This window comes from Lissotriton helveticus, chromosome 11 (genome assembly GCF_964261635.1).
Source record: "Lissotriton helveticus chromosome 11, aLisHel1.1, whole genome shotgun sequence".
In the NCBI taxonomy this organism is placed as follows: Eukaryota; Metazoa; Chordata; class Amphibia; order Caudata; family Salamandridae; genus Lissotriton; species Lissotriton helveticus.
The window spans coordinates 213,286,387-214,431,135 of record NC_136072.1 but is presented as its reverse complement, the minus strand read 5'-3'; the positions used below and the strand labels follow the sequence as shown (position 1 = coordinate 214,431,135).

The 1,144,749-nt window shown below is 43.7% G+C and overlaps 1 protein-coding gene across 2 annotated transcripts; it reads left to right on the top strand.

The window, feature by feature from the left end:
- Nucleotides 1-193,106: 193,106 nt before the first annotated feature.
- LOC144792477 (arylacetamide deacetylase-like) lies at nucleotides 193,107-696,819 on the top strand. Of its 2 annotated transcripts, none has more exons than XM_078667512.1 (5): nucleotides 193,107-193,297; nucleotides 453,096-453,318; nucleotides 603,300-603,369; nucleotides 667,144-667,315; nucleotides 695,175-696,819. In XM_078667512.1, the coding sequence occupies exons 1-5, from the start codon at nucleotides 193,160-193,162 to the stop codon at nucleotides 695,781-695,783; spliced, it is 1,212 nt and encodes a 403-aa protein (XP_078523638.1). In that variant the 5' UTR covers nucleotides 193,107-193,159; the 3' UTR covers nucleotides 695,784-696,819. The 2 variants fall into 2 exon arrangements, with proteins under 2 accessions (XP_078523638.1, XP_078523639.1); XM_078667513.1 differs by lacking the exon at nucleotides 193,107-193,297 and adding an exon at nucleotides 292,084-292,185.
- Nucleotides 696,820-1,144,749: the final 447,930 nt, after the last annotated feature.

The window sequence follows — 1,144,749 nt, the reverse complement described above, 5'->3', positions numbered from 1 at the left end:
AACTGGTTGCATGCCTTTTTCACTTTGGCTTGGGGGTTTGTCGAAAAATTCCTGTACTCCGCTGTTGCATTGTTGTTGTATGAATAGAAGGTACTTGCAGAGCAGCGGAAGGACCAGGGGGAGGCATCGTTGAAGTACGAGGAGGGCTTTATGGCAAAAATGCAGACATGGCCAAACTTAGTCCGGAAACAACAGAAGATAGCATGTTTCACAGAACACATGGTTGCTGCACAATAAGGGATGGGGACACAGAAGCAGTCACTTCATTCATACAGGGGAAAGTGGAGGACAAAGTGTGACCAGCAGGGCAGCAGAGGGAAACATTACACAAGGGGAAAGCAGGAACAATCACAGCCTGCAGCATGATGGAAGTTTGAGAAGTTTGAGAAGGGTGAGTGCAAGTGGGGTACGGCTTAAAAATTGAAGCAAACTTGCAGTAACTGCGGGGGGGAGCCACCTAGTCTGCGAGTGCAGGAAGAGGAAAGGGAGTCATTATAAAAAGGTCCCCTTAAAAAAGTAATAGCAAGGCACAAAAAGGGAACACGAGGGCACTGGGACTAGCACCCACCCAAATTAAGTTCCAATCTCTTATGAAGTTACTCAACCATTATCATAAAAAGATGATGCACACTTGCTAGCCAAAAGTTTTAGGAACCACTATGGTATACTTTACATAGAAGGGAGGCTCTGAAATGTCCGTAAATCTGTCACAGGCAATGCCGAAGTGGTTAGACAGAAATTGGGAAGGGATCTATAGCTAGGCCACAGGGCTAGCCCGTTAAAGAAGCCACAGCTAAAGGGCTTTATAGTATCTCCACTAGGAATAGTCCCCAAAGAAGGAGCTAGGCCAATTTCAACTCATCTACCACCTTTCATACCCGGAGGGAGGGTCAGTGAATGATGGGTTAGATCAGGAGCAGTGACCGTTATCATATGCTGCGCTGAATAAGGCAATTGACCTGTTAAGGGCGACTGGAGAGGGAGCACTGATGCTGAAGGCAGATATAGAGTCTGCCTTCTGTCTCCTACTCGTGCATCCAGATAGTCATCACTTCATAGGCTTTCAATTGGACAAAGCCTTTTACAATGATAAATGACTGTCCATGGGTTGTTCAATTTCATGTGCAGACTTTGAGACATTTAGCACATTCTTGGAATAGGTACTAGATGAAAGATGCTGTGGGTTGCATTATCTGGATGACTTCCTGTTTCTGGTTACACTAGAAACTTAACAATACTGCAAAATGGTGGAACAATTCAAGGCATTGACATAACAGCTTGGGGTCCCTTTTGCTCAGGATAAAACAGAAGGCCCAACTACATGTCTGACATTTCTGGGGATAGAGCTGGTTTCAAGACAGGGGGCAAACAGGCTCCAAGACCAAAATCTGACAGGCCTAAGGCAGGATATTGAGGGGCAAATTGCAAAAAAAAGACAACGCACGAAGAACTGCAACAGTTGCTGGGGAAGCTCAAATTTGCTGCCAGGATTATCCCAGTGGGGCACACATTTGTTAGGCGTTTGGCCTGGCTGAAAAAGGGCATAACATGGAAGCACCACAGGGTCAGGCTTACAAGGAGGTCAAGAGGACTTGCAGCAGTGGCAGAACTGAGCAAGTTCAATGGGACAATGGTATGGCAGGAACCCTGGGCAACAATAGAGCAGCTGAGTCTGTACACAGATGCAGCAGGTGGCGATGGCATCAGTGCCATCGTTATCATAGTGTGGTGTACCACCATGTGGCCTAAGAACTGTCATGAGGCAGACTTAATGAAATAAATGTGACTCCACTCTAATTACTCCCCATTGTACTGGTATTTACACTGTGGTGTGAGCGTCTTTCAAACAGGCAGGTTATGTTGTGGTGAGACAACCACACAGTGGTACAATCAATAAACCTAGGGGCGGTATTCTCCCTTAGAGTGTTTGGGCTGCTTCCGGGCCTAGTGGGTTGCCATCTGGAAAGCATCATAGCAATTAAAAATAGGCACCTGTTGGGATGTGACAACTTAAATACTGACTCCCTCTTTCATTTTCAGTGTTAAAGGTTCTGCCAATTGGCGCCATGGAAGGACAAGTGGATAATGACACTACCAGCGAGCATGTGGGATTCTGTGGAGCTGATTTAGCAGTACGTGTTGACAGGGCCCTGGGACCAAAAACCACCTGGCTCTGCGCTCCAAAGCCTGTAACATCTTTCTGGTGTCATATGAAGATGACACACAGCTGATACTTTCCTCTACCAAGGACCCGAGCTAGGATGCTTCTAAATTTCAGGAGGACCTGACCACCATCTGCATGTGGATGAAGGCCATCTGCCTCCAACTGTACTCCACTAAAAAATGAGATCTTCTTACTAGATAGAGACTCCTATCTTTGGGGCAGTGATAGGTGGCCTTCGAAGCTTGGTGCTCCGCCTCCGCCGAAAACTGTTAAAAAAAATCTAGGCATTTGGGTTAATAGTGCTCTCAAATATGAAGAACAAGCCAAGTCTGCTGCAGATACCTGTTGCGCCCTCAAACCCATATTGGTTTTTTTTTTACCCCCACACTTGCCAGCTGATTGTTCAAGCCAATGTTCTAGCCGGCTGGACTTTTGCAATGGTCCGCTCCTTGGCTCCACTAAATCCATGACTAAAAGGCTGCAGCACACTCTGAATGTCGCAGCTGACATTCCATTTGCCCTGCCTAGGCACTGTTCAGCCTCCGGCCTTCTGCGACACCTTTATTGGCTGCCTATAGAGTAGAGAATTCGTTTTAAAGTGCTTTGCTTAGCTCACAAAATTCTTGCAGGCTCTGGCGCTGCGATTTTGAGTGATCTTTGCCATCCCTACATTCCGGCACCTGCTTTACACTCGGCGACCTCCGCCTGGCACAAGTGCCTCAACTTCATAGAACCAGAGCGGGAGGGTGTTTATTTAAGGTGAAGACCTGGCTCCTTCTCTGATCGGTAGCTTCCTTTCCTTTTACCATACTCTCTTCCTGGTAGTCAGCTCTGGGACATCCCTTTGCCAGGACAGCCATGCACTTTACAAACCATATAACATAACATAACATCGCAAGTGTCTGGAATGTTCAAAGGGGCAAGGGGGGATGCAAGAATCCGTGTCAGCTGCAGAGTGGAGAAATTTATACAATGGGCCTCTGGGCACTGCAAGTCCACAGCTTGTGTGCAATCACACCCAAGCACCATAGCGTACCACTCAAAACTGTACAGGGGATGGACCCTGCAAAGACATATTACTGCCATTCGCCAATGGAGGGCTGGGGTTGCATGCAATCAAAGAATGGTGACACCAGACTACAGGTTGTCTTTGAGGGGTGGAAGGTGATACTACACACCCTACTGGTAATATGTAACTCCACGAAGGAGACACTTCTTCAAGGTGGCATTTGCCCTACATTTGTTTGGAGCATTCATGATGAATGAACTGGTGGCGCCTTCAAGGACAAAACTAGGCTTGGCTTGCCCCAAGGTGGGGGACCTACAGATGTGGTACACGCATTTTGTGTTGTACCCAAGGAGATCAAAAACTGACCAGGGAGGGAAAGGGAAGCACACAGGGTTGAAGTGTCTCGCGGCTAATGAGGACTGCCCAAAATGCATAACATGCAGGTCAGGAGAGGAGGCCCCACCACCTAATAATACAGGGGGACTGCAGCTACCTCAGCAGATTTCAAATCACTGCAGCAATGCACAAAGGCCTAGGGAGGGCAGACATGCACATTTTTGGTCACGCTCATTCTGCATCTGGACAGCAGCGACTACATTGGCGTACGGCATGGCAGAGGAAGGGATGTAGCTCATAGGGAGATGGAAATCCTCTGCTTTTCGCTATTAAATGAGAGGCTGCTCTCTCACTGCAGGGACCAGAGTAGAAAAACAGTATGGATAGTAGAAAACTCAAGCATCGCGTGGCACAGCGGTTGGCTGGTGCCAGGAAGCTGTGTGGCAGAATAGAGCTGAATACCAAGGTTATATGGCTGGGCAAAACAAGCATGAAGTGGAGCTAGATCCTCCCCACAGTGATAATTCATCTAGGGGGGGAATGATCTCGTGGCAATGGAGTGAAAGCCCCTTTTGAATCCCATCCAGGTGGAGCTGACAACCTTATCATGACTGGTGCGCCCAGCCACATAATATGGTGAGAAATCATACTGGAGCATGATTGATGGGGGCACTGAACCAAGGAGAGGTAGAGAGATCGGTGAACAGCCTTTTCAACGCAACTTTTACAACACACTACCTTTACAACGCAACTTTTACAGCGCAAACTATCACAACGCATTGCTCTGGGGGGCGCTCTAGGATAGGGAATAGGTTAATTTACTATCCAATAACCTTCCCGTGTGTCCACGGGGACTGGAGTTGGAATAGTAAATTAAACTATTCACTATCCAGCACCCCAAAGCGCTATGCGTTGTAATGGACTGCGTTGTAATACTTACGTTGTAAAGGCATGCGATGTAAATGCATGCGTTGTAATGTCATACATCCAGAGAGATCATGGGGAAAGTTGAACATACCAATAAGCAAGTTCTTCAAAGGCATGGGTTTGGAGTTCTTGACACTTGGCCTCATCAACCTGAGGATGCCAGGCTATTGCTCAGACAAAAAGGATTGCCTGTTTAGCATAGGGGTAGGCAGCTCCACCTCAATATTATAGGGGCACTCGAGCTGATGGGTTTCTCTCAGTCATGATGGGAGCCAACGTGGAGGGGAGTCACAAGGTTTTAACAATAACGAGCTGCACATTAAGACGTAAAAAGAAAATTGCCAGAATATGGTTCTTCGGATGCTTCACAGCAGGGGCATTTAAGGGCAAGCAAAAGGGGCAAGAAATGGCCATCACTGGGCAGACACAGCACATGCAGGCAATGTATGGACACAGGGCCACAAGCACCAGAAATTCTGTAGCAAGGTAAGCCTCAAAGCTCAGATCAGTAGCACCAAGTAATCGACAGAAGAAGAGCTGTCACAGCAGTTGGTAAAAAGTGATTTATGACAACCATTAAAGAGACATTTTGACTTTAAAAAGGATGCATGGCAGGATTACTCAAGTTATGGTTTTTAATATGCAGTAAAAAATGAAAAGGACACTGTATAACCAGTTATGAGCAACCTCCTTTAGATTGGGGTGCAAGATAAGCAAGAGCAGAGCATGTTAATGGCCGGTGCTACTGTGATGTTTTATGTATCAGCTTATGATGTGAAGAAACTGTGGCCGGTCTACACCCGAAAGGTCTTGGTGTTCATGTTTGATGGGAAAGAATGAAACAGTGGGATCGCTGGGCGGATGGGTTTTGCATAATTATGCCGTACTTGCCCCTTAATCCTTCGTGTGCTGCATAATCTTCGGATTTTAACAAAAAAAGAACGTTGTTTCTGGCTCGAATGGTTCAACAGTTACACGAAATGCAGCAAAACATGCTGCTGTACAATGGAAGGACCTTTACAGAGGATTACTGTTCACCATTCTATTGCTCATTGCTATATTTGGGTGTCAAACTGGTAGTACTGAGGTGCAACCAATTTCCAGAGTGTATCACCAAGTGTAACAATCACAAAATTAGGACGTAATACTATCACAAAATGTGCCACATTTTGCAAAACAATTTGCCTTTTCTTGCCACATAATTTACTACCAACCATGGTGCATTATTTGACATTCCCTTATGCTTGGTTATAGGGGCCCTGGGTATGGCTTATCCATCAAGCTCGGGTATGATTTCGACTCAAACAAGCTGTAATTGAACAGCAGAGTCACTTGATATCCCCTTGCATTAAAGAGAAAAATAATCTTATTTTGTGTAAATAATCAGGTGTCTATGTGAAGAGCTCAAACACCCTTGGGCCAAATTCACAATATGCAAAACAGTAAAAATTAAAATAAATATCTCCAGTTCTGCTGCATTCCCCCACATGAGTGTTTCACTGAACTCTTTGTGCACAATGATCACACACTCTGTGGTTTGTGGCTCCCAAATCAGGTGCCAGAGGAGCATAGTTTCAGCACTGGGAGTTTGCTATCTACCCTTAGTATAACAGCGCCCCAGGCAGCGACATGTCTGGAGTTAGCCTCTTTACAGACAAGCACACATGTCTAGACTGAAACTTCTGCTGTGAGACGGGGGCAGACATCAAGAACCAGCCATTCTGTAGTCTAATGCAGAAAGCTAGACTGACACTTTGTGAGAGGGGCTGTAACCAGCCTCTCGGCAGACCAGCACACTTGGTGAGACTGACATTTCGTCATAGAACATAAAGAGCTCTTGAGTCAGCTGCTCTCCAGATCAACACAGAGGCGTTCAAGGAACCTGTGTGGAAGACAGAAAACGATCTGGAACCTGTACCATTGTTGATTATTGCAGACTAGGCTGTGTAGACAGTGGAAACTGGTGGATTCAGTCCCTTTGCGAAGAATATCATTGCTAAACTTACCCCTAATGAGAAAAGTCAGGGTGCATTTATTGCAGTACTGAATACTGCAACATCCATGCACTGCAGTGTAATCACTCCTTATATGGAGTAGGACTCTTTCAGGCCAAGCTTCCATAAATTGGTTCATCAAGAAAACACTCACCCTGTGCCCGTTTTTGGATACTCTTTTTCAAGTCAGACATAACCATGGTCTGTAAACTTGATTTGGAAATATTCTGTTTATTTGATGTATCATTTCATTAGGTAGGCTACTTTTAACCTATATGAGAAATATTAAACATGGAGCACTCCCCAGTGCATGGTCCTAAAAGGGATCTAATAACACACCACAGTGAGTTGAGGCAAGTTTGTATGTATTTAAAATCCATTTGTACTGGAAACATGTTATGTAGCAGCTCACAGTATGACATGTGGACCAGATGGACAAACATGTGCAGCCACATCACAAAAAAGCACATTTCTGTGAACAAGAAACAGTGCATATCATAAGTCTTTGTATATGCTTATACCCTATGTGGGTTGACAGTTGCAAAAATGTGCTTTATCTAGGAGTAAAAATAGTGAATCTCAGACAGTCAAAAATAGTGAAATATTGCATCAGCAAGCACTAAGAACGTTATATAGTCCCAATCACATTGGCATTGTAGAGACCAACACAGTCTGGCAGAGAGACAAAAAGGCCAAAACAAAAGTGCAACATTATATTTCAGGTTAATCCAGACGATGCATCAAGGCAGATGATGAGGACCATTCCCTCCTATGAGTAGGACATGTAGGTGCCGCAGCGTTCGTGTGTGTCTCCTCTCCACGTTTGGGGCAGAACTGCTGCTTTTTGGACTTACTTAGTAGCACAAGGAGTGTGTGACCCGCTACTGCTACTGACAGAGGGCTGTTGCTCCATCCTGAAGACGCCCGACCAGGACGCCAGGACTCCAAGTCCCAGAAGGCTCTGGGCTTTCTACACCTGGCCCGGGGCTTGTTGCCGCCCACACCACCGGAGGTATATATCCATCTTGCTATTTCCGCTGCGCGGGAGCATCCCGGGAGAAGCCCGGGACAAGGGCGGGACCGTCTGTGGCCGTCGGAGGCTGTCGGAGGCCGGGCAGGGCCACCTCTCTAACATGTCTCCTATCGCACTGTAATTAACATCATTTTGTAAAGTGCACTGCCATTTTCTGATTACTGTGGGATAGGGCTTACTGGATTATCACGTCACAGAATCACTTCGCATGCCAATGTCCACACGGTCAGGAAAGAGCAAAAGGGTGGGGGGGAGGGATGTGTTGTTAGTGGCACGTTAGTTCAATTCATTACCCGTGCCTACTCAGTTTTAGAACACGAAATCGCCTTCACGGAGCGACGCTTATCAACTGATCTATTGAATTGTAAGCGTTCCTCTTTGGGACCTTTATCACTGGCTGCTTCCCCCCCCAACACTGATGAGGGTAATGATGGCGTTCTGTTGGGCAACGTATCTATTAGTTCATGTAGCACAGGGTCAGATCTTGAGAGGTCCCCTGAGCTGCGTTAAACTACTCAAACGGACCCCCAACTCCTGTCACAGCCTGACCCCACGAATAGGGATCTTGAACCCACAAGCAATGCTATATCTTCCCAAGGCACCTTAGCACACTCTGTCCCAACCATTACCACAGGGCCAAGCATCGCCCCAATTAAACGAAAAAGAGTTGGTAGTGTCCAGAAGGGGGGACGTCCCAAGACTTCTAAGAAATTTAAATTAAAAACACAAATTACAAGCGAGACACTGGCGGGATCAGGGAGGCCAGTGAAACCTACATCGCTAACACCAAGAGTAGAGCAACCTGTAGGCAGCTCGGCTACCCACAATACACCTGAGCCAGTAATCGCCTCACGAAATCCCAACCCTTCATTAGGCACTGTCTCCCAGACTCCCCTCATTGGCCAAATAGAGCAAATTGCAAAATCTCTTATACTGCCGATACTTGAGAGAGTAAAAGTATTAACTGAAAGGCTGGATAGATTTGAGCAAGCAACACTCGACAACTTTTTCTCTCTTAAGACGTTAATTAAGTTACATTCTAGAAATAGGCAGGATGATTGCGATCTTAGACATAATCCCCAGGCAGACTACCTACCTCCACCTAAATCAGTGTTGGATTCTGTAAACATATCTTTAACCCCAGGGCTCCAGGCTGGTAATAATCCTGTAGATACAGGCATTTAATCGCATAGTGCTCAGCCTGTTAGAAAATCTACGACTTTCCATAAACCTAAAGAGATAAGAGACCCTCCACGCGATGTACCCGGCAAGGTCCGGGAACCAGACAATAGTCCGAGCAAAGCATCTAGACCGTGTAATGAGCACCTGTTACCAAACCAGAAATCTAGCACAGAAATGCCAGCAAAACAAACCCCTATTCACATCAACTTGCCGCCTGCGTGCTTACCCTATGTAGTGGTCCTAACTGGAGTTCCCCAGCTCGAAGGTGGCAAATTGGAATCCTACCAAGAACTTAAAAAAAAAAACACCATCTGGCTGAATAAAAATAGACTACTCCTGCCTCATATCGATGGTCAGGTTCTTCATGTGAGAAGGGTTACTTGGGTCGGTAGTAGGGCTAAGGATAACGCTGGAGATTGTATCCTTGTAAATTTCAGGGATGCCAGAGTAGTGCGTTCTGTATGCAACTGGCAGCGCTGCCAGGATAGTAGTAGTATTGGCACCTACGATCTGAGCCACTTCTACACACATTCTGCATACTTGCAGTTTGCACAGAACCCCGATTATCCATTTGGGGTGGGATGCCAGGCGGGCCCACCTTTAGCAACTCCCTTACCCAGCAATTACCGGTTCTGAATAGAACCATTGACTTCTATGGGATGAACCGTGGTTACTGCAACAGTGATTACTGTCCTTTGTATTTGCCACCAGATATCTACGGAAGGATTTGGCATAATGGCAGTAAGCCGTTTGTCGAACAACAAGGGCGCTCCCGTAACTTGGATCTTGCTCCTTTAATCAATTTTGCAAGTAGCACAAACAGGCCAGTGCTTGAAGCATCAAGCAGTTTGTATAGCTGTGGGAATCCAGAGAGAGAGAGAGAAAAACTCAGGAGACCGAGAATGGGATTGGAATAAATGGCGCTAATGGAAATTGTAGGGATCCACTTGTGGCTAGTTCGACCCTGTTAAGCCATCATACTAGGGTGGGAATTATTCCTAGCCTTAGGGCTAGTAGCCAGGATCACCTGGCCTTAGACCCTACTGGGCCAAGAGCAAGTTCAAACTCAGCCCCACCTCATAAATCTATTGGTCCAGTTATAGTCAATCCCCCTCTTAAGATCATGAGTTGGAATATAGCGGGGATATATATGAAACTTGATTTGCCTGATTGGAATGTGCTGGTTGAGTCACATAAAATTTGTATATTTCAGGAGACCTGAAGCCTGGTGCCCCACCACAAAGTTGGTTATACTACCTTCTTTGTACCTGCAGTATCCTCTCCCTCAGGGAGAGGTCACCCCTCGGGTGGGCTCTTAATATGGGCTAGCATTACGTTGGGATGTAGTATAAGACAGCTTCAATGTAATTCCCCTGACATCCTAGGGATTGCAATAAGTGGTGATCAGACAGGGAGAAAAATGGTAATATTTAACATTTATGCCCGAGGCACCAAAGGTGGTACCCCATCTCCTGTACTCAGTCTCCTAGAAAACGAGCTCAGGCAATGCCACCATAGTGTGCATGTTCTCGTGGCAGGGGACATGAATTGTACATTCGAGCCCCTTGCGGCAGAGGACATTTTGAATACTGCCGAGGACGATGCCAGAAGGGGTATTCCCTTACTTGCGCTCCAGCCAATAAAGAAATGGTTGCAAAGGGCCATACAACTTAACACACTAGCCGTAGAGTTTGGCCTAGGAGCAGCTAACGGTCGAACCATTTCCGATGCACTGGGGGCCCACAAGTATAATAGGGTCAATCATTCCAGTAGGATTGATTACATTTTCCTCGACTTTAAGCTTTGGCGTTTCATGCAGGACATGGAAGTCCACTGCTCTACCGATAGCGATCATAACTTACTCTCATTGAGTTTGAATACCTTATGGTCGAGTGAGCACAGGTTAGTAATACCACCCAAACTAATGTCAACCTCAGAAGTATGCCCTTCCAATTGTGGGAGGCGTTTAAAATGGTACAAAGTCACTTTGGATGAGGAGAAAGTTGAGAACATTGGGGCTCTTTTATTAACAGCACATACTAGTTTAAACCCACTCCCCGTAGACCGTTGTGATCCCTCCAGGGCAAAGGAAATATTCCAAGACACGATAAAGGCACTGGGCAATCTTTTCCTTGTACCTAATTGAGACGGGCCACATAGAGAGCTCCGAAAGCCTAATGGTAAAGATGGCTGGTATACAACCAAATGTCGCCATAAGAAATCTGCACTAATAAAGGCAGTTAAGTCTAAGTCCCAAGCGCTGATAAAGCTACTAAGGAAAGATTATATGCGGACTGTTTCGGTAGCAAAAAAAGAGTGGGAAGGCCAATACTGGCAGGCACTTAAGGAGGCAAGCACAGGGAGGGATGCTGGTCGTTTCTGGAGCATTATAAGAGTCAAGAATACCCCATATGATGATCTAATAACGTGCAATATTGCAGGTCAAGTATGGTTTGACCACTTTTCAAAACTATACTCGTACCCACAGGGTGACCCAATTGAGCTCACCTCCCAAAACCTCCCAGCAACCCTGGGGGAACCTAACAGCTATCCCTTTACAGAGAAAGAGGTGTAAAATGCGATTAAGTGCATTGTGCCACATAAAGCAGCAGGTTCTGATGGTATTTCTGGTGATCTTATTAGTTTTGACATGCCGAAATGGGGGAAGCTTATTACCATCCTAATTAACGCCATTGATAACGGCGCTTTTATCCCTGAGTTGTGGGATGGGGCAGAGGTCGTCCCTATCTTCAAAAAGGGCTCCAGGGGAGACCCTGCCAACTACCGACCAATAAGCCTGATTGATTCCACCCAGAATGTTGCTGGGAAGATGGTACTCGAGAGAATCCTGCAATGGGCTGATGAAAATAAAATTCTCTCGGACTACCAAGCAGGATTTAGGGCTTTCACAGGGACCATAGAGCAGGCTTTCTGATTGCTACTCATCTATTGGAAAGTGGTTCTTTTGGGAAAAGGCAGTCTTTATTTCGCGTTCATCGATCTAAAGACTGCCTTCGACCTTGTGCCTAGGGAACGTCTTTGGCGAGTGCTGTCCGAAATGGGGATCCCCTCGTATCTCTTGTCAATGTTAGTGAGGCTTCATGCTGGTAACTTTGCCCAAGTGAGATGGGGCCAACAGGGGCAGAAGACTAATAGAATTCCAGTGAATAGGGGTGTCGGGAGGGATGTGTTCTAGCCCCCACTCTTTTTTCACTTTATGTGAACGGCGTGGTGGAACACCTTCTGAAAAGTCCATCCGACGCACCATCCCTGGCGGGCGAGCGAATTCCAACTCTCCTATTCGCTGATGATACTCTTCTTATTTCCAAGTCCCCTGTTGGCCTCCAGAGCCTCCTGGATAACTTCCAGTCCTTCTGCATCCTGAGAGGGCTTGTTATAAACACAGACAAAACAAAATATCTGGTATTAAATCCACCCAAAAAGCTCAGCAGACCCCCAGTCGTGAACTCTATACCACTAGAAAGGGTGTCTGTATTTGACTATCTCGGAATACGCATTTCGGATACCATGCAGTGGACTTCCCACTTGCAGAAAATGCTTCTTTGTCACAAAAGGGTGGCAGGGGCCATTCTTAGGGAACAGCGCTCCTCATCTACCAGGCCCATCGCCCCGGCCGTTGCGATATATAAGGCTAGAGGTGTAAGCTCGGCCCTTTATGGCGCCGAACTGTGGGGCACAAACAATATAGAGCAGTTAACTAGATCTGAAAATAAATTCCTTAAAGAGGTAATGGCACTCCCCAAGAGTACCCCTACGGTCCCGCTATTATTAGATTTGGGATGCCACTCGATCTCCGATTTGGCCAAAGTTCGACCGCTTCTACTATGGGCATGGCTGTGGCGAGTGCCCAAGCTAGCAAAGTACGCAGAGGGCCTATCAGAAGTTATGTCCATGTCGAGCTGGTACAAAATCAAGTGGCTTAAAGATGTTAAAACCCTGTTATGTGATTTGGGCCTAAAAGATGCATGGGAAACAAAATCTACTCCACCAAAAGCAACACTGAAGAAAATTTAAAGGAGTTGGGTGTCTAGCAAATGCTATTCAGATCCAAACATGGGTAGAATAACCGACAATTTCTTGGAAATGATGGATGTTGCTTTTTGCGAACCTTACCTTGACATTATCTAGAACCCAATTGATCGGGCTTTTTACTTTAAATTTAGGGTCGGCATACTTCCAATCGGCGAATTGACTGCGCGATGTGAACATTCTTTCCAGACTTCCCCTTTTTGCCCAATCTGTGCGACCAAAGTAGAATCAATGGCACACATTTTGTTTGCATGCCCAGCATACCAATCACCAAGGAATTGTTGGCTTAAGCCCCTATGTAGAGAACTAGGTACGAGACAACACCTTGTAGCGCTGCGTATTTTTAGAACGGACACTCGACCATTATATGTGTGTGGACTATCAAAGTTTTTGAGATGGGCTTGGTCCATCAGATCAAAAAGGCTAAGAGAAAATGTTTAATCTGTGATTTTATTCTTTCTGTGTCGCTCTTTGGATGCAATATTTGTATTGTTTTAATGATAATTTTAAGAATTTTTGTATTTAAGTCTTAATATGGTTGTAAAATCTGTTCTTTTATACTGTCAATGTATTATTCTTTCTATGGTCATGCTTTTAAGATTTGATTTTATCGAAATAAGGCCTTTTTCATACTCATGTAGGTAGAGGAATGTGTTAGAGATCACAACAATTGTTTTTCAAAACTTTACTAAATGTCCCAGATCGATAAATATCAAAAATATACAGATATCTGAAAAGATGCAAAGCAGTGGAGAACCACACTGTACAATTCATCTGCTCAGAAAAGACCTCTGTGAAGTAAGGGTCTTTGCAGTGAAGGGGAGGCATCTGGAACAAGCTGCAGACCCAATACCAAACTCCTTCTGAACCTTTGAAGTAGTACATGATATCACTCTGATACTAGAAGTTCAATGATTTTAACCGACAGACAGATCCATGGATAATACCGTACTAGTTATACTTCCAAATTGAAGTCCTCTTGACAAAGTCAAGCTCTTTTGGGAACAAATTAACCAACTAACTAACGGACGGAATCGACATCACAATTCAGATATATTGGAGTCCACATGGAGAGCTCACATTGAACTTCTATATAATGAAAATAGATCCTAATCAGCCCCAAATTGTGGATTACAGACAGGGCAAGAGGCCGGAGGTTGAGGTAAAGCCAACGATCCCACGAACCACAAATTCTCTGAGGATCCAGAGCTGTTTTCAGAAAGTCAAGTTTTAAAAATCCTAAAAAATTGAAAATCTGAGGGAGCCCCAGGCCCGAAAGGTCTACCAAATGCCCTGTTTCGGCACGATCCCCCATTCTGGTCCCAAGTCCTGACTCCTCTCTTTTCTAAAGTTACAGCTGACAGCTTGATCCCTGAGTCCTGGAGAGGAAGCATCCTCAGTCCAATCTACAAGTCGGGTTCCCGTTCGGATCCCTCCAAGTACAGGTTGATTGCGCTGATAGATGTGGAGGCGAAAATATACGCATCTAATCTCTTGGTAGAGCTAGAGGCTTGGATCAGTCATACAAACCTTATTCCTCCAACGCAAACTGGATTCCGGGCTGGGATGGGCACCCTTACGAACATCTCTGCGGTCACTCCTTTAGCTAACAAAGCCTGCGCAAAATCAAGACCCTTGTACCCCTGTTTCGTAGACCTTAAAGCGGCCTTTGATAAAGTTCCAAGAGCCTCTTTATGTGTAAAAATGCAAGCTTGGGGGGTCCCGCCCTGACTTCAGGATGCCATTATCAATCTGTACTCCCACACGTGGGTCCAAATCAAGAAAGGAGATGGGTCCAGCGTAAGCTGTAAGATTCCAACTTTGAATGGACTCAAACAAGGCTGGGTTTTAGCACCTTGTCTGTTTAACATTTACATGTCAAATCTCGACAAGTGCCTTCAGACAATCCCAGGTGACCCCCAAAATTGAGTAAAATACCAACACCGTGTCTCCAATATGCAGATGATATTGTGCTGCTAGCACAAACACCAGTTGGCCCGCAGAAATTGATTACGGGATTAGGAACCTACATCACTTCAAACCAACTTACGATCATTCAACAAAAGACAAAAGTCATGCGTTTCTCCAAACACAATAAAACATTAAATAGGCGTACCTTTTCCTGGAAATTGGGCGAACAACCACTGGCCTGTGTAGATTCCTATAAATATCTAGGCTTTCTGCTAGATTTCAAACGTAACTTTCAGCAACAGATGGAGCAAGGACCCATAATAGCAAAGCAACTGTTATTTGTCTTCAAAACTCTGAAGAAAAAGCTTATAGGCTGCTCTACCGGTCATCTCTTAAAAGTGATCGCCACAAAATGTCTACCCTCCATCTCATATGGCTCTGAAATCCTGAATACCAAAGATGCCACAATACTAAATACCGCACAATCCATATTCTTCAAAAGACTGTTTCTATTACCGTTACACACCTCACAAGAACAAATCCGTTTAGAATTTGGACTAAAAAAACAGATTATGTCAGACAAGGCGCCCTAGTAAAGTTCTATTGGAGGACTAGGGAGGCAGAAGATCATACTTTAGCTCACCGCTGTTGGGTTGAGATTGAAAATCAAGGAAGACAAGCTAACTCGACCACGACAATCCTGAAGGAATCTTTGTCGGCATTACAGCTAGAGGTGGCCTAGTCTACACCAGCAACGTATTCTGGATTCAAAAGCGTGGAGAACGCCACAACCAAGCGGATCTCTTTAATAACCGATAAAACGATTTTTGCAAAAAAACATCACGCCTGGGCTGTGATACAGGCCTACCAGAGGCTAAAACCGAAAAGGTATTTGACTGATCACTTTTCCTACCACAAAAGGCATTACCTTATGTTCCTATGAATGGGATCATTCCCCTTGAAAGATTTGACCCCAAAATGGAAATTTATATGGCCTTCTAAGGAATGCCGCCTCTGTTGTCAAGGTGAGGAGTCACTACTACATTTACTATGTATATGTCCCTTTTTCCTGAAAACCCTTAAATCCATTCTTCGGGAGATTTTAAGGAACGAACAGATAAGAACATGTAGAACTGCAGTCATCAGGTGTCTCGGAGGGCTATCTATTCCCCTCTCCTGTAATGCCATAAAATTCTGGAAAATAGCAGCAAAGGATCTAGAAAAATTGAACTAAGCTCAGCAGCCAATAAACAACCTGCCTGCTGATTTTTCATAAATATACTGCACTACTTGTTAGCCTTTTAACTGTGGTAATGACTCCAAGGTTTTTTCTCCTCTACTATGTTTAAAAATATATATATATATGTTAATTTAATTTTCTGTGTTTTATAATGGTTTGCCATCCTTTTACGATTTTTAAAGAATCAATAAAAGTATTTTTGACTTGACTTGACTTGATATGTGGGCCAGATGTACAAACATGTGCAGCCACATCACAAAAAAGCACATTTCTGTGAACTAGAAACAGTGTTTATCATATGTCTTTGTATATGCGTATATCCTATGTGGTTTGACAGTTGAAAAAATGTGCTTTATCTAGGAGTAAAAATAGTGAATCTCAGAAAGTCAAAAATAGTGAAATATTGCATCAGCAAGCACAAAGAACGTAACACAGTCCCAATCACATTAGCATGGTAGAGACCAACACAGTCTGGCAGAGAGACAAAAAGGCCAAAACAACAGAGAAAAGTGCAAAATTATATTTCAGTTTAATCCAGACGATGCAGCAAAGCAGATGATGAGGACCATTCCCTCCTATGAGTATGACATGTAGGTAGAAGAATGTGTTAGAGATCACAACAAATGTTTTTCAAAACTTTAGTATATGTCCCAGATCGATAAATATCGAAAAATTACAGAAGTTGGGGGCATATTAGCAAGAAAATGTAAAAAAAAAAATGTAAAGTAGACATCAATACAATGTAGGCTTAGGCTGCTCTGAAAATATAGATGGGTACAAAATCACAATGGCAAGCATGAAAGATGTGTTCTGTTTCACTATCAATGGGTGACACTGTAAAATGTTTACTTCTACCATTGGAAGACAAGAGCTAAGGTAATACATCAGATATTTTAGATATATATTCCTTAGTAACAATTGCTTCCTTTGATCATGGGCCTTATTTACATGTTAACAGTTATAGACCAGTGGACAAGGTGGACAAGGCTTTCTGACTGTCCCATTTGGTATTTGTTATGTTATATAAATTTAATACAGCACACGACTCACCCAGGGGCATCTTGGCGCCGTTGCGGGTAATGAGTATCAGAGACAGGGGCAGAATTTAAAATAGATGGGGTTCGAGTAATTTCCTGAATTTGCACTAGTTTGCACAAGTGTGAACGTGCAGTGGCAGCTTGTTTCAGTAATGGGGGAAGTAAGTGAGGTTTATTGTACAGTTAATAAAACCTCACAATGTAAAAAATACAAATGTATAAAAATATGACCACAGTTACAGTTGAAATATAAAAAGAGCAAGTAGGCTTGCTCATTAAGATCATAAAAGTCACGATATGCTTTGGTAAAGACCATAGAGATTAAAGGAACAAAGAACTCCAAGGGGCTTAGCACAGCTTTGGGTTGGCTAGTGCTTTAGGTGAGAAATGGGGGGAAGGTAAGAGAAGGCTTTTCCCCAGCAATGAGTCAGACAAATGCGGGGGATATATGGTAAGGCTTTATCACGCGATCTTAGACTTCGGCTTGGTGTGTACAGTTTAATTTTTTGTTGCAGACAAGACGTCCCTTTGCCTTTTAATTCATCATAGGTAAGGCAGCAGATCTTCAAACATCACCTTTTTTTAACTGTCAACCAGGGCAACTCCTTTAGCAACAGAGCCGAAGAAGTGCCAGGCGACAATTGAGAACTAGCCTGACTGCAGTGTTTTGGACAACCTGTAATTTATCTACCAACGTCTCAATGGCTGCCGCTGAGAGAGCATTGCCATAGTCTAGCCTACTTATAACTAGGGCTTGTACTAGGGTTCTTCTGGTCGATGTGGAATGGTAGGGAAATATTCTATGCAACAGACGCATGTTATGATAGCATGTTCCAGAAGTGATCAAGATGTGCTCTTTCATAGTTAGAGTTTGGTCGATTTTCATACCAAGATTCTTAATGGATTTACTGGGCACAGGTGCTGAACCCTGTTGGTGGGGCTGATCCAGCTGCGCACCAACAACAGATACTCCAATACCATATATTCACCTGGGCCCATCAAAACGTACTCCTCCACTCAAATTCACCTGGTTAGCTGCTGGGGGAAAGTTTGTTTGTCATTGATCAATATTGCAGTAATTCATATTTCTTTTCAAATTATTATCACTGATCAATAAGTTCTTTCCATTTGGTCAATGAACCAAATTAGTTGGAACTAATTGATGGTGACGATGTACATAACCTCTAATTGCAAATAATTCATCTAATAATACACACAGACTCAGAAAGTTTTTCAAACCTTTATCTAAAGTTTAAATGTGAGTGAACCATTCAAATTCAAATTCAAGTATAGCTTTATTCAGTTGGGACAGACAGCCATAAAAGCACACATATTAATACAGAACAATAAAAAACAGTTTGTTATATGGCCGGTTCCCTAGTAATAATATAATACGTATCATTGAGAAAATACAATAACATTTTTGTAACTACAAGATTACGTCATAATAAATAGGATGCGATATGCTTAGTGTAAACAAATATATCTTAGCAGCTAAACAGCTATATGACATCTTAGTAAACATGACATATAAAGTGCGATGTGCTAAATGTAAACAATTGGCACTTAGCAGCTATATATATATATATATATATACATATAATAAAGCTTTATAAAAGCACAATATATTTGCAAATACATATAAATACTGTTCAAAAAAATATGACCGTTATAATAAAATGTCATAATAATGCCAAGTTCATTAAGGTACCATACAATTCTCCCAACCTTCTAGTAGTAAAAAACAGTCAATCAATATTCTTTAAGATGAGACTCCAAGAAACAGAACTTTAAGATGACACATACAAAGTGCAAAGTGCATACATGGAGAGGTAATAATGATAATAAAAACGGAAATTTAAAACAATTAAAAATACAGCAAACTTTCGCTGCAGTAAAATAAGTACTAATACATGTGAACCATTCAAATGCACATCACGGACACCATCAATCATTTGGGAGGAAGAGTCAAATAAATTCAAAACACTTTCGCAGATTCAATAGATTGACGTTGCTCAGAAAAGAGAGGATAGAGACAGCAGTACATTAGGAAATATACGAAATTTACAGTTATCAAAAATGGTGTGAAGATCAACCCCTGGCCAAAGAGCTGGTAAGGGTCCCCGGGAAAGATCAGGGACAAAGACTTCAGGACAGGACAGTGGACCTCTCTAGAACCGTCGCCTCGCTGCACCCCTCTCTGACACTCTCTTCCTCCTCAAGATTCTTCTGCGATCTTCTTCTAATTATTTGTTTAGGATAAGTAATTCTCTATTCAAATCTTCTTCAGCATCATCATCATAAATAACTCTCTCAGCATCTCCCCTCTCAGCATTCTCTCAGGATCACCACCTTCTGTAGCATCTCTCAACAGCGTATTCTAACTAACTACCTTAGTTATACCTTTGGGACTCAAGTACCACCCCGTAAAGTTGCAATATCGTAAAAATACGAATTTCTGATTTAACAGGCAAGGGGCGTTTGGTCATCCCACCATGATGACATAGCACTTTTCTTTGTTCCCAAACCCATCCCCTTATTAATATTCATTTTATTTTATTACGCCAGAGTTTATTCACAGTTGAAACAGTTTATCAGTAATGTTCATATGACTTCACCCATTGCACTTCTGACATCTGAGTTTCCAGGGTTTAGCAGTCGGTGGCCTTGGATGCAGTTCAATCATGGGATCATTCTCCAAGGGAAGTAGCGGTCACACATGCGCAGAAGGCTTTCACTCAATGACTCGGTTTATGGCAAGAAGGCCCAAATATGAACTAATGAAAAGGTCAAAGGAGAAAAGAAATACATGATTTCACTGTGTACCACCTTCTTCTACTCTATCTCCCTTTATTTATTAATACTTTCCCTGCATTAGCTCTTATTAAATAACGCGTTTTCTAAAAAGCAAAGCAGATGCAGGGCATATGGGCCTAGAAGAAGCCATGTTAGTGCATTCTGCTCATGCACGAGAAATTCCCTCCAAAGCTGTTAAACATCACATTACATAGATGCAATTGACGTATGCGCAGTTAAGGTTACCCTGTTTGAGCTGCGCTTTTAGTCTGCTATCCATATCAAAGGTTGGAAAACACATAGGCAAGCTTCACTGCCTCTAATATTAATGTAATGTGCAAGGATTAATCACAAGACACAATTAATATTTTCATGATAATAAGTGAAGCACATGCTGGCTCTTCCACATGGAACACCCCTCAGAGTACCCAAAACTGACAATAAGGGAATAAGGACATTGTTAGAGCCATCCTATTCAGGGCAGTTTCTCTGATGTATTTCACTAGCATATTTCTGGTCCCAATTACAAGGGAAACCATGGAAGTAAGTTAGAATTGGGGTTTCTGGTTGCCAGAGTATGCACCTTGTCCAAGCAGGAATCTCCCCTCTAGTCAGGGTAAACTAGATTCACACTAAAAGATAAACTGTGCTCATCTTCTGGGAGCTTGACACAGAGCAGTCAGGCTTCTCCAAAGCAGCAATGTGTAAAGTTTGTGTGCAACACACAAACACACACACACACTGTAACACAATGAAAGCACCACAAAAATACTCCGCAGAGGGTTAGAATAATAAATAATACGTTTATGAGTAATCAAGACCAAAACAACCAAATTCCAAAAATTAGAACTGAAGATTAGATGAAAATCTAGTGTTTAGAGTCATAAAGTGCCACCCAGGGACATCTGGTGACCAGGGTGACCCCAAAGTTCAGGCGGACCATGATGGAGCAGGCTGGCTCCAGGACATAGGTAGGTCCTACCACAAAAGTACCTTGGATGGAGGATGTGTCATTGTTGAGGAGTCAATGTGTGCAGCAAAGGAGGCAATGCATCATCGTCAATCCCTTAAAAGTAGGTGATACGTCAGTTCCTATCCACGCAGTTAGCAAAGCCTCATCATGTGATGCACTGTTGCGGTGCAGTCCATCGAAGCGATTTTATTGAGCAGCAGCTGCATCAACATTGAAGAAGATGTGCTGGTTCCAATCAGCCCAAAATTGTCGCTATGTGGGCTATGCTGGGTCAGCACAGAAGATGTGACTTCCAAGAACCAGGATTGGGTTGGCACTACTTGGCTAGACAGGACTCCCAGATGGCAGAGTCCATATTGGGGTTGGTGGAATCTCTAAAATATGAGGCATTCATTACTTTCCAGAAGGATACACTGCCTTTTCTCCAGGGCCACTTTATAGAGTGCATGTGCGGATTTAATATGTTCTGCTATTTTGGGTTTTGTGTGCAGAGCCCTGTGGAGCACCCTCCATGCTCTGTCATAGTTTGCAACAAACCAGCCCCTGGTATCAGGTTAGAATGACAATGGGCCCACCTCAATGAATTTTTTATGTTGGCCAAAATGCCCCGAAAAGCATTTTTTATTACAACTGGGTCAGCCTGTGAGTCCAAATAGATGGCCACCTCATCTCTGGTATGCGTCAGTGTGGAGGTAAAAAACATATTGGGGTCAACCTTTGCCCATTTAATGGTATACCCATTCCTTCTTGCCAACTGTGGCGGGTTTCTCAAAGAAGAGGAGACCTTAATGAACCTCTTAATCGAGAACTACATATCAAGGCTGCATGGTCACTAGACTCAGTGAATTTACAATAAAACTAGGCCACCATAATAGTTAGGACCTCAATAATTAAAATATAATCATTAGTAGAGAAACATTCTTTCCTCATAAACTTTAATGCTAGTTCCCTCCTGTCCCCTGATTCATTAACCATCCTGAGATCTAACTTAACCAACAAAGGCGGATCCATAATCATCGGGTCCTATATAAGACTATTATACTCAATTGGGTTACATATGTCATGTTAAGTGTGGTTGTGTTATTGTTATTTTTATGTATATAATTGTATGATATATGTATATAATTGTGTGACATATGTTAAATGTGGTATATAATGTCTGTTTATTATCGTTTTTACATGTAGTTTATTATACGTGTTTTAACTTTGCAGCCCTGAAGAAGTTCTGTTCCAGAACGAAACACATTAGTGTTGGATCATTTAAAAAGAGAAAAAAAGCAATAAAGAATGAAGTTCAATCATCTTTTCAATATGTACGTGTCATGAACTAATTTGATTGTATATAAATGGAAAGTGGTGCAACTTCAATATAACTGATGTACATGATTGACCCTGAGGGAAAGGGTGGTGCCCTTGGACAGAGGGCACAGTTGAAGGTTACACACAGAATTACCTTGTGTTTTTATAAAATATTGGTATTTCTTCTGAGGTTGGTGCCTACCGTAGGCACGTTGGTCCATTGTCCATTTCATGCCATCATCACAAATGTTGCATAAAAGTAGTTAAAAAACAGGGGAGTTGTTAGTGAACTTAATCACCTTCCCATCAAAGGTATTCTCAATACAAATGGCCAAACCTCGCTTAGCAATAATAACAACATGAACGGGAAGTTCCCATTACTCTAAAGGACCAATAAGTTCCGATATAAACAATTGCCCACAGAACAAGCTGCTGATATCAAATCATTTTATTATCATATACATATATATTTATAAAAGAGACTTCATTATTTCAGAGATCCTATAGACATGCATAATTAATGTAGCGTCAGCCCAGAACAGCAAGGAACAATAAAAACCTTTTTTATACAATAGTCACTCATACCATCAAGCATACACACATCCAAAGGTCACCACATACATCAAGATACTGTAAACTACAACCACATTCTCAACCAACAGGCAGAAAGAAGCGCCGACGCGCGTTTCGGAACAAGTGCCACCATAGGAGATTCCTTCATCAGGGCGCAAGTAATTCCTTCGTATTTGGCCATCAAAGTCCTCCAATTTGTCAAAGGGATGACATTTTATCTCAATTCCAGAGTTTCTGGGCAACCAACAGTATATCGCAGCGTATCTGTGGGCAAAGAACAAATTGTATAAACCAAAATTCAAATTTTCTCAAAAAAAGGGGGGGGACGGGACAGGTCAGTCTTGGAGTGCAACAAACGCATAATTCAAGTCATACATTAAATACACATATCTGCAAACAAACCACTTTCAAGCAAGAGTACTACTATATATGGGTTGCACCCATTACATGGAATAAGAAATAAAAAGAAGGGGAGGTTTTTTTTTTGGTGAGTCTAGGTGAGAGAAAGGTGAAAAGAAAGAAAGCCTTATTGCTCCAAAAATTACCACCGAGCGACTAAACAGAGGGTGGCCTGAACACATTTTCGTCATTCACATACCAGAGGAAAGAGCAGCATCTGAGCCTTCTAGACTGGAAACGGCAGATCGCTCAGAAGTAGGCCGCTAGCAGGTAAGAGGGAGATTGATGAACGGACTCTGGGGACTGTATACAAAAATGCGTCTCAGAATACATCAATTCCTAGTAACTAAGATGGTTAGTGAGGTCTGGGTAAAAATAAAAGCTGCTCACCTATATTTTCACATTAGCAATAATACAACGGGAAGGCAGAGGTGCAGCAGTCCCGATACACGCAAGTTGTAAACACCTACATTAGTGGGGTACTGTGGAGAAGAGATAAAGGATATGGCATTTCCCATTTTATCTCACAGTAAACATGATTAGTTAAGCGACAGCCAAATCACAATTGCAGTTAAATCGGATTCCGATAAGGCACGTATTCAAAAAGGGGGCTAAGAGATACAGAGTGAACCTATACAGTAGTGAAATGCGCAATAAGTAGAAAACCCCAGGAGTAGGTCTCTAAATAGCCAATTACGAATAGTTACCTCCACAAGTTTTCACGTGAATATGGGCGAGTGAGGCAGACCGATAAAAGTTACACCCACAGGGCCATGCCAGGTCGAGACAGGAGTTGCGCTTCAAGGGTATTTTCTAAAAAAATATATGTAGAGCGCACAATTTAAGTACCACATTCTAAAAGAGATAGACGATGAACAAACTCGCTACAGAAATACGGACTCGCTGCATGGCAGGAACTTACTCGTAAAAGAATGGCGGAGCTCTCGTAAACGTCTATGACCAGGAAGCCGTTTGCACCAAAATGGAAAGAGTGTCCCCGGATGACGGACCGGATATATACCACGCTAGGATTGAAAAATATATTACACCTGTGTAGAAACGGTCTGGCTGCACTAGACCGATAACCTCAATCCCGTCGGGTGAGGAAACCGGGGAGAGGGGATGACGCCATATTTAAATTTTGTTTTTACAGGCGAGAGGCTTCTCATAGAAACAGGGAAGTAGACAGAGGACGGAAGGATGTATATAAATCTGAGACACAGAAATCCATCCCGATACAACAGATAATCAATCTATAACTTTTAGATAAAAAAAGGCAGAATAATCCCGTTTACGAAATGTTTCATAGTTCCTGAAAACACACTATATTTCTATGGAGGAAAGCCAATAGACAAGGGACTGGTAGGTGCAACTCAGCAAACCCTAAAGAAATATTCTAACGATGTAAATAAGGAAAAAAGCTAAATGAAAAATATAGCACGAAAATAATAAATAAGAAACCTAGATGAACACATAAGGCATTATAACTTGAAATAAATATGGAAAGGTCCAAAAAGGGGTTATTACTGGGGGTATCATAAAGAAAAAGTTGTATATAAGGACTCTGAAAATAAATAGATTTATTGAATCGCGTTTTCCCATGGAACGGATTCATTTAATCCGGAGACAGCCGTCTCCAGAATAAAAATCCAATACACTTCCCTTTTACTCCACAGGGCATCAGTGTTTCCATCTTTCGGACAATGGATACGCTCAAGAATGAGCCTCCTGAGGTCTTCAATCTTATGTCCCAAATCTTTCCAATGGGCCACAAGAGGAGCTCCCGGCCGGGAGTTTCTGATACATGATTTATGTTCAGAGAATCGCAGACGAAATTCTCTGCTTGTTTCACCCACATAGCCCTTCGAACATGGGCAAGTAAGTAAATACACCACGTTGTTGGTCTTACAGTTGGTCATCTCTTTAAAATTGATGTTCCTTTTACCCCATTTGAGCTCAGGGGTACAGATAACTTGGTCACATGCGTGGCATCCGCCACATTTGTGACTACCAGTAATGGGGTTAGTTCCAGTGATGCTTCTTTGAACAGAACCTGTGTGCTCAGGTGCCGATGCCCTTACTAAAATGTTTCTTAGGATCTTATTGAGTCGGAACGCAAAGATTGGTTTATCTAATTTGTCTGAGGTTTTGTCTAGATTGAGAAGATGCCAATGCGAGTTAATAACAAATCTTAGTTTGTCATTAAAGTTTGAATGAGTTGAGATCATCATAAGTTTATTGTCATCTTTTTTGTCTTTAGGTTTCAGTAAGCTCTCCCTGTTGTAGTATTTAGCTCTTTTATATGAGTCTCTAATAAGCCTCTTGGGGTAATCTCTGTCTATGAATTTCTTTTTCATAATTCCGGCATTGTATTCAAAGTTGCTCAATTCAGAACAGTTACGGCGGAGCCTGAGAAACTGGCTGAATGGAATGCTATTTCTCTGGCTCCGCGGGTGGTAGCTGTTGTACAGGAGCAAAGTGTTGCAGGCAGAGGGCTTAGTATAGAGAGATACTTCAATGTGGTTGTTATTCTCTAGGATCCAGACATCCAGGAATTCTATTTTATTCGAGCTGATATTAGTACTGAATTTGAGGTGTGGATCGCAAAGGTTTATCCACAAAATGAACTCATTTAGTTGTTCTGAGGAGCCTTGCCAGATAAAGAAAATATCTTCGATATATCTATTATACTGGGTAACGTTCTCAAAAAAGGGGGCAAGTTCGTTATAGATATGTTTTTCTTCGAACATCCCCATATATGCATTGGCTACATTCGGTGCACACGCCGCTCCCATGCTAATTCCCAGTGTTTGCTGGTAAATGGTTTTATCAAATTCGAAGAAATTCTCTTTCTGAACTACAGAGAGGCATTCAAGGACAAATAATTTTTCAAAGGAACACTCAGCACTGTCTAGCATCTTTTTGACTGCTTCCAGCGCCCCTTCTTGTGGAATATTTGAGTATAGCGCCTCAATGTCCATTGAGACGAGGAGGTCAGTCTGTGGATTAAATTCTAACCCTTCAATTTTAGAAATCAAGTGCCCAGTGTCACGTACATAAGCAGGGAGGCGGCATATAATAGGAGCAAGGCAGGCATCCACAAACTTGGAAAGCGGTTCTGTCAGAGACCCAATGGTAGACACAATAGGTCCCAAACGGTGGTTCTATAAGATTTTTGTGTAGTTTAGGGAGTCCGTATAAAACCGGTATTTTAAAAAAGGTTTTATTAAAGTAATCGAACTCCTGACTGCAAATGGAGCCTCTTGATAGAGCATCGTTTGTGATATCAAAGATTTTTGTCATAATTCTTCTCGCCGGGTAATTAGTGACCTTAGCAAAGTTTTCTGGACAGTTGAGCATAGATAGAATACGCTCTTTATATGTGGAACTGTCTAGCAAGGCAATGCCCCCTCCCTTGTCGCAAGGTTTAATGATGACAGAATTGTCGGCCGACAGCTTCTTGAGGGCCTGGTACTCATCATAACCGAGATTGTATGATGGTTTGTGGACATATTTAGCAAGACTCTGGATTTTGGAACCCACCGCTTTCTCAAACACATCAACCTCAGGACCAGTATCTTGATGTATGTGGTGACCTTTGGATGTGTGTATGCTTGATGGTATGAGTGACTATTGTATATAAAATGTTTTTATTGTTCCTTGCTGTTCTGGGCTGACGCTACATTAATTATGTATGTCTATAGAATCTCTGAAATAATGAAGTCTCTTTTATAAATATATATGTATATGATAATAAAATGATTTGATATCAGCAGCTTGTTCTGTGGGCAATTGTTTATATCGGAACTTATTGGTCCTTTAGAGGAATGGGAACTTCCCGTTCATGTTGTTATTATTATTGACTTCCCTGGTGGGTTGTTCCCCGGTATCCTTTTATTAGGTTCAGGGTTCCCTTTGTGTTCAATATACAAACCTCGCTTAGCTCCATCCATGGGCAAGGGTGAGGTTTGGGTGTGATAGACAGAAAACCCATAAATAAAGTTTATATGCACTTCCCATGTTTCCTAGAGGCAAAGGATGTCACACACAACTATCATATCTCCCCGATCGATGACACCATTGTTTTTACGTAATCCTGAAATATTCCACAGAATAAACTGAAATTAGTGGCTAAAGGCCAGATGTAGGAAGGCAAATACCGGTCGGTAACGGCCGATTTCGGCCGTTAGCGACCGGTGTTTGGAGTTTGGGATTTAGGGGCATGTTAAAATACAGATTCGGTAATTTTACCGAATCGGTATAATAACCGAATCTGTACTTTGACATGTAGGTAGCACTGTAATCAGTGCTACAGGAGTTTAAGAATTCTTAATTTACCACCAACTAGTAGTTGGTGGTAAATTATGAAACCCTTTAAAAAGCATTTCTTTTTCTTTTTAAACAGTGCCATGTTGCAGACATACATGCCCTAAGGACATGTATGTCTGCAACATGTGCACCCATGCACATTTGAGGGGTGCAACAGGGTGTCAAAGTGACACCCTGCCACCCTTCAATGTTTCCGCCAATTACCGAATCGGTATTTACCGATTCGGTAATTGACGTTCATTCCTATGGGCCTCAAGGCCCATAGGAATCAATGGCAATTACAGAATCGGTAAATACAAATTCATTAATTACCGAATCATACCGATTTGGTAATTAATTCTGTAAAAATAGCTACATCCTGATTGCCAGTTCTTAAATACCGAATCGGTATGATTCGGTATTTAAGAATCGGTAATCTGGTATTACCTACATCGGGCCCTTAGTATTTAATACCAAATGTTTTTTCTTTCATTTTCTGATGTGCACGGGGCTATCAGTGTCCCATATCCCGGATTATGCTTCTCTTCATGGGGGAGATATTAATAACGATGGGAGGGGCTATGTAAAATTATCTTAGCACTGTTTACCTAAAAGTGTCAGTTGTATATACACCAATGTTACCATATTTAGGGGTGAAGCAAATGCACATTAGCACTGGTCAACAGTGGTAATGTGTTCAGAGTCCTAAGGCCAACAAAAAGAATCAGCAAAAAGAGGAGGTAAGCTGGCAAAAAGTTTGAGGGAAACCACCTAAGGGTGACAGGTCTCACAAGGTCACATAAGTAAAAGTCCACAACCGTTTTCCACACACTGGAAGAAAACTCCCAAAACATTCAAGGTGCCCATTATTATTATTGTTTAAGAGAAATGTTCACTCCTGGGGGCTGTCAGTTGAAAGAAAATAAGGGTAAACAGTCATGCTATGCCATAAGGCTTGATGTACCAGACTTCACTATTTCTCGCTAAGAAGCACCAGCCATGAATGTGGGAGTGGCTTTGGGTGAAAAGGTCCACCAAATCAATAGCCAACAATTTGGTTCACACACTGCTGAGATGATCAAGGCAGTGTCTCCATCAGAGCAACCTTGTGCCTTCTGGCCTAATAAGGACTAAATAAGGCATTGTGCTCTCTAGTAGAAGACATATCCCATTAGCCTGACCAAGACGAAGTCCATAACATTACGAGTAAGGTAAGGACACTGCTACTTCTTCTTCAGAACTCTGTGTAACCTGAACCAACTCTTCAAACACAGCCACAGCCATAGCATCAAACACATATTATCAAAAGACAAGGGCTCCTGTGGACACTTAATGAAGTAATCTCAATATGTATGAGCACAATGACAATATATTGGGTTATAGTGATATCGGAAAGCGAAGGAAGCAAATACAGCTCTGATTTGTTTTTGAATCAAAAATATTTATATAATCCTTGAAATGAAATACTGTTACAAAGTAATACATTTGAACACATAGGGCCCCATTAGGATGTCGGGCGGATCGCAACCTCCATGTGGGCGTTGGCGATCCGTCCGATATCCTTCCCCGCCCACCACCCATTTCCCCCTGCCATATTAGTATGGCAGGGGGGACCGCGGCGGACATATGGTGGTGCTGTCTGTTAGAAACTGCCATCCATATTAGGATGAAGACGGTGACATGCTTTTCCGCGGCGGCATGCGAGAATGTCTTGTGGGGGCCCGTTGTGGGCCCCCTGGGACTCCGGGAGGGGTGGGGGGTGCACATGAGGGTACCTATGGTACCCCCCTGCACTTCACTGTACAATGTGACAGGCACCGCACGGTGCCTGTCACGTTGTGCATTGTAGTGCATAATGTGCATTTTTAACATTGCGACAGGCGGTGCTGAAAGTACCGCCTGCCGCAATGTTAAAAATGCAGGATGCACCCTCCAGTGTGGTGGCACATCCTAATGGCCCCCACGGGACCGCCGCCAATTGGCGGGCGGTCCCGTTTTATGTCGGGAAGCCCGCCATCCTAATGGGCCCCTTAGTTCTGAGTGAAAGGTGTCCCAGTGAATAACGGAACCTAGAAAATTAGTGACATATATGTGAAATATATACAAGGTCTCCAATGCTTCATATAAATGACCATTTACATATTTATGTACAGTTTACCGCGCTAAATACAGTGCTGGTGAACAATGGTTCATTTATGCAACTTGTCGACGGCGTTTCTACCCTGTGTGCAGTGTAGGGTCTCTTCTGGACCTATGATCGTAGGGACACATGAAAGGTAATGGACCGGCTCGTGTGGAGGGTTTGGCAACGTGCAAAGGATAAGAAAGGGATACTCCCATGGGTCCCAGAGGTGTATTTGCTTCCTTCTCTCTCCAATATCACCATAACCCAATATATTGCCATTATGCTCATATACATTGAGATTACTTCATTAAGTGTCCACAGGAGCCCTTGTCTTTTGATAATAAGTTTATTACCCTGGTTCCATGTGAGTAGGGTTCCCTTGTTCCTGTCCTAATACCATCAAACACCGCCAATCAGACACAACCACAGAAAGAAGACATAAACTTCATTGTCCTTTTAGAGTGAGGGTATCACTTATATTGAAGAGGGATCCAGAGGCTTTCAAAAGGCCAATTTTTCAGGGGATAAAAACAACAAGGGAAAGTCATGAAGGTGTTTGGTCAGGAAATGAAACCAATGGACAAGAATGTGCTTGTTGGCTAGTTAATATTTATAAACAAATGGCAAACTATTTGTGTTATAGCACAACAAATTACTCTCATTCAATCACAACCCCCCTTAGGTTCATGGTCTGTGAGGGAATGCAGCAATACACATTTTCATACTGTGAAACTAATGCAGGGTTTGGAGCATGAACTGTCATAAGCACAACTCATATTTCTTACAGTTCTTATACTTTACGTTACCTTGCACAATCACTGAAAAAGGTGAATATGAAGTCCTTCAGTTCTGAAAAACCAATGGGTGGTCCAGATGATCTCTGCAATGGAGAACATGCAGGCTTCAAACGCCCCCATAGGCAGGTTCCATTCTTGTGTGAATTGTGGGAAATGTTATGGTCAATGTATTTTGTCTGCTACAAAGCAAGGACTATCAGACAAACCCTAAAAAGTTTAGGGATACTTAAGGTTAGAATTTGCATCCACAAGATTAGTATCTGGAATGGCGAGAAGGAAATAGTATTCTACAAAGTTTAAACGTACCAAAGCATTTTAGAATTCTTACATATTATTATTTATTAAGGACATTGTGATTTAACATGTATGAGAAAAGTGTGCTTTCAGGGTAATATACCACTGTACCAGTGATGAGATGTTCAATATTGATAAAAAACAAAGTAGACGGTCAATAAGGGCTGCCTCTGGATAAATATAATAATTTGAAGCCAGAGGACAGCTGAAAATGCAGATGCAATCTACCAAGATTGTTTGCTTTGCCTACTCATATACATCTGTGTGTTTGTTTACATTCACATTTGCTTTTTCAACACATTCATATTTGCAAATGCTTTTTATATTGGGACTATGATCAGTTTGTATGGGCACAATCTGCATTGGGTGGAGGATGCTGTTACTGAATATATCCGGGATATATCACGTATGTTATACAATGAACATGTTTCTGAAGGACTTTAAGTGGTGCATGGAGTTAACATTCTAGCAATGTAGCTTAATGTGGCTGTTGTTGCAATTGCCTCCATGTATAATGCCATGTGAATGCTGCAATTAAATGGTACTCTAAGTAGTCTGGTGTGGAACTTAGTGATCTAAGATAGCATGCTGGAGGCAACAAAAGTGCAACAAAGTGATGGAAGGAATGCTTGAATTAATATCAGCTACTGTGATTGCCAGTAAATAATTTGTCTACTAGATATACCACCCCAGAGAGCGATCAACCATATACAAATTAGTCTTAGTCCTGCTCCAGTCTGAACTGCTATGCCATGACCCCTTGAGAAGGTAACAAAAGGGACCTCAGACATGTTTCAGCTTGAGTCCAGCATCACAGGGTAATTATTAAAATCATTTCAACCCCATTCACCTTTGCTTTACATGGAACAGAGAAATTGGCACAATAAACAATTTCAGTCTTGTAGAAGTATAACATGATAGAACAGAAAGTGATCAATGCAAGATAGTCATTAATATGATCAGAGATGCAAGATTGAAGGCAAAAAGTAAAGATTTGAATATCATCCACATATACATTGGAGGATACGCTGAAATAAAAGATAATGTCACAAAAAGAAGGAATATAATGGTAGTATTTTAAATGAATTGTGTGCTGGAAATCTTTTCTTTCCTTAATTTAAACAATGTTTAAATATTGCTGTATTTGTACATTAATTTTCTGTATATAGATAAACGAATTAGTTCAACCCTGAGGAAGTGACAAAAATAACATAAAAGTCACCAAACCAAGTAAGAAAAGACTTTTTGGAACTTAATTCAATATGACCATTTCAAGACACTCAAATATTAAATTAGAAAAGAACAAAACGAAAAACTGAATTATTTTGATTTTCAATTTAGGTATTATCTTTGGAAATTATATTTGTTGTGCTACGATAAAGCTCAACCTGTTTAGGGTATTTCTTCTGCCAGTTACCTTTTGGGCCAATTCACCCACTCATCATAAATAATGAAGATTTAATTGTCAATTAAAATACCAATTGTTTGACTTTTGTGACTGATCTGGGGCAGGACCAAACTTTCGGGCCCAGCAAACTTGAGGCCAGTGTAGAACAATTCTTTACAGACAAGACTAACTCCATTAAGTCACTGTTAAGCTTCAGGCAATTTTCTTGTATTCAGTCAACACATTTGAGCATGCAGTGGTCAAAGTTGGATTGGGTGATGTAGATGTTGTTAGATATGGAGATCATGAGCAGCATATTGGCTGCGTACAAATTGACCTTAAACATGTAATTTAATGATTGAAGCTAAGGGAGCTAAGTAAATGTTAGAAAGGGTGGGACTCAATGGTGAGCCAAGTGGAGTACCAAAGTTTACTTCTGTAAAGCAGGACAAAAAGGTGGCACAGCATACTGAGTGAGCACCCTTGTTCAGGAAAGATTGAAGCCACTTAAAGGTGTGTAATAATGTAAGCAGTATAGCATGAGAAACTGTATCAAATGATGTTGAGAGATCCAATAGGATCAGAAACACAGAGCTCACTGAACTGGGATGCAGCATATAAGGTTTGTGGCGGCGATTGTGCTGGCAGTAGCGGGAAATGGAAGGCAACAGGGAGGGAGATGTTGGGAGGCACCATCTGCAACGAGGAGTGTGAAGGACAACTATTTGGGGGCAAGCTGATAATAATAGAATGTGGGGGGGGGCTGAGGCAACCAAACAGACAACAAAGTGAAGGGCTGAGGGCAAGCAGATTAACAAAATAGGGTCACAGGATGGAGGAACACCAAGGTGGGCTAGTACAGAAGGCAGACAGCTCAAAAAACCATACTCACCTAGAGTGAATTAATACAAATAAAAAAGTAGCACCCAAAAGAATGAGCAGTGGAAGTACACAAATAATGCATCGAAAGTCCAAGAATGGAACAAACACATATAGAAGAAGGAAGCCAGTGACAACTGACTAATAAGAATCAAGGAAAGGATGAATCACTGACATAATATCGACAGCCACAATATCGACCTACATTTTAATTGACACAAAAATATCAACGTGTAGAAACAATGTGGACTAGCCCACTATGTGTTTGTGATTCTCTTAGTCACTCGTATTGGTGGCCTAGAAACTGGACCCATTGGGTGTTGTTAAAAGACCATTCACACACCAACCTGGTTGGTGTCATGCTTCATCATCGGGGTCCCAACCAGGTGGCCGAATGCCACCTGGTTGTGCTTCAACACCTGACTACAGCGGAGCGGGTGTGGTGCAACAATGTGGTGGGAGTGAAGGTGAAATGATAAAAAATACCTCTGGGAATCCTTGCCTAACGTTTTATTATTGGTAGCCCAGGGTATTGGTTAAACCTATGTGTGATACAACTACTAAAGGAACACTATTTCTGTGAGTTGGCTTAAGTGTTACCGCCACACCCCATGTACGCTGGGTGTACGGTGCGTACCCCTGCGATCATGGGCGGTACGCATCGTACCCCATGTACGCTGGGTATACGGGGCGTACCCCTGCGATCATGTGGGGTACGCACCGTATGGTGTGTATGTGATTGTGTGCTCTTCCGTATGAATCGTCCTTATCTGACGTGGACCGTACGGATCGCGTCCTGATGCCCCGGTCTGGATCGTACTCGTCGGGTCGTACGGCGTGTGTAGGAGTCATACGGCGAGGGCTCCGGATACGATTCGTATGGACGTTTTTTTTACCGGATTGGAATCGACCCCTTAGGAGCTCATTAGGATGGCAGTCGTAGGCACATTCGCGGGGCTGGCGATGGCGTAAAATTTTCTTTTCCGCACTTCATCGGCGGTCCTCACGTCCGCCATATTACAATGGGCAAACATAGCCTATTTCTCGTCCGCTGCAGAGTTATGTGAAGCACCAGAAATTTCCTTCTACAACAGTGGCGGCGGGAGCCAATAGAGAAACATCGCCGTGCGGAACGACTTCCTGACCACCAGACAAATCACAATGTCCCAAACAGCCCATCGCACCGCAGGGGAGAATCCAGCCACCCGGAGACGACAGAAGCACTACTGCGGAAAGCGAAACATGAATCCCGGGCACCTCCATACGGTCCTAACCGCTATTGATCCAGCTCTTCAAGCCGTTCAGCTGCTGTTCCTCATCCATTACCAGCAAATAAGGCATCACCGTGGACAACACCGCAGGTATGCAAAAACACAACTTTGCATACAACCACAACACACAACTCCGGTGCTGACACATGGTTCCTGTCCACATCAGACTCTCTGGTGGGGACAGGAACATATCCCCAGTGTACTCACACAAGCCCACCTGATAGAAATCCACACCTCCGAATCTGGGTCACCCATCAACCACCAAATCACTGCTATGTGCTGGGAAAGACGAGGAAACCCGTGCACAATGTAGGAGGCAGGGCTGGCGCCAGGTATGAGCAGTCCGGCCACATTTACATGGCTCCCCCTTCACCGTTCCCACAGTATGCTTCCCACCCCCATTCAGGCACATGCTGTGTGCCCCTCCTGTGCCCCCCTGCTCAGACGTGAGTCCCTTGCTCACTTTGCCACTGGATTCAAGCAAGCCGGGCTGAAGACGGCTGGAATGCCAGAAACCGGTCCTCGGAAGCTTGTTTCCGGTCCAGGGAAGACATGGCTTGGCAGTTCGGGCTGGACTGTTCCCATGAGGCACAGGGTCAGACTGATTTGCATATAGCCATGTCTGAACTGGGGTGGCAGAGTGGGCTAAAGAACGGTGATGGATTAAACCCAGATCTTTTGACTGGGTGTGAGTGTTTGATTGATTCAGATGTTACGTCCATCACCACCCCCTTTTGTACTGCTTTTGGCCGCCATAAGTGTGGCAGAGTATGCTCAGACGTGAGTCCCTTTCTCACTTTGCCACTAGATTCAAGCAAGCCGGGCTGAAGACGGCTGGAATGCCAGAAACCGGTCCTCGGAAGCTTGTTTCCAGTCCAGGGAAGACATGGCTTGGCAGTTCGGGCTGGACTGTTCCCATGAGGCACAGGGTCAGACTGATTTGCATATAGCCATGTCTGAACTGGGGTGGCAGAGTGGGCTAAAGAACGGTGATGGATTAAACCCAGATCTTTTGACTGGGTGTGAGTGTTTGATTGATTCAGATGTTCCGTCCATCACCACCCCCTTTTGTACTGCTTTTGGCCGCCATGAGTGTGGCAGGGTTTTCTCAGACGTGAGTCCCTTGCTCACTTTGCCACTGGATTCAAGCAAGCCGGGCTGAAGATGGCTGGAATGCCAGAAACCGGTCCTCGGAAGCTTGTTTCCGGTCCAGGGAAGACATGGCTTGGCAGTTCGTGCTGGACTGTTCCCATGAGGCACAGGGTCAGACTGATTTGCATATAGCCATGTCTGAACTGGGGTGGCAGAGTGGGCTAAAGAACGGTGATGGATTAAACCCAGATCTTTTGACTGGGTGTGAGTGTTTGATTGATTCAGATGCTCCGTCCATCACCACCCCCTTTTGTACTGCTTTTGGCCGCCATAAGTGTGGCAGGGTATGCTCAGACGTGAGTCCCTTGCTCACTTTGCCACTGGATTCAAGCAAGCCAGGCTGAAGACGGCTGGAATGCCAGAAACCGGTCCTCGGAAGCTTGTTTCCGGTCTAGGGAAGACATGGCTTGGCAGTTCGGGCTGGACTGTTCCCATGAGGCACAGGGTCAGACTGATTTGCATATAGCCATGTCTGAACTGGGGTGGCAGAGTGGGCTAAAGAACGGTGATGGATTAAACCCAGATCTTTTGACTGGGTGTGAGTGTTTGATTGATTCAGATGCTCCGTCCATCACCACCCCCTTTTGTACTGCTTTTGGCCGCCATAAGTGTGGCAGGGTATGCTCAGACGTGAGTCCCTCGTCACTTTGCCACTGGATTCAAGCAAGCCGGGCTGAAGACAGCTGGAATGCCAGAAACCGGTCCTCGGAAGCTTGTTTCCGGTCCAGGGAAGACATGGCTTGGCAGTTCGGGCTGGACTGTTCCCATGAGGCACAGGGTCAGACTGATTTGCATATAGCCATGTCTGAACTGGGGTGGCAGAGTGGGCTAAAGAACGGTGATGGATTAAACCCAGATCTTTTGACTGGGTGTGAGTGTTTGATTGATTCAGATGTTCGTCCATCACCACCCCCTTTTGTACTGCTTTTGGCCGCCATAAGTGTGGCAGGGTATGCTCAGACGTGAGTCCCTTGCTCACTTTGCCACTGGATTCAAGCAAGCCGGGCTGAAGATGGCTGGAATGCCAGAAACCGGTCCTCGGAAGCTTGTTTCCGGTCCAGGGAAGACATGGCTTGGCAGTTCTGGCTGGACTGTTCCCATGAGGCACAGGGTCAGACTGATTTGCATATAGCCATGTCTCAACTGGGGTGGCAGAGTGGGCTAAAGAACGGTGATGGATTAAACTCAGATCTTTTGACTGGGTGTGAGTGTTTGATTGATTCAGATGTTCCGTCCATCACCACCCCCTTTTGTACTGCTTTTGGCCGCCATAAGTGTGGCAGGGTATGCTCAGACGTGAGTCCCTTGCTCACTTTGCCACTGGATTCAAGCAAGCCGGGCTGAAGACGGCTGGAATGCCAGAAACCGGTCTTCGGAAGCTTGTTTCCGGTCCAGGGAAGACATGGCTTGGCAGTTCGGGCTGGACTGTTCCCATGAGGCACAGGGTCAGACTGATTTGCAATTAGCCATGTCTGAACTGGGGTGGCAGAGTGGGCTAAAGAACGGTGATGGATTAAACCCAGATCTTTTGACTGGGTGTGAGTGTTTGATTGATTCAGATGTTCCGTACATCACCACCCCCTTTTGTACTGCTCTCAGCCGTGTGTAGCCAGACCTCACACATTAAAGGACAAGGAAGATTGACTGGGAAGGTGGGGGTAAAGATGAACAGCCTCCACAGAAGGTCAGGGGCTGGAGAATCCTCCGCCTTGCACCTACCTTCCACTCATGTGAATCAAACTGAGTATAATTAAGAAATGAAGACTCACACTGCATATGAATATCCACTGAACTGTTCACATTGCTTGTCAAGTCCCTCAGAAAGACCCCACACTCATACCATAGGTCAGCAGCAATGTAGGACAATAAATGGGCTAGCTCAAAGTGAAGTGCACAGTGCTGGAAAACCATGGAGCAAGCCACGTAGCATGGGTTCCTCACATGCAAGAGGAGGAACATATCACACCACCCTTAGGCCCTCAAATCATGCATGGGTAGCACAGTGAGTAAAACTAAACCACAGTGACCTCTGTACAACAACTCAGGGATACATCAATGAAAGCCATGCATAGGCACAGGAATGATAGGAAGTGTCAGAAACCATACAGTGACTAGCCACACATCTGTGTCAACTTACTAGACATGTGTATGCCATCAGCACAACACATATGGCTCATTGTCACACTCCCTGACAGTCAAACACAAGTAGGAACTTCACACATGCCCCTCACCTACCCACCTCACACCTGCAACACTCAATACCTGTGAGAAACACATCTAATGGTCCAAATGATTCCTGTGAGTTCACTGACAACCAATCACACACCCTTTGGTGCATCCACAAATATCAGACACACTCAGGGATGCCTGAACCAATGCTGCCACAAAACCAAATAGCCAAATACAAATCTCACAAACAACATCCACAGAGGTCCAACAAGCCCAGACATGTGCAGCCAAACATTGGAAAGGCAATGTAACCCTATACAGAACAGGAATACACAACATTGTCACTCTGGATAAATGCACAGACACCATACCCCAACACAAACAGGAATTGCATCATCAAATGCCAATCATGAACACTAAGTGGGACCAATGGGACAAATGAACTAACACACACATACACACCACAACAGTTATTAAGTGAGCATGGTGTCATAGTGTACCACAAGCATGCACTTGCACAAACCTGACAAGTGACATGCAAAAATAGGAAGACAAACTACTATTGTGCACTCAAAACAGGTTCATGAACATGAATCCACATTGCTGCATGTGACATGCACAGAAGAAATGAACACTACACATGCAATACACATCTGAATGTTTCACAATGCACAAACTACTCACACACAATGTCATGAAAATAGAATATCACACACACATTGCACCTGTCAGCAGAAATAGCCAACACAGGCCAAACACTGCATATATCCACAAGAACAACCAACAGAGGCACATACCAATCCATCACATAGCAAACTCAGCTGGACATCAGGGGGGATGCACACCAAGCAAGTACAAGCCAACATACACTGACAGCACTGCATGCACACCAAGCAGTGTGTGCACAGCTACAAAACCAACAGCACACATATCTGAGTGTCACACCATGAACTCCCACAACACAAATCATCACAGCACACAGATAATATCTCACTCAGAAAGGGTAGCAGTACCTCAGCAAACACACATACAGCTTAGCCTTCACCCACAGATGCACAACTCAGGGAAACCCAGATTCAACCAACATCACTAGAGGACTGAGCTGCTCAAACATTTGCACTGTACATGAGCAACCATGACTGCAACCTAGTAGAAGGAAATGACATTGGTCCTGTACACAGATCATCCTCACACAGTATAGTGTCATACTATAAAGTGGTGGGAAGGCGCACACACTGGCAAGGCATGGGGTGGAAGACATGAGACTAGAGTCATGTGTACATCAGTATTGAACAGGTGAGGAGTGTACAGTCTACAAACACATAGAAGAGTAACTCACAATGTGTAGGCATCAGAAGCACCTATAGTGTATGGTATGACTCCTCATACCACATACCATACTGGAACCGCAAATGGGTCAATTAAAAACAATGCATGAGAAAACTCACTAATAGTGTCAGTGTGGCTGAGCAGGTCTTTGCAGTCACACACTCTGCATACTCACAAATGGCAGCAACAAGTAGGTGTCCCCCAGGAGTGCTAGGACACACCGACACACTGCACAGTGCTCAACCTACAGCTCCTACGTGTTCCCACAATCAGAAGCACATGGCTGACAATTGAAACAAACAGGCACTCATTACATGATTCATACATGTGTGTAGTTGGCATTGCAGGGGCACACACACATCCACATTACTGACAATGACAGGCCATCTGCACTGTATGACTACTCAAGTTCACACACTTAAATGTACCCATGTGACTATGAAGACAGGCCTACACAAGATGACCACACATCAACACTGCTGTTCACACATCAAGAAAGATCCCACAGAGATGACAGAACCTTACGACCCCGCAAGTAATCATGTGGATAAAATTCACCAATCACATGCGTAGAATTCAGCAAACCTGAGCATAGAATGATCAGCATAAGAGTAGATAATCACAAACAACCATCATTGCACCCTCAAGCCTCAAAGTCAAGAAGGACAAAAGTGGCTGTCACCTCTGGCAATCTCTGAAAAAGTAAAACAAGCAATTGGCAATGTCAAAGTGGCATACAGATCATGTGTCACATGAACCGATACCCATACATAAAACCTTTTATTTAGCAAGGACATTGACAAAGCAGACAACAGGAGTAACTGTCTTTATTACATAATACCCAGATAGGCATCAAAAGTACAAAACAGCAAGGCCATTGGCCAGTACAAATTCAAAAGTATTTATATGTGTGCATGAAAAACTGCACAGGGAATGGGCATCCAAAGTGACAAACAGCAAGGCCATTGGCCAGTCCATAATTCCGGTGTGCACATGTGTGCATGAGAAACTGCACAGGTAATGGGCATCCAAAGTGACAAACAGCAAGGTCATTGGCCAGTCCATAATTCCGGTGTGCACATGTGTGCATGAGAAACTGCACAGGGAATGGGCATCCAAAGTGGCAAACAGCAAGGCCATTGGCCAGTATAAATTCAAAGTATGTACAGGTGTGCATGAGAAACTGCACAGGGAATGGGCAGCCAAAGTGGCAAACAGCAAGCCCATTGGCCAGTCCCTAGTTCCGGTGTGCACATGTGTGCATGAGAAACTGGACAGGGAATGGGTAACATTTTCCACTGCCATAAGAATCACCACAGCTCCAGGGATACAAAGGGGCAGTCCAGGCACTGCTGTGAGAGATATGGTGTTGGGAGGGGGACTTTGCCTCATATTTGGCTGTCAGTTGAACTGGGAGGTGTCTGATTGTTGGGGCCAGTTGTAAGACTGGACCTGGGAGAGCGAGGACTAGCTGAGTTAGAGGCATCGGTGGCTGTGGGAGCCTGAGGGTTTCTTGGACCGGGTGGTGTGGTGGCACGGGAAGGCGGACACATGCTGCCGTGAGACACAGTGTGTGTAGGTGAATGTTGAGGGCTGGGTCTCAACTCTTTAGGGATTTAATAGCTCACAATCGTCCTTGCCAGAGTGGAAAGTGAGGTGGGCACAACAGCCTCACTCTCCACCAAAGGTGTATCAGGTGCAGATGGCTCGCCCCGTGTGGATTTGCTAGATCTGGTGGTATGCTTGGGGTGGCCTTGCCTTTTCCCTTCTATTCCCTGTTGTCCAGGTGAACCACTCACTTTGCTCTCCGGTCCAAGCTTCACAGGTGTGTGGGTGTAAGTTGAGGGAGTGGGTGAATGTGCCTTAGAGAAGTGTTTGCGCCGAGTGCTGAGTCAGTCACTAGGTTCACAACAGGCAGGGTAACTGTTTGCCTGTCTGTTAGAGAAGGTGTGGGGATGGGAGTGCCTTTGGATGGGTGTGATTTGGAGGAATGTGAGGTTAAGGCCTGCTTCTTGGCCTGATGCCCCTGTGTGTCACGTGATGGGCTTTTGCCTTTGCGCTCCTGTGCGCCTATTTTGTGTTTTAGGGATGGTGTCTATGCTCAGGGCCGCTTGGAGTGCTGCTGTTGTGTGCTTAATGTGGAGGACTTGGTGCCTAGGGCTCTGGTGTCCGGGCACTCTTGTCAGGTGGTACCACTGGCAGGCTGGTTGCTGAAGGGACTGGAGCTGAACTGGGAGCCTGTGACAGCTGAATGGCTGCTGTCACGGTGGATTAAAAAAACTGGACAGTTCTATGCAGCCTACCCACATCAGAATGAATGCCCTCCATTAAGGCAACTACCTGTGCCAACTTCTTGTCATGATCCTGGGAGGCATTCAAGAGAGCAGCCTGACCCACACTCAGCTAGTGCAAAAGGTCCACCGCCTCCACACTGAGAGCAGCAGGGAAGACAGGGGCTGGGGTAGTGGTGCCTGTGGGGAAGGACACTCTACCCTTCCTAGGGCTGCGGCCATGAACACTACTTGTGGTAGCATCCGGGAGGGTGGGCACTGGACGATGTGTGGCAGAAGAGGCAGATTTTAAACTCCCTGTACCCACCAATATCGAGGAGTCACTACAGGAGTCAGATGAGGTTGAGGTTGGTATTTGCAGGCGTGATTCATCCAGGGCACTCCGGTCCCCCTCCGAGGAGCTGGTCACATCAGTGTCGTGAACTCATGTGTAGCAGTCATGCCAGAAGCTTCACCACTGGTGTCCATCCCTGTCCTTCCGTGCCCTCGGTAGATGCTGCAATAGGCATGTTCAGTATAGTGCTATACTCACAAATATCATATGCAAGCAAAGCACACACCTAGAAAATGATCCCCCATGTTGCCCACCACCATGTGCAGTCTGCATGTGCAACCGTAACACAATAATTTCTGCAATCATCAGAAGATGCATGGAAACATGCATAGTGGACATTAATGACCCATGTGCGTTGACACAGCCAAATAGCTGGCCTGTGCCTCCTTGTAACCTAACATACTATTAAAAAAAATCCTTGCTGAGCAACACTTAATACATTCAAAGGGTTCATATATATTCAACAATATTATGTCAGTCCCAAGTATCCCAGGAGGGGAATTTCACTTCATTCGTAACACCAGGATACGTTGTAATTGCATGTAGTCAATCTCAAAATTTCTGAAGTCTCATATATTCCTTATGAAGAAAGTCAGTTCAATTATCACACCAGTTTAAATTTGTAGTTTCGCAGCATCAATCCAGTATTTATTGTTAGTTAATCTTCCATCAGTCAATAAATGTACAGCCAACACGTGTTTCGTCTGGCATTAATATCATGCCATTCGACTTCTTCAGGGCTGCAAGCCAAGCAGATAACAATCAGATACTGACTATAACCCATAACACTGAGATTTCCAATTTATAGAGTTATTTAAGATTTAATGAACTTCATCACCACCTAGGTGCAAGGGAAAGTCCCAATATGTCAATCTAATTAAGGGTTACAAAATAAGTTTAGAAAGTTGAAAATAAGAATACCATATAAAATGGTGCAAACCCTGGTGTTAAAGAGAACAAGAGGAATTCCAAAGTCCCAAGTAAGTCAGAAGTAGATAAAGTATAACAAATTTACCAATTCCAGATGAATTTTCTCTTTTATTTATATAATTTCCATACATATAATCAACCGCTGAACTCTGAAACGAAAGGAACCAATCCTTAGTCTAGCGGCTGCCACTTTATTGTCAAATATCCAACTAAAATATAAGGTTACTCACTAAATTAGGGGGGGTGTTGGAGTCCCACTGAATGGAGTTCTTCACTTATTTGAGTCCAAAATTCTATTCAATTCAAAGTCCAATATATTCACTCTCCTACATTAGTTGTATCCTGAAATATATTAAATGTAACCCAGTAAGTATCCCTGAGTTATAGTAGAGAGAACACAAAATTAAGCACATTTATCGTTTCACTCACCAAATATAAGTCCTTTCAATGTCAGCAAAACCTGAGTCCAAAGTATCGGTGACCAGTATTCAAGAACCGTTAACAATCCAAGTCTCTATATGCCTTTACTTCTCACTACGGACAAAACGAAATACAAAAATATCAAAATCTAACCTTTGAGTAAAAGCCCGTAAAAACATTATATATTCAGGCCAAAAACATAACACGATAATTCTGGATACTGCTTACCTCTAACTTCGAGCGTGTACGCTCTCTATAGTAATCGAATCGGCAACCGGCGTTTAGCTCAAGCGCCATATTCAATAAGTAACCTATTCCTCTTAATGCGTTATACGGTCGCCATCTTGTAGTGGTAAATAGACGTGGAGATCAATGATAAATCCTTCTATGTACGTTCTAAAAGTGAAATTAGTTGCCACTATAAGTCCACGATAATTCCTTATCACATACATTAAGACAGGAGAAATTGCCTTCCACTAGCTACATTAATTTATGTGTCCGTAGTGATAACGTATCTTCATTCGTGTATAATCTTCAGTATTGGTTACTTTTTACCCCTCATAATATTAACATCACAAAAAATTATATCATAGATAAAAATAGTTTCCTATGTAAGGAAAAGCTTAATAGTAAATTCTTTACGTGTATTCGAACCCCGGGTGAGACACCTCTATTATCCAAGTGTGGTCTCACCTCCAACATGACCCAATAGGTCACTTGTAGCAGCGCAAGAACAAAGGACCGTTCTCTACCATTCCATCGCCAAGCGCGTCGATCATACGAGGAAATCATACAAATTGTATTTTACACATATATAAAAGGGAGATAGAGCAGTGTAAGAGACAGAAGATGACATCATAATATATTATTAAACCTGCAAATTACCATAACGAAATATATCTCAATATACATAATCAGAAAACTAAACAGCAAATTATTACGAAGAACAGAGATTAGGTAGACAGAGGCACATTCATTAGTTGATTTAACCTAATACAGTAAAAAACTGTACACAGTATATTACAATCAGAAAGTAACAATATGTCATGTGTATTTTCACTAATCACCCAAGAAGAATTGAAGCTCAGGGTCTAAGTTTAACCCCTCTTCAACTGCCCACAAAATCATAATCCATCTTGCTTCTTTTCGTCTGAGTTTCAAGGTTCTGTTACCTCCTCGTCTATCTAAAGTAACATGTTCTATTCCATGGTAGGTGAATTTATGATTTACCTAATCATTTCCATTCTGAATCATGTGGGATGCCATAGGGTACCTGGTGTCTCCATTTTTGAGAGTACGAAAATGTTCCATCATTCGGTCTTTCAACTTCCTCACTGTACTTCCTACATAAATCTTCCCACAAGTACAGGCAATTACGTAGATCACAAAAGTTGTTTCGCAATTAATGAATGACTTAATGTTAAAGGTACCTGTACCATTGTATTCAAAGGAAAGAATCTTTTTCTTGGCCCATCTACAGCAACTACAGAATCCACAATAATGGAAACCAACTGGTTTAGTACGTAACCATTGATCAGTAATTGTAGATTTGACCGGTTTAGGGTAACTTGGGCTCACAATGTTAGCGATTGTTGTACCTTTACGAAATGTCAAGCTAGGTCTCTCAGTTAGGAAAGGTAACAGATCACTGTCTGTTCGTAACAAATGCCAGTATTTATTAAGAATAGCAAACAGTTTGTTACTACCTATTCCAAAATTAGTAATCATCCTTACTTTGTTTGCACCTCTAGTTTGTGCATTAATATCCTTAGGTCTTAATGTCTCACTCCTCTTAAGTTTAGAAACCCGGTCACAGGCCTTATTAATAGTTTGAGTTTCATATCCTCTGTTCTTGAATCTTTTAGTCATATCCTTAATGTTTATCTCAAAATCAGTATCATTAGAGCAGTTCCTCCTGGCTCTCAACATTTCACCAAAAGGAATTGCCCTGATCTGGCTTTTAGGGTGGCAACTGTCTGCTCTGAGTAATGCATTACAGCTGGTTTCCTTTCGGAACATCCGACTACATAGTCTGTCATTAAGTACAAATAGTTCTATGTCCAGAAAAGTAAGATGTTGTCTGTCAAATTGAGTAGTGAATGTCATATTCAGATTGTTTGAGTTAAGGTAAGAAAAGAAATTGTTGAGTTCATCTGAAGTACCTCTCCATATCAACAAACAATCGTCAATATACCTTCCCCAGTAATAAATATGGTCAATCCAGTATTGGTCTTTGGTGCCCCAGATCCACTCCGATTCTAAGCGCCCCATAAATAGGTTCGCGAAGGACGGAGCGAATCTGGAACCCATAGCCGTCCCAAGTCGTTGTCTATACCATGTATCTTCAAAAAGGAAGATATTATTTTGTAGTACCATCCTCATCATCTCCAAAAGCATCCCTGTATGCTCTAGGTACTCAATTGGTCTCGAATTTAAGAAATGTTCCAAGGCTTGAATACCCAACTCATGATCAATGTTCGAGTATAAAGATACTACATCAAGTGATGCTAAAATCATGTCAGGTTCCCATATTACATCATTCATAATATTGAGAATATGCTTCGTATCTTCTATATGAGAAGGTAGGTTCTGAACAAACGGTCTCAGGTAAACATCTACGTATTGTGAGAGCTTTTCCGTGGGCCCACCTATACCTGATATTATTGGCCTGCCGGGTGGATTTTGGCGATCTTTGTGAATTTTTGGCAGTGTATATAGGCATGGCCCCCTGGGGCTCTCAATCCTCAAATACCAGTATTCCTCATGATCAAGTAAAGTGTGTTCATACCATTCTCTTAACTTGGTGTTAATTTTAGTCACAGTCATTGACATAGGACTAGTACTCAATTTCTCATAATACCTAGAGTCATCTAGTTGGGATAAAATTTCTCTGTTATAATCTTCTTTGTCCATTACAACAATGTTGCCACCTTTATCAGCCATACAAATTATCACATTAGATAACAAAGAGAGTTCCTTAAGAGCTAACCTTTCATCCTGTGTTAAGTTCCCACCATAGTTTCTTTGTTTATTATTACGTTCTCTTTTTATCAAGTGATCAATGTCCGCAGTAACTGATTTATAAAAAGCATCAACCACATTTCCTGCTGAAAGTTGTGGTGTCCACTTTGATTTCATTTTAAGTCCACTTGCAGGGGCTTAACCTGGATTAATATCCAGGTCCCCTAGGAGTGAGCTGACCGTAACTGGATCTTCCTCGTTTTCAGTTAGTGATAACAGTAGTTGAGTATCATATACTTCTTGTATAGTAAGATTGCTCAAAGGTGGTTTGTGGAGTGATGTTTTAGTACTACTGTCATACTTGGAAAAGTGTTTCTTAAGTTTCAAAAGTCTAGAAAACTTATATAGATCAATTTTAGTCGAAAACCAATCCACACGTACACTTGGACAATATCCCAGACCTTTCTTTAATACTGACATCATATTCTCTGATAAATCAACAGATGAAAGGTTAATAATCTCAATTTCGTTAATGTCTTCATTTATTTCCTCCAGGATCGTAATCTCATCCCTGTACTTCCCTCTTCTGCCTTTGCCTCTGCTCCCTCTCCTAGTCTTTCTCCTGGGTTGTTCCCAAATCTCCCCCCAAGTGCCTGTAGGTAAGACAGATATACTTCTCAACATGTTGTCTCTATCACATATGGAGTCACTTTAGGGGAACAGCACAGAAACTGACTCCCAAATGTCCTTTTCCAATGGCCATAAGCTCCTGATATCCCCATGTTGTGCATTTAAGCATAACTACAGTGGCACATTGATGTCAGATGTGTAGTTCTCACAAATTCTGAGTTGTACACAGCACACATCTACAAAATTACTCTAAGATGATGCTCACTGCTGTTCACTGCCAGGTGATGTCAATGACACCCATAATGCAGCATTTGTCACAAGGCCATATCTCATCTTGCAATGTCAAGGGTCATTGTATAAAACACATGAGAAACTACATGTTGTGAAAATGCATGACAGCTGCACTTTATACAAAGGCCACTTAGGGTTGGGATTCATGCAGTCACTCTCACCCAAAGTCACCCTTCACAGAATACTCTCCCCCAACTTGCTGCTGATGAGCCCTCAAACGTCCATCCAGCTCTGGCTGTGTCACTGCCAAGATGCAGGCCATTAGTGGTGTTATGCTCCTGCACGCCAACCTTCCACTCTGAGGGAATACCCCCAGCGTCATCTCTGCCAAAATTTTGCTCAGCCGGCAGATGTCATCCCACCTCTTGTGACAGTTTGTGTGCTGTCAATTGGAGACACCCAGAGCCCACACCTTGCGTGCAACGGCCCGCCATAAGGCCTTACGGTGGTGGACCTTAAGCTGCAGGCATGGGAGACAAAAAGAGGAAGTTTCAGTGACACTGTTTCATTTACCACTGTGTGTCAGTTCTGGAGCATGAAAAAACAGAGCACACCAAGACATAAATGTTTAGCAGAGGCCAGACAGCATGACACGTAGTATACTTGCATCAAATACTTTCATAGAAATGTATACATGTGTGAGGATGGACATAGTACATTGCCATCTCATACACATGCAGAGTGCCAACACAGAAACCAATGTGAAGAAGACCCTGATCTGTGGTGCAGTATGTGAGTGAGCAAGACATACAATTGATTTGAAATGATGTGTTAGGGCAGACTCACTGTGTCCAACACAACACACCCCTCAATGTCCTTCAGCAGAGAATGGCTACCTGTGTAATAGAGGTCACATTTAGGGCCATGATCTTACATTCTCACAATCTTCTTACAATGGGTAGTACTGTCTTGTGCAATCCTCAGGCCTAAGATAGGTCATTGAGAAATAGGGTGGGCGAGAACACATATGTTTCACTCTGTACATTTAATAATGGGTCCTTGTCAAATTGGGCATTTTCTGTGCAGGCCAGGGGGACTCACACTGAGGTTAAACATGGGCATCAGAACATTCACATGCTTGTACAATATGAGAGGGCAAACAGTGCCTACACATGCAAGTCAGTGTGCATAATGAAAACAATGGCAGGCTGATATCTCCAAATTACATTTATCTAAAGCTTTATAGGTCAATTACCACCAAAAGTGTTACACTCAGGCATGTTACTCTTGTGCATAATGCACACATATCCATGGGGGCAATATGAAAACTGTACACCCATTTTTCAGTACTCTATGGAAAACATACCTTTGCAATGTCACAAATGAGCATCTGAAAACCTCATGGACTATGTCATCACATAGCCCTGGCAATGTTTTTTCAGACTTTGACTGTGCAAACCAGCAGGGTGATAGTATGGCTCTGAAATCACTGCATGTCCCTCCCATCCTTCAATGCATCCATGGTTCTGTGGAAATAAGGCTACACACCCCATCGACATGAAGTCAACATGCCAGGCAGTGTATCACTCATTTACATCACCCAGTCTCAGAACTACGTTTGTATTTTACTTGCTGGCGAAGGGCTTTAGAAATGTCCATGTTGCCTTCCTCCACAAATAGTCAAGTGCAATATTTACTAGGCCAGGTATGGAGCATGGTACATCAAAAATGAGGATGCATACACATTAACTTGCACACACAGACACATACTACTGCATAGCAATATCATGTGAGCACTGTGAGCACTCGCAGACTGTCACCCTGATGCACTTACCAGTACATCTGGAGCACCATATAGCCTCCCATACTGTGAAAGCACCTTGTCCACCTGGACCTCCAGCTCCTCTGTGGTGAAGGGACGGCCCTGATGTTCTCAGTTCTCACCATCACTGGGTCCAGGAGACAGGAAAAGCAGCAGTTGTTGGTGAAGAATGGCAGGCAACAGTGTCTGGATGCTTTGGAAATGTGTGGCTCTCTCACAGACATATATAGGCCTCTGGGGTTGTTTCAGTGGTACTCAGCGGCTGCAATTGGTGTTCCTGGTCAGCTTTTTTCAAATGTACCCAATGACCGGGCCCACGGTAACAGAGCATGCCTACCACGATTTTCAAATGTGTCATTCACTACCGTGATCGAAGTTCCCATTGGCTGGTAGGACATGGGCATTGGTGGTGTCACACTGCGGGGCCCTAGTGGTCTCTACCGCAATCGTGCATCTTTTAATAGTACCCAATGACCGGGCCCGCGGTAGCGGAGCACGCCTACCGTGGCTTTTAAATGTGTAATTCAGTACCTCGATCGCGGCTCCCATTGGCTAGTAGGGCATTAGCTGTGTCACAGCGCGGGGCCCAGGTGGTCGCTAACGCAAACATGCATCTTTTGATAGTACCCCCAGATATTTTATTGGGCCATTTTACCATTGTAACGGATAATCAATTGTCGGTTTGGTTGTCCCAGGAGTGAGTGGAATTATTACTGATTCATCCCAATTGATGCTGAGGCCAAAGAAGAATTCAAATATGATATATTTCTGAATGAGTTTGTTCAAATTCATGTCCGGGTGACTCGTGTAGAGGACCATGTCGTCTGCATACAGTGATATAATTATGGGCCTTAGGTGAAATTGCAGAGCAGCGTCAGCATGTTTTTGATGAATCTTACACATGAGGGGCTTTAATGCTAGTGTAAATAGAAGTGGGGATAATGGACAGCCCTGACGAGTGCCACGAAATATGTTAATGGGATCAGACGTGCTTCTATTTATACATATTCGAGTGCTGGGTTGTGTATATAATAGGGCAATCCATTTCAAGAATGGTTCTGGGAATCCCATACAGTCTCAAAACTTGAAACATAAAGGGCCATTCCACAGATTCAAATGCCTTAGCGGCATCAAGGAGAGTTGCAGTAGCTGGTAGCTCCGGGTGGAGATGATGAAACATGGCAAATATAGTCAGTACATTTTGTGTAGTCGATCGCGTTGGAATGAATCCAGCCTGATCTTGAAGGACCAGGCTTTGCATAAACGGCTGTAGTTGTAGGGCGATGATTTTGCCCAGTATTTTAGCATCTGTGTTAATTAAGGACAGTGGGCAATAGGAGTCGCATCTAACCGGATCCTTGTCGGGTTTGAGGAGCGTGATCAGGAGTGCCTCACGTAACGAAGGGGGTAATATGCCATCAGTATACGCTTCCTCATACATTGTTGCTAGGTGAGGGAATAATATATGTTTGCATTCTTTTTTAAACTCTCCAGGCAAACCATCTATACCTGGTGCCTTGTTGGTCGGCAGGGAGTTTATGGCTTCCCACAACTCGTCCTCCGTTAAGTGGTGACTAAAGTATTCCCGATGAGCATTGGGCAGCCATGCCAACGTGATATTGTCTAGGTATTTGTTTATCTCAGTACTATTTGCATTTGTCTTGGCAGTGTATAGGCAAATATAGTGATCTGCAAAACATCGAGTAATAGAGGGAGTGTCATATAGAGGTGTGCCTTGACTATCCACAATTTGGGTTATATACGATGCAGAGTGTGCGAGCTGCAGCTTACTGGAGAGTGTTCTACCCAGTCTACCTCCTTCACCGTATGCTCTGGCCAAGTATTTGCAAGAGAGGTACTTAATTTCATCCTCTGCAAACTCATGATATATATCTATCTGCTGCCGTATTTCAGCCACTATCTTGGGATCTAAAGTGGTCATGTATATAGTTTCTAGGTTTGTAATATCTCCTTCAATTTTGGATAGTTGTCTTTGGATATCCTTGAGTATACCAGCTTGCTTGCCGATGCAGAAGCCCCTAATCGGTACCTTGAAAGTCTCCCAGAGCACCTTAGCACTATCCACGGAGTCTATATTGCGCTCAAAGTACTCAGTAATAGCTTGCTGCAACTCTACTCTAAAAACGTGGTCTTGTAGAGCACTAGGATTTAAGCGCCATGTATATTGGTGCGGTGTGTGAGTGGGGACAGCTAGTTCCAATCTAACCGGCGCGTGGTCTGAAAGTGTTTTAGGCATATGCGCGATGTTGGCCGTCCAAGCATTTATAACCGCTGTGGCTAGCCAGAAGTCGATACGTGACCAAGTATTATGTGTAGAGGATATGCAAGTGCCCTCTCTATGAGTGTGATAGCACATCCTCCATATGTCGAACATGGCATAGCTGACCATACCTTCTTTGAGAATCTTGGTGGATTGTTTACCGTGTTAGTCATTACTGGTGGACCTATCCATTGATGGGTCCATGCATGTGTTAAAATCTCCCCCTCCACATTATTGCAGAGGGCAGGAGTGTGTGTATTTTGGCCCATATTCCCCTGTAGAATGAGGGGTCATCTACGTTCGGCCCTTATACATTAACAACAGTCATGACAGTTCCTCCAAAACTACCTTGCACAATAAACAAATCTTCCCTGATCATCCTGGATCGAGTAAAGGGGACATTCTTTTTTATAAGAATTAGAACACCTCTAGCATAAGTAGAATAAGATCATGCAAACCTATATGCGGCCCATCTAGCCCCCACTCTGCACTCTGTTGTGTTAGTAAGACGAGACTCTTGTAAACAGGCAACATCTACCTTTGTCTATCTAAATCAGCAAATATCTTTCGTGTTTTCTGTTTATTGTGTAGACCTCTCCCATTCCATCTCATAAACTTGAACGTTCTTGACATTTTCAACCTGCTATTCATTTGCTGCTAAGTTGATCTCATGAATAACATATTTTTGTCTGAGTCTGCATATCCGAATATAATAAGCAGCTGTTGCCTCTGTGTTGACCATTTTCTGAAATGTTCTACCCCCTCCCCCCCCCCACTTTGCCATCCCAATGCTGGCAAAGACAATCCTTTGTAACTGGTGAACATACTCCTTTCCCGTAAACATAACTGCTTCACACAAAAAACAAAGTTGTGGTGTACACAACTGTGGCGAGAGTAGCCAGTCCGTATCTCATCGAACAGGTCAAACAGGTGGTGGTCATGTTACCTATCACCAAGCATCATGGTTGCACAAAAAGCAATTTCAATAACTAGTAATAGAGTTAGTGATATCCATGGTATACTACAACATATCTAATCTAGACAGTGACATATTGGCCCAAATCCACACCGTCTAATACCTCCGAGAGCAATACATTGTATAATTAGTCAGGTGTGTCCATTACTTATCTGAGTCCCAATGATAGTAGTAGAGGAGGCTCCCCAGAGTTCCCTGCATAAGGAAAGTTCAGGGCAATAGGGGCGAGGCCATGCAACACTATTCAACATCTTATGTAGTCCCAGATTACTCTTGTGCGCCTCTGGGGGATTTTCGACGTGGCTGCTGAGACGTTTTCATTAGCAAGTATTTCAGGACGTCCGTAGGCATGTTACAAATTCTACTTTTACCATCATCAGTTATCCGCAGGCGTGCCGGGTAGATCATCGCATAGGGAATGTTCATGTCTCGGAGTTTCTTTTTTACATCTAGGAATTATATCCGAGCTTTTTGGACTTGTGCGGTGAAATCTGGGTAAACAGAGATGGTCATTCCTTCATGAGTCAAAGCGTCCAGTTCACGAGCCTTGCGAAGCGCCGCATCTCTATCCCTGTAGTTGAGGAGTTTGGCTATGATTGAGCGCGGTCGCGCCCCTGTCGGCGGCGGAGGTTCCAGCGATCTGTGCGCCCACTCCACAATGAAAACGTCGGAGGTTTCTCCATCTAGTAATGTGGTTAGGAGCAATTCAATATAGCGTTCCATGTTACCTGTGTTTGTTGACTCCGCAATGCCCATAAAATGCAAGTTATTGTGGTGCGACCTCACCTCTAAATCCTCGGTCTTTGCCAGTAGTGTTGTTAGAGTCTTGTCTGTTGTTGTTTGTTTTGTTTCTAATTGGTGCTGCGTCTTCCACGTCTGAGATGCGGCGCTCTGCCATGTCGATTCTTTCTGTACATCTATCCAGCCATTCCAACATGCGATCAACTCGGTATGTTAAGAAGCCTATTTTTCCATCAATGTTGGTTAATGTAGACTGGATCGCTGTAAACATAGTGTGCAGTCTATCACTGAGTTCACAGTATCTGATAGCGTAGGTGTTCGCCCCCGAGTGACTCATCAGTCGAGCTTTCAAGTGTTTTCTTTGACTGTTCAAAGGTCAGTTTAGGTTACTTTTTGTCCAGTCTACCCATTTTGATGTGTTCCTTACAGCTCTTGATAGGTGAGAGAGCAAGTGGTTATCCGCGCCTCCACAGTTTGTGGTGTTTCTGTTTAGGAGTGGATCCCAGTCCCCCCTGATGTGTCTCGTCACTTGCCTCTTGGAAAGCAAAGCACCAGGTCCCAGGGCCATAGAAGCCTTCTGGGGTTGGGGAGGACTGCAGATTACTGTGGCTTCAAAAGTGCAAAATCTGTGACTGCACACGTTTGTGGGTCTCCGATGTCTCACACACATGTGCCATGGGCCTCCTGCACCCAGGATCTAGGTAGTAAGCACAACTAGCTTCAGGCTGCACTGGGCGCCAATCTACGTCCCATCCTCCAGAGTGGCATCAAGTTGTTCTCCAATTGTCTTAGACAACACAGCCAATTTACATCGGCGGCAGCAGGCCGTCCATTCGCAGGTCAGGGTGTAAGGATCCACACCACCTCCCACGTCTACAGATCGTCTTATAGCACGGAGGGGATGAACAGAAGGGAGGAAGGCCAATTAATTGTCCCACGGACCGTCTGAATTGATGGGAGATCCCCACAGTGCACAGCAGGGTATGTAGAAAGAGCCGCCTTTCTCCCCATTGGTTCTCACATTGCATGCGGAACGTCAGAGGGCCTCTCCGTTGTTTCCAGCGCCACACGCAGAAGCTGACGATATTGCGTGGGTGTGAATCAGTCACTCTTGGCTCGGGGGCACATACGGGGCAGTTTAACAGCAGTACTCATGGAGTGCGCACGGTGATTTGGGAGGGGCCGTGGAGACACCAAACATCCATGAATTTCTCAGGGAGACATCTCCCCTAGGTGGGCCAGTCCAGAGCTCCAACACAGGGCGAGGCTCAGTGCGCGGGCGCCGGGCCTCCCCACCACCGGGCCTCGGGTAGCATGTACGCCGATTGCGCACAACCCTCAGCGCAGGCCGCACCACAGTCCGATCCTCCCAGCAGTTTCGAGGTCCCCAGGGACCTTTTTCATCTGTGATTTCAGGCAATATTGTTTCTGCTGCAATCCGGTGGCCAAATCCAGCATTTTTCTGGGCAATTTATTGCGTTATAATGCAAGGATATGTGAAGGATAGGCACACAACCGGAGGAGCTTACTCACATAGCGGCCATTTCCAGTTGTGGCTAGCTCCGCCCAACTTTTTTTATCAATATATAGTTGCATGCACAAAAACGAAATAGTACAATATTATTAAACTAATCGTCAATGAAAAAGGAAAAGAAATAAGACCAATATCTTTAAAATTATTTCAACTGTTACACATCGATCACAGTTGAATTGACACTATGGTGCAGTGCCATATTGCGTAACAAAACCATCTCAACCTTGTTCCTTTGTAGATTAAAAATGACATTCCGTACATGGAAGATACTCTTCCGATATCAAACAGCCAAACGTTTAAAAAAAATCTGACTAAGTTCATTTGTCACGGTTGAAAAATGTGATGCTCATATCATACTGAGCGATGGTAGATTAGGAATCACTTTCTTTTGAATTCACCCACTATCATTGAAGCATTCAATAAAAAATCCATGACAGTTATAATCATGATATTTTACAAAGAAAGATTCTTTGAAGAGAACAGATTGGCACATTTACTCATCAATCTTTTCAGTACCCAGTATCTTGATAGACCCACATCAGTTGATGACAGCTAGTTATCTAGTTTATGTATTACAAAAAACAGGGGTCCCTAGTAGTTCAGGGATCTTTCGCAAAAATGATAGACATACGCTCAATAGTATGTATGACCTTTGTCCAGCCGGACAGGAATTTTAATTAAAGTGATAAGCAAGAATAAAGAGGATTTTTTTACACAGTGGGTGCAGCCAGCAACCCACATGGGACAAGACAAAACAAGGGGATGGGGTTAGAACGAACAAGGCGGTCTGTATACTAGTAGTTCAGTGAACAGACAAAAATACATTTTAGAAGCATCATTGTATACAATTTATACTTTTCATTTTACATATGACGCTAAAATGTCGACGACGTTTCGATGCCTATTGTGAAATGAGTTCAAAAAGGGGGTGGTGATGGACAGAGTATCTGAGTTAATCAGAACACTCCTACCCAGTCAACAGATCAGGGCTTGATCCATCACCGTTTTTTAGCTCACTGCACCATCCCAGTTCAGAACCTGGCTACATGCAAATTAGTCTGTCCCTGGCCCAGTGCATCATGGGAACAGGGCAGACCAAACTACCAAGCCAATTCTTCACTGGAAAGGCTGTCGACGACGCCTGAAATGGCAGAAACCGGTCCCCGGAAGCTTGTTTCCTTCCCAGTATAAGAATTGGCTTGGTAGTTTGGTTTGCCCTGTTCCCATCATGCACTGGGATAGGAACAGACTAATTTGCATATAGCCAAGTTCTGAGCTGGGATGGTGCAGTGAGCTAAAAAACGGTGATGGATCAAGCCCTGATCTTTGGACTGGGTAAGAGTGGTCTGCTTAATTCAGGCACTCTGTTCATCACCACCCCCTTTTCTGAATCATTTTGTCCACCATAAGCGTGGCAGGGTATACTCAGATGTGAGTCCCTTGCTCATTGCACCATCAGGATTCAAGCAAGCCGGGCCGACGACGCCTGAAATGGCAGAAACCGGTCCCCGGAAGCTTGTTTCCTTCCCAGTACAAGAATTGGCTTGGTAGTTTGGTTTGCCCTGTTCCCATCATGCACTGCGACAGGAACAGACTAATTTGCATATAGCCAAGTTCTGAGCTGGGATGGTGCAGTGAGCTAAAAAACGGTGATGGATCAAGCCCTGATCTTTGGACTGGGTAAGAGTGGTCTGCTTAATTCAGGCACTCTGTTCATCACCACCCCCTTTTCTGAATCATTTTGTCCACCATAAGCGTGGAAGGGTATACTCAGATGTGAGTCCCTTGCTCATTGCACCATCAGGATTCAAGCAAGCCGGGCCGACGACGCCTGAAATGGCAGAAACCGGTCCCCGGAAGCTTGTTTCCTTCCAAGTACAAGAATTGGCTTGGTAGTTTGGTTTGCCCTGTTCCCATCATGCACTGGGACAGGAACAGACTAATTTGCATATAGCCAAGTTCTGAGCTGGGATGGTGCAGTGAGCTAAAAAACGGTGATGGATCAAGCCCTGATCTTTGGACTGGGTAAGAGTGGTCTGCTTAATTCAGGCACTCTGTTCATCACCACCCCCATTTCTGAATCATTTTGTCCACCATAAGCGTGGAAGGGTATACTCAGATGTGAGTCCCTTGCTCATTGCACCATCAGGATTCAAGCAAGCCGGGCCGACGACGCCTGAAATGGCAGAAACCGGTCCCCGGAAGCTTGTTTCCTTCCCAGTACAAGAATTGGCTTGGTAGTTTGGTTTGCCCTGTTCCCATCATGCACTGGGACAGGAACAGACTAATTTGCATATAGCCAAGTTCTGAGCTGGGATGGTGCAGTGAGCTAAAAAACGGTGATGGATCAAGCCCTGATCTTTGGACTGGGTAAGAGTGGTCTGCTTAATTCAGGCACTCTGTTCATCATCACCCCCTTTTCTGAATCATTTTGTCCACCATAAGCGTGGAAGGGTATACTCAGATGTGAGTCCCTTGCTCATTGCACCATCAGGATTCAAGCAAGCCGGGCCGACGACGCCTGAAATAGCAGAAACCGGTCCCCGGAAGCTTGTTTCCTTCCCAGTACAAGAATTGGCTTGGTAGTTTGGTTTGCCCTGTTCCCATCATGCACTGGGACAGGAACAGACTAATTTGCATATAGCCAAGTTCTGGGGCTGGGATGGTGCAGTGAGCTAAAAAACGGTGATGGATCAAGCCCTGATCTTTGGACTGGGTAAGAGTGGTCTGCTTAATTCAGGCACTCTGTTCATCACCACCCCCTTTTCTGAATCATTTTGTCCACCATAAGCGTGGAAGGGTATACTCAGATGTGAGTCCCTTGCTCATTGCACCATCAGGATTCAAGCAAGCCGGGCCGACGACGCCTGAAATGGCAGAAACCGGTCCCCGGAAGCTTGTTTCCTTCCCAGTACAAGAATTGGCTTGGTAGTTTGGTTTGCCCTGTTCCCATCATGCACTGGGACAGGAACAGACTAATTTGCATATAGCCAAGTTCTGAGCTGGGATGGTGCAGTGAGCTAAAAAACGGTGATGGATCAAGCCCTGATCTTTGGACTGGGTAAGAGTGGTCTGCTTAATTCAGGCACTCTGTTCATCACCACCCCCTTTTCTGAATTATTGTGAAATGAGTAGCATCATCTTCAGGACAGAGAATAAAAAGGTTTGTCTTGAAAATCTTTAGGCAATTTTTTACCTACACATATATATTCATACAAATTTTCGGAAAAAAGGGGGAGGAAAAATGAAAACAAGGTAAGTACTAGCATTAGCATGTAACATATCTGACCATCTAAAACAAAAGTGTGTTTTCCATGTGCAACAGATGGCAATTAAAATCAAGTGAAGTCACATGCGATTTCCGGCGCAGTGGGGAGACTGGTGGGGGCGTTGCATGAAATAAAATGAACGAATTATTTTACAGTTACTGTGCCTAAGTACATACAAGAGAAGCACGTGAAGTGAAATGACGCGGTTTAGGATCATGGCGTTTCATGCCGTCAGTGCCGGGCGGGTCTGTAATGCGCAAATACGTCTCACTGCATTGAAATGAAAGGTGACGTGCAGGTTGATTAGGGGCCATTGTTTTCTGGACACTGTGCACGGATGGGGCGGGCACCTGGGCAAGCTTAGTTAAGATTCCGCGGTGAGGTCTCGAGTGAGATAAACATGCTGCGCAGTAGTGAACAGACGGTTAAATGACATGCTTATCGTACGAATTACCAGATTTAGGTCCAAACATTGTTTATTTCCAGGGGGCGGTGCCCAATATCAAGGGAAAATATGGTCGGGTACTCAATTATCTGAGCATTTTCCTGCCAAAAAGCGGGTAGAGAGGGGTAAGTACGAGGGTTAAAGTGAAAATTGAGTCGCATAATAAGTACACGCAATATAATTACCAAGCCAGGGCAAGATAGCCTCTTCATAGGAGACCGGACCGATCGTGTCTCACTAGGGAAAATAGTTGAAATTAATTTATATTACAGTTACAGCTACTGAAGGGTTTTAAAGTTTCAGGAAGAGGCGAGAGAGCTACTCTTTGGCGAGTACTTACTTCCTGGTTGGGTTGCTCGATGGCAATTCTGGGCTCAGATGGGCGGGGATCGCTGGAGTGCTCGTGGGTGAAGTGAAGATAAAGTGGTGTTTGGAAATAGACAAGGGACTCAGCATGTGGTGTTTGGAAATAGACAAGGGACTCAGCATGGTCAGCACGGCGGCCATATTGGCGTGGGTTTCGGACAGTGTGGGGGACATTTTGGTGTGGGTAAGTGGTGAGTTTAAGTGACATTTATATTGTGCAAAATATTTACATGGTTACGTATTTACAAAGATACACAAAATAAAATCAAGAAACATTTGTGTAGGCCTGAAGGAAGTAAGGATTACGATAAAATTGTTCAAGGATTCATTTGATCACAGGAGGGATGCCCAATCTTCAAGGCGATTAAGCCCTGTGTGGATACTGTTGGTACGCAATATCCAATGAAGTTCCTCCTTATTCAATAATTGCGATCCATCTGCTCCCCGAGGTGGTGGTTTTACCATGGTGATGATTGTCCAAGTTAGGTCATTTTCGGTATGGCCTTTGTCCTTAAAATGTTCAACGAGGGGAGCATTAGGGGTGTTGCATCGGATTCTGCTTCGGTGTTGTCCGATGCGCAACTTTACCCTTTGGCTAGTTTGACCGACATATATCAACAAACATGGACAAAATATAGCATACACTACATTGGAAGTATTACAATTAGTGAAGTGCTTTCTCTCAAAGGTGATTGTGCCATAGGTAAATGTTTTTCCTTCAATGGTGAAGTCACATACTACACATCTACCGCATTTAACATGGCCTGTTAGTGCCGGTAAGCCCCATGCATCGTTGATTGTAGTTTTTAGGTTAGGTTGTGGTAGGGATGCCCTTACCAAGTGATCTTTTACGTTTTTTGCTCGCTTGAAGGCAAAAATAGGGTGCTCCAGATTTAATGTACCTGCGTTTAACACAGGCCAGTGTTTAAGGACACTTTTCCTTATGGCATTGGAAGCTGGGGTGAAGGTGGTCACGCACACAAGTCTATCCTGATTTTTCTTTTGTTTTGGGTCTAGCAAGGTTTCTCTGGGGCAATACCAAGCCCTTTTGAGAGAACGCCGTACTAGCTTTCGCGGGTATCCCCTATTTCTGAGCTTGTTGCTCAGGGTTCTGGCCTCAGAGAAATAGTCCTGTTTAAAATAGCAGTTTCTGCGAATGGTGAGGAATTGCCAGAATGGGAGCGAGTCTCTGAGGGCCCGGGGATGGTGACTGCTATAGTTCAGCAAGGTGTTTCGTTCAGTGGGTTTTCTGTGGAGGCTGGTGGTCAAGCGGCCCTCTGTGTGTTTGATTTCTAAGTCCAGGAAGGGTATCGAATCTTTGCTCGTGGCCAGTGTGTATTTCAAGCCATTACTGTTGTTGTTTAGCCAATGTAATAGGTGTGTTATCGATTCGAATGATTCGCTCCATATCATAAAGATATCATCAATGTATCGTTTCCACAGGGCAATGCCACTGTGGAAAGGATTTGATTCGGTCAATATACAGGATGTCTCTAGATTATCCATGTACAGAATTGCCAGGTTGGGGGCAAAAATAGCCCCCATAGATGTACCGCGTACCTGTCCATAGAACTGTCCCTCGAAGAGAAAGACATTTTTGGTAAGGCAGATCTCCAATAATTGGAGGATAAATAGAGACGTGATTCGTGATTGAAAAAGTTCTCAACACACGCCCGCGCCCACACAATGTTCCGTCTCCATTTATCCACCAATTATTGGAGATCTGCCTTACCAAAAATGTCTTTCTCTTTGAGGGACAGTTCTATGGACAGGTACGCGGTACATCTATGGGGGCTATTTTTGCCCCCAACCTGGCAATTCTGTACATGGATAATCTAGAGACATCCTGTATATTGACCGAATCAAATCCTTTCCACAGTGGCATTGCCCTGTGGAAACGATACATTGATGATATCTTTATGATATGGAGCGAATCATTCGAATTGATAACACACCTATTACATTGGCTAAACAACAACAGTAATGGCTTGAAATACACACTGGCCACGAGCAAAGATTCGATACCCTTCCTGGACTTAGAAATCAAACACACAGAGGGCCGCTTGACCACCAGCCTCCACAGAAAACCCACTGAACGAAACACCTTGCTGAACTATAGCAGTCACCATCCCCGGGCCCTCAGAGACTCGCTCCCATTCTCGCAATTCCTCCGCATTCGCAGAAACTGCTATTTTAAACAGGACTATTTCTCTGAGGCCAGAACCCTGAGCAACAAGCTCAGAAATAGGGGATACCCGCGAAAGCTAGTATGGCGTTCTCTCAAAAGGGCTTGGTATTGCCCCAGAGAAACCTTGCTAGAACCAAAACAAAAGAAAAATCAGGATAGACTTGTGTGCGTGACCACCTTCACCCCAGCTTCCAATGCCATAAGGAAAAGTGTCCTTAAACACTGGCCTGTGTTAAACGCAGGTACATTAAATCTGGAGCACCCTATTTTTGCCTTCAAGCGAGCAAAAAACGTAAAAGATCACTTGGTAAGGGCATCCCTACCACAACCTAACCTAAAAACTACAATCAACGATGCATGGGGCTTACCGGCACTAACAGGCCATGTTAAATGCGGTAGCTGTGTAGTATGTGACTTCACCATTGAAGGAAAAACATTTACCTATGGCACAATCACCTTTGAGAGAAAGCACTTCACTAATTGTAATACTTCCAATGTAGTGTATGCTATATTTTGTCCATGTTTGTTGATATATGTCGGTCAAACTAGCCAAAAGGTAAAGTTGCGCATCGGACAACACCGAAGCAGAATCCGATGCAACACCCCTAATGCTCCCCTCGTTGAACATTTTAAGGACAAAGGCCATACCGAAAATGACCTAACTTGGACAATCATCACCATGGTAAAACCACCACCTCGGGGAGCAGATGGATCGCAATTATTGAATAAGGAGGAACTTCATTGGATATTGCGTACCAACAGTATCCACACAGGACTTAATCGCCTTGAAGATTGGGCATCCCTCCTGTGATCAAATGAATCCTTGAACAATTTTATCGTAATCCTTACTTCCTTCAGGCCTACACAAATGTTTCTTGATTTTATTTTGTGTATCTTTGTAAATACGTAACCATGTAAATATTTTGCACAATATAAATGTCACTTAAACTCACCACTTACCCACACCAAAATGTCCCCCACACTGTCCGAAACCCACGCCAATATGGCCGCCGTGCTGACCATGCTGAGTCCCTTGTCTATTTCCAAACACCACATGCTGAGTCCCTTGTCTATTTCCAAACACCACTTTATCTTCACTTCACCCACGAGCACTCCAGCGATCCCCGCCCATCTGAGCCCAGAATTGCCATCGAGCAACCCAACCAGGAAGTAAGTACTCGCCAAAGCGTAGCTCTCTCGCCTCTTCCTGAAACTTTAAAACCCTTCAGTAGCTGTAACTGTAATATAAATTAATTTCAACTATTTTCCCTAGTGAGACACGATCGGTCCGGTCTCCTATGAAGAGGCTATCTTGCCCTGGCTTGGTAATTATATTGCGTGTACTTATTATGCGACTCAATTTTCACTTTAACCCTCGTACTTACCCCTCTCTTCCCGCTTTTTGGCAGGAAAATGCTCAGATAATTGAGTACCCGACCATATTTTCCCTTGATATTGGGCACCGCCCCCTGGAAATAAACAATGTTTGGACCTAAATCTGGTAATTCGTACGATAAGCATGTCATTTAACCGTCTGTTCACTACTGCGCAGCATGTTTATCTCACTCGAGACCTCACCGCGGAATCTTAACTAAGCTTGCCCGGGTGCCCGCCCCATCCGTGCACAGTGTCCAGAAAACAATGGCCCCTAATCAACCTGCACGTCACCTTTCATTTCAATGCAGTGAGACGTATTTGCGCATTACAGACCCGCCCGGCACTGACGGCATGAAACGCCATGATCCTAAACCGCGTCATTTCACTTCACGTGCTTCTCTTGTATGTACTTAGGCACAGTAACTGTAAAATAATTCGTTCATTTTATTTCATGCAACACCCCCACCATTCTCCCCACTGCGCCGGAAATCGCATGTGACTTCACTTGATTTTAATTGCCATCTGTTGCACATAGAAAACACACTTTTGTTTTAGATGGTCAGATATGTTACATGCTAATGCTAGTACTTACCCTTGTTTTCATTTTTCCTCCCCCTTTTTTCCGAAAATTTGTATGAATATATATGTGTAGGTAAAAAATTGCCTAAAGATTTTCAAGACAAACCTTTTTATTCTCTGTCCTGAAGATGATGCCACTCATTTCACAATAGGCATCGAAACGTCGTTGACATTTTAGCGTCATATGTAAAATGAAAAGTATAAATTGTATACAATGATGCTTCTAAAATGTATTTTTGTCTGTTCACTGAACTACTAGTATACAGACCGCCTTGTTCGTTCTAACCCCATCCCCTTGTTTTGTCTTGTCCCCTGTGGGTTGCTGGCTGCACCCACTGTGTAAAAAAATCCTCTTTATTCTTGCTTATCACTTTAATTAAAATTCCTGTCCGGCTGGACAAAGGTCATACATACTATTGAGCGTATGTCTATCATTTTTGCGAAAGATCCCTGAACTACTAGAGACCCCTGTTTTTTGTAATACGTTACTGCCCAAGGTCCCTAGTGCTATACCTTTGGGTTCCCTTGTTTTGTATAAAATAAGCTAGTTATCTAGATCACATCTATATATTCAGATCCCATCAACATTGAAGAAGCATCTGAGTGTTATACAGGTAATGATGGAGCTCATCATTAATATTGAGTCCAAATTTTCCCATCCTCAAATAACATATCCAGCTTGCTTCTCGATGTCTCAAGATTAATTCCCTATCACCACTTCTTTCTAGTGCTGGTAAATGGTCACTACCACAGAATGTGATGTTTTTCTCATGTGGATGTTCATGATGTATATGCATGGCAACTGGATATTTCGTGTCACAGTATTTTATAACCCTCACATGTTCTTGAATTCGTAGCTTTAAGCTACAAATATTGCTATTGATTGCATCTGAATTTATTTAGCTTGTTTAGGCCCAATTTGCAAATACAGCAATTATCACATGTGTAAAAGCCTATCAGTTTATCTGGAAGCCATGTGAGGTTGGGTTTGTTCGCAGTTCTTACATAGCTAGGGCATAAAATGTCCGTTAGAGTCCTGCTCTTATGACAGATGACTGTTTTCTTTTCATAATATACTGACAGGTATACTTTCAGAATTTAACAGGTGCCAGTTTTTTTCTTAGAATGTTTTATATATGATTGCTGTAGGTGTTATACTCAGTTACAAATAAGACTTCTTGCTTATGTTTATTCTTATATATTTTTTTTTAGGTTTGGGTGCTAGAGTCTCTTTTCTGTTCAGTGACAAAGCCCTTTTTTCAGCAGTGTTCAAACAGGTCTTATCATACCCTCTTTTGGAAAAGTTGTTTTTAATTTGGTTCACATTTTTTACAAAATCTGTATCTAGGCCACAATTGCTCCTAGCCCGAACCATTTCTCCATAAGGTATAGCATTGACGGTGAATTGAGGATGGGCACTGGTGGTATGTAAATAACTATTGCAAGATGTCTTCTTTCTCTATACATTGCTCTGTATACTGCTCCCACTTACAAATAAACACAGGTCCAAAAACTCAATGCTGTTATCAGAATGTTGGATGGTTATGTGGACATATTTTACAAAAAGTTTGAATCTATCTGTTTAGTGAGATATTGATTTTACTTTCCCCTTTGTATTAATTTGTCAAAAAAGTAAATCTGAAATGTATTTTCCTTGCTTGCGGCGACACCATTGGTCGCGATGACGTCGGTGGTTGATGTTTTTTTTTTTTACAAAGTGTTAAACACATATATTGACATGTTTTTCATAATGTTTGACTCTACCTGTTAAAAAAGATATTGCGTTAACTTATTTTCTCTATGCATTTGTCAAAAAGAGCATTTCCCCCAAAATAACTTTCCATTTTTGCGGTCACGCCGGAGGTCACAACGACGCCGGTACGAGTGAATTTCATGTGACTTCCAAGTAAAGACATTTCATTTGTTTACACAGTATTTTTTATGGAAGGAAGTACACACCTATTTCTCCCTTCTTGAACTGGGTGTGTGAGTGGGTGCATGACTGGGTGTATGAGTCTTTAAGTGAGTTTTTGTGCAGGTGCCTGTGTGTCAGAGTGGGTCTGTGAGTGGGTGTATCAGTTTCTGAGTGGGTCTGTGAGTGAGTGTATGAGTCTCTGAGTGAGTCTGTAAGTGAGTGCATGATCCTGAGTGGGTCTGTGAGTTGGTGAGTGAGTCTCTGACTTGGTGTGTGAGTGGGTGCGTGCATGTCTAAGTGGGACTGTGAGTGGGTGCATGAGTCTCTGAGTATATCAATGACTGAGTGCATACGTCTCTGAGTAGGTATGTGAGTAACTGTATGGGTGTGTTAGTATCTGACTTTGTACCAGCATAAGTCTCTGAGTGGCTGAGATGGGTGCATGCATGAGTGTCTGAGTGGGTCTGTGACTGGGAGGGCGAGTGTCTGGGTGGGTCTGTTAGTGGATGTGTGAGTCTTTGAGTGAATGAGTACATGAATGCATATCCGAGTATGTCTGTGAGTGGGTGTGGTAGTCTCTGAGTATATGAGTGAGTGACTGAGTGCATAAGTCTCTAAGAGGATCTGTGACTGAGTGTGTGAGGGACTATATGGATCTGAGAGTGGGTGTATGAGTGTCTCTGTAGAATATATGATGTTATGTCACAAGCCATTAGTACGCATGGCATTATTACAAAGATTTTACTGCGCAATCACCATTACTTTGCAAGTTTATACTGTGAAATCATTTACATTGTGAATCCATTGAAATATCCTTCAAATGCGTTTTCACAGCATTTAAATAATACACATACCATTTGAACTCCTTAACTGCACATAATAAGTACAAAAAATCTCTAATGCGAACCTATCCCCTGGAACGGGATGATAGAGAATTTTGTTTTTTGGGTGGGGGTTGTATAGCAAATGTAATAAAAAAAACACTTTAATTTAATATTTTCCACATGCTTTTAATAAATTAAATATGTCTTTTGGGTGGGTGATTTCTTCCACTTTTTTTTTAACTCCTTCACATTTACAAACAGGAACACTACACTAAACAAATCCTCAAACACTATACTACCATACACTACTCGAACACCTCTACACTACCCTAAGCCCTAAATCACTATCCCCTAAATGTCCTTCCCCTTCCCCAGTCCTGTCCCTACACTCTTACACTACACTCCATGACCCAACGACACTACACTTAACTCTAAAACTCTACCTATACTACTCAAACACCTCTACAGTACCCTAAACCGTAAATGACGACCCCCTAAACGTCCTTCCCCCTACCCACAGTCCTGTCCCTACACTCTTACACTACACTGCATTACCCAAACACTAGCCTAAATCCTAAAACTCTACCCGACACTACTCAAACACCTCTACACTACCCTCAATCAATACCCCCTAAATGTCCTTCCCCTTCTCCCAGTCCTGTCCCTAAACTCTTTCACTACACTGCATGACCCCCCAACACTACCCTAAACCCTAAAACTCTACCGTACACTACTCAAACACCTCTCATAGATCATAAACTAGTAATTTTTACGCTAGAAGTTAAAATGGAGACGGGAAGACCAGTGGACACTATTAGGCAGGTAACATATCAGGACTGGTCAAAAATTGACAACCAGGCGTTCAAGGAGAAACTCCAAACATCCTATCCTACATTGGACGACAACTGTAATACAGCCTGTAAACAATTTAATGAGTGGATAGACAAGGCAGTCAATTTGGCTGTCCCGCAAAAAAAGGTAACTGTGAAAAGAAAAACCCCATCACAACCCTGGTTCTCAGACGCACTAAGAACACAAAAACAAATCTGCAGAAGAGCAGAGAAAAAATGGAGAGCTAAATACGATGCCCACCTCAGACAAGAATATAACGTCACCTTAAATGATTATAAAAAATTAATAATTGAAGAAAAAGGTAGATACTTCACTAAGAAAATTAATGAGTCAAAAAACTGCAGCAAAACTCTTTTTGACACTGTCAAAAAACTTTCAAAGTTTGAAAACAATAATCAGGAAGCACTGTCTTCGGATTTCTGCAATATACTTGGAGACTTCTTTGTTAGGAAAGTCTCATCAGTATACAATTCCTTTAAAAATCAGAACAGTGAAAATCTGGAAAAAGATATATCACACTCAGTTAAATTAGGAACTCAACATGACCTAATCCCGGCTTTTAGATTCACACCCCCTACAGTTGATCAGATACAGAAAGAAATCCTCACCTGTAACTCAGGTAGCCCAACAGACCCCTGCCCACCCCGAATAATGCAGGCGTGCTCCATAGAACTAAGCCTGGTGTTGGAAAAACTATTCTTCAAAATTATTATGACCAACACCTTCCCTGACGAATGGAAAAGGATATCCATTAGGCCACTGCTAAAAAAACCTAATCTGGACGGCGAAAATCCCAACAGCTATAGACCAATAGCCAGGATCCCTTTTGCCGCTAAAATTCTGGAAAAATTACTAAACAAACAACTATCACAACATCTGATGGACGGAGACTGGCTGGACCATTCACAATTTGGTTTTAGGGCGGAGCATGGCACGGAGACGGCCTTGATCACAGCAGTGGAGGAACTCAGGACAATAATGGATAACGGATCGAAGGCCGCACTGATATTACTTGACCTATCGGCGGCCTTCGATACGGTCAGCCATGAAATCCTCATAACACGGCTAAAAACAGCAAACATTCAGGAGTCAACCTGTGCTCTTATAGCTTCATATTTAGAAAATAGAACATTCTCAGTTGAATCTGGAGAAGCAAAGTCTAATCTGTTCAGTTTGCCATGCGGAGTTCCGCAGGGATCATCGATGAGCCCCACGCTTTTTAATTTATACGTGGCCCCACTAGCGCAGATAATAAGGAACGAGGGATTCACCCCTATATCCTACGCCGACGACACCCAAATTGTGGTGTCGATAAACAAAGAGATACAAGACACAGCAGCAAAATTCCAATGCTGCATGACAAAAATCAGCCAATGGATGCAAATGAATTGTCTCAAATTAAACGGCGATAAGAGTGAAGTACTGATACTAGGTGGCGACACAAACATATGGTCACATTTATGGTGGCCCACAGATATGGGAAGATGCCCAGATTCGTCGGAAAAGGTAAAAAACCTAGGAATAATGCTAGATACTAACCTCTCTTTTGACGCACAGGCAAGCAAACTAGCTGCATCACTCTGGTATATCCTGAAAATGATAAGAAAAATACTACCTTACATACCACATGACTCTCGGAAAACGGTGGTGACGGCATTGGCCTTATCCAGATTGGATTATGGAAATGGTCTATATGTTGGAGCAAGGAAGAAAATTCTACTTAAATTACAACGCCTGCAGAATGCAGCAGCAAGGCTGATACTGGAAATCCCTAAGTATGAAAGAGTAAGCCACAAACTTAAGAGCTTACACTGGCTCCCAATTGCAAGTAGGATAGATTTCAAGTCACTATGCTTGGCATACAAGGCAATAAATGGAACGGGATCAAAATTTCTAAAAACACACCTACAACTGTATGAGCCAAATAGACTTCTGAGATCTGGACAAAGGAAACTCATAAAAGTACCCAGATACAGAAGAACAAACTGGGGAGGCAGAAGCTTCATAGTGCAGACAGCAAAGATGTGGAATCAATTACCGCTGGAATTAAAAAACAGCCCATCCCTGAAAACCTTTAGAAAGGGAGTCAAGACATGGCTTTTTGCTAAACAGCCCTAACTACATACTTAGGAGTCAGTGGGAATCTCAGCGCCAAGACGCCTTTTGGCATTCGCGCGCTATACAAATGTAAAAATCAAATCAAATCAAATCAATCAAATCATACACTACCCTAAACCATAAATCAGTACCCCCTGCACATCCCTCCCCTGACCCCCTGTCCTGTCCCTACTCCCAAACACTACCCTTCACAACCCCAAATACTACTTTGAACTCAAAAACAAAAATAAACACTACAGAAACAAAATACCACAACCTCAACACTACCCCCTGCACAACCCTAAAAATACACAACCCACTTACCTCTCTGTCCTCGTGGTCCCTCTCTTCCCCTTCATCCGTGGTTCCTCTCTTCCCCTGCCTAATGCGTCGTCATAGTTGCCTGTCGTTGTTTGGAAATGGAAGCGCCTCCTTTTCCAAACAACGATGTAGATAGTCTGCAAAGTAAAGTACTTTGCGAAGTAACGGTAAATGCTAAGTAAAGGCATGCTAAGTAAAAACATGCATACAAAAAGATCCTGTGAAGTTATATATGCATACTAATGGTAATGCGTACTAGTGCCCGCTAAGTAAAGGTAGATTGCCCTGTGAAGACATGTATGAGTGTGTGAGTGGGTCTGAAAATGGTGGCCTGAGTCTCTGCATGGGTCTGTACATGGCTATGTGACTTCCCGAGTGAGTCTGTAAGTAGGTGCAGGTGTACATGAGAGTTTGCTTGTGTGCCCTGGTGGGTCTGTGACTGGGTATAGGAGTCTCTAAGTGGGTATGATACTGTGCACATACGTCTATGAATCAGTCTCTAAGTAGGTGTGCGAGTCTCTGAGTGGGTCTCTACATGGGTATGTCACGTCCTGAGTGAGTCTGTAAGTGGGTGCATGAGTACCTGAATGGGTATGAGAGTGGGTTTAAAAGTGTGAGAGTGGGTGCATAAGTATCTGAGTGAGCGTGGGAATGGGTACATGTGTCTGGAACAGTCACCAGAAGGTGTGCACAAATATATATATTTTTTATATTTCTACCAATATTCCAGAAGACATTGAGAGAGTCATGATGACCCTGTGACAGCGGTCGCACTGGCCGTCACAGAGTTGTCACAAATATTAAACATGATTACAAAAGTAAGTTTTGAATACATAACTTGTGTCACAGTCAGAGTATCTCCACCCTGACCTCTTATGCTAGCTTTGACACAAACTTTCTGTCCCACAAACCGTTTCTGATCCATAAAATGGCAGCCACAACTTTCTGTTCATGGTGCGTCCAGTCAATCAGAGCCTTCCCGCTGGCGCATGCATAAGTGATTTACTTCTAAATTGACGCAAAATATCCACAACCATCACTAAACTGTGGCAAAATATCTGTGGCGAGAGATATCACGATATTGTCCTGCTTTAGGTTCACAAAACCTACCGAACAGATTTTCACCAAACTACAAAGACCACAATCTGCTTAACAACATCTACCTTTCTGCCAAATTTGGTGTAATTGCTTCCAGTGGTTCCGGCGGTAGGTTAGACAACGCATTCCTATGGGAATTAACAACCTAAAGGCACCCCAACATCTTAGTTACTACTTCACAGATCACCACAAATTTACCATGACACACAAAGCTTGCTTTGACTCCTTTTTTTGGAAAATATCATGCAGATTAGTCAAAAGACGCTAAAGTTATAGGCAAGTCAAAAAATGCTTTTCTTAAGGAAACTATGTCCTGACTATAAGTACTAGAATATAGTAGTAAGATACAGTGGTAGGATTGATAAGTATACATATAAATCCTGGATATATGTATATATCTATATATATATATCTATATATATATATATATATATATATATATATATATATATATATATATATATATATATATATATATATATATATATATAGATATATATATAGATATAGATATATACATGAATACATATACATCAATATATTCACTGCAAAAAAAATAAGGTTACAGGGACGTTATAGTAACCAAATAAATTAAAAGCACCTTAGAAATTCACTGAAAAACAAAGGTTACAGGGGCGTTAAAGTTAAAGTCAGATTTCACCCATTCAAAAGCAGTGAAATTCAGCAGTTATAGTTACCTGAGATAACTATAATTTACACCCCCTTATTGCACTGCTTATGACCTCACATGCTGGTTCATTCATGACATGGTCAGTGACATCATTGATGATATCACTGATGACCTCATCTACAGGGTATAAAGCAGGAATATCGACGGGATAATATCGACTAGCATAAATATCGAGGTAAGAATATCGAATTTAAAAAATATCGTTGAAGTAAATATCGTTGTTGTAAATATCGATTTTGTATAATGACAAAAATATCGTCAAAATAAAATATCGTTGTATAGAATATCGTTTAGAGAAATATCGTTGAATATAATATCGACAAAATAATTGAATGTGTTATATAAGTGTAGAAAAATTAGTTTTATGTTTAAATATTAATAATTAAATGTCTATTTTTATTATTATAGGGATCAAAATGTAAAAAAAAATTAAATGTTTGTAAATATTTTAGGAGCGGGTTATTGGTATTATAGGGGATAAAGGTGGGTAGTAATTTAAAAAAGTAGTGTAAATAATATGTATAGAATGGTAAAAAATTAGAAATTTTAATTTATTTTTTATTTTGAATGGCGAAATTTGAAATTTAATTTAAATAACAGAATTATTTATTTAATGGGTTTTTAAAAAGATTTAGTAGCGGGTTGTTGGTGATATAGGGGATAAGGGTGGGTAGTATATTAAAACATGTTCAGGGTTCAGGGTCAGTTTTGACTTTTAGGGTAAAGGGGTATTTTTAGGGTTCAGGGTCAGTTTTGTGTTTTTGGGAAAAGGGGTATTTTTAGGGTTCAGGGTCAGTTTTCAGTTTTTGGGTATAGGGGTATTTTTAGGGTTCAGGGTAAGTTTTCAGTTTTTGGGTAAAGGGGTATTTTTAGGGTTTAGGGTCAGTTTTCAGTTTTTGGGTAAAGGGGTATTTTTAGGGTTCAGGGTCAGTTTTCAGTTTTTGGGTAAAGGGGTATTTTTAGGGTTCAGGGTGAGTTTTACGTTTTTGGGTAAAGGGGTATGTTTAGGGTTCAGGATCAGTTTTCAGTTTTGGGGTAAAGGGGTATTTTTAGGGTTCAGGGTCAGTTTTCAGTTTTTGGGTAAAGGGGAATTTTTAGAGTGCAGGGTCAGTTTTCAGTTTTTGGGTAAAGGGGTATTTTTAGGGTTCAGGGTCAGTTTTCTCTTTTTGGGTAAGGGGTATTTTTAGGGTTCAGGCTCAGTTTTCAGTTTTTGGTTAAAGGGGAATTTTTAGGGTTCAGGGTCAGTTTTCAGGTTTTGGGTAAAGGGGTATTTTTAGGGTTCAGGGTCAGTTTTTACTTTTTGGGTAAAGGGGTATTTTAAGGGGTCAGGGTCAGTTTTTAGTTTTTGGGTAAAGGAGTATTTTTATTGTTCAAGCTCAGTTTTGTGTTTTTGGGGTACAGGGGTACAGGGTAAAACATTTTTTTAATATATTAATTAAATTAATTAAATGAAATTAAATTAAATTAAATTAAATTTAATTAAAATCTATTCATTTTAATTAATTTATATTAAAAAAATTATTATATATTTACTAATACTTACGTTGTAATGGTATGCGTTGTAAAGGTACCTGTGTTGTAAAAACATGCGTTGTAAATACATGCGTTGTAATGGTTTTTGCGTTGTAAAAATTTCGTTGTAAAGGTATGCGTTGTAAAAGTATGCGTTGTAACGTCATACATACTTTATATTACTAATGTATTTTTTCTTATTATATATAAATAAATAATACATATTATATATACATATATGTTAGAAAAGCTTTTTTTGAATTTAAATAACTATGAAAAAGTGAATAACAGAAAGGTAATGTGTATATAAGGTTATAAAGAAAATGACGATATTTTTTTTATATTAATGTAAGTAGAAAGGTAGTCGATATTAGTGTTGTCGATATTAGTGTAGAAGGTAATGTTATTTTAAATATTGTCGATAATGTAGTAGTCGATATTTATGTAGTCGATATAATTGTTATCGATATTTGTGTAAATCCTTGTTTAAGTATATGGTTACGATATTTTTGTAGACGATGTATTTGTGGCGATATTTTTGTAGGTCGATGTTTTAGTAATCGATATTTCATCATGGAACCATCTACAGAACCTCTCACACACCTACTCACACTCAAATTCAAAATGCTTTTAGCCATAGGCAGCTGTTCGCGCCACTTTAATCCTTTCTGTACAAACAATTTCATATCCAGATTATGAAATCCCAAATCTCTGTCTCCAGCATACTTTTGCACGCAGAAAACATAGCTGCGACCTACAATACATACTGTAAGCATTTTAAAGGAAGGTGTGCAAGGGATCAAAAGACGTCTGTAGCCGAGTAAGTCACTTGGTATAATGAAAAGTATCTAAAATAGTGGACAGAATGTGGGTTTAACAAAAAGGAGCTCATTCATTGGGTGTTCATAACCATTGTGTAGTTATGCGCGCTGCAGGTTGGGGGCTGACCACAACGGACCACTTGCCCCTCCCCCCTGAGACCGGGGGCTACCTCTATCGCTCGCGTCTCCCGCTCCGCGGGAGACACTTCGCCCAGGTGACGTGCTGCAGGTTGGGGGCTACCACAATGGACCACTCGCCTCTCCCCTCTGAGACCGGGGGCTACTTCTACCGCTCGCGTCTCCCACTCCGCGGGAGATGCTTCGCCCAGGTGATGTGCTGCAGGTTGGGGGCTGACCAAAACGGTCCACTCGCCCCTCCCCCCTGAGACCGGGGGCTACTTCTACCGCTCGCGTCTCCTGCTCCACGGGAGACACTTCACCCAGGTGACACGCTGCAGGTTGGGGGCTGACCACAACGGACCACTCACCCCTCCCCCCTGAGACTGAGGCTACTCCTACAGCTCGCGTTTCCCGGCCTGCAGGAGACGCTTCGCCCAGGTGACGGGCTGCAGGTTGGCGGCTGACCACAACGGACCACTCGCCCCTCCCCCCGTTTCCGGAAGGACTTAAAACAACCGGTTCTTCCTGCAGCGCGGGAGGGTGCCGGGCTAAGCCCGGGCAAACGGCGGGCCATCTGAGGCCGTCAGAGGCCAGAAGAGGCCGGGCCGGGCCATTCCCCCAAGCACTGCAAATGGTAAGCGCAAACAAGTGTGCAATGGGGGGCAGGGGGTCAAAAGGCAAAAGTACCAAGAAAGTCGGGTGGGTGTTATTAGCAAAGAGATCGCTAATGCAGAGAAGGAGTTGGGATTGAGCCCCTCTATAACTGTAACTGAAGGGGCTGTGATGATTGAGACGACCACACCTGGAGCTCACTTGGAAATTTTGTCAGCGTTAACGAACCCCACGGATGCTATTAAGGCTCCGAATAACATAGGGTAGAAGGTTGGTGTTGGAATTCCGGATGCTCAGCCTCCTTTGGAAGACTGCCCAGGAGCAATTGGTCAACAAAAAGTAGGAAAACGAAGCACCAAGAAATTCTTAAGAAAGACAAAACATACAACTGAGGCACCCAGTTCTAGTGACCCTGTCATATTAAAAAATCTGAGGGACATGGTAGAGGATATGTTTAGCTCCCGTTTAGAGCCTGTTCTGGTTGGAATTGCGAAAGATATTTTAGATACACTTAATACATGTGTTGCAGGACTCTTAAAGAGACGTGATCTTATTGACTCCTTTGTCAAAGAGTATAGAGGGCATCGTGGCTCATTTATACAAACCCAGCAAGTGGACTCAGTTAATGCAGGGCGCAAGGAGAGCTACCCTCTTAATGTCAGAACAATGCTAACTCAGGACCAAGTCACTCCGATGCCAAAAAATAGCGGCCCAAACGGGATCGCCAAACAATGTATCTCTGGTAACCATTCTTCTTGTGTTGTCCCTGTAGTTGGTAACAAAGTTGAGCCCGCAAAGAGTCCTTACCATGTTATGAAGTCATTAAAGCCTTGTGAGATTAAGCTGCATCTCCCTCCTGAAGCAGACCCTTTTGTGGCCATACTCACAGGCGTACCTCCACTTGAAAAAAACTGTATAGAGTCTACTCAGGAGCTTTTAAGACAATCTAGAAACTGGTGCAGGCAGTATTCTAGTGGGGACACAGATATCTCCTCAAGTATTATCATGATTAGAAGGGTAGGTTGGGTTGGACATCGTCCTAAGTGTATGGAAGGGGATTGTATCATTGTGAATTTTAACAAATGTGGTATAGCACATAGACTGTTTGGGGATGCATCTGATCTAATGAATAATGGAATTAGACCAATGCCCTTGGGCTACTTCTATCCCCCCCAAGATGTACAACCAAAAGTACGTTCTGTATCCCCACCTCTGCCAATATGGAGGAGGAAGCTGACCCCAAGTTACGCCCTAAGTTCTGTTTCCTCCCATATTGTGGGCCAGCCCTGTCAGAACTCTAACTCCCAAGAAGTCGTTGAACAAATGCACATGGGGTCTCAAAGCACTAGGGCTACGGATATACCTCTGACTAATCATTTTTCCCCATTATCCCAATTGGAGGAGAATGATTGACTAGATGGTATGACTCAGTCCCCAAATGTAAGTCCCACAGAACATAACCAAGCTACCCCCTGTAAGATTCTTACAGCCAGATTCATGAAGCCAAAATCGGCTCGCAAAGGGCGAATCTGTCCCTTTGTGAGCGCTTTTTTTGCATTTGGGATTCATCATCCCAAATGCAAAAATTGCAAATTTTGAGATCGCTAAATTGCGAAGAATTGCATTTAAGGAATCTCTATTTGAGATTCCTTAAATGCAATTCATGAACCATTTTAGAATTGCGAATTTGCAATCCTGGGCCGCTATTTACCGTGTAGTCTGACTTCGTGGTAAATAGCGAAAACTTAGAAAAATGCACTTTAATGCATTTTTCTAAGTTGGATGTCACACACACACATGTCCTTTGGACATGTGTGTGCGCAACACCAGTGTAAATCACCATTTCTGGGGTGCTACAGGGTGTCCTTTGGACACCCTGGCACCCTTGAAATCGCTTCCTTATTTGCGATTCGCTAATTGCTAATCGCAAATAAGGAATGACTCCCCATTCATTCCTATGGGCCTTGGCCCATAGGAATGAATGGGGAGTCATTCCTTATTTGCGATTAGCAATTAGCGAATCGCAAATAAGGAAGCAGTAGAAATCGCTATAAATTTTGCGATTTCTACATGCATACCATTTTGCGAGTCTTTAATAGCGATTCCTTAATAATCGCTATTAAGGACTCGCAAAAGAGGAGCATGATGAATCTGGGGGTTAGTTGGAATATTGCAGGTATAAGGTCAAAGAAAGATGACGAGACATGGGTTACATTTCTAAAACTGCATGATAGAATAGCCTTACAGGAAACTTGGGATATAACAAATAATTTTTTCCTAGATGGCTATAGCCAATTTGGCATACTTGCAGTTCCAGGGATGGCTGGTAGGACAAAGGGAGGCTTAGTCCTCCTTTTTTCACTAAAATTGAACGGTATCTTTAAGCAGTTGGAGGCAGGATCTACCAATTATTTAATAGTTGAGCTGTCTGTGTCTAAAACATTAAAAACGTTATTTATTAATTTTTATAACTCGGGAGAAAGCGGTTTTAATAACAAACACCTAGTCTCCTTGGAGGATTTTTTATCGGAATACAGACTTAAACAAAACACTATAATCGATGTAATTCTAATGGGTGATTTTAATATACACCCCTGTAGTTTGGATTGTGATATAGAAGACCAGAAAGGGCCCCCCTTTTCCGTGACTCCACACTTTGAAAACACGAAACAAGGGGAGGCCTTGGAGCATCTCTTGGCTACTATGAATTTATTTGAACCAGGGTGTGTTGAGGGTGGGCCGAGGGCCCCCACATGTCAAGGGAAAGACACGGGTACTGTTATTGATTATATTTTTTTGTCATCTTTTGTTTTATCGAGGGTTTTATCATACAAGTTAGTAGTGTCCGTTTTTAGTGACCATAACGCTGTGATTTTAGAGGTGGTTTCTGGGGCTGCTCTGGGTTTCAAGGAAAGTTTGATCCTGGGACATAGTCACCTGATCCCGAAAGAGCAGGGAAGGAGGCTTAAATGGACAAAGGTGGTGCTAGAAACCTTCTTACAGGAATTGTTAACCAAGGTTGAAACTGACGTAGCGATATGTATGGACAATTCCGCACCAAGTGAGAAGATATTTGATGCTTTTAACGCCATATTTAGCCAGATAACAAATTACTTAAAGGTCAAATCTAAAACTAGACCTTGCCAAGGGGAAAGATGGTTTGACAGTAGCTGTTCCCGGGCTCATTCCTCCCTGCTTCAATCTTTGAAAGTAAGACCTAGAAACAGGGAACAGATTGCTGTCTTAAGAAAATCATATAAACAGGCTATTTTACACCGTAAACAACAGATTAAAGAGGAAGCCTGGAATAAACTCTTATCAGATGAAGTCCTGCGGGACAGTGAAAAATTCTGGTCAACTGTTAACCATAATTTTTTCTCTGGATCAGAGAATACTCCTCTGGAATGTAATATCCCAGATGAACAGTGCCTAGCACATTTTAGGTTCATATATGGCTATCAGGGTCAGGATCAGGAGACTCCCTTGGTTGACATACCATCTACTCAGTCAGTCTCCCCCATAGTTTTTGAGGTGGCCGACGTAGAAAGAGCAATTTTAGAGACATCAAAGAATAAAGTGCCGGGCCCTGATGGGGTGCCTGCAGATCTATACATGAGTGCTTCTAAATTTTGGGCAAAGATTCTGACAAATGTTTATAACCCGTCAGGTTCAAATGGGTTTCCCGTATCATGGGCTACATCAATCATCATTCCGGTTTTTAAAAAGGGACAGAGAGGGGACCCCTCCTGCTATAGACCAATCTCCCTGATAGACTCTGCAGTTAAAATCTTGGGCAGATTCATCTTGCACAAACTTACGGAGTGTTTGGATGGCAGAGGGGTCCTCTCAAACCTCCAATATGGTTTTAGACCGAAGAGAAGTACTCTTGATCAGTGCCTGAACCTACAGCCTTTAATAAGCAAATACACAATAGCCAAGCAGGGGTCCCTTTATATAGGATTTATGGACCTCTCAACATCCTTTGACCTGGTTAACATGTCAAAGCTGTGGCAAATTTTATTGGATTTAGGCATTGATCCATCTCTGGTCAATTTTTTTGCTGATCTACATTGTGGCCTTTTAGCATCAATTAGGGTCACACAGGAGGGTAGATGCACTAGCCACTTTAGCTCAGAGAGGGGGGTCAGGCAGGGGTGTATTCTGGCCCCCTTCTCTTTACATTATATATAAATGCCCTAGAGATGCCTTTAGGTGAGGCTTCTCTGGAAGTTCCGCGTGTAGGAGATACCGCAATTCCGGTTCTCCTATACACGGATGATGCTGTCCTCCTGGCCCGTACTGGGATAGGTTTGCAAAAGCTTCTGGACTCTTTTGATCATTTCCTGGCCTCCTTGGATTTGAAAATAAATATAAAAAAATCTCATGTCATGCTTGTAGGGGAGAAAAGCAGAAAGCAGAAAACGAAATCCTTTTATTGCTGTGGTGCTGAGGTTAAGAGGGTCCCCATATTTACATATCTAGGGGCCCTCTTTGATGAAAGAGGCAGGTGGGGCCCCCAACAGAAGTATAAAAGCAATGCGGTAGCAAGATCAACCTCGGCCATAATGGGTTTTACAAAACGTTTGGGTGCTAGACCAATGGAGGTAATTATAAAAGTTTATAAATCTAAAAGCCTAGCAATTGCTGCATATGGCTCTGCAATTTCGGTCCATATACCGCAAGACAGGATTCAAGTGGCAGAAAACAAATTCTTAAGATCCCTTTTATCTGTGTCACAGTCTACCCCGACTTTCTCGATCCATAGTGAACTGGGGCTGGATTATGTCACAGATTTATTGAAAATTGCCCCTTTGATATGCTGGCTAAAGACATGGCTTAATCAGGAAATCTTGCTGAACCACTTGATCCTAGAGGATTGTTTAGCTTTGGATAAAGCCAGTAAGATTCCTTGGTTGGCCTATATTAACATCATGTTTACAAGATTAGGGTGCCTTGAGCTTTATTCTTCCCCGGACTGTATCAAGAGAGAGGTCGTGCATTTGACTAAAATTAATCTTTTAAATATGTTAGTATTGGAAAGGGAGGAGCAGGAATTGAAAAAACCTATTGTAAAAGCTAATTATGTATTAGTAACTTCTCCTACACTCGAGCCTTATTTAAAATTAGTAACCAGACCCTTCCATCGGCATCTTCTGATTAGATTTCGCTTTAATTTAATCCATTTAACATTGGGTTTTTTCCCGACATGGGGTAAACCAGAAAACTCTAACCCCTGCAAATGTGATAATTTTTCTGTACAAGACACTTTACATTTTATTATGTTTTGCGAGCACTATTCAGATATTCGGAAAAATTGTTTGTTACCTATTTTGAGGGAGGCGGGCTTCATACAAGTTAGGCCTGCCCTTATCTACCTCCAAATGCTAAGTAGTGCCCGTGATATATTCCATGTTGTAAGTTTTTTAGTGGCGGCGGTGCGGATTAAGACTAAAAGAATAAAGCTTCCTGAATACTCTTCTCTGATTTAATGGCTCTATGATTAGTTTGCTTGTACAAGATGAATGTATTGGATTTTAAAGTTTTAAAGTATAATGTCTATTGTTTATTGTATATACGATATGAATTGTTTGTACCTGTGTCTTTTTATGATTTTAAATAATTGAATAAAAGTGTTTTGACTGACAAAAAAAAGGTTGCATGTTAGTTTGCAAAACAAGTATATTTCTGATTGAATACGGAGAAAATTTTGAAAGGTACAATAGACTGGATTAGCTAATACTTTGCAGTAGTCAACCACACTTGTCATTGCTGATTTGCAAGCTAGTGTGTGTGCTGCATTTAAAAAAATGGTGACCTTTTAACTTATTGGTACAGCTGAATATTCCAGAATGCATTACTATGGAAACTAAGGTGAAGCAGTGTGAGGGAAGGGTGTAAAGTAAAGTGTGTTTTAAAAATATAAAATCAAGCATTATATGTGTACTGCATCTGTGAAAACAAAATCCCAACCAGTAGTATGTTTACAAGTCATATACTGGTAAAAATGAGTAGTACTATTATTGGGAATGGATTTTTGAACTCTCATAAGGGTTCGAGCTCCATCGCAATGTTACAAAGGGGGTCGCGATGGGCGCTGCATTGGTATAATGACTCCACTAAGTTATAGAACCAGATCGGGCTGTTTTAGAAGATAATAATGAAGGGTTAATGTGACTATCTAATAGAAAGTGGTTTTAGATTATGAAAAAATTAAATGTGTATTTTGATTTGTTACTTTCATGCATTTCTGTGGAAAATGAGAGGGAACATTTGCCATTACTATTTTTTCCTTATTGAGAGTGGTGTATCACATTTATAGTGTGGAAAAGAAAATTATTCAAGAATGTATTATATTTTCATAATAAAACAGGATTTCACAGGTAAGTTACAAATATGTAAGGAGTGTGATGTATGGTGTGGCAGTGCTTTATTGATTGTAAGTATTTTTTTAACTATGAGATTAAGTATTTATACAACTTGTGAAGTATTAGCAAAGTGGGAGGTTTAAAACTTATTGGCAAGTGATTAACGTGTACCTTAGTCTATATAATTCTACAGAAATGTAGATTGGAAATAGGTTGTACATAGCGATATGCATGTTTAATGCAAAAAAGTGTATTCTCTCAAAGTCAAATGTCTAAGTACTACCATATCTCAGGTTTGTTTGTAGTTCTCCATCACAGAAGCACAGTTCAGTTAGCTAGGCAGATGTCATGTAAGCACTGTAACACACAGCTTCATCCCAGGCTACCCTGTATAGTAAGCAAAAAGTGTTCTAGGCAGATTCTTTTACACATAGTTACAGAGGATCTGATGTGAAACAGAGGTAGTATTATACCTATAGACTATTTTATATGTGTATCCAAGTTGTAAAAGTGCCTCACATTGTGAACTCTGCCTCTCTAATGAAACTGGCAGAGAAAAGTGAGGTTTAAAACGAGTTGCAAGATGTATTAACCTCTATCCCAGTTCATAAAAGAATCTCTAAAAGTAAACTGCAAGTAGGCCATAGATAGTGAGGTGTGCTTTAAACTGGAAGTGTACTCTAAGTTTGAATGTGTGACTGGTACCATGTCTCAGGTATGTTTGCACTTTAACTTGTAGTCTGATACATGTGGTGCAGCTGACCCTACTTAAAAACTTTACAGTCTATCATAGTCCTGCACACATTTTGTCTGAGCAACTTTAGCATTCAGTCCAAGAAGCACATATCTCTTAGCTAGGCAGTCATCATGAAAGCACTTATATGCACATTCATACCCAGCTGCCCTGTATAATGATCAGAAATTGTCTCATGCAGATTATTTTACCCACATATTTAGAGAGTATGTGGTGTGAAACAGAGGTAGTTTAGTAACTAAAGGCTTATTTACATGGGTCAAATTGCCCCTAAAAAGGATGTTGACACACTCATTTAGGTCTATAGAGAGATACGTAGGCCTGACATTGCGAGCTCTATCTGAGGTGTGTTGAAAGATGCTGGCACTAAGAAGAGTGCCAAGAGAGGATATGGTCTTTCATTTTAGTTTAAGCCTGGCTCTGTGTGCTTCGTCTCTCAAATGAATCTGGTACAGGAATGTAACTTTAAAAAAATGTGTGTTAACCTCTATACTAGACCTTATACTGCTCCAGAAAGTAGGTATTTTTGTACTTCTATGCGTTGTTCTGCATGTGTGCTGCAGCTGTTAACACTAACTTAAAAAAGTATTTGGTCTATTATACCTCTAGATGAACATTGTCAGAGCTACTTTAGCATTCAGTCCAAGAAGCAGGGATAACCTACCTCTCTTGGCCTCATGGAAGCATTAAACACACAGCTTTATCTCTGCTTCCTCTGTATAGTAAGCAAAAAGTGCGCATGCAGCTCCTTTTAGACACATTTACAGAGGCTATTATGTGAAATAGAGATAGTATATATCTCTAATATGGTGTCTATAAAGATGCTGACACTAGTAATAGTGCCAAGAGAGGAGACAGGGTTTCATTTTGGGTTAGACCTGGATCTGTGTGCTCCATCTCCCTAATGAAACTGCTAGAGAAATATAAGGTTTATTACATGTTGTCAATTGTGATAACCTCCATGTTAGACTATACATTCTGTACAAAGTAAAACTATAACTAGATCATAGATAGTGTTTTTCTGCTTGTAACTGAAAGAATATTCTATTAACCCTGAACATTTGACTGCTACCATGTCTTACATATGTTTCTAGTTCTACATGTCAATTAATACCTGCGGTCCAGCTGATAACCCTAACTTAAATAGTATATGGCCTATGATACCCGTAGACAAATATTATGAGAAGTACTTCAGTATTCAGTCCCAGAAGCACAGATCATTTACCTAGGCCAGCCTCATAGTAGCATTTGAACACAGCTTTGTTCCTGGATGTCCTGTATAGTAAGCAAAAAGTGATCCATGCAGTTTCTTCTACACATATATTCAGGGAATATATTGTGGAATAGAGGTAATTTTGTATGTATAGGCAACTTTACATGTGTCATCACACCCTTAAAAGGCACTGTCACACTCATTGAGGTGTCTAGAAAGGTGCTGTCACTAATAACAGTGGCATGAGAGGAGATGGCTTTTTCATTTGGGTCAGGCCTGATACAATGAACTGTGTTTAACTAATGAAACTGGTGGAGAAATGTGAGGTTTAAAAGATTTTGTCAAGTGTGTTAACCTTTATCCTAGTCCATATATATTCCCACAAAGGTACACTGCAAGCATTCCATAGATAGTGATGTGTGTGCTTCAAAATAAAAACGTAAATTGTCAACTTTCAATGTCTGACCTCTACCATGTTTCACCTATTTCTTAACTTTAACACATACTCTGACAGCTGTGGTGCAGATCATGACTCTAAGTATATATTTTTATGCAGGTTTTATGATTATCCCAGACGCTACTTTCTTGTTGACTTGCTGAGAACATTGGATTTTAAACAAATTAGACCTGCTCTTATTTATTTGCAGCTTTTGCACCAGGATTGTGTACTCCATATTCTGTCGTTTTTAAAGCTTGCACTGAGAATAAGAACCTGCTTAGACCTATGATCTTTGTCAAGCAATATTGCACTATATCAGGACCAGAAGGGCACTTTTTTTTTTTCTTAACTAACATTTATGATGATTTTTAATGATATCTGTGAAGAACGTTTTAATAATGTATTGATGTGAAATCTGATAATGTAATCATTGTATGTACTTTTTATGGTTTGAAATATTAACCGAAATAAAGTCTCATTTGATTTGATTTGATTTGACTCTAAGTTAAAAACTTTACAGTAAATCATATCCCTGTCAAATATTGACTGAGCTAGTTCACCATTGTGTTCCAGAGACAGAGATGGGTTTTCTAAGCAGGCCTTGTGAAAGCATTTGAACATAAAACTTCACACCACATTTGAACATACAACTTCACACCTCACAGTTCTCTATCATGTCTGACCTCTACCATCTTTCACTAATGTCTTTACTTCTATATGTACTCGGACAGCTGTAGTGCAGTTGATGGCCATAACTTAAACACTATATAGTCTATCATACCCCTAGGCAATTATTCATAGACCCAGTTCATCATTCTGTCTCAGAAGCAGAAATGTGTTTGCTAGGCAGGCATCAACAAAGCACTTAAACACACAGGTTCATACCTGGCTACCCTGTATAATAAGTAGAAAGTGGTCTATGCAGCTGGTTGTACATACATTTAGAGAGCATGCAGTGTGAAACAGAGGTAGTCTAGTACCTATAGGCTACTTTAGATGTGTTTCTTGTTAAATGCTAACATTGATAAGAGTGGCGTGTGAAGAGACAGCCTTTTGTTTTGGATGAGGCCTGGCACTGTGAGCTCCATCTCTGTAATGAAACTTGTAGACAAATGTGAGTTTTAAAACATGATGTCCAAGTGTATTAATTTCTATCCTAGTGCATATAACTTTACACAAGGGTATACTGCAAGTAGGCTGTAGGTAGTGATGATTCTATTTGAAACTGAAAGAGTATTCTGTCAAGTTTGAACGTCTGACTATTGTTATGTCTAAGATATGTGTGCACTTCAACAAGTAGTCTGACATGTGTGCTGCAGCTGATGACTCTAACTTAAAAAAATACATTTTACCATTTCACAATTATTGTCAGAGCTATTTTAACATTCAGTCCCAGAAGCACAGAACTGTTTGTAAGGCAGGCCTCATGGAAGCATTTGAACACGCAGCTTCATCCCCGGAAGCCTTGTATAATAAACAGAAAGTGATCCATACAGCTTCTTCTATAGACATTTAGAGAGCATGCAGTGTGAAACATATGTAGACTACTACGTATAGTCTACTTTACATGAGTCATCTCACCCCTAAATGACACTCTGACAGTCATTGAGGAGCCTAGAAAGAGGCTGATACTAATAATTGTGGCATTAGAGGAGACAGCTTTTTATTGTGAGTCAGGCCTGGCACTATGTGCCCCATCTCTAAAATGAAAGTGGTAGAGAAATGGGAGGTTTAAAACTTGTTGCCAAGTGAATTAGCCTCAATCCTAGTCCATATATATCTTCACAAAGATACACTGCAGATAGGCCACAAATAGTGATGTGTTTGCTTGAAACTGAAAGCATATTCTATAAAGTTTGAATCTCTAACTGCTACCATGTCTGACATATGTTTGTACTTTTATTTGTAGTTTGACAGTTGTGGTACACCTGATGACCCTAACTTATAAACTATACATTCTAGCATACACCTAATCAAATATTGGGAGATATATTTCAACTTTCAGTCCAAGAAGCACAGCTCTGTTTCCTAGGTAGATCTTATGAAAGTATTTGAACTGACTGCTTGACCACCGGCTGCCCTGAATATTTAGTAGAAAGTGATCCATGCAGCTTCTTCTACCCTCATTTACAGAGCAAGTAGTGTGAAACAGAGGTTGACTACTATCCACAGCCTACTTTACATGGGTTATCCCAATCCTATAAGGCACTGGCACACTCAAGGAGGTCTCTTGAAAGATGCTGACACTATTATTAGTGGCATGAGAGGAGACAGCTTTTCATTTTGGGTAAGGCCTGGCACTGTGAGCACCTTCTGTGTAATGAAACTGGTAGACAAATGTAAAATGTAAAAAATATTGCATTTAACTTTCTGCAAAGGTACACTCAAGTAGGACATAGATTTCCTATGGGCAAAAAAATCCCCTAGACTTGCACTGAGCACTTTATATTTATCCTCCACACAAGGAGGGTTGTCCCTTCCAAATATTAAAGAGTATTATTTTGCGTCTTTTGCACATTACAGTCATAGGTTTTTTTTTTCTTTAGATTGCCATGAGACAGACAATTCTTTTATGAAAAGGATGCTGTTGGAATTGAAAATCTATGATCCGGTTAGAACTACGAAAGACCCCAAAAAAGTACGATATAAAACTTTGCAGTGGATTTTTAAGGTCAAAACTCAGTTTTTAAAATTTTATGATTTACCCAATGTAAGTAATAAGACGAATTTAATGAATTTTAGCCTGGGAGAAGCAGGTTGTATGGACAAAAATATAATAACTCTTTGGAAGCAAAATGGTTTTGAAAAAATTGAAGACTTCCTATTGGGAAATAGGTGGAAATCTTGGGATGAAATTTACAGCCAGTTAATTCACTCGCACACAATTCTGAACTGGTCATTTATTACGATATGTCCAAAACTTAGGGAACTTAATATAGGAAATTTATCCCACAAAGAAAATATTTCCACTACCCTTAATAATATAACACAAAAGAAAATGAGTATCTGGATTAAAATATTAATAGAAAGTAAGGACCAGGACTTTTACAGCAAGATAATTGAACGATGGAAAAAAGGGAAGATATTATAATTAATCAACAGGTTTGGGACAAAATAAACAAATTCAATAAAACCATCTTTCGAGGAGCAAACTTTAAACGTATGCAATTCTACAATAAATGGTACCGTCCTTTTTACATGATATCTTCCCCCTCGTAGCCGACAAATGCTTTCGATGTGAAGAAAAAGGCACTTGGAAACACATTATCTGGGAGTGTCCAAAAATCCAGGTTTTATGGAAGGAAATAGAAAAATATCTTTCAATTGTCCTTAAAACAAATATTATATTCAACGACTTAATTCCCCTCATAGGCTGCTCTCCTTTCCACACCCAATATGATGAGCCCCTTTTTATAGCTTCTCTAATAGCTAAATCCCTTATATTACAGTCCTGGAGAACAGATTCTGTCCCATCCTTCCAGGCATGGAAGGTAAAATTACAGCGAATCCAGGATAGGGAGAAAAAATATGCCCTTAGATCAGGGGCTCTCAAAAAATATGATAAATATTGGAGTGTGTTCGATGTTTAGTTTTCTCCTGTTATTACTTAACCTGATTTATGCTTTATTGAAAATATTTATTAGTCTATTACGACGGTTCTATCTCCGCACGCTGCACTTTAGAACTTAGCTTTGGAATATTAAATGTGAAAACATGAAAACATTTATTATATATGTATGCTATGTATTCTTTCAATTCTAAACAAAATCTTTTGGTTATTTGAACCAGTTTACTAATTGTCTGCTCTTACACAAACTTGCACTTTATAACTTAAATGTTAAAACGACAATTTGTATGAATGTTTTTCAGTATTTTCCTTCCTCGTACTGTGTTAATTGGATTTCTATTGTATTGTATTGCTATATTTGAACTCTCAATAAAAAAAGAAAAAAAAAAAAAAAAAAAAAAGTAGGACATAGATTGTGATGTTTTTGCTTGCAACTGAAAGCATATTCTGTCAAGTTTCAGTATCTGACTGACACTTTTTATTTGCAAAGGTTTATATAGCGCTGGCTAGACCCGGAGGTATCAGAGCGCTTTACATGAGGATCAGCAAGTTACAGGATACATAGTTATATCAGCTGAATCAGCGAGTTACAGGTTACATAGTTACAACCATTTGAATCAAAGAATCACAGAGGGAAGGGGAGTGAAGGAGACACGAACGGGGAGAGGAGGAAAACAATGCCAGATGACCGGCTGGGTAGGTGATGGCCAAGAAACCAGACTCCTCTATAGCTGCACCGGGTATTGGCCAAGGTTGCTCGGTCTCCGTGGTAGGTACAAACGGATTTGGTATCCGCCCAGGGGGCGTCGTCATTGTTCCATCAAAGGGGGAGAGAAGGAGACACATAACTGGGAGACAAGGAAAAACAATGTCAGATGACTGGCTGGGTAGGTGACGTCCAATGGGCCAGACTCCTCTATTGCTGCATAGGACAGCTCCAACGGGCATCTGCCAAGGTTGCTCAGGTTCCGTGGTAGGTACAAACAGTTTTTGTAATATACATCAGTTGAATCAGCAAGTTACGGGTTACAAAATTACATCAATTTGAATGAAAGGATCAAAAGAGGGAGGAGGAGGGGGAGGGAAAGGAGATACAGATGGGGAGACAAGGAAAAGAATGTCAGAAGACCAGCTGTGTAGGTGACGTCCAAATAGGTGTTGGAGAATAGTTACATGAGTTACAAAAGCATAGCATAAACATAGGGTGGAGGGGGTAAGAAATACGACGGGGAGACGAGGAAAAACAGTGTCCGACGTCTGGCAGGGTAGGTGATGGCCGAGGGGTGAACCCAAGCCAATCTCCTCTTTAGCTGCATAGGGCAGCTCCACCGGTCATAGGCCAAAGATTGCTCGGGCACCGGAGTACAAACAGAAGGTTCTAGATTCTGCCTAGGGGGGCATCGTTAAAAAGTTCCTTCATGGGCACCGGTCACGGCGCGGCTCTTGCCTGAACTTGATAGGTGGCGTCTTAAGTGCCATTCTCGGAGCCGGTGGAATCCCACAGACAGAGAGGACCTGCTGCTTTGGTGGCATAGTGTCAGTGCGGTGTATGGTGTCGAGGCAGGCAGCGGCTCCCGCCGTAAAATGTTACCCGGAATCTAGTCCCCAGCTCAAAATCCCTCATTCAAGAAGTTGAACCTGTTGCAAGAAAGTACCCTCTGGCTGCCATATTAAGGTCAGGCAGCTTGCGAGGTGAGTTGGCAGCAGATTGATGGCAGCTGGGTGATATCGGTCATGAGGTGGGGCAACAAAGGTGGCCAGTGCTCCTCGTCACCCCTCCCTGCCCTTGCCGCTGGCTCCAAGCTGTCTCTGGTACTCCCTCACCTCACGGGCGCCATTTTGGAATCAGGCAGGCCTCCCCTCATTGTTCTCCTCTGTCGTAGACTGCTCACTGCAGGCGAGAGAAGCACAGGGGCCCGATCCAAGAGGCGGTTGCTGCTCTCCCCCAGCGCCACTGCTTCTAAATGCGTGTCTGCCCCCTGCATGCTCCCAGGATTATAGTCGCGTGCCCCCAGAGCTGCAACACCGTAGCAGAGTATGCTGCGAGTCGGGATCCTTGAGTCGGTGCTTGTACTTGTACACAAAGTTTGAGTTGTGTGGTACAGCTGATGACCCTAACACAAAAACATTTGGTCTATCATACCCCTGGGGAAATATTATCGTAGCTATTTGACCTTTCAGTGCCAGAAGCACAGATCTGTTTGCTAGTCAACGCTCATGGAAGCATTTGAACACACAGGTTCATACCTGATTATCTTGTAAAATAAGTAGAAAATTATCCATATACCAACCTATGCAACTTTTCAGGTAGACTTTTAACCATTTACAGCTTTCCTAATGTGCATAGTTAGAAATGCTATATATCTATCAGTAATGGAGACAATGGCAGTATAATTTAAACAAATGGTTAGTGATCATCATGTATAATATTATCTGAATAATTTAACATTATTCATTTATGTAACATACTATTAAAACCGTTCTTACTTTTTAGATATTTACTTTACTTAATGGAAAAGACTTAATGATGGCAAGAACACATGAAAAGAGAAGAGTTAAAAAAATTGGAAATTGGATGACGTACACAATATTATATAGGAAAAAAATCTTCTGGTAAGAGAACTAAACTGTTTCTTGAAACAGTATTACAGAGATTGAAAACTCTGGAAAATGTTCAAAAGAAAAAGAAAACTTAAAGAACAGGTCAGAAACAAAAAGGATTGATCATATTGAAAGAACTTCAAATTTAAAAGAATATTGAGAAGTAGAGTCATTCAAAATGTATTAAAGAATTTAAAACTGTCTAAGAGAAGATCATCAGCTTTTAAGCAAAAGCAACATTTTGAAAGTGTGGTAGATAAAGCTTTTGAGTGAAAGATAAAAATGATTTATCTTAATATTGAACAGATTGAGAATACTGGATAAAACAGTGGTGTTTAAAAAGGGAAAAAGGAAGAGAAAAAGACTGGTTAATAGAACTAACTTTTTCTGATGAATGAAAGCACACTTACAGCACTGAGCCTTTCTTTAATGAAGAAAGCTATTTTTAAGAGAACACGTTGGTGCATGCAGTTGATACTAGTGGTAGATGTTATGATGTGAAAGATGGCACTCCCATTCCAAAGGACAAAATGGTTCCTACACGAAGTAATAGCTGAGGGAGTTCAAGAAAGGTGTACACAGGCTCCTGTACATAAGTGGAATTGTAATTGTAATAGGATTTGTAGTATTCAGCAGGAGTCTATTGATATATTAAAAACAATTTGATACAAATATGTTTAAAAAGTATTAAGCAGAAAATTACCATGTTGCAAACACTAGATGATTATATATATCCCAAGTTACAGGGCCATTCTCTAGTTTGTCTTTCAAGGAAAGTTTGTCAAAGAACTTTTCATCATTTAAGAATGTTAGCTGTTTACCACTCTGAAATGCGGAAGTTAGTAAGGAGACTTTACTATGTAAAAATTCCTGCATTATGTTTAAGATAAATGAACACAGCTCTTTTGCATGGTTCTGTAGCAGATGTACAGAAAGTTTGTGATGATGTTTTGGTTTTAGGTTCAGAAGAGGAGTGTAGGGAAAGTGAGGACTTGATTTCTACAGGTGTAGTAGAATAGGACAGGGAGAATAGTATTGATGATTTTGCAGAAGAAATGACACTCTTTTCTCTGAAAACCCAAACTATAGGGTCGATTAGGATCGCGGATTTTCCGTATCCTCCGGGCCGGCAGAAGCCACCGCCGGCCCGGAGGATGCGGAAATTCCGCTGCGGACCCCCCGCCAAATTAGGATGGCTGGTGGGTCTTGGTTTCAGTTCGCCGCTTTTCCTCTGCGGTCGGCTTACAACCCCGGCAGAAAAGCTCTAACATGTCTGGCGGTGTCTATCAGACACCGCCAGGCATATTAGGATGTCAGGATGCCTTTCCACGGCGGCATTTCCACCGTGGAAAGGCACACAGACTTTTGTTTGGGGGCCCAATGCGGGCCCCCAGGGGTGAAGGGGGGTTGGGGTGCACATGGGGGGGTACCCATGGTACCCCCTTGCCTTTGTGCATGCAAATGCACTGCTTACATTTTTAACATTGCAGCGGGTGCTGTTTCAAGGCGCACCCGCCGCAATGTTAAAAATAGAGGATGTGACCGCCAGGGTGGCGGTCACATCCTAATTGCACAGGAGGGAACGCTGCAGCACATGCGGACGTTTCCTCCTACTCAGGCTCGCGGATGGACGCAAATTCGTCCGCGATCGTAATGTGCCCCTATGTTTGTATTTTTTTGCAGACTCACTCACTATAAAAGTCAAACTAGGAATGTTGATTTATATTTAAAAACTGAAAAACAGTAATAACCGGCAACAATTTGCTGATTATTTATTGGTAGAAGAACGATTTGACTTGTCCACTGATCAATTTACATGTAAGTACTGTGAGAAGAAATTAAAAGTAAAGAAAATGACAGGAAGAGCAGTACCAAACAACTTAGAGTTGGTACCTATTGCTCAGGACCTGGCAGATTTAAATATATATAAGTCTATTCTTCTCTAATTTGTATACCCATTCCAGGCCTTAGTTGGTATGGAGCCTAAGACAGGTAAGCTGCCACAATAGATTTACATAAAGGTCTCAAAGGAAGAGTTTTGCACTTACCTTTAGATTTTAAGAAAAATATTAAAACTGTTGGTGTAGACAGAGAGGAAAATGAGGCAGTTGTTATTCTTGCAAATGGTATGCCAATAAAGAGTATAAGAGTACAAGTTTGTAGATATTGCTGAACTTTGAAATGCAACAGTATACCTGGTACAGAAATTTGACTTATTATAGATTTAAAAAAAATCTTTATTCTGTGTCACATAAATAAAACCATAAAAGTTACAATACATCTGATTTGCATTAAAACATCATTCCATGAAATAACAGAGTAAGTAAAACTTCATTAAAAAAAATACAGCCTCCAATGATAATCTCTAGCAATAAAGTGAAAGTTCAAAGTCAAGCATTGTCCCACTTAGATTAGCACAACCACCCATAATGGTCTCAAGCAGTCCAGTACAAATTCAACGTCACGCTGTGTCCCCCTTGGATTAGTACAACCCTTCTGAGTTAGACCTAGCTGTCCGGGACCAGGGGAGATGGGTAAAATGGAATTAAATCATCCCAGAGGACTTTTTCCACTCACTTAACCTAAAGGTGGGGAAGGAACTCAACACTTGTAGGGAACCACTGAAGTTTAAGGGGAATATTATTTCCTCATTTGAATTAATTTGTCGACAAGTGGCTGAGGATTTAAAGTGTAAACCGAAACATAATGTGCAAAAGGCGCAGGGGTGGGTTGATAACGATTGCTCTAAATCCCATAAAGAACTACTCATAGCACTAAAAAAGATACCTCGAGATAGACAGGAAGTCGCCAGGTTAAGGGAAAAGTATAATACAACCGTTCTGAGGCGAAAGAATGAAATTAAAAAACAAGCATGGGACCAACTTTTCGAGAAGACCATTTTGAGGGACAGCGCCAAATTTTGGTCAATAGTTAATACCCCCCTATTTAACGGCAAAGATAATGTGCCATTAGAGGTAAATATCCCGGAACGGGATTGGCTAGACCACTTTGAGAAAATTTATGGCAGTAACCTTGAATTAGACCCTTTTGTTCCAGTGCTGGATGAGTCCGGGGAGACCCCGCTTAGATTCTCTATTAAGGAGGTACAGAAGGCCATTGAGGACACGGCCAGCCATAAGGCCCCAGGCCCAGATGGGGTACCGGCTGACATGTTTAAATCAAATCTTAGCGTGTGGTCAGTAGTCTTCACTAATGTATTTAATATAGCCTGTATAGACAAAGCCAGCGTTCCAACATCTTGGTCGCAATCTATCATAATCCCCATATTTAAGAAGGGCCAACGGGGGGATCCAAGATGTTATAGGCCCATATCATTGCTGGATTCATCACTCAAAATTTTGGGTAAGGTTATTTTAACAAAGATTTCATCTTGGGCAACAAATAATGATATTCTTTGTAACGCTCAGTACGGTTTTAGATCAGGGAGAGGCACCGAGGATCAATACCTAAACTTACATCTCATACTGAGCAAATATACAGTTGCGACCAAGGGGTCAATTTATTTGGCTTTTATGGACTTGTCCACAGCTTTTGACCTAGTTAATAGGTCAAAGTTGTGGATAATGCTCCTGGAGCTGGGTCTGGACCGGGCATTGGTAAATTTTCTGTCGGAACTCCATAGAGATTTGAGAGCGTCTATACGTATGACTCAGGAGGGGAAATGCACTGCATCCTTTAAATCTGGTAGAGGGGTGCACCAAGGATGCATCCTGGCCCCAATGCTTTTTTCTCGATATATAAACTCACTGGGAAACACTTTGGCAGCGGCATCGGTCGATGTGCCACGTATGGGTGGTTCTTTGATGCCCGTTTTATTATACGCTGATGACTCGGTGCTGCTATCAAGAACCCCGATAGGTTTACAACATCTGCTTAATACCTTCGGGCTTTCATGCAAGATCTGGATCTAGTGATAAACATAGAGAAATCGCATCTAATGTCTGTGGGGAAATGTAAGAATAGCATAAAAACCCTCTCCTGTAATGGTACAGCAATCTCGACAGTTAAAGTTTTTACCTACCTAGGAGTGGTGTTTGATAATAAAGGTTCCTGGGTACCACAAATCACCAACAAGGTAGCGGCTGTGAGAAGATCATCGGCTGCTATTTTGGGTTTTGCAAAGCGACTGGGTGGGAAACCAGCTGAGGCTATATTGACCATCTATAGAGCCAAAACCCTAGCCATTGCAAGGTATGGGGCCTCGATATGGGGCTATAAAAATTCTGCCCCGATACAGAGAGAAGAAAATAGATTCTTACGATCCCTTATGGGTCTCCCCCAATCAACACCAGCGTTTGCAGTACATATGGAACTGGGACTGGGGTACATTGAAGATACTCTGTGTATGGCCCCAATTTTGTCATAGATCAGAACCTGGCTTAATCCCAATCTGTCTCTAAACCATGAAATCATTAGGGATTGTATGGGGAGGGATAAAGTGGCAGAGATACGGTGGTTGGCTTTTATTAAATCTACAGCAGGATATTTGGGTCAACCCGAATTGTACACTAACCCTGAAAGACTGACAAGAGAAGATATTAAATGGGTTAAAACACACTATATAAAAAAGCGAGAAGCGGAAAGGGAAGCGTGCAAAATTATGAAGCCAACTGTAAGATCACATTATATGTTGATTACGTCACTGTCTATTCAATCATACTTGACGACTGTTACGAAACCATTTCATAGGTGGCTTCTTACAAAATGTCGCTTTAATCAGGTGCACTTTCTATTGGGTACTTATGATAAGTGGTGTAAACCTCATGAGAATGTACCATGTAAATGTGATGATTTCTCTGACCAGGATCTACTGCATTTTGTGTTTTTTTGCCCCTTTTTTAAAACTGGCAGGGAAAAATGTATTAAGCCAATATTAAAGAACAAAGGGTTTAAGCAGATAAAACCTGCCTTAGTGTACCTACAACTCATGGAGTCTCCACTAGTCATGTTCGGGGTAGCCAACTTTTTGACTGCCTCTATTCGTTCCAGACAGAATAGACTTTGGATGATTTCTGCCTTACATTTTGTAGAGGTTGAGCAGTGTTAGTTGTCTTAAACGATAAGTGTATTGAAAGAACTGTTGAGATTATTACTTTACGGGTTCTTGTAAAGTTTGTACCGACCTCCACTGTATACTGTTTATATACTGAATTTTAATTCTCACTTTTATTTTGTTTTTTAAACTAATTACCGTTTTTGATATACCAATGTATTGTATAGTATACTTTTATGATTTTAATATAATCGAATAAAGTGATTTTGACTCTGACTCTGACTCTTCTGAGCTATCCTTAACCTCATACTCAAAAATCTCCACCAGGAATCATCAATCAAAATAGCTATCAATCCATAAAAGCCCTTGTCTTCACGGTGGATTTCAGATAGCCAAAAATACAAAAAATGCACTCAGGCTTTAACAGTCGGAGGAACAGGAGAGATGGACGAGCCTGATTAAAATTCATGTTTTTCAAAGTAGGGACTAAAACATATCTCCGGGGTACTTCGTAAAATTTACAAAAAAAACATAAAATGTAGCAGATCCTGTGGAGACTCCCCGTTGCAGCCACAGGGTGCTAACAGTTGACCTGTACTGCACCCTCTTCGGACAGCAAGCAGGAGGTGAAAAAGATCCAGGCGAAACCACTCATTAGTGGATAAAAACCCCAGGAGATATGGCTCTATAGATGGAGTTGTCTTCAACAATAGAAATTAGCAGACAGTAGGTTTCCGCAATTCCTGCTCACCCCTGTCCAATTTCTTTAAGGTAATGAAGGATTCCCTAATTATCTCCACATGTTTTCTTATAATTATTTTGGGATTAGAATATAGATCAGCACGCCCTAGCTCCACAAGGCTACTTTTGATATATCTAAGCCATGGTATTCGGGACGCATTATCAAGGGACATGCATTCTTTTAAAATCAAGTGGCTAAGAGTTAATTCCTTGTTCAGCCAGCACTTAAGACAAAACACCAGGGGGTGCAGTGCCAAGGTGTCACTTAAATAAGGAACGCCCAGTTCCTTGTGGACCACCTGATTAGACATACTAGGCGGAACACCCAAATGGCACTTTAAAAAAGTATTCTCAGCCACCTGAAGTATATCTATGTCGGTATGCCCCCAAATTTTGCTTCCATGACAGGCTGTAGCTACACTTTTTGCTTGGTAAACTTTCAGCACAGCTGCAATTGGTCTCTTTCCTAGTTTGGAAGCAAAGTAAAAAGTTGCTGCGTTCAACCAAACCAAATCTCCCCTTTTCTTAAGCTTTAGTGGCCCCCATCTAATTTGAGCATCAGGTAAGACTCCCGAAATATGAAAACACATCAGTGCCTTCTCTAAATTGAAAACATTTTTTAGGGCAAGTCCCTACATGCATAATGTATGATTTTGAATTGTTGCTAGATAGACCTAGTTCCAACATAAATTTAGAGAATGGTTCTAACAAAGATTGAAGGCCTCTAGCCATCCTAGAAAAAAGAACTGCATCATCCGCATATAATGGGATGGGGAGACCACGTCACCCTACATTTGGCTATTAACCCCTCCCATGCTCGTGACGGAACCGTTCCGTCACGAGCCTCGGGTGGGCTGTGCTGGAGACGGAACGGTTACTTCACGGCCCCGCCGCCGCGCCTGCGCGGTGCTGATTTTGCGCCTGCGCGGTGCGTTCTATTGAGCGGGCGGGGCCGTGACGGAACCGTTCCGTCACAAGCACAGCTCACCCGCGTGCCGTGACGGAGCGGTTCCGTCAAGAGCACGGGACCGCCGCGCCGCCGCCCCGCCCCCTTAGCGCTGCGGTGGAAAAGCCGCCACAGCGAAGGGGTCAAAGCCCTGTCTAGATCGTTGAAGTAAAGATTAAACAAAAATGGGGCCAAGATGCAGCCTTAATGTACACCCCTCTTTCTATCAAAGTCCCTGAAGACACGAAGATCCTGGGAGAATCTAACATTAGCCTTTGTTGCCCTCTGAAGGTCCTCAAGGAAGTTGACAATATTGCTATCTACCCCATACCCTTCATGGACTGCCACAGTTTAGCCCTGTTCACGCAATCAAACGCAGAAGACAAGTCCATGAAGGATAGGTAGATAGTTCCTGAACAGGCAACCGTATAATTGCTAAATAACATGGTTAAGTTAAGGCACTGAGCCACGGTTGACCGAACCGGGAGAAATCCAAATTGCTCCTCGGCCCAAGTGGACAGCCGATTTATTATTACATGGCGCACATCCTTAACCACCTAATCCAGCATGAGATCAGCCTGTAGAAAAATGTGCTATTCAGATCGCCCTTCTTAAAAACGGATACAAGAGTTGAGGTGGCCCAAGACTCCAGGCAACCGTTATTTGCTGCGCGTTAAACACAGCCGCAAGAACCAGGGCCCCAAAAAGTGGATAAGACTTAAAAAGATCCGGGGAGATGCCATCTGGACCCGGACCTTTTTTGCAGGTTAACTCGGCGATACCAACCTCAACCTCACCCTGCTGAAAAAACACTGCGGGGACGTTCATGTCACGGCCTGTGTGACGTGTTTGCCCCGTTGGACTTTCAAATATAGTTTTATAGTGGAGCACCCATTCATGCTCGGTGATTTTTTTTTTAACATAATTTTTATTGTTTTGACAGCATAAGAGCAACAAGCATAGGCAAAACATTAGGTTAACAATCCCCTCATAATCAGTCGCCCATTATAATACATACATCCGGTGGGGTTTATCATCTCTCGAAATTTTGCACAAAGTCAGTCTTCTGGTGTCCAGAGTGCAATATCTGTGAAAGCAAACAGGTGGAGGACCATATATCCTAAACAACCCCACCAATCTCGACCCCAGCTTCTACCTCTCCCCCGCTACTTCCCACCCCCCACTCAAACGATGAATCAAAACAAAACACCCCACTCCCCCCCTCCCTCCCCCAGGCGTGTCAGAGTACTACTTTCTTGGGACATGCCTGCCCCTCCGGGCCTAACCAGCAATGAGACCAACGGAGTCATGTAAAATGGGTCATCTCTTGTCACGGGAAGGGGGCAGCAGTAGAGAATCTAAATTCCCTTCAGGTTGCACACTGCTTTATGGCAACCTTGCCACAGGGCTATGGGCGGGGGTCTCCTCATCCTCATCGGCCGGGAGTGTGAGTTCCATGACTAATCTTTCCCAGGTTTTCGCCCTCTCTAGTGCCTATTCATTGCCTGTCCTAAGTGCCAATTGTAGCCAGGCTTCCCCTTCGCATCGGGCCCACTTACTGAACTCAGCTTTCCATTTCTCTACACTGGGACCCTTGTTCGCCATCCATTGGGAAGTTATAGTTCTTTTCGCTAAGATCAACCCCAGGTCAAGAAACTTACTAGTAATTTTGTTCTTGAAAGTCTGGGGAAAACAGTGCAATATACAGTGTGCCATTGAGGCGTTCAAGTCTCATTCTGTAACATCTCGTAACAGCTCCGTCACCCCCCTGCCAAAAGGAATCAAGTGCTGGACAGGACCATAACATGTGTTTGAAATCAGCAACCTCCATTGGGCATCGTGGACAGGCCGCTGAATGGGACGGGAAATATTTATGTAGGCGAGCTGGGGTCAGGTATGCCCTGTGTAGGATGTGAAAATGCACCAGCTGGAACTGTGCGTTGCGCGTACCCTTCCAAGCCCTTTCCACAATTCCATTCCCCGCTGTGTCAGGTATTTCTTTCTCTATATCCGCTTCCCATTTAGTTTTTAAGGCTATCAGAGGGGCCAGAGCCTCCAGGGTCATGCGTCTGTACAGGCACGTGACGGCCTTGATAGTCCCCGCAGCAACCACTACATATTGGCAACCCATAGCTGTCGTGGTTCCGTCCCGCCCAGTTTCTAATGTTTGCGGATCGCCGTTGTTAGCGCAGCATGTACAAGGAAGTCACCTCAAGGTAGTTCGAAACGTTCTCTCAGAAGGTCAAATGGCATCAACGAGCCATCTTCATATAAGTCGCCTATATTCTTTAGACCCTGTTGTTCCCAGGCCTCCAACCCTTGCCATGTGCCCCCGTGTGGGAGTGCCCTGCAAAATTTCAGTGGAATCTCGGGCGTGTATGGGAGAGGTAACTGATTTCCTTTGGCGAAAATTTTACCAAGCCAGAGGTGCTCCTCATATACACACGCTAAAATAGATGAAGGATGCATTAAAATTTAGAACAGATAGTGATGAGGCTGTTTTGTCTTTCATCGAGCTGTATGTTACATGTGCCATCCTAAGAGAAGGAGGAGAACACAGCTTGAGACAACAAGTTTCAATGTTTCAAAGTCATAGATGTGGAAAATACTGCAGACGGAAATACAAATGTAAAGGAATATTTTATACAAAATGTAGTTTTGGATTCCTTCGACCTATAATTTCTAAAGGAAGCCTAAACAACTTTTTGTCAGCAGTAAGAAATACAATAACTCGGAAATCTCACATGAATACAACGTGGAATGCAAACATGAATATTCCGTTTGTTGCAGACAACTCAACTACAGTTGCTCGGTAAGTCACATTGTACATTACAAAATCTGAGAAGTCAGAGATGAAAGAAATATGAAAAGACTTCTCTGCAGAAAAGAGGCCCAGCAAGACATTGCAAAGTTTTAACTTAAGTTGCTTTCCCCTAGAGAGATAGAATCTTGTGATTGTTTGGATCACTTGAGCTCAGCTGGTTTGTTTTAAAAGTGAAGAGGAATCATTTGGGTAAGCCAAGGCCTAGCCTCCACATAGAACACAGTATTGAAATCTTATCCAGAAATCCAATAGTTAGCAGAGTATAGGCCAGAAAGCACTGATATTGTCAAAACTAATATGTTCGATACTTAGGGTTCTAGTAGGATGTAGGGCGGATCGCCACTGCCTGCATGGCGGTGGCAATCCGCCCTACATCTTTTACCGCATGCCACCCATTTACCCCTGCCATATTAGTATGGTGGGGGTACTGCGGCAGACGGGAAGACCGTATGCCACTTTCACACCTGGCCGACAACTCGACCGAGCGGAAAAGGGTTTAATATGGTGGTGGTGTCTGCTAGACATCGTCATCCATATTAGCATGGGGGCGTAAATATGCCTTTTTGCTTTTTGTGGCGGGTTGCCGCCACGGAAAGGCATGCGGAATTCTCTTACGGGGGCCTGATGCGAGTACCCAGGTTATTGGGGGTGTGGAGGGTGCACATGGGAGGTACCTCTGGCACCCCCCTGCATTGTCTTGGACATGGTGTCAGGCACCTTGTGGTGCCTCCATTCCCGCCACAATGCTGGGAATGGAGGGTGCCACCGCCACAGTGGCGGTGGCATCCTAATCGCCGGTGAAGGACCGCTGCACCCCTGGCGCACGGTCCCAGCACCGCTAGGGTGGCGGGCGGACGGAAATCCACCCCATCCTAATGGGCCCCATGGTATCCAAAAAGGAGTCCACATCTTGAAAACATATGTCTGTATGAAAGACTTCAATAGTATAAATTTAAAAGGAATATTACAGAAACTCTAAGACAAGAAAAATGTGCAGATATTAGGATGTGATGGATTATTTTGATCATGTTTTATTAGCATTTTCTGTAATAAACATAATACAGTCTGTACAATGTGTACATTTGGTGGTGTAATACACATTTGGAAGCAGTTTTTATACAAAAGCGCGTCTCGGACCATAAATGTGATCCCACTGACATTCCCCTTATGGTGTGCATTTCCAGCAGTAGTGTTCACAACATTACATAACAGTCAAAAGAACTTTAACAGAAACTAAACAATACCCAATAACCTCCCCCCTCCCTACCCTCCTTCTGATACATATTATGTCAGACGTGTTTGTGTCCACCATTAGTCCAATATAAGGTATCCATTATTCAGGCATCGAGACGTGTCCGTACAATTTCCTCCCAGAGTTACCCCCCTGGGCCTCCTCCCTGTCTTGAGAGCATTGTATGGGACGACCCTGATCTCCCTGTAATTCAGTAATCATGGATGCCCAGGCTATTCGCTCTTCCTCTGCATTTTCATAATTCCTGACATCCGGAGCAACTCAGCCATTGCCCACTTATTTATATCTCGTACCCAGTCTGGATGTTTCAGGGGTCTTGGTTGCATCCATCCATGCAATTACCACCCGTCTTTTAGCCAACACTGGACCCAGGTTTACAAATCACCTGCTTAAGTTTTTATTTTTAGGAGTTGACGGTAGGCCCAGTATCACCGTCCTGATATCCCACGTAATAGTCCAGCCTGTGGCCGTTCCCAGTTTTGCGAACACTTCCTCCCAGTAAAACTGCAATGTGGGGCAAGTCCAGATCATATGGATGAATTCTGCCCCCTGTGTGCAACATCTAGGGCAGCAATCCTCCCGATCGGGGTATATTACATGTAACATACGTGGGGTTAGATATAGCTGGTGTGTAACATTGTAGTGGAGTAATTCCACCTTTTGGAGAGGTAACTGATTTCCTTTGGCGAAAATTGTACCAAGCCAGAGGTGCTCCTCATATACACCTGCTAAAATAGATGACGGATGCATTAAAATTTAGAACAGACTGTGATGAGGCTGTTTTGTCTTTCATCGAACAGTATGTTACATGTGCCATCCCAAGAGAAGGAGGAGAACACAGCTTGAGACAGCAAGTTTCAATGTTTCAAAGTCATAGATGTGGAAAATACTGCAGACGGAAATACAAATGTAAAGGAATATTTTATACAAAATGTAGTTTTGGATTCCCTCGACCTATAATTTCTGAAGGAAGCCTAAACAACTTTTTGTCAGCAGTAAGAAATACAATAACTTAGAAATCTCACAAGAATACAATGTGGAATGCATACATGAATATTCAGTTTGTTGCAGACAACTCAACTGCAGTTGCACGGTAACTCACATTGTACATTACAAAATCTGAGAAGTCAGAGATGAAAGAAATATGAGAAGACATCTCTGCAGAAAAGAGGCCCAGCAAGACATTTCACAGCTTTATGTTGGAGTTACTTTCCCACAGAGAGATAGGATCTTGTGAGTGTTCGGATCAATTGAGCTCAGCCAGTTTGTTTTAAAAGTGAAGAGGAATCATTTGGGTAAGCCAAGGCCTAGCCTCCACATAGAACACAGTATTGAAATCTTATCCAGAATTCCAATACTTAGCAGAGTATAGGCCAGAAAGCACTGATATTGTCAAAACTAATATGTTGGATACTTAGGGGCCCATTAGGATGTAGGGTGGATCGCCACCGCCCGCATGGTGGTGGCGATCTGCCCTACATCCTTCCTGCATGCCACCCATTTACCCCCCGCCATTTTAGTATGGTGGGGTACCTCGGCAGACGGGAAGACCATCCGCCACTTTCACGTCCGGTCGACAAGTTGACCGGGTGAAAAAGGGTTTATTATGGTGGTAGTGTCTGCTAGACACCGCCATCCATATTAGCATGGGGGCATAAACATGCCTGCAACGGAAACGCATGTGGAATTCTCTTATGGGGGCCTGATGCGGGCCCCGAGGGTATTGGGGGGTTGGGATGTTCATGGGGGGTACCTATGGTGCCCCCTGCATTGTCATGGACACGGTGGCAGGCACCGTGCGGTGCCTGTCACCTTGTGCATGACAATGAACGCAGTGCATTCCCAGCATTGTGGCGGGTGGTGCTGTGAGCATCGCCCGCCACATGCTGGGAATGGAGGGTACCACCACCACAGTGGCGGTGGCATTCTTATCGCTGGTGCAGGACCGCTGCACCACTGGCGGCGGGTTCCAGTATATCTAGGGTGGCCCACCATCCTAATGGACCCCAGAGTATCCAAAAAGGAGTCCACATCTTGAAAACCTATGTCTGTATGAAATACTTCAACACTATGAATTTAAAAAGAATATTACAGAAATACTAAGACAGGAAAAATATGCAGAAATTAGGATGTGATGGATTTTTTTAATCATGTTTTATTAGCATTTTCTATGATAAACATAAAACCGTCTGCACAATGCGTACATTTGCTGGTGTAATACACATTTGGAAGCAGTATTGATACAAAAGCGCGTGTCTGACCATAAATGTGATCCCACTGACATCCCCCTTATGGTGTGTATTTGCAGTAGTAGCACCCACAACATTACATAACGGTCAAAAAAACTTTAACAGAAACTAAACAATACCCAATAACCTCCCCCCTCCCTACCTTCCTTCTGATACATATTATGTCAGTCGTGTTTGTGACCACCATTAGTCCAATATAGGGTATACATTATTCAGGTGTCAAGGCGTGTCCATATGAGTACCCCCCAGAGTTACTGCCCTGAGCCTCCTCCCTGTCTTGAGAGTATTGTATGGGACGACAATGATCTCCCTGTAATTCAGTAATCATGGATGCCCAGGCGATTCGGTTTTCTTCTGCATTTTCATCATTCCTGACAGAGTGCATCCAAACCAACTCTGCCATTGCCCACTCATTTATATCTCGTACCTAGTTTGGACGTTTCAGGGGTCTTAGTTGCATCCATGCAATTACCACCCGCCTCTTAGCCAACACTGGATCCAGGTTTACAAATCACCTGCTTAAGTTTTTATTTTTAGGAGTTGATGGTAGGCCTAGTATCACCGTCCTGATATCCCACGTAAAAGTCCAGCCTGTGGCCCTTCCCAGTTTTTCAAACACTTCCTCCCAGTAAAACTGCAATGAGGGGCAAGTCCAGATCATATGGATGAATTCCGCCCCCTGTGTGCGACATCTAGAGCAACCCCACGTACATTACATGTAATATACCCATGATCAGGGTATATTACATGTAACGCACGTGGGGGTAGATATACCTGGTGTATAACATTGTATTGGAGTAATTTAAAATGAGCATTTGTGCTAACTTCACGGACCCCCCATGAATCATCCGCCAGTCTGCCTCCATCAGGGGCTCTTCCAGTGAAGCCTCCCATTTCTGCTGAAAGCGCAGTGACTCTCTGGGAAGATCATCTCTTAATGCTCTATATAAAGTCAATATCAATTTCCCCCCTGGACCATCTCTAGTATCGTCTTAAGGATAATATTAACAGGTAGGTCATCCGGAAAAGTCTGCCACAGATCTCACGAGAACCTCGAGATTTTGGCATATTGCAAAAATTGGCCCAGACCTAGGTTAAAGTTAGTTCACGCCTCGTCATGGGTCAGGAAGCAGCCATTTGTGTACAGATCGCCCATCAATTGACAGCCCCCCTCCCCCAAACGGCTAACCGACATAGAATCCGCTATAGCCGCAAATGGACGAATCACCCACAAAGGCATTTCTGGTGCATATGGAGCATGTCGGACTATCCTAGTTAATGCCTGTTCCCAAACAGTTGCCACATGACGTATTATATAGGGGTAACTATCAGGGACAGAAGATCCCATCATCAATAATGCGGGTAGTGACTCTCCTCCTTATGTTCTGGCCAACAAGTTTTTCTCCCAGTTATCTTCATCGTCGAACAAGCGAACCACATATTGTAATTGGGACGCCATATAATATATATCCAGCTGTGGAACCTCTAGGCCACATCCCTCCCATGTCCATTGCAGTGTTGAGAGACAGACCCTTCGCTTTTTCCCCCACAAGAGCGTGCCAATGAGGGTGTCCAGGGTGACAAAACACGACCTCAATATCACGTAGAAAGAGTGTTGTAAAAGATAGAGACACCGTGGTAGAATAATCATTTTAACAATTGCTATACGTCCCATAAGCGATGGGGTAAATCTGTCCAGAAACGTACGAGCCCAGTAGCCCCACAAGGACCGGTCCCATACTGGCTGCATAAAAAGTGTCCCCAGAGTAAGCCAGGCGAATTCCCAGATATCTTCCCCTTCAGCGGCCCAAGGGAGGTCTATAATTGGTCGCACTTCTGGCTGGCAAGTGGCAATCCTACCCAATGGTATCACCCTCGATTTACCGTGGTTAATACGCTGCCCTGCGATGTCTTAATATTGCCCTAGTTCATGTAAGAGCAGCGGGATGAATGTTCCTGGCAGACGCAGATACAATAGCGTATCAGCCGCGTATAGCGAAATTACATGGTTGGTGTTACCCAACTGTATTCTCCAATTGTCCATGACTGCCCAAATGCAAACTTCCAATGGTTCCAGGGCAATCACAAAGAGCAGGGGCGAGAGTGGGCATCCCTTCCTCGTTCCTCTGCATAATGTTATTTGTCTGGATACAATTATGCCCATCCACACTCTGACCCTTTGGGCCACTTAAGGCAGTTGTACCCAATGAAGGTACCGCTCTCCAACCCCCATGCCCCTCAGGACCCGCCATATGTAAGGCCACTCCACAGAGTCGAATGCCTGCTCAATATCAAGGGGTACTGCCACACTATCCGAATCTGCAACACATGCGCCAGATGTCGTAAATTATAGGTAGTATTCCGTCCAGGGATAAACCCTGCCTGGTCTGTGTGAATCAAATGTCTCATATAGGGGAGAATTATTTACAACAAGGGGTGGTGATGGACAGAGTCTCTGAATTAAGCAGAGTACTCTCACCCAGTCAAGAGATCAGGGCTAGATCCAACACCGTTTTTTAGCTCATTGCACCATCCCAGTTTCAGAACCTGGCTGTATGCAAATTAGTCTGTCCCTGGCCCAGTGCATCATGGGAACAGGGCAGACCAGACTACAAAAGCCAATTCTTTCACTGGGAAGGAAACAAGCTTCCGGGGACCGGTTTCTGGCATTACAGCCGTCTTCGGCCCGGCTTGCTTGAATCCTGATGGTGCAATGAGCAAGGGACTCACATCTGAGTATACCCTTCCACGCTTAGGGTGGACAAAATTATTTACAACAAGGGGTGGTGATGGACAGAGTCTCTGAATTAAGCAGAGTACTCTCACCCAGTCAAGAGATCAGGGCTAGATCCAACACCGTTTTTTAGCTAATTTGCATATAGCCAGGTTCTGAGCTGGGATGGGGCAGTGAGCTAAATAACGGTGATGGATGAAGCCCTGATCTTTGGACTGGGTAAGAGTGGTCTGCTTAATTCAGACACTCTGTTCATCACCATCCCCTTTTCTGAATCATATAGGGGAGAAGGCATTGAGCCATAATACCACTCAGTATTTTGGCGTCTATGTCCATTACAGAGATAGGCCTATAAGAGCTCGGCAAAAGAGGATCTTTGTCCTGTTTGCGAATCATAGCCACCAGTGCCTTGCTCATTGTAGGTGGGGAGCGGCCCATCTGCAACGCTTCATTAAAATTCTTCCAGGAGTCTGTCTGATCACGGACTTTTCGCCGGTTTGAGGAGCCCGATAGCCCAAAGAATTTCTTCTCTAGTGATTGGAGAGTCCAGCGCCTCCTGCTCATTGTAGTTTACAGAGTACAACTGCACCATGTCCTGATATTGTGTCACCTAGCTCAGCCCAAGGTCTTCCCGGTTAGTATAGTCTTTTTCTAAATGCGTTGCTAAGGTGTCTGCTATGACCCTCTGAGTGAAGTGTAGTGATCCATCTGCAGCACGTATCTGTAGGATAGGAGTAACTGGTGTCTCCTGTCATACCAGGCGAGCCAGTAAAGCTCCAGTTATATCCCACTCCCTATATAAATGCTGTATAGTCTGCGGACATCCGTCATAAGTGCTTCCTAAGCGTCAGTCCACTCAGTTTCTGGAGATCTGAAATCAGTTCCATCAGCAATTTTACCTGTCTAGATTCATGAAGAGCAACATCCCTTTCCAATTGGGTCTGCAGTTTGCACTCCACACGTAGTTTGTATACAAACCCCTCTGAAAACAACCTTCATTGCTTCCCATTCAGTAGCCCGGCTGGAGGCTATTTCCCTATTTTCTCTGAAGTAATTACCCAATCCTGCTTGTACCGTGGCCAAAAAAGGGGGATCAGTTAACACCTCACTTTTTAAGCGCCATAAAGGTATCTGCGATCAGACCTACTAGTCCCCATCTCCAGTAATAACGGGGAGTGATCCGACAGATACCTTGTCTGATACGTTATACTCCTTACCATGGGACCAAGCTCAGAGGATAAAAAACAGCAGTCTAATCTACTGTAAGTACCCATCGAAGGAGTATAGCAGGCGAACTGTCTCATGAGAGGGAAGCGGTCTTGCCATACATCTCAGAGTTGTAAGCCCTGCAGTATGCAATGGAGCGCTAATGCCATTCTGGGTTTTGTGTGCATTTTGGGGGTTCCCTATCCAGCGCACCATCCAGCACACAGTTAAAGACCCCAGTGAACAATATTGGAGACCCAATATATGGAGAAGCTGCCTCTAAAAGGTCACTAAAAAATGAGGGACTGTCATCATTTGGGGCGTACACATTCACAATGCAGATTTCAGAGCCATCAAGCCTCCCATGCAAAATGACAAAACCGGCCATCAACATCAACCATGTGATGTAGATATTGGAACGGGAGTCCTGGTGCTACCCATATGAGGGCACCCCTTGCAAACCCGAATAAGAGGTGGCAGAAATCTGCCCTCACCACCTTTTCTTCAGACATTTTATGGAATCACCCCAGTCATGTGTTTCCTGAAGACACGCCACCGACACCCTGTGCCTCTTCAGGCAAGCAAATATACGTCCACGTTTATCAAATGTAGTGATGCAGCGTACATTTCAGGTAAGGAATTTAGGGCCAGATGTAGGAGCCCTAATACCGGTCGGTAACGGCCGTATTCGGCCGTTACCGACCGGTATTTTGGATTTGGCATGTAGGGGGCATCTAATTTACAGAATCGGTATATTTACCGATTCGGTAAATATACAGAATCGGTAAATTACTGAATCAGTAAATTTACAGATTCTGTAAATCAATATGTAGGTGGCACTTCAAAGAGTGCCACAGGCCCTTTAGGAGTCGGTATTTACCACCCAATCCTATTGGGTGGTAAAATACTGATTTCCAGTGTACATGCACATCTGTGCATGTACACCTGTGCCATGTGACACACAGACATGCCCTTAGGGCATGTATGTGTGCCACATGGCACACAAGCCTGCAATTGGGGTGCTATAGGGTGTCAAAGTGACACCCCATTCCCCCTGCCAGGATTCGGTATTTACCGATTCGGTAAATACCGAATCGGTATTGTAGTGTAGTTCCTATAGTCCCAATAGGCTCTGCGCATTGGAATAATATATTCAGCAGTGTAGACGTAGGACTGAGGTTAACTAGGTCTCTACTAACTATATTAGACTTAAGTTTTTGCCAGCTAGCTCAGAGGTCACTAGAAACTTTCTCGAATAAACGAGGAGGAGTTTAACCTCCCTGGATAGACAAGAAGGGATTAGCTTCTGACAACCGTACAACATGACAACTTTGCTCTCCCTGATTAAGAGTATATCTCTAGAGTCGTGTGAAAACAAAAGACAGCTATTTCACTCAGCCGAATGTGCGTACTTAGTTTCACCAGATTGCAGAGAAAAGAGAGACGGGCATTTTCAATAAAAGGTGTTATTTATTGAGCAGTCTTCTTCCTCATACAAGAGAAATGAATTGCCACGATTGTAATGCTCATGGTAAAGTAAAGTGCGTACAGTAAAAGCAGGATTATAAAATAATACTGTAAAAGCATTGATATGGTTTCTTAGCCATATGATACTTTAAAATAGATAAAATAGATACATACATACATACATTGACTAATCGTACTCAACCGGTGCTTCTAAATACGCCTACCCCGGTGTACCTGACCTAAGCCTAATACGTGGAAGGGAGTAAGTAAGTTTAAGTTAAGTTTGTTTTGCCAAGAATCTAACTCAAGAATTCTCTGTAAGGGTTTAGTCAGCGCCGTACCTGGGTAATAGAAAGCAGGAGGTCTGGTATCTCTCTCTCAGGACTCGATATCCCAGCAACCTGCAAGGGTAGGCTGGAAACGCCGGAGCTGGATTTCTCGGCAAGAGAAAAGACAGCGTCTTTCTCAGCGCATCAAAAGGGAGGGGCAGCGTCTGTGGGCTCTCGCATCAGCTGGGCTCTCGGAAGTAGATAGCTGCTCTGCTCCAGATTCCCCACCGTGTGTTTGCTTAAGGCAGCGTTGGTATATTTATACCTGAAAGGTGCCGGGTTTGACGTAAGGTTGGACATAAGACGTCAATAAAGATGTCACTAAGAACTAGCCGTTCTTACAGTGCTTTACAGGAGTTCTAGGACGAAATCAAAACAATAGCAAGGGGGATTTCCTAGGTTGCTGGAGGCTTGGTTCTGTTTAGAGAACTCGGTGTGCTTACTAGGGGGCCGGAGAAGTAGCCTTGCTTAATGTGACAGCATGTGCTACGACTGAATTATGGATATGATTATCATGCCGTTGTATGGATATTATTGATTATAGCCGGACAAGGGCATTAAATAGGAATATCGATTCAGCTTTCCTAGATAACACACTACAGTATTTCCCATTGATTTGTAGCCCATAGGAATCAATGGGAAATACCGATTCGGTAAATACCGAATCTTACAGATTCTGTAATTGTTATTTAAAAATTACTTACATCTGCCTCCTTCTAATTTACCGATTCATAAATACCGAATCGGTAAAATTCGGTATTTATGAGTCGGTAAATTAGATTTACCTACATCTAGCCCTTAGTCATGGTGGACGCCATATCATTCCCCTTTAAACACTCCTCCCAGAAGAAACCGGCCCATTTTGCAAGAGAGTACGCGGTGTCCCTTGCCCATGCAACCTCTGTCAAGGTACACAGTATTTCACATGAAGGAAGGCCCAATTCTAGCAAAGAACTACCCCCCAAAAAAAACACCACTTGGGTACTATCACATTTCCCTCCCTGGCAAACCCATGCTCAGTGAGGGTATGTAGACATCACCTCATTTCTCTGTAGTGAACTCTGCAAAATCAAAAAACAAAATTAAAATGACTGCAGCACTGGCATGCGAGTTCCCTCCCGCCCATTCCACAGAAGTGAGTGGCATGCTGTCGAGGTGTGAGGCCGATGCTCCAACTCCATCGGCAGGTACCAGTCTCCTTGGGGCATGCCCCCATTATAGAAAACATTGTGTAGGAAAAGAAAAGTCTGTGCATCAATGAACTCCTCCTTCGGTACCCCTCAAACACTCCATATATGAGGTCATTCTTACCAATCAGATGTGTCCATCACAAAGCGCAACAAATGTACCAAGCAGGGGACCATTTCAGGCGTCCATCAGTGTTCAGTGGGGGTCCTGGCAATGAAGCACTAGAGTCCGGTACAACCTCCACGGCCAGTAGTGTCCTATCTGGGCAGACAGTTATTCTGGTAGGACCACAATGTCTGGTGGTTGCCTGAGAGGATGTATGCAATCGTTGGTTCCTAGACCGATCACAAGGACCGGGTTTGCTAGGCATAAGCGTGGAGGGAACCAAACATGGGCCTAGAGAGCCTCATGCATCCAGCCAGTCGGTCACTTTGCCTGCTGTAAAGAAAAACAGAGCCTTTCCATTGTGCTCTACCCCCAGCTTGACAGATAGAAAAGGTTATATTTAAGATTTAAGTCACACAGGCATTGCTTCACAGCCAAAAAAGAGCGTCTTTGTTCTTGAACACGTTGGGTGTAATCAGGATAAATCGCAATTTGATGTCCCTCAAAAAAAAGTTGCCTCTTCGTGCGTGCTAGTTGTAGTATGTGATCCTTATCCCGGAAATTGCAGAAACGGGCCATTATGGCTCTGGGAGGTGCCCACGGTTCGGGAGGAGGCACCAATGCCCTATGCGCCCTCTCTATCGTAAAGATCTTCGAAAGCCCCCAAGGACCGCGATCTCCAACAGCCACTTTTCAAGGAGGAGTTCCACTGAAGGCCCCTCTGCCTATTCGGGAAAACCAATAAAGGGAAGATTATTCCACTGGGAACGTCCTTCTGCATCCTCGGCACGGTCATCCATGAATAACAGTTTTTTCTGGAGGGTAATCACAGTGTCCCGGTGACTATGCAGCTCTGTTTGCATCATGTCCACCATACGTTCTGTGATGGTAGCCCTATCCGTTATGTTTCGCAAGTCGCAGCAGAGTAAATTTACGTTGATGGCAACTGCTTCAATTCTGTTTTTCAATTCACTCCTGGTATCGTGGATAGCTGTAAGTATTTCCTCAATATATGGGGTCTATCCACTGTTGACGATGGGTGAGCCATTTCTGCAGGCTGCGGCATCACTGAGGACCCCTGTTCCACATTAAGCGGCAGGGCGGAGTTAGATATTTTGTTGGATTGGGCCTGCTTGTTTCCTTTATCCCTTGCCATCATGCGAGCAGGTGTATTGGACGGAGATTAGAGTACTGTCTCTGTGCCCTTTTCCGCAGCGATGATTGGTCACATATCGCAGGGTTCGCAAGCACCACCAGCCAGACTTTTCGCACCTCAGAGCATCCCCTGGTGTCACACCGCAGTGTAGCCCATCCGGTGTAGAGCAGTCGCAGTAATATCCCCTGTTACCATATGTATAGCAGCAGCCAGGGCACCCACAGCAACGGAAGTCCTTCACAGATGCACAAGCCCAGACACCACCAGCCCTCTGTCTTAGTATAGGCAAAGATAGTCTAGTTACTGTGTCTCACCCATTCACAATACCACCAAACCTCAGCATAATAATGAGTCAGATAGGGTGAATTCAAAAGTAAAGACTGCAGGTCCAGGGTCCTTGAATGTACTCTGTTGCTCCTTAGGCAGCCCCCTCCTGGGAAGTCTCCCCGGGTCTGATTTACAGTACCGGAGCCTCCCAGGCAGTGCTGGTGTTCAGTTATCAGGTCTACGATCTCCGGGCACACAGCAAGTTCAAGTGGTGCGGCTCCAGCACTTGACACAATGAATGTTCAAGCACTGCAGAGCCCGCACCAGTGCAACACAGCCCAAAATCAGCCTTGCAGGGCAGTAGTCGCAATGAGCAGGGTTCTTTCACACTGCACAGACTGGGCCTCAGGCACAGATTGCCCCAAACTCCAAGTGCACTCACCGGCCAGCACGCGTCTCCTTTCAGTATTTGAGCAAGCGCCACTGGAAGGCAGCAGCACTATCCAGATCCTCCACCGCGGCGATCCCAGTGGGATATCTCGTTCAGCAGTCGGCAGATGCTGGATCCCATCACCCACGCTGCAGAGGGAATGCTGGCAAGATGGCCGGCAGCTCCGGCAGCCCACTGGTCTATCCTGTCTTTCGCCATCAGACGGGGTCCTCAGCCACAAAAACAGGTGTCTCGCAGTCAGGAAGGGGTACACATATACCGGTCAGAGTGAAATCTAATCAATAGGAAACGATCATGGCTGCTTTTAAACCTTAAGAGGTAGGGTGCAGTGTAGAATGTTCACGGGCACTGGGCTTCCGCATCTCCACTTCATCTCTGGCCAGCATTCACCATTTGAAAAGGTTCTCCTTTACCCAGCAAGGGTCCTTCCTGCAGATATACCGTGGGTTGACAAATAAACCTACCTTTTTTATTTTACCAAAGTTTTATATAGCACAAACTTAACTGGAAGGTATTATAGCACTTTAGATGAGCACTGGTTGTGTTACATAGGGACACATTCTTTTTTGTTAGGTTACGGGGAGGTTAAGTGATTTGCACAGAACCACAGGATGTTTAGCGTTGTTGCAGAGACTCGAACCTGGTTTCCCAGATTTGAGGTTGACTGCCTCAGATGAACTAGTGAAACATTCCCTGACATACTTGAACCTGGGAATGTGATTAGAGTGGTCAAGGAAAAGACAATCAATTAAGATTTCCTTAATTAGGGTAATTAATTCTCTCCCTGAGCGAGAGTTTCATCCACAGCGATAAAAAGATGGTAGGCCAACATATCTGGGAGAAAGGCCATCTACAGTTCTTCATAGCTACAAAGGAAGAAGTGCCCTGCAGTAAGCAGAGTATCCATCTCAGGAAAGTGTTTTAAACAATTTGAAGCACTTCATGCTTGATATAGCCCCAGATCTTGCTGCCATAAGCCATCTTAGAAACGCATTTGGCCTTGTATATCTGCAAAAGGACTCTGATGGGTTTACTATCCAGTCTAAGGGCAAAGTTAAAAATAGCAGCATTAGCCCTGACAAAATCCCATTACTTTCTGCTAAGCAGAGGAGGCTAGTTAAGGGCCTAGTCAAATACTATCCCCAAGTATGATTAACATCAGTCTTAGGGACCAACATGGACCCTACCAAAAATGTATAAGATTTAACTAGGCGTAGACCCACTTGTATTACAAATGATTTTCTGTTATTGACCAACAAATCCAGATTCTCCATGAAGTGAACAAAGGAGTTCAACAGAGATTGTAATCCCCTTGCTGTTTTAGCCATAAGAACAGCATTGTCAGCGTACAATAAGACAGAGAGACTTCGCTGACCTACCTGGGGACAGTCTGCTTTTGACTTCAAAAGGGCCTGCTCCAGGTTAATAATGTACTGGTTAAAAAGAAAAGGGGCTAGAAATATTACTTTACAGGGATTACTTATGCTATCTGTTGAACATGATAATAAACTAAAATATCAGAAGCTATCTGGAGAAGGTTTTTTTTTTGAAGTCTCAAGAGTACTGAGACAACTGTAATTTTTAATTGTTGATGAGATGACCATGGTCTCAAACCTAGTGTTTGCTTTTGTACACTTGAGAAAGGAACACATTTTGAAAATAGAGTATGATGTGCTGTTTGGAGGAAAACATTTAATTGTATTTGGCGATCTGCTAAAACCTACTCCTATAAAGGACAACATATTTTTAAAACACTTTTCCTTTATGCGATAATCAGCTGTTGAAGATTATGGAAATTTCCTTCACGTCATAACAATTGGCTTGTTTACAAAAAATGGTAAAAAAACTTTGGAACGTCAACTAATAAGGAATTTTTTTACATCTGAAAAAGGACCAGCAGAGCTAATGTTAATATGGTCAGTAAAAAAGGAATCCATAGTTTGTTTAATGCCTACACTACAAGAGTGTTAACTGTGTTAATTGGATTTCTATTGTATTGTATTGCTATATTTGAACTCTCAATAAAAAAAAGAGTGTTCTAACTTTAATGAACAACTAGTGAAATTGGAAAAACAACAAATCTTGTAAATTAAAGCTATTGATGAAATGGAACACGAGGGAGTAACAATTCTAACTGAAAAACTACAAGCTAAATTGAATTCTTTAGAAAACTCTGGGGCAGATTTATGTTAACTGGCGCATCCCCAGGGATGCGCCAGTTAATGTGCGCCACAGTGCGCCACAGCTCCGCCACCCATGGTGCGCCGCATTTATAATGCAGCGCACCATGGGGCAAAAACGGCACAGATGCGTGACGCATCTGTGCCGTAAAGGTGACACATTGCTGGAGTTGCGTCGCAAGCGCGACGCAGCTCCAGCAAGGCTCGGGGGTGCCCCATCTTAACAATGCTGCGTCAAGACCTACTCCTGCTTCAAGCAGGTGCAGGCTTTTGACGCAGCATTGGCCTGAAAGTGACTGAGTGAAATCTTATAGATTTCACTCAGCCACTTTTGCGAGGCGCACCTGCCCCGGAACGCTCACCCTGCGCCGGAACGCCCACAAGCGGCGCAGGGCTTTACAACGTGACGCCTCTGCCTAGATGCGTCACGTTGTAAATCGTTCGTAGGGATGCGCCACGTTTACGCCGCCTTGCGTGACGCAACAGCGGCGTAAACGTGGCGCAAGTGCCTCATAAATCTGCCCCTCTGTATTTAAGACAGCAGGATTAGAAAAGTGTTTACATGTGTGCAAAAACTGCAGAGTAATTTTGTGTCCTAATTGTAATGTAGATAAAGGATTAGTAAATGGTGCTATGGGAAAAGTTGTGCAATTTTTAGTTTTCAAAATTGAGATGATCTTGAATTTTTAGTGGTGACATTTGATCAGATTAATGAAGAAAAACACATTGGACGTTGTGTTGTACATTTTTGACTTGCAATAGACTTGTATGTTGGATGACAGCAGTTTTCTGTGTCCCTAGCATATGCAATCTCAAGGTTTACGCATAGACAGAGCTTATTTAAATATTGGCAGTACTGAGTATATAGAAGGAATGGCATATGTTGCATTGTCTCAAGTAAGAACATTGTCTGGTTTGTATTTGATTGAATTTTAGGACAAAAATGTAGTACTGATGGAAGTTGTGTAAGAGAGTACAATCACTTAAGAAGTTTCTATGCTCCTCATTTAGAGATAAGAAAGACAATCAATAGAAAGTTGGAGGCATAAAGAAGAAAAAAGTGGAAAGGGACAGTGACATTGTAGAATATCAGTTACAAAAACAGTCCAGGGATCAACTGCTATGCTAGTGTGATTCTCAAGGCAATCTTTCATTTACCATATCTTCCTCATGAAATCATGGAAAACTGTGAAAAAAGATTCTGTTCTGCACTGCATTATTTACTTCAACAGTTGCTTACTGACATAGTAAAATACATACTGCTTCTGGAAGTCAATATCTTTTAGATATATGTAGTGGATAAGTGACATTTACTCTCAAAATACAACAAGATGCACAAAAATGTTTAATGGTTATGCTTAGAGTATTAGAAGGCGAATACGTAAATATTAATTACCTATTTTGACTACGTTACCACTCGCAGTATGATTGTGAAGATTGTTCATTTACCTCTCCCACTAACAAAAATGCAGAACTTAACACTACCACCAGATTGTAAAACAGTGTCTTTTTGACAAATTAATTAAAACAGCATATCAAAATATGACCTGCTCATACTGTAGATCCGATATGATGTCTACATTGCACATCCAAAAGATTGGAAAAAAAATCTCATTTTAATGCTACAACCTTGTAGAGCAGATGTAATAAAATTGCAAATGAAAATTACAAACTTCAAAGCAGGTCAAATATTTATTTCAGTAGGAATTTATACAACAGTGGGTATTATTTTTCATAAAGGAGCTACTACAACATCTGGATATTATACTGTGTATTTAAGGTGTAACAGTGGATGGACACAATGCAATGAGGCCCACCTAGAATTCAAAGCTAGATTGCCTTTTCAACTAGCAAATTCTTATATGTTATTAATGCAGCCAAAATGTTAAACACATCATTAAGCCCATTGGGGGCATGGTCATTAAAAAACAGAAAGCTATAGATTCTATCAGTATTCATAATTAATGTTTTGATTATTATCTTGCCTAATGGAGAATTGTTTAAAAAAATAATGTTAGAAAGCAGGTAGGATATATATTTTGTTTTTATACTGTACCAGGTTTAATAGTAATAGTACATATTTTAGAACCTTGGGGCAAAGGTATGCTGCCCTGCACACAGTTGTCCTAGCACATCCAGTAACTAACAACCATCGTACTGTTAAATGACCCAAAGTTATGGCAAACCCAGCAGTCTATTCAGGACTCGATGAACAGTTTGTTGCCTCCTGTGATCGTTATGAGGTGATAGACCCAAATAGAATACCTATTTTATTAGCTCATAACCAGTTGTTTGGTGAACTTCAAAATATATTTTACAAAGAGGTGACAGTTACTTATATGACACATCCTAAATATAATGCTTGGTTTGACTCTGCATGTAAAACAACCATGAACTCAGTAAAATCTGCAATTACTGATGGTGATGGGGGCAAAATGTGTACTGCTAGAAGATTTTACAAATCCCAACTTAGACAGACTAAAAGAGATTGGGAAGATAAGTACTGGCAGGACCTACTTGTAGCTACTAAGACCAAGGACAGTAGATCCTTTTGGAAATTAGTAGCACAAAATAACCATGAAAGTGTGAAGTACTCTAGTTTTAATATATCACCTGAAAGCTGGGTGACCCATTTGTTATCACTCTATTCACTAAGAAAGCCAGATGACTCAGCCAGTGTAATTAATACAGCTGAAGATATAACTATACTTCCTTCAGAGCAAAAGTCACATAACACTTCCATTTTATTTATTTTCGAAGAGACAAATATTGCAATACATTCCCTTAAATTAGAAAAGGCACCTGGGCCTGATAACATTCGGGGATACCTTTTTAAGTCAGAGCCACTTATCTGGTCAATCAATTTTAATCTATTATCAAATGCCATCTCAGCCGGGGGAGTTGTCCCTGATTCATGGAGGGGGGCAGAGATAATAACTATATTTAAAAAGGGAGCTGTTAATAAACTAGCCAACTATAGGCCAATAAGCCTCTTAGATAATGTCCATAAAAGTTTCAGTCGGCAAGTTCTGAATAAACTCACAGAATGGATGGATGAAAAGCAAATACTCTATCCCTTCCAAGCCGGTTTTGGATAAAAAATGTGTACTATAGACCAGATTTTTAGATTTATACTATTGCACTGGAAAAATTTAGTTTCACGTCAGGGTACGTTGTATGTCGCTTTTATAGATCTTAGAGCAGCCTTTGACCTCATCCCCCGCTCCAATCTGTGGCAGGTCCTACTCAATTTAGGTGCCCCCAGCGACCTTGTACATATACTGAATAAGTTACACAAGAATAATTATGCCCAACTACGGTGGGGACCGAGTGGTGAATTAATAGAACGCATTCCAATTGAATGGGGAGTTAGGCAAGCTTGTATGCTCGCCCCTACTTTGTTTTCTTTCTACCTAAAGGATGTCAAAGTTCTGGAAAATTTTGTAAATGACTCCCCAATGCTGCATTATAGGAAGGTACGGGTCTTATTTTTTGGCGATGATTCACTACTCATTTCAAAGTCTCCCATGGGTCTGCAGACCCTAGTAAATACATTATTAGGCTTTTGCAATAAAGGGGTCTCAAGCTCAATGTTATTAACACTAAATATTATGATATTGGGTAAGGGGGCAGGGAAAAGTAAAACAACTATACGGGTCGGCAATGAGGTCCTCGAGAGCGTTGACAAATTGGTTATTTAGGAGTACAATTCATGGGCAGTTTTAAGTGGCTAGAGCAGATTATGTAAAGTAAACTCATTATTGAGCACAGGTCCAATGCCATTCTGAGTATGCAAAAGAGAACAGTGTCCCATGTAGTCTCCCCAATTCTGGAGATTCATTGTGCTAAGGCACAAGGGTCTGCTCTCTATGGGGCTGAAGTTGATTCTCAGCCCTTGGCACTGGTAGAAATTTTCTTTGCTAGGAAAGCATTATGTCTCCCTTTATAGTACACCCCGTATCCTATTGTATTTAGAACTGGGATTAAAAAGAGTAACTTATTTGGTTGCCCTGAAAATATTGGTGCATTGGGTCCGTCTCTGGTGTACACCAGAGATTGTTGACTATAGGGAGTTTCTGAGTGAAGTTCTTAATCTACCAGGTGCTAGATCGCTTCCATGGATCAAACATGTGTCCTCGTAGATTGGAAAGTTAGGTCTCCATAGATTCTGGGTTGATCATTCCAAATTGAAGAAAACTGATATGCACTCACTTAAAACCACTTACTGGTATTTTATCAAAGTAGGTATACTAAGAAGAAGTTCTGTAGGATCTCTGACCAACAAATTTCTTGATTTTAAACCTCTTCCATTTCTAGAGGAACTCCTAGATTGTATACCCACTGCTTTACCTAAAAGCCTTTTTACACAGTTTCGGCTGGGGATACTCCTTGGAAGATAGTTCACCCATAAATGGAATACAGCACAGTTAACATTGGCCTGTCCAATGTGTAATAAAGGTGAAAAAAATATATATATATGTATTATTTTTCTTCCCAGAGCACACCCCCCTTACAGGAGGTGGATTAATCCTATTTGTCGTGAACTGCAGGTTACACGTTATCAAATTGCTCTAAGGATCCTAAAGACTGATCTCTCCTCCAGAACTCTTTTAGCCGTTAGTACATTTCTTGAGGAAGTTTGGTATAAATGCAATGCAACTTTTAAAATCAAAGCAGTGTAATAACCATGAGCTTTATTTTATTACTTATCATGTAATAATTAATTGTTTTTCTTTTGTATTGATCTTATTGCATTTGTATCATAGCCTAGATATATATATTTATTGCTGTATTTTAAATTGATATCATTTATGGTGCTATCTGTGTTTTTATTGTTAACTAATTTGGTACTAGATGTTATTTGATTCTGAAGCACTTGGCACTTTAAACTTGGGCACTTTAAACCTTAAATTTGGGTATGTCCCTGATGTGGGTAGATACCATATATTGCTGCTGCCATTGTATATATCTATATATATATATATTTGTTTTACCCATGTTTTATCTTTTTATCTTTAGTTTTTATTATTATTGCACATTTTGTACTGGAAGTGGTACTTAAAATGAGTTATATTTCTCTTGTACTGGGGGTGTTTACAGTTTTTAGCTTGACTGATAATGGTGCATTTGGCAATAATACTATCTATGTCTGCGTATTGTTATTGATATTTTAACATTTTACTTGTCTACTTATTATTATTATTTAATTTGTAAGGTACACAGCTACCCAGAGGTTTCCCAGCACCATCGAACACATGCACAAAGAGAGAGAGAAAAAAAACCTTTGATGGTTGTTATAACCGAATAAAGTAATTACTACTATAGGCAATCTGAAAACAATAAAAAAGGAAAATTGAAACTGATATCTAATTATAATACAATATTCTTTTTTTAAACATGTGACATTATTATTTTTTAACATGATGGTCTTATATATTATTTTTTCTTTTTCTTCCTAAGAGCAGTTACACTTCAACATTGAAAGCACCTTTAGTACTGTTTAGGGGAATAGTACTCCAAATATATATTTACTAGATGATCTATGTACAATTTGTTAAAGGTGAGAATATAGAATGTAATGTTGGTGATGGACTCTATATTTATTAGAAATATGTCACTCATCTACTGGACAGTGATTTAACCTGTATGAATATTTTGGTGTGTGAGACAGAGATAATATAGTACCTATAGGATGCTTTACATGTGTCATCCCATTCCTAAAAAGCAGTAACACACTTATTGAGATTTTGTTGTGTAGTTAGGAGTCCCCAGGACCTGTGCATTTTGGATGACCTAAACAGAGGGCTTGATGTCCCAAACGTTTCTGGACAACCCCACAGGATATGTCAGCCGTTAGATCAGCTAGTTTTTCTCTACCAGTACCACCCCCCTGTATCTTATAGTGGTGTAGGTAGTCTTTGGCAACCACTGAATATGACAGCCCTGATTCCTCAGGGATCGTGGAAAGCAGTACAGTGTGTTTCTCTATGTTACTCATGCTTGCCTTCTCTCAGAAAATACACAGGATGGTGATTAGGACATTTCAAGTATTTATTGGTCCAGCGACAGTCTTGTGTGAAACATTAGTGCTGTGACGATCAGGAGATAGAAGCATATGAACAAGATGGTGATTACTAATATAGTAAACAGTAGATACATTTCTAACATAGTGCTCATAAGATGAACATAAGTAGTTCAGATAAAAACAGTAGTACTTGCATTTTTCTAAATGCATGCGCTAGGTATTTTTACCTTCATGTACCTAGCCTAGATGTGTAGGTGCAACCTGTATATGTGTATGTAGCCAAGAAACCCCTAGGGATTAACCATCCCCCTCGCCTTATGGTTGAAAATGAAGGACCCGTCTCTGCTTCCAGGATGACGCCCAGCAAAGGATGTCAGACCACTGCGTGTTGAAGATTGAGCATGCAGGACCCCATGCCAGCTTGAAAGAAACTCTCTTCTAATTGCTAGGGGGGAGTGAAGGTATTTTATACTAGAGTGGTCACTCCAGGGTTTCTTCAAGAATTTATATGTTTTGAAAACAAATATAAATGTTTTGGAAACAATCACAAATGTTTTTCCAAACAAATGCGATCATGCACAGCTGACTGTTGGCCAAGGATAAAAAAAGTGGTGACCCTAATACAGAATAATGATACCGTGCCTGAGGACATGTTTATGTATGTCAGGTACAGAGATTATGATAGAATACCAAGAGCCTAGTGTCAAAGAGACTGGTGCAAGCTACTAGGTAAAAGGTCACCTGTTTTTAATTGTTATTGTTGTGTGGATGGGACAATGTATGTAAAATGGGGTATACATGACAAGACTATCCTAAATGACATGATAATTTCTAGAAAAATGCTGATACAAATATAAGTGGCATGTCAGCAGTAGTCAGGATTTTATTTTGCTTTAGACTTCCTACTTCAAGCTCATTCTGTTTAATGAAACTGGTATAGAAATGTGAATTTAAAAACATGTTGGAAAGTGTATTTACATGTATCCTAGTCCATATAACTCTTCTCAAAGATACCCTGAAAGTAGGCCGTAAATATTGATATTTCTGCTTGAAACTGAAAGTGCATTCTGTCAAGATTGATTGTCTTACTAATACCATTTCTCAGGTATCTTTGTACTTCTATATATACTATGATACGTGTGGTGCAGCTCGTGCCCATAACTTAAAAACTATACGATCTACTATATCCCAATATAAATATTGTTGAAGATGCTTCACCTTTAGTCTCAGAAGCATGCATCTCTTTGAAAGGTAGGCCTCTTACAGACCTGACTAGCCTGTATAATAAACAGAAAGTGATCCATGGAGCATTTTCTACACACATATGCAGAGTATGCGTTGTGAAACAGAGGTAGCCTAGTATCTATAAATGACTTTATATGGGTCATTTTACAACAAAAACACACTGACACACTCAATGAGGTCTCTACAAAGACACTCATAACAGTGCTATGACAGAAGTCAAGGTTTTATTTTGGCTTAGGCCTGGTGAAACAAGCTCTGCCTCTGTAATGAAAATTGTAGAGAAATGTGAGGTTTAAAACATGTTGCCAGATGTATTAACCTCTATCCATGTGCATATTAATGTCTGGAAACAAATACTTCCAGTTGGTAATAGATAGTGATGTGTCTAAAAATATATTCTGTCAAGTTTGGATATATGACTGCTACCTTGTCTCAGTTATGTTTGTATTTCTACATATAGACTGACACGTGTAGTGCAACTGATGACCCTAACTTAAAAACAGTACAGTTTGTTTTTCCCATGGACAAACATTGTCAGAACTACTTCAACATTCAGTCCCAGAAGCACAGATCTTTGAGGTAGGCAGCTATTATGGAAGCACTTGAAACACACAACTTCATACCTGTCTGCCTTGTATAATAAGTAGAAAGTGATCCATGCAGTTTCTTCTAAAGACAGTTATTGACCATACAGACTGAAACAGAGGTAGTTTACTACCTATAGGATTATTTACATGTGTTATCTTACCTCTAAAACACACTGCACACTCATCAAGATCTCTACAAAGATACTGCTACTAATGAGAGTGCCATAACAGGAGTGGACCTTTCATTTTGGCGTAGGTCTGGCACTGGAAGCTCTGTCTCTCTAAAGAAACTGGTAGAGAAATGTGAGGTTTAAAACATGTTGCTAAGTGTATGAAAGTCTATCCCATACAATATTCTTTTTTGGAAAGTAAAACCATAAGGCCATAGATAGCGATGTGTCTGCTTAAAACTGAAAGCGTACTCTGTCAAGTTTGAATGTCTGACTGCTACAATATCTCAGGTATGTCTGTGCTTCTACATATAGTCTGACATGTGTGGTGCAGTTGATGATCCTAACTTTAAAACAATATACTCATCCAATCACCCAGGCGGTACCCATGGAGTTATACTTCACTAAGGAACTACCCATGCAGTCATGTAATCATCTATGCACTGCACTTGCACTCATTCATTCATTCAGGCATTGTAGTTTCACTCTTGCATTCAACCAGGGCCTACACTTGCAGTTATTCATTCGACCAGGAGCTGCAGTTTTACTCAGTTAATCATCCAGGCCCTGTACTTGCACTCAGCCAATCTTCCATGCACTGTACTTACAATCATACAATCACACAGGCACTACCCAGACACTCAATCAAACAACCATGCACTACTGATGGAATCATACAATTATTCATTCTCTACCCATGCACTCATGAAAACACTCTGGCACTACTGAGGCACTCATACAAACACCTAGGCACTACTCATGCACTCCTACAATCACACAGGCATTACTGACGCAGTCAGCCAATCACCCAGGCACTAGTCTTGCGCTCTTGCAATCACCCAGGTACGATGTATACCTGAATTCAGTCACCCTGGCAGTACTCATCCAGTCATGCAGTCATCCAGGCACTAGTCATGTACTCATGAAATTACCCATACACTTCTCATGTGCTCATTCCGTTACCCAGGTACTATTCATGCACTCATCCAAACACTACCTAGGTAGTACCTATACAGTCATGCAATCACCTATGCCTCATACATACACTCATATAATCACCCATGCAGTAACCATGAGCTCGTGCAATTACTCCGGCACTACTCATGCACTCATCCAATCATGCACACAGTACTCATAACCTCATGAAACCACTCATACACAACTCATATACTTATGCAATCACCCAGGCACAAGTTATACACTCTTACAATCAAATACTACTGATACTCTCATTACTAACTTAACCATACAATACATATAACACAGCATCTATCTTCAACCAGAATAGCTGGTTCTAAAAAGAACATATTTTTTTAAATTTTTATGTTTTAAAGATTTTTTTGTGTTTTTAACAGTTTTTTGGGGTATTCTCGTCAAATGTTTTTATAGAAAACAGTGCAACATACTGCATTCATACAGTGAAAACATTTTGCATGAGCAACTTGTGTGTAAATAAACGTAACATTTGTGATTTTTTGCACTTTGGACAATTGCTGCAATCGATTGTTCTCCAACACATATAACTGTCTTGCATTTTCAGACAGTGTTGACCCAAACCAGCAAACTCATGGACTGTTGTAGGAGTTTGTGATACAAGAACAAAACCCAAAGATGTGCTGGGTCTAGCATTTTCTCCCCCTCAGCTTGTTCCCATCTTTCCCGTTCTTGCTGTTCTCTTGCCAGTCGATTTGGATGGATGGTTTGTAAATGCTTTAGCATTGATGAAGTCCCACAAGAGCACTTATTTTCTGAACCGCAGGAGAGCACCTTTTCGCATAAGGTACAGGTAACCTTCTGTGCACTGACCTCCTTTTCTCCCTATGGATTTAAAAAAAAATGTCAACATGATGCTTTTCTTTTTTTTTGCAATTGGTCCAGACCAACAGACAACATTCTTTGATACGCTAAATATTGTGGTGAAAAGTGGGAATCAAAACATAAGCGATTGAAAGAGAAGTTGGTGTTGGCTCAAATGAGGGCAGCGACGAAAAGTTATATGGTGCAGATTGTGCAATTGTACAAGGAAATGGTGAAACGGATTCAGGTATGAGGGGAATAGCAGGAAGACAAAAACAGAATGTACCGACTCAAGGTAATGGTAGAGGGACACCTTTAGAAATGTTGAAAAATACTAATCTGTGTTATTTGTTCTGCAAGTTTGGGCATTGGACGTGCCAGTGTTGGTATTATACATTAAATCAGGTGAATCGACAGGTATCACAGGGAGGAAATGCATGGGCCAGAGCAAGTGATATGACACAGACACAAAGACAGAAAAATGGAAACTTAAATAGGCCACAAGCTTTAATGCCACACATGAATGGGCACATTCACAAATATAATGTAAACAAAGGATTTCATACCAATGCTCAAATTGATTTAAATCCAAATGTTACTCAGCAATACTTAATTTAGATTGATGACAGGGACTCTGATTTGTTACAACGAGGATGCCTGAGATGGCAGGAGGAAGGCTTGCTTGGTGCATCCTTAGAAGTAGACCAGAGTGTTCCCTATGTAGATGGCAAGGTAAAAGGAACACCTGTTTCATTCTTTGTTGACACTGGTACTACCCAGTCCTCTGTAAGAACAGCAGAAGGTCCCAAACTACTCCTCGCGGGAGAAAGAATACAAGTTGTAGGAGTTTCAAATTAATATATGTCGAATTCTGTATTTGAACCTGTTGCTGTACGAATTGGCTCATTTGAGGAATCACATATGTTCATAGGATTCTATTCCAGTAAATTAATTGGAATTAGATTTGTTGTGAAAATTCAATTGTTCCATTTATTGTACACCAAAAGGAATTGCATTCACTGGAATGATGAGGATGTTGTATTTAAAATGGTCAAACAAAAATCTGAAGGAGAAGGTCTATTCTCATTGCAATGATTTGCCCTTAGAGGTAAGAGACCCTGTGTTACCTGACGTTTAGGATTTTACAGGAAAAGATATTGGATTGATCAAAGGGGTTGAACCAATACACTTTACTTTGAAACCAAATATAGAATTTCTTTGATTTCCCCATATAACTTAAGCCCAGAGAACATTCGAGGTATTACTCCTTTAATTGAGTCATTAATTGAACAAGGAATCCTAAAAGAGAATATGGGAAGTCCATGTAATTCAACTATTATGGGAGTTCAGAAACCAATTGGAAATCATCAGATTGTGCCGGATTTGCACAGGATTAATCAGATTGTAATCCCATACTGCCCAATTGTGCCAAATCCCGGTGTGATACAATGCCAGATCCCATGTGAAGCTGAATGGTTTTCTGACATTGATTTGAACCATGCTTTCTTTTCCATTCCCTTGCACCCGAATAACTAATTTTTATTTCCTTTCTGGTTCAGAAATCGTGTGTTGGCATGGTGCAGAGTTCCACAGGGGGATACAGAAAGTGTTTCCATTTTCAATCAGATTTTGAAGTAGAACTTATAATCGTTGTTGATGCCAAATCACTCTCTGTTGGTTCAGTATATTGATGATATGTTGTTGGTGTCGGGTGCTCAGGAAGCCTGTATATGCAACACTATCACCTTATTAAATCACTTGGCAGTAAGAGACATAAAATGTCACCAGCAAAGTTACAAGTATGCAGGTGAGAGATCCTTTATTTAGGATATCACCTTGAAAAGGGAGCAAGAAAAGTGTCACAGCATCGAATTACTTTAATTTTGCAAATAAATCTTCCTAGCACACAAAAGGCTTACATGTTCCTGGAAATGGTTAGCTATTCTCAAAAATGGATTCAACACTTTTCATTGACAGCCAAACAACTTCAAAGGCTTACACATAAAGATGTGTCAGATCCAGTTCCATTGCAAGATTAATGCATGCATTCTTTTAATAAACTTCAAGAGAGAGTTTGTTGAGCTCCAGCATTGGGAATGCCTGCCTTTAACAAGAGCTTCACTCTGTTTTACAGTGAGCACAAAGGCTGCACATCGTCAGTACTGACGCAGATGCATGGTACTGGCATGTTGCCGATTTTTCAGGTACTTTCGATCCTGTAGCTGCAGCTTTACTTGAATGTCTTAAAACTGTTGCTGCAACCTGTGTGAGTTTGAATCAGTGTGAAAACATTCTCCTGGGTCATCCTTTGAAAGTGCCTGTTTCACATTCTGTTGAGATTTTGCTTACTCTGACCTGAACGGGACATCACTAGTGCACTGCACAAGTCTGAATCCAGAAACTCTGATGCCTTTGCCTGAAAATGAAGTTTTAGTTTATGAAGCAGATCATGACTTCTTGGAAGTGACTGAATGGTGTACAAAACCACGACCGAACATTTTGGTGGTTCCATTGCCTGAATTAGATCATGTGCTGTTTGTGGATGGATCATGTTTGCGAGCTGCTGAAGGAAAATTGAGAGCTGCATATGCCATTTGTACTGTTGCAGGAGTGGAGGAAGCTTCTGTGTAGGAAGGAGTGTGTTCAGCAGAGGTGGTGGAACTGGTTGCCTTGACACAGGCTTCAGCATTACTGAACATTTGAGACTTATAATTTTTACAGACAAGTACTATGGCTTTGGGGTCGTCCATGATTTTGGGCAGTTGTGGAGGCAGCTTGGATTCATGACCTCTTCGGCTACACCGATTCGAAATGGAGAGAGTGAGAGGAACCTAATACTGTCACTACAACTGCTTGCCCAAATTGCAGTGGTCAAGTTTCCTGCCCAAAGACAGGGAAATTATTATGTTGCAGTCGGCAACAGCTATGTGGTTTAAACTGTATGCTATTGCTCTCTAAATTGATAAATCTTCAATGGAGATCCCATGAAAGAAAGAACTGATTTCACAGAATGTAGTCTGATGTTGTCAACTGCAGAAACATGGGAAGAGATAAAAGATTTACAAGGTTAGGCCCAGATGCTGAAAAGCAGGTTTGGATCAGAGTAGGTTGTCCAGAGAGGCAGGAAGATGAGGTTTGGGTATGCAGAGATGGAAGACCAGTTTTGCCGGAAAGACTGTTATCCCCTGTGGCAAGGCATTATCATGGCCCTGCACATGTTGGAAGTGATGCCTTGTTGCATCTCTTATGTCAAATATGGTTTAATCCCCGATTTATAGCCATTGCAGAAGTGGTATGTCAAAGATGTATAGTGTGTCAAAAACAAAATGTGGGAAAGAAAACATTTGTCTCCATGAGTCATATAGGAAGATCAGGACGACCATTTAACATGATGCAACTCGATTATATCGAGATGCCTCCTTGTAATGGTTTCAGATAGTTTATGGTGATGGTGTGTTTGTTTTCACGTTGGGCGGAAGCATACCTAATTAGGAAAAATTACAGTTTAACTGTAGCAAAACTACTCCTTAGAGAGCTCATACCGCGTTTTGGATTTCCTACTTCTATGGAATCTGATAGAGGGACTCAATTTGATAATGAGGTTCCAAGGATGTTGTATGCAGCATTATAAATTGAGCAAAAGTTAAACTATGCATATTGACCAGAAGCATCTGGAGCAGTTGTACAGGTTAACCATACATTCAAATCCAGATTGTTGAAAGTCTATGCATCTAGGCTTTAAAAAGGCTTGATGCTTTGATTCTGGTGTTAATTGAGTTTGATGTAGCTAACTATAGAGTTGATTCTGTCTATCCCTACATTCAGAAGGACTATTATGACCAGCCAGGTCCAAATGAAGGTGGCAATAGACAGTACCAATATAATAGAAACAAATACTTCAAAAAAAATGTCACTTTCTCTGACACTTCCTATAACAGCTCAGATTCTGAAGGGGAGAGGAATAATGATAGTAGAAACAGGAAAGAACAGAGAGAGGGAGAAGCTAGCGGAAGTAGAGATTATTCGCCAGCTTTTTTAGGCCAGCAGCAGAGACGCCAATCCAGGGGGTTCAGGACCCGGGGGAGGGGACGTCAAGGCAACACACAAACGGGGAATACAATGAGGAGACCATACATGAGGACCCGCAGTCACAAGGACTGGGATTAAACAATCCTGATGAGAATAAAGCCCCCATACTAAACCTCTCAGAAAGAACCCTAACACCTGAGGAAGTTAGTGTCCTAGAAAAAGGGTTAGGTTTTGCTCCTAGCACATATGGATGTAGATACACAATAGAAAAAGATGTTAGAGACTTGTTTAGAAAAATTAGACTTAAAAAATTCTTCGAAGACAAAGAGGGTAGAATTAGTGACAACAAGTCAGGGCTCAAACCGGCATCTACATGGACTCCAGCTATTGGCATGGTAGGGCAGGAAGTCGATATCTTTGAAAAAGTAGTGATTAGCGGTTTAGAAAAGATATTAGACACTAAACCATGGACTCCTAATAATTTAACAAAAAAAGAAAGAGAAGCACTCTGTAACTTGTCTACCTGTGAGGATATAACCATCAAGCCAGGGGACAAAGGCGGCAGTATTGTAATAATGAGTACGCATGACTATGATCAACGCATGCTAAAATTACTAGACAATAATAGACACTATAAACAGTCCAGTATCACGGAATGGAATATCTTGAAAAAGAAAGTGAAAGATAGGGTAGCTTATGCCAAAGAAGATGGCATTATTAGTGATGAAGAATATCGCTTCTTAATAAATGACAACCCCAGAATACCTGCCCTTTACGGGCTTCCTAAGATCCACAAAAATATGGAAGACCCACCCATGCGTCCAATTGTGTCCGGAATAGAATCTATAACCGAACCATTAAGCAAATACTTGGACCATTTTATTCAGCCCCTGGTAGCTCTCTTACCATCATATATAAAAGACACTACGCACATGATCTCTAAGATAGAAGGAATGGAATTTAATAGCAACAGAGAATGGCTTGTGTGTCTTGATATAGAATCACTCTACACAAATATCCCGCAGGAAGACACTGTGAGTATGATGGAGGAAATTTTAGGAAATGCCCAACAAGAGCTGTCAGAAGAAAATAGATTTATCATTGACTGTATAGATATCATCTTGAAAAATAAAATTTTTCTATTCAAGAAAGACTTTTTTTGCCAAATCAAGGGTACCAGCATGGGGGCCACATGTGCACTGAGTCTGGCGTGCCTATATGTTGGCAATTTTGAAAAACTCCATATATACAACGAGATGAGTCCTTTTTATGAAAATGTGAAACACTGGTCGAGGTTTATAGATGATATAATTTTCATCTGGGAAGGAACGGAAGAAGACCTGGCCAGTTTTCTAGAATGGCTCAACTGTGGAGGCCCTAACTTAAAATTTACTTCCAGTAAGAGCCAACATTCGGTGGATTTTTTAGACATTAAGATCAGGGATGAAGAGGGTTACCTAAATGTAGAATTATACACTAAACCTACAGATAGGAATACCCTTTTGTACCATACGAGCTACCACCCGAATTGTCAGAAGGATGGTATTCCATTTAGCCAATTTTTACGCATTAGACGCAACTGCAGCAATAGACAGACCTTTGAAAAGCATGCAGAGACCTTAAAAGTCAAATTACTGAAAAGAGGAAATCCAAAGCGGCTAATAAGACAAGCGTATAAGCGTGCTAAATATTATAACTGCGAAAGCCTCTTTGAAACCAAGGAAAAGTCAGTAGAGAAAAGAAATGAAATAATAATGGTCTCTGACTTCAATGGCTATAGCAACAAAGTAAAAAAATGAATCAACAAAAACTGGTCTCTCCTAGAAAAACAAGGCAAAGCAGTTATGACTAAACCCATTTATGCATTTAGGAGGAATAGGACAATAAGGAACCAATTGGTACAAACACTCCGGGAACCAAAATCCCATAGCCTAAGAAATGCAACAAATAATACACCTATCAGGGGTAATTTACCGTGTGGAACATGTTCACACTGTAAAAACATCATAAAATTAGACAAGATTGAGATCAACGGCATATCCCATTGGATGAACGACCATGTAAATTGTTGCACATCCAATGTAGTATACCTACTGATATGTCCCTGCAACAAATTTTACGTGGGAGAAACTGGACGAGAGATACGACAGAGATTGACGGAACATAGATCTGCCCTTAAGAACCTCAAAAAAGGTGCACCACTTGTGGATCACTGGGTCTCTGCTAAACATGGGACTGAGGATCCCAGATGGTTCATCTTGGAGAAAATAAAAACATCAGCAAGGGGAGGGGATGTGCATAAAAAACGGAATATGAGGGAACAGTTTTTTATGTCTAAATTCAAGACATACTACTCTGGCTTAAATTGTCGCGAAGAATGGGAAAGACAGGTTAAATAAAGTAAGACCTTCCTGAGAATTATGGTCGATTTGAACACAACGTACCATAAACAACTTCGCAGAAAAAATGATAGAAGAATGCCACACAAATATGGTAGTTAAAAGGGATCAGTAAATAAAAGGAATGAATCATCAAAGTTACATAAATATTAAGGATTCAAGTGTTATAAAGATGTGACTATGTCCTTAACAGTATGTGTAATAATCTATACAAATGTACAATTAATTGTAACAGAAACACTCCTAGGAGGTTTTTTGTATATTGGTTAGAAAATGAGCGGAAACGTTGTTTTACAAAATATTTCTGTTTAACAAAATATTTGGGTTGTGTTAAATTGATCCATTTAACAGTACTTGTCGGATAAACATATGTGAATGACACGGAATAGCGAGAAATAGATGCCTTAAATGAAATCTAATATGTAAATTTGTTGTATTCAACGTTTGTTCAAAAAATGCATAGTTGTTTAGGGAATTTAGGTAAACATGCAAATTTGGGTAAAGAATGTCATAATAGAATTTGCTGATTGATACCATGACCGTAAAAAGAAATAAGAACGCCGATCAGCGGACAGTGCGTAGAAATGTAAACAAACTACAAAAATGGACGCTTTTGTAGTTTATTGGCAAAAAACTACAATCATGATGGTTGCTTTTAACCTAAAGTATTACTGAACGCTCGCCTAAAATAAAAACATTAAAATCACTGTCTAAACCGCTGACCCGGGACAAATATTTCGCCAGTGGTTAGAGAATAATACTGCAAGAAATAAGGAAAAAGAATAGATACGGGGAGCGTCGTAAAACAATGTTAAAGATGTTCTTCCGGTTTAAAGGCATAGATCTAACGGACACACCGGTCGCCAATAGAACAGCAAGTGGCAATTACAAGCAGTATAAAACATGAGCTCAAAAAACCTATCCCAATGCAAACCCACGGGAGAAAGGACGTGCTGACGGCTCTCAAAAGTAATAATCAGGTGAGCGACCTTATCGGCGCCAAGATAATAGTGACGCGGTCTTAGTAATAAAGTATATAGTCACCTTTACGGTATATATAGAAAACTCTGAACCGTTTGGAGAGGGTAACACAATTTATCTGTAAATATCTCGCTGGTTGGCTAGCCAAGGGGATGGGTTGAAGACCATAGAAAGATAAAAGTAGTTAGAGGTATAGCAAATAGAGAAGCCATCCTATTGACAAATAATCTAAAAACACCATTAGGAACAAAAACTTCCGCAACCTGGGTGATATTTAACGAGATATCAGGATAAGCTAGAGTCTGTAGTTTTTGAGATGTCGAACAACGAGATAAAGAAATAACGTGTTGCTCTAGATAAAACTTTAGCAACTAGACGCAACAAAATAATGGTACAAGCAAAAATTTCAAACCTATTGTAAATAGAATAAGGGATAACAGAAGCATAATAAATTCGTGATTTTATGTAACACATATATGTTTCACATGTATAGGTACGGGTACTGAAGATATTCCTGCAATAAGGGAAAGCAGAAAACCCGAAAAAGGTACTAAGATATAGTGAAGACTCACTTGCGTATTCGACACAGAGACGCAAAGAGATTGCTTCACGCAGGTATGTGGCCACTTGGACATTATAGGACCCACGAAAGATAACAGTAGAGGACTATTGTGTAGGGACATGGCCCTAATTAGATATTGTCTAAATAGGTTAAAACCTGAACACTCAACAAATGAGAAATCTTGCGCAGATTGAAAGACGTAAAGACAACGCCTCAGACACGAGGAAGAAAAATCTCCAGTTTTTAAGTAAGTGCTATAGAGAACGGCTAATGTCAAATTGTAACACAAGTGACAAATACTGAACAAGTGGTTCTAAATATGTATATCGTCCTTGTTTTTAGTAATAACTGAAATCTTTTGATATGGAACCAGCCTAAACAAATGAGGATACTCCATAAAGGAAACGGTTAACTGAAAAGCAACTCAAGTAAGACAGTTTGCTTAGAATTAATATGTAAACTCAAAGGGATCTGGTAATAAGGGTCTCAACACTATAGAAAATAGGATAAACTCACAACAAGATGAAATATACTAACTGTATGTATTTGAAATTTTTCTAGAAAGGAGATCGTTTGTTTTTTAATTAAAAAATACTGTCCTGAGGAAGGTGTTTAAAAGAACCAGTGCACCGAAACGCGTCGACAAAGGACTCGCACATAATTTTATGTCTCTGTAAAAACCATATTATTTTGTTGTTTTTATTTTAATTAGACTAGGATTTATCTGTGTATTAGATTAGGAAATTTTTTTAATTGAATGTCTAAAATTAAATGTTTTGTGATGAATTATGAATTATACTCAAAAGATTTTTAAAGTTATGAAAATAAATTGTTGAGAGAAAGAAGTAAACATAGTGTTGTGTAGAAGTAATTACCCAAACCATTTCATTGATACAAGTAACATTGGACTTGTGTGTAGGCCTGTTGGTCACAAAGTAAAAAAAGTAAATAAAACAGAAAGGAACGCATTTTTTGAATACTCTGATACCCAGTCCTTTCTGGTTCTCTGGGATACTCTCTTCTTTTGAAGGTTGTTTACAGCTCTTGTGGCTGGAGAGTTAACTCGTGCAAAATAATATGGATACCCTGAGAACCTATGGTTTCTCTGAGGACCAATTTAAAAAACTTAGAGAGGGGGGATCTAAAACCATCAACTCATTGAGTTTGTCAAGTAAGGATGATGACAGATGGAATAAATTGTGGAACCTAAAGAAAAAGTTGATCCGCACTGAATTACACTCAGAGTTTATCATCCAGTACTGTAAAAAGGGAGTAATTCCTGTGGGGCTCCAAATTAGGAACGAACCAGGGTTATTCGTAAAAAATGAAAAATTTATTGAAAATTGGACATTGATCGCGAACCGTTGCAGTCGCGATTGGATGTTACTAATAATAGAGACAGCCCAAGACATAATAATAATAGAAAGGGAGAAGATTGAGAATCTAGAAAGAGAATTAAATGAAAGCACTGCCCTTGAAGATGCAAGGAAAAAACTAGATGAGATCAAAGACGACATTAGTGGTTATGAAGAGTATATGATCAATAAGAAAACTAACAAATTAAGAAAGGATGTAGCTAACTATAGAGTTGATTCTGTCTATCCCTACATTCAGAAGGACTATTATGACCAGCCAGGTCCAAATGAAGGTGGCAATAGACAGTACCAATATAATAGAAACAAATACTTCAAAAAAAATGTCACTTTCTCCGACACTTCCTATAACAGCTCAGATTCTGAAGGGGAGAGGAATAATGATAGTAGAAACAGGAAAGAACAGAGAGAGGGAGAAGCTAGCGGAAGTAGAGATTATTCGCCAGCTTTTTTAGGCCAACAGCAGAGATGCCAATCCAGGGGGTTCAGGACCCGGGGGAGGGGACGTCAAGGCAACACACAAACGGGGAATACAATGAGGAGACCATACATGAGGACCCGCAGTCACAAGGACTGGGATTAAACAATCCTGATGAGAATAAAGCCCCCATAATAAACCTCTCAGAAAGAACCCTAACACCTGAGGAAGTTAGTGTCCTAGAAAAAGGGTTAGGTTTTGCTCCTAGCACATATGGATGTAGATACACAATAGAAAAAGATGTTAGAGACCTGTTTAGAAAAATTAGACTTAAAAAATTCTTCGAAGACAAAGAGGATAGAATTAGTGACAACAAGTCAGAGCTCAAATCGGCATCTACATGGACTCCAGCTATTGGCATGGTAGGGCAGGAAGTCGATATCTTTGAAAAAGTAGTGATTAGCGGTTTAGAAAAGATATTAGACACTAAACCATGGACTCCTAATAATTTAACAAAAAACAGAAAGAGAAGCACTCCGTAACTTGTCTACCTGTGAGGATATAACCATCAAGCCAGGGGACAAAGGCGGCAGTATTGTAATAATGAGTACGCATGACTATGATCAACGCATGCTAAAATTACTAGACAATAATAGACACTTTAAACAGTCCAGTATCACGGAATGGAATATCTTGAAAAAGAAAGTGAAAGATAGGGTGGCTTATGCCAAAGAAGATGGCATTATTAGTGATGAAGAATATCGCTTCTTAATAAATGACAACCCCAGAATACCTGCCCTTTACGGGCTTCCTAAGATCCACAAAAATATGGAAGACCCACCCATGCGTCCAATTGTGTCCGGAATAGAATCTATAACCGAACCATTAAGCAAATACGTGGACCATTTTATTCAGCCCCTGGTAGCTCTCTTACCATCATATATAAAAGACACTACGCACATGATCGCTAAGATAGAAGGAATGGAATTTAATAGCAACAGAGAATGGCTTGTGTGTCTTGATATAGAATCACTCTACACAAATATCCCGCAGGAAGACACTGTGAGTATGATGGAGGAAATTTTAGGAAATGCCCAACAAGAGCTGTCAGAAGAAAATAGATTTATCATTGACTGTATAGATATCATCTTGAAAAATAACATTTTTCTATTCAAGAAAGACTTTCTTTGCCAAATCAAGGGTACCAGCATAGGGGCCACATGTGCACCGAGTCTGGCGTGCCTATATGTTGGCAATTTTGAAAAACTCCATATATACAACGAGATGATTCCTTTTTATGAAAATGTGAAACACTGGTCGAGGTTTATAGATGATATCTTTTTCATCTGGGAAGGAACGGAAGAAGACCTGGCCAGTTTTCTAGAATGGCTCAACTGTGGAGACCCTAACTTAAAATTTACTTCCAGTAAGAGCCAACATTCGGTGGATTTTTTAGACATTAAGGGCCCGATTCACAGAACTAACTTAAGACAAAATCCTAAACTTACTACTTTTGGTATTCACAGAAGTTAGGATTTTGTCTTAAGTTTGTCTTAAGACAGACTTAAGACAGACTTAAGACAAAATCCTAACTTAAGTCTGTCTTAAGACAAACTTAAGACAAACTTAAGACAAAATCCTAACTTCTGTGAATACCAACAGTAGTAAGTTTAGAATTTTGTCTTAAGTTAGTTCTGTGAATCGGCCCCTAAGATCAGGGATGAAGAGGGTTACCTAAATGTAGAATTATACACTGAACCTACAGATAGGAATACCCTTTTGCACCATACGAGCTACCACCCGAATTGTCAGAAGGATGGTATTCCATTTAGCCAATTTTTACGCATTAGATGCAACTGCAGCAATAGACAGACCTTTGAAAAGCATGCAGAGACCTTAAAAGTCAAATTACTGAAAAGAAGATATCCAAAGCGGCTAATAAGACAAGCGTATAAGCGTGCTAAATAATAGAACCGCGAAAGCCTCTTTGAAACCAACGAAAAGTCAGTAGAGAAAATAAATGAAATAATAATGGTCTCTGACTTCAATGGCTATAGCAACAAAGTAAAAAACTTAATCAACAAAAACTGGTCTCTCCTAGAAAAACAAGGCAAAGCAGTTATGACTAAACCCATTTATGCATTTAGGAGGAATAGGACAATAAGGAACCAATTGGTACAAACATTCCGGGAACCAAAATCCCATAGCCTAAGAAATGCAACAAATAATACACCTATCAGGGGTAATTTACCGTGTGGAACATGTTCACACTGTAATAACATCATAAAATTAGACAAGATTGAGATCAACGGCATATCCCATTGGATGAACGACCATGTAAATTGTCGCACATCCAATGTAGTATACCTACTGATATGTCCCTGCAACAAATGTTACGTGGGAGAAACTGGACGAGAGATACGCCAGAGATTGACGGAACATAGATCTGCCCTTAAGAACCTCAAAAAAGGTGCACCACTTGTGGATCACTGGGTCTCTGCTAAACATGGGACTGAGGATCCCAGATGGTTCATCTTGGAGAAAATAAAAACATCAGCAAGGGGAGGGGATGTGCATAAAAAACGGAAACTGAGGGAACAGTTTTTTATGTCTAAATTCAAGACATACTACTCTGGCTTAAATTGTCGCGAAGAATGGGAAAGACAGGTTAAATAAAGTAAGACCTTCCTGAGAATTATGGTCGATGTGAACACAACGTACCATAAACAACTTCACAGAAAAAATGATAGAAGAATGCCACACAAATATGGTAGTTAAAAGGGATCAGTAAATAGAAGGAATGAATCATCAAAGTTACATAAATATTAAGGATTCAAGTGTTATAAAGATGTGACTATGTCCTTAACAGTATGTGTAATAATCTATACAAATGTACAATTAATTGTAACAGAAACACTTCTAGGAGGTTTTTTGTATATTGGTTAGAAAATGAGCGGAAAAGTTGTTTTACAAAATATTTCTGTTTAACAAAATATTTGGGTTGTGTTAAATTGATCCATTTAACCGTACTTGTCGGATAAACATATGTGAATGAAACGGAATAGCGAGAAATAGATGCCTTAAACAAAATCTAATATGTAAATTTGTTGTATTCAACGTTTGTTCAAAAAATGCATAGTTGTTTGGGGAATTTAGGTAAACATACAAATTTGGGCAAAGAATGTCATAATAGAATTTGCTGATTGATACCATGACCGTAAAAAGAAATAAGAACGCCGATCAGCGGACAGTGCGTAGAAATGTAAACAAACTACAAAAATGGACGCTTTTGTAGTTTATTGGCAAAAAACTACAATCATGGTGGTTGCTTTTAACCTAAAGTATTACTGAACGCTCGCCTAAAATAAAAACATTAAAATCACTGTCTAAACCGCTGACCCGGGACAAATATTTCGCCAGTGGTTAGAGAATAATACTGCAAGAAATAAGGAAAAAGAATAGATACGGGGAGCGTCGTAAAACAATGTTAAAGATGTTCTTCCGGTTTAAAGGCATAGATCTAACGGACACACCGGTCGCCAATAGAACAGCAAGTGGCAATTACAAGCAGTATAAACCATGAGCTCAAAAAACCTATCCCGATGCAAACCCACGGGATGAAGGACGTGCTGACGGCTCTCAAAAGTAATAATCAGGTGAGCGACCTTATCGGCACCAAGGTAATAGTGACGCGGTCTTAGTAATAAAGTATATAGTCACCTTTATGGTATAGATAGAAAACTCTGAACCGTTTGGAGAGGGTAACACAATTTATCTGTAAATATCTCGCTGGTTGGCTAGCCAAGGGGACGGGTTGAAGACCATAGAAAGATAAAAGTAGTTAGAGGTATAGCAAATAGAGAAGCCATCCTATTGACAAATAATCTAAAAACACCATTAGGAACAAAAACTTCGGCAACCTGGGGTGATATTTAACGAGATATCGGGATAAGCTAGAATCTGTAGTTGTTGAGATGTCGAACAACGTGATGAAGAAATAACGTGTTGCTCTAGATAAAACTTTAGCAACTAGACGCAACAAAATAATGGTACAAGCAAAAATTTCAAACCTATTGTAAATAGAATAAGGGATAACAGAAGCATAATAAATTTGTGATTTTATGTAACACATATATGTTTCACATGTATAGGTACGGGTACTGAAGATATTCCTGCAATAAGGGAAAGCAGAAAACCCGAAAAAGGTACTAAGATATAGTGAAGACTCACTCGCGTATTCGACACAGAGACGCAAAGAGATTGCTTCACGCAGGTATGTGGCCACTTGGACATTATAGGACCCACGAAAGATAACAGTAGAGGACTATTGTGTAGGGACATGGCCCTAATTAGATATTGTCTAAATAGGTTGAAACCTGAACACTCAACAAATGAGAAATCTTGCGCAGATTGAAACGCCTCAGACACGAGGAAGAAAAATCTCCAGTTTTTAAGTAAGTGCTATAGAGAACGGCTAATGTCAAATTGTAACACAAGTGACAAATACTGAACAAGTGGTTCTAAATATGTATATCGTCCTTGTTTTTAGTAATAACTGAAATCTTTTGATATGGAACCAGCCTAAACAAATGAGGATACTCCATAAAGGAAACGGTTAACTGAAAAGCAACTCAAGTAAGACAGTTTGCTTAGAATTAATATGTAAACTCAAAGGGATCTGGTAATAAGGGTCGCAACACTATAGAAAATAGGATAAACTCACAACAAGATGAAATATACTAACTGTATGTATTTGAAATTTTTCTAGAAAGAAGATCGTTTGTTTTTTAATTAAAAAATACTGTCCTGAGGAAGGTGTTTAAAAGAACCAGTGCACCGAAACGCGTCGACAAAGGACTCGCACATAATTTTATGTCTCTGTAAAAACCATATTAATTTGTTGTTTTTATTTTAATTAGACTAGGATTTATCTGTGTATTAGATTAGGAATTTTTTTTAATTGAATGTCTAAAATTAAATGTTTTGTGATGAAATATGAATTATACTCAAAAGATTTTTAAAGTTATGAAAATAAATTGTTGAGAGAAAGAAGTAAACATAGTGTGGTGTAGAAGTAATTACCCAAACCATTTCATTGATACAAGTAACATTGGACTTGTGTGTAGGCCTGTTGGTCACAAAGTAAAAAAAGTAAATAACACAGAAAGGAACACATTTTTTGAATACTCTGATACCCAGTCCTTTCTGGTTCTCTGGGATACTCTCTTCTTTTGAAGGTTAATTGAGTTTGAGCAGTACCCCACACAGAAGAACTGGACTGTTCCTACAAGAAATTATTATGGGTAGGGCTATGCGACACCCTGCAGTACTTGAAAATCAATTGGTGAACATTGCTGTTGACTTGGTACTCGATTACTGTAAATGATTAGCTTGTATGGTACTTTCTGTGTTTCAGCAGGTTGGGAAAGCTGCCACTTTGCCTGAACAGAAGCAGTGCCACAACCTTCATCCCAGTGATTATGTCCTGGTGAAGAAACTCATATGCAAGTTGTGTGTGGAACCTCGTTGGTGTGAGCCATACCAAGTGATACTTGCTACCACATCTGCTGCCAAATGTGTTGGTCTACCTTATTGGGTCCATGCTGCTCACACTCTCTGAGTCCCCTGTCTCCTTGCAGATGCAGTACCTCTAGATGCAGATAATCATATCAGATAACATAAGAAATAAAGGTGCAATGGCTTAATTAGCCATCGGAGGGGAAATTGATGAAGCAGAGACTGCACCTACCAAATTTGCTGATACAACAAATGATTATGACACTATTTTATACAAAAGATGACAAATGTGTGCTAAGTTCCACATTTTTGAAAATTACATAGAACACTGATTCAAATACTGCATCATAAAAGCATGCAGATGGGAAAATTGTTTGAGATAATCTGTGTTTAAACTCAATAGATGTGGCTATTAAACAAGTACTCATGGGTTTGATTTTCATAATAATACATGTGCTATAAATAAGACTAATGAAAATAAATGTGTAATAGATCGATTCTCATGAGAAAAGTATGCAAATATGTTTTACGTTATAACTTGTGCACCGAAAATGACAAAAGAAAAGTAGGAGTCACACAGTTTTGTTTAAGTGTCTTTGTAAATTGTTTCTAATGTATATGTAATCCCTGAATAACACTGATATGATGAGATTGATAATTAATTTTCTATATGTGAAACATTGATTCTTAAACAAAATTTTTAGAGATGCGTTGTATTCACATGTATTAATTATGATCCGAATTGAAATGTTTATGACGGTTTTCAGAAGTCATATGGAAGTTTCCTATGAATTGGTGATTCACAATTGAACATGGCCAATGTTGTATATTAGCTGAATTTCACATAGACCTAAAATTATACTTCCCCTTTACTAGTGATGACTGTTTCCTGTGACATCCTTTGGCAGAAGGGTGCGATTAAAACAATTTTGCGACATCCTAGAACAGCTTCTTGGGAAAGTGTACTGTCGAACTTTAGCATTACTCTTCTGAAATATTCCATGGTTCATCGTGTCCTTTGCCTTCATTTACCTAATTTCTATGGATTTGTATCTTCTTTCCTGCTACCTCACCTCATCATATTCTGGACTGTCCAATGAAAAACAAGTGATTTGACTTTTTTGGTGATGCCATTGGGTGACACACCACAAACTTAAGGAGTACAATTGTTCACATTTTGACACAGTGGAGGTGTTGTGATCTGTGTGATGGCGACAGCTTGGATATCTGTGGACTGAAGCAACTGGTAACATAACACTGGAATTTGCTACAGACTGGTGAACGGTTCACAACATGATGCTGTGACATTGTTGTTTCAGTGACAGACTGAGACGGATTGCTGTCTTTAAAAAAAAACTGGAACAGGCTACTTGGAACTTGGCTGAACCTTCCTGAGGGTTTGTATGAGCTTCAACCAGTTTTCCAATTGACTCATGAGCTGTATGAGTCCAAATTTGCCTCGGCTGAGAAAGATTTTTCCCTTGTCATCCCTGAACATCAGATGATTGGTATTATTTCATTAACTCCTTTACTAATTTCATATTAGGACTGTATGCATTCTTACTTTTAATCTTCATGTTCTGGATTTACAAAATAACTACATTTTTAATAACTTAAACTAAATACTGCTGATTCTGTCTCCTGTTTTCCATGTCAGTAAATTATTGGGTTTTGAATCAAGTATAATTGCTATGGAGTAATTTTGATTCTAAAACGTTATATATAAAGATAGCAATCAGTCTATTCTTGGTCCACATTGGATTATTGCTTATCCTCCAACTATCTAGTCCCTTTCAGCTCAGAACAAGATCCATCGTTGAACCAAGTAAATGTAATAGGTAGTGCGGGGTTATGATAAAATTAGATGAAACAATAAATTCAGGCTAAAAGTTGGAGTCCAGCTTACACTCCCACAGAGGGCAGGAGGAGTGGGCAGGGACATTGAGCTAAATGGAAGCGAGTGGCAGCACATCAGACCATGCAGGGCAGGAGGGAGGTACTGGTGCATGGACTCGGAGAACAGAGGTTATGAGGAGTTGGATGGGGCAGCAAGCTAAAGGCTTTGGGCAGGCAGGAAGAGCAGTGGCATAACAATGCCAGACACGGCTGTAATGAGGGAGCAGGATCATGAACATGGACAATGGATGGCAAGGAGGAGGGGACAGATGCAGCAAGCTTGGGTGGGGGCAGCACAATGCCAGACTAGGCCCTCCTTTCAACCCTGCCCCCACTGTGTATTGTGATGGTCATCTTACTACACGTTAAAGAAACTTAGAAATTCACTAAAAAAACAAATGCTACATGACGTTATAGTTAAGAAGTAGAATAAAAATAAACTTTGAAATTCACTGAAAAATCAAAGATTGCAGGATCATGATAGCTAGGCTAGAATTACATTCATACAAAACCAGTGAAATTCAGCAGTTATAGTTAGCTGAGCTAACTATAACTCTCGCCCCAGCAATGCACTGCTTATGACCTCACATATTACATCACTCATGATATGGTCAGTGGCATGATTGATGACAACTCAAATGATATCACTGATAGCATCATCTCCAAAATCACCAATACACCCACTCACACCCTCATAGATCCTTTCATACTCCCACTCTCACACCACCATTCACAAAGCCATTTACAGATGCCTACCAGTACTTACACATTCACACACTGATTTATAGATCTGTACACACATCCACTCATTCACTCATATACATATACCACTCATACACCCACTCACTCACTAATACAGCCACTTACATAGCCGCGCATACACCCATACAGCCACTCACACATTGAGTCAGTCATCCATAGAGCTATTCACATACCTACTCACTTACCAGCACGGTCAATCACACAGCCACTTACTCACCCATACAGTTATATGCATGCATATCCACTTATTTACACATGCATATACTAACTTTTACTCATTCACCTATGCAGTCATCGACACAAGCACACACTCACATCCATACAGCCATTTTGGGAAGGTGTTGGAAACTAAAGGGGTGATGTTTACTATTCCCACTCCAATATAAACCATTTTGGAGAAGATGTTGGACACTAAGGGCCAGATGTAGGTAATTCTATTTTACCGACTCATAAATACCGAATTTTACCGATTCGGTATTTATGAATCGGTAAAATAGAAGGAGGGAGATTTAGGTAAATTCGGTAATTGAATTACCGAATCTGTAAAAATCGGTATTTACCGAATCGGTAAATACCGATTCGGTAATGCCCATTGATTCCTATGGGCCTTGAAGCCCATAGGAATCAATGGGCATTACCGAATCGGTATTTACCGATTCGGTAAATACCTAATCCTGCAAGGGTGCAGGAGGTGTCACTTTGACACCCTCTAGCGCCCAAAATACAGGCATGTGTGCCATGTGGCACACAGACATGCCCTAAGGGCATGTCTGTCTGTCACATGGCATAGGTGTGCATGCACACATGTGCATGCACACCTGGATTCGGTATTTTACCACCCAAATGGATTGGGTGGTAAAATACCGAATCTGAAAGGCCTTTGGGACTCAGAAGAGTCCCACCTGCATCTGGCAGTTACCGAATCGGTAAAACTACCGATTCTGTGTTTTACAGATTCGGTAAATTTACCGATTCGGTAATTTTACTGAATCGGTAAAATTGGCCCCCGAAATCGGCCGTTACCGGTCGGTAAAAGGCCACCTACATCTGGCCCTAAAAGTGTAAAAACACAATTAATTCACACATTCTTTTTTCTGCATGAAATGAAATAAAATGTACATAAAAGACATAATAACCCAAACCAAAAACGTATCTTTTTAAAATGAAACATTAACATAAACAATAATATGCTGATCACTATTTAAAAATAATATATTTGTTATTATCTATTATTATTCCTCAACTGTTAAACCAAACATAAAAATATATATATATTTAAATTGAAAACATATAGATTAAATAACAAATAATAATAATTATATAATTAATCTAAATTATATTACACATAAAATAAAACATATTAGAATATATACTCCCAACATCAGAACATATTCCAATGATATAAATATTACAAAATGCATTATTAAAATGGTGTTATTACATTTTTAAACATATAACATATGAATATACAAAAGCATCTTTGTTAACAAATTATGAAAGTTCCAGTAATAATGGAATATTAATGCATGCATTCAATAAAAAATATGAAATAAAAACAAATGTAGAAAATGTTTACATTATTCCTTTTCAATGCTTCACGTTTTATTTTTTGCAACATTTCTATAATTAAAAGAATAATTATAAGATATACAATAAAATATAATTTTTTTAAACAAATGTTATTTCTCAAGACATCAAAAACAATTATGAAATATTTTGAATGATAATTATCAATTTAAAAAACAACTTTCTTACTGTTATAATATTATTTTGCATGTCATTGAAAAAATACGATTTCCATTTAAATCTGAATATTCACTCATTAAATATCTCTCCATCCTTTCCCCCTAAAATCCCCAACATCCCACTGCTAAAAAATATACATTCATTTTCCAAATTATTTCAACAACAAAAAAATTGAACATTTTAAAAATTACAAAAATATTTTAAGAAGCACACAATTTTTTTTAAAACTAAAGACATACAAGCAATCACACTACAATAAAATAACACTTACACATAATAATATATACAACTGAAGTTTCTAAAACAATAGTTTTTGACAAGCATATTAAAAACAACTCTTAAAACAATAGTTTTGCCTTCGCTAAAACTGTCCACAATATTTGTGGTATTCTTGGCACAATCTTTTTTATTCAATATGTTGTTCAAACACCCTCAGAGCATTGGTGTATGTCTATTGGTGGACAAGCAATCTGGAGCTCTACAGTGTGTAACACTATTTAGGCCAACTGGCTAATAAGTGTTCCAATCACATGGCCATGTCAGTTTCTTCTGAGATATTAGGTACTCAAACATATTGGCTCAGGAATCTCTCACTGTGTTCCCATTGAGAGATCATTCATTTCATATGCTATATGATATGTATTTTATGCCCTATCTATTGTTTAAAAATGGGATGCCGGCTAACCTCCAACTGTTTCAGATGTCAGGGACCAGATGCAGATTCCAAGCAGGTGTTTTATTACCTGTTCCTCCCTGATCTCCAGTTGGTCTGAGGTATTTGCTAAGTTAAATACTTTGATGGCTGTTGATGTTTAATTCAATCCCAAGGAAGGTGATTGCACTTGGCCACTGTTGCAATATACCACTATAAATTTGAGGCATTCATTTCTTTGCTATTACGGCAGCTGGACCTGGCTCCAAAGAGATTCTTCTGATTTTACGGCTTGGTTAGATGTGTTTATATAATTGTAGGGGTTGGTACCCATTATCGTAAAGACATATCCAATCGCTGCGAAGTGTACAAGTTATGTTTACCGCTCAAAGGCATGCTTTTACCCAGCAACCTCCATGAGATTCTATAGATGTTTGAGATCTCTGACGTTTCATCTCTATTAAAGAGCTTAATTTTATTTCTATACAATACATACTTTATGATAAAAGTATGGGATCTTCAGATTTTTTTATTGATAACTATTTATGTTGTTTGATGTTCATGTGCAATGACTTGATATGTTTTGATACTTCCCAAATGAAAAAAAAGAGATTCCAAAAATATCAGAGGAAAGTAAACAAGACCCTGTGATCTCAACCTTAAGGTTAAAGATACTGTAACATAAAACTTGAATGGTAAAACCTCTGGATCTGGTGGCTTACCCACTGATTTTGTGGAGAAGTGTGGCTCAATGGTTAGAGCGGCAGACCCTGATGCAGAGGTCTAGCCCGGGACCAGGCTTCAATTCCCCGCCTCGGCGGGTCTTGGGCTCAAAAATTCCTCGGACCTGATAATTCTCGCCTCGGTGCCAATTCCAATCATGGAGTCCCACTCTGCAACTCTGGGCAATAGCTTGCTTAATCTCCACAACGGCCCCCACAACGCTAAGGATGCCTGGCCTCCACCTTGGGGGTCCCCAGGAGTGGACACCTCACAGGGAAAGCCAGGATGGGTTCCACAGCGGTATTCGTACCAGCGCCTTGAGACCCTTGCGGGTGAGTAGTGCACTATACAAGTATCAATTTACATTTTCATCAGGAATGCTCTAACCACTTATCCTCAATAATGTATTTATTTATTGATTGATTTTTATATAGTATAATTTTCTTTTAATATGAACTATTGGCTCTGAGCAACAGAAGATATAGAGAATGTGACATAAAAAACGTCCAGGTCTTGAGCTTTTCTGGAATTTTAACAAGGCAGCCTCAGCCTAAATGACCTGTGAGGCAAATTCCAAAGCTTAGCCCTTCTACTCTGAGAGGCTTGCCACTACAGGTTTTAAACGTGAATTTGGTATCTGCAAAGAAAGCTTTGGCTTTGACCTTAAAGAGCTCCACAACAACTTCTAGCAGATCCTATGAGTAGTATGCAGCTTCTACGTATAGAAAAATGATGCACATACAGACTTAAAAGCAATTAGCTGTTCAGTTCCCACTCAATGCAGCTGTTTGTAGACCTAATCAAAATGACTGAATTTACTAAGCCCAATCACAGTGCAGGCTGACTGAAAACACTTAGAATTAATTCTAGAGAAATTATATTGACTTGCAAACCTTCAAGCAACAATGAATGAAAGTTTTGATTGTGGTCATTCAGCTGGAAAAACAGAAAAACAGAAATTAGCAGGACTGTCAACAGAGATTCAAGGCAGAAGAAACAGGATTTGGTCACTGAGGCTACCTGATTATCAATGTTGAGCAGGAATGCAAGCGAAGTGCTCTTGCCAGGAATAGTGAGCTGACATCTCTGTAAGGCATCTATTATATTTCCATATATATCAAAATTCCTAAGGGTTTTATACTTAGAAATGATTAGAAATTGCTGATTTCTTCTTTTCCCACAAACCATATATTAAGGATACCTGGATCAGGGACTTTTCTGGCCTGGATATTGTGATAGCCTTCCCCAATAGTTAATATGCCCCTCTGCATTCACCCCACTCAAGGTACATATCAGGTATGCTATTTTCCATCAATCTGGTCTTTCTTGCAATATTATTAATGCAGAACCTTTCCACCTAACTGAATGTTTTATTTATTGGATTACGATTAACATAAGCATGTGCTAACTTCACCATCCTTAGCGACCTGAATACTCATCCAGGTACAACTTACTAGTGTAGTGTAGTTCCTATATTCCCAATAGACTCTGCGCATTGGAAATACATAAACGATAGTTTAGACGTAGGGGTTAGGTCGACTAGGTCTCTATTGAATATGTTAGACTTAATTATGAAATGCCAGTTAGCTCAGAGGTCACTAGAAACTTTCTCGAGTACACAAGAAGGGATTCGTTTCTGACAATCGCATAAACATGACAACTTTGCTCCCTACAGAATAAGGAGTATACCTCCAGAGTCGCGGAAACAATAGATAACTATTTTACTCAGTCAATCGTGCATGCTTAGTTTCACCAGAAGCGCAGAGAAATGGAGAGACGGGTGTTTTCAATAAAAGAGGTTATTTATTGAACAGTCTTCTTTCTCATGCAAGAGAAGTGAGTTGCCACAATTGCAATACTTGTTATAAAGGAGTATTATTAAATAATAATGTAAAAGCATGGTATGGTTTCTAAGCCATACGGTGTTTAAAATAGATAAAATATATACATAGATAAAATCATGACTAAACGTACTCAACTGGCGCTTCTAAGATACGCCTACCCCGGTGTACCTAACCTAAGCCTAGTACGTGGGAAGGAGTAAGTGAGCTGCAGTTTAAGTTAAGATAGTTTCTGCCAAGAATCTGAATCAAGAATTCTCTAAGGGTCTAATCAGCTCCGTACCTTGTTTATGGAATGAAGGAGGTCTTGTATCTCTCTCTCAGGACTTGATCTCCCAGCAACCCGCAAGGGTGACAGGGAAACACTGGAGCTGGATTTCTCGGCAGGAGAAAAGACAGCGTCTCTCTCAGTGCGTCAATGGGAGGACCGGCTTCCTTCGGCACTCGCTACAGCAGGGCGTCGGGCAAGTAGATAGCCGATCTGCTCCAAACCACTGTGTGTTTTGCTAGGGCAGATGCTGGTATATTTATACCTGGAAGGTGCCGAGTTTGACGTAAGGTTGGACATAAGACGTCACTAAGAACTCGCAGTTCTTTCAGGACTCAAGGAGTTCTAGGACAAATCAATACAGAAGCAGGGGGAATTCCCGGGCTGCTGGAGGCTTGGTTTGTTTAAGAACGCGTTGTGCTTTCTGGGAGTCTATGGGAGTAGCCTTGCCGTATTTGGACTGCATTGGCTATGACTTAAAATGGGTATGATTCTTATGCCTTTATAAGGATGTGATTTGTTATAACCACATAAGGGCATAAATCGGGAATATTTAAATAGGGTCCTAGATACGTTTACAACAGTAGCTAGATACTGTGGTCATCATTGGCCCTCTGATCTCTCAGCCTTTAGTAGCTTATGTCTGGTCCCACCTATTAACCTGATCACAATATTGATGCCATCTTCTCCAGTCATTCTGCTCTTGAGACTATACCACTTTCCCGCTCACCTGGGTGCTCTGCACTAATCCATATCAGACAGTAGACCTAAGTCAATTATAGTTATAATAAAATAGCCCTTAGTTCCTGCCCACTAGTATCTACCTTAGATTCAGATGTCTTCCTCAAAAACAGAAAGTCATAGATTACCAGGGCAGTCTCTTGAGCACATTTGGCAAATTGATCACAATCCTACTAATGAAAAACCTAAGCAGTTTGCTCCAGGTAATATTCTTCCAAGTCTGAATCTGCTAACAAATTCATCTACGGAGTTCTTTATTGCAAAATAACTCTCTGGCATGTCTGCCAGTTATACCTGTATGAAACAATTTGAAGAAGTTCCACACCACTTTTATTCTTTTAAGATACAATTGATGATGATACCTCTTTCACAGCCCTCTCTCCAAAAATCCCGCTGATGTTCTTATCTTTTTGTTTTCTATCTTTCCCCTTGGATCTTTTCACTCTCAACCTTTCTTTTTTAAATTGCCAGGTGGATGCTGAGTTCCTTAAAATCTGGCTACCCTAAGACCATGCCCTCATTACATTCATAAGTCTTGTGCTTATTGAGCCTTGCAATCTCTCCTTCTCTTTGGCTTCAGATCTAAAAAATAGAAAGTAATCATTCTTTATGCCACTGCTCAAATATCCTTTCCATTCTACCTCTTCCAGAAATAATGTTAAAGTAAATAGTCAATATTGAACTTCCTGCTTTGCAAGGAGAATTACAGTGTTCCAGATATATCACAGTTGTTTTATGTCCTTGTGTCAAAAATTGCCATTGTTATCATTGTTTATAATATATGCTGCATTAGGGATCAGGGTGTTTCAGCTACCCTGGTCCTACTCAATCTTTTAGCTACATTTAACAGTGTCTAGTAATTTTTCATAACATGTTGATCTCTCATCTTTTTGCAAATTGTTTCTACAGACAAGCAGTTGCATTGCTTTATTCCTTTATTCCCATCTTACTATTCATACTCATACCATCTATCTTCCCTCATTTCAACCCTCTATTGTTTCTGTCACTTGTTGTTTTCCTCGGATGTCTTCCTTAGCACCACCCTTTTCAAGATGTACTCTCGCTTTTCAGTCATACACTGGTAACATGTAAATCATTGTACCCGTCAGTGATATCATCAGGTCTGCCCAAGAATACTTTTGTCACTGCATGGTTGCAGTTGTGGACTGGATGTCTAGCATCTTAAGATGGGATAACTGTGGTCCCCCTGAATAGTAAATACTTGTACTCACTATCGTGGCCTGATTCTCTTTGTACCAACCCTTTAATGTGAGCCATATGTCATCTATTCCTCTCTATTCATCCCTTTTGTTTTCTAAAGAAAGTGTTAAACTGTTATCTCTTGGTTCTACTATCTACATATGGTAAAGAAAATCATTTTGTCTGCTTCCAATCTTCGGTATGAAGCCTGTAGTTCAATCTCTGATTCTATTCTGTATTGACTATGAGAACTGTCTCTATAAAGGCATCCCTGACTATCACTTTTATAGGCTTTGGATCATTCACCACATAATGGGCAACTTTATTTTGCATCCTCCATCATGCTCTTTGAACTCCTCTTATGTGAAGGCACCTCATAACCCTATTGAACGGTCAATCTACAAATCTCTGTCTTTGTTATTGTACAACTCAATAATTCTGCTTGCCTCATCATCTGCACTGTCATGCTGTGATGAACTGCTTACCCTCCTTGCTATAAATGTGCTAACTTTGGTGGTCACTCCTTTACAGCCAAGAACTAGAAATCCCTTCCTTCTTACATCTGTAAAATCCAGAAACATCTCATTATTCGGAAACATTTGAAAACCTGACAGTTTAACAGCCACTCCGTCCCACCTGCCAGTTCCTTAGCCACTGGTGACCCTTTAAGGGAAGGAACATTGTATTTATTTTATTTCATTCATTCATTTGTTTATTCATTCGAACTTTTGTTATTCATCCACTCATTTATTCAGCCGTACATACATTCAGTAAAACATACCACTTGGCCCATATACCGTTCCCCTGCTCCACTAGTGTGACTTCTTTCTTGGGTCGATTAAGCTTAAAAAATGTCTCTTTCCTCCAGATGGACTTTATCTAGTGCTTTAAACATTCCAGATAAAAACCTATGATCCTCACCCTTCATCATTAAATAGATCTGTGTGCAAAAGCATACATAAAAAATAGAACATTATGTCTGATGTACAGAAATGCAGCTAAAAAACTGAAATATTAATTAAAAAGTAGAGGGAAAAAGCAGAACCTTTAAATGCTCCCTGGCTGACTGGATAGGTTTTGGAAGTGAAATCTGAAATTTTCACTATCTGTGCACAATCCATAATATACTACATACAATAGCAAATAGTTTTCCTTCCTGTGATCGAGGAGGATAAGCGGTGGATTAAAACAATGTTTCTGCTTTCTCTAACAAAGTTAGGTCTTCAATGCAGCTGACATCTGCTCTTGGTCTCAGCTCCTTCACAGCTGAGGCAATACTGTTTCCACTGCTAATCTAGGATGAAAATCAAGTTTGTAAAGATCCATCAGGCCTGGCAATTCAATGGAGGCATGAAGTTGACTAGTAGCTCTCTCTATCAGTTTTACAGAAAAGGACAACAAGAGACTGAATCAAAATCGGAAGGGTCTGATGTACCCAAGATCATTTGTTTCCATAATGGGCGAATAACCATATGTTTCAATGTAGAGGGGCCATTCCGTGAGTCAATAGAACAAGTAAAGCTCTATTGTAGCAAAGAAGCAATTGTTTCAATTATTTGTGTCATTAAATTTCCAACCAAATGTCCTTAGGAGAACCTGAAGATTTATTATGGTTGATTACTTCGGCTGTTGCAAGAATAGACAACAGCAAAAACTATTTAAATGGTGTGGGCTGGGAAGAAAGAGACATGACCCTAGTTCAAGTTTTCAAAAATATTCCCTGATCAAGCTCATGATTACTTTTTATTTATTTATTTCATAGAAATCATTCTGTAGGCTCTTTACCACATGCTAAATAGACAGTAAACATTTTCTATTTATAGTATAGCCTTGTGAGGAAGCTATGACTTGATATACAAAGCCATATTGCAGTTTTAAAGCCTACAAATTGCAAATGTATGTGTTTTCCTACCAAAAAATGGATTTTGCTAATGTACTGGGTACAGAATCACATAATTGGCTTAGAAAAGCATAAAAAATCTATATTTAGAAGTAGCATGTTTAAGGTGTCTCTTCTGAAAAAGGGATTCTTTATGGTATAACCCAATGTTTTTCAACTGAAATCCGGTTGGAAAACATTGCAAACTTACATACTTCTTTTAAGAAAAATTAGCTTAATAAAAACAAGTCTGCTTTATTTAAATGCTGACCTCGACAGGCCACCATCCCCTTGATGAGCTCAAAATTGTAGTGAGTTGCAATTCGCAACCTACCTCTGAGTATTGATTAGGTGAGTTGGATTGCGATTCACTATAATTTGAATTTTGGGAAGCAGCCTATTAATATATAGGTGGATTCCCAAAATTATTTTCCATTCATAAAAGTTGGCGCGCATTTGCAACCTTTTTTTTTTGCAAATAGAAATGTCTTTCATCCAGTGCATATTTATTTTATTTATTTATTTTTAATATTTAATAAAGCGCGAACAATTGCCCGCAGGCGTCTCGGCGCTATTACTGTTGCAGACTTCTCCTATACTGGGCTTCATATTTTTTAAAGGTTGAACAACCAAGTTTTCAATTGCTTTCTAAATGACAAGAGGTTTGGGCTTGTTCTGATGGATTGGGGGAGTGTGTTCCACAGTTTCGGGGCAGCAACCAGAAAGCGACGATCTCCCCAAGTGACCAATTTAGTACGGGGCACCACCAAGTCATTCGAGTTGGCTGAATGGAGAGATCGGGAAGGATTATATGGGGTAAGCTGATCTCTCAGGAATTGAGGTGCTTGTTGGTGCAGTGATTTATAAACTATGCATAAGGTCTTAAATTTAACTCTGTTCCTGATGGGGAGCCAATGATAGCTTCTAATGGTGTTGTCTATAGATTTATATCTGGGAATTCCCGAGAGAAGTCTGGCAGCTGCGTTCTGTACTGTCTGCATTTTCTTAATGACCCTGATTTGGGCATTGGCTAACAAGCCGTTGCAGTAATCTAATGCAGACAGGACTAACACGCTTACCAGTGTCTTACCTGCGCTCTTTGAGAGAAAAGGCAGGATCTTTTTTACCATTCCTAATTTATAGAAGGCCGTGGTGGCTGTCTGATTAGCGCGCGCCATGAAATTCAGGTTGTTATCGAAGATAACACCTATGTTCCTCACCTTCGGGGTTGGTATCGGCAAAGTTCCGAAAGATGCTGGCCACCAAACTGGGGACCAGCTGGGGCAGAGATGTCCAAAGGTTACCACCTCTGTTTTTTCGGAATTCAGTTTTAAACAGTTTGCCGACATCCATTGTCCGATTGCCAGCATACCTGTTTTAAAACTCTCCGCCACTGTTTCTCCGTCATTTTTAATTGTTAGAATCAGCTGGGTGTCATCCGCATATGAGGTAAGGTTCATCCCATGGGCTTTGATGGTTTTAGCTAGGTCCGACACATAGATGTTAAATAGTGTCGGACTTAGGGATGAACCTTGAGGTACCCCACACGGCAAGGACAATTCGGCTGATTCGAACGGTCCTAGCGTCACTGCCTGTGATCTTTCCGTCAAAAATGACGTCAGTAGATCCTTGGCTAGGCCCTGCACACCCATCTTCTCTACACGGTCGACCAGAATCTGATGGTCGACCGTGTCGAAGTGCCGAAGGGTCCAAAAGCACCAGTAGTGCTGAGCCTCCTTGGTCTCGGATGACTCTAATGTCGTCCGCAGCCTTGATTAGAGCCGTTTCTGTTCCATGGAACTTGCGAAACCCAAATTGGGTTTCGTCGAGAAGGTGGTATAGCTCGATGAAAGCTGCAAGTTGGAAGTTCATGGCCTTTTCTGCCACTTTAGCCAGAAAAGGAAGATTGGCTATTTGTCTATAATTTTTTAGCTCTGTTTTATCTAAGCCAGATTTTTTCAGAAGGGGCTTCAGAAGGTTTTTTTTTAGCGGGCTAGGGTAAGTTCCAGTACTAAACATAAGGGTACAGATTCGTGTTATAACTGGGATCAAAATATCCATGATTGGGCGCAAGGTTTTCAAAGGGCATGGATCCAATGCTGAACCCGATTTAATAGAGCTTATAATGTCTCTTACTTGGGTCTCTGAGATTTCCACAAACTGTGAGAGTGTATTACTAATAAGTGGCGTATTTATATCGTTGGTGCTATGGGTAGCAGAAGAGGTAAACACGGAATAAATATCATTCACTTTTGTGAAAAAGAAAGATGCTAGGGAATCACAGAAGATTTGTGACGTCGGGGGGTTAAGGTCAGGGGCATTTCCTGCCAACTGCTTGGTTATCTCATAAAGCCTTTTGTTGGAGTTTTTTGCGCTCTCAATTTGCTCACTAAAATACTTTTTTTTGGTCTCCATGATCAAGGATTTATACTGGGCTAAGAGCTCCTTATAGATTTTTTTGCTTTCATCATCGTAGTTTTTTCTCCAGTACCTTTCTCTGTTTCTACAGAGTTGTTTATATTTTCTTAGTTCCTCAGAATACCAAGGAGCTGAAGGGGAATTCCTATTTCTAGATATAAGTTTGATCGGTACTAGTTTGCTAATGGCTTGATCCAGCCAATCTTGGTATTGCTTTATTGCTATTTCTGGGTCTTTGGACAGAGGTGGTTTAGTCTCGTCCAGTGAAACCTTAAGGTTCGGAATATTAATGTCTTTCCAGACTTTAAAAGGTTCACGTCTAAGGGGGGATGTTCTTGAGTTCGGTGCCTCTTTAATTATTATAGAACCTAAGACCAAATGGTGGTCAGTCCAGGTCATTGGGAGGACATCGGTAATTTGCAGATCTTCCAAACTGGTGAAAATACCATCCAGTGTATGCCCTGCAGCATGGGTGGGTTTATTCACCAGTTGTGAGAGCCCACAGACCTCCATTTCTGACAGAAGGGACAGGGTGTCTTTATCCTCACTTCTGTCTAGATGGAAGTTAAAGTCTCCCAATACTGTTATGGATTTCTCCGTTGCCAGGGATTCCAAGATAGTGGCAACCTCTGTGAGGAATCCAGAACGGGCTCCTGGCCGTCTATACAATACCATGCCTCTAAAATTGTATGAGGAGGATAGGTAAATATCAAACTGTAGCGCTTCACATGTCGCTGTGGGTGTTGGTGAAATCCGGATGTTATAAGTGTCTCAGGCAATTATAGCTATCCCACCTCCTCTTTTGCCCTGCCTATCATGTCTATAGGCTCTGAATCCATTAGGGACGGCTATCACAAGATCTGGATCTGACGATTTGTCCATCCAGGTTTCAGTCAGAAACATTATATCAATGTTCCTGTCTAGGAGTATGTCAGCTATTTCTTGCCTGTGTTTGGCTAGAGAGCGGACATTAATGAGAGCTATTATGGTTTTTTGTTTGAGATGTCTCTGATTGTGGTTTTCCGCAGGTTTATTTATAAGGGGAATGGATGCCTGACAGTGCTTACATTCTAAGGAAGTAATATGTAAAGCAGATTCCACATAGTGTTTTGAATAATTATGTATTTGAATCACCTAAATAAAAGTATTTCTTGGTCCCATTAATATCATAGTTGTATTTTCTTATTTGCCAGATTTAAGTACTTTTATCCTTTGGTAACTATTTGCTTTACCTTGAAGATTTGGGACTAAGGCAAATATACTAGCGCTTTACCTAATAGTAGAAAGTAGCAAACATAACAAGAAAAAACTATCTCTCTGTTTATTGGCCTGAATGCGGCCTTTGATAGTGTGGATCAAAGCAGCTGCTGGAGAAAACTAAGAGCCTTGAACATACCAGACATAATTCTGCTATTTTATTCAAACACCTGGATAAGAGTCAAGCTAGGTGACAGCTCAAGGCTATCAAGAGAACTCATCACAATCAAAAGCCTCAAACAGGGGTGTGTACTGGTGCCATACCTCTTTAACTTTTTTATGTCCGACCTAACACCTCAGCTTAATCAGATTAACTCCCACTTGCCAGGGAAATTAAATTTCTTCACATCTGTTGTATGCAGATGACGTAGTAACAAAAGTTCATTTCCAGGGGGTCCTTAAATGAAACATAGGAGTATGTCACGGCCAACAATCTTGAAATGAATATTTCAAAGACTGAGATCATTTTTTATTTTTTATTTTAGGAGTTTTCTATAGCACTGACCAGACCCGAGGGTATCGGAGCGCTTCACAACAGTATATGTATGAGTCAACAAGTAAAAAAACACACAACGATAAGCGTTCAGATAGTCCACAGGTAAAATACACACAAGGATAAGTGTTCAGACAGACCACAGGTGATGTGGGCTGAGGTGTGATGATGAGGGATAGGGTTCAGGGCATCGGAGGTCCTCGTTGAGGTAGAACGATCAGGGAGAGTTCTTGCTGACTCGGCAAAGTATTATCCTGCGAGACTCCCCTAACGGTGTGGACCCCATGAAATGGGGAGGATATAGGGGATGAGGTTGGTTGCAGGTGCGTGCGGTCTGAAGGTTGACATGATTAGGGCTTGAGAATTAAGTAATTGGGTTCGGAAGATCTGCAATCATTCAAGCCCTCCATTGAAGTTCTAGCTAAATGGTAAAGCATTGGAAGAAGTGACCAGCTATAAATACTTGGGAGCTTACATTGACAGCAGACTCACGTACCAACAGCAAAAAAATGACATGTCTCAAAAATCAAGTGGACAACGTTCGAATTCACCATGCTGGTCACAAAAACTAGCTCATCATAAAAGCCATTGCTAGCGGCAATAGCTGCAAAATTGCTACCCACGATAGCCTACACTAGCGCCATCCAACACGAAAAAGATTGTCTTTGCTCAGCAAGCTGCAGGTTACAACCTATAAACGTGTTTTCCAATTACCCAAGTCTGCCTCATCATCGCAGGTATGCCTAAAATTTAGCCTGAGTAACAAAACCGTAGGGAGATTGCACTTGATAATAAAGTGCTGGTACAAAATAAAAGAAAACTTTGTTCACCGACTGATCAATAAGGATTGCTGAGAAGGAGTTGAGAAAGAGAAAAAGTCTACATACAATCAGTATCTGTTTAAAGCAGTATAACTCACCAACACAGTTGAGCTCTGGATTAAGAACCTCCCTTTTGAAACTCTCAAACACACACTAAACAAAGTTGTGAAACTCCATTCATTATTACTCAACATCAAATAAATCAGCCTTAGTTGGTGATCAAAAATTACAAAACTTTACAACTGGCAACCTATATTGGCCTCATATTCTCAGCAAGAATAAAAAACACCTGATGAAAATCTGCTCTGTTCAGCTAGCATCACTTGCCGACCAACCATCTTGGAAGCTTAGTGGGTCCACAATATTCAGACTTTGTGGAGGAACAAAAGAGGACATTCATCTAATATGCACCTGTCCACACTTACACAAAGCTTTCATTGCAAGAGGGACAATGGCATCCAGAGCAGCAATCATACACGCTCCGGACCTGTCAGACTCGCAACTAAATTGCAAATTGGTAAAATACCAAAAACAAAATGACCTAATTTTATGAACAACATATCAGCAGGCACCATACTTAACTACAATCACCAGACAAAAAGCATAATAGAAATGTTCAAGCAAAGAGAGAAAGGAGAATATCCTATTCAGAATGAAGACCAGCAACAAAATTACTGCAGACTACAAGAACATTTACCATCTAAACAATCACAGTCAGAGGACTTCAAAGGCACTCCACTTAAGGACCCCAATGTTTTACTCCTTTAGTTTTAGGAGGAGTGCAGGACAGTCCAGAAGGAACGGACACAGGGCACCTGTCTATAACAAAGAACTGACATTAGACACAATATAACTTGCTACAATCCCAACCCAAACTCCAAGGCACATTTTATTGATTTTAGAAAATAACTGACTGTATTATGTCCTAGAAATGATTTTAAAATGCTGAGTCTCTAGTTAGAGGTGTTACTAAGTATTACTTCTACTTATGTAATTGTGTTCATCACATCTTTTTTTTTAAAGAGAAAAAAAGTGCACACATTTTTAAGGTTTTTAATAACCAAATAACAAAATGTACATACTTACTCACTAACTCACTTACTGCTTCACCTTCCAGTTTCCCCAAAAGCAGTTTATACTGTTTGAACTCTTCTGTAAAACGTTTATAACTATTATACATATATTAAATGTTTGTGTAGTGCGGGATACTACCTTATCTAAAGCAGACTGTCAAATATCATTGCATGATGTTGAATAGTAATGCAGAATTTTATAGTGAGTACTATTCTTACATGCTGTGCTGGTGTATTTGCCTACTTGAGTAGTATGCTTACACCATATAGAGTGTGTGGTTGGAAGGAAGTTGCTTCTGTTTTGATGCTATGTGGGAAGTGTTCCATGTTGTGTGTGATGATCACCAAGGTGCAGTTATTGTGGTATGGGATGGCAATAACGCCCTCTCTCCAGTCCACTGCTGCCATTCTCCCTTGATGTAGCAGTACAGGAATATATGGTACATTAAACAAATCAGTATTGACAGTTCCTCCGGAGAATGATCATGGGAGGAGATGGTACAAGGGGAGTGATGCAAGTAATCCAATCAGCTTTGAGGTCAATTTAGTAGGGAACGATAAGATACAGGGATGATCAAAATACATTGCAACAAGAGCAAGATCACACACTCTGTTTATACTGAGGTTGTAGAAATTGACATGTAGTCAGATACACACATAGTTAGATGGCACAAATCGAATAACACGCAGTCAGATTGTGTACTCTGCTTGATTTGATTTTCAGGACACTTAGATTATGCAAACCAAATAACATGTAATCAGATAGCACGTAGAACACATAGTCAGGAGGGTGGGAGTGATTGCACCAACGAATGAAGGAGGGTGAGAGCCTAGGCTTTCGTTGTGTAATGTTGTTAAAATATGGCCATTGTCGGTCACATGATTAGTATGTATGAGTCAGAAAAAATACACTATATAAAGTGTTACCTGCTGTAGTCAAATTGAGAGTTGGGTGGCAATTCCACCTGGGTTTATCTCTCTCCCAGCCACTGTAAATTAAAACCTTTATACTTCCTCTTGCTTGTTTTTCTACTTCCATTGAGGTATAACCAAACTTCTGGTGAACCAGTCAGAAGAGGTCCTAATGGTCATCACTGACGGCAACTGGAGGACAGGAGACTGCCCATTAGGAGTAGGGCTGCATATTTCTCTAAGAAGGTAAGCAGACACCTGTTCGATCAAAAGTATATCTCTTCTCAAGAGTAGTTCTCACCCTGAGGTGGCGGCTTTCGTAAGGTGAGGCCAATGCTGACATCCTGAATTATAACAATGGAAGTAAGGTTGTGATGAAGTAAAAAAAAAATAATAATTCTTGTTATGGTAAACGTGCAAAAGGCATCTAGGATATGCATAAGTGAGCTCCACACAACATGCCTTTAAGGAAAGCAGTTCTGAGAGAAAAATGAGTCTAAAGGTATAGACTGAACTCTCGTACTGAGGTTAGAGAATAAACCCACACCAGATCTGGAAGATATGTGGAGAGCGTAAAATTAAAAAAAGTAAGTTCATTGAGTACCGGAAAACTCATGATTCCACTCTGCAGATATGATTCATATCAGATGTAGATTAGAATAAAGAAGCACACATATTGGAATACATAAATAAAGGATCTAAAGAGAACTAAAATAGTCCTAAAAGATAGAAACACAGTCAGTTACTAAATACTAGCTAAAAAGCTTAGACACATTGCAGGTACAATGTGGCACATATTACAGGTATGCAAGATGTATTGGAAAATTAATGTTTCCTTCAAATCTACTACAAAAAGATGAGCATTCAGAGGTTAAAATTGGGTCTTCCCTAGAACCTTGCTAAAGACATTTCAAGGCGACAAGAAAAGATTAACCAAATATAACCAAGAATGGCACAAGTAAAAAACAAAATGTTCATATGCATGTCCAAAAGAAGGTTAATTTGACAAAGAACTTGCAGTGCACACATTAACATTTTTCAGTGCTAAATATAAAGGTAAGACATTAAATAAAATAGAGTTCATTCTTAGCTTAGCTTATGGTCTATAGTTAAAAACAAGTCTGAAAATTAAAAGGAGCTGTCAATTAAAACCCCCTTTGAAGATAAGAATAAAGACACAGAGGAAGAGCCCAAAATACTCCCCGTGCCCCGCATATGTAGGAATATACCACCATCCTTTGCCCCGAGCAGAAGGATATGAAAACCCACCACAAGTACAAAATCCTACAACTATTAAACAAAGCCCAAAAGGGGTACCGGCACAAGGAAGAGGATTAGCTCAAAGAAATGTGCAGGCTAGGTGTAAATTTGGAAAGTGGAGAACAGGGCACCTTTTATTTAGAACACATGAAAAAGGACATGCCAAATGAAAGATGGAGCACATAAAAGGATCCAGTATGAGAAGCAAACAGATGGTTCCTCAGAAGAAGACTGGGACGCAGAGGAATAAGAAGAACTAGGAGGCCTTGTAGAAACACCTACACAAGCACGTCACACTGTTCCTCAAATCCCACATCTCCATACCCACTCATGTCATGGAATACACATAATCATAATAATATGCCACCACCCCCACCAACACAAATGGCATATGCAGATACAGTAGTATGAGAAAACAGAGACAATTTAGCACCAAGGATAAGAACTGCAAACTTCAATAGAATAGCACACAGGTTATGGGGATATTTATGAGAGCAAGTAAGAAAACCAGGAAAGACTACTAGAAATATGATCTCAGCTGCTAATGCTGCAATGAGTGTGAGAAATAAAGATTGAATAAGAAGTAGAGATTTCACACCTACACAGATAATATATAAAAAAGAAGGGGATATATATGTGAACCCCGTCTGCGATTATTTGGCCGATTGGAAAGAAGGACAGGCACCAAAGAGGGGACAACGGCCAAGGGAAGATCATTTGACCGAGACCGCATGGTAAGAGCAGAATGATGCCTCAGGGGTGAGGAGACACAGACACAGACTGCGATTATGATTACATGCAAAAATGGTCAACAGTTTGGCAAAAGTATTCAATAGGACAATCTGGAAGCCAAATTCAACAAGGAATCCATGACATGGAAGGATATAGTTATATGGACACCAATGCAATAAATAAAAGAATAATGCAGTTACCACTAATTCAGATACGAGCAGGTCAGTTAAATTATATCCCATGGGCAAAAATGGACAAAGAAGGACTGGAAACATAAAACAATGTACCACCCTGTGGCGGGGAGTCAGTAATGGGCTGGAAACGAGATTTAGGTAAAGCGGGTTTTATTTTCATATACAACTTCTTTTTACGAAATGTCAGTCTTTCTTTGGCAAACTAGGCTGAATCCGTGCTGCCTCTTTGGAATAATGCCGCTTAGGAGACAGTCTCGCCCCTGGTTTGGGCTCTTCGGGGTTGCACGTCTCTCTCGTGGTGACCGGAAAGAAAATCAACAACAAAAGGTCCGATTACAATCTGACCTCGTTTTGCTTTAATTCCCAAGGGAACCTGGGAAGTGAGGGGACACCTCGTGTGTGGCGCTTTACCGCTGCTGTGTCTTGTTGTGAAGGGGAGGGAAGCTATAGGGATGAGGAAGGTGAGGGACGCTAAGGAATAGGGTGAACTCGCTAACGCGGGAATACACCCCGACGTCCCACCCAACTTGCGAACTTGTCCCGTACCTGTCTGAGCCACACTCCTCCCTCGGGAGTGTGGCACGGCGCAGCGCGGTCCCGCTGGCCTCCTGGCTCGTCTGCTTCACCTTGCGGTGCGTCTGCTTCTCTTCCTCGTTCGGCGTGATACGACCCTCGTTCTCTACGGCTCTCCTTCTCGAACTCTTCTCCTCTCCGCTCTCCGCTTCCGGTGATGTCACACGCTATTCCGGAGATGTCCGGGTTCTTAACCAATGCCCCGAAGCAGACGTCATCATGGGAGGGGCCTTCATCTGAGACATACGACCAGTTAAGGGAGCCATGCACATTTCCTCCTGTTGTCGCATGCCAGGGAACCTGTTCGTCCTGTGTGGAGGGAGTAAGGGAATCCTCGTCATTAGGAGTCCACCAGTCCGCTGCATGTTCCATCCCTTGTGTACTGGGGCCGTGGGTGCCGTGTTACACTCTTCCCACCCTGGCTTCTCCCGATCGGGGGGGTTTGGGGGACCTAGACAAAAAGTCTGCATTACCATTGTCCCGTCCTTTTCGGTGTTTCACCACAAAGGAAAAGGGTTGTAGGAATAAAAACCATCTGAGGACCCGGGGATTTTGTGAGCTGTTCCTGTACATCCATTGTAAAGGAGCGTGGTCCGTAAACAAAACAAACGGACGTCCCTCTAAATAGTACTTCAGTTTATCAACGGCCCATCGACTAGCCAGGCATTCTCTTTCTATGGTTGGGTACTTTCGTTCACGGGGATGCAATTTGCGGCTACGGAACAAAATGGGATGTTCCTTTCCATCTTCCCCCTCCTGTGACAACACGGCCCCCAGTCCTGTATTCGAGGCATCTGTGGCTAACGAAAAGGGTTTTTCGAAATTGGGGGGTATCAGAACGGGACTCGTTGTTATAGCCCTTTTGAGGGTTTCATAGGCCTCCTCAGCTTCGAAGGAAGGTTATTTCAAGTGAGTGGATTTCATCGTTTTCTTCAATAGGTCGGTCAGTGGACTTTCAGTCACCACAAAGTTCTCTATAAATCGCCTATAGTATCCTATGAGACCAAGGAAACTTCTCAGCTCTCTTTTGGTGGTTGGAAAAGGGGTTTGCACAATGGCTTTCACTTTTTCCTCCTGGGGGGCTATTACGCCCTCACCGAGTAAGAATCCAAGATATTTTACCCTGGGAAATGCCGCCCTTGATTTTTTTGCATTTATATGCAGACCTGCTTTTTTGAGTGCTTGTAAAACGTTCTGAATGTGGGTTAGATGTTCCTCCCACGTTTTGCTAAAGATAACAATATCGTCCAGATAAACGGAACAATATCTGTTGTGATTTGTTAGGACGTTGTTCATTAATCTTTGGAACGTGGCCGGGGCCCCGTGCAGTCCAAATGGAAGAGCATTGAACTCATAAAGTCCTTCTTCTGTGGCGAACGCGGTCTTTTTCCTGTCCTCTTCTCTCAGGGGCACTTGCCAGTATCCTTTTGTTAGATCTAGCGTTGTTATATACTTTGCCTCCCCTATTCTCTCCACTAGTTCGTCCACCCGTGGTATAGGGTATGCATCGAAGGCCGATATGGCGTTCAATGCCCTAAAGTCCATGCAAAAACGTGTGGACCCATCTGGTTTTGGTATCATAACTATAGGTGACGACCAGTTACTGTGGGAGGGTCTAATTACACCGAGTTTGAGCATGTCCTGCACTTCTCTTTTAACGTCTGCTCTCCTAGCAGCAGGAATTCTGTATGGTCGTTGTTTGATTATTTTGCCTTCCTCTGTCTGAATTCTGTGTTCCGTCAAATGAGTCAGTCCTGGAGTATCAGAAAATATAGAAGAAAAAGGACCGATTGTCTTCATCAGGTCGTCTTTCTCCTTCACTGACAAATCAGGGTTAATCGGTAAATCCTCTATTGTGGTTGTATTCCTGTTTATTGGCAGACCAAAGTGTGCCGACTGAGGAGGGGGCCCTATCCATTTTTTCAGAAGATTGACGTGAAATGACTGATGTCTGGTTGGTGATAGTTGTACTCTATATGTTGTGTTGCCAATCGTTTCCACAACGGGATAGGGGCCTAACCATTCGATTTTGAATTTTTGAGAGGAAGAAGGTAGCAAGACCAATACCCAGTCACCCTTTTCTAGTCTTCGCCATTTCTTCCCTTTATTGTAATGATGCTTCTGTTTACGTTGGCTTTGTTCCAAATGGGAATAAGCCAGATCTCTCAGTTTACCCAACTTGGACCGTAGTTGTTGGGTGTAATCCAAAAGAGAGCGTTTGTCCTCGGAATCCTCCTGTTCCCATGCATCTTTGGTTATTTCTAGTAGCGACCGAGGTTGCCTACCATACAATAGCTGAAAAGGAGAACATCCTATGCTACTCTGTACTTGTGCCCGCAGAACATAAAGGGCCAGGGGTAGGACCTTATCCCAATCCTTGTTTTCTACTGTTAGCATTTTTTTCAAAGTAGTTTTCAAGTCGCGGTTGTATCTCTCAACGAGACCATCCGGTTGAGGGTGATATGCCGAGGTTCTGATTTGGCGTAAATCCAACATCTTGCATACCTCTTTCATCATTTTCGACACAAAAGGAGTACCTTGGTCTGTGAGTATCTCCTTGGGAAAACCTACCCTAGAAAACAACTCAACCATTTTATCTGCTACATTCTTTGTGGTGGGTGCTCTCAGGGCAAACGCCTCAGGGAACCTGGTGTGGTAGTCCACTATGAGGAACGGGGTAAGGGTCCTATAAGGTCCATCCCAACCCTTTCGAATGGTTTACCTATGAGGGGCATGGGTTGGAGGGGAATGGCTTGGGGTCGCGTCATGTTTTTCTTTTGACAGACCTCACATTTCTTACAGACATTTTGGCCTCCTTGTAAATGCCGGCCCAATAAAAATGTCTTGTTATATTTTGGGTAGTTTTTTCCGCCCCTGAGTGGCCTGCTGTGAGATGGGAGTGTGCATAATACAAGATCTGTTCCCTGAAATCAGAGGGCACTACCAATTGTGGGGAATCTCCCATTTTTCCTTCCCTATAGAGTAGGTCATTCTTTATCAGAAATCTGGGGTAGGTGATGGATGTGGCTGTCTGGCCGGCATGTGCAGATTCCCAAGCATTAAAGAGAGTAGTGTCGTTGGCCTGTGCAAACCTAAAACTTCTATCCAGGACCCAAGGCTCCGTGGCTAACAATGCTGGGACCTGTTTGGAGGTACTCTGGAACCTGTCTCCAAATAAAGACATGAATTCACGATTATCCACTCCTAATATGAGGTCTTCAGGCAAGGAGTCTATTACACCCGCTCTGACCATGACGGGGGTTCTGTTTTGGGGTTCTATAACCAACTGGGCTACTGGATACGGTTTTACATCCCCATGTACGCACCTAATGTGCACCTGCTCCTTGGGTATAAACTGAGACGGCAACACCAACTTCTCTTGAACCACGGACTGGCGGCATCCTGAGTCCAACAACCCCATTAAGTACCTCTCGTTTATTAGTATACGTACATAGAAAGAAGGGCCCATCTCTGCGGTATACATGACAGCCCTGGGGATGTATCCAACCTCCATTGGTTCTTCTGGAGGTTTCCGTTTTGGGCACATCCTGGCTTTGTGGCCCCAGTCCCCACAGTCGAAACACTGGGGGCCTTTGAACGGCATACTGTCCATCTTTTGTTGTCGTGGTTTCAGGGGAGGAAGCGGGTCTGGTTTCTTTTTGTCTACTTTTTGTGATATGGGTGCCTTGGTGTTCTTATCGGAATCCCATACAAATATCCTAGGTTGGGCTCGGGAGTAGTTTGTGGCCATCTCTATGGCTTGTGCCACTGTCAGACCTGAATGTTGGCACAGCCATCTTTGCGTCCCATACGGCAACGCTTCCATGAACTGTTCTAGGATGATATTGTCCATAATCTCCTCTTTGCTTCTTTGATTCGGTTTTAACCATTTCTCGGCTGCCATCTTCAGTCTTAGATACAGAGTTTTGGGGTTTTCTCCCGTTATACCTCTTTCTTTTCGAAACCGGACCCGATAGGCTTCAGGGTCCAACCCGAGGTGGTCGAGGATAACCTCTTTGATTTCTGCATAGGGGGTGTTCCCTGCATGATTGGCTACTTGGTATGCTGCTTGAGCCTCTCCAGTCAATAGCGGAGCTCAAAAGAACGGCCACTTCTCTGGCAGCCAGCCGCAGGCTTGGGCTGCTCTCTCGAAATTGGAGAGGAAAGCGTCGGGGTCTTCCCCTGATACATACTTTTGTAGGGCAACTCCCGAGGGGTGGGGAACAACTGCTTTGCGCTCTGCGCTGGGGCCAGGTAATTGTGCAACTTTCTGGATGCTGTCTATTTGGGCACTGATAGCATTTTTGAAGAGTTCTCTATCTGCATCCGCTGTGGAGATCTGGGATTTTATGGCCCACTCTAATTTGTCTTGTCCTTCTATCAAGTGTTGAATTACTTGTTCCATCAGTGGTTGCTGGTGGGGGTCAGGTAATCCCACTTCTGACACCAGTTGTGGCGGGGAGTCAGTAATGGGCTGGGAACGAGATTTAGGTAAAGCGGGTTTTATTTTCATATACAACTTCTTTTTACGAAATGTCAGTCTTTCTTTGGCGAACTCGGCTGAATCCGTGGTGCCTCTTTGGAATAATGCCGCTTAGGAGACAGTCTCGCCCCTGGTTTGGGCTCTTCGGGGTTGCAGGTCTCTCTCGTGGTGACCGGAAAGAAAATAAACAACAAAAGGTCCGATTACAATCTGACCTCGTTTTGCTTTAATTCCCAAGGGAACCGGGGAAGTGAGGGGACACCTCGTGTGTGGCGTTTTACCGCTGCTGTGTCTCGTTGTGAAGGGGAGGGAAGCTATAGGGACGAGGAAGGTGAGGGGCGCTAAGGAATAGGGTGAACTCGCTAACGCGGGAATACACCCTGACGTCCCACCCAACTTGCGAACTTGTCCCGTACCTGTCTGAGCCACACTCCTCCCTCGGGAGTGTGGCATGGTGCAGCGCGGTCCCGTTGGCCTCCTGGCTTGTCTGCTTCGCCTTGCGGCGCGTCTGCTTCTCTTCCTCGTTCGGCGTCCTCCGACCCTCATTCTCTCAGGCTCTCCTTCTCGAACTCTTCTCCTCTCCGCTCTCCGCTTCCGGTGATGTCACACGCTATTCCGGGGATGTCCGGGTTCTTAACCAATGCCCCGAAGCAGACGTCATCGTGGGAGGGGCCTTCGTCTGAGACACACGACCAGCTAAGGGAGCCATGCACATTTCCTCCTGTTGTCGCATGCCAGGGAACCTGTTCGTCCTGTGTGGAGGGAGTAAGGGAATCCTCGTCATTAGGAGTCCACCAGTCCGCTGCATGTTCCATCCCTTGTGTACTGGGTGCCGTGGGTGCGGTGTTACACACCCCTGTCAGATGGGGCAGATAAGTGGATCAGTCACTTTGAGAGACATTATGCAGGGAGGACCTTAGCTATAGGAGATATAAAATGTTTATTGGGTGGGTTAATTGGAAGTCAAACTGACAACATTTCGAAACAGCTAGAATTACGGGAGTAATACTTTCAGAGAATAAGTTGATGGATCACAATTTAACAATTACAGAACAGAAATATTGGAAGCACTAAGGAAAAACAATCTCAATAAACAAGATATAAGAGGCATGATGGCAGAGACAATGAGACAAGATGAAAATGTAACTTATTATGTGAATACAATGAAAGAAAGGTGGAGTCAAGAGACAGGGAAAGCATGGGAGAATGAAGGAAATAACAATACATCCTTCTAAAACATAAACAGGGCTACCAGGAGATGTGCAGGTCAATTTAGAGAATATAGTGGGGTTGGAAACAAAGCCCTGGATAGCAATCCTATAATAATAAACAACAAGGGTTTGACTTAAGCGCAGTAAGGCTGCGCCAATACTATGATCAACAAAACAAAGTGCCAGTACTGCTCAGTTTTTTATTTTAATTTTTGCAAAACGGGGAACAAGCAATTCATCTGCATGGACCACTCTTTCAGTCCGAGATTGCTTTCAAATAAAGTTTTTATTATTTCAAAACCATATTGTTGTGTTTTTTTTGTTTTTTCAAATATTTTACAGAAAACTACTATATTTGACAATTATTTCTAATCAAACAGAGACATTAAGTTCTCATTGGGGAGAAGGGCTTCTATCTTCTGTATAAAATGTGAATATGTACAAAAGTGTGATAGACAATAAAAATGTTAAGAAAATTCAAGCGTACTTCAAATCTCAGTTTCAACAATCATACTGTGACGCATTCATAGAGAACTTGCTCATACATACTTGCTCATACAACCAAAGGGAGAAGAAAAACGGGTGTTTTATTTTTGTTGTTTGAAGTGTGTATGGGTGACCCTGAGCTATTTAATCTCTTTTAGTTGGTGGGGCACCTATCACAAAGAAATATTTTCAAATATTTATATAATTGATTGATTGATTGATAAAAATTTATATTGCGCAAAACAATAACCCACAGGTATCAAGGCGCCTAACAATAATATCAGAAGTCTGGGTCAATCATCATTACACATAGGCTTTCAAGAAGAGGCGGGTCTTTAAGGCACCGCGGAATGACTGCAGGGAGGGTAGGGACCTAAGGTCCAAAGGAAGATCGTTCCACCATTTGGGTGCTAAAGTGGAAAAAGCCCTGCCACCCCATTTTGCTCTTCGCACACGAGGGACTGATAGAAGCAATTTCCCGGAGGAACGCAGATTCCTTCCAGGGATGTAGTGGGAGATGATAGAACCCACTCCAGAGTCACAGTTTCTTGCAATGGCTCTGTATGTCATGCACAGGACCTTAAAACGTACTCGGTCCTCTACAGGGAGCCAGTGCAACGTTTTTCTGGCCAAAGTGGCCGATGAGCGTCTGGGAACATCCAGGACAAATCTGGCCGCGGCATTCTGGACTACCTGCAAGCGCTGCAGGAGGGTCTTGTTTAGCCCCGCATACAGCGCATTGCAGTAGTCCAGGCGAGAGCCGATGAGCGCGACAGCTATTTGTTTTCTGGACTGCGCAGAAAGATATTTCCTGATCCTTCGCAGGGTATGGATAAGGCCCCAACAGGTGGAAATGGTCCTACTCACCTGTCCGCCCATATCCAGGGCAGAATCTACCATCACCCCAAGATTTTTTGCAGATACAGTGGGGGAGGGACACACTCCCAGCGAGTCAGGCCACCAGCTAGAAGACCAGATGTTTTCGTTCCCACCAAACACCATCACCTCAGTCTTCTCCCCATTCAGTTTGAGAGAGTTCTGAATCATCCAGTGACCAACCGCCTCCATACATGATCTAAATTTGGAGACGGTCTGCACATCTGAATGGGAGAGAGAGACGAGTATTTGGGTGTCATCAGCATAGGAAACTACCTCCATCCCGAAAGTTCTTATTAGTCTGGCCAGTGGGGTCACATAGATGTTAAATAGGGTCGGGCTTAGAGCCGACCCTTGTGGGACCCCACATAGCACAGGTCGGGATGGAGATAGAAACTCACCCATCTTGACTCTCTGTTCCCTCCCAATAAGGAAGGAAGTCAGGAGATCCAGAGCTGCACCCTTCACCCCCACATCCCTCAGACGAGATGAAAGAACTGAGGGAGAGAGGGTATCAAAGGCCGCAGTTAGGTCTAGCAGGACCAGGAGGGTGGTCTGGCCTCTATCCACTGTCGAGCGGATGTTATCAAGCATGACAGTGAGGGCCGACTCGGTGCTATGTTCCCTCCTGAATCCATGCTGGGAAGAGTCAAGACAGCCCGAGCTTTCCACAAAAGCGGCGAGATGCTTATTCAGGTATACCTCAAGCATCTTCGCAGGGGCAGGAAGCAGCGAGATTGGTCGGAAGTTTTTCAGGACTTCCGGATCAAGGGAGGCCTTCTTTAGCAGAGGTTTTACTACTGCTTTCTTCCATTCCAATATAATCATACAATTAGGCCATCAAACAGTCTTTTTAATCATGATGATTCACAAATGATTGGCCTAATAAAAGGAAAGAAAAAAGGGGTTGACGCGTTTCGAATCACAAACGTTGGTGGAATTCTCATCAGGACCATACCTGGAGTTAATCTGAAAAACATAAAACAATGAGCAACCTTACTATAGGCATCCTAAAAAAAGGGGGGAAGTGCAATCCTCAACTTAACATCCAAACAGAAACACTCTCAACCGGTACCTGTAATCTTTGAGGGGTCTTGTCTTTGGTGGGAAATCTGTGTAGATTCAAATAATAAGAACTGTCAGCTCTACGTACAGAAATTTGACGAATTGTTTTTGTCCCATTTGGGACTGATGGTTACTCACTTGTTTGTTTGAAGAAGATGGGCGGAAGTGGTTTGTTTATAATCCGATGTTGTGCTGTTGGGTTTAGCTTTCCTCACGACTAGTTCACGCCAGATTGTGGTTGGTCTCTACAAGCAAAATGACAGCGTGTCAGCTTGTATGGCTGTGATTTACCGTTTATTAACAAGGGCTATACGGTAACGTGCTATTATTGTAAAACACGAAGGAGAAATCTACATTAAGTGGACTATGTTGTTTGCTCATTCTAAGCTTCCGAGGGGGGGAGATTAATTATTTGGTGGCCCCGGAGTTTCTGTCATGCGCTTGTGTTATGCGCATTTTCTATACAGAATCTTGTGTACGTTATTCAAATAACCAATCGTACTACTCTGAGAGTACACCTAGGAGTCGCTCGGTCGGTGTCCCAAAAGACGCGAGCAAGTGCGCTGCGTCTTTATTTTGGCATGCTTGAAACGATGGTTAGGCTTGTCCGGTAATGTGTTAATCGACAGCCGCAGGCTCCTCTCTCTGGATAGAAATCCTGGCACATACTGTACACTTTTAACAAAACAAAAGTAGGAATGGAGAAAAAAATCAAACGGGATATGAAAGAACAGCTGCTAGACTAGTACAACATACTTTAAAAATGACAGCAACAGAAGGGCCAGTATTGGCTCCCAGGGTACCTCAGGATATAATGTCACAACCACAGCAGCAACATTACAGAGCAAACCAGACAAGTAGTGGAAGGAAAAGATTACGTTTTAGAAGAAATATGGGCAACCCAAAGGAGATAGAATGCTTCTATTGTCATAAAAGAGACCACATGGCAAGAGAGTGCGGATACAGGACAGCAGACATACAAGTACAAGCAATGCAAATACAGGAGCAGGGACAACAGATGCAGAACACACCCCTGGAAAATAACTTGATACAAGGACAATAAATTCTGAGTTCACCCCAGCAAAATACCTTTCATGGTAATCAGAATCCACAAATCCAGCAGCAGCAAAGCAACCCCTTAAGACAGCAAAGACAAGGAGGAATGGTAATGCTGGCAGTGACAAATCCATTCTATGGGTATACAGGAGACAATAGTCAGCAACAAAAATAAATACAATGAAGGGGCCCACAGAGCATTCCAATATGTCCAGTATTATCAGTGATGCACAGATGGGATGAGGAACCCACTGTGACAGTTGCCATAAACACAATTCCATATACCTTCCTAGTAGATAGAGGGGCAACAAAATCATGCATCAAAGAAGGAAAAATTAAATGATCAAATACAGCTATAGACACACAATGAATATCTGGGGCAGTAAATAAGGTTCCATTTACATAAACAGTTAAGATGGAAATAGGAGGAGCTTCAGTGGACGAAAAGCTATTATACTCACCATCATCTCCAGCTACTAATCTTTTAGGAAGGGATTTGATCTCCAAATGGCAATACATTTTGGCTCAGATGGCACAATGGTCTGTACAACTCCTGCGGTTTCAGAAAAAAGAGCTGTGATGTTACTTATGAGAGCAGAGATCAATCGACAATATCGATCCACGCCCACTGAAGAAAAAGGGTTTCTAAGGGCAGTATATGCTATAATGTCAAATGCACCCCAACTGAAGGGAAGATAAGTAGACATACCAAAATAATTCCTTTTCAGATGCCAAGGAACACCCCAATGACAGCATTTGCAGGACACACCACTCTTGATAACCATAGATTAAATTGAAATAACTTCCACACATGGTATACTATTGGCCACTGACAAGCACTAAACAACATGGGCATGTGTAATATTCATGAACCCGAGACTAAGATTACGAGACCTATTTGATGAACAACTGTTTGGAGACAGTAAGCCAATATCTTCCACAGTGGTGTTTGAAAATACAGATATAATATTGACAAACATTCCAGTTGATGCAACACATCACTCAGTGGTTGCTTTGAATAATGCTTTCCATAGTGTCCCCCTGCACACCAAAAGTCAATACCTAACAGCATTTACCTGTATAGGAACCCAGCATTTTTTATAATCGCTTGCCCCAGGTATAGTGTGAGCCCCCATAGTATAGGGTAGTCAGAAATGACCTTTCAAATCTCCAGTGCAACAGTATGCTGCTGTAATATGTGTATGACATCCTAATAAGTAGGAAGTCAGAAGAGCAGTGCTGAAAAGATACTATCAATTTGTTAACCTTCTTAGCGCAAACATGGTATAAAGTTGAAAAAGAGAAAGTTCAATACGCAGTTCCTAAAGTGCATTACTTGGGCCAAATAATATCTGCCGCAGGATGAAGAGTCACACCAGAAACAGCAGAGTGCATCAGGAAAAAGACAGAGCCTGAAACAGTTAAAGAGATGCAACGAATCGTATGCCTCTGTAATTATGTCTGACAGTGGGTGTTTTATTACAACATACTGATAGAACACTTATTGCAGGGAATGAAGAAAGCAAAACACACAAAAGAAACACACACTGGACAGAGGAAATTACAGCAATGTTCAAGAAACTGAAAGAAGAGATAAGTATCACCCTGTGCTTGGCACAACAGATTACAGTAAGGATTTCTACATGTCCTGCCATTGTAGTGCTACATCCATGACAGCAGTACTAACACAACAATATCCTTTGTACCATAATCCAATTGTCTTCATTAGTGCATTATTTGATCCAATAAAGAAAGGACACTTTCCATGTGAACAAGCACTTGCAACTGCTGCATTTGTGTTGAAAAAGTACACCTAGTGTGATGGGCTCTTCTCTTACTTTGGATGTGGAACATGCAGTGTTTGCCATAATATAGAAAGCAAAAGGCATTTTAACCACACAACGAGTTTCAGATTATGAAATTATATTATCTTTACATTCATTGAAAATTGGGAGACGTCACACTGTAAACATTCATAGCACACCCTATACAGGAAGGAGATGAAGTACCTAACTGTTCTACATTTACCCCAGATAAGGCTATAAAGGCAGAAGAAGAGCCTGTACCCGACAGTACAATATATTTTATTGATAGTTCATCCACAATTGCCCAGGAAACCAGAATATGACATACCGGTGCTGCTGTAGTGAAGGTAAAATAAACAGTGATGTGTTCTGGATAACAGAGCAAATAGCACAGCCCTCCCATTATTCGCACAGGCAGCAGAACTCATAGGTCTGCAGACTGCTCTGGGAGATAGTATTACAGTGTATTCAGATTCAGCTTATGTCACCACCATAGTGCACTCCAGTATCTCTAGGTGGAAAAGAAGGGAATTCCTCAAAAAGTGATGGTACACCAGTAGCACATAGAGATATTTTATAACTCATCAGCTCCAGTATAGCAAGCTCAGAGTCTGAAATAACAGCAAATGAATCAGGTGAGGAACAGCGAGATCGAGCCACGGAACGCAGAAGGGTGGCTGTCCCTTTTCACACCGAGTTCCAATTAATTCGACAGAACTGTTTGAGAGGGGGGAAGAACAAGCCCCCAGAACAACAAGAAGAAGAACCAGGAGATCGGGAAGTGGCGGCAAAAGGAAGAGGAAAGGGCAGAGCCAAGCCCCAGAACCGATCCTACCGCAACAAAAAGAAGTAAGGGATATAACACAGACTACGGCGAGAAACTTGACTGTAGTCAACCTCGCTAATCGACTCCTCACCAATGAACAACACGAACTCCTGGCACTAGGACTCACCTTTTGCCCAACCACTAATCTGGAATTCACGCAGACTAAGATCGATCTTTTTCGGTTCACCAGAAAACTGAAATTGCATAAACATTTCAAGCTAAGACCGCACATCAAGGGACCACCGAAACACGGACAAGATTGACAGCTACAGATGCCTTGGTGGGCAATGACATGTCTTGCATTGAAGCCTTGGATGTCCTTAGAGGCGATTTGGAACCTGAGGAAATCACAGGAATAGACATGGTGCAGCGGGCTGCATTACAGGGGATTGAACAAGAGAGGGACGAAAGCCATTTCAAACCCCTTCATCCCCCAGTCACCTTGGGATGCCATTGATGCCTTCTCAGAGGCTATAACTATGGAACTCGTGAAGCAGAGGAAAAGTACCAACACAGAGAAATGTAACATCACAGAACCTCAAAAAAAAGCCTTACAAGAGCTCATTAGTGACAAGAAAATCATCATCAAACCCTCGGACAAGGGGGGGGAATGTCGTCCTAATGACAAGAGATTATTACCATGGTGAAGCTATGAGGCAACTCTCTGATGCCAAGTATTATGCGATTACCACCAGGAACGCCTATGATTCCAGCATCAGAGAGTATGATGACTTGGTTCTGAAATGGTACAACTGTTCTATGCTGGGAAAAGATTAACATATTTTTCTGCAGAGTAATAACCCCATAATACCGGCTTTTTATCATCTGCCCAAGCTGCATAAAAACAGTGTCACTCCACCAGGCCGTCCCATTGTGGCTTCCATTGATGCTTTGACAGAAAATATATCCAAATTTGTGGATAATTACATCTTTCCCCTCGTCTTAGACTTGAAGTCATATATTCAAGATACCAAAGACTTTCTGAGCAAAGTGTCCACAATGGAGTGAAAATCAGACTATCTATTCCTGGTGATTGATATTACCAGCCTTTACACTATCATTGATCACAATCATGGACTGGCTGCCATTGAACACTATTTGGGCAAACGCCAAATTCGCTTTGCCCAACATAACATCATGCTAATTGAATTTGTGCATTTTTGCCTAACTCATAACATTTTTTTGTTTGAGGATACATTCTACAGGCAAATTTCTGGGACAGCGATGGGCACCTGCTTCGCCCCCAGTTATGCAAATTTATTCGTTGGCTGGTGGGAGGAGCGGGTGCCCAGGAGCTGGAAGGAAGGCCAGGAGAGCGGTAAGGTGGTATACTGGTACCGCTACATAGATGACTTGTTCATCGTGTGGCAGGGTACCAAGGACACGGCAGAGAGATACATCGACTCTCTGAACGATAACATCTACAACGTGCACCTATCGGGGACAATTAGCGGGGTGGCAGCCAACTATTTGGACCTCCGGGTGTACGTTGAAAATGACCATGTCCATACCGCACTGTATCGCAAGGAAACAGCGGGTAATTCTATCCTCTTTGCGAATAGTGAACACCCACCCAAACTTATCAAGAGTATACCCTATGGGGAACTCTTGAGAATAAAGAGGAACAGTACTCAAGAATGGGAATTCGAGGCGGCTGCCTCGGATTGCCTTGACCGCTTCCGAATGAGAGGGTATGAGGAGTCACTTCTAAAAGGTGCACTAAATAAAGTCAAAAAGATCTCAAGGGAGGATCTACTCAAAAAGAAACAGAAAGGGTTGAATATCACCACAAAGGATACTTTCAGGATGATAACTCCTTATTCCTCAGGCGCTAACAAACTTAAATCAATAATGCGCAAAAATTGGCATATTTTGCTAACAGATGAGGTGTTAAAAGAAGATCTACCGCCATACCCCCTAGTGACCTTTAGAAAGGCTAGGTCATTGGGAGACAAGTTGGTGCACAGCCACTTGGAAGCTCCTATTATGCAACCTAACACCTTGAGGGAGATGAGTGGTTTCTTTCCTTGTGGAAAATGCAAGGCGTGTGCCAACAGCCGTAGGGTGCTACACTATGACATCCCGGATGCTGGCAGAACTAACAAAATTCACAAGTTCATCATGTGTAGTACTGTCTATGCAGTGTACTGTCTAATATGCCCGTGCGGCCTACGCTACATCGGCTGCACTATCAACCAGTTGAAGCTGAGAGTGCTGGAGCACCTAAGGGCAATTGATAGAGTAGATCCCTCGTACCCAGTGGCCCGGCACTTTGCTGAATATCATAACAAAGATAGAAGTATACTAAGATTCTTTGGATTAGATCACGTTCCGCAAAACCCACGAGGTGGAGACAGACTCAGGAGGCTACGACGCCTCGAATCAAGATATATAATTGATCTGTCCACTAAGCATCCCAAAGGCATGAATGCTGGGGAGGAAATGACAGTACACCTTGGAAAATAGAGGGGTGATGAATATTGACTACCGTTGTGAACTTGAATATGTGCTTTTTTCCTTGCTTTTTCCTTGCATTATGATAAGTATATGAGATCTGTGACAATAGCTTTAATTTCTCAAAAGTTCTTTAAAAGTATCAATTTGGTTTTTCTGATGTCCCGATGGACTTATTATTGATTATGCGTAATTGCTTCTCAGGATTTATTTGTTATATAAGTATGAAGATATCTTTATAAATTTTAACATATATGTATATAACCATGAACTGCCCCTCAGGTGGGTTGAATCTCACCACCTATTACAGGAGACTTGGTAGTTTCTGCCACTTGCTGACTATATCGCTATCTACAACGATTTGTTTATCATGTAATAACTCTTTCTTCTTTCCTGTAGTTCCGATTAACACACCATTTGTAGATAATGATTGTTTGTTGTACATCTGTATAGGGACATTAGTCAATCCACGGCGTTATTGTTTTAAGCCCCACGCTTTTTGTCTTGTAAATATCAGGATTTACGTTGACATCATGTATTATCCTCTATTAATGGAAATATGTTTAAAGATGGCACCCATGTAGGCGTCTGTGGGGCTAGTCCCTTGTCGATGTTTACCTTATTCTACCTGATGTGTATTTAAATCGGAACCACTAGGTTTTGGTAACAACACTGACGAAGGCTATCGCCGAAACGTTTGTTTGCTATTCTAATAAATCGCTGTGATTCTGTACCTGTCGGAGTGCTGTTTCCTTCCATATTTGCAAGGGATTTTTGAGCGCTATAAATATATATATATATATATATATATATATATATATATATATATATATATATATATATATATATATATATATATATATATATATATATATATATATATTGCCACAAAGGATTCTTGAGTGCTAAGAGTCGTAGAGACACAGTGGGGAGTACAGGAAGGATCTTTATTTCAAAAGAGCAATGGCATGACGCGTTTTGGTCTGTGCCTTCATCAGATGCCTGCTCCAACCACAGTTCCTGTGCCAAAAGCCTCACAGATATACTCCCATTTGTTCCGCCTTAATTGGCTATTCAGGTGGGTGCAGTTGGAGTCACAAACAGTACTACAGCCGCGTAGGCAGACTGCAAGTACCAGCATGCACCTCTCACGACATGCAGGTAAGTGGTCCCACTTCAGTCCAAGTGTCCTTTCAGGGGCCCTGAGATTGATTATGAACGTGGTGTGTTCTCCTGGCAGAACTGAGCTGGTGAAATGCGTATCCCTCCTGGGTCCCCAAAACGCCTCAACCACACGGATCAACTGACAGTTGAGCCTGGAATAAAAAATGCAGTCATCCTCGTTCCTCCGTGCAGTCACGGACAACTAATAGCTGCGGCACATGTACTGAGAGTGGGTGCGGTGGGTCAGTTCATGTCCAATACCTTGGAGAAAAAGTATGCCGAAGCTGTCCTTGTTGCACTGACCTCTTGATGAAGCGGGTCTCTATCAGCGCGCCCAGGACTTGTGCGCGTTAAAATTACCACGAAGGATTCTTGAGTTCTAAGAATCGAAGAGACACAGCGGGGAGTACAGGAAGGATCTTTATTTCAAAAGAGCAATGGCATGACGCGTTTCGGTCTGTGCCTTCATCAGATGCTTGCTCCATCCACAGTTCCTGTGCCAAAAGACTCACAGATATACTCCCATTCGTTCCGCCTTAATTGGCTGTTCAGGTGGGCGGAGTTGGAGTCACAAACAGTACTACAGCTGCGTAAGCAGACTGCAAGTACCAGCATGCACCTCTCACGACATGCAGGTAAGTGGTCCCACTTCAGTCCAAGTGTCCTTTCAGGGGCCCTGAGATTGATTATGAACGCGGTGTGTTCTCTTGGCAGAACTGAGCTTGTGAAATGCGTATCCCTCCTGGGTCCTCAAAACGCCTCAACCACACGGATCCACTGACAGTTGAGCCTGGAATCAATATATATATAATTTTAATTCACTTAAATAATTACTGAGCAACAGTGATAGGGATAATAATAGCAATAGTGACAACAATAGAATAAAAAAGCATACACATAAGGAAGGTAGCAAAACGAATAACATACACTCAAACACTTAAATTAAGGATGGCAAAATTCACACATAATTTAAGGATAACACATGGTATGCACATATGAACAACATTGGTGAGCAGACCACAAATGCATCATGTTACTAAAGTTCATTAATACCTCACTCAACATCTGCCCCAATTTTATACTTAACAAGAGGTAGACCCAAATATCACCCTCTTCTGGATACATTTGCTTGCCTAGAGTAAGAGGTCAAATATAGCCCTATTTATTCCAAGCAACAAACATATTGCCGAATGCCTCTGTCTGTGAAACAAGTAACAATTTAACCTAAATCATAACAGACAGATCCATGATACGTGAAACACTGGAAGATATAGGAAGAAAAGGACATATTTAAGGAAGTTATAAAAGGCTTGAATTCCTGAAAGAATATATGAAATAGCAGGAACAGTTAGCAGTATCTGATCTTGATCTTAGATGTAATAATCACAAAGACATTTATGAGACTCCCCAAGATGGGTGTGAAATAAGGCCAACAATGCTAATGAATGGATCCATTTACTTCAAGGAGGGGTGGAGTCACAATCTCATCATTTCTTGCCAACGGAGGTCTCTGTGGGTGGAGGGGCTAAATGGTACACACACACAAAAGGATGTAAGCCGAATTGTGACACTTATACCTCTAGTTACATCTAGGCCTGGGCGGTAAATTCCATTCCGCTTGTGGAATTTGGGTATTTTCGAGTTCCGGGGAGAACGCGGAATTGCCAGAAATTCCGCAATCCATGGCTTCGAAGAATTTTTTGCTTGTTCGCGCTTTCAAAATGCGTGTTCGCTAGATATTTCTCCCGGAGCATGCAAACAGTGTCCGCGAACAGGCATAAAACATCGCGAATGGGCGGAACAAGCAATTCCGCGTGTTCGTGGAACTTTTGCGTGCCTGCAGAGATTTTTACCATTTCACAGAGCTTTGCGTAGCACCACTATGCAAATTCCGCCCACCCCTAGTCATATCACTGTTAGCCCTACTCTTAAAAATATAAAAGTGATTAACGTGTTTTAAGTTCAATGGTACAGTTCCAGTAGGGATCAACCATAACTGCAGCACCACTAAAAATCCAGGATGTTTACAACAAGGCACCTCCGGAATAATGGATTACTACTGGCATTGTGGAGAAAATGTATATGCCCAACTGCCACCCAAATGTTACGCATCTGTCCCCTAGTGTCTCTGTATACCCCAGTGCTAATAATCACAGGGGGGATATTTCAGCATTACATAAACACCCAATGAGGAAAAAGATTACTATTCTTCACCAGTAAAGAATAAGAAGAGAAACTGAGTATTTTGGATGAAACATATACAAAAATGACCCAAAAGACTTCTGAGTTTTCAGTGAAAGTCAATTGAATGCAGGAGGGCCCATACCCTTTTTCACCTTGACCTGTAGCTGTACAGGAATGTATGCAATTGGACTGCAGTATGTACCCAATGCTTCAAGTTAATAATTTACAGTTTATGAACTCAGAGAGGCAACAGCTGCAACCTTTTATACATACTGACTGTAGCTAGAATTTAATAAAACAAACACATCAAAAAGTCCCTGGTACATCAAACGAACCAGTATTGATAATTCCTTTGGAGAATGATTGTGCGATGATGTGGTACAAGGGGAGGGATGCAAGGAAATCAATCAGCTTTGAAGCCAATTTGTTGGGAAAGAAAAGACAGAGGGATGATCAAATACATTGCAGCAAGAGCAAAATCACTCGCTCTGCTTATGCTGTAGTTGTAAAAATTGACACATGGTCAGATAGACACATAGCCAGATTGCACAAATCATATAACATGCAGTCAGATCATGCGTTCTGCTTGAGCTGAGTTGTAGTTCACAGAGATTACACAAACCAAATAACACCTAGTCAGATAGCACTGCGATCACGGAGTCAGGAGGATGGGAGTGATTGCACCAATGAATGGAACAGGGTGAGAGACTTGGCTTTAGTTGTGAAATGTTGCTCAAATGTAGCCATGGTCAATCACATGATTAGTATGTATGATTCAGCAAAAATGCACTACATAAAGGGCTACCTGCTAGAGCCAATTGGACAGTTGGGTGGCAGTCCTACCCTGGTATATCACTCTCCTAGCTCTGCAAAATAAAACTGCTATACTTTATCACTTACTCTTGGTTGTTTTTCTACTTCAATTAAGGTCTAACCAACATGTTCCATATTCCATATAGAACATCAAACCATTTGAGAGAAAACATAGCAACTACAGAACATAACAGCAGCTCATAACAGTGTGTTGGTTGATGAAGTGTAAGAGACAGAAATACAGTTTTAAAGTTTTCAGCATGCTGGTTGCTTTGAAACAGCAGTGGATGTCCCTTTATGGTATTTCATATGATATAGTGTACTTAACTGGTTACTGCACAGCATTGTCCAATCTAAGATTGTTTTTGTGTACAGCTGTGGTCCTGAGTTGGCATGGTCGGAGGGAGAGAGAAGTGGAGAGATATGTTGGGATGGAAATTGTTTATCATCATCCCATATCTGAGTGTCTATGTAAGGAGCATAGAAGTGGTCATCTTGTGTAGATATTTGGAACCTGCAGTAAATTGACTATATTATAGTCCTCCGAAATTGTCCAGTAATATCTGACTGATCGCTTCAGTTATTCCATGCCTTTTCATTTGGTGTTGTTAAACTGTACAGTGCTGGTGAAGTTACATTATTATTGTTGGTGTACAGTCATAATATCGAGTCTTTTATTTCGACTGGACAGAATATCGAGTAAAAAATATAGAATGGACATAATATCGACTAGACATAATATAGACAACAAAAATATCGACTAGAGAAAATTAATATCGAATAGAATGGACATAATATCGAATCAAAAATATAGAATGGACATAATATCGACTAGACATAATATAGACAACAAAAATATCGAATTTAAGGTAAGTTAATAATAATTTTTATTTTTTGTGTAATATAAGTCTGTAGCGGGTTGTGGGTTTATAGGGGAATAGGGTGGGAAGTAATTTAATTCTAATTAATTAAATATGTTAATTTATTTATTAATATCTATTTAGAATTAATTGTTAATTAATTATTAATTGGTAATTAATTAAAATATAATTGGTAATTAATTATAATTGATTAATTGATAAATATTTTAATTTTAGTAATTTATTTTCTGTAGCGGGTTGTGGGTTTATAGGGGAATAGGGTGGGAAGTAATTTTATTATAATTAATTAAATATGTTAATTTATGTATTGATATTTATTTAGAATTAATTGTTAATTAATTATTAATTGGTAATTAATTAAAATATAATTGGTAATTAATTATAATTGATTAATTGATATATATTTTAATTTTAGTAATTTATTTTCTGTAGCGGGTTGTGGGTTTATAGGGGAATAGGGTGGGAAGTAATTTAATTATAATTAATTAAATATGTTAATTTATTTATTGATATTTACTTAGAATTAATTGTTAATTAATTATTAATTGGTAATTAATTAAAATATAATTGGTAATTAATTATAATTGATAAATATTTTAATTTTAGTAATTTATTTTCTGTAGCGGGTTGTGTATTTATAGGGGAATAGGGTGGGAAGTAATTTAATTATAATTTATTAAATATGTTAATTTATTTATTGATATTTATTTTGAATTTATTGTTAATTAATTATTAATTGGTAATTAATTAAAATATAATTGGTAATTGAAAATAATTTATTAATTTTTAAATTGTAAATTAATTTATTGTTAATAGGTAATTAATTAGTATGAGTAGGCAATTTTTATAATTAAATATTTTTTTTTTGTATTTATAAAAAAATATTTAATATTTTTATACACTTTTTTAATATTTTAATTATTTGTAATTGGTATTACTATTTATGTTATTTATATATATTTGTGAAGTATTTACTTTCCCTACTATTGCACTCTCTGAAGTTGGAATAGTAATTTTAACCCCTACGCTATCCAACACTTTCCCTACTGTTGCACCCACTGGAGTGGGTATGCAACGTTTACAACGCTACTTTTACTATGCACTACCATTACAACAAAAATTTTAAATTGCACAAACTTTTACAACGCATACATTTACAAAGCATGTTTTTAAAACGCAGATACCGTTACAACGCATACTATTACAATGTAAGTATTAGTAAGTATATAATTATTTTAAAAAGGTTATATGTTTGGGATTTTGGGTAAAGGGGTATTTTTAGGGTTCAGGGTCAGTTTTCAGTTTTTGGGTAAAGGGGTATTTTTAGGGTTCAGGGTCAGTTTTCAGTTTTTGGGTAAAGGGGTATTTTGAGGGTTCAGGGTCAGTTTTCAGTTTTTGGGTAAAGGGGTATTTTTAGGGTTCAGGGTCACTTTTTAGTTTTTGGGTAAAGGGGTATTTTTAGGGTTCAGGGTCAGTTTTCAGTTTATGGGTAAAGGGGTATTTTTAGGGTTCAGGGTCAGTTTTCAGTTTTTGGGTAAAGGGGTATTTTTAGGGTTCAGGGTCAGTTTTCAGTTTTTGGGTAAAGGGGTATTTTTAGAGTTCAGGGTCAGTTTTCAGTTTTTGGGTAAAGGGGTATTTTTAGGGTTCAGGGTCAGTTTTCAGTTTTTGGGTAAAGGGGTATTTTTAGAGTTCAGGGTCAGTTTTCAGTTTTTGGGTAAAGGGGTATTTTTAGAGTTCCGGGTCAGTTTTCAGTTTTTGGGGTAAAGGGGTATTTTAAGGGTTCAGGGTCAGTTTTCAGTTTTTGGGTAATGGGGTATTTTTAGGGTTCAGGGTCAGTTTTCAGTTTATGGGTAAAGGGGTATTTTTAGGGTTCAGGGTCAGTTTTCAGTTTTTGGGTAAAGGGGTATTTTTAGGGTTCAGGGTCAGTTTTCAGTTTTTGGGTAAAGGGGTATTTTTAGAGTTCAGGGTCAGTTTTCAGTTTTTGGGTAAAGGGGTATTTTTAGGGTTCAGGGTCAGTTTTCAGTTTTTGGGGTAAAGGGGTATTTTAAGGGTTCAGGGTCAGTTTTCAGTTTTTGGGTAATGGGGTATTTTTAGGGTTCAGGGTCAGTTTTCAGTTTTTGGGGTAAAGGGGTATTTTTAGGGTTCAGGGTCAGTTTTCAGTTTTTGGGGTAAAGGGGTATTTTTAGGGTTCAGGGTCAGTTTTCAGTTTTTGGGTAAAGGGGTATTTTTAGTGTTCAGGGTCAGTTTTCAGTTTTTGGGGTAAAGGGGTATTTTTAGGGTTCAGGGTCAGTTTTCGGGTAAAGGGGTATTTTTAGTGTTCAGGGTCAGTTTTCAGTTTATGGGTAAAGGGGTATTTTTAGGGTTCAGGGTCAGTTTTGGGTTTTTGGGGTACAGGGGTACTTTGTAAAAATAAAGTAAAATTACATTTAAATTAAATTTATTTAATAAAATTAAATTATATTAAATTATATTATAATATTTTTTATTAATTTATATTCAAAAAATTATTATATACTTACCAATACTTACGTTGTAATGGTATGCGTTGTAAAGGTATATGCGTTGTAAAATCTTGCGTTGTAAATGTATGCGTTGTAAAAGTTTTTGCGTTGTAAAAGTTTTGTTGTAATGGTAGGCATTGTAAAAGTATGCGTTGTAACGTCATACATCCCTGGAGTGGGAATAGTAATTTTAACCTCTACGCTATCCAGCGCTTTCCCTACTGTTGCACCCACTGGAGTGGGAGTAGTAAATTTGACCTCTACGCTATCCAACACTTTTGCTAATGTTGAACTCACTATAGTTGTAACAATAAATTTTAAACATTTTCTAAAATGTTATATATGTTTATTTAATAATATGTTTATATATATATATATATATATATATATGTGTGTGTGTGTAATTTTTGGTGATATAATTTGTTTAATTATATAAATTATTTATTAAAATTACATTTTTTTATTAATTATTTCTAAGTTTATATTAAATATATTTATTACTATATTAGTTTTAACTTAATTTTAAGACTTTTAAAAAAATCGATATTTTGACAGTCTATATTTTTGTAAGTCGATATTTTGGAGTCGATATTTTGGTACTTACCTGTTTGAAGATAGGGAGTCGATATTTTGTCAATCGATATTTTTGACTCGATATTTGTGTATCTCGATATTTGTGTCGTCGATATTATGTCAGTGATCCATTATTGTTATAGTAATCATGTGGGCCATAACTCCTATGAATGGAAGCACATAAATAGATAATGCCACGGGGAAGTGTAGGTCAGCCTTTGTTTTGCTTACCTGCATAATGAAAGAGGTTTGCAAGTTGAGGTGTTTGCAATAGATTGTAGCTAGGATTGTACTTGAGGGTGAGACTGTTATCCGGATTGTTTTGCTGGGATACTGGGATACTGATGATTTAGTTATCTGTCTTATGAAGTGTATGTGGCATTGGGTGCATCTAATGTTGGCTAGTGGTGAGTTCTAGAGCTTGGTAGCTTGTAATGAGAAGAAAGCAGTGCCTCCTCAGGCTCTGGTCTCTGACCTGGCCCTGAGCCTTAAACCCAAAGGCACCTGTACCCAACACCCTCTCAAACAGCTAACACACCCCATTGCACATAGACCTTCAGTGTCTACAGCGGAGGGTTGGATGCAGTGTCTGGCCTCCAGTCAGCCTGCATGCCAACCCTCTACCGGAGACCTGGGCCCATTACGCCCATGGGGGCTCAACCCCCTGCTGAACATGGCCTTCAGCCTATGGCCTGCACAATGGCAACCGCCCACAAGGTGTGTCCTATGAAAAGACCCTTGTAACAATTTCCTATTTTTTTGGGTACTCCAGTACTGGATTGAAACTGTGGTACCACACTAGTGCCACAGTTTCACTGACAAATTGAATTATTCTTTTTTTATTTTAACCTAAAGAAAGTCCCTTTGGAACCCCCCTCCCACACATGGGCTCCTAGGTCAGGGTGTTCTTGCCTTGCTGCCTTAAGTCCCCCTTTATTTTCAGGAGTCCGGGAGCTTATGCTGACCTTTTTATTAGCCTTTTTCATGCACCATTTTTTGCATAAGTACATATACGCAGTAAATTGCCTTTTTACATTGATTTTTGCACGTATATTTTACCCCACATTTACTTGCTGTAGGGTATTTGTGAATGGTCACTGTTTGGCAAAAAACCTTTGATTACATTGCAGTTTTAATTTATTGTTTCGTTACCTCAGTGAGTTTTGGCAGCACTTTTGTTCATAAACCCAATTAAGGAAGCAAATTATTTTATTGAACATTGTTTCAAAAATGACGTGTCTTAAACATTGTAATATGTTTCATAAATATTCTTCATAAATCCTTTAAACCTCGATACATATTCATATGATTTAATTACAGTTCTAGTTCTCTAATTTCCTAAGGAGGATACGTAAAAGCTGTGTTGAACTAAGGCTTCAATATTAACTATTAGCAGAACTAAGTGTAAAAATACAAGCATTGCTAAAGTCTGGATTAAAACAACAAAATATCTTGCTACGGTGAATAGACAAATCAAAAAACAAATAATTTTCAGTATAAAATGCACCAGTTAAAAGACAAATGCACTGTGTGGTGATTCCATGTATTTGTGAGTTATAAAATAGGTGTTGTCGTAGTGTCCCCCAGCCCAGGAGCATGCAAATGAATATGCCACACTCAAAGCTCTATTCCAAACATCTTTGTTCCTCAGCATACAATCGCACACTCAACTCTCATTATGCCATACCCATTAATGACCACACCGTTAATAACCACACCTTAACTCCTCCCAACAAGTTAAGTAATTCCTCTGTGAAGTTGGCCCAGAACCACAAGGGTCATAGTGCACATTGTCTCAAAATAAGACATCTCGCCCTTTGTTAAATAAAAAGTATAAACAACAATCACATCATATTTCTTCAGTAAGTCATCGAGGCACTAACACTAGCCAGGCAGATCAAGTGGTGTGAGGTAGTTGAGATGTACTCTGATTTTGCACTGATGAAAAAGGTTCAAATGCTGGATCTGGTGGGGTCTCCTCATTCATGATTTCAGGAGCAGGCAAACATCGAGGAAGGTGCTTAAAATGTGAGGCGTTCTGTGTGATGGATTTGCCAAGACAATGCACCATCACCATGTGCCCTCAGCATGTCAAAATCCTCAGAGAATCAACAGCAAATGGTGTGTCTGTTCTCCGCTTTCACTTCTGCTTGACCAGAACACAGTTGCCTTCATCGAAGACTGTTTCCTGAGCTTGTTAGCACTGATCGGCATAGATCTTCAAATTGTGCTATTCGAGCAGTGTCTGCAACACAAACCTCATCAACACTCTGGGATTGTTCTGCTGTCCACTGTGCTAGCTTGGTTCCAGTGGTTCTCCCAAATAGAAAGACAGCAATACTCTCACCATATGTGGAGTGAGGAGTTGACCAATAAGCAAGAGCCTGGCACAGGGCCTGATGGACCTCGATTCCCTCCATCGATGCTGGTTGAATTACACTTTTGAGGGTACCCATGAATCGTTTCAAAATACCATTGGCTTGGAGCCACAGGAGTGTACTCTTTTGATGCTTGACATTAAGTCTGACCAGAAATGTTGAATTCTTTTCTGTTGAACAACCGATCATTGCCAAATTTGAGAATGGTAGGGACACCCCATGCTGCAAAGATATCATCCAGCCGTTCAATGATCTTGTCGTGGGTTATTGATAATAGCTCTCCTACTAAAGTAAAGCTTTAATACTCATCCATGTCTTCCATAAGATGATGCCCATTTCCTAAGAGCCAAAAGAAATTAACTTTTACCAGGCATTTGCAGGAAGGTCTGACATTGTCAATGGATGCTGTGCTGCGTTGGGGGTAAGGAAGGTGAAAAGATAGCACTCTTTTAGTTCCCCCTAAACTCACTTATCTAGGCGCAGGAACCTGACTCTCTCAGAGCTCTTTTGGTGGCTACAATGACACAATGTCCTTAATGAGCTAGCTCTATAACTTACTCCCCTAGATTTTTAGGTAATACACTTATTGGGCCTCTCAATATACAACCTTGCCTGATAATGGACAGTTCATCCTGTACATTTTTGATTTTTTTTAATTCAATAACTTCAGTAAAGGGGCAAATACTCTTCTTCTGTGACTGAGTCGAAATGATGTCTTTTAAGGAAAAACATATTCTAATTGCCATTAGTAGTAGCAATAATATGTTCAATGGACCTCACAGTGATTTACTACCCAGCAGCTTTGGATCCCGAACTGTGCCAATGCAGAGGTCCTTGTGAAAAGTAGTCATCAGAGTTCTGGTCTTTACCTGGATGGTGCACAATTGCATATTCATACTTTTGCAGTTGCAACCCCACCTCTCAATTTGAGAAGGCATCTTGGCTTTCAGGTTTCCAAAAAGAGTGAGCAGTGCCTGGTGATCTGTAATGATAGTGAAATGTTTCTGTATTGAAATACATGAAAATGTTTGCAGACGCACACTGAAACCCAACTCTCTTTCTCCGGCTGAGAATAGTCATGTTCTGTTTCAGACAAGCTTTGTCTGGCATAGGCTTAAATGTGACTCTGAGCATTCGGATGAACATTATAATGAGCAACGATTGGCCCCAGCTCCATCAAGCTCAGATCTACTGTGATCTCAGTATGTAACCTGGGGTCAAAATAGGCCATTTCAGTTGTATTCTCAATCTCATGTTTTACTCTTTTGAAACTCTGGTCAAATTCATACAACCACTGAAAGGGGACAACTCTTTTTGTTAAGTCTCTCAGCTGTGCATTCACTTTGGCAAAATCAGAAATGCACCTTGAGGAATAGCTGGTCATGCCTAAAATTGAAACACGAGAAAGCAAAAGACACACAGATGATGGACGGAATTCAGAGCAAATCAAATATCCACCTCCACTCAAAAGATGGCAGTTCGGGCTGGACTATTTCCATGTGGAACAGGGTCAAGACTGATTTGCATATAACTGGGTCTGAAATGGAGTGGCGATGTGAGCTAAAGAACAATGATGGATTCAACCCAGATCTGAGGGTAAGTGTCTGAAAGGTTCAGCGTTTCATCCAGCATCTCCTTGTGTTTACTTTGTTCACCCTAATTTGGCAGGGTATGCCCAGACATGAGTTCCTTGCTCACTTTGCCACTGGATTGAAGCTAGCCTGGCTGATGAGGGGTGTTACTTCGAAACCAGTCTCAAAATGCCTGTTTCTGGTCCAGGGAAGTCCTGGCTTGGCAGTTTGGGCTGGACTATTCCCATAAGGAACAGGGTCAAGAGTGATTTGCATATGGTGGTGTGTGAACTGGGGTGATGAAGTGTGCTGAAGTATGATGATGGATTCAGCCCAGATCTGTGACTAGGGGTGAGTGTCTGAAGAGTTTCAGCGCTCCGTCCATCATTTCCTTGTGTATGCTTTAAAACTGAATCGCAGTAGGGTGACATCTCATGGGGAGCAAGTAGATGACAGTTCTTGCACTTTATCTGGGTCGAGAATGATAATGATATCCTTTATTCAGGTCCACATAGGAAAGTTTGATGGCTCGGTTCAACTGCATGATCATGTCCACATGTGTGTACCAGGATGTCTTACTTGCTCGATTACTTTGCTGGCCTGGCACAAATAAACACAGATGTGTACTGCGATTCCACTGTCCTTTTTTGGCACCACCACTATGGGTGAGATCCATGACATAGAACTGGTGAACCGCTCAATGATGTCATGCTTCAATAGCATTTCTGGTTCTTTCTCAATGTTTTTTTACACCTGAAAAGGGACTCTGTGATGCCACTGAGCAACAGGGCAAATGTCCTTATTGATATGAAGTTGCTCTTTTCATTTTCTATGCCTTCCTAGGCCATGAAACAATGACGGGAACTGTCTCACAATTTTTGATTGAGTGCAAAGATTATAATTGAAAGATATCAGTCCCATGTCAGCAGCAGTGGCAAAACGGAGTTGGCATGCACTGGATGAAGTTACTTGAAGAATGTGAATTGACGCTTGCACTGACATTGTTTTATGTTGCATGGTTGCTGTGAAGGACTGTTAACTCTGCACTGGTTTGGAAGCAGCCCTTGTGAACACCTTTCTATTTGACAGGTCAAGGCATGTCACGGGACATAGGCTGTTAAACTTTTTGACGTACATGATTTTAATCAACGCACTACTGTCAAGGATAAAGATTAAGGGGCAGCTGTTGACTATAATCTTGGGGCAAGGTCGAAACAAGTTCTGTTGTTTCATTTGCGGGTTTGCCTTGTCTTTTGTTCTTCTTTGTAAGCAGCCAAACCTACATGTTCATGTCAGTCTTTGGTTGATATCATCATCACACATTCATCTTCTTCACTGGCACTTGATAATGATGTTGAAAAGCCTTTGTAAGATGAACCTGATGTTGCTTTTCACCCTTGTAGACATGTCAAGAATGCTTCAAGAACCTTCTGGCCAGTATTTTATCTTCTCGCTGTGAAGCAGGTAGTTTCTCTTTACCCTTGCAAACTGTTATGAAGTGGTTTTAATTCCTACCACCTTTGGACGACTGTCCTATGCCTGGACATTTATTTTCCGAAACACAACATCGCCTAGCATGCATCTACCTTGAGCTTGCTTTTTATTACCAACGCTGATTCATCTTTCACTGTCCCAGCTTCCATATCAGCTGCTTGTCGATCTGCTCTTTTATTGACCCTTGCAGCCATTAGAACTTTCTCTAAACTGAGTGTCTATCTCAATATGCTTCTTCTGAAAGAGCCTGAAAGACAGGTTTTGATGACTCTGAGGCATTTGGCTTCTTTGTTATTAAACTCACTAAACTTACTTCATATGATACACATGTCAAGTCTCTCAACAAACTCATCCATCATTTCACCAACTTGCTGTCTTGCTTGATGGTTCATAGTTGATGTTCAGTATTGGATTTGTCTCGGTTCCCAATGCTACTTTGTTCTGATGTAAGGATGTTTTAATAGTTTATGTGGCCAAATTAACAGAACTAATCTGAGATAAAGTCTTAAACTTACTACTGTTGGTATTGACAGAAGGCATTTAGTAGTAGTAAAGCTAGGACTCCTAACTTTACTACAACTAAACTGAGATAAAATCCTAAAGTTACTACCTTCTGTATTCACAGAAGGTATTTAGTAGTATTAAAGATAATGTTCGAACTCCTAACTTTACTACTTCTAAATGCCTTTTGTGAATACCAAAAGTCGTAAAGTTAGGATTTTGTCTCAGTTTAGGAGTAGTAAAGTTAGGAGTACTAACTTCACTACTACTAAATGCCTTCTGTGAATACCAAAAGTAGTAAGTTTAGGATTTTATCTCAGATTAGTTCTGTGAATCGCCCCCTGGATTTTCTTCTGCACTTCTTTTACTCCATCACCAGCAAGTTTCTTTAAGTAATTCATAGTTTTCTTATCCTCTTGTTAGAAATGGGTTTTCTGGTTGTCTAGGATTTGCACCTAAGCCAGACAGAACCCTCCACTATAGTCAGGAAAAGGGAGTTCAACTTCTAAAATAGCCCCTGCTCACCTCCTTGTTAGCTTTGCACGAGCAGTCAGGCTTATTGCAGAGTATTTGTACATTACCAGCAGTAATACAATGAAAACACTACAAAATTACACCACACCAGTTTTAGAAAACTATCCTATATTTATCTATGTAAAACAAGACCAAAATTATAAAAATCCAACATACAGTGTTCAGAATACAAAAATTGCAAAACTAGACTTTATATACAGTTCCTTGAAGCCAATAGCTCTGCCCAGAGCTATCATGTTGCCATCAGTATACAAATCCAACAGTTCTGGCAGGTCACGGCGCCGTGAGCCAGCTACGGTGTTGGGAGACCAATAAAATGATACCTTTAGCGATGCAGGCTGTCGGACCTTGCAGAAAGCTCCAAAGGGGCTGTGGCGTCAGGTATCAGTTTCAGGAGTCTGTGCAGGAGTTATTGGCCCTTGAAGTCACACGCGTTACAGGTCAAACTCTGTTAGCTTGAAGTTAGGAGTGCATGTGCTGGCAGGCATAGGGGCTGCAGTGTGAAGAAGAGCGGTGCGACATGGTGTGCCCCCAGGTCACGTGCAGGCAGCAGATCAGTGATGGTCAACCAGTGGCATCGATGAGACCAGGGCTGCAGTGCGAAGTTGGGCAGTCCTCATTGCGGTGATAACCGGTCACAGTGCAAGCAGAGGCACCCTCATTGCTGAAGCGCTGTTGTCAGTAGACCTAAGGCTGCGGTGTGAGATGGGGAAATGTAGTGTGCGGGGCCCAGAGGTTGTGGTGCAGGCAGCAGTATTGGTTGTTAAGCTGGAGTCAATGGCACTGGCATCGGTGGGCCAAGGCTACAGTGTGGGACAGGGTGGTGAACTGTTCACCTTACGAGCTGTGCCCCCAAACCACAGTGCTGGCAGTGGCGTTGAGATGGGCTTGGAGCAGCAGGGTCGTAAAACCAGGGTTGTGGTCTGTAGCTGGACTGTTCTCCACGAGTGGTGTCTGCAAGTCACAGTGCAGGCAGTAGCGTCAGTGATGGCATCACATTGTCATCAGGGATAACAGGACGGCGGTGTGAAGTGAGGCAGTGCATACTGCGGTGCCCACAAGACACGGAGCAAGCAGCGGCTCAGTGGCAGCATTGAACATCATCGTCAATTAGACAATTGTTGCAGTTCAACGTACATCAGTGCCCTCTAAAGATCCTTCAGGTCATGGAGCCGGCAGCGACTCCATTGATGGCGTTGGGTTACCTTTTCTCCTCTGTGGCAGCTGAAACATCCAGTTCCAGAAGACGGTACCCAGAAGATGTTGAAGTCTTTGATTTCCCTGAGACTTCCAACAGGATCCAAGCTCTACATCAAGCCCTTGGAGATACTTAGGATGCTGAAAGCACAGTCCAGTCCTTTCCCTGCCCAAGACAGAAGCAGCAACTGCAGTCTAACCCAGCAAAGCACACAGCAAAGTGGTAGTCTCTTCCACAGTTCTTCCACCTCTTCTTCCTTCCTTGCAGACTCCTTAGTCTAGCAGTCATCTAAGGTTCTGGGGTCAGGGCCCAATATTTATAACACATCTTCTCTTGAAATTAGTACAGACCTAAGCTCCTCCAGCACACAATAACCAGTTCAGCCTGGCTCAGGCCAGGTTCACCACAGGAGGTGGAGACAACTTTGTGAGAGGCAGCCACAGTCCATTCAGGTGCAAGTGGCAATTCCTCCCTCTATTATAAATGCAGCCAGATCTATTCAGCCCTTTTGTCTGTCTAGTGTGAATGCACATCATCTGCTCCTGTTGCTCTGAACCCAGACAGGAAATACACAAAATGCAGAGGCACACAGGATGGTTAAGCAAGAAAATGCCCAATTTCTGAAAGTGGCATTTTCAAACACAGAATAGGAAAATAATCTTTAATAAAAGACGTATCTTTACATTTTGAGTTCAGGAAGCCTAAACTCCATTTCTCTATCTAGTCTCAGGGGAAAGATAGGCTTGTAAGATGTTATAAGGCAACCTCCTACCTTTCACATACACTGCACCCTGTCCATAGGGGTACCTTGAGCCTATCTGAAGGGTGTCTTACATGTAAGAAAAGGGAAGGTTAGGGCCTGGCCAGTGGGTGCACTGGCCAGGTCAACATGGCAGCTGAAAACTGCGTGCAGACACAGCAGTTGCAGGTCTGAGACACCTTTGAAAAACGACTTGTGTGAGTGACACAAACAGTGCTGCAGGCCCACTAGTAGCATTTGATTTACAGGTCCTGGGCACACCTGTGCACTGGACTAGGAACTTAGCAGTAAATCAAATACGTCAATTATGGAAACACCAATCCATAAACACAAATTAGATGGAGTGCATATGCACTTTAGCACTGAATAGCTGTGGTGAAGGGCCCATAGTCCAGAAACCAACAAAAACAAGGTCAAAAAGAAGAGATAAAAAAGTAAAAAGTCAGGGGGTGAACACGCTGAAAAAGCCAAGTCTAGCACTTCTAGGCATTTTTGAAGTCTTAAAATGCCTCACTCCATGCAGTCCATCTGAGGCAAATATTCTGCTTCTTGGCAGTGTAGAGTGGCAGTGGTGGTTTCAGGAATGCAGCTGCATCATATTTTGCACTCCCTTCTGCAATATTTAAGAATTTGCAGTATTCCAATGACTTCGGTTTTGTTCAAAGGAACCTGCAGCTTCTGCAAGCACAACCCCATGTTCGACCTTGAGTCATCGCACTTGATCTTGAGATCCCAAACCGTTTTATCTGTTTTCGCCGGTGAGTGAATTTCCGTTTCTCGTAACTGGTTATCACTGCCTTTAGCATTTGCTTTGCATTGATGATGGATCGTGTTATGGCAGAGCTCAGTGTGTCTCCTTTCAGCCTCACCAATAGGTAACTGCAGGCTATTCGACTGTGCTCCTCTGCGGGGCATTCACCTTCTTTGAGGGTCTTGTAAGGACTGGAGTTGGGCTTTGCCTCCAATATGCCAACTTCAAGCTGCTTCGCATCTATTTGGGCCCATGTGGCACGCACAAGCAGTTTGCTGTGTTGGTGCAAACTCTCAGAGAAAGCAGCAGCATTTCTTCGGGGCACGTATCCCCACTTTATGGCCAGGTGCAGCATCCTCCCCAGCCTGGAAGCATGCAAATGAATATGCCACACATGGAGCTCTGTAACAATTTTTTTTATTCCTCAGCATGCGATCACACAATGCACTCTCATTACACCATAACATTTAATAACCACACTGTAACACCTCCCAGCAAGTTACACAATTCCTCTGTGAAGTCCGCCCAGAATCGCAAAGGTCCTAATGCCCATAATCTCAAGACACTGCAATATAATCTTAGGGAGAAATGCTCACCTGGGTAATAGAAATCCCACTCGGATTATATTTTAAAAAATTGCTAACAATAGGAATTTCAAAACAACTGCTAAGCCAAGCTAAAACTAAGACAAATTAGTTAAGAATAGCTGCCCACCGATGACAACATTTTTGCATTAATCATTTGCAGCTTTTAAAACCAGAATGAGCCATTGACCCAATTGATGACCTTGAATAGGGATTCTGCTTTTCAGTTGAAGGCTTTAGATCAAACAAGTTATGATAGGTTCAAAGTCTTCCCCCAAGACATGCACACCTTTATCCTGAATAGTCACGTGAAGGCAGTCACTTTCAGGATCGCAAAACTCAAGCCTCGGAGATATAGAAAAAGTTTATAAGGTACAGTACTGGCATTTGAAAAAAGAATTATCAAAAAACGTAGACCTTCCTTCTGCCAGCTTTCGGCACATTTATTCTATGTACATGTTTGAAATGAAGTGATTATGAAAACTATATTATTACAAGGTTATAGAGCCATGAATGTATTGTTTACTTTGTGTTTTTTTTTCTGTTTTAGAAACATAATTGCTTTTGTTAATGCTGCAGATTTGCAATTGGACTTTGGCTTCTCATCATGACTCACAATTCGGAATTGCTTTCAGTTTTAACAATACACAATGGAATATCAAGCAAACTATTAAAACATACCCGAAGAACGTGTGTATGGCCTGCACATATAAAAGACTGGGTTTGCGTTGCTATTGCACCACACAACGTGGTGCAAGAGCGACACACACCTTAAGTTATGCTATGTTTTTGATGCAACCCAAAGCAATTTTGCGTGGCTCTGAGTGGCTTAAAATTATGGAGTATCACAAAGTAGTGCAAATCACTGTGTTGTGCTACTCTGCCCGGGGTAGGCCTTCCATGGGCGTTGCGTGGGTGTTACACACAACTCCAATGGTTTTTGATGCATTTCCAGATTTACAAGACCTCATAAACCTGGGAATGTGCAAAATAGATACACCTCCCAAGATGGTCTTGCACCATGGAGAAAGGGTGCCTGCATTGGCACTAGGCTGCTAAAATGATAAAAACCCAAGTAAAATGGGACAGGAATATTGTATAAATACTGTTCCTGCCCTTTCCCCATGATGCACGGGAGCGCAATGTGACTTGCAGTGCAGCCCTGCACCACCAAACTCATAAATATGACCCCCATATTTAAAAAGCTTTGACACAAAGCAGAGTAGTAAGCAAAGTTGCTGGACTGTGTCAACTCGAGAAATATCTATCAGCCTGATTCATCAAGCTAAATTGCGCTCGCAAAGGGCCAGATTCTGAGAATCTTGCCCTTTGCGAGTGATATTTTTGCATTTGTGATTCATCATCCCAAATGCAAAATTCGCTATTAAAGAATTCGCACATTTGAGAGGAATTGCATTTAAGGAATCTCTATTTGAGATTCCTTAAATGCAATTCATGAACCATTTTAAAATTGCGAAATCGCAATTTTGGGCCGCTATTTACCGCGAGGTCAAACCTCGTGGTAAATAGCGAAAACTTAGAAAAATGCATTTAAATGCATTTTTTTAAGTTGCATGTTACACACACACATGTCCTTTGGACATGTGTGTGCGCAACACCAATGCAGATTACATTTCAGGGGTGCTACAGGGTGTCCTTTGGACACCCTGGCAACCTTGAAATCACTTCCTTATTTGCGATTAGCAAATTGCTAATCGCAAATAAGGAATAACTCCCCATTCATTCCTCTGGGCCTGTAGGCCCATAGGAATGCATGGGAAGTTATTGCTTATTTGCGATTAGCAATTTGCTAATTGCAAATAAGGAACATGTAGGAATCTCAATATTTTTTGCAATTCCTACATGAATCCCGTTTTGCAAGTCCTTAATAGCGATTCCTTATGAATCGCTATTAAAGACTCGCACAACGGGTCTTTGATGAATCTGGCAGTATGTGCCATATCTACAAAGAAGTGTCACGTGTCTCCCCTCTCCCCGTACTGGCACACTTACTGCACCCATGTACCAACACTGGCACCCTTGCCATACAGCAAAGGTGTCTGTGTTGTGGTCAGCATAGTTGTGGCACAGGAAGGGGTCCTTTCAGCACAGAAATAATGCTGAAAGGTGATTTTCTATTTGTATGCAAAGATGAAAAAACAAGGAGAAATACACACATGGAATGCATCCTTGATGCAAAGTAATACTGCAAGTCAGTGCTGTGTGCGGCGGTGCGTAAAATTAGGTTACAAAAGCAAAGCACATCGCAATTTGAGTGGTTTGAGATTAACTATATGTATTTGGCATCGGGTTCACGTTAACAAATGTACCCAAACCCGACACAAAATCTCTGTAAATCTGGGTCATAGGATGATCGACAACACACGCTGGTTGCGGCAGAGTAAAAACCCTCCCAAGTGCGAAGATCTGAAGAGACTTGGCAAGTGTCCAAGTATAACAGAGGCTGAGGGCTCCCCTGTGAGTATGTGCTGACTTGATAGCTATTCAAAGGGCAAGCGGTGCTTAGAGAGCAGAGCAGCTAAACATGGCATTGAAGCTGCTGTTCTTTGTAACCGCGACGGCCCTTCTGGCCTATTACGTGTACTTACCTCTACCAGATAATGTCGAGGAGCGCTGGAAAGTACACCTGATAGATACCGCTTTTAGAACTCTGGGCCATGCGGTAAGTTACAATACCTTAAATGCTCGTTTTAAATCGATGGGTAAAATTTTTTTATTGAAATTATGTTTTTTTTACTTTATACATGGGAGAAATTAGTGACAAGCACTGTTTAATAATTTAGCGTAAATAAACTATTTAAACAGTGGAAGCATATTAAAGTGCATCATTGGGTTCGCGATAATCCAGGCTGTGAAAGGGCATAGTTATAAATAGTTGCAGATAAATCTAAAACTGCTGATGGCAGCGATAAGGTAAACTGTACGAGAGAGTATCTTACTGATGTTCCTTACAAATGCCAACGCCAGGCAGCTCTTTTTAAATGGATCGAGGATCTAAGGAGATTAAACACGTTCGGAAATCATTTTAGTTTTCGGCTTTGGGGGACTTTCTGGAGTTTTAGCTGGGGATATTTCGGTTTTAGGATAGGCAATGCTTAATGCAAAAAAAGCCTCTCTGCCTTATTATGAAAATAGGGATGTTAAGGTGTTAATGTGTGCCAAGAATATGTATGCTTCTCTATTATGTGGAGTTTTTTTTAATGCTGCGATGCTTCTTCTAGTGTTGTTTTTCTGCTTTTGTGCTTTAATGCTGAATTATTGCATTGTGTCACTGTGTGGTATTGTGATCGTGTGTCTAGTTCAGTTTTGACGGTCTGTCACCTTTTGCCTTGTTTTTTGTTTCACCATTGTAATTTGGTTGTGATGTGCCCTATAATTCAGATAGTAATGACTCCCGTGAGACCAGAATTGTGACAGAGAGCCCGTTTTTAAGTTAGAAATTCTAATAGTCACTTTATTAGACACGGCGATCGTTGTGAGAAATATTTTCCACTCAGTAATTGAATGTTTGCTGTAGATGCAACTGTAAAACGATCACCTCAATGACCAGCACGTTTGGCACAGACTTTCAGTTTCAATGGTGGATTGGAATTGCCTTTTTTACGTTCGTAAGGCTAACTAATGTAACCAGCAATTTTTCTGTGAAGCATTTTTTCCCCAAAATTCTAATTGTTGCTCGGAGAAGGACAGAGATGCCTTAAAAATGTGAACTCAACTAGAAACTCAAATGCTTGTGGGTATTCATAAATTATGTTCTCACTCTTTCTCAGCATGGAAATGTTCAGAGATGTACTTCTGCAAAAGGTTGGAGTCAATTGCCTTTAAATGTGTAAGGGGAATGGAGCGCACCCCAAAATGCATTGGTTGTAGAGAAAGTGATTTTCATAGTAAAAAAAAAATATTTTCATAAGGAGAAAAGAAGAAAAAAAGTTAACGAGTGCACTTGTTCTGTTAGGATTCTCATGCGAAAATATGAATGTGCATATTTTAGCCTTAGAACAAGAATTTCACAGAACTATTCCAAGATTACACCGCGAAATCTTGAAGTGGCTCATTACCTGGATAAATTGTGCAAATTTGAAACTATTGCAAATCTGTGCTCATGTGAGGTAGTAAACTCATTAGTGAAGACTCACAGCTGTTTTTGAGACTGAGGGTTTCTGGAGTTAAAAATATACCATAAACACAGACATCTGGGAATGCAACGAGAAAATCAATGCCTTCACTAGAGGTGGCTGTATATCATGTAATTCCATGTAGTGTAATCATTTTGAATTACCCAGCAATTCTGCAAAATTACGCGGAATACTGTGAGAAAAGTAATTCGTCATTTAGCTCTATTTTTTAGCACAAATAATTTACTCTATTTTTTAGCACAAAAATGTCCCTTCACGTACTAAATGGTCACACGATGTATTAAGAACATGAAAGTGATAAACGGTTCATGCATGCGAAATGTGCACTTGGTGTAGGGTTTTGCCCAATTTACTCCTTGTGTTAGGCTAGTCTCAGTGCAAAATGCACGTTTTGCTTAAAAAAAGCACAAAATAAAACAAAATATAAACAGCAGTTTGAGCAGCCATTCACACTCGCTAAATGTGCTCTCACTATAGGATTTTTACCCCAAATTACTCTTAATTGTTCAAGCAACCATTTGCTGGTTATTATCCGTAATTCTTGGTCAATGAGTAGTGTAGAATTACCAAAATTACTCAGACTACCACAGCATAATTAAATTTACTCCCAGACAGAGCTTTCACCCAACATTAAATGGAAACATTACTCTTCATTTATGAACTGAATCCAATTTTAAACCCTTAATGGGTGCAACAGGACATGCCTTCACTGCCAGCTGAGCTAAACAACATAATGCAGCAGCTAAAATGCCCAGGTGAAAGACCAGGCCAGAATGAGGAATTACAAGTGAAATTAGAGGAGAATTACTGATTCTGCATGCTAATTACTCATTTTTAGTACACCCTCAGGGTCCAACTCGTAATGTGCCCAGGAATGTTCTTTTTTTGTTTGTGTTCAAAATATTTTATTGAAATTTTCATCAAAAGAAACAATAAACAAGACATACAGAAAATATAAGTAATTCGCAATTCAAAATATGAAGAAATAGTTATGCAATGATAACTTAAGAGAGGGAAGGGAAGGGAAGGGAACATATAATATCATATAATGAATAGAAAATGAGCCGAGCTACTTATACCATAACAATATATGTATCAATCTGGCATCGTAAAAAGAAGCAAGTATTATAATTAATGCGATAAATAAACATCAATAGGAGTCCAAAATAAATGGTAAGAAATAGAATTTTGACAAACCCCAGATAAGGATAATTGGGTCCTCTTCTCGTAAAAATAACCCAGGACCACCATGCATGAACTGATAATTTGGAAACATCTTTCCAACAAAAGGTAATAGATTTTAACGCAGCTGAAATTAGGAAATTAAAAAGTTTACATTCAATTGCATCTAAATCTTGCGACAAGAGTACAGATTTGCTAATTAACAGATTATAAAATAAGTCTTCTTGAATATTAAGAATCTTTTTAACAATGACCCATACATCTGTCCAGAATTTAGTTATTAAAGGACAAGTAAAAAGCATATGTTGCAGTGAACCAAAGTGCAAATTACAATGGCAACAAGTATCAGATTGAAGGATGTTAGCATTAAATAATCGTAATGGTGTCCATAAGCAATTAAATAAAATATAAAAATTAGTTTGAAACAAAGAAACAGGTAACCAACCAGATATATTGGAGATCCATATAGTTTCCCACAAATCAATGGATAATGAAAGTGATAATTCATCGTTCCAAAACTCTGCAATAATATTAATATTCAAACCTAAATTGTTAAACAATTTTTTATATAAAATAGAAACACAATGAGAATTAGATGATATAGTTTGAATATACGTGGATAGATAAGTATGAGTAATATGGGGAATAGCGTGTGAGAATGAATCAAAGATAGAATTAGTTAAATATTCATATTTAATAAATTCTGAATCAGCTAAACTGAATGTAGTTTGTAACATTTGAAATTATATAAACGTATTATTAGAATAAACATCCTTGAGATAAAAAATCCCAGCTTTAATCCATGAGGACCAAAAACTAACATGTCTATTTAATTTAATTAACATTACTATACCATAGCGATAAATCAACAGTATTGGACATGGGGTTTTCAAAAATAGAATCAAGATCCTTAAAAATTAGTTTAGTGGATTTAATGATACAAGATTTATGAAGACTAGAGGATTTATTTGACATGGTAAGTAAAGTGGGAAGTGGAAAGGGATTCACAATGGATTTTTTAATAAGGAACCACATGGGAGGATTATGCACATAGGCAATGGTTAAACCAAATAGCACTTTGTTTCATAATAAACGCTTTATGATACAGAAGAAAATCTGGAATGCCAAAACCAGCATTACCTTTCAACATCTTTAGTTTTTTATAACTAATGTGTTTTCCTTTATTATTCCAAAGAAATTTTGAAAGAAGTTTATCAATATCTTTATAAAATTTTAATTGAAATTGAATGGGGATCATAGAGTGTAAAAAATGTTGGGAGCAATATTCATTTTAATGCATTCCATACGTCCCCACCATGAAAGATGCAATGAAGACCACTTAGATGTTTTATCTTTAATATAATTTCAAACAAAATCACTATTTAAAGCCATTGTAGATTTAATGGAAGACGAAAATAAAGTGCCAAAATATTTTAACTCTTTCTTCTGCCAAATAATCTAATGCATGGGAATCATATCAGGGGTACAATAAACATTTAAGGGAAAAAATTCAGTTTTATTAGAATTTAATTTACATCCAGACACCAGTGAATATTTAGAGATTATGACTAATAAGGAAGGAAACGAGGATATGGGATCATTATTAAACAAAAGTACATAGTCAGCATATGCCAATGTTTTAACCACAAAAAACACAGTTGATGTACAGAATGTAGAACAATGTCATACATTCACCCCAGTACAAGGACCTGGGCCTAAATCCATCGTTTCTTTGCACTCCACACCACCCTGAGTTAGACACTGGCTATATGCAAATCAGCTCTGACCCTGTGCCTCATGGGAACAGTCCAGTCCGAACTACCAAGCCATGTCTTTCCCAGACCGGAATCAAGCATCCAAGGACCGGTTTCTGGCTATCAGCCTTCTTCAGCCTGGATAGCTTGACTCCAGTAGTGTGGAGAGCCTGGGACTCACGTCTGAGCATACCCAGCACACTCGGGGTGAAAATTGCAAAAAACACAGTTGATGGACAGAATGTAGAACAATGTCATACATTCACCCCAGTACAAGGATCTGGGCCTAAATCCATCGTTTCTTTGCACTCCACACCACCCTGAGTTAGACACTGGCTATATGCAAATCAGCTCTGACCCTGTGCCTCATGGGAACAGTCCAGTCCGAACTACCAAGCCATGTCTTTCCGAGACTGGAATCAAGCATCCAAGGACCGTTTTTTGGCTATCAGCCTTCTTCAGCCTGGATAGCTTGACTCTAGTAGTGTGGAGAGCCTGGGACTCACGTCTGAGCATACCCAGCACACTCAATGTGAAAATTGCAAAAAACACAGTTGATGGACAGAATGTAGAACAATGTCATACATTCACCCCAGTACAAGGATCTGGGCCTAAATCCATCGTTTCTTTGCACTCCACACCACCCTGAGTTAGACACTGGCTATATGCAAATCCGCTCTGACCCTGTGCCTCATGGGAACAGTCCAGTCCGAACTACCAAGCCATGTCTTTCCCAGACCGGAATCAAGCATCCAAGGACCGGTTTCTGGCTATCAGCCTTCTTCAGCCTGGATAGCTTGACTCCAGTAGTGTGGAGAGCCTGGGACTCACGTCTGAGCATACCCAGCACACTCGGGGTGAAAATTGCAAAAAACACAGTTGATGGACAGAATGTAGAACAATGTCATACATTCACCCCAGTACAAGGATCTGGGCCTAAATCCATCGTTTCTTTGCACTCCACACCACCCTGAGTTAGACACTGGCTATATGCAAATCAGCTCTGACCCTGTGCCTCATGGGAACAGTCCAGTCCGAACTACCAAGCCATGTCTTTCCCAGACCGGAATCAAGCATCCAAGGACCGGTTTCTGGCTATCAGCCTTCTTCAGCCTGGATAGCTTGACTCCAGTAGTGTGGAGAGCCTGGGACTCACGTCTGAGCATACCCAGCACACTCGGGGTGAAAATTGCAAAAAACACAGTTGATGGACAGAATGTAGAACAATGTCATACATTCACCCCAGTACAAGGATCTGGGGTGAATGGTTTTACTTTGTTCGCCCTAAGTTGGCAGGGTATGCTCAGATGTGAGTCCCTTGCTCACTTTGCCACTGGAGTCAAGCAAGCCCGGCTGAAGACGGCTGTAATGCCAGAAACCGGTCCTGGGAAGCTTGATTCCGGTCCAGGGAAGACATGGCTTGGCAGTTCGGGCTGGACTGTTCCCAGAAGGGACAGGGTCAGACTGATTTGCATATAGCCATGTCTGAACTGGGGTGGCGGAGTGAGCTAAAGAACGGTGATGGATTAAACCCAGATCAGTTGACTGGGGGTGAGTGTTTGTATTGTCAACGCTCCGTCCATCATCACCTTTGGTTTTTCTTTGTTCGCCCTAAGTTGGCAGGGTATGCTCAGATGTGAGTCCCTTGCTCACTTTGCCACTGGAGTCAAGCAAGCCCGGCTGAAGACGGCTGTAATGCCAGAAATCGGTCCTGGGAAGCTTGATTCCGGTCCAGGGAATACATGGCTTGGCAGTTCGGGCTGGACTGTTCCCAGAAGGCACAGGGTCAGACTGATTTGCATATAGCCATGTCTGAACTGGGGTGGCGGAGTGAGCTAAAGAACGGTGATGGATTAAACCCAGATCAGTTGACTGGGGGTGAGTGTTTGTATTGTCAACGCTCCGTCCATCATCACCTTTGGTTTTTCTTTGTTCGCCCTAAGTTGGCAGGGTATGCTCAGACGTGAGTCCCTTGCTCACTTTGCCACTGGAGTCAAGCAAGCCCGGCTGAAGACAGCTGTAATGCCAGAAACCGGTCCTGGGAAGCTTGATTCCGGTCCAGGGAAGACATGGCTTGGCAGTTCGGGCTGGACTGTTCCCAGAAGGCACAGGGTCAGACTGATTTGCATATAGCCATGTCTGAACTGGGGTGGCGGAGTGAGCTAAAGAACGGTGATGGATTAAACCCAAATCAGTTGACTGGGGGTGAGTGTTTGTATTGTCAACGCTCCGTCCATCATCACCTTTGGTTTTTCTTTGTTCGCCCTAAGTTGGCAGGGTATGCTCAGACGTGAGTCCCTTGCTCACTTTGCCACTGGAGTCAAGCAAGCCCGGCTGAAGACGGCTGTAATGCCAGAAACCGGTCCTGGGAAGCTTGATTCCGATCCAGGGAAGACATGGCTTGGCAGTTCGGGCTGGACTGTTCCCAGAAGGCACAGGGTCAGACTGATTTGCATATAGCCATGTCTGAACTGGGGTGGCGGAGTGAGTTAAAGAACGGTGATGGATTAAACCCAGAACAGTTGACTGGGGGTGAGTGTTTGTATTGTCAACGCTCCATCCATCATCACCTTTGGTTTTTCTGTGTTCGCCCTAAGTTGGCAGGGTATGCTCAGACGTGAGTCCCTTGCTCACTTTGCCACTGGAGTCAAGCAAGCCCGGCTGAAGATGGCTGTAATGCCAGAAACCGGTCCTGGGAAGCTTGATTCCGGTCCAGGGAAGACATGGCTTGGCAGTTCGGGCTGGACTGTTCCCAGAAGGCACAGGGTCAGACTGATTTGCATATAGCCATGTCTGAACTGGGGTGGCGGAGTGAGCTAAAGAACGGTGATGGATTAAACCCAGATCAGTTGACTGGGGGTGAGTGTTTGTATTGTCAACGCTCCGTCCATCATCACCTTTGGTTTTTCTTTTTTCGCCCTAAGTTGGCAGGGTATGCTCAGACGTGAGTCCCTTGCTCACTTTGCCACTGGAGTCAAGCAAGCCTGGCTGAAGACGGCTGCAATGCCAGAAACCGGTCCTGGGAAGCTTGATTCCGGTCCGGGAAAGACATGGCTTGGCAGTTCGGGCTGGACTGTTCCCAGAAGGCACAGGGTCAGACTGATTCGCATATAGCCATGTCTGAACTGGGGTGGCGGAGTGAGCTAAAGAACGGTGATGGATTAAACCCAGATCAGTTGTCTGGGGGTGAGTGTTTGTATTGTCAACGCTCCGACCATCATCACCTTTGGTTTTTCTTTGTTCGCCCTAAGTTGGCAGGGTATGCTCAGACGTGAGTCCCTTGCTCACTTTGCCACTGGAGTCAAGCAAGCCCGGCTGAAGACGGCTGTAATGCCAGAAACCGGTCCTGGGAAGCTTGATTCCGGTCCAGGGAAGACATGGCTTGGCAGTTCGGGCTGGACTGTTCCCAGAAGGCACAGGGTCAGACTGATTTGCATATAGCCATGTCTGAACTGGGGTGGCGGAGTGAGCTAAAGAACGGTGATGAATTAAACCCAGATCAGTTGACTGGGAGTGAGTGTTTGTATTGTCAACGCTCCGTCCATCATCACCTTTGGTTTTTCAATGTTTTAACCACGACATTTTTAACCTTAATTCCTTTAATGGAATCGCATTGTCTGATAGAAGCAAGAAAGGGTTTAATACCTAGTAAAAATAAAAGTGAAGAAAGGGGACATCCCTGACGTGTACCTCTATAAAGGGAAAATTGAGTGGATACTTGGCCATTAATAAATAATGTAGCAGTAGGGGTAGAATATAAGGTGGAGATCATACGGATATAATTATCACCAAAATTCAAAGAAATTAAGGTACAAAATAAAAATTGCCAATGAAGCTTGTCAAAGGCTTTTTCAGCATCCGAAGCCATAACACCTGATTGACTAGTGAATTTTTGTGCTTGTTCAATGACATGTAATAATGTTCTTGCATTATTAGCTAGTATCTATTTTTCATAAACCCCGATTGATCAGAATGAATGATAGAATCTAATTTTGGGGATAAACGTGAGGCCAGGATTTTTGCATATAATGTACAATCTTGATTTATTAAAGAAATAGGACGATAATTAGAAACAAGAGTGTGGTCTTAGTCCGGTTTAGGAAGAACAATAATTAAAGCTTCCGAAAAAGAACCAGACATATTTCCTGAAGATGTAAATAAAGTAAATAGCTGAAGTAAAAAGGGTGAACTTTGGTATTGAAATTCTTTATAAAACTCTGCTGGTAAACCATCAGGACCTGGAGATTTATTTGGTTTGAGGGATTTTATAGCAGACAACATTTTGTCTAATGTAATGGGTAAATCTAATCTAAGTTTATCTGATTGAGAAAGTTTTGGTAAATCACAGGAGGATAGGAAGGAGTCCACCAGGGAATCATCATTAAAATCAGCTTTATTATCTAATGTAGAGTAGAACTCTAAAAATTCATTGACAATATCCACGTGTGAGATGACAATTTTACCAGTAGGACTACGAATGGAGGTAATTTGTGTTTTATCCTTTTTAATACGAAGGTAATTCGCTAAAAGTCTACCAGATTTATTTGCATTAAAACTGAATTTAGCTTTGGCTTTGGAGAGTTGGACCCCAGCTCTTTTACTAAGCATATTATTAAACTCATAACGCAACTTTGGCAATGTATCTTTATACTTTAAATCATTGGAGGTGATAAAAAGTCATTCATATTTCCCTATTTGCTTGTCCAAACGTGTAATATTCGCATTAAAAGTCTTATTTTCATGAGCCATAATATAAATAGTAGCCCCTCTAATATATGCATTAAAAGCATCCCAATGAGTAATCAAAGATGTAGAACCTTCAGGATTCAATTGAAAGTAATCCGAAATAGCAGATAAAAGTTTTGGTTTATTACGGTCGTTAAGAGCAATGCTGGAATTCATCCTCCATCTAGATTGTTTATGGTATGTTGTTTGGGAATTTAAAATACAAGAAATCATGGCATGGTCAGACACATCAATATTTCCAATCTCAGGGTTTGAAATAGAAGCAATAGGTTGTCGCGATACTAAAATATAATCAATTCTAGAGTGTGAATTGTGTGGATTAGAAAAGAAAGTAAAATTTTTATCTGTAGGGAAATGGAGGCGCCAAATATCTACTAACTTCGTAGTTTGAAGAAATTGTTTAAAAGCAAAATAAACTTTAGAGGTATGAAATTTCGTTTGAGACAGTCTATCCAATAACAGATCGGAGATAACATTAAAATCACCTGCTACAATCAAAGGAACGTTTCCAAGTTTAAGAACCTCAGTAGCAAGATTAGACCAAAACTTAGGTTCATCCGCAGTAGAAACATAAACATTTATTAAGAAAATAATAGTATCATGAACTTTAGCTTTAACAATTAAGTACCTCCCTTATGCATCAGTAAATTTGTTCAATATTTGGCAATGATACTTTTTTGCAATTAATATTGCTTACACCATTTTTTTTACCAAGAGCAGGAGAAGAAACTATACAGTCAACCCATTTCTTTTTCATATAATCTAATATTTTATCATCAACATGAGTTTCCTGAAGAAAACAAAAATCAGCTTTGGTACGACCTAAATAATCTAAATTCTTAGTACGCTTAACTGGATGTCGTAACCTTTTACATTTAACGAAATTACTTTAACATTAGCCATAATGAAAGAATAAAAGAAGAAAAAGAGAAGAAGAGCATGATTGAGAAAAGAACATATAAAAGAGTGCAAGTAGCTCTAAAGTGTATAAAATATGAAGGATAGGTTGGAAAAAGACAAACAAAAATCATAAATATGAACAGTGAAATGCACACGCGCCCTACAAGCATGGCCTAAAACCGTTGGAGCCCAAAATTAAAGAATGACTTATGACGAGGTTGATTCAGAAAAGGGGGTGGTGGTGGACAGAGTATCTGAATTAATCTAGACACTCATACCCAGTCAAGAGATCAGGGCTTGATCCATCACCGTTTTTTAGCTCACTGCATCACCCCAGTTCAGAACCTGGCTATATGCAAATTAGTCTGACCCTGGCCCAGTGCATCATGGGAACAGGGCAGACCAAACTACCAAGCCAATTCTTTACTGGAAAGGAAACAAGCTTCCGGGGACCGGTTTCTGGCATTTCAGCCGTCGTCGGCCCGGCTTGCTTGAATCCTGGTGATGCAGTGAGCAAGGGACTCATGTCTGAGCATACCCTGTCACACCTGTAGTGGCCAAAAACGATTCAGAAAAGGGGGTGGTGATGGACAGAGTATCTGAATTAATCTAGACACTCATACCCAGTCAAGAGATCAGGGCTTGATCCATCACCGTTTTTTAGCTCACTGCATCACCCCAGTTCAGAACCTGGCTATATGCAAATTAGTCTGACCCTGGCCCAGTGCATCATGGGAACAGGGCAGACCAAACTACCAAGCCAATTTTTTACTGGAAAGGAAACAAGCTTCCGGGGACCGGTTTCTGGCATTTCAGCCGTCGTCGGCCCGGCTTGCTTGAATCCTCGTGATGCAGTGAGCAAGGGACTCATGTCTGAGCATACCCTGCCACACCTGTAGTGGCCAAAAACGATTCAGAAAAGGGGGTGGTGATGGACAGAGTATCTGAATTAATCTAGACACTCATACCCAGTCAAGAGATAAGGGCTTCATCCATCACCGTTTTTTAGCTCACTGCATCACCCCAGTTCAGAACCTGGCTATATGCAAATTAGCCTGACCCTGGCCCAGTGCATCATGGGAACAGGGCAGACCAAACTACCAAGCCAATTCTTTACTGGAAAGGAAACAAGCTTCCGGGGACCGGTTTCTGTCATTTCAGCCGTCGTCGGCCCGGCTTGCTTGAATCCTGGTGATGCAGTGAGCAAGGGACTCATATCTGAGCATACCCTGCCACACCTGTAGTGGCCAAAAATGATTCAGAAAAGGGGGTGGTGATGGACAGAGTATCTGAATTAATCTAGACACTCATACCCAGTCAAGAGATCAGGGCTTGATCCATCACCGTTTTTTAGCTCACTGCATCACCCCAGTTCAGAACCTGGCTATATGCAAATTAGTCTGACCCTGGCCCAGTGCATCATGGGAACAGGGCAGACCAAACTACCAAGCCAATTCTTTACTGGAAAGGAAACAAGCTTCCGGGGACCGGTTTCTGGCATTTCAGCCGTCGTCGGCCCGGCTTGCTTGAATCCTGGTGATGCAGTGAGCAAGGGACTCATGTCTGAGCATACCCTGCCACACCTGTAGTGGCCAAAAACGATTCAGAAAAGGGGGTGGTGATGGACAGAGTATCTGAATTAATCTAGACACTCATACCCAGTCAAGAGATCAGGGCTTGATCCATCACCGTTTTTTAGCTCACTGCATCACCCCAGTTCAGAACCTGGCTATATGCAAATTAGTCTGACCCTGGCCCAGTGCATCATGGGAACAGGGCAGACCAAACTACCAAGCCAATTCTTTACTGGAAAGGAAACAAGCTTCCGGGGACCGGTTTCTGGCATTTCAGCCGTCGTCGGCCCGGCTTGCTTGAATCCTGGTGATGCAGTGAGCAAGGGACTCATGTCTGAGCATACCCTGCCACACCTGTAGTGGCCAAAAACGATTCGGAAAAGGGGGTGTTGACTGGGTAGGAATGTTCTGATTAACTCAGACACTCTGTCCATCACCACCCCCTTTTTGAATCGTTTTGGCCACCACAAGTGTGGAAGGGTATGCTCAGATGTGAGTCCCTTGCTCACTGCACCATCAGGATTCAAGCAAGCCGGGCCGAAGACGGCTGTAATGCCAGAAACCGGTTCCCGGAAGCTTGTTTCCTTTCCAGTAAAGAATTGGCTTGGTAGTTTGGTCTGCCCTGTTCCCATGATGCACTGGGCCAGGGACAGACTAATTTGCATGTAGCCAGGTTCTGAACTGGGATGGTGCAGTGAGCTAAAAAAACGGTGATGGATCAAGCCCTGATCTGTTGACTGGGTAAGAGTGTTCTGATTAACTCAGATACTCTGTCCATCACCAACCCCTTTTTGAATCGTTTTGGCCACCACAAGTGTGGAAGGGTATGCTCAGATGTGAGTCCCTTGCTCACTGCACCATCAGGATTCAAGCAAGCCGGGCCGAAGACGGCTGTAATGCCAGAAACTGGTCCCCGGAAGCTTGTTTCCTTTCCAGTAAAGAATTGGCTTGGTAGTTTGGTCTGCCCTGTTCCCATGATGCACTGGGCCAGGGACAGACTAATTTGCATGTAGCCAGGTTCTGAACTGGGATGGTGCAGTGAGCTAAAAAACGGTGATGGATCAAGCCCTGATCTGTTGACTGGGTAGGAGTGTTCTGATTAACTCAGATACTCTGTCCATCACCACCCCCCTTTTTGAATCGTTATGACGAGGTCAGCAAAAACATTCTCAAGTAGTAGGGTCATGAGTATCCATTGAGTGTTGCATTTGAAGATCAAGAAAATGTCTGAGGTCTTCTGGTCGATGAAAAGATTTTGAAAAGTGTCTTTCCATATGCGCATTGTAGATGGGTCAAAAAGGCCATATTTGTATCCAAGACTGCGTAACCGAGGGCGAAGGTCAGAGAATTCCTTACGCAATGCAACCGTTTCCTTAGCAAAGTCTTGATGAATGAAGATTTTATTGCCATTAACCATTAGTGAAGGAATTCCTCTTGCAGCTTTCCTGATCAGAACCAAATGATGATGGTGAAAAACTTTAAATATCACTTGCCTTGGTTTGGCATGTTGAGGATTGCGATGAGAGGGACTTCTGTGTGCTTTATCAACCTCAATTTTTTGGGGAAATTTGATATCTAAAAGACAAGGAATCAAGTTTTCCAAATATAATCAGCAATTAGATACCTCAACTTCTTCTGGTAAATTAAATATGCGAAGATTGTATTGTCTATTACGATTTTCCATGTCCAGAAGATGTGAGCCCATAGGAGAGATTTTCGCCACCAGTGGGGTAAAAGCATCAGTTTTGGATTTTTTATCTTGTATCTTAATTGAATTATCAGATACTTTCATGGACAAACAGGCCATATCTTTTCGCACATTTTTTATTTCTGTCGCAATAGTATCAGTATTAGCACGAAGAGCTTGAATTTCTTCTCAAATTAAAGACAGTGAAGGTTCAGATGATTCCACCACTTTAGATTTTAAAGGAGGAGGTGAAACCTGCTGTCTCCTTTTATTGTTAGCAGAAAGTTTATTTTCCATTGTTGAGGAGAAAAATAACTAAATTTGAAGTAAAATCAGCAAGTAAGTAAAGCAGAGAATATGAAGTAAAATAGTACTAAGTTCTTCTTCAAAAATACAGGTGCAGCAGCTAAAAAGGGCTGTGGGAGTGGCTAGGCCCAAGCCAGGCCCTTTCCTGGTGTAATCTCCGCCCCCCTGACAGACACTTCAGGCAATACCTCGTGAGAGAGCTGGGAGCAGGAAAAACAGAGCAGAAAAAAGGGCCTCCGTCGAATAAATCGGCTTCAAACTGCCTCAGCCAGCAAGTAACTCCAAAACTAGCCCAGCGACCTCATTTGCGGCAATTTGCTGACCTAAATTCATCGTTTTTAACTGAAAAAGGGCGAAAAAGCGAAGGAGCTCACTTCGCGGTGGCCATCTTGGATTCGCGAGATCGCGCGACGCTGCCCAGGAATGTTCTATTTGGCCAGAATTACTGGTACCTCCATTACTGGTAACGCTGAGGGTAGGAATCATCATCCCATTTATTAGGCCACTCTAAATGAAGTCTTTAATATCCATTTCATACATCTCTTTATACATGTGATAAAAAAGCAGCATTTATATATGAAAATTCAATTTTGTGTTAAAAAAATGTAAGTTGCATATGAAGATGTATTTGCTCACCTGAAAAATTGCACCAGTGTGCTGTAATTTTATGTGTGAGTAAATCTTACATGTGGTGCATGTTGTGCAGTGGTGTTGTTTGTTGCTTGATAGTAATATTTTTATGCATTTGGACTGCACGAGTTTGAAAGATGTGTAAATTGTTAACTTGCTTTGTCCATACTACTACAAATAGATCTTTGTTTGTGATGTTTGTGATGTGCTATCTCCTGGTCACATGCTTCTCTGTATTATCACGGTGCATAGACCATTGTCTGTTTAGGATGTGCTAAGGCCTGGCAGCTAATACTTTTAGTTTGTTGGGGCAATGAAAACAATAAAAATGTCATTACAATAAAATGTGGTGGTGTGTTTGGAAATAGCTAGAATTTGTCGACCCAAAAGCCCCCAAAATCAAAAAGGGATACGTTTTTGGACAGTCGCAAACATTTGCAGGTAGTTGTTAATCAAGTAAACTTAAATACCATAATCACAGTTTACTATAACTTCACTTTAAACTTTGTTTTTCTGGTTAGTTTTGTAGTTGTATTATCATATAACACATGCAATAGTTCATTGTGCCAAACCAACCATGGAAAGGCAGAGCTCATTCACACAAGATTGGCCATGAACTGTGGTGGTTGGCTCCAGCCGCTGACCTTAGACCGGGTCATCTGCTCAAGGCTTTCTGGGTGGCCAAAAAGTAGACCATTCACGCCCAGCCTAGTACACTTTCGAAATGGAAATTTATTGAAAGCTACTGAAAAGATTTACACCAAGCCAAGCAAATGCATTTTTAGGGAACATTCTATTTAAATGGCATTTTTTTTGTAATTCCATACAGACATGCTTTCTGTATCGAGGAGCAAAGAATCAAATTAGGCCTTAAAATGGGAAATGCCGCTTTAGTCTCCTCCCCCCATTTTTTAGGCCTCCGCTTGACGTAGCTGCATGAAGAACCTATAGTGGCTGCATTTGTTTGGAAATTTCAAGCAAATTCATTGAACGGCAATAACGTTATTAATTAAATAAAAAATGCCCATCAAATGGCGGTCTGACCTTAACAAAACTGTAGAGGTTTAGGATGCATTGTAGAATATATCAAGTTTTTTGTTTGCCTTTTTTTGGATTTGTGCCCATCACAGATTTAGCCAGGGTGGGGATGTTTATTGCAAGAAATAGACATAAAAAGTTCACGTTTTATAACATTCCTTTAACATAGCGAGGCGCGGTTTGGGTCATTGTACATAAAAAAGCAAAGTCTCTTGGTATTCATTGTCAAACTGAAGATAACTGCTCGTGTATCTTTTAAAACACGTATTGCTTTTTTTACTGGAAGAAATGCGTATTGAATTGCTGTATTTGAAATGGTTACAGAAATCTTGTATCCATTTTTATTTGTCTTTGAAGCCCATTAAAAGACGCTCTGAAAAAAAAAGAAAAAAAAGATAATATAGTCTAGGTTTAACAACACATACATAACGAAAGAAAATAATGTGTAATGTGGGACAGTGCAACTTTTTTGCAAACAGAATTCTGCGTTTGTAATGGGGTTTTTTCACAGACTGGGGGGATTCATTGTTGGTACATGCTGCCGCCAAAGAAAAACTTGCAAGGGTCTTGTCAGATGCTGATTAATGCTCTGAGAGCAGCACTGTCATGGTGGAAGCATATTTTACCACCACTGACAGAAAGACAGAATTCTGTGCTAAATATCCATTTAGCTTTTCAATTTGCTTAGGAAAGCTTAAAGTTTTGCAAATAATGTTAGCACTGTGATTTACAGAGAAATACGTCCCAGTTAGACCTAAGTTTATGAAATCTGAGCTTTGAAACCACCTGCCTATCTATACTAATATAATAAAGAGAGAGCCCAAACCTTTGAGGCGGTTAATCTCGGGAACCACAGCACCAATCACAACACCCAATACTGAGTTGGAAAGGGCAGTTGCAGCAGAAGGACATAGGCTATGCAGACGCCCACCATATACATTTAAAAGGTAAAAGAACCGTGCCAGCAAAGTAGTCCCTTGTGGGCGTGTCTGCGTTGTGCTGTGGGTGTCTGCTGGGTGCGTGACAAACGCTGGGGGCGTGTGGTACGTTCCGCCCTTCATGCCATGTCTCATATCGTGTGCTAATCCCACCCTGCTCCCTTTAAATACCCCTGCACCCCATAATCATAACCCACCCTTACTCCCTTACTCCTTAAAATACCCCAACACCCTTAAACACTAACCCATCTTAACACTATAAATATACCCTGTACCCCAAAACCCAAACCTATCCCTAAACCCTAAAAATACCCCTGTATCCCAAAACCCAAACCTAGCCCTGAACCCTATGAATACCCCTGTACCTCAAAACCCAAACCTACCCCTGAACCCTAAAAATACCCCTGTACCCCGAAACCCAAACCTAGCCCTGAACCCTCAAAATACCACTGTACCCCAAAACCACCCCTGAACCCTAAAATACCCCTGTACCCCAAAACCCAAACCTAGTCCTGAACCCTTAAAATACCCCTTTACCCCAAACCCCAAACCTACCCCTGAACCCTAAAAATACCCCGTACCCCAAAACCCAAACCTACCCCTGAACCCTAAAATACCCCTGTACCACAAAACCCAAACCTAGCCCTGAACCCTAAAAATACCCCTGTACCCCAAAACCCAAACCTAGCCCTGAACCCTTAAAATACCCCTGTACCCCAAAACCCAAACCTACCCCTGAACCCTAAAAATACCCCTATACCCCAAAACCCAAACCTAACCCCGAACCCTACAAATACCCCTGTCCCCCAAAACCCATACTTATCCCTAAACCCTAAAACTACCCCTGTACCCCATAACCCAAAACTATATCTGAACCCTTAAAATACCCAAACACCCCAAAACAGTACCCCAAAACATATACCCCTATATCCATACTTACCTAATCCAAACATAAAAAAAAACATGCTTTTACCATTAATGCATTTACAACTAATTTTGTTGTAAATGTATGCGTGGTAAAAGCATATAAAATGTAATGCCATGTGTTATAAAGGCATTGCGGAGTCATGGTACTTTCGTAATGAAAGTATGCGGAAAGAAAGTTGCGGAATAATGGGTGTTTACCCTCCCCCGGTAAGTACATTGGTGGCACGGCGGCCCACATCTCCACCAACATACTCATATTTTTTCACCACCCATTTGAAAAATGCACAGGTCTCTCTCATTGATGGCCAGCACCGACATACACTTTTAGACACACCTCCCGACACAAGTTCTAGAATTGCTAACTTTAGAGCTGGGGAGCTACGTTCGAATCTCGGCATCAGCTCAACATCCTGTGATTCCAGGCAAATCGCTTTGTCTCCCCGTGCCTACTACAAATGAATGTGTTCTTCTGTAATGTAAATTGTGCTCATACCATATTGCTGAGTTTGCGCTATATAATATTGCAAGGAAAAATAAAGTAGGGAAACTCGAGTTCACACACTACTGAACGCGCACTCTTAAGTGCATCAGCAGTGCACTGTGAATCGGAGCGTTTCACAGGCCTGTCACAGATAAGAAATGCTATCAAAATGAAATCCTACAAAACAATATACTACTGGCCGGCAGCAATTCATACCCGGACAACGTCGGGACAGGCTGCTAGTATTCAATAAAAAGGCTTACCTATGTCATATATACTTACAAAGCAGGTTAAAGTAAATATCTTAATGTACATGCAAGTGGATTTATGGTTGAAAAATAAACTCATTGTCCCTGTGCAGGCAGGTTGGCCACCCGCAACGGGCTAAACCTTAGGCCGGTCTTTTTGGTCTTGCACTGTAGTGGTGGGACGCACAAGGCAGGAAGGGCATAGGGATTAGTTGCATGTGGTACATGATCAACAATTCCTAGAATGTCACTGAAAAAAAGCAGTTATGATTATGAATTAAAACTGTCTGTGAATATACATGACTATATTATACAGAGGTGAGCACAACCGTGTAGTTATGGTGTAGTGCCCTTTCCAACAACATGCATTTTTGCCTATAACTTAAGACCGCATGGATGGATGTGCGCAAAATTTAGCAATCAAATAGAGGATTTAGTTAAAGTTTGTCATGACAAAGTCTTCTTAAAATCTGTGGAGGGTAAAAGAAGGTTAAATGGGGTAAAAAAAAAGATGTTTTTTCTGATGTTAGCACCCATATTGATAAGCATTTAAAAAAAGCTGCTGAATGGGCTTGAAAAGGTTAACGCTTTTGAATACTTCTGCATTAAAAATCGTGAGTCAGTGATTCGTGACTCCTGTCAATCACATTTAGAATTTTTTTTTGTAGTGTTATTGGCTGGAGAAGGATCCCGAAAAATGTTTTCTCACCACCTTAAAACTCATGACTCATCATTGACTCGCAAGATTAGTTCTCTGAAAAGAAAATACAATGCAATAAGACCAATCCTCAGAGGTGCTCTGCTGCAGGGGAAGCCTGAGTGGAAAGCAGAGGTGTGGAAAACTGAACTCCAAAGCCAGAAAAAAACAGAGAAAATGGGGCATGTCACAGGAATCCAAAATGGACTGCGATCCGGCCAGCCACTATTTTTGGTGCAGAATTCAATTGCCACTTAGTGATGAACTCTCGTCTGTTAGTTTTAAGTAGTGGAAAAAATAAGCAAAGACAGGAATTATACAGAGCATCGGACCGCAAAACACTTAGCAAGTCCTTGTGACCAACTCCTCCTGAGCATGTGTTAAGACTCTGCATTGAGGTGGCAGACATGCGAGTAAGGCAAAGGGCCTGGTAGCAGGCCGCCATGGCCCACACTCAACCCACACTGAGCAGGGGGTAGGGCGGAATGTCTCAATGCAGCCCAAGACATTTTCCCAAACCTTGCTGACCACAATCAATGTGGTACAAAAGGGGGTGGTGATGGACGGAGCATCTGAACCAATCAAACACTCACACCTGGAAACAAGCTTCGGAGGACCAGTTTCCGTCCATCACCACCCCCTTTTGTACCCGCTTTGTTCGCCATAAGTTTGGCAGGGTATGCTCAGACGTGAGTCCCTTGCTCACTTTGCCACTGGATTCAAGCAAGCCTGGCTGAAGACGGCTGGAATGGCAGAAACCGTTCCTAGGAACCTTGTTTCCGGTCCAAGGATGGCATCAATCAATCAATCAATCAATCAAGAAATTTGTATAGCGCGCTACTCACCCAGAGGGTCTCAAGGCGCTTGGGGGGGGTCCGCTACTGCTCGAACAGCCAGGTCTTGAGTTGCTTCCTGAAGGAGAGGTGGTCTTGGGTTAGACGGAGGTGGATGGGGAGTGAATTCCAGGACTTGGCTGCCAGGTAGGAGAAGGATCTTCCTCCCATGGTGGCTCTTCGGATGCGTGGAACGGCGGCGAGTGCGTGGCTGGTCGATCGTAGTTGGCGGGTGGGAGTGTAGAAGGTCAGGCGGTCGTTGAGGTACCTGGGGCCTAGGTTGTGGAGGGCTTTGTGTGCGTGGGTGAGGAGGCGGAAAGTTATTCTTTTGCTGATGGGGAGCCAGTGCAGGTCTTTCAGGTGTCCGGAGATGTGGCTGTGGCGTGGGATGTCCAGGATGAGTCGTGCGGAGGCGTTCTGGATGCGTTGGAGTCTTTTCTGCAGTTTGGCTGTGGTTCCGGTGTAGAGGGTGTTTCCATAATCTAGTCGGCTGGTGACAAGTGCCTGGGTGACGTCTTCCTGGTTTTGGTGGGGATCCATCGGAAGATCTTTCGGACCATGCGTAGGATGTTGAAGCATGAATCCGAGACAGCGTTGACTTGTCTGGTCATCGACAGGGAGGAGTCCAGGATGAAGCCCAGGTTGCGTGCGTGATCCGTTGGTTTGGGTGCGCTGCCTCGGGCCGGGGGCCACCAGGAGTCGTCCCAGGCCGACGATGATGGTCCAAGGATGAGGACTTCCATCTTGTCTGAGTTCAGTTTCAAGCGGCTGTTCTTCATCCATTCGGCTACCTCTTTCATCCCTTCGTGTAGGTTGGATCTGGCGGTGGCGGAGTCGTTGGTGAGGGAGAGGATCAGCTGGGTGTCGTCGGCGTAGGAGATGATGTTGAGGCTGTGTTGGCATGCGATGGCTGCGAGGGGGCTCATGTACACGTTGAAGAGGGTGGGGCTGAGTGATGATCCTTGTGCCATGCCGCAGATGACTTCGGAGGCCTCGGATCTGAACGGGGGGAGGTGGACTCTCTGGGTTCTTCCGGCGAGGAACGAGATGATCCACTCCAGGGCCTTCCCTTGGATTCCGACGTTGCTGAGGCATTGTACTAGGGTGCGGTGGCAAACAGTATCGAACGCTGCGGAGAGGTCCAGGAGGATGAGGGCCACTGTTTCCCTGTTGTCGAGCAGGGATCGGATGTCGTCAGTGGCTGCGATGAGGGCGGTCTCGGTGCTGTGATTGGCTCGGAAGCTGGACTGTGAGTGGTCGAGGGATCCGTTCGTCTCGAGGAAGGCGGCCAGCTGTCTGTTGACGGTCTTCTCGATGACTTTGGCAGGAAACGGGGGGAGTGAGATGCGGCGGTAGTTCTTGAGGTCGGTGGGGTCTGCCGATGGTTCTTTCAGGAGGGCGCTGAGTTCAGCGTGCTTCCATCTCTCCGGGAAGGTGGCGGTGTTGAAGGAGCAGTTGATGATGTCCCGGATTTGGGGTGCGATGACGGAGTCGGCCTTGTTGAAGACGTGGTGATGGCATGGGTCGGTTGGTTAGCCGGAGTGGATGGTGTTCATCGTCCGGATGGTATCTTCTGTGTTGACTGGGGTCCAGTCGCGGAGGGTGGTGGTGGGGGGTGTCGGTTCTGTGGTTGGGTGCGTGGACTGTTCGCCGAAGCAGTTGTGTATGTCTGCGATCTTGCTGTGGAAGAACGTGGCGAGTGAGCCGCAGAGGTCCTGTGAGGGAGTGATGTCGTTGTTACCGGCGCTGGGGTTGGAGAGCTCTTTGACGATGCTGAAGAGCTCCTTGCTGTTGTGTGCGTTGTTGTCTAATCTTTCCTTGAATGCTGTCTTCTTTGTGGTGTGGATCAGCTGGTGGTGTTTGCGGTGGCTTGCTTGAGGGTGGTCATGTTGTCTGTGGTCGGGTTCTTTCACCAGGCTTTCTCGAGGGTGCGGCAGTTCTTCTTGGAGTTCTTGAGGTCGTCGTTGAACCACGGGGCTTTCTTGCTTCCGGGCCTGTTGAGATGGGTTTTCAGGGGTGCGAGGTTGTCGGCGCAGTTGGTGATCCACTGTGCCAGGTTGTGGGCTGCTTGGCTGGGGTCCGTTGATCTGGCGGGAGGGTTCTGGTTCAGTGATGCGGTGAGCTGGTCGGTCGTGATCTTGTTCCAGTTCCTGCGGGGAACTTGTTGCAGGAGGTGGTGGGTTGTGGTCTTTCTGAAGCTGAAGTGGACGCAGCTGTGGTCTGTCCAGTGGAGTCCGGTGGAGTGGCTGAAGGAGATGTACTTGCTGGAGGAGAAGATTGGGTCAAGCGTGTGTCCGGCGTAGTGGGTGGGGGTGTTCACCAGTTGCTTGAGTCCGAGGTTAGCGAGGTTGTCCAGTAGGGTGGTGGTGTTGTTGTCGTTGTTGTTCTCTAAGTGGAAGTTGAGGTCTCCTAGGAGGATGTAGTCGGCGGAGGGAAGGGCGTGTGGGCTGATGAAGTCTGCGATGTCTTCGCTGAATTGAGTGCGGGGTCCTGGGGGTCTGTAGATGAGGGTGCCTATAGGCATGGCTTGGCAGTTCGGTCTGGACTGTTCCCATGAGGCACAGGTTCATACTGATTTGCATATGGCCATGTCTGAACTGGGGTGGCGGAGTGGGCTAAAGAACGGTGATGCATTAAACCCAGATCTTTTGACTGGGTGTGAGTGTTTGATTAGTTCAGATGCTCCATCCATCACCACCCCCTTTTGGACCACAATCAATGGCCATGAGCAGTAGGGTTTGGCCAATGGCAGGGTTTGGGAGCAGGACTAGAGTGCAGGCCATGACATGTGCCCCCTGGCACATGGCTGAAGGTCATGCACATCTGGCCAGGCTCTGCACCCAACCTCTGCTGCGGACGGCCAAAGGGTGTGATGTGCCTGATTTGATACTCAAGATAGGCTTGGTGCATGGCCTGGTTGCAGGGCCTAGGCACAGACCCAACTCTTTTGTCGACCCAAGCTTCCCACAGCTAAAGGCTATGTGCAATGGGAGTTGGGAGTGAAGAACATCATTACAAAAAAACTATGGAATTCACCGAAAAAGTGAGCTGTTGTACTTCCTCAAACACGGAAAATTATAGAAATGTGCCAGTTATTGTCAAGAACAAACATGGTGTAGAAGCAAAGAAGAAAGTTATTAAGAGAACATTTTAGTAGTGCATTTTGAACTCTATCAGAGAATCTTTATGATAATAATGTATATGTGATGTTTTTTTTGTTCTATTGAATAGCTGGTAATACTATTTTCTGCATTGCATTTAGTGTGCCGGTGAAGGTTGAATTCCAGCTTATTACCACAGTAAAAGGAACCTGATATGAGAGAAGCACTTTTTGATTACTTACAGTGTGCAAGTTTCAATTACTCTTCATAAGGGAAAACTATTTTATAATCAGGAGGGTTCTTCAATGTGATTTTACCTTACATTCTACAAGTAGCTCTTTCCATCCTAGTTTCGTTTCAATACCTATTTGAAACAAATAAACATATAACAAATGTTGTGATATAAATCTTGTATATGAATCGTCAGAGTGAGATATGCAATTGTTGAGGGAGAACAGGAACATTATGACCCACTTCAAGTTGTGCTTCTTCTGAGTCATGGTCACTCAGTAGACTCATCTATGACAATGAAGAAAATATTACTCTCTCCAATCAAAACTGTGTATTTTGGGTTACTTCCTATTTAAAAGGCATTTTCCTAATTGGCTATAACCGTGGCTTCCATGGACAATTTTGCACTAAATTTGGTTCTTGGTTTGCGCAGTGAGTGGAGGTCCAGCATGTGACTTTGATTTGCACTTCCATGCAAATGAATACAGTTAAGAGTGGGGTCAAAATGATATTTCCCATTTTAGCTCCCAATGGAAATTGTGCTTGCATCTTCATCTAAAGCCAGTGACTGTATCTACAGCAAATTTAGTGAGAAGGCAGGGATGTTTTCGCTGGTTGGTTGTTGAGATAACATTTAGAAAACGTCGTGGACTAACACTTTTGCAGGTCTAGACTCTTTAGTCTGTGCAAGGTCTGCTGATCAGTACATAGACCCTCCACAGCAAAAGCAAAAATAAAGGCTACTCATTAGATGCGGGAACTTTTACTCCCTTCCTACATTTCAGGTCCACGGTATCAGAAATGAACCACAAATTCAAAGACACTGATTGACTTGGCTCAAGAGAAATGTTTCTCATGTAGCTGCCTTTACAGGATGACAGGATTTAATATGTAAATGTCACATATGGGGTTTAATAGCATACCCTGTCTTCCACACCTTAGTGTATGGCCAAAGAGCTGTCTGTCGTAACACTAAAAGCTTAAAAGACTTATGTGCCATAGACTGCAGATTATGTTTTAACGCCACAGTTCCAAAAACACAAAATAGTATCTAAAGTCTGCAGCCTTAAAACAAAGACAATGCACTGTGATACTTGTGGACTGATGCTGGCTCTCCCTTCATACTTCTTGAATTATAGGCACCATTGTGGCTGTGTCAATTCTGCAAAAAAAATGTAAGGACTACCATTACTTTTGGAAGCTGTATACATTTAAATATAACTTTTGATATTTAAAAATGTTCCCCCAGGTATGTTCAGGGCCTTGTTAAAAATATTTAAACATTTTTCAAAATGAAGTTGTTTTCTTCCGACAAGGCCCTGAGTACTTATATTGCACATTGGCTACCTAGGAGTAGAACAGCTTTATCGTTATATGGATGATGAGATGGTAGGCTATCATCTTGTAAGCATCAAACACGTTCTGGTAATCAGCATAACATTCGCAATGTGTGTTTATATAAAGCCCTCTTACCTGTATTATATTACCCTAGGGTAATGTGCAAAATCAGAGAGTACATGAGGTAACAGCAATACAGAAGCAGAACTCGGTGAATTGCTTTATTAGTCTCAGCTGTTGGTAATTACTTTGGGCCATTATATAGTCCATTTGTTTTGCTCACTTTGCTGCCTCAAGCAGTTATCGAACATATACAAAATTGTCTTGGCTGTGCTCCAAAAGGATTAGTCCTGCCAAACTGCTAACTTTGCTCTGAGAAAACTCAAACAACCCCAGACAAGTTTAAGTCTACTTTGGCCTGATCACTATTGTGCAACTTGAGTACTTTGGCACGGAGAACACAAAATCAAGGTCTTCGCAGTTCACACTCAGGACTTTGCACTGAGGAAAACAGAAAGTGACAGGTGGATTCCTTGAATGACCTTTAGCCACCTGTAATACTCTCAGAAGCAATCCAGTCCAACTTTTTTGCCCACCTTGCCTCCTCAGGCAGCAACCAGCCATATGTACATCAGAATTGACCGTCTGTGTTGTAGATCACTCTTCTTCTTTAAGTTTTCTATTGGTTGAAAATAAACTAGACATTAGAAAGGCTACCTCTGAAGACCAGATGGTTTCACATCTGTCCTTACATATGAACACATATCTCTCATTCAAGCAACTGATTGTCAGAAAGACAAAGACAGCTTGATTCCAGCTCTTCCTGTTGAAGAAAATGAAGCACTTTCTCAAATCAGACAATTTTAGAACAATTGTACTAGCTATAGTCCACTCTAATCTGAAAGAAAGAAATCTGCATTTAGTGGTCTCCCCAATACCACCTTAGCACCCATAGAAGGCTTCCCAAAAGCAGAAATACTGCTCAGCAATGGGTTAAATAAGATCATCCACATCACCCTGATGTTAAAAGACCTGCACTGGCTGCCCCTTCCAGCTTGAATAATCTTCAAGACCAGCGGCCTACTTTTTAAAGCCCTCAACAACAAGACCTAACCCTAGCTTACAAACTAAACGAAGTGGCAATGTTTGAAGGACTGTGCTAGACCAGGACCTAGGATATCACCATACTGAAGGCATAACGTTGCAAGCAACAAAAAAAAACAGAATAAACCCTTCTCCATTCATGCTCCTAGGATCTTGAACAGCATCCCTAAAAGCATCAGATAAGCACCAACTTGTGGATGTTGATGATTTTTAAATCATATTTTACATTGTATGTGGACAGCACAAAACTAATTAGGATTAACCAGCATATTCGGGAGTCAAGGAAGAGTTATTGAATAACAACTCAGGCATCAAGGAGTGCCACCTTAGATGTGATGTTGGGGTGGTATGGGAAACATGAAAGGAGATTTAGTGTGATCTATGATTTATCTTAAACATTGACAAAAACTAAAAGTTACCTGCAGTTCTCTGATCAAGATGTGGAAAGTAGTTCAGTGTTTCTATTTGGTCTGGTAATCATTCACAATGAATCGTGTGTGTATAGTCATTAATTAGAAACCAAGACATGCCCTCACATGCCGAACTCTGTGTCATGCTTGATCATAGGGTTGTCTACACCCACCCTAACAATCTGTTAGGTGGGCAGATGGGTTCATCGATTTAATCAAGAGCCCATTGGTGGACATTGTGGCCTCGCCTATTGAAGTGGTCAGGGAGCTGCATGAAATTAAAATCTCTACCAGTAAAATCCAACCTCAATACTTTTTTTTACAGAAGTTTCATTGTGAGATGTTTAAAAACAAGAATATTAGGACTTTAGAGGCTATACCTGCTCCCTCATCCTTGTAGATGACATGCGTCAGGTGTCTTAGTAGCCCTGGAGGGTCTTTGGCCTTTCTCAGGACTTATATCCCTACTTTTGTGACTATCACTCACTGCATTCAAAATGACATTTACAAACATGATACTCCCGGTGGATGTAAGACAGTTGCACCCAATGTTGTACCTCTAGTTTGGGTTCTTACTAACCTAGTTAATAAGGGAACAGATGATGTGCCCTGTAGTTAAACATTCATCAAAGGAAACTACCAGCTTGTTGCCAGAGGAGGTTTACAAGGGTTAGTCAACAGGACGGCATTTTCCCTTGACAGGTACATCAGTCTCACAGCAGCTAATGACATTGTGAATCTTGTTACAGAAGTACTTAGGGGCATATTATCAACAACTAAATGCTAAGCTTCTTTAGCAACGGGCGTGGCCACGGAGGCAACCAAGATGGCTGCCTCAGCTTGAAGCTCCACCGGTCGGGCTTCCAAATGTCCATTTAATTATGATTTAACCCACTCCTGAGCCCAGCAACCTGCATCCATCCTGCAGCGGTCCCCATTTGCAGCCCTCCGGCGCCCGAACGGTGTTTGGGGAAGGTGTGAGGCGTGAGAACGGCGGAGGGGATCGAGGGCCTCGCTGCCCTCTCCCTTGGAAAACCTATCTGTGCCCGACTGGTCGGTGAGTCTCGTGCCTGTGGGGCCAGTGCTGCCTGCTGCGCTCCCTCGTGGCGCTCGGTGCGCCCCCTCTCTCCCCCCTGTCCTTCTCGGGGTTGGGCCGTACTGTTCCCGGTCTCTGGGACGCGCTCCCGGCTCTCGGGCCTTCTGCGCGATCCTGGACCGGGGCCTAGAATTGCGGTCCTCCCTGGAGGGCGGGGATGTCTGGGTCGGGTGCTGCGTGGGCCGCGGTGGGGCGCGGCGGCAGGTACTGCGGGTGTGGGTGCCTCCCCTGACCTGTGGCGGCCCCGCCGGTCCCTCATTGCCTCCACCCCAGCCGTAGCGCTACTTTACATGCCTGACCTCCTGCGTTGATCTGGCTGCCAGCGACCGACTGTCCTGCGGCCTTTGCTGCATGACTCTGCTTTCTAGTCTCCCAGTGCCCTCTACCTCGGCCAGCTGGTTGTTGATGCTGGTGATTGTCGCACGTATGGGGAGACCTCAGTGATTGTCCTAGAGCTGTCCTGGGGCGAGTCTGCTGCCCCCACTGTGGCGCCATTTTTGGGCCATGAAGATTTCGCCGCATGGGCAGACCAGGCCTTCTGCTTCCACCCCTTGGCCTCTGGCATTGCGGCTTTGCTCCCTAACCGTCTCCGGACCGGACAGAGGATAAATCACGGGCCTCGGTGCTGACCTTATCTGCCTTATCACGGGTGCTCCCTTGATACTATTTTGACCACCTGCGTCTCTAGCACTAACTTTGCCTGTTGTTCGATTGTGATATTGAGTGCTCCTTCGCCGGACCCTGATTACCACCTGCTGTACGAGATCATCGATCATCTGCCACTTTGCTAGTCCGACGCTGCCTGTCACCCCCCAACTTCCATCATGGGGAAGAGAGATCCAAATTAACGTAAACTCAGTTTTGACAAAGCCTCCTTCCTCACCACTAATGCCCCGCTCCTCCATGGGCGCTGTTGATTCTACTGACCGGGATGACGCGACTGACACTGCCATGATGAGTGAGATGAGGGCCGGTTTCAAGTCGCTTGACAGCCGATTCAACAGCCTCGAACAAAAACTGCCCGACATGGGGTCTAAGGTGCAGGCTCACGACCGACGAAAGAATTAGCCATCGAGAACGAGGACCTTGAAACGCGAAGCCGACGCAACAACATCCACATCATTGGCGTGGCAGGGACGACATCAACTGGATGCATGGTTATCTTCATGGAAAAACTACTCATTGACCTGTTTGGCAAAGAGGTGTTCACGCAGGGGTTTGTGGTGGAGCGAGCCCACAGATACCTGGGGCCTCGTCCTCGCCCTGGTCTCCCTCCACGCCCCATCATTGCAAGGCTCATGAATTTCTGTGACCGCGATGCTGCTCTTTGTGCAGCGCGTAAGAAGGGTGAGATCCAGTGGCAGGGCAGTACCTTGTCTCTTTTTCCGGATTTCACCTTTATGGTCCAGGAGGCGCGACGTAAGTACAATGGGGTCAAAGCTGCCCTGAGGAACCTGGGTCTTAAGTATGGTATGCTTTATCCAGCACGACTAAAATTGGATGTTGCCGGAAGGTTTCGCATTTTCGACACTCCCGCGGAGGCGCAGGAGTTTTGCCAGAACTATAGGAAACATGGGTCGGGTGCAGCTGTCGCTTCTGGTTCGCTTTCTCCTGTACAGGGCGATTCCCAAAACAGCGTAGAACTCGTCACAGACCCGGGGACTGGCTGACGATTCATTACTTCATATCAGAGAATACAGACACGGGCTTTTCTAACTCTTTAATACAGTACAGAGGCGACCAAAGATCTCTCATGGTATTTTTGTTCACGGTCTGTAATGGCTTTCCTTTTAACCAGGTCCAGCAATGCCACCCCCTTTTGAATACTGTTTAAAAACTCCAGTTGAGAAAGCTGTTCCTTTTCAAAGGAGAAGAGAAGGAGCATAACCTATTTTCGATTTCCTCCCTGTATCTACAATTGCTGTATCATATCCTTTTACTTTTGCTGTGTTGCACGATTACGTACATTCCTTGTGTTCATTTGTGACTTGTCATATGGGTCTGCCTGACCGACGTGGCGTTGCTGCCCCCATGGCGGATGCCTTTGCTTTCTTGATTGTTGTGGGCTGTTTTGAAATTGTTTATTGTTTTCTCAATTGGTCAGTGTCATGCACATTATTAAGTTATGCTAAAGGGTCACAGTGGGTTTGCCTCTTGGGGGTTGACAAGAGGCTGGGTGGTGGGTGGGGTGGCGGGTTTTGTTTTGTTCTTTCGCATTTATGATTGTTACATAGTTTATCATGCCTTTAGATTGAGATGGAGTAGCGTACACTTCAGATAATTTCTGATATTGATTCTCACATGGCCAAGTTAGGCCTTCAGCCCGGGTCATCTGGGCTTTCGCTGATGTCCTGGAACGTTCGGGGGCTGAACAATACTAAAAAAGGTAAACAAGTCTTCAACTATATCACTAGACACAATGTTGATATCGCCTTTTTGCAGGAGACACATTTGTCCTCTTCTGACTCCTCCCAGGTCGCCAGAATCTGGGGCGCTCACCGTTTGTTTTCTAAGTATAGTAGATATTCTAGAGGAGTAGCCATAATTATACACAAACAAGTGCCATTTGCTCTTTCCAATATTATCACTGACAAAGAAGGCCGATATCTGATAGTCACTGGGACTTTTATGGGACATAGGCTCACATTGGTCGGGATCTATGGCCCCAACGTCGATTCCCCTTCTTCTTTCCAAGACCTGCAGGTGCACCTTCTCACGCTCGAACCTGGATTGTTGATTGTAGGGGGTGATTTCAATCTATTGATGAATCCCACTCAAGACAGTACTTCCTCTTCCCCCGACACTAAAATAAGATCACGCCCAATTCTGCTTGACATATGCACGCACTTCTCCTTAATTGATATCAAGGAGAGGCTACACGCACAGCTTCCTGACTACACCCACTATCCTGGGTTTCACAATACCTTGATTACTGGCTATTCTCCCCTGGGATGGCCGGTTGGGTTGAGAACCTCCTCACACTCCCTCGCACGCTGTCGGACCACTCCCCAATAGTTCTTAAATTAAAAGTCCCCAGATTGGGTGGATATGAGAGACAGTGGCAATTTCCTGGGAGGGCACTAGCTGACGCCGTTTTTACTGAGGAAGTCCGACAGGCCATTGAGGAATATTTCAACCTCAACACTGGGTCGGTGGATTCCTGGGCGGTTTTGTGGGAGGGGTTCAAGGCTAACATTCGTGGTGTTTGCATTGCCAAGCATGTTGGTGTGTTGTGGGACATTTGTTCCACACTGTCCCGTGTTGAAAAAGACATTGCTGCACTAGATAGGGAACTGCTATTGAATCCCTCCAGTGAGAGCGAAACCAGACGCTTGTCATTAATGATGGAATTTAGAGACGAAGCAGACAGGGAACTGCAATTTCTTACCAAACCATACGTGGCACGGCAGTATGAGGAAGGCGACAGACCCGGCAAACTACTGGCGCAGTTGCTTCGCCCCCCTTATAACTCGTCTTACATCACAGAAATTGTGGGTCCACAGGGTGATCTACTTCACTCCACGCCAGAAATTTGCAACACCTTCCTGTCCTATTATAAAACCTTATATACATCCACACTGTCAGACGACCTGAGGGATCAGGGTGACTACCTCAACGAGATCGCCATGGTCTATCTTGAAAAGCACATGCAGGAATTTGTAGCTGCACCCATTACTCAAGATAGCATAGTCGAAGCTATTGATGCGTTAAGTGGTTTCTCGGCACCAGGACTAGACGGCTTTTCTGCCGAGTTTTTCAAGGCCTACAAAGAGGCCTTAGTCCCACGACTAGTGGAGGTATATGCTGAGGCACTTGAAACGGGCTGTCTACCTCCCACGTTCAGACAGGCGGTCATTATTCTTCTTCCCAAACCAGGCAGAAATAAATGAGCTACTAAAAAAGAAAAGAATGAAATACTGCTGAATAAAAGCATATTTGAAACTTCAAAACAAAGTTTGGAACCTCTTTCTTCAGGAGAGGAAATAGGGTGTGCAACACAGGATGGGACAGTGACCCACTGATCCTACTACCAGTCACATTAATCTTGGAAATAACTCGCTTTGGCAAATTCTCTGGTCTTCGCATCAACTGTCACAAATCAGTGATTTTTCCGCTCACCCCTAGCACTATCGCATGGAGTTGCTCTTTACCTCTTGAATGGAGTCACGATTCAGTCAAATATTTGGGGGTCCATATCCATCCGGATACCGCCGCCATCATTAGACTAAATTATGGTATTGCGGTTAGTTTATTAGAGAGCCAGATTGAGAGCTGGATTCACCTCCCTCTATCTATGGCTGGGCGAATTGCCATAATTAAAATGGTTGTACTCCCTCGCTTTTTATATCTTTTTAATAATATCCCGATACCTCTCACCAAGGTCTTCTTCTCCCAATTGCGCTCTCTGTTGTTGCGCTTAGTTTGGGGAGACAAAAATCCACGTGTCACTTGGCGGATTTTGACTCTCCCATATGAATGAGGCGGATTTGGCGTTCCTGATTTTTATCTTTATTTTTTAATTGCACAATGCTAATACGCGTTCTCTTGGTTACACCCAGATGCTCACATTCTGTATCTGAAACCCATAGCGGATTTCATCCTTCCTGGACTCCTCTCCACTGTTCTTCCTAAGGGCTTCCCATGTGACCCACTGGACATACAGACTGTCTCATCAACGTGCTGGGCCTGGGATAGGCAGCTCAGATTTCTTGGCCTGGACCAGTCATATTCACCGGCCCTTCCATTGCCCAATGCTTCTTGGTTCCCGATCACCGGGGAATTAGTAGTTAAAAACACATTGGCTAAATTCCACATTCACACCATTGGTGACCTCTTTCCTGAGGGCCATGCTTTTTCTATATCTGAAGACCCTCATTTCACTGAACGCTCGTTCATGGACTCCTTTGTTTTGACTAGATTATTATCCATGTTGCGGGCTTCGTTTCTTACATTTGCACTGGCTCCTGAATCTGCTCCCCCGCTTACGCTCCTCATCCAACATCAATCGGGAGCACACCTGGTTTCCAAATTATACAGAGTGTGCAGTGTCTCCATCCCTACCTTGGACGCTAAAGTTCGTGCCGCATGGGAGGGAGATCTGGGAAAACCCATCTCAGACGTTCAATGGGAACAGTGCTGCAGAGCTACGAAAGAAGTTTCCCTGAACAGTAGACACAAACTCATCCATTTCAAATTTCTCCGCAGGCTGTATCACACTCCAGCACGTTCACATAGAATAGACCCTAGTCGTCCCCACCACTGCCTCAAGTGTAGGGCCCCCTTTGCCGATTTTGCCCACCTCTCTTGGACCTGTCCCCTTTTGCATGATTATTGGTCTCAGGTACACCGTACTTTCAGTGACATTTTATGCATGAACCTGATCCCCTCCCCAGATATAGCGTTGCTGGGCTATGTTTCCAACTTCCCACGCACTGTTCGAAAGCTTGCAGTACTGGGATTCTTGCTGGCAAAGAGGGAAATAGTGTGATAGACAGCCTCCGAGATTGAAGTCGTGGCTCGGAAGCATGGCTTTTTGCAATATTAACTGCGTGGATTACTCTACACAGGTCCCCATCCCGCCCCGACCTATTGATATCTGGGGGCCATACCGCTCCTACATTGCCAAGATCACTGCTGACCATCAGTCTCAGCTAGAAAACCACATAGTTCCTGGGGGGGTTGGCTGAGGTGCTGAGCAATTGTATAAATATGCATTTGTATTTTATTTGTTCAATTGGCTTTTTCTTTAGTCCATTGAGGCCTTTCTTTCTGGGGACTAATTGTTATGTTATCACATGCAGGATGTAATATCAATGTGGTTGTGTATGCTCTTTTTTATGCCACTTTTGTTCTCCATCTTCCCATGATGAGCCATGTGTCCCACATGTCCCTTCAATAGTAAAGCTCACTGTTGGGCAGTTGCCTTGATGCCACACTATGTATTAATATATGTTTTGTACGCACGCTCTCCTTTTCTGACATTATCTACCCGCTATGATATGTAACAAGAGATACATTAGTGTTTTATTATTTGAAAAATTATAAATAAAGTTTAAAAAAAAAGCTTCTTTAGCAATTTTTCTTGCTAAAGAAGCTTAGCAAATATTTTTTTATTGTCAAGCATCACCGGATTTTATCGCAGAGATAACGTGCTATTAGCAATGTTTATCTCCAATGCGATAAAATAACCGGTGATAGCGGCGAAATGCGTGAATATCGCTGGAAAACCAGCAATATTCACGCATCATCGCCAATAGGGTCTTAGCCAGAATATCCACCTCTCATTGGATATAATGGCTAAGAACTGGTCTGAGCAGGCGTTAGTTCCTAGCAATATTCATGCTTAGCGCAAATGTTTTTATCGCTACGCCTGCCGTGCTAATAGGCGATACCGACGTTAGCGACTACTTTCAGTCGCTAATTGGTTGAGTACGCCCACTTTGCATGTAATTAGCGATAAATATCGCTGACATGGAAAGCAGGCCCAAACCGCTTGCTATAACCTAAAAGCTGTCTCTAACTGATGTTAGCGACAGCTTGCTAATAGGGCGATGAAATTATCGCCGCCTTGCAGCCGAAAACGCCCACAAAAGCGGCGGTAATTTTATTTTCCCTGCCTTGATAATATGCCCCTTAGTTATTTGGAGGTATTTCCATGAACCCAAGCAGGAGAAGGTTTATGATTGTATCTTCCAGCAACATATAAAATACCAAGAAGTTGTAGTACTAATGACCTGCTATTATATTATTATGAGATACCATGAATTTACCTTGTACTTGTTCTCTACATTTTCAGGAGAGCTGTAGGCTTCATGTCTTCCAAATGTGTAGGGGCATCTCTATGGTTTGCAGACCTTCTAGCTGTGATGTTATTGACTGTATCTGATTATTGATAATCAGCAGTTCTTGTAAAAGAGTGAACAGGGAGATGATGTTGTGCTCTGTCCTTTCCTGTTATGTAGTATACATTTGACTATAAAATGTAATAATTTATTATTTTTTTAAGTTATTTATTATTTGTATAGGTGACATTCATCGCTAATGAACAACCAAATGCATAATTATTTGTGATGGTCTCAGTAGTTTTATTTTAAATCATACATCAAATGGGAATTATTTGTGGATGAGCACAAAGTAGTGGAACACACAACAATGTGTCTTCAAGTCCTTGTAAAACTTTTTCAAATGAAGCACATCACATGTAATTAATGAAATAGCTGGTTGTCACCAGTCAGACACAAGGACGAAACAGTTCAATCCAGTAAAGGAAAATGACCCAGAGCCAATAAGTCTGCAGATCTTTGGTGTAGCTCAGCAGTCTTTATCAATCAATCAATCAATCAATCAAGCAATCAAGGATTTATAAAACGCAACAAATCACCTGTGATTGCTTCACGGTGCTGGAGATGCTAACTACTTTGTGGTGATCGGTTACTTTAAACAGCCAGATCTTGAGTCCTTACCTCAGTTTCCTGATTGATGATGTGGTCCTGAGGTGCAGGGTAAGGCCATTCCACCAAGCTTTGGGGGGTGTCTTTGAGGAAGAGGGAGATGGATTGTAGTTGTCTGGTCGATTGGTTTTAACTCTAGCTGATAAAGTGAGTGAGCCTGACACTGGGGTAACTAGAAGTGGGTCCAAAGAGGGTAATATGTTTGGACATGGGACTCCATTACTATAATTTTTTATGACAGAAATACATTTGGAGAAGATTCATTACTACAAATCTATGTGTCTAGGTCAAACACCACCAGGATGCCTGCATGTCTCCATCACAATAAGAAGCATTCTTAAAAACCATGCAGCATTATATATTGATATAGTTCTACACACATTTCGAGAGAAAATATAAGTTATGTTATGTTATGTTATTTTGTTTTATAGTGCGAACAGCTACCCAACAAGGGTTTCCAGCACAGGCCATAACAGAAGCTAGGAGAATATCGGAATTAGCAATGTAGATTAAAAAAAACAGGTTTTTATTTGTTTCCAGAAGACGGGAAACAGCTTCTCCCTCCTCATCGCATCAGGTAAGGAATTCCATCAGGTTGGCCTAAGAAGAGAAAAGAAGCGGCCTCCCATTCTCGACAGTTTAATCCTAGGGATTTCAAACAGTTCTCCTGATGGCGAACGAAGCAGGCGACGGGGATGGTACTCATGAACCAGATCTTGTAAATATTTGGGGGCAGAGCCGATCTTTATTCTGAACATATAGCATAAGGCTTTACATTTTATGCGATGTTCTACCTTGAGCTAATGTAAGTACAATGAATAATCAACCAGAAAAGAATGTGAATAATGCTTGAATTGAATTAGCATTTATTCTACAGCACTTGTAATAAGCTGAACAAGGTATCCAAAACGTTTGTAAAAATTCCCTAAAAGGTTAAAGTAAGCATTCTATCAATTACACATTCAAAGGTCTCATCTTCTGTTGCATACTGGAAATTATTGTCTGTATTTTACAGTACTAAAATGGGCAGTAGCGGCCCGTGGTGGGAGTGCTGCTGGGAGCTGATGTGGGGCGGGGGAGGAGCAGTCCGGGGGTTAGTAAACTCCAGAATACGGCCCCACAGAGGTAATTACACAAATAAATAAATAAAATGAATTTCGTTGCACGCGCTGCATCACCAAATGCCCAGCAGCACTCCCACCATGGACCACTACTGAAAACGGGCTTCACATTCTTGAATGTATATGAAAACAAAGATGGGCAAAGCTATGGTTGGGCTTTGGCTGCCAGTATTTTGCTTTAGCAAGTGCTTGTTTTGTTTTGTCAAGGTGTATGAAGGTTGATTTTATGTGTTGATTCCAATGTAAGGGCCCACCATACAAAAAGTACAGATGACTCTTATTGGTTTACAGGTCTTCGTTTATTAGTCCCAAGTTCTTTATTTTTGGTAGCTTATACTTTTCAGAGGTGAGTGTTAAGCATTGGTTGTACACACACAGTGAATAAATAGTTCACACACTCAATAAGAAATCTAAGACCAACTTATAAAATGAAAGAAGGTTTTGATAAGAATTTTGGCACAATGATCTTTACAATAGCTTAAGTAGAAGCCTAGTTATCGGTTTTAGAAGAAAATAGAAAATTAGGCAAATAACGGTTTGAAGCATGAGTCTCAAATGCTACAATGTTAGCATATGGTAGAAAAAACACATATAACAAACAGGTACTTGCAACCGGACTTCAGAAGTGCCCTTTGGTACTTAAGTTGCTAGGGGACCAAGGTCAAAAGTACCTCCAGCAATTTCCTTTTACCTGTCCCTGTGTATTCAGGCGCAGAGGAGCTGGTCATGATGGTTACCTCGAATGTTACACAGTTAAAGTCAAGAGGTTTTGGGGCAAATGAGACCAAAGGCTCAGATTGTAGGAAATCCAAGGCGAAGGGGATACAGTCAAAAGTCGTGGACCCAGGCTGAGGAGCTCGGGCACAGGGGGTCTTGGCTGGCAGGCTATTGGAGTTCGAGGCTCTCAAGGTTGCCGATATATCTGCAGAGGGGAGGAAACCAAAACAGCAAGGCCACTCTGGTCATGGGTCCCATATGTCATTATGTGTCTCAACTTGCAGGAAGGTTTCCAAAGTGGTAGTGTCTGGGCTGGACACAACACAATCCTTGGCTGGTGCAAGTGCCCCAATAACCCGGGTATTGGTGCAGAGGAGCTTCTGGAGGGTCTGGAATCTCAAAACTTGTCTGAGAGATGAGGTGACCTCCTGGAGCCACATGGACCTAATTCTGAAGTGATGCTCTCCCGTTGAGCCCAAAGGTCAGCAACATGGCGAACCTAGCAGATGCGGTGAGTGCCTACAGATGCAGGGGATGTCTCCTCCACCCTAAGGGAGATGATAAATGGATGTTGAAGTGCTGGACAGTCCTCCAAGTGTTGGGGAAGTTGCTCAGCCACAGGACAAGTCAGGCCTTTGCAATTGTTAAGGGGTAAGCAGCAATGCAGGATTTGGTGCCAGATTATTTGCAGGTCCTTTGTGCTTGCAGTGTTATCACTTCTTTGTCCTCTCAGTTCTCGGGAAGTCGAATCTAGGGATCTGGTGAGCAGGGGTCCCCTAAATACTCAATTTTGGGGCATTTAGGGCAGAATGCTACTACCCCCCATATGGTCACTTCCGGTGGGGAGTGGGCATAACCCTGACCCAGAAGTACCTATTTCATCCAAAAACAAGGTGGTAAAACCCTTCTCTGGTTTTTCACTTCAGGTAGCCCTTCTTCGGGATGTGGCTAGCCTGTGGGTGAAATATGCCTCCTGAATAAATAATTTCCCATCTGTTCTATTGCCAAATGGGACCCAGGGTGGGGGTGGCATTCCTCAGGTCTGGGGGAAGCCAGAGTTGCATGTCAAAGGCGGTATAGGCTTTGAAACCTTTGGCCTTTATATGCCTAATTGCTAGCGGTCCTGCTGGAGGAGGTGAGAAAACCTTCTGCCAAGCTGGCATTGTTCCTGGCCTCTGAGAGGGAGGGCTCTCCCTTGCAGGTGGCCAGAACCCCGTTTGTGATGGCAGGCTGGAAAACACCAGTGAGCCAACACACTGAGAGACTAGTAGGGCTATAGACGGCACCTTTAAAGTGCCCCCTGCATTCATGTCCAAAGAAATCTGTTACTGGCATCAGTACAGATTTAATATGGCAAAGTGTTTAATACCAAACACCATTACTCTCAGTGAAGCCATCAAGTACCTGGGAAACTCATAATGGACAGTTCCCCAGTACATGTCTTTATAATGGCTTCCTGAACACTTGCAATGACTAGCAATGTACTAGGTATCACAGAGGCATATCTTCTCATTCAGATGTGCCCTCTTGTGTAATCTACTGCACCCTGCCTTAGGGTTCTGTAGAGGTGACATACATATAGTACATGCAGTGTACTTGGGCACTGCACACAGGGAGTGGGCAATGTCATGTTTTCACAATGGCTTGCACCATTTTATGCACCCTATATTGGCAGTCTGCATGTAGTTTGCTTGTGTGTCCCCTTGTGTGGCATAATACATGCTGCTGCCATTAGGGGTCCTCTGTGGAACCCATACACCGGGTACCAGGGGTACCATTTACCTGTGTTTTACAAGGGTGCCAAAGTCCTTGCCAATAGGGTTACAATCAACATGGGTATTGTTTTATAGAATGAGCACTGGCACTGAGGCCTTGCTAGCAGGGACACAGTGCACTTCCAATCAAAAGCATCTGTACCAGTGGGCAAAAAGTGGGGGCGACCACGTCTAAAAGAGGCACTTTCCTACACAAGTTTTTTTTTTAAGTATTGTTGGGAAACCTGATGGGCACTCATCAAGCTGAAACGAAGAAAAATATCTTTAGTTCTCAAAAAGCACACAATGCCATAGTAGTCCCTGGCACTGAAGGCAACTACTTTGGGTGTGAACGCGCTCCTTGTGAAAGTGCAAAATGCGATCACTCACAGTGACCTTAGCCAATGACTGAACTAAGCTAAATCATTGCCTCATGATAGAAGCTGTAGTGCGCAAAAGAAAAATGTGAAGGTCACAATAACAGAAAAATGGATGCAGAGCGCTGGCTGAAAGCTCCTGTAAGTAAGTGTATGATACCTAAAATGTTATTTAAAAGTTTTGATGGTTGTATGACGTTACAACGCATACTTTTACAACGCACACCTTTACAATGCATTTTTTACAACACAACATCCATTACAACGCATTCCATTACAACGCATGCCATTACAACGAATTTTTTAAAACTACCTTTACAACCCATTCCATTACAACGCATACTACCTTTACAACGCATACCATTACAACGCATCACATTACATTGCATGTATGGTAAGTATTGGATAGTGTAGGGTAAAAATTACTATTCTAACTCCGGGGGTGCAACAGTAGGGTAAGTGTTGGATGGTAATGGTATGCATTGTAATGGTATGCATTGTAATGACTGCGTTGTAATGACATGCGTTGTAATGGTATGCGTTGTAGTGTCATGCGTTGTAATCGTTGCGTTGTAATGGCATGCTATGTAATGGATGTTGCGTTGTAAAAGTTTCGTAGTAATGGTAGTGCGTTGTAAAAGTTGCTTTGTAAAGGTTGTTTATAGTTTTGACTAACCCGACCTCAGAACTGGACTGGATAAGGTGCTCAGATGTGGAACGTGAAAACTTGATACATATACTGAAGTAACTTCAGATTTTGTCAGTTCACCCGGGAAACATGGCTTTCACTCCTTAAATTGCAACCCGGCCCACTGCTTGGATGTGTTCCATTAGAATACTTAAGAGTTACACAAGTTCTTGGCAGGATCCAAAGGTTTTCTTTCAGATACCAGTCAGTGATGTTACAGAGCATCTGCTGGCACAGTATGCTGTTCCAAGATCAGTACAGCACACAGTGGGGAGTGAAAACATATCTTGGAAGCAGATGCTTGTTTTTTGGGGCGGCAGCAGAGGACTGTGCAGATACAGATGTTTAACATCGACGACTGTGTTAATGTCCTAAGTTTGGATGCTGCACATGGAGTATGCGGGGTGAATTCAGGAGAATTAATCTCCTGTGCTTTATTTTCATTCTTGTTCCTCTGATGTGTCCCACAGTTTTGGATCTATTTCAATTATTGAGATAAATATTTTCAGAAGACCACATCCTAAATGAAGAAATAAAGAGAATTCACCAAGTGAATAATTATAATATCATGTTTATGACTTTATATTCGAATTATATTGCATAATTGACCTCACACTATCTAGTGGAGTTTTAATTATTAAGCAGAATGCCTCAATTGTGTAACATATCTGGGCAACCTTCAGACTATGCCAGATACTTTGTGGAGAAAGGTCAACATTATCGGTGAAAGGAAGACGAGGACCTAGGAACTGAGGGGCATATTACCAACAACTTAGCGCGAATATCTCCAAAAGTTGGTAATAGGAGATAGCGATGTTAGCAACTGTTTCCAGTCGCTAACATCTTGGCACGCCCACTTTGCATGTCATTAGTGATACATTTCACTGACATGCAAAGCGGGGCCCAAGATGGTCGCTATCTCCTACTAGCTGTCGCTAACTGGTGTTAGCGACAGCTAGGTAATAGGGAGATAATTTTATCTCCGCTTTCTTGGCTTTTAAAGCCAAAAAAGCGGAGATAAACCTGATTGATGATATGCCCCTGATGCTTTTTTAAAATTTAATTTCTTTTACTTATTTGTGGTTTCTACACTGTGAACTTTATCTCGATGGCATTAGAGTGCTTCACAAAAGAACATGGTTTCAATTAGGAAACACAATCAACATACATATACAGTGAAGTAGCGAAATTAAACAGGCTGGTCAAATGCCTCAATAAATTAGGCAGATAATCTCAGAGATGAGAACATTATGAAGCGAACACTGCTTTGAACAAAGTGTCTTTCGAAAAAGGGGATTTTAAGTTTATTTTAAAGGAGGCAAAACAGGGGTTCTCCAAATCCTTTTTGCACTGCCTGACAGGGTAAATTTCATCCAATGATCTGCTCTTGCTTGAATGTAGAAGGTTAGGCGAAGGAAATTCTGAATGCCTTGTGGAGCCTCTGAAGGGCACAAAGCATGGGAAATATGTGGTCGAATTTCTTGTGGCTTGTGGCAAAATGGGCATTTAAGTGAAGCACTGACCTCAGGGATGCCAAATGTGTTTTGGGAGTCCAGAGTGGAGTGTGTCCCCCTAGGGCAGTGGTCTTCAAACTTTTTGATGTCGAGACCCCCCTTGTCAAACCTTTTTAGGCGTAAGGACCCCCTTCTGACAACATTTTCTAGAAACTGGTTCTTCTCGTCATCAACATTTATCGATAACTATAAATGCCCCTGTTATACCTGCCATCTTTTGGCATGTTTCTCCTGTTTTTTTCCTTTCTGATCTAGTTTTGCCTCTGTTTTTGCTGGTTCAGTGTCTCTGCACATTTCCTCATTGCTGTTCAGTATTAAAGTGCAAGTGCTCCTATTATAAATTGTATTATGGACTGGTGTTTCCATGATTGGCATGTTTGACTTACTGGTAAGTCCCTAGTGAAGTGCACTGAGGGTGCCAGAACCTGTAACTGAAATGGTGGTTCTGCAGTACTGATTGTGCCACTCACCCAAGCAGCCCATAAAAGGGTTATCAGATCTTCCACTGCAGTGTCTGCGTGAAGTTTGTAACTGCCATGTCGACCTGGCAAGTGCACCCACTTGCCAAGCCCTATCTTCACTTTTCTTACAAGTAAGTCACCCCTAAGGTAGGCCCAAGGTACCCCTGTGGGCAGGGTGCTCTGATTGTTATAGGTAAGACACGTACTGGTGTGTGTGACACGTTCTGGTAGTGAATTACAGTGCGTTTCATTTTTCACTATGGAAAGGCTATCTGTCCCATAGGATAGAAGGGGAGTTTACTTATAACATTATATGAGCATATCCAAACCAAAGGTCATTGAGCGTAGGGGGTGTAGCCAAAGGTGTAGCTAAAAACAAAGGGCCTTATTTATGAGGAATTGGCGAAGGACAGCGCTGCAAGTATTCTTGCGGCAATGCCCAATGCCAATGTGAAAGGGCAGGAATAAACTGTAATTATGAAATACGGTGCATTCCAGTTCTTTTCCCTTCACAAAATGCTGCCTAGCACGTTGGCAGAATTGTTTTTATACGGGAAGAGGCACCTTCCTTCACCAAAACAATCCTGAGGGGCGTGTTCCTATTTCTATGAGAGCTGAAGAATACAGCACACATGGAAAGAGCAAAAAACGAGGAAAAATTAGAACATTTCTCCTCGTTACGCATCCACTGGAGAGGCGTCAGTTTTTGGAGCTGCCCCAGGTTTACATGATTTTGTAAATATGGGGTAGCATCAAAATCCATGGGCTTTGCTTGGGAACCCCATGCACAGCCCATGGAATACCTCCTTGGCGCAGAGTAAAGCAACGCAGTGACTTGCGCTGCTATGTCTTAATGATTACTCCATATGATGCAATGCAAAGTCATGCAGGGTGACTTTGCACTGTCTCATAGGTATGGTTGAGATGGTTGCGCCACCGGAGCATCAAAAAAAGTGATGCTCGTGCGATGCAAGCCTCTCATAAATAAGCCCAACATATTCTTACGTTTTTTAGGTATTTCACCTTCAGGTAGCTACATATAAAATAATGGGCAGTGTAAATGAAAAATAAATTAAATAAGTTATTGCTCAGTGGGAAATGCACTGCAGTACATTGTGAAACATCTATTAGTTAATGCACTGCATAGGTCTGTGTGTAACCAGAGACCCACAGAATTCAATCTTGATTGGTGCAGTGGAGAATTGTGATGTGTATTTTTAGTGCTACGAAGTCACAGCCTGTGACAGAAAGCACTGTGAATATGCAAGTCAATTTTTTATACTTGCATTACACACAGGGTAAAATACAATGCTGCAAAACGTGTGAATAGTTTTAAAATAAAATGGTGCTTTCTAAATGTAGGTTTTTATAATACTAGACCATATGTAATGCAGTTTTCTTTTTTTTTACATAACTGCCCCTTCAACACCTCCTTAAGGGTTACAACGGGCTGTGTAAATGCGCTTAACATTAAAAGAAAGAACTTCCCAGCCTAGTATTTAACTCTTTCTACTTCAACTAAAAAATAAACACACATCTTTGTCCTCACTAAGAGCCATAACTGCTCCCAAGGATCCTTTACACTCACAGATTACCAGCGCATTTGCCTTTCATTCAGGCAAACAGCTGATAACGATCTCAATCAGCCGTCCCTGGACGGCAGACGGCTGTCTTTTCACAGACACACGTGAAGCTGGGGAATCTGCGACCCCCTTGCCAGGGCTCCAGGACCCCCCTGGGGGTCGCGCCCTACAGTTTGAAGACCTCTGCCCTAGGGTATTCTGGATAAGATTCGCTCCTGAACTAAAAACTTTGGTCCTGATTTAGCTTTTGACAGACAGAGTCATCTCCAACGGGATGACTGTGGAAATTACCTCAATCATCCTGACGGTATTCCATCTGCCAGAATAAGTGATGATCACTGGCTCAACAGTCATCTCTGTAGTTTGATGGGAACCTCTTGGCAGGGTCAGACAGGAAAAAAAGATATTAGACTGTCCACTCTGAATAGGGCAGGTGGTGTATTGTCCTTCCTTTGATCCTTCTTGGCCGGGCTGTAGGAGGAAGTAATTCCATCAACAGAGCCAACCAGGGCTTCGTCAATGGAATGTCTCAAAATGAGGTGACTAACCGAGGGTTTAGCAGGTAAGTAACTCAATTGTGTTTGAGGCACAATACCCTACCATCGGAACTCTAAATCAGTAGCTTTTTTGTCCTGATTTGAATGAACTGCCTGATGCCCTAAAGCAGGCGTGTTCATGGATGGGATCTTTTGATTAAGGCAAAGATTTGCATCTGAATCTTAAACTGGACAAATCAAGTGAATTAGCATTTTCCACAATAATTTGTTTGTAATCCAGAGGAGAAAAGGATTCCATCCAGTCTTAAAGAGAAGGGTTTGATTTTGTTATTGATATTGAAATAAATGCTGTTTTGGTTGGGTTGAGTTTTAAGGCTTTTACATTTTGTCCAGGGTGTTGGCAAACGAGAGGATATTTTTAGGCGTTGACATCTTCAGATAGATCTGGTCATAATCTGCATATTGATGACAAAGAATTCCATAGTTTTTAATAATCTTTCCAAGTGGTCACGGTGACAGTTAAAGAGAGTTGTTGACAGAATTAAGCCCTGCGAAGAAATCTGTCTTAGGTTGCCTTTGCTACAAAAGAGCGTTTTCAATTTTATCTATTTGCAACCACTTCTACAAATAGGTAATGCCCCAGTTTAGCACTACACCTACACCCTCGGTGCCCATCAGTATTTTCAAGATGTGAGCCAGAGAGAAGTGGTTATCTGCATAAAGGCACTGAGAGGTCTAGAAGCACAAATAGGGAGGAGTTCTCTGAGTTGAGGAAGCAGAGTGAATCATTCGCAAATAAATAATTTTCAGCATTAATTTATAAAGTGTAGACTTATCAGTAAACCATTGAAAAATTAGCTTACAATTGATTGACATGTTTAATTTACTCATAAGTCCCTAATAAAGTGGTATGCCATGTATACCGGGTCAGTAACTTAAATACTACTAGTGGGCCTGCAGTATGTAATTTTCCAACGACTTATGTAGCCTCATAAAACACGTCCCAGACATGCCATTGCAGCTGGTGAGTAGCTTAAAGGTGGCAATCTGACTTGGCAAAGTAAAGGTCTTGCCAGGCCTGAGACTTTTTTTTAATACATATGTCACCCCTAGGCTAGACCCTAAACAACCCATAGGGATGGGAGCCTTGTATTTAAAAAGTTGGACATGTACGTTTAAGTTGTACATGTCCTGGTAGTAGGTAGGAATGTCATGTTGGTTGTCTAAGAATTGAAATTTAAAATCCTCAGTCGGATCATAATTCGCAGTTCTGAAAATGCCACTTCTGGGCATACCCCTCCTACTCGGGGTGACAACTGCAAAAAGAACAACTGATGGACAGAATGCAGAACAATGTCATACTTTCACCCCAGTACAGACATCTGGGCCTAAATCCATCATTATTTTACTCTCCATGCCATTCCAGTTTGAACCCAGCCATATGCAAATCAGGCTTGACCCTGCACCCTATGGGAACAGTCCAGCCCTGGTCCTGCCTAGACTAGAAGCAAGCATCCTAGGACTGGTTTTAGGGTTTCACCCCCATCAGCCAGGCTAGCTTGACTCCAGTGGCAAGGAGAGCACAGGACCCACATCTGGGCATACTTGTCCCACTCGGGGTGACCGTTTCAAAAAGAATAATTGATGGACAGAATGCAGAACAGTGTCATACATTTCACCCAGTACAGAGATCTGGATCAAAATCCATCATTATTTTGCTCTCCATGCCATTCCAGTTTGAACCCAGCCATATCAGGCTTGACCCTGCACACTATGGGAACAGTCCAGCCCAAACTGCCAGGCTAGGTTCTCCCTAGACTGGAAACAAGTATCCTAGGACTGGTTTCGGGGTTTCACCCATCAGCCAGGCTAGCTTGACTCCAGTGGCAAGGAGAGTCCAGGGCCCACATCTGGGCATACCCGTCCCACTCGGGTTGACAATTTCAAAAAGAATAATTGATGGACAGAATGTAGAACAATGTCATACATTCACTCCAGTACACCAATCCGCGCCGAAATCCATTGTATTTTTGCTCTCCATGCCATTTCGGTTTGAATCCAGCCATATGCTAATCAGTCTTGACCTTGCACCCTATGGGAACAGTCCAGCCTGAACTGACAGGTCCGGTCCTCCTTAGACTGGAAAGAAGCCTCCCTCCATCAATTGTGTGTCTTTTGCTTCTTCGCCCTAAGTGCGCCGGGTATGCCCAGACGTGGGTCCTGGGCTTACTGTGCCACTGGATTCAAGCTATCCTGGCTGACGAGGGATGAAACCCCGAAATTGGTCCTATTATGGTTGTTTATGGGCCAAGGAGGACCTGGCTTGGCAGTTCCTACTGGACTGTTCACATGAGGACCAGGGCCAAGACTGATATGCATATGGCCATTGTGGGAGAGTAGGATCTAATTACTATGGTTACCCCCACTTTTTGCTGTGTTTCACTGATTTATCGACTTTAGTCTGGCCTGGGCCTTGCTAACCAGGACCCCAGCCTAGCTGCTTCCTCTCTAAACTGATTGCATGTACATTAGGTACACTCCAGATTGGTTACTGGGTTACCCTTGTGAGTCCCTAGTATATGGTACCTTAGGTACCAAGGGCATAGGTACCCCGAAGGCCTACCAGGGGCTGAAGCATATATTGTGCCACCCCTGGGAAGCCTTCCAAAATGACACCACAGGTCTGCAACCGCAGCCTGGGTAAGGTGGTGTAAAAACCCCTGACTTAGATATAGTATACCTATATCTACCAATATATACAGACACATATAAACCTATAAGTCACTCCTATGGCAGGCCTTGACAATCCTGGAGGCAGAGTGCTTGGTTTTGTGTGAGAGGGTGCCCTAGCATGAGCTGCGCCCCTCTGCAGCTTTTGGAATCTCTTCCTCATAGATGTTCTGTGATGCAGCCATACCATATACTCTTAAGTGCATTATAACCTTGCGGTAAATGCTAACTTTGGAATAGCTGCATCAAAACATGCATCTTTGGTGTGAAACACGTTGGAATCTTACCCCCCCACCAGTCCTAGCAGCGGGGTTAGAATTCCACCCTTCTAGAGGGAGAAGACCTGTACACCTTTACTTTACCGGTAATAGTTTTAAAGAACCCCAGCATCACAAAATGGATACTGCTGCCACAGACACGAGTCTGACCTCCTGCTGCTGGACAAAACTCCAGCCGGGGAGGCCTAGACAATAGATTTGCTGTCCAGGAAGGTGTAATCACTTCCGCCAGAAAGGCTTTAGTATATTGGGGCACGGTGGGTGCATTCAGTGAATGGTTTTCAGATAGTGCCTGGGGCACATAAGGTGTCCCTGTGCATTTCCCAGTTCAAACCAGTTGCTGGTGCACTCAGCCCCAGCTCTGGTGCGAAACTGGGCAAAGGGGAAGGGGTGAAACCACCCTCTCCCCAGGTCCTCCCATAGGTGGGACCTTAGAGTTAGTCCATCCCCTAAACTTAGTATAAGTATAGGAACCAGGGGCCATATTATCAAGGAAGCTGCGGTAGTTTATCGCCGCTTTACCGGCAGTAAACTGCCGATAAAGCGGCGATAATGGGCTTGATAATATGCGATTCGAATTTCAATCGAAGCCCAGGTTAGATGTTCACACATTTAACCTGGGCTTCGATTGAAATTCGAATCGCATATTATCAAGCCCATTATCGCCGCTTTATCCACAGTTTCCTGCCGGTAAAGCGGCGATAAACTACCGCAGCTTCCTTGATAATATGGCCCCTAGTCTCTAGGACTTCAGATTATCTTGGACGAAACTCTGCAACATATATCCTGGAACTTTGACATTCTATTTTGACTAGAAGACGGGCGGATATCCCTTGGGGTCAAGGAGTGTCCCCCTGTTCAAACAGGCACCAAAGAAGCATCTTGCCGGTCTGCATTTTCGAGGCACCCACCGGATCCCGAAGAATCTGCGACACAGGACATGGACTTCCAGATATCTCTGAGGCAGACATGAGATCACAGCAAAGCTGAGACCCACAGCCATCACGAGAGACGTTGGACCCCCAACTCCTGGACACCGTGCATATTTGCAACTCCATGAGTGTCCCATGGGCCCGCTTTTAGCAATTCTCCTTGAGGTTCCTTTGCGATCCCTAGTCCGTCAAATGGTGGGTCCCCACAAAGGCAACTCTTTTGTTTCTTGGACTTTTCTGGCTGCTCCAGACGTGCCCTGACTCCCCTCCAAAGGGTGAGTCCCTCAGACCTTGCTGGTCTGTACCAAAGCCAATCTTTGTATTCTGCATGGGCTGCTGTTGTCAAGGCTTCTTGGGTCCAATCCAGATACCGACACTGCAGCACTCAACATCCGACATGGGACAGGTCGAATCCAGCTCCTGGTTGTCATTGACACCTCCTGCTTCTCGTGGCTGAAGAGCCCAGCTGCACCTCCTGCTCCTGAAATCACCCGACATCGACTGGCATATCCTTGTTGCCTCCCTGGTCACTGGTAAGTGACCCAGACTCTGTCCCCTCTGCTTTAAGGTCCTTCAGATCTTCTATCCACCCTTGGATCCATCCGGATTCATCTTGTCGCCTGCAGCACATTTTTGCAACTCTCCATAGGAAACGACGACGAAACCGGACAAGAAAAGACACCTATGCACCCGGCTTCCCTGGGTGAGGTAACACTAGTACTTCAGTGCTCCCATGGGTCTTGACTCTCGAACTGTCCAGTACTGAAGGGGTTTGTTCCTAGTCCACTCCTAAGTGTCCTTATTCTTTAAAGTCTACTCGCAACTTTCTCCATAGAAGTCAATGGTGATTCAAGGCTGTGTTTAGACACTGCACGCGTCCGCCGTGGGTCTCCTGCGTCCCTACCTGGGGTAGTTCCTGGTTGCCCCAGCGGTTCTACCGGCCCTAGGCCTTATCTCTATGTTCACAGCGGTACTTATACCACTTTCTTAGTATATGGTTTGTGAGGCCCCTAGGGCAAAACGGATACTGTGCTAATTTACTGTGTGCTACTTAAGTTTAACTTGTGTACTTTTACCTCTAGCGTCATAAAGAGACTAGAGGGGTGTGTTTAGAATAAATACATATATATTTTATATATACCTGGTGTGGTTCTCCTTTCATTTTGATCAATCATGAGATTATATACTGGTAAAACAAGCTGCTTTACATTCCTTCAGGACTTAGCCTGAAGGCTGCTCTCCACAGCTACCACTAGGATAGCTTTCTATAAAGGTTGTCTTTAAATCTACCATCAATAAGGGTCGTTTGGACTGGTGCAAGGTGCCCACTAGAATAGTGGACAGCATATGCCAGGCCAACTTCTCACAGCCATGGCATGGTGAGCAAAAGAATGATGGATTTAGCCCAGAACTCTTGACTGGGGGTGAATGTTTTGATTTGTTCTGCATTCCGTCCATCAATTGTGTGACTTTTAGGAAGTTGGCATTTTCTTATCCTAACCATTTGGTGCCTGCAGCATGCTTCTGAGTCACAGGGCTAGGTGTAGGTGGCAGTTGGGTATTCTTATCAGACAGCCACACAATAGAGGGATTGGTGGTTGGTGGTATGGTCCATCAAAGCATGATGTGGGAGCAGCTGTGTACAGCCCCACTTGTGCTTCAAAGACCCTGCCTCAGCTTGCATACAAAGACCTTCACACAAGCCTATTGTCACTGCTGACAAACAGAGACCTGGGCTGGGAGGCAGGAAACTCCAGAAGTTTCTTCCATTTCAAAGCTGGTTCCACTTATAAAATTAAGATACTCAGACCCACTCTTCAGTTCACTTCTGGGCCAGCGGTAGGACTCTCAGAGGAATGCCCTGCTGCCTGTGGCCTGCTGTGTACTTCAGAGTATTTACCTGCTGTACCAAGAAAACTGCCATTGTGTCTGAAGCCTTTCCTGGGCCATGAGAGGACTGCCCTGCTGCTTAGGCGCTGCTTTCCTTATAAAACCTAAGACTTCCAGAGTGACACCAAGGGCTGGTTAGCTGGCCTCCTGATCAGATCCTCAGGGACATAAGAGGCTCCAGCTATCTTGAACCCACACCTGGACTCAGCCTCAGTGAGTCTTGAACCTTCATGTGATTCCCCTCTAGAGTCCCCAACACTTGGAAATGGTGCCAAATGTGTCCAGATAGCCCAAATGCAAAACTTGGGACTTAAAAATGTTTTGTCAAAAAGTGCTCTTAGAAACAAGAGGAAACCCGCACGTACCTGCTTTCTGGTCTGCCCAAGGTGTATCACCAGTCAGCCTAACTTCATGGTAGCTCCTGGTAAGTACTTCTCTGCAAATCCTGTTCCACAGTTCTTCTCAGAGGGTTATACCGCCTCATGGATCCCTCTACGGCTACAGCCATCACCTTCACCCTGCTAGAGATTTTCAACTTCCAAAAAAGACAGTAAGTCTGAACTTTGGTCAGAGGCTCGCTAAGGATGACGACTCCTCCTTAGGATACTGTGTGTAACCAAACTGTGCTCCATTGTGGTCACCCATAACCTTTGACTTTGCCCCAGTGTCAAACAACTAGATGTTTGCATTTGGCTATTTTTCACTATAAACTTTGAAAATTCATACTTCCTGTTTTACAGGTAATTTTTTTTCACTTTGGTGTCAATTATTTTCTTACAATGTACTTTCTTTTCTTGTCATGGGACTTTTCTTGTGTTGTGTTTTCAATGTATTATTTTATTACTGTTCATGTACTGCATAAATACTTTACACATTCCCTTTAAGTTGAGCCTGGCTGCTTTTGTGCCAAGCTACCAGAGTATTAAGCACATGTTTATTTAGTGACTTTTTGCGCTGGCAAGGATCGGGCCTGTAGCTTGAGTAGGATTGCACTTCCTTCAACCAACAACTCAATTTCTCACACTTGGAACATGTGGTACTAGGTTCAAACCACACCCACGGCTCAATATCCTGTGAATTCAGGGTAAATCTCGTAGGCCCAGATGTAAGACCATTCTGTTTTGCGAGTCACAAATTGCAATTTTTTGCTGACTCGCAATTTGCAACTCGCAAAACGGAATGTACCAATGTGTCTTAGACACATTTAGAGATTCCCCATGGGGTCACACATGACCTGCCTCATCAATAGTCATGAGGCAGGACGTAATTTGCAACTCATTGAAAATGGGCAAAAACACAGGGATGGTGGCCTGCTGGGGACAGCGGACCACCATGTCTGTGCTTACTTTTAAAATAAAGCAACTATCTTTTTTCAAATGTAGCCCATTTTCCTTAAAGGAAAAAGGGATGCATTTAAAAAAAAAAATAAAAAAAAAATAGGGGCCACTGCCTGATCTTAAAAAATACTTTTGCATACATTCACAAAGAGGAAGGGGTCCCCTGGGGACCCAGTCCTGTTTTGGACTGGCTTATCATCTACTTGAAGTAGGGGGTAACTGAACATTTAGCAACTGCATTTGCAAAGTAATCGTACATACCATTGCCACTCGCTATTAGGAAGGGATGGCCCTGACACACTCATTTCTGTAAGTGACTCGCAAACCCTATTTTGCAAGTCATCATTAGGTTACCGACTCACAAAATAGGGTTTGTACATACTACAACCCTTTTGAGCAGTCATAAATGGCCCGATATTCAGTTTCCGACTGCTAAAAACAGTTTTACATCTGGCCCTTAATCTCTCCTTGCACGAAAAGAAAATAATTTTAAATCTTGTTCTGTTTTAAAGTTCTCTGATTCCCTTGAGACAGATTTGTGCAATATACAACTGCATACAAATTATTGCTTTCTAGTCAGACGATCTCATCTGATTGGATGAAACAAAGCGTTTCTTCTTTTTAGATTGTAATGAGGGACTCCTGTAGGTATATGTAATGACAGAGGAAGAGCCTATGAACCACCAATGTTAAGTAGATACAGAGAAATGTGATATTGTGTGTGCCAATGCATCAACAGAGCCTCTTTTTTTATATCAAGCCAAGGTTACATTTTAGGTGTCATGACTGAGGTACCAGTTTTCTGAGTCCAGCATGCTAAAAGGACTTGAGGTGCTCATATTAGAAACACAATATCTAGAAATCCTTTATTACGATAGTGGGAAGGTGATAATTATAAGGGTGAAGCAATACACAATTTACTCACTACTGCTGCAGGGAAGGATCAATCACTCATGGTAGAGAGACATGCACTACTTTTGACCAGACAGTGCAAACAGTAGACCCTTCTTTCCCAATATCTCTGTTCTTTTAAGCATATGGTAGATTCCTAATAATTTTCTGCTGTAAAGGTTCTAGGACTCACTTTATAGATCTAAATAATGAAAGCCATTGCCTTCAACTAAGTTGGGTATGCAGCCCATTAATTCCATCCAGCATTTCCCAAGGCATGGTAAGCCTCGATGAACCAACATGGTTGAGCAAAGGTCATACTTCCAAACATTCCAAACACTTACGACCTCCTCCTCCTCAATAGCAATGGTCACTTTTATCTCTAGCTCTGCTGGCCATTGGCTATGGTTCATATTTTTTTCAGGCCCCCTCTAAATTGATTCTACGGTTTCGACTGCTTGCCTTTCTTTTCTTGTCAAATAAATGTCTTCGTTTTAACATGGCCACTAAAAGCAGAACATGACATTTGAGAATTGTTAGGAGAGTTATTAAAGTGTTTGTTGGTTTTGTGTTTTCTTTAATCATACATATTAAATATTACAATGATAATTTAATCAGGAAGATTGTCATTCATTCACAAATTGTCGTTGAAAGTATGCACAGCTGTTTTAGAAGCAAGCCTGAGGTGCTCTTAAAGTTATATTTTAGCCTTTGAGTGAGCCTGATTTGAATCTTAACAATCACTGACAGTAATCAGCATGTCATTTGCCTGGGGTTACTTTCTGGTGACTTAACAGCATCATCAACTTGCATGGACTGGTAGTTAAATATTTTGTTGCTGTTTCCAAATCTAGCGAATTACATTTTATGCTGTTTTATATCTTTTGTGTTTATGATGGTAAAGATCCACCTGCCCTTCCGTTAATTTCGAAACCTTTTGCTTTTTATGCAACTCAGGGCCGATTCCGATCCGGGTCGGGAAGCTTTCCGACCGAGCCGGATCCGGAGTATTTTCCGGCCGAGCCGGACTCCTGCAGTAGGACCGCGCGAGTACGATGCGGCCGTATGCTGCCGGACTCAGTTCGGTCGGACTCCCATAGAAGTCAATGGGAGCCGGTCGTACGATGTGTACATGGGCTCCCATTGACTGAATGGGTACGTCTCGCACAAGAGTCCCCCCTACAGTGGCTACGCATCGGTGCCATCTGCACCGTACATGCCTGTGTTGTGTATCCGAGCCGTAGGGCTGCAGGTGACAGGGGTCCAACGCGGACCCCCTAAGGCAACTTCCCGGATGTTTTGCAAGCGGGATACTCCGGCGCGCACAGGCTGTCCGGCGCGTGCATCGTACTGGCTCGGTCGTATATCGCATCCATTGCATGCCACCGTTAGCTTAAGGCCGAGACGTACAGAGCGGTTCGGACCCGGAAATGACTCGGTCAGCGAATTTCACATGGCTTGCATCATACTTGCTCGCTCGTACAGCTGTACGAGTCGGGCGGAAAACACGCGGACGGCTCGTAGCTTTTCCGGAACGATCGTGTTTGGTGCCCTTCCGACCCTGATCGGAATCGGCCCCTTTGTGGTGAAATCTATTCAGAGCCGAGTCCTGTGCACTTACCTCAGCCCTCATACCATTCTGATGAATTGATTAACATTTCTCTTATGTTCAAATCAAATTGGTTGCTAGGAGTGAGGCCTAACAAAAATGAGGTCTACTACTTTGTGCATAAAAATACCTTGTTATTTAAGTCCCACATATCAAGTATCTCTGATGTATGTGGGCTCTGCTTCCTGCATTGCATTTTGCTACTGTTGGTGAGAAAACTGTCATTCTCTATGGACATTTTTTCTACATTTGTGCTGAGTCTGAAAACATCTAATAATTTATTGAAGTGCATTTGAATATTTCTATAAAGGCTCTTTCCATGACCCCATTTGGAAATGCATATGAAATGGCAGTCAATTATTGTTGTAAAGCAAAAGAATATTTATTCTGCTTTACCAAAACAACATACTATACCATTGAATGAAGGTGGATTAAACATGCAACATCAATGAGGTTTTCCAAGCAAATATAGGTCACTGCTACTTTGAGTCTAACAGAGGGAAGTAGTTAATGTGGTTGTTTGCCAGCTACGGTAAAGGTAAGAAGTGATATGAATAAATTATAAACGTCACAAAAATAAAAATGAACCATTCCCTTCTATACTTCCAAGCAGTGGCCAGCTGACATTCTAATAGTTTTGGATACTAAAGATCCTACTTAATCCGAGCCTGTTCCTAGACCCAGGCCTATTCTTTCCGGTATACTCAGCTGGACTGAATGCAGAGGGGTTACAGGCAAGTATTGAGACACCATTAGACCAGTATACACCATATATGATGTTGGTGGCCAGATTGCTTTCTGCTGGTGCCTCAAGTGCCAAGGGGCTGTAGAGGAACTAGAGACTACTGGAGTCAGTCTATGTAACAGAAATACTTTTTGCTGAAGTGGTGCGTGTAGCTGTGTCTAGGAGTAGGGAAAGAGAAGTTTACTTGAACATCTAATTTGTCTAAGTTAAAGTTTATAAAACTGCTACTCTAGGGTTTCACTGAATGATATTCAGCATAGTTGATAGACAAAACATGTTGTGCATGGGGTTCTCAAAATCCTCAAAAGGTTTCACTCTTTCCTAAGCTATTCACCATGTACTTCTCTCAGCCCTTCCCACAGGCTGTGTAGTTTTTCCAAAATGGTGCTGCTAGCTGTTGAGAAAACTGATCTGGCACTGTTAGCTCGCAAGATAAGAAGCCAAAAATTCCTGATAAAGAATAAATAAGTTGAAATAGTCACGTAGAGCAAAGTACTCCATAGATAATCTCTTCAATTATTAACTTGATCTCTTACTTCTTTTTCAAATCAAAAGCTAGAACAGCTTTTCTCTGACCTCAGGGAACCCTCTTTGCTGGTGAAGTAAGCACTACTAAAACAACTGAGGGGATCATTTAACAGTAGGCTTTAAAGGACATCCACCAAAAACATAGCTGTTCCGACTGTCTAAAGTTAGTTTTCCCAATCTTATGCTGAAGTGTGGGGAATGGGGTGATCTTGATGCCATAGCTGCTTCCAGCTCTGCCATCAAAAACTCCCTGGGTCAGCTTTACGAACATTTTATACAGTGTAGCACTGCAAGACAACTTGCTGCACTGCATCACATGGAAGGGGCAGGAATGCACAATATCTACTAAGATATGGTGTGTTCCTACTCTCTCTCTGCACTGGTTCACAAAGTGCAGCATAGCGCCAATACTGACACGCTTGCACGATAGTGCACAAGTGGCTGCACACCAGGCAGGATAGTTTTTGTGTAGAAAGGGACACATTCCTGCTCACAAACAATCCTTTGAGTATTTTGTCTTCTTTCTATGTGGTGTGCAGAATGAAGCACATGTAGAAAGAGGCACACCCAAGGAGAAATAAAGTTATTTCTCCTTGTTGCTCCTCCCATTGTAAGGCATACCTTTGTGAGTCCCTTGCTCACTTTGCTACTGGATTCAAGCTAGCCTGGCTAATGAGGGGTGTTGCCCTGAAACCAGCCTCAGGGTGCTTGTTTCCAATGTAGGGAAGACCTGGCTTGGCAGTTTGGACCAGACTGTTCCCACAAGAAACAGGGTCAATATCAATTTACATATGTTTGGGTCTGAATTGGGGTGGCAAAGTGAGCTAAAGAATGATGATGGATTCAACCCAGGTCTGTGACTGTGGGTGAGCGTCTGAAATGTTTCAGCGCTCCATACATTATCTCTTTGTGTTTGCTTTGTTCCCCTTAAGTTGACAGGTTATGCCCAGACCTGGGTCCCTTGCTCACTTTGCCACTGGATTTAAGATATCCTGGCTGATGAAGGGTGTTACCCTAAAATCTGTCCCAGGATGTTTGTTTCTGGTCCAGGGAAGACTGGGCTTGGCAATTCGGGCTGGACTGTTTCCACAAGGAACAGGGTCAAGACTGATTTGCATGTAGCTGGGTTAGAATTGGGTTGGCAAAGTGAGCAAACAAATGATGATGGATTCAACCTAGATCCATGACTGGGGGTTAGCGTCTTAAAAGTTTCAGTGCTCAGTCCATCATCTCCTTGTGTTTGCTTTGTTTGCCCCAAGTTGGCAGCGTGTGCCCAGACGTGAGTTCTTTGCGCACTTTGCCGCTGGAGTCAAGCTTGCCTGGCTAATGTGGGGTGTTACCCCATGCCAGGAGGCTTGTTTCTGGTCCAGGGAAGACCTGGCTTGGCAGTGCGGACTGGACTGTTCCCACATGGAACAGGTTCAAGACTGACTTGTCTATGGCTGCGTCTGAACTGGGGTGGCAAAGTGAGCTAACGAATGATGATGGATTCAACCCAGATCTATGATTGGGGGTGAGTGTCAGAAAAGTTTCAGCGCGCAGTCCATCATCTCCGTATGTTCGCTTTGGTTGCCCTAAGTTGGCAGCGTATGCCCAGACGTCAGTCCCTTGCTCACTTTGCCACTGGATTCAAGCAAACATGGCTGATTTGGGGTGTTACCCCTAAGTAAGTGCCATGATGCTTGTTTCCAGTCCAGGGAAGACCTGGCTTGGCAGTGCGGGCTGGACTTTTCCCACATGGAACAGGTTCAAGACTGACTTGTCTATGGCTGCGTCTGAACTGAGGTGGCAAAGTGAGCTAAAGAATGATGATGGATTCAACCCAGGTCTGTGACTGTGGGTGAGCGTCTGAAATGTTTCAGCGCTCCATACATTATCTCTTTGTGTTTGCTTTGTTCCCCTTAAGTTGGCAGGGTATGCCCAGACCTGGGTCCCTTGCTCGCTTTGCCACTGGAATTTTGTTATCCTGGCTGATGAAGGGTGTTACCCTAAAATCTGTCCCAGGATGTTTGTTTCTGGTCCATGGAAGACTGGGCTTGGCAGTTCGGGCTGGACTGTTTCCACAAGGAACAGGGTCAAGACTGATTTGCGTATAGCTGGGTTGGAATTGGGTTGGCAAAGTGAGCAAACAAATGATGATGGATTCAACCTAGATCCATGACTGGGGGTTAGCGTCTGAAAAGTTTCAGTGCTCAGTCCATCATCTCCTTGTGTTTGCTTTGTTTGCCCCAAGTTGGCAGCGTGTGCCCAGACGTGAGTTCTTTGCACACTTTGCCGCTGGAGTCAAGCTAGCCTGGCTGATGTGGGGTGTTACCCCATGCCAGGATGCTTGTTTCTGGTCCAGGGAAGACCTGGCTTGGCAGTGTGGACTAGACTGTTCTCACATGGAACAGGTTCAAGACTGACTTGTCTATGGCTGCGTCTGAACTGGGGTGGCAAAGTAAGCTAAAGAATGACGATGGATTCAGTCCAGATTTGTGACTGGGGTTGAGTGTCTGAAAGGTTTCACTGCTCTGTCCATCATCTCCTTGTGTTTGCTTTATTCACCATAAGTTGGCAGGGTATGCCCAGACGTGGGTCCCTTGCTCACTTTGCCAATGGATTTAAGCTAGCCTGGCTTATGAGGGATGTTACCCTGAAGCCTGTCCCAGGATGCTTGTTTCTGGTCCAGAGAAGACCTTGCTTGGCAGTTTCGGACGGACTGTTCCCACAAGGTACAGGGTCAAGATTGATTTGCATATGACTGGGTCTGAACTGGGGTGGCAAAGTCAGTTAACGAATGATGATGGATTCAACCCAGATCTATGATTGGGGGTGAGTGTTAGAAAAGTTTCAGCGCGCAGTCCATCATCTCTGTATGTTCGCTTTATTTGCCCTAAGTTGGCAGCGTATGCCCAGACGTCAGTCCCTTGCTCACTTTACCACTGGATTCAAGCAAACCTGGCTGATGAGGGGTGTTACCCCTAAGTAAGTGCCAGGATGCTTGTTTTCAGTCCAGGGAAGACCTGGCTTGGCAGTGCGGGCTGGACTGTTTCCACATGGAACAGGTTCAAGACTGACTTGTCTATGGCTGCATCTGAACTGAGGTGGCAAAGTGAGCTAAAGAATGATGATGGATTCAGCCCTGATCTGTGACTAGGGTTGAGCTTCTGAGAAGTTTCAGAGCTCCGTCCATCATCTCCTTGTGTTTGCTTTGTTCACCCTAAGTTGGCAGGGTATGCTCTGATGGGTGTCCCTTGCTCACTTTGCCACTGGAGTCACGCTAGTGCGGCTGATGAGGGGTGTTACCCCAAAACCGTTCCCAGGATGCTTGTGTCCGGTCCAAAGACCTGGCTTGGCAGTTCAGGCTGCACTGTTACCACAAGGAGAAGGTTCAAGACTGAATTGCATATGGCTGGGTCTGAACTGGGGTGGCAAAGTGAGCTAAAGAATAATGCTGGATTCAACCCAGATCTGTGACTGGGGGTGAGTGTCTGAGAAGTTTCAGAGCTCCGTCCATCATCTCCTTGAGTTTGCTTACTTCTATTTTTGTCACATTTGGGGGTGGTTGTGTCCCCTAGCATTAATTACAACATCATCTTTTCTAATAGCCATCCCGTAGCAAACATTACAGTAATATTTAATACATTTTCAATTGCCATTTCCCATCATTGTACTTTCTTGCCTGTAAGTGTAGCCCATGTCAAATAATAATTGCTTTCCTTTCTATGGCATGATATAGCTTGCTCTTGCAGTCATCTGTCTAACAATAGTTTAATAGCATACATTATTACAATTTTAAAATTATGCATCACTTTTTTTGTTTTTTACTTAAATATATGTCCTTTCTAGATGTTGCACACTTTCTTTTCAGGTTTTATGCCCAGGGTGTTGTAATGTGAAGCAGGTGGTTTTTTTTTTTTTTTGGATTAAGAAAACGTGCATTATTTTCATTTTTATATATCTATTGATGTGTATGTAGTTGGAGCTCAGTTAGTTAGATTATATTTTTTATTGTTTTAGGATTAGTTTCTGTTTACTGTTATTTCTAATTTATTTTCTTTGGGAATGTCTTTCTCTGGTATGTGACTGGTTCTCCTTTCCAGCAGATTAGCAGTTTCTCAATGCTGTAGTCATTTCTTTATACTGGATACACGTACAGAAATAGAAGTAGTAGAGCGCTAAATTGATTATTTGTTACTTGACATGTTTAACTTTAATTCATTTTATGTTTTAGCTGAAATATATGTTTTACTTACTTAGGTAGTTGCATATATATTTCACTCCTGTTTACAGGCTCTTATATGAAAATGCAGCAGAGTCTTCCCTTCTTGTGGTGTTTGAAGTTTTTAAAGCAGTAAGTTGTTGAAGTTCTGTGTCTTTTAGGTTGTTGGTTTAATTGTTTGTGTGGTTTTTATTGGTTACGGTACATTTTTATCAGTTACTTTTCTTTAGTCTTTCTTTTTGTTATTTCCTTTCATGGTAAATGCTAATAACAGTTTTTTATAATGTTAAATACGTATTTAAATGATTTTGCTTTTAAAATATATATAATATGTATATATATATATTACCTACTGGCGGTCGCCAGTTGGTATATATAGTTAGGATTTTTTCTCTATGGGATTTTTGAAAATTCTATGTCTAATAACTTTGGCGTTTGTGGACGGAATTGGCTGAAATTTTCAGGAAAATGGCACATTTTGTTTCTGAGCAGCCCTTGATAATAGCAAGGTTTATCTGCGATAATTTCTGACGATGCTTAGCGGTAAAAAAATCGTTGCTAAGCATCGTTAGGGATAAATATCGCTTAACTTTGGTAATATGCCCCAACGTCTGTTAACGTTCGATTCGAAGGAAATCAGGAAGTGTTGAAAAACATTGTCTGCGCCATCTTGTCTTTTTTCAAATGCCACACTTTTGTCGTGCACGGCAGCCATTTTAGATGCCTTGACCAGACCCACTCTGTGCACGCTGTCGATCCTTAGCATGGCTCCCCACCCTCGCAAGCATCTCCCCCAGGCAGTGGTCACCCCCGCTCTCTGTCTTATGCATGGGTAATAAACCTCCCCCTATCTGCGCTGCTCTTCCCTGAGAATCACACCCTGTGCCCGCCCGACACCTCCCTTTCGCCCTATTCACTACCGCACCCTCTGACACTCCTTTTCCTCTGTGTCCGATTGTCCAGGCTGGTCCTAGGGTATCAGCTAGCCCTGCAGATGTAGTTTATGGCCCCAGCTGTAAAGAATCACCCCTCTTCAAAGGAGTTATAGTAGATCAAGGCCCACACTCGATGAGATCCGTCACAGCAGACGCGTTCCTATTATCTGAAAACCATCCTGTATTGTGATTGGGGAGGGGACCGAGCCTGAAGCGGAAGATTCCAGGGATGACTCTTTGTACATCAAAGTTTTTACAATTATGTGTCACATTAAAAATATATAGCACTCCGACAAAGTAGTAAGATTATAAAACTTTAATAACTTATAAATATATACAAGAAAACAAAAATAGTAATAACATATAAACATTTTTAGGGAAAAACAACGAAGTAGCGGTCGGCTGTGCGAATAGTCCCAACGCAGCACAACGTCCAGATTTCCGGCGTGGGGCGTCGCGGGGGGTGGGTCATCAGTAGCAAACTGTTGTGCGAATAGTTCCAAGGCAGCAGAACGATGGCACCAAGGTGATGTCCAGTAAGTTGCCGCACTGGTTTTGGTATCCTACAATGCTGCTCCGAATAACGGCGTGGGGCGCCCCGGGGGAGGCGGCGTGAACGGGCCTCTCCAGGTGGAGTGTCATCTGTTGTAGTGGGGCGCCCCTTTACCGTTTCAGTTGCCATTCCGTCCGTTTTTGGTCCACTGTGTCAAAAGCCGCAATTCAGCTGAGTTGCGCCCACTCTTGCGGTGCAGCGATAGGCGGCTGTCACAGGACTCTCAAAATGGCGGCAGGCTCTTTCCTTTTTGGGCCTGGTCCACTGAAATGGCCCTGGGACACCTTGGAAATCGGACGCTTGTCTGCTAGGTCTTGGACCCCATTCTCGAAAGCGTCCCCTCCGCCTTGAGGATTCATCAAAAGTTTTGGGGGCCCCCGACTCCTGTAGGCTTCTGGTGGGGAGCGGTTGCCATGATTGCTCGCGGAATGACCACGACGGAGCTACGAGATGGTGGTGCTCTCATGCTGACGCCAGCTTCAGTCTGAAACATCCAGAAACAAGGTGGGGCTTTCATCGTTTGGGAAAAAAAAAAAGTTTTCATCCAATGAAAAGTGTTGTTTTTAGGTCATATGATCAAGCCTTCCATCATTAGGAAACCAAAAGTAAAATGAACCAATGAAAAGTTTTATAAACAAGTCACATGACCTGTTATGCGGCATAGGGTATAAAATGCGGAGAAAATACGTTGGCACGTGAGGCGGCGTCAGTAGCGGACCGATGTGCGAATAGGCTGAAGGCAATACAACGCGCCAAGATCCGGATGGCACCGAGGTGGTGTCCAGCAAGTTGCAGCACTGGTGTGGCCATCCTACAATGCTGAAAGTCGGCGTGGGGCGCCCCGTTGGCCTGTGAGTTTGCGTCAGTAGCGGACCGATGTGCGAATAGGCCGAAGGCAGCACAACGCGCCAAGATCCGGATGGCACCGAGGTGGTGTCTAGTAAGTTGCCGCACTGGTGTGGCCATCCTACAATGTTGAAAGTCGGCGTGGGGCGCCCCGTTGGCCTGTGAGATGGCGGCAGTAGCGGACCGATGTGCGAATGGGGCCAAAGGCAGCGCAACAATATTTTCGGAATAGAAGACACCACAAGGCGCTGAGATGCCAAGATCCGGATGGCACCGAGGTGGTGTCTAGCAAGTTGTGGCACTGGTGTGGCCATCCTACAATGGTAAAAGTCGGCGTGGGGCGCCCTGTTGGCCTGTGAGATGGTGTCAGTAGCGGACTGATGTGCGAATGGGGCCAAAGGCAGCGCAACAATATTTTCTGACTGACACCACAAGGCGCTGAGATGCCAAGATCCGGATGGCACCGAGGTGATGTCTAAGTTGCGGACCAATGTGCGAATGGGGCCAAAGGCAGCGCAACAATATTTTCTGTATGGAAGATACCACTAGGCGTTGAGATGCCAAGATCCGGATGGCACCGAGGTGATGTCTAGCAAGTTGCTGTACTGGTGTGGTCATCCTACAATGCTGAAACTCGGCGTGGGGCGCCCTATTAGCCTGTGAGATGGCGTCAGTAGCGGACCGATGTGTGAATGGGGCAAAGGTAGCGCAAGAATATTTTCTGAATAGAAGACACCACAAGGCGCTGAGATGCCAAGATCCGGATGGCACCGAGGTGGTGTCTAGTAAGGTGCACTGGTGTGGTCATCCTACAATGCTGAAACTCGGCGTGGGGCGCCCCATTAGTCTGTGAGATGGCGTCAGTAGCGGACCGATGTGCGAATAGGCCGAAGGCAGCACAACGCGCCAAGATCCGGATGTCACCGTGGTGGTTTCATAGTTGAGAGGCACTTCATCTGCAGTGGGGCGCCGAGATCCGGATGGCACCGAGGTGATGTCTAGCAAGTTGCTGTACTGGTGTGGTCATCCTACAATGCTGAAACTCGGCGTGGGGCGCCCCATTAGCCTGTGAGATGGCGTCAGTAGCGGACCGATGTGCGAATAGGCCGAAGGCAGCACAACGCGCCAAGATCCGGATGTCACCGTGGTGGTTTCATAGTTGAGAGGCACTTCATCTGCAGTGGGGCGCCGAGATCCGGATGGCACCGAGGTGATGTCTAGCAAGTTGCTTTACTGGTGTGGTCATCCTACAATGCTGAAAGTCGGCGTGGGGCGCCCCATTAGCCTGTGAGATGGCGTCAGTAGCGGACCGATGTGCGAATGGGGCCAAAGGCAGCGCAACAATATTTTCTGAAGAGAAGACACCAAAAGGCGCTGAGATTCCAAGATCCGGATGGCACCGAGGTGGTGTCTAGCAAGCTATGCAGTTGAGTTGTGTGCGCACTTGCGGCGAATAGGTCGAAGGCAGCATAACAATGTTTTCTGAATAGAAGACACCACAAGGCGTTGAGATTCGGTTACCACCGAGGTGATGTCTAGCAAGTTGCCGCACTGGTGTGGCCATCCTACAATACTGCTCCGAATAACGGCGTGGGGTGCCCGAAGGGGGGGGGGGAGGCGGCGTGAACGGGCCTTCCTAGGTGGAGGCTCGTCTGCTGTAGTGGGGCGCCCCTTTACCGTTTCAGTTGCCATTCAGCTGAGTTTCGGCTGCTCTTGATGCTACAGCGACAGGCGGCTGCAACAGGACTCTCAAAATGGCGGCCTGTTCTTTGGATTTGGGCCTGGTCCACTAAAATGGCCCTGGGACACCTTAGAACTCGGACGCTCGATTTTTTTTTCCTTTCCTGTACATGCAAAAAAAGGTAAATGCCCGGTACGTTACACGCTTCATCTGCCACGATGAACTCTCCAGAGGAACCGAAAAAAAATATAGTTATGGTAACTATACCATGCATCGTCATATGGAGAGGTGGCACCAATTAATTATAGTGCTGCATAAAAGAGAGATTTGGAGGAGAACCCCTGACCTGCTAGTACATTCATCAAAGAAGTGGCACTGACAGCATCAGAGGCAAGGGAAACGGTCCCAAATATTTAGAAGAACTTTGGAAAGATTAAAATGACATGTTTAGATTGTGGCAAATTAATTTCATGTGGACAGATGAGTGTTACTCTAATAAATACAGCATATGAACATCATCATAGTCGATGGTTGGTAGAGACATTTTGACTATATCCTGGACCTGCCCGTCCTCGCCCAAAATGGCGCCGGAATAAATGGGACTCGTAACTCCTTGTTGTGTACTGGTTGCAGAACCTTGAAATCACGAGATACGTATGCAGTTTTGAAGCACATGGCGGGCGGGGACGAGAATTGATTGAATATTTCGACATCCCTATTGATATTAAGTTCTGATGTGTTATTGATTACTGTACTATTGAAAGTTCGAATTAACGTCACCCATGGTACTTGCCCGCAAATGTATATCTAGATAATTTTATTGTAACTGGCCCTGTCGTATTTTAATTATAAAATGTACGTCCACCGATTCCGTAACTGTTAGACACCTTAGTTCTTGCAACCTAATGGCCCGCCCGTTACGTTCCTCTACAGTGTAAATGTCTACTCATCATATACGATTACAGTTTGCTCCGTGGCAGGCCCACGTGGTTATAGGCTCGTATTTGTATAATGAAATTTTCACAATAAAGGTTTTTAAAAGAAAACATGGTAGTAGTATATACATTGGTAACGTTTTTAATAATAGTCACTGTTTTAGAATCATTAAAAGGCAAGTGAAATAAAGCAGACCAATTACATGAAGGGTAAAAGGTATAATACGAAGGAACGCAGTAAAGATAAATGGTCAAGGGCTGTTGTGTTTTCTATTCCTGCAACATAAAGTGATCGATAAGAATCTCATATTCAGGCGTATCGGCGACTAAGACAGCAGGTCGACCCTCTTTTGCTCAACGGCTCCGTCATGGGACGAAGAAACGCTCTTTTTCTCGAAAAAAGAATATATTTTACTTGCAGGACAGTTGTAAATTTTCCGGGAAAGTACATTAGCCTGGAACATTATAACATATATTTAAGAAAAAATTATGTTCGGAAGTAATAAAAAGCGTAATTTTTAGGTCATATGACCAAGCCTTTCATCATTAGAATAAGAAAAGTAAAATGAACCAATGAAAAGTTTTATTAACAAGTCACATGACTTGTTATGCTTACGTTACGCGCTGCGCGCCCCGGATGACTTCCGGATGCGCTAACGCGGCGCGTCATATGACGCATTACGCGACAACGCAGGTCCAGAATATAGTCAAAATGTCTCCACCAACCAGCGGTCGGAACACAACCCCTTTCAGCAGGCTAAATAGTTCTGTTAAATGACAACAGAAGGGACAGGCAACAAGAACCATCAGTCAAAGAGGGGAGGGCTAGTTCTTCTCTACCGGGTTACATTGGGGCGCTACCGGAACTGATCAAATTGGTAGTCTACAGTGTTTCTGGATGTTTCAGACTGAAGCTGGGGTTAGCATGAGAGCAGTACCATTTCGTAGCTCCGTCGTGGCCATTCCGCAACCAATCATGGCAGCCGCTCTTTATCGTTATTTTGGGCAGGGTGGGTGGCGGAGCCGAGCTGTTTTGCAGCCATCATTGTGTGGAGTTCAGTTCATTTCACTAGTTTTGTATTTGTCATGAGGGGTTGTTCCTAATGTTTCTATTTTAGCGAGGTCAAAAAGAGATCCCGTTAGTGGCCTACTGATTTTGCTCGATTCCTTTTCTTTTTTTTTTTTACACGATTTTTCGTTATCTGCAAAGACTAAACAGAGTATTGCGACTCTGTGTTTGTTTGTAAATAGAGAATGAACCAAAGAGAACCAATTCTAAAACAGTAAATACTTGGATAACAATCAATCAAATGGAGAGAGAAGCAGGCACGACGTATTACAACGGGGGCAAAGGCCTGCGTTAACTACCCTTCACTATGTGCAAAGAGAGAGTACTCGTAATAGAAATGAGGGGGGGGCACCATTCAAAGCAGATCAGTGTGCATAAACACGAAAATGTTTTCACTTACCACGTACTTGACATTCGACAGCTTATGATATTTGCTATTAAAAAACCATTGAAATTCACTGAAAAAACCATAGGTTATAGATCATATATAGTTAGGAATTAGCATTTACAAAACCTTGAAAATTCACTGAAAAAACCATAGGTTATAGACCATATATAGTTAGGAATTAGCATTTAAAAAACCTTATTTTACTCACACAAAACCATTGAAATTCCATATATAGTTAGTTGCACTAACTATATATCGCGCACCCGCAATCCACTGCTGATGATGTCACATATTACATCATTCATGACATGGTCAGTGACATCACTGATGACATCACTGATGACATCTCAAATGACATCACTGATGACATCACTGATGACATCTCATTTGACATCAATGACCACATCACTGATGATATCATTCATGTGACAATACAATGCATCTCCTCATATTTTAATATAACCTCTGTTTCACCCAGTGTGAAATACAGAGTATAATTTTTGAAACCATTGACACACCAATACTAGTTACTACATAGGTACTCACTGATTCCTACGTCTACACACACATTCACTCATTCACCCATACAATCATTCATACATACAATCACTCATCTTTACAACACTATCATATGCACTCATACACCTATACAGACACTCACAGTCTGCCACTCATCCATGGAGTTACTCACACACCTAGTCAGTCCTGTAAAGAATCAATGACACTTCCATTTTCTTGTCTATACAGTTAAACATAGAGCACCTTACATTTTCAAACATATACTAACACATACTTACCTTCTTATACAATCATTGATACAAGTACACATTGATCTGCACAGAGTCACACACCTCCCAGCTAGCCACACACACACTCAGTCTCCCATACAAATACTTGGGCAATCAATCAATAACCCATATAGTTACTCATATAGCTACTGATCAACACATGCAGCAGTTTACAGAACAACAGACATAATGATGCACAAATTAAGACAGTTTAGTCACTAACCCATGCACTCAGTGAGACACATTTAATCACTCACTCATACAGTCAGTCATGCACCTACTAAATCCTTCGTCCAGACACTTACACATCCACTCATTCTTCAATATGTAAGACATATTTAAACTTTACAGAAACAAAAAATCACTGGATGTTGTTATCAGTGATGTCATCAGTGATGTCATTTGAGATGTCATCAGTGATGTCATCAGTGATGTCACTGACCATGTCATGAATGATGTAATATGTGACATCATCAGCAGTGGATTGCGGGTGCGCGATATATAGTTAGTGCAACTAACTATATATGGAATTTCAATGGTTTTGTGTGAGTAAAATAAGGTTTTTTAAATGCTAATTCCTAACTATATATGGTCTATAACCGATGTTTTTTTCAGTGAATATATATATATATATATATACATATAGTTGTCTAACCAACAATATTTTTATGTTCCAAAATGCTTTATTCCAGCAAGCAAGGGGTATGGCCATGGGAGCCAGCTTCTCCCCCAGTTACATATGTCTCACATGGGCTACTGGAAGGAGCTGGTTATCACGAAGGAACACATTAATGTTATGGCCAAGAACGTAAAGGTGTGGTGGAGGTGTATTGATGACTTGTTTTTAGACTGGCAGTGTACACGATCAGAGGCAGAAAAGTTCATTGGTCAAATTAACAAGAATCAACTCAATTCACAGTTCACCACAAGTATCAGTAAAACCACTGTGAATGTTTGGGATGCTGAATTATATACAGAAAAAGACAAACTTGAAATGAGACTCCATAGAAAACCGACAGCCGGCAATGCCATACTGCACGCGAGTAGTGCTCATCCTGGGCACCTGGTACAAAGTATATCCTACGGTGAGCTGTTGTATTTAAAACATATCTGCAGCAATGAAAAGGACCTACAAACTGCCCAAGCTGAATGTATAACCAGATTCAGAGAGAGGGATACTGCCCTTAGAAAAAGCAATCCGGAATCCAGGGTGACTCTCCTCAACAAACAAAAATCTACCAGGAGTGATACAGCTGATATGCCCAATAAATTTAGATTCATTCTAAAATACAACCAACAGGAAGGTGCAGTCATTGGCATTTAATCCGACAAGACCCTGTGATTGGCGATTCAGTCCCCAGAAAACCAGCGATAACATACAGCAGAGATACATCCATGAAAGATGTCCTAGTTAGAAATTATCCGTTTGGCCCACAAGTAAAAAGCACATGGCTGAGTCAAAGACTAGGGTTTTATAGGTGTAAAATTTGCAAAGCCTGCCAGCATGGTGTAACTACTACAAGTTACAGGACTCCATTTTGCGGGAAAGAAACAACCATAGACAATGTGGTAAATTGCAAAACTGATCATGTTGTCCATGAGCTGGAGTGCCCTTGTAAACTAAAATATGTAGGAAGTACCATCCTGCAAGGCCACAAAAGGGTGCTCCTGCACAGAAGGGCAATCAAAAACAATGATCAAACATACCCGGTAGCCCGCCATTTTAATGAAACCCATGCCGGCAACCCCAAGGATCTTAAATATTTTTTTTATAGATTCTCTTCCAATCAACAAGAGGGGTGATCGAGAGAAGGAACTTCGTAAATTGGAAATGCAATACATCTTAAATCTCGACACCAAACACCCCAAAGGGTTGAATGCCACTGAGGAATTACATGCTAGTCTATACAGTTAAAAGTTTTATTTGTCAATAGCAAATAGGGATCTTACTCCTTTCATACCAGCTACCCTAATGTACATAAATATTTTTCAGATTTTTTTTAGATTTGTTCTAGATTGTATCAAAGCCGCCCACCCTATCCCTCTTTTTAACTTAGCTTAGCACAGTTTGCACAGAGTTATTTAATGAGCACATGCCACTTTTTTTTACACACTTAATAGCATAGAAATAGCAGGTACACTCAGAAAATAAGCACAGGGCAATGGTTCCCTGTTATGGTTTTTACTAGCTGTGTTATATCTAGTCTATTTATTGGTGATTGATTTTAGGTATTTATACCGAGACAAGACAAAATCAGCAAGCAATGAATAGTCCATTTATTTATTCATCGAATGTGATTTATATATTTATGTATTTATATATTTTTATATTCTATAGAACTTGCCATATATAGATTTATTTATATATCTATGTATTCATGAATAATATGCACTGGTAATATCACATTCACAATGACAAATTGCTGCATTAGCATGTCTTAACAGGTGTTGTCTTTATTTTGCTTGGTTTACTTGCACTGGTCACTTTAAATAATAGTCACGTGGTTTAAAAAATGGTATTTAAAGAACTGTATCAGCTGAATGCGCATCATGTGATCAAATTCTCCTGTGAGGGACGAAACGCGTCATGGCTGCTGCAATCTTTTGGGAGTAAAAAATGACGAACTTTAGTGGTCCCTGCTCTTTCTTCACTCTCAAGAGACTAGCAGAATGAGAAGGAGTGTGTTGGTATATATCTATATCTATATATATGTATATATATGTTTAATGCCAGGTACGCGCTTTGCACTTTTCTCATCAGTACTGTGATTGCCTTGTTTGCACTGTATTTGGACCAGAGATATGAAATTTTAACTTGCATCCTGGACCCTCCTTGACCCAAAGTTTATAAATTGATCTTCTTTTAGATCTATGAAATGACTTTTTTGCACTTCTGTTTTTGGTAGCACTTTAATGCCACAGTTAGTTTTTTGCACTCTTTGCTCATTTGCACATGACAGCAAGCACTTTTTAACCTCAGTGTTAACATAATAGCTCACTTGAGCTTTAAACCTACTTAAGGTATTGAATCCATGACAACAGGGATTTAGAGATATGTTTTGATGTAATTTCCGCAGATATTTGTCGTAATTTATATACATAACTGTGGCTTTTTGGATTTTTTAGGCACTAATATTATTATTTATATTTATTCGGCTTTTAACTTTTATATACATTTTTAGAAGTTTTCTCTAGCCGTTGCCATGAATATTTATTCAATTTACTCTTTACTCACTGAGGTTCTACAATTTGTGTCTGTAATATGTATTTTACTGATATTATATCATGATTGTATTTGCTGTTATGTTGTATGTGTAAACACGGGCATTTATGCCGTGATTTTTGTGTTAAGAGGCATTGAAATCAAGAGTATTTCTTTGATTTCTATGACATGTGATGGCACTCCTGCACTTTAAATGGGTGTTCAGCCCCTTTGACGCTGACATGTGATCAAGGCTATCCTTAGCCGAAACGCGTCATGGTGGACTGGTGCTGGGCTATATTTAAATAAAGAAAATTTTGCACCTTCAAGGGTCTCGCTGGTTCCTGCTTGCGTGCGTGGCTGCCTTGCTGCGTTTGCCGGTGTTGGGAATCCAACATACCTCATATATATATATATATATATATGTTAGCTCCTGCTGCACTTCGTTCACGCACTCAATACACGGGTGCTGTTTTGCGGAAAGTGCCGCCGCCAAATATCTTGCTCCTCGTCCTTTTGTCCTTAAACAAAGACACAGCACTCACGGGGGGGAAGTCATAGATTTTATTTCAGACTTCCAAACGCACCAGACGCGTTTCGGCTTGTGCCTTCCTCTGTGGTACAGGGGTATAGCGGCCATAGCCATTTTTTATATACATCCACATGTGATCAGTTTCAAAATAAACATAAACATTAAAAAAGGACAATTCACCTTTAGTTACACATAATGTGTAGGCGCCATCTTGTAATGGTGTGAATACATTAATCACATAGCCACAGCCTCTGTCGCTGTCACTTATTCCTCGTTATACCGCCCTGGATGGGCTTGCGCCTTTTATCAATCACGCCCTGTATGGGCTAGTGTATACCATTGTCCTTAATTTCTCAAAAAACGTGCATTCCCAAATCATAAATACCAATAATACATACAAAATATCAATTACTTAAATTCATAGTTTCCTCAAATTTCATTTTCCATTATTAACTCAGCAAAGCAATATTATATCAGCAATTCTTTTCTCATTTACTCTTGGACTACATCCCAACCTTTTTGATTTACAGAATGTTTATCCTAGGCTAAAGAGCCCTTTAACCTAGGTGTATTGCTAGTTCCTCATGACTATTCAACCCATTCGGCGCCTTGGTACAGAGATCTATTATATACCTAGATTCCAACCTGCGTAATTTAGTTACTCTATCACCTCCTCTCACGCTCATGGGAACTTGGTCTAATGCAAAGTAAGAAATCAATTCATTGTTACTACCATGCACTTTCTGATAGTGTCGTGCCACTGGATAATTCGCATCCCCCTTATTGATGGCCCTTAGATGCTCTAAAATGCGAATTTTAGTTTGGTGGATGGTGCTGCCTATGTATCTGAGCCCGCATGGGCAGGTTAAACAGTAAACTGTGTACGGTGTCGTGCAGGTTAGGAACTTCCTTATTTTCATTTCTTTTTCCCCTACCCTATATGTTAGTGTCTTCTTACTGTTCCTACACGCTTTGCACCTCCCACATGGGAAAAAGCCTGGGGGATGATCTCCAAAGGGTTTTACAACTGGTTTCACTGAATGGCTCCTTGTCAGTGTGTCCTTCAGAGCTCTCGCCCTTCTGTATGTTATCATAGGGCGTGGTGGTAAATCTCCTCCTATCACTGGATCCGTTCTAAGAAGATTCCAGTTTTTTCTCATAATACCCCTAAGTCTGTCTGCCCCTTTTGAGTAAGTTGTTATCATTCTGAGTGTATTGGCACCCCTCTCCTTGCCTGCGTTTTTCTCCTTCAGTAGATCTTTTCTGTCAATTTTCTGCACTTTATTTAAGGCCTCTTCTAGATTTTGCTTACTCTAGCCTTAAATCTGGCTACGCTGGCATGTGCGCTGTCTAGGAAATCTTCCTCTTTGGTGCAGTTTCTTTTAATCCTTAGTAATTCCCCGTAGGGAATACTATGGATTAATCTAGGGGGATGACTGCTCGTGGAGTGTAAAACTGAGTTCCCCGCCGTGCTTTTCCGATACAGTCTGGTGGCAATTTTCCCATCCCTCACCATTACTTCCAAATCTAGATAGTTTACTTTAGTGCAGCTGATTTCTGCTGAAAATTTTAGATTGAATTCATTTGCATTTAACTTTTCTACATAGTTGTATGCTGTGTCCATTGATCCCCTCCAAATGAGGAAGAGATCATCAATATACCTATACCAGGCTACGATGTTCTGTGTCCATTCCCCATTTCTCTGAGCCCAGGCTACATGCTCCTCCCACTATCCCACAAAAAGATTTGCAAAACTAGGGGAGTAACATGTGCCCATAGCTACTCCAGTTAATTGCTGGTAATGTTGGTCTTCATATAGGAACATGTTATTTTTCAGACTGAATGTTAATAGTTCTAATAGCATTTTGTTATGTTCAGTGAACTTAGCTGATCTAGTTACCAAGAAACTTTCAATGGCTACTAGGCCATCTGTGTGGTCTATATTTGTGTACAAGCTAGCTATGTCCATAACTATCATGCAGTCACCCTCTTTCCACACTACATTTTCTATATGTGTTAGAAAGTCCTTGGTATCTTTTATATAGCTACGTAAAGTCTTCACAAAATCAGTAAGGAAATAGTCAATATAAACTGACAAGTGTTCCAAAAGACTTCCTTGTGCACTCACGATTGGTCGTCCTGGGGGTGCTTTGCTATCCTTATGGACTTTTGGTAAGTGGTAGAAACTCGGCGTTACCGGATTCATGCATCGCAACTATAGATATTCCTCAGTTGCCAATTGCCCTTTGTCATACCATTCTCGTAGCAATTGGTGGCAATCCGTTATACTTTTCAAATAGGTCTCCTTGCCAATCTTTTTGTAGCAGTTTCCATCCGCCAGTTGTCTCTTCGCTTCCTTATCGTATGCCTCATAGGTTTGCAAAACAATATTTCCCTCTTTATCCGAAGGTTTTACAATTATGTTTACATTTTCTTCGATGTTTTTTACTGCTTCCCAATATTTCAATGTTAGGTTATTCGCTTTCCTATCAATTCTGTACCCATCTTTCTTCCGCCATTTTAACAACTCCTTTGTTACCGTGTCTACAAACACGTCTATGTTGTCATTCGGCATCTGTGGTACAAAAGTTGATGTTGGTCTAAATGGGCTGTTCCCTCCTTCTTGTTCTATCCCCGCGTATTCTGGAATATCACCTTTTTCCTGACCCGCACTTTCTGCTGCCAGCATATTTAAGTCCTGGAGGGCTGCCAAGTCTTTTACTTGCATAATATCCATCACATTCGGCACTCTTGTATTTGTGCTCCTGACTGTTTTTTTGGGGTGTCATTTGTAAAACTTATGTAATTTTAGTTTTCGTGAGAATTTAAACAGATCTATTTTTGTCTGCACATATTCCAGTTTTTTGTCTGGACAGAAGGATAGTCCCAACTTCAGCACATGCTCCTCTTCCTTTGTTAGTATTCTCGGAGTTAAATTAATTATCGTGAGATTATCTTCTGGGCACTCCTCATCTCTTAGCGCCGTTTGTTGTATTTTTTGCTGCGACTCCGGGTCAATGGTGGCGAGACATTGCCTTTTGCGCCACTCGCCCCCTCTCCGCGTTGGTCGTTTCTTTGTTGTTCTGGGGGTTTGCTCCTCCCTCCTTTTTGTCTTGTTTGTCTCAGGATTTCGAACTCCTCGTGAAAAGGAAGTTTGTGCCTTTGTTGGGCCCCCGTTGCATTCGTTCTGCTTTTGGCTTGTTCATTATCAGATAGCTCTGATTCCGTCGTGTCTTCATGTGTGCTACTTGGGGTATTTCCTTTGTTCGCCAAGGCTCGTATTGGGGCATCATATCTCTTGGCAAACGTTAGAACTCTTCCCATTTCGTAATCTCGTTCGTCTCGTTCATACTTCTCCTGCTTCCTCTGTCTGATCTTGTCTTCATATATTTTCAGTCTTTTTTCCATAGCCTGTCGGTATTCATCTTGTTTGCTTTTATCATCGTTTGCCGAAATTTCCTTTTCTACTTCAGCAATATCCTTGCGTGCCTTCTCATGATCGCTCCATGCGAATTTAATCAAGATTTTTAGCATCCCTTGGCACGAGACTGCAGTGAACTCTGACCATTCTGTTAATAGTAAGGGGTCGGGGTTTTCATAAGCCGGGATCGTATATATACGGAGACCTCTTGGAACCCTATTAACTTCCACGTATTGCTGTAGTGAGGTGGCCTCCCACCATTTTCTCACTTCCCGTTCAAACAGTCTCTCAAGTTTAATAAATTGCTTTGCCAGTGTAGTTACGGTTGTTGTTTTTTCACCAACCTTTTTGGTGCTGCCGTTAGTTCTTTTCTTAAACACATTTTGTGCCGCTTCTCGTCGATCCGATTCACTATACATTGTGGTGCCCCTTTCCTCGCGTTTGCCGGTAAACACAGCTGTCTCCGGTTACCCCCTCGTGTTGCCGTTCGAGCTCGTATGTTTTCCTGCTCCACGCTAGTTGTCAGCGTCTTGCTTCATATTTGCCTTTCCCATGGCGTCCTATTGCTCGAATGGCGGTGCGTTCTCAATTATCTGTTAGCTCCTGCTGCACTTCGTTCACGCACTCAATACACGGGTGCTGTTTTGCGGAAAGTGCCGCCGCCAAATATCTTGCTCCTCGTCCTTTTGTCCTTAAACAAAGACACAGCACTCACGGGGGGGAAGTCATAGATTTTATTTCAGACTTCCAAACGCACCAGACGCGTTTCGGCTTGTGCCTTCCTCTGTGGTACAGGGGTATAGCGGCCATAGCCATTTTTTATATACATCCACATGTGATCAGTTTCAAAATAAACATAAACATTAAAAAAGGACAATTCACCTTTAGTTACACATAATGTAAAATACGTTATTTAAAAAATGTAAAGTAAAACAAAAAGTAGTCCCTCCGAAGTAGCGCCGGCCGCGACGTGCGTGCTCACGTCAGGAGCGCGGGGAGGAGCGGCGTCCAGGAGCGTGACGAGGAGCGGCGGACATGGCGCGTGGGAGGAGCGGCGGCGGACAGGCCAGCGGCCGTGCGAGCAGCGGACAGGCGGGAGGAGCGGCGGCTCAGGTAAGGGGACCCATGTCGGGGCAGGCAGGGGTCTGGGCAGGCGGGGGTAGGGGCAGGTGGGGGACAGGCCGGGCGGGAACCGGGGCTGCTGCACAATGTCGGGGCGGGCGGGGGTCGGGGAAGCCTGTTGCACCCGCACAAGGTCGGGACGGGCTGCCAGTATATATATATATATATATATATATATATATATATATATATATATATATATATATATATATATATATATATATATATATATATATATATGTTTGTATATATGTAATTTTTTTATGCATTTAGTTTTATTTTAATTTTGGATGATTTCTTTTTATTTCGGTAATTGTATATGTTTATTAGTTTAATAAACTATGTTCATATGTTGTTTATCATTTATTTTCATATTTTGTTTGATATAAAAAGTTGGTATTTTCATGTTTTGTGATAACCAATTTATTATTTTGCCAATATTAATATGGTCGACATTGTGTGAATTTATATTTTTGACAACGTTATTTAAAGGTTACAATTTTTTTATTTCTGATTTTTTTGTTGTTTATGACAGCAATATTTTTGTTATCAATTATTGGAAGGTGATATTTATGTGAGCAATATTTATTTTCCAATACTTTTGTTAATCAATAGTGTCTCATATATAACTTTATTAAGAATATTTGTATGTTTTAACTGCTGTGAATTGAACCTATTTTTACACTTCAAGTAAAATAACAAATATTCTGAAATGATATGCTATTATTTTATTTATTTAAATACACTTCTGATCATGTGCTTTGGTTTTCTGTATTGGTGAAAATATATAATTTTGTGGAATAAGATATAATATACACATAAATAAAATGCCTAAATTATCATATGTGTATATTTATTGTTTATGTTCTTTATATATACCTTTCCTAATAAATGTATTATTAAACATTACAGTTTTAATTGATTTTTAATGTGTATGTACATAGGTTTTTATTAGGACATAACTATTTAAAGATTTAATATATCTATAAACTGATCTACATCTATACAAGTTAAAAACTAATCAAATATATTATTTCTTGAAGATAATACTATTTTCATAAATGCATTAAATACATAACTAATTTATTCAATACTTATATATATTTCAGTTAAAATAAGCTAAGTATTACAAAAGAAATACCACTCTCACACCAAAAAACCCTACTTAGTAACATCAGACAAAATTAAATATTTTAATCCAATGCCTGCAGATATTAATGTAAAACACAAGTTTGAAACATTAGGTAAGGTGCTTGATTTTGGAGGGTTTAAGTTTACTATTCTTACATAAACTAAGGTATCACTGGAGAAATGGTGTAATTTTGGGGAGTTCAGATTTATCAGATTTACTTTTTTAGCTCCTTACCCCTGAACTATTAAGTGATGTATTTGATTTTGCAAAGAACTATGGTCCTGATTACGATGGTGGACAGATTTCAGTTCGTTCGCCATTGTCACCTATTTGGGAACGCCCGCCAACAAGGCGGCAGTCCCAGAATAGAAATTAGGATGTGACCTCCACAGTGGCGGTTGCATCACCCACCTTTAACATTGTGGTGGGTGCTGCTGGCTGCAACACCCAACGCAATGTTAAAAAGGGATGTTTACATTAACTTGTACTACGTGATGGCCACCATATGGTGCCTGTCACGTTTTACAGGGATATGTAGGGGGGCACTATGGTGCCCCATACACAAAGAAAAGGGTCAGGGTTGAAGGGGGGCCCGCTACAGGCCCCAATGTCTATTTCTGCCAGCATTTTCATGGCGGGTGAACTGGCATGGAAACGCTGGTAGGGATGGAGCATCCTAATCCCTACAGCGGTGCCTTTAAGCACGCCACCATTTTAGGGATTGGGAGGCCCGCACCAGCAGGCTCAAGGAGCCCGTCAGCTGCGTGGCGGTCGGGCTTACCACCTGCCTGCAAACCACCCGCCATTAAAATCTGGCAGGCGGAAAAGCTGCTGAGGATGGCGAGGAGACCGTCACCGATAGCCTGTTGGTGGCTGTCCCCCACCATAATAATCGGCTCCTTAGCTACTATTCGAACACCAACTCAAATGCCATTGAAGAAACTGATTAATTTACTGCTAGTAACTCCAGGCATTTAACAAATAGGGAACTTCTTTGATTTCGATGTACTAGTCTAATTAAAGTTTTTAGATATTACTGTGTTTTTAGGCTTACTGCGACTGTTATTTTCACTACTTCCACTATTTGGGATTGCTGGGTCTTTTCGAACTGCAGCGGGCATGCTGCAGTTAATTCTCCCGTAATTCTTACTATGTTTTTAGACTTACTATGACTGTTACTTCCACTATTTTATATTCGTAGGGCTTTTCTCTGTGTCCTGCCTCCGTCTTTTTGCTGCTGTGGCACTTACGAGAGCCATTTTCTCCTGTTGCTAATGTTTAAGAGCATTCCCCTTTCTCTGCATTTTTAGTCCTCATTAGGGTATTGTGTATCTTGTATAGCGCAGAGCTACCCCAACGGGGTGTCCCGGCGCTCAGGCTCAGAATACTAGATCTTATCCGGAGGGACGTTTAGTAGAAAAGAAAGGTTTTCAGTGCTTTGCGGAATGATAATTCTTCCTGGATCTTACGGAGGGAGATGGGGAGTTTATTCCACTGGGAGGAAGCACACACTTGGAAAGTTTTGCCACCAGAACGAACTTTTTTAAATCTGGGGGTGGTCAACAGAAGTTTCGCATTTGACCGAAGTTTTCTGGCATTGCGATAAGGCCGAAGACAGGATGAGAGATAGGCAGATCCATGTCCTTTTATAGCCCGATGAGCCAGGGTCAATGCTTTAAACTCTGCCCTTTTATGCACTGGCAGCCAGTGCAAGTTCCTCCGATGAGGCGATATGTGCTCTCGGAGGGAGATGCCACAGACGAGCCGGACCGTGGCATTTTGAACTATTTGTAGTCTGTTACACAGACCAGAAGCGAGTCCAAAGTAGAGATCATTGGCATAGTCCAGGTGAGATGTAATTTATGCCTGGACGATGATTTTCTTGGTATTGCTGGGTAGGTAATTAATGAATTTTTTTATCATGCTGATTTTTGAGAAGCAGGCAGCCGAAACAGTATGGATTTGGCTGTGGAAAGAGAGACTTGTGTCCCATCTAACCCCAAGGTTTCTTACAGATTCCTCGGGTGAGGGGGCCGCACTCAGCTCCATTGGCCACCAGAGGTTCGAGTCCAGGGGGGAAGGCTGATGGAAAAAAAGGACCTCGGTTTTTCCTGCGTTCAGTCTCAGGAAGTTATTATCCATCCAGCGGGCTATATCACGGAGGCAATTTTTCAGAGGGTCAAAAGTGGTCAAGGTGGGATCATCATATGAGAACAAAAGCTGTATGTCATCGGCATAGGATGTCACCTTTATTCCTGTCTGGGAAATCAACTCAGCCAGCGGGGAAAAATAGGACTCAACGAAGAGCCCTGGGGGACTCCCCATTTGAGCGGGTGACTGATGGAGGTGTAAGGTGGTGTAAACACTGCTTGCGTACGATTGGACAAAAAGGAAGACAGCCAGTTGAGAACTCTGCCCTGGATGCCTATTGACGAAGACGGTCCAGCAGGACAGGGTGAGAGACGGTGTTGAATGCTGCGGAAAGATCCAGCAGCACCAACACCGCCCTTGAACCCCTGTCCAGCGTCCAGTGTACGGGGTCGGCCATCTCTATCAAGGCTGACTCAGTGCTATAACCGGATCTAAATCCGTGTTGGGAATCATGGAATAGTCCATGGGTTTCTATAAAACCGGCCAGTTGCTGATGCGCCACTTTTTCAAGAATCTTAGCCGGAGCAGGAAGTAATGAAATAGGCCTATAATTGACCGGGATGTCAGGGTCGGCGCTGGCCTTTTTGAGGCTGGGGACCAGATGGGCGTGTTTCCAGGATTCTGGGTAAACACCGGTGCTGGGATGTATGACATTACAACGCATGCTTTTACCACGCATGCCTTTACATCGCAGTTTTTACAACGCATGCTGTTACAATGCATAGCGCTTAGGGGTGCTGGATAGTGAATAGTTTAATTTGCTATTCCAGCTCCAGTCCCCGTGGATAGTAGGGAAGGTGTTGGATAGTAAATTAAATCCATTCCCTATCCTAGAGCGCCCCCCCCAGCGCAATACGTTGTAATGACATGCGTTGCAATAGTTGCATCGTAAAGGCACTGCGTGGTAAAAGTTGCGTTGTAAAGGATGTTTCCCCCGGTGCTGGGGGAGTCATTCCAAATACGATTAAGAGTGGAATTAAGGAGATATGCAAGAGCTTTATATTGCTTAGCTGGCCAGGGGTCACTAGGTGAACCTGACTTACACTTAAGAAGCTCTATAAGAGAGCGATCTTCAGAAATCTCCTCAAATTCTGAGAAGACTGGAGCTAGGGCATGGTGGACAGGTAATTTTTCCCCAGTTCCAGGGCTGTCAGTATTAGGAAAAGAATCGAATATAGTTGCTATATTCTCCTCAAAGTAATCGGAAAGTCGGGTGCAGAGAGATTGCGACACTGGAAGTTGGGGTTTAAGGGCCTGAGGATCAGTAAAGGTTTTTACCGTGCTGAAGATCTCCCTAGTAGAGCCTCGTGCCTTATTAATTTTCTCCGCAGGGTAGCACCGTTTGTGATTAATAATCTTTTTTCGATAATCCTTAAGGGCGGCTCTGTACTTAGGTTACTATCCGCAGAGTAGGCTTTTCTCCAACAGCGTTCCAGAAGTTTACATGCCGATTTACATTTACAAAGTTCGTCAGAATACCAGGGTGCGGCGGGGGCTGATCGATGAGTTTTTATAGGACGAAGAGGGGCAATAGCGTCAATAGCCTTGGAAACCCAGTTGTTAAGGTTGACCAGGCGAGAGTCCAAATCTGAAGCATCTAGAGGGGCAACAGAGGGAAGGTGGTCAACTATACTATCCATGGAGATCTTACTCCAATTTCTACCAATCTCCTTGGGCGGTATCCTAGGCCTGTCCTGGTGATACATAAGGACGGTAAAAGGTATAAGATAGTGATCGGACCATATCAGCTGGGTTCACTAACCAAGATATCCGAAAGATTGGAACAAATGAGGTCCAAAGTGTGGCCAGCCTTATGAGTGGGAAAGGTTATCAGCTGATTTAGTCCACAATCGGACAGAGTGGATATAAAGTTGTTACATGTGGTATCAGAAATGTCCTCCACATGGAGATTAAAATCCCCGAGCAGGGTAAAGTTTGCGTAACGGGAACTAGCCTGGAGCACGAAATCTAAAAATTAAGGTAGGTAAGATGAACTTGATTTTGGGGGTCGATATACTAGTAGGCCCGATCATGTAATATTGGGGGTGAGTTTTATGCAGAAGGGCAAAGCTTCAATTGATTCAATTTGATTGCAGGGAAAGGACGAGATCGTCCAATGTGATCTGTACATAATATCAACTCCTCCTCCACGGTTGTTACTTTGCCGGTTGGAACATAGGATATTAGAGCCTGTGGGGATGGTTAGACACAGTGCTGGATTGGTTTCATCTCCCAACCAGGTTTCCGTTAAAAAGAGGAGATCCCAATTATTATCAGTGAGAGAATGGAAAATATCTAATGAATGTTGCACAAGAGAGCGACAGTTAATAAGTCCTGCCTTGAGATTTAAAGCCTTCTGGTTAGTAAAGGGCAGGGCAGGGAACTGGGATAATGGGCATTGATGCAGAGAATTCCCTCCCTCCAGTATGGGACTACAGGCTTGGCAAGGATAGGACTTAAATGCGAGTGCACTAGTACTTTGCGATTTCCTGATTCCCACTTGACTGACATAGAGCCTCCATTTTTGCTAGGTTGCGCTCTAGTCGTTCAGTAACCCTACACTATTTGAACCAGCTGATGCAGGACATGCAGACGTTATTTTGCCCTCAATTCTTTGAATTGTTTGAAAATTGTTTCAGATACCACTGTCCTTTTAGGCTTACTATGACTGTTATTTCCTCTGCTGCCACTATTTTATATTGTTGGGGTTTTCTTTGTGTTCCGTCTACTTCTTTTTGCTGCTGGGGCACTGGTGAGCTGTTTTCTCTAATAGCTCATGTTTGAGTGTTCGTTTTTCTTTGAATTTTTGAAGGGTATTGTCATAGAACCTGTTGATACTGTATTCGTAAGAAATGATAGTTCTCATGAGCATATTCTTTACTTGTACTGTTCAATTGCCTGATTCCCTAATGACCGACATAGAGCAGCCATTTCAGGTAGGTTGCGCTCTAGTTGTTTAGTGACCCTATGCTATTTTAACCAGCTGCTGCAGTGGATGCACTGCTGACCTGCTGAAGGCATACCAAAGACAAACCCATCTGTGACTGTCTGTATCACAGCCAGTGCCAGCCATGCTGCTGATGAGCCTCCTTATTCTTCTCCCCATGTTAAGTATACTAGGACAGAGCTGTTTACATTGCATTATGCTCAGTGTGTTCATGTGAGAATTCCCTACTTTCCTAACCTTGGAGCAGGTTTTAATTGCTCTAAGTGCAATTTCTCTCCTGTGCTTTCACAATGTGCTAGTCCTTTACCTAATAAAGCCTTTGAACCTTTGATTCCATATGGTTTAGCTGGCGCATGTGGTCCTTTGTCTGAAGTGACTTTTACAGCAGGTCTTTATAACTGCAGTTCCTTACCTAGACACGCTCTGGATATCTTTAATCTATTAATTGATAAGAATTAGTGTTCAATGCTCCTCACAGAAAATTGACTCAAAAGCAGTTTTGCCACCTACATTGTTCTATATATCCCCCATGAGCTCTCTATCAAACATTTTCAATAGAGATAATAAAAATGGGGGCAATCTAGCGATTCTACATTGCTCTGCCTTCCTTTGTACTGTTTCCAAGCCTACTAATATTGATAAAATTGAGAGTATGTTATTTATCAGCACTCTTTCTCCTACCTTTGCAGGTTATGTTTTGTTGTCCATAGACCCTCTGATGGTTCAGCCATATAATTACATACCCTGTCTGACACTTTGGGCCAACTCTATCAGTTGAATGCTAACTTTGTGGTTTTAGTAGATTTTAATCTCCATATGGATGACCCCATTAATAAATTTGCACTGCATTCTTGAATGATTTTAACCTTTTTAAGGTACCCACTCAAAGAGTTGGCCACACTCTTGATCTTATCTTGGCCAGTCCTTCCCTGGTCAAGGTACAGCTGATGGTCAATGTTTGATGGTCTGACCAGATTCTAATTCCATTTTGAGATTACAATGTCCATCCATTGTGCTTTGCCATGTGTGACAAAAAAGATGTCTAGACCTTGGCATAAAGTGAATTATTTGCTTCTGGCAGATGCTATCCAGGACGTCACTTTAGATGGTCCTGAAGCTTTATATCATGACAGTGTGCTTTTCAATTACTGAGTTGAGAAGGCCATTAACTTCATTGCACCTATGGAATCCCACTCATCCAAGAGATTAAAGGCTTTGTTCCCAGGGTTCTCCTGGGCTCTCAAATTAGAGAAACGCAATGTAAAATCTAGGATGACAATGGAGAATCAAATATAATAAAGATGATAAAGCGATTTATGAGTCTGCCCTTAAGAAATACCATGCAGCAATTTATACAGCTCAAAAAGGATTTATTGCCTTTTCTATTTCTGAGGCTGATAATTCTCCTAGGGAGTTGTTCAAGGTGGTTAGTACTTTTCTCTCCCCCTCTGCTACTAAAAATACTCTTACTCCTTTGATGGAGCTCTGTAAAGGCCTCTCAGATTTTTATCATGACAAAACTCAAGTTATTTATTATCAATTTTCAATGCCTTTTTTACTTCTCAGAGTACCTCTTTGTTTTTCTCTTCTGCTCCCATATTGTCCTGTTTTGCCCCCACATCCCCTGAGAAATCCTCCAAAGGCCCTCCTGGCCATTCTCAAAATTGTTGTTCTAGTAGTGAATCCCTTTGTGAACAGTTTACTTAATGACGCCCTTGCTCAGGCAATCATTCCCTCCAGTTGGAAGCAGGCATTCTTACTTCCCCTACTTAAGAATCCCTCTGCCGATCCCAAGATTCTTAGTCATTTTAAGCCCATCTGACTTCTCCCCACTATGGCAAAGGTCATGGAAAAAATGTGAACAGACAGGTCACACATGTTTTTTGAGGAAAACCACCTGTTCCACGATTTTCAATTAGGTTTGCAACTTGGTTATAGTACAGAGACCACTCTCCTTGAGGTCTCTGAATATATCAAAGTAAATCTTGATTAAAACTCCCCAGTTATGGTAATGTTTTTGGATCTTTCTGCGCCATTTGACACAGTCCCTCATGCTATTTTTCTTGAGAGGCTGGAAATGATGGATATTAAAGATCATGCCTAGTTATGGTTCAAATCTTTCATTAGCAGCCGTACGCCAGTGGTTTTTCTTCCTCCTTTCACCTCTACAGCAAGACACCAGGATTGCAAAGTTCTGAGTGGTTTAGCTCTCAGCCCTACCCTTTTTAATATTTATCTGTCACCATTGGCTAATATTATTGAGTCCTGGAGAGTTAGAGTAGTATCATATGAGGATGACACTCAACTCCTTTGGGCTTTTCAAGAAAATGTTCCTTCTTTGTTGAGTTCTTTCAAATCTTGACTCAAAACTGTTGTGGACTGGATCAATACAATTTTTCGAAAGCTAAATTCATAGAAAACTGTGATTCATTTTGTTTAGTGCTAAGCCCACCTCTGATTCCAATCTCTGGTGGGCATCAGCGATAGACCCCCACCCCTCTCCATGGTAAGGAACCTTGGGGTCAAATTTTATTCTATTCTATTTTGAGCAGCATATTAAAGCACTGACTGCCTCTTCTTTCCTGACCCTGAGATCTTTGAGACATGCTGCACCTCATTCCTATGGAACACTGAAAAATAATTGTTCATGGTTTGGTCCCTTCTAAACTGGACTAGTCTAAAAATTTGATTTTAGGGCTTCCAACCTTTCGCATTCAGAATCTCTAAATTATTCAGAATGCTGCTGCCAGTCTGACCTTCAAAACCCCTCCTTGGGTCTTGATATCAAATCATTTGCACTGGTTTATGATTCACAGAAGGACCCAGTTCAAGGCCCTTACCCTTGCTTTTTGGATTTTCAACCAGAAGCTGCCTCTCTACCTCAGGTGCAACTATAATTTGTCTTCTCAGGCCCTCTCACTGAGATCCAATAACCTCAAACTATTTCAAACTCGCCACATATATATATATATATATATATATATATATACATATAAGATTGACAAAGCCTGCTGCGCAGGCATAACGCGTCTCTCTTTTTATGCGGGGTCGAGGGAGACCTGATGAACAATAAAGAAGCCTATTCCATGCATACCGCGAGTACGTGCCTCTTCTTCATTGGAGCAGGATTGTTTTTGACATATATATATATATATATATATATATATAATGAAATGAAATGAAAAATTGCATTTATAGAGCGCATATACTACCCAAAGGCCTCGCAGCGCTTTAACTAAAAACCAACGCAGCCTACTTAGATAATTAACAGATGTTACTGAACAAGTGGGTCTTTAAAAGCCTCCTGAATGCCATCCGGTTGTTGTTCTCTCTAAGGATGAGCGGAAGAGAATTCCATATTCGCGCAGCATTATGTGAGAATGAACGGCCGCCCCAGTGAGCTTTGTTTATCTTTGTCGTGGTGGCTAATTGCAATGAACTTGAGCGCAAGGCTCTAAGGGGAAGGTAAGGAGTAGCTAAAGGGTGCATTATGGCAGGACCAGTTCTATGAATTGCTTTTTGGACAAGACACATAGCCTTAAATTGTACCCTAGCTGCCACCGGAAGCCAGTGTAACTTTTTCAAGGCATGTTTGGCCGACTGCCAGCGTGGAATTTGAAAAAGCAGCCGGGCCGCACAGTTTTGGGTGACCTGAAGTTTGTTAATCACTGCCACCGGGGCTCCCAAATAAAGAGCATTGCCATAGTCCAGGCGTGAGAGTATCAGGGCCTGGACCATGACTCTCCTCGCCTGGAAAGGGAGCAGAGGGAGCACCTTCCGGAGCATTTTCATCAACCCAAAACAGATGGATGCAGTTTTGATGGCCTGGAAGGTAAAGTCCAGTGATTTATCGAGCCAACCTCCAAGGCTTTTTATCTCAGATTTAGGGAGATGAGGGGGGCCTAGACATGTAGGCCAGAAGGAGCTCAGACTGGTAGGTGAAGGGTTACCCAGCAACATGACCTCCGTCTTCTCGCCATACAGTCTGAGGTAGGAGGATTTCATCCACTTAGCCACTGCTTCTAAGCATAATCAGCGTGCTAGACGACCCCTCAGAGTGGTCAACCGTGTCGAACGCGGCGCTGAGGTCTAATAATATGATGGCTGCTTTCCCTCCCTTGTCCAGCACCGTTCGTGTTTCTTCTGTTACTGCTAGCAGAGCTGTCTCATTCCCGTGTTGGGGACGGAATCCCGTCTGAGAGACAGATAGCAGACTATTGGATTCCAAATAGTCTACTAAGTTGTTATTAATATGCTTTTCTAGCAGTTTACTGGTCCAGGGTAACAGGGAGATAGGGCGGAAATTGGCTAGATTGTTTTGGTCTAGGGTGGGCTTTTTTAAAAGAGCCATGACCATTGCACATTTCCACCCAGTTGGAACTATGTTTGTAGCAATTGAGGTGTTAAGGACGTCAAGAAGGACTGGTCGAATGACATCCATGACCAAAGTGAGAAACTGAGGCGGTGCTGGGTCACTAGGAGATCCTGATGTGACTTTAGAAATTATTTAGTTTAGGGAGGTGGAGTCCAAGAAGGTAAAGCTTTCCAGCATACAGGATTTATCTCCTGGAGTAATAAATCATCTGGCACTCCAAGGTAGGTTACGAAAGTCATTTTATTTATTTAAAATGACGAAATACATCTACGCGTTTCGGGTGTCATGCTCCCTTGCTCACGAATATATATATATATCAAGCTCTCAACCCTGCCGAAAAACAACGGGTCACTTGCGAGTGGGTGCAGTCTGCGGTGGCGGGGCCCCCGCAATCACATGTAGCTCTGAATACCCCAGTTCTTTAAGACCACTTTCGGAAAACAGCACTCGTAGGGACGTTGGTTTTACTTTTTCCCGTTTTTAATTAACAGAGTCAACAAACGCGTTTCGGCTGCAAGCCTTTGTCAGTGTTGTTTGTCGCGCGCATAGCAGCAGTGTATTTAAAGGGTATCACATGATTAGTACATAACATAGAAGAGGGACTTGAGCATGTAAGCAAAAGGTCACGCCATTTTGAAGTATGCAGATTTAAACCCATTGGTTTACATACAGATATCTCTACAAGACTTGCAATCTTAATGGACTTTGCCATGCTCATTAGACATAATGCCGTGTATCGGCTTTGCATCCTGGTTATTAGCATACCTCCAAATATTTTCAAATATTTTTCAAATATTTACAATAGATCACACTCTAAATTATTATTGGATAGTCACAATATGTCTCCACATATATATGGTTCTGGTCATTTAGCCGTGGATCGGCAGATAACCCCTGATTTACCCTTACCCAGGGGTGAGAGTGTCACATATTGGTAGCTGGTCCAGGATGATTTGTCAGCCAAATTTTACCTTGGCCTATGTCCCAACTTTCTACATTAACCTACAGAACCTCAGCATTACCTACGTATTGTAAACATAGCCTCATTGTGCATGTGCACCAAACCCTTAACGAAATCAACAAGTTAATTAAAACCTCAGAATTCGAGCAGTTCAAAACCAAAACCAAAGGAACGTGAGGGAACCAAAAAGGAAGGGGGAGGGGGGACCACTTAATTATCTATCTATAGGTTATTCAGGTCAAAGTCCAGTTTCAATAGTCAAATGCATTTCCTGTTATGGTATTGAATCATCCCGTATTATTATCAAATGTTTTCTATTATACAACTCAGACACTTGGAATCTAGATATATAATTGATCTAATGACGAAGGCACCACTAGGGCTCAACAGCGGAGAAGAACTGGCCGTACATTTGGGAAAATAAATGGATAAGAAAAGACAATTGTGATCAAATGAGAGAGAATGAGCATCTGGACAATGAATAATTTTTACTATGCTAAGTAACAGAGAGAGACATTTGCTATGGAGAATGATAGTCACTTGACGGAAGAAAACGACACATGTATAATGTATAATCAATATTTGACAATTTCTTGTTTATGGTCAATTTGGTCTTGCCAAATCTGGTTTGGTCAGAATAATAGAAAACATTTGCTTACATGCTCAAGTCCCTCTTCTATGTTATGTACTAATCATGTGATACCCTTTAAATACACTGCTACTATGCGCGCGACAAACAACACTGACAAAGGCTTGCAGCCGAAACGCGTTTGTTGACTCTGTTAATTAAAAACGGGAAAAAGTAAAACCAACGTGCCTACGAGTGCTGTTTTCCGAAAGTGGTCTTACAGAACTGGAGGATTCAGAGCTACATATATATATATATATATATATCAGGTAAAACTCCAAATGCTTGTTACAGTCACCAAATAGGAGAGTAACGGACACTTCAGACGTTGGCTGCTGGTGCAATATAAAGTGCTTTTTATTCTTTCATCAGTGCAAAACGTGACGCGTTTCGGCGATCCCAGTCGCCTTGCTCACATAAACGCCTTTGTAATTTACATCAGATATTTAAAACCACCCAGAAAGTCATGTGATGGGACGACCCCAAACTAATAATGAACATAGAAAAAATACTATTTGGTAGTTCACTATAGGGAACTTGTAATGTGCAAAGGATAGCATATTTTAAATAAAGCAGCAATGATAGAATAAATAATAGTACAAATACTCAGCATCTGCAACGCAATTAATACTAATCTACACTATATATTATTAAAAAAATAATATTAAATATATAAATAGCGGTACAAATACTCTGAATTGTGATAATAGATTGCAGTGCAAATACATAGATGATCACTTGTCCAATAGAACACCGCTGCAAAGTAAAATACTCCTGTGTGGTATTTTGGTCACGGGTATTTATCATACATACATGCTAAGCAAACTAACCCTACCTACGGTTAATGGCCCAAGAAAGTGAATAAAGTGCACAGTGCTTGAAAAGTTACCAAAAACCCAAAATTGGGCTAGGGGCAAATGGGTATACTAATGCAGGTTGCTAGAGAGAAGGCAGTGAATGGTTTCAAACATATTGTTAGAATAGAATATGTTGTTCAAACAGAACACACTGGAGGTGTTCGTTCTGATCATCCCTGAATCAACAAATTAGTCACCTGGGGAGCCCCCCAAGTTAAAGATCCAAGGAATCCCATTTGTTCGAAATATAGATAGACAAGCAAAGTTAAAGAACAATCCCCAGTATATCACTTTCCTAGTGGTAATGACAAACAGAAGACTACAAGGTCGGGACATTTGTAAAAAGTCTGTGCAAATAACGCCAGTTAAAATGCATAAAACCATCCACCCATAAAAATATAAATAAATGGAAAAATGCATAAAACTAGTCGTACAGCAGAGCCTAAAATCCAAATACAAGAAAAGCATGCCACATAAATGGTCCATATTCAGGTAAAGGAGTACAATCAGGAAAAGGCAGTATAACAAACATATTACATTGACCTGACTGCTAATCTGAAAGTGCAGTATTCATAGATAGTAGTGCAAATCATCACAAATATTGAGCCCCTAGGACATTTGGTATCAAGCTCAATAATGTATTTTGTCTCCAACTGTCTTAAGGTACTTTCCCTATTACCTCCTCTCTTGTTTAGTGGGACACTGTCGATAACAAAGTATTTGAGCACATTGAGATTGTTATTGTGCTCGAGTTTGACATGTCTCGCAACTGGGTACGTAGGGTCAGAGTTTACTGTTGCCCTCAAGTGTTGAAAAATGCGGGCGTGAACCCGAAGTTTGGTACTCTCTACGCAACGTAGACCGCACATGCATTGCAGGACATAAACTGCATAGTCAGTGCGACAAGTGAAGTGACCTGTTAACTTGACGGGCACTTCGGAAAAAGCAGTGGTATAAGTGGAGGTATTAACCCCAAACTTGCACGCCCGACACGTGCAACATTTAAAAAAGCCTTTTTTCGGTGAAAGCCAACTGCTTTAGGTGGAAAGTTCCGGACTGGTTTTTACTAAGTCGCTAGGCACAGAGTGTCCTTTGCGGTACGTAAAATTAGGTTGGTTGGGGAGTATTTGTTGAAGAATTAAGTCAGGCAAATTTTTTTTATAACCCAAATCTAAGAACTTGATTATTTTATCAAAATATTACTTTTACCTCAGTTTTTTTGTTTATAATTAAAATGAATGCACAACATATAATATGTAACTATTAAATATACAATTTATATTTTTTATATGTTTTAGGAACAAATACATTCATACTCCAACCAACCATGATGTTTTATTAATACATAAAAGTACAAAATGCAATATTTAAAATTGCATTTTAAATAAATACATCACTAAAGGCACCAAAATACTCCAATTAGTTAAAATTACTATAAATTTAGATTATACAAATATGGATTATGTATTCCAATTATTAAATCAATTAATAACTGGATATTAATTATTTAAATATGTAAGTAAATCATTATTCAATTTCAAATACATCCCAACTTATTCCACTACAATACCAACAACTCTTAAAAAAACAGTTAAAATGAATGAATGAATTAAAAATAAATTTCCAGTTTATACCACAACAACCTAATACAAATCATTAAAATTCAAATGATAATATATAATGTATCTAATCAATACACCAATTTACTAACTAATGATCAATATAATGTGGATGTAACAAAGTTATATGTAAAATACTTTGTACTCTATTCCCTACAAATGCAACTTCGCATAAAAAATAATATAGTAACCAATGGCACAACATTTCTTTTAGCTTAAAAATAGTTCAACATATGACAAAAAAAGTAATACATGAACATTTTTATCACATTTCAAAAATAATAAATAAAAAAAATATAACACTAAATAAAATTAAATAACCAATGTATGTCATAATCATCAAATCATCTTTATTCGGCCATTGTAGGACCATAACAGCACAGGATAAAACATTGACATCTTCATAAAATATAAATAGAACTCAAAAAGCATCATAAAACAGATAATCATTAAAATGCATAGATTCTTCTCAATTTGATAGCAGCAATGATATAACTAAGAACAGCAGTGCAAAGATCACATAATTCTAAGCTTTACAAAGAGATCAAGCCCTCATTGTAAAAATTAAAGTACTTATGTAGTAGGGCAGGGTATAAAAAGCACAATTTTAAATAGTCATATAAAGTACAAAAGAGCATAAAATGGACAGTTGATTTGGAAGTAATACAGTCAAGGGCAACATGGGAGGGAGGGAAAACAGGAGTCCTCTAGTGGGAAAGCCACAAGGAAATTAACTGTGTTTAGTCTAAATCTACTGAGATAAAATCTGTGCTCTAGATTTACTATCCAGTTCAGATAAGGCTCCATATCAGATGATGTGAATATCTGCATATATCTTATAATTGTAGGCATATCAAGGGATTTTTCTAGTCCCTCTTTGTAAGTTTCATAGCTCCCCTTGACTTACATTTTAAGATCAGGTGTTATACTTTGCGGTGGCTCAAAGAGATGACTGTATACCAGAATATGGAAGGTGTTTCACACATAAGCCAACCATCGTCTGCAGCTGTTGGGGCAACTGTGCAGCCTCAACCACATTGTTTGGCTGCTGGTCTGCCAAAGGGCCTGGTTACGAGTTTCCACAAGGCGATGATGGACTGAGGCACAAATCTGGGTTGAACTCATCATCATTCTTTAGCTCACTTTGCCACCCCAGTTCAGACACAGCTATATGCACATCAGTCTTGCCCCTGTGCCTCATGGGAACAGTCCAGCCTGAACTGCCAAGCCAGGTCTTCCTTGGTCCCGAAACAAGCATCCTGGGACCGGTTTCAGGGTAACACCCCTTATCAGCCAAGTTTAGCTTGAATCGAGTGGCAAAGTGAGCAAGGGACCCACGTCTGGGCATACCCTGCAACCAGCCGCGGGCCGTGGAGGGAGTTACGGTGGGGCTCATTTTATTATTTAAATTGTTTACTTACCTGTAATTATCCATATGCCGGTTTTTAGCCCTCTCCACCCTGCCCCTCCCCCTCCCCGTCTCCCTGCCCCACCGTAACTCCCTCCACGGCCCGCGGCTGCCTGCAACTTAGGTTGAACAAAGCAAACACCAGGAGATGATGGACGGAGTGATTAAACTTTTCAGACACTCACCCTCAGTCACAGATGTAGGTTGGATCCATCATCGTTCTTTAGCTCACTGCGCCACCCCAGTTCAGAGCCAGCTATATGCAAATCAGTCTTGCCCCTATGCCTCATGGGATCAGTCCAGTATGAACTGCCAAGCCAGGTCTTCCCTGGACCGGAAACAAGCATCCTGGGACTAGTTTTGGGTTAAAACCCCTCATCAGCCAGGTTAGCTTGAATCCCATGGCAAACTGCGTGTTATGTGGGTGTCTGTTGTGTGGGTCACTGTGAGTGTTTGCTTTTGTTGCCTGTGTGTTCTGTGGATGTTCTGGGAGTTTTGGCGGGGTCTGTGACTGTTGCTGTTGTACCTAGTGATATGGGTATTGGTATGGGGGTTCTGTGTCTGTTGCTGTGGTGCCTGGGGGTATGGTTGGGGGTCTGGAGGGGTTTGTTTGTGTTGCTGTGGTGCCAGGGTTATGGATGTGGCTGTGAAGGGTTCTATGTCTGTTGCTGTGGTGCCTAGTGGTATGGTTTGGCTGTGGAGAGGGCTGCCATGAGAGAGGGGGCCAGAGCCTGAAAAGATCTCTTAAGGCCAGACATTGCATTGTGAGTGCCTGTAAGGTAGTTGTGCTAGCTGGTGGCCTTGCCCCTGGATGGCATTCAGCACTACATTCTAACCCACAGAAATGGTCCTCAGGAGGTCAGTACCCTCCTCACTCAAGGCAGTGGGACTAACAGGGACAGGGGCTGAGTTGCCTGGAGAAAAGGAGAATGCTCCCCTCTGAGGGGAGTGGGACTGGCCAACTTGTTAGGGGACAACAAAGAGGGTGGCAATGGAACTGGGAGAGGCAGACAGGAATGTAGGCGGGACTGATCCTGTGGGGTCCTCCACCACTCAGGAGTGTGCACCGGAGGATGACTCAGATGATGACAAGCTTGAACTACTGTCTCCCGTAGCACTCATCACACCCTCCTGGTCACTGGATCTCTCTGTGTCTGATGTCTCATGTCTAGAATCACGGTGACCAGTTGTGTCCCTACTGACATGTGTCCCTTCTCCACTGCTTGCCCTGGATGCACCCGAAATGCCATGTAACATGAGTTTATGGCCCAGACTGTCCCCAACACATTGATGACGTGCTCATATTACATAAGCTTCATGGTTCACTCTATAGGCTTCAAATGTAGCATGAACACATGCATGCATGCTACATAACCTGCAACCAGTTGTGTCCACTCATGTCATTATCCCAGGACGACCCAAACTCATTGATGGGGTTGGCTACACTCCAGTCTTATGTCCATACTAAGATAGCCGACCACCCTGCATACTTCGAAATTTGTATCATACCATTGTAAATCAGATGTAACCAAATAGGATGGATACTACTTGAGATTTACACAATGTTCAAACAATGCCCAGTGTCCAACAGATCTACCTATCCCTCTTAACACCTCAGGGTGTCATAAAGGTCAAGTAAAACACCAATTTACCATCCATCAGTGTTGTGGCAGCACATCATGTCAGATGCAAGTGCTCATTGCACATTGATGAGACTTTGGATTCCAAATTACATCATATGTCCACTTCCTGAAAAGTCTAATAAAAGCTTTACAGAAGTAGTTGAGTTATGTATCACATGAAACATAAAGTTGCCTGAAAACATTGAGGTCCAAACATTTGGGAGATAGTTACTCTGATTTCACACAGCACAAGTCTTCCTATAGCCATATTAACACCCCCAATCCTGCTTGGTGAAAGTGATAATGACATTCATAGATTGTACACCTACAAGCCAATACACCTTTGAAAGCTTGGGCTGTCCCTGAATATCAATGACATGAAGAGGTGGGATCACTAGAGTCCCAATAGGTTGGCACATCACAGCACGCTTGGGGATTGCAAACTCAGATTGCTTTTAAGGATCAGTGTAGACACTAACATATTATCTCTACAGTTCTACCTCTCACTCCCTTATGCATGTCACCAGTCAGTAAATTAGTGTTGTGAAACACTATTGCAGATGAACCTTCTACTTGCAAATGCATAGTGGTCAAAATGCAGGCACTAATGCAGATGGCACCAGTGATGTTTGCACAACTATGTTACTGTATTACCAGTACTTACTAATGGAAACTGTTTTACAGTCACTGCATATACTCTGCACTCCATGTCATGCCACTTGTAATAGGGCCACCATCACAGGAGAGACAGTAGTTAGGGAACATCACTCCTCATACAAGTAAGGCAAGTTGGACAATATGAGATGATCACTCACTTCCCTCAACCAGGTGTTTGCTCACAAAATAAAAAAAGGATGCGGGCAGGACTTTGATGTGTTCCTGGTCCGAAAGCAACAGGGTCCCTCTACCAGACCTACACAAATAATGCCATTCTTGTTTGAAAATATCTGTCTGTAACATGCAAAGTTGGCAAAGTAACAATTATGATTCTGGCCAGGACTCATCCTTTGTAGCTGCTATTGGGCCCTCAATTACCCATCAAGCTCTGGGTAGGCCACTGCCAGTATATGGGCCAATGGGGGGGGATCAGGTCTGGCTCTTTCCCCTTCCACATTGGGAGGGCTTTCGCAACTGGACCTTCATGATCTTCTGGGTCCAGCACCTCAGGCCCTCCCATCTCTTTCTGCAGTGGATGCTTTACCGGTTGTTGACCCCTAGTGTATGCACCCTTCAGGCATTGGCTCTCCAAAGGGCTTTCTTCTGATGTGCGTTGACCTGTATGGATGCAATAGATGCAGAAACAGATTGTAACTGGAAGTTTCAGGGTATCTGTATGGTTGATACACTTTTTTACACCTAGCACAAACATTCATTAAGAGTCAACACAATACATGTGTAAATGTCACATGCTAAGCCAACTAAAGCATGAATACACACTTTTTTGGTAATTTGCTGACTTACCTCAACCCTGTTCATGACCTACACTGCCAGAGCCAGCTTACTAACATCATGTAGGCCATGGCCATCCTACATGGAAAATGATGTGAGCTACCATGACAATCAACGTCCCATTTTTACCATATGAAGGATGAACTACTTGTGCATGACTGTACAGACCCTTTCACTGCCAGACCAATTGACTTGATGCAGTTGGTCGGTAGAGCCCAATACCAAAGTATACACAACGTCCTGACACTAAAGTCACATTGAAAGGGCTGGCATGTGTGCTTGCACCCTTAGAACTTCCTCTCTTTTGGGGATGTGTAGACATGTGGACTACTTATTGTGATATCTAACTACTTTACAATAACTTTTTGTGGCATTTAACTGCCATCACATGATACACCTTTTGCCATGTGTGGCACTATAACCAGAATGACATTCAACATACCATTGTATGTGTTGTTTGATTGTATTTAATGTGGCATAGGTGTTGATTTACATTTCAATACTCTATTCCGAATTTGCCAACTATCTACACTGATCATGTGTCAGATGTACAATAGGCCTGTACAGTGGAAGCATGACTTCTGGAAAAGTAACAACAGAACTGTTTGAGTAAGGAGAGAGTCATAATCGAACCCCTCACTCTATAGGCTTCAAATGTAGCATGAACACATGCATGCATGCTACATAACCTGCAACCAGTTGTGTCCACTCATGTCATTATCCCAGGACGACCCAAATGAATTGATGGGGTTGGCTACACTCCAGCCTTATGTCCATACTAGGATAGCTGACCACCCTGCATACTTCGAAATTTGTATCATACCATAGTAAATCAGATGTAACCAAATAGGATGGATACTACTTGAGATATACATAATGTTCACACAATGCCCAGTGTCCAACAGATCTACCTATCCCTCTTAACACCTCAGGATGTCATGAAGGTCAAGTAAAACACCAATTTACCATCCATCAGTGTTGTGGCAGCACATCATGTCAGATGCAAGTGCTCATTGCACATTGATGAGACTTTGGATTCCAAATTACATCATATGTCCACTTCCTGAAAAGTCTAATAAAAGCTGTACAGAAGTAGTTGAGTTATGTATCACATGAAACATATAAAGTTGCCTGAAAACATTGAGGTCCAAACATTTGGGAGATAGTTACTCTGATTTCAGACAGCACAAGTCTTCCTATAGCCATATTAACACCCCCAATCCTGCTTGGTGAAAGTGATAATGACATTCATAGATTGTACACCTACAAGCCAATACACCTTTGAAAGCTTGGGCTGTCCCTGAATATCAATGACATGAAGAGGTGGGATCACTAGAGTCCCAATAGGCTGGCACATCACAGCACTCTAAGGGATTGCAAACTCAGATTGCTTTTAAGGATCAGTGTAGACACTAACATATTATCTCTACAGTTCTACCTCTCACTCCCTTATGCATGTCACCAGTCAGTAAATTAGTGTTGTGAAACACTATTGCAGACGAACCTTCTACTTGCAAATGCATAGTGGTCAAAATGCAGGCACTAATGCAGATGGCACCAGTGATGTTTGCACAACTATGTTACTGTATTACCAGTACTTACCAATGGAAACTGTTTTACAGTCACTGCATATACTCTGCACTACATGTCATGCCACTTGTAATAGGGCCACCATCACAGGAGAGACAGTAGTTAGGGAACATCACTCCTCATACAAGTAAGGCAAGTTGGACAATATGAGATGATCACTCACTTCCCTCAACCAGGTGTTTGCTCACAAAATAAAAAAAGGATGCGGGCAGGACTTTGATGTGTTCCTGGTCAGAAAGCAACAGGGTCCCTCTACCAGACCTACACAAATAATGCCATTCTTGTTTGAAAATATCTGTCTGTAACACGCAAAGTTGGCAAAGTAACAATTATGATTCTGGCCAGAACTCATCCTTTGTAGCTGCTATTGGGCCCTCAATTACCCATCAAGCTCTGGGTAGGCCACTGCCAGTATATGGGCCAATGGGGGGGGATCAGGTCTGGCTCTTTCCCCTTCCACATTGGGAGGGCTTTCGCAACTGGACCTTCATGATCTTCTGGGTCCAGCACCTCAGGCCCTCCCATCTCTTTCTGCAGTGGATGCTTTACCGGTTGATGACCCCTAGTGTATGCACCCTTCAGGCATTGGCTCTCCAAAGGGCTTTCTTCTGATGTGCGTTGACCTGTATGGATGCAATAGATGCAGAAACAGATTGTAACTGGAAGTTTCAGGGTATCTGTATGGTTGATACACTTTTTTTACAATTAGCACAAACATTCATTAAGAGTCAACACAATACATGTGTAAATGTCACATGCTAAGCCAACTAAAGCATGAATACACACTTTTTTGGTAATTTGCTGACTTACCTCAACCCTGTTCATGACCTACACTGCCAGAGCCAGCTTACTAACATCATGTAGGCCATGGCCATCCTACATGGAAAATGATGTGAGCTACCATGACAATCAACGTCCCATTTTTACCATATGAAGGATGAACTACTTGTGCATGACTGTACAGACCCTTTCACTGCCAGACCAATTGACTTGATGCAGTTGGTCGGTAGAGCCCAATACCAAAGTATACACAACGTCCTGACACTAAAGTCACATTGAAAGGGCTGGCATGTGTGCTTGCACCCTTAGAACTTCCTCTCTTTTGGGGATGTGTAGACATGTGGACTACTTATTGTGATATCTAACTACTTTACAATAACTTTTTGTGGCATTTAACTGCCATCACATGATACACCTTTTGCCATGTGTGGCACTATAACCAGAATGACATTCAACATACCATTGTATGTGTTGTTTGATTGTATTTAATGTGGCATAGGTGTTGATTTATATTTCAATACTCTATTCCGAATTTGCCAACTATCTACACTGATCATGTGTCAGATGTACAATAGGCCTGTACAGTGGAAGCATGACTTCTGGAAAAGTAACAACAGAACTGTTTGAGTAAGGAGAGAGTCATAATCGAACCCCACACATTGACAATGTGGGTCAGTGGAAAGAAGTATCAGGTGAGGAGGTATCTCAGTCACCATTCCAAATATGGTCCATTTAACAGCCATCTGGGCTACTAGTGCTAAGGAAAACACATTTTGGGAACATCCATGGATCCGCAGGTGTACAGGGTTCTTACTCTGTACATCAGTTGTCTTGACACAGTAAGTCTGCCTCAACCTGGGCCTTGGCCCAGACTGTCCCCAACTCATTTTCAGACCTTGCTCTCTGCAGGTTTTGTACACAAAGTGGGACCCTCAAGCCCAACATGAGGGTGGGTGAGTTTTCAATAGTATCAACTGCCCAATTGTATAATAGGTCATAATAAATTCACAAAATGATCTTTCTAAGAGTTGGATTGTTTGAGGCCACTAGTCCCAAGTTAATTTTTTTTCTGGGATTGTCCCAGGGTGAATTCTAGAGATCACAAGTGTTTAAGTGAGACTGTGATGAATCACTGAATCTGAGGGGAGGGACTGAGTCCACAAGTGCTTGGGATGTTTAGACATGCCACTTCATCTGGTTGAGTTTGAGAGAGGGTAATAGTAGGGAGTTGATTTGTGGAAACCACTCATCTTGAAGGGAGCTTTTAAAAATTCGGAGGTCCTTAGATGACATAATGAGGTGAGTTTGTGAGTAACCATTCGTCCTAATGTTCAGCCATCCTGTGAGCATGAGGGACCGATCTCTCAGAGGTACAAATGTGAAAGGTTAAAGATCCCGATGTAAGTTTGTGAACAGCCACTGTTTGTGATGTAGGTTTCTAAGAAGCCACAAGCCCTGACCGGATTTGTTAGAAGTTCAGATTAGGTACGTTTCATTGACCCCAGATCCATTTTGGGCCCTAGTGGTAAAGGCCTTCAGATGAGTTTGAAGGAGGTCACAGGTCCTCAAGGAGATTTTAAGAGCTTTATGGCTAAAATTGTTGTCATTTGTTTTCTGACTCATTAAATTGCAGCGGGAAATATTCTTTACAACGCAACTTTTACCACGCAGTGCCTTTACGACGCAACTTTTACAACGCAAACCATTACAACGCATTGCTCTGGGGGGGCGCTCTAGGATAGGGAATAGGTTTAATTTATTGTCCAACACCTTCCCTACTATCCATGGGGACTGGAGTTGGAATAGTAAATTAAACTATTCACTATCCACGCCCCAAAGCACTATGCGTTGTAATGGTATGCGTTGTAAAAACCGCGTTGTAAAAGCATGCGATGTAAAAGCATGCGTTGTAATGTCATACATCCAATTGCAGCACATTTTGTGAGATAATCCTACTGCAGAAAGATTAAGAACATACTAGTTGACATGTCCTTCTAAGAGGAAGCATGATACATTTAGAAAGGTAAGTAATCACAACTTTAAATTAACAAGAATGAGATTGGGAGCAGTAGCGAAACAGGAGCAGATGAAGCCGAGCACCCAAAGGAACAGCCATATTTATGCTGTATTAATCATTAACGACCAATTTCACAAAGCAATTTGAGCATAGCTGTTTTTTTAAGTGTCCCAAAAACATATTGTGAATGTAAAGATATAATCCTAAATACATGAATAAGGACATTTTACATTTAAAGCAAACACGTATAATTGCTAATATTCTGCCAACATTGTTCTATTGCTGCAATCACATTTTTAAAGTTGGGAGTGGGATGGTAGGCGATTAGAGGTACAGCAGTCAATTAACTCAAAAAATGATACACATTTCCAAAAGGGGAAATTATACAGAGCACCTCTCTATCAAATGAGGTGTTGGCAGGAACAGGTTTCTCAAAAGAACTACATATTTTCCTATATAGAAACAATAATATGTAAAACCAGTTAAATAACAGTTTTCGTGCAGATTTTTCTGCATGGTGAAACATCTAAATAACTAAAGCTTATGCACTGGTGAACTTCAGGATATCCAAAACTTCGACATATTTCCTGGGTTATAACTGGCATTCTTTGTGAATCCAAAAAACAAGTCAGATAACCGATTGACTCTCAAGGCAGATTTTTAACAATGACATCTGATATTCATTTTTAATAGTGTAACTGGACAACAAGGTATTTGGCCAACTTACATCAAGCCCAAAGAACCATACCCACACCATGTAACTGTAACTCATACCAGACATCTTAGAACCAAGGAAATAAATGCAAATTAAGCATAAGACGTCAGTGGAGTGAAATGTGCAAGTCAAATATAACAAAGATAGTAGCAAGAAATGAAGTCGTACAATGTAGTTGCAGCCTGGTTCAGGTGTACATGAAAAAAATGCGAGTTTTGATTCTTTTTCTTTTTTTTAAATAGTAAGAGTGGGAACTTTTCATGATTTGAGAGTTAGGGATTTCCAGGTGAAGACTGCACCTGTGAAAGATTGCTTCAGGGCAGAAGTTGTTTTAAATGCTCATGCTTCGAGTTGGAGGTTTTTTCTTTCTAGGGCTGCACAGAAACACACGAAATGGAGAGCAGTTCTGCAGTATAATGCAGAATATTTTGGTAGATGGTTTGTAAGCTCCTCAGCAAGGTTTACATTGGATCATAGCTCTGAGATGAAGCTGGTAGATTTTATGTGATATAGGAGTGATGTGGTTGAATTCATCTGCACTTGCGATTAGTCTAGTCATTGAATAGAGAGTTGCGCAGGGCAACGTTAGCTCATGTGATGCCAGCAAGGACAGCAGTCTGAAAAAAAACTCTAGCGATAACAAGAGCATGCACTGAAAATTATAAATGTTCTGGTGTGAGAAGGTGACTTTTGTTTAAGGGAATGTAGAAATAAACTAGCTGACTTTGCACCCTCCTAATCTGCTGGAAAAACGGCGTGGCATAATTTAAAGGGAAACAGAGTGACTGAGATTCCCTATTGGGGATAAAACAGGAAAGATGCCTTCAAGTTTCTGTTGTATCTTAGTAATGATGTCACTGTTCTATGGTTGCTGTGCTCACTGGATTCCAGAGTGTGGAATCCAGGGAGCAGACCAGAGATGCACAGTTACTGAGGGAGTTGGTCCTTGTATGCCTCTGGGGTTGTTATATTGAATAAACTTCTTTTCCTACTTAAACCACTGTACTCCAAGTCATTTCAGTGGCCACGAGGATGGGATACATTTGAAGAAATTGATGAAAGAAATTGAACTTGGATTGAAGATTTCCTACAAACTGAAGACTTTCTACACACAACCCCAGGTTAAGGCTGAATCTTTCGTGAAGTTTCAAGGTACCTGATGAGTATGTATTCCATATACTTTCTTCTAAAAAAGAAAAGACTCTTATTTTGCGCTTAATTGGAACTTTCTTAAGAAATTCTTGTAAATCTAATTTTGGAAATATTTTGACATAATATATCATCGCGCTACATTGTGATTTTAAATCCACCTTAATTGCGAAAAATCGTTTTATTTTGATCATTCTGTGGATCCTAATAAACTTTCAGCGCGTTATATTTAAAAAATGCCACCACGTTAAAGATTACTTTGGACGTACATCGTTGATGTTTTAAAAAATGCTGCTTTGTTGAATGCCATCGCTTCGCGTGCACTGCAGTTTCCTTTTCTTCTCACTGCGTCACTGTGTATGAATCATCACGTCCAACGCTTCACCACGTCACTGCGACTGCATCATCACGTTTGACGTTTTCACGTTGAACACGTAATGTGACGGCCATTTTGAGTATCCATAGCAACCAATGCTATTTCACTCGACGGATGTTCACAAACACGGCAAATATTATTGGAATCTGCTATTTCACTCGTAAACACAGCAAGTATTAGTGGAACTTCCTATTTCACTGGTCGGAAGTTGTATAATCTTTGTAAACAACGCAAGTGACAAATTGATATTACTGGAACCAACTTACAGCATAAAATCAACGCACAATTCTGAAAATTGACACGCATTTCTGAACATGATTATTGAATCATTCTAAGTATACACATTCATCACCATGAAATGAATTATAAGCAACAAGTGTATACTTTATGGAATAAACTTTAAAACAACAGAATTACAAGCAAACATCAACTATTGACAACGGTGACTACATTAATTATTTTAGTTTATTTATTTAAACTACCAAACATCAGCCATTGACAACGGTGACTACATTAATTATTTTAAATTATTATTTTTATTCTATTTACAAAGTATTATTCTGATATTTACAATTCCATTTAATCATTATGGATGTTTCATCTTCTGTAGTTGCTCCTCCCAAGTTCTTGCAGTCTCCAGGTCCGCCTTCTATGAATTGGGAAGATTGGTCAGAATCTTTTGAGACCTATTTAGAGGCCATAGGCGGTGATGTATTCTTACCTTCTAGAAAATTAGCATTACTTAAACACAATTTAGGTGTCGAAGGCAGAAAAGTTTTAAAAACTTTACCTGTAATAAATCGTGTTGTTTCAACAGTTATTGATAATGATGAAACAAGTGAAACTAGTGAAACCAGTTCAAATGACACAGCTGTTGATGTATACTCTGATGCTTTAAAAGCATTAGAAGAAAATTATGGTAAGAAAACGAGTATCGTAGTTGAAAGACACAAATTTTTCTCTAGAGCACAATTAGCTGGTGAAAATGTGCAACAATATGTAGCATGTTTAAGAACCTTAGCCATTACATGTAAATTCAAGGATTTACACGAAGAAATAATAAGAGATCAATTTATAAATAGAATTAAAAACATCAAAATTCAAGAGCGTTTACTAGAGCTCAAAAATCCATCGCTACAGAAAACTCTTGACACTGCTAGAAAAATGGAGAATACCTCCCATTATGTGAAAGAGTTAGGCTCTAAAGAGGAATCTAGTAATGTTAATGTTGTATCTACAGGTTATAAAAAATCTGACTATAAAAGTGACAAAGAGAGTAAACCTAATTTTTCTAGAAATAAATCTAGTTTTACAAAAAAAGTATGTTATAGATGTGGTAGTCAAAAACACACTGCGGACTTCAATAAATGTCCTGCTAGCAAAGTTACGTGCATTAAATGCAAAAAAATTGGTCATTTCGCCAAATGGTGTAGAACTGGTGATTACTCCAATTGGAAGCCTTCTGTAAATCTAGTAGAATCTCATGTTGACAATGATGAAGAGGAATTTGATGACAATGATAATGATATTGAAGTGATGATGTTGCAGGATGATTTTGTTAATGACATTTCTGAAGATTATTGTCCGCCTAAATGTGAAGTGCTGATAAATGATGTGTACATGATACTTTGGGCGGATTCATGTTCGCCGTACACTATCATTGATAAAAATATGTGGGAAAATGGAAACAAATACACCTTAATAACCTCCGATGCACGACCAAAAGGTTATTGTGGCGTTAAGTTACCTGTTTTGGGTTATTTTATAGCCAAAATAACTTTTAAAGGTAGATCTTGTTCAACTAAAGTTTATGTTGTCGAACAAGGACGTGCTTCATTAAGTTGGAAAGATCTTAAAAAGATGGGGTTAGTATTGAATCCTAATCATCCTGACCAGGTGGTTTTGGCTAATGATTATCTTGATATATCAGCAACAAGAGAGGGAGGGTATGAGTAGACACTCCTGGACCCCGGGCTAATTCATACACAAACAACAAAGGAGTGACTAGGCACAAGCATTTGAAAAACAATAACCACGGTTCTCTTAACGTGTGGTGAAGGTTAAATAAATGAATAAATAAACCCCCATGAAAAGTGCTCTGTCTTTATCTAAGATAAAATGGTGCTGCCAGTTCCGTTAGTATACCAACTGGTATGCCTCTCACCCTCTGGAGCTAGTAATCTACAGTGGTGAAGCTCTATTCATTTAGAAGGACCCTCACTCACCACTAGTTGGTGACATGCTTCATCATCGGGTCCCCGCTAGGGTGACCGAGTATCACCGTAGCGTGCTACAACGCCTGACTACAGCGGAGCAGGATGTGGTGAGTGGAACAGTGCCCAAATCAAAAAGTGACTAAACGTGTGGTGTCAGTGCAAATTAAAAAATGCAGAGGTTGTAACCAGATCAAAAATTTTTTAATGATGGACAACCCGCATTGATTAAAAATAGTGAGTGGACTAGACAAGGTTCTGAGTTACGGAACCCCAGTCCTAAAAATCGGTCGACATGTTTCTGCTGTTTTATTGCATTTTGCTCAGCTTTCTTCAGGACCTAATAAATAGTCCTCCGGTGGTGTGCGCGCACTAAGGCGTACCCTCCCGGGAGGCTCTAAATGTGAAAATTAATAAAATTTAAAAAACTGTGTGAAAAAAATAATCACACAACAGTTAACCATGTCATCTCATGCCATTTGCAGAAACAATCATAGCAACCTATGGGAGAAAAAGGGACAAAGACAAAGACAAACAATGACACATAATTAGATCTCAATTGTGGTCCAATATCTCAGAATAAGCTGCATTAATGGCGCTGACTGGGTGTGTCATACTGGAAACAGAGCCCATCCAAAGGTGACGGTGCAGTGTAATATCATTTCTATGAATAGGTGCCTCAAAAATCTAGATCAGCACCCAACATGCCCGACCAATTCTGCCGGTAAAATGCGGGGCAAATCGCATGTATAACCTGCTTTCAAATCAAGTCAGACTTGCCTCATACATATGGCTCATTCGTCCCATAGTATTATTCATAGTCGAGTGAAGGTTTAAACGTTCCGTTTTTAACGTCGTGTGTACAATATAAAACTCAGGGGCTTTGAACCTCTCCATAACGGAAAAGCAGCGAAAATGCTATATTTCTTAATTACTCACAAAAAGCGGGACATTAAGATGCCCCTTCGGTGAGGGTGGCGCGGGTGTACTTCACGCGGTGGCTTTCTGCAATGGGAGAGAGGTATGTATCAATTTCCCCACTGTCGAGAATAATAATAGTACGGAAAACCAGGGGCCCCGGGTGATTGTTTAACAGGTCGGGTGTCACTTACTTCTGCACTCGCGGCTCCCCGCCCGTGACCTGCTTTCCTGTCCAACCCTCCCGGAAGCGGTAGTTTCACCGGGAAACGAACTGTGTTTATTAAACGCCCTGGGCGGAACAGAGTACACCACGTGGGACGCTGGTAGTCACGTGGTGTCGACTGCAGAAGAATTCTTAAAGGGATACAGCGCAAAAAGGGAGTTCCTACTGCCATGCTTCGCGAGTTCGATCCCCCGCATGACTACAGTAACCACATTGCCCTGTAAGTGATATCAATATTCTCAAGTCAGCAGTTAATCAATTTTCATTATTCCAAAAAGGGTCATATGGAATATATAAAGGGTGATACTTATTATATCAAGGAAGCAGAGTATTAGGATGCTAAATACACAACCTGCTTCTTCATACAAGTGGAGCTATTAGTAATAATTTTGGTACTGCCAGTGCCTCCCTTAGTCGAACGCTCAACATGCTCCCTACATAGGTTTTTTGCTCAGGGATACTAAAAAAGGCGAGTTTCTCAGCTGTTAAATGACATAAGGAAAACAGAACAGGACATGACAAACCACGGACATAGTGTAATACTCTATCTTCGCAGGACACTGCCCCATGGGATATCATCGTTAAGACCAACCCTATTTGTCCCAAGGCGATACACCCAACGTTGTTCACGTTCAAAAAGTGACGCTTCAGACCCATATTCTTGATGTTCTAGAATGGTCCACTGTAAATCATTGGGGGTATGTCCCGCCTGTAGAAAGTGTACGGTGAGTTTTGTGGTCATCTTTTTACACCGTATATTACTTCTGTGTTCACAGATTATGATTCTTGTGCGCCGTGTTGTCATTCCCACGTATTGGAGGCCACAACTGCACGTGATGAGATATACCACGTTAGTGGTGTTACAATTCGTATGACCACGCTGCTCCCAACGGGTGCCATCTGTCAAGTCTAGATATTTGGTATTGGAGGTCAGGTGGCACACGTTGCAATTGCCACAAGAAAAATGGCCTTTAACCGGTGGAAGGCCCCATGCGTTGAGAACGCTTGGTGTAGGAACAGTTGTCCTTTCAGTTCTGGGTCTTGTGTGGACCAGCGAGTCCTTCAGGCTAGTTGCTCTCTTGTAGGACAATAAAGGTTTCTTCCAATCTGTTTTATTACTGGTTATAATCCTCCAGTTCTTCATGATACTTTTACTCACTGCGTTGGACAGTGAATTAAAAGTAGTGACGCAGGTTAAAGGAATTTCCTCCTTCTCTTTGGGGGGATTTTCATCCAACAGAATGTCCCTCTGCTGGTTCCGCGCCCTCTTGTGACTCTTGTCGATTATCCTCTGCGGATATCCTCTTTTTTGCAGTTTGATAGACAAAGCATTGGCTTGTGACTTGAAATCAGTGAGGTTACTGCAGTTGCGACGTATCCTTAGATACTGCCCATACGGGAGGTTTTCCCGTAGGGCTCTCGGATGGTAGCTGGTAAAGTGCAATAAATTATTTTTTGCAGTAGGCTTATAAAATGTCGTTGTCTCAAGCCGATTCTCCTTTCTCCTGATCTGGACATCCAAAAAGGTCAACTCATCTCTGGAATATTCATGGGTGAATCTCAAATGATCGTCACGTCTATTCAGCCATGTGAAAAAATCCAACAGAACCGCTTCTTCGCCTTGCCAAATCACGAAAATATCGTCTATGTAGCGCTGCCACATAAGTATGTTATTACAGAACGGGTTCAGGGCACTCAGAATATGCTTAGCCTCAAAATCGAAGACATAGAGGCCCGCCACCGACGGGGCAAAGGTACTGCCCATCGATGTCCCCGTAGCTTGTAAATAAATCTTGCCATCATGTTCAAAGAAATTACGTTTCAGGGCAAGGGTGGCGCATTCCGTTACAAATACCTTTGATGTAGCATACTCCCAGGGTGTTCTCTCGAGGGCTTCCTTCACCACCTTGATGGTCTCATCCTGCGGGATGCAGGTGTACAGACTCTCAATGTCCATTGAGACAAGAAAGCATTGATCATCTGGAGCTGCGAGAGTAATGAGTTTATTTGTTTTGTTTATTTGAATTATAGTCGAGTTGAAAATCCGCCTCCCATGATGGAGGATCAGGGCCTGTCTTTCTCAAAGGAAGAAGTGGATGCTATATTGGGAGATGACTCTCTCTTTTCAGACCCTCTGTTAGCACATGCCATCTCACAGACAGGGGACTGGGAAAAACTAGGGGAACTAAAACGTAGCAGAATAAGAGCAATACTGCACGGTACCATGATTAAAGAATACCTAACGAACAATTCCGCTCCTAAAGGACTACTAGTAACTAATGCCCCGAGAATATTCCTGGAAGATGCTGCCTTCCGGAAAGAATGGGCTCAGATTGCCTGGCATTGCACAAGGGATTGGGGCATTCTAATTATAAAAACAGCACTCAGACTTTCGGAAGCACTTATGGTTGAGATACAGACTACAGAGGCCCATTTCAAAGTGACTATCACTGGGTATAAAAAAAGACTGGACGAGTTGAACAAAGAACAAAATGAGTTCAGAGAGAACTTAGCCCAGTCCAAATCCCAAAAGTTACAAAAGGATCTGAAGAGATGGTCCTATGCTAAAGCCTATCCCTATTCTACACCTGACTTTGTCCCTTCAACTAATGCTGGATACAACTCAGATTCCTCGGCAGATTCCAACAACAGTGGGTCGAGTTCAGACAGCACTGGGAAAAGGGGAAGAGGAAGGGGCAGGAATAGAGGGAGGGGTCGGGGTTATCAACAATTTACAACAGACTCGCACCCCCCCATTTGGAATGCACCATACAACCAACAGGGGATGGGCCCCTACAACCACAATCCTTTCCAACCTTTCCCACCAATGATGGGTTGGAATCCACATTTCATGCCATATCCTCCAATGAACCAACAAGGCTACCAGCCTCCTTTTCAGGACAGAGGCAGGCGGGGCAACCGGTGGAGGCAAAAGGGAAACAATCAAGTGCACTGGGGACAACCAGAGAGCACAGGAGACCAGTCCAAGACGACTCCGGCAGACCAGAGACCGGGCCCCAGCAACGCGAAAGTTTAGTGGTGAATCTTTCATCTCATGAACTCTCAAGGGCAGAAAGTACCGTTCTGGAAAAAGGGTTAGGGTTCATTCCTACACCCCGACTCGATCGGTTCAAACTCCACTGTGAGCTTAGTCAGTTCTTTAGGAAATTGCGACTGAAGAACTTTTTTGAGTCGGGTGGCACAGATCAAACAACCGGAGTAAAAAGTGACACTGATTTCAGGTTGAAATCTAATTTTGTACCCCCCCCACACACTATCGCTCCCGAGATTCTGGCCTTTGAGCAGGCAGTATTTAAGGAAGTGGAACAGATGCAGGAACCAACACCTTACAAAAACCTGACTGCAGATGAGTTTAAGGCAATCCAAACTCTTAAGAAAAACGACAACATCGTTATCAAAGGAGCAGACAAGGGGGGTGGCATTGTAATTCTTAACAAAGAAGACTATGATGCGGAATGTTTACGCCTGTTGAACAACGCCACCAACTACGTCCCCCTAATGGTGGACCCGACGGATGATCTACAAGATGAGATTTGTGAGTTGGTGTCAACAGCGGAAAGGGATGGTTACATCACTAAAAAAGAGGCAGACTTCCTAACAACTTCAGAAGGCCGGGTACCCTATTTTTACATCTTACCCAAAATTCATAAACGGAAGTTACCCCCACCTGGAAGACCGATAGTATCAGGTCTAGGATCACTGCTCGAACCCCTTTCAAAATATTGTGATTTTTTCTTGCGACCCATCATCCAGTCCACGTGTACCTATCTGAAGGACACGAAAAGTTTCCTGTCTTTACTGAGATCCATTACCCTACCAGATGATCAATGCTTTCTTGTCTCAATGGACATTGAGAGTCTGTACACCTGCATCCCGCAGGATGAGACCATCAAGGTGGTGAAGGAAGCCCTCGAGAGAACACCCTGGGAGTATGCTACATCAAAGGTATTTGTAACGGAATGCGCCACCCTTGCCCTGAAACGTAATTTCTTTGAACATGATGGCAAGATTTATTTACAAGCTACGGGGACATCGATGGGCAGTACCTTTGCCCCGTCGGTGGCGGGCCTCTATGTCTTCGATTTTGAGGCTAAGCATATTCTGAGTGCCCTGAACCCGTTCTGTAATAACATACTTATGTGGCAGCGCTACATAGACGATATTTTCGTGATTTGGCAAGGCGAAGAAGCGGTTCTGTTGGATTTTTTCACATGGCTGAATAGACGTGACGATCATTTGAGATTCACCCATGAATATTCCAGAGATGAGTTGACCTTTTTGGATGTCCAGATCAGGAGAAAGGAGAATCGGCTTGAGACAACGACATTTTATAAGCCTACTGCAAAAAATAATTTATTGCACTTTACCAGCTACCATCCGAGAGCCCTACGGGAAAACCTCCCGTATGGGCAGTATCTAAGGATACGTCGCAACTGCAGTAACCTCACTGATTTCAAGTCACAAGCCAATGCTTTGTCTATCAAACTGCAAAAAAGAGGATATCCGCAGAGGATAATCGACAAGAGTCACAAGAGGGCGCGGAACCAGCAGAGGGACATTCTGTTGGATGAAAATCCCCCCAAAGAGAAGGAGGAAATTCCTTTAACCTGCGTCACTACTTTTAATTCACTGTCCAACGCAGTGAGTAAAAGTATCATGAAGAACTGGAGGATTATAACCAGTAATAAAACAGATTGGAAGAAACCTTTATTGTCCTACAAGAGAGCAACTAGCCTGAAGGACTCGCTGGTCCACACAAGACCCAGAACTGAAAGGACAACTGTTCCTACACCAAGCGTTCTCAACGCATGGGGCCTTCCACCGGTTAAAGGCCATTTTTCTTGTGGCAATTGCAACGTGTGCCACCTGACCTCCAATACCAAATATCTAGACTTGACAGATGGCACCCGTTGGGAGCAGCGTGGTCATACGAATTGTAACACCACTAACGTGGTATATCTCATCACGTGCAGTTGTGGCCTCCAATACGTGGGAATGACAACACGGCGCACAAGAATCATAATCTGTGAACACAGAAGTAATATACGGTGTAAAAAGATGACCACAAAACTCACCGTACACTTTCTACAGGCGGGACATACCCCCAATGATTTACAGTGGACCATTCTAGAACATCAAGAATATGGGTCTGAAGCGTCACTTTTTGAACGTGAACAACGTTGGGTGTATCGCCTTGGGACAAATAGGGTTGGTCTTAACGATGATATCCCATGGGGCAGTGTCCTGCGAAGATAGAGTATTACACTATGTCCGTGGTTTGTCATGTCCTGTTCTGTTTTCCTTATGTCATTTAACAGCTGAGAAACTCGCCTTTTTTAGTATCCCTGAGCAAAAAACCTATGTAGGGAGCATGTTGAGCGTTCGACTAAGGGAGGCACTGGCAGTACCAAAATTATTACTAATAGCTCCACTTGTATGAAGAAGCAGGTTGTGTATTTAGCATCCTAATACTCTGCTTCCTTGATATAATAAGTATCACCCTTTATATATTCCATATGACCCTTTTTGGAATAATGAAAATTGATTAACTGCTGACTTGAGAATATTGATATCACTTACAGGGCAATGTGGTTACTGTAGTCATGCGGGGGATCGAACTCGCGAAGCATGGCAGTAGGAACTCCCTTTTTGCGCTGTATCCCTTTAAGAATTCTTCTGCAGTCGACACCACGTGACTACCAGCGTCCCACGTGGTGTACTCTGTTCCGCCCAGGGCGTTTAATAAACACAGTTCGTTTCCCGGTGAAACTACCGCTTCCGGGAGGGTTGGACAGGAAAGCAGGTCACGGGCGGGGAGCCGCGAGTGCAGAAGTAAGTGACACCCGACCTGTTAAACAATCACCCGGGGCCCCTGGTTTTCCGTACTATTATTATTCTCGACAGTGGGGAAATTGATACATACCTCTCTCCCATTGCAGAAAGCCACCGCGTGAAGTACACCCGCGCCACCCTCACCGAAGGGGCATCTTAATGTCCCGCTTTTTGTGAGTAATTAAGAAATATAGCATTTTCGCTGCTTTTCCGTTATGGAGAGGTTCAAAGCCCCTGAGTTTTATATTGTACACACGACGTTAAAAACGGAACGTTTAAACCTTCACTCGACTATGAATAATACTATGGGACGAATGAGCCATATGTATGAGGCAAGTCTGACTTGATTTGAAAGCAGGTTATACATGCGATTTGCCCCGCATTTTACCGGCAGAATTGGTCGGGCATGTTGGGTGCTGATCTAGATTTTTGAGGCACCTATTCATAGAAATGATATTACACTGCACCGTCACCTTTGGATGGGCTCTGTTTCCAGTATGACACACCCAGTCAGCGCCATTAATGCAGCTTATTCTGAGATATTGGACCACAATTGAGATCTAATTATGTGTCATTGTTTGTCTTTGTCTTTGTCCCTTTTTCTCCCACAGGTTGCTATGATTGTTTCTGCAAATGGCATGAGATGACATGGTTAACTGTTGTGTGATTATTTTTTTCACACAGTTTTTTAAATTTTATTAATTTTCACATTTAGAGCCTCCCGGGAGGGTACGCCTTAGTGCGCGCACACCACCGGAGGACTATTTATTAGGTCCTGAAGAAAGCTGAGCAAAATGCAATAAAACAGCAGAAACATGTCGACCGATTTTTAGGACTGGGGTTCCGTAACTCAGAACCTTGTCTAGTCCACTCACTATTTTTAATCAATGCGGGTTGGCCATCATTAAAAAATTTTTGATCTGGTTACAACCTCTGCATTTTTTAATTTGCACTGACACCACACGTTTAGTCACTTTTTGATTTGGGCACTGTTCCACTCACCACATCCTGCTCCGCTGTAGTCAGGCGTTGTAGCACGCTAGGGTGATACTCGGTCACCCTAGCGGGGACCCGATGATGAAGCATGTCACCAACTAGTGGTGAGTGAGGGTCCTTCTAAATGAATAGAGCTTCACCACTGTAGATTACTAGCTCCAGAGGGTGAGAGGCATACCAGTTGGTATACTAACGGAACTGGCAGCACCATTTTATCTTAGATAAAGACAGAGCACTTTTCATGGGGGTTTATTTATTCATTTATTTAACCTTCACCACACGTTAAGAGAACCGTGGTTATTGTTTTTCAAATGCTTGTGCCTAGTCACTCCTTTGTTGTTTGTGTAATGATTATCTTGAACATGTATTAGTAACTAATGAAGATTCATCTTCAAAATGGGAATCTGTTTTTCCCAAATTATTTAGCAAAGATCTAGGACAAAGACATAGACATAGACAGGTGTGTTAGGAATTGCATAGCATGTATGTCTAGTGACAAATCTCACAAATTCCATGAAACTACCATTTCAGCAACTCCTTTTCCTGAGAAGCCTTGGGACAAAGTTGCTATTGATATTTGTGGTCCATTCCATGTCAAGGGTATTGAAAGTAAGTTTGCAATTGTCTTGATGGATTTTCATTCTAAATGGCCTGAAGTGGCATTTGCTAAGGATATCAAAGCCTCTAATATTATTGAATTCTGTGATGATATTTTTCGTAGGGAAGGGTATCCAAGTACTATCTTATCAGACAATGGTCCGCAATTTATAGCAGAGGAATTTTCCACATATCTCAATAAGGTTGGTGTAAAACACATTACTACCTCTGTATACAATCCAAGAGAAAATGGTTTGATAGAAAGATTCAACCGAGTGTTGAAGGAATGCATCCAACTTGCCAGCAACAATGATGATGACTGTAAGGATGCTGTAAAGGAGATGTTATGGAGTTATAGAAATACTCCCCATACAGCTACAGGAATATCTCCGTTTTCTTTATTAAAGGGACGTGTAGCTGGATCTAAAGTCAAACCAGTATGGATGTCTAGAAATATTCCAAAAGTGACTGATGGTAAGAATCTAGCAATCAAAGTTCAGCAATATCAAAATAAATATGTTCAAAATCACAATTCTAAAATTAGTTGCAATAGTAAAGCTTTTAAGGTTGGTGACTGGGTACGCTCACAATTAATGGGTAATCGGAAACCTGGTTCCTCCAAGTGGTCTAAACCAAAACAGATTGTTCATGTAACTGGTAATATTGTGAAATTAGATGATGGTAAACAATGGAATGTAAGAAGCATTACAAAATGTAATGATCTTGAATGCAAACAAATGAGTAGTCTAGTAGACAATTCTCCAAAAACATCTGTTGAGAAGAGAGATGATATACCCATATCTATGTCTTTATCTACTAGGCATAAGTGCAAACCTGTGTGGATGAAAGAATACATCTGTCCATGAATTGTGTATCAATACGGAACTTAGTTATATCACTTTATATTTGTTTTTCTTTTATTTTCATTTTTGTTTATTGTTTTATTATTTTATAGAAAAGGAGATATGTTGTATCTTAGTAATGATGTCACTGTTCTATGGTTGCTGTGCTCACTGGATTCCAGAGTGTGGAATCCAGGGAGCAGACCAGAGATGCACAGTTACTGAGGGAGTTGGTCCTTGTATGCCTCTGGGGTTGTTATATTGAATAAACTTCTTTTCCTACTTAAACCACTGTACTCCAAGTCATTTCAGTTTCAAAGAATCCCGAAGGAGGAGCTCAATTCTGGTCCTGAGAGAGAGGGTAAAGTGAAGGAACTCATTCTTGCCTGATTTCAATAAAAGGAAGCTGCTCATCTTCAGTTTTGAAGACTTTCAAGCTATAAATAAAGAATGGCAGTGACCCCCTGAGAGCCTCCATAAAATAACTGGATTCAGGTGACAACCCCTTATTGGCAGCACATGGCATTGCAAACTTTATCTGACGTGTATCCCCCATTATTTAGCACTTTTGGTATGTTGAGGCAGGAGGCGAATCAGCCCAGAACTTGACCATGAAATCCAATGAAAGTTATGGTTGCCTGGATTCATCTGCCATGGACAAACAACTGTGTCAACATAATTTGTTGGGTCTCATTCACAAAGGAAAAATTACACTTTAGTGTAAGCTTACTCTTTTGGGTATTCACATACTACAAGTTTAAAGTAAGTTTAGGGAACTTTTTATGAGTGCATTTCTATACTCGACTGAGGAGTCTTAGTAGTCAAATGTAAGTTTACTTCCTTGCAAAACATACAATGCACACTATACATTATTATTACATTTGGGTTTAGACACTTAGCCCAAATCAGAAGCCACAACTGTGTTACTCTAAGTGACCCAGAGGAGGCAAGGAGCATGTGAACCCACTATCTGGCCACTCTGGATTGTAGAAGGGGCTTAATACACTTGAGCTGCTGTAGTACAAATCAAGCTGGTGCCTCATGTGTGCCAGCATGATTTTAAGGGGTTATTTTCTCTCATTTGAATGGGGGTGTACCTTCATGCAATAGTGAAACAATAGTACCATATTACAGATGTTGACTCAGAGGCAAAGGACCTGTTGAGAGGTACACTGACTATACTCACTCGTGTCTCTTTGAGAGGGCACAACAGGTCCTGTTGATACATAAGACATTATCCTAGAGGCACACAAAGTCACTCACTGCCCAAGCTTTAAGGCAGCGGTCTTCAATCTGTGGGGCGTGACCCCCAGGGGGGTCGTGGAGTCCTGGGAAGGGGGTCGCAGATTCTGCAGAGTGCAGTTCCTGATTGAGGGTGCTCATGGCGGAGGCCTAATTCACACCGAGGTGTGAAAAACATCAACGCCTCATTAACAAGTAAAAGGTCTTTTAAAGACCTGTCAAGTACTCTGGTGCGGCTGTGTGTGTGTCCCTGAAGCTGTTTCAGCCTGGCTCACATACACGAGCTGGGGGGAGCTGGGGGAGCAGGCTGTAGTGTAGCACATTGAGTTCAATGGATGTTGCGCGCCTGGAGCTGGGGGTCCTGTGACACGTCCCCCGCCCCCAGCAGGGAGGCACAGAGATGCCCTCCCATGAGCGGGAAAGAAGAAGGAAGACGACGCAGAGAGATACTGATCCCCCCCCATGAGAGAGGCACATAAAAGGTGGGTGGATGAATGATGGGTGGATGGATGGATGTAAGGCTGAAGGATGGATGCATGTGTGTAAAGGTGGGTGGATGAATGATGGGTGGATGGATGGATGTAAGGCTGAAGGATGGATGGATGTGTAAAAAGGTGGGTGGATGAATGATGAGTGGATGGATGAATGAAAGGGTGGATGGATGAATAATGGATGTATGGATGGAAGGATGAAAGGGTGGATGGATGAAGGATAGATTGGTGAAGAATAGATGTATGGATGGAAGAATGAAAGGGTGGACGGATGAAGGATGGATGGATGAAAGGGTGGATGGATGAATGATGGATGGATGGATGTGTAAAAAGATGGGTGGATGAATGATGGCTGAATGGATGGATGAAAGGGTGGATGGATGAATGATGGATGTATGGATGGAAGGATGAAAGGGTGGATGGATGAAGGATAGATTGGTGAAGGATAGATGTATTGATGGAAGAATGAAAGGGTGGACGTCTGAAGGATGGATGGATGAAAGGGTGGATGGCTGAATGATGGATGGATGGATGTGTAAAAATATGGGTGGATGAATGATGGGTGAATGGATGGATGAAAGGGTGGATGGATGAATGATGGATGTATGGATGGAAGGATGAAAGGGTGGATGGATGAAGGATAGATTGGTGAAGGATAGATGTATGGATGGAAGAATGAAAGGGTGGGCGGATGAAGGATGTATGGATGAAAGGGTGGATGGATGAATGATGCATGGATGGATGTGTGAAAAGGTGGGGGATGAATGATGGGTGGATGGATGAAAGGGTGGGTGGATGGATGTATGGATGAAAGGGTGGATGGATGAAGGATGGATGTATGGATGGGAGGATGAAAGGGTGGATGGATGATGGATGGATGTATGGATGGGAGGATGAACGGGTGGATGGATGAAGGATGGATGTATGGATGGGAGGATGAAAGGGTGGATGGATGTATGAATGGATAAAAGGTTGCATGGATGAATGATGGATGGATGTGTGAAAAGGTGGGTGGATGAATGATGGGTGGATGGATGGAAGGGTGGATGGGTAAAGGATGGATGTATGGATGGAAGGATGAAAGGGTGGATGGATGAAGGATGGATGTATGGATGGAAGGATGAAAGGGTGGATGGATGGATGTGTGAAAGTGTGGGTGGATGAATGATGGAGGGATGTGATGAGGTCTAACAGGCGCATTTATGGTTGTCAAAAGTTGATGATGAGAAGTACCAGTTTCTAGAAACTTTTGTCGGAAGGGGGTCCTTACGCCTAAAAAGGTTTTACAAGGGGGTCTCGGCATCAAAAAGTTTGAAGACCTCTGCCTTAAGGGGATCTCTACCCCTTTCAAACGAAAGCTGAGTTGTTGCCTGCAAAGTGAAAGGTGGACCAACTGCTTCAAATATCCAGCAAGCCTTTCACTAATTAGCTGCCCAGGGCAGGCGCAAGATTGTGGTTGCAATGGGGACAGTACATTAACTATAATAGGGTGCACTGCCCAGTCTGTGTGCAGCATTTGAAGGTTGCTGTGGGGCCAGCAGGGCAAGTGAGCCATATATATAATAAGGGCGTAGACTTGTAATTAATCAGCAAATGTTCCTTAGCAGAGAGTGGGTTGATTTGTATGGTATCAGAGTTTCTAAAGGTTTTTAAGCCCGGGTAAGGTGTAAAACAGCACTGCATTTTAGGAAGTTTGTTTGCATCGTCTGTTTTTAGTATGAGGTGAGTATACCAATCATTACACAATTAGTAAAGTAGCTGTGAGATATGGGATTTTTGACTAGGCCACAGACCCTTTTAGAGATATTTGGTTCCTTTATGGGAAACTTAGATCTAAAGATCAATGTAACTAAATCACACACAATGATTTTGGGCCCACAGAAAGGCAAATTACACACAAAAACTTTTACCTGTAAGGGCGAGACTCTCTCCAGGGTCCCGGTTTTTCAATATATAGGGATCCTGTTTGATGAGAAGGGTACCTGGGCCCCGCAGATCAAGGCCAAGAACATCTCCCTAGCACGGTCCACAGCAGCTCTGATGGCCTTTACGAAAAAACTAGGGGCCAAACCAATGGAAGCTGTGTCGAAAGTTTACAGAAGCAAGTGCGTTTCCATTGCTTCATATGGTTCAGCTCTTTGGGGGTATGTTAATTTGGATAGTCTCCAGAGGGTAGAAAACAAGCTCATTAGACGAATTCTATCGGTCCCAAATTCTACACCCACCTACTCCATACACGAGGAAGTAGGCCTACCCTATATTATAGATGGACTGAAAATGGCTCCTCTACTTTTTTGGGCTAATACCTGGTTAAATACAGAGTTGTCTTTAAATCACAGTATTCTTAAAGATGTGACTGCAAGGGAGGGGGCAATGAAAATACCATGGCTGAAATACATAAAGTCATCATTCACTGCCCTTGGGAGACCCGATCTGTACACAACACCTTCAAATATCAGGAGGACAGATATTGCATGGATCAAGCAGGAATTCAGGGGGAGGGCCCGTTTAGAGAGAGAGGAGCTTGAAGTTAACAAACCATCAGTAAGAGCACATTTGGTCCTATCCTCCTCACCTTCTATGGAACCATATTTGCAATTTGTAACTAAACCTTTGCACAGATTTTTATTAACCAGATTTAGAATGAACTTGATTCACTACTCACTTGGTCATTTTCCTGTGTGGAAAAAACCAGAGCATGCACCACCTTGTGAGTGTGACCAGTTCTCCAACCAGGACACCCTTCATTTTATGTTCTTTTGCGGGTCATATAATACGGAGAGGGGAAAATATCTAATACCTCTTTTAAAAACCATGGGCTTTATACAAGTGAGACCAGCTTTACTTTTCCTCCAATTGTTACCCAATGCACATGTCACTTTTTGTGTTGCAAGTTTCCTTACAGCTGCTTATAGAGGAAGAAACAAAAGAGTCCCTAGAACTGTATTGTTCTAAATTAAAATTGCACTAACATATTAATTTTTATCTTAATTTTAAATATTTTATGGCATTTTAATATTGTGTAAATAAATGTATTGTATTGTATTGTGGATGCTTTTAAAATATTTTCAATGTATGTATTACCTTTGCCTTTTTTGATTTTAACAAAAATCGAATAAAGTGTATTTTGACTGACTGACTAGGCCACACCACGTGTCTTTAATATTGGAAGAATTTTCATTGGTGGATTCTCTTTCAAATTATAAAGATATGATTGAGATGATTTCAGCTGCTTGATGATGTTATACAAGGTATCAAGGCTGATGTAAAGGAAAGAATCCCAAGTGTTTTGTATTTTTTCATTATTGCTTTTTATTGTAAAACTTTTCATTATTCACATGTTTCAAACAACAATCATTGTACATAAGTAAAGATTTCAAAGGAATCACTATAGAAATAAAAGATTTAACAAATTAAAGACTAATACAAAAATACAGAAAGCCGGAATGGGGATGGCTAGTGTTGTACATGTGAGGGTTACAAACCATTAAGCATGGGCGTAAAATCTGTTCCGCTCGCGGAATTCGCGGATTTTCGGCAAATTCGCAATCCGCGAACTCTCGTGAATTTGCCGACATTTTTTTGCCCAAGGTTACTCAGTGGTGCATGGACTGAGTCTTTCTGTGGGGTCTCTTTAATGTAAACATCATGGAGGGCATGGAAGGCATTGGATTGTGGTGATTTTTGTGTGTTTTTTGACTTTTTTGGGGTGGTGTTGGGGCCTGTCCATGTGGGTGGGGGCAATTTTGAGGCCTGGTCCAGGCAGGGCATGGCCATGTGGGTGGGGATCTATGGGCCATTTTGAAGCCAGGCAGTGTGCTTTGTTGTGCCATAGGCCTGCACCCAGTCTGCCATGCTTTCATCCATTATGCCCAGTGGTACTCAGTGGTGCATGGACCGAGTCTTTCTGTGGGGTGTCTTGAATTTCAACATGATTGAGGGCATGGATGGCATTGGATTGTGGTGATTTTTGTGTGTTTTTCGATTTTTGGCTGTTGTTGGGTCTTTTGCCCAGGGGTACTCAGTGGTGCATGGACTGAGTCTTTCTGTGCGGTCTCTTTAATGTAAACATCAATAGGCCTGCACCCAGTCGGCCATGCTTTCATCCATTATGCCCAGGGTTACTCAGTGGTGCATGGGCCTAGTCTTTCTGTGGGGTGTCTTGAATGTAAACATCATTGAGGGCATGGATGGCATTGGATTGTGGTGATTTTTGTGTGCTTTTCGATTTTTGGGCTGTTGTTGGGGCCTTTTGCCCAGGGGTACTCAGTGGTGCATGGGCCTAGTCTTTCTGTGGGGTCTCTTGAATGTAAACATCATTGAGGGCATGGATGGCATTGGATTGTGGTGATTTTTGTGTCTTTTTCGATTTTTTGTGGTGTTGATGGGGCATGGCCATGTGGGTGGGGGCCATTTTGAGGACTGGTACAGGCAGGGCCTGGCCATGTGGTGGGGGTCACGGGGCCATTTTGAATCCAGGCAGTGTGCTTTGTTGTGCCATAGGCCTGCACCCAGTCTGCCATGCTTTCATCCATTATGCCCAGGATTACTCAGTGGTGCATGGGCCTAGTCTTTCTATGGGGTGTCTTGAATGTAAACATCATTGAGGGCATGGATGGCATTGGATTGTGGTGATTGTTGTGTGTTTTTCGATTTTTGGGCTGTTGTTGGGGCCTTTTGCCCAGGGGTACTCAGTGGTGCATGGACTGAGTCTTTCTGTGGGGTCTCTCTAATGTAAACATCATGGAGGGCATGGATGGCATTGGATTATGGTGATTTTTGTGTGTTTTCCGATTTTTTGGGGTGTTGATGGGGCCTTTTGCCCAGGGGTACTCAGTGGTGCATGGATTGAGTCTTTCTGTGGGGTCTCTTTAATGTAAACATCATGGAGGGCGTGGATGGCATTGGATTGTGGCGATTTTTGTGTGTTTTTCGATTTTTTGGGGTGTTGATGGGGCATGGCCATGTGGGTGGGGGCCACTTTGAGGACTGGTACAGGCAGGGCCTGGCCATGTGGGTGGGGGTCTAGGGGCCATTTTGAAGCCAGGCAGTGTGCTTTGTTGTGCCATAGGCCTGCACCCAGTCTGCCATGCTTTCATCCATTATGCCCAGGGGTACTCAGTGGTGCATGGATCGAGTCTTTCTGTGGGGTGTCTTGAATTTCAACATGATTGAGGCATGGATGGCATTGGATTGTGGTGATTTTTGTGTGTTTTTCGTTTTTTTGGCTGTTGTATTGTATTGTATTGTGTATTTGTATAGCGCTTTACTGTCACCCCAAGGGCATCCTGGCGCTTGAGATCACTGTCAGCAACAGAAACAACATCTTACACTGCCCTAGGGAACAAGTGGGTCTTCAACGCTTTTTTAAATGGTAGAAGGTCCCTTTGACCTCGTAAAAGGAGTTGCAGAGAATTCCAGAGTTTAGCCGCTGCGACACTAAACGAGCGTCCACCCATCCTCACTCTCTGGAATCTCGGTACCACCACCAGCCACACAGAAGAAGAGCGCAAACATCGCGTGGACGAATACCATGAAAACATATTCTGCAGTGGGACCGGGCCCTGTCCGTGCAAAGCCCTGAACACCAGGCAGGCAGCTTTGTACTGAACACGTAAATGGACCGGCAACCAATGTAAGTCCCGGAGAGCAGCGGTGGGGGAGCTGAAGTTAGGGCGAGAGAGGGCCAGCTTGGCCGCCATATTCTGCACCCGTTACAGCTTACATAGCAACGTTTTAGGGGCTTCCAGAAGTAGAGCGTTGCAATAGTCTAAACGACTTAAGATGGTCCCACGCACTACTTCTGGTCTAGACTGTTCAGGTAGAAGGGGCAAAACTTTACGGAGCATGCGCAACAGCATCATGCACGTAGCCGTGGTCTTATTTACATGTATATCCAGCTGCAAGTTAGGCACAAAAGTAACCCCTAAGTTACGTGCAGACTCAGCGGCTGACACTGTCTCAGGAAAGGTCGAGGGCCAAAAGTTGTCGGGGAGTGAACGCGGTATTTTATCAGAAGAACAGTAAAGCACCTGCGTTTTTTTGCTGTTGAACTGAAGGGAGTTCGATCGAAGCCAGTCAGCTGTAGCTGACATACAGCGGTGGAATGTTCCCAACGGGACCGAGTTGTTTCCTTCCAGTGAAAAGACCAATTGGGTATCATCAGCATAATTGAATGCTGAGATACCGAATGATTTTATCAGATGGACCAGAGGGCGAAGGTAAAGGTTGGGCCTTTTGCCCAGGGGTATTCAGTGGTGCATGGGCCTAGTCTTTCTGTGGGGTCTCTTGAATGTAAACATCATTGAGGGCATGGATGGCATTGGAATGTGGTCATTTTTGTGTGTTTTTTGATTTTTTGTGGTGTTGATGGGGCATGGCCATGTGGGTGGGGGCCATTTTGAGGACTGGTACAGGCAGGGCCTGGCCATGTGGTGGGGGTCAAGGGGCCATTTTGAATCCAGGCAGTGTGCTTTGTGCCATAGACCTGCATCCAATGTGCCTTGCTTTCATCAATTATGCCCAGGGGTACCCAGTGGTGCATGGGCCTAGTCTTTCTGTGGGGTCTATTTAATGTAAACATCACGGAGGACATGGATGGCATTGGATTGTGGTGATCTTTGTGTGTTTTTCGTTTTTTTGGGGTGTTGATGGGGCATGGCCATGTGGGTGGGGGCCATTTTGAGGACTGGTACAGGCAGGGCCGGGCCATGTGGGTGGGGGTCTAGGGGCCATTTTGAAGCCAGGCAGTATGCTTTGTTGTGCCATAGGCCTGCACCCAGTCTGCCATGCTTTCATCCATTATGCCCAGGGGTACTCTGTCAGTGGTGCATTTTATTGGTCTTTCCATTTTGGGGGGTGGGTATAATAAAATGATTACTTGCAAACTATTAATTGAAGCGCTACATATGCAACATTTATTTAACTGATGTTCCTCTGGCTTCGTTTGCTTTTAGGTGCAGAAAGACGAATCATCAGCCTCATCGTTCCTCATCAGTGCCAGGAAGAAGTCCTGCTACGGTGTGTGCAGCACAATGTCACGTGTGGCCACTGACAACTCTGCAACTTGTGCAACTGCGGCCTGCTGTTCTGACATCTGAAGAAGATGGCCCCAAAAAAAGTTGCCCGTAGCTCCTCTAGCAAGAAAGTTGCCAGTAAGGAGCAGAAGAAGCAAGTGGCGCCACTTACCAAGGAGATTGGTGTGACGACCGCCACATTTTTTGGGGAAAAAAAAGTACGCCTGCAGCAGCAGCGGGGTCTGCTGGGGACCAAGCTGGGAGCAGCACCTCCGCTCCATTGGGATCAGTGCCACCACCACCACGCCAACTTAGGTCCAAGCCCTTGAGTGCTGCAGAGGCAGCCAGTATAGTTGTTCAATCACCATCGACCAGTGATGTTGGCTCATCGCAAGAAAGTAGCAGCATCCCTCAATCAACACAGGTTGTTTTAACTCATCTGATGAGTGTTCAACAACCACAGCCGCAACAACAACCACATGTGCAAGTACAAGCCCAAGTACATGTGGAAGGAGAGGCGGCGCAAGGAGAGGCGCAAGCAGAGGTGCATGGAGCGGCACAAGTGCCCACAATAGTTGTTCCTCCCGAAGTAGGGGCACATCAGGAAATCGACATTCAAGCCGAGGTATCATCTGAGGAAGCCTCTCCTCCTGATGATTCATTGTCTTCCAGATCCCCAGCAAGGAAAAGATCAAGGATGGTGTCTACATATTCTTCAAGCCCCCTTCCTTCTGATGATACGGATCAAAATTGGGAGCCACCAGTGCTGTCTGAAAGTGAGGCACGAAACACACACAGTTGATGGACAGAATGTAGAACAATGTCATACATTCACCCCAGTACAAGGATCTGGGCCTAAATCCATCGTTTTTTTGCACTCCACACCACCCTGGGTTAGACACTGGCTATATGCAAATCAGCTCTGACCCTGTGCCTCATGGGAACAGTCCAGTCCGAACTACCAAGCCATGTCTTTCCCAGACCGGAATCAAGCATCCAAGGACCGGTTTCTGGCTATCAGCCTTCATCAGCCTGGATAGCTTGACTCCAGTGGTGTGGAGAGCCTGGGACTCACGTCTGAGCATACCCAGCCCACTCGGGGTGAAAATTGCAAAAAACACAGTTGATGGACAGAAGTGAGGCACACCATGATCTGACAAAGGTAGCTAAGCGTAAAAGGAAGGTCCCCGAAAGTCTCATAGTTATGGAGTGTGATGATGACGCTGAACAAGAAGTGGCGTATACTCCTGCAGATGAAGACTCTCACGACGACGACGCAGTCATCATAGACGTCACTCCAGCCTCAGCGGGCTGCAGCAAACAGACATTTTTACCCTATCCCGAAATGCTGCTGAGCGTGATGATGACGACGTGTCAATGGGACCACCACCAATGCAGTTAAGTAGTACACCACCACCTACAGCTTCCATATTTTCTTGCCAGAAGGGACCTCGTTCCACCTCGACCTCCATTTCCTCAATTAGTGTTGCTGTAAGTGCACATCGTAGTAAATTTCGGCAACACACATCCTCCACTTCATCTAGCATTAGCATTCCCAGTATCGCCTCCTCTGTCCCCCACAGACATTTGAAGTCCGCAGTTTGGGACTTCTTTAGTGTTAGCCCAACAAGGGAAAACATAGCCATTTGTACCATTTGTAAAGTTCGAGTTAGTCGTGGTAAGCTTGGTACCAACTATGGTACCGGAGGCCATAGAGGTCATCTCGAGAGACAGCACACTGTCAAATGGCATGCGCACCTAAGGGAGATCAAGGCAGCCCGAATTGCAAGTCAACAAATTGTATCCGTTGATGTTTCATCTGATGATGACGAGGAGGAAGAAGTGTCAAACATTTCTTCAGTTTCACCCGGTACCCCTGTCAGCAGCACACCCCCTGCAAGATATATGAGCCACACTGAGAGTGTGGGAGAGAGTGAGACACCAATGCGAAAAAGTTCATCATCACTGAGCGTAACTGGGTCGAAGAAGTCATCATCATCCCGTAAAATGGTCCAGCCCACCATTAGAAGCATGTTGTTTTCAGATGCGCCATTTGAACGCAACCACCCAACGGCGCGTCTGTATAACACTAAGCTGGCTAAAATGCTAGCGCTGGACCTTCTCCCTTTTTCTTTTGTGGAAGGGGTGGGTTTTCTTGAAATGGTGGCAACGCTCTGCCCTAAATGGAAGGTTCCTAGCCGGTTCTATTTTGCCAGAGTTGCGGTTCCAGCACTACATGAAGATGTGCTGGAGGTGATTGGGGCAGCTTTGCAGAAGAGTGCTGTTCACACTATACATCTGACAACAGACATGTGGACCAGTTGCGCAGCCACTGATTACGTGTGCATCACTGCACACTGGGTCTCTTTTTCAGGGGTTAAAGCAAAGCTAAACGCAGGTGTTGACATGGACAACGTTTATAAAGCTGCTCAGAAACATGCAACAATAGCCATGTTTGCCATGGAGAAAACTCATACAGGAGAAAACATTTTGCATGAGTTTAACACAAAGGTATTTGAATGGCTGTCCCCAAGAAAACGCATGATTGGTTATGTTTCCATGGATATTGGCGCCAATGTAGTTAAGGCCATGGATAAAGGTAACTATTTCAGAGTGCCGTGTTTGGCACACTGTATAAACCTGGTTGTTAAAAAATTCTTGAGTGAAGAAAGTCCAATCTCCGAGTTACTGACCACCTGCCGAAGAATGTGCACACATTTCAACCATTCTTTTAAGGCCCGGAAGCAGCTGAGGTGCCTGCAACATGAACGTAAAGTGCCAGTGAAAGCACTCATCCAGGAGGTGGCTACACGTTGGAACTCAACCTTCTACATGCTTGAGCGTCTGTATGAGCAGTATGCGGTAGTCGATCAGTATTTCTTTAAACTGGGTACACCTATGATAGACATGAGGATACAGGTGGAGCAATGGGAGCTAGTTAAAAGCCTGACAGACATGCTTCGTCCTTTTAAGGTCTTCACGGTGCAGTCAGCAGGGAGGACTGTAATTTGGGAAAAGCTATCCCATTGTTGCGCATGCTAGAGCACCAACTGAAGGCGGTGTCTTCTAGGTTTGAGAAAGATGGAAAGGAAGAAGCATTTGAGTTGGCGGAGAAGTTATTACAGCGCCTACTTCGCGATGAACGTCTTGAAAAGATTCAGACAGAATAGCATTACATTTCTGCTACTATTCTGGATCCACGGTACAAAAAGGCAGTGGCAGGCACAGTATTCTTTCCTTTTGATGACGCAGATGTTACAAAGTACAAACATTGTCTAGCTGTGTCAGCCACTCGGTTTGAAACAGAACGGCAGGAAATTGAAGGAAAAGGCAGTACATCAGCAGGCCATCCGCAGTCAAAAAAATCCACTTCTGCATCTGTGGCTGTGGCAGAAGTGAGTGATTTTCCCTCTCAGCCGTTAATGACACCAGCAACCGTATCATCTGCACCAGACACAACAGTAATATTGTGCGAAGAAGAGGATTGGCTAACTCAGCTTGGGTTTGGCTCTCAAATGGTCCCAGAAAAAAGTAAGCAAGGTGGAGGAACTCTGGAGAACCTTGAGTCGATGGTGCAGGCCTATCTGAATGACTCAACAGAGGTCCAACTTTCTCATGACCCATTGGCGTATTGCATGGGAAAACAGATGTGTGGCCAGAGATCACCAACCTGGCTATAAATTACTTGTCTTGCCCACTCGCAAGCGTGTCTTCTGAACGTGTTTTCAGTGCTGCTGGTGGCATTGTAACTTCCAAAAGGACCCGCCTCTCGCCCAAAAATGTGGAGAGGTTAACAATGATCAAGATGAATCAGCACTTCATACCACCAGATTACAAAATACGAGACTGCACGCAGGAAGAAGACGAGGAGGACACCAACTTAGATGAGGGAAGTTCTTCCCTGTTAACTGACCTACTCCCGTCTGAATTAGCAGAGTTTGAGGACAAGCTCTTCTTCCCTGACACCGAGCCCTGAAAATGAGTCAATGAATCACTAACTTTCTTTTTCGTCCTTATTAACTTTAATTCCTGTGTGTCTGTCTGTCTTTGTTTTGCAAAATCTATATAAAAAAACTTTAATCACCTAATCACAAAAACAAGCCCATCAGCAGAACTGTCTTCACTTATTTGCTTATTGATTTGAAGGTGCCGCAGTCTGCATTCCTCAGGTTCACAAGTTCACAAGAACATGCTCCTCTATCCTCCTCCTCCAGACTCCTATTTCCCTCAAAGCAGATGGCTGGATTACGCCCAATGAAGAAAGACTCTGCACTAGTGGGGGAGTTCTACTTCTTTGCGGGTGAGTTGACGGGTTTGGGGCATTGCTGTGAAGGTCTAATACCGGCTAAAAGTGGTTTGGAGAAAATTGGAGCAGAAAAAGTTTTTGCGCTTTTGATCACTTGCCTGTCTTTGGGGTGCTGTTTAGGGGGCTTTTAGGTTGTTGGGGGTGGGTTTTGGGGTCTGTGAGCACTGCTGGCACATTCTAATGTTGATTGCATTTGTTTTACAGGAAATCCATGGTGGAAAATGGGAGTTAGGGCCTAGCTGCAGAGCTCATTTGGACTGCATTCCAGGTAGGCCCACAGTTTCCTAAGTGTGGCTTTTCCCGGTTTTGCTTTTCGGCTTTTTGGGGGGGTGAAACTTGTTTTTTCCCGGGTTCACGTGTCTGGGGGCTTTGCTTGGAAGGTGTAATACCGGCTAAAAGTGGTTTGGAGAAAATCGGAGCAGAAAAAGTTTTTGCGCTTTTGATCACTTGCCTGTCTTTGGGGTGCTGTTTGGGGGGGGTTTAGGTTGTTGGGGGTGGGGTTTGGGGTCTGTGAGCACTGCTGGCACATTCTAATGTTGATTGCATTTGTTTTACAGGAAATCCATGGTGGAAAAGGGAAGTTAGGGCCTAGCTGCAGAGCGCATTTGGCCTGAATTCCAGGTAGGCCCAAAGTTTTCTAAGTGAGGCTTTTCCGGGGTTTTGCCTTTTGGCTTGTTGGGGGTGTTAAACTTGTTTTTGCCCGGGTTAACAGTTCTGGGGCCATTGCTGGGAAGGTCTAATACCCGAAAGAAAGTGTTTTTGAGACAATCCCTGGGGGAAAAGTTTTTGCATTTTCTGAGATTTCGCTGACTCTACCGTTTTCGGGGGGCTGTCTGTGGGGGTTCGTGGTGTTTGTGGGGGGGTTTGCAAGTCTTGGAGCAATGCTGGGTATGGATACTTTTGCTTGCTTGCAAGTGGTTTGAATGCAATCCATGGTGGGTAAGGGGGGATTTGGGCCTACTTTACTTTGAAAGTACGTTTGGTCACCATTTTCTACTAGGCCTCTGACAGGTAGCAGTATCGCACGTTTTTGAGATCTGATTGAGGGTCTTCTACATTTTTGCGGCTGGGTTTAGTAAGGGTCTGGGAGCACTGCTGGGAAGGTCTAATTTTGTTCTAAAACACAGTTTACAGTACACCTAGCTTCAGGGAAAAGATCCGCTAAATTAATTCGCCCATACTTATTTATCCTTCAAAAGGAGACTCAGACAGAGTACGCACTTTCAAAAATATTGTACTGTCTGTTAGGAAACTCAAAGTGTGACTTTTTGCACTACATAGCGCACATACCTTTTATTTATTTGTCAGTGGTGTTCTAATATAACTTCCTGTTTTTCCATCAATATTTACAGGCCGGGTTTCAGCCTGTGCAATGGGAAAAAAAGGATGCAGGCAGGCTTCAAATTAGCGAGCCTCAATTCAGCATCCGCCAGGCAGGCAGTGGACAGGGTGTCTTCTGGTCACCAACATTGATGGACGGAGCGTCAGATGGAATGGAGGAGTCCCGCTAATAAGAGGAATGGTTGGATGCATGCAACTTCCCAAATTCAACAGGACATCTACCACAACATACAGATACAGTATCTGTTCTTTTCTAATTATCTGTTAAGTAATGTTATTGCTGTGAACTTCTATGAGTGTGACTCTGCATTTCTTTGATCTCTGCTTCTAAATTCATCCCTACAGCCATTGTATAGGTTTTACTTCTGCTATTTTTCAAACCTAATTTAATGTACAAAGTGTTACTCTGAGTGCAGAGATAGGCAAGTGAAAACGCATAATTACTGCAGCCCTGTACTGTCGCATTCTTTCATTCACGGTTGTCTAAAGTACTACTTACTTTTCAGTAACCATGCATGCAGTAGTGCATGCACTTCCTTTATGTCACTTAAAAGATTTATGGATAGCTTTGTACCCAAAGATTTGTTTATCTTCAATTATTGTTTGTCCATGTTGTGTTTTTTTTCTTCTCTCAACAAAACTTTCCTAAAAAACCCCTTTCCCATCCATTTTCCAAACCCTAACCCTCTTCCCCCGGGCTGTGTGGTTTTGATTGATGTGTGACTAAATGACAGCAATAATTCCACACACTTGCTGGGGAGGATAAGGTCATAGCAACAGGCTGGTGAGGAATCCGAGGATATATCTTACTCAGCTTGACACAGACCCATGACTATTGGCTAATGAAAGCAGTTTTTCATGTGGGCCATCAACTTGATTGCACATAAAGAACATCCTCCTCCTAGGCATGGCAAATGATTACGCTGCTGTGTACTTCACATTCAGCACTATTTCTTGTAGTAGTAGCCAATGTCAAAGAAATTCAACGCAAGTAGTAGTTATACTTTCAATACTTTACCATTTGTTAGGCTACATTGTGGCACTGTTCTAGTGTACTGTCACCTGCTATATTCTCTATCGTACCGTTCTAATGCTACGGTAAGGACAAACAAGGTTTCATTTTCTTTTTTTTCAGATGCTGCAACTGCCACTGTGTAACACCACTAGTACCACCGCAATGATGACATTTAATCCGCCCAGGATTGCCAACCTTAATCGCCATTTCCCGTGCAGCCAGCCCTGTGCCTAACCCTATTTCCAAACACAAATTACAGGTAAGATAAGCATTTGGGGGGAGGTAGTATAATGGAGTATTAGGAGAGACGAGAGTCTGACGGTCCTAGGACTTTTGAATTCACTTACTCTGTGGGAGGCACTTAGTTTTGAAAACATTTGGGCAATTACTTACACAACTTGAATCAAGATGCCACTTAAGTTTCAGGAAAACAAACTTACTGTTAAACCCCCACCCACCAGCCAGTCAAAAGCAGTAAAAAAGTAAAAACACGTATGCTAAGATAAAGTTTAAAGTATATTTATATCCCTAACATAAATAATCTCCCACAAGACCCAACCCACCCCCCCTCCCGAACCTCAATGAATGTTTGTGAAAACTAAGTCCAAAAAAGTAGAAAACCCAACTCCCAATTCCCACCCCCCAGAAGTCTTTAAAAAAAAGGGCAGGGGACAGTCTCCTCCTACTGCTGGCTGCTGTTGACTTTTCGGGCCAGGTCGGCATGCTCCTTGCGGAGGGTCTCGAGCAGGGTTTTGGTGTTGAGCAGCTCCTGCTCGAGGTAGGACACCCTCAGTGAAAGGCGGTGCAACCTTTTTTTGGTACTGCTGTGGGGGGCAGCTGATTTTTTTGCTGCTCGGCGGTGGTGGGTGGCTGTGGTGCGCCGGCTCTGTACCGCTGGAGACCTGCGCTGACTGGCTGACCCAGGGAGCGCGGAGGAGGATGCAGCTGTACCGGTCGATGTTGTGGTCGACTGCGTGTCCCCCTCCTCCTGGGCCACCAGCCGCCGATATTCGGCGACAGTCACCTCCAGCCTCCGTTGCCGGGCCCTTTTAGCCAGCTCCTTCCGTGTTGGTTTGGAAGGAGCATCTATATGAAGAAAGAAAGACATAGTCTGTAACCAATGCTCTTTAAGATTAACACAAAATGATTCAGCAGAAAGTTATGTCACAGTAGAACTAGCAACTTGCAAGCGCAGTACATAACTATTGTGACCAGTATCTATCTAACCTCCAACTTCTTCATCCTTGCTCTAACATTAGTGGGAGTTTAAGGAATCAATTCTACGAGCACTATGGACTCACTCCATTAGAGTCGACTATGACAGTACACCAGTCTTATTCTTCTTCTTCTCTCTTGTTTAGCAAAATTGGTACGTTAACTTCTGCAAGCCGGCATAATGCCAGCGCAGTCAACGTGCACCCGAGAAAAACAGATGCCCGCCATGATGAGTGAGACAGACTTGCGTTACTGTACCGGTCCAGTACATGCAGGTGGTGATGCTCTTACTTTTCTACTACGGGTGGCACTGAGAATACTCTGTTACAAGGGCTACTGCTTAATTAATTTAACTTTCACCCTACAGTGCCAATGAATACTAGAAAAGGAAAATGAAGAAGATAAATAATCTGATTATCTATCACTGCACATGGTATGTATTTGCTTACATATGGGATGACTTTAGGTGCTTTGCTTTTTATTGAGTGAACAGTGATACATCCACACATGAATGACCGAGTTCTACTAAACTTATTAACAGAGGTAGTGAGTGGCCATCGTAATAGCCGGATATATGCTGTGCTTGCAATACAAACTACTGCTACTATTCATGGTAGTATTCGGACAAAATTAAAACTTCTTTTCCTTGCCTTTCCTACACTGGAACGGACGTGCGGGTGCGGTGTTACATGCTCTTCAAAGTAACACTTAGTTCATCCAGTGACCGTCTACTCTCTCTAGATACACATATGCTATCTAAGAGTCAGATAGTACCATGATCCAGGCATCCATCCATTCAAACTATATGTCAATCATTCTTCTTCATGTCTCTCATCTGGACAAACATTACATTTCTCACAGGAAAACAACCTTTTCATTTTATTTGGGAAACCGCAAGCCATACATCCGTGCTTGACTTGCATTTGAATTTGAACCAAAGGATATATTGCGCACACATACAGTTTCTGTTTCACCCACCAAGGCTGTTCTCCTTCCACCCATCATTGCTTCATCCTTCACCCAGCCATGCATCATATTCCTTCCCAGCCACCTCGGGCACCAATCAAACACGTATCATTCTTCTTTGTCAGTCATCATTACTTTTAACTTGCTCATCCTTCCACACTTACTTACACCCTTCTTTCGCTTTTCGTTCATCCCATCCATCAAGTTCATCTCAGATCATCTCAGATCTGATTTGGATTCTCAAAAAAATATTCTCCGCTGAGTTGAAGTACATTTAGAGGAGGCTACTACCTGGTTGATAAAACCTTTGTTCCAAATTTGAAAGTCTTCTTAACAGTATAGTAACTTAACTGTACAACATATATACTACACCCGTGCAGAGAGCACACTCTGCAGTCTGCAATCTCAATAAGTAATGAATATAAGAGCTTACCACTGCTCGCCGCTACCGTGGCAACCCTCACAGCAGTTTCCTCCGGCACTTGCACCGCCTCCTCCCCAGAAGTGTCCTCCTCCACCTCCACGCTGGCACCAGATGTTCCACCTACAAAGTACATTTAAGAATGTTAGATGTCATAGAGATACACCACTCACTAGTATTTTGTCTAGGAATGAAGAAATGTGAATACAGAAACCAATCTAATAATTTGTGACTGTCTACTCTAAAGTAAAAATGTCCCTTTTTCCAGGGAAGGGTTTTGTCTTGCTGCACTTTTTGGCACAACTGATGAATGCTTGCTTTTTAACTCGCTCCATTTTTCTCATAACAGACAGAAGCTTCACTTCTAAGAACAAGAGCAAGATCAGATCATCATCACTAGGACGGAGTGACCAACGATTCAGCACCAAAAAGAAAAATTTAATTTCAAACCAGGTGAGGGCTCTGCTCGCCCACAATAAATGCACTTTTCCATTTTTAATCAACCGTTTATGTTTTATGACAATTTTAATAAAGCTTTAAAACTTAAATAGACTCTGTGGTTTTTGGTCAAGAGTGACTGAGCAAAAGGTTTTGCAATTTGCACGCATGAGTCCGTGCCTCTGACACTTCTGGACTCTGACTCCGTACTCTTGTCCTGCGTTGGATAATCATCATTGGGGATCAATCATCGATGAATTCGGGAGCTAAATGACTCTGCCACACTATCTAGTCAGTAAGGAGATTGGGGGTTCTTCAAAGTCTGTTATCACTGAGGTATATGGAAAGTCTACCTGCGCCTATTATAATTGATAAACAATGCACTATTTAGTGTCCATAGTTCTGTTTGTGCAGATTTGTAGTAGTATGGATTGTCCTCCTATCCAACCCAAAAGTAAAGTAGTATCTTATTCTTTCTTGGTGGTCATTCGCATTTTATTGTTGGGAATTGTCAAAGCATAAACATTTTGAAGACTTGAAAAGACATTATGGACAATCCCAGAGGACTGCACTCAGTTCATAGAGATATTGATGACTAGAATGGGAGTTTCGTTTGACACCATTTGCCAACTGTGCAATCTTAGTTAGCTACACAGACAGACTAATAAGAATAATCTAGTAATACCACAGGGAGTCATAGTAGAGGCAGGATAAGAATTTAGATACAGTCTACAAGAAGATCAAAGACGATTTAGAAAAAATCGAATGACGAACGCTAGGAAAAAATAGGTACTCTATATTAAAATGAAAACTTACTGGGGCCAGCAAAGGAGCCCTCGCCTGACCGATCCTGGCCTTCTACAACAGCAGCAGCAACCACCTCCTCCTCCGTCCTTTTGCCCCTGGGGGGAGCTGATGTACAACATGAAAGAAAGAAAGACCCGAAAACATGGGTGATTGTTGTCAACCAAATCAAACTGTTCAAAAGAACAATAACAAAATATTTTGGCGAAATAGCAAATAGACAACTATTCCACGGGATATATTGACCTATCTCATGTGGTCTACTACGATATTAGTATTGCTTGATTTGTGGACCGTCGACTTGGAAAGTTATGTAACTCACTAAACAAAGTACTAAAAAGGTTCGCCTAGGACTGGCAGGCAGCAGTCCGCAGCACCTGAAGTGACATACAAACTCCATCGTGATTGCAGATCAGTGACAACACTAAAAAGTTTCCTACTACATTAACCAGTCATTAAAATACTCAAACTATCAATCCACCACCACTATTTCTTCTTATTGCCAGGTGTGCAAAGGAAGGACTGGACTTGAGTCTGTAGGGGCAGATTTACAAGCCCCTTGCAGCTCTTTTGCTCCGTTGTTGCGTGACTTTTGTGACGCAGCGGCAGAACAAAAGAGGCACCATGATGCGGCGTATATTAACAACGTGACGCATATGGGACATGCATCACGTTGTAAAGCCCTGCGCCATCAGGGGGCGTTCTGGCGCAAGGGAGGGCGTTCCTGCGCAGGAACGCATCCTAAGAGTGGCTGAGGGAAATCTACAAGATTTCAATCAGTCACTTTTAGGACAATGATGCGTCACTCAAACCCTGCGCCTGCTTGAAGCAGACGTACGGCTTGACGCAGCATTGGGGAGATAGGGCACCCCAGAGCATTGCTGGAGCTGCGCCATCGTTGCGACGCAACTCCAGCAATGCGCCGCCTTTACGGCACAGATGCGTAACGCTTCGGTGACGTTTTGGGCCCATGGTGCGCCACATTGTAAATACGGCGCACCATGGGTGGTGGTGGCATGGCGCACAATTATTGGCGCATCCCTGCTACTTTGCAGGGATGCGCCGGTAATTGCAAATCTGCCCCTTAGTGTCTAGCATTACGCAGTTCTGTAAACTACACTCATACATAATTTCTCAGGCCAATGAAATGAACACAAAATCGAAAACAAATAAGTATAGTAGCAACGCTACTGAGAAGGAGAGCAGTGCACCTGAAATGCACAGAAGATTTTGAAATATAATTTATCTACAATGTAATCGGCAGCATTATTGCTCTTGATAAAAAACAAAAATTTGCAATATAATAACACACAGAGCAGGAGAAAACAGAGTAGTGATGAAATAGCTACTACTACTCACAAAGCCCGGGGCTCTCAACGCCGAGCAGGTCGAGCAAGTCGCGTTGCCGGTCCAGGAGATCTGTCCAATGGTGGGTGGCCTGGTTGTAGGTGCGCTGGACCCGAGAGTGTTCAAACATGGCCCGGCAAACCTTCTCCAACCGCTTCCGGCGCTCCCGGAGCCCGTAGCCGCTTGCGATCTTGCCGCCTGCTGCGATGGTCCTGGGGAGGCGGCGCTGTACAAAGAACACCAGTGCGGCCACCTCCTCCGCGCTAAAGATCTCCCGTGGCATCACTAGCTCCCCCCTCAAACACCCGCACGGGAGCCGGGCATGGGGTGCGGGACCCTTCCCCTTCTCGGGCTGCTTCCCGGCTCCCTTTACCATGGTCTGGGCAGAAAGGAAGGTAAATAATAAAGAAGAAATAGAATAGGGAAGAAGAAAAGAAAAGAGTTAAAAAAAGTAGTTTAAAATTAACTAAAAGTAGCAGAAAACACAAAAATATAGAGCTAGAAAAGTAGAGGGATAGATAATAAGTAAAATAGATTAAAAAAAACTTCAAGCAAGCAAAGGATGGCAGAGATTGATAGAGGATACAGAAAGGATGCCCAGAACCATAGCAATGAATGAAAAACAAGATGGCCGCGCCTGTTCACGACCGCGTGGGTAAGTTCGCGCGAGATTTCCCCCGCGATCACACGCAAAATTGTACTAGCGAGCCGCCCACTTTGCGAGATTACACATAGCGCCCGGAAACGGAAATACGTCACGCAAACAAGATGGCCGCGCACATGTACGACCGCTAGGGTAACTTCGCAACGTTGCGCTACAAGCGGCTTGCGAAAACGCAAAAAATCACGCGAACTAACACGCCGCAAAGAAAACAAATCGTATATTCGCACGAATTCACGGCTTCCGAAATCGATCTCGCACGAATTCGCGCCCCGCAAATCGCGCGAAATTGCGGAAAAACGATTTTTGCAAAACTGAAAGCACTCAGCAGGTTCAAAAGTTCAAGCTCATCATTAGTAACCATTCCCTGCAGTGCTTCCTGAGGGGCCCCTCCAGAGTTCAGTTGCCTACTTGCAACTATTCTATGACCCTGCTCTGACCCTCACAGCAGGCTCAGAGAATAGCTACAAATATGCCACAAAGGTCCTGTTAAAAAAAATTACACTGCAACAGAAAGCAATTACAGATAAGGAATCAGGTGCCAGACTGGAAGTTCAAATTCAGTGACACATTAATCAGCCCCTAATTCATTCATGTCAGTTGAGGCAGGGCAGGTGTGCTAACGAATTTTACAAAACTGAAAGCACTTAGCAGGTGCAAAAGTTCAAGCTCATCAATAATGAGGAAGCACTTACAGCTAAGGAAGCAGGTGCCAGCTCAAATTCAGTGACACATTCATCAGCCCCAAATTAATTCATGTCAGTTGAGGCAGGGCAGGTGTGCTTTTCCCCCCATAATCTACAGTGATGAACCAGAGGGTGGCATGGGTGAGCCAGAGGGTAGCAGCGGTGAAACAGAGGGTGCTGTGATGAACCAGACGTAGAAACAACATGGTCGCGACCGTTGCTACCCGACAAGTAAGTTCGCGTTTGCGAACTGGTAAAAAACCCTCGCGAAATGGCAGAAACACTTGCGAACACAAAAAAAGGAAAAATCCGCAAAATTCGCGAGAGTTCGCGAATCTTGCGGATTGAGAATCCTTAAATACGCAATTTCGCGAATTCGCAAAATTCGCCCATACTTAGAAACCATTAACAGTAAGGAGCCCCTTGTATGTATATGGGATCATATTTCTCTTTTCAACATATTAACATTATAACCACTGTTTCATATTTTGATACATAGTTAATGTTTTTAAATTGTAAGCACTAATATTTGCATCTAAAATGTCTGTTGGGAGAAGAAGACTAATGACCATGGCATGTGCACCTACAATATTGATAGAGGGTTGACCAAAATCAATTCTAGTTCCCATGTACAGGTCTAGTTGAACAATGCTATAGTCACTGTTAATGAGGCGTCTGATACTACATCCAGGGTGAAAAGACAGCACCTTGTTTAGTAGGCCTATATTGTGTTGCCCTGCTATTGTTAATGTTTTATTATGCCAATCTTCTCTAGATGGGGATAATGCTGTGAGTAGCATTCCTTCTTGGTACACTGTGACATTAGTTTCTGATGCCACTGTAGCTTGTGCCCATCTGCTGAGGACAAATAAAATGTGATTAGAATAATATACAGGCCAGGTACTACCACTATAATTTGGCCCCATCCATTCAGTTATGACAAAAGTTCATAAGAGAGTCAGTTGTATGTAGTGTGGCCAAGAGCTGAGTCTAGGAAATGTATGCAATCTGTATGTATCTTCATCTTTCTGAGAAGATTAATCCACATTTGTGTGACAACGAATGTTTTGATGTGACTCCTAGTTATCAAACTTTTCTTTTATATTGCCTGCTATTGATCATAAGTGATACAAATCTAGGTGCAATATCATTAAGCTTGGCGTGGATACTATGTCTATTTGAGTTGAGCGGTTCTACACTAGGAACACTGAGCTGACCAACAGACACTAACCAGAAGGGAAAGGGAGCTAGAAAAGAGCAAATAGGAAACACTGCTGATGTAAAAACAATATATAATATGAACAGTATAACCCTTTTTTTCTTTAAACGGTCTATAATGTGCAATCCAACAGCATTGAGGTACCTTCTCTGCTAAACTGTATGGCATAGTATGTCAACTACAGAGCCTTCCCCGAATCCATCACCAACATACTCTGCCAGTGGTCTGAGGGAGCATGGGCCTTCAGAGGTTACCCATTCAACTGCAAACCCTATTTAGAGTGGGTAGTCGGTTGGCTTTCTTTGCTCCATCACCATCAGGTAAAACCTGCTGGTGAGCGGTAGCAAAAGAAGAAGAATAATCCAACACAATGGAGGAAAACTCTCACCATGTGAGACCATGAGTTTTACACCAAACTTAAAGTCAGTCCCTAAATGTATTCAAGTTTGTTCAACCCTCCCACTGCACTTAGATAGGGTTTTGGTATGTGTTCCACAATACATACTCAAAGATACAAACACAGGTGGTGTCAAGTGTCTTTCTTTATCCAGTCTGGACATATAACATTGTAATGTTATGTTATTTTGGATTTATTGTGCAGTTATTCACCGGTGGAACATTGTCCTGGTGCATACAGGCCACATAACAATACAAATGCACAGTGGAAATGCCCTAGTGAACAGTGGAAAAATAATTAGAACAATGAAATCAATAATTTGTCAGTAATTTCTTAAACCAAAAGACTAAGGGGCATATTACCAAGCAATAGCGATAATTATCGCTATTGCTTGGTTAGAGTCAAAATTTTACCGCTGAGCTGCGGCGATTTTTATCGCAGATAAACCTTGGTATTACCAAGGTTTATCGCAAATGCGATAAAAACCGGCCACAATGCATGAATATAGCTGAAAAGTCAGCGATATTCATGCGTTACCGAGCTAATGCTCGTAGCCATGTTATCCACCTCCCATTGGATAACATGGCTAAGAACTGCTCAGGGCAGGTGTTAGCTTTTGGAGATATTCGCTCTTAGCGCGAATATCTCCAAAAGTTGGTAATAGGAGATAGCGATGTTAGCGACTGTTTCCAGTCGCTTACATCTTGGCACGCCCTCTTTGCATGTCATTGGTGATAAATATCACTGACATGCAAAGTGGGGCCCAAGATGGTCGCTATCTCCTACTAGCTGTCGCTAACTGGTGTTAGCGACAGCTAGGTAATAGGGAGATAATTTTATCTCTGCTTTCTTGGCTTTTAAAGCCAAAAAAGCGGAGATAAACCCCCTTGATAATATGCCCCTCAGAGTTGTAAAAAGATTCATAGGGTGAGTATTCCAATGGCGTGATACCAGACAGGAAAAATAACGACTCCCAATTCTAGTGAGATGGATGTTTTGAAGGTGAGTAAATAGGTAATCAGCAATGTCCACACATGGAGATTACCATAATCAAGTTGGATTATGATCAAAGCTTGGAAAATGGCTTTGCGGCATTGTAATAGGAACCAGTGGAAGATTTTGTGCAAAGAGCAGAGCTAAGTTCACTAGAAACCAGTTTGCAGACTAAATAACGGTGCTTTTACCAAATATGATTGACTTTGTCTTATTTGCATTCAGTTTGAGGTAACTGTCCTTCATCAAAGTGGCCATGTTACTCAGGAATTCCACCACTCTGCCTCCCGGCAAGAGGCGAGTTTGCAGAGTGGTGTAAAAGGGGTGTGCCATCTGACCACCTCTCAGCATTACCACAGCGTGGGGCTTGCAGGAGGCTACAAATGAGCTGATTGGCCCGTAAGGACCCTCAGCAGAGCAGGGGACTTCATCCCCCAACCAAGAGCACGCCAGGAGGCACATTCGCTGAGTAGTGGAGAAAACTGGTGGGGTCCCAGGCGAGTTGCTGGCTTCCTTTTTTTTATTTTAGGAAGGGGCTGTGTGGCCCTGCTTCCCTTGACCTTTTTGGCCCTGGGAATCCCATCCCCTGAGGCCTTACCCATTTTATTTCTTTTTGATAAAATAAAAAGGTGGGGGCCGCATGGTCCCCCTCCTGAAGTCGACTTTGGCCATGGGGCCCCCTTGCCCAAGGGCTAGGCCTATCTTTTTTTTTTAATTATAAAGGGGGATCGTGCGTCCCCCCTCCTGGGCCATTTTTGGCCCCAGGAACCCCATCCCCCAGGTCCAGGCCTTATGCTTTTTTTTTATTGAAAACGGGTAGGGGGGCCTGTGCGGGCTGATTTTGCTCCTGGGACCCCATCCTCTGGGACATGGCCATTTCATTGGGGACTGCAGAGGGAGACTCAAGGCCCCAAAGGTCCCTGTTGGCTCCCTGTCTCCTGCAGGAGCTTGCATTGCTTTTGGGAAGAGGGTGCTGCAAACATGCAACTCTCTCTGCCCAAAAGCAATTCTGCTTCGCTTCACGGAAGCTAGAGCAATTTTTAATGCTCTTGCTTCCATGATGTGAAGCAGAGTTTGCTATGGCATGGCAGAAGCAGTGCTCCCACCATGCAATAGCAAACTGCAAAGTCCTGGGGATGGACACTCCAGGACATTGCTGGAGCGGGCCCTGGAGGGAAGCGGTCCCCATGGTCATTTACAGCTCCAGAAGGGGCCTCCCTCCAATTTACAAAGTAGCCCTAGGTAGGAGGTGGTACCTGGGGCTGTGTGGGGGTTTTGAGTCCTCCCCACACATTATTTTGAGCAAAGCCCTGGGGGTCCCTGTGGGACTCACTGAGCAGGCCTATGGGGTCAGGGTGTGTCTGCCTTGACCCCTTTTCTTAATTTTTTAACGTTTTTTACCTTATCCCTTGTGACTAGGTTCAGCTGAGCAACAATATGGCTGCCAGCACGTCCTGGTTTGAAGTGTTGGCAGCCAATCAGATCTTAGGCACGAGATTGGGAGGGTTAACGGATACTCCACAGCCGTCTTTGTATATCTGAGAAATGTTTACATTTCTCAGGAACAACTGAATGGATTTACACCATTTAACACACAGAGTGCACTCTGGACCAAGAGCTACCTTTGTGCCAAATTTGGTGCAATTCCGTTCAGCAGTTTGGGCTGTAGCTGCGCCAACAGTTTCCTATGGATATTAACATGGAGAAAAAGATCTTAGGGACGCCGCCCTTTTCTTCTCCTTGCTTGTCGTATCACCCCAAAATTTTCAAGACAGCAGCTACAGTGAGTGGACCATTTGTTTAAAACATTTCTCAAAGATTCATCAGATGGTGCCAAAGATATTGGCAAAAGAAAAAATGCTTTTTGAAAAGAATTATATATATACACATTACCTACTGGCGATAGCCAGTAGGTATATATAGTTAGGACCTAGCTACCATATAAAATCCACAACATTTTATTGGGAATAACTTTGGCACCGGTTGAGGAATTTGCGTGTAATTTTCCAAAATTTAGGCCAGCTCCGCTCCACTTCTTCCCTGCCAGTTTCGGGGGGATTCGTCATGCGGGGGCCGAGAAAAAAGGGGGGTCCCAAAATGTGTTTTCCACATGTTAATTTCCATAGGACGAATAGACAAGGCTACAGCCCGAACCGCTGAATGGAATTAAACCAAACTTTGCAAAATTGTAGGGACTGGTACGCAGAAGTGCCTTTTCTATATTTGGTGAAAGTTGCTCCAGTGGTTTTTAAGAAAATTACCTTCAAAAAAATATATATATCTATATGCGCCCACCGTACGCGTACGGTACGCGTACGTACGCGTACGGTACGCGTACGTACGCGTACGTGCGTGTACCTCTCCGTGCACGAGCTGAATGCTGATTGGCTGCCACTGTCTGTCAACATTCCAAAACAGAAATTGTGGGCAGCCATCTTGTGCCTCGGTAGACTGAGGCACGGGAAAGCAGAAAAACAAACGTGTAGAATTCAAAAAGGGGGCAGGGTAGAAGCACCCTGACCCCCTAGGCCTGCTCAGGGGATCCCACAAGGACCCCCAAGGCAAAAAAAGAAAAGACATTTTTTTATTAAAGTCGCGGGGTACGCGTACCGTACGCGTACATACGTGCACGGTACGCCTACCCGGCGATTTAAAAAAAAAATATATATTTTTTTTGGGCCTGGGGGGTCCTTGTGGGACCCCCTGAGCATGCCTAGGGGGACAGGGTGCTTCTACCCTGCCCCCTTTTTGAGTTCTACACGTTTGAGATGTCATCAGTCATGTCACTGACCATGTCATGAATGATGTAATATGTTACATCATCAGCAGTGGATTGCGGGTGCACGAAATATAGTTAGTAAAACTAACTATATAGGAGCAATTTCAATGGTTTTGTATGAGTGAAATGTCCAGCTAACTATAACACCCCTAAAACTTATAGTTTTTTGAGTGAATTTCAAAGGTTTTTTAAATGCTAATTCCTAACTATATAAGGGCCTGAAACCTATAGTTTTTTCAGTGAATATATATATATATATATATATATATATATATATATATATATATATATATATATATATATATATATATATATATATATATATATATATATGTCACTACGGAAACACCCTCTACGCAGGCACCACCGCTAAACTCCAGAAGAAACTCCAACGAATCCAAAACGCCTCAGCCAGGCTCATATTAGACATCCCACGTAACGAACACATCTCTGGTCACCTTAAAGACCTCCACTGGCTACCCGTCAATAAGAGGATCACTTTCCGACTGCTTACCCACGCACACAAATCACTCTACGACATCGGACCAGATTGCCTCAACTCTCGACTGTCCTTCTACACCCCCTCCCGCCAACTACGTTCTTCCAGCCAAGCCTTCGCCACTGTACCTCGCATCAACAAGACCACCATGGGAGGCAGATCCTTTTCATACCTGGCTGCTAAAACATGGAACTCACTCCCCGCTTACCTTCGCCTCACCCAGAACCACCTAGCGTTCAGAAAGCAGCTTAAAACGTGGATATTTGACAAATAATCCTCCTCCCCTTCCTAAGCGCCTTGAAACCCTCTGGGTATGTAGTGCGCTATACAAATCATTTGACTTGACTTGACTTGACTATGTGAGCCAACAAACTCCGGTTCCGAAAGAAGCCGACAAGCAGGGCGGTCCGTGAGCAGGGCACCGGCAGCCCTGTGTACTATCAATTCCAGCACTTCCCCACTCAGGAAGAAACAACACGGACACCTTGCAAGGATTGCAGGTAATTTATTTCAAATGTAGAACTGCACCGCAACGCGTTTCACCTTTCGGCTTGATCACTCACGAGCAGAATGTCTCATCAGAGCTTTTATTCAGGGAAACCTGCTTCCTTCAATGTGAAAATTCCTTGCCTTACGTGTTTCAGACTCCCTTAGTAGTTCACAGGCATGAATGAATTGGCACAGCAGAATTTTGTGTTTACAACTATGCATTTTTGACAAAAAGCAGAAGGGAAAATAAAACCAGTTTTATTTCCCGCAGATTAATCTGGTTGAAAAATAGATTATTCATGTATTTGTACATTTAATTTATTGTTTACCTGTTTATATTTTGTTGATATGCACTGATTTTAAGACTTTAAATCGGCATTGCATGCATTATTTCCGATAAGGATACTTGTGACTGAATCAGGAAAGAAGTCTGATGTTCATGTTTAGGGTCATGTGACCGGAACAAGTGAAAGTGGGTGTTCACCAAACACATATATAAAAATAACCATGGCGCAGTACTAAAACCGTATGTGAACAAGGGCTCTTGTAGCCCAAAACGCATCGTTTGTAGGCTGTGGTGAAATAAAGAACTACTTTGCCTGAGGATCTGTGGGTTCCGAGTCTCCTTATTCGCTGCCGTCGTTGCGGGTTGGAAGCAGTTGATGTTGTACGCTGGATATATGTATATATATATATATATATATATATATATATATATATATATATATATATATATATATATATTCACTGAAAAAACCATAGGTTTTTAGGACCATGTCATGAGTGATGTAATATGTGACGTCATCAGCAGTGCATTGCACGCGCAAGTTATAGTGAGTCCAACTAACTATAACGTGGGAATTTCAATGGTTTTATGCGAGTAAAACTTCCAGCTAACTATAACTGGTGTGAAACCTATGGTTTTTTCAGTGAATTTAATAGGTTTTTTAAATGCTAATTCCTAACTATAACTGGTGTGAAACCTATGGTTTTTTCAGTGAATTTCATAGGTTTTTTAATAGCAAATCTCTATAGGTATAAAAAGTAAAAAAAATTATAACGAATTTTATATTGTATAATTATGTAATTATTTATTTATTTATTTTTTTGCCCTGGGGCGCTCCCGGGGCGCGTACCGGTGAACGCACGGGTAAGCGCAATGTTACGGCACGTACCGGGGAGCGTTCCGTTAGCGCTATTCTCGCGAACGAAAACAACATCGTGACGTTTAGCGTAACCGCGTGATGCGTCATATGACGCACTGCGTAAGCGCACCCGGAAGCACGCGAGCGCATACGATCGCGCAACGTCCTGACGCGCTTACGCTGCGCACCGCCGGGCGCACCCCGGAGCGCGACTACGGGCGCGCACCGGGGCGCGTAGCGTAAGCGCGTCGGGTCATGTGATCTGAAAATAACACTTTTATTGGTGCAGAACAGTTTTGGTTTCCAAATGATGAAAGCCCGGGTCATGTGACCTGAAAATAACACTGTTCATTGGTTCAGGACAGTTTTGTTTTTCCAAATGATGAAAGACCCCACCTTTTTTCCTTATTCTGACTTTGTCCTTTGACTGAGGAAGACCTGTTTCAACAATAAAGAGAATTATTTTGTACTTTCAAATGGCTACTGTAGCAGCAGCAGCTGGAGCATCTGCACCACCACCACCACCACCACCACCAAGAGGACCACCACAACAGTACATTGGTGGTCAAGAAGAGGAGGAGGAGGAAGAGGAAGAGGAGTAGGGGAGAAGATGGCTGTCTGAAGACAATACCCCATACAAGCCAAAGCCACACATTGTATGGTAGTTTTTTCCAATCCCAGAGGGCAAGAAAAAACTCAATGCGGCCAAGGTAACTTGCCTAATCTGTGGCATGGAACTCTCAAGGGGCAACCCAAACAAAAAATATTGTTTTGGTAATAATACCATGATTAGACATATGACCCGCAAGCATCCAAACAACTATTCTCGTGCAGAGATCAGGGAACTGGCCAGTAACCTCCCCCAGTCTTCAAGGACCACCTCCAAAAGAAAGCAACCCACTCCATCGGGACCAGAAACAACAGAGATGATGCCTTGCATTCAACAACGATTTGAGGATTTCCGAATTACATGTATTCATTGTGGCAAGCTCATCTCCTATGGTGAAAAGAGCGTAAAGCTCGTCGTCCTTGCTGGTGACAATCACAAATGCCCCCAAAAAAACTAATTTCTTTTGTTTTTCGCTCCAGTTGAGCCATTTTCAATTCCCTTTTTTTGTTTCTCCCCATAAAAAATACACAAAAAATATAAAACTGTTTTGAAAAGCCAAAAAAAGTACAAAATGTTCAAAAAAATAAAAAAATATAAAACAACAAAAAGAAGAAAAAAAAAGTTCTTTTTAGAACTACCTTTAATTTATAAAAATAAACCTATATTTTTAAAGAATCTCTGTCAATTTTTTTTCCTTAGGGTACGCGTACCGGGGCGCGCACCCAAAAAAAATAAAAAATAAATTAATGAAGGAGTTAGCATGAGGGAAGAACACAAAGAGAGTAATGTTAAGAGAAGGAGAGCTACAGGGAGAAACACAGAGGGATTGTTTATTACATAGTAAAAAACAGAGAAGGTGTAATAGGGTGAAAGTGAGAAAACTAAAATGACTAAAGGAGCGAAAGAAAGGAAGAGAGAGGAAGAAGACTAAAGTAGAGATAGTGGGAGAATGTGAGTGGGTGTTGAAAGAAAAAGAAAGGACAGTAAAAAATGGAGAATGAAGGGTATTGGCGGAACCGGGATAAATGAATAACGGTGAAGGAGGGTGAGAAAAGACCAGTTAGTGTAAGTAAAGAGGGGTGAAAGAGGGTGAAAAATTGAATTAGGATAAGACATGGGGAGTGACAAAGAGAAAGGACAAAGAGAGTAAAGGAAACAGTGCCTGAATGGGTTTGAGTGAAACAGCAAAGAAAGGTAAGTAATGCAGTGTGTGTGACTTATAGGGAGTCAGTGGGTGTAGGTCGGAGTATGGGTGTGTAAGGTGTGTCTGTGGGTGTGGGTGTGTGGGGTGTTTCGGTGTGGGTGGAGGTGAGGGTGTGTGAGATATCTGTGAGGGGTGTGTGGGTGTGGGGGGTATGTGTGTGGGATGTATGTGTGTGTATGGAATGTGTGTGTGTGTGAAGAGTGTGTGTGGGGGGTGTGTGTGTATGAGGTGTGTGTGTGGTGTGTGTGTGGGGTGTATGTCAGAGGTGTGTGTATGTGTTGGGAGGGGGATAAGGTGTGTGTGTAGGAGTGAAGTAAATAATTAAGAAAAAGAGAATGAGTGAAGAAGTAAAGGAAGGGAACAGAGGGTAAGTGAAGTAAAGAATGGGAACTGAAAGAAGTTGAATATGAGAGGGGAAATAGGGAAAGGGGAGTAAACATGGAGAATAAGTGAGGGAAGCAGAGTAAAGAAACAGGAGTGAGGTTCGTTGAGAAAATATTAGTGAGGTTAAAGCAAAGGGTGATGACAAACTACATTTTTTTAGTCTCACTTACCATATAGATATAGAAACATGCATTTTTGAAGAGATTCCAGATGATCTAATGCTGGAAGTTTTATTGAACTATGAAAATTCTAACCAGTACATTTTTATTTAATAATTGAAAATTGTTTGAGACATTATTCATTTTTATATCTAATTCATGAAGTACTACCAAAATGAATATGTTTATATTATAGTATAAAGTGAAACGTACAGTATACTGTGCAATTTGAAAACATCATAAGGGAGCAGGGTAGACTACCCATGATCCCCTAGGTCTTCTCAGGGAGTACTTAAAGGATTTATGTTTATATTATAGTATAAAGTGAAACTTACAGTATACTGTGCAATTTTAAAACATCATAAGGGAGCAGGGTAGACTACCCATGATCCCCTAGGTCTTCTCACGGAGTACTTAAAGGATTTATGTTTATATTATAGTATAAAGTGAAACTTACAGTATACTGTGCACTTTTAAAACATCATAAGGGAGCAGAGTAGACTACCCATGATCCCCTAGGTCTTCTCAGGGAGTACTTAAAGGATCAGTTTCTGCTTTCCTGACAGACTATGGTATGGATTCCATATACCACAATAACTTCTGTAACAACATGCAAGATATCTACAGAAAAAAAGGTGTACATTGAATTTAAGACTCTGCATTGGTACCTACATGTTGGTACTTAAATCACCCACACAACACAACAACTCTATTCAGAGCTACCCTACCACTAAGCACTTTAAATTATTATTTTACTGTTTCACTGAGTTTTCCCCATGTGTGGGGGGGAGGTGTGTGGGGGAGGGTGGGGTGTGTCTGTGAGGTGTGTGTGTGTGTGTGTCTGGGGGGGGTGAGGTGTATAGGTGTGTGTAGGTGTGTGGGGTATGTGGGTGTGGGTGGGGGTGCGGGTGTGTAAGGTGTGTGTGTGGGTGTGGGTGTGTGGGTTGTTTGAGTGTAGGTGGACGTGTGGGTGTGTGAGGTGTGTGTGGGAGGTGTGTGGGTGTGGGGGGTATGTGTGTAGGATGTGTGTATATGTGTGGATGTGTGGGTGTGTCTGTGAGGTGTGTGTGTGTGTGTGGGGGGGAGTGAGGTGTGGGGGGATGTGTGGGGTGTGTCTGTGAGGTATCTGTGTGTGCGTGTGTGTGTGTGTGTTGGGGTGGGGTGAGGTGTGTGTGTGGGTGTGTGGGGTGTGTGGGTGTGGGTGTGGATGTGTAAGGTGTCGGTGTGGGGGTGAGGGGTATTTGGGTGTGGGTGGAGGTGTGCGTGTGTGAGGTATGTGTGGGTTGTGTGTGGCTGTGGGGGTGTGGGGTTGTGTGCGTGTGGGTGTGTATGGGACGTACTTGTAGGTACCTAAAACAGCCACAGAACCCAAAAGCTCTTTTCAGAGCTACCCTACCTCTAATCACTCAAAATGATTTTTTTACACTACTATTTTCACTATTTTTCATCAAAGTACGCTCCCCGGTACGCTCCCCGGTGCACGTACCGGGCGCCCCCCCCTTTGGTTATTTCCCCCTTTGTTTTTGCCACCTCTTGTGTCTCGATCCTACCGATGTATAAGAGTAACAGGAGGGGACCCATAAACCAGGTTGGGATGGGTGTATAATGTAAATAGGAACAGTTCCCAACAGGTGTTATTTAAAAGACAATTTTCACAATGTATGCATTTTGCATTACAAAAAATAACCAACAAGGAGTCACTAGAGTTTTTTGAAAAAGGTATTATTCACCAATTGTAAAAAGGTTTTTTTTTTCATGGCAATACAGTTAGACAGCACTGTACAGAAGGAATCATGTGACAACCCAGTGGCACTTGTTAAGTGGTGATATATACAGTAGGTGACTGTGAAGGTGCAAGTGCTAAAGTGAGCAGCGTGATCGGCGCATAGTGACAAATAATTAAACAATGATGGCTCCAAAATAAGATCAAGTTGTAGTCACTTAGAACATGATTCAAAGAATTTAACAGGAGCACAAAACTTAATATGCGTCTTATGATTATGCTGTAAGGTCGACGGCGTTTCGATCCCCGTGAGTTGGGATCTTCATCAGGACAGGGTTGTCGATATAACCAGTGCTGTAAGGGGAGAGAAGGGCAAATGAGGAGGGGACTGGGGAAGGCGGTAGCAGGGAGGGGGTGGGGAGTGACTGGGGCGTGCACCGCTGCCGGGGTGGGGACTGTGCTGGTGTGGCGCTACTCAAGACTAACAACAGGCAGTAGGGAACTCGGGGGGGGGGAGGGTTTTAAGAATTAAGTGACTGGTGACATAACAGGATTGCGGTTATAGTGTTATTAGCGCGTGACTAGGTGGCGATCACTAAAAATGGTTGGTGGGGGGTGAGGGGGGATAAGCGCGGGATGCAGGAAGGAGCGGAGGCTTACATCGTCAGCCAGGCGGGAGCTTCTCGGTGGCTTAGCGTCCAGGTGATCGCTCAGGAGTTGAAGGCTGTAGGGGAGCAGGTAGAAAGGGCAGAGAAGGAAAGAATTAAGTTTAGGGGCACAGGGCGGAGCGAGCCGTCTCTGTGCGGACAGTTAACCTGATCGTGAGGTGAGTTTACCTGATCGTGCAATGAGTAGAGTCAGATCAGCGAGGGGGTCGTGGGGCGCCTGCGGGGAGAGAAAGTAGCGAGGATGAGAAACCAACAATGGCGGGAAGGCAGCTAAATGGATCGAGAAGGGATTGCACGATGTAGGCGAACCTCAAATTCACCAGCGACTACAAATCCAATGATCTACCATTCCTTGACGTCACTATTCATGCAGAAGACGGTGCCCTTGGTACATCTCTTTTCCGTAAACCAACGGAACGTAACACCTTGCTACATTTCCAGCCACCACCCGAGAGGCCTACGTGACGGACTTCCTTATGGCCAGTTCTTACGGATTTGCCGGAACTGTAAATGGCGAAAAGACTACTTCAGGGAGGCAGACATATTGGTTAACAAACTTATCAACAGAGGCTATCCACGACGGTTGGTTACAAAAGCAAAAAAACGGGCTTGGTACAATCACCGTGAAGACCTACTGCTGCCTAAAAACAACAAAAAATCCATGACTAGAATCCCGTTCGTCTCTGTCTTCAGCCCAGACAGCAACAAAATCGCCAAAATAATCAAGAAAAATTGGCCGATCTTACGCTCCGATGAACAATTCCACGAACCACCCTTATTTTCATACCAAAAGGGCAAAAACATCTCCAACCATCTTGTACATGCCATCACCTGGCCCACCCCAGAAGCTAAAAAGCACACCATCACAGCTGCCTCGGGTCTGAACCCAGTGATCGGACACTTCAAATGTCAATCCTGCAGTGTGTGCGAGCTGACCATCGACACCAAAGAATTCACCTACAACGGACACACGCACCTACTCACCCACCACTCAAACTGCAAAACCCAAAATGTCATTTATGCCATCCGTTGCCCCTGCGAACTCATTTACATTGGTCAAACCACCCAAATGGTAAAGCAACGGATAATCCAACACAAGAGTAGGATCAACTGTAAAGTCCTTACTGCTCCTTTGGTCACACATTTCATGGAAAAGTCTCATGTTGATACAGATCTCAGATGGATGGTCATTGAAAAACCTACATTACCTACCAGGGGGGGCAACATGGCCACTCTTCTAGGAAGAGCGGAATGTAAATGGATTTCACGTGTTGACTCGGTCAACCTTGGCCTGAACACTCTTGATGAGTGGACTAATACCATTACTGTTTAATTTCACCCCTCTGAGAATGCCCACCCTCATATCCTGATGTAATTAACCCTCCGGTTTCAGACCAGATGCCCAGCTGGGCATTAACCTCATGTAACCTCCATCACTGAGTAAGTGTGATTTTATCCCCCTTAACTTGATGTCAATTAACCCACCGGTTTCAAACCATATGCCTAGCTGGACACAATCCTCATGTAATCACCTCATACCGTGCTAATTTACCAGCCAGAAATTTAGCATATGCCTAATGTGTGCCCTGTTGCCTGAACTGAAATGTATTTCAAACCATATGCCTAGCTGGGTACAATCCTTATGTAATCACCTCATACCGTGCTAATTTAACAGCCCGAAATTTAGCAAATGCCTAATGTGTGCCCTTGTGCCTGAACCGAAATTTATTTATCAGTAGTGGATTGATGGTTCACAGCCATTCACAATACAGGATCACTTGCTCCTGATACTCTCACCACTTCTTCGGCCTCGCCGCCGAGCCCAGCTCCGCTTCACCGCGGCCTCTTCCTGTTTGACCTGGTTGCTGGGCAACACGTTGACACGCTCCAACCCCGCCCCTTCCCTGAACCACGCCCCGCGCCTCCCGCGTACTCGGCTCTCATATCTTTGACTGAGGACACCGAGCCCCACGTAGCTCCGGCATTAGTTGCTAGCTCGACTTGATCCAACAGAGCCCTCATCGCCCCTAGCAGCCTTGATTCATACAGGTACGCATGAGATTCGCCTACATCGTGCGATCCCTTCTCGATCCATTTAGCTGCCTTCCCACCATTGTTGGTTTCTCATCCTCGCTACTTTCTCTCCCCGCAGGCGCCCCACGACCCCCTCGCTGATCTGACTCTACTCATTGCACGATCAGGTAAACTCACCTCACGATCAGGTTAACTGTCCGCACAGAGACGGCTCGCTCCGCCCTGTGCCCCTAAACTTAATTCTTTCCTTCTCTGCCCTTTCTACCTGCTCCCCTACAGCCTTCAACTCCTGAGCGATCACCTGGACACTAAGCCACCGATAAGCTCCCGCCTGGCTGACGATGTAAGTCTCCGCTCCTTCCTGCATCCCGCGCTTATCCCCCCTCACCCCCCACCAACCATTTTTAGTGATCGCCACCTAGTCACGCGCTAATAACACTATAACCGCAATCCTGTTATGTCACCAGTCACTTAATTCTTAAACCCCCCCCCCCCCCGAGTTCCCTACTGCCTGTTGTTAGTCTTGAGTAGCGCCACACCAGCACAGTCCCCACCCCAGCAGCGGTGCACGCCCCAGTCACTCCCCACCCCCTCCCTGCTACCGCCTTCCCCAGTCCCCTCCTCATTTGCCCTTCTCTCCCCTTACAGCACTGGTTATATCGACAACCCTGTCCTGATGAAGATCCCAACTCACGGGGATCGAAACGCCGTCGACCTTACAGCATAATCATAAGACGCATATTAAGTTTTGTGCTCCTGTTAAATTCTTTGAATCATGTTCTAAGTGACTACAACTTGATCTTATTTTGGAGCCATCATTGTTTTATTATTTGTCACTATGCGCCGATCACGCTGCTCACTTTCACCTTCACAGTCACCTACTGTATTTATCACCACTTACCAAGTGCCACTGGGTTGTCACATGATTCCTTCTGTACAGTGCTGTCTAACTGTATTGCCATGAAAAAAAAACCTTTTTACAATTGGTGAATAATACCTTTTTCAAAAAACTCTAGTGACTCCTTGTTGGTTATTTTTTGTAATGCAAAATGCATACATTGTGAAAATTGTCTTTTAAATAACACCTGTTGGGAACTGTTCCTATTTACACTAGATCCTACCGAGACACAAGATGGTGGCCGCTCCGGACTGTTTGGAATGTTTACAGACACCCGAGAGCCAATCAGCTTTCCGTGCGCAAGTCGCTTGGCGCGCCCGGAGCGCTCCCCGGTGCGCGTACCGGGGCGCGGCTATAGATATATATATTTTTTTTAACCTAAATTACTCAAAATCCACTGGAGCACATATCTTGAGACATAGCAAAGGCACATCGGGCTACCAGTCCCTACAATTTTGCCAAGTTTGGTGGGAATCCATTCAGCCGTTCGGGCTAAAAGTGAGTCCAACCGCCCTATGGAAATTAACATGGGGAAAACACGTTTTGGGACCCCCTGTTATCTCAGCCCCCGCTTAACGAGTCTCCCCCAAACTTTCAGGTAAGGAGCGGAGCGCCGCGAGGCAAATTTGAGGAAAATTTCAGGCAGATTCCTCAACCGGCGCCAAAGTTATTCCTAATAGAATGTTGCGATTTCCCTATGGAAAACAATCCTAACTATAACTACCTACTGGCGACCTCCAGTAGGTAATATATATATATATATATATATATCCTACTGGCGATAGCCAGTAGGTATATATAGTTAGGACCTAGCTACCATAGGAAATCCGCAACATTCTATTGGGAATAACTTTGGCGCCGGGTGAGGAATTTGCGTGTAATTTTCCAAAATTTAGGCCAGATCTGCTCCGCTTCTTCCCTGGAAGTTTTGGGGGGATTCGTCATGCGGGGGCCGAGAAAAAAGGGGGGTCCCAAAACGTGTTTCCCCCATGTTAATTTCCATAGGACGAATAGACAAGGCTACAGGCTGAACCGCTGAATGGAATTACACCAAACTTTGCAAAATTGTAGGGACTGGTACGCAGAAGTGCCTTTTCTATATTTGGTGAAAATTGCTCCAGTGGTTTTTATGTAAATTAACTTCAAAAAGACATATATATCTGGGCGGAGCCTAACCACACATCTCATCGTGAGATCTGATTGGCTTGTCAGCATTTCATCCAAGAAGTGTTGGCAGCCATCTTGGGACCAATATAAATGATAGCACCTCATTAAAAAGCATTGTAGTTAATAGTTACATTATAAATCATTTGTTGATGGTACCATACTCATTTTAGGAATTGTGGTGTGTTCTAAGGTGATTTTACCATGTGAAAAAGCCTTCTGCTGGGATATCATGAATCATGTTTGAAAGAAAACTATTATCTCATGCTTTTCCCACAGTGGTTTGGAAGGGGATCTATAAGCTAAACTGAAAGCACATTTTCTGTAAATTCACATTATCTTTCTCAGTCATGTGAGAATGAAGTCTGACATTCTCAGTAAAACATGTACATACAACAAGGACAGAGAGTGTCAGTTGATTCCTTTGTGTTCTACTGCAGCCTCCTAGAGTGTTCTAAAGAACATCTAGAGCGCTAACAGTCCTACTTATTACAAAGGTATGGCATACCTGAAGCCATCTTGATTGGAATAAAGTGGTAACTCTTAAAACATTTAATTTAAAAAGGAACCAAATGAGGGGGTATATTTTGCCATAGAAAGTATGATTAGTGCTGCAGAAAGAAAAATTAGGGCCACATTTTGAGTGACTTCTCAAATCCTCTTCTATTTCATTAAAAAATTCTGACATGCAGTCTCCCAAGATGGCCACCAGAGACAAAAGAGCCCAAATGTAGCCCAAATATCACCCAGATGTAGCCCAAGTATAGCCCAATGACAGAATGTCCCAGAGTGTTCTAAAGAACAACTAGAGCGCTAACAGTCTTACTTATGACAAAAGTATGGCACACCAGAAGCCATCTTGATTGGACTGAAGTGGTAAGTCTGAAAACATTTAATTTAAAAAGGAACAAAATGAGGGGGCTCATTTTTCCATAGAAAGTGTGATTAGTGCTTCAGAAAGAAAACTTAGGGCACATTTTGAGTGACTTCTCAAATCTTCTTCTATTTCATTAAAAAAATTCTGACATGCAGACTGAAACATGCACTTTGAACACCAGCAGCAGACTTCCCTGGTGAGCAGTAGCTTTACTACAGTGATCTAATGAGCAACTAGAGTGCTAACATTCAGAATTTATGGCAAATGTGTGACACATCTGAATGCCTTCTTGATGGAACCAAAGTAAACAAGAACTGAAAATGCAATAGATCTCGCCCTCGTTTAAGTTAAAGCCATTCTGTTTGTAATGAGGTGGCTTTTTAGCTTTGCTTTTATTAGTGTTTTTAAAACTTTGATGTAAATAACATGCATATGTATGCATATATGTATATGTGTGCATGCATTTATATTTGTATTTATATAGATATGCAGATTATATATGTTTATATATGTATGTATATATATATATATATATATACACATACATATATATAAATGCATATGCATATATGTGGCCGTCTGGACTCCGTCCATAACGATCGCTCCCCCTGCTCTCTGCCTCCCATCAGACGCTTTGCTCCTTGCTGCCTGCTTGCCCTAACTGAGCGCACTTGAAACACACGCAGCGCCTGCTATTGGTATCGTTGTGCATTATTATTGTTGTGCATTATTTTATTTACCTGCTGCCTGCATTATTTTATTTGCCTTGCTGCCTGCTTGCCCTGTTAGAACGCATTCAGCGCCTGGTATCAGTCACCTGTGGTAACATATATTTGCGCATACAATTTACACTGTGGGGAAGTTATCTTAGCCTGAATAGTCTTTCCGACTTCTGCTGTACCCTGACTCGCACTCCAGATTTGCCTCAGTTTCGATTCAGCTTCCGGGCTACCATTTTGTGGAGTGTTTACTTGTGTGAGCCCTCCCAGATCCCGCCTCCCTGCTGCCCCTCCCACCCACGAGTGCTACTATCGCGCCCTGTCCTCCTGCAATCTGTGGCCGTCTGGACTCCGTCCATAACGATCGCTCCCCCTGCTCTCTGCCTCCCATCAGACGCTTTGCTCCTTGCTGCCTGCTTGCCCTAACTGAGCGCACTTGAAACACACGCAGCGCCTGCTATTGGTATCGTTGTGCATTATTATTGTTGTGCATTATTTTATTTACCTGCTGCCTGCATTATTTTATTTGCCTTGCTGCCTGCTTGCCCTGTTAGAACGCATACAGCGCCTGGTATCAGTCACCTGTGGTAACATATATTTGCGCATACAATTTACACTGTGGGGAAGTTATCTTAGCCTGAATAGTCTTTCCGACTTCTGCTGTACCCTGACTCGCACTCCGGATTTGCCTCAGTTTCGATTCAGCTTCCGGGCTACCATTTTGTGGAGTGTTTACTTGTGTGAGCCCTCCCAGATCCCGCCTCCCTGCTGCCCCTTCCACCCACGAGTGCTACTATCGCGCCCTGTCCTCCTGCAATCTGTGGCCGTCTGGACTCCGTCCATAACGATCGCTCCCCCTGCTCTCTGCCTCCCATCAGACGCTTTGCTCCTTGCTGCCTGCTTGCCCTAACTGAGCGCACTTGAAACACACGCAGCGCCTGCTATTGGTATCGTTGTGCATTATTATTGTTGTGCATTATTTTATTTACCTGCTGCCTGCATTATTTTATTTGCCTTGCTGCCTGCTTGCCCTGTTAGAAGGCATTCAGCGCCTGGTATCAGTCACCTGTGGTAACATATATTTGCGCATACAATTTACACTGTGGGGAAGTTATCTTAGCCTGAATAGTCTTTCCGACTTCTGCTGTACCCTGACTCGCACTCCGGATTTGCCTCAGTTTCGATTCAGCTTCCGGGCTACCATTTTGTGGAGTGTTTATTTGTGTGAGCCCTCCCAGATCCCGCCTCCCTGCTGCCCCTCCCACGCTCCGCCCCCTCCACTCTCCATTAAATGCCTGATGTCCCAACGCGCAGCGTCCACGCGCTACGGCCTCACCGAAGGTGCGCCAAAGGTAAGCCCGTCTGCGCCCGTCCGCGCCTGGACCGCGCCCAGCACCCGTCCCCCTGCTCTATGCCGCTCCCAACCCCCCAGAGTAACTTATGATGCCGCCACTCTCCTCGCCCTCAACGCCGGACGCCCCCACTCTGCTGCCAAGCTACCCCAGGACGTACCCACGGCCCTTTCTCCTGCCTCTCCTGTAAGTTCAACTGCGTCAGGACCCTCACCAAACACACTTCCTCCACACACAGCTCCGAACCCAACGACTTGAAATGCATCCTACTGAACACCCGCTTGGTCCACAGACACGCAACCGAACTTTGGGACCTAATCGACTCTACATCTCCTGACATCGCCTTCCTCACTGAAACATGGATGAATGCATCTTCTGCCCCCGACATCGCCATAGCCATACCGGAGACATACAAGATCATTCGAAAAGACCGCACCATTAACAAAACTGGAGGAGGCTTAGCCATCGTCCACAGAAACACCATCAAAATTACAACCTGCTCTGACGACAATCTTGCAACCGCCGAACACCTCCACTTCCAGATCCACACCGACCCCAGGACCACACTCAGAGGAACCCTCATTTACAGGCCCCCAGGCACCCGATCTCAATTCAGTGACGACATCACTGACTTCATCAGCCCGCACGCCCTCGCATCCGAGAACTACATTCTCCTAGGAGACCTCAACTACCACCTTGACAACATTCTCGACAACAATACCACCACCCTTCTGGACAACCTGTCCAATCTTGGACTCAAACAACTTGTTAACACCCCCACTCACACAGCCGGACACACGCTCGACCCTATCTTCACCTCCAGCAAGCACATCTCCTTCGATCACACTACAGCTCTCGACTGGACGGATCACAGCTGTGTTCACTTCAGCTACAAAACAACCCTGACCCACAACCATCCACAACCCATTCCCCGAAGAAAATGGAACAAAATCACCACCGACCAACTCCTCACATCACTCAGCCAAAACACGCCCACCCTAACAACGGACCCAGACCAAGCGGCCACAAACCTCAGGCAATGGATCACCAACAGTGCGGACGAACTAGCACCCCTGAAAAAACACCAGTTGAAATCATTCAGCAAAAGGGCTCCCTGGTTCAATGACGACCTTAAAAAATCCAAGAAGACATGCCGCACCCTGGAGAAGAACTGGAGAAAAGAACCAACCTCAGACAACATGGCCTCCCTCAAGACAGCCACCCGCAAACACCACCAACTGATTCGATCCGCCAAGAAATCAGCATTTAAGGACCGTCTCGACAACAACTCTCATAACAGCAAGGAACTCTTCAATATCGTCAAAGAATTCACCAACCCTCCCGCAGCATCCAACGACATCGCTAACTCCCAAGACCTCTGCGATGCGCTATCCTCCTTCTTCTACAACAAAATCGCCGACATCCACAACAGCTTCATGAATACTCCCAATGACCAACTCACCCCACCCCCTTCTGTTCCCACCCCTCCAACTAACTACCTCAAGTCCTGGAACCCAATCACCATTGAAGATACCATTCGCCTCATGAACTCAATTCACTCTGGCTCACCCTCGGACCCCTGTCCCCACTACATCTTCAACAAAGCTGACTCCATCATCGCCCCCCAACTCCGCGATGTCATCAACTGCTCCTTCAACTCCGCCTCCTTTCCAGAAATATGGAAACACGCCGAACTCAGCGCCCTTCTGAAAAAACCAACAGCAGACCCCTCAGAACTGAAAAACTACAGACCCATTTCCCTCCTCCCTTTCCCGGCCAAAGTCATCGAGAAAGCCGTCAACAGCCAACTCGCAGCCTTCCTCGAATCCAACAACTCCCTGGATCCCTCACAAAACGGCTTCTGAACCAAACACAGCACCGAAACCGCCCTCATTGCGGCGACCGACGACATCCGAGCACTCCTGGACAACGGTGAAACAGTGGCCCTCATTCTACTCGACCTCTCCGCCGCCTTCGACACTGTCTGTCACAACACCCTCATACAACGCCTCTACAACATCGGCATACAAGGAAAAGCCTTGGACTGGATCATCTCGTTCCTAGCCGGAAGAACCCAGAGAGTCCGACTCCCCCCTTTCTACTCCGAGTCCACTGAAGTCATCTGCGGCGTACCTCAAGGCTCCTCACTCAGTCCCACCCTCTTCAACGTCTACATGAGTCCCCTCGCCTCCATCGCACGTCAACACAACCTCAACATCATCTCCTACGCCGACGACACCCAGCTTATCCTTTCCCTCACCAAAGACCCCAACACCGCCAAAAACAACCTTCACGAAGGTATGAAAGAAGTAGCCGAATGGATGAAACAGAGCCGCTTAAAACTCAACTCAGACAAAACGGAGGTGCTCATCCTTGGATCCTCCCCCTCAGCTTGGGACGACTCCTGGTGGCCATCCGCTTTGGGATCAGCGCCCACACCCACAGACCATGCACGTAACCTTGGCTTCATTCTAGACTCCTCTCTCTCAATGTCCAGACAAGTCAACGCTGTATCGTCCTCCTGCTTCAACGTCCTTCGCATTCTCAAAAAGATCTTCCGCTGGATCCCCCTCGAAACAAGAAAGACTGTCACCCATGCACTGGTCACAAGTCGACTGGACTATGGCAACACACTCTACGCCGGAATTACAACAAAATTGCAGAAAAAGCTCCAGCGCATTCAAAACGCATCAGCGAGACTCATATTAGACATCCCTCGCCAAGAACACATCACCGGTCACTTAAAAAACCTCCACTGGCTTCCCGTCAACAAAAGAATCACTTTCCGCCTTCTTACCCACGCACACAAGGCCCTTTATAATCTAGGACCCGAATGCCTCAACACCCGACTGTCCTTCTACCATCCCACCCGCCAACTAAGATCATTCAATCAAGCCCTCGCCGCAGTCCCGCGCATCCGAAAAACCACCATGGGTGGCAGATCCTTCTCCTTCCTGGCTGCCAAGACCTGGAACTCACTCCCCACCCACCTCCGCCTTACTCAGAATCACATCTCCTTCAGAAAAGAACTGAAAACTTGGCTATTCGATAAACAGTGATCCCCTCCCCCTAGCGCCTTGAGACCCTCTGGGTGAGTAGTGCGCTTTATAAATGCCTGAACTTGAACTTGAACTTTATATATCTATACTACTATAATAAAGGAAGAACTTTCAGCCTTTGAGGCAGGTAAACTCGGGAACCAAAGCGCCAATCCACACACCCGATACACCGTTGGAATCGTCAGGGTGTGTAGATGGTTATAGGCTGTATAAAATAAAATAAAAACGTTATTTAAAAAATTTACACTAAAAAAAAAGTAGTCCCTCCGAAGTAGCGCCGGCCGCGACGTGCGTGCTCACGTCAGGAGCGCGGGGAGGAGCGGCGTCCAGGAGCGTGACGAGGAGCGGCGGACATGGCTCGGGGGAGGAGCGGTGACATGAGGAGCAGCGGACAGGCCAGCGGCATTTGCAGCGGACAGGCTGGAGGAGCAGCGGCTGAGGTAAGGGAGCGGCAGACATGGCACGGGGGAGGAGCGCTGACGTGAGGAGCAGCGGACAGCCCAGCGGCGGTGCGAGCAGCGGACAGGCGTGAGGAGCGGCGGCTAAGGTAAGGGGACCCATGTCGGGGCAGAGGGGACCGATGTCGGGGCAGGCGGGGGTCGGGGCAGGGGGGGACGGGCCGGGCGGGGGCCGAGCTGCTGGACAATGTCAGGGCGGGCGGGGGTCGGGGAAGCCTGTTGCTCCCGGACAATGTCGGGACGGGCTGCTAGTATGCATATAGAAATGTGTATATGTGTGCGTGTAGAGAGAGGTAGAGGTGTAGAGGTAGAGAGGTAGAGGTAGAGAGGTAGAGGTAGAGAGGTAGAGACTAGTAGAGATAGAAGTAGAGAGAGGTAGAGAGGTAGAGAGTAGAGAGTGAGTAATAGAGAGTAGAGAGTGAGTAGTAGAGAGTAGTAGAGAGCAGTAGAGAGAGTAGCAGAGAGTGAGAAGTAGAGAGTAGTAGAGTGAATATTAGAGTGAGTAGTAGAGAGTAGTAGAGAGTGAGTAGTAGAGAGTAGTGGAGAGTAAGTAGTAGAGTGAGTAGTAGAGAGCAGTAGAGAGTGAGTAGTAGAGAGTAGTAAAGAGTGAGTAGTAGAGAGTAGTAGAGAGTGAGTAGTAGAGAGTGAGTAGTAGAGAGTAGTAGAGAGTGAGTAGCAGAGAGAGAGAATAGTAGAGAGTAGTAGAGATTGAGTAGTAGAGTGAGTAGTAGAGAGTAGTAGAGAGAGAGTAGTAGAGAGTGAGTAGTAGAGAGTAGTAGAGAGTAAGTAGTAGAGTGAGTAGTAGATAGTGGGTAGTAGAGAGTGAGTAGAAGAGAGTGAGAAGTAGAGAGTGAGTAGTAGAGAGTAGTAGAGAGTGAGTAGCAAAGAGTGAGTAGTAGAGAGAGAGTAGTAGAGAGTGAGTAGTAGAGAGTAGAGAGTAGTAGAGAGTGAGTAGTAGAGAGTAGTAGATAGTGAGTAGTAGGGAGTGAGTAGTAGAGAATGAGTAGTAGAGAGTGAGTATTAGAGAGTAGTGGAGTAGTAGAGAGTAAGTAGTAGAGAGTAGTGGAGAATATTCCAAAGTTTGGCACAGCACCACTTGCACAATAAGTCCAATCAAATCATATCACTTAGAGTCCTTATTGAAGCGCTGAATCTTGGTGTATATTCAAATGCTTTTATTTTCCTTAAGTTTATGTACCACAGCCAGCCAACGCGTTTCGTTCTGTACAACAGAACTTCTTCAGGGCGTTCTTATTTCCTTCAAGGTATGTCGGTATCCTGTTGTCATATAACTAGATATTTCTTCCAAATGTTAGACGAGACGTAAGTACATTCTTATTCAAAGTGACTAGGTATCAATTTTACCCACACAATTCGGGCAGACTTGAGTAATTTATAGCATCCTCAAAGTCAGTCTTTCAAAAAATCCAAAGTATAGGACATGATAATCCAAATCCAAATGTTTCGCAAGAAAATTCATTTTCAGTCGTTCGGAATATCGGCGTTTGGGCAGATATGACCCAGGGACCCCCAGTATGCAAGGGGAATTAGTCCCCACTCTGCAACGCGCCAGTGGCGTGCGTTGCAGAGAGGTGTAAAAAGGGGCATAGCCTCATTACTCCTCTGTGCAATGCAGCCCCCTGGTGCATACTGGAGGTTCCAGGTGGGCTAGTTGGCCCCCAGGGACCCCCAGTATGCAAGGGGAATTAGTTCCCCCTCTTCAAACATGCACGGGGGCTGCGTTGCAGAGAGGTGTAAGAAAGGGTGTGGCCTCATTACACCTCTCTGCAATGCAGCCCCTGGCGCATACTGGAGGCTCCTGGGGGGCTAGTTGGGCCCCAGGGACCCACAGTATGCAAGGGGAATTAGTTCCCCCTCTGCAAATGCGCCAGGGGCTGCGTTGCAGAGAGGTGTAACAAAGGGCATAGCCTCATTACACCTCTGCAATGCAGCCCCCTGGTGCATACTGGAGGTTCCAGATGGGCTAGTTGGCCCCCAGGGTGCAAGGGGAATTAGTTCCCCCTCTTCAAACATGCACGGGGGCTGCGTTGCAGAGAGGTGTAAAAAGGGGCGTGGCTTCATTACACCTCTCTGCAATGCAGTCCCCTGGCGCATACTGGAGATTCCTGGTGGGCTTTCAGGTCTTATATAGTTTGGAATTAGCATTAAAAAACTTTGAAATTAGCTGAAAAAAACATAGGTTTCAGGCCTTATATAGTTAGGAATTAGCATTTAAAAACCTTGCAAATTCACTGAAAAAACCATAGGTTTCAGGCCTTATATAGTTAGGAATTAGCATTTAAAAAGACCTTTAAAATTCACTGAAAAAACCATAGGTTTCGGGCCTTATATAGTTAGGAATTAGCATTTAAAAAACCTTTAAAATTCACTCAAAAACTATAAGTTTTTGGGGTGTTATAGTTAGCTGGACATTTTACTCATACAAAACCATTGAATTTGCTCCTATATAGTTAGTTGTACTAACTATATTTCGCGCACCCGCAATCCACTGCTGATGATGTCACATATTACATCATTCATGACATGGTCAGCGACATCACTGATGACATCTCAAATGACATCACTGATGACATCACTGATGACATCATCCACGTGACAATTACATACACCTTTTCATACACTAGTAAAATCTTTCATCACTCTGTAAAATACAGAGTAGCATATTTGAATCCATTGTTACAGCAATACAAGTATCTGAAAACCCACTCAGTGATTCATAGATGTATACACACATCTAATCACTTACCTGTATATTCACTCATACATGCTGTCAATGAACAATAGAACACTATCAAAAATACTTATACACCTAAATCGACATTACACACCAGCACACATCCTATTCACATATGAAGTCATCCTACTCACTTATGCAAACAATGGATCATACTTACATATTTACTTAGCTACACACTTATAAAAACACAACTTCATCTATTCATTTAGATAGTAAGTCATACTTAGTGAATTATAAAATCATTATTACAAGTATAAAGTTATCCATACAGTCACTCACACAATCATTGAGTCTTATGTATACTTATTTATATACAACAACTGACACAAACACTGCCCTTTATTTTTCTAGTTTGTTGGACATGTACCATTGAGAAATATATTTGCTCATCACCACACCCATAAAGATATTCACTCACTCAAACAACTGTTAGAACATGTAGTTTTAACTACATATATCTAGTGAATAAACTATTCACACATCTTTGGGCAGTCACACACCCCCCACTGAACCACACACACATTCACTCTCTCATACAAATACTCAGTTAACTAATCAATAACTAATATAGACTTTCACATAGCTAGTAACCAACTGGAGAACCAGTTTACACAACAACTGACAAAGTGATACAGATATTCAAACAGTTTAGTCACTATCCACTATATTTAGTGAGACACTATAAATTGGTCAAGTAAACAGTCAATTACACTGCTACTAAATCCTCCATCCAAATATTTATTTTTATATATCCACTCATTCTTCAAAGCAAATTGCTATATATATAATGCATATTTAAATAACGAAGCAAACCACATTCACTGAATGATGTCATCAGTGATGTCATCAGTGATGTCATTTGAGATGTCATTAGTGATGTCACTGACCATGTCATGAATGATGTAATATGTGACATCATCAGCAGTGGATTGCGGGTGCGCGAAATATAGTTAGTACAACTAACTATATAGGAGCAATTTCAATGGTTTTGTATGAGTGAAATGTCCAGCTAACTATAACACCCCTAAAACTTATAGTTTTTTGAGTGAATTTTAAAGGTTTTTCAAATGCTAATTCCTAACTGTATAAGGCCTGAAACCTATGTTTTTTTCAGTGAATTTTTTATATATATATATATTACCTACTGGCGGTCGCCAGAAGGTAGTTATAGTTAGGATCGTTTACCATAGGAACTCCGCAACATTCTATTGGGAATAACTTTGGCGCCGAACGAGGGATCTGCCTGTAATTTTCCTTAACTTTGCCTCGCTGCGCTCCTCTCCTTCCCTGAAAGTTTCGGGGGGATCCATCAAGTGGGGGCCGAGATAAAAGGGGGGTCCCAAAACGTGTTTTCCCCATGTTAATTTCCATAGGGCGGTTGGACTCACCAAACTTGGCAAAATTGTAGGGACTGGTACCCCGATGTGCCTTTGCTATGTCTCAAGATATATGCTCCAGTGGTTTTTACGAAAATTAACTTTGAAAAAATATATATTGGGCTACATTGGGCTATATATATGTTGGAGCCCAAATGTAGCCCAATGTAGCCCTATGTAGCCCAATGTAGTCCAATGTAGCCCAAAGATGGCCACCAGAGACAAAAAAAACAAATGTAGCCCAAATATCAGCCAGATGTAGCCCAACTATAGCCCAATGACAGAATGTCCCAGAGTGTTCTAAAGAACAACTAGAGCGCTAACAGTCTTACTTATGACAAAAGTATGGCACACCTGAAGTCATCTTGATTGGAATAAAGTGTTAACACTTAAAACATTTAATTTGCAACGGAACAAAATGAGGGGGTTCATTTTGCCATAGAAATTATGATTAGTGCTGAAGAAAGAAAAATTAGGGCACATTCTGAGTGACTTCTCAAATCCTCTTATATTTCATTAAAAAAATTCTGATATGCAGTCTCCCAATATGGCCACCAGAGACAAAAGAGCCCAAAAGTAGCCCAAATATCAGCCAGATGTAGCCCAACTATACCCCAATGACAGACTGTCCCAGAGTGTTCTAAAGAACAACTAAAACGCTAACAGTCTTACTTATGACAAAAGTATGGCACACCTGAAGTCATCTTGATTGGAATAAAGTGGTAACACTTAATACATTTAATTTGAAAAGGAACAAAATGACGGGTTTCATTTTGCCATAGAAATTGTATATATATATATATATATATTACCTACTGACGGTCGCCAGTAGGTAGTTATAGTTAGGATTTATTTCCATAGGGAAATCGCAACATTCTATTGGGAATAACTTTGGCGCCGGTTGAGGAATCTGCCTGAAAATTTCCTCAACTTTGCCTCGCGGCGCTCCAGTCCTTCCCTGAAAGTCTGGGGGGGATTCGTCAAGCGGGGGCCGAGATAAAAGGGGGGCCCCAAAACGTGTTTTCCCCATGTTAATTTCCATAGGGCGGTCGGTCACACTTTTAGCTCGAACGGCTGAATGGATTTTCACCAAACTTGGCAAAATTGTAGGGACTGGTAGCCCAATGTGCCTTTGCTATGTCTCAAGATATGTTCTCCAGAGGATTTTGAGTAATTTAGGTTCAAAAAAATTTATATATCTATAGCCGCGCCCCGGGCGCGCCACGCGACTTGTGCACGGAAAGCTGATTGGCTCTCGGGTGTCTGTAAACATTCGAAACAGTCCGGAGCGGCCGCCATCTGCTGTGTCTCGGTATGATCGAGACACAAGAGGTGGTAAAAACAAAGGGGGAAATAACCAAAAGGGGGCAGGGTAGACCCCCCCTGACCCCCTAGGTTTGATGTGGGGGCCATAAAAGGGTCCCTCGGGTAAAAAAAATTTTTTAATTTTTTTTCGGTTTTCGCGGGGGGAACGCCCGGTACGCGCACCGGGGAGCGTACCGGGGAGCGTACTTTGGTGAAAAATAGTTAAAATAATAGTGTAAAATAATCATTTTGAGTGATTACAGGTAGGGTAGCTCTGAAAAGAGCTTTTGCGTTCAAAAGAGCTTTTGGGTTCTGTGGCTGTTTTAGGTACCTACAAGTACGTCCCACACACACCCAAACGCACACAACCCCACACCCCCACACCCACACACTCCCCACACACACCTCACACACGCACACCTCCACCCACACCTAAACACCCCACACCCCCACACCGACACCTTACATATCCACACCCACACCCACACATTCCACACACCCACACTCATACACACACCTCACCACCCCCCAACTCACACACACACACGCACACACAGATACCTCACAGACACACCCCACACATCCCACACATACACACATATCTTACACACATACCCCCCATACCCACACACCCCCACACACACCTCACACACCCACATGTCCACCTACACTCAAACACCCCACACACCCACACCCACACACACACCTTACACACCCACACCCCCACCCCCACCCACACCCACATACCCCATATACCTACATACATCTATACACCTCACCCCCCCAGACACATACACACACACACCTCACAGCCACACCCCACCATCCTCCACACACACCTCCCCCCCCACACATGGGGAAAACTCAGTGAAACCGTAAAATGATAATTTAAAGTGCTTAGAGGTAGGGTAGCTCTGAATAGAATTGTTGTGTTGTGTGGGTGATTTAAGTACCAACATGTAGGTACCAATGTAGAGTTTTAAATTTAATGTACACCTTTTTTATGTAGATATCTAGCATGTTGTTACAGAAGTTATTGTGGTATATGGAATCCATACTATAGTTTGTCAGGAAAGCAGAAACAGATCCTTTAAGTACTCCCTGAGAAGACCTAGGGGATCATGGGTAGTGTACCCTGCTCCCTTAAGATGTTTTCAAGTATTACATTTTACTCTCTTCTGAATCTACACAAACTTGGCAGTGATATGGTGCATTAGAGACAGACAGTGAGAGAAAGGAGGCAGGAGATGAAAAAGAGATGTGAAAAACATATTGGAGATAATATAGTGGGAGAAAGGAAGTAACTATGAGCAAATTTACTATGTAACACAAAAAAGTTGCACTGTAAGTCTCAGTTTATATTATAATCATTTTGGTAGTATTTAATGAATTACATATAAAAATGAATAATGTCTCGAACAATTTTTAAATATTAAATAAAAATGTATTGTTGAGATTGTTCATAATTTAATAACACTACCAACATTACATCATCCGGAATGTCCTCCAAATTTTCATTACATGATTCAAATGATTCAAGACAGTCAATTAGTTGTTGATCCTCAGACTCATCCATGAAATCCAAGTCTTCATTAAGAATATCTTTATCCATAATTTCAAAAGAAATTGTATTGCTCTACTCTTTACCTTCCATTTTTGCTGTAAATTGCATAAAAAATAACTATATCAGTAGAGTTAGGGCACTGTTGGGTTTAAGTTCAGACAGGTACTTCTGAGTTTTTAACAGTGAAGTTATTTTTGGGCAGTGTATGGTATCAGGCAGGAAGTAGAAATATAAAAAAGTGCACGTGATGAAGCCTAAGTAAATTCATAATTATACCAGAGAAGCCTAACTCAATCCATAAGTATAACAGAGAAGCCTATCTCAATCTATAACTATAACAGAGGGACAGTAAAAAACTATCAGAAAACGTTTTTTCAATTTAAGTTAAAGTGCAGAACATAGTTCCCCTTACAAATGAACAACTTACCTTTCAGAAAGGAGTTGATGTTTTCAGAGGAAATCTTTTATAAATGTACCTCAGGTAGTACTAGTCAAAATGGCCGTGTTTCCCTATCATTTTTCATTTATATTCATGTACATAACCAATCAAATGTCAGGAAAAAAAAGTAGAAAATGAAAGTAACATTTTAATTGGTTGTAAATCCTAACTCTTCATATGTGTTTTTGTCATGTAATTTACCTCAGGATATTTAGACAGGGCTACAGGGCAAATGGCTCAATGGAATTCCACCAAATTTGGGAAAATGGTAGGGACTGGTATGTAGTATGGCCTATTCTATATTTGGTGAACATCTCTACAGAGGTTTTTATGTAAATTAACTTTTAAACATTTTCGGGAGCGCTTCCCGGTGCGCGCCCCGGTACGCGTACCGGCAGCGCTACGGGAGTCCTCCATCTTGTGTTTCGGAAGAATTGAGACACAAGATGGAGGACAAACAACATTGGGAATGGGTATAAGGGGGCATGGTAGGCACTCCCTGACCCTCTAGGTTTTCTGAAGGGGTCTTAGGAGGCCCATATAGGCGAGGACATTTTTTTTTAATTTTTCGCGGGGGGAGCGCCCGGTACGCGCACCGGGAAGCGTACCGGGGAGCGTACTTTGGTGAAAAATAGTGAAAAAAGTTAGAAAAAGATAATCATTTGGTGTGATCAGAGGTAGGGTAGCTCTGAAAAGAGCTTTTGGGTTCTGTGGCTGATTTAGGTACCTACAAGTAGGTACCAATGCACAGTTTTAAATTCAGGAGGAATATTCTATTCCCCTCATCTGAGAAGTGCACACCATCTCCTCTGTAGATATCTTGCATGTTGTAACGCAAGTTGTTGTTGTATATTGAACCCATTCCATAGTCTCTCATGTAAGCAGAAACAGATTCATTCACATGTTTCAGTGCTTTCTCAAATTGTGGACAAAATTGGTTGGACCAGTTCCATTTCTGTCTTTGGCATATATTGGAAAATACCAAGGCAGTTTGAGGAAAAAGTGCCATCAATTGCTCAAAGGTGTCCTTTAAAAGCATTTCCAGACCTACCCCAGTCAAAGTGCCTAAGTCATTTCCACCACAGTGCAGAATTATGAGGTTAGGGTGTGGCAAATGCAAAAAGGTTTTCACCAATGGTATCAATTGGTGACATCTCAATCCTCTCTGGCCAATCCATTTAATGTTCACATTTGGTAAATCAAGGTTGTGAAAATTTCTGGTAGCTGCATACCTTTGAGCCCAGTGGATATAGCTATGTCCTATAATCCAGACAGAATACATGGTAGAGGAGGTTCTGGTGCAGTCAGATGAAGTGTAGGAATAAAATGGCAGTTGGAACAGTAGGAGTTTGCAAAAAAAATACCTGTGGAGTTTCAGTGCTCTTGAATCACAAGCAATGATTGGTAGATTGAGATAGTTGAAAACTGTAAGTTAGGGTGCATGGTTGTGTTCTGTATAAGAAGTAATTTGAATGGTTAAAAAAAAGTCATTTAAAGAAACATTGCACCAAGTAAGCTGGTGTATTCGCAGGTCAAACATCCTTGCTGAGGTGATTTGCAACATTGTAGAATAAACTTTTAAACCTGAGAGCTCAGTGAGGAGGGAGTTGCTATGGTAACAGGTAGAAAGGGCTGAGGGGGGAAGGGTGTTGGTTTGAAAATACAGAGGGAAGAGTTTTGATTGGTTACCATGAGCAATATGTGTGTAGAATTTGAGGTTTTCTGTGCCATTAATGGTTGCAGTGCCTGGAGAACATACCTTTTGCTCTGCTAAAGAAATATTGGTGTGTGTATCTGACACTGTTCTGAATCTCCTAAAGCATTTGTAAAGGTGAGTTATGATTCATTTAGATAGAGAGTTCAGATTAAGAAGCACATAGGACCTGTGTTGTGTTCCTAAAATGGTAATTGAAAAACGATTTTAGTGCAAATCAATGGGTTTCAGTAGTGAAAAGGAATGCTTGTATATAGGATCTGTTCAGTGTTTCCAAAATGTTAATTGAAAAACAATTTTAGTGCAAAACAATGGGTTTTAGTAGTGAAAATGAATGCTTGTAAATAGGATCTGTGCTTTGTTCATAAAATATTAAATAAAAAACGATTTTAGGGTAAATTAATGGCTTTCAGTAGTGAAAATGAATGCTTGCACATAGGACCTGTGTTCTGTTCATAAAATGGTAATTGGAAAACGATTTTAGTGCAAATCAATGGCTTTAACATTTTTAAGAAGGAATAAATAGTGTGTGCATAATTTTATAAAAATATTTGAATCTTTTACAAACATGTTACGTGTTTTACCTCAGATTGGGGAGCAGACTAAGTTTCTTTGCTGTTGGTTTGTTTTTATTTTTTGTGTAATGCTTGGTACGAATGTTTGCAAGAGATAGGAAATGTATTTTGTAAAATAGTGACTTTTCAAGACAGAAATGGAATGATTGTACATAGGACCTGCACTGTGTTTCTAAAATGTTATTGAAAAATCAATTTTGGTGCAAATTAATAGCTTTTACATTTTTGAGAAAGAATAAAAAGTGTGTGCATGATTAAATAAAATAATTTGAAGCTTTCACAATCATGTCAGCTGTGTTATCTCAGATTAGGAAGCACACTGAGCTTCTTTGCTGTTGGTTTGTGTTATTTTTTTGGTAATGCTTGGTAGCATTGTTTGCAAGAGAGAGGAAATGTATTTTGTAAAATAGTGAGTTTTCAGTAATGAAATGGAATGCTTGTACTCCAGCAATGCATCCTTTCACATGGGGAAAGCTGCATGTGAAAGCGTTTGCCTCAGTCTTACGCTTGCTGTAAGGCAGGCGCAAGATTTTGACGTAACAGTGTCCTAAAAGTGATGCAGTGAAATCTCATAGATTTTACTGTGTCACTATTATGAGGCTTTTTGCGGGGAATGCCCCCTCGGTGTACATTACACCTGACAGAAGTATAATGTGGCGCAGAGGTTTAAAAAGTGACGCATCTACCTACATGCGTCACTTTTTAAATATGGCGCAAAAAGGTACATGTTTTATGCCGCCGATGCGTCACAAAAAGTGACGCATTAGCAGTGCAAAACTGACGCAGGGCCTCATAAATGAGGTTCATCTTTTTTTGCACACTACTCCAGTTTAGTCCTGTCCACTGCACTCTTGGACACAAGCCTCACCTTTTGTGCTCCCCTGGACAGGCTTCTTCTCATCTGCACTCCTGCTTAGGTGTCAGAATCCTATCACATGGGGAAAGCCCTATGTGAAAGCGTTTGCCTCAGTCTTATGCCTGCTGTGAGGCAGGTGCAAGATTTTGATGTAACAGTGTCCTAAAAGTGATGCAGTGAAATCTCATAGATTTCACTGTGTCACTATTACGAGGCTTTTTGCGGAGAAATGACCCCTCTGTGTACATTACACCTGACAGACGTATAATGTGGCGCAGAGGTTTAAAAAATGACGCATCTACCTACATGCGTTACTTTTTAAATATGGCGCAAAAAGGTACATGTTTTATGCTGCCGATGCGTCACAAAAAGTGACGCATCAGCAGTGCAAAACTGACGCAGGGCCTCATAAATGAGGTTCTTTTTTTTTGCACACTACTCCAGTTTAGTCCTGTCCACTGCACTCTTGGACACAAGCCTCACCTTTTGTGCTCCCCTGAACAGTCTTCATCTCATCTGCACTCCTGCTTAGATGTCAGAATCCTATCACATGGGGAAAGCTCCATGTGAAAGCGTTTGCCTCAGTCTTATCCCTGCTGTGAGGCAGGTGCAAGATTTTGACGTAACAGTGTCCTAAAAGTGACGCAGCAAAATCTCATAGATTTCACTGCGTCATTAGTCTGAGGCTTTTTGCGGAGAAATGACCCCTCTGTGTACATTACACTTGACAGAGGTATAATGTGGCGCAGAGGTTTAAAAAATGACGCATCTACCTACATGCGTCACTTTTTAAATATGGCGCAACAAGGCACATGTTTTATGTCGCCAATGCGTCACAAAAAGTGATGCATCAGTAGCGCAAAACTGACGCAGGGCTTTATAAATGAGGCTCATCTTTTTCTTGCACACTACTCCAGTTTAGTCCTGTCCACTGCACTCTTGGACACAAGCCTCACGTTTTGTGCTCCCCTGGACAGTCTTCATCTCAACTGCACTCCTGCTTAGGTGTCAGAATCCTATCACATGGGGCAAGCCCCATGTGAAAGCGTTTGCCTCAGTCTTATCCCTGCTGTGAGGCAGGTGCAAGATTTTGACGTAACAGTGTCCTAAAAGTGACGCAGTGAAATCTCATAGATTTCACTGCGTCATTATTACGAGGCTTTTTGCGGAGAAATGACCCCTCTGTGTACATTACACTTGACAGAGGTATAATGTGGCGCAGAGGTTTAAAAAATGACGCATCTACCTACATGCGTCACTTTTTAAATATGGCGCAAGAAGGCACATGTTTTATGCCGCCAATGCGTCAGAAAAAGTGACGCATCAGTAGCGCAAAACTGACGCAGGGCTTTATAAATGAGGCTCATCTTTTTCTTGCACACTACTCCAGTTTAGTCCTGTCCACTGCACTCTTGGACACAAGCCTAAAGTTTTGTGCTCCCCTGGACAGGCTTCATCACATGAGTATTCCTGCTTAGGCCTTATAATTTGTTTTTAGAATAACATTTGAAAAACAATGAAAAAGTCATATGTATAAGCTTTTCATTACACTACTAAAATATTTTTGCTGCAAATTAATGAGTTTTAAATTTTTGAGAAAGTTTAAATAGTAGGACCTGCACTGTGTTTCTAAAATGTTATTGAAAAATCGATTTTGGGACTAATCAATGAATTCTACATTTTTGAGAAAGAATAAATAGTGTGTGCATGTTTACATAAAAAAATTTGACCTTTTCACAATTATGTCACCTGTGTTACCTGAGATTAGGAAGTAGATTGTGCAGATGAGGTGAGACATGTCCAGAGGGACAGAGGAGGTGAGGTTTCTGATCAAGACTGTAGTGGGAGAGAGGCCTTTCCTGGGAAGCATAGGTGGTGAAGCCTGTGTATAAGAGTGCAGTGGACTAGACTTCATGAAGTCTATCCCCTACTGGACTCTTAGACACAGGTCTCATCTTCTTTGTACCTGTGGACAGAGCTGTCTTCCACTATACTCTTCAATACAGGCCTCACCTTTTGTGCAACCCTGGAGAATCCTCACCTGATCTGTAACCCTGAATAGATTGTTTGCTTTTTGTCATTGCTTTGTTGTTTGGTAATAGTGGTCTATAATGTGCTATTTTTTTCTTTAACACACATTGAAATCAAGATTTGCAAGAGTAAGCAAACATGCCCTCAAGGGAAAGGAGAAGAAAACAACATCTTCGCAACAATGGAGAGAGAGAGGGAAAATAATAATGCTAGGCACTATGTGAGGTGGGAACTCCTGGTCCCCCAATTAATATGAAAAAAACAATAAAGGAGTAACCCCTCGTGGGTAGAGAGAAAATAACTCTCTGACAATGAGCACAAGTGCTCTGGTTAGCACATTTTGCCCCAACCTGTTACTGGATAAAGCATATCCTTATAGAAGACCCCTCACTCACCAACCTGGTTGGTGACATGCTTCATCATCGGGGTCCCACCCCATAGGCCGAGTGCCTACAGGGTGTGCTGCGACACCTGATTACAGTGGAGCTGGTTTCGTTTTTATGTGTTCAAGACTATCAAAATTGTGTATTAAAAAGGGCCAACACTACTCACTTCAAGTATTTATTCTTGAGTGCTTGAACCCTTAGTAAAATTAAAGTGTGGCACCTTTGCCTAATTAGGAAGGCTTTGGTGTCAAAAAGTCGTATTAAAATATATAAAAATAGCGAAAGTGTGCTATGTGAATGTGAATGTACAAAACTATTGTTTAAAAAGGTCTACATGTTTCAACCCATACATGGATTCAAGGGTTTTCGTCAGGACCGTAGGTGATTTGAACTGGGTGGTCCGCCCGCGCTAAGGAGCGTCCTGCCCTAGTTCAATTTAGAGATCGTAAATAGGGATCTCGTGCAAAAGGTGCGTTTTTCTCTTTTGAAAAAACGCTTAGAAGCGAAACTCTCGCTTCATGGGCACCAGCGTTACCAAGTTGACAGGATTCCGTCTCTTGTCGCTTCTGTTCGTCAGACCGATTAACCTACTTGGTTCTTGCTCGGCATGCCCCGCCGAGCAAGAACCAAGTAGGTTAATCGGTCTGACGAACAGAAGCGACAAGAGACGGAATCCTGTCAACTTGGTAACGCTGGTGCCCATGAAGCGAGAGTTTCGCTTCTAAGCGTTTTTTCAAAAGAGAAAAACGCACCTTTTGCACGAGATCCCTATTTACGATCTCTAAATTGAACTAGGGCAGGACGCTCCTTAGCGCGGGCGGACCACCCAGTTCAAATCACCTACGGTCCTGACGAAAACCCTTGAATCCATGTATGGGTTGAAACATGTAGACCTTTTTAAACAATAGTTTTGTACATTCACATTCACATAGCACACTTTCGCTATTTTTATATATTTTAATACGACTTTTTGACACCAAAGCCTTCCTAATTAGGCAAAGGTGCCACACTTTAATTTTACTAAGGGTTCAAGCACTCAAGAATAAATACTTGAAGTGAGTAGTGTTGGCCCTTTTTAATACACAATTTTGATAGTCTTGAACACATAAAAACGAAACCAGCTCCACTGTAATCAGGTGTCGCAGCACACCCTGTAGGCACTCGGCCTATGGGGTGGGACCCCGATGATGAAGCATGTCACCAACCAGGTTGGTGAGTGAGGGGTCTTCTATAAGGATATGCTTTATCCAGTAACAGGTTGGGGCAAAATGTGCTAACCAGAGCACTTGTGCTCATTGTCAGAGAGTTATTTTCTCTCTACCCACGAGGGGTTACTCCTTTATTGTTTTGAAGAAAACAACATAACTGCCAAAAAACAAAAACAGCAACGGAATTACAGCACTCTTCCACAACAAATACTTCAAAAAATAGGAAGCAAACTCCTGGTAAGAGAACTAAGTCTTTCATACGGAACATATGTACTTCAAAAATAATTGTTGGACAGCATGTAGAAAAAGAGAATGAGAGAGTAAATTTGAAAAGGAAGGAGAGAACCTCAAAGAATCCTACAACTGGAGCAGGAGAGAATAATATGTATAGGAATAGAAGGCAGAATCAGTTTAGAGACATTCGTAAACGAATGTTTCGCAATAGGGTGGTTTTAAATTTGTTAAAAAACATTAGGAAAGGTAAACAGAGAGCTGCTTTTTATAAGAAAAACAAAAGTGTAGAGAAGATTGTTGATCAGGCTTTTGAAGTTAAGAAAAAATTATTTATTTTAATAATCAATAGAATTAGGACACTTAACAAGACAATTGATGTTTTCAAATCAAACAGTAGATGGAAAAGAGTAATTAATCGGACTAATTTTTGTAAAGTTTTTTCAGGAGAATGGATGCACAGTTCAAGTTGTGAGCCATTTTTTAATGAGGAGAGTTACTTCCAGGAGAATGATTTAGTGCATGCAGTTGACACTAGTGGTCGAGCGTATGAAGTGAAAGACGGTTGTCCGATTGAAAAAGAGAAACTTGTGCCTAGAGAACCAGAAGAGGTGTTAACTGATGAAGTTTTAGGGAGACGTACTAAGGGTCCAGTGTACACTTGGAAGTGTAGTCGTATTTGTAGTGTGCGACAGGAATAAATTGATTTGTTTTGTAATTTCTTACGTACATATAGTAAGAAAAGTCTAAAGCAGAAAGTGAAGTTGTTGCAAGACTTAGATCCTTGCAGAGTGAGAGAAAACACAGGTTTGCAAGGGCATTCACTGGCTTGTCTTTCTAGAAAAGTCTGTCAGAGTGTTTTTCATCATTTTAGGATGTTAGCAGTGCATCATACCAAAATGAGGAAATTAGTGAGAATGTTGTATTATGCGAAAAGTCCAGCACTTAGGCTTCAACAATTAAACAGTGCTCTTTTGCATGGAACTGAATTAGATGTGAAGAAGATTTGTGAAGAAATTGAGATTTGTTATTTTGGTGAAAAAGAGGATAGTGTAGAAATTGACACAGCAATTCAAGGTAATGTGGAAGACAATGTACAGATTTCAAGTTCAGAAAAGTTTGAGCAGGAAATTACCAGGTTTAAGGTGAAATCAAGTGAAAGGCCGAATTTTACTTGTGTGTGTTGTCGACGAAGTCATTATAAGCATCAAACTAGATTAGTTGATTTATACGTAAAAAGTGAAAAGATGAATAATTATGAGTGGAAGGATTTTGCAACTTATTTGTGGGTGGAGAATTGTTTTGATTTGAGTTCTGATCAGCGTATTTGTAAATATTGTTATGATAAATTAAATCAAAACAGAATGCCTGCTAGAGCTGTTCATAATAATCTGGAGTTGGTAGACATTCCCCGTGAATTGATGGATTTAAATACATATGAGTCTATTTTGATTCAATGTGTCCACCCTTTTCAGGCAATTGTTCGCTTGGAGCCTAAGATAGGGAAATTGCCTCCTACAGATTTGCAGAGAGGATTAAAGGGAAGAGTCGTTTATTTGCCTCTTGATTTAAAAAAAAAATATTGATACAATTGGTATAGAAAAAGTAGAAGAGGAACCTTTAGTTATTCTAGTTAATGGGGTTCCGACAAAGAGTAAGAAAATCTGGCAAGATTTAGTGGATGTTAGGAAAGGCAAAAAGGCAACGTTGTATTTAGTCAAAAACAATGAGTATTACAAAGATGTATCTGTTGCAGCAGAGGAAACAGCTGCAGATGAAGACAGTGATTGTTCAGGCGGCCAAATTGAAAAAGTTGATGTATCTAGAAGTGAAGAAATATATGAACATTATACTGTTCATCCTTTGCATTCCAAAGAAGTAATGGGGAATGCAATTGAATTGTTTGAAATGAAAGCAGCAAAAGGAAGTCCATTAGTGTATGGGAAGAAAGTTTGGAAGCTCGTTGTTTTCCACAGCTATTTCCAACAGGTCGAGGTGGACGATATGACGATCGTCCACTTCAAATTCCTGCATCTGAATATCGAACTGTAAGATTATATGCTGAAGATCCAAGGTTTCGTCAATGCATTCCCTATTTGTTTCATCTACTGTATGAAAGTGACTTGTCTGGGCTTTCTTATGCAGTAAACCATATACTGAAAAGTGGAGCACATCTGCAAAATGTTTAGGCGAGGGACTTTATGGAGAAAGTGAATCTGCAAGATAATATTTTGGAATCTCATCTAATCAATCTCATGGCATGTCAGCGTGGTACAAATGAGTATTGGTACCGTCGTCATGGGGAATTGAAATGTATGCTAAGAAACTTAGGAACTCCTACATGGTTCCTCACTCTTAGCTGTGCCGAGTATGCATGGGACGACTTACTTCAATTTCTACGAGAGGCAAATGCAAATATACAAAATATAGAATTCAAAACACCTGGAGAACTGTGTTCCTTGGATCCAGTGAATGTATGCAGATATTTCAATCATAGATTTGAAGCTATGATGTCTTTTATTACCAACAAAATAAAATCCTCCCCTTGGAGAGGTTTTGGATTTCTTTTGGAGAAAGGAGTATCAAGCGAGAGATGCTCCTCACATACATATGTTGTTGTGGATTAAAGATGCACCCAAATTTGGAACAGATTCGGATGAAACAGTGATGAGTTTCATTGAAGAGTATTCAACATGTGCTGTTCCGAAAACTACAGAGGAAAACAGTTTAAGGCAACACGTTTTATGCTTTCAATCCCATCGTTGTGGAAAGCACTGTCATCGAAAATTCAGAAACAAGGACAAGTTCTACACAAAATGTCGTTTCGGCTTTCCACGACCAGTGATTTCTAAAGGAAGAGTAAATAATTTGATGTCTTCTCTGTGACATACTGTAATGAGGAAATCACCAAAAAATACATACAATTTAAAAAGAAACGAAGAGTCCAAGTACATCAACGACTACAACCCAGTGATTTTGTCCATGTGGAATGCTAACATGGATATTCAGTTCGTTGCTGACAACTCTATTGCTGTGGCTCGATATGTGACGTCTTATATCACAAAAAAAGAAAATACAGAACTGAAGGAAATGTGGGAGGACATTTCACATGAAAAGAGTCTAAGCAAGAAATTATACAGTTACAGTCTGAAGATGTTGTCGCATCGAGAAATTGGAGCATATGAATGTTCTGATCGATTGTCGTCAGCAAGTCTCTATGCCAAATCTAGAACCATCATTTGGGTGAGTCTAGGTCTTGCTGCAACACGAAACCGAGTTTTGAAATCTGTATAAGAAATAGAGTATTTGGCGGAGAAAGAACCAGAAAGTACAGATATTTTGAAGACAAACATGTTGGATACATACTATCCAAATAGAAGTAGTCATCTTGAGAACAGTTGTTTGTATGAAGTTCTGCAAAACTATATTTAGAAGAGAACCATCAGAGAAGATATTAACAATGGAATATATGCTATCATTGGGTGTGAAGGATGTCTAGTGAGACAGAAAAAAGGGCATTTGATTAATCATCGAAAATTGAGTTGTGAAAATCCAGGGAAAAGGGAATTTGACTATTTAGCTCCTTTGCAACTCTTTAAGCCATGGCGTACAGAAGAGGAACTACTTGGAGATTTTCTGTGTTACGAAGATTCTTTTAATGCAATCAAGGATACCATAGAATGCCCTGTTTTTCCAAATTATCTGCAAATGTTGAACGAAGAAATAGAGCAAGAAGCCACAATTGCTGCAGAGATTGCTAGAGACAGTTCTCAAGACAGTCAGAGTTCTGCTATATTGAGTCAGGATCCACTTGGAGGACCAATTATACAAAATGAAGCTGCCACTGCCATGGATGAGGTGGAAAGAGCTATGGAACAAGCTCAAGATGATGTAGTTAACTTAGAAGATTTGGTGAAACAACTAAACCTTGAGCAGAAACAGATATATGACGAAGTCACAGAACAGATTGAACATGGATTCAGTCATGAGAAAAAAGAGTGCTCATGTACATCATTTAAGTCTGTCCAACTGTACGTGAGTGGAGAAGCGGGAACTGGAAAAAGTTTTCTGATTAAAGCAATTGCAACTTATCTCCAGAAAAGGACTGAATCACCGCTGTCTTGTGTTGTTACCGCTCCAACTGGGCTGGCTGCACATAACATTAAAGGGATTACTTTACATCGTTTACTGATGCTGCCAGTGGAGCATGATAACAAATTGCAATATCATAAGCTATCTGGAGATGCGTGTTCCGAAGTTTCGAGAGTCCTGAAGAAAATGAAACTTCTTATCATTGATGAAGTAATCATGGTGTCAAATATAATGCTTGCTTTTGTGCATTTGAGAATGCAAGAAATTCTTAGAACAGACTATGATGTCTTATTTGGAGCAAAACACATTATTGTTTTTGGAGATCTACTGCAGTTGACTCCAGTGAAAGGACAACATGTGTTCAAAATGCTCACGCATGAAGATACCAGGAAGTGCTTAGGAAGCATTGGAAACGTTAATATATGGTTAAACTTCAAATATGCAGAACTGCTTCAAAATATGTGGCAGGCAAAGGATGAAGATTATAAAAATACTTTACAAGATGTAAGAATCGTAAAAGTAAGTCAGCAAGGGAAAGAAGCTTTACATGGACGATTAATTTCAAATTTGTACCCAAATGAAAACATTCTTCCAGAGAATACTTTTAAGAAAATTAACGAGAAGAAATCTGGCATATGTTTGATGCCAACTCTGAAAGAATGTTCCATGTTCAACAACAAAATGTTAAAGTTAGAAAATGAAGAGATAGTGAAACTGGAAGCTACAGATAAAATAGAGCATATGGGAGCAACAATTATTTTGTCTGAAAATTTGAAATCAAAATTGGATTCATTAGAGAAGACTATATCTAAAACTGCTGGTTTTGAAAAGACTCTGAATGTGTGTTTAAATTGTCGTATCATTTTGAGAAGGAATTTAAATGTTGAAAGAGGTCTGGTAAATGGAGCTATGGGTAATATTGTTGGTTTTGTGAATTACAAAAATAGAGATGGAATTGAAATTTTAAAAATTAAATTTGATGGCATTGATGAAATAGAACAAATTTCTCGTTGTTCAGCTACATTTTTGCTCGTGAAAGACTTATAGGTTCGGCGAAAACAGTTTCCTATTTGTTTGGCATATGCGGTGACAATTCATAAGTCTCAAGGTTTAAGTGTAGATAGCGCTTTGGTGAACATTGGAAGTTCTGTGTTTAAAGAGGGTATGGCATATGTGGCATTATCACGAGTCAGAACTTTATCAGGATTGTACTTGATTGAGTGTGATGAAACAAAGATTTGTGCAGATCTACATTGTGTTAAAGTATACAATAGGTTAAGAAGAGAGTATGCTCCACATTTGCCTCAATATCCTCTGATTGAAAAACGTGTGGTAGGCCGAAAAAGAAGAAATGAGAGTAATTGCAGTGAGGTAGTAGCAAAAAGACAAAAAGTAGACGAAACTGTAATTGTAAGCAGAAGGAAAAAAGATTCTGTTGAAGATGTTGTTGGATTTCAGTTTGAAAACAATTCTGGTGTCAACTGCTATGCTAATGTAGTGGTTAATGTTGTTTTTTTTCTTCAAAATATACAAGAGCAGATTGTTGAAAATCGGGATCAAAGATTCTGTTGTTTGTTGAATTCCGTGTTTGAGAAATGTACCAGTGATTGAGCAAAAATAGAAAGTGTTTCAGAAATTCGAAATCTTCTAGACATATCTACTGGTCAAAATCAATTTTCACAGAATATTCAGCAGGATTGTCAGGAATTTTTAATGTATATGTTTGATGTATTGGAAGATGAAGGTGTAGATATTAAAAATCTTTTTAGCCTTTCTTATCAATGGCAGCATGACTGCGACAACTGTACTTTATCAAGTACTACTAGAATAGACACTGAAAGATTTATATATTTGACTTTACCAGACTGCAAATCAGTGCCTTTTAATAATCTAGTTAAAGCAGCGGATCACAATATGGTGTGTCCCCAATGTAAGTCTACAATGCTGTCCACATTATTTCTACAAAATTATGGTCAGTATGTCATTTTAATGTTCCAACGATGTAGACCTGATGGAACTAAATTGACAACTTCTATTAAAAATCTTGTGGCTTCACAGTTATCGATATCAGGAAGAACCTTTGCAACTGCAGCTATTATTTTTCGTGATGGTCCTTCTACAACATCAGGGCATTACACATGCTATTTAAAAAGTTGTAAAGGTTGGACCCAATGTAACGACACTCATTTGACTTTCAAACAACGTTTGCCTTTTGGCTTAAAAAATTCATACCTAGTGTTTTTACAACCAAAATTTAGGTAAAGGTAGTTGGCCTATGATGACGGGAGCAGTTAATAAAGGTTATTTTGCTGTTTAAAAATATATTCTGAGTAAAAGTGATCCAGGTAATATAAAACATTGACTTGTCATATAGGTACTGTAAGTGGATCTCATAGTAAGTGATATTAGTATTATACAAAATGATGAACATGAGTGAGTCAGAGATGGTTTTACAAATATTTAAATATTGTGAAAATGTTGTAGAGCCTTTCTTTCAGAACGTCGGAAAAAAGGTCATTTCAGAGTTTCTTTGAAAATATACTCATACATCTGACACTATTTGGCCAAAAGGAAAGGTACAGGAATGAGTAAAGAGTCATGACTGAAAAAATGGAGTATATGAAAATAATTAAAATATTTCAGATGTTCTTGGAGCTTTTCTTCTAAAAAGTCGATGAAATGGATTTTTTACTGAACAGCAAAGTACTTTGCAACGAGAAAAGGACCTCCATGATATACTATTTGGCCTCAAGGAAAAGTAAGTCAATCCAAGATAAGTGTACATTTGTCATTTGTCAGTATTTTAGTTTTTTTTAAAACACAACCTTTTAGATTGTGTTTTTTTTTCCCGCTGTCATATGATGAGTAATTTGAACTCACTGTTTTTAGTGAAATGCAATATATTCTGAGAACAGCAAAAATAAACTATGTAACATGTTGTACAAGTTATTCTATACTTTGGATTGTGTAAATTAAATTGTATCCCCATTCTCTGACACTCACTTTCCTTTTTCCATCCTCTGTCAGCTCTTTTTACTCACTTATAATGTCTTTCTCTCACTCTCTGTAACCCCCGTTCCTTTACTCCACTTCTTTGACAAGCCCTCATTCTCATTTCAACTGTCTGCATCCCCTCTCTCCCTTGCATAACTTATCAGCTTTCAGTCTCTCTGCTTTACTTCCCTTTTCCGTATTTTCCTCCTTTGCTCTTTTAGTAATTCCTGTTTACTCACTCAGCAGTATTATCGCACTCTATCACTATAAATCACCCACTCTCCCTCGCTTATCTTTGTTTGCTCCTTACTTTTGACCTTTTCTCTCTATTTTTCGTTCACTACTTCTATGTCCTCAGTGCCATACTCTCCTTGTGTTATGTTCACTTGTGTTTATGTTTTCCGTCTCAGTCATTATCTTTTTACTTACTACCGTTTCCTGATTTAGTTTTGCTAACTCACATTGTTTTAGTATCTTTCTTACCTTCAGTTCATTTCTCTGTTCTTCTCTTCCTCTCTGTCAGTGAATCTATATGCCTTACTCTTATTAATTTGCTCTCATTCTATTTCTTTTTTTCTCTTTTTATCCTTCTACCTTACTTTATTTCCCTTTTTGTGTCCTTCACTCTTACTTTATTTCTAGATACACTGTTATGATTTTTAACCTCTTCATTTGTATATTTTAATTTAAAATACACATTTTACTAATTATAACTTATTTTTTCTTCTCTCTTTCACAGATACAAAGTGCAGTAAAAAAATAAATAAAGTTACATTTATTATATGGTAAGTATGACTAAAAAATGTACTTTGTCATCACCCTTTGTTTAAGCTTACTAATATTTTCTCAACCAACCTCACTTCTGTGTCTTTATTCTGCTTACCACACTTATTCTTATTCTCCATGTTTACTCCAATTTCCCTATTTCCCCTCTCATATTCAACTTCTTTCAATCCCTATTCTTTACTTCACTTACCCTCTGTTCCCTTCCTTTGCTTCTTCACTCATTTTGTTTTTCTTAAATATTTATCTTACTCCTACACACACACCTCATCCCCCTCTCAACACATACACACACCTCTAACATACACCCCACACACACACCACATACACACCTCATACACACAAAAAATCCCCCCACACACACTCTTCACATACACACATTCCATACACACACATACATCGCACACATATACACCCCACCCCCATACACTCCTCACACATACTTCACACACCCTCACCTCCACCTCCACCCACACCAAAACACCCCACACAGCCACACCCACAGACACACCTTACACACCCACACCCCGACCTACAGCCACTGACTCCCTATAAGTCACACACCCTGCATTACTTATCTTTCTTTGCTGTTTCACTAAAATCCATTCAGGTACTGTTTTCTTTACTCTCTTTGTCTTTTCTCTTTGTCACTACCCATGTCTTATCCTAATTCAATTTTTCACCCTCTTTCACCCCTCTTTACTTACACTAACTGGTCTTTTCTTACCCTCATTCACCGTTCTTCATTTATCCCGGTTATGCCACTACCCTTCATTCTCAATTTTTTACTGTCCTTTCTTTTTCTTTCAACACCCACTCACATTCTCCCACTATCTCTACTTTAGTCTTCTTCCTCTCTCTTTTCCCTTCTTTCACTCCTTTAGTCATTTTACTTTTCTCACTTTCACCCTATTACACCTTCTCTGTTTTTTACTATGTAATAAACAATCCCTCTGTGTTCATCCTATAGCTCCCTTTCTCTTAACATTACTCTCTTTGTGTTCTTCCCTCATGCTAACTCCTTCATTACATTTTTTTTTTCTATTTTTTTCGGGGGCGCGCCCCGGTACGTGTACCCTAAGAAAAAAAAATTGACAGAGATTCATTAAAAATATAGGTTTATTTTTATAAATGAAAGGTATTTCTGAAAATAACTGTTTTTTTTCTTCTTTTTGTTGTTTTATATTTTTTTAATGTTTTTTTGAACATTTTGTACTTTTTTTGGCTTTTCAAAACAGTTTTATATTTTTTTTGTATTTTTTATGGGGAGAAACAAAAAACAGGGAATTGTAAATGGCTCAAGAGGAGCAAAAAACAAAAAACGGAAAAAATAACTTTTTTGGGGGCAATTGTGATTGTCACTAGCAAGGACGACGAACTTTACGCTCTTTTCACCATAGGCGATGAGCTTGCCACATTCAATGCATGTGATTCTAAAATCAGCAGATCGTGGCTGAATACAAGGCATCGTCTCCGTTGTTTCTGGTCCCGATTTAGTGGGTTGCCTTCTTTTGGAGCTGGTCCTTGAACACTGGGGGAGGTGACTGGCCAGTTTCCTGATCTCTGCACAAGAATAGTTGTTAGGATGCTTCCGGGTCATATATCGAATCATGGTATTATTACCAAATGAATATTTTTTGTCTGGATTGCCCCTTGAGAGTTGTTCGCCACAGATTAGGCAAGTTACCTTGGCCGCATTCACTTTTTTCTAGCCCTCTGGGAGTGAAAAAAACTCCCATACAATGTGTTCTTTTGGCTTGTATGGGGTATTTTGTTCAGGCAGCCATCTTCTCCCCTCCTCCTCCTCCTCTTCCTCCTCCTCCTCTTCTTCACCACCAATGTATTGTTGTGGTGGTCCTCTTGATGATGGTGGTGGTGGTGGTGGTGGTGCAGATGCTCCAGCTGTTGCTGCTACAGTAGCCATTTCAAAGTACAAAAGAATTGTCTCTATAGATGAAACAGGTCTTCCTCAGTCAAAGGACAAAGTCAGAATAAGGAAGAAAGTGGGGTTTTTCATCATTTGGGAAAAAAAACTGTCCTGAACCAATCAGAAGTGTTATTTTCAGGTCACAAGACCCAGGATTTACTCATTTGGGAAAAAAACTGTCCTGAACCAATCAGAAGTGTTATTTTCAGATCACAAGACCCAGGCTTTACTCATTTGGAAACCAAAACTGTTCTGCACCAATAGAAAGTGTTATTTTCTGGTCACATGACCCGACGCGCTTACTCTACGCGCCCCGGGGCGCGCCCGTAGTCGCGCTCCGGGGCGCGCCCGCGGGTGCGTAGCGTAAGCGCGTCAGGACGTTCCGCGATCGTATGCGATCGCGTGCTTTCGGTTGCGATTACGCTGTGCGTCATATGACGCATCACGCGTCTACGCGAAACGTCACGATGTTGTTTTCGTTCGCGAGAATTGCGCTAACGGGACGCTCCCCGGTACACGCCCCAGTGCGCGCCTCAAGTTAAAAATAAAAAATAAAAAAATTGACATAATTATACAATATAAAATTCGTTTTAAAATGTATTATTTTTTATACCTATAAAGATTTGCTATTAAAAAACCATTGAAATTCACTGAAAAAACCATAGGTTTCACACCAGTTATAGTTAGAAATTAGCATTTAAAAAACCTATTAAATTCACTGAAAAAACCATAGGTTTTACACCAGTTATAGTTAGCTGGAAGTTTTACTCGCATAAAACCATTGAAATTTCCACGTTATAGTTAGTTGGACTCACTATAACTTGCGCGTGCAATGCACTGCTGATGACGTCACATATTACATCACTCATGACATGGTCAGTGACATCACTCATGACATCACTGATGACACCATCCTTGTGACAGAGTGACAGACCTCCTTTCACTGTAATGTAACCTTTGAAACGCATATTCAAAAATAGAAACAAAAATTTTCAAAAAAATGGAGATACCCATACCAGTTACAACAACCAATTCAGTAATTCCACCATCTATATACACATCCACTCATTCACCAACAGTTCTGTGTAGTCACTCATACATATACTCAGTCATCATATATAGTGATACACCTATATATCCTGTTACACAACCACAGTCATCCAAAAGTTACTCACACACATACTCACACATGCAAATAAACTATTGACCATCCATTTATTTGCATATACAGCTATACACACACTACCACCTTACTTCTAAGAAAACATACACATATTTACTCTGTTAAACATTCACTTATAGAAAAACATACTTATTTAAACAGGAACTCTTACAATCCCTCACTCCCACATATACTCACTTATATACATCAATATTCCCATATATTAGATTAAACATATGTAGTTACTGATAAAGACACTAGTGAGACAGTCATTCACTCACTAACACACACATATACACACTCATCCACCCATACAGTCCTGCACATATGCTGTCTTCAAAACACAAGAGAGAGTCAGTCATTCATGCATCTATGTGCTAAGCTATACCCCCACCAAACCATACAAACACTCATACTGATACTAAGAAAAACATCTAATAACCCATATACATACACATGTAGCTACTCACCAACCCATGCAGCCACTAAAACACAAAGTGAAACACTAATACATATATTTAAATATTTAAACATTACTCACTAATATTTATTTTTCAGAAAGACAGACATTCACTGAATGGTGTCATCAGTGATGTCATGAGTGATGTCACTGACCATGTCATGAGTGATGTAATATGTGACGTCATCAGCAGTGCATTGCACGCGGAAGTTATAGTGAGTCCAACTAACTATAACGTGGGAATTTCAATGGTTTTATGCGAGTAAAACTTCCAGCTAACTATAACTGGTGTAAAACCTATGGTTTTTTCAGTGAATTTAATAGGTTTTTTAAATGCTAATTCCTAACTATAACTGGTGTGAAACCTATGGTTCTTTCAGTGAATATTTATATACATATATATATATTCACTGAAAAAACCATAGGTTATAGACCATATATAGTTAGGAATTAGCATTTACAAAACCTTGAAAATTCACTGAAAAAACCATAGGTTATAGACCATATATAGTTAGGAATTAGCATTTAAAAAACCTTATTTTACTCACACAAAACCATTGAAATTCCATATATAGTTAGTTGCACTAACTATATATTGCGCACCCGCAATCCACTGCTGATGATGTCACATATTACATCATTCATGACATGGTCAGTGACATCACTGATGACATCAGTGATGACATCTCAAATGACATCACTGATGACATCACTGATGACATCTCAAATGACATCACTGATAACATCTCAAATGACATCCCTGATGACATCACTGATGACATCTCAAATGACATCACTGATGACATCTCATTTGACATCAATGGTCACATCACTGATGATATCATTCATGTGACAATACAATGCATCTCCTCACACTTTAATATAACCTCTGTTACACCCAGTGTTAAATACAGAATATAATTTTTTAAACCATTGACACACCAATACTAGTTACTACATACGCACTCACTGATTCCTTCGTCTACACACACATTCACTCATTCACCCATACAATCATTCATACATACAATCACTCATCTTTACAACACTATCATATGCACTCATACACCTATACAGACACTCACACTCTGCCACTGATCCATGGAGTTACTCACACACCTAGTCAGTCCTGTAAAGAATCAATCACACTTCCATTTTCTAATCTATACAGTTAAACATAGAGTACCTTACATTTTCAAACATATACTAACACATACTTACTCTCTTATACAATCATTGATACAAGAACACATTGATCTGCACAGAGTCAGACATCTCCCAGCCAGCCACACACACACTCAGTCTCCCATACAAATACTTGGACAATCAATCAATAACCCATATAGTTACTCATATAGCTACTGATCAACACATGCAGCACTTTACAGAACAACAGACATAATGATGCACAAATTAAGACAGTTTAGTCACTAACCCATGCACTCAGTGAGACACATTTAATCACTTACTCATTCATAAAGTCAGTCACGCACCTACTAAATCTTTTATTTAGGCACTTCTACATCTACTCATTTTTCAATATGTAAAACATATTTAAACTTTACAGAAACACACAGTCAATGGATGATGTCATCAGTGATGTCATCAGTGATGTCATTTGAGATGTCATCAGTGATGTCATCAGTGATGTCACTGACCATGTCATGAATGATGTAATATGTGACATCATCAGCAGTGGATTGCGGGTGCGCAATATATAGTTAGTGCAACTAACTATATATGGAATTTCAATGGTTTTGTGTGAGTAAAATAAGGTTTTTTAAATGCTAATTCCTAACTATATATGGTCTATAACCTATGGTTTTTTCAGTGAATTTTCAAGGTTTTGTAAATGCTAATTCCTAACTATATATGGTCTATAACCTATGGTTTTTTCAGTGAATTTCAATGGTTTTTTAATAGCAAATATCATAAGCTGTCGAATGTCAAGTACGTGGTAAGTAAAAACATTTTCGTGTTTATGCACACTGATCTGCTTTGATTGCTGCCCCCCACCCCTCATTTCTATTAGGAGTACTCTCTCTTTGCAGATAGTGAAGGGTAGTTAACGCAGCCCTTTGCCCCCTTTGTAATCCGTCGTGCCTGCTTCACTCTCCATTTGATTGATTGTTCTCTTTGGTTCATTCTCTATTTACAAACAAGCACAGAGTCGCAATACTCTGTTTAGTCTTTGCAGATAGCGAAAAATCGTGTAAAAAAACAAAAGGAATCGAGCAAAATCAGTAGGCCACTAATGGGATCTCTTTTGACCTCGCTAAAATAGAAACATTAGGAACAACCTGTTGAAAATAGCAATGCGTATGTATATAAGCGGCGTTCATTTGTGTTCACAGTACCCCTTGTTGATTGTTTCAATCGAGCATTGAATTGTTCGAAGTTAATTCTCTTAAGGATCTTCTCTACCTGCAAACGAGGAAGAATAGGAATATTCTATCTCCCTTTGCAGATAGTGAAGGGTAGGTAACGCAAGCCTTTAACACGTCGTACCTATTTCATTCCTCATTGATTGATTGATTGTCCGAACATTGACTGTTTGGGAATTAGTTCTTTTTGGAGGTATTCCCTGTTTGCAAATAAACGTAGGAAAATCTTTGCAAGTAGTGAAAGGGTACGTAATGCGGACCGTTCTCCCCCGTTGTAATCTGTCATGCCTATCTACTCCCCACTGATTGATGCACCTTTTTCACCCGGACCATTTACTAGAGATACGTCATCTGGCCCGACCAGAGAGCACCCCTAGTGAAAAGGACATATGCAATAATAACGAAGTGATCACTGTATCCTGTTAACAGAAACTTTACCATGAAACAACCTGGAAAGAAAAAAATAGGAAAACGAAAATCAGTAGGCCACTGATGAACATGAACTTTTATTAAACAACGAACAAAGAAACGATAACATAACGTAATGATAAAACCTATTAATGTCCTAGAAACAAGAAAACGTTAAAATATGCCAGTGGTGAGAGACCAGAAAAACAGTAAGAGAAACCAAATCACCCCTCGCTGTCCCACCGCCTGCCACGCCAAAAAAATCGATAGACTAGGGAAAATGCAAGTCAGTAGAACATCCACCCCCACTCTGGAAACTTCCAAGGTGGGGCAGGGTTCCGGCTACGCCCAGCCGGGAGCAGCCCATATAAGGCAGGTCCTGCTGCCACGCCTCGGCCAGGAGATCCTAACGTAGGGTGTAGCCGAAGGAGAGGCCGAGGCCAGCGGGACCCGGCCAGGGGATTGCCTTTACAACGCTGAACAGTTGCAGGGGGGGGGAATGTCTCCTCGACCCTCCCCTCTCTCTCCCAGTCCGGCCGCGGTGGCCCTTGAGAGTTGCAGGTAGTCCCGCCACATGCTCTTCCGGTCCGACCACCAACGGTCGGGGGGCCGAGGCCGACGGGATCCGGCTGCAGCCGATAAACCAAGAAACCCGTTCATGGGGCCAGAGCCAGGGGCGTCCGGCCGACATCCACCGGAAGCCCGGCCCGAAGACGGACGGGACACTTCTTTCTTTTATAATGGCTGCGACAACACTGGGGGGGGATGTCTTGCACATGCCTCCGACCCCCCCCTCGTCCTCATCGCCTGGTCCGGCCATAACAAATCTCAAGCGAGACGCTGTGGGGTGCACTGGGAGGGAGAGACGGTGCGAACAGGCCTCTCCCGCCTCCCCAGGTGGAGACTTCCCAGCTGCACCCTCAGCGCTCCAGGCGCCCGGAAAACGGTTCTTCCACTGTGGCCATGCTGCAACGTCTCGCCCGGCAGGGTGGAGCCCGTCCGCTCATGTGACCCCGCGATCGTCGGTAGCTGCCGAACTCTCAAAATGGCGGTCGACCTGGCAAGAGCGGGCCCAGCATAAAGAAATGGCCCGGTCACTGGTTGACTCCACCACCGTAGTCCTCCACGACCTTGAAGATTCTAGAGGAGCCGCGGGAGTCTCCGACCCCCGATGGGGAATGACTGCCATGATCGCCCGTGGAGTGACGAAACTGTATCCGCGGGACGTCGGCGCTCCCATGCAGGCGCCAGCCTCACTTTGAATTACTAGAATCCTGCAGACCTCACTTCCGGTGAAAGCACAGTGTGACCCGGTAGGAAAAACTATTGCACCCCCTCCCCTTTTTGACTGATAGTTCAAACCACCGATCCTTTCCTTTGCCCTTTTAACGGAACTTTGGACTGCCTCCCCCTCTTTTACATTTTCTAGAGAAAACAAAACATTAACCACTACATTAGCATAGCAGTTGACACCAGAACTGTTTTCAAATTGAAAACCAACAACATCTTCAACAGAATCCTTTTTGTTTCTGCTGTGACCCTGCTACAGCACAGGCATTGTCCCCAGCAGTAATTCTGCAATGCCGGTAAGAATAGCTGTGGTGCCTACTGGACTCACTCACCCCCGCGGCGCCCCACGCCGTTTTTTGCTGGGCGGCAACTTACTAGACATCACTTTCGTGCCATCTAGATTTCAGCGCGTTCTGCTGCCTTGGAACTATTCGCACAACAGACCGCTACTGACAAGAATATTTCATTATTGGTGCTGTCAATTTCAATAAATCTATTGGATAATTAAAAAGAAATTGCCACGGTCTCTTCGTTGTTTAAATGTTTTTACTGTTTTTGTTTTGTTGTATATATTTATATGTTATTAAAGTTTTATATTCCTACTACTTTGTTGGAGTGCTATATATTTTTAATGTGACACATAATTGTAAAAACTTTGATGTACAAAGAGTCATTCCTGGAATCTTCCGCTTCAGGCTCGGTCCCCTCCCCAATCACAATACAGGATGGTTTTCAGATAGTAGGAACACGTGTGGTGTGATGGATCTCATCGGGTGTGGGCCTTGATCTACTATAACTCCTTTGAAGAGGGGTGATTCTTTACAGCTGGGGCCATAAACTACATCTGCAGGGCTAGCTGATAGCCTGGACAATCGGACACAGAGAAAGAGGAGTGTCAGAGGGTGCGGTAGTGAATAGGGCGAAAGGGAGGTGTCGGGCGGGCACAGAGTGTGATTCTCAGGGAAGAGCAGCGCAGATGGGGGGAGGTTTATTGCCCATGCATAAGACAGAGAGCGGTGGTGACCAGTGCCTAGGGAAGATGCTTGCGTGGGTGAGGAGCCATGCTACGAATCGACAGCGTGCAGAGAGTGGGTCTGGTCAAGACATCTAAAATGGCTGCCGTGCACGACAAAAGTGTGGCATTTCAAAAAAGGCAAGATGGCGCAGACAATGTTTTTCAACACTTCCTCATTTCCTTCGAATCGAACGTTAACAGACGTTGGGGCATATTACCAAAGTTAAGCGATATTTATCGCTAACGATGCTTACCAACCAATTTTTTACCACTAAGCATCGTCAGAAATTATCGAAGATAAACCTTACTATTATCAAGGTTTATCGCAAATGCGATAATAAACGGCCGCAATGCATGAATATCGCTAAAAACTCAGCGATATTCATGCATTACCGAGCTAATGCTCTTAGCCATGTTATCCACCTCCCATTGGATAACATGGCTAAGAACTGCTCAGGGCAGGTGTTACTTTTTGGAGATATTCGCGCTTAGCGCGAATATCTCCAAAAGTTGGTAATAGGAGATAGATATCTTGCATGTTGTAATGCAAGTTATTGTGGTATATGGAACTCATACCATAATCTCTCAGGAAAGCAGAAACTGATCCTTTTGGGACCGCCTAAAAAGGCCTAGGGGGTGAGGAGTACTCTACTTTGCCCCCTTTTCACGTTCCGAACTATTTTATTTTACTCTCTTCTGTAATTACACAAAATAGCAGCGATAAGATGCATCGGAGACACACAGTGAGAGAAAGGAGGCCGGAGATGAAGAAGACATGTCAAATACACATTGGAGATAATATAGTGGCAGAAGGGAAGTAAATATGAGTAAACTTACCATGTAACATAAAAATGTTGCACTCTATACTATAAGTCTCATTTTATACTACAATCACTTCGCTACAACCTCATAAATTAAAAATAAAAATGAATAATGTCTCAAACAATTTTTGATTTCTAAATATAAATTTATTCTTCAGAATTTTCTAAATTTGAAAGAACTAGTAACATGTCCTCATCAGCAATGTCCTCATTAAAAGTCTCCAATGATGATTCTTGTAACTCTATGGTCTCCAAACACTCGATAAATTCGCCATCAAGAGATTGATCAAAAAAATCATTTAAGTCATCTCCTCCTTGTGACAATATTTCATTATTGGTGCTGTCAATTTCAATCAATGTAGTGGAATCATTCAAGTCATCTCCTCGTGACAATATTTCATTATTGGTGCTCTCAATTTCAATCAATGTAGTGGAATCATTCAAGTCATCTCCTCCTTGTGACAATATTTCATTATTGGTGCTGTCCATTTCAATCAATCTAATGGAATCATACAAGCCATCTCCTCCTTGTGACAATATTTCATTATTGGTGCTCTCATTTTCAATCAATGTAGTGGAATCATTCAAGTCATCTCCTTGTGACAATATTTCATTCTTGGTGCTGTCCATTTCAATCAATCTAATGGAATCATACAAGTCATGTCCTCCTTGTGACAATATTTCATTATTGGTGCTCTCAATTTCAATCAATGTGTTGGACAATTCAAAAGAAATTGCCACGGTCTCTTCATTGTGAGCCATTTTATTTTGAAATTGCTTGCTGTAAATTGCGGAAAAAATAATCACTTTCATTTATCGTTTTTAGTAATACATAATATAAAACTAACTTTATCAAGTATTTAGTATAACAGAAGGACTGCAAATAAATAACAGAAAACATTTTTCAAATTATCTTCAAGTGTACAACATAGTTCCCCTTACAAATTAACAACTCACCTTTTTAAAAGTAGCAGAAGTGTTAGTACTGTGTAAATCAAACACCAGAAATTCACCACCAAAAATTCCTCACAAATGTACCTCAGACAGTAGTATCACAAAATGGCTGTGGTTTCCTCTCATTTGACATATATACATAACCAATTAACTTTCATCACACACAAATACAAAACCAAAGTAACATTTTAATTGGTTCTAAATTTCAACACTTTCAAATGTGTTTTCCCCATGCAATTTTCCATAGGACATTTACATACGTCTACAGCCTGAATGGCTGAACGGAATTACACCAAACTTGGCAAAATGGTACATCAAACCTAAGAGGTCAGGAAGGATCTACTATGCCCCCTTATGGTCATTTCCCCCTTCGCTTTGGCCTCCTCTTGTCTCTCAATCCTACCGAGGGACAAGATGGCGGCCGCTACGGACTGTTTGGAATGTTGACAGACGCCGGAGAACCAATCAGCTTCGCAAAGCTCCGTAACGCGAAAAGTACGCGAAGCGGAGCGCTGTTACAGATATATATCTTTTTTTGAACGTTAATTTCTCAAAATCCACTGGAGCACATATATTGAGACCTAGCAAAGGCACATCGGGCTACCAGTCCCTAATATTTTGCCAAGTTTCGTGCAAATCCATTCAGCCGTTCGATTATTATTATTTTGTTTTTTTTTTGCCCCGCGGGGCCCTTTTAAAACCTCCACATCAAACCTAGGGGGTCAGCGAGGATCTACTATGCCCCCTTATAGTTATTTCCCCCTTTGTTTTGACCTCCTCTTGTCTCTCGATCCTACCGAGAGACAAGATGGCGGCCGCTACGGACTTTTTGGAATGTTGACAGACGCCGGAGAACCAATCAGCTTCGCTTCACAAAGCTCCGTTGCGCGTAAAGTACGCGTCCTGGGACGCTGCCAGGTCCGCTGTTACAGATATATATCTTTTTTTAAACGTTAATTTCTCAAAATCCACTGGAGCACATATATTGAGACCTACAAAAGGCACATCGGGCTACCAGTCCCTACAATTTTGCCAAGTTTCGTGCAAATCCATTCAGCCGTTCGGGCTAAAAGTGAGGCCAACCGCCCTATGGAAAACTCAATGTTAAAAACACGTTTTGGGACCCCCCTTTTTTCTCGGCCCCCCCTTGACGAACCCCCCCCAAATTTTCAAGGGCTGCTCCGAAACAAAATGTGCCATTTTCCTGAAAATTTCAGCCAATTCCGTCCACAAACGCCAAAGTTATTAGACATAGAATTTTCAAAAAACCCATAGAGAAAAAATCCTAACTATATATACCTACTGGCGACCGCCAGTAGTTAATATATATATATATATATATATATATATATATATATATATATATATATATATATATATATATATATATATATATTACCTACTGGCGATAGCCAGTAGGTATATATAGTTAGGATTTCTTCCTATGGGATTTTTGAAAATTCTATGTCGAATAACTTTGGCGTTTGAGGACAGAATTGGCTGAAATTTTCAGGAAAATGGAACATTTTGTTTCTGAGCAGCCCCTGAAAATTAGGGGGGGTTTCGTCAAGGGGGGGCCGAGAAAAAAGGGGGGTCCCAAAACGTGTTTTTCCCATGCAATTTTCCATAGGGCGGTTGGCCTCACTTTTAGCCTGAACGGCTGAATGGATTTACACCAAACTTGGCAAAATTGTAGGGACTGGTAGCCCGATGTGCCTTTGCTATGTCTCAAGATATAGGCTCCAGTGGTTTTTACGAAAATTAACTTTGAAAAATATATATTGGGCTACATTGGGCTATATATATGTTGGAGCCCAAATGTAGCCCAATGTAGCCCAATGTAGCCCAAAGATGGCCACCAGAGACAAAAAAAAACAAATGTAGCCCAAATATCAGCCAGATGTAGCCCAACTATAGCCCAATGACAGAATGTCCCAGAGTGTTCTAAAGAACAACTAGAGTGCTAACAGTCCTGCTTATTACAAAGGTATGGCACACCTGAAGCCATCTTGATTGGAATAAAGTGGTAACTCTTAAAACATTTAATTTAAAAAGGAACAAAATGAGGGGGTTCATTTTGCCATAGAAAGTATGATTAGCGAATATATGACGAAATCCCGCATACCATCAGTCCGCAAAAAAAATCCCGCATGTACTATTAGGCCGCAAATTAAAATAACGAAAACTTTTAGAATGAATATGCCTTTAGCATACACTAAACAACTAAACTACCCTAAACCCTAAAACACTACCCCCAGCATGACCCTACACTACGCAAACAGTACAACACTACCCAAAACCCTAAAACACTACACCCCAGCATGACCCTACACTACGCAAACACTACAACACTACCCTAAACCCTAAAACACTACCCCCAGCATGACCCTACACTACGCAAACACTACAACACAACCCTAAACCCTAAAACACTACCCCCAGCATGACCCTACACTACGCAAACACTACAACACAACCCTAAACCCTAAAACACTACCCCCAGCATGACCCTACACTACGCAAACACTACAACACTACCCTAAACCCTAAAACACTACCCCCAGCATGACCCTACACTACGCAAACACTACAACACTACCCTAAACCCTAAAACACTACCCCCAGCATGACCCTACACTACGCAAACACTACAACACTACCCTAAACCCTAAAACACTGCCCCCAGCATGACCCTACACTACGCAAACACTACAACACTACCCTAAACCCTAAAACACTGCCCCCAGCATGACCCTACACTACGCAAACACTACAACACTACCCTAAACCCTAAAACACTACCCCCAGCATGACCCTACACTACGCAAACACTACAACACTACCCAAAACCCGAAAACACTACCCCCAGCATGACCCTACACTACGCAAACACTACAACACTACCCAAAACCCTAAAACACTACCCCCCAGCATGACCCTACACTACGCAAACACTACAACACTACCCAAAACCCTAAAACACTACCCCCAGCATGACCCTACACTACGCAAACACTACAACACTACCCAAAACCCTAAAACACTACCCCCAGCATGACCCTACACTACGCAAACACTACAACACTACCCAAAACCCTAAAACACTACACCCCAGCATGACCCTACACTACGCAAACACTACAACACTACCAAAAACCCTAAAAAACTACCCCCAGCATGACCCTACACTACGCAAACACTACAACACTACCCAAAACCCTAAAACACTACCCCCAGCATGACCCTACACTACGCAAACACTACAACACTACCCTAAACCCCTAAAATACTACACCCCAGCATGACCCTACACTACGCAAACACTACAACACTACCCAAAACCCTAAAACACTACCCCCAGCATGACCCTACACTACGCAAACACTACAACACTATCCTAAACCCTAAAACACTACGCCCAGCATGAACCTACACTACGCAAAGACTACAACACTACCCTAAACCCTAAAACACTAGCCCTAGCATGACCCTACATTACGCAAACACTACAACACAACCCTAAACCCTAAAACACTACCCCCAGCATGACCCTACACTACGCAAACACTACAACACTACCCTAAAACCTAAAACACTACCCCCAGCATGACCCTACACTACGCAAACACTACAACACAACCCTAAACCCTAAAACACTACCCCCAGCATGACCCTACACTAAACAACCACCACAACTCTACACTACACTAACACAACACTACACTACACAACACTACACTACACTACACAATCACTAACCCACGAAAAAATGAACACAAACCCACTTACCTCTCTCGTCATCGTGGTTTTCACAACGCAAATGCATTTACCATACATGCCTTTAAAACGTAATTCTTTGTAAAGGCATGCGCGATAAATGCACATGCGTTTTGAAAAAATGCGGGATAATGGTATGCGAGGTCAATGACCTTGCGGGATAATGGTATGCGGACTGAAAGTCTGCGGGATAAAAAATGCGGGAAAATGGCTGCAAACCATGATTAGCAGCAGACTTCCCTGGTGAGCACTAGCTTTACTACAGTGATCTAATGAGCAACTAGAGTGCTAACATTCAGAATTTATGGCAAATGTGTGACACATCTGAATGCCTTCTTGATAGAACCAAAGTAAACAAGCATTGAAAATGCAATAGATCTCGCCTTCGTTTAAGTTAAAGCCATTCTGTTTGTAATGAGGTGGCTTTTTAGCTTTGCTTTTATTAGTGTTTTTAAAACTTTCATGTAAATAACATGCATATGTATGCATATATGTATATGTATGCATGCATTTATATTTATATAGATATGCAGATTATATATGTTTATATATGTATATTACCTACTGGCGATAGCCAGTGGGTATATATAGTTAGGATTTTTTCTCTACGGGATTTCTGAAAATTCTATGTCTAATAACTTTGGCGTTTGTGGACGGAATTGGCTGAAATTTTCAGGAAAATGGCACAGTATGTTTCTGAGCAGCCCCTGAAAATTTGGGGGGGTTTCGTCAAGGGGGGGCCGAGAAAAAAGGGGGGTCCCAAAACGCGTTTTTCCCATTCATTTTTCCATAGGGCGGTTGGACTCACTTTTAGCTCGAACGGCTGAATAGATTTACATGAAACTTAGCAAAATTGTAGATATGGTTTGCCCGACGTGCCTTTGCTATGTCTCAATATATGTGCTCCAGTGGATTTTGAGAAATTAACGTTTAAAAAAATATATATATCTGTGACAGCGCTCCGGTTAGCGCCCCGGTTCGCGTACCTGACGCGTAACGGAACTTCGCGAAGCGAAGCTGATTGGCTCTCTGGTGTCTGTCAACATTCTAAACAGTCCGGAGCGGCCGCCATCTTGTCTCTCGGTACGATCGAGAGACAAGATGTGGTGAAAAATGAAGGGGGAAATGAAGGAAAGGGGGCAAGGTAGACCACTCCTGACCCCCTAGGATTGATGAGGGGGATATTAAAGTGCCCCGCGGGCAAAAAATAATTTTTTTTTTTTTTGCGATTTTACGCCGTAGAGGCGCGTCCCGGTACGCGAACCGGGCAGCTCACCAGGCAGCTCACCGGGCAGCTAACTGGGCAGCTAACCGGGCAGCTAACCGGAAGCGTAGCTGTCAACATTGTAAACAGTCCGGAGCGGCCGCCATCTTGTCTCTCGGTAGGTTCGAGAGACAAGATGTGGTGAAAAAAGAAGGGGGAAATGAAGGAAAGGGGGCAAGGTAAACCCCTCCTGACCCCCTAGGATTGATGAGGGGGATATTAAAGTCCCCCGCGATTTTTCACGGTAGAGGCGCTTCCCGGTACGCGAACCGGGCAGCTAACCGGCAGCGTAACGGGAGTCCGCCATCTTGTGTTTTTGGAGCGTCCGGTTCGCGTACCGGGTAGCGTCCTGGTAAGCGTAACAAGGGGAAAACCAAGAGAAACAGTAAAAAAAAAATTAAGGGAATAGATTTCCAGCAAACTTGGCAAAATTGTAGGGACTGTTTGTTTGATATGCCTTTGCAAGGCCTCAAGATATGCGCACGTGTGGATTTTGTCTAATTAAGGTTAAAATATATATATCTGTAAGCGTGCTCCGGCACGCTTACGTTACGGGTTTTGTTTGCGCTGCAGAGCCGATACGTCACGGTTATGCGACGCGTCATGAGGCGTCTCACGTGGCTACGTGATACGTCACGTAATAAAGAATATATTTTACAGCTATAGATATTAGCTTTTAAAAAACCAATGAAATTCACTGAAAAAACCATAGGTTATAGACCATATATAGTTAGGAATTTGCATTTACAAAACCTTGAAAATTCACTGAAAAAACCATAGGTTAGAGACCATATATAGTTAGCTGGACATTTTATTGACATAAAACCAATGAAATTCCATATATAGTTAGTTGCACTAACTATATATCGCGCACCCGCAATCCACTGCTGATGATGTCACATATTACATCATTCATGACATGGTCAGTGACATCACTGATGACATCACTGATGACATCACTGATGACATCTCAAATGACATCACTGATGACATCACTGATGACATCTCAAATGACATCACTGATGACATCATGACACACCAGTACCAGTTACTACATACGCACTCACTGATTCCTACGTCTACACACACATTCACTCATTCACCCATACAATCACTCATACATACTCATTATTACAACACTATCATATGCACTCATACACCTATGCAGACACTCACACACTGCCACTCATCCATGGAGTTACTCACACACCTAGTCAGTCCTGTAAAGAATCAATCACACTTCCATTTCCTCATCTATACAGTTAAACACAGAACACCATACTTCAGTGACATCACTGATGACATCACTGATGACATCTCAAATGACATCACTGATGACATCTCAAATGACATCACTGATGACATCATGACACACCAATACCAGTTACTACATACGCACTCACTGATTCCTACGTCTACACACACATTCACTCATTCACCCATACAATCACTCATACATACAGTCACTCATTATTACAACACTATCATATGCACTCATACACCCAGTCAGTCCTGTGAAGAATCAATCACACTTCGATTTCCTCATCTATACAGTTAAACACAGAACACCATACTTTTCACACATATACTAACAAATACTTACTCTCTTATACAATCACTGATACAAGTACACATTGATATGCACAGAGTCACACACCTCTCAGCCAGCCACACACACACTCCGTCTTCCATACATCCACTCATTCTTCAATATGTAAAACATATTTAAACTTTACAAAAACACACAGACACTAGAAGATGTCATCAGTGATGTTATTTGAGATGTCATCAGTGATGTCATCAGTGATGTCATTTGAGATGTCATCAGTGATGTCATCAGTGATGTCACTGACCATGTCATGAATGATGTAATATGTGACATCATCAGCAGTGGATTGCGGGTGCGCGATATATAGTTAGTGCAACTAACTATATATGGAATTTCATTGGTTTTATGTCAATAAAATGTCCAGCTAACTATATATGGTCTCTAACCTATGGTTTTTTCAGTGAATTTTCAAGGTTTTGTAAATGCAAATTCCTAACTATATATGGTCTATAACCTATGGTTTTTTCAGTGAATATATATATATATATGTATATATTCACTGAAAAAACCATAGGTTTCACACCAGTTATAGTTAGGAATATATATCTCAAATGACATCACTGATGACATCATCCAGTGAATGTGTATCTTTCTGAAAAATAAATATTTTTTATATATGTATATCTAAAGGTTGATGGAAGAATAAATGGGTAAATAAATGTCTAAATGGATTTTTTTTGTGTAAAATTGATTGGTTAACTGACTTATTAAATGTATCTTAGTGAATACATATATTAGCGAGTAATGTTTAAATATTTAAATATCTGTATCTGTGTCTCACTTTGTGTGTAAGTGGCTGCACGGGTTGGTGAGTAGCTACATCAGTGTGTATATGGGTTATTAGTTGTTTTTTTGAGTATCAGTATCAGTGTCTGTATGGTTCGGTGGGGGATATTAGTTAGAGCACAGACGCATGAATGAGTCACTCACTATTTGTATGTATTTTGAAGACAGCATGTGTGCAAGACTGTATGGGTGGATGATTGTGTGTATGGGTGGGTTAGTGAGTATGTGTTTTTATAATTGATTGTTTAAGAGAGTAAATATGTTTCCTTTTCTGTAAAAGTATGTGTAGTGGTGTGTATATAGCAGTATAATCAAGTAAATGGTTTTTTGATAGTTTATTTACATGTGTGAATTTGTGTGTGAGTAACTATATGGATGAGTATTAGTGTGTAACAGGATATATATAGGTGTATGAGTACATATTATGAGTAAGTACATGCATGAGTGACTATATAGAACTGTTGGTGAATGAGTGGATGTGTATGTAGATGTTGGAATTACCTAATAAGTTGTTGTAATTGGTATTGCTTTCTCCTTTTTTAAGAAAATGTTAGTTTCTATTTTTGAATGTGTGTGTCAAAGGTTATTTTATGCTGATAGGAGGTCTGCCACTTTGTCACAAGGATGTTGTCATCAGTGATGTCATTTGAGATGTCATCAGTGATGTCATGAGTGATGTCACTGACCATGTCATGAGTGATGTAATATGTGACGTCATCAGCAGTGCATTGCACGCGCAAGTTGTAGTGAGTCCAACTAACTATAACGTGGGAATTTCAATGGTTTTATGCGAATAAAATTTCCACCTTACTATAACTGGTGTGAAACCTATGGTTTTTTCAGTGAATATTACCTACTGGCGGTCGCCAGTAGGTATATATTGTTAGGATTTTTTTGAATAGGGATTTCAGAAAATTCTATGTTGAATAACTTTGGCGTTGATGGATGGAATTGGCTGAAATTTTCAGGAAAATGGCACATTTTGTTTCTGAGCGTCCCCTGAAAGTTTGGGGGGGTTTCGTCAAGTGGGGGCCGAGAAAAAAGGGGGGTCCTAAAACGTATTTTTAACATCGAACGGCTGAATGGATTTCCACAAAACTTGGCAAAATTGTAGGGACTGGTAGCCCGATGTGCCTTTGCTATGTCTCAAGATATATGCTCCAGTGGTTTTTATGAACATTAACTTTGAAAAATATATATTGGGCTACATTGGGCTATATATATGTTAGAGCCCAAATGTAGCCCAATGTAGCCCAATGTAGCCCAAAGATGGCCACCAGAGACAAAAAAAACAAATGTAGCCCAAATATCAGCCAGATGTAGCCCAACTATAGCCCAGTGACAGAGTGTCCCAGAGTGTTTTAAAGAACAACTAGAGCGCTAACAGTCTAACTTATGACAAAAGTATGGCACACCTGAAGTCATCTTGATTGGAATAAAGTGTTAACACTTAAAACATTTAATTTGCAAAGGAACAAAATGAGGGGGTTCATTTTGCCATAGAAATTATGATTAGTGCTGAAGAAAGAAAAATTAGGGCACATTTTGAGTGACTTCTCAAATCCTCTTATATTTCATTAAAAACATTCTGATATGCAGTCTCCCAAGATGGCCACCAGAGACAAAAGAGCCCAAATGTAGCCCAAATATCAGCCAGATGTAGCCCAACTATAGCCCAATGACAGAATGTCCCAGAGTGTTCTAAAGAACAACTAGAACGCTAACAGTCTTACTTATGACAAAAGTATGGCACACCTGAAGTCATCTTGATTGGAATAAAGTGGTAACACTTAATACATTTAATTTGAAAAGGAACAAAATGACGGGTTTCATTTTGCCATAGAAATGGTATATATATATATATATATATATATATATATATGTTACCTACTGGCGGTCGCCAGTAGGTATATATAGTTAGGATTTTTTTTGAATAGGGATTTCTGAAAATTCTATGTTGAATAACTTTGGCGTTGATGGACGGAATTGGCTGAAATTTTCAGGAAAATGGCACATTTTGTTTCTGAGCGTCCCCTAAGAGTTTGGGGGGGTTTCGTCAAACGGGGGCCGAGAAAAAAGGGGGTCCCAAAACCTGTTTTTAACATCGAGTTTTCCATAGGGCGGTGGGACTCACTTTTAGCTCGAACGGCTGAATGGATTTCCACAAAACTTGGCAAAATTGTAGGGACTGGTAGCCCGATGTGCCTTTGCTATGTCTCAAGATATATGCTCCAGTGGTTTTTACGAAAATTAACTTTGAAAAATATATATTGGGCTACATTGGGCTATATATATGTTAGAGCCCAAATGTAGCCCAATGTAGCCCAATGTAGCCCAATGTAGCCCGAAGATGGCCACCAGAGACAAAAAAAAACAAATGTAGCCCAAATATCAGCCAGATGTAGCCCAACTATAGCCCAGTGACAGAATGTCCCAGAGTGTTCTAAAGAACAACTAGAGCGCTAACAGTCTTACTTATGACAAAAGTATGGCACACCTGAAGTCATCTTGATTGGAATAAAGTGTTAACACTTAAAACATTTAATTTGCAAAGGAACAAAATGAGGGGGTTCATTTTGCCATAGAAATTATGATTAGTGCTGAAGAAAGAAAAATTAGGGCACATTTTGAGTGACTTCTCAAATCCTCCTATATTTCATTAAAACATTCTGATATGCAGTCTCCCAAGATGGCCACCAGAGACAAAAGAGCCCAAATGTAGCCCAAATATCAGCCAGATGTAGCCCAACTATAGCCCAATGACAGAATGTCCCAGAGTGTTCTAAAGAACAACTAGAACGCTAACAGTCTTACTTATGACAAAAGTATGGCACACCTGAAGTCATCTTGATTGGAATAAAGTGGTAACACTTAATACATTTAATTTGAAAAGGAACAAAATGAGGGGTTTCATTTTGCCATAGAAATGTTATATATATATATATATATATATTTATATATATATATATATATATTACCTACTGGCGGTCGCCAGTAGGTATATATAGTTAGGATTTTTTCTCTATGGGATTTTTGAAAATTCTATGTCTAATAACTTTGGCGTTTGTGAACGGAATTGGCTGAAATTTTCAGGAAAATGGCACATTTTGTTTCTGAGCAGCCCCTAAAAATTGGGGGGGGGGGGTTCGTCCAGGGGGGGTCGAGAAAAAAGGGGGGTCCCAAAACGTGTTTTTAACATTGAGTTTTCCATAGGGCTGTTGGCCTCACTTTTAGCCCGAACGGCTGAATGGATTTGCACGAAACTTGGCAAAATTGTAGGGACTGGTAGCCCGATGTGCCTTTTGTAGGTCTCAATATATGTGCTCCAGTGGATTTTGAGAAATTAACGTTTAAAAAAAGATATATATCTGTAACAGCGGACCGGGCAGCGCTCCAGTTCGCGTACTTTTCGCGCAACGGAGCTTTGTGAAGCGAAGCTGATTGGTTCTCCGGCGTCTGTAAACATTCCAAACAGTCCGTAGCGGCCGCCATCTTGTCTCTCGGTAGGATCGAGAGACAAGAGGAGGCCAAAGCGAAGGGGCAAATGACCATAAGGGGGCATAGTAGATCCTCCCTGACCTCTTACGTTTGATGTACCATTTTGCCAAGTTTGGTGTAATTCCGTTCAGCCATTCAGGCTGTAGACGTATCTAAATGTCAATAATCGAACGGCTGAATGGATTTGCACGAAACTTGGCAAAATATTAGGGACTGGTAGCCCGATGTGCCTTTGCTAGGTCTCAATATATGTGCTCCAGTGGATTTTGAGAAATTAACGTTCAAAAAAAGATATATATCTGTAACAGCGCTCCGCTTCGCGTACTTTTCGCGTTACGGAGCTTTGCGAAGCTGATTGGTTCTCCGGCGTCTGTCAACATTACAAACAGTCCGTAGCGGCCGCCATCTTGTCTCTCGGTAGGATCGAGAGACAAGAGGAGGCCAAAGCGAAGGGGCAAATGACCATAAGGGGGCATAGTAGATCCTTCCTGACCTCTTAGGTTTGATGTACCATTTTGCCAAGTTTGGTGTAATTCCGTTCAGCCATTCAGGCTGTAGACGTATGTAAATGTCCTATGGAAAATTGCATGGGGAAAACACATTTGAAAGTGTTGAAATTTAGAACCAATTAAAATGTTACTTTGGTTTTGTATTTGTGTGTGATGAAAGTTAATTGGTTATGTATATATGTCAAATGAGAGGAAACCACAGCCATTTTGTGATACTACTGTCTGAGGTACATTTGTGAGGATTTTTTGGTGGTGAATTTCTGGTGTTTGATTTACACAGTACTAACACTTCTCCTACTTTTAAAAAGGTGAGTTGTTAATTTGTAAGGGGAACTATGTTGTACACTTGAAGATAATTTGAAAAATGTTTTCTGTTATTTATTTGCAGTCCTTCTGTTATACTAAATACTTGATAAAGTTAGTTTTATATTATGTATTACTAAAAACGATAAATGAAAGTGATTTTTTTTTCTGCAATTTACAGCAAGCAATTTCAAAATAAAATGGCTCACAATGAAGAGACCGTGGCAATTTCTTTGTAAGGGGAACTATGTTGTACACTTGAAGATAATTTGAAAAATGTTTTCTGTTATTTATTTGCAGTCCTTCTGTTATACTAAATACTTGATAAAGTTAGTTTTATATTATGTATTACTAAAAACGATAAATGAAAGTGATTATTTTTTTCTGCAATTTACAGCAAGCAATTTCAAAATAAAATGGCTCACAATGAAGAGACCGTGGCAATTTCTTTTGAATTGTCCACTACATTGATTGAAATTGAGAGCACCAATAATGAAATATTGTCACAAGGAGGAGATGACTTGAATGATTTCATTAGATTGATTGAAATTGACAGCACCAATAATGAAATATTGTCACAAGGAGGAGATGACTTGAATGATTCCACTACATTGATTGAAATTGAGAGCACCAATAATGAAATATTGTCACGAGGAGATGACTTGAATGATTCCACTACATTGATTGAAATTGACAGCACCAATAATGAAATATTGTCACAAGGAGGAGATGACTTGAATGATTCCACTACATTGATTGAAATTAACAGCACCAATAATGAAATATTGTCACAAGGAGGAGATGACTTGAATGATTTTTTTGATCAATCTGTTGATGGCAAATTTATCGAATGTTTGGAGACCATAGAGTTACAAGAATCATCATTGCAGACTTTTAATGAGGAGATTCCAGATGAGATGATTGAAGAGGAAATTGCTGATGAGGATATGTTACTAGTTCTTTCAAATTTAGAAAATTCTGAAGAATAAATTTATATTTAGAAATCAAAAATTGTTTGAGAGATTATTCATTTTTATTTTTAATTTATGAGGTTGTAGCGAAGTGATTGTAGTATAAAATGAGACTTATAGTATAGAGTGCAACATTTTTATGTTACATGGTAAGTTTACTCATATTTACTTCCCTTCTCCCACTATATTATCTCCAATGTGTATTTGACATCTCTTCTTCATCTCCGGCCTCCTTTCTCTCACTGTGTGTCTCTGATGCATCTTATCGCTGCTATTTTGTGTAATTACAGAAGAGAGTAAAATAAAATAGTTCGGAACGTGAAAAGGGGGCAAAGTAGAGTACCCCTCACCCCCTAGGCCTTCTCAGGCGGTCCCAAAAGGATCAGTTTCTGCTTTCCTGAGAGATTATGGTATGAGTTCCATATACCACAATAATTTGCATTACAACATGCAAGATATATATCTCCTATTACCAACTTTTGGAGATATTCGCGCTAAGCGCGAATATCTCCAAAAAGTAACACCTGCCCTGAGCAGTTCTTAGCCATGTTATCCAATGGGAGGTGGATAACATGGCTAAGAGCATTAGCTCGGTAATGCATGAATATCGCTGACTTTTTAGCGATATTCATGCATTGCGGCCGTTTTTTATCGCATTTGCGATAAACCTTGATAATAGCAAGGTTTATCTTCGATAATTTCTGACGATGCTTAGCGGTAAAAAATTCGTTGGTAAGCATCGTTAGCGATAAATATCGCTTAACTTTGGTAATATGCACCAACGTCTGTTAACGTTCGATTCGAAGGAAATGAGGAAGTGTTGAAAAACATTGTTTGCGCCATCTTGCCTTTTTTGAAATGCCACACTTTTGTTGTGCACGGCAGCCATTTTAGATGCCTTGACCAGACCCACTCTCTGCACGCTGTCGATTCGTAGCATGGCTCCCCACCCTCGCAAGCATCTTCCCCAGGCACTGGTCACCCCCGCTCTCTGTCTTATGCATGGGCAATAAACCTCCCCCCATCTGCGCTGCTCTTCCCTGAGAATCACACTCTGTGCCCGCCCGACACCTCCCTTTCGCCCTATTCACTACCGCACCCTCTGACACTCCTCTTCCTCTGTGTCCGATTGTCCAGGCTATCAGCAAGCCCTGCAGATGTAGTTTATGGCTCCAGCTGTAAAGAATCACCCCTCTTCAAAGGAGTTATAGTAGATCAAGGCCCACACCCGATGAGATCCGTCACACCACACGTGTTCCTACTATCTGAAAACCATCCTGTATTGTGATTGGGGAGGGGACCGAGCCTGAAGCGGAAGATTCTAGGAATGACTCTTTGTACATCAAAGTTTTTACAATTATGTGTCACATTAAAAATATATAGCACTCCAACAAAGTAGTAGGAATATAAAACTTTAATAACATATAAATATATACAACAAAACAAAAACAGTAAAAACATTTAAACAACGAAGAGACCGTGGCAATTTCTTTTGAATTCCTGATGAGGACATGTTACTAGTTCTTTCAAATTATGAAAATTCAGAAGATGTTGCCTGGGGGTGGGTCGTCAGTAGCAGTCTGTTGTGCGAATAGTTCCAAGGCAGCAGAACGCGCTGAAATCTAGATGGCACGAAAGTGATGTCTAGTAAGTTGCCGCCCAGCAAATAACGGCGTGGGGCGCCGCGGGGGTGAGTGAGTCCAGTAGGCACCACAGCTATTCTTACCGGCATTGCAGAATTACTGCTGGGGACAATGCCTGTGCTGTAGCAGGGTCACAGCAGAAACAAAAAGGATTCTGTTGAAGATGTTGTTGGTTTTCAATTTGAAAACAGTTCTGGTGTCAACTGCTATGGTAATGTAGTGGTTAATGTTTTGTTTTCTCTAGAAAATGTAAAAGAGGGGGAGGCAGTCCAAAGTTCCGTTAAAAGGGCAAAGGAAAGGATCGGTGGTTTGAACTATCACTCAAAAAGGGGAGGGGGTGCAACAATTTTTCCTACCGGGTCACACTGTGCTTTCACCGGAACTGAGGTCTGCAGGATTCTAGTAATTCAAAGTGAGGCTGGCGCCAGCATGGGAGCGCCGACGTCCCGCGGATACAGTTTCGTCACTCCACGGGCGATCATGGCAGTCATTCCCCATCGGGGGTCGGAGACTCCCGCGGCTCCTCTAGAATCTTCAAGGTCGTGGAGGACTACGGTGGTGGAGTCAACCAGTGACCGGGCCATTTCTTCATGCTGGGCCCGCTCTTGCCAGGTCGACCGCCATTTTGAGAGTTCGGCAGCTACCGGCGATCGCGGGGTCACATGAGCGGACGGGCTCCACCCTGCCGGGCGAGACGTTGCAGCATCGCCACAGTGGACGAACCCTTTTCGGGGCGCCTGGAGCGCTGAGGGTGCAGCTGGGAAGCCTTCACCTGAGGAGGCGGGAGAGGCCTGTTCGCACCGTCTCTCCCTCCCAGTGCACCCCACGGCGCCCCGCTTGACATTTGTTATGGCCGGTGGCGATGAGGACGGGGGGGGGGTCGGAGGCATGTGCAAGACATCCCCCCCAGTGTTGTCAAAGCCATTTTTGAAGAAAGAAGTGGTGCCTGGCGTGTTGCCGCTGCTATTACGAAGGAGAAAAGAAAAAATGTCCCGTCCGTCTTTGGGCCGGGCTTCCGGTGGATGTCGGCCGGACGCCCCTGGCTCTGGCCCCATGAACGGGTTCCTTGGTTTATCAGCTGCAGCCGGATCCCGTCGGCCTCGGCCCCCCGACCGTTGGTGGCCGGACCGGAAGAGCATGTGGCGGGACTACCTGAAACTCTCAAGGGCCACCGCGGCCGGACTGGGAGAGAGAGGGGAGGGTCGAGGAGACATTCCCCCCCCTGCAACTCTTCAGCGTTGTAAAGGCAATCCCCTGGCCGGGTCCCGCTGGCCTCGGCCTCTCCTCTGGCTACACCCTACGTTAGGATCTCCTGGCCGAGGCGTGGCAGCAGGACCCGCCTTATATGGGCTGCTCCCGGCTGGGCGTAGCCGCAACCCTGCCCCACCTTGGAAGTTTCCAGAGTGGGGGCGGATGTTCTACTGACTTGCATTTTCCCTAGTCTATCGATTTTTTTGGCGTGGCAGGCGGTGGGACAGCGAGGGGTGATTTGGTTTCTCTTACTGTTTTTCTGGTCTCTCACCACTGGCATATTTCTAACGTTTTCTTGTTTCTAGGACATTAATAGGTTTTATCATTACGTTATGTTATCGTTTCTTTGTTCGTTGTTTAATAAAAGTTCATGTTCATCAGTGGCCTACTGATTTTCGTTTTCCTATTCTTTTCTTTCCAGGTTGTTTCATGCTAAAGTTTCTGTTAACAGGATACAGTGATCACTTCGTTATTATTGCATATGTCGTTTTCACTAGGGGTGCTCTCTGGTCGGGCCAGATGACGTATCTCTAGTAAATGGTCCGGGTGAAACAGGTGCATCAATCAGTGGGGAGTAGATAGGCATGACAGATTACAACGGGGGAGAAAGGTCCGCATTACGTACCCTTTCACTATTTGCAAAGATTTTCCTACGTATATTTGCAAACAGGGAATACCTCCAAAAAGAACCAATTCCCAAACAGTCAATGTTTGGGGAAACAATCAATCAATGAGGAACGAAATAGGCACGACGTGTTAAAGGTTTGCGTTACCTACCCTTCACTATCTGCAAAGGGAGAGAGAATATTCCTATTCTTCCTCGTTTGCAGGCAGAGAAGATTCTTAAGAGAACCAACTTCGAACAATTCAATGCTCGATTCAAACAATCAACAAGGGGTACTGTGAACACAAATGAACGCCGCTTATGTACATACACATTGGTATTATCAACAGGTTGTTCCTAATGTTTCTATTTTAGGGAGGTCAAAAAGAGATCCCATTAGTGACCTACTGATTTTGCTCGATTCCTTTTGTTTTTTTACACGATTTTTCGCTATCTGCAAAGACTAAACAGAGTATTGCGACTCTGTGCTTGTTTGTAAATAGAGAATGAACCAAAGAGAACAATCAATCAAATGGAGAGAGAAGCAGGCACGACGGATTACAACGGGGGCAAAGGCCTGCGTTAACTACCCTTCACTATCTGCAAAGAGAGAGTACTCCTAATAGAAATGAGGGGTGGGGGGCAGCATTCAAAGCAGATCAGTGTGCATAAACACGAAAATGTTTTTACTTACCACGTACTTGACATTCGACAGCTTATGATATTTGCTATTAAAAAACCATTGAAATTCACTGAAAAAACCATAGGTTATAGACCATATATAGTTAGGAATTAGCATTTACAAAACCTTGAAAATTCACTGAAAAAACCATAGGTTATAGACCATATATAGTTAGGAATTAGCATTTAAAAAACCTTATTTTACTCACACAAAACCATTGAAATTCCATATATAGTTAGTTGCACTAACTATATATCGCGCACCCGCAATCCACTGCTGATGATGTCACATATTACTTCATTCATGACATGGTCAGTGACATCACTGATGACATCACTGATGACATCTCAAATGACATCACTGATGACATCACTGATGACATCTCATTTGACATCATTCTTGTGCTAATACGATAAACCTCTTCAGACTCTAATATAACCTTAGATACACTCAGTGTATACAGACACTCACACACTGCCACTCATCCATGGAGTTACTCACACACCCAGTCAGTCATGCAAAGAAACAATCTCACCTCCATTTCTTCAACTATACAGTTATACACACCTTACTTATTGAAACATATACTAACACATATTTACTCTCTTATACAATCCCTGATACAAGTTCACAATGATCGATACAACCACTCACTCATTCAGTGGCTCTCATGCACAGTTATTTATATATGCCAACTCTCACATGTACTGTGTTTTACATATGTACTTACTATGACATGTAGCATTGAGATATCCATTCACTCATCAATACACTCATGCACACAGTCAACTGCCCATGTAGCTGTTTCCACATGCACTCTTGAACTCATACACCTAGTGAATAAACTGCTCACACATCTATGCACAGAGTCACACACCTTCCAGCCACCCCCACACAAACTCAATCTCCCATAGAAATACTTGGGCAACCAATTAATAACACATATAGCCTCTCGTATAGCTAATGATCAACACATGCAGCAGTTTACATCACAACAGACATAATGATGCACAAATTAAGACAGTTTAGTCACTAACCCATGCATTCAGTGAGACCCATTTAATCACTCACTCATACAGTCAGTCACGCACCTACTAAATCCTTCATCCAGACACTTATACATCCACTCATTCTTCAATATGTAAGACATATTTTAACTTTACAGAAACATACAGTCACTGGATGTTGTCATCAGTGATGTCATCAGTGATGTCATTTGAGATGTCATCAGTGATGTCATCAGTGATGTCACTGACCATGTCATGAATGATGTAATATGTGACATCATCAGCAGTGGATTGCGGGTGCGCGATATATAGTTAGTGCAACTAACTATATATGGAATTTCAATGGTTTTGTGTGAGTAAAATAAGGTTTTTTAAATGCTAATTCCTAACTATATATGGTCTATAACCTATGGTTTTTTCAGTGAATATATATATATATATATATATATATATATATATATATTACCTACTGGCGGTCGCCAGTAGGTATATATAGTTAGGATTTTTTTGAATAGGGATTTCTGAAAATTCTATGTTGAATAACTTTGACGTTGATGGATGGAATTGGCTGAAATTTTCAGGAAAATGGCACATTTTGTTTCTGAGCGTCCCCTAAGAGTTTGGGGGGGGTTTCGTCAAGCGGGGGCCGAGAAAAAAGGGGGTCCCAAAATGTGTTTTTAACATCTAGTTTTCCATAGGGCGGTGGGACTTACTTTTAGCTCGAACGGCTGAATGGATTTCCACAAAACTTGGCAAAATTGTAGGGACTGGTAGCCCGATGTGCCTTTGCTATGTCTCAAGATATATGCTCCAGTGGTTTTTACGAAAATTAACTTTGAAAAATATATATTGGGCTACATTGGGCTATATATATGTTAGAGCCCAAATGTAGCCCAATGTAGCCCAATGTAGCCCAATGTAGCCCGAAGATGGCCACCAGAGACAAAAAAAACAAATGTAGCCCAAATATCAGCCAGATGTAGCCCAACTATAGCCCAGTGACAGAATGTCCCAGAGTGTTCTAAAGAACAACTAGAGCGCTAACAGTCTTACTTATGACAAAAGTATGGCACACCTGAAGTCATCTTGATTGGAATAAAGTGTTAACACTTAAAACATTTAATTTGCAAAGGAACAAAATGAGGGGGTTCATTTTGCCATAGAAATTATGATTAGTGCTGAAGAAAGAAAAATTAGGGCACATTTTGAGTGACTTCTCAAATCCTCTTATATTTCATTAAAAACATTCTGATATGCAGTCTCCCAAGATGTCCACCAGAGACAAAAGAGCCCAAATGTAGCCCAAATATCAACCAGATGTAGCCCAACTATAGCCCAATGACAGAATGTCCCAGAGTGTTCTAAAGAACAACTAGAACGCTAACAGTCTTACTTATGACAAAAGTATGGCACACCTGAAGTCATCTTGATTGGAATAAAGTGTTAACACTTAAAACATTTAATTTGCAAAGGAACAAAATGAGGGGGTTCATTTTGCCATAGAAATTATGATTAGTGCTGAAGAAAGAAAAATTAGGGCACATTTTGAGTGACTTCTCAAATCCTCTTATATTTCATTAAAAAAATTCTGATATGCAGTCTCCCAAGATGGCCACCAGAGACAAAAGAGCCCAAATGTAGCCCAAATATCAGCCAGATGTAGCCCAACTATAGCCCAATGACAGAATGTCCCAGAGTGTTCTAAAGAACAACTAGAACGCTAACAGTCTTACTTATGACAAAAGTATGGCACACCTGAAGTCATCTTGATTGGAATAAAGTGGTAACACTTAATACATTTAATTTGAAAAGGAACAAAATGAGGGGTTTCATTTTGCCATAGAAATGGTATATATATATATATATATATATATATATATATATATATATATATATATATATATATTCACTGAAATAACCATAGGTTATAGACCATATATAGTTAGGAATTAGCATTTACAAAACCTTGAAAATTCACTGAAAAAACCATAGGTTATAGACCATATATAGTTAGGAATTAGCATTTAGAAAACCTTATTTTACTCACACAAAACCATTGAAATTCCATATATAGTTAGTTGCACTAACTATATATCGCGCACCCGCAATCCACTGCTGATGATGTCACATATTACATCATTCATGACATGGTCAGTGACATCACTGATGACATCACTGATGACATCTCAAATGACATCACTGATGACATCACTGATAACAACATCCAGTGATTTTATGTTTCTGTAAAGTTTAAATATGTCTTACATATTGAAGAATGAGTGGATGTATAAGTGTCTGGACGAAGGATTTAGTAGGTGCATGACTGACTGTATGAGTGAGTGATTAAATGTGTCTCACTGAGTGCATGGGTTGGTGACTAAACTGTCTTAATTTGTGCATCATTATGTCTGTTGTTCTGTAAACTGTTGCATGTGTTGATCAATAGCTATATGAGTAACTATATGGGTTATTGATTGATTGTCCAAGTATTTGTATGGGAGACTGAGTGTGTGTGTGGCTGGCTGGGAGGTGTGTGACTCTGTGCAGATCAATGTGTACTTATATCAATGATTGTATAACAAGGTAAGTATGTGTTAGTATATGTTTGAAAATATAAGGTGCTCTATGTTTAACTATATAGACAAGAAAATGGAAGTGTGATTGATTCTTTACAGGACTGACTAGGTGTGTGAGTAACTCCATGGATGAGTGGCAGAGTGTGAGTGTCTGTATAGGTGTATGAGTGCATATGATAGTGTTGTAAAGATGAGTGATTGTATGTATGAATGATTGTATGGGTGAATGAGTGAATGTGTGTATAGACGTAGGAATCAGTGAGTACATATGTAGTAACTAGTATTGGTGTGTCAATGGTTTCAAAAATTATACTCTGTATTTAACACTGGGTGAAACAGAGGTTATATTAAAATATGAGGAGATGCATTGTATTGTCACATGAATGATATCATCAGTGATGTGGTCATTGATGTCAAATGAGATGTCATCAGTGATGTCATCAGTGATGTCATTTGAGATGTCATCAGTGATGTCATCAGTGATGTCACTGACCATGTCATGAATGATGTAATATGTGACATCATCAGCAGTGGATTGCGGGTGCGCGATATATAGTTAGTGCAACTAACTATATATGGAATTTCAATGGTTTTGTGTGAGTAAAATAAGGTTTTCTAAATGCTAATTCCTAACTATATATGGTCTATAACCTATGGTTTTTTCAGTGAATTTTCAAGGTTTTGTAAATGCTAATTCCTAACTATATATGGTCTATAACCTATGGTTATTTCAGTGAATTTCATTGGTTTTTTAACAGCTAATATCTGTAGCTGTAAAATGTATTCTTCTTTAAATCCAAAAATATATTTTATATGTTTATTAATAATTTTTTTTTTAAATATTTTTTTTTCTTCGTTCCCGCTTTGCGAATCGGGAAGTTTCCCGTTAGCTGACCTTGATGCCGCGAAATAGACCGCGAGCCGGTAAACGTTTCTTTACCGCAACTGCCGCGTTAGAAAACAACATCGTGACGCCTCCCGTCCGCATGACGTTTCGCGTTGTCGCGTGATACGTCATATGACGTGCTACGTTAGCGAACTGGTACGCTTACCGAGTCGCAAAGCACAGGTTTCTGGAAGCAAACCGGGAGGCCCTGCAAAGCGCTTAACGTAAACACAGCAGGTCATGTGACTTGGTAATAACACTTTTCATTGGTTCATTTCACTTTTGGTTTCCTAATGATGTAAGACTAGGTCATATAATCTAAAATGAACACTTTTCATTGGTTGAGAACTATTGTTTTTCCCAAATGATGAAAATCCCTCCTTCTTTCCTCACTCTGACTTTCATCATTGTGAGAGAAAGACCCTTTGTTACCAGTGAGCAATGGCTTCTTTAGTAGCTTCAGCTGGTGCTTCCCCACCACCTCCACCACATCCAAGGAAGAGTGGACCACCTGCTCAAGTTATAATTCAGCAAGAAGAGGAAGAAGAGGAACAGGACGACGAGCACGAAGAGAGGCACTTTTTGCCTGAGGAGCCCAGGACGTCTCACCGGAAAGAAAACTTCATTTGGCAATTTTTTAAAATTCCCAAAGGTCAGAAAAAAGTAAATGCAAGATACGTAACTTGCCTTATATGTCAAGATAGACTGTCCAGAGGGACCGACAAAAAATACAGTTTCGGAAACTACACAATGCATCGCCATATGACTAGGTGGCATCCTAACAACTACAGTGCTGCACAGTTTCGTAACGACCTAGATAATCTCCCTATTATGGCCAGAAGATCTGTTGTACCGGAAGTAACGGGACCAGAGGGCAGGGAGATGGTGCCAAATATTCAAACGAGATTTCATGAAGTAAAACACGTCTGCGTACATTGCAATGGATTCATTTGCTACGGAGAAAGAAGCATCACTCTGATCAACAGAGCTATTGACTATCATATGCAAGTTTGTACGAAACGCCCCAAATAATAAATACTTTTTTTTTGTTTTGTTGCTCCTGTTGAGCCCTTTACAATGAATCGTTTTCATTGCCCCCTGCAAGAAAAACCCCAAAAAATATAAAACTGTTCAGAAAAATTCAAAAAAAGTAAAAAAATGTTCAGAAAAATAATTAAAAAAATATAAAACAACAAAAACAATAAAAAAAAAAGTTCTTTTCAGAACTACCTCCCCGTTATTAAAAAATTGGTACAATATTTGGAACTGTGCCAACCTCTATTTCTCGTAGTTCGCTTCCCAGTGCGCTCGCCGGTACGCGAACCGGAAGTGAACCAAAATTTTTTTTTTTAAAAAAAGAACAGTAAGTATAAGGGAAGGAAACAGACACTTATGTTTAAAGAAAGACAGCTATAGGGGAGTAAACTAGAGATACTATTACCCGTAATCCACTGCTGATGATGTCACATATTACATCATTCATGACATGCTCAGAGACATCATCAGCAGGGGATTGCGGGTTTTTTGGCAACGTGCCTTATCCACGGTTTAATAACGCTGCCTTTTGCTTTATATAAGTTTTCAAATTGTATGAAATATATACCAATAGGTCGTTATGAACCTTTAGGTAGTGCTTTTCTTCATGAGGTCTGGTCGCTTCCATACACATACAGATGTTTCAAAGATGATCAAGAAGTTTATCTGAATGGAGAGGAATGCACTGAGACGCCAGATCATTCACTAATGTGTAGGCACATACAGTTACACGGTTCATGCAACAAACACCGACCAAATATGGCTTGCGTGTTGCAAGGCACGCCAGTTCCTGCTATCATCCCCACGTTCAAGTTGTTGGAAAATGGTAGTTATTTGATGCTCAATAATGAAGATTGTTCTGGGTTAATTAAAAGTATTCCTTTTATCGTAACAGTAAGTGAACGGGTTATTTGCTGCAGAAATGTTCTATTTCCTCCCACACATGAACATAGGGAGTTTTCAATCTGGCCACAAATACCAACCTTGGGAGCACATTTCAACGGCATGGCAAGAATAAGAGCTCTTTTGTCTCAGAGAGAGGTGGCCTTGAGTTCGGCCCGTGAAACTTTCGTGCTTCACATAGCGAACACCCGTACAGAGGTGCAGACCCTTTTAAATACTGATTCGCCTTTGCATTTCAGCGACATGGTTCGGACTATCTTTAACGCGTCCTCCACAAAGGCCCTGGCGCACTTTTTTAAAGTTGTTACCAGTGGTCTCGTGACTTCATTTGAGAAAATCTTTGGAGTCATCCCTGCTTTCTTTCATTCTATTTTTTCCACTCTGCTTCGTGGATTCCCATTTTTACTTGCATTACCAGCGGACGCTCTTGTGCTTTTTTACATTTTTAAATATGGATGTCCCTCCTGTGCAAGCTCCCGCCCTGCAGCTGCTGACACTGTTCCGCAATCGCATGCTAGAATATTATGGCACAATGCCGTTGGCGATATTAAGCACGGCATATGGATTATCTTTTCGATTCTCCTACTTCACCTGTGTCCAGCCTGTATTTCACTGCCTGACCTGTGATTTCGATTGGCCATTGATTTGTGTCTCTGCGGACCGGTTTCTCCTGACGTCGACTTTAATCAGCTGATGACTCCTATCATTACTCACGAGTTGGTTTGTCCTGGCGAAAGGATTATGGCTGTGGCATTGATGCATGGACTAATTGGTCCCTGGAATTTACTGGCGGCAACACAGTCTTTCTTGGAACAGAGCTTTCTTGAAAACCCACCGAGCTGTCCTCTGATGGTGATAGAGGATCCGGTGCTGGGAGAGCACGTGTGTTCTTTTCCGCTTTTAAATTGGATGGCTGAACTCTTTTCGGATGAAGACGGTGACTTCCTATTGGAGGCTGTTGCAGCTTATTTTGCATACACAGTTATGTCATAGACCTTTTTCATGTTTGATATGCTGAGTACTAGCATTTCATTGACAATTCATTGACTTATTTGTCAAGTTTTTATTATTTAGCTTGCCTATTGGCTTAAGACTCGATAAAGTACTTGGCTGTTTTATTTTTCTTTAGCATTAAATTTTCCTAGTTTTTAATGTTTTACCTTGCGGACCGTCCACATATAAAGTTGCAATCTGCTCTCATGAGATGGCACTTCTATTATCTTATTCAGTTCGTTTCCGGATCATGGGGAGGTGTCATCTAGGTCCTGGATATCTTTACACCGTGTTAAGTTAGCATGGGCTCATTACCGGTTTAAACGCCATTTTTCCTTTTTTGCAACTTCTGCACACGACACTTAGTTGTTGCTTTAGCTTTCAACCTAGTAGTTCATCGTGGTTTACATGAGAATAATATGTTATTGCTCTACTATCTGCTTTGCTTGTTAAACTATATCTGTACAGCGAGTGCTGAAGTTTCAAGAACAACACGATACAGAATTGTTATGAGGTCTGATCTCCACGACTTCATACTCATAACATAAGTGCAGCTTCTGCCAATTCTGGGCATGAGGCGGGTTTTATATTGCTTTGCCGAACACACATACACAACAGTTGATGCGGTTCACATGAAGAGAGAGCTGGTGTATGCTGATGTGATTCCTTCAAATCTAAGACACTAAAGTATGGACACGCCCTAAACCAACACAAACAGACCTTCTTAGCAAATAATATAATATGTGTATTAGGGAGGGTGAGATATAAGCAGCCGCGGGCCGTGGAGGGGGTTACGGTGGGGCAGGGAGGCGGGGAGGGGGAGGGGCAGGGTGGAGCCCTCTCCACCCTGCCCCTCCCCCTCCCCGCCTCCCTGCCCCACCGTAACTCCCTCCACGGCCCGTGGCTGCTTATAAGTGTTGCTAACTATTATTCATTTACAGCATGTTAACATACTGTCACCATTCGCTTTTTATGTACTAGTAACTATGCTGGTAATTTTGCTACTGATAATATGTGTACTTGTATTATCTAAGATACTACGCCTGAGAAGACGGCATTAGTAAATAAACATTTCAAATACACATGTGTTCTTCTTAACTCCATGTTCTGGTTTCTAAGAAATATATAACGACCGACTGTTCATGAGTTCCACGTATCCTGAGGTACTATAAGTTCATATTCTGGATTGTCTAAACATTGAGAGTTTGTTATATCCAATGTGACACTGTACCTAGCTTGCTAAGGGGTTTTTGATTACTAAGGTGAGTTTTGGGGCACCCTAATTCGCCGAGGTTCCAATCCTCTGTCCACAGTTCTGTGTGAGAACAGAAACCCTGCGACAGGGGCACCCCCGACCCTTGCTGGAGCTTCATCACACTTGCGATACAACTCCAGCAATGCGCCACCTTTACGGCACAGATACATCACGCATCTGTGCTGTTTTTGCCCCATGATGCGCCGCATTGTAAATGCAGCACACCATAGGTGACGGAACAGCGGCACAGAATGACTAACACATCCCTGGTGATGCGCCAGTCATCATAAATCTATCCCTATGCTTCTTATCTTGTTAGAGATGAACCGCCATATGTATCATCAAAGTTTTTTGCATTTCCTAAATAGCGAACTTTAAGGAATAAATAGCGATTCTTTACCATTCCTAGTTTGCGATGAGCTATTTGCTAATTACAAATTACCCATTCATTTCCTTCATTTCCATAGGGCGGTTGGACTCACTTTTAGCTCGAACGGCTGAATGGATTTCCACGAAACTTGGCAAAATTGTAGGGACTGGTAGCCCGATGTGCCTTTGCTATGTCTCAAGATATATGCTCCAGTGGTTTTTACGAAAATTAACTTTGAAAAATATATATTGGGCTACATTGGCCTATATATATGTTGGAGCCCAAATGTAGCCCAATGTAGCCCAATGAAGCCCAATGAAGCCCAATGTAGCCCAATGTAGCCCAAAGATGGCCGCCAGAGACAAAAAAAACAAATGTAGCCCAAATATCAGCCAGATGTAGCCCAACTATAGCCCAGTGACAGAATGACCAATCAGCTTCGCAAACCTCCGTTATGCGAAGCGGAGCGCTGTTACAGATATATATCTTTTTTTGAACGTTAATTTCTCAAAATCCACTGGAGCACATATATTGAGACCTAGCAAAGGCACATCGGGCTACCAGTCCCTAATATTTTACCAAGTTTCGTGCAAATCCATTCAGCCGTTCGATTATTATTATTATTTTTTTTTTTTGCCCCGCGGGGCCCTTTTAAAGCCTCCACATCAAACCTAGGGGGTCAGCGAGGATCTACTATGCCCCCTTATGGTCATTTGCCCATTCGCTTTGGCCTCCTCTTGTCTCTCGATCCTACCGAGAGACAAGATGGCGGCCGCTACGGACTGTTTGGAATGTTTACAGACGCCGGAGAACCAATCAGCTTCGCTTCACAAAGCTCCGTTGCGCGAAAAGTACGCGTACTGGAGCGCTGCCCGGTCCGCTGTTACAGATATATATCTTTTTTTAAACGTTAATTTCTCAAAATCCACTGTAGCACATATATTGAGACCTACAAAAGGCACATCGGGCTACCAGTCCCTACAATTTTGCCAAGTTTCGTGCAAATCCATTTAGCCGTTCGGGCTAAAAGTGAGGCCAACCGCCCTATGGAAAACTCAATGTTAAAAACACGTTTTGGGACCCCCCTTTTTTCTCGACCCCCCCTGGACGAACCCCCCCCCAATTTTCAAGGGCTGCTCAGAAACAAAATGTGCCATTTTCCTGAAACTTTCAGCCAATTCCGTCCACAAACGCCAAAGTTATTTGACATAGAATTTTCAAAAATCCCATAGAGAAAAAATCCTAACTATATATACCTACTGGCGACCGCCAGTAGGTAATATATATATATATATATATATATATATATATATATATTTATTTATATATATATATATATATATATATTACCTACTGGCGGTCGCCAGTAGGTATATATAGTTAGGATTTTTTTGAATAGGGATTTCTGAAAATTCTATGTTGAATAACTTTGGCGTTGATGGACGGAATTGGCTGAAATTTTCAGGAAAATGGCACATTTCGTTTCTGAGCGTCCCCTAAGAGTTTGGGGGGGTTTCGTAAAGCGGGGGCCGAGAAAAAAGGGGGTCCCAAAACGTGTTTTTAACATCGAGTTTTCCATAGGGCGGTGGGACTCACTTTTAGCTCGAACGGCTGAATGGATTTCCACAAAACTTGGCAAAATTGTAGGGACTGGTAGCCCGATGTGCCTTTGCTATGTCTCAAGATATATGCTCCAGTGGTTTTTACGAAAATTAACTTTGAAAAATATATATTGGGCTACATTGGGCTATATATATGTTAGAGCTCAAATGTAGCCCAATTTAGCCCAATGTAGCCCAAAGATGGCCACCAGAGAGAAAAAAAACCAAATGTAGCCCAAATATCAGCCAGATGTAGCCCAACTATAGCCCAGTGACAGAATGTCCCAGAGTGTTCTAAAGAACAACTAGAACGCTAACAGTCTTACTTATGACAAAAGTATGGCACACCTGAAGTCATCTTGATTGGAATAAAGTGTTAACACTTAAAACATTTAATTTGCAAAGGAACAAAATGAGGGGGTTCATTTTGCCATAGAAATTATGATTAGTGCTGAAGAAAGAAAAATTAGGGCACATTTTGAGTGACTTCTCAAATCCTCTTATATTTCATTAAAAAAATTCTGATATGCAGTCTCCCAAGATGGCCACCAGAGACAAAAGAGCCCAAATGTAGCCCAAATATCAGCCAGATGTAGCCCAACTATAGCCCAATGACAGAATGTCCCAGAGTGTTCTAAAGAACAACTAGAACGCTAACAGTCTTACTTATGACAAAAGTATGGCACACCTGAAGTCATCTTGATTGGAATAAAGTGGTAACACTTAATACATTTAATTTGAAAAGGAACAAAATGACGGGTTTAATTTTGTCATAGAAATGGTATATATATATATATATATATATATATATATATTACCTACTGGCGGTCGCGAGTAGGTATATATAGTTAGGATTTTTTTGAATAGGGATTTCTGAAAATTCTATGTTGAATAACTTTGGCGTTGATGGACGGAATTGGCTGAAATTTTCAGGAAAATTGCACATTTTGTTTCAGAGCGTCCCCTGAAAGTTTGGGGGGGTTTTGTCAAGCAGGGGCGGAGAAAAAAGCGGGTCCCAAAACGTGTTTTTAACATTGAGTTTTCCATAGGGCGGTTGGACTCACTTTTAGCTCGAACGGCTGAATGGATTTCTATGAAACTTGGCAAAATTGTAGAGACTGTTTGCCCGATGTGCCTTTGCTAGGTCTCAAGATATGTGCTCCAGTGGATTTTGAGGAATTAATGTTCCAAAAAATATATATATCTGTGACAGCGTCCCGGTTAGCTCCCCGGTTCGCGTACCAGACGCGTAACGGAACTTCGCGAGGAGAAGCGGATTGGCTCTCCGGTGACTGTCAACATTCTAAACAGTCCGGCGCGGCCGCCATCTTGTCTCTTGGTACGATTGAGAGACAAGAGGTGGAAATAAACGAAGGGGGAAATGAATGAAAGGGGGCAAGGTAGACCCCTGCTGACCCCCTAGGATTGATGTGGGGGCTATTAAAGGGCCCCGCGGGGCAAAAAAATAAAATAATTTTTTTTTCGATTTTTCGCGGTGGAAGCGCTACCCGGTACGCAAACCGGGTAGCTCACCGGTAGCGTAACGGGAGTCCGCCATCTTGTGTTTCGGACTAATTTAGTCACAAGATGGAGGATAAACAATGTTCGGAATGGGTATAAGGGGGCACGGGAGACTTATCCTGACCCCCTAGGTTTTCTGAGGGTGGCTGAGGAGGCCCAAATATGTAATAAAAACAACCTTTTTTTTTTCAAATTTTCGCACGGTTAGCGCCCGGTCCGCGCACCGGGTAGCGTTCCGGAAAGCGTAACAAGGGGAAAACCAAGGGAAATAGTAAAATAATATTTTAGAGTGCTTTGAGCTAGGGTAGCTCTGAATAGAGCTGTTGTGTTGTGTGGGTGATGTAAGTACCAACATGTAGGTACCAATGAAGAGTCTAAAATTCAATGTACACCGTCTCCTCTGTGGATATTTTGTATGTTCTAATATGGGTTATTTAAATGTAAATGTGTGGAAAAGTACTTCATGCTTTAAAGCAATTGTATTTTTGAACTGATTGTTCTTTCCTCTTAGTCCTCCTCTTTGTTTTTTTCCCACACTCTTCTTCAGCATGATAGTTGATAAATTCGTTCCCTCAAAAATGTAAAATGTAAATTGATACTTGTATAGCGCACTACTCACCCGCAAGGGTCTCAAGGCGCTTGTACGAATACCGCTGTGGAACCCATCCTGGCTTTCCCTGTGAGGTGTCCACTCCTGGGCACCCACAAGGTGGAGGCCAGGCATCCTTAGCGTTGTGGGGGCCGTTGTGGAGATTAAGCAAGCTATTGCCCAGAGTTGCAGAGTGGGACTCCATGATTGGAATAGGCACCGAGGCGAGAATGATCAGGTCCGTGGAATTTTTTGAGTCGAACACCCGCCGAGGCGGGGAATTAAACCCTGGTCCTGGGCTAGACCTCTGCATCAGGGTCTGCCGCTCTAACCATTGAGCCACACTTCTCCATAAAAAAATTATATTAAATACATATAAAATATATTTTTCCTTTAAAAGAAGAATACATTTTACAGCTTTTGATATTTGCTATTAAAAAACCATTGAAATTCACTGAAAAAACCATAGGTTATAGACCATATATAGTTAGGAATTATCACCTTATACAAAACCTTATTTTACTCACACAAAACCATTGAAATTCGCATATATAGTTAGTTGCACTAACTATATATCGGCCACCCGCAATCCACTGCTGATCATGTCACATATTACATCATTCATGACATGGTCAGTGACATCACTGATGACATCACTGATGACATCTCAAATGACATCACTGATGACATCACTGATGACAACATCCAGTGACTATATGTTTCTGTAAAGTTAAAATATGTCTTACATATTGAAGAATGAGTGGATGTATAAGTGTCTGGATGAAGGATTTAGTAGGTGCATGACTGACTGTATGAGTGAGTGATTAAATGTGTCTCACTAAGTGCATGGGTTAGTGACTAAACTGTCTTAATTTGTGCATCATTATGTCTGTTGTTCTGTAAACTGCTGCATGTGTTGATCAGTAGCTATATGAGTAACTATATGGGTTATTGATTGGTTGCCCTTGTATTTTTATGGGAGACTGAGTGAGTGTGTGGGTGGCTGGGAGGTGTATGACTCTGTGCATAGATGTGTGAGCAGTTGATTCACTAGATGTATGGGTTCAAAAGTGCATGTGGAAACAGCTGTATGGGCGGTTGCCTGTGTGCATGAGTGTATTGGTGAGTGAATGGATATCTCAGTGCTACATGTCAAAGTAAGTACATATGTAAAACACAGTACATGTGAGAGTTGACATATATAAATAACTGTGCATAAGAGCCAGTGAATGTGTGAGTGGCTGTATGGATCATTGTGAACTTGTATCAGGGATTGTATAAGAGAGTAAATATGTGTTAGTATATGTTTGAATAAGTAAAGTGTGTATAACTGTATAGTTGAGGAAATGGACATGTGATTGATTCTTTGCATGACTGACTAGGTGTGTGAGTAACTCCATGGATGAGTGACAGTCTGTGAGTGTCTGTTTAGACTGAGTGTATCTAAGGTTATATTAGAGTCTGAAGAGGTTCATCGTATTATCACATGAATGATGTCAACAGTGATGTGATCAGTAATGTCAAATGAGATGTCCAAAGTGATGTGATCAGTAATGTCAAATGAGATGTCATCAGTGATGTCATCAGTGATGTCATTTGAGATGTCATCAGTGATGTCATCAGTGATGTCATGTGAGATGTCATCAGTGATGTCATCAGTGATGTCATTTGAGATGTCATCAGTGATGTCATCAGTGATGTCACTGACCATGTCATGAATGATGTAATATGTGACATGATCAGCAGTGGATTGCGGGTGCGCGATATATAGTTAGTGCAACTAACTATATATGCGAATTTCAATGGTTTTGTGTGAGTGAAATAAGGTTTTGTAAATGCTAATTCCTAACTATATATGGTCTATAACCTATGGTTTTTTCAGTGAATATATATATATATATATATATATATATATATATATATTCACTGAAAAAACCATAGGTTATAGACCATATATAGTTAGGAATTAGCATTTAAAAAACCTTATTTTACTCACACAAAACCATTGAAATTCCATATATAGTTAGTTGCACTAACTATATATCGCGCACCCGCAATCCACTGCTGATGATGTCACATATTACATCATTCATGACATGGTCAGTGACATCACTGATTACATCACTGATGACATCTCAAATGACATCACTGATGACATCACTGATGACATCTCAAATGACATCACTGATGACATCTCACTTGACATCAATGATCACATCACTGATGATATCATTCATGTCATAATACAATGCATCTCCTCACACTGTAATATAACCTCCGTTACACCCAGTGTTAAATAGAGAGTATCATTTTTGAAACCATTGACACACCAATACTAGTTACTACATACGCACTCACTGATTCCTATGTCTACACACACATTCACTCATACAATCATTCATACATACAATCACTCATCTTTACAACACTATCATATGCACTCATACACCTATACAGACACTCACACTCTGCCACTCATCCATGGAGTTACTCACACACCTAGTCAGTCCTGAAAAGAATCAATCACACTTCCATTTTCTCATCTATACAGTTAAACACAGAACACCTTACATTTTTGAAACATATACTAACACATAGTTACTCTCTTATAGAATCACTGATACAAGTACACATTGATCTGCACAGAGTCACACACCTCCCAGCCAGCCATACACACACTCAGTCTCCCATACAAATACTTGTGCAACCAATCAATAACCCATATAGCTACTTATATAGCTACTGATCAACACATGCAGCAGCTTGCACAACAACAGACATACTGATGCACACTTTCAGACAGTTTAGTCACTAACCCGTGCATTCAGTAAGACGCATTTAATCACTCACTCATACAGTCAATCACGCACCTACTAAAACCTTCATTCAGACACTTATACATCCACTCATTCTTCAATATGTAAGACATATTTTAACTTTACAGAAACATAGTCACTGGATGTTGTCATCAGTGATGTCATCAGTGATGTCATTTGAGATGTCATCAGTGATGTAATCAGTGATGTCACTGACCATGTCATGAATGATGTAATATGTGACATCATCAGCAGTGGATTGCGGGTGCGCGATATATAGTTAGTGCAACTAACTATATATGGAATTTCAATGGTTTTGTGTGAGTAAAATAAGGTTTTTTAAATGCTAATTCCTAACTATATATGGTCTATAACCTATGGTTTTTTCAGTGAATTTTCAAGGTTTTGTAAATGCTAATTCCTAACTATATATGGTCTATAACCTATGGTTTTTTCTGTGAATTTCATTGGTTTTTTAACAGCTAATATCTGTAGCTGTAAAATGTATTCTTCTTTAAATCCAAAAATATATTTTATATGTTTATGAATAATTTTTTTTTTAAATATTTTTTTTTCTTCGTTCCCGCTTCGCGAATCGGGAAGCTTCCCGTTAGCTGACCTTGATGCCGCGAAATAGACCGCGAGCCGGTAAACGTTTCTTTACCGCAAGTGCCGCTTTAGAAAACAACATCGTGACGCCTCCCGTCCGCATGACGTTTCACGTTGTCGCGTGATACGTCATATGACGTGCTACGTTAGCGAACTGGTACGCGAAGCGAGTCGCAAAGCGCAGGTTTCTAGAAGCAAACCGGGAGGCCCTGCAAAGCGCTTAACGTAAACACAGCAAGTCATGTGACTTGGTAATAACACTTTTCATTGGTTCATTTCACTTTTGGTTTCCTAATGATGTAAGACTAGGTCATATAATCTAAAATGAACACTTTTGATTGGTTGAGAACTCTTGTTTTTCCCAAATGATGAAAATCCCTCCTTCTTTCCTCACTCTGACTTTCATCATTGTGAGAGAAAGACCCTTTGTGATCACTGAGCAATGGCTTCTTTAGTAGCTTCAGCTGGTGCTTCCCCACCACCTCCACCACATCCAAGGAAGAGTGGACCACCTGCTCAAGTTGTAATTCAATAAGAAGAAGAAGAAGAGGAACAGGAGGACGAGCACGAAGAGAGGCAGTTTTTGCCTGAGCAGCCCAGGACGTCTCACCGGAAAGAAAACTTCATTTGGCAATTTTTTAAAATTCCCAAAGGTCAGAAAAAAGTAAATGCAAGATACGTAACTTGCCTTATATGTCAAGATAGACTGTCCAGAGGGACCGACAAAAAATACAGTTTCGGAAACTACACAATGCATCGCCATATGACTAGGTGGCATCCTAACAACTACAGTGCTGCACAGTTTCGGAACGACCTAGATAATCTCCCTATTATGGCCAGAAGATCTGTTGTACCGGAAGTAACGGGACCAGAGGGCAGGGAGATGGTGCCAAATATACAAATGAGATTTGGTGATGTAAAACACATCTGCGCATTTTGCGATGGATTCATTTCCTACGGAGAAAAAAGCATCACTCTGATCAACAGAGCTATTGACTATCATATGCAAGTTTGTCCGAAACGCCCAAAATAATAAATACTTCTTTTTTTTGTTTTGTTGCTCCTGTTGAGCCCTTTACAATGAATCGTTTTCATTGCCCCCTCCAAGAAAAACCCCAAAAAATATAAAACTGTTCCGAAAAATTCAAAAACAGTAAAAAAATGTTCAGAAAAATAAAAAAAAAGTTCTTTTCAGAACTACCTCCCCGTTATTAAAAAATTGGTACAATATTTGGAACTGTGCCAACCTCTATTTCTCTTAGTTCGCTTCCCAGTTCGCTCGCGGGTACGCGAACCGGAAGCGACCCAAAAACAGTAAGTATAAGGGAAGGAAACAGACACTTAAGTTAAAAGAAAGACAGCTATAAGGGAGTAAACTAGAGATACCATTACCCGTAATCCACTGCTGATGATGTCACATATTACATCATTCATGACATGCTCAGTGACATCATCAGCAGAGGATTGCGGGTTTTTTGGCAACATGCCTTATCCACGGTTTAATAACGCTGCCTTTTGCTTTATATAAGTTTTCAAATTGTATGAAATATATACCAATAGGTCGTTATGAACCTTTAGGTAGTGCTTTTCTTCATGAGGTCTGGTCGCTTCCATACACATACAGATGTTTCAAAGATGATCAAGAAGTTTATCTGAATGGAGAGGAATGCACTGAGACGCCAGATCATTCACTAATGTGTAGGCACATACATTTACACGGTTCATGCAACAAACACCGACCAAATATGGCTTGCGTGTTGCAAGGCACGCCAGTTCCTGCTATCATCCCCACGTTCAAGTTGTTGGAAAATGGTAGTTATTTGATGCTCAATAATGAAGATTGTTCTGAGTTAATTAAAAGTATTCCTTTTATCGTAACAGTAAGTGAACGGGTTATTTGCTGCAGAAATGTTCTATTTCCTCCCACACATGAACATAGGGAGTTTTCAATCTGGCCACAAATACCAACCTTGAGACACGTTTCAACGGCATGGCAAGAATAAGAGCTCTTTTGTCTCAGAGAGAGGTGGCCTTGAGTTCGGCCCGTGAAACTTTCGTACTTCACATAGCGAACACCCATACAGAGGTGCAAAACCTTTTTCAATTAACATTTGCCTTTCAATTTCAGCAACATGTTTCCGACTATCTTTAACGCATCCTCCACAAAGTCCCTGGTGCACTTTTTTAAAGTTGTTACCAGTGGTCTCGTGACTTCATTTGAGAAAATCTTTGGAGTCATCCCTGCTTCCTTTCATTGTATTTTCTGCACTCTGGTTCGTGGATTGGCATTTTTACTTGCATTACCAGCGGACGCTCTTGTGCTTTTTTACATTTTTAAATATGGATGTCCCTCCTATGCAACCTCCGACCCTGCAGCTGCTGACACTGTTCCGCAATCGCATGCTAGAATATTATGGCACAATGCCGTTGGCGATATTAAGCACGGCATATGGATTATCTTTTCGGTTCTCCTACTTCACCTGTGTCCAGCCTGTATTTCACTGCCTGACCTGTGATTTCGATTGGGCCATTGATTTGTGTCTCTGCGGACCGGTTTCTCCTGACGTCGACTTTAATCAGCTGATGACTCCTATCATTACTCACGAGTTGGTTTGTCCTGGCGAAAGGATTATGGCTGTGGCATTGATGCATGGACTACTTGGTCCCTGGAATTTACTGGCGGCAGCACAGTCTTTCTTGGAACAGAGCTTTCTTGAAAACCCACCGAGCTGTCCTCTGATGGTGATAGAGGATCCGGTGCTGGGAGAGCACGTATGTTCTTTTCCGCTTTTAAATTGGATGGCTGAACTGTTTTCGGATGAAGACGGTGACTTCCTATTGGAGGCTGTTGCAGCTTATTTTGCATACACAGTTATGTCATAGACCTTTTTCATGTTTGATATGCTGAGTACTAGCATTTCATTGACAATTCATTGACTTATTTGTCAAGTTTTTATTATTTACCTTGCCTATTGGCTTAAGACTCGATAAAGTACTTGGCTGTTTTATTTTTCTTTAGCATTAAATTTTCCTAGTTTTTAATGCTTTACCTTGCGGACCGTCCACATATAAACTTGCAATCTGCTCTCATGAGATGGCACTTCTATTATCTTATTCAGTTCGTTTCCGGATCATGAGGAGGTGTCATCTAGGTCCTGGATATCTTTACACCGTGTTAAGTTAGCATGGGCTCATTACCGGTTTAAACGCCATTTTTCCTTTTTTGCAACTTCTGCACACGACACTTAGTTGTTGCTTTAGCTTTCCACCTAGTAGTTCATCATGGTTTACATGAGAATAATATGTTATTGGTCTACTATCTGCTTTACTTGTTAAACTATATCTGTACAGCGAGTGCTAAAGTTTCAAGAACAACACGATACAGAATTGTTATGAGGTCTGATCTCCACGACTTCATACTCATAACATAAGTGCAACTTCTGCCAATTCTGGGCATGAGGCGGGTTTTATATTGCTTTGCCGAACACACATACACAACAGTTGATGCGGTTCACATGAAGAGAGAGCTGGTGTATGCTGATGTGATTCCTTCAAATCTAAGACACTAAAGTATGGGCACGCCCTAAACCAACACAAAGAGACCTTCTTAGCAAATAATATAATATGTGTATTAGGGAGGGTGAGATATAAGCAGCCGCGGGCCGTGGAGGGAGTTACGGTGAAGCAGGGAGGCGGGGAGGGGGAGAAGCAGGGTGGAGCCCTCTCTACCTTGCCCCTCCCCCTCCCCGCCTCCCTGCCCCACCGTAACTCCCTCCACGGCCCGCGGCTGCTTATAAGTGTTGCTAACTCTTATTCATTTACAGCATGTTAACATACTGTCACCATTCGCTTTTTATGTACTAGTAACTATGCTGGTAATTTTGCTACTGATAATATGTGTACTTGTATTCTCCACCCTGCTTCTCCCCCTCCCCGCCTCCCTGCCTCAACGTAACTCCCTCCACGGCCCGCGGCTGCTTATAAGTGTTGCTAACTCTTATTCATTTACAGCATGTTAACATACTATCACCATTCACTTTTTATGTACTAGTAACTATGCTGGTAATTTTGCTACTGATAATATGTGTACTTTTATTATCTAAGGTACTACGCCTGAGAAGACGGCATTAGTAAATAAACATTTCAAATACACATCTGTTCTTCTTAACTCCATGTTCTGGTTTCTAAGAAATCTATAACGACCGACTGTTCATGAGTTCCACGTATCCTGAGGTACTATAAGTTCATATTCTGGATTGTCTAAACATTGAGAGTTTGTTATATCCAATGTGACACTGTACCTAGCTTGCTAAGGAGTTTTTGATTACTAACGTGAGTTTTGGGACACCCTAATTCGCCGAGGTTCCAATCCTCTGTCCACAGTTCTGTGTGAGAACAGAAACCCTGCGACAGGGGCACCCCCGACCCTTGCTGGAGCTTCATCACACTTGCGATACAACTCCAGCAATGCGCCACCTTTACGGCACAGATACATCACGCATCTGTGCTGTTTTTGCCCCATGATGCGCCGCATTGTAAATGCAGCACACCATAGGTGACGGAACAGCGGCACAGAATGACTAACACATCCCTGGTGATGCGCCAGTCATCATAAATGTATCCCTATGCTTCTTATCTTGTTAGAGATGAACCGCCATATGTATCATCAAAGTTTTTTGCATTTCCTAAATAGCGAACTTTAAGGAATAAATAGCGATTCTTTACCATTCCTAGTTTGCGATGAGCTATTTGCTAATTAGCCGAATGTAGCCCAATGAAGCCCAATGTAGCCCAAAGATGGCCGCCAGACACACAAAAAAACAAATGTAGCCCAAATATCAGCCAGATGTAGCCCAACTATAGCCCAGTGACAGAATGACCAATCAGCTTCGCAAACCTCCGTTACGCGAAGCGGAGCGCTGTTACAGATATATATCTTTTTTTGAACGTTAATTTCTCAAAATCCACTGGAGCACATATATTGAGACCTAGCAAAGGCACATCGGGCTACCAGTCCCTAATATTTTGCCAAGTTTCGTGCAAATCCATTCAGCCGTTCAATTATTATTATTATTATTTTTTTTGCCCCGCGGGGCCCTTTTAAAACCTCCACATCAAACCTAGGGGGTCAGCGAGGATCTACTATGCCCCCTTATAGTTATTTCCCCCTTTGTTTTGACCTCCTCTTGTCTCTCGATCCTACCGAGAGACAAGATGGCGGCCGCTACGGACTGTTTGGAATGTTGACAGACGCCGGAGAACCAATCAGCTTCGCTTCACAAAGCTCCGTTGCGCGAAAAGTCCGCGAACCAGTGCGCTGCCCAGTCCGCGCTTACAGATATATATCTTTTTTTAAACGTTAATTTCTCAAAATCCACTGGAGCACATATATTGAGACCTACAAAAGGCACATCGGGCTACCAGTCCCTACAATTTTGCCAAGTTTCGTGCAAATCCATTCAGCCGTTCGGGCTAAAAGTGAGGCCAACCGCCCTATGGAAAACTCAATGTTAAAAACACGTTTTGGGACCCCCCTTTTTTCTCGGCCCCCACTGGACGAACCCCCCCCAAATTTTCAAGGGCTGCTCAGAAACAAAATGTGCCATTTTCCTGAAAGTTTCAGCCAATTCCGTCCACAAACGCCAAAGTTATTAGACATAGAATTTTCAAAAAACCCATAGAGAAAAAATCCTAACTATATATACCTACTGGCGACCGCCAGTAGGTAATATATATATATATATATAAATAACCTATTGGCGGGTGCCAGTAGGTAGTTATAGTTAGGACCTAGTTTCCATTGTAAATCCGCAACATTCTATTGGGAACAACTTTGGCGCCGGTTAATGAATCTCTGCGAATTTCTCGAAGAAGAGGGCCCGCTCCGCTCATTCCCTGAAAGTTTTGGGGGGATTCGTGAAGTGGGGGCAGAGAAAAAAGGGGGTCCCAATACGTGTTTTCCCCATGTTATTTTCCATAGGACGATTAGACACGGCTACAGCCCGAACAGCTGAACGGAATTACAAGAAATTTGGCAAAATGGTAGAGTCTGTTTCGCAGATCGCCCTTTTGTTTAAATGGTGTAAATCCCTCCAGTAGTTGTTGAGAAAATCAAATGTGAAAAAATGTATATATCTATAAGCGCGCACCGTGCGTGCACCCGTGCGGCACTGTGCGAGCACCGTGCGATTTTTCGGATTTTTGGGGGGGGGCCTTGGGGTCCTTGTGGGACCCCCTGAGCAGGCCTAGAGGGTCAGGGTGATTCTACCCTGCCCCCTTTTTGAGTTCTACACGTTTGTTTTTCTGCTTTCCTGTGCCTCAGTCTACCGAGGCACAAGATGGCTGCCAACAATTTCTGTTTTGGAGTGTTGACAGACAGTGGCAGTCAATCTGCATGCCTTCCAGAGAAAGCTGCATATTCATTGGCTGTCAACCCTTCAAACCAGGAAGTGTTGGCATCCATCTTGTGCTCGGTAGACCGAGGCACAAGAAAGCAGAAAAACAAACCTGTAGAACACAAAAAGGGGGCAGGGTAGACACACCCTGACCCCCTAGGCCTTCCCAGGTGGTCCCACAAGGACACCCAAGGCCTCCAATTTTTTTTTTTTAAACCCGGTCTGTTTTTTTTCAAATTACCCCCCGGGGGAACTAAATCGCAGGGGCATAGTGATAAAGAAGTGTGGGGGTCCCCAATCCCCCCCACACTGCCCCGGGGACCGCCGCCCCCCGGGGCATAGCAACGCAGCCCCCTGGTGCATACTGGAGGCTCCTGGTGGGGTAGTTGGCCCCCAGGGACCCCCAGTATGCAAGGGGAATTAGTTCCCCCTCTGCAAACGCGCCAGGGGGCTGCGTTGCAGAGAGATGTAAAAAGGGGCATAGCCTCATTATACCTCTCTGCAATGCAGCCCCCTGGCGCATACTGGAGGTTCCAGGTGGGCTAGTTGGCCCCCAGGGACTCTCAGTATGCAAGGGGAATTAGTTGCCCTTCTGCAAACACTCCCGGGGACTGCGTTGCAGAGAGGTGTAAAAAAGGGTGTGGCCTCATTACACCTCTCTGCAATGCAGCCCCCTGGCGCATACTGGAGATTCCAGGTGGGCTAGTTGGCCCCCAGGGACCCCCAGTATGCAAGGGGAATTAGTTCCCCCTCTGCAAACGTGCCAGGGGGCTGCGTTGCAGAGAGGTGTGAAAACATTTTTTTTTTAATTTATATTAAAAATATGTAATGTAATTTAAAAAATAAAATATCTAAAAATAAATAATTTTAAATAATGTAGTAAATCAGTATAAAAAATATAACAATTAATACATTTAAAAATTATCATTAAAAAAACCATTGAAACTCACTGAAAAACCATAGGTTTCAGCCACGTTATAGTTAGGAATTACCATTTAAAAAACCTTTGAAATTCACTGAAAAAACCATAGGTTTTAGCCACATTATGGTTAGGAATTAGCATTTGAAAAACCTTGCAAATTCACTGAAAAAACCATAGGTTTCACACACGTTATAGTTAGGAATTTGCATTTAAAAAACCTTTGAAATTCAATGAAAAAACCACAGGTTTCACACCAGTTATAGTTAGCTGGTCATTTTACTAATACAAAACCTTTGAAATTCCCCCGTTATAGTTAGTTCAGCTAACTATAACTCGCGCACCCGCAATGCACTGCTGATGAAGTCACATATTACATCACTCATGACATGGTCAGTGACATCACTAATGACATCAGTGATGACATCTCAAATGACATCACTCATGACATCATCCTTGTGAAAGAGTAGCAGACCTCCTCTCACTCTAATATAAGCTTTGATACACACATTCAAAAATAGAAACAAACATTTTCAAGAAAATGGAGATACCAATACCAGTTACAACAACCTATTCCAACATCTACTTCCACATCCACTCATTCACCAACAGTTCTATAGAGTCACTCATACATGTACTCAATCATCATATGTACTCATACACCTATACATCCTGTTACACACCGATACTCATCCATAGAGTTACTTACACACATACTCACACATGCAAATAAACTATCAAACATCCATTTACTTGCATATACAGCTATACACACAAACATACACATACTGACTCTCTCAAACGATCACTTATAGAAACACATACTTAGTTATACAGGAACTCTTCAAATCTCGAACTCCCATATATACTCACTTATATACACCAATACTCACATATAGTAGTTTAACACATATGTACTTAGTCATAAAGATAGTATTGAGACAGTCATTCATTTACTAACACACCTATACACACACTCATCCACCCATACAGTCCTGCACACATGCTGTCTTCAAAACACATATAAACAGTGAGTCACTCATTAATGCATCTATGTGCTAAGTATATCCCCCACCAAACCATATAAACACTCAGACACTCATACTCATACTCAAAAAACCAACTAATAACCTATATAGATACTCATGTAGTTACTCACCAACCCATGCAGCCACTTATTCAAAAAATGTGTGAGACTGATACAGATATTTACATATTTAAACATTACTCACTAACCCATGTATTCACTAAGATACAATTAATCAGTAAGTTATACAATCAATTTTACAAAAAAGTCATCCATTTAGACACTTACTTACCCATTTATTCTTCCATCGACCTTTAGATATACATATATAAAAAATATTTATTTTTCAGAAAGACACACATCCACTGGATGATGTCATCAGTGATGTCATTTGAGATGTCATCAGTGATGTCATGAGTGATGTCACTGACCATGTCATGAGTGATGTAATATGTGACATCATCAGCAGTGCATTGTGGGCGCGTGAGTTATAGTTAGCTGAACTAACTATAACGGGGGAATTTCAAAGGTTTCGTATGAGTAAAAGGACCAGCTAACTATAACTGGTGTGAAACCTGTGGTTTTTTCAGTGAATATATATATATATATATATATATATATATATATATATATATATATATATATATATATATATATATATATATATATATATATATATATATATATATACATATATATCTCCACAAGTTGGTTCAGAGTTCCCCGGCCACTGAGCTCTCGTTGTGGGTGCGGTCACCTACGGCAGAACCACGCCGTTACTTATCATCACACTTCTTCTCCTAGTTTGGAAAAGATATTGGGCGCACTCTCTTTGGTTTCCACAAGTTAATTTATTTCGATCTGTTAAGCATGAAAAGCAGATGATCTACGCATTTCGATGCTACAAGCATCTTGCTCACGATCAGTTTCCTGCATTTTTTCAACACATTTAAAGCATTCAAATTGGTCTTACATCATTTCCTGTACAAAAATGCTAGGCATTGTGGTTATTGTAGTTTTATCTAAAAAAGTCTCTGGGTAAGGTTTTTACCAGTCAAAACCTTGGAAAATAATAACTCCTTATTTTCGGCAACTTATCCTTTTTAAGAGTTCAATATTTTTTTCGACCTTTTGAGTTCTTAATAGTCGTAATTTTAATTAGCGTCTTTCGCGCTTCAGTTCTCATTCAAATCCCTCCAGTGGGATTCGTTATTGTTTACTTTTGTTCCAATTGGGTTTTTGGCGTTTTCCTCAATAGGAATTCTTTGTTGTTCTTTTTCTTCCTGTTCCCATTTTCCATATGACTGGATTCTTTCTCCATTTGTTTCCATAAAAAGTGATCTTGCATATTGTTTGTTAAAGATGAATATATAACTACTCCGATTGATTGAGGCCGTACGGACTTAAAGTTCTGAAGTTTATAATGTGACGTGACTCTTTTTGTCTTAGGGATTTCTCTCGGTCGCCTCCTCGTGTATGTTTTGGTATTGTTTCTATCCCAAAGAATCTCAATTTCAACCAGTCTCCATTGTGTGTCTGCTCCATGTGTTTTGCCACCGCATTTGCTCTGTCCGCGAAAGACGCTAATTAAAATTACGACTATTAAGAACTCAAAAGGTCGAAAAAAATATTGAACTCTTAAAAAGGATAAGTTGGCGAAAATAAGGAGTTATTATTTTCCAAGATTTTGACTGGTAAAAACCTTACCCAGAGACTTTTTTAGATAAAACTACAATAACCACAATGCCTAGCATTTTTGTACAGGAAATGATGTAAGACCAATTTGAATGCTTTACATGTGTTGAAAAAATGCAGGAAACTGATCGTGAGCAAGATGCTTGTAGCATCGAAACGCGCAGATCATCTGCTTTTCATGCTGAACAGATCAAAATAAATTAACTTGTGGAAACCAAAGAAAGTGCGCCCAATATCTTTTCCAAACTAGGAGAAGAAGTGTGATGATAAACATATATATATATATATATATATATATTCACTGAAAAAAACCATAGGTTTCACACCAGTTATAATTAGGTGGAAATTTTACTCGCATAAAACCATTGAAATTCCCACGTTATAGTTAGTTGGACTCACTATAACTTGCGCGTGCAATGCACTGCTGATGACGTCACATATTACATCACTCATGACATGGTCAGTGACATCACTCATGACATCACTGATGACATCTCAAATGACATCAGGAAGAATTGGAAAAAGTGATGTTATGGTCTAGATATATAGACGACCTCTTCCTGATATGGAAGGGAACCAAAACAGAATTCATGCAATATTTCTCCAAACTGAACAATAATCAAGTGGGACTCTCATTTACATGCAACACAAGTAAAAGCAGAATTGACTATCTAGATATCACTATCTACATAGAAAATGATCAAATCAATACCACACTTTACAGGAAAAGTACGGCAACGAACAGTATTTTACATGCCGACAGCTTTCATCAAAAATCGGTACTAAAAACATACCGTTTGGAGAATTTGTACGAATGAAAAGGAACTGTTCAATGGAAGAGGAAGCTAATGCCCAAATTGAAAAATGTGCATCAAGATTGGAAGCAAGAGGATATAGGAAGAGAGACCTTAACAAAAGCATGGAAAGAATCAAGCAAAAATCAAGATCAGAGATTCTAATCAAAAAACCACAAATCGACTCAGCCACTAAAGAACCCCCAAGATTGATCTTGAATTATAGTAAAGAAGCACACAAAATACGGGGATGTGTACAGAAATATTGGCCACTACTACACCAAGACTCTGACCTAAAGAAAGTCTTAGGGAATGAGCCAAAGCTATCATTTAGGAGAGTACCCTCGTTAAAGGATATGCTCGTGAGAAGTCACTTTGAAAGTGTAAGCAAAAAATCTGCAAACTGGCTGGAATCACAACAAAATGGGTTCATTAGATGTGGACATTGCGAAGCGTGCAAAATTGGGAAAAATACAAAATCTATCAGAGATCCAGAAGGCAGAATAATTACAATCAAGACAAAAATCACATGTACAACACAATATGTAGTGTATATAATTCAATGTGACTGTGCACAAATGTACATAGGGAGTACAATCAGCACCCTAAAGAAGAGAATGCTTGAACATATAAGGGCCGTCAAGAACAGAGATATGACTTATGCTACGGCCAAACATATGCTTGAATGCCAGGGTGGAGACTGGAGAAAAATGCAGTTTTTTGGAATCGAAAATGTAGAACAAAATGAGAGAATGGGGGACAGAAAACTAAAACTCTGTCAATTGGTATCCAAATACATCATCCGAATGAAAACAAAGATCCCGAGGGGGATGAATTTGGATGAGGAACTTTATGTACATTTGTAAATATGATCACTGCATAAGAACAGTCAGACTATAACAGGTGTTGTACAAGAACTGCTGAGGCCGCTAGCATAATACAGATTACTTGTCTTAACATATGAGTTGATATGAAATCGAGAAACAGCTAGATATAAAAAAGTTTTGAATTGCAAGGTACCATACCTGATAAGATGGTTGTATATATGTATATAATATTTTTGAATTGAAATTAGCCATAAAACAGTTTCAACTATTGAAAGCATGAATATGTTTAGAATATGTTTTATACAAATAGGTACTATACCCCTAATTCAGTTATTAATGAATTGAGTATTATGGATTATAATTATTTTCTAAACACTCCAATGCAACAGTGGTTTAATTCAAATGTCTTTAAAATTATCATAGAATCAACACTTTCTGTCACTTAAGGTGTTTTTTCCGTTGTATATTAATTAGTAAAACTACCAATCCCAGAATGCAATGGGACGGGTTCAAAATGCATAGCCTTTAAACCTGTGGGAAAAGTAGTGTCACCTACCGTGAGAAAGGGCGCATGCCCGAAACGCGTCGGTGTGACAGATTGATGATGGAGTTTGCCGAATAAAGGAGAGTTAATTTCAATTCCAGAGTGCGGCGTCTTCATTTTTGCAAAAAAATAATATATATATATATATATATATATATATATATATATATATATATATATATATATTTATATATATATATATATATATATATAGATTTTACTGGGGAAAAAACAAAGGTTAAAGTAACATTATAATTAGGTGAATATGTCAGTGACAACATTAACGGATCACTGACATAATATCGACGACACAAATATCGAGATACACAAATATCGAGTCAAAAATATCGATTGACAAAATATCGACTCCCTATCTTCAAACAGGTAAGTACCAAAATATCGACTCCAAAATATCGACTTACAAAAATATAGACTGTCAAAATATCGATTTTTTAAAATGTCTTAAAAGTAAGTTAAAACTAATATAGTAATAAATATATTTAATATAAACTTAGAAATAATTATTAAAAAAATATAATTTTAATAAATAATTTATATAATTAAAAAAATTATATCACCAAAAATTACACACACACATATATATATATATATATATATAAATATATATATATATATATATATATATATATATATATATATATTTAAACATATTATTAAATAAACATATATAACATTTTAGAAAATGTTTAAAATTTATTGTTACAACTATAGTGAGTTCAACATTAGCAAAAGTGTTGGATAGCGTAGAGGTAAAATTTACTACTCCCACTCCAGTGGGTGCAACAGTAGGGAAAGCGCTGGATAGTGTAGAGGTTAAAATTACTATTCCCACTCCAGGGATGTATGACGTTACAACGCATACTTTTACAACGCCTACCATTACAACAAAACTTTTACAACGCAAAAACTTTTACAACGCATACATTTACAACGCAAGATTTTACAACGCATATACCTTTACAACGCATACCATTACAACATAAGTATTGGTAAGTATATAATAATTTTTTGAATATAAATTAATAAAAAATATTATAATATAATTTAATATAATTTAATTTTATTAAATAAATGTAATTTAAATGTAATTTTACTTTATTTTTACAAAGTACCCCTGTACCCCAAAAACCCAAAACTGACCCTGAACCCTAAAAATACCCCTTTACCCATAAACTGAAAACTGACCCTGAACCCTAAAAATACCCCTTTACCCGAAAACTGAAAACTGACCCTGAACCCTAAAAATACCCCTTTACCCAAAAACTGAAAACTGACCCTGAACCCTAAAAATACCCCTTTACCTACAAACTGAAAACTGACCCTGAACCCTAAAAATACCCCTTTACCCCAAAAACTGAAAACTGACCCTGAACCCTAAAAATACCCCTTTACCCAAAAACTGAAAACTGACCCTGAACCCTAAAAATACCCCTTTACCTACAAACTGAAAACTGACCCTGAACCCTAAAAATACCCCTTTACCCCAAAAACTGAAAACTGACCCTGAACCCTAAAAATACCCCTTTACCCAAAAACTGAAAACTGACCCTGAACCCTAAAAATACCCCTTTACCTACAAACTGAAAACTGACCCTGAACCCTAAAAATACCCCTTTACCCCAAAAACTGAAAACTGACCCTGAACCCTAAAAATACCCCTTTACCCAAAAACTGAAAACTGACCCTGAACCCTAAAAATACCCATTTACCCAAAAACTGAAAACTGACCCTGAACCCTAAAAATACCCCTTTACCCCAAAAACTGAAAACTGACCCTGAACCCTAAAAATACCCCTTTACCCAAAAACTGAAAACTGACCCTGAACCCTAAAAATACCCCTTTACCCAAAAACTGAAAACTGACCCTGAACCCTAAAAATACCCCTTTACCTACAAACTGAAAACTGACCCTGAACCCTAAAAATACCCCTTTACCTACAAACTGAAAACTGACCCTGAACCCTAAAAATACCCCTTTACCCCAAAAACTGAAAACTGACCCTGAACCCTAAAAATACCCCTTTACCCAAAAACTGAAAACTGACCCTGAACCCTAAAAATACCCCTTTACCCAAAAACTGACAACTGACCCTGAACCCTAAAATTAAAATATTTATCAATTAATCAATTATAATTAATTACCAATAATATTTTAATTAATTACCAATTAATAATTAATTAACAATTAATTTTTAAAAAATATCAATAAATAAATTAACATATTTAATTAATTATAATTAAATTACTTCCCACGCTATTCCCCTATAAACCCACAACCCGCTACAGAAAATAAATTACTAAAATTAAAATATTTATAAATTAATCAATTATAATTAATTACCAATTATATTTTAATTAATTACCAATTAATAATTAATTAACAATTAATTCTAAATTATTATCAATAAATAAATTAACATATTTAATTAATTATAATTAAATTACTTCCCACCCTATTCCCCTATAAACCCACAACCCGCTACAGAAAATAAATTACTAAAATTAAAATATTTATCAATTAATCAATTATAATTAATTACCAATTATATTTTAATTAATTACCAATTAATAATTAATTAACAATTAATTCTAAATATATATCAATAAATAAATTAACATATTTAATTAATTAGAATTAAATTACTTCCCACCCTATTCCCCTATAAACCCACAACCCGCTACAGACTTATATTACACAAAAAATAAAAATTATTATTAACTTACCTTAAATTCGATATTTTTGTTGTCTATATTATGTCTAGTCGATATTATGTCCATTCTATATTTTTGATTCGATATTATGTCCATTCTATTCGATATTAATTTTCTCTAGTCGATATTTTTGTTGTCTATATTATGTCTAGTCGATATTATGTCCATTCTATATTTTTTACTCGATATTCTGTCCAGTCGAAATAATTGACTCGATATTATGACTGTACACCAACATTAACATATTGAACTTAAAAAAGAACAGAAATTCACCAGTTATAGTTAGCCATTCAGTACTGAGAAAGAAACAATTCTCTTTATTTAAACCTGCATTGCTTAACAATAACCAATAAGCATTCAAGAAATCTGCTTTTTAAGTCTTGGCTAGATACGGCATGTGCTGTCTACATTAGAAATGTTCTGTTTAATCTGTGGGCTTCAGCTAGCCCACAGGCTTCTCATTTGCTTGCCCAATTGTCTGTCTGACATGCGTTTTTACCATTAGTCCATGGCATGCATGGTCATTTCTTTACTTGTGTTTAGCCCTACCCCAGAGCTTACTTACAAACCCATTGCGCCGCCTGTGCATCACTTTTTTTGATGCACTGGGTGCGCAGAGTGCAGAACCATATGAACAAGGCCAAGCAATGCCACATTGTGTGGCTTTTCATGGCCTCATTGATATGGAGTAAGACAAAGCAATGCAAGTCACTGCATTGCCATACTTTGCATCAAAGAAGTTTTCTATGGGCATTGCAGTGGGTGTTCCCCTCCAACAACCATGGATTTTGACACATTCCAAGATTTACAAGGACTTGTAAACCTGGGGATTCGTCAAAAACCTACGCCTCCCCAGGGGAAGCATACCGAGGAAAAATAATGTTAGTTCTCCTAACTATTTCCTCTTTCTATGTGTGCTGCATTCTGCAGGAGGAAAAGGTCTCTAATAATTGTTTTTTGTGCAAGAAGGTTTCACTTCCTGTACAAAAACAAACCTTCTTACAATGCAGACACCCTTGCACTATGATGCAAGCAAGGCAGCCATTTGTGCTCCAGCGCAGTGGAAGAGGAGAGGATTGTGCAGTATTTCACAGATACAGTGCATTCCTGTCCTTTTCTTTTGATGCAGGGCAGCGCAGCAGAGTGACTTGCTCCGTTGCCCTGCATCAAAAACTAGTAACACAGGCCCCTACTTTTTCTATTTTTCATCACTCTACGCAGTGTTCGTACTTCTACCAGCTCCCTCTCCTCCCACCCAATCTCATGCTCCATCCGCAGATCACACCATCCCTGTCACTGCTTTTCCTATCATTGCTGATTTTCATTTAACCTACCTCCTCTCTTCTGTCACTGCTTGCTCCCTCACCCCCCAATGCTTGCCAATTCACAGATCACCCCCTCCCTCATCACTGCTTTTCCCTTTGTTGTGATGTCCCTGTTTTTCCCACCTCCTCCTTCCTATCACTACTTGCTCCCCCCAGCTCCCCGTGCTTGCCCCGTCCACAGATCACCCCATCACTGTTTTTCCCTTTGTTGTACTTACCCTGTTCCCCCCACCTCCTCCTTCCCATCGCTACTTGCTCCCACCTACCTCCCGTTCTTGCCCTGTCCACAGATCACCCCCTCCCCTGACCCTGGTACCTCGCTTCACAAGATTGCCCTCGCTCTACTTCAATCCCATTCTGCCTTCCTTGCACTCATATTTTGGTAAGTGTTTTTCTATTAATTCAAATTAATTCCTTTACACATTGTTTTCTAACATTTTTTTTCAGATTCCATTATACTCAACTTTTTCATTAGATCCATCTCCAGCCCAGTACCATTGCCTAAATTTGTAAAATAAAATAAAAAAGGTATTTAAATAATGCTTTTCGTGACACTGCGGGACGCTGCATTTCAAGACACTTGCAATATTTGTTTTTACCCATATTTATGCAGCAAGGCTGCTGGGATCAGATTACTGGGTAAATACAAAGAGTGAACGTCTCTGCATAATGTATTTTAATTCTTCTCAGCTTACTTCATTTACAGCGAGCGAGTCTGGTGCTTTGATACCTCAAACCCTAAACTCAGCTACCTTAAATAACCTGAGCATGTACCAGGCCCTTTGTCAACTGCATTACCCTCAATACCAAAAGGGGAAAAATGCCTGTGCTGCGAGGGCTGTTCCAAGGATTTGCTAAATCCACTGCGCATAAAATGCTCAACTTGATGAAACGTGTATGTTTGGGGGAGACGGAGGCTTTTCACTTCAAACATGCATAAAATATGCTGCTATTTGTAGTTTACTGTAGTTGCTACACGCTTTTGGTTCACCTGTGCAGCAGGTGCTCAATCGAACGAGGCATCTTCTTCTTCTCTTCCTTATGCCCCCCTTTTCTACTTTTCCCCTTTCTTCCTGCTTCAGCATCAGGAGATACAAGGGATCTTGTAGCGAAGGGAGGTAGGAGGTGGGGGAAAGACCACTGAAGGGAAAAGCAGCAGCAAGGGAGGGAGTGATCTGTGGACAGAGCAAGCACCAGAAGGTGTGGGAGAGCAAGCAGCGATGGAAGGGAGAAGGGGGTGAAATGAGAAGCAGCAATGATGGGAAAAGTGCTGACGGGAAGGCAGTGATCTGTGGACAGGACAAAAAGGCGGGTGGGAGGAGACAGAGCAAGTAAAAGCACGAGCACTGTGTAGTGTGCTGAAAAACAAAGTAGGTCCTAGAACGGTTGTTAAAACAAGAGCAGTGGGTGTTTACAAGTACTTGGTTCATTCTCCGGGGGAGGGCTAAGCACAAGAAAAGGCATGGCCATGTATGTCATGGACAAATGGCGATAAAGAATATGAGACAGATGACGAAGAGAGCAAATGGGAAGCCTGTGGGCGGGCTAAACCCCACAGATTTAACACATCTCTTCAAGGCAGTGCATGAGCTGTTTATCTGAGACATAAAAAGGAGGAGGGGTATGTGGCTCATAAAAGAACTTACTGAAAGAAGTGTATCTTGTCAAAGTGAAGTGTTGCCCATTTACAATCACCCTTTTCGCTCTGAAAGAACTGGCGTACTGCTAATGATTTTTCACATTTGATTTATTTTGTGTAGCACTTTGACCCAAAAGGAGTGCTTCAAAACATGTAAAATGATATGGACTGTTGTAGTATAATACGATATGGTATTACTATGGTAAGGCCTCGTATTAACGTGTACAACACGCACAGCCCTGCAATTGTGTTGATATGGGCTCAGAAAAGACTGTCAAGCAGCTTACTGGAAAATGAATGTTACCTAAATCTGAAAAAAACAATGAGCAAGAGGAGCAGGAGAAATCAAAGGAAGGAATAGGCCACGGTGAGAAAGACAAAACAAAGGGGCATGGGAAAGTCTAAAAAAGAGAACAGACAATCAAGCTACTCAGAGAGAAACTCCAGGGGTGTAGAGATAGAGGCGTTAAGACGGGAAGACTGCAAGAGAAGAAAAGAGCCTAAAATACGATAGAGAAGCAGCAGTGGCGTAACGAAACTTGAAGGGGCCCCCCTGCAAAGTAAATGTAGGGGGCCCCCACATTCCTGATCAAGTTGGAAGATCTCAGGCCACAGGCCTGCCAGTGCTGAAGGGGCTCCGCGGAGCTCGGGGTCCTCCCACACTGCGGGGGCTTCAGGGGCCTTTGTTATGCCACTGCTTTTCACCATTGTAATATTATAGATGTGGGTGCAGCAGAAAAACGAAACTGGTAGCCACATTGAATATGTGCCACAAATGAAGAGGCATACTCCAAAATTACACTCCCTGACATCCTATGAAAGAGAAACAGTGGCCCCAGGAACTCCTCAGGAATTTTACTAGAGATAAGTTGAATCGCACACTCTCAGAGTCAGAGATGGAATCAGGCAGTCTGGTCTGCAAGAGAAGAGTTTTTACCTGCACTGAGAGAGCACTTTTTAGGCTTTACCTAGAAAGGACATGCACTGTCTCTGCGCGACATATTGTTTCACACACTAGGCTTACAGCCCCCCCCCCCAATAGCTTACCATTTGTTAGCCTGAGCGTCGTTTGTACATGTGTGTCACATCATGCAGGCATAAAGTCTTCTTCTTGTGTTTGGACCTCCCCTGGAGCACAGTCCAAGTATTTGTGTCCATCCACTGCTTATGTTTATGGGGATACTTTTTTATTTGTGCTCAGGCACTCCGCATCAGTGCTTGTGTTTTCAGTCCATCTCCCATATCACCATCCATGTAGCTTTTATTCCCTGCCATCAGTTCCCCTTTGTGGTATCTCCCACCTCTGTCACCCCCGGCGGCTCCGTGTCTAATGGAGCTGCTCGCGGTGACATCACTTCGAATGTCACCGCGACCAGGATTCCAGAGCGAGCACCGGGGACTGTGTGAGGAGGATCTCGGCGGGAGGCTGTGGCTGAGGTCGTCAGGTTACAACTGATGTTAAATAAACAGTTTGGTAAACCCACGTACCGTCTTGTGTGTGTGATTCAACGCATTTCCACACTGGCGACGAGGACTGGTTCTTCCCTGCGACCTCAACACGCTGAATAAAAGGAAGAACGAACTAACGTTCATGAAAGAAGCCGAGGCGTGTAAAGAAATTCCCACGGAACAATCGTGGAAGGAGTGCTGAACCTTGGCACTACAAGCGGGTGTGCAAGCAGCTGCTGGTCGGAAGAAGGAATGCTCCGGTCGGCGCCTTTGCCTGAAGTAAGGTATGCCTGCCAGCTGGTCTTGGTGCGCGATTTCAATGCCCGCATTCTGTAATTGAGGAGAGCAGTACCCGCGGCTGGGGTCAGCGTGCGTGTCAAGTGTTTGCCGCTGTTGGTGCCTGCGAGCAGAGATTGAGGCGGCAGCCGGACAGTTTTTAACCGGCTTTTTGACAGTCAGCTGAGGAAGCGAGGCGTTCGACTGCCGGTGTCTGGAGCAGTGATTAATTTGGCAGGCACATCGTAGGCATCTGGCATCTGTCAGCCAGCTAACAAAGTAAGACGCGCAGCTCCCACCTCCATGAGGCATTCCTGAAGGGAGCAGAAAAGTAGAGTGTGGGCTACTCTAACCCCGTCCCCGTTACAGTGATTCATTGCGCCCAGAGGGGAGAAGGAGGTGTGCTACTTGACCTTTGACGATAGCAGTGAGCTCATTCACGAGGGCGTTGCAGCAAGACAGATCCCTGACAGGCCAACTTTGCGCCCCATATGAGATCACAAGCAAGGAATTCTCAGCGCGCCAGCCTGTCATTTCAATTGATGAACTTGGCATTGTGTTGCAGTTAAGGACGGCATAAGCAGGTCGTCACTTTTACTCTCTCCCACTTTCAGTAACTGAGATCTCTGGAACCTTCCCATGCTGCGTTTTGACTTTCATGCCGTCTTGTTGTGAGGTTGTGTGACCCAGGAAATTGAGAGGGACTCTCCTCATCAGCCTGCAGTTTTTAACGGTGGTGTGGTTGTAACAGTGTAAGGCACCCTGGTAGAATTAGTTATAGTGACAGGGGTCTTACGCTGTGTGCTCTTTATCCCCCTGCGCCATCTCAGAGGAGACACCTCTCATTTTGTGTTTTGTATTCCCATGGACTGGCATGCTCACCGCTGTCACTAACTGATTTATGCCTTCCTCATAATAGTCATTTAGGAAAATGTGAAGTAGTATTAACTGTACCCTATTTTTCCATGTCACTGTGAACAGCACAGAGCATTTCTCTGTATATTATTGGGTTACTTGTTACCCTGTGCTTGCGTTTCTGCTTACTTAAGTACTTTTGTGACATTATACCTTACTCTATCCTCTACCTGCCCCTGCAACATACTTTCACCTGTGGGTTGAGGTCCTAGGCTGATTTGGTGCTCCCCACGCCAATTATGCAGAGCGTAACTCCTCCGCCTTTCTTCCTGACTAACCCGGGGGAGCCGAGTATTCAATGGAAAAAATGGAAGAAAGTATTTCTGAATTATGCCACAGTGTGTGGGCCTAACCTGGGACTTGAGAGGAAGGTAGCGTTATTGGCATATTACTTAGGGGCAGAGGGGGAAGAAGTCCTAGATCACCTCCCGGACTTAGGTACGCAGGAAGTGAGAGGCCTCAATGAGGTAGAAGTGAGTCTTAAAAAATTGGACTTACATTACCTCCCCAAGACCAGCACCATAATGGAAAGGTACCATTTTGGAAAGAGGGCACAGAAGGAGGGAGAATCTATTGAAGATTTTGTATCAGAGTTGAGGAAACTAGCTGCAACTTGTAAATTTGGTGGTGCAAGTGAGGAGAGGATAAGGGATCAGTTTGTAGTGGGTTGCAGAATGGAGCGTGTACGAGAAGAACTATGGCTCAAGGATGACCCACCTTTGAGGGAGGTCTTGATCATAGCCAAACAGGTGGAGCACATGTTGCAATGTGTCAAGGAGATTAAGCGGGACACAGGAGAAAAAGGGAAAGATGATAAGCCCGTTGTGAGTGAAGTGGTGACCGAATGTGAGGCCGTCTCAGTGATCAAAGGGCAGAAAGTAACGAGTAGAGAGCAGAAAGAAAACAGAGCGAGTGGATCATTCAAGGGCACCTGTTACAGATGTGGCAAGCAAGGGCATCTCGCCAATGATAAAGAGTGCCCCGCTTTAAGGTTCACATGCAACAAGTGTGGGAAAAAAGGTCATTTTAAGCAATATTGTAAGACTGGACAAGGGTTCAACAGACAGAGTAGGGACAGGACGAACGTAGTCTGTGATGAATTTGTGGTGCAGGTCAAAGAAAGTCAGGTCAAAGGCAAAAATAACACTGTGTGTGAAGAAATTGTAGTACAGGTTGAGGAGGGGCAGGTCAGCAGCCCCAAAGACACCATAAAAGTAGGGAACACTGAGTTAGAGGCGTTGTTCGATTCCTGCTCTAGAATAACAATTATTAATGCTAAGGAGTTCACCTGTGTATCCAAAGGGAAGGTAATCCTGAGGAGAATGGATATGAGACCCGGAGGGTATGCTGGGCGTCCCATCTCCATGAAAGGGTATTTCTGGGGCAAGATAGAATACAAGAACAGGTCAACAGTGTCCAAGGTGTATGTGTCCACTGTCGGAGACAACATTTTGGGGTGGCAGGCACAAAAGGAGCTGGGGGTGTATCTCAATCCCAACTGCAACCCCCAGATCTTAATACAGGAGATAATCCAACATAAAGATGATGTAGTGTCTGAGTTCAAAGAAGTATTCAGAGAAGGACTAGGATGCTTAAAGAACTACTGCCACAAAATCAAGTTGAAGGAAAACGCCAAGTCAGTCGTAGCCAAGGTCAGGAAGCTTCCCATTGCCATCCAAGAAGAGGTGAAATCTGAACTGGAGAGACTATGCAAAGCAGGAGTCATCGAACCCGTGGAAGCGACGGAATGGTTGGCACCCATTGTGGCCGCTAAGAAAAAGGATGGGTCGGTCCGGCTCTGCATTGATCTGAGAGCGCTCAACAGAGAGGTCGTGGTTGATCGGTTCCCCCTTCCGAACATCACCCAGATGATGAGCTTGCTTGAAGGGGCCAAGGTGTTCTCCACCCTCGACCTCGCCTCTGCATACTTTCAGATCAAGCTGCATGAAGAGTCACAAGAACTCACGGCGTTTGTGACACCCATGGGCGCGTACAAGTTCAAGAGGATGCCTTTTGGACTGGTCTCGGCGGCCGCCGTGTTCCAGAGGCTCATGGGGAACATTTTGAAAGGCATCCCTGGTGTCGTGTGTTATCAGGACGACGTACTCATATTCGCTAAAGACCACAAAGAACATGATGAGACTTTGAGACAAGTGCTAGGAAGGTTCAGGTCACAAGGGCTTACTCTGAAAGAAGAAAAATGCGTCTTTGGCTGCGCAGAATTGGATTTTTTGGGACATAAGGTGACAGCTGAAGGAATACGGCCCAAAGCGGAGCTCCAGAACACTATTGTGAGTTTGATGCCCCCCACAAGCAAGGATGAAATCAAGTCATTCATGGGTATGTTGGAGTTTTATGGGAAATTCATACGGAACCTTGCAGGAAGGACGTACGCCATCAGAGGGCTATTGAAGAAAGAGTCGGAGTTCAACTGGAGTAAAGAGTGTCAAAGGGAGTTTAAAGATGTAAGAAAAGCACTGGCAGAAGCCCCCAATTTGAAGTCCTACATACCCAACCGGGCGACAGTAGTCACCACCGATGCAAGTGCCAAAGGGTTGGGAGCAGTCCTCACACAAATAGGCAGTGACGGAGAAGAAAGCATTGCATTCGCCTCTAGATCACTCCAGAAGTCTGAAAACAACTACTCAGTCATTGAAAAAGAGGCTCTGGCAGTTTCCTGGGCACTGGGCAAATTCAAAGACTTCCTGTGGGGCACACAATTCACACTGCGTACTGACCACAAGCCGTTAGTCGAAGTCTTCAGCAAGAAGGGCCTAGATGCCATCTCCAGCAGGATCAGGCGATGGGTAGTCAGTCTTCAAGAATATACCTTCTGCGTCGAGTATGTCCCTGGTACGCGCAATCTTGCAGCGGACTGCTTGTCTAGACTCGTGAATGAAGAGGAAGTGAAGGAGGCGGATGTTGAAGCGGACGAGCACCAGATGGAGAATGTCTGCGCTATCCAGAGGGCAATAGGAGAAGAGACATGGAAAAACGCTATGAAGGAAGATGAAATCTTGGAGAAGGTGTACAACAGAATAAAGAGCCGGTGGAAGCAAGAAGACAAAAAAGAGGAGAGCATGCGGCCGTACTGGATGGTCAAAGATGAACTCTCCATGGTCGATGAATGCCTGTTCAGGGGAACAAGACTGGTACCGCCTGCCTCGGTGAGAGAAAGCCTGGTCGAAATAGCCCATGAAGGCCACATGGGTATCACCAAGACGAAACAAAGGCTGAGAGAGAACTATTGGTGGCCAAGTATGGACATTACTATTGAAAGGAAAATTAGGGACTGCATTCCGTGCTGCAACAGTGACAAAGTCTTGAAGCAAATGACACCACCAATGGTATGTAGGCCACCGCCGTCAGGACCCTGGGAGGAGGTGGCACTGGACATTGTGGGTCCATTGACAGGAGAAGTACGCACCCCATACATTCTGGTGCTCATGGACATGTATTCTAGGTGGCCGGAGGTGAGACTAGTGAGCGAGGTCACAACGAAAGTCGTCATTGAATTCATGCAAGAGCTATTTGTCAGTGAGGGGCTACCCAGCAGCCTACTCACAGACAATGGGGTGCAATTGTGTTCCAAAGAGATGGAAGACTTCCTGGAGGGAAGAGGTATCAAACATAAACGGTGTGCCCTGTATCACCCTGAGACTAACGGCATGATCGAACGTTTCAATAGAACCCTCAAGGAAAGCATCCAACTCGCGAAAGCCAGTGGGTTGAGCTGGAAGGAAGAGATGTGGAGACGTGTGGAAGCATACAGGTTCACCCCGCATCAAACGACGGGGGTCACTCCTTTTGAGTTGCTCAGGGCAAGGGTACCCAACACCAAGCTATCCCCAGGATGGATGGGGTGGCACAAGGGATGGGCGGATCACTCGAAAGAAACTAAAAGCCTAGAGAAACAAGAAGGAGCCATGAGGGAAAGGAAAGAAAGATACGACCGTCTCAAATCTACGAGGGAGGCTGAGTTCAAAGTAGGAGACAACATCAAGATCAGGACACCCACTGGTAGAGCAAGTTGGTCTGGATACAGTGGTCCAACCAAGATCACAAAACTGTTCAAGAACGCTGTGAAGACTCAGGAAGGGAAAATATGGAACCTGGGAAGAGTAGTGAGGTTTCACCCACCCGGGAAAGACTCCGATAGTGGAGGGGAGGAGAATAGTGATGCGGGAGGTAACAATCGTCCCAATACTAGGAAGCCGTTGCCAGTCTCACACCCAGGGGTTAGGTCTAGTAGGAGAGTGACCAGGCCCCCCAGACACTGGGATCAATATGTTATGATGTGACTCCCTGCATACTGGATTTAGGTCAATATGTCATGATGTTAATTTCTGTACACTGTTGTTGTTCTTTTTATTCTCACTTTTCATTCCGCAGGGGAGGGGGATGTGTGGTATCTCCCACCTCTGTCACCCCCGGCGGCTCCATGTCTAATGGAGCTGCTCGCGGTGACATCACTTCGAATGTCACCGCGACCAGGATTCCAGAGCGAGCGCCGGGGACTGTGTGAGGAGGATCTCGGCGGGAGGCTGTGGCTGAGGTTGTCAGGTTACAACTGATGTTAAATAAACAGTTTGGTAAACCCACGTACCGTCTTGTGTGTGTGATTCAACGCATTTCCACACCCTTCCATGTTGCTTCTTTTCCCTCCTACCCCCTACCAAGTGGTCCACTGCACTCTATGCCGCTTTGTTCTTCTCTGCACCATTCTACTCTATGCCACTGCACTTGACGTCCCATGCCACTCTACTCTGCACCACTCTATGCGACTTCACTTTATGCCACTATACTTTACATCACTATACTCTACGCTATGCACTCTATGCCACATCACTCTTCAATGCTCTATGCCACTACACTCTACACCACTGCACTTTATACCACTGCATTCTGCGACACTACTCTGCACCACTGTACTTTATTCTACTGCGCTCTATACCACTCCACGCCACTGCATTTTATTCCACTGCACTTTAGGCTACCGCACTCCACGGCACTCTACTCTGCACCAATCTACTTTACACACTCTATGCCACTCCACACCACTTTACCATACATCACTGCACTCTATGCCACTGCATTCTACACCAAGCACTTTATGCCACTCTACTCTACTCTACATCACAGCACTCTAGGCCCCTGCCCTCAATGTCACTGCACTATACTCTGCACCACTATATGCCGCTGCACTCTACATCACTGTATTCCACTATGCACCACTCTACTCTACACCTACTGCACTCTACACCACTGCACTTTACTCTTTACCAATGCACTCTACACCACTGTACTCAACACCACTCTACTTTAGACTACTGCACTCTATGCCTGCCAATCTACTCAGCACCACTCAACTCTATGCACTGCACTCTGTGCTGCTGCACTCTATGCCACTCTTCTCTGCACCACTCTACTCTATGCCACTGAAAATTACGCCACCACACTTTAAACAACTTCACTCTATGCCACTGCAGTCTATTCGGTGCCACTGCACTCTACACCACTGCTCTGTTCACCACTCTATTCTATACCTCTGACCTTTATGTCACTCTACTGTACTCTGCACCACTCCATGCCACTGCACTCTACACCACTGCACTCTACTCTGCACTACTCCACTCTATGACTCTCTAGTCTACCCACTCCACTGTATGCCACTCTACTCCTTTCCACTCCATTCCACTTTACTCTATGGCATTCCACTCTACACCACTCCACTCTATGCCACTGCACTCTATGCCACTCCACTCTGCTCTACGTCACTCCACGCTAATCCTTTTCACTCTACTTCACTCCAAGCCACTCTACGCATTTTCAATCCAATCTATTCCACTCCATTTTATGCCAATCCATTCCACTCCATTTTATGCCAATCCACTCTATGCCACTCTGCACCTCTCTACACCACTCCACTCCACTCTACTCATCTTCATATTGCTGTACACGATGGCTAAAAACACTGGCAAAGCCAATAGCTCTTGCATAGGCGAAACCTATTGGCTTTGCCAACGTTTGTTTTTGTTATGTGGTGAATTTTCCTGGTCTACACCAGACACACCGGAAGAACGCCTGGTGCTCACTGGGTCCATTAGCCATTTTATGTGCCATGGACCCTGTCGTCGCACATAGGTTGGCAGGTACATTAATTTCAGCTGTCTACATTACTAGAGATGGCCTTTTGTCTCTGGGGTGTAACAAAATGCTGTACTTTGTATTTTTAGTTGGATTTTTCACCAATTAAAAAATGTAAAGAACATGGAATTATCCAGATCCCACATTTTTCCTGGGGCCTTTTATCTGGATGCTTATGGAAAACTGTTTCCCAGTACTATTCACACCGAAACCTCCATTCTGCTAGCTCTATGCTACTGAAAACTTCAAATCTTCAAATTATTCAGCTTTGAGAGAAAATATTAGGTTACGCAGTTCCATTCTGTGGAAGAATTTGCAATATAAACTTTATTTGATTGAGTTGGTGGATAGTTATATTCAGAAGCTGGAAACCTTTGAGTACCTGTGCCAACAGTAGAGCCTGTCATTATTTCAGAGGGATGCAGCACTATAGAAATATTGAATCAGGTACATTTTCTATGGTTTCCAGGTTTGCAGTATAAGTGAGGGACTTCTCTGAATGAACCTACCATCAACCACTTGTCTGTTAAACATAGCAGAGGTTTCTAATTGATGGCGAGATGGACTTGCCTGATACTGGCCTATTCAGTGCATTCCTGCACTCATACGCCTCACTGGGAAGTCCTATTATGAATACTTACAGCCCTATGCAGTGAGTATATTAAAATGCTAGCATCTTTCCCTCTTGGCCCCTAGTAAAAGAAAGGACTATGGATGGTTGGCTGAAGAGTGGGTGGAGAGAGGAAGCAATGCCCAGCCAATCGTGTGGTGTATATTTAAACAAATAAGAGCTTACGGTTTACTGAGGCTAATAGTTGAATGATTATTTCATGCTACATGAAACTGCATTACTTTACAGCACAGTGCATTTTCCATTTACACTGCCTCTTGATGGTACAGTTGTGTCTGATGTATACACAAAATGATGAGTGGAATGCTTGAATTAATCTCAGCCGCTGGTAATTACTTGAGGCCGAATCCCAGGACCATTTTCATCCTTATTAGGACTTATTTTAGCTAGTTCTCGTAGCACATTTTTCACGGGACCATTGTCTGAGCATACCTGTCCTACATATGGCATCACATGGAAACATACAAAAACACTAATGAATAGAATTGTTGAATTAATCTCTGCCACTGCTAATTGCTTGGGGTTGTATCTCAGTCCATCGTCAATCATTTGTTTGTACACCATGCCACCTCAGTTTGGACCCAGCCATATGCGAATCAGTCTTGGCCCTGCTCCAGTGGTAACAGTCCAGCCCGAACTGCCAGGCTCGGTCCTCCCTGAACTGGAATACAAGAAATCCAGGACTGGTTTTGCCCATATTAGGGTTATCTCTGGTGTCAGAGTGTTGTGTGCTAATTGTGGATTACACCCTAGGATTAGTCTAAGAGCAGCTATATACCCATTCCTGGACTCAGAGTGGAACTAAAGTGGTTCCAACTATTTGTGGGTGGTGCTTCTGCCTGATTGGTGTCAAGCACCCACCTTTCTGAACAACCCACTATCCAAAGTCTGCTGAAAGTAAACAATGGCAAGTTTGACAGATTCCTCGGATGTCTTTCATTTACTAAGACCTAAAACACTTCACATCATTGATTGTCCCTTAATTTTGATCTCCTTTGCAGTACCTTTCCAGTCACATTATGGGAGAACGAGGTTGCTTGTTCCATTTAAAGGGAGAAAATAGGATTGGCATTTGGATTGGACCACCACTTACATATAATAAGAGTATTTTTCAGTTGGGTTTCTATGTCTGCATTAGAGATGACAAATGGGTCATTGATTGTGTTATAGAAGAACCATCATACAGGTGGCATGTGACTGATGTAGTGGTACAGATGTAAGGGGTCTGCAGAGGGGTCATCTGGGTGCCTTGAGGTAGAAAGTCCAGCTTTAAACTCAGTGTGGTGATATAAAGTAAAAGTGACACACAGTAGGTATTGCAGAAACTCTAGTAAACACCGCATATGCAAACTACATACTCACCTCAGTGAGATGGACAACAGCCATGAAGTTTCAACTTAAATTTATATCACAGCTCTACAGTTGATCAATAAAATCACATATTCCAACCAGCCAAAGACCAAAATGATGTAATTTCTGAAATCAACAAACACATACCTTTGCTGATGGCCAGCATGCAGGTGAAGTCTGTGAAATGAATGATCCTAAGAATCTGTGCTTTGGTTTTACATAAGGAATGTGGGAAATTGTGCTACTGTGAATTGCAGCTCTTGGGAAAAGGCGATATACTTTTATAGGGCATGACATCCCTGATAAATTGAAGTGCAGGTGCGGACTGGGAACCCAAGTAGCTCTGGCAATTTTCTCAGACCAGTCCCTGGGGAAGCACTGCCTGGCTCCAGGAGGCTGGAAACGCTTGCTTACCGCTTTTGTTACTGGGGGCTGATATTGCAGCACCGCTGCAAAACCATCCCCCAGTAACAAGACCAGCCCCCTCCTCTGAATAACCGACCCCCACCCATCCAGCCACCCAGGAAAAACGCCCAATGTCCGGTACAGCCAGTCCATCCCTGTTGAAGTGGGTCTCTTGCAGGCAGCAAAACGTGGTCCATTTGATTTGTAGTACATTGTAGTCGTAATTTGGAAATTTTCGAGATAAGAATCCTCAATTTCACTACAAATATATGCAGAGGGTTATTCCAAGGGTATGCCAATTTTTTTCAGAAACTAAGGCAGCACTGGGGCCCGATAAGGTCAACTCATATTCTAAATGTTAAAGCCTTACCATTTGGAAAATACAGAGACCCCGAATGGCAAACAAAATCTCATTGAACGACTTGTGTTAATCCAGAGGCAAGAAAGTAATCTCTCTCCGGTGATTGTATTTAAAATCAAAATTCTGAGCTCAAGGCAAGGAATCAGTGAGGTGCTCCTGACAGCTAGTTCCCTTCTTTATGCTCCATTGCTGACATCCTGAGAAAACGCATGTCTGAAGGATCAATAAAGGGAACATATTTGTGCTGGAACAGATTACCCCATGCAATCCATATGTCTACAGCACTTCCCTATGTTTCGAATAGGAGGGTGGAGATTCACCTATCAATGGACCACCCCATTCACGTAGTGTTCAACACATGTCTCAATGCAATCAAAGAGCATTGCGCTTAAAAAAAGGGCAGTTCCATCAAGGAAAAGGCACATCCTTCTCCAAGTATGGTGTTCTGAATCTGGTGTTCATGACCTCGCCCATCCTCAAGTTGCCTCTCATGAAAAGCCTCTCTGTCCAGCATAGTGCCAACGTTCTACTTTAAGGCACATGTCTTATTTGAAAAACTGCATTATTCCATTCGCCCAGCATCTTTCCATTATATCACATCCTCTCTTCCAAGCAGAGACCTATCTTACACCACCTCTTTTTTTAGTGCCATTTGTCTTTAAACTGAATTTCTATTAAATACCCCTTTCCTATAGCGCCTCTCTTATTTAAATCGCCCCCTCTTTTCATTTCTTCAGTGAAATGTCTCTTTCACTTAAATTACCTTCCTTCCCTAAACCTTATGTCTTTCCCTTAAATTACCTCTCCCACTTCAGTAAAGAGCCATTGCCCTGTAAAGCGCCTCGGTCCTTGCCATACGCGCGCACAGTGTGCAAACACAGAACGCCTCTGGGCTATGCTGGCCCTACGAGGTTGTACTGAATGGAGTATCGAGCATCAAGAGGCCCACTTTGGACACTGCCTGTGGGTAAAATCAGTCCCTTAGCTTTAATACCTCGGGAAATAAATGAGGCCAGCCCAGCCCCTCCCTCCTCGGTGGCTGCCACCAAACCCTAATCTGGGACACAAGGAGGCGCATGCAGAGGGTTTGAGCTGCCAGTGCCTTGAAGGCCATAGTTTGTTCTGCGGCCCACTCCAAAGCACACCACCCCCCAGACCAAGCAAGCGCAGGACCGGCCTCTGAACAGACTGGTGTGTTCTTATGTTAATCGATGGAGCCCTGTACCCTGGAACATGAAAGCAGGCACAAACACAAACCCTGTGCATGGAAGTGCTACGCCCCTCCCTGTTGCCCCTCCAAAGTGCACCCCCGGACTTCTGCCTAGTGCCCACCCTCCTGCCAATCAACGTAGCTTCACTTGCCTGCTCCAATGCTGCTGCGCGGAGGCTGGGTAGCCAAGGGGCCTTCGCAATGCCCACCTGTATCCACCCAAACCAGAAAAGACATCACTTGGCACGGGTCACAGACATCCTCACAGGGGGTGGGGACAGGCGCGCAACACCCATTGGGCTCACCGGGCTTCAGCCCCCCCCGTCGTGTGTGTCAGCCCGGGCTGACACAGCTTCGCGGCTGGCGACGTTTTAATTGCAGCCGCACCAGAGTACTTCACAGGTCTGTAAAAGACCATTTAAATGTAAATGAAGCTTTTGTTATGTTTTTAGCCCTTCTTACATCCACTCTGGTTACGGCTGGAAGAATAGCCCCCCCATCCCCCCCACTCTAGTTGCCCGCCTGCCTCCTGTAGTCGCCTCCACCCACACACCTCTGCTGATTATTTAAAGCAGGATTGGCTGGGATTCGGTATTCTCTGGTGCACTGTAAACCCAGCCTGATGGCGTGAAGCGAGACTTTATTTGCTGGGAGGTGTGAAGGTTTTAACGTGACAGTGGAAAGAAAAAAAAATGTGACTACCCAGAATCGTGAATGTCCTGAAAGCTGTCTCGTAGTAAATAGGCAATAGGCGTTACGTGAATAAGGAAATTATGCAGTATTCTGCTTCAAGTTAAACAGGTCAAATTTGCTTGATGATGCTGAATCTATTTTGTTCTAAAAATAAACATTCCCTTGTGTTCAGGTTCTTAATAGCAAAGGTTGCTTAATCAAGGGGTTTCATCTCTGGCCAGAGCAACAATTCTTAAGGCTACAGACTACACTATTTAGTGCGCCTTTTACTGGAAGTAGTGCGTACCTAAACATATAGATAAGAGGTTATAGGACGACATATTGTAGATGGTAATATGACATTTCAAGTACCATCCCAATTATTTCCGCAGACTAAAAACATATAATGGACAGGGTGCAACAGTTGCTGAAAGAATGCAAGTTGTGGGATAGGGGTGGGAGGTTACACTTCCTTACCCACATATGACACAGGCGTCCTACTGAATGAATCTCAACCAAATATACATTTGTTAGAAAGGAGGCTAAGATGCTGAAGCAAGTATCGTTTTTCAGTTCAGATGAGTTATGCGCCGCCGATAAAAAAATATTGCCCCTCAGAAAGGTATGGGCTTTGGTTTTATGAGCACAAATACTATCCAGAAGTAAACTTAAGAGAATATGTTACAAACACACTTAAGTTTTCCCCAACTACATGTTTAGACTTTTGACGTTTCTGAAATCAATTTGACAACTATATCGATTAAACATAGAAAGAAAAGGCAAGAACATTTGGCAAACTGAGCTATTAAAAAGCTTCTAGGCAGGAGGCAGATGGGAATTGGGAATGCATTGAAACCCAGAATAAAAGGTGGCCATCTTTATTTAACATTACGCTTAAAAAAATTGAATATGATTAGGCAAGGTGACCAAGCAAACTTTTGGATGGAATTGCTACTCCTAAAACCAAGAAACAATTTATGTAAATGCACTCAACAACTGGTAAATGCCATTTACCATTCAGTGGCATTACATTGTGTCATAAGACCAACAAAAAATCACTAATGTATTTCCTCAAGTGGTTCTATGACAGGTGGTTTATTAACATCAAAGCAGAAAGCTACCCCCAGAGATTTGAGAGGAACTAGAGCAATAAAGTGGCAATGATTCACCTTACTAGTATTTATTTTAACATACAAATACTCCTATGCAAAAGAACACTTCTAAGGGAAATCTGTAAAAGTTGCAAGGAGATACAGGGATGAATCCCCTACCTCCCCCACACACCCCTCAGTTAATTGGACTTCATATACGTCCAGATAGACTGAATGACGTAAAGTTACAACAGCCCTTTTTATTAAGAAGCAGACAAAGCTGAAACATCTTTCCAAAATGGTCACACCGCCCTCTGTGCCAAATTGCATTGACTGAACAATGATGTTGATTTTACCCAAACGCACGTCTAGACATCTAGAAATGGTGAAAATAGGGTTCAGATAATGTCCTCTCCATCTCCGTTCTGATTAGAACAAACCCTGTTGGAGGGCTGCTTTCAACCGTGGTCTTAGAAGTAATGTTTTATTGTTCATTTTCAATTGTTGCGTATGAACATTTTTACCTAGCACAGATACCATGACAACCGCTGTGCTGTTTTTCCACGTTGAGAAGACTGCTTAAGTCATCTTACAACTACTGGTTCGTGGCAGTCAGTGCTTTAGAAATAATAGTTATTAAACTTGTTGCCTTAGAACTTTAAAAAAAAAAAAAAAAAAGGAAATTATGCAGTATTCTCACGTTTCCCCATTCCTTGCGCTAGAAATGTCCAGTTAACGTTTTCTCTGCATTCTGGTTCTTGTAACGGGATGAACACTTCTATACGTGCCTGAATTTACAGAAAAACCTTAACTGGAAAAGCTACTCGCGCACAAAAACAGGAGGCCTGAAACCTGCTTGAACGTTGTGTAAATTGCTGAGGTTCAAAGAAGGGAATAAAGGAAGCGTACTCTTTTATCTGCAGAACTTCTGCTGTTTGTAGACAATCCACGTTCACGAGCAGTTGTGAAAAAGTGGGTGTTCTCAAAGCTGCACTATAAAAAGAATGTACGTCTTCTGCTGAATGGGAATAGTGAAGCTGTTGGTGGAATGGCCAGGGGACGGCAGTGCAAAATGAACGTACCCAGCTACAGATGAGTGTACATATCTGCCAGGCTAAGATGATCATGACCGCATGACACTTTACTGACACGCATTAAAATAATTAAAGCATGGAAACCTTTCTTCCCCAGTTAAATTTCTATTTAGGCTGCGTGTAGCATGGATGCTTTAGCATCCAAGAATGTGATTTTAATTACCCTTTCGGAGAGGCCCAGAACCAACCCCTGCCAGCCCGCCTCTGAAAGGTTTCAACAACCCTCCCTGCCCCACACCTCTTGTTTTGTTTGAGACGGGCTGCCACCGAGGTGATATCCTTGACTGAATGCAGGGATTTCACCTAAGCACTTTTGGTGTGTTGAATTTGTATTCAGCTGTTTTAACAAGGCAAGGCAGCAGCTGCTTTGAGGGGAACATTGGCCCCAGACGGAGAACTATGCTTGAAGATAGGTAGTGCATGTTGTTTTGGGCACATGTCAACGGTACATGAGCGTCAAGGCACCTGGGACATCATGGGCATGGTGTTAGGATCGAGATTTATGGACGAGACTGCATAATTGCTGTCAAATTCACTCAGTCTCCTATGATGGTGAATATCAACAATGGTTGAGGTGAGGTCTGTCACTGACCCTTGGGAGGAAAAAGGGATAAGGGAGAGAGAAAAGGGAGACCCCCCAAAAGATCACCACAAGGACGCGCCAATCAATGCGTTGCCATGGTCCATCTATCAGAGGGAAAGTCTGGAGTAAGTCAGAGAAAATATGATCAAATACAAAGTAAGAAATGTGAACCAAAAGATCTCAACATTAGCACAGAGAATTTTACTGCTAACATTCAGAACAAGAGTGTGACCAGTCTCCCAGCTGCCTGAATCCAGCCAGAGAACCTAAGAGAAGAAAGGCAGGATACTTTGCTGAGGTGGAAGACACTGTCAACCCCATAGAAAGAAGTGAAGTAGCTGCAAGCTCCAGATTCAGGTCCACAGAGCCAACCCCATACGGAACAAAATAAAACTGTGGTGACACAAACATGTGATAGAGCTCACCAACTGCTGTCGCAGGTGAGAATACTCAGGGGACTGTGGCTCTTATTCTATCTCTGCTCATCCCTTCCTGGGTGTGCTCCCATAACCAGTGTTCTACCAAATCTGTGCCATATGTGTTTCCATATTTGTGACCCCAATCTATACTGTCAACCAGTGCATCCTTCAGCCATAGCCTGTTTGGAATTCTCCTTTGACGGGACAGATCAGTCCTACCAATTCTGACACTTTTCATCAATAGTTGAGATACGTTAATGCAGAGAGCAGGTACAGTCCTCACATAGTCATTGTGTTCCAAGAGAGACACACAATGCAGGGCGTATTATATTGTATTTGTAGAGCACTTACTACCCCTATGTGCGATGCTGAAGCAGTTGTCCATGCGGGTAGCAGGTTACACCTTATGCTTGTATGGTTGGAAGAGTGTTGTCTTTGCTTTGAGCCTCTGTGGAAAGCGTCTCCATGCGGTGCATGATGAATACCAAGGTGCAGTTTTGTATTGCAGAATCGCCACTTCTGTTTCTCAGGTTGGCCTGAGCATTACCTGATCCTGATTGTCTGCCATTTTAGCTCCGCCCCCTTGATTACCTTTAGCCACGCCCCTTATTTGCTACGTTAGCCACCCCCGAAGTTAAGACCTAGTTGCGCCCCTGGGTGGGGAGGAGAGGGGTGTGGAGACCTGGAGACTATTCAGAAGGGGCATCCGTGCCATTTTTTCAATGCAGAGAGGGCACTGTGTCTCGTGATTAGGTGTCACCTGTGGAACCAGTGCACGAAGTTCTAATCTCAGCTATCAAGCCACGAAACCGTGTGACCCTTGACAAAAAGCACCAGAACCACACAGGAGGGCAGCCCCCAAGAGAGTAAAAAACATTCGCAGCCCCTATTCCTCTGCACAGGGCTATGGCAACTACGTGACTTACGGCCCACAGGCGCCCGCTTTCTATTCTCTGGGAAGTGTGAGGGGTGTGTGCGCGGCTCCGGGCAAATCCACAGGGTGTGAGGAGGCCGGGCACACTCGAGAGAGCGAGAGAGAGAGAGAGACACACACAGTCAGTGTTCCAAATCTCACCCTCCTCAAGTACTGACCTGCGGGGCTGGCAGAGGCAGTGCACATCGATGCATGCAGGCAGGTGTTAGGTTTACACTCCGGAGTTCTTTACAGCAGGGGCCATAAGATGCCCCACTTTCTTACACAGACCTGCGCCGGGAGATAACTGCCATCTAATTATGAAATCACTCAGAGGCCCGGTCGGACATGGGCGTGCGCAGCGCATGCGCACCAACCATTAAATAAATGAAAAGGCTGAGACTGAGTGAGGGGCCCCCTGGGGCGCGGGGCCCCCCGCACTGCAGGGCCTGCGGGGGCGTGTGTTTACGCCCCTGGATTGCTCCATCCACAGGTCACCCCTGACCCCGGCACTGATTTTCTCTTTGTTGCACTCTCCCTGTGTCCCCCACTTCCTCCCTCCCACCGCTGCTTGCTACCTCTTACCGGTATTCGGTACTGTATTTTGCTTTTTAGATTGGTCCTGATAAAAATGTTCATTAGCGATGCAGCAGTAACTTCATGCTACCACCCTCTGCTACCACCGTCTGCACTTACTGTCATCTCTAGATCAAGGTCTTATGGGTGTCTTAAATTCAGTGGCATAGGTAGGCACTCTGCTGCCCTTGGCGGTCCCTGCCTGTGTCGCCCACTGCTGTGCTGAAGAGCAGGGGGATGGTGCTGGCGATAAATTCTGCATGTAAAAGCGGGAGGTGGAGTCGCCCCAGAGCTCGTGCTCCCCTTCACTCCCCCTTGCTACGTCCCTGTTTAAATCAAAGGATTAGCACCAAAATATGTTTCATTTGCTCAGGCACCAATACAAAAATCTCATAAAGAAGGTGACACTATTTGTGATCTTGGGCATTCAGAGCCCTGCGGAGCGTTTGAGCCCTGCCTTGGGAGCAAGCATTGGCAAAGTCAATAGGTCTATTGGCCTTGGCAAGATTTTTTTTTTGCCATGCTATATAGCAGCGTGACTGCTGTGCAGCATGGCTAAAAGTACCAAGAAAACGCACAATGATGCATTCAAATTTGGCTGTGTGATAGCTCTTTTTTTTCTTTCAACCATGCTGCACAGCAGACACGCTGATGTACAACGTGACTTAAAAAACGTTGACAAAGTAAAATAGTACAGCTATTTTGCCATGACATTTTATTTTTGTTTACTTTCAGCTGCTATGCAACATGGCTTAAAGACATAGATCAAGTCAATAGATTTCGCATTTGTGAGACCTGTTGGCGTTGTCAGTGCTTGTTTTGGTAATGTCAGCTGGAGTTTTGCACATATTGCGACATCATCTACCAGATGGCCCATTTAATTGTTCTTAAGCGCAAGTTTTTATTTATGGAAAACATTCATTGTTGAATCCATACTAATATTATAAAGAGAGAGCCCAAACCTTTGAGGCGGGTAATCTCAGTAACCACAGCACCAATCGCAACACCCAATACAGCGTTGGAAAGAGCAGTTGCAGCAGAAGGACATAGGCTATGCAGACGGCCACCATACACATTTTTTTATTGTTTTTATTAACTTTTGTAGAAACAGTGGTGTTCATCACAATCTTTCAGTGCAAGACATACACTTGTATCGTAGGACACCATATACATTTAAAAGGTAAAAAAACCGTGCCAGCAAAGTAGTCCCTTGTGGGTGTGTCTGCGTTGTGCTGTGGGCGTGGGCTGGGGGCGTGTGGTACGGCCATCACATCGTGGGCTGTGGGCGTGTGCTGGGACGTGACAAACGCTGGGGGCGTGTGTCCGCCCTTCATGCCATGTGAGTCGTACATACAAGCGCCAATTACGTTGCTGCGCAGCATCAAGGGGCACGCTGGGGGTGTGACACGCTGGGGGCTTGAGAAATGCTGGGGGCGTGTGTCCGGCCTTCATGCCATGTGAACGCAATTGCGCCGCATCAATGGGCACGCTGGGGGCGTGAGAAATGCTGGGGGCGTGTGCTACGCTCCGCCCTTCATGCCATGTGGGTCGTACATTAATCAGAAGATCGTCTGCTGTGGCCGTGTGCTGGGGGCATGACAAACGCGTTCAGCTGAAGGCCTGGTAAGTAACATTACTGCAGCCTCTCCTGCGCCCTGTTACTGATCTCTCTCATTCAACGAAATTAGACGCGCCTGCTGCCATCAACCAGGGCTCTAGCCGGGCTCAGGCAGCGGATCAGTACACTAATTACACACGCCTGATAACATCAACCAGGGCTGCAGCTGGGCCTCAAGCGGGGGAACACGCGCCTGCTAACATCAAACAGGCCTGCATCTGGGCCTCAAGCGGGGGAACACGCAAATGAGCGTGTCTGCGGGGACAATTACTGCAGCCTCTCCAACTCGCTGTCACTGAACTCTCTCATTAAACGGATTTACCCGCGGCTGATAACTCTCTCATTCAATGACATTACACGCGCCTGCTAACATCAACCAGGGCTGCAGCTGGCCCGTCTCCGTCCCTATTCTAATGAAACAAGAAATGTTGTCTACCCCGAGATTTTAAAATAAATTGCCCTTGCCAAATACACACATTACACACATTCTATTTCATACCCGGACAACGTCGGGACGGGCTGCTAGTTGCTCTATATAATGCAAAAGTCGTTCGGAATTACAATTCTAACAAAAATGGCACCCTATTTGCCTTTCTTATTACAGGTATGTAGAGATTTTATGGAGCTGCAAATGAGTATTAAAAAAAACAAGAAATCATTTGAAATCCTAATTTGTATTTCCCTTTGACTTTGCCACTGATTGACCAAATCTTTTTTTATTCACAGGCTGATATAGCCGAATTACTTGGCCTGAAACACTACATGGAAGTTATGATGCTTATCACATATGCTGAACAGACTTCTCCAATATCAGATGAAAATGTCACAGTGACGGACACAATATTTAATAATGTTCCGGTTCGATTATATCTTCCGAGAGGAGAATCACCTAAGCTAAGAAGAGCTGTTCTTTATTTCCATGGTGGTGGGTGGTGCATAGGAAGTCCCGGTAAGTGTCGAAGCATAACTAAATATCAGTGTTTTGTCCAGAATTAAAATAACTATGCTAATATTGTACACACTTGCATCATTGATACAAGCTTTAGTGCTGCAGCAGCTCACAAGGCCCTGGTGTTTACATTAACTAGAACACTTTCTGGAATCTGTGGGGCATATGACACAGGACAGAAAAACATAAACTTAGGCTTGCAGTGATAACTGAAGTAACTTTATCTTGAGACCTCACCCATCACCATGCACAGTGATGCCATCAATCATTTAATGTCAGTTGTGATCAGTGGTGTAAACAATGATTTCAGACAATGTGTCATGAGTGTTTTAGTGTGAGACCATAAGCAGTGCATGGCAAGGGCACAAGTTATACCTACAACAGTTAAATATAACTGGTGAGTTTCAGTAGTTTTTTTTCCATTTAAAATGACATTTTTTAACTATAATTTTGACTTACCTATAATGTCCCTTGACCTTTCTTTTTGTCAGTAAATTTCTGAGTTTAAAAAAAGTGTAAATTAACTATTATTACTATACCTTACTACAATGTCACTTTATCTGTTCAGTTAATTTCTGTGTTTTTTAACATAAAGGTATGCAAGTGGGTGTCATTTTAAATAAAGCAGACTTACTGGCTTTGAGAAAGGGTCAGAACACTGATATATATTACAGGGGCCAAATGCCTTTATCTGGGGGTGGGAGGGGGCAGCACATCACCATATATACTGCAGACGTATTAGATTTGTGAAAAAGAAGTCACCAAATTAATTTATCAACAACAACCATAATCCAATGTATGTATGTATATATATATACTTCAAAGACAGTCTGCATGGGGATAAGGTGACAGCACTAATGAGCAGAAATGAAAAAGCATCGCCTACCGAAGGAAAAGAACTGTCGGGTTCACAGGTAAACCACACATACCAGCATGCCTCACTCCAACCTATCGAGGCGTCCACCAGGGGGCAAACGCTCTACAAATAAGCAAGAGGGACAGTTTACCTCTTAGCCTCCAGATGCTTTGTGGCTCCTTTGAAAAAGTCAAAGATTTGACCGAAATGCATTAGGAATAACAATGCCAGCGCGAGTGCCTCAAAGTGAAATAAATGGATTTCATCTCACCTAATGCGTGCGGCTCATTTCCTTCTCCGCGAGAAGCATGTTGTTTTATATATATATATATATATATATATATATATATATATATATATATATATTACCTACTGGCGTTTGCCAGTAGGTAGATATATTTACAATCTAGTTTCCATAGGAAATGCATTTTTTGATTTGCTTATAACTTTAGCGTCATTTAACGAATCCTTATGAAACTTCCCAAAAAGTTGCACTTTTTAGGTCAGCTACTAGAAATTCAAAAAATAAGAGTAAAAAAATCAATTTCCCATAGGAAATTTTGTGCAAAGCTACAGCTGAAATTAGTGAACGGAATGACCCCAAATTTGGCACTAAGGTAAGGCATGGGTCAGAAAGCGACCTTTTTTGTAAATGGTGTACATCTGTTAAGTAGTTGCTGAGAAATTAGAAAAATAAAAGTTTTGATATCTGGGCAGAGCCTAAGTCCCGTGCACGAGCTTCACTGTGATTGCCTGCCAACGCTTCAAACCAGGAAGTGCTGGCAATCATCTTGTGGCTTGGTAGAAATGAGTCGCTAGAAAACAGAGAAACAAAGGTAGAAAATAAGAGAAGGGGGCAGAGTAGAAACACCCTGACCCCCTAGGCCTGGTCAGGGGGTCCCAGAAGGACCCCTAGCACCCCCAATTTTAAAAAAACAACAATCGGCGTAATTAGCGCTGGGGGCTGCGTGTTCCCGTGTTTTATTTTAATGAGACTCCGGGGTGGGTATGTCCCGATGGCATTTCTTAACAAGCATTTACAATGCAATTGTCTCGTCATTATTAAAGGTAGAGCTATTGGCATTGCTCATGACTTTTTTTTTAAAATCATAAATAAATGCCATTGTCATTTACATTGCCAATAGCTTAATCGTTAAATAAATGGCATTGCCATTTACAATGCCAATAGCGGAATCGCTCGCAAATGCAGGACCTATTGCATTTACACCCACACAGAGCCACACACACAAGCCACCCACACACACATACAGAGCCACCCATACAGAGCCCCAGACACACACAGAGCCCCCCCACACACAGAGCCCCCCACACACACAGAGCCCGCCCCACACACACACAGAGCCCCAAACACACACACACAGAGCCCCAAACACACACAGAGCCACACACACACACACACAGAGCCCCCCCACACACACAGAGCCACACACACACACCCAGAGCCACACACACACACCCAGAGCCACACACACACCCAGAGCCACACAAACACCCAGAGCCACACACCCAGAGCCACACACACACCCAGAGCCACATACACACACAGGAGAGCAAGCACAGTCAGGGGGCAGGAAAGCAAGCACAGCCAGGGGGCAGGGAAGCAAGCACAGCGAGGGGGCAGGGAAGCAAGCACATCCAGGGGGCTGTGCCCGGACTGACCTGTGTGCATCCTTAGATGAGCCTTCAGGTGTGAGGACTTGCCGTACACCTTGCCGCAGCCTGGGTTGGGGCACTTGTGCTTCTTCTGGGGCATCTCCGGGTCGCTCCGGTCCCTTCTATGCTTGGTGTTGAGTCCTTCTGGGTGCCCTGCGCCGGTCACGGGGAGGTCGCATCTGGTTGCCGGGCTCCCCTCCCCAGCAGGGAGGCAGTGCCCCCAGTAGCCTCTCCCGAGGGCAGGGCGAAGGGATTCCCAGATCTGGGAACTAAGGGCGGCGGGAGGATAACTCTGGGGAGGTCGCGCATCGGCGCTGCTGATGTGAATTTATTGTGTGCCCAACTCAGTGCTCCAAGGGGAGAGTGAGCCTGCACCTCCGTGACCTTGCGGGAGGCATATCGGTGCTCCGAAGTGCCCACACGGCAGAAAGAAGACGAGACCTGCAGCGGATAAAGGGAGCAGACATGGGGGCGGCTACGGAGGGGACGACCGAAGCTCCACAGAGGGAGTGGGGGCGGGGTGGAGCAAAGGACCGGGAGAGGAGAGTAGGGCGTGGAGCTGTGCTGGTGGGGAAGGGGTATCTTCCCAGGTCTGGGAACCGAGGGCAATGGGAGGATAACTCTGAGGAGGGCGTGCATCGGTGCAGGGGGGATTGGCGCTGCAGGAGTCCTGGTCGGTCGGTTTCAATGGAGGCACCCCTTTGCCAATCACGGTGTCGGGGAACGAAGGCAGGACTCCAGAAAATCCGTGTATGTGGCAGAATGACAGAGTCCGGCCAGTGCACAAGACAGGTTGGCCGGGGGCATGAGCTGTGTTATGGGGAAGCCCGGGTGTGATCCTCCCTACACGGCATGAGTACTGATCCAAAACCTGCTATTCCCGCCCCACCCCGTGGTAGTCTCTACCGGCACCTCACCACAAAGCAGCCTGGTCGCAGGGACAGGGGGGCTGCTGGGGGCAATTGCAGGGGAAACTCACCGCCTCTCCAGTCACAGGGCACAGTACGTTCCCGCAATCCCCAGGCACCAGTCACCGGAGCTCCTCCCCTCCGACTCGGGGACTCCCCGAAGCCGTTTCCGCATCGCGATACCTCCCATGCAATCCAGGGCAAAGGCGGCAGTCCGGCATCGGTGGGTTCAGTCGCGGGGATTGTCGGACAGCACTAAATGCGAGGCGTACCACCGGCACTCACGATCCTCACCGGCAGACGCAGAGACTCTGGAGCGGCAGCAGGATCCACTCGTGCCAGCGTTGACCACCGATGGCACTGTCGGGCAGCGATCAAGAGTGAGGAGACGCCACTTTTTTGGAGACCGCGCGCCGATCGTCGTGCCAGAAATGTCTCTGATTGTAGGCCAAGAAGCCTTGGCTCAGTGTTTGGGGGACACCAACGTTGTCCAGATCCCAGCAGTCACCAAGGGCTCAGCGTAGCGGCGAGGAGGAGCAGGATTTCGGATGGATATTAGTCAGGGCCAGCGAGGCTATTCCTGCCAACCACCCCTAAAAAAATGGCCGCCGCAAACTTCCGAAATTTTCGTAATAGGTGGCATGTTTTTTTGCGTTCTGAGTGACGGATGACATCACAGAGCGAAAGAACGCTAAAACACTCCCCCGAATCCGAAAGAGACGGGGCTTGATTGGAGTGAGGCCCCTCTCATCCAATGGCTGGCCTCTGTTTAGGGAACCAGCCAATGGAAGAGAGAGGTGGGTTCAAGCCCCATACTACAAATCATTAAATCTCCCACCGGAGACTGCGCAAGCACAGCCTTCGGTCCTCGACCTAATAATAGCGGGGGCTCGCTGGGGCTGCGGGTTCCCACTGGGGTCCCTGCAGTCTCGGGCTTCACTCATGTTGGTAGGGGTTGCGCAGCCCCCCTCCTGGAGCTCTCCATCTGCTTATAATTTTGACGTCATTTGACGATTCTTTACGAAATTTTCCAAAAAGTTTCTCTTTTTTGATCAGCTCCTATCTTGAAAGTTTAGGGATGATTGCTCAAGGGGGGGGCCGAGAAAAAATTGGGGGGTGAAAACGTGTTTTCTCAATGGATTTTCCATAGGAAACTTTAGACAAGGCTACAGGTCAAACTGCTGAACGGAATTACCCCAAATGTGGCAGGGAAAAAGGTCTTGGTCCAGAAAGCACAGTTCTGTTGAAATGGTGTAAATTTGTTCAGTAGTTTTTGAGATAGTAAAGGGAAAAAAATATATATATATCTGGTCGGTGCCTTACTCCCGAGCACGCGCTTGACTCTGATTAGCTGCTAACTCTTCAAAGCAGGATGTGTCCTCTGGTTGGCTGCTAAGACTTGAAACCAGGAAGTGTTAGCTGTCATCTTGTACCTCGCATCCAGTTAAAATATAAAAGAAAGTTTCCGGGTTAATTTAATATAGCGGAGCTCTGTGTAATGATGATTTGGACGCAGTGAAGGTTTAAGATTTATCAACAATAAAGGAGAAACAGGTGTGCGCCAGGCAGCACGACTTCCACATCAGGACAATAGTAGGAAGATAATTCATTCACGCTCCTTGTGCCCAACATCACCACTTCTGAGCTATGCCTTTAGAAGCCAGTTCGTCAGCTCGCAGCTGTCTACCTTTGTGAGCTAGTACGCTGCTGTGCCTGTACCTCTGTGAGCTACTATGCTGCTGTTCCTTTGGGAGCGGATGGTTCGTAGTTCTGCCTCTGTGAGTCGAGCGGACGAGCCGCAGTTGTCCCTCTGCGAGCCTGGGTACGAACTGGTCATAAGTCACACTATATGAGCATTGAAAAGCCATTTTGTGATTCAGTCATTCAGCTGGCATCTGTCCGAGGCATTTCTGGAAACATACTGGAGCTCTGTATGTGAGAGATACCCTTTTCACGCTGCACTCCACACATCAGCAGGTAACGCACCCTCTTCCCATATCACCAGCATACCATCAACAACCTTCTTGGGCCCGCAAGTCTCTCTCTGCGAATCGCTTGTGAGCTTGCAGCTCTTTCTTTGCGACTTCTTGGGCCCGCACTTTTGCAAGCCAGCCCGCCGGCTTGCAGGTCTCTGAGAAGAGATGCAATATAGGCAACAATGATGCAGGTCGGACACCCAACACTACTCCGACATCCCGCAACAGCAGCTCCTTGTCCGCCATCCCTGCACACCCCCCGCAAACAAATATGACAAGAATTTTTTTTTTTTTTTAAAACCTTTATTGCCAGAAAAGTCATACAAATACAGACCTACAACCCCACAGGGCCGGTCAGTAATAATCTGCATCACATTTGAAAACAGTACAAGGCTCACCACCCCTGGGTTCAGCCGCGATGTTACACGTTAATAAACAGGGCTAGCGGCTGTAGGAGGATAATAAAAAGGTTTCACATTTTATATTTTAAACAAAACAACCCAGAAACAAAGTCTGAGGTAATGACTGCTATCGAGGTGACCATCTCCGTCAGCAGGGGGGGGGGGGGGGAATCCAGCCAATGAGGCTGGTCTAAAGAAGGATAAATCCTAAGGGGGTGGAAAGAAGGGCCAAGAGTGGACAATCAGAATATGTATTATAGGAGAAGGATGCATGGAATGCGAGGTCACGGGGACAGAGGGGTAGTAACGGAGTCTAAGAAGGGGGGGTACAAATCTCTCCTCGATGCGCATTCCACTGACCCCACACCTTTCCCCATTTCCTAGGCCTACCACGGGCGGTATACACCGTCTTCTCCCTAAACATACACCAATCCATGCATTCCATCCACGCCGAAGGTGCCCTCTGGGACCCCCATAATTGGGATATGTCCCTCTTGGCGATCATGTTGCCAAGGGCGGCCCACGAGTCTGTGCCACGCTATAATCATTTGGCTCCCAGACGTTCAAGAGGCACCTCCTAGCCTCCGGCAGTAATGACACACCCGTAACCTCTTCCATAATGTCATGCACGCGTCTCCAATAAGACACCACATCCGGATACTCCCATATGATATGGAGAAAAGTAGCAAGCATTCCACAGCCACGCCTGCACAACCCATCCAATGAATAACCCATCCTCATCAGGCGTGGACCCGTGACATAGACGCGGTGTAAAATCTTCAATTGCACTAGCCGGAGACGCGCCGGAATCGCCACTTCCTTTGGAGATGACACCGCGGCCTGCCAGTCTTCGTCATCCAACTCAAGCCCATCCGTGGTCCAGGCATTACGAAGCTGTACAAGGAGGTCAGAGCGGTCGTTAATAAGCTTCTTATATATAAGAGAGATGGTACTATCAGGGACATGTCCATCGAGCACCCGATCTTCCAGGGGGGAGGACTCCGGGACAACGGCACCAGCCGGGAATACCGACGCAAATGCATGGCGAATCTGAAGATAGCGGTAGTATTACCTATCACTCAGGCTATATTCCCGCTGGAGTTCGGCAAAAGTCTTGATCCTGTCCTTGATCAGGAGGTCCCCTACTCGACTAATGCCTATAAGATCCCACTTGTCGAACCCCTTCGTTGCCCAGAGATTCCCCAGCCGTTCAGCTGCATAAAGCGGAGTTGCTCTTGTCAGCCTGTCCGTCCATCCTGTGGCAGCCGTCGCACTAGTCCATACTCGCACCGCGACCCCAGTAGGACCAGTAAGTTTCTTCCTAGCCGCTTTAGAGTAAAGTGCCCTATTGTAGTCGCCACCCGGTAGCTGCCATTTGTCCATCTCGAATGCAGGGTTAGGGGTTGGACCATACATGGCGTGGTTGATAGCACTCAACTGAGATGCCCAGAAATAGCGCTTGATGTCGGGTTGCGCTATACCGCCATCATACCAAGGCAGAGTCAGTTTCGATAACGCAATGCGAGGCCGCCCGCCCCATACCAGTTGTCGTTGTAGGCCCTCAACCTCACGGAAATAACTAGCGGGGACCAGATCGAGCGTATTTTGAAGGGCATAAAGGAATCGGGGGAGAGACATCATCTTAAACAGGGCGGCCCTCCCCAACGGGGACAGCGGCAAGCCACACCAAACCGCGACGTCCGACCGCAGCCGACGAAGCGGCGGCAGTAAATTCCTCTCGTACCTTACCGCAGAGTCCAAGGAGATATAAATCCCCAAATACTTAAAGCCGTCATGCACTACAGGTATCGGGCAGACACGGGGCAGTAAGGGCATTTCTCCAGTGAGCGGATAAATACAGGACTTGGTCCAATTGATGGTCAAGCCAGACTTTCTTCCGAAGGAGCGCAGCACATCAAACAACACTCCCAGTGATTTACGAGGGGAAGTTAAATACAACAAGATATCATCTGCATACAATGAAACAAGATCTTCATATCCCGGGGACCAACTAATGCCCTTGAGCGACGGCTCCCATCTAAGCCACGCGGCAAGGGGTTCAAGAGCAAGTGCGAAGAGCAACGGTGACACCGGGCAGCCCTGTCGCGTACCTCTGCCAAGAACAAAGGACTCCGAGGCCCTGCCATTCACCACCACTTGAGCCAATGGTTGTTCGTAGAGGAGCTGAACCCACCCGATGAAACGCGGGCCGAAACCGAACTTCGAGAGAGCCGCCCACAAATACGGCCATTCTGTTGTGTCAAAGGCCATCGAGGCGTCCAAAGAAACCAAGATGGCCGGCTCACGAAGTGCCCCCGCCCTCGCCAGAATGCCATTAAGACGGCGAAGGTTGAGCGCAGTATTACGGTGGGGGATAAATCCCGACTGGTCTGGATGTACTAAGTCACCAATTACTGTAACTAGACGATTCGCCAATACTTTCGCCAGAACCTTAGGCTCAACATTCAGAAGCGAGATTGGCCTATACGACGAACACTGCTCACGGGGCTTCCCATCTTTATGAATGACCACAATGGACGCCAATCTCTGATCCCGGGGAAGGAGTCCGAGATCTCGCGATTCCAAGAACATTTGCGGCGCCATCTTATCCGGGCACAGCTTATACAGCTCTACCGGAATACCATTCGGGCCAGTGGCCTTACCTGAACGAAGGGAACGGATAGCGAGGGCTATTTCATCAGCGGAAAAATCCGCTTCCATAAGCTCCTGGTCAGATTCCGAGAGGCTAGGCAGCGCGATATCTCTCAATAGCAAATGTGAGTCCTCCTCCGGCCTGTCCGAGACCGGCGCGTAAACTTTCTGGAAGTGCTGAGCAAAAACCGCGACTATCTCAACAGGGTCCACAACCCACGAACCGTCCACCTTTTCCACAACAGGCACAACCCTATTCAACCGCTCTCTCTTGTCCAACCAAGCAATCCACTTCCCGGCCTTATCGCCAACATCATACATTCGCCCCTGTTGTACACGATACGTCATCCTGGCTGCATCCGTCACCAAAGCCCTGTAGTCAGCCTGTTTAAGGGCCAAAACATGCAACTTCTCAGGTGTAACCCCAGATCCCAAATCTTCCTCCAAAGCTGTGATTTCATTTTCAAGGCAAACAACCTCCTCATTCTTACTTTTCTTTGCGCTAGCAATCAAGGATAGGGCCTGACCCCGAATCACAGTCTTATAGGCCTCCCAGAGGGAAACGGAAGAGGACACCGATCCCATGTTTTCATGAAAGTAGTGTTCAATGCATTTAACCACTGCAGCCCTAGTTCTGGGGCTGCGTAGGTGCCAGGGGTTGATCGGGGCAACACGGCCCTCCGCTCCCAAGGACAAATCAATCCCAAGCCAGATTGATCCGAGATCCCCCTAGTCAGGTGTCGTACTTCTGTTACGGAGACCATCTGCACCGCTGGCACTAGGATATAGTCAAGCCTCGAAAGACTACCATGCGCTCCCGAGTGAAAGGTGTACTGTGCCTGTCCAGGGTGCAGTTGCCTCCAGCTATCCACTAAACCCATTGCATCTAGGAAATCACCCAACCATGACTGCGATCTCAAGAGAGTTCTGGGGGGGTTATGATCATCATCGCCACTAACCACTGAATTGAAGTCGCCACCCATTATCAACATGCCTTCGGGGAAGCGCAAGACCACCCCACCCAAATCAGAGAACGTAGTGGACTGTAGACCTGGTGGGACATAGACAGAGAGTATGGAAATCGTCTTCCCCTCCCATCGCCCCGTAATGGCCACGTATCGGCCACGATCGTCAAGCATGATGTCATCTATCTCCAAGGGGAGGAAGTTACGAACCAAGACTCGAACCCATGGTGAAACCTGAGTGCGCCACCAGACGATACCCCCTCCTATTCAGCACATGGCAATTGTTCCCTATCAAATGAGTTTTTTGAAGCAACACAACATCGGGTGAAAGACGTTTCAAATACTGCGAAACTATCCCCCGCTTGATCCTATCACCCAGCCCGTTCACATTCCAACTCAACACCCTCAGCCCCCTACCCCCCATTATAGAAATGTAACCAGCGTCCCCCCCCGCATAAAGACAGTCACGTCCAGCGAATTATGCATTGAAATGAAACCTCGGAGTAAACAAAGAAACAGAAGCCCCCCCGCCCCCAAGAGAGTACCCAACACACCCCCCCCACCCTGCACCCCTGCGTCGATCCAAAGAACCACCCCAACTTGCAGTGTGCCTGTCGCCCCATTAAACTAATCTACGAAAAGAGAGAAGAACCCCTTAGAGGAGGAAGAAACGCGATCCCTCCCACCCCCGGGTAGACAATATACATGTGCTCAGTAATAGTCAAACCGCTGCTGCAAGTCCATATAGCTGGCCCTCCGGTGGGGACTCACTCCACCCGTTCCTCCAGGCCACCTTCAGCACCGCCGGACTGTTCAGATCGGTCGCGCTGCGTCGGCAGAGTATCAAGCCAGTCACTAGCAACCTCCGGGCGATCAAAAAATAAAGTGCGCTCCTCATATTCGACCCTCAAGCGGGCCGGGAACAGCACAGCGTACTTTAGGCCTATGTCTCTGAGGCATTGTTTCACACCCGTGAAGCTCATGCGCTGTTTTTGCACTGCCTGCGTGAAGTCCGGGTAAAAACTAATGGATGCATTGTCAAATTTCGTGGGCCCTCCGGTGCGTGATGCCTGGAGAATAGCGTCTCTGTTCCGAAAGTTGAAGATCCTGGCTATAATGGGCCGTGGCGTCGCTCCCAATTTAGGCTTACCACCTGGGACTCTGTGGGCACGCTCCACGGTGAAGAAGTTACTGAGGCCCTTAGGTGCCAAGTGGTTCAGCACGAGGTCCTCAACCAAAAGATCCGTAGACACTTCTTCGGAACGCTCCGGAACGCCAATGATGCGGACGTTGTTTCGCCTGGCCCGGCTCTCGTAATCATCCAGCCGACGAGCAAACAAGTCATTAGACTTCCGGAGATTGTGGACCTCAGTCTGAAGGTCCGAAACATCAGTAGTGAGACTTGCTGTTTTAATGTCCAGCGATTTTACCTGCTCATTAGTCTTTGCAAGATCTGTTCTGATGAGGTTGACCTCGATCGCCACAGTGTCTATCTACGAGGCCAGTGTCTCGTACTGCTGGCCCATGGAGGTCCTTACACTGGCAATGGCGCCCACGACGTCTCGCAGCGTCAAGTTGTCTGTCGCAGGAGGGTCCTCTCCAGATTCACCCGGGGTTTTACCCAGCCCCCCAGGGGTGCCTTTCGGGCGGGCGAAGCGATCAATGGTATTAGACTGAGTGGGGCCCCCTCGGTTCGTGATCCTGGTGGCCCGCCTCTGGCTCTCAGGTTTACCCGACATGGTGGCCAAGGAGTCCTGGCAGACCTCTGGGAGGGTACGGCGAAGGTAGCTCTCTATAGTTCCGCCGTGTACAATCGAGAAATACGAGAGTCAGGAGATGCGCTGGGGGCGGGCTGCAAGGTGTGGGCCAGCAGTACTGGCAGGCAGGAAGCCACGGAGGACAGTGACCAAAACCGAAACCGAAAGTACCACGAGGGTTGCGATCAAACCTCAGTGACCGTTGTTGTTCGATCACCACTCGGGTACTTCGGCAAATCGAGACCGTGGGCGTCCGCCGGTGTAGGCCATAAAGTTCGAGATGCAGCAAGTCCGGTTTCCGGCGGCCAAATAGAATTCTGAAAGACAATTTCGTGTCAGCAGGGCTTCTTCTAGTCAAACCCGTCATCTAAATCAGGATATTGAACAGGATAGTCGTAGGAGGTGGAAGGGGTCTCGGGAGCCCTGTGCTCACGCGTCCATCTTGGATCCGCGCGAAGCTCCTCCCCCTAACAAGAACATTTTTAAATGTGGAGCCTAATGAATTGCCTGGTGTTGCAGTTTTAATTAAAAATATGCTTGTGAGATTGGACAAATAAGAATCTGTATGGATTTACATATAACATTTTATTAAAACAAAAGAAGAACAAATAAAACTATGTGTGTAAAATATTTTATTAAAAGAAAACAACAACAAATAAAACTATGTACATGGCGTGTCATCCCTCTACAATTTGCGAATCACAGCCTGCAAGAAAAAAAGAAAAATAAGATGGTGCTTTATGCGTCCAGCAAAGGAGAGAGGAAGAGAGGAAAAGTGAGATACAAGGAAGACAGAAAGAGAGAAACAGTGTGAGAGAGAGCTAGAGAGAGAAAGAGTGAGCGAGAGAGGAAAGGAGAGAGCAAAAGAGAAAGAGAGAGAGGAAGACAGAAAGGAAAAGGAAGACAGAGAGGAAGACAGAGAAAGAGTGGGAGAAATAGAGAGATACAAGAAAGAGAGAAAGAAAGAAACAGTGCGAAAGAGAACAGAGAGAGAGAAAGAGAGAGAGAGAAGAGAGAAAGAGTGAAACAGTGAGAGAGAGGAAGAGAGAGAGAGAGAGGGAGAAAGAGTGAGAGAGAGGAAGAGAGAGAGATAGAAAGAGTGAAAGAGAGAAAGAGTAAGAAAGAAAGAAAGAAAGAGTGAGATACAAGGAAGAGAGAAAGAAACAGTGTGAGAGAGAGGAAAAAAGAGACAAACAGTGAGAGAGAGGAAGAGAGAGAGGAAGTGAGAGAGAGAGAGGAAGAGACAGAGAAAGAGAGAAACTGTAAGAGAGAGAGAGAGAAAGGCAGAGATGGAAAGGGAGTGTTAATACTGGAGAAATCTTTGCAGCTTACCTTTGTGTCACCGGTGTGTCTCCAACCATGTGCCGGGACATAGTGCACCGTCAAGTTTCGTAATCCGAAAGATAGTATAGATTTAGGTATTGCAGAGTTCATTCAACTGCACACGTGTAATTCTCTGTTTCAAGGAAGAAAGAAAGAGAGAAACAGTGTGAGAGAGAGGAAGAGAGAGAAAGAGTGTCAGAGTGTGAAAGAGAGACAGACAAATGTGAGAGAGGAAGAGAGAGGAAGAGTGAAAGAGAGGAAGACAGACAAAGAGAGAAAGAGTGGGAGAGAAAGGAGGAGAAAGTGTGCGAGAAAAAGAGAGAAAGAGTAAGATACAAGGAAGATAGAAAGAGAGACAGTGTGAGAGAGAGGAAGCGAGAGAGAGAAAGAATGAGAAAGAGGGAGAAAGTGTGAGAGAGAGGAAGAGAGAGAAAGAGTGTCAGAGTGTGAAAGAGAGACAGACAAATGTGAGAGAGGAAGAGAGAGGAAGAGTGAAAGAGAGGAAGACAGACAAAGAGAGAAAGAGTGGGAGAGAAAGGAGGAGAAAGTGTGCGAGAAAAAGAGAGAAAGAGTAAGATACAAGGAAGATAGAAAGAGAGACAGTGTGAGAGAGAGGAAGCGAGAGAGAATAAGAGACTGAGAAAGAGAGAAAGTGTGAGAGAGAGAAAGGAAGAGATGGAGAGGGAGTGTTGGCACTGGAGAAAATCTTTGCAGTTCACCTTTGTGCCACAGGTGTGTTTCCAACCACGTGCCGGGAGATAGTGCAGCCCTCAAGTTTAGTGATCTGAAGGATAGTATAGAATTAGTAATTGCAGAGTACATACAACTGCATACGCATAATTCTCTGTTTCGCTAATGCGCAATGAGAATGGTGCACCCCATCCACTCCCACTGCACGGAGGTGTCTGTGCACTCTTGTGCACCCACACTTCTGCACACTATCCACTCCTACCACCCAGAGGTGACTGCCCGCTGCTGCTGAAAGAAGTCTCTCTGCTCACCTTCTGCCACCGGCGTGTGTGTAAGAGAGTTTACCACGTGCCAAAGCAACTTTGTTGTGCGTTCAGTATGGCCATGCATCATCGCAGATTGTTTGCTCTTTGGTGGTGTTGGGGGGGTGAACATTGATTTGTGATTCACAGCCTGTTAGATAAAAAGCAAGATAAGATTGTGCATCATGCGTCCATCAAAAGAGAGGGGAAGAGAGAGAGAAAGAAAGAGTGAGCAGAAGACAGAGAGAAACAGTGAGAGTGAGAGAAAGAGAGAGAGAAAAAGAAAGAAAGTGAGAAGAATATAGAGAGAAAGAGTGAGAAAGAGGAAGAGAGAAAGAGAGAGAGAGGGGGTGAGGTAGGAAGAGAGAGAAAGAGTGTGAGAAAGAGGAACAGAGAAACAGAGGAAGAGTGAGAGAGAAACAGAGAAACAGAGAGAGAGGAAGAGAGAAAGAGACAAGCAGTGTAAGAGGAAGGGTGAGACAGAAAGAGTGTGAGGGAGAGAAAGGAAGAGATGAGGAGGGACACTGAGTGCCGACACTGTGTACAAAACCGTCACAGCTTACCTTTATGCCACTGTTCTGTCTCCACCCACATGCTGCCACTTAGTGGAACTCTTAAGCTCCCACATCTGAACGATAGTATAGAGTAAGTAATGCAAGAGCTGGGTTGGATTAGGATTCGAAATCGGCCCGGGAAAGCTAAAAAAATAAGTGGCTCACATTTGCATATTGTCTTTGCTGAAAACACTGCTTCGGTGAAATTTTATTTAAAATAAGGGGGGGGTTGGGGAAATACAAAATATGCACAGATTTGTTTAAACTGGTGACTTAACCGCTTCAGCGCGGCGCAGATTCCTGCGCTGTGCTGAACGTTCCATTGAGCCAATGGAACGATGACGGAACGGTTCTGTCATGAGCACAGCTCAACCGTCGCTCATGACGGAACCGTTCTGTCATAAGCATGGAAGGGGTTAAAAACAAGTGAGGCCACTTCTGCTCAGGCCCCCTGCCCTGCTAGGTATGCATACATTAATAGGCGGCCCTGCAAGAGAAAGAAAGTGATACTTCTGCCTGTTGCTAAACGTGAGGTAATGACACCCATCTGCCTCCAGAAAGGCCATTCAGACACCCACTAGGTCGCTGGCTGTATCCAAACAACAGCGACACCACCCAAATCTGCCCCCAGACTGTTCCAAAAAGCAGCCCACAGTTGGAACTCGGCACCGGCCCCTCGGGCATTGCACCAGTGCTCGCGTTACCAATCCGACACTGTGGCAGAGTATACATGAGTGCGTACGCCTAAATTGCTCTGTCGTCTTTCTGCATTCAGGGTGCTGTACCCCATCCACTCCTGCTGCCCAGAGTTATCTGCCCGACGCTGTGCACTAAGGCCTCACTGCTCAACTTTTCACAGTCACGGCACCGTCCACATTATGCAGCTCTGTTAAGCAAGGTAATAGTCTCACATTTTGTACTGAGTCTTGATATGGCCATGGCAGAGGACATACCAGTGCACCTAACATCATCGCAGGTTGTAACCAGCTCTGAGCTTGCAGTGCTACTAACTCAGTGAGAAGTGATGCTGCGTACTCTAAACCTTAAAATGGCGTAGAGCACGTGCGCCCGGTATTTTATTTTATATAAAGAACAACAAAAATGCCAGTACTGGACGTCACTTCTACTTATTAAAGAAGACCTTTATGAAAAAAAGCATACCGGTCCATGTGTTAACTCACATCACTAGTTTATTAATTACTTTTTTCACTAGTGGAACATTATTTTTTTCAAATTTAAATCAAGAGCTTTTTTTGCGTATGTACAAATATATTACATTTATACAACATTACAATACATGAAGATCAAAAATACAATACAATATACAAATTTACAACACATCCAACTTGCACACTGGCCAAATCATTCATCCATCCCTTTCATACAAAAGATATACACTTTGGGCCTAATGTCAGAAGTAGATTATCTGTCCATATAAATCATAAAGCTTCTTAGTTTGAATATAGTCTCAAAAAGCAGTTTAGGAATGAAACCCTGCCTCTTCAATATATTTTAAACTATATTTTCAATTGACAGAAGGCACCACAACAGGTCGACACGTTTCGAACCCCCAAATGCGGGGTTCTCCTCAGGACCGACAAATTCTTAGTAATGAAAACTGCACTCTTAGTCCAAGAGGTTAGATGAAAATAGGGCACTCTAATTAATGGTGCAGCGGCATGATCGCGTGAAGTCGAGTCAACGTCCTTCACCGGGATTCAATGTTCAAGCGCGTTGTAATTTTTGCTCTTGATTTAAATTTGAAAAAAATAATGTTCCACTAGTGAAAAAAGTATTTAATAGACTAGTGATGTGAGTTAACACATGGACCGGTATGCTTTTTTCATAAAGGTCTTCTTTAATAAGTAGAAGTGACGTCCAGTACTGGCATTTTTGTTGTTCTTTATATTGATTAGGCTTAGCCTTGTTGGGTAAGAGCCACGACCCTGTGTCGTTTTCTTCGGTCTTTTATTTTAGCAGGGTCACGCTTCCTGTGACGCCTGTGTTGGATGGGTGTGGTGTGGGTGTATACCAGCCTTGAGGGAGTGACTGTGGCATCGGTGTTACCAGATTGGGCTAAATCACGCACAATTGGGCTATATTTTTCTGGTTGTGTGGTAAAATTTTGGTTTGTGCTAGTTGCCAGAATATAAATATATATACAACGCTCCAGAAAAGTAGTATGTTGAAGCGCTTTATTAAGGAAATATTTACTTGGCATACTGCTGCAACATCACCACCTGCTTGATGCTGTCCCTGCCCCTTCTTCCCTAAAGGTGCAATATTGGGCTAGTTTGGGCTATTTTTTAGTTGGCTTTGGGCTATAGAAAGCTTAAAAAATCTAACAACACTCGATGCGGGTGTCTGTGTTGGAGTGCTACCGTCACCCGGGTTGCAAAAGCCAAAGTGTCACTCTGTGAGCCAAGTCCCACAGTCTGGCCAACATGGAAGGTATGGGGAATTACTGACCCTATATTCATCCATAGTTCCACACAAGAAAGATGGTGGACATGAGATATCTGAATAGATATGAATGTTTATTGCACATTCAGTGGTGTGTTGGAGCTGTAGCAATACAGGGCCATGGAAAGTTGAGGTTTCAGTTTTTGGCACATAGAGGGCAGCCAATTAGAGACAAAATCGTTGTCGGACAATCCTCACACACTTATAAATTCAGGATACACTCTCCTTGCAGTACTCTAATGATACAGTCTCTACATGTGTACTTGTACAATGACTGAGACAAAGTTACATAACAAAAATGTTCCCCACTGTCAAAGGTAAGATAGCTGCATACGCTGTTCAGAGCACTATATAATGTGATAGGGCCTAAGGGCAGCATGTTGCATACATAATGAACACACGGACACATATAGATAGTGGAACTGGGTACGGCGCATGTGCTTGACTCCTTTTTATTAACAGGGTCACATGTCCAGTGACGACTGTGGTGGATGTCTGTGGGGTGATTGTACGCCAACCCTCCGTGAATGGTTGGTGGTGGCAACAAGTTCAACAGTAATCATTGGATCAGACATAGAGATTCAATCATAAAGGGTCAATGATTTGTGCTGCACTAATGTAATGGGTACCAGATATGAAATCATACAGTAAAGATTCTATCGTAAAGGGTTCATGACTTCTGATACACTGAGGTAAGACAGCAGATGTGAAATTATACACAAAATATTGTATCAGAAAGGGTGCATGAGTTGTGCCGCACTGAGGTAGGGGCATCAGAAGCATTCAGCATGTGCACAGTCACAGATGATGCGTGGTCCGGGGGGCCGCACTGGGAGCAATGACCATTGCCTATTAGACTGCGTCATCTGCTATTGCGACTCGATGTGAATTGTGAGCCCTGCTGTCCGCAGTATAGGTGGATGGAACAAAAGATGAAACATTTATGAAATACACTGTCGAAATATGTGGATTTCAGGGACGTTATAGTTCAAATTGTGAGCTCTGCTGTCCGCAGTGTAGACTGCCATTCAGTGTTCGTTTGGATTTGCAAGATGAATTTGGTCATTGTAGTAAAGCTATAACTGACATAAAACAAGTTCTTGAAGCAAGGATACTAAAAGGATATTGTGTAGATTTGAGGGGATGTTATATTTAGTTGGGATTTTTACCAGAAACTTCTTTAAATGTTGTTATTTCTTTTTCCAACTTCACATCAGTATTATCTTCCATCTCTTCTTCAACATGTACCCTTATCAAACTGTTATATTCTGTACACTTCTCTTGACTACCAAAGAAACGCAACTCTATATAATCACAAACTTGTCTTATATCATTTATGTTAAAACTTGATTTCGCGCCGCAGCTAGACCTATACTTATCCAGATGATTCCTCTTGACTTTGAATATAAACTTGCAGACGTTGATGCGAACATTCGTAGGATCTAATTTCTCGATGTGAATGCATCTTCAGGCCGAGCTGTACAATTTTTTGCTAAGTGTCTTCTGTGAAATTTCTTCCCACATTTCTTTCAATTCTGTCTTATCAGACTTGGTAATATATGACGTGACATAGCGAGAAACAGATACTGAGTTATCTGCAACATATTGTATGTCCATATTTGCATTCCACATCTTCAAAATCACCCGATTGTAATCAATAATGTACTTCAATTGTTCTGTTCTTTTTACATTATAAGTATTTTTGGGTGATTTTCGAGTGATAGTATGCCTCACTGCTGACATAAAACTGTTCACTCTTCCTTGCGATGACTTATGGTGCACTGAGTTAGTAGTACCTTAAGCGCTCAGCGTGTACATTCCCTGCGATGATGTGTGGTCCGGAGAGGACACTCTCGGACCAATGTATTTTGTCTATTATATTCTGCCTTAATAAGGCCACGTGGTGATGAGGTATTGTGCACTGAGTTAGTAGTACCTTTGGCACTGAGTGTGTACGTATACTGCGATGATGCGTGGTCTGGAGGGGCCGCACTATGAGTTATGTTTTGTCTATTGAATTCTGCTTCAATACGGCCACGTGGCGATGACTTATGGGTCAGTGAGTTAGTAGCACATTTGGCACTAAGCGTGTACGTACCGTGCGATGATGCGTGGTCCGGGGGGCTGCACTTGGACCAACATCTTTTGTCTATTGAAATCTGCATCAATTTCATTTTTGAGTGATAGTATGCCTCACTTCTGACATAAAACTGTTCACTCTTCCTTGTGAAGACTTATGATGCCCCGAGTTAACCTTTGGCGCTCAGCGTGTACGTACCCTGCGATGATGCGTGGTCCAGGGCGGCCGCACTAAGACCAATGTCTTTTGCCTATTGAATTCTACCTGAATACAGCCACGTGGCAATGAGTTATGGTACACGGAGTTAGTAGTATCTTTGGCGCTCAGTATGTACATATCCTGCGATGATGCGTGGTCCGGGGGCCGCACTCGGAGCAATGTCTTTTGAATTTTGCCTTAATAAGGCGACGTGACGATAACTTGTGGTGCACTAAGTTAGTGGCACCTAAAGTACTCAGCGTGTGCACACCGTGCGATGATGCGTGGTCCGAGAGGTCCTCACTGGGAGCAATGTATCTTGCATACTGCACTGCGTCATCTGCAGTCTCTACTCCATCTGAACTGTGAGGCCTGCTGTCCGCAGTGTAGATCGAAGGCAGTAGTCTGTACAGCCATAAGTCTGTGGTACTGTGCCGCTGGGTTCGCAGGGGGCCTGTGTCAAGGAGACCCACGGTCATGGCGTCAGCCAGGGGGCAGGGTGAGGCCTGCGCTCTGGCAGACTCGTTGGCCTTCAAGTGAGCCATGCCCAGAGCCCTGGCTTATTTAATTATACTCCTACGCTGGAGTGGCGTACGTTGAACGAGCCCACTGCGCCTCCGCTTCCAGAGGAGGACAACACAGCTACATGTCCAAGATCTTCCCCACTACCTGAGGTAACAGTGTTGCATCTATTGTGCACAACACTACAAGCACCAGCAGTACATATACAGATGGAGAGGTTTATGATCTTTATAGTGAGGTCTGTCCAGCACTTCAGCCCTACAGTTGGTATTGTGTGCATTAATATTATTGATGGATGAGTTGCGCCCTTCACACATACTTGCTTGCCATATCTGGCAACATTCAAGTATTGTGTGGCTGAGGGACCATGCGGTTTTTGGAAGGTCCACTGTCCTGTTCTGTGCTGCCTCGGTGGTAGTTGGGAGGGGGTGGTCCGGGGGGCTGTCCTGAGGCTGATGGCAGTGCGTGTTGAGGCCTTCATGGGTGTTTGAGCTGTGTGATCAGTAACTCTATGACATATGTTGCCCTTCAGATGTGATTCTGGACTAAGATCCCTTTCACATTGTAGGTAGTCGTCCTGGTTTACACCAGTAAAATGCAGATGTTAGAATCCTATTGAAAACGTGGCTTATTCCCTGTTTTTGGATTGCACCCCAGATTTGGCTGCTCGTTGAAAATATCAGGAACTGGTGCCTTCGTGTTAATTTCTGTACGGGGACTTTTACTCTGCATATTATTACAGCTAGTTGTTGTTCTCATTTGTAACAAATTCTTTTTTGTGAAAGCTATTGCTGGAAAAGTGGAGATATTGGATATTTTCACTAGGTTGACAATAAAGTGATAATTTAAAATCACTGAAAAAAATAGAGGTAAAGAAGAAAATAATTGGAAATTAGCATTTAAAAAACCTTTGAAATTCACTGAAAAAAAACATCGTTTTCGGGGACGTTATAGTTTCAAATTAGCATTTGAAAAACCATAGAAATTCACTGAAAAAAACATAGGTTTCAGGTACGTTATCGTTAGCTTGACATTTCACTCATACAAAACCATAGAAATTCCCCTGTTATAGTTAGTTGAGCTAATTTTAACTCGCGCCCCGCAATGCACTGCTGATGATGTCACATATTACATCATTCATGACATGTCACTGACATCACTGATGACATCTCAAATGACATTACTGATGACATCACTGATGACATCATCCACGTGACAATCTGATGCACCTCCTCACACTCTAATATAACCTTTGATACACCCCCTGTAAAATACAGAGTTCCATTTTCAAAACCATAGAGACACAAAACCAGTTCCTACAAATGCACTCACTAATTCCTAGGTCTACAGACACATGCACTCATACACCCATCTAACTATTAATACTAAGTATGGGCCAATTTTGCTGATCTACAGTCCGCACAATTCGCGCAAAATCGCAAAAAAATCAGCGAATTCACGGATTTTCACCCGAACTCGCAGATTTTTTTGCGATTTGCACCCTACTCAACTGGAGTACTCTACTGGCTAATCAGTAAGTGCTACCTCATTGGGTAAATGTATAGTGCTTTTCCTACACTGCAGCTGCGTAAAGGGCCAGAAGATTTGTCTCCACAGATCATATGTGCCTGTAACTTTGCCACCGTGCCAAAAGGCCCCGAGGTCCCTTGAGTGAGCTGTCCATCATAGTTGGGAAAGGGCGGGAAGACGTTAGATACTGCTAGTGTGTGGTGCAGGCTTCCATGCGTGTCAACATGCCTCTTGTGTATAGAGGGTCAGAGAGCGAGCAGGGCAGCAGGTGAGGAGAAAGCAGCCTCCTGGTCACAGGAACTACACGGGCATTGCGCTCGAGAAACTCATGGATGCAAAGACATCCCTTGAGTATTACAGCTAATTTTTGTGGGCAGATATGGGGTTAAAGCACATTTGCCCAGCCACGACCGTGCTCACTAATGTTTTGAGCTGATTAAAATGTTACTGAATTTGATCTTCAACTCGGGCACCTGCTTTATATCTGTAAGTGCCTCCTGTTGAAGTTTAATTTTTGTGACAGGAGCCGCGTGCCAGAATGAATCCTTCCCTGCATAGTTATCCACGAAGATGCCACTGTTTTGTGGAATACCTCTACTCAACTGGAGTACTTTCTACTGGCTAATCAGTAAGTGCTACCTCATTGGGTAAATGTATAGTGCTTTTACTACACAGCAGCTGTGTAAAGGGCCAGAAGATTTGCCTCCAGTGACCATGTGTGCCTGTAACGTTGCCACCGCGCCAAAAGTCGCCGAGGTCCCTTGAGTGAGCTGTCCATCATAGTTGGAAAAGGGCGAGAAGACGTTTGATACTGCTTGTGTGGGCTTCTATGCGTGTCAACATGCCTCTTGTGTATAAAGGGTCAGAGAGCGAGCAGGGTCCCAGAGGAGGAGGAAAGCAGCCTCCTGGTCACAGGAACTCCACAGGGGTTGCGCTCGAGAAACTCTCGGATGTAAAGACCTCCCTCAAGTATTACAGCTAATTTTCGACGGCAGATATGGGGTTAAAGCACACTTGCCCAGCCTCGACCGTGCTCACTAATGTTTTCGGCTGATTAAAACGTTACTGAATTTGAGCTTCAACTCGGGCACCTGCTTTATTTATATCTGTAAGTGCTTCCTGTTGATGTTTAATTTTTGGTCCACAGGAAGCACTTACAGAGTTAAGGCAGGTGCCCGAGTTGAAGCTAACTTTGTAACCATTTTAGAATCGGCGCCGGCAAGCTGCCAGAATTAAAGTTGCAACTTCAGCTCTGGCAGCTTGCCAGCGCCATTCTAAAATGGTTACAATGTTAGCTTCAACTCGAGCACCTGCCTTAACTGTAAGTGCTTCCTGTGGGCCCAAAAAAAAATCTGCCGCCACGCGGATTTGTGGATTTTTCGGCAATTTCGCGAGATTCGCGGGTCGCGAAATTGCCGAAAATCTGCAAATTCGGCAAGCGGAACGGATTTTTGGCCCACACATAGGGGCCGATTAGGATGGCGGTTTTTCCGCATCCTCCGGGCCGGCGGAAGTGTCCGCCGGCCTGGAGGATGCGGAAAAACCGCTGCGGAGCCTCCAAAGACCCACCGCCAAATTAGGATGGCTGGTGGGTCTGGAATTCCGTCCGCCGCTTTTCCGCCGCGGTCGGCTTCCGACCGCGGCGGAAAAGCTATAACATGGCAGGCGGTGTCTATGAGACACCGTCCGCCATATTAGGATGTTCGTAAATACATGCTTTTCCACGGCGGCTTTTCCGCCATGGAAAAGCATACGGACATTCACTTTGGGGGCCCGTTGCGGGCCCCCTGGGTGAATGGGGGGTGGGGGGTGCACATGGGGGGTACCTATGGTACCCCCCTGCATTTGCGTGCACAAAGCAGCAGGCACCGTGCGGTGCCGGCCGCTTTGTGCATGTAAATGTAAAACATGCTTTTTTAACATTGCGGCGGGTGCAGCTTGAAGCTGCACCCGCCGCAATGTTAAATATAGAGGATGTGACCGCCACCCTGGCGGTCACATCCTAATCAGCACGGAGGGAACGCCGCAGCCCCTGCGGACGTTCCCTCCTCCTCAAGGGTGGCGGACGGACGCAAGTCCGTCCGCCATCCTAATCGGCCCCTTAATTCATACATGTAGTCACTGATCAATACAGCACTATCATATGCACTCATACAGCTATACAGACACTGAAATACCACCATTCAACCTACTCACTCATGCACTCATCGCAGTCAGTCATGAAAAGAATGAATCATAGTTCCATTTACTCCCCTACACAGTTATACACACACCACCTCATTTATTCATACAGATACTAACGCATATTTACTCTCTTATATAATCACTAATACAAGTATACACTCATCCATACAGCCACTCTCACAATCACTGACTCTCACATATAGTCATTTATATACTCCAACTCTCACATACACTGCCTTTTACATATATAGTTACTTGGACATGCACCACAGACACATCCAACCTTTCACCAACACATCCATACACACACTCACCCGCCCTTACAGCTGTTTCCACATGCACTTTTAAATTCATAAACCCAGTGAATAAACCACTCACATATCTATGCACAGAGTCATACATCTCCCACCCACCCACACACACACTCAGTCTTACATACAAATACTCAGGCAACCAATCAATAACCCAAATCGATACTCATGTAGCTCCTGACCAACACATATAGCATCTTACACAAAAACAGACATACTGACACAGATATTCAGACAGTTTAGTCACTAACCCATGCATTCAGTTAGACACATTTAATCACTCACTTATATAGTCAGTCACGCACTAAATCCTCATCCAGACACTTATACATCCAGTTATTCTTCAATACACCTTGGCATATATATAAAACATATTTAAACTTTACAGAAACACACATTCTCTGGAGGATTTCATCAGTGATGTAATTTGAGTTGTCATCAGTGATGTCACTGACCATATCATGTATGAGTTGATATGTGACGTCATCAGCAGTGCATTGCGGGGGTGCGAGTTATAGTTAGCTCAACTAACTATAACGGTGGAATTTCTATGGTTTTGTATGAGTGAAATGTCCAGCTAACTATAACGTCCCTGAAACTTTGTTTTTTTCAGCGAAGATATACATATATATATATATATATATATATATATATATATATATATATATATATATATATACATACATACATACATACATATATATATATATATTTTTTCACTGTTTCCGTTCACCTCCGTGATTCGGTTCCCAGAAAAGACGGCACACCAGGTAAGTCCAGCACAAAAAAAGGTTTTTATTGTGCACTAAACAACCAAAGACTCTATATATGTATATATTCGGTAAACCGCGTCTCCAACCAGTGGCACACTCCTCCACCGTGATAGAAACAGCACGGACACGGACCAAGTAAGTGCTGAAGATTTTATTTGTGCAAATTCAGCCGCATGACGTTTCGGCTCCGAGGAGCCTTGCTCACATGACAACATTCTAGTGTGGAGAACGCTCTTTTAAAGTACCAGTAATTAGTTAAAACAACGTCACCTGGTCGGGCTGGTAATAAACATAGACAAAATACTAGAGGTGGGATTACAAGGCAGAGATATTGCATGAGTCAGTATCATTTTTCTACAGAAAATAATACAATGTAAAATCAATAGTAGATAAATTATGTGATCATAATCTCTGCATTAATGAAGCCGAATACTGTGGATTTAAAAGCAATAGTATGGGCAATTTTCCAAACAAGAGAAATTACGGTCAAATACCATTATTCAAGTCAATCAGAGAAATGCTGTTTAACGTATTTTGTTCCTACCTCTCACATCTGTTTGGTTGATAGTGCAGTAAAATTGTATTGCTACATTTTAGGCTTAGTGCAAATTACGCAATAGTGCAAATTTCCTATCCTCAGATAATAATCTTTTCGGATTTCTGTGCAAAATACGCAATTGTGCAAATAGCTTGTTCTAATAGTACGAACATTTTAAAGTGCATATAGTAATAAATATGTGCAAAAAATGCAAAAATACTGCCTTCATATTACCACATTTTCAAATGGATTAAAAACAGCCACAATTCATTATCTGAATATTGATAACACATAATAATCATGGTTTTATCACAATCACAAGTATTAAAAAAAGCCCATATGCATAAAATCCACAAATATATCATATAAATTACCTCTTCGATTGTCCTATAAGTAAAATTCTTTCTTAGTGTGAACAAAAACTGTGAATAAGATCATCTTGATAAAGACTAACCGGGTTTAAGGACCCATCTGGTCTTAAAGATGATATTAGCCCTTCTTTTAGGAAACATAATTCATATAGACAGCAGCAATTAAGGCCCTCAATAGGTCTACTTCAAATTATCATAAGCAATTGAATGCATATAATCAATCATCATATTGTTGTATCCCCAATTTAGATCCAATACTACCGTTTCCCAGCCAGGAAACAATATTAAGAAACAGGCTTATGATATTGATACCTTTGAAGGGGCCGAAACAGAACAGTTAGATTATTTAAGTTAAGGGAGGCATGTGTACATGTCTTCAGTGACATTTAATCCCCCAGGGATCTTTGTGTCGAGTAAGAGGATATAACGGGTCTACATAATTTGGCTTCTCTATCTCCGCCACGTCTAGTGGCCTTGACCGCGTCAATGAAAAAGTATTTTAATGAAGTGTTCACACTTTGATGGAACTCACGGAAGTGCCTAGCTGCCGGATACATATTATCTCCATTGGTGATGGCCCTCAAATGTTGGAGGATACGTTTGTGTACCGGTAGCTTGGTACTTCCCACGTATTTAAGTGAGCAGGGACATTGCAATACATATATTGCAATCTCAGTTTTGCATGTTAAAACCTGAGATATAGGATGCGATAAGCCACTGAACCCATCAGTGTATGACTTGACATCTACGCCGTGATTACAAGCCTTACAGGTTTTACACCTAAAGAATCCCTTGTTGTTCTGCCACCACGTAGTTTTTTCAATTAGCTCAGGTTTGGTGTCAATTAATTGGTCTTTGAGAGAGGGTGCCATACTGAATGTTAATGACACCCTCTTGGAATAATTGGATCACTTGTTAAATAGGCCAATTTTTATTTACAATTTTGTAAATATCTCTGTGTTGCTTGTTGTAGCCAGTGATAATTCTGAAGGTTTTTTCTTTTTCAGTTTGTCTAATACCCTCAACTGGCTCAATGGCATTCTGAACCCTGTTGTCTTTTTTTGTTAGCAGATCCTCTCTAGTCTTTGTCAATGATTTAATCCTGGCCCTCTCAATTGACTGTTCTGTGTAGCCCCTTTCCAGAAAACGAGCTTTGCTTTCCTGTTGAGCCCTCTCTAGGTCAATGGGATTGCTGCACAACCTTCCCATGCACAGCATATCCCCATAGGGGATACTGGAAACAAGGTGTGCGGGGTGTGCACTGGCCGCATGTAAAATGCTGTTTCCCGCAGTGGTTTTGCGGTGCACTTTGGTTTCCAGTCGTCCATTTGCTATATACAGCTCAGTATCCAAAAATTGTACTGTATTCTGACTAAGTTAGTAAGTAAATACTTTATTTGATTTGGTTTAAATCATACAAAGAGCGGATTAACCGCTAAAAACACATAAACACTTGTGATTTAAAATTCATGTATAAACACTAGTTAGTTAGTAAAATTTCCGTTTAAAACATTTTGATTATTAAAACAAAGGAAATCAAAGGAAAATAATACAGTTAGTGCCTTTTAGTCTTATGTTGATCTGGCTTGAGGAATCTGATTCTTTTACTTATATTTGCTATAAAGTGGATGTCTAAGCATTTTCTGAATCAAGTTCTGTGTCTTTCCTTGCCAGCGCTTTTGCAGCTAGTCTTAAAAGCTTTAGTGATTTACATGCCAATTGCACTGTTGATCCTCCTAAACATCTTATTACTGCGGATCTGCATGTCCTTATCTGCTCTTTTTTTCAACAACGGCCGCAGCAGTTTTTTCCGTTCGGATAGTAGTGCCGGGCAAATACAGAGTAGGTGGAGCACTGATTCATCTCCATGTCCGCAAAGGCGACGGTCTGTTGGGAGTTAAATCTTTAGTTGGATACACTCCCAGTCTCAGTAGAATAAATTGCTGTTTCATTCGGTTTACGAAATGTTCCAGAAGGTATGGTTGGGGCTTTAGCTTTTTATATGTCGGGAGCACCGTCCATGCGTTTGTTTTCTTGGACAACGTGGCTTTATCCTGATCGTGGGAAATTTGGTTGACTGTTTTGTTGACCAATTGTTTAAACTCCGAGTGGGACGGTGTAGTTTGCCATGCTTCCTCTAACTTTAAAGCCTCAATCGATTTTTTTAAGAACGAGTTAATCGAATTGGTCAATTTTTATTGCTTTTCGACTTCCAGCCAGCAATAATGTACCAGGGAATCGTCCTCTGCTGCTCGCATTCTCCAATAATATTTGACCAGTGCTCCCTGTCTTGCCATGGTCTGATTCTTTAGCCCAAATTCAAGTCTTATCCGGTCTTTTGAGATATGGCGCGGGATGCTGAACAGTTTTTTGAAGAGACTAGTTTGGGCGATATTCAAGGATGTTGCATCCTTAGCATTTAATAGTTCAGAACCGTATGTGATTGCGGGTAAAACTTTTGATGCCACGACCTTTAATAAGTGAGTAGTGGAGCTGTCACTGAGTTTTTTTTTGCAAGGTTTTAAATGCAAACAGTAGTTGTTTAGCTTTTGTTTTCCGATGTTCTTGGTGTTGCTTGTAAATAAGATGGCTATCCAAAGTTAATCCCAAATACTTGTATGTCTCCTCGCGGTCCAAACTATTGCTGTTAATCGTCCAAATGAATTTTGGTATTTTTTTCTTTGGTCTGGAAAAACACATGACCTTTGTTTTTTTAACGTTTATCTGTAGTTGGTTTAGAGCTATGTATTCTGCCAATTTGTTTATTAGTCGTTGTAGGCCTCTGGGCGTTTGGGAGAGCAACACTATATCATCTGCGTATTGCAGACTTACTATTCTCACATTCCCCAGTTTAGGAGGATCGCCTAATGTTGAACGTAGGTGGTTGTCTAGGTCAGCTGTGTATATATTAAATAAACAGGGGGCCAGGACGCACCCTTGTTTTAGGCCGTTGACGGTAGTGATTTTGTTTGTTAGGCTTCGACCCTCTCCCATTTTTATTTGAACCCATGTTTTCGAATAAAGGTCTATGATTGCATTCAGTAAATTTGTAGGTGCGCCCCAAGATTCCATTTTTGCCCACAAGGCTTGTCTAGGGACCTTATCAAAGGCTGCCTTAAGGACCACGTAACATGCATACAATACTTTGGAGTTTGTGATGGATTGATTGGCCAGGAGTGTGACGGCAGAAATGTTTGCTAAAGTGCCCATTCCGGCTCGAAAACCTGTCTGTGTGTTGGGGATCAGTTTGGTGTTATCTACCCAATCTTCTAGATCCTTAAGCAGGTTTGCTGCATAGATTTTTGCCTCGACGTCTATAAGGGCTATCAACCTGTGATTTAAGGGATTTGCACGAGCCCCTGATTTAAATATTGGGTGCAATATACTTCCTCGCCAGGAGTCGGGGATAGTGTGAGATTCCAAAATGTTGCCGAATAGTATGGCCAGGTGTTTGGACCAAAATTGTAAGTCTTTTTTAAATAGGGCTGCTTTTTTATGATATACATTACTTGTTTTTGTGAGATCTGGTTGTCGACAACTGTTTGGTCTGACCCAGATGTTTCCAGATGATGTTGCTGCAATTTTCCTTCCTTTTGTTTTTCTTGTGAGTTGCTATGATAGTTCAGGTGCATGTTGCTGGTCGTGTGGTGTGGAGCCTGCGAGGTTCGTTGCGCTGTTTCTATATTCCTCTGCTCTCTTGTTGGGGTCTCGCGGATGGTGATATGGTGTGTTTGTATCGCCTTCCCTGTTTCATTTTCAGTGATAATTCTGGGGGCCGTTTGTGAATTATATATATTTTCTATGTGATCTCGCCATGCATTCTCGGTTATATCAGAGTTAAAATGCCGATTTTTTCTGTTAGATAAAATGTTAATCTGGGCCCAGTACTGCTTGGAATTTTGTTGTCGGCTTACATAGAGCATTTTTGTCCATAGCTGCTCATTGTATTTGCGTTTAGCGTCTTGAGTCTCTTTTTTCAGGTCTCGTTTCATTTGTTTAATTGTTGTCAGAGCCTCCCCAGAAGGTTGTTGACCGTGAGTTCGCAGTTGTCTCAATGCTTTATTTAATTTTTTGTTTTTTGTCCTTAACGCTTTTGTGTACCATTCTGACATATTGATCCGGGCCGCTTTTAGATTTTTGGAGCTCTGTATAAACGTTCTGTGCAAGCTGTCGATTAAGGACTCCCAAGTCTCTATCCCCATTGGTTTTGCGCCAGTAGTTGTCAGAAAATCTGTGCACGACTCCATGATTTTGTCAACACTGTTTTCATTCCATGTTAACCGATTTAAATTGTGCAGTCGAGTAAAATGCGTCAGCGCATTTGATGGCAAAGACTTTTCCCTGAAATCTATTAGTGTGAATGATTGGGTATAGTGGTCACTTTCTACTCTTTCTATTATTTGAAAGTTTGTAATACTGCGGAATAAATCTGGGTCGGCTAAGGTGAAGTCAATTGTTGCTGCTGATTTTGCCATCACTCTTGTGAAAGCTGCGGGGCTATCTTGCGGGCCTCGACCGTTTAAGGTGTATAGTGCTTGTTTGTCTAACAGTGCAGCGCATTTCTTGCCCGATGTGTCACATCTTGTTGTGTTATTGCTCCTGGCTGTTATTCCATTTGGAAGGTTTTTCTCTTGGGCTTGCATCACGTTCATGTTAAAGTCACCGGACAATATTCTTTTGGCGTGTGGGTGTATTGCTTTTAGAATTTTGATGGCGGCGGCCAGTTGTTGGATGTGTCTCCCCTTATGCTTGTGGGCTGGGTGGATGTAGATGTTCATTATTATCAAAGTGCAAGTGATGTTAACTTCAAATTTAATGCATTGCATCCAGCTCGAGTCTAAGTCGATGTTTTCTTCTTTCCATCGGATTTCTGTGCCCGTATATATTGATAAGCCACCTTTGGCTCTTCCGTGTACTGACTCCTTTTTAGCTGGGTTTAAATGTTCTTTATAGCCTACGATCGGAGTATATGTTGTCTGCCAGGTTTCTTGCAGCAGCAGTATGTCGTACTGTAGAATAAAGTCTGCAAAGTCAGTTTCCCCTATTTTAGATGCTAGGCCATTCACGTTCCAGGAGCAGATATTAATGTCCTGCGCGGAGTTTGATTTTGTTTGGGATTTTGTTCATACGGCTCCTAGTTGTGTAGTTGGTGATCTCCAGTTTTGGTTAACCTCTTGTTGGGTTTTGTCTGGGTGTGAGATTGTAATTGTGATTTGTCTTGTGAATATGACATCATCCTTTATTTGATTGTGAGTCTCTGGGCCTTTTGCTCCTTTTAGGATGCCCTCTGTGCGGTGATGGTGTTGTAGGGGACTTGGGTAACGGGGGGTTCCACCTCTATTAGTTCTATACCCCATTCCGCGAATACCTCCTTATGCCTCAAAATCTGTTCAGCGACTGAGTAATTTATCCAGGTAGCTATTGTTTTTTCGACTCCTATTTGACTAATGGTAGATTTGAATTCAATTTTTACCAGGTCACTGGATGTTATATGGCTCAGGGCTGGTATGGATTTGAATAACTTTAGAATTGTGCTTCGATTTAGTATGTCGCGGGTTCCTCTCGATTTGTAGTGTGGAATCAATTCTATCTGACTTTGAGCCGTGAATGATTGTTTTTTATTATTATAGATCGGGACCCCTGATAATGGTTCTGTTAGGTCTTGATGGTGTATATTGCCGAGCTGGACTGGTTTGACTTGATCTTGTTGTACCTTTTCAATGTGCTCAATTGTATTTTGGAGCTTTGGGATGTTTTGTATTTCATTATTATGATTTTGTGTCCGCGTTTCACCTTTCCCGCTTGTTACTATGTTCTGTGCCTTGGCTTCTTTTTCCTTTGTAATTTGGTTATTTGAGGGTTGCATTGTGTCGGATATTACGAGTGCTTTGCTTTTTTCCTTGTCCTTTACCTTCTACGCCGACGACTTGAATATGTCATAATTTTTTTTATTAGTTGACAAATTTCCATTTTTTGTTTTATTTTTGCCGTCGTGATTTATTGTGATTGCAGATTCTTTTAATGCCAAGTTTTTATGATTCGACGTGCTGATTGGCTCACTGCCACTTTCGTTATTTTCATCGGGTCTTTTTTGGGTTGGTGTCAGCGAAGCTTGTGAGGTGAATTTGTTTTTTTTGCTTTTCTTTGCTTTCCTGAGGCGTTTGCGTTCCCGTTTTGAGAGGGGTTTTGCGAAGCTTTCTTGTTCCTTGCTTTGTGCTGGTTCCTTCAATGAAATGCTTTGATTTGGGAAAGGTGTTGAGCTTTCTAATTGCAGATGTTCCTCTGTTCGTTCCCAGTCTTTCTCTATGACTGGCAGGTTGTTTCCCTCTTGCAATGGTTTAGTATTAAAGATTAGGGTGTCCTTTTTAGTTCCGTCTGTCTCCTTAAGCTCTCCTTCCGTTGAAATTGTGGAATTTAATTGTGTGTCCCTTACTACCCCCAGCAACTCCGACATTATGGTCGGGACGGTTGCAAGCTTGTTTATTATTTGGTGGCAATGGCACGTGTAATAAGTGAAATCCCATGCTTGTTGTACCTTTGTTATCATGGCATTTAAGTCGTGTAGTTTTTGATCTATTCCCTGCACATATAGAGCTAGTGCATTTAGTAGCTCAACTTGAGTGTCCAGCTTGTCAGCATGATAAGTAGCTGCTGATCCTATCGTCTTCATGGTGCTAAGTAACTGATCCCAAAATGGTCCTGTTGATGTACTTTCTCGATGTTCCTTGGGGTATTGTCCCTCTTGTTTCTTAGTGCATCGCCCTGGTGAGGGTGGTTTTTGGGATTTTGAGTAACTAAGTAGTTTGGTTGATTCAGTTTCGTGGGGTGGTCTGAAAGGTGATTCATTTATCTTGCTTTGGCATGGCGTCTGCATTAAATGTTGTGCTATTTGAGGTTGCTTGCTTAGTTGTTTCGGATTTGTGGCAAGTTGATCCTGTACGTTGGTTATTTGGCCCGTGAACTGGACAGGTGATGGATCTAATTGTGGGTCAACAGGTTTGTTTGGCATTGCGTGCGAGCTATCAAAGCTGTCATCACTGTCCTGCTCTAGCGTCGGGTTACCATCCTGGCTCTGTTCTTCACAAAGCTGCCAAGTAATTTGTTGGTCTATTTGGAGCTGTTGGAGCTGTTGGTTTTGCTGCCTTAGTTGATTTGTTTGTGCTTGGCGGGTCATTGTTTAGGTGTAAGTTCCGACTCGTGTTTAAATCCCTGTTCATTGTGTACTACGGCCTGAATGGCTTGTTGGCGGAGGCCATGATGAACCAGTGGTGAGCTCTTGATAGAATTAGTGCAACTTCCATCCTCTGATTCGGACAACTTAACGACCTTATGCTCTGTGTCCTCAGTGTTTATTGACCTATTGACTTCGTCCTTATGTGTCTCGTTGTCTGCACTGCCCCCCCTGTGCTTGTATTCCTTGGCTTCTTTAGCCTCCTTTGCCTCCGTTGCTTCTTTGGCTGCCTTGTGCGTCTTTTGCTTCCATGGGGATAAACTGTGACATACTTAAAAAAAAATCAGTAATGAGAGCCCGTTTGCTGCTTTTGATGTCAGTTTTAAAAGTTTTAGTGGGGGAGCCGGTTGCCCTGGTGGGGGTTTGGGTATTGTTGTAGGATTGTGTTTGCTTCTTTTTTGTTTTGCCCCCCATCTCCTGTTTGTAGTCTAGATCCGAGAGCTGTTCCAGCTCCCTTTCTCTTGGCTTACTGGGCTTTTCCGATTCTAGTTTGTACTCGGTTAAGTCTTCTATTAAGTCCTCTCCCAACTCTCCCTCTTTTTCTGGTTTCAGGTGTTGACCCCCCGGTGCCCCCCTTATTTTCCCTGATCTCATGATGGACTGTTGCGTGTTCTTGCACGACAAGTTTTCTGATTCAGGGGCGCTAGGTGGGTGGCGTGTTACTCCTACTTCCAGGGGCTCCTGGTCCTCTGGTGCACACCCTGGGGGACCGGTGTGGCCTGGGGAATCAGCGTGCCTTACCTTGACTTATGCGAGGAGATTACTGGAAGGTTGCTGGGGCTGGGGTGCTGGGGTGTCTTGCTGTGTTGTTGTCTCTTATACGTCCAGTGTGGGGGTGTCTCATGTGGCCATTTCTTCGGCCACTACCACTGACACTGACAAGGCTGCAGCTCTGTTATTCTTGCCTCTTCTTCTGCAGAGGCTCCTTAATGCTGCTCCTGTCGCCCCTGGTACTCCTGTCGCTGTGCTTTCACGTTAAGGATCTCGCTGCTAGAGGCGCTGGTGGGTGTGAAGGTTCGCGGCTCCTGCCGCTATGGAGCCCTCACTGTGAAGCCCTGTAAAGCCCTCCTGCCGCTGTGGACGCTCGCGGCTGGAGGGAGGGGTAATTTCGTGGGTGTTTTTTCGCGGCTCCTACCGCTATGGACCCCCGCTGTGTGACGCTTGTTGTGACGCTTGTGGTGCTCCTGCGGCTCGCTGCTGTGCGAGACTGCTGCCGGGGAGCCTGCTTGCGTCCTCCGCCTGCCGCCTTCCGCTGTTCCTTCCTCGGGAACCTGTTGCTGTGGCTGGGGCTGCAGGTACACAGAGTTTACCCCCGCTGCCGCCGCCGAAGGCACACAGGCTGGCCGCAGGAGTCTAGAGGCTAAAAGCTGGATGCTAAATCACCCCTCGCCCCTCGCCGAGAAACAAAGGTGAGTGAGACGGCGTCCTCATGGCCTCTCCTCTCCTTGGCACCTCGCTCCTCGCTCGTTCTCGTTCAGCAGAGCAGAGGGTTCTGTCGACTACTCGTGCTAAAGGCTGGATGCTGAATCACAGCTCGCCGAGAAACAAAGGTGAGTGAGACGGCGTCCTCCTCGCCTCTCCCCTCCTCGGCACCTCGCTCCTCGCTCATTCTCGTTCTCGTTCAGCAGAGCAGAGGGTTCTGTCGACTACTCGTGCGCAAAGCCGCTCCCACTCCGTAGTCAGGCCAGTAATAACAGGTGGAAAAGGATGAATTCTGACTAAGTGAGGCAGTAAATTTTAAATTGAATTCATTTTGATTAATATCATGGATGAATCCTATAGCATCCTCTTTGCTGCCTCACCACACTATAAGCAAATCATCGATAAATCGATACCATCCTGCTACATTGTTCAAATATGCCTGCTCATGTGTGGTTTTGAGGACCAGCTCCTCACAAGCTCCCATGTGTAAACATGCGAAGCTTGGGGAGAAGCGGGCCCCCATTGCCACCCCTTGTAATTGGCGATACAGTAACTTGTTATACATGAAAATGTTGTTACTTAGACAAAATTCCAACATCCACATTAACATTGCACTGTGCTCTTTAAATAAGGGTCCACGTCCTGATAAATAGTGTTTTACCGCTGATAACCCATCACTATGTGCAATGCTGGTGTAAAGGGCTGTAACGTCCAGTGCAATCAGCCAATCCCCTTCCACCCAATCAATATGTCTGATATTTTGTAAAAAACAGTATCTTGTACATAAGACTCCAGTTTTTGTATATATATCTTCACTGAAAAAACCATAGGTTTCAGGGGCGTTATAGTTAGTTGGACATTTCACTCGTAAAAAACCATAGAAATCCCCCGTTATAGTTAGTTTAGCTAACTATAACTCGCGCGCCCGCAATGCACTGCTGATGACGTCACATATTACATCACTTATGACATGGTGTGTGACATCACTCATGACACTACTGATGACATCTCAAATCACGTCAATGATGACATCACTGATGACATCATCCTTGTGATAGAGTGGCAGACCTCCTCTCACCCTAATATAACCTTTGATACACACACTCAAAAATACAAACTAACATTTTCAAAACAATGGACATACCAATACCAGTTACAACACACATATTCAGTAATTCCAAGATCTACACACACATCCACTCATTCACCAAGAGTCCTATACGGCCACTCATACATGTACTCACTCATCATATGTACTCATACACCTATACATCCTGTTACACACCGCCACTCATCCATAGAGTTACTCACAAACATAGTCACACACGCAGAGTATCAAACATCCATTTACTTGCATTTACAGTTATACACACACTACCACAATTACTTCTGCAGAAACTTACACATATTTACTCTCTTAAACAATCACTTATAGAAACACCTACTTATTTGTTCAGGAACTCTTCCAATCTATCCCTCTCACATATACTCACTTATAAACACCAATACTCACATATACTAGTTTAAAACATATGTAGTTACTCATGAAGACACTATTGAGACAGTCATTCACTCACTAACACACCCATACACACACTCATCCACCTATACAGTCCTGCACTCATGCTGTCCTCAACACATACAAACAGTGAGTCACTCATTCATGCATCTATTCAGATATTTACATACTTAAACATTACTCACTAACCCATAAATTCACTAAGATACACTTAATCAGTCACTTATACAATCAATTTTACAAAAAAGAATCATCCATTTAGACACTTATATACCCATTTATTCTTCCATCGACCTTGAGATATACGTATATAATATTATATGTGCCTTTGCTGTTCTGGTGGCTGGACGGAGGGCTGCTGTTGAGACGGACTTTGTTGTCCTACACCGCTTGTTTGGCTTTTCTGCCCACTTCGCCACTCCTCGTGGCCCCCGCTTTGTGGGAGCCGCTCGCCGGCTTTGTTCTGTACTTTTGCCTGGGACCCTGAGGACTTTGCTGTTACCATCTCCCCCACATACTGACTGAGGCGGGACTGCGAGGACCAGCCAGCTTAGCGGCGCTGACCGGCCGCAGCTGGTCCTCTTCCCGCCCCCTCCTGCACAAAAAGACCTTGCTGGTAGCGAATCCCGTGGGTGCCTTTGCTGTTCTGGTGGCTGGACGGAGTGCTCCTGTTGAGACGAACTTTGTTGTCCTACACCGCTTGTTTTGCTTTTCTGCCCACTTCGCCACTCCTCGCGGCCACCGCTTCGCGGGAGCCGCTCGCCGGCTGGGGAACTTTGTTCTCTACTTTTGCCTGGGACCCTGAGGACTTTGCTGTTACCATCTCCCCCACATACGGACTGAGGCGGGACTGCGAGGACCAGCCTGCTTAGCGGCGCTGACCGGCTGCAGCTGGTCCTCTTCCCGCCCTCTCCTGTGTCTCCTCCCTTAAAAGGAGTATTTGCAACGCGCACGCAGGACGCGCGCGGGACCCAGCGCGGGGCTAAGCCGGGGCAAAGGGCGGGCCCTCTGTGGCCCTCCGAGGCCTGTAGGGACTGGACTGGGCCAGGACCCCTGATTGACCTTCCATCAAAAGACTGCTGTATAGCAAGTATTTCTCTATTGTCGTGCCTCACTATTGATCCTTGTACTGGTACCCCTTTATTTTATACTCTCTCTTCTTTTGTGTTAGTTGGCATTTATTGTGGGTCCTAGTAACGTCGAGTACCCTGTTTATCTGTTTTTACTTTCTTCGTAATCTGACTTTGTATTTTATTGCCAGCCGCTATTTTTGCTAAAGGCTATGTCCACCCGTGAGACCCGCAGCCATGCTGCGGCAGGTGCTAAAAGGAAAAAACTGACAGGTACACTGGACAATTTTATCCTTCGTACTAATTCCCTAATTGACCAGGGAATAGTACTTATGGAAAGAAGGGTCTCTCAGGACCTTGCGCAAGCTAAAAGGTCGTCTTTAGGTAATATAGCCCGTGCGCGCACCCCAACCAAAGCTTTAAGCAATTCCGATCCCTATCCTATGCAGGTCGATGCCATGACTCACACCACTACCAGTACCCATTTAACTCTTTTGGACCCACCTCCTTTGACCTCCTTAACATCGACCTCTTTGGTTAATAATTTAATATCCATACCAGCTGTTGTTCACCATGAGAACACCTATACCCAAAGGGGCATATTGGAAGGTGCAATTCCTAAATCCAAACGAACAACCCCCAAGGTCAATGGTGACAACATAGCCAATCAAGATATGTTGGGATGCACCGGTGATGTGGCTGGCACCAGTGGTAGTACTGAGGAGGGGAAGGATCATTCGGGTCACAACACAGGGAGAGAAAAGGCACAGTATGTATCCCACCCTTTACCAATGGGTATCCCAGATGATACAGTCTCGAATAGCAGTTTGGTCAGCATTCTTGACGATAGTAGCCTTGATGAATCCTCAGAGGATTTAGAGGATAAGAATGCTCCACTCATAGCTCCCTATCCGACCTTATCAAGTCTTTACTTTTGCCCCTGGAGACCAGACTGCAGGGCATAGAACATCAGCTCCAGGCTCTTCTCCAGGAATTAAAATCCCGGGAAAATAACCAGGTCCAAAGGGTTTCCAATGTACCGGCTCCCACTCGCAGTCTCCTGCCGATGACTAAGAATCAATCTGTAGGGGAAACCCCTACCCCCAAGACCCGCCCTCCTAAAACTCCCACTCCTAAGGGTAATAAGGTTTGTACCAATCAGCCAGCCACTAACGCACCCATTAAACCCCAGAATGTAGCTGTCCCCATTACCTCAGTCCCTAAACCCTCTTTATCCCATCCCGAGAAATCGAAGATACGTCGGAAAATCAATCTACCACCTGACACCTGTCCCTATGTGATAGTTTTAACCGGTGTCCCTTAGCTTGCCCCCGCCACTTCCGAACCCTTCTGGGCACTAAAAAACAAAGTATGTCACTGGTTAGACAGAAATATTCCTCCTCCTCCTAATATTAACAATAAAATGCTTATGGTGGAGAGAGCTCCATGGGTAGGAGAGAATAAGAAAAGCCTTCAGGGAGACTGTGTTGTGGTAACATTTGAGGACCCGCGATTGGTGGAGCATATTTGCTCTGGGCCCCCATGTAACAACAGCTCCACGATTATGGTTAAACCCCTGTCATATTTCTATATGTCTAAGGAACATCATGACAATAGGTGGAGCTGGTTGAGGGTTCCCAATTATGGGGGGGGGGGCGGTTGAGGTCTCAGCCTTTGAGGGATCAGAATACTATCAACTGGGGTGAGGGCGATGACGGAGGTTGGAACATAGTACGAAGAAGAGCAGGGAGGCCTACCCCAGGTGGTAATCAGTTTAATGGGGAATGGCTTGGTCCTCAGTTCAATTATCCCCGAATCCCCTGTTACAATCGTTACAGTGGATTGGAAGGAGTTGACTGACTGCCAAGCCAGTCTTCTGGACAAATCGGAAAGAGGGAGGTGCCAGTTGCCCCTGGGGGAGGAACTAAAATCGGCAGGGATGGTTTAGCCAGTTTGGGAACTACTAGTCTTGGTTTAGGAGAAAAGGAACCCAGTACTGCAGTCACAATCAAGGAACTACCTGTAGCTCCTATCTCCATTAATATTCTGTCTTGGAACATAGCAGGATTAAAAAAAAATCTTGTTAACCCTGATTGGAATGATTTTATTAACACTTTCCATATATGCATGTTCCAAGAAACCTGGTGCTTGACTCCGCAATATAAAAATTGGTATTCAACTTATTTTATTCCTGTAGTCACGGTGGGGAAAGGTCGCCCTTCTGGTGGCCTGCATATTTGGGTAAAGGTGAATTTGAATTGTGTTGTTACCACCCACAAAGTTGACTCCAATGACATTTTGCACATCTCCCTAAAGAGCATGTCTGGGGGTATCATTTTTGAACTCTTTTGTGTTTATGCAAGAGGCTTACAGGGTGGTTTAACCTCGCCCACAATAGAGTTGCTAGATATGAGGTTATCAGATCTTCCACCTAGATCTAAAATACTAGTGGGGGGGATTTTAATTGCACGTTTGAACCCCTGGATGATGAAGAGGTACTAGGTTTTAATTCAGAGGATTGGAGGCAGACTATACCTCCCCTAGTCCTTGCTCCCATTAAGAAATGGACATCCAGAGCAATCCAGTTGAATGCTCTGACCCTAGAACACAATCTACGGGCTCTTAATGGGTGGACTGGTTCAGATCGCGATGGGGCAATGACTTACAATAGGTTAGGCTGCCCATCTCAAATTGATTATATCCTTTTGGATACTCAATCATGGGCAAGCCTAGTAGACATGGAGGTTAGGCAATCAACAGATAGTGATCACAATCCATTATGTATGGAAATCCACTGGGTAAATGGGATCAGCAAAAGTGGAAGTCCAGAGATGATTACTAAAGAGGTCTTTCCCTCCAATTGTAACCGGAAGTTAAAATGGAATGTGGTTAGGTGCGAAGAGGGGAAACTTAATAGCATTAAAGAGCTAGTTTTAGCTGAAACTTGTAGCCTTGCAGCCGTCACTCTAGCAGCACCCCACTCTCCCGGATCAAACTTGCCAGTCTTGTATAAGAACTTAACAGATAAAATAGGAGAGTTTTTTTCCAAGAGGTCACAGGGGAAATCCACGTTAAACCAAAAACCCCTTAAGGGTAACCCCTGGTACACGGCAAATTGTAGAAAAAAGAGGAAGGCTATCACGTTAGCTATAAAAAGTAAGGATCCCATAGCAGTGAGACTAGCCAGAAAGGAGTATCACAGAAGTATAACATCAGCCAAGAAGGATTGGGGGGAGGAGCATTGGCAGCAGCTTAAGGCCGCAGCCTGTGGGAAAAATTCTATTATTTTTTGGAAACTGATCAATGCTCTTGATAGAAGGGGGGCAGAGCCGATATTAAATCATATAAACAAACATCAATGGTATTCCCATTTTTTAAGATTGTACTGCGAGGATAGTGTTGAAGGTCAATTAACATCTCCAGCTATGGAAATCCAGAGTGAGCCCAGCATGGAGATAGGTAGCAAGGAAGAGCCATTCTCCCGGTGAGAAGTCCAGGATGCTATTTTAAAAATATTACCAGGGAAGGCGGCCGGCCCAGATGGCCTGCCGGGGGACTTGCTACTGCACGACCCCAAATTATGGGCAGACCTTATACCCTGTTTAATTAATTTAATCCAGCACGGACCCCCTGTCCCTGAATCCTGGAAGGGTGCGAAAGGTTATCACTATATAAAAGAAAGGTGATAGAGAGGACCGTGCCAACTACAGACCAATAAGTTTAATTGATACCATCCAAAAAGTAGTTGGCAGGGTCATCATAAACCGAATAGAGACATGGCTAATAGATGATGACATTTTGACCCACTTTCAGGCGGGGTTTAGGCGTAATGTCGGTGCGATGGATCAGGTATTTCGGTTCTGTGCAGTCTATTGGAAGTCAGTGTCAATCACCAAGGGTAGCTTGTACCTGGCTTTCATACACTTGAAAACAGCATTCGATGTTATTCCACGTGCCAAACTCTGGGAGGTCCTACTGGATATGGGTTTCCCTAGTTACTTGTTGCAGCTTATCATCAAACTCCACGAAGATAATTATGCAAGGATTCGGTGGGGGAGTCAGGGCCAATTGACAGGGAGGGTACCAGTCAATAGAGGGGTGCGGCAGGGATATGTGATGGCTCCGACACTGTTCTCCCTCTCTATAAATGGGGTGGTGGACCATTTGAGGGAGGACCCTGCGGATGCCCCTGTCCTTGCCGGGGAGAAAATCCCCACACTCCTCTTTGCGGATGATACCCTCCTGATGTCCAAGACCCCTAGGGGTCTGCAAAAACTGCTCGACCGCTTCAGTGTTTTTTGTAAAGACCGTGGGTTAACGGTTAACACCATGAAAACGAAGCTGATGGTATTATCTGCCAAAAGAAACCTTAGGAAGGCTTATCTCTCTTTGAATGGGATCCCTCTAGAGGTAGTGGACAAATTCGACTACCTTGGGGTCAGGCTCTGTAATAACATGAGATGGGACTCCCACCTATCTAAAATGGTGCTAAATCTTAAAAGGGTCTCAGGAGCTATACTAAAGAATCAGCGCCTCTCTATCAGTAGACCAATAGCCCCTGCCCTGGCAGTTTATGAGGGGAAAGCTTTAGCCTCGGCAGTTTATGGCTCTGAAGTGTGGGGTGCTGAGAATACTAAGGCATTGGTGGTTGCAGAGAATAAGTTTATGAGAGATATAGTTTCACTTCCTCCCTCGACCCCTTTGAAACCATTATTCTTTGACATCGGTAACAGATCAATTTTTGAAATAGTTCAACTCCGCCCTTTGCTATTCTGGGTGCGTCTCAGAAGGACCCCTGAATTAGCAAAATATGCTCTAGTGTTGGACGAGCTAATTAGTTTGAATGTATCCAACAAAATAAAGTGGCTTAATAATCTAAAGAAGCTGGTGGAGTCTATAGGTTTGGCTGAATTTTGGGCCTCACAATCCCCCCATCTAAACAAATTGTTAAACAATTATATTGGGATTGGGTAGAGGCCAAGGACCTCAATAACTCAAGCTGGGGACCCTTGACGAACAAGTTTCTTGAACATAAGCCTTTCAGAAAGTTAGAGCCATTCCTGGACTTCATCCAGACTCCCCGAGATAGAACTTTGTTCCTGAAATTAAGATACGGTACCCTCCCCCTCAAAAAATGTACGGAAGGGTGGAAGGTCAGGAGGGAGCATGACTTAAATTGCCCAAGTTGTCCATGTCTGGAAGAATCTCTTGGCCACTTTCTGTTTGCATGTAACGCCTACAAGCAGGTTAGAGCAAAATGGTTGAAACCAGTGTTTAGGGAGTTAGGAGTTAGGGACCATAGATCAGCTCTGCGCATTATTTTAACCAACACTACCTCTATGTACATTGTTTGTGGGGTCGCTAAGTATTTGGCTAGCGCTTGGTTCATCCGGTCAAAGCTGCTATCCAATGCCTGTTCAGATCCACTTTAAGAATGAACTTTTAATTTTGTGTAGTCCCCCTCGATCTCTTAAATTGTCTGTAGTGTCTGTAGTGATGACTTTTTTTAATGAAATTGTAATATTTGATACATTGTTTTATGTATTTTTGTAATGAAATTGTAATACTTGATAAATTGTCCTATGTATTTTTGTATGTCCGTACTTTTATGATACATTTATCGAATAAAGTATTACAAACAAAATTATATTTAATTATCAGAAAAACACACATTCACTGGATGATGTCATCAGTGATGTCATTTGATATGTCATCGGTGATGTCATGAGTGATGTCACTGACCATGTCATCAGTGATGTAATATGTTAATTCATCAGCAGTGCATTGCAAGTTACAGTTCACTGAACTAACTATAACGGGGAAATTTCTATGGTTTTGTACAAGTGAAATGTCCAACTAACTATAACGCCCCTGAAGCCTATGGTTTTTCAGTGAATTTCTAAGGGTTTTTAAATGCTAATTTCTAACTATAACGTGCCTAAAACCTATAGTTTTTTCAGTAAATTTCTAAGGTTTTTTTAATTCTAATTTCTAACTATAACGTGCCTGAAACCTATGTTTTTTTCTGTGAATATATATATATATATTTATTATACTATGTATACATGTGAAAATGTCTCAGTTCGCCTGTTTGCCTCGGTGGCATGGAAAAAATGGGTTGAACCGACGTCAGCACGCCGACGAGGTCCTCTTATGTCTCCGATGACGTCATACGGTGTCGTGAGCGGAGCCGTGCTATTATGACCTCCTCGTCGACATGGGAAAGCTAGGAAAGAATGTCCGTGCAGGGGATATTCACCTAAGTGTTCAGGCTAGGGCTTTGGGAGCAATTGTTTATGTTGCGACTCCAAAAACCGAAACCAGTGATCCAAGGGCAGAGGCCCTGCAGATGGCACACACAGTGGGATGCCCAGTCGTGTGCACCGGCAGGGCAGCGAAGTGACAAGCACCACAACCCACATAAAAGGTAACGAGGGCACTGAATAACACAGGATCTTCTCTTTGTATCTGGCAGGAACAACAAAGTTAAAATGCCCTTGTACCAAAATGTAGAATTAGTGCTACAATGGTCTTCAAGATGATTTGCGATGCAGCTTCTGCCTCCCGTACCCTGGAGGGGGCACATGGGTCACGCGGTAAGTTCATACTGCGGTTGGACGCACACTCGTTAACCTCTTATGGCACTGCTCCACACTTCAGGGAGGATGCTTTCCATTAGCTATGTTTTGTGATGACGTGTCGCGCCGCCCATGTCCAACAACAGAACTCCTTTAGAACCAAACACCCTTCCACTCTCTCACCGGAAGTGAAACCAGGCCACACGGCCAGTTTCACAATACAACAGCCGGGAATGCACTTTTAGTTAAAAAAAACATTCCTTCCTCCTAATTAATCAAATAAACGTCTCACTGAAGAACAAGGGCCAGCTTCGATCGGTTAACAGCTGTTACAATGACTTTTTTACTTCTCGATACCATTACAACGCATGCATTACCACGCATGCGTTGTACATCGTGAAGTCATTACTACGCATTTTTTAGAAGACATGGTCATTTACCATGCATGCCTTCTACAATGATTTTTGTTGTAAAGGTATGTATGGTAAATGACCATGCGTTCTAAAAAACATGTAGACAATCCTCATCGTTGTAAGGAAACAGAGGCTGTTCCGTTTCCTAACAACGACGTGAACCACCACGTGAAACAGGAATCACAAGGAGAGAGGAACCACGAGGAGTTAGAGGTAAGGGGGATTTGGCATGGGGTGGGGGATTCTTTTCTAGGGTTTAGGGTTATGCAGTGGTGTTTGGGTGGTGTAGGGGGTCGTGCTAGGGGTAGTGTTTTAGGGTTTAGGGTAGTGTAGTGGTGTTTGGGTAGTGTAGGGGGTCGTGCTGGGGGTAGTGTTTTAGGATTTAAGGTAGTGCAGTAGTGTAGGGGGTCGTGCTGGGGTTAGTGTTTTAGGGTTTAGGGTAGTGCAGTGGTGAGTGTGTAGTGTAGGGGATCATGCTGGGGTAGTGTTTTAGGGTTTAGGGTAGTGCAGTGGTGTTTGTGTAGTGTAGGGGGCTGTGCTGGTGTAGCGTTTTATGGTTTAGGGTAGTGCAGTGGTGTTTGGGTAGTATAGGAGGTTGTGCTGGGTTAGATTTAGGGTTTAGGGTAGTGCAGTAGTGTTTGGGTAGTGTAGGGGGTCGTGCTGGGGTAGTGTTTTAGGGTGTAGGTAGTGCAGTGTTTTTTGGGTAGTGTATGGGGTAGTTTTTTAGGTTTACGGTAGTGCAGTGTTGTTTGTGTAGTGTAGGGGGCCGTGCTGGGGTAGTGTTATATGGTTTAGGGTAGTGCAGTGGTGTGTGGGTAGTGTAGGGGGTCGAGCTGGGGTAGATTTAGGGTTTTGGGTAGTGCAGTGGTGTTGAGGTAGTGCAGGGGGTTGTGCTGGGGTAGATTTAGGGTTTAGGGTAGTGCAGTGGTGTTTGGGTAGTGTAGGGAGTCGTGCTGGGGGTAGTGTTTTAGGGTTTAGGGTAGTGCAGTGGTGTTTGGGTAGTATAGGGGTCATGCTGGGGGTAGTGTTTTAGGTTTAAGGGTAGTGCAGTGGTTTTTGTGTAGTGTAGGGGGTCATGCCGGGGGTAGTGTTTTAGGATTTTGGGTAGTGCATTGATGTTTGGGTAGTGTAGGGGGTAGTGCTGGGGTAATGTTTTGGGTTTACGGTAGTGCAATGGTGTTTGTGTAGTGTAGGGGGTCATGCTGGGGGTAGTGTTTTAAGATTTAGGGTAGTGCAGTGGTGTTTGTGTAGTGTAGGGGGTAGTGTTTTAGGGTTTAGGGTAGTGCAGTGGTGTTTGTGTACTGTACGGGGTCGTGCTGGGTTCTAGTGTTTTAGGGTTTAGGGTAGTGCAGTGGTGTTTGTGTAGTGTAGGGGGTAGTGTTTTAGGGTTTAGGGTAGTGCAGTGGTGTTTGTGTACTGTAGGGGGTCGTGCTGGGTTATGGTGTTTTAGGGTTTAGGGTAGTGCAGTGGTGTTTGTGTAGTGTGGGTGGTTGTGTTTTAGGGTTTAGGGTCGTGCAGTGGTGTTTGGGTAGTGTAGGGGGTCGTGCAGGTGTAGTGTTTTTGGGTTTAGGGTAGTGCAGATGTGTTTGGGTAGTGACGGGGGTCGTGCTGCGGCTAGTGTTTTAGGATTTAGGGTAGTGCAGTTGTTTTTAGGTAGTGAAGGGGGTCGTGCTGGGGTAGTGTTTTAGGGTTTAGGGTAGTGCAGGAGTGTTTGTGTAGTGTAGGGGGTCATGCTGGAGATAGATTTAGGGTTTAGGGTAGTGCAGTGGGTTTTGTGTAGTGTAGTGAGTCGTGCTGGGGTTGTGTTGTAGGGTTTAAGGCAGTGCAGTGATGTTTGTGAAGTGAAGGGGTCTTGCTAACGTAGTGATTTAGGGTTTAGGGTAGTGCAGTGGTGTTTGTGTAGTGTAGGGGGTTGTGGTGGGGGTAGAGTTAGGGCTTAGGGTAGTGCAGTAGTGTATGGGTAGTGTAGGGAGTCGTGCTGGTGGTAGTGTTTTAGGGTTTAGGGTACTGCAGTTATGTTTGGGTAGCGTAGGGTGTCATGCTGGGGGTAGTGTTTTAGGGTAGTGCAGTGGTGTTTGGGTAGTGGGGGGTAGTGTTTTAGGGTTTAGGGTAGGGCATCCAACGAGCCACTATATCCGTGGACAAAGGGAATCAGGACCCCTCTTTTGAAGGCTCCGCCAATTAAATAATTTGGGTCAAGGGCCCTACCACGTCCAAGATCTATCAATTCCTTTCTTGGGATCCCTCATATACTTGGAGAAAAATGTACATAGTTTCTCAACAATTAATTTCAGGTGTGTGTGCCACCTTCCCCTTCAGTGAGGGGGCTGGGGCATTCTCCCCTCATCCTATTCCTGACCTCCCTTTCAAGGGGTTGATTGATTTTTCCCACCACATACTCTGCCACTTTGGTGTCAGGGGTCCACTCCGCTGACCTAGAATGGTAAATTTGAGTAGGCTCGAACATGTCCGAGTGGACACCATCCCCAACCGGGGACTGAGAGGAGTGGGACTCTGGACGCCAGGGACGCCCGAGTCCTTATCCTCATCGGAGGATACTCCCTCTCCCTCTAAGGGAATACAATAGTGGTGACAGTGTCGCAATTTTCTCCGGGCTTCTCCCCCTCTTCCTGGCATGGTGCATATTTTAGCGTTCGCGCACTTTTGAGGAAGGTCTCCGTAAATGTATCAAATCCTTCCAAGTGCCCTGCGTTATGCTTAACGGCCCTTTTATTCACCATCTGGGAGCTACTTGGACCCTCCACCACCAGATCTGGGTCACTAAACACCCCAGGGATGCTTTTCGACAACTTATCAACCTGATCCCTAAGAGGATCCAGCACCCTAGAAATAGCCAGAGAGGGGGCTTGGTCCACTGCTGGAGAGAGGAGTTGGGGGGCCATTCCTCCTCCACTTCCTCGTAGAAAGAGTAAAAATGGTCTTCCAGAGAAGCCATGATAGCAGAGGGTGTGAGCAAAGAAAAAATGCCCTTAAAATCCTCAAGTCGTAAAGTAAAAACAAGGGAACCCTACTCACCATGGAGCCAGGGTGATTAAGTATTTTGAGGAAAAAACTGTGGCTCCAGTGGGAAAGATACTTAAATGCTGATTCCAGAAATGTCGAAAAGTTTGCGTATATGTGCCGGGATTGGGGTGAGATGTCGGATAGGGAGAGACACATACACACTGATTCAGTTCTTCAATGATTGTATTGAAAACAAATTTTTCAGTGAACCAATTTTTAATGAATAACAGAAAATATTTACAGTTGTGTAGTGTGTCTCAAGTGAAAATATGAACCAAAAACATAAGAATAACATTTGTGTAGCAATATGTGTGAGGTTTCAGATTCACTTTGTGGTTTACAAAAAGCGAGCACTATTTTTTTCATTTTTCAAGTACATAACATCTATATGATGATAGAGTGCCAGTTGCAATGGTTCGCTTTTTCTCAATTGTCGACGGTGTTTCGACCCTAATGTGGATGTAGGGTCTCTTCAGGACCTACGGTGTGGGGAACATCTGATTTGCAATTGCTAGAATATTCGTTGTGCATGTGATCTACCGTGTGCAGGTGAAGTAAAATACTCACTAGGAGACCCAGCCGGGTGCCCTAATAAGCGTGTGAGTTGCAGCAATTCTGCGATGCACAATGGCTGTCCTATAGATTCTCTGGCTTGCGTGATGATTCAAAAGCCGGGTATTAATGTCTCATTCAACGCGGGTGCTTGTTAGCATTCTCCGCGGAGGGGGTTAATTTCTTTCCTGTGTTTGCGCAGAAGAACCGCCAGCGTCAGTCTTCCCGAGGTGCAATGACCGCTATACAAACAGCAACAATGTCAGATTAAACCAAGAATGTAAGGAATGCACTTAACTGACGAGCAGTGAAGAAAGAGGAAGCGGAAGGGACGTCATGATCTTATATATGATGTACTGTGATATGATTGGACTATTGTTGCTTTGGAGACTAACGCCCTAATGGTTCATGGGTTGTGTAATATTTTGTTTAATGATTGTTGTGTTATGTTTTCTGTGAACTGCTAGCAAATAAAGTGAGGCAAGATATGCATAACTCTTGCCTCCGTCCTGCCATAGAATTCATTAAATTTTATTCGATCTGATTTAGAAACATAGATCATAAAAGTGTACATAAAAACAGTAAATCCTCTTTCCTAATACAATACAGTGAGAATTCATTAAAACCATTAGGTAAAAACGGGTGTTACAAGGCCTGGTTCAGAGCAACTTCAGGTTAACAGAATCGTAAAGTTCAATGTTTCGCAAGATCAATCTCATATACTTCGTGCAAAATACGCAATAAGGGGTCCTAGTAAGATGTAACGCTCCAATACCTGACCAGTTTGCACTATATAAAACTGCAGAAAACTAAAAATAAAAAGTGTTTTGCACACTTCTGTCATTGGGCTTTATGTGGGCTACATCTGGGTAATATTTGTGCTACATTTGACCTCTTTTTTCTCTGGTGGCCATCTTGGAAGACTTATTAGTTATGAAGTTTCCTAATTTCCTCATTTACTGCAGTCTCCTCAGTAGGAAATGCTTTTAGATTTTTACTTTGATTCCATCAAGAAGGCATTCAGATGTGTCACACATTTGCCTAAATTCAGAATGTTAGCACTCTAGTTGCTCATTAGATCACTGTAGTAAAGCTACTGCTCACCAGGGAGTTCACTGGAAGTCTACTACTGGTATTGAAAGTGATTATTTCAGTCTACATGTCAGAATTTTCTAATGAAATTGTAAGGGAATTTGAGATCCCACTTAAAATATGCCCTAAAATTTATTTTCTGCAGCACTAACCATGATTCCTTTTTAAATTAAATGTTTTAAGTGTTACCAGTTTATTCCAATTAAGATGGCTATAGGTGTGCCATAATTATGTCATAAGTAAAACTGTTAGCTCTGTAGTTGTTCTTTAGAACACTCTGGGAAGCTGCAGTAGAACACAAAGGCATCAACTGACAGGCTGCTCCTGTTGAAATAAAACAGGAAGATATTTGAGATCTCACTTACAACAAGTCCTAATTTTTCTTTCTACCGCACTAACCATAATTTCTATGACAAAATAAACCCCCTTTTGTAAAGAGCGGAGGAGGCTGATTAGGTTAAAATCTTATTTATTAAGTAAGTATACAAGGACCCACAGGTGTACAAGCTCAGGCGTCTTGTCAGTACAGCTTCAACCGCTTTTCTGACAATCAAACCTGAGCTCCCCATAAACACGTTCCATATTACATGCATAACATTCTGTGTGATGTTCAACAATGCTATTCCCAATATGCTGTACATATTAATCTAAGATGAGAAAGAACTACAATGATAATAAAAGATACACATTTACCACATGTATCTTTTCACAACAAAACAAAGTTAGCCTACAATATAATCATCCAACTTCTTGGGCAACCTTACACTTCTTTTATGCGAATCATGTGAATCTTGTACAGATGAACTTGCACCAACATTACAATCAGAAACCGAAAAATCCAAATCAGGATCAATATTTGAATGAAAAGTATTTCCCAGATCATTACTTGAATGAACAAATTGCCCAGTCTGTAATGGACCACCGAATACATCATCAAACCAAATATCACGACCATCTTCCCTTTTTCCCAAAAAACGTTCTTGACCTGGTTTGAGGACAACCACTGAACTTTTGCTCCACCACCCTCTGCCCTTAAGCAGAACAGTGGACTCAGTGACATCCTCAACTTGAAAAGGTACAGTACATTTTGACATACCTTTGGGTGTAAAAGAAGGTTTGATAATTCTCACCCAATCACCAACTTTTATACTTTTCTTTTTACAATGGTAAGAATCATCATGGTAAGTCTTTCCAGACATGTTTGATAACAGAAGTTTCAAAATTATCTCTAAAACTCTTGTCTTTATTCAATAGAGGCATAAACAAACATCTCGCTTGTCTGCCTCTCATTAAAAAATAAGGAGAAACTCCTGTACAGGAGTTAGGAGTTAAATGATAACTCCATATTTGTTCCTTGAGAAATTCAAACACATCAAGTTTGCTTTCCAAAGCAGCTTGAATACCTTCTTTGAAAAACCTGTTTGCTCTCTCAATTTGACCATTAGTGTGAGGACTATAAAGAGGAGCCCTTTTTGCAGACACACCAAATTTTTTCAAAAACCTTTGCATCTTACTGGAAATAAACTGAATGCCATTATCAGACATAATGGAGACAGGTGCCCCTTTGATCCTAAAAATGTTATCCAGAAAGCATATGACCTCATCGGTAGTAGGATGCTCAACAAAAGAATAGTATAACCACTTAAAAAAATCATCAATAAGAACAATTAAAAATATTTTTTCTCTGCCAAGACACTCATAAGGTCCTGAAAAATCAATAGAAAGTTTTTCCCAAGGACCTGCAGGGCCATCTCCAATAGACAACGGTTCAGTAGAAACGTTCCAGTGTTAATCTGAATTAACACACACTGAACAATTATCAATAAACTTTTCAACAGATGCGTCCAAACCTAGTCACCAATAATGACACTTAAGTAATTTGTTTGTTTCAGATACACCTGGATGTCCTGAATGTGCCAAGTGAATGATCCTATCTCTAAGACTAGCTGGTGGAACAAACAAGTCTTGTCTTAATAAAATTTCATTTTCAATAGAAAGTTCCTCAGCAACCTATGCAAAACTTCTCAGAGGTAATTCTGAATGTTTTACTGAAGGCCATCCATTAATAACATAACATTTAACTTTGGCCAACACACTGTCTTTGGTGGCATGATCATTCCATTCTTTCTCAGCAATGCCAAAATTGCAAGACTCTACAGCATCAATCGAAGCTACCACACATTCATGTTGATCCACAATTTCATCATAAGAATCATTGACTGGAGGTAATCTAGACAAACAGTCTGCAGTAAAAATAATTCCATCAGGAATATGCTGGATTTCAAAATTAAACTCCTGCAGTCTAGCAATTAGCCTAACCAATCTAGATGAGGCCTTACCACTTCTCACACCATCCATCATATAAACAAGAGGTTTATGGTCCGTCACCAAGACAAAAGGTCTTCCCCACAAAAAATTCTTCAACTTTTCTACAGCCCACACACAGGCCAGAGCCTCCTTCTCAATTGTGCTATAGTGAATTTCAGCCCCTCTATTACCTCTAAAGATAAATTAAATTACCCTTTCTTTTCCATCAACTATTTGCGTGAAAACTGCAACCAATTCAATAGTACTTGCGTCTACAGTAACAAATGATTTCCCTTAAGGATCAAAAGTATTAAGACCAGGTGCCTTAGCAATAAGTTTAATCACATTTCCAAAAGCTTCATCATGAACATAAGTCCACACAAACCTTGATCCTTTCTTGAGTAGTTGTCTGAGTGGCTCAACAACAAAAGCATAGCCCTTGACAAACTTGGCATAATACTCACTTAAACCAAGAAATGAGCATAATGCATCCTTATCCTGTGGCTTACTAGCATTTTCCAGGTTGCTAATGATATCCTCTTTAGGAAAAATACCTTCAGGAGTGAGTTTATGACCTAAATAGTTAATTTCATTGACCAAGAATGTACACTTGTCTTTGCCAACAGTCATGCCTTTGTTGTTTAAAGTGTTCAAAACTCTTTCCAAAATGGAATTATGCTCATCAATAGTTTTAGCAAAGATCAAAATATCGTCTTGAAAAGACTGAACACCTTTCAAACCATGAAATAAACTCTCAATCAATTTCTGATAAACGCTGGCAGCAGATGCCAGGCCGAAAGGCATCCTCAAAAATCTATACAAACCAAACGGAGTAATAAACGCCGTAAGATCTTTTGAATGTTCCTCAAGAGTTACCTGAATGTATCATATGTATATAAATATGTTACAAGTGTATGCTTCAATTTGCGCTGCTGGCGAAAGTGCCTGGGTGAATTTGTATGTGTTAGGGGCGGATTTACAATCCCCTTGTGCCTCTTTTACACAGCCGTTGCGTCACTTTTGTGACACAGCGGTTGTGCAAAAGATGTGCCATGGTGTTTGCTATTAACAATGTGATGCATCTGGAGGGTGTTTACATTGTAAAGCACTGCACCAGAAGAGGCTTTCTTGCGCAGAAGAGGTGCAGCAAGGCCTCGTAAAAGAGACTGAGTGAAATGTATAACATTTTATTCAGTGACTTTTGAGCTTATGCTGTGTTAAAACCTTGCACATGCTTGAAGTAGGAGTAAGGATTAATACAGCATTGTGAGCATAGGGCCCCAAGAGAATTGCTGGAGCTGTGTTATTCCTGCAACAGACGTCAAGCAATAATTCTTCCAAAAATTACTGTGTAATTTAGTTTTGTTATTATTTTATAATAAGAATATGAAATATAATCTAAAAAATAAAATAAATATAAATATTTATAATAAAAATATAAGAAATGAGTATAAAAAGAAAGACATAATAATTAATACATTTAGGAATTAGCATTTAAAAAACCTTGCAAATTCATTGAAAAAACCATAGGTTTCACACACGTTATAGTTAGGAATTAGCATTTAAAAAACTATGCAAATTCATTGAAAAAACCATAGGTTTCACACGTTATAGTTAGCTGAACATTTCTCTCATACAAAACCTTTGAAATTCCTTTGTTATAGTTAGCTCAGCTAACTATAACTTGCGCGCCCGCAATGCACTGCTGATAACGTCACATATTACATCACTCATGACATGGTCAGTGACATCACTCATGACGTCACGGATGACAGCTCAAATGACATCCAGGGCTCCACTTCTCCCTCTCTCTTAAAACTTGCATCACAACTGGCTGTATTAGTGCCTCTAACTTTATGAAGAGGCTATGAGCCATCCCAAATTCCACCAGCTCCTTCATCTGTCACTCGGAAACTGGGCTAGGATTCATTAGTGACACTATAAAGTTGCATCCACTTCTTCTATGGTTAACAATCCGGACAGAGACCCAAACCTCTTTTAACTGAGCGGTTCTTACTGACTGCCTAAAACTGGATCTTTGTATACAGTTTTAAGAGAGAGGGAGAAGTGGAGCCCTGGAGGTTAAAGATTTCATTTTTTGTGCCACCTAGAACTCAGTGCCATTACTGTGGTGTCTGAGGAAGCAGTCTTGAAGAAGTCCTTTGTAACATGTAGAGCATATGCATTAGCCTCTGGTCCACACTTCAGACCTCCTTCATTTGTTTGGGATTTTGCACATTTGATTCACATCTTTTCAACTAACTTGATTGAAAACTTTTAGATTTTTGATTTTCTTAAATAATGTACAGCTTTTGTCACTTGTTTCAGAAGTACAACTGCATTTATTTCGGAAATTTGTGACAGAAAACTATATACCTCTAGGTTTCAGATTGTTTGCCCTATATAGGACCCCCTTTGTGTCACATTTTTGGATTCTCTCACCCTCAACTTAACAATCCAGTTTACAGCAGTTGTCCTGCAATTTTGTACGGGCCTACTTTTCTGACTATAAAATAAAATATTTTAGCATGTCAAATGGAATTTGGAGGACTAACTGTATCATATTCATTTTTTCTTAAGTATCAACAGTGCAATATGTTTCTGTTCACCATTTTCAATGCAACCTACAATCTACAGATGGCCCGCATCCGGGTGCATCGAACACAGCAACAGTCAATAGAGTAGGTGTGAATTTTGTGTAGAGTAGAAAAGAGAAAGTCTGTCACAATCTTCATTCGATCAATATGTGATTATAACAGAGTAATAAAATCAGTAGAACATTTAAAATATGTTGCAGTTAAAAAGCAAGTTCTTACTGATGCCAAAGTCTGTAACAAAACTAAAGCAGTCCTGCAGTGTCTGATGTTAGCTTGTTTTAAAAGAGGTAAACTGTACAGTTTTATCAATGACACATAGGGGCCTATTATGATGTCAGTCGGAGTTTTCTCCCACACCTTGGCGGAAACTGGATCGACCGACCTCTAGTCGGCGGTCCTGACCCTCTCCCATTTCTCTATGGAAGCTTGTGTTATGGCCATAAACCGACTGTAATACAAGCTCCCATGGAAAAATGGGATATTGTGTTAATCTCTGCACCCCCTGGCAGGATTAACAGGGGGGCACCATACAGAGGCTGCAAGTGAAAGGGAGCCCTGTTAGGGGTCAACAAAAACACTTTCTGACAGGCTTTCCATGTCGGAAAGCCCAGCATGGGAAGCCTACCGGAAACCTTGCATCGTAATCCGAACGGTGTAAAACAGTGTCCAATTGGATTGTGGGCTCATTCCGACTGGCTGACAGGCTGCTTGAATGATTGTAATCAGCCAGACGGAATTGAAACTAACAATGTCAGTCGTAAAGCCACTGACCCATGGTCGGAAGCTTTACAACAGACATCGTAATAGGCCCCATAGTATTTACAGAAAAATATAAAGTGCAGCTTGCATTGTACAGAGTAACCCTCACAAGGGCAGAGGGGTAAATTGGAAAGGAAAGTGCCCTGTATAGGATAGGCAACTAAAAAGTAGACTGTATTCAGTTTTAATCTCACAAGCAGAAACCTATGATACAGATTTGTGACTCAAGTAAAATACGGCCCAATGGTATTACAGGTAGAAATTTTAGCTTATGCCTGGACCATGGGTTTGTTGTCTTTTAACCACATTCTCTTATCATTGCATTGGCTAAAAACATTTTAAAAGTATTCAAGAAGCTGACCAAAAATATTCTTTGGTCTTGAAAAGATCTATCAAGTCCAGGCTAGTACAAGTGTTGTGAATGTATCTGATTCAGGTAATTTTCATACAAAGATCCAGTTTTAGGCAGTCAGTAAGAACCGCTCAGTTAAAAGAGGTTTGGGTCTCTGTCCAGATTGTTAACCATAGAAGAAGTGGATGCAACTTTATAGTGTCACTAATGAATCCTAGCCCAGTTTCCGAGTGACAGATGAAGGAGCTGGTGGAATTTGGGATGGGTCATAGCCTCTTCATAAATTTATTCTCGATCCTCTCCAACCCTATCTGGTCACCGTATCACCTGAAACCATCCCCACAGCTGGCATTTGTACAGCATTTAGCTTTGTATATGGGGATGTGCTTAGTTTCATTTTAGTGGCAAAGCTGAAAATTGGCTCAGAGGTTTTTGCAAGGGCAACAGCCCTCCAATTCTTCAGTCGGCCCAAAGTGGATTCTAATGAAATGATATCCTGACATAAGCAAATGCCAGAACAGTGCTGCCTTTATTATTATTCACTCTAAGGTCAATACGTTCCTTCTTCATTGTTCCAGAGGCCATTACATGAGTTTTTACCTGATCAACTAAAGATCCAATTTGGTCATAAAGATGCAGAAGTGTTTAAGCAATCGCTGTAGGCTGATTGCCGTCCGTGCTATTAAAACCCTATGGTCAGCATAAATCAGTGCAGAAATGCTACTGTTGCCTAATCATGGACAGTCAACATTGATGTCCATCAATTTTCCTTCTAAGCCATTTAAATATAAAGAGAAGAGGAAGGGGGACAGGATGCACCCTTTGTGTATGCCTCTGGCTAGTTTGGAATGTTCAGTAGTCTCAACCCCCGACCACAACTGACACAGACAGTCCTTTATATGAAGTTCTCTCAGAAAAGTAACAATATTCTGTTCCAATCCAAGATCTAGCATAATGCTCCATAGCATAGTTCTGTCTACAGTATCAAATGCTGAGCCCAGATCAATTAATTGCTTGCCCATCTTAGCCGTCATATGTTTGCTTATCACAAAGTACAAATTGAGGCACTGCTCAACTGTGCCTAGGCCATGGCGAAAACCAAAATGCAGGTCTGAAAGCACATCGTGATCATTTGCCCAGGTTTGCAGGTGCTCCAGCAGGATTCTTCCCATTATCTTAGCGGTTGAGTTGATCAATGATATAGGGTGGTAGCACTTTGGGCTACCCTTAGAGACGTTATTGAAAATTGGAATAATAGTTTGTAGGGCCAAGCCTTCACTGAACCTAATACTGATATGGTATTGACGACATTTGACAAAAGTGGAGCCCAAAGTGAAATAATCTGCCTTAAAAAGATTGACTGGTATCCCAATTGGTCCGAGAGCTTTGCCCAATGGCCATCTGCCTATTGCTGCTATTATCTCACTCAGTTCAATTTCCAGTCCGAGAAATGACATGGTAGTGGGCTGAGAGAGAGGAGCAGAAACTGGAGGTGCTGGAAATGAAATTATATCGACAACTACAGGGTTTGTGCCCTCTATAATGGTAGGATATGAGTAAGGTAAGAAAACTGAGCTACCCAGTTTTCTGGTGAGATTACGGTGTCAAGACCAGATTCCTGGGCTTGTCAAAGTAGTTCTGTTTCACAACCCCCTGAAAGGCTCCATTTCCTTTAATTTGCTGGCCTGTATTAGGGAGTGATATGATTCCTCATGGATGTTTTTCTTCTGGGCCCTTAGGACCTTATTATACAGAGTTCTGCAGCTGTGGACATGTTCCTTATTTCTAGGGGCTTCCCTAACGACTGATAACAGCTGATTATGGGCCTTGGTACAGTTGCAGTCAAATTGTTTGGGTTGCTTCCTATTGTTGAGTGCATGTGGAAGAGCGAATATGCTGGGTGCCATGTTTCAACTTTTATTGAACCAAGCTGGTAGCTTCTGCCCTCCCATGTGGGTGATATGATCACACAGCAGTTCAAAATATCATATAGTGATTCACCCAGAAGAGTAGACTGGAAGGAGTCATTGTCCAATTTTGTCCAACCCATAACCTCCCCTTTGTTCGTAGAATAGCACATTAGAAGAGGATTAATCTTTAACTGCCTCTTCACAAAGAAGGAATCACTGATTATTAATGACAAAAGGTTATTGTCACTGTGGGGGGATTCTACAAGAGTGTAGTCTGCTACCCAATCTCTAACATCCTTTGAGAATGTGATAAAATCAATTGGGCTATGGCTGCCCCTCCCAATAAAAGTGTGGGAAATGACAGGGTCAGTTCTCATGGAATCTAAAGCAAATATTAAATTATATTTCATAAGCCCCGAATTAAGTTCATCACCCCCGGGTTATGCGGAATATGGGTATAAAGGTTCCCAGCACCATCATTCAGCCCACAAGACTTGGTAGCAGATCATTGACAATGCTTCATGTTAAAGAAACACAATGACATAGCTGCCTCTTATGTTGCACATCAATGTCCTCATACAAAGATCTTTCCAAATCAACATTATCTGTATGAAAAACATTATTAAAGATTATTATCAGTAACATCTGCTTAGTTAAGCACTGTAACAAGATAAGTTGGTAATGAAACACAGGTTTGACCATCTAACTTGATCAGGTAATACCGGGAAAATGAGAATAATGAGACCTCCCTTCACCCTGCCCATAGAGCCTGATTCTGCTGGGGTGAAGAATAAGCATGGGCTGAAAATTCGTTCCGCTCACGGAATTTACGGATTTTCCGAGATTTCGCGATCCGCGAATCTCGCGAAATCGCAGTAAAATCCGCGAATCAGCGGGGACGAATTTTAAGCCACACACTTACAGGGTTACAGCAGCAGGTGCAAAAGTTGAAGCTAATTTTTTGTAACCTTTTACAAAAGGGTTACAAAGAAATTAATTTCAACTTGGGCACCGGCTGCTGTAAGCCTGTAAGTGCTTCCTGGCGCCTCGTTGCCTACTTGCAACTATTCTCTGACCCTGCTCTGACCCTTAAAGCAGGGTCAGAGAATAGTTACAAATAGGCAATGAGGCGCCTGTCACGAAAATTAAACCTGAACAGGAAGCACTGACAGATATAAAAACAAGCATTTGCAATCCAATAGGTCTCCCATTAGGAAAGTTTGAGCTATTGGTCTTGTAAATGACAATTTTTTTATTTATGTGTTGGTTTTGAAAATTGCTAAATTAATAGCTTTGTCATTTACAATGCCAATAGTTATAACTTTCGCAAATGTGACACCTATAACATTTGTAATGCAACATGTTTTGTATTTACGTGACATAGATGTATTGATATTTCCAAATTACAATTTCTTTTAATATTTTTAAATAATTAATACTTAAATAAAAGTGATTTTAATTTATAATGGCAATAGCTTAAACTTTTGTAAATACCTTTAGTGAAGATTATGTTCAGTGTATTTTATTGTGACGAAAATCCAAGAACAGAAGTGAAATATTAACATCTTTTTGTGACATTTGTAATAAAGCTTGAAACATTGAGAGAACATATTTGAACCAGTTGTTGTTAAATGGTTGCGCAGATTGATGCCGGGGTGGCGCTGAGTGGTGCTGTAGTGATGCGGAGTGGTGCTGTGGTGGTGCTGAGTGATGCTGTGGTGGTGCTGAGTGATGTTGTGGTGGTGCTGAGTGGTGCTGTGGTGGTGCTGAGCGATAATGTGGTGGTGCTGAGTGATGCTGTGGTGGTGCTGAGTGATGCTGTGGTGGCACTGAGTGGTGTTGTGGTGGTGCTGAGTGGTGCTGAGTGATAATGTTGTGGTGCTGAATGATGCTGAGTGATGCTGTTGTGGTGCTGAGTGATGCTGTGGTGGCACTGAGTGGTGTTGTGGTGGTGCTGTGCGGTGCTGTGGTGGTGATGAGTGATGCTGTGGTGGTGCTGAGTGATGCTGTGGTGGTGCTGAGTGGTGCTGAGTGATAATGTGGTGGTGCTGAGTGATAATGTGGTGGTGCTGAGTGATGCTGTGGTGGTGCTGAGTGATCCTGTGGTGGTGCTGAGTGGTGCTGAGTGATAATGTGGTGGTGCTGAGTGATAATGTGGTGGTGCTGAGTGATGCTGGGGTAGCGCTGAGTGATGATGTGGTGATGCAGAGGGCAGAAAGGCACAAAAAGCAGTCTAACAAAGGGCAGAAGGGCAGAAAAACAAGGGAAAAGCGAGTCAAACAGAGGGCAGAAGGGCACAAAAAAACAGTCTAACAGAGGACAGAAGGGCAGAAAAACAAGGGAAAAACGAGTCTAACAGAGGGCAGAAGGGCACAAGAAACGAGTCTAACAGGGGGCAGAAGGGCAGAAAAACAAGGGAAAAACGAGTCTAACAGAGGGCAGAAGGGCAGAAAAACAAGGGAAAAACAAGTCTAACAGAGGGCAGAAGGGCACAAAAAAAGAGTCTAACAGGTGGCAGAATGAATCCCGCCCTGCGTGTTTGTCCTCGAAAATGCCACCTTTTTGTGCAATACCTCTACTCAACTGGAGCACTTTCTACTGTCTAATCAGTAAGTGCTCCCTCGTTGGCTAAATGTATAGGGGCAGATTTACAATAACTGGCGCATCCCCAGGAATGCGCCAGTTATTGTGCGCCGCAGCTCGGCCACCCATGACGCGCCGCATTTACAATGCATTTACAATGCAGCGCATTGCCGGAGCTGCGTCGCAAGCACGACGCAGCTCCAGCAATGCTCTGGGGGGCCCTATCTCCCCAATGCTGCGTCAAGCCTTGCGCCTGCTTCAAACAGGTGCAGGGTTTTGACGCAGCATTAGCCTAAAAGTGACTGAGTGAAATCTTGTAGATTTCACTCAGCCACTTTTAGGAGGCGTTCCTGCGCAGGAACGCCCTCCCCTGTGCTGGAACGCCTCCTGATGGCGCAGGGCTTTACAACGTGATGCATCTCTCAGATGCGTCACGTTGTTAATACCCAGCACCATGGCGCATCTTTTGTGCTGCCGCTGCATCACAAAAGTGATGCAACTGCGGCGCAAAAGAGGCGCAAGCGGCTTGTAAATCTGCCCCATAGTGCTTTTACTACACTGTAGCTGCGTAAAGGGCCAGAAGATGTGTCTCCAGTGACCATGTGTGCCTGTGCCTGTGTTACAGGCACACATGGTCACTGGAGACACATCTTCTGACCCTTTACGCAGCTGCAGTGTAGTAAAAGCACTATACATTTACCCAATGAGGGAGCACTTACTGGATTAGCCAGTAGAAAGTACTCCAGGGCAAATCGCAAAAAAATCAGCGATTTCGTGGGAAAATTCACGAATTTGCTGATTTTCTTTGCGATTTCGCGGGAAAACCCGCGAATTCACGGAACGCAAATTCGCAAATTTCGCCCATGCTTAGTGAAGAAAGAAGCAAAGCCATTAAAAGTGTCAGTTAGCCAAGTCTCCTGTCAGCAGAGAACGGCATAGCTTTCAGTAAATGTATGCCAATCTTGATTTTCCAGCTTGCTTGCCAAGCCAGCTATATTCCAGGAGGCTATCCTTATCCATTTGGCTATGTCATTACCTGAGCCAGTCCCCACGGTGTTGCCCTCAATAGGGTAAGAGTTTAGTAGGGCTGCTCCAGTCATTACCATCGCATGGGTGATATATGAACAATTTGTCCAGCTGAGAAATAGACATGAATCTATTTAATACAGTGATGAATAAGGAGAGTCTCTGCGAACTATTGTCGTTTCACCAATTGCTCTGTCCAAGAATCTAGCAGAAGCACTTCAACTGTCATGGTAGTAGTCTCCATAAAGCTGAGCCTAGTCAAAATAATCCTTAATTATATCCATGTCTTTAAAATTGATAATAATACAGTAAACTGTTTTTTACTTTGTACCCCATTAAGGATTTAAAATGAATTTAATAGCCTTTTTAATCAAATGTTTTTATGTACACTTTTATGATTGCTTTTTAACAATCGAATAAAGTTATATTTGTTTTGATTTTGATTTGATAACAATACAGTCAATTTTATAAAGCTTCCTGGTGTTACCTATCCAAGACTCTTCAGACAGGGCTGATCTGGTAAAGAAATTGCACTGGGCGTACCCTTCTTCCATTGACCCAGTGCACCACCTTATTTACAAGTTGGTCATGCTCCTCCTGTGTATCATGCCTCGGGGGATACCTCTCAAAATCAGGACATGGAGTAGCTTTGCGGGGTAATTTTTTTCGGGGAGCTTGGAGCATGAGGGACTTTGGGATTGTCCGGATGGAATGCTCATTGGGTTTCAGTATACTTCAGAAACCCCATCTCTCCCAGCTCATCGAGCACGTGGCTGGGCTTTATCTGCACAGATTCAAGCACAATCCCTCCTGACTGGTGGGACTGTCCAGTAGAAGCATAGGCCTGTTCTGCTGGTATGTGTGGCAGGGTAGCCTGTACTGGGGTTGGAGGTGGGGAACCATCGCTATAAAGAGGTGGTACTAGCAGAACGGCATTCCATAAAAGATGTGCTAAGATTTGTCAGTACTTTTGGAATTTGCTAAACGCGGACTCGGATTGGCCTCAAAGTGCCTGCAATAGAAGTTAGCACAACCCTGCACATCTCCTCAACCAGATCAGGTGTTTTCACCCCTAGAATTTTCATACTGTTACTATTAGGACAGGCCCTTGGGCTAGGTAATATTTTTGAAGGTCCATGGCACTGCCTCTTAGATTTGATGCCACCTTCTGCTTTCCTCCTCATCCCTCTTGATTCTTCTGTTTGACCCCACTGGCAGGTGTTTGAGCTTGAAGATGTATCCCCTCAATGTGTTCAAGAGGCTCAGCAACACGTTCAAACTCAATGCAAAAAGGACCTGTGGAGATGTGGAGGACCCCAAGTCTCTCATCTGGCAAAGCTGAATCAGAACCCTCATCAGCCGTAATTACATTATGCGATGTTTGCAATTTATATTGTTCAAAAATATACCGAAGCACAAAAATATTTCAACAACAAATAATTAAATCAAACATAAAAATATATATATATAGCAATGCACACCTAAAAGTAAAAAGAAGAAGAAAATACAGCCCATATAAGAAAAATCTAAAAAAACATACAAAATGTAATCAATAAAAAAGTATTGTGAGGCTCAGAGATATAAGCTGGTACATATAATATTTGGTAAACATACACAACCAGACAAGTGGCAGACAAAAAGAGGTTACATAAAAGAAGGAGTTCGCGCAAACGAGTTGACCTGCGGTTTGAATTTACTTCTGATCAGGCGCATGTAGGACGTGTACAGAAAAGGAATATTCCTCCCATGGCTCTATCTGCCAGATTAATTCTCAACAGTCACGAGGCTATTAAATGAATGGAGCTGAATTGCTAATTGCTTCCAGTTAATTTCCTCTCTTTTACACAAACATAACTTTCTTTATACAAGCATTGATTTCTGCCATGCTCGCTCTCCATCCTGCGATTAGAAATTGTCTGGTGGCATGCTCAGTTAATTATCTGTCCTGAAGATGACCGTGTATTAATGACAAAGGTCGAAACGTCGTTGATGCAATTGTGGCTGCAATGGGGTACAAAAGGGGGTGGTGATGGACGGAGCATCTGAACCAATCAAACACTCACACCCAGTAAACAGATCTGGGTTTAATCCATTGCCGTTCTTTAGCCCACTCTGCCACCCCAGTTCAGACATGGCCATATGTAAATCAGTCTGACCCTGTGCCTCATGGGAACAGTCCAGCCCGAACTGCCAAGCCATGCCTTCCCTGGACCGGAAACAAGCTTCCTAGGACCTGTTTCTGGCATTTCAGCCGTCTTCAGCCAGGCTTGCGTGAATCCAGTGGCAAAGTGAGCAAGTGACTCACGTCTGAGCATACCCTGCCAACTTATGGCGAACAAAGCGGTACAAAAGAGGGTGGTGATGGATGGAGCATCTGAACCAATCAAACACTCACACCCAGTTAACAGATCTGGGTTTAATCCATCACCGTTCTTTAGCCCACTCAGCCACCCCAGTTCAGACATGGCCATATGCAAATCAGTCTGACCCTGTGCCTCATGGGATCAGTTCAGCCCGAACTGCCAAGCTATGCCTTCCCTGGACTGGAAACAAGCTTCCTAGGACCGGTTTCTGGCATTTCAGCCGTCTTCAGCTAGGCTTGCTTGAATTCAGTGGCAAAGTGAGCAAGGGACTCACGCCTGAGCATACCCTGCCAACTTATGGCGAACAAAGCGGTACAAAAGGGGGTGGTGATGGACGGAGCATCTGAACCAATCCAACACTCTCACCCAGTCAACAGATCTGGGTTTAATTCATCACCGTTCTTTACCCCACTCTGCCACCCCAGTTCAGAAATGGCCAAATGCAAATCAGTCTGATCATGTGCTTCATGGGAACAGTCCAGCCCGAACTGCCAAGCCATGCCTTCCCTGGACTGGAAACAAGCTTTTGCAATGTATGGGGGACACATTGTTCTGTTTGTTGTAGTTTCAGTATTGTCCTGGAACCCCTTCTTTTATGTCACCTCTTTTTGTCTGCCACTTGTCTGGTTGTGTATGTGGTGGTGAGGAATGAGTGGGTCGATATGGATTGTAATGTTGTTGTTTAAGTGCATTGTGTTATGAAAGTACCTCATATAAGAGTATAACACTCTTTCAAAGCAGTAAGCAGAAGCAAATTCATAAACATTTCAAATATCTAATAGGGCAACTCTTTAATGTGTTAAACAACATGATGAATACTGTAAGGGCAGAACATCACATATGTATGAATGTAAGTGTCCTTTTAAGCCAAAATCCTAGTTGTAAAGCAAGCAATCAATGAACACAAAAAGAGGAGTGAGCAAATGTGATGGGGTAGCATACTACATAGGGGATTGCTTCTCATGGTGTCCTTGAGAATTATTTTGTTGATATTGTTACTTTTTGTTACACCTTTATTACTACTTTTTTACCAAAGTTCTAATTGTAATAGTTTATTTAATACAGTACAGACACACTGTTCACAATTTTAATAAGTATGCACACATTCTGAATTTGTGTGAACCAACCTTTCATTCTCAGTTGTTCTTTAGAGTTTTTTTACCTATCCAAAAGGATTTCAAAATATGTTAAACAGATACAACCACTCCCTTACCACTGAAGCCATCAACCATCAGATTGCTGTGCTGAAGTTGTTAAAAGGGAGTGGTGGTGGGTGTGGTGACATCAAGTTTTCCGTCAACTTCTGTTTGCTAGCCAGATGCGAGCAGTAACTGGAAGTTTGTGCCAAGGGCGTGGGAAAGATGCTATTAAATGATGTTCTGTCGCCTATTTTATGATGCTGGCAAACAAAATTGTGTTGAGAATGCATCTTAAATACCCTTCGGCTCATGTTTTTCCTGCTTGTGGTGACTCTCCATTTGTGTAGTACATGATATTAATAAGCTCCAAGAAATTATTTTTAAAGCTGGACCTGTCAAATGGAAATCTCATGTTCTCGAGTCTCCTCACCCACCCATGGCTATTTTGTGTGGTTGATGTAGCAAGTTAAAAGCACATTGATGATTCCCTCTTCTGTTTTCTAAAATGTATGAAATCAGACTGCAACATACTAGTCAATAAGACTATACATAATTTCAATTGTTGCAAATTTAAATTCCATTACTAACCTGCACTTAAAAACGTTGCATTATTTGGAAATGACACTGAAGAGGCTAAGAGGTAAAGTGATGGCACATCTTATCTCCCAGTGTTGATCCTGCTAAACGTAGAGATGTACTAACTGAAAAGATTTCAACCTCCTATAGGCAATCATTTACAGCAAGGGACAAAATCACACACAGCTTCTTAGCAAAACAAGATAACCATACTATCTGATTACCAACAAAATTAAAAGACTACAAGCCTGATTCACAAAGGTAAACTGAGACGAAAGTCTAACTTTGTGACTTTTTATATTCACAACGGGCATGTAAGAGTAGTAAAGTTAAACTTGTTTGAGTTTAACTTAGGTTTTTGTCTCAGTTAAACTTAAGACAAAAACTTAAGTTAAACCGAGGAAAAAGTCTAATTTTACTACTCCTAAATGCCCTTTGTGAATACCAAAAGTTATAAAGTTAGACTTTCATCTCAGTTTACCCTTGAAATTGGGCTCTACCAGTCTGATTTAGTTCCTGGTTGGACTCCCATCATCCCTCCGTGGCGGTGGTTACAAGTACTCCGTCTTGCTGATGGATCCACGTCCACAGTATTTGGATGCGGGCTGGCTCACCTCCATCGACTCAAAGGACTCCTCTGTTGGCTAATTGCCATCAGGGTGGCGGGTTTGCACTGAGGATATTCAATTTTCACAGTTGTGCTGTCAGTGCTGTAGCAGCAGATTCATTATGGAGTGAGTTGATTGTGGGACTCGTTCCTATGGCTTTTGGATGGATGCTAGCATCACACACCAGGGGGTCGATTCAGATTCGGGAAAAACTGCTCCGAATAGCCGTTCAGAGCATTTTTCCCATACGAATTGTACCCTGCAACGTCCCCCGTACGTACGACGAAGTACGATTCGTACCAGGAGCCGTACTCCGTATGAGTCGCACAAGACACCATACGACTCTAATCTCTGTACGATTCTCCCTTGGAACCCACTGTACGCGACATCTGTATGGATCGCGGATGTCTTTTCCGACCCAGCAAGTACGATACGTGTCGGGTACGCACCGTACGACCCTTTTTCTACGGGAGCTGAAAACAACCGTAAAAGCAGAGTTCGCAATGAAACAGGTACGGAACGCCCCCCGGGTACGGTGCGTAAGCCCCCATGATTGCAGGGGTACGCACAGTACCCCTGCAATCATGGGTTGTACGAGCCGGACCCCCATTGTACGATCGGTGTACGAGCCGTACCCCCATTGTACGATGGGTGTACGAGCCGTACCCCATGTACGATGGGTGTACGAGCCGTACCCCATGTACGATGGGTGTACGAGCCGTACTCCCATTGTACGATGGGTGTACGAGCCATACCCCCATTGTACGATGGGGGTATGGCTCGTACACCCATCGTACATGGGGTATGGCTCGTACACCCATCGTACATGGGATACAGCTCGTACAGTGTGACAACAGTCTTTAGAAAACAAACAGATGTGAATAATTCTTTATCTTTCCAGAGCTTTCATCCACAAAATTTAAAAAACAATCTACCGGTGTCCCAGTACATACGAATAAAAAGAATCTGTTCTGAGGAAGAGGATTTGAAACATAACTTAACTGTACAACATGAAAGATACAAGGAAAGAGGATACTCAGAAGATATTCTAATGAAAGCAAGAAATAGGGTTGAAACATACAGCAGAGACAATCTCTTGACGCAGAAACCAAAGAAAACACTGGAAAGAAATGTTTTTGTCTCAAAATTTTCCACCTCATCACACAAGCTGAAAAATATCATCAATAAACATTGGGAACTTTTGCAAAATGAAACAGACTTCAAGGGGATCTTCACGAGTAAGCCCATTTTTGCTTACACAAGATCAAAACATCTAAAAGAATTACTGAAGACTCCCACCAGACAAACAGATGTGGCCTACAGAGGTATGAAAAAATGTCAAAACTGTGTTCATTGTTCTAATGTAATAGAAGGCAAAATATTACATCATCCACGTACAGGAAAGGAAATGTCTCTATACTATGATGGAAACTGCAATTCAAAAAACTTAATCTATTACATAAAGTGTCCCTGTGGTAAAATTTACACAGGAAAAACAGAGAGGAAGCTGAAGACTAGAATCTCTGAACACAAGAGCACAATACGTAACAAAAATTTCAAAAGCAATTTAGAAAAACATTGGCATGATAACAACCACAGCATAGCCCAGATCAGGTTTTCCATCCTAGAGATAGTAAAAACTTATGAGGGGGTTGATCTCACCAGATCCCTCCTCCAAAGAGAAATACACTGGATTAGAAGACTTAATACACAGGAACCGAGGGGACTGAATGAAAAAGTGGATTTATCGTGTTTTTTATAACGTTTCACTCTAGGTCCTGCTGAAAAGGTGATGCCTGTAAAATTTAATTCTGTTTTAAGTCAGTCAAGAGTTGTAAATTGTATAACCTATAGTTAGCCGACAACATGACAATATTATCTTCATTTATTTATTCTTTATTTTTTAATTTTTATGCTTCTATTCACAATTTTATTTCATATTTTTGTTTTTATTTTACACCATAGAGGCTTTAGATTGAGTGTACACTTCAACATGGCCCCGCGGTCTTGAGAGCACAGTCTGTTTTCAGTTTCAGTCACAGATCAGAGAGTTCAGTTTTCGAGTTTGGCGCCAGTGGTTAGGGCCTCGTTAGTCCATTTTCAGTTTTGAGGAACGATGTTTGTAAGGAGAGGAGGAGCTGTTGACACTGCATCAAGAAGTTTGTTGTACGGAGAAGTTTGAGGTGTACGCGAGTTGGAGTTTACTGATCAGAGGCTGTGGCAAGAGACAGGTGAGCGCTCGGGTGCTCGTGTAACATGAGGCGGTAGTACGACATAGAGATGTGGTCTAAGAATCAGTTAGATCCTGGTCTTGTCATTCACAGGCGAGTGAGTAAGTCGGCAGTCCTTTGAGGAGTGGGTTAACGCACAGCAAGCTTCCTTCAAGGTAAGAAGGCTGAGAAGGTGTTTTTCAGAGGTGTTAAAGCAACGAAACTGTTTGAACTAGGGTTTAGCTCGATCATTCATTCATTTTTTCAGATTTGAAATCATTTCTGGATTTCGGGACGAGTGAGTTTATTCATGTATCATTATTTTTTACACACAGAGGTATTGGTATTGGTATTGGTATTTGTAGAGCGCGACTGTCGCTCCGGAGGGAGCATCCTGGCGCTAACTGGAAAGTATACATGAGGTTGAAGGTAGGTGGGCTCAGATGGCGTCCAGCACGTACTCGTCTGATAGACTGAAAATCCAGGTTTTTAATTGTTTCCTGAAATGTGGTGACTAGGTGACTAGGTGACTAGGTGAGGTGACTGGGCCGCTTTCATGTTGTTTGCTTTTTACAATTTCCATTAGAGCTCTTGAAGCCTTGTATCTTGTGATAGATGTGATGTTATGCATTCAAAAATGATTAATGGAACCCCACTTTTCAGTTCACAAGCCCCTGATGAAGAGCTCGTAGAGCTTGAAATGCATTGGGCAAAAGAAAAGTCGTCCACGATTTAACATTTGGATTATTGTTAAACATGTTAAAAATGCATTGAATTTATTGTGAATGAAAACAATAATGATTGGACCTATGGTTTAGTTCGTATTTATACATAAAACATTGTTTGAAACCTGTGAAGAGATTATATTTAAGATGTTTTTATGAAATGTTTTATAAAAGTGAATAAGTTTTATAAGCGCAGCGTTGTTCTCTTAGTAGAACCGCACCAGCAACAGTGCACAGAGGTTAAGTGTTGTATACACTTAAGATTAGGGGTACAGCTCGTACACCCAGCGTACAATGGGGGTACGGCTCGTACACCCATCGTACATGGGTTACGGCTCGTACACCCATCGTACAATGGGGGTACGGCTCTTACACCCCATGATCGCAGGGGTACGGTACGTACCCCTGCGATCATGGGTGGTACGGACCGTACGGTGTGTATGTGTTTGTGTGCTTTTACGTATGACTCGCCATTACCTTTCGTGGACCGTACGAATCGCGTCCTCATACCCTGGTTCGGATCGTACTCGTCGGGTCGTACGACATGTGTACGAGTCGTACGATATGAGTACGAGTCGTATGGTTCACGGTTTCAGCCTTGCAATACGTACGGATCGCGACTATTCGGACGGATTCACGGAATACGGATCGTACTTCGTGACTCGGACGGACCGGTACGATTCGTACGGAGAGGGCTCCGGATACAAATCGTACAGACAGTTTTTTTCCCGAATCGGAATCGACCCCCAAATGTCTTTGTGCCAATTGCTGTCCCCTGCATGCCTTCAAGTGTCACCTGGAGGGCCAGAGGACTGCTGGTGGTTCTTCCAGCCCCCTTACAACTATGTGCCTGGGAGGAGAATTCTTGCATATTCTACATCCTGAAGGCCTGACAAGACCCCTGGTGGAGTAGAGACTGGTAAGTAATACTTTATAATGTGTCACTAAGCATAAATGTAGTTATTGCTTTTAAATTGGCTGTTACAAATACATGTGCCCTTGTTTTAACATATATCATAACAGCCTCCTTGCTCACCCCAGCCTCCAAACCAGCACATCATTCTGCCCCAATTTAGGTCCCTTCCTCCACCCAATTCCAAAATCCCACCCCATTTCCAAACACACTAATTTCTTTGCCAGGATCATACCTGATCTCGTAGATTTGGCCTCTAAGAATTAGCATTTCAAAGCAAGATACCAACACCATGGATATCCTCTTTCGCTGCTTGAACAATGACAATGTAGGGCAGATGTACAGGTACGACCTACTGAAAATTCTTCCAAAACTGAATCAGACAAGATGGTATGCATTTTTAAATACTCCACCAATGCACAAACAATCAAAACCATCATAAATAAAAGATAGGAAATTCTACAAAATTGACCTGATTTACAAAGGTTATTCATTACTTTTTACACTTTTATTTGGCTGTGAACAGCCATACAGCCACACAGAATGACAAAAACAATCAACTACAAGTTATTAAATACATTGATTCAATTGAAAAAGATAAAGCTACTAATACAGAATCAATGAATAAACCTTAAGACGACATGATCAGCAAGATATAGTACATCCAATCTACAATGAGAGCTAGATGAGGCAACCAAATTAATTTAAAAAGCATTGATTCACGGGAACGGACGGCTGCACGAAGAAAGAGACACACACACAAATGTTTCTCTTGTTTCATAAGAAAATAATAAGCTCTATTGTACTGTCTAAAATTTCTTGCTTTATGCAAGTTTACTAAATATATTTTAGTCAAAAGTTTATAAAATCACAGAAGAATAAAAAATGCAACATTGCAAAATTGATTGTTTTGAGGTGCTGTTACATGGGCATGTTCTCAGCTCAAGGTTATCTTGATATCTGACTGGAAAGCATAGTAAAAGCCTAAGTGTATCTGCTCCCAATTACTTCTATGCTCCCATATGTAACTATTCGAGAACTGGACTTTGGTGGTAAGGTTCAGATAAGTTAAAACCAATCGTTTTAGAGATTCAGCCTAAATCCTAACTTCCTCTAATGTGGCCATCAATAAAGATAGTACACACTTTTTATTCAAGGTAAGGCATGTGGTGGGATCCGTGAAGGCATGGACAGTATCAATTACCTTCAACGTTTTTTGACATAGGCCATCCAGGGTATTGATAGACCCGTATCGCAAAATAGGGAGTTGGCAATTATATCTCTGTAAGTAACAGTTCCTCCGTCCGCCAATCATATTTCATTATAGTAATTCACCACTAATCCTTTATGGGTTCCGGAGTAGTGTGCTACTTGCCGAAAAATGGATTTAACAACTCATCAGGGGTTGCAAGCACTATATAAATGGAAACCATTTTCTCTCTTCTATACCTCCACTATTCTTATCAATCCAAATAACTGACTAACATATCCACCACTCAAATTACTTTTATATTTCACTATACTGATTCACCACTAATCAATCCTTTATGGGTTCCGGAGTAGCGTGCTGTTCGACGAAAAAGCGATTTGACACCGCATCTGGGGTAGTAAGTGCTATATAAATGCAATTACAATACAATACAATACAACATGACAGGTCTTGTGCACATTAGAGGCCTATTATGATTGCGGAATTTCCGCATCCTCCGGGCCGGCGGAAGCCACCGCCGGCCCGGAGGATGCGGAAAAACCGCAACGGACCCACCAAAGACCCACCGCCACATTAGGATGGCTGGTGGGTCCTGGTTTCCGTCCGCCGCTTTTCCGCCGCGGTTGGCTTACAACCGCGGCGGAAAAGCTCTAATATGGTGGCGGTGTCTCTCAGACACCGTCCGCCATATTAGGATTGCTGCCAAAATATGCTTTTCCGCGGCGGGTTTACCGCCGTTGAAAAGCATACGGATCTTCACTGCAGAGGCCTGTTGCGGGCCCCCTAGGTGAAGGGGTGGCGGGGGGGAGCGCATGGGGGGTATCTATGGTACCCCCCTGCATTTGTATGCAGAAAGCGGCAGGCACCGCGCGGTGCCTGCCACTTTCTACATACAAATGCAATGCGTGCATTTTTAACATTGCTGCGGGTGCAGCTTGAAGCTGCACCCGCCGCAATGTTAAAAATAGAGGATGTGACCGCCAGGGTGGCGGTCACATCCTAATAGCACAGGAGGGACCACCGCAGCCCATGCGGACGTTCCCTCATCCTCGATGATCGCGGACGGACTCAAGTCCATCCTCGATCATAATCGGCCATTAGTCATTCAAATATGTCAGCTCTAACTCCTTACGTCAAATATAGTGAGAGGTTAATATAGAAGCTGCCCAAATTTTCCTACAAAATCTATTTTCCTCTCTTTGTAACGCAGAGCAATCTAAGATACCCCAAATTCCACCCCTATAAGATACAATTGGCATACATTGTGCATTATATGTCTGCATCAGGACATCAGAGACCTTCCCCCCACAGGGCTAGGTAGACTCAGTAGAGATCATATTGCTCATGTTAGCTTGAACCTATTTTGAAAGCTATGGGGAGCCCAAGTTCCCGTAGCACTGATAGTAATACCCAAATATGGGAAATTATAAGGATTTAGCAAACTATTGGAGCCAAAAGTGATGCTAGCAATGCGTGAACGCTTCAAACCACATGTCCTAATACAAGATTTTGAAAAATATGTCATCCAATTTAAATCAGCCTTGAAGTCCACAAAGAGGGAATCAGTTGGCATAAAGCCTTCGGGTGCAGGTCATTAAGACAGCATCATCCACATAAACTAATGCGGGAAGTGAGATGCTGTTGAATTTGGGAATGCCCTGCACACTTCTAGTCAGATGGAAACTGAGGTTGTTTATATATAAAATAAAAAGCAGGGGGTGAGCAAGCACGCAACTTTGTCTTACGCCACATCTAATGTACTTCACCCTCAGACCAAACCTCACCCTGGCATTTGTATTTGTATGCAGTACTACTAGCATAGTGAAAAGGTCACCATCTAGTTCCATTTCTAATTGACTTTTCTATAACTTTGATCTATTAACACAATCAGATTCCTTGGTCAAGTCCATGAAGGCTACATAGAGCGGTACCCGCCTTGCCATTGTATATTTCACGATTATTACATTTAAGTTCAGGCATTGATGAAACACAAAATCCATACTGGCTGGAATGAAGGATGTTATTATAAGTGGCCCATTCTTTTATTCGATTATACAAGACCCTCCCAAGAATCTTTGTAGGGATGTCTATCAATGAAATGAGTTGATAGTGTTGTGGTTTAGACGCGGTCCCCCTTTTTAAAAGTTGATACTAATATTGATCTTGTTCAGGAGCTAATGACAATAGACTCTGTGAGATTATTATAAACGTTAGCTAAAAAAGGGGGTCCGTAAATTATTAATGTTATTTATTAACTCAACTGGGACCCCATCGGGTCCTGGGGCTTTACCCCAGGCACTGTGTGATAGTGCCACAAATTTGTACTAACTCAGAACAGGCCTCCTGCCTCATTATATTATTAATAATGATTTCCTCAGCAACAGAATGCATTTGTGAAAAAAGGGTTATTCAAATATCACTGTTTATGTGGCAGCTAATGTGTGTCAATCTTAGTTCTAATGTTTGCATATTTGTTACTGCTCCCCAGAAGAGTTTACTATTTTGGTGCGAGCTGTGTGCCTAGGTATCTCCCATTGCAGCATTAGAATTTTAACTCACCTGTGTCTTAATACCAGGTTACACTGCTTCCTCAGAGTATTAATCAGTGCTTAATCTCGGGCTTTATTACTAAGGCTCTTCGCATTGCGCGGTTTGCCTTAACATTCGTTATTAAACCATCAAGGGATCTGAGGTGTCGGACCAATTGGCTTAAATAGCAAATTTCTCCTAGCATTGCATAGAGCCTCAAATAAATCAAAAACCTGCCCTTTATCAGCCTCCTCAGATAGGCATTTAAAAATTAAATCAATATTCTCTGTGAGAATTGAAATTAGATTTAGGGTCACACAGTGAATCACTTCCGGTAGGCTCACTGGGATTGAGGAAGCAGAGGTTTGATTACTTCACGCACCGCATTGCCAGACGCTTTTTTGATCTGCTAAACAGACAGTACACCATTGATATCTCTTACTGCTAAGCGTTTCACACTTACACTATGTCCCCACAAATAGCTATTGCACCACAACACTTTCAGCTTGCGCATACCTGGGTCACACAGTAACTGTTAATTTTCATTAAGGCACGAACGTGCACGGCTAAGTCGGTATTTCCACGGTGAAGGGGTTTTCATATTCATTTTTATAACAACACAAGTTTCTCCAAATTGGTATACCTGTAAATCTACTGCTTATCGCGGGGAGTCCCTGATTTCCCTTTCTGCATAAAGTGGGCTAAAAGCACGTAGCAGTGTATTGCACACAGGTGAACTTGGCAATATTAGAGGCGTTTATTCCGGCACATGAATGTGAGCACACAAACAACTGAAGGTCCCATATTTTTACCCTGATACCCTTCTTCTGGAAGGTGGGAGAATGTTCTGGAAAGATTCTTTGAAATGCATAGAATTTCCTGACTTCCTTGTCCTGGCTCCAAGCTAACTGAACTGACAATAAAGAGCAGTTAGTGAAGTCTCTTTGTGAGGACATTTCTCAAGCTATTCAGATGTAAGTGGGGTTGTGCTCAGCTCACCCCCTATCCTGCCTGCAGATGGCCCATTGAAGCATACCTAATCCGTCTATTGTGTGACTGCCTGGGAGGAATTTACAAAGTCTAACTGTCACCTAGACCCTGTTATGTGACCCAAGACAGGCCGCAGGTTCAAAAGGATAAGGGCAGGAAAATGTTAACTTTCTAAAAGTTTTGTACACAAACAAGATCTAGCTGTAGTGTTTAACCAACTTCTTTTTTACAATCCAGGGCAAGAAAAATTATGAATTTTGACCAGTGAATTTATTCACAAACTTTTCATTATCATTTCAACACATATGATAGTCTTTAAATGTGTTGTGTCATTTTATGGTCAATATTGTCCGAATAAAGTTCTATTTGACTTGACTTTAAATGTGTCATGAAAACTGACACTGATGATGTGCATTGTTAAGATTGAAAGCAGAATATCGATGGCACTAAATATCAAGCACAAAATATTGAAACTGAAATAACGGGCAGGTAAGTAAGTATATATTTTCTATACGTAACTCTGCACGTAGGTACCTTAGCAAAATATATATCTTCTGGTTATGTTGATGTGGAATTATAAATAGTAAACATATGCTTCTCTACATGCACTTACCTTTCAATATTTTGTCCCTCGATATTCTGTCCATGAAATTTTTGTAGGTCGTCATTAATTGATACAATCAGTGGATAGGCAGCCCTACCAACAAGCATGCGTATTGCTTTGACTGTAAAAGGGCCCTAATTGACACAACCACACAAATTGGAAAGGTCAAGGATCTGGGCACCCTATTTAACAAGCAGCTGTTCCCCAAATCTTAGTATGGTAGTCAAGGGCATGACCATCAACTGGACTTTTTATGGAAGAACATGCCGCTCCTCAACTGTGACCACAGAGTGGACCTTGTAAGATAAATTATTCTCTTTGGAGTGGACTAACTGCTGGGGAGACTGCAGAACAAAAGGACATGCTTTACCTCACACACACCGATGTATGACATCAGCTCCCAGTTGTACTGAATTCTACCCACTTCGTCAGCAGAGAAAATGTCATTCCATTCAGATATCTGGAACAATGGGACATCATGGATGATTGTTTTCCAGTTCGGAAGAAAGTCTGCCTTGGATAGCGACTGCAACTAATATCTGGATGGCTAACACAGATGACCTGATAACCCAGCAAGTATCATGATTGGGCACATTAAGGGATACTAAGCTCACCATCAATAAGCTCAATATCACGAGCTGGACAAATTTCGCACAGCAAGTATTAAGAAATATTGAAACTATGACTGATTAGGCTATGCAAAAAATTATGGTATATGTGTAAGGTATGCACAAAAGGCTTTATCAATTTCAGTGGCTTCCGAGCACAGGCTTGACTAAATGCGCTATCAATTCACTCCACTTGCAGTCTCACTCCTGACATCACAGTCTTCCAATCAATAGCCTGCAACTAATCAAATAAGACAAGCATGTTTTGGCCTGCAAACAAAAAGACAAGGAAAGAATGATTGACAAGTAACATAACATAACACAGCAAAGTATAGCTTTTGTTTTGAGCTTAATAGACGTATTTAAGTTAAGCATGAGCGCTAAATCCGCTCCGCTCGCCGATTTTGCGAATTTTTGGTAAATTCGCGATCCGCGAACTCTCGCGAATTTACCGAAAATTCGCAATCCGCGAGAGGCGGATTCCTAGGTCAAAAGTTCAACCCTTGATGGCCAGTTGTTGTAACTATTTTACTATGGCGCCGGCAAGCTGCCAGCGCCATCGTAAAATAGTTACTAAATTAGCTTCAACAGGAAGCACTAATAGATAAAATCAAGCAGGCGCTCGTGCATCTGCTTTATTTTATCTATTCGCACTTCCTGTTGAAGCTAATGTAGCAACTATTTTAGGATGGCGCTGGCAGCTTGCCGGCGCCATCGTAAAATAGTTTACAGGCAAGGCAGCTGTGCCCTCTTCCCAAAACGGTGGCGTCTTGTTGAATAAATATGAAGGGCAGGGTTCATTCTGGCACCATGGTCCTGGCACAAAATCAAACCTCAACCGGAAGCTTACTTATGTAAGCATGAGCCCTAGTTGAAGCTTAAATTCAGTGACTCATTTATCGGCCCCAAAAACAATCGTGAGCGTTGTCAAGGCTGGGCAGCTGTCTATGATCGGTATCTGACCTTTTATACACACAAGAGGCATGTGCACTCGCATGGAAGCCCCGCCCCAAATCCGCAATTACGAAAATCCGCAGATACGCGGATTTTGCGGATCCACGATCCGTGAATACGCAAATTCGTGAATCGTGGATCCGCAAAATCCGCCCATGCTTAATTTAAGTAAGAGCAGAGTATACATAAGAACAAACTGTTAAGATCCTGTTGAACACATCTATCTTACATGGTCGTGGAGACCCTGCAATCTATTGTCTCCCCTTATCCAGATATATTTGTTGGTGAACGTTGTATGAGTTTGGATGGTTTTGTTTGAGTATGTATGAATATTTTTCTTTTGTAGGTGTACTTGTTCTCATTTGGGGGTTATTTGCTTACCAGTGTACTGTATTTATATGTATGTTTATTTATACAAAAATAGTTTTATAAAAAAGGAGAAAAAAGCAATGAGACTTTTGATACATATACCTTTATTGCTAAAAAAGAAGTTAAATAAACAACTATGATCAATTCAATGTTATCTTATTAGTCTTGTTGATTTCACTACATTGCTGTACATCCCATGTTGAATTTAGTTCTCCTTTGATGAAATAAATATAGGTTGTAAGGGAGCTCTTTGATTGTATGTTTTGGGTTTCCCCTCTTCTCCCTGACCTCAAATTATCTCTTTTGGAGGGGGTCCCCATTTTTGGCATTTACATAGGAACAAACATCCATTGGTGCAAAAGGGTGTCTCAGTGAGATTGCTGTCCACCTTATCTCCCTTGCGCCCTGTCCTCTGGATGTTTGACTGATAACATGCAGTGTAAAGACTGTCCTGGGACTAGGACCCTAGAAGCTGAATGCCAGGGCCGGATTCATAGGTGGAAGGCTGGAGCTGACTGTGGGTGGTAGAAAGGTCTTGGGTGGCTTCTGCTATCAGCGGCAGGAGCTGCTGACCTTGAGTGTTTCCTGACTGCAGTGAATTGGAAGGAGCCTTAGTTTGAGCTGGATATTCAGAGACACTCGAAGGCCGAAGGCATGACCGCAGCATTTGTAAATGTGAAAGGCAATGCCCTGTGCCTCCGGTGGAGCCTGCTCCGACAGTCTCCCAACCCCAGCGAGAGGCAGTTGTAGAAAACAAAACTGGAGGAAGAAAAGGGGAAGTTTGACCAGGTAAGGATAAAGTAGAGCCGGCCAAGAAAGCCTCTCTATGGAATCCCTGGGACTCAGAGGGGGAGGTCGCAACCCTTTATTGTTAATTTATTCTCCCCCTCTAAGGCTCTGGTTCTATGAACTGAAAAAAATAAAGTGCATGTAGAAACGCAGGGATCCCTAGTTGTTGGCCATACTGAACAGGTCTTAAACAACTCGGCCTCTATTATTAACGTGAGTGAAAGTAGAGTAGAAAGTGATGCTGGTCCCTTCCACTACAAAATGAGGTGCCTGTTCCAGAAGGACCTCTCGAGAATTAGATGAGAAAAAGCTCTGAGGGAGTGTGCTTGACCCCGGAAAGATGGAGGAGGTTTTTTTCCTTACAGATTACTCCGATGTCTCAGATGCAAGTATTTTGGTGATGAGTGGGGAAGGGGCCACACAGTTAGGTAGAAGTTGTGTTCATTAAGATGTGACCCAGCAGAGAAGATATTTTACTAAAAGGGGGAGGACTGGGGAAAAAACCCTTTAGATGCTTGTTTGAAAGACAGCCTGGGGGAACTAAGATGGGTCTATTCCACCATACAGTTATTGCCTCCTGAGCAGTAACAAGGAGAGAAAGAGAAGATTGACTGATTGTTTGAGATTGATCAGGGTGCACAAGGCACTGGGAAGCCTGGGTACCCAGCACTGCATTGATTTTGCAATCATTAAAGCACTTTAATGAGGAAGTGAAGAGTGACAATCGATGAGTGCATCTTGCTCTCAAAAAACTTTAAAGTACTGTAAGGAAAATCGGTAAAACCTGCACTGACATTGCTGAGAGAATAGGTATGGTGGAAAACCAGACAGAAGCTCCTGAAACTGTATTAGCTGTTTTGAAGACCCAGGGCTCTTCACAGGAAGGGGTCTTGACTGATGTTATGTGGAAGCTGGAAGACCATGAAAACAGACAATACCATAATAATTTAAGATTGCTGGGGTACCCGAAGTGACAGAGGGAAGCAATACAAGAAATCATGGTTGCATATTTTTTTGAAAGGCACCTTCCCTGAACAGTCTTCCTGAAAACGGGATAAGAAAGTCAAGCTTGCTCATCGATTCCTGATGATGTTGACAAGGAAACCGACCAGTGAATCGGTTCGACCACGTGCAGTGTTGGTGTACTTTGAGAATATTTTATTACAGCAATTTGTGTATGACTTGGCTCGTCCAAATGCTTTAAGCGACTATGATAGAGTATCTTTTTTTCTAAGCCTGATTTTGCTCATGCTACATTGGAAATAAGCACTGCCTAATTTGTGCAAGTGGTTTCCGGTGCTTGGCACAAGCACTTAATTGTCAGCACGGCTTTAGTGACAGTCCACCACATGGTGGCGCGGTCTTTTCAATTTTGAGATAAGCACATCACCCATGTTTATAAAGTCAATATACAATGAAAACTAATAATACCAGTCTCTGGTGGCTTCATTATAGCTTTGTATGGCTTGAAATAGGCTGAATTGTCACACTTGTAGGAATGCGATGGTTAGGTGTTATGTTGGTACTGCCATTGGAAGCGCGAACTGGTTGTGGGTCATGCAGGCTGCAGTGGCCTTCCGAGAAGGGCCCTGGCACTTAGTGTTTTACAAATTAGGCACTGGAAATAATATGGCGATTTAGGCAGCTCTTCACTCCTTCTCAGAAAGTGGGGGCAGAGATGTATCTGCAGAATCCTGCTTGGTTGAAAGTTGCATTTCAGGGGCAGAGTTGAAGTTTTATCTCAGAGATTCAGGCCCAGGCATATTAAAAAAAATTCTTGGGAAGAGTGACCAGCAATAAATATGTGAGAGGTTGCAGCAGTTTAGTTGGAATCATGTCCAATGGTGCAGCAGTTTTGGAGGGTTTGACAGGGCAGGGGGAGGACAGAAATGGTATTGCACCAGATGTCCTCATTCAGGCTCAGGATGGAGACTGATTGCCTTTGTTTTACAGGAGGGTATAGGGATCTGGGGGGAATGTGATGGGGATCCCCATGCTGGTGGGGTGAAAAATGGCCTAATTATTCATTAGTTAGGTCTTGTAGGTTGTGTTGGTGGCAATATACTTTGTTCTATTGGAGTAGCTGTGTAAGTGTGTGACAGTGTTACAGATTTGGTATGGGTAAATTGTGTATTGCAGCTATTAAAATTGTTGGGCTTAATGATGTTAAGAAAAGACAGAAAGTAGAAGTTGGTTTGTACCTGCTTGCTGCAGATATTATTTGCCTGAAAGAGACCAATATTTAAGGCACATAACAGTATTTTTTAAACTCTCTGGGTTATAAGTTGATTGGTGAGACAACACAAAGTGTCGGATACAGGCGGATAAGTTCAATTGCTGGATCATTACTGAATGCCAAACAAGCTCTGGGCGAAAATGGCTGTATGCTCAATGTATGGCAGCAATGTGGATGATCCAGGAGTAATTGAATTGGTTACTTAGGAATTAGCATTTTGGCCTCTTCCTATTATTTGTGTAGGAGATTTTAACATCAATGTATAGAGTGATTTGTCTTTGGAAGAGGGTTGGAGGTGCTCTGGAAAGAAACCAAAAGTATTCAGGCATTGAGGGACCAGTGTCCAGATCATGGCTTGGTAGACATTTGGAATTTGTTGAGGCCTTTAGAACCTGGCTTTAGTTTTTTCCACTCCTCATTTGTCACATGCTGACTGGAATATGTGTTTGTGTCTAGCTCTCTAATTCATGAATGTATTATAGAAAAAGCACCACGTATTCTTTCGGATCATAATCTGTTAGTTGTAGAATTAGAGGGCGCTGATCTTAAACCAAAGGAAAGGTCCTTGACTTTTGAACAAACTCTTTTGTTAAATGAAGAGTGTTGTAATCATATGATAGAGTGGATCCATAAATTCTTGGGGTATAATCTGGGGAGCTCATCTATAGATATGGTCTGGCATGCAATGAAGGCGGGAATCTGAGGGGAACGCTGAGGTTCTCCTTGAAATATAATAAGCAAGATAGATAAACTTTATAGGACCTTCAGGTTGTTTTAGCTTCTGCAGAAGATGGTTTGGTCACTGCCACTCCATGGGGGGGGGTGATCTGGGTGAGGATCAACTAAGTGAGGCTGTTGCCAAATCAGCTATCACAGAAATTGAGGTAAACAAATCTGCAGATAAAGAGGTGGTTTGGAAGGAGAAAGCTTATGAATATAGCAAGCAGATTGGTCATCACCGTGCTATCGGAACCAGACAACAAACTATGCTAAATACAGCCAAGTAGACCAATGACCAGCGCCAGGTCAAGTTACTGATCCAGTTAAAATGAGCATTTAAACAATATTACCAATCTTTGCATATAGATAAAACTGGGGGAGGGGGCATCTAATGTTTCTAGAGAATATTTAGGTCTTATTCCAGTTGAGAAATTCTCCATTGAGGAGCAGGATTAACTAGAAGGTTCCCTGCACTGGTTACAGATCTTGTTTACATTGAATAGTCTTTTGGGGGTAAATCCACGGATATTGACTCTATCCCGACTGAATTTCATCAGATATTTGCTCCCCAGCTCAAGGAGTGCATGAGCAAGCTATTTAAACATTTTTTTATTGGAGGCAGGCCTCCAAGCTCTTGGTATTCTGCAAAAATTGTTGTCCCCCACTGAACAAAAACACTATTTGAACTGAGTTCCTACCATCCAAGAACCTTGATTAATGGTGATTCCAAAATCTATTCCAAAGTTTTGGCTTCTTGGTTAGCACCAATTATCCATAAGATTGTTTTGTTCTGTAAACAAGGTTTATCCCCGGAAGATCCACAAATGACCATATCTGAAGGGTTATTTTGCTGTTTAATGCTACCAGTGTCACAGGGGACCCTATTGCTTTAATTCTGCATGACACAGAGAAAGCCTTTGATAGGTTCTCCTGCAGTTTCTCTGGGTGGCTCTAGCAAGAGTCAATGTTGGCAAGGGCTTTATTCAAGCAGTCAAAATGTTATATGCTGACTCGGTGGCCAGGGAGGTTGTAAATGGGGCTTTGGGATTTTACTGGGGACCAGGCAAGATTGCCCATGCTCCCCACTATTTTTTGCTATTTTTATAGATCCCTTTATTCATAGGCCGAAAAGTGAAGCTGCAATTCTACTGATTCAAACTTAAGGGTGGGATAAAAAAAAACCCTGGCTTATGCCGATGACATTGTACTTGTAACTTTTGACCCGATTACAGCTCTAAAGTCTGTGGAAGAGGCGGTTGGACAATTTGGAAGGCTCTCTGGCTATGCCCTGACTAAAAATAAGAGCCAGATAGTTATTAATGATACACATTCGAGTGTTGCTACAAGAAGATTTTGATAGAGGGGAAATAGAATGAGTACCCTCCCCGTATGAACTTGTAATTGGTAAAGAGGCGTGGAGGTGTTTGTGATGATGTTTAAATGACAGTTATTACAAAAAAGTACTTTTTAAGACCCTCCATGGAGTGTACAAGGTATAGAGTAATCTTAGTAATTGGCAGTTCAAGCTTTGATAAGCCCTTGGCTAATAATTTAAATCTACCAGTGAATTCTAGGGATCAACTTACAAGTAATTGGGCACAAGTAGGGGTTATCAGGAGGGTTGTTTCTTTTCCCCTTCAGGTATAATTTCTTATGACAATTTGGAAAATTAATTTAATTTTGGATGGAAGGAGTTTTTTTAAATATTTGCAAGTGAGAGATTTTTTGTTGCAAAAATAGGGTGGCTCTGCAAGATTTGCCAGATCAGAGACTATTGATAGATTACTGGGTTTAAGAGAAAGTTCAATTCGGGGAAATGTATGGGTTTCACAATTCTGTGCATGACAGATGATACTGATAAATACTCACACAAGTGGCAAGAGAAGGCGGGGAGGACCATAGAATCTTTTTTTCAATCTTCTGATTGGGCACAATCTATTTTAACATCCTCTCAACTACAAGCACAGTTATATAAGACTAGTTTTTTCTTGCATTATACTCCGGATAAGATCATGAAATGGGGAGAAGGTAAAGCAACATGCTACCCTCAATGTGCACTACATAAAGCAGATATTGTACATATTTATTCTTCTTGTGGCAAGCTAGGAAATCTGAAAAAATAAATATCCAGGTTTCTCTGGGAGAAACTCAATTTGGAAGTAGTTCTATAACCAGAGTTAGTTTTACTAGGATTATCAGAGGTAGAACGGCCAGAATATGGACGTGAGTTGATTTTTATATCCATGACAATGCTAAACCACAGCATTGCTTCAGCGATGTTACTCTCTAACCCACTGGGGATCCAACAATGACTGGCTCGGTTCTTGGTGGTCTTTAATTTAGAAAAAGCTATATAATTGTGTAGAGGTAGGATTGCATGACGAAAGGGCCTGAAAATCTGGGCCCCATTGATAGAGTGGGTTGGAAGATATTGGGAGGGGGAAGTGTACATTTTAGAGAGATAGTTGTATGTATATTGTTCTTTGCACTGAGCTCTTTCAGGGAGCGAGGGCTTTCAGACGGTCAGGTGTTTTTTTCTGTGTCTTTGTATACAAAATGTGAATCTTAATGTGATGGTATATATTGTGATTGATTTATGGAAGTGAAGGTTTTGAAAGAATTATGCTATATATTTCTGGTATGTCACCAGCTCTGTGGGTACTAGAGTGAGTTTTGAAAAATCAATAAAAATGTATTAGAAAAAAACATAGCATTCCTTTAACACAATATTAAAGATCTAAGATAATAAGTAACCAGCATGGTTAACAGGAAATTAAAGGATAATGACACTCATCTGTAAATACATCTGAATGAAAGGGTGTGATGTATTCCTATAGGTTCTGTATCGATCCCCCTATTCCTGACCCTATTCTGGTTAACAAGTTAACTAGCAGCCATCCCATGATGCAGAAACCGTTATCTGATTACGCCAGACCACGGCACAGGAGCGCGTTATCTGATTAGGTCATAACGCTTGCCATCTAATTAGGCAAAGCAATATTCCTCCAGCCCCTGATAAGGCATACGGAGTTCTCAAAACAAATCAAACCTATGACAACCTGGGAAAAACCCTGCGGCCATTGTTTTGATTTCACCGAGAACTTCAGCAAAAGAATGTGCTAACGACCAGTTCGTATGACATCCTTATTGACGTATCTATGTCCATCCTTACGTCAATCTCGGCACCTTACAGGTATAAATATTACCGGTATTGCCTTAAGCAAACACACGCGGTGGTGACGAGATCGGAGCAGCCAGACTTGCCGAAGCCCAGAGCAGAGCAGACCCCGCTGGCGCAGCCCCGCCTTCCTGACGCGCTGAGAACGAGACGCTGCTTTCTCCTGCCGAGAAATCCAGCTCCGGCGCTTCCGAGCAGCCCTTGCAGGCAGCCTGGAATATCGAGACCAAAGACGAGAGATACCATCCCTCAACCATCCTAGATTCCAGGTACAGAACTGAATAACCCCTTGCAGAGAATTCTTGAGTCATTCACTTGGCAAAACAAACTTAACTTAAACTGCTACTTTCTATTCCCGCCCACGTATTAGGCTTAGGTCAGGTACACCGGGGTAGGCGTAGTTAGAAACACCAGTTGAGTACGATTAGTCAAATGTATATGTGTATGTATCTATTTTATCCATTTTAAACCACCATATGGCTTAGAAACCATATAAATGTTTTTACAGTATTATTTTATACTTCTGCTTTTATTGTATGCACTTTACTTAACCATAAGTATTGCGATAATATCGATTCATTTCTCTTGTATGAGAAAAGAGACTGATCAATAAATAACATCTTTTATTGAACACGCCCGTCTCTTCCTTTTCTCTACAATCTGGTGAGACTAAGAATGCACGTACTGACTGAGTAAAATAAGTTGTCTTTTGTTTTCACACGACTCTAGAGATACACTCTTGATTAGGGGAGAGCAAAGTTGTCATGTTCTATGGTTGTCAGAAACTAAATCCCTTCTTGTCTATCCAGGGAGGTTCAACTCCTCCTTGCCTATTCGAGAAAGTTTCTAGTGAACTCTGAGCTAGCTGGCAAACCCAAAACTTTAAGTCTAATATCGACAATAGAAGACCTAGTTAACGTCTGGTCTAGGCCTATACTATTGGAGGTATTATTCCAATGCGCAGAGCCTATTGGGATAATAGGAACTACACTACATGGCGCCCAAACGTTTGGAAAGGCGATAAAACTAACGCAAGACATTAGAGTAACTCAGTCGTGCTTTTTCACTCAGACCCCTTTTTTTCCCATAATACTCCAAAGACGTCTGGAGTGGGTGAAAGGTCATATCCGCCAAACCTCGCAGGAGGGAACTCCTATGTATGGTTCTTGGTTCAATCAACGTTGAAGGATACACTGTTCCAAAATATTGTGCATCTAATCTTTGTTTCCATAAGAAACCTGATCTGCAAACAAACGGAATAACCTTCTGGACAGTACAATGTCAGACAGTGAAGGAGAAAGAGAAGCAGCTAGATTAGCAGCTGAACTCATAGCAGCTGATACTACTATGCAAGCAGCAGACCCGGAGATAATACTCATCCCGGTCAACATAAGAAAATCTATAACTTTAAAACTTATAGAAAATGGACTGCCACCGAGAGGTGGCACAGTCATATTCGTAATTGAGGCACACGAATATCGGCAGACAGAGGTATTCTATTCATGGATAAACTTTCCAGCAGCAAATGCTGTAACAAAGCACTTCCACTATTACAAAACAGAGGAACCTCCTAATGAGTACACTCCTTTCGAGGAGGTGGAAGTACCACTTAAATTTCAAGAGCACCTGCTCTTGTTTAATGGCGCCCTAAAACATAATAATCACATCACCAGGCTCGGTCCATTAGGTAGACCAGGAGCAACGTGGCCGGTCCTAGCCGGATACACACCACATCCAGACATCGAAAGAATGTCTGCAGCAGATCTTTTAATACAACTAAAACAATTAATAAAAGTCGATATAGACAATTAGTCCAATATGTAATGCGGACTTCAACAATTCAACCAGCAATTAAAATTCCACAACTGACCCCTCATCAGGGGAACACAAATAAAATTACACCACAGAACATGCAGTCCTGCCTAGGTAAAGTACCAGCTAAACGGGAACAAATACCATTCTGGTTAGCACAAAAAATCACCCAAATAGAGGCGGTGTTTCCAGACACCACCCCTGTGGATAAACACAGGATTCTGACTATCTGTCTTCCAATGGGAATCGCACCACACGTGGAGGACTGTGACACTTGGGGTACAGTCTTTGCTTCCATTTACACAAAAACGCATGGTGTTCCATCCATCTCGGTAATACCAGATGTGCTAAAACAAATTCAAGATGAATACGGTCCAGAACCCGCTTTAACTCTTGGTATGAAATTATTAAAAGACTTCAAGCAGGTCTCGGCAATACTACTAGCCAACATAAAGGGAGAAGCAGCAAACGTGGCGATCCGCCAAAGGTTGAAAGAGACAGATTTAGCAGACCAACCAGCTGAAATTGCCAGAATTATAGAAAAATCCTATGAGGAACTAGGTAGAGATAGTTTAGGTGGAATACCAGTAAAACCCCGACTGATTGAAAGTCCTGAAAAAGTATTTTTTAATAATAATTTAACATCACATAAAAAGAACTGGGATGGAAACAAATAATCCAATCCTAAAGAAAAGAAATTCCAGTCCAGAGGAAAGTCTCCTCGGCGGAGAGAAAGATCTCCGAACCAAGGACGCAGGTCTCCCCAAAGTGAGCCCTCTGGGAAAAAATACAACCTTAGAAATAGGGATAATATAAAGAAGCCTGATAGATATCAAGAAATTGATACACGCCCCTCTCAATCTTTTCAGACTTCCTCGCAGAAATCGGAAAGAAGAGGACGATCAGAACAAAGAGAAGAGCACGTCAAGTCCAAAGACAAGGAACCTGCTCATCTAAAAAAGAAATTACAATTTCCAAAAAAGAAGGTAGCCAGTATTAAAGTAATTAACAATGCCGAGAATTCTGAGGACACAACTGAAAAACGGAGAATGGGCTCAGACAATGCTAGACAGCGCAGCAGAAGTGAGCATAGCTCGCAAACTCCTTATGAATCATCTGGAGACAGTGGACACGAATGAATACCTTCAAGTGGAAACTGCAGACACCAGAGTTAGCAAACCTCACAAAATATATGAAATAACTTTACGTATAGAAGGGGATAAGACTAGAAAAATAAGGGGACTATTTTGGGATAATCTCTCCAAGGGCTATGACATCCTTCTAGCTGAAAAAGACTGGCCACCAGAGTTTGTCAGGGACTGCCCTCATGGCGAAGAAATAATTATGCCTGCCTTCTCAAATCATATCCCAATTCATAAAAAATATACACTTGCAAGAAAGTGGGCAGTAGCTCAAGCTCCTGCTTTATATAAAAATCATGTAGGATGGGATGAGGACTCTCCTCCTCACAAAATCCAGTTAAAATCACAACCTAATGCACAAAGGCAGTATCCAATCAAGCAAGAAGCAAAAAAACAGGTAAAAGAAATTCTAGATCAACTAGAATACCAGGGGGTGATTGAAACTTGCACCTCACAAATGAACAACCCTTTGTTTCCTGTCTCCAAACTAGACAATTCATATCGTCTAGTTTTGGATTACAGACACCTTAACTCATGTTGCAAAACTTTTGCAGTGCAAAACTCGCATAGTGCTGCACTAATGAATAACATAGTGCGCAAAAAATACAAAACAACATTAGACATCTCTAATGGATTCTTTTGTCAAAATATAGCACCAGAGAGCAGATATTTGTTCGCGTTCTCAATAAATGGCGCTCAAAAACAATTCTGTCGGTTACCCCAGGGGTACAAGAACAGCCCAGGATTATTCTCAGCGAGAGTAACAGAGTTACTACAAACATATGATGACGAAGCATTATCGTATGTCGACGACATATACCTAACAGACGATGACTTGGATACTCACTTGAAGAGAGTGAACACCATAATACTTGGGTTCGCAGCAGAGGGTTACAAATTCAACTTTAAAAAATCTAGAATAGCCCATCTAACAGTCCTGTTCTTAGGATATGAATTATCAAGTGAAGGCAAAAGCCTGGCTGACAATTTCCTAGAGAAATGTGCCGTACTCCAAGCACCTAGAACACTAAAAAACTTACAGTCAATTCTAGGCTTCCTAAATTTCGGAAGAACATACATTGCAAATTACGCAGAAAGGGTCAAACCCCTTTATGATCTAATAAAACCAGATTTTAAAAGAACGAATTGGACTCAAATACACACAGAAATTCTGAGATCCTTACAAACAGACATGTTAATTAAAACAAAATTGGAAACACGTGATAACACACGCAATCTTGTGATTCGAGTCATCCCAGGAAGATGCGGATTCACATACCTGACCTCTAATGAGGGAGAAAAGGTACCAATTGCATTCAAATCACACTTGTACACAGAAGCTGAAAAGAAGTTCAGCATTAAAGAAAACATTGTTCATGCAGTTCAAACCGCAATAGCTAGAGAAAAAGATAAAGCTGACGGTAGACGTATCACAGTCAGAACAGCAGAATCAGCCTTTGAGGCATTAACAACACCGTGTAATTTACCAACAACAGCATTGAATCCGGAATGGAAACAATGGGTGAATTCAATTACAACGGACAGAGTAAAATACTACTTTGATCCAGAATTAAAAGAATTAAAAAATCTAGACTATGAAAGAACATTCCCTCTGCCAATCGACATTCTGCCATTACGACAGTACGCGTGTGTAATCTATACAGACGGACATGCTCAACCCTCCGTTTGGGGAGAACAAGCATACAACCCCACATGTGAGATTACAAAAGAGGTGTGGCGCGGAGGTAAACTAAGACCTCTATTAACAAAAACACACTCAGTAGAAACTAATTCAGAACAACAGACTAAAATAATAGCATTGAAAATGGCGCTAGATAATGCAGATCGCGAATTCCCGACACTCATAGTGTCCGATTCGTATTACTGAGTCAAATCATATAACAGCGATTTGCAGAAATGGATTCAAAACGGTTACAAAGATGACACAGGTGCAACAATAAAGCAAAAACTGCTTTGGGAACAAATAGTTCTGTTACAAAAAGAACTACCAAAGACTCACGTGATACATACACTGAGTCATCAGCGTGATGGCGTTCACGTTGCAGGGAATTAATTGGCTGAGACAGCCACAGCGGTAGCAACTAAATCGGCTTCCGTAGCTAGAAAAAAGCATACAGTAAAATACATTGACGGTGAAACAGTTCTGGCGGTGAAAACGTCATCAAAAGGAGACTGCTCAGCGCTACCGATCAACTATCCACTCCATTATACATACATAATCGATGCAAACTCCGTCCCTTTTGCTCGAATCCCTGGAGTGGGGGATAGAGTAATTCCAAACATGGACAGGAGAACTTTGTTAATTGTAGACGCACATATGGGTGAGGGTCTCAGACACCTCAAACTAAAAGATTCACTGGAAGAATTACAATCAGTGTACTGGTGGCCAGGCATGAGCCTGCAGCATCACATTTTTGTAAAAAAATGCCCGGACTGCAACAGAGATCGCAGTGGCGAGAGAAACGGTATACTACCATGGCGTTTCACTCCAGAAAGGATCAACAGTAAAAAGCAAAGCGTCCGATTAACATATACAGGCTAGTTTCCACTTATAATGTAGATCCCCAGCACTCGGCTGACGTCTGGACTGTTATACAAAGATTTGCGAGTCTAAATGGCATATACGCTAGGAGCATGCTACGTTTGACCGATGTTTTCACTTTAGCCCTCAAGCCTGTGGGGAAACATGGCCAAATGAGCATAGCACAGCGGGATTCTTCTCACTTCCTTCCTGAAGGATACGGGATGGTGTAAAGAAAAAACCAAGGCATAAAGCTATCTATAACGGAAAGGATATTAGGTTCGGGAGCTGGGTGGGTCAAACATCTAATAAGTGTCCAACGTAGTCTAACCAACATGCCAAGAAATTCTCTGAGGAGATTCAGTCCGTACGAATTATTGTTTGGAACTAGGATGTTGGTCTTAGATCTTGACAGTCAGACTTCAGTGGTGAAGGAAAAAAGCTTTGATATCAAAGATCGGTTGGCTATTTTGCAGGACTTAAACGAAACAAGAAAAGACCTGAGCAACATAAAGTTGAAACAGCAGCCAACAACCACTGAAGAACCACCACCTGTCCCAGCAAGACCTGTCTGGATTCCAAAAGTCGGGGATCTAGTCAGAGAAAAGATCGCGGTAAAGAAGGAATTTGGGCCTTCTTACAGAAAAGCAGTTCCTGTCTTGTCTATCAACGGGACAAGATCAGTTGTACTACCGCCGCTTGCTGGTAAAAAGGAGAACCGAGTTGTATCGATCGACCTGGTAAAACCACAATCATGTGGCCGATAACAAACAGTAGGCCAAGTGGACTCCCAATAAGTAGCAGAACACCAAGGTTTGCTACCAATACAGAGGTGCCAACTAAAAGGCTAATTACATTCGAAACGCCTACAGAACAACAACAAGGACTATGCAACAATGCAATGGAACTCACACCTCTGAAAACCCAAATAAAACATTTAGTAGAGACACACCAACCTACAATGAAGTAACAAACGAATATGCAAGAAACAGTAATCCTGAAGCAATTGGAACAATTGACAGAACGGCATCCGGCTACTTCATAAACTTCGATGATTCCTCTGAAGACCTCAGTGAATCAAAGACACAGCCATCAACAAAAACCTTTAAAGATAAAGCTAAGGAACTTTTGAAACAACTGAAAGAAACCTATCTGATTTCTCCATGGATTGAATTTTGGGTGGCCTTTGGTGCATTTATCCTCATACTTTGGCTCATCATGATACTATGCTTGGGACGCTTCATTGAGGGAAAATATGCTAAAATGGACACAGCAAGCCAGAAAATCAACTTGATCCTCAAGCCACACACATCTTCACACGTCGAGAAAAGAGAACTTTCTTCAGTCAACTTCACAGCCAATCCTATACCGGGTGGGGTAGCATGGGACAACACTGACTATGAAATTTATGGTCCGGTTGAAATCCTGAAATATCCACACCAAATCAAGATCTCGTTGAGTGACTTTGTAAAACCAAGCTCATTTGCTGATGATTGGGACTTTGAAAGTATAAATAATATGATGTCTGACCTAGTGATGTCTGCTAAATTTACCAAACATGATTATTTGCAGGTAAAAGTTGCGTTGTAAAGGATGTTTCCCCTTGTAGTGTAGTTCCTATTATCCCAATGCGCAGAGCCTATTGGGATAATAGGAACTACACTACAAGGGGAAACATCCTTTACAACGCAACTTTTACCACGCAGTGCCTTTACGACGCAACTTTTACAATGCCTACCATTACAACGCATTGCACTGGGGGGCGCTATCGGGAATAGGTTTAATGTACTATCCAACACCTTCCCTACTATCCACGGGGACTGGAGTTGGAATAGTAAATTAAAAATTCACTATCCAGCGCCCCAAAGCACTATGCGTTGTAAAGGCATGTGTTGTAAAAACCACGTTGTAAAGGCATGCGTGGTAAAAGCATGCGTTGTAATGCCATACATCCGAATGAAAGATAGTCAAAGGAGAAAAGAAAGAAGTAAGTATTTTTTTTAAACTTTCTGTAACAATTTGTTTAATATCTATGACAAAATAGTCAAGAAAACAACATGACAAAAACAAATAATTATGAAAAACAAATAAATTAGGAACAAGATGCTACAATTTGGAAATCTTTGAAGCAGTATCTCTTGCAATTAAAGACAAATTTCTGGTAAGTGGGGCCCATAATTTATCACATTTGACCGATAAAAGGGTAGAATGTAATTTTTACTGATCCAGTCGATGATTGTGACAGATTTAGTTCCACCACTGTTGGAGAGTGATATCTGTAGACTTCCAATTGGAGGCAATCACCTTCAGGCCAATTGTGATTTGAAGATCCACCAATGTTCTGAACATTTTATTATGAGACCAGAGATTACTCAAATAATCCAAGAAAAAAGCAGCTGCTGAGAATGGTGTACGAATGCCAGGGACAACCCCAATTCTTGTTCAAACATGCAACAGAATTTAGATAACAGTGCATAAAAAACAATTATGAGATTAGGTGCCAGAGTTGGTGTTGCACTGCGTGCAAACATATCACTGGACAGGTTTTAGTTTTAAAAAGTGTGCTAGTGTAGAAAAATGACTATTATAAAAATAGTATAGCGTTTGCGTAATGTTGGCTGGACAAGCGGTAGCATGAATCTTCTTCCATAATTTATCCCATGAGTTAATAGTCTAGCTAGATTGTAAATCAAATTCCCGTAGGAGTTCAAATTTTAATTTAGGTTTATCAGTTCCAGGCATTTGTGTCCAACCTGGTGTTAGCTTATCAGACTCTGAAATAAGAGCATCCATATTGGATTGTAATGTGTCTCTGAAATGATTTCAAATACAAAATCCCCAAACATTTGATCTTGTCAGGGTTCTAGGATAGACCATCTCCAACAATTGGGGTTTTAAAATAGAACTTCTTCAAAGCCATTATTTCACACTTTTCAATATTAAGATTATATTAGGCCTGGGTGGAACTCGCAGAGTTTTTGCTTTGTTTAAATCCGTGAAGTGCGCAAACTCAGGGAGTGGGCGGAAGTGCTCGTCTGCCTGTTTGTGATGCTGTTTTACTTGCCAGTAGCGCAATGCCTGATTCTGCACTATAAATTCAGCGTGAACCGCACCATGCAGTTCGCATGTTCATGGCCATTTTGTTTTACATACTCTGTGTTCTCTGCACGATGCTGGGTTTGATTTGAAAATCTTTTTCAATGTTTCCCTTATCCCTCTAATACACCCATCATTTTCCCTTTTTTTGATCAGTGTGTATCTTTGTTTTTTGTGTATATTACGTTCTTGTTTTTTTCCGTGAGGTTTGGTACTTTTTTTGTTTTACCTTTCTACTTCCTTTAGTTCTTTCTTAATGCTTCTGGTCTGAATTTTCGGGTTTTTTCCCACCCCAGAATTATGTTGGAGCACCAGGAAGCAAGCGGTGGTGCCAGTGTAGCTTCTACAAGCCGCACACCTTGCTGTCGCCAGCACCACCGAGAAGAACAGCCCTGCGTCTTTTTTTCTGAGGTGGAGGTGACTACACTTGTTTTCTATGTGCAGCACCATCTCCGCTCCATGATGGCAGCCTGTCTTCGACTGGGTACACCCGGCGTGAGTGTCAGCTGCTGCGGGGGACAATGCAGCAGTGTGTTCGCCAGAACACTGGGGTGCAGCTCATGATGCAGTAGCTGATGCACCGCTGTACAGATATATTGGACCGTGAACAGGACCTGCTCGATCTGCTGGGTGTCTAGGTCCCATGGCTTGGAGTGTCATTATTTATTGTTTGTTTTCTTAAATGCTATTTTTTTTCAATTAGCATGCTGCTTAGAGGTACGTGGTTGTAACTTTAAGACTATTATGTGATCCAGCTTGAGCTAGTCACGCCCTGGGCGCTACCTAATCATACTCCTCAGTGCTCACTTGCGCTAATTGTTTAAGCAGTCTCGCAGACTCCTCTGTCCTGCCACTAGGATGATGGTAGTAATATCAGTGAGTTAGCATTCTCTGTGCCTTTCCTTATGTAGGTAATATAGTCTCAATCTCCATGTGCTGTGTAATATGCATTGATGCATTGAAAAGGGATGCTGAGTTGGCCTATCAAAGGGGGTTGAGAAGCAAACATTAATTGCAGTGCATTATTAGTACTGAATGCAGTTTAGGAAATTAGGAATAGTGCTTAGGTTTAGGAAACTAGGAATAGGTCAATTTACTACAACTAGTACAGTGAGTGATCTGTTTCAGAAAAAGTACAGTGCTACTGCATTTCCCTGTCAAATTATTTTGTGGGATATTAACTGTACCCATAATCTAGTTTTTTAATCTTCTTTATTTTTTACATCAGCACCCAAGGGAAAGAGGACATCATCCAATTTGGAAGAAGGCGGGGCTGCCACCACCAGTGCAGCAGAGGGTGGAATTTTTCTGTTGCTGACTTCCTCCTGTTTGTACTAGTCTGTAACTTTCTTCTGCTTTGTAAGACAACTTTCCCTCTCCCCTTTTATATCTTGTGGTACTGTAAGACTAAGAGAACAGATGTATGGTACTCTACTGTAAAGATTCCAGGCCCAAGTAAGCTGGTATTATTCATCATGCATGTTTGATGAAAATGGTTTGTTTTTCTTGCTCATGCTCAAACAGTTAGGATGAGAGAGTGGCCCTGGTCATGGTGGACTGCCCCAATGTTGTATTATAATTCATTTGAATACCAACAGTTTTCATAACAGTGCAGCGTGGCAGGAAAGTAGGAGGCCCCATATTGCATATGGCAATGAAGACCATATATCCTTCATCGACCATTATGCCACCGCTTCATTGCAGTTCAGTTTGAAAACCTTTATTTCGGTCGCTAGGACCATAAATGTATACAAAAAACCAAACAATAGATATACAAATTTGAACAGGTCGTACAGTACAAAGCATCGAATTCTAAAAGTATTTTGTTTCCAATTTATAAGGACATGAAAAATGCGCCAGATAAAAGAGGGGGGGGAGACACATGAGGTGGACATCAGTGCCAGAGCAATCAATTCAATTAATGTAGGTATACTCAGCGTACCAGAGATAGCAGAAGTATTTCAATAAATAATTAAAACCACCAAGGTATGTTAAAAACACATTCAGCATAAAAGCTTTTGTAAAAATAGCAAATTACAAAGACTGTATCCCTAGTGTAATAACCACTTGCTACACACTTATGTTGATGATACATGCTGATTGGCAATTTATAATTGTTTTTCCTTTTCAATGAAACCCCATCTCCTTCGCCATATTGTATTTAAAAAGCGAGAGACAGCACAGACGATGGGTTTGGAGGTGTCATACTTCAGAACTCGAAAAGCCTCCCTACAATGCTCAAACCCCAAATTCCAGCAAAGTTGTACTATCCAAAAACGCCTTGCTTCCTGGTATCCTGGGCAAAAGAATAAAACAAGCAGTTCTATTTCCTCTTGGCAATTGCATGCAGGGCACCCATGTTCAGAATCCCAACCCATTTTGCAGTGAAAGCACGTAGGGGTAAGGTACTGTGTCTGAACTGCACATACAGTTTCCTTGCTGCCTATCGTAGAATATCGTCCAGGAAGATTTTGGGTTTATAATTATCCTTCACAGTGAGAAACTGGATGGTAAGAGAACCAAGTTTTGGGTTTGACTGAATCGCCTCAAGCTTTTGGGTTCGATAAACCCTCTGTAATATAGCTTGGGGAACTAAGGGGCTAATCTCCCCATATCTACTCCACAGAGTTGGTTAGCCTAACTTTTCACATTCATGCTTTACATGTGCAAACAAAGGAACCTTTTTCAATAGCCCAGGGTAGGATAGTAGCTCGTTAGTTTCTGCCTGGAATGTTGCTAATCCAGGGGTCACCCACAATCTTCGCCAAAAGGTTAAAGGTCTTAAGGCAACCTCGTCTTCAATCGGGGAGATGCCAAGATCTAGCTGCAAGGGGATTAGCGGGATACTAGCTGGAAGACCCACAATTTGTCTAAGGAAACTGTTCTCCACAGCTATTAAAGGAGCGGGAGAGCAGTGTCCCAGAGTTCCACCCCATACAATGTGTTTCCCCTCACTTGCGCCCTGTACATCTCAATCCCGGTGCCAATGGGTTTAGTTGATGATTTCCTTGCCATTTTGGCTATGCCCCCAGCGATCTGGGACAGCTGGAGCTTGGCTTTAGCTATCTGGGCCGCCCACTGCATATCTTCTGTAAGGGTGACACCCAGATACTCAAACACAGACACCCTTTCCAATGCTATCCCATTTAATTGTGGGTTGGGCCGTGTTTTCTTGGGCCGATTAACAATCATGAACTTAGTTTTAGTGGTGTTAATCACCAAACCCCTATTGTTGCAGAATACGGCAAACCTGTCCAATAGCCTCTGGATACCCATCGGTGTCTTGGACAACAAGAGGGTATCGTCAGCAAACATCAATGCTGCCACCTTGATGTTTGCTAACTTAGGGGCATCATTGTCTACGACCTCTGCAAGTAGTGGAATGAGTGCGTTGACAAAGAGGCAGAACGTGGTCGGTGCGAGCACACAGCCCTGTCTCACACCTCTGTCAACTGGGAGTCTGTTAGTTAATTCTCCCCCCCTTCCACATCATACTTGAGCATAGGTGGCATTGATGAAGCAAGATTTTGCATATTACGCGACTTGCTTGAATTCATGAACCTCGAATAACATATAATAATGTAACTCAACTTGTACGTCTTACTAATTTTCCTTTTATTTTACATTTGGGGTGTCCTAGTGATGCTTGCTTATGTGTTGTATTAACTCCATAACCCTTGTTCCTAAAACGGCCGCCGCTTGGGAATTTTCTACTGCGCATGCGTTAGTCACACTCACGTGACGTGACGTAGTTGCAGTTCTGGTGGTAAAATGTGCGCATGCGCACTTGCCTTTAAAATGGCTGTCTGTATACTCACATGGTGAAGCTTGCGCAGATGCTCTCGTGTTATTGTTTGTTGCACTAACCCGTAATGGCATAGTATATTTTTATAAGTAAGAAATAAGGTAGCTACTCATGACACACAAATGAATTCATTTATATTCTATGTATTAATTTGTTTTCGCCTACTTTTCATGTACCGCGAAATGGGGGGTCTGAATGAAACGTGAACCATCTTGAAAGTTCCTACTGCGCATGTCGCGCAGCCAGGGAGAAGGTAGCCTTGAGCAGTGGAACTCAGCCAGCTGGCAGCCACATGATGCTCATGTGAAGCAACCTCTGACCCAGCAAGATGGAGTCGACTGTCCTGAAGTTGTTACAATGAAATTTTTCCTATTATATTCTGTGTATTCTCTCATGGGAACCCCAAACTTGCTAGGCGGTTCCTAGATATGTAAATAGAGACTTGTAGAAGGTTGTTCTGTTTGGTGTGTTAGCCTATCCTACTTTGGGACCAATCAAAATTGGGGATTCTGACACTTTGCAACATTGGGGGGTGGTACACTGATCCGAAAACAGTATATCTAGCCTAGGTTTAGCTAAAGAAATTGTCCGACTTGTCTGAATAGCTGACATGTCACTGACCCAACGCACTCAATAGGTGGCTGAATTTACAGAGCGCTGCGGAGCACTCTGTCCGAATTTGACCATAGACTCAAAGGTTTTACTAAACCTTAAGTGCTGGTGGAGCACTTTGCTGGGAGTTCGCTAACCCAATCGGGGTTCTGACTGATAGCTGCAGAGAGGGTGGAGCGCAGGCGTTGCTTCCAAACTGCGGGTGCTGGTTGTTCCTTGGTGGTCCTGTCCTGATCCTAATCTGGTTTTCCTGTCCTGTCCTGGGTGTCCATCCTCCACCTGCTGTCCCATTGATGACTGTCCTTCCTTGGGGTATTTCCTGTCCTTGACTGATCCGTGGCCGGGGTTGGTTTTCACACCATTCTAGGTAAATATATATCTGAGAACTCTATACTGCACCTTTCTAGTTACCTGTCTTTGCTTTAATAAAGACATACCTTTGCATACGTTAATTTTCCACACTTCCCGCAGTCTACTATATGAAAGTCAATTGCATTTATTTTCATAGCATGTTCCTATGTTACCCTACCTTTTAGAGCATATATTTCTCCATACTGTCTATAAATTATAGATGTGGTTTATAATTTTTCTCCTGCCTATCTAATTTGAAATAACGTTGTTAGAGCTAATAGCGTGTTCCAATTTTCACCCTTCCTATAGATGTATAGGTTTCCTAATTTTTTCCACTCATACTCATGAAGTACGTTCCCATAGTATAAGTTTAGTACGTGCATAAGCTTGTCCATCTATAGATGCCCATTCTTGAGTACCGTTTACCTAGCGTGTTCCCTGTTTACAACCCTTAAATGATTGCCCTTATATATTTTCTCTATGGTTATGTGCTTTTCGTTATCCTGATTATAGACTGCCTTCTTGTCGTAAATTGTATGATCTCTGAAAATGAATTCTAGATAAACTTTTTGAAACTTTCCAGTTGTCCGTGGTCATTTTATGAATACAAAGTTGGGTTTGTATTTTGCCTGCCTTTCTTTTACAGCTAGCTCCCTGATCTATCGTGGTCATAGGTACCCGTAACGGTGGATTGGTAATATGGGTACACTAGAACTGAATAGGAAGGAATCAGGGTTGCTGGTGGAGATTTGTAAGGTCGCCTGATTAATGTATATGGTGAATTGAAATTTATGGGCCCGAAAACTATATGGTGAAATTGTTGGTCAGGTGACCCACGATCTCTATCAGTAATTTTCTGGTAGCAGAGGTAATGGTTAGGGAATAGTTAAAGTTAGGTAGGACTAGTTAAGTTAGATAAGTTGGATGCTGCTAGAACAAACGTTGATGCTGCTACAAGGGTAAGCAGTTCATGTGATTTGATCACTCACGTGAAATGTTTGCTTGGAAAAATTATGAAATGTTTTAAATTGTTTTTCTTATTATTGTACTGATATATGTATTAACAAACTCGTTAGTTACTGTTTAATGTATTTTGGAAATCCCCGGGGAATTGAATAGCGAGTGGTGAAGAGAATCCACTTGCTTTGAGGTCACTTACTCCAGGAAAGTTAGTGCAGGTTAGGTAGAACTGGAAGCACTAATTAGGGTTTTTTCTTCTGAATGTATGTTCGAATAATTTATAGCAACGAGCTTGCTGACAAAACTTCTATCGTGATATAACCTAGTAAGGGTCACACCGAAAGGAGTAGCAGGTTCATCGAAGCTTGGGTGAAAGCAAAGGGGTCCGCTGGTGAAACTTTAGACTTAGATATATCCCGGAAAGGTGGATGAGTCTAGGGAAGTAACAGGTTCCCTAATGCTTGAGTGAAGGATAGGCCAAAGAGATCTATCCGTAGTGTGTGAAAAGTAAATGGAAGTAGTTTACTTGCAGTGAAACAAATTCTTTTCTGTCTAGACACTTGAGTACAGTGGCGAATGTGTATTCGTTGTTAAATAACCAAGCACTAGCACTTTAGAAAGAAAGAAAGTTTCTGTTACCTTGTGAAGGAGGGAGTCAGTTGCGAAGCTGCTCTGACGTCACTCCCTGCCGCGCTGGGATTGGTAGACGCAGCGGGTGTGTAGCGGAGCTGGAATTGTAAAGGAGGGGTGAGTGCCGAAGCGTGAGAACTGTCTCGCGAAAAGGCCGCGCACCCATTGGTCGTGATTATTTGAAACCGTGCATCTCATTGGTTGCACGAAAATTAAAAGACGCACTTGGATTGGGAGTGATTTTGTAAACAGAGTTGCTCGCAGGAAATTGCATGTGGCATACGTATATGCCAGAGACTAGACCTGATCCCAGGTATTTAGGTTTTGAGAAAGATCAGTGGAAAGGTCATAACACTAGCATTATGTACGGGAATAAGCGAAAATTATCCCTTGTAAATAAGGTAAAGAATTATTTCAAAAAGGACAAACCGATTAGAACCAGAGAAGGTGTTGTCATTCCGCCACCAAATACTCCCGCATCTTTCATGATGTTTGATAAAGGATACCACTCGTGTGTATGGTTGAAAACTGGGCGGAATACACAAAGGATGACAGAATTTTGGCTTTTCCGTTAGAGGGCACATTTAATGGCAGGATTTTATTTAATTTGAGAACCCGAATGAATGATTTACATCCCAGACCTAGATTAACGCAGTACGAAGCACTAGAGGAATGGGAAATCGAAGCTTTTGAAAGAGACAGACCCAGATTAGACAAAGGGTTAACAAAATTGTATCCGAACGTAAAGCAAGAAACCCGAGATAAAAGGATGAAACAGTGGAGACAGAATATGATTGTAGAAGGACTGTTTCCTATGATGCCAGTGGGTGGTCCTTCTACAGGGGAGAAGAAGACAGAAAAGAGTAAACATTGGGTGCCCATTGGAGAGTCGGATGATGATCTATTAGATGACATGTTTATACGAAGTCCGCCTCCTTATAATGAAGAACACCGACCTTCTAGTGAAGGGGACAATTCCCGAAGACCTCCTCCCCAGGAGGAGGCCAAATCTGTAAGTGTAGGAGGGGGTCGTCAAATATCTCCATATACCAAGAATTTAGGATCCATAGATACAAGGGATATCTATCCAAGAATACCGGCTAGTGGGGAGGCAAGGTACTCACGTGAAAGAGACTTTTGCTCTAGACCTCCCTACGAAGGTGAGGCAAGACTTTCAAGTTCAGGAATGCCGTTGTTACAACCTCTGTATGAGGAAGAACCTAGATCCCTGGGTACAGGAAGTTTATTCCCAATACCTAATTATGGTGAAGGACCAAGTGAGACGCGTCCCACTGCCCCGAGATATGCTCCAACTTTGACCCCGCAGGTATTACATGAAAAATCCTTAGACAGGTTGTTGGAAGAAAAGGAGCGAGAGGCTCTAGCCAAGCAGAGAGCTGAAATAATTCAGAAAATATCCCAGTTAAATACAAGCCCTGAAGCATTAACCATCCCGGTAACTATTGGACCAGTGGTTCCGTTATATGGGGACCAACAAGGGAGTCCAAAAACTCCAGTTATTACCCCAGTCATAGCACCGTCCAGACCAGAACCTTTAATAGTAGATGACCAGACAAGTGAATGCGAGTCTGAGGTCTCGCTATTGGATCTGCCCATTAGGGATACAGGAAAAAGGATGCAGAAAAGGCATAATCCTTTCAACACGAGGGAGATTCAAATGGAATCGACTTCGGGTACTAAGAGTGTCACGATGGTGACTCCTGAAGAAATTGAAAGATGGAGTCGAGAGTTAGAGAAACAAACTCCTCAGTCGAAACCTTTAGATCTCTACAAACTGAGAGTAGAAATAGAATACTGATGGCAGGAAACGTAGGATTAGACCGATTAAATACCTACTCTGAGGAAGAGCTGCTGTTTATCTGCAAAAGTCTTACCCGAAATGCCAGAGTACTTCATGAAAAGCTGACAGACACTGCAGCTAGCATGGGAATAGATATTTCAAAATCTAAACCTTTGCAAAAACCATACAGAGCAGATTTTTCAGACAAAGACTTGGAAAACCTGAATGTGTCAGGGAAGAAGGCACAGGTCAAAGAATTATTGACAGTGTTGCAGAAATGGGGAGATGTAGAAATATGGAAATCCAGATGGGCCAGGAAGAAAGATGAGGCTAGGTCTAAACAAGTAACTCCTGAATTCGTTCTAAAAGAAGCTGACAAGCCAGAGCAGTTATACCCCATGCGCGAAGTGCCAGGTGGAAAATATGTGCACGTTCCATGGTCCAGACAGGATATTGTGTCCTTTACCAATGACTTTCCAAAATTACGAGAGAAACCTGTGGATTGGTACAGGCAGGTGGAAAGATTTGTAAAGGTGCAAAAGTGCCTGTGGAAAGACCTGGATGGGTTTTTCGACATAGTGGTTCCTGTGGATTTATGGACCGAATGTAAGATTGCCATTAGTTGGCCTAGTGAGGAATACCCGAGGGACTCTAAAACAGGAGAACCCTCTATTGAAGTGATGAAAAAATATGATCAGGTAATTCAACATCTGACGCAAAAGGTGCCTGCAAAGGAAACTGATTGGACCAAGATAGATAGAACCACGCAGGAAAGGGATGAGACTGTGCATTCCTTTTATGAAAGGCTGTTACAGGTGTTTAAGACGTACAGTGGTATAGACAACATCGAAATGAAGGATATGACCCACTTCATTTACAGGTTTGTAAACGGTTTAATACCCGAAATTTGCCAGTGGATCAAAGATAATAAAATTTGTTGGCAGTGTAATAAAATGGATGAGGTCCTACGGTACGCAAAGTACTGCGAGGACGAAATGGCAGAAAAGCAAAAGGCTTTGAAGGAGAAGGTGATGTGGGCACAAGTAAAATTAGCTGAACAGCAGGAAAAGCAATTGAATAAAATGAGTAAGAATACCCAAAATCAAGGTTCTGGGGGTGGGGGAAAGCCTAAAGTGAAAATGAGCAGAGAGGAAGCTAAAAAGAAATTTCCCTGCCACCAGTGCGGAGAAATCGGGCATTGGAGAGACGAGTGTCCATATTTACAGCATGATAATACCCAAACCCCTGATTTAATTCCACAGACGCAGAATGAAAAACCAAGAAAGACCCAGCAACAGGTAAAAGCAAGTCAACTGCCCCGAGCGCCAAAACCGAATTATAAGGGAAAATCACCGCAAGGTGATGACATAGAGATCTGGGGAAGCGGTGAGCCTAGAAATGCAGCAACTTCACAGTTTTTGTTGAATGACACTTTTCTTTGTGACGACCAGTACTGACGGGGCCTGAGAGGGGAGGACGAGGAGTGTGTACTTGGCGCCTCCTTGCCGGTAGACCAGTCAGGGCCATACATAGAAGGAAAGGTTGATGGAAATGATGTCACCTTTCTATTGGACACTGGTGCTACCCGTTCTACTGTGAGAACAGCGGACGTTCCAAACCTACCCCTCTCGGGAGAAGCAATCCAGGAAGTGGGTGTGTCTAATCAATTGATTAGTACTCCAGTTACTGAGCCCATGGAGTTTACAATAGGGAATTTCAAAGAAATGCATAGATTTGTAGTGTGTGATACCAGTCCAGTAAACTTACTGGGACGTGATTTGTTGTGCAAAATGAACTGCACTATCTTTTGCACACCAAAAGGCGTCGAAATTCAAACCCCAGACGAAGATGGCATATACAAACTAATGTTAATCAGACCTGACTCAGAAATTAAACAAATGACTATACAAGACTTACCCGAAGAACTCCAGAAAACAGTGAAACCAGAAGTATGGGACTTTACTGGAAAGGATGTAGGATTAATGGCCAATGTAGACCCAATACAAATAGCCATGAAAGAAAATGCAGTTTACCCCAATACCAAGCCATACAAAATGAGTGCTGAAGTGAGAGCAGGAGTTGCCATTGAAATCCAGAAATTGCTAGACGCCAACATCATACAAGAAGTGATGAGTAGTCCGTGTAACTCTCCTATAATTGGAATCAAGAAACCTAGTGGCAAATACAGAGTAGTGCAGGACCTGAGAAAGGTAAACAAAATTGTGGTTCCTTGCTGTCCTATTGTCCTGAACCCCGCAGTGATCCTGTATCAGATTCCCTGGGATGCTGAGTGGTTCACCGTGATAGACCTATGTCACGCATTCTTTTCGATCCCATTGCACCCAGACAGCAAATTTATTTTCTCTTTTGCTTTCAACAGTCACGTGTATGTTTGGAATCGTGTCCCCAGGGGTACTCAGAAAGCCCCTCTTTCTTTAATCAGATCCTGAAAAAATGCCTTGAATCTTTAGTCTTACCCGGAAAGTCTGTTCTGGTGCAATATATTGACGACCTCTTGGTGGCGTCTAAAAGTAATAGAGATTGTGTGATTGACACCATTGCTTTACTGAATCACCTAGGTGAAAAGGGACATAAAGTGGCTCCTGAAAAATTGCAGTTCTGTTCAAAGTCAGTGAAATATCTGGGGCACCAGATAGAAAAAGGAATCAGAAAAGTCACCTAAGAGAGAGTCAGAATAATTCAAAAGATGCAGTTACCCCGTACTCAGAAAGAAGTCAGAATGTTCCTTGGGGTGGTAGGTTACTGCAGGCAATGGATTGTGGGATTCGCAGTCCTGGCAAAGCCTTTAATAAATATGACAAAGAAAGGAGCGAAGGACCCGGTGGAATGGGATGATGAAAGTTTAACAGCATTTACTAAATTGCGAGATTGTCTGTGTACAGCCCCTGCTTTAGGGATGCCTTACTATTCCAAAGAGTTTGCACTGTTCTGTGACACACGAGACAACTGTGCATTGTCAGTCTTAACTCAGGAGCATGGGTTGACTAGACGTCCAGTGGCATATTTCTCTGCCACTTTGGATCTAGTGGCTGCTGGATTACCTGGGTGTCTGAAAGCAGTAGCTGCAACTTGCACGAGTTTAGAACAGAGTGAATCTATTGTTATGGGACATCCTGTAACTGTGTATGTTCCACATGCAGTTGTAATTTTGCTGACCCGAACCAAAACTCAGTATCTCACCCCTAGTCGGCTGACTAAATACGAGAGGATTCTCGTGGGTGCTGCAAATGTAGTCATCACTCGGTGTAATATCCTGAATCCAGCCACCCTACTCCCTGACTCAATGATAGTAGAAGCCGAGGGAGAGAACGAGCATGACTGCATTGATCTGACAGAATTCAGTACTAAACTCCGCCCAGACATTAAAGAAACGTCTTTGCCTGTGGAGGACTTGGAGTTATTTGTGGATGGCTCATGTATGAGACACGAACTTGTAGGCCTAAGTGCTGCCTATGCTGTAGTCACTTTAAACAGCATTAAAGAAGCATCCTGTTTATTTGGAGTGAAGTCTGCACAAGTAGCCAAATTGATTGCATTGATAAGAGCCTGTAAAATTGGGAAAAACCAAAGAATAACAGTGTATACTGACAGTCAGTACTGTTATGGGGTTGTGCATTACTTTGGCCAATTGTGGCTACAAAGAGAATTTCTAACTTCATCAGGTACTCCCATTCGAAATGGAAGGGTTGTACAAGATTTACTGGAGGCAATCCAATTACCAAAAGAATTGGCAGTGGTCAAATGTGCTGCTCATAAAAAGGGCCTTGACCATGTAACTTTGGGAAATAATTTGGCTGATGAAGTGGCCAAACATTGCGTCAGAAATCGCATGTCTGTAAATGTTAAACTGGGGGGACCTGGAAACAGCTGCCAACTTATGATGTTTGAAGAGGTGCCTACCTGGGAAGAGTTGAGAGATTGGCAGCATTCTGTGCCATCGAAAGAGAAGGAAAAATGGAGGAAACTTGGTTGTCGACAGAGAAGTGAGGATGGTGTCATTGTGGGCCCCAATGGTATGCCTGTGTTGCCTAGACATCTGCTTGCTTCTATGGCCAGACTGATACATGGAGACTCACACACTGGTAGGGAGGCCATGGTTCTGGTTTTCCAACAAACATGGTACAATCCGAAGTTCAGGAAAGTAGCAGAGTCACTCTGCCAGAGGTGCTTGACATGTCAGCAATTCAATGCTGGGAAAAGAACAGTAGTTGAATTAGGGAAAATTGGAAAATCAGGGGGTCCCTTTGTAAGAGTACAGATTGACTTCATCACCATGCCTCGTTGCGAGGGAAAAAGATATGTCCTTGTCGTTGTCTGCCTATTTTCGAAATGGGTGGAAGCCTACCCTGACAAACAGAGTGACGCCATAACAGTAGCCAAATTGTTACTACGAGAATTGATACCTAGGTTCGGGGTTCCAGTCACTATTGAATCAGATAGAGGCAAACATTTTCAGAACGAGGTAATCGATCAGCTCTGTAAAGCATTCAAGATCACCCAAAAGCTGCACTGTGCATATCTTCCAGAGGCTTCTGGAGTAGTAGAGCAAATAAATGGCACTATAAAATCGAGATTAGCAAAGATGTGTGACTCTACAGGCATGAACTGGATAAATGCCTTGCCTCTTGTTCTGATGGGACTCAGAAGTATCCCAGACCGAAAAACAGACCTGAGCCCGCATGAAATCCTGATGGGAAGAGTGATGAGACAAGCGTGGGTACCAGGATACAAACTGTTAAACATTGCTGATGATTTGGTACTTGAGTACTGCAAGCAACTAGGTGACCAAGTGCGTTCTATCTCTCGCCAGATTGGGGAAGACGCCGTCGCCAATCCAACAACTCCAGTCCACAAATTGGTTCCTGGCGACTGGGTTAGAATCAAGAAACATACTCGTTCGAGTTGCCTTGCACCGAGGTGGGGAGAAAAACGCCAAATAATACTGGTGGCCATGACAGCGGTGAAGTGTGCAGGCGTTCCCAAGTGGATCCATGCCAGCCATACACAGAAGGTAATTCCAGACAAGGAACCTGGAGCTGAAGGTTGTCCAGCTGAGGGGTCTGCAGACGTTGGTCCTGAAGTAGCTGATGACGAACAGCCGAGCACCAGCCAAGAGGATTGGATACCCATAATCGACCTAACTGAAGACCCAATCAGAACAAGAGAGTGAACCTACGAAGATAGAGAGTGGAATAGAGAGGACGAGATAGGCACAGGCGAAGACCCTCAGATTATTGAGATTCACGTCAAATCTGAGGACGAAGAGGAAGGTCAGACAGGGACAGAGCAAGTAATCGACACACCTCCACTAACTTCTAAAATTGAAAGGGGGCAGACTAGAACTAGTTTAAAAGTTCGAGCAGAAGAAAATCAAGGGATCGAAGTGCTTGAACAGGATCAGATAGAATTAGAAGAACATGTTCAGGACACAGAAACAGAGGCATTCGAAAGCCAAAACCAAATTTCACCTGAACCAGGCCAGCTTAGTAACCAGGCAGAAGAAATAGATACAAGACCTGGGACTAGTCAGACAGGAAGGGAAGAGAAAGAAGCAGAAGTGCCACAAACAAATGAAAATAAAAGAGCATTAGAAGAAAGCCAAATCTCAGTGCCAGCTAAAAGACTCAAGAAAAAGAAAAATATCGAACCAAGATATATTAAGAGACTAAGACTGAGAATAAAAACAGTAGAAGAAAAACTTGCAGAAAGGAGGAAAAGTCCTCGAATAGCAGAGCAAACTGGAGAAATCTCCAAAAGAAGGAGTGACCGAATAAAAAGACTGAACGAAAAATACCAAGATCCTGAATGGACATATTTAATTCTGGAAGAATTTGAGGATCTTGATATAACTGACGAAAGTGACGGAGAACCGATTGCTGATCACTCTGCAGAGGAAGAAGACGAACTCACCTGAAGTTGCCCAGTGTAAGCTACCTGTGCAAAGTTACAAAGAGGGGTTGAAAACTTCTTCTGAGCAAAATGTCTGATTCAAACGTGAATGCAAGGCCTAGACGCAGTTGTTGTAAAACATGCTGCCAAGTATGTTTATGTAGTGTAGCCATAGTACTGATTCTTTGGATAGGACTAACTGTAACCCTTTCTTCCCTGATGAGTAAAAACCCGAGTTTGTACCCGAATAATAACTTACCTGACGACACTGTAGAAACACATACTAAGAATGCACCACGAAGAATAGACACCTTGGACAAACCCCTGAGCCTGAAACGGAGACAGTTAACCTTAGAAGCACCAGATGAGGAAGCATTACACTTCAATAAGATTAAGAACAAGACTCATTTAAACGTTTTCGCAAACCTATTATTGCATTATGCAGAGACCATGGAAATAGACGACTGTTATGTCTGCATGAAGCTACCTACTTCTGTAGCTGAAGGCGTGACTTATCATCATTTACCCTTAACCTATGGAATTTCTTGTAGTATACTGACTAGCTTATTCACAAAAAAAGGACCCCTACAGTATCTCTATTCAAATCAGGACGTGACTTTTTCTGAACTTCCTGTTCAAAGAACTCTAAACCCTGTAAAGACAACTAGAAACGTAGCTAAGTTCATGAGTGATTATTTCCTAACAGTAGGAAAAATTAACATAGATGACGCACATAAAAATAACCTGACCTGTTCTTTACATGAAAAGGAAAAAGAGTTTCTGGACATGGTAGAGAAAATAAGAGAGAGTTTTAAAAAGAAAGCCAAAGACAGGAACCATAAAGTTCCTAAATGGGCCGAAAATATAGAAAGTACCTCAGATGGTGGAGCTACTGCTGCTATGCTCCTTGACTTTGAGAAAAGGGGAAAACTCTGTCTTAAAAGGGAAATGACTAGTTATTATAACAATGTTTTCATCGGTTCCAGTGAGTGCGAACATAATTACAAGGTAATTGGGGGTTGGGGTTTCAAAGATTGGACAGAGCCTGTGTTTCCTGGAATCTATTTTATTTGTGGGAACAAGGCTTATTTCAAATTGCCCGACCATTGGTACGGCAGCTGCTACTTTGGTATTGTCTTCCCAAAGATATACCATGTGGGAAAAATCACTGAAAGCAATGAAGAAACTAACCCATTAGTACGCAATAGAAGAGAAACTGCTGGAGAGATTGTAGGAGATATTTTTAGCGCAATAATACCTGCAGTGGGAGTGGTTCTGAACTCAAACAAACTTTGCAAATTGTCTACAGTAGTAGATCGGTTATCTACCGACACTGCTGATGGTCAATACCGAAATGGTTGCGATCAGATCAATGGTTTTACAGAACAGACTTGCGCTTGACACCTTATTAGCAAAAGAGGGCGGAGTCTGCAGAATGTTGAAAACGCAACATTGTTGCACTTACATACCTGACAAAAGTGTCGGAATTCAAAGGTATGTGAGGAACATTACAAATTTGGAGAAAGAACTTAAACCACTGGAGGTTGACAGTGCCTGGAAAAGACTAACTGATGGTCTCTCTGCTGTAGGACATTGGTTTACCCAATTAGGTAGAGGTTTGTTGTTTAAAGTACTGATGCCAATTTCCATAATAGGTGTCATCATATTCCTTATATTTGTCTGTTGCAAATGTCGTAAGCACACCAAAAGGTACACTGTAAATAAGAGAGGTGTGAAACGAAGTGTGGATGAACTTGAATTGGAAGAACTGAATAATCAGATTTACAAAAGGGTGAAAAATTCTCACCCTAACAAAGATGTGAAAGAGAAATTGAATCGAATGCTGGAAGAGATTGAGATGAACAAAGTGTGAGAAAAGTTGGCATCTGATTCCATTAGTTTGTGATGATAGTAAATATCATCAAAGAGGGGATTGATGAAGCAAGATTTCGCATATTACGCGACTTGCTTGAATTCATGAACCTTGAATAACATATAATAATGTAACTCAACTTGTACGTCTTACTAATTTCCCTTTTATTTTACATTTGGGGTGTCCTAGTGATGCTTGCTTATGTGTTGTATCAACTCCATAACCCTTGTTCCTAAAACGGCCGCCGCTTGGGAATTTTCTACTGCGCATGCGTTAGTCACACTCACGTGACGTGACGTAGTTGCAGTTCTGGTGGGAAAATGTGCGCATGCGCACTTGCCTTTAAAATGGCTGTCTGTATACTCACATGGTGAAGCTTGCACAGATGCTCTCGTGTTATTGTTTGTTGCACTAACCCGTAATGGCATAGTATATTTTTATAGGTAAGAAATAAGGTAGCTACTCATGACACACAAATGAATTCATTTATATTCTATGTATTAATTTGTTTTCGCTTACTTTTCATGTACCGCGAAATGGGGGGTCTGAATGAAACGTGAACCATCTTGAAAGTCCCTACTGCGCATGTCGCGCAGCCAGGGAGAAGGTAGCCTTGAGCAGTGGAACTCAGCCAGCTGGCAGCCACAGTCAAGATGCTCATGTGAAGCAACCTCTGACCCAGCAAGATGGAGTCGACTGTCCTGAAGTTGTTACAATGAAATTGTTCCTATTGTATTCTGTGTATTCTCTCATGGGAACCCCAAACTTGCTAGGCGGTTCCTAGATATGTAAATAGAGACTTGTAGAAGGTTGTTCTGATTGGTGTGTTAGCCTATCCTACTTTGGGACCAATCAAAATTGGGGATTCTGACACTTTGCAACATTGGGGGGTGGTACACTGACCCGAAAACAGTATATCTAGCCTAGGTTTAGCTAAAGAAATTGTCCGACTTGTCTGAATAGCTGACCTGTCACTGACCCAACGCACTCAATAGGTGACTGAATTTACAGAGCGCTGCGGAGCACTCTGTCCGAATTTGACCATAGACTCAAAGGTTTTACTAAACCTTAAGTGCTGGCGGAGCACTTTGCTGGGAGTTCGCTAACCCAATCGGGGTTCTGACTGATAGCTGCAGAGAGGGTGGAGCACAGGCGTTGCTTCCAAACTGCGGGTACTGGTCGTTCCTTGGTGGTCCTGTCCTGATCCTAATCTGGTTTTCCTGTCCTGTCCTGGGTGTCCATCCTCCACCTGCTGTCCCATTGATGACTGTCCTTCCTTGGGGTATTTCCTGTCCTTGACTGATCCGTGGCCAGGGTTGGTTTTCACACCATTCTAGGTAAATATATATCTGAGAACTCTATACTGCACCTTTCTATTTTCCTGTCTTTGCTTTAATAAAGACATACCTTTGCATACGTTAATTTTCCATGCTTCCCGCAGTCTACTATATGAAAGTCAATTGCATTTATTTTCATAGCATGTTCCTATGTTACCCTACCTTTTAGAGCATATATTTCTCCATACTGTCTATAAATTATAGATGTGGTTTATAATTTTTCTCCTGCCTATCTAATTTGAAGTAACGTTGTTAGAGCTAATAGCGTGTTCCAATTTTCACCCTTCCTATAGATGTATAAGTTTCCTAATTTTTTCCCACTCATACTCATGAAGTACGTTCCCATAGTATAAGTTTAGTACGTGCATAAGCTTGCCCATCTATAGATGTCCATTCTTGAGTACCGTTTACCTAGCGTGTTCCCTGTTTACAACCCTTAAATGATTGCCCTTATATATTTTCTCTATGGTTATGTGCTTTTCGTTATTCTGATTATAGACTGCCTTCTTGTCGTAAATTGTATGATCTCTGAAAATGAATTCTAGATAAACTTTTTGAAACTTTCCAGTTGTCCGTGGTCATTTTATGAATACAAAGTTGGGTTTGTATTTTGCCTGCCTTTCTTTTACAGCTAGCTCCCTGATCTATTGTGGTCATAGGTACCCGTAACGGTGGATTGGTAAGTCGGGTACACTAGAACTGAATAGGAAGGAATCAGGGTTGCTGGTGGAGATTTGTAAGGTCGCCTGATTAATGTATATGGTGAATTGAAATTTATGGGCCCGAAAACTATATGGTGAAATTGTTGGTCAGGTGACTCACGATCTCTATCAGCATCATGCAGCTTAATAAGCAGGTCAAGTAGGTAAGTTGGAATCCCCATATCTCTTAGGACCCCCCAAAGTTTGGATCTGAGCACCAAATAAAAAGCCGTTTTCAGGTCCACAAATATCAAATAGAGGCTGCCACCCTCTATTGTTACAGTCTTCCAAGTAATTATTTGAAATCTAAATACTTGGTCCACGGTGGAGGTATTTTTCCTGGAATCCAGCTTGATAAGGGCTAATGATGTCATTTTCTTCCAGCCAGCCCTGTATCCGTTCTAATATTACCCGTGCAAACTGTTTTTGCGTGACATCGATCAAACTGATCGGTCTGTAGTTTGCAGGGAATAATGGAGAGCCCTTTTTGAATATTGGGACTATTTCTGCCCCGGCCCAGGTATCAGGAATGGGCATACCGTTCCTAATGGCACTAAATAGCACCCACAAATAGGGGTCCCAGATAGTTGGTTCCTCCCAAAACAAATCCCCGGGCAGTTTATCTAAACCGGGCGCTTTTCCAGCTGGTAGCTTTTCTATCACTGAAATGACCTCACGTAGTGTTATCCCATCGCACACCTCAATTGCCTTTCTAGAAGCTAATACTGGTGGATCCTCTGCACAACTAGTCTCTATTGAAAGTGTGCCCATGGGTTCTCTTTGTGCGTCCTGTTCCGTGTCAATTGCATACAGTGCCTGGAAATGCTCAGTGCACAATTCTGCTGGTAGATTTTGTTTACCCACAAGGTTACCCTCCTTACTACCCATTCTGAATATGGCCCAAAATGTTTTCATGTCACGGGTCAACAGGGCGTTTTTAATATCCGTTCATTTACTTTCTTCCCAGGACAGTTTAGCGATAGAGACAATTTCTTTGTATTGAGACCTCCTGATTATGGTTAGGGACTTATCTTTTCCTTGATTGCCGCTAGTAACGCTCGTTTAGCCTTACGGCAGCTGTCATTGAACCACATATGGGTTGAGGTTTTTATTTTTGGGGCGGGTAGTAGGATTTAAAATATCAGCTAAGTTGTCTATCAGCTGCTTATGGAGTGTTGCAACCAAATGGGTGTGGGCTGGATTATCCCCATCAACCAGAGCACTGCCAAGTTCCTGCAGGGTTGGAATAATCATTTCATATAATGCTCGCAACTTCTCAGGAGATTGTTTAATTATCCCCTACTTTATTCTTCTCCTATTATTAGCAAGGGTTAGCCTATCACCCAAGGGAGCCTCAATAGCAGGAGATATACCTGAATCCGGACCTTCAAAGATAATGTCAAAGCATTATGGTCACTATCAGCACGTGAAATGACCTCAAAATCCATGACTCTATTCCATGACCTACACTCTACCAAAATGTAGTCTATGTGAGAAGCCTGGCCGGTTCTGTTAAATGTGGGCTAACTCGGCCTGTCCGAGGGTGTACGGCCATTACAGGCCCTCAGTTAGTGGTTTAAAAGAATGGCATTGGTTTGGAGTACTAAAGGAGACAAATCTTAGCTGGGTGACCTTGTGGATCGGGTATGGCCCACTGCAAGTCCTCCTCGTTAGTGATGACATCATAAGTACCTAAGAGTGGTTCAAAATGGCAGTTTAAGTCTCCTCCGACTATCAATCGCGAGTTAAGCGGCACCATCAGAATAAAGAGGTTTAACTCCTCAAGAGTTTTGGATTCCTGGGCCAGGGTTATGGGCCGCGAATAGATATTGATAATGGCGAATCTCAGTTTAGAGGGAAAAGTGAGGATTACCGATTGGATATCATGAGAAGAGGTATTTAAAATGGTAAGATTGCAGCCCACATGTGAAGCTACCCAGATGGATAGTCCACCGGACGGCCTTCCCCTCTCTCTGGTGGTAGCTGGTATGTTAAATGTGACAAAGCCCACCTTTGCACAATCCTCGGTTGCCCATGTCTCCTGGAACAGGCACACATCAAACTGGTCCACAAACAGGCCCTATACAGGACAAGAGAGTTTGCCCTTAATGTCAGCCACTTTCCAGGCTAGGATCTTCAAGACTCTACCCAAGCTAGAGGCTCCTCTCAATGATTCAGGGGGAGTTTCAGTTATGTTTGAACAGTTTAGCAACTTTGCGGTATCATCTGAGAAATTAATGGGGATTACGCCCGGAGGGGGGGGCCACAGATGGAATACTAGGCTCAGCAAAAGGGGAGTGGGCCTCTATCAATGCACCATGGTTTATTGTGTTCACTGAAGCTATGTTAATAACATTTAGTCAGTCTTGTTTGTCAAGCCCGGATAACACCTCAAACCTATTTGTATTCGGAGTAAAGAAGGGTGTCTCATTTAAATTTCTCTTAGAGGGTTTATAAAAATAGCCCAGTGGCAATACCCAGATAGAAGAAGAAGATAATGGGCAATGATTCTCGGCCTTTAAAATCGTTTGAGCAACAGATGGAGTCTGAAAGTTAACCACCACACAGTCCCCCAGTATGTTCTTGGGGGACTGGCCCACCAACGCTACTCTGCGGACCATAATGATGTTATTGAACATGGCTGCCCTAAGCCCTTTGTGTCTAATTAGCCAATAGGCTGTTTTATTCCTAAACTGTACCCAAGATTCAGTTTGGTTGGGTCTTAGAGCAGGAACACTGGCCAGGACCACAACCAGGGGACAAGCCGCTGGTGGTAGATCTAAAATATACCCAGCACGTTTATTGGGCACATGGGGTAACGATCTGGGACCATCTCTATGTGGTGCTTGTACAGCCATGACTTCCCTGTGGGGGAGCTCTTGAAAGGGGAGAGTTTGGTGACCTGATTGCACCCTTTGCACAGACCCACTAATCCCTTGGGAGCCTGTTCTTAATTGCAAAGCATGGCCCACAGTGCCAGGTGGAAGATGCTGGGCCTGCACACAATCGGTGCGCACATGAGGGACATCCTTTTTCGCCACTTCGTAGGCCCGTTTACTGCTTCGTCCCCTAGGACTCAGCAAGGACGATACTTCTGGGCTCCCCCCTCCTCCATCACTGCTATGGGTCCTAGACACCTCTGGATTCGCCATCAAGTAAGTGCCCTGTGACAAAAGAGATAGATTTTCCTCAATTGCCCCCAATCTATTCAGAAAAAGCGCTAAAAGCCCCGTGATCAGAGTCTCAATAAGCTTCCAGTAATCTAGGTTGCTTTCTCGGTCCCCTGCCATAGAAATATCAACGTTATGGGTTAAGGGTACGTCATTATCAGATCTCAGAGTCAGCTTTCCACTGGCCCCTGAGGATTGAGATTTAAATTTGGTTTTGGCATTGGCTCTGGACTTCAGAGCTGCCCATCCCCTTACACGCTTAGTAGAAGGTTCTTCGGTTCCCCCCTCTTGGTTGGGATCTGTCCCCGATTTAAAAGCACCTCCCGCAGCTTCATTATCGCGAGTAGATCTTTTAGATCTGGTAACTCGGTCACCTCTATCTACCCATGGCGATTTTGGTGGAGGTACTGGCTGGGTGGTCAGGACAGCAGGAAAATCTGGCACAGGTACCTGGGGTGAGCCCATCGAGACAGTCTGGATGTTTACACTGGGGGAAAGAACTGTAACCAAACCACTCGAATCCCTCGGGTTTACCACCTCAACTACACCCACATCAGGATTCGGTAAGGTAGCAACAGTCCTAACCGTACCTGCATCAGTCGGGTCTGTACTGGAGCAAGTTATGGCTCGAGGAACTCCTACTGGTGATTTAGCTTTAATGATGGCCCCTAGAGATGATCTTGTTTGCCCCATAAATGGCCCCAAGGAGAGTCTTTTCTCAGTTAGGAGTATTTCGTGCTGCAAAACAAATTCAGCCCTGTTTAAATAAGCTTCTAGGGTGCCTGCCACACCACCCCCAACCATCTGCCCGGTTATTTTAAGTTTAGTGGCCATTGATGAAATAAACAAGATCCACAAAGAATAAAGTCAAGTAAATGTCACTGACCGAGTCCTTAATGGTCATTAGGGATGCGCACAGTCCAGATGAAAGGGAGGTGGCCCAGCCCAGCCTACTCCAGGCTACGACGGGCGCTGCTGGAGCCCTGTTCTGCTTGAGAGCCCCTCCCGGCGCACTTGCGTGGCGTTGGGGGCGTGTCCCCGGTGGTGCCGCTAGGGACTCTGGATGTTGTGGTCCCATGTGGCACGAAGCGATGTCCCAAGTGACTCTCCCGGCGATGGATGGCGTGGAAACAGCGTCTCCGTTTTCACAGGTAGATGTAAAGCGCCCAGATTCAGCCTCCGATAAGTGAAGGAAGGTCCAAACGCAAAATTCACTGCAATGCTTCTTTCAACCACTCCAGTAATACGACTTTGCCACTGCACCCAGTTAGCTCTCACCTTCTAAACACCGCCTCCCCTCTTTTCACCCCATTTTTCTACCTGAAAACAGCATCACAGCGTTTTCTTCAGTTTTCGGTAGTGAAGCGACGTCGATCTCAATCTGGTCAGCTCTGCACAGTTCCTTGCCCCAGCTCGGGTAATTGAAGAGGATCCCACAGCCTCGACCTGCGGATATGTTGAGTGAAGGATGAGCTGTGTTGGGATTCAGGAAAAGAGATTTGTCCCGCTTAAGTCCCGAGACTCCCGCCGTCCTGCGTTGAAGCTGCAGTGCACGTCGTCAGGCACTTCAATGACACTGTCATCATAGCTCAGCCACTCCATTATAAAAGGTTTTTGGCATGCTCAACTACCTGGCTTTCCAACATTGTCAACCAATGGCAACATACCACCCAAAGCCTTTATAGAAGTACCGCTAACTGAGCTGTAGTGAGGTATTGCGGTTGTATTTTGTTAAAAAATATTAATAACAGAAGGCATATCTGGCGTCTAAAATGTGTCGTTTTTTTTCTAGCCACACAGACCACCAGTGCTGAGGTCAGTGCTAGTGTGCCAGAGTTAGAAGAGGCAGTTAGAGTGTGAATCCCAGAGGCAGCAGGGACAGTTGGTGGTAAGTGGCATTGTTTTCGGATTGACAAATAAAGAATAGTTAATATATTTGTTATGTGAGGCAGATAACTCGGCCATCATCATTCAGCACCTGAATAGGACACGTTACAATGTACGCAAGTACAACGTGTGTCATTACAACTAAATTTTCACAATGCAAAATCCATTACAACGCATAATCCATTACAACACAAATTACTATTCTAACTCCGCTGGGGCTTTAGTTTGGGGAATGCGTTGTAATGACATGCACTGTAATGACATGCGTTGTAATGGATTTCGAATAAATTGTAATGACACGTTTTAACCAGTGCATTGTAAACAGTGTTTCCCAATCACCTCCCTGCCCATGGCATTTTGCCACCTGGGCCGTGACCAAGCTGAAGCATGTTTCAGCTGACACTGCAGTGTTGGCTGTACGATATGCATCTGATTCTGTTAATGCAACATTTATGAAGTTTTCAATGCATTACAAACTGAAAATGGTGTCTTTCCCAGTGTCCACTCAGTCACCTCCTATCAGTATGTTATTCCTTTATTCTTCCTTACGTTCTGTCCCAGCCTACCAAAGAAATTGAAATATACAATCTTGGCATGTGCCACTTTTTTTGGCCAATCAATTTATATATATATATATATATATATATATATATATATATATATATATATATATATATATATATATATATATATATATATATATATATATATATATATATATATATATATATATATATATATATATATATATATATATATATATATATCACAGCTTCCATAATGGATTTCCACCTGTTCAAAATGTTCCCTTTCATCATTTGTCTACTACAGTGGCTGGCTAAGCCAAACCTTAGCCCATGATGATCAATGACACCCCACTATTCTACAGTAAAACATCCACCTACCCTAATCCTTGTAATGTATCCCTGCCTGCAGTACAGTACATTTTATCCTGCCAAGTGAAGGTATTTGTTGAAAATAATTTTGGGTGGAGGGACAGGCCAGGGAGTAAAGTGGGACTAGGTACCTGATTTAGAGTTTGGCAGATAGGATACTCTTTGATGAACATGCCAAATAAAATCTATGTTCTGTTCCTTTCCCTGTACTGCCTTGTATCGTGTTTCCCTTTGTCTACTTACGGCAAATTTTTTAACTGATGTGTGTAACGCACTATTATTATTCATCTGCCTCTTTGGAGTCAGGGTAGAATTGAAATGCAGTGGGCTAGAGCAGGGCCATTGGAATTAAAGTAAGATAATAAATAATCCATTACAGTTTCCGTAGCTCCTGGCTGCAGAGAGTAGCAAAGAATCCAAAGCACTAGCATGCCTCCATTAACGTAGCACAAGAATAGCTGTGCTGCCTAGTGCACAATGCCTTACTCATTAATGAGAGGTAATTTATTATTTATTTTCCACATAAAGTGTTAATTTAGTTTTTTTTAGTAGGAAATCATTTAAACAACAAAAAACACTTACTTTGAATCTGGTAGTATATTATTCGAGCTTAATTCTTTGAAGCCAGTCAGTGATACTTTTTTTGTGAGGCATGCATGGGAAAAACTTGTTCCTCTCACTAATCAAATCAAATATTCCAATGGGTTTAGGAGACCTGCAATGTGCTGCTACTGTGCTACAATATGGACAAGTGCTTGCACAGAGCCTTATTTAAAATGTGTTTTTTTCTTAATATAGCTACTCCTGCTGGTCCACCATCTCGACAGTAGATAGTAGCCCAGATGCTGCAGCACCAGATGAAGGCCAGTCAGGCCGAATATCACCAGCTGGTAGCTCTAGAGGAGGAGGAGAAGAAGGCATCTGTCACCAGTGCCCTGGGCCTCAGTTCCTCTAGCAAGCCGTCTGAGCCTCCATACCAGCCACAACATCAGCAGCTCCGCTGGCAGCTGGAATTCTCGCACTGATCCACCACTGCTGCCCCCCTACCAAGACAACTTCCAATGTCACATGATCCGCAAGCTGGTGCTTATTAACCAGGAGCTAGCAAGGCTTCGCCAGGAGGTGGCTAGCCTTTGCTCCGAAGTTGATGTCCTTTTTTACTTTTTATGCTTTGGTGGGAGGGATTTTTGTTATGCATGGAGAGGGTGGGAATTTGTAACAGAAAGGTAGACTTTTAAACATTTTTTCTTTTGAACATTGGTTTGTGGACGAGGGGATGTTTGAGGATAGGGATGGACCTGTGCTCGGTGGAGAGGGTGGATTTTAAATGGAAGTTAATATTTTATTTCATGCCACATGTTTTTTATGTTTTTTATGTTTTACTTTGCACTACTGATTTTTAGTGCATCCTCTGCCTATAAAAGTGTAAACCAGTTAGTTATACCCTTGTCCTACTACCCTCAGTACCTATATTGATTACTGGAGGGGGGATTGTCATTGACTATACCTATATTTCCTACAACAACCTAGATAAACAACATCTTAAGTACAGTTTAGTTACTACAAAAACTAGTTCACTTCACCCTATAGTTCTCTTACCTGAATAAATGAAGCGATAGCTGCTACCTCTCTCTATCACGCAAAACCTTACTGTAGGGTTTCTCAATGTGCCTTTTTAATGGTGGTGGTAGTAGTAGCAGGCTAGCGTGCTAACAGGGAAGGCATTACAAGCAATGTCCCACCCCCACCTAGATTAAATCCAACTGTAGGCTTAATCAAACAATTATCAATCATAGGCAACTAGATTAAAAGAAAATACAGAGTTAGTGAATTATATATCTATATCATAACTCTAGAAAGACTGAGACTAGACTACCACCAGTAGAGAACAAAGAAAACCTGATATTACAACAAAACCTAGCAATAGTAGCTTCTTCTGAGAAATGGGGAGCTAGTATTTAAGTAACACTAAACTTATGACATCCTAGATTCAGGAGAAGTGTACTTAGAGTCAGGACTCAGGGGTGTAAAAGGTTAAGTGTTTACCCAGCACAAGGGCTAAATCCTTATGTTTATGAATTATGTTATATTTGTATCTAAATTAATGATGTGTTGGGGCTGGTGTGGGATATTGCTCAGGTAATAGAAGATCCCGCAGTGAGTTGGTGTCGGTTTCACCACATTTGCTCCCCCAAGTGTTCAATCAATTTATGGTGCAAATTAAGTCACGCCTCAATAAATCACACATCCTCAGGGAAGAAGGTTAGCGGTTTGATAAATAGATATCAATGGGGGGGGGGGTTGGGAAAAGTGTGACAAAGACAACCACTAAAAAACAACAACAGTCTTCAGGGTGATTAGCAGTGCATCATCATCTTTATCAAATCTGTTGAGGTAGGAAATAAAAGAATGACAAAGTTCAGTTAAATGAACTGCAGCACTTCTCCAGCCCCATTGGGATAGAGTCCTCCACATCAATAATCCGTTGTACAACAGCTGTTATACATTGGTTGTGAGTAGACCATTACTCCTCAAAGATTTGCAGGAATACATTGGTTACCTCAACAAAAGGTTTTATTGCTTCCACAATGTCCTCTAAGATTAGATGAGAGGGTGATTTAGAAGGAGAATCCAAGTCTTATGACTTTTTACTGAGCTGGAGTGCTTTTTTAATATAGATCCAGAAGTTGAAGAAGTACCTTCCATCCCGAATTCAACTGTGTCCTCCATGACGACTGAGGTATTCTCATAGGCTAAGTCCCACTGGTGACTTTTATGTTAAATAATGAGTTTATTGGAGGATAGGAGGAGTTTGCCCGTCTTCCTTCTGCTTTAGAGATCTGCCTAAAAAGGAAGATGGAGTTGACAAACTTGTTCAATAACTTTTTGAATTGGTTGAAAGGATTAACAAAAAGCAAGGAAACTGCCACCAAATGTGCTGAGACCAGTAAAAAACTAATAGAAGAGTCCAATTGTGAGATCAAAAACAACTGAACTTTGTGACCAGAAGTTTTGAAAGATGGATGCAGAGCCTGGAAAGAACAGTGATGCAGATATAACAAGCACGAAGAGGAGGAGCTGCATATATTCAATAGAAAATGCTTCAACTGTTGTGGGATTCAAGAACCATGAGATTAAAAGCAATAGCTCATGTGGCAGCGAAGAACAATCAGCATGTCAGAGCATAATGTTAATGAAGTGCAAATAACCACTGCTGTGAAGGACTGAACTGCTGCATAGAACATCTAATGAATAAAGACATTTTCTATAAGTAGAGCAACGAGGCCAGTTATTGCATCCAAATCACTGCCACAATAGATACCTAAAATTGAAAAATAAGTGTCTTGCAACCTCTGTGGTGCAGCATACAATTCCCTTCAAAAGGACGTACAGGGCCCAGAATGGGGGTGCCTCCTGACGCACACAGCGCAGCATGAATGAAAAGATGCAAATATTGCATGCAGATGATAATGAAAATAGGCTTAAAATGTGGCGCCCCCCTACAAAGCATGCATTTCTGGCACAAGAAGAGCAATTGGTGTCACGAATGACCGTGCTGCCAGGGGTTCGCCGGAGCCACTCTGGAGAGTTAAAGATTGGTGCCCAGTCCCTAATAGAATGCAGAAAGGTTTTTCCAAGACTATTGCAAATAGAGGACTCATAGACGCTTGGCGTACTTCTCATCCCGATACTCTTGAATTTTCCTTTTTTTTCCCCTGTTCATAAATCGCACTCACGGATTGATTATTTCTTCCTTACACAGCCCGCTTTTCAATTTGTGAATAAAATTGACATTGGTTCCATCCTCATATCCGATCATGCCCCTGTTATTTTAGATATAGATTATCCTTCTCCTTCCTCTGCTTCCAGGAGATGGCGCTTTAATAATTCTCTTCTTTTAGATTCTCAATTCTCTGAACAATTCTTTGCTTTCGCTCAAGAATTTTTTCAACTTGATCTATCCTCAGTTACTCAATTTCATGTTCTTTGGGACGCCTTTAAACCCTCTGCTAGGGGCTTTATTATAGATTACGTTTCTCGAAAGAAAAAGAAAGCTCTTTCTCATTCTTTATCTCTTCTTAAACAAATTAAATCTCTTGAGCATAAGTATTTTACCACTTCTTCTCCTGATACTTTACCTCTTCTTATTCGCACCAAGATGCAATATAACAAACTTTCCTGGGATTCGGCCAGTACTACTCTTCTTAAGTTTAATGCTTAGATGTATGGCGTCGTAACAATACCGGTAGATCTCTAGCGAATTACCTGAAGATTAAAAAACAAAAGTCCAACATTGCAGCTATTAAAGATGTTTCAGGTACTTTACACTTCTCTGATTCTTCCATACTTGATTGCTTTTCTAAATACTACTCCTCTTTATATACACCGGATACTTCTTCTTCTTCTGACCTTCTTGACTCCTTTTTTCCCAAAATTCCTAAGTCTCTCGATAATGTCCCTGACCTCACATCCTTAGATTCACCCATCTCTGCTGCGGAGCTTGTTGAAGCGCTGTCCCTTTTGCCTAAAGATAAAACACCAGGTCCGGATAGTTTCACTGTTTGTTTCTTCCAACACTTCAAAACACTTCTGATCCCTTATTTATTGTCACTGGTTGACTCCTTTTTATCTGCTGGTGAATCACAGGGCTCCTTCACGCAGGCCATGCTTTGCCTCATTCCAAAAAAGGATAATGACCCTACCCTGTGCAAGAACTATAGACCAATCTCCCTTATTAATACGATTGTAAAATCGATGCTAAGCTTCTAGCTCTCCGTATTATAACGGTTATACCCGATTTAGTTAACATACACCAATCTGGTTTTGTGAAGGGCCGTTCAATTACCGACACCTCATGCACCCTGCTTAATATCATACATCTAGCCTCAAAATCTGACTCTCCTCTTGCAGCCGTTACCCTAGATGCTGAAAAAGCTTTTGATAGGGTTAGTTGGGACTTTATTTTTGGCTCTTTGAGATGGCATGGCTTTAGCCCCATAATATTAAATGTATTAAACTTCTATATTCTGCTCCGACCACTTCAGTTTGGGTTAACGGCTGTCAGTCTGGTTATTTCCCTCTCCTTTGAGGTACTAGACAGGGTTGCCCCCTCTCTCCCCTTCTTTTCATTCTTGCCCTTGAACCTTTCCTTGAAACCATTAGACGTTCCAGACAATATACCGGTTTTCATTTTCAAAATGTTGATATTAAATTCACTGCTTATGCTGATGACATCCTTCTCTTCAACTCCAACCCTTCTGTTTCCTTACCATAATTTTTTTCCCTACTAAGCAGTTATTCTGCCGTTTCTAGCTATAAGTTAAATGTTGATAAATCTGATATTTTACCCCTCAACAAATTCTGTCTCCCCTCTATGTTTTCTGATTCCGGCTTTGAATGGTCTTCTTCCCATATCAAATGTCTTGGTGTTCTTTATTGTAACAATCTCAAGGATCTTGTTCAGATTAATCTTGCTGAAATTTGTAAAAAAACATCAGCCCTCATTGATAGTTGGTCTCCTCTTTTCCTTTCCTGGTGGGGTAGATTGGTCACAATTAAAATGATGCTTCTCCCTATTATTAATTACTATCTCTCTATACTTCCCATTTCTCTTCCCAACACTTTCTTTCATACCATCAATACTATACTTATTAGGTTTTTGTGGAATAATCGCAAATCCAGATTGTCATTAGCTAGACTCCAACTCCCTAAAGATTCCGGGGGAGTTAATTTTTCCAATCTTAAAAGATATCACTCAGTTATTTCGAAACAAATCTGGACTTTCCTTTCTGATTCTGCCTCCTCTTCTTGTACTGCATGGAGTTCTTTAGAACAGGGCCAGTATTCTCCCTTTTCCCTTCTCTCTGCCATTTTGATTACTTTGCCTCCAAAACGTTTCTCTTTCCCCACTTTTGCTCATTCTAAGGTGTTAGCTCTTTCTTCATTACGTGCTCATCCCTCTTTTAATTCCTCCTATACTAACATTCCTCTCTGGTATAATAAACATTTTAAGATTAATAATCGAGCCTTGTTTTGGAAGGAGTGGATTGATAAAGGTATCTTAACCCCTCAACACTTGATGAAAGATGGTGCATTTATGCCCTTCTCTGCCCTTCAATCTCTTTATCACATTTCCTCACATTATGCTTCTCATTATACTGCACTCACGGATGTCCTCACTTGTTATTACACTCCTGCACATTCCAATCCCACTACCTCTTCTGACCTGTTACCTCACCCCCCTAACATTATTGATTTTTCCACTCAATTTAAGGCAGCTACTATATATAAATTATTATCTCATTCTCAGGTCACAAGAGTTAAATCTCCCTTAGAATGACAATGGGAAAAAGATTTAAGCCTTGATCTTCCTATACACACTTGGGAATTGCTTTGGTCCAGGATTCATACTACCTCCCGTTCTGCTAGTACAACGCAAACCCTATATTATTTTTATAATAGACTTTTTTTGAACCCCTTGCAATCTTCATCGTTTTCATTTGACAGACTCCCCTAAATTCTGGTCATGTCCTCATGTTACGGCAGACTAATTACACATGATTTCCCATTGTCCTTTGACTAACACCTTTTGGACCACTATTTGGAGTAAACTTAATGATATCCTCCAATTAGATGTTCCTTTTCATTTTCACCATGTGTTCTTGGGCAGTCTCTCCCCAGTTTTTGCTAACCATAAGGATTTAGGCCCTTTTATAAACCTCTTTTTAGCAATTTCTTTTCAGAGTATTACTGTTAACTGGAAGGATACTTCTAAAATTTCTTACCAAGCTTGGTGGAATTTATTATGTCATCACCACAGAATGGACAGAGCTTATGCAAACTAGACCGCCTTGTTAGTCAAGAGAGACTTTTTATGGTTACCCATAACTACCTTTTTGTCTAGGAAGTTAACTTGACTTATGTTGATATTATCTCTTAATTGTTACATATTTCTTATTGCAATTTTTTTTACTGATGGTTTTTCGTTTTCTACTTCTCTTCTTCTTTTGCTCTTTTCTCCCTTTCTCTTCTTTCTCTTCTTCTTTTTCTTCCTTTTTTTTCCTCTGTAAAAAATTTACCAAAATGCTCCTTATAGGATAATGTATCTCTTTGCCTATGCTACGCATTTCAAGTTGTTATTTTTTCCTATTTCTTGCTAATATTTTGTGATGATGTTTTACATTGTTCTTATACTTTCAATAAAGCATTTTAAACTCAAAAAAGATGGGTGCCCATCTTGTGTGGCTCTCACATTGTGCTCCAAGGTATAGCTTGAGGCTTGTAAATCAAAGTGCAGGCCTGTGTATCGGTTTGCACAGAAATTAGTAAGGTTTTTAGGTGTAAAAGCCATGGCTCATGTCAGATTCTATTGAACTGAATAGCAAAAGGTTAGAGGAATGCGAGAAATTGTTTTCATACAATAGAGCTTTGAACGAGTTATTAACTTGAACAAAATATAAGAATTAAAAAATGTGTGGCACGATCAAGCTTAACAATCATGTAGGGTTGATCAAGTTTAACAGTTACTTTTAACTGTTCACAATAAAAATTCACCTTGCAGTAAAGATGTAAGGTGCAAGCGTAGATTTATCTCTGTTGCGGATAAAAAGTATAAAGAGAACAATGTCAAGATGGGTATCTAATGAATTGAATTTCAAAATGTTTTGTGCTTTTGGTCCACTTATTGTTAATAATTCCTCCCCATTGATCATCTTGGTAGTTTTTCATTGTGTAGTTGTCCACATACACTTCTCCCTTTCAGATAATTTTGGTGTGAACTTTCCAATAAACTGAGATTCAATGTGCGTTGGTCAGAATCAGCTACTAGTTTCTTCAAACAAGAGCCATATTTTCTGGCCCACTTTCTTTGATATTTATTCTATGAGATTCAGAATATGGTGAGTATTTTTTCTTCAATCAGTTACATCGCAACATAAGAATTGTCATACTTTAAAAGTGCATATAGAAAAGAGAATTTGATTATATATGTGTAAGAAATAGGCGGTATTGATTGAGGGGATTGTAAACTTTATGCAAGCAGCAACCATATTCATTGTCAGGGTGAACCACAAAAGTCAAAAAGTTAACTAATGCATAACCCTCTGGCAGTTAGGCACAAAACCGGTCAGGCTTAACTTAGAGGGACTTTGTTAAATATTTTGCAGCACACACACACACACAGCAATGAAGTAGAAACACAATGCAAGGAAAATCCCACACCATTTTTGAAAAATGAAGACAAATGAAATGTTATAAAAGAGACCAGAATGACTAAAGTCCAATCAATCGAACCAGCAATATACAGCTTTAAAGTTTTATGTTAGTAGAGCAACTAACAGAACAAAGCGCCACTCGCGATCCGCTGGTCATGCTAGACTGTGGGAAAGCCACTAGTTTAGGTTGACCATGATGGAGCAGGGGACGGATTAAGGGACCAGGTTTGTCCCCCTGAAAAAGTTACCTTCTCCAAGTATGGGGTAAAGAGTCCAGTTCTTCAGATTGTCGCCTTTTCTTGTACAGTAGTGTACTCTGCCTGAGCCTCTGCAGGGCTCAGGCAGGTCCAGTTGCAGGTCCAAGCCGTCTAGTTGTAACAGGTCAGTTGGGCAGTTGCAAGGAGGTCTCCGAAGCTTGTTGTGTCCCTGTTCCTGACAGCAGGAGATCATCCAACCGACACTTGAAGTAGCTCCAGTAAGTCTGAGATGAAAGAGGTAGGCGTTGTCTTCATTCTCACAAGCAGCAGGGCAGTCCTCTGGAGAAAAAGGCAGACTTTAAGCATCAGGGCAGTCCTCTGGCAAAGAAGGCAAGCCTCAAGCAGCAGGACAGTCCTTTGTAGCATAAAATGGCGAACCCTATGCACACACTTGACAAGTAAAAAGCGGATACAATGTCCTCATGTAAGAAATTCAAAACGCAGAGAAACAACAGTAATATGCAACTTAAATATATAAGGAATTCAATGTCAATCCAAAAGTCTTGGTCTCCTTGTTTATTCCAACACAGCATGTGAACAACCAGCCGACACGTGTTTCATCGCATCTTGCGAATCTTCAGGGCTGGAAATAATACAGAAAACAAGGAGCTATACTTGGGGATATATACATTTATATGTGTGATCCTGAATACCACTTCAGGTCAGCCCGTGAGACAAGCGTAATTTGGATTTTCTCATGCATAAGTTTCTGCCCCTGAGATGGTTGTTGGAAAGCATCCATAAGTGTGCTATTGTGCTCCTAATATGCTCATGCATACCGTGCAATTGGGGTAAAACATTGTGCACTGCGGCACCTTGATCGATGGAGTGAATTCACACATATATATCATCTATTGTGGTAACCAGAGTTGTGCATGGTGCCGTGCTGCACTACTGTCTATATCGGGTGTAAGGGATCATGCGTGTATTATGTGCTCGGTGACATAGAAAAATAAAATTGCAACACATACCTCCATTGGTTGTGAATTAGACCAAAAGGTCTATCGTGATCGATAAATATGAGTGGATTTTAAGAAACAAGAGAGGGAAGACAACGGGAAAGAGGGGAATAGAAAGAAAGAGAGGTCGAAAAGTTAGATCCATGGAGATATCTATTATTGAAGACTGCTCACTCAAATAAGCACTTATTGGGAATAATTCTAGTAGCACACTCTGTCATTATGTTATGTCCGCGTTTATCCAAATTTCAGGATGTGCATTTAGTAGCGACAACATAAAAAATTATTATTAAACTAAGAAAACGGAAAGCTCACCGCTCTTCCGGTGATATTTCCGACCCGGAAGGGCCCAAGACCATCCAAACGCGGTTGCAGAATGTGGTAAAGTTACTGCAATAAAGTTAGAGAATATGGGGTTAAATATGTCCTCTTATTTAGAGAGGGGAATTATAGGAGATGTATATTATTCTCGTTGCGCTTAGTGACTTATTAGTTACTATATTTATCTGACTGTCCTCTCAAAAAGAGGAACAAAATCATACCAATATTATTTCTGCTAAACAACATTGTGACTTCTCCTAACGTGTTAATATGTCAGTACCCTGATCATCGTAAGTTGATGCTGTCGGCAAACTTAAAAACTTCTACTGTGGCTTCACGTAGTATATTTTAACTTGCTAAGAGTTCTGTGTCTGTCGACTCCTGCTAAAATTATGAAGACGATCAAATTACATACGGCATATTTAAATTACCTCATAAGCGAAGTGCGCTCGTTCTGGGTTGCCCGGGAAAAGATGTGTTTACTCAATCGATTTGGGTCTGAAAAGTGATACACATACAGGGTATTAAACTGACTTAAAGGTGATTCGGCACCAAGCCTGTTACTCGACCATCCATTCGAATTCTGATTCAGACGGCATACCTGAAAAGACGGGGTGTCTTGGTTATTGCTGGTAAGTTTGAAGCCTGTTCCGGACTTGGTGTCTGTAAGACAAACAATCCGGACAGGCAGGTTAGGAAACCTCCGAGTTGTCATACTTGGCAAGATGTACTCGGCAAGGCATAACATCTCGCCGGCTAGAAGCCATATAGCGGCATTACCTGTAAGCGTCTTGCCGCTTCTCTCTTCTCTCCCGGGTCTCCTTGTTCGAAGTGCGAACACGTGACCCGGAAGTAAACTCGGATTAAATACCGTCCCGCCCACTGATGGCGAAACGTCATCCGTGTTAGTTTCATTTAAAGTGATAGACGTCGCGAGAGGGAAACTGCTAAGAATTAGACTCTCGCATTTGCTTGGAAATTGAATAAAATTTTCCATGTAGAGAAAAGAAAAAAATGGGTGTCAATCCGCAATTTGCCGTGGGTGATATTTATCCGATAAATAGTGCTGGTGAATTACATGCTCAGTGCACTAATCAATAGCGGTTGCTCCAAATTTTGTGAACACGCTTGTGAAGATGTTACAACTACAGCGCATTTATTCGCAGCGGTGGTAGAGAAATGTGAGATGATCTCCTCCCAACCTCTCTTACAATCTACAAGTGTCACTGGTATTTATAATTGCAAGTGTTATATCATCCAAATGCATCTTATGGAATATACAGTGGTTATGCCTATTGTTTACATATTTGTATAATGCATAGAAAACCCGCGTTGAACTAGAAACCTAGTAGATACTGCTATGACAAACAGCAAATTATGTTAATACAGTAGAATATTCCATCTGTTATTGTCTGAAATATTATGCATTGATACGTGGTAAGCTCACTATGACAATTACACCTTCAGTATAAGTCCAATAGCTTCATATGCTTAATTTATTCTGTCATAGTTATTGTATCACGTAAATCCACAATTCCTCTATTTTACCTTGTTTCACGTTAAGAATTCAATCCCCTAAGAAGAATTGAAGCTCTGAATCGTAGTTTAAGCCTAAGCCGACTGCGTACATTTTCATGATCCACATGGCCTCTGTACGTCGTAGTTTTAGTTCCCTGTTGCCTCCTCTGATCCCTTGGTTTACTACATCAATACCAAAGAAGGACACACACTTCTCATTCTCAGAGTTCTGGCAACTAGCCACATGCAATGCTACAGGGTATCTGGGATCTTGTTTCATTATGGCCCTCATATGTTCCGAGATCCTGTCTTTGAGGGCACGTATGGTGCTTCCAACGTACTGTTTACCACATTTACATTGTATTATGTACACCACATATTTGGTTAGACAGTTGATGTTAGAGTTTATGGAGAAACATTCACCTTTGGGATTAGAGAATTGTGTTGTCTTATGTTTGGCCCACCTACACATGGCACAGAATCCACATTTGTAGAAACCCTTGTTTTTGGAGGAGAGCCAATCAGTTGCCTGTAGACCATGGGGTACAGTGGGACTCAATCTGTTTCTGAGGGTGTTCCCTCTCCTGTAGCAAATCTGGGGCCTATCTGTGATAAATGGGATTAAGGAGTTCTCATTCTTAAGTATACCCCAGTGTTTCGTCATGCTTTTTCTCAAAGTGTGATGGAGAGAATTAAATTCAGTGATCAACCTGAGTGAGTTGTTTGTGAGCTGAGGTTGTGTTCTGGGTTGTAGCAAGTCTTTTCTTATGGTTTTTTTGATTCTCTTTTCTGCTTGTCGGATCACATTATTAGTGTAACCTCTTTTAGAGAACCTGTTTTTCATGTCGTCTACGCAGTCTTTGAATTGGGATTCTTCACTGCAGAGCCTTCTGGCTCTAAGGAATTCACCATACGGTATAGACTTTACCTGGTGCGGAGGGTGAGAACTGTCAGCATGTAATATAGAGTTACATGAGGTGGATTTTCTAAAGAGCTTGCTGTGTAGGGTATTGTCTACCACATATAGTTCTATATCCAAAAATTCAATTCTAGTTTGACTATGTGTCATGGTAAATTTAATTTCCCAAGTGTTGTTATTCAGGTAATTGAAGAATTCCATAAGTAGTACCTCTGTGCCTGACCATAGGAGAATGCAGTCATCTATGTACCTTCCCCAGAAAATTATGAAGTCAATGTATTGGGAGCCCTTGTCACCCCAGATAAGATCCGATTCCAGGTTGCCCATGAAAAGGTTAGCAAACGATGGGGAGAATTTCGATCCCATCGCTACTCCCTTCTTTTGGCGATACCATTTCTTATCAAACATGAAAAAGTTATTGTTTAACACAAGTTCCATCATTTCTGATAGCATCGCAGTATGTTGGTACAGTGAAGCTGGTCTGTTCCCCAAACATCTATTCAAAGCCAGTAGCCCCAAATCAATATTAATGCTAGTGTAAAGGGACACAACGTCCATAGTTACAAGAAATGTGTCCGGTTGCCACTGGATATCTGATAGAATGCTCAGAATGTGTCTGGAATCTTGTATATATGAAGGAAGATTGTATACTAGGGGTCCCAGAAAGAGATCAATATATTCTGCCATCCTCTCGGTAGGACCCCCTATGCCCGAGACTATTGGTCTACCCGGAGGGAAGGGCTGGTTCTTATGTACCTTGGGGAGTGTGTAAAGCCATGGGTATGTAGGTCGGAAAATTTTGAGATAAAGGTATTCCTGGTCATTTAGTAGACCTGATTGTTTCCATAGCAATAGTTTCTCATTAATCTTAATTGTCAAGGGACCTATAGGATTAGATGATATTAATTCATAGCAAGTAGCGTCCGCTAATTGACTATGAATTTCTCCCTCGTAATCTGCTTTGTCCATTATTACAACGTTACCGCCTTTATCGGCCTCTTTGATAACAATATGTGTATTGCTACTAAGAGAAGTTAAGGCGGCTCGTTCTCCGATTGTCAGGTTGTCTAGATACTTGAATGATTTTACTGCATTGCAGGTGTTGATTCGTTCAATGTCTTCTAGTACTCTTTTGTGAAACTGATCTATTACATTGCCCCCTGAAAGTGTAGGTACCCATCTGGATTTGCTTTTCAAACCACTCGATACACTATAATCTGGGTCTATGTCGAGCTCCATTAAAAGTCTATCCATGTCGTATGGTGAATCCTCCATATCAGTAATAGACAAGAGTAAGTGTGTAGCTTGTACATCCTTTATTGACAAGAATTCTTCTGTGTTAGCAAGGACAGGAATATTCTTTTTACCCACATCAGTATTGGTTTTGTCAGAAAAATGTTTCTTTAACTTAAGGTTTCTGATAAACTTAAATAAATCTATTTTAAGTTTACAAAGATCGCCAGTAGCAAAAGGATTAAAACTCAAACCTTTGCTTAACAGTGATATCATGTTAGGTGTCAGTTCTAGTGAGGAGAGGTTGATTACTTGTACTTCTGTATGGCTATTTGTGTTTAGTTCCTGTTCGTGCCTGATCTTAACTTGTCTCTGTACCCTGTCCTTTGATCTCCTGCCCCTACGGGTTTTGGATCGGGTGGATCTCTCTGGACTGGGAACCGGTTGCCTCTCCTGATTCTCTGGACCTCCTGGGAAAAAGTCGCCACATTGCCTGCGGCTGCGGTTTCTGGTTCCTCACTGCTAAGTCCCGCACTGCTGATAGAAGCATTGCTGGACGAGACTGAACTGGCTCCAGTTGTGGATGGAATGTTCACATTTCTGGTCTGATTGTTGGGAATAAGTGGATCATATTTACTGGCGTAGGTGAATACCCTGCCCTGTTGGTAGTCATTCTCATCTCGTTTAATCTGTCTAGCTTTCCTATTTTTGATGTCATTTTGCTGTTTGAGAAGAATATCATCCAGGATAACATAGTTCTTTATTGTTGCTTCAGGGATATTTAAGTCTTTGATTTCTTGTTCGACCACAGCAATATCTGCTTGTAACTTAGTGACCTTGCGGTCCGAACTCTCTATTAAAATATCTATAAGGGTCATTGAGTTTGCTGTGAGTGAATCTTCCCACTTGGACATCAGGTCTGCATCTAAGTTGTCATAAGTGGGAAAGATCTGACCTCTGAGGCCCCTGGGTATTCTTTTTAATCTCAAGTATTGTTTGAGAGTGGTGCCGTCCCACCACTTCGCATTCTCCTGTTTCTTAAGACGTTCAAGTTTTATAAACTTGTCTCTAAGGCCTTCCTTCCGCGGAGGGTTCGTACTGGTGGTGGCAGTCGTGGTGGACATGCCCTTGGCTAGATTATCGAAAAGTTCCTCTGCAGCTTTGCTGCGATCCATGTGAGCTGAATCAATTGTGGATCTACTACAGGTAAACAACTCTGGTATTGTTGTTTGAGAGTGCTAGGCGGCAACCCTTAACTGACTAATGACTTTAAGGAAAGGATGGTTTTTAGGTTGTCAGAGAGTGGGCGCTCAGCCAGGGTAGAGGCACTATAGAATCAATGTGGTGTGGTGCAACTGGGTGAGTGGATAACCATATAACCACCCAAGGAGAAGCGAGCAAGCTCACTAATCCACAATAACATAAAATGGCGAACCCTATGCACACACTTGACAAGTAAAAAGCGGATACAATGTCCTCATGTAAGAAATTCAAAACGCAGAGAAACAACAGTAATATGCAACTTAAATATATAAGGAATTCAATGTCAATCCAAAAGTCTTGGTCTCCTTGTTTATTCCAACACAGCATGTGAACAACCAGCCGACACGTGTTTCATCGCATCTTGCGAATCTTCAGGGCTGGAAATAATACAGAAAACAAGGAGCTATACTTGGGGATATATACATTTATGTGTGTGATCCTGAATACCACTTCAGGTCAGCCCGTGAGACAAGCGTAATTTGGATTTTCTCATGCATAAGTTTCTGCCCCTGAGATGGTTGTTGGAAAGCATCCATAAGTGTGCTATTGTGCTCCTAATATGCTCATGCATACCGTGCAATTGGGGTAAAACATTGTGCACTGCGGCACCTTGATCGATGGAGTGAATTCACACATATATATCATCTATTGTGGTAACCAGAGTTGTGCATGGTGCCGTGCTGCACTACTGTCTATATCGGGTGTAAGGGATCATGCGTGTATTATGTGCTCGGTGACATAGAAAAATAAAATTGCAACACATACCTCCATTGGTTGTGAATTAGACCAAAAGGTCTATCGTGATCGATAAATATGAGTGGATTTTAAGAAACAAGAGAGGGAAGACAACGGGAAAGAGGGGAATAGAAAGAAAGAGAGGTCGAAAAGTTAGATCCATGGAGATATCTATTATTGAAGACTGCTCACTCAAATAAGCACTTATTGGGAATAATTCTAGTAGCACACTCTGTCATTATGTTATGTCCGCGTTTATCCAAATTTCAGGATGTGCATTTAGTAGCGACAACATAAAAAATTATTATTAAACTAAGAAAACGGAAAGCTCACCGCTCTTCCGGTGATATTTCCGACCCGGAAGGGCCCAAGACCATCCAAACGCGGTTGCAGAATGTGGTAAAGTTACTGCAATAAAGTTAGAGAATATGGGGTTAAATATGTCCTCTTATTTAGAGAGGGGAATTATAGGAGATGTATATTATTCTCGTTGCGCTTAGTGACTTATTAGTTACTATATTTATCTGACTGTCCTCTCAAAAAGAGGAACAAAATCATACCAATATTATTTCTGCTAAACAACATTGTGACTTCTCCTAACGTGTTAATATGTCAGTACCCTGATCATCGTAAGTTGATGCTGTCGGCAAACTTAAAAACTTCTACTGTGGCTTCACGTAGTATATTTTAACTTGCTAAGAGTTCTGTGTCTGTCGACTCCTGCTAAAATTATGAAGACGATCAAATTACATACGGCATATTTAAATTACCTCATAAGCGAAGTGCGCTCGTTCTGGGTTGCCCGGGAAAAGATGTGTTTACTCAATCGATTTGGGTCTGAAAAGTGATACACATACAGGGTATTAAACTGACTTAAAGGTGATTCGGCACCAAGCCTGTTACTCGACCATCCATTCGAATTCTGATTCAGACGGCATACCTGAAAAGACGGGGTGTCTTGGTTATTGCTGGTAAGTTTGAAGCCTGTTCCGGACTTGGTGTCTGTAAGACAAACAATCCGGACAGGCAGGTTAGGAAACCTCCGAGTTGTCATACTTGGCAAGATGTACTCGGCAAGGCATAACATCTCGCCGGCTAGAAGCCATATAGCGGCATTACCTGTAAGCGTCTTGCCGCTTCTCTCTTCTCTCCCGGGTCTCCTTGTTCGAAGTGCGAACACGTGACCCGGAAGTAAACTCGGATTAAATACCGTCCCGCCCACTGATGGCGAAACGTCATCCGTGTTAGTTTCATTTAAAGTGATAGACGTCGCGAGAGGGAAACTGCTAAGAATTAGACTCTCGCATTTGCTTGGAAATTGAATAAAATTTTCCATGTAGAGAAAAGAAAAAAATGGGTGTCAATCCGCAATTTGCCGTGGGTGATATTTATCCGATAAATAGTGCTGGTGAATTACATGCTCAGTGCACTAATCAATAGCGGTTGCTCCAAATTTTGTGAACACGCTTGTGAAGATGTTACAACTACAGCGCATTTATTCGCAGCGGTGGTAGAGAAATGTGAGATGATCTCCTCCCAACCTCTCTTACAATCTACAAGTGTCACTGGTATTTATAATTGCAAGTGTTATATCATCCAAATGCATCTTATGGAATATACAGTAGTTATGCCTATTGTTTACATATTTGTATAATGCATAGAAAACCCGCGTTGAACTAGAAACCTAGTAGATACTGCTATGACAAACAGCAAATTATGTTAATACAGTAGAATAATCCATCTGTTATTGTCTGAAATATTATGCATTGATACGTGGTAAGCTCACTATGACAATTACACCTTCAGTATAAGTCCAATAGCTTCATATGCTTAATTTATTCTGTCATAGTTATTGTATCACGTAAATCCACAATTCCTCTATTTTACCTTGTTTCACGTTAAGAATTCAATCCCCTAAGAAGAATTGAAGCTCTGAATCGTAGTTTAAGCCTAAGCCGACTGCGTACATTTTCATGATCCACATGGCCTCTGTACGTCGTAGTTTTAGTTCCCTGTTGCCTCCTCTGATCCCTTGGTTTACTACATCAATACCAAAGAAGGACACACACTTCTCATTCTCAGAGTTCTGGCAACTAGCCACATGCAATGCTACAGGGTATCTGGGATCTTGTTTCATTATGGCCCTCATATGTTCCGAGATCCTGTCTTTGAGGGCACGTATGGTGCTTCCAACGTACTGTTTACCACATTTACATTGTATTATGTACACCACATATTTGGTTAGACAGTTGATGTTAGAGTTTATGGAGAAACATTCACCTTTGGGATTAGAGAATTGTGTTGTCTTATGTTTGGCCCACCTACACATGGCACAGAATCCACATTTGTAGAAACCCTTGTTTTTGGAGGAGAGCCAATCAGTTGCCTGTAGACCATGGGGTACAGTGGGACTCAATCTGTTTCTGAGGGTGTTCCCTCTCCTGTAGCAAATCTGGGGCCTATCTGTGATAAATGGGATTAAGGAGTTCTCATTCTTAAGTATACCCCAGTGTTTCGTCATGCTTTTTCTCAAAGTGTGATGGAGAGAATTAAATTCAGTGATCAACCTGAGTGAGTTGTTTGTGAGCTGAGGTTGTGTTCTGGGTTGTAGCAAGTCTTTTCTTATGGTTTTTTTGATTCTCTTTTCTGCTTGTCGGATCACATTATTAGTGTAACCTCTTTTAGAGAACCTGTTTTTCATGTCGTCTACGCAGTCTTTGAATTGGGATTCTTCACTGCAGAGCCTTCTGGCTCTAAGGAATTCACCATACGGTATAGACTTTACCTGGTGCGGAGGGTGAGAACCGGATCTTATCTGGGGTGACAAGGGCTCCCAATACATTGACTTCATAATTTTCTGGGGAAGGTACATAGATGACTGCATTCTCCTATGGTCAGGCACAGAGGTACTACTTATGGAATTCTTCAATTACCTGAATAACAACACTTGGGAAATTAAATTTACCATGACACATAGTCAAACTAGAATTGAATTTTTGGATATAGAACTATATGTGGTAGACAATACCCTACACAGCAAGCTCTTTAGAAAATCCACCTCATGTAACTCTATATTACATGCTGACAGTTCTCACCCTCCGCACCAGGTAAAGTCTATACCGTATGGTGAATTCCTTAGAGCCAGAAGGCTCTGCAGTGAAGAATCCCAATTCAAAGACTGCGTAGACGACATGAAAAACAGGTTCTCTAAAAGAGGTTACACTAATAATGTGATCCGACAAGCAGAAAAGAGAATCAAAAAAACCATAAGAAAAGACTTGCTACAACCCAGAACACAACCTCAGCTCACAAACAACTCACTCAGGTTGATCACTGAATTTAATTCTCTCCATCACACTTTGAGAAAAAGCATGACGAAACACTGGGGTATACTTAAGAATGAGAACTCCTTAATCCCATTTATCACAGATAGGCCCCAGATTTGCTACAGGAGAGGGAACACCCTCAGAAACAGATTGAGTCCCACTGTACCCCATGGTCTACAGGCAACTGATTGGCTCTCCTCCAAAAACAAGGGTTTCTACAAATGTGGATTCTGTGCCATGTGTAGGTGGGCCAAACATAAGACAACACAATTCTCTAATCCCAAAGGTGAATGTTTCTCCATAAACTCTAACATCAACTGTCTAACCAAATATGTGGTGTACATAATACAATGTAAATGTGGTAAACAGTACGTTGGAAGCACCATACGTGCCCTCAAAGACAGGATCTCGGAACATATGAGGGCCATAATGAAACAAGATCCCAGATACCCTGTAGCATTGCATGTGGCTAGTTGCCAGAACTCTGAGAATGAGAAGTGTGTGTCCTTCTTTGGTATTGATGTAGTAAACCAAGGGATCAGAGGAGGCAACAGGGAACTAAAACTACGACGTACAGAGGCCATGTGGATCATGAAAATGTACGCAGTCGGCTTAGGCTTAAACTACGATTCAGAGCTTCAATTCTTCTTAGGGGATTGAATTCTTAACGTGAAACAAGGTAAAATAGAGGAATTGTGGATTTACGTGATACAATAACTATGACAGAATAAATTAAGCATATGAAGCTATTGGACTTATACTGAAGGTGTAATTGTCATAGTGAGCTTACCACGTATCAATGCATAATATTTCAGACAATAACAGATGGATTATTCTACTGTATTAACATAATTTGCTGTTTGTCATAGCAGTATCTACTAGGTTTCTAGTTCAACGCGGGTTTTCTATGCATTATACAAATATGTAAACAATAGGCATAACCACTGTATATTCCATAAGATGCATTTGGATGATATAACACTTGCAATTATAAATACCAGTGACACTTGTAGATTGTAAGAGAGGTTGGGAGGAGATCATCTCACATTTCTCTACCACCGCTGCGAATAAATGCGCTGTAGTTGTAACATCTTCACAAGCGTGTTCACAAAATTTGGAGCAACCGCTATTGATTAGTGCACTGAGCATGTAATTCACCAGCACTATTTATCGGATAAATATCACCCACGGCAAATTGCGGATTGACACCCATTTTTTTCTTTTCTCTACATGGAAAATTTTATTCAATTTCCAAGCAAATGCGAGAGTCTAATTCTTAGCAGTTTCCCTCTCGCGACGTCTATCACTTTAAATGAAACTAACACGGATGACGTTTCGCCATCAGTGGGCGGGACGGTATTTAATCCGAGTTTACTTCCGGGTCACGTGTTCGCACTTCGAACAAGGAGACCCGGGAGAGAAGAGAGAAGCGGCAAGACGCTTACAGGTAATGCCGCTATATGGCTTCTAGCCGGCGAGATGTTATGCCTTGCCGAGTACATCTTGCCAAGTATGACAACTCGGAGGTTTCCTAACCTGCCTGTCCGGATTGTTTGTCTTACAGACACCAAGTCCGGAACAGGCTTCAAACTTACCAGCAATAACCAAGACACCCCGTCTTTTCAGGTATGCCGTCTGAATCAGAATTCGAATGGATGGTCGAGTAACAGGCTTGGTGCCGAATCACCTTTAAGTCAGTTTAATACCCTGTATGTGTATCACTTTTCAGACCCAAATCGATTGAGTAAACACATCTTTTCCCGGGCAACCCAGAACGAGCGCACTTCGCTTATGAGGTAATTTAAATATGCCGTATGTAATTTGATCGTCTTCATAATTTTAGCAGGAGTCGACAGACACAGAACTCTTAGCAAGTTAAAATATACTACGTGAAGCCACAGTAGAAGTTTTTAAGTTTGCCGACAGCATCAACTTACGATGATCAGGGTACTGACATATTAACACGTTAGGAGAAGTCACAATGTTGTTTAGCAGAAATAATATTGGTATGATTTTGTTCCTCTTTTTGAGAGGACAGTCAGATAAATATAGTAACTAATAAGTCACTAAGCGCAACGAGAATAATATACATCTCCTATAATTCCCCTCTCTAAATAAGAGGACATATTTAACCCCATATTCTCTAACTTTATTGCAGTAACTTTACCACATTCTGCAACCGCGTTTGGATGGTCTTGGGCCCTTCCGGGTCGGAAATATCACCGGAAGAGCGGTGAGCTTTCCGTTTTCTTAGTTTAATAATAATTTTTTATGTTGTCGCTACTAAATGCACATCCTGAAATTTGGATAAACGCGGACATAACATAATGACAGAGTGTGCTACTAGAATTATTCCCAATAAGTGCTTATTTGAGTGAGCAGTCTTCAATAATAGATATCTCCATGGATCTAACTTTTCGACCTCTCTTTCTTTCTATTCCCCTCTTTCCCGTTGTCTTCCCTCTCTTGTTTCTTAAAATCCACTCATATTTATCGATCACGATAGACCTTTTGGTCTAATTCACAACCAATGGAGGTATGTGTTGCAATTTTATTTTTCTATGTCACCGAGCACATAATACACGCATGATCCCTTACACCCGATATAGACAGTAGTGCAGCACGGCACCATGCACAACTCTGGTTACCACAATAGATGATATATATGTGTGAATTCACTCCATCGATCAAGGTGCCGCAGTGCACAATGTTTTACCCCAATTGCACGGTATGCATGAGCATATTAGGAGCACAATAGCACACTTATGGATGCTTTCCAACAACCATCTCAGGGGCAGAAACTTATGCATGAGAAAATCCAAATTACGCTTGTCTCACGGGCTGACCTGAAGTGGTATTCAGGATCACACATATAAATGTATATATCCCCAAGTATAGCTCCTTGTTTTCTGTATTATTTCCAGCCCTGAAGATTCGCAAGATGCGATGAAACACGTGTCGGCTGGTTGTTCACATGCTGTGTTGGAATAAACAAGGAGACCAAGACTTTTGGATTGACATTGAATTCCTTATATATTTAAGTTGCATATTACTGTTGTTTCTCTGCGTTTTGAATTTCTTACATGAGGACATTGTATCCGCTTTTTACTTGTCAAGTGTGTGCATAGGGTTCGCCATTTTATGTTATTGTGGATTAGTGAGCTTGCTCGCTTCTCCTTGGGTGGTTATATGGTTATCCACTCACCCAGTTGCACCACACCACATTGATTCTATAGTGCCTCTACCCTGGCTGAGCGCCCACTCTCTGACAACCTAAAAACCATCCTTTCCTTAAAGTCATTAGTCAGTTAAGGGTTGCCGCCTAGCACTCTCAAACAACAATACCAGAGTTGTTTACCTGTAGTAGATCCACAATTGATTCAGCTCACATGGATCGCAGCAAAGCTGCAGAGGAACTTTTCGATAATCTAGCCAAGGGCATGTCCACCACGACTGCCACCACCAGTACGAACCCTCCGCGGAAGGAAGGCCTTAGAGACAAGTTTATAAAACTTGAACGTCTTAAGAAACAGGAGAATGCGAAGTGGTGGGACGGCACCACTCTCAAACAATACTTGAGATTAAAAAGAATACCCAGGGGCCTCAGAGGTCAGATCTTTCCCACTTATGACAACTTAGATGCAGACCTGATGTCCAAGTGGGAAGATTCACTCACAGCAAACTCAATGACCCTTATAGATATTTTAATAGAGAGTTCGGACCGCAAGGTCACTAAGTTACAAGCAGATATTGCTGTGGTCGAACAAGAAATCAAAGACTTAAATATCCCTGAAGCAACAATAAAGAACTATGTTATCCTGGATGATATTCTTCTCAAACAGCAAAATGACATCAAAAATAGGAAAGCTAGACAGATTAAACGAGATGAGAATGACTACCAACAGGGCAGGGTATTCACCTACGCCAGTAAATATGATCCACTTATTCCCAACAATCAGACCAGAAATGTGAACATTCCATCCACAACTGGAGCCAGTTCAGTCTCGTCCAGCAATGCTTCTATCAGCAGTGCGGGACTTAGCAATGAGGAACCAGAAACCGCAGCCGCAGGCAATGTGGCGACTTTTTCCCAGGAGGTCCAGAGAATCAGGAGAGGCAACCGGTTCCCAGTCCAGAGAGATCCACCCGATCCAAAACCCGTAGGGGCAGGAGATCAAAGGACAGGGTACAGAGACAAGTTAAGATCAGGCACGAACAGGAACTAAACACAAATAGCCATACAGAAGTACAAGTAATCAACCTCTCCTCACTAGAACTGACACCTAACATGATATCACTGTTAAGCAAAGGTTTGAGTTTTAATCCTTTTGCTACTGGCGATCTTTGTAAACTTAAAATAGATTTATTTAAGTTTATCAGAAACCTTAAGTTAAAGAAACATTTTTCTGACAAAACCAATACTGATGTGGGTAAAAAGAATATTCCTGTCCTTGCTAACACAGAAGAATTCTTGTCAATAAAGGATGTACAAGCTACACACTTACTCTTGTCTATTACTGATATGGAGGATTCACCATACGACATGGATAGACTTTTAATGGAGCTCGACATAGACCCAGATTATAGTGTATCGAGTGGTTTGAAAAGCAAATCCAGATGGGTACCTACACTTTCAGGGGGCAATGTAATAGATCAGTTTCACAAAAGAGTACTAGAAGACATTGAACGAATCAACACCTGCAATGCAGTAAAATCATTCAAGTATCTAGACAACCTGACAATCGGAGAACGAGCCGCCTTAACTTCTCTTAGTAGCAATACACATATTGTTATCAAAGAGGCCGATAAAGGCGGTAACGTTGTAATAATGGACAAAGCAGATTACGAGGGAGAAATTCATAGTCAATTAGCGGACGCTACTTGCTATGAATTAATATCATCTAATCCTATAGGTCCCTTGACAATTAAGATTAATGAGAAACTATTGCTATGGAAACAATCAGGTCTACTAAATGACCAGGAATACCTTTATCTCAAAATTTTCCGACCTACATACCCATGGCTTTACACACTCCCCAAGGTACATAAGAACCAGCCCTTCCCTCCGGGTAGACCAATAGTCTCGGGCATAGGGGGTCCTACCGAGAGGATGGCAGAATATATTGATCTCTTTCTGGGACCCCTAGTATACAATCTTCCTTCATATATACAAGATTCCAGACACATTCTGAGCATTCTATCAGATATCCAGTGGCAACCGGACACATTTCTTGTAACTATGGACGTTGTGTCCCTTTACACTAGCATTAATATTGATTTGGGGCTACTGGCTTTGAATAGATGTTTGGGGAACAGACCAGCTTCACTGTACCAACATACTGCGATGCTATCAGAAATGATGGAACTTGTGTTAAACAATAACTTTTTCATGTTTGATAAGAAATGGTATCGCCAAAAGAAGGGAGTAGCGATGGGATCGAAATTCTCCCCATCGTTTGCTAACCTTTTCATGGGCAACCTGGAATCGGATCTTATCTGGGGTGACAAGGGCTCCCAATACATTGACTTCATAATTTTCTGGGGAAGGTACATAGATGACTGCATTCTCCTATGGTCAGGCACAGAGGTACTACTTATGGAATTCTTCAATTACCTGAATAACAACACTTGGGAAATTAAATTTACCATGACACATAGTCAAACTAGAATTGAATTTTTGGATATAGAACTATATGTGGTAGACAATACCCTACACAGCAAGCTCTTTAGAAAATCCACCTCATGTAACTCTATATTACATGCTGACAGTTCTCACCCTCCGCACCAGGTAAAGTCTATACCGTATGGTGAATTCCTTAGAGCCAGAAGGCTCTGCAGTGAAGAATCCCAATTCAAAGACTGCGTAGACGACATGAAAAACAGGTTCTCTAAAAGAGGTTACACTAATAATGTGATCCGACAAGCAGAAAAGAGAATCAAAAAAACCATAAGAAAAGACTTGCTACAACCCAGAACACAACCTCAGCTCACAAACAACTCACTCAGGTTGATCACTGAATTTAATTCTCTCCATCACACTTTGAGAAAAAGCATGACGAAACACTGGGGTATACTTAAGAATGAGAACTCCTTAATCCCATTTATCACAGATAGGCCCCAGATTTGCTACAGGAGAGGGAACACCCTCAGAAACAGATTGAGTCCCACTGTACCCCATGGTCTACAGGCAACTGATTGGCTCTCCTCCAAAAACAAGGGTTTCTACAAATGTGGATTCTGTGCCATGTGTAGGTGGGCCAAACATAAGACAACACAATTCTCTAATCCCAAAGGTGAATGTTTCTCCATAAACTCTAACATCAACTGTCTAACCAAATATGTGGTGTACATAATACAATGTAAATGTGGTAAACAGTACGTTGGAAGCACCATACGTGCCCTCAAAGACAGGATCTCGGAACATATGAGGGCCATAATGAAACAAGATCCCAGATACCCTGTAGCATTGCATGTGGCTAGTTGCCAGAACTCTGAGAATGAGAAGTGTGTGTCCTTCTTTGGTATTGATGTAGTAAACCAAGGGATCAGAGGAGGCAACAGGGAACTAAAACTACGACGTACAGAGGCCATGTGGATCATGAAAATGTACGCAGTCGGCTTAGGCTTAAACTACGATTCAGAGCTTCAATTCTTCTTAGGGGATTGAATTCTTAACGTGAAACAAGGTAAAATAGAGGAATTGTGGATTTACGTGATACAATAACTATGACAGAATAAATTAAGCATATGAAGCTATTGGACTTATACTGAAGGTGTAATTGTCATAGTGAGCTTACCACGTATCAATGCATAATATTTCAGACAATAACAGATGGATTATTCTACTGTATTAACATAATTTGCTGTTTGTCATAGCAGTATCTACTAGGTTTCTAGTTCAACGCGGGTTTTCTATGCATTATACAAATATGTAAACAATAGGCATAACCACTGTATATTCCATAAGATGCATTTGGATGATATAACACTTGCAATTATAAATACCAGTGACACTTGTAGATTGTAAGAGAGGTTGGGAGGAGATCATCTCACATTTCTCTACCACCGCTGCGAATAAATGCGCTGTAGTTGTAACATCTTCACAAGCGTGTTCACAAAATTTGGAGCAACCGCTATTGATTAGTGCACTGAGCATGTAATTCACCAGCACTATTTATCGGATAAATATCACCCACGGCAAATTGCGGATTGACACCCATTTTTTTCTTTTCTCTACATGGAAAATTTTATTCAATTTCCAAGCAAATGCGAGAGTCTAATTCTTAGCAGTTTCCCTCTCGCGACGTCTATCACTTTAAATGAAACTAACACGGATGACGTTTCGCCATCAGTGGGCGGGACGGTATTTAATCCGAGTTTACTTCCGGGTCACGTGTTCGCACTTCGAACAAGGAGACCCGGGAGAGAAGAGAGAAGCGGCAAGACGCTTACAGGTAATGCCGCTATATGGCTTCTAGCCGGCGAGATGTTATGCCTTGCCGAGTACATCTTGCCAAGTATGACAACTCGGAGGTTTCCTAACCTGCCTGTCCGGATTGTTTGTCTTACAGACACCAAGTCCGGAACAGGCTTCAAACTTACCAGCAATAACCAAGACACCCCGTCTTTTCAGGTATGCCGTCTGAATCAGAATTCGAATGGATGGTCGAGTAACAGGCTTGGTGCCGAATCACCTTTAAGTCAGTTTAATACCCTGTATGTGTATCACTTTTCAGACCCAAATCGATTGAGTAAACACATCTTTTCCCGGGCAACCCAGAACGAGCGCACTTCGCTTATGAGGTAATTTAAATATGCCGTATGTAATTTGATCGTCTTCATAATTTTAGCAGGAGTCGACAGACACAGAACTCTTAGCAAGTTAAAATATACTACGTGAAGCCACAGTAGAAGTTTTTAAGTTTGCCGACAGCATCAACTTACGATGATCAGGGTACTGACATATTAACACGTTAGGAGAAGTCACAATGTTGTTTAGCAGAAATAATATTGGTATGATTTTGTTCCTCTTTTTGAGAGGACAGTCAGATAAATATAGTAACTAATAAGTCACTAAGCGCAACGAGAATAATATACATCTCCTATAATTCCCCTCTCTAAATAAGAGGACATATTTAACCCCATATTCTCTAACTTTATTGCAGTAACTTTACCACATTCTGCAACCGCGTTTGGATGGTCTTGGGCCCTTCCGGGTCGGAAATATCACCGGAAGAGCGGTGAGCTTTCCGTTTTCTTAGTTTAATAATAATTTTTTATGTTGTCGCTACTAAATGCACATCCTGAAATTTGGATAAACGCGGACATAACATAATGACAGAGTGTGCTACTAGAATTATTCCCAATAAGTGCTTATTTGAGTGAGCAGTCTTCAATAATAGATATCTCCATGGATCTAACTTTTCGACCTCTCTTTCTTTCTATTCCCCTCTTTCCCGTTGTCTTCCCTCTCTTGTTTCTTAAAATCCACTCATATTTATCGATCACGATAGACCTTTTGGTCTAATTCACAACCAATGGAGGTATGTGTTGCAATTTTATTTTTCTATGTCACCGAGCACATAATACACGCATGATCCCTTACACCCGATATAGACAGTAGTGCAGCACGGCACCATGCACAACTCTGGTTACCACAATAGATGATATATATGTGTGAATTCACTCCATCGATCAAGGTGCCGCAGTGCACAATGTTTTACCCCAATTGCACGGTATGCATGAGCATATTAGGAGCACAATAGCACACTTATGGATGCTTTCCAACAACCATCTCAGGGGCAGAAACTTATGCATGAGAAAATCCAAATTACGCTTGTCTCACGGGCTGACCTGAAGTGGTATTCAGGATCACACATATAAATGTATATATCCCCAAGTATAGCTCCTTGTTTTCTGTATTATTTCCAGCCCTGAAGATTCGCAAGATGCGATGAAACACGTGTCGGCTGGTTGTTCACATGCTGTGTTGGAATAAACAAGGAGACCAAGACTTTTGGATTGACATTGAATTCCTTATATATTTAAGTTGCATATTACTGTTGTTTCTCTGCGTTTTGAATTTCTTACATGAGGACATTGTATCCGCTTTTTACTTGTCAAGTGTGTGCATAGGGTTCGCCATTTTATGTTATTGTGGATTAGTGAGCTTGCTCGCTTCTCCTTGGGTGGTTATATGGTTATCCACTCACCCAGTTGCACCACACCACATTGATTCTATAGTGCCTCTACCCTGGCTGAGCGCCCACTCTCTGACAACCTAAAAACCATCCTTTCCTTAAAGTCATTAGTCAGTTAAGGGTTGCCGCCTAGCACTCTCAAACAACAATACCAGAGTTGTTTACCTGTAGTAGATCCACAATTGATTCAGCTCACATGGATCGCAGCAAAGCTGCAGAGGAACTTTTCGATAATCTAGCCAAGGGCATGTCCACCACGACTGCCACCACCAGTACGAACCCTCCGCGGAAGGAAGGCCTTAGAGACAAGTTTATAAAACTTGAACGTCTTAAGAAACAGGAGAATGCGAAGTGGTGGGACGGCACCACTCTCAAACAATACTTGAGATTAAAAAGAATACCCAGGGGCCTCAGAGGTCAGATCTTTCCCACTTATGACAACTTAGATGCAGACCTGATGTCCAAGTGGGAAGATTCACTCACAGCAAACTCAATGACCCTTATAGATATTTTAATAGAGAGTTCGGACCGCAAGGTCACTAAGTTACAAGCAGATATTGCTGTGGTCGAACAAGAAATCAAAGACTTAAATATCCCTGAAGCAACAATAAAGAACTATGTTATCCTGGATGATATTCTTCTCAAACAGCAAAATGACATCAAAAATAGGAAAGCTAGACAGATTAAACGAGATGAGAATGACTACCAACAGGGCAGGGTATTCACCTACGCCAGTAAATATGATCCACTTATTCCCAACAATCAGACCAGAAATGTGAACATTCCATCCACAACTGGAGCCAGTTCAGTCTCGTCCAGCAATGCTTCTATCAGCAGTGCGGGACTTAGCAGTGAGGAACCAGAAACCGCAGCCGCAGGCAATGTGGCGACTTTTTCCCAGGAGGTCCAGAGAATCAGGAGAGGCAACCGGTTCCCAGTCCAGAGAGATCCACCCGATCCAAAACCCGTAGGGGCAGGAGATCAAAGGACAGGGTACAGAGACAAGTTAAGATCAGGCACGAACAGGAACTAAACACAAATAGCCATACAGAAGTACAAGTAATCAACCTCTCCTCACTAGAACTGACACCTAACATGATATCACTGTTAAGCAAAGGTTTGAGTTTTAATCCTTTTGCTACTGGCGATCTTTGTAAACTTAAAATAGATTTATTTAAGTTTATCAGAAACCTTAAGTTAAAGAAACATTTTTCTGACAAAACCAATACTGATGTGGGTAAAAAGAATATTCCTGTCCTTGCTAACACAGAAGAATTCTTGTCAATAAAGGATGTACAAGCTACACACTTACTCTTGTCTATTACTGATATGGAGGATTCACCATACGACATGGATAGACTTTTAATGGAGCTCGACATAGACCCAGATTATAGTGTATCGAGTGGTTTGAAAAGCAAATCCAGATGGGTACCTACACTTTCAGGGGGCAATGTAATAGATCAGTTTCACAAAAGAGTACTAGAAGACATTGAACGAATCAACACCTGCAATGCAGTAAAATCATTCAAGTATCTAGACAACCTGACAATCGGAGAACGAGCCGCCTTAACTTCTCTTAGTAGCAATACACATATTGTTATCAAAGAGGCCGATAAAGGCGGTAACGTTGTAATAATGGACAAAGCAGATTACGAGGGAGAAATTCATAGTCAATTAGCGGACGCTACTTGCTATGAATTAATATCATCTAATCCTATAGGTCCCTTGACAATTAAGATTAATGAGAAACTATTGCTATGGAAACAATCAGGTCTACTAAATGACCAGGAATACCTTTATCTCAAAATTTTCCGACCTACATACCCATGGCTTTACACACTCCCCAAGGTACATAAGAACCAGCCCTTCCCTCCGGGTAGACCAATAGTCTCGGGCATAGGGGGTCCTACCGAGAGGATGGCAGAATATATTGATCTCTTTCTGGGACCCCTAGTATACAATCTTCCTTCATATATACAAGATTCCAGACACATTCTGAGCATTCTATCAGATATCCAGTGGCAACCGGACACATTTCTTGTAACTATGGACGTTGTGTCCCTTTACACTAGCATTAATATTGATTTGGGGCTACTGGCTTTGAATAGATGTTTGGGGAACAGACCAGCTTCACTGTACCAACATACTGCGATGCTATCAGAAATGATGGAACTTGTGTTAAACAATAACTTTTTCATGTTTGATAAGAAATGGTATCGCCAAAAGAAGGGAGTAGCGATGGGATCGAAATTCTCCCCATCGTTTGCTAACCTTTTCATGGGCAACCTGGAATCGGATCTTATCTGGGGTGACAAGGGCTCCCAATACATTGACTTCATAATTTTCTGGGGAAGGTACATAGATGACTGCATTCTCCTATGGTCAGGCACAGAGGTACTACTTATGGAATTCTTCAATTACCTGAATAACAACACTTGGGAAATTAAATTTACCATGACACATAGTCAAACTAGAATTGAATTTTTGGATATAGAACTATATGTGGTAGACAATACCCTACACAGCAAGCTCTTTAGAAAATCCACCTCATGTAACTCTATATTACATGCTGACAGTTCTCACCCTCCGCACCAGGTAAAGTCTATACCGTATGGTGAATTCCTTAGAGCCAGAAGGCTCTGCAGTGAAGAATCCCAATTCAAAGACTGCGTAGACGACATGAAAAACAGGTTCTCTAAAAGAGGTTACACTAATAATGTGATCCGACAAGCAGAAAAGAGAATCAAAAAAACCATAAGAAAAGACTTGCTACAACCCAGAACACAACCTCAGCTCACAAACAACTCACTCAGGTTGATCACTGAATTTAATTCTCTCCATCACACTTTGAGAAAAAGCATGACGAAACACTGGGGTATACTTAAGAATGAGAACTCCTTAATCCCATTTATCACAGATAGGCCCCAGATTTGCTACAGGAGAGGGAACACCCTCAGAAACAGATTGAGTCCCACTGTACCCCATGGTCTACAGGCAACTGATTGGCTCTCCTCCAAAAACAAGGGTTTCTACAAATGTGGATTCTGTGCCATGTGTAGGTGGGCCAAACATAAGACAACACAATTCTCTAATCCCAAAGGTGAATGTTTCTCCATAAACTCTAACATCAACTGTCTAACCAAATATGTGGTGTACATAATACAATGTAAATGTGGTAAACAGTACGTTGGAAGCACCATACGTGCCCTCAAAGACAGGATCTCGGAACATATGAGGGCCATAATGAAACAAGATCCCAGATACCCTGTAGCATTGCATGTGGCTAGTTGCCAGAACTCTGAGAATGAGAAGTGTGTGTCCTTCTTTGGTATTGATGTAGTAAACCAAGGGATCAGAGGAGGCAACAGGGAACTAAAACTACGACGTACAGAGGCCATGTGGATCATGAAAATGTACGCAGTCGGCTTAGGCTTAAACTACGATTCAGAGCTTCAATTCTTCTTAGGGGATTGAATTCTTAACGTGAAACAAGGTAAAATAGAGGAATTGTGGATTTACGTGATACAATAACTATGACAGAATAAATTAAGCATATGAAGCTATTGGACTTATACTGAAGGTGTAATTGTCATAGTGAGCTTACCACGTATCAATGCATAATATTTCAGACAATAACAGATGGATTATTCTACTGTATTAACATAATTTGCTGTTTGTCATAGCAGTATCTACTAGGTTTCTAGTTCAACGCGGGTTTTCTATGCATTATACAAATATGTAAACAATAGGCATAACCACTGTATATTCCATAAGATGCATTTGGATGATATAACACTTGCAATTATAAATACCAGTGACACTTGTAGATTGTAAGAGAGGTTGGGAGGAGATCATCTCACATTTCTCTACCACCGCTGCGAATAAATGCGCTGTAGTTGTAACATCTTCACAAGCGTGTTCACAAAATTTGGAGCAACCGCTATTGATTAGTGCACTGAGCATGTAATTCACCAGCACTATTTATCGGATAAATATCACCCACGGCAAATTGCGGATTGACACCCATTTTTTTCTTTTCTCTACATGGAAAATTTTATTCAATTTCCAAGCAAATGCGAGAGTCTAATTCTTAGCAGTTTCCCTCTCGCGACGTCTATCACTTTAAATGAAACTAACACGGATGACGTTTCGCCATCAGTGGGCGGGACGGTATTTAATCCGAGTTTACTTCCGGGTCACGTGTTCGCACTTCGAACAAGGAGACCCGGGAGAGAAGAGAGAAGCGGCAAGACGCTTACAGGTAATGCCGCTATATGGCTTCTAGCCGGCGAGATGTTATGCCTTGCCGAGTACATCTTGCCAAGTATGACAACTCGGAGGTTTCCTAACCTGCCTGTCCGGATTGTTTGTCTTACAGACACCAAGTCCGGAACAGGCTTCAAACTTACCAGCAATAACCAAGACACCCCGTCTTTTCAGGTATGCCGTCTGAATCAGAATTCGAATGGATGGTCGAGTAACAGGCTTGGTGCCGAATCACCTTTAAGTCAGTTTAATACCCTGTATGTGTATCACTTTTCAGACCCAAATCGATTGAGTAAACACATCTTTTCCCGGGCAACCCAGAACGAGCGCACTTCGCTTATGAGGTAATTTAAATATGCCGTATGTAATTTGATCGTCTTCATAATTTTAGCAGGAGTCGACAGACACAGAACTCTTAGCAAGTTAAAATATACTACGTGAAGCCACAGTAGAAGTTTTTAAGTTTGCCGACAGCATCAACTTACGATGATCAGGGTACTGACATATTAACACGTTAGGAGAAGTCACAATGTTGTTTAGCAGAAATAATATTGGTATGATTTTGTTCCTCTTTTTGAGAGGACAGTCAGATAAATATAGTAACTAATAAGTCACTAAGCGCAACGAGAATAATATACATCTCCTATAATTCCCCTCTCTAAATAAGAGGACATATTTAACCCCATATTCTCTAACTTTATTGCAGTAACTTTACCACATTCTGCAACCGCGTTTGGATGGTCTTGGGCCCTTCCGGGTCGGAAATATCACCGGAAGAGCGGTGAGCTTTCCGTTTTCTTAGTTTAATAATAATTTTTTATGTTGTCGCTACTAAATGCACATCCTGAAATTTGGATAAACGCGGACATAACATAATGACAGAGTGTGCTACTAGAATTATTCCCAATAAGTGCTTATTTGAGTGAGCAGTCTTCAATAATAGATATCTCCATGGATCTAACTTTTCGACCTCTCTTTCTTTCTATTCCCCTCTTTCCCGTTGTCTTCCCTCTCTTGTTTCTTAAAATCCACTCATATTTATCGATCACGATAGACCTTTTGGTCTAATTCACAACCAATGGAGGTATGTGTTGCAATTTTATTTTTCTATGTCACCGAGCACATAATACACGCATGATCCCTTACACCCGATATAGACAGTAGTGCAGCACGGCACCATGCACAACTCTGGTTACCACAATAGATGATATATATGTGTGAATTCACTCCATCGATCAAGGTGCCGCAGTGCACAATGTTTTACCCCAATTGCACGGTATGCATGAGCATATTAGGAGCACAATAGCACACTTATGGATGCTTTCCAACAACCATCTCAGGGGCAGAAACTTATGCATGAGAAAATCCAAATTACGCTTGTCTCACGGGCTGACCTGAAGTGGTATTCAGGATCACACATATAAATGTATATATCCCCAAGTATAGCTCCTTGTTTTCTGTATTATTTCCAGCCCTGAAGATTCGCAAGATGCGATGAAACACGTGTCGGCTGGTTGTTCACATGCTGTGTTGGAATAAACAAGGAGACCAAGACTTTTGGATTGACATTGAATTCCTTATATATTTAAGTTGCATATTACTGTTGTTTCTCTGCGTTTTGAATTTCTTACATGAGGACATTGTATCCGCTTTTTACTTGTCAAGTGTGTGCATAGGGTTCGCCATTTTATGTTATTGTGGATTAGTGAGCTTGCTCGCTTCTCCTTGGGTGGTTATATGGTTATCCACTCACCCAGTTGCACCACACCACATTGATTCTATAGTGCCTCTACCCTGGCTGAGCGCCCACTCTCTGACAACCTAAAAACCATCCTTTCCTTACAGTCCTTTGTAGCAGCAAGACAGTCCTCTGATGAACAAGACAGGCCTCTAACAGCAGGACCGTCATCTGACAATCCAAGGCAGGATTGCTGAAGACTTCCACAGGTCCAAGAATGTGCTGAAGAGTTGGTCTGAGGGTCCTATATTTATAGTTCATATCAACCTTTGAAGTGGGGGAAACTTCTAGGCTACCCCACATCGGGTTTTGGGAAGTTCCTTCCTTCCCCTGCGAAGGCTCCAAGAAGTATTGTGTGACAAAAGACTGGTGTGAGGTTTCCTTACGTGTCTGGATGCAGCCCCTATTGAAGTACAAGTGGGGCAGGTGACAGCTCCACCCCCAGCAATCCTGGCAAGATGGCCCATCCTGCCCAAGCCTAAGCACTCTGTCTCACAATCTGGGAGAAATGCACAATGGCTAATAGCACTGCCAAGTGAACCAGGAGACTGGCAGCAGGCACCAAATAGTTAGGACAAGCAATTGTCAGCTTTCCTAAAGGCACATTTGCAGATCGGTGACTTAAAATCCAGCTTTATCATTAAACAAGATGTTAAATTAGAACCCATTTGAGATCAAACATGACATTTTTACTTGTTCCTAATTATCAGTTGCACTTAGTAAATGTAATAAGGTAACCCATTGTTATCCTATTGGAGAGGTAGGCCTTGCAGTAGTAAAAAACACATTTAGAAGTTTTTCACTAGCAGGACATGGTGAACGTAAAAAGAAAGTCTAAATATTTTTTCACACCTCTGGACAATCTCTGAAAAAAGAAGGAAGCTTTGTACCTTCTTATGGGAAATAAAAATGACATCTGTGACAGATTATGTATTGCATAATATCTTCTAAAGTGTTTAGAATAGAGTGGTGACGCTAACGCATTAGAATGCCTGCTCAACTAGGTAGAATTATGCATATAAATTTAAGTTAGCCACATTGGAGCTTGATTTTATTATTAATTTTCCAAAGCTCGGAAGGAAAATCACTTCAGTGATAGTAAACACACAATTTATTCAAACTCAGGCAAATGAGGACCTGCCCAGAATAAAACTTGCTTCCTGGAAGTGAGACTGGGACAAAGAATAGAGATTGCAAGTCTATCAATTTAATATCATGCTTTAACAGAAGTCAAGTGAAAGCAAGTGCTTCCATACCGATTGTAAAATATTTTTCATTCTCTTCTGACATGCATTTTCTATACATTTCTTTTGTTTGCTTCCAGCCATGAAGCCATATGATGAACTGTCAAGATGGACTGCAAACAGGCTGAGTGCAGTTGTTGTGTCTGTGGAGTGAGTTATTCTGTGATATATTGTTATGTTATATACACATTGATTTGCTTTTATTTGTGCATTTTAACAATGTTCTTGTAAGCAATTGTTGACTGTAGTAGAGAGCTGCAAAGGAAGGTTAATAAAGGGTAAAACAGACGCAAAAGTGAACATTTGCAGAGGTATTCTTCGTAATATGATCATAACTGCTTAATTCAAAGATAAAAGAGCCACACGGAGCTATAGTCTTTGTAAGTTTGGCAAGTAATAAAGCTTGGAAATTACAATGGTGATTATTGATGTAGGAAAGATTCTATTTAATATGGCTAACCTAGAAAGGATACATTTTTTATTGACTTGAGGGGAGAAAGAGAGGTCATTGTCAAAGATTACTCCAGAGATATACATTTTCTTAAGGGTAGATGGTAAATGTTTTCATTTCAGGTGCACCCATGGCATATTGGAGAAAATTGCTGGCATTTTGCGACTGGGTTCTGCTCTGGGTGAAACACAAGCCCGGCATTTTGATGATAATTATGTAGCATTTTGGTGCAAATTGTAGTATAATTGCTGGCATTTGAGGGGCATCATCTCAAGATGGTGCCCGCTCATGGTGACACAATGGCTGTGGCATTGTGGTAGTAATTATTTACATTATCGAGTCATCCGTGTCATGATGGTGCCCTTCCTCTGCAAAATCTAAGGGGCATATGTATCATTGAAATTCGCATTCGCAAAGGTCGAAATTCGCAGAATTTCGGCCTTTGCGAATACGAATTCTCAATATGGTATGTATTAAACAAATGTGGTACACAATAAGGAATCGCACAATTTGCTATTCCTTATTTTGCGATTGCATTTAAGGAATCGCAAAATTTGCGATTCCTTAAATGCCATGTATGATGCAATAAAATATTGCTAATTGTTCCTAAGGAATCGCAAATTACCACCAACTTCAAGTTGGTGGTAAGTTGCAAATTCCTTTTAAAAAGCATTTTATTTAAAAACAAAAGGTGCCATGTGACGCTCATACATGCCCTTAGGGCATGTATGTGCGCCATATGCGCACACATGTCATTTTCAGGGGTGCAGCAGGGTGTCATTTGGACACCCCTACACCCTTGAAAATATTCTCAATTTGCGATTAGCTAATTGCTAATCGCACATTTTCCCTTCATTCCTAGGGGCCTCCTGGCCCATAGAAATGAATGGGAAATTATTCCTTAATTGCAATTAGCAATTTGCTAATCGCAATTAAGGAATATTAAGAAAACGCTAAAAAGAAGCTGATTTCTACATACATACCATTTTGCGATTCCTTAAAAATCGCTATTTAGGAATCGCACAATGGAATGTTGATACATATCGCCCTAAGTCCATTGCAGATGGTGGGCATCACGGGCAAAATGCTGTCTCTCACATATTCACATATTGTTGGTAATTTCTGGCATTTTGGTGCCACCCATTACATATTGGTGGTCGTTCTTTACATATTACCTCCACCCATAGCATGGCTGTCCCCAGTGTCTCCCAATGATATATTCCTTGCCCTGTCTTAATAGTGTCAATACTTGGCATAATGAGGACATTAAATGGTGGTGCATGGGCATAGTCATTCATGTCGGGAGGGGCCCACATTAGCTGGAACACTAGCCCTTGCATATCAATGGTAATTCTTGGCATATTGGGACCATCCATGGCATGATTGTTTCAAATACTACCCTTGATATGATACCATCACTCTGTAGTAGTAGCAGTGCTTGACACATGTAAATGTAAATGTACAGGAATTTATATAGCGCAAATCAACAAGCGGTTTCTAAGCGCTTGCTTAGGGAACCCGTCCTGGTATTCCCCTGTGAGATAACCCCGGCAGGGTATCCGCAAGGTGAAAGCCAGGCATCCCACCGCGAGGGGCCGTTGTGGAGATTAAGCAAGCTATTGCCCAGAGTCGCAGAGTGTGAACCCGTGAATCGAGTAGGCACCGGAGCGAGAATTGTCGAGTCCATGGACATTTTAGGACTCAAGACCCCGCCGAGCCGGGAATTGAACCCTGGTCCCGGGCTGACGTCTGCTTCCAGGTCTGCCTCCTCTAATCAGTGAGCCACACTTCTCCACTCCACACATTGCAGGTATCGATGAAATAAGGTTGTGATACATAGTTATGTAACATATTTTATCCACGTGTAGCAGGAGTATATATACATGACTACAGACTGAACTGCTGGACGGAATTACACCAAATTTGTCAGAAAGGTTTATCTTGGTCCAAAAAGATCCCTTTTTGTAATTTGGTGTAAATCTGTTCTGTAGGTTTAGAATTATTCAAATAAAAATATTTATGTATATCTACAGATGAGGAAGGACCGCGGATCCGGCAGATCTATTCAGGAAGTTGTTGCAGAAATCTTGGGACTTGGACTTGGTCGAGTACCAAAGAAACATAAGGGAGAAGGGTAGGAATAACATGAACCCCCTAGGCCTGCAGTTTTTTCTTTAGTTTTCTGCTTTACTGCAGAGGATCCACAGATATCAGCAAAATTCCCAAATTTCAGGGTGGGCCCGGTTTGGGGGCAAAGAAATACATATATTTAGGGGAGAGGGCACGTCTGCCCCCCCCGGCCTGGTCTTATAAATAATTTGGAGGGGGAGTGCAGCCCCCATCCTGGCCTAATTTCTGTCCTCAAGACCTCATCCAATGATGCCCGGCCATAGGTTACAAGGAAGAGGGGGCATGCATCCCCCCTTCTTGGGCGGATTTCAGCCCTGGGGACCCTATCCTCTGATCCTTGGCTGTAGTTAGAAAGGGGATGGAGGCAACTCTTGGAGACATTAATGGCTTGGGGATACCATCCCCCAGGGCTGGCACCTGCTATGTCTCAGGGTCCCAGGACATACCTGTTTCTCTGGGAAACCTGTGTTTGTTCTTGCTTGGTGAGAGCAATTTTAAAGCTCCCGCAAGCAAGACCAAACACAATGTCCGCTCCCAGCTGATGGGAGCTTAAAAAAGCTCCTGCCACCTGGAAGAGGACTTTTGATCTGTTTTCCTGCCTGCAGTAATGCAGACAGGAAACAAGTTCTGAAAAATTGCTCCTGCAGGGAGAAACATTTGTATCCGTTCACTGTGGGTGGCAACAATGCCAACTCCTTCTGAATGCCGGTAGCTGGCTGGGATATTGGGGGCCTTGGGGCTCCCCCACGGCCTCCATTGAGGACTCAGTAGGTGCCCTTGGTGGGTTCTAGGGCATCTACAATTTTGTGGCAAGGCCCCGAGGATGAGGTACCCACGGTTTAAATCAGACAAGGCAGGAAGGTTTTCTGGCCCCCTCCCCCTCTAGTTCCTGGCCAGGCTCTATGGATGGGCTCCCCAGGGCCAAATATGGCCCAGGGAGAAGCCATGAAACCCCTCCTCTAAACAAATGCACCAGGCCCCAGGGGTAGGGTCCCTGTGGCCAATTTGGCCCAGGGAATGGGACACTTGGTGCCCTTCCCTACCAAATGTGCCAGGCACCAGGCGAAGGGGTCTCCATGGCCAAAATCAGCTCGGGTGGAGGGCTGCTTCACTTTCCTGGGTCAACTGCCTGTGTGGGGTTGGCCATAGGGCCTAGCCCTTGGCTGTGCATGGCGTGTAGTTGGTTGCAGGCAGGGGGTGGCCAAGGGCCAGGCCTCAGCTGTGCACAACATGGGGTTGGCTGCATGTGGTTGGTTGGCAGGCCCTGCGGCCCACCCCTGCGGCACAAGGCCGAAGGTGGTTAGATTAACGTATGGCAATTAAATAGTACTTTACGTTTAAAAGAAACTAGAAATTCCCTGAAAAAAACAAGTGACTGGGACGTTATAGTTAGGAAATAGAATTTTAAAAACCTTATAAATTCACTAAAAAAAACAAAGTTTAGAGGGACGTTATAATGAGGTTCAGATGTTACACCCAAAAAAACATAGAAATTCAGCAGTTATATTTACAGTTATTTTAAGTAACTATAACTCATGCCCCAAGGTGTCTATAACTCACGTTCTCCCCATGCACTGCTACTGACCACACATGTTGCATCACTCAAAATATCCTTTATGACATCATAGATAATGTCACTGCAACATTTCCTGTAAACTTAATGATGAGCAAACTGTGTGTGTGTATGTGTGTGTGTATATATATATTACCTACTGGCGGTCGCCAGTAGGTATATATAGTTAGGATTTTTTCTCTATGGGTTTTTTGAAAATTCTATGTCTAATAACTTTGCCGTTTGTGGACGGAATTGGCTGAAATTTTCAGGAAAATGGCACATTTTGTTTCTGAGCAGCCTTTGAAAATTTGGGGGGGGTTCGTCAAGGGGGGGCCGAGAAAAAAGGGGGGTCCCAAAACGCGTTTTTCCCATGTTAATTTCCATAGGGCGGTTGGCCTCACTTTTAGCCCGAACGGCTGAATGGATTTGCACGAAACTTGGCAAAATTGTAGGGACTGGTAGCCCGATGTGCCTTTTGTAGGTCTCAATATATGTGCTCCAGTGGATTTTGAGAAATTAACGTTTAAAAAAAGATATATATCTGTAAGCGCGGACCAGGCAGCGCTCTGGTTCGCGGACTTTTCGCGCAACGGAGCTTTGTGAAGCGAAGCTGATTGGTTCTCCGGCGTCTGTCAACATTCCAAACAGTCCGTAGCGGCCGCCATCTTGTCTCTCGGTAGGATCGAGAGACAAGAGGAGGCGAAAGCGAAGGGGCAAATGACCATAAGGGGGAATAGTAGATCCTCGCTGACCCCCTAGGTTTGATGTGGAGGTTTTAAAAGGGCCCCGCGGGGCAAAAAAAAAAATAATAATAATAATCGAACGGCTGAATGGATTTGCACGAAACTTGGCAAAATTGTAGGGACTGGTAGCCCGATGTGCCTTTGCTAGGTCTCAATATATGTGCTCCAGTGGATTTTGAGAAATTAACGTTCAAAAAAAGATATATATCTGTAACAGCGCTCCGCTTCGCGTACTTTTCGCGTTACGGAGGTTTGCGAAGCTGATTGGTTTTTCGGCGTCTGTAAACATTCCAAACAGTCCGTAGCGGCCGCCATCTTGTCTCTCGGTAGGATCGAGAGACAAGAGGAGGCCAAAGCGAAGGGGCAAATGACCATAAGGGGGCATAGTAGATCGTCCCTGACCCCCTAGGTTTGATGTGGAGGCTTTGAAAGGTTCTCGCAGGGCAAAAAAATATATACCGTTTTTTTAGTTTTTTTGCGTGGAGTGCGCTCGGTTCGCGAACCGGGAAGCGTTCTGGGGAGCGTACTTTCTTGAAAATTAGTGAAAAAAGTTAGAGTACAATAATAATTGTGAGTGATCAGATGTAGGGTAGCTCTGAGAAGAGCTTTTGGGTTTATGGTACATTTAGGTACTTATAAGTAGGTACCAATGCACATTCTTAAATTCAGAGTGAAAACTCTGTTGCCCTCATCTGAGAAGTGAACTCCATCTCCTCTGTAGATATCTTGCATGTAGTAACGCAAGTTATTGTTGTACAGGGAGCCCATTCCATGGTCTCTCATGTAAGCTGAAACAGATTTGTTTACATGCTTCCTCGATTTCTCAATTTGTGGACAAAATTGGTTCGACCACCTCCATTTCTGTCTTTGGCATATATTTGAATATACCAAGGCAGTCTGAGGAAAAAGTGCCATCAATTGCTCAAAGGTGTCCTTTAAAAGCATTTCCAGACCTACCCCAGTCAAAGTGCCCAAATCATTACCTCCACAGTGCACAATTAACAGGTCAGGTTTTGGCAAATGCATAAAGGTTTTCACCAATGGTATCAATTGGTGACATTTTAATCCTCTGTGGCCAAACCACTTAATTTCCACATCTTGTAAATTGAGGTTAGGTAAATTCCTGTTTTCAGCGTACCTTTGAGCCCAATAGATGTAGCTATGTCCAACAATCCAGACAGAAAACATGGCGAGAGAAGGTTCTCCTGCAGTCAGATGAAGTGTGGCAATGAAATGGCAGTTGAAAAAATGAGAGTGTAAAATGAAAAAAACTGAGGAGTTTCTGTGTTAATGAAGCAGTAAGAGTGATTGGTGGATTTTGATTGCTGAAAACAGAAAGTTAGTGTGCATGGATGAGTTCGTTGAAAGATGTATTTTGAGTGGCGAAGAAAAAATCATTAAATGAAAGAATGCTTTGGATATGCAGGTGCACTGAGAGTTCAGAGTTCAATTGCAACATTGTTGTGTGAGAGGTCTTGCAAGAGGTGGTTGCTATGCAGAAAAAGCAGAGAGGGGGCAGAGGGGGGAAGGGTTTTGCTTTGAAAAAAAGTGAGGGAAGAGTTTTGATTGGGTGACATGAGAGATCTGTGTGAGGAATTACAGCATTTCTGTGCTTTTGATAGCTGCAGACTCTGGAGTGCATACCTTTTGCTCTGCTGAAGACAAATTGGTGTGTTTCTGAGACTGTTTTGAAACTCAAAGTATTTGCTAAGGTGAGAAAAAATTTCTTTAATTTAGATAGAAAATAGTGTGCTTTAAGGAGAAAATTATGAAGAAAGTTGTGTTTTTCAAATGTTGCTTTGTCTCAAGTGTTTCACAAATAGATTTTGTTTCTTTGAGAAATTGTAATTGGAGAAAATGTGAAGTATTAGTACTGACAGGGCTTTTATGTGCATAGGAGCTGTGGAGTGTTTTCAAATTATGACTTGTAAATCGTTTTTGAGAAAAAGCAATGGTTTTAATATTGATGAGAAGGACATAATGGTGTCTGCTTCTTTATAAGGTAATTGAGAGTCTCTGATGTTATTTTTCCCATTTCAATGTAAGAAGTTTGTCTGTGGAGCAAATTGCTTGTAAATATGCTCCCACCTGTGCATGGCAAATTTAGATTTTGAATGTTTCCGTTACATAGGCATGTTAAAGGTGACTGAAACATGCTGCAAAGGCAATCAAAAAATGCTTTTATGTGTCTTAAGGACATTTTAAGTCATTTCCCCATGTGCAGTGTTTTCAAATTATGAGTTGAAAATCGTTTTTGAGGTAAAGGAATGTTTTCAAAATTTATGTGCGCCATATGACCCCAAATTTTTTTTTCAGGGGTGCAGCAGGGTGTTCTTGAGATACCCCTGCACCGTCGGAAAAATTCGTAATTTGCGATGAGGTAATTGCTAATCGCAAATTGCACCTTCATTCCTATGGGCCTCCTGCTGCATGGAAATGAATGGGTAATCTTGCTGAAATGCAAAGTCGAATCTGTATTTAAAAGGGTCTGCACCTCTGTACGGGTGTTCGCTATGTGAAGCACGAAAGTTTCACGGGCCGAACTCAAGGCCACCTCTCTCTGAGACAAAAGAGCTCTTATTCTTGCCATGCTGTTGAAATGTGCTCCCAAGGTTGGTATTTGTGGCCAGATTGAAAACTCCCTATGTTCATGTGTGGGAGGAAATAGAACATTTCTGCAGCAAATAACCCGTTCATTTACTGTTACGATAAAATGAATACTTTTAATTAACCCAGAACAATCTTCATTATTGAGCATCAAATAACTACCATTTTCCAAGAACTTGAACGTGGGGATGATAGCAGGAACTGGCGTGCCTTGCAACACGCAAGCCATATTTGGTCGGTGTTTGTTGCATGAACCGTGTAACTGTCTGTGCCTACACATTAGTGAATGATCTGGCGTCTCAGTGCATTCCTCTCCATTCAGATAAAGTTCTTGATCATCTTTGAAAATCTGTATGTGTATGGAAGCGACCAGACTTGATGAAGAAAACCACTACCTAAAGGTTAATAACGACCTATTGGTATATATTTCATACAATTTGAAAACTTATATAAAGCAAAAGGCAGCGTTATTAAACCGTGGATAAGGCACGTTGCCAAAGCAGTCAACCTTTTGGATTTATACTGGAAATGTTAAAGGAAGAATTACGGAGTAGGGCCTGTAAATCTTTAATAGACAACGAGTAAAATTACTCCAACCATCGTATTCCTCTAACTCCGGGATAGTAGGGGTGTTTAATTTTTTAGAAGTAGCCAATCCAAAGCATTTGGTCTGGGAAATTGTTTCATTCACAAACAACATATGTTTTGGGATGAGACATGCACGGTGGAAAGCCTCAGTGCCTTGTACCTGCCAGGTTCGTGAACCCCAAACTGATGTAGATCCTGGATATTTTTACTCTGTATTACGTTAGCATGGTCTCATTACTGGTTTAAACGCCATTTTTCCTTTTTTGTAACTTCTGCACACGACACTTAGTTGTTGCTTTAGCTTTCAGCCTACCTGCGTCAAGATCTATGCCTGCTTCAAGCAGGCGCAGGGTTTTGATGTAGCTTTGTCCTATCTGATTGTAAATGCGGCACACCATGGGTGGCAGAGCAGCGGTGCACGTTAACTGGTGCATCCCTGGGGATGTGCTAGTTAATATAAATCTGCCCCTTTACATTTAATTATGTGCAGGGGACACAGAGTAGGTGAGGTTTATCCAAGGTTAAGAAGAGATGAGTCCTGTTCAGTGAAAAATTGGAGATAGGCTTCAGTATATTATATACTTAAGTAGTGTGTTAAGTTTTTGATGACTGTTATTAATTTACTGTTGGGTAATAGTGGTTAATAACATTTTTTATATATATATATATAAATATATATATATAGATTCACTGAAAAAAACATAGGTTATAGACCATATATAGTTAGGAATTAGCATTTACAAAACCTTGAAAATTCACTGAAAAAACCATAGGTTATAGACCATATATAGTTAGGAATTAGCATTTAAAAAACCTTATTTTACTCACACAAAACCATTGAAATTCCATATATAGTTAGTTGCACTAACTATATATCGCGCACCCGCAATCCACTGCTGATGATGTCACATATTACATCATTCATGACATGGTCAGTGACATCACTGATGACATCACTGATGACATCTCAAATGACATCACTGATGACATCATCTAGTGTCTGTGTGTTTTTGTAAAGTTTAAATATGTTTTACATATTGAAGAATGAGTGGATGTATGGAAGACTGAGTGTGTGTGTGGCTGGCTGGGAGGTGTGTGACTCTGTGCATATCAATGTGTACTTGTATCAGTGATTGTATAAGAGAGTAAGTATGTGTTAGTATATGTGTGAAAAGTATGGTGTTCTGTGTTTAACTATAAATGAGGAAATCGAAGTGTGATTGATTCTTCACAGGACTGACTAGGTGTATGAGTGCATATGATAGTGTTGTAATAATGAGTGACTGTATGTATGAGTGATTGTATGGGTGAATGAGTGAATGTGTGTGTAGACGTAGGAATCAGTGAGTGCGTATGTAGTAACTGGTATTGGTGTGTCATGATGTCATCAGTGATGTTATTTGAGATGTCATCAGTGATGTCATTTGAGATGTCATTAGTGATGTCATCAGTGATGTCACTGAAGTATGGTGTTCTGTGTTTAACTGTATAGATGAGGAAATGGAAGTGTGATTGATTCTTTACAGGACTGACTTGGTGTGTGAGTAACTCCATGGATGAGTGGCAGTGTGTGACTGTCTGCATAGGTGTATGAGTGCATATGATAGTGTTGTAATAATGAGTGACTGTATGTATGAGTGATTGAATGAGTGAATGTGTGTGTAGACGTAGGAATCAGTGAGTGCGTATGTAGTAACTGGTATTGGTGTGTCATGATGTCATCAGTGATGTCATTTGAGATGTCATCAGTGATGTCATCAGTGATGTCATTTGAGATGTCATCAGTGATGTCATCAGTGATGTCACTGACCATGTCATGAATGATGTAATATGTGACATCATCAGCAGTGGATTGCGGGTGCGCGATATATAGTTAGTGCAACTAACTATATATGGAATTTCAATGGTTTTGTGTGAGTAAAATAAGGTTTTTTAAATGCTAATTCCTAACTATATATGGTCTATAACCTATGGTTTTTTCAGTGAATATATATATATATATATATATATATAGAGAGAGAGAGAGTCAGGCTCACATTTCACTTGTATAAAACAAGAGATATTCAGCAGTTATAGTTAGATGAGCTAACTATAGCTGACGCTCCGACAATGCACTGCTTATGACCTCACATATTATATCATTCATGACCTGGTCAGTGCATGGGTGTGTCAGTGTATGTATCAATTACTGATCAGGTGTCTCAAGGTGTGTATAAGTGAGTGTGTGAAATGTGTTACTGTATAGATTAGTGTGTCCATGGGTGTGTTATGATATGTATGAGTGAGTCTCAGACTATTGTAGTGTTTTATGGGTGGGTGGGTGAATGTGTTTGAGAGTGCATCAGTGTGTTTATGAGTGTCTTAGTGTATGTAGCAGTGAGTACCAGAATGTTGCAATGTCTGTTTGTGTGGGTGAATATGTCAGTGAGTGTGTCACTGTGTCAATGAGTGTGTCCGTGTATGTATCACAGTAAGTGTTGCACTGTTTGTATTAGTGAACTAGTGAGTTTGCCAGTTAGTGCAACAGTGTCTTCATGACTGTGTCAATGTATGTATCAGTGTGTCCCAGAGTGTGTGAATGTCCATATTAGTAAGTGGATGAGTGTGTCAGTTAATGCATCAGTGTGTCCTTGGGTGTGTCAGTGTATGTATCAGTTACTGCTAGAGTATATCAAGGTATGTATTTCAATTTCAATTCATCTTTATTTCGATCACACTGATCATAAAAAGTATGTGTGAGTGAGTGTGTGAATGTGTTTGTGAATGGATTGTTGCGTTCATCTGTGTCTTAGTGTATCTATGAGTGAGTCCCAGACTATTGTAGTGCTTGTAAGAGTGAGTGGGTGAATGTGTTTGAGAGTGCATCAATGTGTCTATGAGTATGTCAGTGTATGTGTCAGTGAGTCTCAGTGTTGAAGTGTTTGTATAAGTAAGTGTGTGGAGTTGTTATTGAATACACCAGTGTGTGACTGTCTCAGTGTATGCATTAGTGCTCATCTGGGTGTGTCAGTGTATGCACCAGTATCTGCAAGGGTCTTTCAGTGTATGGATTATTATGTGCACAGGTGTGCTAGTGTATGCATCAGTGTGTGGCTGAGTGTGTCAGTGCATGTATCAGTATGTGCATGGGTATATGAGTGTATGGATCAGTATATGTATGGTTTTGTTAGTGTATGGATCAGTATATATTTGGAGTTGTCAGTGTATGGTCAGTATGTTCATTGGTGTGTCAGTGTATGCATCAGTCTGTGCTTGGAAGTGTCAGTGTATGCATCAGTATGTGCATGGGTATATCAGTGTATGCACTGTTATACATCTAGCTTTATCGGTCTGAAATTATTAATGCCTCTTATGACTTGGTATCTTAGTCTCTCTATTGCTATGTCCATACCTGTTTGAGTATAAGTATTACTGTATGCCTGGGTGTGTCAGTGCATATCTGACTCTGTGCCTAGGTGTGTAAGGGGCACATGCATCAACAATTCTTTTTGCGATTCCTTAATTGCGAAAAATAAGGAATCGCAAATAAGGAATCGCAAAATGCAATGCATCAAGAAATTGCTAAAAAAATCGCGATTTCTTAATATTCCTTAATTGCGACTCGCAAATTGCGACTCGCAATTAAGGAATACTTCCCCATTCATTCCTCTGCGCCCAGAGGCCCATAGGAATGAATGGGAAGACATTCTCAATGTGCGATTCTCAATTAGAGAATCGCAAATTGAGAATGCAATTTCATGGGTGCAGGGGTGTCCAAAGGACACCCTGTTGCACCCCTGAAATTAATCTGTGCACATATGTTGCGCACACACATGCCCTTAGGGCATGTGTGCGCGCAACATGAAACTGTGAAAAATGACAAAAGTGCATTTTTCAAAGTTTTAGCAAATTACCATGAAGTTCACTTCATGGTAATTTGCTACTCCTATTAGCGAAATTGCTATTTTTTTTTAGTTTGATGCATTGCATTTAAGGAATCTCAATTTGGGATTCCTTAAATGCAATCGCAATTTAAGAAATCTCAATTTAGAGATTCCTTAATTGCGATTTTTGCATTTGGGATGATGCATCCCAAATGCAAAAATACCGGTCCAAAGGGGCAGATTCTACGACTGTTTTTTTGCTTGATGCATCTGGGCCTTAGTGTATACCTTCAGTGTCTGCCTGGGTGTGTTGTAGAAGCATTAGTGTTTGTGTGTATGTCTCATTGTCTTCTTACTGTATGACTCAGTATGTCAGTAACTGCATTAGTATATATCTAAGTGTGTCAGTTTATAAATAGGAATGTCCCTGTGTGTGCTAGTGTATTCATTGGTGTATGCCTGCATGTCTAAGTGTATCCATTAGTGGGTGTTTGCATGTCCTATTGTAGTCATTAGTGTTTGACAGGGTGAGTTACTTTCTGCATTATTGTCAGGCTGGGTGTGTCAGTGTCTGCATTGATATGTTCCTGGGTGTCTTAGTGTATGTGTCAATGTGTGTCTGGGTGTGTTATTGAATGCATCAGTGTTTTACAGGGTGTGTAATGGCCTGCTTTGTTGTATGCTTCCGTGTGTCAGTATCTGCACCGCTGTATGCCTGGGTATATCAGTGTCTGCACTAATATGTTCCTGGGTGTATTAGTGTATGTGTCAGTGTGTGTCTGGGTATATTATTGAATGCATTAGTATATGATTGGGTGTGTCACAGTATGCTTTGGTGCATGCTTGGGTGTGTCAGCGTCTGCACTACTGTATGCCTGGGTGTATCAGTGTTTGCAATAGTGTGTGGGTTTGTGTGTATTGCTGTTTTAGTATAATTAATGATGCCTATAAAATATATGGATGGATGTGCATGGTTGCAGAAAAATATAATTAGTTACCTACATTACTGCACTAAAGAGATCCTTTCATCTGTAAAAAGAAAGAAAACATAAATAGAAGTAAAAGTTTTTATATTAGAATTTTCTATATTCAATGATGATAATCTATAATGCAAAAAGCTAGTGTTAATAACAAAACAGAAGAAATGTATATTATTACATAGCAATTAAATATATTATTGAGTGTTCTTATATTCCCTTCCTTCACTGTTCTCAGGGTCCATACTTTTACACAATAAATAATGTGTGTGTAGATACTCATCACTGAACAGTTGGGGGAATAACAGTCATATGGACTGTGAAAAAACAAAACCATAAGTACATAGCATGTTATTTAAAGTTAACATTACTAAGCATCTTACTCACTACAAACTTTTACCCCACGGTTTTACCTATATATTTAAAATATATTATGTATATTGTAGTTTTTTAGCGCAATTAACGTGTATGAATAATAGTGGTATATGAAAAGGCATATGAAGACTTCACTCTTCATAGGCCACATGACATCATAAAGTCTGGTAATCCATTAATCAGAATTAAATGATTTCAATCCAATTTGCTACTATCTCTGATATTTTCTTCCAAGAGTAATTACGTTACACTATTTGGAACCTGTTATAAAGATATTACCCTTATCTTCATTGAGCCCTACTCTTTTTAAAATGTACGTTACCCCACTGGCCAAACTGATCAAATCCTTTGGGTTCTCGGTTGTGTCATACGCTGTTGACACCTAAATTGTTATATCAGTGACCAGCAATCCTACTGAAAGTGCCAGGCACTTTCACAACTGTCTACTTCAGGTCAGAAACTGGATGGCCTCAAATTGTCTGAAGCTGAATTCGAGCAAGACTGAAGTCTTGCTTTTCCAGAAAAACACCACCTTCCGGTCCCCAATTTGGTGGGCAGAAGAATTGGATGCTTTACCTACACCAGTTGACAGAGTAAAACATCTTGGTGTCGTTTTTGACAGCAAACTATCCTTAAAGGGACATGTCAATACCGTCACCTCTGCCTCTTTCTTTACTCTAAAACTTCTTAGAAAAATCTTTCCTTTCATCCCCCTCGGTCTTCAAAAAACTGTAACCTCAGCCCTGGTGCTAGTAAAGGTTGACTATTTTAATGCCTTATTTGTCAACATTAGGAAAAGATGCATGGCCAAGATCCAGATTGTCCAGTTCGCTGCAGTGCGTCTTCTACTAGGCATCCCAAAACACCGGCTTCCAGTTAGGAAGTACATTGAGTTTAACGCTTTGTACATTGTCTTTAAATCTCTCATTGGTGCTAGTCCTGCATTTTTTAAGAATAGTTTTCAATGATACATTCCTTCAAGAGCACTTCGGTATGCATTAGAATACAGGCTCATAGTGCCTAAGTATAGGAAAGACAGCTGGGGTGGCAGCAATTGTTGTGGGTACAACGAAGCTATGAAATTCTCTCCCCAGGGAATTAAAAAGCAAAACTGATCTGTTGGATTTCAGAAAGGCACTGAAAACACGGCTGTTTACCTAATAAATGTCACCGTCTTCAGCTCTATGCTGCTCTTTATCTATCAGACCAGTGCCCAGACGCTCCTGGACATTTGCCAATCTTTGCAAATGTTATTTTCATTTCATTAGGCCAAATTATATGTTAACTCGCTGTACTGGAAGTTCCAGAAAGGTAGCCTTCCATTTTTTATCAGTAATCCTCCTTAGAACTTTGGTTCAAGAAAGAGAAGGTAAGAATTTGGTAGTTTATACCGTGATCTCTGCTTAAATGTAAGGTAGCTATTGTTACACTCTGTCCATCCAGTTGTTTTGTAAGTAGATGCTGTAGTGTCCAGATGTAACATTTCCTCCTTCATGGAAATGAATAGCTATGCAGGTATATGTTTTACCAGAAATAGAGATTTGTGCAGCTTTAACATTTGGAATTTGTTTTTCTAATTTAGTTTCAACTGCAGTGCATCTTTGTAGTATTAGGATGATATACTTGGCAGTTCTTCTCATATTCAAAGTTGTTAAGAGATCTGAGTTACATTTTGTGCAGCTGTATTTTTGTGATGCATTTTTAAATAATCTCTCAAAACTGACAGGTGTGCAGTCTGGTAGAGCTAAGTAGATAAATCGTTCTGAATTCATTCGTGTTGTTGAAGAAAAATACAAATTTTCACAGTTATGCTCCCACGAGTAACTTAGTCCAAATAGCTTATCAATATGTAGCACCTTTTCTTCCAAGATACCAAGTAGGAGGATGTATGACATTACAACGCATGCTTTTACCACGCATGCTGTTACAACGCAAGTATTACAACGAAAACCTTTACAACGCATTACACTTGGGGGTGCTGGATAGTGAATAGTTTAATTTACTATTCCAACTCCAGTCCCCGTGGACACTAGGGAAGGTGTTGGATAGTAAATTAAAACTATTCCCTATCCTAGAGCGCCCCACAGTGTAATGCGTTGTAAGGTTTTCGTTGTAATACTTGCGTTGTAACAGCACTGCGTGGTAAAAGTTTCGTTGTAAAGGATGTTTCCCCAAGTAGGACCTTCAAAAATTGCTCTGCATCTATTTGAGTGTTTATTACAACATGTGCAGATCCAGTACATAAATCTGCAAGATTTCTAATAGAAGATGCAGAATATGTTATGTTATGTGTTGGTTATTGTTACCCTAAGGCCTCATAGCGCTAGCCTGAACTCAGAAACTGATGGATGAAGAGAAGGCAAATAGATTGTGGGAGGGGTGGGCTCAGAATAGCCACGTTTTGAGGGATTTACGGAATTTCTTATGATTATTCTCAGTACGAAGATACAGAGGCAGGATGTTCCACAACGTGGGGGCAAGTTTGGAAAACGCTCTTCCGCCGTTCTTAATGGTGTGGATCTTCGGGACGGTTGGGAGGTGTTTATTGGCTGATCAAAGGGTTCTGGCTGGCTGACATCGCTTCAGTTTGTTAGCTAAATAGTGGGGACCATGACCACTGAGGGTTTAATGTACCAGACAACAGATTTTAAAGTTGATCCGCTTCCTGATTGGGAGTGTGTTGTTTTCTATCACTGCAGATGTGTTCCAACAAGTTAAAGAGTGCAGAGCACAAGGTTTATCCTTTTTCTGATTAATTGCAGCAACAACACAATGTAAAGAAAATAGTGCATTGAGAGGTACATTGGCCTAGCAGTCGACTCCAGAGATGTTTGAGAACTGGTAACTAACAATTTCACCACCATAGTCAGGTTTCTTTTCTTCCAATACTTATTTCATCTGTTTCTTATTCTGTTTCTGTTGAATGCCACTAATATCATTCGGAATCTTTTGTTTTAGTAAAATTCTAGGCTATTTGTAAACCGGATACTATCCTAAATGAGGAGCATAGAGACATCTTGAACGGTTATACTCTATCACACAATTGGAATCAACATTTACTTTTCTGTCACTAAACCCTATTAGATACGGACCAGGCAAAGGTCTAACCCATGACAATGCTACATACGACATACCTTCCTTAAATACGGTTCTACCAGTGTTAAGAAATACTGCATTTACACTCAAACCTCGAGACTTATGTATTTTTGCACCATATGCTAAAGATACTGAAAATTGTTTTCTGCGAACATAAAAGTATTTTACACATACAAAACGTACAACAGACCTTGATCAAACTTAACAGCTAGGTATTCTACATCAATTCTATTTTGATGAAAACTTAAATCAATTATTTTATACATGGCTCCATTAACTAATTCTTCCTCAACATTTAAATTATCCTATAGTTCTTATAAACACATAAACACTTTACTAATACCATAGTTTTTGAAACAGATTTTTCCAAAGAATTCAGTTCTGATTGTAGTTTTTCAGTCAAAAGTATTGTCACTTCATGGTATTCCCTTTTGTCAATTGCTGTCAGATCCAATATTTGTTCTTTAACTAGTTGTAGCAATTGTTTATTGAAAGAGGTGCATTTTTGAAGAGTAGGCATTTAGCAGACAATAGATTTTTGATGTTGAATACATTCAAACATTAGCTCTACTGCAGAATTTTTAGGAGGAAATAAGTTCTTGAGAAGTTGAGTTTGTAAACCACGTTTTCCTTCTGTTGACTGTATTCCTACTCTGATATCCTTCAGAATATTTACTTTTTTTACTTTGATTTATTTATTGCATGATTAATACAAATCTTTGAAATGACTCTTTATAAAAAAAAGCTGGAAGAGATACGCAATCCAGAAATTTACAGAAACAGTTAAAAGCAATAAAAGAAAATTAAGAATATGGATAAGAGATCCAAGTAAACTGATACAATGCATTGGTTTTTTTATAAAAAGAGAAGAAAAAAGGCATTCAATATTTACCGAGTCTTTGTTGGTTAAAAATGAGTTATCTTAAAGTGCAAAGGCTGATGTTTTTTCGAGTCAAGTTCAATTTCTGGCCTTTTTCTTGAAATGCAAAGCAAGTCTTTTTTGAGACAAGTTCAATCACTGGCCTCTGAGTTTTGAAGCGTGTTGACTGATTTCATGAAACACACTAGACTACAGGCTAATTGGGTGTCGTCTCCCTTAAAGCTGATCAGCAGGGCTTGTCTGCGAGTTTGCACGCCATGTTGGTTCCAGCGCTGAGTTAGCTGGCCCCTTCGGGTACTATCTAGACTGCATAACAAGTGTAAAACATCCTCCTTTGGATTGTCGCAAAGCCTGCATTTAAGGTTAAGTTCCAGGCGTTTCCATTGGGAAGATGTGCTTTTGACGGGATTACCCCCCTCCTTAGCCGCAGGAACTCTTCCTTCACCTTCCTTGAAAAGCTGGTACTGAGGTATGGCTGAGGTAGGGCGCTTGTGTAGCCTTGGATTACGAACCACCTGTGTGATCTCCTGGTTAATGCTGCTTTGTCTTCTTCCATAGAAAGAATTTTCACTGACTTGTTGACCAGACGTTTGAAGCACTTTTGTGAACAGCTCGAGTCCCAGAGGTCTTTTAATGCAAGGGATTTTATAGCTGCTTGAAGGTAAACCATTGCGGGGGATCCCTTGTTTGTCTCCAGCTCTTTCCAAAGGTTGGCGTTCAGGGAGTCTGTTACATCGTTCTTTACTTTATACCAGCATTTTGCGTACGCGCCCTTGCGCGCAATTTGCTGCTTCTGTAAACCAAACTCCAGCCTTAGCTGTGCTGGGGAGGTATACGGAGGGAGTGAGAAAAGTATTCGTAGTGTTTTGCTGACCACATTATCTAGAATGTCTTCATCTCTCCCTCTCATGCATTCGCTGCCGTATGTTATTGATGGTAACAGTTTTGCACAAAATATGTCCAGCAAAGGGATTAAGTTTGGGCCCGCTATTTTATTCTTGATGTTTTTTAAAGCGATGGCCAGTGAAATCCCTCTGTTTTTTAATGTTGCTGCATGTCGCTGGAAAGAGCCGTTGGAATCAAAGGTTATCCCCAAGTATTTGTATTCTTTGACTGTTTCAATTTTGTTGTCATGCAGAGACCATTGAAATGCTTGCCTTTTTAGTTTTTGATTAAAAACAATCACCTTTGTTTTTTCCGTATTTATGGTCAGGCCGTTTGATTCGGAAAATATGCTAGTTGTGTTAATAAGATGTTGCAGGCCTACTGGGATGTGGCTTATTAATATCAGGTCGTCTGCATATAATAAATTCGACAATATAAGGCCCCCTAGCTTTGGAGCATGATGGTTAAAATTGTCCAAATCTTTAGAGAGGTCGGCCATAAAGAGGTTGAACAGAGTCGGCGCGAGGACGCACCCCTGTTTCAACCCTCTTGAGGTCGGAATTTCTTTGGATAAACAATTGCCGGACCCCAGTTTTATTTGGACCCAGGTGTCTGAATGCAGTAAAATCAATAAGTTGAGCAGTTTGGGGTCCACCTCCATTTAGAGAGTTTTGACCACAGTTTCCCTCTGTCAATGCTGTCAAAAGCGGCTGAGAAGTCGATATAGCACGCGTATAATGGTTTATTACGTTTAGTGGCAGAGTCTATCAGCAGGGAAAGGGCTAGAATGTTAGTCGAGGGCCCTAGATTTTTTTGAAATCCAGTCTGGTTAATGGGGATTCATTTTTTGTTTGATGCCCAGGAGGTTAGTTCTTCCAAGAGTAGCCCAGAAAAATGTTTAGCATCTATATCTATAAGAGCTATAAGTCTGTAGTTCTTGGGCTCGTTCTTATTGCCTTTTTTTATAGATTGGGGCTATTATTGAACCCCTCCAAGAAGACGGGAGTTGTTCAGCCTTCCAGATATCGATAAAGATCGGGAGCACTTGTTCAGCCCAATAGGTTGGATCTTGTTTATAGATAATGGGAGGGATGCCGTCTGGGCCTGGAGCGCCCTCCTTTCGTCCTTTCGCAATTCGTCCCTTCAACTGCTCAATCGTAACTGGGAAGTTGGTGTCCACAGCTGAAGGCTTTGGAGTCGTCGCACTCTGCTTGCAGGGTTCAGGATTTCGATGGCCCGTAGTTGGCATTTCATCGTTAAAGTGTCTGGACAAGTAGTTTACCCAGCTTACCTCTGTGATATGGGAGTTCACTCCGGGGGCATTCGGATTATCTATTTTATTAACAGTGTTCCAAAATCTTGAACTGTTGTTGTTTTTTGAATCGTAAAGTAGTTTTGCCCATGTTTTTTCCGCTGCTTCTTGTTTAATTCGCCACAGGATTTTATTCTTTTTGCATTTTAGTGATCTCAGTTTGGAGACTAAGCCGTTGTCACTCCCGTCTTTCCTCAGCCCACGAAGCGTGCTGTTGATGGCTGTTTTTATTGCTCTTAAGTTAGGCGTAACGGAGGATTGGGGGTAATATTTTGGCTTCAGAATATTTACATATTGTATATCCAATGCTTGACACGTGTTTCTAATTCATTATTTGTTGAAATTCGGCCAAATGTTCACATTTTCGAGTATCTTCATAATAAAGTGTCTTAAAAATAGGCTGTCATTTGATGGGGGTAAGTTGCAATAAATCACCAAAAACAATTGCATCGTTTCCTCAAAAAAAGTACTTAATTCTTAGTGTTCAATATCTGTTGCATTCTCAGATGTAAATAGGCGAGCATGAAGTTTGACACCATGCTCACCTCATTGATTATTACAAGTTTTAATTTCTTCAAACCTCTGGAAACTTCATTGCAAACTTCACCAGATAACCTCTGGTATTCCAGTTTATTATTGTGTTCATAAGGTAACATAAGTAGATAATGCAAATTAATTACTTTGATATTGTACACAGCTAATCCAGTGGGTGCTGTCACTACACACAACAAAATTGACTCTGTAGTCTTCTGCACATAACTGGTTAAAACTTGGATTAAAAAGCTTTTCCCAGTCCCAAGTTGTCCGCTGACATCCAAAAGAATTGTCATAAAACTGGATCATTTATATTGATTGTTTTCATGCAGAAATACATTTTCTATTTTTGTTTTCACTTCCATATATATATATTTCTGCTCATCATTCAGTTGTTGCACTCACTGTTCCAAGTCAACATTTTCTTCTCTTTCTTGTTACATTGCTGTCTGCACCTAATTCATGCTGTGGCAGCTTCACTTTCAATGATATGGTTTCCAGAAGGATTTTTACAAATAGCTCAAGAACTCTTTCTGCTTTGCTAACTATCCTTTGCTATCTCAGTAGCTATTTTGTATTCTTGTTCAATTTCCTCATTTACCTTTTTCAGGTAATTTAAAACTATTGGACATTAAATGTTGTCTTTTACGGCATTAAAAGAATCGTCACAGAATGATATTTTACAATTAGCTATGTTTCACCACACCAAGGTTTGAATAGCTGGAGAAGTGCTAAGTAGAAACGTTATTTTTTCTCACAGTTTGACAAACACGTTTTCTATTATTTATTAAGTTAATTGCCTTCATCAAGATTTTCCGTCACATTGTTTCTATACCTATAGTGTTGCAGAATTTCAGATCGGCATATCATTTTCAAGGTGTGCACCTCTTGTATAGTAGGTATCCAACATATATTTTTTTTAAATATCTGTAAACTCTGGATCAAACACTGATAGGTACTGAATTTCTGGGTGAGACGTTGCGTATTGGCAAGGCATTGACCAACCCAAACAATTCTCCTAGACTTTGAGTATAGGCTAGATGAAATCAATCTGTGACAGCACTCAACAAAACCTATCTCCCTATGTAAAAGCATTTTCAAAGAGAAACTACAATTTTTGTATCCAAAGATGTCTTTGGATATGTATGTGTGATTTCTAGGGTTTATTATTGGATTTACCAGTGATTATATGTCTATATCATTGAATACAGCAGAGTGTTCATTTATGTCTTAATGTAACTATCACAGACTCCTATTGTGTGTTAGGATATGTATATGTTAGTGTGTGAGTGTGTTGGTTAATAAATTGGTGTGTCCATGGCTGTGTTAGTATATGTATAAGTAAGCCCCAGACTGTCTTAGTGTGTTTATCAGTGTGTGAGTGAATATTTTAGAAAATGCATCAGTGTATCTATAAGTGACTCTGTTTATGTATAAGTAATTCCTAGAGTGTTGGTGATATGTATTAGTGAGTGTGTGACTATTTCACTGACTGCATATGTGTTGAGCATGACAGTGAAGGCAACCGTGTGTCCCTGGATGTATTAGAGTATGTATCAGTGAGTCCCTGGGTGTTTCATTGTCTGTATCAGTGAGCGTATGAATGTGTTAGTAATTAATTGCTGTGTCCATTGGTTTGTCAGTATGTAAATAAGAGAATACCAGTCTATGGCAGTATGTGTATCACTGACTGACCAAATCTTTTAGTGATTGTATCAGTCTGTGCATGGTTATCTCACTATATGTATCAGTGAGTCCCAGAGTGCCTCGCTGTGTTTATGAGTAAGTGGGTAAATATGTTACTGAACACATCAGTATATCCTTGCTGTGTCAGTGTATGTAGCACTCAGACTAGGTTGTCTCAAGGTGTGTTGAGTGAGTGTGTGAATGTGTTAGTGAATGCATCAGTGTGTCCATGGGTGTATCCGCGTAGATATCAGTAAGTCCTAGGGTGCTTCAGTGTCATATTAGAGTGTGTATGAATGTGTTAGTTAATGAATTGGTATGTTCATGGCCGTGTCGGTATATGTATTTGAGAATACCAAACTGTTGTACTGTGTGTACCAGTGAGAGAGTGAATGTGCTAGTGATTGCATCAGTATGTGTATGGATGTCTCAATATATATATATATAGCGGTGAGTACCAGAGGGTCTTACTGTGTGCATGGGTAACGCATCAGTATAAATATGCTGTGTCAGTGTATGTATGAGCCAGTCATGGGGTGTCCCTAGCTGTATATTACTAAGTGTCTCAATGTATCAATGAATGCATCAGTGTGCCAATGGGTGTGTCAGTGTATATACCAGTGAGTTCCAGAGTATCTCAGTGTATGTATAATTAAGTGGATGACTATTTAAGTGAACGTATCAGTGTGGGCATTTGTGTGTTAGTGTTTTTGTCAGCCAGTCCTATACTGTATCAGTGTGTGTATTCAGTATGTATATAAGTCCCTGGGTGAGTATGTGAAAAACTGCATCAGTGTGTCCATGGGTGTGACGGTGTATGTATGATTGTGTGATGGGATGTTTTAGTTTATGCTAAGGTGACTGACTCAGTGTGTCTATCAATGTATGAATATGTACATGGCTGTGTCAGTGTATGTATTAAATTGTACTAGGGTGTGTTACTGTGTGAATTACTATGTCAGTGTTTGTATCAGGGAGTTCCAGAGTGTAATAGTGTGTGCATGAATGAGAGGGTGAGTATGTCAGTGAATACATCTGCCAGTGGCGGCTCCTCCATAGGGGCTTTTGGGCGCCGCCCAGTTCTTTCTCGTAGTGCTAGAAGGCAGAAACATAATAGTGATAACTACCATTTTCGTTTCTGCTTCTCGCACTGCGAGAAAGCAAAAGTGCCTGGTTTGGGGTGGGCAGTCCTGCTCGAGGGCAGGGGGATTGGCTTGCCCACTGTTGTGTGTACTGACTGTTTGGTCCGCCCTGGGGCCGACCGAACAGTCAATACGCATAACAGTGGGCAAGCCACTCCCCCTGCCCGTGAGCAGGACTGCCCACCTCCCTTTTTCTCGGCCTACAGAGAAAATGGCCCGGATGGGGTGCGCTCTGATGCGCCTCACCAATCAAGACGCTGCCATTGCAGCGTTGTGATTGGCGAAGGGGAGGGAGGGGGACTGCCTTCCATGATCACGAGTAGAGCTTCTGGCGGAATTGGACAACGCGGACCGGACGGCGGAAAGCAGAGGTGGCGCAGGACAGTAAGTTTAAAAAAAGTTTTTTTAATGAAACCCCTTCCGCCTTCCCCCGTGATAACCCCATTTCCACCCCCCCCAAAGCCCGTCATGCCGGCCGTGACTGGACAACGAGAAATTAGCATGCCACTCAGCCTGAGGATCAATTGGGCCTGAGATATAGCCTGCCTCGAAATGGATCATCTTTACATTTGTCAAAGTGCTAACTAAAAAGAACACGCCATAGGGATTCGTCAGCACACAATCTATAGAGCACAGTAAATTCCTCCAGTATATTAGGGTCTATGTTTAAGCGCATCCACTGCAAATTAGAATTTAAAGTCAGGGATAATCCAAGCCAAACAAACAGACAATTTTTTCAGATTTGATGAAGCTTTGAGGGTGGAAATCACGAGTAAGTGTTACTGAGACAACATTGCAGGCAAGCAGACGCAAATATATGACTGAAGCAGAGATTCTGTTGTAGACACAAACACTGTATGTTCGCCTGGGTTAGGCAGAGTGTGACCATTTTTTCCATATTAAATGGGCTGGCATTTAGATACCAACGTCACACATGGAATGCAGGAATGGGTCGTTAAGAGGGCCCTGGAAGAGGTATGTCTTTCTGCATCTTGTGTGCCCAGGACAACCAACGGCAGACTGTAAGGCATGACATTATAATAGCCAATATGCCAGAGAAGTGTACATTGAAGATACCATTACTTCTGCCCCTGTGGCGCTATACCCCCATTCATTCTTAAACTCTTACACCAATCCCACTCACCCTCGACATATGGTCATTTCCCTTTGGCACGCAGATGAAACGCGTGGCTGGCCTTGCAGCCTTGCGCTGTATGCACATGTTCACTTACCATGATGAGCATTGTCTATTTATATAGAACCTCTGCTTTGCATCTCTGCATATCGTATGCTAGTCAGGAATATATTGTGTAAGTATGGGCGCAAAATCCGTTCCGCTCGGGGATTTTTCGGATTTTCGGTAAATCCGCAATCCGCGAACTCTCGCGGATGTGGCGAAAATACGCAAATCCGCGCGCTGCGGATTTTTTGCTTGTGTTCGCACTGCTCGTGGGCCGCGGCGCGGGCAGCAACAATCTCGCACTCGCGAAATTACAAAAATTACAATTGGGGAGGGGTGAAGGAAGTGACCCAGTCTCCAACTTCCTCTTCCTGTCCAGCAAGCTCCTCCCATTGCTTAGTCCATTTCCTGGCCACTTTGAATTCGATCTTGACTGGGAAGGATTACTTTTTGTGGATGCTGCTGGAGATTTGGCTTTGAGGGCTTTTGGATTACTTTTTGATTCGAAATTTGATTTACAAGTAAGTTGATAAGGTGATGTTGTTTGTTTGTGGTGATTTTTGTGTGTGTTTTTCGACTTTTTGGGGTGGGTTTGGGGGCTGGCTATGTTGGTGGGAGGCCATTTTGAGGCATGGTCCTGCAGGTCCTGGCCATGTGGATGGGGTCAATCGGCCATTTTGAAGTCAGGCAGTGTGCTTTGTGCCCTAGGCCCACCCAGTCTGCTCTGATTGCTTTCATTATGCCCAGGGGGCCTCAAACTCCCGTGGATTACCCGAAAATCGGATTTTTAAAAAAAAAATTTGCCTGTGTTCGCACTGCTCGCGTCCCGCGCAGCAACAATCTCGCACTCGCGAAATTGTAAAAATTACAATTCTGCACATGAATTGAAAACTACCAGGCTTAGTTATGGGTGCATGCATGATACAACTGTTTTCTTTAATTTTAACATTATTCTGGCCAGGGCATGGATGGCATTGGATTGTTGTGATTTTTGTGTGTTTTACGACTTTTTGGGGTGGTGTTGGGGGCTTGCTATGTGGGTGAGGGCCAGTTTATTTATTGCCTGGTCCCGTGTGGGTGGGGGTCTAGGGGCCATTTTTAAGCCAGTTTGTGTGCTTTGTGCCATAGGCCTGCACCCAGTGTGCTGTGATTTTATCATGCCCAGGGGGCCCAGAATCCGTCTGTTCGCGGATTTTGCTGGTTTTTCGCCACGTTCGCGTCGTGAAGCAACAATCTCGCACTCGCGAAATTGCAAAAATTGCAATTCTGCACCAGAAAACCACCAGCAGGCAGCCTAAACCTTCTGAAACTTGATGGATGGCATTGGATTGTGGTGCTTTGATTGGTGTTGTCTTTTTTGACTTTTTGGAGTAGGGGTTGGGGGCTGGCTATGTTGGTGGGGGCAATTTTGAGGCATGGTCCTGGCCATGTGGATGGGGGTCAAGCGGCCATTTTTAAGCCAGTTTGTGAGCTTTGTGCCATAGGCCTGCACCCATTTTGCCTTGCTTTCACCCATTGTGCCCAGGGGGAGTCAGTGGTACATGAAACTATAACCCTCTCTGTGTGTGCTCTCTTGGATCAATGTTAAATTCCTGTTTCCCAAAAATTTAGCAATTCCTAATTTTGAAATTTCCATATTGTGTGGTGTGCACGTGTGTATTCATAAATGCCTACTTGCAAACTATTTATTGAAGCGCTACATATGCAACATATATTTACTGATGTTCCTCTGTCTTTGTTTGCTTTTAGGTGCACAAAGTCAATAACTCCGCATCATCATTGAGCATCAGTGCCAGGAAGAAGAAGTCCTGCTGCGGCCTGTTGTTCCGACATCTGAAGAAGATGGCTCCAAAAAGAGGTGCCCGTAGCTCCTCTTGCAAGAAAGATGTCTCTACTAAGGAGAAGAAGAAGCAAGTGGCACCACTTACCAAGGAGACTGGTGGCTCGACCACTAAATTTTTGTGGAAAAAACAAAGGCCCACCATGAGTGCTGCACAGGTAGCCTGTTTAGTGGTTCAATCACCAACGACCAGTGATGTTGGCTCATCGCAAGAAAGTAGCAGCACACCATCAACACAGGTTGTAACTCATCTCACAAGTACTATTCAATAACCAAAGCCGCAACAACAACTGCATGGGCTACTAGTACAAGCACAAGTACATGCGCAAGGAGCTGGCCGAGAAGGAGCTGGCCGAGAAGGAGAAGGCCGAGAAGGAGAAGGCCGAGAAGGAGAGGTCCATGGAGAGTTGCAAGTAGAGGTCAGTGAAGAGGCCCATGTAGCGGCGCATGGAGCGGTGCAAGTGCCCACAATGGTTGTTCTTCCAGAAGTAGGGGCACAGGAGGAAATTGACTTTGAGCCGGGGTATCATGTCAGGAAGACGAAGGCATTCCTCCTGATGATTCATTTTCTCCCTGCTCCCCACCAAGGAAAAGATCAAGGAGTGTGTGTAGAAGTTCCTCTTCAAGCCCCGCTCCATCAGATGATGATCTGGATCTAGATTGGCAACCATCTCCGACGTCTGAGAGGGAGGCACACCATGAGCTGCGAAAGGTATCAAATGTTAAAAGGAAGGGCCCCGGAAAGCTCATACTTATGGATCCGAACGTCGGACTTGATGAAGTGGTGCATTCTGATGTTGTTGAACAGGATGACAGCAATGACCTAGTCATCACACACGTCATTCCAGCCACACCGGCCATGCAGCAGACAGACATTTATACCCTATCCCGACGTCATGCTGAGCGTGACCCTGGCGACGTGGCACTGGTAGCACCACCAACGCAGTCAAGTAGTACAACAAGTTCAACAAAACCTACAGCTCCCATATTTTCTCCCCAGAGGGGGACTCCATTCAGCTCGACTCCCTCAAGTAGGGTTGCTGCAATAATTGCACAACCCAGTAGATGTCTGCAAGGCTCATCCACCACTGCTTCATCTGGCATTGGCAGTATCATCTCGTGCGGCAAAACCAGAAGTTTCCAGTCCCCAGTTTGGAACTTTTTTAGTGTCCATGCAAAGTATGATAACATAGCCGTTTGTTGCATTTGTAAGACTAGAGTTAGCCGTGGTAAGACTGGTACCAACTATGGAACCGGAGGCCAGATAGGTCATCTTCAAAGAAGGCACGCTGTCGTATGGTTTGCGCACCTAGCAAACATCAATGGAAAGCAATCCCAAAGGGCAAGTGGCCAAAATATACCCATACTAGGTGTTTCATCTGAAGATGACGGGGAGGTAGAAGAAGCGTCAGACATTTGTCCGGTTGCACCCAGTACCCCTGGCAGCACCACACCCTCCGGAACACATAGGAGGCACACTGAGAGTCTGGGAGACACACCAATGCGGAAAATGTCAACACTGAGCAGAAGTGGGTCGAAGAAGGCATCAGCATCATCCAGTAAATTTGTCCAGCGCACCATTTCAGCCATGTTCTCCTCAGATGCGCAATTTCAACGCAACCACCCAATTGTACGCCTGTATAACACTAAGCTGGCTAAAATGCTAGCGGTGGACCTTCTCCCTTTTTCGTTTGTCGAAGGTGTGGGTTTTCTTGAACTCGTGGCAACACTGGCCCCTAAATGGAAGGTTCCTAGCCGGTTCTATTTTGCCAGGGTTGCTGTTCCAGCACTACATAAAGAGGTGCTTGAGTTGGTTGGGGCAGCTTTGCAGAAGAGTGCTGTTCACACTATACACCTGACAACAGACATGTGGACCAGTTGCCAAGCCCTTGATTACATGTGCATCACTGCACACTGGGTCTCTTTTTCATGGGTTGCAAAACAGATAAATGCAGGTGGTGACTTGGTCGAGATTTTTAAGGGTGCTCGTAAACATGCAACATTAGCCATGTTTGGCATGGAGAAAAGTCATACTGCAGCCAACATTTTGGATGACTTTAACAAAAAGGTCTCGCAATGGCTGCCCCCAAGAAATTGCAAGGTTGGTTATGTTTCTACTGATAATGGCAGCAATGTAGTTAAGGCCATGGAGAACGGTTACTATTTCAGAGTGCCGTGTTTGGCGCACTGTATGAACCTTGTCGTGCAAAAGTTCTTGAAAAAAGAACTTGCAGTCGACAAAATACTGACCATCTGCAGAAGAATATGCACACATTTCAACCATTCTTTTAAGGCCCGGAAGGAGCTGAGGCGCCAGCAAAATGTACGGAGAATGCCAGTGAAAGCACTTATCCAGGAGGTGGCAACACGTTGGAACTCAACCTTCTACATGCTTGAGCGTCTGCATGAGCTGTTTCCAGTAGTCAATGAGTATTTCTACAACCTGGGTGGTGATACGACAGAAATGATGCTAGCGGTGGAGCAATGGCAGCTAGTTTAAAGCCTGACAGACATGCTTCGTCCTTTTGAGGTCTTCACGCGTGACGTCAGCAGGGAGGACTGTTCTTTGAGCAAAGCTATCCCATTGTTGCTGAAGCTCGAGCCACAAGTCAAGGTGGTGTCTTCAGAATTAAAAGATGCTGGAAAGAATGAAGCATATGAGTTGGCGCAGAGATTATTACAACGCCTAGTTAGCAATAAACGGCTTGTAAATATCAAGAAACAACAGCACTACATTTGTGCTACTATTCTGGATCCACGTTACAAAAAGCCATTGTTTGGCAAAGTAATAATTCATTTTGAAACATCAGATGTTACAGAGTACAAAGGTTGGCTAGCTAAGTCAGCCATTCGTTTTGAAAGAGAGCGGAAGGAAACTGTAGGAGAAGACAGTACTACTAGTGAATCAGCAGGCCATCAGGCGTCCCAAAAAAACACTTCTGCATCTGTGCCTGTGGCAGAAGTGAGTGACTTTTCCTCTGAGCCGTTAACCACACCAGCAACCGTATCATCTGCACCAGGCCCAGGCGATATGTCTGAAGCGGATTGGCTAAGTGAGCTAGGGTTTCCTTGTCCCAGAAAGGACACAGAAGTGCAAAGTACAGGATTCCGGGAGGACATTCTTTCAATGGTGCAGGCCTATCTGGATGACTCAACAGCGGTCAATATTACTGAGGACCCATTGGCGTATTGGCATGGGAAAAGAAACATATGGCGAGAGCTCACCAACCTGGCTATCAATTACTTGTGTTGCCCACTCGCAAGCGTGTCTTCAGAACGTGTTTTTAGTTCTGCTGGTGGCATTGTGACTTGCAAAAGGTCCCGCCTCTTGCCCGCAAATGTGGAGCGGCTCACCATGATAAAGATGAACCAGCACTTCATACCACCAGATTACAAAGTACGAGAATGCACGCAGGAAGAAGACGAGGACACCGACCTACCTGAGGAAAGTTCTCCTCAGTTACCAGAAGTACTACTGACTCAATTTGCAGAGTTTGAGGACGAGCTCTGCTTCCCTGACAGCGAGTTCTGAAAATGAGTCAATGATTCATTAACTTTAATATTAGTCCTTATTCACTTTTATTCCTGTGTGTCTGTCTTTCTTTTTTTAGCAAGTGCTTCATCACATTCACAACAAAACTGTAATCACCCAATCAAACAACAAGCCCATCAGCAGAACTGTCTTGATTTTGATGCCGCAGCATTCCTCAGGTTCACAACAGTTAGTTGACAAGAACTCAGTCCTGGTCGTCTATCCTCCTCCTCCAGACTCACCCTATCCATTTCCCGTAATGCTGATGCCTGGATTCTGCACAATGAAGAAACTTACGTTGACGAGTCCCCTAAAGAGGGATTGTCTGGAAGTAGTGAGTCCTCATTTAAATACATTTTGCTAAGTGTGACTTTTTTGCGTTTGGGTTTACGGGTCTTGGCTGGGCCATTGCTGGCAAGGTCTATTAAGGGATGAAATTGGTTAGGCATTTACTTTGGAAAACATTTGGCCTATTACACGTGAACATTTAGGCGTTATTATTGCTCGCTTGCCTGTCTTAGGGGTGCTGTCTGTGGGGCTTCTAGAATTTTGGGGTCTGTGAGCACCGCTGCCATATTTCTAATGTTGATTGCTTTTGTTTTGCAGAAAATCCACGCCGGGAAACTCCAGTTGGGGCCCTGCTGCAGAACGCTTTAGGACACTGTGAATTCCAGGTGGAGCCAGCCCTCAAACACAAATTACAGGTAAGATAAGCGTTTGGATGGGAGGTAGTATAATGGAGTATTAGGAGAGGCGAGAGAGTGACAGTGGTACTAGTAGTAAAGTCCTAGGACTCTTCAATTAACAAACTCTGTGACAGGCATTTACTTTGGAAAACATTTGGCCAATTACACGTGAACCAACACGATGACAGTGTTCAGTAAAACGAACTTACTGCAAAACCACCACCCACCAGGCTCAAAAGTAGTAAAAAAAAAGATATGCTCAGATAAAGTTTGAAAAAGTATATTTTTATATCCCTAACAAAATAATCTCCCGCAAGACCCTCCCTAACCCCAACAAATAAATAGTCCCTCAAAAGTCCCCAAAAAACCCAACTCCCAATTCCCACCCCAAAAAGTCTCTAAAAAAGGGGCAAGGGACACTCTAGGGATGCATGGTGTTGTTGACTTTGGCCTCCAGGGCATCATGCCTTAGGGCCAGGGCATCATACTGCTCCCGGAGGGTGGCGTGATCTAAACGGAGGCCCTCCAACAAATTCTGGTATTCTTTCCATTTCCAGACCTCCGCCTCCAGGTCCGACACTCTGCAGATTGCACGGCGCAAGCGAGCCTTTACAGTACTGTGAGGTGCAGCCTTTGCTGCTCGGCGGTGGCGTCCGCCAGCACGGCTCCGTTTGGCTGGAGCACTGCGCTGACCGGCAGAACGTGGGGTCACGGAGGAGGATGCAGATGTCACATTCGAAGTACTGGACTGCGTGTCGTCCCCCTCCAGTTCCACCAGCCGCCGATATTGGGCAACAGTTGCATCCAGCCTCCGTTGCCGGGCCAGTACAGCCTGCATACTCCTTGTTGGTTTTGTTTTAGTATGACCTACTATATGAAGAAAGAAAGACATAATCTGTAACCAATGCTCTTTAAGAATATGATTAACACAAAATGATTCAGCAGGAAGTTGTGTCACAGTACAACTAGCAACTAGCCAGCGCAGTACAAAAGAAACTATTCAGGCCAATATCATGGGCGTCCGCAGGGATGGGCAAGAGAGGGCGCGATTGCCCTCCCCTGGATCGCAGGTCCATCCAGTGCTGGCCCAGTGACAAATTACAATATGGTAATTACAGCAGGCTGGGACCGACAGACAGATAGAGGCAGAGACAGAGAGAGAGGAAGACAGAAGGAGAGAGAGAGAGAGAGAGGGAGGGAGCCAGAGGGTGACAGAGGGAGGATGAGGGAGGGAGACAGAGAGAGAGGGAGGGGGAGAGAGAAAGAAAGATGTGTGTAATGTGTATGCCAGGTCTGGTGGCTCAGTGGACGAAGGCATCCGCTGCAGGGGCATGAGTTCAATTTCATGGTCATATTTTTTTTGTTGCTCTAGATCCACCCCCCTCCCCCACTGACCCTGCCCCCTTCGGTGCGGCCCTTGGCCACAAACCACACTATCAATCATGTCAGGAGTAGGACTCAGGAGATGGTGATGATGTTGCACCCCCCCTGGAAACATTTCATAGTATGTTCGTAGTTCATCCAGTGACCGTCTACTCTCTGTAGATACACATCATATGCTATCTAAGAGTCAGATAGTACCATGATCCAGCTTACCTGTACCCGCCACCACCACTGTCTGCTTCCTCACAGATTGTTCTTGGTCCTCTTGCGCCGCCTCCTCCCCAGAGTGGTCCTCGGACTCGGAGTCGATCACTATTACCACATCCGAGCTGGCCCCGCCACCAGATGTTCCACCTACAAAGTAGATTTAAGAATGTTAGATTACACCACTCACTAGTATTTGGTCTAGGAATGAAGAATGTGAAAACAACATAAAAAGTAATTGACTGTCTACTCTAGTCTAAAGTAAAAATGTCCCTCCTTCCAGGGAAGGCTGTTGTCTTGCTGCACTTTTTTGTCACAATTGATGAATGCTTGCTTAATTTTAACACACACCATTTTTCTCTGAACAGACAGAAGCTGGACTTCTAAGGACAAGAGCAACATCAACTTCAAACCAGGTGAAAGCTCGGCTCGACCACAAGAAATGTGTTCCATTACTCATCAACTCAGCACCAAGCACTTTTCCATTTCCAGCTAACTTTATTTTAATATATGTGTTTACTTTTACTTTTAATAAAGCTTTTAAACTTGAATAGACTCTGTGGTTTTTGGTCCTCCAGACTCGAGTGACTGAGCGAAAGGTTTTGCAATTTTTGCAAGGAGGAGTCCGTGCCGCTGACACTACCAGGTTTATACAGTGTGCCAAACACGCCACTCTGAAATATTATTACTCTGGTTTTTGGTGTCCATAGTTCGGTTTGTGGAGAATTGTCCCTGCAACAGTAGTATTATGGATTTTGCTCCTATCTAAACACTATTTCAAAAAAATTAAATTAGGAACGCTTGGACAACAATAGGTCCTCTCTATTTAAATGAAAACTTACTGGGGCCAGCAAAGGAGCACTCGCCGCCCTGGCCTGCATCCTCCTCCTTTGGAGCCACAGCATCCTCTTTTTCCGTCCGCTTGCCCCTGGGCGGACCTGACGTACAACATGAAAAAAAGAACAGAAAACATTGATGATTGCTGCTTGTCGATGTCCTTGTCAACCAAATCAAACATTTAGAAAGAACAAGAACCAACTATTTCAGCCAAAAAGAGGGCTACAAAGGAAGAACTGCACCTGAGCCTCTACTCAGAGGTGCACCAGAACAAATGCGTAACGCAAAACTAACCTTGCGTCACGGCAGATGCGCCGCAATTACAATGCGGCAGACCCTGGCGCAAGGGTAGGCAGATGCGTGACGCATCTCGTGACGAAAGAGGGGCGCATCTCTAGAGTCGTGTCGCAGGCGCGATGCAACTCTAGCAATGCTCAGGGCTGCCCAATACTCAACATACCGCATCAGTCCTTACGCCTGCTTCAAGCAAGCAGGCATAAAGAATTGACGTAGCAGCGTCTCGGAAGTGCCTGCGTTAAATCTTGTAGATTTCACGCAGGCACTTTTGCGAGGCGCACAGCTGCCTAACCGCCACCCACCCCCCCACCCCCCTGCGTGGGAACGCACCCATTGTGGCGCAGGCACAGGCCTTAACGTGGCGCATCTCCTTAGATGCATCACGTTGTAAATGGCTCGCAGGGATGCGCCACGTAAGGCAGCGTAAACGTGGCGCAAGGGGCTTGTAAATCTGCCCCTTTGTGTCTAGCATTACGCAGTTCTGTAAAGTACACTCATACATTACTCAGCCCAATTAAATGAACACAAAATAGAAAACAAATAAGCAGTGGCACCGCCACAGAGAAGGAGAGCAGTTCACCTGAAATGTACAGAAGATTTTGAAATATTAATTTACCTCTCCTATCAATGTAATCGGCAGCATTATTGCTCTTTGTAAAAAAGTTAAAGCAAACATTTGCAATATAACACACAGAGCAGGAGAAAAAACAGAGTAGTGAGTGATGAAAAAATTGCTAATACTACTCACCAAGCCCAGGGACCTCCACTCCCAGCAGGTCGAGCAGGTCGCGCTCCCAGTCCAGGATATCGGTCCAGCGGTGGGTCACCTGGCTGTAGGTGCGCTGGACCCCCGAGATGTGAAACAGGGCCCGGCACACCTGCTCCCACCGCTTCCGTCGCTGCTGGCGGTTGGTGTAGCCACCAGCGATCCTGCCGCCTGCCGCGATGGTCCTGGGGAGGCGGCGCTGTACATAGAAGACGAGTGCGCCCACCTCCTCAGGGCTGAAGATCTCCCTGGGCACCACCATTTCCGCCCTCAAACGGCCACACGGGAGCCGGGCACGGGCTGCGGGGGCCGTCTTGGGCAGCTTCACAGCTGTCTTCACCATGGTCTGGGCAGGTGTTAGCAGCAAGGAGACAAAATGAAAAAGAATAGGATTAGGGAAGAAGAAAATAAAAGTTTAAAAAAGTAGTTGAAAAGTAAACAAAAGTAGCCTAAAACACAAAAATATAGACCTAGAAAACTAGAGGGATAGAAAATAAGTTAAATAGATCAAAAAAATATTAAAACAAGCAAAGGATGGCAGAGATATAAAGAGGATAGAAACACCATGCCCAGACACATAGGAATGAATGAAAAACAAGATGGCGGCCCGATCACGTGCGCGTAAGTAAGTTCGCACGCGATTTCTCTCGAGAACTCGTGCGAACTTGCATTCGCTAGGCGCTCATTCCGCGAGATTACACATAGCGGGCGGAAACGGAAATACGTCACGCAAGCAAAATGGCGGCGCCCGTACTCAACCTTGGGGTAACTCGCACGAGTTCGCGGCTTCCACGGTCGATTTCGCACGACGCCACGCCTCGCGAATAGGGCGAAATTACCGAAAAACGAGTTTTGCAAAAGCAAAACCAACAAGCAGGTGCAAAAGTTCGAGCTCATCATTTGTAACCATTTCCCTGTAGTGCTTCCTGAAGGGGCCCTCCAGAATCCGGTTGCCTACTTGCAACTATTGTGTGACCCTGCTCTGACAGTCACAGAATAGTTAAAAGTATGCCATTGCATCCTGTTAAAAAAAATTTACATTGCAACAAAAAGGAAAGGGAGCAGACAAGCAGGTGCCAGCCTTCATTAATGTCAGTTGGGGCAGGGCAGGTGTTGTTGTTTGCAAAACTTAAAGCACTTAGCAGGTGTGCTTTGCTTTGCCACAATAATGTACACTCACTGGTCAATCAGAGGGTGCTGTGATGACACCGAGGGTGGCATGGGTGTGCCAGCCAGAGGGTGGCATGGGTGTACCAGAGTGCCAGTGTTGACAGAGGATGGCAGTGCTTTGCTTTGCCCCAATAATGTACACTGGTGAACCAGAGGGTGCTGTGATGATGACACAGAGGGTGACATGGGTGAGCCAGTGGGTGGAATGGGTGAACAAAGAGAGTGCTAGTGGTGACAGAGGGTGGCAGTGATGAAGAAAGCCTTGCAAACAGGCTGAGCACGTAGAAACAACAAGTTCGCAAAACTGCCGATCCGACAAGTAAGTTTGCAATTTGCGAAATTGTACAAAACCCTCGCGAACTTGCAGAAACCCGTGCGAACACACACCCCAAAAAAAATCCGCAAAATTTGCGAGAATTCGCGGATTTTGCGGATTTCCGCAATCCGCAAATTCGCAAATCCGCAAATTCGCGGATTGCGTATCCGCAAAATCCGCCCATGCTTAATATTGTGCACATTTAAAACACATCATGAATGTACTATGCGTAATGAGCAGGTACTGTGCATATTCCAATTCAGTGAGCCTGCATAGACACTGGTGCCCCTGAGACGCACTCGATGCATGCTGCCCACACACTGTGCATACTACTCAAGGAAGAGTAAACACTTCCATGTGTTTTAGGAAAACAGTTTTTGAACTTTGGAGAGTCTGTCATATTTTCATGTTTGTTGCAAGATTTACAAAGAACGCTTAAGGTTCAGCCTGTGCGCGAGCTCTTGGAGCCATGCCAGCCCTTTGGCTCTGCTTTGCCACTTAAATTATTGCCGCGCCTACATCTACCTCTGAGAGGTCTATATTCCGTCTCCTTGGGAGGTTAGGAGCTGGGCGTTTATAAAGAAGCCAGCGCAGCTGCATTCTTTACAAAAGCAAAGAATTCTGCTCCTCTTGCCCAGTCCCACAGAGCTGCTCTTGAGGACATGACTGACTACAAAATACAAGTGGGGACAGGCAGTGCATTCCATGCCAGGACCCTGGACTCCATCTCTATCACCCTGGTGGGGTCCCAGGGCCAGGGTGAAAAGCGTCTTCTCGATAACTTTGGCCATGATTTCCTTCCAGCCGGCAGCGGGTTGAGAGAGCATTGCGTGTCACTGTTTGCAATTAAAAGTGTCATTCCAAACCTACCAGTCAATGGGCTTGAATACCACCCACGATACGTGGCACAGAAGCACTGGCTGGCCCCGCTGCTCGGAGCAGGTGCACAACCCCACAGACCCCAATTACTGCCGTTGGCCTAGCCATGCTTTACCCAGCACATCCAGTTTGCAAAACACAATCAGGCTCGTAGTGGGCTGGCGGGTAGATTTATTTTGTTAGGTATTTCGGGGTTACAGCGCTCTTCCTGGGCTACTTTCTCCCTTCAGTCATTTTGTGAGAAAATGACCTTCCTCGCGAGCACAAACCTGAAGGACTGCTCCTTCTGTTATGAGGCCGGCCAGACCATAAACAAGCATGCAAAATGCAATAGGTCTCAGATTTATTTGAGTTAGAGCTAATGGCATTGTAAATGGCAATGTCTTTTAGCCATGTGTTATGGAGTGTATGCATGTGGTGTGTAGTGGAATTATGTGGGTTGGATTGGAATTGTAGCAATGGTTGCATGCTGCGCTTTAGATGATTATGTTTAAAAGTAAAGTGCACCATACTGCAATTGCTACAATAGTTAATTGTGGATGCATTAACAATTGATGTGTGCACTGATGGCTGGTGGTGTGTGTGCCTGTTGAAATTGTGCCCTGCCGGCTGGTGGTGTGTGCCTGGTGGAAGCCTGCACTGACGGCTGGTGGTGTTTGTGCCCGGTGAAAGCGTGCAATGGTGGCTGGTGGTGTTTGTGCCTGATGAAAGCGAGCACTGACGGTGTGGTTGTGTGTGTGTGCGGTTGTGTGTGTGGGGGTGAGTGTGGGGTGGTGTGTGTGTGTGGTGTGTGTGTGTGTGGTGTTGTGTGTGGTGTTGTGTGTTGTGTTGTGTGTGTGGTGTTATGTGTGTGGTGTTTTGTGTGTGGTGTTATGTGTGTGGTGTGTGGTGTTATGTGTGTTGTGTTACACTCTGCTGTCTCTCACTCTGCTGTCTCTCACTCTGCTGTCTCTCACTCTGCTGTCACTCTCACTCTGCTGTCACTCTCACTCTGTCTCTCACTCTGCTGTCACTCTCACTCTGCTGTCACTCTCACTCTGCTGTCACTCTCCTGCCACTCACTCTGCTGTCACACTCACTCTGCTGTCACTGTCATTGTCACTCTGCTGTCACACTCACTCTGCTGTCACACTCACTCTGCTGTCACTCTCACTCTGCTGTCACTGTCACACTCACTCTGCTGTCACTCTCACTCTGTCTCTCACTCTGTTGTCACTCCCACTCTGCGGTTACTCTCACTCTGCTTTCACACTCACTCTGTTGTCACACTCACTCTGCTGTCACACTCACTTTGCTATCACTGTCACACTCACTCTGCTGTCACTCTCACTCTGCTGTCACTGTCACACTCGTTCTGCTGTCCCTCTCACTCTGTCTCTCACTCTGCTGTCACTCTCACTCTGTGGTCACTCTCACTGCTGTTACTGTCACTCTGCTGTCACTCTCACTCTGTCTCTCACTCTGTCTCTCACTCTGCTGTCACTCTCACTCTGCTGTCACTCTCACTCTGCTGTCACACTCACTCTTCTGTCACACTCACTCTTCTGTCACTCTCACTCTGTTGTCACTGTCACACTCACTCTGCTGTCACTCTCACTCTGTCTCTCACTCTGCTGTCACTCTCACTCTACTGTCACTCTCACTCTGCTGTCACTCTGCTGTCACTCTCACTCTGCTGGCACTCTCACCCTGTCTCTCACTCTGCTGTCACTCTCACTCTGCTGTCACTCTCACTCTGCTGTCACTCTCACTCTGCTGTCACACTCACTCTGTCTCTAACTCACTCTGTCTCTAACTCACTCTGTCTCTCACTCACGCTGTCTCTCACTCACGCTGTCTCTCACTCTGCTGTCACTCTCACTCTGCTGTCACTCTCACACTGTCTCTCACTCTGCTATCACTCTCACTCTGCTGTCACTCTCACTCTGTCTCAATCTGCTGTCACTCTCACTCTGCTGTCACTCTCACTCTGTCTCTCACTCTGCTGTCACTCTCACTCTGCTGTCACACTCACTCTGCTGTCACACTCACTCTGCTGTCACACTCACTCTGCCACTGTCACACTCACTCTGCTGTCACACTCACTCTGCTGTCACACTCACTCTGCTGTCTCTGTCACTCTCACACTGCTGTGGTGCAGTCTGGCAGCAGTGTGGCAAGCAGTGACTAGGTTTGAGAGTATGGAGAAGTCCTGCAGGGTAGCAGTGGGTATTGGGAAGAACAGGTTCCTGACGTGGTCCAGGCGCATACTGGCAGAGAAGGGATTGCCTTTGACGTGCCAGCAGTGTGCGCATCTGCTGCACTTCTGTGCTGTAGCTGCTATTAAGTAGGTCTTCGGAGGAGGGAGAAATTCTTGGGACAGGGGGCGGGGAAACCAGTGATATCACGTCATGTGTAGATGTATGAAGGTATGTCACTTTCTGTGCAGATGGATGATGGCAAGTGCAGTGATGGGGAGTATATCGTTCAGAGGTCGATACAATAAGTGCCATTAATTAGAGTACTAAAAGAACTTATATTTTCGGCACTAAGAAGATGTAAATTCTAAGGAAGAAAAAGTTATATAAATAATATGCATTGCTTTTAACATTTTCCGGAATATGAATTGGAATGGGATAATCACCGTATGCAACTCTCTGCAGGAGGCGCGGAGGGCAGAGAGTGAGGTGTAAAAAAAAAAGCCTGCGAGAGGTGCGCGCACACGTGCCACTGCGAGGATATGTTTTGAAACAGCCGCGATAATTCAAGACATATGGCCTCTGGTGCACGTAACAGACACCAATAGGCCATGTGCGGAGCTACGCGACCGCCCATGGACTATTGCGTTTTCTGATAAAAAACAACACTCACGCGAAGGCCAATGAAAATGGACCTTGGAAATCCACACGCACGAACCATGTGGAATTTCAAGATCCATTTTCAAAACGCCGGGAATAGGACTCTCGCTGCGCGACACTGCATGCACAGAGTACTGCAGGCCCGAGCCCTAAAACACAGAAATGTGGGGAAAAAAACGCTACCGTGAAATGCTAAAAATGTAATGTAATGTAATGGAGGAGGGGGCCACACAGAAGCTTGAAATCATTAAAATCATAATGTAACATTATTCAGAGAATTGACAAATGGTAAATGGCATTGGAAACACACAACTTTGCTTTGATATATACCAAGCTCATATAGTGCCCACAGCTTTTTGTACAGCCAGAATTATTGCTAGCAATTTGGATTGCTCCTACAAAAGACACACAGGCATTTAATGAATTACAGTTTAATGCTTCAAAAGTACTAAAGTTATACGTTTAAATTGTGTCTGCCTTTTGTTTTATGTGCTCCGTAAGAAGGTATTTAATAATTCTCAAAGCTTTCGGCGAGTGATAAATCTTTTTGGGAAAATGTCTCTCATTCAAAGCACTATTACTGCACTGTACTTCCTTTTATTTCAAGGGCAAGGGCATTGGAAAGCCATACGCATTTTCTAAAGTATTACTTATGAGAGAATTAAGAGTGTTTTCTTTTAAAGAGCCAATATTCAATTCTTACGGATACAAGCATCCGTGCACTAAAAGATAACAGAATTAAATTAAAATATCACTTACCACCAGCCATGTTTCCTTTATTCCTCGCATGGTTTATAAAGGGGACACTTTGCTTTCCAAGACCCTTTCCTCACAGCCTAACTAATGTCTCTCCCAATCATTCTCTATCTTCCTCTCTTTCTCTCTCTGTGCCTTAGTCTCTCCAACTCGTCATCAATGTGTCCCTTGTTCCCCCACTACCTGTTGCTTTCCCACCCTCCCTTTTTCAAAAACCTCCTGTGCTCCCTTTCCCTCATGAAACATTTTCTTTTCTTTTTCTTTTTATGAAAAATATTTGGGAAGGTCTGATAGCTGCAATTTTTTATTAGGTCACTCATTTTTCTTTTAGTGTGCTTCCACACTTATTTAAAAAAATGTTGTGCCACTCCAAACTTGGCAGCTGCCATCTTGGAAACGTTAATTAAAAGTAAAAAAAGGTAGCAAAAATAGCCGAAGCATCATAACGCAGTGTGTGCATGGATGGTGAAGCATGTGCACATATTTAGCTTATATACGCTTTTTTGTCTTTTTTGGTGATGCTGTTCCATATCAGCAAACATGCATTTTATCCGTTTTTGCCAAATGCGGAACAGCGTTACCAATAGACACAGCCAAAGCAAAGGGGGAGGGTAATGGCATTGAAAAGGGATAAACGTTGCTTTTACCAATGCTCATTGTGCCATGTGAGCCTCTGTGCATGGAAGTATTTTAACTTGGACAAAAAGTGGAATGCCATCCAAAATTGCAGGGATATAATAGATAAGAACGTGCAACGAGGGCGATGTTCCAGGGATAAACGGAATCCCGCCAGTTGGTTCCTGCATCAGTATGTGTAGAATATGTGATGTCAGAGGGTGAAGAGTCATGTGATGTGACGAGAACATTGTGCTGTCCAAGCGTGATGGGTCATGGAACAGAACATTGTGGTGTCAGGGTTATAGGAAACAAGTACGATATTGTGATGTCAGAGGGTTATGGTTTAGATGGTGCACTGTGGCTCACTTCCTCAATCTTGTTTAGGAATAAGCATTGTTTTTATTCTGCAATTAAGATTTTGCTAAATCTTTAATTTTCGAAGTGCAGTGTGTACGTGTGATGTTTGTGAGAGAGTGTGGAGAGAAAAAATTTATATTTTTTCAGTGATATGTATGCTCCATCATGGTAGGGGTTCTGGTGACAAAGTACACAAAGACAGCTTTTTGTATTTGTTATACTGCATGTTTATTTCAGATGCTATTAGCTTTAATAACGTACATGTCTTCTGCAGAATAATGTTTATTGAAAACAGTATGTGAAACACTGGACAGTGCGGTTTGATTGCAATTAGTAACAATACCAACATGTTCAGTTATGTTAGTCACAAGGTGGAGTTTTTCTGAATACTTTGAGACACACATCTGTAGAAGATGGAGCATTTCTGGCAGGCCTTTGTCACTGAGCACTTGAAATGTTGTTCTTATGGGGGCAGTAAAACCACGGAAGACAGGATGCCTGGTCTGACGGCGTCATTGTGCAGGCCAGGCGCAGCACTTTGTTCAGCCACACATTGGTATTAACATTGGCAAGGTGAAAGTGGACATTTGCAAATTAGTCAAGAGGGGTTGCTGTGACCTTAAATTTGCTTGAAATTCACCATTTGTCCTCTATTTTTTCAAAATGTTCGCAGGGGAGAACTCCCCCGAACCACCCTTAAGTTGTTCGGGCTTCCTCCCTACTCTCGCTCGCTACGGTGCAGTATGGAAATCATTTTACGCGATACCACTTTCAAATGTCACCAGCCGCCACTGGCATCTGCGCATCCATGGGTGTGTCAGCAGGTAGGAATATCTCACTGGATCAACTTTTGACTAGAAAACAGCCTCCTCTATCAACTATCTACAGCCTAGCTCAGTACTCTATTTTGTGTAGTAAAATATTAGTTTAAGAATTATCAAGCAGCCTTTATAATGGCAACAGTAGCTAACAGCAAAACTAAACACTAACACTTTGTAGTAGTAGGTCTCAACTATGTTAAAAGTTGTACTTCTGTAGATGCATGAGTAGGTTCATTCAGTCCTTCACTGCAATTCTTCTTCAGTATATCAGGTTGTCTACCAGTGTCCCAACATATACTTAAGTAAACATAATGAGCGTAGTAAAACAACAGTTTAAGCATTCATAAGGAACCTTTTTGATGGCAAATCAATCTGACAATAATGCTGCACACTCACAATCTATAGTAGAAGCACTTAGGCATATTTAAAGTGCTACTTGGATAGGTTGCTCAGTAGGTTCTGTTACTATTATCTACATAATTGACCTAGTGCATCAGTACCTCTATGAGTATCTCATCAAATATTTAATAAAATATGGAAATTATATAGATATGTAACTGAGTGTGCAACAACTTCACATACTGTTATAAACATAAAAACTGTCTGGGTGTGTGTACGAATGTCTAAGCAGTCCTCTTATTGCCTGAGTGCATAAGTCACTGGCTCGCTCCATCTGTTAATAGGTATATAAGTTGCAGTATGTATGTCAGAATGCATGTCAAAATATATAGCAGAGCATACGTGTCTGCAAGTCCACATCTGAGTTAAACTGAGAAGAACATTTTCACCTCTTAATAACATAGTACCCTGCTCCAACCCCTTCCTATAGCCTACCTAAGGTTTCAGTTGTATTTGTTAAAAAGGAACCCTAACCTTCCTTTGCTGATTATTCTACTTTACCTTATTGTTATTTAATAGCTAGTATTTATATTTTTTGTAGTTGTTATAAACATGCTACTGACTGTCATTAACCTTATACATAATGATCTCAATACTAACAATTTTTGAATTAAACTACATGTTTTACACATACCTGTTAAGTGTGTTTGTTGGTCTGTATATTTGTCTCACTGAAAATGGGCAAAAAACATGCATAAGAATGGCACACCACTCTAGTACAAGGCAACCATTAATGGCAAACTTTTTAACTTTACTTTCAAGATTATTCAATCACAAAGCAAATCAAAACCTATCTTTTATATTTAACTTATGCTATACATCTTCTGGTTCTTATACTTAACTCTTTCCAACACTGCTCAAAACATAGCCCAATTCCATAGCAGTTTTCATTGGCTCCACTGATCCACCGCAGCTCTCTGAGAGGCCACCTGTGTAACTCTGCTGTCGGATCTGTGAGTGGATTTTCTGAAGTGCGAAATACATTTTTCCAAATTATTATCAAACTATCCCATATATGCACTCCTCCTTCAATACAATTATCCTTTACACCTAATCATTGTTTCAATTTATTTTCCACTAAAACTGCAACTAAAATGTCACAGTCTAGTCTTTTTGTTTCTCTTCACCCCATTCTCCTGTAGATCTGCCAACCAGTAACATAATTGAAACATTTGCTAGGACCAGTAGGTCAGAAGTTCTAAACAGTTTTTGCAAGCAATATGCTCACTTGCAAAACAAATACAGCAGGTGTGGCTGAAGTTGATAAATATTACACATATCTCAAACAGTAACACTTTTTTTACATTCTCAAAAGCCAATCCAACATCTATTTACTTTTCTCACAAAATCACTACCTAGCTTCATGCACCAACATATTCACAACAACTAATAAAATGTGTTCTTTCAAACTCTTCCTACTATCCCCCATTTTCAGCTGCTTTTGACTTCAAAATTGCCTCATTCAGCTGCATCCTTCTGTCTACAACTGGTCCATCCTTTAAAATGGCTAGAGTATGGATTGTGAATCACAGCTTTGTTTTATGTGATAGAGAATATGCTAGAAAGAGTGGCATAGACAGGGTCTTGGGTTTGCCTAATGTAGATATTAGTTGTTTTGGCACCAATTGCTTCCATTTGTTAAAAGCATTATATTCCCAACATGCGTGCCTCATAATTGCGCACTGTGGTGGTAATGACCTGGGCCCACTGGGCACACTGACTGGGGTATGACTGGAAATCCTAATGAAAGATACCTTTGGAAAAATGATGAAACTTTTCCCTCAAACTGCCTTGGCATTCTCTAACATATGCTAGGGGTAGAAATTGAACTGGTATTATCAAATGTGTCCTCAACCAGACAAAGCCACGACTGTTAATAAAACTGTTTCAGCATTTTCAGTGCATATGTCTGTCTGTACATATCTCAGTGGCTGTACAAGTGTCTCTAGCGATATATCAGAGGGTGTGAGACTCTCTGTATCAGTATATGAGTGGTTATGAAAATGTCTGTATGGGTGTAATAGCTGGTGTGAGTCTCTGTGTGGGTTTGTGAATGGCTGTAACAGTGTCTGTAGAGTACCTGAATGAGTGTAACAGTTCAAAAACTACAAGATGATGGACGGAGTGCTGAAACTTTTCAACCACTCTCATCCAGTCCAGAGATCTGGGTTTAATTCATTGTCCTCTTGCACACAATGCCACCCAAATTTGGACCTAGCCATATTCACATCAGTATTGACCCTGCACCTCATGGGAACAGTCCAGCTCAAACTGCCAGATCATGCCCTCACTGAACTGAAAATAATCACCCTGGGACAATTTTGGGGTATCAGACATCATCAGCCAGGCTACCTTGAATCCAGTGGCACAGCGAGCAAGGGACCCATGTCTTGGCTTACTCTTGGCCACTTAAAGCAAGCATAGGAAACATAACAAGATGATGGACAGAGTGCTGAAAATTTTTAACCATGCCCCCAATCAAGAGATTCAGCTTTAATCCATCATTCTTTTGCTCACAATGCTACCCCAGTTTGTACCCAGCCATATGCAAATCAATCGTGACCCTGCTCCTCATGGGAACAATCCAGCCGGTCCTTCCTGGGCTGGAAACAAGCATCCCGGGACCAGTTTCAGCCTATCACTGCTCATCAGTTAGGCTAGCTTGAATCCAGAGGCACAGCGAGCAGGGGACCCATGTCTGAGCATACACTTGGTCACTTAGGACAAACATAGCAAACACAACAAGATGATGGATAGAGTGCTGAAACTTTTCAACCACTCCCCCCCAGTCAAGAGATCTGGGTTTGATCCATCATTCTTTTGCTCACTATGCCACCCCAGTTTGTACCCAGCCATAGGCAAATCAGTCTTTATCCTGCTTCTCATTGAAACAGTCCAGCCCGAACTGCCAGGCCAGGCCCATCCTGGGCTGGAAACACACATCCAGGGACCAGTTTCAGTGTATCACCACTCACCTGCTCGGCTAGCTGGAATCCAGTGGCACAGCGAGCAAGGGACCCAAGTCTGGGCATATCATAGGCAAATTAGGTCGAACATAGCAAACACAACAAATGGATGGGTGGAGTGCTGAAAGTTTTCAACCACTCACCCCCAGTCTAGAGATCTGGGTTTAATCTATTGCTCTTTTGCTCACAATGCCACTCCAGTTTGGACACAGCCATATGCAAATTAGTCTTGACCCTGCTCCTCATGGGAACAGTCCAACCCGAACTGCAAGGCCAGGTCCTCCCCGGACCGGAAACTTGCGTCCTGGGACCAGTTTTGGGTTATCACCCCGCATCAGCCAGGCTAGCTTGAATTCAGTGGCACAGCGAGAAAGGGACCGACGTCTGGGCATACCCTTGGCCACTTACCGCAAAGATAGCAAACACAACATGATAATGGACGGAGTGCTGAAACATTTCAATCACTTACCCCAAGTCAAGGCATCTGGGTTTATTCCATCGTTCTTCTGCTCACTATGCCACCACAGTTTGGACCCAGCCATATGCAACGCAGTCTTGACCCTGCTCCTCATGGGAACAGTCCAGACCGAACTGCAAGGCCAGGTCCTCCCTGGACCGGAAACTTGCCTCCTGGGATCAGTTTTGGGGTATCACCCGCATCAGCCAGGCTAGCTTGATTCCAGTGGCACAACGAGAAAGGGACCAACATCTGGGCATACCCTTGGCCACTTATGGCAAGGATAGCAAACACAACAAGATGATGGACTGAGTGCTGAATCGTTTCAACCACTTACCCCAAGTCAAGACATCTGGGTTTAATCCATTGTTCTTCTGCTCATAATGCAACCACAGTTTGGACCCAGCCATATGCAACTCAGTCTTGACCTTGCTCCTTAATAGAATAGTCCAGCCCGAACTGCTAGGCCAGGTCCTCCCTGGACCGGAAACAAACCTCCTGGGATCAGTTTTGAGGTATCACCCTCATCAGCCAGGCTAGCTTGATTCCAGTGGCACATCGAGAAAGGGACCCACGTCTGGGCATACCCTTGGCCACTTATGGCAAAGATAGCAAACACAACAAGATGATGGACTGAGTGCTGAATCATTTCAACCACTTACCCCAAGTCAAGATATCTGGGTTTAATCCATTGTTCTTCTGCTCATAATGCCACCACAGTTTGGACCCAGCCATCAGCAACTCAGTCTTGACCCTGTTCCTCATGGGAACAGTCCAGCTTGAACTGCAAGGCCAGCTCCTCCCTGGACCAGAAACTTAAGTCCTAGGACCAGTTTTGGGGTATCACCCGCATCAGCCAGGCTAGCTTGAATCCAGTGGCACAGCGAGAAAGGGACCCACGTCTGGGCATACCCTTGGCCACTTAGGGTAAAGATAGCAAACACAACAAGATGATGGACTGAGTGCTGAATCATTCCAACCACTTACCCCAAGTCAAGACATCTGGGTTTAATCCATGATTCTTCTGCTCATAATGCCACCACAGTTTGGATCCAGCCATATGCAACTCGGTCCTGACCCTGCTCCTTAATAGAATAGTCCAGCCCGAACTGCCAGGCCAGGTCCTCCCTGGACCGGAAACAAACATCAAGGGATCAGTTTTGAGGTATCACCGGCATCAGCCAGGCTAGCTTGAATCCAGTGCCACAACGAGAAAGGGACCCACGTCTGGGCATACCCTTGGCCTCCTATGGCAAAGATAGCAAACACAACAAGATGATGGACTGAGTGATGAATCATTTCAACCATTACCCCAAGTCAAGACATCTGGGTTTAATCCATTGTTCTTCTGCTCATAATGCCAACACAGTTTGGACCCAGCTTTATGCAACTCAGTCTTGACCCTGCTCCTCACGGGAACAGTCCAGCCCAAACTGCAAGGCCAGGTCCTCCCTGGACCAGAAATGTGCCTCCTGCAACCAGTTTGGGGGTATCACCTGCATCATCCAGGCTAGCTTGAATCCAGTGGCACAGTGAGAAAAGGACCCACGTCTGGGCATACCCTTGGCCACTTAGGGCAAAGATAGCAAACACAACATGATAATGGACGGAGTGCTGACACATTTCAACCACTTACCCCAAGTCAAGACATCTGGGTTTAATCCATGGTTCTTCTGCTCAATATGCCACCACAGTTTGGACCCAGCCATATGCAGCTTAGTCTTGACCCTGCTCCTCATGGGAACAGTTCAGCCCGAACTTCAAGGCCAGGTACTTGCATCCTGGGACTAGTTTTGGGGTATCCCCCGCATCACCCAGGCTAGCTTGAATCCAGTGGCACAGCGCAGCGAGAAAGGGACCCACGTCGGGGTATACCCTTGGCCACTTAGTGCACAGATAGCAAACACAACAAGATGATGGACTGAGTGCTGAAAGGTTTCAACCACTCACCCCCAGTCAAGAGATCTGGGTTTAATCTATTGCTCTTTTGCTCACAATGCCACTCCAGTTTGGACCCAAAATATGCAAAACAGTCTTGACCCTGCTTCTCATGGGAACAGTCACGCCCGAACTGCAAGGCCAGGTCTTCCCTGGAGCGGAAACTTGAGTCCTGGGATAAGTTTTGGGGTATCACCCGCATCAGCCAGGCTAGCTTGAATCCAGTGGCACAGCGAGAAAGGGACCCATGTCTGGGCATACCCTTTTCCACTTAGGACAAAGATTGCAAACACAAGAAGATGATGGACTGAGTGCTGAATCATTTCAACCACTTACCCCAAGTCAAGACATCTGGGTTTAATCCATTGTTCTTCTGCTCATAATGCCACCACAGTTTGGACCCAGCCATATGCAACTCAGTCTTGACCCTGCTCCTTAATAGAATAGTCCAGCCCGAACTGCCAGTCCAGGTCCTCCCTGGACCGGAAACAAACCTCCTGGGATCAGTTTTGAGGTATCACGCTCATCAGCCAGGTTAGCTTGAATCCAGTGGCACAGCATGCAAGGGACCAACGTCTGGGCATACCCTTGGCCACCTGAGCGAACATAGCAAACACATCAAGATGATGGACGGAGTGCTGAAACCTTTCAAACACTTACTCTGCGTCAATAGATCTGGGTTAAATCCATCGTTCTTCTGCTCACTATGCCACCACAGTTTGGACCCAGCCATATGCAAATCAGTCCTGACCCTGCTCCTCAATAGATCAGCCAAGCCCGAACTGCCAGGTCCGGTCCTCCCTGGACCAGAAACAAGCATCCTAGGTCCCGTTTCAGGGTATCACCCCTCATCAGCCAGGCTAGATTGAATCTATTGGCACAGCAAGCAAGGGACCCACGTCTGGGCATATCCTTGGCCACTTAGTATGAACATAGCAAACATAACATGATGGACGGAGTGCTGAAAATATTCAATTACTCACCCCCCAGGAAAGAGATCTGGATTTTATCCATTGTTCTTCTTCTCACTAAGCCACCCCACTTTAGACATAGCCATATGCAAATAAGTCTTGACCCTGCTCCTCATGGGAACAGACCAGTCCAACTGCCAGGTCAAGTCCTCCCTTGACCAGAAACAAGCATTCAGGGACCAGTTTTAGGGTATTACCCTTCATCAGACAGGTTAGCTTAAGTCCAGAGCAAGGGACCTATGTGTGCATAGCCATGGCCACGTATGGCAAACATAGCAAACCCCAGAAGATGCTGGACATAGTGCTGAAACCTTTCAACCACTCACCCCCAGTCAAGAGATCTGGGTGTAATGAGTGTAACAATGCTTGTATGTGTATATGAGTGGATGTGAGAGTATGTATATACGTGTGAGTGTTGCTGGTAGACTCTGTATTAGTTTGTGAATGGGTATGACAGTGTCTGTATGAGTTTGCAAATGGCTGTGAGAGTGTCTATGGAAGTGTAAGTGTGAGCGTTAGAGTCTCTCTGTGAGTTTGTCAAAAGGTGTAACAGTGTCTGTAGAGTATGTAAGTGGGTGTAACAGTGTGTGTATGGGTACGTGAGTGGATGCAAGAGTATGTATATATGTATATATGTGTAAGTATGAGAATCGCATTATAGGTTTATGAATGGATATGAGCATGTCTGTATGGGTTTGTGGATGGGTGTATCACTGTCTGTATGGATGTAACATTGGGTCTGAGAAGATCTCTATGGGTATGTGAGTGGGTGTCAGCAACGGTGTAGTGTAGTTCCTATTATCCCAATAGGCTCTGCGCATTGGAATAATACCTTCAATAGTATAGGCCTAGACCAGACGTTAAATAGGTCTTCTACTGTCGATATTAGACTTAAAGTTTTGGGTTTGCCAGCTAGCTCAGAGTTCACTAGAAACTTTCTCGAATAGGCAAGGAGGAGTTGAACCTCCCTGGATAGACAAGAAGGGATTTAGTTTCTGACAACCATAGAACATGACAACTTTGCTCTCCCCTAATCAAGAGTGTATCTCTAGAGTCGTGTGAAAACAAAAGACAACTTATTTTACTCAGTCAGTACGTGCATTCTTAGTTTCACCAGATTGTAGAGAAAAGGAAGAGACGGGCGTGTTCAATAAATGATGTTATTTATTGATCAGTCTCTTTTCTCGTACAAGAGAAATGGATCGATATTATCGCAATACTTATGGTTAAGTAAAGTGCATACAATAAAAGCAGAAGTATAAAATAATACTGTAAAAACATTTATATGGTTTCTAAGCCATATGGTGGTTTAAAATAAATACATACATATATACATTTGACTAATCGTACTCAACTGGTGCTTCTAACTACGCCTACCCCGGTGTACCTGACCTAAGCCTAATACGTGGGCGGGAATAGAAAGTAGCAGTTTAAGTTAAGTTTGTTTTGCCAAGTGACTGACTCAAGAATTCTCTGCAAGGGGTTATTCAGTTCTGTACCTGGAATCTAGGATGGTTGAGGGATGGTATCTCTCGTCTTTGGTCTCGATATTCCAGGCTGCCTGCAAGGGCTGTTTGAAAGCGCCGGAGCTGGATTTCTCGGCAGGAGAAAGCAGCGTCTCGTTCTCAGCGCGTCAGGAAGGCGGGGCTGCGCCAGCGGGGTCCGCTCTGTGATGGGCTTCGGCAAGTCTGGCTGCTCCGATCTCGTCACCACCGCGTGTGTTTGCTTAAGGCAATATCGGTAATATTTATACCTGTAAGGTGCCGAGATTGACGTAAGGATGGACATAGATACGTCAATAAGGATGTCATACGAACTGGTCGTTAGCACATTCTTTTGCTGAAGTTCTCGGTGAAATCAAAACAATGGCCGCAGGGTTTTTCCCAGGTTGTCATAGGTTTGATTTGTTTTGAGAACTCCGTATGCCTTATCAGGGGCTGGAGGAATATTGCTTGCCTAATTAGATGGCAAGCGTTATGACCTAATTAGATAACGCGTTCCTGTGCCGTGGTGTGGCTTAATCAGATAACGGTTTCTGCATCATGGGATGGCTGCTAGTTAACTTGTTAACCAGAACAGGGTCAGGAATAGGGGGATCGATACAGAACCTATAGGAATACATCACACCCACTCCACGCTAACTATGGCCATATTTACGAATCTAGGCATAGTAAAACATACTGTAGAGTATCTTGTATACCTTACCACCCCAAAATACATATAATGCATTTCGAAATTATGTAATATACGGAAAAAACAGTCACATGTACTATATGCACTCAAGCTGTAGAATAATGCTAAAGTAATCACGCATATGTATACATTATTACTGATCGAATATGAGAATTACACATGAAATGGCTCTTAATACAGAAGAAAAAGGTTCGAGACCACTTCATCACAGAATAAAAATAATTATGAACATACCAGCGGGCAGCTAATGTCTATAAAGTTTCTAAAAATAGAAATTTAGTTCTCTAAGAATAGTTCTTACTTTAAGCAGAAGATAAGTGTCCCGAAAAATCGTAAAAATATTTTGGGGCTGCTGAAAAAATTGCTGTCCGTGAACTGGAGGGAAAATTGTTCATGCTACTTTATTATTAAAGTTGAAGGCCAAATTCAGGGTGTTGGGAACGCCGTGTGCTAGCTTGCTCAAAAGTCGTTATTTCTGCTCTGGTGAGAACATCATATCATTGAGACTGTCGAAAAAGCTGTCAACAGCTTCCTGCGAAAGTTCCACTAACTCGGAAAAAGATGTAACCATGCATTCATGTGCATGATTGTCTCCATTGACGTTTTGATTAGTATTGCTGACAGAAGGTCGTACCTGATCGATGCTGCTTTCATCTTGAACTTCACTCCCCCCAATCGTAGTGGTGAAGTTTCCACGAATGCCGTCATCAGGATTGGCAGCCGTTGAGGGCAGCACAATGCATGAGCCGTTACCGGACCCAACAATGTTTCTGCATCCATTGGCGCATCCGATTGTAGCGTCAGACAGGTGTCCAACACGCATTCTTCTCCGCACAGCAAGCACCTTAATACAGGTAAAACACATTGATGCCACATTGGTTGAAATGAAAGAAACCAAGTCATGTTCAGGTCTCTAAGCCGGGAAAGTCCCAGGATTTTTGATATCCGGTCCCGGTATCCAATGGCTTGGATTGTTTCTTCTCTTGTCGCAGGTGTTTTGTCTGTGACATGGTTTGCCATAACGAAATATAAGGACCAAGAATAGGATTCCTGCAATTAGTCCCAAAATGAGGGGAAGTCAGCCAAAAATCGAATGGACGAAGTCTGGAAAAATACCCAGTATGGCTTTGAATGGTGTTAATGCCATCGAAAATACTGTCTTAAATACATTTGAGACTCCACTGGTATCAGAAATCTTTAAGATTTCATTCAGGATTTCTGCGAAATGTATGGGGGATTTAGTTGATAACAATGAGTGAATCTCTGCAGTCGTCCTTGCGACTAGGAGATCATACGTTTCTTTTGATGACGTGAGCCTGGTCGGCGTCTGAAGAAGCACTGTTTTCATTCTGCTTAAAGTATCAATTCGAATAGAAGTAATTTTCAAGTTAGGCCATGCCCTTGCCTCCCTGTCTGGAAAGGAGCTGGGGAACAATAAGCGTCCACAGCACATGACCTTCGCAGTCGTAGTTATGAGATAAGGAATCCCGGGCAGTAAACTACAACATCTGCGATCCACAATTAGAATGTAACTCCCGTTATAGAGTCTTTTAAAGAATGGTTCTATCTCTGTTGCAGGTGCGCCTAGCTGGTGACATGAAAGGTTATTTGAGTTCCCTTCACAGGCTCCATGCAAACTAATTCCATTACACAGAAGTGTACCGCTTAGTGACATCGCACAATTATTGCCACTAAGAAACACTTTCTGTCCTTTATTACTGACACATGCATGTGAATAGGGCAAGTTCCATGTTGACTTAATGTACCCTTTTCCCAATTTTTCGTACATGCCAGCCTGTATATATTTTTGGCAGTATTGAAACCTGAAGGTAGATATTGGAATATTAATTATCCCATGTATTATCCATTCACTGACAGGTCGTTCTGACATTGTCACTGGTAATCTCTCGAGTTTCTCAATGCTCAGGATTGTTTAATCAGCACCCTTCTGTGCCATACTGATTTGTTTATCAGTAAGGTTAAAGATATTGAATAGTGACGTTGTGTTGATTAAACGCCAAGGCACATAGTCTGAACGCAGATTTTGTAACGTCCAGCCAAGCTGTACAATAGAACGCAATTGAGACTGACCGTGTTGTAACAACAGTAAGTCTTGCGATATTATGTCGATTGCTGAAGACACAATGCTGTCCAATGAAAAGATTCTGGAGGACAGAGTCATTAACCCATTGTCCACTACAGAAAGTGATTTTTCCAAATTAATACGGTCAATTTCCCGTATACTTTCTGCTGTCTCAATTTGAGTTACCTTCCAGGCCTCGTTGTAAGCTGCATATACAGAGGCTGCTATGAAGCGTTTTTGACGCTGTTTGCGCGGTCCCATAATGAAATCACGCAAGTCAGCACCATCAGTAAGTAAAGTTAGGTGTTGCTTAATTTCTGTCAGTGTGGAAGTTTGTAGCCATTGGAGGCAGAGTTTGCCCACACTGTAGGTGGTAATGATCCCTGGGTGTTGTCTTTGGGAATATCTAGGGTCTGGCCTGGTCAATGTGAACCCCTGTGTTTTGTTCAGGAATCCGTCTTGACAGTTATTAGTATCTGTGGGCCAGATTAACCATTGTTTCCAAACAGGATGTGTTCTGTGTTGGTTTAATACATAGTTTACGTCTATCTCTTCATCTGTAGAGCTATTGCTGTTCATTGTTGGTTTTGGAATAGACGGTTTATTTAAGTCTTTGATTTTGGCTAGGCCAAGACAGGTAGTTTGTTGAACAGTGTCATTCAAAAATATAATTTGTTCTGGGATCATGCAGGCTCTAAACAATGATTCTATACCTTGTACTTGCCATTCTTTTGTACCCCAAACACTTTTTACTTCAACATTTTTGTCCCAATAATCAAAACCAAATGTATTCATTTGTTAAAAAAATGAGTCCGAATATATCAATTTCGTGTTTGTAAGCATGGTTTTTGTTCCTGTCTTATTTGACAATTTGAAATAAAATGTTTCAGCATTACTTGTGTTGAACCCTGAAAAGTATGAATATTTGTCATAAAATGTTCTTGAGCTTCCTTTTGGAGGGGTTGCACAATGTTCCCATTGATTATAATTTAAAACATTTCTAGGTTGTGCAGATTTATGTAGAAAATGGTTACCATAGTGGTTGTAACAGTACATACTATCATAATTAGACGAACCCTGCAAATAATCATGTTTGGTAAATTTAGCAGACATCACTAGGTCAGACATCATATCATTTATACTTTCAAAGTCCCAATCATCAGCAAATGAGCTTGGTTTTACAAAGTCACTCAACGAGATCTTGATTTGGTGTGGATATTTCAGGATTTCAACCGGACCATAAATTTCATAGTCAGTGTTGTCCCATGCTACCCCACCCGGTATAGGATTGGCTGTGAAGTTGACTGAAGAAAGTTCTCTTTTCTCGACGTGTGAAGACGTGTGTGGCTTGAGGATCAAGTTGATTTTCTGGCTTGCTGTGTCCATTTTAGCATATTTTCCTTTAATGAAGCGTCCCAAGCATAGTACCATGATGAGCCAAAGTATGAGGATAAATGCACCAAAGGCCACCCAAAATTCAATCCATGGAGAAATCAGATAGGTTTCTTTCAGTTGTTTCAAAAGTTCCTTAGCTTTATCTATAAAGGTTTTTGTTGATGGCTGTGTTTTTGATTCACTGAGGTCTTCAGAGGAATCATTGAAGTTTATGAAGTAGCCGGATGCCGTTCTGTCAATTGTTCCAATTGCTTCAGGATTACTGTTTCTTGCATATTCGTTTGTTACTTCATTGTAGGTTGGTGCGTCTCTACTAAATGTTTTTATTTGGGTTTTTAGAGGTGTGAGTTCCAATGCATTGTTGCATAGTCCTTGTTGCTGTTCTGTAGGCGTTTCGAATGTGATTAGCCTCTTAGTTAGGACCTCTGTATTTGTAGCAAACCTTGGTGTTCTACTACTTATCGGGAGTCCACTTGGCCTACTGTTTGTTATCGGCCACATGATTGTGGTTTTACCAGGTCGATGGATACAACTCGGTTCTCCTTTTTACCAGCAAGTGGTGGTAGTACAACTGATCTTGTCCCGTTGATAGACAAGACAGGAACTGCTTTTCTGTAAGAAGGCCCAAATTCCTTCTTTACCGCGATCTTTTCTCTGACTAGATCACCGACTTTTGGAATCCAGACAGGTCTTGCTGGGACAGGTGGTGGTTCTTCAGTGGTTGTTGGCTGCTGTTTCAACTTTATGTTGCTCAGGTCTTTTCTTGTTTCGTTTAAGTCCTGCAAAATAGCCAAACGATCTTTGATATCAAAGCTTTTTTCCTTCACCACTGAAGTCTGACTGTCAAGATCTAAGACCATCATCCTAGTCCCAAACAACAATTCGTACGGACTGAATCCCTTCAGAGAATTTCTTGGCAGGTTGTTTAGACTACGTTGGACACTTATTAGATGTTTGACCCACCCAGCTCCCGAACCTAATATCCTTTCTGTTATAGATAGCTTTATGCCTTGGTTTTTTCTTTACACCATCCCGTATCCCTCAGGAAGGAAGTGAGAAGAATCCCGCTGTGCTATGCTCATTTGGCAATGATTAAAGTGAAAACATTGGTCAAACGTAGCATGCTCCTAGCGTATATGCCATTTAGACTCGCAAATCTTTGTATAACAGTCCCGACGTCAGCCGAGTGCTGGGGTCTACATTATAAGTGGAAACTAGTCTTTGTTTGTTAATAGGACGCATTATTTACACTGGTCTTATTGATTATTGTTTAGCCCTTCTTGAGTGAAACGCCATGGTATTACACCGTTTCTCTCGCCGCTGCGATCTCTGTTGCAGTCCGGGCATTTTTTTACAAAAATGTGATGCTGCAGGCTCATGCCTGGCCACCAGTACACTGATTGTAGTTCTTCCAGAGAATCTTTTAGTTTGAGATGACTAAGACCCTCACCTATATGTGTGTCTACAATTAACAAAGTTCTCCTGTCCATGTTTGGAATTACTCTATCCCCCACTCCAGGGATTCGAGCAAAAGGAACAGAGTTTGCATCGATTATGTATGTATAATTGAGTGGATAGTTGATCGGTAGCGCTGAGCAGTCGCCTTTTGATGACGTTCTCACCGCCAGCACTGTTTCACCGTCAATGTATTTCACTGTACGCTTTTTTCTAGCTACGGAAGCCGATTTAGTTGCTACCGCTGTGGCTGTCTCAGCCAATGAATTCCCTGCAACGTGAACGCCATCACGCTGATGACTCAGTGAGTGTATCACGTGAGTCTTTGGTAGTTCTTTCTGTAACAGAACTATTTGTTTCCAAAGCAGTTTTTGCTGTATTGTTGCACCTGTGTCATCTTTGTAACCGTTTTGAATCCATTTCTGCAAATCGTTGTTATATGATTTGATGCAGTAATATGAATCGGACACTATAAGTGTCGGGAATTCGCGATCTGCATTATCTAGCGCCAATTTCAATGCTATTATTTCAGTCTGTTGTTCTGAATTAGTTTCTACTGAGTGTGTTTTTGTTAATAGAGGTCTTAGTTTACCTCCGCGCCACACTTCTTTTGTAATCTCACATGTGGGGTTGTAAGCTTGATCTCCCCAAACGGAGGGTTGAGCATGTCCGTCTGTATAGATTACACAAGCGTATTGTCGTAATGGCAGAATGTCTATTGGCAGAGGGAATGTTCTTTCATATTCTAGATATTTTAATTCCTTTAGTTCTGGATCAAAGTAGTATTTTACTTTGTCCATTGTAATGGAATTCACCCATTGTATCCATTCCGGATTCAATGCTGTTGTTGGTAAATTACACGGTGTTGTTAATGCCTCAAAGGCTGGTTCTGCTGTTCTGACTGTGATACGTCTACCGTCAGCTTTATCTTTTTCTCTAGCTATTGCGGTTTGAACTGCATGAACAATGTTTTCTTTAATGCTGAACTTCTTTTCAGCTTCTGTGTACAAGTGTGATTTGAATGCAATCGGTACCTTTTCTCCCTCATTAGAGGTCAGGTATGTGAATCCGCATCTTCCTGGGATGACTCGAATCACAATATTGCATGTGTTATCACGTGTTTCTAATTTTGTTTTAATTAACATGTCTGTTTGTAAGGATCTCAGAATTTCTGTGTGTATTTGAGTCCAATTGGTTCTTTTAAAATCTGGTTTTATTAGATCATAAAGGGGTTTGACCCTTTCTGCGTAATTTGCAATGTATGTTCTTCCGAAATTTAGGAAGCCTAGAATTGACTGTAGGTTTTTTAGTGTTCTAGGTGCTTGGAGTACGGCACATTTCTCTAGGAAATTGTCAGCCAGGCTTTTGCCTTCACTTGATAATTCATATCCTAAGAACAGGACTGTTAGATGGGCAATTCTAGATTTTTTAAAGTTGAATTTGTAACCCTCTGCTGCGAACCCAAGTATTATGGTGTTCACTCTCTTCAAGTGAGTATCCAAGTCATCATCTGTTAGGTATATGTCGTCGACATAAGATAATGCTTCGTCATCATATGTTTGTAGTAACTCTGTTACTCTCGCTGAGAATAATCCTGGGCTGTTCTTGTACCCCTGGGGTAACCGACAGAATTGTTTTTGAGCGCCATTTATTGAGAATGCGGACAAGTATCTGCTCTCTGGTGCTATATTTTGACAAAAGAATCCATTAGAGATGTCTAATGTTGTTTTGTATTTTTTGCGCACTATGTTATTCATTAGTGCAGCACTATGCGAGTTTTGCACTGCAAAAGTTTTGCAACATGAGTTAAGGTGTCTGTAATCCAAAACTAGACGATATGAATTGTCTGGTTTGGAGACAGGAAACAAAGGGTTGTTCATTTGTGAGGTGCAAGTTTCAATCACCCCCTGGTATTCTAGTTGATCTAGGATCTCTTTTACCTGTTTTTTAGCTTCTTGCTTGATTGGATACTGTCTTTGTGCAGTAGGTTGTGATTTTAACTGGATTTTGTGAGGAGGAGAGTCCTCATCCCATCCTACATGATTTTTATATAAAGCAGGAGCTTGAGCTACTGCCCACTTCCTAGCAAGTGTGTATTTTTTATGAATTGGAATATGATTTGAGAAGGCAGGCATAATTATTTCTTCGCCATGAGGGCAGTCCCTGACAAACTCTGGTGGCCAGTCTTTTTCAGCTAGAAGGATGTCATAGCCCTTGGAGAGATTATCCCAAAATAGGCCCCTTATTTTCCTAGTCTTATCCCCTTCTATACGTAACGTTATTTCATATATTTTGTGAGGTTTGCTAACTCTGGTGTCTGCAGTTTCCACTTGAAGGTATTCATTCGTGTCCACTGTCTCCAGATGATTCATAAGGACTTTGCGAGCTATGCTCACTTCTGCTGCGCTGTCTAGCATTGTCTGAGCCCATTCTCCGTTTTTCAGTTGTGTCCTCAGTATTCTCGGCATTGTTAATTACTTTAATACTGGCTACCTTCTTTTTCGTAAATTGTAATTTCTTTTTTAGATGAGCAGGTTCCTTGTCTTTGGACTTGACGTGCTCTCCCCTGTGTTCTGATCGTCCTCTTCTTTCCGATTTCTGCGAGGAAGTCTGAAAAGATTGAGAGGGACGTGTATCAATTTCTTGATATCTATCAGGCTTCTTTATATTATCCCTATTTCTAAGATTGTATTTTTTCCCAAAGGGCTCACTTTGGGGAGACCTGCGTCCTTGGTTCGGAGATCTTTCTCTTCGCCGAGAAGACCTTCCTCTGGACTGGAATTTCTTTTCTTTAGGATTGGATTGTTTGTTTCCATCCCAGCTCTTTTTTTGTGTTGGTAAATTATTTTAAAAAAATACTTTTTCAGGACTTTCAATCAGTTGTGGTTTTACTGGTATTCCACCTAAACTGTCTCTACCTAGTTCCTCATAGGATTTTTCTATAATTCTGGCAATTTCAGCTGGTTGGTCTGCTATATCTGTCTCTTTTAACCTTTTTGTGGATCGCCACCGTTGCTGCTTCTCCCTTTATGTTGGCTAATAGTATTGCCGAGACCTGCTTGAAGTCTTTTAGTAATTTCATACCGAGAGTTAAAGCGGGTTCTGGACCGTATTCATCTTGAATTTGTTTTAGCACATCTGGTATTACCGAGATGGATAGAACACCATGCGTTTTTGTGTAAATGGAAGCAAAGACTGTACCCCAAGTGTCACAGTCCTCCACGTGTGGTGCGATTCCCATTGGAAGACAGATAGTCAGAATCCTGTGTTTTTCTAACGGGGTGGTGTCTGGAAACACCGCTTCTATTTGGGTGATTTTTTGTGCTAACCAGAATGGTATTTGTTCCCGTTTAGCTGGTACTTTACCTAGGCAGGACTGTATGTTCTGTGGTGTAATTTTATTTGTATTCCCCTGATGAGGGGTCAGCTGTGGAATTTTAATTGCTGGTTGGACTGTTGAAGTCCGCATTACATATTGGATTAATTGTCTATGTACTTTTATTAATTGTTTTAGTTGTATTAAAAGATCTGCTGCAGACATTCTTTCGATGTCTGGATGTGGTGTGTATCCGGCTAGGACCGGCCACGTTGCTCCTGGTCTACCTAATGGACCGAGCCTGGTGATGTGATTATTGTGTTTTAGGGCGCCATTAAACAAGAGCAGGTGCTCTTGAAATTTAAGTGGTACTTTCACCTCCTCGAAAGGAGTGTACTCATTAGGAGGTTCCTCTGTTTTGTAATAGTGGAAGTGCTTTGTTACAGCGTTTGCTGCTGGAAAGTGTATCCATGAATAGAATACCTCTGTCTGCCGATATTCTTGTGCCTCTATTACGAATATGACTGTGCCACCTCTAGGTGTCAGTGCATTTTCTATAAGTTTTAAAGTTATAGATTTTCTTATGTTGACCGGGATGAGTATTATATCCGGGTCTGCTTCTTGCATAGTATTATCAGCTGCTACGAGTTCAGCTGCTATTCTAACTGCCTCTCTTTCTCCTTCACTGTCTGACATTGTACTGTCCAGAAGGTTATTCCGTTTGTTTGCAGATCAGGTTTCTTATGGAAACAAAGATTAGATGCACAATATTTTGGAACAGTGTATCCTTCAACGTTGACTAAACCAAGAACCATACATAGGAGTTTCCTCCTGCGAGGTTTGGCGGATATGTCCTTTCACCCACTCCAGACGTCTTTGGAGTATTATGGGAAAAAAGGGGTCTGAGTGAAAAAGCACGACTAAGTTACTCTAATGTCTTGCGTTAGTTTTATCGCCTTTCCAAACGTTTGGGCGCCATGTAGTGTAGTTCCTATTATCCCAATAGGCTCTGCGCATTGGAATAATACCTTCAATAGTATAGGCCTAGACCAGACGTTAAATAGGTCTTCTACTGTCGATATTAGACTTAAAGTTTTGGGTTTGCCAGCTAGCTCAGAGTTCACTAGAAACTTTCTCGAATAGGCAAGGAGGAGTTGAACCTCCCTGGATAGACAAGAAGGGATTTAGTTTCTGACAACCATAGAACATGACAACTGTGCTCTCCCCTAATCAAGAGTGTATCTCTAGAGTCGTGTGAAAACAAAAGACAACTTATTTTACTCAGTCAGTACGTGCATTCTTAGTTTCACCAGATTGTAGAGAAAAGGAAGAGACGGGTGTGTTCAATAAAAGATGTTATTTATTGATCAGTCTCTTTTCTCGTACAAGAGAAATGGATCGATATTATCGCAATACTTATGGTTAAGTAAAGTGCATACAATAAAAGCAGAAGTATAAAATAATACTGTAAAAACATTTATATGGTTTCTAAGCCATATGGTGGTTTAAAATTGATAAAATAGATACATACATATATACATTTGACTAATCGTACTCAACTGGTGCTTCTAACTACGCCTACCCCGGTGTACCTGACCTAAGCCTAATACGTGGGCGGGAATAGAAAGTAGCAGTTTAAGTTACGTTTGTTTTGCCAAGTGACTGACTCAAGAATTCTCTGCAAGGGGTTATTCAGTTCTGTACCTGGAATCTAGGATGGTTGAGGGATGGTATCTCTCGTCTTTGGTCTCGATATTCCAGGCTGCCTGCAAGGGCTGCTTGGAAGCGCCGGAGCTGGATTTCTCGGCAGGAGAAAGCAGCGTCTCGTTCTCAGCGCGTCAGGAAGGCGGGGCTGCGCCAGCGGGGTCCGCTCTGTGCTGGGCTTCGGCAAGTCTGGCTGCTCCGATCTCGTCACCACCGCGTGTGTTTGCTTAAGGCAATATCGGTAATATTTATACCTGTAAGGTGCCGAGATTGACGTAAGGATGGACATAGATACGTCAATAAGGATGTCATACGAACTGGTCGTTAGCACATTCTTTTGCTGAAGTTCTCGGTGAAATCAAAACAATGGCCGCAGGGTTTTTCCCAGGTTGTCATAGGTTTGATTTGTTTTGAGAACTCCGTATGCCTTATCAGGGGCTGGAGGAATATTGCTTGCCTAATTAGATGGCAAGCGTTATGACCTAATCAGATAACGCGTTCCTGTGCCGTGGTGTGGCTTAATCAGATAACGGTTTCTGCATCATGGGATGGCTGCTAGTTAACTTGTTAACCAGAACAGGGTCAGGAATAGGGGGATCGATACAGAACCTATAGGAATACATCACAACGGTAGGGGTGTAAGTATGGGTATGACAGTGTCCGTATGGGTTTCTGAATGGGAGGGAGAGTATCTCAATGAGTATGTCACTAGGTGTGAAAGTGTTTGTGTATAGGTGTAATTATGGGTGTAGGAGTCTGTTTAGGTTTGTCAATGGATATGGTCATGTCTCCATGGGTTTGTGAATGAGTGTAACAGTGTCTGTATGGGTGTAACACTAGGTGTGAGAAGGTTTGCATGGGTATGTGAGTGGATTTGCGTGTCTGTTTACGTGTAAGTGTGAGTGTGAGAGTCTCAGCATGGGTTCGCAGATGGGTGTAAATGTGTCTGTAGAGTTTGTGAATAGCTGTAACAGTACCTGTACAAGCATGTGAGTGGGTGTGAGAGTATGTATATACATGTTTATTTTAGGTATGTATGTCTGCCACATGGCACTGAATAAAAAGCACAAAATTGCTTTTTAAAAGCTATTCGGAATTTACCACCAACTAATAGTTAGTGGTAAATAACAAATCCTTAAATGTAAAAAGCACTCACTTGACTGTTCTCTACATTAAGGATTCAGTAATTTACCGAATCGGTATGTTAAGAATTCGGTAATTTACCGATTCCTTAAGTTACCGATTCGGTAAATTACCGAATCCTACAATTTGGCCACCTACATCTGAAAAGCCTAATTCCGGTCATTCGGTAATTTCGGCCGTTACCGACCGGAATTAGGCTTCCTACATCTGGCCCTTAGCAAGCTGAAGCCTAGGTAGTCATTACGGGCTGTGATTGCCTATTCAGAGGATTACAGGATAAAAGAAATATTTATTGGCAAGATGTGAGAGTTGTGCTTTGTGTGTACCAATGCAGGTGACACAGCATTTTTCCGTTGCTGATTAAACTATCCATAAAAGGAACAGATGATGGATGGAATGCTGAACAATGCAAACATTCACCCCCAGTCACAACGATCTGGGTTTAATCCATCGTTTTTTTCTCACCATGTCAGTTTGGACCCAGCCATATGCAAATCAGTCTTGACCCTGTTCCTCATGGAAACGGTCCAGTCCAAACTGCATTAGGAGTTTCTCAGAGTTTCAGATACTGGTGCACAGGCCGAAATTTTGCATTAGTATTTTGTTCACGGATGATTCACACACTCTGCACGATGTAAGAAGCGAAAACTATATTGAATGATTTTTCAAGCTGATAAATATGAGTGAAAGGGCCAGCAATTGAGAGAAATCTCCTTACTTTTGTTTATTCGAGTGTGTGGTATATGCGAGCTGCGCTGCATGGTTTGTAATTTGGGAGTAGCAGGTTGACCCCTTCAATGAGCTTTTAGAATAGATTAGATACGAGTAATGCCATTGATGTTATAGTACACTCTTGCACCCCTATCCACACATCAGAGTGTGTAATTCATCCAAACACGAATACAAATATTGAATTAATTCGCCTTTGGTGAATAGGTACATAGGATCTTCGACCCTGGGACCATACTATTGGTTGAGGCAGGGAGAGTTAAAAGGAAAACAGAGAATGGGATTCAATTAAATAGTACATTCATATAAAAAATGTTGTTGGTTAATGTGAAGCGGCAGCTAGCCGCCTAGAAAAGGCAGGGCAATGTTTCAGTTATTCTTCTAAGATCTAAATGTGGAGGGTAACTCACAATGTCAGAAGGGTCATTGTCGATTGAAGCAAGTGGCTGGGTAAAAGAGGTCATTATTATTGCAGCATCTCTATATAAGGGAGTTGCTTGTACCGTTAGAAAGAATGGAGGGATTATATTTAAGATGGTGGACAAACTTACAGAGACAGGCAGTTAATACTTCAGACTCGCATCAAGGGTCATGACTGTATGGATCTATAGCAGACAACTCTAAATTGTGGAAGAATAAATGCTGGAACCCTCTATCTACATTTTCCTTCAAAATCATTATTTGAGGACTATTTCATTGCAAATGCCCTACAAACTCAGGGGCATATTACCAAGGCAGGTGAAATGAAATTATCGCCGCTTTTGCGGACGTTTTCGGCCGCAAAGTGGCAATAATTTCATCGCCCTATTAGCAAGTTGTCGCTAACATCAGTTAGCGACAGCTTTTAGGTGATAACAAGCGGTTTGGGGCCCACCTTGCATGTCAGCGATATTTATCGCTAATGACATGCAAAGTGGGTGTACCCAACCTGTTAGCGACCGTAAGCAGTCGCTAACATCACTATCGCCTATTATCAACGCAGGTGTAGCGATTAAAAAATGTGGGCAAAGCGCGAATATCGCTGAAAACTAACCCCTGCTCAGACCACTTCTTAACCTGAATATCCAATGGGATTTGGATATTCAGATTAAGACCCTATTGGCGTTAATGCCTGAATGTCGCTGGATTCCCAGCGATATTCACGCATTTCGCCGATATCGCCGGACATTTTATCGCATTGGAGATAAATGTTGCTAATAGCACGTTATCTCTGCAATAAAATCCGGCGATGCGCAGCGATAAAAAAAGTGTCGCTAAGCTTATTTAGCGATAAATATCGCCAGTTGTTGATATTATGCTCCTGAATTCGTGGAGCCAGTGGAGCCAGTCCAACTAAGAACATTACTTCATAAGGAGTTAGAGAGTCAGGGTTTAGAGGGTCACTTAAAAAAGACAATATTATGGTACACATTTTTTAGTTCATAACATAACATTTAAGGAAGGTTATAAACTTCTTTGTCTATCCGAACACTTGTTTGTAAGGACTATAGAATCTTAGCAAATAGCCCCCCCCCCCCTGTAAAAATGTTTACACATTTTAATTGTTGCGTTTTAATTGTTCACCGAAAAAATCCAACTTTAGCTTATTTAAATTATAAAATGTATTTCTAATACTTCCCTTCCTCCCTCAGGCTAATAGGCAGTTCGTTTAGTGTCTTCTTAAATTATTCAGCCAACTGTGAAAAGTATGCACAAGATAAGTACTTAACAGCCATTGTTGGCTTTCCCAGCAGAACAATAGTGTTGTGTAATTTAGAGGAGTTTTCAAAACATGTAACTTATCATTAACAATATGAGTTGCAAAAGTAAGTGAAGTAATAACATGTAAAACATTTAACGACGTTTTCTGTTTATTTGTTTTGTGTCACACAGCTACCGATTGGCACCACACTTTCATTTTCCAACGCAGTTTGAAGACGTTTATTCTGTAGCCAAGTTTTTTCTTCAGAAGGACGTTCTTGCTCAGTATCATGTGGATCCTGAGAGAGTCTGTGTGTCAGGAGACAGTGCCGGAGGGAATCTAGCTGCAGCTGTGGCACAGCAGGTAAACATGCCAGTTGTAAAGCATGCGTGTTAAAAATGAAATAACCTCAACAAAACAAAACTTTACCACTTTTCTCTATGTGTTGGCAGTGAAAGTTATTTTCTGGATATTTCTATACCAAGAAGAACGTTTTTATGGCATAAGCCTTCTGGGATTTTCTGAAGTTATTCTAGACAAACGTTTATTTGTGGATTATCAGTTAATAGTGTGATTTTCATCAATTTCATTTGCATGAATCCGATTTATGCAACGGCAATACTGGTTGTTCCGTCCAAATTTCTTGGACACACATAAAACATGGACATATTTCAAGGATCCGTGTGGAAAATGGGATCCATCATGATGAAAGCCCCCAAACACCTCAGATGACTTTTACCACTGCCAGGGAAAGTAGAATTATGCAGCAATTGTGATCAAAATTATGCAGCAGAATTATCCACATTCTGCAGAAAATGTCCAAATTATGGAACAGAAAACCACAAATTATACACCACGGTGCAGTGCATTTTCAGCACAAATTAATACTTTTAATTGAAAGCTCCACATCACATGCCAAGTGTTGTACATACATATTCATATGTTAAATGCTAATGCCACAGAATCATATAATTCGATTGGCAATACCTATTTCTCATTGTTTCATCAGAAATCTTTTTATGAAAGAAAACATGAGGATTCTAAATCCAGTCATTGCCCACTGTTTACTGCAACTTAATGTCAACAGTTTCAAAATCTCACCCCGTTCTAAACTAAGGGCCTGAATTAGATGTTGGTGGGACTTCTGTTGTCCCACCGCAGCAGCGGTTCCAAGTTGAGGTGACGGTGTCCTGACCTCCGTATTTATATGTGACATCAACAGACTGTTGTCCGCTGCATCAGCCGTCTTCTTAGTTGGCTAACAGTACTCCATCAGGCCATCAGGATTGCGCTGAGCCGATTTAGATGTTCCTGTTGTGCTGGTGGTGTCCTGGTGGCAGAGTTCTGATGGAGTGAGTCCATGAGGGTGTAGAGACAGGCAAGTACTATTTATCAGTATCTCACTACACATATATGTTGTGAAACTGTCAATATGTATATGTAGGTAATGTGGAATGCACTTTTTTTAATATATTGCATTGCACACCAACAACATACACACACTGTTGAATGTACACCTGCAGGCACCACAAGCACAACACCCACAACCACCACCATCAAAGAAATATTTTTGTTAGTGCCAATACAGATGTGTATATTTTACCATGATAAGTTGTAAGATGAACACTCATGCATTACACAAAAACAAATTACATGTAAAAGCAAATGTAAACATTCAAAAGGCTAAAGCAAATGTTAACACACAATTCATAGTGAGACAATTGACACAGAAGCCTACCATAGATCATAGCAACAACTGGGTGGCTTAGTGTTGTGGTGAAGTAGTAGCTGTGCAGGAAGGACCTGAACAACGGGTTTCAAGATGAAAACAGAAGTGGGAACCCGAAAGAAGGTATGTTTTCACCTCTTTTTCTTTGTTTCTACCAACCCAAATATGGAAGTTTACATGCCACAGTTGCCTCGACGGAAGGGCACATCATAATCAGCTCTGCAGTATTCTTGGCGGAACTCCCTCCAACAGCTGTTCTGCCTCTAATGCCATCAACATGGGAGGAAGATTCTATTGGAGTTGGCGGGACTCCGACAGTCTTCCCTCCATTGACCTGCACACTTCTAAATACAGCGGGAGGACCGCCAAGCTAGCAGGCAGTATAACTGTTGGAAAAGAGACACAGGATCAGATCTGCCATTATCTAAATCAGGCCGTAAGTCTGTGATCAACAACTGAAAGGGCTATTTTTCAAAAATTCTACATTCCGAATTAAATAATTAAGTATTGTTCTCTTCATTTTATAGCAGATAGATAAACAATGTAGTACAGCATTTCATTTATTATTTTGAATAAAATTTTCCCGTACATGAAAAACACTTTTTCCAATTAATTGCCATAACACTGATACATAAAATAATAACTTAACTGGTAGCACAATATGGTCATATTTTGCCATTTCATGGTTCTATTGACAGTAACCATCAATAGGCCACCAGCTTCCTAGTTCAGGATGTCACCAGAAGTCCTTGATGGCAATGCTATGTCTTATTACTAGTTTACCTGTTGTGGGCCATGTACGACTGAAAGACAGGCCCTGATCCCAACCTGCCCTAAGACCAATCACATTCAGCATGTTTTTCAGTTGTGTGCAGCCTATTCTGGTAACAGAACCTGGCTGGTTTAAATTCAAGTAGTTTGTTCATATGGCTTTTCGCTGTGAGCTGGTGTTTAGCTATACCTGTATCCAGCCTTCACAGGCAACAAAAACACTGCTGGCATGGCCTTTATGTAAACCCTGGATACAGCTTGCACAAGAGGACAACCACAACTATGTACGGTCGAAGGCAGTTGGGTTGCCTACCGGTTTAGGCCAAAGGCAGTCACCGTACCCAACCTACGACAAGGGCAATTTGTATTTGTATGTTATTTCGCTATTATGTTATTTATATTTGTTCCCTATTTATTTGCTGGGCTATGCAAACCTTGTTTTTGGGTTACACACATTCCCAAAACACATTTTCTACAGTTGTATTTTTAAGGAGGTTCAATTTAGAGTAGTATTGATAAGGCATGACCATGCTTGGACTACTTACATTGTTGGATGACTTGTAGAAATATAAGGTATCTGACCCTTGAGTGATTCCAAGGGTCAGTTAGCTTATCTTCTGTGTGAGATATGGGGCATACCAAGCTTCAGGGGCCTCTGTGCAACTTCCCAGCTGACCTGCTGCACTGGACTTGCAATTGAACCTGCTTGAGCCCTGCAGGCCTCTACTGGAGAGAGTTATTGATCCCCATGAGGTGCCCCAGGGGATGGACCTTTGGCTGGCACCAGTTTGCGCTTCTCCAAAGAAGAAGAGATGACATTGAAATAGGGCTCTTCGCAACCATGAATGGGCCCCTTCACACTGAGAATCTGCCTCCTTTGACAATCTCCAATGTGAAGCTCTGGTGAGACCTGCTCTTCACACTACAGCGTCCTCCAGCGACGATCGGCAACACAACATTTGCACTCCGGCCTATAGCAACAAAAGACCGCAGTGAACACAAAAGCAGAGCTCCAGCAACGACCATCCACAATGCCTGATCAGCTCTTCGCGCTAGAGCATCAACAGTCAATGATACCTGGCCTCTCTTCATGTTACAGCAACAACCATCGGTGACTCTGTCCATGCTCATTGCGGCCTCCTCCACCTCGGAACTCTTCGCACTGGACTTTGAGAAGGTAACTTTTTCAGTGGGACTAACCTGGTCCTGGAATCCGACCTGCACTCCATCGCAGTCCGTTTGAACTTGTGACTATTCCCTAGTATAGTACAGCCAGTTGCGTGAGAGAGGAATTTTGTGCTTTTAAGAGCTATCTTTACATAACATTTTAAAATGTAATAGCTCCAGTTCTACTGATTGGATTTTCGTTGTTGTAGTATCTTTTTATTCATTACTATTTTCCCTATTCTGCATTGATTTGGGGTTTTTCAGGGGTGAACAGAACTTGGGGACTTTCACTTCACAGAATTCCATGCAGTTACATGAAAAATCACCACGATTCTGTGGAGTTCAGCAAAGGGTATAAAATATGCATGTTGCTCTGCTCGTGCTGCAATACAGCGCCTGTAGTGTGAGCAATGCTGAAAAATCAGCACAAACAGCACCATGCAGTGTACGAGGTTTGCACCCATTTGAGTTAATTTTGATGCTGCTCGAATCGTTAATTTACTCAAGCGGTAGCAAATTTACTTGAGAGGCATTAACGCATAAAGACATTTAGAAACCATGGAGTGAATGCTAATGTTCTAAAATGAGCAAATGGACCATTATTGAATCCAGCCTTATCATCAGGCATTATGATCACAAGTTCCATCCAGGTACACACATTTGTGAACAAATTAAAAAAAGTCGACCCTAACTGATGGTTGGGCTTGGTTACCGACTATCCTCACTAAGGGAAGATATTTGGGAATGATTGATGGTTGAACCGCCCTGTTGGAGCACTAAAGTCTATTGGGATTTGCTCCTGGAACGTACATGGCCTTTCTAGTCTGCTGGAAGATTGTGATACAATAACCTTTTCACAGAATTTTGAAATTCTTATGTTCCAGGAAACTTGGAAAGTGAATAACACTGCCATTATTGCTATCAAGAATATTCAATTTCTACAACTCGCTTATCTTCACATGGATGAGCGAAAGAGGGGCTTTAAAATGATATTTCATTGGAATTAGATACTAAGGAGTCTATTAGGATATACGGCGGATCGCCACCGCCCGCATGTCGGTGGCGATCCGCCCTACATCCTTCCCCACCTGCCACCCATATTTACCCCCGCAATATTAGTATGGCGGGGGTACCACGGCGGATGGGAAGACCGTCGGTGGCTTTTCCGCCCGGTTGTCAAATCGCCTGGGCAAAAAGGGGTTTAATATGGTGGCGGTGTCTGCTCGACACCTCCATCCATATTAGCATGGGGGTGGAAAGATGTCTTAATGCCGCCACGGAAAGGCATGCAGATTTTGCTTTCAGGGGCCCGTTGTGGATCCCCAGGATGTTGTGGGGGTGGGGGGTGCATATGGGGGATACCTATGGTGCCCCCCTGCATTGTCATGGACATGGTGGCAGGCACCTCGCGGTGCCTGTCACCTTTTGCATGACAATGCACGCAGTGCATTCCCAGCATTGTGGCAGGCGGTGCTGTGAGCACCGCCCGCCACAATGTTGGGAATGGAGGATGCCACAGTGGCATCCTAATCACTGGCACAGGACCGCAGCACCATTGGCGGCCAGTCCCAGCAATGCTAGGGTGCGCCATCCTAATGGGCCCCTAAGCCTCAGGAAATTGATTTTCAGTTAATTTGACTGAAATGCATTAAAATGCACTTACAAATTTCAATTATTTTATTGAACGTATATCTGAGTACAAAGAGACTGATTCAAATGATGCAACTTACCACCCTGTAGGAAATAGTTAAAAACCTCACACATCATTACCCGGGAAGTAGCCTAATTATTTGTGGAGACTTTAACATGCATATGGTCACTATGAACGCTTCAAATAAATTAAGTAGGGACAAAATACAGATGTGTGGTACCCAACTACAACAAATTGATCAAGTGATGTTACGAGAGGACCCTCACTATAATCAAATAAGTGTGCCTATATTAAAAAATTCAAAGCAAAATTCTATAATTGACTATATACAGCAACCAGAATTAGTGGGTACCATGTAGTTCCTCATGTGGAAAGTGACCACAATCCCCAAATAAAACATTGGCTCTTGTAGCATACTACCAAACAAAGCCTAGTAATTACAGCTAACGGCAATTGCTTTTAACCGGAAAAGACTGATATGAAAAATCCCAGAAATGTTGTCTTTTACAGAGAACCAAATAGAACTGGCACTATGAAAACTCCGAAATGGAAAATCAATGGTGGAAATCTGACCCTGTCTAAGCTTTTCTCTAAAGGAAATTTGTTCAGTTGAAAAAACAGTTAGGTGAAATCCATTAAGCTGACTCACAATAGGTGATATTCATGTACGTTATACCTTCAAAAGAAGGCACATAGCAAAGCAACAAGGGAAATATATAAACAAACAAATAGTGCCTCCAAACTTTCTAAAAAAGCTAATTGAAGAGTCTGAGAAGAGTATACAAACTGGAGATTTGGAAGGCAAAAAGGGTGTTCCAAGAGAAAATATGGACGAAGCTACATTATTACCTGTAACACCAATATGAAGGCATTTTGGGGAACAATTTGGAAAATGGTTGACGAGGGCAAATAGTGCCAACATTCGAAATCTGGCTTGAACACCTTTATTTTCAGGTTGTATGGGGCTTCACTAAAAAATGTGCTCAGGAAAAAACACCCAATGGACCCTTCCAGTTATCAGAGTTGTTACAAACTATTGTCATAAGGTGAATGTAAACCCTCAAAAGCAATTATTATTTGAGTCAATCAATGAGGAAATGATAAAAACAAATGTAAATGTAAATGTACAGGAATTTATATAGCGCAAATCACCAAGCGGCTTTTAAGCGCTTGCTTAGGGAACCCGTCCTGGTATTCCCTTGTGAGATAACCCCGGCAGGGTATCCGCAAGGTGAAAGCCAGGCATCCCACCGCGAGGGGCCGTTGTGGAGATTAAGCAAGCTATTGCCCAGAGTCGCAGAGTGTGAACCCGTGAATCGAGTAGGCACCGGAGCAAGAATTGTCGAGTCCATGGACATTTTAGGACTCAAGACCCCGCCGAGCCGGGAATTGAACCCTGGTCCCGGGCTGACCTCTGCTTCCAGGTCTGCCTCCTCTAACCAGTGAGCCACACTTCTCCAAATATTGGTAGGATTATATCCAATGGAGCACTCAGCCCTAACAGCATTTCTAAGGCAGTTTTTAAAGCTAATTCAGATGTATGGGCAAACATTCTAACCCCATTATCAAAAATCTGGTAGTGACCAGAGTGGTCCCGGAATCTTGGCAAAGGAGTATTATACAGCCTACACATAATATTGGCCCTCCAGAAAATCCAGCTAATTATCGTCTAAAAGCCCTAACTGATGTGGAGGTAAAGGTTTTTGTTAGATGCATACTAAGAATCTGGAAGAGTGGGCCACTTCATCAAACCTAATACCAATTTACCAATCTGGCATTTGAAGAGGACCGTCAACAATTACAAATTTATTGCCTCTCACATTGCTAGTGGAGAGGGCATTACACAAAATATATATATTTGCTTTGTTGATATGAAAGCTCCTTTTGACCCTATTCTGCGTATGTTACTCTGGTCAAAGCTGAATGCATGGGGTGTCCACAAAAATTATTAGACATGATTAATCTGTTATATACAAATACATGGGTCCAGGTGAAACTGGAGGAAGGTAATTGTTTGACTCAACATTTTGGTACTTCCCAAAGTCTGAAGCAAGGCTGTGTGTTAGCTCCATGTCTTTTTTATCTGTTTACGGCTGATTTACTTCTACACCTGCAAACTGTAAATGCTCACTCTCCAAAAATATGATGACACCATATTGCTCAGCCATACCCCAATCGGCTTACAGTGGCTAATAGATTCATTTAACCCCTTCCATGCTGATGACGAGCTCAGCTCGTCATCAGCTTTACCTACCCTGTGCAGATGACAAGGTGAACTCGTCATGGAACAAAGAGATTTGAGAAATCTCAGCACAGGACGGGAAAAGCCATAGCATTGAAGGTGTTAACATTTATATTATAGCAAATAGTCTACAAATGAATACAAAGAGAACTAAAATCTGGCATGCGGGTACAGAAAGATCATGGCACAGTAATTGAATCTATAAAGGCTTATTAGTATTTGGAAATTACATTTGATGATAGAGTGTCTTTCAAACGTACTTTCACTAATTCAAAGACCAACGCTACAGCACTCATATTTGCTTGTAGAACACTATGTGATAAGCTTTTATGTCCCAGCCACAAGCATTTAGCAAAAGTCATGAAGGCCAAGCTGATACTCGCAGTGGCTTAAGGGTCAGTAATCTTTCGAGGCAAAGACTCCAACTTTCTGAACGATTTCAGAATTAAAGTTTTTAAGTCCATTTTAAAGATCCCGAAAAATATTGGTCATGCCAATATCTGATTGGAGTTTGACCTGATCAGTCAAACCTTGATAAGACAATCAGCATTTTTAAAAGGTTTAGATTCTTTGACTCTATCTGAGCCCGGCACTCTTGCAAACTTGTTTTGGCAAGAACCTACAAGATATGTCTATGCAAGTGTCTGGAGAGCATATTTATCAGAGAGCCTAGATACTTATAACCTTTAGCCTTTTGCCATTTGGAGATAAATAAAACCTCTCTTAAACATTTTCTAAAGAGATCAATATAATTGTATCCTTCTTGTTGGATAAAGAGGCCTTAGCAATAAAAAAAACATGCTTGGTCAATCATTAATATGTATAATAAATGATAGCCTCACTATATGTATTGTTCCATTTACAACCTTTTATAAGGGATCAATTTCTCAGGTTAAGATTTGGCAGATATCCAACAAAGGATGGCATTCCAAGATGGGTACTCCAATGGTCAGCGAACAGTTCTAGACTCTGTGGTCTCCCTAACAAATCCTTATTACATATAGTGTGTATTTGTCCTCATCTTCTTTAGGTGCAGTAAACTCTCCTGAAACCTTTTTTTATTGATTACGGGATGAGGACATGCCACTCTGCCTCTCCTGGAAATCAATTTGTCTAATTAAGGATTATGTAAAGTTTATTCTTTTGGCTCATATTCTATTGAGTTTGAACTTAAAAACTTTATAGACTGATGAGTCACTTTATCGATTGTTTGCACACTGATTTTGAATCTTGAAACATTCTGCCCACACCAAGATCTTTCATGTGTTGTGTTTTCACTTTATTACTTTGTGTGTGTTGCATAAATACTCTACACATTGCCTCTATCTAAAGCCTGACAGCTTCTGTGCCAAGGTACCAGGGGTTGGTTAGGCACAGGTTAATTTAGTGAATTTTCTAGTTTACCCTGGCAAGGATTGAGTTTATTGCTTGAATGGATCTCTCACCCTCCCCAACAAATCACTCAATTTCTTCCAATGTTTAAATTGGCATTTCCCTGATTGGCCAATTTAACTTGCTTGTAAGTTCCAACTGACAAGTGTAAAAGTACCCCCAGGGCATGGAATTTAAATACCACTTGTGGACTATAGCACCTAGGGCTAAATGTATGACCCTTTCATTTAGCACCTCGCAATTTACAACATATTGCGAGTCGCAAATTGCGAGGTGCTAAATGAAATGTACAACAGTGTGTTTACACTATTTTGCAATTCCAAATGGGGTCGCAAATTGCGAGGCTCATTAATATTAATGAGCCTCTCACAATTTGCAAGCCCATTGTGAATGCCAGCCCTCCCTCCCAGGGATGGTGGCCTTCTGGGCTCAGCAGACCACCATGTCTGGGATCGCTTTTTAATAAAGCAGCTTCTATTTTTTAAATGCAGCCCGTTTTCCTTAATGGAAACTGGATGCATTTAAATAAAATAAAATTAAACGTTTTCGTTTCTGTTTTTAAGGGCAGGCAGTGGTCCCTGCTAAATGATTTTGACTTCCATTTCAGAGACCTGTCCAGAGGTAAATCCTCTGACCAGGTTGAACTTAGCTGTTTCAACCAACCTGCACTCTAGCATGGTCAGCCTAATATCGAGCCTAGGTCCGTTCTACCAGGATCATTGACAATCATTGGTGCCTAGTGTTTTTTACACCATTTTCTCATAAACCTTTAATAATGCATGTCTCTAGTTCCCCTTATTGGGGTTTTGTCCTTTTGGTGTAATTTTATTTATTGAATTTTACTATGAATCTCTAATCTGGTTTGGGATTTTTATTGCTTTAGGTTTGACTTAATTGCTGGTTTGGTATTTTATTAATTCTTCACACATTGCCCTAAGTTAAGCATGGTGCTCTGTGCCATAGCTGACAGGGTGTTGAGTTCGAGTTAATCTAGGGATTTTGAGGGTTCACCTTAAAATGAGTTGTGATTATTTCTTGAGGTAAGCAGTCGCCCACAACAAACAACAATTTCCTTTTTTTTCAGAGGGGCATTGTTATCCCAATATATGGGGTGTGTGTGCTAATAGATGACAAAGTGGATACAACTGTGTGTAAATATCAATCAAGGAATTAAGGTGAAAAGTCCAAATGCAAATGTTGGTAATCTAAACTTTTGCTGTGAAACCATCCTTTGTGTTCTCAACTGACTACCCAATGGGAAGTAGTCATCTGCCTCACACAAGACCTAAGTAAAAAGAAAGAATAGGTAACAAAAATCCCCCTTGTGAGGAAGATTTGGCTTCACAGCCGGTAGAATCTACACCTATTCACACGCTATTCAGAGATTTGGGCTGTGGTGCATGGATGAATTGGCAGAGCTGATACCCTCAGAAAAAAGGGAATGAATTGGGTATTTGCTTATTACCTAACATGAATTATGGTGGGGAGTAATTAAATAGTGGGTGATCAGGAGAAGAACCTGGCACTGAGGGCAGTCATCTCTTTTGTAGAAGCCCGTCTCTGTTCATCTGTGCAGTGTTGAACATGTAACACCTATGTGCATGTAGTGAAGGGCTTGTGTCTGCCCTAACTATGGTAACCTCTGATGTTCTTTCCATTCAAACATACACAGACCCCGCCTAGATCCACACCACCATCCTGAGCCCAAACTTGATGGCGTGGGACCATGTACATCCAAAAGGAGGAGAATAAATGAGGATGAGGATGGGTGGTAACAGGAGGCAAAAGGAGAGAAGAGTAGTAACAAATAAAACAACAGTCTGTGTCAACATAGTTATGTTGGCCTTGAGGATAGGCCAACATATAGTACTCCGTTAGCAACATGTAAACTTTAGTTAGATACTACAAAATCTATTCATCTTTCCCATGTGGGGATGCACTTCAAACACAGGCCTCATTTGTCATCTGTGTCTGGGCTCTCAGCAGTAATCTAGACTTGTCTTGGAATCTGTCCTTGGTTATCTCTTCCACAGTCCTGAGAAATCCGTCTATCTCTTGAGATGCCTTGAAAGAGCAGTCCTGCAATCTGCTCTACCCATTTTTAATTGACACTGAATGGGATGGGGCCTTTTTCTCTTGTTGGTAGGTATCCATGCTGCACAGGATGTCAAGTGAGGTGATGTCTCTAGACTTCCCATCCATGGATGATACACAGTGTAACTGACTCCATCAGTCCATTTTTGATGTATTTCTACAGCTGGGCTCTGCAGGCAAAAAACACCTTCCTGTTTGTGTTAGCTTCAAATGAGAAATCAGCTGAAATGTGGTCTCTGTAACCTTTAAAGTCAGCCGTGCCTCTCCTATTGTCTGTCTCTCTTGTTCCAGATGTAAACAAAATAATCAGTGTGGTGCGTGCCAAGTCCTTCTTTTCTAGTGTATGTGGACTCTTTGTATTTCTATTTGAGGATCACAGGTCAGGGTTAGTAAACAAGGCAAAATGCTCATGCGTAAAGACTTCACATCATTATTGTCCATTTTTTTGGCAAACCAATGGATGCAATTCTCTAAATCCACCAGCTTATGTTTGAGGTACCAAATGTCCAACCCCCAGCACTCCACTTTGCTATACAGACTTCTATTGTGATAACTTTCTCTTCCACCCCTTCTCTTTAGAACTGAAGGCATTCATATCTGACTGCATGGGTTTGATTTAGACTGTGAGGTCGGAGAATATGGTCCCCATGGAGCTCATTGTATTACCCACTGAGGAGGTTTCCTTAAGAACAGTATTCCAGGTTATGTCTGGCATGTGTGGCACTGATGCCACACTAATGGGTTTAGTTTAATTGACCAGTTAGATGAAGAACAATTCCCTTGAAGACTTTCTAGATGCTGTTGTCAATGTTGGTTCTCAGGTTCAACAGTAGGCTACAGGCTTTTATGATGGAGTGCTTCATATGGGGGCTAGTTCTTTCTCACTCATGGTCTGACAATTGGTTGACATAAGTGACGGCTCACCACCCCTTGGTGATCATCAGGTGAGTAGGATGCCTCTGACAGTTTCAGGGGTATCTGTGATGGGCTCAGCAGAAGCAGTGGGTTCTAAGCCTGCTAAGAGAAGTTATAATCCTAGCAGCTTAATAGAGGGCAGTCACTGAAGTCAAATTCTGGTTGACTCAGAAGATAATTGTGGTAGGTAGGAGGGATCACTTCTCGAATATCTTGGCACACTGAACAGTCGCACCCTCTCACAGAAGTGTGTCAGACTGCCACATACTCCTGCCCCACTAATGCCATCCCCTCCACTCACAGAAGATGAGGTGTCAGGTTGAGCTTATCTTGAAGAAGAAAATGAATGTTGGTAGCTGGAAGTCTCAGATGACTTTCCAGCCCCCTAACTGACACTTGACCATCTGTCAGTCATCAGGAAGCAATCATGTAGGGCTGTGCCTTGTCAGGACAAATGCAGGAGGTAGTGCCCCTTAGGCCAATATCCTCAACTCATATGAAGGGCTTTAATCCTTATCCCACAATGCACTCTGTAACCCAACCTTGTGTCTTTTAAAAGGCCACCCCTATGAAGTGTATATACCTTGCACCCGCATCATCAATGGGCTCAATGCCACTCACCAAGTCACTCTTTCCATACATGGCTGGATTTACATTTGCACTGGGCTGTTGTGGTGACTCAGCTGTATCAGGTGCAATGGTGCATCGCCACAGCATCCAGAGTCTACAGTGGCACTGGGCCAGCACGTGATTCCAACTCTAAATGGCCCAAACAGAGACAGTTGTCGCAAGTTACACGTCTTGGGGGGCATTGGAAGCCATCTCATATTGTGCTCCAAAGCCCAACAACCTATCTATGAGAAGACTACTTCTGTGATGTGTATAGGGCTTCCTTGCATCCTCATTATTAAGGGGCTATATGATTTAGTGTCATGGGCCCTATGCTCACAATCTGGTAACTGAGTTAGCACCACTAAACTGGTCACGGGAACGTGCACTCTGACTCTTTTATTGTCAGGGTCACCTGACCGTTGATGCTTGTGTTGGATGGATGTAAAGATCAGCCATCATAGGAATGGCTGGTAACTAGTGCATGCTGGAGCACTAGAGCATATCCAGCAGGACACTACTACTTACACCACTCACTGAGTCACACTCAGTGCGAGGATGGATTCACATTTGCACTGGCCTTCAAAGTTTCAGCAGGTCCAGGTGCAATGGTGTGTGTACCTGGGCCTAGTAGAGTTGGAGACACTAAATTTCTGTGGGGGACAGGGACAGCTTTGTGGAGTTCCCAGTGACCCTATTGAAATCGCCTGTTAAACTAATAAAATTGGATAGTTTTTAAGTGAAATATTGAGAAAGGCAAGCATGTAGTCACAGTTTGCAAGTATGTTTTGTTGTTATTTGCATTCACAAAGTGATTAGACCAAATGTGGAAAAATCATGTACATTTTGTTATAGTGCTACTCAAATTTCACTCAGTTCTGTGATCTGCATGGTAAATGTTCTTTGCAGCAGGCACATTAACCCTCCGCGCTACTTTGAGATGAGCCAAAACTTCCACTATACAAAATTTCGAACTCTCACCAGTAGGAACATTAATCACCAGAGGTATCTTGCCATTTTTATTGTTGCCAGAAAACTGCCTTATGCACAAGGAAGTTCATGTGGTTTTAAACAAAAAACTTATTTTTAAACACAGCGCCCCCCACCAAAGTCAATGCCATGTGTGGCTGCAACAGTGGCACTGCCCTAAAGCCAGTCCTGCTCCCAGCAATGGGGCAGGACAAGCATTTCCAGAAATGTGGTCAGAGCTAACCTCACAGCCATTATATGAAAGGATCTACATAAATGGTAGGGTGTGATACTTCCTCCAAATTCCAGCAAGCAAAACAATTTAACATGTTTCTCGTAGATGATTTCAGAGAGCGTAGACTACTCCCGTGAGAATAAAAAAAAAAAATTAGGATCACATTTCTAAAATGCAGCAGACCCTTAGGGGGCATTCATGAAATATTCCAGTACTTTCTTGGTGCACGAGGAAAACCTGGCTTGTTAAAAATGTTTTAAGTCAGAAATAATTTCCACTATAGCGAGGTCCTCATTTTTAATGGTGAGCCTCTTATGCCAATGAGTGCATTCAATTTGACAGTGCCAGAAATTTACCATGGATACTGAAGCCACAGTGATGCGTACCTCTAAAAATTCCCTCAGGTATTCAAGGGTCAGGACTTTGCCATTGACACCCCGTATAAAATGAGTACAGGAAATCTTTTGACAAGAGATACCTAAAATATCAGTTCCAACATTTTGCTATGGATCTACCAAATATGCTAAGAATTACGTGCATCATGTCAGGGCCTACAGCCAGGTGTGGTGGGTGTTCTGCGTCCCTCCCGCTGGGCATGACTGGGTTAGCATCTTTCTCATTTAGACAGTTCGAGACCCCACACCCAATGAGGGTGGTTTCATTGAAGCATGTCTGGGCCTGCAGTTTGCCATAGGTAGCACCTCCCATACATATGCTTTTAGTGCCCTTGTCCATAAGGCAAGAATAACCTCCAGTATGCCAGAACAGCACCCCACTTGCACACATAACAAATATATACTCACACAAACATACATTCTCACTATGGGCCAGATGTAGGTAGCCAAATACCGGTCGGTAACGGCCCAAAATCGGTAAAATCGTCCGTTACCGACCGGTATTGAGAAAATGAGATGTAGGTGACAAAAAAGTACCGAATCGGAAAATATGAATCGGTAAAATACCGATTCTGTATTTTCCGAATACATATTTACCGAATCGGTATTTATCGATACCTTATTTACCGAGTCCTTATTCACCGAATCGGTAAATAAGAAATCGGAAAAAATGCCCATCGAGATGTAGGAAAGGACAAAAATACCGAATTTAATGAAATTCGGTAATTACCATGGACTGAAAGCAGGTGGTAACCATGTGCAGGCTATAAAAAAAGGGCCCAAAATGCAACAGTGTTGCAAAAATGGCGGCACTCTATGTGATTGCGAGGAGGCGAAGGCTACAGGCTGCAGGTCTGAGGGTATGGATAAGGGAGGAGCAGGTGTACAGGCAGAGGATCACTCTGTTCCAATTGACTGAGCCTGAGATACTCCAGAGGTACAGGCTGCACCCCAGAACCATCATGGACCTAATAAGGGACCTCCACCCTTACCTCGATCACCCAACACCCAGGGCCCACGCCATCCCACCCTATGTCCGGGTGCTATGTAGCTTACACCTGCTTGCCTCTGGGAGCTACCAGAGTGTGATAGCTGCAGTAGGTGGCGTATCCCAGAGCTCTCTGTCACGTTTTTTCAGGAAGTTTCTGGATGCCATGACGCAGAGAATGGGACATTACATCCGGTTCCCTGACACACCTGCGACACTTGCCAAAACAAAAACTGACTTTTATGGACTGGCACACTTCCCGCATGTGATAGGCTGCATAGATGGCACCCATATTCCCCTATGCCCACCTGCAGCCACCAAATACATCTACAGAAACCGTAAGTCTACGCACTCCATCAATGTGCAGATGATATGCAATGCAGGCAACATCATCACCGACATAGTGGCCAAATATCCTGGGAGCACGCACGACTCGTACATTTTCCAGAACAGCAGAATATACAGACGGCTAGTTGCTGGAGATTTTGGGGATAGATATCTGCTAGGTAAATAAGTGTAACACACCCTGTAATGAATGGCAGCTGAATGTGTAATGTGATTGTAACTCATGTACCTCTCATTCCCTCCCAGGTGATAGTGCATATGCCCTGCGTTCCTTTGTGCTCACACCATACCTCAACCCAACTAACAGAGCCGAAAGGCGATACAATGTGGCACACAGGTCAACTCGCAACGTAGTGGAGCGAACATTTGGACTCCTCAAGAGCAGGTCCCGCTGCCTCCACAAGAGTGGAGGTGCTCGACAGTACACCCCCATCCTGTGTTGCAAGATAATAGTGACCTGTGCCATTTTGCACAATCTTGCCACCAAGGAAGGCACAGAGGTGGAGGTGACACATCACGAGAACATTGATGATGACCAAGAACATGCAGAGCCCCAGGCAACAGGACCAGCAGCAATAGATGGTAGATTGAGAAGGACAGAAATTACACGTCGATATTTCTAGGTAATGTATGACACATAGACAGGTATAGTGTTTGACAAGTGTAGTTTAATATTCACTACATCATCATTGTCACATCAGAAAAGGCATCATACATCAAAGTCTATGTCTCTGGCTGCTCCTGCTCAGTTGCCGTCACTGTGTGCAGTTGTGTCAATCTGCAGCACAGGTCAGTGCTTACGTCCACGCACTACATTGCGCGATTGATGTACCTGGCTTTCAGTTTCTCTGCTGGGGCCTGACTCAGCATGGCTGCGCCTGCCGCTCCTACGCACCTCCGGTACAGGTGTGCTGGAGCCACTCCTGCTGGTTGACCCCTCTGTCTCCTCCACACCCATGTCACCAGCATTGCCTGTGTTTATGTTGAGCATCTGCTCCATCGCAGAGGTCACTCTTCCCATGCCCCGTGTCAAGTCTGTGCAGCAGTCACAATTGCATCCTGCATGGATATAGAGCGTCGGCACAGTAGTGACGTACTGGAAGCAAATCTGTTCATTGCCTTTGTTTGCTGGCACATATACTGCCGATCCCTGCCACGCTGTAGATGATCCCTGTCCAACTTATACGACAGTACACCCATGTATGTGGAGATGTCTGTTATCCCCTTTGATATTGCCTCCAAACTAGATGCTATGTGGCCTATACCCTTGTCCATGTTGGTCATTTTATTGTTCATGCAGCGAACCTGCCTATGCATGGCTAACAGTGCTTTGGCCTGCTGGCGCTGTACTTTTACCATTGTGCCCTCCAGGCCACAGAAGACGCTCTCCCCTTCCTGCCCCTCCCCACCCTCATGTGCCCTCCTGCCAAGAACACTGGTGCGCGCAGCGCCTGCTGCAATCTGTGGTCTGGCCCTGTCAGCCACAGGTGCATTTGTTTGAGGTACAGCATCCTCATCCTCCGATTCAGAGGTTTGCAGGATCCTCTGAGGGGGCTCCTCATGCCTACTTGCCCCTCCCTGCATGGACACCTTGGATATTGCAATGGGTGTGCTTGACAAGTCTGGAGATCCAAACAACAAAGGGGATAGTGGGACAGGTGTTGTTGGTCGGTCTGGTGATGAGGCATCCTGGGTGGTGTTGTTGCCTCCTTCTACAGCGCTGTGACAAGTTTTTTTCTTCTCTTTCTCCCCTCTCTTAGTTGCTGGTGCCCTCTCCTCCCTTGCTGGTGCTGAACTGCGTGAGGACTCTCCTGTGGAATGAAATTGACATAGGGTCAATGTTGTTGTTCATCTGTGTGTAGTTCTTAAATAAATAGTCTACACACCTTTGCCCAGTGCAAATTGTGTGTTTGGTGATGTGTGTGGCATGTCTTGCAGAGTCATGTGGTGTATGCTTTGCATCTATGTATTCATGACTACGTCTACCATCATGCATTGCTGCCACCAAGTATGAGCTGTTATGCAGTGTGATGATTCTACACAGTGGGGTACGGGGTCAGGTTGATGGTTGTGGATTAGGGTACATGCCTCTTACCTTGTTTCTTTGTAGCTTTTGCTGTACTGTCCAGGTCTCCTATCCCATGGATGCATTCTGGCTCCATGGTGGTTTCCACAAGCTCCTCCATCGCTGTCAGCTTTGGTGCTTTGCTCCTGCCACCTCCAGTCCCACCAGCATCCTTTTTTTGTGCAGCAATCTCTTTCTTTGTCACGATGCGCAGGTCATGCCATCGCTTTTTGATGTCCTCAAACTCCCTGTGGGTCACACCAATGGCATTCACTTTGCCCTGTATGGCAATCCAAAAGTTCCTCTTCACAGTCTCTGCAACATGCAGAGACTGTCTCCTGAAAATTTGGCTGTAATGGCTTACAATTTCTTCTACAGCCACTTGTAGTTCTTCTGGGCTGACCTTTATATTCTTTTTTCTCTCCCCACCATCCTTTTGGCCTTCATGTGACTCCATTCTGTAGCACTGCTTGCCTGTGGATGCTCAGCTCCTCTCACCTCTGCTAAATTGTTTGTTCTGTTGGTGTGCACCTGCATGGGTGTGGCCACTCCCAGGTACTGGGGTGGGGTGCTTCATTCTGATTGGTTGGATTCTCAGGGCCTTGGTTGTGGGGTGTGTAGGGTGTCCCTGATTGGTTGTCAGGCTCACATGGCGTTTTTCAAACATCCGAATTGGTAATTACCGATTCGGTAATTACCGATTCGGAAAAATCCTATTCGGTAAATCCCATTCATTCCTATGGGCCAGGAGGCCCATAGGAATGCTTGGGTTTCACCGATTCGGAATTTACCGACTCGGAATTGACCGATTCGGTAATTACCGATTTGAGATACCGAGTCATACCGAATCGGTAAGTTTTACGGATTTTTTACCTACATACCATTTACCGATTCTGAAATACCGATTCGGTATGAGTCGGTATTTATGAATCGGTAAATGGGAATTACCTACATCTGGCCCTATATCTCTTGCACTCTTTCGTGCCTTAGTACTCAGTCATACTCATACACACGCTGCCACTCACACTTCTATTAGTAAATTTGCTTTTATTGTGTTGAAAATCTTGTCCTGCTGCTTCTGCTTTACCTGCCTTGCCTTTTAGTGAAACGTATTAAAAACAGATCCTTTATACGTTATTCAAAATAATAATATATTGCCTTATCAATGTTTCTTACAAGTATGATGTGAGTGAAAAATGAACTTCCTTAAAATAGCTGTGCGGGATTATATTTGTTTTCATGTGTGGATCAAGCAATTACAGTATTCCTGAGTATTCCTGAGTACAGTATTACAGAGATTCCTACTCCTGAGGCGGAAAGCCGGGAGCTGCACTATGTGATTGATACTGCTTTTAATAATCTTTTAATCATTTCAAGTGTTGTTTAATACTGTGTTTGTAGCCTACCTTGACCCACTGCTTCACGTTCGGGGAGCCTGCTGATTAGGAGCAGCGCCTCCCTCCCTCAGTCAAAACGCCATTGACGGCGTGCAGCGAGGCCACGCCCCCTTTTTTGGCCACGCCCCCCCCGCCTCTCCTACACTATTTAATGTGTCACTGGAGGAAGCGCAGCGGACGAGCGCAGCGGGAGCGCCGTTTGCGCGCCGAAGGCGCGCTTAAGGCAAGCCCGTCTGCGCCCGTCCGCGCCTGGACCGGGCCTAGGGCCTTTCCCCCTACTCGTTCCACCATTACCAACCCTGCAACTACCATTATGTACAACTCCGACTACCTTCATTCGCTAAATTCCACTGCGCATCAATGCCAGCGCATTAATCTAGCAAAACAACCACGCCACCTTCCTTACATCTGCCCAAAATGCTCCTTTATCACTAATAATCACCGCCCCTCACAAACAACGATCACAAACAAAAAGACACTACCTAAATCATGTATAGCCGCTCTGATAAATGTGCGTTCCCTCCCTAAGCACAAATATGAAATCTCCAATTTCATTGAGAGCCACAACATCGACCTCCTCTTCATTACCGAAACATGGGGCGATCTCTCCTGCGGACCAGACTTCGCTACTGCTACCCCTGAAGGATACTCTAATGTTAGACTGGACAGACCTCCTCCTAAAAAAGGAGGCGGACTAGCCATCATATACCGTGGAAACCTAACAGTACGAACAGAAACTATCCCCACCTCTTGCTGTGAAGCTTTGTCTTTCTCTATCTGTATCCCTAATGCGCCCCCTTTCAAAGGTACACTTATGTACCGCCCTCCTGGACCTCGCAGTCCTTTCCTTGCTAGTCTACCCATGCTTCTTGAACCACTGGCAGGTGAAAGTCTGTACACCTTTTTAGGTGATTTTAACTTCCATCTTGAGCTATTGGACAATCCTGATACTACTGCTCTGTTATCTGAACTAAATACTATAGGACTCCCACAATTGGTTACTGGCTCCTCGCATACTGCGGGCCATCTTCTCGACGGTCTATTCTCTAGCGAGAAATCCCTAGTAATAAAGGATCTCCTTCCCTTTACCTGGACGGATCATTCTGCTATTCTTTTTGATTTTACACTACAACCTACTCCCCCACGACTCCACACTTCCTCACCCTTAAATAAATTCAGAGCCTGGAAAAGCATCGACATTCCTGCTTCCCAATCCTCACTATTGACCTCCCTACCACCCACTGAGGCTGATCCTGAACTAGCTGCCAATAACTATACCACTTGGATCCGAAACACTGTCGATCAAACAGTCCCACTTAAGAAACAATCCTCCAACAGAAACATCAAGTCCTCACCCTGGTTCAATGATACTCTTAGACTGGAAAGACAACACTGTAGGCGCCAAGAACCCAAATGGAGACGTGACTACGATCCAGAGCAAAAAGCCCTCTATAAAATCATGCTGCTTAACTACAAACAACTAATTATCAAGGAGAAAAGTAAATACTATAGCAGTCAAATTAATCTCGCTCAAGACTCAACCAAACAACTCTTCCAGGTAGTGACGCGTCTCTCTGGACAAACAGCATCCACCCCTATTACATATACCCAAGAATTATGTAACTCTCTGGCAAACCATTTCCAAAAAAAAGTCACGGACATCTTCTCCCAATTTAAAGCGCATGCCAATGGTACTGGACACCCTCACTTCGCCTCTAATGACCAAACTCCGTCGGACATGAACTCTACCAACCCCCCTCGAACAAACCCTCCCAGTTCCTTCCAGGAATTTTCTCAGATCTCCTCTGAATTGGTGTCTCATCTCTTACGCACCACGAATTCCGGATCTCCGGAAGACCCATGTCCCCCCGCCATTCTCAAAAACTTCCCCGAAATTATAAGCCCTAAACTCACCGATATTTTTAATACAATGTTCCGATCCACTACTTTTCCTTCCATCTGGAAAAAAGCCATTGTCAAACCTCTTATCAAAAAAAGCTCACTTGATCCGACGATAGTTGCCAATTATCGTCCTATCGCCTGTCTCCCACTCCCTGCCAAAATTGTGGAAAAAATAATGAATACACAAATTTCAGATTTTATAGATCAAAACAACTGCCTGGACGAAACACAATTTGGCTTCCGGAAGGGACACGGGACGGAAACTGCGCTTATTAAAGCCACAGAGGAAATCAGGAAGTCTCTGGACAGTGGAGGATCAGCAGTGCTCATTCTGCTGGACCTGTCTGCGGCCTTCGACACGGTCGATCACTCCACTTTGATCGACCGTGTCGAAACGGCAGGCATCACGGGTGCAGCGAAAGAACTCATTGCCTCATTCCTCACCGATCGAGTTCAATCCGTTGCCTTTGGCAACTTCAACTCACCTCCCTTCACTCTTCCTTGTGGTGTTCCCCAGGGGTCCTCGCTAAGTCCCACATTATTCAACATCTATGTGTCAGACTTAGCGAGGACCATAAAAATCCATCACCTGGCAGTTACATCCTACGCCGACGACACCCAGATTGTCCTAGCCATAAACAAAAACGGAGATGAAGTGGCCGCCAACTTTAATCTGGGAATGCTGGCAATAAGTAATTGGATGGCAAGAAACTGCCTGAAATTAAACTCCGATAAAACGGAGGTGATGCTGTTTGGCAATCTCTCCCCTGCTTGGTCTCCCACATGGTGGCCTGATGCCCTGGGACCCCCCCCTTCCCCTGTGACCAAGGCAAGAAATCTCGGAGTTATACTGGACACCAAACTCACCTTCATGCACCACGTCAACACGGTAGTATCCTCCTCATTCTACACCTTGAGAATGATAAAAAAACTCCTACCTTATCTTCCCATGAATATGACAAAAACGTTGATTAGCGCACTCATCATGGCCCGCATTGACTATTGTAATGGTCTGCTAGTCAATGCTCAAGAAGGTGTTCTAAAGAAATTACAACTGGTGCAAAATGCGGCGGCCAGATTGATTACGGGATGTCCTAAGTATGCCCCCATTTCTGGGACACTCCGAGAGCTTCACTGGCTGCCTGTAAAGAAGAGAACTAAGTTCAAGGCCCTCTGTATTGCCTTTAAAGCAATTCATGGTCAAGGTCCAGCGTATTTGAAAGATTCCTTCTGTCCTTACAAACCTGCTAGATCCCTAAGATCCTCAACCGCTGGACTCATGCAGGTTCCCAGGACTAAGAAAGTCTCCTGGGGAGACAGATCTTTCATAGTTACCACTTCTAAACTATGGAACAGTCTTCCACATTTCATCAAAGCCTCCACATCTCTTCTCTCTTTCCGCAAGCAGATTAAATCCTGGCTGTTCACGCAATAACTCCTCATGGACCAGTTCTCTCTCTCAGCGCCGAGACACCCACGGGTAATTGAGCGCTTAATAAATCGCCTAAAATAAATAAATAAATAAATATTGGAAATTAACTAATCCATGTTCTAACATGTAGTATCACAGCATCCAACTGACCTTATCAAATGTTTGACTTCTTCAGCAACCATGGATTTCATCCAGTAACATGTTACATTTTGGGGTTTTTGAGACCCAACTTGAAAAGTTTTTTTTAAAAACGGCATGTCTCAGGATTAAACATTGTGGTGAATGTAAAGTCAGGAATGGCTGAAGCTGTCACACTTTCTTCAATCCTGCATCATACCCAAAGCCTCCGCCCTAGTGTCCCTCCTCGCACCATCCCACATTCTCAGTTCACTCTCCCTTCTTGCACCTGCCTCATTGTTGCAGATGGAATTAAGTAGGCATCTGCCCTAGTATCCCACCTCGTGCCATCCCACATTCGCAGCCCACTCTCCCTTCTTGCAACAGCCCCATTGTTGCAGATAGAATTAAGTAGGCAACTAGTACCAAGGAAAGAGCAGTTGTTCTTATGAGTGCCTTTGTCCAGATTCATGAGAGTTGTGTAATTTTGTATATGGACAGAGTAAGAGGTGTGCTCATGTAAGCACTGGGTGATGGTGAAAAGTGTGAGTGAATGCAGCATGAGTGTAGGGTGAAAAATGTGCTGATATGAGTGTAAGGTGAGCTGCATGAATACAAAGTGAGAGGAGGGCCCATGTGAGTGTCGGGTGAAAGTAGTGCATTTAGAGTGAGAGTAGCAAGAGCAAGGTGGTGTGAGCGGTGTAAATGCAGGATGTGTGATGTGCCTGTGTGTTGTGCGGGGTGAATGGCAAGAGTGAAGGGTGATCTGTGAGAGTGACTTGTGAGTGCATGGTGAGAGGAGTTATTGCAGAGTGAGTGGTGTTTTCCTATGAGATGTAGCAGACTAATGGCCCTGTGTGAAGGCAGGGTGAAGAGGGTGTCTGTATAAATGTAGGTTGAGAGGTTTGTCTGTGAGAGTGCAGGGTGAGAGGAGGAAGTATAGGGTAAGTTGTGTGGATCAGGATTAGTGCTAAGCTTATTTGTGTGGTATGAGTGCAGGGTACATGTTGTGCCCATGTGAGTGAAGATGTGCATGAAGATGTGAGTGAAGGGTGAGCTGTGTGAGTGAGAGGAGTGCCTATGTGAGTGCACAGTGAGCGATGTGACAGTGGGAGAGTAGGGTGAGAGGAGTAACTGCAGAGTGAGTGATGTGACATGAGTTTGGGTGAGGGTGAAACTGCAGAGTTGGAGAAATGACTGCATGGTGAGAAATGTGCTTGCTTAAGTGAGACTGCAAAGTGAGCGGTGAGAGTGACAGGTGAGTGAAGTGGCACATGAGTGCAGGGTAAGTGGTGTGCTCGAGTAAGTGTAGGGTGAAAAGTGTGAGTGAATGGTGAGTGGTGTGAGTGCAGGGTGAGTGGTGTGCTGATGTAACTACAGGCTAAGTAGGGGGAGAACAGCATGAGTTCATGATGATGGTCATGTGGTCGCTGTGAGTACAAGATGAACGGTGTGCTCGTGTGAGCACAGGGTAAGAGGAGGATGAATGGTGTGAGTGTAGGGTGATAGTGTTAGTTCAGTGTGATGGCTGTGAGTGTAGGGTGAGCAGTTAAAGTGATGAGTCAGTGGAGGGTCATGTGCATGCAGGGCGAGCGGTGTGCTCATTTGGGAGCAGGTTAGGAAGAGGGTGAATGGTGTGAGTACATGGTTAGCAGTGCAGTTGCTGTGAGTGCAGGTTGAGCATGAAAGCGAAGGGTGAGTGATGAGAATGAGGAGTGAGGTATCTGAATGCAGGACGTATACCCAGACACCCGACATCAGATCCACATAATGCTCCAACCGGATGTTATCAGGCTGATTGCCACACTGCCTTTATTGTTTAATGGCTTCAAGCATCCTCTAGCATACCTGTGGCTCCACTGTCGGTCTGGAGGTGCCTCAGAACTCAATTCCTGAGTTTCATTGGGAGAGCACAGTATAAATCGTAGTAGTAGGTGCTCCTTGCTTACTTCTGTACATCTACATTTACTATGGATCTTGTATTCGCTCAGCAGAGTTTGTGGTGTCTGTACTTCATCTTCATGGACAATGTGTGTCGTAACGGTCATCACTACTGACAACACAACACAAAAAAGCTCTTTACTTTAGAAACACCAAACTTATGGGTCTTATTTTATTAATTGTTAGAAGGCTTAAAACAGAGTAACGATCACATTTGACTACAAACATAATGTGAAAAGTGTTTTAAATACCAGTGGGTAGGAATGGGGAGCACAACCTTCTACCCTAGGGAAATTACTAAATGTGTATATCTTATGAAAGCAGCTTAAGGTGTGGCCTCCAATCCTTATGTCAAGGGCTCTCTCAAACTGTCAGTGAAAGCCAGTAGGGGGAATCAAAGGATTAATTTGCAGCACATTTCCTACTGTCCAGCCCCAATAGATTCCTCCCTCTTCCCTTTTCCTCTGCCCTATCTCAGGACCATACCCTGCTCACCTGTGTTCTGTTCGGTTTGCCATCCTTTCCTCTCTCCGCTGTTTCAGGTGGGGGATGGCATATTCTCTCCTCTCTGTGCCACAATCGAGGAACCTGCATACAACCTCATACGTAAACTGCTGACCTTGCACCTTTTACCCTGCAATCCTCCTCTATACAGTGCCGTCACTGAATGAGCCAAATCCTTCACTCTGTTATGCTAAGCGCCTTGGTAATAGTCTCCTGGTCTCCCACCTGTTACAGGCACTCTTACCAGCTCCAGACGTTGAAGCCCCTACACAAGAGAATTGCAAAGCTGAACAGGAGTTCAAGCATAATTTGCAAGATGGTCCCCACTGTGGTAAATTACAAAAACATGCATTCAGGTACACATCTGCCCAGCTGCAGCCTAGGAAAGTCTTTGGTCTATAAAGATTTCCCCTTTGAATTTACAAAATGCAAGCGTTGCTGGCATCAGAGAGCAGCACATAACACGTGCTGCACATAACTAAAAAGTAATCAAACTTGTTCCAATGAAGTATGTACTACATGTTTATACCTGCTCCACAAAATATTTTCTGCTTTTGTAGACCGTTTTAACAGTGCTCACACATGCTTTGGTCACTTCTGAGCAATTATCAACAAGAAAGTGTGAATAAAGTTTTAAAAAACTTAACCTTAACAAAGGTCAATAATGAGAGAAATTATTCTGATTCTAGCTCAAATAATTGCAGATCGTGTCAAGTTTCTTAACCCCCAGATTCCAAACTTTGAGACCGATGAGTTATCCCTCAGCATTTCAAAATATTGGGGTATTGCCAGAGGCTCATTAGTCAAGGTATGAAAATGTAAATCCCCGGGAGAATGCCCTCACCGTCATTGTACTGGATTGTCTATAAGAAACATATGACAGCAGTTTGCAAGTGGAAGAGCAAGAGCTTCAACAGTTAAAAACTGATTTTGAAGCTACACAATGATGGTCACAGTATTCAAGTACAACAAAAGCTTGTACATCTGTAAAACAGTTAAAATTGCATTCAACGCTTAAAAGTTAATGCCCCCATAGGAAAATACTTATTCAGGTTTAAAAGATTCCAACAAAGCATTATGTCATATCTCTGGAAAAACCAACATTAAAGACTAAATTACAACAAAAAATAAAAATGAACTAACAATATATTCTTAACAAAAAGTTCTCTTCCAGACTCTGTAAACAAAAACAAATGGCCGATATATATATATTTTTTGGAAAGGTGGCATCCAAACTTGTGAGATTCCTTTTCACTAAATGCTTTATACTACTGTGGCAGTAAAAATAAAATACAAAGGAGGGAATGGGCAGAGGGGTACTGGAACAGGTGAAAAAAACAACAAAGGCTCCATAACCAGTTCTAAAGGAATGTAAATGGTATTTAAAGACCTGTGAAAAACTTGTGTGTGGCAGAGATAAGATGCCAGACACTGCCCAGCCCTCAGCAGCTCAAGCTGCAGCAGCTGGGGCTGAGATACACGAGGGGGGGGGGGGGCTTAATCCCTTTTAGCCCCTTCAGGCGTGCAGCACTCAGGTAACTGGAGGCAGGTCACGGGTCAAGTGCAGAGCCATTATAAGTAGCGCTTTCCTGTGCTAATGGCCCTGAGAATCACAGAACGGAGAGGGTAACTCCCTTTGTCCCCTCGTTCCCCCCAATCCTGTCCCCCATTACAAAATCTGGGGTAATCAGTCCCCCTCATCCCCAACACTTCCTGCACCCATGCCTGGCTAAGTATACCAAGGCATTGGCCCACGACATGATTCCAACTCCAAATGGCTCGAGAAGTGCCGGTGCATCCCCCTTTGTTAGGACTTGATGTGGAAGGGTCGGGGTTGCTCTTTGCTAGATTTTTAGGGTGGTGATGTCAGTTACAATTACTCCCTTCCCCCCTCTGCTCCCCTTCCCCCAGCCTGTTGACACCTGCAGGCCTTAGGGGCATATTATCAACAGCCAGCGTTAATTATCGCTGGCCGTGCTTGGCGATAATTTTATTATCGCAGGCTATCTCTGGAATTTATTACCCTGGTAGTGCATTATTAACAACGCGTTACTCCAGGGCGATACATATTCCAGAGATAGCGAGTTTATCACCGTTTTGTAGGGAACATCGCTGGTTTTCCAGCGATGTTCCCTGCAAAATGGCGATAACCTTGCTGATACGACGGACGCACAGGGTCGTATCAGCATAATCCACCCCAATGTTAGGGATAGGTAAGTCTGCATTTTAGCAGGCGTTAGTTTTTAGAGAAAACAGGTGTTTTCTCCAAAAACTAACATGTGCTAAAATGCTGGGGCAGCCTTGTAAATATTGCGATGTGAACATCAGCGTATTTGCAAGGTTGTCCATCCGGGGTACGCCCAGTGACAGCCCACTTTGCATCTCATTAGAGACGCAAAGGGAGGCATTTGGAAAAAGGATGCTAACATGCGATTATGCATGTAGCACCCTCTTGTAAATAGGGTGATAGTTTTAGCTCCGCTTTTTTTTACTTTTTAAGCCAAATAAACTGAGATAAGGCCCTTGTAAATATGCCCCTTAGTTTTGTATTGGCCTAGGGAGGTCCGTGTTAGGGGCACACTCGTCTCATTCTCCATGGGTAGTCGCTGAACTTCAGCTCGAGGCGGCCAGCTGGCTCTGAGGCCTCCTTTTCCAATTTGATTTCGAAACGCATTTTAAAATACCTTGCTGATGTTACATTAATTTAAACAACCCTCTCCTGCCAGACTTACAGCAATTTGCGATTAAAATGATTTCTTCTCTTGCATCTGTGTCACGAAACATAAAGTAGTATCTGAGTAATGCATCTTTTATTTTGCAAGTTACGTTTAAATAATGATCCCATTGTCGATGAGTTTATATAATAAAACAGAACATGTGTTTTCAGTACTTTTAAATGTAGATAGCTGTTGTAAATTCGAGAGAAACGTTTTCCAATTGTGCAATTGTAAGTAGCAAAAAGAGTTCTGTGTGCTTGTTCGAGTTTTGTAAGTCTATTTAAGGTGGAAATGTTAGTGTTAAATTTCCTGAAACTCAATCTAAGTGATTTTGTGTAGCCAATATCTGCGTGACATGTGGGCTCTGGATCTTCTGTTTTATGCCCATGTTGCCACACTCTTTCTGCATGGGCTAAATCAAGATCTGCCAGAATACCTGTGACAGAAGCAGGATAAATGGTGAAAAATGATCCGCCCTGTTTCTTGGCACCAATGCAGAATTTCTAAAATGTGCCTGCCTCTGTGTCTCCATAGTAAATGGTCTCATAATGATAAACCCATCTAAACTGTTGCTTATCAGGCGTCGACTTGCAGATGTGTGCCAACAACTTTAAATTCATTGCCAAATCATTCTGTTGTTTTCAGCTGCAGGATGACCCGGAAGTTACTGTTCGATTGAAGATTCAGGCCTTGATTTATCCAGCAATGCAGACCCTTGACTTGGACACGCCTTCATATCGAGAGAACGCATACATGCCTGTCCTTAAGAAGCAGCTTATGGTCAGATTCTGGAGTGATTACTTTACATCAGACACAACTTTAAGGGAAGCCATGGACTCGAACTCACACATCGCTTCCGATTTTAACCATTTGATTAAGTTGACAAATTGGAGCAATTTGCTGCCCAAGGAACTCAAGAAGAGCCATGTTTATCACAGCCCCCAACATGGATCATCGGAGTTCATAAAAAAATATCCAGGAATAATAGACCCACGAGCCGCACCACTTTTGGCCGATGATGCTAAATTGAAGAACTTACCTTTAACTTATATGTTAACATGTATGCATGATGTCTTACGAGATGATGGTTTCATGTACGCTGTGAGACTTAAGAAAGCCGGAGTGCGCGTCATACATGACAATTTTGATGATGCGTTTCATGGTGTGCTACTCTTCACAGTTTGGCCAACAGACCTGTCTGTGGGCCAGAGAATGGCAAACAAATATATTGAGTGGCTCAATGAGAACTTGTGAAGGTTGAGCTGAATTAGCAAACTTTTATTGTCTGTCTCTGAAATGAATGGGCGGATTTATTAAAATGCGCGCAAGACAGCAAGGTAGGTGACTGTGAGACAGCTGAAAACCGCCATGTCTACTAAGATATGAGGCTCTTTAGCTCTCTGCGGTGGTGCGTTTGAGGATGGCGTGCGCCAACGCAGGCACCCTGACACCCCCTGCACATAAACAATCCTTCCAGTAATGCAAGCACCCTTGCACCATCTTGCAAGTGTGCCTGCGATACAGGCAGGGTTGTTTTTGCGAAGCAAAGGACACATTCCTGCACAAAAACAATACTTTGAGGCATTTTCCTCTTTCCATGTTTGCTGCATAGAAAAAGGAAATAATGAGCTGAAGTAAAGAAATTTCTCCTCGTTACGCCTCACTGGGGAATGTACCAAAATCTACGGGTGAATGCTTGGGAACACCCATGCCCCACCCATGGAAAGCGTCCCTGACACAAAGTTATGCAATGCAGCGCAATGCAAAAAAAGATTTTTTTATTGGGGCTGCGCCATAAAAGTAACACAATCCTTGTGCAAAACTTTAGTAAATCTGCCCCTTAATGTGGTATTCCCTCAAATCACACAGACATTTCTGGAATTGCTTACGGGTCAGCAGGAAGAAGATTTTAAAAGTTAAACTCCTAAATGTTTACCACTTTCATGCTGAGCATTTGCAACATTGAATGAATTCAGCTGCTCTTGCCAGTTCTTAGCATATAGGGTAATAAACTAGTATTTTATGATCGCTTATGAGGTACAGGCATATACACAAAAGAAGAAGCATTTCAATTACTATAACATGCTTAATAAAAAGTAAAAACGTGTATGATTTACCATCTTGGTTATGTAAAATATCAGTAACACAACATTCTCATTTAAGACGGTCTTCAGAAAAATATTTGATTTCAGTAAATTTACAATGAGTTATCAATGATCATCAATTACTGTATTCTGCATTTACGCTGATTTCTAAATTTTTAATTAAAAAGAACTTCAAACAAAACAAACAGCATTACAACTACTGCTCATTTGATTACGTTTTATCAGTATTTTATGTGAAACAAACACCATGGGCCAGATTTATCAAGGTTTTGTGTCACCTTTGCGCCACGCAAGGGGGCACAAGGGTGGCACCAAACCTAAGTGAGATTTATCAAGCCACACAAAAGGCAACCTTGATAAAACTAGAGTAAAGCAAGGCAACACAAGTCGCTGCTCTTTGTTACTCTGCCCGATGAAGACATTCCATGTGTGGAAGTGGGTGTTCCCACGCATCCACCCATGGACTTTGGCGCATTCCCAGATTTGAGAGAAACATGGCACAAACAAGTTTTCTTTTGACAAACTGGAGGCAGGGGGTTACAGCCTCAACCCACTTGCCGGCTATATTCAGTTACCAGTCTTTTCCAGTCTCCAAATGCCCAAGACAATTGTATATTTATACACATGTGTTTATCAGTCCACTCTCTCCAACAAACACATGCATAAAATGGTGTATGTAAACACCGGAATGAGAAGAAGTCTACAGATCGGGTAGACGTGGCACACTAACGGCAAACGCTGGTGCCGGACTTATGTTTGAAGGCAATACCCCAGACACGGTGTGGAGCTGGTATGACTGCCCTTGGCTACCACGTGTCACTCTGCTTAATAAAGTAGGAGTCCAGTGAGGTGATTTGCGGCATCGGGCCCTGGTGAAATTGCCACAACAATGGATAGTAAATGAAACATGTTGGCACATCTTTAATTGCTATTTGGTTTTAAACTTTGAGTGGGCTCACAATCTCAAATAAAATTAAGGTTTCCTACCTTGAATTGCGGGCATTCATTCTTTCACTGATGACGAGGATGGGATTAGAAGATTGAGTCCTACTAAGGAGCTGGCAGCAGAAAAGGAACCAAATGGCACCCAAGCATAGAGCGAGGATATAACATTGATGGTCAGGTTTAGACAAGGATGTGGAGAGCACAGTGAGAGATTGTTTGTCATGTGCGTGGTGTGATAAATTGCAGAGAGCAGTGAAGTTGAGAAAATGGACTCTCTGTGGAAGAACATTGATCTACACATTTCTGGGCCATATAATGTGTTGGGTTCTCATCCAAAGGATTCTATGGTGGTTGTAGAATATCACTCAAGGTGGACTGAGGTTAAGTGTGTGGATCAGGAGCCAACACGGGATGTGATAACGTTTTTGGAAGATCTATAGAAAAGAGAGGGTTTCTGGAAACTATAGTGACAGAAAATGGAGTACTATTTGTGTCTCAGGCCATAAAAGTTTTTTTTAATTTTGAATGGGGGGTGCAGCTCATAAGATTGTCTGTTTATTACCGCTAGAGTAATGGCCTTGTTGAGAGGAGGAATAGAACTCCTAAGAAAGGCATACAGTTCGCTTTGTTTTAGAGAAGACAGTGGAGCGATGCAATGAGAAAATTGGGGTGGACGTATTGCACCAAGCCCAATAGTTTCACTGGCAAGGTACCATTCAATGTCATGGGTGGGAGAAAAGCCAGGGCGATGTTAAAGGATGTGAAAATGAAGAAATGGAGCAAAGTTGAGTCCTGAGACTCACGTTCTGCTATAATGGAAAGATTTATAATGGGTGATTGGGTGCATGTAAGGAAGGGATGGAGAGAAAGTAAAGAGCTCTCGAGATTTTTCAAATCTCTTCAAGTCAGGAGGGTCATTACACTATGTTGTTGAGTGATGGAAATGTGTGGGACAGCAAGAAAGTGTGGGAGATGGCAGATTGTTTGTTGGAATGAGGTGAAAGAAGTGATGACAATGAGTCTCATGGATGCGGTGCCTCCGAATATGTGGGTGTAAGTGGAGGAAGGATTCACCATACTCCCAAACTGTTCAGTGATTTCCTAATGGATTGATGATTTTATTTGAAGAAAAGAGAAACATTATTTTGTGTTCTTTAATTGATTTGGTATGTTGTTTACTTGATAAACTATTGTATTATATTGGCGTGATTCTCTAGTAAAGTGTTATTTAAAAATATCACAATCCTTGTTTAGGAGAATGTGTACGTATAATTTGTATATATATGATTTTTATTTAATATTTTCTTTTTCTTTTGAGGTAGGGAGATTTGTTACATTGTCTTGTGCAAAGAATGTAAAGAGGGGAGGAGTGGATGGTTTGTGTGCAAGCTGACAGCTCCCTCTTTTTGTCGTCTTGTCTAGAACAAAACATACATTTCACCAGTGCAGCAAAGTGGCTTGCTGCATTGCCCTGCTTAAAACGTTTTTTTTCAATCTGGCCCCATGTTTTCTGTTTAAGTCAACAAGCAAGAGTGCTGTGAGAATGATCTTCATTTTTATGACTCCTGCTATAATGATAAAATAGCTAATCAAAGTATCCTCTGAGTGTTGCCAGTTGCAGGAATTGATATTTGTATGGGTAGTTCAGCAGCTAAAATAGCTTTAGTTTACTTTCTGAAATATGTAAATTATCATTGGGTGATGACAGCATCTTTTCGTATAAAATATAGATGCTTTTATTTTTATGGGCAGCTCCAAAGTAACCTGTGCAATTGAAAATATCAATATTTTAATGTGATTTTAATCTAATTATAGAGAGACTGGTTGTGAAAAGGTAATCCATATGCATTATTGTGCAACCAAATTGCTTTATTTATTTTTAGATGTAATTCAGCATAGAGAAACACCCCATCCACCTCAGAGGCCACCTTCTAACTGCTCCTTTCAGCAGATGCACATTCTAGATCTCTACAACAAAGCCCTCCATGACAACATAGAGAATACCATCATAGTTTAACATACTTCAAACTATACAGCACATCTCCCCAATCACCAACAAAAAAAATACAATTAACATATAAATCACTTAAATGAAACCACTACAAAAACAATTACTGTACATCATACATAATCACTCATGAAACTAGGTTTCTCTCTTGGACTTTCACTTTTCCTACACTTCTTAACTTCTCTGAGTTTTTCCTCTTGCACACTTTCAGGCACCCTCTTCCGAGAACTCCCTTCTTCCCTTAAACCTCATTGTAATACTATAATCCTGCCTAAATACCCTAATCGATTATCCTTCAATTTCACTGCATTTTGAAACAATTTAACCACTCTAAGGGGATTAGAAAAATTCAACTTATCACCCAGGTGAGGTTTTTTAATTCCCACAAGATCACCTGTTCTTAATGAGGTTGAACCCACCGAGTGTTTTAAATCTAAAAGTTCCTTCCTTCTTTCCACCCTCTCTTTTTGTTTCCTTTTTCATGTATCATTTTATAATCTGACACCTGTATCTTCATTATTCGTCCAGGATGGATAAAGGGAATTTGGCTTCATGCCTCTGAATAACTCAAAAGGCACTTTGCCTGTGAATAAATGTGGCTTCAGTCGATGCATCCCCACCCTCTCCTGTATTAATTTCTTCCCACCCTTTCCTTGTAGCTTAGCCATTAAATAGATTCCTTTAAACCCTGTTAAACATTTCCACAATGCCATTTGATTCAGGATGATAAAGAGAGCACGTTTTACTCTTTATCCCCTTACTAGTTATAAATTCTTCCATTTTATTGGATATCATTTGCACCTCTTTGTCTGTAAGGATGCATTCTGAAATCTCTTCCCTCACAAACAGATCTTTTAAGAAAATAAATACATACTTGTTTCTATACCTTGAGATATACATATTTTTGACCATATGCTCATGGAATGTCAATGGTCTGGCATCCAAAATGACGATCCTGATGAGCTATATAAGGTCGTTTGACATTTTGGCACTGCAAGAAACATGTCAAGCAGACCCCCCCCACCTTCAAGTATTCCTGCATTTTGTGTACTGGTGCAACTTTGAGGGAGAAATACAGCCACCTTCAAGGTGGTTTAGCAACCTATGTTTCAGCCACAAGTGCCCATGTGGTCAAAGAAGTTGGACCAACTTTCTCTGATTCAATAGCAGTCAACCTTTACATCTCACAATCAGAAATAGGTACAGGGGGGAACTAATCTCACCTTGATCAACGCCTATGTCTATCCAAAAAGGAAATCAAAGGCAGTTAAAGAACTATGTAAGTTCTTGGAGCATTGCATACGTGAATTACCATCAACAGATCTTATCATCACCGTGGATTTTAATCTCAATCTTATGGGAATCTTGTCAGATGACAAGAACCTAACTCAAAATTCAGCCTGGGACATACCACTTCAAGGGAAATCGCAAATATTGAAACAGACTAAACTGGATAAGCAGATATTACAGGATCTCGAACTTTTTAACATTAGAGCATTTAATGGAAGATTTACTGGAGACAACCCCCCAGCTACTACATTTCATTCAACTAGAATCAATACAACCCTGGACTATACTTGTATCTCCTTATCCTTATTTCAACACATGGTTTCATTTCATATAGGGGAAAAAGCAGACAGTGATCATTGCCCCCAAGAAACTGTTCTTAATAACATCAAGCCTAATTTCGAGTTATCCACGGTGCCCAAAGAGTCAGTCCACACAATTAAGTATAAAAGGATCAAATACTCAGTAGCAACCGAGGGAAGCACACTAGAAAAGACTAGACAGCTTTTCCACTCGAGAACTGGCTGTAGTGAGATTGAGAAATGGGAGCATTTCACTTCAAATATCGCAACCTACTCTACAAGACCCAAGCAACAGGTGCAATTGGGTTGCAGCAGCATGAACAATTTTACATGACATGCATAAAGAGAAGATCAAATGTCTAAAAAAATCAATCTATCATACGATGAGACAAATACGGCACAATCCTATGGATATTGTAAAACATAACCAGTTACGGAAATCAAAGGTATTGCTGAAAAAAACAAAATGGGAAGCCAACAGATCTGTGGAGGAAAATATATGGGCAAAACTACATGTGGATTCCAAACAGAGTGATGGTGCAAGGTTCTGGAGAACCATGAACCAATTTTTAAGACCTATGCATGAGGGTGTTTTTTCTTATATCACCGAAGAAGTCTGGGCATGCCACCTTAGAAGTCATTTTAATCAGGATAAAGACTCTTATTTGGAGACAGAAACTGTTAATGTGAATGAAAATTCTGTCAACATAAAATTATTGACATTGCATAGGGACACAGGTAATCCAGAAGGCCCGGCACCAACCACAAATGAAGGAGAGTCAAGTTTACAAGTAATTATCAGGCGCCAAATCAAAAGGGTAGAAAAGAGGGGGGACCAGGCCCGAATGGAATTCCGCCCATCCTTTATAAACAAGAGGAAAAAGAATGGGCAGTAGCGCTCGAGCCATTTTTCTTGGAAATAAGGCACTTTTATATATTGCCCAGCTCTTGGAAGGGCTCAATCATCTCTCCCATTTTTAAATCTGTGGACAAGTCTCTTCCTCAAAATTATCGTCTAGTTGCCCTTATGGATAACCAGGCAAAATAATTTGCAGGAGTACTTTTAGAAGAACTGCAGGAATGGGCCACAGAGAAATCCTTAATTCCTGTAAACTAGACCGGGTTCGCCAAATCGGTGGGCACCACCTCCAACATCTTAACAATGGGCATGCTAATAGACAAGGCGAAAACAACTAAAATGCTGATTCACCTTTGTTTTATAGACTATAAGGCTGCATTCGACCAGAACATCTTGGGGTCCAAATTAAAGGGATGGGGGATACCAAGACCACTGTTAGACCTGCTGATCAACCTGCACACAGAGACATCGATCCAGATAAAGTTGGATGATGGTACACTCCTGTCAAGACAAATAGCAACCAGTAAGGGTCTTAAACAGGGTTGTGTTTTAGCTCCCACACTGTTCAATTTGTTTTTAGGGGACCTATTCCTGATTCTCAATAGTTGTAATTCCCATGCTCCAAAATTAGGAGGGTTATTATTACTGTGTCTTCTCTATGTGGACAACATAGTCCTAATCAGCCATACAAAGTTGGGCTACAACTTCTTGTGAATGCAACACAGTGATACTCGGACATAAATGAATTGACAATAAACTTGGAGAAAACACAAACCATGGCAATCAGTAAGAAAAGAACAAGTCACTCACCTGGTTTTGGAATAATGCTCGTATTGAGGATACAACAGTATATAAGTATCTAGGTGTAAAAATTGATAACAGTGGCCAGCTTACTGTTAAAAAAATGAGCATCAGCGGCAAAGGCGTTGCCACAGCAATTGCTCTAAAAGCATTAAACAGTAAACTTACCGGCCCATCTCTCCTGGCTCTGACACAAGTGATACAAGCTAAACTGTTGCCAACAATAACTTACGGGAGCAAAGTACCGAGAGATGCCAAGATTCTGGACAACACAGTTGCAGCAGCGTATAGGATTATTTTTAGTTTGCCTAGTCCGGCTCAAATTAGGCTTGAGTTTGGTTTCCTGAAACAGCTCCTGGTAAGACAGGGGGCATACATAACTGTTTGGGACAAAACGCGCAAAACCAAACAAGGAACCTTAAATGACTATTTATGGAAGGAAGTAGCACAACACCCATCCTCACCAGCCACAAAGTACCTTAAAAGGAGCCTGTAGAATCTTGGCTTACATCAGCTTTAGGACACTCTCACAAGCCACATTACACTTAAAAGATTGGTCAGGAAAACAGTTAAACATCTTTCATGGGTTGAAGACAAGGCATCACTTGCAAAACAATCACACGGCTGGATGACCCTAAACACGTATTCCACACAGGCACCGCAGAGCTACCTTGATTTGGGCTACTCAAAAATAGTTAAAATGAACTTTTTAAAGTACAGGCTTGGTCTGTTACCCTGTATTTGGCACCTTCTGCACTAGTTAAAGGATAAGGCGGGCTCCCTCTGTCGCTTATGTGGTACGGTGCCTGAGGACATGCAGCATTTGCTGTGTTCCTATGACAAATTGGTGGAAGAACGAAAGAATCTGCTAAAATACCATTTTAACCGACGTGGAATTCACACACGAAGACAGGCAGTTCTTGCCTGCTTCGCACCCCATGATCCTCAGCTGAATTGTAGTCTTGTGAGTTTGATGAAGGCAGTGGAAAAGAAGATGCCAAGACTTGACTCTTTACTGTCATTGAGATATTCTTTGCAGCCCACGACTCTCAGCTGAACTGAAGTTTTGAGAAGTTCATGATGGTAGTGGATTTTTTTTTTTAAAGACTGGTTTCGTATTTGTCTTTTAGATAATTCTCATACTCCACGATCCTCAGTTGAACTGTAGTTTTGTGAAGTTCATGATGGTATAGGAAAAGAAACTTCCAGGACTTGATTCTTAATTGTCTTTTAAATCATTTTATGACAGAACTTATATCCATTCTCGGTCATTTAAAAACCGGGATCTTATGATTTAACTGGAAAGGACAAATTGTGTGTGGTGATAAATTGTTTGTTTGTATATAAATGGAATTTAAAGGTTGTAGTGATATAGGGACGCCTTTGCATACTATCGGCAGGAGCCATTACCTGGAGGCTTTTAGCGACTTTCTGTGCTGTTTGCTGGACCTGCCCACGGACCTCGCCGCACCCGCTCCACGGGTGCCGCATCGCCGGCTGTGAGTGGGGCTGGAAACTGGACCTTGCGGGGAGCTGAGGAGTGTAGCAACCGGGCTGAGGGCTGAAGCGGGGCTGCGAGCGTAGCAGGGACTCCATTACCCAGGAGTCCCTGCGTGACCGAGTGTCAGCTTCCAGTCCGCTCTCCCTGTTGGCCCGCCCTCCGCCCACTAGGAGGCTTTTTAAAACTCGTGTCTCCCCTGTCACTGTGGGACGCCTTTGCATACTATCGGCAGGAGCCATTACCTGGAGGCTTTTAGCGACTTTCTGTGCTGTTTGCTGGACCTGCCCACGGACCTCGCCGCACCCGCTCCGCGGGTGCCGCATCGCCGGCTGTGAGTGGGGCTGGACACTGGACCTTGCGGGGAGCTGAGGAGTGTAGCAACCGGGCTGAGGGCTGAAGCGGGGCTGCGAGCGTAGCAGGGACTCCATTACCCAGGAGTCCCTGCGTGACCGAGTGTCAGCTTCCGGTCCGCTCTCCCTGTTGGCCCGCCCACTGCCCATAACGCTCATTACATCAAGGACTCATCCTCCCGCAGCGCGGGGCGAAGACCGGGCTAAGAGCGGGCCGTTTGAGGCCGTTCGAGGTCTGAGAGGCCTGGCCTGGCCCACCCCCCTTGTTTCCTTGTTGCCATATTTTATCCCCGTTATTTTGTTTATCCTTTGTATCAATTATGTGCACACGGGGCAGTCGTAGCAAAACTGCTAAGGGGGTGAATAAGCCCAATGGGACTCTAGATGATTTCCTCACCAAGACAAATTTGGCCATTGATGCAGAAATCAGTAAAATGCAACATAGAGTATCCTTGGAATTAGAAGCTGCTCGAAGGCTTTCCCTGAACCTAGCGTCCTCCAAAAAATCATCTTTAGGGAAAATTGCCTCAGCTTTAACCCCGGAGTGCATATCTGGCCCCCGACCATTGTTAATACAGGCGGATATCCATCATGTCCCAATCACATTTTCACCTGAGCCTTCTCTCATTCCATCACCTACACCTCTAAAGTGTACTGAGGTGTCTGCATCATATGTTCCCGGGTCAGGCATAGGCTTTACCAGTAAAACTGAGCTGTCTAAACAGGCAGCTAGCATCCAAAAAAAAGATGCCACCCACAAAAGGAAATGTCTTGCCAGATCTTCCTATGTACGTAAAAAAGGCCAAAATTGCGAGGTCCCAATTTTTTAATAGTCGACGACCCCTGGTGACACATGGGGTAGATAATGAGGTTCCAAAAGATAATAATTGCTCACTGGGAGAGGAAGTTGGGTCTGGTTCATCTAGTGCTGTGTTAGATCCAACAATGGGGGCTTCTCTAGCTAACATTGACGAGAGGTCAACTGAGGGTAGGTTGAGCGAGCCAGGGAATGATCGGGGGGTGACGAAGAGTTTCTTAAAATCGTTTGGGTTACCTTGAAAAAGCTTTTAACTCCCCTGGAACTCTGACTTTCTTGTATTGAAAATAGCTTATTAGAAATGGACAAGACTATAGTTACTTTGGCTAGTCTTAGTCTAAAAAATATGGAAGCTAAGTTATCCCAGGGTGATGATTGTATCTCTCAGGCTCCGGTGTTAGAACCTCCGGCCTTGCCCCCCCAAAACCCAAACCCATACCTAAACCTCAAACAAAAGCTTGCAACCCCACTGCCACAATCCTTAGTACTATAGCCCCAACCACCCGTCCCCCTCAAAGTATAGCCCCAACCACCCGTCCCCCTCAAAGCATAGCACCATCTAAACAGGGGCCTTATGCAGTTCCACACCAGCCTACTCAGCCAGCAACCATTTGTATACTTCCCCAGCAACCCAGTCAACCGAATTTTCGTGGGGGTTTTATTGATTTGCCACCACAAGCCAGCCCATATGTTACCGTGTTAGCTGGCGTGCCTGCCCTGGACCCACAAATTCAGGAGAACCATTGGTCGTTAAAAAACAAGGTCATTCACTGGCTTAACGCAAATAGACAGATTCCAAACCACCTAAGAAGCTGGATACTAATGGTACGCAGAGTACCTTGGGTAGGTCCCTCACGTAAGTCCATTGCTGTTGATTGCATAGTAGTGTCCTTTGCGGATCCCCACACAGCTCAGCATCTTTGTTCATGGGACTCACGAGAAGATAATTTATCAATTGTTGTCAGACCCCTCACATTTTTCTACCCTCCACGGCAGAAAGTTGAGATAGAGGGGACCTGGTCATCAGTCCAAAATTCCAGACGGAAAGGACGACGGGATGGCTGGCAAGGCCAAAAAACCTGGTGGGAAGGGGCTCCTACTTCCAATATGTTCGGTTGTTTGGATGAGGTTGATTGACTGGGGGGGATTGACGCCTCAGTGCATATCTCGGAACCTAATCCCCTTCAGGTGACCGCACCCCCCCAGTAGCTTGTATGGGTATTCCATCTCTCTCCGAAGGCCCTAGCCCAGTCCCTGGTCATGTTACCATTCCAACTGAGATCAGGGCGGACGATCTGGGCTTTTCGGAGACTATCCTATCTAGTAGTCTAGTGGGAACTATCAGGGTGGCTTCCTGGAATATTGCAGGACTAAGGGGTCGCCTGGATAACGACGATTGGGTCGATTTTATCGACACATATGACATCGTCGTTTTACAGGAAACCTGGGCAACTGTTCCCCTATTTAGAGCAGGCTATCTGAATTATTACAAACCCGCCATTCAGGGCCCTAAGGGTAGGGCCTCTGGAGGCCTTACGGTGTGGATCAGAAACACCCTGGGATTCCGAGTTAAGGAAATCTTGGTAGAGTATGCCGACCTTCTATGTATCAGTCTTAGAAAGGATAACAGCAAGGACATTCTCTTAATTAACATCTACGCCCGTGGCTGTCAGGGTGGCCGGAAGCAACCAGTCCTGAATGATCTAGACAGCCTTCTGAAGAAGCACAGTGGTGACCATTTTATTTTAGTAGCAGGTGACCTGAACTGCTCTTATGAACCCATCCTTAGTCTGGCTGAAGATGTGGGAATTGATGAGGTCACTGCTTGGGATATCCCTCCGCTAACCATAAGCAATGGCGTCAGGGGTACGGAGGCGGCCCTACATTGGTTGGGATTCTGTCTGGAGTGGGGGCTTCGGGCAGGGAATGGTCGCACTCTGTCGGATAAATTCAGAAAACCAACCTTTGACAATGGGACCAGCGCGAGTCGCATTGACTATATACTGGTCAATGTAGAATTTTGGTCACACGTATTGGATATGGAGGTAGTGCTTAGGCCAGAGAGTGACCACAACCCCCTGTCCTTGGGTCTGAGGGTTCCCGGACTGGTTGACGGCCAATTGGCAACAACCTGCCTAACGTCCGATACAATATTGTGTGATAACAGAAGACGGGTTAAATGGCCTAGGGTGATAGCTGACCCAGAGCTTACTCGTGAAATAGAGGAGTTGGTTTTAGATACAAGGGGTAAGATGACAGCTTTATCCCCCCTTGGTGGGGCCGCCTCCTTAGTTATTAATCTCCATGAGAAGTGTTTTACGGATCTTAAAAGCCTCCTCACCAAGCCATCAAAAAATAAGGCAGTTAAGGCCCACAAAAGATGGTATAACAAGTGCTGCAGGGAAGCCCACTGTAAACTAATAGCAGCTGTTAAATCGAGGATCTCCCACGACATCAGGAAAGCTAGGCAGCTCTATAAACAGGTCCTTTGGACAGCCAAGAGGGATTGGGATGACTCCTACTGGACAGATCTACTTATGGCGTGCAAGTCATCTAATCAAGTGAAATTTTGGGAGACTGTTAGGTGGGGCAGGGATCCTGATTCCCAAACACCGGTTAACCATGTTTCTGCTCTGGACTGGGTGAAATTTTTCTCAGCCCAATTTAAAGATATGAGTGCCGAGCCTGAACTGGTAATCAAGCCTGCACTGGGGGCACAACCCCCAAACCCCGGGGCCCCACTCATTTTTTCTGCCTTAGATACGGTGCATGCCCTAGGATCTGTCCAGTCAGGTAAAGCCCCGGGTTTAGATGCTATCCCAGCGGACCTTTTTAAACTAAACTTAGATTTATGGGTCCCATACATCACCCTTTTGGCCAATGCCATTGCAGCAGGGGCAAGAATTCCACAATCATGGAAAGGGGCAGAGATACTACCTATATATAAAAAAGGGGATCGATTATTGACAAATAATTATCGCCCCATAAGTTTGATCGATTCATTACAAAAAATAGTATCAAGAATGGTCCTTGCAAGAATCCAGGAATGGATAGAACAGAATAATATACTTTCCCCTATGCAGGCAGGGTTCAGATTGGGCACTAGCACTATAGACCAGGTGTTCCGACTCACCATGCTCTACTGGAAGGTGGTCTTCTTGGGTGGAGGGGTTATTTATGCTGCTTTCGTAGACCTCAAGTCGGCTTTCGACTTAGTTCCAAGGGTGAAACTATGGGAAGCACTAAGATGTATGGGCTTTCCGGTCGAACTCTTGGAATTAGTCATGAGATTGCATGAGTGTAATTTCGCCCGAGTAAGGTGGGGTAAGCAGGGTCAGGTGACCAACAGTTTCCCAGTGCAACGAGGGGTGCGCCAGGGCTGCGTGTTGGCTCCCACCCTGTTTCTCCTTTTCATAAACCAGGTAGTCAAATATTTTAACCAAACACAGACTGATGCACCATCCCTGGGCAGGTCAAAGTATCCAATGTTAATCTTTGCCGACGACACCCTGCTCCTTTCTAAAACACGGAGCGGGTTACAGACAGCCCTGAACAGATTTGCAGAGTTCTGTAAGATAAATGACTTGCAGATCAATGTCGATAAAACCAAATTTATGGTCTTCAGCAACAGAACCCCAATCAAAAGTTCAGTTAGTTTGAATGGAGTTTTAATTGAACAGGTCAAGGTGATGACATATTTGGGTGTGACTCTTGATTACCAACTTAGTTGGAAACCCCAGTTGGAGGTATTAAATCTTAAATTTGTTCGCCTCACGGGTTGTTTATTGCATGAACAGAAGAAATCCTTGACTAAACGTATCACTCTAGCATTAAAAATTTACGAAGCCAAGGTCAATGCAGCAACCCTCTATGGAGCTGACATATGGGACTACAAGGATTTGTCAGTTTTGATCACAGCCCAGAATAAGTTTCTACGGAACCTGGTAGGGCTTCCTCAATCCACACCCACCAAACCACTGCTTTTAGACCTAGGTTGCAGACCCTTAGATGAGATGGCACAGTTTCGATTAGTGGCACTTTGGCGTCGCCTTTGGACGACTCCAGAGCTTAGCCTCTTCGCCTGTGAGTTGGATGAGGTCAAATCATTGTGGGGTGCCCATAGAATCCCCTGGCTCAGGGAAGTCAAACAGGTATTGTACACAATGGGCCTTCCTGAGCTGTGGATTAAACCTGGGCAATCCCGTTTCCCCTCAAAACAAGATTTTAAAGATTTATTTTGGGCCTCGAAAAAATCTATCCTGGTTACCCATTCTTCAGACACAAATCTAACGGGGCTTTTCTTAAGACATAAGTTGACACCTTTTCTCGAGCCCTATTGGGACTTGATATGTAAAACCCTGGATCGTAAACTGTATCACCAGTTTCGTGTAGGTACATTACCCACTAATTCTTTCACTACTAAGTGGGCGAAGAATGTAAGTAACAAATGTTTTTGGTGTCCCGATTATGTAGAAAGTATTGGCCATATGTTTTTTGCTTGCCCAGCATACCGTGCCCCTCGACTCAAATGGCTGAAACCTTTATGCAGAAGTTTGGATTGTGGGGGATATCTTGATGCCCTACAGAAACTTCGTAATATCAGATCCGAGCTTTCTGTGATTTGTGTGGCTAAATTTTTGGGTTGGATGTGGCTGATCCGTACCAAGAAATCGATCACTTATTTAAATTAACTGCTATGATATGAATCGTATGTAGTATGCTCGCAACTTTTTTAGATACCTTGGGACATGTTTGCAGCAGTTTTATATTTTTTATGTATTGTATGTTGTCTTTTATGAATTTTACTTCGAAATAAAGACATAATGAATTGAATTGAATTGATATATTGTTTTTTACATGTAGACTTACATTTTAAAAGCTTGTATTGCAATGGTCTATGCAAATAAACTACTACTTACCTACTTACATATTTCTGACCAGCTCCCCATTGCACAGGCCCTAATATGTCCAGCGCAACTTCCTTCCATGCTTCCCCTGGATAGTTCCACACCACCATCGATTGTACTCTCAATTTGCATATTTTGTCACTTGACATTCATTCTTGACATTCTCAAATCTTTCTCTCCACCTGAATGTCAAGACCAGGCCACCAAAAATGTGGCCTAATTCTTTGTTCTTACATATGCCTTGATATCCTGATGTGCCAGTTGAACCAGACTTTCTCTAATACACATTGGAGGAATGATCTTTGAGCCCCTCCACACATCTTTAATATTCCAATACTTCAGACCTTCCATGTTCTCCCCTTGTTTGAACTTCCACTTATTCTCAATTAAATTCATAATTTCTTGTGGACCAACGTCAACTTTAGCAAACACCTTCCACTCTTCTTCATTTATGGGTGCCTTTGTGACTTTGCATACATTGTAGTCACTGAGATCCCACATCTTCTCCTCTTCCTTTTAATCCTGGGAATTAATGACCAAGCACAAAAGGTAATACACCACTCTGTTTCCAGCTCCCTGAATGTACTTAACCTTGACATTGGATTCTTGCAGCAATATGACCCACCTACAAATTCTGCTGGAGATTGCATACATCTATTTTTTCCCAAAAACTTTCTTGAGGGGTTTGTGGTAAATTTATAACACAACACGTATAACCCACAAGCATGGTTTCAATTTCCATATAGCCCAATGATGCACAAGGCTTCTTTTTCTATCACAGAGTATCTACACTCCAGCCCTACTAACAGCCTAGAGATAAGCTTGATGGTTTTTTCTTTGTCACCCTGTCCTTGCTTCAGCACAGCACCTAATAATAATAATAATAATAAAGGAATTTATAAAGCGCATGGCTACGCCATCTTGGCGTGTCCCTGCGCTGTGGTGAGAAAGAGTGGCAACGGCCCGGTTCCAAGGCGCTCAACCTAACTTAGCCACAAAACAAGTGGGTTTTAAGCGCCTTCCTAAACCTCACTTCAGAAGTCTCCATCAGGAGATTTCTAGGGAGTTTGTTCCAGTTCAGAGCTGCCAAGACCCGGAAGGATCTACCTCCCAATCTGGCCTTCTTCACCTTAGGCACCATCAGAAGGCCAGTCCCACTAGATCTCAGGGACCTTCCAGGCTCATAGCTGGTGACAAGGTCCTTCAGATACGAGGGGCCTATGTCCTGGGTGATGCGATGACATATAGATAATGCTTTAAACATCACTCAATTCCTGACTGGTAGCCAATGCAGAGTATCCAGGGCTCTTTTAGAGGCTGCCCTCCTAGGCTGCGCCAATACCAGACGCGCAGCTGCGTTCTGCACAACCTGCAGTCTCCCAAGGCATTTAGCAGTAGCGCCCAGATAGAGGATATTGCCATAGTCTAGGCGAGATGTAATGAGGGCGTGCACCAACGTCTTCCTAGCCTCTATAGGGAGAAGATCCATTGTTTTCCGGACTTTTTTAGGACTCCGAAACAGGAAAGGAGGAGCAAATTTTCTCCACTTTCTCCGAAAAAGTTTGCAGTCCGGTTGCATGACTCGGCCGAGCCAGCTACTGGTATGGCAGTAGCTGCGAGGGACGAGATCTCCTTATCGATTTTAAAGAGTTCTTTGGTGGAATTTTCCGCAGACCCAATTCTAGCCTGATAGTAAGTAGCTTTTGCCCGCCTAATAAGACCATAGTATTTTTTTCGTTCCTCAGTATATTTCACTTTATCATGGCACAAAAATCCCTTTCTCCACTGCCTCTCCAGGCGTTTACATTCAGCTTTAGCAAGATGCAGAGCTGATGTGAACCAAGGTTCCGATTTCTGAGCCCTACCCATAGATTTATTAGAGAGCAACGGGGCCACTGTATTAAGAGCATTGTCTATGCGCCTCTCCAGGTTCAAACAGGCAGTTTCAATATCTGTGCCCCCTGGGGGCCCGCCCCTAGTCAGTGCTCCGTTAAAATCGTCCTGCGCAAAATTTTTCCATTTCCTGTGTGGGTGATTGCATGACACTTTTTCCAGACCTCCGGTCTCTGGCACCCTCACCTCAAAGGGGATCAAACAATGATCGAACCAGGGAACCGGGATGGGGGAAGTAACTCCTACATCCTCCCAGCTAGCAAACACAGAATCTAAAAGGTGTCCATGCTGATGTGTTGGGGCACAGGATTTCAGGCTCATATGGAGCGATAGAAGGTCCTGACATAGGTTAGAGGCCTCCTTATCCAGAGGATCCTCCAAATGCAGGTTCAAGTCACCTAATGCCAGAAGCTTATCATATCTTAAGGCCAAGTGGGCGATATCCTCAACCAGACTCGGGAGGAAACGTGTTGGAGGACCGGGAGGTCTATAAACCAAGAGCCCCTTCACTGCAAAATTAGCCTTAATTTTAAGCGTAAAAGAACCCGCCATACTTTCACAAATCATAGATGGTTCGAGAAGGCACTCAGGGGGGGTTTAAAGATGACTGCTATCCCTCCTCCCCTGCCTGTCGCCCTGTCCATTCTGGCTATAGTATAGCCAGGGGGAAGTGCCTCTAAGATATTTGGCTCAGAATCATTATCCAGCCATGTCTCCGCAGGAAACAAAATATCAAACTTATTCTCAGCGAGCAGGTCATAGATTTCAATTTTGTGTTTACATAACGATCTACAATTCAATAACCCGCAGCAGAGGACAGTACTCCCTGACTGCCTTAGGCGATCAGTGTTCCACCTGAACGAGCAGAGAGAGGCATCATCTAGGGTGGCCGTCATGTTGTGCCTACAGCCGCTAGCCATAGTAGGGCACAGTGCCTGCAGCTCTGTCGAGTTATATCGAATTCTTACCGCTGTCGAAGCAGGGTTTCTGGCCCCGGTCCCCGTACGGCCGCGGACGGACGCAGACGGGCTTGCCTTTGCGCGCATTCGGCATGCCGGCGGCACGCCCGCTGCGCGGCCGCTTTTGCATGTGAGCTTTATCCCCGCTCTCCTGCAACAACTAGACCGCTACCCGGTCCACCGGAAGTGTCTTGGCTCTCCCTTCCTCGCCCTCCGTGCACCGGCGCTAATCGCCGCGTCGGACCACGGCAGGAACTAACATCTGTTACTAAAAGTGAGCTTTCCGATGTGTCAAACCTCTGCAATGATGGGACTACAGACAACTTGTTTTGTGACTTGAAATTCACTGGCACACTTGGTTGTTCACACATATTGTACTACTTTTTTCAACAGCATCCTCAAATTATTCATATGACTATCAAACCTGGAAATACATATATTAAAGGAACTTAGTCATCCATCAAAATTTAACCAACTCCTTTTTCTTTTCGGAATTGGTAAAATTCTCAATAGCCTTTACCAGGTGTTCATTGGTTTTCACTCCTTCAGATAGCTTATGTCCGAGATAGAATATCTCCTTACATCCAATTTAACACTTCTCTTCATTTAAAGTAAGGCACCTCCCCCTAAATCTTTCCAAAACCATCTCAAACCCTAATTACGTTCTTCCTGCATCAGTCCATACATTAATACATCATCCTGATAAAATAGGACCTTTGCTACGGCTCTCAACACATCCTCCATTACCCTTTGAAATACAGTAGCTGCTGATATTAAGCCAATGGGTATCCTTGTAAACCTATACATACCAAAAGCATGATGAATAATGTTAAGGCCATGGAGCTTTCATCCAACTTCATTTGGTGATAGGCAGGTCATAAATCTAGGGTGTAAAAAATGACTGCACCATCAAGTTGTATCAACATTTATTAGACAGTGGATACCTATTAATGACCACAGCCTTATTCAACCCTGTTAAGTGCATTCATAATCTCATGTCTCACGATGCCTTGCATGCTAGGACCACGGGGGCTACCCACTCAGTAATTTTCACCTCCTCTATGATCCCCTCCTTCTTGAGATTGTCAATACGGTCAGTCATGGCTTGTCTCATGACTAATGGGACCCCTCTCACCTTGCTCACACAGGGAGTGATGTTATGTTTTAATACAATCCTATGTGAATAATTTGTCAAACAACCCAGTTTTTCCGTAAAATACATAAGAAAACTCAGATTAGACATATTTAATCAAATCACCATCACATACACTCTTTTCCAAGACGGTTTCCACACTTTCATTTGTACTACTTGCAGGATCCACAGTTTGCGAGCTAACCTTCTTCAAAATAATTGGATAATCACTACTCGGATCCAACATCAAGCTTGAATCCCTATGGTGACACCAACAGATGATGTGGTCTCCTTCAGTGGAATTATACATTTTTGCTGCTGAAAACCTACCCTTGTATTACATTTCTCCTATAAACTACCCATCTACTTTTGCTCCCCATAGGCTAGGGGCCAAGTACCAGGCTTAAACACTTTTACTTTGCTGACCAGTTATTCTAAACAGAACTTCCTTAGAATCAGAGAGATCTTGATACCTGAGTCGATCCACACTCCTACTCCTGAGCAATTAATATTGACCCAATCAATTAGACTATTTCTGTTCTGATGTCCCCTACTTGTAAACCTGCTCTTCCACAAAACAACTCATCATACTCATAATCTTCCACATCCACCTCTTTCACTCTCTTTAAGTTATCTTAAAAGCTACAGCATTCCCCAAAATGTCCTATCTACCTACAAACCCTGCACTTAACAGCTCAGGCGGGACACGTTTAGTCATTTGCTAAGTGCTATTGTTCACCACAATGGAAACAACTTTCCTTGAATTTGTTCTTTTGATTATCAACAGTTCTTCAAGCCTGCAAAAGTAGATTGATTTTTATGCCCAATTCGAGGTATTGCACTTCTTTCTTTTCTTTAGTTACACTCTGTATTCTTTCGGAAGATTATCCTCTCTTATCAATATCCTTTTTTTATAACCTCCACACATGCTAACGAATGCTCAATGTTTTTTGCAATCAATAAAACGTAATCGAATTTAGGGTCATTTTATCTGCCACAGTTCATCCTTGACCCTTTTGATGTTATACCCTAGCATGAACTGATCATCGATGCATTCATCAATAGAACCTTCAAGTTACATGAAGCACCTAGATTGCGTAGATCAGTAATGTTGTTTCCAACTCATTCCTGAGATTGCTGTATCCTCCTGACAAAATGGTTCCGCCCTCGCAACATGATAACTTTGGGTAAATAATAACTGTCCAATTTCTTAAAACACTCCCCAAATTAATTTAAACCTTCAGCTTCATTATCCACTTGGTTAGGCAGATGTTCAAAAGCCTCTTGTCCCTCCAGACCAAGACAATGTAACAGTAAGTCAGTCATTCTCCTTACACTTAATGTGACCCCATGTACCCTACGATAATGTAGAAATAACTTTTTTTCACTTTACCCACTTGATTTCTGGTTAACCTGGGTAAGATGAGAAAAATGTTGCTGGAATAATTTTCTGCATCCTAACTTGCAAAACACCTAATCCCCACCTGCCTAAAACCACTCATCCAAATCCACACAAACAGTTCTCTAATAACAAAGTAGCTGTCTTCAAAGTCAATGCTAAAATAGGAGGCACTAAATCAACAAATTGAAATAACATAACTTGTAACACCGGTATTCAATACAATACTTGAGATTTTCACCTTAAGGACTATGCTGCCTCACACCAACAGGAACTGCCTTACAACAGTACGGTGCTCAATACAATACCTGGGTAACATTTTTCTTTGTTGTACTTGCTGACAGGCTTCCAAATATTGGCTTAACACTTCTATGCGGCTCATGATTATCCTACGATTAGATCAATATATTCCACAGTGTGCATAGCAACGAGTTGCCCTCCTCTTACCAACTGACCAGCGAAGAACAAAGGCAGCTACACATGCGTGACTCAAAGGGACATGCAATCTGTGCATATGAGGCAGATAACCTGGTGCAGCTGGCAACATTACAAATGGGATGATGTGAAGAAGTGCAAATGCACTCCTATGTAAACAGTGCGTGAATGTCCTCCATGAAGGCGCTCTTTCACGCTGAAGCAGAAGACCCCTCCAATGCAGTCAGTGTTTGAAAGCTCTTCACAGCAGTCAGTGACCCTCGACAAGCACCATTACAATGGCAGTGTGACTCATGCAAGGGCCAGCTAAATGCCAGCCAGCCCATGCAGTATGTAACAGACAAGCAAATTACTTGCCCAGAATGAGTCGATCATGAACATGAAAAGGAAGCAGAAACACAAAGCAAAAGGACACAAAGTGATGTCTCCAAAGAAAAATAAACTGTGCTTTAGATGTGGAATTTCATTCCAACACAAATGTAAATATCCCGCTACTGGACAAGTATGCAAAGGCTGTAGGAAGAACCAGTATTTAGGGGTTTGCAAGGCAAAGGAAAGGTTATCTGCATCAAGTTTCATTGTCAAGTGACAGTGAGGAAGAAGGATGTGCTATGTTGATTTCTACCTCAGAAAAATGTGAGCATGTCGGACTGGCCAAAAGCAAAAAAAGAATAGGAGTCAAAGAAAAGTCGCCAAGTAAAATCACAAAAGTCTTTAAAAAATTGTCCGAAAATTACACTGAAATTAAACGGTTGCACGATACCATGCACCATTGACAGTGGTGTATGGATAAACATTATGCCTGAGGAGAAATAGAATGAACTGTCTCCATTGCCCCATCTCGCACTGTCAAAGACTAAAGTGTATACATGGGCTGCATCGCCACCAATAAACAATTAAGGTTCATTCGTAGCCACCATAAAACACAAAAAGACTAAAGTACAAGCACACATTCATGTACTTCAAGGTATTGCGTCAAGTGCCTGGGTACTCAGTTTCAATTCTGCTGCTGGTATGGGACTGATAACTGTGAACTACAACATTAATGCTCATCATGAACTAGTAAGTCAGTTCCCGTCACTGTTCAATGGATTAGGAAAACTTAAAACCACGAAAGATGAAAGATGCAGGCTTAACTTTAAATGCTGAGATATGTGAGTTCCACAAAACCAAAGTCAAATAGTTCGGCCATATCTTATCTGATGGGGGTATGACGCTGGATCCAGCTAAAGTACACACTTTGTCAGCCACCTATACCCACAAGATGTTACCATGTTACATTCATTACTTGACATGGTCAGTTACTGTTCCAGATACATATGTGACATTGGCACAGTGAGTGCTCCCTTAAGAGATTTAACAAAAATAAATACTTAATTTCACTGGTAAAACAAATTTGATCCAAGTTTTAAGATAATTAAGCATGCAATTGAGAATACCACTGAAATGGCTACTTTGATCTGAATCTTCATTCAGTGGTTTTTGTTGATGCAAGCCCAGTCAGGTTAGGAGCACTGTTCCCTCTAGAGTGTGTGCCTGCGTGGCCGCACACATTATCATTTATTGCCGCGCAGGGGGCCCTTCAGAGCGCACATTACAAAGGGTTCTTCTGCTGATTAGCAGGAGAGCTCTTATCGGCGTCTGAAAACGAACAAAGATACGGGCTCCTGTAATAAGAAGGACAACTCGTGGCAGGGCAAACTGGCTGGCTTTAGTTAATTGTGTAAGGAACTACAGGAGTGTGACCCATAAACCACGTTGGGTATGGGGTAGGTAATCAGAATAAACAAACAATATCCCAACTGGACTTATTAGAAGACAATTAAGCATGTATGCATACAGCATTACAGAAACAGACACAAGGAGACTCAATGATTTTTTCAAGCGTGCCCATGGCATCGTATAATTAAAGTAAAAGAACAAAATAGAGAGGTACAGTTGTAGCAGCACGCCCACCCCCAATACCTCCTGTGTGCTTTTAGAGAAACTGGAAAAATTAAAGAAAAAACAGATAGGAACTGAGCTTCACGCCCGTATGCTCACAGACAATTTAAAATCTGGCGTGATCCCTGTCGGCCTCCAAATCTGCACTACTCCTGCCATCTTTACACAAGATCCCAAATTCCGGACCGTCTTTAGTCACCTTGCCACAACTTGTTCCCGTCATTGGATGGTCCTGGGAATTGACACAGCAATTGAACACAGCCGCCAAGAACTAGAGGAAATAGCTGAACTAGAGAAATTGATTCTGGCAGATTCTTCCATCACTGATGCTAAAAATCTCATGGACAAGATAGACACAACAATTTCCACCTTCAACACCTTTGAATTGAACAAAAAGATCACTAAAATTCAAAAGGACATCAAGTACTACAAGGTTGAACAAACGTATCCCTACCTCTATGACGAATTTTATAATGCCCCCTACATCGCACCAAGAACCCGAAACTGAGGAAGGTATCGTAACAATCAAATAACTACTTTTTCTGACTCCTCCAATACCTCAATTGAAGACACCGATCCTGGTGAAGGCCCCAGTACTTCACAAGCTACAAACAGACCTCAAATACAGCCACTATTACCACAAGGTTTTTTAGGGCGAGGCCCCAACCCCAATTCGTCAGGGGTATACAAACCCGCAATAGATTCTGTCAATGGGGCCCACAACAATAAACATTGTAAGCAACAACCCAGCCACCCCCCTAGCTCAGATCTCATCTTCTACAGATGCACACTCGATACCCATCTTAAATCTTTCTGATCACATTCTTTCTCATGATGAGACCCGACTTCTCTCACGTAGCCTAAGTTTTGTTCCCACAGAACGCACTAAATTCCTTGAACTTCAATCAAGTTTACTGATGTTCTTTCGGCGTATATGCCTCAAACAATTCTTCATTGATGAACCTGAGTCCACTCAACCCATCACACCGCGGTTTCATCCAGCCTCCACCTTCAATCCCCCCTCATCCGCCATGCCACTGGAAATCTTGGGATTTGAACGCCTGGTTAGGCAGGACATCGCGAACCTCAAAACCCAGTTTCAATACATACCCTACAACCTACCTCTTGTGGAAGAACAAGCCTTACTCACGCTGAAAAACAATCCTAAAATCATAATAAAACCAGCTGACAAAGGCGGAGGAATAGTAGTCATGGGAATCAACAAATATGATTAGGAGTTCAAATGACAACTTTCCAACCTCAATCACTGTCACCCACTCTCTAAAGACCCCCTCCTGGACATCAGGACCAAAATACAAAAGGTCATAGGACAAGCCAGAAGTCTCAACATAATATCACAGAAGGAATACAATTTCCTTAATAATCAACACCCACGTACACCTGTATTATACATACTCCCCAAGATCCACAAAGACAACACCAACCCACCAGGCCGCCCATCGTCTCTGGATGTGGATCCATCCTGGAACCACTTGGCAAATACATCGATGCCATCATAAAGGAGTTTGTCCCAACCACTTTATCCATGACACCATGGACCTGATTAAAACCATCGAGGATAGACCTTTCAATACGGAGACAGACCTAATGGTCGTATTAGACATAGAATCATTATACACTAATATTCCGCACTCTGAAGCCCTTGAAGTCATCAGATCCCTCCCTGAAACCAGACCCCGACTGGCCCTCATCCCGACCGAATTCATTATGGACCTCCTACGGATCGCACTTGAAAACAATTACTTTCTTTAACGCGATACCTTCTACCTACAAGTAAAAGGCGTCTCCATGGGTGCCTGCTTTGCGATTCTTTCTGTTCACAATATGGAAAAAACACACATCCTTACCACCAATAACCCCTTCATTGACAACATTAACCTCTGGCGTCGGTACATAGACGACATCCTCTGGAATGTAACCACAGACACTCTTAACCCATTCATTGACTGGCTTAATCAATCTCAAAACCACCTTAAATTTACTAGCGACTGCAAAAGCAATGACCTACCCTTCTTGGATGTCTCCATAAATGCCAAAGACGGCAAACTAGGCACATGCCTATTCCGCAAGCCCACAGAGAGAAATACCCTCTTGCAATACTCCAACTACCACCCACGAGGACTCAGAGATGGCCTGCCTAATGGACAGTTCTTACGCATCAGAAGAAACTGTAAATGGCGTAAGGACTATTTTCGAGAATCAGGCATCCTCGATGACAAGCTAATCAACAGAGGATACCCGAAACGCCTTATTTCCAGAGCACGGCAAAGGGCATGGTACTGTCACCGAGACCTTCTCCTGACGCCACAACCAAAAAAAAACATGCTGAAAATACCATTTGTTTCCAAGTTCAATCCATGCAGCAACCAATTCTCCAAAATCATAAAGAAAAACTGGACACTATTACGCCTGTTCAAACCCTTCAAGGAACCACGACTCTTTTCTTACCAACGGGGCCAGAACCTAGCCTCACATCTCGTACATGCAATCATGTGGCCAGAAAAAACAGCAGAGAGACACTCCATCACCGCGGCCTGGGAACTTGCACCAAATATTGGCCATTACAAATGCCAGAATTGCAATGTATGCGAACTCACTGTTAACACCAAAGATTTCAAATTCAATGACAAAACATACAAACTGAAAAACCACACTAATTGCAGATCACAAAACGTAGTCCCTGCAACTTGATTTATGTGGGGCAAACTACACAAATGGTGAAGCAGAGAATCATTCAACATACGAGCCGTATCAATTTCAAAGTTCTGACGGCACCCCTGGTCACTCACTACCTAGAGAAGAACCATCGAGACACAGACATCAGCTGGCAGGTGATAGAACAACCGACTCTGCCCACAAGGGGGGAGACATCAAAAGCCTTCTAAACAGATGCGAGTGTAAATGGATGACCATATGCAACTCTGTGAACCAGGACCTCAACACCATTGATGAGTTGAACAGTTCCATTTCCATTTGATCAATACTGCGCTAGGTATTCTCTCCATACTGTAGTGACTCTTTACTATATGATAATTAGTGACACACATGCTCTCATCCGATTCTTCCTCCTTCCAGGGTCTCCTATTCAAAGCACCCCCCGGACCGATCCACTCCCATCGACCTTCGGATTCCACCCGGGCCGATCAGCCATCTGGGCCAGGTAATTCTGATTCTTGCCCTCCTCACCTCCACCACGTTGCTGCAGCTCCTTAACCCTTGCTTCTGCCTTTCTCCCCCTCCCCCAGGCTCGCACTGGACGCGACCTACATCGCTCCCCTACCCTCAGGTTTGCATTGGACGCAACCTTTTTACCCGATCTGCCTTCGCCCTCAACTCACAGGCGAGACCTTTTCAGGTAATTACGCGCCTTGCCCCTTTGTGCTCCAGCTTTCATGCCCTGCCTCGCCGCCGGCACCCGCACTCGCGGTTTTCACGGCTCCTTCTCCCTTCTCCACCGGACTCTCACGCCTTGGGCTCAATGCACGGTTCCAACCCGGTGTTCGTGTGCGTCCTCACTGCTCTCTTCTCTCCCGCCCAGTGCCCCCTCTCACTCGGCACTGCACGCCAATAGAGATTAGCCCAGCCCTTCACCGGCCACTTTTCTACTAAAGGGCTTTTTCCACACATTGCCACCGGCCCGGTTTTGTCACCATGGCATTGGACGCTCTAATTTCCTCCTTCCACCGTCACCCCAGTCCACCTTTGCCACAACTACCTTGTTTCCTGGACACCAGGACCTTGATCTCTCCTGCGGCCCCCATTTCACATACATACAATTTACGGCCTATCCCCCCACCCTCTCCCCACCGTGACCTACTCCCTCTACGCCCCCTGTCCATCTCAAGCACCAGCGCCGCCCCCCTCTGACCACACCTGACCCTTTCTCTTCCTTCCTGTACAGCACCGCTTCCTTATCACAACCCGGTCCTGATGATGATCCCAAACAAAGAGGATCAAAACGTCGTCAACAGTTCAGCGCAATAAATGGCACAGCCCCTAATGTTGCTCTTCTAAACCAATCCCGCGAAACATAGGAAAATTTTGCTTAATAAATCACCTGGAGCCACATTGTTTTTGCTATTCACTGTACATATTCAAGCACCAGTCACTTTGCACCATATATGCTGACCACAATTGTCACTTGTGTCGCCACTTTTGTGTCACCTGCACATGCTGAGCACCAAGTCCAATTCGGGTTGTTTTGTTATTTGTTGACTTACAGTGCTGCTACAACTGTACCTCTCTATTTTGTTCTTTTACTTTAATTATACGATGCCATGAGCACGCTTGAAAAAAATCATTGAGTCTCCTTGTCTCTGTTTCTGTAATGTTTTATGCATACATGCTTAATTATCTTCTAAAAAGTCCAGTTGGGATATTGTTTGTTTATTCTGGCTTTAGTTAAAGCACAGCAGAATGGACCATATGTGACCCCTTTGGAGGCCGGTTTCTGTGATCTGCCTCCAAATGTTGTGGCCTTTTTCTGTTGTGCTACAGAAAAGACTAGAATGTATTTAAGGAAAACACAGTAAATCCAAAGTCTTGACACATTACAAAGAGTTTCTTATTTTGGCAGAGACTATACCCAGTTTCTACCTTTCTACATGCAGTTTACAGAAACTGTTTTAATATTAGCTCTAGCCCAGTCTTTCCTGAACCTTGATTTATGGTGATATGTACAAGCTGTACATATAGATGCCTTTGAATTCTGTGTTTATTTTGTCAAGTTTGCTGCACTCTTCCAACACGTAGGTAAAAAGTTAGGTTATGTTGTTTGCTGCTTATGTTTTTTTTATTTACACAGAACAGGTATTTCTAAACTCCCCTCACTATGCAGTGAAGAGAAAGAAGAGAAAAGTGAATTATGTGCAAATCTTGCTGGGGTATATGAAGTGTGAAAATAGAAATGCTGTAGGATGTTGTTTTTTCATACCACCAAGCAAGCATGTGAATACCTATAAATAAACTGTTTAAATTCAGCAACTATGAAAGCAAAAATAAAGCACATATCTGAATAGTTCTGAAGTGTGATTGAAATAGATTTTAATAGGATCAGAACAAATCAAGACCCTTAAATAATAAATATTCACTGACCCCCAAATTCCACATATTATCATGTATGTGCAAACAGTTTTAAACTGTATGTCTGTGTAAATTTAGTGAGCATTTCAATGGAAATGTGCTATCTGTAAATGAAAATGCGCTAACACACCATCCTTTAGTTACATTAAAAAATCGCTTTCCTCATGTCCATTAAAGCTAGGTGGGCGGCGAGAGTTTGACTTGCTAAACAGTGGCCTGTGGTTCTAAAAGGTTTGGGAAACTCTGCACTAAGCACAAGGGGTGGCAGTTAATTTACTCCAAAAAAGTACTTTTACTAAATATCTTGGTCCACGTGTACGAAGCACTGGTCACAAAATACTGTTCACACTTTGCAACCAGTATTTTTGCAACCATTGTGACATTTTGCGAGCCGACCTATGTATTATTTGGTTGGTTCAGAAAATGCCAAATTGCAGGGGGTCACAATTCAACCTACTTCATGAACACTAATTTGGTAGGTCAAAATGAGACCAACTATGATTCTCAGCTATCACAGGGAGGGTGGCCTGCTTGGGTCAGCAGATCACAATGACTGTGTTTGCTTTTAAATAAACCAATAACATATATATTTTTTAAATGCAGCCTGATTTCCTAAAAGGAAAACGGTATGCATTTAAATGAAATCCTAATAAAAAAAAGTTAAAATAATTTGTTTTTAAAGAGTAGGGAGAGGACCACCGCATACTCTATGAAATGTTTCAGTCAACATTAACGAAGGGTTACCGTGACATTAGCGTAGCCAGTAAAATATTAATGTTTTGAACCTGATTTTGTGTTACTGTATTGAAATTTGGATTTGTTACATAACTAAAGGTATTTTTGAAGGTCCAAACAGTCCGATAATGCAAATCTGCCATTTTGTGAACACAAAATGCCTTTGCATATCTGGCCCTTGTTCTGGTTAGCTCTTTCTTCAATGTCAACCATTTTCAATTCCAATATTATGCTGAAAGTTGGATTTTCATTTAACAACCATGTGCAGTCTAGGAGTTGTGCTCTCGGTTTAAATGGGTTGATCCATTTTAGCTAACACACCAGGAAACAATTTTCTTCCCACAATTTTATCTAGTGCAACCCAGGTCCAAGAACCTTGGACGGCTTTAAATGTGCACAAGAAAATGTTACCCGTTATTTAGGATTTGCCTAGGACAGCACATGCAAGATCTCTTCTTTTATTTACAGTGCGTTTGGAGGCCACATATTACTTACCGTTGGTTGGCTTCGTTGTTACTCAACTTTGCTTGCATCTTATTGCCATAAGTTTCCTTCCTCTACGTTTGTTTGTCTGTCCCCTGGACTATTGATGCAATATTTGCACCCTTCCACTGCTCATTTTATTCGGTGCTACTTTTTTTTATAGGTTTAAGCACTCTACCAGAGTAGGTCTTTTACATCTGGCTCCCTCGTGTCCTTCTCCCCTGCCTGCTGTCTGTCTAATTGCTTTCTCTGCCCACTGTTTCCTGTGTTGTAGCTTGTCCCCTCCCACTTTCCTCCAGCTCTCTGTGTTGTTGCTTGCTACTTCCCACTCTCTGTGCTGGTGCGTGCTTGTCCCAAATGCTGTCCGCGATCTTGCCGGGCCCTTACCACTCTCTGTATTCTTGCTTGCCCCCTCCCGCTTTCCTCCTGCTGTCCATGTTGCTCCTGCACTTGCAATATAAAAAAAAAAGAGAGACATGATGCTGCCAATGATGGCTGCATCATAGCACATATTTAAAAAAAAACTTTAGGCCTTGCACCCCTCCTCTTATTTTATCCAGAAATCAAAGAGAGGTGTTGCCTTTCACCTTTTTTAGAGGCAGCTCGCTCACTCCAGTTACAAATCAGTTGTGCACACAGCTCAGAAAAGTGTGCACATAGACACTCTATTGCCGCACAGAAAATAAATAAATAGAGCGAACATTGGTTAGGAGTGACCAACTCACCACAATAAAAGAACAGAATATCTACAACAGATGGTGAACTTCCTCAACATATTTGTGCCATAAGCAATAGATGAAAGTATTTGTCGACAAGCATTGATGTGCCAAGACCACTAATTTCAATAAAGGAGATCGAGTGTTGGCACAACAGCAGACACAATCCAAAACTGATTTTCCCTTTGATGCTGAGCTGTTTAAAGTTGTGACTAGTAAAGAACACATGATGACTGCTCAACATCCTGGAAAGTCCATTACGCAAGATTCTTTGCACTTCAGGCATTTGCCTCATCATTACCCAGTTTGTGATATCAGAAATGAGACTGCTGTGATTGACACTGTAGAGAGCCCCTGACTGTATCTGTCCCTACATAACCAGTGCCAGTCGTGGACGCTTCTCTTTTCTCATCCTAGCATCAAAGGACAAAATCAGGACATTTGGTTAGAGCTCTATGATGACTTATATGTAATGTATATCTATTTTTAAAAAGAGGTATCTTTAATTTAACAAGGAGCGAGGTGCAGTGTCTTTTGAGTTAATGATGGGGACCCTTTTTTGTTCCTGATGGATTCCTTATAACTGTGACTTAAGTGTTCGGAGGGTAAATAGAGTTCATGTTTAGAATGTTGAGTTTGCAGTTACACGTTGACGAATAAAGACGTATAATACCAAGCTTTGTGTTTGGCATATTCATTTACGAGTACCCAGCTCTGGGGAGGACAATACATACAAGGTGAAAGATTTTGACAGGTTGTTTTTAGCTGTCTGATAATGATAATTTCACTTATAAATGATATGTCAGAGAATGACTGTAAAATAATATGTCACTTCAAAGTTACTACTGGTATATGTACAGTGAGGGAAACAAACCCAAGGCTGTAAGAGAAACAAATTTTAATTTGGCCTCACTAATTCATTTAAAAAGGTGAGTAAACTTGTGGAAAATGGATCACCTCTTCTCTAATGTGATATCATGTTACTGCCTTCCCACAGTGACAGAAGTAGCATGTATCAACTTGGCCTCAGAGAATTCTGAGATCAGCGCACACTGTTTTATCATTCAGAGCTCAAAAAGACTCACAGAAACATGATCTTCAAATAAAAATGTGTGGACCTGAACTCCAAATAAATGGCCCAAAATCATTGGAAGTGCTAATCGATAAGCAGAAGAGATTGAGTTTGCATTGTGGCAGCCATCTTGGTATGCATGCACAACCAGACTCCAACAAACCTTAACTATATATGTGTTTGTGTGTATATATGTGTGTATGTGTGTTTGTTTATTTGTGATGAGAGAAAAAAGAGAGAGTGAATTTAGAATAGACATAACAGTGAATAGTGCAGAACTGTCCAATATTACAACAAGGGGTTCTGGTGACTTAATAAATATAAACCACTTGCTGTGTGAATCTAACTTTAAATTCAAGATGGCAATTCAAACCCAAGCAATGCAGTATGTCCACTATGTATTTTTATATTACATGTGTAATTTGGGGCAGTTAGGTTGAACAATCTGTTTTCTACAAAGACAAGCTACAATGCACAGGTTTTGTTTACCTTTTCTTCACCTTTACTGTACAGCAAACCATGATATATTTTCCATGTTTCATGGCTTCCTGTTGCCATATAGTGATTAGGCATGGGCGGTCAAATCTGCTCCACTCGCAGAATTTGTGGATTTTTGGCAATTTCGTATTCCACGGAGAATGCGGAATGACGTAAAATTCCACGATCTGCGGCGTAGCAGAATTTTTTCCTTGTTCGAGCTTTAAAAATGTGTTTTCGCGTGTGCGGTAGTGACTTACTGGGATCCCTGCGTTTGCCGAGGAGTTTTCCTTTCCGTTCGCATGTGCCACAAGATTTTGGTAGCTGGACGCGCAATCCCGCGATAGTGTGCGATCGCGAACACGTAATTCGGACACGCCATCTGTACTTCTGGCAGCAGTTTGGTGCAGCTCCCGATGCCGAACACTCAAAATTTGCTATCTGGAGAAAAAGAATATCTTGAGCATCATAAAACCTTCTCGAAAATTATGTTTTGGATAAAAAAAACTTCTCAGATCGACATTTGGCTGTCCTTTTTTTGAAAAACTTTTTTTTAGAGAGGAAGGAAGTGTCCCAGAGTCTCCAACTTCCTGTTCCTGTCCAGCAGGCTCCTCCCAGTGCTTTGTCCATGTCCTGTTCACTTTTCATATGTATTTGTAGCTGTAAGGATCACTCTTTGAGTCCGCTGCATCATATATCATTGGATTTGAGGACTTTTGTATGTGAGGACTTTTGTATTTGAGATATTACAAGAAAGTTGGTGTTGTTTGTTTGATTGAGGCATTGCAGTTGCTGCAACTACAATTTTTGTAATTTTCATCATGTTTTAAACAATTTTTTGTAGGTAGCCAGTAGGACCAGAGCTTGTCATGGGTGCATGATGAAACAGCTGTTCCTTTGGTGTGTGTTGAATTTATTGTAAACATCATTAAGGGAATGGATGGCATTGGATTGAATTGCAAAATGTGTTTTGGGGGGGATATTTCACTTTTTTGGTGTGTGTTAAATAAAGGCCTTTGTTGTGTGTGTGTGTCTGTGTGTGTGTGGTGTGTTTGTTGTGTAACTTGCACATCTTATTTAGCCCTGTGGATTTTCGTTTTTGCATTGTATTGTATTAAAATCTGTGTTGTTTAGCATGCCTCCTTTGCCTGGCTATTATAGGCCTGTTTCAGTTCATTGTTTTTCAGGCCTCCTGCTTGTTGATTGTTGTGACTGTGAGTGTCCATGTGGCTGGTGGCCATTTCTAGTGGTCGTTATATGTGTGTTGCTTTTACCATATAGGCCTCTATGTGTTTCCTTTGTTCCTTTTTGGCATAGGCTTCTTGTTTTTATGGGTCTGGCCAGCCATTTTTTAGCCAAGCAGTGTGCTTTTGCCATAGGTCAGGATTGTCTGTCTTCCCTTTAGTTTCTTGTTTTTGTGGGACTGGCCATGTGGCTGGTGGCCATTTTGAAGCCAGGCAGTGTGCTTTTGCCATAGGCCTGCAAGCTTGTGGCCTAGCCTACCAATAGGCCTTTCATCCAGTAGGCTCAGAGGTAGTCATGGGTGCATGAAGCAACTGTTTCTGTGGTTTCTGTTGAATTTAAACATCATTTTTTGTGAGTAGCCAGTAGGACCAGAGCTTGTCATTGGTGCATGACGAAACAACTGTTCCTTTGGTGTGTGTTGAATTTATTGTAAACATTATTTAGGGCATGGATGGCATTGGATTGAATTGCCAAATGTTTTGCATGCCTCCTTTGCCTGGCTATCCTAAGCCTGTTTCAGTTCATTGTTTTCCAGCCCTCCTGCTTGTTGCTTGTGACTGTGAGTGTCCATTTTTTTTTGTAAATCTTTTTATTAGCTTTTATAGATGCAAAACATATTAAGCACATCTGTACAACCAAAGTACTTTTTCCAATCTACATGGGTGGCAATATAACAACATTTCAGTCCATTGAGAGCGCTATGTCAGTTCATGCTGAGAGTTCTTGGACAGGATATAAGCGCCCAGATGTGCCTTCCCTCTGAAAGGCAGAAGTTGACCCGCTTCACCTCTCTACAGGGGAAGGGACAAGCATGTGTAATCATCCCAACCCCAGAGGATAACCATGTGCAATAAAACAAGAACAATAACAACAAACTGCGACACTGTCACCAAATTACATTGCCGTTTGACCCAGTTCCTGGCCCCTCCAGCCAAAGGTCCCCCCCCTGCTTCCACTGATGTAGCTCGCGCAGTTCTGCAGCAGATGGTGCCCCGCCGCTGTGTCACTTAGTGCGCCAGGGTATGCCTGTGGTGCAATCGACGCTGCGCCCCTTTCCCTTCCCTCTGTGATGTCTGTTTAGTGCCCCGCCACCCCCTCTGTTGCAGCTTCTGCTGCCTCCTGCAGGGCGCTCAGCATGTGTTTCCACCTCTCTGCCATAGGCTCCTTACAGAGTCCCAGAGTTTCCTCCCTCAGAATGGCTGTCCACTCCGCACGCGCCCAGGACGAGAACGACAGAACCCACGCCCTAATGCTGGGCGAGTCCCTCTCCTTCCATCTCCTAGTAAGAATGGTGACTGCCATCACCATCCCCAGATCGAGGAACCGAGACGACGCTTTGTCCTTAGGTGGCCGTTTGAAATGGTGTAGGAGGTACTCGGGCCAATTACAGGGAATGACTCGACCAGTGCCTCTTGCAAGTAATGTGTGAATGTATTTCCAGTAGGCGCCGAGGCCCGGACAGTGCCATAAGGTGTGAAGGAGATCCGCATTCACTCCTCCACATCTGGGGCAGGCCGCGTCTGTTCTGTGAAAATATTTGTTGAATAGGTCTGGGGTGAGATAGGCTCTCTGCACTATATATACCTGGATTTAGCAGAACCTCACATTCCTAGGGATTAGTACCGGGCCTTTAAGGGCCTTTTCCCACTCCTTGTCTGCCAATTCTCGCCCCATGTCTCTCTCCCACTTCACCCGTAGAGGAGTTAAGTCGAGTTCCGTGTGTGTCCGTAGGGAGGCAGCAAACCACTTGACTAAATGCCTGCCCCTGCCCATTACGTGCAGGTACTGCACCGTTAAATGCTGTGTTGGCTCTTCCGCCACATCACCCCATTTAGCCACCATGTGCGCTGTTAGGGACCTATGCATGAGGAAGCCTCCTGGGGGGAGTCCCGCGTCCGCGACCAGCGTCTCATTGGGTATTAATGCTCCATCCTGGTACAAGTCGCCCAATGTTTGGGCATCCAGCTCCTGCCATTGCTCTAGCATGGAATGTGTGAGTGTCCCCCCGCCCCCAGGTGAGCCCTCCAGGGGCACCGCAGGTGCGTATGGGCGCACCCTTCTCGTGAGGTACAATGCCCTGCGGAAGCATTTGAATGCCACTGCCAACAGCTATGGAGTGGGACGCGTCGGCGTCGCCAGCGGGTGAAATAGCGCAGTAAGCCGTGCTAGTGTGTATGCTGGCTCGACCGTGGCAGTGTCCTCCCGTCCTCTGTCTGCCAGCCAGCGGGCGACCCATTGGAGCTGCGCCGCCAAGTAATACTGCTCAAAGCAGGGGGCAGCTAGCCCGCCCCTGTCTGTGGACAGGAACAGCTTCCCGAGCGCTAGGCGGTGCCTAGAGGCACCCCAAATAAAGTCGCGTAGAATCGTGTTGAGGTTGGAGAAGAAGGACGCGGGCAGGAACAGCGGTAGGTTCGCAAAATAGTAGAGGAGGTGGGGGAGAATCACCATTTTAGCGAGGGCCACTCTGCCTGTGGGCGAGAGCAGGAGTGTGGACCAGAAACCGATTTGGGCCCTGAGCGTCGTCACCGCTCTGCCCAGGTTCCCGTCTAATAAATCCACTTGCCGGTGGTATATCTGGATCCCCAGATATTTGAAGGTGTCCGCCTTCCAAGCGACTCTCGTGCCATGGAGGCTGTACTCTGGGTCCGCCACCTCATTTCCAAACGCATAGAGACACGACTTGCCTGCATTGACTCGGAGCCCCAAGAGGTCAGCAAAGCGGCTCAGCAAGGGGGCCAGTTGCTCCGGTATGTGGTTCACATCGTGGATGAAGACCAGCAAGTCATCCACGTACAATGACACCTGGTGAACTCCGTCGCCCAGTATAATGCCATCTGCCAAATGCTGCCTCAGGGCCGCAGCCAAGATCTCCATGGCCAGCGCAAAAAGCAGCGGTGACAGAGGGCAGCCCTGCCGGGTGCCTCTGCCGACCGCCATGGCCTCCGAGACATACAGCCCTAGTCGGACGCGGACCACGGGGCCACCGTATGGGAGTCCCATCATCTGCAACAAACCGCCATCTATCCCATTCGCCTCCAACACTGCCAGCAGGTATCCCCACTCCAGGCAGTTAAAGGCCTATTCTAGGTCAAGCACCAGGCATCCCGCCCTGGGCCAGACCGACGTTGCCTCCGCTGCTACCCGGAAGAACCTCCTGAGGTTCAGAGATGTGGATCTCGCTGGCACAAAACCGTTCTGATCCGGGTGCACTAAATGCGGGACCACTGGCGCCAGCCGCTCTGCTAGGTGCTTGGCGAATATCTTATAATCGACATTCAGCATCGCCAGCGGGCGGTAGGAGCCCAAGGACATGGGGTCTCTGTCGGGCTTGGGTAGGGACACTAAAAACGCCTCCCTCAGAGAGGGTGGGAGCCGGCCAGCGTCTATCGATGTCCTATACATCCGGAGGAGCTCAGGTTCTAGAATGTCCCTGTTCGCCTTGTAATATTCGGCCGGGAGGCCATCTGGTCCCGGTGTCTTCCCAGATGCTAGCGCTCGGATTGGATCCCCCACCTCCTCCAACGTCAATGGAACACCGAGCTCCCGGTTTCGACTTTCCGTGGCAGTAGGCAGAGCGACCGACTCGATAAACCCGTCAGCAGGTGTGGGCGGCCAGCGCCTCGCGACCTGTAAAGCTCCCAGTAGTGATCTGGCAGCGTCCGGTGGATTTCGCGCTGTGTGTACACCACTATCCCATCGTTGGATCGTATGGCACCGATCGGGGTTGTGCGCTCTGTCCTCTGAATTAACCAGGCGAGCAAGCGGCCGGCCCTGTCTGCCTTCGAATGTGTCCTGGCCGTGTGCGCCGCATAGTTGTGGCACCGTAGTTGTTCTAGGAGTACTGCATGCTCGCATCGAAGGTCCCTCAGTCTGCGTGTTCGTGCACCTGTGCGCTCCCCCTCCCATTCATGCTGCTGCAGCTCGGTCTCTATGCGGGTTAGTGAGTTGGTCACCTGTGTACGGATATTCCATGTGGCACCTATACAGTGCCCACGAATGGTCACCTTGTGAGCGTCCTATTCCACCCCTGGGTCGTCCTCGTTCCCTCGTTTTCCGCAAAGTAGGATAGAATGGCTGTGCCTAGAGATGACCGGAATTCAGCATCTTCTAATGCTGCAGTCTGCAGTCGCCATGTGGGCACCGGAGGCCTATCCGCCTCCCAACTGAGATGGAAACAGAGAGGGTTATGGTCTGAGTGCGTCCTGCCCAGGTACTCCATCCTGGACAGTAACGGGAGCAAAGACTGGGAGCCCACTTTACGGTCCAGGCGGACATGGAGGTCATGCACAGCCGAGTAATATGAGTATATCTTATCCGCTGGGTGTTGTGTGCGCCAAAGATCATGTATGTCCCAGTGCAGTAATAAGTACCTAAAGGTCTGCGCTGCTGATGCCGTTGCCGCTGCGCATAGGGGCGGGAAGGAGCGGTCCAGGCGCGTGTCCAGGACCATGTTGAAGTCGCCGCCTAACAACCAGGGGAGCCCCGCATGGCGCTGGAGGATAGGATTGAGGGACGCCAGGAAGGCGGCTTGTTCTGGGTTGGGGGCATAGATGGAACCCAGCAGTATCTCCTGCCCATTAAGCCTTCCCCTAACAAATGAGTACCTCCCTCAGCATCCGTGTGAGCATCTAAACAAGCAAAGGGGACGCTAGCTCTCACCCATATCAGGGCGCCGCGCGCCTGCGTTGAGTAAGTTGTGCTGTATATCTGCCCCCTCCATCTCCAGCGCAGCCTCTCCAGCTCTACTTGGGACATATGGGTTTCCTGGAGAAGCGCGATCCCCACCCTGTGCCGCTGCATGTAGGCGAAGAGTTTGCATGCCGCGGATGTTCCATGTCATGATAGTGGTGGACGCCATGACGTGTGTTGTGAGGTAGTCGCCCGGGGAGCTGAGGGGGTCACCCCTCCGGGTCGGGGGCCTGACTGTTGCAGCATGTTCACTGAGTGTTGCTTCTGTAATGTGTAAACTAACAGTAACATTGTAACTCGACGGGCGATTTCCCAACGGGGCAAGCGTCCAAACTTAGTAAGGCAATTACTCCTCAAGGTAACGTGTCAACAATTAGTGCGTGTGTGGGGAAGCGCGCAGTCAGTGGTGTATCGTAGTGTCCCCTCTCTCTCAGGGCCCGTAAGGTTGCGGAGGTGGACACGAAGCATCCAATCAGTGATACTCGTTAAAGTGGTATGGGTGAGCCACCTGTGCGGCTCGCAATCAAATCGCCCCACCTTACCTCTACTCCGGACGCGGGTGTGTGTCTGCAGTGTGCTGCGCGCTGGGCACTGGCCTGCTACCCATGACAGCAGTGCAGTGGGTAATCAATGAAAGGAAACATTATGCAATATGTTCAGTTCAGCCCATGTATCAAGGTGTCCCAAGGCTGGCTCTGGTCACGCTATGAAGTCCGCCGTCTGAGGTGTGACCACAGGCATAACAATGTCGTCCGACATCTCCGTGGATGGCGATGATGGTCCACTGGCCTGCACTTCGCTTTGCTGACTGTGGCTTAGGTCGTTGCTGATAGTCCCCGCACCCAGCGTCGCCACCGCCTCTAGGGCTTCCTGTCTTTCCTGTCGCATTTTCTCCGGGCTCGGCGCGACCTGTCCCAGACTTGCATTTTGCCGGGTTCCCCTCTTCCTCCTCCGCTTCCTGGAACGCTGCTCCTGCCAACCGCCCTCCTCCGGGCCCACCGGTCGCGGTCCCGACCATCGCCCTGTGTCTTCCAGCCAGTCCCAGACGTTTGACGGGGGGTCGAAGAATCACGTGCCCTCCTTGGTGCCCACTCTCAGGCGTGACGGGAAGAGTAAGGAGTAGGGCAACTCCAGGGTTCGCAATTGTTTCTTTACTGCCAGGTACGAGCCACGCCTCCTCTGCACAGTCGCCGTGTAGTCCGGAAAGAACAGGACCTGGCTGTTGCCCACCTTGATGTCCCCCAACTTCCGAGTTTCTCGGAGCACCGCATCCCGGTCTCTGTAGTTGAGGAGCTTGAAGAGGAACGGGCGGGGCCGAGTCCCGGGTCTTTGGGCTTGCGCGGGCACCCTATGAGCCCGTTCCACCACGAAGTGCGGCGACAGCGTTCCAGTCGGTAAAAGTGTCCGCAGCCAGCCTTCCAAGTACTGTTCGGGATTCTTCCATTCTTCCTCTTCTGGCAGGCCCACTACCCGGACATTACTGCGCCGGGAGCGCCCTTCCGCATCCTCCACGCGGTCCTCTAGTGCGTGGACCCTGTCAGTTAGGTCCTGTAGAGCAGAGGCATGGCTGTGCACCACCGGCTGTAGTTCCTGGACTGTTTGGCGCTGCGCGACGACTGTGTCCGATAGCTTGCGATGGTCCGCCTGCAACAGCGTGAACTCGGAAGTGACTTTTTCTAGTCGCGCCTCCAGGGAAGTCTTGGTTTGTGCTAAGGTAGTCCCGATGCGTTCCACTGCCGCCAAGACAGTGTCCATTTTGGCTGCCAGAGTAGTTGCGTGTTCCATCTCTATCCGCCGCTGATCCTGTGGCGGGTCGGGGCCACCCGGACCTTGCTGCTTTGACTGCGTCTTGTCCCTCAGCCTACCCATTGAGAGCTGCTGCGCCGTGGGCATCGGCGCTCCCACCGGTGGAGCAGCAGCGGCGGCAGCGGGGCTCCCAAACTGTCGGGCTCGCTGCACTCGACAGAAGGGTCAATGTTGCGTGGCTAACGGTGACTAGTGGGTCCAGGTGCGCCCACCTCAGCGGAGTGCGCCGTCAGTCCGTCACAGCTCCCTGGGCACTGCCTGCGCCGGGGCCACGTCGCGTTCCACGGGCCTGTCCAGGGGTCCACAGTCGAGGACAGTACATCCCTCGTATCTGCTTCCAGGTTCTCGAGTGAGCCCTCTCTCGCCAGGGCCAGCTGGCATTGACAGTAGCAGTCTCTCAATCAGTCTCTGGCCAGTCAGTTTGCGAGGTATTACTGTAGGAGAAGTCAGCCTGGTTCGTGGGGATTAGCTGCGGCAGGCCCCCGTCTTCTAGCGCCACTGCCTAGGTGTTTAGGCCCTGCTGGCCACACGGGCCAGCTCCAAACCTTCAATGCACGTCAGCGCAGACAGCGTAGCTCTGCCCGATGCACCCTCGTTCCAACAACATAGGGGGAGGGCCCCCTCACCCCCGGGTACATACTGCTAGCGCGGCCTCAGCAGCCAGTGGCAGCCCCAGCAGGCGATATGACTAATGTAGTGCCAGGGGCTAGGACCTCTCAACATGTGCGCGAACAAAATGGCGCCAGGGGCGAAATGGGGCCCGATGAGTGCGGTCCGCACCCTGTCTCACCTCTGTAAACTCGCGACCTACTCCGTCTCGTTGCGCCCCACGACTCCAGTGGCAGTGTCCAGTGCCCCCTCCGCTGCTAGACCAGTCGGCTCGCAGCGCGGCCTCAGCAGCCAGTGGCAGCCCCAGCAGACAGTGTGACCAGTGTAGTCTAGGGGCTAGGGCCTCCCAGCGTGCACGCAATTAAAATGGCGCCTGGGGCGAAATGGCGCCCGATGGGTGCAGTCCGCAACCTGTCCCACCTCTGTCAGCTCGTGGCCTCCTCCGTCTCGTTGCGCCCCACGACTCCTGTTGTAGTGTCCAGTGCTCCCGCTGCCGCCAGACCAGCCGGCTCGCAGCACCGCGGCCCCCGATGACTCACCGGCCGATGGCCTTCTCAAACAGCAGTGCCCTCGCAGCGGCCGGATCACATTTCTGTTGTCCGCCTCTGGGCCCGTCGATCCTCCGCCGTTGCCCCCAGCCGCGCCTCGGGTCCCCAGAGCACACCGGTCCCGGGATTGGCACACTGCAGCCTGCTTCCCTAGCTTCTCGCTGCTGCCACCCACATACAGTGTCCTTCGGCGGTCGGGTTCTCCCCTTCACTTCTCCCTCACACTCCAGGGTCCTCCCGTGGGCGAGCGGCTGAAGGCTCTCACCGTGCCGCAGAGTCGCAAACCAGCCGCTGCAGGGCCTCGCCTAACTGCCCCTCGCACGACTTCCTCGGGCACCGTCAGCCACCCGGTTGTTCACTCCGGGTCCGCCGCTGCACACCTTCAGTCCGCTCAGGGGTCCGCAGCGCCGATCAGGCCCGGCTCCCTCCACTTCCGTCTCAGCGCCGAAGCCAGGAGCTTTCCTGCTCGTCCCGACCCCGGCCGAGTTTCGCGCCACTGCAGCTCTCCCACACCTCCGCAGTCCGACAGCCGATTCCCCTCCGCTTCTGCCTCCCTCAGTTCCGGCAGTTTTGCTCACCACAACCAGTACCACGCCTGCTCTGCTCAACATGAGTAATCTTGAACCACTCTTGCAGGATAATTACAGGAGAAATCGGGCCCCTACAGACGGAGCTCTAGGGAGTCACGTCCGCCATGTTGCCTGGCTAGCCATGCCCCCGTGACTGTGAGTGTCCATGTGGCTGGTGGCCATTTCTGGTGGTAGTTTGGTAGTGTGTAGTGTGCTGCTATTGCCATTTATGCATATCTTTCCTATGTTCCTCTTGGCTTACTGATTCCATCCCCTTTGCCAGCTGCAACTCCCTGAAAGACGTGATGAGCAAATTAATGCCAAACAGGTTCCACTTCGATTACATTTGTATTTTTGTTTTTGTTCTTCTTCTATTTTATCCTTCCTGAGTGTACGCAGCATACCATGAAAGCCCTTGTTGTCAAAATCTCACAAATGGCTACACTGTTATGTTTTTTTATAACTTAAACTGAGTTAATAACATTTAATAATATAACACTAACAAGTGTGACCCCCACACACTAAGAGTTATATTATAACGACAGAGGAGGCGGTTTAATCATTAGCCCTGGGCAGTAAATCCTGTTCCTCTCGCGGAATTTGGGTAATTTCGCGTTCCACGGAGAACATGGAATTGCCAAAAATTCCTAGGTATATTTTCAAGGCAAAGTTCAAAACAATAAATAAGTACTTTACACGGTTTGAATCCTTGCCAGCTGAGAAATATTAAACATTTGCAGGGGCACTGACTAGCTTGTTTATCAAAGAAAGTATACCAAAGCACCTTTCATCATTTTAGGATGTTAAATGTACACCACTCACCAATGCAAACTTTAGTTAGGAGGCTGCATTATGTGAAAACCCCTGCTTTATGTTTAGGACGCTGAATAGGGCACTTTTGCATGGTACTCTGGCAGAGGTAGAAAATGTTAGCGATGATGTGAAGTTTAGTTCCTTCGGTCCAGAACAGGACTGTAGGAAAATGGATGAGTTGATAACAGGAGGAGTTGTAGAACAGGAAACGGGTACTACGGTTGATAGTTGTAAAAGAAAGATTACAAACTTTAAGACAGTATGTGCTGAAAAAACACAGTACGTGTTTATATGCTGTTAACACACTCACTACAAGAATCAAACGTGGACTGTTGATTTATTTAGAAAACATGAACTAGAGAATAAAGATAACTGGCAAAAGGTTGCACTGTACTTTTTTGTAGAAGAAAGATTTCACATGCCCACATGACAAGTTATATTAGGTACTGCTACAATAAGTTAAAGGATAATAAAATGCCTGCTAGAGCTGTGCATAATAAGTTAGAACTAGGTCCCATTCCAGAAGCACTTCAAGGTTTAAATATTTATGAGTCCATTCTTATCCAAACTATACATCCTTTTTACGTTACGGTTCGTATGGAGCCAAAGACAGGCAAATTACCCCCAACAAAGCAGCAACAAGGTCTAAAAGATAGAATAGTGTATTTGTTATTAGATGTCAAGAAAAACATTGAAACAGTAGGAGTAGGTAGAGATTTAGAGGAAGGACTAGTAATTCTTGTAAATTCTGTGCCAATCAAGAACAAGAAGATATGGCAGGAGTTAGTTAATGTTACCAAAGTTAAAAAAGCAACTTTATATCTGGTACAAAACAATGTTTACTGAAGAAATGTGGAAAGTCTGCAAGATATCACACATAGGAAGGATCAGACATTTCCATCAACAGAAAATAAATGTATTAACATTATAGCATCAACCCTTTGCATTCTAAAGAAGTTATTGGTGATGCCAGTTATCTGTTTCAAATGAAGGAAGCAAAATAAGCTCCATTTAGTGTGTGGGAAAAGAGTTTAGAAGCTCAGTGTTTCCCACATCTTTTTTCAACTGGTGTAGGTGGGCGGTATGATGAGCAGCCTGTGCAAATACCAACACCTGAGTATAGCTGAAGTAGACTTTACTCAGAAGACCCAGTGTATTCAGTATATATTTCACCTATTATTTGAGAGTGACTTGTCTGTTCTACCATGTGCTGTGAATCATTTTAGAAAAACAGGAGTTAATTTGTATAATATATCAGCAAGAGAACTTTTGAAAAAAGTTCAAGGAAAAGACGAGCACTTGGTATACAATTTAATAAACCTAATGGCATGTCAGAGAGGGACTAATGAATATTAGTATAGGCATCATGGTGAACTCAAGTGCATGTTGAGGAACCTTAAGCACTTACTTGGTTCCTGACATTGAGTCACACTGAATATGCTTGGGATGACCTGCTAGAATTCTTGCAGGAGGAAAATTCATATATAAAAGACATTCATCTGAAGACACCAGGAGAATTGTTCTCACTAGACCCTGCAAATGTTTGCAGATGTTTTAATCACACATTTCAACCAATGATGGCTTTCATCTTGAGCAAAACAAAACCTCCTCTTGGTGAAGTGATTGATTTATTTTGGCATAGAGAGTACCAAGCCAGAGCTACTCCACATATTCACATGCTGTTGTGGGGAAAAGAGGCTCCAAAGTTTGCAACAGGCACTGATTAATCTATGTTGTCTTTTATATGAGCAGTATGTAACTTGTTCTGTCCAAAAGGAGAGTAGTGACAACATTTTAAGACAACAAGTTCTACGATTTCAAAATCATAGATGTGGAAAATACTGTCAGTGAAGATACAGAGCAAACCGGACATTTTATACAAGATGTCGTTTTGGATTCCCACAACCTGTCATCTCTCAAAGGAAGAATAAATAGTTTTTTGTCTGCAGTCAGACATACACTTTCAAGGAGATCACCGAAAAATGCATACAACCTAAGAAGAACAGAGGCCTCCAAATACATTGTGACTACAAACCTGTGATTCTGAAGATGTAGCATGCCAACATTGATGTGCAGTTTGTTACAGACAATTCACTTGCTATTGCTCGGAACGTTACATCTTATAATCTTATATACCAAAGTCAGAGAAAACTGAGATGAAAGAGATGTGGGAGGAGATTTCATTAGAAAATTGTCTTACGAAGAAATTGTACAGTTTTAGTTTGAAAATGCTTTCTCACAGAGTAATAGGCTCCTATGGATGTGTATACCCGTTAAGCTCAGAAAGTTAGTTTTCCAAATCTAGAGGAGTTCTATGGGTGGGTTTAGGGCTTGCTAATACTCATAACTGAGTACTGAAGTCTTTTCCTAAAATTCAATATCTTGCATAATTTAAGCCACACCGTACAGATATTCTGAAGAGTAACATGCTGGATACATACTATACAAGATGATGCCATCATCTGGAAAGAATGTGTCTTTCTACAATACTTTAATATTATACTTTCAGAAGTAATGTTCTTAAGAACATAGATGAAGGTAAATATGCTGTGGCTAGATGTGAAGGTTGTTTGGTGAGATATAACAAAGGAAATGTAATCAAACATCGAAAGCTAAGTTGCCAATCTCCAGATAAATGAACAATTATTGCAAATGGAAAAATGAGAGATTGTCGAAATTAGAGCAAATCATAACATGGAACAACAAGGAATTGCAGTGCTAATAACAGAACAACTGCAATCGAAATTGGATCGTTTAGAAAAGTCTGTGTCAAAAACTGCCGGATTAGAAAAACAGTTACATATCTGTAAAAAGTATTGTGTAATCTTATGTCGTAATTTAAATATTAAGAAAGGGCTAGTGAATGGTACAATTGGTAAAGTTATGAAATTTGTTAATTACCCAAATAGAAATGATGTGAAGTACTTAGCCATAACATTTGATGATATTGCTGATGTTACGCAGATTGGTAGATGTGTTGTACGTTTCTTACTTGTGAAAGACTTGTATGTCCAACAAAAGAGTTCCCAGTGTCTTTAGCATATTCAGTAACTATTCATACATCACAAGGTTTAAGTGTAGATACAGGTCTTGTTAATATTGGTAGTAGTGTATTCAAATAGGAAATGTCAGATGTTGCTTTGTCGCACATTAGAAAATTGTCTGGTTTATTTCTGATTGATTTTGATGATAAGAAAGTAAGTACTGATGTGAGCTGACTAAAGGAGTATAATCGGTTAAGAGCTCAATATGCACCTCATTTAGGCCAGTATCCTGTGGTTCAAAAAGCAATACTGTGTCCAAAGCAGAAAATATCCAGTCTATCACAGTTAAACAGAAAAATGAACAAAACGAAAATCAACAAGGAAGAAAGAAAAGAAACACAGGGCACAATGAGAAATGCAAGGCTATCACTTTGATAATAAATCTGGAGTGAACTGCTATGCAAATGTAGTGTTGAATGGACTTTATCATTTGCCTCATTTTACAAGTTCTATTAAAGAAAAGGTAGCTAAAAGAATGTCTTTACAACTGTGTAGTTTACTTGAAGAATTAAAAAGTGATGGAAGTATTATACATTCTGCAACTGAAATAAGAAAATTCACTGATGTCTGCACTGGATCAGTAGTATACTCTAAAAATCTTCAGCAGGATTCTCAAGAACTTCTACTGATAATGCTAGGATTATTAGATGAAGAAGATGTGAATATTAACTAATTATTCGGTTTAACATATAAATGGACCCATAACTAATTCAGAAGTATTCCTTTACTTGACATTACCAGATTGTGAAGCTGTGCCGTTTGAAAATGTATCTACAAACGCCCATAAAGATATGACCTGCCAAACTGCAGATCAGAACCTAGGTCAACGTTGTTTTTACAGAGGAATGGAAAATGTATCATAGTCATGCTATAATGATGCAGAGTGGATGGTACTTAGGGGCAGATTACGATGGAGGATTTTCCGCATCCTCCGGGCCGGCGGATGCCACCGCCGGCCCGGAGGATGCGGAAAATCCTCTGCGGACCCACCAAAGACCCACCGCCACATTAGGATGGCTGGTGGGTCCTGGTTTCAGTCCGTCGCATTTCCGCCGCGGTTGGCTTACAACCGCGGCGGAAAAGGCCTAATATGGTGGCGGTGTCTCTCAGACACCGCCAGACATATTAGGATGGCTGAGAAGTAATGCTTTTCCGCGGTGGCTTCTCCGCCGAGGAAAAGCATGCGGTTCTTCACCTCGAGGGCCCGTAACGGGCCCCCTGGGTGAAGGGGGGGGTGGGGGGAGCACATTTGCATTCAGAAATCGGCAGGCACCGCGCGGTGCCTGACGCTTTCTGCATGCAAATGCAATGTATGCATTTGTAACATTGCGGCGGGTGCAGCTTGAAGCCGCACCCGCCGCAATGTTACAAATAGAGGATGTGACCTACAGGGTCGCGTTCACATCCTAATTGGACAGGAGGGAACTCCGCATGCCCATGCGGAGATTCCCTCCTCCTCGGTGATCGCGGAATGACTCAAGTCCGTCCGCGATCATAATGGGCCCCTAAGTTAGGAACTAAATTACAAACTTTAAAGCAGCACAAATTTTCATCTCGAACAGAACGTTCACAACTGTAGCAATTATATTTCACGAAGGAGTTAATATAACCTCTGGACACTCCATAAAATATTTAAGATGTCAAACAGGATGAACAGAGTGCAATGACATACAAAGCAGAAAGGAGAAGTAGCCAGGTATACTCAAATGAAAACTACCAAAAAAGTTAACAAACTCATATCTGCTGTTTCTAGAACAGAAGTTCTAAGGAGAATCTAAGATGAGAAAATGTGGTATTGTGTTTATATCTATATATGGTTTATGTGTCTCTAGTATATAATCATAGGAGAGGGTGAAGAAGCTGAGCTCCATTTGGCTTCCTGTCAAAGGTTGAAAATCAAAGGGAGAATGGATCACTTGAACCTGTAACACCAGGGTCGGATACGGTAACAAACTTAAAAACCCTCATTCCGACCTGAGGCATGTCCAAAAAGAGACCAGGACTCAGCACACCAACTCGCTTGTAGTGAACCTAACGGACTGGACCCTAACAGATGATCAAGAAAAGGTCTTGAACAAAGGCCTAGGCCTTGTTCCTACTCCCCCCTAGAAACCTTCACGTTACTGTACTGTTATCAGAATTCTGTAGGAAGATCAAACTGAAGGCTTTTTTTGCAAACAAAGAAGACTGCGCCAATGACAATGAGACCAACCTTAACCCTCCAAACCATATGGTACCAGTTGAGATATAAGCATGTGAACAGGCCATCATGAACTGTGAACAAAAGGCTCTTGAAGAACTCTGCCAACATGAAGACCTCATTATAAAACCGGCGGACAAAGGAGGAGGCATTGTCATACTGAACAAGGATAGCTATGACATACAATGTCTAAACCTTCTATCAGACACAACGTTCTACAGAAAATTATCTTCTGACCCGACGGGGAGACTACAACGCACTATAGAAATAATGGCTGATGAGGCAGAAATGAACTCCTGAATTTCCAAAAAAAAAGCAGATTCCTTAAAGACGAAATTACCTCAAACACCATATTTCTATTCATTACCGAAGATTCATAAGAAGAGGACACCACCACCAGGACGTCCGATAGTGTAGGGGATCGGCACAGTACTTGAGTCCCTCTCCCAGTTTGCAGACTATTGTCTCAAACCTTTGGTACAAGGAACCCCGACGTACCTAAAATATACACGTGATCTACTGAACTTACTAAAAGATCAACCTTATCATGAAGACACCATGTGCCTGGTGGGCCTTGACGTAGAAAGCCTCTACACCAGCCTTCCACAAGAACAAACCCTGGATACAATTGAAGAGTTATTATTTTCTCAACAATGGGGACACAAAACACCCAGACACTTCGTGTTGGAATGTTGCTGCATGGCCCTTACGGAAAACTTCTTTGAGTATAACGGAAACCTGTACTTACAATGCCACAGGACTTCAATGGGCAGTACATTCACCCCCAGTGTGGCAGGGCTGTATGTAAGCAATTTTGAGAAAATCCACATCTTGAACAATGACAATCAGTTCAGCCCCAAGATCCTGTTTTGGAGACACCAAATAGATGATATCCTCATGATCTGGAATGACACCACAGATAGCCTACCAGACTTCCAGGAAAGGTTCAATACCTGGGATGAATCACTGAGGTTCACATACAAAGCAGGCAACCGCAAATTGGAGTTCCTAGATATCACACTCTATGCAGAGGGGATCACTATCAACAGTATGACGTTTTATAAACCCAAGTCTAAAATCAGCTTGCTCTCCTATAACAGCTTCCATCCATGACCTCTGAGAGAGATTCTTCCATGTAGCCAATTCCTGCTGTTAAGGAGAAATTGTAGTAAACTTGAGGACTACAAATCACAGGCAGAAATTAAGAGACAGAGACTACCCGCTAGGAACAATATGCAAATGTCAGAAGAGAGCAGGGAATCAACCTACAGACAGCCTCCTTGAGACCACACTTAAGGCAACTTCTGACACTCTCACTTAAGTAACAACTTACAGTGTTGCATCAAACACGGTAAAAAAGATTGTGAATAAGAACTGGAGAATCCTAACCTCAGGATCCCTAGACTGCCCAAAACCAAGATTAGCCCAATAAAAGGACCAGAAATATTTAGGACTTCCTGGTATTCATAAGACCGCAGATACTCCAAAACAAAAGGGAAATGATCACTCATTCCTGGAACATGATCCCGCTAACTGGCCACTACCCATGTGGATCATGTTCAGTATGCAAATTAACCAGACCTACAAAGACCATCCAATGGACACCAACTCTGAATTGGACAATACAGTACCACACTAACTGCAATACCACCTACGTAATCTACATCAGTGTTTCCCAAACTGTGGTCCGCGGACCCCCAGGGGTCCGTGACACATTCCCAGGGGGTCCGTAGACAACAGTTTTAAAAGCACAAAAACATTTCTTGTATAATTAGCAGCTTTCCAGCAACAATAAAAGTGTCAAGAGAATGCCAGTGAATAATGTACCTGCTGGAGAGGGAGGAGAGTTTTGTTCAGTGGCAGCTTTGATTTAACTAATGTAGCACAAAGTGTTAATGTGCCTACTGCAAAGAACGTGTAACATGCATCTTAAAAAGCAGCATTTTATGTGCCTAGGTTCGTGATTACTGCTTTTGTCACAGAGATTCCTTTATTACTGTGCACTTCATAAGTGACAATCGTAATCTAGCAGAGGGACCTATAAACTGTCATCAAAGAGCAGCTTGCAAACTGCATGGTACCAGTTAGTAACTTATATTTTGTCCCAGTTATTCATTATTCTGATGCTGCTAAAAAGATATATTTGGGTGGAAATACATGTTTAATATTGCGGTCAATGCTAGCCACTGTGTTATGCCCTGAATCCTGAGTTTGTGCTTTTCCAGGTCAAGCACTCTTTAAACATTTTATATACACACTGATTTACATGTATGATTCAATGTCTCTATATGTGTGTGATGTAAAGTGCTCTGACATCCTACAATGGTATGAGAGATGCTACAAAACAAATGAAATATATTTGACAGAGGGGATATTACTTCAATATAAAATACTAAGGGCCAGATGTACGATTTGTTTTTATATGCGCGAACGGCTTCGCGAACTCGTTTGCGCATGCAAAAACCTATTGGGCCATGTACATAGCCTATTTCGCGAGTCGCAATTTGTTTGCGACTCTCTAAATAGGTTTTGCAACTTGCTATTTGGAAGGGGCATTCCCTTCCAAATAGCGAGTCTCAAAACCATGTACAAATGTTTTGCAGTCGCAAAACAGTCACAATTACCACCTACTTCAAGTAGATGGTAATGCATTCGCAAATGGGAAGGGGTCCCCAGGGGACCCCTTCCCCTTTGCAAATGCATGCAAAATTATTTTTAAGGTCAGGCAGTGGTCCCAGGGACCTCTGCCTGCCCTTAGAAAATGAAACGAAAACGTTTCATTTTCTTTTTTTTTAAATGCATGGTAAACAGGCTGCATTTTTTTTTTAAAACTGCTTTATTTAAAAGCAGTCCCAGACATGGTGGCTTGCAGAGCCCAGCAGGCCACCATCGCTGGGAGGGATGGCATTCCCAATGGGCTCGCAAATTGCGAGAGGCTCATTAATATTAATGTACCTCGCAATTTGCGACCCCATTGGGAATCCCAATCATTGTTAAACAAACTGTTGTACATTTCATTTAGCGACTCGCAATTTGCCACTCGCAATGTGTCGCCAATTGGGAGGCGCTAAATGAAATGGTTGTACATCTGGCCCCAAAATCCTTAGTACTTTGAGTATTTGTTTTGTGTGCACACGTGTGTATTGTTTTCGAATTACTGTTTTAATGTTTGAAATTTAACTCATACAAATTGCTTGGGGGTCCCCGGCTTCCAGTGGTGACTCAATGGGGGTCCTCAGGAGTCAAAAGTTTGGGAACCACTGATCTACATGATTACTTGCCCGTGCAACATGAGGTACATCGGAATGACCTGTTGCAAGATCAAACAGCGGATCTGCGAACATAGAAGCAATTGGAGGTGCATAAAAGCTACAACCAAAATGAAGGCCCACTTTATAGAGAAGAATCATACCATCGATGAGCTCAGTTGGGTTCCTCCTAGAAACCTTGACGAACAAGAATCACAAGCAGAACAAGTCTTGTAGGAAAAATAACAATGTTGGGTGCTCCGTCTTAAGACACACCTATCAGGTCTGAATGACCGCATACCTTGGCATACACTATCATAGGTAGCATCGGTGCAGCTCAAAAACAAGATAGATTCTCAAAGATTACCATTTATTCATTTGTGAGGTACTCAGCTAAATAAGATTGTGTGTATGAGCCCCGTTTTCAGTATGGACTACGGGCCTCGTATGGGACAGTTGCAATCTCTTCCTGCCAGAATGTCCATCCCCATATCTGGCGAGATATACACTCACAAGGAATACACCCCACTATGTAAATATCCAGTCTTAAGACCAATTAACTAACACCACAAAGACTGGATGAATGAGAAAGGAGATTTTACCATTAACAACATTTTTTTGTAACATTATTGAATGTAACTGGGACGTGGTCCATAATGCGTTGAAATTACCTTATTTCAAATTTGCAACAACCGTTAAAATTGCAGACTATAAAGACAATATTTCAAGCATGGCCCACAACAGACTACTTGAATGAGTCTGTTGTCCCTTTCTTTACTCATGACTGGGGGATCATCATTGCCAATGAATAAGGATCCCAAAATTGACCTTTAAAAATTAATTAATACAGTTTTATAATTATCAATACAAATACACAGTACAGTTTGACAACTAAAGTATCTTACAAACATTCTAATTTTGTGAGCAGACAACTTGAGGAGACATACAGTCTCTTTACCATGCTTATCATCGCATTAGATAAGCAGCTCGCAAAGGGCCCACATCACAAGGGCACCGTCATCGGAGCAAGCACAAGTCTGGGAGCCTAAAACCTAAGGTGACCGCTCTTCCCCGACAGCGAAAGACTTACGTTTTGGTTAGCAGTTCTGCATGTTATCAAAATCTTTTGTCTCCCTCGATAAGCAGGTTACTCATCATGCCGGTCCCCCCCCCCCCAGGAAGCCCAATTTGGGAACAATGCAGGTATGCAAGCAAGCAACAATTCAAAGTGTCCTGTTTATTGATAATACCACTGGAGGACTTCTGCTGTGCACTAAGTGTACGCAGCACACACATCAATAGTGTTTTAATTAATATAAAGACAAGCGCATGCACATCACTCTTTGAGTCTCACACTACCGGACTCTAGTCTGCACCCCTTTGATGTGCCACTAAGAAACTCTTCTCTCCAACAAAACCCTTATTGGGAATAATACAGGTACGCCGACTATTCAAGGCGCCCTCTTTTACCACATTACCACGGCTACTTTGTGAGAAATGTGTGTGACATCTATTGGCCTTTTCAGAACCTATGGCAGAAGTTCTAATTAAGTTTTAGACAGGCACGCGCACACCCCAGAATTAGCCTGATACTATCACGGTGTTCACTCCTCTGAGGTGCCTTCTATTAAACGCGTCTCTACCTCTTTAACTTTTTGACAGAGCGCGTTCTAGCAGTGCACAACATTATGAACACGAGGTCTGGACAACATACAGCTTACTCCTTGAACAAATTGAATGTTATTATTGCCACTATAACCTTCCCAGTCACAGGCAGGGGGTCAACATAATCTCTATTTACAGTTAATATATAGATAGTCAAGAAATACTCAGTCAACAGTGATAATGATAGATTTGTTCCTGTCATTCATATGTATTTTAAACTGTTATAGTATTAGCATATTCTCATCACTACACCTATTGATGATGTTTGTGCCTCATCTGAAGTTATCAATATATACTCTACTAATCGCACATGTAACAAAAGCAATTGAAGAATGTTACAATCCTGTTTTCATTCCAATTATAGGTACTTTTGACCTGTAAGTAAGAAGAAGGGTGAATTACCTACTCACCTTACCAGGGTGCTCACAATTAGCATCTTGACACTCTCTATAGGTCCTGAAGAAAGCCCCCCGACCCTTCCGGGCAAAAAAAAGAGCTGAAACATGTCGACTTTTCGCTGGGACAATAAGGTGCTATAGAATAGTAACACTTCTGCAAGTGCACCTCCGTTTCTTTTTTAACCTTGCTGCCTCTTCTACCAAATAAAGTTTGTTTGGGGAAGGAGCGGGTAGCAATTTTAACTTTCTTTACACCTATTCACATTATCAATCAATCAATCAATCAATCAATGCATTTATATAGCGCACTACTCACCCGGAGGGTCTCAAGGCGCTGGGGGGAGGGGGTCCGCTACCGCTCGAACAGCCAGGTCTTGAGCTGCTTCCTGAAGGCGAGGTGGTCTTGGGTCAGGCGGGGGTGGGCCGGAAGGGAGTTCCAAGTCTTGGCAGCCAGGTAGGAGAAGGACCTTCCTCCTGTGGTGGCTCTTCGGATGCGGGGGACGGCGGCGAGGGCGTGGCTGGTCGATCAAAGCTGGCGTTTGGGAGCGTAGAAGTTGAGGCGGCTGTTGAGGTATCCTGGGCCTTGGTTGTGTAGGGCTTTGTGTGCGTGGGTGAGGAGCCGGAAGGTGATTCTCTTGTTGACCGGGAGCCAGTGCAGGTCTCTCAGGTGTCCGGAGATGTGGCTGCGGCGGGGGATGTCCAGGATGAGTCGTGCTGAGGTGTTCTGGATCCGCTGGAGTCTCTTCTGGAGTTTGGCGGTGGTTCCGGCGTAGAGGGAGTTGCCGTAGTCCAGACGGCTGGTGACGAGGGCCTGGGTGACCGTCTTCCTGGTCTCGGTGGGGATCCATCGGAAGATCTTACGTAGCATGCGCAGGATGTTGAAGCATGACGAGGAGACGGCGTTGACTTGTCTGGTCATGGAGAGGGAGGAGTCCAGGATGAAGCCCAGGTTGCGTGCGTGGTCTGTTGGTTTTAGTGCGCTGCCCAGGGCGGGGGGCCACCAGGAGTCGTCCCAGGCGGAGGGTGAGGATCCCAGGATGAGGACTTCCATCTTGTCCGAGTTCAGTTTCAGGCGGCTGTTCGACATCCATTTGGCTACGTCTGTCATCCCTTCGTGCAGGTTGGCTCTGGCGGTGGAGGGGTCGTTGGTGAGGGAGAGGATCAGCTGGGTGTCGTCGGTGTAGGAGATGATGTTGAGGTTGTGCTGGCGTGCGATGGCTGCGAGGGGGCTCATGTAGACGTTGAAGAGTGTTGGGCTGAGCGAGGAGCCTTGAGGAACGCCGCAGATGACTTCGGTGGCCTCCGATCTGAACGGGGGGAGGCGGACTCTATGTGTCCTTCCGGCGAGGAAGGAGATGATCCACTCCAGTGCCTTCTCCTGGATTCCGACGTTGCTGAGGCGCTGTACTAGGGTACGGTGGCAGACAGTGTCGAAGGCCGCTGTTTCTCCATTGTCGAGCAGGACTCGGATGTCATCGGTAGCTGCGATCAGGGCGGTCTCGGTGCTGTGGTTGGCCCGGAAGCCAGACTGCGAGAGGTCGAGGGATCCGTTCGTCTCGAGGAAGGCGGCCAGCTGCTTGTTGACGGTCTTCTCGATGACTTTTGCCGGAAACGGGAGCAGCGAGATGGGGCGGTAGTTCTTGAGGTCGGTGGGGTCGGCTGATGGTTTCTTAAGTAGAGCACTGAGTTCGGCGTGCTTCCAGCTCTCCGGGAAGGTGGCGATGTCGAAGGAGGTGTTGATGATGTCCCGCAGGTGGGGTGCGATGACAGCGTCGGCCTTGTTGAAGACGTGGTGAGGGCAGGGGTCTGTCGGAGATCCGGAGTGGATGGAGTTCATAGTGCGGATGGTGTCTTCGGTGCTGATCGGGGTCCAGACGCGGAGGGTGGTGGTTGGGGCGGTGGTTCGGTCGTGGCGTGCGTCGGTTGAGTGCTGAAGCTGTTGTGTATGTCCGCGATCTTGTTGTGGAAGTAGGAGGCGAGGAAGTTGCAGAGGTCTTGCGAAGGGGTGATGTCGTTGCTTCCGGCGTTGGGGTTGGAGAGCTCTTTCACGATGTTGAAGAGTTCCTTGCTGTTGTGTGCGTTGTTGTCCAGTCGTTCCTTGAATGCGGTTTTCTTGGTGGCGTGGATCAGTTGGTGGTGTTTTCGTGTGGCGAGCTTGAGGGAAGTCATGTTGTCCGGTGTTGGGTCTCTGCGCCGGGTTTTCTCGAGTGCTCTGCAGTTCTTCTTGGAGCTCTTGAGTTCTTCGTTAAACCATGGGGCTTTCTTGCTGCCGGGTCTGCTCGGCGGGGTCTTCAGAGGGGCGAGGTCGTCTGCGCAGTCGCTGATCCATTTCGTGAGGTTGGTGGCCGCTTGGCTGGGGTTCGTTGTGCTGGTGGGAGGGTTCTTGCTCAGGGAAGTAGCGAGCTGGTCTGCAGTGATCTTGTTCCAGCTTCTGCGGGGAACCTGTTGCTGGTGATGGTGGAGCGTGGTCCTCCTGAAGGTGAAGTGGACGCAGCTGTGGTCCGTCCAGTGGAGTCCCGTGGCGTGGCTGAAGGCGATGTCCTTGCTGGAAGAGAAGACCGGGTCGAGTGTGTGTCCGGCGTAGTGGGTGGGGGTGGTCACCAGTTGCTTGAGTCCGAGGTTGGCAAGGTTGTCCAGCAGGGTGGTGGTGTTGCGGTCGTTGTTGTTCTCCAGGTGGAAGTTGAGGTCCCCGAGGAGGATGTAGTCGGCGGAGGGGAGGGCGTGTGGGCTGATGAAGTCGGCGATGTCTTCGCTGAATTGTGTGCGTGGTCCCGGGGGTCTGTAGATGAGGGTGCCTCTGAGGGTGGTCTTGGGGTTGACGTGGATCTGGAAGTGCAGGTGTTCGGCGGGTGCGAGGGTGTCGTCGGTGTTGGTCGTGATGCGGATGGTGTTCCTGTGGATGATGGCGATGCCTCCTCCTGTCTGGTTGACGCGGTCCCTCCGGATGATCTTGTAGCCGTCCAGGATGGCGATGTCGGGCGCTGAGGAGGCGCTCATCCAGGTTTCCGTGAGGAAGGCGACGTCTGGGGCTGTGGTGTCGAGCAGGTTCCAGAGCTCGACGGGGTGTCTGTGGACGGAGCGGGTGTTGAGCTGATCACTGATCACTACGCATACTACCAGTTGGTCTACCTCCAGGTGGAGGAAATCATTCTGTCAAAAAATGATGATGCTTTCAAGTCCCTAAGAGAAGCGGAGAACCAAGGTATACCGCTTAACCACTCCTGTACATGAATGAGGGTTTTTAAGTTGGTTACCATACCTGACCCTGGTATTACAGGTACAAGTTATGTGTAGCTGATACATTTGTTCCTGCCATTCTTATGTATTTTAAACTGCTAAAGTTTTAGCATATTCTTGTCACTACACTTATTGATGATGTTTGTGCCTCACCTGGAGTTATCAATATATACTCTACTAATCGTACATGTAACAAAAGCAATTGAAGACTGTTATAATCCTGTTTTCATTCCAATTATAGGTACTATTGACCTGTCAGTAAGAAGAAGGGTGAGTTAACTACTTACCTTACCAGGGTGTTCACAATTAGCATCTTGACACCCTCTATAGGTCCTAAATGAAGCCCCCAACCCTTCTAGGCATAAAAAAGAGCTGAAACATGTCGGCATTTCACTTGGACAATAAGGTGCTGTAGAATAGTAATACTTCTACAAGTGCACCTCCGTATCTTTTTTAACCGTGCTGCCTCCCCTACTGCATAAAGTGTGTTTGGGGAAAGAGCGGGTAGCAATTTTAACTCACTTTACTCCTATTCACATTATCAGTTGGTCTACCTCCAGGTGGAGGAAAGCATTCTGTCCAAAAAGACCAGATGATGATAATTTCACATCCCTAAGATCAGCGGAGAACAAGATATACAGCTTAACCCCTCCTGTCCGCGAAAGAGGGTTTTTAAGTTGGTTACCATACCCGACCCCAGTATTACATGTACAAGTTATGTGTCTCTAAGACATTATTCAACCTATTGGGGTTAGTGTCTACTGCAAGCTGTTATAAATGAAGGACTCTTTTTAACTGCAGGAAAGGAATTTATAAATATTTGAGGACTACATTGTGTTACTACGGATAACATTTTTATGGAGGTGATACAATACCAGTAGCCTTAAGTTGCATGCGAAAAGTTTCTTCACCACTAAAAATGTCCCCTTTTGTTTCTGCTACTGCAACATCTACATTGTGCTATGTGTTATGTTTTTCATACATCGAATATGAACATTTTAGACATCATTTGGACTACCAGGGATAATGTTTACAAAAGGATATGCAAAAATGAAGACCACTTCATAATTGTTGGACATTTTGTATAAGCCTGGGCAGAGTTCGCGGAGTTCTGCGCGGAACTCCATGAAGTGCAAAAAAACTCACCCCGCGCTAGGTGGAGTTCTGCAAGCAGCATGGTGCATAAGATAAATGCCATTCACAGTGATTTTCAACACCAGGTGTTTGTCCGCTCTGTGCAATTATCGCTAATGGCACCATGCACAGCACAAGCAGACGCAGCTTCCTTTTGACACTCGAGTATATTTTTTATTCGAGCTGCAGCTTTCTCAATGCAAACGGACAGTTTCTTAACGGGAGTGGTCGTGAGCATATAGGAACACTTGTAATGAGAAATTCGACTGCACGCATTGAAAAATCTCACTGGGAGGTTGATTTTCCATGCTCGCGCTCACCAACTGAACTTTGTCCATTGCGAACAAGGAAAATTCTCGCTGGGAGGTGGATTTTCCTCGCTTGTCAACTTGACGCTGTCAAAAGTAAGTGGAAAAAAATACAGCTTCTGAGAGCACCGCTTAACAAGGACTGCAAAACATTCGCAAACTCCACAAGTGGATTTCCCTGCCCAGGCTTAATTTTGTACCAGATATGATAATATCACAAACAATTTTACAATAAAGTTGTTTTCATTAAGGTGGTAAGCTATCGGCGAGCCAGTATTAAAAAACTTGTAGTGAGTGCAGTGAACAGTCTGGGTTGTAATGATCTACTGTGCACATTTTTTTACAATCCATTGATTGGTTTTTCCCACTTTTTCATGATTAGTCTTCAGACAAAGCACTGTTGAAAGTGAACAAAAATGTAAGCGGAAAACAGGAAAAAGCCATAAAACATTTGTGTATGTTGAATAAAAGTTTTGCTTATAAAATATTGTGGGCCCGATTCACAGAACTAACTTAAGACAAAATCCTAAACTTACTACTTTTGGTATTCACAGAAGTTAGGATTTTGTCTTAAGACCGACTTAAGACAGACTTAAGACAGACTTAAGTTGGGATTTTGTCTTAAGTCTGTCTTAAGTCAAACTTAAGACAAAATCCTAACTTCTGTGAATACCAAAAGTAGTAAGTTTAGGATTTTGTCTTAAGTTAGTTCTGTGAATCGCCCCCGGTATGTTGATTGGTTGCTTAGTCTTCGAAATGAAATTCGAATACATTTTTGTCTTTTTGTTTTTCACAGTGGTTGGAGGTCGAAATATATTACATGTGTCAAATCAATAGTCTAGTAATGGATTCATTGAGTTACTACTCATGTACTTCTCCCATCTCCCAGGCACAACAGTTGCACTAGTCTAATCATCCAGCCACTACCGTTGCTTTGAGTGTCCAAGGTCTTCCATCAGGAACCAATGGCTTTGGAACTACGACTCTCACCAGCAGTGCCTGACAGTCCAGTCACTGAGCCAGGTCAATATAAGCAGAGAGGAAATGAGAAATGTGAGGGGGATTTGGATACATGAGGGGGAGACAGGTTGTGCATTGTGTGAGCTAAGATGGGTGCATTGTGAGAGGGACAAAGGGTTCATTGTGGAAGGGATAAGGGATGCATTGTGGAGTGACAATAGGGAGCATTGTGAAAAGGTCAAGGGGTGCATTGAAGGGAGCGATGATGGTTGCATTGTGGGAGGGACATGGGGTGCATTGTGGGAGCAACTATTGTGGGAATGGCAAGAGGTGCATTGTGGGAGAGATAAGGAGTGCATTGTGGGAATGACAAGTGGTATATTGTGGGAGATTTGTGAAGTGTATTGTGGGAGAAACAAATGGTCAATTTGGGAAAAACTGTGAGTGCATTGTGGGAATGACAAGAGGTGTATTGCGGTGAGATGAGAAGTGCATTTTGGGAGAGAAGAAGGGATGCATTATCAAAGAGACATGGAGTGTATTGTGGGTGGGACAAGGGGTACATTGTTGGAGAGATGAGTGCTGCATTGTGAGAGTGATGAATGGTGCATTGTGCGAGAGACAAAAGGTGCACTCAGAGACAAGGGGTATACTGTGGAAGAGAAAAGGGTACACTATTGGAATAACAAGGGGTTCAGTCTGAGAGACTAGGGGGCCAGTGTGTTAGTGGTGAGGGATGGGTGCATTGGGGAAAGACGAGAGGTGAAAGTTTGAGAGACAGAAGAAGGTTCACTTTGTGAGGTGAGGGGTGCACTGTGTGAGTGAGAGGGGTATATTGTGGGAGAGGCAAGGGGTGCACAGAGGGATTGACTAGCATTGCACTGTGGGGGCGATAAGGGGCGTTTTGCAAGATGAGCAGTGCTGTGTGAAAGTGATGAGAGGTGCATTGTATGAGATGAGGGGTGCACTGAGGGAGTGACTAGGAGTGCATTGTTGGAGAGATAGGGGTGCATTGCTAGACAAGGAGACCCTTGTGCAAGTGATGAGAGGTGCACTGTGGAAGAGGTGAGGATTGCACAGTGGGAGTGGTGAGCGGTGTACTCTGAAAAATGAGATGTGCACTCTGACTGACTAGGGGAGCATTATGGGAGAGATAAGGGGTGCATGTGTTAGAGGTGAATGGTGCATTGTGCGAGTGATGAGAGCTTCATTGTTGGATAGATGAGGGGTGCACTGCAGGAGTGACTAGGGATGCACTGTGGGAGGAAAAAAGGGTGCATTGAAAGATGAAAAGTGCATTGTGTAAGAGACAAGGGGTGCACTGCGGGAGTGCCTAAGGGTACATAGTCGATGGGCTAAAGGGTACATTGCGCAACGTGTGGTGCATTGCGAGTGCCTTGTGCATGTGTGGAAAAGTAAATTTTGTCATGTTCTGTGTCCCTACGTGCCATCCATCATATGTTATATGTGCATGATTAAATATGCATATGTATTCCCTATGTTTGATTAAAGACGCAATTACAGTTGTGTCCACCTCTAGTATGCCAGTTTCCAGTTCTCGTGAATACTACGAATATCAGGCCTATGTAAAGCTACGTTGCCACGTTTCTCAGTGTGCACGTTATTTCATTATAAAGTTCCCGTTTCTAGGCCTCAAAAGGGCCTGGACACCAGATTCAGCTCTTGTCTCCTGTCTCCTGAAGCCTCGCTGAGGAGCGATACAGCCCCCACCTGTGTCCTCGACCCTTCGCTTACTTCCTGCCTCGCAGTGCCCGGCTCAGCTTGGCTCTGCCTCTGAGTCTGCCAAGAGTATGTTATGATTCCAGTTATCAGTCCAGTCCTCCTTCTCTGCATTCCTAAAGCTACTGAATCGCATCAATAGTTTCCGTCATTGTCTAGCCTTTACGTCTCCATGTAAGAGAAATACTGCATTTAATGGTCATTTAATATTCTTCATCACGCACTACATGTAGAATAATGCATGGTCCAGTCTTAGTGTCTGTTAGCCTTTCCCCTCCTGACTTCTAGTTTATATCAACATGTTCCCTAAACATCAGATCCTAGATACTGCTTAGGTACATGTCGCCCTGACTCTCCAGACTTCAGTCTCTGCTCCTAGCACAGAGTTCGAAGCCCCCAGCTTCTCCTAGTAACACGTCATTGCCAGTTTGCGCGCACCATTAGGTCAGAGGTCCCGGCTCCTTAGGTAGCCCCCTCCATGTTTCCGCCCCATTCATGACATATTGTGCCATGGCAGAGCTACTCAGAACCACGCTAAATATGGCCAGCCTCAGACTGATCAATGAGGGCCCTACACATACAGGGGGACATACTATTGATCTCATCTTTTCTAATATTAAGAATGTACTACCTGAGATACCTCTCCCCCTGACATGGTCAGACCACTCACTCGTCCCATTTACACTCAACATTGTGAATGATATTCCGGCGTCGAGTAAATGCTACTTCATGAAGAGGCAATGGAGTAAGCTGACCCCTGATACTATGTGCCCGGTCCTTGCACAAACGACCCCTTCCTTGACAAACAATGCCAATACGGATGCGATACTGCTCAATGAATGGATCAGAAAGATGGTTTCCTCCATTGCTCCAGCTTCCCGGGCTCTATCAAAAAGAGACTCCCCCTCAGCTCCCTGGTTCTCGCAGGAACTTAGGAATGAGAAAGCGGCATGTAAAAAATTGGAGAGACGCTGGAGAGCAAACTACGGTCTGGAAGAAAAAGTTAGGTATAAGGAAGCCTCCAAAAAACTTCGGAAAGCCATCAGGAAAAGTAAAAAGCGCTTCTATGCGGACTCGATTCTTCAGGCAGAACAGTCTAGCAAACAAGTTTTCAAAGTGGTACAGTCATTCTTCAAACCAAAGTGCATTGAAAGAGAGGTGGTACCCACAGCTACGCTATGTGAGCAAATCTCAGAGTTCTTTGATCATAAAATTAAAAAAGTATACGACTCTTTTGGTCCAGTAGTAAAAACACTGAAGCAGGACCTAGCGAATAATGGCGAGCTAGGAGAGACCCTCACCCAGTTCACGTATATCCCCCTGAACGAGGTAAGGCAAGAACTTAGCCGCTGCAAATCCGGCTCCCCTGATGATCCCTGTCCAGCTAAACTATGGAATGCCATAGCGGACTCGGTAGCCCCCACGCTTCAAGATATCTGGAATTCTTCCATCACATCGGGCATTTTCCCGGACGTGTGGAAGCACGCTACTCTCCTACCCCTAAAGAAAAAACCCAATGGAGACCCAGATGACCTCACGAATCTTCGACCAATATCCCTGTTGGCTGCCCCGGGAAAAATGCTAGAAAAAGTTATACAGCGCCAACTGAGCAAATTCGTGGAATCCAACAATACTCTACATGAAACTCAATCGGGTTTCCGTCCCGGCTTTAGCACCGAAACAGCACTCATAGAGGTAGCCGAGTCAGTGAGGTGGTCGATGGATGCAGGAAACTCAGCAATGCTGGTACTCCTGGATCTGTCGGCCGCCTTCGATACGGTGGACCATGCCAGACTACTCAGCCGGCTGGCAGCGATAGGTATTCAGGATAGTGCACTGGGATGGATAAGCTCCTATCTATCTCTGAGAACGCAGAAGGTGGCACTCGGGACAATCTCCTCCTCACCCAAACCCCTCAGCTGTGGAGTCCCGCAGGGTTCGGCCCTCAGCCCCCTTTTGTTTAACATCTATCTGGCACCTCTCTTTGCGTTAATTGCCAACTGGGGTGTCAAGGCAATCTCGTATGCTGACGACACCCAGTTGGTATTTCCGTACTCAGAGATGACGCAAGACTCCTTCGCAAATTTCAAAGGCTGTCTCCAGGACATAGCACACTGGATGAACACTAATAAACTAAAATTAAATGCCAATAAAACCGAAGTCATCTTCTTCGGGAAGGGCCCCACCCCCGCCCCAGAACTCTGGTGGCCTACGGAGATGGGCCCACCCCCGTCACCCAGTCACTCGGCAAAAAATCTTGGAGTAAGATGGGACGATAATATGTCCTTTACATCCCATATCCAACAAGTGGCCGGATGCTGCCTGAGCAAGCTAAGAAACCTTCGTAAAATTTTAAAACTTCTACCGGTGGGCTGCAGAAAAACAGTTGTCCACGCAACTGTTACCTCACGACTGGATTATGCCAATGGCTTGTATCTTGGCCTCCCTAAATACCTGACTCACAAGCTTCAGGTAGTTCAGAATGCGGCTGCGAGACTGTTACTGCGAATCCCGTTTAAGCAGTCAGTCTCTCCGCATCTTCGTACCCTGCATTGGCTACCAGTTGCCAACAGAACAAAATTCAAAGCGCTGACGCTTGCTTTCAGATCTTTGCATGGTTCCTGCCCACAATACCTGAAAAACCGTCTCCCAAGATACTCCCAAAGCCGCGCACTACGGTCCAATGACCGTGTTCTACTGGCTGTCCCACGTGCTAAGAAGGCCCGACTAGGCGGTCGGACCTTCTCAGCGAATGTCTCCGCTTTGTGGAACTCCCTACCACAAGCAATTCAACAGGCTCCAACCGAACCCTGCTTTAAGAAATTGCTAAAGACCTGGCTTTTCACCCAGCCACGCTAGCTTCCCCTCTTTGGCCCAGGTTATCGGTGAACTACTAGCGCCGGGACACCTCCTTGTGAGGTAGCTGTTCGCGCTGTATAAAATCCAGTATTATTATTATTATTATTATTATTCTGTTACGTCTGCATCACATGTCTATGTATACGCCCCTGTTACACCTCTTTTCACCCTTATCTTTCGCGACTGCTACGCGTCATGCCTATTGCTCCTCCCACTGCTACGCCTATTACGATGTAATGCTATGTGTTTGCGTTATGTATATATGCTCATGTACTGTTATTAAAAGGTTACCCTTCCCCTTCCTAGCGCGCTCATCCCAGATCCAGCCCCAGCAACTGCTGGGCCCTGCCATCCTATTCCTATGCAGGTTGTCCCGCTCCTGTCCTTTATGCTGTAATAAACCTGCAAAACTCCTACTACCTCAAATCTTGACTCTTATTTATTGAGCTACCTGTTATTCATTTATTCATTAAAAAATAGATCCGGTATTATTTATTTATATACCACATAATGGCGCCCGAATAGGGACTTGCCCTTTCCCCACGCGCCGGTGAAGCCACGCCGGCCCCCTGACCCTCTGCAGCCGTGACGGAACCATACCGTGCACGTGCAGATATTTCTGCTTCAAGTATCCCTCAGGCCCACGGAGGAGACGGAGGAGGCGGTCCAGCATCCAGACGAGGCGGTGGAGGAACGCGGCGAGTCCCGACCAGAGCCCAAGCCGAGAGTTCAAGGTCCGAGGTATCCGGAGGTCCACCCGTAACTGAAGTCCGAAGTTCGTCGTCCGGCGTCGAAGCAGTCCAGTCCAGTCCGAGGCCTTCCGTTCTTGCTGCCCGGTGAGTACCGTTACTGGGGTAGTATCTAGACAGGGTCAATTTAATTGACTCTGGTCCGTGGGTTGGTGGTACACAGTCCCACAAACGAAGTGTCCACTCCGGTGGATACGGGTCCTGACGTGTCTCTGTATGAGACCGGTAAGTTTCGTACTGTTTCAGCAGTGCATCTAGTTTCTGTTCTAGTCAGTTCTGTTCTCGAGAAAATTCATGTATTCTGTTTTCCGTATTCCAGGTAGTATTCTGTTCGAACTGTTATTCTGAATGTTCTTCATGTATCTTGATGTCGTGGAATGAGTGTGAAGTAGTTATCGTGTTTATTGTGTATCGTATTGTGTCCAGATTATAGTTCAGTCATGCCGCTCTTTTCAAAGTTACATCAGTTAAAAACTAGAAAGGGTCTGCTGGAAGCAGCAGTTCCAGTTCCGCCTAGGGACAGTCCAGGTCATTTTATGTATCAGAAGCATGGCATAAGTGCCATATTATATCTAGATTTATGGGTAGAGTATACCAAACAGTTAGAAGAAAAGTATAGATGGCCTGTATCAGGCACATGGGATGCCGAGTGCATCATGAGAGTAGAAGAAGCATTATGGAAAAAGAAAGCCAGACAGTCACAGAAAGATGCCATCGAGTTATGGCGCAAAGAAGCTCATAAAAGAACCGAAAAAGAAATCAGAAAGTCAGAATTAAGTAGAGAATCCTTAGAACGAGCCCAAGAAAGGGAATTAATCGAGATTGGTGAACGAGTTAAAACCGAACAGTCAGACAGACAGAGGCATGCTCTTATCAAGGGTATGTATCCTCTCCTTGCCGAGGGCTTGCCAAAAGCAACCCCAGAGGCATCCAGTAATTTCCCGCCACCATTAGTTCCGACCAAGCTACGTCACAAACAGACCGCAGCTGATATTTTTATTTCGTCCTATTTGGACGACACAGTCCCAGAATATGCAAATCCTGTTCGCGCTCCGCCAGTCCCTGTAAATCAGGCACTTCCCGTTCCTCCAGACACCGGGGTACCCCTTGCAGTACCTGCTACGGTCCCCCAGGTCCAGCCCGCCATACCAGCTCAGCCCGCATTTCAATTTCCTGCCACACTAGTACGAAGAGGATCAGTCGACGACTCTAGTTTAGGGGCCGCAGGGGGAGGTACTCCTCAAACCCCGCCGCCACACAAGCGTTTAACGACAGCCGAATTACATGCACAAGCGTCACAGCGTACGCCCAGACATCAGTCTGTAGCAGAAATAAGAAAAGCCCTTAATGAATGTGGCTATGATCCAGTCCCAGGAGAGGATAATATGGTTTTATATTCATTACGTGTAAGAAGGGTGGCCAAGTATCTAGTCACCCTACCGAATATGAAAGAAGATCTAGACAGAATATATCGTTTCATCCGTACAGGGGATGATCCAGAAAGTATTGGCGAAGTCATGTCTCAAAGAAAAGCTGAAGTCCAGCTCATGCTATTAAAGTTTCTGATTAATTGTCTAATACGAGAACAAGATTATCCGACCAAAGATCAAGCCGAAATGAGAACCCTGACAAAGTGGAGTGATAATATAGCCGAGGGTAAGCACAGGACCATCAGTGCTATGGAAAGTATGTACAAGAAAATCCGTAAAGAAATAATAAGGTTACACGATCAACGTAAAGCAGCACAAGTAAGCGAGAAAGAAAGTAACTCTGATACTGAAGAGGTAGACGACGAGAATCCCGACAGAATAGCGTATGTAGGAAAATCTAGATTTCCAGATCGCCATTTACGCCTAGAACACAAGTCAATTTTCCATCATCCAGCACCAGAACAAGGTTCTCTAGAACAAATATTTCAAGCTACCGATCACATTCTGAAATCACGAATCGGTTACAGTGAGTTAAGTACTATGCATGAACAAGAACTAGTCCGATCAGCAGTCCGATGGATTACTGATTCTACCACTTTTCCAGACGAAATAGTGGCACAAATGTTTCTGAAAATGCCCCCAGCCGAGCAACGACTAGCGGGTATGTATATGATTCAGCACCTCATTACATTGTATGAGGGTCAGCACTCTGATCCAGGCCCGTTACACGATGTCCTGAACGAGTTACTCCAGTATAGATGGAAAGGTTTAGGTACCGATTTAATTAGTGTCATTCTAGAACAGCGTCACAAATATAGAACGTTTTTGAATCCGCATTTTGTTCATGTCTCACCCCCAGAAAGTAAACCATTTTACATAGAGAGACAGAATCCGTTACGAGAAGTCCACCCAGTTAGAGGAACGGGTGGCGAACTAGAACGAGTGTTTGTTTACACCCCGATCACAAAGATGGAACTCTTAGAGATGAAAAAATTAATTCCCTGTCATGATAAAGATCCAGCAGGGTTCCATCGAGAATTAAAAGACATGCTCCGTATGGGAGAATACACGTACCCAGATATAATTAAAATGTTAAAGGTCCTGTTGCCCGCAGGGGTGTATGAAAAGCTCAAGGAAAAAGAATGGGAGGTGGGAGAGAAAAAGATCGATTGGGCAGTTCTAGAAGCTGAAGACAAGGCACGAGTACCAGGTACCGGTCTTGGAGCGAAATGTAAAGAATTACCTGAATTATTGATTCAAGTTTTACCCAGATTGTTAACAACGAGAAAGGAAGACTGGGATGCAATCTCAGCTTGTAAACAGAAACAAGATGAAGACATTAGTGATTTTTATTCTAGATTTGAGAAATGTTTTAGCATCAACAGTGGCCTCAAGACAAGTAGTGAGTCATACCCTCACCTTTTTGTTACTAAATTAGTCGAGAATTCAAGTCCACAAATTAAAAATCGAGTTTTGAAAGTCGAAAGCACCTGGCAAGCTAATACCCCGTCCCAGATGTTGCAGATGCTCCAATACCACCAGAATAGAATCAGGGAAGAGCAAGAACACGAGAGAAAACGTATGAAAGACACGAAAATGAAAGTACTAGTTGCACAATCTGTTCCTCAAGACAGTCAGAAGAGGGGTCCAAATCAAGCCAGTCATCCCGCAGCTCCCGTTAAAGGGAACTGCAATTATTGTAAACAGCCAGGTCATTTTATAAACGAGTGTGCAGTTCTGAAACACAACATAGCTACCGGTAAGACTAAAGAAAGACCACGTCCGCCTAGACAAGAACAAGTTTCACAGACTGCTCAGCCACAGAATACACAACAGACAGTTATAGCACCGCAGCCCATCGCTGCAACACAGCACGTTACACAGCAGATGTACCAATATGCACAGTCTGAGTATCCAGAGTACCAGCAGTATTCATGAAACATTCTAGAGAGGGAGGTAGGCTTGCCTCTCATCGAGATACCTGTAGATCAAGAAGGTCCCTATGTTCACAGTCAAGTACTAGGGAAAGATAGAAAGTTTTTGATTGATACAGGGGCAAGTAGGACCACAATTAACCACGCCGAAGTTCCAGGGGCTCCGCTCTCAGGCTCAAGAAATGTTTCCCTTGGATTTTCAGGAAAACCCATTGTAAATGAAATATCAAAGCCAGTTACTCTAGAAGTAGGTCCATTGTCCCGCACTACTGATCTGTTACTTACTAAGTCATGTCCAGAAAATCTGTTAGGTATTAAAACACTGAAAGAGTTAGGTGCAGTTATATGCTGTTCCCCAGAGGGAATACGTCTGTTCCTACGTGACTTTAAGGGTCACTATGTATTACGAGATTTTGATCCCAGATTGTCTAATGTTCCGCAGCATTTATGGGCGCAAGGTCCAACTGATGTAGGTTACATGCAAATCACACCCCATCGTGTGACTCTCAAGCCAGGTGTAGTGTTACCACGAATCAGACAGTACAGATTGCCACTGGAGGCTGTAGCAGCCTTATCCAAAATTATTGACGAGCTCATCGCTCAAGGAGTGGTTGTAGAAACTGACTCCAATGTATGCAATTCTCCGATCATTCCAGTCATGAAACGTACTGATCCAAATGCACCCCCAGTATATCGATTAGTGATTGACCTACGAGAACTTAATAAATGTATTATTCCTCAGTACCCAGTTGTCCCAGACATCTCTTCCCTATTGACAGCCATCGATTCCGAAGCCACGTTCTTTACTGTAATCGACCTCAAGAACGCGTTTTTCAGTGTCCCTATTCACCCAGACAGCCAGTTCCTTTTCGGATTTTGTTTAAATGGAAGGAGCTATATGTTCACACGAGCTCCTCAAGGTTTCACAGAAAGCCCTAGTATTTACAGTCAAGCACTCAAGAGACAACTAGACAACATTCACATGCCAACTGACACTGCCCTGCTCCAGTATGTCGATGATCTACTGGTCACAGCCCGTTCTGAACGTGCTTGCGAGCGAGCATCCCTTACAGTCTTGTATTTCCTAGCCGAGATGGGGCACAAGGTGACCCCTTCTAAGCTTCAATTCTGTGTCCAGCAAGTGGTCTACTTAGGACACTTACTGTCCAAGAGGGGTAGGCAGTTGACACCAGACCGTATCCAGTTAATAGCGAGTCTTCCCCAGCCCAAGACCCAGAAGGAGGTACGTGCTTTTATTGGCCTTACTTCTTATTGCAGACAATGGATTCCTCAGTATGCATTTCTAGCCAAGCCACTGATACAGTTAACGACACAGGAGGCAGCCGTATCGACTGTCCTCCCTTGGTCATCTGAACATACACTTAGTTTCAATGAGTTAAAGAAAGCCCTATGTCAAGCTCCAGTTCTAGCTACACCGAACTACAGTAAGCCTTTTACACTTTTCGTCACAGAACGCGAAGGTACAGCATTATCTGTTCTTACACAAGATCAAGCAGGACAATACAAGCCATGTGCTTATTTTTCGAGCACATTAGATCCTGTAGCCCAGGCTCTGCCTGCGTGCCTCAAGTCAGTTGCAGCCACAGCACTAGCTATCAGACAAAGTGATTCCATAGTATTAGGACACTCCCTGACAGTACAAGTTCCACACTCCGTGGAAGTTCTTTTAAACCGAACACAAACTCAGCACTTGACAATTGCACGTTTAACAGGTTATGAATTGACACTGTTCCAGCCACACATAGAAATCAGACGCTGCAACATCCTGAACCCTGCTACACTGTTACCATCAGTTACTTTAAGTCCGGACACACACGACTGTGTGGAAGTAGTTAACATTACGACCAAACCAAGACAAGATCTGACAGATATTCCATTACCAGATCCCGACCTGACACTTTATGTGGATGGTTCGTGCATGAGAACAAGTACAGGAGAACTAGTCGCCGCGTATGCAGTGACTACCGACACCGAAGTTATTGAGACACACCGCATTGACACCCTGTCCGCTCAAGCAGCAGAGCTAGTTGCTCTGACTCAAGCCTGCATACACGCTAAGAACCGGAAAGTTAATGTTTACACAGATTCACGCTACGCATTTGGAGTCGTACACGACTTTGGAGTGCTCTGGCAGGAGAGAGGTTTCATGACTTCTCATGGAACCAAGATTCAGCATGGTCTCCTTATTCAAGCTCTGTTAGATGCCATACATTTACCGACATCTATCGCTATCATGAAATGCAAAGCACACACGAAAGTTACTGACATTATTTCCCAAGGTAATGATCTAGCAGATCGCACAGCCAAGCTTACAGCACAGACTCCAGACATTCTAGTTAACATGACACACACTCCAGATCCGACTACATGTATGACAGTTAAGGACCCTACTCAAGATGTCATAGATATCCAGTTACATGCTACTCCCGAAGAAATCAAGAAATGGTCCGAACAAGGAGGGGTCCAGACAGATCAAGGATGGTTAACGAAAGGAAAAGCCACTTCGTTTCTCCCCGACTCTATGGTTCAAGTCATTATTAATACCGCACATAGTCCAGCACATTTAGGAGAAAAAGCTATGTTAGACAGTATCCAGAACCTTTGGTTCAACAAGCATTTACGAGCTGCAGCCAAGCAGAAAGTCCGTACCTGTATGATATGTTGTCAGTTCAATCCAGGTAAAAGTGTCCCGGTGGAACAAGGTGGATTCCAGCCCCCTGACCACCCTTTTGAAGTCCTCCAGATGGATTATATTCAGATGGAGCGATGTCGAGGTTTCAAGTATGTCCTTGTAGTTGTATGCGCTTTGTCCAGGTGGACAGAAGCATATCCAGTCCCAGATTACACAGCCGCGACCACTGCCAAGCAGTTGGTTCGTGAGTTCTTCCCCCGTTATGGACTCCCTAGGGTCGTATATTCTGACAACGGCCAGCCATTCTCCTCAGAGTTAATGAAGCATGTTTCCCTTTTGTTAGGGTACCAGTGGAAGTTCCATTGTGTACGCCACCCTGAAGCAGCAGGTCTCGTAGAGAGACATAACCAGACCCTGAAAATTCGCATCGCTAAAGTATGTAAAGAGAAAGGTGTGGACTGGCTAGTAGCTCTGCCAGTCGCTTTGTTCTATATGCGCATGGTCGCACATTCCAGATCAGGTCTGTCCCCGTATGAGGTCGTATTCGGCCGCCCCCCTAACATGTGGGGTACACCCAGACCCCGAAGTATTACCGATGTTTCAAGTAATATGCTGACAGATTACCTAGCTTCCTTGATGTCTGCCCTCAACTCTTGTCGTTCGCAGGTTGCCGCCGCATTTCCAGACAATACCGAGGTGGCACCGCATGAAATCGTTCCAGGATCCATGGTCCTTGTCCGGAATTTTGACCGCTCAAGTCCGTTGGAGCCACGCTGGAAGGAGCCCCGACAGGTCCTCCTCACCACCCGTACAGCCGTGAAGTTGGAGGGACGCAAAGGCTGGGTGCACCTTTCGCACATAAAGAAGTTTTATGGACTGAAACCAGTCTCAAAGAACATTTCCCAGGATTTGAAGGATTGCCAAAATATTGTTCTCAAGGACTGTCCCGCAAAAGACATTGCTACAAACCCTCCCCTGTTAGAGAAAACTCCGCAACAGGAGTATAAGTTGAAACTCCGGTCTAGTAAAATAAGTCAGCCAGTTTGATTGTCTAAGTCCTCCCCTAGGTGAAACGGTTAGACTGTTTCTGACATGTATAAAATAGACCCCCATAGTGAGAGAGTTAGTCAAAACTCAATCCGATGTATCGTTTTTCTATGTTTCATATTATTTCTCAGTATTATGATTTCCTGCACCAGTTATGCGTTTTACCTGTGTTTTCCAGTTCCTCATGTAAATACGTCTTCTAATGTTACGGTAGAACACACGTTTAGTGATCTGCCTCCTCATGAACTCTCTTACCGCCTCGCTATGCGAAATAATTCTTTCATCCGCATGTTACATTATTCACACCAGACCAGCAATGCCACTAATTGTTGGGTATGTGGTCGACTCCCCCCTTTCCAGACACCGAAGGGAGTTCTACCACTTTTTCCTTACCCTTTTTCACATAATGGTTCGTGTGGAGCATGGTCCACGTTAACGTCATCCTCAACAGATATGTCTTTTCTTAACAGTACATGTTTTCCAGACAAGCAAGGTCTTCCCCACAGAATCGGGTTAGATCTAGAAAATGAAGTGTATAATTTAGGTAATTATTCTTCGAATTTCATGGTCTTGAATGTTCAGTCTGATACTACTCCAGACTTACCTACAATTTCAGTACTACCAGTCAAAGGCGAATTATGTGTCCGAAATAATGGTTCCGTACATGTAGGACATAGTGATTGTACTACTATTGTCAAGTATAGTGACAGTGGGAAATCTATTTTCAAAGCTTCACGTCATTCTTATTTTATTTGTGGTCAAACTGCATATATTCGTCTGCCCCTCGATTGGGAGGGAACCTGTTACATTGCCTTCCTACTGCCACCAGTTTTCCTAGCCCCATCTGATTATCATAGAAATACACATCTAGTACACATTAGACATAGAAGGGAGATCGAGTCCCCCATTGTCGATTATACTGAAACTGCTCTAGAACAGTATACAGATTTCAATAGAGGTTTCTTTTTCTTTATAGGACCTATCCAGAATAGTAAGCTGATCCGTAGGTTAACCAGAACCCTTGAAGCAGTAGTCAATGAGACTGCCTCTGCTCTAGGTAACTTAACTGAAGAGCAATCTGCTATGAGATTTGTCGTTTTACAGAATCGTCTCGTCCTTGACGTCATACTGGCCGATAGGGGCGGGGCCTGTAGAGTCATCGGATCTAGTTGCTGCATTTTCATTCCAAATAACGCGCCGTCTGTTTATTCAGCTATAACCAGACTTCATAAAATTGCCCATCTGTTACACCAAGATCCAGGCACCTGGACATGGTCCGGTTGGTTCTGGAATATAATTTCCGCTTGGGGATGGAAAGTCTTGTCTTTTCTAGGTATTGCAGTAGCGATCATATTTAGCTGCTGCCTTTGTATACAATGTGGCCCTGCGATTTGCGGCATTTGTGCTACCTCTTGTATTCCTAGTCCCAAGCCCCGTTCTAAATCCCGTTCCAGGATAATTCGAGACGAGCAAATGATACTGTATGAAATGATAGATGGTATCATGAATATTGATGTTTCCTGATGGAAACGTAGTGACAAGGAGGGAATGTGGAAAAGTAAATTTTGTCATGTTCTGTGTCCCTACGTGTCATCCATCATATGTTATATGTGCATGATTAAATATGCATATGTATTCCCTATGTTTGATTAAAGACGCAATTACAGTTGTGTCCACCTCTAGTATGCCAGTTTCCAGTTCTCGTGAATACTACGAATATCAGGCCTATATAAAGCTACGTTGCCACGTTTCTCAGTGTGCACGTTATTTCATTATAAAGTTCCCGTTTCTAGGCCTCAAAAGGGCCTGGACACCAGATTCAGCTCTTGTCTCCTGTCTCCTGAAGCCTCGCTGAGGAGCGATACAGCCCCCACCTGTGTCCTCGACCCTTCGCTTACTTCCTGCCTCGCAGTGCCCGGCTCAGCTTGGCTCTGCCTCTGAGTCTGCCAAGAGTATGTTATGATTCCAGTTATCAGTCCAGTCCTCCTTCTCTGCATTCCTAAAGCTACTGAATCGCATCAATAGTTTCCGTCATTGTCTAGCCTTTACGTCTCCATGTAAGAGAAATACTGCATTTAATGGTCATTTAATATTCTTCATCACGCACTACATGTAGAATAATGCATGGTCCAGTCTTAGTGTCTGTTAGCCTTTCCCCTCCTGACTTCTAGTTTATATCAACATGTTCCCTAAACATCAGATACTAGATACTGCTTAGGTACATGTCGCCCTGACTCTCCAGACTTCAGTCTCTGCTCCTAGCACAGAGTTCGAAGCCCCCAGCTTCTCCTAGTAACACGTCATTGCCAGTTTGCGCGCACCATTAGGTCAGAGGTCCCGGCTCCTTAGGTAGCCCCCTCCATGTTTCCGCCCCATTCATGACATATTCTGTTACGTCTGCATCACATGTCTATGTATACGCCCCTGTTACACCTCTTTTCACCCTTATCTTTCGCGACTGCTACGCGTCATGCCTATTGCTCCTCCCACTGCTACGCCTATTACGATGTAATGCTATGTGTTTGCGTTATGTATATATGCTCATGTACTGTTATTAAAAGGTTACCCTTCCCCTTCCTAGCGCGCTCATCCCAGATCCAGCCCCAGCAGCTGCTGGGCCCTGCCATCCTATTCCTATGCAGGTTGTCCCGCTCCTGTCCTTTATGCTGTAATAAACCTGCAAAACTCCTACTACCTCGAATCTTGACTCTTATTTATTGAGCTACCTGTTATTCATTTATTCATTAAAAAATAGATCCGGTATTATTTATTTATATACCACATATGCCACGAGGGATGCGGATTGCACAGTGCGAATGATAAAAGGTGCATTGCGGAAAAGACGAGGGGTGCACTGAGGGAGTGCCTACGGGTGTATTGTGGGTGGGATAAGGGGTGTATTGCGAGCCGTGGTGTTCCGTGTGCAAGAGATGAGATGTGTATTGTGGAAGAGATGAGGGGTGCACTGAGGGAGTGACTAGGGGTGCACTGTTGGATTGATGAAAGGTCATTGTGGATGGGATAAGGGGTGCATTGTGAAACATGTAATGCCTTGTGTGCGTCATGAGGGATGATGATAGCTCAGTGTGATTGATGAGAGGTGCATTGTGAGAGAGATGAGGGGTACAAGGAGGGAGTGACTAGCAATACATGGTTGGAGAAATAAGGGTTGCATGGTGTGAGAGCTGTGCATTAAATGCCCTTATTACATTTCTCCCTGGACCACTTAATGTTTCCAAGTTGAGTTCCATCTCAGTGCTTATAGCTCTTCTTTCCTCCGACCCTGCTGCTCCGAATTACAAAATGATGGAGAACAATGAAGACAAACAATGTGCATCACTATTTCTATTTGTTATCACCTCTTGTACCTATTTGCATCAGCAGATATCATAGGTGCAACCAGGAGAGAGAATCGACTGCCCCGTACATAGAGGAGGAGGGCAGCGACTGCCCTGTACACACAGGAGAGAGCAGTGACTGCCTTGTACACAGAGGAAGAGGGTTGCGACTGCCCTGTACACGTAGGAAGAGGGCAGTGACTGCCCTGTACACACAGGAGAGAGGAGTGACTGCCTTGTACACAGAGGAAGAGGGTGGCGACTGCCCTGTACACACATGAGGAGGGCAGTGACTGCCTTGTACACATAGGAGGAGGGTGGGGATTACCCTGTAAAATGTAAATTGATACTTGTATAGCGCACTACTCACCCGCAAGGGTCTCAAGGCGCTTGTACGAATACCGTTGTGGAACCCATCCTGGCTTTCCGTGTGAGGTGTCCACTCCTGGGCACCCCCAAGGTGGAGGCCAGGCATCCTTAGCATTGTGGGGGCCGTTGTGTAGATTAAGCAAGCTATTGCCCAGAGTTGCAGAGTGGGACTCATGATTAGAATAGGCACCGAGGCGAGAATTATCAGGTCCGTGGAATTTTTGAGCCCAAGACCCGCCAAGGCGGGGAATTGAACCCTGGTCACGGGCTAGACCTCTGCATCAGGGTCTGCCACTCTGACCATTGAGCCACACTTCTCCACCTGTGTGGATAGGGCAGTTGGAGGCCAGTGACTACCCTTTACACGCAGGAGGGCGGCGACTGCTCTGGACACACAGGAGGAGGGCAGCAACTGCCCTGTACACACAGGAGGAGGGCATTCACTGTCCTGTACACACAGGAGGAGAGCATGACTGCCCTGTACATGCAAGAGGAGAGCAGCTACTGCTGCTCTGTACACACAGGAGGAGGGCAGCAACTACCCTTTACACACAGGAGGAGGGCATTCACTGTCCTGAACACACAGGAGGAGAGCGTGACTGCCCTGTACATGCAGGAGGAGAGCAGCTACTGCTGCTCTGTACACACAGGAGGAGGGCTGCGACTGCCCTGCACACACAGGAGGAGGGCAGCAACTGCCCTGTACACTCAGGAAGAGGGCAGTGACTGTCCTGTACACAGAGGAGGAGGGCAGTGACTGTCCTGTACACACAGGAGGAGGCTGTGATTGCCCTGTGCATGCAGGAGGAGAGCTGTACACACCGGAGGAGGGCAGTGACTGCCATGTACATGCAAGAGGTGGGTAGTGACTGCTGCCCTGTACACACAGGAGGAAGGCTGCGACTGCCCTATACACACAGGAGGAGGGCAGTGACTGTCCTGTACACAGAGGAGGAGGGCAGTGACTGCCCTGTACACACAGGAGGAAGGCTGCAACTGCACTGTACACACAGGAGGAGGACAGAAATTGCCCTGTACACACAGGAGGGGACAGTGACTGCCCTGTACACACAGGAGGAGGGCAGCGACTGTCCTGTACACAGAGGAGGAGGGTAGAGACTACCCTGTACATGCAGGAGGAGGGCGCTGACTGCCCTGGACACACAGTAGGAGGGCGGCAACTTCCCTGTACACACAGGAGGAGGGCATTCACTGTCCTGCGCACACAGAATGAGGGCAGTGACTGCCCTGTACTTACAGGAGGAGAGCAGCTATTGGTGCTCTGTACACACAGGAGGAGGGCAGTAAGTGCCCTATACATGAAGGAGGAGGGTAGTGACTGCTGCCTTATACACACAGGAGGAAGGCTGCGACTGCCCTGTACACACAGGAGAGATCAGTGACTACCTTGTACACAGAGGAAGAGGTTGGCGACTGCCCTGTACACACATGAGGAGGGCAGCGACTGCCTTGTACACATAGGAGGAGGGCGATGATTACCCTGTACACACAAGAGGAGGGCAGAAACTGCTCCCTGAAAACACAGAAGGAGGGCAGCGACTGTCCTGTACGCAGAGGAGGAGGGCGGTGACTCGCCTGTACACACAGGAGGAGGGCAGCGACTACCCTTTAGACGCAGGAGGAGGGCAGCGACTGCCCTGGACACACAGGAGGAGGGCAGCAACTGCCTTGTACACACAGGAGGAGGGCATTCACTGTCCTGTACACACAGGAGGAGAGCATGACTGCCCTGTACATGCAGGAGGAGAGTAGCTACTGCTGCTCTCTACACACAGGAGGAGGGCAGCAACTACCCTTTACACACAGGAGGAGGGCAGCAACTGCCCTGTACACTCTGGAGGGGGGCAATGACTGTTCTGAACACAGAGGAGGAGAGCAGTGACTGTCCTGTACACACAGGGAGGGCGGTGATTGCCCTGTGCATGCAGGAGGAGAGCTGTACACACAGGAGGAGGGCAGTGACTGCCGTGTACATGCAAGAGGTGGGTAGTGACTGCTGCCCTGTACACACAGGAGGAAGGCTGTGACTGCCCTGTACACATAGGAGGAGGGCAGTGACTGTCCTGTACACAGAGGAGGAGGGCAGTGACTGCCCTGTACACACAAGAGGGGGCAGGGACTGTCCTGTACCCAGAGGAGGAGGGCAGTGACTGCCCTGTGCACACAGGAGGAGGGCAGTGACTACCCTGTACACGCAGGAGGAGGGCGGTGTCTGCCCTGGACACACAGTAGGAGGGCGGCAACTGCCCTTTACACACAGGAGTAGGGCATTCACTGTCCTGTGCACGTCCTGCATATACAGGGTGGTGACTGCCCTGTACATGCAGGAGGAGAGCAGCTACTGCTGCTCTGTCACACAGGAGGAGGGCAGTTAGTGCCCTGTATATGCAGGAGGAAGGTAGCAACTGCTGCCCTGTACACCTAGGAGGAGGACAGCAACGGCCCTGTACATACAGGAGGGGGGCAGCAACTGATCTGCAGAGCTTGACTCTTCCCGGGCCCTACTACCCTTTCCTGATACATCGAGGGTGTTAATCTACGCCCATCTGCCTTTGCAGTTTTGATCACGTCTATTGAGAGAAGTCAATTTTAAAGTCTTTAATGACTGTCCGAGCAATGATTGATTATGAGGGGTGGAAACCTAAAAGTGACCTCTAAAAACAAGATCATGCCCACTTCACTCAGTCTGTATCACTCTACTCCGTGTCCCACACTGACTAAGGAGTCATTTTAAAAAGGCATCTACAGGCTTCTCATTGTCTGCTTGGTACAGCTGTATCAGTGATGCTCGGTGACCTCTGACAAGCTTCACTGACGCTATAATGGGGGATTGTCCTGAGGACCGTCCATTCAAAGAATTATTAAAGTTCAAGGTCATTGAGGTTCAAACAAATAAAACTCCAACTTTTCAAATTTCACTGGCTTCACCTTGTGGAGATGCAGTGCGTCTCTTTAATGCCCCATCGAAAAGCGAAAGCATTTAAAGGACAATGGATAATCGGAGGAAAAGCATTCTCCGCCTCTACCCCTCCCCCCAAAAATAAAGATTTGTTTCGGAAATAAAGGTTAGAAACAGCAGAAGTTCAGTGCAAGGATACCCTCCTGGTTAGTTACATAATTTTACATTTTTGGTCTTGCAAATATTCAGATTTTTAGGAGCCAGGAAAAGGTGTTCTGCTCAGAGTCACAAAAATCCAGTATCCTGTAGGAGCCGGAATTAGATCCCTTCTGCTTTCTTCTTCAAGTTCCTAGACAAGAAGCTTGGCCACTGTGCACTCTGCTCATTTGGCACTCTACAAACTCACACTAAAAGTAACAAACATAGATAAAACCAGTAGGTATCCACTTAAATACTGTAACTGCAACATAACACACAAAAATCTTATTAGCTTTTTTTTCTTTTTCTTACTTATTCACTTTTTTAAATTCATGAATAGAACATGCTTAGATCTCATAAAATAATCACATACATTATAGAGGCAAAATAGAATTATGCATTGCTTATCACATCAATTTTTAATAGCACCTGGAGACATTGTACACGAAACAGTTAAGGAAAAATATTTTTTATTTTATATAAAAGCGGGGGTTTTATAGAGAAGAAAGATTTATAAGAATTAGTTAGAATGATAGCAGCCTCACCTCTTAAATCAAACTATAAGGACTCAGTAATTATTGTCCGTAGTCCGTTTGAAAAATGGAGATATAAGTATCCTTACAGTGATAGTGTACTTCCAACTCAGCATCTATAACAGATTGTATAGAATAATTTTGAAGTTAAGTACAAATGTCATCATTTCCCTAGCAACTAAATAGGGGAACTTCCAACACCTCACAATTTGTAAGGGGCAAAATCATTTTTACTATAAGGAGTAACATCCTCACACAACTCATTTTATAATTGAAATAAGGAAATTCAGAAAAAACAATAATAAATGATAACGAAGATCTGGTATACTTTGCTTATCATAAAGTACTATAGACCAAACAGATATGAACCTACAATGTTGGCTCATGTTAATATTGCACTTACTCCCTATGTACAGAAGGGGGATAAAAACATTAAATGTCCCTGATTAGACTTACCAAATATTAAAGTCTGCTCAGCGTACCAATAACCATTTATGTAAACAATGGGGAGGGTACCCCTAATCTGTAATCAAAATCCCCAGTGGGATATAATCCGCCTGAAAACAAGGGAAAAGAGAACAATAACACTAAGAAAATTTGTAACAAGCGTCATTGCTGTTAGCATATCTCCCTTCTACCACAAATTTTTCGAAAAAAACACTCTCTAAGAGGGTGCACCTAGTGCCCTTCAATATACCATACTTCACACTATACTACTCAAATTACAAAAAGGTGTACTAAGATGCAGAAAGGCTCATACAGTATTCATAAAACCTAAATACAAAAAGGAATTGCGCCTTAAAATCTCATATTGTGATATCTCACCACTATACTATAGTAGCGTGCAGCTTAAAATGTCCCCTTAAAAACAGTTACATAATTTCAGACCCAGAGGATAAGGTTACCAAAATCCTAACCTCATAAACCCCAAAAGGGATGATAATGCGCTAGGGCTCACACAAAAACTTACCACGATAAGCGGTGGATCACACCTCCCAAACGGCCTCCGCCGAAAGAGATCCTCTGTTTCGTAAATACGCAGGCTTTAAATACGCCTGAAAAAAAGCGAAACCAGCGTCACCGGTGTGTTTGAAAGCTAGTGTGCTCAATGACGATTACATGGAAAAAAGCCAGTGCCATGTTTAAAGACGCTTTGGAATGTAATTGAAACTAGCTATTATCTAGACCTGATTGTCAAAGACTAGCGTTGTTAGCGGTAAATTTAGTGGCAAGAACCCCATACAAAGGTCAAGTTTTAAAAAAAACACCACCATCCATAAAAAAGTAGGCAATAGATACATCATGATAAATTCACGGCAAAGGACCAACACTATATTTGTAAACAAAAAAACCTCATAGTTCTACATTTCTTTGAATGGCATGAATAAAGAATAAATGCTACTCAGTAATCGTCAGATATCCTTAATACAAATACCCAATACAATGTCCCATTAATTAAAAAATATCAAAGTTTCATCCGATCGAAAAACATGCTGCGTTAGCGAAATGAACGACATCGATATATTGAAATTTCTAAAGGAGAGGGGCACGTAACGTAAAGGCCAAAAATTCTTATCGCTGAATATTTAATGGTACCTAATGATTTATTTTACGGACACCATTAATGCACGGCATCGCATAGCCAATATTTTAAAACCCGGTCCCTACGAAAAGTAACAGGCAACATCTTTGAATGGGGAGTACCACGTATACCAGTACTATGCTGAATAGCAAGCCCTTCGAAAAATAACAGGTGACATATTTGAATGAGGAGCACCCCATATACTAGTACTATGCTGAATAGCAAGCACCAATGCCAAACGAACAGCACCCTATATGTGAAACCGGGTATCGTAAGCTTCAAAAAAAGGAAGGATCCTCAGCAAGTATTATAATACCTCTATCAGGGTCTCCATTCCTCATAAATCATCTTCCCATCTTAAACCACAAATCGAATGACAAAAAATTTGATTGGTCTGATCACTATTGATTAACAATAGAAAGTGAAATACGGCACTAGAACGATAGACATAAAAAATCCTCAAAATAAATGTCAATAAAGGTTCCAGAAATAAGAGCGGTGAGGGAGGGAGAGCAGAAAAAAGGGAAAAATGACAGGGGGAGTTTCATTTTTAGATTTCCAGACACTCATGGTGACAAATGCACAGTGGAATGTTATCATGAATTTAAGTTGTCACTATACGTATGGAAGGAGCACCGATTGTGCCATACATATTGGACAAAAGGACATGGTGGCACAATCACAAACATACCATCAACAAATTGCATACTCAATGTGAGCTAACAAACCAAAGTACCATTGAATAAAAAAAGAAGAAATATTCATAGGGAAGAAAGAGTCAGTACAATCGAATGAATACAGATTTAATTTAATAAGTAATGGAATTCATTGTCTGTATTGTGGCCACACTCAATAGCGCTCAAGCTACAAATCCACTTTCCCTCCTTTTGCCTTAGTATTAGTTCTCTATTCCCACGTCTATTGTTTACTGGCACATGTTCAACACCATGGAACCAACATGTAGAGTCAGATGTATGATGTTGCTTATAATGTTCTGCCATAGGGAACCTCATATCTCCCTTCAAAATGGCTTTGCCATGTTCCTGAATTCTAAGCTTGAGGCTCCGTACAGTACTTCCCACATATACAATGCGACAGCTGTAACCCAGAACATAAATCACATAAGTGGTGTTACAATTCATAAACTCTCTGATCTCATATGGTTTTGGACCACTCTATGAAAAATGTTGAATCATATTCATTCCAAACTTGAAAATAATGCATGAGGTGCATGTATGAAAACAACATAGTTTCTTAGGCAACCTTGTTCCAGTAGGTTTAGATATAGTAACATAGCTGGGGCATAGTTTGCCCTTTAAAGTCTGCCTTCTTCTATATATGTTATTGAGGGATTTGAAGGAAGATTTTTCCTCAAATTTGGTATTTCTAATAGTAAATGTCAATTCTTTTTCAAAATACGGAAAATGTTGTGACTATGTGAAGGTGTACTTAGTTACAAACCGTAGTTTGTTGGTATATGCTGTGTCTTTCATTTTCTTAGCAACCAGTGTACTATCTCTGATCAGTTGGTATTCACGTGCCTCTGCCTTTCCCACATCCTGTACATCACAGCCTCTTTTGAGAAAATGATTACGTGTGTAAACAATGTTAGCTTTAAAAGCAATGGGTTCAGAGCAGTTTCTCCGTACTCTCACCATTTCCCCATAAGGATGTTTTTAATTACTGAGCACGCATGCATGATAAGTCTAATTAGGGACATTTAATGTTTTTATCCCCCTTTTGTACATAGGGAGTAAGTGCAATATTAACATGAGCCAATATTGTCGGTTCATATCTATTTGGTCCATACTACTTTATGATAAGCGAAGTATATCAGATCTTCTTTATCATTTATTATTATTTCTTTCTGTATTTCCTTATTTCACTGATAAAATGAGTAGTGTGAGGATATTCATCTTTATAGCAAGAAAATGTTGCCCCTTAAAAATTGTGAGGTGTTGGAAGTTCCCCTATTCGGTTGCTAGGGAAACGATGACATTTGTAATTAATTTTAATAATATTCTATACAATCTATTATAGATGCTGAGTTCAGGTACACTATCACCGTAAGGATACTTATTCCTCCATTTTTTGAACAGACTACGGACAATGATTACTGAGTCCTTGTAGTTTGATTTAAGATTTTAAGATGTGAGGTTGACTAATTCATTTTATCTCTCTTCGTTCTTTCTTGGGTTAAGTCTTTGTGGCAGATTTGGACTGTTAGTTAGTTCCATTCTTTTCATTATATGGAGCATGAGTAGCCTGCTATCTTTCAAACAAATTCATACAAACCTTTCTTCTCAATAAATCCCCCACTTTTATATAAAATAAAAAATCTGTTTCCTTAACTGTTTCGTGTACATATCTCCATGTGCTGTTAAAAATTGATGTAATGAGCAATGCACAATTCTATTTTGTCTCTATAATGTATGTGAATATTTTATTAAATCTGAGCATGTTCTATTGATGAACTTGAAAAAGGGAATAGAATAAGTAAAAAAAAAAAGCTTATAGGGTGTTTGTGTTTTATGTTGCATTACAGTATTTATGTAGATTTTAAGGATCTGTGGTGGGTGTGAAATTTTTAAATGTCCTGTCATTGGTTTTTATCTGTAAGATTGTAATAAGTCTCAATTATGCCCGTCAGTAAAGTGATATGACTTTGTGTCTTATGTATGTTTTATGTCACTTTGTTTGCAGCCCTGAAGAAGATCTCATGGCTTGTTGCCAAATAGAGCGAAACGCATTGCCTGGTTTTTAGAAGAAATCTTATTTAGATTTGATAATAAATGATTGAAAGAAAATAGAAAGAGACTGAAAAGTTTTGTGTTCAAGTGCACTGCTCTTTATGGAATATAACTAATCCTTTATGAGTTCTCGAGAAGAGTGCTACTCACCGAAAAAGCACTTCAACGCCTAGTCAGGGGTAGTAAAATGCTATATAAATGCCATTACAGTATAATAGAATACAATCACTCAGGTACTGCACTTGAATTCATCTAATCTACCAGCCACTACTCAGGCACTCATCCAATCACCCAGGCGCTGCCCATGCACTATGCAAACACCCAGACACAATGTATGCACTCATCTATTTGCTGAGGCACTGCCCATGCACCCATCCACTCAACCAGGCACTACTCATAGACTCATCTACTCACCCAGGCAGTATCCATGCACTTATGCAATCACCCAGGGACTATCCATGCACTCACCCAATCATGTAGACAGTATCCATACATTCACCCAGTCACCAAGACACTATCTGTGTACTCACCAAATCACAAAGTTAATACTTTGCACTCAGCCAATGACCCAGGGTCTACCCTTGCACTAATCCAATAACCTAGGTGCTATGCTTGTACTAATCTAGTTACCTATGTGCTACTCACACACTCATATAATCAATTGGGCACTACCCATGAACTAATCCAATTAACCATGCACTCATCCATTTACTCAGTCACTATCTCTGTACTCACACAATCATCAATGCACTATCCATGCACTCATCTGATCACCCAGACATTACCCATGTGCTCATCCATTCACTGAGGCAATCCTATACACTCATGCACTCACCCAGGCACTACTCAGGCACTCATCCAATCACCCAAGCAGTACATATGCACTCATCCATTCACTCACACACTACCCATGCCCTCATCCATTCACCCAGGCATTACAGTTGCACCAATAGATTCACCCAGGTACTGCACTTCTACTCATCTATTCACCCAGGTACTACCCATGCACGCATCTATTCACCCAGACAATACCCATAGACTGATTCATTCACCTAGTCATTATCTATGTGCTCATCCATTTACTCAGCCACTACTCATGCACTCATCCATTCACTGAGCACTACCCATGCACTCATCCAATCAACCAGACACTATCCATGTACCTGTCCAATCATGCAGGCACTATGCATTCATACACCCAGGCACCATCTATGCACTCACCCAATCACCCATGCACTACCCTTGTACTATGGCAATTACCAAGGTTCTACCTTGCACTTACTGAATCACTCAAGGGTTACCCTTTCATCCATTCATTTACTCAGATACTACAGTTGCACTGATCCATTCACTTGCGCACTACCCACGCACTCATCTATTGACCCAGGTACTAAACATGCACATATCGAATCATCCAGGAACTACCCTTCTACTCATCCATTCACCCAGGCTATACACGTGCACTCATCTATTCACCAAGCTACTCCATGCACTCATTTATTTACCCAGCCATTATCCTTACACTCAGGCAGAACACATGGGCTCATCCATTCACTCAGGCAGGACCCATGCACTAGTCCATTCATTGTTGTACTACACATGCAGACCCCCAATCACACAGGCAATTTCCCTGCACTCACTCAATCACACAGACACTATGCATTTATTCATCCAATCACCCAGGCTCTATAAATGCACTCAGCCAATCACCAAGACACTAACTATGCACTCATTCCATCACCCAGGCACTACCTTGCACTCTTCCAGTCACTCAGGTGTTACCCTTCCACTCATTTATTTATTCAGTCAGTACCCTTTATCGCATACATTCACTCATGCACTACACATTCACTTATCTATTCACCCATTTACTAACCATATACATATCCAATCACCCAGGCACTACCTTTGCACTCATCCATTCACCCAGACACTACCGATACTCATATCCAATCACTCAGGCACTACCCTTGCACTCATCCATTCACTGAGGAACTACACATGCACTCATCCATTCACGGAGGCAGTATGCTTACACTTATCCATTCACTCATGCACTACCCATTCACTCATCTATTCACCCATGTACTAACAATACACATATCCAATACCCAGGCACTATCTTTGCACTCATCCATTTACCCACACACTGCCCATGCACTCATCCAATTACCCAGGCACTACCCTTGTACTCATTCATTCACTGAGGCATTACCCATGCACTCATCCACTCACCAAGTCATTACTTGGGCACTCATCCAGTCACCAAGGCAGTATTGGCGCACCCATCCAACCAACCATGTACTACTCATACATTCTTCCAATCACCCAGGCACTACCGTTGCACTCATCTCTTCACTCAGGCACTACCCATAAATTCATCAAATGATCCAGGCACTACCCATGCACTCATTCATTAACTCTGGAATTATCCATGCACTCATCCATTCACCCAAGCACTACGCATGTACATATCCAATCACCTAGGCATCTCTTCCACTCATCCATTCACTCAGGCACTATGGATGCGTTCATGTATTCACTCAGTCAATATCCAAAGACTCGTCTAATGACCCAGGCACTACACTTGCCCTCATCCATTTACTCATGCACTCCTACATTCACCCAAGCACTAACCATGCACATATAGAATCACCCAGCCAGTACCTATGTACCTATCTATTCACCCAAGCAATACCCACACACTCATCCATTCACCCATGGACACATCCAATCACTCAGGTACTACCCTTTTACTCATCTGTTCACTCAGGTACTATGCATGTGCTCATCCAATCATCATGCACTACCCATGCACTCATTAAATCACCCAGGCACTACCCTTGCACTCATTCATTCACTCATGTACTCATTAATTTACTCAGTCAGTACCCATACACTTATCTATTCACCGAGGCACTGCCAATGAACACAACCATTCACCCAAACACTCGCCTTCTACTCATCCATTCATGTAGCCAGTACTCATTCACTCATCTATTCACCCAGGCTTTATCTATGCACTCATCCAATCACCCAGGCACTTTTCATGCACTCATTCATTTGCCCAACCATTATCAATGCACTGATCCATTCACTCAGGCGCTACCGTTCCACTCTTCCATTCACTAAGGCCCTACATATGCACTCATCCATTAAGCCCCACAATACCCAAACAGATATGCAGTCATCCAATCACTACGTTTGCACTCATCCAATCACTCAGGCACTACCTATGCACTCATAGATGTACTAAGGCCCCACTGCTGCACTCATTGTAACATGCATGCACCAGTTGTGCACTCATTAAATTATCCATACACCAGTCATACACTCATTCCAACATATATACATTCTTAATTTATTTACAACTGTAAAAGGTGGTTCCAACAAAAATGTTTCTCTTTTATAAGGCTTTTGAAAAGTTTTAATTGTTTTTCTTCTTTTTTATAATAACAAAAATGGCAACTGGGACAGCAGGAAGGCAAAATAAATGTGAACCGAAAAATGTGCAAGACATATAAAAAAGGAAAATAATTAGCATGTATGCTGTTTTACAGCATTGTGAATGGCTGTAAGAGACTGCTCACCAGCACTTATGACAACACTACAATCCATGCAGTATGTGGCCATTGTTGACATCCCCGGAGCCATATATGTTGCAGTACTCTGCACCTCAGAAGGGCGTTTTTTACGTGGAATTGTTGCTGCTGCCACTGAAGTAGATGGTCCTCTAGCTTCCCTCTGCTCCATCACCAGTTAGAGAGGCTTTCTTCATGATAGGTTTTTATATGGTATCACATGGACGCTGTCCCACATTAATATTTCTTGTTGGTCCCTCTGGAGAGGGTCTTACTTCAGATTGTGCATTGCACAAGTTTGGCAGCTGTTATTGATTCACCTCATGGGATTGTAAAAAAAATCCCATGCCACCATGGCTCTCTTTTGTGGAGGTTCCTCTTCTTCCACACCTTCAGTGTCTTCCTCCTCCACATCCTGGTCCAGCTGTTGTTCCTGTTGACCCTCATCCCTTTCCTGTGTTGCTATTTCTGATATAAAAAAAGACCAAAAAGTTTGCACAGCAAAATTAATCCACCTGCTCAGAATGAAGTTCAAAGAAAGAAGATTCAAGAATGAGCAGTGGGTGTTTACTTTCTATTGATTTTACTGAAAAGTATAATATATAATGATATTCTTGCTTTCCCAGTCATGTGATATTCGTGGTGACTGAAATAGTCGCAGTTACCGCTGTGAAGCGGCGATGCAAAATATAAGTTTAAAGCAGTTTTGTTTAAAAATGAAAAGAAAAGCAGAACTTTCAATATTATAATAGTGAACAGCTGCACTAAACTTTTTTATAATACCTCTACATATAAGTTTCGGAATTGTTAAAAAACATGTGTTATCCGCGATTACTGACGGTAATTGGACTTCTGCTGTCTTCGCAGAAACGGGAAAAAGTGGCAGCGATTATTTTGGAAACTCACTAGATAAATATGAGTTTGAAAATCAGACTAATAAGGCTCTACTGTTAAATAAACTGTAGAATATGTCTATATATATGTTTTACACTTTGTATAAACCACGCGCTCTTCATGACTACAGACATCATCGCAATGATTTCTGTAGTTGCAAATAATATTTTTTTTTATTTTGTTGAAAAAGTGTTTTTTCTAAATTGATTGTGAAAAAGAAAAGTTAAAGGAATATTCTACTAATTATTTAGAGTTAAACTTTATTTAAAACATTTCTTTAAGTGTATTTTTCAGTAGGTGTAATATATTTGCTGATGACAGAATTGCCACTGTAAATGCAAAAATGTTGTGCCGACTTACAAAACTATTAAAAATAAAACCAGTTATTAATGTATTTCCTGATAAAAACATTTGAAATCAATAAATGAGTGCTGTATTATATAAATATTATACACAATATTCAATTATAGAAAGAGAGTAGAACGATCTTACAGGTTCAATGGTGATTACAATTAAGAAATAGAATTTAACAAAACCGTAGAAATTGAAAAAAACAAATGATACAGGAAAGGTATGGTTAACAATTAGCATTTACAAAAACCTTACAAATTCACTGAAAAGAACAAAGGTTACAGGGACATTATAGTTAGGAAGTTGAATTTTGAAAAACCTTAGACATTCACTGAAAAAAAAAAGTTACAGAGATGTTATAGTTAGGCGCAAATTTAACTCAGACAAAGTCAAAGAAATTCAGCTATTATAGTTGGCTGAGCTAGCTATAACTTGTGCCCACGCAATGCACTGTTTATGACCTCACACATTACATCATTCATGACATGGTCAGTGACATTACTGATGACATCTCAAATGACAACACAACAAGCGAAAGAGAGAATTGGCCAGCACTGGAGTAATATTAAATGTAAGGTGGTCAAGACACCAATGGTGACACACTTCATGGAGAAGAACCACTCTGCGGATGACATTCTGTGGCAAGTGATTGATGTGGCGCGACAACTAGAAAGAGGTGGCTACCTGACACACATACTTCCGAGGATAGAATGCAAAATAATAGAACCCTGTGATTCGATAAGCAAGGAAGAGCGGTTTAGCTATGGGGAGGAATCTGTGTTAAAGAAGAGTGGTGTAGCTCTGTGGGAGTATTAGTGATTAAGAACTCCCTTCCTTTGAAATTACCTGTCTGATTTACCACTGGATGCATTGACCTCTTTATGCCTGATCAACATGGGCCTGCAGATTATTGTAACTCTCCATGCCACTAGAGAATGCAATAACTATATAATGGACTTCCCAATGACCAGGTCATGAACTTCTCAGGTGCAGTTAGATTTGAACTATAAAAAGTTTGGTACCAGAATTTCCACCATATCATCTACATTGTTACTATTAATACATAACAGTTGTTCATGTTTTCCTTTTTTAAATGGTTCTTTCTTTAAATGTTTCTCTTTTAAAATATACTGTTACCTTTGTAAATATATTCCCTGTTTGCATTTAGTTGGGCGTACTATATAATTTGTTATGACTGTCCTAGGTTGTCTGTTCCTCTCTTCATCTTCTAAATTATTCGGTTTTGGGTCTCAGGATGTTTTGTGCCCATTTGTGTTATTATTCGTTATGTTTACTTATATTAACATTACTACCTTAACATTGTAGTAGCATTAGTGAGCTTGAGATTCTAAAGTGTTGTCCTTCCTCTCATTTCTGTTTCTGGAATACATGCCTCACTTTCTTGTACATCGATGTTGGGAGGAGGCACACTTCTGCTTCTTCTCTCCAGACACTGACAATCTTGTATTTAAAGGTAAAATCTGCATGCGCTGTCTTTCCATTTGTGATCAAGCATGCTGAATTTTTGGCAGGCGGACCTTCTATCTAGAATCTCACTCTCGATAGAGAAGTTATTTTCTCCTGCTGTAGAACTGCCTGGGGTAAATACTTCTTTTTGGTTACACATAATATTCTGCCCAATATCTTTTGTCTCTTATGCTATCCTCACAAGTTACCCTGAGTAAGTACCTTATTATTCCACATAACTGTTTGGTGTCAGACACAGGGAATTTTTCTAATAACAATGTGGGTTATTTTTTGACAGCTGAAGGATTGTCATCATTGAGTGGTATGCTGGTATATATGAGCTATGCTTCCATAAATTCCTTAAAGAAATGCCTTTTTTGCATGTTTACTTCCACATTTCTGGACTAATTCTGCTGGTTTATCGACTCTGAGAGTGCACTGAAGTCTGCCTACCAGACCTCAGAGCTAGTGTTCTGACCCATTATGAAGTATATATTGAATTGACTGTCCCCAAGTGGCAAGGACTGACTTACTTATAAGTTCCTAGTAGGTGGCAACCAGGGCATATAAGGCATAGTGTCAACGCAGGGATGCAGCACTGCTTGTGCCACCCTCTATGTGACAATGTAGAAAATGGTTCCCAGCCTGCCACTGCAGACTGGAAGGGCAGAGGTAAAACTGTGAGTTCAACTTTGTTATTTAAACTAATGGCAAAGGCCCCTCTTCCTTTAGCAATATATGTAAATCTTCCCTAAGGAAGGCCTATAGACCCCTAGGGTAGGGAGCTGTACATTATTAAGTAGGACATTATGTGTATATATGTCCTAACAGCAACATTTCCAAATTGCCATTTTTCTTTGGTGGAAGGGCTAATAGCCCCTTTGACTAACACTGGGTTACTGGCTGACCCCTCAGCCCAACTAACTTCTTAATGGGACTTCGTAGCTGGGCACTGTAAGGTATCAAATAGATCATTATAAAAATCTGACTTGATGCCCAGATCCAATTAACTGTCACTATTAAACAAATGAAACTTTTATAAAGTTGGAACTCTGTGACCCAATTTGTCCAGTGAGGTCACACAGTCTCTGGCCAACAGGCAGAATTCTGCCAATATGGGGAGCCTTGTGAATGACTCCCAGGCTTAGGAACGATAGCAGTCTGTTACAGGGTGAGATGTTACCTCCCCTGTGTATGAAGCCACTCAGGGCATTAGCCCAAAAGGCGACCTTCAAAAGTGAAACCAACTTTGGTGGGCAAATGGTATTCACACTCCTAAGGGGCTGCCCTTAGTTCAGGTGGACAGGCCGGAGACTGGGACAGAGAGGGAAGACAAGTGCCCAAACCCATATTCCCGTGGGCATGTAGCTGCAGGTTGCCCCACCTCGAAGGGGGGCTACCAAGCTCCTGACAGCAACGGAAGGGTCCTGACATCTTGAGAAGGGACAGAATAGGGATCTCTGGGATTGCTAGATACCACACATAGAGGCCGATTCACAGAACTAACTTATGACAAAATCCTAAACTTACAACTTTTGGTATTCACAGAAGGCATTTAGTATTCTTAAATTAGGATGTTGTCTTAAGTTAGGATTGTGTCTTAAGTTAGGATTTTGTCTTAAAATAGGATTTTGTCCTAAATTAGTTTTTGGTCTTAAATTAGGATTTTGTCCTAAATTAGGATTTTGTCTTAAATTAAACTTAAGCTTAATTTAAGACAACATCCTAATTTAGGACAAAATCCTAATTTAAGACAAAATCCTAACTGAAGACAAAATCCTAATTTAGGACAAAATTCTAATTTAAGACTACTAAATGCCTACTGTGAATCGCAAAAGTAGTAAGTATAGGATTTTGTCGTAAATTAGTTCTGTGAATTGGGCCCACAGTTGGAAAGTCATCACATACTGGGAGGTGGCCTGGTATCCCATTGGCTTGTGACCACATCATCTCCCAGGGTACTTTCTGAAAATAAAAATGACACCCCTGCCACACAGTGTAGGAAGCTGGCTTTTTATATACTATGCCAACATTCGGTATAGTGTGCGCAGAGTACAGTGGAACCCCAAAAGTAGGCAGAGGTAAAAGTACATACCACCTTACTCTATTTGTGGTAGTGTGGGCGAGCAGTAAGGCTTTATCAGAGGGTAGTGTTAAGCACTTGATGTGCACACTCAGGCAAGAAATGATGTCACACACTCAAAGACTGAACTCACTCCAATTTGTTTGTATAAAAAATATTATTTAGGTATTTTATTTCTAGACCCAAGCCAAGCCTAGTGCAGATAAGTGAAATAATACTTTGCAATATCTTATGCAGTGTTTTACAGTTGAATGTAGGTTCAAATGCAGTTGGTTAAATTGCATGTAAATCAACAGTTCAGAATTACTTTTAGTTACTTTACAGAAAACTATGTGCGTTACTCTTCAGATTACTTTTGCTAATCAGTGTGATATGCCTAGATATCACACTGAGACATCTCAAAGACTAAAGGTAAGTAATTCACTTTGAGTACATATGCAGTTTTGAATATTTCATACAAACCAAATACACACAATGTTCAAAAAAAGCAGTCAATGCAATCCTATGGGAGGAAATGAAGTTAATGTTTTGCAGGTAAGTACTTATATGTGGGAGTTGGAATTCTGGGGTAAGAACCAGGATTTCCCCAGGGTCAAGGATGCATTCTTGAAACTCTCTCAGCGACACTAGGGCGGCAGGTGCTGAGTGCTGATACCCAATGTTATCCAAAGTAGGATGGGGCCTCCGGTTGGTGGCTGAACATGAGCAGGTCACACAGATGTGGGAGCAAATTTCCTGGTGTTTGGCTCCGGGCAAAGGGGGTCTGGTTTAACACACAAAATGCACCGGCAGCAGTACAGCGGTGCAGCAGCAGCTGGGTGCAGGGTGCTGATTTGGTGTTGGATGCCCAGTTATTTTCAATTGGGATTCTCCAGTTGCTACTAAGACGGCAGGCTCGGGATGTAGATCTTCTGGAGGTGACCACTGGTTGGAGAGGTAAGTTGGGATGCCTGGAGATGCAGGGAAACTGTCGGTTGTGCCACCCAGGGCTGTGGGACATCGGGTGCAGAGGTGTCTTTAAGCGTCAGGTTTTCGTACCAGCTCCGGTCGTGGTCAGGGGGTTCTCCAGAAAGGGGCTGCAGGCTTCAATTGGAGATTTGAGGCAGGTCAGAGATCACCAGATCTCAGGTCAGGATTGCCAAGAAGACCTCCTTGTGGTGTTGGGCCACTCCAAATCGGGCTGTGGTCGTTGGGTGCAGAGTGGTGCAGACTCACGGATTTGGCCAGGGCCAGAGTCTCTGGGTGAGCAAATCCATTGCTCACAGGAGATCAAGTCTTGGTTTTGGAAGGCAGGGCCGGTTCTTGAGGCTGCTGGCTGCAGGACACACTGGGATTTCGCTGGAGCAGTTGGAGGTGCAGACAGGCAGGTAGGGCTGGGGCAAGTCAGTGGGCGTCCACCTCTTCTTAGTTCAGCACTGCTTTTTCAGTTCTTCTTCTCTTCCTCTGGCCTGTTCTTGCCTGGGGAAGCAAGGTTCAGGTTTTCCCCTAAATACTAGATTTAGGAGTGTTACAGGTACATAAAGGTTGGGACCAATGGGTCTCTTTATTGGGGTGGATACACCCCCTATTATGCCACCCTCCAGTGGGAGGGGGGCATATGCTTATCTCTGGTTGGCTGGGTCCCCCCATCTACAAGATGGTGGAGACTGAGAGTTGTGATTCACCTCGCCTCCCCCACCTGAGGGGTATGGTTGACAAAAGTGGGCACACCTCCCTTCCTAACTTGGTTTTCCCGCTGTTTCTCCCACCCAAAGTGGGGCGTCAGAGCCTGTCGGAGCCAGTTGCTAGAAGCAGCAAAGAGCGGGGGTATGTCACAAGGGTTTGATACCAAAGAAAAGGGTTCTTAGTATGAGGGAAAAGGTTGCGCTCCACTAGGTGAATGGAGTATAAGATTCTTACAGTACTGTCGCTGTGGTGCTACACGGAAAGGGGTGACCCCGACAACCCCTTGAAAAATGTTATGCAAAGCAAACATCTACCAATTGTGAAAAGAATCTGTGCACACACATAATATTCCACAAATAATATGACAATTTTCGTGAATTAGAACAGAAAAGCAGGTGAAACTCGTTGATCGTGTTGTGTTTAATGCGCCAGCCGACACGTGTTTCATTGGAGTACATTACGCTCCAATTCTTCAGGCCTGGAGAAAAGACACAAAAAATATAACCAACTTACTGACTATTCCAACATGAATGTCAGCTTGAGACCCATCAAACATATGGGCATTTAGGATAATGACATATCCAAATTTACTCACTCACAGAATTTTTCTTTTTTTTAGATAAAAAAACATGTTCATAACAGCCGTGTGACATCAACTTAAGCTACCAAATGTGAAACGTATGCGCGTGAACATGCAGGAGGAGAAGGGTGCATTGACGTCCAAACTAGTTTGCGACATAACCCGCATATAACTTTTGACTGTTGAATATCTTGTAGAAAATCAGAAAAAAAACATTTACGTTTTCCTGAAATTCCAAGTACAGATGCCCTTGGACAGGGGTACTGTTACCGAGACCACCAATATCATCTACTATACGTTTACTTAAAAGTTATTTTCATAATTCATAGTGACTGTGTCAGGATTGAACTGGTGCCACCGTAATGTGTTCACGGAAGAAAAGGAAAGGAAGAGACCTATCACCTCCCAGCACACACCCCACACATCAGTGTACTTAATTAGGCTATCTTGTACTAATTGGAATTCCGACGCCAGTCGAGTTCAAGGAATGCAGATACATACCTAGATCCAAATGGATAAAAGAAATCAATCCCTGAGAGTATTCAAAAACGAGAAGAAAGACAGAGAAAACTACTGGTTAGCTCTATGATCAAATGTTGATAGTATAAGGGCTGTCAGCTGTTGGTCTCCCCTGCCGCCGCCTTCATATCATCTTCGCGGCCCCCGAGGGGGGGACTACAGCCCCCAGAATACTTTGCTGCTTTACCCCGCCCACCTACGCCCACTTCCGCGCCCGGAGGTGCTCAAAGGAGCAGCGCTCCCTCCGTATCGTGGGACGCGCGCGGGCGGCGCAGGGCTAAGCCCGGGCAAAGGGCGGGCCGTCTGTGGCCGTCCGAGGCCGACTGAGGCCGGGCCACCTCCCTTGGCCTATTGGGATTTTGAAACCTGGACAGCCTGCTGTAGTTGGGACATTACAGAAGGCAAGACATCGGGGAGTAAAGGACACTCTGGACTGGGACGTTGGGTCTCTATAAAGTAAGCTAAGGGTTCAAGACAGGAAGGGGGCCTGATTTGTATGCTATATGGTTAGAGGTTGGGGGCATTGGCAAAATACAGGTGTGTTCAAGAGTGGCATTTGGATTAGCCCTGGCATACTAGATTGATCATAGATAATATGGCCAGTAAAGTGCAAACCCGCTCAACAAAGGGCAAACCTCATATCCCTCTCACACCCCGGATAACAGTATGTGAGCCTAAACTTTCGCTCCCCCTCAATGTACAGCCCACTGTGATTGACCTCATGTTGAGTAAAGCCATTGGAGTTGTCTCCTGTGAAATTGAGCGCACATAGAGACGCCTATCTCTAACGCCAGTAACTGATTTATCTACCTTTTCACAGGTAAATGATGATATTGAGATAAGGGCAGTTTCCCCACACGTCATTCTGGAATCACCTACTCATGATATCTCTTGTGCGCAGTTGCCTGTCATATTAGAAAATACTATACCTTTGGCAGAAAAGAAAGCCCCCATTAGTAGAAAGAGAAGAGCTTGCCCCAAGAAGCCCTGTATCAAGAAAACAAAGTTAAGCCCCCCTATTCCACAGACAAGAAGTATAGAGGATGAGGTTATCGTAGTACAAGGATCACAGCACTCAGTCCCACCAAGTTGGATGGCCCAAGTATGCACAGACCTACAAAATCACTTAGAACGGTTTATTACTAGCCAGATTAAACCATTAGTTAGCAGGCTAGATACAATTATAAATGAACTAAATAAGCAGGAACGGACAAAGGGCACTACTCTGAATACTAGAGTATTAGGTAACAGCGACATGTTGGTCACTAGTCAGGACCCCCAGCTCCCTATACAAAACAACTGTGTTAGTAACAAGCAACACACTGACATACAGGTATTACCTTCTTCTAATTCTCCCACACAAGTGGCTGCTGATAATAGGACGGGAGCAGGAATCATGGGCTTAGATAGGGGGCAGCGCCAGTTAACACCCCAATTGCAAAATAAAAAGCTGCCAACTCCTAACCAGGCAGAGATTCATCAAATCAGTAGGGAGATTAATGGAAGAACTATCAGCCCTGTACCAACGATAAATTTACCACCTGAAGCATGCCCCTATGTAGTTGTACTTGTGGGGGTACCGGAATTGAAGTCTGGTCAGAAAGAGACACACACAGAATTAAAAAACAAGGCAATAAATTGGTTAAACCAGAATAGGCCACTACCTGACAAAAAAAGTGGGGAGATTTTACATGTTAGAAGGGTCAATTGGTTAGGCAGTCGAAGAAAAGACACGGTGGGCAATTGCATCATTGTGAATTTCAGGGATACCAGTTTAGTGGAATACATACTAAATATTGGCAATATAAATCAGACAAGCACTATTAGACCGCTGCCACTGGATTACTTCTACCTTGTACAACGTGTCACTCATGATCCAAGGTACACCTTTGGTAGGACGGGAATGGGTCTAAATGGCCCCAGGGCTAGGAACTACACATTGGATGGCCGGACGATAAAAGAACAGGGTTTAGGGGACTGGACACATAGATTTAGCCCCTTATTGTCCCTTGACGAGAACGACTGACTAAGTAGGTCGTCGGAACACTTAGATAACTCAACTGAAAAGTAGGGTGTTAAAATTAACCCACAGGAAACATCAGGGAAATTCCGGCATGGGTTGGTTAGAGCACTCCCATGTAGGCAGGGACGGGAGGCACAATTGGTACCTTCATTATTTGAGAATGAGCTAGTTATTGAGAATTCGAGTGGGGAGGTCTCACATAGGGAAGAATTTATAGAGGGAGGGCTAAAAATATTGTCTTGGAACATAGCGGGTTTGGCAGGGAAATCTGATAACAAAGAATGGCAAAAGTATATCAGGGGGTTTCAGATAATAAGTTTACAGGAGACCTGGGCGGTCGACAGTACCCCTTTCCAAATAGCAGGGTATAAGTGGTTTTTTTGTACCAGCACAAGATGCTAGATCAGGAAGAGCAATTGGAGGACTAGCACTATATGTAGATCTTAATCTAGGAGGAGTCTGGACTCTTCCATCCTGGTCATCAAACACTCTCCAGGCGGTAAGATTTTCGGGTAGTGGGCTGAGGTTGATCATTTTCAATATTTACAACATAGGGTCTGCGAAAGGAAACAACTTCGCATTCCAGGAACTAGATCATAGACTCAGTCAGGAGCTAGCCTGCAGGAAACGGGTTGTAGAACCCACTGTACTAGTTATGGGTGATTTAAATAGCCACCTATGCCCAAGTTTGCTTCCCCTAAATAGACACTGGTCCGGTTGTCCAATTCAGAAGGGTCCACATTTTGTATATACCGCTGAGGGAACAGCTTTTAACAAGCTCTTAAAGACTCATGCCCTAGAACATACCATTGATTTGGCTAGCTTGGGAAAAGATGGGTCTCTCACACCAACTTTTAAAGGAAGAGGTTGCTCTTCCTTTATAGATTACATTCTAGTATCCAGTCTCGCAAAAAACTGGATTAGTTTGCTAGGGATTCATTGGAGTGTATTTAGCGACCATAATGTTTTATTCCTGGAATTCCTATACCGAGGTCGACCCAAGAAGAACTTACAGTCGTGCACTGAGCTGAGACCAACTGATCAGGGAAGACGGCTGAGGTGGTCGAAAATTGACAGTGAGGCATTCTTTAAATCCCTAATAGTTAAGGGGAAAGAATTGTTCGAAGAATGCCTTGACTTGACGATAGAAGGGTGTTATCTGGTCAACTCATTTGGATCAATAACCTGCCTGGTAGAGGGGCTAATGAAGGGAAAGGGTCCTAGGGGAAATATAATACAGCCTAGATGATTTGATGCCAACTGCTCACGAGCTTTGAGAGACCTAAAATCTAGTCTTAAAGCCAATCCCAGGGATAAATTAAGAGTAGCCCTTTGTAGACAGTTATATAAATCTGCGCTGAAGCAGAGAAAGGTTTCTCTTCAAGCTGAAGTGTGGGTAGTTTTAAGGCAGGCTGGCGAAAGAAGAGATACGACAGAATTCTGGAGGATTATCAATAGGCCTTGTTTTCAAGATAGTAGTGCCCCTGTGATTGGAACAAACATCTTACCCGAACAATGGGTGACACACTTTGAGGGTCTTTATAATCATAACCAGGATTCTGCCCAGGAGGGGGCGTGGGATGGTAAGCGTAGAGCGGTTGCAGAATTCTCTCTGGAAGAAACAACTAAGGTGATCCAAGGGCTCACCCGCAATAAAGCCCCAGGACCTGATGGAACCCCACCTGATTTGCATTTGAGCAATGTAGGCCTATGGGCTCCCATCCTTACAAGGGTGTTAAATGCAGCTATTAAGACTGGATTACTCCGCTCCTGGTCTACTGCAACAATCGTCCCTATATTTAATAAGGGAAATAGGGACGACCCCAAATGATATAGACCAATATCATTGATTGATGTCTCAGCCAAAATCCTGGGCCGGGTAATCTTGGAACGGCTAATGGATTGGACGGAAGAGCATCACACTATTTTGGACACCCAGTATGGTTTTAGGTCTGGAAGGTCTACTAGCGACCAGTGTCTTAACCTTTATTTGCTGGTAGCTAAATACACGAAATCCAGCAATGAAGCTATTTACTTGGGGTTTATGGACCTAGCAGCTGCGTTTGACCACGTAAATAGGAACAAGCTATGGGGTCATAATGAGTAACATGGGAATTGACCCAGGTTTGATCGATATTCTTAGAGAGCTACATTGTGATACTACTGCCAAAGTCTGCTACAACATGGAGGGGGGGAACACAGAATCCTTTCCTTGTACCAGTGGAGTAAGACAAGGTTGTATTCTTGACCCTTTTTTGTTCTCACTCGACATTAATAATCTGGAGAGAACTTTGATTGCTCTGAACACTGATTGCCCAAAAGCAGGAACGCGCCATGTACCGGTGCTTTTGTACGCGGATGACGCGGTCCTGCTTGCCCGTACTCCGAGGGGCTTGCAGTGCCTAATCGACGGATTTGTAAATTTTATGTGCACCTTAGATCTATCAGTGAATTTGAGTAAGTCCATCGTGATGTTGGCTGGAACGAAGCCCTGTAGGAACTTTGCATATAAGATAGGGACCCACACTCTAGCGAAGGTGAAGTCCTTCTCTTATCTTGGGCTACTATTTGATGGGGCTTTGAAATTTAAAACCTTGGTAGAAGAACGGTGCTCAAGAATGATATGCTCAAATGGTGCTATAATAAACTTTGCCCGAAGGCTGGGCCGTTGGTCCCCGGAACAGGTCATGAACCTATATGGCTCGATAAGCACTATGAAAGCCACATATGGTTCAGAAGTGTGGGGCTTTGTGGATACTAAGCAACTACAGCGAGAGGGAGATAAATACCTGCAAAGGATTCTAAAAATCCCCTAGAGCACCCCAGCAGTAATCGCGCACAGAGAACTGGGCAGACCATTCATTGAGGATCAGATCAGGCTTAGCCCCATTATGGCATGGTTAAGAACTAGGGCAAATCCTGAGGCAGACCTAGGTAGACTAATCTTGAGGGATTGTCTACGTAGGGATAAAGGTCTACAGATCCCATGGTTAAAATACATTAAGAGTACCTTAAAGGATCTAGACCGGGAGGATCTTTTTACCAACCCAAATGAAATATTAAATCACGACAAACCACAGATTAAAAAAACTGTTACTTGACCAGTTTGCCACACGTAGGGCAGGAATAGAACTTTCCAAATGGTCAGTGAGTGCCCATGATCTCATCAAAAATAGCGAGGGTATGGAACCTTATTTGTACCTGATGTATAACCACCAGGATAGGTTTTTAATGTGTCGTTTTAGGCTCAATTTATTACCGAATATACTCGCTGACCCACCAGGTTTTACTTTAACAATTGAGCAGAACGGTGCCTGCGGCTGCGACAATCGCTCTCCGCAGGACACCCTTCATTTTGTACTTTTATGTCCTTTTTATAAAATGCCTAAATGGAAATTCTTGGTACATATTTTAAAAGAGGCAAGGTTCCATCATGCTAAAACTGCTTTGCTCTTCTTACAAAGAGCAACTGACATGCGTACATTATGCTGCATTATGAATTTTATAAAAGTCTCGGTGACTATTGGTGATTTTAAATGAAGATCAGATATGTTATTTAATTGAATTCTTTTAAAACTGTATATATGTACTTTTATGATGTTTTTTAATCATCGAATAAAGATTTACTGAACTGAACACAATAACAAGCACCAATATTCCAGAAAATGTCTGCTTGATTTGGACCTGTATCCTCCGTGGAGATTTCCTAAGGACAATGATCTAGGGCAACCCATCCTGGCTACTATAGGACAGGTTAGAGGCCATAAGTATAACGTATATTTCTTAAGGGAACCTTGATTAGTTGACTGGTGAAAATCTAAACGAACCATGGGCTGCTAAAAATTTACAAGCACACCCATGGTGGTTAAGCTCATGACACGCAGATGCATCACATGCTACTATTGCTACTATATGCACTACCACGACTGCAGTGCTATGGGGAAGTCTCGAGAAGTGTGGGATGTTGAGATCTACACAAGCCATATATGCTACATAAAAAACATTGCCCACCTGTATCGGTGTCAACGCTGAATATACGCCGACCAAAAGGAAAAACCTCGACAGACATAGGTTGTAACGCTGCAGTTTGCTGAAAAGACTAAATATAGTTGGCATTTAGTGTATGCACACACTTGAAAATACCAAAATTAATAAGGCCCGGTCAAAATTAACTTACTATTGTCAGAGCTGTAACAAAGGTAAATTGTACGAGAATATCCAATCAATCCACAATGGGCTGTAAAATTGCGGAAATGAAACAGACAGTAAATTTATGACCACCTATCTGTAGGATGGATTACCCACTGCGGCTAGTCATCCCCAGATAATATGAGCCGGACGAATTGCGCAGCAAAGGCCACATCCATACCTGTATGTCTATCCAGTCTCGTGTGTGGCGTCCTCCTCGAGGCAAAAGTGAAACTCCGATATGAGGGGTTGCCATGCATGCGTAGAAATAGAATCACACGGACCGGAAGGAGCCAAGCACTAGCATGTTAACCAGACTTCCGGGTAACAACAACAATGCGTTCCTGGAAGTGCGTGTAAAGAAGTAGCGTAACTAATGGGTCGAACGAGCAGAAACCTCGGAACACGGTGGAATATTGACGAAAAGATGAAAAAACAACAGAAAGTTGTTTCAAATGCCTGCTTAGTATATTATGTGCAATAATGGGCAAAAGGACAATGATAGTCCAAAGTAAATATATATACGAGTATCCAGGACGGACGGATTACTGGGCAAAAAGACAGTGATAGTCCAAAGTAAATATATATGCGAGTGTCCAGAACGGACGGAATCTTGATAAGCTGGAGTAGTTTCACACCACGGATGAGTCTTCTAAGACCCTGGAAATTTAAAAATTACCGGAAAGGTAGAACCATATTGAGTAGGCTATTCTATTGTATATCACAATCAGAGATTGGTCATGATATCCGAGATCCATAAATGATCCTCACCTAAAAAGGCCAAGGTGTGTGAAAGTGGGAAACTTATGCCCCGTTTGAGTGTACACACATCCTCCACCATAAGTGTGACAGTGTATTATTTTAAACGGTAGGTTCTGGGTAGCGGCCGCACCCATTTATTCAAAACATCTTCAATGGTTAAGTTTAGACAGTGTCTCGTTATGACAAGACGAACATTTAGAAAGGTTAAGTTCAAACAGTGTCTCGTTATGACAAGGAGAACCATATACATCCTATTTCATTCCTAAAATTTGTTGATAATATCCATAAGTCTTGAGTGTTATCTTATGTGGATACCTCAACCATCAGACGGTTCATATTCAAAGATTTGCACATTTCAAATGTGAGAGAACGGGTGACTGTTCAAAACACCCAGAAATACAATACAAAAAGAGGTACAGCTTTTTGTGTGCATACACGTGCGCATCCTGCAGAGGACAAGGAAAAACTCCCTCCAACCCAATTAGCCTAGAAAATATTTCATCTCTGAATCGCAATTCAAACCATGTTTCACTGTTTCCAAGCACATTATCCAGAGTGCTTCAGTCCTCCTTAGCCGGAGTTCCCTATTCCCCCCTCTGGGGTGTTGGCCAATCAGTTCAATTCCAAAGAATGAGAATTCTTTGTGTATCCCTTGTGACGGACACAATGTTGCATGTATAGCTACCGGATACCTTGCGTCACCCTGTCTCAGTGCTCTCATGTATTCGGTGATTCTTTCCTTAAGCGGTCTGATTGTGCTCCCTATATACTGTTTCTGGCATTTGCACACGATCATCTAGACCACAAATCTCGATGTGCAATTGATGTTGCTATTGATTGTGTACGTACGTTTGTCAGGACCCTTAACGTTCTTTACTTTATGCTGTGCCCATTTGCACACACTGCAAAACCCACACTTATGGAACCCCAATGTATGTGGTGTCAACCACGTGGTGGTCTGTATTGTTCTTGGTAATGATGGACTTAGTCTGGTGCGCAGGGTTCTGCCCCGCCTGAATGTTATCATTGGTCGTGTTGGAATGTTGGGTGCCAGAATATTGTCGGCTTTCAGTAATCCCCAATGTTTGGTCATGCTCCTCCTTAATAGTACATTGAGGCCATTATATTCGGTGATCAAACGCACCTCTGTGCCATTTTTACTCCCCGATGCTTTGGGTTTTAGTGTGTCATCCCTTGTTATCTTGCTCACCTCCGTGCCTGCCTGATTGAGTGTGTGTTTGTCATACCCTCTGTTCAGGAACCTTTGTTCCATATTCTTCACACATTTCCCAAATTTTAGGTCATTGCTACAATTGCGCCTGGCTCTTAGGTACTCTCCGTACGGTATTGATTTGATTTGGTGTTGTGGGTGACTACTCTTGGCGTGAATGATTGAATTGCACGATGTGTCCTTTCTGTAGAGGCGACTGTGAAGTTTGTCATCCTCTGTGTACAGTTCAATGTCTAAAAAACTGATCTTGCTCCTGCTGTACTCCATAGCGAACACCATACCATACTCATTGCTGTTTAAATAGTCCTTGAACTTATGCAACTTAACAGATGAACCAGACCAAATCAACAGGCAATCATCAATCAATCAATCAATCAATCAGAGCATTTGTATAGCGCGCTACTCACCCGGAGGGTCTCAAGGCGCTTGGGGAGGGGGGTTCCGCTACTGCTCGAACAGCCAGGTCTTGAGCTGCTTCCTGAAGGCGAGGTGGTCCTGGGTCCGGCGGAGATGGGTCGGGAGGGAGTTCCAGGTCTTGGCGGCGAGGTAGGAGAAGGACCTTCCCCCTGTGGTGGCTCTTCGGATGCGGGGGACGGCGGCAAGGGCGTGGCCGGTCGATCGTAGCTGACGTTTGGGAGCGTAGAAATTGAGGCGGCTGTTGAGGTATCCTGGGCCTTGGTTGTGCAGGGCTTTGTGAGCGTGGGTGAGGAGACGGAAGGTGATTCTCTTGTTGACCGGGAGCCAGTGCAGGTCTCTCAGGTGTCCGGAGATGTGGTTTCGACGGGGGATGTCCAGGATGAGTCTTGCTGAGGCGTTCTGGATCCGCTGGAGTCTCTTCTGGAGTTTGGCGGTGGTTCCGGCGTAGAGGGAGTTGCCGTAGTCCAGTCGGCTGGTGACGAGGGCCTGGGTGACCGTCTTCCTGGTCTCGGTGGGGATCCACCGGAAGATCTTGCGTAGCATGCGTAGGATGTTGAAGCACGACGAGGAGACGGCATTGACTTGTCTGGTCATGGAGAGGGAGGAGTCCAGGATGAAGCCCAGGTTGCGTGCGTGGTCTGTTGGTTTGGGTGCGCTGCCTAGGGCGGGGGGCCACCAGGAGTCGTCCCAGGTGGAGGGTGAGGATCCCAGGATGAGGACTTCCATCTTGTCCGAGTTCAGTTTCAGGCGGCTGTTCTTCATCCATTCAGCTACCTTCGTGTAGGTTGGCTCTGGCGGTGGCGGGGTCGTTGTGGAGGGAGAGGATCAGCTGGGTGTCGTCGGCGTAGGAGATGATGTTGAGGTTTTGCTGGCATTTGATGGCTGCGAGGGGACTCATGTAGACGTTGAAGAGGGTTGGGCTGAGCGAGGAGCCTTGAGGAATGCAGCAGATGACTTCGGTGGCTTCTGATCTGAACGGGGGGAGGCGGACTCTCTGTGTCCTTCCAGAGAGGAAGGAGATGGTCCACTCCAGTGCCTTCTCCTGGATTCCGACGTTGCTGAGGCGCTGTACTAGGGTACGGTGGCAGACAGTGTCCAAGGCTGCGGAGAGGTCTAGGAGGATGAGGGCCGCTGTTTCTCCGTTGTCGAGCAGAACTCGGATGTCATCGGTGGCTGCGATCAGGGCGGTCTCGGTGCTGTGGTTGGCCCGGAAGCCAGACTGCGAGAGGTCGAGGGATCCGTTCGTCTCGAGGAAGGCGGCCAGCTGCTTGTTGACGGTCTTCTCGATGACTTTAGCGGGGAACGGGAGCAGCGAGATGAGTCGGTAGTTCTTGAGGTCGGAGGGGTCGGCTGATGGCTTCTTTAGTAGGGCGCTGAGTTCGGCGTGCTTCCAGTTCTCCGGGAAGGTGGCGGTGTTGAAGGAGGTGTTGATGATGTCCCGCAGGTGGGGTGCGATGACAGCGTCGGCCTTGTTGAAGACGTGGTGAGGGCAAGGATCGGTCGGAGATCCGGAGTGGATGGAGTTCATCGTGCGGATGGTGTCTTCGGTGCTGATCGGCGTCCAGGCACGGAGGGTGGTGGTGGGGGGCGGTGGTTCGGTCATGGCGTGCGTCGGTTGAGTGCTGAAGCTGTTGTGTATGTCCGCGATCTTGTTGTGGAAGTAGGAGGCGAGGGAGTTGCAGGGGTCTTGCGAAGGGGTGATGTCGTTGTTTCCGACGTTGGGGTTGGAGAGCTCTTTAACGATGTTGAAGAGTTCCTTGCTGTTGTGTGCGTTGTTGTCCAGTCATTCCTTGAAAGCAGTTTTCTTGGTGGTGTGGATCAGTTGGTGGTGTTTTCGGGTGGCGAGCTTGAGGGCAGTCATGTTGTCCGGTGTTGGGTCTCTGCGCCAGGCTTTCTCAAGGGCTCTGCAGTTCTTCTTCGAGTTCTTGAGTTCGTCGGTGAACCATGGGGCTTTCTTGCTGCCGGGTCTGCTAGGCAGGGTCCTCAGAGGGGCGAGGTCGTCTGCGCAGTCGCTGATCCACTTCGTGAGGTTGGTGGCCGCTTGGCTGGGGTTCGTTGCGCTGGTGGGTGGGTTCTTGCTCAGGGAAGTTGTGAGCTGGTCGGCTGTGATCTTGTTCCAGCTTCTGCGTGCAACCTTTTGCTGTTGGTGGTGGATTGTGGTCCTTTTGAAGCTGAAGTGGACGCAGCTGTGGTCCGTCCAGTGGAGTCCGGTGGCGTGGCTGAAGGCGATGTCCTTGCTGGAGGAGAAGACGGGGTCGAGTGTGTGTCCGGCGTAGTGGGTGGGGGTGGTCACCAGTTGCTTGAGTCCGAGGTTGGCGAGGTTGTCCAGCAGGGTGGTGGTGTTGCGGTCGTTGTTGTTCTCCAGGTGGAAGTTGAGGTCCCCGAGGAGGATGTAGTCAGCGGAGAGGAGGGCGTGCGGGCTGACGACGTCGGCGATGTCCTCGCTGAATTGTGTGCGTGGTCCCGGGGGTCTGTAGATGAGGGTGCCTCTGAGGGTGGTCTTGGGGTTGATGTGGATCTGGAAGTGAAGGTGCTCGGCGGGTGCGAGGGTGTCATCGGTGTTGGTCGTGATGCGGATGGAGTTCCTGTGGATGATGGCGATGCCTCCTCCTGTCTGGTTGACGCGGTCCCTCCGGATGATCTTGTAGCCGTCCGGGATGGCGATGGCGATGTCGGGCGCTGAGGAGGCATTCATCCAGGTTTCCGTGAGGAAGGCGACGTCTGGGGCTGTGGTGTCAAGCAGGTTCCAGAGCTCGACGGCGTGTCTGTGGACTGAGCGGGTGTTGAGCAGGATGCACTTCAGGTGGTTGCTGCTGTTGCTCGTCGAGGTCTTGGGCACTGCTGGAGTGGTGCAGGTCCGGATGCAGGTGAACTTGCAGGAGTTGCAGCAGAAGGGTCCGTGGGTGCGTCTCGGGGTGGCTCGGTAGCAGCCCGGGAGTCTACCGGCGTTGAGTGCGTAGAGGTCGGTGGCGGCGTAGGTCCGAGGGGAGGGCTGGTGACTGCAGGAGCCAGGGGTCCTGGCACTGGGCGCGGTCCAGGGGCGGACGGGCGCAGATGGGCTTACCTTTGGCGCACCTTCGGCGCTCATCCGGTGCTTCCGCTGCGCGCGTCCGCTGCGCGGTCGCTGAGGGGGCGTCATAAGTAGGGAGCCGGCAGGGCGGGTCAGCTGGAAGGCGGGAGCGTGGGATCCAATCGGCTGGCGGGGGGGCGGGGCCGCAGGCAGGCATCGGCGGGAAAGCGAGTGCGGGCTTGGCCGGCAGCCCTGCGGCGGCTGGGGCGCTCGCTGACGGCGCAGGCAGGCAGGCACAGCAGCAGAAGGCAGGCGGCAGGAGCAGGAGGTCCTGGGAGCGTAGGGGTGACCAGGCCGAGGCGCAGTGGTCACTCCCGAGCCGGAGACGGGTTCCCCTTTAAGAAGGGAGCCGGGAGGGCGGGTCAGCTGGGAGGCGGAAGCGTGGGATCCAATCGGCTGGCGGGGGGGCGGGGCGGCAGGCAGGCAGCGGCGGGAAAGCGAGTGCGGGCTTGGCGGGCGGCCCTGCGGCGGCTGGGGCGCTCGCTGACGGCGCAGGCAGGCAGGCACAGCAGCAGAAGGCAGGCGGCAGGAGCAGGAGGTCCTGGGAGCGTAGGGGTGACCAGGCCGAGGCGCGGTGGTCACTCCCGAGCCGGAGACGGGTTCCCCTTTAAGAAGGGAGCCTGGAGGGCGGGTCAGCTGGGAGGCGGGAACGTGGGATCCAATCGGCTGGCGGGGGGGCGGGGCCGCAGGCAGGCAGCGGCGGGAAAGCGAGTGCGGGCTTGGCAGGCGGCCCTGCGGCAGCTGGGGCGCTCGCTGACGGCGCAGGCAGGCACAGCAGCAGAAGGCAGGAGGCAGGAGGTCCTGGGAGCGTACGGGTGACCAGGCCGAGGCCTGGGCGCCCCAATAGAGGATCTGATTGATCAAAGGTGCACCCTTCTTTCCCCAGATGTGTTCCATCTCCAAACAACCCATGTATAGATTGGTGAAGGAGGGTGAAACTTGGATCCCATCTCCACACCTCTGTTCTGTTTATACCATTTGTGGTTGAACATGAAGAAATTGTTCTCTAGACTAATCCTCATCATCCCAATCAACATCTCATTGTGTAGCCACTGAGTGGCAGGTCTGTTGTTCAAAAGGCGTGTGATGGCTCTAAGGCCCTTTTCTGGCTCAATGCTGGTGTATAGTGCTACCACATTCAGTGTAACTAGAAAAAGATCCGGTTGCCACTGAATGTCACTGAGGATTCCCCGTATATGCTTGGAATCCTGGACGTAACTTGCCATTGTCCGCACTAGCGGACCTATAAAAAGGTCCATGTATTCAGAAATGTTCTGAGTAGGCCCGTCTATGCCTGACACAATGGGCCTTCTGGGAGGGAAGGGCTGGTGTTTATGTATCTTGGGTAGTGTGTATAGTATAGGATAGGTAGGGCGAGAGATCTTCAAATAGGCTAGTTCATCTTCATCAAGTATACCCTGTGTGTGCCAATTTGGATATGTCATTATCCTAAATGCCCAAATGTATGATGGGTCTCAAGCTGACATTCATGTTGGAATAGTCAGTAAGTTGGTTATTTTTTTGTGTCTTTTCTCCAGCCCTGAAGAATTGGAGTGTACTGTACTCCAATTAAACACGTGTCGGCTGGTGCATTAAACACAACAAGATCAAAGAGTTTCACCTGCTTCTCTGTTCTAATTCACAAAAATTGTCGTATTATTTGTGGAATATTATGTTTGTGCACAGGTTCTTTTCACAATTGGTAGATGTTTGCTTTGCATAACATTTTGCAAGGGGTTGTCGGGGTCACCCCTTTCCGTGTAGCACCACAGCGACAGTACTGTAAGAATCTTATACGCCATTCACCTAGTGGAGCGCAACCTTTTCCCTGATACTAAGAACCCTTTTCTTTGGTATCAAACTTTTGGAAGGAGGGACTGCAGCCCCATATGGCCCAAAAACTTCTTATATAATAACACAGGAGAGAGCGAGAATTAGAAATCACTCACATCACAAATCTCAATTATGGACAGGGACAAAGAGGCTGATTAACTGTTTGGCAATCTAACAAGCGAAGCCAACAGTGGTAATACTTCTACCAGTGGGTCACACACCCGCAAAGATGGCTTAAAATAGAAATTTTTTAAGTTAGAACGTCTTAAGGAAACCGAGAATGCCCGTTGGTGGGACGGCACTACCCTCAAACAGTACCTTAGACTGAAAAGGATACCGAGAGGGCCAAGGGCTCAAATCTTACCAACATACGATGAGTTGGATGAAGACTTGCTCACCAGATGGGAGGATTCCCTGAATGTGAACTTGTTCACACTCATGGACATCCTGATAGAAAGCTCTGAGAGGAAAGTGACCAAGCTACAAGGAAAAATCAGTGTGTTAGAAAGCGAGATCAAAGATTTAAATCTGACCGATGCAACGGAAAAGAATTAGGTAATCCTTAATGAGATACTGACTGCACATCAGAAAGACATAAAGGAAAAGAAATTAAGGCAATTAAAAAGGGATGAGATCAATTATAAGACAGGGAGAAGTTTTACCTATGCCAAAAAATACGATTCTGTAGTAACCACCAATCTCAAATCAAAAGAAACATCTAGAGTTGAAACAGTATCCATTTCTTCCAGCTCCACCTCCTTAAGCATTCAACCATCAAGTGACAGCATGACAGATGCCAGTATAGAAGGCAGGGACCAAAAATCCAGTTTTTTTCAAGAGGTCCGGACAGCTAGGAGAGGCAACCGGCGTATGGTACCCAGAATAGGCGAACAAGCAAAACTCGGAGAGGTCAAAGGGGCAGAGGGTGAAAATTACAAGCAAAAGCTCAGGTCAGGCAAGGGAACAACGAAACAGTCAACCAAACGGATGAGGTGCAAGAAGTTAACCTGTCCTCAAAAACCTTAACTCCAGATATGATTAGTCTCTTGAGTAGAGGGCTTAGTTTCAACCCCACACAGGCAGGAGATTTGTGCAAACTAAAAATAGATCTGTACAAATTCATTAGGACTTTGAAACTTAGAAAACATTTTTTGTGTAACCCTACACCTAATAAAAGACGTTGCAACAGCACTCTGAGTTATGCATATGATATTCCTTCGATACAAGATGTCCAGGCCACTAGGTTACTCCTCTCCATCACAGAAAGGGAAGAATCTCCATACACTATGTCACAACTGTTGGGCGAATTGGATATTGACACTGATCTTTCACTATCTAGCGGCCTTAAAACAAGTCCAAGTGGATGCCTACACTGCCAGGGGATAATGTCATAGACAATTTCCATAACAGGATCTTGGAGGACATAGAGAGGGCCAATATGAATAAGAAAATCTCTTGCTAGGACTCAAAAAGTCAAAGGCAGTGACTTATTTGGGTTTAGGAGAACAACTTCCATATAATTCAAAAGTGAGACAGCTAGCAACACAGGACCATCAGTGATTGTGAATCAAACCATCCACTGGTATGTAGGATTCCCATCAACGTCTTGCAATGATCAATATTATCATCTGGTCTTCCTTACAGGGTCGTATGTCTCTAGATCATTGAGACCAAATAACGTACCCTCTGCCAGAATCAAGTTCTGACCACACAAACACTTCAAGACCATTTGAACATTGTATGATGGGATCAAGTGCAGTGCAAAAAACAAGATAGTGGTGAAAAAGTGGTGAATTAAAAAGGATAGGGGAGCAGGAAAGAATTTTATTAAACCCTGTCCACTTCCTAATAAAACCAAGAACAGTGCAAAAAATCTAGCAGTTTAAACAAATGACTGCATGGGGGCCGACATGTTTCAGCCTAGCGGGAAAGATGCCCCAGTCTTTCTTCAGGGCCTCTGTTCTAAATATTAATGCTACTGCAAGTGAAACATAAAACTGGACCTCTCCTGGACCATGCTCAGGGGTTATTGAGGCCACGCTCTATCTGTCATTGCCTCTGACTGTTTCCTAAGTCAGGGGGAGGGATAGAGCATGGCCTCAATAACCCCTGAGCATGGTCCAGAACAGGTGAGGTCTGGTCCCCGGTCACTCTGGATACAAAGTGATTTGGAGGAAAAGAAACAGTTTTCTGGATAATCATATCCTTTTTCATATTTGTTTTATGTTTCACTTGCAGTAGCATTAATATTTAGAACAGAGGCCCTGAAGAAAGCCTGGGGCATCTTTCCCGCTAGGCTGAAACATGTCGGCCCCCATGCAGTCATTTGTTTAAACTGCTAGATTTTTTGCACTGTTCTTGGTTTTATTAGGAAGTGGACAGGGTTTAATAAAATTCTTTCCTGCTCCCCTATCCTTTTTAATTCACCACTTTTTCACCACTATCTTGTTTTTTGCACTGCACTTGATCCCATCATACAATGTTCAAATGGTCTTGAAGTGTTTGTGTGGTCAGAACTTGATTCTGGCAGAGGGTACGTTATTTGGTCTCAATGATCTAGAGACATACGACCCTGTAAGGAAGACCAGATGAGAATATTGATCATTGCAAGACGTTGATGGGAATCCTACATACCAGTGGATGGTTCGATTCACAATCACTGATGCTCCTGTGTTGCTAGCTGTCTCACTTTTGAATTATATGGAAGTTGTTCTCCTAAACCCAAATAAGTCACTGCCTGTGACTTTTTGAGTCCTAGCAAGAGATTTTCTCTAGCTTTAAACCCCTAGGTTTCGTTGTTATGTATTATATTCTTGGGGGAATGCAACCTAGGCTGGTCTTAAAAATATCCCTCTGACCCTTTATCTACCGTTTTGTTTTGTGATTGGGCCAATATGAATAAACCATCCACTTATCATTTTTATTAATATTCATTTTTCATATCAATCAATGCAAATGCTACAATGTTAAAATGTTTTATCAAATACCATGAATGATTCATTGTTTTTATCAAAAATTATCTAATGTATGTAATTAAAATGTACTTTTGCTGCTAAAAACAGTTGTTATATCATTTAATTGTGTGGCTAATTTGCCATCGTTCATGTGCTAGGAAGTTGTGATTTTTGCCTGGGTGTTTTTTATCTACAAATTCCAATATGAATAAGACCATCAACAGGTGTAACTCCCAACAGAACTTGAGTGCAGGTGAAAAACGGGCATTATCTGAACTTGCCAATGATCAATCTATAATAATAAGGGAGGAAACGTGGTGGTGATGGATGTGGCATACTACAATGAGGAAATCCTATCACAGTTGAACGATCACACTTGCTACGAAGAAGTAGGGTACAATCCCATGGGTCCTTTGTGCATGTCAATTAACAAACAATTACTTGGTTGACACACACAGGGCATACTTGATGAAGATGAACTAGCCTATTTGAAGATCTCTCGCCCTACCTATCCCATACTATACACACTACCCAAGATATATAAACACTAGCCCTTCCCACCCGGAAGGCTCATTTTGTCGGGCATAGACGGGCCTACTGAGAACATTTCTGAATACGTGGACCTTTTTATAGGTCCGCTAGTGCGGACAATGACATGTTACGTCCAAGATTCCAAGCATATACTGGGAATCCTCAGTGACATCCAGTGGCAACCGCATCTTTTTCTAGTTACACTGGATGTGGTAGCACTAGACACAAGCATTGAGCCAGAAAAGGGCCTTAGAGCCATCACACGCCTTTTGAACAACAGACCTGCCACTCAGTGGCTACACAATGAGATGTTGATTGGGATGATGAGGATTATTCTAGAGAACAATTTCTTCTTGTTCAACAACAAATGGTATAAACAGAATGGAGGTGTGGTGAAGGGATCCAAGGTTTTCACCCTCCTTCGCCAATCTATACATGGGTTGTTTGGAGATGGAACACATCTGGGGAAAGGAGGGTGCACCTTGGATCAATCAGATCATCTATTGGGGGCGCTATATAGATGATTGCCTGTTGATTTGGTCTGGTTCGTCTGTTGAGTTGCATACGTTCAAGGACTATTTAAACAACAATGAGTATGGTATGGTGTTCACTATGGAGTACAGCAGGAGCAAGATCAGTTTTTTAGACATTGAACTGTACACAGAGGATGACAAACTTCATAGTTGCCTCTACAGAAAGGACACATTGTGCAATTCAATCCTTCACGGCAAGAGTAGTCACCCACAACACCAAGTCAAATCAATACCGTACGGGGAGTACCTAAGAGCCAGACGCAATTGTAGCAATGACCTAGAATTTGGGAAATGTGTGAAGAATATGGAACAAAGGTTCCTGAACAGAGGGTATGACAAACACACACTCAATCAGGCAGGCACAAAGGTGAGCAAGATTACAAGGGATGATACACTAAAACCCAAACCATCGGGGAGTAAAAATGGCATGGAGGTACGTTTGATCACCAAATATAATGGCCTAAATGTACTATTAAGGAGGAGCATGACCAAACAGTGGGGATTGCTGAAAGCCGACAATATTCTGGCACCCAACATTCCAACACGACCAATGATAACATTCAGGCGGGGCAGTACCCTGCGCACCAGACTAAGTCTGTCATTACCAAGAACAACACAGACCACCACGTGGTTGACACCACGTACATAGGGGTTCCATAAGTGTGGGTTTTGCAGTGTGTGCAAATGGGCACAGCATAAAGTAAAGAACTTTAGGTGTCCTGACAAACGTACGTACACAATCAATAGCAACATCAATTGCACATCGAGATTTGTGGTCTACATGATCGTGTGCAAATGCCAGAAACAGTATATAGGGAGCACAATCAGACCGCTTAAGGAAAGAGTCACCGAACACATGAGAGCACTGAGACAGGGTGACGCAAGGTATCCGGTAGCCATCCATGCAACATTGTGTCCGTCACAAGGGGTACACAAAGAATTCTCATTCTTTGGAATTGAACTGATTGACCAACACCCCAGAGGGGGGAATAGGGAACTCCGGCTAAGGAGGACTGAAGCACTCTGGACAATGCGATTGGAAACAATGAAACATGGTTTGAATTGCGATTCAGAGATGGAATATTTTCTAGGCTAATTGGAGTGGAGGGAGTTTTTCCTTGTCCTTGCAGGATGCGCACGTGTATGCACACAAAAAGCTGTACTTTTTTGTATTGTATTCCTGGGTGTTTTGTGCAATCACCCGTTCTCTCACATTTGAAATGTGCAAATCTTTGAATATGAACCGTCTGATGGTTGAGGTATCCACATAAGATAACACTCAAGACTTATGGATATTATCAATGAATTTTAGGAATGAAATAGGATGTATATGGTTCTACTTGTCATAATGAGACACTGTTTGAACTTAACCTTTCTAAATGTTCATCTTGTCATAACGAGACACTGTCTAAACGTAACCATTGAAGATGTTTTGAATAAATGGGTGCGGCCACTACCCAGAACCTACCGTTTAAAATAATACACTGTCACACTTATGGTTTAGGATGTGTGTACACTCAAACGGGGCATAAGTTTCCCACTTTCACACACCTTGGCCTTTTTAGGTGAGGATCATTTATGGATCTAGGATATCATGACCAATCTCTGAGTGATATACAATAGAATAGCCTACTCAATATGGTTCTACCTTTCCGGTAATTTTTAAATATCCAGGGTCTTAGAAGACTCATCCGTGGTGTGAAACTACTCCAGCTTATCAAGATTCCGTCCGTTCTGGACACTCGTATATATATTTACTTTGGACTATCACTGTCTTTTTGCCCAGTAATCCGTCCGTTCTAGACACTCGTATAGATATTTACATTGGACTATCATTGTCCTTTTGCCCATTATTGAACATAATATACTAAGCAGGCATTTGAAACAACTTTCTGTTGTTTTTTCATCTTTTTGTCAATATTCCACCGTGTTCCGGGGTTTCCGCTCGTTCGACCCATTAGTTACGCTACTTCTTTACACTCACTTCGGGGAACGCATTCTTGTTGTTTCCCAGAAGTCTGGTTAACATGCTAGTGCTTGGCTCCTTCCGGTCCGTGTGATTCTATTTCTACGCATGCGTGGCAACCCCTCATATCGGAGTTTCACTTTTGCCTCGAGGAGGACGCCACACACGAGACTAGATAGACATACAGGTATGGATGCGGCCGTTGCCGCGCAATTCGGCCGGCTCGTATTATCTGGGGGACGACTAGCCGCAGTGGGTAATCCATCCTACAGATAGGTGGTCATAAATTTATTGTCCGTTTCATTTCCCCTCTTTTACAGCCCATTGTGGATTGATTGGATATTCTCGTACAATTTACCTTCGTTACAGCTCTGACAATAGTAAGTTAATTTTGACCGGGCCTTATTAATTTTGGTATTTTCAAGCGTGCGCATACACTAAATGCCAACTATTATTACTCTTTTCAGCAAACTGCTAGCGTTACAACCTACGTCTGTCCAGGTTTTTCCTTTGGTCGGCGTATATACAGCATTGACAACGATACAGGTGGGCAATGTTTTTTATGTAGCATATATGGCTTGTGTAGATCTCAACATCCCACACTTCTCGAGACTTCCCCATAGCACTGCAGTCGGAAGGTAGCATGTGATGCATCTGCGTGTCATGAGCTTAACCACCATGGGTGTGCTTGTAATTTTTTAGCAGCCCATGGTTTGTGTAGATTTTCACCAGTCAACTAATCAAGGTTCCCTTAAGAATTATACTTTGTACTTATGTCCTCTAACCTGTCCCGTAGTAGCCGAGATGGGTTGCCCTAGATCATTGTCCTTAGGAATTCTCCACGGAGGATACAGGTCCAAATCGAGCAGACATTTTCTGGAATATTGGTGCTTGTTATTGTGTTCAGTTCAGTAAATCTTTATTTAATGATTAAAAAACATCATAAAAGTACATATATACAGTTTTAAAAGAATTCAATTAAATAACATATCTGAACTTCATTTAAAATCACCAATACAAAAAAAAAACGGTAAACAAGGATTTTATCTGGGACCATTGATTAACCCTGTCCTCTTGTGTTTCTTAACCTCACCGAGACTTTTATAAAATTCATAAATCAGCATAATATACGCATGTCAGTTGCTCTTTGTAAGAAGAGCAAAGCAGTTTTAGCATGACGGAACTTTGCCTCTTTTAAAATATGTACCAAGAATTTCCATCTAGGCATTTTATAAAAAGGACATAAAAGTACAAAATGAAGGGTGTCCTGCGGAGACCGATTGTCGCAGCCGCAGGCACCCTTCTGCTCAATTGTTAAAGTAAAACCTGGTGGTTATACAGCGTTGACACCGACACAGGTGGGCAATGTTTTTTATGTAGCATATATGGCTTGTGTAGATCTCAACATCCCACACTTCTCGAGACTTCCCCATAGCACTGCAGTCGGAAGGTAGCATGTGATGCATCTGCGTGTCATGAGCTTAACCACCATGGGTGTGCTTGTAGTTTTTTAGCATCCCATGGTTTGTCTAGATTTTCACCAGTCAACTAATCAAGGTTCCCTTAAGAAATATACTTTGCCTTTATGGCCTCTAACCTGTCCCGTAGTGGCCGGGATGGGTTGCCCTAGATCATTGTCCTTAGGAGTTTTCCACGGAGGATACAGGTCAAAATCGAGCAGACATTTTATGGAATATTGTGCTTGTTATTGTGTTATTGTGTTAAATCACCATTTTCCTTTCAAGTTCAGTATGAAACCCTGGAGTGGTCATGCTTACCTCAGTTTGGAATAGATAGTCACGATTATTGGTAGATGAATAGGTATTTTTGACACAAGAGACTATATAACGTTGCATTTTTGTGAAGGAGCCTTGATACCGTGGGCGGCTTGCGAGCAACTCTGGGGTCGCAATTTTGCAAAATTTAAGTACCTGCAGATACAAAGCTGGGTAATAGGTAAGGGAAAGTTAATGGGACGACATAATGAGTTTGAAGAAAAGCTGGTCTCAAACATTCGGATGAATAAAGAAGTGGCAACGTGGTATTGGGAAATAGTTGAAATGGAGGACGGCCCCTTTCTACTTCCAGAGTTCCTGTGGGGAGAGTGCTTGCCGAGGATCGCAACAGAAGAACAATGGCAAGTAGATATGTTGATTCTATATAAAGTGGTGAAACCTGCAAATCTAAGGAGGAATCACTTGTTCACTCTCCACAGGGCATACTGGACCCCAAAGAGACTTGCGAAATTCAAAGATGGGGGCATGGTGGTATGTCCAAAGTGTAATAGCCCAAATGAAGACGACATTCACATGTTTGTGACATGCTCAGAGATTCAAGATTTTTGGGCAGCTGTAAGTGAAACGCTATCAAAAATATTGGAGCTAGATATTACGGTAAGCCCTGAACAGATCATCTCGGGTAGACTGGATATACAAGGTAAGGGCCTTGATGACAATACTAAGCTGTTTTTCTATGCCATCTTGATTGCTCGAAGAGAAATATGTAAACTTTGGATTTCGTCAGAACCTCCGACAGAATTAATGTGGATTAGAGCCATGAGAGCAATAGCTAAGCTGGATATGGCTGGGCAAAACAATAGGAAGCACCAATTTTGGAATGTATTTTTAAATCACTATGGGTGAGGGAATTGGGAGTCAAATAATTGCCAATTTTAAAGATGGGAGAGAATAACGTTCGATGATTAAGTCACTTCGGATGCTCTTGGAGGTTTAATGAAACCTATATGCTTCCCTGCAACAGATATGGCTGTGACACCCCCCACTTCTTTCAAGCCTGTAGGTCTGTAGCATAAGCAGTAGGAATCAACCTCTCACAGTTGAGCTTGAATACCACCAAAGGGCGCTACAAGATACGAAGAGGTGGGAAGTGGCGTATGAGGACAAGAAAAAAAAAAAAAAAGAAATATACTTTACCTTTATGGCCTCTAACCTGTCCCGTAGTGGCCGGGATGGGTTGCCCTAGATCATTGTCCTTAGGAGTTTTCCACGGAGGATACAGGTCAAAATCGAGCAGACATTTTATGGAATATTGTGCTTGTTATTGTGTTATTGTGTTAAATCACCATTTTCCTTTCAAGTTCAGTATGAAACCCTGGAGTGGTCATGCTTACCTCAGTTTGGAATAGATAGTCACGATTATTGGTAGATGAATAGGTATTTTTGACACAAGAGACTATATAACGTTGTATTTTTGCCTCTCTTTCTGCGCTTATGGATGGATGAATGGATATAACAGATTTGATTGTGACGAATCCTCCATACTCACCGGACAATCTTCAGATATCCAGACTGGGTTGGAATTATCACCAGTTTACGGGTGAGTTGACGTGACGTTGCTCACTCTTTGCATAGATTTTGGCATCGCACTTTTACTATCAAGATTTGATCATAGAGTTAACCAGTAGTTTTCTCTGTCTTTCTTCTCGTTTTCGAATACTCTCAGGGATTGATTTCTCTTATCCATTTGGATCTAGGTATGTATCTGCATGCCTTGAACTCGACTGGTGTCGGAATTTCAATTAGTACAAGATAGCCTAATTAAGTACACTGATGTGTGGGGTGTGTGCTGGGAGGTGATAGGTCTCTTCCTTTCCTTTTCTTCCGTGAACACATTACGGTGGCACCAGTTCAATCCTGACACAGTCACTATGAATTATGAAAATAACTTTTAAGTAAACGTATACTAGATGATATTGGTGGTCTGGGTAACAGTACCCCTGTCCAAGTGCATCTGTACTTAAAATTTCAGGAAAACGTAAATGTTTTTTTCCGAATTTTCTACAAGATATTTAATTGTCAAAAGTTATATACGGGTTATGTCGCAAACGAGTTTGGACGTTAATGCACCCTTCTCCTCCTGCATGTTCACGCGCATACGTTTCACATTTGATTGCTTAAGTTGATGTCACACGGCTGTTATGAACATGTTTTTTTATATAAACAAAAGAAAAATTCTGTGAGTGAGTAAATTTGGAGATGTCTTTATCCTAAATGCCCATATGTATGATGGGTCTCAAGCTGACATTCATGTTGGAAGAGTCAGTAAGTTGGTTATATTTTTTGTGTCTTTTCTCCAGCCCTGAATAATTGGAGTGTACTGTACTCCAATGAATCACGTGTCGGCTGGCGCATTAAACACAACAAGATCAACGAGTTTCACCTGCTTTTCTGTTCTAATTCACGAAAATTGTCACATTATTTGTGGAATATTATGTGTGTACACAGGTTCTTTTCACGTATCTCACAAGGGTGGCAAGGCTTGAAGCTTCCCCTCCGTGGACCCAGCCCATCCTGGGGGAGGAGGCTTGGCACCTCGTCCCAGGATGTGCATTGCTTCAGACCCCTAAAAGTAGCAGGCTCTTGACCCTGTCATGGCAGCTGGTGAACAGACACTCAGCTAGGACACCAGAGTTAGGTAATTTTTCATTAAAACCCCACACTGGTATCAGGGTGGGTTTAATGTGCTGAGAGGTTTTATACCAAGCATCTCAGCTTTCAGTAAAGCCATTATGGTGCTCTGGAGTTCGTAAAGACAAACTCTCAGTACCATATACTCTTAATGCATTACTGTGCTTACAATGTCTAAGAATTGGTTTAGACACTTTAGAGGTACAGGGCTCATGCACCTGTACCCTCACCAGTGGTATAGTGCACCCAGCATGAGGGGTGACTGACCTATACCAAGGCAGTGGGTTGTAGGCTTGGGACACAGAGATGTGTGCCATGTTGACTCTTCACTTTGTTCTACACCAAAGGACGCAGTCTACAATGGCAGTGAGTGTGTGTAAAGGTACAGGGCCTCTGTGAGTTGCACAATAAGTGCTGCAGCCCTTAGAGGCATTCCCTAGCCACAGTGCCCTTGGTGCCTATGGTAGCATTTACAAGGAACTGACACATGACCAAAGAGTGCCAATTGGGTTTTGTCTTAATGCCTTTTAGGCAAAGAATATAGGCCCTGTATACCTGTATGGCAGGAACCCAGTGCATACTCAGTCAAAGTACATCAGCAGTTTCGCAAAAAGTAGATGCAAAAAGAGGGCACTTTCTTACACCCTGCACCTCAGATCATGTCAGAACTAGAACAATGACTGAAGAAGGACTTCCCTGCTGCCCCCTGGACTGCACAAAGAAAGGCTGCACTGTCTGCTGGACTGCACCCGCTGCACCGTGGGAAAGCAAAAAGAGGACCGTGCCTGTGGCTCCTGACTCTGGGAAAAGTTGTGCCCCAGACCAAAGGTGTGACCCAGAGTATCAGTGAACTGACCCCCTAGAACCTGCACCTGGGTCAGCACAGCTGAAGTAGCCCACATCAGCAAGTTGGTAGTCACAGCAGAAAATTCCGTACTAGCAGCTGCTAGACACCCCAAGAGACCAATCTTTGCTGGCCAAAGGTTGCACCCAAGTCAGCTGAACCTGGGAGTGCTGCCTGAGTCCAATTTGGGCACCCAAGAGGGTAACCAACCCCCAACAAAGGATATTGATGGTGTTGTAATTTTGCAGTGATTGGGTTAGCATTAGCAGAAGCCATCCTGTATTTAGAAGTTATCTTGTCCGTTTTGTGGAATCCATTTTGTATTTCTGGCAGCCATCTTGTTTGCCATGTGCTACCACGAGCGTGCCATGTGCTCTGTCATACCTTGCTGTTGTCTGCTCTTGAAATCTGCCTAGAGACAGGTTATATTTAGCCTCTTCTGCTTCGCACATGCTCAGTTAAGCTTGCAGCTGTCCTTGCAGCTGTCCCTAGTCTGTATATGTCAGGATGTGTTCACCAAAATTTGCAACTGTTAGCTCCTCCCACTTGTTGACAGTGCATTTTCTGTATGACCTTATATGTATCTGAAACCTTCTCTTGTACTTGTACCACCTTCTTTTGAGCCCCTATATGGGTGTAAAAGGACCAAGTTCCTCCCAATTAAGTGTGCTACTTCATACATTACCGAAGGGTGTTGTGTGAATGTAGTTCCACCTCATGAGGTTAATAAACATTGTATTTTCTATTCCAGTTTCTGTGCCAACTTCTATCGTATTGGTCTGAGGACTTTTGCAGAGAAGGGCAAACCCCTTGCACTGGTAGGCCTTGCTGAGACTCACCACCACAAATTGGCGCCCAACCAGTGGGGCTCATCGGCGACTCGGATGCCTGAAGGAGTGGTCGAAACGAAGGATTGGAATATCGCTACGGATGATTATTGCCTGAGGAGACCCGCGTCTTGGCAAACCAGAGCGTTTTTCCTCTCTTTCTGATCTGACCCTCCAGGTGGTGCCGGTCCTCGACTGAGATCTCTTCTGTTGATCCACCGTGCAGTGACCATTTGGTCAATTTGAGAACTTGACAGGTGGAACCTGGACACCAAGTGATTGGTAAGAGTTGTTATGCAACACTTGCTGTTGGTTTTGATGCCTGGGATTTTTTAAGTAGTTTAGTAATGCTTACTGTGGCTTTGGAATTTTGGAATTGTGTTGGCCAACTTTGATTTGTATGGGATTAATATATGAATTGCAATTCATATAGGCAGGTAATGAGGAGAATTTTCTCTATTTGAATTGATTTGAACGACACATCGTACTAAAAGGTACCTTAAGTGCTACTTTGGTTATAATACTGCATATTCTGCACTATTTTTGCATGTCTGTTTCTAGCACACTTCGTAGGATGTGTTGCTTTTGTAGTGGTACCAGTTTGAGACTCGATGAAGCACAACCCCCCTCCCCGGAGGGGACGCCTAATAGGGATATGTATATTAAATATAGTATTTCTTCTATAATGTACAGCACGTTATGGAATAAATATACTTGTAAGGATCAAGAATTGTGTTGGCCTATGCATGGGTCATTTGATTTGCGAAAGATTCAGTATGTGGAGCAACAAATGTTTAAGCGAAAGGCTAGGTAAGACATGTTTGACTGTGTACGAATGTGGGCAAAAGAAGTGCGTGAATGAATGAAGCATGAACAAGCCTTGATTGAAAAAGAACAGTGAAAGAACATCTATGCGAAAGCATTAGAAATGAAAAAATAAAGAAATAAAAGAACTAAAAGAGAGGGAAGATAGGGAGCACCATTTACAGGTAACTGGCCAATACGCTGTTCATAGACCTCTTTATCCTGTTCTTAATAAACCCCAAGATGATTCTCTCTTGTTAGATCGTTCTCCACCTCCGTATACTCTTCCTTCTGCTCCTCATGATTCAGATGAGGACTCTCCTACAGACCAGGACAAAACATGAGTAACTCATTCTATGTTGTCCGCTGAGCATGCTTCTCAGCTTAGATCTGCTGCTCGCAAAGCCGCTCGTAATACTGCTTCTGAACTTTTAGATAGCATAACGGATTGGCAGGAAAGGGAGCAAATATATTTTACAGAGGTGTTTGCCATGGAAGTTATTGAAGGGTTTAGGAAATATTCTGAGGAATTGGGGCCTGTTGATATAGCAAATGATTGTAAGCAAATGCGTGATGGTCTTTTTGTCTTCTCCCAAGTGGCTGATACAGTCAGACGTCTGGTTAAACTGCGTGCTGATGCAGTCCGTTTGCGAGAGGAGAAAAAGGCAGCAGACACAGCTGCACAAACACCTCAGACCGGCGTGGCACAAGCTTCTATCTTCAGAACAGATAAGACTATGCGAAACCTATGCGGGAAGCCGCACCTTTGTATGTTCCTCCTAAAGGAGCGGGTACGAGTGATGATAAGGCTTCCTCTGATGCAAAGGGTTATTTTATTAATAATTGGGTTTACACTCCTTGGAATAGAGTGGATGTTATGACTCTTAAAACTGCATTGCCCAATCCACGGAAAAATCCATCAGCTTTTTATGAGGAAGTTGAGGGTGCCATTAGTTCTTGTACTATGACTCTATCTGATATTGACCTGTTTTTCGGATTGATATTACCCCCTGATATGTGGAGAATTGTACGTAAGGTTGATGATCATGCGACTTTTGGGGCATTATAGAAATATTTAGACTGGATGTAGAGAGGGAACCCGCACAGAAACCATGTCAGTTAATTTTAGATCTTCTCGCAGCCATATTACTTAATTTAAAAACTATTATTCCCCCTAAAAAGATAGATTGGACTGTATTAGAGTCTTGTAAGCAAAAGGCAGATGAATCAATTTCTGACTTCTTTACGCCTTTTGAGGAGGCATATCACGATTTTAGTGGACAGTCATTGACAGATGACACAGGCAGGAATCTGCTTGTCGATAAATATGTCGCAAACCTGTTGCCAGGAACAGCTAGTTGCCTAAAGGCCAGTGAGAGCTCATGGACTACCTCTTCTCCGGTTTCTCTTTTAACTATGGCTCAGTATTATGAATGGCAGGAGTTAGAAGCGAAGGGTAATGAGGATAAGAAGACTAAGGAGTTAAAAACGATGGTTATGATGGCTCAGGTTTATGGTCCACCTTCTAGAGGTAATGATAGGGGTGGACATCGATCTTATGGTTTGTTTTTTCCTTCTTATACTCGCTCGAATTTGTATGTTGACCGGTGTGCGTATTGCAGGAAATTTGGGCATTGGGCTTCTGATTGTCCGGCATTGCGTGCTCAGTAGTATCGAGGTGGACGGGGACAAATGAGAAATCGCTCAGGATATTCAGGGACTAGAGGAAGCACGGATGATCGTGCTAGGTTTGATGTTAATACACATGGACAGGATGGGCTTAACACTTTTGATAGATGAAATCAATATCAAATGTCTGATTATGTGCAGTCTGATTTTAAAGATTCGGCTTATGCATAGGAATGCCTAGGATGGGGTAAGGAATCAGTTGAAGCTCCAGTAGATCAGAATGGTCCCTATGTTACAGCACATGTTTTGGGTTCTACTGATCAGTTTCTGGTTGATACAGGAGCTACTCGTAGCGCCTTATCTAAACACTTGGTTCCAAGGGCTCCCCTGTCTGGCTTAACCATTACATCGATAGGTTTCGACGGAACACCTTCCCTAAGCCAACTATCACAGCCACTAGCATTCCATGTTGATAAATTTACTGCTCCATGTCTGTTTTTCCTCTCTCCAAACACACCAGACAATATTGTGGGTCTTGATATGCTCAAGCATTTCAGGGCTACGATACGATGTTCTCCTGAAGGAGTACTTGTTATTTTGAATGACAACTACTCCGTGATTGAGAGATCTTGTCTTGTTATAGAGGATAATGCATTAGCTTCACTCCCTAGTACTTTATGGACTACTTCAGACACAGATGTAGGGCAAATGGTTATCACACCAGTGCATATTAGTGTCAAGGAGGGTGCTTCATTGCTATGATTGCCGCAATACAAAATTTCTCAAGAAGGGGAAGAAGCACTTATACGCATTGTCCATGATTTGATTAAAGTGGGTGTTGTGGAAGAAGTTCCCTATAATGTTTGCAACAGTCCTATCCATCCCATTTTGAAAAAAGACACTGACACTAGGATTTACAGATTCATCATTGATTTGAGAGAAGTTAACAAGATTGTAGTACCGCAGTACATTTTGGCTTCTGACATAACAACACTGCTTACCTTAGTTCCTCCAACAGCAACTACATTTTCTGTGATTGACTTGAAGAATGCTTTCTTCTCAATTCCTATTCATCCTGAAAGCCGATATTTGTTCGGTTTCTCTTTGAATAATAGATCGTACAGATTTTGTAGAATTCCTCAAGGGTACACTGAGAGTCCTAGCATTTACATTCAAGCATTGAAAAGACAACTTGATTCTTTCATTTTGCCTAAAGGAGTGGCTCTCTTACAATATGTCGATGACATCTTGTTGGCAGCCGATACACCAGAACAGTGTGAAAAATGTACTTTGTCTTTGCTTTCTTTTCTTGCTATACACCATCATAAAATGTCACGGAAGAAATTGCAATATTGTAGACCAAAGGTAACCTACTGAGGTCACCTTCTGTCTAAGGAGGGCCGTGCACTTACACCAGATCGCATTCAAGCAATTTTAGATAAACCAGTGCCTTCCACTCAGAAAGATGTCCGTGCATTCAATGGGTTGACTTTGTTTTGCAGTCAATGGATATTAGGGTTTTCACACATTGTTAAACCCCTGCTAGCACTTTTGACTAAAGATACTCCAATGCCCTTTCCATGGACAGATGAATGTCAGAATGCTTTTCATCAGTTACGTCAAGCTCTTTGTTCTGTACTAGTGTTAGGCACTCCAGGTTACACAAAGGCCTTTACACTTTATGTACGCGAGAAAGATGGGTGTGCATTGTCGGTTTTAGTACAGACACACGGTGTAAAGCAGCGTCCCTGTGCCTACTTTTCAGCAGTTCTTGATCCTGTTGCTCGTGCATTGCCTGGGTGCTTTCGTTCAGTTGCAGCAACAGCTGTGTCCATACGTCAGAGTGAAGGGATAGTTTTGTCACATAAACTGTTGGTGCTAGTACCCCATGCAGTAGATGCCCTTTCGAATCAAACTAAAACGCAGCACTTAACTAGTGCTCGCCTGACAGGATACGAATTGACACTTTTTGCCCCTCACATTACCCTAAAGAGATGTGCAACACTAAACCCAGCTACTTTGTTACCATATCTGGCGACTCAGTCTCAATCAAAAGAGCCTCATGATTGTATATTCCTTACTGAGGAACAGACAAAGGGTCACATCAATTTGCAAGATACGCCCCTTTCAGATGTAGATGGGGAATTGTGGGTTGATGGGTCCTGTTTGAAGATACCAGATGGTACGACCTCAGCTGCATATGCAATTACGACACTTAAGACAGTAGTGAAGACAGCTCGCATACCACAGAAGTCGGCTCAAGCAGCTGAACTAATAGCTTTAACACGAGCGTGTGAACTTAGCACTGACTTTTGGGTGAACATCTTTACAGACAGCCGCTATGCTTTTGGAGTGGCCCATGATTTTGGCCTACTCTGGAAGGAAAGAGGCTTTCTTACGTCCCACGGGATGCAGATAATACACAGAGAATTAGTGCATAATCTTCTGACTGCACTAACATATACAAAGAAGATAGCTATTGTGAAGTGTAGTGAACACAAAAAGGTAACTGATAAGACAGGACAAGGTACTGCCTTTGCGGATCGTGTAGCTCGTGAGACTGCAATGCAATGAAGCACTACTTCTAGGTACGTAGTGAAGTCTCAAGCTGAGCGATGGCATGATGCTAGACAGGAAGTGTTAGATGTACAGAGATCTGCTTCTGTAACAGAACTTAAGCAATGGGCTAAAGAAGGAATATTGGACGATGAGGGCTGTTGGTGCAACAAAGACATGGATAAATGGAAACTACCTGCAGCCTATTTACAACCTATGCTTCAAATGGCACATGAGCTGGCACAAGTTGGAGCTCTAGCAATAATGAAATTGCTTACGTGAGTTTGAGAGCATCCTTAAATTTCCAGCACAGCTAAGAGATTAGTACAGTCCTGTTTGATCTGTTGGCAGTATAATCTTGATAAAGGTACACAAACTCCTACAGGAGGGTTTCCTACACCGACTACACCTTTTGAAGTTTTGCAGATGGATTACATCCAACTTGAACGCTGCAATAACTTAAAGTATGTCCTAGTGGTGGTATGTCCCTTCAGTAAATGGATGGAGGCATACCCTACAAAGGATAATACAGCTCTCACTACAGCGAAGGTGCTTCTAAAGGAATTTTTCCCTAGATATGGTGTTTGTAAACTTTTGTGGAGTGACAACAGACCTTATTTTATTGGGCAAGTTGTTGAATATGTCCTGAAAGGATTAGGGATCAAGCAGAAATTCCATGCAATCTTCCACCCACAATCAGCAGGATTAGTGGAGAGGTACAACGCTACTTTGAAACTGAAATTAGCAAAAATACTGGCTTTCACGTCTCTGAAATGGCCATATGCACTACCTCTGGCATTGTTTTCCATAAGATCGATGCCACATTCACGATCTGGACTTACACCATATGAAGTGGTGTTTGGGAGACCGATGAGCATTTGGGGAGTTCCTAAGCCATGCTCAATACATGATGTACCTTGTGTTCTGATGAATGATTATTTGGCACAGTTAACCGACAGTTTGATCTCTATTCATCAACAGGTTCAAGAAGCTCTTCCTGACAGATCTATAGGTGAGGCCAACGATCTCTGACCTGGTGACCAAGTAATGGTCAGAATTTTCGAGAGGTCGAACAGCTTGGAGTCGAGGTGGCGAGGACCAGAGCAAATGCTTTGGCTATGAGGACAGCAGTTTGAGTGACGAACAGAAAGAACTGGATCCATAGCACACACTGCAAGCGTGTGTCGCCTACCTTGGTGGAATCTGCTGTGCTGACCGACCATCGAGAGATTCTGGATATGGAGAAAAACAAAGCCATCCCACCTAACGAATCTGAGGAAGTCTTCCCGGACCACAGGATTTCTGGAGCATCGGGATACCAATTGCATTGTCGAAAAGGACTGGTTGAGCTACCGCCCTGGGTCAGTGAAACAGAGTGCCGATGTGGCAAGGGGGGGGATCAGTCCGGCAAAGTGACACCCGTCTTGACCCTCGGTAAAGAAATCAACGGCTGCCCAGGGATAAGAGCTCCAACAATTATTTTTTTTTGACATTGAAATAATCATGTCTGCTGAAAGATCAGAAGTTGCTAAGATCTGCAGTAAGAAGATCATTTGTGCTGTAGGGTTAGTTGGCACTATGGTGGTTATGGCAGCAATTACCTGGTATGTTGATAAAGTGGCTCCTGTTCGAGAGCTTTTGATCGCCACTACTCCAGTACCAGCTGAGCACCACTATTTTACGCTTCCCTACCATGAGCAGAAGCATCGACAATCCTACCTGAATAATACATTCATCCAGATGTTGCATCATACTCATAATGCCACGAATACTACCAACTGTTGGGTGTGTGGGATGATACCTGCGCACCAAAAGAAAGGAGGAACACCTTTTATTCCTCTTCCGTTCTCTCATAACGGTTCTTGTCAAGCCTGGTTTGCGCTTTTGTTTGCCTCTGAAAGGGCCAACATTACAGAGATGACAGTAGGACAGATTAATTATCACCATAATAAAGAATGTTATCCTGATGAGAATGGTTACCCTCAAGCTAGAGGAACAAAATGGGAATAGGAGGAGTACCAACCTGACAATATTTCTATGCCACATGTGTTCACAAATACAAGGACCATGAAGAAAATGGACCTTTTGTAATTTCAGTGACAAGAGCTAAAGTAGACTTATGTATTAGTAGTGTTGGGAGAATTCCAGTGGGGAGAAGTGAATGTACTGTAATTCTGACAATTGAAGGTACCAATAACAGCAGTTTTATGTCTACGCATAATACATACTTTGTTTGCGGTAATAAGGGATACTACCAACTACCTGTGGGGTGGTCTGAGGTCTGCTACATGTCCTTTCTGTTGCCCCCTGTGTTTCAGGCACCTACATCATATCATAAGGACTATAGACTGTACAATGACATTTCCAAGAATAGAAATAAGGGGACAATAAGTATGGATGAAGTTGACCAAATGACACTGCTTTGCAACAATATGTCGACTTTAACTTTGGCTTTTTTTTCTTCGTGGGTGCTGCATTGAACAGTAGAAAGATAAGGCGACTGACTCGTGTTGTGGAAGCTGTTACCAATCAGACAGCAATGGCACTTGGGAACATTACAGAAGAACTGCAAGTTGCGAGGATTGTAGCTCTCCAGAATCGTATGGTGCAGGATGTGATTTTGGCTGATCGAGGTGGTGCATGTTGGATCATCGGTAGCAGTTGTTGTGTCTTTATACCGGATCACTCGCCTTCAGTATATGATGCAATCTCTAAACTGCATATGATTGCTGCAGAGATTCACCCAGAGACTGGTACATGGACTTTTTTGAACTGGTTGTGGACACCAATTACTTGGGGCTGGAAGCTACTGACTATCTTATGTATACTATTGGTGATACTATTCACATGCTGTGCATGTATACAATGTGGTCCCATGCTGTGCTCCATTTGCATCACTGCTTGCACACCTGCCAAGAGAAATATTGCAGAAATAAAAGCCCAACAAATCCTAAATAAAGAGTTCACTGAACTGATCAGCATCGATGTACAGGATGCATATCTAGATTACCCCAGATGAGCGAATGTCTTCAGCTAATGCTAAAAGGGTCGTCTGTTGTAATTTTGCAGCGATTGGATTAGCATTAGCAGAAGCCATCCTGTATTTAGAAGTTATCTTGTCCGTTTTGTGGAATCCATTTCGTATTTCTGGCAGCCATCTTGTTTGCCATGTGCTACCACGTGCGTGCCATGTGCTCTGTCCTACCTTGCTGTTGTCTGCTCTTGAAATCTGCCTAGAGACAGGTTATATTTAGCCTCTTCTGCTTCGCACATTCTCAGTTTAGCTTGCAGCTGTCCTTGCAGCTGTCCCTAGTCTGTAAATGTCAGGATGTGTTCACCAGAATTAGCAACTGTTAGCTCCTCCCACTTGTTGACTGTGCATTTTCTATATGACCTTATATGTACCTGAAACCTTCTCTTGTACTTGTACCGACTTCTTTTGAGCCCCTGTGTGGGTATAAAAGGACCAAGTTCCTTCCATTCAGTGTGCTACTTCATACATTGCCGAAGGGTGTTGTGTGAATGTAGTTCCACCTCATGAGGTTAATAAACATTGTATTTTCTATTCAAGTTTCTGTGCCAACTTCTATCCTATTGGTCTGAGGACTTGTGCAGAGTAGGGCGAACCCCTTGCACTGGTAGGCCTTGCTAAGGCTCACAACCACACTGGGACCGCTTTACAAGGAGGCCATTCGCTCAGCCCCTGCTGACCTTCTACAGTCACAAAAAGGATGTCGAGGGACCCTGGACTGTAAAATGCTCTGGTGGCCAGGTAGCGGTTCAAATCTACCCCATTGCCCCACTCAGACCTTCTCCCTGCTGGATGTAGACCCCCAAGCTGTTCCAGAGTAGCTAAACTAACATTTTACACACTTTTCACATTTTTTTCAACTTTACAGTTGCCTATGCTTGTTGTTGCTGTTGATTTAAAAATAAAGATTTATTTAAACATCTGTATCTCTGGAACTCTCTGGCTGATTTTTCTGATCTTGGGCTCCAAAAATGTATTAAAAATGTAGTCTATTTTTATAAATTATGTTGTGACATTCTTATTTCGCTGTTTGATACTGCTGAATGCTTTACACAAGTTCCTTTGTTCAAGACTGCTGCTCAAAGCCATAGCTACCCAAGGTTGGGCTTAAAGTTGTACAAACCAAACTGACTGGGCCCTAGAAGGTTTTTGCAAGTCTATTCCACAGTAATGCCACACAGCCATACCATGTAACAAACCCGGATCCTCACAAATTTCCTTTGCTAACATTCCTGGATTCTATCAATATCCCTATATGTTATTTTAGGATGTCTCCCTCTCTGATTGTCCTGATGAGACCCTATATCTAGTTACAGGCGAAACATCATTGACACCATATGTACCGACAAACCTAACAATCCTAGCTATGGAACAAGCTCAACCATATCAAGACCAAGGACTAAAGATTCATGGTTGTTGGGTTTCCATAGAACGGGATATGATTGCCATCATCTCGATTCCTTTTCTTCATTTTTTGGGGATGGTTCTGTTTCACTTTAAACACAATTCACTATATGGTTGTTTCTGTGTGTATTCTACTTGATGTATAAAGTATTACAAAATTTGTGATTTCAAGTGATGGTTTTCCTTTTTTATCCATTATTTACATTAATTATTCACAGTAAATGTTGCTGACTGTTCATAAGATTATGAGTAATGATGTCAATGAGAACCGCTGTTATTTGAATATATTATGTGTACAATAGAGCACAGAATCAATAAATTGATATTTTCCTGTGTCTGTTCTCTGCAATAACATTGAAGCAGGTGAAGGAAGAAAATACATTTTCTGATTTCTATTAAATTGCCTGCTAATGGGTGAGTTTTGCACTTCTCCGGTGTTTCTGTGCAGTAATTCCACCCAGTATTACCTCATGGATACACCATTTGGAAATATTTTTTGTCCAATGATTCTAGCTGATAAACTTGATCCTGCATGACCGTTTAAAAGTTCATAAATGAGGGTCACATGTTTGCATTTATAGATTTGAATCTGTATTTCTGAGTGTGGATTTATCGCACACATATACAGCTCAACTTTTAATCAGTGTCTATGGATCTGGGGGCATGTTAGCAACAAATAGCGATAATTTTTTATCACTCCCTATCGCCGGATATTATTGCATAGATAACATGCTATTAGCAATGTTTATCTCCAATGCGATAAAATATCCGGCGATAGCGGCTCAATGCGAGAATATCGCTGGAAATCCAGCGATATTCTCCCATTAACGCCAATGGGGGCTTAATCTGATAATCCACACCCCATTGACTTTACAGGTAAGTCAACTTTTTAGCAGGCATTAGATTCTAGCGATAATCACGCTTAGCGCGATTTTTTTATGGCTTCGCCTGCCTTGCTTATAGGCGATAGCTGTGTTAGCGACTGTTTTCAGTCGCTAACAGTTTGGATACGCCCACTTTGCATGTCATTAGCGATAAATATCGCTGACATGCAAAGCGGGCCCCAAACCTGAAGCTATCGCCTAAAATCTGTTGCTAACTACTGTTAGCGACAGCTTGCTAATAGGGCGATAACATTATCGCCGATTTAGCGGGAAAAAGTCCCACTAAAGCGGCGGTATCGCCCTTTCTAATTTGCACCCTGCATGTATGTCTATCTCTGCTCTGGGCTTGAAGCTTCCTTTAGCACCATAACAAATAAATTCAAGTTGGGTAGGAAGGTACTATGGCCCAGCATACGGGTGCACTAATGAAACCACCATATGACCCTTTGGTGTAATATATTAATAAGGCACCTGAAAATTAGATTTACCACAAAACAAATTCGATTGTGTCCTCAGTGTAAATGGTGCATTTAGGTATTTATTGTTATAAGTTACATCTTTTTCGCATATTCAAAAAGGAAAGCCAGATTTAGTAAAAGAGGAGCTACGACCCAAATACAAATAATCACAAGTCAGTGAGGCAAAATTTTTATACAAAAAGACAGCTAATGTTAATGTTTTAAACAACAGATTCCATTCAGCCTGATAGTTAACATTTTTATTTTATCGAAAATACAAAGAAAAGAAAAGAAAAGAAAATGAAAAACAAGCTAGATAATATCTGATGATACAATATGAAATGATGTCAAAGTGCTAGATTACACAGAAAACTAAAATAAAAAAAGCACACATCGTCAACACCAATATGTCTGGGTTATAAATGAAAGTATACAAGAAGTGATGGATGGAATGCTTGAATTCATCTCAGCCTTTGGCTATTTCTCGGGCCGCATACGAGTCCATCATTGTTTTTCACACTATTCCCCTCTGTTTGGACCCAGATGTATTCAAATCAGTCTTGACCTTGCTCCTATTTTCGAGTGTCTATCCTGAATGCTAGGCCATGTCCTCCCTGAACTGGAACACAAGCAACCTAGGACTGGTTTCACCCTTATTAGGGCTCATCAGCCAGGTTTAGCTGGGTTTCAGTGGCGCAGTATGCACAGGAACCCGCCTTGACATATTCGTCCCCCTACAGCAGAGGTCTTCAAACATTTGGATGCCGAGATCCCCTGTCAACATTTTGAGGCAAAAGGACCCCCTCCTGACAAATATTTCTAAACCTGTAGGCAGGGCTACTGGAAGTATGAGGCAGGTGAGGACCAAATTATGCGACAGGCTTGACTAAATTGTGTGGAAAGGAAATGTAATTGATGTTATGTAATGCTGCATATTTTGGGGTTGCATTGCTTCGGTATTTTGAATTATTTTACACACAGTAACATATATATAGCAATTAACATGAGAAAGATTTCGAGTCAACCCTTGTGAAGGGCCTTCCACTCCGCAGGAATACGTGCTGCCACATTAGAAGCTCACCTGGCCCTGGCCAAGAGAAGCAGGGGTCCCTTAAAACCCTGTGCAGAGTTAAACAGTTTACCCATGTAGTTTTCCTCTCACCCCCTCCTTTCCATCCCTCTCTCCTCTCCTAACCCTGGATGCCCCTCTCCCTTTACAGGCCATTTTCTTTCACCCCTTTTTACAACTTCTGAACTCTCCCCATTCAACCTCTCACTTCACCTTTAATCACCTCTTGCCATTCTGTCTTTTCACTGCCCTCATCTCTAACAGTCTCTCGCATTTATCTCATGGCCTCTCTGATCCGGTCCCCTCCCATGCCCCTCAGAACTTCTCATTCACCTCGTCTCTCCATTCAAATTTGTATCTATTTGTATCTTACACCTCTCCAGTCCCCCCATTCATCTTTTACATCTCCCCTTTGTTCTAACAGAAGCCATCACCTTTGCCTCACACTCACTTCTCTTCTGCAATTCACATTTCTTCCTAGCCCTGACCTCTTCAATCAAATTCTCTCACTCCCTTGCAGTCCTCTCTCCTCCACTCTGCTTATTGTTCCCTAATTCAAGAAGGCATGAGTTGTCTGTCTCACTCTTTTGTTGAAAGCCGCGCAGTTATTGAACTTGCACACTCCTTTGCTTTGCTCCACCAAGAATCTATTATCCTTTAGGAAGATATAAAGACCTTTCTCTATGCTCTGTAGGTTACCCCATTTGGCTGGTTCTCCTTCTCCTTCTGTTTGTTTCTCATTTGCCTTCAGGCAGCAGATGGTTATTAGCCCCAGGACATCTTTTGGTAACAGTAGCACACTACAAATGTAAATAATAATAATAGGCCGAAGCAGGAAGAGTCACTAGACCATATCTTCGGAGGGGGGGCTAACACTCCCAGCCAGGGCTGGTTCTAACACTGGTCGCACATTGTGCAACAGTTTTTTTTGGTGCCCCATCCAAGTTTCCTCCTTCTCCATGAAATCCTTCACTGACACTCACCAACAATGCACCTCATCTCTCTATAGCACCTCTCTGACAAACATAATTTTTATATAGCGCTACTCGTAGTTTACTCACACTCATTTCGGAGATCTCCATGGTACATATTCTTTGTAACCCTCTGCACTCTGTGGGTGAAAAGAGTGCCCATGTGAGTGCATGGTGAGCGATGCAACAGTGTGAGAGTAGGGTTAGAGGAGTGACTGCAGGGTGAGTGAGGTGGCGTATGAATCTGGATGCAGATGCAAGTACAGAATGGGATTAATGAATGTATGATTACTGATGGGCTTGTCTGAGTGAGTTGCATTTTGAGCAGTGAGGGGGAAAGGTGAGTGAAGTGTCACATGAGTGCAGGATGAGTAGTGTACTCCTGTGACTGAAGGGTGAGGTATAGGGTGAACAGGGCAAGTGCATTGTGAGTGCAGAGTGATCACTGTGAGTGCAGGGTGAGCGGGTGAATGGTGTGAGCGCATGGTGATCAGTGTGAGTGCATTGCGATCGCTGTGAGTGCAGGGTGAGCATGAAAGTGAAGGACAAGAATGAGGAATTCGTTTTCTGAATGCAGGGTGCATTCCCTGACACTTGAAGTAACTCAGCATGTTATTGACTGCGGCGTAGTGTTTAAGATCGAAGTTAAACTATTGAGGCATTAATTGGGGATCGAGGGTGGAGTAAACAAATAATGTGCTGATCCTGCAACAATCTTACAGTCCTATGGTGAGGGTTGCCAGCAGATTATTTTAATGGCCCATTCGGTACAAAAATAAGCAGCCAACTAAAGCCATATTTTCAGTGCTTATCTGTGCATACTTCGAACAGCAAATATAAATAGAAAGCACTTTTAATTGTGTTCTAGGGCTGCCTCAATGATCCATAACTGATAATTAAAGAGAACAAAGACTGAAAAGTCACATAACAAATGCATACATACTTTTTTTTTTATAAGTCTATTTAGTGTCAAGAGGGGGTCTTTACAGGCTCTTTAAACAAAACACGGAAGGCATTTTTCTTTTGGCAACCCTACTTTATATTCCTTTTCATGAAATGCATTCTCATATTACAGCAATAATTGTAAAATACAAATGTAAGGAATAGGCAGAGTGGGGACCCAGGGGGTACTGGAACCAGGAAAAAAACTAAGCCTCTGTAACCAGTTTACAAAGGCATGTAAATATGCAAATGGTCTTTAAAGACCTCTGAAAAACTCGGCGTGCCGGAAATAAGACACCAGTCACTGCCCAGCCGAGCCCCCACAGCTGGAGTTGCACTGCAGCAACCCAGGCTGAGACACAGGACGCGGGATGAGGCGGGCTGAAGCCCTTGGGCATGGGCAGAAGTGTGACCGGAAAGGCGCGACCCCCTTTGCATCGCTCCACGGCCCTCCTGGGGGTCGCTGCCCACAGTTTGAAGAACCCTGCCCTACAGCATAAAAAATGTTATGAATGGAAATATTGAATTAACCTCAGCCACTGGTAATTGCTCAGGGCTGGATCATAGTCCATTGTTAGACTCATTTGCATATGGCTGGGTTCAAACTGAGATGGGATGGTGGGCAATAGAATGATGGGTTGGAATACTACCCTGAGTAATTGCCAATAGTTAGAACATCTGATCAGGAAGTGCCTGGATTTCCCATCATCCATCTGCAAAGGAAGTGACATCTTTGTTTTCCCACCAAACTCATCTGCAAACGTAGAAGTCAAGCAAGAAGACTATATTTCCTGTCACCCATCTGCACTGGATTTCTCATTGTCCATCTGCACTGGAAGAGACGTCACTGGTTTCTTTCCCATGGCACTCTGTGCTCCTACCCTTCACAGGACATACATAATAGTGGCTGCAGCGCAGCTGTGCAGTAAATATGCACAGCCTTGCATACTGCTTATGAGCCAAAGGCAAGCCCATCTGTGTCCGTCCGGGTCAGTACCAAGCCCAGAACCAGATTCCCTGGTTCACCCCAATTCATTGCTACCCTGTCATGAACCTCCATGCTCCCAAGCCCGGCCATTGCTTGCCACACTGCTGCAGCACTGCACCACAACATGAAACGGAGCATTCACATTAACCTCCTGTAAGTTCCAAGGCACTATCCCACACCCAACACCCACCACCCCTGTACCAACAGTACCCAGCATCCCACTCACTCATACTCACATAAACCAGCCAGTCACTCCTGCTCACACAGACCAAAGACACCCCACAGTATAAGCCACACTCGGTAGCATGGTCTTTAAGGCCCGCTCGCTCATCAAACATGCCCCGAAGACTTGATACCTACTGCATGACCACACTTCGAACCTGCTCTTCCTGATTGAAACATGGCTAAACCCAACCTCAGCACTGGACATCATTACAGCCATCCCTGCCTGCTTCAAGAGAGCCAGGGAAGACAGGCAGCACAAGCCAAGTCACCATCAAATTCAAAGATACCATTAGCTGCACACCTACATTTTTAAAGACACCATCACCAGCCACATGTAACACCTCAAGTTAAGATATAAATCACAGCCAACTTTTCCCTGGGAAGGACCCCTGTATACAGACCACCAAGACCCCACACCAATTTCGCCATTAACATCGCAGACTTTGTCGCACCCCTCATCACCACGGCCAGCACCTTCATCCTCCTCGCCGACCTTAACTTTTATCTAGAAGACCCACTCACACCCTGGAGTCTTACAAGACCTGATTTTCTCCTCAATCAGCAAAATCCCAGTTGAGTAGCCAGGAACTATGACTTGGACAATGCCCTTGTCTGTTTCATCATACCCATCATCACCACCGCAGACCTACTACTAACTCTGGAACCACCCTCCACTGCTAGAAAAGCATTAGAGAATATGAGTCAGCTTCCACCCTCTCCTTGCACTGGCCCAAGCACCCCAGTAATTTGCTGAAAGCCATCAAAAACCTCAACAGCTGGATCCCAACATGCATCAACACCCTCGCTCCCCTCAAGTGCAACCCAATTACAAGAGTCTGACCACAGGCCAGCTGGTACACTGGTGCACTCAAGCTGATGAAACACTACTTCAAGCAACTGGATAACAAATGGTGAACACGTCAAGAGACCACAGATAAAGACATCTTAAAGTCAGCCATGAGAGACACGACCACCAGCAGATATGGAACAGCAAGCTCACAGCTCTTTTAGACGATCATGACATCAGCATTAATAGCAGCATTGAAAGCTTTGCCATCATCAAAGATTTAATCACACCTCCTGAGCTGCCAGCAACATCAACCTCTCACAAAACCTGTGTAACAAACTCTCAGCAACTTGGACCCTCACTGGACCCTGTCACCATTGCAACTCAACTTCCAAACAAAGATGAAAAAAGAACCCTGACATTAAGGCCTACCGTCACCAATGTCAAAATTACTGCTACCATAAACACTGCCCACTTGAGGGGTCCCATATGACCCTTGCCCACACCCCACCTTCAACAAAGGACACCTACCTATCAGTGAAGCACTACCTTCTATTCTAAATGCCTCCATTGGCACTCACAGACACCTGGAATCATGATACCATCATGTCCCTGCTCAAGTAACCATCAGCTGACCCAGCCATGCTTTCCAACTACAGATCCATCTACCTCCTACCATACCCAGCTACGGTCTTAGAGAAATAAATCAATTAATGCCTCACTGGCCACCTAATGAACCACCAAGTCCTCAAAGGAATGGAGACCAGATTTAGACCCAATCACAGTTCAGAAATAGTACCTCAGTACAACAATGCCACAGAAACATCTACATGATCCTTGACAGAGAATACCTGGCAGCCGTCACTCTCCTGTACCTCCATGCAGCATTTGAGATGGTCACATTCCCCATCCTGATCAGGTGCCTGCACACGATTCACACCCAAGGACCTGCACTCCACTGGATCTGCTCCTTTTTAATGGATAGAACAAAAGATATCAGCCTAGCACCTTATTCCTCGGAAGCCTACAAACTCAAATGCAGAGTGTCTCAAGGTTCATCTGTCAGCGCCACTCTCTTCAATGCATACATGATCCTTCTGGGCAATGTATTCTTGCACATGGCTTCAACACCCTCTCCTATGCTGATCGCATGCACTCATATCTCTTTTGAAATTGAAAAATTGGGTCAAAACAACAGGACAACGCTGAAAAAATGATATGATCGCAAAGAAAGATATCGACCAAGGTACCTCAGCGGGAGGTAGCAAAATTATAAAGGCGCCTCCAGTATTTACATTTCAAAGGAAAAAGAATTAAACATATTTCAAACATAATATTATCCTTGGATGTGAATAGATAACAGCGTGGACTAAATACAATACAGCCCTAATAAAAAAAGGAGTCATGATCACAACATATAAAAAAGAGTAATTTGAGAAAGATAAACCATATCCATATAAGAAAAAACTTATAAAAAAATACAGAAGGAAGAGCACTTTCCCTCTACTCACTGTGGATGCAGAAGATTGGGGTGATAAATACTTCTCTATTTATAGATAAATCAATACTTTTAACATAAATTGTTTGTTCTGAAGAAGGTGGAGAAAAATCAACAAATCAATTAAATGCAGCATCGACAACTATTTTGATGGTTTTCAATTGCATGTGAATTAATATTATATTATTGTTTGGATTTTCTCAATGTTGTTTTTGAATACAGAACATTATTATATGAGACTATAAAGGAAAATGTGTTGGATTTTGAATTAAATTGGCATATTTGAGGTAGAATAATACATTGTTTTTAATTTAGTCAAACTAATGAATATATGTACCATAAGAAAAATGTTGTAATAAATGTGACTTTTTTTAACATAAGACAGTGTTTAGGTCTCTGGTTACACAACATGACATTTTAATTGGCTATAAGGACTTATTTACCCAGTAGAGGCCATACCGTGTGTATGATATAAGTGTGTGAGTACATGTGGAGAAAAAGGAGCTGTTCTATGAGTAAATGCACTCATACTATCCCTTTCAGACAGAACCCTCTACAGGAGAAACAAGTTCATTCCATGCATATCTGAAGTCACTGACTGGATGAATGGCAACTGCCTCAAGCTCAACACCGACACAACAGAAGTAGTGATATTTGGCAAGAACACCTCCATGGAACTCCACCTCGTAGCTGACTGAATTCAGACCCAAACCCAGCATCCATGGGAGTGAATTCAGAATAATAATCAACAACAACCTGGACATGACTGCACAAGCCAACACTGCCACTGTATCTTCACACCCTAAAGATACTGAGGAAGATCTTCAAATAGCTCCAAATCAATACTTGAAAAACTTTCATTCGTTTGCTAGTCACCAGCAAGTTGGACTATGAGAACACCCTCAATGCTGGGATCAGAAAGCAACTTACTTGGGGGCATATCATCAAGGCCCCACGATACAAATATCGCCGCTTTAGCGTCCGTTATTGGGCGAAAAGCGCAATATTTTTATCACACTATCAGCAATGACAAGCTAGCGCGTGTTACTATGTCTCTGCACCCGTTCCCTCAACGCCCAGCTCTGCAAAGTTAATGACATACACAGTGGGCGTAACTGACTAAAATAACATGGGAAATGTCGCTAACAGACATTTCTCCAATTATCAAGCTGCACGCTAACCTGCATAGCGACGATAAAAATAGCGCTAACCGCACTTATCGCAGGTTTCATTATGCCTGCTTTTAAACTAACTAAACCATTATAGCCTATGGGTGGTGGAGAATAAGGATGAGACCATCCTGCCCTATCTACAAGGATTTGCCTATCGCGGTGCGATTATCGCTGGATTTCCAGTGATAATCGCACATTTTGCAGCTATCGCTGGATTTTTTATCGCATTGGAGATAAGCATTGCTGATATCATGCTATCTCTGCTATAAAATCCCGCGATAGCCGGCGATAATTATCCTCGCACTAAGCGCGCATAGCGATAATTGGCACTCAGACTCCTATTCAAGCTTTAGCACAAAATTAACATTTCATCACACCTCAGGAAGTTCTGCTGGCTTCTGATACACAAACACGCACATTTTTAACTCCCCACACACACACATTCAGAGCACTGCGCAACTCATGCTCCACCTACCTGAGCAGGTGCATTTCTTTCCACCAACCAGCAAGACACATCCATTCTGCATAACTCCTACTCACACACATCCTATGCATATGCAGAGCTGGATCAGGAGGACAGGCATTCACTTGTATTGCTCCTAAAGAGTGGTACGGCTCCAACTCCACATCAAAGCCTCCGCTTCTCTTCTTAAATCCTGCAAAAAGCTGAAAGCCTGGCTTTTTAATTCACTAAACCACCATAAGCAGGGCTAGGGACACACCCACCTGCTCAGTGCCAGGGCACACTTGTGGTTGAAAGTGCACTTCATAAATGCACATACGATGACATACCTTATTGCAAGCATTCCTCCTATCACCTTTTGCATGTTTGTTGTGCAACCTTAAGTGGCAAGGGTATGCCCAGACATGGGTCCCATGATCACTGTACTTCTAGGACATACTCACACCCAACTGCAGAGCCACAATCAGAGTGAAATAGGTCTTAGGTAGACCTGGGCGGAGTTTGCAGAGTTCACCTAATCAGAACTCTTTAAAGTGACCAAAAAACTCTGCAGCACTATACGAGTTTTGCAAGTGGCAGAGTGCATTTGGTCATGCTGTTCACGTTGATTTTCAGACCCGGGTATTTGTCGTCACTTGCGGGGAGGTGGATTTTCCTTTGTCACCAACTTGATGTTGGCAAGCAAGGAAAAACACTGCATGCTCTACGGAGTATGGAAAACTCTGTAATCTCCACCAATGGAGCAGAGTTCACCGCCCAGGCCTAGTCTTAGGTTGCTTGTGTTCCAATTCAGGGAGGACATGGTCTGACAGTTCGGGCTGGGCTGTACATATTGGAGCAGGGTCACGACTGATTTGAATATGGCTGGGTCAAAGCTAAGGTGGCATGGGGGAAAACAACAATGGGCTCAGAATGCGAACACAAGCAATTGCCAGTGGTTAAACTTATTGCACGGACTCTTTTTGTCACCTTTTGCATGTTATATGAATGAAAGTGTCTCTTGGGTCACTGATGGGTAAAGTAATCAATAGGTCATCATACGTGTATGCTGTCACTTAACTTCACACTCATGCATCCATTCATTCACCCACCAACTCTTTCTTGCATTTAACCTCTAACACAATCACAAGAAAAAATTCACAAATCTAACAATATGTCCACATTAAATTAAGGATAAATGAGAAAACCTGCTGCTGTCTAAACACTGTTGCCTTATGCTAGCAATAATAAAATGAAACATTCTGGTGGGTGTCAGTCTTGCAGAGGTATTGTAAAAAAGTCTATAATTGGTTTCAATTTACAGCATGCCTGCAACAGTTAGAACCAATGCATTGACCATTTTGGATTTGGAAAATAATGACACACTTTGGACAATAGTATCTATGTGATATACAGCGCACTGCAGATGAAATAAGCAATACGCAAGTGACCTGTTAGTACTGCCTGGTTAGCTGTAGTATCATCTTAAAAAATATAAAAATAAAAAAGGGAGGAAAAAAGAAATAAAAGGGGAACAATAAAAGGAGAACATTCAAAACTAAAGTACAGGTCAACCAGCTCTGAGACTGCCGCAAACTAATTTTTAGATTTGCACATGTGATCCGAAAATGCTGTCACTGTTGTGAGAAACTGAGTTGTCAGTTGAACGGGGTGACACCTGTTCAACCAGCAGCCACAATGCCTATCAGGGTGTACCACAAAATTCACTAAATTAACCTGTGACTCACCCTCTGGTAGCTTGGCACAAAGGTAGTCAGGCTCAACTTAGAGGCAATATGTAAACTATTTATCCAGCACACAACCAGTAATAAAGTGAAAAAGCAGAAGAAATAACCTACTCCATTTGCTAAAAAAGAGACCATTTTAATAAATAATTCGACAACAAAACATCCAATCAGTGGATCCAAAGTTATGGATTTTTTCAATTTAAGTTATAAAACCACCAAAGTAATATGCGCTAAGGTAACTATAACTCGCGTGAGTTATAGTTACCTTAGGGAATGCATTATAGTTTTTTGGGATGCCTATAACTATAACTGCTGAAATTCTTTGGTTTAATGTGTGTAAAATCAGAACCTATGGTTTAATGTGTGTAAAATCCGAACCTAACTATAACATCCACCTCAGATGCATCCTTCTCAACACCCGCTCCGCCCGAAAACATGCCATTGAACTCTGGGACCTACTCAACTCAACCTCCCCAGATGTCGCCTTCCTGACGGAAACCTGGCTGAACCCCGCTTAAGCACCCGACATAGCCATAGCCATCCCGGAAGGCTACAAGATGACCCGCAAGTACCGCACCAACAGAGCAGGAGGAGGAATTGCCATCGTCCACAGGAACACTCTCAGAGTCTCGTCCAACACCGACGATACCCTCAGCACCGCCGAACACCTGCACTTCCAGATCCACAGCAACCCCAACACCACCCTCAGAGGAACCCTTATCTACAGACCACCCGGACCCCGAGCACAGTTCAGCGACTCCATCGCCAACTACGTCAGCACACACGCCCTCGCCTCCATGGACTACATCCTCCTCGGGGACCTGAACTTCCACCTCGAGAACAATGACGACACCTACTCCACCACCCTGATCGACAACCTAGCCAACCTTGGACTCAGACAACTCGTCACAACACCCACCCACTATGCCGGTCACACGCTTGACCCCATCGTCTACGCAAGCCCCCACGTCTCCTTCAACCATACCACCGAACTCCACTGGACCGACCACCGCTGCATCCACTTCACCTTCAAGAAACCCACCACGCACCACCGCACCCAACAGATGCCTCACCGCTGCTCGAGCAAAGTCACTGAAGACCAGCTAACCACCACCCTCGCCCAGAGCCCACCCGCCGACCATACCGACCCCGACACCGCCACCCGCAACCTCAGACAGTGGATCAACGACTGCCCCAAGACCCTCCCCCCGATCAAGAAACCCTCCAACAATCATACCAACAAGAAAGCCAGCTGGTTCACTGAAGACCTCCGGGCCTCCAAGCAAACCTGCCGAAAGCTGGAGAAGATCTGGCTCCGTGAACGAACACCGGACAGCCACACCGCCCACAAGAATGCCACCCGCAGACACCATCACCTCATCAGATCCGCCAAAAGGGCCTCCTTCAAAGACCGCCTAGACAACAACGTGCACAACAGCAAAGAGCTCTTCAACATCGTGAAGGAACTCTCCAACCCCAGCTCCAACACGAACGACGTCCCATCCTCGCAAGACCTGTGCGACTCGCTGGCCACCTTCTTCCACCGCAAGATCACAGACATCCATGACAGTTTCAATGCCACAACCGCCCGACACCCACTGAGACCTCCGCCCCCACGACCACCATCCGCACCAACCGCCTGCCCTACTGGACCAACATCAACGATGATGACACCATCAAGATCATGAACACCATCCACTCCGGATCTCCGTCAGATCCATGCCCACACCACATCTTCAACAAAGCCAGCACATCCATCGCACCCCATCTCCGGAAAGTCATCAACACCTCCTTCAAGACAGCAACCTTCCCGGAGAGCTGGAAGCACACCGAGATCAATGCCTTACTCAAGAAACCCAAGGCAGACCCCAAGGACCTCAAGAACTTCCGGCCCATCTCCCTGCTCCCGTTCCCGGCAAAGGTCATCAAGAAGACCGTCAACGAACAACTGACCCGCTACCTCGAGGAGAACAACATCCTGGACCCTTCCCAGTCCGGGTTCCGCAGCAACCACAGCACCGAGACTGCCCTCATCACCGTCACCGATGACGTCAAGTCCCTGCTGGACAACGGAGAAACAGCGGCCCTCATCCTCCTGGACCTGTCAGCCACCTTCGACACGGTCTGTCACCACACACTATGAAAACGCCTCCACAACGCTGGTATCCAAGAGAAAGCCCTGGACTGGACCACCTCCTTCCTCTCCGGCAGAACACAGAGCGTCTGCCTTCCTCCCTTCCGCTCCGAAGCCACCAAGATCATCTGCGGCATACCCCAGGGCTCATCCCTCAGCCCAACCCTGTTTAACATCTACTTGGCACCGCTCGCCCGCGTAGCCCGTCGGCACGACCTCAACATCCTCTCCTATGCCAATGACACCCAGCTGATACTCTCCCTCACCAAGGACTCCCAGGTCGCCAAAACCAACCTTCACGAAGGTATGAAGGCTGTTGCTGAATGGATGAGGAACAGCCGACTGAAGCTGAACTCGGACATGACGGAGGTCCACATCCTCGGATCCAACCCTTCGGCCTGGGACGACTCCTGGTGGCCGACCGCACTGGGAACCGCTCCAACACCCACTGACCACGCACACAACCTAGGGGTCATCCTCGAATCCACCCTCTCCATGACTAAACAGGTCAACGCCGTCTCCGCCTCCTGCTTCAACACCCTCTGCATGCTCCGTAGGATCTACAAGTGGATCCCCACTGAACCGAGAAGAACAGTCACCCAGGCCCTTGTCAGCAGCAGGTTGGACTATGGAAACGCCCTCAACGCAGGAGCCTCGGCCAAACTCCTGAGACGGCTCCAACGCATCCAGAACGCCTCTGCACGCCTGATCCTCGACATCCCATTCCGCAGCCACATCACACCCCACCTCAGAGACCTGCACTGGCTCCCCGCCAACAAGAGGATAACCTTCAAGCACCTCACCCACGCACACAAGGCACTCCACAACACCGGACCAACGTACCTCAACAGACAACTCAGCTTCTACACCCCCACCCGCCAGCTCCGCTCCGCTCCACCGACCTTGGCCTAACTACATTCCTCCGCTTCGGAAGAGTGACCTCAGGCGGCAGATAATTCTCCCACCTCGCCGCCAAGACCTGGAACACCCTCCCCATCCACCTACGGCAGACCCAAGACCTGCTGACCTTCAGAAAACTCCTCAAGACCTGGCTTTTCGGGCAGTAGCAGCATTCTCCAATCCCAGCGCATTGAGACCCTCATGGGTGAGTAGTGCGCTTTAGAAATGATATGATTGAACGTCCCAGTAACATTTGTTTTCTTCAGTGAATTTCTAAGGTTTTTTAATACTGTCTGTTAGATCTGGGGGTCTCTAGTTGGCAATGGTATTTACCTTAGTCCAAATAGGGACCCTTACTTCTAAGTCAGGATAAGGGGATTACACTCCTTAATAACCCCTGCTCACCCCCTTGGTAGTATGGCACGAGCAGACAGGCATATCTCAGAGGCAGTGTGTTAAGCATTTGTGAATATACACAGTAATACAGTGAAAACACTACAGATGGACACAACACAGGTTTTATAAAAATAAGTCAGGTCAGGTCAAAAAGGCTTTATTTCGATAAAACATTATCATAAAAGCAAGACAAAAATCGCAGTGCAACAATTAGAACAATTAAAAGCAGTTAAAAGCAAGGATAAGCATTCGACAGGAAAATGGAATATTAAAAAAGTTTTGTCAAGACAGTGCGATAGGTAATCATTATGTTGGAAAATTTGGACAATCAATATTAGCATTTTTTAGTCCATTTGATGTTTAGGTTTTTCCAGTTTGCAAGCAATAGGTAAAAAAGTTCAATCAAACAGTAGGTTAAAAAATAGAATTAAACAGACAGTTTTAGCCTTTTGGCTCAAATGGACCAAGCCCATGATAAGAATTTGGCTGTAGCACAAACATTGGATGCACGGCTGTCGGACATTAGTATCCTAATTGCGGCCGCGTGGCTCCTAGTGCCCAGTTGCCGACATAAGTTTTTGAGCCAAATCCTCCTGGGTATTGTGTATTCTCTGCACTCAAACATGAAGTGTGCCAGTGTCTCTGGTTTGTCTAGGCATGCAGGGCAAGGCTCTGTGGTTTGTGCACGAGATTTCCAGCGTGAAGTAAAAGAATAGAGGGGAAGAGTTCCTATTCGAAATTTAAAATACAAGGCCCTGTCAAAGGGTTTTTCAATGATATCAAGATACACTTCCCGCTTAAGTTGATCTTTAAACTTCAGGAAGTCCTCCGTAAGTCTGCCCATAGTGGAGCTGGTATTCCTCCGGGATAGGATCCAGTCCCAATAGAGTTTCTTAAGAACTAGCTTCGGGGTGAGGTTCTATTTACCCATGCTTCGTTCAAGCCCAAATTTGCTAACAACAGCTTCATGTCCTTTAGCCATTTAATTTTGTGCCACCCTGGTAGTGACATTATTTCTGCTAGACCTTGCGCATATCTGCTAAGTTCCTCCACACGCCACAGGCATGCCCATAGCAGTAGTGGGCGAAATTTAGCAAGGTCGTCAATTGTGCGGCAACCTAGATCCAACATTAGGGGAACAGTGGGGGTGCCTTGCGGGAGAGACATAATCGCTCTACAAAATTTCCTCTCTGATCCAGGCAAAGCGTCAGTAATGGATGACCCCCAGAGTTCAGCCCCATAGAGGGCAGAGCTGACCCCTTTAGCCGAGTAGATCTCTAGAACAGTAGCTATTGGTCTTATTGTACAGGAGCGTTGTTCTTTCAGAAGAGCTCCTGTGATCCTTTTGTGTGATAGCAGCATTTTGTCCAGGTGGGGAGTCCAATCCATTTTGTGAGAAAGGCGTATCCCAAGATAATCGAAGTCTTCTACCCTCTCCAAGAGTTCAGCATTCAGGGTAGGAGGTCGGGCTTGTTTTTTGGGAGGGTTCAACACAAGGTATTTAGTTTTGCTTGTGTTGATTACCAAGCCGCGTTTGGTGCAAAAGGATTGGAAGTTGTCAAGGAGCCTTTGGAGACCTGTGGGGGTTTTAGAAATTAAAAGCGTGTCGTCCGCGAAGAGGAGGGTTGGTATGCGTTCGCCAGCCAGGGATGGTTCATCTGAAGGATGTTTCCGGAGATGCTCAACCACCCCATTGATGTAGAGGGAGAAAAGGGTGGGAGCTAGCACACATCCTTGGCGGACACCTCTCTCAACCGGGATACTATTTGTTTTTTCCCCCCCAGGGCCCCACCTAACCTGGGCAAAGTTATCTTGATGCAGCCTCACGAGTAGGGATAACAAATAGTGAGGCAACCCCATATCTGCCAGTACAGTCCAAAGGGTCTCCCTGGGTACAAGGTCAAAGGCAGTCTTTAAGTCGATGAACGCTAAATAAAGACTGCCTTTGCCTATGACCACAACTTTCCAGTACACCATCATGAGTCTAAAAGCTTGTTCGACTGTCCCGGTGCCCACTCTGAAGCCTGCCTGGTAGTCAGAGAGGATTTTGTTTTCCTCTATCCAGTTTAAGATCCTGACCAACAAGACTTTGCCGACTACTTTTTGGCTAATGTCTAACAGGCTGATGGGCCTATAATTAGATGGGTCATCTCTGGGGCCTTTTTTACAAATAGGGACCACCTCAGCCCCTTTCCATGAGGAGGGTATGGGGGCGCCCCTACAGATGGCAACAAGCAAGGAGTGGATCAGTTTCCCCCATTTCGTGGTATCAGATTTCAAGAGGTCACCGGGGATGCCGTCCAGACCAGCCGCCTTTTGGGGAATAATGGTGCTTATAGCATAGTCCACTTCCTTAATTGTAAAGTCAAAGTCATTAGGCTGAATGACCTAAATTAGGGTGGACAATAGTGGAGCCTCCAGCTCTCCATCAGGATCACAAGAAACAGTAGAAATAATATGATCATCTTGACGGGTGTATAGCTTTAAAAAGTGTTGGACCCACGCTTGACTAGGGATGCTACAAGTTATCAGGTCACTATCAGGCCTATTACGGGCTCTTATAGTATCCCAAAACCATTTGGGATCTTTCTTAGTGCTGGCTTCTTTGAGGGTAGACCAGTAGGCCTCCTCCCACTCCTTTTTTGCTAACCCCAGTGTTCTCTTGTGTTCTTTCCTGGCTATCTGTATAAGGGTTTGGGACTTGCCCTTGACAGCTTTGATTAATCTAGTCTTGGCTTTCCTGCATGCTACAGTGTACCAATCATGTGCCCCTTTAGGTTTGTTCTGGGGCATATTCTTCCCCGTAGTGCTCTTTACCCAAAAGACTTCTCCTATAGTCTTGACAGCTGCCTCGAAAATGGGTGTTGCCCTATCAACTACCGTGGCTAAGTCAATGGCATCGATCTCAGCTTGTGAGGCTATAAGGACCTCTTCTATAGTAGAAAGTTTGTCAGCATTGCTGGCAACTTTGTTCCACTTTAGGCGTCTCCCACAAGAGGAGACGGTCTCCTTTTGTCTGCATTTAGATGATGCCAAGAGTATTCCATTAGACCAAGGGTTCGTGATGGTTAAGGAGAGCGAATTGTGGTCGCTCTCCACAGTCGGTGTAATTACCATATCATCGACCGATCCCCAGAGCCCCAGGTCCAGCAGGATGTAGTCAATCCTTGAGGTATGACCAACCCTGTTGAACGTTGGGGCGCCCGTCCGGTCAGAAGATGTACGGCCATTGGTGGCTCTTAGCCCAAACTCCAAGGTCAGTGCGTTTAACTGCACTGCACTACGAGTCCACCGTTTGATCGGGGGGATGGAGAGTGTAGGGATACCCCATCTGCTGTCTTCCTCGCCTAGGTCAGGAATTCCATCCAGTGGAAGTGGCTCAAAAGTGCAATTAAAATCGCCTGCTACTATGGTGTGGTCAGCTTCTTTGAAATCCCTAAGTTGCACTTCAAGGTCAGAAATTACAGACGAGGTGCACCCATTCTTAGTGCCTCTAGCATAGACGTTGTAGAGATCTAAAGTCAGACCCCTACAGTGGTTAGACAGGGAAATACCCAAGATGTCTGGGTTATTTGTCTGCTTAGAGGTAATCCGGCAATTAAGTATTCTTTATATAGACTTAAACACAAGACCACAAACGACAAAAATCCACAATACTACACTTAAGATTATTTAAAAGATGATTCAAGTTGCTTAGTTCAAGTTAATGGTAAATGCGACAAAGTTCTCAACAAAGTACCTGGATGCGTGACGCAAAGTAAACAAAAGGCTCGCAAAAGGGGAGATGTGCCGGTTCTGTGATCCGGGGGAACAGTTGCGTCCTGCCTCAATACTTGCGCAGAGTAGAGGACTCGTCGTGAGCCTTACCGATGCCGAGGTGATGCGCAGATTCTCGGCCTGCTGGCACGTTGCGGTGCGCAAGATGGTGCCTTGATGCGATGTGATGATTCGGTTGTGATGTCAGAAGATGGCGCCCTTGATGCAGCGATGCGATGACGATGACGCCGTGGAGGCCTTGCAACGACTCTGTACTTTGGAGCCGGCGACAGTACCTGCGACATGCTTCTCCGGTGATGCGATGGCGACTCTCACAATGCCGTTATGCTTCTTCGGTGATGCGACGGCAGGCACCTTCGATTAACACACGCTTCCAGGGAGATGCGGCGAAGACTCGCATCTCCCACGTTGCGATGATTTCAGCTGCGGTGGTGACACGCTTCTTCTCGATGCGTCGCGCTTCCAGCTCCCAGCGGCACGCAAGTGACTGGAGTCAGAATTCCCGTCAAGCAAATTCAGGAGGGAGCTGGAGGTGAAGTCTTTTGTGCCTGAGACTTCAGCAAGAGGCAAGCACTGTTCAAGCCCTTGGAGAATATTCTGTAGATGAAAGTCCTTACAAAGTTCCTTCTCCTTTCCCTTGGCAATGAAGCAACTACTGCAGGCCAACCCAGCAAACAGCACACTGGCAGAGTGGCAGTCCAAACTCCTGCAGCTTCCTTGGTTCTTCTCCTTGGCAGAAAGGTTTCTTGTCCAGAAGTGATCTAATTTCTTCGGATCATGGTCCCAATATTTATACCCTAAAATCCTTTGTTCTCTGAAGGCAGAGAAGCCTCTGCCTAGTCCAAACCAGTTGCTGAGCACTTTGTTTACATGACTCTCTTCTTCCTTTCACTGTGCAGTGCATACACATCAGCCGCCCCACAGGAGGTGGAGCCAGCACAGGGGAGGGAAGACACAGCCCTGGAGCACTCTGTTGACATGATTCCTCCTCTCCTTTCACAGGGGAAACATCCTTTACAACGCGGTGTTTACACCGCGGAGCCTTTACGACACAGCCATCACAACGCAAGTCATTACTACGACTTGCGCTGGATGGCGTTCTTGCTCAAGGAATAGTTACATTTTCTATTTCAACACCTTCCCTACTGTTATGTGGGCTGGAGTTGGAATAGAAAATTAAAATAATCCACAATCCAGCGCCCTCCAACGCAAGTCGTTGTAACGACTTGCGTTGTGATAACTGCGTTGTAATGGTAACACGGTGTAAACACTGCGTCGTAATGACATACATCCCTTTCAAAGTGCAGGGCAGAGACATCAGACAAGCCACAGGCGGTGGAGCCAGCATTGTAGAGGGAAAGCCCAGCCCTATTCAGGTCCCAGGTGCAACTCCTCCCTCCCATCTAGATGCAGATCTCTCTATTCACCACCGGGCTGCCCCAGCCTGTCTCCTGGAATCCCCCAGCCCTGTCACTCACAAACCCAGACAAGGAATACACAACCCAGCAGAGGCAGGCTCAAATGGTTAGGCAGGCAAATACCTACTTTATACAAGTGGTATTTGCAAACACAGAATATTAAAATAAACTTTACTAGAAGGTGTATTTTATTATTCTGAGTTCAGGCATACTAAATTCGAATTTCTACCGTGTTCCCTGAGTCAGCTAGGATTATAAGAATATAATAATCTAACTGTCCAATCTGGCCTATGAGAACAGGTAGCCTTCAATAGTTAAAAACGAAAATGGCTGTAATTCACTATTAGAACATGCTACACACGTCAGAGCATGTCCCACCTTATACTTACAATGCACCCTGCCCTTGGGCCTACCATAGGGGTGTCTAACATGAAGCAAAGGGAAGGTTTAGGGACTGGCAAGTGGTTGCTCTTGGCCAAGTCGACATGGCCATGCTAGACTGCACACAGACCTTGCAATGGCAGGCCTGAGACACACTTTACAAGCTGCTTCTGTGGGGGGGACAACCAGTGCTGCAAGACCACCAGCAACATTTGATTTACAAGCACTGGGCACACATAGTACACTGTACTAGGGGCTGACAGATAAATCAAATACCCAACTATGGAATAACCAATTAGTACATAAATTTAACATCAGGCTGCAGTTTTGAAAGTATGCGGGTTTATTCAGCAAGCAAAGGACGACGCGTTTCGATCTCTAGCATATATACATTGGACACGGCTGCTCCAGCCATGAGAAGTGCACCGCCTCACCAACGAAGGTCTGTGAGACTGCAAACTGGTTGCAGTTATTTTCCAGCGCGAGGGATGTTGAATTGAGGGAGCAGTTATGAGGATCGGAAGCCCACTGGAGGGCAGTGAAAATTAATGACAATGGCCAGTTTTTCAAATTTTGGCAGAAAACGGACCCCACCAGAGGGAAAGAATTGGGACTTCCACTCCCAGCATGCTGCTCACCAGAGAGCGGGTGCTCAAGGGTAATAAATGTGGCAGCCAAACACCGTACTTCCGATGTGCCCCACCCTATGATTAAGGTGTCTGTGACACCGAAACGCGTCAGGGACTTGAATTGATTCGGCCACATAACTGCTTCATGAATAAAGGCTCTGTTGAACCCAATCCTTTGTGGAGTAGCGCTTCTAAAAGCTCGGAGGTTTGTTGGAAGACATTGGACACGGCTGCTCCAGCCGTGAGAAGTGCACCGCCTCACCAACGAAGGAGGTCTGTGAGACTGCAAACTGGTTGCAGTTATTTTCCAGCACGAGGGATGTTGAATTGAGGGAGCAGTTATGAGGATCGGAAGCCCACTGGAGGGCAGTGAAAATTAATGACAATGGGCAGTTTTTCAAATTTCGGCAGAAAACGGACCCCACCAGAGGGGAAGAATTGGGACTTCTGCTCACCAGAGAGTGGGTGCTCAAGGGTAATAAATGTGGCAGCCAAACACCGTACTTCCGATGTGCCCCACCCTATGATTAAGGTGTCTGTGACACCGAAACGAGTCAGGGACTTGAATTGATTCGGCCACATAACTGCTTCATAAATAAAGGCTCTGTTGAACCCAATCCTTTGTGGAGTAGCGCTTCTAAAAGCTCGGAGGTTTGTTGGAATATATATATATATATATATATATATATATATATGTATATATCCAAAAGACATTTCGCCCCGGTTGAGAGAGACGTTTGTAGCAGCAAAGCCACTGAGGAAGGGAGTTGTATGCACTGCTGGCGAGCGGTTTGTCACCCAATAAAGCGGAACGAAGTTAAAAGCTGCCTGTGGTCTTTCTCAACTGGGGCGAAATGTCTTTTGGATATGAGCGGCTTTGCCCGGCCGCGAGAAGGGACCCCCTGCGAGTGTGCAGGCCGGAGTACCAGGTGGAGCTGACTCTACGGTAGGCAGAATTCCCGGTGGCAACAAAAAGCAGAAGCCTTGCAGTTTCACAGTCTTCAACCCTCAACCCACTGGGGTAACACTTTGTTTTATTTTCTGCACTTCACGGCGGATACTCACTGGAGTTTCACCTACCTGCACTACAGGAACCATGATGCCGCGAGGCTGGCCACGCCCAAGGTGGGCGGGACTTAATGACATTTAGTGCATGGTGGAAATCATCCGGCGTTTGTAGCAGCAAAGCCACTGAGGAAGGGAGTTGTATTCTCCTGAAACGCGTCTGGCCCTTGAACTTAGAAGGAAGAATGCTGTGCACTGCTGGCGAGCGGTTTGTCACCCAATAAAGCGGAACGAAGTTAAAAGCTGCCTGTGGTCTCTCTCAACTGGGGCGAAATGTCTTTTGGATATATATATATATATATATATATATATATATATATATATATATATATATATATATTACCTACTGGCGATAGCCAGTAGGTATATATAGTTAGGATTGTTTTCCATAGGGAAATCGCAACATTCTATTGGGAATAACTTTGGCGCCGGATGAGGAATCTACCTGAAATTTTCCTTAACTTTGCCTCTTGGCGCTCCGGTCCTTCCCTGAAAGTTTGGGGTATTCGTGAAGCAGGGGCTGAGATAAAAGGGGGGTCCCAAAACGTGTTTTCCCCATATTAATTTCCATAGGGCGGTTGGACTCACTTTTAGCCCGAACAGCTGAATAGTTTTCCACCAAACTTGGCAAAATTGTAGGGACTGGTAGCCCGATGTGCCTTTGCTATGTCTCAAGATATGTGCTCCAGTGGTTTTTAAGAAAATTAACTTTGAAAAAATATATATTGGGCTACATTGGGCTATATATATGTTAGAGCCCAAATGTAGCCCAATGTAGCCCAATGTAGCCCAAAGATGGCCACCAGAGACAAAAAAAACAAATGTAGCCCAAATATCAGCCAGATGTAGCCCAACTATAGCCCAATGACAGAATGTCCCAGAGTGTTCTACAGAACAACTAGAGCGCTAACAGTCTTACTTATGACAAAAGTATGGCACACCTGAAGTCATCTTGATTGGAATAAAGTGTTAACACTTAAAACATTTAATTTGCAAAGGAACAAAATGAGGGGGTTCATTTTGCCATAGAAATTATGATTAGTGCTGAAGAAAGAAAAATTAGGGCACATTTTGAGTGACTTCTCAAATCCTCTTATATTTCATTAAAAAAATTCTGATATGCAGTCTCCCAAGATGGCCACCAGAGACAAAAGAGCCTGTGCTTAAAAACTCTGTTAGCAAAGAAGGCATTTGAGATTTAAAAAATAGTTAGGATTGTTTTCCATAGGGAAATCGCAACATTCTATTGGGAATAACTTTGGCGCCGGTTGAGGAATCTTCCTGAAATTTTCCTTAACTTTGCCTCGCGGCGCTCCGGTCCTTCCCTGAAAGTTTGTTGTAGATTCGTCAAGCGGGGGCGGAGATAAAAGGGGGGTCCCAAAACGTTTTTTCCCCATGTTAATTTCCATAGGGTGGTTGGACTCACTTTTAGCCCGAACAACTGAATGGTTTTCCACCAAACTTGGCAAAATTGTAGGGACTGGTAGCCCGATGTGCCTTTGCTATGTCTCAAGATATGTGCTCCAGTGGTTTTTACGAAAATTAACTTTGAAAAAATATATATTGGGCTACATTGGGCTATATATATGTTAGAGCCCAAATGTAGCCCAATGTAGCCCAATGTAGCCCAAAGATGGCCACCAGAGACAAAAGAGCCTGTGCTTAAAAACTCTATTAGCAAAGCAGGCATTTGAGATTTAAAAAACGTTTTAATATATAAAAACGTTATCCGCTAATAGAATAAGCATTTAAAAAACTTGCGAATTCAATGAAAAAACCATAGGTTTCAGGCCTTATATAGTTAGGAATTAGCATTTAAAAAACCTTGCGAATTCACTGAAAAAAACATAGGTTTCAGGCCTTATATAGTTAGGAATTAGCATTTAAAAAACCTTTGAAATTTACTGAAAAAACCATAGGTTTCAGGCCTTATATAGTTAGGAATTAGCATTTAAAAAAACCATGCAAATTCACTGAAAAAACCATAGGTTTCAGGCCTTATATAGTTAGGAATTAGCATTTAAAAAACCTTTGAAATTCACTGAAAAAACCATAGGTTTCAGGCCTTATATAGTTAGGAATTAGCATTTAAAAAACCTTGCAAATTCACTGAAAAAACCATAGGTTTCAGGCCTCATATAGTTAGGAATTAGCATTTAAAAAACCTTTGAAATTCACTGAAAAAACTATAAGTTTTAGTGGTGTTATAGTTAGCTGGACATTTTACTCATACAAAACCATTGATATTGCTCCTATATAGTTAGTTGTACTAACTATATTTCGCGCACCCACAATCCACTGCTGATGATGTCACATATTAGATCATTCTTTACATGGTCAGTGACATCACTGATGACATCTCAAATGACATCACTGATGACATCACTGATGACATCATCCACGTGACAATCACATACACCTTTTCATACACTATTACAATTTTTCATCACTCTTTGTAAAATATAGAGTATCATATTTAAATCCATTGTCACAGCAATACAAGTATCTAAAAATCCACTCAGTGATTCATAGATGTATACACACATCTAATCACTTACCTATGGATTCACTCATACATGCTGTCAATGAACAATAGAACACTAATAAAAATACTTATACATCTATATCGATATTAAACAACAGCACGCATCCTATTCACATATGAAGTCATCCTACTCACTTATGCAAACAATGGATCATACTTACATATTTACTTAGCAAAACACTTATACAAACACCACTTCTTCTATTTATTTAGATAGTAAGTCATACCTAGTGAATTATAAAATCGTTATTACAAGTATACAGTTATCCATACAGTCACTCACACAATCATTGTGTCTTATGTATACTTATTTATATACAACAACTGACACATACACTGCCTTTTATTTTTCTAGTTTGTTGGACCTGTACCATTGAGAAATATATTTGCTCATCACCACACCCATAAAGATATTCACTCACCCAAACAACTGTTAGAACATGTAGTTTTAACTTCATATATCTACTGAATCAACTATTCACACATCTTTGGACAGTCACACACCCCCCACCAAACCACACACACTTTCACACTCCCATACAAATACTCAGTTAACTAATCAATAACTAATATAGACTTTCACATAGCTAGTAACCAACTGTAGAATCAGTTTACACAACAACTGACAAAGTGATACAGATATTCACACAGTTTAATCACTATCCACTATATTTAGTGAGACATTATAAATTGGTCAAGTAAACAGTCAATTACACTGCTACTAAATCCTCCATCCAATTATTTATTTATATATATCCACTTATTCTTCAATGCAAATTGCTATATATATAATGCATATTTAAATAACGAAGCAAACCACATTCACTGGATGATGTCATCAGTAATGTCATCAGTGATGTCATTTGAGATGTCATCAGTGATGTCACTGACCATGTCATGAATGATCTAATATGTGACATCATCAGCAGTGGATTGCGGGTGCGCGAAATATAGTTAGGGCAACTAACTATATAGGAGCAATTTCAATGGTTTTGTATGAGTAAAATGCCCAGCTAACTATAACACCACTAAAACTTATAGTTTTTTGAGTGAATATATATATATATATACATATATATATATATATCCACAAAGGAGCCTGCAAACTGGTTGGTTCCGCTTTGGTGATTTTAATGGAAGCTGCAAAAGCGAAGATACGAAACACCTCACAGCAGGAGTATTACAGCAAAGCCTGACGCGTTTTGTGCGATGCACTTTATCAAAGGCTTGTGAGGGGATGGTTAACGCCCAACAGTTACGCCTTCATTAAATCACGGTGTCCTTCCCTAGTGGGCGTGGCCTCTTTTCCCAAGGCCTCCTGGACCGTAGTCCTTAATACTCCAGTGAGCCTGTTGTGCAATTCACCACAAAAATTGTCCCAATTAAAACCCATGTGGGTTGCTGTGCCATGATCGCCATACATCGCTGTCCAGATTCAGCGCCTCCACACACAGCACCAGTCCTGATGGTAGCACACACCGGTTGGCGTCGCATCAGGGCCGCGCTAGGTGGCAGGGCTCCTCCACGGCAGGGTTAGCCGTAAATGTCCACCAAAAGATTTACCCTCACAAAGGAGCCTGCAAACTGGTTGGTTCCGCTTTGGTGATTTTAATGGAAGTTACCACAGCGAAGATAGGAAACACCTCACAGCAAGAGTATTACAGCAAAGCCTGACGTGTTTCGTGCGATGCACTTTATCAAAGGCTTGTGAGTGGATGGTTAACGCCCAACAGTTACGCCTTCATCAACTCACTGTGTCCTTCCCTAGTGGGCATGGCCTCTTTTCCCAAGGCCTCCTGGACTCCGTAGTCCTTAATACTCCAGTGAGCCAGTTGTGCAATTCACCACAAAAATTGTCCCAATTAAAACCCATGTGGGTTGCTGTGCCATGATCGCCATACATCGCTGTCCAGATTCAGCGCCTCCACACACAGCACCAGTCCTGACGGTAGCGCACGCCGGTTGGTGTCGCATCAGGTCCGCGCTAGGCGGCAGGGCTCCTCCACGGCTGGGTTAGCCGTAAATATCCACCAAAAGAGTTACCCTCACAAAGGAGCCTGCAAACTGGTTGGTTCCACTTTGGTGATTTTAATGGAAGCTGCCACAGCAAAGATACGAAACACCTCACAGCAGGAGTATTACAGCAAAGCCTGACGTGTTTCGTGCGATGCACTTTATCAAAGGCTTGTGAGTGGATGGTTAACGCCCAACAGTTACGCCTTCATTAAATCACGGTGTCCTTCCCTAGAGGGCGTGGCCTCTTTTACCAAGGCCTCCTGGATTCCGTAGTCCTTAATACTGGGGACGGTTTTTGGAAGTGAAAAGTGCTCGGAGATCCCTGTCTTCCATTTCAGCAACCGAGCCATTGAGAAAGTGAACGGAGCTTCCTGAAACGCATCTGGCCTGAATGCGGTTGTATGTTTCTCGCTGCTTCCTGCTTGCAAGTTGTTACCGAATAAAGCAAGAAACACTTACCTGCCTGATGGCCTCTTTTTAGTGGGGTAACCTTCTTCGTTGGATTTCTAGCGGCTAGCCCGGCCGCGAGAAGAAGCCCACCGCTTGTCAACGGGCCCGTGTTGACACGAGAATGATGTCAGCGCGATGATGGGAGGCAGTTTTCGAAGGTTTCCTCTGTAAAGCAGGGCAGGATGCCAAGCGAGACTGTGCACCAACCCACTGGGGTGTTCAATTGTGATAAATTGCTGTCTGCAAGATGGACTCACAAGAGACGTATTATTTCCGGCACTACGGGAACCACAAGCCATTGCATATGGCCACGCCCACTGGGTCGGTTTTTGGAAGTGAAAAGTGCTCAGAGAACACTGTCTTCCATTTCAGCAACCGAGCCATTGAGGTAGGGAACGGAGCTTCCTGAAAGGCGTCTGGCCTGAATGCGGTTGTATGTTTCTCGCTGCTGCCTGCTTGCAAGTTGTTACCGAATAAAGCAAGGAACACTTACCTGCCTGATGGCCTCTTTTCAGTGGGGTAACCTACTTCGTTGGATATATATATATATATATATATATATATATATATATATATATATATATACTAGCAGCCCGTCCCGACGTTGCCCGGGTATGAATTGCTGCCGGCCAGTAGTATATTGTTTTGTAGGATTTGGTTTTGATAGCATTACTTATCTGTGACAGGCCTGTGAAACGCTCCGATTCACAATGCACTGCTGATGCACTTAAGAGTGCGTGTTCAGTAGTGTGTGAACTCGAGTTTCCCTACTTTATTTTTCCTTGCAATATTATATAGCGCGAACTCGACAACATGGCATGAGCACAATTTACATTACAGAAGAACACATTCATTTGTGGTAGGCACGGGGAGACAAAGCGATTTGCCTGGAATCACAGGATGTTGAGCTGATGCCGATTTTCGAACGTAGCTCCCCAGCTCCAAAGTTCGCAATTCTAGAACTTGTGGCGTGAGGTGTTTCTAAAAGTGTATGTCGGTGCTGGCCATCCATGAGAGAGACCTGTGCATTTTTCAAATGGGTGGTGAAAAAATATGAGTATGTTGCTGGAGATGTGGGCCGCCGTGCCACCAATGTACTTACCGGGGGAGGGTAAACACCCATTATTCCGCAACTTTCTTTCCGCATACCATCACTTCGCATACTTTAATTACGAAAGTACCATGACTCCGCAATGCCATTATAACACATGGCATTACATTTTATATGCTTTTACCACGCATACATTTACAACGAAATTCGTTGTAAATGCATGAATGGTAAAAGCATGTTTTTTTAAATGTTTGGATAAGGTAAGTATAGGTATAGGGGTATATGTTTTGGGGTACTGAGTTATATGTTTTGGGGTGTTTGGGTATTTTAAGGGTTCAAATATAGTTTTGGGTTATGGGGTACAGGGGTAGTTTTAGGGTTTAGGGATAGGTATGGGTTTTGGGGTACAGGGGTATTAGCGTTCAGGGCTAGTTTTGGGTTTTGGGGTATAGGGGTATTTTTAGGGTTCAGGGGTAGGTTTGGGTTTTGGGGTACAGGGGTATTTTAAGGGTTCAGGGCTAGGTTTAGGTTTTGGGGTACAGGGGCATTTTTAGGGTTCAGGGCTAGGTTTGGGTTTGGGGTACAGGGGTATTTTAGGGTTCAGAGGTAGGTTTGGGTTTTGGGGTACAGGGTTATTTTTAGGGTTCAGGGCTAGCTTTTGGGTTTTGGGGTACATGGGTATTTTTAGGGTTCAGGGGTAGGTTTGGGTTTTGAGTTACATGGGGTATTTTAAGGGTTTTGGGCTAGGTTTGGGTTTGGGGTACAGGGGTATTTTAGGGTTCAGGGGTGGTTTGGGGCTTCAGTGGTATATTTAGGGTTCAGGGCTAGGTTTGGGTTTTGGGGTACAGGGGTATTTTTAGGGTTCAGTGGTAGGTTTGGGTTTTGAGGTACAGGGGTATTTATAGGGTTCAGGGCTAGGTTTGGGTTTTGGGGTACAGGGGTATTTTTAGGGTTTAGGGATAGGTTTGGGTTTTGGGGTACAGGGTATATTTATAGGGTTAAGATGGGTTAGTGTTTAAGAGTGTTGGGGTATTTTAAGGAGTAAGGGTGGGTTATGATCATGGGGTGCAGGGGTATTTAAAGGGAGCAGGGTGGGATTAGCACACGATATGAGAATTGGCATGAAGGGCAGAACGTACCACACGCCCCCAGCGTTTGTCACGCCCCCAGCACACGCCCACAGCACAATGCAGCCACGCCCACAAGGGACTACTTTGCTGGCAAGGTTCTTTTACCTTTTAAATGTATATGGTGAGCGTCTGCATAGCCTATGTCCTTCTGCTGCAACTGCCCTTTCCAACGCTGTATTGGGTGTTGTGATTGGTGCTGTGGTTCCTGAGATTACCCGCCTCAAAGGTTTGGGTTCTCTCTTTATTATATTAGTATAGATTTCTTCGAATCTTCACGCCCTCGTATTTGTCGACGGAAGTCACGGCACCACAAGAGTAAGTTGATTTAAATTTTGCTTATTTTAGATACACCATGTGCAAAAAGTGCAAAAAGGACGGCCTACGCGTTTCGACTGCAATCAGTCTTCAACTGATATATATATATATATATATATATATATATATATAGTCCTCTGTAATTCCCACCTTCCATCACTGAATTCAGGGCAAGTACATCCATATTAGCAAGGGTAGGGATCTCGCTTGATACACAACAATGAGATAGGTTTGGCGAACTCCTGGGGTTTATAATCCATTTCATAGCAGCAGCAGACACTTTTCAGCATAATTGCCTTACTCAAAGCTTAACCTGCTAATAATGTGGTACCAGGCATTTGGTAGGTTGAAATAGTCCATCAGCAAACTGCATTGGTGCATTCTCAGCCAATGGTAAGGCTACAACTCGTGTGGTATTTTCAGTGCAGCCGACATGTCATTCTGACCCGACACCGATACTACTGATCCAATGCATATTCTAGTGGGCCCAACTGCCTCATCTCACCCTGCTGGGCTCAGGGTGCCAATTTCAGTGTCAGGCAGCCACGGCTTGTAAAATTTTACTGGTGCAGTTCTAAACCCCAAATGGGCTGTCGCGTCTCACCACATGCGGAACCACCACATTTTGTGCATGCAATGTAAATATATATATGTGTGTGTATGCGTATTAATTTATAATTCGTTTGTTACAAGATCATGTCAGACAGCTAAAAAGAGATGTTAGCAAGAATTATTACAGTGCAAATCTTCTCCCCAAGGATTTGTCAGAGGCAGTAACACCAAAATCCCTAATTACAAAAGTAATATGTGACATTTTATTTAACAAAATACCTATCTAGTTGGCTTTAATATAGAGACACAACAATCCACACTAAAATGCCTATTGACTTTAATATAAGTGTTTCACAATCATTATGTCTGGCGTACTGTGTTTATTATAACTTTTCATAATAAACAGATCAGATCTATGGCATCAGAAATAGGTTTTCCTAGAGCATCAATGAGGCATCTAGCTGTTATCATTGGCTTGACACCGTATTTAATTCAAACCTACTATATTGGTCATAAGCCTTCTCACAAGCAACGATCTGATATGCCATGATAAAATTACAAATATTTACGAAATGCGGTTGTCAAAATCATATAAATTCACTAAATATAGACCCTAATAAGAATTACTACAGTGCAACTTGTCTAGCCCCATGGTCTGTTTGTGTGGGTCATCAACTCCAAAACCCTTGCCTACTAAGGTAATCCACGAGATTCCATGTAACAAAATAACTGCCCCCCAGGCTTTATCACAGTGTAATAACAATTGACCCTTAGAAGCCGACTGGCTTTAACCCATGTCCATCACAATAAATAAGTAGAGCCTACCTTCTTTGTCATAATTTTTCCTTATAATCAAGTCACACCTATGGAATCTAAAATACATTTTCCCTGTGAACTGAGATGACCTCTAGCCTTTACCAATGGTATGGCACTGTATGCAACACAAGACTTCTGAAATGTGCATAATCTTGCAACCATCATGCAGACAGTTGTGAAATTATAATTATGTATGAAATTGCTTGTAATTACTGGAACATGTGGAACGTTTGTGCTGGAAACACGAACATCTGCATCAGTACTTAAGGGCATATTTAGTAATATGTCATGCAGCACACCATAGCAGGTCATTGACAGGAAAAGGGCGGGAATGCTCCATATTTAGCATAATACAGCACATTCCTGCCTATTCCCAGCGCTGGCAAAAAATGTGCTGCCTAACGCCAATGCCGGCACTCTTAAACCATGGTGCAAGGGTGACTGCATTGTAATCAGGATTGTTTTTGTGCAGGAAGTGACACCTTCCTGCACGAAACAATCCTCTGAGACATTTTCCTCTTTGTATGTGTGCTGAAGAATGCAACACACATAACAAGAGGCAATAACAAGGAGAAATAAAGATATTTCTTCTTGTTATGCCTCACCTGGGAGGAGTAGCAGTTTTGAAGAATTTCCAAGTCCACAACTTATTGCAAATCTGGGTTTGCATCAAAATCCATAGTGTAGTGTAAGGGAACACCCACACACCACTCATGGAATGCCTCCCTGGGGCAGAGTAACACAATCTAGCAATTTGTACTGCATTGCATTACTCTGGATTTATCAAGCCACTCAGGGCCACTCAAGAAGGCCTTGCATGGCTTCATAAATCCCATTTAAAGGTTGTGTCATGCATGCATCCCATTGTGTGGTGTAAAAGTGACTCAACCCTTTCATAAATATGGCCCTACATTTGTAAAAAGAAGAGTGAGGTAGCTAATCTAAGAAGCTTGTGCTTGGTGCAATTAAATAACAGTGCGCTTAACAGCAATCAATCAATCAATCAAAGACATTTATAGAGCGCACTACTCACCCGTAGGGTCTCAAGGCGCTTGGGAGGGGGGGGCGTGCCGTTACTGCTCGAACAGCCAGGTCTTGAGCTTCTTCCTGAAGGAGAGGTGGTCCTGGGTCAAGCGCAGGTCGGCCGGGAGGGAGTTCCAGGTCTTGGCGGCCAAGTAGGAGAAGGACCTTCCTCCTGTTGTCGCTCTTCGGATGCGTGGGACGGCGGCGAGGGCGTGGCTGGCTGATCGAAGGTGGCGTTTGGGAGCGTAGAAGTTGATTCGGTTGTTGAGGTAGCTCGGGCCTAGATCGTGTAGGGCTTTGTGTGCGTGGGTGAGGAGACGGAAGGTGGTTCTTTTGTTGACGGGGAGCCAATGGAGGTCTCTCAGGTGTCCGGAGATGTGGCTGTATCGTGGGATGTCGAGGATGAGTCTGGCTGAGGCGTTCTGGATCCGCTGGAGTCTCTTCTGGAGTTTGGCGGTGGCTCCGGCGTAGAGGGCGTTGCCGTAGTCCAGTCGGCTGGTGACGAGGGCCTGGGTGACGGTCTTTCTGGTCTCCGTGGGGATCCACCAGAAGATCTTCCGTAGCATGCGCAGGATGTTGAAGCACGACGAGGAGACGGCGTTGACTTGTCTGGTCATGGAGAGGGAGGAGTCCAGGATGAAGCCCAGGTTGCGTGCGTGGTCCGTCGGTTTGGGTGCGGTGCCCAGGGCGGGGGGCCACCAGGAGTCGTCCCAGACGGAGGGCGAGGAGCCCAGGATGAGGACCTCCGTCTTGTCTGAGTTCAGTTTCAGGCGGCTGGTCGTCATCCACTCGGCTACATCTTTCATCCCTTCGTGCAGGTTGGCTCTGGCGGCGGCGGGGTCGTTGGTCAGGGAGAGGATCAGCTGGGTGTCGTCGGCGTAGGAGATTATGTTGAGGTTGTGTTGGCGTGCGATGGCCGCGAGGGGGCTCATGTAGACGTTGAAGAGGGTGGGGCTCAGTGAGGATCCTTGAGGGACGCCGCAGATGACTTCGGTGGCCTCTGACTTGTACGGTGGTAGGCGGACTCTCTGTGTTCTTCCGTCGAGGAAGGAGATGATCCATTCCAGTGCCTTCTCCTGGATTCCGACGTTGCTGAGGCGCTGCACTAGGGTGCGGTGGCAGACAGTGTCGAATGCCGCGGAGAGGTCTAGGAGGATGAGGGCCGCTGTTTCTCCGTTGTCCATCAGGGCTCGGATGTCGTCGGTGGCGGCGATGAGGGCGGTCTCGGTGCTGTGGTTGGCTCGGAAGCCAGACTGTGAGGGGTCGAGGGATCCGTTCGTCTCGAGGAAGGCGGCCAGCTGTTTGTTGACGGTCTTCTCGATGACTTTGGCTGGGAACGGGAGGAGCGAGATGGGGCGGTAATTCTTGAGTTCGGTGGGGTCCGCTGTAGGTTTCTTGAGTAGAGCGCTGAGTTCGGCGTGCTTCCAGCTCTCGGGGAAGGTGGCGGTGTCGAAGGAGGTGTTGATAATGTCCCGCAGGTGGGGTGCGATGACAGCGTCGGCCTTGTTGAAGACGTGGTGAGGGCAGGGGTCGGTCGGGGATCCGGAGTGGACGGAGTTCATCATGCGGACGGTGTCTTCGGTGCTGATCTGAGTCCAGGCGCGGAGGGTGGTGGTGGGCGGCGTTGCTGTGGTCGTGGCGTGCGTCGGTTGGATGCTGAAGCTGTTGTGTATGTCCGCGATCTTGTTGTGGAAGTAGGAGGCGAGGGAGTTGCAGAGGACTTGCGATGGGGTGATGTCGTTGTTTCCGGCGTTGGGGTTGGAGAGCTCTTTCACGATGTTGAAGAGTTCCTTGCAGTTGTGTGCGTTGTTGTCCAGCCGGTTTTTGAATGCAGTTTTCTTGGCGGCGCAGATCCGTTGGTGGTGCTTCCGGGTGGCATGCTTGAGGGTGGTCAAGTTGTCTGGTGTTGGTTCCCTTCTCCAGACTTTCTCGAGGGCTCGGCAGTTCTTCTTGGAGCTCTTGAGTTCGTCGGTGAACCATGGGGCCTTCTTGCTGCCGGGTCTGCTGGGCGGGATCCTCAGTGGGGCGAGTTCGTCCGCGCAGTTGCTGATCCACTTCGTGAGGTTGTCGGCGGCCTGGCTGGGGTTCGCTGAGCTGGCAGGAGGGTGCTGGCTCAGGGAAGCGGCGAGCTGGTCGGCTGTGATCTTGTTCCAGCTTCTTCGGGCAACCTTTGGCTGGTGGTGGTGGATCGTCGTTCTTTTAAAGGTGAAGTGGACGCAGCTGTGGTCCGTCCAGTGGAGTCCTGTGGCGTGGCTGAAGGCGATGTCTTTGCTGGATGAGAAGATGGCGTCGAGTGTGTGTCCGGCGAGGTGGGTGGGGGTGGACACCAGTTGCTTGAGTCCGAGGTTGGCGAGGTTGTCGAGCAGGGTGATGGTGTTGCGGTCGCTGTTGTTCTCCAGGTGGAAGTTGAGGTCCCCCAGGAGGATGTAGTCAGCGGAGGGGAGGGCGTGCGGGCTGATGAAGTCGGCGATGTCCTCGCTGAAATGCGTGCGTGGTCCCGGGGGTCGGTAGATCAGGGTGCCTCTGAGAGTGGTCTTCGGGTCAGTGTGGATCTGGAAGTGCAGGTGTTCGGCGGTTGTCAGGGTGTCGTCGGTGTAGGTCGTGATGCGGATGGTGTCCTTGTGGATGACGGCGATGCCTCCTCCCATCTGGTTGGCGGAGCGGTCCCTCCTGGTGATCTTGTATCCCTCTGGGATGGCGATGGCGATGTCGGGTGCTGAAGAGGTGTTCATCCAGGTCTCCGTGAGGAAGGCAACGTCAGGGGCTGTGGTGTCGAGGAGGTTCCAGAGTTCGATGGCGTGCCTGTGGACGGAGCGGGTGTTGAGCAGTATGCACTTGAGGTGGTTGCTACTGGTGTTCGGCTTGGTGGGTGCAGGGTAGGTCCGGATGCAGGTGAACTTGCAGGCGTGGCAGCTGAAGGGTCCGTGGGTGTGCTTCGGGGTGGCTCGGTGACATCCCGGGATGCCGTCGGTGTTGAGTGCGATGAGTTCGGCGGCGTTGTAGGTTCGTCGGGTCGGCTTCCGTCGGTGGGGGCCAGGGGTCCTGGCACTGGGCGCGGTCCAGGCGCGGACGGGCGCAGACGGGCTTACCTTTGGCGCGCCTTCGGCGCACAGTCGGCGCGCCCGCTGCGCGTCAATGGTGCGCGTTCGCACGGTCGCCATATATGGCGAAGTGCGAGGGGGGGGCGGAGCAGCTGGGAGGCGGGAGCGGGGAGGGTACAGAATGAAGAAAGGGGCGGGGTTAGCGGCGGTGGCGGGAAGCGGGGAGCGGGGAGGGATGAGACGGAGGCAACAAACTGTAACAGGCAAACAGGCAATGGGGGAACAAAATACAAAATACAATTTGGAACAGAAGACAAAAAGACAGTTAGAACAAAACAGTGGTAGAATGCAGGAAGCAAGCCCAGACCACGCCGCTCGAAGCAGGGGGCGTGGTCACGCGGCGGCAGTCAGAGCAGAGAGGCAGGTAGGCACTCGCAGCAGCTGGTGGCCGCGCGGCGCGGGGGGTGTCCCAACTAGGACACACTCACCTGCGTCGCACGGTCGCCATATATGGACAAGTGCGAGGGGGAGGCGGAGCAGCTGGGAGGCGGGAGCGGGGAGGGTACAGAATGAAGAAAGGGGCGGGGTTAGCGGCGGTGGCGGGAAGCGGGGAGCGGGGAGGGATGAGATGGAGGCAACAAACTGTAACAGGCAAACAGGCAATGGGGGAACAAAATACAAAATACAATTTGGAACAGAAGACAAAAAGACAGTTAGAACAAAACAGTGGTAGAATGCAGGAAGCGAGCCCAGACCACGCCGCTCGAAGCAGGGGGCGTGGTCACGCGGCGGCAGTCAGAGCAGAGAGGCAGGTAGGCACTCGCAGCAGCTGGTGGCCGTGCGGCGTGGGGGGTGTCCCAACTAGGACACACTCACCTGCGTCGCACGGTCGCCATATATGGCCAAGTGCGAGGGGGGGGCGGAGCAGCTGGGAGGCGGGAGCGGGGAGGGTACAGAATGAAGAAAGGGGCGGGGTTAGCGGCGGTGGCGGGAAGCGGGGAGCGGGGAGGGATGAGACGGAGGCAACAAACTGTAACAGGCAAACAGGCAATGGGGGAACAAAATACAAAATGCAATTTGGAACAGAAGACAAAAAGACAGTTAGAACAAAACAGTGGTAGAATGCAGGAAGCGAGCCCAGACCACGCCGCTCGAAGCAGGGGGCGTGGTCACGCGGCGGCAGTCAGAGCAGAGAGGCAGGTAGGCATCGCAGCAGCTGGTGGCCGTGCGGCGCGGGGGGTGTCCCAACTAGGAGGCTGTGAAGTACTTATAATAGTATTATAACCAAGGTGCCGGAGTAAAAGGCAGTCCTTACATGCAAGATGAGTCTCACATAGAAAGAGAAGCTAAAGGTTGTACATTTTTATCTCCTCCCATGGCAACTGTCATTTGCTAGACAAAATGAGGCCGGACACATTCCATTACATACATTTTATCCTAACCCTTGCAATGGACTACCCTTCCAGAACGCCATCCCATACTCCAGACCCAGATCCAAATATCCTGTAGAAAAATACCAGTTCAAATAGCAGAATAAGACCAAACTGACTTATTTTACCCCTCAAGTAGCAGATTTTCTCACTGTGCTCATACATTGTGTAACCCCCCCCCCCCAAACCTGGTGCCCACCCTGCTGCAGACGCCTCCGTGTCCAAAGAAAGAAATCAACCTTTGGAAGATATGATAGTTTAACCTCTGCAGGACAGCAACCACAATGGACTTTCTCTCAAGTAAAGATTAAATGTTAAAGGTTCAATGACATCTCCAGAGAGCGGTTGGACAGAAGATTGAGAGTCTCCAGTAGCAAGCGCAGGGTCAAATGGAGTAGCGTGGAGAACTCACAGAAGACCTTGGGACAGGTCTATGGAGTGGTAGCTGATGGGATGGAGGGAGTGCAGTTGCTACTCAAAACAGGGGAATACGGTCCATCACTAGGGAGAATTACTGAAATTCACCAAGGGACGTTCAAAAAACAAACAAGCTTATTATATATTGAGGATAGGTAGACGATAGAGAGAAAGCGACCCACGTCCTGGTACAACAAACAGTATAGAGTGGCAAAACATAATTTAATCCTTGCAATAAGCAACCGAGAAAGGGCCCTAATACAGGCAGCAAGGGGTACCCACAAACAGGCTCTCAACATAGCCAGAAAAGAGTGGGAACAGGGAAGGTGGGAGAGCCTCTTATCTGCTGCCAAGTAAAAGGACCATTGTGCTTTCGGGAATTTAATGTCCTTTGGTTTGACGGAGGGACACTGTACTATAGAGATAATTACTGCAGCAAGTGACTGGGTTGCACACTTCTCTGACCTGTACGTACAGCTTGGTGAAACAGCCATCTACTTAGTCAAATCACTGAACATAGGACTTGCAAAGCAGATACTTGGCAGCCCACGGGAGGTAGAGGATGACATTGGGGGGACTTCCACCACAATCCCCAGAACCAGGAATGACTATAGCCTTTCTGAAAGATCTGTAGCAGAAATGTGTACAGCCATTAAAGGCATCGTCCCTAATAAAGCACCAGGATTGGATAAAATCCCGGGGGATCCTCTACCGCGGTGAGGTTGAAATTTGGGAAGCTTATTTTTCACCATTGTGAAGTGGCACCTCTGCCCCCAACATTGATAGGGGCAGAAACTGTCCCCATTTACAGAAAGGGACCCCGTGAACTTCCGAACAACTATAGCCCTGCTCGATACCTCCCAAAAGTTATTTTCCAGCATCCAACTTGGCAGACTACAGGAGTGGATGAGAGATAATAACATCATATCCCAGTTGCAGGCGGGGTTTATGAAGGCTACAAGTACAGTTGATCAGGTGTTTAGACTCCTTATGTTAGTTTGCAAAATGGTCCACCTGGAGGGAGGTTGCCTGTACATCATATTTGAGGACCTCCGCTATGCCTTCGATCTAGTCCCTAGGACAACTCTATGGCAGGTGTTGCAGGAGCTGCAGGTGCCACATTATCTATAAAATATAATAGTGAGGCTGCACAACAATAACTATGCACAGGTCAGATGCAGGAATATGGGTGAGCTTACAGTGTCATTTCCAGTCAATAGAGAGGTCAGGCAGGGGTGCATGCTTGCCCCCATGCCATTCTCACTCTACATCAATGGCCATAAAAAGCTCTTAGGTCAGGGTGACAACACCCCTAAATTGGCAGACATGAGAATTTTGCTCTTATGTTTGCCGGCGATACCCTCCTCATTTCCAAATCACCAATGGGCCTCCAAACATTACTGCACCATTATGAAGATTTTTGTATAGCATGGGGCCTTGTGATGAACGTGGCCAAAACCAAGTATATGGTAATTTACCAGAGTCACACAACCAGGGCAAATCGACATTGGCAGAAAAATCTTTGGAGAGAGTACAGACACTCATCTATCTGAGCATCACAGTAACAGCAGGGCAGGTGGCAGGCACACATTATACTGCGTAGATTAAGACTAGAGCATTTAGCAGGAAGCATAACAATGCTGTCCGTAACTCTGTGTACTGACCAGCACAGCAGGCACAACAGGTCTACCACCATCAAGCCCTGGGGGCAGCCACTTATGGTCTAGAATTATGGGGCCATTTAGACGTCTCTTCGCTAGAATTGGTGGAAAACCTATTCATGCGAACAATAGTTGATGTCCCGATAAGTACGCCTTAATTGCCACTAAGATTTGATTTGTGGCTGAGACCTCTCGTATAAAGTTGGTCTCCATCCAATTCTTATTTGGAGGAGGATCTAGTCTACCCCAGAGCTCCATCCAATGCCGAGATGGATTAGAAGAAATACTTAGGCTAGTGGGATCAAGTAATATACCTTGGATTAAGTATGTAAAGTAACCCTGAGGGAAATCGGGCAACCATCACAGTGGAGTTCCCCAAGAGAGGCTAGATCAGTTTCCAAGAATAATATCAAATTACCATACTGGCAGCCTCAAGAGTCTTTAATACATTCAAAAGCGCAGCACGGCTCCCTGACAGATGGCTTACTCTTAATTAAGGGCTCATTTAATAGAGAAGATTTCATGGATGAGATCGAACCCCACCCAAGCGAGGCGTCTATTCCTGCTATTTTGCCATGGGACTCTGCTCCTCCATTAATTTACCACCAAATGGGTTAAATCACCTCTGATGTATGAGAAGTTGTGCCCAGGTTGTGGGTCCTCCAAGGAGTCTCTAGAACATGTGATACTATTCTGTCCAGCCTACCTAACTAGTAGGCACAGTTGGAACCCACCTCTCTGCCTAAATTTGGAGATTAGAGAATATAAGTCTGCCTTGAGGATATTGAAAACTGACTGTAGTAAACCATTGGTTTTTGCGCTCTCCCACTACTTGTTGGATATGTGGATAACAAGGGCCAAATTTAGGGCCTTAAATGGCTAAATGTGTGGTGCAATTTTACTAATGAGCTTACAATTACAAAAAGTGAATTTTATTGTTTTGTTTCTTCTGAGTTCTTATTCTCCGTTCACAAGACAGTTTTTAATATTGTTTCAGCCACAATTACTTCTGGACCACATATCTACTGCATTTTGATTGTCAATGTTTTATCATGCTTATTTATGTGCTTTTATGGCCTTGAGCTGAAATAAAGCTTTTATGACGACAATGATGGAATCATCCCCACCCCTAAGCTGTCAGTTGACAAGACAACCATGAGAGACATCTACCCCATGCCCCCAACCACCCGCCAACCACACACACACCGCTACCCATTGAGAGAGAGAAAAATAAGTTTCCAAGCCAGCAAAAGGATAAAACCCAAAAGAGGAAGTCACAATATAATTTGGCTAAGATGCATGAGTAGTGGGCAAACTATATAAGCATAACAAATAATGTAAACGTGTAGTATAAAATCACCAAAACCCCAGTCCCGAGAGACTCAACTCAAACCAACTATGTATTTATCTAAGTTGGAACTGAGGAAGGCAGATCTACAATGTAGGTCCCTGCATAAGAGAGTGTGTAGTGTCTTGGTCCGTATAACATATCTGTGTCCGCCCATCTTTAACAATCTTGAGCCTGGCCGGACCCTGCAAGAATGCTTGAGCCCCGATAGCCTTCAATGGGTAAATTAGTTGGTGCAGCTTCCAGTGTCTATCAATGGTGAATTTGCACTGGTCTGAATGCACTGAATGCACTGATATTGACATTGCATAAACCAGAACAGATGTAGTTAGGCGGGCCTTCAAGGAGATCACCTGCCTTATTAGCCACTTAAATTAAGATTGGGGGAGGATGCACTGACTTAGTATTAGCATTGGCTTTGTTCCAGTTTCGATGCATAGAGAGGCGAAGCACTTGCTGTATTTGTGTATCCATGTCCTAATCGATAAGATCAGGGAGCACTTTCCTAAAGAGCTGAACAATGCACTGCCTGTGGTCATTACCTCTTTCACCCTAATATTGTTTCTCCTCTGGCAGTTCTCCAGGTCTTCGATTTCAGACTGAATGTATGCCAATTGATTGTTATGGTTCCTAATAGACTTGACGGTGGCTGTTCCCACTTCTCCAATATTGGGAAGCTGCTGCTGGAGGTTGACCAGTTCTGTGGTGAGAGATGATTCCTCACCAATTACTACAGACAATGATTGCTGTTTTTCAACCTTGTCTGCTTTTACTTGGTCATAGTGCTATTGTGCCTCTGTCCACTGAGCCTGGCACAGCAGGAGTATTTCCAACGTCGAGGTTTTCTATGTTCCGTCTGTCATGAGGGTTTTTGTAGATACCACTAGTGGAGAAAGACCAGAGGGGACACGGCAAGAAGAGTTGACGCTGTTCCCAGAAGAGGATTGACTTTAAGACTGAGGGGGTTGCAGGGTGCTGCTGCTCAGCAGGTTGTTTATCCACCATTATCACCAGCTGACCTGTCGAATGAACTGTGGTCAACTAAGAGGTTAAAGGTTTTACCTTCCTTTTTTAAAGGAGCCAGTTCTGCAGCGGGCTGCCTTTAGTACTACTACTTACAACCCATTTTTTTAAATGTGGACCTCTGATACGCCAGACTGAGAAGCTTTTGATGTTTCAATAGATTTATTCATATTACCCCAGCTCTTCTGAAAAGGCTGCTTGCCTCTCCTCCCTTGCGGTGCCTCAATATCAGAAAGTGCCCAAAGATGTGTTCAGAGCATTATCATTGATGGTAAAACCTTTAGTATGGATGAAGGCACGGGAATCATGGATGTAGGCAAGACTATCTCATCTTAAATCCACCTCTTACCTTTTTAATCCATTACAAGAGACTCTCAAACCCTTTATCTCACTTTTGACGTTCCTGAATTTTCCCTGTGGAACGGATTTCTGTCTTTCTCTTCCTCCATCTTTTGGATTGGTGTTTTTTTTTATACTTGCTGTCGGTTAGTATCTTATGTGCCCAAAAATAAGTACCATTGGCTCAAATTAAGCACAGATCTGCATGCTATTCCACATAAAACTTGTGATTGGCAATAAAAGGTTAAATATCATACCTTATAAACACCGAACATCTCGGTGCAGGTTTATATCAGATGAGACAGATTTATTTTCTGATAGTGGCCAACTCGCCAAGAGGACTTTAGTTTCCTTATGTTGTGATTAATGTCCTGTCCTTAGCATGGGTTAACCTGTATCATCATCACATATGAACTCTGGGCCGTGATGCTGGTGGAAGAGCTACAGAAGTTCAATTAACATAAACAACATAGGGCCGGATGTAGGTCGGTCGGTAACGGCCGAAAATCGGTATTTTCGGCTGTTACCGACCGGTATTTACAAAATGGTATGTAGGGCCACATATTTTACAGATTCGGTAAATTTACCGATCGGTAAATTTACCGAATCTGTAAAATACCGATTTGGTATTTTTACCTATTCGTTAATTTCGATATGTAGGTGGGACTCTTCTGAGTCCCGCAACCCTTACCGAATCTGTATTTTACCATCAAATATATTTGATGGTAAAATACCGATTCCGGTGTGCATGCACATGTGTGCATGCACACCTGTGCCATATGACAGGCAGACCTGCCCTTAGGGCAGGTATGCCTGCCACATGGCACCCAAATCTTTTTTGGGGGTGCTAGAGGGTGTCAAAGTGACACCCCCTGCACCCGTGTCAAAATCTGTATTTACCGATTCGGTAAATACCGACCGGTAATGCCCCATTCATTCCTATGGGCTTCAAAGCCCATAGGAATGAATGGGGCATTACCGGTCGGTATTTACCGAATCGGTAAATACAGATATTTACCGATTCGGTAAAAGGAACATCTGGATGTTCCTACATATCCACCCCTTAGATTTACCGATTTTTAATTAACGAATCGGTAAAATTCGGTAATTAAAAATCGGTAAATCTATTTTACCTACATCGGGGCCATAGTCTCAGATTCTGTACAGTTCACAGTTGACTTTATACATGGTGCAATGGGTTTGTTTAATTGTTTAATGATGAGTACTGGGAAATGTTGCCTTTTTGTTGGAACTCAATGCTATATTTATACAGGAAATGCGAGACATCGTTTTGTTTTTATACACTGCATATTCCTCATTCAGCATTTCACTTACGCCAGACTGCGGTGGTGTGAAACACTCTAACTCTAGTTAATAGTTGCTTCCCACACCCACATTCATTTTACTGCAGCGTGATTTCATTTCAAAAGATGTACACAAACAAAAAGCAGGTTGGATTGCTTCAGAAGCAGCAGAAAGGCAAAGGCAAGTGCCAAGTTTATTTGAGGCAAAGTATGTTTGTGCAAGTGTTTGTTATGCTCAACTGGGTGATAAAGAGGTCGACAAAAAATTGTGAGCATCAGGCTTAATTTTTTGAGTGATGAAAAGCAACCGATTAATGGCTGTCAACAAGCAAATCAACCGTAACAAATTCAAAGTACTGCTGGAATGCAATAAGTTGAAGCTTGTTAACCAGCTTGGACAGGTGTTGTTCTGCCGCGCTCCTCTGAGATGTGTTGTGCTTTTTTTGGTTTACTTGAAGAGCAGTCAACTTTTGTGTGTATTTCATTTTGGAAGTTTGAATTTTATATGATCTTAAAACTGCATGTTTTTGCCAATGTTTCTACTTATAATAATGCAAATACACTCAGACCCACAGCAACCATACATGCGTTAACTTAATATCTCAAATATACATATAAAATATGTAGACAGAGCAATATAACCAAAGATTCATAGGCACACTGACTCTAATTTATCATTTTTATGTGTAAATACATAAAAATCACACAAATAGTTCATGTATTCTCCTATATTACATGCATGGTTAGCTTCCTGTAGGTTTTATGCTTGGTATGCACTGCCTCACAAAGGAGATGCGAGATACCAGTAAATGTATTGACTCTCCAGTTTCTAAAGTCAAGCAGTGGATTTTGTTGGCACAAGAGATTTGGCACAGATTCAGCTTAGCAAATTGTACAAAACACTGTTCGAACGCAGTTTCCCGCAGCAAAAATTATATGAAAAGTGTAAACGTTAGAGAGACAGAAATCACACAAAAAAAAAAAAAACAATAATCAGAATTTTCTTGAACCTGCAATTATGTTCAGTAACAATTCCAGGTCCTCAGTGGACATGCAAACACCCACATAAGCAGACCAGAAGACAAACATATCCCAAAACCCACAGATTTACAGGTACCAATGCAGACAGATCCAGGCTTTAACCCCTCCCATGCTCGTGACGGAACCGTTCCGTCACGAGCCTCGGGTGGGCTGTGCTGGTGACAGAACGGTTCCGTCACGGCCCGCTCGCCGCGCCTGCGTGGCGCGAATTCCGCGCCAGCCCTGAGCGTTCTATTAGGCGGGCGGGGCCGTGACGGAACCATTCCGTCATAAGCACAGCGCCCCGAGGCTCGTGACGGAGCGGTTCCGTCACGAGCACGGGAGCACCGCGCGGCCCCGTCTCCCCCTTAGTGCTGCGGCGTAATAGCCGCCGCAGCAAAGGGGTTAATGACCCTCAATGGCCTTATGCATCAACAAGCCTTAATAGTGCCAACCATCAGTGAGCAGCACATAATTGAGGCAACAATGGACACCACGGGAAACAGCGTTTACAATGCAGTCATTACAGTGTGTTACTTTTACAACACGGTTGTTACAACACTGCGTTGTTGGAACGCAGTACCTTTACATGGCAAGTCATTAGATCGACTTGCTGTAGGGGGTGCCCTTACCTAAGGAATAATATAATTTACTATTCCAATACCTTCCCTACTGTTGCGCACACTGGAGTTGGAATAGTAAACTATACTATTCCTAAGTCCAGCACGCCCCCTACAGCAAGTCAATACAATGACTTGACTTGCAATGTAAAGTATCGCTTTCTAACAACATGGTCGTTATAACAACCGCGTTGTAATAGAACGCAAGTAAATAGCATGGGTTGTAACATGCTATATTCGGCACCATTAGCCCAACAAAATCTAGAAAAAACTCAATGGTCCCTGGTAGTAGAGAACATCAGCCCCTACTGGCACTACATAAATCAATGGCTCTATTAGCTATTGAAGATCAATTACCCCAGAAAGTATTTGTAAATCCCTGCGACATGGAGCACCGTACAATAAATACGGTGCATCCATGGTGTTGCAAGGTGGGCGCACTAAAAAGTGTTGCATTCTTTTCTCGCAGCGATGCAACACTTTTCATGAATGAGGCCCTCAATCTTTGGAATGTCATACAAAATGTAAGATTCAGAAGTATACATCAATTTGTGTGGGCCGCTGACCTACATATCAATTTTGACAACAATGTTAACCCCATTAGGGGTGCCAAAAGAATTATCACGTCAGAGCCTCCTAAGATACTGATAATTTTTATATCTGAAACAAGAAGTTTACTGCAGTTTTCATATGGTCTCAAAGACATGCTGCCCAATAGTGCCTATTTAGTTCACAGTCTGCAATTGACATTTATTTAGAGTCCCCCTTCGTCCTCCCCCTTCGCCTCTCCCATCTCCTTTCCTACTAATTAGTTCTGGTGTGGACCCCAATAATACTAACGGTGACTCTGTCACGGTAACATTTCACTATATACATCTGATTGTGTGCTACAATATGCTATATCCACATGTCAGTCCTTGTGGTTTGGAACTGGACCTCTTGCCCATCGCAAGGCCTAATGGGATCTTGCTGGCAATAGATCTACTACTATCAGTCTCCTCATTGCCTTGTCAACATCTCTATCATAACCCAGTAGCATCAGAACCAGGTCTAGTTCGAGGGCGGCACCTGTGATAACACCCAACTTGCAGAAGATCTCTTTTCCAAAAGTCATATATCCCAGGGCAATGCCATACAACATGCATAAATCCAGCCTCAACGTTTCCACATGTTTGACATTCCGCTGTGTCAAGCAATCAAAACCGTCAAAGTCGTTTTGGTGTATTATAGACTCTAATAATATACTAAAAGTGTACTACCTGTGTGTACCCTACCATTTAGCTATACTGTTTTAGTCTTGGCGCAGCAATATCGACAACATTTATCATCAATAGATCTGTCTAGGTCCCTCTTCTATTCTAATCGTGCCTTCACCATACCATGTATACATGCTTACTGCACGAAGGCGTAAAATGTTGTTACAAGTCTAGCAGGTACAACTACTTGGAGGAGGGAAGACAACACTGGCATTTCTGGTGGTTCCTGCATGTCATCTCCCAGTAAGTCATGTAGCGTATGTCTATTTCTGAAATATTGAAAACGAGTAAGCACAGTCGATGTATTTGTCCTGTTCTGAATCGTCTCCCATGTACACTCCACACCATTTTGAAAGTGGTCTCTCCTTTTGCTTTTATCCAAAGTATGCAAAGCTCACACCATGGCCCACTCCTGACCTATCAGGGATCAGGATCACCATTCTAGTGGTTTATGTGTTGAGTATAGTGGGAGCCAGACTCTTTCTCCAACAAGCTCCGCCAGACATGAGTTGTGATATTCAGTGAATCAAAAACGCTGTGTCATTGAGTCAGGCATCGGAAAAGTGTCTGAGGGGAGTATATGAGGTTCTGCAGCATCTCTCTCTAAATACAATTCCAGATCTAGTTCGTTCAGATCACCTATATCATACGGCAAGGTGAGTTCTTCCCATTAAACCCTTGGCTGTTTGCCGGCCTAACCCAACATAATCCTCAAGGAACATAAATTGACAAGCATCACACGCTGCAAGAGTATTAGAATATTCTAGAAGAGGAACAAGAATCTGGGGAGCACTGCCATTTTCATGATGGCTACGCACCCCATTATTGACCGGGCTGCTCAAGTTCCTGCAGCAGTTGGCCGTGCTGGTATGCTGTTACTTGGCTGACTCACCGACCACATCCCGGTCCAGTCACCTTCACCACTACCATTATGAAGTGAAAGGACCTCAAACAAGATTATCAGATTAGAGCACCAGCGAGGTGCATCTAGGTCCCTCTTTTTAATTTCTCATGTCCTAGTTTATACACTGAGAATTCGCCATGATGTTGGATATTTGGAAATCATTGACTGACAATCTTTCAGGAGCTCTGCGCCACTAAGAGGTGAAGCCTATGACGCCTACGACAGTAATCAGAAATCTTAAATTTGCACAGCGCTCTCCTGGCAGTGTCTCTTCACATAGGGGCCGATTAGGATGGCGGACGGACCTGCGTCCGTCCGCCACTCCAGAGTAGGAGGGACCGTCCGTGCAAATTAGGATGTGACCGCCACCCTGGCGGTCACATCCTGTACTTTTAACATTGCGGCGGGTGCTGCTTGAAGCAGCACCCGCCGCAATGTTAAAAATGAAAGCAGTGCATTTGCATGCACAAAGCGGCAGGCACCGCGCGGTGCCTGCCACTTCGTGCACGCAAAGGCAGGGGGGTGTATCCCCCACCCCCCCCCTTCACCCTGGGGGCCCGCAATTGTGTTATCCTATCCAATCTGGCTATTTGAGCAATACATTTGAAAAGTATTTTCTAATGTTGAATCTTTTCCTTATCTTTTGATATTACTTTGCAATATCAATCCCTTTGTTTTAAACAAAAATGCACAGGTGCACCACATCAACAATGATTCAAAGTAGGACTCATTTTAGTGTTCACAAAACAGTAAATAGCAAAAGTCAGAGATCTTCAATTTAAGTTCTTTATTCCATTTTCTTGTTTTGTGGAAAGAACAATACAGCCGACGTGTTTCGTCCTGCTATAAAGTAGAGCAGCCACTTTTGTCTGGGTCAATGCGTTGTATTGTACAACACAGTTATCTGAGGTTGCATGTGATGCTATGGCCTGGTACAAACCCAGCTTGCTCTGGACATAGCACTCCAGGCAATATTGTGGTTAATCTGTTTTCCAATACTTTGGCATATATTTTAGTATCTCCATTTAATAAAGGCAAAGCCGGTACAAAGAAAAGCTAGTGGGTTGCTTGCTGGTTTCAAAAGTGTAACTATCAAGGCTTCTCTCATTGAAGAGGCATAGTGTCAGCTTTCACCATCTCCTCAAACAATGTGATCAGATGAGGTATAAGCAAATCTTGATAGGCCTTGTAAAAGTCTACTGTGAGACCGTCTGAACTCGGTGCTTTACCAGCTTGCATTTCCTTTAGACTAACATGTATCTCCATAGTTTGCAGTGGTGCCATTAAATGTTCTCTGTGTTCCGTAGAGAACCAAGGCATCGTTATGCACTCTAGGTATTCAGCAATAGTAGTATCCTCAGGGGGGACACGTGATCAATATAGATTGGCATAATATCAACAGAACCTTTCAGCTATGTGTTCCTTGTCATGCAGTGGGTACCCATCCTCATCACAAATTTCCATAATCATCGCAGTCTCTTTCTTGGGCCGTATCAATGCTGCCAGGAGGGCCTCCGTTCGCTTCCCCTCCCCGTATGTCCTGGCAACTGCATATTTACCCAGGTGTTTGACTTCACTATCGGCTGTTTCATGATATATCCTCAATCTTGGTTTTGATGTCTCCCATAATGCAGTTATAGGCCGAAATTCTGATGTCTCCTCTCCAACTCAACAATTTCTCTTTCTAGGTGTGATAACATATCCCTCAGCTATCTAAGATCATGTTTCGAGATGGTAATACCTCTAATATAAACCTTAAAGGTCTCCCATGCTAGGTAAAACTATCAACTGTGCCCACATTGTTATAAAAAATCCAACAATGGCTTGTGCTATTTCGGTCTTGGAGACTGTATCTAGTAAGAATAAGGGGGAAATCGGCAGATAAATGGGGTGGCCCTCCGAGTGCGGGGCTCCAATTTCAATATCACTGGTGAGTGGTCTGAGTAGGTCCATGGGAGTGGTTCACATTTGATGACTCTGGAGGTCAGGCTCCTGTAGACCAACCAGAAATCTATGAGAGTGTGGATATCATGTGACATAGTGTAGTGCATGTATGAGTGCCAACGGTTGAGAGGTGCCTCCAAATGTCTACCAAACCTGTTCTCTCGGTGATCTCTAGAAGTGTTTTAGCAGTTGTAAAGGGTCAATGAGGGGCTCCCCTTGAATGGTCCATGTCAGGCTTCTATACACGATCAAAATCCTCTCCCCAAATCTGTGGGAGATCCCCCCATTGCAGTAATTGAGCCCTGAGTGTGTGATAGAACTGCAGGTCATCATAGTTGGGTCCATACACTCCTACTAACAGTACTGCCAGATTTTCTTTATAACAGTGGCGCACCACATCCTGCCCCCTGGATCCACACATACCTCCTGTTGTCTAATCCCTGACTTGCAGTTTACCATATAAGTACTCCACAGGCATTTGAAGTGAAACCTGCAGCACACTAATGTCCCTGCAACCTGTGTTGTGTCAGCACCTTGCTACCTGGTATCAGGTGTGTTTCTTGTAAGATCACTATGTCTACCTTATGTCTTTTAAGGTACACTATCACCTTGCATATTTTTCTATTGTTGCTCAGCCCTCTCATATTCCATGTGAGGAGCTTGAACAGCGGGCGAGTTCGTCGGTAGGCTGAATAGACATTGGCCGAATTGGCTGAATTTAGAGTAGCAGGAGACGTTTTCTTTGCACCTGAATAGGCTTGGTCTGCATTTGGAGTGGTGGACAGAGTTGCACCTGCACTTGCATAGTGCTGAGCCTGCCTTTAACAATGCTGGCTCCACCCCCCTGTGGTATGTCTGGGGCTTGGACTGCTAATGTGAATGGGGGTGTTGTGCAGTTCAATACAGTGTTTGAAGGCCCCCCAGAACAAAGACATTGACACTATAAGTACAGGGACTGTGACCCCATGAGGGCGAGAAGACACTGCGTAGACTTGCGACCAGAAGCTGCTGATTCTGTATGCTGCCCCAGAGGATTGCTGTGCTGCCAGGGAACCGTCATCTGGTCTTTGCGTGTGTGCTGGCCTGAACCTGCTTCCTGCTTGGCCCACAGTGATCCCCCAGGGCTTGATATCCTAACATTGCAGTACTTAGAACACTTAGCGGTACACGAGCGCTTGATTCCTTTGGTGTGTCTTCTCTTTACTTTGGAAAAGCTCTGGCAAAGGGGCTCTATTTTCCCAGAGCCTTGGTGCCTCGCGATCCTTGAAATCTCAAGGGAGCGGTAACCTTGCTGTGGATTTCTGGGCTGATGCCACCCCACCCTGTGGTGTGAAGAACCTAAGATTGGGAAGGAGCTCCCAATCCCTGTGTGACCGCTCAACAGCATGATCAGGGAGAGGGAGTCTGCAGTGTTCCTGGGCAACAGGTGTTGCCCAGCCATTGGCGATGCCCACAAAAGCCCCAGCCACACCCGACTGCCAGGCGCGTAATCCACTGTTATGGGCCAACTCCTCATGCCTCCAACCACAGGGAGCCCGCCTTCTTTTTCTTTAAGCCAGAAGATGAGGACGGAGATGTTGTTCCATGCCTGCCTAGCCCTGAGGGGCCTGATTGGAGTACTCCTGGTGGATGGCTGCCTTCTTTGAGGGGAGAGCAAGGAGGGTGGACAAGCTAGTGGGGCGGGGCAGCACAGCAAGTCAGTTGGCAGCCCTAACTCTTGATTTGTAGGCGGGTACCCAGAAAGGTCTCCTCGCTGACAGTGTCATCATGGGGTGGTGCCTCCAAGAAGGCCCCTTTAGGGTTATTGGAAGAAAGGGCTGAGGCGACCTCAGTTTTAGCTGCTGCCTTTGTGTAAGAACGGGTTGAGACCTCACTGGAGGCCCCGTTGTGTGACAGAAAGAAGACCGCATTACCTGTAGGAGGTAGGCACGTGGCCCAGATCCCCACGTGTGGGGAACTGAATTACAGCATAGTACCTAATCAGGGTTCAGGAGCTACGTGCCCTATGTGATGAATAGGTGGGCTGAGGTATCTATGCATATGTCACTGTGTTGATTCCTGTATCTTGGGTGCTTTACTCAGCTGCTACAGTCATGTTGTCTTGCATTTGATAGGATAATGAGCACAATATGTACAGTCCTGTGATGATGTTTTCATAATGTGTGCTCTAACTTGTAATGTTATGATCATTGCCCTATGGAAAACTAATTTATGAACCTATATAAAGTCAGAACAAGTTCCTGGTGGCACAGTGACATATGTGGTTGTTGTCTAATGTGTTTTTATGAATAATACAAAGGATATCTTTATATAACCTTGTGTGGGGTCTCTTTTGTAGTGTGCCTAGTGTGTCACTGTTGTGTGAGTGTGTTGCGCTAATACTTTTCACAATCCCTCTGGGATAAGCCTGACTGCTCTGTCAAGCTACCAAGGGGTGAGCAGGGGTTATCTTCAGTGTGTAACTTCCTTGCCGTGACTAGAGTGGTGGGTTCTGCCTGGCTCAGGTCCATACCCTTGCCAATCAGAATCCCTATTTCTAACAATCACCAATTATTGATAGACAAAGCAAGAAAGAAAGTACATTCTATACTTCTATTGCATTCAATATGACTTCTAGTGTACCAGTGTCAGTTAACTGAAGCTGACTACTGATTGTTGCATGGTAGAGTAAAGAACAAAGCAATTTCTAGTTTCATGAATGTGTAAGCTTATGTGTGGCATCTGTGAATCTATGAACTTTCGGATAGGCTATCTGGATGTGTGGATGTTTTTCAAGTTTTGAAAATAAACAGTGGACAAATGGGCACAATGGGGTATATTTACAAGGGGATAATGCCACCGGAATGTCACTTTTAGTGATGTTCTGGTGGTGCTATGCCCTTCATTTACACAGCAGCGTTAAGCCACTTTTTTTTGGCTTAGCGCTGCCTTGTAAATACTGACCCTTTACACGCATCACTTGGGGGCGTGCAATGGGTGTTGTTGTGGACGTTCCACTGCAACACCCATTTCTTTTTGATGCTGCCCCAGATTTACAAAAACACCCTTAATGATCGTTTATGTGCAGGAAGGGACACATTCCTGCACATAAACAATCATTGAAGAATGATGATTTGCTACTCTATGTGTGCTGCATTCTGCAGCACACATAGACGTATTTACATCACACTTAGAAGTAACAAATCACCATTATGGATTGTTTATATGCAGGAAGGTATCCCTTCCTGCACATAAACAATCTTTCCCAGTTACACAGGCAAGTGTGCCTTTATTGGTGCTAGGCAGCTAATTTTTTCACCAGCACCTGGGAAGACACAGGGATGAACAGTATTGTTGTACGTACGGCACATACCTGCGTTTTGGAAATGTCGGAGCACTGCGCTTCCAAATTTAGCGCTGCTCTGACATTTCATTGTAAATATGCCCCCATTTTCCTTGCAGTCTCACAGTTGTTCCTATCCGATTGTCTGGGTACAGGGACCTGTTTGTCATACAACTGCTAAACAGTAGTATAGCGCCCATGCTTATATTCATGCTCCTGAGACGCAGGGGAGCTGTGGGCGTAATTTACACTAAAGCACAAACCTTAAGCTTGGCACCGGTATATTGCAGGAGGGATGTACATACCCACCCCACCTTGCTGCCTTCTCATTTCCTGAAGAGTTTTCCTGAAGTAAAGGACAGTGGGTATAGTTAAGTAAAGGGGCAAATTACATTAGGCAACCACAGATTATCTGGAGTTGGGACACGTCTTTATGCACCCACAATTCTCTCACTGCACAGAAGCAGACGTTCTGGACTATGTTGGGACCTTATCTCACATTTTGCTTATATGTAGGTTGCTTGTGTTCTACTTTTCTGGAGGGTCACTGTCACTACTATCTGACTCTGAAAGGTAGGATGCACACCAGCATCTACTCTGAGAAAAGCGCATGCCAATTAAAAACACTATTGAAATGGTACCTGCATTCGAGAACATAGCAATACAGCAATCTGTCATTCTGTTAGTAGTAATTCTGTCATGTGCAAATTATTTTAGTCTTCAATTCGTGGGTAACTTCTCAAAATGTCGTTTTGACTCCTTGCAAGTTCTAAGAATGTTTTAGAATCAGTGCATCCTCGCTACAGGGATGAATTAGTTCTTTGCGAAGTCTGTGGCTTTAATTCCCGTACAAGTTGCAATCTGTATTAATTCAACTGCCCTCTTGAAAGTATTTCACAAAAAAAGTTTGGTGTGCTGTGTAATAATCAATTACACTTTTATTGCTCAGTTCAAACAATAGCTTCCAAGTTTAACTGGTTTTCTCCGTCTGCATTATCATTATGTAGCAGACACAGCACACATTAACCACTCCACCATATAATCTTTGCTTTTCTTGATGTGTTTTCTTTGTTAAGGCTAACTACAATGCAAACCAAAAGTTGAGATCTGGCATGAGAAGAATGAGGACTCAAACACCAAATTATGAAAACCGGTCACATAAAGGGCCTCGTGTGAAATTATTTGATGCAGGTCAGTACAGCAACCTCCCTGCTGTGCTGCTGTACGTCAAAAGAAAAGGGCAGGAATGTGACGTATCTACAAGGTTCAGCGCATTTCTGTCCTTTTCCCTTTTGCTGGTGCATAATGGGCTTTCATGCGCCAATTCTGGCACGTTTGCACCATGGTGCAAGGGTGTTTGCATTGCAGGTGTGATTGTTTTTGTTCAGGAAGGGACACCTTCACATTGTTTTTGTGAAGGAAGCAACACCTTTCTGCACAAAAACAATAATGTGTTTTGCAGCACAAATAGAAAAAGGAAAAACTAGGTGAAATACAAATATGTCTCCTTGTTGTGCCTCCCTTACACCCCCCTAGGAGGCGTGGAAATCTAACTCATTCCCAGATGTACGAAAATGTGTAAATTTAGGGAAAGCGTCAGGTTCCATGGATGTTGCGTGGGAACAGACAAAGCAACATCCATGGAATGCCCCTTTCATGCAGAGTAATGTGTGAAAAAGGGCCATATTTACAGGGTCATGAAAAGCCATGCAGGGTGGGCCTGTAAATATGGCCAGGCAAACTGTGCCACCGGTGCTTCAAAAAATGTGATGCGCCAGCAGCGCAATGGGTTTGTAAATAGGCCCCAAAGTTCTCAATGAGGAATCAATAGGAAAAGTCTGAGTGCGGTTCCGGGCCCAGCTGTTACACTACTGCACCCAAGATTGCCACCAGAATTTCAGTATCCAACTTCATCAGCATTGTCAGAGTAAACCTGATACAGAAGGGGAGCCCTAAAAATGTGTGCATCCTTGGTACAGGGCCACTATACAGGATGACTGCTTATAAAATTCTGGGGTGCATTTACCAAGCATTGGCTGGGCGTCGCACCGGGTAATTATTGGGGCAGTGAGTGGTAGTAAGGAGGCACACTTCTGTATGTCCTAACAGTTATTAACATAGATGGGGACTAACAGAGTTCAAAATAGTCCAGAAGCTTTTTCTAAGGACACTTCACCCACTCTTTTGTGGTATGCTTCATCATAAGTAGCCTTAGCTCATCCTGGTATGGTAATACTACCCAGACGAATTCAGCCTTCAACTGGAATGACCTGGTAAAGTTGTCCCATAATACTGGGTCATAGTATTCACAGGGCATTATCATAGCTTTCCTTTTAATCTTACTCAGGGTACATTTGATCAAATTATTTGATATTCCCTTTGGGTAATGTTAATATTTGGTTCCCATTGACTATCATGTGTCCCTTATCAGGAACTCACCATGATAGTGGATAAATAGGAAATAAAAAAAGCCTGCCAATTATCGACTTCTGGGCTGCTCCTGGGACTAGGACATCTTTACAGGAGTTAGGTGGCTGAACTTCTGTTTGCCTGCTCCTGCCATATAGTTCCTACTAATTAAGTAAGACTGTGTGTTTGGACAACATAGGCATCAAAGTATAGGAATTGAGTCCACGCATGTAATCAGAATATGTTGGCCCAATTCCTGGCTATCTCACAGTTGTGCCATCTGGACTCTTAAACCTGACAGGGTACTGGATGGTGTCTGCAATTCCAGAACATGACCAATCGAATTCCTCCAAGTAAATCATAGACACAAATCTACCCATTCATTGTTAACTTAGGCATGCCCAAATAGACACAAGAAATACATGAATTGCCATTTCAAACATTTATTAAAGCAATTGAATTATTGTGTAAAATACACAAGCTGCAATTATTAGAAGAAGGAAACAAAGTAGTGTCACCAGCATTACAAGAATGATGAAAAAGATGGATAGGTCAACCATTAGAATCCTTGCAGTGATTATATAACTACATAAATGTAGATCATAATGCTACTCCTACCTATCACTACCCATAATATAGAGAGCACAGTGAGAATGTGTTCTGCCAGGGCATTTGGAGCAGCCTATCTCTTCATTTACCTGTATGTGATGTATCAGGAAGCCCGTATGGTGTGGAACAGGCTTCCATCCTTTGCACCATAGTGATGGAAGTCAGCAAGGCTGACAATCAGTCATAGACAAACGTCTGGAATAATCCATTGAAGTGCTCCTCTGCCAAGCTAAGCTCTGAAGCAGTTTATACAATGAATACTGATTCTATTTGCGCTGTGTCTGAGGGTCCTTGCTGACATTATTGTTTGTCTCTCTGATTCAGAACTGTCTCGAAACAGACAACAAAGTAAAAGGGCAGTGTGCTCAGTGTACTTTATCCTTGAACAGAATGTATAGTGTTGTGATAAAATGCCTACAAAGAAATGTGCTTGCAAGCAGAACACTTTCCGAGTACATTATCATGTACATACAAAGCATGGTGAAAGTCACCTTTTTAAACAGATGTCAAGTTTAAACGTGAACTTTTAAATGGAAACTAATGTGCACAGGCCCTGTTAAACTGTACAACACTCCAATGAGACAAAACTCAGAAGGTTTCTTGACTCCAACAAGACCCAGCTGACCACAAGAGACTGGACTGTGCAGGAAATCTAGCTGGAGCCTATAAGCCTGTTATGTGTCCTTGGGGGCTCCACGAGAGACTAGAAGGGACTTCACAAAGTGCTCTTTGATGTACTGAAAATGGTTACAGCACGATTTGCAAGGAGGTTATCAAGCATCATAGAGTTATGCCCAGCTAGAGCTACCAGCCTTGTCCTTCGAAGAATTTTGAGGACAGAAAAAGTGTCAAAGTCTGAAGGTAAAACCTTGGCCTGGGACTAGGGAGCAAATCCATTCCAACAATGAAACAAACCCAGTGGCCATGAAACCTAGCTTTCTCCATTTCTGATCTTTTGGTGCCAAAACCTATGACTTAAGTGGGAGCTCATCAGCGACATCTGGCTCAGAGACACCCATGTCTGCATAAGCCTTGTACCTTGCCCCGCTGAAGATTTTCGACTTTGCCTTGCAGAAAATAAGACCCAGATTTACAAACACTGTGCAACTGGTTTGATTTACTGTTTATGCAAACCTGATGCAAAATGTTGTGGTGGGATTTAGAATCCAACACATATCATGATTTGTGAGAGATTGTAACCCAAAGTAATGCAACGCTGAGCAATGCTCTGCCCTTCATTACATTGTGCCAAGGAGCATTCCATGGGTGGTGCAAGGGCGTTCCAATGCAACCATCCATGGGTTTTGATGCAAATCCACATCCACAAACAATTGTAGACAGGGAATTATGTCAAAATACTCCGCCTCCTCAAGACAGGTGTAAAGAGGATGAATGTTTTCATTTATCCTCGTTTTTCTCACTTTGCATATGTGCTTTATTGAACTACACATATACAAAGCTGGAAAAACATAAAGTATTGTTTTAGACTAGAAAGGACCCCTTCCAGCACAAAGCATATGCTCACCAGAAAGCAGACACCCTTGCACTATGGCACAAAGGTGTCTGCACTGGCATGTGGCATCTAAAAGAGCACGAGTACAGAGAGAAAGTGGAATAGTGTCACATCTTATTAGATAAGGTGCTGTTCTGCCCTCTCTCATTCATGCAATACAGTGCAACAACTTTACTTGCTGCCCTGCATTGCATGACTTAATAAATCTAGGCCTAAGCTATCCTAGAGCAAAATCTTTGACTACGATGACCCGTTTAGCGAATACAGGGCCATATTATCAAGGTTGGCGATAAAATTATCGCCGCTTTAGTGGCAGGAAACTGCCGCTAAAGCGGCAATGAGGGGCTTGATAATATGCCCTTGTGAATTCCCATAGAAGCCCAGGTTCTGCTGTGATCCTGGGATTCTATGGGAATTCACAAGGGCATATTATCAAGCCCATTATCACCGCTTTAGCGGCAGTTCCCTGCCGCTAAAGAGTCGATAATTTTATCACCGGCCTTGATAATATGCCCCCCCCCAATCTCTTATCTGTCGCAGACAGCATGAACTCGCACCTAGGTATCGGCAAAAAGTGAACTGCTTTTTTTTATTTTTTCTAGTTTATTTTTCAAAAAGAAAAAAGCCTCCTTTTTCCTCTTATCCAATTTGGATCATTTTTGTGCCTTTTTTGCTCCTTGATTTTCAATGTATTTAAATTGGTTTTAAATTGTTCTTGTATTGTTTTCCTGATTTTAAAATTGTTGGTACTGCTTCACTTAACACACTTCTCATGGTATTGCCTGCTGTTTGTGCCATAGCCCCCAAGGGGTGAGCAGAGATTCTTTAAGGACTGTGGGGCATATTACCAAGGGGGGGGCGATAGACAATTATCACCGATTTAGCGGCCGTTTTCGTCCGCTAAGCGGCGATAATTCTATCGCCCTATTAGCAACCTGCCGCTAACTGATGTTAGAGACAGCTTCTAGGCGATAGCGAGCGGTTTGGGGCCCGCTTTGTATGTCAGCGATGTTTATCGCTAATGACATGCAAAGTGGGCATACCCAACCCGTTAGCGACTGAAATCAGTCGATAACGTCGCTATCGCCTATTAACAAGGCAGGCGTAGCGATGGAAATATTCGCGCTAAGCGCGAATATCTCCAAAAACTAACGCCTGCTAAGACCAGTTCTTAGCCATGTTATCCAATGGGAGGTGGATAACATGGCTAAGAGCATTTTGTCTGTAATGCGTGAATATCACTGTATTCTCAGCGATATTCACGCTATCGCCAGAAAATGTATCGCTTTGGAGATAAACGTTGCTAACAGCACGTTATCTCAGCGATATTTCCCGGCGATGCTTAGCGATAAAAAATCCGTTGCTAAGCCCAGTTAGCGATAAATATCGCTAATAGTTGGTAATATGCCCCTGTGTTCTGGCCCAACCAGATTGGGTTTTTGTAAGCTGCATGAGTTACCACATTCCAAATAATAAGAATTTCTGACAAATAATATGAGAAGAAATGTCCTGGCAAGAGGAAGAAGAGGAATGAGAAAGCCTACTGCCCGTTATCATGATGAGAAAAGGATGGGGACAGACATCTGCCGGTGGTACACATTTATGATTCTTCCCCTTAAACGATGATTCTACTGGAAAATCTACTAAACTCACGTGGTAATGTGCCCTTAATGTTTACTTCACAGCGGTGACTAGTAGCAATATTTGCTCTGCTTTGTCAATTTCACAGGGACGTCTAGAAACAACCAGTCACACTACACCCCTGTGCTATCTTTGCAATGATATCTAAGAATGATTTGTGGTGTTGCATCCTTTCTGCCTACATCATTGGGTCATCTAAAAATACCCTGTGCTTCTGGACCACCAGGGCTGATTTTAGAGGAGTACGTAATAACATCCTGTGGTACTGCATCCTTTTGCCGTCTAAACGAGAAACCGGAAAGGGATAATTTCCTCAGTACTGATGCTGCAGGGACATCTATTGGCAACATGTGGTACTGCATCCTTGTGCTAGCGTTGTCGGTGTAATTAGGAGCCATCAACTGAATCACATACTTTCTGCTAACTTCACAGAAGTATTTATTGATAATAGCCTGTAAATGTAATATGGCACCTTGGTGCAGCTGGGGCCAGGGGTAGGTTGCAGACATGAAGAAATCATTGCTTGCGCAGAAGTTTTGCTATCATTATCAAAGCATGTTTTGTGTTGTGGTATATATCTTCATGAAAATATGCAGTGTTGCGCTGCATGTACAGTAAAGGAGTGTGTGGTACCATAAGGGCTTGTGTACAATAGGTAATTTAAAAGTGATGCTAAGCATCGGCCAACGGCCGTGCGTGACATTTGTACTCGAGGTACATTCTTCAGAACAAATGTCTATCTATAACAACCACCTAAGGTTAAGCAATGCTAAATGTGCATTTTGGTGGAAATTGCACATTACGCACCAAAATATCAGCTGACAATTTTATGCTCATTGTTTGCACCGGGCTCATTTTGGTGCTAGGAATTTGTTGGCTCAATTTAGTTTAGCGGATCAGACTTTTTGTGGAATTTATGATCCTTTATTATTGTTTATGAGTTCATGTCACTTTTTTGGTGCAACATATATTTTGCTGGAAAGTTGATTAGCTGGGTCTGGTGGTTCAATGGACTAATGCCTCCACTTCAGAGGCTTGTGTTCGAGCTCATGGTCACAGGTTCAAATCCCGGTGAGTCCACTGAGCCTTTCATCTATTCGAGATCGATAAAATGAGTACCGTTTGGTAACAAGAAATGTCTGTTATTCAGTGCCAAGATACCTGTGGGTGAACGTGCGCTTTACAAATACTTATGTTATGATCAATGTTGCTGTTTGTGATGCTGTGGGTCACTTAGCCTAGGCTTTGTGTAACACAAATGCATATTCAAATTAGTCTTTTAGGTTATATTTAGATCTGGGTAGAAACAGCTTTAGCTCTGTTGCAGAGAGCATATGACTGCGAAAAGCTGATAGAGGGCCATTGACTTATCCAATTAAACTACTGACTGAATTCGCACAGCCCATATCAGTCATTTCTTTAGACAAATGCCATTCAAATGTTGGCTCAAATAACAGGTTCATCATCTTCTTTTCCACGCTGATGCTGCAAAATCACTAGTGAGGTTGAGGAAGGTGTCCACATAATGTTGAGCTGCTGGAGAGCTGTGCTGTCATTTCGATTAGTGAATGGTGATGGTGGGAAGTTCTACTCTTTTTTCAGCCTTATTCCAAGTGATGCTAGCCTCGATTCAATTCATGACAGAGGTATAGAGTCCAATTGTGCCACTGGATGAATCCCACATATGTCTGTACATTCCTGCCAGTGCTTCTTTACCATATCCAAATGGCTCACCTTACAACTACAGGCTGGGACGAGGTGGCATTTTGTGCTATTTTGTGGTTTGCCAACATTGCTGAATAACAGGATTAACTGTATCATTGATGTGCTACAAAGGTGCAGAAGCAAAGATCCTTAGAGGCATATTTACAAGGGGATTGTGCAACCAGAATGTCACTTTTACTGATGTTCCGGTGGTGCAATACCCTACACCATATTTACACAGCAATGCAATACCCTACACCATATTTACACAGCAATGTTAAGCCACTTTTTTGTGGCTTAATGCCGCTTTGTAAATATAATATTCATTCACGCAGGAATCTGCTTGAAAGGGGCGTGCAATGGGTGTTTTTGTGGGTGTTCCACTGAAACACCCATTGCTTTTTGACTACAAAGATCTGTAAATCTGAGGGAGTGCCAAAAACGAACGCCAGTCAATAGCAGGTGTTAAAATTGCTCAACATGGAGAAATGCTTTTAATTCTCCTCATTTTTGCTTTTTCTATGTGTGCTGTAGAATGCAGCACACATAGAAAGAGCAAAATGCCATCAGTGGATGCTTATGTGTCCCTTCTTGCACACAACAATCTTTAACCGCTTTGCTGCGGCGCAAATTCTGCTGCTGTGCTGGGACATTCCAATCTTGGGCATGGCTCAGACGGCCCCCGGCCGGGGGCCATCATGAGCACGGAAGAGGCTAAATAATGGCGATTTGCTACTTCTATGTGTGCTGTAGGATGCTCACTCAAAGGGTCCTCAGGGGTTCCAAGGGGTTCCATGAGTTGTGAAGACTCACTCGCTTTCTGGATTACAGGGAGATTGGTACTGACTTTTCCCTCATACACAGCCATATTTTGGCAAGAAGTAGAGACAGGGCAGATAGCAATGCTGAAGCAAACTGTGCTGTGCTATGTGGCTCGGCATCAGAGTCCGCAGATATCACGCACAGACCAGCTAAGCACACAACAGCATGCTGTAGCTGCCACCAAAGTCCATGGTCCATGTGGCAGTTGTCACCTGGCTAGTTGCAGGTCTACTCAGCTCACCCATCGACAAAGAAGGCCGAAAGAGCAACTTCTCAGCAACATGACCAAGTGCTCCAAAGGCCACACCAAATCCTGCCAGCTGCCCCCATCTTAAACGTGACACATCATTTCCTGAGCTCATCCTCGCTCTATTGTGCTGGCTGCTAGGCAGTGGCGTGTCATAATCATGACACAACCAAGCAGGTACTTGCACTGCATTTGAAGTTTTTCAGTCTTCAGTAAAATTAGTGTTGAAAACACTAGTGAACAAATGTTATGATGGGGTTACAGCCATTCAAGGTGGGATGAAAATCGTAGGTTTTCTTGGCACTGTCCCACCACTACAACTGGTGGGGTGGTTAGACAGAATATTGGAAACAAAAATATTGTGGGACAAAATATTCTGTCAAGAAAATCATGGGCAACACACATATATGTACCTTATTAATTACCTACTGGCGGTCGCCAGTAGGTATATATAGTTAGGATTTTTTCTCTATGGGATTTTTGAAAATTCTATGTTTAATAACTTTGGCGTTTGTGGACGGAATTGGCTGAAATTTTCAGGAAAATGGAACATTTTGTTTCTGAGCAGCCCCTGAAAATTTGGGGGGGTTTCGTCAAGGGGGGGCCGAGAGAAAAGGGGGGTCCCAAAACGTGTTTTTAACATTGAGTTTTCCATAGGGCGGTTGGCCTCACTTTTAGCCCGAACGGCTGAATGGATTTCCACGAAACTTGGCAAAATTGTAGATATTGTTTGCCCGATGTGCCTTTGCTAGGTCTCAAGATATGTAGTCCTGTGAATTTTGAGTAAATTAGGTTTAAAAAAAGATATATATCTAGAGCCGCGCCCCGGTACGCGTACCGGGGAGCGCTTCAGGCGCGCCAAGCGACTTGCGCACGGCAAGCTGATTGGTTCTCGGGTGTCTGTAAACATTCGAAACAGTCCGCAGCGGCCGCCATCTTGTGTCTCGGTGGGATTGAGATACAAGAGGTGGCAAGAATCAAAGGGGGGAAATGAGCAAAAGGGGGCAGGGTACACCCCCCTGACCCCCTACTTTTGATGTGGGGGCCATAAAAGGCTCCCGCGGGTGAAAAAAAAAATCGATTTTCGCGGGGGGGAGCGCCCGGTACGCGCACCGTCATTTGTCATTTGAGATGTCATCAGTGATGTCATCAGTGATGTCACTGACCATGTCATGAATGATGTAATATGTGACATCATCAGCAGTGGATTGCGGGTGCGCGATATATAGTTAGTACAACTAACTATATATGGAATTTCAATGGTTTTGTGTGAGTAAAATAAGGTTTTTTAAATGCTAATTCCTAACTATATATGGTCTATAACCTATGGTTTTTTCAGTGAATTTCCAAGGTTTTGTAAATGCTAATTCCTAACTATATATGGTCTATAACCTATGGTTTTTTCAGTGAATATATATATATTCAAGGTAAATAAATATGGAGTTAAGACAGTAAATCTATACTTACCTATTTGCGCTTACCTTCTTGATATTATGATCCTCAATATTTTAGCCTCAATATTCTGTCCACACAATATTTTCATTTCAGAAATGTTGTCATTAATCCTACTGATGGGTGGTGTCCAGGCCGGGAGGAGCCGGAGTGAAGTAGCTCAGGAGTGAGCAGCTATCTTTCAGCCAAAGGCAGGCCTCTTTCATGCCGCTATTCAACCATATGGAAGATCAATAGAAGAGAGGTTGGAAGAAGGTTATTTGGCAGATGAAAGCTGCTCACCTGGGCCTAGACGTAACTGTGCCTGCACAGCAGACATCATGGACAGTTGTGCCTCTGTCACATGCTGTGTAAAGGCTTGAATGGTACAAATAATGGTACAAATTCTTTATTTGCAGAGTTACTTAAAACCATTGCAATACATACAAAATAAAACCATATTTAAAATATTCAGGCACCATCGTAAGTGTCATGGTACTGAAAATCTAAAACGCTTCCGTAGCTTTACAGTTTTGAAATGCAGATTTAGCCATGCAGGAACCACCTATGAGAATAATGCGGGCAACTGTGACAATTAGTCATCCCCGTAGTAAAATTTGTAGCCCAATGTTTCAATACCCTGCAGATTTAGAGTTAGTTTGGTATTTTTGCCCGAACCGCTTCAAGGAATCTGACTAGTCTAGTGTTCAATTGTGGCAATGCCAAAACTGCTTGTTTCCTTGTCCGAATCCCTCTTTGGTTAAAGGGAGTTTTTAGCAGCTGCCTCCTTTCTTGAAGCATCTCCGTGCAAGTGCAGATGGTATGTATAATGTCCCCCTGGCCGTTTTTGCACAGGCTGCATAGTGTGAAGGTCTGCACCCTTTTCCAGGGAGGGAGGTGCTGCGTAGTTGGTAACGCTCTGAAAAGGCACTTTAGGAGTTTTAATTTCAGTGCTTTTGAATAGCCCAAGTTGAAATATTGTTGTGGGGCTAGGATCTTGTATGACTTCAGAGTCATCCAAGCATGCGCTCTGACAGAAAAAGACGCTTTGTCAAACAGCAGTGAGTTTATTTTCTTTTTTTCTTTTTTTTATTTAATAAAGTTTTATTGATAAAAAATATAAGTGGAATATACATTTGGCAGATCTTGTATACAGTACAATGTGATACACGGTTCTCTTTAATCTTTCCCAAGTGAGGGAGAGGGAGAGAGAGAGAGAGAGAAAGAAAAGAGAGGGGGGTGGCGAAGTTTACTGGGCTTTCTTCAGCTGCGCGTCAAGTGGTTACCACATGCCTTCTTTTGAGTTGTGCTCCTTTGAGAATTTCCCTGTGATGGTGTCCGCCCCCCTTAGGAAGGTGACCCAATTAATCCATGTTTTAAAATGTGCTTTGGCGGTGTTTTTCCAGTTCGTCAGGATTATTTTTAGGGCCGCTGTGAGGAGCAGGTCTAGTAGGTCTCTCTCTTCTCTGCTGTTTAGGCTTGCAGTCACGTGTTCTGTTGCTAGGCTTACAAAGCTTATTGTTAGGTCTGTTTTGAGCATGTCGTTCAGGAATGTGCTGATCTGCATCCAGAACTTCTTGACTTTAGCGCATTTGAAGATAAGGTGCTCCAGAGTGCCTTCCTCTTTCTGGCAGTTCCAGCAGTTGCCAGACTCTATTATGCCGATCTTGTGGAGCCTAGATGGGGTCCAGTAGGCCCTGTGGAGGAGCCAGAATTTTGTCTGTGCTAATTGTGGGGTTATTTTGTTTGTTGTTGCTGAGCTCCACATTTTGCATCGTTCTTTTTCATTTAGCTGCCTGCCTAGGAGTTGTTCCCATGTGTTAGTTATTTTCTTGTTCAGTGACAACGTGGTTGGGCTCAGGAGCTTGTATATCTTTGCTGTTTGATGGCCTGCTGAGTTAAGCATTTGCATGTATTTGATGATGCTGGGTTCTTCTCTGTGTAGGTTTGCTTTGGTTATGGCTGTCTTAATTTTAAGAAAGTTGTAGAGTTCTCGGTTTGGGAGTCCGTGTAGTTGCTGCAGGTTTTGAAAGGTTAACGGTGTTTGCTTAGTTTCCAGTTGGTTTGGAAGGCTGATCCCTTTCTCGATCCATGTGTCGTTGTGCATTATTGCCCCTTGATAGGTTACCTTTGTGTTGTACCAGATCGATTCCCAGGACGTGCCTTTCAGTTTCTGCGACATGCGTCTATCTATTTTCATCAAAGTCAAAGAAAAAATGGTCAAACTCGCAGCTTACGCTGATGACATCCTTATTACAACCACGAACCCATCAACGTCGATAGCAGCTCTCATGGACACAATAGGAGAATATGCGGAAGCCTCAGGGTACAAGCTCAACAGAGACAAATCGGAGTGCAAGCCGATGAACATCCACACCACAAGAGAGGTCCTCGGGGACTCTGGACTGACATGGCAGACAAAACCACTCAAGTACCTAGGTCTGCTGTTTGGGAAAGACCTAACATCCACGCTACAACACAACAAAGACTCAACCCTGAAAAAAATAAAGGGAAGACTAGAGCTATGGTCCCCAAAATACATAAGCTGGTGGGGCAGGATAGAAACTATCAAGATGATGATAACGCCAGCAATCAACTACACGCTAAGCATGCTGCCACTCCTGATGACAGAAGCCTTCCACAGGAAGCTAGACAAACTCATCAACATCTTCATATGGGGAAACAAAAAGCCCAGAATAAGCCTACAGAAGCTGAGGCTAACGAAAGACCTTGGAGGTCTCAACCTGGCTAATTTCAAAACCTACCAAACGGCCTGCCTGGCAAGGCAAGGAATCTCCTGGCTAGATGACACCCAAACTTACAAGCCAGTCTGGTTAGAGGTGGAAAAGGATACTCTGGGAGGCCTTAACCCAATAGCTCTTCTAACAGCAAACAGACATCCCCAAAGAACCAACCCAATACTGAAGCAGTGAGTTTATTTTCAACGACTTCCACTCCATTGTTTTTATAGCTGCGTGGTGGCAGTGTGTGTCCCATAAGGGCGAAAGGCCTGTGTTTGTCAGTGCCTCCTGAAGATACAGTCTTGCTGGCAAACTCACCCTCTGTTGAATATCTTGCCACAGGAGGTGGTTTAGTGTATTGGGATTTGATGTCCTGATCTTGTGCCAGCAATTGATGAATGCTCCATAGCTGGCCCAGATTTGCTTTATCAGACCGAATTCCAGTCGAATTTGCACCGGTGAGGTATAGGACGGGAGGCTGAACATCGTTCTATATGCTTTTACAAGCGTTTTGTCCAGAAGATTGCTAACACTCCCTCTAAGTGCTTCGCTACCATAAGTAATGGAAGGTAGGATTTTAGCCCGTGCTACCACTAAGAGAGGGCTCAGGGTTGGGCCAAGTAGTTTAGCTGATAAACCTTTCATGGTCAATGCAAGGATCATCCCTTTCCTTTTGATTTCTTCTTGTTGGCAACTGAATGATCCTTCTTTGTCTATATAGACTGTCAAATACTTATAAGCCTCCACTGATTCAATATGTTTGTCGCCCAGATACCATAGGTAGCGCTTTTTTCGTTTGCTATTGATTGTCATGGTCCTGATTTTTTATTGAGACTATTTTCTTCTACGTAGACCAGCAGACAGTTGAGGAGATGTTGCAAGCCAACTGCTGTGTGGCTGAGTAGGACTACGTCGCCCGCGTATAGCAGATTGGATAGTGAAGTGCCCCTTAGTCTGGGTGCATGTGAATTGCAGTTATTAAGTGTGTGGGTTAAGTTCATCATAAATAAGTTGAATAGCATGGGGGCCAGCATGCAGCCCTGTTTAAGGGTAATCAACCCTTATCCCGCATTTTTTATCCCGCATACTATTAGGCCGCATTTTTTAAAAACGCATGTGCTTTTATCACGCATGCCTTTACAACGAAATGCGTTGTAAAGGCATGTATGGTAAATGCATTTGTGTTGTTAACGAGAGAGGTAAGGGGGTTTGGGTTTATTTTTTAAGGGGTGGGGGTCATGCTGGGGTAGTGTTGGTGTAGTGTAGTGTTGTGTTAGTGTAGTGTAGAGTCGTGCTGGGGGCAGTGTAATAGGGGTTAGGGTAGTGTTGTAGTGTTTGTGTTAGTTGAGGGTAGTGTTGTAGTGTTTGTGTAGTGTAGGGTCATGCTGGTGTGGAATTTTAGTTCGTGTATTGAACATCATCTACGCCATCTTGCAGACTCACGTATGAACATACACGACAGCCATTTTAGGTACCATGGTCTCCCTGTTCGCGATCACCCGTCAGCACACTTCCCTGACCCTGCAAGCATCCCCCATGCACCCTGACCGCCCCCGCTCTCACATGCACAAGTCATGAACCCTTCTCCTTCTGCATGACGCTTTCATGAATGAATCACACCCCGCGCCTGACCAGCACCTCCTCTCCTTCCATGAATACCCCTCTGTGGATAAACCCTTCCACCACGCTCGATTGTCCACACCGATCCTTCCTTTCATGACTATCTCTCCTTTGATGACCCCTTCCTCTGAGCCCGATTGTCTGTACGAACCGATGGTCATCCCTTAGCCTGAGGATACAGTTTATTGCCCACTACTGTATGCACTCGCCTCTCTTGAAAGGAGCCACTATTGATCATGACCTCCCCACCCCTGAGATTCGATCAGGCGCACACATTCCAAAGGAATCGGCAGAACACTCAGCTGCGTGATAGCCCCCTCCCATGGTATGAGGGGTAAGGGCCTCTACTGTTGTCATGTGTTGAAATGGGCCGGAACTGGGGGGGTGCCGGGGATGTCATCCTCATACTTCACAATGTCTTTGTTGTAATAAAGAACGTCCACATGTCTTAAACCAGTGTATAAAAGACCAGGCCCCAGAGAGGCTGGGAGAGCACCTCGAGACAATACCTTGTTGTCCGATCTGACGTGTTCTGATCCGTCGGAATAAAACTTGTTTCCTGTCTTCCTGTCTCCAGCGCCTGCCTCTTTATTGGATAACTTCGTATGGTATTAGAGGCGTTTTACGCCGGGCAAATTTAACTTAGGAAACCTCAACTGAATCGCCTGACCATTTTTGAATTGATCTTTATTAATTGGCGCCCAACGTGGGGCCCATCAGCGACACGTGGATCCAGTGGGAGAGGTCCCGACGACAGAGTGAACGACTGCAACTATCGGGAGAGCTCCTGTCCGATAGACCCTCGTCTGACAGCCGATCATCTGGACTTCACTGATTCCGAGCAGACCTCTCCCGAGTGATCTACGGTCCTGACTGGGAACCACCAGGAGTGCCGCGATAGCAACAGAGAATAGAGGACGATCGGGCGCTGGAAGCGGAAGACGAGAAACTGTCCACGCGGTCCGGGTAAGGTCGTGACATACGACAAATTGCGAAATTGATTGTTTGATTGTTTGAAAATACTAGTATTACTCACTTTATTGTCTCTGAGAGATTCTCTATTTGCAAACAAGCACAGAGTCGCCATACTCTGTTTAGTCTTTGCAGATAGTGAAGGATAGGTAACGCGGACTTTTGTCCCCCATTGTAATCTGCCGTGCCTATTTTCTCCCCATTGATTGATTGTTTGAATCGAGCATTGAGTTGTTCGAAGTTGGTTCTCTCAAGGATCTTCTCTGCTTACAACCGGGGAAGAATAGGAATATTCTCTCTCCCTTTGTAGAAAGTGAAGGGTAGGTAACGCAGGCTTTTGCCCCCATTGTAACCCGTCGTGCCTATTTTTCCTCATTGATTGATTGTTTATCCAAACATTGACTGTTTGGAATTGGTTCCTTCTGGAGGTATTCTCTGTTTGCAAACAGCGTAGAATAGAATATTCTGTCCAGTCTTTGCAAATAGTGAAAAGATAAGTAGTGCAGGCTTTTGCCCCCCATTGTAATCCGTCATGCCTATCTTCTCCCCATTGGTTAGTAGTTGGGTCAACCCGGACCGCTTATTAGAGATGAACCATCCAGCTCCATTGGAAGGCACCCCTAATAAGGACATGTTTACTAAGCAAGCACTAGTCGCTATAGCTTATAGTAAGTTATGGCATAAATATACAAAAAAGAATCCCGAAAGTCAGTGGCCACTGATAGGTTCTTTTGATGAAAATAAAATAAAAACGTTAGAAGCAGCTGTAAAAATAAATAAGGCAACGCCCACTATGCTCGATAGTATTGGCATGTGGCGCAAAGAAGCAGAACAGCGAAGGAAAAGAGAAGAAGCAAAAATAGTGAAAGAGTTACGAAAAGCAGCCCATCTGGCCGCAAAAGAACTAGATGAAGAAATAAGAAGAAGAGAGGAAGTTAAACAAACACAAGAATCAGGACTGGCAGGCCAATGCCCTGTCAGGACCCCCCCTACGCTCTACCCGGAGATGCCCTCCAAACAGCGGGCAAATGACGAGTTACTGCTCGGTCCTCCAATTATCTACATGCCCCCTCCTTATGCTCCCTGCCAGCCTCTAGCACAACACTCACTAGTTCAGAGTGCAGTCGAGGGTAACCCTAGCGCTAGTGTCCCGACTCTTAAGGCCTTCGCACCGGCCGCATTGGTAACAACACCAGATGAACTGGAGACTGGCAAACAGCTAACAGCCAGACCAAATAGGTTGAGCAAAGATGAGCGGGATGGAATCGACAAGATAGCAAAAACATTGGTAGAACGGAAGGAGAGCGAAGAATATACGATGAATATGCACACTCACATGCCGGTAGTCACAGACGGCATTTCATTTTACGGTTCAGCTACCACACCCTGAACGCATATGAAGATAGGTACCAGAATAAGGGTCCTGCAAAACTGACAACTCTATATAGAAGGGTCGATGTTGGAGATGGCACTGAGAGCGATGTGACGGACCTCTTCATGCAAACGCTTGAGGTCTTCCACCACCTCGCGGAACAGAAACCAAAGGTCAAGATCACAGTCCCTGAGACGATTGAGCCTTCATTAGAAGCAGCCAACACTATGATGCCTATCAGAGAAGCCGCCCCCTACTGGGTTCCCCCAAGAGGTCAGGGAACAAACGATGATATCAACCACGCAGATGCAAAGGGAAGGGTTGTGTATAATTGGGTTTACCAACCATGGGATCGGCAAGATATTTTAACCTTTAGGCAAACCCTGCCCGATTTAAGAAAGAACACGACAGCATTTTATACCGAACTAAGTACAGCCCTGGGCTCAACCATAATGACTCTAGCGGACATTGATTTGTTTTTTGGGTTATGTCTGCCGGCTGACGTGTGGAAGCAAATCCGGAAGGCCAACCACACAGATCTGTTTGGACATACCTGGAATCAACTCGGTGAACTAGATAGCCAGCGAGAGCCCGGTAAGAAACCTGTAAAAGACATACTGGAACTCCCGGACAAAATAGTGCAGAAGTTAAAGACATTGATCCCAGAGAGAAAGGTAGACTGGTCGATAGTCACGGCTTGCCGTCAGAAACCCCAGGAAGACGTATCAGAATATTTCTCCCGATTTGAAACGGTGTTCTCCGACTACAGTGGCCAAGACATGACCACCGCAACCGGACAACACCTATTCGTGCAAAAATACGTAAAGGGGCTATCGCAAGAGGTCTCCCAAAAGTTACAGACGAGTGAGAGTAGTTGGGGAGCCTCCAAACCTGCAGCTATCCTTCAGATGGCTCAGTATTATGAACACCAAAAGAACGAGAACGAGAGGGCGACTGAGAGAAAGAAAAAGGACTTAAAGGAACGAGTGATGATTGCTCAAATACATGGAGTGACTACAGGAAGGGAACGGTATAGGGGAAACTACCAGTCGAATGCCCCTAGGAATCCGCCCCTTAGAGACCGCAACCCCACACCCGGTGCTCCACGAACCGACCTCGATGAGAACCAGTGTGCATTTTGCAAAGAATTTGGACATTGGAAGTCCCAATGCCCGGCCCTTCGGGAACTGATTAAAAATAAAGAGACAAGGGACATAACAAATGGCCCCAAAACTGGAGGGCAGGGGCGAGGGCAGGCCCACGACACCATCAATGACCGACCTGGCAGACCAAACACATTTGACCGCCCCCGACAGAATCAGTGCCAGCAGTCCGACTGCAACAATGCTCACGACTCTGCATAGGACTGCCAGGGGCAAGGGAGGGATCCAGTCGAGCTCTGTGTTGACCAGCAAGGTCCTTACATCACTGCTAAGGTCCTGGGTACAAAGTCTCCATTCTTGGTAGACACTGGAGCGACACATAGTGTATTATCAAAGCGACTGATTCCAAGGGCACCCTTGTCTGGCTCACATATTACATCGGTAGGTTTCAATGGAACGCCCTCCACCAACACCCTGTCCGTACCTATCTCCTTTGACCTAGGAGACAACCCCACTGACACAACATTTCTGCTCTCCTCCAACTCCCCTGACGCCATTATGGGTATTGATTTACTGAAACATTTCCGAGCTACTATTAGGTGTTCCCCGGATGGAATCCGAGTCATCCTGTACGACAACCCGAGCATGTCCAGACCCTACCCCGCAAGACATATGTACACCATAACAGATGCTGATCTATCCTCGCTCGATACCCTACCCCTGTACCTATGGGCCAGAAACGACTCGGATGTAGGACGAATGATGATCGATCCTGTACACATAACTGTTCGACCAGATGCAATACTCCCGAAACTCCCACAGTACCGGATATCGCCCGAAGGTGAGAAGGCATTGGTAGCGATTATTCAGTCCTTGGTAGATGCAGGAGTGGTAGAGGAAGTGCTTAGTAATGTCTGTAATAGCCCTATCCTACCCATTGTTAAGAAGCAAGGTGAGGGAGATGAGAAAGCGTACCGCTTCATCATCGACCTGCGAGAAGTCAACAAAGTGGTGGTACCACAGTACCCCGTAGTCTCAGACATCGCCACCATTCTGACTCTCATCCCGTCCACCGCCACCACCTTCACCGTTATTGATCTTAAAAATGCATTTTTCTCTATCCCCATCCATCCAGACAGCCGCTATCTCTTCGGCTTCACTTTAAAAAATCGTTCATACCGATTTTGTAGAGCTCCCCAGGGCTACACTGAAAGTCCCAGCATTTACAGCCAGGCCCTCAAAAGACAGCTGGACGCCGTCCAGCTACCAGATGGAGTGGTGTTGATCCAATATGTCGATGATATCCTTTTGGCGGCCGACACCACTCTGCTTGCCATCACAGCCACTATCCAACTCTTGCACTTTCTTGCGGAGAATGGCCACAAAGTCTCCAAAAAGAAACTGCAGTTCTGTCAACCTCAAGTGACCTACCTAGGCCATCTCCTGTCCAAAGAAGGGAGGAAACTTACACCTGACCGAATCCAGACCATCCTAGACACCCCCATCCCAAAAACACAGAAGCAAGTCCGTTCATTGGTGGGCCTTACCTCTTTTTTCCGACAGTGGTTACCAAATTTCAGTCTCATCATAAAACCCCTACTTTCCCTGTTGGCCAAGGATGTCCCTTTCCCACTCCCTTGGACTCCCGAATGCCAAGCATCCTTTAAGGAGTTGCGGGATGCCCTTTGCTCGGCACCCGTTCTAGGAACACCAGATTACTCCAAGCCCTTCTCCCTCTTCACTCACGAAAGGGAGGGATGCGCATTGTCTGTTCTAACTCAGCCCATCGGCACCAAACAACGCCCGTGTGCCTATTTTACTGCCACTCTTGATCCAGTCGCCAGAGCTCTACCTGCCTGCCTTCGAGCAGTAGCCGCTGCTGCTGTCTCTATCCGCCAGAGTGAGGGAATTGTACTTTCGAACTCTCTCATGGTATTAGTACCCCATGCAGTTGACACCCTTTTGAACCAGACCAAGACTCAACACCTGACCAGTGCACGACTGACAGGGTACGAATTGACTCTACTTGCACCCCACATCACCCTGAAGAGATGTACGACATTGAATCCTGCTACACTGTTGCCCTTGCCTGAAAATGACCCCGATGTGCCCCCTATACACGACTGTGTGACCCTCACGGACGAACATACCAGGAGTAGAATTGACCTCCGAGACGTTGCTTTTACAGACCCTGACGGAGAACTATGGGTAGATGGCTCTTGTATCAAACTCCCAGACGGCACCACTTCTGCTGCCTATGCGGTGACGACAGCTCGAACAGTAGTTGAAACAGCTCGCATCACACAACGATCCGCACAGGCAGCAGAGCTAATTGCCCTCACACGAGCATGTATCCTAGCGGCGGGAACCACGGCAAACATTTACACGGACAGCCAGTATGCCTTCGGGGTGGTTCATCATTTTGGGCTCTTGTGGAGGGAAAGGGGATTCCTGACGTCCCACGGCACGCCCATCCTTCATGGAGATCTAGTCTCCGCCCTAATTGAAGCAGTTCTTCTCCCCAAACAATTAGCAGTGATCAAGTACCAGGCACACAAGAAGGTGACAGATTTAGTCGGACAGGGAAACGCACTAGCCGACATCACTGCCCGAACCACAGCTGAGAATAGGACAACGACACGCATGTATGTGACCAGGTCACAAGCAGAAAAATGGACCGACGCTAGGGAAACAATCAGGGACATCCAATCGGCCAGCACACCACACGAACTGACTGAGTGGGCGCGGGTGGGTCTAAGGGACGATGAAGGCTGCTGGCGGACAAAAGACACGAACAAATGGTTGCTGCCTGATGCATACTTGATCCCCATACTGACAATGGCACACTCCCCTGCACACATAGGCTCTGCCCCCATGATTGAACTCATTTCCAAAGTCTGGCACAACAACAAGATCCCCGACTCGGCCAAACGCCTAGTCCAGCAGTGCCTTATCTGCTTACAACACAACCCCGGGAAAGGAACTGTGGTACCCCGGGGAGGGTTTGGGATCCCCGACCACCCCTTTGAGGTCCTCCAGATGGATTACATCCAGTTAGAGAGGTGCCAGGCTTGAAGTACGTATTAGTCATTGTATGTGCCTTCAGCAAATGGGTGGAAGCCTATCCGACCCGAGATAACACTGCCATGACTACTGCCAAAGTACTACTGAAAGAGTTTTTCACAAGTTGACTAAAACATTGTCTGTCATTCATCAACAGGTGCAGCAGGCCATCCCCGATGCTTCCAGGGGTCCCGGTCACGATATCCAACCGGGAGAGTACGTCCTAGTCCGGAATTTTCAACGGGCGAAGAGTCTGGAACCCCGGTGGACGAGCCCCTGGCAAGTACTGATCACCACTCGGACGGCTCTTCGAGTGGAGGGGAAGAAGCACTGGCTGCACGCACACCACTGCAAGAAGGTTTCCTCGACCCTGGCCACGACAGACAACGTCAGCACCCAAGAGGAGCTCCTGAACAAAGACCGACCATCACTGAACTGTTATCCTGACACCGAGGCACTTGAACTTGCAAAACACTCTGATCCCACTGTGCCATCCCGAGAAGGGTATTTCCTGCGTCGAAAGGAGGGAGCTTCGGCTAAGTAGGCCACTGACTAAGTTAAAAATCTCAGAACGGTGACCCAAAGCAACCAAGGGTTACCCGGAGAGAAGCTAAACAAAGTCTGTGGTTCTGCCCACTACCGAGCACCTTGAAGATGAAGATGATGGAAGCGCCAGATATGAAGATGATGGAAGCGCCAGATAAGAAGACGTCGGAAGCAACGGGAAATACCCACTACAGGAACCCAAAGACTGATAATTTGCACAAATCAAAGACAATCGCTATCTTCATTGTCTTCCTCTTTTGCCTCCTCCTCATGACTTCCTTCTGGATCTTGGAGGACAGCACACCCGCTCACCAGACATTGCTGGCCACTGTACAGCCAATCACCGTGAAAGAGCATCATTTGATCACCCTTTCACCTCAGCTCCGAGAAAGGCGTAAGGAGTTCTGGAACAATTCCTTCGTGCAACTGCTGCACCAGCACAACCTTGCTACAAATGCCACGAACTGCTGGATCTGCGGGTTGCTCCCGCATGCCACTGAACACTCTATACCTTTCATCCCTTCTCCTTTCTCAGTTCACGGCTCCTGCCTCGCCTGGTTGATCCTCTTGCAGGAGAGCAACAAGGACAACGCCGCTTCTGGTCAGACAGTGTCACACTTCTACTATGGGTTCTGGCTGAACAAAACAGGAAGAACGTCTGCCCCCATTTGTCCTGCGGTCTCAGGTTCCGCCTTCCTTATGAACATTCCTGCTAAAGAAAGAGTCGAAATGCAAATACTCCACAATCCAGCCAGACCCACCTTCTCCCACCTGCGGAAGCAAACAGCTGCCACCCTGACCGTGGCTCTGTCTGTCATCAATGTCACAGGACTTGTTTGTCTTGAAGGCCGGGGAACGCAGCTGGTGGGTCACAGCTCCTGCCGCATCACCAGAACATTGGTCTCAGTTGATCCTCCTTCCTTTGTTGCTTCTCCGAATATGTACTTTGTTTGTGGCACCAAAGCTTACACCTGGCTCCCGAAAGGTTGGAGAGGTACGTGCTACATCGCCTTCATTCTTCCTCCCACGTATGTGGCCTCAGCCTACCACCACCGGCAAAAGCGCGCCGGAGATGTTGAACAAGCCGACTCCACCGGAGCACAGTTCCTGGATGCAGTAAAGGGACTTGTTCCTCTGTGGGGACCAATGGCAAACAGCCGTGCTATCCGACACCTAACTCAGGCAGTAGAAACAACCATTAACATCACGGCTGGCATCCTTGCTAACAACACGGCTGAGCTTCAGGCAGTCCGCCTGGTGGCTCTCCAAAATCGCCTTGTTCTAGATGTTGTTCTGGCCGACCGTGGAGGTGCATGCCGCATCTTCGGCTCCAGCTGTTGCACCTACGTGCCAGATAACTCACCTTCAGTCTACAAAGCAATCGAGCACCTCCACAGACTGTCCTCGGAGGTTCACCAGGAGCAGGAAGGATGGTCGCTTGGAGGCTGGTTCTGGGACACTTTAAGGGACTGGGGATGGAGATTGTTTACGTTTATATTAATACCAATCATGATGCTATGTGGGTGTTGCTTGGGTATTCAATGTTTGCCACCTCTGTGTTCACTCGTTTCCAACTGTATGTGCCCTAAGACTTTGGACTTTAAAAGTGAGCACATGAGTCCCCTATACGAGATAGAGGTGCGAGGTCTCATGGGGATCGATCCGAACTGACAAGCTGGCGAGACATGTTAAAAGGGAGGACTGTGGAATTTTAGTTCGTGTATTGAACATCATCTACGCCATCTTGCAGACTCACGTATGAACATACACGACAGCCATTTTAGGTACCATGGTCTCCCTGTTCACGATCACCCGTCAGCACACTTCCCTGACCCTGCAAGCATCCCCCATGCACCCTGACCGCCCCCGCTCTCACATGCACAAGTCATGAACCCTTCTCCTTCTGCATGACGCTTTCATGAATGAATCACACCCCGCGCCTGACCAGCACCTCCTCTCCTTCCATGAATACCCCTCTGTGGATAAACCCTTCCACCACGCTCGATTGTCCACACCGATCCTTCCTTTCATGACTATCTCTCCTTTGATGACCCCTTCCTCTGAGCCCGATTGTCTGTACGAACCGATGGTCATCCCTTAGCCTGAGGATACAGTTTATTGCCCACTACTGTATGCACTCGCCTCTCTTGAAAGGAGCCACTATTGATCATGACCTCCCCACCCCTGAGATTCGATCAGGCGCACACATTCCAAAGGAATCGGCAGAACACTCAGCTGCGTGATAGCCCCCTCCCATGGTATGAGGGGTAAGGGCCTCTACTGTTGTCATGTGTTGAAATGGGCCGGAACTGGGGGGGTGCCGGGGATGTCATCCTCATACTTCACAATGTCTTTGTTGTAATAAAGAACGTCCACATGTCTTAAACCAGTGTATAAAAGACCAGGCCCCAGAGAGGCTGGGAGAGCACCTCGAGACGATACCTTGTTGTCCGATCTGACGTGTTCTGATCCGTCGGAATAACACTTGTTTCCTGTCTTCCTGTCTCCAGCGCCTGCCTCTTTATTGGATAACTTCGTATGGTATTAGAGGCGTTTTACGCCAGGCAAATTTAACTTAGGAAACCTCAACTGAATCGCCTGACCATTTTTGAATTGATCTTTATCACTGGGGTGTAGTGTTTTAGGGTTTAGGGTAGTGTTGTAGTGTTTGTGTAGTGTAGGGTTATGCTGGGGTGTGGTGTTTTAGGGTTTAGGGTAGTGTTGTAGTGTTTGTGTAGTGTAGGGTTATGCTGGGGTGTAGTGTTTTAGGGTTTAGGGTAGTGTTGTAGTGTTGTGTAGTGTAGGGTCATGCTGGGGTGTAGTATTTTAGGGTTTAGGGTAGTGTTGTAGTGTTTGTGTAGTGTAGGGTCATTCTGGGGTGTAGTGGTTTAGGGTTTTGGGTAGTGTTGTAGTGTAGGGTCATGCTGGGGGTAGTGTTTTAGGGTTTAGGGTAGTGTTGTAGTGTTTGTGCAGTGTAGGGTCATGCTGGGGTGTAGTATTTTAGGGTTTAGGGTAGTGTTGTAGTGTTTGTGTAGTGTAGGGTCATGCTGGGTGTAGTGTTTTAGGGTTTAGGGTAGTGTTGTAGTGTTTGTGTAGTGTAGGGTCATGCTGGGGGTTGTGTTTTAGGGTTTAGGGTAGTGTTGTAGTGTTTGTGTAGTGTAGGGTAATGCTGGGGTGTAGTGGTTTAGTGTAGTATTGTAGTGTTGTGTAGGGTCATGCTGGGGGTAGTGTATTAAGGTACTGTTGTAGTGTTTGTGTAGGGAAGTAAAGTGCTTAATGGTAGTGTTGGGGGGTCGTGCTGGGTAGTGTAAATGTAGTAAAAAGACTGTAGTGTAGGGTAGTGTAGGGTAGTGTTTGGTAGTGTATGGTAGGGTAGTGTACTTTCACTTACCTTTAAAACTTTTACAATGAGTATACCTTTAACATGCATGCTTTTACGTTGTAAAGGCATGCGTGGTAAAGGCATATTCGTTCTAAAAGTTTTAGTTATTTTAGTTTGCGGCCTAATAGTATATGCGGGATGAAAAATGCGGGATGATGGTATGCGGGATGATTGTATGCGGAATAACGTCATATATTCCTGTTTAAGACCTTTGGATGTTTTAACTTTTCTTGAGAGATAGGTCCCTGAACCCAATTTGACTTGAACCCAGGTGTTGGTATGTAGGAGCATTATCATTGATAGAAGGTTGTTTGGGATGCCCCATCTGGCTAACTTATATCACAGTTTGTACCTCTCCACATTATTAAACGCGGCGCTGACGTCAAAGAAACAGACCTAAAGCTGTGTTTTCCTTATTTTTGCCGTGTCCATTATCAATAAAATGGCCATGATATTGGATATTGTACCGGAGTTTTTTCGGAATCCTGTCTGGTTTAGCGGGATTGGTTTGTTATTTCCCGCCCAGGTTGTCAATTCCTCCAGCAGTGTTCCTGCTAAATATTTGGCTTCATTATCGATCAGGGCTATTAACCGATAATTGGCTGGTAAGATCTTGCTGCCGCTTTTGTAGATTGGAATGATTATTGAGCCTTTCCATGATTCTAGAATTATATCCAGATGTCTTACTTCCAGAAATAGTGGATGGAGTATTTCTGCCCAATCATCCGGCTTTTCTTTAAACACTGCTGGTGGGATTTCGTTCGGACCCGGCGCTCCCTCCTTGCTGCCCTTCCTGATCTGTTTTTTGATTGTAAGCTGTTCAGTGGCAGGTAAACATTCCTCCCTGTGATGCTTTCCACCGGCAGGCTTGAGTGTGACACTTGCCCTTGGACGTAAAGCGGCAGCGGAACTTTCAGTAAGGCTTCTGCCACTTTCCCTTCTCCAATTGATAGTGTTGTCCACATCCTTGGCTGCTTTGATCTGCACCGGTGTGTGTTGATTGTTACTTTGGCTGTTGAAGTGAAAGTTTAAGTAGCTTGCCCATGTTTCCTCTAATATTAAGGAAGTGAGACCCCCATGGTGGGGGTGTATGATCATGTTTACTGTTTTCTAGAAGCAATCACTGGCATTATGCTTGATGTTGTACAGGAGTTTTGCCCAGAGGTCCTGTTTGTTGTTGTTATTGATATTCCATTTCAGCCTCTTTAGTTCAGTTCTCTGTTGCCGCAGGTCAGAGATGAGCGATGTATTCCCTGGTTCATGGCGTAGAGATCTTATCAAGCCGTTTATTGATCTTTTAAGTGCTTTTAGTTGAGCTCTTTGAACCCTGGTTGTCTTATTCTCCTGTGTCTGTACCTGAGAGCTCCTCATTTTTGTGTCTGTTGCCTTTAGGATACTAAGGTTGGTTGTAAAGCATTCCCAGGTCTGTATCAGGTTCTTTCCGAGCGGTTGAGCGGATAGAAGGTTGATTGCTGTGTCTGTCAGGGGCTTTATGTTTTCTATCGTAAACTTGATCCTCTTGTAATTGGATGTGTAGCTTGAGCCTAGTTGGAGAGCAGGGGGAATGCTATTCACAGCCATTGCTGCTAAAATAGCCTCTTGTGGGCGGTGATCACTGTCCCCTATGTCGCCCATTTTAAAGCTTGTTACATATTGAAACAGCGGGAGGCTAACAAACGTGTAATCTAAAAGCAAGCTTGTTAGATCCATATGGTAGCTTGCCGCTGGGGGAGTGTCATTGACTGTTCTTCCAATAAGTGCCCTCAGGTTTAGGTGTTCTAGTTCTTTGAGCAGGAGTCTGTTTACACTATTGGGCCTCCCGTGCGTAAAGGATCCTTGAGATGGTAAATTATAATATGACAATTGATGGCAGACTTCCTTTGATTCGGATGATCCCATTAGATATAAATTCATGTTCCCCGATAGAATGAGATTTGGGGCTTCAGTGCAGCCTGCGTAAGAAGTTATTTGTTCTGTTAGTTTTGCTGAATCAATTACTGTCCGTTCTGGATGAATGTATACGTTGAACAAAGTTATTTAATGTTTTACCTTTGCCCAAAAGAGAGTGAGTTTAACTGCTAGGGCTACATCTGTTTCCGGGCCAGTTGCCCCCGCTGTTGGTATGGATGTTGTTGAAATGTAGGTCGCCAGCCCCCCTGAAGCCTGGCCCGTTTTGCTTCCCTTAGTGGACGGGCGAGCAAAGCAACGGAATCTGTGTATGTGTAATGGTTCCGTGAGTCAATTTCCTGTAACATGATAATGTAAAGGTTGTTGATGTATTGTAGGAATTCTGAGTCTTGGATTTTTGACGCTAAGCCATTTACATTCCACGAGAAAAGACATATCACTGATTCTTTTTGAGTGTCATTGCCCTGGTCTGGGTGGTTGTTATTTCATTCGGTTGCTGTTGAAAGGGTTATGGTTCTTAAGCATTGGTCGGCGAACCCGGACTTGCGTCCACTTGACGATTCCGCCCTTGAGGGTCCGTATTGTATGGCTTGGTTGAAAGCCCTTCTAGGCTCTGAATGGTTAAGAGCCCCTCTTAATACAGAGGTAGAGGGCCTTGAGCATTTCTTTGATCCTGGCCTTGGGCTCATGTTTACTAGCGGTGCTGGATAAGCTGGAGGATGATGGGGGCTGATTTGGATGCCCCAGTCTTTGAAGGTGGTATGGTGGTTTAATACTCTTTGCGCTGTAGACTCTGATTTCCATAATGCCCTTGTTGTTTCTGGTTTTGCTGGGTTATCCTCTGTGAGGAACTCAATTGCGAGTAAATCTGTGGTATTCAGGTCTGCCAGGGTGGGAATGGCCCCAAGCAGTTTTAGAACGGTCCCACGGTTCAACACATTGTGGCGACCTTTTGTAGTATATTCTGGTTTGAGCAGTATGCAACTTGGAGACAAAGTCCGATCATTTGGAGGATAGGCTGTGCTTTCGAGTGGCCCCTTCGATTAGCAGCGATATTTTTTGGGTTGGCCGGTGGGGCACTTTCGGGTCTATCACACAGCTACACAAAAGGCGTTGATTCCTTTTTACGTTTTTATTGTTGGAGTTGAAATTCCCAGTTGGTTCTGATCTTGCCAAGGGAGGGAGGGCTGAGGTGGTTGGTTGAGGACTATCCTTGTATGGTTCCCCTGCGTTGAGAATGCCACTAACTGGGATGTACAGGTTTTTCTCTTTGCCATTTCATCGTTTCCGGCTGGGTAGCCAGTGTCGTTTTGCCCGGTTACCTGCCGGGTATTCTCATGGAGGGAATCCTTTGCTTGATCCATCATTACGTGTTGCATAGCTAGACCAGCATGAATATTTGGGTCGGAGCTGGTATTGTGTAGAAGGGGGTCAGAAGGCCATTCCTCTGTTCCTGTTAGCAGCCCACCAAGGTTGAGGGGTGCTGCTATGTGGTGGTGGTTAATTGTATGAGCCATTTTTTCTTGCGTGCCGCCCTCTTTTGAAGCAGTAATTAGCTTTGGGCTCTGTTTGCTGAAAATTGAATAAGTCGCTGCTTGATTGAGAGGGAGTAGTTTCTGATTTCGGCCTTTTCTTTTCAGCTGGCGGCGTTGTTTTGCATTCGTTTCTGTCACTGCCTTATTAGCCGTTGCTGTCTTTGGAAGGTCGCCGCTGCTGCTCGTGTTGCTCGCACTTTGAAGTGTGTTAATTGCAATAATTTTGCAGAGCTGCTTGGAATTGTTTTCTTCTATCGGAGGTGCAGTGAGGTCGTCTGCGGGGAGAATTGCACTGGCAGTGCTGGTTGGTTTTTCCTTCAGCTCGTTGAGCGCGTTGGAAAGCATTGTAGGGAGGGTTGACAGCTTGTCCACAATCTGGCTGCACCCACATTGGAGGTATGATTATATTTGCGCCCTTCATATTAGTGAGTTGAGTTCCCCCAGTTTTACATCAATCCCTGATGTGAAAAATAGTGAGAGCTGTATATCCATCTTGTCTGATTGGTATTGTAGCGCCTCTACTGACAATTGCATAGTTTTTAGGAGGGAGGCCCAGGCACTTCCCTCTTGCAGGTTTGGGTCCCCCGGTCCTTTGAGCCAACTTCCCTTATTCCCCATGAGGGCTGAGTGTCTGGTGAACACGGGTGCGGGTGAATAAATTTTTGCGAGAGAGGAACCAGGTGTTGGTCTGGGGAGTATGCTGCCAGTATGTCCTCCCATTCCTGTTTTCCTAAGTAGGATAAGGCAGTCCTACCTTCCTCCTGCATTGGAGATTTTGAGTTGACTGACGGGGGTGTAGTCTTGTATCTGACTTGGCTGATGGAACTAAGGTCACAGCTAGGTGTATCATTCATTTCACCATTATAATTGTTTGAGATCTGGGAACCGGTGGCAGCCCCTTCAGCGACCCGAGGAGAGTGCTGCCTAGTCAGCTAGTTAACCTATTGACCTTTTTCCTTTGCCGGTGACTGGCCTTCTCCTGTTGGGGGTTTTAGAGCCTGTTCAAGCACCAGGGTTCCTGCTGTAATTGTTGAAGTTATTGCCATTGAGGAGCTAGCTGCTGGTGATGAGTTCTGTGCTACTTCTTGCGGGGATTTCTGAGATTTCTGAGATTCTAGTGTGTCTATTGATGCAGCATAGTTAGTTTGAGTTAGACCAAAAGGTTTTGCGTCTCCTGTGGGCTGCGTGTTCTGTGCCGTGCGTTGCACCAAAGGGCTGACTAAAGGACTGGTTGAAAGGGGTTCCGCTTTTGGGTTGTTTTGAGGGTTTCTGTGTTGATTTGATCTGTGAACCTTCATTTATGCATTCCATTGTTGTTGGTGTAGTTATACGAGCGGATAAAGCTGTTGTTGGGTAAATTGTGGAAGTCTCCATATTTTTTGGCGAGGCTTGGTTATGAACTTGTGCAATGATTTGCTGATTCTGCTGGGTTTGAAGAGTTGGCTGGCTTGACTGCCCTTGTAGTGGTGCAGGTTCTGGTGTTTGGTCTGGTAGTAGGGGGGTCTGAAGCCTTTCACATTGGCATTGCTAGAGTACAGGGCGGCCTGATGTCTTTTATAAAGTTGAATTTTGTGACAAATTTTGGTTGAACCAGAAGTGCTTTGGGTTTCTCTCTCAGTGATCCCCCTGCACTTGGGTCGCAGTCTGTCACAACTAGAGCCAGTTCCTCAGTGTTTTGTCAGAGGGGGTCCTGCCTTGCCCTTTCTTCTCTGCCCTGAGGGCCTTATGCAGCCGATCACCCGTACCCAGCCTGACCTCATGTTGAACAAACAGCTACCTGGGCGGGTAAGGCAGGAGGCGTGGGACTGTGGTTACAGTCCGTAGCTTTAACCAAGTGAGCTGGCTGAGCACTAATCACTGAACACTGGGCACTAATCAAAGTTCCTGGTGCTGTTGTGCTGCCCCTCTTGCTGTTACTACTGCTGCTACTGCTGGATCGGATGGATTTTGTCCTCTGGCTTCTGCGCTGAGGCTTTCCAAGCTAGACACAGCTAGACACAGCAGCCTGCTCTTGGCTGTGATGGCTGTCACGGTCCTCGCATGTCGATTGCGCCGCTTGCCCCGCGTTTACAAGGCACAGAAGCTCGAGACAGAGCGTCCCCCTGGTGCTAGAATAGCTCCCTGGTGCTGCTGCTGGTGCTGCACCAGATAGCCGGTGCTGCTGCTGCCCATACCTGGGAATGCTGGGCTCCTATCGCAGTGTATCCCGTCTCCCGCCTTGATTCCAGCCTCTCGTTGCCGGCCTCTCGCCGCACTTGCCACACTCCTCTCGCCACGGTCGGAGCAATGACTAGTGCTCACGCTCTCTTGCCGGACAATTGCCGGCCACTTGCGTGTGCGGGTGCGGGTGGGATGTGGTACGATGCCTGCAGCGATTCCTTGACACACTCTGCTAGCCAGTGCCAGTGCCGGTGCTGGAGTCGGTGGAGTGAGGCAGCTATTAAGAATGCAGGCTGGCGGGAGTAGCGGAGTCAGCAGGAGTCAGCGGAGAGAGCTAATCGGAGCCGCGATGGTTTACGGCGTCCTCCTGCTTGCGTCCTCGCGTCCTCCTGCTCGCTCGCACACTCAGTTCTGTGCTGCTGTGTGCCGAGACCTGTGCGAAAACGTGGCTACTGGCTTGAATGGAGTATGAGCATTTCCTCAGCACCTTGTTCATAGAACAGTCCCCTTTATTGTGAGAATCTGATTGAAGTGGCGGCACTGGTGTCCAGGGGGCCGGGTTGGCCAGGCCCACCTAAACATGATCTTTGGCCCAGCCAGTCACAGCAAAAGAGGACATGGGGAGGCACATTTTAAGTGCTTCCTCCATCTCAAGGTTGGAGCTTTGTAATGTTTGTTTTCACTGTTTTTGAAACTGCAATTGGGCAATGTGTGTTGGGGTAGTGGTGGGCGAGCCAACAAATTAACAGAGAGAGCCAACCAAAGCTGAACCAAGGGTCTGACTTGACTCTTACAACCACAGCACAACATTGAAAATAGTTGCTGTGTAAAACATCACATCAAATATGATAAAGTATGCGGGCCTCATTTATGAGTCCTTGCGTCAGTTTTGCGCTTCTGACGTGTCACTTTTTCTGACGCATCGGCTGCGTAACACATGCCTCCTGTTGCGTACTATTTACAAAGTGATGCATCTAAGCAGGTGCGTTACTTTGTGAACCCCAGCGTTACATTATACCTGCGTAAGGTATAATGAATGCAGGGGAGACGTTCCCCCGCAAAAAGCCTCGTAGAAGTGAAGCAGTGAAATCTATGCTTTCACGCAGCGATGCGCCATTTCTCATAATTGAGGCCCTCTGTATTTTTTAAAATTTCTTTAACACATGGAAGCTGCCAGACGATACGAAGAGCACCCACCGGCAGTGACTCTAAACTTCACGTTATCAGAATTCTTGAGGCATTTTATGGGAATGAAAAATTTCCTATGATTGCTAACAATTATGCAACGTATCCATGTGTATACATAAATATAAATGAAGATAGAACAATACGTTGCTTTCGGAATGCGGGTACGAGCTATTATTATTCTCCCCGAAGAGCACTCTCACCAGTACAGTGTATGTACATTTTTCAACATCATCATACTTATTGAGCTAGTTGCTTTTTTCTTATGGTATAGTCTATCTGTGGATTTCCTGATAAAAGGCGGATGGGTCGCCGAAAGGCACATAGACTCGATCCTACTAAGCATCAATTATGATCTAAGCCGCTTATATCATGATGAACAAAGAAAAATATGAACTTTTCTGTACAACAACTGAAACAATTCTTTTGATATTAGCTTTAACCAGCCTAAGAATTGGTATTGGATACATTGTCTTAAATTACTCATAGGATATCAGTGTGTCATTTCTATTTATTGTATTTATCCTCTAAATTTATTAAAAAAGTTATATTTTCTTTACAATTTTGTGTTGCTTGGCCTTGTTGGCTATGTATTTGTAACTTTAGATGTAGAGTGAAATATAGACTGCCTAAGGGTGTTTTTGAATACACCACACATGAAGGCTTTGACATTAATATGTCATTATATAGCCCTGCACTGAGCAGTACTTACTACCTCTGCACAGGGAGGAGCAGCTGACCCTACAGCAGCTAACTGTACCTGTGGGGTGGCAGGGGTTGCCACAAAAGAAGTGTGCCACTAAAGGGGCATTGATGTGGCCCGAAACAAGTTTATGTTTGAGTGCATCAATCAGGGAGAGTGGCGTAGCCAGAAATGAGGCCAAAAGGGTGATCCAAGGATGGTCTCAGCATTGCTTTGTGATTGTTTTGGCCCATGAAGAGCTGTTTTCACCCACACCGGATATCACCGGCACCGCAGCTGCAAACATCAAGGTTGGCTAGCAAGATGGTTTAAAAATTAATATATTCGCTGAAGGACATAAAAGGACATTTGCTTGACCAAGGCCATTGGGATGCCTCACCAGGGAGGCACTTGAGGGTAGACAGAAAGGGTAAGAAATGGCCAGCACTGGGAGGACAGAGCACTTGCCGCCCAGGCATGGCCATGGGGGCCACAAACTCCAGACATTCGGTAGCAAGGGCAGCCTCAAAACTATGACCAGCTGTACCAAATTAATCAATGGAAAATGAGATGTCGCAGCAGCTGACAACCAGTGATTTATGACAGCTGGTCAAGAGACTGTTTGATATGCAGAATGATGCATTGCAGATTATGCGTTTTATGGTTTTGATATGCAATAAAGATAAGATTACACTTTGGACCATTTAGGGACTATGTGCTTTATATAAATTGCTATTAAGAGCTGAAAGTATTAATGACCAATGCAATTGTTAAAACGTATGTACCAGCTGACGATGTAAATAAACTTCAGCCGTTCTAACATCACAAAGGACTTGGTGTCCATAATTGGTGGGAGACATGATGGTGGGAGGGCCCTTGGGATGCTCACACAGCTTGGGGGGTTAAAAGTATTAGGGGCATATTATCAAGACAGGCGATAATATTATTGCTGTTTTAGCGGCAGAAAACTGCCGCTAAAACAGCAATAATGGGCTTGATAATATGCTCTATGGAATTCCAATTGAAGCTTATGTTAGATGTCCTTCACATTTAACATGGGCTTCAATTGGAACTCCATAGAGCATATTATCAAGCCCATTATCGCCGTTTTAGCGGCAGTTTTCTGCCACTAAAGCGGCGATAATTTTATTGCCTGTCTTGATAATATGCCCTGTAGTTTTTAAACATGATGTTGTAGCCATTCCTGCCCCAACCTAACACTGGTGATAGTACCATCGATGAACCAACAGGCAAGGCAGATGTCACCTGGACAGTGTGTGTGGCCCAGATTATTTTAGAGCAATCAATCAATCAATTAGGGTTAGTAAAGCACAACTATTCGCCATGAGGGTCTCAAGGAGCTGGTGCAGCTGGGGCAGCTCCGTTGAGTGCTGGGGTCATCCGAAGAGCCAAGTCTTGAGGTCCTTCCTGAACTAGGGCAATGTGAGAACAAGCTGGAGGTGGAGGGGGAAGCCGTTCCAGGCCTTGGCTCAGAGGTAGGAGAGGACTTTCCTCCCATTCTGGTTTTGTAGATGCGTGGGACCGTGGCCACTGAGAGAATGGCTAATCGGAGGTGCGTGGAAGAAGAGGTAGTTTTTCAGGTATGTGGTTCCGGTGTTGTGAAGAGCTTTGTATGCGTGGGTGAGGAGTTTGAAGGTTATTCTTCTTTTGACTAGGAGCCAGTGGAGGTAGTGGAGGTGTGGGTGATGTGACTGGCTGTATCGTTCTAGATGGTCTTAAGTTTGTGAAGGAGTTTCTTGTTGATTCTGTCATAGAGAGTGTTGCTGTAGTCCAGTATGCTGCTGATGAGAGTGTATGTGACAGTTTTTCTGGATTTGGATGGGATCCATCGGAACGTCATTTGAAGAATGCAGAGGGTGTTCAAGTAGGTCAAGGATATGGCATTGATCTGGCGGTTCATCGTGAGCCATGAGTCTAATTTGATGCTGAGTGTTCGTGCGTGGTCTGTTGGGGTGGGGGGATCTCCGAGGGCGGATGGCCACCAGGAGTAAACCTGTGCGGAGGGAGGGCAGTCAAGGATGAGGACTTCTGTTGAGTTTCACCAGCTTTTCTTCATCTAGGTGGTGATGGCATTCATCCCTTCTTGGAATTTGTGTTTGGCGACGTTGGGTTCTTTGGTGAAGAAGAGGATAAGCTGGGTGTCGTCAGCATAGGAGACGAGTATACTCTCTACATTCATAAAATTAATAATCATTAAAAAAATCTTCTCGTTTATGAATACCAAAAAAGTGTAAACTTACATAAAAGTGTAAGTTTGCCTTTGTGAATCAAGCACTAAGCATGTTTTTCTGTTTTATTCCGAGATGCTGTGGTGAAGTAAATTAATGTGTTATCTCAAGCAAGATATTGTGTTGGGCTGAATTTGTTCTCACCAACATTGGCAGAGTTACAAATGTGAGTATTTCATATTCTGCTCATTTGTGCAGTATATTGAACATTCCCAGGTTATAGCCAGGTCAACTGGAATAATGCAATTGTATGGCTGTGGTATTTCTCACAAAATTATGGATTTGCTGCATTTGCCACAGAATCTATTATCTGCTGTATATTCTGCATATTTTAAAATGTTTCTAGCACAAACAAATCAAAAGTTACTTATACATGAAGGCCCTTTGCAAAGATTGACTGTTCGCCTTTCAATTGAGTATTGCTATACTTGTGTGTTCAACTTGTACTAACAAGGTGCAACCTAGGCCCAGACAGTATTAACTAGTGGAAAATAAAGACAAAATAATGAAGTAATACAATCCAAAATGGTGGTACATTACACCACATAATTTGCCTTTTCCTGCTGCATAATTTAGTCAGCTCTGCAGCATAATTTGGTCCTCCCCTACCACATAAATTCAGTGGCCCTTGTGTTATTCTTTGTCTAACCACAACTAGGTGCAATGGACTGATTATAATTTAGTTCAATAAAGGGATACCATGGGTTACGCAGTGTATGATGATGTACACACAGTGGCATTAATGTTAAAATTCTAGTCTTACTTTGGAACTAAATACCCAAATCAACAACCTTCAGATTGTCATCGACTGCAATCCCAACATCTCAGCCCAAGTCAATGCCATCATTGCCTTATGCTTCCACATACTGAAGATGCTAAGGAAGATTTTCCAATGGCCCCCAGCCAACACTTGAAAAAACATCATCCACAATCTTGTCACCAGCAACTTAGACTACAAGAACACCTTCCAAGCCGGACTCAACAAGCATTTTATCAGGGGCTGCAAAAAATCAAGAACTCAGCATCCATAATTACTCCCAACATCCCATAACACTCACACATCTCACCTCAAGTAGCTACACTGGCTGTCCATAGCAGATGAGCAAATTTCAAGCTTCTCGCCCAAACTTTCAAGGCACTCTGGCACAGCATACCGCAACAATATCATCTTGCTTTCACAAAGCTTCTAGACACCACAGCTTGGCAAGACTCCTTTTTGCACACAGCCCATGCACATGGAAAACCAGATTTGGCAGTTGAGCCTTTTCCTACATTGCTCCTAAAGCATGAAATGTGGTGGTGTTACATGTCTAAGGCTCCTCCTCACTTCTTGAATTCCACAAGAAACTGAAGACCTGGCTATTCGAATAACCACATTAGGTCCTAGGCTAGGCTAATCTCACACCTGCTCCTGGGTGAGAGTTTGCTTTACAAATTAACATAACATGACATGACCCGAGAGAAGCAAAGTCACTTCATGAAGCATTCAGTTTAAACTGATACAAATCCCAACCAAGCTCAGGTATTCTGTTAGTCGGGATGATTGCTTTTGTTCCCCATGTTGTGTGCCTGTGTGCCTCTGTGCCCACATCCATATTATGGGTGGGCTAGCAGGCAAAATGATTCCCTCATTTGCATGGGGGTCATTCCCCAAGCAAATGAGGGAATGCCCTCTGAATATAGTGCTGGCTATATGTGTGTGTCACCGCTATCATTATTACAGAAGTGCTGCACAAGCATCTGCAGCCCTTTCTGCAACTGGGGCAACTCTGTGTAATACAGCCACAGAAGCTTACCTGTTTGACTGCAATTACTGGCTTTACACTTGTCAGGCATAGAAAAGTGCTATTCGTTGTCAACAATACTACTTTATTTTTATTCCAAATGTGTTGCTTTCTTTTAAACGCTTATATCAATGAAAGTATTTCGCTAAAGAATGACATGAAAATAAACAGTCACAAAGTTCATTGTATGATAGGAAATAGGTTTTGGGCACATTGCAAGGTATAAGTAGCCATTCTTCCATGTGTGAAATGTCAAGACTTAGATGTGGTAACAGGGACCTCCTTAACCTTGAACTACTATTGCAATCTGCTTGGAATCCAGGTGCTTGTGTTGGGGAACATCCTTTTCAACGCGGATGTTACCCCGCAGTACCATTACGACGCGTCTTTTACAACGCAAGTCGTAACCACGACTTGCGCTGGAGGGTGCTCTAAGATAAGGAATAGTAGATTTACTATTCCAACACCTTTCCTACTGTACGTAGGCTGGTGTTGGAATAGTAAATTTAACTATTCCTAAGGGTTTACAACCATTACAACGAAACTTTTACCACGCAGTGCTGTTACAACGCAGGTTTTACCACGCATACCATTACAACGCATTACACTGGGGGGCGCTCTAGGATAGGGAATAAGTTTAATTTACTATCCAACACCTTCCCTACTATCCACGGGGACTGGAGTTGGAATAGTAAATTAAACTATTCACTATCCAGCACCCCCAAGTGTAATGCGTTGTAATGGTATGCGTGGTAAAACCTGCGTTGTAACAGCATGCGTGGTAAAAGCATGCGTTGTAACGTCATACATTCTTCCTAAGTCCATCACCCCTACAGCGCAAGTCGTGGTAATGACTTGCGTTGTAAAAGACGCGTTGAAACGGTACGCGTTGTAATGGTACGCGTTGTACCATCGTACATCCCTTGTGTTGAAGCATGGCCTGGTGGAAATTATAATGTCTTAGGCTGTTGAGTAAAGACATCCGCTTATACTCTCCAATAAGTCGCAAGAAATCTAATATGCCTTTTGAAAGAAGATATGAGAAAATCGCTGGCTTATAGGCTACCTCCAGAATGGACAAATATTGGGCCCACATTGGCCCACCTGAACGTACCCTGGCCCAACCAGATTAAAATTCCCTGGAAACAGGCCTGCTGGTGTCCCATCTGTCCTGGAAGCAGTGGTCGACCTCAAGGGTGACCCTTCAGCCGACCAATATGTCAACTACGCCAGATGTCACAGCGGCAAGTTCTGTAAGGTTGTGGGGAGCATCAGAGCTGATGGAGGCATCAGCAAGAGAAGAGGTGATGAATTGGTAACAGCAACGCTAGGAGCAGGAAATGCTGCTACATACACACATGAGGCCAGAGCAGCGGGAGGTGCATCTCTTTAGGTCTCATTGGATTGCCGGTTATAGGCAAATCAGGTAGTAGGGCAGGCTGATGGATAGTTTCTCCTCATACACTGCATGCCCCTGTTTGAGGTGCTGATTAGTCAAATACTATTGTGAAAATAAGGACATAACTGAGTGACATGGTAGTTTTTTTAAGTACACCCAAGGGTGCTTATTTACAAGCCAATTGCGCCAATGGTGCATCACTTTTTTTGATGCACTGGTGGCGCAATGTACCTGCCCATATTTTTTAAGCCACGTAAAGCCACCCTGCGTGGCTTTTCATGGCTTGTAAATATGACCCTCTTTCATGCATTACTCTGCAAGAAAGGGACATTCCATGGATGTTGCTGTGGGTGTTCCCACACAACATCCAGGAAACCTGATGCATTCACAGATTCACAAGCTTTTGTAAACCTGGGAATCCATCCGATTCCTATGCCTCCCCAGGGATGGCATAATAAAGGCGCAATGAGATGAAATACCTTTATTTCTCCTTGTTTTTCCTTTTTCTATGTTTTTATGTTTGCTTCAGAATGCAGCACAAATAGAAAGAGGAAATTATGTCTTATGATTGTTTTTGTCCAGGAAGGTGTCCCTTCCTGCACAAAAACAATCAACCCCACAACAGAAACACACTTGAAACTTGGTGCGAGGGTGCTTTCATTGGCGCACGTCAGCCCATTGCATGCCAGCACAGGGGTAAAGGGCAGGAATGCACTGTATCTTGTAGATATGGCACATTACAGCCCTTTTGTTTTGGTGCTTCAAAAAGGCTTGCTGCACTGCCATGCATCAAAATATTGCAAATGATGGGCAAGGTCCATTGTGTAGATGTACCATACTGTATTCTCCTTGTGTGTATACCACTTCACACAGAACTTCATTACTGTCCCAATTAGATCTCGAGTTCAAGTGCCATTTAAACTATGAGGTTGTGCCAAACGTTGCTGGTGAATGAGTACAGCGATATTGACAACAATATTGACATTATTGCATTTCAGACAGCGTAACCTAGTGCAGGTAACAATCTTGTCAGCAGCAAACACTGGGGCATATTTACAATGTAATGGTGCAGCCATCACCAAAAGCAGTTTAGTGCGCTGGTTTGTGTCATTTAAAAAACATGCAGGTGTCTGGTGTATTTAAGAGGATACGGTCCATCCCTGTGCCCTACCCTGCACCAGCGCACAAACAGCATCTGTGCACAAACACAGGCACTCTTACACCATGGTGCAAGGATGCCTGCATCACAGGGATGATTGTTTGTGCAGGAAGATACTCAATCCGTGTAAATGTGGGGCAGTGTCAAAAGTCATGCCTGTTGTGTGGGAACACCCACAGCAATGCCCATGACGCGAAAATTCTGCAGCGCACACAGATGGAGCAAAATGCCATTAATGATTGTGAATGTACATGAAGGTGCCCCTTCCCGTACAAACTCAATCATCCCTGCAATGCAGGAACCCCTGCACCATGGTGCAATGGTGCTGCTTTGGTGCTAGGCAACTTCTTTAGTGCTGGTGCAGGGGTGAGCATGGAATGCACCATATTTCTGCTAATATAGCGCATCCCTGCTTTTTTAAAATGATGCAGCACAGTGCAGCAAAATTGCTTGCGGCACCGCGCTGCACCATTGTTATGTAAATCTGCACCATTTAACGCTGGAATGCACCGTATTTACAGGAGTCCGGCGCACCCATGTGCTCTCCCCTGAGCTGTGAAACTGCACTTTTACGTTGCAGGGATTATTGTGTTTCTGCAGGAAGGGACACCTTCCTGCCCAAAAACAATCATTACCGGCAGTTTGGTCTTTCCATGTGTGCTTCAGAATACAGAACACATAAAAAGAGCAAAACATGAGTAGAAATACAAGTGTTTCTCCTCATTGCACCACTTTAATTCCTCCCCAAGAAAGGCATTTTTGGCCCTGCCTCAGATCTATAGAAGAAAAGGGAGCGGCCCCACTAGCCAAGAGACAGGGTACCTAAAGTAATGATTAGAATGAACTCTCTTTGACCAAATTAAAAGCTTATATTCTTAACTCTCACTCAAAGCTGTTTAAACTCTCACCATAAGGTATTACCAATAGCGCACAAGGATCATAAACTTGAACCCAGAAAACAATTGCATAGACACATGTATCTATAACCGGAATTACAAGATCATTAATTAAAAAAACATATTTTTTATTATAATTGACAGTTCATCATAGCATAAAGTTCTCCTTGATCAAAAATGAAAACACATATATGAAATTTTACAGCGCAAATGAATACACAGAATTAGAATATATGAGAGACAACTGACATGTGAAACATTAAAAACATCATCAAATAGTTATTCCAAGCAGAATTATTCAGAGTTCTAAAGGTCTGAATAGTTAGGTAGGACCATGCAAGTTCCTTGGATATAACCTCAACAGATAAGGCATCGTAAATCTGGAGCAGTGTCAAAAAGCCATGGGTGTTGCGTGGAAACACACACAGCAACACCCATGACATGCCCTTTTAATGCAGAATACTGCATGAAAGAGGGCCATATTTACATGGGCCATGTAAAGCCACACAAAGTGGGTTTGCGTGGCCTTGTAAATATGGGCCAGCACACAGTGCCACTGGCGTGTCAAAAAAAGTGACGCTCCGGGGGCATTAGGGGCTTGTAATATGCCCCATGGTGTTTGGGACATTAAATTGTGAGGTTTTAGTGCATGGCTAAGCTCACGTTGGGGCATATATCAATTTATTAATGGATTTACCCCACTGGAACATCACTTTTTCAACATTCCCGTGGCACAATGACCTGCACCACATTTACAAGCAGCATTTAGCCACTTTGCATGGATTAACACCGCTTTGTAAATATTGTACCCTTTCACGCCGCTTTCTGCCTGTAAGGGGCATGCAATGGGGGAAACATCTGGAACTAAGTGGCCAGAGCCACGCGTTCCGGAAGCCACAGGCGTAACCATGCTTGTCCGAACAACGCATTTGCCTAAATGCGCTCTCGTGTTCGGGATAGGCAGGGACTGCAAACAGTAACAGGAGCGTTGAAATTGGAAGCGGACACAGACAGGTAAGTGGGGCTGGGTTCGGGATCGCTTCCGGGGGAAGGAGGGGATCGGTGGGAGGGTTTTAGGGCTCGAGTCGGTGGTACATTTTTAGTTCTCAGAGAGGGGAGGGTGTCAGTTTACTTTTAAGCAGGGGGCAAGTTTTTAGGGCTCAGGGAGAGGGTCTGGGAACTTTTAAGGGACAAAACAGGGGTACACTGTATAGTTGAGAATAGGGCCAACCTTGCATTTTTGTTAAATGACAAAGCGTGCTGTTGCAAAATCTGCCACAGGGCCACACTGCCCCATTTCATTGACAATATACCCCTTTGGTTGATATAATCTCGTCCACATTTGCTCTATTGTAATGCTGCTTGCACATGATTTTACCTTTTTACTTTCCATTTTCAAAAGCATGCATGCCATACCTCCAGAAATCCAGAAGGTGGCAGTGTAGGAACAGTAATTAATTGGTTGCGCTCTTAGACAGAAAGCGAACGTATTTCCTCTTTCTAATCAATATAAGTGCTGAGATTTCACATTTTGAAACAAACACGGTAATGAAAAAAAGTAAAGCTGATGTCTCCACTGACTTGCAATTTAAAGGAGGATTGAAGGAAGGGTCCGATTTCTAAAATACAAATCACTGGTTCCATCCATTCAAGGCTCCCCAACTACAGTTAGTTACTTCCGGGTTTTGCAAAAGTAGACGATACAAAGCTTCTTCGATACAAAATTCAGCCAGCCTTTTCTGTGAACTTTTAGAACACAGTGAACTTCAGAGTACTTTACTTCACAGTATCATTTACTGAAGCAAACACGTAATTAACCGTACAAAGGGGCATATCAGCAAGGACTGGAGATAATTATCGCTCAGCGCGAGGATTATTATCGCAGGCTAACGCTCATTTTTATCACTGAGATAGCGTGCTATCAGCAACACTTATCTCAACAGAGATAAAAATCTACGCGCAAGCTGCAAAATGTGCGATTATCGCTGGTAATCCAGCGATAATCGCATAAAGTTTGCGAATGCTTGCTGATAGGGCAGGGCAGACTTAGCTATGATATCCACCTTCCATAGGATATCATGGCTAAGTCAGATGAAAAGCAGGCGTAAGGAAAGTAGCGATAACCGAGGTTAGCACTACTTTTCTTATCACTCTGCAGGTTAGCGTGAGGCTAGATAATAGGAGAAATGTCGGTTAGCGACATTTCTCCTGTGATTCTGGGGAGGAACACCCACTGTGCATCTCATTAGAGATGCAATGTTGGGGGTTCAGGGAAAGGGCGCGGAGGCAAGGATTCACGCAATAGCGTGACCTTGCTAATTGTGTGTTTCAATGATCGCCGCTTTCTAGACGAAAACGGCCGCTAAAGCAGAGATAATTGTCTTGATGATATGCCCCTAAATTGTTTAGAACTGTGCTTTCAATATGCATGCACTGTCCGGTACTCAGTGCTGTAGAGAGCCATCCGGGCTCTCCACCATATTGTAGCTAGTACAGTCACTCCTCCAAGTGGGCGCGACCCGAGGCGATAAATAAACGGCAGGAGACCAGCACCATACACAATGTGGTGGTATACTTATTTTAGCGCTCTGCAGGCCTCACTACCCCCAGGCCCCGCCGCGGTACTTGTGCCTACACTTCTTTAATTTGAAAGTGAGAGATCCTGCACTTTTATATTACCAGTTAAAACACAGATTTCCTTACTACAGTTGTTCAAGTGTTTCTAATAACGCTTCCTATTATAAACAAAGCTGGGCACATTCAAATCCAATCAAATTTTCAGGATAGTCTTAATTCATATGTATGAGGCTAAATATATATTATATCATTACTATAATTATTATCATTATTATATTACTAATGATTGTATTACTGTTTATTTATTATCTTACCGGAGGTTATTTGCAGGTTTTTGATCATTCATAGTGCCTTGACTGGATTTTACTGTACAGTAGCTTGACGAGGGCATCATACTAAAGTGTAAGCAAATGAGAACCCTGGTTAGAATGTTTTACTCTGATCTTTCAATTGATGCCTTCATAGCACGAGCATCGTATAATATTCATGGTAAACATCACTTACAACGAAACTTTTACAATGCACTACCATTACAACGCGGTCATTACAACGCAAACTATTACAACGCATTGTGCTGGGGGGCGCTCTAGGATAGGGAATAAGTTTAATTTACTATCCAACACCTTCCCTAGTGTCCACCGGGACTGGAGTTGGAATAGTAAATTAAACTATTCACTATCCAGCACCCAAAAGCGCTATGCTTTGTAATGGTATGCGATGTAAAAAACACGTTGTAAAGGCAGGCGTTGTAATAGCCTGCGTTGTAACATGATACATCTAATATTCATTGATTGAATGTCAGCTTATCCTGTTCGAGGTTTATATACTTAAGTAGGTGATAACCTACTTTATAATACAATATAATAATGTTGTTGTTATTTATTCTTGAAGTACCCTCTGGCGTGATCCTAATTGCAAGTGTGTGTCAAGTGAAATGTAGGAGTAGGACAAACGTAAGTCTCACCTACACACAGCAGCATCTTTTTGAATTGGGCCCAGTATACTTCATCATGAAAGGCCATAGACTGACGACAGGCAAAGGATAAAACACCCCTAATTCCTCTGCCTTGAGGCCAAGATGATATACACGAAAGAAAACATCCACTCACTATAGTTGGAATAGTAAATTAAACTATTCACTATCCAGCACCCAAAAGTGCTATGCTTTGTAATGGTATGCGATGTAAAAACCGCGTTGTAAAGGCAGGCGTTGTAATAGCCTGCGTTGTAACATGATACATCTAATATTCATTGATTGAATGTCAGCTTATCCTGTTCGAGGTTTATATACTTAAGTAGGTGATAACCTACTTTATAATACAATATAATAATGTTGTTGTTATTTATTCTTGAAGTACCCTCTGGCGTGATCCTAATTGCAAGTGTGTGTCAAGTGAAATGTAGGAGTAGGACAAACGTAAGTCTCACCTACACACAGCAGCATCTTTCTGAATTGGGCCCAGTATACTTCATCATGAAAGGCCATAGACTGACGACAGGCAAAGGATAAAACACCCCTAATTCCTCTGCCTTGAGGCCAAGATGATATACATGAAAGAAAACATCCACTCACTATAGAGATTAAGGGCCATATTATCAAGAACGGCGATAAGAGGAAACTGCTGCTAAAGCGGTGATAAGGGGCTTGATAATATGCCCTTGTGAATTCCCATAGAAGCCCAGGTTCTGGTGTGCAGGACATCAAACCTGGGCTTCAATGGGAATTCACAAGGGCATATTATCAAGCCACTTATCACCGCTTTAGCGGCAGTTTCCTGCCGCTAAAGCGGCAATAATGTGGCCCTAAAACTTTAGAAATCCCAACCAATACATATCCTATAGGGACCTGATTCACAAAGATTTTGGTAAAAGGGGGTGTGATTATCTTGTGGCCCTCTCCACCTCCCGCTTTATACCAGGAGTAAGCCAGAAGTACTGGGGGCCTCATTTATAAGGTTTTGCCATAGGGAAGTGAAGCAGACCTTCCTGCTGTGCTTTCCTACAGCAAAAGGGCAGGAATCTATAAGATATGGCGCATTCCTGTCCTTTTCCCCTGTGCTGTCGCACAATGGGCTGCCTGCCTGCACCAATGCAGGCCCCTTTGCACAATGGTGCAAGGGTGCCTGCAATGCGGGGATGATTATTTTTGTACAGGAAGGGAAACCTTTCTGTACAAAAAAATTCACAAGAGGCTTTTCCTCTTTCTATGTGTGCTGCAGAATGCAGCACACAGAAAAAGGAAAAATGAGGAGAAATAAAGATATTTCTCCCAGTTGCGCCTCCCTTACGCCTCCCCTGGGGAGGCGTTTGCTTTTGGCACTGCCTCAGATCTAAGATTTCTCATAAATCTGGGGCAGTGTCAAAAGGCCATGGATGTTGCTTGGAACGACCCCAGCAACACCCATTGCATGCCGCTTTAACACAGAACACTGCATTAAAGAAACTGATATTTATCAGGCAGCATTAAGCCCAAAAAAGTGGCTTAGTGCTGCCTGATAAATATCACACAGACGTTTCGTGGCGCAAGAGGCCTCCGCCCTCTGTGTTTATTCCTGGAATTCCAGACTAAAACCCCAGCATCGAGCCCCTGATGTTTTCAAGGACTTCAAAACATAGGTTTGTTCTTTTATGGAACTCGTTTGCTAGTATTTGACACAAGAACGTGTATGCACCATCTCTCATTTATCATAAGAGTAATATTGGACAGTGGTGCCTCCAAATAAATGACATATGATGGATATTTTTTTCATAGTGTTGCTGCAACTCACTCTATGCCGGCGTCACCCAGAAACTCCTCCAAAGCATCCAGAATTTCCAGAACGCGGCAGCAAGACTAATCCTCAACATCCCCCATTGCAGCCATCCCTCACATTCCACATACCTAACAGACACCTCCACTCCGTACAGCTTTTCCTGGCTACCGTCCCACGAATCTGCAAGACCAGAACTGGAGGAAAGTCCTTCTCCTACCTCACCTCCAAGACATGGTACACCCTGGTGCTTCCTTCTTAAACATGTGTGTGTAATTGGTTAATACATGACTGGCATATTTAATTTACCTATAAATTCCTTGTAAAGTGGTATACCATATATCCAGGGCTTATACGTTAAATGCTATCAGTGGTCTTGCAGCACTGATTGTCCCACCCACTGAAGTAAGCTTTCAAACCAGCTTCATGCCTGCTAAAGAAGTGTTTTTGTTTGCAGGTTATTGCCACTTCGACTTGACATTTAAAACCACTTGCCAAGCCTTAAACTCCCCTTTTACTACATATAATTTACCCCTACAGTAGCCCTCAGATAGCCCTAAAGGCAGGGTGCTATATAAGTAAAAGGTAGGACATACACTTTTATGTTTTACATGTACTGGCAGTGACAAATACCTAAATGTGTGTTTCACTACTGTGAGACAAACACCTTTCATAGGCTAGCATTGAGAATGCCCTTATTCACTTTTAAGTGGCAATTCCTGGTCAGAAAGGAGTAGTTACTTCATGTTTTATATCTTTGGAATGGTAATGATAAATCCTCCTTACTGGTGAAGTTGGATTTAACATTACTGTTTCAAAAATACTACTTTTAGAAAGTGGATACTTCTCTGCACGTACTGTTCTGTATGCCTTGCAGCCTGTCTCCAATACACATTTAGGGTGGGTGACAGCAAAACTTTGTGCATTCACTCTAGAGAGCCACAAACACAGGAAGGATAGGTGTGTCTGGGTACCCATCTACATACATCTGCATTCTGATTGCCCTGCCTGGGCAGGATGAAAGGGATGGGATAACACCTCACTGAACAGATAGTGTTCTGTCCCACACAAAGGGCTGATTTACCCCCCCCCCCCCATAGATAACGTGGCAGACCAGGCTGGATTAAAAGGAGGGCCTGTGCACTTAAAAGAGCTGCTTTGAAGTCACCCCAACATCAAAGGCACTATTTGGTATAAGTCGTAGGTCTCTACCCCACTAAAATTAGACACTACAGGACTTGTAACTAAAGCTCTCCCAGGAAAACTCCTGTGCTGCGTAAAGGATTGAACTGGACTGCTGACCTTGAAAGCCTGCTTTTCTGCTTGTTTCCCTGCTGCCTGCTGCTCTCTGACTTTGCTAGAGGAGAGCTGGACTTTGCCTTTACACCCAGTGTTTAACAAGGGCTTGTTGGCTTGCTTGAAACTCAGGGATATCAAAGTCTCTACTTCGCGGTCTGTTCCTGGCTCACTGGGTGTGGCCCAAATATTTGCAACATGGACTTCAATGCCAGTCAGTCAAAACAAGCTTTATTCGATTGTAAAAATCATAAAAGCAGAATCAATAAAATAACAATGTCACATTTCATCAGTTTAAAATACATACAACATTTGTGATGATAAAAGTACATTCAATAGTTATTAAAAGGGGGCATGCTAAAAATAGTTAAAAAACAGTAAAAGCAAACACAATGTCTTTAATCACTCCACCTAATTATTCGGGGATAGCTTCCTGGTCTTGACACGCATAGCAGCTACCAGGAAGCTAGCAACCCCGAAAATTACTTTTGTGGTTCCTAATAGTTGTAAATAAAACAAAGCTGGGCGTACTTGTAAGAAGCCTGCTTCTCTCAGAATTGGAACTAAGAACTGCTTTCTAGCCTCCTTAAAGTGCTCACAGAACATGACAAAGTGCATGAGAGTCTGCTCTGAAAAATTGTCACAACTGCAGGTGCTTAGTGAGTCAGGTACCCCCCACACTGGGAAATCACCCAGGGAGTATTGGATAATATTGAACCTGAATCTAATGAGGAGATGGCGGTGGAATGGTTTACTTACAATTTTAAAATAGGGTTCTAGGGAGGGAGTGGTTAAGAGCAAAAAGTTTACTCTCACTTTTGGCTTGATTAGTTCCTCCTCTTCCCTAGCCTGATACGCCCTAGACAAGAAGTTTTCCTTGATCCATTTTATGTCCCCTTTAACTATGTTGGTCGGGTGTTTGTAGAAATCTGGCCTGCCCATTTTATTCACCGTATTTTTAATGTATGCTAGCCAGGGGATTTTTGACGCTTTATCTAACGCCATACAATCCTTAAGGATGCAATGGTTCAAGGGGATCTCGTTGTTTAACGAAGTTTTTGCCCAATAAACTAGAGGGGCCAATTGTAGCTCATCAGTAACGTAGCCTATACCTAACTCAGTGTGCAGGGAGAAAACTGGTGTTGATTGTGGGACTCCCAGCAATGTTCTGAGGAAAGTATTTTCTGCAATTTGTATTTTACCTTGTGGCGAAAAACCCCACAAGGGAGCACCATACTTGGCTATGGACAGACATTTTGTTTTGTACACTTTCAAGAGAGCTTCCATTGGGCGAGAGCCCAGTCTCTTTGCAAAGCTCAATAGAGCTGAGGATGATCTCTTGACTGCGATACTTTTGGCATTTAGTTGGGCCATCCAAGGCCCCCCTCTTCAAGGATAACACCCAAATAGGTAAAAACTGGTACCCTGGTCACCCCCTCACCAGAGCAGGTAAACGTCTTCGCCTTTTGTGTTTTCCGGCGCTTCCCTGCCACCATAATATGAGATTTTTTATTATTGATCACCCGATCAAGTGAGCCCATGAACTCTCCAAATGCGTCGAGGAGTTTCTGTAACCCGATCCCTGTTCGGGCTAGGAGCACCGCGTCATCCGCGTAAAGTAATGTGGGCACCAGGGAATCCCCTGCGCGTGGAATGTCGGGTGTTGATTGCTCCAGCTCTTTTCCTAGTGAATTGATATAAAGAGTGAATAGGGGGGGGCAATATACAGCCCTGTCTAACCCCCCTTTTAGAGTGAAATGGCCGAGTACAGTTGCCCTCCCGATCAGTTCTGATGGAGGCTGTCAAATCTGAGTGGAGATCCGCTAGAAAGTTAACCAGTGATGGGTCAATGCCCAGGCTAACAAGCATGGGCCATAACTTAGTTCGATTGACTAAGTCGAAGGCCGAGGAGAGGTCCATAAACGCCATATATAGGTTACCCTCCTTGGCCTTGGTGTATTTGCCAACCAGCATGAGGAGATTCAAGCACTGGTCCATGGTTCCTCTCCTAGCCCTAAACCCATACTGCAGGTCTGAAAGGACCCCCTTCTCCTTAATAAAATCCCCCAGTCTCTGTAATATGACTCTGCCTAGAATTTTGACGGCTGAGTCAATAAGTGATATTGGCCTGTAGCAGGCCGGGTCTGTTCGAGGACCCTTCTTATAGATGGGGATAATGATTGAGGAGGACCATGATTTAGGGAACCCAGCTGTTGTGGAGGAGTTAAAAACGTTGGTAAGTATTCTTGCCCACGTGATCAAGGGTGACCTATAAAGATCTGCGGGGACACCGTCTGGTCCCGGGGCCTTACATTTTGTCATCTCCAGGATAGCCCTGCTAACCTCATGCTCGCTAAACTGCAAGGGGACAGCAGGGGCCGTGGGCTGATAGAAACTATCTGGGGCTAGTGACTCTTCGCTATTATATATTTTGCTGAAGTGGACAACCCAATCTTCCTCTGGGATGACACAGTCCATGATGGAGTTCTCCTCCTCAGCAAAATAGGGGTAATTGATCACAGCCAAGAATTTGGAACTATCTCTGAGGATGTTAATTGATATGAGATTGTCCCAAGCCTCGTTTTTAATAGACTTTTTTCGGTTACTAATAGTTAATCTATACAGCTTTCTGCACAGGGTCACCTGCTCCCGATTTCTCGGCTGCTGTTTAAGGGCCTCCATAAGCCCCTTGTGTGCCTTGGAGCAATCCCTATCAAACCATCTAGGGCGGTCGGTTTCAGATCGCTTACCATCTAGGGCGGTCGGTTTCAGACGTCAATGCATCTCCTGCCCGCATGTAGCAGACCTGGTGCATCAAACCATTTGCAGGACTAAAATCGGCACAATGAATCGTAACCAGCACTTTGCCTCCTGAGGTCGATGTATCGGACAGCTTATTGCCACCGCTGCAGCTTGGAGAGATCGATGTATCTACTTGACTGCGTGGAGAAACCAGGCACATCGCTCAACTCCTCTCAACTTTGGCACCCATTTACGGAACTGATGCAATGCTGTCAGTGTGTGGAGAAAATCGACTCATCCTTCAGGCATACAAGATGGCTGCTGGAAGGGAGCTCCGAACTTCGACCTCCAAAGATCAAGGAACAATTCACCCCGCTAAAGAGCACTGCCTTCTGCCCTCCACCCCACCCGTAGCATGAAGTCGCATTACTCAAAAACTTCCAGAGCCTCCAGAACAGGACAAGCCGGAATCGAGCCTGGACGATGCAGAGCATTGCCTCCTCTCTCGCTGGCCGCCAACTGCTGCCTCAGTGTAGAACGGCACCTCCCTGTCCTCCTTCGATCAAAGGCCACCTCGCCCGGAACCGCTGGAGCCTCCGATCTGACACCGGACATAGTCGACAATCTCAACCAGACCCACCGACGGAACTGCAACGAGATCACGGAGTGAGGAAATCTGACGACGCGATCGAATCCTGCATCGCCTGACCTGAACATGGCGGCCAAGTCAGGACAGCTCGGCAGTTTCCCACGAACATAAGCATACCTGGGCCAGACCGAAGCTCTCCTGAAAGTTACATGCCTGCCCACAAGCCAGGGGACTGGTTCCCTCCTCTATCCTATTGCTGGACCGAATCCTTTCTGCTTTAACCCCTCTCTTCACGCCGCCTGGCTCACTAATGGCGGTCTCACAAATGGCAGTCTAAACATCACGGCTGACCGGTAACGAAGCACTTGGGGGCCACCTGAAGTGAGCGAGGGGGCTGGAAATCGTCCTGGCTTGAACCCGGGCTCTGCCGCTAGCCTTCGACTTCACTCAAATAGCCAGGCCCAAAAACCGGTGCGCCTGCTCGGAACCCCCTATCCCGCCTGACTCCAAAATGGCAATCCACACATCATCACATCGGAAATTTTCCGACATATAGCTTTGGGGGCAGCCTGATCGGAGCGTGGGGGGGTGGCATTCCCCCTGACACGAAACCGGGCTCTCTCTCACTCCTTCTGCCTCCTGCTCAAAAAAGCCACTACTGAAACCGGAGCCCCTGCCGGGATCACCTCGTCTCAACTGGCTTCAAAATGGCAGAATTCTTCCAAAAATTCTGACTCGGGAGCAGCCTGAAGTGAATGTGGGGGGAGCAACACCCCGACACAAACCCGGGCTCTCACTCCGCCTTCTGGCCTCCTACTGGTAAGGTCACAATTTCTTAACTGGAGTGAGGGATAAAATCGATTCTCTGCATTTATCGTAATCTTTTGTTAGCATAATGTATCTATCTATAAATATTATTTATCTATGTTTATCATAAGTTTAGAATAATTAGTCACATCAATACAGGAACTCCTTTCCCCGCTCTTGCATTGTATTTCTCTATACTCGAACTGAGAACCAAGCAGAAGCCATTTTGTTGCACATGTATTAGACTCGGGCAGTGGTCACGTGTTGTCCTCCAGCAGTCAAGTAGGCCCCAGTAATTTGAGTTACACAAGGCAGCTGAATTCATACTATTCTTTCTCGTTCTGAGACCCAAGGTTGCATCTGGCTTCAGAGGTGATGAGCACATTCCTGGAGGCGCCGTGCCCGTGCTCCCAGGCACCGAGACGAAAGGGAGTCACCCCTCCTGACCCTCCCCAATAATAGCAGAAGCAGACATCTAAACGAGCTTTGTGTGCCATATATGGTCTTTCCTTTAAGCTACTGTGCCAACCAGTATTTTTAAATGTACGGTGATCTCATGTTACACAATGAAAGTATATATGCCATGTATTTAGTGTGGATTGGCAGTCTTCTCTGTTCACTGGCTGGGTGATGTCAGAGAGGCTCCTCTATAGAGTATTATTTGTCTAAATAAACTATTGACTTTTCTTCACTGCCAACTGACTGATTATTTGGTAAGCAGTTATTTGGGGGCTATTGGTAGGTATAGCTCCATAGATTATTTATGTAATACGACAGTTGGCGACTCTGGTGGGACTCTGCGTATGGGGTCATCCTCCCGTAACACCGGGTGAGAAAGGACAAATGAAGGGGAACTCTGACCGAGGGGGTGGACTGACTAATGATTCTGGCTGAACTCCGCTCTTGAGATCAGAGAGCCCAAGCAGCTAGTGATCCCTCGCCGGAGTCGTACAGGCGTCACCCAGGAGCTGACCGTGTTGGTCTTCAGCAGTGGGCAGTGGAGAACACGCAATTGTACCTGTGTGCACCAGGTGAGTGTATTGATTTGGTGTTTTTGGATTACGCTGTTTGAGCCGCATCTTGGAAACAGTTACCTGTATTTGGTTTTGGTGGTCGGTGTACCATGGAGAATTTTGGAGGTCTGACGGGGTGGCATTGAGGCTGCACGGGCAGATGCTCCACGGACTTGTTTGGTAAATAATAGAGGTTTTCGATCAAATGCCTTGGTGAGGCACGTGTGGTGCTCTCCCGGCCGGACTGTTCTCGGAAAGGCCCGTGGTTGTACCTGGGTAGCATTTTGGACACATCTGAAGCGGCGCTAAGTCAGCGGGCTCAGTCAGAATAGTTCTGAAGTTGAACCAGGAAGAGCAGGGGATGGTCTGTAGGCCAGTCTGTGGTTAACTCCTGTCTGATGGCCTCTTGGTAGTCTTCGGACTGCCTGCTTTTGGTATCTGTTGGTCTGGTCTACTAAAATCTGCGAGTTCTCCACGAACGGGAGTCGACGGGCTCCATTCTTTGGTTTTTGGTTTTGGAAAAAGACATGTCAATGTAAAATATTGTATGTTTTGTTTGTCCGTTTTGTGCGTCAGACCCCGTTTGAGGAGAGATTGGGCATGAGTGAATATGGCCATGTTTGAGAGTTTGTATTACTTGTGTATTGTTGATAATCAAAATGTCGATTTTTAGTAAACTGTGTTTTGGGTGTTGTTGCCGCCGTAAGAGCAGACGATTAGATGAAAGCCAGCCTGCCCCGCCAGAGGGCAGCTCAAATGTTGATATGTATGTAAAACATGGCCTTTCGCCTATTCTATTTAATAATTTATGGCACAAATACACAAAAGATAATGTGGCGTTGCAATGGCCCTTAACCGGATCATTTGATGAGAAAAAGATACAGTATTTACAGGATCGATTGTGCGCCAAAAGAAGCCGGCAGGCAATGTTCGATTCTTTAAAGCTGTGGCAGAAAGAGGCGAAACACCATCGTATACAGGAAGAAAAGTTGCTCAAAATAAAAAATGGTCAGACCATAACTCAGAAGGCTGTAGCATATAAGGAGCAAACTGAGAAAAACATTGAATGTATAGACAGACAGTTTAGGTTACAGGTAGATAAAAGTTACACAGCTCGAACTGAACCGGAAGATGAAAAAGAGGACCTATTGGATGTACGTCCTCTGCCTCCTTATGCCCTGCAAAGAGTATACCCCGTGATACCTCTCGTAATGGCCCCCACCTCATCCGCCCCACAAGCTACGGCCCCGGCAGTTACTACAGCTCCCACCCCTACGGGGCCAACTTTTACTCCTGCTTCCCCATTACCAGTCACGGCTACATTATTTATTGGCACCCTGTCACCCCCCACTATGTCTTCGGCAATATTAGCCTCGCCGGCCTCAGCTTGGCCATCTTTGTCAGCCACTTCGACGCCTGCTATGATTGATTCAACCCCCTCCCATGCCTCTGGAACTCTGGGCGCCCAACGGTTGTAAACCCACGCTACTGTGGGTTCTCGGGAAAAACAGATCGTAATAGATCAAGCATCCCAATGGGTACGGAATGCTATCTATACTGTTACAGATATATGGGGGAACATGAAGGATTACGAACCAGTTATGCAGCAATATGCTTTAGAAACCATGGCCAATCGTTTACTTTCCCTATGGGAACAATGCCTCGTGAATGGGAGAGCCCCACAGGTCCTATATGACATTGTGGACTGGGCACATAAATTCGAATTAGGTTTAGATGATGTATATGGGAATCTTGTGACTATAATGAAGTACTGGGAACATCTGTTCACCAAATGCCCAAATTGGGACTCTCAGCATCCCATTCTGCAAGTTCACCCCATTTACCATCCTGAAATACCTGAGGACAGAGACGGTGGTAATCAAATCATTGAAGCCCGCGTTGAAGCCCAGTTCCAAGAGCAATGGGTTTACACCCCTTGGAAAAGGAGTGAGGTTATTTCCCTGAAATCACAGCTACCTGACCCTCGAAAGAATCCCACTGCTTATTATAAAGAACTTACTGAGGCCGCTTCATCACCCGTGATGTCCTTAGCTGATATAGAATTATTTTTCGGTTTACTGGTCCCCGTCGATGTATGTCGACAGGTGCATGATCATCATCACGTTAATGAGTTAGGAGGAATTTGGGATCAAATTAAAGATTGGGACAAGGATCGGAAACCCAGAGATAAACCGAGACCAGAAATTCTAGCCTTGCTAGGTCTGATCATCACATATATGCATTCTTTAATCCCACCCCGGAAGGTGGATTGGGATAAATTAACCGCTTGCAAACAGAAGAAGGATGAGAGTGTGTCTGATTTCTTCACTCGATTTGAGGGGTGTTCATTGATTTTAGTGGGCAAGATTTGTCAGTGGAAGGTGGGATAAGATGATTTGTTAATCGTTTTGTGACTAATCTGTTGCCTGAAATATCTGCCCGGCTTCAGTCAGCAGAAAATACTTGGACCACCTCCACTCCTTCTGTTATTTTGAGTATGGCCCAATATTATGAGCATAGGGAAAACGAGAGCAAAGATAAGTCTGACAAGAAGATGAAGGATCTTAAGACTCGAGTACTATTACAGCAAGTAGCTAGAGGACGGGGCAGAGGCGGATTGGGAAAAGGGTTTGTCCCGAGAGGGGAGGGGGCAGGACGGGGAGGAGCTCCAGCTGTTACTTTGTGAGCAAACCAATGTGCTTACTGTAAACAGGAAGGGCATTGGCTAGCTCAGTGTCCTTCGCTCCTCGCATAAAATGGAGCAGTGAGAGGCAGAGGAAGGGGACAAGGTGGAATTGATCGGAGTGACATGAGAAGAGAAGAGGTGATACGACGTGAGGCATGGGGAAATTGTTTTGATAATCTGAGAGGGAGGCAGTACTATAATGAAGATTATGGAACTGATGGGACAGATAGGTATAGCTATGCATTGGACAACCACGGACAGAGTAGGGGCCAGGTGTCAGTACCCGTCGATCAGAGAGGGCCTTATGTTAAAGGACAATTAATGGGGACTGTCGAGAATTTTCTAGTAGACATGGGTGCAATGAATAGTTCGATTGCTCGTTTACTGGTCCCAGGGGCTGCTCTGTCTGGGCAAAACAATGTCTCAGTCGGGTTTTCTAGAAGCACGGTAGTGAGCCCCATTTCTAAATCTCTCGCACTTACCATAGGTCCAGTTACGGTGGATTCCCCATTTCTGTTGGCGTCACATTGTGGGGAAAATTTATTGAGATTGGACCTAGTGAAGAAATTGCATGTAAAGAATTATTGTTCTCCCGATGGAGTGTATTTGACTATTCAATCGCCTGGTCAGCATACTCAGCAGTGTTTTGCGAAAAACGAACACCTCCCTCCTGAGTTTGCTGCCATTCCATCTACGTTGTGGGCGACTGGTGATACGGACGTTGGCCTTTTAAATATTCCGTTGATTTCTATCACCTTAAAAACAAATGCTTGTCTGCCACGTATTCCCCAGTATAAGATCTCACCAGCTGGTGAGAAAGCATTGTTGGCGATCATACAGGATTTAATTGGCACAGATGTAGTGGAAGAAACGGTTTCAAATACCTGTAATAGCCCTATATTACCAATTTTGAAAAAGGCCCCTACAGGGAGTGGGCCTGATTATGCTGATACTTATCGTTTTGTAATTGACCTGAGCGAAATTAACAAAGTAGTGGTACCCCAATATCCAGTGGTTTCAGATATCACTACGATGCTCACAATGATTCCCCCAACAGCTAAGTTTTTCTCCGTTATAGACCTGAAGAATGCTTTCTTTAGCATTCCGATACACCCTAATAGGCGTCATATTTTCGGCTTCTTGTTATCTGGGCGCAGCTTTAGATTTTGTCGCGCTCCTCAGGGCTATACGGAGAGTCCTAGTATTTATAGTCAAGCCTTGAAAGTAATCTTAGACTAATTGACTTTGCCCCCAGGAAACGTCCTCCTTCAGTACGTGGATGATTTATTAGTGGCCTCAGACACTGAGGAAGATTGTTAGGAAGCCACGGTTACATTATTGTCCCATTCAGCAGCAAACGGTAACAAAGTGTCTCTTTCTAAATTTCAATATTGTCGACAGGAGGTGACCTATCTTGGTCATCTACTGTCGAAAGAGAGGAGGAAACTAACTCCTGAACGTGGGTCTACTATTTTTAACATGTCTGTTCCTCATACTCAACGTGATGTTCGTGCATTTCTTGGCATAACATCTTACTGTCGCCAGTGGGTTCCTAACTTTTCTCTTCTTACTAAACCTCTCTTGTACTTAACCACTAAGGATGTGCATGAACCTTTACCTTGGACTGATGAATGTCAGAAAGCTTTTGATTCCTTAAAAACTGCTCTTTGTTCTGCACCTGTCCTAGGAACTCCTGACTACCGAAAGCCTTTTGTGCTCTATGTTACAAGGTGGACGGTTGTTCACTTTCAGTGTTAACACAAGGATTTGGCGGTAAGCAAAGGCCTTGTGCTTATTTTTCGTCAGTATTGGATTATGTCGCCAGAGCACTTCCTAGCTGTTTGAGGGCTACCTCTGCACAGTGGTGGTGGCCATCCGACAGTCGGAAGGATTCGTTCTGAATTCTGACCTCACAGTGATGGTACTGCACGCTGTGGATACTCTCTTGAACAAAACCAAGACTTAGCACCTAATGAGTGCACATCTTACTGGATATGAATTGACTTTATTCTCTCCCCATATCACTATCAAAAGGTGTGCCACTCTGACCCCAGCCACATTACTACCCCTCCCTTCGGACAAGCCATACAATGACATAAATGACTGTATATTTCAGACTGAGGAAGAAACGAAGGGACGGTCGGCCTCAAAAGACATGCCCCTATCTGATCCCCAAGGGGAGCTGTATGTGGATGGCTCTTGTTTCAAGTTACCATTTGGCACAGCGACAGCTGCATACGCAATTACCACTCTCCGCACTGTAGTTGAGACTTCTCGAGTTCCCTATCATTCAGCGCAAGCCGCTGAGTTAATAGCACTGTTGCGGGCCTTTGAGTTAAGTGAAGGATTGAGGGTATACATTTATACTGATAGCCAGTATGCCTTCGGCGTGGCACATAGTTTCGGAAAATTGTGGGCAGAAAGGGGATTCCTCACCTCACATGGCCAGCGAATACAACATGGCCCTTTGATCTTAAGGTTGCTAATTGCTTTAACTCTGCCCCAAAAGGTAGAAATAGTGAAATGTAGCGCACACAAGGCAATAGTGGATACTGTGGGAGAAGGGAATGCTTTTGCTGATCAAATAGCAAAGGAAACTGACAGATCTAAAATGTCCCATATGTATGTAAGTTCGGCTAGATGGGTTGAGAAGTGTTCCAGAAATACAGAAATAAGCTACTCCTGCTGAACTGTCCCGTTGGGAAAATGAGGTAGGGAGTTTGGATGATAATGGCTGCTGGATTGACTTAAGTGAGAAACAAAGGTGGATGTTTCCCAATGCATTTGTCAATGCTGTAGCGACTATGGCTCATGGAACAGCACATGTTGGAACAAAAGGCATTTGTGCCTTGTTAGATCCGGTCTGGAATAATCCTAATATTCCCAAAACTGCAGCTCATCTAGTTCAGCATTGCATGGTTTGCTTACGACATAATCCAGGGGGGCGGGAACCTGTTCTTAGTGGAAACTTTGCACCCCCGTCTTTACCTTTTGTAGTACTTCAGATGGATTATATTCAGTTAGAAAGAGTGAATAATTTGAAATACGTCTTGGTGGTGGTTTGTGCTTTCAGTAAATGGATAGAAGCCTACCCAACCAAGGAAAACACTGCTCTAGCAAAAGCCAAAGCCTTGATCAATGAGTTTTTCCCTAGATACGGATTACCTAGAGTGATCTGGTCAGATAACGGGGGACACTTTAATGCAGATCTTATCAAGCATATTTGTAATGGGCTACACATAAAACAGATATGTCATGCTGCTCGGCAACCCTAGTCCGCAGGGTTGGTTGAAAAATATAATGAAAGTTTGAAACTGAAAATAGCCAAAATTCAGGAAATCACTGGGTTGAAGTGGCCTGACGCTTTGCCTTTAGCTTTAATGTCTTTACGTATCACCCCATTGCCGATCAGGATTGTCACCATAAGAGGTTATTTTTTGGCGGCCAACCAATGTTTGAGGCGTTCCACAACCAAGAAATTTTTGAGAGATTGATTATCCAATGATGACAGATTACCTGTATGCTTTAACTAAAGACCTTCATTCTATCCATCAACCGGTGTAAGATACACTGCAGCCCCTGCCGGAGGGTCCCGGACATCGTTTGGAACCCAGCCAGTGGGCGTTGGTGAGGAATTATCAACGGAAATCTACGCTGGAGCCTAGGTGGACCGAACCAGTCCAAATCCTACTGGCTACTCGGACAGCGGTGAAGGTGAACGGTCGGAAACATTGGATCCACGTTTCCCACCTGAAGAATATACCTTTCCCGCTTCCTTTTGACCAACAAAACCCAAAAGGAGTTTTGACCCAGGTGAGTGAGAGAGCTACTCACGTTGTTCCTTTTTCCGACGCACAAGAAATCGAAGAAGGGCAAGAGGAAGGAGCATCAGGCACGGATGGGGTCTCATCATCAACAGTGGAATTGGCCCCGGAATCTGTTACCCCTATTGTTGTACGAGGAGTTCATGATTAGTCAGGTATCACGAATGCCACTGCATCTGTTTTGTTTGCCGATCAGGAGTCACCTGGTCATGTTTGATACAACCTGCGGCCTAGAAAACGACACGGTACCCCTGACCAACATGGTAGGAGATAGGGAGAGTCTTGAGTACTAGGGCCTTGCTAGACTAAGTTCGGGGGTGCTGAGCGAGACACTGGACTGAAAACATTGAGAGCTGAGAACATTGTATTGCTCTGTTCAGAAAGAAAGACTAAGAAGCTGAAAAGGGGCCCAGATTGCAACTGTATAAAAAATCATCGCAAGGATTTGTCTTCTTGTTGATGAATGATAGGAGCCTGCCTGTGAGGCTCTAGACGGACACAGGAAAGAAGTATCTTCTGGCAGGTTGGACGGCGTCCCTTAGTGTAGTTTGGACTTTTAGTTAGAATGTATCCTTTTGGTTGGTTTATTCCTGAAGAGGAACGCCCCCTCGCTCCTCGATATATGCCTACTTATGTACCTACGTTTTTTTCTTGGACAACACGTGTGAAAGTTGCCTTTGTGATTACCATTGCAGTTCTTTTTATCATAATAATAGGTATATTTTTATATTTAGAATTTCATCATCCCATGCATACTGTGCTAGGAACTTCCACCCCACCGACTGAACATTACTTTCTTACTTTGGCCTCTCATAAAGAAAGGCATCGTCAGACTTATGCTAAAAACGTATTTGTAGAAATGTTGCATCAAACACATAGTGCTACCCATACGACAAATTGTTGGGTTTGTGGTCTGCTGCCGTCAGTAATGCATAAACATGATCTTTTTATTTCATTGCCTTTATCTTATTTGGGGAGTTGTGAGGCCTGGTTTAAATTGTTGTTGATGATGTACATGCAAGTCATGCATTACACAGTAGATTCATCCCGATACTCCGAAAGGGATTATGAAATGATCCTGGCCTATATAGAGGTGCATCAGGGGTTTGACCCAAAAGGAAATAACGGGGAAAGATCACTTGACCCGAATGCTTGTATGAATCTATATACAGAATATGAAAATGTTACATGGCTGAAAAGTGAGATTCTAGACTTTGCAGAATTTAATTTTACTCAGTATTTCCAGCAATTTCAGGATCGAAACGTTACTGCCTGTATTAAATAGTACTTCCGCATTCTCTGTACAAGGAGCTGGACACATTTCAGTGGGAGACAGTCGTTTAGTAGCCCACCTTTAGTAGCCCACCTTTGTTAACCTCTCCCAATGTCTATTTTGTATGTGGCGAGAATGCCTACACAAGCTTCCCCGGGGATGGACAGGTCGTTGTTATTTGTCTTTTCTGTACCCACCCGTTTATATAACACCCTCCAATTACCATAAAGATCATCGTTTTGATGAACAAAGTTTGCCTGTAATAGGAGATAAAAGAGAACTTGATACATCTGAAATAGATCAGACTGATACTCCTGAGCAGCACTTTGTTGACATTGTCAAGGGAGTATTTCCTATTGGGGGGCCCATCATCACTAGTAAAGTAGTAAGGCGCCTATTTAGAGTAGTTGAGAGAGTTATAAATACCACAGCTGGTATATTAACTAATTTGACTGTAGAGCTTCAGGCTACTAGACTCTTTTCTCTGCAGAACCGTATGGTGCTAGATGTTATCTCAGCAGATCGAGGAGGAGCTTTCCGCGTGATCGGCAGCTCCTGTTGCGTATATATCCCTGACTCCGCCCCTTCTTTAAATTTGCTATTCAAAAGCTGCCCCGTTTAGCTTCTGAAAAACATGCAGACACTGGTATTTGGTCCTTTTTGGATGGTTTTGGGGTATGTTGTCTACCTGGGGTTGGAAGATTCTGATGATATTAGCTGGCATAGCAGGTGTCATGTTTGCGTACACTGTAGACCTGCCTGTTGTTCTTATTGTGCAGCAAAAATCACTTCCTCTGTGAAAGAGCCATCCCCAACTAAGGTAAAGGCTCAAATGGTTCAACAAGAAATACAAGAAATGATGCAGATTGACGAAGGTGTTTTCGAGGACTGATTCTCTTGATCAGCTACATCAGGCTAAAAGGGTGATTCTGATGGATAAAATCAATTCTCTGCATTTATCATAATCTTTTGTTAGCATAATGTATCTATCTATATATATATATATATATATATATATATATATATATATTATTTATCTATGTTTATCATACGTTTAGAATAATTAGTCACATCAATTCAGGAACTCCTTTCCCCGCTCTTGCATTGTATTTCTCTATACTCGAACTGAGAACCAAACAGACTCAATTTTGTTGTACATGTATTAGACTCGGGCAGCGGTCACGTGCTGTCCTCCAGCAGTCAAGTAGGCCCCAGTTAGTTGAGTTACACAAGGCAGCTGAATTCATACTATTCTTTCTCGTTCTGAGACCCAAGGTTGCATCTGGCTTCAGAGGTGATAAGCGCATTCCCGGAGGTGCCGTGCCCGTGCTCCCAGGCACCGAGACGAAAGGGAGTCACCTGTCCTGACCCTCCCCAATAATAGCAGAAGCAGACTTCTAAACAAGCTTTGTGTGCCATATATGGTCTTTCCTTTAAGCTACTGTGCCAACCAGTATTTTTCCATGTACGGTGATCTCATGTAACGCAATGAAAGTATATATGCCATGTATTGAGTGTGGATTGGCAGTCTTCTCTGCGCACTGGCTGGGTGATGTCGGAGAGGCTCCTCTATAGAGTATTATTTGTCTAAATAAACTATTGACTTTTCTTCACTGCTAACTGACTGATTATTTGGTAAGCAGTTATTTGGGGGCTATTGGTAGGTATAGCTCCATAGATTATTTATGTAATACGACAGGAGCCCCTGCCCGGATCATCCCGTCCCGCCTGACCTCAAAATGGTGGAAAGCTAAAGACAATTAGACGAATCACTCTGTCCCAAACGATCAAGAGGGGCACTCTGAACATTAGCTCTTGAGAGCTTCGCCTAGAACAAAAACCCAGACGGCCTCCTGCTCTAGACATCTCTACTAATTTCATACTGACAGTCTCGGAGCACCCTGCTCAAACCCTCCCCTGTTCCTCCTGATCTCATAATGGCGGTCAACCATGACAACTCCCCATGAAACTCTAGTGGACTAGCGCTCGGTGCGCACATTGTAACCTACGCAAGGGAGCATCGGCTGCTGAACCGAATTTGGCGCAGGTGAGTCACTCCCTGGGTAAATTCCAGGTGACAATCTCCTGCCCCTGGCTCCCCCTACTAGATGCTGTCAGAGTAATCCGGACCTCCTTCCTTCATCAAGGCCCTCTCCTTCTGTCCTTAATTGGTCTCGTAAAGATCACCAGCCTCAGTGACTATGCATCATCTACGGAGAGAATGAATCCCTGTGTCATAACTCCCTTCTGACTCTGCTCCTCCTTCCAACACACTACAGTTACTGATAGATCGGTCTCCCTTAAACCCGTTGGGAAGTTCCCCCGCATCGACCACTAGGTCAGTAGTAGAACCCCCATAAAATGATCATCCTCACTGACACCTAACCATAATGCCTCCACTCACGTCCTCCCCCCAGCCCCCTCTCCTCACCCTACATTAGGTGACATGGTCCAAACTCCTTTGCGTTGTCTCCCGCCCCCGCACCTAAATAAAAAAAATCCCTTAAACATGAACTGATCAGGCAATTCCCAGAGTCCCTCTTTGCCGACATCTATCACTCTCCCGTGAAAGGTCAAGTGAAAATGGACCTCATCTTTCATACAGCCAGTCCTGGCTTTTGGATCTCCAACTTGAGAGCAAAAAGCCAAATCATCAAGTCCACCAACATGCCCCACAGCTGTAAACTCTCATTCTACCCCTTAATCACCTACCACATCACGGAACCACTTCGGTGACCATATACTCCAACTGCACCGTCTTGATCCAAGCCAACAATGACAATCTTGAAGCCTTTGATCTCCTCTTCCCCTCTCTTCATTACAACCCCACCCGTGCATCTCCCCCTCCCCCTTGCCCCTCTCCCAACTGGGCAACCAACCCCCATGCCCAGTTCTCCACCCGCATCTTCACCCACCTACGCCCAACCCCAAACCCTCCCCTCTCCCTGCAGCTCCAGTTCACCCCCTGCAACGGCAGCCTCCGACACTCTAACACAAAACCCACCCACTCCCTGCAGCTCCAAGCTCTCACCTACCTCCCCTAGTTTAGACCTTCCAACAGCTCTTCCCCCTAGGCTTACCATCCCTCGATCTCCCCCTGATGATCGCATTACTTCCCCCGAGGCGCCCAACCCTCAGCCTCGACCCTTCCTCAACAGCAAACGACCACCACACCTGGTTCCCCCACACCCTACACAGCCTAACATGCCTATGCCTACCGCAGACGAGAGCAATACTTCCTCCATGCCTCCCATCCTCCAGTCTTAACCCGTCCTCAACTCCAAACGACCACCACACCCAGATCCTCCACACCATATGACCCACTCTAGCACCCTATCCGATAACATATTAAACACCAAAAGACAACACTCCTCCAACAACTCGACAACAGGCCGCAGTGAACCCATCCAGAAGCAACCCCCCACTCAAGATGTGACGGACTGTCCTCTTGTCCGTATTGAAAATCAAGTCGCCTTTATAATACAGGGACTGAATCTCATCCTATCCAACCTCTTGACGCTTCACAACCCTCCCCTTAACTCCCACCCCTCTCCCACCGTTCTTCAACCCACATGCCCTAGCCACACAAACCCCCCACCCCCTAGCCAGACACCCTGCCCCTCCACGCACCAGGCCTCGAGACCAAGCAGACCCGCTGAAGCCATGACCCCAGAGGAAGCGTTCGAGCTGGCCTCCTCATACACCACCCCTAGCCCCGAACAATCTACAATCTTGGTAATCACCGGCTTCAGAAGCGATCAATTGCTCCCGAAACCCCCTAGACCACCTCCCTTACACACCACCCCTAGCGATGAACAATCTACAATCCAGGTATTCACCGGCTTCAGAAACAATCAAATCCTCCCGAAACCCCCCAGACCACCACCCTTCCTCATCAACATCCCTATTGAACCTAATATGGGAATGCCCAACACGAACTGCATGCTCATCAATTGCAGATCCGCCACGAAACATGCCACAGAGCTGGTAGAAACCATTCTCAGCCATGACATAGACATAGCCTTCATCACCGAAACCGGGCTAAACGACTGTTAGACCCCCATTTTGGATTTGCTCATACAAGCACAGGAAGGACCAGATAGGTGGTGGCATGGCAATTATCCACAACAATAACATTTTGATCTCTGAAATAGAGTCTATTAACCACAACTCCTTTGAATGTCTAACCACCAACATCAGTACCGCCAAAAACACTGTACTTCACTGTAACCTCCTGTACCATCCACCAGGCAACACCACCTCGTTCACAGAGCACCTTTCAGACCTGATAGCCCACTGCTCCCTCCGAAGCACTAACAACATAATCTTAGGCGACCTCAATCTCCACTGGAATGATTAGAATAGTGTTCCAATACAAACACTGAATGACCTATTACACTCCAACATGCTTGCCCAACACTGCTCAGAAGAAACCCACAACAAAGGTGCAATCCTGGACGCCATCATTTCCCAACAGGACGCAGTCACTATTCACCACATCCTTCCAGTCGACTGGTCCGATCATCACCTAATACTTTTCCACCTAGCCCAACCGATCATGTACCAGCCCTCCACCAGAGACCCCCCTAAGATGTCTAGAAACCTATCGCAGATCAGCACTGCTTACCTAGAAGAAAAATATCCTCCCTCCTTCCCATTTCCCCGGACGGCCTCTCTACTGTAGAACTCACAGCACACTACAACACAACAATGTCCTCCATCTTAGACCAACTCGCCCCCGCCCGTGAAACTGAAAAAAAACCAGGAACATCCCCTTATGAACATAGTTTAACAAGGACATCAACGAGTAAAGAAGGTAACTCAAAGCCTCAGAACGGCTCTGGAGAAAGAACCCCTCCTCCAGCCACTGGGAAAAGTTCAAATCAGCAAGAAGAAAGTACAAAAACCATATCATTAAAGAAAAAAACAACTTCTTCTGTACTGCGCTCGATAAGGCAAAAAACAGACCAAGAGAACTATTTGATATTATTAAAAAACAAACCTCCAAACCATCAAATTCCCTCGTCCAGCCCTCTAAAGCCTTATGCGATAACTTCTTCAACTTTTTTAACGACCAAAACGACAAGATCGAACTTTCCCTTGACATTTACCCACATCCTCCAGGCAATAACCTCACAACAATCGAATCCACCTCAAGCAGGCGACCCGCACTTACCTGGTCTGCCTTCGACCCCAGCACAGAAACTGAGCTCCTCAACTTAATCGCCATGTCGAAGCCCTCATCCCATACCTTGGACCTTCTACCATCCCAATTGGCCAAAGATCTGAAATTCGCCCTCACTCCAGTCTGGTGTGAAATCATAAACAGTTCCTTAAAAAGGGGTTCCATACCCGATTGCCTCAAGGTCGGACAAGTAATTCCTCTCTTGAAAAAAACAGACCTTGACGCAAATTACCTGAATAACTTCAGACCGGTCTCCAATCTTCCCTTCTTGGCCAAAATTCTGGAAAAATGTGTGCTCCGCCAACTGAACAATCAGATTGACACTATCAACCTACTAGATCAACATCAATCAGGTTTTAGAAAAGGCTATAGCACCAAAACTGCAATCCTTAACATTGTCAATGACATCCATCACTCCCTTTACTCAGACCATTGCTGCCTACTCATCCTCCTCGACCTGACAGCAGCATTCAACAGAGAGTCAAAATCAAATCATTCACTTCTGACCTTCTCCCTGTGAACAGAGGCGTCCCCCAAGGTTCCGTTCTCTCCCCGCAATTGATCAACATTTACATGCTATCCCTCGCCTCCTTTCTGAATAAAGCCAACATCCCCTTCCATTTATACGCAGATGACACCCAGATATACCTGGAATCCTCCTCCCTCAACGACATTCTATGACTTAATATTACTCTCAAAGAAGTCCAAGAGTGGTTATCATCGAATCACCTGAAACTCAATCAAGGCAAAACAGAAATCCTCCTCATCTCCAACAAGGAAGAAAACCCGAAATTGACAGAGTGACTGAAAGCCCTTGATACTCTCAACGCAAATCCCACTCTGAATAACTCTGTAAAATCAGTGGGAATCACCCTAGACCACAAATTATCCATGGTGAACCACATCAAAAACTCTGCCAAGAGCGCCTTCTTCAATCTGAAGCTACTCAACAAAGTCAAACCCTACATTCCACCTGCGGATCTCAAACAAGCCACACAATCTCTTGTGTTATCCAGACTGGACTACGGGAACGCGACCCTCTCTGGTACCCCTCTCTCCCACCAATTCCCCTAAAAACCACTCTCAATGCAGTGGCCAGAATGGTCTCAGGAGTAAAAAAATGTGACCACATTTCTCCCGCACTCAGAGATCTAAAATGGCTCCCAGTGGAAATGCGGGCCAGCTTCAGACACAAAGCCTTGCACACAGGGAAACCAGAAAAACCTAGTCTCGAAACTCAAGAAAGCCGGTCAATCTAGAACTCTCAGAAGTTCAAACTCCCTCCTTTTCATCCCCCTGAAAACACGCAAACAGAAAACGGCAAATAGCACCTTTGCAGGGAATGCTCCTAAAATCTGGAACGTCATCCTTGTGGACATCAGAACTACTTCCTCCTTTCTAAAGTTTAAATGCCACCTAAAAGACCTTTACCTCAACCGTGCCTTCCCGAAACCAATTACGTAACTTTCAAGCCCTAACTTGTCAGCCTCCAGACCGCACATACCTACAACCGACCTCTCCCCCCTCCTTCCTCCCCATCACATGGGGTCGGCACCGTTACGTGAAGCTCTCAGGATATTACTTTGCCCTCATCGCCTCTGGTCTAGCTGAGACCTTATTTTTATACGTATTTTATCTGTGGACTTGTTGAACGCTTATCTTTGAGTGTATTGTACTCGTTATCTGACTTATACATATCCTGTTGTGAAGCGCTCCGATACACTCGGGTCTGGCCGGCGCTATAGAAAACTCCTAAAATAAAATTTAAAAAAAAAATCCTCAACTTGCAGGACCTGCATCAACGCATCCAACAACGCATCTTGCTGTTTCGACCAGGGCCTGTGTAGGTCCTGTAGCTAGCCGGTTGTTCATCAAGGTTAGCCCAGATTTGACCCTGCCCCGTTCCAATGCGATCTCAAGTAACCCCTAAAGTGCTGTTTGCTTCTAAGTGCTATTTTTCACTAATTATTTTTAAATTAAATATCTCAACTTTTATACATTGGGCTTTTGTCATTTTGTTCATGTTTTGTTCAGAATATAATCATCTATTTTGCTAAAGCTGTGTGGAATCTTTTTGTGGGGTATTCATTGTGTTTGTGTGTGTGTTGGTTTGTACAAATGCTTTACACATTACCTCTTTAGATAAGTCTGACTGTTCTGTGCCAAAATAACAAAGGGTGAGCACAGGATACATTTTAGTGTTTACTTAGCTTAACCTAACTAGAATGGTGATTCCTGGCCTGGATGTATACCTCACCGATCCAGGAATTCCATTTATAACAGTTATGATTTATGATGGTTCCATGTTTTTTTGTTACATTATGGAAAGCACAGCTTTACCTGCAATCACGTATTTCAAAAACGACAAGGGAAACCACAAGGTGGACAAGGACCTTGGGCGACAGTAGTTTAAGAAAATAGTGGTCCTTGTGAAAAAATGAAAATACAATTAATATAGACTAGAATCAGTGCTATATTACTACTTTCCAGCCGGACAGTGAATTTAATAAATGATCAAGAAAAAATGTTAGACGCACAACAATAAAGTCCTGCATCCTACATAGTCACATCACATAAACATTTGAACAAAACATTCAGGCAAGACAAGAGCAGCTTGTCTATAATGCAAACGATTGGAACAAGCTCAGAGACAACATCCGTTGCACTGATTTATCAAATAGATTGATGTGCAAGGTGTCTTTAGCAAGTCAACAATGTTTTGATCCTTAACCTATTTACCGCTGAGAAAATTTCGCCGCGCAGCCGGCGATCAACGGAGTGGGGGGGCCTGACTCGGCTGTTGGTCGTGCGCAGCACCAGGAGGTAGTGCTCGCGTCGGCCAACGGCCAACGTGAGCACGTAAGGGGTTAACACAATACTAGGATCATCATCAGGACAATTAGAATGCAAGCCTGAAATTTTTAGTGCCTGTAAAACATTAAAGAAAAAAGGGGGGGAGGAAAACAAGCAGGAAGAGGAAATTTTAGATACAAATACGAAAAAGGAAGAACAATCCTGTTATAATCTAGTACACATAACGAAGTGTGATTAAAAACTAGCCAAGTTTGTGCCCAATGGAAAAGCTATGTGGGCCCGCGAATGGTAATTGCACCTGAAAATGAGCCCAAAGGATAGGTGAAAGGATAACTCGTGAATGAAAATTACAAGAGAGCTGTATTGTAGTGTACATACGCGTGAAATAACCATATAGATGGTGATACTAATAAGTACAGGAGCTGGTGTCATTAATTTACATGGATAATGTTAAGGCAGGGGACGGGTTGCTAATAAATGTGCGTGGATTAATAATTGGAGCCGCTGATTAAGGGATGTCGCCGTTTGGCGGAGTGGTAAAGGCGACGGAAGCGGGGGAGTGAGACGGTAGGTGCTTACCCAATTAAGAGGCAGGGAGAAATTGGGTAATCAAACCTCCTCGGAAATTTAGGTTAATTCTAGGCCTGTGGGTGATGAAAAAAACACATTATTTGGCGTTATGTGGGAGAGAATGAAGGTGCAGACTCGGCAAGTTCACTTTTTACCTGGCAGGATGGGAAGATCAGCGGTGACAGTGCACGCCGTAGCGATCTCAGTAATTGTGGAAACTGGTGAATAAAAGAAGGGATCATGAGCAATGTTATAAATATGGAGATGATCGTCTGTCAGGTGAAGATCAAGGGGGTAGTTTGTTCCAGAGAACCGCAGCTGCTTTAGAGAAGGATCGATCGCCCATCCTTACCTTAGATGTGTGTTTGACTGATGCAAGAGCTAGGTGACATGATCTCAAATTTCGTGAAGGGACATGAAATTGCAGCTTATGTCGCAAAATGTGTGGTCCTTTTTATGCAGAGTTTTGTGCACAAAGCATAAGAGCTTGAAACTAGCCAGTGTAGTTCCTTCAGGCAATGAGATGCTGAGCTATATTTTTTTGTTACATATTAGTTTAGCGGCATTGTTCTGGACTACCTGGAGTCTAGAAAAGAGATAGTCGGCCATGCCAACATAAAGGGCATTGCCATAGTCCAGTTTACCATTTGTCTGCAGTTAGAGTGGATCCATGTAAAGAATCGTCTGAGCAATTTCAGTGTGGCGAATGCTTTTCCACATAGAGTGCGTACTTGGAAAGGGTGTCATCAACGACGATGCCCACATTTTTTGCCGCTCGCTTAGGTTTTGGGGTGGTGCCAGGTGCCTGGGGCCACCAACTATTACCCCAAACCGTCTTCGCGCCCTCGAAAAGCAGGATTTCGGACTTCCCGGCATTTAGTTTTAAACAATGCAGAGACATCCAGCTTGCAAGTGGAGTGAGGCAGTTTATTAGGTTATCCTTGGTCACGGTATTGGTCAGTTTATTTATCAGGGGAATCACCAATTGAGTATCGTCGGCGTAGGAGCAGATGTCAAATCCGCATTTCCTGCTGATGTCAGCCAAAGATGAGACATATGCATTAAAAAGGGTAGGACTTAAGGTATCTCCTTGTGGGACTCCATATTTAATACTCTTTGAGGAGGAAGTGCAGGATCCCATTTGGATTGTTTGGGTTCAGTCTTTAAGAAAAGAGGTGAACCATGACAGGGCTTTAGAAAAGATCCCTTTTTAACCCCTCCGACGCTCATGACGAGCTGAGCTTGTCATGAGCCACGGTTCTCGTGTGCTCATGACAAGCTCAGCTCGTCATGACCGTTAGAACGCTCACGTGCGGGGCTAATTTCCCTGCTGTGCTGGGCGTTCTAAGGAACGGGTGTGGTCACACACGAGAAACGTGGCTCATGACGAGCTGAGCTCGTCATGAGCACTGGGGCGCTGTGCGCGCCCCCCTCCCACCAGCACAGCGGGGGAATCAGCCCGCAGCCAAGGGGTTAATGTAGTATTTGAAGTAGTTTAGTGTGTGATACGGTGTCGAAAGCAGCAGTAAAATCCAATAGGATCAATACTACTGCTCTATCTTGATCAACTTGCGATCTAATACTGTCAGATACAGCTAGTAGGGTGGCCTTGGTGCTGTTATGTGCCTAAAATCCTGTCTGTGAGGGATCAAATAAGTTGTTGGTCTCCAGAAAAGTGGTGACTAGCCGCTCCAAAACTTTGGATAAATATGGTTGTTGAGAAATTGGGTGATAGCTGGCTGGGTCATAAATTTCAAGTCCTGCGCCATGCCATGCGCCTACCTCTACGGATGGTGGAAAGTCCGAATTGTGGTCTTCAGAAGGCGATGCAAATGGGACCTGTGAGGGTAGGGTAGGACGATTCATTTTGAAAATTAGAAAATGAAGCCATGAGGAAATGGGGTGGGGGAAGAGGGTTTGGTAGGGACTTACCGAAGCAGTGAAGATAAGATGTCCGGAGCGCAGTGGCTGTGAATGAGGATACTATCCAAAACTAAAACCTTGCGCTAACTAGCAGGTCGGACGTGATGTCTGAACAAGACGTGTGGCATGTGGGCGGCCATATTGGGTGAGGGACTTGCTCAAGGGCGCGAGTGAGGTAAAAGAAAGACTATACATGGAAATCAAGTGAGGAGATAGAAAATTAATGAATAGTAAAAAGTAACAATAGTCACAGTGCAGCTAGGGTAGTAGATTTGGGAACAACAATTTAGTTACAGGTCAATATACATAGCGAATTGGGGAACAATTGACAAAGGTGAACATTAGGGTGCGAATAGCCTCTTGAAGGATGCAAACTGTCAGCTACAGACCTAGATTCGAGAAGAACTATAAAGTTCTGTAATTGAATGGACATTCGGATAATTTGTACAAACACGGAAATAACACAGTAAAACAGAGAACTCTTAAAGTAGAGTGTTCCAGTCCTCATTTGTGTTCAATCCATTCTTGATACTGCTGGTGCGGAGAATCCATTTAAGTTCCTCTTTGTTTAAGAGTTGTGCAATGTCCACACCTCTTGGTGGTGGTTTTACCACAGTAATTACTGTCCATCTAATATCTTCTTCATTGTGGCCCACAGTGGCACAATGTTCAACAGGGGGGGGCATTTGGGGTATTGCAGCGGATTCCACTGCTGTGTTGACCAATTCGAGTCTTTACTTTCTGCATAGTCTGGCCAATGTAGATCTTTGGGCAAGGGCATTGAATTAAATAAATTACTTTACATGTATTGCAATTTGAGAAACATTTAGACTTGATTACAACATTGTTGAAGGTGAATTCTTTGCCTTCAATGGTAAATTCACAAACATTACAATTACCACATTTGGAATGCCCTGTCAATGGTTCAAGACCCCAATGTGCAGGTTTGGAGTTGTGAAGCGCTGCTCTGACTAAATGGGCTTTTATGTTGCGGCTTTTGCGAAATGCAGAGAGTGGCATCGTCTCCTGACCCTACCATGTCATCATCCCTGCCCTGGCTTTCAATATGAGTGAGTCACAATTTACCACCTACCTTATTTATATTCATGACTTAGGTTGGATTGTGACCCACTCGGAACGGGAATTTTAAGAACCAACCTATTAATACACAGGTTAGTTAACAAAATCAGAATTAATTTGCAGACAGCCCATGTGCGGTTTTCAACCACTTTTCCAAAATAATTCTTAGTACGTCTTGCCTGAAATTAGTAGAACATTAATGCCTTGAATGAAAGTAACTATGACTTCTGAGTAGGTGGTAAATAACTATGAAGTGGGTGCTATGCAGGTTAGGGGGCATTAGGCAATGGGACTGGTGGCATATGGGGTTTGGGGAGAGAGTTTTGCCCTTCTAAGGAGAGGCATTGCCTGCTCTTCTTGTAGTGTGGGATGGTCTAGACCAGGGGAGGGCTGTGCATCTGCCCACAGCCCCTGCACCTCTCTGCATCAAAGTTTTTTCCACTTGTTAGATATTACTATGTAAAACTAGACTTGGTGTTTCTTGACCCAGTAATGTCAGGTTTGGAAAAACAGGACAACTCAGAGTTGTCCAGGACATATTTCTAAGGCAACTTGTAATGGAAGTCTTTCATTCAACTGGTAAAGGTACACAGAGCATTGTGTCAAAAATGTAGATTTCCTAGAGGCAACATAATATTGGTAGAAATGTTTTCTCTTCTCTGACCTTTTCTAAATTTGCATGTGTGCTGTATGTCACATACAAAGAAAAACCAAAGGGGGTGATGGACGGAGCGTTGACAATACAAACACTCACCCCCAGTCAACTGATCTGGGTTTAATCCATCACCGTTCTTTAGCTCACTCCGCCACCCCAGTTCAGACATGGCCATATGCAAATCAGTCTGACCCTGTGCCTCATGGGAACAGTCCAGCCCGAACTGCCATGCCATGTCTTCCCTGGACCGGAATCAAGCTTCCCGGGACCAGTTTCTGGCATTGTAGCCGTCTTCAGCCGGGCTTGCTTGAATCCAGTGGCAAAGTGAGCAAGGGACTCACGTCTGAGCATACCCTGCCAACTTAGGACGAACAAAGAAAAACCAAAGGGGGTGATAGACGGAGCGTTGACAATACAAACACTCATCCCCAGTCAACTGATCTGGGTTTAATCCATCACCGTTCTTTAGCTCACTCCGCCACCCCAGTTCAGACATGGCCATATGCAAATCAGTCTGACCCCGTGCCTCATAGGAACAGTCCAGCCCGAACTGCCAAGCCATGTCTTCCCTGGACCTGAATCAAGCTTCCCAGAGCCGGTTTCTGGCATTGCAGCCGTCTTCAGCCGGGCTTGCTTGAATCCAGTGTCAAAGTGAGCAAGGGACTCACGTCTTAGCATACCCTGCCAACTTAGGGCGAACAAAGAAAAACCAAAGGGGGTGATGGAAGGAGCGTTGACAATACAAACACTCACCCCCAGTCAACTGATCTGGGTTTAATCCATCACCTTTCTTTAGCTCACTCCGCCACCCAGTTCAGACATGGCCATATGCAAATCTGTCTGACCCTGTGCCTCATGGGAACAGTCCAGCCCGAACTGCCAAGCCATGTCTTCCCTGGACCGGAATCAAGCTTCCCAGGACCGGTTTCTGGCATTGCAGCCGTCTTCAGCCGGGCTTGCTTGAATCCAGTGGCAAAGTGAGCAAGGGACTCACGTCTGAGCATACCCTGCCAACTTAGGGCGAACAAAGAAATAACAAAGGGGGTGATGGACGGAGCGTTGACAATACAAACACTCACCCCCAGTCAACTGATCTGAGTTTAATCCATCACCGTTCTTTAGCTCACTCCGCCACCCCAGTTCAGACATGGCCATATGCAAATCAGTCTGACCCTGTGCCTCATGGGAACAGTCCAGCCAGAACTGCCAAGCCATGTCTTCCCTGGACCGGAATCAAGCTTCCCAGGACCGGTTTCTGGCATTGCAGCCGTTGCTGGGCTTGCTTGAATCCAGTGCCAAAGTGAGCAAGGGACTCACGTCTGAGCATACCCTGCCAACTCAGGGCTAACATAGAAAAACAAAGGGGGTGATGGACGGAGCGTTGACAATACAAACACTAACCCCCAGTCAACTGATCTGGGTTTAATCCATCACCGTTCTTTAGCTCACTCCGCCACGCCAGTTCAGACAAGACCATAGGCAAATCAGTCTGACCCTGTGCCTCATGGGAACAGTCCAGCCCAAACTGCCAAGCCATGTCTTCCCTGGACCGGAATCAAGCTTCCCAGGACCGGTTTCTGGCATTGCAGCTGTCTTCAGCCGGGCTTGCTTGAATCCAGTGGCAAAGTGAGCAAGGGACTCACGTCTGAGCATACCCTGCCAACTTAGGGCGAACAAAGAAAAAACAAAGGGGTGATGGACGGAGCGTTGACAATACAAACACTCACCCCCAGTCAACTGATCTGAGTTTAATCTATCACCGTTCTTTAGCTCACTCCGCCACCCCAGTTCATACATGGCCATATGCAAATCAGTCTGACCCTGAGCCTCATGGGAACAGTCCAGCCCGAACTGCCAAGCCATGTCTTCCCTGGAGCGGAATCAAGCTTCCCAGGACCGGTTTCTGGCATTGCAGCCGTTGCCGGGCTTGCTTGATTCCAGTGCCAAAGTGAGCAAGGGACTCACGTCTGAACATACCCTGCCAACTTAGGGCTAACAAAGAAAAACAAAGGGGGTGATGGATGGAGTGTTGACAATACAAACACTCACCCCAAGTCAACTGATCTGGGTTTAATTCATCACCGTCTTTAGCTCACTCCGCCACCCCAGTACAGACATGGCCATATGCAAATCAGTCTGACCCTGTGCCTCATGGGAACAGTGCAGCCCGAACTGCCAAGCCATGTCTTCCCTGGACCGGAATCAAGCTTCCCAGTACCGGTTTCTGGCATTGCAGCCGTCTTCCGCCGGGCTTTCTTGAATCCAGTGGCCAAGGGAGCAAGGGACTCACGTCTGAGCATACCCTGCCAACTGACGGTGAACAAAGAAAAAACAAAGGGGGTGATGGACGGAGCGTAGACAATACAAACACTCACCCCCAGTCAACTGATCTGGGTTTAATCCATCATCTTTCTTTAGCTCACTCCGCCACCCCAGTTCAGACATGGCCATATGCAAATCAGTATGACCCTGTGCCTCATGGGAACAGTCCAGCCTGAACTGCCAAGCCATGTCTTCCCTGGACCGGAATCAAGCTTCCCCGGACCGGTTTCTGGCATTGCAGCCGTCTTCAGCCGGGCATGCTTGAATCCAGTGGCAAAGTGAGCAAGGGACTCACGTCTGAGCATACCCTGCCAACTTAGGGCGAACAAAGAAAAAATAAAGGGGGTGATGGACGGAGCGTTGACAATACAAACACTCACCCCCAGTCAACTGATCTGGGTTTAATCCATCACCGTTCTTTAGCTCACTCAGCCACCCCAGTTCAGGCATGGCCATATGCAAATCAGTCTGACCCTGTGCCTCATGGGAACAGTGCAGCCCGAACTGCTAAGCCATGTCTTCCCTGGACCAGAATCAAGCTTCCCAGGACCGGTTTCTGGTATTGCAGCCATCTTCAGCCCGGCTTGCTTGAATCCAGTGGCAAAGTGAGCAAGGGACTCACATCAGGGCATACCCTGCCAACTTAGGGCGAACAAAGAAAAACCAAAGGGGGTGATGGATGGAGCGTTGACAATACAAACACTCGCCCCCAGTCAACTGATCTGGGTTTAATCCATCAACGTTCTTTAGCTCACTCCGCCACCCCAGTTCAGACATGGCCATATGCAAATCAGTCTGACCCTGTGCCTCATGAGAACAGTCCAGCCCGAACTGCCAAGCCATGTCTTCCCTGGACCGGAATCAAGCTTCCCAGGACCGGTTTCTGGCATTGCAGCCGTCTGCAGCCGGGCTTGCTTGAATCCAGTGGCAAAGTGAGCAAGGGACTCACGTCTGAGCATACCCTGCCAACTTAGGGCGAACAAAGAAAAAACAAAGGGGGTGATGGACGGAGCGTTGACAATACAAACACTCTCCCCCAGTCAACTGATCTGGGTTTAATCCATCATCGTTCTTTAGCTCACTCCGCCACCCCAGTTCAGACATGGCCATATGCAAATCAGTCTGACCCTGTGCCTCATGGGAACAGTCCAGCCTGAACTGCCAAGCCATGTCTTCCCTGGACCGGAATCAAGCTTCCCCGGACCGGTTTCTGGCATTGCAGCCGTCTTCAGCCGGGCATGCTTGAATCCAGTGGCAAAGTGAGCAAGGGACTCACGTCTGAGCATACCCTGCCAACTTAGGGCGAACAAAGAAAAAATAAAGGGGGTGATGGACGGAGCGTTGACAATACAAACACTCACCCCCAGTCAACTGATCTGGGTTTAATCCATCACCGTTCTTTAGCTCACTCCGCCACCCCAGTTCAGGCATGGCCATATGCAAATCAGTCTGACCCTGTGCCTCATAGGAACAGTGCAGCCCGAACTGCTAAGCCATGTCTTCCCTGGACCAGAATCAAGCTTCCCAGGACCGGTTTCTGATATTGCAGCCATCTTCAGCCCGGCTTGCTTGAATCCAGTGGCAAAGTGAGCAAGGGACTCACATCAGGGCATACCCTGCCAACTTAGGGCGAACAAAGAAAAACCAAAGGGGGTGATGGATGGAGCGTTGACAATACAAACACTCGCCCCCAGTCAACTAATCTGGGTTTAATCCATCACCGTTCTTTAGCTCACTCCGCCACCCCAGTTCAGACATGGCCATATGCAAATCAGTCTGACCCTGTGCCTCATGGGAACAGTCCAGCCCGAACTGCCAAGCCATGTCTTCCCTGGACCGAAATCAAGCTTCCCAGGACCGGTTTCTGGCATTGCAGCCGTATTCAGCCGGGCTTGCTTGAATCCAGAGGCAAAGTGAGCAAGGGACTCACGTCTGAGCATACCCTGCATACTTAGGGCGAACAAAGAAAAACCAAAGGGGGTGATGGACGGAGCGTTGACAATCCAAACACTCACCCCCAGTCAACTGATCTGGGTTTAATCCATCACCGTTCTTTAGCTCACTCCGCCACCCCAGCTCAGACATGGCCATTTGCAAATCAGTCTGAACCTTTGCCTCATGGGAACAGTCCAGCCCGAACTGCCAAGCCATGTCTTCCCTGGACCAGAATCAAGCATCCCAGGACCGGTTTCTGTTCCCATGAGGCACAGGGTCAGACTGATTTGCATATGGCCATGTCTGAACTGGGGGGGCAGAGTGGGCTAAAGAACGGGGATGGATTAAACCCAGATCAGTTGACTGGAGGTGATTGCTTGTATTGTCAACGCTCCGTCCATCATTCCCTTTGGTTTTTCTTTGTTCGCCATACATTGGCAGGGTATGCTCAGACATGAGTCCCTTGCTCACTTTGCCACTGGATTCAAGCAAGCCGGGCTGAAGATGGCTGAAATGCCAGAAACCGGTCCTCTGTAGCTTGTTTCCGGTCCAGGGAAGGCATGGCTTGGCAGTTCGGGCTGGACTGTTCCCATGAGGCACAGGGTCAGACTGATTTGCATATGGCCATGTCTGAACTGGGGTGGCAGAGTGGGCTAAAGAACGGTGATGGATTAAACCCAGATCAGTTGACTGGGGGTGAGTGCTTGTATTGTCAACGCTCCATCCATCATTTCCTTTGGTTTTTCTTTGTTCGCCATAAGTTGGCAGGGTATGCTCAGACGTGAGTCCCTTGCTCACTTAGCCACTGGATTCAAGAAAGCCGGGCTGAAGACGGCTGAAATGCCAGAAACCGGTCCTCGGTAGCTTGTTTCCGTTCCAGGGAAGGCATGTCTTGGCAGTTCGGGCTGGACTGTTCCCATGAGGCACAGGGTCAGGCTGTTTTGCATATGGCCATGTCTGAACTGGGGTGGCAGAGTGGGCTAAAGAACAGTGATGGATTAAACCCATATGAGTTGACTGGGGGTGAGTGCTTGTATTGTCAATGCTCCGTCTATCATTTCCTTTGGTTTTTCTTTGTTCGCCATAAGTTGGCAGGGTATGCTCATACGTGAGTCCCTTGCTCACTTTGCCACTGGATTGAAGCAAGCCGGGCTGAAGACGGCTGAAATGCCAGAAACCGGTCCTCGGTAGCTTGTTTCCGGTCCAGGGAAGGCATGGCTTGGCAGATCGGGCTGGACTGTTCCCATGAGGCCCAGGGTCAGACTGATTTGCATATAGCCATGTCTGAACTGGGGTGGCAGAGTGGGCTAAAGAACGGTGATGGATTAAACCCAGATCAATTGACTGGGGGTGAGTGCTTGTATTGTCAACGCTCCGTCCATCATTTCCTTTGGTTTTTCTTTGTTCGCCATAAGTTGGCAGGGTATGCTCAGACTTGAGTCCCTTGCTCACTTTGCCACTGGATTGAAGCAAGCCGGGCTGAAGATGGCTGAAATGCCAGAAACCGGTCCTCGGTAGCTTGTTTCTGGTCCAGGGTAGGCATGCCTTGGCAGTTCGGGCTGGACTGTTCCCATGAGGCACAGGGTCAGACTGATTTGCATATGGCCATGTCTGAACTGGGGTGGCAGAGTGGGCTAAAGAACGGTGATGGATTAAACCCAGATGAGTTGACTGGGGGTGAGTGCTTGTATTGTCAACGCTTCGTCCATAATTTCCTTTGATTTTTCATTGTTCGCCATAAGTTGGCAGGGTATGCTCAGACGTGAGTCCCTTGCTCACTTTGCAACTAGATTCAAGAAAGCCGGGCTGAAGACGGCTGAAATGCCAGAAACCGGTCCTCGGTAGCTTGTTTCTGGTCCAGGGAAGGCATGGCTTGGCAGTTCGGGCTGGACTTTTCCCATGAGGCACAGGGTCAGACTGATTTGCTTATGGCCATGTCTGAACTGGGGTGGCAGAGTGGGCTAAAGAACAGTGATTGATTAAACCCATATGAGTTGACTGGGGGTGAGTGCTTGTATTGTCAATGCTCCGTCTATCATTTCCTTTGGTTTTTCTTTGTTCGCCATAAGTTGGCAGGGTATGCTCATACGTGAGTCTCTTGCTCACTTTGACACTGGATTGAAGCAAGCCGGGCTGAAAACGGCTGAAATGCCAGAAACCGGTCCTCGGTAGCTTGTTTCCGGTCCAGGGAAGGCATGGCTTGGCAGTTCGGGCTGGACTGTTCCCATGAGGCACAGGGTCAGACTGATTTGCATATGGCCATGTCTGAACTGGGGTGGCAGAGTGGGCTAAAGAACGGTGATGGATTAAACCCAGATCAATTGACTGGGGGTGAGTGCTTGTATTGTCAACGCTCCATCCATCATTTCTTTTGGTTTTTCTTTGTTCGCCATAAGTTGGCGGGGTATGCTCAGACGTGAGTCCCTTGCTCACTTTGCCACTGGATTTAAGCAAGCCGGGCTGAAGACGGCTGAAATTCCAGAAACCGGTCCTCGGTAGCTTGTTTCCGGTGCAGGGAAGGCATGGCTTGGCAGTTCGGGCTGGACTGTTCCCATGAGGCACAGGGTCAGACTGATTTGCATATGGCCATGTCTGAACTGGGGTGGCAGAGTGGGCTAAAGAACGGTGATGGATTAAACCCAGATCAGTTGACTGGGGGTGAGTGCTTGTATTGTCAACGCTCCATCCATCATTTCCTTTGGTTTTTCTTTGTTCGCCATAAGTTGGCAGGGTATGCTCAGACGTGAGTCCCTTGCTCACTTTGCCACTGGATTCAAGAAAGCCGGGCTGAAGACGGCTGAAATGCCAGAAACCGATCCTCGGTAGCTTGTTTCTGGTCCAGGGAAGGCATGCCTTGGCAGTTCGGGCTGGACTGTTCCCATGAGGCACAGGGTCAGACTGATTTGCATATGGCCATGTCTGGACTGGGGTGGCAGAGTGGGCTAAAGAACGGTGATGGATTAAACCCAGATGAGTTGACGGGGGGTGAGTGCTTGTATTGTCAATGCTCCGTCCATCATTTCCTTTGGTTTTTCTTTGTTCGCCATAAGTTCGCAGGGTATGCTCAGACGTGAGTCCCTTGCTCACTTTGCCACTGGATTTAAGCAAGCCGGGCTGAAGACGGCTGAAATGCCAGAAACCGGTCCTCGGTAGCCTGTTTCCGGTCCAGGGAAGGCATGGCTTGGCAGTTCGGGCTGGACTGTTCCCATGAGGCACAGGGTCAGACTGATTTGCATATGGCCATGTCTGAACTGGGGTGGCTGAGTGGGCTAAAGAACGGTGATGGATTAAACCCAGATGAGTTGATTGGGGGTGAGTGCTTGTATTGTCAACGCATCCTCCATCATTTCCTTTGGTTTTTCTTTGTTCGCTATAAGTTGGCAGGGTATGCTCATGCGTGAGTCCCTTGCTCACTTTGCCACTGGATTGAAGCAAGCCGGGCTGAAGACGGCTGAAATGCCAGAAACCGGTCCTCGGTAGCTTGTTTCTGGTCCAGGGAAGGCATGGCTTGGCAGTTCGGGCTGGACTGTTCCCATGAGGCACAGGGTCAGCCTGATTTGCATATGGCCATGTCTGAACTGGGGTGGCAGAGTCGGCTAAAGAACGGTGATGGATTAAACCCTGATCAATTGACTGGGGGTGAGTGCTTGTATTGTCAACGCTCCGTCCATCATTTCCTTTGGTTTTTCTTTGTTCGCCATAAGTTGGCTGGGTATGCTCAGACGTGAGTCCCTTGCTCACTTTGCCACTTGATTTAAGCAAGCCGGGCTGAAGATGGCTGAAATGCCAGAAACCGGTCCTCGGTAGCTTGTTTTCGGTCCAGGGAAGGCATGGCTTGGCAGTTCGGGCTGGACTGTTCCCATGAGGCACAGGGTGACACTGATTTGCATATGGCCATGTCTGAACTGGGGTGGCAGAGTGGGCTAAAGAACGGTGATGGATTAAACCCAGATGAGTTGACTGGGGGTGAGTGCTTGTATTGTCACTGCTCCGTCCATCATTTCCTTTGGTTTTTCTTTGTTCGCCATAAGTTGGCAGGGTATGCTTATACGTGAGTCCCTTGCTCTCTTTGCCACTGGATTGAAGCAAGCCGGGCTGAAGACGGCTGAAATGCCAGAAACCGGTCCTCGGTAGCTTGTTTCCGGTCCAGGGAAGGCATGGCTTCACAGATCGGGCTGGACTGTTTCCATGAGGCACAGGGTCAGACTGATTTGCATATGGCCATGTCTGAGCTGGGGTGGCAGAGTGGGCTAAAGAACGGTGATGGATTAAACCCAGATCAATTGACTGGGGGTGAGTGTTTGTATTGTCAACGCTCCGTCCATCATTTCCTTTGGTTTTTCTTTGTTCGCCATAAGTTGGCAGGGTATGCTCAGACGTGATTCCCTTGCTCACTTTGCCACTGGATTTAAGCAAGCCGGGCTGAAGACGGCTGAAATGCCAGAAACCGGTCCTCGGTAGCTTGTTTCCGGTCCAGGGAAGGCATGGCTTGGCAGTTCGGGCTGGACTGTTCCCATGAGGCACAGGGTCAGACTGATTTGCATATGGCCATGTCTGAACTGGGGTGGCTGAGTGGGCTAAAGAACGGTGATGGATTAAACCCAGATGAGTTGATTGGGGGTGAGTGCTTGTATTGTCAACGCATCCTCCATCATTTCCTTTGGTTTTTCTTTGTTCGCTATAAGTTGGCAGGGTATGCTCATGCGTGAGTCCCTTGCTCACTTTGCCACTGGATTGAAGCAAGCCGGGCTGAAGACGGCTGAAATGCCAGAAACCGGTCCTCGGTAGCTTGTTTCTGGTCCAGGGAAGGCATGGCTTGGCAGTTCGGGCTGGACTGTTCCCATGAGGCACAGGGTCAGCCTGATTTGCATATGGCCATGTCTGAACTGGGGTGGCAGAGTCGGCTAAAGAACGGTGATGGATTAAACCCTGATCAATTGACTGGGGGTGAGTGCTTGTATTGTCAACGCTCCGTCCATCATTTTCTTTGGTTTTTCTTTGTTCGCCATAAGTTGGCTGGGTATGCTCAGACGTGAGTCCCTTGCTCACTTTGCCACTTGATTTAAGCAAGCCGGGCTGAAAATGGCTGAAATGCCAGAAACCGGTCCTCGGTAGCTTGTTTATGGTCCAGGGAAGGCATGGCTTGGCAGTTCGGGCTGGACTGTTCCCATGAGGCACAGGGTGACACTGATTTGCATATTGCCATGTCTGAACTGGGGTGGCAGAGTGGGCTAAAGAATGGTGCTGGATTAAACCCAGATGAGTTGACTGGGGGTGAGTGCTTGTATTGTCAACGCTCCGTCCATCACTTCCTTTGGTTTTTCTTTGTTCGCCATAGGTTGTCAGGGTATGCTCAGACGTGAGTCCTTTGCTCACTTTGCCACTTGATTTAAGCAAGCCGGGCTGAAGATGGCTGAAATGCCAGAAACCGGTCCTCGGTAGCTTGTTTTCGGTCCAGGGAAGGCATGGCTTGGCAGTTCGGGCTGGACTGTTCCCATGAGGCACAGGGTGAGACTGATTTGCATATTGCCATGTCTGAACTGGGGTGGCAGAGTGGGCTAAAGAACGGTGATGGATTAAACCCAGATGAGTTGACTGGGGTGAGTGCTTGTATTGTCAACGCTCCATCCATCATTTCCTTAGGTTTTTCTTTGTTCGCCATAAGTTGGCAGGGTATGCTCACACGTGAGTCCCTTGCTCACTTTGCCACTGGATTCAAGAAAGCCGGGCTGAAGACGGCTGAAATGCCAGAAACCTATCCTCGGTAGCTTGTTTCTGGTCCAGGGAAGGCATGCCTTGGCAGTTCGGGCTGGACTGTTCCCATGAGGCACAGGGTCAGACTGATTTGCATATGGCCATGTCTGGACTGGGGTGGCAGAGTGGGCTAAAGAACGGTGATGGATTAAACCCAGATGAGTTGACGGGGGGTGAGTGCTTGTATTGTCAATGCTCCGTCCATCATTTCCTTTGTTTTTTCTTTGTTCGCCATAGGTTCGCAGGGTATGCTCAGACGTGAGTCCCTTGCTCACTTTGCCACTAGATTCAAGAAAGCCGGGCTGAAGACGGCTGAAATCCCAGAAACCGGTCTTCGGTAGCTTGTTTCCGGTCCAGGGAAGGCATGTCTTGGCAGTTCGGGCTGGACTGTTCCCATGAGGCACAGGGTCAGACTGATTTGCATATGGCCATGTCTGAACTGGGGTGGCAGAGTGGGCTAAAGAACGGTGATGGATTAAACCCAGATGAGTTGACTGGGGGTGAGTGCTTGTATTGTCACCGCTCCGTCCATCATTTCCTTTGGTTTTTCTTTGTTCGCCATAAGTTGGCAGGGTATGCTTATACGTGAGTCCCTTGCTCACTTTGCCACTGGATTGAAGCAAGCCGGGCTGAAGACGGCTGAAATGCCAGAAACCGGTCCTCGGTAGCTTGTTTCCGGTCCAGGGAAGGCATGGCTTGACAGATCGGGCTGGACTGTTTCCATGAGGCACAGGGTCAGACTGATTTGCATATGGCCATGTCTGAGCTGGGGTGGCAGAGTGGGCTAAAGAACGGTGATGGATTAAACCCAGATCAATTGACTGGGGGTGAGTGTTTGTATTGTCAACGCTCCGTCCATCATTTCCTTTGGTTTTTCTTTGTTCGCCATAAGTTGGCAGGGTATGCTCAGACTTGAGTCCCTTGCTCACTTTGCCACTGGATTTAAGCAAGCCGGGCTGAAGACGGCTGAAATGCCAGAAACCAGTCCTCGGTAGCTTGTTTCCGGTCCAGGGAAGGCATGGCTTGGCAGTTCGGGCTGGACTGTTCCCATGAGGCACAGGGTCAGACTGATTTGCATATGGCCATGTCTGAACTGGGGTGGCTGAGTGGGCTAAAGAACGGTGATGGATTAAACCCAGATGAGTTGAATGGGGGTGAGTGCTTGTATTGTCAACGCTCCGTCCATCATTTCCTTTGGTTTTTCTTTGTTCGCTATAAGTTGGCAGGGTATGCTCATACGTGAGTCCCTTGCTCACTTTGCCACTGGATTGAAGCAAGCCGGGCTGAAGACGGCTGAAATGCCAGAAACCGGTCCTCGGTAGCTTGTTTCTGGTCCAGGGAAGGCATGGCTTGGCAGTTCGGGCTGGACTGTTCCCATGAGGCACAGGGTCAGACTGATTTGCATATGGCCATGTCTGAACTGGGGTGGCAGAGTCGGCTAAAGAACGGTGATGGATTAAACCCTGATCAATTGACTGGGGGTGAGTGCTTGTATTGTCAACGCTCCGTCCATCATTTCCTTTGGTTTTTCTTTGTTCGCCATAAGTTGGCTGGGTATGCTCAGACGTGAGTCCCTTGCTCACTTTGCCACTTGATTTAAGCAAGCCGGGCTGAAGACGGCTGAAATGCCAGAAACCGGTCCTCGGTAGCTTGTTTTCGGTCCAGGGAAGGCATGGCTTGGCAGTTCGGGCTGGACTGTTCCCATGAGGCACAGGGTGACACTGATTTGCATATTGCCATGTCTGAACTGGGGTGGCAGAGTGGGCTAAAGAATGGTGCTGGATTAAACCCAGAAGAGTTGACTGGGGCTGAGTGCTTGTATTGTCAACGCTCCGTCCATCATTTCCTTTGTTTTTTCTTTGTTCGCCATAGGTTGTCAGGGTATGCTCAGACGTGAGTCCCTTGCTCACTTTGCCACTTGATTTAAGCAAGCCGGGCTGAAGATGGCTGAAATGTCAGAAACCAGTCCTCGGTAGCTTGTTTTCGGTCCAGGGAAGGCATGGCTTGGCAGTTCGGGCTGGACTGTTCCCATGAGGCACAGGGTGAGACTGATTTGCATATTGCCATGTCTGAACTGGGGTGGCAGAGTGGGCTAAAGAACGGTGATGGATTAAACCCAGATGAGTTGACTGGGGGTGAGTGCTTGTATTGTCAACGCTCCGTCCATCATTTCCTTTGTTTTTTTTTTGTTCGCTATAAGTTGGCAGGGTATGCTCATACGTGAGTCCCTTGCTCACTTTGCCACTGGATTGAAGCAAGCCGGGCTGAAGACGGCTGAAATGCCAGAAACCGGTCCTCGGTAGCTTGTTTCTGGTCCAGGGAAGGCATGGCTTGGCAGTTCGGGCTGGACTGTTCCCATGAGGCACAGGGTCAGACTGATTTGCATATGGCCATGTCTGAACTGGGGTGGCAGAGTCGGCTAAAGAACGGTGATGGATTAAACCTCGATCAATTGACTGGGGGTGAGTGCTTGTATTGTCAACGCTCTGTCCATCATTTCCTTTGGTTTTTCTTTGTTCGCCATAAGTTGGCTGGGTATGCTCAGACATGAATCCCTTGCTCACTTTGCCACTTGATTTAAGCAAGCCGGGCTGAAGACGACTAAAATGCCAGAAACCAGTCCTCGGTAGCTTGTTTTCGGTCCAGGGAAGGCATGGCTTGGCAGTTCGGGCTGGACTGTTCCCATGAGGCACAGGGTGACACTGATTTGCATATTGCCATGTCTGAACTGGGGTGGCAGAGTGGGCTAAAGAATGGTGCTGGATTAAACCCAGATGAGTTGACTGGGGGTGAGTGCTTGTATTGTCAACGCTCCGTCCATCATTTCCTTTGGTTTTTCTTTGTTCGCCATAGGTTGTCAGGGTATGCTCAGACGTGAGTCCCTTGCTCACTTTGCCACTTGATTTAAGCAAGCCGGGCTGAAGACGGCTGAAATGCCAGAAACCGGTCCTCGGTAGCTTGTTTTCGGTCCAGGGAAGGCATGGCTTGGCAGTTCGGGCTGGACTGTTCCCATGAGGCACAGGGTGAGACTGATTTGCATATTGCCATGTCTGAACTGGGGTGGCAGAGTTGGCTAAAGAACGGTGATGGATTAAACCAAGATGAGTTGACTGGGGGTGAGTGCTTGTATTGTCAACGCTCCGTCCATCATTTCCTTTGTTTTTTTTTTGTTCGCTATAAGTTGGCAGGGTATGCTCATACGTGAGTCCCTTGCTCACTTTGCCACTGGATTGAAGCAAGCCGGGCTAAAGACGGCTGAAATGCCAGAAACCGGTCCTCGGTAGCTTGTTTCTAGTCCAGGGAAGGCATGGCTTGGCAGTTCGGGCTGGACTGTTCCCATGAGGCACAAGGTGACACTGATTTGCATATTGCCATGTCTGAACTGGGGTGGCAGAGTGGGCTAAAGAACGGTGATGGATTAAACCCAGATGAGTTGACTGGGGGTGAGTGCTTGTATTGTCACCGCTCCGTCCATCATTTCCTTTGGTTTTTCTTTGTTCGCCATAAGTTGGCAGGGTATGCTTATACGTGAGTCCCTTGCTCACTTTGCCACTGGATTGAAGCAAGCCGGGCTGAAGACGGCTGAAATGCCAGAAACCGGTCCTCGGTAGCTTGTTTCCGGTCCAGGGAAGGCATGGCTTGACAGATCGGGCTGGACTGTTTCCATGAGGCACAGGGTCAGACTGATTTGCATATGGCCATGTCTGAGCTGGGGTGGCAGAGTGGGCTAAAGAACGGTGATGGATTAAACCCAGATCAATTGACTGGGGGTGAGTGTTTGTATTGTCAACGCTCCGTCCATCATTTCCTTTGGTTTTTCTTTGTTCGCAATAAGTTGGCAGGGTATGCTCAGACGTGAGTCCCTTGCTCACTTTGCCACTGGATTTAAGCAAGCCGGGCTGAAGACGGCTGAAATGCCAGAAACCGGTCCTCGGTAGCTTGTTTCCGGTCCAGGGAAGGCATGGCTTGGCAGTTCGGGCTGGACTGTTCCCATGAGGCACAGGGTCAGACTGATTTGCATATGGCCATGTCTGAACTGGGGTGGCTGAGTGGGCTAAAGAACGGTGATGGATTAAACCCAGATGAGTTGACTGGGGGTGAGTGCTTGTATTGTCAACGCTCCGTCCATCATTTCCTTTGGTTTTTCTTTGTTCGCTATAAGTTGGCAGGGTATGCTCATACGTGAGTCCCTTGCTCACTTTGCCACTGGATTGAAGCAAGCCGGGCTGAAGACGGCTGAAATGCCAGAAACCGGTCCTCGGTAGCTTGTTTCTGGTCCAGGGAAGGCATGGCTTGGCAGTTCGGGCTGGACTGTTCCCATGAGGCACAGGGTCAGACTGACTTGCATATGGCCATGTCTGAACTGGGGTGGCAGAGTCGGCTAAAGAACGGTGATGGATTAAACCCTGATCAATTGACTGGGGGTGAGTGCTTGTATTGTCAACGCTCCGTCCAACATTTCCTTTGGTTTTTCTTTGTTCGCCATAAGTTGGCTGGGTATGCTCAGACGTGAGTCCCTTGCTCACTTTGCCACTTGATTTAAGCAAGCCGGGCTGAAGACGGCTGAAATGCCAGAAACCGGTCCTCGGTAGCTTGTTTTCGGTCCAGGGAAGGCATGGCTTGGCAGTTCGGGCGGGACTGTTCCCATGAGGCACAGGGTGACACTGATTTGCATATTGCCATGTCTGAACTGGGGTGGCAGAGTGGGCTAAAGAATGGTGCTGGATTAAACCCAGATGAGTTGACTGGGGGTGAGTGCTTGTATTGTCAACGCTCCGTCCATCATTTCCTTTGGTTTTTCTTTGTTCGCCATAGATTGTCAGGGTATGCTCAGACGTGAGTCCCTTGCTCACTTTGCCACTTGATTTAAGCAAGCCGGGCTGAAGACGGCTGAAATGCCAGAAACCGGTCCTCGGTAGCTTGTTTTCGGTCCAGGGAAGGCATGGCTTGGCAGTTCGGGCTGGACTGTTCCCATGAGGCACAGGGTGACACTGATTTGCATATTGCCATGTCTGAACTGGGGTGGCAGAGTGGGCTAAAGAACGGTGATGGATTAAACCCAGATGAGTTGACTGGGGGTGAGTGCTTGTATTGTCAACGCTCCGTCCATCACTTCCTTTGGTTTTTCTTTGTTCGCCATAGGTTGTCAGGGTATGCTCAGACGTGAGTCCCTTGCTCACTTTGCCACTTGATTTAAGCAAGCCGGGCTGAAGATGGCTGAAATGCCAGAAACCGGTCCTCGGTAGCTTGTTTTCGGTCCAGGGAAGGCATGGCTTGGCAGTTCGGGCTGGACTGTTCCCATGAGGCACAGGGTGAGACTGATTTGCATATTGCCATGTCTGAACTGGGGTGGCAGAGTGGGCTAAAGAACGGTGATGGATTAAACCCAGATGAGTTGACTGGGGGTGAGTGCTTGTATTGTCAATGCTCCGTCCATCATTTCCTTTGTTTTTTCTTTGTTCGCCATAGGTTCGCAGGGTATGCTCAGACGTGAGTCCCTTGCTCACTTTGCCACTAGATTCAAGAAAGCCGGGCTGAAGACGGCTGAAATGCCAGAAACCGGTCTTCGGTAGCTTGTTTCCGGTCCAGGGAAGGCATGTCTTGGCAGTTCGGGCTGGACTGTTCCCATGAGGCACAGGGTCAGACTGATTTACATATGGCCATGTCTGAACTGGGGTGGCAGAGTGGGCTAAAGAACGGTGATGGATTAAACCCAGATGAGTTGACTGGGGGTGAGTGCTTGTATTGTCACCGCTCCGTCCATCATTTCCTTTGGTTTTTCTTTGTTCGCCATAAGTTGGCAGGGTATGCTTATACGTGAGTCCCTTGCTCACTTTGCCACTGGATTGAAGCAAGCCGGGCTGAAGACGGCTGAAATGCCAGAAACCGGTCCTCGGTAGCTTGTTTCCGGTCCAGGGAAGGCATGGCTTGACAGATCGGGCTGGACTGTTTCCATGAGGCACAGGGTCAGACTGATTTGCATATGGCCATGTCTGAGCTGGGGTGGCAGAGTGGGCTAAAGAACGGTGATGGATTAAACCCAGATCAATTGACTGGGGGTGAGTGTTTGTATTGTCAACGCTCCGTCCATCATTTCCTTTGGTTTTTCTTTGTTCGCCATAAGTTGGCAGGGTATGCTCAGACGTGAGTCCCTTGCTCACTTTGCCACTGGATTTAAGCAAGCCGGGCTGAAGATGGCTGAAATGCCAGAAACCGGTCCTCGGTAGCTTGTTTCCGGTCCAGGGAAGGCATGGCTTGGCAGTTCGGGCTGGACTGTTCCCATGAGGCACAGGGTCAGAATGATTTGCATATGGCCATGTCTGAACTGGGGTGGCTGAGTGGGCTAAAGAATGGTGATGGATTAAACCCAGATGAGTTGACTGGGGGTGAGTGCTTGTATTGTCAACGCTCCGTCCATCATTTCCTTTGGTTTTTCTTTGTTCGCTATAAGTTGGCAGGGTATGCTCATACGTGAGTCCCTTGCTCACTTTGCCACTGGATTGAAGCAAGCCGGGCTGAAGACGGCTGAAATGCCAGAAACCGGTCCTCGGTAGCTTGTTTCTGGTCCAGGGAAGGCATGGCTTGGCAGTTCGGGCTGGACTGTTCCCATGAGGCACAGGGTCAGACTGATTTGCATATGGCCATGTCTGAACTGGGGTGGCAGAGTCGGCTAAAGAACGGTGATGGATTAAACCCTGATCAATTGACTGGGGGTGAGTGCTTGTATTGTCAACGCTCCGTCTATCATTTCCTTTGGTTTTTCTTTGTTCGCCATAAGTTGGCTGGGTATGCTCAGACGTGAGTCCCTTGCTCACTTTGCCACTTGATTTAAGCAAGCCGGGCTGAAAACGGCTGAAATGCCAGAAACCGGTCCTCGGTTGCTTGTTTTCGGTCCAGGGGAGGCATGGCTTGGCAGTATGGGCTGGACTGTTCCCATGAGGCACAGGGTGACACTGATTTGCATATTGCCATGTCTGAACTGGGGTGGCAGAGTGGGCTAAAGAATGGTGCTGGATTAAACCCAGAAGAGTTGACTGGGGGTGAGTGCTTGTATTGTCAACGCTCCGTCCATCATTTCCTTTGTTTTTTCTTTGTTCGCCATAGGTTGTCAGGGTATGCTCAGACGTGAGTCCCTTGCTCACTTTGCCACTTGATTTAAGCAAGCAGGGCTGAAGATGGCTGAAATGCCAGAAACCAGTCCTCGGTAGCTTGTTTTCGGTCCAGGGAAGGCATGGCTTGGCAGTTCGGGCTGGACTGTTCCCATGAGGCACAGGGTGAGACTGATTTGCATATTGCCATGTCTGAACTGGGGTGGCAGAGTGGGCTAAAGAACGGTGATGGATTAAACCCAGATGAGTTGACTGGGGGTGAGTGCTTGTATTGTCAACGCTCCGTCCATCATTTCCTTTGGTTTTTTTTTGTTCGCTATAAGATGGCAGGGTATGCTCATACGTGAGTCCCTTGCTCACTTTGCCACTGGATTGAAGCAAGCCGGGCTGAAGACGGCTGAAATGCCAGAAACCGGTCCTCGGTAGCTTGTTTCTGGTCCAGGGAAGGCATGGCTTGGCAGTTCGGGCTGGACTGTTCCCATGAGGCACAGGGTCAGACTGATTTGCATATGGCCATGTCTGAACTGGGGTGGCAGATTCGGCTAAAGAACGGTGATGGATTAAACCTCGATCAATTGACTGGGGGTGAGTGCTTGTATTGTCAACGCTCCGTCCATCATTTCCTTTGGTTTTTCTTTGTTCGCCATAGGTTGTCAGGGTATGCTCAGACATGAGTGCCTTGCTCACTTTGCCACTTGATTTAAGCAAGCCGGGCTGAAGACGGCTGAAATGCCAGAAACCGGTCCTCGGTAGCTTGTTTTCGGTCCAGGGAAGGCATGGCTTGGCAGTTCGGGCTGGACTGTTCCCATGAGGCACAGGGTGAGACTGATTTGCATATTGCCATTTCTGAACTGGGGTGGCAGAGTGGGCTAAAGAACGGTGATGGATTAAACCCAGATGAGTTGACTGGGGGTGAGTGCTTGTATTGTCAACGCTCCGTCCATCATTTCCTTTGGTTTTTTTTTTGTTCGCTATAAGTTGGCAGGGTATGCTCATACGTGAGTCCCTTGCTCACTTTGCCACTGGATTGAAGCAAGCCGGGCTGAAGACGGCTGAAATGCCAGAAACCGGTCCTCGGTAGCTTGTTTCTAGTCCAGGGAAGGCATGGCTTGGCAGTTCGGGCTGGACTGTTCCCATGAGGCACAGGGTCAGACTGATTTGCATATGGCCATGTCTGAACTGGGGTGGCAGAGTCGGCTAAAGAACGGTGATGGATTAAACCTCGATCAATTGACTGGGGGTGAGTGCTTGTATTGTCAACGCTCCGTCCATCATTTCCTTTGGTTTTTCTTTGTTCGCCATAAGTTGGCTGGGTATGCTCAGACGTGAATCCCTTGCTCACTTTGCCACTTGATTTAAGCAAGCCGGGCTGAAGACGGCTAAAATGCCAGAAACCAGTCCTCGGTAGCTTGTTTTCGGTCCAGGGAAGGCATGGCTTGGCAGTTCGGGCTGGACTGTTCCCATGAGGCACAGAGTGAGACTGATTTGCATATTGCCATGTCTGAACTGGAGTGGCAGAGTGGGCTAAAGAACGGTGATGGATTAAACCCAGATGAGTTGACTGGGGGTGAGTGCTTGTATTGTCAACGCTCCGTCCATCATTTCCTTTGGTTTTTCTTTGTTCGCCATAGGTTGTCAGGGTATGCTCAGACGTGAGTGCCTTGCTCACTTTGCCACTGGATTCAAGCAAGCCGGGCTGAAGAACGCTGAAATGCCAGAAACCGGTCCTCGGTAGCTTGTTTCCGGTCCAGGGAAGGCATGGCTTGGCAATTCGGGCCGGACTGTTACCATGAGGCACAGGGTCAGACTGATTTGCCTATGGCCATGTCTGAACTGGGGTGGCAGAGTGGGCTAAAGAACGGTGATGGATTAAACCCAGATCAGTTGACTGGGGGTGAGTGCTTGTACTGTCAACGCTCCGTCCATCATTTCCTTTGGTTTTTCGTTTGTCACATACAAACATAAAAAGTTTAAAAGGGGCGTGGCCAACATGGCGAGCAGGTAGGACATAGCTGTCAAGAATCAGTTACCTGTATATCCTTTTCGTTTCTTCTGGGGGAAAGATTAAGCTAGTTCTATCCCGCCCCTGCACTCCTTGCCTCAACACACTGAAGTAAAACAATGTGATGAAGTCAAGAAATTCAAGGGAAGGGGGAAATTGGATAAAACAATAAACAGAGAAAACACAACACTGGTCCGGTTCAAAAGATGATCGGTTTGTCTGTACTCTGGTTTCTGGTCAGTGTGATATCTAAACACATAAAAGGAAAAAAAACTCTTAATCCTATTCTGCAACCTATTCTTTCTTATGTCTGGATGCTACTTTCATGCAAATACTTTTATTATTTCTATAACCAAAGAATACCTCTCTAATCTGGCTCTATAGCTTGCCAGAACAGTGGTCCACGTTTAAAATGTTACTTCTTCCTTTAAAGAGAAAATATAAACCTCATTAGATTAATTTGGTTATTCTAAATTATTACTATTAGTTCTATGTGTGACCATGAGATGGCGCTACTTACTAAACCTGGGCCCACTGATGCTTATAAATAACCTCTGCTTTTTCGTTCATGGGTTCTTTGATCGAGTTTTGAATAAACACAGTTCTGAATTCAAAGTCTCTTGAAATGCAACCTATACTTTCCTTTGACACATTTATGGATCCCCAGAAATGTTTATTAAGAGCTTCGAAATCTTGGAAATACTTGAAAATTAAACATGAAGCAGTTCGTTCACAAAGTTCAGAGAAAGCAACTTCTTTCCCTTTTCCAAAATCAGCTTGACTGTTAATATGGCCAAAAGTCTTGATTTTATCCAGAGAATTAGAATAATAGGTTCGTTGTCTTATTATGATCAATACACTTACTTCAGTGCTCTGGATTGCGTGCGCGGTACCTGACTGATGACTTTCTTTTTCTTTTTACAGATGGAACTTGACGGTGTTCTCAGTAGCCCGGAAATGCTGGGGAAGAATCCGGAGGGGAACCAGGACCGAGGTGACAACTTCCGGTTGCTGAGAGAGGCAGGACGAGGCTTCGCGATGAGGAAAAACAAGACAGGAGATTCAGGGGAGGAGAGGTTCAGAATACGCAGGTAAGCCGGGGATCGACGATCACAAGCAACTCGTTTGGCTTCGAGTCGGCTTTTATAGGCAAAGGCGGGCGGGGTCTTGCACGTGCTGCACGTTTTCAGGATTCACAGTTTTCAACGTGCAGCGCTAATTATTATATCGGCAAGAAGTGAAAGACTGGAAGCATTTAGTTTATTCAACAAGCCTTGCAACAAACTACTGGGTTTCCAATGATTCTGATTCTTAGTTATATTCAATAGACCTTTCTAACCCTAAGTGTAGGAGAAAGCCTGCTCTCTACTGTAAACTTGCTCTCTGTTGCTGACAAACCCTAACAGTCGCTCCCTTCAAAGGCCCCCTTACAGATCGAGGTTTACCTGGATTTTTAAAATAAAATGTTCTAAGTAAACGGGGGGCGTGTACATTGGAAGCCGGTTCCCAGGAATTTTCTGAACTGTCGTAACCCTTCCAGGCAATCAGATAAAATAAACGACCCTGAATTCTTTTTGCATCTAATATCTTCTGGACTTCATATTCTTCATGACCAGCTACAATAATGGGTGGTGGAGGTACTTCTTTTCGGGTAAGGGGATTATGAGGCTTGATTAGGGATACATGGAACACAGGATGTATTGAGTAATCATCAGGAAGTTCTAATCGTACTGTTACTGGGTTTAATAATTCTGTGATAGTAAAGGGTCCTATGAATTTTGGTTGTAATTTTCGAGACCCCTCCATATGTAGATTTTTAGTGGAAAGCCAAACTTTCTGTCCAACATTATAAAGGGGTGCCTCAATTCTGTGTTTATCTGCTTGTCTCTTCATTCTTTCCTCATAATTTATTAAATGGTTTCTGGCCTTTTCCTGTATTTCAATTAAATCGGTTAGTCTCTCAGTAACCCTTGGGAGTAGTGAGTCATCTATTTTTATTGACAAACCTCTGGGATGAAATCCTTGCAGAAAATAAAAAGGAGTACAATGAGTGGAAGCTTGAATTGTGTTATTATACACAAATTTAGCAATTGGAATCGCTACCAACCAATCACTGGAAAACTCTGCTAACAAGCATCTTAATGTTTGTAATAAGGTTTGATTTAGGCGCTCTGTTTGTCCATCTGTTTCTGGATGGAATGATGTGGACAATGCTGGTTCTATTTTTAATTTTGCACAAAGTGTCTTCCAGAATTTCGAATTAAATTGGCTACCTCTGTCTGAGACAATCTTACTTGGTAAGCCATGGAGACGGACAACTTCTTTTAGGAAAATATCTGCAAATTCTCCTGCAGTGGGCAATTTTATTAAGGGAATGAAATGAGCCATTTTGGATAAAAAATCCACCACTACAAGAACTGTGGTAAATTTTTTACTACAAGGTAGATTTACTATGAAATATACACTTAAAGTATGCCAAGGTGTTTGTGGAACGGGCATAGGGATTAAATAACCAGCTGGAGCTCTATGAGATATTTTTTGACAAGCACACGTAGGACAAGTCTCAACATACTGCTTAATATCTCTACTCATATTTGGCCACCAAAAATGTTTTTTTAACATGTTCTAAAGTTTTTAACCAACCTGGATGTCCTGCTAGCACTGCACTATGATGCCATGTGATTATCTGCTGTTGTAATTCTAGCGTCGGTATATACAAAAGGGTTCCATGATACATTAACCCATTTTGTATGGAATTTTCCTTATCCTTTAACCATTCTAAAGAACTGATCAACAAATGTGCGTCATATAACTGTGACATGAAATCCTGCTTTTGAATTGGAGCTAAAAAAATTTGAGGTTGTATTATAGATTGTCCTTTCGTTTCTTGATTTAATTCTGAGGAATGGCCATACCGAGACAAAACATCAGATTGAACTTGCTGTGTACCAGGCATGTAAGTTATCACAAAATCATACATGCTAAAAAAGTTCAACCAACGCATTTGACGTGGTGTTAAAGCTTTCACTGAACTAAAAAATTGTAAGTTTTTATTATCACTAAAAATTGTCACAGGAAATTTGCTTCCCATCAAATGATGACGTCATTCAGTAAAAGCTACTTTAATAGCTAGCAATTCACGCTCGGATACTGTATAATTTTGTTCTGCCGGTAGTAACTTCTTTGAATAAAAAGCTATGGGATGTAACTGACTGTCTTGAGAATCTCTTTGCGAAAGCACACCTCCTAATGCCACCTGCAAAGCATCTGCTTCCACATAAAACGGGAGATTAGGATCTGGGTGTCTCAAAATAGGTGCTGAAATAAACTTTTGGTTCAAAGTTTGAAATGCCTGGGACGCAGCAGCATCCCACAAAAACGTCTGACCTTTACGTAACAATTTAGTAATTGGAGCTACTATGTCTGCAAAATGGGAAATGAATCGCCGGTAAAAATTTGCAAAGCCTAAAAATTTCTGGACATCTTTTAGAGAGGTGGGATCAACCCATTCTGCAACTGCAGTAACCTTTTTTTTTATCCATTACTATGCCTTGTGGTGTGAGACAGTATCCTAGGAAATCTACTGAAGTGGAATTAAAGGTACATTTTTTTAATTTGGCAAATAAATGATGTTCTCTTAATTTTGCCAATACTGATTTGACATGATGGGTGTGTTCCTCAATGTTTTTTGAGTAAATGAGAATATCATCTATATAAACGATTACACAGACATCTAAAAACTCATGCAACACCTCATTGATAAAAACATGTAAATGCTGCTGGAGCATTACACAGTCCGAATGGCATGACTGTGTATTCAAACAAGCCAAACAGTGTTTTAAAGGCTGTCTTCCGCTCATCTTGTTCTTTTACCCGAACCAGATGGTACGCCCCTCGTAAATCCAGCTTAGTATAAATGGTAGAATGTGTAAGCTGGTACAGGAGCACAGGAATTAAAGGGAGTGGATACTTATTTTTAATTGTAGCTTTATTCAGTCCTCTATAGTCAATACAAGCCCGCAAGGAGCCATCCGGTTTTGGAATGAAAAATAGAGGCGAAGACACAGGTGACGTGGAGTGTCTAATGAATCCTGACAGTAATAACTTGTCCTAATAAGTTCTTAAATAAAGAGTCTCTATCTCAGTCAAAGCATATACTTGACTGCTAGGTAGGGGGACTCCTGGGATTAAATCAATACGACAATCATAGGAGCGATGAGGTGGTAAAACACTTGCTTTGACTGGATCAAAAACATCCCGAAATTCTAAATACTCTGGAGGGATGGGCAAGCTATCTGCTGATGCGATAGTAGCACAATGCAACACTGAAAGGTGTTCCTGAGTGGCCTCTTTATAACAATTAGCTCGACAAAAGGATGAAACTAAAGTGACTGTTCTGGCCACCCAATCAATCTTTGGATTGTGAGAAATTAGCCAAGGTACTCCTAGTATCAAACAAAAATTAGGAGTATCAATAAGATCAAAACTGACTTCTTCAGTGTGACCATTGTGACATACCATGGTCAAAGGACTTGTTTTCTTAGTAATTAATCCTGAGGTTAAATCTGAGCCGTCTACAGCACAGACCGTTTCTGGATGTGATTTCTTAATTATAGGTAAATCGAGTCTCTTCGCCAATGCGTTATCCACAAAATTTCCGGTGCCACCGCAGTCTAATAACACCGGTAAGGTGTACCTAAGCTGAACGCTCACGATTAGGATAACATGTATCAAGAAATGTTTGGGAATTTGGGGCACTGTATAGGCAGCCGAAAAGGAGGTCTGGTTAACACTTTTAATCGAACAAGTGACCTCTAACCTTGTCGAGCTTTTTAGTTTTCCGACTCAGAGACTAATGAAGTTAATAAATTCACCTTTTTAGGTGTCTTGGGTTTGATTGGACACTCCCTGGCAAAATGACCCGACTTACCACAATATAAGCACAAGTGTAATTTTCTTTGTCTATCCTTTTCTTCGGTTGTCAAAGGCCCTCTGAGCGTACCTATCTGCATGGGTTCTGGATCCAGAAGTTTATTCTCAACTTCCTTCTTTTCTTGTTTTAAAAAGGTCAGTTTGAGTCTGTTCTAACTCTGTCCCCTTTTCTTTCTCCAAGACGATGGTCAAGTTTGACCACCAAATCAACAAAATCCGAATAGTCCTCTGGAAGATCCAGAATGTGAGCCAAAGCATCTTTCAAATCATCTCTTAATCCTTTATAGAAAAGAGACACTCTTTTGGCTTCAGGCCATTGTGTTTCAGTTAGCAAACGATTGAAAGAAGTAAGGTAGGTTAACAAATCTTTTTTTCCCTGTTTTAGATTCATAACTCATTATCACTAGATTGTATATAAGTATGTTTCGCAAACAAGCGAGACATTGTTCTTTTGAACAGATTCCAGTTATGCAAAATTGGATCATCTCGATCCACATAGGGAATGGACCAATTGGCCGCGGTTCCTCCTAAATAGGATAAGACAAATGCCACCTTAGTGACATCAGTAGGAAACTGCTGGGGTTTGCAGACAAAATGCAACTGACACTGATTTAAGAAAACTTGAAACTTACTACTATCTCCAGTAAAACGCTTGGGAGCAGCCAAAGGGACAACATTAGGGACGTTTACAGTGACCTCTACTGGAGAAGAGAAGGTTTTAGGAGTTTTAGGCCTAGTATCTGTATTAAAAGATGGTTTAAATGTGGCAGGAGCTGGTGATCCCCAAAGATTTTCTCTAGGCTTATAACGTACCAACTCTTGTTTCAGGGACTCATTTTCTCTTTTCAAAAGATCTAACTCAAAACGCATTTGTTGTATAAGCCCTGTGACTGACTCAGGGTGAGTCAAATCTTCTTTGAGAGCGTTAGCCATTTCTGTAGTATTAAGGGCGTCTTGATCTGCATCTGAGTCCATCTTTCCAAGAGAAGTAAGATATTGGCTTGTGATTCTGTCAAGAATCAGTTACCTGTATATCCTGTTAGTTTCTTCTGGTGGAAAGATGAAGCTAGTTCTATCCCGCCCCTGCACTCCTTGCCTCAACACACTGAAGTAAAACAATGTGATGAAGTCAAGAAATTCAAGGGAAGGGGGAAATTGGATAAAACAATAAACAGAGAAAACACAACACTGGTCCGGTTCCAAAGATGATCGGTTTGTCTGTACACTGGTTTCTGGTCAGTGCGATATCTAAACACATAAAAGGAAAAAAAACTCTTAATCCTATTCTGCAACCTATTCTTTCTTATGTCTGGATGCTACTTTCATGCAAATACTTTTATTATTTCTATAACCAAAGAATACCTCTCTAATCTGGCTCTATAGCTTGCCAGAACAGTGGTCCACGTTTAAAATGTTACTTCTTCCTTTAAATAGAAAATATGAACCTCATTAGATTAATTTGGTTATTCTAAATTATTACTATTAGTTCTATGTGTGACCATGAGATGGCACTACTTACTAAACCTGGGCCCACTGATGCTTATGGGTTTCATGGGTTCTTTGATCGAGTTTTGAATAAACACAGTTCTGAATTCAAAGTCTCTTGAAATGCAACCTATACTTTCCTTTGACACATTTATGGGTCCCCAGAAATGTTTATTAAGAGCTTCGAAATCTTGGAAATACTTGAAAATGAAACATGAAGCAGTTTGTTCACAAAGTTCAGAGAAATCAACTTTTTTCCCTTTTCGAAAGTCAGCGTGACTGTTAATATGGCCAAAAGTCTTGATTTTATCCAGAGAATTAGAACAATAGGTTCGTTGTCTTATTATGATCAATACACTTACTTCAGTGCTCTGGATTGCGTGCGCGATACCTGACTGATGACTTTCTTTTTCTTTTTACAGATGGAACTTGACGGTGTTCTCAGTAGCCCGGAAATGCTGGGGAAGAATCCGGTGGGGAACCAGGACCGAGGTGAAAACTTCCGGTTGCTGAGAGAGGCAGGACAAAGCTTCGCGATGAGGAAAAACAAGACAGGAGATTCAGGTGAGGAGAGGTTCAGGATACGCAGGTAAGCTGGGGATCGACGATCACAAGCAACTCGTTTGGCTTCGAGTCGGCTTTTATAGGCAAAGGCGGGCGGGGTCTTGCACGCGCTGCACGTTTTCAGGATTCACAGTTTGTAATGTGCAGCGCTAATTATCATATCGGCAAGAAGTGAAAGACTGCAAGCATTTAGTTTATTCAACAAGCCTTGCAACAAACAACTACTGGGTTTCCAATGATTCTGATTCTTAGTTATATTCAAATGACCTTTCTAACCCTAAGTGTAGGAGAAAGCCTGCTCTCTACTGTAAACTTGCTCTCTGTTGCTGACATACCCTAACAGTAGCCCGGTCGTCTCCCTTTCCCCGTCTGCCGGCCTGGGCGCTTCCCGGCGCAGTTCGTGAGCAGCAGACATCTGGGGCATAGCGGTGGGCAGCAGGCACTCATGGACAAGTTTTTAGACTGTTCCTCGATGCCAATCATTAAGAAATGGCATCCTCGGGCACCAAGCTCCTGGCTCCAAGATGGCAGCTTGGCTCTCACTGAGGGCTCAAGGGGATGGGTGATGCACTGGGAGTGCCCCCACGAGAATCATGGGGACTCTAGCGATCTACCGGCGCCTGGGTCCGACTGGGGTGGCATAGCGGGCACACCTCGGAAGCCTGGCAAGTGCAGTGAAGGTCACAGCTGTTGGGCCCTGAGTGGAGGTGCTGGTGATCCTGAGAATGGCCTGCCTGGCGTTGTATATGGGGACTTGGTTGGCAGGGCCGCTACAGCGACGATCGGCGATGCTGGCCACGAGACCAGAGGTGAGGGGCCCAGTGCCTCCCTGCGACTCTCCCTGCCAGCGCGGGTCAGTTCTAAGGTTGGGCGCTCATTCAGATTGCTGTCCGGCAAGAAGAGTGGGCATTGGCCCAGACAGACAAACCCAGGGCCCCGTGGGGCACAGTGGGGGGGCCCCGGCACAGACATTGGTTGCTCCCGATTATAACAGGCCCGGAAGCAGGAGTGGCCCGGACTAAAGCCTTACGGGGACCTGCTTTGTGCCTGAAACCTTGGGGTGCAGGAGAAGTGCTGTGATAGTGCCCCAGCCCGTGATACTCCGTCGCATCTCAAGGCCACACTGCTGCGCAGGATTGACTTGCGCTGCTCGGCGAAGAGTGTCGAATGAAGAGGTCGCACCCTGAGTAGTGCGGCCGGCACTACAGACAACACCATTGCAACTGCAAGACGCTAGAGGGGGGAGAACTGCGTACCCATCCTTCTGACCGGGTGTGCAGCCATTGTGGTCTTTCAGCTGATGGCACCTGGGTTAATCTTTGCCTTGCCTTCCCTTTGCTTTAGAAGGTGTCTCTATTGGATTTAGTGACCTGGCCAGCCTTCCTACGCATCTGACCTACAAGAACCTCAGAAGCAGAAGGAAAGGCCAGAAGCCACCTGTCGCCCGTGCTGCATGGGGGGAGTGCACACCCGGACCTCACCCATCCACCTAAGGGACGATCCTCCTGCATCAGCGATTGCTTTACCTCAAGTTGGAGGCCCAGACATGTCCCCTACATGGGGAAAGAAGGCAAAAGAAAAAGAAAAGGGGAAGGAAGATCGGACCGTGAAGGACCTGTTTGCCAAGATGTTGGTTGCAAATGGGGGGGCTGTGTCTCCCCAGCTTAGTCTGGGGGGCAGGAGATAAAGCAAACAGATGAACCGGTCACAAGAGCCTTCCTCTCCCACTTGTTCTCTGCCTTGAGAGAATATCTCCATATTCTTATCAAATAATTTGCAGATGAAATGAAGGAGGTGCGCAAAGACCTGGATGCGGTGGGCAAAAGGGTGTCATCTATGGAGGACTACAAACAATCTCACGACGAGGAAGTTGCCGCAAGAAATAATCCCCTTGCAAGCACAACAAATCGACCACCAGGCCCATGTGTAAGATTTGGAAAACCGATCCCTTAGAAACAACATTCGGGTGAGAGGCGTTCCCTCCAATGAAGAGAATAGCAATATCAATGGGAACCTCCAGGAGCTGTTCCATCATGTGCTACAAGAATCCCAAGACTTTGCTATCAAAATAGACAGGGCTCACAGAGTTGGCTTGCATTGGAGGGCCCCAGCACCTTCCCTGATATCTTCCGGACTTTCAGCTTAAAGAGCTTATCTTGAGCAAAGCACGCAATGCCCAGCCCTTGATATTTATACTGTCGCTTTATATCAGGACTTGGCTGCTACTACCCTTCAGAAATGTAGAGACATTCGATTGGTCACGACCCATTTCCGCAACCAGCGTGTGTCGTACTCATGAGGGCATCCATGCTGCATAATTTTCAAGTGGGGCGGCTCTGGATTGCGTGCACGATACCTGACTGATGACTTTCCTTTTCTTTTTACAGATGGAACTTGATGGTGTTCTCAGTAGCCCGGAAATGCTGGGGAAGAATCCGGTGGGGAACCAGGACCGAGGTGAAAACTTCCGGTTGCTGAGAGAGGCAGGACGAGGCTTCGCGATGAGGAAAAACAAGACAGGAGATTCAGGTGAGGAGAGGTTCAGGATACGCAGGTAAGCTGGGGATCGACGATCACAAGCAACTCGTTTGGCTTCGAGTCGGCTTTTATAGGCAAAGGCGGGCGGGGTCTTGCACGCGCTGCACGTTTTCAGGATTCACAGTTTGTAATGTGCAGCGCTATTTATCATATCGGCAAGAAGTGAAAGACTGCAAGCATTTAGTTTATTCAACAAGCCTTGCAACAAACAACTACTGGGTTTCCAATGATTCTGATTCTTAGTTATATTCAAAAGACCTTTCTAACCCTAAGTGTAGGAGAAAGCCTGCTCTCTACTGTAAACTTGCTCTCTGTTGCAGACAAACCCTAACAGTAGCCCGGTCGTCTCCCTTTCCCCGTCTGCCGGCCTGGGCGCTTCCCGGCGCAGTTCGTGAGCAGCAGACATCTGGGGCATAGCGGTGGGCAGCAGGCACTCATGGACAAGTTTTTAGACTGTTCCTCGATGCCAATCATTAAGAAATGGCATCCTCGGGCACCAAGCTCCTGGCTCCAAGATGGCAGCTTGGCTCTCACTGAGGGCTCAAGGGGATGGGTGACGCACTGGGAGTGCCCCCACGAGAATCATGGGGACTCTAGCGATCTGCCGGCGCCTGGGTCCGACTGGGGTGGCATAGCGGGCACACCTCGGAAGCCTGGCAAGTGCAGTGAAGGTCACAGCTGTTGGGCCCTGAGTGGAGGTGCTGGTGATCCTGAGAATGGCCTGCCTAGCGTTGTATATGGGGACTTGGTTGGCAGGGCCGCTACAGCGACGATCGGCGATGCTGGCCACGAGACCAGAGGTGAGGGGCCCAGTGCCTCCCTGCGACTCTCCCTGCCAGCGCGGGTCAGTTCTAAGGTTGGGCGCTCATTCAGATTGCTGTCCGGCAAGAAGAGTGGGCATTGGCCCAGACAGACAAACCCAGGGCCCCGTGGGGCACAGTGGGGGGGCCCCGGCACAGACATTGGTTGCTCCCGATTATAACAGGCCCGGAAGCAGGAGTGGCCCGGACTAAAGCCTTACGGGGACCTGCTTTGTGCCTGAAACCTTGGGGTGCAGGAGAAGTGCTGTGATAGCGCCCCAGCCCGTGATACTCCGTCGCATCTCAAGGCCACACTGCTGCGCAGGATTGACTTGCGCTGCTCGGCGAAGAGTGTCGAATGAAGAGGTCGCACCCTGAGTAGTGCGGCCGGCACTACAGACAACACCATTGCAACTGCAAGACGCTAGAGGGGGGAGAACTGCGTACCCATCCTTCTGACCGGGTGTGCAGCCATTGTGGTCTTTCAGCTGATGGCACCTGGGTTAATCTTTGCCTTGCCTTCCCTTTGCTTTAGAAGGTGTCTCTATTGGATTTAGTGACCTGGCCAGCCTTCCTTCGCATCTGACCTACAAGAACCTCAGAAGCAGAAAGAAACGCCAGAAGCCACCTGTCGCCCGTGCTGCATGGGGGGAGTGCACACCCGGACCTCACCCATCCACCTAAGGGACGATCCTCCTGCATCAGCGATTACTTTACGTCAAGTTGGAGGCCCAGACATGTCCCCTACATGGGGAAAGAAGGCAAAAGAAAAAGAAAAGGGGAAGGAAGATCGGACCGTGAAGGACCTGTTTGCCAAGATGTTGGTTGCAAATGGGGGGGCTGTGTCTCCCCAGCTTAGTCTGGGGGGCAGGAGATAAAGCAAACAGATGAACCGGTCACAAGAGCCTTCCTCTCCCACTTATTCTCTGCCTTGAGAGAAGATCTCCATATTCTTATAAAATAATTTGCACATGAAATGAAGGAGGTGCGCAAAGACCTGGATGCGGTGGGCAAAAGGGTGTCATCTATGGAGGACTACAAACAATCTCACGACGAGGAAGTTGCAGCAAGAAATAATCCCCTTGCAAGCACAACAAATCGACCACCAGGCCCATGTGTAAGATTTGGAAAACCGATCCCTTAGAAACAACATTCGGGTGAGAGGCGTTCCCTCCAATGAAGAGAATATCAATATCAATGGGAACCTCCAGGAGCTGTTCCATCATGTGCTACAAGAACCCCAAGACTTTGCTATCAAAATAGACAGGGCTCACAGATTTCGCTTGCATCGGAGGGCCCCAGCACCTTCCCTGATATCTTCCGGACTTTCAGCTTAAAGAGCTTATCTTGCGCAAAGCACGCAATGCCCAGCCCTTGATATTTAGACTGTCGCTTTATATCAGGACTTGGCTGCTACTACCCTTCAGAAATGTAGAGACATTCGATTGGTCACGACCCATCTCCGCAACCAGCGTGTCTCCTACTCATGAGGGCATCCATGCTGCATAATTTTCAAGTGGGGCGGCTCTGGATTGCGTGCGCGATACCTGACTGATGACTTTCTTTTTCTTTTTACAGATGGAACTTGACGGTGTTCTCAGTAGCCCGGAAATGCTGGGGAAGAATCCGGTGGGGAACCAGGACCGAGGTGACAACTTCCGGTTGCTGAGAGAGGCAGGACGAGGCTTCGCGATGAGGAAAAACAAGACAGGAGATTCAGGTGAGGAGAGGTTCAGGATACGCAGGTAAACTGGGGATCGACGATCACAAGCAACTCATTTGGCTTCGAGTCGGCTTTTATAGGCAAAGGCGGGCGGGGTCTTGCACGCGCTGCACGTTTTCAGGATTCACAGTTTGTAACGTGCAGCGCTAATTATCATATCGGCAAGAAGTGAAAGACTGCAAGCATTTAGTTTATTCAACAAGCCTTGCAACAAACAACTACTGGGTTTCCAATGATTCTGATTCTTAGTTATATTCAAAAGACCTTTCTAACCCTAAGTGTAGGAGAAAGCCTGCTCTCTACTGTAAACTTGCTCTCTGTTGCTGACAAACCCTAACAGTAGCCCGGTCGTCTCCCTTTCCCCGTCTGCCGGCCTGGGCGCTTCCCGGCGCAGTTCGTGAGCAGCAGACATCTCGGGCATAGCGGTGGGCAGCAGGCACTCATGGACAAGTTTTTAGACTGTTCCTCAATGCCAATCATTAAGAAATGGCATCCTCGGGCACCAAGCTCCTGGCTCCAAGAAGGCAGCTTGGCTCTCACTGAGGGCTCAAGGGGATGGGTGACGCACTGGGAGTGCCCCCACGAGAATCATGGGGACTCTAGCGATCTGCCGGCGCCTGGGTCCGACTGGGGTGGCATAGCGGGCACACCTCGGATGCCTGGCAAGTGCAGTGAAGGTCACAGCTGTTGGGCCCTGAGTGGAGGTGCTGTTGATCCTGAGAATGGCCTGTCTGGCGTTGTATATGGGGCCTTGGTTGGCAGGGCCGCTACAGCGACGATCGGCGATGGTGGCCACGAGACCAGAGGTGAGGGGCCCAGTGCCTCCCTGCGACTCTCCCTGCCAGCGCGGGTCAGTTTTAAGGTTGGGCGCTCATCCAGATTGCTGTCCCGCAAGAAGAGTGGGCGTTGGCCCAGACAGACAAACCCAGGGCCCCGTGGGGCACAGTGGGGGGGCCCCGGCACAGACATTGGTTGCTCCCGATTATAAGAGGCCCGGAAGCAGGAGTGGCCCGGACTAAAGCCTTACGGGGACCTGTTTGTGCCTGAAGCCTTGGGGTGCAGGAGAAGTGCTGTGATAGCGCCCCGGCCCGTGATACTCCGTCGCATCTCAAGGCCACACTGCTGCGCAGGATTGACTTGCGCTGCTCGGCGAAGAGTGTCGAATGAAGAGGTCGCACCCTGAGTAGTGCGGCCGGCACTACAGACAACAACATTGCAACTGCGAGACGCTAGAGGGGGGAGAACTGCGTACCCATCCTTCTGACCGGACGTAAAGCCATTGTGGTCTTTCAGCTGATGGCACCTGGGTTAATCTTTGCCTTGCCTTCCCTTTGCTTTAGAAGGTGTCTCTATTGGATTTAGTGACCTGGCCAGCCTTCCTACGCATCTGACCTACAAGAACCTCAAAAGCAGAAGGAGAGGCGAGAAGCCACCTGTCGCCCGTGCTGCATGGGGAGAGTGCACACCCGGACCTCACCCATCCACCTAAGGGACGATCCTCCTGCATCAGCGATTGCTTTACCTCAAGTTGGAGGCCCAGACATGTCCCCTACATGGGGAAAGAAGGCAAAAGAAAAAGAAAAGGGGACGGAAGATCGGACCGTGAAGGACCTGTTTGCCAAGATGTTGGTTGCAAATGGGGGGGCTGTGTCTCCCCAGCTTAGTCTGGGGGGCAGGAGATAAAGCAAACAGATGAACCGGTCACAAGAGCCTTCCTCTCCCACTTATTCTCTGCCTTGAGAGAAGATCTCCATATTCTTATAAAATAATTTGCCGATGAAATGAAGGAGGTGCGCAAAGACCTGGAAGCGGTGGGCAAAAGGGTGTCATCTATGGAGGACTACAAACAATCTCAGGACGAGGAAGTTGCAGCAAGAAATAATCCCCTTGCAAGCACAACAAATCGACCACCAGGCCCATGTCTAACATTTGGAAAACCGATCCCTTAGAAACAACATTCGGGTGAGCGGCGTTCCCTCCAATGAAGAGAATAGCAATATCAATGGGAACCTCCAGGAGCTGTTCCATCATGTGCTACAAGAACCCCAAGACTTTGCTATCAAAATAGACACGGCTCACAGAGTTGGTTTGCATCAGAGGGCCCCAGCACCTTCCCTGATATCTTCCGGACTTTCAGCTTAAAGAGCTTATCTTGCGCAAAGCACGTAATGCCCAGCCCTTGATATTTATACTGTCGCTTTATATCAGGACTTGGCTGCTACTACCCTTCAGAAATGTAGAGACATTCGATTGGTCACGACCCATCTCCGCAACCAGCGTGTCTCCTACTCATGAGGGCATCCATGCTGCATAATTTTCAAGTGGGGCGGCAAGTTAATGCAAATACGCTCCCTGCAAGAGGCATACCAGGTCCTGTGCATTGAGTGAGACCCACCGGACGAAGCCTTGAGTCAGGATAAGAAAGATCAACAGGAGCGGTGGCAAAGAGTTGGGGGCGGGCGGAGGTCTGGGACCCCCACGAAGCCGAATTCAGAGACGATAGCGCAAGAACGCCGAGCAGTGTTGACCTCTTTGACAGTGGACTCTGGACTTGGGGCCGATTCCTGAACAGCATTTGGGTCAGATAAGTGTACTTGAGCATAGCTGGGGGGGGCGGCGGGCGGGACACCGTTGGCCACAGATGCACCCCACTGACTGTTTCACCGAGGGGACTCTGTCTTGTACTGCCGCTTCTGGACATTTTGTGTGTTTTCTTTTGTTGGATTTGTTGGGGGAAACAATCTTTACAACGCAACTTTTACAACGCACTACCATTACAACGAAATTTTTACAACGCAAAAACCATTACAACGCATGTATTTACAACGCATGTTTTTACAACGCAGGTACCTTTACAACGCATACCATTACAACGTAAGTATTGGTAAGTATATAATTATATTTAAAATGTTATATGTTTGGTTTTTTTAAGGGGTATTTTTAGGGTTCAGGGTCAGTTTTCAATTTTTGGGTAAAGGGGTATTTTAAGGGTTCAGGGTCAGTTTTCAGTTTTTGGGTAAAGGGGTATTTTTAAGGGTTCAGGGTCAGTTTTCAGTTTTTGGGTAAAGGGTGTTTTTAGGGTTCAGGGTCAGTTTTCAGTTTTTGGGTAAAGGGGTATTTTTAAGGGTTCAGGGTCAGTTTTCAGTTTTTGGGTAAAGGGGTATTTTTAGGGTTCAAGGTCAGTTTTCAGTTTTTGGGTAAAGGGGTATTTTTAGGGTTCAGGGTCAGTTTTCAGTTTTTGGGTAAAGGGGTATTTTTAGGGTTCAGGGTCAGTTTTGGGTTTTTGGGTAAAGGGGTATTTTTAGGGTTCAGGGTCAGTTTGGGGTTTTTGGGTAAAGGGGTATTTTTAGGGTTCAGGGTCAGTTTTGGGTTTTTGGGGTACATGGGTATTTTTAGGGTTCAGGGTCAGTTTTGGGTTTTTGGGTAAAAGGGTATTTTTAGGGTTCAGGGTCAGTTTTGGGTTTTTGGGTAAAGGGGTATTTTAAGGGTTCAGGGTCACTTTTGGGTTTTTGGGGTACAGGGGTATTTTTAGAGTTTAGGGTCAGTTTGGGGTTTTTGGGGAACAGGGGTACAGGGTAAAAATAAAATAAAATAAAATTTAAATTAAATCAATTAAATGAAAATAAATTAAATTAAATTACATTAAATTAAATAAAATTTAATTATATTCATTTCAATTAATTTAAATAAAAAAAATTAATATATACTTACCAATACTTACGTTGTAATGGTATGCGTTGTAAAGGTACCTGCGTTGTAAAAACATGCGTTGTAAATACATGCGTTGTAATAGTTTTTGCGTTGTAAAAATTTCGTTGTAATGGTATGCGTTGTAAAAGTATGAGTTTTAACGTCATACATTCGTTTGTTGGGGTTAGGGTGGGGGGGAGGGACGTCCAATATCCATGACCACCAGTTGCAAGGCCTATTGGGGAACCCTGACGTCTCCAAGATAATGCTATTATACTATCGTTGGCACCACCCATACATATACTGCAGCTCTCATAGACTGGAAACATGCTTACACTTGGGGCTCTGACTAGATTGTGCAGTTTTCTTCCCCCTTGACATGGTGCCTGTGAAAGTTCTTACAATTAAGGTAAAGGGGATTAATAATCTGGTGAAGAGGCGTGCAGTATTGTCCTATTTGAAGAATGCAGAGACATACGTGTCTCTTACAGGAGACGCACCTCCTGCCCGGGGATACGCAACGCATGCGGTCCAAGGCCTTCCCTCTCCAGTACTTCTCCTCCTTGGGGGAGAAGAAAGCTGGGATGGCCATTCTCATCTCTATATGATGTAAGGGAGCGGGGAAGGAAAAAGTGGCAGAGCTCAAGGGGAGGTTATTGGCTTATACTCTTCAATTTGTAATCAACCCCTAGTGATTGAATCCATTTACACCCCTAATTCAGGGCAGGAACCCTTTATCCATGCTGCCCTGGCAGATGTACTGGTGCCACAGGGGTGCATGACATTGGTGGGGGGGACTTCAACATAGTTATGGACTCTGGTATGGAGAGGTCACATGCAACCTTTTCTGAGAGAGGGGAACTCTCACGGGATGGGAAGAAATGGTTGGGGGAAATGGGCTTGATTGACATCTGGAGGGCGGCTCATCCCACATCACGACAATACACATTCTAATCCCACGCCCACAAGTCTTACGCCCGTCGAGACCGAGGTGGTAAATGCTGCAGTGCGGGAGACATGCATTGAACTTATGGCTCTATCGGATCATGATGCTCTGTCAGTTCAGGTTTTGCTGAACCCAAACACACATTGGCCCGGCAATTGGCAGCTTAAGTAACACATGCTTCATAACAAGGAGGTAGAACAGCAACATCTTACATGCATTAGGGACTATCTCACCATAAATGACACACCAGGCATTGCAGTTACGACCCTGTGGGAAGCTTGGAAAACAGTAGTACGAGGGGAGCTTACAGGGATCGCAGCGGCCCACAACAGAGAGTGTAAGGAGGTGAGAGCCACATTGATAACACAGGTATGGGAGCTTGAACTGGTACATAGCAGGACTGGGGCCCCTCAGGTCCGGAAACAGCTGAAGGCGGCGAGGGCACAACTGGCTGCACTCGATTTGGATAGGGCGGAATATGCAACGGTGAAAAACTCCTACTACATTGGGGGGACTGCACAGGCCGGCTCCTGGCCAATCGATTGTGGGTCCAGAGACAGCAGGCTCATATTTCCTCACTTCGGAGAGAGGGTGGGGAGGAGAAATTAGTGGGGATGCAGAGATAGCACAAAAATTCTGTGACTTTTACCAGAAACTTTGCACTGCGTATCCACGATCTGGCCACGATACAACAGCTTATTTGCAGTTGATCTCTATTTCAGCACTGTCTCCTACTCAAGCGGCATCTCTAGACACCCTCATCAGAGTGGAAGAGGTAATTACGGTGATTTCGCGCTTGAAATTGCTTAAATCCCCGGGCCCAGACAAGTTCCCTTCTCTCTTTTATAAGAAATTCTGCACTATCCTTGCGCCGATATTGACTAGGCTTTTCAATTCATTCGGAAGCTCAACCCAGATTCCGGACACCATGCTGGCAGCAGCAATAGTGGTATTGCCTAAGCCAGGAAAGGATAGGCAACAATGAAGCTCATATCACCCGATCTTTCTACTAAATGTAGATTTCAACATTTTCACAGGCATCCTCGCGCCACGCCTGAGCCCCTGCATGCCAAATTTGATAGAACCCGACCAGGCGGGGATTATTCAGTCCCGCCAATGCAGCAATAATATGAAGAAAATTCTCCATCTTGTGGATAAGGCCCACCAAACACGAATGGACACCTTCCTGTTAACGATCGATGCAGAGAAAGCGTTCGATCAAGTAAATTGGGGGTTCCTGGGGCTCACAATGGAGAAGTTCGACCTGAGGAAGCAGTTCCGTGAATGGGTGGGTTGTTGCTATGCTGAACCTATGGCATGCATCAGAGTCAATGGCATCTCTTCTACACACTTTGCTATACAGAGGTGTACCAGGCAAGGCTGCCCACTGTTGCCGTTATTATTCGCTTTATACATTGAACCCTAGGCAGCATGGGTTAGAGATAACCAGAGTATTAGGGGAATCCCCTCTGGAAGGGAAACTCATCCTTTTAGCCTCTATGCTGATGATGTACTAGCAGCGTTGGCTGTACCCAGTCTCTCCCTTCCCGCCTTCGTGGAGGAGTTGGACGCCTTTAGTCAGGTCTCCGGCTTCCGGGTCAATGTAGGCAAATCTCTGGCACTTTTCCTTGACTCGGCCACGCCCTCCACGATGGCCTTGCAGTCGCCCACGGGCAATTGGCTAACTGGCGTTAAAGTGGTGGAGACAATTCCATACCTTGGCCAAGAAGTGGCGGCAACGGTTCAACGAACAGCCCAGCTGAATTATGCTAGGTTATTGCGTCAAGTTGTGAAGGATCTGGGCTTTTAGAGCAAGCACCACTTATCTCTCGTTGGCCGGGTAGCTGCGGTTAAAATGTCCTTACTACCTCGGGCACTTTACTTGTTCCAAACTCTACCGGCTCAGCCTCCTGCTGGCATGTTCACATCGCTGCAGCGCCAGATTAATAAGTATGTCTGGGCAGGAAAGAGGCCGCGGATGAGCAAGGCCCTTATTTACATGCGCCCCGAGCATGTGGGCCTCGGGATAATGGATCTCCTCACCTATTATAAATCGGCCCAACTACGATATTTAGTAGAGTGAGCAAGGCCGGAGTCCGAAAAGCGGTGGCTTTTCCAAGATAGGGCACTAGCTGGCATCCCCTTATGGAAGGTCGCCTTTGTCCGGAGGACACAGCTGCGGCGAGGCCTGATGGGCTCTTCGGTCACTAAATCGGTACTGGTGGCCTGGGACGTGGTTGCGACATCCAAGAATCTCACGACTTTTCCTTCATCATTGACCCCATTGTTTGGCAATAGTAGCTTCACTCCCAGGCTGTCCGACAAATCATTCCAAGACTGGCGCGACACCCCGTGTCGCTCGGTGGGCCACTTATTTGATCTGTCGGGGTGATTTTGTTTAACCAATTGAAGCTAGAATATGGGATCCCTGAAACCGAGAGAATGGGGTATATGCAGATGTGAAATCTAGGTCAGGGACAATCGATATTTGCCCGGCGGTATCGCCTCTTTAACCCATAAGGTACTAATCAATGAAGAGGCAGGCGCTGGAGACTGGAAGGCAGGAAACAAGGTTTATTCTCTCCGGAGGAGAACACATCAGTTCGGACAGCAGGTATCGTCACGAGGTGCTCTATCTGCATCTCTGAGGCCTGGCCTCTTATACACAGTTTTCGTCATCTTTATTGCAGGTAACATATTCGTGTTATGCTTTGAAGTAAGAAAGGACATCCTCTGAATCCCCCCTTCAAGCCCGTTCCCACACACATTTACAGTTGAAGTCCCCACCCTGGTCACAACAGGTGGTGATTATCGCACAGCTGGACATTCCGCCGACTCACGGAATGTGGGGGTTTGATCGGATCTCATAGGGTGGGGGGCTTTGATCAGCTCGGGGGTCCTTTGATGAGGGAAGCTTCCTACTGTACGGGGGGGGCAATAAACAGTATTCGCAGAGCTAGGTGGTGGCCTGGGAACGAGGAAGACAAACGGGCACACAGGAAAGGGGGTTTGTATCAAAAAGGGCCTGGGACCATGAAAGGAATGAAGGGAGGTGTCGCGCTGGGAACAGGATGGGGTTCTGAGGCAGAGCTGCGCTGAAGAGGTGTTTATGACCCAAAGCATGTGCGAGCGAGGGGGGTTTGTCAGCGTGCGGGCTTTGTGAGGGCGAAGGGCTATGCTGGGGGCCAGTGGCATGCAAAGGGTGGTTCTGATCGAGGCACCTAAAATGGCGGGTGCGCACGACAAAAAGTGTGGCATCAGGGGAAAAGGCAAGATGGCGCAGATAATGTTTACCAAACCGTACTAATTTTCCACAGTCCTCCCTTTAACATATCCAAGACATCTTGCTGGCCTATTTCCTATTCATGTCTACTGTGGTGGTCATAAGAAAAAGCAGTAGGAACCCAGGTGAGGGAGTCATAAACATTACATTTTAAGATCTCTCGTCTTAGGAGGCGGGTCTATCGATAAACTTGTTTGCAGGAAAGTCATAGTAATGCAATATCGGACAAAAACGATTCTGCAGTGAGAGCATTGAGTACATTTCATAGATACTTATAGTCATTCGGAATATGAACTGATAGGTTATTACATATACAAGTTCTGTTCATATTTGGTTGGAGCATAATCAATATGATGGTGGCTGGGAGAGGAATGAGACATAGTAAAAACGATAATCAAGGCGTCTTCTGTTGGCACTGTGGAGCACCGGCGGTGGAGCTATGAGTCTAGCTCTATTCTAGGCTCCGCGTTGCAGGGCATGACCTTTTTCTCGCTTTCCCGGTCAAAAAGGTCCTTTTCGCCCTGTGTCCTTTGAGCCGATTGTCAAAAAGTTCGGGTGGAAGAAGTGCGTGAGTGAGTAGTCTTTAGGGTAGGTCGGAGGAAAAAGGGGGGATGGAGCAGGGCCAGATCGGGAACAGACCAGGGGGACGGAAAATTCCAGGTAGGCGGGCTCATTACCGAGTTCAGAGAGCGGGGACTTTTCGGCACACGTTGAACTTCGAGCAGGGGCATCAGGTCAGCCCTTTCCTCTCATTTTGTCGGAAACAGTGCCTCGTCCTGCAGCTCCTTACTGTCGCGGTCTCGCCTTGGCCAATGTCGCAGATGTTCCATAATCTGTAGTCAGGCCACGTGCTCCCACATCCGGTCCTTCTTTCCTCCGACAGTTGTACCCTTAAATGAGTTTGAAAAGACAGTCTTTAGAGAATTGGCAGAGGAAGGTAATCACATAAGTCTATTTCTCTCCCAGCTCCAAGAAAATGAGAAACATCCGTTACATAAGGGTTCGCAACCAACATATAAATAATTGATGATGGGCTTGTTGGATTTCCTATAACTTTCCTTCATAACTATTTCTTTGGTGTTGGTTGGTGTTACATTCATTGTCGTGGTACGAAATCTGGTACCTTTTGTTGCATTACAGTTACGTCAGTTCTTCTGACAGAGACCCACCTTCCTAGTACGAGCCTTACAAAGCTATACCGTTCTCCTGGGCTTTATATTAAAAAAAGGTGCAACGTGCTATCACCATGGTCTGATAGGTATCTTTCTGAGGGACGAACATAGGCTAAACATTTTTATTCTATCAATGCATCCTGCCTTTCAGCTAAACATTTTACTTTCAACAGGGTTCATTGCAACGATTTCTTCACTTCGGTCTAATCTTAACTTTGCAAACATCGTTCTAGTTCCTACATAGCCTCTTACAACCTGACTACTTAATTAAAAACCGGGGTTTTATGGAAAACAACTAGGGACATAGAAAACTGTGGTAAGGGACTATCGTTTTGCTTTGTGTTATAAGGGCATTATTTAGCAGAAGGCCACAGTTCAGTTGGTAAGCGTTCAGTGATATTTCTCGGATTCCAAACTCTGTAGTTTGCTTATCAACAAATCATTTCTAGGAACAACGGCTGGCCTGCGTTAGTCGAAAATCGACCCATCTCTTACAACCGGGGGTGAGGGACAGTTTTAAAACTCTCATCTGGGGCAGCCGATACAAAACTGGGGGTGTTCTGGGAAGATGGGGATGTTTCGATCACCTTTACTGTTTGGGTATTGCGACAATTCGGGACGGGGAAGGTCGCGTTATCCGAGGCATCTTTTTTTATCATAGAAGCCGCTGTCATGTAGTACCCTTATTATGGGTCAGATTAGGGAACCTCAGTCGTCTTACCTGTCCTTTCCCTTATGGCCAATTCTCGGTTTCATCAATTTTTAGCAGAAAGGAGAGGTAGTGACACGGCGTCAGGGTGATTTTATTTAGGATAAATTTTGTGCAAATACTTGCGGTATTTGGAGCCAATTGGGTGGCGGTTTGCCAATTTTGGAGTCAGTCGTTAGGGAGAGGGAGAGAGAGAGAGAGAGAGAGAGAGAGAGAGAGAGAGAGAGAGAGAGAGAGAGAGAGAGAGAGAGAGAGAGAGAGAGAGAGAGAGAGAAATGTGCAACAAGAGGCTAAATAGTACACGTGCAACATAGGGGGCGGCCGTGTATTAAGATAGGCTATTCAGCGCATTAATCAACATGAGACATCACGGGTCTGTGTTAGAATTTTGAAAGCATGCAGTTTGGGACGGACGAGCATTAGGCCGGGTACAGGGGACATGCATCGAGTAAAAAGGGCACCATTGTGTCGCATTTCTTGCATTCTCGGTCCTTTGACCAGTTAAGTCAACGCTTCAGTCACACACGAACATTCTCTCATAGTTTCAGACATACGTGACATGTGTCCATTCACGCAACACGGATTAAGGGTGATCATTTTTCATCATGTCATTCAACCTATTGGTTCTTTCGTTACAAGAGCAGTCTGTGGGTGTGCTTAGGTGCCACCTGGCAGCGTTAGTCTGCTTCGTGTATCAGACATGGCGAGGCTTCAGATCTTCACCATACCTCGGTCGTGATTCCGATGTGGCCTGTAGGGGGAGGAAAAGAGGGGAAGGGAGGGGGGGGGGGGACAACATTCGAGCATATCAAAAGCACGGGTACGAAAGTCTTTTACTTACCTCATACTCGTCTTATCTCCTCGGGATAGAACCCCTGGGGTTTTGGTATCTGGAGCCAAAGGGGGGGGGGCAGTGTGTCCTTATAGGCTGTGTGTAGGGAAACGTTAGAGGATCAGAAGCACTTAGTGCGAGGTTTCTAGTTGGTAGGTGTATCTAGCTATCGGGGTCCTTAAATCTCTTTCAATGCTGTGATGTTCTAAGGTTTATCAGTTCTTCGGTCAACTCTGTTCCCTAGTACCTTTTGAGTGCCGTACCTTTATAACATTCTATCATTTACACCGCCTCACTTTACCCATCCTCGGAAGTCGAGGTCCTCCTCCATACGTTAGTTCCTGAGCCAGTCGCATATTTGGAGGCAGAGTATCGTGTCTTATATTCGATCCTCCATCCGGGGCTGGGCAACCATCTTCTAGTAACCTTAAAGAGAGAGCAAAGCAGGGTGCACAGAAAATGTCTCCCGCTGATCCCACATTTTACAAAAAGCATGCACTACCCATTTCATAGTTTGGAAAACCTTTATTTGCACAATCGTTCAGCATGTTGATATGACAGTGCGATCGTGGTTGGCCAGACACGGCAATGGCTAAAGTGCGTACAGTAGGGGGGGCTATTTTGTAGGATTAAAAACATGTTAAAAAGGTTTATTCATTCATTTGCAGGGAACTAAAAAACGTCTATCAAATAGTTGAGGGATCAAGGGGCATTCATTTCATAATTGGAAGCACAGTTGGACTAGTTGCAATCAAATTTCCTATAGGTATACCATGGGTGTGTGTCATAAGCGAGGTTACATGTCAGTTATGATAATATCATAATGAATCGTACATTGAAAAAACATTTTTCACGTGGTCCTGTTACATGTTCGTCGAGTGAATCCTCCCTCTTTTCCGTCAAGTGTACAAAGGATCATGACATATCTCGGAACATCGAGTCCTTTTAGCAAAGAAAAACACCACGAGGTGTTCGTAAGTTCCTATTGATACCGGCGCCATTTTGGGCGGGGCCGGGTTAGTCCGGAAGTAGCATCAAGAAAAAAATGTTTCCTACAACCGGCAGTTGGACCAGAGTCCTTTTCGGCAGTTCAAGAATTCATGCTAACAGAAGGAGTGGCTATGTCATGCTCATTTCGTTAGCGATCAAGGCAGTTGTTCCTCACTGGGAGCCTGTAGGGGCCGAGGGCTCCTGGGACTTTTGTAGAATCTTCAAGGCTGTGGGGATGCTGTCGGAGGTGGGGGCTCGTGCCCCGGTGGGCAGGCGTCCGAGTTACGTTGCTGGTCAAAGTTACTCTAGCGGCCTAGACCCGCCTTCCAGGGGACCCAGGCGCCATTTTGAGGCCCTGCAGCAGCTACCCCCTCGTCGAGTCTGCAAGAGTAGAAGAGACCCTTTTTTGGGGAAAAAGAAATGGAACTCCGTGTTGTGGAAGCGGGACATTCGGCTAGGGTGCAGCTGTGGTGCCCCCACCGGGGGGGGCGAGGGAGACTCGTTCGCGCCGTCTCACTCTCCCGGTGCACTCCATGCCGCTCTCTTTCATGGGCATGCACGATGGCCTCTCCACATCCCGTGCTCCACAAGTCCCATGTCCAGTGCTGTGGAAGTATGGCCACCTGCGGCGCATGTTCGGTGCTGCGAAATTATTGGTGCAGCCGTTGCATGTTCGGTGCTGCGAAATTATTGGTGCAGCCGTTGCACGTTCGGTGCTGCGCAAGTATCGGCGCCACAGTGCATGTTCCGTGCTGCGCAAGTATTGGGGCGCCACCATGGCATGTTCGGTGCTGCGCAGGTATTGGCACCACCGCTGTATGTTCGGTGCTGCGCAGGTATTGGCACCGCCTGGCTGGAGGAGTTCGGCGCCGGGCCGGGGGCTGGGAAACCTCCTATCCGGGGAGGTGGGAGAGGCCCGTTCGCGTCGCCTCTCCCTCCCAGCCCACCCTGTACCAATTTCAGCAGAGGTATTTGTGATGGCCGGACCGTGGCTGGGAAGCCTCCTATCCGAGGAGGTGGGAGAGGCCCGTCCGCGTCGCCTCTCCCTCCCGGCCCAACCTGGACTAATTTCAGCGGAGGTATTAGTGATGGCCAGATTGGGGCTGGGAGCCTCCTATCCGAGGAGGTGGGAGAGGCCCGTCCGCGTCGCCTCTCCCTCCCAGCCCGCCCCACGAAGAAGAGGATGGGACAGCCACTTCATGCCGGGCCCGTGGTGCCTCCCGGACATCCCACTGGTGATCCGATCGATGGTTGTCAGCAGGCCCCGCCCCACACGTGCTGTGTGGTTCACCTTCCGGATGGGCGTGACCGGTGACCTGCGGCATGTCGGGAATTTCTGGAGTGGGGGTAGGTATTTTGTTTGGACAGGCATGTCTGGGTAATGGGGGGTTGTCTGTGCATGCCTGTAACTGCTCCTTTCTTTTTACAGAGTGGGGGGGCAGCAGAGAGTAATCAGTCCCATTGCACTCGAAGTTTGAGTTCATTAATGGAATGTATACTAATTTGTCCGATACCACTCTGTGTATTGTTTCTATAGGTTATCTGAAAAGAGTGGCTTTTTTTGTGATAGGGAACAGTAGCGGTAGCACGGGGTTCGTCACCGGGTAACTCAGAGCTAGACTGGGTTTCTCGTCTTAACATTGTTCGATCTATGAGGACTCGAACATGTCGCTGAAATCGGTCTGGCGAAATCTGTGCCATCGGGCATAATCAAACGTGGTGGTTCTATCTGGTTTGTCCATGTCAGTCTGATTCATCTTTGTCTCGCACCTTTTCCCTTTCTGCCGGCCTGTTATTCTTGTCGGCCCTCTGTTCCTACTCTCGTTCAGTAGAGTCGGACATTGGGCTTTCCAGTGCCCGGCATATTTACAAAAAGCACATTGGTTTTGCCCTAAGTCTGGTCGTCCTGTGCGTAGTGTCGGGGGATTACTTTCGGGTCGTTGTGCCCTGGGGTTGTCCTGCCGATATATTCCTTTACCTATTCTGTCCTCGTCTCTTTTCTTTCGTTGCATTGCTTCTTTGCGCCACATACCGAGACTGTCGAGCATAATAGGCGTTGTCTTATTATTACGAAGGGCTATTTCTAACGTTTCTATTTTATCAAGATCGAAGGATCCTATCTGTAAAAAGTTCAATCGGGTCGGGGACAATCGATATTTGCCCGGCGGTATTGCCTCTGTGACCCCCTAGTTATTTAAATCAATGAAGAGGCAGGCGCTGGAGACTGGAAAGCAGGAAACAAGGTTTTTTTATTCTCTCCGGAGGAGAACACAACGAAACGGACAGAAGGTATCGTTCTGAGGTGCTCTAACTGTATTCCTGAGGCCTGGCCTCTTATACACACATTTATGACTTTATTGTAGATTACACATACATGTTAAAGCTTTGATGTACGGAAAAGACATTCTCGGAACTCCCCTTGGGGCCCGTTCCCATACACATTTACAGTTGAAGTCCCCACCCTAGTCACAACAGGTGATGAGCATCGCGCAGCTGGATAATCCGCCGATTCACGGAATGTGGGGGGTTTGATCGGGTCTCATGGGGTGGGGGCTTTGATCAACCCGGGGATTCTTTGATGGGGGAAGCTTTCTATTGTACGGGGAGGGGCAAGGATGGTATCGGCAGAGCTGGGTGTCGGCTTGGGAACGGGGAGGACAAAACGGGCACACGGGGAAAAAGGGGGTTTGCATCTAAGGGCCGGAGATCATGAAAGGAAAGCAGGGAGGTGTCGCGCTGGGAACAGGATGAGGGCCTGGGGCAGAGCAGCGCCGAAGAGGGGTTTATGACTCAAGGCAGGTGCAAGCAGGGGGTGGTCAGCGTGCAGGCTTAGCGAAGGCAAAGGGCTATGGCAGGGGCCAGCGGCATGCAAAAGGGTTTGTTCTGATCGGGGCATCTTAAAATGGCGGGCGCGCACGACAAAAGTGTGGCATCAGGGGAAGAGGCAAGATGGCGCAGATAATGTTCACCAAAACGTACTAATTTTCAACAGTCCTCCCTTTAACATATTCAAGACATCTTGCTGGTTCATTTTCTACTCGGGTCTATTGTGGTGGGCATGAGAAGGAAAAACGGTAGGAACCCTAGATGAAAAAATTGTAAACAATACATTTTGAGATTTCTAGTTTTTAGGAGGTGGGCCTATTTGATAAACTTTGATAAACTTGTTCAGCAGGAAAGTCATAGGAATGTAATACAAAAAACGGTTCTGTAGCGAGCAGCAAGTACATATCATAACGTGAACTGGCAGGTTATTACATATTTCAGATTCGGATTGGAGCAGGATCAATACAATGGCGGCTGGGAGAGGAATGAGGCATAGCAAAAACGGTGCTCGTGGATGTCAAATGTTCGAAGTTTTACGAGTTCTCATTGTTCTTTGTGGTCTTTCGTTGGCGCTGTTGAGCACCGGCGGTGGAGCTACGAGTCCAGCTCTGTTCTAAGTTCTGCGTTGCAGGGCACGACCCTTTCCTCGCGTTTCTGGTCTATAAGGTCCTTTTCGCCCTGTGTCCTTTGAGGTGATTGTCAGAAAGTTCCGATGGAAGAAGAGCGTTCAAAACAGTCCATAGGGTAGGTCAGAGGAAAAAGGGGAATGGAGCAAGGCCAAATTGGGAACAAACTAGGGGAACGAGAGACTTCAAATAGGCGGGCGTGTGACGGAATTCAGAGAGCGGGGACTTGTCGACAGGCACTGGACGTCGAGCAGGGGCATCAGGTCGACCCTTTCTTTTCATGCTGTCGAAAACAGTGCCTCGTCCTGCAGCTCTTTTCTGTCGTGGTCTCGCCTTGGCTAATGTCGCAGGTGTTCCTTAGTCTGCAGTCAGGCCTCGTGCTCCCACATCCGGTCCTTCTCTCCTCCAACAGCAGTACCCTTAAACAAGTTTGAAAAGACAGTCTTTAGAAAATTTGCAGATGGAGATAATCAAAAAAGTCTATTCCTCTCCCAGCTCCAGGCAAAGAATGAAAATGCTCGTTCTCACAACTGGCATATGAAATGACCGGTGACGGACCTGTTGGATTTACTTATGACTTTCCTTCATAATTAGTTCACGACAGTTCATCTGATGGTGACCCACCTTCGTGAGACGAACCTGGCGAAGATATGCTGTTCTCTAGAGTTTTACATTTACAAAGGGTACTGGGAGTCATCAACATGGTACTACACAGGTATTTTGCTGAGAGGCGAACATGGCTAAAACATCTCCTTTTTATAGATGCATCCTGCTTTTAAACTACTACGGGGTTCATTTCGGTGATTTCTTTACCTTGGGCTAATCTGTTAACCTTGTAAAACATCATTCTGGATCCTACGTAACCTTTTACAGCCCGATTACTTAATCAGGAAGGACAGGGGTTTTATGGGAAACAACCAGGGACATATACAGGGGAGGTAACGGGGGTGATCATTTTTTTTTTTTGGCTTGGGTATTGCGACAATTCGGGGAGGGGAGGGTCGCGTATTCTGAGGTCCTTGTTTTATACCATAGGAGCCGTTGACATGTAGTTCCCTTATTTCGGGTCAGATTAGGGAACCTCTGTCGTCTTACCTGTCCTTTCCCTTACGGCCCAACCTGGGTTCATTGACTTCTAGCGGAAAAGGAGAGGTAATGACGCGGCCTCAGGGTGATTGTATTAAAGACAAGTGTTTGTGCAAATACTGACGGTATTTGAAGCCAATTAGGTGGTGTGCTAGGGGTGGCAATCTGCCAATTTCGGGGCTAACCACTCGGAAGAGTGGGAGTGCAGAAATAGAGAGAGAGAGAGAGAGAGAGAGAGAGAGGGAGAGAGAGAGAGAGAGAGAGAGAGAGAGAGTGCAACGGCAGGCTAAATAGTACACGTGCAACAGAGAGGGTGGCAGTGTATTCAAGAAAGGCTATTTAGTGCATTACACAGTAAAGGGCATTCACGGGTCTGCGTTAGGATCTTGTAATCATGCAGTTTGAGCATTAGACAGGGTAGAGGGGACATGCTTTGAGAAAAAAGGAAAGAAGAAAGGAGGTACCATTTTGTCGCACTTTTCTCGCATTCTCGGTCCTTTGACCAGTTGGGTCAACGCCTCAGTCACACACACACACATTCCCTCACAGTTTCGCATCATACGTGACATGGGTTCATTCGTCCGGTCTGGTTTAAGGGTGATCACTTTTTATCAGGTTGTGCTAATTTTTCGGGTTTGTTCGATACGTGAGTAGTTTGCAGGCGTGCTTAGACACCACCCTGCGGCGCTAGTCCGTTTCGTGTATTTAGACATGGCAAGGTCTCAGATCTTCGCCACACCTTGGCTGTAATCTCTGATGTAACCTGCAGAGGGAGGAAAAAAGGGGGGGTGGGGGAGACAGCATTCGCGCGCATTCAAATACATGGATTCATAAGTCCTTTACTTACCTCTTACTCGTCTTTCCTCCTTGGGGCAGGGTCCCCGGGGATATGGTTTCTGGAGCCGAGGGGGGGTAGTGTGTCCATATAGGTCGTGTGCGGGGAAACGTAAAAAGGAAACCAGAGGTGCCTAGTGCGAGGTATCTAGTCAGAGGATGTAATTTACTATCGGGATCCTTAAACCTCTTTCAACGCTGTGGCGTTCTAAGGTTCTTCGGTTCTTGGGTCAGCTCCGTTCCCTGATACTCTGGAACGTTGTACTTTATAATATTTACATTATTTTATTTCACCCTCCTTTTACATTCCCTCATTTACGCCGTTCGTTTTACCCATCCTTGGAAGTCAAGGTCTTCTTCTACGCGAGAGTTCATGGGTCAGTCGCGTACTTTGAAGGCGGAGTGTCGTGTTGTCGATCCGATCCGTCCTCCAGGGCTGGGCAACCATCTTCTTTTAACCTTAAAGAGAGAGCAGAGCAGGGTGCACAGAAAAGAACTTTCCCACCGATCCCACATTCTTAAAATAAAGCATGCAATATCCGTCCATAGTTTCAAAAACTTTATTTTTCAAAATCATTTCAGCATGTGGATTATGAGGGTGCGGTCGTATTTGGCCGGTCGTGGCAATGGCTAAAGTGCGTACAGTGGGGGGTGTCGTTTGCAGCAATAAAAACATCGGAAAGTTTTACTCATTCATTTGTAAGAAACTAAAACATCTATTAATTGGCTGGGGGTTCGGGGGCATTTATTTTCATAATTTAGAAGCATAATCATAATAGCTGTAATCAGATTTCCTATATGCATACCGTACGTGTGCGTCGTAAATGAGGTTTACATCAGTTATAAAAATATAATACATTGTACATTTGTAATCAACATTTGTAATGGGGATTCTTTCATACTGTTCGTCGAGTGAGTTCTCCTTGTCTTTTCTAGCCAAGTGTACAAAGGATCATATAAAATCTCAGAACATCAAGTTTATATTAGTGCGAAGGAACACCACGAGGTGTTCGTAAGTTCCGATTGATACCAGCGCCATTTTGGGCGGGGCCGGCACAGTCCGGAAGCAGCATCAGGGGGAAATGTTTCCATTACTGGCAGTTTGGACCAGAGTCCTTTTCGGCTGTTCTAGAATTCACGCTAACAGAAGGTGTGGCAATGTCATGTTTGTTTCGTTGGCGATCAAGGCAGCCGTCCCTTACCGGAAACCTGCAAAGGCCGAAGGTTCCGCCGGGGACCTTTGTATGATCTTCAAGGCTGCGGAGATGCTGTCGGAGATGGGGGCTCGTGCTCCAGGGGGCAAATGTTCGAGTTATATTGCTGGTCAAAGTTACTCTAGTGGCCGGGGCCCGCCTTCCAGCGGACCCGGACGCCATTTTGAGGCCCTACAGGGGCCACTCCCGTCGAGTTTGCAAGAGTGGAAGAGACCCTTCGGAGTGAAAGGAAGAGGTCCCTGTTTTGTGAGAGCGGGACGTTCAGCTGGGGTGCAGCTGTGATGCCCCCACCTGGGGGGGGGCGAGGGAGACTCGTTCACATCGTCTCCTTCTCCCGGTGCACTCCATGCCGCTCCTTTTCATCGCCCCGCATGAAGGTCTCTCCACATCCGGTGTTCCCCAAGTGCCACCATTGTACGTTCGGTGCTGCGCAAGTACTGGGGTGCCACCATTGTACGTTCGGTGCTGCGCAAGTATTGGCACCATCGCCTGACTGGGGGTGTTCGGCGTCGGGCCGGGGGCTGGGAAACCTCCTATCGGTGGAGGTGGGAGAGGCTCGTCCGCGTCGCCTCTCCCTCCCAGCCCAACTTGGACAAATTGTTGTGGAGGTACGTGCAGGACATCCCGCCGTCCAGGACTGCTGCGGCTGTGACGGAAGAGAAAAGGAAGAGGTGCCTCGTTCTCCTCTGGACACGTGGCGGGACTACCTTAGTCTTTCCAGGCCCGTTGCGGCCGGCCAAGGAGACATGTGGCGGGACTACCTGCAAATGCCCAGGCTGCGGGCTCCTGCCTCTCCTCCGGCTCCCCCATACGTTAAGATTTCCTGACCAAGAGTTGGCGGCCGGGCTCGCCTTATATGGGTTGCCGTTGGTTGGGCGTAGCCGTAACCCTGCCCTACTTTGGAAGGTTCCAGAATGGGGGGGGGGCGAATGTTCTGTTTGACTTTCATTTTCTACAGTTTATCGTTATTATTCCTTGTTTGTTGTGTTAAATTAAAAGTTCAAGTTCATTAATGGTCTACGGATTTTGTTTTACCATTTCTTTCTTTCCAGGTTGCTTTTATGCTAAGTTTCTGCTAACAGAGGTCGAGTAACACGGAAACACGTGTAGAGGGATGACGCAGATTTGTACATTACATACACACAAACTCAGACGGGGGACAGTACAAGTACGACATACAAAGACCCAAGACAAATATAAAAACAGTTATTGGTCATAATTATCTCTTTCCGTCTGTGAATTTTGAACGAGGCTGGGTTCCCGTCTTGACATTGCCCGACCTAGGAGAACTTGAGCATGCCGCTGAGATTTTCCTGGCGAAATCTGTGCCATCGGGCATAATCAAACGTGGTAGTTCTGTCTGGTCTGTCTATGTAAGTCGGGTTCTTCTTTGTCTCGCGCCTTTTCTCGTACTGTCGGTCTGTCGTTCTTGTCGGCCCTTCGCCTTTACTCACGCTCAGTAGAGTCGGGCATTGGGCTTTCCAGTGTCCGACATACCTACAAAAAGCGCATTGGTCTGACCCTATGTCTGGTCGTCCTTTGCATAGTGTCGGGGGATAAGTTGTGGGTAGCGGTGTCCTGGGGTTGTCCTGTCGGTATATTTCTCTACTTGGTTTGTCCTCGTCTTTTCTCTGTCGTTTCGTAGCCTCTCTGCGCCACATACCGAGACTGTCGAGCATAATTGGCGTTGTCTTATTATTTCGAAGGGCTATTTCTAACGTTTCTATTTTATCAAGGTCAAAGGATCCTGCCAGTGGCCACTGTTTGTCTTGACTCTCTTCGGTATACCTGTGCCATAATTTATTATAAGCTATGGTGACTAACCCATAGTTTATGAACATGTCCTTATTAGGGGTGCCTTCTAGTGGAGCTATATGGTCCACCTCTAACACCCGGTCCGGGCTAAACAGGCTATTTATCAGTGGGGAGAAGACAGACATGACGGCTCGTAACGAGGGACTAAAAAAAGTCAGCACTGCCTATCTTATCACTAGGTGCAAAGACTAGACAGAATATTTCTATTCTACGTTGTTTGCAGGCAGTGAATACCTCATGGACCAAAAAAACCAAAAGACCAATAAATAACAATGGGGAGAATGAGTAGGTCCGCAAAGATCTGCGTTACCTACCCTTTTCACTATCTGCAAAAAGGGTGGTCACTTCCCTGTTTGCAGACAGGGAATCTCCAGGAAACAATATTTTTGCGAACAACAGTTCAGTTTCAAGCAATTATTAAGTGGGGGAGAAAGAAAACAAGCACGGCTGCTACCCTACCTATCCTCCACTGCTTGCAAAGAGAGAGAGCCTGTTGTTTCTCTGTTTGCAGACAGTGAATCTCCAAATAAAAAAAATAAAAATAAAAAGAGCAATACTAGTATTTTGAACAATCAAGCAATCAAACAAATTTTTTTTCGCAACTTGTCGTGGCAACACGACCTTACCCGGACCATGTGGACAGTTTCTTGTCTTCCGAATCCAGCGCCCGATCGTCCTCTTTTTCTCGTATTTCTCACGGCACTCCTGATGGTTCCCAGTCAGGACCGTAGATCACTCGAGAGAGGTCTGTTCGGAACTAGTGAAGTTCGGATGATCGGCTGCCAGACGAGGGTCTATTGGGCAAGAGCTCTCCCGATCGTTGCAGTCGTTCACTCTGTCGTCGGGACCTCTCCCACTGGATCCACGAGTCGCTGATGGGCCCCACGCTTGGGACGCCAATTGTAAAAAGTTCAATCGGGTCGGGGACAATCGATATTTGCCCGGCGGTATTGCCTCTGTGACCCCCTAGTTATTTAAATCAATGAAGAGGCAGGCGCTGGAGACTGGAAAGCAGGAAACAAGGTTTTTTTATTCTCTCCGGAGGAGAACACAACGAAACGGACAGAAGGTATCGTTCTGAGGTGCTCTAACTGTATTCCTGAGGCCTGGCCTCTTATACACACATTTATGACTTTATTGTAGATTACACATACATGTTAAAGCTTTGATGTACGGAAAAGACATTCTCGGAACTCCCCTTGGGGCCCGTTCCCATACACATTTACAGTTGAAGTCCCCACCCTAGTCACAACAGGTGATGAGCATCGCGCAGCTGGATAATCCGCCGATTCACGGAATGTGGGGGGTTTGATCGGGTCTCATGGGGTGGGGGCTTTGATCAACCCGGGGATTCTTTGATGGGGGAAGCTTTCTATTGTACGGGGAGGGGCAAGGATGGTATCGGCAGAGCTGGGTGTCGGCTTGGGAACGGGGAGGACAAAACGGGCACACGGGGAAAAAGGGGGTTTGCATCTAAGGGCCGGAGATCATGAAAGGAAAGCAGGGAGGTGTCGCGCTGGGAACAGGATGAGGGCCTGGGGCAGAGCAGCGCCGAAGAGGGGTTTATGACTCAAGGCAGGTGCAAGCAGGGGGTGGTCAGCGTGCAGGCTTAGCGAAGGCAAAGGGCTATGGCAGGGGCCAGCGGCATGCAAAAGGGTTTGTTCTGATCGGGGCATCTTAAAATGGCGGGCGCGCACGACAAAAGTGTGGCATCAGGGGAAGAGGCAAGATGGCGCAGATAATGTTCACCAAAACGTACTAATTTTCAACATATCAGTGGCCACTGTTTCTCTTGATTTTCTTTGGTATACATGTGCCATAGTTTACTATAGGCTATAGTAACTAATCCATAGTTTATGAACATGTCTTTATTAGGGGTGCCTTCCAGCGGAGCTAGATGGTCCACCTCTAATAAACGGTCCGGGCTGAACCAACTATCAACCAGTGGGGAGAAGACAGACATGACGGCTCACAACGAGGGACAAAAAGTCAGCACTGCCTATCTTATCACTGCGTGCAAAGACTAGACAGAATATTTCTATTCTACGTTGTTTGAAGGCAGTGAATACCTCATGAACCAATATCAAATAAACAATAAACGACCAGTGGGGAGAATAAGTAGGCCCGCAAAAGGTCTGCGTCCTCTACCTTTTCACTATCTGCAAAGGGGAACCTGTTCTTTCCTGTTTGCAGACAGAGAATCTCCAGAAAACAATCCGCGAACAGTAGTTCGGGGTAAAAAAACCATTAATCAGTGTGGGAGAGGGTAATCTCCTGAAAACAATTCGCCAATAAATAATCAATCAGTGGGGGAGAAAGATAGGCACGCTGGCTGCGTTACTTATCCTTCACTATTTGCAAAGAGAAAGAGCCTATCGTTTCTCCGTGTGCAGACAGTGAATCTCCAAATAGGTCAACAAAGAGTAATACTAGTATTTTCGGAACCATTAAACAATTATTTCGCGATTCGTCGTGTTTACACGACCTTACCCGGACCGTATGGACAGTTTCCTATCTTCCGAATCCAGCGCCCGATCGTCCTCTTTTCCTCGTATTCCTCGCGGCACTCCTGATGGTTCCCAGTCAGGACCGTAGATCACTCGAGAGAGGCCTGTTCGGAACTAGTGAAGTTCGGATGATCGGCTGCCAGACGAGGGTCTATTGGGCAAGAGCTCTCCCGATCGTTGCAGTCGTTCACTCTGTCGTCAGGACCTCTCCCACTGGATCCACGTGTCGCTGATGGGCCCCACGTTTGGGACGCCAATTGTGAAATCTAGGTCAGGGACAATCGATATTTGCCCGGCGGTATCGCCTCTTTAACCCATAAGGTACTAATCAATGAAGAGGCAGGCGCTGGAGACTGGAAGGCAGAAAACAAGGTTTATTCTCTCCGGAGGAGAACACATCAGTTCGGACAGCAGGTATCGTCACGAGGTGCTCTATCTGCATCTCTGAAGCCTGCCCTCTTATACACAGTTTTCGTCATCTTTATTGCAGGTAACATATTCGTGTTATGCTTTGAAGTAAGAAAGGACATCCTCTGAATCCCCCCTTCAAGCCCATTCCCACACACATTTACAGTTGAAATCCCCACCCTGGTCACAACAGGTGGTGATTATCGCACAGCTGGACATTCTGCCGACTCACGGAATGTGGGGGTTTGATCGGATCTCATAGGGTGGGGGGCTTTGATCAGCTCGGGGGTCCTTTGATGAGGGAAGCTTCCTACTGTACGGGGGGGCAATAAACAGTATTCGCAGAGCTAAGTGGTGGCCTGGGAACGAGGAAGACAAACGGGCACACAGGAAAGGGGGTTTGTATCAAAAAGGGCCTGGGACCATGAAAGGAATGAAGGGAGGTGTCGCGCTGGGAACAGGATGGGGTTCTGAGGCAGAGCTGCGCTGAAGAGGTGTTTATGACCCAAAGCATGTGCGAGCGAGGGGGGTTTGTCAGCGTGCGGGCTTTGTGAGGGCGAAGGGCTATGCTGGGGGCCAGTGGCATGCAAAGGGTGGTTCTGATCGAGGCACCTAAAATGGCGGGTGCGCACGACAAAAAGTGTGGCATCAGGGGAAAAGGCAAGATGGCGCAGATAATGTTTACCAAACCGTACTAATTTTCCACACAGATGCAACACTGGGTCCTCCAACCTGGGATGCGGGAACAGGGTAGTCGCAAATTGACCAAATATGAGAAATGGTTGATCACTAAATTTACAGACAAGGGGATAGTATCAGAAATGTACGATATGCTCCAGGGTGAACCGGGCTCATAGACAAACCCGAGCCAACGGCGGTGGGGGACAGAGTTGGGCGGTGATCTCTCTGTGAAGGACTGGGAGGGCATTTATTACAGAGCAAAGCATACTGCCCGAAATGTCGATATCATCAAGACCGCTATGAAGATAGCGACATATTGGTATTTAACACCAGTGCGCCTCCACAGGGGCAACCCCCAACTGAGCCCCACCTGTTGGCAGGGCTGTGACAACAAGGGTACTCTACTTCACATACCGTGGGGTTGCCCCATGCTGTCTACTTATTGGTCCCAAATTCTGAACTAAATAGACAACTTGTTTGACACTGAAATCATGCTGCTCCTGGTGTATGTGGTACTAGGCCTACCAGATCCTTCAACATTTCCCCTGAAGAGCAGGGAAGGGCAACAGATGAAGTTAGCACTGGGGGCAGCTCTACAGATTTTTTTGATACATTGGGGGATGACTACTTCCCCCACTTATGTGGGGTGGCTTCACCGCATATGGCACATTATTGGGATGGAACGCATATTTGCCACAATGAGTGGTTTGGCTGCCTCATTCCAGAAGCTGTGGAAACCATTTTTGAAATTGCTTTTAGCAAAATTCAATGATATTACGCAGCCCAAGTACCTGAGGGTGTTGTGACTTTCCAACCTAGGGATGGAACTGACACCTGCTTCCAGTGGATGAAGGGATTATTAGAGTGGGGAGACAAGAAGGGGTCGATCAGGAGTTGAGGGATATCGGACGGGCCAAGGGAGGGCGTTGTTTCAGGTTTTTGTTTCCCATACACAATGTTTTCCATTGCAATGCACGTTTTGTATTGCCCCAACAGGGATACGGCTGTTCGAGTTTCTTTGTAAGCAATATAAGTCTCGGGAGCAGGAGCAGGAGCTGCAGAGGCAGAGGCAGAGCTGGATGCAGTAGCCACTCCGAAAAACGGCACTAAAGACATCGCTAAAAATAAAACGAAACATGGGGAAAACGTACCTGCCTTTGCGTTCGGCCACAGCACGGCATGGCACAGCACTGTACGGCACTGTACGGCATCGAGATTGGTCCTCACAGCAGTATCACCGTGCCAGTTCCGGTACCTGCCCTGGCTCCGTGGCGTGGCAGCAGGTGAGCGTACACTCTCGCTTTAGGTTTGGCGTGTGCATCAAGCAGCAGTGAACTGTGGTGGTGGAAGCCCCTTAGTGCAGCGGGAGCTCGTTCGGCAAGAGCGGCCGTGAGTTCCCCTTTGTGAGTAGTGGGCCCCTCACAGGGGCTGCACTCCACCTGCTAGAGGCACCGAGCCGTGGGGGCAGGTGTCTTATTTGACCGGTTATCGGGAGCTGAGTAGGGCATTAGAGCATTAGGGGCAGTAGGAGGAACAAGCCATAAGTGATTCCACCGCCTCCCTTTCTTCCTCTCCTGTGTGGTCGGAGTCGTTGGCTGTGAACTGTGAGCTGCTCAGTCGGCCTCCGGCAGCCCTGCAGGAGGGAGCCGTGAGATTTTGTGAGGGTCTTCAAGCACAGCAGTGGGTCGCAGGGCATCAAGCCTTGCAGAAGACAGCAGTACACAGTGAGTGGACACGAGGGGGACTTCCTCTTAGGATTGTGGGCTGGGACACACAATCCACTCAGAACCTATAACAGATAATTCTGCCGTGATTCCAAATAACAAGTAACAGATCGGAATATGAACTGTAAGGCCAACCCAAAAGGTGTGCACAACAGCTAGCCATAAGATCAGGAAGAGAGTGAGTAACACCCTCACTAACAAGGAAGAAAAAGAAACCTCAAGAACCAGAGGCAAAAATTAATAACAAAGCCAACCCCGAAAGTCTAATTGCACCGGTGTACAGAATGTTCGCTAAATCAACTTCTATACCTAACAAATTTAACCTCCTAGAAAATCCGGCAGATGTAATGTTATCCGCACTTGAGCAACTGAAAGAAGTGGAGCAACAGTTACCACACCCAATGGTACCTACGATGCACGTATGGGCCCTCAACCTGAAGTCAGACCAAACCAAGCTAGAGCTCCTAACAACAGCCATAATTCAGCAGGACCACAAAAATAGAACATAAGACAGATCACTTTGAACAACTTGATCAATCCTGGGGATCAACTAAGGACCAGGATCTAGTATCAAATGTAGAACTATTGTCCCAACTGGACCCGTCTGAAAGTCCAGTCAAAGACAGGTTACAAATCCAGCAAAGTCAGCCTTGTACCAGCCTTGTATCAGTATGATCAAACAAACAACCAATTGAGGCAGAGGTAATAATCATCAAGCCCGCCATAAATGTCACACAATCCGAGGTTCGATACAAGACCCCAAGATCAGAATCACCTAACCTCTCTAATACACAAAAAATAATTGATACAGCATTGTTACAGAATACACAAAATATGGGAATAAATGAGATATTGGGAGAGTCAATCTACGACAGAAACGGAGCTGAAGCCAATGATAGGCTGACCATGACGCCTGTATCCAAAGTTTAAAATTGCAAAGAAAATACGTCAATTCATTTGTCGCAGCAGTCAGCAGAAAACGTAATCATTCATAATAAATCCCCGGCAAGGATCTCCAGTGAACATAATACCGAGAGTATATTGCCCGGAGCAATTACAGACGCTGGATCAATATGGGACATATTCTTTAAAACATCTCAACTCACACTTGAAGCATTAAACTATCACATAAGATGGATGTCCAAGTGGACCTGCTGAATATTATGGCAACTTCAATATCGGGATCGATTTAAAACTAGCTAATTTGAACAAATTGATAACACGAGCCTAAGAATATGCCTTAAATAAAGATTGCGCTTGTGGGCCAACAATCGACAAACTAGTATCCATCCCAGAAATGCACAACACTTTAATTGAAGACCTCAAAATTCAAACGGCCCAAACATTAGGTGACAGAACAATGGGGGACAACGAACAACATCGCCAAGTAAACATTGTAAAAACAGCCAGCGAAAAGAAAAACACGGACCTAACAGTAACTAATCAAATAATTGAAATATCTGGAACTCCAGATAAGGAAAAGAATGGAACCTCTGAGGAGGAAAAGACACGGGAGAGTTCAACTAATAACACCAAGACAAAACTCTGAAGAACAAAACTGAAGAATAAATGAAAAAACAACAAAAACGTCAAAAATCTTTTCAAAATCTAAGGATTATGGGTCAGTGCACGTATGTCCCAACCAAAGTAACAAATAATGCACTCCAAACAAAGGAAAGGCCATCATCAAGTAAACTTTACCCGATATTTATTAAAACTCAAATACAAAATAATCCCTTGAGAAAAAATGAGCATATAGATAAGGCAACCTTAAGACCATCCATGTTGCAGGTCATATCACCCACAGGAAGTGGTAATACAATAAAGGAAATCGCACAAATAACAAATGAACAGGGTAATGACACATCTGATCACGGGACAGCCAAGGAAACTGAAGGAGTGGGAATTAAAAACCTAAGAATTGTGCAAACCACTTCGGGCTACGCTAAATAGGTGATACACCTTAAAGAAACAACATTCATTTCACCGTCGTCCAGAACAAAATCAATTTCCCTAGATGTTAGAAACAGTTTTAAAACAATCCTACAACCACAGAATAAAAATTAAAAGGGAAGACACAATATTTTAAACAGGGGGAACCATTTACGGATTCTTCAACATATACCCGCACTGTCACACATAAAAAGTGAAGATATAATCTGTGTCCAATTTGAACCAAAGAAAGAGAATATTAACAAAGAAGACACCATAGTTACTTGGCTAAATCAAATCACGGCTGAAGCGGTGCTTAGAGAAAAAGATACTTTTAATAACTGGGGAATTGGGGTGAGTCAATTAGAACAAGAAAAGTACCCATCAATTCTTCAGGAGCCAGCTAACATAACAACAACATACAGAAGAGAGTGCTCCCAAGGGATACTCCGCGGTACACCAAAAATAAATGCAGATAAAAATTACAATAATCTGACTATATCAATCAGTAGACAGGAGGACTTGACCACATGTAGGAGTGTAAAAAACGAAGACCAACTCAGAACGCAAACGATAGACCGATAAAATAGAACAAACCAAGAGTCACAAAGAACACCTCAATATTCCTGATGTCCAAGGGGGCACATTTGAATCCCAAGTGTGTGAACAAGTCTCTTCAATTGGTAAAACTGTAACATCTGAAGCATTCAGTATATCCTTTACTTTACTATTCTAGGAGATATGAATTTACACTTGGAAAAAGATGACTGCTCCATAGTGAGCAACTTTAAAACGGATCTTGCATCTCTTAATCTGATCTTAAAGAACTCTGGCTCCACACATAGAGCCGGTCATTTGTTGGATCCCATCTTCTCCAACTTAAATGACATATCTAAACCCACGGCTATTCCTGTGCCCTGGTCTGACCACTTCCTGATTAAATTTTCCCTTCTTGTAAAAACTTCTAATAGGGTTAAAACATCAGTACCTACACAATTAATCAGGAAATGGAAAAAGCTTGATCTAGAAATTCTTAACTCCATTCTAGAGGGCCATCTCCCCTGTACAAAAGCAACAGTACAAGAGTTCTCAACATCAGTCCAAACTTGGCTCTTAGAAGCCGTTGATTCCATTTTACCTAAAACCAAACTAAAACAAAACTCCCACCGCCCCCCTGCTCCGTGGTTCACTGAGACTTTGAAACAGGAAAAAAGTATATGTAAAACTGCAGAACGTCAATGGAGGAAATCCTATTGCCCTGATGCCAAATTGGCTTACAAAAATAAACTCTCTAATTATCAGAGACTCTGTGCTAAAGCCAAAGCTGAACATGCTTGCACGAAAATCACCGAAGCCCTATGTCAGTCTAAAACACTTTTTAAAACTGTAAGAGAATTAGCTGGTTCCCTCACCTTACAATCTCCTCCAGATCTAAACAAATCACAATGTGATACTCTTGCAGCCTTTTTTGTAGAAAAAGTTGATAAAATCTATCAGGGTATAGAACAAACCACAAAGGAAATCGCCAAGTCCAATGTGATTCTGCCTTCTATCAATACTGGCCTTGAAACGAATATTTTAGCCTCCATTATCCCTACGGAAAATGAGTTGTTCTCCTGTATACTCCCACATGATGCAACACCCCCAGCTATTCTAGATAAATGGCCGCCGCTCGACTTAGACCTGGTTCGGAAACTTTTGGATTCCATTAAATCAGGTTCACCAAACGATCCACTCCCTTGTTCCATCCTGAAAAAACTAAATAATAGAGCCCTAGAGACAATCACCAATCTTCTAAATAAATCATTACAGGAAGAAATCGTACCGAAGGAGTGGAAACATGCAATGATTCACCCGTTATTAAAAAAAGCTGGAACAGATCCCAACTTGCCATCCAATTTTAGGCCCATCTCATTATTACCAACCTTCGCAAAGATATTGGAAAAACATGTTCACAGAGTCCTCACTGATTTCATTACCATCCAGGATCTACTACCTCTTCATCAGTCAGGATTCCGCACAGGATTCTCGACGGAAACAACCCTGCTGGGTGTAACCGAGAACATCCGTTTACTGTTGGACCGCGGTGAAACGGTGGCCTTGCTGTTACTGGATCTCAGTGCAGCATTTGATACTGTGTCACATGCTGTACTTGAGCAAACTCTCCACAACATCGGTATTAGGGGCGCCGCCTGCAACTGGATCAAATCCCTATTAGAACAACGCACTTTCCAAGTTTTTTCCCAATCAGCATGCTCAGATACTATGATCCTCAAACATGGAGTGCCGCAGGGCTCTATATTGAGCCCGCTGCTCTTTAATATTTACATGAGCCCACTGGCCAAAATGATAGAAGATTCTGGCCTACTCATGTTCTCGTATGCTGACGATTCACAGCTTATTTTTTCTCTTTCATCCTCGGACTCCAACAACATCTCATCATTAAAAATCGGCCTCACTAACATCGCTGAGTGGATGAGAAAAAATTTTCTCAAACTTAATGGCGAGAAAACAGAGCTACTTGTTATGGGCAAGAACAAAGAACTCTGGGGACCCCAGCACTGGCCTGATGATGTGATGGGTACACCCCCAGTTCCAGTCAAATCAGCCCGCAATCTTGGTGTCATCATTGATGAATCACTTAGTCTCAACCAGCAAGCTACTAAGACATCAGCTACTTGCTTTGCGATCCTAAAGTGGTTGAAGAAAATCTGTTGGATGTTGCCCAAAAATACCCAAAAATCGGTCATTAATGCTCTGATAACCTCCAGGCTCGATTACGCCAATGTGCTGTACCTGGGGGCCAACAAGGCCACAACCCGACGATTGCAGACAGTGCAAAATGCTGCCGCAAGATTACTGTGGAAAATTCCCATTTCCACGCCCACAACCAAGTATATCCGCGAATTGCATTGGCTGAAAATCGAGAACCGGGTAAAATTTAAATCCTTATGTCTTATGCACAGGATTTCAACTAACAAGGCACCCAAGTACTTACAACATCTTGTACATCCCTACCGTCCATCCCGTACCCTTCGTTCAGCCACAGCAAACCAATTTGTGATCCCCAAAATCAGGCTGGCGAGAATGGGCGGCAGATCCTTTTCATATCTTGGACCCTCCCTCTGGAACACTCTCCCACTGACCCTTAGGCAGGAAACTAATCACTTGAAATTCAGGAAGGCCTTAAAAACCTGGCTGTTCAACATCTAAAAAAATCGGAATATCTCAATGCACTGAATCATCAGCGCCGGGAAACCCTTTGGTGGGTAGCTGTAGCGCTATAGAAATGAAATAAATAAATAAATAAATATCCCACACTAATAAAAAATTGCATCCCAACTTAAAAATCATCTCGTGGAATGTGGCAGGAATACAAAAAGCACTGAAGCATGAAACTGTCTTAGAAAATATGCAGGAAGGAGACATTGTATGTCTTCAAGAAACTTGGGCCACAGACTATGTACATCTTGAAGGCTATGCTGGTTTTCATAAACTAGCAACCAAAAACAATCAGTTTGGAAGACCATCTGGGGGCATTTCGATATATGTAAAACACCAAAAATAGATGACAGTAAAAAGAGTGAAAACAGATTCTGACACACTACAGGCACTTATAGTTGAGGGTGACAGGGTCAGTAAAGACAGTGTTCCTATTCTAGTTATAAATTTATATCTAAACGCACAGGGTAAGAATAAACTGGAAGCCACGAAACACATTATAATTCAAATAAAGGAAATCTTATATTCCAATGCACTTTTGGCCAAAGCAAGTGTAGGAGATTTTAATCTACATCACTTGGGAATAACCCAGAGTGACAGGCTTGGTCTAACCAGCTCTGAAAGATTGTTTAACTCCTTTTAAACAAATTATGACCTAAAATCCGCGAAGGACACATGGAAAACTCTAGATTCCAAGCGCTTGAGTACAGCTACATTCAGGAACTGTTCCACAATAGATTACATATTTCTATGCGAGCTGCTAGCCCAGAAAACTGTTAACTTTGAAGTAAAAACTCACGAATCTAGTGACCACAAACTATTGCAGGTGGACTTAAAATTCGGCTTAATACAGAGGGAGCAAGCAGTTGCAGTATCACAGTCAACAGGGATAGAAGAACATTCTCTAGTTAAAAGAATAAAATGAAACAAGAACCAAGCAAAGCGACTTAACGTCTGCATAAAAAACTAAAAGAATGGTTCGGGACCCTACCTACTTTGGAAAATTGGACATGGTGGATCGGAAACCTAAAAGCCAAACTGATTGACAACTTTATTATTAGTGCATCGGGTAATAAAACACACACCCCTCGCCTTAGACATAACAACACAAATCTAATTACATTAATAAGCAAGCTAAAAAGGGCAAAAAGATTACACAAAATCAGAGGAACACAGGAAACAAGGGAGAGATGTAAACACCTATTCAAGAAGAAAAGACATTTACTATGGTCACTTAAACAGGAAAAACTAGAAAAAGACTGGGTTACAATATTCGAGCTCTTAAAACCCAACAAACAGCGACAACTATGGCACTACATTGCAAACTTGGAGAAAGGCAAAGTGGATAGGCGAAACTCAGTACATGCTGACTCTTGGATAAATCAATCTACACCGAGAAAGGAGCTATTATGGATCATGAAAACAATGATGCCCAATGGGCATTTAGTGAAGACATGGAAACGGAGACCTTAGTGGGACTACTCGGCAAAGACCAAGATGTAATCACAGTCAAACATGTCATAAAAAAGATAAGAAGAGACCGGGCTCCTGGGCCCAACGGCCTCCCAGGGGCCATCTTTAGAGAAGATCCAGTCTACTGGGGCAGAACTCTCTCTAAATTATTCAATGAATGCTGATTAATAGCAAAAGTACCGGACTCATGTCGAGGGTCTTACTTGCATCCAATCTTTAAGAAAGGGGACAAAACAGACCCAAAAAATGATAGACTCATCGCTCTTTTGGATATCGAAGGGAAAGCCTATGCCAGCACCCTGCTGAAGGAATTAAACTACTGGATCAAAGAGAACGAAATCCTCCCCTACTATCAGACAGGTTTCCGTAAGGGTGGCTCCACAATTGACAACATCGTGGCTATGTCGTATCTTAGCCAACAGGCAAACTGTAAAAACAGCAAACCAGTTTTTGCTTGCTTTGTTGACTATTCAGCTGCCATCGACGGGGTGCCCCGACATAAGCCCTGGGAAAAATTGAGCAATTGACATATTTCAGCAGGGCTCCTCAATGCCATTGTTTCACTCTATAGCCATGCCTGGATCCAAGTTAAATTACTGTACAACACTATATCAAAGAAGTGCCGGACAAATCACGGACTAAAACAGGGATGTGTAATTGCCCCAAAGCTGTTTAATTCATACACTGCAGACTTGGGGAAGAAGCTTCTGAATGCTAGTCTTGTAACACCGAAAATCGGGAAAAACAAATTGCAAATTCTACAATACGCAGATGATTTAGTGGTAATGGACCACACAAAAATCGGGCTGCAAAGAGGTCTGGACGCCCTAAACAAGTACAATGAAACCAATGAGCTTATAATCAATGCTCAAAAAACTAAAGTAGTTGTCTTCGGCCACTTTCCCAAAAAGTCTCACTGAAATCACACGTGGGTACGGAGATCATCAATACCACGTGTTCGTATAATTATCTTGGATGTTGGCTAACTGAAACGGGCAAAGCAACAGTACACAAGCACAAAATGAAGGCTATAGCACAGGCAATAATATTTTCGATTTGTAAACTCAATGAGCTCATGCAAAGTCCAACATCAGCACCCATTATGAAAGTATTACAAACAAAAATTAGGGCATCTGCAGGCTATGCACAACAAGCATTCCCAGGCAAAATGGAGGCAATGTTGGACAAAGTGCAATGCCAGGCCTATAAACGTATTTTTAAACTTCCGAAACACACTTGTAACAGTTTGATTGGAGTTTGGCCTAAAGCAACAGAGTAAGGAATGCCTGGGAACACATATAAAATACTTTTATCAGGTGTTAACAGCTCCAGCCAGAAGTTTAAAAAGTATGCTCAATCCAATGTACAGAGAGACCACTAACCCGTGGCAAGGTTACAAGGAAACAGCAGAGGAAACCTTGGGGTTAGCAATCAAAAATTGGCAGGATGGATCAGTAAATTATCTGGCGATCAAAAATGCAATAAACAAACAATGCTTTTTCCTGTCACATACAAATGATCTAGCAGAATATATATCAAGAAGAGAGCCACCCGGGTTGGCAACATCATACATTGAGCACAAGATCCAGCCCTACCTTGGCCAAGCACTGGGAAGGAAATCACTTAAAAACATTATATGGGCCAGACTAGTGCCCCTTCAAATTAAGGAACTAAACCCCGGATGGAAGTCCCTTGAACATAAAACAAGATGCAGACTCAGCAACTATAAACACAAATCTCTGTTACACATGATTTGTTGCTGCCCCATGATGCTTCCCACCCGTCAGACCTATTTAAAACAAATTTGGCTACGGCTCGGGGTTCGGACAGTAAAAGAAGCGTGCGCGGCACTTTTTTCTTGCTCTCGTCCAGCAGATTTGGCTAGGTTTGGGAAATATATGGCAGAGCTGCGAAAAGGGCTTGCGGAAGAAGATTGGTCATGCAATATGCAAAGTTAACTCCACCGAACAAGTAATATGTGCACTCACTAAATCTGATGGAGAAGGTATTACACTTTTGCCAAATACTACAAGAAACTTAGTAAAAAGGACGCATTGGCAGACCCTTGTGATGTCATTAATGGACAGACATAAATATTCACATATCTATCGTATTGTAATTACCTCGAGACTGTTGTATATAAATGTTTTCTTTTATAAACCGCTGTTTTTTTTTTTAAAAACCTTTTATAACTGGCATACAAGTAGTATTGCAAATGGTTTTAAGTAACTGTGCAATATAAATAAAATTCATTCATTCATATGAGTCTTTTACATTGCTGAAACGGTTGTACGACAGAGTCTATTGCATATACTGCTGTGGTTGATGGTATGCTTTCTGTTTTTGAAAATGATAATAAAAACATTTCAACTAAAAAAAAAAAGTTTTGAAAAAAAATAAGCAATGCATACTATTTTTTACTGAAAAAGTACCCTTCCTATGAAGAACCTATTGTAGACATCACATTCACACCCTTGCATTGTGGTGCAAAGATGTGTGCATGGCACTAGGCACTCTAAAGGGTGCCAGTGCAAGGGTAGAGAGATTAACTGGCAGATGCATCAAGCAAAATACCTCCCGGTAAAATTGCGATTCGGTAAAACAGGCCGATACCGAACGCAAAACCAGGAAAAGCAATGCATCAACCCAAAACCCTTAAAAATAAAGAATCGGTAAATACCTCCCGCGGTAAAATACCGAATTGCATATTAGTGAATCGGTAATACCGAGAAAGAAACCAGCTTCCGGAAATACCGAATCGCTAATAAAGAATCGCAACTAAATGAATCAAAACTCGCAAATACCGAAAATGCTAAAAATCGCTATTTTGCATGAGCAAAATAAGGGGAATCACAAACTGGAGGTAAAGTTATTGGAAGGTAGAAAAAAAAATTCCAACACAGATGCAGCCAATCAAAAACCCTTCAAATATGCCTCTGGAGACCCTGTAGGTCTTCCAAAATGGCTGCCCCCTACGTGCTTATTAGGAGGAGGAGAATCAACGCCCTTGCACAGCGCAGGAGGATGATCCAGGACAGAGTCTTCAGGGTGCGCATCACATTGCTGGGTCAGACAGAGGAACAGATCTATGACAAGTACAGGCTCAACAGGGCCATGATCATGCACCTCATTGCCGACCTTGAACCAATACTGCAGCACCAGACCCGTAGGACCAACGCCATCCCAGCCCATGTCCAGGTCCTATGCAGCCTGCACATGCTGATGTCAGGAAGCTTCCAGGGGGTCATAGCAGAAGCTGGAGGCGTGTCGCAAAGCGCACTATCACGCTTCTTCCACAATTTCCTAGATGCCATGCTGACATTGATACATCACCACATCACCTTCCCCACAACCCCACAGCAGTTGAACCACACCAAATAGGAGTTCTACCAGGTGGCACAATTCCCCCATGTGATAGGGTGCGTGGACTGCACCCATGTCCCCATCTGTCCCCCGTCAGCCAACAAATTCATCTACCGCAACGGGAAGTCATACCATTCCATCAACGTCCAGGTTGTGTGCAATGCCAAGCACATCATTACGGACATTGTATCACAATTCTCAGAAAGCACCCATGACGCATACATATTCAGACACAGTGGCATCCACAGGCGCCTGATCAACGGGAATTTGGAGAGGGTCATCTACTCGGTACATACAAATGCCTCCAATTGAACACCATCCTCACATATGTAAATGTATCCGTGCAACTAACCCTTTGCTCCCCTCCCTGCAGGTGACAGCGCCTACGCCTTGCGTGATTATCTACTCACTCCCTACCTCAACCCAGCAACACCTCAGGAGCAGCGCTACAACGCAGCACATATCAGTACCAGGAATGTGGTAGAGCGAACCTTTGGCATCCTCAAGAGTCGCTTCCGGATACCACACAAGACAGGAGGTGCCTTGCAGTATGACCCAGTTACCTCCTGCTGGATAATAGCAGTCTGCGCCATGCTGCACAACATTGCCACACAAAGGGGGATACCAATAGAGGTGGACGGAGAGGACGACTTACGGGCATAGCAACCCCCCCAACACCAACAGGCACACGTGCCAAATACAGCCGAGGGACAAAGGAGGCGGACATACATCACAAGACATCACTTCTGAGACAGGTATGAAAGAGCCAACACAACATGGTTATGTTTGCAATTGTTTAATGCACATGAGTACCTGTCAGGTGCATATGTATGAGACGCCAACATGACGCAGAATCAAATAAACGAATGAAAACATGTCCGTTGTCATCACGGGTGTTACATGTTGCTGTATAGTTGGCCCATGGTAACGTCACCATGGCCAGGGAGCCAATGGATCATGGCTATTTGCGCCTGCCCCGTACCCCCAGCCTCCTGTCATGTGACTCGGACACATCTCCGCGATGTGTTTCTGTGGCTGTGGTGCTGCGTGCATAGCACCCATGTGTCTCCCCTGCAGGCGCTGGACACGCAGCATCCATGTCTCCACCACTCCGTATGCGTGTGCTGGATCATCTGCTCTCTCAACAGCTCTACCTAGGGGTCTGGCCCGCTGCCTGACTCGGGCACGTGCTGCTGCTTGGGTGGTTGGAGCAACGACTGTCTGTCATGGGACAATTGTGTCAGCTGGCCTCTGCTCTGACTCCATCACCTGCAGGGAGGGGACATTTGCCTTGCGGCTCTGTGTAGTTGGCCGCGGTGGTGGTGGTGGTGGTGATGTCCGCCGTGGTGGTTGTGTTGGTGATGTCCGCCGTGGTGGTGGTGGTGGTGATGTACGCCGTGGTGTGGTGGTGGTGATGTCTGTCGTGGTGGTGGTGGTGGCGGTGATGGTGGTGTTGTGGGTTCAGGTCCCTGCGGGGTCTCAACATCTGTCACCACTGGTGTCTCTGAGATGACGAGGCGTCCGCTGTCATCTGAGTCGAGGGGTGATGCATCTGTATGTGAAACAGTGCATAGTTATTATTTTGCCATGATGTATCTGTGTTGCATGATTTAACCTACATAAAGGAGATTTTGCACTGACAGATGGCCATGTGCAGCTGGTTTCATTTCTATTACATCAGGGGTCAGACGTGCACTCATTCATGATATGACTACAACTCCCATGATGCACTACTCTGGTGAGGGGATATGCATTAGGCACAGCTACATATGCACTGTGATTGGCCTGGGGGGATGGGCATGGGTGGACAACACTCTGCATATATGCGCAGGCATGCATCTTACCTTCTCCTCCTGCTGCTGCGCCGGATGTGTCCAATTGAGTGACCCCCACAACAGCTTCTGGCTCAATTGTTGCCTCGAGGAGGTCCTCAAGGGCTGTGTTTGCAGTCACGTTGGATGTTCCCCCTCCTGTGCCAGCTGCATCCCTCACCCTTTCGGCAATCCTCTCCTCTGCCCTCTTCCTGAGGTCATACCACCTCTTCTTTAAATCGTCTATGCTGCGGTGGGTGACTCCTACAGCATTGACTCTGTCTTTAATGCGCAAGCACAATTTGCGCTTCTCTGCCTCCGGAACTTTTTGGGACAGCTTCCCAAAAAGCCTGTCGTGTTTGCTGCTCACCCCCATCGATGAGCAGTTCGAGTTCCTTTCCTTTTCTCTTCCTGGGTGCCTCCTTGTTCTGGGGTGCATCCTTCTCCATCCTGGTAGTCTGCTCTGAGTTTGTTTTGTGTTCTCACTGTAACAATCCTCAGCTCCTGTGCTCTGCCTCCTCCTCTGAGCTCCTCAGGGCACTGAATGAAGCATGGGCTGTGTTGCTTCCTGGTTGTGATGTCATCAGCCTGCTGCCGATGCGACTTTTTTTTCGGAATCACTATTATCGAAATCACAAATACCGATTCGGTATTTGCTACTTCGGTATTTGCTCATCTTTGAATTGGTGTCTCCCAAACGTGTTTACCGGATATTTAACGATTTTTAGCGATTTGGTATTAAATACCGAATCTGTTGATGCATCGCGGTATGCGACTCCTTATTAACGATTCCTTATTTTTCGCTAATAAGGATTCGTTTTACCGATTTTTGATGCATATACACAATAGTGCCATATCTTGTTTGTTTGTTGTACTGTGCTGAATTGACGTAAACATTAGCAAATTGGGCCTTAAATATAAACAAAATTAGGACCTTGTTTGTAGGCAACTGTTGGATATATTCCTAAAATACAGGATTACGCATGAATTCAGTGAAGATGTGCTAGGCCTTCCAGAACAAACTGTTCCATTTGTAACTGTAAAGAAGCCAATCACCATGAAAGCTAGGGAGTACTTGCACCTACTTTTTTCAAAATGGTGTTGAATTTTGGGGCTGTTGAAAGCAGGTGGAGCATTGCTAGGTGCAATACAGTGACTAGTGCATAAGGACAACCAGTTGCTGCTCATGTGTAGGCAGACCAAAAAGATCTCATTTAACTAAAGACATTAACTGCATCACATTTGCAACCTCTATTGGTTTTCAGAAAATGTTCCCAACTGTGTCAGGGAAGCGCAAAAGATATTGCCAAGACTAAACTGATAGAATAGATGCTCAACACAACCCAGAAGCATCACAGAGATTAGGGGGTCATTATGATGGTGGAAGGACCGCCACTGCTGGTCCAGTGATAGCGGTCCTTCCGCCATCACCAAACGTATTACCCACCACCAAATTAGGACGGGTGGGTATCGCAGCAGATGGAAAGTCCGTCTGCCGCTTCATCGCCAAAAGCACTTGCACCGATTGCCTGGCGGCCGGTGCAGGGCCCCTAAAATGGTGGCAGTGCCCAGGAGGCATCGTCCACCAAATTAGGATGTGGGTCAAGGAAAGGTCTTTCCATGGTGGCAATGCCGCCATATAAAGGCTGGCGGGGATTGGGGACCCGTTGTGGCCCCCCTTGTTTGGGTGGGTGTCGCTGCACTGGTAACCCCCTGCATTTCCATGCACCAAGTGGCAGGCACTGCGTGGTACCTGCCATGTAGTGCAGGAAAATGCTGCGCAAGCATTTTTAGCATTGTGTATGGTGCTGCAGCCAGCAGCACCGCCTGCAATGTTAAAACCCTGGATGCACCCACCAGTATGGCGGGCACATCCTAATTGCAGTGGTGAGACTGTTCCATGTCTGGAGGCGGCCCCAAACACGGCTACGATGGGGGGCGGACCTAGTCTGCCCGCCATCATAATCAGCCCCCTTAGTCTCCATATTTTTTGTAGCAGTGTTTGCCAGGTACTGTAGAAATACGAAGATGGCCAAGGTCAAGTAATGGCTGAGTTAGTTATGTAAATATCATGAACTGGAAGAAGATTACCTGAAAAAAGTGAACCCAGCACAGTGACAATCACCGGCTGCAGAGAAGAAGTGCCATTTCGTTTTAACAACTGTATGCTAGCCATAGTTAGATGTATGAGTAGTCACTGTCTTAAATTTAATTCAGAAAAAACTGAGGTGCTCCTTTTTGGGAAGGATATTTCTTTCTGGAAACTCTCATGATTGCCACAGACTCTGGGCCCCCTCCCAACAACGGTATCCAAAGTAAGGAATTTAGGGGTAATTTTTTTACTCCAAACTATCTTTTACTGGTCAGACTAACAAGCTCATCTTCCTGCATTTTCAAGTTAAAAATGTAAGAAAATCATGTCTTTCATTCCTTTTGATTGAAAAGAAAACTGTGATCATATCTATGTTCTTGGCGAGATTAGATTACTGCAATGCCCTTTTTGTGGATGTACGTTGTTACAACGCATGCTTTTACCACGCATGCTGTTACAACGCACGTTTTACAACGCAAGCCTTTACAACGCATTGCTTTGGGGGGTGCTGGATAGTGAATAGTTTAATTTACTATTCCAACTCCAGTCCCCGTGGATAGTAGGGAAGGTGTTGGTTAGTAAATTAAAACTATTCCCTATCCTAGAGCGCCCCCCAGTGCAATGCGTTGTAATGGTTTTCGTTGTAAAACCTGCGTTGTAAAAGCACTGCTTGGTAAAAGTTGCGTGGTAAAGGATGTTTCCCCCTTTTTGTGGACAAGCAGCAAGGCTCTCTAAGGAAACTGAGAGAGTACAGAATGCTGGATTGCCTTCTCAAGAACATTCTCAAGCACTCATTTTCAAAACACATTAAGGGAGCTTCCTTGGCTCCCGGTAAAAAAAAACAGCTCTTAAAGCACTGTGTACAGTGCACAAAGCACTCCATAATATAGGTCCAGAATATTTACATCCAAGCTCTCTTAGTTTATTCCTAAGATATATCTTAGATCTGCATCTTCTAGAACAGTGATAGTACCGCAAGGAGTCTTGGGGTGTGGTAGGAGTTTTACCGACACCACTTGTCAACTATGACGCTCCCCTGGCACCTCAGAAGCCAGTCAAATCTCCTGATTTTTTTGAAAACATCTCAAAACCTGGTTATTTTCACTTCCTCTTCAGAGTCTGACTTTTGTTCTTTTAGTGCAGAATTCTCTCAGACTACGGCACCAAGACGCCCTCATGTAAACACCACATAACGAAAAAAGTCAAAAAAGCTGGAAAAAATCAATTCAAGAATAACGTGAATTTCTTACAAGTCTTGGAGATTGCAGTCTGGAAGTTCTTCAGCGGCTTGAGATGCGTAATATTCCAAGAGGTCATATTTGCCATCGTGTGAGAAAAGCGAAGCGATCCAATTCATATCCGCGAAGGGACAGTAATGTTCCTCGAATGTTGGAGCGGCAATTTGAATTAGCAGGCAATCTGCGATGTTGTCAAAGGTAGCGCGTTGCAGGAGATCTTTCGCGGCTGCACAGAAATCCCATTCCGCTACAATACTTTTTTGCGTTGCATCCACCATTTCTCCACTGCCTGAACAATCAAGTTCATGGTTTTCAAGATACTCCATTACTTGCTGGATATCGGGAGCGATTGTTGGGATGTTGGCAAGGCATAGATCAATTTGCCAGTCGAATGGGCAAGTTTTGCAATAAAAAGATGGTTGTACACAAATTGCACATGTGAAAATAAATGTCATGTTGTAGCTGGCTCCGATAATAAATAGAGGCAGGCAGCCGAAAAGTTGTTCCATTTTTTGACAGTATTGATGTAGCTTCGCTTAGAGACGTATTCTTTCGGACGTTGTTGTTAGCACAGGGTGCGCAGCCATTCATTGGAAGCAAAAATATTACTAGGATGGCCGCAAAAAGAGCGAGATTTATGGACACTGTTCCTGTTATTCCATAGAAGATGTTTATATTAGAGCATCAGTATGTACATCAGATTATCACGTGGAAGATGTCATCAGAGATGTCATCAGTGATGTCATTTGAGATCTCATCAGTGATGTCACTGACCATGTCATGAGTGCTGTAATATGTGACGTCATCAGCAGTGCATTGCGGTCGCACGAGTTATAGTTAGCTCAACTCACTATAACTGGCGAATTTCTCTGGTTTTATATGAGTCAAATGTCAAACTAACTATAACATCCCTAAAACCTATGGTTTTTTCAGTGAATTTCTAAGGTTTTTTTAAATGCTAATTCTCTACCTTACCTGCCAGTCCCCTCCCATTTAATGGTAAGTATTGCCCTTGTATTTTATTCCCCATTTTCCAGCCACTTTAGCAGATTCCTTCTAAAATTACAACTATGACTCCGCAACTGGAGTAAGGGGGAAAGCTTTGCACAAATAAGATAGAAGAGGCAGAAGTATATTCACATAGTTATAGATATCATTTTGAAGTATGTGAGTAGCACTATTCGAATACTATTCAAGATACTAGAAAGTACACACAGTTTCTGAAAGCGGGGTCTGAAATAGTTAATTGCAAATAAGTTTAAATTCAGACCTAGATGAAAGAATAGGTTTTCACGGGAGTAAATCAACACATGTCAATGTCCCACCGCTTTTTTCAAACAAAACTGAAATTGGTCTCTTTCAGCTGTAACACAAAACGTAGCTTGAACTCAAACTGGTCAGGAGGTCAAGTGGAAAGCGGGTATTAGGCACAAAAGAGTTTTTAGCCTGATTAATATAGATCTGTTTATGTATGTCAGCCTCCTGGGGGGAGGTGCTTAATATTCTAGACATTTCAAAGAGCCAAAGTAAAAGAATATCTCGAAATCTTCTTCCTGATGACCCTTGATTAAGCTTTATTTTTTACTCCTCAAGGGTTTCAAATTCCCTGAGCTTGTTTATCTTTGATCATACTTACACAAGTCAGCTTGAATGGAAAATTCGTGAACTTGCCGAATCCTAAAACAAATGGAATTCAATCATCTGCTGCTTGACCTTTGACATCTCGTCCCAAGAGGTGTCAATATCCTAATTGTGCGTTGCCTTGCTTCATTCCTTCTTGGTTAGTATGGATGCTGAAACTCGGCTGTGGTTCATGGGTTAGGTATTTAAATAACATAAACTAAAAAATAATTCTAGAATTTATTGTGAAAGAATATTGAAGCAGTAACATGGAAGGTGAAATTCGACCATCAATCTCTCCAGTCAATGCTGTCTCCGCTTGGGAACACCAGCACGTTTGAAAGCATATACGATTATTTGAAAATGTAAACAATAGTGTAGAGGAATGCACATTCACATTTTATCACTGAATTGCAATTTGCATAAGTGGAAGTAAAGTGCCTTAAAATAGTGCATTTGAGTTAACTCTTTTAATAAATACACTTTAAGGAGGACAAAGGTTAAATGTGAACTGAAAATCATCATATATAAAAGTTTTCATGTTAATGGCACATTAGTGAACATTTCAGTGCACCATCCTGAGAGATATTTTTCTAGACTGAGAAATAGGCAGAGTAGAATGTCCACGGCTCAGGTGTCCAATATGAACACTCAACCATTTATTTACATTACTGATACCTGATTCACAAAGTCCAAAGTGAAAAAGGTGGAAAAGAGCTCCCACCGGATTACAGCTACACAGTTATAATTTTGCCGGAGTAGAATCAGAAAGAACTCAAGGAATATTCCAAAACAATCAGTGAAAATCATAGCATTCCTCGAGTGCTTAAAGGCATGACATGCAAGTACGCTGATTCCCACCTTGGTAAAGTCTGCATACATAAGGAGCATTTAAATATGCACTAGAAAGTCATTTATATATATTTGTTTTCAATCGTGATTTTTACCCCTGTGAAGAAACCCTGCCTACTACACCGCATAGGATGAAGGGACTTTCCTCTCTTTTCACATAGATTTACTCTAAAGGGGCATTTACGAGTCGACTGGAGAGGTATCCATGGGGTTTCTCCCTCGATCTGATCACAACTGGCCTCGCGTTCCTGTACCTACAATTGTAAGGTGCAGATGTACAATATAACCAGGTAAAAATACAGCTAATTACATTGTATACTGGTTTGCGGGCACAAGCACAACTCAAACTGAAAACAATCCTCTTCTCCTACAGTACAGGGGAGCATGCAAAGCTCCCCTCTAACAGTCCCTACCCAGTCCTGCCCCCTGAATCTCTCCCCATCATGATCCCTGTTCTTCAACACGCACCTGCCCTTACACTCGCCTTTACCACCTCTTCAGAGCAAGTGGTAAATGGCTTAGGATCTATCCAATAAATCAGGGATAACTTTATAATCAAGAATAGACTCTGGAAACACCATCGTATATCCAGAATAGATTCTGGAGACACACAACTAGATTGCCCACTGGCTTCCAAGCTATCCTCGTTAAGAGCTGTTTTTTTCACTCCACAATGCACCTTATCACAGAGTGTAAAACGTTTGACCACTTCTTTCCAGTAATGACAGAACTCCACTGGCTCCAACTGGAATCAATAGTGAAGTTCAAAGTATGTTGTCTAACCTACAAAGGGCTACACATTTGCACACCCAGTAACCTAGCAGACCTTTCAGCATCTCAGGAGGTGCAAGACAATAAAGAGCTGCCTCCTGGTAATGCTGAAACTCAAATGTTCTCTTGCTCTAAACAATCCTTCTCAGGTTCTGCTGCTAACTAACTCCTGGAACTCTCTACCCCTTTTTCTGAGAACAGCAAGAAACATCCTAGCTTCCAAAAAAGGCCTAAAGACTAACCTTTTTAGATTTTCCCTTGAAGTCCAAGCCCCCTTAAATATATCTGGCATAGCATCCCTGCCCCATTATAGGAACTAATCACAATCCCTAATTTGAAACAGGAAATGTTTTCAATATGATTCATTTGGAGGTATAAGGGTCTCATGACGGGTTTGGCAGTCCGACTGCCGAAGGATCGCTTCTGCCCAAGCCAGCAGCCCACGGCGCTGGTGGTCCTAAGACCACTGTATTACAAGTTCACCACGGGGTCAGCGGTGTGGAGGCAGCAATCTTGCATTTCGAATCCAGATGTGTTGGATGCACATATATGCATGATCTATGTGTAAAAATACCACATACCCATTACAGGGGTTCATCCAATATGTGGACAAGTGCTGGCAATGGATATATTGTACCAAATGCACTTACCTGGGTCATAATCCTCACCGTGAAAATCCTGCTGTGAAGGGGGGCTGGAGAAAGGCATCCAAGTCAGAATGTGCATGGAAGAATAAGAAAGGAGTGAGTATACTGTAGTGTAGTTCCTATATTTCCAATAGGCTCTGCGCATTGGAATAACATATACTATAGTTTAGACGTAGGACTGAGGTCGACTAGGTCTCTATCGTATATATTAGACTTAATTGTGAGTGCCAGCTAGCCCAGAGGTCACTAGAAACTTTCTCAAATTCACAAGAAGGGATACGTTTCTGACAACCTCATGAACATGACAACTTTGTTTCCCAAGAATAAGAAATCAATCTCTAGAGTCACGGAAACAATAGATAGCTATTTTACTCAGTCATTCGTGCATGCTTCGTTTCACCAGAGGTGCTGAGAAAATAGAGAGACGAGCGTTTCCAATAAAAAGTATTTATTGAACAGTCTACTTTCTCAAGCATAAGAAATGTACTGCTACAATCGTAATACTGGTTATAAAGTACAGGGCATATAATACAAAAAGTATTATAAAGTAGTACTGTAAAAGCATGATATGGTTTCTAAGCCATAAATTGCCTAAAACATATAAAATACATACAGTGATACAATAATGACTAAAAGTATTCAATTGGTGCTTCTAAAATATGCCTACCCCGGTGTACCTAACCTAAGTCTAGTACAAGGGAAGAAGTAAGTGAGGAGTAGCTGAAGTTTAGTATTTATCTGCCAAGAATCTATCCAAGAATTCTCTAAGGGTCTAATCAGCTCCGTACCTTGGTTTAGAATGAAGGAGGTCTTGTATCTCTATCACAGGACTCGATTTCCCAGCAACCCGCAAGGGTAGCCTGGAAACACTGGGAGCTGGATTTCTCAGCAGGAGAAAAGACAGCGTCTCTCAGTGCGTCAGCTAGAGGGTCGACTTCCTTCGGCACTTGCTGCTGTAGGGCGTTGGGCAACTAGTAAGTCGATCTGCTCCAAACCACTGTGTCTTTGTCTGGGCAAGTCTAGGCATATTTATACTTTGAAGGTGCCAAGTTTGACATATGATTGGACTTAATAACGACATAAAAGACTCAGTTCTTCAAAAACTCCATGATGTCCTAAAAAAATTAGTATTCAGGCAAGGGAAGTCCCTAGCTGCTGAAGGCGGGTTTCTCTAAGGAATCATTGTTGATTCTCGGAACTGAGTGGAAGTAGCCATGCCGTATTTGGGCTGCATAGGCTTAGTCTAAATATGGTAATGATTTCTATGCCTATATAAGGATAGGAATCGGGGAATTTTACACTAGGGTCCTAGATTCATTTACAACAATACACCCCAAGTCCTTTGCCACACCATCCTTGAAGAAGGCGGTCAGAATGCCATGATCCACTCGTGGAACATGCAACTCGCAATGCAGACAGCAGTGCAGCTTCCTTGTACCGCCCTATGGCAGCTGCCTTTCACCGATTGCAAGGCCATTGGTTGGCATTCTGCAGACGTTATTGGCGGTCCAGCCGGTATATACAAGCTACTATTATGTTTACAGTATTTAACAGTATTGTTTGTCTTCACATACCCCTGTTTATTTATTTGCCACTTTATAGTGTCTGGTAAAGTACCATTCAAACTGTTGCACTATGACACATAAATATGTATCTCATCATTAAGTGGCAATATCTTTCGGTGGAGGATGTCTTTTCAGGAGATATTGATAATATTTTTGTCTCAAAATCATTGGTCTTTCATTGAAAAACAAATATATTACAATTGTATTATTTTGTTTCAGAAACCAATCCCCGGTTTGTGGTTTTCCTTCTGAAAAGGAAGAGCAAACGTTAAATGGGCTGAAAAAACATGGTGGCCCATGAGGCCTCAGCAGAAATGAAGAGAATCCACCCCACTGGCGGGTGCACTTTGTCGATGCATGAACATCACAGAGATACCAATCGTGCATTCAGGAATGGTACATTATGTGCATGTATGTATTATGGTAAAACAATATGGAAATGGAAACTTTTAATGGAATGATGCAAAGTGGTTTGTTATACATTATTATAATCCATCTAGATGATGACGCAAGGAGTGTTAGGGTTTATCTTCCTGTAGAAATGAGCAGTTGAAGAAAAGAGACAAAGACATTTGTTAGGGAGAAATAAAGAGGAGTTTGGAAAAAAAAAACGAGAAAAGATTAGAGAGGGGGGTAGAGCAAAGACTCAAAAATTGTAGCATGAGACAGTTCTAAACCTATGCCGTAAGTAGTGTATGGGACAAGATCGGTTTGTTTCCCTTACAGTGGAATATAGAAATTCGGAACTTGAGAGTAAACCTGATGTGGAGACAATTCCAGGAAATTGTTGTATCTGTAGAATCATGTACCACTCTTTACTTCAGAGAGCAGTAACAAAACTGTATAGAAGAGTAGATGGAGGGAAAACAGAGGGAAATAGGGAAGAGTGGAAGAGTAAAGGAAAATGTCATATGGGTTCCGAAGGTTTATGATAATGTTTGCATTTAGCACTGTATGCCCTATATGAAGAGCATTCTCATTTTCACTGTTGTCATCTGGTTTAAATATGGTGCAATACATTTATTTATTTATTGTATTTGTTTATTTGCAGAGTTTTATATAAAGCGCTGGCTAGGCACGGAGGTATCAGAGCGCTTTACATGAGGATCAGCGAGTTACAGGTTACAAGATTACATCAGTTACAGGAGCCAAGAGTAAACATAGGAGAAAAACAGTGATTATAAAATAACAAGAGATATTAACTAATAAGCTGGAAAGGGGAGGTAGCCACAGGATCACGGAGGGAAGAGGCGGGGGAGGGAAGGAAACACATTGTGGACACGAGGAAAAACTATGTCCAATGTCCGGCTGGGTAGGTAACGGCCGAGGGGTTACCAGAGCCAAACTCCTCTATAGCTGCCTAAACAGCTCCACCGGGCATCGTTCATGTTGCTGGGTCTCTGCTGTGAGTATTTATATTTATACACCTAAAAGTGCAACAAATTCAAATGCCACTCAGTGACGTGTTATGACGGTGCAAGGAGCTGTAAGACTTCATTCAAATTAGACTTTTTTCATTTACTCATCTTGCAGCAGGCGATACACTCTAAAGAAATGCACGAATGGGCATGAAAATTGCTATGTTAGAAGCCATTTTCAAAAACTATGTAAGCGCTGTTCTCTTCTCCTTTTCTTTTACATGTGCCATGGACAAATGATGTTGACATATTGACGTGACATCTGGTATCAGATGGAAGCTTTACTATAACAAGCTCTTGAAAAGAAATTAGGTCAAGCTTATTTTAGGTGTATGTTGTTTGCTATAGGCACTGCGGTGAAAGATGATGCAATTACCAAGCATAATGCAAGAGTGAGTGCGTCAATGATCTCAGTTAATAGTGTTGGCGGTTCAATGAAGTGCATGGAATGAAGCGCTTAGAAAGGAGTGTTGCAGGTGCTGGTGCTGGGTCACATTGCTCACAGTCTCTGGTATGGCTTGGCATGCACCAAACCCAGTGGAGTAATATTTCGGGGTGAAAGCTGCTGCTTCAATTTTACCCAGAATCAGACCTCAGGTTGAAGGTGAATTCAGAAATATCTAGGCAGCATGTTAAGGCATGTGAACTTTGGGACTTACCCAACTAACTGATCATTCTAAGTATATAAAGGGGCACTCTCTGGTTTGTGGCGACTTACCTTGCAGAAAGCTAGTCTAAAGACTAAAGAGATAATGGTATAGGTAGTTTAGGTAGTTTTAGAACTGTACTGATTAAGCTGCAGCTGTATATATACACACACACACACACACACAACCATATATATATATATATATATTCATTTGAGATGTCATCAGTGATGTCATGAGTGATGTCACTGACCATGTCATGAGTCATGTAATATGTGACGTCATCAGCAGTGCATTGCGGTCGCGCGAGTTATAGTTAGCTGAACTAACTATAACGGGGGAATTTCAATGGTTTTGTATGAGTGAAATGTTTTTTCAGTGAATTTCTAAGGTTTTTTAAATGCTAATTCCTACCTATAACGTGTGCGAAACCTATGGTATTTTCAGTGAATTTGCAAGGTTTTTTAAATGCTAATTCCTAACTATAACGTGGATGACACCTATGGTTTTTTCAGTGAATTTCAAAGGTTTTGTAAATGATAATTTTTAAATGTATTGTTATATTTTATATACTGATTTAATAAATTATTTTAAAGTATTTATTTTTAGATATTTTATTTTTTAAATTACAATACATATTTTTAATATAAATTGAAAAAAAAGTTAAAAAAAATATTGAAATTGAAATATATATATTTTTAAATATTTTTTAAATTTATTTATATATATATTATATAGCAGGCAATGATATCCTATGGAAGGGAATTCAAGTTACTGTAACTACGATTAGAATTACTTTTCAGGATCAGTAGTGGGCTGAAAGATGCAGCACTGAGGTCTCTCCTGACAACAGGTTAGTAAATCGGAATTCGTAGTTCGGCTGATTTTAGAGGAATTTTTTAAACTTCCAAAACTCCACACACAGAATTTCCAAGTGAAACCAGTCAATGTTAGCCTATGGAAGGAAATTCAACTTACTGTAACTACGATTAGAATTGCTTTTCAGGATCAGTAGTGGGTTGAAAGATACAGCACTGAGGTCTCTCCTGATAACAGGTGAGTAAATCAGAATTCGTAATTCGGCTGATTTTAGAGGAATTTTTTAAAGTTCCAAATCTCCACACTTAAAAAAAATGCCAGGTGAAATCAGTCTATGTTAGCCTATGGAAGGAAATTCAAGTTACTGTAACTATGATTAGAATTACTTTTCAGGATCAGTAGTAGGCTGAAAGATGCAGCACTGCGGTCTCTCCTGATAACAGGTGAGTAAATTGGAATCCGTAGTTTGGCTGATTTTTGAGGAATTTTTTAAAGTTCCAAAACTCCACACTTAGAAGAATTTCCAAGTGAAACCAGTCAATGTATGCCTATGGAAGGAAATTCAAGTTACTGTAACTACGATTAGAATTACTTTTGAGGATCAGTAGTGGTCTGAAAGATGCAGCACTGAGGTCTCTCCTGATAACAGGTGAGTAAATCAGAATCCGTAGTTCGGCTGATTTTAGAGGAATATTTTGCTCAATGGTGAAGGAAGGGGGAGGTGCCTGGGTGATATGTGTGCAAACACGCCCTGTGGCGCGCTTTAGGTTGGGGAATTAATTCCTCTTCTATCCTGAGGTCCCCTGTGAGCCAACTAGCCCACCACGTACCTCCAGTACGCGTCGGGGACCTGTGTTGCAGAGAGCTGTTCAGAGGGCACGCCCCCTTTTTACAACACTCTGCAACGTAGCTCTGTGGCGCTTACTGGCGGTACCAGTTGGACCCTAGGGGACCTCTGGATTGAAGAGGAATTAATTCCCCAACTTAAAACGCACCTCAGGGCATGTTTGCACTCATATCACCTCAAGCCCCGCCCCCTACGTTCACCACTGTGCAAACGCGCCCGTAGTGTGTTCTTAGTTGGGGGATTAAGTCCCCTTGCATACTGGGGGTCCCTAGGGGCCAACTAGCCCACCAGGAACCTCCAGTATGCGCCAGGGGGCTGCGTTGCACAGAGGTGTAAAAAGGGGTGTGGCCTCATCACACCTCTCTGCAACACAGTCCCCTGGCACGTTTGCAGAGGGGTAACTAATTCCCCTTGCATACTGGGGGTCCCTGGGGGCCAACTAGCCCAGCAGGAACCTCCAGTATGTGCCAGGGGGCTGCATTGCAGAGAGGTGTAATAAGACCACGCCCCTTTTTACACCTCTCTGCAATGCAGCCCCCTGGCGCGTTTGCAGAGGGGGAACTAATTCACCTTGCATACTGGGGGTCCCTGGGGGCCAACTAGCCCACCAGGAACCTCCAGTATGCGCCACGGTCCCTGCCGACTGACCTAAGTGAGATAGCATGTATTAAATATGGTACAGCTAAATGAATTAAAAGTATGTACAGAGCCAAAATATGATCCGTCCAGATAGTAAAAACACAATCAGCAGGGTCATGTCCAAGGTAAGAAATAGGAGCTGCAAATAAATAGAGTCAACCTTAACCACAGAAAAACCCCACAGTCTCCACTTGAGACGAAAAGATAACCCACAACATAGTGTAAATTGATTCCTTCTGATTTAGTATCACACAATATGATAAGAAAAGAATTTCCTTCTCTCAAAAGTGTTGTTCAACGGTAAGAATGATGAAGAAAAGCGAAGGAAATCCTGTGTCTCGTGACGATTTCGCCCTACCGAGGGCCCCTTCCTTTACTCCTGGAACAAAATTATAGAAAAACAGTATTAAAAACAGGCAAACACATAATTACCTACCATTGCACGGTAATTCAAGCAACACATTTGAATGGTATGATGAGGTATTCTCCTTGACATCATATTAAAGCGAATAGTCCACAGAACAAAAGATGAAATGCAGGTTCAAAACAATATCATGGTGTCATGTATGGATTACTGATGCAAGTTTATTCCTGACTCTAGATTCTGATTATGGTCCACCAGGCTCTTGATTTCTAATTAAGGATGTATTTGGACTCCTTTTTCTGTAGTTTGAGTTCTCTATTTCCCCCTCTCGGGTCACCTAGTACTTGTTCAATAGCAAAAAACCTCAGGAGGGAGCTATTGCAAAGGTGATATTGTTCAAAGTGTCTTGCTATGGTGCAGTGGGCATCCTTATTGTTAATGGCTTGCATATGCTCCAAAGCCCTCTTTTTGCCCGTAAAGGTCATGCTACCCACATAGCATAGATTGCATGGGCATTTGAGAATGTATATTACAAAATTAGAACTGCAGGTCAGAAATTGCTAAATGTTTCTTTTGTTCTTTGGTGTGGTGTATTCCGTCTTCATATAGCTACTGAGGCATGCCTTGCAGTGGCTGCATGGAAAAAATCCCTGAAGGTTAAGTTCTTTGGAGCGATGTTTGACAGTGATGTCACCTTGGAAAAGAATATCTCGGAAATTCCTATCCCATCTGTAAGTAATCTTGGGTCTATCTTCAATGCTATGTCCAATGATGGGATCACCAGACAAAATGTTCCAATTCTTAGTCATGATTTTCTGTATGTCATGCGAGTTGTTATTATATGTAAGAATCATCATCATGTTGTTGGTACCTTCTTCTTGTTCCGTCAATGTGTCGTCAGTCAAAGTGTGTTTTCTGAGAACTGGGTTGGCTTTGGTGACTGCTTTGGCCAGAACCCATTTCGGATAGCCTTGTTCCAGAAATCTTTCAATCATGTTGTTCTTCTCAATATTGTATGCTTCGTCAGTGTTGCAGTTTCTCTTTGCTCTGAGCAGTTCCCAAAATGAAATGCTCCATTTCAGATTGTCTGGATGGCTGCTCAGAGCATGGAGGAGACTATTGCCTGCTCTGGATTTGCGGAAAAGGTTAGTGTGTTGGGTATTGTTGATGATACTGATACCTACGACGGGGAATTCGATACTTTCCCTACTTAAATTGCATGACAGTGTAAGATTGTAATTGATGTCATTCAGTCTATTGACAAAAGTTCTGGCATCATCCTCACTACCTTTCCGAATGATGAAAAGATCGTTGATGTAACGTAGCCAAAGGGTTACATGGCCACGACCACCAATTCTGGGCATGTTACAAAAATGTCTTCCTCCCTTGCCCCCAGAAAGATATTAGCAAAACTGGGGACAAAATAAGTCCCCATCGCTGTTCCCAGTACCTGCTTGTAAATGGTACCATTGAACATGAAGATGTTATTGTTGAGACAATGTTTTATCATTTCCAGTAGCATGTTAGGGTGTTGCAAATAGCCTATATTCCTATTCTTGAGGAAATGGTAAGATACCTAAGTCATGGTCGATGATGGTATATAGGGAATTCACGTCTAAGGTGTTGAGCAGGAAATCCTTCCTCCACACCACCCCTTCTTGTTTGTCCAAGAAATTCCTGGTATCCCTGATGTGTAAGGGTAAAGTGGTAACAAATTCCCCAAGGAAGTGAACTACGTATTTGGAAATATTTTCAAGAGCACTGCCTCTAGATTATACGATGGGCCTGCCCGGGTGATTCACCTGATCTTTATGGATTTTGGGGAGAATATATAGCATGGGAAGTTTAGGATAAGACTAATAGGTGCCCACTTGCACCGGTGCCATCGTCCGTGGCCCCGTTAACACGGCGGCAAGCTGCATGGTTTGCTAAGGCCCCAGGTGCAAATTAGAAGTGAAATAACGAAGTGGGTGAGTTGAGTGCTCACAACTGCATAGGAACTGACACATCATTAGCAAAGGCGGGACCCACACCACGCCGAGCCCCAGCAAGAGGCTCCGGAGGAAGCTGTGGAGAACACCAGAGAGACCAGAGGGGTGATTAGTGCCCAGACATACTGGACCACAAGATGCCTACCACCTTTAGGAGAAGTCAGAGGCTTGCATGATCGCCCAATATGGGCCCTGTGGCACAAGCATTAACAGTCTGAGGGCATCAGGATTATAGACATCATTAGTAGGTGACGAAAATGGTGAGTTACACATTGCCCCCCCACCAGTCCAAGCATTAGGCAGTGGAAACTCATAGCACATGATACACTGCATTAAATTATCCAACCCAGCCGGACAAGCAAAAACCTGTATACGCGGGCATTGAATAGCCCTGGAGTAGCTTAAGCTGCTCAAATAAGCCCGAGCCCACATTGCATACTTTATTGGAAGCATAAAGACCGGGCTTAAATATTTCCTGCATGTGGGGACAGGGATCCCCGGACACCCCGGATCCACAGTACGCTCTTAGATCGGGAGCAAGTACTTTGGTTACTGAAGCAAGGGCCCTAACTCGACAATGCTTCATGCCCCGCACACCCCCGATTGAGGTACTTTGCAGCAACAAAATATGGTCAATAAAAAGGACACAAAGAGGGGCACAGCAGATGAAAACAGACCAACATACTGCACAGTGGGGTATATCAAAACTGGACCACCAGCGCGAGGCCCACGCGCCGGACACTGAAACTTTGCAGTCTGAGCCTTTTGGGGGCTCAAATCCTCACAGCCATAGAGACCTCGAGTAAAGCAGTCCAAACCAAAATCGATGCAATGTCAGCGGACATCAGGTTACTGAGAGTCAACCTCTGCACAGTGGTGAGAGATCCCTAGGTACAGAACAGAATGTAACTAAGCTAGAAAAAGAAGACTCCACACTGAAAACAACCCTTGCAGACTCAGTTAAAAAAACTGCAATGCTGGAGCGTAGAGCTGAACACATGGAAGGGAGGTTGCGAAGAGGCAACCTCAGATTTGGGGGTTCCCGGGGGCACTGAAGGCAGAGCTCTTCCTGGAACAATGGGTCAGATACACCTTTCCTGTGGTACAATTGTCAACCTTCTTTGTGGTCGAGCGGGCCCACCGAGCACTCATGCCAAATCCTCCTGCGGGCATGCCTAACTGGACACTCATCATCAAAGTGCTTAACTACAGAGATAGAGACCGCAGACTAAGAGCGGCCCATCAAGAATGTGACCACACAGATGAGAACCATGTCATCCGCATCTTCCTCGATTATACACGATTAACACAGCAACAAAGGGCATCCTTCAGTGGGGTAAAGCAGAAACTCAGGGTGATGGACCTGCAATATGTGCTACTCTACCCAGCCAAACTAAAGGTGATGCACAATGATTGAGCATATTTCTTTACCACTCCTGAGGCCACGTGGGATTGGCTGGAAGTTCAAGGAGAAGCCAGGCCAATCTACAGAGCGAAGGAGTGATCGAACATGCAAGGCTTAGGAATAACAAAAAGAACTACTGGCAAGGGGGGGAAGGTCCAGCCAATCATCAAGATCAACTCAGAGAGTGGTGGTCCACCAAGATGGCTCCCTAGATCTGGAAACTGCAGACACCAGCGGTTGTGACCAGAGGCCACCCAGAGTGGATCCTCTTGAGAAACAGGCAGACCGAGAGGCAGAGAGAGCCCTGGAGGAGGTGGTCACAGTATTCTGGTCCGATGCCAGTGCAGGCAATGTGGTGGGGGCAGCGATTCAGTTAGATGAAGTATGCGATGCAGTGGAGAGGATGGCCTGGTACAAAGCCCCAGGCCCAGATGCCCTACCAATAGAACGTCATCAGACGTACAGTGACTTATTATTCCCTAGATAATTGGAGACCCTGCAAGAAGCAAAGGTAAATGGAACACTCCCACAATCTTTGAGAGATACCCGTATAGTTATGCTTCTAAAACTAGGAAGGGACGCGCAAGATCCAGGACCGTATAGGCCCCTGTCAATGCTGGGAGTTGATGTAAAAATACTGGCTAAGATTCTAGCCACTCACCTCAGCCGTGTGGGACCCCATCTGGTCCATGAGGACCAGTGTGGATTTATACCAGGAAGGGGAACGCACATGAACATACGCCGCCTCTCACATGTGCTACACTTGCTGTCAGGCGGTGCAGATGGGTTGGCAGTGGCCGCCCTCGACATAAAGAAGGCATTTGACACTCCACGGTGGAACTACTTGTGGGAGGTTCTCAAAATAATGGGACTTGGTGACAAGTTCATCACTTGGGTGCAGCTAATATACAGAGGTCTATGGACTCACATGTGTACAGGGGACCAAATATTGGAGAGCATCATATTTGAAAGAGGCACCAAGCAAGGGTGTCCTCTCTCCCGTTGCTCTTTGCCCTGGCAACGGAGCCATTGGCAATACAGTTGAAGAGAGATGTGGACAAATGACGAATCACAGTTGATGGCCGCACTAAAGTGGTGTCCTTATATGAAATATGCAGACAACACATTACTCTATATCCGGCAGTCAGAAGAGGGGATACCAACTTTATTGGGGAACTACACTCATTCGGGTAGTCATGGGGCCTCCGTATAAATCATCGTAAGACTGTTATTTTCCCGTTAGCCTCTCTGATACAAGTGGCTATACAAGACCTCCAGCCAGTTGAGATCAGCTTGAAAATTGATCATTTTAGGTATCCTGGCATACAAGTGACACACAGGCCTGAGGATCAAGTTGCCCTAAGTATAGGGACAGTAATCGCGAATATGACTGAGTCAATCCGGTTCTGGAACATGCTCCCCCTCTCCATTATGGGGCATGTTGCATTGACTAGAATGGTCATTTACCAAGGTGCCTGCATGCCTTACAGAACACACTTTGCCATATCCTGGAGACTATGTTTGCTACCCTGAATAAACTGTTGGCCTTGCTGGAATTGGCTGGAGGTCGCTGTAGGGTGAAATTAGACATACTCAAACTGAACACATACCTGGGTGGACTAGGCCTTCGGGACTTTAGACTATATTATTTTGCTGGAATGCTTCAATATGCAGCATAGTGGTGCATGGAGGGGTACAATATGGAGAAAGCATTACTAGCGAGCTGCAATTACGGTTTGGATCTTCCCAAATATTTGATGTTGGGCACTCGGGTCCCCAGCACATGCTCATTTGTAATCTGGCAGGTAGCGGTGATCTGGGAACAAGTGGTCATCCGGGTTGTCTGTAAGGCACCTTATATGACCTCACTCCCCCCACAATGGTTGCAGGGGTTATGTCAAATTCAATTAGTTATGGACATCTCTAAATAGCAAGAAGGTGGATGCTCAACAACCAGGGATTTATTTGTCTCAGGACCTTCCTGAAGTATGAGGAAGTGATGGAATGGTACAAAATACCTGAAGAACACTTCCTACAATACACTAAGACTCCCCATACAGTCAGGGGAAAGTGGCCCTCCTTTCTTGATGAGTCGGCAGAGTCACACACACTGGCCCTCCTGCTAAACCCAGGGCCAACTAGAGGCCTAATCACCCATATATATAAGGCCCTCAAAGAAGACTGTATCATTGAGATGTCACAGATAAAAGACAGGTGGCCTGCTGACCTGACAGTCCCCCTTAAGGAAGGGGAGTGGAAAAGGGCATTTGCACAGGTGCGGAGGTGGCTAGCAATGCAAAGTTTAAACTTACCCAGTTCCACTACTTACATTGTACTTATTTGACCCCTCAGAGGCTGGCTAGCTTTAACCTAGCGCACCCTTCCCACTGCCCCAGGTGTGGCCAAGACCCTGCCACTTTCCTGCACATGACTTGGGCATGTATCGGGTTACAAAGGTACTGGCATCAGGTTATCTAGATACTCTGTGCTACCACAGCAGTTCTGATAGAACTGAAGGTTAAACACTGCCTACTGGGGGTACTCCTGACACCATAAAAGGGAACGCGCACCAGACACAAATTTGCACTCTTAAGCCTAGTATTGGCAAAATGGTGCATTGCGATACACTGGATTCAAACACTCCCTTCAAAATGTGATACATGACTGTCAGACATGTGGGCTTGGGGGGGTGGCAGAACAAAAGTTATCTGAAAATAGTACGCACAGACGAACATGCTGAATGAGATCTAGAGTACTGGGGACACATGCTATAAGGGTTGCGAATGCCGGACTCACAACTAGATCCGGAGTTGGATAATACACAAAGAATACAACCAAATACCTCTTTGCCACAGACAGAGACAAGGGATAGTCCGGACACTCATGCTAGGGAAAGTCAGATATTGCCAAACAGTGGGGCCCCTCCTACACCGATCAAATAAACCCTGAATGATGGGCAGAGGCCCAGTCATGCTAAATGAATTATTAACGGTTTGGTAACCACAATATTTAGAACGAATTCCGTCACCAGTCACTGCGGCACAATGTTATAGTGGTATAGTTTTTGTTTCCTCATACTGTATGATTTTTATCACTGTAATTACTGCATGTGTACTGTAAGCACAAATGATGATTGGGTGAGTAAACCCTGGTGCATTACGCATATCGCAATGTTAATGGCCCCTGGGCAGATTACGAGAAAATGTAGAATGTACCAATTCCTGTCATTCAAAATGCAGCTTTATAATAAAGATACATTTCTTTTTAAATGTAGAACTACCACATGTATTTACCCACCTGTTTAGTATAGATCTTGGTGTCTACAGAGGAGCCGCAGTGGCTACTATGAACATAATGTAAGTTTGCTGAGCAGCCATCATTCTTCATGCTGCTACTTAGTAAAAAAAATTTTTTTTAAAACAAACCCCCAAAAGCTTGCACACCAAAATGATTGGGCATGACATCCTAAGAAGTATCTCTCAGGATGTGGGGGACATTTATGTAATTTAGTTGTTGTTGGAGACCTCCAAGTTTTCCCAGGAAGTTCGGAACAGGAAGAAAACTATGTCAGAATATCCACACTGAACAAGGCTGACTGTTTAAGTTGAAACATAGGGGTTGATTACGATGACGTCAGGAAAGACTCCGAAAGGCATTCAATTCCGTCTAATACGATTTGGACACCACCTTCCAGACGGACTCGGACGCGTGTTGTAATGAACGATTACGATGACTGGGAAGCATTCGGACTGCCTGACTCGGTTCCGAAAGGCATTGGGAGTGAGCTAGTCGGTCAGAGCTGAATCGTAGTGGTCTACGATTTGCGTTTCCGACTGAGCAAATATGATGTCTGATTCGGACAGCCTTTCCGAATCAGTTGTCCCAAAATTACTCGGCTGTCGCAACCTGAATTTGAGTGTCCGTACCAGGCCCCCTTCACCCGGGGCCTTACGAATGGGGTCCGTGGGGGTACCCATGGGACTCCCTGTTCCAATCAATTGACAAGTGGCAGGCACCATAGGAGCCTGCCACAGGGTGCATGATTTTCCCCAACCACCCCTTTCTTCAATAAGTGCCTGTGTACTCGTTCAGAACACAGGCTCCCTTTGAAGTCAATGGGAGTCCGACCGAATCATATCTGGAAACATCCGGATGCATCCAAATTGCTTGGTCGGACTCCCCTGATCTGAGTTGTTTGGAAAGCATTCCGTAACTGATTCAGTTGGAATGCTTTCCTAACGACATCATAATTGACCCCTAAATAGAGAGGACAAACCATGAATCTGGTGGATAAGGTACACGCCCAAACTCTAAATAACCTTTGTTTGGTGGAGAGGGTACACCAATAAACTCGAAATAACCCTCATAATCCTACCAAGTTATATTTTCAGCAGGATCATTGGCCTAATCTTCTCTTTGATATGTGAATAATGTAGTGTTTCTTTAAACACACACAAGATATCAGGCAGATGGGATTGGACAACCTGTGATTTTTCTAGTAACTTTATCAAGTTTCGCAAGAATATAGTTATGAAATTTCATTTAAAAGATGAGTTTATAAGCTGAAGATACTAAAATGACACCCATCGTTACAACGTTCTGTCACATTTCATTTAAAAGATGTGTAAACGCACTTGTAGTTGCCACTCAAGTCAAATGCAGAAATAAGCTGTGATTAGTACTTGTCAATGCTACGTTTTCTGTTATTTATATGTTTTATTATGAAGTATTTATGACTTTACTTTTCACAAAACAATACATATTTCGCATATGAATACTTGTTGGGGAATTATACTTTCACAACCGATAATTATATTGTTCTGTAATTATGCTAGGTCTATGTCTTTTCATCGTCATCAATTTTCTGTTACAAATAAAGCTCTTACAAATCTACTTCCATTCAGTGCTTCAATTGGTGCCTGAAAAAACGTGGTAGAAAATGATGAGGTGAACTTTACTTCACTTTCTCAGAGCTTTAGACAAAATATTTTCTAAAGATGTTACTGATTCAAATTGTAAGAACATACAGAAGCAATTTAAAGATCGTAAGTATAAAAGAAGAGTTCACATGAGAAAAAATATATAATTGACCATGGCAGCCACTAACACAATAAGCAAGTGTATTGCCAACATCCTGCAGATGTGCGCCACATGAGTAGCTGCAAAGTGGGAGCATTCGGTGACACTCCGTTTCCATAACACGTACAACTGAAGATGCATCTGTTTTATATTGAGGCTCTCTGTTCATTTCAGATTTTCTGAAAAAAAGTCTCTAACTAAAAATCCGATGACATCCAAGGATTAGAATTATCAAAAAAAATTACATTTTACGTTCACTTTCCCTATTTTTTTCATAACTAATATTATTGAGTTTTTCCAAGACAGCATGGAGAACTGGCCAAAGGATACCAGGGGAAAAAGACAAACAAGATATCCATAAACTATAAATTAATTGTACCTGCCCTATTTTTACTGATAGTCCCTGGCCAACAAAATGAACATAGGTAACCAATGTTTTACAACCAGATTAAACACTCAAACCAGAGTGACTAAGTCTAGTAGAACTGAAGAGATAAAAAGGACTAAAGCCATAATGCCGAAGAAAAGAAGCCAATTATAAAATTAAACTAAAGCTAAAGTTAAAACGCGCTTTTAAACAATTTTCTTGCATTCGTAGGAAAAATGGGCAATTGCAATTTTACTGAAACTCAGTATGGGTGGGTATTGTTCTTTTCATTTAAAGGGAGAGTGTACTGCAACTGCAGGCCTATTTTGCATGCAACTTTGCCTGTATGTGCAAATCAGATATCTAATTTAAACGTTTGAAGCGTTTATGTATAATGAATAAGCGGTGCATAAATGTTTTCTGTCTATGCAAATTAATCTTTGAATCCTCCAATTATGCAACCATTCAAAATGAGCGTTAGTGGCTGGTAAGAAATAAAATGACACTTACAAGTACACACACTTGCACGCAAGCACACACACACACGCACCCATGCACATGCACACACACACGCACACTCACACACACACCCCACATACACATCGTCTTCCTGGTATGTCGTGTTCAGTTCTGTGATGTTTTGTTAAGGGCATGTTGTTCCATCTGAAGCACTGGATACAGTTCTCACCTTTAGGGCCCCATTAGGATAGCGGGCGGAAAACCACCCCGCCCGCCATGGAGGCGGAAAACAACCGCCCGCCATGGAGGCGGTTCAACCGGTAGACAAATTAGGATCGACCGCCAGTACAGACCGACCGTGGCGGTAGCGGTGAAAATGAAACCGCCCGACGTGTGCGGTGATGACAAAACTCCGACCGCGGCGGTCGGAAAAGCAGCGGAAAATACAAAACCGCCCACAGGGAAAGCGGAGACACCGCACGGGAAATTACGATATCCCCGAGGGTGGCGCGGGCGGAACCGCAGGCACCGACCGCCGCGGTCGAAGGCAGGATTGCATGGGAGAAATGGCAGCCAAGCACCAGCAAAGTCACCGCAGCGGACGAACATGAAATACATGGCGGTCGATGTCAAAGCACCGCAGTGATGCCAAATACTGCATAAACAAAGTAGCCCTGCCCCCAATAGATACAACACACACACACAGATACAGAAATGACAAACAAATAAACAAAACAACATAACCACACCCACAACACACCTGACAACCACAATCCAATTGGACACACCCACACAGCTGAGTACAAAGCCACCCCCTCCACTCACCACAATCCTTTGCATCTTTCCAGAACAGAAGGCCACACACCACATCTGAGAGGAGAGGCAAAATCGCACACCACACCCACCCACCCACCACCACCATCAACACCACCATCACACCATCACAATCAAACCCCCAGCACATAACACACCTCATAACCACACCCCTGCACCCACACACCCCTGCACCCACAAACACCTCAACCCCCCCACACCATGACATCACAAAAAATGCCAAAATTCACAGAGAGTGAGTTGACAGTCATGGTCAACGAGATTGTGAGAGTAGAACCACAACTATTTGGTAACCTAGTCCAACAGACAACATTAGCCACCAGGACACATATGTGGGAAAGGATAGTCCAAAGGGTGAATGCCGTTGGGGCCACCCCAAGATCCAAGAAGGAGATCATGAAGCGGTGGCATGATCTCAAGAGGGTTGTCAAGGAGAAGAAGAGCAAGAACTGGACTCTGGCAAACGTGACTGGCAGTGGCCCTCCCATCCCACTGAAGACATTCACACCATGGGAGGAGAAGGTGCTTGCTATCCTGCTACCTGAGAGTTTCACAGGAGTAGCCGGGGGAGCGGAGGCTGGTAAGTACCGACAAATGTTTAACACCACATTGAGTTTTACCTCCTTGCAATACCCAACCACCAATACACTGTCCATCCCTAACCAACATGTAGCCAGCCATTCTGCTGAGGAGGCCTGTATGGGGCCGGAATGTCAGTACAACAACTCCCACCATAGCCCCTGTCCCACAGCCCAGCAGCATGGAGGCCTCCCCCACCCAGGAGCAAGTGTCAGCCATTGCACTGTTTAACAAACAAACTTACAGGTTGGTAGCCATCTTCACTTGGAGGCTGTTTGTGGGTGTGAGGGAGGGAGGGAGGCCTGTCTCACTACTCCCAGCATGCCCCCCTGTCCCACAGCCCAGCAGCATGGAGGCCTCCCCCACCCAGGAGCAAGTGTCAGCCATTGCACTGTTTAACAAACAAACTTACAGGTTGGTAGCCATCTTCACTTGGAGGCTGTTTGTGGGTGTGAGGGAGGGAGGCCTGTCTCACTACTCCCAGCATGCCCCCCTGTCCCACAGCCCAGCAGCATGGAGGCCTCCCCCACCCAGGAGCAAGTGTCAGCCATTGCACTGTTTAACAAACAAACTTACAGGTTGGTAGCCATCTTCACTTGGAGGCTGTTTGTAGGTGTGAGCGAGGGAGGGAGGCCTGTCTCACTACTCCCAGCATGCCCCCCTGTCCCACAGCCCAGCAGCATGGAGGCTTCCCCCACCCAGGAGCAAGTGTCAGCCATTGCACTGTTTAACAAACAAACTTACAGGTTGGTAGCCATCTTCACTTGGAGGCTGTTTGTGGGTGTGAGGGAGGGAGACCTGTCTCACTACTCCCAGCATGCCCCCCTGTCCCACAGCCCAGCAGCATGGAGGCCTCCCCCACCCAGGAGCAAGTGTCAGCCATTGCACTGTTTAACAAACAAACTTACAGGTTGGTAGCCATCTTCACTTGGAGGCTGTTTGTGGGTGTGAGGGAGGGAGGGAGGCCTGTCTCACTACTCCCAGCATGCCCCCTGTCCCACAGCCCAGCAGCATGGAGGCCTCCCCCAGCCAGGAGAAAGTGTCAGCCATTGCACCCTGCACACTCACCTTACAGGTATGTAACTACCGTATATCTTCATGAAGTGTGTGTGTGTAGAAATCAAATAAGTATTGTACGCAATGCATAGACAATCAACCTTTATGACTCCATGATGTAACTCTGCACTATGTAATGTAACACGGTGTTGCCATGATTTGTACAACTGATGACAGCAAATTGCACTAGTGTACAGACAGCTGATGATACGCAGATGACACAAACACTGACCACTCCCCATCTACTCCACAGGTGATGAAGAACTCACTGCTGGGGACAACACCAACGACCAGCAGAGCCAGTCTCCACCTCCGGCAAATGGACTCACAGATGCAGACTCCCAGGACAGTTTGGATGATGAGCTACAGGCCGGCCCATCTGGTATTCCACAGACCCAGAGGTCCCAGGCCCCCATCCTCCCCACCACCACCTCTGCTGCAACAACAACGCAGCAGACCCCTGCTGTCACTGCCTCTGCCTCCACCGCAACCAGCACCGCAGCCACTGCCACCAACACCACCACTACCACCAGTATCACCTGCAGCACCCTCCCTGTCCCTAGGGATGACCAGCCCACACCAACAACTGTGGAGGGCAGGGAGCCAGTGCGTGGCGCACCAGTGGCGAGGGAAGAGGTCCGTGGCAGCAGAGCAGGTGGGAGGGCCAGGGTCAACACCAGACCTCGGGAGGAGTGGACACCATCCCTGGACCACTTCACCAGAGTTGTGGAGGCCTACCAAGAGGTCCAGGGACAAAGTGGCTGGTCGGATGAACTATGAAGGGAGCTCATCCTGCTGATGAGGTCCATCGATAACCGCCTGGGACAGATGGTGGACCTCATGGGCCAGCAAGTGGCGTTGCAGAGGGACAGGCCTGTGTCCCAACCATCACCACCGCCCCCTCCTGTTGTGCAGCAGGATGACAGTCCACCATCCTCCCCGGCGCCAACAGAGAGGGGTGAGTCCTCTGACGCCGCTGGCCATTCAGCAGGCCCCCCACCGCCAAAAAGATCTAGGGGGCGTCCGAAGAAGAGCCTGGGAGTCTCTGGAAGCAAAGCATCTGCCACACGCCAGTCACGGAGCCAGCCGTGAAGACAACCCTCTCCCCAACTGCATTCACTGTTTGGACTGTCTTTCCCCACATTGCCTTGACAATGGCATCTGTCTGTTGGACTGGGTCACCACATCCATGTGGTGTCTACTCTTGCATCTCTGCGACCATGACTGTCAACTCACTGCTCATTCCCCACCTTCCTGTAAATATTCCCACACAATTCACATGTCCACCCCGTAAATAAAATACCTGACACTCCAGATTTTGTGTATTGAATTCTTTAGTGCAGTATTTACATTGATGACAATGTCCATGATGTGTAAACATGATGTACAGTATGCAGGGCAGGAACACTCTGGAGCACCTAGGGAGACACAACAGAACTACAGTCACTGGTCTCATCGTGCCAACACACACAGAGCACTGCTCCACAAATATCCAAATTATCACAGGTACACTACACATTGTCTAGCTGATATGCACAAATACGGTCCAGAATACATCTCCATACGTAACGTCCATTCCAACAATACCATACATAGGTGACAGAACATGTGGCTATTGGGAACATCTGCGCATATCCATTCACAACAAAAGCTACCACACTAGACTATGAAGACGTTGTAACTCGTCACACACCTTCAAGTGAAGTAGCGTTGGATTAGCTGCTGGCGTTGGTCAACTCCTTCCTCCTCTCCACTGTCCTCATCACTGGATTCAGGTCCCTGAGCAGGTTGTGGCCTTGGTTCCTCACCATCGTCCAGGAGCAGGGGGACCCCCTTGTGGATGGCCAGGTTGTATAGCATACAGCATGCCACAACGATCTTGCACACCTTCCGAGGCGAGTATGCGAGTGCGCCTCCAGTCCTGTCAAGGCACCGGAACCTTGACTTCAGCAGGCCAAAAGTCCGTTCAATTACCCGTCGTGTCCTGCCATGGGCCTCATTGTAGCGGATGTCTGCTGGTGTCTGGGGATTCCGGAGTGGGCTCAACAGCCATGGCCTACTGGGATATGCAGAGTCCCCTGTGAATGAAAAACACCCATGGCAATGTTGTACGGCCACAGTAAAGCCAGTGACACATAGCACGTGATAGCAGTAGTGTAACTCACCCACAATCCAGGCACGTTCGGGATGCAGATTCTCCATCATCCGTGGCACCATGCTGTTCCTCATAATGAAAGAGTCATGGGCCGAACCGGGATACTTTGCACACACATGTGATATTGTCATGTCCGCAAGGCACACCACCTGCACATTCATGGAGTGGTAGTGTTTGCGGTTCCGATAAATGTGCTCCGTCGCCTGCGGTGCCACCAGAGCCACATGGGTGCAATCTATGGCACCGACTACATGTGGGATGCGCCCAAGTGGATAGAAGTCCCCCTTAACGGCAGTCAATTCACGTCCCCAGGGGAAATGTATGTAGCGATTGCGATATATCATCATGGCCTCAAGTACATCCCTCAGCACCATGCTGAACATGGGCTGCGACATCCCCCAGCGTTAGCCACGGTCTCTTGGAAGGAACCAGTCACAGAAGTGTAGTGCTGCCATTACCTTGTAGGTGGGTGTGAATGCCGTAGGATAGTGACGGCGAGGCTGCAGGTGGGGCTCCAATAGATCACACACGATCTTCAATGTCGGTCTGTCCAGCCTGAATTTCCTGATGATTGCCTCATTCTCCATGTCCTCAAGCACAATCAACTGACGTAGGAGATTTGGCCTCCTCCTAGTTTAGGATTAAAAAGAATAGGTCAATGACAAGCATCATGAGATGGCCATAGCACAAAGCATCAATGATGTAATGGGAAAACAACAAGGGCCAGAGAGATGCATGGCACATCTGGTTACATGGCTGGCCAATAGCTACACACAGAGGGCAGGCCTCTCCAGTGACAATACCCAAGTGACAGTAACACATCGGGTAATGTGAAAGTGGATATAATGATTGAACTTTTGACATGCGCACACATGGAGCTACTAGAGCCACAAATGTAATGTGACTTAACATGTCTGTCATACCCATCTGCCGTACCTGCCACACCTCAATGCATCATGTACATTCTGCAACCATTCATTAACACAATGATCACAGTAGCAGGGACACTTCTGGTTGTGTGCATGATCAGTTGTGAATGCACAAGTCAGGTACGATACAATGCAGTGCCACCAGCAGTGCCACAAGGTCTGCACTGACTAACAACACATTAAACCTCACGACATCTATGTAGAGCACCTGACGTCTGTCAATCATCATCACCCATCAAAACCCTTACTAAAATGGCACAAACACATGCTAAAGTGGCTCACACTGAACGTGCGTCCTCCTGTGGATGCAGTGGCTGTGTGGCATCGTGTGTACAATGATGTGCCCTACACCATGTAGCTGCAGGGTACTTATACATTGTCCAGGATTGACATACACAGCAATGTGTACGAAAATGCCAGAACCTACCGCCGGTCCCCGGCGTTGTGACCCCAGCACCACCCTCTACCCAGCCAAGGTAGCCATTGGCACATGGACTTGTGTACATGCCGGTGTCTATGCTCCGCTGCATGAGTCGCGGTACCTACCGCCGGTCCCCAGCGGTGTGACCCCAGCACCACCATCTACCCAGCCAAGGTAGCCATTGGCACATGGACTTGTGTACATGCCGGTGTCTATGCTCCGCCGCATGAGTCGCGGTACCTACCGCCGGTCCCCAGCGTTGTGACCCCAGCACCACCATCTACCCAGCCAAGGTAGCCATTGGCACATGGACTGGTGTACATGCCGGTGTCTATGCTCCGCCGCATGAGTCCCGGTACCTACCGCCGGTCCCCAGCGGTGTGACTCCAGCACCACCATCTACCCAGCCAAGGTAGCCATTGGCACATGGACTTGTGTACATGCCGGTGTCTATGCTCCGTCACATGAGTCGCGGTACCTACCGCCGGTCCCCAGCGGTGTGACCCCAGCACCACCATCTACCCAGCCAAGGTAGCCATTGGCACATGGACTTGTGTACATGCCGGTGGCTATGCTCCGCCGCATGAGTCGCGGTACCTACCGCCGGTCCCCGGCGGTGCATCACCGCTATGGCGCATTGCATACAGCCAATGGCATGGGTGTTCGCTGTGGCATGATGCATATTTGAAAATTGCGGAAGCTGTGCTCCGCCGCCGCGGAGGCGGTCATTGGATGCTTTTGAATGATGCACCACCGCGGTAGCGCACCCTGGACACCCGCGGTGCGTCACCGCCGTGGAGCATTGCATACAGCCAATGGCATGGGTGTTCGCGGTGGCATGATGCATATTTGAAAATTGCGGAAGCTGTGCTCCGCCGCCGCGGAGGCGGTCATTGGATGCTTTTGAATAAGGCAGACCCAGACAACCAATTGTAGCAGCTTATTAGCTTCCTAACGACCCCAGGGGGCTATAAATCTGTGGGAGTGAGCCACACATTCCCACTGCTCGCAGAGCCTGCTGCCTGGGACCCTCTCCTGCTGCTGCCTGGGACCCTCTCCTGCTGCTGCCTGGGACCCTCTCCTGCTGCTGCCTGGGACCCTCTCCTGCTGCTGCCTGGGACCCTCTCCTGCTGCTGCCTGGGACCCTCTTCTGCTGCTGCCTGGGACCCTCTCCTGCTGCTCACAGAGCCTGCTGCCTGGGACACCTCACAACTCACTTCCGCCACAGGTCTGCCATATCCACATGGATGTCAAGAACAGATAAGATCCGTGCCAGTCCATTCACGAGTGAGGAGCTGGATGTCCTTGTGAACGAGGTGCTGGCACAGTAACCACGCCTGTTTGGTGGCCCCAATGTCGTGGTAAGTCAACATGAAGGGAGCAGTAGGGCAGGGTGGTGTCAGACGTGTATTCATGATGCTGCAGTATGTGCTTTTGGATGTGGGGTGCAGACAAACACTGACAGACAAGATGTTTCCAGGTGGTGGGAGTGTGTGTTTTGCATTGTGACTCTGTCCTAGGCCTATACTTGTATGTGTGAGTGGGATTTGCTACTTTTTCGGGCAGACATAACCAACGGTTGTTTGCCTTGTAGCTGCCTGGACAGTGTCCGCTTGTGATGTAATTTCAGGGTGCCCCTGTAGTCATAATCAGTGTGCCCCACAGAGTAGGTTCAGTGGCTGCACAGCCAAACGTTGTCCATCAGCCAACTTACATGCTACAGTTGCTTCACACTGATTAGTGGATATGCCCCATCAATGCCCTGTACTATTTCTGAATTACACAGTGCTGTCGATGCATTTGTGTTGAAGCATCATTCTTTAGTGTGATTATCATGGAGACTACGAACCTCAATGTGTGCATGCATTCACTAATGTTTATGCCATGCAGAGTGGCCTTGTGAGGGTACCCCCAGTTCTGGAGGGAGGGAGGTCACTGTGAGTCCCGAATCAGTGTCTGGCTGCTGTACTGATAGATGCTGACATATGACATTGTGTAAATGTTCATTTGGCCTTCTTTACTCTCATACCTGCAGCTCAAAGTACACCAACGTAAGGCTGTCTGGAGGGCCATAGCAGCAAAGGTGCGAGCCCTGGGGGTATCAAACAGACGACACACACACTGTCACAAGAGGTGGGACGACATCAGCCGGCTGGCTAAGCAAGTGGCAGAGATGACCTTGGGGATGGTACCACGCACAGGGCGTGTGGCACGGCGCACCATGACTCCGCTGATGGGACGCATACTGGCAGTGACCTATCCAGACCTGGATGCACGTCTGAAGGGGCTTCAGCAGCAAGACAGAGATGGTGAGTATCCGGGGAGGGAGAGTTTTGTCTGGGAGTGGATGCATGTGTAGAGTGCCTGTGGCAGCGGTGACACATGTGATGTGCGTGTGCTGCCATGCTGTGATATGTGATGTGAGTGGCAACTGTGATGTGTGTCTGTATGAGGCATTGGCCCACCATGGCCTTACTGTGCAGCTCCTGTCTGCAGTTTTCAGTCCTTGACAGATATTTTGTTGTCCACATGGTCACTCTTCTTTGTGATGGTGGGTGGAGTCCCTATTATGCCGTACAGATGTGTCCACTTAATGAGTGTGACACCATGTCTGTCTTCTTTGCATGCACCTTCATGGTAGTGGCCCACACATCTGACGACAATGTGAACCCAGATTGGCACATGGTGATTGTAATGGCCTATTTGACAATGTGGCATGTGTAGACAATACAGGTGTGGGTATTCCCCTCTGGATCCCTTTTGGTCTGTAAGTGATGATGTTTGTTGTGGCTACATCATGTCCATGGGGCAGGTCAATGTGGGCTGGGGGAACACCATCCATGGGCAGGGTGTAGTGCTGTGTGTCATCGACATTGGTCCACTCCTGCCTGTTTGTCCGAATGACAGGCACTGTTGTGGTCTATATGGTGTGTAGCTGCACAGTGATTGGAGGGTGTGGTGGTTACCATGTAGCTCTAGGCCTCTCATGTGCTGCATTGATCTGATATCGTGTGACCAGACAATGACACTTATACAACCATGTTTCTGTCACTAATACAGATTTGCAAGACACCACGGCGGAACATGATCCTGAAAGTGGTGGCGAGACCAGCACGACAGCGGCAGCAGAGCAAAGTGAGACGGAGCCAAGTGACACTGACCACACCAGCGCTACTGAGGGTGACAGGAGTATGCATGAGGAATCTGTGGCTGAGACACAGAGTACCACTTCATCTGAGGGCAGGGGGGATGCGTCCCTGTTAGCAGCCACAGGAGATGGGGAGTCTGCTGCTGCATCTGACTACCAGCGGCCACTGCCCACCCTCCCATCCACTTCCTCTGGGGCTGCCCGTATCCGTGTCACTAAGAGGGGACGTGTGACATTCACACATGGCACCGCTGCACCTGCACCTGTCCCCCCTGCTGCCCTCAGTGCAGAGTGCGTAGAGCTCCTGCGGCAACTTTGCGTGGGCCAGACCGCCCTGCTCAATGCCTTCAGTGCACACGATAACAAATTAGGCCAGGTTCTGGCATTCATGGAGGGCATACACTCTGACGTGGGTGGCCTACATCGTACACTCCTGTCATTGTCAGGTACAGTGACGTCAGCCCTCCAACAAGCACATGCCCCCTTTGCAGCTCAGGTGCCTGTGACGTCCACCCAGTCAGTGGCCACATCAGATGACAGTGAGCACTTGGGACATACATCAACTAAACGATACAACACTAGGAGCACAGTTCAGACCTAAAGCAAACAATCCCGTCCACAGACTCCATCCCCAAAGAAGAGCAGGGCCCCCCCAATATGCACAGACAAGGTGAAGTCACAGAAGAGCAAGGCCAGAAGAGCATTGTGTCAGACACCAGGCTCACATGCTGCAGAGGCATCACCAGAAATTGACTGAGCTATGCCCACAGAGGATGTGTGGGATGTCACGGATACACCTGGGGAGAGCACAGGGACACAACCACCTACCACATCAACCCCAGAACAAAGTACATCGAGGCAGGTGGAGGGAAGCCCTGTTGTGACCAGCCCAGTCATTGTGGCAGAGGAGACCCCTGTTGTGACCAGCCCAGTCATTGTGGCAAAGGAGGGCAGTGTTGTGTCCAGGCCAGTGACTCAGGTAGAGGAAGGCAGTGTTGTGGCCATCCCTGGCAAGAAGGGACAGGAGGGCACTGTAGACACCACCCCTGGGGTAAGTGGGAAGGTGGTCACTGTGGGAGGTACACCTTCCAGAGAGGGTAACGTGGTCCGGAGGCGTAGCCAGCCCAAGCGTACTGCAGGATCAAGCACCTCTCCAGAGGGAGTGCCAGTGTCTGCCCCTGATGTGGGACAGTTGGGGGGTGTGCCGGTGGTGTCAACGCCACTTCCCATCAACCCCATGACAGGGAAGCAAATTCATATTCCAAAGAAGTGGAAGGGCACCCCTCCAACCTCTCCCACCCACACTGTGTCAAGGGCGTGCATGACTCCACCTCCACGTGCCACGGTGCCACCTGGTCCGCACAGCCCTCCACCTTGCAGGCCCTCTATTATAGCCACATCACAAGTCCCTCTGTCACACCAGTCAAGTGGACCTGCAGTCCCTGACACACAGCCAGGTCCCACTCCACATGACAGCCAGGAGTGAGTTTTCAACACCCTCAGACGCCTGTGCCACACAGAGGTGTGCTACTCTAGACCATTGTTAGCGATGTGGGTGTGTTCCTGGGCCTGTTGCTCTGATGTGCTGTACCCTGCTCTGCCAAGGACTCTGGGCCTGTTGCTCTGATGTGCTGTACCCTGCCCTGCCAAGGACTCTGGGCCTGTTGCTCTGATGTACTCTCCCCTGCTCTGCCAAGGACTCTGGGCCTGTTGCTCTGATGTACTCTCCCCTGCTCTGCCAAGGACTCTGGCCCTGTTTCTCTGATGTGCTGTACCCTACCCTGCCAAGGACTCTGGGCCTGTTGCTCTGATGTACTCTCCCCTGCCCTGCCAAGGACTCTGGGCCTGTTGCTCTGATGTACTCTCCCCTGCCCTGCCAAGGACTCTGGGCCTGTTGCTCTGATGTGCTGTACCCTGCCCTGCCAAGGACTCTCGGCCTGTTGCTCGGATGTACTCTCCCCTGCCCTGGCAAGGTCTCTGGGCCTGTTGCTCTGATGTGCTGTACCCTGCCCTGCCAAGGACTTTGGGCCTGTTGCTCTGATGTACTCTCCCCTGATCTGCCAAGGACTCTGGGCCTGTTGCTCTGATGTACTCTCCCCTGCTCTGCCAAGGACTCTGGCCCTGTTGCTCTGATGTGCTGTACCCTGCCCTGCCAAGGACTCTGGGCCTGTTGCTCTGATGTGCTGTACCCTGCCCTGCCAAGGACTCTGGGCCTGTTGCTCTGATGTACTCTCCCCTGCTCTGCCAAGGACTCTGAGCCTGTTGCTCTCATGTGCTGTACCCTGCCCTGCCAAGGACTCTGGGCCTGTTGCTCTGATGTGCTGTACCCTGCCCTGCCAAGGACTCTGGGCCTGTTGCTCTGATGTGCTGTACCCTGCCCTGCCAAGGACTCTGCACTTCCCGATTGTGTTTGACCAGTGCATAGTCTGTGCCATTTGTACATGATTTTGTGACTTGCTGGTGTCTACTAATGTTGTGTAGCTACATCTGTGCAATATGTGAAAAAATACAGTTACTTATGGTGTGTTTTCTCAGTCTCCTTACTGATTAAAGTACTTTTCTTGTTTGCATATGCTTGACTGAGTACCATGCTCTATTTTGTAAATCACCATTGCAGGGCTCTATGTGGCCATATGATTTTTAGACAGGGGGGACAGGGTATTCAGTCCATTCTGGCCCTGCTGATGTTGTACTCTGTGATGGCTATTTTACAGGCCATGCAGTTTTCGTGTTGGTGAATTGCTATTGCTGCATACACTGTTCACAGGTCACCTTAGGGGACACTGGCAGCACAGGGTGTGCAGCTGTGCTGTGGTTTAGTCGATGTCTATGATGTGATGAGGTGTGTGTGTTTTCCTTTCTGTGTGCCCAGGCGTGTATGTGTATGGTCGTCTTGTATTGGCCCTTAGTCCTGGTGGCATGGCTTACATGGCATGTGTGGTGTTGGGTGTGGCAGAGGTGTGCCGTGTGAAGGGCGTTAGTTTGTAGTGTATGTATGTGTGCCCCTGTATGGTGTGAGACACACATTTGTCAGCCAGGAGTTGTATGCCTGTTGTTTGTTTTGTCTTGCCCTGTGTGGATGATTGTATGCAATTGTGTGGGCTGTGGGGAGTGCACTGGTGTTGTGTGTTCGTTGTCAGCCAATCCTGCAGTGCCAGTGTCCCTGGTTGTGTGTCGCAGTGTGTGTGTATTGTGCTTGTTGTTACAGTGCTTGTTGGTGTGCATGGGGGTGCACGGGATAGGCACCTGGCCAGTGACTAGCTCGGGTGGGGTGCAGTGTTGGTCGGGGTGGTGTGTCACTGTGATGTTTGGGACCTGACCATGCCTTGGTGCTGCCCTGCCTTCTGCATAGTGCGCATGTGTTGACCGCGGCGTTGACGTGTCCGTGACCGTGACGTTGCTGCAGGTTGGCGGATGTTGTGTGTTCCGGATGCCGTGGGGTGCCTTGTTGTGAGGTGGGTGATGTGTGGGTGCCCATGTGGATGTGTTGTGCCCCCCAGCAGGATGCCAGTGTTTTGTTTGGGCCCTGTGTCGGCATGTGAGATGTGTGGTGCATATGTGTAGTGGCGTACCTGCGACGGCGTCCGCGGCGGCCCATCTGGCGATAGTGTTGCAGCAGGTACATGACCGGATGCATGTGGAGGGCTGGGTCCATGGGGTTCATGTCGGGTCTCGGCGTTCGTGCTCCGCTGTCGACTTTCCGCCTGCTTCAGCTGTGCGGTGTCTCCGCTGCCGTGCGTCTGCTTGTTTGGGCCATCCTAATTTGTCGAGCGGGGCGGACGTCATCGGCCGCGGCGGAGGGTCTCGATTGGCTCCAGCCGCCGCGGTGGCGGGCGCACCTTGATGGCGGAGCGCGGCGCTCCGCGGCAGACGGGAAATTACCTGTGTTTACCTATCCTAATGTGGCTGACGTGATATCCGCTGCTCGCGGGCCGGAAAAAGCTGGTTTTCTGCCCCGCCATCGCCGCGGTGGTGCCACCGCCCGACATCCTAATGGACCCCTCAGTTTTGCTACCATGGGAAATGGCCTAAACAATGCGGGCTGAGCCACCCATGCCATTTCCTTGCAAGCCGTACCATGCTTGCCTTAACCACGCATGTGCCAGAATAACGCATATGTGCGGTTAAGGCAATGCGCTGTGAGTAAATAAATACAGCTGTAAATGCAAGCCCAATCTTCCTGAGTTGTATAAGTGGCTTTTTGCTCTGGAATGGCTTATTCGTATAACTGCTTTGTAAATTCGGCCCGGTGTGTTTCCATCCTTGACACACAACTCCTGTCCCAGATTTCCAATACTATGACTCCTATGGAAATGTAACGTCGGAGTAACGCGCGTGCTTTAAATGGGAGGTAGTGTCCGGTACGCAGTGCTCTTTATTTGAAAGAGCACCTGCACTTCTCAGCACTGCTGCAATACATAGAATGGGAGAGTACCGTCACTTTCTGAACACTAAACAGGTACTCTGAAGAGTCTAAAGCATCATGCTGCACTACAATGATTTTTATGGTTGTTTCATCCATTGTTTCTGAGTGCACTTTTCTTATCACGCGTCCTCGCGTTTATGCCCCTTAAGAGCGTTTGGTGGGTGGCCGCGTTTCTATGAGTGGTCTCTATTCTCTAAAGAGGCTTGTTGCATTTAAACCTTCATGGTTGTTCCGTCATCTCACCATGAGCTGCACTTTTTCCCATACGCGTCTTCGTGTACATGCCCAGTATGAGTTCACATGTGCACATATAACATGTGCACATATATGGTGTCATATTGCAGAGTCTCACGGTGTCACCCCATGAGGATGGTGTCACCCAGTGCGGTCCGCACCCCCCCGCACCTCCTAGTTACGCCACTGATGTGCTGTCTAGTTGCCGAGGGGAGGCCCAAGAAGAGGAAGCCTGGAAAAGGAAAGACTATCAGGAGAGTACACGGTGAGGTAAGTGGAGCTGGGGCCTTGGTCTTGTGGGGTGGAGGGGGCAGTTTTTCAGGGGGGAAGTTGGTTTTAGGACTCAGGAGGGAGTCGGGTAGTTTTTAGGGTGGGGCAGTTTTTAGGGCTGACACAGTGAGGTAAGTTTGGCTGGAGCTTGGTATTGTGCAGTGGAGGGGGTCGTTTTTCAGGGTGGGGGTAGGTTTTAGGACTCAGGAGGGGGTTGGGATCGTTTTTAAGGTGGGGCACAGTTTTTAGGGCTAAGAGCGGGGAAACTGGGACAGTTTGCAGGGCAGGGAACCGGGTTTGGGGTAGTATAGGGCTGTTGAGGATAGTATTTGGGCTCAGGGCATGGGGCGGGGATTGGTGTAGTTTTAGGGGTGTGGGCTTAGTTTTTAGAGTTTAAGGCAAGGGGAGAAGGGACAGTTTACAGGGAAGGGGCAGGGTCGGGGTAGTTTAGGGATGTAGGGATAGTTTTTAGGGCTCACAGTAGGTGATAGTTTTAGGCCCAGTGCGGGTGGAGGGCTTCGTCAGGGTACTTCATGGAGGTATGCTACAGTTTTTTAGGGCTTTTTTTAATCGGAATAAAAATACAAAGAGAAGGATCTATCTCTTGTGTAGGCCTCAAAATCTGGAATTCCTTGGCTACGACTTAAGGTAAGTAATATCGATTTTAAAAATATTGAAGTGTTCAATATCGTTTGCAAAAATATAATTGTTAAAAATATCGTCTTTTAAATAATGTTGTGTATTTTAGCATATATTTTATATGTGATATATGTTTTTTTGTATAAGGATTGTTTGTATTTTTAATATATGTGTTACATTTTTAGTAGTTATAATTATTTTTTTTATTTGAATTTTGCGTTTTTAGTTCTGTAGCGGGTTGTGGGTGTATAGGGGAATAGGGTGGGAAGTAATGTAATTATATTACATTAATCGATTCTTTTTCATTTATTAATATTTGTTTCATTGAGATGTTATAGTTCTAAATGTGTAAAGTAATTTATTATTAATTAATTATTAATTAGTTAGTACATTTTTATTAATTAATTAGTAATTAATTATAGTAATTTTGTAAATATTTGTAGGTGTGCTTGTGGTGTTTATAGGTGTAAAGGGGGGGAAATAATTCATTTTTAATTTATAAATTAATAATTGGCTGTTAATTAATTTGTAATTAATTATGGTAATTGTGTAATTCATTTTAGGTGTGTGTTGTGGTGTTTATAGGTGTAAAGGGTGGGAACTAATTATTTTAATTGATGAATTAATAATTGGTTGTTAATTAATTTTATTTATTTAATTAATAATTAATTATGGTATTTGTGTAATTTATTTTAGTTGTAGGTAATCTTTATTGCTTAATTAATTAAAATTTTAGCAATATGTACAAAGAAACACATGTTTAGAACAATTTCATATTCCATTTAAAAACTGAAGGTCTGTATTATTAACATCATAGCTGCTATGGAACGTCCAACTCCAGTGCTGGACGTTTCATTGCGCAGGTGCAGTTCGAACGTTTAACGGCCGACGGCAGCAGTACAGAGGTAGTGGTGCCGTCGGCCGCTGAGCGTGCGCAGCGCTTAAGGGGTTAAACTTAAAATTTCCTATTTGAAATATATAAACACTACAAAAGGAGGGGGAAAAATATAAAATTTAGGAAAGTAATATATATTTGGGTAAAGTGTACTACTTGGAAGATTCAACCCCTTAAAGATCAGTTACAACCGTGGTTGTCTTGTCCATTAAAGCTGTTCGAGCGTGATAGATGTATTTGGCGAAATTAGCCATATGCTTCACAGTGTCCAACAGGTATAATTGGCGAACAGCCTCTTCTGCCGTCTGTACTCCTATTTGGAGGAGGATAGGTCTTAGATAGATTCTACGAGCTGACAGGAGGACAGGGCAGCATAATAGAATGTGGGATAATGTTTCATGCTTGTAGTGACAGAGGCGACATTCCGTGATTTCTGGGCCAGCTTTGACGGAGGGGTATAGCTGTTTTAAGGGGAGCACATGCAGTCTTGCAGCCAGAATCCTTTGAAGGGCTTGCCTGCCCACCGACTGTACCAAATGTGGTTATTTTAGTTGTATGTTTTGGGTTTTAAAGGGGTAAAGGGTGTTACATAGTTTATTTTTTATTATTTTTTTTAAATTGATATTAATTAAAATAACTAAACTTTTATTATGGTAATTGTGTAATTCCTTTTAGTTGTGTGTTATGGTGTGCATAGGAATAAAGGGTGGGAAGTCATTTGTGTTTAATTAATTAGTATATAGTTGTTAAATAATGTTAATCATTTGATATTCATTTTGGGTAATTGTTCATTTTTGTGTGTGTTGTTTTTACTTTTAGAGGGGTAAAGGGTAGGTATTAAATGCATTTTAATTACTTTATTATTAGTTGTTAATAGTAATAGTTTTTAATTTAAAATACACTTTAATTATGTTTTATTATTTTATAGTTTAATTTAGTTGTGTGTTGTAGATATTATAGTGTTAGAAGTGAGTGTTGTCAATTAATGTTTATTCGTTTTTTTATTATAAATATCTTTTAATTGATTAATAATTACATTAATTATGGAAGTAAATGTAATTTGAAATACTGAAGTGTTTTGTTTTTGGCGTGGTGTTATCAGGAAGGAAAGAAAATAAATACATTGATGTAATAATTATTTTTTTGTTTGTAAATCTTTTCTAGTTCAATTTAAAAGAAAATGTATTATTTTATTTTATATCATATTTGTAGGTTTTTGTTATATGTAATTAATACTATAATATGTTTTCTGTTTATACATTTAATATATTTGATTTGTTTAAATTGTTTATTTACTTTTATGATTCTTTTAAATTTGTAATATAAATATATAATTTTTAACTGAGTGTAAATAGGAATCTGTGTTTCTCCGCTATCCAACACTTTCGCTAATGTTCCACTCATTGGAGTGGGAATAGTCATTTTTACCTCCCCGGTATCCAGTACTTTCTCTACAGTTGCACTCACTGGAGTTGGAATCGTGATTTTTACCCCTCCGCTATTCAAAACTTTCCCTACTGATGCACTCACTGTAGTGGGAATAGTTATTTTTACCCTTCCTCTATGAAGCACTTTCCCTACTGTTGCACTCACTGGAGTGGAAATAGTTAATTTTACCCCTCCGCTATCCAACACTTTCCATACTGTTGCACTCACTGGAGTTGGAATAGTAATTTTACCCCTTTGCTATCCAACACTTTCCCTACTGTTGCACTCACTGGAGTGGGGATAAACATGTTTACTCCTCCGCTATCCAACACTTATCCTACTGTTTCATTCAGTGGAGTGGAAGTAGTGATTTTTACCCCTCCATTAACCAACACTTTTCCTTCTGTTGCACTCACTGGAGTGGGAATAATAATTTTTACCCCTTTGCGAACCAGCTCTTTCCCTACTGTTGCACTCAGTGGAGTGGGAATAGTCAATTTTACTCTCCGCTATCCAACACTTATTCTACTGTTGAACTGAGTGGAGTGGGAATAGTAATTTTTACCCCTGTGCTATACAGCAGTTTTCCTACTGTTGCACTTTCTGGAGTGGGGATAATAGTTGTTACCCCTCCGCTATCTAATACTTTCTCTACTGTTGCACTCACTGGAGTTGGAATTGCAAATTTAATTCCTCCGCTATCCAACACTTACCCTACTGTTGCACTCACTGGTGTGGGAATAGTTATTTTGATCCCTTTGCTATCCAACAGTTTCTCCACTGTTGCACTTTTTGGAGTGGGAATAGTAATTGTTACCCCTCCGTTAACCAACACTTTCCCTACTGTTGCTCTCACTAGAGTAGGAATAGTAATGTTTCCCTCTCCTCTATCCAACACTTATTTCTCCACTGTTGCACTCACTGGAGTTGGAATAGTACATTTAATTACTCCACTATTCAACACTTACCCTACTGTTGCACTCACTGGAGCGGGAATAGTTATTGTTACCTCTTTGCTATCCAACACTTTCCCTAATGTTGCACTCACTGGAGTGGGAATAGTAATTTTTACCTCTCCGCTATCAAGTACTTTCTCTCCTGTTGCACTCACTGGAGTTGGAATAGTGATTTTTACCCCTCCGCTATTCTAAACATTCACTACTGTTGCACTCACTGTAGTGGGAATAGTTATTTTTACCCTCCGGCTATGAAGCCCTTTCCCTACTGTTGCACTCACTGGAGTGGAAATAGTTAATTTTACCCCTCCGCTATCCAACACTTTCCGTACTGTTAGACTCTTTTTTTGGTATTTTTTTTTTAAGGATATGATGCAATAACAAGAGTTAACAATTAAATTAACACACCGGAAACATTAAAATTTGACACAAAAAGAAATAGCAGGAGGTTGAGACTCAGAATATAAATAGATAAAAGCACAATTCATTATGTGGGGATAAAATACATTTACATTCAGATAAATATGCCGATAAAATACAAAATCCAGATCATATTCTGGCATCCCTCCACTTCGAAACAGGGGCCCAAAATCGTCTACCCATCTCCCGTTTTTAGCTCCTTTGAATTCATATAAACAAGACTCGATATTGTGGATGCCCAAGAGTCTCGTGAGCCACATCTGGAAGGAGGGTCCGATAACATCTTTCCAGCCAGCTGAAATCAGGATTCGAAGCACAGCTACCGACATAAAAACGAAGGTTTCCTCATCCTCTGTCAGAGCCAATTTTGAGGCTGTACCCATTAACACCAATGTAGGGGATAGATCGATCTTGTGACCTAGCAGCCCCTCCCAAAATTTCATAATCTCATCCATGAGTGGGCCCAACCGGTCACAAGTCACAAACATATGTACGAGGTCTGCTTGTCCTGAATTACACCTCGGGCAGCAATCGTCGGACCTGACATCCCAAGCAAATAATGTGGCCGGAGTATGGTACAGATTAAAAACTGTTTTATAATGCTGAGCCCGTAGGTTAGAGGCCCTAAAAAGTTTTTTATTTAAACCAAGTGCAAAATCCAAATCAAAATCCGGGTTTTCCAGTTTGGTAGCCCAAGCGCTTTCCATTTTTCCAATATTATCCTGAATCCTCACCACCAGAAGATCGTAAACCATTTAAATCTTTCTACACCCTCTAACCAGGGCCTCGACCACAGGAATATCTATTGAAGGCTTTGGTTTGGGTCTTAAGGCCCTTAAAGTGCGAGCAATTTGTCCATACACAAACCACTGGTTGGCTGGGATGCCAAACCGCATTTTCAGCTCCTCAAACCTTATGATCTTATCGCCCTCCATGACATCTCCAATTGTCTTAACCCCCATTCTGTTCCAAACTTGAAGATTCCTATCAGCTCTCAGCTGAGGAAAAAGACTTGAGTTTTCCAAATGTAGATAAGAATTTATCTTTGGGGCATTACAAAATTTCAAAATAGCTTTCCAGACCAACCAAGCCCCGTATAAATTCTTAAAGCGGGCCTTCTTATAAAACCTACGTTCCACTTCGCACAGCAACAGGGCAGTTGCTTTGCCCCCCAAGAGCATCTCAAAGATTGGGGGAGGCCCCTGGGTGCCAGAATTTGAATTTGCCCCTGCAGGTACGATATCAAAATGGAAAAGAATCGACATTTGGATCAAGAGGCAGGACCAGTGGTACAATCTAAAATTAGGGAGTGCCATACCGCCCCTTTCCCTCGGCAATGACATAAGGTTGGTGGAACGTCTGACCTTGCCATACTGCCAAATGAACCTTATAAAAACGGACTCCAGCTGTTTCATTATTTTTTCCTCAATAAAAAGGGGTATAGCCCTAAAGAGAAACAGCACTCTGGGAAACATTAACATTTTTAGAGCATTAACCCTGCCTACCAAGGAAAGATGAAGCACATCCATTCTTTTCAATTCCTTCTCTATAGACTTAATTAGGGGGGGATAATTCTCTTCTATTATTCTACCCACTGAGGCATTAATTTTTACCCCTAAATAAACAGCTGAGTCAACATATCTAGAGTCGGATTTCACAATGTTTTTTGAGCAGATTATCTGTGTTTTAGATTCATTTAGGAGGTATCCAGAACCCTGACCAAAGGCCTTCGCCATCTGTGCCAGAGCCGGAAGTGCCTGCTAGGGGTTCGTCGTGAAAACAGCCAGATCATCAGCATATGCTAATATCTTATTGACATAACTGTTAAAAATCACAGGCGGGAATCTGGGACTCTCCAATATTCTCCTGATAAGGGGATCAATATACAGAGAAGAGAGTATGGGGGAGCAGGGGCAACCCTGGCGCGTCCCTCGCTTTATATTAAATGTATCCGACTTCTCCCCCATAACCGTGACTCGAGCAGCCGGGTCCACATACATGGCTTTGAGCGCTCTGATGATTTTCTCCCCAAAACCCCGCCCAGCCAATATGCCCCAGAGAAAGCTCCAGACAACGCGATCAAACGCTTTCTCTGCATCGAGCAGGATCATGGCGATCTCCCCCCCCCCTGTCCTCCTGAGCATCGAACAGTGTTATAGCTCTGCGTGTATGATCTGTAGTGCCCCGCCCAGGAACAAACCCCATGCTGCCATGGGGAAACGAGACCGCCAACGATCCTGCCCAACCTCTTAGCCCAGATCTTTGAATAGAGCTTTGTATCGGCATTAATCAGCGATATAGGCCGGTAGGACCCTGGTTTCTCTGCTGGTTTACCCTTCTTATGGAAGATTATAATATTAGTTTCCTTCCATGAATCCGGGACCGTCCCTGAGTACACAATCCCATTGAATAGGTCGACCAACAGTGGGACAATCTCACGTTCCATTGCTTTGTACACCTCCAGGGGGATCCCATCTGGGCCAGTGGCCTTTCCGGGCGCTAACTCCCGCAATGCAGCCAGAACCTTGGCATGCAATATATCTTTGTCGAGGTCCGCTCTCGTTACATCATTTAAGCGGGGACCCCTGTCCAGATACTCATCCCCCTGGTTACTCTCAGTATCCCCAGCATCATACAATTTTTGATAAAAATGTTTAAACACACTTAATATATCCTTAACTTCCGTGGAAACAACTCCATCCTCCTCAATACAAGTAATTAGGTTCTTAGATTTTTCCTGCCTTAGCCGAAGGGCAAGGGCTCTACCGCTTGCTCTCCTGTTTCATATCTCTTTGCCCTTGAAGATTGGAAGTCCCTGATTGCCTTCTGTGTTACCTCTTTCTGCAATGCCGCTTTAACTACCAGCATTGCATTATGGCTTTCCTTACCATCCCCACCAGAGAGGATGTCCCTGATATGTTGTTCCTCCGCAGTAGCCAGCTTGCCCATTAATTTCTCTAACTCCTCCCTATCCTCTCTTCTAAGCCTGGCAGAACAGCTAATCGTCTCTCCCCTTAAAGCGGCTTTAAAGGCCTCCCACACCCAATTCCGTGACGTACTATACCTATTTGCTGCAAAAAACTCTCCTACCCATTTATTCAGATGATCAACAAACCTGTTGTCTGCCAGCAATCTCCTTTCAAATGTCCAATGTGACCTTGACCTTTCCACCCTTCCCAGATCATACATTAGCAGCAGCGGGTTATGATCTGAGATTACTCTTGGGAGTTTAATAATCTCAACTCTCCCCATTTCTGGAGAGGAAATAAAAAAGTAGTCTAATTTTGAGTACTTTTGAGCAGGGTTTGAGAAGTACGTAAAACCCGGATTCTGGGGCTCCTTAGTTCGCCATACATCCTGCAGCCCGTGCCAGCTAATAAGAGCCTGAACTGATCTGAAGACTCTGGGTTTCCGCCCCACATAGGATACTCCGTTACCCCAGTCAGAAGTGATATTTAGATCTCCTGCTATTACTAAGGGAGTAGGCCAGTTAACTAACTCTACTTCTAGGAAATCAAAAATTTCAGGATCGTCATCATTCGAGCCATATATCTCCTGTTTCATATCTCTTTGCCCTTGAAGATTGGAAGTCCCTGATTGCCTTCTGTGTTACCTCTTTCTGCAATGCAGCTTTAACTACCAGCAATGCATTATGGCTTTCCTTACCATCCCCACCAGAGAGGATGTCCCTGATATGTTGTTCCTCCGCAGTAGCTAGCTTGCCCATTAATTTCTCTAACTCCTCCCTATCCTCTCTTCTAAGCCTGGCAGAACAGCTAATCGTCTCTCCCCTTAAAGCGGCTTTAAAGGCCTCCCACACCCCATTCCGTACCGTACTATACCTATTTACTGCAAAAAACTCTCCTACCCATTTATTCAGATGATCAACAAACCTGTTGTCTGCCAGCAATCTCCTTTCAAATGTCCAATATGACCTTGACCTTTCCACCCTTCCCAGATCATACATTAGCAACAGCGGGTTATGATCTGAGATTACTCTTGGGAGTTTAATAATCTCAACTCTCCCCATTTCTGGAGAGGAAATAAAAAAGTAGTCTAATTTTGAGTACTTTTGAGCAGGGTTTGAGAAGTACGTAAAACCCGGATTCTGGGGCTCCTTAGTTCGCCATACATCCTGCAGCCCATGCCAGCTAATAAGAGCCTGAACTGATCTGAAGACTCTGGGTTTCCGCCCCACATAGGATACTCCGTTAGCCCAGTCAGAAGTGATATTTAGATCTCCTGCTATTACTAAGGGAGTAGGCCAGTTAACTAATTCTACTTCTAGGAAATCAAAAATTTCAGGATCGTCATCATTCGAGCCATATATCCCACAAATTGTAAAACCCAATTCCATTTCAGCTATCACCCATCTGCCGTTACTATCAGTTTTCATTTTTCTGGCCTTTCCCAGGGCTGTTCTTACTAAAATGGTAACTCCCCTGATGGTTGAGGATTGTGTTGAGCATGCCACCAGCTCGAAGCCTTTTAAGAGCAACAAGCTTCTCTTAGCCCAAGGGAGATGGGTCTCCTGAAAACAGAGGACATCTATTCTGTTGTGCTTTACCATGAATGCCAATCTCTGCCTTTTCTTCCAGTCGTTCAAGCCCACCACATTCATTGTGCAAATTCTAATGTTCGTCATTTAGTTGAACAAAGCCACCTACAACCAGAAACTGTTCACATATTTTTATATTCGTTAACTCTTTTTGTCCTTGACCAATATTGCACCATTACCTCCTTTTTCCAATTTTCACCCCAACCCCCCTCACCACCCTTACCCACCCCAAAAGGCCCATCCCTCCTACCCCCCAAACTGGTGACCGCCACCCCCCCGCCACCCTGTTCTGTGAGGCGCTCAGACCTGGTCTGTGCGTGTGATGGAGCACGGTGCGTGCGGTGAGGACTTACTATAGCAATACACCAACCAAACTTCAAAGAAGGAAGTTGGAGCTCATAGGATTGCACATCATCAGAGAGTTAACACAAATTAACAGTCAGCCGATAGTCGGTGACCCGTTCAATAAACTAGAGAGTAGCAGACCCCCTAGCTTCCTACAGAGTCCAGATATTCCTTTGCTTTGATCTCTGATGAGAAGAACAATGACCTTCCTTCATTAATAATCTTCAACTGCGCCGGGTTTATTAAAAATGCCTGCATCTTTTAGTCCTGGAAAGGCTTGATCAAACTTCTTAAACGCCAGCGTCTTTCCACCGTCGTGTGACAGAAATCCGGCCGCACGAAAAATGAAAATCCATCATATCCCCGTTTAGCATTAGGCCTTGCTAAATCATAGATAGCCTGTCGCAAAATAAACTTTCCTAAGAAAATCAGAATCGCCCTGGGTTTATCCCCTTCCTTCGCGTTCCTTTTGACTTTAAAAGGAGTACGATGAACTCTCTGCAGTTCGATGGACCAATTCCAGCTCGCCAACTCAGGGAATGCCTTGTCAAATAGCTTGATGGTGAAGGACCTGATATCGGACCCCTCTGATCCCTCCGGGATTTCCAGGACCCTCAGGTTGTTTCTGCGGAGCCTATTCTCCATCTCCTTGAGCTTCCATTGTATGTCGACAACCTGGGAGCTTTGTGTATTGACCTTGGCTACTGCCCCCTCCACCTCCGCTTCTGTTGAGACAATCCTGTCCTCCAGATTTGAGACCCTGTCCCCTGTATTCACGCAGGCCTTGGACAGCTTCCTAACCACATTGCTCATTTTCCTCATTGCCGCTTTTGATTTGCGGTTTTCCTGGCGAGTCTCTTCCCTGTGGACAATGATCTCCTGATGAATTGTTTCTAAGAGGGACATTCGTGCACTCTCAATACCCGGGCTGCCCTGTAGGGATAGTGAGGCGGAATGGTCCCAGCTCAGTTCACACTGGGGATCTTTCTGGCCCTTCCCCACAACTGCTAATGCTTTTAGTGCAGTTGCTGGGTGCTCCAGCTCCTGTTCGCTCTCCGAATCCCCGAGGGAGCTGCAATCTCCATCTTCTTCTTCCTCCTCCTCGGACCATTCCAGACCGTCAGAGGCCGAGAAAAAGGCTTCACTTTGGGCCCCATCCCCGGCGCCAGTAACCTCACCGATGTCTCCCTGCTCTTATATAGCTAATTCCACCCTTCCACCAGCGTCAGTAGCGCCAGTAACATCAATACCACTCTGTGCCTGTACCTGAATTTGGGAATCGATTGTCGCCCCAACCAACGCTCCCAATCCTGCAGCGGAGTCTCCGAGGGTAGTTCCTTCCTTTGACCCCTTTGGTACCTCCACCTTGCCCTGCGCTGCTGCTTCAGCCTGCAGAATCTCAGTTTCTGTGGGAACATCCTGCGAAACCTCGGTCTCCTCTATAGTCATTACTGCCAACACAGGCACGCCCTCTGCCGCTTCCGCCACCTTCTCCTTACCGGCTTTTGTGAGCATTTCGCCAATCGAGACTGTAGCCTGCCGTGTCCGAGTCATATGCTGTTGTTTTTCTTTTGGATTATCCGCAGTTGGTGTTTGTGCTCCTGTCTTCTTGACCGTGCCCTCTTCTGGTTGGTTTTTCTTTTTTAGGGCTGCCTTGGAGGTTTGGTTTAGTTTTGGGGCCATAGTTTCCCTAGATGCTCCCGTCTGCAATCTTAACGAGCGCGGGCACCCGAACGGCTTCCTGCTCAACCACTCTGCCCTGGGCTCCGCGTTCCTTCGCAGCAGCGGTCTTCGCGCCAAGCTCCGCCCTCCGATAGATCCGCAGCGTTTCAGGCTGGGAGAAAGAGCAGACAGCACGGCCGCTAGTTCTTGCAGTATATGGGCTGCTGAACCACGGCAGGATATCGCCGTCAACATGTCCCCGGAAATCCCTTGCTGCTGCTCCGCTTTACCTCGAGACTCTCAGAATACGGTAGGTGGGCCTCGGCTAGGACTGAGCTTCCATTGAGCTCCTACAGTAACCAGCCTCACTACACCACCGTTACAGCCACAGCTAAGCGGCCACCATCTTGCCTCGAGTCCGTACTGTTGCACTCACTGGAGTTGGAATAGTAATTTGAACCCCTTTGCTATCCAACACTATCCCTACTGTTGCAGTCACTGGAGTGGGGATAAACATGTTTACTTCTCCTCTATCCAACACTTATCCTACTGTTCCATTCAGTGGAGTGGGAGTAATGATTTTTACCCCTCCGTTATCCAACACTTTTCCTTCTCACTGGAATAGGAATAATAATTGTTACCCCTTTGCGAACCAGCACTTTCCCTACTGTTGCACTCAGTGGAGTGGGAATAGTCATTTTCACCCCTCAGCTATCCAACACTTTCTCTACTGTTGCACTTTCTGGAGTGGGGATAGTAAATTTAATCTCTCCACTATCCAACACTAACCCTACTGTTGCACTCACTGGAGCGGGAATAGTTATTGTTACCCCTTTGCTATTCAACACTTTCCCTACTGTTGCATTTATTGAATTGTGAATTTCAGTTTAAATATTTTTTAATAGTTTAATGTTTTCATTTGTTATAGATTTTAGTTTTTTATATTTCTAATCATTAATATATATTTTTTATAATATTTTAAATGTTTTACATAAATTAAAAATGATAGTTTATTAATTGTGTTAAAGTGAATATATATGTATAAATTATTGTTTGCGAGTTTTTTATTACGTTTATTTGATATACTTTATTAAAATGTATATTAAATGTATTTTATTTAGTTAAAATTATATTTAATATATTTAACATATTATTTTATTTATATTTATATAAAAGTCGATATTTTATACATCTATAATTTTTACATTGATAATTATTAAGTCAATATTTTTGTATTTGCCTGTATAAGTACAGTAGTCGATATTTTTGTTCTCTAGCTTATACTCAATGGGGCTTATTTATGAGCCCTTGTGTCACTTTTACGCCACTGGTGCGTCACTTTTTGTGACGCACCAGCGGAGTAAAAAATGTGCATTGTTGCACCATATTTACAAAGTGATGCATCTAGGTAGATGCGCCACTTTGTAAACCCCTGCTCCACATTATACCTCCGCCAGGTATAATGTATGCAAGGGGGTGTTTTGACACAAGAAAGAGTGATAGAAGTGACGCAGTGAAACCTATAAGATTTCACTGCACCATTTCTTGGACGCTAATGCGTCAAAATCTTATGCCTGCCACAATGCAGGCATAAGACTGACGCAGGCACTAACAACATGGGACTTGCCCATGTGAAAGTACACATTGCTTTAGTTGCGTCACTTTTGTGACACACTCCAGCAATGCGTCACTTTTGCGCCTTCAGATACGCCAGAAATACTGACGTATCTGCAACTCCTTGCGACATGATGCGTCATACTGTAAATATGACGCATCGTTAGTGTCGCAGGGAGAGCGCAGTGAAAAGTGAGGCATCGCTGTTTTCACTCAGTGATGCATCACTTTTCATAAAAGAGGCCCAATATTTTTAACATCTATATTGTGTCAGTAAACCGGCTACATGCACATAACTTTTGTTCTCTGAAAATCTACAGACAATCACAACTGGTTAATTTGTAAAATAATGAGTGATGGTGCCAAAAGCCCTGCTCAGAAGCCTGACGACAAAAATATTAAATGTTGGTAGACCTACTACCAAGGCTACATAGGGTTTATTCCACCTCATGTCTCTTTAAACTACTCACTGTTGCAGGTTCCTGCTTTCTCTCTTTGTGATGGGTTGCCCGTCTTTCTATTCCTCCTCCTTTTCCTTTTTTATGACTTTTTTTCTTTCTGGCTGGCTGAAAACGGTTAATGAGGAAAAATAAGTGCTGGTCCTCCAAAAAAGAGTCTTGGTTCAAATTAAGCACTGACTATCACTCATATGCTCCAGGTGCTACTGGGCCCATAGGTCAGACACTCCTCTCTTTAATTGAGCAGATGTCAGTTATTCTGCTATCTTTCTGGCTAATGACACTGTACTGTGTTCTTTCCTTGGCTTGTTCACAGTTACACATACTTAGCCATCAGCAGTCTCTTTAAGCTCCAGAAGACGTGTGCCTTCATTACAAGTACTCTTGCATAATCCCTGGTATTTCCCCTCTCAAGAATTCAATTAATTTCAACAGGCTTTATTTCAATAGTGCATGTCATAAAAGCAATAAAATAACACATCCAATGTCATTTATGAAGATAATAGTTAAAATGTGAATAATATCAAATCAACTATGCATGAATGCTGAGGTATTGAAGCATTCAGAAAAATAAGAACAGAAGAAATAAGTTATTGTCAATTTTGATGTCACAGAAAATAAATGCATACCATAAAAATAAGAGTTTATATGTATGTATCTATGTATATACATATATATTACCTACTGGCGGTCGCCAGTAGGTATATATAGTTAGGATTTTTTCTCTATGGGATTTTTGAAAATTCTATGTCTAATAACTTTGCCGTTTGTGGACGGAATTGGCTGAAATTTTCAGGAAAATGGCACATTTTGTTTCTGAGCAGCCTTTGAAAATTTGGGGGGGGTTCGTCAAGGGGGGGCCGAGAAAAAAGGGGGGTCCCAAAACGCGTTTTTCCCATGTTAATTTCCATAGGGCGGTTGGCCTCACTTTTAGCCCGAACGGCTGAATGGATTTGCACGAAACTTGGCAAAATTGTAGGGACTGGTAGCCCGATGTGCCTTTTGTAGGTCTCAATATATGTGCTCCAGTGGATTTTGAGAAATTAACGTTTAAAAAAAGATATATATCTGTAAGCGCGGACCGGGCAGCGGCCTAGGACGCGTACTTTTCGCGCAACGGAGCTTTGTGAAGCGAAGCTGATTGGTTCTCCGGCGTCTGTCAACATTCCAAACAGTCCGTAGTGGCCGCAAACAGTCCGTAGTGGCCGCCATCTTGTCTCTCGGTAGGATCGAGAGACAAGAGGAGGCCAAAGCGAAGGGGCAAATGACCATAAGGGGGAATAGTAGATCCTCGCTGACCCCCTAGGTTTGATGTGGAGGTTTTAAAAGGGCCCCGCGGGGCAAAAAAAAAAAATATAATAATAATCTTACGCCTGAATGGATTTGCACGAAACTTGGCAAAATTGTAGGGACTGGTAGCCCGATGTGCCTTTGCTAGGTCTCAATATATGTGCTTCAGTGGATTTTGAGAAATTAACGTTCAAAAAAAGATATATATCTGTAACAGCGGACCGCTTCGCGTACTTTTCGCGTTACGGAGCTTTGCGAAGCGAAGCTGATTGGCTCTCCGGTGTCTGTAAACATTCCAAACAGTCCGTAGCGGCCGCCATCTTGTCTCTCGGTAGGATCGAGAGACAAGAGGAGGCCAAAGCGAAGGGGCAAATGACCATAAGGGGGCATAGTAGATCCTCGCTGATCCCCTAGGTTTGATGTGGAGGTTTTAAAAGGGCCCCGCGGGGCAAAAAAAATAAATAATAATAATAATCGAACGGCTGAATGGATTTGCACGAAACTTGGTAAAATATTAGGGACTGGTAGCCCGATGTGCCTTTGCTAGGTCTCAATATATGTGCTTCAGTGCATTTTGAGAAATTAACGTTCAAAAACAAGATATATATCTGTAACAGCGCTCCGCTTCGCGGAGATAAAATTATATCTGTATTACGTAGCTGTTGCTAGCACCAGTTAGCGACGGCTAGTAGGAGATAGCGACCATCTTGGGCCCCACTTTGCATGTGAGTGATATTTATCACTAATGACATGCAAAGTGGGCATGCCAAGATGTTAGCGACTGGAAACAGTCGCTAACATCGCTATCTCCTATTATCAACTTTTGGAAATATTCGAGATAAGCGCGAATATCTCCAAAAAGTAACAGCTGCCCTGAGCAGTTCTTAGCCATGTTATCCAATGGGAGGTGGATAACATGGCTAAGAGCATTAGCTCGGTAATGCATGAATATCGCGGAGTTTTCAGCGATATTAATGCATTGCGCTCGTTTTTTATCGTATTTGCGATAAACCTTGATAATAGCAAGGTTTATCTGCGATAATTTCTGACGGTAAAAAAATCTTTGCAATGCATCGTTAGGGATAAATATCGCTTAACTTTGGTAATATGCCCCAACGTCTGTTAACGTTCGATTCGAAGGAAATCAGGAATTGTTGAAAAACATTGTGTGCGCCATCTTGTCTTTTTTCAAATGCCACACTTTTGTCGTGCACGGCAGCCATTTTAGATGCCTTGACCAGATCCACTCTGTGCACGCTGTCGATCCTTAGCATGGCTCCCCACCCTCGCAAGCATCTCCCCCAGGCAGTGGTCACCCCCGCTCTCTGTTTTATGCATGGGTAATAAACCTCCCCCCATCTGCGCTGTTCTTCCCTGAGAATCACACCCTGTGCCCGCCCGACACCTCCCTTTCGCCCTATTCACTACCGCACCCTCTGACACTCCTTTTCCTCTGTGTCCGATTGTCCAGGCCGGTCCTAGGCTATCAGCTAGCCCTGCAGATGTAGTTTATAGCCACAGCTGTAAAGAATCACCCGTCTTCAAAGGAGTTATAGTAGATCAAGGCCCACACTCGATGAGATCCGTCACAGCAGAAGCGTTGCTATTATCTGAAAACCATCCTGTATTGTGATTGGGGAGGGGACCGAGCGTGAAGCGGAAGATTCCAGGGATGACTCTTTGTACATCAAAGTTTTTACAATTATGTGTCACATTAAAAATATATAGCACTCCGACAAAGTAGTAAGATTATAAAACTTTAATAATTTATAAATATATACAAGAAAACAAAAATAGTAATAACATATAAACATTTTTAGAGAAAAACAACGAAGTAGCGGTCGGCTGTGCGAATAGTCCCAACGCAGCACAACGTCCAGATTTCCGGCGTGGGGCGTCGCGGGGGGTGGGTGATCAGTAGCAAACTGTTGTGCGAATAGTTCCAAGGCAGCAGAACGCGCCGAAATCTAGATGACACAAAAGTGATGTCTAGTAAGTTGCCACCCAGCAAATAACGGCGTGGGGCGTCGCGGGGGGTGGGTCATCAGTAGCAAACTGTTGTGCGAATAGTTCCAAGGCAGCAGAACGATGGCACCAAGGTGATGTCCAGTAAGTTGCCGCACTGGTTTTGGTATCCTACAATGCTGCTCCGAATAACGGCGTGGAGCGCCCCGGGGGAGGCGGCGTGAACGGGCCTCTCCAGGTGGAGTCTCGTCTGTTGTAGTGGGGCGCCCCTTTACCGTTTCAGTTGCCATTCCGTCCGCTTTTGGTCCACTGTGTCAAAATCCGCCATTCAGCTGAGTTGCGCCCACTCTTGCGGTGCAGCGATAGGCGGCTGTCACAGGACTCTCAAAATGGCGGCAGGCTGTTTCCTTTTTGGGCCTGGTCCACTGAAATGGCCCTGGGACACCTTGGAAATCGGACGCTTGTCTGCTAGGTCTTGGACCCCATTCTCGAAAGCGTCCCCTCCGCCTTGAGAATTCATCAAAAGTTTTGGGGGCCCCGACTCCTGCAGGCTTCTGGTGGGGAGCGGCTGCCATGATTGCTCGCGGAATGACCACGACGGAGCTACGAGATGGTGGTGCTCTCATGGTGACGCCAGCTTCAGTCTGAAACATCCAGAAACAAGGTGGGGCTTTCATCGTTTGGGGGAAAAAAAAAGTTTTCATCCAATGAAAAGTGTTGTTTTTAGGTCATATGATCAAGCCTTCCATCATTAGGAAACCAAAAGTAAAATGAACCAATGAAAAGTTTTATAAACAAGTCACATGACCTGTTATGCGGCATAGGGTATAAAATGCGGAGAAAATACGTTGGCACGTGAGGCGGCGTCAGTAGCGGACCGATGTGCGAATAGGCCGAAGGCAACACAACGCGCCAAGATCCGGATGGCATCGAGGTGGTGTCATAGTTGAGAGTTCTGAGCAGCGGTTGTAACACTGTCTGAAGCTTATTTGCAGCTGCTGCAGCTTCACTACGCGCCAAGATCCGGATGGCACCGAGGTGGTGTGTAGGAAGTTGCCGCACTGGTGTGGCCATCCTACAATGCTGAAAGTCGGCGTGTGGCGCCCCGTTGGCCTGTGAGTTTGCGTCAGTAGCGGACCGATGTGCGAATAGGCCGAAGGCAGCACAACGCGCCAAGATCCGGATGGCACCGAGGTGGTGTCTAGTAAGTTGTCGCACTTCTGTGGCCATCCTACAATGTTGAAAGTCGGCGTGGGGCGCCCCGTTGGCCTGTGAGATGGTGTCAGTAGCGGACTGATGTGTGAATGGGGCCAAAGGCAGCGCAACAATATTTTCTACTATATTTCCGGTGTAGAAGAGACCACAAGGCGCTGAGATGCCAAGATCCGGATGGCACCGAGGTGGTGTGTAGCAAGTTGCCGCACTGGTGTGGCCATCCTACAATGCTGAAAGTCGGCGTGGGGCGCCCCGTTGGCCTGTGAGATGGCGTCAGTAGCGGACCGATGTGCGAATAGGCCGAAGGCAGCACAACAATATTTTCTGACTGACACCACAAGGCGCTGAGATGCCAAGATCCGGATGGCACCGAGGTGATGTCTAAGTTGCGGACTGATGTGCGAATGGGGCCAAAGGCAGCGTAACAATATTTTTTGTATGGAAGATACCACTAGGCGTTGAGATGCCAAGATTCGGATGGCACTGAGGTGATGTCTAGCAAGTTGGTGTGGTCATCCTACAATGCTGAAACTCGGCGTGGGTCACCCCATTAGCCTGTGAGATGGCGTCAGTAGCGGACCGATGTGCGAATAGGCCGAAGGCAGCACAACGCGCCAAGATCCGGATGTCACCGTGGTGGTTTCATAGTTGAGAGGCACTTCATCTGCAGTGGGGCGCCGAGATCCGGATGGCACCGAGGTGATGTCTAGCAAGTTGCTGTACTGGTGTGGTCATCCTACAATGCTGAAACTCGGCGTGGGTCGCCCCATTAGCCTGTGAGATGGCGTCAGTAGCGGACCGATGTGCGAATAGGCCGAAGGCAGCACAACGCGCCAAGATCCGGATGTCACCGTGGTGGTTTCATAGTTGAGAGGCACTTCATCTGCAGTGGGGCGCCGAGATCCGGATGGCACCGAGGTGATGTCTAGCAAGTTGCTGTACTGGTGTGGTCATCCTACAATGCTGAAACTCGGCGTGGGTCGCCCCATTAGCCTGTGAGATGGCGTCAGTAGCGGACCGATGTGCGAATAGGCCGAAGGCAGCACAACGCGCCAAGATCCGGATGTCACCGTGGTGGTTTCATAGTTGAGAGGCACTTCATCTGCAGTGGGGCGCCGAGATCCGGATGGCACCGAGGTGATGTCTAGCAAGTTGCTGTACTTGTGTGGTCATCCTACAATGCTGAAACTCGGCGTGGGTCGCCCCATTAGCCTGTGAGATAGCTGTTCTTTGGATTTGGGCCTGGCTCGTCTGCTGTAGTGGGGCGCCCCTTTACCGTTTCAGTTGCCATTCAGCTGAGTTTCGGCTGCTCTTGATGCTACAGCGACAGGCGGCTGCAACAGGACTCTCAAAATGGCGGCCTGTTCTTTGGATTTGGGCCTGGTCCACTAAAATGGCCCTGGGACACCTTAGAACTCGGACGCTCGATTTTTTTTTCCTTTCCTGTACATGCAAAAAAAGGTAAATGCCCGGTACGTTACACGCTTCATCTGCCACGATGAACTCTCCAGAGGAACCGAAAAAAAATATAGTTGTGGTAACTATACCATGCATCGTCATATGGAGAGGTGGCACCAATTAATTATAGTGCTGCATAAAAGAGAGATTTGGAGGAGAACCCCTGACCTGCTAGTACATTCATCAAAGAAGTGGCACTGAGAGCTTCAGAGGCAAGGGAAACGGTCCCAAATTTTTAGAAGAACTTTGGAAAGATTAAAATGACATGTTTAGATTGTGGCAAATTAATTTCATGTGGACAGATGAGTGTTACTCTAATAAATACAGCATATGAACATCATCATAGTCGATGGTTGGTAGAGACATTTTGACTATATCCTGGACCTGCCCGTCCTCGCCCAAAATGGCGCCGGAATAAATGGGACTCGTAACTCCTTGTTGTGTACTGGTTGCAGAACCTTGAAATCACGAGATACGTATGCAGTTTTGAAGCACATGGCGGGCGGGGACGAGAATTGATTGAATATTTCGACATCCCTATTGGTATTAAGTTCTGATGTGTTATTGATTACTGTACTGTTGAAAGTTCGAATTAACGTCACCCATGGTACTTGCCCGCAAATGTATATCTAGATAATTTTATTGTAACTGGCCCTGTCGTATTTTAATTATAAAATGTACGTCCACCGATTCCGTAACTGTTAGACACCTTAGTTCTTGCAACCTAATGGCCCGCCCGTTACGTTCCTCTACAGTGTAAATGTCTACTCATCACATACGATTACAGTTTGCTCCGTGGCCGGCCCACGTGGTTATAGGCTCGTATTTGTATAATGAAATTTTCACAATAAAGGTTTTTAAAAGAAAACATGGTAGTAGTATATACATTGGTAAAGTTTGTAATAATAGTCACTGTTTTAGAATCATTAAAAGGCAAGTGAAATAAAGCAGACCAATTACATGAAGGGTAAAAGGTATAATACGAAGGAACGCAGTAAAGATAAATGGTCAAGGGCTGTTGTGTTTTCTATTCCTGCAACATAAAGTGATCGATAAGAATCTCATATTCAGGCGTATCGGCGACTAAGACAGCAGGTCGACCCTCTTTTGCTCAACGGCTCCATCATGGGACGAAGAAACGCTCTTTTTCTCGAAAAAAGAATATATTTTACTTGCAGGACAGTTGTAAAATTTCTGGGAAAGTACATTAGTCTGGAACATTATAACATATATTTAAGAAAAAATAATGTTCGGAAGTAATGAAAAGCGTAATTTTTAGGTCATATGACCAAGCCTTTCATCATTACAATAAGAAAAGTAAAATGAACCAATGAAAAGTTTTATTAACAAGTCACATGACTTGTTATGCTTACGTTACGCGCTGCGCGCCCCGGATGACTTCCGGATGCGCTAACGCGGCGCGTCATATGACGCATTACGCGACAACGCAGGTCCAGAATATAGTCAAAATGTCTCCACCAACCAGCGGTCGGAACACAACCCCTTTCAGCAGGCTAAATAGTTCTGTTAAATGACAACAGAAGGGACAGGCAACAAGAACCATCAGTCAAAGAGGGGAGGGCTAGTTCTTCTCTACCGGGTTACATTGGGGCGCTACCGGAACTGATCGAATTGGTAGTCTACAGTGTTTCTGGATGTTTCAGACTGAAGCTGGGGTTAGCATGAGAGCAGCATCATTTCGTAGCTCCGTCGTGGCCATTCCGCAACCAATCATGGCAGCCGCTCTTTATCGTTATTTTGGGCGGGGTGGGTGGCGGAGCCGAGCTGTTTTGCAGCCATCATTGTGTGGAGTTCAGTTCATCTCACTAGTTTTGTATTTGTCATGAGGGGTTGTTCCTAATGTTTCTATTTTAGCGAGGTCAAAAAGAGATCCCATTAGTGGCCTACTGATTTTGCTCGATTCCTTTTCTTTTTTTTACACGATTTTTCGTTATCTGCAAAGACTAAACAGAGTATTGCGACTCTGTGTTTGTTTGTAAATAGAGAATGAACCAAAGAGAACTAATTCTAAAACAGTAAATACTTGGATAACAATCAATCAAATGGAGAGAGAAGCAGGCACGACGGATTACAACGGGGGCAAAGGCCTGCGTTAACTACCTTTCACTATCTGCAAAGAGAGAGTACTCCTAATAGAAATGAGGGGGGGGGGGCACCATTCAAAGCAGATCAGTGTGCATAAACAGGAAAATGTTTTCACTTACCACGTACTTGACATTCGACAGCTTATGATATTTGCTATTAAAAAACCATTGAAATTCACTGAAAAAACCATAGGTTATAGACCATATATAGTTAGGAATTAGCATTTACAAAACCTTGAAAATTCACTGAAAAAACCATAGGTTATAGACCATATATAGTTAGGAATTAGCATTTAAAAAACCTTATTTTACTCACACAAAACCATTGAAATTCCATATATAGTTAGTTGCACTAACTATATATTGCGCACCCGCAATCCACTGCTGATCATGTCACATATTACATCATTCATGACATGGTCAGTGACATCACTGATGACATCACTGATGACATCTCAAATGACATCACTGATGACATCACTGATGACATCTCATTTGACATCAATGACCACATCACTGATGATATTATTCATGTGACAATACAATGCATCTCTTCACATTTTAATATAACCTCTGTTTCACCCAGTGTTAAAAACAGAGTATAATTTTTGAAACCATTGACACACCAATACTAGTTACTACATACGTACTCACTGATTCCTACGTCTACACACACATTCACTCATTCACCCATACAATCATTCATACATACAATCACTCATGTTTACAACACAATCATATGCACTCATACACCTATACAGACACTCACACTCTGCCACTCATCCATGGAGTTACTCACACACCTAGTCAGTCCTGTAAAGAATCAATCACACTTCCATTTTCTACTCTATACAGTTAAACATAGAGCACCTTACGTTTTCAACCATATACTAACACATACTTACTCTCTTATACAATCATTGATACAAGTACACATTGATCTGTACAGAGTCACACACCTCCCATCCAGCCACACACACACTCAGTCTCCCATGCAAATACTTGGGCAATCAATCAATAACCCATATAGTTACTCATATAGCTACTGATCAACACATGCAGCAGTTTACAGAACAACAGACATAATGATGCACAAATTAAGACAGTTTAGTCACTAACCCATGCACTCAGTGAGACACATTTAATCACTCACTCATACATTCAGTCATGCACCTACTAAATCCTTCGTCCAGACACTTATACATCCACTCATTCTTCAATATGTAAGACATATTTTAACTTTACAGAAACATAGTCACTGGATGTTGTCATCAGTGATGTCATCAGTGATGTCATTTGAGATGTCATCAGTGATGTCATCAGTGATGTCACTGACCATGTCATGAATGATGTAATATGTGACATGATCAGCAGTGGATTGCGGGTGCGCAATATATAGTTAGTGCAACTAACTATATATGGAATTTCAATGGTTTTGTGTGAGTAAATGCTAATTCCTAACTATATATGGTCTATAACCTATGGTTTTTTCAGTGAATATATATATAAATGTGTGTGTGTTAAAAACATAATGGAAGGTTTACGCATGCAATCAGAGGTAAGCAGGAGACTATCATAAGCCTCAGTACAAAAAGCTACACTAGTTAAGTGGACACTGGTTAAAAAAGTATCAAGGACCATTAGATACACTCGGGAGAAATGTCAATAACTTCTTACGTTATATAGTTCACAATCCAACCTAGGAATTTAGCTACAGAATATGCAGAGTAGACAGGAATCAGTCATTAAGGGGCCCATTAGGATGTCGGGGTGATCGCTCCTGAAGGGCCAGGGGTAGCCGCTGCCAGCCCTGTGGGAGCGATCCGCCTGCCATCCTGCCATGAATGACCCCCGCCACATTAGAATAGAATAGAATAGAATAGAATAGAATGGAAGTGGCATTTATAGAGCACATGGCTACCCATGGGCATCTCAGCCCTAAAAATGACAGAAGCTTTTTGAGATCTATCTAGGAAAGAGCCAGGGTTTCAGCAACTTGCGAAAGGTCATATGATTGGTTTCCTTCCGCAGTTGAAGAGGAAGAGAATTCCAAAGTTTGACGGCATTATAAGAGAAAAGCCGACCTGCACTTCTGGCTCTTTTGATCGTTGGGACAAAGGCCAGGTGCGGTTCACCTGATTGTAAAGACCTATTGGGACGGTGTAATTTGACTAAGTGGGAGATGATCTTAGGTCCCTTCCCTCCAAGCAGTCTGTGGGTAATACAGAGAGCTTTGAAGTGGACTCCCTGCCGGATGGGCAACCAATGTAAAGCTTTCATGGCTGGCTTGGCTGACTGTCGATATGGCGTGCCCATAAGGGTTCCTGCTGCACAGTTCTGAATCATTTGAAGCTTTTAAAGCACTGCCTCTGGGGCACCCAAATAGAGTGCATTATTGAAGTCCAAGCGAGATAGAATAAGCGCTTGCACTACAGTTTTCCTAGCTTGAAAAGGAAGTAGGGGAAGTACTTTACGTAGCATTTTGAGCATGCCAAAACAGGCCGCAACTGCCTTCCTGGCTTGGAATTTTAAGAGTAAGATCTGAGTCCAGCCAGAAGCCCAAACTCTTTATGTTTGGTTTGGGAACAGGTGCTGATCCCATTAAGGTCGGCCACATCTCAATTGGTCTGAATAATTCAGAATTACCAAGAATCATGAGCTCTGTCTAATCCCCATTCAATTTGAGATGAGAATAGTTCAACCATTTAGCCACTTCTTTAAGACAAGTGTGGAGGCAGGGTGTGGGTGAATCAAGATGATTGAGTGACACCACTAGTTGTGTATCATCAGCGTATGTTACGATGTTCACTCCATAAGGCTGTATGATATCTGCCAATGGTGCCATATAGGCGTTAAAAAGCGTTGGGCTTAGAGAAGAGCCCTGTGGAACTCCACACAAAAGGGGCCAAGGCTTAGAGATGGAATCGCCCTCAAATACCTGAAAGGATCGCCCCTCCAGGAATGATCTCAGCCAAGTTAACGCTGTTCCGGACACACCCAAATTTCTGAGACGGTCAATCAATATACAGTGATTTACCATATCAAAAGCCGCGCTCAGATCTAGGAGGATCACAGCAGATGATCCTCCAGAGTCGAGAATTTTCCTTGATTCTTCGAAGACAGCTAAGAGTGCTGTCTCTGTGCCATGACCAGGACGAAATCCTGTTTGGGTTGGGTGAAGGAGATTGTTAGATACTAAGTAGGCATAGAGTGTAGTATTTACGTATTTCTCCAGAATTTTACTGATTCCCGGGAGGAGGGAAATTGGACGATAGTTGGCTAAACAATCAGGGTCTAAGTTAGGTTTCTTCAAAAGGGCTCTCACCATGGCTTTTTTCCAGGAGGGGGGAACCACTCCAGATGAGATAGAAGAATTAACCAAGTCTAGAATGACCGGGCCAACTGTCTCTGTAGCTAGTTTAAGGATCCTAAGAGGGGCTGGGTCAATGGGCAAGCCACTTTTTACTCTGCCGGCAGTTGCCAACAGAGAATTATAGTCCATTGTAGGAAAAGCTGTTAAACGTGTATCCTTATCCTGTATGTAAGACTTGTCATGACAGACAGGATTAAGGTCTTCATTGGGGAAAAGGATTCGTAGATGTTCCTGATTATATTGTGAAAAAATTCCGCCATTTCATTATAACGAAGGTCTGAGATGGCAGATGGATCAGGGAGAGAGGGGACATTTGTCAATTTTTTGACAACTTGAAAAATGTCACGGGAGGAATTGGCTAAAGAAGCAATAATCCTCTCATAGTAGATAGTTTGAGTATTTCTAATTTCAGCTTTATGGGCCCGATGTAGGTCACCAAATACCGGTCGGTAATGACCGAATTTGCCCGTTACCGACCGGTATTTGGTGATTAAGATGTAGGGGCCAATATTTTGCACAATCGGTAAATTTACCGAATCGGTAAATTTATCGATTCTGTAAAATACCGAATCGGTAATTTTACCGATTCGGTAAATTCCAGATGTAGGTCGCACTGTTTACAGTGCTACAGGCCTTCAGAATTCGGTATTTTACCACCCAATCCAATTAGGTGGTGAAATACCAAATCCAGGTGTGCATGCACACCTATGCCATGTGACAGACAGACATGCCCTTAGGGCATGTCTGTGTGCCACATGGCACACATGCCTGTATTTGGGGTGCTAGAGGGTGTCAAAGTGACACCCCCTGCACCCTTGCTGCAATCAGTATTTACCGAATCGGTAAATACCGATTCGGTAATGCCCATTGATTCCTATGGGCTTCAATGCCCATTGGAATCAATGGGCATTACCGAATCGGTATTTACAGAATCGGTAAATACCGAATCTCAACGATTCGGTATTTACCGATTCTGAAAAACTTACATCCCCCCCCTCCATTTTACCACTTCTTAAATACCGAATCGGTATGATTCGGTATTTAAGAAGTGGTAAAATTAAATTACCTACATCGGGCCCTATATGTTTTAATAGCATTCTTGTATTCTTGCTTTTTATCTGGAAAAAAATTCCTTCTCCAACCTCTCTCTGTCTTTTTACACATTTGTTTAAATTCTCGGAGCTTTGGGTGTACCAGGCAGCTTTATTGGGTCCTTTATGCAGCTTCATAGTTATTTTTGGGAGGACCAAATCTAAGAAATTATTGATCCAATATTCAAAATTCTCATTGGCCACTATTGCATCAGGGTCAGATACAGGTGTGGATCTGTCCAAGGTTAATAACCAAGTATCTAAAGGAAGTTTAGACCAGCCGTCAGATTTAGTTTGGACTGATCGGGTTGGGGGAGTTATTTGAGTGGGAGACCAAAAAAGGGAATGAGGGAGTGGTCCGACCAAGGGATAGGTATTGGTTCATGGCAGGACAATTCCTTCAGTCCTGAGAAAATAGGATCTAATAAATGTCCTTTTAGATGTGTTGCTGATGGTACTTTCTGGGTAAGCTGTAGGGCTTCAAGGTCTGAAATCAATTCAGTTGCATGTTTGGAGTTTATATCACATAAAAATGTATATTAAAATCTCCAAGAATGAGAACATTGGGAGTGGAACTTGCTAATTTAGAGACCGAATCTATAAGTGAGTTATCGAATTGGCCTTTCTGTCCCGGAGGACGGTAGAGCAAGATCCCTGAAAGAGTTAGTGTAGGTGTAAATCCAATTGAAAAGTGGAAGTTTTCACAGTTTAAAAGGGGGTTCCCTAGAATTCTGCAAATAAGATGGTTCTTTAAAATAATAGCAATTCCGCTCCCTTCACCGTTAGATCGATCTAACCTCTGTATTATATAACCGGAGGAAAGGCTTGGACTATGTCGGGGTAAGCGGCTGTATTTAGCCAAGTTTCCGTGAGGAACAGCACATTCGGGCTTTCCCTCATGAGAAGTAATGAAAATTCCTCAGCATGTTTTGGTAGGGAATGACAGTTTAATAGGAGTAACTTATAAACTTGGTGTGGTTCAACTCCAGCTAGGTTAGTAGAGTTAGGGTCCTTGAAGTTATACTTACAGTGCTTGTATTTGTGACTCCAACAGTCAGGGGCGATGGAATGATAACAGACTAAGTCTAGGGTTGGGTTCAAAGCCTTAAGTTGGTTTGAGTTATACCGGCGTTTTTCTGATGGAAAAAGGGCAGGGATTCCAGCCCCTGGTCCCGGATGGGCGCGGACAGGCGCAGACGGGCTTGCCTTCGGCGCTCCAGCGGCGCGCCCGCTGACCCGCGCATCATTGGGCTTTATATAGCCCTGTTAGGGTCAGCAACTAGAACGCTGACTTCAAAAAAATGGCGGCCAGTAATGTGAGCACAAGGTTTCCCCCCCCATCAATTCCCCACACAGTGCAAAGGGAACTTTGTGCAAAAATGGGGTGGCTAGTAAGTAAGTATTAATAACAGTTTTAAAATTCTAGTTAAAACATCTCAAACATTTCTATAAAAAATTTGCTTTCACTTTTACCAACAGCGCTGCACTCGCGCCGATATTTGTCAAGCAGCTTCTATCACGCTGCGCGCTCGCGTCATTGGGCTTAATATAGCCCTGTTAGGGTCAGCAACTAAAACGCTGACTTCTAGAAAATGGCTGCCAGTAAGCTCAAGGTTTCCCCCCCGTCAATTCCCCACACAGTGCAAAAGGCAGTTTGTGCAAACATGCGGTGCCTAGAAAGTAAGTATTTAAAACGGTTTTAAAATTCTAGTTAAAACATCTCAAACATTTCTATAAAAAATGTGCTTTCACTTTTCCCAACAGCGATGCACTCGCGCCGATATTGGGCTTAATATAGCCCTGTTAGGGTCAGCAACTAGAACGCTGACTTCAAAAAAATGGCGACCAGTAATGTGAGCATAAGGTTTCCCCCCGTCAATTCCCCACACAGTGCAAAGGGCAGTTTGTGCAAAATTGCGGTGGCTAGCAAGTAAGTATTAATGACGGTTTTAAAATTCTAGTTAAAACATCTCAAACATTTCTATAAAAAATGTGCTTTCACTTTTCCCAACAGCGCTGCACTCGCGCCGATATTTGTCAAGCAGCTTCTATTAGGATGGCTGGGGGGTCCGCAGCGGTTGGAAAGACCACCTGCCGCTTTTCCACCGGTCGACTCGTCCATATTATGATCTTGGCGGTAAGCAGCCTTTTCATGGCGACGTTGCCACCATGAAAAGGCATGCAGTGTCTGCTATTGGGAGCCCGTTGTGGCCTCCAGGGTATCGGGGGCTGTGGGGGGATGTACTAGGGGCGTACCTGTGGTACCCCCTACTTTGGCATGGACAAGGTAGCAGGCACTGCGCTGTGCCTGTCACCTTGTGCATGCCAATCCACAACGTTTATTCCCAGCATTGTGGCAGGCAGTGCTCACAGCACCGCCCGCCACAATGCTGGGATTGAGGGATTCCACCGCCACAGTGGCGTCATAATTGCAGGTGCAGGACCTACACACCCCTGGTGGACGGTCACGCATACCGTTACGGTATCCGCCCGCCATCGTAATGGTACCCTAAGATTGTCACTGTAGTGAGGCTACTTTTTGTCCTCAAAGACTTGCATGTAGGAATCAGCCATTTCTTGCGAAGGGCTGCAAATGTGGGACAAGTAAACGAAACCTGAGAGACAGTTTTTCTAGAAGCAGGGTAAGTAGAACATCAATCATCTGAGTTTGAAGAGCATTTATTTGTAAAGGCTTTTAAAAGAAGAGATCCTACCCTGAATTGGAAGTAACGTTTTCTTTCAAATGGTGTAGATATAATATCACAATACATTTGCAGGGAACTGCAGGATAAAAAATTCTAGGAATTTCCCCATCAAGGATGGGCTTTCCGGTGCTCACATCTCTTCAAAATATGCTGTTGTCCAGTAGTTCTTTTTCAATTTTTCTACTAAGAGTGTGAAAGCACTTTTGGGTTTGTCCCATAGATCCTTCATTCCGATGTGGATCCATTTTTTTTTACATTGAAGACAGTCGATCTTCAAGGAACAATCAGCATGTCAAAAGTCCTAGAGGGCTCTGGCGTGGTGGGCCAATTCAGGTGTGGACCACAGCCTTTGCCAAAAATGTATTGGGTGAAGTCTAGCTTTGTTGGTTACCAATTTCCTACTAAATCTAACATTAATAGTTTTTGGAGGCATACTTTTGAGAAGGCGCTTCACAATCCTCAGAAATTTTTCAGAGCATGGAAGGGCAACTATGTTAGAGAAGTCCAATAATTCCAAGGCATAAAAAACTGAGCCCAGGACCTTAGTGTCATATATCAGCAGAACTGGGCTAATATGCTTCGTGAAGGAGCAGTGAAATTCCTTTAATACACCTGAAATGTATTGGTGTTTATGGGCTATTGTCTCTATTTGTAGATTCCAACACATATTTGAGGCCAATGTAATGTCCAAATATCTAAAGACCTCTGCTCATTCCAAGGGTTTATACCCCAACCTAACCATACCCTTAAAGTATTTGTGCTGATTGAATGACGGTATGTATTTAATATTTTCAGGATTTATTACAAGGCCTAGCTCATTGTAGAATTCTTCAAAGCAATGCAACTCGCACTGTAGTCCACTGTGAGTTTTTGAAATTAAAAGCGTGTTGTCTGCGATCATTAAAATGTATATTTTTAAGCTTCCAAGTGATTGCACATCAGTAGGAAAATATGAGTGGATCTGAACAATACCATTTAAAAATAATGAAAACAGTTAGGGGCCAACACGTACCCTTGGCAACCTCCTATGTCAATGGGAAAACGGACAGTGAGTTCGCCCTGAGCACTCCAGCGAACCTGAGTGAAGTTGTCATTGTGTAATTGAGTTATCAAGGTTAACAGGTCCCAAGGAAAGCCTAAATCAGATAAAACCAGCCAGAACTTATTGTGTGAGACCAGGTCAAAGGTGGATTTAAAGTCAACAAAGGCAGCATACATGCTACCGTTGCTGATAACTACAGTTCGCCAATATTAAAGTAAGAAGTCAAAGACGTGGTTGACGGTTCTTACTCGCTCACAAAATCTTGCCTGCAAGGGTGAGAGAATGTTATTTTCTGCATTCTGCATCTACATTTTGGCCAGTATGAGGTGTGCAAAGATTTTGTGAAGTGAGTCAGTTAGACGTATAGGACAATAGTTACCTGGCAGGGATTTATCATCTTTTTATTTATAGGAATAAACTTTGCATCCTGCCAGAAGCCCAGTGTTGGAGCACTGCATGCTATGGCATTTAACAGGACCAATATATATCTGGACCAAATTTCTCTATCCTGAAGGCACTCGACTAGTGACAGCATCTAGGGCTGCTGATAAATCAGCTACTTTGAATAGTTGTTCTTCGTTGGCAAAGGGGCAAGTCTCGGGCAGATCAATAGGCTCATCACCCCCTGAGTACAAAAGCGAGACTTGGTCTACCCATGCTTCGAGGCAATACAATTTAGGGGCTGCAGCAGTTTCCCTCCATTGCACCACTTTATGAGAGACCAAAACGTCGCTAGATCTTTAGCCGAACAGACCTTTTTAAGCTCAAGCCATCTCCCATTATCTCACTTTATTTTTACCTGAGACATGGTGGCTTTATATTGTATCCTGGCAGAGTGGATCCTTGGTTCATCTTTATCTTTTATAGCAGCTACCAATAGGTTGCATTCCAGCCTAAAGTCTTTGTTGAACCAACTGCTCTGAGCGGGGAGGTGGTCACAGTTTTCTGTTTTAGGAATAAGAAAATGTGATTTTATGTGCTTAAATAACGTATCATGTGCTTCTGCGACTACCCATAAGTCCCCTGGTTTTCTTAAGTGTGTTCAACTCTATTAAGGTGGAAGAAACATAATTTCTTGTTGCAGACATTAAGTCAATGCTCTTGACAACCCGGGACCACCTAATATGCTGCAAATCATTTGTTAGGTAGAGGTCAACGGTTTAAGATTGAGAAGAGTGGAGTAGGAAATGCCTTGTCACCAAAAGACTCCATGGTAAGGCACAGGGGGTTGTGGTCACTTTCCAACCTTTCAACAATGATCATAACAAGAGGCCACAGCTTGAGATCTAATGGAACAAAATCAATGCGACTAGAGTGATAGTTGTTGCAATAGGTGTCCCAGGTCAGATTTAGATCTGCCATTTATTTTCCTGAGCCCCACTCAAAGGTATAGTGCCTTCAGTTGAAGAGCTGCTTCTGTCCATTTTTTGATGACTGGCAATTCTAAATGTGGGACACCCAAGTCTTGTTCATCTTCCTCTTCTGCTAAATTTAGATCTTCAGAGTCCAAAGGCTCAAACGTGGAATTGAAGTCCACTGCGATTAATAAATAAGAGCTACTATAATGGGCCTCTAATTGTTCTTCTAAAAAAGCCCTGGTTTTGTACTTCAAACAACCCCTCCTACCTCGGGCATTGATGTTGTAAATATCAACATTGATGTACTGACTTACTACCAGGCGAATTGCCATGATATCAGAGTCGTTAATATGTAATGTACTGCTCAGATTTTATAACCAACGCCTTGCTTGATCCATATTGTCAGATCTTCTGCTAGACGTCCCATGGGGCCTTGGGTCACAGGTACAAAAAAAACAAAATTGTCAGGTATAAATAGTGGATCTATTCACCATGTTTCTTGGAACAAAATAATGTCGCAGCTATCAATAAAAGTTTTCCAGTATAAAGAAGAAGCGACTTTTGATCTAAGTGCAGCTGTCTTCCTTGAGATCAGAGACAATTTGGATCTAGCCAGACTAAGATTCTGAATAATAGGGTCAATAACAGGGACTTGGCTAATCCTATTGTTAATTAAACCCAGTTGGCCAGTGGCTGCTAAATTCATGCAGTGGCCATGTTTATTTGGTAAAGCAGGGGTAACTATGATGAAATCATTAGTGGTAAAAGGTAATGATCGATTTAAATGAGGCAGTAGTAGTTGTCAATCTTTATCCCAAGTGGGTGACCCTGCGTTTCCTAAACCGGGGAGTGGGTGGTTGGGGAAAGTTGAAATGTATACTCTGAATGTCAATATTTAAGGAGAATGTTAGTTTTAGACAAGTTAGTGGTACGGACATCAAAGGCCACTAAGTTATCACCCAAATCAGTCTGTCAACTAATTCGAAATTATCAAATTAGAAACCTTGTTGAAAGTGCCTTTGAGCAGCCTGGATGTCTTCACTTATTAATGAGTGACAACCCCTCACCTGCTAAATCCAATGAGTACATTTGTTGATAAGCCATCTTCATCCTCTGTGTGCGTAGGCTGTGTGTAGGCTGTAGGTGTTTAGGGACATTAATCAGAAAGATTGAGCAACTATGGTCTGGAGGCAATGGCTCAACCCAGTGTGGAGGATTTTACCTAGAAACAGGAGGAGGCCTCCTGAATTCCATTACTAGTAGTCCTAGTAATTCCAGGGATGGGGAAATAATGCAGATTACAAGTTTGGGGGCTTAACATGCAGGAATTGGTGTTTCCACATCCATTATGTATTTCAAGAAGGAGACGTAGGCCACTTTTAGCAACTGAAATGTCGATGTGAAATACCACAGTTCCTAATGCCATTAGGCCATGTAACTTTGGTTACTGTGCCCATGCAAATTGACTGGCCATGGGTAACCGAGGCTGAGTACATGGCCTTTGGTTTCTGCTGTAATAATTCCCTGTAATAATTCCCTGTAGCACGCAACCAACTAGAGCAGAAGATTATCATTTTATACACTGCACTCTGGAAATCAAGCTCTAGAGCTGCTCTGGGATCACTGATCTGGATTCCGCAGCAACCACAGCATCAAGACTGCCCTCATCGCCGCCACTGATGACATCCACGCCCTCCTTGACCAGGGCCACACAGCAGCCCTCATCCTACTGGACCTATCAGCATCTTTCGACACTGTCTCCCACCACACACTAGCCACCAGGCTCAACGACGCCGGCATCTGAGGAATAGTCTTACACTGGATACGATCTTTCCTCCCAGGCAGAACACAGAAAATAAGACTCCCACCCTCCCTCTCAGAACCGACAGAGATCAGATGCGGAGTACCCCAAGGATCCTCCGTCAGCCCCACACTCTTCAATGTCTACATGGCCCCCCTTGCAACCATCATCAGAAACAACGGCCTCAACATTGTCTTCTACGCCGATGACACCCAGCTCATCCTCTCCCTCATCAAGCAACCCAACATCACCAGTTGCAATTTCAAAGAAGGGATGAAAACCATTGCGACCTGGATGAGCAACAGCTGCTTGAAGCTCAACTCGAGAAAACAGAAGGCCTCATCCTCAGCTCCACCCACTCCGCATGGGTCAACACCTGGTGGACCCCACTTTCGGACCCCCCCCCCCCTCACCACGAATCACCAAGTGAATGTTGTATCTTCCACATTCTTCAACACCCTCTGCATACTTCACAAGACTTTCAAGTGGATCCCCCGGACTCCAGGAAAACCGTCACCCACGCATTCATCACCAGCATACTGGACAACGGAAACACTTCCCGCTCTGGAATCAACAAAAAACTCCTCAGCAAACTCCAGACCATCCAGAATGTTGCAGCCAGACTTATCCTCAACATCCCACTACATGACCACATCACCCAACACCTCTTCAAGCTCCACTGGCTCCCTGTCGAAAGAAGAATAACCTTAATACTGCTCTCACATGCCGACAACACCGTCAACAAAACCGGACCCCAATACCACAACGAACGAATCTCCTTCCACGCTTCCAAGAGAATCCTTTGCTCAGCGGACCTCGCCCTAGCCACTGTCCCTCATTTCTACAGGACCAGTGCAGGTGGAAGGTCCTTCTCCTATGTCGCAGCCAAGACCTGGAACAAACTCCCCTTTCACCTCTGGTGAAGCCCAACAGTGCACCAATTCAAAAAGGACCTCAAGACCTGGCTCTTCGAATGACTCCAACAGAGCTGCTCACATCCCCTCCCATAGCGCCTTGAGACCCTCACGGGTGAGCAGTGTGCTCTGCAAAACCTTGATTGAATGATTGACTGATCATCACAGGGAAATAAGGGTATGAGCATTAACTCCCTTACCATCCTCTATCTCCGATTGCCCGCCATCTACCAAACCTGCTGACACTCAAGCCATCTTTTTTCATTGATCAGATCTCAGAATGAAGTCTGGTGGTCTGTGCTCCTGCTGCTGCCCTGATGTAAATATCCCCCCTTTGCCTCTATTGACTTCTATACACATTGTTGTTGAAGACCCATTATGATGTAGATAAAGCACCCACTTCCAACGAGGGTCAAAACGTTGATGGTTTATGACATTGAGCCTGTAAAAAACAAAAAAGGCAATTACTTGGGATGAACTTTGTAAAAACTAGGGATATTGTTTCTTAACCGAAAGGGTGTTTGACATGACAGGCTCAGAGGGACTCTGAGTTTTCGTTTTTGTGCTTGCTTAACGTTTATTTTTTTAAAGTAGAAAACTTTGCTTCACTTAATTTGATGTGTCTCAAATATGGAGACAGAAAGGAAAAGCAATCAAAGATAATATTCAACAGCTGGCAAAACCACCAACACAAAAGACGCTGTAAAGCATTTGCTTAGGCAAGGGGAATTTTGTTAAGCTCCTGCTAACAATTTGAAGTTTGATGTTTCAAATCAAAAGGTTAGACTAAGTTAAACTTCCAAGGCGGTTCACCTTCTGGAATAAGAATTCCTTGACTAATAGCGTGGGTTTTTTCCAAAATATCTCCTGAATTCCAGGCGATTTTATCAATGGAAGTTCTATTTGAGGCATTCAATCGTAAATGTGTTGAATGTGTTTCTATTATTTTTCCAAAGCAGTCAGTTTGGTCGAAAGTGCAGGTAAATTAACAGGCCTGATATAATTAAACACAATGAACAACTACTGCAAGCTGTAAAACTAAAAATAGTGCTCTTGAATGTCATAATAAAGCTATGGTATATGAGCAGATTTTAGTATGCTTCCTCTCAGGGTCAATTTCATGTTATTGTCATAAGTCTTTAGGAATAGCGACTTTAATCTCGCAACATTAATACATGTCACCTTTTTAACTACTTTACTGTAATGTCATGTAAAACCCCAAGGCTTTTCTGCAAATGCTATCTTTTTTTCTCTTTTATTTTTTAGGAACGAGTAGCCTAATTTGTCACTCCCTGGGTCATATGTCTTTATTTGCTATGCGACCAAGCTTATTCTAGGCACCACAAAAGATATATAAAGCGTGCACAGCTTTGGCCTCCCAGACTCCACACTGTCACCCTTTAAGGGCATCCTACTTGACGCATCTCTTCATCCAGGGCCTGAAGAAATACGATCACATCAGTTCTAGCCTGGTGGAGCTGTACTGACTCCCATTGCTAGCCGGCACCATGTTCAAAACCAAATGCATAATTTGCAAAGCCCTTGAGACCATAACCCTACTTATCCTGCAGACAAGCTCACCATCTCTGGTGGTTCTCGGCACACCTGCAGAAGGGACATCTGACTGCAGCCGAAGAAGTGTAAAAAGGAAAAAAAAGAAGGCAGCTGGCCTATTTACGTCGAGCCTGGGCAGAGCATATGACGCTCTGTGAGCCATGCTGTATTAGAGTAGGTTAAAGAAAACAAGGGTACCCCATAAAGTGAACCTGGGGTTGTGACGTATTTTAGGAAAACAATGGTTCAAGGGTGGCCTCATTAGGTCCTCAAAAGCGAAAGGAGTTACTTAAACTAGATATTAAATCAGTCTGGCAGCAGAACATGTAGGGCAACATGTGAAATTTTATTAATTTCATATTTTCAACATGTAGATATACGTTCAGGTGCTCACGAGTGACGAAGTGCATATCGTGACTTGAGTGAAAAAGTGAAAATAGACGAAATGTCACACAGACAACAAGGGGTAATTCACAGAGATGTATACAATGGGGTGGGGGATTTTCCTTGGAGGGGTCGATGACGTTTTGATCTTTAGTTAGTCAAGATCATCATCAGGACAGGGTGAGCATCCTGAAATCTTTTTGAGGCCCAGTAAATGGGGAGTGTAGGAGACACTCAGTTCGGAGAAGTAATTTCTACTGCTTGGCTTGGGTTCAGTCAGGGGATAGATATAAAGAAAGACCAGAACAGTTAGGTCTCATCACCACCGCTTTTGTAGTTCAGGGATATTCATTCTCTGTGATTTGTGCGTCAAGGTATTTATTTTTGTGGTGCTCGGGTTAATTAAGGGGATCTTGCTGAGCACCACGACCAATATGCTTGACGGAGTCCTGCCGGGAGTTAATCGCCGCGGTCCGCGGCCGTGATTAGTATCCTGCCTTCCCTCGCTTCACTCGGCTGCTGTTTGGTGAGAGAGTATTAGAGTATGCACTTAAAGGCCCGCCCAATCTCCGACCATTTTTTAATTGGCTTGTGTCATTGTCCTTCGTGAACACTGGCTTCTAATTAGTTAATAGGCTTGTTAGTGTCTCCTTAGTACCGCCCGTCTTCATTTGTAACCTCCCACAAGGACTGGCCCTTTTACTTCGGTTGGTACATGGTACGTCTTATTTCGTATGTAAGAACTATTTTCTTTAATGAGTTTCTGGCACTGCAGGCACAGCGTTCTTTCATGCAATGTGCTTTCCTAACACATTAAGCATGCCACGCGCGCCTTCACTTTTATTTAGTACACATGGTTTTTTATGCCTACCTGGGTCACACTTGCAAGATCTGCGATTTTTACATACTGTATCTTGAAAAAAAGGCAGTTGCATGCCTTTAAGCTGTTAGCATTGTAAATTAATATGCCTTCAATTTATGTTTTTAAAAAAACCACATAAATTAAAGACATTGTCATGTGCCGTGCCACTGGACCTGCATATATGCAAGACCTATTGCATTGCAAATGTTTGTTTATCTATGTACCCAGGATCTGGAATAACATACTTGCATCCACCAGAACTGCCCAGCGCTGCTCCAATTTAGGTAAGACTTAAAAAGCGTCACCTCTTTAAGAAACACTATGTCACAATGCAGTAACCATTCATACACCAGCTACCTCTCTTGTCACTTGTCGACCTTGTACAGAGTCCAGGTGCCTTTAGCTGTTTTTTTACTATGGTAATACCATAAACATACATAGTGGAGTACTTCTGAGGATTTTTGCAACCAGATTTTAAATCTGAAATATATGCTTTGACAAGACTGATGACTTTCATTCCTGCATTATTTTATCCTATTTTGTAATAGGAATAGGGGATGCAATGCCTAGAAACGTGTATTTTTCCTGAAGGGGCACCAAGAAAGACCTCATTATATCTGTCGTTCACATAATGGCCGTTATCTTGTATGGACAACTTTCATTGTGAATGATTACCAACTAACAAAGAGTCAATTGAATAAGCTGCCATTAGATTGTGATTGGGTAAGTGGTCAGAAAGCCTTGCTCAATTGCATTGTAGATTAGCTCTGTGCAGATCACTTTTACTTGTGATATTAAATGCAGTGTGCCTATATTCTAGATTGTTTTTTCGCTCATTCAATGCCTGTCACTAAATGTGACATCTTTAATACTTCAGACCCTCCAAATTTTACAGCGTATATAGAAAAGTTGGGTGTTGGCTGGAGTTCCGTGCTTACCAACAATTTCCTGATTGTATCTCATGTTTTCAATGTGCTGTTTCCTTTATCTCATGTTTACATAATACCAAGAGGTTCAATAGATCTAGCTAAATGTAGCTGATGTAAATAACATCAAAGAAATGAGCAGAGCGGGGCTTTGGAAAATGCCCACTCTGCCATTTGTTCCTTTGGGTGATCCCCCTTCAGCCATTGCTTGTATTACAAGATCAGTTAGGTAGGGGGTGGGGACAGCCTTTACAGGTCACTCTTTACCATGGATTACCTTTACCATGCAGCTTTTATTACACAGGTAGGTACCTCTACCACACAGTATGTGTTTTAAAAAATAACATAATTACCATGGTGTGAGGAAAAGGGTCATGAGTTCTGTGACTTGCACTAGTAATGGGCCCACATTTGCCCTCCACTGGAAACCAAACACCCATTGTAGCACTTGACAATCTCAGGGTAGTGGAGCATAGTATTTAAAGACCTATTCAGGGGCTCAGGGGAGTGGTGCGGGCCAGTAATCACCATTCACTGGCACGCAGTAATACCACTCAATAAATGATTGTCCAGTCAGTGATTTTTCTTTAGAAAAAGGAAAAGTATGTTTATCACATACACTACTAAATACTAAACAGTGATTTACAAATATACATAAGGCAGATGGAAAAACTTTTGGGGACCATACATGTGCCCCCTAAAGGGCCATGACCTCCAAATTCACAGAACACATCCTTCACATACAATACAGCCAGGGCCAAACTCGCTGTAGCGGACACAGGCATTTTCCCAGTGGACCGGAAATTGGGGGCAGCAGAGGGAGCCCACCTCTGGCTTGTTACTAAAGGCTGGTTTTGCAGCAGCAATATCAGCCCCCTATAACAAAAGCAGTAGCGGTGCTTGTGCTTGACACTAGCAACTCGCGCCGGAGCTTCTTAGTAGACCCCCATACTCTTTTCCTGCTCTTGATGGTGGCTGCACTGTACTGAGCCAACAGAAGCAGTTGGAAAAGGCTTGGGTCAGTTACAAGCCATGCAGGGCATTAAGGGACACTCCTTCAGGAACATGCATATCTTATTCGCAGCTTCACAGATTCCTTTGTTGAGCCACTCAGATTAGCGGGACGTGGTATGCACTTTGTTTTTTCCTTTTCTTTTCATTTGGGTGTGCCTGGTCCTTACTGGGTACATCTGTGCCTCCAGAACTTTGGGGGCAGCAGAGGGAGCCCACCTCTGGCTCCCTCATCTGCTCCCTGTGCATGCAACACTTCCTCCACTGCCAGTGGGAGCTGGCAGGTATTTTTTCCCTGCCTGCTCCTGTGGCCAGGGCATTGGATTCTGTGGTGGCCGCCCCTCCCCCAGACAGGTGGAGCAGGGTAGGCCCACCTTTGGTGGAGGGAGTGAGGTGGCACCCCCCCATCCTCTTTGGCATTGTTGAAGCTCGGAGTTGGCATCCCAGGACCGCCTCTTTCTTCCTCTCCTTCAGGGAGTGCAACAGCACTTCCAAATCCTTTATGACAATAGGGACCCAGAGTTGGGGTCCCAGGTCCCTCAAGTCCTTTAACTAGCCTGAGGGTTGGGATCTCCAGGCCCTCTGAGTCCTGGGGAGGGGACATCATGCACTCCCCCTCCCAGAATTAAAAACAAAAAGAAAGGTAGCCGTCGCACCAACTGCCAGTGGGGCCTAGTCCAGTCCCGGAGATATCTAAGACTCAGCAGCGAAACTCATATGCCCCGTCACTGGAGGGGGTTGAGGTCAAATCCTTTTCCTGTTCATATCTTGGCCCCATTGGGCAGTTTTGCTTCATCATGTTGCTCCTGTGGGTGAGCTCTAACCACCCGGAGTGCTTTGCTTAAGCCTCCTGGCCTCTAAGAGGACAAACTTTGCAGGGAGCTGCTCCCACTGACTACCTGCGCCGGGATTTTTCCTTTTTCTACTCTGGGGCTTCTCTCCTCCTTGGTGCAGTTCTTGTTCCAACTTGTCCTCAGGAGGCAAAGGTGGACCAGCTTCCCTGGTCCTGGAGAGAAGCCACAGGTACTAGGGACAACTATAGTCAGAGTTCTTAGTTCAGATGGATATCAGGGGGTTTCTCTTTCCAGTTGTCCATGGCTGTTGCCCTCCATCCCAGTGTCCAGCAGAAATCACAATCAGCTCTCTCTTTTGCACAACACCTCTTAAGTGAGGTGGAAGGTTCTACAAGCAAGACACCTAAGGTCTCTCGTTGAGTGCAACATCACCTCTCCATCCCTGTTCCGACCTTCCAGCACAGAGTCTTCAAGATGGCATCACCCTGGAGTCACTGTTCATGTCATCTCTGAGAGTTTTAGCTGTGCTCCTCTCTATCATCACTGCCAGAGCCTTTACCACTAAAACCTCAAAGGGAGACCCCCTACTGTGTTGGCTCCAATGGCTCCAGTTGTCTGGGTTACCTCCATTGTTCAGTGTGCTTGGCATTGCCCGTCTCTTGTGATGTATGACAGCTAATTGATGGGCACAGATTCTTCAACCCCACCCCTTTCTGCTCAAGAGCTTAGTGGAGCATTGTTAATTGCCCCCTATGTGTGGGATGGCCTTTATTTCTCTTACTGGAGAGAAATGTAATTAACTTGGTACAGCAGGGTGACAAAAGATTTGGGCTCTGATTCGGAGTTGGGCCAGAGAGATATGAAAAGTCCACATATGTGCAGACGCATCTGCACATTTGTTCATGTGCAACCAGCCAGGTGCCCCATACTCTTGCTGTGCCACAGCAGCCTTGTTTTAAGAGGCGAATAGTGACGGAAAGCAAGCACAATCCTTTTACCATGTTATTACCATGGGTGAGTCACCAGTGGTGGTATTCACCCACAGTAAAAATGTCACATACTAAAAGCTCAAAAAGCAAAAATGTACAGATGGGTTCGATGGACAGAAACCATTGCCTTCCATATGGTATTTAAAGAAAGGGTTTAGATGTGGGTAGTAGTAAAAGAAAGCAAATGTAATGTTAGGGTGTTGGGGAGGATAGTGGTCAAGGGAGGTATGGGTAATTGTGGGCTATAGAAGTTTAGGGATGGGCAGTGGTAAAGGGAGATAATGTAATTTTAGGTTTTGGGGTGGGTAGAAGTAAGGGGTAAAAAGGTCATATCACCTTAGCTGCGATGGAACGTCCAGCTCCAGTGCTGGAAGTTCCATTGCGCAGGTGCAGTTGGAACATTCAAAGGCCGATGGCAGCACTACGGAGGTAGTGGTGCCGTCGGCCGTTGGTCGTGCGCAGCACTTATGAGGATATACATAGTCAAAAATCAAAATAAATCTGGGTGGATTTAATGGCCAGAACCTATCGTCTTTAATATGGTATTTAAAACAAAGGGTTTAGATGTGAATATAAGTGAAGGAAGGTAAGGTACAATTTAGGGGTTTGGGGTGGGTAGTGGTAAATTGAGTTAATATCATTTTAAGGCTTCGGGTGGGTAGAATTAAAGAGAGGCAAGGAATACTTTAGGGCTCGGGGAGGGCATTGTTAAAGGAATGTAAGGGTCATTTTGGGGTTTAGGGGTGGGCATTGGTAATGGTAGGTAAGGGTGATTTTAGGGTTTTGGGGTGGGTAGAGGAAAAATGAGGTAAGGGTATTTTTAGGGGAGGGTAGTGGTAAAGGGAGGTAAGAGTAATTTTAGTGTTTGGGGATGAAAACATGTAAAGTAAGGGTCATTATGGTTTAGGGTTGGTAGTGGTAAAAGGAGGTAAGAGTAATTTTAGGGTTTAGGGTGGGCAGTGGTAAAGGGAGGTAAGGGTAATTTGAGGGTTTTGGGACAGATAGAGAAAAAAGGAGGTAAGGGAAATCTTTGGGTTTGGGGGCGAGTCATGGTAAAGGGAGGTAAATATAATTGTAGTGTTTGGGGATGAATACTTGTAAAGGGAGGGATATTTTAGAGTTTAGGTTGGGTAGAGATAATGGGGTAAATAGAGGAAAGTATGGATAATTTTAGTGAAGCTTTAAGGGTTTGGGGAATTGGTTAAGGGAGGTAAGAGTAATTTCAGGGTTTGGGGGTTGGTAACAGTAAAGGGAGCAAAGGCTAATTTTAGGATTAGGGGACAGTAAAAGTAGAGTCTGGTAAAAATAATTTTAGGGTTTAGTAGTGGCTAGTTGTCAGGGGAAGTTAGGAGTACATTAAAAACATGTTGGGTTCAGAGAGGTTTCCCACCACAAAAGTGTAATGTTGCCATTAGTAATTTTATTAATGATGTCACAGAACACAGCATGATTGTTGTAATATGAGATGTCATGAGAAACGCAAGGAGAGGGAGCTAGTTATTGTTACTTTAAATATCTATAACTGTGGAATTTCCTTTTTTTTTGTTTAACCTTGGGTTTTTGCAGTGAATTTCTAAAGTTTAGTTAACGCAAAGCAAAATGTTGTTGAGATATCTACCTTTTTCAGTGAATTTCAAGGGATTTGTTTACTTAAGCTAACACCATACGTAAGGCCAACCTCTTTGTCCTTGTGTGGGGTGGGGATGGCTGCAGGGCCTGCAGCCCAGCCCTGTGTTAAACCAACTGTGGCCAGCCAACCCCCATAGAACACTGTCGAAGGGTGTGTGATGCAGGGGTATGGCCTGCATCCAACCTACTGTGGGTTGCAAACCCCCACTGTGGCCAGTAAAAAGCCATGCACATCGTCGGGATGGCTGCAATGCATTGTTTGTGGCTAGGTCCTGCACCAAACTCCGTGTGGACAAGCCCCTGCTGCCGATGGTCTTGGGGATGCATAGTTAGGCATTGGCTGAAGGGTTTGGCCAATGGCAAGGCTCTGTTTCCAACCCACCACAGACAGCCAAATAATACCCCCTCCACTCGTGGCCTTTGCTGTTTGCAGCAACCCATTGCAGACACTCAGGCCCGCCCACTTTTTAAAAAACTATTTGTATCCACAAGACTCTCATTGGACCCAGTGAGATGTCTACTCTCCTGTGGAATCATTTACAAACACTGGAACATTCTCCATGGTGTCTCAATCTTCGAGGGAGTACTTGATGACAAACCTAGCATTACCTAAAGGAAGAGTTATTCCCTAAAAGACAGGATTTTATTTATTTATTTATTTATTTAATGTTTTCTATAGCGCGAACATGACCCAGTGTAGGGTATCAGAGCGCTTTACAGTAGCGTATCATCAAAAGAGTACATTAGTGGAAAAACCAGAACATACGAGGACAAAACCAGTCATTACAGAATCACACTTCAGTATAGCATATCAACATATATACAGTCAATATTTGAGTGACCAAGGCATATCTAAATAACAGGATCATCTTTGTACCAACATTGGATAGCGGAGCACTGAATGCAAGTGAGCAATTTATATATAAGTGATCAAATTATAGACAAGCTGTCGTCCAATCAGTCCTATGGGAGAAATTTGCTCATATAGAATGATTTTGCTTCCTTTTTGAAGGTTGCGATGGATGTGATTCTTCTAATGTTTGGTGGGAGTGCATTCCAAATTCTTGGTGCTGCTCCTGAGAATGCTCGGTCATAAGTCTTTTTCTTGCGGAAACGAGCCGGTTTCAGAAGTAAGTCTGTTTTGCTCCTAGAGGGTCGGTTAACTCCGGAAAGAGTAAGTTTTTGAGCCAGGTAACCTGGAGTATTGTGATGGATTGCATTATGGGTGATGCATGCCAACTTGAAATGAATTCTTGCTTCGAAAGGCAACCAGTTTAGCATTTTCAAGTGAGGGGAGATATGGTCGAATTTTTTGGAACCCACAATCAGCCTTGTGGCTGCATTAAGACAGGCTTTCAATGGGGCCGTTGTGATTTTGGGGAGCCCTGCCAGGGTAGTGCATCCATATTCAATCCTTGAAATGACCAGTGCTTGAACTGCAGTTTTAAGGTCTGTTTTGTTCAGGAAGGGTTTAAGTTTTCGCAAGTAACTTAAATGGAATCTGGCGTTTTTTGCCATTGTATTGATATGTGTTGACATGTTCAGGTTTTTATCTAGAGTAATTCCCAGTGATTTGGTAGAGTCGACAATCTTTGGAGTACAATTTAGGGCAGTGATAAGGTTGATCCATTCTGTTGTTTTTAATTTGCTTTTCTGCGGTGAAATAAGTAGGAATTCAGTTTTCTGAGGGTTTAGTTTCAGATGATTCTTGGTTAACCATTGGAGGGTTCTTGATAGTGCATGGTTCATTGTCTTTATCTCTTCTGTTGATACAACCTTGATGTACAACTGAGTATCATCTGCATACATGTGGAAAGCAATATTTGCTTTTTGTAATATTTCCGTGAGTGGTTCAACGTATAGATTAAAGAGCGCTGGCGAAAGTGTTGATCCCTGTGGAACTCCGATTGTATTATTGGTCGGGCCAGAAAGGGTTTGGTTGACAATGAATTTTTGGGATCTGTTCTCAAGAAAGGAGCTGAACCAGTTGAGTACTGTACCCTCTAGGCCCATTCGGTTTTCCAATCTATCTAGGATTTTGGCATGGTTCACCGTGTCGAACGCCGACGACAGGTCCAGTAAGATAAAGAGGCAGGTTTCATTGTGGTCAAGAGCCAGCAATGCGTCATCTACTATGTGCAAAATTGCGGTTTCTGTGCTGTGGTTTGGACGGAAGCCCGATTGGCAAACATTTAGCAGGTTGAATTCGGAAATGTGTAGACTCAATTGTTGTTGGACACATTTTTCCAATACTTTGGCTAACATGGGAATGTTAGTTACAGGTCTGAAATTGTTTGGCACAGAGGGGTTCTCTGTTGGTTTTTTTAACAGAGGAGTGACTTGTCCTGTTTTAAGGCAGGCCGGGATTTGTCCTTGTGATAGTGAGGCATTTATGATCTTCGTCCAAACTGGGATTAACAGGTGGTTAAAGGTGGACCAACATTTTGCTGGTAGGGGATCGTTGTAATGGTTGTTAGGTTTAGTGGTCGACATGATCTTTGCAATGTCTAATTCACTGATCGCTTTAAAACCTGACCATCTTGCATTGTTTTTAGGTTTCGTTAATTCTTGTTGAACCAGTTCTTCGTCATCCATATCCTTCCTACTTTCCATGTCTTCGGCTGCTTTTTTTAGTTCCCTCTCCAAATCGTTAGCTTTATTTGTAAAGAAGACTGAGAAATCTTCACTATTTAGACTTTTTGTAGTAATAGATGGTGCTACTTTAGCTGATTTGTTAGATTGTTCTTTGAGTAGATCAAAAAGTTTCCTGGGTCTGTTTACAGCATTATCCAGTTCTTTCCTGAAAAATTCTTTTTTTGATTTGATAATGCTTTTATTGTAAGCTTTTCTTGATTGTCTCAGAAGGGATAAGTGGGGCGAGGACGGGTGCTGTCTCCATTTGCGTTCTGATAGTCTCATTGATCTTCTTTCTTCATTAAGGGCATCATTGAACCACGGGTTTTTGACCTTGTCAGTGATCCTTTTCAGTTTTAATGGGGCTATGTCCTCAAGAATAGTTGACATAGATTTGTTATAGTGCAGAGTGAGATCATTGACGTCAACCATGCATTTGGGAGCTTGCAAATCTAATGTACAGCGTGCGGTTATATTTTCCATATTAATTCCTCGAGTGTCCCTGATCCATTTTTTTGGTTTAACCATTTGTGCAGATGATTTGATTTTTTTGAAGGGAATTTCGAAAGTGATTATATGGTGATCTGACCAATCACATGGTGTGATTACAATGTTCTCTATCGCTTTCTCTTTAGCTATAATCCAGTCTAAAATGGATCCTTTAGAATGGGTGGGAAGAAGGCATCCTTGGACTAACGATTGCTCTACCAGGAAGGTTTTAAGGATTGAGATATGACTATCTGTCTGATCTTCCCAATGCATATTAAAGTCTCCTAAGAAGATATCGTTAGACTGCAGATTAGAGTTGGTGGTCATGATTTCTATTAGCTGGTCTAAGAATTTGGTCTTTGTACCTGGAGGGTGGTAGAGTGCATGGAGTTTATAGTTTTGGTTATCAGCTGTTCTAAGGGACATGCCCATATATTCACAAGATTCTAATGGGTCAGCATGAATTTTTATGATGGAGATGTCTGATCTGTAAATACACGCGATACCTCCACCCCTACCTTCCTTTCTGTCCTGTCTCATGATTTGGTAGTTCGGTGGGACTAACATGTCTAAACAGGGCGAAGATGTGTCTGATAACCAAGTTTCAGTCAAGATGGTAACGTCTGCTTCATGGCTAAGAATGATGTCGGCTATGTCAGCCGCATGTTTATTTGCTGAGCGACAATTTAGTAGTATACACCGCATGTGTTTCTGATCATTGGTCCTAGCCGAGACAGACACTTCCGGTACTAACGGCACATTTTTAAGGTTGTTGGCATTAAGCCCTCTTACTTTGGACTGATAGGTTCTGTCCCCATTCGTTGTGATTGTTTTGATTGATTGGATATGGTTTTCTCCTGACCCATTATGAACAGTGGGAGAAGGTTCATAGGACGATAAAATGGATACAAGTTCACTATTTGACAAATAGTTGAGTTGGGATCGTGGACGGTGAATTCTGTTTGATACCGCCATGGGGGTGGATCTGTGTTTAACTTGTGTTTCCCTCGAGGTAACTTGAAGGACCTCCATTCTGGCAATCCATTTTTCTGATAGGCACAGCAGATTTTTCATATCTTTAATAGCAGATAGCATAGCTTTGTAAGTCTTGCAGGTTTGCGTGCTGAAATCTATAACATCCCCATTTATGAGATGTGGTCTTGTTATTCCGACGTCCGAACTGTGGGGTATACTAGAAAGTTGTTGTGTGGGTGTTCTTATCGAACTGTGGGGTATACTAGAAAGTTGTTGTGTGGGTGTTCTTATCGGATGGCAAGTTTTGATTGTCTCTGCAGTAAGTGTCTGTGTATTTTTAAGCCTGGAAACGGGTCCGCCACTCCCTGTAAAGTCATCCTGCGTGTCACTTCCTCTACCAAGATCTACTAGCGATCTATCCACCCGTCTGACCATTCCCATTTGAAGGTCAAGATCATTGTTCAGGCTAGGATGAGAGCAAGACTCAAGGGGATACGATTGTTGGGGCTCCTCGTTAGGTAACGTGTCATTTAATGCTAAGGTAGTAACTGACTGTTGAGTTTCTAGAGTCATGGTGGATCTAGTTTCACTATCATTAGAGACATCATCTTCCTGGGAAGATATTTGGGGCTCGATCCTAGGGTTTAAGATAGCTAGTCTACCTTCGCTACCAGGATGGTGCACAGTGACATTACTGACAGTAAGGAGAATAGATTCAGAAAATTGAAGGGTTCTACCCATGTGGCAGGTGCAAGGCCTGTAAAAATAGTACAGGTAAGAAAGAGTACTCAGTCTCATTTGGCAGTGACACAAAAGTAATCAACCCATTTCCTATAAGTAGTTCTGATCACTTGGTACAAATCTAGGCGTTTCTTGATAATAGGAGATATGTGGGCAGCACCGTCCACCAGGTGAAAAAAAGGGTGCTTGAAAACATGGCGGCCATTTGACAACATAGATGTCCCTTTAAAAAGGCACTGCCAAGAAAAGCATGATAGTGACAGGAATTTGCTTCAATTCGTTCTAGTCAAGTAGTTACCCAAGAGAATCAGAGGAACCTTGACCGTCAGAAAAAGGGAATCCATATACATCATTGGTCTTTGAGACTAAGGCTCATATTGGCTTAAATACAGAGGAAGAACTTACTATGCATCTTGAGACTGAATTGGAGAGGGTGATTTTGAATATTAAAATTGTAAATTTTGTATTTGATTCAATGTTTTGCAGTTATAACTCTTAATCTGGTTCTGCTTTAGGTTTCTTGTTTCAGTGACATATTTTATGTATCATATTGATTTTTTGTTTATATACACAGGATGAAAAGAAGAAGATTTAGTTTACACCACTGCAGAGAAATATGATGCCCTCTACCCTTTACTTCTGATCTAAGCACTTAAGTGATGGGTTATTGAGACAGATAAGAACATTTCTGATTTTATTCACTATATTCTTCTTGTTCTGCCTGTGGGGCTTTGCTTCTAGATTTACAACTACTAATACTTCTAGATGGCGCAACATATTTCCAGGTATCCACTATGGGTGGCCTGATACATTATAACACTGTTAGACCCAGCGGTTTCAGGCTGATTGAGACGCATCAAAGATAGTTGGAACCCACTGTTTCAAATTGATTAAGTATGCTACTCTTGTCCGATACTCTGTGCTCACCCTTTGGGAGCTTGGCACAGAGCAGTCAGGCTTTATCTTAGGGTTTGAGTTTAAAGCATTGGCACAATACCCCTCCTAGCAATACACTACATTTGCCACAAAAAGACTCCACAAGGTATGTATAAAAACACTTGTCTTAGTATTACACATGCAAACGTAAATCAAAATGAGATACATATATTTAGCTACACTTTACAGTTGTACTCAGTTGTCAAACTTCTCTTTTGAAATCACAATGAAACACACATTGTATATACACGTTACAATTATATGCAATTGTTGGGCTTTCCCATTGCAGGAAGGTCAAACAGTCACTGGGATCTGACTACGTCTTGTGACCCAGCCCCTCAGTCTTTCAGCTCTACCAGCCAACGATACATGTTGCCCCTGCTGGCACCCTGTTGGTTAGACAGTTGGAACCACCTAACACAGAAAGAAACAGTTGCTTAGTTTCCTCCATCCGTTTAGACCTTTAAGCGCCTGATGGCACCTGCATGAGGGCTTGATTGCTATCCCCTGCAGTGACAAAAGTTTGTGACCCATAAAGCTGGCCTGCTCCCTATCTGGAGAAATGTTTTCCCCTTAAGTGAAGGTGTAATCTACTGTAGACCCCCGGCTGTCAGCTCCAGGTTCCCACTAGGCACACATAGCCTCTCGGTCTCGTCATGATGTTTTCCAAAACAAAGCAATTCGAGGCGTGGGTCCAGGGAATAGGAACCAACAACCTCAGATAGAGGCTGTGATGTCGGGCAATGTCTTCCTATGACTCTGGAGGCTGAAGATAGTCTCAGCTCCCGGCTTTGGTTCCCCTAATACCCCTCAGACACCACAAGTTCTAGAGCACGAGCAAGCACAGGTCATCTTGGTTGCAATCACGGGTCCCTCAGACTCTGCAAACTTCCTCCACACTCCTCGAACTCATGTTCTGGCACCTCAGATGACTTATGATCTTTGCATGCACACTCCACTTGCATACCAAGATGATGGTGTATGTCAGGGCGGTCCTTGTCCCAACCGCAATCAATTCCATCTGTCTCTGCCTCACCCAGTGCAGTCCTTATAAACTAGTAGAGATAGTGAGATCCTATTTGTCCCTGGGATCTCATAGACAGGAGGCCAGTCCACCGGACCACAGATAGAACTTCAAGACCCAAGCCACAACAGTTGGCTCTATCTGCAGGCCCGCAATGTCCAGGCAACATACACCAAGTGATAGTCCCCTTCTTGGAGCACAGCAAGCTCTGAGACAACAAAAGACTGCAGATAGTCCAGTTGCAGTCCCTCCTGCCCTCATGATTCCTGGTGTCAATGTCTCAGTACCTAACCAGCGCAGTATGGTTCCAAATCCAAAAGAGTCTTTACTTTCAGAGGCCGAAGCCCCCATAGTTATATCCACAATGGCCTTTGAAGATATGATCAGTTCAAAAGCGCACCTTTGAAATGCACAGGCCCTCTCTAAATGTTGTCCTGTCGGCCATACTACCCCATGAGGTTTGATCACAATCTTTAGTGGGGCCAGGACCCTGCCCCTTGGAATGCAGGTGCCAAATTTTACACCCACATACCCATCCCAGAAAGGCCCTTCAGAATAAGAGGTCCGCAGTTTCCTGTGAACCCCTATTTTATTTCCCTCTATCAGGAATGTACAGATGTAGCTATCCCATCTAGCACCCAGTTTTGAATTAGGAGACAGGCAGTCAGGCACACAGAGCCATGCACATCAAAATGCCCACTTTCCTAAAGTGACTGTTCCATCACTGTAATGTTGAACCCACTCCCTCTACCGGAGAGGATTCGCCATTATGAACTAATCGATTACAAAAATCATACTGTAGCTATTCTGCCTGTAAGAAATAATGTTAGACAGCCTTTCCCTACATCCCCGCATGCTAATCCAATTCCATAAGCAGGCACCATTGTGCCGAACACACCACCCAGTGTCAGTCACTACTCTTGCAGGTAACACATACACACACCTGCCCAAACTCTTTCCAACACCCCATCACCAGGGAGAAATCTGATATAGCAGGAGAGATGCAGAACATTGGCTCACAGATTGTACATGCCAAGTCGAGTAACAGCAACCCATGCACACAGGCCCCACCAGGACAAACCTTCGGCAAAATCAATGAGCTACCTCCGTGGATCTAACAACAGGTACGGCAGGCACATGGAGGCACATTCGAAATACATTCCCTTGGTATAGGTTTTACCCCATGACAAGGGAATTACAGCTAATGTAAATCAGCCAATCATATATATGACATTTTTGTACATTATGAGCACAGCGATTTGACACTGCAGTGGCAACCAGGCCCAAGTCCTAAGGCTAGCATCCAGAGCAATGGGAAACTGCGAAGGAGAAAAGCAAAAAGTCAAGAGAAAGCACTCTTTAAAGGGCCCCTTCCAACAAACGCACTATGACTTGGGACCTTTTGTTTCCCACCGAGGCTGTACGGCATTGGGGATTTGCCCAAACATGAACCCATAATACCTTTATAGATCTGTGGTGGTTATTTTATTTTATCATTTTCCTTTTGCTCCTTTTTTTTCCAATTTTAGCAGTGGTGGCACCCCCAAATAGGGTGGAGGAGCATTCCCACCCTGCTGCAGGTGCAGCATAAGGGAAAAATAAAATAGTATAAAAATGAATTACCATTTTATTTTTCACTGCTACCAGCCCAAGCAGTTTTTGAGAGTGGGGCCATTGCTGCTGACAGGCAGCAAGGTAGTGGTGCTCACTCTGGGTTAAAGAGCACATGTCACTTTGGCCAGCTTTCTTGCAACAGCCAGCCTGACATGGGCACTTTAGACCACTCCACCTAGCTATCTTAGACAGCTGGGTAGGAAGCAGACAAAGGCCCCCAGTGCCTGGTGGAGGGTTGAGGCAGCCCTCTGCAGCCAATCCTGGTGCTGCTCTCATGCTATTCAACATTAGGAGCAGCAAGAGAGCAGCATCCTAATCCATAGAGGGAAGTTGGCTGAGGTCCTAGGAGGATTCACACTGACGACATTGAAGAACACATGGAGGATGACGAGGAACTGTAGGTAAGTACCTTTTTTATTTTGTTTTATTATCTTTTTGGCCAACTGAGAGGAAATGTGAGAAGCTTGCATTGCCTTCAGCCTCAATTCAAAAGCTCTCGAGCATGACCGTTATAAACTGAAATGTGTTAACAAGCCATAATTGAGAGCTTTGGCAATGCTTGTCACTGGGTTTGGCCTGCTCCTGTTCTACTACATATAAGTCACCCCTAAGATAGGCTGTAGGCAGTGTATATGGTAGGGAGTTATGTGCTTCAAATATGTTCTTTGAAGTTTCATTTAGTTACATGTGCACCTAAAGAACCATATGTCCAGTCATGCATTCAGTCTCCCACCCAAATTGAAACTCACATACCTATGTAGAAAATGATTGAGCCACTAATACATCCAGTGAGACAGTGACAGAGGCACTTAAACATTCAGAAATCCCCAATGTCGTACAGCCTCAGTAATAATGGAGGGAGTTGCACACACAGTTAAATACCCCAAGAAGTCACTAACACATCTAGTAAGCAATTCATGAACCTCATTACATACACATTAAGAGACCCATAAAGTACCTAGGAGAACCAGAGATATACCAACATACTTATAAATCTAATGATGCCCACCCATTGGGACTGAGACACTCATTTAGATATGTACTGAAGAATTGACACCTACATCCCATCCAGGCAAGTAGGACTTTAAACATTATACAAGCAAAAGGATGACAATGGTGGGCAAGATGCTAGCACATACGTGAATTCAGGGAAGTTATACACATTCAAAGTAAACGAGGTGTGCTCAATGAAAACAAAGACACTATGTCATCCCTATAGTGTCACATGTAGGGGGGAAACCATACACATGAAATAATCAAGATGTTTAGGGCACCACCAAAGAAGACAGTATCAAGGTCCGTAGTTCTAATGGTTCCTTTCAAATTGAATTCAGCAGCATGTAGCAAAGAGTACATTAAGCCAAAACTGACGGTTCCAATTTGTTTATTCCAATGTCCAATAAGGCAGCAGCCGATACGTGTTTCGTCGTGAAATGACTTTTTCAAGGCTTATAATAGAAAGTTATGAGAATTCGTCAAAGCCGCAATGTGGGGTAGATTCTTTTAGTGGTAGATCCACAGTCAACGTGTGTCTTGGGTGAACATAAGTCTCAAGAAAAAGGTCTCTTTTCTCCGAGGTAGATTAAAGCATGCATGACCAGGACCTTGATAAGACTCTAGCACTCAGCACAAAACATCAGTCTCCTGTTTCAGAGATAATGCATAGTCAGTGACAACCAGGACCATGGTACGTCACTAGCACTTTGAAATCACTGAGGGTCGTCCGTCCCAATGTGCTGTTACCCATCATGTCTCAGGCCTGTTACAGTAGAGCCTACACTGTGATGCGGGGCACCACCGATTCGTGTGGATGAACCTGAATGAGCGCAGTTAGTATTTTTGGCAACATGCGTTTGGTCCTTAACTTTGAGAAGCCAGGGTATATTAAATATAGATAACGGGAGAGTCTATCGATTTTGAGTAACAGTGACATAATAAGTGTGAAAAATAATTTTTAGATATGTGAATAACCCTCAATAAATAAAATCATGACTGGTCACAGGTAACTACTTGTGGATTTGTTAAGATCTTGTATCTGAAACAAGCGATGGATTTATTTTTGATGTTTAGAAAGATATTTGTTCACATTAGAAGGAAATAAGTAAGGCTTTCTTTTTGTGATTGGCGATATAACGGACATGGAGAGAATGAAATGTTGTTGAACTTATTTGAAAGATGCACCTCTTATTTTTTCATGATCCTTTTTTTATAAAAAGAAAAAGGAAAAAAGCTTTAAAACCAATGTTTAGGCAGAAGATGAAATTTGAAGTATATATATATATATATATATTACCTACTGGCGGTCGCCAGTAGGTATATATAGTTAGGATTTTTTCTCTATGGGATTTTTGAAAATTCTATGTCTAATAACTTTGGCGTTTGTGGACGGAATTGGCTGAAATTTTCAGGAAAATGGCACATTTTGTTTCTGAGCAGCCCTTGAAAATTTGGGGGGGGTTCGTCAAGGGGGGGCCGAGAAAAAAGGGGGGTCCCAAAACATGTTTTTAACATTGAGTTTTCCATAGGGCGGTTGGCCTCACTTTTAGCCCGAACGGCTGAATGGATTTGCACGAAACTTGGCAAAATTGTAGGGACTGGTAGCCCGATGTGCCTTTTGTAGGTCTCAATATATGTGCTCCAGTGGATTTTGAGAAATTAACGTTTAAAAAAAGATATATATCTGTAACAGCGGACCTGGCAGCGTCCCAGGACGCGTACTTTACGCGCAACGGAGCTTTGTGAAGCGAAGCTGATTGGTTCTCCGGCGTCTGTCAACATTCCAAAAAGTCCGTAGCGGCCGCCATCTTGTCTCTCGGTAGGATCGAGAGACAAGAGGAGGTCAAAACAAAGGGGGAAATAACTATAAGGGGGCATAGTAGATCCTCGCTGACCCCCTAGGTTTGATGTGGAGGTTTTAAAAGGGCCCCGCGGGGCAAAAAAAAAAAATAATAATAATAATCGAACGGCTGAATGGATTTGCACGAAACTTGGCAAAATATTAGGGACTGGTAGCCCGATGTGCCTTTGCTAGGTCTCAATATATGTGCTCCAGTGGATTTTGAGAAATTAACGTTCAAAAAAAGATATATATCTGTAACAGCGCTCCGCTTCGCGTAACGGAGGTTTGCGAAGCTGATTGGTCATTCTGTCACTGGGCTATAGTTGGGCTACATCTGGCTGATATTTGGGCTACATTTGTTTTTTTGTGTGTCTGGCGGCCATCTTTGGGCTACATTGGGCTACATTGGGCTTCATTGGGCTACATTGGGCTACATTTGGGCTCCAACATATATATAGGCCAATGTAGCCCAATATATATTTTTCAAAGTTAATTTTCGTAAAAACCACTGGAGCATATATCTTGAGACATAGCAAAGGCACATCGGGCTACCAGTCCCTACAATTTTGCCAAGTTTCGTGGAAATCCATTCAGCCGTTCGAGCTAAAAGTGAGTCCAACCGCCCTATGGAAATGAAGGAAATGAATGGGTAATTTGTAATTAGCAAATAGCTAATCGCAAACTAGGAATGGTAAAGAATCGCTATTTATTCCTTAAAGTTCGCTATTTAGGAAATGCAAAAAACTTTGATGATACATATGGCGGTTCATCTCTAACAAGATAAGAAGCATAGGGATACATTTATGATGACTGGCGCATCACCAGGGATGTGTTAGTCATTCTGTGCCGCTGTTCCGTCACCTATGGTGTGCTGCATTTACAATGCGGCGCATCATGGGGCAAAAACAGCACAGATGCGTGATGTATCTGTGCCGTAAAGGTGGCGCATTGCTGGAGTTGTATCGCAAGTGTGATGAAGCTCCAGCAAGGGTCGGGGGTGCCCCTGTCGCAGGGTTTCTGTTCTCACACAGAACTGTGGACAGAGGATTGGAACCTCGGCGAATTAGGGTGTCCCAAAACTCACGTTAGTAATCAAAAACTCCTTAGCAAGCTAGGTACAGTGTCACATTGGATATAACAAACTCTCAATGTTTAGACAATCCAGAATATGAACTTATAGTACCTCAGGATACGTGGAACTCATGAACAGTCGGTCGTTATATATTTCTTAGAAACCAGAACATGGAGTTAAGAAGAACACATGTGTATTTGAAATGTTTATTTACTAATGCCGTCTTCTCAGGCGTAGTATCTTAGATAATACAAGTACACATATTATCAGTAGCAAAATTACCAGCATAGTTACTAGTACATAAAAAGCGAATGGTGATAGTATGTTAACATGTTGTAAATGAATAAGAGTTAGCAACACTTATAAGCAGCCGCGGGCCGTGGAGGGAGTTACGGTGAGGCAGGGAGGCGGGGAGGGGGAGAAGCAGGGTGGAGAATACAAGTACACATATTATCAGTAGCAAAATTACCAGCATAGTTACTAGTACATAAAAAGCGAATGGTGACAGTATGTTAACATGCTGTAAATGAATAAGAGTTAGCAACACTTATAAGCAGCCGCGGGCCGTGGAGGGAGTTACGGTGGGGCAGGGAGGCGGGGAGGGGGAGGGGCAAGGTAGAGAGGGCTCCACCCTGCTTCTCCCCCTCCCCGCCTCCCTGCCTCACCGTAACTCCCTCCACGGCCCGCGGCTGCTTATATCTCACCCTCCCTAATACACATATTATATTATTTGCTAAGAAGGTCTCTTTGTGTTGGTTTAGGGCGTGCCCATACTTTAGTGTCTTAGATTTGAAGGAATCACATCAGCATACACCAGCTCTCTCTTCATGTGAACCGCATCAACTGTTGTGTATGTGTGTTCGGCAAAGCAATATAAAACCCGCCTCATGCCCAGAATTGGCAGAAGTTGCACTTATGTTATGAGTATGAAGTCGTGGAGATCAGACCTCATAACAATTCTGTATCGTGTTGTTCTTGAAACTTTAGCACTCGCTGTACAGATATAGTTTAACAAGCAAAGCAGATAGTAGAGCAATAACATATTATTCTCATGTAAACCACGATGAACTACTAGGTGGAAAGCTAAAGCAACAACTAAGTGTCGTGTGCAGAAGTTGCAAAAAAGGAAAAATGGCGTTTAAACCGGTAATGAGCCCATGCTAACTTAACACGGTGTAAAGATATCCAGGACCTAGATGACACCTCCCCATGATCCGGAAACGAACTGAATAAGATAATAGAAGTGCCATCTCATGAGAGCAGATTGCAAGTTTATATGTGGACGGTCCGCAAGGTAAAGCATTAAAAACTAGGAAAATTTAATGCTAAAGAAAAATAAAACAGCCAAGTACTTTATCGAGTCTTAAGCCAATAGGCAAGGTAAATAATAAAAACTTGACAAATAAGTCAATGAATTGTCAATGAAATGCTAGTACTCAGCATATCAAACATGAAAAAGGTCTATGACATAACTGTGTATGCAAAATAAGCTGCAACAGCCTCCAATAGGAAGTCACCGTCTTCATCCGAAAACAGTTCAGCCATCCAATTTAAAAGCGGAAAAGAACATACGTGCTCTCCCAGCACCGGATCCTCTATCACCATCAGAGGACAGCTCGGTGGGTTTTCAAGAAAGCTCTGTTCCAAGAAAGACTGTGCTGCCGCCAGTAAATTCCAGGGACCAAGTAGTCCATGCATCAATGCCACAGCCATAATCCTTTCGCCAGGACAAACCAACTCGTGAGTAATGATAGGAGTCATCAGCTGATTAAAGTCGACGTCAGGAGAAACCGGTCCGCAGAGACACAAATCAATGGCCCAATCGAAATCACAGGTCAGGCAGGGAAATACAGGCTGGACACAGGTGAAGTAGGAGAATCGAAAAGATAATCCATATGCCGTGCTTAATATCGCCAACGGCATTGTGCCATAATATTCTAGCATGCGATTGCGGAACAGTGTCAGCAGCTGCAGGGTGGGAGGTTGCATAGGAGGGACATCCATATTTAAAAATGTAAAAAAGCACAAGAGCGTCCGCTGGTAATGCAAGTAAAAATGCCAATCCACGAACCAGAGTGGAGAAAATAGAATGAAAGGAAGCAGGGATGACTCCAAAGATTTTCTCAAATGAAGTCACGAGACCACTGGTAACAACTTTAAAAAAGTGCGCCAGGGTCTTTGTGGAGGATGCGTTAAAGATAGTCGGAACCATCTTGCTGAAATTGAAAGGCAAATCTGAATTGAAAAGGGTCTGCACCTCTGTACGGGTGTTCGCTATGTGAAGCACGAAAGTTTCACGGGCCGAACTCAAGGCCACCTCTCTCTGAGACAAAAGAGCTCTTATTCTTGCCATGCCGTTGAAATCTGTCCCAAGGTTGGTATTTGTGGCCAGATTGAAAACTCCCTATGTTCATGTGTGGGAGGAAATAGAACATTTCTGCAGCAAATAACCCGTTCACTTACTGTTACGATAAAAGGAATACTTTTAATTAACTCAGAACAATCTTCATTATTGAGCATCAAATAACTACCATTTTCCAACAACTTGAACGTGGGGATGATAGCAGGAACTGGCGTGCCTTGCAACACGCAAGCCATATTTGGTCGGTGTTTGTTGCATGAACCGTGTAACTGTATGTGCCTACACATTAGTGAATGATCTGGCGTCTCAGTGCATTCCTCCCCATTCAGATAAACTTCTTGATCATCTTTGAAACATCTGTATGTGTATGGAAGCGACCAGACCTCATGAAGAAAAGCACTACCTAAAGGTTCATAACGACCTATTGGTATATATTTCATACAATTTGAAAACTTATATAAAGCAAAAGGCAGCGTTATTAAACCGTGGATAAGGCACGTTGCCAAAAAACCCGCATTCCTCTGCTGATGATGTCACTGAGCATGTCATGAATGATGTAATATGTGACATCATCAGCAGTGGATTACGGGTAATAGTATCTCTAGTTTACTCCCCTATAGCTGTCTTTCTTTTAACATAAGTGTCTGTTTCCTTCCCTTATACTTACTGTTTTTGGTTCGCTTCTGGTTCGCGTACCGGCGAGCGAACTGGGAAGCGAACTAAGAGAAATAGAGGTTGGCACAGTTCCAAATATTGTACCAATTTTTTAATAACGGGGAGGTAGTTCTGAAAAGAACTTTTTTTTTAATTGTTTTTGTTGTTTTATATTTTTTTTATTATTTTTCGGAACATTTTTTTACTTTTTTTGAATTTTTCTGAACAGTTTTATATTTTTTTGGGTTTTTCTTGGAGGGGGCAATGAAAACGATTCATTGTAAAGGGCTCAACAGGAGCAACAAAACAAAAAAAGAAGTATTTATTATTTTGGGCGTTTCGTACAAACTTGCATATGATAGTCAATAGCTCTGTTGAACAGAGTGATGCTTTTTTCTCCGTAGGAAATGAATCCATCGCAAAATACGCAGATGTGTTTTACTTCACCAAATTTCATTTGTATATTTGGCACCATCTCCCTGCCCTCTGGTCCCGTTACTTCCGGTACAACAGATCTTCTGGCCATAATAGGGAGATTATCTAGGTCGTTCCGAAACTCTGCAGCACTGTAGTTGTTAGGATGCCACCTAGTCATATGGCGATGCATTGTGTAGTTTCCGAAACTGTATTTTTTCTCGGTTCCTCTGGACAGTCTATCTTGACATATAAGGCAAGTTACGTATCTTGCATTTACTTTTTTCTGACCTTTGGGAATTTTAAAAAATTGCCAAATGAAGTTTTCTTTCCGGTGAGACGTCCTGGGCTGCTCAGGCAAAAACTGCCTCTCTTCGTGCTCGTCGTCCTGTTCCTCTTCTTCCTCTTCTTGTTGAATTATAACTTGAGCAGGTGGTCCACTCTTCCTTGGATGTGGCCCTCCACCGATGTGGGGAAGCACCAGCTGAAGCTACTAAAGAAGCCATTGCTCAGTGATCACAAAGGGTCTTTCTCTCACAATGATGAAAGTCAGAGTGAGGAAAGAAGGAGGGATTTTCATCATTTGGGAAAAACAAGAGTTCTCAACCAATCAAAAGTGTTCATTTTAGATTATATGACCTAGTCTTACATCATTAGGAAACCAAAAGTGAAATGAACCAATGAAAAGTGTTATTACCAAGTCACATGACTTGCTGTGTTTACGTTAAGCGCTTTGCAGGGCCTCCCGGTTTGCTTCCAGAAACCTGCGCTTTGCGACTCGCTTCGCGTACCAGTTCGCTAACGTAGCACGTCATATGACGTATCACGCGACAACGTGAAACGTCATGCGGACGGGAGGCGTCACGATGTTGTTTTCTAACGCGGCACTTGCGGTAAAGAAACGTTTACCGGCTCGCGGTCTATTTCGCGGCATCAAGGTCAGCTAACGGGAAGCTTCCCGATTCGCGAAGCGGGAACGAAGAAAAAAAAATATTTAAAAAAAAAATTATTCATAAACATATAAAATATATTTTTGGATTTAAAGAAGAATACATTTTACAGCTACAGATATTAGCTGTTAAAAAACCAATGAAATTCACAGAAAAAAACATAGGTTATAGACCATATATAGTTAGGAATTAGCATTTACAAAACCTTGAAAATTCACTGAAAAAACCATAGGTTATAGACCATATATAGTTAGGAATTAGCATTTAGAAAACCTTATTTTACTCACACAAAACCATTGAAATTCCATATATAGTTAGTTGCACTAACTATATATCGCGCACCCGCAATCCACTGCTGATGATGTCACATATTACATCATTCATGACATGGTCAGTGACATCACTGATGACATCACTGATGACATCTCAAATGACATCACTGATGACATCACTGATGACATCTCATTTGACATCAATGACCACATCACTGATGATATCATTCATGTGACAATACAATGCATCTCCTCACATTTTAATATAACCTCTGTTTCACCCAGTGTTAAAAAGAGAGTATAATTTTTGAAACCATTGACACACCAATACTAGTTACTACATACGCACTCACTGATTGCTACGTCTACACACACCTTCACTCATTCACCCATACAATCATTCATACATACAATCACTCATCTTTACAACACTATCATATGCACTCATACACCTATACAGACACTCACAGTCTGCCACTCATCCATGGAGTTACTCACACACCTAGTCAGTCCTGTAAAGAATCAATGACACTTCCATTTTCTTGTCTATACAGTTAAACATAGAGCACCTTACATTTTCAAACATATACTAACACATACTTACCTTCTTATACAATCATTGATACAAGTACAGATTGATCTGCACAGAGTCACACACCTCCCAGCTAGCCACACACACACTCAGTCTCCCATACAAATACTTGGGCAATCAATCAATAACCCATATAGTTACTCATATAGCTACTGATCAACACATGCAGCAGTTTACAGAACAACAGACATAATGATGCACAAATTAAGACAGTTTAGTCACTAACCCATGCAGTCAGTGAGACACATTTAATCACTCACTCATACAGTCAGTCATGCACCTACTAAATCCTTCGTCCAGACACTTACACATCCACTCATTCTTCAATATGTAAGACACATTTAAACTTTATAGAAACAAAAAATCACTGGATGTTGTTATCAGTGATGTCATCAGTGATGTCATTTGAGATGTCATCAGTGATGTCATCAGTGATGTCACTGACCATGTCATGAATGATGTAATATGTGACATCATCAGCAGTGGATTGCGGGTGCGCGATATATAGTTAGTGCAACTAACTATATATGGAATTTCAATGGTTTTGTGTGAGTAAAATAAGGTTTTCTAAATGCTAATTCCTAACTATATATGGTCTATAACCTATGGTTTTTTCAGTGAATTTTCAAGGTTTTGTAAATGCTAATTCCTAACTATATATGGTCTATAACCTATGGTTTTTTCTGTGAATATATATATATATATATATATATATATATATATATATATATATATATATATATATATATATATATATATATATATATATATATATATAATATGAAAAAATTACGGAGGCCTACACCATTATTCTAAATTAGGAAAAAGACTGCAACCAGATACAGCTTATTGATTAATGAAATAGGCACTAAACTTTTAAAGGAAAGCATGTAATATTATTAGTAACTAGCTGCCCGTCCTGACGTTGTCCGGGGTAGAAAATGTATGTGTGTCACACCCACATGTAAAGTCCACATTTGTAAAGCGCACAATCACCCGTAAGGGTCTCTAGGCGCTGGGGGCCGTCGGGAAGATTAAGCGAGCTATTGCCCAGAGTCACATGGTGCCAGGCTAATCTGCCGCCGGAGCCGGGGATCGAACCGTGATCCCCAGATTCCAGCGTCAGTCGCCCTGGCCGCGGCACCACACCTCTCCCTGCTACATTTTATGCTCTCAAATGTCTCAGCCCCTAGTAATTCAGCGATCTCCTCAGTGCAGGTAGTTGAGCCCCGGCACATATAGCAACAGCTTGCAGTGGGTATCTCAGTCGCAGTCAACAGAGGACCTTTAATGCAGCAAAAGCGGGAGGGCGTTACAAAGCGCAGTGCACGTTGGGCCCAAATCACCTCCTCAATGCTGCTCCAACAGCCTGCTATTAAGTCCCAGCAACTTTCTCGCCTTCACGATCCGCCCGCACTCCGAGTCAGGTATCTAGGCAATGAGGCTCACAGCGCAGTCCCCCGGAGCGCAACCGCCACCTTCAGGGCCCCTAAGCAGCCGCACCCAGGCCGCGTGCACAGACCTCCGGCAGCAGGCCGCGGCCCGAATCCCAGACCCCCAACCACCTCTGCAGCCGTGGGCCAAAGACTGGGTCACACCCACCTACCTCAGCCCACCGTGGGCGCCGCCGCTCCTCAGCCTCTGGGGCCCAGCGCAGTCCGCCAAACTTCATCGCCCTGCCTCCACTACAGAAACGTCAGATCAGCGCCTCGCTGCGGCCACGTAACGGCACGTACCTGGGGCTGGTGCTGCTCTGGCCTTCCATGTCCCCCAAGGTGACGGATGAGTCAGGGACCCCTGTGGCTGTTGCGCACATTGCGCTCCGGTTTACTTTACCAAAATGGCCGACCCCGTCACACGCCTACTGCATTCAACGTCGTTAATGCACACGCCCACCTCAGACATGGGGCTACTTCCAAGGAACTAGTTTGGCAAAGAACGTACTTTGCCCTTGTAACTTATATTTTTTCCTGATATATAGCCTTTGTCCATCTGCTTACCCTGCCCTTTCCAATGGTGTATTGGGTGTTTTGATTGGCGCTGTGGTTCCTGAGTTTACCCGCCTCAAAGGTTCACAGTTGTCTCTTTATAATAGTAGTATAGATTGTTAATGACAAAATATAATTATGTAGGGAAATTATCAAATAGGATAATGTATTTGGGGGCGTGGCCAGGCTGCCAACTGTAATGGCTGCACAGCACTGAAGTTCCACTGGTCGAAACCTGAAATCCGGCATCATCCTACATCCTACGAACGACTGCTTCGACTCTATGGCCCTGCGTTCTTAGCCTGGCTCCAGACAACCAGTTTGACCCATCGGATGGTTGAAATGCCCCCGAGCTGGCAGCTAGCAGAAATGCATCATGCACTGAGGTCCCTGCTCTGCACCGCCATTAGGAAAGAAGCCTGTCACTGATGCACAGTTTGAGAGCCTACCCCGCCAGCGTTCAAGTTACCCTGCAGGAGCAGGGGAGGACCAGCTGGGCACCGTTTGGGACGGGCGTCTAGGTCCTGATCATTGCCCTGCTTTGCCCCATAGGCCCAGTGTCGACAGGGGCGACAGGGGCTGCTGGCGAGCCTGGGGGCCGGCTGCCCAGCAGAGTGGGCTGGGATTTCAAGGGGGGGTCCGGGACCTGGCGCAACTAGATCACAATGCTGTACAGTGCCCTACCCCTCCAGCTCTCCAGTACTTCATGCAGGAACGGAGGAAGACCCGTCGGACCTGGTGGCCATGCTGTGAGCCGTGCCTAGATTTCTCCCTTCCTTGGGCCTGGGTGCCATCTGCACTGGGCGTCTAGGCTCCGTCCTCTGACCTGCTTCCTCCCTGGGGCCCGCTGGTGGGCCAGGGGCCGCCAACCTGGCAGGTGCTGATTTTTAGGGGTGAGTGTCCGGGACCTGCCCTTTACCTACTCAATGTAGCCTGAGCCCGCTGGTGGCACTGTGACCTGGGCTGTGGGGCCTACCAGGAACTGAGGCATCAGACCGTGAAGTGCTGCAGGGTCCAGAGCAGCCATTCTCTCGGAGCTCATGCCAGAATTATTGGTTCACCATGTGTAGTGGGTTATAAGACTTGCAGTAGTATCACTCGCAGTTGCCTCATACTTTTCAGACTTGCGATCAATCAATCAATCAATCATGCCATTTGTATAGCGCACTACTCACCCGGGAGGGTCTCAAGGCGCTTGGGGGGAGGGGTATGCTACCGCTCGAACAGCCAGGTCTTGAGTTGTTTCCAGAAGGCGAGATGGTCCTGGGTCAGCCGAAGGTGGATGGGGAGGGAGTTCCAAGTCTTGGCAGCCAGGTAAGAGAAGGATCTTCCTCCGGCGGTGGCTCTTCGGATGCGTGGTACGGCTGCGAGGGCGAGGCTGGTGGACCGTAGCTGGCGGGTGGGCGTGTAGAAGGTCAGGCGGTCGTTGAGGTACTTGGGGCCCAGGTCGTGGAGAGACTTGTGTGCGTGGGTGAGGAGCCGTAACATGATCCTCTTGTCGACGGGGAGCCAGTGCAGGTTCCTCAGGTGGCTGGAGATGTGGCTGCGTCGGGGGACATCCAGGATGAGTCGGGCGAAGGCGTTCTGGATGCGCTGGAGTCTTTTCTGTAGCTTGGCTGTGGTTCCGGCGTAGAGGGCGTTTCCGTAGTCCAGTCGGCTGGTGACGAGTGCCTGGGTGACAGTCTTCCTGGTCTCGGTCGGCATCCAGCGGAAGATCTTGCAAAGCATACGCAGGGTGTTGAAGCACGATGAGGAGACGGCGTTGACTTGTCTGGTCATCGAGAGGGAGGGGTCCAGGATGAAGCCCAGGTTGCGTGCGTGGTCAGTTGGCTTGGGTGCAGTGCCCAGGGCTGGGAGCCACCAGGAATCGTCCCAGGCGGAGGGCGAAGATCCCAGGATGAGGACTTCCGTCTTGTCCGAGTTCAGTTTCAGACGGCTGTCCTTCATCCACTCGGCGACGTCTTTCATCCCTTCGTGTAGGCAGGTTCTGGCGGTGTCGGGGTCTCTGGTGAGGGAGAGGATCAGCTGGGTGTCGTCGGCGTAAGAGATGATGTTGAGGTTGTGCTGGCGTGCGATGGCTGTGAGAGGTTTCATGTAGATGTTGAAGAGGGTGGGGCTGAGTGAAGATCCTTGCGGGACGCCGCAGATGACTTCGGTGGCCTCGGAGTGAAACGGGGGGAGGCGGACTCTTTGTGTTCTTCCGGCGAGGAACGAGATGATCCACTCCAGTGCCTTCTCTTGGATACCGATGTTGCTGAGGCGCTGGACTAGGGTGCGGTGGCAGACCGTTTGGAACGCAGCGGAGAGGTCCAGGAGGATGAGGGCCACTGTTTCCCCCTTGTCGAGCAGGGTCCGGATGTCGTCGGTGGCTGCGATGAGGGCGGTCTCGGTGCTGTGGTTGGCTCTGAAGCCGGACTGCGAGGGGTCGAGGGATCCGTTTGTCTCGAGGAAGGCGGTCAGCTGTCTGTTGACGATCTTCTCGATGACTTTAGCAGGAAAAGGGAGGAGCGAGATGGGGCGGAAGTTTTTGAGATCGGTGGGGTCCGCTGTAGGTTTCTTCAGGAGGGCGCTGATCTCGGCGTGCTTCCAGCTCTCCGGGAAGGTGGCGGTGTTGAAGGAGGCGTTGATGATGTTCCGGAGTTAGGGTGCAATGGTGGAGTCGGCCTTGTTGAAGACGTGGTGTGGGCAGGGGTCGGTCGGTGATCCGGAGTGGATGGTGTTCATCGTGCGGGCTGTGTCTTCGGTGGTCACCGTGGTCCAGGTGCCAAGGGTGGCGGTGGGAGGCGTTGGTTTGACGGTTGGGTGCGTGGGTGGGGCGCCGAAGCTGTTGTGGATGTCGGCGATCTTGCGGTGGAAGAACGAGGCGAGGGAGTCGCAGAGGTCTTGTGACGGAGTGATGTCGTTGGTGCCGGTGCTGGGGTTGGAGAACTCCTTGACGATAGTGAAGAGCTCTTTGCTGTCGTGGGCGTTGTTGTCCAGTCGTTCCTTCAGGGATTTCTTCTTGGTGGTGCGGATGAGCTGGTGGTGCTTGCGGGTAGCGTGTTTGAGGGCGGTCATGTTGTCGGTGGTCCGGTCGAGGAGCCAGGCTTTCTCGAGGGTGCGGCAGGTCTTCTTGGAGTCCTTGAGGTCGTCGGTGAACCAGGATGCCTTCTTGCTTCTGGGTCTGCTGGGAGGGTTCTTTAGTGGCGCGAGGTCGTCGGCGCAGGCGGTCAGCCACTGTGTGAAGTTGCGGGCTGCTTCATTGGGGTCCGTTGTATTGGCGGGTGGGCTCTGGCTGAGGGAGGTGGTGAGCTGGTCTGCGGCGATCTTGCTCCAATTCCTGTGAGGTACCTGTTGCGGGTGGTGGTGGGTCGTGGATCTTTTGAAGCTGAAATGGACTCAGCTGTGGTTGGTCCAGTGGAGTCCGGTGGCGTGGCTGAAGGTGATGTACTTGCTGGAAGAGAAGACGGGATCAAGCGTGTGGCCGGCGTAGTGGGTGGGGGTGTTGACCAGTTGCTTGAGTCCGAGGTTGGTGAGGTTTTCCAGCAGGGCGGTAGTGTTGCGGTCCTTGTTGTTCTCCAGGTGGAAGTTGAGGTCCCCGAGGAGGATGTAGTCGGTGGAGGGGAGGACGTGCGGGCTGATGAAGTCTGTGATGTCTTCGCTGAATTGTGTGCGTGGTCCCGGGGGTCTGTAGACGAGGGTGCCTCTGAGGGTCGTCTTAGGGTCGGTGTGAATCTGGAAGTGGAGATGTTCGGCTGCGGCGAAGGAGTCGTTGGCGTCGGTCGTGATGCGGATGGTGTTCCTGTGGACGATGGCCGGTCTGGTTGATGCGGTCCCTCCTGATGATCTTGTACCCGTCCGGGATGGCGATGGCGATGTCGGGTGCAGAGGAGGCGTTCATCCAGGTTTCCGTGAGGAAGGCGACGTCCGGTGATGTAGCGTCGAGGAGGTTCCAGAGTTCCACGGCGTGTCTGTGGACGGAGTGGGTGTTGATCGGGATGCACTGGTGGTTGCTGCTGGTGTTTGTCTTGGCGGGTGCGGGGCAGGTTCGGAGGCAGGTGAACTTGCAGGTGCAGCAGGTGAAGGGTCCGTGGGTGCGTCTCGGGGTGGCTCGGCAGCAGGCGTGGGTCCGGCCAGCATTGAGTGCGTTGAGAGTGGCGGCGTCGTAGGTCAGTCGGGTCGTCTTGCCTCGGCGGGGAGGGCCAGGGGTCCTAGCGCTGGGCGCGGGCCAGGCGCGGACGGGCTTACGTTTGGCGCACCTTCGGCGCTCAATCGGCTCTCCCGCTGCGCGCGTCCGCTGCAAGGTCGCTCTGGGGGCATCATAAGTAAGGAGCCGGGAGGGAGGAGCAGCTGGGTGGCCGGAGCGGGGCGGCGAATGTAATCACAGGGTGGCGGGGCCGCAGGGAGGCAGCAGCGGGAAATTCCAAGAAGCAGCGGGCAGCGGGAAATTCCCAGGAGCAGCGGGAAATTCCCAGGAGCAGCGGGAAATTCCCAGGAGCAGCGGGCAGCGAGCGAAGGAATCTGCAGGCAGGAGGCGGCAAAGGCAGGCAGGAGCGGCAGCAGTGAGTGGGGCAACCAAGCCCTGTGGAGGGCTGAGCGGTCACACTCTGTGGTCCCCTACGGTCCCCTTAAGTAAGAAGCCGAGAGGGAGGAGCAGCTGGGTGGCGGGAGCGGGGCGGCGAATGGAATCACAGGGGGGCGGGGCCGCAGGGAGGCAGCGGCGGGAAATTCCAAGAAGCAGCTGGCAGCAGGAAATTCCCAGGAGCAGTGGGAAATTCCCAGGAGCAGCGGGAAATTCCCAGGAGCAGCGGGCAGCGAGTGAAGTGATGCGAGAGTCATCACTTTGACCCCACTGCACCCCGGCACCCCGGCAATTATCTTCATGAGTTCTGCTTCTCCCAACGGTGCCTGAGAGTTCAGTTTGCTGCCTTCTGACGTATGGGTCGGAAGGACCTGAAGCAAAGCCTACTCCGGTTCCCCAAGCCTACTGACCAAGTCACCGCCCCCATACAAAGCGATGGCAGATGGCGGAATTGAGGCGGTGGTTTCCAGTGAAGGCCCTGCCGGGTCCCTTGCGATAATATTGAAAATACGTGCTAGCTTCAGGGCACTTGGCACCCGTTTTGATTCACTGTACAAACGTTTGGACACCATGGCTGCAAAATTGGACATTCATGATAAGTGCCTCGACAAGGCCGAGGGTAGGGTCTCTGATTTGAAGGACGGTGCTGCCCACGCCACCAAGCGATTGGACAAAATGGAGAGAATCCTGAAGGAAGTGCCCATTAAAAATGACGATTTGGAGGTGCACAGAAGGCGCAACAATATAGGAATTATTAGGGTCCGCGAACACTGGCCACATGGACGCATTCGTCGAAACCCTTCTCTCGAACCTGTTTGGGAAGGAGGCCTTCACCGCTACTTTCATGGAGGAACGAACTCACCCCTCCCCGGGGCTGCGTCCTAATTCTGGCTGCCCCCCTAGGCCCATTATTGCCGTCTCCTTAACTTTCAGGACAGAGACACTGCCCTGAGGCTTGCTGGCGAACTTTGGACATTACCTTGGCAGGGCCCTACCTTGTCCCTATTTCCAGATTTTACGGTGATGGTGCAGGAGGTGAGGCGCAAATATACTGGGGTCAAGGCGACATTGTGAAACCTGGGGTTACGATATGGCATGATCTACCCAGCACGCCTCCGGGTAGACATAGAGGGCCCATCTCAGATTGTTGACTCTCTGCATGTCGTTCAGGAGTTTTGCAAAGGCTACAAGGCGAGAGATGGACTTAGGAGCAGTGATAAGCAGGGCAGATCTTTTTTCTACCGAATAACGTATGGCTACTAGCGCTCTGTATGCGCTCCGTATGCACATGATTAAGGGGCACTGTTGGTTGTTCATTGTGGTGATGTTATTACCTGAGAAATATTGCAATGTTTTGGATACTGGCGTGGTGTTGCCCCCCCCCCCCCCTTGTAGTTACACCTGTTGATTGTTAAGAGATGAAGATACTCTTTAGTTCACAGTACTTTATTCCGCGGAATGGTTTGCAGGGTGTTGTTCACGATATTCACAGTAGGGTTCTTCCCTGCGTTGAGGTCTGCAGGGATGGGTGGGGGTGGGTTGGGTTTTAAGTCACTAAATACGTTCATATGTATGCTGACACTTTTTGATTCACTACGGCTCTTCATGTTCTGGTTCTCATCAAATTGCACAAGTCATGGATTTAGTAACATGGGTTGATGGCGGACATTCTATCTAAGGTCTCTGAAGTGAACATTCTCACCTGGGGATTGAACAACGCCAGGAAATGTAAACAGGTGTTAAATTATCTACAGCGCCACAAAGAAGACATTGAATTCCTCCAAGAGACTCATTTGTCCCCGACACCTCCCTCCGTCTCCTTTGCCGCTAGATGGGGCACACACCGTTACTTTGCTAGTTACAGCACATACTCCAGGGGCACGGCTATTTTCATACACAAACATCTACCTTTCCAACTTCACAAGGTGCTCTGTGATAGGGAGAGTCGCTATACTCTAGTCGTTGGGAACTTGATGGGATACTTCTTTGCTTTGCTATGTGTATATACTCCCAATATATTGATGATCCTGATTTCTTTCAAAGTTTACATGCACTTGTTGGACTTGGCCTTTATTGGCTAAAGTTCCCTAAACTTTTTGCTTCTCCCCTAGACATTTTTCCTGACATGGTGTCACCAACTTAGATGCTTTGGGCACTTTGCCACTACTGATCAGTGTCAAAGTGCAAGTGCTCCCTGTGTAAAGTATATTGGAAATTGGTTGTCGATGATTGGTATGTTTGGCTTACTAGTAAAGTTCTTAGTAAAGTGCACTATGTATGCCATGGCTAGTAATGTAAATGCTACTAGTGGGCCTGCAGCACTAATTGTGCCACCAAAACAAGTAGCCTTAAAGAGAGAAATGCAGGCCTGCCACTGACGTGGCTGCGTGCAGTTTGGTAAACTGCCATGTTGTTCTGACAAGTGCACCAACTTGCCAGACCTTACCCATCCCTTTCTATGCACATCTGACACCCCTATAGTATGTCCAAGGTACCGCCTGGGCAGGGTGCAGTGTATGTGAATGGTAGGACACGTACTAATGTGTGTACCATGTCCTGACTGTGAAATACTCTCCATTTCATTTTCATTGTAGAAAGGCCATCTTGCCCATATGACAGAATGGGGAGGCTGTGTAATATGTTTTCCAGCCTATCTTCCCAAAGGCTTAAGATGGAGCGGTGAAGTTTAGTATGCCTGAACTCACAATTTATTTATTTATTTATACAAGATTTATAATGCGCATGGCTGCCTCAGCGACGAGGCGTCCCAGCACAACCAGAAACCAGAAGAGAAACAGGGAAACTCACAAGCGTTCAGTATCAGATGGTGGAGAACAGCCATGTTTTTAGGGACTTCCAAAATGTCAAAAGATTAGGGATAGCTCGGATGCTCGCTGGGAGGGAATTCCAAAGTTTTGCCGCCAAAAGGCCAAACGAGCGACCCCCTGCCCTCGCTTTCCTTACTCGAGGGATACAGACCAGACCATGATTGGCGGAACGCAGGGAGCGCCTGGGCAAATAGGGCTTCAGAAAATCCGATAGCCCAATAGGGGCTTGATGCCTCAGAATGTAGTGCGCGATGCACAGCACCTTAAATTGAATGCAAGCTTCAATTGGCAGCCAGTGCAACTTAGAGAGCACCTGAGCCACTGATTGAGATCTTGGAAGTGCCACTAGCATACGTGCTGCAGCGTTCTGGACCCTCTGCAGGCGTTTAATGCTCGCTTTATTGGCACCCAGATATAAGGCATTGCCATAATCAAGCCTCGCAAGAATGGAGGCCTGCAAGATGGTTTGACGTACTCTGGGAGGAAAAAAACTAAGCAAGGGCCTCAATCATCTCAGGAGCCCAAAGCAAACAGCGGCAACAGCTCTTGTCTGTTTCTCGAATGTTAGTCCGGTGTCGAACCAGACACCCAAGTTCTTTACCGCCTCCTTCGGTGATGGAGTGGGTTTCAGATGATCAAGCCACCAATGCTCTGACCAGAGCTCCTGGTCCTTCCCATACAGTAAAATCTCGGATTTACTGGCGTTTAATTGGAGGCAGTTAGCCTTCATCCAGTCCGAGATAATCGACAGATCCTCCTTGAAGTTCTCCAGGTTACCGCGGCATTTTTTAGAAAAAGCGATCACCAGCTGAGTGTCATCTGCATACGACACCAAGGCCCCCCTGCCTCTGGCCACCTCCGCCAAAGGTCCCACATACAGATTGAATAAAAGTGGGCTTAAGATGGAGCCTTGAGGTACCACACGGCACAGAGCATGTTCCTGAGAGTGAAAAGGCGGTACTGACACTTGGAACGACCGCCCAGCCAGGAAGGAGCGAATCCACTCCAGGGCATCATCCCTGATTCCAGCCGTCCAAAGGCGTTCAAGAAGGATAGAATGAGACACCGTATCAAAAGTGGCACTTAGATCCATTAGGACCAAGGCCGCAGAGTCACCTACATCCAGCCGGCTTCGGATAGAATCCGTAACAGCAAGGAAAGCTGATTCAGTGCTATGGCGTGAGCGAAACCCATGTTGGGAAAGGTCTAAGATGTTATGCACGTCGATGTGTTTAGCCAAAATGGAATTTACGTGTGCCTCCACCACTTTCCCCATGAAAGGAAGCTGAGATATGGGACGGTAGTTACCAGGGTCCTCCGGGTCGAGTGATGGCTTTTTTAACGGTGGAAAGATTTTTGCATGCTTCCACGCCCTAGGGACGGAGGCTGATTTCAGTGACAGGTTGACCAATTCGAGGGCCACAGGAGAGATAAGTGGTTGGAGCTGGCGAAAGTGAGTTGCCGACACCGGGTCAGCTGGCGAGCCCAACTTGATTTTTGCACTTAAGATCTCGAACTCCTGGTGCGACAGCAAAGGAAAATATAGCAAACAATTATCCACCCTAGTGTCTGTCCCTGCCAGCCCAGCATTCTCAATAAGGGTAATCCCTGTGGAGAGGCCCTGGTAACTCCACTTTCTTCACAAAGTGGAGTGCTAAAGCCTCGCAATGATGGTTTGACGCTACGGGAGAGATACTGGTCATACCTGCACTCTTCATGTTTTTAAGCAATGTGAAGATGGTCTTAGTAGGATTAGAGCTAGCCAAGATTTTATTGGCGACAAACTCTGCCGGTGTTTTGCCGATGAGCTTGTGATAGTCCTTGACTGCCTCTCGGTATACTGCTTTGGCAGACGGCTCATAAGAGCGGCGCCAGGCACGTTCTTGCTGCTTGCACCCCTTCTTTGCCTGCGTTAGAAGATCAGTGAACCATGGGTTAGGTGGCCCACGTCCCTTGCCTCCCCGCTTTGCGGGAATGCATCTATCCAGACCAGCTACCAGCCAATCGTGAAAGCACACATGTGCCAACTCGATGTCTGAAGGAAGCTGGGGTCTATGCTCCGCTAACCGAGTAGCGAGCATCTCCTAGTCTAGCTTATGCCAGGGGCATTTTGCCACAAGGCAGGATGAGCCACATCGACTCTACCCTGCCACAGTAGAGAGAATGGAATTAACGAATGGTCTGTCCATGTCAACGGCACCGGGGAGAGGATTTTTAAGCAGCCCTCCAGGACCAGCTGCGGCAGCTGAAAAGCTTCTAAATCCGCTAAGAAGTTAGTGATCTCAGCCTTTCCTTCCAGCTCGAGGTGCAGATTAAGATCCCCCAGGATGGTAAAATTAGCTGCTTTACTGTCCACCAGCCTGATTTTATTCACTAGGTCCTCACGAAAATTTCCGGAAGGCCCAGGGGGTCTGTAAATTAAAAGGCCGGACATAGTCAGGTTGCAGCTAAGCTTTATTTTAAAGAGGGCACTCTCACAGCCCGCTATTCCTTCCTTCGACAGCTCGACGGCAAATGCAACTTTAGCTATCACCGCAATGCCACCCCCTCTTCCCCCCTCTCTATTGATGTTATATAAGGCATAGCCGTCAGGGAGGGCAAGCCCTGGCTCCGTTACTGTTTCCTGGGTCAGCCAAGTTTCTGTAAGAAAAAGGGCATTTGGGGCCTCATCCATTAGAAGGTCAAATACTTCTGCATAGTGACTCACCAAAGAGCGACAGTTTAGGCTGAGGAACTTAAATTCGGTGCAACTGGATGGATAGGGAGACTGCTCCTCAGAGTCGACCTTGAAGGCGCAGATTTTGCACGCAAATTTCGGCTCTTGAAAGGCCTACGGTACTGATGAGCACTTAGAGGCCAGACCCAGAAGTTCTTCACGGGTATATCTGGGAACATCGCCTGTAAAAGACGCAGGGGTCCTGGCATCTGGCGGCGACCCGGTGCAGACAGGCTTGCCTTTGGCGCGCCTTTGGCACGCCAGCGACGCGCCCGCTGCGCATGTCTGCTGCGCGGGCGCCTAAATGACATCATTTATAGCAAACAAGGAGGTGGCCCGGCAGGCGAGGCAGCAAACACTAGTCTGCGACCTCGTCGTTCCTCCCCTAAGATGGCGGACACACTCCCACCCTTGCCCCGAGCAGTGATTCCCCAAGAGCAGCAACAAAGCAGACTTTTTTAAAAAACGGCGAAATGAGGTACAAGTATTGTAATGAAGTTCAAGACACAGTTAAAAAACAAATATCAGCAAATGACAGAGTTACAAATAAAGCGCTGTCAACGCTCCCGGCTCACGCCTCAGGAGTCTGCGACAATGTAATAACACATCATTTTATGAAGGTGGTTTTTGCATTGTGTGTTTAGAAACCACTCTTTTAGAAGTGGCTGGGTTTTTGTGCTCTAACATTTCTGTGTGCCTCTGCCTGGTTGTGAGATGACTGTCTGGATTTGAAAGTGATAGGATCTGGAGAATGCGGTGTGGGTGTGCTTTTTGCAGCCTGAGCCCATCGTGTGGATTGTCCTATGATCGTGTGCACCTAGCATCAAAGTGAGTCTCAGTGACGCTGTGTGCATGTGATTCGTGCAGCCTGAGACCTTTGTGAGGATTACCCTGTGACCATGCACACCAGCGGTTCAAGAGTGTCTCAGCAACGCTGTGTGTATGTGATTTTAGCAGCCTGAGACCCTCAGAAGAATTGCCCTTTGATCGGGGGTGCCAGTAGTCCAAGTGAATCTCAGCGACGCTGTGTGCGTGTGCTTTGTGCAACCTGACACCTTCGTGAGGATTGCCCTGTGACTGTGAACACCAGAGGCTCAAGGGAGTCTCAGCGACGATGTATGCATGTACTTCGTGCAGCCTGAGACCACCGTTGTAGTGTGTTTATCTAGGTACCTGAATCAATATTCCTATTCTTTGCCCTTGTCCGGTTATAAATCAATAATATCCCTACAACGGCATAGAAACCCTTTTCATAATTCAGTCATAGCGCATGCTGTCACATTAAGCAAGCCTATCCTCCAGCCCCCTAGAAAGCACATCGAGTTCTTAAACAAATCCAAGCCTCCAGCAACCTGGGAAATCCCCGCTGCTTTGGTTTGATTTCGTCCGAGAACTCCTGTAAAGCACTGTAAGAACGATCAGTTCTTAGTGACATCTTTATTGACGTCTTATGTCCAGCCTTACGTCAAACCCGGCACCTTTCAGGTATAAATATACCGAAGTTGCCTTAAGCAAACACACGGTGGTAATCCTGGAGCAGAGTAGCTATCTACTTCCGAAGAGCCCAGCTGATGCGAGAGCCCACGGACGCTGCCCCTCCCTTTTGACGCGCTGAGAAAGACGCTGTCTTTTCTCCTGCCGAGAAATCCAGCCTCCGGCGTTTCCAGCCTACCCTTGCGGGTGACTGGGATACCGAGTACTGAGAGAGAGATACCAGACCTCCTGCCTTCTAATACCCAGGTACTGAACTGACTAAACCCTTACAGAGAATTCTTGAGTCAGATTCTTGGCAAACCAAACTTAACTTAAACTGCTACTTACTTACTCCCTCCCACGTATTAGGCTTAGGTCAGGTACACCGGGGTAGGCGTAGTTAGAAGCACCAGTTGAGTATGATTAGTCAATGTATATATGTATGTATCTATTTTATCCATTTTAAAGTATCATATGGCTAAGAAACCATATCAATGCTTTTACAGTATTATTCCATAATCCTGCTTTTACTGTATGCACTTTACTTAACTATAAGTATTGCAATTGTAGCAATTCATTTCTCTTGTATGAGGAAAGAGACTGCTCAATAAATAACACCTTTTATTGAAAACGCCCGTCTCTCTTTTTCTCTGCAATCTGGTGAAACTAAGTACGCACCTTTTGACTGAGTGAAATAGCTGTCTTTTGTTTTCACACGACTCTAGAGATATACTCTTATTCAGGGAGAGCAAAGTTGTCATGTTTTATGGTTGTCAGAAACTAAATCCCTTCTTGTCTATCCAGGGAGGTTCAACTCCTCCTCGCTTATTCGAGAAAGTTTCTAGTGAACTCTGAGCTAGCTGGCAAACACTTAAGTCTAATATAGTCAGTAGAGACCTAGTTAACCTCAGTCCTACGTCTACACTACTGAAGATATTATTCCAATGCGCAGAGCCTATTGGGACTATAGGAACTACACTACATGGCGCCCAACGTTTGGTAAGGCGATAAATCTAACGCAAGACGTTAGAGTAACTCAGTCGTGCTTTTTCACACAGACCCTTTCTCCCGTAAATACTCCAAAGACGTCTGGAGTGGGTCAAAGGTTAAAATCTGCCGGAACTTAGTAGGAAGAGATTTCTATGTATAGTTTTTGGTTTATTCAACGTTGAAGGATACAGTGTTCCAAAATATTGTGCACCAAATCTTTGTTTCCTTGAAAACTTGATCTGCAACAAAAAACCTTCCTGTCAGTAAAATGTCAGACAATGAAGGGGATAGGGAGACAGCTAGAATAGCAGCTCAACTCCTAGAAGAAGACAACAGTCTCCTGCAAACTGACCCGAATGCAATACTCATTCAAGTCAATATAAGAAAAACTATAACTCTTAAACTCATAGAAAATGGACTAACATCGAGAGGTGGTACAGTCATATTCATAATTGAGGCACATGAATATCGGCAGACAGAGGTATTCTATTCATGGATAAACTTTCCAGCAGCAAACGCTGTCACACATGAATTCCACTATTACAAAATAGAGGAACCACCGGACATCTACACTCCTTTCGAGGAGGTAGAAATCCCATTAAAATACCAAGAGCACCTGCTCTGGTTTAAAGGCGCCCTAAAACATAATATTCACATCACCAGGCTCGGTCCACTAGGTAGACCAGGAGCAACATGGCCGGTTCTAGCCAGCTACACACCACATCCCGACATCGAAAAAATTTCAATACCAGAACTTTTAGTACAGTTAAAACAACTGATTAAAATACATAGACAATTAGTCCAATATGTAATGCAGACTTCAACAGTCCAACCAGCTATTAACATTCCACAGCTGACCCCTCATCAGGGGAACACAAACAAAATTACACCACAGAACATACAGTCATGTCTGGGTAAAATACCCGCAAAACGGGAACAAATTCCATTCTGGTTAGCACAAAAAATCTCTCAAATAGAGGCAGTATTTCCGGATACTACCCCTACTGAGAAACACAGAATTCTGACTATCTGCCTTCCAATGGGGATCGCACCACATGTGGAGGACTGTGACACTTGGGGCACAGTCTTTGCTTCGATTTACACAAAAACACATGGTGTTCCGTCCATGGCGGTAATACCGGATGTGCTAAGACAGATTCAAAATGAATACAGTCCAGAACCTGCTTTAACTCTAGGTATGAAATTACTGAAAGACTTCAAGCAGGTCTCAGCTTTAATATTATCTAACATAAAAGGAGAAGCAGCATCTGTGGCGATCCGCCAGAAATTGAAAGAAACAGATATAGCAGAACAACCATTTGAACTTGCCAGAATCATAGAAAAATCCTATGAAGAACTAGGAAGAGATAGTTTGGGTGGGAAACCAGTAAAACCCAAACTAACAAAAAATCCTGAAAAAATATTTATTAAAAATAATTTAAACACTCCAAAAAAGAGCTGGGATGGAAATAAACAATCCACTCCCAAAGAAAAAAGATTCCAGTCGAGAGGAAAGTCTCCTCGGCGGAGAGAAAGATCTCCGGACCAAGGACACAAGTCTCCCCAGAGGGAGCCCTCTGAGAAAAGATACAACCTTAGAAATAGGGATAATTTGAAGAAACCTGATAGATATCAAGATATTGATACACGTCCCTCTCGATCTTTTCAGACTTCCTCGCAGAAATCGGAAAGAAGAGGACGGTCAGAACACAGGGAAGAGCACGTCAAGTCCAAAGACAAGGAACCTGCTCATCAAAGTAAAAAACTACAATTTCCAAAAAAGAAGGTAGCCAGTATTAAAATAATCAAACATGCCGAAGATCCTGAGGACACAGCTGAAAAACAGAGAATGGGCTCAGACAATGCTAGACAGCGCAGCAGAAGTGAGCATAGCTCGCAAGATCCTGATGAATCATCTGGAGACAGTGGACACGAATGAATACATTCAGGTGGAAACTGCAGATACAAGAGTTAGCAAACCTCATAAAATATACGAAATAACATTACGTATAGAGGGGGATAAGACTAGGAAAATAAGGGGTCTATTTTGGGATAACCTCTCCAAAGGCTATGACATTCTTTTAGCTGAAAAAGACTGGCCACCGGAGTTTGTCAGGGAGTGCCCTCATGGCGAAGAAATGATTATGCCTGCCTTCTCAAATCACATTCCAATAAATAAAAAGTATACACTTGCAAGAAAGTGGGCAGTAGCCCAAGCTCCTGCATTATATAAAAACCATGTTGGATGGGATGAGGACTCTCCTCCTCACAAAATCCAGTTAAAATGTCAACCAACTGCACAGAGGCAGTACCCAATTAAGCAAGAAGCTAAAAAACAGGTCAGGGAGATCTTAGATCAACTTGAATACCAAGGGGTGATTGAAACATGCACCTCACAAATGAACAATCCTTTGTTTCCTGTCTCCAAGCCAGACAATTCATATCGTCTAGTTTTGGACTACAGACACCTTAACTCATGTTGCAAAACTTTTGCAGTACAAAACTCACATCGTGCAGCACTAATGAATAACATTGTGCGCAAAAAATACAAAACAACATTAGACATCTCTAATGGATTCTTTTGTCAAAATATAGCACCTGAAAGCAGGTACTTGACCGCTTTCTCAATAATGGGCTTGCAGAAAAAATTCTGTCGACTCCCACAGGGGTTCAAGAACAGCCCAGGATTATTGTCAGCAAGAGTAACAGAGTTACTACAAATGTATGATGATGAGATCTATCTAACAAATGATGACTTGGATACTCACTTGAAAAGAGTGAACACCATAATACTTGGGTTCGCAGCAGAGGGTTACAAATTCAACTTTAAAAAGTCACGAATTGACCATCTAACTGTCCTGTTTTTAGGATATGAATTATCAAGTGAAGGAAAAAGCCTGGCAGACAACTTCTTAGAGAAGTGCGCTGTAATCCAAGCACCAAGAACGCTGAAGAACTAACAATCAATTCTAGGTTTCCTGAATTTCGGAAGAACATACATTCTAAATTATGCAGAGAGGGTTAAACCTCTCTATGAACTAATAAAACCAGATTTTAAAACAATCAATTGGACTCAAAAACACACAGAAATTTTGAGATCATTGCAAATAGACATGTTAGCTAAAACAAAATTGCAAACACGCGATAACACAGGCAACCTTGTGATCCGGGTCATCCCAGGAAGATGCGGATTCACATACCTAACCTCTAATGAGGGAGAAAAGGTACCAAAAGCATACAAATCACATTTGTACACAGAAGCTGAAAAAAACATTCAGCATCAAGGAAAACATTGTTCATGCGGTTCAAACAGCTGTAGCAAAAGAAAGAGACCAAACTGATGGCAGACAGATTACTGTCAGAACAGCAGAATCAGCCTTTGGGGCATTAACAAGCCCATGTAATTTACCTACTGTGGCATTAAATCCAAAATGGATACAATGGGAAAATTCTCTTGCTACAGACAAAGTGAAATACTATTTTGACCCGGAAATGAAAAAATGAAAAAATCTAGAATATGAAAGAGAATATCCTCTGCCAATCGACATTCTGCCCATACAACAGTACGCCTGTGTAATATATACAGACGGACTTGCACAACCCTCAGTTTGGGGAAAACAAGCCTATACGCCACATGCGAGATTGTTAAATACGTGTGGCGCGGAGGTAAATTGAGACCTTTGGTAACAAAATCACACTCTGTAGAAAATAATTCAGATAAACAAACTGAAGTAATGTCGTTAAAAATGGCGCTAGATAATGCAGATCGCGAATTCCCGACACTAACAGTGTGCGATTCATATTACTGCGTCAAATCATACAATAACGACTTGCAGAAATGGGTTCAAAACGGTTACAAAGATGACACAGGTGCCACTATAAAGCAAAAATCGCTTTGGGAACAAGTAGTTCTTTTACAGAAAGAACTACCAAAGACTCACGTGATACATTCATTGAGTCATGAACGTGATGGCGTTCACGTTTCAGGGAATTCATTGGCTGAGACAGCCACAGTGGGAGCAACTAAGCCGGCTTCCGTAGCTACAAAAAAGCGTTCAGGAAAATATGTAGACGGGGAAACGATGCTGGCGGTAAAAACTTCATCAAAAGGCGACTTTCCAGCGCTACCCGTCAACTATCCACTCAATTATACATACATAATCGATGCAAACTCCGTCCCTTTTGCTCAAATCCCTGGAGTGGGGGATAGGGTAATTCCAAACACGAACAGGAGAAACTTATTAATAGCAGACGCAGATATGGGTGAGGGTCTAAGACACCTTAAGATTAAGGAATCTCTGAAAGAATTACAATCAATATACTGGTGGCCGGGAATGAGCCTACAGCATCACAAATTCGCAATAAACTGCCCAGACTGCAACAGAGATCGCAGTGGCGAACCAGCCGGTGTATTGCCATGGCCCTTCGCGAGAACAATGCCATCTATATGCAAAAACCCAGAAATAATGCGTCCCGTTAATAATAATTTAAGACTAGTTTCACTTAAAATGTAGACCCCAGCTCTCGGCTGAAGCCTGAACTGTTATAAAAGATTTGCGAGTCTATAGCGGCATAGACGCAATTGGCATGCTACATTCTGACCAGGGTCCTGCTTTTAAGCTCTCGAGCTTATAAGGAGGCCATGACCAGCATGGGCATTGCATTGCGGGAATCTTATCACTTCCTTTGAGGGAAATGTGATGGTGGAAAGAAAAAACCGAGACATAAAGCAATCTATAACGGCAAAGGTATTAGGTTTGGGGGTTGGGTGGGTCAAACATTTAATAAGTGTCCAACGTAGTCTTAACAATCTGCCAAGAAATTCTCTAAAAGGTTTCAGTCCGTACGAACTATTGTTCGGGACTAGAATGCATATCCAGGACCTCGATAGTCAAACTTCAGTGGTAGAAGGAAAATGCTTTGATATCAAAGATCGTTTGGCTATTTTACAGGACTTAAATGAAACAAGAAAAGACCTGAGCAACATAAAGTTGAAACAACAGCCGACAACCACTGAAGAGAAACCACCTGTCCCAGCAAGGCCTGTCTGGATTCCAAAGATTGGGGATCTGGTCAGAGAGAAAATCGCGGTGAAGAAGGAATTTGGGCCTTCTTACAGAAAGCTGTCAACGGAACAAGATCAGTTGTACTACCGCCCCTTGCTGGTAAAAAGGAGAACCGAGTTGTATCCATCGACCTGGTTAAACCACAATCATGTGGCCAATAATAAGTAGTAGGCCAAGTGGACTCCCAAGAAATAGCAGAACACCAAAGTTTGCTACAAATCGAGAGGTTCAAACTGAGAGACTAATCACATTTGATAAACCTACAGTGAATCAACAAGGACTATGCAACAAAGCCATGGAACTTATGCCTCTTGAAACCCAAATTGCAACAATTCGTCAAGAAACACCTGTCTACAACGATGAAGCCACAGACTATACTAATGAAACAAAGAAAAATCCAGAAGCAATTCCAATAATTGACAGAACTGCATCAGGCTACTTCATCAATTTCGATGACTTTTCTGAGGATCCGAGTGAACCTGAGGAACAGCCAACAACAACAAAAACTTTTAAAGATAAGACTAAAGAACTCTTTCATCGACTAAAAGAAACCTATCTGATTTCCCCATGGATTTAATTTAGGGTGGTGCTAGGTGTACTTTTCCTCCTGCTTTGGCTCATCATGGTACTATGCTTGGGACACTTCATCGAGGGAAAATATGTTACAATGGACACAGCAAGCCAGAAAATCAACCTGGTCTCAAAGCCACACAAGTCTTCACACATCGAGAAAAGAGAACTTTCTTCAGTAAACTTCACAGCCAATCCATTACCCGGTGGGGTAGCATGGGACAAAACAGATTATGATATATATGGCCCGGTCGAGCTCTTGAAGTATCCTCATCAATTTAAGGTTTCATTAAGTGACTTTGTAAAACCGAGTACATTCTCTGATGATTGGGACTTTGAAAGTATTAATGATATGATGTCAGACTTAGTTATGTCAGCAAAATTTACAGAACATGATTATTTACAAGGTTCATCGAATTATGATCAGATGTACTGCTACAACCACTATGGTAACCATTATTTGCATAAATCTGTTCAACCTAGAAATGTTTTAAATTATAATCAATGGGAACATTGTGCAACTCCACCAAAAGGTAGTTCAAAAACATTTTATGAGAAATTCCCATACTTCTCAGGGTTTAACAAAAGTGAAGCAGAAACGTTTTATATCAAATTGTTAAATAAGACAGGAATGAAAACCATGCTGATAAATACAAAATTAATCTATTCAGAAACATTTTTTTGAAAAAATGAATACATTTGGTTTTGATTTTTGGAAAAACAACATTGAGACAAAAACGATCTGGGGTACTAAAGATTGGCAAGTCCAAGGTATAGAATCATTATTCAGAGCCTGCATGATCCCAGAACAAATTATATTTTTGAATGACACAATTCAACAAACAACCTGTCTTGGCCTAGCCAAAATTAAAGACTTAAACAAACCGTCTATTCCAAAACCAACTCCTGACAGTAATAGCACTACAGATGTTGAGATAGACGTATCCCATATTTTAAACCAAAACAGAACACATCCTGATTGGAAGAAATGGTTGATCTCGCCCACAGACACAAATAACTGTCAAGATAGATACCTGAACAAAATACAGGGGTTCAAATTAACCAGGCCAGACCCTAGATACTCCCAGCGACAACATCCAGGGATAGTAACAACATACAGTGTAGGAAAACTCTGCCTTGAATGGCTACATACATCCACACTGGCAGAAATTAAGCAACACTTAACTTTACTAAAAGAAGGTGCTGACTTGCGTGATTTCATTATGGGACCATGCAATCAGCGTCAAAAACGTTTCATAGCGGCCTCTATATATGCAGCTTATAACGAAGTTTGGAAAGAAACTCAAATTAAAACAGCAGAGAAAATATGGGAAATTGACCGTATTAATTTGGAAAAATCACATTCTGTTGTGGACAATGGGTTAACGACTCTGTCTTCCAGAATATATTCACTGGACAGTATTGTATCATCTGCAATCGATATAATGGAGCAGGACTTACTAATGTTACAACATGGTCAGTCCCAATTGCGTTCTATTGTACAGCTTGGCTGGACGTTACAAAATCTGCGTTCAGGCTACGTGCCTTGGCGTTTAATCAACACAACGTCACTATTCTCTATCTTTAACCATACTGATATACAAATCAGTTTGGCAAAAAAAGGAGCAGAATATACTATTCTGAGCATTGAAAAACTTGAGAGATTACCATTGACAATGTCAGAACGACCTGTCATTGAATGGATAATACACGGAATCATAACTATTCCGATAACAACTTTCCAATTTCGATACTGCCAAAAGTATATACAGGCAGGCCAGTATGAAAGGTTGGGTAAAGGATACATCAAGTCATCATGGAAATTACCTTACACTCACACATGTTATAGTGAAAAAGGACAGAATGTATTTCTTAGTGGTGATAATTGTGAAAAATCACTAAGTGGTACACTTCTGTGTCAGGGTATAAATCTACATGGGGCCTGTGAGGGGACTTCAAATAACCTTTCATGTCACTAACTTGGCACACCTGCAACTCAAATAGAACCATTCTTTAGAAGGCTTTCGAACGGGAGCTACATTCTAATAGTGGACCACAGATGTTGTGGCTTGGTGCCAGGAAAAGCTTATCTCGTAAGCGTTTCGTCCAGGGTCACTTGCTGTATGAAAGTATTGTATCCAAACGACACTCCAGACAGGGAGGGAAAAATCTGGCCCAGTTTGAAAATCTCTTCTATTCGAATTGATACCTTAAGCAGAATGAAGTCTGTTCTTCTACAGACACCAGTGCACTTGACATCATCAAAAGAAACGTATGATCTGCAAGTTGCAAGGACAACGGCAGAGATACATAACCTTTTATCAACAAATTGCCCCCTACACTTCGCAGAAATGCTAAACGAAATCTTAAACATTTCTGATACGAATGGTATTGCGAGTGTATTTAAGACAATTTTTCCGGGACTGTTAACACCTTTCAAAGCAGTCCTAGGCATATTTCCTAATTTTGTCCATTCACTCTTTGGCGGCCTTCCACTCCTGTTGGGACTCGTAGCAGGCAAGCCATGTCACAGACAAGACTCCAGCAACAATGGAAGAAACGATCCTAGCAATACGCTATCGGGACCGCATAACTAAAGTCCTTGGATTAGCCCGGCTAAGAGATCTGAATATGACCTGGTTTCTTTCATTCAGACCCATCTGGCAGAATTGTATCTTACCTGTATTAAGATGTATGCTGTGCGGAGAAGAATGCGTGTTAGACGTCTGTCTTACACTACAATCAGAAGTACCATTGGATACAGATACTTTGCTAAGTCCAGTAAAGGCTCATGCATCGTGTTGCCCCCAGCGGTTACCCATCCTGATGACGGCATTCGTTGAGACTTCACCACTGCGATTAAAGGGTAGTGAAGTGCAAGATGAGAGCAGCATCAACCAGGTACGACCTTCTGTGAGCACTACTGATCCTGTCATCGATGATAGCAATCATTCTCATGACTGCACAGTTGCGGCATTTTCCAACTTGGTCGAACTTTCACATGAAGCGGTAAACTGCTTTTTTGAAAGTCTGTCTGAATTGATGTTCTCCCCTGAACAAAAAGAATAAACGTTTAAGCAAACGAGCACTCAGCGTTCCCTGAACTCTGAATTCAGCCTTCAGCTTTGAAAAACAAAAGCTTCTGAAAATATTTGGAACTGTTTGGACTTCTTCCCTTGAAAAACGAAATTATTTTTTTCCCGATTCCAAAATATTTACTTCTTTTTTGGCACTCATCCTCTGCTTAAAGTAAAACTATTCTTAGAGAACAGAGCTTCTATTTTTAGGAACTCTAGAGACAATATATTACCTCAGCCTCTAGCATATTTACAAATAACTGTATTTAGATGTGATGGAATGGTCTCGCATTTTTCTTTTCTGTATTAAGAGCCATTTCATGTGTCATTTTCGCAAATCATTCATACTGATATATATGTGCATCCTTTTAATGAATGATTACACTGCTTGAAAGCGTACAGTACCTACACTCATTTCTCGTGTATTTCGCATATGCCATTTCAGATGCAAAATAATGTATTTTGGGGTGGATCGGTATACACATGCACCGTTAGATATGTTTACTATTGCTTAGTTTAGTAATTATGGACATGAATTTGTGGAGTGGGTGTAGTGTGTTTATCTAGGTACCTGAATCAATATTCCTATTCTTTGCCCTTGTCCGGTTATAAATCAATAATATCCCTACAACGGCATAGAAACCCTTTTCATAATTCAGTCATAGCGCATGCTGTCACATTAAGCAAGCTTATTCCTCCAGCCCCCTAGAAAGCACACCGAGTTCTTAAACAAATCCAAGCCTCCAGCAACCTGGGAAATCCCCGCTGCTTTGTTTTGATTTCGTCCGAGAACTCCTGTAAAGCACTGTAAGAACGACCAGTTCTTAGTGACATCTTTATTGACGTCTTATGTCCAGCCTTACGTCAAACCCGGCACCTTTCAGGTATAAATATACCAACGTTGCCTTAAGCAAACACACGGTGGTAATCCTGGAGCAGAGCAGCTATCTACTTCCGAAGAGCCCAGCTGATGCGAGAGCCCACGGACGCTGCCCCTCCCTTTTGACGCGCTGAGAAAGATGCTGTCTTTTCTCCTGCCGAGAAATCCAGCCTCCGGCGTTTCCAGCCTACCCTTGCGGGTGACTGGGATACCGAGTCCTGAGAGAGAGATACCAGACCTCCTGCCTTCTAATACCCAGGTACTGAACTGACTAAACCCTTACAGAGAATTCTTGAGTCAGATTCTTGGCAAACCAAACTTAACTTAAACTGCTACTTACTCACTCCCTCCCACGTATTAGGCTTAGGTCAGGTACACCAGGGTAGGCGTAGTTAGAAGCACCAGTTGAGTACGATTAGTCAATGTATATATGTATGTATCTATTTTATCCATTATAAAGTATCATATGGCTAAGAAACCATATCAATGCTTTTACAGTATTATTTCATAATCCTGCTTTTACTGTATGCACTTTACTTAACTATAAGTATTGCAATTGTAGCAATTCATTTCTCTTGTATGAGGAAAGAGACTGCTCAATAAATAACACCTTTTATTGAAAATGCCCGTCTCTCTTTTTCTCTGCAATCTGGTGAAACTAAGTACGCACCTTTTGACTGAGTGAAATAGCTGTCTTTTGTTTTCACACGACTCTAGAGATATACTCTTATTCAGGGAGAGCAAAGTTGTCATGTTTTATGATTGTCAGAAAGGAAATCCCTTCTTTTCTATCCAGGGAGGTTCAACTCCTCCTCGCTTATTCGAGAAAGTTTCTAGTGAACTCTGAGCTAGCTGGCAAACACTTAAGTCTAATATAGTCAGTAGAGACCTAGTTAACCTCAGTCCTACGTCTACACTACTGAAGATATTATTCCAATGCGCAGAGCCTATTGGGACTATAGGAACTACACTACACCGTGAGGATTGCCCTGTGACCGTGCGCACCCGAGACTCAAGGGAGTCTCATCGACACTGTGTGAGTGTGCCCTGTTGCAGCCTGAGATCTTCGTTATCATCATTGGCCCGGAATCAACCAAGTCACATCAGAGGCCCAAGTCGCAAGAGGCGGAGAGGAGAGCGAGAGTGCCGACACATGTTACCCTCCAGGTAACGCGTGTCGGCACCTGGGGCGGGGTGCGGGTTCGGAGAGAGAGGCTCTCGGCCTCTCCCCTTCTGGTAGCGTTAGCCTCTGTCCCAGCTCGTGTCGTGCCCCGTACGTTCCAAGAATTGGCAGTACCAGGGCTGGAGCGGGGAGCTGTCCTGTGGTTTACACCAGAACTGTGTTTGGTGCATATGGTGATGGAAACTGACCATGAGTCAGCAAGACCGGCGGAGAGACCGTCTGAAGCATTGTGATTGGTGCTGGAGTGTATTACGCATTGCATTAATTCTGCATTACGAACTACCTGATTGTTATATTACGCATTGCATTAGTTTGCAGAACAAACTACTTGATTGTTGCATTACGCATTGCATTATTTCTGCATAACAAACTGCCTGATTGTTGTATTACACATTGCATTAGTTTGCAGAACAAACTACTTGATTGTTGCATAACGCATTGCATTATTTCTGCATAACAAACTGCCTGATTGTTGTATTACGCATTGCATTAGTTTACAGAATGAACTACCTGATTGTTGCATTATGCATTGCATTATTTCTGCACAACGAACTGCCGGATGGTTTTATTACGCATTGCATTAGTTTGCATCACAAACTGCATTATTCTTACATTGTAATGTGTCTGATTCTAGCCTTACGAACTGCATAGCCTGCATAGGATCACCTAGAGGTGCTCATTAATACCACCAGAACTTACAAGAGCTGGCTGACCTTATAACTGGCTCAGAAGTATATTACAAATACGCATTATTTTGAATTTTTATCGTGTGATCTCATCGTATATCTTTTTATATACACTTATACTTGGTTTTATATGAAACGCGTGTGGAGTTATGTTGTGGTGTCACTGGGAGCATGGTTGCAAACATATTACACATTTGCCTTGAAGATAAGTCTGGCTGCTCATGCCAAGCTACCAAGGGGGTGAGCAGGGGTTATCTGAGAAGGTGTCCTTCCTTTCCCTGATGTGGAAGCGAGGGTCCCTACTTGACCTAAGGTACCTACCTCAGCCAACTAGGGAATCCTGGTTCTAACACACTGCTTCTCCCATAGGGTGCAAACTACATATGCCTGGGTGGTGACTTCAACCTCCTTTTAAATCCAGAGTGTGACGGCACGGCCAGCTCCCCTGACACAAAGCCCCGTGCGCTGCACGTGCTTTTCGACATATGCGATTTGTTGGGACTGGTACATATATGGCGAGTTGGCTGTTCAAACGACAGGGCAAATACGCACTACTCGGTGCCACATGATATGTGGATGCGACTCGACTTTTGGTTGATTACACACAGCTTGGTTCCTTGGTTCCGATCCGCTACACACTTAACCAGAACTCTTTCATACCACTCCCCTGTAATTTTACAATTGGAGGTCCCCAGGCCAGAGAGTTGTGAGAGACAATGGAGGTTTCCTGGACAGGCACTGAGAGGCGGGAAGCTGTGCTGGCATATTTTGAGCTGAATGTGGGATCAGTGGATTCTTGGGCGACACTGTGGGAGGCATTTAAAGCCTACGCCAGGGGAGTATGTATTGCCAAGCACTCGGGCATATTGGGGTCCCTCAGGAAAGCACGACTTCCCAAATCGAAAAGCAACTGAGCGCCTTGGACTCAGAATTGCTCGAACGTCCGGACCCTTCGAAACTAGCCCAACGGTTGTTACTGTTGACTGAGTTCAGGGAAGCGGCGGAGATCTAAACTAATTTGCTTCGGAAATACCTCATGGCCAGACGCTAGGGTGAAGGCAACCGACCACGGCGCACAATAGCACAGCTGTTGAGGCCCAACACTAATAAGGCCTACATATTGACCATACACGCAATGTGCGGCCAATTGCTCACCCCTACTCCTGAAGTTAGAGAGGAATTCCTGCAATACTATACCTCCTTATATTCCACTCATGCCGCGCACAGCGACAAGGACTGTAGGTCCTACCTGAGCGAGATAGCCATGGTGTGACTGGAGAAATGCATGCAGCAATTCCTTGCTGAACCCTTTTTGAAAGAGGAAATAATTAGTGCAATTGAGGCGCTGAATGGCTCCACTGCTCCTGGGCTTGATGGTTTCACGGACATATTCTATAAAACGTATAAAGACATATTAGCTCCATTACTCCTTGAAGTGTACAATGAAGTACTCGCGAAAAAGATTCTGCCTACTACACTGCATGAAGCGGTTATTGTCCTCCTTCCCATACCTGGCAAGGACCCTCTGAGTGGTGAATCTATCAGCCGTTGTCCCTATTAAACTTAGACTACAAAACTTTAGCTAAAATGATTGCTTTATGACTTGCACTACTCCTGGACTGTATCATATCCCCGGCCCACACGGGATTTCTTCCCCACCGGTCCACGGTGCGGAATTTGCCCACGCTATTTGCAGTACTACACAGATTAGCCCCACAGGATCCAGCCGCAACAATCATGTTAGACATGGAAAAGGCCTTTAACTCCTTGGAGTGGCCCTTTATGCTAGAAGTGATGCGCAAATTGGGAGTCCCCAAGGGATTCATTGATTTGACAGCCCTACTATACATTGCCCCTACCTCTAAAATTCGCTTGAATGGTACATTGTCCACAGCATTTGCTCTTACTCTTGGGACTAGGCGTGGTGCCCCCTGTCCCAGCTGCTCTTTTTATTGACTCTTGACCCTTTGGTCAGGCATTTCCAGGAAAAACTCCTCCTCAGAGGTTTACAATTCAGCACAGGCCCACTCCTAATTTTGTTAAATGCGGACGATATTGTGCTCTATGTCTGCCACCCTCGGGACAACCTAGACCCCTTAATCAGAGAAATATTCTGTTTTGGGATGTATTCTGGGTTATGCATAAATTGGAGTAAGTCTGAAGTATTTCCCCTAACGATGAACGTGGTCCACTGGGACTGTGAATTCCCATTGGCATCGTACGAGGAGTCAATCCGGTACTTGGGGATTCATATACACCGCGACACAGAACAGATCATTCGCTGCAACTATGGCCCAGTGATGCATAATCTCGAGGCACAGATCGAACAGTGGTAAAGCTTCCCTTGTCCTTGGCTGGCAGAATTGCATTAATGAAAATGATTGTACTGCTTAAATTCCTGTATCTTTTTCACAACATTCCGATCCCACTACCGAACAGAATTTTTGATACTCTTAAATCGCTCCTTGTTAAGCTAGCGTGGGAGGGAAAGAGACCCAGAGTCCGCTGGGAAATCATGATTTTACCATAGGAGAGAGGCGGCTTTGGTGCCCCTGATTTCAAGCTTTATTATCTAGTGGCTCAATGCAGCTTCGCTCACAGTTGGTACTATCATGACGCTTGACTCCCCTATAGCAAACCAGAAGCAGATCTGATAGTTACGGTCCCCTTGCGCGCTCCATTGCCTCAGGGGTTCCCTCGAGATCCCCATGACATACAGACGGTGTCCACTATATCTTGGGCATGGCGTACATTGCTGCTCGTTACCTGAGGCACTATTCTCTACTCCTCCGAAATACCGATTACAAACAACGTGTGGCTCCCAGTGTTTGAGGAAATATTGTTCTCGCGCACACTGTCAGCACATACTCTTACCAAATTCAGAGACCATTTCCCTGATGGCCACATCTTCTCTTGTATCGACAAGGGTCGATTCAGTCCACTGATGTTTATGGATCGATTTGTCTTCAGAAGAGTCCATAGAGCTCTGCAAGCAAAGCTGGCTGAGTTCTCCTCGGAACCTCCGTCCTTCGCCCTGCTGACATTGTTAATAACCTGCCCAAGCGGGGAGCGACTCATTTCTAAACTGTACAAAGCATGCGTGGCCCTGTTCCCGACACATGACACTAAAATCCGCGAGGCGTGGGAGCGTGACTTGGGGCATCCTATACTGGATGACCAAAGGTCATATTGCTGTGCCCCAAAAAAAGAGGTTTCACTTAATCATAGGCAAAAATTAATACATTTCAACTATCTATGGGTAGACCTGTGAAAATACATGTTATTGATCACTCACATCCCCACAGTTGCATCAAGTGCACTGCAGAAGCCCCCACGCAGACTTCTCTCATCTCTCATGGAATTGCCCCAAAATTGGAGACTTCTGGAGACAAATATTTAGAATAATTTCGCAGATAACACACTTGGGGATAGATCCCACGCTTGAGGTTGCCCTACTGGGCTGTTAACAATATGCCTAAAAGCAGCCATAAATTCATTGCCTTGACATTACTACTGGCTAAACGTGAGATAGCTCTTAAATGGGGAAGCAGGCTAGTTCCCACCACCAAATCCTTGCTATCTAGCCTCACTTTCTGCAACATCAATAGCGAGCTCTACTTCACACTACAGCCCCCAGCTTCTCGACCAAAAGACATATGGGGACCATTGAAGGGCTATTTACAGTACTCAGACTCAAACACTCACACGTCACAACCCCCTGGGTTAGTCCCATCTGGGATAGGCTAACTTGGTTGTCGGAGACATAAAACAAAACACTAATTATCAGTTCTTTGCTTGTTTCTCCAGACTTGGTTATTAATGTAGCTTTGGGTGAGGTTATGCGCCTTTTGCAAAAGTACTGTGAATATAACACTTGCATCTGCCCATTACGGTTTTTGTACATGTTAACTTGTTATAGACATGCAGATTTTGTGCAAACATTTTGGTGTAGTGAATCATCACGATCAATAGATGTAATTGTCAGAATATGATAATAAATAGAAAAATATAAAATAAAAGATATGATAATGTATTTGATATTTAATCTTGCAGATCATCAGCGGGATTAGAGAAGAAACCCCGAAAAACTATTGTATTAAACATTAAGGAAGTGAACCACTCCACAAATTGATATTCTACATAATTGATTCAATAAAGTGCAAGTAAAAAACTGCCTAGAAAGATTGAGGAATGAATGCTAATATAGATGAATGTGTATATTGGGAGTATGTAGCGCTATTTTAGATAATAGAGTCAAACTCCTTCGATGACTGATCTATTTACTTTTGACCAGTATAGGTTGCTAGAGTTATATACAAATGAGGGATATTTCTATAAGATCTATAGTCTTTCTTTTGGTGAATATAAAAAATCCTCCTTTAATGAATGCTTATGGATTTATTGTGTTTATCTCTAGAGTCAACAATACTGTTTTTAATCTAAAGTGTGTCCTGAAGAAGAAGGTGTCAACCAGTTTTAATCTACTGAAGCACAGTGTCAACAACTGTTTGTATTTGATATATTTCACAAATACTTAAATGTATGCTTTTATCTTCTAGATGTATTGTTAGATGCATTATCTGTATATGATTGTCTATCATTTCATACGTGGTAGTGAATACAATTTGAATGAGGTTCTTTGCTTATAAAGAAATGTTAAATGTGTTAAACTATAATTGATGGGTACATAAAAAACCACTATACATATGTGTTGTAATTCAGTCTAATATTAGTTGTGGTCTCTTTTGGAGAAAGATTTTATGAACTATGTACAAATTGTTTTGTGTTTCAGTATATATTTTTAATATTGTATACAAAAAATATTTTTAATAAAAGAGGAAACACTTTTGCTAAAAGTAAGGTTCATAGTTTGGATGCATTGTATGTAAGCATGTGAAAGAGGAAGTAAACAAAACAATTGCATAGGGAACAATGCCCTGTATTGGTTACTTTAACCCAGTTCCCTTTGTTTCCGAAGGGTTGCTCTCAAACTTATTTTTCGTATAGAGCCAAAGACAGGGAAGCTGCCATTGAGTGACATTCAGAGAGATCTTAAAGGAAGAGTTGTGAACTTACCTTGATTTTAAACAGAATATTGAAACTGTTGGTGTACACAGAGACGTTCATGAACCACTTGTCTTTCTAGTAACTGGTGTGCTACCAAGAACAAAAAGATCTGGTAAGAGTTAGTGAATGATAGTAAAGTAAAAAAGTGACATAATACTTGCTACGAAATAATATTTATTATAAAAATGTTGATATTGTTAGAAATGTATTATATATAGAAGATAAAACATTACCATCAAGTGGACAGATTGGAAAAGTGGATTGATCCAGATCAGAAGGGATCTATGAACACTACAGCATCCATCCTCTGCAATCTAAAGAAGTAATTGGTGATGCTATTGATCTCTTTCAAATGAAGCAAGCAAAAGGAGCTCCAAAGAGTTTATGGGAGAAAAGTTTAAAAGCTCGCTGTTTTCTGCAATTCTCTCCCACTGGGGGTGGTGGCTGCTTTGATGAATGCTCTGTACAGATACCACCAGCTGAATACCAGTCAACCAGATTATACTCAGAAGATCCACGATTTCAGCAGTGTATTCCCTGCAAATGTAACCCTCTGTTTGAGAGTGACTTGTCTGCACTTTCTATGCTGTTAACCATATACTGAAGACCAGAGTTAATCTTTAAAATCTCGCTGCAAAGGAATTCATTGACAAAGTTCATGGCAAGGGCCAAAACCTTGAGTACAACTAGATTCATTTTATGGCATGCGAATGTGGTATGAAAGAATATTGGTATCGCCGTCCAGGAGAACTGAAATATATGTTGAGAAATGTAGGTGCACCTACTTGGTTTCTGACACTCAGTTGTGCTGAGTACGCTTGAGATGACCTGCTTGAATATTTGAGGGAAGCGAACTCTACCATTTAAGACATCAAACTGAAGACAGCCAGAAAACTTGGCTCCACAGATCACACTAGTGTTTGCAGATATTTTAACCACACGTTTCTAGCTATGATCTATTTCCTCTGCAACAAAAGACATCTTCTTCTTTGTGAAGTAACTGATTTATTTTGGTGAAAAGATTACCAAGCAAGAGGTGCTCCTTCTATTTACATGCTAATATGGATAAAAGATGCACCAAAATTCGGAATATTTAGTGACGAGTATGTTTTGTCTTTAATAGAATAGTGTATGAAATGTGCCATCCCAAACGACGTTGATGAAAAGGGCTTGAGTCAACAAGTTCTATGCTTTCAGACTCATAGATGTAGGAAGTTTGAAACAAGATGTTGATTTGGATTCCCACGGCCTGTGATTTGTCAAGGAAGAGTGAACAGCTTTTTGTCTGCAGTTGACATACTCTAACATTGACATCACTGAAACCTGAGATGAACAGATACTTCCAAGTACATTAATGACTACAACCCTTGCGATTCTCAAGATGGGGAATACAAATATTGATCTACATTTTGTTTGCAGACAACTTCATTGCTGTTGCTCTATATGTCACTTTATAAATCACAAAATCGGGAAAGGCAGAGAAGAAGGAGATGTGTGACGAGATTTCTGCAGTAAACACTTTAAGACATTGTACACCTTCAGCTAAAAAATGCTTTCCTACACAGAGATGGGATCCTATTAGTGCCATGAGCGGTAGAGTTTGGCCAATTTGTTTCCAAAGTCAAGGAAAATTATTTGGCTATGCCTGGCCTAGCAAGTACACAAAACAGAGTGTTAAAGTCTTTCCCAGACATTCAGTACCTAGCAGACTTTGACCTGGAAAGTACAGAGGGCCCGATTCACAGAACTAACTTAAGACAAAATCCTAAACTTACTACCATTTTCGTATTCACAGAAGACACTTACTCATTTTGGTATTCACAGAAGACACTTACTTATTTCGGTATTCACAGAAGTTAGGAGTCCTAACTTTAGGACTCCTAAATGCCTTCTGTGAATACCGAAAGTCTTAAAGTTAGGATTTTTCTCAATTTAGTAGTGGTAAAGTTAGGACTCCTAACTTTAGGACTCCTAAATGCCTTCTGTGAATACCGAAAGCCTTAAAATTAGGATTTTTCCCAGTTTAGTAGTAGTAAAGTTGAGAAAAATCCTAATTTTAAGATTTGCGGTATTCACAGAAGGCATTTAGGAGTCCTAAAGTTAGGAGTCCTAACTTTACTACTACTAAATTGAGAAAAATCATAATTTTAAGACTTTCGGTATTCACAGAAGGCATTAAGGAGTCCTAAAGTTAGGAGTCCTAACTTTACTACTACTAAATTGAGAGAAATCCTACTTTTAAGACTTTCGGTATTCACAGAAGGCATTTAGGAGTCCTAAAGTTAGGAGTCCTAACTTTACTACTACTAAATTGAGAAAAATCCTAATTTTAAGACTTTCGGTCTTCACAGAAGGCATTTAGGAGTCCTAAAGTTAGGAGTCCTAACTTTACTACTACTAAATTGAGAAAAATCCTAATTTTAAGACTTTCGGTATTCACAGAAAGCATTTAGGAGTCCTAAAGTTAGGACTCCTAACTTCTGTGAATACCGAAATGAGTAAGTGCCTTCTGTGAATACCAAAATGAGTAAGTGCCTTCTGTGAATACCAAAATGGTAGTAAGTTTAGGATTTTGTCTTAGGTTAGTTCTGTGAATCGGGCCCAGAGATTGTGAAATCAAATATGTTAGACACATACTATCCAA

Coding starts and splice junctions, on each gene's coding strand:
- LOC144792477 (XM_078667512.1), top strand. CDS start 193,160: ATGGCATTGAAGCTGCTGTTCTTTGTAACCGCGACGGCCCTTCTGGCC. Junction 603,370..667,143: donor GCAGTTGTTGTGTCTGTGGA/GTGAGTTATTCT, acceptor TGTGTCACACAG/CTACCGATTGGCACCACACT. Junction 667,316..695,174: donor CTGCAGCTGTGGCACAGCAG/GTAAACATGCCA, acceptor TGTTGTTTTCAG/CTGCAGGATGACCCGGAAGT.